This window comes from Lissotriton helveticus, chromosome 3_2 (genome assembly GCF_964261635.1).
Source record: "Lissotriton helveticus chromosome 3_2, aLisHel1.1, whole genome shotgun sequence".
In the NCBI taxonomy this organism is placed as follows: domain Eukaryota; kingdom Metazoa; phylum Chordata; class Amphibia; order Caudata; family Salamandridae; genus Lissotriton; species Lissotriton helveticus.
Genome location: NC_136062.1, coordinates 105,434,689 through 106,588,121, shown reverse-complemented (window position 1 = coordinate 106,588,121; position 1,153,433 = coordinate 105,434,689).

Here is a 1,153,433-nt window from a genome sequence, read left to right as displayed (position 1 = left end):
GTGTCTAGCTGTAGATTTGGAACCCTAGCTCTGCCGGCACCTACGGAAAGCTAGCAAACCTATACATTTTTGAAAACTAGAAACCCAGGGTAATCTAGGATCGGGTTATTTTTCTGGCTCCTGCCAGGTTCTGTTAACCAGAATTCCTTGCAAACCTCAAACTTTGTAAAAAAAAACTAATTTTCCTCACATTTCTGTGATGGAAATTCTGGAATCTGTGTGAATGTAAAAAAGTCCACACTCCCCGCATTCCCCAAAGTCTTCCGAATAAAATGGTACCACTGTTGTGTGGGTAGACCTAGTGCCAGCAACAGGAAATGGCCCAAAACTCAACGTGGACACACCACATTTTCACAGTGAAAACAGACCCTTTTTTTACACAGTGCCCAGCTGTAGATTTTGAACCGTAGATCTTCCGGCACCTATTGAAATCTAGCAAACTTATATATTTCTGAAAACTAGACACCCAAGGTAATCCAGGATGGCGTGACTTGTTTGGCTTTCACCAGGTTCTGTTACCCAGATTCCCTTATAAACCTCAAAATTTGTGAAAAACTACACATTTTCCTCACATTTCTGTAGTGGAAAGTTAATGAATCTGCGAGAATCCACAAAATTCCACCAACCCCGCATTTCCTTAAGTCTTCAGAAAAAAATGGTACCTCACATGTATGGGTAGGCCAAATGCCCGTGACAGGAAACGGCCCAAACGCATCATGCACTCCCCACATTTTCACAGTGAAAACTGACCCGTTTCTTGCAAAGTGCCTAGCAGTAGATTTTGAATCCTAGCTCTGCCAGCACCCATGGAAACCTAGAAAAACCTATACATTTCTAAAAACTAGACACCCATGGTAATCCAGGAAGGGTTGACTTGTTGGGCTGTCACCAGGTTCTGTTACCCAGAATCCCTTGTAAACCTCAAAATTTGTCAAGAAAACTAATTTTCCTCACATATCTGTGATGGAAAGTTCTGGAATCTGCGTGGATCCACAGAATTCCACCCACTGCGCATTCCCCAAAGTCTTCAGAAAAAAATGATACCTCACTTGTGTGGGTAGGCCTAGTGCCTGTGACAGAAAAACATAGGGATTAAGGGTAATGCGCAGAGAATTCTAAGCAATACATTTTAAATGAAATATGTTTTTAACTCAATCTGCATTGGATAGCTGCACAACTGAGGTATCATTGTACTCGGGAGACCAAGGGGAATGCTAGGTGTAGGACATTTGTGCCCGCACGGTGATCCCACGCAAAAATGTATGGAAAAAGTGATTTTTTTCAGCTAAATTTGAGGTTTGCAGGGTATTCTGGGTAGGGAAATGTTGGGGCATCACGCAAGCCATACCTCATTGGACACCCCAGGGTGTCTAGTTTTCAGAAATGTGTGGGTTTCATAGATGTCCCTAGATGGCCGCGAGCCCGGGACCAAAAACTCATGGGACCCCCCTTGCAAAAGTGTATAGTTTAGAGATAGGTAATTTTGAAGTCTCCACAGACTGATTTGGGGCATTTCCTGTTGCAGCCACTATGCCTACCCATACAAGTGAGGCACCATTTTCATCGGGAGGCCTGGGGATATGCTGGGTGGTAGGAAATTTGTGTCAACCCTGCTCACCCTATAACTTTCCCACACAGAAATTTGAGAAAAAATGTATTTATTCAGTGAAAGTTGTGGTTCGCAGGGGATTCTGAGTAGGGAAACATTGAGGGATCCACGCAAGCCATACCTCATTGGACTCCCCAGGGTGTTTAGTGTTCTGAAATGTATGGGTTAAGTAGGTTTACCTAAATGGCTGCGAGCCCAGGACCAAAAACTCATGGGACCTCCCCTTGCAAAAGGGGATAGTTTTGTGGTAGGTAATTTTGAAGTCTCCATCTGATTTGGGCCATTTCCTGTTGCAGCCACTATGCCTACCCATACAAGTGAGGTACCATTTCTATCTGGGGACCAGGTGGGATGCTGGGTGGGAGTAAATTTGTGTTAGCCCGGTGATCCTACAACTTTCCCACACAGAAATTTGAGAAACATTTGTGTTTTCCAGCATAATTTGAGGTTTGCAGGGGTTTTTGGGTAAGTAAATGTTGGGGGATCCAAACAAGCCATACCTCATTGGACTCCCCAGGGTGTCTAATTTTCATAAATGTGTGGGTTTGGTAGGTTTACCATGATGGCCACCGAGCCCAGGGCCAAAAACTCAGGTGACCCCCCTTGCAAAACCAGGTCATTTCAAAATAGGTAATTTTGATGTCTCCACAATACATTTTAGGCACTTCCCTGTCGCAGTTGCTTGGCCCACCCACACAAGTGAGGTACCAATTCTATTGGGATACTTAGGGAAATGCTGGGTGGTAGGAAATTTGCTGTTTCTTTCTGAAGCATGAACATTTTGGCTCAGTAATAGAGGAAAGTGTGACAGTCACCTTTTGAGGTTTGCAGGACATTGTGGGTAAGATAACTTGTTGGGATCCACAAAAGAGACATCACCATGTACTCCCATGGGTGTTTAGTTTACAACAATATCTATAGTTGGTAGGTTTTTCTTAGATGGAATGTACACCTTGGCAGACAGACAAAAAAGACAAATATTACTGAACAACCATCTATTCCTCAAGCACGCACACATACATGTTGGATTTGGCACAATGGTGAGTGATGGTTCAGTATATAAAAGTTTATTAACAAGAGATTTCACAAAATGAAATGCACTGTCAATAATTGAAAGGACAACAAACTGAACCAGTGACTCATAGCTCGTGAGCTGTAAAGCAACCGTCAAGGCCCCAACCGCTTTATTGGCCATTCATATACCTTTCACACGTGATACACACAAGGCCATTCACACCACCAGGCACAGAACCAACACATTACAACATTCACAAAAAGGGACAAGGTACACCCTACTTGAAAAAGACAGAAAAGGAAAATATTACTGCACAACCATCTATTCCTCAAGCACACATACATACCAGTTGGATTTGGCACGAGGGTGAGTGAAGGTTGAGTATATACAATTGTATTAACAAGAGATTTCACAAAAATGAAATGCACTGTTGATAATTGATAGGCGAGAAACTGAACCATTGACTCACAGCTTGTGAGCTGTAAAGCCACGACAAGGCACCAACCTCTTTACAAGCCATTCATACACCTTTTATATGTGTGACACATACAACACCATTCACACCAACAGCCGCTGGCCCATCACATTACAACAATCACACCAGCAGACAGCACCATTCAAGGGCCTATCACTTTCACACGCCCACATGCCTGATGCAGCAACCACAACAGCTGCCGGATTGTGTGGACTGGCGTTTGGCTAGCAGTGTGTGTGGTGACCAGCAGCAAGTCACTACTCACAAACTGCCATCCAAGTGCCAGTCCATGCACACCACCAGCCAAGCGCCAGTCCATGCACACCGCCATCCAAGCGCCAGTCCATGCACACCACCAGCCAAGCCATGTAGGTAGCAAGGATCCCCTGTAAATAATCTAGAGCTCCTAGGACAGGGTATAACAACAGTTGTGAACAAAATTCCTAGGCAGTTTGATCGATAAACATTACGTCAACATTTTTTCATCAGGAAAAAACAACTGATAATAAAGAACTCAGTGTAATGACGAAGGGTTTGTTAAAATGTACAAAGTTTCATTTTATTCATATATTTGTTAAAAAAAAGGAAGAAATGCATATTGATAATAGGTTTGAATATTACATCTGTTACACAGTTAGTATTATACATTCATGATTGATAATGATAGTTTAGAAAACAGTATAATATCAACAATCAAAAATACAAAAATATGATACTGGAGACATTAAAACAAAGACTAGTGTAAAAGTGGCTGTGCGATGTCAATTCTCGACGCGCGCTCAGCACCATGGGTGCCTTTATCAGGAGTACCACAAGAAATGTATCATTGCAGAGGTGGTAGATGTAGTCTATATGTTTGAAGGTACGAGGGAGGTTTAAAAACAGGATACCAGGTACTGCTCAAAAGCAGAAATGTTCGCAGTGTGAAGAGTGGTCAATTGAGAACCACATACAAGGACCAATGGTAGTAGTCAAAAGTGTAGGTCATCTGGTGTTGGGGGCTCCACTGCAAGCAGGAAGGAATCTTCTATGGTCAATGGAGGATGCTGCAATAATAAATGAAGTGGTGTCACATTCTTTACTGGTCGATATCAGGCATGGAGACAAGCAAGGAACTGTATGGAGATCCGAAAGTCGTTCTGTTAGTCTGCGAGCCTAGATCTCTGAATCGGTTGCGTGCACTATTTGTTGCCCAATACTTTGGTTCTTTTTGAGGGAAAATAGAGGTGGACCTATATTTCTTATCGAACCTTCTATTAGGTGGCAATTGCTCTTAATGATCTTTTTAAGGGAATTGGTGTAAGGTCCGAATGTAGTTATGCACACCAAACAGTCCATTGGTGGTTTCTGCTTCTTGACTAATAAATGTTCACAGGGTGTATACCATGCTCGCTTTATCAAATGTTTTAATAGTGTTTTTGGATCGTCTCTCTCTCTCAATTTTTCAACCAGGGCTTCTGCATGGAACTCCTAATCTTCTGTTCATGTGCAATTACGCCTAATGCGTAAAAACTGGCCATAAGGCAAGGTGTCTTTTAGATTTTTTTGAATGATGGCTTGCATAATGTAATGCGTTGTTCTTGTCTGTTGGCTTCATGTGCAGGGTCGTCCTAAGTCCGGTTGGTGATACTTTTACTTCTACATCGAAAAATGTCAAGCTTTTTTTGCTGTGTGTCATACTGAATTGAATATTTGGGTTACGATTATTGAGCAATGTATGGAACTCTGTCAATGACTGCTCGCCTCCCTCCCAAATGCACCACATGTCGTCAATGTACTGGTACCATTTGACGATTTGATCTTTGTAGGGATTGTTATTGTGTATGTAGTGATGTTCATATCTGGCCATGTACAATTATGCCATCTCTGGAGCAAAGGGACAACCCATGGCTGTCCCTCTGATTTGTATGAAAAAATCATCATCAAATTTGAAATAATTTTTTCGTAAACACAGTGAGGCAAGTCAAATGATGAATTCCGTGGGAACTCTGTGAGGTCTCAATCTCTGCTCCAAGTAAAATTCAATTACGTCCAAAGCATCACCCTGAGGGATTTGGGTGTATAAAGACGCCACATAAATTTATAATAGGATGTGGCGTGATGGATCGAACTCAAAGCCTTCGGTCTTCTTGGTAAATTCTCTCAGGTGTGAGGAAACGCTGACTGAAAAGATTTTTAAAAAGTGTCGACATATTTGGCAAGCGGTTCCAAAGCGGACTCACACCCAGACACAATCGGTCTACCAGGAGGTTGTGTGGCATTATTATGTACTTTTGGTAGAAAGTACATTACTGGTATGCAGGGATGTTTATTCACTAATTTTTCTGCTTCCTTAGGGCCCAAGATTTCGAGAGCCACTCCTTCAGTCACAATTGCAAATCTCATCTCCCCGTTTCATATCAGCTCTAAAAACTTCACGCTCATTGGTGATTTTAATCTTCACTTAGAAGACTCATCCAATAATAGTTGCATAAATTTATTGAATGACCATGCTGCTCTCAATATTAAGCTGATTAATTCTGGCCCCACCCATAAAGCAGGACACTTACTTGATCCTATATTTTCTAGCCTTTCCAAGATGGTATGCTGGTCAGATCATTTTTTAGTTAAATTCACCCTTGAGCTCCCCGTCCCTTGCACTACTCCTCCTTCTCTCAAAATGATACCGAGAAGAAACTGGAAAAAACTGGACATCTCTGCTTTAAACAAAGCTCTGGGTGTAAACCCCCCCCCCCAGAAGGTCTCGAAATAAAAACTGCAGCCGATTCCACGCAAACCTGGCTTACCAACGCCATTGATCTGTGTCTGCCTGCATCCAATAAAAAACTCAATAACCACCGACCCCCGGCACCATGGTTTAACGATTCACTAAAAACAGCTAGATCTAAATGTAAAGCGCTAGAGAGGAAATGGCGCAAGCATTACTCACCGGCGCAGAAAGCTATATATACCAAGGCCAGAAATGAATACTATTCCATCTGCTTAAAAGCGAAAGCGGCTTATGTATCAAAAACAATAATGGATGCCACCAACCGTTCTAAAACCTTATTTACTATGGTAAAAGAACTGGCGGGATCCCAAACAGTCGCAACTCCGCGGCCTTTGAACAAACTACAATGTGATAACCTTGCCCAGTTTTTTAATGAGAGAATTGAAAATATCATTTTAGGAATGAATAATTGCAACCCGGACAAAACCACTCTATTTGTTTCAGAGGACAATACCATCGCCACTAAACAAGATAATATAGCCACCACCCATGCCTCCACAGGCATTTTAGATTGTTGGCCCCTCATGAGTATGGAGAATTTTAAAATCATTCTAGGTAACATTAAATCAGGTTCTCCTAATGACCCCATCCCCATCAATATTTTGAAACAACTCGATACCCCTCATCTGAAAGTGATTCTTAACACTCTCAATACCTCACTTTTGCAATCCACAGTACCTGCTCCCTGGAAACAGGCAATGGTCAAATCTATGGCTGACCCTGATATATTATCCAATTACAAACCTATATCCCTATTGCCCGCCTTTTCTAAGATCCTGGAAAGATATGTCCATTCTATACTAACACATTTTATCGAAACCAACAACTCTCTTAATCCCTCCCAATCTGGTTTTCGGACAGGATACTCCACAGAGACCACTTTACTGGGTGTCACAGAAAATCTCAGAAAACTCCTAGATGAAGGTTAAACAGTCGCACTTATCCTATTAGATCTTAGTGCGGCTTTTGACACCATTTCTCACAAAAAGTTAATACATGCACTTAGAAATACAGGAATCTGTGGCGCGGCACTAGAGTGGATTAATTCCTTTTTAGATAATCGAACGTTGCAAATCAGGTCTACCACAGCCTGCTCATAAACGTATACCTCTTCCCATGGAGTTCCCCAAGGCTCAATTTTGAGCCCATTACTGTTTAACATTTACGTCTGACCGTTAGCGGACGTAGCTGAACAAGCTGGACTGACCTTGTTCGCTTACGCAGATGATTCCCAAATCATCTTCTCCCTTTCTGACTCTAATCCGCTTGCTCCATCCCTTCTCAAGCAAGGTCTCACCAATATTTCCAACTGGATGACCAAAAACCAGTTAAAATTAAATGGCGACAAAACCGAGGTTCTCATCCTGGGCAAGCAAAAAGATCTTTGGGGACCTACCCACTGGCCCACCCAAATGGGAAACCTCCCGGATCCTACCAGTCACGTCCGAAATCTGGGCGTTAACGTGGATAACACACTCTCCATGCACCAACAAACGGTTAAAGTAGCTGCACTATGTTTTACAATTCTTAAATGGCTGAGAAAGATTCTATGGATGTTGCCTGATTCCACTCAAAAGACCGTAGTCAATGCTCTTATCACCTCAAGACTTGACTACGGCAACATCCTCTACCTTGGATCTAATAAGGCAGTGGTCCGCAGACTGAAGTTAGTCCAAAACTCTGCTGCCAGATTGCTCTGTAGGGTCCCGAAAACCTCCAGCATCTCTGGATACTTGCGTGACCTTCATTGGCTCTGGGTAGAGAACCGCATCAAGGTCAAAGCCCTGAGCCATATGTTCAAAATAAAAGCAGGTACGGCGCCTAAATACCTCCAAGCATTAGTGCGTCCCTATGTACCTACCCGTCATTTAAGATCTAAAACTGCAGGAAAGTTCTGTATACCCAATGTTAAACTCTCAAGAATGGGAGGGAGATCATTTTCCTACCTTGGCCCGCACATTTGGAACACACTGCCAATTACCATTTGTACAGAAACCAATTACATACGTTTCCAGAAAAACCTTAAAACATGGTTATTTGATCAATAACATTTCATCTAAGGCCAGGTATCACTACTAGTCCTTGTCCGGGCGCCGGGAAACCCTTTTTGGGTAGCTGAGCGCATTACAAATTTAATAATAAATAAATAAATAAATACATTTTGCCATTCTCGTTCTGGATTTTTAGGGCAATTGTGATATGGTCAAAGGAGGCATATCTCCAAGAAGGTTCATAACCCTTTGAGGTATCGTTGCATTCCAATGGACCTAATCTGAGAAATACAGAATGAGATTGGCAAAAATGTGACTGAAGGAGTGGATCTAGGCAGTACGACCATAACTAGGTAAAAGCATGTTTACTATTCCTTAATAGCGATTATTAGGGAATCGCTATTAAAGAATCGCAAAATGCCATGTAGGTAGGAATCGCAATAGTTTTTGGAGATTCCTTAATATTCCTTAATTGTGAATCACAAATTGCAATTCGCAATTAAGGAATACCTTCCCATTCATTCCTATGGACCAAGAGGGCCACAGGAATGAATAGTAATTGCTCCCGCAATTTCTGAGTCACCAAGAGGCACTCGCAAATTGCGGGAGCATTTTCAAGGGTGCCAAGGTTCCAAAAGGACACCCTTTTGCAACCCTGAAATGTGCATGTGTGCACATGTGGCGTTTGGCACTTAAAAAAAAAAGCAAAAAGTGTTTTTTTAAAGAAAATCGCTAATTACCACCAATTAGAAGTTGGTAGTCATTAGCAAATCCTTAAAGCTAAAGTGCACTTTCTTTTGTGCTACTTACCTAGCATTTAGGGAATTGAAATTTGTGAGAGCCTTACCGATTTTGCCGACCCTGAGGGATCCAAGTGCCTTGCCGCCACGCTTGCCGTCCTTGTGGGGAGATTGCTGTCCTTGTGAGGAGATTGTTGGGGAGAGCTGCAACTGGGCATCTGGTCCCCCCCGCCGCCGCCTACAAACCGCGGCCGCCGAGCGGGGGGACTACAGCCCCCACAATCCCTCCAGGCCCCGCCCATTGACGTTGTCAGCCGCGCCCGGAGGCGCACAAAAAGAACCGAGCTCCGCGAAAGGAGTGGGAGAGCCTTACCGATTTTGCCGACCCTGAGGGATCCAAGTGCCTTGCCGCCACGCTTGCCGTCCTTGTGGGGAGATTGCTGTCCTTGTGAGGAGATTGTTGGGGAGAGCTGCAACTGGGCATCTGGTCCCCCCCGCCGCCGCCTACAAACCGTGGCCCGCCGAGCGGGGGGACTACAGCCCCCACAATCCCTCCAGGCCCCGCCCATTGACATTGTCAGCCGCGCCCGGAGGGGCACAAAAAGAACCGAGCTCCGTTAAAGGAGTGGGAGAGCCTTAACGATTTTGCCGACCCTGAGGGATCCAAGTGCCTTGCCGCCACGCTTACCGTCCTTGTGGGGAGATTGCTGTCCTTGTGGGGAGAATGTTGGGGAGAGCTGCAACTGGGCATCTGGTCTGGGCAAAGGGCGGGCCCTCTGTGGCCCTCAGAGGCCTGAGGAGACTGGACTGGGCCAGGGACGCTGGAAGAAGTATGTCAACTTGTGATATAATGCCCGCTTAATTCCCATAAAAATTCATTTATTATTAGTTATTTGTATTTGTGGTACCGTTTAAATCTGCCGTGCATGGTTTACGCGGGGGGCGTACAAGACACTACTCGTTACTGTTATTCTATAGCGCTGCACCAACTATCCATCTTTTGATTTGTAGATATGGGGAAAAGGAAACATTTGAGTCCAAAATGTGTTAAGGGCCAGGAGGGAACTGCTACTTCATCTCAGCAGTCCCTCCTCACATACTTGACAGGGGCAGTTGGGGTGATAGATAAACAAATTCTTTCAGTAGAAGATTCAATAGAAGGCACAACCACCAGACTAAGTCACAATTCATCTTTAATACTAAATGATAAGAACCATGCTAACTTAGTATTACCTCCAGTTTCTTTAGTGAATGGATGTGTCTCTCACGATTCTGACGAAATAATAAGTTTGGAAAATGGTTCCGACTCCCAACCCCCCTCTAAAAGATCAAGAGCCCCACATCAAGCCACTATTATGGCTTCAGACGCCACTCCAGTTTGTGTCCCTTCTCGTAAACAGCGTAAACCACATATAAATTCCTCCTCAAATCTCCAGAAGGAGTTGCAGGTTTTGGTTGCTTGTGTAGAACGTTTGGATCTCTTTGTAAGGGTTAGATTTGATCAACTAACTAGTAGACTAACCCAAATCGAAGCCCTGATAAAAGACAACAATACCAAACACATAAGGGATGGCACAGTTTCAAGTACCAACACTGCTCCAACGACCTCTCCCAATTCCACTGCACCTGTTGCTAACCAATGTATTAGATCAAATCCGTCTAGTAAGGCACCACCCCCTAGTCTACCTGCAACCACCTCTGTTCCCCCACATTCCCTTGAACCAGTTAGGCCTGAACAAACTAAGCGCCCTAAAGTTCCTGTCAGTAACCAATCTATCGTTCATAATTTAGACCCGGTAGCAGGTCCTACTGGAGCGTGTTTTTCCGCTCCCAGCAACGACCACTTACATCTACCCCCAGAAGCTACGCCATTCACGATAGTATTGGCAAATGTTCCTCAATTAGTAAATCCTGAAGAGGAAAAGCAGATCTTGTTAAAAAATAAATCCCTACACTGGTTAGCATCCAGAGTAGGATTATCTAAGTTCCTCTTCCAGGAATTCAAAATGGTCAGGCGCGTAAAACGCCTAGGGTGTAGAGACACCGCACTTGGCGGGGATAATATTATTCTCTCCTTTGCCTCTCCCCTCCTGGTTAGGGAAATACTGAGAGCAGAAGCAAATGATTTCTTAGACCACCGTGGGATCAATATTCTGCCCCTGGGTTTTTTCTACCCTCCACAATGGCATAACCCAAATACTTACAAACGTAGATTCATTCAAAGGCCAACTACTCATCCCCCCTTGATTCCCATTTCGAACAGATATAGTATCCTGTCGGGGTTGGATGATATTGATTGACTAACTGAGTCAAATCCCAGTTCTGATGCTCCAACTCCTAATACGTTAAATAAGATCACATAATTCCCTATAGTCCGTACCAATCAAGTAGGTACACCATACCCAGCTGCCGATTTTCCAACATCAGGTTTGATCCAAGTTATCTCCCCTAATTTGGTTGGCCCTAGCAGAACTGTCCGGAACCTCTTACCATCTGAAATATCTACCCAAACAGACATGTTGTCAACCCGAGATTTACTAAGCTTACCATCTATATGCTTAGGTTTTTCTATTTTATTCTAGAATGTGGCGGGCTTACGCACTAAAACCAATCAGCATTCGTGGTTAGAAACAATTAATGTACACCAGATAGTGTGCTTACAGGGAACCTGGCTGACCTCGCCTATCCATCTTTTGGGTTACAAAACCTTCTTTGTGCCTGCAAGCCCTAGCACGTCTGGTAGATCTAAGGGAGGCTTAGTAGTCTACGTATCAAACATTTTACCAATTATGGATATAGTTGAATCAAAGACCGAGGTGAACTATCAAATTCTAAAAATAACATTGAAAAAATGTATGATGTTTTACCTGGTAAATTCTTATAATAATCTATCCTCATTTGATTGTGTTAAAATTCTAAATGAAATATCTCATTTTTTAACAGAACAGCGGAATCAACACCTTTCCTCCTCCCCCCTGAGGGTGCTATGGGGTGGGGATTTTAATATTACATTGTGTAATAACTATAAAAATGTTAATTGTGGTCTTACTGATGAAAATGGGTTCCCTCTGTCACACTTCTTACACACGAATATTGGTAACTGCATGAATGACTGTCTCTTCTCTCTAGAGTTGGATTTTGTAAACGACCTGACCGACCCTCCTGTCGATTTTGTGCCAACATTCCAAGGTAGGGGCCTGTCTAGCGTTATTGATTTTATTTTGTCTTCTCAGAACATGAAGGGATATTTGGTAGATTTTAAAATAGGTTCTGACCCTAGCAGTGACCACTTTCCTAACAGTGTGACAGTGCAAGTTAAGAATGTTCTGCATAAACCCAACTTGCCATCCCTACTTAAACAACATTCTCTGAGTATGGACAAGCTAAATGGCTTCTCTGCAAAATGGGCTAAAATCGACCCGGTAGTTCTTACCGGTAAAGTGTTAAAGAGAGCACTACCATGGGTAAATAATTGTTTAGCAATAGATAGTCCCCCACAATTGATTTTAGCAAGTTTACCGAAATTACCGCAATTATTAGAGAGGAGCTGTTTTGTAAACAAAAGTGCAAAAACTCCGCTACAAAGGGCTGGTTTAACTCGTATTGTCGCAAAGCCCTTTCTAAATGAAAGGCGGCACTACGAAATCCTGTAAGAGACAAAAATGAGGTTATCAAACTCAGAAAGGAATATAATTTAGCTCAATCTAAATGTAGACAAGAAATAAAGATAAACCGGTGGGCCCAACTGCAGTAGAGCTGCCAATTAAAGGATAGTTCCATGTTTTGAGGCGTGGTAAAATCTCCCTTCCTGGCTGATGCACCATCCACCTGTCACATGGATGTTGCAATAACTGCTGAGGATTGGGTATCTCATTTCTCTAAGATATTTGGTGGCACCCCAACCGAGACCTACAACAAGGGCCAAGTGGCCGGAGGGTGGCCCGGGGATCAGAATTACCCAATCCAGCTTTTCTTTGCCCATGATGATGTCATTAAAGCTCTCACAGTTTCCAAATCTGGCAAGGCCCCTAGCCTGGACGGGGTACCATTGGATATTTTTAAATATAATCAGGAACTATGGTCCCCTCTCATCACCCCAGTCTTAGAAACAGCTACATCTACTGGTCTAATTGACTCATGATCGACCTCTATTCTGCTCCCCATTTTTAAGAAGGGCGACCGAAACAACCCTTCCTGTTACAGGCCCATTTCCCTCCTGGATTCCCTAGGTAAAGTTGCAGGTCGAATGATATTAGAGCGCCTCCAAGACTGGGCGACCAAAAATAACATCTTGACCGACCTGCAATATGGGTTCCAGGAGGGACTGGGAACTGTTGAACAGGCACTAAACCTTGCACTCTTAGTTGGTAAATACACCGAAGCTAAAAATGGACATTTGTACCTAGTATACGTAGATCTTAGTGCAGCTTTTGACTGCGTGTTGCACGCCAGACTGTGGTCAATTCTCACTGACCTAGGGGTTGATCCCCCACTTGTTGTATTCCTTCGTGAACTTTATTCTGGCGCGACAGCACGTGTCAGATACGGGGTGAACGGTGAACTTTCCCCCCCATTTGTCATTAACAAGGGAGTCAGACAGGCTTGTGTCCTGGCTCCCTTCCTATTCAATCTATATACAAATGGCCTGGAAATGGCCATACTGGAAGGGAGCCAGGATCTTCCAACCATTAATCACCGCCCCATTCCCGCATTATTATATGCGGCGATTCGGTAATTTTAGCTAGAACCCCAATACAACTGCAGAAACAAGTCAACAAATTCTGTACATTTATGGCATTGTTAGGTTTGAAAGTGAACATTGGAAAAACCTATGTCATGCGTACAGGTCCTGGGTTAAAGAAACCAAAATCAATTTATATTGATAATATCAAGTTGGATTGTACCAAAGTGTATCCTTACCTGGGCATTCAGGTGGATGATAAACTGTGTTGGAAACAGGCCATGAGCAGTAAGAAATTACTCTTCCAAAGAGCCACTTCGGCGCTAGTCTCCTTTTCGAGGAAACTAGGAAAGCCACCCCCAGCAGAACTATTAAATATCTATTACGCAAAGTGCCATAGTGTAGCAGTCTATGGTGCAGGGGTTTGGGGATATGCCGATATTGACACACTGCAACGGGTTGAGAATGGATTCGTCAGGTACCTATTGGCAGTACCTCAAAGTGCGCCCACGTACGGATGCCAAGTTTGAGTTGGGTATGGACTACTTAATTGACAAAATCAGATCCCAACCCATCCTTCTGTGGCACCAAATTTGGACAAAGACACAGTGTCATCTAACCCGTTCACTTATAATGGACTGTCTGGGCCTAGCGAATTGACCAAAAATCCCCTGGCTTACATATGTGAGAAACTTTTTTAGAGACTTGGATCATATTTCCTATTTTTTAGAGCCCTCTGCTTTGATGGACATTACTAGGAAAGAACTAAAAAAGTTATGTTTAAGCCACCTTAGGGAACTCCGCCTATCCCAAGAACTGCATAAACCCACGATTGTCCAGATTTTAACAGTTCAAAACGCACTTGGTATCCAACCTTACCTAACCTTTCCTCTTAGTTCTTAAGAGAAATATCTCTTGACAAGGTTTCGCTTTAATTCCTTCTATCGTATAGTCTCATTCCCAAAACAGCAAGACTGGTCATCTACCATCATAAAGTGTACCTGTGACGGTACATCCGCCCAGTCGACTATTCACGTAGTGCTGTTTTGCAAATACTACGAGTTCCCTCGCAAGCGTTGGATTATTCCACTGCTGCGCAGAATGGGAGTGCGATCTTGCCGCCCTGCTTACTTGGCGCTGCAATATTTGGAATCTGTACTCATTGCAAAGAGTGTAGCAAGCTTTTTAAAATCATGTATAAAATATTGCAGTAATCTCGACTAATGCAGTTTTTAATTTTTTAATCTTTGTTAGTGCACTAACGAATGTTACCATGTATGATCTACTTATTTAATTTGCTTTTAACCTAAAAATTTACCATGTATTGATGTATTGATTTTTTCCCTCGTCGTTCTTAAACTGTTTTTATTGTATTGCTTATTTGTCATATGTACTTTTTATGGTTTCAAATCTATGTAACCGAATAAAAGATACTTGAAAAAAAAAAAGATTCCTTAAATGCAAGAGCAAAATAAGGAATCTCAATTTTGAGATTCCTTATTTTGCTAGTAGGTTTCATCTTACCTGCATTGCTTGTTGCCAAATAGCGAGCGCTAACGCTGGAATTCTGAGAATTTCAGTGTTAGCACTCGCTATTTGGCCACCTATCAGCAAATTACTTAAACAGTCCCAGAATGCATCACAATGGCCCACAATGGCAGCGCTCGACGTCGTGGCGAGGAGGATGAAACTGAGAGCAGCAGCACAGAGGAGAAGGAAGATCCAGGAGAGAATATTTAGGGTGCGCTTCACATTGCTAGGGCAGAAGGAGGACGAGATTCATGATAAATATTGGCTGAATGCTGCAGCTATCCTAGATCTAATTGCTGAGTTAGACCCTATAGTGCAGCAGCTGACCCATAGAACACATGCCATACCCACCCACGTGCAGGTCCTGTTTTCCCTGCATCTCCTAGCTTCAGGGAACTTCCAGGGAGTAATTGCAGCAGCTGGAGGGGTCTCTTAAAGTGCCATATTGCGCTTTTTTAACAGTTTCCTAAATGCCATGTTGCAGAGGATACACCACCACATCAAGTTCCCACGACACCACAGGAATTAATGCAAACCAAATTAGATTTTTATCAGGTTGCACAGTTCCCACATGTGATTGGTTGTATTGATGGGACACATGTACCCATATGCCCCCTGCAGTGAAGGAGTATATCGAGCGCAAACGGAAATCTTACCATTCACTCAACATACAGGTAACATGCAACTCCAAAACACTAATCACTGAAATAGTAGCAAGTTACCCTGGCAGTGCACATGACGCCTACATCTTCCGGCACAGTGGGATACACAGATGTCTATTTGCGGGGGAGTTTGGAGAAGGATATCTTCTCAGTAAATCTATGTAAAGCTGTATTTCAAAACCGTTTGCCATGGTGACACATAGCAGTGACTAATGTATTTTTATCTCTCACATCCTGTAGGTGATAGAGCATACCCTGTTACATACTCACCCCATACCTGAATTCTGCCACACAAAGGGAGCGACGTTACAATTGTGCGCACATAGCGACACGCAATGTGATAGAGCTGACATTTGGGGTATTAAAATCACGAATCTGCATCCTACACAAGACCGGTGATGCATTACAGTATAGTCCGAAGAAATGCTGTAAGATTGTGGCAACATGTGCTATGTTGCACAACATAGCCACTAATAGAGGCATACCCTTGGTGGACTCTGACAGCGAGTCAGAACAGGACATGCAGCTGACACAACCACCCCATGCAGCAGGCGGCCCAAATGCAGCAGAGGGCAGACAAAGAAGAGCAGAAATCACGCAACAATACTTCTAAGGTGAGTAAGCACATGACAACACAATATTTGCTCGAAGGTTTAATGTGACAGTTGTGTGGTTGTGTTAATGCACGCATATCATGTACAGACAAGTACTTTCCATTACCTTGGGACTGCAAATACAGTGTGAATACCCAACACATATCTGGTTACCTCACCTGATTGTTTAAATGTCCAAATGTTTAACTCCTCCTGTGACGCCCTCCTGTGGCCCTTGTAGTAGGCCCAGCTACATCTGACATGGTGCCCTCATTTGCCTGCCTCACTCCTGCTACTGCGCCTCCTGCTATGTGCCACAGTCTCCAGTAGGCTGCTAAGGCTGTCTCCCCTCCATGCATGGGGTTCCCACTTGCTGTTTCTGTCTGTATCCCTTCCACAGCAGTGGTGACCTGGATTAGGCCCCTGGCCACATCCCCACAGCAGTGGATCATCTCAACCTGCATGCCGACTGCACGCCTTTAAAGCTGAACTGTTGTAGTTCTCAGCCTGTTGATGGCCCTGGTGTATCCGCGCATGCGCCCCATAAAATGGTGGTGCCTCCTGGCATTAAAGACCTGCTCAGCCTGGATGACCCTGCACATCTGTTCATTTGCTGTTGCTACACGGTCAAGTTTCTCACTGTGTGCTCTGAGTCCCTCAACGACTGCAGTTGTCTGCTCCTTCATGCAGTCAAGTATACCACCCATGTGTGTGACCATTGTTCCCAGTTGCTCCTGCATATTACACATGTTCTTTTGTTGCAGGCACTGGACCCTCAGCATCTTGGACTCCAGCACACTGTAGGCAGCTTCACCATCGTCCCCAGCAGACCTCAGAAATGCACTTGGCCTTCGCCTGCGGAACGGACTGTGACATTGCATGGTTGTTCCCTTCCCTCTGGAGGTGGGGGTGGTGGTGTATGGGCAGTGCCCTGTGGTGCGCTCTTGTCTGGGTGTCCTCATCACTATCCAATTCGGGCAGTGGTTGGACTCTTCTCCTGCGATGAGTGGGAACAAGTAGGGGCGAGGATGCTGGCATCTCTTGTTCCTTATCTGGCTGTTCTGTATGTCCCTCAGAATCGTGGACATCTGGCACGTCACTCTCCTGTGATGCATCTGTGAGGGAAACAGTGCAAGATCATTTTTTTTTTTTAAATGAATTTTTTTCTTTTTTGCATGTTTGTGACATTGCGCTTACAGGGATCTAATAAATTGACTTCTGTGATGGAAAAAGCCTACTGTTGTCAATGCCTTGCTATACTCTGATGCAGTTGAGCTGTGCTACTCCCTCCATGCTTTGCCATTACATTTGTATGCATACAACTCCCACAATGCATTAGGGGTTTGCAAGTAAGAGGTGGACTGGACTCATGTTTGCTACACTATGCAGGGTCTGCATTTGTGGCAGTTTGGGTTACATTTCTATGAAAATATGTTTGGTTATGTGTGATGGAGAAAGCCTACTGTTGTCAATGCCTTGCTATACTCTGATGCAGTTGGTGCTACTCCCTTCATGCTTTGCCAATACATTTGTATGCATACAACTCCCACAATGCATTAGGGGTTATGTTATGTTATGTTAAAATAACTTTTACCGCGCACGGACACCAAGTGGTTTCATGGTGCTCATAACAATAACGAGGGGGATGGGCAGCAAAATTACTCAAAAGCTAGTTGAAAGAGATACGTTTTAAGTAATTTACGAAAACAGGAATAGTTGGGGCAAAGTCAGAGTGAGATAGGAAGGGAGTTCCACAGTGCAGGGGCCAGAAACGAAAAGCGCGAGCCACCATGCTTTTTACGTTTGTACCTGGGGACAATCAAAAGATTGTGGGTAGTTTGCAAGAAAGAGGTGGACTGGACTCATGTCTGCTACACTACGCAGGGTCTGCATTTGTGGCAGTTTGGGTTACATTTCTATAAAAATATGTTTGGTTGTGCTCTTCCCTAGGGAGGTCCCTGCATGTCCTGAGGTGTCAATCTGCGTGATCCCGACAACTGCCTCTGGCTGCAGAGTGGATTCCACCAAGTCGTCCAGTGGGGTGTTTGCAGACTGAGTGGACGTTTCCCCTCCTGTTTTTCTTACAGAGGCCAGCCTTTGAGCCACTTTCTCTTTTGCCCGGCTGCGAAGGTCATACCATCTCTTCTGTAGGTTGGTGATGTCACGGTGTGTTACCCCCACAGAATTGACCCTGGCTTGCATCTCAAGCCAGCTCTTCCTCTTCACTGACTCTGCAACATGCAGGAAAAGTTTACCAAACAGCTGGTCATGTTTTTGCACAACTTCCTCAGTGAGTATTTCCAATTCCCTCTCGCTGAATTTAATCTTCCTTTTCTTACATTCTACTTTTTGCTGTTTTTTTGCTGTGTCCATGGTGTTTGTTTGTCTCAACTTCTGCAGGGAAAAGTGTTTTCCAGGCTGAGCACCAACAGACTTCCTCCTCCTCAGTCTCTTCCTGTGCACAGGTGTGTGGAATCTGGGAATCACGTCCTGCTTGTGATGTCATCTCCATGAGGCGATTGTTGCATTTGCACTTACCGATTCTTACGAGTTCACAAATGCAGATTCAGTAAATAAGTAATCGGTAAATATTTTTGCACTTTTTAAGGAATCGTAAATATTTACTGATTTTTTTGATGCATTCGGTTTAATGATTGTTTATTTTGATGCATGTGGGCCATTGTGAGGTCTGAATTTCTCTTAGCTGAGCTACTTTACGCCAACCATTTCTGACGTAGAAGCATTCTTTATTTTATGAACAAACATTAAGCAGCTGCAGCGCGAAAACGAACACCTCGGTGTTCAAACAATATCGCGTCAATGTTAAAACGAAACAGTTTGTTGCAGTTGAAAATAATGTTTAATAAACTGCACACCGGTTTCGAAGGAAACATTTGGAATAAACATCCAGAATGAATAATACCATCATGACAGTGCACAATATGCACATTTAAAAATAAACTGGCAACTTTTGTTTAATTTATTTCGTCAACAGCCGGTTGAGGGCTAACTATGACGTTGCACATTTTTCCACAATAGGCAATCCAATATTCCTCACAGCTTGTGCAGTGACTACATGATCTGACTATTGAAACTGTCATCATCATCTGACTCAAGCAAGTTTTATATCTACCCTTTAGTAGGTAAAAAGTATGCTTCACTTATAAGAAAGTGTTAAACAATCATTACCATCCCTCTTCTCGAACAGGACACAACTGTTACTTTATCAGTAAATTTCTAACAAGTAAGGAAGACTGCAGCCAAAAAAGAAGTACATTTAACGATATGTTAGGTGCAGCATTGGAAAATCCATTTCCACAATTCGATTGTTGGGTGTTAGTAATACACACCTCGTTTCTCTCATTATTTTTTAACAGACATGTTGATGGGGTTGGAAACGCGTTGACTGGGGCTTCTGGGATAAGATATCCTCAAGTGCTCAGGGAGAAAGTTCTTCATTCATTTCCCTCCCTTGTTGCCAACACTCTAATTTAGAGGTCCCAGAGCTGTGCATATAGGCAGGAGATAACACGGTTGTATGCTGTTACTTAGCATGCTTTTACATAGAATGCTTTTTCTACGATGTTTTGACTTCGCAAAAGCATTTACTTAGCATTTTTTAGTTCGCATGCCATTACTTCGCAAAATTATTAATATCATTAGAAGTTGCTTTTCTTAGCAGTACATTACTTTGCATGTTTTTACTATGCGTTCAAAGTCTTTTTAATTATTTTTTTTTTATTTGTGAACTAACCTCTGGGACGGGATGCCAGGGAAATAGGGGATTTTGGTCGGTAAGTAATTTAAAAAATATCAGTTAACTACAGCACTGCCCTAAACCCTTTACACACAACCCCCTACACTACACATAGACTACAACACTACCCTAAACCCTAAAACACTACCCCTACACTACACATACACTACAACACTACCCTTAACCCTAAAACACTACCCTACACTACACATACACTACAACACTACCCTAAACTCTAAAACACTACCCTACGCTACACATACACTACAACACTACCGTAAACCCTAAAACACTACCCCCTACACTACACATACACTACAACACTACCCTAAATCTTAAAACACTACCCTACACTACACTACACGTACACTACAACACTACCCTAAACCCTAAAACACTACCCCCTACACTACACATACACTACAACACTACCCTAAACCCTAATACACTCCCCTACACTACAACACTACCCTAAACCCTAAAACACTTCCCCCTACACTACAGATACACTACAACACTACCCTAAACCCTAAAACACTACCCTACACTACACATACACTACAACACTACCCTAAACACGAATACACTACCCCCTACACTACACATACACTACAACACAACCCTAAACCCTAAAACACTACCCCCTACACTACACATACACTACAACACTACCCTAAACCCAAAAACACTAACCCCAACACTACACATACACTACAACACTACCCTAAACCCTAAAACACTACTCCCTACACTACACATACACTACAACACTACCCAATCCCTAAAACACTACCCTACACTTCACATACACTACAACACTACCCTAAACCCTAAAACACTACACCCTACACTACACATACACTACAACACTACCCCCTACACTACACATACACTACAACACTACCCTAAACCCTAAAACACTACCCTATACTACACATACACTACAACACTACCCTAAACCCTAAAACACCCCACCCTGCACTACACATACACTACAACACTATCCTAACTACCCTGCCCCACTTATCTCTCTCTCCTCATGGTCCCTTTCTTCACCTTCAACCATGGATCCAAAATATATCTTAAAATAATTTTACATCTTTAACTTTATTAAAAAAATATGAAATACGAAGTAAAATAACGTGTAGTAAACAACATTGCCAAGTAAAGGCTTGCTAATTAAAAGCATGCGAAGTAAAAGACAATGCGTACTAAAAGATGCTAAGTAAAAGAATAGCGAAGAAAAAGATGCGAAGTAATGATTGTTTACCGATAACACACAAGTAGTGTTTAGACAGTTTGGTTCTTTTCTTTGCCTAAGTGCCTTTATTATCTTTGAGTCAAGGATTGGTGCCTTATGTTGAGTGACCTATGTTTATCAACTGTTTAGGATTTATGTAATTCACAATAATTGATGATGTTCTATACACACTTGCAAATATATGTTGATGTTCGTTATCCAGTTGCATATTCATGAAATGTTTATGTAACCTACAACTGTTTCATTACTTTGTGTTTTCCTTGATATTGACATAGTTTGAATGAATTTAATTTTTCTGAAAAAAGTTTAAGAAAAGTGGAATAAATCACACAAGCTTGTGGATTCAATACATTGGCTCGTCATTTGAGTAAGTTTGAGACTGGATACTTTTTTCAGACTACACACACTGGCAGCCAAGCGCCAGTCCATTCACACCACCAGCCAAGCGCCAGTTCATTCACACCACCAGCTGAGCGCCAGTCCTAGAACACTGCCAGCCAAGCGCCAGTCCACGCACACTGCCAGCTAAGTGCATGATCACACACACTGCCAGCCAAGCGTCAGCCTAAACAAACCACCATCCCATTTAGAGTTTTATCAATACAAAAAAGAAAACACAAAAAAATTGTAACTAGATACAAATCTACTAACACAAAATGTGAAACTAAATACATTGCACAAATGCCAACCTGAAACTGAACATAAAATATCAAGCAATACAGATCAGGCAGTTCACTTTTCCACTCATGGATGCTCCCAAAAATTCTATTGCGTGTGGTACATTCTAAAACAAGCATGCACACACAGCGCAGGGTTAGAAGGACACTTGGGGCAGCACCAACGAGTCTCCGTCCACGTACCTCTTCGCCAACAGACTCTACATCTCTTACTGGAAAAATCTTTTGAGAGCGTAGGAGGAATGTGATCAGGAAAGTGGCGATCTTTCAATTTAGCCACGTCCTCCACCACTCCAACTATAGGAACACTAGCCTGTTCCACTACAACAAGACTGCCTATTACAGACTCCTGAAACTGAACAAAAGTCATCTTTGACTCAGGACAACAATCCTTGAATATAACAAAAGCATTAAAGTTTGCCAAGTGGAAAAGATGGATAGCCAACGTCTTATACCAAATGTAAGCCTTACGAAGAGCAGTGTAAGGTTCCAACCTTCGATCTACGCTATCAACACCACCCACGTGTCTATTATAGTCTAAAATGCACACAGGTTTGCAGGCATCAGCAACCTGACCCCAAACAGTCACGGATGAATTGCTTTCATCATGGATGGTAGTCAGCATGTAGACATCTCTCCGGTCTGAAAACTTCACAGCTAGAAGCTACTTGCTACGCAACGCACTGTACTGTCCCCGTACAAGTTTTCACAAACAAGTTATTTTGGGAAACCTTTATGGTTAGAGCGGATTGTGCCACAAACAACAGTGTCCACTTCGGCCAATTCCCTGAACACAACTGCACACCAGTGTAGAAGTTATCTAAATATAAATAGTGACCTTTGTTAAAAAGTCCTCTACCAAGTTCCCACACAATTTTCTCAGTAACTCATAAGTGGGCAGACAACCAGAGGGTGTCAATCATGAAATCTTTACCTGTGTACACCCTGAAATTAGAGACATATCCAGTACTACTGTCACACAGCATATTCATCTTAATTCCATAGAGTGCCCTCCAACTAGGAATGTATTGCCTAAAAAACAAGCAGCCCTTGAACAAGAGCAAAGACTCGTCCACTGCTATTTCTTTCCCTGGAGCATAGATCTCAGAAAATCGATCTACAAAGTGATCAATGACAGGCTGAATCTTAAAAAGTCACAATCAGGGTGATCTCATGGCAACGCTAAACCATTATCAACAAAATGCAGCAGCTGAAGCAGAAGCAAATACCTATCACGACTCATGACTGCTGGAAATATAGCTGTTACCATCAAGGGACTAGTAGACCAATATGAAGACATTGATGGCTTCCTTAGCAAGCCCATCAAAGATGTTAACCCCAAGAAATTCTTTAGTATTTACTCTACACACTGGAACACCAGTAAAGTCTGGCAATGCTGGCTGCACCACGCCTGAGGCAACCCAGAGGTTAGCACTTCCAACGTGAATTCTTGCAGCCCTAGGCTGCAGCCAAATGCCTCTTGCTGCATTATCGGTACATCAATGTCCTCTTCTAAAACAGGCACTTCATCCGCACTACGAATAGCTTTATCCGCACTGAGACTAGCTTCATCATCCGATGATTCCTTGTAGACAAAAAACTCACTGCCTGAATCTTCCACTCCCTCCTCTTCCTCAAATTCAGGGTCAGTCTCTCAACCATGGTCAGTAGAAGACTCAAAAAAGCATACCAACAACCTGGTGAGCAGGAATCCTGTGGCTAGCCATAATCCTTACTAAGAAAGGAGACTGCACAACAAGTCAACAACAACCAACACTACGCAAAATAAGTAAGTAAAAAAAATGTGTGCCTTCATCACAAAGATCTATATACTCAAAAACTATATGATTCACTTGTAGGAGAAAGCTACACTCCCCAGCACCTACTGTGCAGAGACACAGCAAAAACTAACGATATCCCAGTAGAAAGAAAAAATAAAACCAATCACTTACAAGACAACAAAATACACATCAAGCACAAAAAAGCTAAACTTTTTCACACTCAATAAACTAGAAGCTAAAAATTCAGCTATTGTTACACTGTTTACAAAAAGACATTCATGCAGGTAAAGGAAACTCATTTTGAGTAAATAGTACAAAAACATTTTCTTATCAAACACATGCAACTATACAAAGTGCAGAACCACCAGTGACGAAATCGCAACCTGGAACATCAGTCAAAAGCCTTGAACTCGAATTAAAAGGAGAAGTAAAACATTACAATCACAATTCACAAGATATGAAACAATTAACAGTATAACATGCTACGTCACTATTCAAATGGCCAATCTACCACCAAGGGGGACAGAAAAACCTCTAAAAGTAAATAATTACTAATTCCCCATCCCATTGGGGCAACTCTTACCCAAGGGGCCACGCTGAAACATAAATATATACACATCCCTGGTGCAAGTGGGTTTTCTACTCCCCCCCAGGTAGATGGGTCTTCAAATAGGGCTGAACTGCTCCCGGTGGGGTTGGGGCGGCAGAAACTGTCAACAAGTATAAAAAAATAATTAGGGGGCAATCCTTCCCTAAGTGATTGCCCCCATGCACTATAAAAACTAATTCCTGGCTTTAGTGGGGTTGGGCAGAAAGGCCAAAAAAACTGGCTGATCTGTCCTGGGAGGGGGAGGGGTAAAAATACATAGACACATTTTACCTCCCTTGGAAGCAACCCTTGCCCAAGGGGTTGTTTCCATTCAAGAAAAAAAAACAATCACTGGATTCAGGGATTGTGGCTGTTTTCTGTCTCCCTGGGGGCAAATAGGACTACAAAACGGGCCAAACTTCCATAAATAAAATCACTTTATTCAGTGATTGTTGATGTTTTCTACCCCCAAAATGGGGCCCACTGCCCCCACGGAAAGCAGAAAACAGCCACTACTGCCCAACAACAATTGGGTGCGATCCTTCCCCAAGGGATCACCCAGAATCCTAATATATATAACCCAGGCTCTAGTGGGTTTTTCGCCCCTCCCCCCACCGGGGGCAGAAAGGCCAAAAACCCGACCGATCTATCCCAGGGGGGCAGAAAAGTCTAAAAAATACTGTCCCACTTTAGGAAGTGACCCTTGCCCAAGGGGTCGCTTTCATTTCTACCAAAATATATCCCTGTGCCTAGTGAGGGCTGCACGATCGCAATGCCATGTGCGAACGTGCAGCAGGAATGCCCTGCAATGACACATCAGGGGAGAGGAAGAACTTTTTCCTCTCCCTGATGCCTCAATGCATCGAGATCTGCCCCTACTCACCCAACCGGAGCAAGGCAAATCACCTGTTTCCTGCTGAACGCCTGAAAGCAAATGGCTTCCAGTGCGTCCAGCTGCTTCTTATGATATTGATGCCCTCTGTGCGCTCTGACGTCATGGGATTGCCCCTGCCATCCCCCTTTGTGGGGGCTAGTTGGGCTGCCCATTGGAGGAGTGCCAGAACTTCCCCCATGGGTGGGTGCCATGACGGAGCGGTTCCGTCATGAGCACACACCCACTGTGGCTCATGATGGAACTGCTCAGTCATAAGCATAGAAGGGGTTAACAGGTTAAAACATACTTTAGAGGGAATTTGTATTTGAACCCCTGCTATATAGTGTTGTCTTATCTTCGTATTTATGTTTCTTGAATAGCATGATCTTCAGATCCCCAATCTTTTGGGTCAGCTTGTTGCTCCTGTTCCTTTGTTTCTGCCGCACTACCTGCTGTTCCTGGTGCTCTCTGTTGCCTGAGTCCAGCCCCTTTTCCCTCCCTTCTGCCCTCCAGGGTCCTTTGTGCATGCCCCTGCCTTAACTCCCTCTTGCCCACCATGGTCCTTTGTGCTGCCAGTGCCCCTCTCAATTGCCCTATATGATCAACGTGCAGCTCCTGCCCTCTCTCCCTTCCCGCCATTTTGTGTGTGAAGGACACTGCCCCTCTCTCTTGCCCTCTATGGGCCATTGTGCTACCAGTGCCTCTCCTTATGTTCTGTGTGGTCAACTTGCTGCCCTTGCCTCCCTCCTTATTGCCCTACATTAGTCATGTACATGCAGCTGCCTCCTCCTCCCCATGGTCCATTGTGCTTCCACTGCCCCTCTCACCTGTCCTGCATGGTCCATTGTGCTGGCATTTCCTCATATGCCTGCCCTCTGTTGTCATCCTGCTACTCCTCTCCTCTCTCCCCTCCCCTGCACTCAGTTGTCTGAGTCCATATGCCAACTCCCTCCAGCCTGCCCTCCATAATCAGGTGCTCTGCTACTGCCCCTCCTCCTGTCCTACCTTGTCCAATGTGCTGCCACTCCCCGGGAGACATCCATTACAATGCTGTTATTACAGCACACTACCTTTACAACGCAACTGTCACAATGCAACTGCCTTTACATCGCATGCCATTACAATGCATGCCATTACAACACATGTCACTACAACAAATGCCATTCTAATGCATCCCATTACAACACATGCCGTTACAACTCATTATAAGGTATGTAATGGAGATTCTTTTGTTTTAGGGTGGATATGGGTTTTGAGGTACATGGGAATAGTACCCCTACGCTACACTATCCAACAACCCCTACTGTGGCACTCACTAGAATGGGAATAGTAATTTTTACCCCTACACAATCCAACGCTTACCCGACTGTTGCACTCACTGGAGTGGGAACAGTAAATCTTACCACTACACCATACAGCACTTACCCTACCGTTGCCCTGAAAGTATTATGCATTGCTATAGTGTGCGTGGTAATGGTATGCGTTGTAATGGTATACATTGTAAAATCATGCAATGTAATGGTAGTTGGGATGTAAAAACTGCATTGTAAAAGCACGTGTTGTAATTATTTTCATTGTAACATCATATATTCCCACTCCCCCTCCCACCTGCTATGCATGGTCAGTTTGCTGCCCCTGCCCACTGACTCTGCTCTCCATTGTTGATGTGAGTGCCTCTGCCCACTCCCTCTCTTCCTCTATGGTCTGTTTAGCTGCTACTGCCCTTCTGCCTGCCCTGTGTGGTCTATGGTACTGCCTCAACCCCTGCTGCCTGACCTATGTGATCATCTGGCCCTTATCATCTAATCCCTGCCCTCCAGTTTCTGTGCCACTACCCTATTCCGCATTCCCTTCACAGTCTGTTGTGCTGCCGCTGTCCCTTCCTTCTTCCCTCCATGGTTTGTTGTGCTCCCACTGCCTCTCTCACCTGTCCTACATGGTTTGCTTGCTGCTCCTGCTTTCCTCTCTACTGCCCTCCAAAGTCTGCTGCTTCTCCACAAGCCCCTCTGTCTGCCCTGTATGATCCGTTGTGCTGCGACTGCCCCTCTTGACTTCCCAGCTTGATCAGCTTGCTGTCTTTTCTCCTGCTCTTTCTGCCCCTCCCTCCATTGTCTGAGTCTGTGCCACTGCCCCATCTCTCCCAACAGTGTTTTAATGAATAACTAGAGCACCAACATTCTGTATTTATGACAACTGTGTTGCATTCCTGATGTAAAACTATAGTTAATGCTCTAGAAATCTTACTTTAGGACACATTTTCTAAGTTGTCAAATAGCAACAATTGCTTTTAAACTAGTTACTATTTGTATGTTTTTTATCCAATGGATCACATGAATATTTGTGAATGAGTTACTTAAGCGTTTAGCTCACTTCTATCACTGGACTGTATTTGGATTACAGTTGGGTGATATTAGGGCTACATTTGGGTTCCTTTTTCTGGAGCAGCCATTTTGGAGACTTTTTTGTTATCAAGCTGCCTCATTTCTTCATTTACTGCAGTATCTTTTTTAGGAAACCGTTCAGTTTTACAGCTTTGATACCATCAAGATTGTATTCAGTAACCCCGGGCGGAATTTGCATAGTCGCACTACGCAAAGTTTAGAGAAACTGCAAAAATCTCCGCAAGCATGCAGCATTCCGCAAGCTCGTGGAATTACTTGTTGCGCCTGTTACACTACAGCTGTAACTTTGCTGATAGTTTGGGTGGGGCAGGGCTTCAATGTGAGTTCACATGCCCCTTGTTTATAAAAGGTCAGATACCGATCAGAGCAGCAGATGAGGAGAGAGAACCTCCTGGTCACAGGAACTACACTGGGATTGCGCTCAAGAAAGTCATGGATGCAAAGACCTCCATCAAACATAATATCACAGCTAATTGTTGACGGTAGATATGGGGAGAAAGCACACCTGCCCAGCCTCGACTGAGCTCATTTTTTTTTGGGCTGATTAATGAGTTAATTTGCGCTTCAACTCGGGCCAGGAGCATCGTACCAGAATGAATCCTGCCCTGCATATTTATCCAAGAAGATGGCACCGTTTTGTGCAATACCTCTACTCAACTCGAGTACTTTCTACTGGCTAATCAGTAAGTGCTACCTCATTAGCTAAATGTATAATGCTTTTCCTACACTACAGCTGTTTAAAAGACCCGAAGAGTTGCCTTCAGTGACCATGTGTGTCTGTAACTTTGCCACCGCTCCGAAAGCCGATGGGATCCCTTGAGTGAGCTGTCCATCATAGTGGGTAAAGGGCGGGAAGACGTTGCATACCGCTAGTGTGTGTGGGGCAGGGCCAAACAGGCTGGGCTTCTATGCAAGTTCACATGCCTCTTGTTTATAAAGGGTCATAGACTGATCAGAGAAGCAGATGGGTAGAAAGAACCTATTGGTCACAGGAACTACACAGGGATTGCACTCGAGAAACTCATGCAAAGACTTCCATCAAGGATCACAGCAAATTTTTGATGGTAGATATGGGGAGAAAGCACACCTGCCCAGCCTCGAGCATGCTGACAAACTTTTTGGGCTGATTGATGCATTATAGAATTTTAGCTTTAACTTAGGCACCTGTTTTATATCTGTAAGTGCTTCCTGTTGAGGTTTAATTTGTGACAGGAGCATCGTCCCAAAATTAATCCTGCCCAGCATTTATCCAAGAAGAGACAGGGGCTCAGATAGGCTGTATCTCTTATTGCGATGGACAACTAGCTCAATTTAGGTTGCCAACTATGAGCTTTTTAACTGCAGCAACTTTAATATATACTGTTGGTGATGGACGACGTTGGTATCATATTTGCTCTTCAATGGATCCTCGGTAAAGGATATTAGGTGCCCTCAATCCAATAACAAGGACTCAAAGGAGTCCTGTATTGTTATTTTACTTCACTGCATACCCTAGTTGGAAATAGATAAGTATCATGCTGCTACCTTCATTGCATGTGGTTGCCATTACTCAGGCTCCCTCCTTAGAATGGAACTCTGATTCACCCTTACACATGGTCACATGTTGAGCATAAAAATACCATAAAAAGCTGATAGGGTAACTATCCGAATGTATTATCGCAGTCACTGGGACATGTGATCAGCTAGGCCAGCACACAGTGGTCTTGGTCTAATCAATGCATGCATCTCAGGAAGACAACACTTATTTATCTCCCTTCATCAGCTCTAGAATAACACAGTTATATAAGAAACAGAAGGAGTGATCAGAGAAACCATAAATGAATTGAGGAGCCATTCACAATTCTAATATATCAATTGTGTGTATTAACACATGCATGGCTTAATATTGAGACAAGACAATAGTTGACTCTATCTGAACTTGCTTCATCATGCATTGTAGTACACTAAGCAGTGACTGCTTCTGTTAAGAACTCCATATATTAAGGGATCCATACCCATCATTACAACAATATCACAAACAGACAAGTAGCCCATCACTTCAACAATGTCACAAACAGCCTAGCAGCATTCTCTAATTTATATTTCCAGTAACCTGACTTTATGAGAGCTACCCTTGTAGACCTCAAGTTGGTGCTTTTGTATAGTGAGCACAGAGTTTCTGAGTTCTTTAAATTGTAAGAATAGAGGAACAACATTTTGAGCTGATAAAACACAGTAGGGGTACAACTGATAAGTATTTACACCGACACCTGTCCAAACTGATCCTCAGCAACTGTCTGCCACCAGCCTCCTAGAATCCACAGATCCTATTCCAGTAGTGGAATCATCAAATTTCCTAGGAACAAATATGCCTCTTCTCTCCGCATGTCATTATTCCGCATGCTGTCACAACGCGGTCGACAATGCATACCATTACTCCTGCAAGTCGTTAGAACGACTTGCGGAGGGGGGGCGCTGGATGTTGGAATAGTAAAATTTACTATTGCAACTCCAGTCTGTGCGGACACTAGAAGAAGGTGTTGGATTTTAAATCCAACACCTTCTCCCCCCGCCGCAAGTCGTTGTAACAACTTGCGGAGTAATGATATGCGTTGTCACAACGCGGTCATTGTAACAAATGTGTTGTGACAGCATGCGGGGTCACGGATGCTGGGTGAAGGTGCTTTACCCCTAGGAACAGCATCTGTAGCAAGGAACATTACATCATGGAACATGACACATCCCCATTCTTTAATTCCATAGCAAAGAAAATGCAAATAGCTGCTACGCACATTAATATATTCATACATTTAAACTGATTAAAAAACTGATAAAATCTTCCTAACTATCATCATGAGTCACAGGACAGTAAGCATTTGTTCTCCATATAGGTGCATGCTATAAGCACATACATAGACTTAGTTTAGGATTGTCACACTCCTCCTCACAGGTCTTTGCCTCACTCTCCACTCAACAGGTTAATCTCTTAACTCCACAACACTCCTCCTCCCAGACAACATGACTTACCCTTTTATCACCCTGTTACCAACTCTCTTGGGTTCAGACAACTTGGTATACCTATTCATCAACCGGTTACTCAGACACACCCTTTTATGCACGCCATCCTCCAATTTCATTCCTTCCCTTTCTTCCATTCCTTCCTTTCTGTCTTCAAACACATAGAACTTGACTCTTCTCCATCTTCTTATTTGACTCCTCAAAATTCCACTCTAGATACCTAGACTTGACCCACCTTGTGGGCTCCTCCATAGCACAAGCCACTCTTCCTTTAAGTAGGTGAAAGGGAGACCCACCCATCATAGTGGGTGAAGTGGTCCTCTATTTCCACTACACATCCTTAACCTGACTCCTCTGACAAATCTCACCGTAGACTCTCTTTCAACCTGCGGTTAATGTTTTCCATTGCACTCTTCCCCCCAATTGGTTCACTGTGGTCATTAAATGCTTAATTTCCCACTTTTTCCGGAAAAACTCAAACTCTTCCAGAATATATCGGGAACCCCAACCAGTTAGTATTGAGGCAGAATACCCTCTTTTTGGAACACTTTCTCGCAAAAAGCAATCACCTTTGACCTCTTTACTTCTCTCATAAATGCCACCTCTGTCCATTGCGAGAAACTATCCATCATAGCCACAGCATACCTTTCAACAATACCCAAACAGTCAAAGGGACCACAAATTTCCTTCTGCAAATTTTCCCATGCACGCTCATACAATGCTATTGGTGATATGGGATTTTCATCCATCATGCCTAATGCTCGTTGTTCCTTTCACCGCAACAAACATCTTCCCTTCTCAACAACATAAATCTTTCCCATCGTCTTTCTATCCAAAAATTACCCTTCCGGTTGGAAATATCCTAAAACTAGCAATTTGTCCCAACAATACCCTTTGGGTTCAACATCCACAGAACACAAATCACACGCATCCAATCCTTTCCACATCAGTTTATCGATGATGGTAAACGGTGAGCATGAATCAGCCCAAACATGTACCTCTTTGCCTTTCACTTTTATTGCACATTCAGCCGGGCAATTCCCCTCACTAGTCTCCCTTGACTGACCTGTAAGTTGTGGCTCATTCTCACTCACCATCATCACTTCAGTCCCTCCCTCAATGCTCGATTACACATCCAGGTCATCTCTCGGTATGTCTCGTCCATTCACCATTTCACTGCACTCCTGGACTTCAAGTTGTCCACCATCTTGCACATTCTGGAGAAATGGCCCCTCTATTTAAATATGAAGCACCTGCTCTCAACCGCAGGAACAATTGATCCCCTCAACCGTGTGTCGCTCACTACCACACCTGTAGCACATTCTTTTTTCTCAACATTCTCGGTTTTCCCTTCTTTCTTCTCTCCTTTGTTACCCCAATGCAAGGATTTCTTTACAGCATTCACATCACAGCCAGGAACATTACCTTACAGAGGGGAACGTCGTTTACGACGCAACTTTTAGCACGCAGTGCTATTACAACGCGGTTTTTAAATCGCATTCTATTACAGCGCATGACTCTGGGGGGCGCTCAAGGATAGGGAATACTTTTAATTTACTATCCAACACCTTCCCCAGTGTCAACGGGGACTGGTGTTGGAATAGTAAATTAAAATATTCACTATCCAACACCCCTTTCTGTTATGGGTTGTAAAAGAATGCGTTATAAAAACCGCGTTGTTACAGCATGCGTGCTAAAAGCATGCGTTGTAACAACGTACATCCCCTTACAGAACATAATATTTAAGACGTATGCTCTATTTTCTGCTCTCTGTCTTTTTATAGGCCTTTTTCTTTAAAGACTGTACCTAACAACTGACTGGGAATGTAGTTGCCTGGTAGATTTACATGTATGTTCCCTCTGCGGCCATGCCCTTGGGACTACTCTTGGGCCTGCTGAGCTTGGCATTTCCTATGAAATAGGAGCGCCTGTTGGTTGGCCTGGCTCTCCAAAATCCATTTCCTCTTCCCTAACCCCTTCTTCATCCTTCTCGAATTGTGGTATATCACTTGAATAATCCAATGATTTAATGTTTTGTTGTATTGCATGCATAAATGTACACAACATGTAGCTAAATCTCAATTTTTAAAAGTTTCATTGAATGTAGATTATTGCAGTATTTTTGAGAATGTTCGTATGACCGAATTTAATATAACATTTGAATGCTTTTGTACTTCTAAAAGTCCCATTTCTGACACAATATTACATGTCATTTGCTTTCCTTTTGTTAGTATTAATATAGCGATGAACTTTACTGAGATAAAACCCCCTGTTAAATTGCAAATGAAACATGTAATGTTATATGAAGCAAAACATTTATATAGAAATAGATAGTTTTAAAAACTGTACACTTGCCCTGGGATGGTGATGGTGGAGCAGTTGTTTCTATCTTAATGATTCCTGTGACTGCCTCTGGTTGAAGTGTGGATTTGACTCCATACGAGTAGATGGTTCTGCCAATGAAGAACACCTGCGGTGCCATTTGCCTCTTTCCTCAGAGTTGCCAGCTTCTCCTTCGTGCGAGAATACACATCAGAATGTCTTTTTTGTGTCTCAATAGGACGCTAAGTTACTTCACCAACATTTGTGTGCTCTTCACTCTTAAACAATAATTTTTTTTGTTTGCTGTCTCATCAGCTAGAAGGATGAAATGTTTGTTCTTACAAGTAGAATAATGTGCAACTAAAATATCCCTTTCTTTCTCACTCAAAATATGTTTCCCTTTCACACTTCATCTGCCCTCGGTGGGCTCTGGTTGGGGATGAATTATGCTTATGCTATGCTCTTCCTATTTGTGATGTCATCAGAGACTGACAGAGCAACATTCACAATTTGCAAATATGTCCAATTTGTGATTTGGTAAATTGTGAATGTTATTTCTACCGATGCATTATATGGTTAAGGTTTACTTTAATGCGTTAGGTTTAGCGAAGCACAATTGTCAATTCAGTAAATTTCGCTAATTAAAGGTTGCTATTTCTAATGTACCAAAAATAAGCTTAGCCTGTATAAGAAAGGTCTGATCCATATGTATTTGCCAACTACAGAAGTATAGTGGCAGAATATACCTACACATTATAAATGGAATCTGCAGAACTGAGTATCCATACATTTTATTTCTAGGCTACATCGTTTTCATTATTCTGTTACGATAAATTCACTCACACACACCCACACACACATGCACACACAAAGACATAGGACATCTGAAGGTGCTGCTCCTCCTCATCACAGGCTGAGTGCTTCGTTTGTGCAAATGGTAGCAGCAGTAGGTACCAGCACCTATTTCTTAGTAAGATGATTTATTCTAGCTGTGACAAAGATAAAGAGGATGCGAGAGGAAAAAGAGAGAAAAAAGAAAGAAAACTTACCTGCTGGTCACTGGTCGCCAGCCGCCCCCTCTCCTCCAAAGCAGGAACCAGGAAACACACAGGTTCCCAGTCTCCTCTACCCAATCACGATTCTACTTTACAGCAGAATTGTGATTGGTCCTAGCACAGTGGTTCGGCGCTCAGAGAGGGACTGGGAGGCTGCGCATTTTCTCCACCCAGGCTGTGCAATACAGCCGTGGGAGAACATGCAAAGTGTGCATGACGGTTTGACCGACACAAGACTTCCAGCCAAACATTCATGAGCAGTTATCGTACAGCAACCACTCCTCCTCCCTCTGGGTCACGGGAGCCCAGCCCCACAACGCCCTAAACTCACCAGGCTACAACTGCAAGCGCAATAGTAAAAATAAAAGGATAATGACATGCTGTTATTTTATCATTTTATTTTCCTCTGCACTGCTTCAAAAGCAGTGAGGTGACGCTCCTCCGCCTTTACGGAGGTGTCACCACTGTCTAGTTATCCAGTCACAAAAGTTGCAACGTTATACTGAAGAAAGTACGTTTCCTCACAATTAAAAATCTATAAATGGATGTTGCTGAAAGAGAACAGGGCCCTGGAATACATGGGACCTTGGTCTTTATGCATCAACCACACCTTCACCACCACAATCCACAAACTAGCCACAGTAATGATGGTGTGCAGCAATATATTTTCAAGTAGAGTTCTGTGATCTAATCCTACATGATTGTACTATTGATTATTGAACATTAAAATATCGTGATAGAAGAATGCCATAGGCAAATCGACATTTCGTAGGCCAAAATTTAGAAAGGTAAGTGCATATAGAGGAAAATTAGATTTGCTTTCCTTACTCTACATCTGCGTACTTTGAATACATATATTTAGATAAGGTACATATATATATAGATTTAAGTATACAAAATCTATACTTACTTAGCTATTGATGTTTCTGTTTTGATATTTTGTCCTCAGTAATTCCACACAATGATATTCTGTCTTTCATATTAAGGGGGAACACTGCGCTACACAGATGCCTTTTGCAATGCACTTTTACCATAAACTCTTCCCAGCAGCACATCATACCAAACATAAACAGACTGCTTATGTTGGGTGAAAAACATTCGACAACCTCTTCTCCTACCTCATGCAAACACAATGTGTTGGCAGGAAGACGGGCTCAATTGAAAAAAAAATGTTTTTTAAATTGACAACTGACAATTGCAGCAATAGACATGCTCAAAGTAATGCCATCTGTGATTGATAAATTTGAGTAATCTTTCAAATATGTCAATAAATGAAGTGCTTCATATCTTTTCTCAGCCGACTTCTAGTAATAAATAGCACTGCAACATTTTCTTTCTTAAAGAATCATTGAATTTTGTCGACCCTAAGACCTTTCATCGTGTGAATAGTACTATTTATCTGATTAATAGGGCTGATGCAATCTTATTTGAAATTAATTACACCTGCTAGTTAAAAGTGATAAATGGTACAGCCAAGTAGTCATTACATTTTCTTTAAGGGTAAAAAATACCCTACCTATAACATTAATGTGTGATTTCAACTTATCCGACATATTGAAGAAGCATCAATTCTGTTGGATAAATAGACTCATTAGTGGATGCACTTACATACTTTGGAATGATCTTTAACCTGATTCAATAAAAGCTGCATTTCAAGAACTCCAAATGTACCTGCTATTTTCTGTTGAAAATGGATAAGAATTTAGAAATATAAATGTATTCACCAGCTGTGCTATCACTAGTGGTAAATGCTCAACTCTTTGAGAGTCATTCTAAAGTGCTCTGCGCTGCTTCAATCAGAATGGAATGCATTGAGAAAACTGTTAGTGACTTGCTGGCACAGCAATCCCTCCCCAGCCCCCCTTTATAGGCCCTCATTGAGTTACATAATAATGCATTGGCAATTGTATACATGGAATTACCAATAAAATGGGATTTGGTCATTCATGGGTGCAGAATTACCATAGTATCATGGCGTGTCCTCTGGAAAGGAGCCTTACCATACCTTTCCTCTGGTAAGTCTTTATGTTCTTGGAAAACCCACAAGGTAGTATTGCATGTGGATGTTCTACATATCTGCATATTACCTATCCATATTAAGGATGGTTGATATAATAGGGTGGTAAGTGGTGATTTTTTTCTTTTTTAGCTTTAGTAGCGGTGAAAAATTGGGTGGTTGGTTGAGAGGGTGTGGATCCTTCTCAAGAAACAGCCACAATCTTTGCTAGGTTGAACCCAAAAAAAGGGTACATAATTAACCTGTGCTTAACCCTGCGGTATATTGGAACAAATGCAGTCAGGCTCAACTTAGAGGGAATGTGTAAAGTATTTAAGCAGCACCACACAGCAATAAAGTGAAAACACAATTCAAGAAAAGTCCCACCGAAATTTAGAAAAATGTAATAGATTATAATTAGGGCTCCCGGTTTTATGGTATTTATTTTTTTAACATTTCCATCTGTATTTATCCATATTTATTTTTTGATCATTTTTTCTGTATTTATCCACTTTTATTTTGCAGCTAGCAAAAACAAAAGATGCAGCTAGTATTTTTTCCACATTTATTTTACTAGGCAATGTGCGCTTGGTTGTTATAGGTTTAGATAGATTTATGTAGATGGTAAATGGGTTACTGCTTTTAACAATTATCCTTTTGTTACTTGCAGTTAGTAAATTGCAGTCCTCCTAATGTAACCCTTACTGTCTTATGCAACACATCATATACATTTTATTTACACAGATTTGATTTATTTTCAAGCGCTCTGAGACCTTGCATTATGATGAGTAGGGCTATAGCGCTGTAAAAGAAATAAATCCAATAGCAGAATTTAAATTGTTATTTGTTTAAATACTGGAATAAGACAACACATCTAACATTCCTACAGTGCGTTTATATCTCTTTGCTCCAGTGACTGAATTAAGTTAAATGCAGGCCTCTCTTAAGTGCCTCTGAAGTGACAAGCTGTGCGCATTTATTTTCCCTCAATTGCTTCAAGGGCTGCATCTTCCTCCTCCCCGGGCCCCACCCCCAACAGCTTCCAGCCAGGATCCTTAAACAAAAGTGGGCTCCATGGCCCCTTAATGTCCACCTTTGTTATGGGCTCAGCTGAAATTTGAGAAGCCCTCTCCCCGTCCTGCACTGGGACAGGCTCGGCTTCTCCTGGCACACAGCAGCAAAGGTTTATTGGCATTTTTCCGTTTCTATTTATAAATACAGACTGAAAAAAAAAAAATCCGTCTGTATTTATATTCAAAAATCCGTTTAAACGGAAAACCGGGAGCTTTAATTATAATAAATTGTTTGACACCGAGCAACAAAAATTGAATCAGCAGAACCGTAGATATGCAATTTCAAAGATGTAAGGTCAGTATAGCGCCTCAGAGCACAAAGCACATCCTGTGGCAATCTGGTCATGTGAGACCGAATGAAAGTCAGAAGTTCAGGTCAATGGAGCACTGCCCGATACAGGGACTAGGTTAGTACTGCTGAAAAAGTTGCCTTCTAAAGTTCAGTGCAGAGTTCCGGTAGCGGTGAAGGAGGCAGAGAGAACGTTGCCAATGGTTTTCACTGTAACCCAAAGAGGAAGCCATGTAGCCTGGATGGTTGCCCTGGTTATCATGAATATCCTGTCCGGCATCACTGATTTATTTATTTTTATTTATTTTATTTATTTATTTTATTAATGGCATTTATAGAGCGCACACAATTACCCTTGGGCGTCTCGGCGCTAAAAGTGCATCAATGTCTCACCATGAACAGAAGTACGGAAAAAAAGAGTCACTGATTAAATAACCATGTCTTCAGGTTTTTTCTAAACTGAAGAAGTGTGGGACTTGTTTTTATATGATTAGGTAGGGTATTCCAGAGTCTAGGGGCCGCGATAGAAAAACAGCGGTCACCCCAGGATACCGTACGACTTCGCTGAACCACTAATTGATTGAGAGATGTGGATCTGAGGGTTCTGGATGGATTATAAGGAATCAATTGGTTTTTGAGGAAACGAGGTCCTTGATTCTGTAGAGACCTATAAACTGTGCATAAAGCTTTAAATTTAACCCTATTTTGAATAGACAGCCAATGATATCTTTTAAGCGTGTCTGAGATAGGTGCAAACTTGGGTTTTTTTGACAGAACGCGAGCGGCCGCATTCTGCACGGTCTGCAATTTCTTGGTAACTCTGCTCTGGGCATTGAGCAGCAGACCGTTACAATAGTCTAACGCTGGGAGCACTAAAGAGGTGACCAAAGTTTTTGCTGCTGAGTCTGGTAGATAAGGTGTAATTTTTCTAACCATTCTCAGTTTAAAATGGGCGTTAGCTGCTACCTTGTTTGCGTGGGCCATAAAATTAAGCTGGTCGTCAAAAGTGACCCCTAAGTTTCTGACTTTGACCGTAGGACTGGGAGGCGTGCCCAAGGCTGTTGGCCACCAGGTTGCCGACCAAGCTGGAGAGAGATTACCAAAGATGACCACCTCCGTTTTATTGGAGTTAAGCTTCAGGCAATTCTTTGCCATCCACTCACCAATAGCCATCATCCCTCTTTGGAATCTCTCTGCCACCTTCTGTCCATCGCCCTTTATAGCCAGCACCAGCTGAGTGTCGTCAGCGTATGAGGTTAGGCCCATCCCATGTGCTTTGATGACACTAGCAAGGTCCGACACATATATATTAAACAGTGTCGGACTAAGGGATGAGCCTTGAGGTACCCCACACGGTAGCGACACGTCAGCCGACTGGAAAGGGCCCACTGTGACCGCCTGAGTTCTGTTAGTCAGAAAGGAGGCGATCAAATCCCTAGCCGTGAGCGTGATGCCCATCTTTTCGACACGGTTGACTAGAATCTTATGGTCAACCGTGTCGAAAGCAGCTGACAAGTCTAGGAGAACCAGTAAAGCAGTTCCTCCCTGATCACGAATGACTCTTATGTCATCGGCTGCTTTGATGAGAGCAGTTTCCGTTCCATGATGTTTACGGAACCCGAACTGCGTGTCATCTAGCAGGTTGTTATTTTCAATGTAGGCTGACAGCTGCTGATTCATAGCCTTTTCTATGACCTTGGCTAAGAAAGGGAGACGTGCTATAGGGCGATAGTTTTTTAGATCCCCTTTATCTAAACCAGGCTTCTTAAGCAGAGGTTTGATCAGAGTGTTTTTTAGTGAATTAGGGTAGGTTCCAGATGCTAGAATTATGTTACATACCATGGTAATAATGGGAATTACTGTATCTGATGCCATGGCAAGTACGGAGGTTGGGCATGGGTCCAGGGCTGATCCAGCTTTAATCGTTGTTATTATGCCCTTAATTTGGTCAGTAGTAAGGGGGCTGAAACAGGTCATTGAAGTTTTAAGAATAGTCATGGGGGTGGAGACACTGCTACCAGCCTGATCTAAATTAAAGACTTGGTAAATGTCGTTGACTTTTGCAAAAAAGAACTCTGAGAGGGCGTCACATAGTTTTTGCGATGGGGGTGGATTAAGATCCGGGACGCTGCCAGCAAGAGTTTTAGCAATATGATATAACTGTTTGCTAGAATTTCTCGCAGTTTCTATATGGCGTGTGAAAAAATCTTTTTTTGCAGCTATTATCATAGTTTTATAAGTAGCCAAGGCTTTCTTATATTTTTCCTTATTTTCACTATTGTAAGTTCTTCGCCAGTGTCTTTCCCTGTTTCTAGTTAATTGTTTTTGAATTTTTAGTTCTGCCGTATACCACTGAGCAGTGGGCATATTTCTATTTTTAGATATTGTTTTGGTAGGAGCCAGCTGATTCGTAGCTTCACCCAACCATTTTTGAAATTGGTTGGTTGCGATGGTAGGATCAGCGGATAGTTCTGGAATTGTGGTGTTGAGAAGCAATGTTAGGTCATTGGGGTTAATGTCCTTCCATGCTTTAAACGTACCCTTTTTCCCAGGGGCCACTCTAGGTCTGTGTGGACTTTTGATGGTTAATCTACTGAAGATTACTGAATGGTCTGTCCATGTCATAGGAAGGACTGAGGTAACACATAGTCCTTCTACATTTGTAAAAATACCATCCAGCGTATGGCCTGCCTGATGGGTGGGTGTTGTTACCAGTTGTTTAAGGCCCTGATCGTTGTTGCTGATGCTTCACATTGCAGTTACCACAGGCTGTAGAGCAAAGTACAGATCTCATGTTGACAGCGTCACTGGCTGTTGTGGAAACAGTCAGGTTCTCCAGAGCTTCGCATTTGCTGTAGACATGGATAGCAAGATCTTGGCACAAATCAGCCCATTTGAAGTTGTGAATAGCCCAAACCTCCAGGAATTCTTCTTTTCCTCAGTGAGAAGCTTAACTAAAGACACACTCAGGGTCCACTTGTAGGTCTAGTGCAGCAGGCCTTGCTGGGAAGTTGCAAAGAGTCTTCTGGAGCGTGTGTTTCCCTGTAGCTCAAATCAGGAAGCCAGCTAATTAGCCCTTGAAGTCACTCAGGTGGCTTGGGATGAATGATGCAGGTCTAGTCTTCCTTCTCAGATGGTAGGGCTGGCCTTAAGCAGCAGGGCAGTCCACTGACAGAAGAACAGTCCTTTTAAGGTAAGTATCCACAGCAGAACAGTCATTTTAAGGTAAGTATCCACAGGTCCAGGAGTGCACTAAAAAGTGGGTTTGAGGGTCACTTTTTAATTCCTGGTGCCTCCCTTTAAGTGGGGAAGACTCTGGAGCGTACTTCTTACAGAAGTGTCTAGAATGTCTTGCCTACCTTTTGTAGCCCTAAAAATGTACTACTAAGCATACTACCATTTGTAGGTTTTGCTTATACCTCTATGTACATAGTTCTCTGCCTAAATGCAGTCTCCGAAAACGTAAGTATTGATTTTAGTAGTGCTCGTGGGTGGAACACAGGGGAGTGGGTGGTAAAAGGAGCAGATTTGCTAGTAAAGAGGTTGGTATTCAGGAGGAATAAGAGCATTTTAGAGAGGGCCAGGAAGGGGTTTAGGGAGGAACATCACCCACCCACACAAGAATAAGCCAATTTGCATTACTCTGGGGATAGAAAAAGGTAGCTTAAACTTTTGTAGTAAGTGTACACTCACAGTTTGTGAATACTAAAAGTAGTACACATACTATAAAATGTAAACTTACTCAAAAGTGTCCTTAATTGTGTGAATGAGTACAGTGCTTAATTTGTATAAGTGGTTGCAGCTGATGGTCACCGGCACCCATTTCTGGAATGCACTTCCATACATTGGAGCAGAACTTCACCTATTATACTAGAAGTTTATTATCTGACTTTGATCCAGAAAAAATAGCGAAAGAGAGAAAAAAGGGAGAAAGAAGGAGCGACGGAGCCAAAATAATGCCAAAGGGAGAAGCAAAGAAAAAATAACCTTCAAAAATGAGCTAATGAGAAAGAAAGGGTAAAGTGGTGGAAGAAAGTGTCATGCGGTGTAACCACAACTAGGCTGCCTTGCCAATTGAAAATCCCAGCATGTGGCAAGCTTGTCGGAAGCTCTGGAGAGGCGGGTGGCCAAAACCAAATTTGGAGCTCTCCTAGGGCCCGATGTAGGTAAAAGGGAATTTCCGATTCCAAAATACCGAGGCGGGCCGAATCGGTATTCTGAAATCGGAAAACGAGATGTAGGAAACAAACAGCGAAATAATAGGGAATCGGTCGGCATCGGTAATGTGAATCGGTACGTACCGAATCTGCATGGACCGAATCGGAAAGTACCGAATCGCCTACCACCGAATCGGAACTAGCCGAATCGGCTACCACCGAATCGGAAATAGCCGAGTCGGAAAAATCAGATTCGGCAATTACCGAATCGGAGGTATGAAAACACACCCATGGCCAAAAAGCCCAGAGGAATGCATTGAAGAAACCGAATCGGCTATCTCCGAATCGGATGATACCGATTCGGATTTCACCGAATCGGTAATATCCGAATCGGAGATAGCCGAATCGGTAAAAGCCGCTTCAGCCAATGAGGTGGCTCCCCCTCCCCCACCCAAACAGGGAGTGGCAACCCTGGCAGGTGCAGCCAATTAAGAACTTTCTGGAGAGCCAGCCTGAGCTGAGCAGTCACAGTTAGCAGCAGTGGGAGTAGGAGGTAGTGAACTGTTCAGAGCAAGATGGCAAACCAGAGTGAGAGCCAGAAGTCCAGCCAGAAGAGGAAGCCTAAGTTCAGCAGCACCGAGCTGCAGGTGTTGGTTGAGGAGGTGGTGAGGGTGCACCGGCAGCTATTCGGAAAGCTGTCCCTCAATGTGCCAGAAAGCACCAAGAGGAGGCTCTGGAGCGAAATCGGCCAGAAGGTCAACGCTGTGGGTGTCACCCCCAGGTCCCTGGATGAGCTGAAGAAGCGCTTCTACGACATCCGCAGCCTGACCAAACGGAAGATGGCAGAGATCCAGAAGCAGGCTGGAGTCACTGGTGGTGGCAGGAACCCCGCGCCACCCCTCACCGAGCTGGAGGAACTGGTCTCCAGCACCATTGAGAGGGAGAGCGTGACCGGAATTGGGACCCAGGACAGCTCAGCCAGAGCTACAGCTACAGGTAAGAGGCATGCGCATCAGGACACACCCTACCAGACACCTCCCCATTAGACACAATGCATAGCCAAACCCCAGCACAGTACTGTAACCAACATACAAGAGACAAGCATCATGGTACATCCAGTCAGCAGTAGGTATCAAAATATGGCAGTGCCGAATCACAAGACATGAAACAGTGGAACACATTCTACGGAGATGCTAGGACATGTGGAATGCTTTAATTGTACTGACTGTAATACATCGGCACTCTATTTACAAATGCTTCTTTGTACCTAGGGGCACCATCAGGCGGACAAACACTGCCAAAGGAGGCAGCAGCACCATCTACCACTGCACTCGCAGGGCCGAGCACGAGTCAGGCTGCCGAGGAGGAGGAGGAAAACACCATAGGGCTGGGTATTGAGGGAGACCTGGAAATTGACTTTGATGCACTTCACTCCCCACAAATGCAAAGCACACCCTCCTTGCAGTTCTCCCCAGAGAACTCCCCGACAAGGGAGCTCTTTCCACCTACACCAGCTCCTGCCACTGTGGCTCCAGTACACCCTGTCCTGGGAGCAGGGGCTCAGGCCCCGGCCAGCACCACACCCCCACCAGTGGCACCCCAGCCCACGCAGCAGGCGGGCAGCAGCAGTACCCGGCGCCGTGCCATTCCCACCACTGCAGACCCAGCACGGGAGGCCAGTGTGTTCCGGGGCCTCGAAGGCAATATGGTGAAGATCCAAAGGCAGCAGGCGAAATCCATCATGGCATGCCAACGCCAGCTCCTGCAGCACAACCTGCAGATGGGGGAAATGGTGAAAGGATTTCAGGCCTTTGTGGATTCCAACAAGGAGGCAGTAGCAGGTTTAGCCAGGCTAACCACTGCCATCACACAGTTATGTGGCAGACTGGAGGAGCAAGAGGAGGTGCGCAGGCGGGATGCCCGGGTGCAGAACCGCTCCTTAAGCCGCCTTGCTGCAGCAACGGCACAACTCTGTCAGCGCGGTGCCAACATGTCTAGTCTAGCACAAAATACCGCAGAGTTGACAAGGGGAATGGCCCGCATCACGACAGCAATGGAGGCCTTGATCATCTCTAACACTGCCGCAAATCCTGCCCTGGACCTGGGGGATGCTGGGGACAGCAGCAGCCGCAGCAGCCCGGCCAGCGCTGCGTCAGAGCCACGCAGGAGCACCAGGCGCTCCGCAGATGCCGCTGGTCATTCTGAAGGGGGTGAGGGACACCACAGTGGGGCTGCAAAGCGCTCAAAGAAATAGCCTAGCAAGGGCGGGTGAGGCAACCTGGACCCTAGACTTTTGTTTTCATTGCTATTACACCTTTTTTTTGTTGCACATCAGTGCAGTAACTGTGTAGCAACAGTATTAAAAATTGCTTATTCAACACAACCATTCACCTGTCTGTGCATTTGTACTCACTCAGAAATAGTTTGCTGTTATCTCCTCACGTCTATATCTGCCATCACTTGGCGTACACACCCCAGCTGGCTGTGTTAGTGGCACAGCTTCGTCGTCATCATGGTCCTCGTAATCACTCAACTCCACCTCAGTGCCCTTCTTCACCGCAAGGTTGTGTAACATTGCACAGACAGCTATGATTTTGCAACAGGTGATGGGGGTATACTGCCTTGCACCTCCACTCTTGTGCAGGCATCTAAACCTGCTTTTCCAGATGCCGAATGTCCTTTCCACAACATTCCTGGTGCTTTTGTGGGCACGGTTATACCTCCTTTGGCTGGGTGTAGAGGGGTTGAGGTAGGGGGTGAGAATGAAAGAGCGGAGGGCATATGCACTGTCGCCTAGAAGGAAAAGGGGTAAAATTACTTACATGCATACATGTATTTCACTTTGCTGTTTTTGGTTATGGGGGGCTGATGATGTGTCTCACCTAGGAGGTATCCTTCTCCAAATTCCCCAGCCATCAGCCGTGCATAGATGCCGCTCTGTTGGAAAATGTAGGAGTCGTGGGTACTACCCGGAAATTTTGCTACCAGGTCTGTGATGGTGCATTTCGCATTGCAGATCACCTGTACGTTGATGGTGTGAGTGGACTTCCGATTGCGGTAGATGTATTCTGTGTCAGATGGTGGGCAAATCGGAATGTGTGTGCCGTCTATGCAGCCAATGATGTGGGGGAATCTTGCCATCTGGTAGAAGTCTGCTTTGGTCTGTACCAGTTCTGCCTGGGTTGCAGGGAAGGAAATGTAGTGGGCCATCCTCTGGATCATGGCATCAAGGAACTTGTGGAAGAACCTTGACAGGCTGCTCTGGGTCACCCCTCCTGCCACAGCGACTACATTTTGATAGCTGCCAGACGCCAGCAGGTGTAGGCAGCATAGCACCTGCACCTGCACAGGGATTGCGTGTGCCCTTGGGGTGGGGTGCTGCAACAGGGGTTGGAGGTCCCTAATGAGGTCTGTGATGGTGTCTGAGTCCAGCCTGTACCGCTGTAGGATCTCTGCATCTGTCAGCATGACCAGGGTGATACGCTGTCTGTATACCTGCTCCTCTCTTTGCCATTCCCTCTCTCCTTGCTGCTGTAGCCGTAGCCGCCTCGCTATGACATAAAAAGCTGCCATCCTGCAAGTTGCAATGCATTTTGGGGCTGTTTTTATGGGTTGGAGTTGGTTACCACCTGATCGTAATCCATGGTAATTGCCGAGTGGATTCTACCGATTTTGAGCCAAAATCGGTGTTTATGTGCCTCCCTACATCTCCCCATCTGTCCGAAGCGGGGATTTTCCCGATCGGTGATTCTACCGAATTGGTAGGTTCTCCGATTTGCCTTCTGTCCGATTCGGTGTCTCTACCGAATCGGTACATGGACCGAATCGGCTTATGTCCGATTCGGTGTCACTACCGATTCGGTACATGCACCGAATCGGCTTATGTCCGATTCGGTGTCACTACCGATTCGGTACATGCACCGAATCGGCTTATGTCCGATTCGGTGTCACTACCGATTCGGTACATGCTCCGATTCGGTGTTTGCATCCGATTCGGTGTGTTACCGAATCGTACTGTATCCGATTTTCGGTATGTACGTATCGGATTCTTTTACATTCGGTAATCATTCCCATTCGGTTTTCGCTCCGATTTGTACTTTTTTTTGAGCCCTACATCTCGATGCCAGTATACCGATCGGTAAGGGCCCTAAATCGGTATTTTCGGCCGTTACCGATCGGTAACGGCCTACCTACATCGGGCCCCTAATGCCTTTAGTTTCTCTAGCAACATATGCTGCCTCTAAATATTGAAGATGGTAAGCCTGATTGCAACTAATTTCTATAAATAAATGTTGCTGAATGAGAGCAATGCTCTGGAAGCTCGAACCCTTCAGCATAAGGCCTCCCACTGTGCCCTGCCCCTTGTGACGGTCAGGGTTTGCGCCAGTGCCATTGAAAGACTGATAGGAAATGTTTGGGGATCCCCGCACGTATTATCTATTTGTTCTTTAAAGACTTGCCACTGACAAGTCACAATCAACCAACCTGCCCCAGAAAGCGTGGTGTGCTGCAATATATTTTCATCAGATTTCTGAGATTTAGACCGACACAGATGGCTCCCACCATGCACTATAAACATATTACCTTCCCAGCAGCATGTTGCACAAAATATTACCAGACTGTTGATGCTGGGCGACAAAAAGAGGGACAGCCTCCTCCCCTCTCCCATGCAAACGCAGTGCGTTGGAAGAGAGACAGATTGAAATTAAAAAATGTGTTGCGAAAGTGACACCGGGGCACTAACAGAAGTGTAGCTGTTCAATGTAATGACATCTGTGTTTGTTAAACATAAGTAACCTTTCAAAGATGCCAATAGTTGAATGTAATTCATCTCTTTCTCGTCCTGCCTCTTATGATAAATTGCAAGCGTGTGTTTTCTTAGTAAGGAATTACAAAAAAATGTTTGGTCCGAGATTTTTCTTCACTTGAGCGCTGCTTATCTATTTCATTGGCCTGCTGCAATCTTAAATTAAATGAATTACACTTGATATTAAAGTCTGATAAAGGTACAGAGGTATACTTATTAAGAGTTCTCGAATGTTAAAATGGGACAATTTTCAATATCTCACTTATCAATGCCCTTGAGGAGCATAATGAAAAAGTACTATTTAATACTACCATGTACACAGGCTTTGAGGTGCACTACACCACCATCTGTGGCAAACGCTCTTCTTCTTGTGAGTAATTAAAAAAACACAATAAACTACATTAACTAAAAAGCAATAGGATGATTGGTGCTAACTAATGGGCAATATGTGGGGATATTCTCAAAAACGTGTGATAACCATCGCAAAAGTAACAACGCAATACTCAACACCGCAGTCTATTGCTGGAAAATTACTCTGTGTTAACTAAGTATTCACACCACTGCGGTACCATGAGATAGTCTCCCGATAACGCGTCAAATTACCGCGTTAAAATCAATGCCGCGCCGCAAAAATGCGATACACAAATGCAAAAAAATCTGTAATGAGGCCAATCGCGATACAAAAAGCAGCAAAAACCAGCGGCAGGCCTGCAAATCCCAAGCGTCTGGCAGGAAAATGCACCATAAAAGCTAAAAAAACAACATACCAGAAACAATCCAAAGTGTGTAGCAACATGGATGCACCCTGACTGAGCCCAGAGGCCAACGTGAACCCCACAAGCCCCACAGACTACCAGCAAGGAACAGCGGGGTCGGGGAAGGGCCAAGGAGAAGAGGGAGAGGAAGACGGGGGGCAGTCTGCAGGAAAACCAGATCAGCGTCACAGAGATGACAGAGCACTACCATCAACTGACCCACAAGTAGACTACCTGAATGCAGTCGGAGTGTCGTGGAGGCCAATGGAGGAGGCCAAGAGGTGCTGGCATGATGTGAAAATCTAAACCAGCCACAAAGCCACTGCCAACAGGAAGGCAGCAATGGTGACAGGAGGTGGGAGTCCTGCACCACAGGAGGAGCTGGAGGAAACGGAGGCCACAGTTATCAGTGTGGAGACGGTGCAAGTAGTCGGGAGTCCGGACACAGCTCGGGAGGACCTGACACAACATTAACCGTGTGAGTAATGACCAGGGACTGTGGGGACAGGGGGAGATGGGCACAATGGCACACATGCACAATGATGTGTAGCACACTGCACACCCACAATGACCCTGGATCATGTCCCTGATCCCCTTGGCACACTGCAGCAGACACACAATAGCAATAACAGCACATCCATATTGACGACAATGTGGTACAATGCTCAAACCTGACACTGCAGAACAGAGAACACGCGCAGAAATAAGCCAACTACATCTGACAGAGCTGGAAGCTGTGAAATGGAAATCTACGCGTACAACCTCACATCCGTCATGTAGTCCAAATGTCCACTGTCCAGCATCTAAATCCAGCACTTCCAAAACAGTCACAATGTACATTGTCATACAGTCTGCAAGTAAACAATAACAATGCGCCAACATACATTTCAACACAATGTCAACATGCATCACCCCTTCACATTGCAGAGGGACACACAACAGCTCCAGCAGAGCAGAGAAGACCACTCATCAGTGATGCCGGAGAGGACCACCACACCTTCGACACCGATGACCTACAACAGCCCATGGACATCCCATGAAACCCACCACCAGGAGCAGGGCAGCCAAGCTACATAGAGGAGAACACAGCCCCTGCAACAGACCACACAGCAGGAAGCACCCGCAAGCACGGCTGGCTCCCAACACTTCACCGACCCACACATGGCATCCCAATGCCAGGTGTCAGAACGCCAAAAGGAGGTGGCCGAACAGGTGCGGGTGGGGTCTGAACCCATGGAAGGTGAACTAGATCACATACGTGGGTGTCTAATACCCTTCAAGGCCCATCTACACCCACAAAGGAGACCCACACTGCTACAGAGACACATGCAGATGCACATTCTCAGTACAAGACCACGCCCAGGGGCACACAAATATCAGTCACACACCCACGTTGACTCTGCATACGACGGCCCAGTTTACTCCTCTTATGTATTAAGTGGGTGACGACAAAGCTATATGTAAAAGCTCTAACCTGCTGCCTGCAGTGACATGTCAGCGTCCGCTGTACACAGCACAATGTAATGTCATAGGGTCCAGGGCCCTCAGGCATACAACAAAACCACAGGGACACACGCAGATAGTATGTGGAAATGGCTACAGGCACGTGCACCTGGCCCCTTTATTGGCTGGGTCACATGTACAGTGACGCCTGTGCTGGATGTGTGTGGGGTGAGTGTAAGCCAGCCAGCACAAAGTGGTTGCTGCTGGCAACAACTTGAACCGTGCACACCATTGAAACAGAAATAGACAACAACAGCAAAACAGTGTCAACTGCTGAGCAACATTGAGGGAGCCAGAGCAAGTATAGTGGTCACCCAATATGTACACAGAAGTGTCAGTGAGTTGCAGTGTAATGAGGTTGGGGCACTAGAGCTGAGCGCGCTCATGTGAAGAAAACGCCTAGGATTGTGTCCCTTCAAGATATTCCTGATGCAGATGCAGTGTGTTAGACCTGCATTATCTTCCTCATCAACATCCCAGGTCCCCCACACTGCTTGAGATGACATTGCTGCCCAACCTCTCCACAGCACAAAACTCAATTAGCAACGATCCATGGGTTGTGGTGCACTGAGTCAGTGGCACCTGGAGTGCTGAGCAGGGTATTAGGCAGATGATGTCATCCACAACAGGTGTGAGCAACTCCGTTAGTCTGCCAGTACGACTGTTTCAACTGTGGCAGATGCCGGTTAGAGGTGGTCCTAGTGATGGTGGTGTGCGCCTCCTGCGGTGATGCGACATCCAGGACGGTCATGTCTCGATTTGATGTGTGAGCCCTGGTGGACCGCAGTTGAGGCCGGAGTCTGCGGGCACCGCAGGGCCAAAGACACATGGCATTGATGACCCCAAGGTCATCATCTCAGAGGCCTTACAATATTCAATCAGACAGGGTCCTTGACTTGAGCTGCACAGAGTTAGTGGCCCAGGATGTACAGCGGCCACCACATGCATACCCCCACGAGACAGTGACTTGTGGTCCACTGAGGTAGGGCTACGCAGACTGAGTGGCTCCTCAAAGATGTCCTCTAGGGCATGATGCAAAGGGCAGTAGCCATCGAGAAGCAGCAAATGGAGGAGTGGAATGCTACAGTCTCGTTGCCACCACCAATTCGGTATCAGCTGCATGAGTATGAAAACTACCCCTTAGTCCATAGACTCAGACGCCACCAAAGTTCGACCAGAGAGTGTCCATGAATGTCAGGGAACAGACTTAGTGTCACGGGGGCTGAGAGGGAATGCAGTCTGCGATGATGCCGGTACACTGATATGAACTCCGCCATTGCTAAATCAAGACTCTGTGACCTGCTGGACTGCAGTGTAGGCAGGAGGCAGTGGTCAGCAGTGGCCCACAGCCAAGTGTCGTAGGCTCGCGATGCACAGAGTTAGTGACACCAGGGTAGTCGTCGGTAGTGTTCGATCACCTCCGTAACGAAGATCCTTTTTTCCTCCCGACTGCAACGCGTCATCCTCTTACGCCTCTCCTTGCATGCAATAAATTGAAAAAACGATGGTCAGGTCCAATTGTGTGACCTACTCGAGCATTGGTAGGCCAAGGGCAGTAATCCGCGTGGGCCCACATGCATGAGTGGTTGTGATGCTATGCACAGACTTGGTGTCACCACATTGAAGGGAGTATAGTGACATAAACCCAGCCATAATTAATGTTCTCTGGCATGGTGTAATCAAGACTCAGTTCCAAATGTGTGACCTACTTGTCCGCTGTGTTTGCCGGTAGAGTACATCAACAAGACAGGAGTTCTGCGGGCCTGTCTTGCAGAGGCAGTGATGGTCTGAGGAGGCTGCCAAGGTTGCGGCCCTCTGGCTTGGAGATTTCACCGGTACGTGGTGGGTCCTCTTCGACATACGCCGGTGTCTGCAGGTGGGAATGGAGGCCGGGGTGCGCAGGGGCGGGCAAGACTGGCTCAGGTCCCAGGGTGCAGCAGGCGCCCAGGATTGCAGGCAACACCACTCATGGCGACTGCGTCGGCATCGTGACCGGGTAAGAGGTGTCGCCCTGGCAGAGACATTGGGCATTCTGGAGGAGGACCACGCCCAGAGTTACGTGCCTTTTATTCACACCGCTACACTTGCCTGGCGTATGCCGGCCCAGCACACTCCGTCCACGCTTACGGGGGGACATAAAAAGCTACATTTCTGTGTTTTCCCCAGTGGCTGGGGCGACATGGTTGCATCCACTGTCCACTACACTCCAAACACCAGCGGTGTGGGTCAACATGGATATGTGTGTGGTCTGCATACTGCAGTATGGCCCTCACATCCACGCCACACTTGGCATTGTGTACATTCTTATTCAACGGTCACTTGTCTCCTTCACACATGCCTGGCTCCCACCTCTTCCCACATTCTGCTATTGTGTGGCTGCGGTGCCATGCCATTGATAGCTGATGTACATGGCTGGCCCAGGTTCCCACAGTAAGTAGTGCTGTTGTGTCTGGTGGGTGTGCATGTTATTCGGCATGTTGTATGTGAGCTTGTGACATGTGCATTTCCAGTGTTGTGAGTTGCATGACTGTGAAGTTCAGGTGTGTGGTGTGTACATTTGGTATTTGCCAACATGCAGTGCATTTCTGTGGGTGCCATCCTGGTAGCGCAGGTTGATGATGGACTGTCGGTAGGTGTAGGGATCATGCACACTGCCTGGGTGGTTGGCGAAGACGTTGGTGGAGATTTCCCTGTGGTCCAATATTGCCTGGACATTGGTGGGATATGTGTGCTTTCTTTTGCACTTATTGTGTGCAGTGTAGCCAGGGGGCACAAGTAGGACATGTGTGCAGTCAATTGCCCCCTGACATGTGCGGGAAGCCAGCTGTGGCATAGACGCCTTGCTTGGTCTCTGGTTGTACCTGCGCAGTGTGGGGGAAGTATAGGTACATCACGACGGGACACTCATGAGTACCTGTGCGCTCTATAAATACAATTAACATAACATAACATATTGGTGTACCAAGCTGATGGTGTCAACCATGACCGTTGTGAGGGACTTGGATTGGGCTGGCTGTGTGACTCCTCCATCTCAGGCGGTTGTAGGTTGGAGGGTATCAGAGGCCGACACATGCAGCACGGCCAGCAGCTTTGTCTGAAGTGGGATGTAGGTTGTTCGCTGTATTGGTACCGTCAGCCTGTGGACAATGTTGGTCAGGATGTGGAGGATGGTTGTCCCTTTGAGCATGTAGTGGGCATTGACATTCACTGGTGTTGGATCCGTGAGGTTGGTGCATTTTCTGAGGTTCGCTGTCTTTGTCTGCGCTGCCTCAGTGTCGGTCTGGGGGGGCCTGGGTGTGGTGGCGGTGGGTGTTGTGGCCCTGTTGGGGCTCCATGCTGCATGATCATTGGCTCCATGGCATCTGTTGCCCTTCAGGTGTGGCTTTGGCCTGGGCTCCCCTCTTTTGTGCTGGCTGTCGTCCGACTTGACACCAGGTCAGAGCAGGTGTTAATTTCCTACTTCTAACACCCCTTATCGCATGTTTTGACATCTTATCACCGATCTGGCTGGTCGTTGAGAATGTTGTGGAGTGGTGTTGTTGTGACTTTTGGCACGGGAACAACTACTCTGCATCTCATTAGCAATAGTTGCGGGGGTCATCTGTGGTGATGTTTTTTACGGCTGCTATGGCAGGTAAACTGGTGATATGGGCTGTGAACACCAGCTTGTGAATGGGGGGATACATTTATCTCCTCTTTGGTTGCGATAAAGTGCAGTTCACTCAGCTATAATTCCTTGGGAATATACTGCATGGTCTCTTCCTTTGAGGCTCCTCCGTAAGTCGTGTTTATTGAGCCAGCCCAGGATGCACCTTCATACTTTCAAGTGGTTGAACCTGATCAACTAGAAGCAGCACTTCAAGCATCCCTATCTACAGAACCTATACTAGTGGCAAACACTTTTCTACTTGTGTTTTATTTAAACAATATGATTCACTGCATCTTCCAGAATACTGTAAAACAAGTGGTACTGATCTTCTGCCAGTGTACTCCCCCCACCCTTTGTGAGGCCCTCATTAAGTAATCACAATTCTAGCAGTGCATTGGTAGTATCTTCCAGAGAACTAGTAAACCCATTGGGGATTGGTAATTCCAGATTTCTGCTCTGGAATGGGACTTTACCATGGAAATCGATATTTCCCCACCAATCTCCACAGGTGATTCTTGAGTTTGCAAATGATTTCTTGCAACATATTCTTCCAAGTTATAGCTTGCAGTACATGTTCTTGGAAATCCTAAATGTTGTTGAAATGCATGCACAGTTTCAACATATCTCTGAATCTCTATTCAGCATTATTACTGGCTTAATCAGGAATTCCCAGAAACTCAGAATGATGGAAATAGTCTGCACATGCACGTCTGGTGTTTACAAACCTGAGATACACACTGTAGAAGAATGTATTTCCCTATACGAACGTATGCCATACATAGACCAGAAAGATAAATATATAGTGATTCCTGCAGTCCACCTGGAAGAATGGCATTTTCACATCAAATTGGAATGAAAGGTTTCTCTACTAACAGAATTGTATAGCTTTGGCAATGTTTCAAAAGCCCGGCTTCGAAATACTAATGAATTATTGAATACCCCTAATTGGGCCTCATTATAAGATCTGAGTTGAATTCTGAGCCCTGGGAAAACAGGAGTTTAAACTTTGATCGGAATTATGAGCTGTGTGATAATGATTCTACCCTCACAAAACTTAGTAAAAATAAATGATATGCCGCATTCTCGTGTTGGAAACTTGGCATATGCTGCATTTACTACACCTAGCAAAGACATAGGCCCTCTGAAAATGGTATTTACTGGTAGTAGTAAATGACCCACCCTACAGGCCTGCCAAACTTCTCAGGTAAAAATGTGGGTGAATAACATCAATATTGTTTCGAAAATAATGAGTTGCAAGAATATGTTTTAAAAAATGACTCAGGCCAAAAATATCAAAGAAGAAAATACAGACGGTAAGAATGTAGTTTCTATATATATATTAATGTTTTATATAATGTAATATATTTAAATATAGGTGTATTAAATACAGTTCTTTTAATTATATATATAATAGTTATTATATGATTGTAATTATATAATATAATAATTGTTCTATATTTCTTAGTAAAGGAATGAGATATTAATGGTAATTACATTTGTTTTACATTTAATTAGTCATTTATAATTGCAGTAGCTGATTAATGCATTAGTAGGGGAATAGAATGAAAAGGTATTTAAATGATACATTATTGTTTTGTATTTTAAATTACTTGTTTGTGTTAACAACATATAACATATTTGTTTGGTAGTAAATTATGTAAATGATTTAATTAATTACAAGTGATTTAATTATTTAAGCATCATTTGTGATTTGTCATATGTAATGTTAATTGTTATCATGCTGTTACTAATTTATAATGTAATACTTCATTGTAGGAGAATAGAGTGGAAAGGTATTTCAATGATAATTTTTTTAAGTTAATTGTTTATGTTTATTAAATATTTAATTGGTAATTATGTCAAATATGTAATCGATTATATTTTAGGTCAATCATTTTTTGTATTTTAAATAAACGTGAATTTGTTGATGCCTATTTAATAATAAATGTTTTAAAATATATTTTATATGTATTATTTGTTTTCTAGGCCAATGAGATTATTGTTTTATTTATATTTGACTTTAAACAGCTGATTTGGTGTTGTGTTTATTGTAAATGTATCCATTGTTTTATATTTTTTTAAATACGTAATTGTTACATTTTATTTCTTCAATGACATGTCATTGTATTTATTTATTTGACATATATTTATGTGAAAAGGGTTTTAATAATTTTATATTGTTAGGCATTTCAATGATTTAGAAAAATATTAGGAACTGGATTGATATATCCATAATTACATATCTAACCATTCCTAAGCCCCACATTTTCCCTGCTTTTGTTTATGTTGGAGTGGGAATAGGAAATCTAACCCCTCCAAATTCCAACACTTTCCCTACTGTTGCTTAGAATTAGGCGGCGATCAGTGCTGCTGGAACAATTTTCAGAGTGGTTATTCTGTCATCAACTTTATACCACTAAATCCTAAAGTTTTTAAGAAGCAGTGAAGTGTAGCAGAAAGCATGAAGTGTCACATCTGTTCACCTGGAGAATGCTGGGGTTGCCGTATGCCAGTCATGCAGTTTGTAGCACATTGTCCCAGATATAGGAGAAAAGCGTGGAATTGTGGGGTACCGCATAGAAAGCACGTTTTCCACTAAAATATCTTGAAATGGGCATTACACTTTCATCAGGCATGAACCTTTTCTGTTAACCTATATGATGCACAAACAATGTGTTCACATTTGCTGTCAGTGCATATTTATCGCTTTTTTTAAAAATTCTATTAAATCCTTTATTCTCAGTGCACTTCCGACTGAGAAAAAATCTGCTTCATTTGCTAGGGTGTAGTTTTCCAATATTTGACTTGCCATAGTGATTTGCCCTTTTCCTGCTGCTGCTGATAACTTTATACATATTTCTAAAGTTTATCTATCTACAAGTATTTCAATGATGTGTGTTAGCTGGGGCAGCTCCTCCATGGGCGGAGGAGTGTCACCCCACTGCTTTCTCACAGTGTGAGAAGCAGAAACCTAAAATGGTATTATAAATACCATTTTATGACTATGCTTCTCGCACTGTGAGAAAGCAGAAGGGTTTGGTTGGGGACGGGCGGGTAGGCAGGCTTGCTTAAAGGCAGGGGAGGAGTGGCTAGCTCAATGTTGTGGGCCCTAACCGTTTGGTCGGCTCTCTGGGGCAGACCAAACCAATCATGCGCCCTCTCAATTTTCTCCATGTAGGCTGTATGCATGCAGCCTATATGGAGAAAATAGCCTCCCCACAGACACCTATGTGGTCAGCATCCCAACCAATCACAACCCTGCCATTGAAGCATTGTGATTGGCTTAGGGGAAGAAGCTGCCAGCTTCCTGTTGCAAAGGACGACGCGGGACCGCAAAGGAAAGTTTTTTATTTTAAATTAAACCTCCCCCCCCACTTAACCCCCTCCCCACGCGACTCTGAGTGTCATGCCGACTGAGACTGTGTGTTAGAAAACATGTTACCTAATGTAGTGTTCTCCTTTCACACTCTCCATTCCCCAGTATAATAACCACTTTGTTGCAAAATACGCTTACTTGATGATACAGTTTTTTATTGACTATTCTCAATTTTAACTCCTGAAAGGTTATTCTGCTGGTGCTGCAGCACCTACCTCACCTCACCTCGACTCCCAGTGCCCCTAGTGGGAATAGTTCAGCATTTTTCCAGCTGTTGCTTTTAAGAGTATTTACAACAAGGGGTGGTGATGGACAGAGTCTCTGAATTAAGCAGAATACTCTCACCCAGTCAAGAGATCAGGGCTAGATCCAACACCGTTTTTCAGCTCATTGCACCATCCCAGTTTCAGAACCTGGCTGTATGCAAATTAGTCTGTCCCTGGCCCAGTGCATCATGGGAACAGGGCAGACCAGACTACAAAAGCCAATTCTTACACTGGGAAGGAAACAAGCTTCCGGGGACCGGTTTCTGGCATTTCAGCCGTCTTCGGCCCGGCTTGCTTGAATCCTGATGGTGCAATGAGCAAGGGACTCACATCTGAGTATACCCTTCCACGCTTAGGGTGGACAAAAATATTTACAACAAGGGGTGGTGATGGACAGAGTCTCTGAATTAAGCAGAATACTCTCACCCAGTCAAGAGATCAGGGCTAGATCCAACACCGTTTTTTAACTCATTGCACCATCCCAGTTTCAGAACCTGGCTGTATGCAAATTAGTCTGTCCCTGGCCCAGTGCATCATGGGAACAGGGCAGACCAGACTACAAAAGCCAATTCTTACACTGGGAAGGAAACAAGCTTCCGGGGACCGGTTTCTGGCATTTCAGCCGTCTTCGGCCCGGCTTGCATGAATCCTGATGGTGCAATGAGCAAGGGACTCACATCTGAGTATACCCTTCCACGCTTAGGGTGGACAAAAATATTTACAACAAGGGGTGGTGATGGACAGAGTCTCTGAATTAAGCAGAATACTCTCACCCAGTCAAGAGATCAGGGCTAGATCCAACACCGTTTTTTAGCTCATTGCACCATCCCAGGTTCAGAACCTGGCTGTATGCAAATTAGTCTGTCCCTGGCCCAGTGCATCATGGGAACAGGGCAGACCAGACTACAAAAGCCAATTCTTACACTGGGAAGGAAACAAGCTTCCGGGGACCGGTTTCTGGCATTTCAGCCGTCTTCGGCCCGGCTTGCTTGAATCCTGATGGTGCAATGAGCAAGGGACTCACATCTGAGTATACCCTTCCACGCTTAGGGTGGACAAAAATATTTACAACAAGGGGTGGTGATGGACAGAGTCTCTGAATTAAGCAGAATACTCTCACCCAGTCAAGAGATCAGGGCTAGATCCAACACCGTTTTTTAGCTCATTGCACCATCCCAGTTTCAGAACCTGGCTGTATGCAAATTAGTCTGTCCCTGTGTGGTATATAAATAAATAATACCGGATCTATTTTTGAATGAATGGATGAATAACAGATAGCTCAATAAAATAAGAGTCAAGATTCGAGGTAGTGGGAGTTTTGCAGGTTTATTACAGCATAAAGGACAGGGACAGGACAACCTGCATAGGAACAGAATGGCAAGGACTAGCATGGCCCGGCAGCTGCCGGGGACCGGATCTGGAATGGCTAGCTCTAACATTTAATAACATTACATGAGCATATATACATAACGCAAACACATAGCATTACATTGCAATGGGCGTAGCAGTGGGTGTGACGTGTAGCAGTCGCGAAAGATAACGGTACAAAGGAGGTGTAACAGGGCGTATACATAGACATGTGATGCAGACGTAACAGAATATGTCATAAAATGGGCGGAAACCACGGAGGGGCTACCTGAGGAGCCGGGACCTCTAACCTGGTGGTGCGCGCAAACTGACAATGACGTGTTACTAGGAGAAGCTGGGGGCTATGAACTCTGTGCTAGGAGCAGAGACTAAAGTCTGGAGGGTCGGAGCGACATGTACCTAAACCCTATCTGGTATCTAATGTTTAGGGAACATGTTGATATAAACTAGAAGTCATGAGGGGAGAAGCTAACAGACTCTAAGGCTAGAGCATGCATTATTCTACATGTAGCGCGTGATGAAGAATATTAAATGACCATTAAATCCAGTATTTCTCTTACATGGAGCCGAATAGGCTAGACAATGACGGAAACTATTGATGCAGTTCAGTAGCTTAGGAATGCAGAGAAGGAGGACTGAACTGATAGCTGGAATCATAACATAGTCTTGGCAGACTCAGAGGCAGAGCCAAGCTGCACCGGGCACTGCGAGGCAGGAAGTAAGTGAAGGGTCGAGGATACAGGTGGGGGCTGTATCGCTCCTCAGCGAGGCTTCAGGAGACAGGGGCTGAATCTGATGTCCGGGCCCTGTTGAGGCCTAGAAACGGGGACTTTATAATGAAATAACGTGCACACTAAGAAACGTGGCAACATAACTTTACATAGGCCTGACACTCATATTACTCATGAGGACTAGGAAATGGCATATCAGAGGTGGACACAACTATAATTGCGTCTTGAATCGGACATGGGGAATAACATATGCATATTGGTCATGCACACATAACATATGATGGATGACACGTAGGGACACAGAACATGACAAAATTTACTTTTCCACATTCCCTCCTTGTCACTACGTTTCCATCAGGAAACATCAATATTCATGATACCATCTATCATTTCATACAGTACCATTTGTTCGTCTCGAATTATCCTGGAACGGGATTTAGAACGGGACTTGGGACTAGGGATACAAGAGGTAGCACACATACCGCAAATCGCAGGGCCACATTGTATACAGAGGCAGCAGCTGAATATGATCGCTACTGCAATACCTAGAAAAGACAGGACTTTCCATCCCCATGCAGAAATTGTATTCCAGAACCAACCGGACCATGTCCAGGTGCCTGGATCTTGGTGTAACAGATGGGCAATTTTATGAAGTCTGGTTATAGCTGAATAAACAGACGGCGCGTTATTTGGAATGAAAATGCAGCAACTGGATCCGAGGACTCTACAGGCCCCGCCCCTATCGGCCAGTATGACGTCAAGGACGAGACGATTCTGGAGCACAACAATTCTCATAAAGGATTGCTCTTCGGTTAAGTTACCTAGAGCGGAGGCAGTCTCATCTACTACAGCTTCAAGGGTTCTTGTTAACCTACGAATTAGCTTACTATTTACAACTGTGCCTAAATAAGGGAAAACACCTTTATCAATATCAATGAATTGCTCTGCAGCAGTTTCAGTATAATCGACAATCGGGAGGTTTCTCTTGTGTCTAGTGTGTACTAGGTAGGAATTCCTATGGTAGTCAGGTGGTGCTAAGAAAACAGGTGGCAGTAGGAAGGCAATGTAACAGGTTCCCTCCCAATCGAGGGGCAGACGGACATATGCAGTATGACCACAAACAAAATAAGAATGACGTGAAGCTTTGAAAATAGATTTCCCACTGTCACTATACTTGATAATAGTAGTACAATCACTATGTCCTACATGTACGGAACCATAACTACGGACACATAATTCACCTTTGACTGGTAATACTGAAATGGCAGGTGAGTCTGGAGTAGTATCAGACTGAACATTCAGGACCATAAAATTCGAAGAATAATTACCTAAATTGTACACTTCATTTTCTAGATCTAAACCTGTTCTGTGGGGAAGACCTTTCTTGTCTGGGAAGCATGTGCTGTTAAGAAAGGACATATCTGTCGAGGATGACGTTAACGTGGACCATGCTCCACACGAACCATTATGGGAAAAAGGATAAGGAAAGAGTGGCAGAACTCCCTTCGGTGTCTGGAAAGGGGGGAGTCGACCACACACCCAACAATTAGTGGCATTGCTGGTCTGGTGTGAATAATGTAACATGCGGATAAATGTATTGTTACGCATAGCGAGGCGGTATGAATATTCGTGAGGAGGCAGATCACTAAACGTGTGCTCTTCTGTAACATTAGAAGGCTTATTTACATGAGGAACTGGAAAACACAGGAAAAATGCGTAACTGGTGCAGGAAATCAAAAGGCTGAGAAATAATATGAAACTTAGAAAAATGATACATCGAATTGAGTTTTGACTAACTCTCTCACTATGGGGGTCTATTTTATACATGTCAGAAACAGTCTAACCGTTTCACCTAGGGGAGGACTTATACAATCAAACTGACTGACTTATTTTACTAGACCGGAGTTTTTGCTTATACTCCTGCTGCGGAGTTTTCTCTACCAAGGGAGGGGTTGTATCAATGTCATTTGCGGGACAGTCCTTAGGAACAATGTTTTGACAATGTTTTAGATCCTGGAAAATGTTCTTGGAGACCGGCTTCAATCCGTAGAATTTCTTGACGTGCGAAAGATGCACCCAGCCGCGGCGTCCTTCCAATTTCACGGCTGTATGGGTGGTGAGGAGGACCTGACGGGGCTCCTTCCAACGTGGCTCCAGCGGACTTGATCTGTCGAAGTTCCGCACGAGTACCATCGAACCTGGAACGATTTCAAGCGGTGCCACCTCGGTATTGTCTGGAAATGCGGCGGCAACCTGTGAACGACATGAGTTGAGGGCAGACATCAAGGAAGCTAGGTAATCTGTCAGCATATTACATGAAACATCAGTAATACTTCGGGGTCTAGGAGTACCCCACATGTTAGGGGGGCGGCCGAATACGACCTCATACGGGGACAGACCTGATCTGGAATGTGCGACCATGCGCATATAAAACAAAGCAACTGGCAGAGCTACTAGCCAGTCCACACCCTTGTCTTTACATATTTTAGCAATTCGGATTTTCAGAGTCTGATTATGTCTCTCAACGAGACCGGCTGCTTCAGGATGGCGTACACAATGAAACTTCCACTGGTACCCTAACAACAGGGAAACGTGCTTCATTAACTCTGAGGAGAATGGTTGGCCATTATCAGAATATACGACTCTAGGGAGTCCATATCGAGGGAAAAACTCACGAACCAACTGCTTGGCAGTGGTCGCGGCTGTGTAATCTGGGACTGGATATGCTTCTGTCCATCTGGACAAAGCGCATACAACTACAAGGACATACTTGAAACCTCGACATCGCTCCATCTGAATATAATCCATCTGGAGGACCTCAAAAGGGTGGTCAGGGGGCTGGAATCCACCTTGTTCCACCGGGACACTTTTACCTGGATTAAACTGACAACATATCATACAGGTACGGACTTTCTGCTTGGCTGCAGCTCGTAAATGCTTGTTGAACCAAATGTTCTGGATACTGTCTAACATTGCTTTTTCTCCTAAGTGTGCTGGACTATGTGCGGTATTAATAATGACTTGAACCATAGAGTCGGGGAGAAACCATGCGGTTCTTCCCTTCGTCACCCATCCTTGATCTGTCTGGACCCCTCCTTGTTCGGACCATTTCTTCATTTCATCGGGAGTAGCATGTAACTGGATATCTATGACATCTTGTGTAGGGTCCTTAACTGTCATACATGTAGTCGGATCTGGAGTATGTGTCTGTGTCGGATTAACTTGAATGTCTAGAGTCTGTGCTGTAAGCTTGGCTGTGCGATCTGCTAGATCATTACCCTGGGAAATAATGTCAGTAACTTTCGTATGTGCTTTGCATTTCATAATAGCAATGGAGGTCGGTAAATGTATGGCATCTAACAGAGCTTGAATAAGGAGACCATGCTGAATCTTGGTTCCATGAGAAGTCATGAAACCTCTCTCCTGCCAGAGCACTCCAAAGTCGTGAACGACTCCAAATGCGTAGCGTGAATCTGTGTAAATATTAACTTTCTTTTCCTTGGCGTGTATGCAGGCTTGTGTCAGAGCAACTAGCTCTGCTGCTTGAGCGGACAGAGTGTCAATACGGTGTGTATTAATAACTTCAGTATCAGTAGTCACTGCATACGCGGCAACTAAATCTCCTGTACTAGTCCTCATACATGAACCATCCACATAAAGTGTCAGGTCGGGATCTGGTAACGGAATGTCTGTCAGGTCTTGTCTTGGTTTTGTCGTAATGTTGACTACTTCCACACAGTCGTGTGTGGCAGAATTTGGATTAACTGATGGTAACAGTGTAGCAGGATTCAGGACGTTGCAGCGTCTGATTTCTATGTGTGGCTGAAACAGTGTCAATTCATAACCTGTTAGACGTGCAATTGTCAAGTGCTGTGTTTGTGTTCTATTTAAAAGAACTTCCACGGAGTGTGGAACTTGTACTGTCAAGGAGTGTCCTAAAACTATGGAATCACTTTGTCTGATAGCTAGTGCTGTGGCTGCAACTGACTTGAGGCACGCAGGCAAAGCCTGGGCGACCGGATCTAATGTGCTAGAAAAGTAAGCACACGGCTTGTATTGTCCTGCTTGATCTTGTGTAAGAACAGATAATGCTGTACCTTCGCGTTCAGTGACGAAAAGTGTAAAAGGCTTACTGTAGTTCGGTGTAGCTAGGACTGGAGCTTGACATAAAGCTTTCTTTAACTCGTTGAAACTAAGTGTATGTTCAGATGTCCAAGGGAGGACAGTCATTGCGGCTGCCTCCTGTGTCGTTAACTGTATCAGTGGCTTGGCTAGAAATGCATACTGTGGAATCCATTGTCTACAATAAGAAGTAAGGCCAATAAAGGCACGTACCTCCTTCTGGGTTCTGGGCTGAGGAAGACTCGCTATCAATTGGATACGGTCTGGTGTCAACTGCCTACCCCTCTTGGACAGTAAGTGTCCTAAGTAGACCACTTGCTGGACACAGAATTGAAGCTTCGAAGGGGACACCTTGTGCCCCATCTCGGCTAGGAAATACAGAACCGTCAGTGACGCTCGCTCGCAGTCACGTTCAGAACGGGCTGTGATCAATAGATCATCGACATACTGGAGCAGGGCAGTGTCAGTTGGCATATGAATATTGTCTAGTTGTCTTTTAAGTGCTTGACTGTAAATACTAGGGCTTTCTGTGAAACCTTGAGGAGCTCGTGTAAACATATAGCTCCTTCCATTTAAACAAAATCCGAAAAGAAACTGGCTGTCTGGATGAATCGGAACACTAAAAAATGCATTCTTAAGATCGATTACAGTAAAGAACATGGCTTCGGAATCAATGGCTGTCAATAGGGAAGAGATATCTGGGACAACTGGGTACTGCGGAATAATACATTTATTAAGCTCTCGTAGGTCGATCACTAATCGATATACTGGGGGTGCATTTGGATCAGTACGTTTCATGACTGGAATGATCGGAGAGTTACATACATTGGAGTCAGTTTCTACAACTACTCCTTGAGCCATGAGCTCGTCTATAATTTTGGATAAGGCTGCTACAGCCTCAGGTGGCAATCTATACTGTCTGATTCGTGGTAACACTACACCTGGTTTGAGAGTCACACGATAGGGTGTGATTTGCATATAACCTACATCAGTTGGACCTTGCGCCCATAAATGCTGCGGAACTTTAGACAGTCTGGGATCAAAATCTCGTAATACATAGTGACCCTTAAAATCACGTAGGAACAATCGTATTCCCTCGGGGGAACAACAAATAACTGCACCTAACTCTTTCAATGTCTTAATGCCTAATAGGTTTTCCGGACATGACTTAGTAAGTAACAGATCAGTAGTGCGGGACAATGGACCTACTTCAAGAGTGACTGGCTTTGAGATCTCATTCACGATAGGCTTTCCTGAAAATCCAAGGGAAACATTTCTAGAGCCTGAGAGCGGAGCCCCTGGAACTTCGGCGTGACTAATTGTGGTCCTACTTGCCCCTGTATCAATCAAAAACTTTCTGTCTTTCCCTAATACTTGACTGTGAACATAGGGACCCTCTTGATCTACAGGTATCTCGATGAGGGGCAAGCCTACCTCCCTCTCTAGGCTGTTTCATGAATACTGTTGATACTCTGGATACTCAGACTGTGCATACTGGTACATCTGCGATGTGACATGTTGTGTTGCAGCAACAGGCTGCGGTGCTGTAACTGTCTGTGGTGCATTCTGTGACTGAGGAATCTGCGTAACTTGTTCTTGTCTGGGCGGACGTGGTCTTTCTTTAGTCTTACCAGTAGCTATGTTGTGTTTCAGAACTGCACACTCGTTTATGAAATGACCTGGCTGTTTACAATAATTGCAGTTCCCTTTAACGGGTGCTGCAGGATGACTGGCTTGATTTGGACCCCTCTTCTGACTGTCCTGAGGAACGGATTGTGCAACTAGTACTTTCATTTTCGTATCTTTCATACGTTTTCTTTCGTGTTCTTGTTCTTCTCTGATTCTATTCTGGTGATACTGGAGCATCTGGAGCATCTGGGACGGAGTATTAGCTTGCCAGGTACTCTCGACCTTCAAAACTCGGTTTTTAACTTGTGGACTTGAATTCTCGACTAATTTAGTAACAAACAGGTGAGGATATGACTCACTACTTGTCTTGAGGCCACTGTTAATACTGAAACATTTTTCAAACCTAGAATAAAAATCACTAATATCTTCATCTTGTTTCTGTTTACAGGCTGAGATTGCATCCCAGTCTTCCTTTTTCGTTGTTAATAATCTGGGTAAAACTTGAATCAATAATTCTGGTAATTCTTTACATTTATCTCCGAGACCAGTACCTGGTACACGTATCTTATCTTCTGCTTCTAGGACTGCCCAATCTATCTTTTTCTCTCCCACCTCCCATTCTTTTTCCTTTAGCTTTTCATACACCCCTGCGGGCAACAGAACCTTTAACATTTTAATTATATCCGGGTACGTGTATTCTCCCATACGGAGCATGTCTTTTAATTCTCTATGGTACCCCGCTGGATCTTTATCATGACAGGGAATTAATTTCTTCATCTCTAGAAGTTCCATCTTTGTGATCGGAGTGTATACAAACACTCGCTGCATTTCGCCACCCGCTCCTCTGACTGGGTGTACTTCTCGTAATGGATTCTGTCTGTCTATGTAAAACGGTTTACTTTCTGGGGGTGAGACATGGACAAAATGCGGGTTCAAAAACGTTCTATATTTGTGGCGCTGTTCTAGAATGACACTAATTAAATCGGTACCTAGACCTCTCCATCTATACTGGAGTAACTCGTTCAGGATATCATGTAGCGGGCCTGGATCAGAATGTTGACCCTCATACAGAATAATGAGGTGCTGGATCATATACATACCCACCAGTCGCTGCTCGGCTGGGGGCATTTTCAGAAACATTTGTGCCACTATTTCGTCTGGAAAAGTGGTAGAATCAGTAATCCATCGGACTGCTGATCGGACTAGTTCTTGTTCATGCATGGTACTTAATTCACTGTAACCGATTCGTGATTTCAGAATGTGATCGGTAGCTTGGAATACTTGTTCTAGGGAACCTTGTTCTGGTGCTGAATGATGGAAAGTTGGCTTGTGTTCTAGACGTAAATGGCGATCTGGAAATCTAGGTTTTCCTACATACGCTATTCTGGCGGTATTCTCATCCTCTTCCTCTTCAGGATCAGAGATACTTTCTTTCTCGCTTACTTGTGCTGCTTTACGCTGTTCGTGTATCTTTATTATCTCTCTACGGATTTTCTTATACATACTTTCCATGGCACTAATGGTATTGTGCTTACCCTCAGCTATATTATCACTCCACTTTGTTAGAGTTTTCATTTCTTCCGGGTCTTTAGACGGGTAATCCTGTTCTCTTATTAGACAGTTAATTAAGAACTTTAATATCATGCGCTGAATCTCGGCTTTCCTTTGAGACATGGCATCACCAATACTTTGTGGGTCATCCCCTGTACGGATGAAACGATATATCCTGTCTAGATCTTCTTTCATATTCGGCAGGGTGACTAGATACTCGGTCACTCTCCTTACGCGTACGGAATATAAAACCATATTGAACTCGCCTGGAACTGGGTCATAAACACATTCACCAAGGGTTTGCCTGATCTCTGCAACAGATTTATTACTCTTAGGAGTACGCTGTGATGCTTGAGCATGTAATTCGAGTGCTGATAAACGCTTGTGTGGCGGCGGGGTTTGAGGAAGACCTCCTCCTGCGGCCACTAAACTAGAATCATCAACTGATGCTTTTCGTCCTGGCAGGGTGGGTAATTGTAACGTGGGCTGGACTTGTATGGCGGGCTGACCCGGGGGGGCTGTTAAGGGCACCCCGGTATCTGGGGGAGCAGGAATTACCTGGTTTACAGGGACGGGCGGAGTGCGGACAGGATTTGCATATTCTGGGACTGTGTCGTCCAGATAGGACGAAATAAAAATATCAGCTGCGGTCGGTTTGTGACGTAGCTTGGTCGGAACTAATGGTGGCGGAAAATTACTGGATGCCTCCAGGGTCGCTTTTGGCAAGCCCTCGGCAAGAAGAGGATACATACCCTTAATGAGGGCATTCCTCTGTCTGTCTGATTGTTCAGCTTTGACTCGTTCACCTATCTCGATTAATTCTCTTTCTTGGGCTCGTTCTTGGGATTCTCTACTTAGTTCTGACTTTCTGATTTCTTTTTCAGTTCTTTTATGAGCTTCTTTGCGCCATAACTCGATGGCATCTTTCTGTGACTGTCTGGCTTTCTTTTTCCATAATGCCTCCTCTACTCTCATGATGCACTCGGCATCCCACGTACCTGATACGGGCCATCTATACTTTTCTTCTAGCTCCTTTGTATACTCTACCCATAAATCTAAATATAATATGGCGCTTATGCCATGTTTCTGATACATGAAGTGACCTGGACTGTCCCTAGGCGGGACGGGAACTGCTGCTTCCAGCAGACCCTTTCTAGTTTTCAACTGACGTAACTTGGAAAATATGGGCATGACTGAACTGTAATCTAGACACAATACAATACACAATAAACACGATACTTATACCCCATTCATACCACGACATTGAAATACATGAAAAACATTTAAAATAACAGTTCGAACAGAATACTACCTGGAATACGGAACACAGAATACATGAATTTTCTCGAGAACAGAACTGACTAGAACAGGAACTAGATGCACTGCTGAAACAGTACGAAACTTACCGGTCTCTTATAGAGACACGTCAGGACCCGTATCCACCGAAGTGGACACTTCGTTTGTAGGACTGTGTACCACCAACCCACAGACCAGAGTCAATTAGATTGACCCTGTCTAGATACCACCCCAGTAACGGTACTCACCGGGCAGCAAGAACGGAAGGCCTCGGACTGGACTGCACTGCTACGACGACGGACGACGAACTTCGGACCTCGGACTTCAGTTACGGGTGGACCTCCGGATACCTCGGACCTTGGACTCTTGGCTTGGGCTCTGGTCGGGACTCGCCGCGTTCCTCCACCGTCTCGTTTGGATGCTGGACCGCCTCCTCCGTCTCCTCCGTGGGCCTGAGGGATACTTGAGCAGAAATATCTGCCACTGCGCAGAAGAGTTCCGTCACGACTGCAGAGGGTCAGGGGGTCGGCGTGGCTTCACCGACGCGTGGGGAAAGGGCAAGTCCCTGTTCGGGCGCCATTATGTGGTATATAAATAAATAATACCGGATCTATTTTTGAATGAATGGATGAATAACAGATAGCTCAATAAAATAAGAGTCAAGATTCGAGGTAGTGGGAGTTTTGCAGGTTTATTACAGCATAAAGGACAGGGACAGGACAACCTGCATAGGAACAGAATGGCAAGGACTAGCATGGCCCGGCAGCTGCCGGGGACCGGATCTGGAATGGCTAGCTCTAACATTTAATAACATTATATGAGCATATATACATAACGCAAACACATAGCATTACATTGCAATGGGCGTAGCAGTGGGTGTGACGTGTAGCAGTCGCGAAAGATAACGGTACAAAGGAGGTGTAACAGGGCGTATACATAGACATGTGATGCAGACGTAACAGAATATGTCATAAAATGGGCGGAAACCACGGAGGGGCTACCTGAGGAGCCGGGACCTCTAACCTGGTGGTGCGCGCAAACTGACAATGACGTGTTACTAGGAGAAGCTGGGGGCTATGAACTCTGTGCTAGGAGCAGAGACTAAAGTCTGGAGGGTCGGAGCGACATGTACCTAAACCCTATCTGGTATCTAATGTTTAGGGAACATGTTGATATAAACTAGAAGTCATGAGGGGAGAAGCTAACAGACTCTAAGGCTAGAGCATGCATTATTCTACATGTAGCGCGTGATGAAGAATATTAAATGACCATTAAATCCAGTATTTCTCTTACATGGAGCCGAATAGGCTAGACAATGACGGAAACTATTGATGCAGTTCAGTAGCTTAGGAATGCAGAGAAGGAGGACTGAACTGATAGCTGGAATCATAACATAGTCTTGGCAGACTCAGAGGCAGAGCCAAGCTGCACCGGGCACTGCGAGGCAGGAAGTAAGTGAAGGGTCGAGGATACAGGTGGGGGCTGTATCGCTCCTCAGCGAGGCTTCAGGAGACAGGGGCTGAATCTGATGTCCGGGCCCTGTTGAGGCCTAGAAACGGGGACTTTATAATGAAATAACGTGCACACTAAGAAACGTGGCAACATAACTTTACATAGGCCTGACACTCATATTACTCATGAGGACTAGGAAATGGCATATCAGAGGTGGACACAACTATAATTGCGTCTTGAATCGGACATGGGGAATAACATATGCATATTGGTCATGCACACATAACATATGATGGATGACACGTAGGGACACAGAACATGACAAAATTTACTTTTCCACACCTGGCCCAGTGCATCATGGGAACAGGGCAGACCAGACTACAAAAGCCAATTCTTACACTGGGAAGGAAACAAGCTTCCGGGGACCGGTTTCTGGCATTTCAGCCGTCTTCGGCCCGGCTTGCTTGAATCCTGATGGTGCAATGAGCAAGGGACTCACATCTGAGTATACCCTTCCACGCTTAGGGTGGACAAAAATATTTACAACATCATTTGACTGGGTGAGAGTATTCTGCTTAATTCAGAGACTCTGTCCCTCACCACCCCTTGTTGTAAATATTTATGTCCACCCTAAGCGTGGAAGGGTATACTCAGACATGATTCCCTTGCTCATTGCACCATCAGGATTCAAGCAAGCCGGGCCGAAGACGGCTGTAATGCCAGAAACCGGTCCCCGGAAGCTTGTTTCCTTACCAGTGTAAGAATTGGTTTTGTAGTTTGGTTTGCCCTGTTCCCATCATGCACTGGGACAGGAACAGACTAATTTGCATACAGCCAGGTTCTGAAACTGGGTTGGTGCAATGAGCTAAAAAACGGTGTTGGATCTAGCCCTGATCTTTTGACTGGGTGAGAGTATTCTGCTTAATTCAGAGACTCTGTCCCTCACCACCCCTTGTTGTAACTATTTTTGTCCACCCTAAGCGTGGAAGGGTATACTCAGACATGAGTCCCTTGCTCATTGCACCATCAGGATTCAAGCAAGCCGGGCCGAAGACGGCTGTAATGCCAGAAACCGGTCCCCGGAAGCTTGTTTCCTTCCCAGTGTAAGAATTGGTTTTGTAGTTTGGTTTGCCCTGTTCCCATCATGCACTGGGACAGGAACAGACTAATTTGCATACAGCCAGGTTCTGAAACTGGGATGGTGCAATGAGCTAAAAAACGGTGTTGGATCTAGCCCTGATCTTTTGACTGGGTGAGAGTATTCTGCTTAATTTCAGAGACTCTGTCCCTCACCACCCCTTGTTGTAAATATTTTTGTCCACCCTAAGCGTGGAAGGGTATGCTCAGACATGAGTCCCTTGCTCATTGCACCATCAGGATTCAAGCAAGCCGGGCCGAAGACGGCTGTAATGCCAGAAACCGGTCCCCGGAAGCTTGTTTCCTTCCCAGTGTAAGAATTGGTTTTGTAGTTTGGTTTGCCCTGTTCCCATCATGCACTGGGACAGGAACAGACTAATTTGCATACAGCCAGGTTCTGAAACTGGGATGGTGCAATGAGCTAAAAAACGGTGTTGGATCTAGCCCTGATCTTTTGACTGGGTGAGAGTATTCTGCTTAATTCAGAGACTCTGTCCCTCACCACCCCTTGTTGTAAATATTTTTGTCCACCCTAAGCGTGGAAGGGTATACTCAGACATGAGTCCCTTGCTCATTGCACCATCAGGATTCAAGCAAGCCGGGCCGAAGACGGCTGTAATGCCAGAAACCGGTCCCCGGAAGCTTGTTTCCTTCCCAGTGTAAGAATTGGTTTTGTAGTTTGGTTTGCCCTGTTCCCATCATGCACTGGGACAGGAACAGACTAATTTGCATACAGCCAGGTTCTGAAACTGGGATGGTGCAATGAGCTAAAAAACGGTGTTGGATCTAGCCCTGATCTTTTGACTGGGTGAGAGTATTCTGCTTAATTCAGAGACTCTGTCCCTCACCACCCCTTGTTGTAAATATTTTTGTCCACCCTAAGCGTGGAAGGGTATACTCAGACATGAGTCCCTTGCTCATTGCACCATCAGGATTCAAGCAAGCCGGGCCGAAGACGGCTGTAATGCCAGAAACCGGTCCCCGGAAGCTTGTTTCCTTCCCAGTGTAAGAATTGGTTTTGTAGTTTGGTTTGCCCTGTTCCCATCATGCACTGGGACAGGAACAGACTAATTTGCATACAGCCAGGTTCTGAAACTGGGATGGTGCAATGAGCTAAAAAACGGTGTTGGATCTAGCCCTGATCTTTTGACTGGGTGAGAGTATTCTGCTTAATTCAGAGACTCTGTCCCTCACCACCCCTTGTTGTAAATATTTTTGTCCACCCTAAGCGTGGAAGGGTATACTCAGACATGAGTCCCTTGCTCATTGCACCATCAGGATTCAAGCAAGCCGGGCCGAAGACGGCTGTAATGCCAGAAACCGGTCCCCGGAAGCTTGTTTCCTTCCCAGTGTAAGAATTGGTTTTGTAGTTTGGTTTGCCCTGTTCCCATCATGCACTGGGACAGGAACAGACTAATTTGCATACAGCCAGGTTCTGAAACTGGGATGGTGCAATGAGCTAAAAAACGGTGTTGGATCTAGCCCTGATCTTTTGACTGGGTGAGAGTATTCTGCTTAATTCAGAGACTCTGTCCCTCACCACCCCTTGTTGTAAATATTTTTGTCCACCCTAAGCGTGGAAGGGTATACTCAGACATGAGTCCCTTGCTCATTGCACCATCAGGATTCAAGCAAGCCGGGCCGAAGACGGCTGTAATGCCAGAAACCGGTCCCCGGAAGCTTGTTTCCTTCCCAGTGTAAGAATTGGTTTTGTAGTTTGGTTTGCCCTGTTCCCATCATGCACTGGGACAGGAACAGACTAATTTGCATACAGCCAGGTTCTGAAACTGGGATGGTGCAATGAGCTAAAAAACGGTGTTGGATCTAGCCCTGATCTTTTGACTGGGTGAGAGTATTCTACTTAATTCAGAGACTCTGTCCCTCACCACCCCTTGTTGTAAATATTTTTGTCCACCCTAAGCGTGGAAGGGTCTACTCAGACATGAGTCCCTTGCTCATTGCACCATCAGGATTCAAGCAAGCCGGGCCGAAGACGGCTGTAATGCCAGAAACCGGTCCCCGGAAGCTTGTTTCCTTCCCAGTGTAAGAATTGGTTTTGTAGTTTGGTTTGCCCTGTTCCCATCATGCACTGGGACAGGAACAGACTAATTTGCATACAGCCAGGTTCTGAAACTGGGATGGTGCAATGAGCTAAAAAACGGTGTTGGATCTAGCCCTGATCTTTTGACTGGGTGAGAGTATTCTGCTTAATTCAGAGACTCTGTCCCTCACCACCCCTTGTTGTAAATATTTTTGTCCACCCTAAGCGTGGAAGGGTATACTCAGACATGAGTCCCTTGCTCATTGCACCATCAGGATTCAAGCAAGCCGGGCCGAAGACGGCTGTAATGCCAGAAACCGGTCCCCGGAAGCTTTTTTCCTTCCCAGTGTAAGAATTGGTTTTGTAGTTTGGTTTGCCCTGTTCCCATCATGCACTGGGACAGGAACAGACTAATTTGCATACAGCCAGGTTCTGAAACTGGGATGGTGCAATGAGCTAAAAAACGGTGTTGGATCTAGCCCTGATCTTTTGACTGGGTGAGAGTATTCTGCTTAATTCAGAGACTCTGTCCCTCACCACCCCTTGTTGTAAATATTTTTGTCCACCCTAAGCGTGGAAGGGTATACTCAGACATGAGTCCCTTGCTCATTGCACCATCAGGATTCAAGCAAGCCGGGCCGAAGACGGCTGTAATGCCAGAAACCGGTCCCCGGAAGCTTGTTTCCTTCCCAGTGTAAGAATTGGTTTTGTAGTTTGGCTTGCCCTGTTCCCATCATGCACTGGGACAGGAACAGACTAATTTGCATACAGCCAGGTTCTGAAACTGGGATGGTGCAATGAGCTAAAAAACGGTGTTGGATCTAGCCCTGATCTTTTGACTGGGTGAGAGTATTCTGCTTAATTCAGAGACTCTGTCCCTCACCACCCCTTGTTGTAAATATTTGTGTCCACCCTAAGCGTGGAAGGGTATACTCAGACATGAGTCCCTTGCTCATTGCACCATCAGGATTCAAGCAAGCCGGGCCGAAGACGGCTGTAATGCCAGAAACCGGTCCCCGGAAGCTTGTTTCCTTCCCAGTGTAAGAATTGGTTTTGTAGTTTGGTTTGCCCTGTTCCCATCATGCACTGGGACAGGAACAGACTAATTTGCATACAGCCAGGTTCTGAAACTGGGATGGTGCAATGAGCTAAAAAACGGTGTTGGATCTAGCCCTGATCTTTTGACTGGGTGAGAGTATTCTGCTTAATTCAGAGACTCTGTCCCTCACCACCCCTTGTTGTAAATATTTTTGTCCACCCTAAGCGTGGAAGGGTATACTCAGACATGAGTCCCTTGCTCATTGCACCATCAGGATTCAAGCAAGCTGGGCCGAAGATGGCTGTAATGCCAGAAACCGGTCCCCGGAAGCTTTTTTCCTACCCAGTGTAAGAATTGGTTTTGTAGTTTGGTTTGCCCTGTTCCCATCATGCACTGGGACAGGAACAGACTAATTTGCATACAGCCAGGTTCTGAAACTGGGATGGTGCAATGAGCTAAAAAACGGTGTTGGATCTAGCCCTGATCTTTTGACTGGGTGAGAGTATTCTGCTTAATTCAGAGACTCTGTCCCTCACCACCCCTTGTTGTAAATATTTTTGTCCACCCTAAGCGTGGAAGGGTATACTCAGACATGAGTCCCTTGCTCATTGCACCATCAGGATTCAAGCAAGCCGGGCCGAAGACGGCTGTAATGCCAGAAACCGGTCCCCGGAAGCTTGTTTCCTTCCCAGTGTAAGAATTGGTTTTTTAGTTTGGTTTGCCCTGTTCCCATCATGCACTGGGACAGGAACAGACTAATTTGCATACAGCCAGGTTCTGAAACTGGGATGGTGCAATGAGCTAAAAAACGGTGTTGGATCTAGCCCTGATCTTTTGACTGGGTGAGAGTATTCTGCTTAATTCAGAGACTCTGTCCCTCACCACCCCTTGTTGTAAATATTGTTGCTTTTAAGAGAACAAGAATAGCTAATCTAACCTCTCCAAAGTCCCTTACCCTTCATTTTCTAATGTTATAGTGGGGAATAAAAAATCAAACCCCCCCCAAGTTCAACACTTTCATTGCCTTTGCTTAAATTGGAATGCGAAACCTTTTCTACTATTTTTTATTTTTGATTGCAGTTATTTTTTCTAATGTGTATATTGTTTAATAAAAGATTTGTAATTTTCTGTTGTTTTATGTTTGCTTTTTATACCAATAGATTCTTAATTAAGTGGTATATGATTTTGGTAATAAATATTTGTTAACTTTCAACTTTTACGTTTTTGTTAGTATTTTAATGTATTTCTTCAAATGTTGTTTAAATATTGCCCCATCCAGCTGCACTTCACAGAGAGGGACTTTGTGTCCCAGGAGACACTTGCCTGCCTCACAGGAGGACGGGTTGTTGCAAGTTAAGTCATTGCCCAAAAGCTAATGTCATCACCTACTGCGCAGGATGCCACATTCAGCCACATCTAGCCACAGCTCACAGTGGGGGACTTTGTGTCCCTGGCAACACTTACCTGCCCCATAGGAGGAGGGACCATTGCAGCTGAGGCTGCGCTCAAAATCTCATGTCATGACCTACAGCCAAGGACGCCGCATCCAGCCGCCTTTAGCCTCAGCTCACAGAGGGGGACTTCATGTCCCAGGAGACACTTGCCTGCCCCATAGGAAGAGGGGCTGTTGCAGCTGAGGCCACAATCAAAAGCCCACCTCATCTTCCGCTGCGCAGGATGTCACATCCAGCTGCATCTAGCCTCAGCTCACAGACGGGGACTTTGTGTCCCAGGAGACACTTGCCTGCCCCATAGGGCGGAGAGGCGTGGCAGCTGAGGCCGCGCTCAAAAGCACACGTCTTCTCGCCCTGAACTGGATGCCGCATGCAGCTGCAACTCACAGAGGGGGACTTCGTGTCCCAAGAGACACTTGCCTGCCCCACAGGAGGAGGGGCCATTGCAGCTGAGGCCGTGCTCATAAGTGTACGTCATCTCCTGCTGTACGGGATGCCACATCCACCCACATACAACCGTAGCTCACAGAGGGGCACTTTGTGTCCCAGGAGACACTTACATGCTTCAGAGGAGGAGGGGCCTTTGCCGCTGAGGGATAGCTAAAAAGTGCATGTCATCTCCCGCTGCATGGGGGGGCCGTCTGCACCCACCAGAGACAGGAAGAGGCAGGGCAGGGCCACCCGCTTTGGTCCTTCTTAATAGTATGGATTGCAGCAACCATGCTCACAAGTAGGTGGTCATTTTACAATTGGGACTTATTTAAGACCACTGGTATCATCCACTATTGACTAATATCAGAGTGAGGGAAGTCGGGACATTGTCTTTAAAATCTCCTTTTGATCTGTGTCTTGGTAATTAAAATTGGCGTCCAAGCGTTTGTCTGAACTGTTGATTTAGTTTTTTACAACAGGCTAGTAGCTCATAATAGTTCATGGGAACCCATTCTTTTAGGCCACATACTACAAGATTAACTTGAGAAAAGCTGATCCAGCCTTCAAGTGTAATAATAATAGAGACAGAGAATATACTATAGCACTCCCTGAAAATGGAAAGAGAAAGGCTACAGAGACTGTAGCGGGTAAGAGTAAAATATCTAAGACAGTAAAATTGAGGAAAACTGCAGCAGGTAATTGCACCTTAGCTGCGATTGATTATTTAATTGAGGAGGTAGAAACGATATTGGAAGAAATTAACTAGTTAAGGTACAAAAAAGATAACCACTTACTATAATGAAAAGTCCAACTGCCCAAAACATCCCGTACGAAATATCATTGTCCATCACAAGTCCGGTCAGATAGGGCAGCAGAGTTTAATTTCGCTAATGCCCTCTGTGAACCATGAGATGGATAACCATCCCCAAGCCGGTGCTCCTAAGTCTGGCATATTAACCCCTACCAAAGATGGGAATACTACTAGTGAGGCAATAACAGTAAATTGCTCAAATAGATATGCACCATTAACCGCACTACAAGAAAAAGGTAGCTTAGGATCAGTCAACTTGGGGCAAAAATGCAAGCCTAAACCAAGTAGAAGCAAAGATAATGCGGTGCAAACCCAGAGGATAGAGAATATTGATCACATCATAGAATTGCATCAAAACTGAATTTCCTGAAGGATGAGGTGTTAGCCCTAAAAATACTAATTGGGGGTCTGATAGTAAACCCCACTAGACACCAGGGACTTTCTTTCATATGTAATGGAAGCAACCCCATTGCCAAGGGTCGCTTCCAAGGGGGTTAAATTATGTTTATGTATTTGTTGTGCCCCCCTAGGGAAAGGTCTGCCCCTTTGTTTAGTCTTTTGGCCCTAGGTGGAAGGCAGAAAATCCTACTAGGCATCGGGGATCTATTTGTTTTTGCAATGGTAAAATGTCTGTATGTTATTTCTGCCCCACCTGGGGAACAGATTGTCCTGGCAGAAAACCCCATCCGATCCCCATTTTTCTCAGCCCTATTTGAAGGATCATCTGGCAGATTGACCATTTGGGTAGTGACATAATGTGTCATGAATGTAATTGTTTTATTTCTTGTGAATTGCAATTGCAATGTTATATTTCTCCATTTTATTCTAGTTCAAGGCTTTCGCTCTTTAGACTGTTCCAGGTTGTGGTTTTTTTTTACTGGTGGTTCTGCAGTTTGTGTAGTTGCATGTGTTTGGTAAGATAATTTTTTTTGTACTAAGTGAGTTTAATTTCCCTCTATGAATGTGTTCTTTGCGAATGCTGTAACAATAGCAGTAGGTTTGGCTTCTGTTTTTTGAGTGTCAAATTGTTTGCATTAGTGTTCAATATGTACTTTGTTGTCTTAAGAGTAATTGGGTTTGTTTTTTCTTTCTAGTGGGATATTGTTACTTTTTGCTGTGTCTCCGCAGAGTAGGTGCTGGTAAGTGTAGCTTTCTTTGGCAAGTGAGTCATATTGTTTTGAGTATATAGATCTTTGTGCTAAAGCCACACTTTGTTTATTACTTATTTTGCACAGTGTTGGTTGTTGTTGACTTGTTTGTGAAGTCTCCTTTCTTAGTGAGGATTATGGCTAGTTGCAGGATTACTGCTCAGCAGGTTGTTGGTATGCTTTTTGAGTCTTCCTCTAACCATGGTTCAGAGACCTACTCTTCATCTGAGGCAGAGGATGGAGTGGGAGATTCAGGCAATGAGTTTTCTATCCACTTGTATTCATTGGATGATGAAGCTACTCTCAGTGTGGATGAAGCTACCCTTAGTGCCGATGAAGTGCCTGTTTTAAAGGAGGACATTGATGTGCCGAACGTGCAGCAAGAGGCATCTGGGCTGCAGCCTGGGGCTGCAAGGCTTTCCGTTGGAAGTGCTGACCTCTGGGTTGCCGCAGGCATGGTGCAGCCGGCATTGCCAGATTTTACTGGTGTTCCAGAATGTAGAGTGGATACTGAAAACTTGTTACTGATACATTTTTTTTCAGCTGTTTGTGGACAATGTATTTTTGAAAGAGATTGTTGAGTAGACTAATGTATATAGTGAACAGTATTTGATAGACAACAATGCCAGCCGTAGGCCCCACTCTAGAGCTACCCGGTGGACTCCCACAAATCTGGATGAGTTGAAGAAGTTCTTGGGGTTAACTTTTTTGATGGGCTTGCTAAGGAAGCAATCAATATCTTCATATTGGTCTACTACTTGAATTGGAATTTAAAAGCATTTATAGAGCGCGCGTATACCTAGCGGTTTCTTGGCGCTGAGGATGCGGATGAACCTGAGGGAAGGGATGTGGGGTATTTAGGACGAGAAAGCTTGCAGGAAGAGATAAGTTTTGAATGCCTTGCGGAACTCAAAATAGGAGGGTATAGACCTAATAGTGGGGGGAAGGGAGTTCCAGAAAGTTGGACCAAGAACAGCGAATTTCATCCCCCCATTCTTTTTTTTCTGAATCGCGGTACAGAAATGAGGGACTGGGTGGAAGAACGGAGTTCTCTGACAGGTATATAGTTTTTGATTTCGGAGTTTATAAAAGCTGGAGCGGTTCCGGCTCGTGCCTGAAACGTGGTGCAGCCAAGCTTGAAGAGGGCCCGCTCTCTGATGGGCAGCCAATGCAGGGTCTTTAAAAGAGGGGTGGCATGGTGCGATTTGGAGAGACCGTGAATGAGGCGGGCAGCTTGGTTCTGGACCAACTGAAGGCGTCGGAGGGCATAGGCGGGAGCGCTGTTATACAAGATGTTACCATAGTCTAGGCGTGATAACACCATTGCCATCAGGATGAGTTTTAGGGCGGAGAAGGAGAAGAATCTGGAGATTTTTCTGATGTGCGAAGGGTAAAGAATCAAGATGATACCACCATACTGATCTGGGAGGGCAGGGTGAGATGTTGATTCAGCGTGATCCCAAGTGTTTTAACTGAGTGGGAAGGTAAAGGGGGGGGGAACCAAGTGAGGGGGGCCAAAACGTGGGGGTCCAGGGACTGGATGTACCACCAGTGAGAACTAACTCGGTTTTATCTGGGTTAAGTTTAAGGTGGTTGAAGTTCATCCAGTCCCTGATGAAAATCATAACTGATTGAAAATTGTGGATGGACTCAGGGGAATGGGAAAGATTGAAGATGAGCTGGAGATTTACAGATTAAATAAAAGGGGAGAAAAGGGAGGAGCCCTGAGGGATGCCACACTGCACCTTACGTGGGGGGGCAGAAAAGTCTGCCAGATGGACGCCTGAGTGCGGTCTCTCAAAAAGGAAGTGAGCCAAGCCAGAGGGGGCCCCCTGATGCCCGCTGCCTCAACACGGGTGAGGAGAATGGAATGGTCAACCGTGTCGAAGGCAGCGGACAAATCAAGGAGGACCAGGGCCTGGGGCCGGTTGACGTCCATCCCCTCCCTGAGTCTGTCCATGACTGAGACCACGACTTTCTCGGTGGAGTGGAGCGGACGAAAGCCAGATTGGCAGGGGGCTAAACAGCCACTGTCCTCAACAAAAGAGCCAAGGACAGTGGTGATGTGGCACTCCAGGATTTTACCCAAGTAAGGGAGAAGGGAAATGGGCGGTAGTTAGGAAGGGAGGAGGGGTCGGCACCAGATTTTTTCAGGATGGGAATTATTATTGCCGCTTTATGATGGTCGGGAACAATGCCTTTACTGAGGGAATCATTAAGGAGAACTAGGGGGGTTAGGGCAAGCTAGAAAGATCTCTCTCAGTACGAAGGCTGGGCAGACATCAGAGGGAGAAGTGGATTTAACCTGGGCCAGCAGGGGAGAAAGGGTTTCCCTGGTCAGAGGAGGTATATGATCTAAATGGAATCTGTTGGGCGGAGGTTCAGAGGCAGTGAGGGAGGAAGAAGGCGGTGGTATGTTAGCCTTGATGACTGCAATTTTCTCAATGAAAAAATTGTTTAGGGAGTCGCAGAGGGATTGAGAAGGGGGAGGTTTGAGGGAAGCTCAGTCTGATGAGGCCAACTCATAGAAGAATAGCCTTTTTGTATGTATTAAGCATGAGGGAATAGTGTGTTTTCAGGGTCGGGCAATAAGCGCGCCTCCAGGCACGCTCGGCCTGACGCACAGCCAGTTTTTTCTCCTTAAGGTCATCAGTGAACAATTTGTTGGCATTATGGGCGCGTTTGACTGTGACGCGTCTCAAGGGGGCCACTTGGTCGCATGCCCTAGAGAGCCAAGCAATGATGGCAACTAGCTGGGATGAGGGAGCAAGCTCCTCTAGGGCAGGATAAGAATCTTGAAGGGAGGAGCAAAGGGAGGGCATATCGACCTTATTCCAATTGCGAGCCCAGGTGTTTTTGGGAAAGGAAGGGCGTTTGGTCAGGTTAAGGTCTAAAAAGAACGAAATCAAGAAATGGTCAGACCAGAGACAGGGCGTGATGATTGGAGATGTAACCGGGACATTGAGTGACCAAATTTGGTCCAGGGTATGCCCCTTGACATGGGTGGGAGTGAGAACATGAGAAAAAAAATTCAAACTATGAAGGAGGTCGGTGAAATCTTTGGATGCCGCGTCTTCCGCGGGGTCGAATGGCCAAAAATTAAAGTCTCCAAGTACTAAGACGGAGGAGGTGTTGACTGCTAGTGTAGCGAGCAATTCCTGAAACTCAGCAATGAAGTGGGGGGTTGATTGGGGGGGCAGTAGGCAAGAACGCAGGTAATAGGGACTTGGAAGGAGGGGGATCGCATCACTAAACAGTCAACTGCCGTGATGGCCGTGGAAGAAAGTACCTGAAAGTGAAGGTCAGAGCAGACAATCTGGGCGACGCCTCCACCTGCCTTGCCTGCCGGTCGATCGGCCCGCAGGACATAATAGGAAGAAGGGAGGGCTGCGAGGACGTTGGGCAGAGAATCTGGTCAGAACCAGGTTTCTGTCAGAAACATAAGATCAGGTTTGTGGGAGTCAAGGAACACAAATAGTTCAAGAGGATGCTTGACTGCCGATCTAGTATTTAAAAGAAAGGCCGAAACAGTAGACGCTGATCTAGATGGCGGGGGGGGGGGTTCTGAGGGAGGAGGGAGGTCGAGTGGTAGAGGAGGCAAGGTAGCTGGGAGAAGGGGGTGAGGTGAGGCCGGACGAGGCCAAGTTTGGCAATTCTGGTGGTAGTTTCAGGGCTAAGGATCCAAGGGCCCTGATGTAGGTAGAGTTCCTCCGGAGAGTAGGTTAAAAATTGGGCATAGTGGGTTGCCCCTTGCCCCGGACGGCCACGGACGGGTGCAGACGGGCTTGCCTTTGGCGCTCCTTTGTTGCACCGCCGGCGCGCCCGCTGCGCGCGTCCGCTGCGCGCGTCCGCTGCGCTTGTGCTTACTCTCCGCCCTAAGTAGTCTGGGGCCGTCGAGAGACTGAAGCGCTACTTGCGGCATCCGCCGGAAGTGAGGGTCTGTCTGCTCCCGGTATAGCCCTCCAGTCAAACGGCACAAGCCGGGATGGAACGGGGCCTCGGGGCACAGCAGGGAACAGAGGAAATTACAGGTGTTACCCTTGATGGCAACGTCTATATTTCCGGCAGTCATGAGTCGTGGTAGGTATTTGCTTCTGCTTCAGATGCTGAATTTTGTTGATAATTGTTTAGCATTGCCACGAGATCACCCTCATTGTGACCGTCTCGTTAAGATTCAGCCTGTCATTGATCACTTTGCAGATCGATTTTCTGAGATCTATGCTTCAGGGAAATAAATAGCAGTGGATGAGTCTTTGGTCTTGTTCAAGGGCCGCTTGGTTTTTATGTGATACATTCCTGGCAAGAGGGCACTCTATGGAATTAAGATGTATATGCTGTGTGACAGTAGGACTGGATATGCCTCTAATTTCAGGGTGTACATCAGTAGGGATTCCAGGATTGACCCCCCTGGTTGTCCGTCCACTTTTGGAGTGACTGAGAAAATTGTGTGGGAACTTGGTCGAGGACTGTTTAACAAAGGTCTCCATTTATATGTAGATAACTTCTACACTGGCGTGCAGTTGTTCAGTGAATAAGCCAAAGTGGACACTGTTGCATGTGGCACCATCCGCTCTAACCATTAAGGTTTCCCAAAAGAGCTTGTTTGTCAAAAGCTTGTGCGGGGACAGTGCAGTGCATTGTGTAGCGAGGAACTTCTAGCTATGAAGTTTGCAGACAGGAGAGATGTCTACATGCTGACTACCATCCATGATAAAAGCACTTCACCTGTGGCTGTTTGGGGTCAGGTTGCTGAAGCACATATACCTGTGTACATTTTAGACTACAATAGGCACATGGGTGGTGTTGATAGAGTAGATCAGAGGTTGGAACCTTACATTGCTCTTCTTAAGGCTTACATTTGGTATAAGAAGTTGGCTATCCATCTTTTCCAGTTGGCAACCTGTAAGGCTTGCGTTGTATTTAAGGATTGTTGTCTGTAATAGGCAGCCTTGGTGTAGTGAAACAGGCACGTGTTCCTAGAGTTGGAGTGGTGGAGGATGTGGCTAGATTAAAAGATCACCACTTTCCTGATCACATTCCTCCCACTCCCTCAAAAAACGTTTCCAATAGGAGATGTGAAGTTATGGTGGCGAAGAGGTACGCAGAAGGAGACTCGTATGCACTGCCCCGAGTGTCCTACTAATCCTGTGCTGTGTGTGCCTGCTTGTTTTAGAATGTACCTGACGCAAAATAATTTTTGGGAGCATCCATGAGTGGTAAAGTGAACTGCCTGGTCTGTATTGTTTTATATATTTTTCTTCAGTTTCAAGGTTGGCATTTGTGCAATGTATTTAGTTTCAGATTTTTTGTTAGTAGATTTGTATCTATTTACTATTTGTTTGTGTTTTCTTTTTTGTATTAAAAAAATCCTAAATGTGCTGGCGGTGTGTGTAGGCTGGTGCTTGGCTGGTGGTGTGTGTGGACTGGCAGTTGCTGGTGGTGTGCGTGGACTGGCGCTTGGCTGGCAGTGTGTGAGTAGTAACTTGCTGCTGGTCACTACACATACTGGTAGCCAAACTCCAGTCCACACAATCCGTCAGCTGGTGTGGTTGCCGTGTCAGGCATGTGGGCTTGTGAAAGTGATAGGCCCGTAAATGGCGCTGTCTGCTGATGTGAGTGTTGTACTGTGATGGGCCCATGGCTGGCGGTGTTAATGGTTTTGTATGTTTCATATGTATGAAAGGTATATGAATGGCCTGTAAAGAGGTTGGTGCCTTGTAGTATTAACAGTGCATTTCATTTTTGTGAAATCTCTTGTTAATACAATTGTATATACTGAACCATCACTCACCCTCGTGCCAAATCCAAACGTTATGTATGTGTGCTTGAGGAATAGATGGTTGTGCAGTAATATTTGTCTTTTCTGTCTTTCTCAAGCAGGGTGTCCCTTGTCCCTTTTTGTGAATGTCGTAATATGTTGGTTCCGTGTCTGATGGTGTGAATGGTCATGTGTGTATTGCGTACGAAAGGTGTGTGAATGGCCTATAAAATGGTTGGGGCCTTATCGCGTCTTTACAGCTAAAAAACTGGGACTCACTGGTTCAGTTTTTTGTCCTTTCAATTATTGACAGTGCATTTCATTTTTGTGAAATCTTTAGTTAATACAATTTTATATACTGAACCATCACTCGCCCTCGTGCCTAATCCAATTTTAGGAATAGATGGTTGTGCAGTAGAATTTGTCTTTTTTGTCTCTCTTCCAAGGTGTACATTCCATCTAAGAAAAACCTACCAACTCTAGATAATCTTGTAAACTAAACACTCAAGGGAGTACATGGTGATGTCTCTCTTGTGGATCCCAAAAAGTGTTCTTACCCACAATGTCCTGCAAACCTCAAAAGGTGACTGTCATATTTTCCCTGCATTATTGTGCCAAAATGTTCACGCTTCAGAAGGAAACAACAAATTTCGTACCACCCAGCATTTCCCTAAGTCTCTCGATAAAAAGTGGTACCTCACTTGTGTGGGTGACCCAAGCACACTTGGCAGAGGAAGGGCCCAAAACATGTTGTGGAGACATCGAAATTACGTATTTTGAAAAGACCTTGTTTTGCAAGTTGGGTCACCTGAGTTTTTGGCCCTAGGCTTGGTGGCCATCTTGGGAAACCTACCAAATCCACACATTTCTGAAAACTAGACACCCGTAGGAGTCCAGTGAGGTTGCCTTGCGTGCAACGTTTTCCTACCCAGAAACCCCTGCAAACCTCATATGTAGCTGAAAAGATCAAATTTTTCTCAAATTTCTGTGTGGGAAAGTTCTGGAATCTGCATGGATCCACAAATTTCATACCACCCAGCATTTCTCCAGGTCTCCCGATAAAAATGGTACCTCACTCGCATGTGTGGTTCAACAATTTTGCTCCTTGGTAGAGGTGTGCCAACTACTGCAGACCGAGGCACAGGAGGTGGCGAGATCAGGAATGGAGAAGAGAGGTCGCAGAGTAGATGGGCACCAGAGGTGGAGGTGGGTCCCTGCTGGATGAGGGTGGTCAGGCCGAACTCTGCGGTCATCATGTCAGAGAGGAAGGCTCTGCTTGAAAAGCTCTCAGAGGACTTTGCAGGAAAGGATACCGCCTGAGGACAAGTAGATTGATTTTTGGGTCTAGTGCGGGGTGTTCAGAGTAGTCGGGGGCAAAGGGGCTGAGTGAAAATTGTATGGGGTAGCCACAGTCCCTTCTTGTGTTTTTTCCGCTGGACTGGGGTTGGATTTTTCTGCCCATTCCTTGTTCCGGGGATAATGATTGTTCACTGTTTTTGTTGTGATTTTTGTTTTCCGGTGCTCATCATAAAGTCACATATTAGGTACTTTTACATGCATGGGTAAGAATGGGCATCACAGTGGTCGGACGGGCGGGGGAGTATCGGAGGAGCTGGGTAGTGGTGGTTTGGTTGAGCTCTGTCTCTTATGGTATTGATAGGGAAAGGTTTGAGGGTTTTGACCCTCAAAGTTAAAGGGCTTAACAATCCGGTTAAGAGGCGGGCAATCCTCCCTTACCTGGAACACTCAGAAGCCGACATTTCCTTATTGCAGTAGACACATCTTCAGATTAGTGGCACAGACTTAAATCTAGAGCTTTCCCCCAGCAGTTCCACTCTTCTTTACCTCGGAAGGAGGCTGGAGAGCACTGCTTTTCTCATGCTCTTTCCGAGTGAGTATGGGGATAAAAAAGAGAGCTGAAATTAAAGGACACCTGTTGGGGTATCGAGTCACTTTGGACCGCACTCCCTGAGGTACAGGTGGTGATTATTTCATCTGACCACTCTGCAGTCCTGTTGGACCTCTCCCTCCCACATAGTGATACTGTTACTCGCAATTGGTGACTGCACGAGACTCTCCTCCGCAAGCCGAAACTTGTTAGCCTGATAGAAACAGTGACAGGGGATTACATGGGGATCAATGATACCCCAGACATGCCAATCTCAATGGTCAGGATCGCTATGAAAGTAGGACTAAGGAGAAAATGTATTGCTATCTCTGCAGTGGATAACAAAGTGAGGAGGGATAAGTAAACAGAAGTATAGCAGCAGGTACGGGAACATGAGCGTATACACAACTGCACAGGGGTGCTTAGAGTATGGAGACAGCTGGAGACCTCTAGAAATCAGCTGGCTGGGCTGAATATGGATGGTGCAGAGTATGCGATCTTACGTCTCAAGCATTCGTTCTATGTAGGGGAATAAATGCTGCATATACCTATAGTTCCTTTCATAGTTTCTTAGTAATCTTTAGCTTGTTAAGGACATTGTTGATTTAAAAATATCTTTGTCTCTTGTTTCTCAGTGGGTTTATAGGTATGAGATAGGTTTTCTATATTTTCTAGAAACACAGAGGGCAGAATGCCTCACCACCTGGCACTAAGGACTTCGTAAATATGCCAACCCAATAAAAAACAGTTGTAGTGTAACCATTATACAACTCACTGAGCAGTATGTGACCAAGATGTCTTCTAGGTACTGAGCAATCACATGAAATGTAACCGGGAACATTTGTGGAATCCTGAACCTTTTTTGATTAAGAACGAGCACACTCAAAACAGACTAGAACACAAAAGATATGTTTTATTTTAGGTCTAAAACCCCATTCAAGTGCACGATATAAGTTGTAACCGCAATGAAGACAAATAGTAAGACAGCAACAAAGGTCAAAGAAGTGTGATAAATAGATCACACTTCAGCATAATTGTTGAAATTAATAAATAGCAATACTACCCTCTTGCTGCTTCTTCTAAGCTCTACTCTGATTTTAGAATTCTAGCAAAGCAGAAAGTAAAACCTACTTTAGCCTCATAACTGGCAGAACAAAACAGTTCTGTCTTCACAGAAACAGCAAGGCCTGCTCTTCTAGTGTCCGGTGGCTGTGTGCACTGATAACTCAGTATGCAAAGACAAATGGCTCCTATTACACATTCCACTACCCTTCAATAGCAACCATAGATATGTTCTGTACAGCAGGTTCCAGAATTTCTTGAGTGAAGAATTCTCTCAGCCCTTTAATCTTTGAGCTTGACCTTTATTGTATTATCTCATTGTTGTTAGGAACTCTTAATAGATATCACTGACAGAAAGTGTCCTGACCTCCTTTCAATTGTTTTCAGTTGACTAAAATGTATAATGTACACAGTGAAGCAATCAACATTGCACATGTATTCACATAGGTTTTTGTATCACTCTGCAGATCATGATAAGAAAAACAAATGTGTGTTATATGAATCATGCGTGTTCAGCATTCTGATTAATTATTTATCTCATATAACTCAAGCAGGTGAAAGCCCAGACTACAAAAGACACAATATATACAACATCTGCACCTGCAGATTTAACTCACATAGGTGTTCTTTAGGCATTTAAGCTCCATTTGCAATGGAATTTTATGAAAAGTCGGTAGGCAACATTGGGAGTTTCAATGTACAACATATGTTTTCGAGAGGAAGCACAGGACCTTTACTGCTGGTTAGCAGTGGTAAAGTGCACTGAGAGACAAAGCTCACAAAAACAGGGTCCAGAAAATGGTGAAAAATATGAGGTACCACTGTAGAAAAGGCAGATATTCTACAGGTATTCAGTTCCAACAGTGGCCCAATCAACTACTTTGCGTCTGTCTAACGGGCACAAGCAGTATGTACGACTGTTTGCCAAGCTCCAACTACTTTGAAAAAGCGAACTTCAGGACGAATAAAGCAAATATGAAAGTTTTTCAAAGGAACCTTTGTTCTTTAGAAACATGGCCATTATTTAGGGGTTACCAGAAGTCGCAGCTGTGACCCCTGGCCTGTCCCTTGGTACCCCTGGCACTGCCTTTGTGACTCCTGGCCTCAGAGTTGGTGAAATAAGTTCCAAGAACACTGTGGTGGCTCCATATTCCTCATATGCTGTCCATTTCTCATTATTCTAATAGCGAATAATATTATATGTTTCACTATTAGCGTTTTAAAACTTTGTGCAAACTTAGCTGGAACTGGACCTTGGTGGCAGTTGTGTTAAGTATAAATTAGTTTCAATGTATGTAGTGTGCCTGCTTGCAGGTGAGAGTGTGTGTATGCGTGAGCATGTATGTTTGTAAGTGTAATCATGTGGATGATTGCATGAGAGTCATTGACGCTTGTGAGTGAGATTGTGTGAGCTTGAGACCAAGATATACTATTCTTTGGCACAAGACGTTGCTGTACCAAATTAGCTGCACTGTCTTGCATAAAAGGGAGCGAGAAAATGCCTTTATTCCCTCCCTGTGTTCTGGCACACTTTTGACAGCCTCACTCCAACGCGCACCCCCGTTAGATGTTGGCACTGATTACTGTATAGCAATGTTTGCAGACAGGGATTTGCCTCTAAATCCACAGGTGTTTGCATGAGAATGCCCATGTACCATTCCTGGACTGCCCCTTGACACAAAGCAGCACAAAGTAGAGCACAACACAACTTTGTTATTCTGATTCACCTCAGGTATAATATCCCACCCTAAAACTTTGCACTAGGCTGACATTACAAAAGAAGCGCCAACCTGACATAAAACGGTAATAAACCTTTGCCTGAGTAACATTTAGTATGAATGAGTGAGATTAAGAGTGAGTGGGAATGAATAAGCATAAAGGCCTTATTATGAGTACGGTGCTCCATAGCACCGCCATACTCGCAGTGGCGGTATGACCACTGCCAGAGTGCTGGCCCGCCCGCAGTATTACGAATATTTCGTTTTGGATGAATACACTTTTATTGATAAATAAAATGTTTAACACACAAACACTATTATCAAACCTTGTTAATGCATAGTACAGTACAGTACACATGTGAATATGTGAATCGTGACAGTAATTTAGAGTAGCATACAAATATTAAACAATAAGCCTGTCTTGACAAGACATTAATTTAGAGTATCAATACACAAAGCATCTTTGAAGAACATAGAGCTTAGCATGACAAGACATGGGTTTTGGTATGTGAACATCCATATACCACCAACGTAACATAACCTAGTTGCTAAGTTAAGTCATATGACATTCAAAATTATTACATGAATCCACATATAACAGTTTAAGGTGGCTTTGCAAAAAATACTTTAACACACACTTGGCCCAAAAAGTTTCATTTTAGCCTTAATACTAGGAGAGATAGCTCCAAAATATTTTCCAGTGCCTAACACATTTTGAAGATTTAATCTAATATATTAACAGCCTTATTTAGAGTGTGGTAGACAGGGTACTCTTTGAAAATTGTTTGTGAATTACAAGAAACAAATACTTTAATGCTCTTTATCTTCAGTATACACAGCACTTGACACATTCTGGTTAAGTATTCCATCCACCACACTCTACATAACTACCAACATGTTTAGATGGATTTTATTACATTGAAATGTGACCACGCTTAAAATGTTACACATAATAATAGAAAAACAACTTTACTTTATGTACTTGTGTTGCTTACCATTTGCCAATATCACATTACACCATTCAAATATTTCAAATGTGGTATTATATGCTAAAAAATCATACTATTCTTTTATTTAGGAGTTTAGTCATTCATAGTTTTGTATAAACCTATGAGCCTGTGGCAAATATGTGTTACTTCAAGAAATGTAAGTAACATAACAGGAATAGTCCATTAAAAAAGTTTTTACACTGACTAAATAGCATCACCAAAGTAAGACCTTCCTCATTACATTTCAGATTGCAGAACTCAGGCCTGTGATTTAGGCCGCATAGCCCCTTCATGGTTAATAGGAACACTCAAAACGCCGTTTACAATAAACTTTTCCCAAAACTGGAAAGATCACTAAAAGGTAGTAATTTGACTAGATTCAAAAGGAAGAGAACCACCTAAATGAAGTATTCATAACATAAATGTCTATCTTTTCATATAATTATTGACATTTTGTGTTAAATTATACATTTGATTTATTAAACATTGTAACTTACCAACTTCACTCAATATTGCCCATTTCCCACTGAACTAAGACTTATTTCAAAGAAAGGTTTTGGACACTAGAAGGGTTACATAAACTATTCCCACTCCAATATATAATAATTGAGGGAAGGTGTTCGACACTAAAGGGGCAATATTTACTATTTCCACTCGAATCTAACTTAACTTAGGCAAGGTGCTAGAAACACAATATTCAAAATTGTCCATTCCCAGTCAACTAAATGTATCTCAGGGAAGGTTTTGGACACTAAAAGGGTTAAATATAATATTTCCACTCCAAAATAAAATAATTCAGAGAAGTTGTTGGACACTAAAGGAGCAACATTTAGTATTCCCGTTCCAATATAACGTAAGTCAGGGAATGTGCTGGAAACTAAAGAAGCAACATTGTCCTTTCCCACTGCCTTTCCTTTCATCTTAAGGAGGTTGTGGACACTAAAACAGCTATAGCACACTATTCTCACTCCAAGATAACATAATTCAGGGAAGATTTGTGACACTAAAGGGGTAATATTTACTTTTCCACCTCAAATATAATTTAACTCAGGGAAGGTGCTGGACACTACATTGCCAACAATGTCCATTTCCCCCTGCATTAAAAGGGCTGAATATACTATTCCCACTCCAAGATAGCATATGTGAGGGAAGGTGTTTGGCACTAATGAGGCAACATCTACTATTCCCACTCCAATCTAGCTTAAATTAGGGAAGGTGCTGGACACTAAGGCGGCAACATTGTCCATTTTCACTGCATTCAAACTTAGCTCAGGGAAGATTTTGAACACTAAAAGGGTTAAATAAACTATTCCCACTCCAAGATAATATAAGTCATAGAAGTTGCTGGACACTAAAGGGGCAACATTTACTATTCTCACTCCAATCTTACTTAACTGAGGGAAGGTGCTCAACACTAAAGAGGCTACATTGTCCATTTACGACTGCATTGAAACTTATCTAAGGGAATCATTTGGGCACTAAAAGGGTTAAATAGACTATTCTTACTCCAAGATAAAATAACTTAGGGATTGTATTGTGCACTAAAGGGACAACATTTTCTATTCCCACTCCAACCCAACCCAATTTAAATCACGGAAGGTACTATACACAAAAGAAGCAATATTGTCCTTCACTATACAATAAAACTACTTATCTCAGGGAAGGTTTTGGACACTAAGGGCCTTATTACAAGCTTGGTGGTCCATGGTACTGCCGAACTAGTGGTGGCGGTACCTGGAACACCAGACTGGTGGTCCACCCGCCGTATTACAACTATGCCTGTGGGAGCGCCACAGGATTGCTGCTCCCGCAGGGGATCCCTGATCCCTCATTGGTGGTGCAGTGGTGTGAGGCTTGATATGTTGGCGGGCCGCTGTAGCATCCCCAAGCATATATTGAGTTTTCTCACTGCAACCCTTTTCATTTTGGTGAGCCCGCCATGAAAAGGTTGGCAATGAGGAAACTAAGAGGGTCTTACAGGGCCCCTTGTTGCTTCTGTGCATGCAGGGGGGCATATGGTGTGCCCCCTGTCTGTATGCACACCTGTGCTTGCACAGAACAAATTGTGCAACATTGTGAAATTCTGTCAATGCAGGAACGGGCTGAATGGTTCCCACAGTGGTGCTTTTCTATAGCTCTCCTATGTGGGACTACAGGCTTGGTGGTGTTTCGCAGCCGGGCGCTGGCGTGGCAGCCCACTCAAACAGTGCCAAACTGGTAATCATGCCTTAAAAAGGGTTAAATATACTATCCCCATTCCAAGAGAAACTAATTTAGGGAAGGTGATGGACACTAAAAGGGCAACATTTAGAACCTTATTACAAGTACAGCGGTCCATAGGACCACCGCACTTGTGGTGCTAGTCTGACCTCTTACACACTGCAGGCCTGCCTGCAGTATATCTGGTGTGGCAGTCGGACTGCCACAGGGCTGCTGCATCAGCCGGTCAGGAGCAACAATATTCTGGTGATGCCACTGCAGCACCATTGAGCATATTATGAGTAGGCTTTCCATCACCCCATTCTTGGTGGTGAGCCTGCCATGAAAAGAGTGGGGGAGAGGGAACTAAGGGACTTCTGGGACTGGGGTTGCATGTAGGGGGCACATATTGTGCCCCCCTAGATTTGCACCCCCAGTTCCTGCACAGTATTGCATGCATGCCAAAACAGCGCAGGAACATACAGAAGGTGCTCTCACTGCGGCGGTCTGCATGTTAAGCTCTCCCATGAGCCTAACCGCTGTCAGACTGCCATTGCACCGCCCACCCGCCATGGATTACAATCATTCATATTCCTTTATTCAGTTTTTAGGAGTACAAAAACCATAAAAGTTCATTTAAAAACAGTTAAGAGCGTATATACAATTACATTTCTCAAAACAATCAATTGATTAAAAAAAATTAAAATAAAAAGCACAGCTAATATCTTATCCACGACAATATTTACAGGCCATATTTACACAGACACCAGAATATTATTTTGCTATATTTACATCATTGGTCCGGAACCAAATTTGACTTGTGCTTTCTGCAGAATTTCAGAAACCTAGCAATATTCCTTGCAAAGCACTCCGCTTCTAAATATTGGATCACGAGGAAAGCAGGGCGACATTGACGCAAACCCAAGATTTTCATAAGCGGTTTTACCCATAGCATCCTCAGTTCATGATAGAATTTGCAGAACAGGACCACATGCATCGTAGATTGGCTAGAGACTTCGTCACAAGGACACCGTGAGAGCAAGTGTGACCAGTCATTAATTTTAGGGAAGGTTAACAGGCGATGGAATATGTTCATTTTTAATCTAATGAGAACAAACCTATCATAGGAGGTCAGTTTAAAGGTCAGGTAGGGCTGTATGGTTAAAGTAGCTTGTACTTGGAGGATATGTTGGACTGAACTTTTAGATGACTCAACGGTCAGCCTCAACTCCTCCAACAACAAACATAGTTTCTTTAAATTTTTCCCTGTAATCTCTTGAATCGATAAGGGCTCATGACAGTACTTTTCCAGCCCCAGGTCGAATAGGAATTATTTAACATATAAAAGCCACCCTATCTTATGTGAGTTTTCAAGGGAGAGACAGTCGTTTAGAAGCTCTCTATCAAAATCCAAATTGGGGGTGGTCCAAATTCGATGCCACAAGAGGATTGGTTGCAATTTCACCAGGTCGGTGACATATGAAAGGCCCAATTCTAGATGACAACTAAAGGTGGAGGTGCTTCTCGGGACCGATAAAAGAAACCTCAGGAAGCTATTCTCCACCTTTTGGATGGAATCTACTTTTCCATAGCCCCACACCCCTGGACCATACATCACTGCGCTTACACATTTTGCTTGGTAGATTTGTAGCATCTCTGCTGGTGACCTCCTACCCAGCCGATGTGAAAAATTAACTAGCGCAGTGGTAGCCCGTATAAACAATAATTTCCTGGCCTCCAAGAACATTTATTATCGATTAAAATTCCAAGGTATAGATACGTAATTGCATTTTCCAACTTGGATTTTTCTACGAAAATGCTCTTCGTTTTTCTGTGAATTGATTCGTAGGACATAACAAAGGTTTTCTTGATATTGATCCTTAAATCTAAGTCGGCCATATAGCGTTGGTACCTACAAAGGGCGCGCTGGAGTTCTAGTGGGGTTCTTGCTATTATCACAGCGTTGTCTGCATATAATGGAGCAGGAATTGGACGATTTTTCACACATGGTAGGTCCTGGCACCCTTCTAGCATCGCTTGTTCCAGACCATTAGTGTACAGTGAGAAGAGGAAGGGTGCCAGGACACAACCCTGTCTTACCCCTCTCCCCACCTTAAAAGAAGACGTAAGTTGCCCATGTATTCCAAAGCGCACCCTTGCCGTGGCATTTGTATATAATTCTCGTAAGAAGTTTAACACAGAGATCCCTATACCCATCTTACTTAATATGGTCCAAAATTTAGAATGGTTTACGCAGATCCACGTAGACCATATATAGGCTTCCCCCCTTCGCACATTTATATATCCCCATCAGTAGTGGCAAGTTTAGTGCTTGTTCCGTGGTGCCCATACCTTCCGTGAAACCGAACTGGAGGTCCAACAGTATATTATTTTCCTCAGACCATTGATGTAGACGGTTGAGAATGATCCGTCCCGCTATCTTCCCTAAAGAATCTAACAAGGAGATAGGTCGATAGCAGGATGGACTTTGTCGATCCCCTTTTTTGAATATCGGGACCAGGATTGATTTGGACCATGAATCAATAAGGTCCAATGCGCATGAGGCTTCCAAAACCCTTGTAAGGATTGGGGTCCAGAGGTCCTTGTTATATTTGAACAAATCTACTGGCACCCCATTGAGGCCAGGGGCCTTACCCCCTTTACTAGCTAATATAGAGTGTTCAACTTCCAGCAGAGAGATGTCAAGGGTAATAGGAAAAACCGAACAATTAGTATGGGGACTTACTCTCTCCCTTGAACTTTGAAAGGTCTTTTTCTTATCGCAGATCTCAAATATCTGAGAAAAATGTTCCACCCATAGGTTTCCATCTATGGCTATTTTGATATTTGGAACTTCACTGGCTTCAGGTAAAAAGGGTGATTTAACACATATCCAAAAAGCCGTACTGTCCTTCTCTTTGCAGCTTTTATGGAACTGTTCCCATATTTCATTCTTTAATTCGGTTTTCCTGATTTTCATAACCTTATTATATTCTTATCTAAGGAGGGTTATTTCTTTTTTATCCCTTGGATCTTTGTGAAGGGAACGTTTTAAATCAGAGTATGCTTTAGTGCACGCTCTGTTAAACCATCCTTTAGGTTTCCCCTTCTTTTTCTGTTGGCAGTTCAAAGCGCTTCCTATTGCTCGTGTTATGGCCTCGAAGTTAGTTAGAATTTCCTGATAAGAGGAAACAGCATCTAAACAAATCTCTATTGATTTACGGGAATTTGTTATCACCTCAGTTGTAATTCATAGGGGTCAACTCTGTCCCACTTAAGTGAGTACCCATTCAGCCTACTTAAAGAGAGGTTGTTCTGTCCTTATATTCTGGCCAATTCCCTCCTACTGATTTTATTAGGATATGATAGTTTAACACTATTAGGGAAATGATCGCTGTAGCATTGTCATGGGTTTTAAATTTAGAATGCGGGACGCAACATTCCTTGATACGAATATAAAAATCAATGATAGTACTAGCTCCTCTGCCATTGAAAGTCCGGGTCAGTGGGACCGATGGTACCACTAATTTGTTTGCCAAACCAAGTTCCAAGATAGAAAGTATGTCATTTAATCTATTTCCACTTTCCGAATGCGGGAAGTATGTTAAATCGTTCCCATCTTCATCTACCACACCACAGGTTAAGTTATTGTTATAGCCACATGGTGTTAAGTTAAAGTCTCCGCCCCAAGTAATGATTGTATTTTTAGAGTTCTTATATTTAAGTTCCATTAAGATATGGCAAATCTCATTTAAAACAACGATTAACTTAGATTTTTGGATGTTGTTATAAAAGTTAACCAGCACGTAGTTATCGTGTTTGTTCATGCCAAGAGTGATTATTTGGAAGTTTGGTTCCAATTTAACTGGAACTATTTCTTTAATAACCACTTGGATGCTAATGACAAGGGTAACTCGTCATGACACTACAAGGTTGGAGATAAAAGTTGTCAATCCCCCTTTAGCTCTTCATGAAACCGAGGGGATAGCGGGGGAAGAGTAGGTCTTATAACCCTCCAGGTGTATAGCACAGGTAGCCCAGGTCTCCTGTAAGCAAAGGACATCGAACTTTCTAGTAAAGTCAGCCATTCATTGTTACCTAATTTCGGAACGCAGCCCTGCTACGTTCCAATAGACAATATCTAGCCCGTACTCACTGGGGGGTCCTTTCTGGTGATTAATTCTGTTAGGGATCCCATTAATGTCCTGATTAATTTATTTGCCCAGGTTTTTTTTGTATGGAGCGGTAGTATTATACAATGGTAGAGGGGTACCCTTCACTGTACTAGGAGTTTGGCAGAGCTGGGGTTCAAGGTCTAAGGGAGTTGTGCCGATGGGTGGTTGTTGATTGGAGTTTAAATGAATTTCCATATACAAGGGACCGGCACCAGTACGTTGATTCTGTGTCATGTGTTGCTTGGCTTTAAATTTAGACAGTCCGTCTATTTCTTCCAAACCCGACAACACATTAAACCTATTGTATGTTTGAAGGTTATTCCATTGACCTTGAGTGGGGCCTGTTCTGTTGATGGTATCAATATTCATGGGTATAGTGCAAGGTGGATAAAAAACGCCCAATGGTAAAAGATTAATCCTACCCTCTAATAACAGGCTATTATCTTCTGCCCAGAGTATGTAATTCACAAGTGCTGGAGTTTTGAATGTTAGAACAATGCAGTCACCTGGGAACATTTTCTCTCAAGGCCCGACCCACTGAACTCTTCTTGCCATTTTGAAATCAGAAAAAAGCTGTTGCAAGAGTCCACTCGTCCTTCCCAACCAATGTAATGACTTGTTTCTCAGCATCTCCGAGGTCTCTTTTTATAATGGTGCCTTTTTAGGCACATTAGCCAGAATCACTACATAGGGGGTTACTGCAGGTGGAAGATCGAGATGTTCATCTATTGGATATTTGTTCAGCGCTTGAGGTGGTGCTGAGGGCAATAAGGAACAGGAGCTCCTTGAAACATGGGGGGAATGTTAGACCTATTTACAGTTCTTAAGTCCATGATATCCCTATGCCCATTCTCTGTCTCTGTAGTGTTCGAAGAAATACCTGCCCCGGTTTGTGAGAGGTGGAGGTTCCCAGTATTAGATTTTCTGTCTGGGACAATAGGCGGCTTTAGGGCATTTGTTGCCTTGGATCTAATATCAACTGCAATAGATTGTCTAATTTGTGTGTTGTTTTCTATATTTGCTGGACTGTTCTCCTTAGCTGACAATTCCCTGTCTTTTTCTTGACTAATTTGCATTTCCTTCAGTTTTTTGATGTGTGTCAATATAACGCCCAATTGGTCTAATGTAATTCTCACATATGAGTCCAATCTCTCTACCAGGGTTGTTAGGGTTTTCAGGTCGGCATTTTGGATATCATTTCTTCTATTAGTATCTTCCTTCCCCTTGTATGAGCCTTTCCTAATTCCCACTTTTTTCTTCCCTTGATGATCTTTCCTTATCGCCATAGGAGGGATGAGCTTAGGTTGTTTTTCTCCTCCTTCACTAATAGACTGTTCACCAGCCTTTTTATCCCCTATCCCTGGATTCCTTTGCTTTTTCTGTGGTGGTTGGAGCAATGAATCAGAATCACTAGAAAGAATCTCCTGCGGGAAAATCTGGTTGCAACCGTTTATAATTTGGTTGGAATCTGAGCTGTGGGTCACAGGGTCCGGTATTTTAGGTTGTTCGGGATCGGGGGCTACAGTTGATGTACCTGCCTCCAGGGTTTCTACCACTGAAGATATCTGCTTATCTAGTGCCCCCATTGCCCCTGTAAAGTAACTTAATAAGGTTTGTTGAGTGTCACTGGCCGTTCTAGTATTTCCTCCATATTTTGGGCTTATTAGTTTCCTTTTACCCATTCCTAATTTATATTTCAACCAGCTAGTCAATAATTCAATGGGATAAAAACAAAAGTCAAGTAGTTCCACAAGGGCTTCTTCTTATTATATCCCCACAACAACCTTAAATTGCAGTTTGCTTAATACATTTCGAAAGATAGCAATATCGCTCGCAAATATGTAAACATAACATGCATATCCAGCCCCAGGATCAGACAAGTGCGATAGGTCCCAATGTTTTTATATGATATTAGAAGTCTTACTGTTACTTTTGCAGGAGTTCCCTTGTACAGCCAAGAGATAGGGCCCTTCCCGGTCTCATTCGGGCACAGACGGGCAAGGACGGGCCCACCTGCGCCCGTCCCGTGCCGCGGGAGGCGCCACGTTGATTTAAGCTCCTTTGGGCGTTTAGCTGTGACGTCCTCAATGTGCGAGACCCCGGGCGCACTGGGAAATGCAGTCCTCAGCCATCTCATGCGACAAAACTGGTGGCGTTTCAGCGGAGCTTGGTCGGTCCTGCGGCGATGCAGCGATGCCCCCAACAAAAGCAGGTAAGGGCAGGCAGGAAAGTGAAGAGAGTCCCAATCAAAATCCAGCAGGCGGGAGCAGCATGGCATTGGTGGTTCTTGGCAGACAGTGCAGTGGTGGCACCACTGCTGGACCGCCATAGTCACCATAAGGCATTTACTATTCCCACTCCAATACAACTTAACTAAGGGAAGGTGCTAGTCACTAAAGATACAAAAAGAACAATTGATGGACAAAATGCTGAACGATGTCATTCATTCACCCCGACAGAGAGATCTGGGCTTAAATCCAGTGTTTTTTTGCTCACCATGCCATTCCAGTGTGGACCCAGCCATGTGCAAATCAGTCTTGACCCGGCGCCCGAAGGGAACAGTCCAGCCCAAACTGTGAAGCCATGTTCTCCGTGGACTGGAAACAAGCATTCTAGGACCGGTTTCGGGGTTGCACCCCTCATCAGCAAAGATAGCTTGACTCCAGTGGGATGGAGAGCACAGGACCTTTGTTTGGGCATACCCGTCCCACTAGGGGTGACAAATGCAAAATGAACAATTGATGGCCAGAATGCAGAACAATGTCATACATTCACGCCAGTACAGACATCTGGGCATAAATCCATTGTTTCTTTGCTTACCATGCCGTTCCAGTTTGACCCAGCCATATACAAATCAGTCTTCACCCTACACCCAATGCAGCACTCACAGTACAATAAAACTGATCTTAGGGAAGGTTTTGAACACAACCAAAGAGTTAGCTTCAAGCTGCTCACACAGGCCTACAAAGCCTCCATAACTCTGGTCCCTAATACCTCAATGAAAGAATCTCCTACTACGCCCCCAAGAGAAACTTCCTCTTCGCTAACCTAGCCTTGGCCGAAATCCACTGCATTTACAGAGCCAGAACAGGAGCAGATCCTTCTCCTACATCGGGGCCAAGACCTGGAACAAACTCCTCCTCAGCATCCGACAAAGCCCAACACTGCAAGCCTTCAGGAAGACCCTCAAGACCTGGATCTTCGGATGACCGGAGCTGCCCCAAACCCCCCAACCCCAGCGCCTTGAGACCCTTACAGGTGAGTGGTGTGCTCTACAAATCCCTGATTCATAGATTGATTGACTGTAATGGTGGTACGAAACAAGGTATGGGAAACCCAATAAACCCTTGGAGACTTGGGTAATATACAAAATCCAGTAAAGATGCCATAGTTATTGGTAGGTTCAAAATTTAATTTTTTTATTCCCTAAATAGTGGCTTAATACACTTGAATGTCGACGTGAATTATTTAACTGTACAGAGAATCAAACGCAAAGCTAGACAAAGCTCAACAAAAATAAGTAATTCTCCATGGGTGTATACTTAATAGAATTTAAATGTATGTCAAAAATTAGTTTACCAAAAAGGGTACAATTAACAAATGACATAAAAGCAAAAGCGTCTAAAGTGAGCAATTCTTCGTAAAGATCTTCTATCATGAAACACTTTTGCCAGAGCCCATTTCCCATATTGATTAGCAGGAGAAATATCATTGACATTACAATGAACGATTCCTGAAAGAATGGTAACAGAGAAAATGGGTCAGATTGTCAACGCTTCGGTCTTTGGTGTGAAAGCATCTATGAGACCATCTTCAGGAGGTACATTCTTGTGTGTACTGATAACTCTGCATCATTAGGAACCTAGTCATATGTTCCAGAACCATATAAAGCAGCAAGAAAAAATAAATGGTGCTCCAAGAGTCAACATTCAAATGGTAGACACCATATTGGGACAAAAACGAATCTCAAAATTCAGTTGAAACAGTGATTGCTGCAAGATTGACAACTCTTGCATTAGTCATGATTTGCTAGAATCTTTCTCTTCATCCTTGTTTATCAGATCTAAACAAAAAGGGTAATGGGAGCATGGCTGCTTCTGTGCCATAGGGTAGGGGCGTATTAATGGTGATTTATGGGGACATGTGGTGACTCATGAGTGACATTCATTGCCTGTTGCACTTTAGGCATATACACAGTGATATGTGGTTTTATAGCCTGAATTTACAGGAAAATGAGTATTGTTGCAAGATTTGCAATTATGCACAGTGATGGTGTTCTGGTGCCATGTGCAAATCTTTGTTTTATTGCACGCATTTGGATGTTTCGACAATTGCCTAGTTGTCAAAGTAATGATAGATTCTTGTTGTTTTGGTTTATGTTATTTGCACAATATATACAGTATTTTTATATAATCCTGTGTAAAGTCTCTTTGATGGTGTATTTATTGTGCCACTTGTGTCAGTGTGTTACTTTATACAATGCCTCTGGGATATGCCTGATTGCTCATGCCAAGCTACCAAGGGGGTGCGCAGGTGTTATTATGGGTGTGTAACTCCCATACCATGACTAGAGTGGTAGGTTCTGCCTGTCTTAGGTGCATACCCTAGCCAAAGAGAAACCCAGTTTCTAACAACTCTCCTAATGCCCTTTGTGTTATTAAGGATGCACCACATGCCTTTGTAAAAGGAGCAAAAGAACCCTTGTACTACAGGTGTACAAAGTGCAGAGATAGCCCATGTAGGTATTTATGGGTATTCAAAAGGTCTGACAATGATAGAGCTACAACTCTTTTCTTTTTTGGAAGGTTCTATTCTTTGACAAAAGGTGATTTAGAACTTCCACAATCCCATGTTATTGGCCCACTTTAGTTTTGGCCAAAGTGACAGGAGAAACAGATCAAATAACACAGAATATTCTAATCTGGATAAGGAAGTAAAGGCGCTTTGACGAGAGCATATGGAGGATTTGAACATTGGAAAGTTGATAGCTCCATTGAAAACAATCGAGTGCTCCGGGCATATAATGGCTGGTATAAGCCTGAAGCTCCAACATTCCAATGTTTCTATGTTCACAGCTCTGGCTGTGAACAAAGGCATTAGGGAGCCTGATGGGACTTCAATCACCTTGCGCTCCCTGAAGGCTTTGTTTTATTTGTTAGAACATTCTAGAACATTCTGCCCTCTAGTGGCAGAATGTTCTAATAGCCTTATAGCCCTTCGTAGCAGGGCTATACCGGCTTTTAAAGTCCAGCTGCTTTGTTAAAGTCCCTTGCCTTTGGCTCGGGCCTTTAACACTACAGCGGGCCTTTAATAGCCAGTATAGCACGCTACGGCGGGCTGTAAGGCTATATTAAGCCTGTCTAAGAGATCAGTATTTTTTTCTATGTGTGCTTATCAATCCCTGCTTTCAGGCTTTCAAAATGTATCCACTGGCATACAAGAATGAGGGGACTATTATTGACTCCTAGCTCATGGGGAGATGCATGCAAACTGTTTGCCAGATATTGCTTTGGACAATCTAGGAGCTTCAGCTGTGGCTGTGTGGTGGTAGCTTTCAAACTTTTAAATGACAGAGGATAGTAGTCTGCTGCCTCTCAAAATAATGTTCTTCTTACGGTTCCTTTTCCTGGCAGCATGCTGTTTTTGAAGGAGTTTATATATGTGGTTCACAAGTGCGTCAAGAACCAGAAACACACAGAGCCGTTCTCCTTCCAGCCCTAGAGCATGCAAGGATTACTTTCCCTATTTTCCTGCTTTTAAAGATGCCAAATGCCTGAGATAGATCTTGCCACCCTACACCCCTAAAGGTGCTGCTGCCGATGGGACTTCCACCTGACTCACATTATTTCCAAACCCTGTCTACAACCAACTGGGCATAGCAGAGGCTCCTCTAAATGTTGGACAAATGGCTCCTGTATTCTCCTGTGATACCACTGGTTGCTAATCCTTGGTTGCCTATAACACAGGCGAAACTAGTTCAACGTACTCTCCTGATGTACTCACTAAGTATTTTTGCGGGTCTTTCACCTTGACGGTCATGTGTTTCCCCGCACTGACGATTTATATTTCCAAGACACTACTTACATTGTGCTGCAGAGACTTCAGGGGGCTCTTGGAGCCCGAGAATCTCCATACCTACTGAACAGGATGACTTTCCACCACTGACATTGGTAATCACAGCTCAAGATGGAGAGCGGTTACTTTCAAAGCTGTACCACAGAATCTTAGATCTCCAACCCACTCATGACTCCAAATTTAGGACTGCCTGGGAGACGGACCTGGGGCCCCCCTATAACTGACAAGGTATGGCATACTTGCTACGTAAGACTTGTAGTTTCCTTCAACCATCGCCAAAAGATGATATACTACAAATTCCCATGGCGAGCCTATGTTACACCGGTTAGCTTATCACACATTGACCTCAACCGGTCATCTAACTGCCCAAAATTCCAGGCACCATTAGCAAACTATGATGTGGACCTGCTGCAAGATTACATCTTATGGGAGAGATAGCTTTGCCAAATTCACTCTCATGACACATATTGCTCTTGAACCCTTCCCATTGAGACCTGGGGCCCCCTATAACTGACATGGTATGGCACACTTTCTACGTAAGACTTGTAGTTTCCTTCACGCACTGCATCAAGATATACTACAAATTCCTGTGGCGAGCCTATGTTACACCGGTTAGATTGTCACGCATAGACCTCAAACAGTCATCTAACTGCTCAAAATGGCAGGTAAACTTGGCAGACTATGACTATACGACATGGACCAGCGGTAAGATTACATCTTACTCGCATGACACATACCACTCTTGAACCCTTCCCATTGTTCGCTCTTATGGGTTACGTGCCTGATATCCCCAAATTGAATTGTTGCTTTGCAGCAATAAGCCTACTCCTAGCTAAACAGAGAATGCTGTACACTGGGGGAACAAAAGTCCACCTACCACGGAGGCTTGTGCTACCAATAGTGAGCTCTATGCGACCTTTCGACCACCCACTTCTAGGCCTAAAGATATTTGTCAACCTTTGAGGGACTATCTCCTCACAGTGTTCCCCGTCTGTAAAACTCAATAGTCATAAATCACTTACCTCATATATTATACTACACTATGGGCCTGATTATGATGTTAGTTTGGAAAGCCGTTAACCAGCGTTTGCAGGCTTTATGCCCAACATGGTAGTTTTAAAGTCCGGAGTTTAAACCGGAGGGGAATCCAATGTGGGTCCAATGGGTTCCTGCAGTTGGGTAGTTCCTTCACCGCAACTGTGTCGTCCACCCAACATCGTAAACAGGGCCTATGTGCCAAACTACAGAATTATCAAGGGAAATACTACCACTCCGAAACACAGTACACTCCTAAGGTGACACATACTATACCAGGGTTTATATCTGCATTGATATACTTACTTGTTATTAGCTGTATATTACATATCATGATGGAATGTGTATTTCTACTTCCTAATTGCAGAAACTGGATGTTGCTATATGGTACTATGAAAAAATTGTATAGTACAATTATTAAAAAATATAATAATAAAGGATGCCAGAAGCCTGGATTCTGAAATGGCTGGGATATGGGTTTCTTTGGATGAAGTTAGCCGCTGTCTCGACCTGTTCCAGGACCAATGGTACAAGATGATATTAAACAAGGGTCCAGCAGATTGTGTCAAAGGGCTACACAACTGTTTATCTCTTCAGGTGTTCATTTCTTCCACACCCAATGGAACAGACTTCCTCTGAGGAAATATGATCTGAAGGAGAATGTTGGTTGTTTGCAGAAAGACTATAAGGGCTGCACTACACTTTATCTCCTCAAGCTTTCATTTCTTCCACACCACATGGACCAGTTATCCAATGAGGGATTATGCTTTGAAGGAGAACACTGATTGGTTGCAGAAAGACTATTCTCCCTGTTTCAGGTTTTGGGGAGGTACTCCATTGTCTTCCTAGTGAGAAAATGTGATAGCATTACATTATGGTGATAAACCTCATGGGAATTACTAAATTAATTGTGACCTCTCATATCAAGATGAATGCCCTGCTGCAAGTAATCCCACTGATTTTAAGAAGGAACTTTTTTTTAATCCAAAACAGATTTGTAGGATGCATATCTATACATACTAATCAGTGACCCACAACAACATGTTTGGCTGTTCAGTTGTTCTTACATTTTGGATCAAGAGCAATCAATCAGCGAATTGTGAAGCTCACTACTCACACATAAGGGTCTCAAGGCGCTGGGGGAGAGCAGCTCCGGTCAGTTGACGAGCCAGGTCTTGAGCGTCTTCCTAAAGATGAACAGAATGGGGGTGCCTCTGATGTTTATCAGGATCTAGTTCCAGGTCTTTGCCACGACGTAGGAGAAGGATCGTCCACCCGTTCTGGCACTGCGAATGTGCAGTGTTTTGGCGAGGTCGGTGGATTGGAGGGTTGTTTTGGGTACATGGAAGGTGATTCTTTTGTTGAGTTATTGGGGTCTGGTGTTGTGGAGGCATTTGTATGCGTGGGTGGGTATCTTGTATGTTCCTTTCTCCTTAACGGGGAGCCAGTGGAGGTCTTGCAGTTGTCGGGTGATGTGTTCGTGAAAAGGGATGCTGAGGATGAGTCTGGGTGCGGTATTCTATATGGTCTAGAGCTTGCGTAGCACTGATTTGTTGACCCCAGCATAGAGGGCTTTTCCGTAGTCCAATCTGCTGGTTATGAGTGCGTGGGTAACAATCTTTCTTGATTCAGGGGGATCCATTTGAAGGTCTTGCGCAGGATGCAGAGGGTGTTGAAGCAGATGGATGTGACGGCGTTGATTTGTCGGGTCATGGCAAGGGATGATTCGAGTATGATGCCGATGTTCCGACTGTGGTCTGTGGGTTGGGGGGCTACCGATGGCGGTGGACCACAAGGTGTTGTCCCATGCAGAGGGGGAGGCTCAGAGGACGAGAACTTCTGTCTTCTCCGAGTTGAGCTTCAGGCAGCTGTTGCTCATCCGGGATGCAACGTCCTTCATTCATTCCTAGAAGCTGAGTCTGGTGGTGAGAGAGTCTTTAGTTAGGGAGAGGATGAGCTGGGTCTCGTTGGCGGTGGATACTATTCTGAGTCCAGGTTGTCTGATGATGGGGGCAAGGGGGCCATGTACATGTTGGAGAGCATGGTGCTGGGCGATGATCCTTTGGGTACTTCGCAACTGATCTCTGTAGGTTCAGAGAGAAAGGGAGGAAGTCTGATTCTTTGGGTCCTGCCTGTGAGGAAGGTATGGAGCCAGTCGTGGGCAGTTCCCTGTATGCCGGCATCGTGGAGTCTGGCAGCTAGAGTGCGGTGGGAGACGGTGTCAAAGGCTGCAGAGAGGTCGAGCAGGATTAGGGCTGGAGTGTGTCCTTGGTTGAGGAGCATGCGAATGTCATCTGTAGCAGCGGATAGGGTGATCTCGGTGCTGTGGTTACTGCAGTTTGGATTGGGATGGGTCGAGGGCTCCGAAAGTTTTCATGAAGATTTTGGCTTTAGGGATGGCATTTCTTCATGACAAGTCAATCAGGATGTATCCATACCTGGACAATGTGTTGATTGACTTATCATCTTCTGACCAGTATTTGAAGGACAAGGTAGGGCTAATCAAGCTCTTCTACACTTGGCCTTCTTGATCAACTTTGCTCATTTGCATCTTCAGCCCACTAATTTGATAGAGTATACAGAAGCCCTGTTCATGTCAGAGGTAGGGAAAGTATTTTTGCCAAGACCGAAAACAATCAAGCTGTTTCTTAACTCAGAATTGCTAGCAAAGTGCAGTGCATCAACCCAAAAGAGTCTTAGGGTTCTGGGAGACAAGATAAGTGATGCAGCAGACAAGGACGCCATCCTCAACCACTACCACCTCATCAGGGCGGCCAAGAAGACCTCCTTTAAAAACCACCTTGACAACAACGCACACAATAGCAAGGAGCTCTTCAACAGCGTGAAGGAACTCTCCAACCCCATTCCTGATTTTGACTTGGCCAGTCTTGAGGTGGGGCCCCCATGCTGCCACCCCACTCCAAGACCCCCAAAGCCATAATAAACCGCCTGCCAGATTACGTTTTGTTTTGTATCTGGCAGGTGGCTCTTTGGCAGTTCCACTGTGGTGTCACGAAACAAGGCACCAAAATGGGAGAGTCAGAGGCAGTTCCTGCAGGGAATGGACTGTCTAGTCCATTATCTGCCGGAACTGGGGGTGCATGCATACAGGGTGGCACAACATGGGCCCCCTGCATTCATCCCCTGGTGCAGAGGATACACCCTTTGCTTCCTCACAACCTCACTTTTCATGGCGGGCTCACCGCTATGAGAACTGTAGACGTGAGGAAACTATTAATATGCCTGGTGGTGCCGCAGTGGCAACACCAGCATATTAGGGGCCTCAGACCACTGCAGTACCACCAGGGATTGGGTGAGCTGAGGAGCTACAAACAGGGCCAGTTAGCCTTTATCACCAAATATAGAATGTATAGTGACAAGATTTATAGAATCCTCAAAAAACACTGGCACTTATTATTGGAAGTCTCTGGAATTAAGGGTGATTTCTCTCTGAATCCTAAAATATGTTTCAGGAAGGGCAGGACTTTAAAAAATTTACTTTGCACTAGCTATGTGTTTTCTTCCCAGATACCGAACACTCAGTTACCTCCTCTGCCGTTGTGCTTCTTTACATGTAATGACTGTAATGTGTACAAACTGGGTAAAAACAAGATAAGGAGTTTTTCATAGGACAGAGAATGGAAATATGAAATAAGACATTGTGTTAATTGAAAAACCCTGTTTATGATATATGTTATTTGTTGTGAATGCAATTTATTATACATGGTCTGTACTGCCCAGACATTAAAATTCCAGATTCAGGAACAGGCAAAAGCACTAAGGAATGGGGACATCAAATACCCTCTGACACACCACTATAGCAGAAAGCATACTGGTGATATTGAAATATGGTTCAATGGATTAAACCACATAACGAATTATGGGCTACATTTCCAAAAGGCCTCCACAGTCATGGTTGCGTAGGTCCTGCTGTGAGTAAGGGACCCTTGCCGTGAACCCTGCCGCAACTGTGCACCCTCCACCATGACTGCGGAGGCCATTAGTTAATTAAGCCCAATTGATGTGGTGGAGACAGGGAATTTCAGTGCTTTGATGGATTATGGATACATTTGTAATAATTTAGAATATTATGGGAAGAGAGTCACAGCACATTCATGTTTATATATATTGTGTTTATTAGGTATCTGTAAGTGGTATACCCAATCCTGACCATGTGGATTATGGTGGGAGGTACTAACCATCCAAACTATTAATTTGATGAGCCACTTCGGGCAAAATGAAGAGGAGACTATGAGACAACCTCACCTGGCATTATATTTTTCCTTAGGTTTACTTATAAATCATTGTCTTACTTGAACTAACCCGGTAAGTGATATCAAATTGTACATGCATATTTCTTTATCCTTGTGTATAATAGTGTTGCTTAAGGTAATAATGTGAATTTCTCTGATATAGTTTCATGCCATTATCATAATGGAATGTTTTGGTCAAACTCCTGTTAAGACAGTACACTATTGAACATGAATTGTTTTTCAATCTTTTTTTAAATGCCAACATTTGTTTCTAAGGGATGGTGTCTGTATGAGGGACTTCGTAGATATGGCACCTTTTTTTGGCGAATGTTTATATATACTGGACAAAAAAGGGAGAGGTAGGGAGAAGAGGACACTCTCTCAGTCCCCAATCAATTGCACATAAACAAGAAAAGAGAGGTCAGATCTATCCCCTGATCAATCTAGGAGAAATCTCTACAGACCACAATTCAAGGAGTCAGAACAAGGTTAACACACCCGATTTGGGTGGTAAAGAAAGCCCTCACACACTGACCTAGTCAGTGTCATGCTTCATCATCGGGCCCCACCAAAGAGGCCGAGTGCCTCTTCGGTGTGCTACGACGCCAGAAAGACTGCGGAGCTGGTTGTGTGTGGAGGGCAGTGCTCTAGTTTACAGTGAAGTATTAAAAGTGCCTAAAAAAAGAGTATCAAAAACAAACTTTAATGACTGATCCCTAAGGCACATAACAAAGAGTATTAAGTGTCTGTATTTAGTTGCCAAGGTTCAGGGTTGGTTAAATACAGGATATACTCAAATTAATCTAGTCAACATGTTTCTGCCATAAGGGTGGTTATTACCAAGGCATTCGTCAGGACTAAACCCCGGCGGTATGGGCTCTCTAATCACCCACCCTAACCTGGGGACGTGAAAGTGAAAATTATAAAGGTGAAAAAAGTGCGTAAAAATGTGGGAAGAGTAAAATACTCATTCCAAATATACTCCGTAAATTTGGAGTGTCACAGCACCTGTAAAGGGGAAAACAGAGACAAACAGAAGACAAACATGAACATTAATGATATAAGCCTTTCTGAATTGCCATAGTGCTCCATGATATGTGGTTCAAATGGTGTTCCCAAAGTAATCATAGATTTTATGCACCATCCAGATAGCCCCTAGAGGATGATAGCAAATAACTCTGGGAAGTGATGTGCTAGAGGTGTGCTATTTACAAGAAAACGATTTAGAATGGGGGGAATTAAAAACACAAATGCGTGTACTCCTTATGAAGGGATCAATGGACCTCGTAGGTCTGTGCCCCTCAAGTTGGTATCAGAAGGTATAGCTCTCACTTTCAAAAGGGGCGCTACTAGCACCATGGGTCTCGGGAGGGGGTCGGAGCGACCTGGCACATCCTAAAAGAAAGAAATGGTACAGTTGCAACAGCCTGTGCACGAGCGGTTACTTAGCTCTCTTAGCAGAAGAAGCAGCGATCTCGTTTTCAGTGGTTACTCACGCCCTCAGCGCTCTCGACCCGCTGAAAACCTGGTTGTGGCCTCAATGCCGGACCCCGTGGATGGAGAGCCGGGGCCGGTAAGCTAGTTCTTAAAGGGATCGGTCGTGTGTGCGACCTGTTTCCGGGTGGGTGTGTCCAGCCGAGAACGAGGCTCGAGACGCACCCCGGAAGGCTCGGTCTAAATTAGAAACGAGGCTTGGATGTCGGCAATGTCTGTCGGGCAAAAGTCCATCGATGTTATGAGGACAAAGCTTTTGGGACTAGTTATGTTGCCGCGCTTGTGCCTGAAGTAATAGATACAAAAGCGCTAGATTAATTGTGGTTATTTCGATTTAAAAAAAAAAATGTTTTAAAACAAACTTTTTTTGTAATACACTCCATTAATCTATGGGCATTAGCCCAAATAAACCTAACAGGAAGGCTGGCACTGGAATGGTATAGGACCAGGCTCTGAATGTCAGAACTACACTAATAAGGTATAGCTAGCTATTAAATGAGAGTCTCAGGAAATGGAATTGCTGGTTCATTACAGGCACACAATTCCCAATACTGTTTAGGGTAATGTATCAGAAGTAGCGATACTGTTCTCAAGGTAGTATTGAGCTCCAAGGGATGTCATCGTTAAGCCCATTCACATTGGTGCCCAAACGATACACCCAACGTTGCTCCTTTTCAAAAAGTTTACTGGTTATGTTGGTTGAGCCATTCACCACTTCAATTACCGTCCACCTCATGTCATTCGGAGTGTGATTACTGTCCAAAAAGTGGCGGCTCAATTTCGTGGTCAGTTTTTTACATCTGACATTGCTCCGATGCTCGCAGATACGTTGTTTTATCTTACGCGTTGTCATGCCAACATAGCGTAGCTGGCAGGGACACGTAATCAGATACACCACGTTCATGGTGTTACAATTTGTATGCTCTCTTTGGGTCCATATTTTGCCAGCTTCAAGCGATAGAGTTTTGGTCGCTTCGGTCAGGTGGCAGACACTACAGTTAGAGCACGGGTAATGCCCTACAACTTTGGGCATACCCCAAGCGCCGGTGACTGTAGGAGTAGATTCAGGGGATTTTTCTTTGGGACGAGTATGCACCAAAGCATCTTTCAGGCTACGACCTTTTTTAAAAGAGAATAGAGGTTTTTCCCAATTCTCTTTATATGAGGTCAGTATGTTCCAATGTTTGTTAATGGATTTTTTCATCATGTTAGACAGGCTGCTGTAAGTGGTAACACAAGTGAGGGGTATTGATTCAGGGTTGGTGACTTTTTCCTCTAGGAGGGCCTCTCTTGGTTGATTCCTCGCTCTTTTGAAACCTTTGTTCAGAATAGGTGCTGGATATCCTCTGTCTTTCAATTTTCCAGTGAGGCTTAGGGACTGTTCTTTGAAGTCCGAAAGGGAGGTGCAATTGCGCCTGAGTCTCAAATATTGCCCATAGGGAAGGTTCTCCTTCAGCGGGCGGGGATGGAAGCTGCTGAACTCCAGGAGGTTGTTTTTAGCAGTGGGCTTATGATGGGTCTTGGTCCTAAGGCCTGCCCCTTGCACCGAAATTACAACATCGAGGAAGACAATCTCAGATCTGCTCTTGGTGTTAGTGAACCGCAAATTGCGGTCTAGAGTGTTAATCCAATTTAGGAAGAGCTCAAGATCGGTGTCATTCCCAGTCCATAGTAGTAGAATGTCATCTATGTAGCGCTTCCACAGGAGCATTGAAGATGAAAAAGATTGGGAGGTCGGCAGGATGTATTTAGCCTCAAAGTCTGCTACATACAACCCCGCCACGCTTGGAGCAAAAATGCTGCCCATGGAGGCACCTGAGCACTGAAGATAAAGCCTGTCTTTAAAAGAAAAGAATTTTTCTTTTAGGGCAATCGTGGCACACTCGATGACGAAGGCTTTTGGTGTTTGATGATCCCATTCGATGGAGTCTAGTGATTCTGCCAGGACTCTAATCATGTCGTCCTGGGGGATACTCGTGTACAGACTTTCTACGTCCAGAGTAACAAGAGTGACTGAGTTTTCAGGGAAGGTTACATCCGATAGTAGGCGTAGGAGACTTTTGGTATCCTTGAGGTAAGTTGGAGTGGACTGCACCAAAGGTTTCAGAAAGTAGTCACAAAATTCGGATAGGGGCTCGAGGAGAGATCCGATCCCTGAGACAATAGGGCGGCCTGGTGGAGGCAGTCTGTTTTTGTGCATTTTCGGTAACGTGTAGAAATATGGTATAACACTTTTAGAGTTCCTCAGAAATGCAGCTTCGTTTTTGGACACATGTCCTTCTTCCTCTACCTGTTGGACAATGGTCGTGATCCTACTGGTGAGGACTGCAGTGGGGTCTACTGTTAGTGGGGTATAGTTACGGGTGTCCCCAAGTAGTTGATAGCATGTTCTCTCATAGTCAACAGTGTCTTGAATGACAATACCCCCGCCTTTGTCGGCCGGCTTGATGGTAATCGTGCTGTCATTCTGCAGTTGTTGCAGTGCTTGATATTCAGCAGTACTGAAGTTACCGAAAACTGTGGGGTTTTCACAGGACTATAGGTCTTTGAATACAGCCTGCTCGAAGGTTGTGATCGCTGCAGGTGTAGTGTGAGGAGGGGGGGTGAAGGTTGAACTTGGTCTCAAACCTGTATCACCCTTTCTTCTGGCCTCGTTAGGGTCATCCTTGCCTTCGAAAAAAGCTTTCAATTTAAGTTTCCGGAAAAAACCGGCAAGTTCACAGTGAAGCTTGAACTTGTCAGGTCTCGCTTTAGGAACAAAACCCAGGCCTTTCTCAAGCACCTGGATTTCAGTAGATGTGAGTACTTTGGTAGAGAGGTTGGTCACTAGGCTCACAACCCGCTCGTTCCTGGTTGTTGGTTGCTGCGGGTGTGATTCGCTACAGAGTCGTCCTCCTCCCAGGTTACTCGGTTGTTGCCTCTCCTCTTTCCTCTGCCTCTCCGGCCGCTCTCTAAAAAAGGCTGCCTGTGTTGGTTTTGGAAATTAGGTGGGGGCATAAAACCTGGATTCCAACCCATGAACGGAAACTGAGGCTGGTGAAAGGCAAAGGGATTGTGGCCCATCATCATTTGAGGTGGTTGCCATTGCTGATGTTGACCTTGATTCCCTTGTCTGCCTCTTGAATTTCTATTTCCACGGTTACCTCTTCCCTTTGCTTGTTTGGATGAGCTATTGCTCGATCCACTGCTGTTAGATGAATCATCATCAGAGTGGTCAGATTTGTTAGTGTTGCGAGTAGGGGGGGTAAAAGTGGGAGCAGAATAGGGATACACCTTTTCAAAATCAAACTTTTTTTGGTCTTTTTGTAGTTTGGTAGCTTTCGACTGCATTAAATTGTCTCTGTACTCGTTCAGTTCTTTGTTGAGTTCATCCAAACGTTTTTTAAAACCAGTGATGGTAGTTCTAAAGTTTGTTTCAGTTTCCCTGATCTCCACCATTAGCGCTTCAGAAAGTCTTAGCGCTGTTTTGATTATCAGGACTAGCCAGTCGCATGTACAATGCCAGGCGATCATGGCCCAGTCTTTACGGAAGGTTGCATCATTAAGGAAGATACGAGGGGCATTTGTAACTAACAGCCCTTTGGGGGCCGAGTTTGACATGAGATATTGTTTCAGAATGGTCCCATGGAGAATGGTGCGGATATGCTCTCTTTTCTTCTCTGTGAGATTTTCCCATTCAGTAGTGTTAGCTATTGCCTGTGATATTTGGGGATCTGCAAATATTGAGGTATCCGACATCAGTTCCTCTATCTCTGATTCGGAATATGTCAGGCCCATGTTCGCCATGGTGGAGTAGTCCAAGTGAGGGGAAAGGAGTATCAATTTAAAACCCGGCAATGAAGGGGATTTTCTTGCCAGTAGTAAAATCAAAAAAAACTCTCACAGCTGTGCGCTGCTATAATACTGGACAACAAAGGGAGAGGTAGGGAGAAGAGGACACTCTCTCAGTCCCCAATCAATTGCACATAAACAAGAAAAGAGAGGTCAGATCTATCCCCTGATCAATCTAGGAGAAATCTCTACAGACCACAATTCAAGGAGTCAGAACAAGGTTAACACACCCGATTTGGGTGGTAAAGAAAGCCCTCACACACTGACCTAGTCAGTGTCATGCTTCATCATCGGGCCCCACCAAAGAGGCCGAGTGCCTCTTCGGTGTGCTACGACGCCAGAAAGACTGCGGAGCTGGTTGTGTGTGGAGGGCAGTGCTCTAGTTTACAGTGAAGTATTAAAAGTGCCTAAAAAAAGGGTATCAAAAACAAACTTTAATGACTGATCCCTAAGGCACATAACAAAGAGTATTAAGTGTCTGTATTTAGTTGCCAAGGTTCAGGGTTGGTTAAATACAGGATATACTCAAATTAATCTAGTCAACATGTTTCTGCCATAAGGGTGGTTATTACCAAGGCATTCGTCAGGACTAAACCCCGGCGGTATGGGCTCTCTAATCACCCACCCTAACCTGGGGACGTGAAAGTGAAAATTATAAAGGTGAAAAAAGTGCGTAAAAATGTGGGAAGAGTAAAATACTCATTCCAAAAATACTCCGTAAATTTGGAGTGTCACAGCACCTGTAAAGGGGAAAACAGAGACAAACAGAAGACAAACATGAACATTAATGATATAAGCCTTTCTGAATTGCCATAGTGCTCCATGATATGTGGTTCAAATGGTGTTCCCAAAGTAATCATAGATTTTATGCACCATCCAGATAGCCCCTAGAGGATGATAGCAAATAACTCTGGGAAGTGATGTGCTATTTACAAGAAAACGATTTAGAATGGGGGGAATTAAAAACACAAATGCGTGTACTCCTTATGAAGGGATCAATGGACCTCATAGGTCTGTGCCCCTCAAGTTGGTATCAGAAGGTATAGCTCTCACTTTCAGTAGGGTGACCTCCAGTGTGGGAGTGAACTCTAATTCCACCATCACACCCACCATCGTAAATACTGCTTCCCAGTAGGTTTGGCCCTTAATGCAATTCCAGGTGAGGTTTGTGAAGTCTGCATGCGGAGCCCCACATTTCAGGCAACAATGAGGTCTGCATGGGTCGATTCTGTGTGATTTCTCAGGAGTGATGTAAACTCTTTGCAGTAACTTAAAGTGAATTAATTTGTGGCGACTATTAAGGGAGACATTTTTCATCTGTGAACAGCACTCAGACCATTGTTCGTCAAGGATGGGATGCCCTAGGTCCGCCTCCCAGTCTTCACGGATCTTGCTATCGTCCACGGGGATTGTAACTGCGCACGCCTTTTATACTTGAGAAATGAGATGCTCCTCCCCCTACGTTTTTTATGATTGTGGAAAGTGGGATGAACGATTCAGGTTCAAGGGGAAATGTGGGCATAATTGCCCTTAGTGTTGAGCGTATCCGCTCAGGACGAACTTATCCATAAATGATGCCATGTTGAACCTCTCCTCCTCCGCCACTGAGAATATATGACCTCCAGGAAATGAGTGCCCCACTGTACTAATGTCATAATGAGGTTAGTGTGTGTTGTATTAATCTCACCCATAATTGGGACCCGGTGATTGTTTATAATTGGGAGCACCAATGAATATAACATGGGGGCGCCGATGATTCTGCATAGTTTGTTCCAGGCCCAACTGGTGATGGATACTGTTTGCATGTCCCTAGAGTCCCCGGGAATGCCTCTAGGCAGGGCAACTTTAGGAGTGCGAGGCATAACTAAATCTGCTTCTGGCCACAGATAGGGAATTTTTGGCGCCCGGATGGTACCAAGGGTGAACATAGTGGCAATGAGCAACCAGATAATAGAGCTGAATATCTGGGACACCAAAGCCTCCTCTGTCATAAGGCAGAGTCAACACCTGCCAGCGAACTCTGGGCCTCTTGCCCCCCAGGTCTATCTGATGAGGTGGGAATGCAATGTTAAAAAGAAACTGTTCGGTAATGAGAGGGGGAGGTTGCTAAAGAGATATAAAAGTTTCGGGAGCTCAATCATTTTTATAAGGGCAACTAGACCAACAAATGAGAGAGGAAGATGTAGCCATTTCTCAATCTGTGACTCAAGCTTGTGAACCGCTTGGCCATAGTTCAGTCTGCAGTCTGATTATCTGGGCCTTGTCTTTGTGGATATGTATGCCTAGGTACTTGGTCGAGTCCTCGTACCATTTGAGTGGAAATTCACAGTCCCATTGATTACAGATTTGGGCCAATTGATTCCCAGACCGGAGAGGCGCCCAATTCTAATGATTTATCTTATCGGGGGGTCTAGATTTACCTGTGGCTGGCCGACATATAGAATGATATCGCCGGCGTATAAGGACACCAAAAGGGGACCGGTGTTAAACTGGAGCTCTCTCTGTAGATGCTTCTCTTGAAAGTGCCTGACCAGCGGGTCCATTGCAAGTATCATTAGGAGCAGCAACAGGGGGCTTCCCTGTCTGGTATCTTGTGAAAGAGAAAATGAGCAGAAGAGCGTGCTGTTGAGTCACAGTCTTGCAGTAGGATCGCTGTAAAGGAGCGCTATGACAGTGATGAATCTCCTGGGCATACCCATCCTGGGCATCACTGATAGAAAGTAGGGACATTCTGGAGAATCAAATGCTTTTTCTGTGTCTAGTAGGACAGCGGCAGCTGGACCGTCCAGGCTTATTCTATGCAAGACTGTGAACAAGTTTCTAAGGTTTAGGAAGGTGGATGGGTGGAGTACAAACCCTGATTGAGCTGGGGAAATAATATCATCCATCAGTAGGGCAAGCCGAAGGGCAATAATTTTAGCAACGATTTTATCATCTAATTTTAGCAGGTATAGCGGCCTGTACGATCCGCACAAATAAAGGCTCTTTACCTGGTTTGGGCAGCAGAATGATGACTGCTCCTCTGAGGGTGGGGGATAATTCTCTCCGCTCGAGCGCTTCATTGTACACCTCAAGTAGCCGTGGAGCTAGTAAATCCTTATAAGATTTATAAAAATCCCCGGTAAAACCACCCAGGCCAGGCGCGGTAGAACCATTCAGTGCCTCGATTGCGCAGGCAATCTCATCACCTGAGAAGGGTTCGGCAGGAAGGTTTGCATATATTTTTCCAAATATACCAATGCAATGTCTGCCCGGTAATCCTTATTAGATGCGGAATCGTCTGTGACTTTGGAGGTGTATAGTGTGCAGTAGTATGCCAGAAACTTGTTGCTGATCTCAGTAATATTGGTTAGGAGACGCCCTGAGGAGGATCTGAGTTCTGTGATACAGGACTTGCTATATGGGGGTCTCAATAGTGCGACAAGGTGCATCCCAGCCGGTCGCCCTCTACATAGTGGCGGGCAGTTACAGATTTGCTTATATAGAGGGCTTCGTGGTCTGCCGCATCTCTAAATTCAGTGAGAAGCATTAATCATTGCCTCAATACTTCTGGACTAGGGTGGAGCAATAGTTCCCTGTCTAATACCTCTAATTGCTGCTCGGTGCGGGACAGTGTCATCCTCAGGTCCTTTAGCACCCCAGCATGTTTAGCAATGCAGACCCCCATATGTAGGCCTTAAAAGCCTCCTAGAGAATGGCGGAGGTATCAACCGAACCAGTATTGAAGTCAAAGTAGTCATCTATTGACTCTCCAATCTCAGAATAAAACAAGTTATCATTGAGGGCCCGTCATGGGAAACGCCACTGTCGCTTATATCCATGTGGCCTAGGGACATGGAACTGGAGCAGCACCGGTGAGTGGTCGGAGTATGTTCGAGGGAGAATTTTAATAGCCTTGTACCACAGGCACAAACTAGGTGAGATCAACCAGTAGTCTATCCTAGTCCACGTGATATATGAAGCTGAGTAATGTGTATAACCAATAGTGGAAGGATTATGGTATCTCCATTTGTCTAATAAGGTCAAGGAATCGCAGAGTTCAAAAAGTGCAGTGCGTGTGCGTGGTTTAGTGTCCGGAGAATGGGAGGAGCAGTCAATGAGCAGGTTGAAATCCCCACCCATAATCGTGTTGGTCGCTCCCAGCTTTAAGAGTTGAGAGTGTAAGTTATGGAAAAATTCAGGACTGTTAATGTTATGAGCGTGAACACATATGAACGCTATGCTATGTCCCATTAATTTACCCTCCACTATTGTGTAGCGGCCATCTTCATCGCAATGGACTTTATGCAAATGAAAAGGGTTCTGTTTGTGTATCAGTATCGCAGTGCCCCTGGCATAAGTACTGACATTAGAGAAATAGCGATGCTGTCCTCACCTCAATGAAAACTGCATGTTGTCTAATTTGTGTAGATGAGTTTCTTGCAGAAAGGCAACATCTCTTTGGATCCATGTAAATAGTTTTAAATGTGTTTTCATTTTCTAGTATTGTATAGACCCCTAACATTCCACAAAATCAGTCACTGATCGGAGGGACCGGGTAGATTGATAATCATTGTCATCTGGGCGTTGAGGCAGATAGAGTAGTGTAGGGGCCATAGAAATAGGTGTATGACTTAACAGTGAGCATAATGGTAAACAAGTAATAGTGGTAGAATCTAAACCCTGTCCCCTACCCTACCCCTAACCAGCCTTGAGCACCCTAATGCAAGGTACAAATCCCTTCCAACAATAAGAAATTGTATCTAGGAAAACACCCCGACTGTAACAGCAAATGTACAAAAAGATACATTAGAATCAGAGGTAACATCCAACTGATATAAACACTGGGGAGGGGCAACACCCCATCAGGTACCCAGCAAATCAATACTGTCACCTGCAGAATAATGTCCATACTATCTCAATGTAAAGAAAAAGCACAGGCCGGTAAACCGTGTCTCAGCAGCATCTAGGAACGTGCTCATTCATTGGAGAATAGTTTGACGCTGGCATTCGATCCACTGAGAGGAGGGGAAGGCCTGGGCCCAGCTGGCAGCTGTTGGCTGCCAGTGTTTTTATAAGTTCTGCAGAATTCCTGTACTGCTGTGGGTGTATCAAACATTCGGGCCCTACCTCCTATGTCTACTAGCAGATGTGCTGGATAGAGCAAGCCGAATTTGAGTCCCAAGTTTCTGATCGCTGCCTTCACTCTATTATATTTTTGTCAGGCCTCCTCCACCATAACTGTGAAATCCGAATACTGTGCAACAGCTGACCCCTGCCATGTGGTTTCGCCCCGTTCTCTGGCGAGTTGTAGAGCAGTGTCTCGGTTCGGGAAATTCTTGATGTGTGCAATAATGGGTCTGGACGGACAGCCTGGGTTTGGACGCGGTCCTAACGAGAGATGGGCTTGTTCGACGATAAAGCGAGGAATGAAGGCCTCCCTACCAAAAAGGTTGGTGAGCAAGGATTCCACGAAAAGGGCTATACAGCCAGTATTTGTTGAATCTGGGACCCTAAGAATGCGCTGGTTATTGTATCTGCTGCACGCTTCTAAATCTTCATTTTTGATTGCGACGTTCTTAAGGATGTGTTCCATACGTTTCAGACATTTGAGGGATTGAGCTGCACCGTCTTCAAGATCAGAGATTCTCCCCTCCCCGTGTCTCTTATTGTGTACTTCAATTTTAGCCCCAGGTTCTAAAGTCTCTTATCAGGAGCATCAAAATGGCCATCTAGTGCTTAAAGCCAGAACTAAGCTCCTGCAGCAAGGATGGTGAAGACGTTGTCAGGTCACCCAACGGGGGGTGTGTCTTGACCACCCTCCCCCATGGCGGGACCTGGGTCTTGGGCTTTCTCCGAGAGCTTTCCAAATGGCAGTACTCTTTCGTTGGGATCTTTGCGTTCATGGGAACTTTCTAGGAGGACGCTGGCTGTAGTGTAGCGGCCCAGTTGGGCAGGAGGCTCGTGTCTCCGGGATCCAGTGGTTAAGCGCCACTGCAGTGCATGTGGACTGCTGAGTAATTGTGGTGCTAGTGAGGGAAAGATTATGGGCCTGTAAACTGTGGGCACCATGTAAGAAATTGCAGGCGGAGGTTGCAGTTCGAAGGGCCAAATTCCAACGCCAAATGTTGGGCTCCCTCAGCAGGCAGCAAAATGGTGGCCGCTCCTTGCTCTCAAGGGGACAAAGCAGTGGAGTGCAGTTCAAGAAATCACCGCTGTGTCTCTTATCCGGTGCCTACGCTGCTGGTGAAAGTTGGCAACTGGGAGCGAGCAGCAAGGCTGTGTGGGAGGCGCCCCCCTGCTCGCTCATAAAGCAGCAGGGTGGCTGCCTCCCAGGTCTGCCTGCGGACCCTGTCTCCGCTGGTCCTCAGGGATAGGCACAAGCCTGTAGCGCAGCCTCCGAGTCAAACGTAGTAGAGGAGTGCGTTGTGGCGGTGGTGACCAGGGGGTCAAAGCGGCTCGCTCCCAGCGCACTCACTGCAAGAATCGTTTCAGCCAGGATTCCTCCTCGCAGACATGGCAATCCGGCAGGCCCCCCTGAGGCACAACCAAGCTGGCTTCCAGGCCGCTTTGCTGGTTATGGCTCCACCCTCTTTAGGGGCAGTGCTGGATTTGAAATTTCAGCTACAAGCAGGGGTGATCTGAACGCAGCCTCTCATTCTCCGCTACATCAGGATTACGCCAACTCGGCTCCGGGTACCCAAGCTGGTCTTATTGTTGAGATAGAGCATCTGTGCTGGGCAGTCTCAGCGTAGCTTCAGTGCCGCACTGCCCTCTTGGTCGGCGGCCTGGCCACGCCCCCTTATTTGAGGATTTTTGAAGAGAAAATTGTGTTCAGATTGGATCCAAGCTTCATTCCAAGGTGAGTTTGTTTCCTGCTCTTTAGTACATCATTTGGATGTGGTAATAGTAGTACAAATCTACTTTCATTGGCCAGTGGACTATATGCACGTGGACAATTTCTTTGTTAACTGTGGTCTGCTAGAAGAGGATGTAATTTCAACCAAGGCATGTTGGTCCATTGGATTAAGACAAAGATATCTTCAGTTGACCTGAAATCAGACGTGGCAATTCAAAATAGTTCAACCAGAGGGATGTCTGCCTCATGGGATGAGTCGGCTAGGGTTTCACTAATTGACATCTGTAGGGCAGCAACAAGGTTTCCCCTTGGAGTTTCATTTCTTACTATACTCTGAATTTGTCTCAAAAGAATGAATGGTCATGTGGTCTAGCTATTCTATCAAAAGCAAGTGTTGCTGATATTACTAATATGGGTTATGTTAAGCAACTGTTAGTTTCTTTGTTGTGTTTTTCTTTGCACAGAAGTTCAATTAGTAAACTTTAGAAGTGTCATGTAGAAGCACTTCTGCCTTATAAGGTGATTTATATGATCAGGTTTGGAGAACATGCTAAAATCTTACTCCTTTTGTATATCATCATAGGGAAGGATGGAACAAGGGAGAAAATGTGAAGGTGAAAGATGGGTTACTTACCAGTAATCTTCATTTCTCAAATTCTTTGTTCATCATCCAATTACTTACGTGCCCCTAATCCCTGACTTTTGGACGTTCATCTTTTGTCTGTTTATGGGCTCCTAAAGAAAAGAGGAACTGAGTAGAGTAAAATTATTGATTATAGTGAGAGGAGGCTTCCTCTGGGGAGGAAGTATTAATATGCTTGGGTAAGGAGTGTAAGGAGCTGAAGATAGTACCTATGGGACGAAGAAGCAATGATTCAAATAATAAAGATTATCAATAAATAATTCCACCATTATTAAAATATTATCAACTGGCTGGCATGACTCCATTAGTTGCCCTTAATGTTCATTATCCACAGTATTTTTATTGGTAACTAGCTTACCCGTCGCACGTTGCTGCGATCTCAGAAGAAAGGAAACTTGTTATGATAACATTCAATTTACATTGTGTCATTTTTATTGAAACTTATTCATTTTAATATGGAAATCATTTTAAAGTGTTGTTTTAATTCTGTTTATTTATTCGAGTGCTTGTGGATACATGGTATTTTTTGTTTTTCCGCCTGGTGCGTGCACGAATAAATCTGAAGGTTTTCCGATGCGTGAGCTGGCCACATACAGTTGTCCATGTGAGAAGCACAGATTCTCCAAATCTAGTCCACACACTTGCAGCGATTGTCCTTGTGCTTTGTTGATGGTCATTGCAAAAGCGAGTTGCACAGGAAACTGTAAACGTTGCGTACACGAATAAATCAGAAGGTTTTCCGACGCGTGAGCTGGCCACATACAGTTGTCCATGTGAGAAGCACGGATTCCCCAAATCTAGTCGACACACTTGCAGCGATTGTCCTTGTGCTATGTTGATGGTCATTGCAAAAGCGAGTCGCACCGTAAACTGGAAACGTTCAGTATTGGAAAGATTATGAGGACCCTGGGTGGCCGGGGGTCAATATTTAATACATTTTTCTTTTTTTTTTGTCAGAAACCTTCGCGGGCGTGAACTCAATAACTTCCCAAAGTTTCATGCCAATCGGATGAATGGTGTAGTAATGCATAAAGGACAAACGGACATACTTTGGTTTTTATATATATAGACTGAATCGTGCAGCAGTTTTACTTTACAAGAGTATCCTGATTGTTTTAAGGATATGGTGTCAAAGTTGAATGTATATCATGATTTTAGAGGGGAAATATTTAGACTCAATCACGAAACCCAACATGGCCTGTCACTGTGCTTATCAAGCAAGTTCAATTTATAACCATCACCCCTAATGAAAACGGTCAAAATGCATGCCCATTGGTTGACTATGATCAACCTTTTTAAGTGCATGAACATTTCCCATGATCTTGAGCTTACACGCAGTGCTACCTGGGGAGAGTTTATTTGACAAATAGAGCAGGAAAGTCAATGACAGATGAAGCATTTATCAGTGATTCCAATAAAGCAATATCTGTTTGGCTGTAATTGTTCAGAACTTAATTAATTGTGCCACAGCAGTAGACGCCCCTATGTGTTCTGTAATCACATTGCTGGCATTTGTTAATCTTCTGGATAACAAGGAGAAACCTTCACCAAATTTTCACGTAAATTTGGGAGATATTTGTACGTGATTTTCAGGTGAGGTCACATGACTTGTTTGATTCCTATTCAGTAAATAACAGACTGTAGGGCTTTGTGAAAATGCCATTATTTGTCTCGTTTCTAAGATATTGCTCTTAAATTATATGACTATTACATTACTGGATTCTCCCCACTAGTGATTACATTATCCACGCATTATATATCTTCAGTCCACTTTTGGGAGTTGGAAATTGAAAGGCTGTCTCTTTGTCATTCATATTTGCTTAAGGGCAAAATTGAGTGCACAATTTTTGTGCCCGCTATTAGTGAATCCAATTTTAGCTTCCTGTGCCTTCATTTAAAACTCAGTAGGACAATTAGCCTAACAAAGTAAGAATTACAGCTCATTATTCAATGCGGATGGATACTGGAATGGATAATACTGGACAGAAATAGAAATTGCATCTTTTTCTCTGAATTGTACCTTTCAAAGCATTATCTTTTAGTAAATAAATTAAGTTTATTAGGTCATAGTCAGTATAAAAGAATACATGAACAATAACATATATTTGTGATAATTTCTATAAAATCTCCCTAATAAAATTGTTGCTGCTTGACGTTTAGGAATGGAGGCATGTGTTGGACATGGGGACAGGAGGAAAATAACATGTGCAAGAGAAAGTTTGTTCTTGAGATTAAAGTTGTATCTGTCGCTTTTCCCATTATTGTTACCCCTACAGTACTTGAAATGTAAGGAAATTAAGGCTTAACCCCAATTTAAGGAGAAGAGATGGGGCACAAAACACTGCAAAAATGTATCATACCAGGGCTCACACCTGGTCGTGACTAGTATTTTTTTTTTTTTTTTAAACCTTTATTGACATCAAAAGGAGAAACAAGTCGAGGCCTACAACCAAACCGGCCGGCCGCCATCTGCAAAACAAGCAGTAGTCCCAATGCAAATAGTACAGAATCAATCAGCACAAAGCAGAGGCAATATAGTCGTAAAGGGGTAAAAAGACATAGGGACCAAAGGGCCAAGACACAGGAGCAAAAAGGGGTTAATTTTATAATATAGGGAAAAGGCGTATGACAGGCTCACTTACAATATATAGACATCCGATAACCCATAACCAACCTCAGCGTCAATAAGGGGGTAAGGGGCCGCATTATAGGGGAGGCAACACCATGCACACAAGAAAGTCAGGATATTTGAGACATAACCGGCCCCTGAGCATTATCATCGTCACATGCCCACCACCCAAAACACAACCAGGCCAGAACGGAGGGATCGGGAAAACAGCACAGCAAAACCAGCCCGTCATAGAAACCTCTAGGAGAAAGGAAGGGAGAGGGGAGGGGACGAGGAAAAGAGGGGGAAGAGGGGGGGAAGGAGGGGGAAGGGAGGACAAGGTGAAACAATGAAAAAGGGAAAGGAAATATAAAAACGAAAGGAAGAAGACACGTCGACACAGGCCTCCCGTGGCGGGAATACAGGAGACAACAGGAGTATCAGCACAAGTGAGGGTACGGCAGTCGAGAAGAAAAGCAGCCTAATCATAGAAGGAGGAGTAACGACGCCACACACCCCACCTCAAACACACCACAGGAGGCCGGGACAGACGCGGCCTCACGAAAAAGAGATACAAAAGGGCCATAGAACCAGAAAACAAACAACAAATAGGACCCAACCCACCCATCCCACCCTGCACCCCTGCAGAAGGCTATGGCCTACCCTTCCAACAGCGTGCCTGTCGCCCTAAACCAGAACCCGAAATATAGCGAGAAGGAAGAAAGAAAAACGAGACAAAAAGGGAACAGAAGCGGAAAAAAGAAAACATGAAAACATGAAAACATGAGGGAGGAACATAATAACAGTAATCAAAATGGTCGGCCGCCGCCCTCCGCTCAACCAAACAAGCACAGCCAAAAGCAGACCAGAACGACACCCCACCCAGCGCCAGAAAACGTACAGAGAAGGGGACCTCCCACCTCTCCACGGGTAGAAACAACTGCGCCACTAAGTCGTATACCAGGAATCGACCAGGAGCCTAGCATATCACCCCCAACCCTTTCGAGCCACAAATTCCACCCACCATATGTCAATGTAACACAAAATACTAAATACAAGACCCGTATATAATCGAGAAAAATGGTGACCAGCATAGCGGCATGGGGGGTAGATAGGTCCGCAAGGGCACAGAAGTCCAAACAAAGAGTTGAGATGTATCAGCAGTCGCAGCACGGATAAAGAAAAACAGGAGTTCAGTGTCGCCGCTGGGGCGGGCGAGGGGGTCTCTGTAATAGACGAAGGCAAAGTCATCGGAGCAGGCACAGGAGGTAGTCCACCAATAGTTCCAGGCAAACAGTACTAGCATACAATTCACAAAGCACGAAGTCGACACATTGCGCAATCAGAGAAATCAGCACGCCGCACAGCTATCTCGGTCAGCAACGAAGAAACCGCCAGTCTGTGATATGAAGCATTCATCCCTGTCCCATTTTATCTTGTCCACCACTGCTTACCAAAGTGACCCAGGAGGGCGTGAACAGCAGTCCAAAAGTGTCAATTCGATCGAACCACTCAACCGTAACATGTACATTCAGATCCAGCGATCCCAGGCTGGGCCAAAAGCACACCATCCTCATGATATAGAGCAGAGCCGATCCAGGGAGGGAAGTCCGAGTGTCCAACCACTTCTGGAGCGGCCCCCGGGTAACGGGGAGCATGGCTTGGGGAGAACACTCCCGTCGCGATTGCAATCCGAGGTTTTCACGTCGTCCCGGGCAAACACCATCTACAGCAAGAGTCATCTCAGGGCTTGGAGTCTCAAAGCCAGCATTGTCGCATAGGGCAGCCATCTTGTCGTAGACAAACGCGGAGCAAGGAATGTCGCTGTGGACCTGCGAATCAGCCAATCTCGAACTTCCCAGTGCACACAGAATATCATCCACCTTGCTGGTCAGGGTTCGAACAGAGTATACCATATTGTGACGAAGGGAGACAACAGCCGCCAGTAGATCGCCATAGCCCTGATCACGTCCACGCTTCCCTCCGAACACGTCCCCCTGTTCCACACGTCCGCGACCACATTGTAGCCCAGACTCCTCAACGCCGCACTCCATTGTCACCCTCTGCGGACTTTGGAAGAGACACTCCGAGTCGGGCCAGGCTTCGCACAGTGGGGCATCAAATCACTGTATATTGAATGAGCGGCAAACAAAACCGATATGGTGCCATAAGTAGTGTCCTGTAGAGAAGCCGCCCTCTGTGACGTGTAAGGAGCGGAAAATTCGGGAACCTCCCGCCGATAGCGGGACAATGCGCAAGCAGTTTCGTGGCAGCCAACAATCAGAGCTCCTGCAATCGTACGATTCCCCCTATAAACCGCCAGGTACGCTTTGCTCCGTATCTGCAGTCCGACAGGGCGCACGTTTCAAAATTCGGCCGTTTCCCTGGTAAAAATGATCCGACCGGCTCCCCACAGTTGCTGGTGCCCGGTGTTGTTCACTTGGCAACCGGCCTCGACATCCACTCGAGGTCCCGGTCACAGGGCCGCTGCGGGCCGCAAACTGCGGTCGGACGTTTCACCCGCTTGCGAGGAAGCGCAAGCCTCAGGATTTCACCGTAGGTCGTCGGAACACATCAGCTTCCGCAACGTGTCGCATTGGTGCAGGATCACCGGCAGGATAATAACAAAGGAGGAGACGGTCCTCGGAGCCGAGGGACTAGGCGTCCGACCCGAGCGCCATCTTGGCTCCTCCCCCGTGACTAGTATTTTTAGTGGCCCAGACCGTCCCAAAAAGTGGTACCTTAAAGCTGAAGTTCTGTGTGGATTGCACGGGAGCTCAATGAAGTCATCAAGACAGATGCACACCCATACAAATAGCTGAGGATCACATTGACCAGTTAGAGGTTGCCAAATTCCTGAGTACCTCTGACATAGCTTTAGAGTGAAGGTAACTAGCTCTAACAGGATGTGCAAATAAGAGGTTAGCATTCTGCTCTACTGAAAGGCACTTTCAATTCAAGGTGATGCCGTTTGGGTAGGAGAGTGTCCTTATTGCCTTTCAAAAGGTTGGTCAATAAGTCCTGTCTGGGCTGCAACATTTCAGTGTTGTTTACATGGATGACATTATTATCTTCAGTTCCTGCTTGGAAAACCACCTGGCTTACCCAAAGTAAGTGCTTTACACCCTGTAACACGTAGGTGTATCAAGATGAGTAATATAAGATAGGACAGGGCTCTGTGGTGCACCTGGACCACCTAGTTGAAGGCATACACACTCACCCTCTTATTTTCTTTCTTGATTGAAGGGTATGAGAGTAATATTACACCATTTATGATGGCAGGTGTTTTTTATTTATTTTGAAACAGGAGCTCCGTGGTCATTTTAGAGTAAGGGAGAGTGAAAGTACTGTAAAAGGAGGTAAGGGGACTAAGAGAAAATTGTCCACTTGGAACGTTCTGTTTTTCCTGGCTTCAGCTGCAACTTGAAAACAACATATCTGACTTCAAGTAAGCCTCACCAGGCATTGCTTTGAACCTTGCCGAGCTGGAGAATTTAGACTTCCATGTAAGAGACTAAGTCAGAAGGCAAATTATTTTACTGGGATGAGCCTTCTGTTGCAGTCAATGTCAGCTCCATCACGGTCTACTTGAAATCACACTGAGGTCTAGTTTAATAATGAACAGTGATTTAAAATTGCAATTTACTTTTGCATGACACTTTTATTTTTATCTTCATTTCCCTTCACCATTTTTTATGATTTTGGTGTCTTTGTGGTCAATAAAATATTCTCAACTTTACTAAATTGGTTTGTGAATTTTATTTTGTGATGTTTTTTTCTTTAGAATTTTTGGTAGTGATAGAGCGCACGTAGCACTCTAACATTTAGGGGTGCATTATATTCATGGTTTAAATGCATTTATCTATATTTTGATTGTGTGCAGTGTATTACGTTTATCAAATGCATATATTCAACATCGTAAACATAGAATTATAATGTATATCGTTAAGTAGGATTTATATGTATTAGAGACACTATCATTTCTGTATTCATAACATGCAGAATGACATATTTATAATAATGTAACTGTGTGTTGTTTAAATTGCCTGCACAGTAGGCCCCAAGCTTCAGGTTGTTGACAGTTTCGCTACTCTTGGTAGCTAAAAGAAATAATTAAATGCATTGTTTATGTGAGCAAGAACAGCATGCTATAGCATGCTCTCATCCAATTGCATGTATAAAGAATTCAACATCATTATTTTTAGTTTAAGGAGATGATTGGACTGTCTTTAAAGAGTCTGAGAAGCTGGAAAGGAGGATCTCTTCTGTGCCTGGTATATCTATACTCCAAGGTCACTAGAAGCAAAGAAGATTTAATGAAAGAAGTTAAGGTAAATCACCGCAAACTCGGAGAGTGAAATAATTCATCACAGGATACATTTGGGAGGGGGCTGAGTTTGTCCTTTTTGTATTATGTGCAGGGAAAGAAAAATCAGACTTCTATATTTTTCGGAGGAGAAGGAGCACCTTAAGAGCGAGCTCTATAGCCTTAAGCTATTTTGACCCATTAAACGTGAGTACTTCTAAGGAAGTCTACACGTGCTGACACCTTTGAGAAATAAGGTAGGGGAACCAATCAGAAACATCATTAATGAGATTAGTGTAGGGAAAGATAATTTATGCTTTCCTTCCTAATGAAAAGAGACTTGGAGTTTATTACTCTGCGTCTTCTATGCTGAATCAATTATATGCGTAGATTTGGCTCTGTAATAATTTTCCTGTACCTATATTCATTGATACTCCATTGTGTGTATATTCAGCTATGTTTGGCCTTAAAATAAAATCCGTAAACTAGAATTCGGAATCTGTGGTCTTTAAAGCATGACTACATTGTAAGTATAATCTTGAGGTGTTTCTTCCCCTCGACAACTTTTAGCAGGCAAATAAAAGACCATCATTGCTAAATTTGGAAGGTAAGGCAAGGTCCAAAATTTGGCACAATCAGTAGTACTTGATCTTGTGCCACAGAACAGCTGTCAGATTTGTGTTTTGACCTAACCAGAGTGGGTTTATTGAGTTAGTGAGTGTTCCTTCCTTCCTTCCCAAAGTAATAACCCTTTTTCTGATAGAAACCCCCAGTGATGGTATTGTTGTGAGTTTGACATGTATTTCTCAGTTTTGTATATGACACATGTTTGACAATCTCTGTATTCCCAAATACCAATGCCCTTGTAAAGATGAATATCTTCAGTATTATATAATTATGTCCTTAAGTTCAATCTACTTTCAAGTTGACAAGTTTAGAAACTGAAATATAAGAAATGCACATTAGTTTTATAGTGTTCCCTTAACAACAAATAGTCACTTCCCCATCAAAGTTTATACTTTAATTGCATATGTGTCTCTTGAGAAGGCACATCAGGTCTATGCTCAGATGAGGCTTTTTTTTCGTCATGTTATGTATATTTGTAAAGAGCGCTATCACCTGTGTAGATATTCTGGCCTGGAGCAGGTTTATGGATGTCGTCTTGAGGGTGGCAGGGTTACTCAAAGTATCAAGTCGTTAGCTTCTTGTGAAACTCAAGTAAGGAGGAGGATGCTCTGTAATGTAGTCGTTGGGTGTTCCATACTTTACGAGTGATCTACAAGAAGGATCAATCTCTAGCTTTGTTTCTGTGTATGCCTGGCACATGTGGAAGTAGGAAACTGTGTATGGGGTGGAGTCTGGCTGATGTATGGCAGGAGATACAATCGTTCAGGGAGACTGAGCCTGTATTGTGTAGTGCTTTGAATGTGTAGGTGAGGATTTTAATGTAAGCAGGCTGTGTATTGGGAGGCAGTGGGGCTCTCTGAGTGATATGGCGCTATGATGCCTCGTCAGGGGTAGTAAGCCCTATATAAGTGCAATTACAATACAATACAATATGAGTCCTGTGTGAAAGGTTAAGGATGGGTCTGGCTGCTGTGTTCCTGATGTTGTCTAATCTTTGGGTGAGGTGCATGGTGAGTCACCGGTGGGACACGCCCACTTGCGTAGGCCACGCCCCCTCCACCAGGCTCTACTTAAGCGCTGACTACAAGCGCCGGCCCCATACCTGATTCCTCCTGAGGCACAGCCGGGAGCAGCGCTTTTTGCGTGATTTTTAACAAAGTGTATCTTGTGTGTTTTTAAAATTGCTGTCACTCACCCCTTGGGCTCTCATCCTGTTCAAAGCTCTGACCCCCCTGCACAGCGGATTTATCGCTGCAGCAGGCGAGGTCTCTGAACCTTGTTGCCGCCATTCCCCGTCACCGGCGGGACACGCCCACTTGCGTAGGCCACGCCCCCTCCACCAGGCTCTAGTTAAGCGCTGACTACAAGCGCCGGCCCCATACCTGATTCCTCCTGAGGCACAGCCGGGAGCAGCGCTTTTTGCGTGATTTTTAACAAAGTGTTTCTTGTGTGTTTTTAAAATTGCTGTCACTCACCCCTTGGGCTCTCATCCTGTTCAAAGCTCTGACCCCCCTGCACAGCGGATTTATCGCTGCAGCAGGCGAGGTCTCTGAACGTTGTTGCCGCCATTCCCCGTCACCGGCGGGACACGCCCACTTGCGTAGGCCATGCCCCCTCCCAACTCCAGGGCCCCGGGTATAAAGTATGTGTCTTTACCGGAAGCGCAGCGGACGGGCGCAGCGGGCACGCCGAATGCGCGCCAAAGGCGCGCCTAAGGCAAGCCCGTCTGCGCCCGTCCGCGACCGACCGGACCAAGGGCCACCCCCCCCTGCCACGTTGAGACACTACTCGTCTGCCCAATTGTTCAGTCTTCAAGGCCCCTGGCCGATTAACGACTCGGAGACCTCTCATATTGACAACCTGTGACTCACAGCCCCCACACACCCCACCTTTCTACCCTCCCCTTCCTCTTCCCCGCTGCCCCCCCGTCTCCCCTCCTCAGCACCCCACTCCACTCACCCCTGCCTCTCTTTCTATATATTATCTAAACACCCGTTCTGCTGTTAAACACTACCATGAGCTCTCTGTTCTTTTAGATCTACACAAACCCGATCTCTTATTTCTTACAGAGACCTGGTTTCGCGATAGCTCACTTCCTTCTCTATTAGCGGCTCTCCCTGCCGCCTATTATGCCCTTCGGGCAGATCGACCCGCCGACAAACTGGGTGGGGGCGTTGCTTTGATCGCTCGAAAAGAACATCTCTTTCAGCCTCTCACTTTTCCTCCCATTGGCACTTCAGATTTTTAAGTTGTCCGCTCTCTCTCTTTAAAAGTTCCCCTTACTTGCTTACTTATGTACCGTCCCCCTCAATCTTCTCAAGCCTTTCTGCCCGGGTTCCAAGAGTTGGTCGCCACCCTAGCGGTGAACAACTCTTCCGTTATGGTGCGAGGCGACTTTAACTTTTGGCCCTCGGATCCCGCAGAATGCTCTCACTCTAAAGAATTTTCTGATACTCTCCGTTCTCTTAATTTTAACTCCTATGTTCACTCTCCCACTCACAATCTGGGTCACACCCTTGACCAGATCTGGTCTCTTAACTGCCCTATAGCGTCTCTCTCTACCTCCCCTTGTTCCTGGTCTGATCACTTTTTGATTTCTTTTTCTTTACCTCTTGACCCAATTTCTAAGCCCCCTCTTCCCAAAAACATCTGAGCACGCTCTTGGGGCCGGATTGATGCATCCTTAGTGGCTTCTACACTCCTCCCTCTTTGCCCAGACCTATCAGGACTATCGCTCTCAACTCAAACCGATGCCATTAATACATGGATTCAGTCAGGCTGTGACTCGATCGCTCCTTTCCGACGAGTCTCCTCCAGACGGCCTAATTACTCCAATCGCTGGTTTAGTGAGGAACTTAAGATGCTGAAACTTTCTGTTCGACACGCCGAACGAGCTTGGAGACACCACTACTGCCCCAACCTAAAAACCCAGTACACCTCTCTCCTGTCGCAGTATAAGAAAACCATTCTATCTACTAAAACAGACTACTTCTCTTCTAAAATCTTAGCAGCTGAGAACCAGTCTAAAGAAATCTTTTCCATTGTTCACAATCTTGCCTATGCTGATAGAACCACCCTTAAACCCCCCCTTCTCAGTCTCTCTGTGACTCTCTGAATTCCTACTTCCTTGAGAAAATTGATAAAATCAAAACCAATATCCCCCCCCTCCTCTTCCTTTTGTTGCCCCCCCAGTCCCCCTGCACAGGCCCGCTTTGACTCATTTCCTCCTTTAACGGAAGAATCTTTTCTTGCTCTACTTCCCTTGGTTAAATCAGGTTCCCCGCTGGACCCGTGCCCCGCTCACATCCTTAGACTTATCTTCACTACCTGTTGGTCACCCCCTCTTTCCTTTCTTAACTGTTCCTTATCCCAGGGCATTGTTCCTCCATTATTGAAAGCAGCTATTATTCTTCCTATATTAAAAAAACCTGGTGCTGATCCATCTGCTCCTATCAACTTTCGTCCCATTTCATTACTCCCCTTCTTAGGGAAGGTTCTTGAACGGCATGTGACCCGAGCTCTCACCATCTTCGTGGAAGATAACCAGGTCTTGGCCCCTCGTCAAGCTGGATTCCGCCCCACTCATTCCACTGAGTCTGAGGCGCTATCCGTTCTTGACAACCTTAGAGAAGGTATGGACACCAATCTTCCCCAGGCCCTGGTCCTCCTCGACCTGTCCGCCGCCTTCGACACGGTGGACCACTCCATCTTACTTTCCTGTGTCGGGGCGGCTGGGGTTGGCGGGTTAGCCCTGGTATGGTTATCCTCCTTCTTAAGGGACCGCACTCAAGCGGTCCGGTTGGGCGATTTCTCGGCTGAGCCCTGCAAAGTGCCTTGCGGAGTCCCCCAGGCTTCTTCTCTTTCCCCATTACTTTTTAATCTTTACATTGCCCCTCTTATCTTTGCCCTCCAACAAATGGAGGTCTCCGTATTTAATTATGCGGATGACCTCCAGCTGATTTTCAACCTCTCTTCATCCCCCGACTCTATTTCCAATTTTCACACTATTATGACATTCACCCGGGACTGGATGAGCCACAACCACCTAAAACTAAACCCGGATAAAACCGAGTTGGTTTTGACAGGTGGCTCTTCCAGTCCCTGGTCCTCTCTCTTCTGACCCCCTTCCTTAGGCCCCTCTCCCTCCCCGTCTACCTCTGTCAAAGCACTTGGTTTTAAGATTAATGATCAACTCACTTTGCACTCCCAGGTGGGTTCCGTGGTGTCCTCTTCTTTCCTCTCCCTCCGTACTATTCGTAAGGTTTCCCGCTTCTTCTCTTTCTCCGCTCTAAAACTTATTGTACTGGCTATGGTTGTCTACAGATTAGATTACGGCAACGCCTTATATTGTGGTATGCCAGCCTATAATGTTCGACAGATGCAGCTGGTGCAGAACCAGGCCGCTCGTCTAGTCTATAAACTGTCCAAGTCACATCACGTCACCCCGCTTCTAAAATCCCTTCACTGGCTCCCTATTCGTGAGCGCTCCCTGTTCAAGATGGGCTGTATTACCTTTCAGGCCCTGGCAGGATCCGCTCCCTCCTTCATATCTTGCGAAATTAAAGCGTACACTCCTACGAGGGAATTGAGATCGTCTTCCCACCATCTGCTGACTGTCCCTCGATTTTGTCGAAAAAAATGGGGAGGCTCCAAATTCTCCACCATTGCCCCTAGCTTTTGGAATTCACTCCCGCTCCACCTTAGGTCTCTCACCGAATATTCTCAGTTTCGAAAAGCGTTAAAAACCTTTCTCTTTTCTCAGGCCTTTTCCCTTTAATCGTCATCTGTCCCCGATCCCCTCCCCCCCCCGCTAATTGAGGCTCAGTGTACCACAGCGCCATGAAACCGCAAGGTGAACGTGCGCTCTATAAGTGATTTAAACTTAAACTTAAACTTAAAGAGTGCTCATAATGTAGACTGCTGGTGAGGATGGCATGGATGAAGATTTTTCTGGTGCTCATTGGGAGCCATTTGAAGATCTTCTGCAGCATCTTCAGGGTGTGGAAGTAGAAAGCTTTGACATCTTTGACTTATGTGGACATGTCTAGCTTGTCCTCAATGATGATCTTGCTGTTCCTGGCATTGGAGGTCAGTTGGTCTTCTTCCTGGTGCGAACTCCGTCATGGAGGCTATGAACTTGGTTCTTGTGTTCAGGGTTTTTTCTGAGAGGGACAGTATGGGTTATTTGTTTTTGTAATATGAGTGGATGTTCATGATTTGAGTGAGGATGACTTTGGTTATTGGAGACACAAATCTATTGAAGAGGGTGGAGGTGAAGGATGAACCCTGAGGCACTCCAAATTTATAGGGGTCAATGGTGGACAGAGTTAAGCTGACCATTTGAGTTCTTTCTGCCAAAATGGAACAGATCCAGCAAAGCGCTTGTCTTTGACTGCCAACGTTATGTAAGCATCTTATGAGGTTGGGGTGTGACACCATGTCGAAGGTGGCCAAGAGGTTCAGAATGATAAATGCTGTGGTCTCTCTTCTTTCCAGGATCATGTACATGTTGTCTGTTGCTGCAATGACTGCTGTTTCTGTGCTGTGGCTGGGCCTAAATCCAGACTGTGTGCCATATAGAATCTGGTGGTTGATGAGGTATTCAGTGAGGTATTTATTTACAAGCTTTTTTAAGACCATGGTTGGATATGGTAGGAGGGAGATCGGTCTGAACTTGGTGAGCTTCCTTGGGTCTGTTGAAGATTTGTTGAACAGAGCGATGACTGCGGTGTGTATCCAAGCTTCCAAGAAGGTGGCTTAGTTAAGGGAGTTATTGAGGATTTGAGTGATGGTTTCACTGATGGGGTGAGTTACTTATTGTAGGAGTGTTGGGGGCAGGGGTCTGACAAGGCTCCGGAGTGGTTGTACTCATGGTAGCATGTGTCATCTATTGTGATGGTGAGCCACGTGGTAAGGGTCTGTTCTTCGTCTGAGATGGGGATAATTGCTCCAAGGTCAAAGGATTCCGACTATGGATCAAAGTTTCCAATTTATTGATGTGATCGTGTTTCAGAAGAAGTCTGATAGGTTGTTGCAGAGGTCTTCAGAAGTGGTGATGTGGTTGAAGGTGGCTGCAGGTGTGGTTAGCTCCAGCCTCGGTCCGTGCAGGTAACAGCGGTGGGCCGCGTTGGGGAGAATTTCGACGATGCAGAGGACAAATTAAATAAATAATTGATTTTTCCTCTGTATCATCCTTCAAAACCTCCCCCCCACCCAACATGGCCCCACCACTGTTACCTGCACAGACCGCGGCTGGTTAGCTCTTCGTTGATGGATTTATTTGCTGTTACTGTTGCCAGTTTTGATGAAGTCCACAATGGCTGTAAGCTTGTGCTTTGGGATTTGCAGGTAGTTTGGGGTAATATGTACATGTCTTTGCTCCCAGAGGTTTGGCTTTTTCTTCACTTATGCTGTGGTTGCTTACAGTGCTGTCTCATTAGTTAGAGTCCTTCTGTGTGCAAGCTGCCTTGTTTACATGTTCTATCTGTTTTGATGTGATTTCGGGGGCCATGTAGTCTGTGCACACAGTGATCTAGTTGTTGAAGCTCTTGGGTGTTTATCCAGCAGTGGTGGGAGAGTGCGGTGGTGATGGGTCTCTTGTCACTTGGGACACAAATGTTGAAGTTGATGATGGAGTGATCTTTCCAGGTGATGGCTGAGCATACATAGACCATGATGTTGTTAAAAGAGGAGAAAATTGAGTCCAGGAGGTGTCAAGCAATGTAGGTGGGTCTAGTGATGTTCTGAGTAAGACTGAATTTCTTGAGATTTTACAAGAGGGTGACTGAGTTGCAGTCAGTGTGGTCTTCTAGGTGGTAGTTTGGGTGTCCTAGGAGGATGAAGGCTCTTGAGTTGATGACAGGGGGCACAATGAATTTCTATGGGAGTGTGTAGTGCCAGTAGTTTGCCACATGTGATACTTGAACCACTCCAAAGCTGAGTTGCAATACATTTACACCTGTTTTGACATCTTTTGGGATGTAGTACCTTTACAAGTGTATTTTGTGGTTATGACTTTCTCAGGAATTACAATTTTATGATATTTAACATATGTTTACATTATTGTTACTGTTATGCTAGTGGTATGTATAGAACTTTAGAATTGGGGGAATGGCTTTGCCTGGATTGGAAATGGCGGTCCAGTAAAGTAAAGAGTTCCACCGACCAAGGCCCCACAAGGCCATTTTCCCCACACAGGTGAAGCAGTCCAATGTGCCAGCATGGGGATGAGGGATCCGTGAAAAGGGGCACTCAACCCAGAAGTATTATGGCCTCCAGTCTACCATGCACTCAGTGTGGCAACACATGTCCTTCCCCTTCTCCCACTGCCAGAGGCACTAAGGCTTGAGCTGCTCTGGATCCTACCTGCCAACCTACTGACCATGGGGCCTTCTCCGATGTGTTGAGCGGGGTAACCGCCTCACTGCAGCCCTTTTTGCTGCTGTTTCCATGAGTGTGACAGGGCTAACTAGGATCTGTTTACTTAGAGGAGAGCCTGTTTGCAGGTATTTTGGTAACCTCACCACCACCCTCTGTTTCCTTGCTTGCTGCTTTAGGTGCCAGCTGCATAATGGGGCAAAGAGCATCCATACTGACATAAGTGCAACCTGGATCCCCACTGAACGAGCCACTGTAGTAGAATGTCTCATTTTCTGACTACAGGCCGCCTTGATACAGATCTCCTGAGTGTGTGGTGTGGGAACCAGGGTAACCTTCTTGGCCTGCTGAGTGGGTGGAGCCCCAAATACAGTTGTGTGGACTCTGATACCTGAACAAGCAAAACTTCTCCCCATCTATTCAGGGATCAGCTGGATACCCACACTCTGCTGGTCTTTGTTCCTCCCGGAGAAAAGTGCACACTCAATTGAGGAGGGGGCCATGTAGGCCCAGTCTCTCTGGCTGAGCACATCTTGGTACACTCTCTCAGTGGCAGTGGCATCTTTATATGAGCACCTTGGTCTCTGTGGAGCCACCAGCATCAAGTGTTCCTCCACTGCTGCATGCCCCAGGGGGCCTGGATCTCTCTCATGCATGGTCTTAATGCTGGGCCACACCAGTGACAGGGAACACCACTACTATCCCTAGGTGCCATAACTACTGCTTAAAGTGACCTACCCCTTTCGTTACTGGTGCGCCAATGCCTACTGGTCCCTGCTGCACATGCCAGGGAGTCTGCCTGCCACAATTCCTGTGTGGCTTCTCCCGCACCTTCCTTAAGGCCCCTACCTTCAGGGGTTTGCAAATATCCTTTGCAAAGGCCTTGTCTGAAGGGCCCCCCCATACGTCTACTAAAGCTGAGCCAAATTGAGCCAAATTGACTGCCTTCAATACCACCATAACTGATATAGTGACCCATATCAATTTTCCGAGCTCTGACCTCTCACACCTGCACTTATGTCTCGATTCCATTGATAAAACAGTGAACAAATTGGACAGACTCTACAGTTTGAAGCCAAACCGGGGCACTGAATTACCGAACCGAGACTACAGTGGAAAGTCTGGGACTTAGAGGACAATATCCGCTTGCATGGTATGCTGGAGGATAAACATCACTTACAACAAAACTTTTACAACGCACCACCATTACAACGCGGTCATTACAACGCAAACTATTACAACGCATTGCACTGGGGGGCGCTCTAGGATAGGGAATAGGTTAATTTACTATCCAATAACCTTCCCTAGTGTCCACGGGGACTGGAGTTGGAATAGTAAATTAAACTATTCACTATCCAAAACCCAAAAGCGCTACGCGTTGCAATGGTATGCGATGTAAAAACCATGTTGTAAAGGCAGGCGTTGTAATAGTCTGCGTTGTAACGTCATACATCCATGCTGGAGGGCTTGGATGATATGATAGCATTTCTCTGCACCCAACTTCGCACTTTGCTCCACTTGAACTTCGCAGAGCCTAAGGAGTTCCAGCGGGTGCATAGCCTGAGGGCACAGTCAGCACATTCGTCCAATGGCCCTATGGCTATGATTGCCTACCTTCTATACCACCAGCACACCAGAGCTATCATATATGCTGCAAAAAGGAAAAGAGGACTTTTTCAACACAAAGTGTTAATGATACACATTATGACAGATTTCTCTCATGAGACAGTGATCAAACAGAAGAAAGTATGAGCTCTCCGACCCCACTTGAGGAAGGAAGGATTCAAATGGAGCCTCTTGGGTCCTGGGGTAATGATTGTGATGCTGCAAGACGCACTTTGGAATTCGATAACCCGGAAATTATCTTGACCTTCTGGGCAACCTGAAAGGATCCACGGATGTGACTACAGTCCCAGACTTCGTTGCGCAACAGGTGTCTGTCAGTCCTGTTAATTGACAGACCCAAAATAAAAAACATGCTACCTACCATGGCCCACAGTTATTGACTCAACACAGATGCTCTGACATGCATTTACAGCATGAATGGGTGGGACAGGGTGTTGGGAGCAGCTGTAGAGCCCCTTGATAAACTGCTGTCCCAGACTTCCCGACCTCTCACTACCCCACAGAAAATGTGGTGTGGCTATCCTGGTAGATACATCACTCTCCCACAGGCTTATAAAATCTAGGGTTGACCCCAGGGTACACATCCCTTTGTAAAGTTGAAACAGGGAGATCAAGTCCTCATCATGGGCTCTGTGTATGTGCCGATAGGGAGCAAACCACCTTCGTTGACTGACTGAGCAAACTTACAGAGTTTGGTGACACCAAATTCATGATAGGGATTGGCTGAAACATATCCCCGATTCAATACTGGACTGAACTGGCTCCCCTGACTGGCAAAATGCTACAGACAGGGCAAAACATTTGGATCTCAGGGGGGATTTAGAACTACTAGATGTTTGGTGTCTAGACCACCCCACAGTCAAAGATCACACCTACATATTATAATCCACAAGCAGTGGCTGTTTCTTCACAAGAGCAGGGGAGCCTAGCCCAGCCTACCACCTGCGAGCCATGCAAAATAAACTTACAATGAAAAGATTTCATTGCCATTTTAATTGTTACCCTAGTGCGCACTGCAGAGCCAGCCTGCCCAGAGACATGCGGCGTCTCCTCGGCTGCCAATTGGCAGTATGGAGCACTAAAGCAGTGGCTGGCCAGACACTTCAAAGTTTGCGTGTCACTTTGGCTGTCTGTCTTGTGCTGGCCAAAGTGACATATGCACTTTAAAGCTCTCCAATCAGCTGTCTCTGACAGCTTAGTGGAAACCAAAAACAGGCCTCCAGGGCCTGAACGAGTGTCTAGCCAGCCAGCTCCATCCAATCCAGGTGCTTCTATCATGCTGGTTAAAAGCATGAGAGCAGCATCTGAATTGGTTAGGGTAGCTAGACTTCTACAGCAGACTACAGATTCAGAAGTGGAACACTGGGGAGGACGTACAGTGATGAGTAAGTACCATTTATTCTATTTATTTTAAATATTTTTGTAGTTGTTTTATTCGGCTTTTGCAGGGAGATGTTGTTCAAATTTGGGCTTTTGGGGGTAGGGAGTACTTTATTTTGGGCCTTTTGAGAAAGGGGGGTTTTACTTTGTGGTTTTGAAAGGAGGGGGGGTTCCTTTAGTTTTTTGGGAAGTGGCCTGGTACTTCCCTCGTTCTACCACTTTCAACAGGTATGAGTCGCCCCGATCCACAACCTTGCATCTAGGGTGGACTTCTTTCTGCTACACCACTCCCTTGGGTCCCTTCCATTACAAATTGACATGCTGCCTAAGAGTCTCTCTGACCATACCCTAAATCTACTTTGTACACTTTGAGAGTTGTACACAGCCCTCCACCTCCGATTGGCCAATGGTGCATGCAAGTGTCTAAGTACCATTTTCGAGACATAAAAAGTACATTGAAAGTGCATGTCTAATAGTACTGTTCGGGGATCAAGCCCTCAATGGTCTACCCACAGATAGTCTGGGCAGTCAGAAAGGTCACGTGGAGAGGTCTCTTGATGCAAGACAGTATTAAGCAACAATCTACTACTATCCGCATGCTTTTGCAGTCATCCATACCCTCACTTACAGCCACCTATATTGCCTCACCCACACTTGACAATAGACGCCGACTGGAGACAGCAAAACTGGAATACAATGTGCTATACAATTCAGTGTTAGGTGATAGAAGGCCCACCTCCTTTGGGACTCCTAAATGCCAATGAGGACCTGGTCGTCTCATGCAGACAAGGCTTTGACTGTGTCTGATGGCCTTATCTCATCTGAGGTATGGAGGCTTCGGACTCAGGTGAAGCTTTACAGACAAGGTGAAGTGGATGTAAGGGGTACCGGCAGCACAGGTCAACTGTGGAAGGTATCTTTCTTGCACGAATCAGATTAAACAAGGTACACATCAGGGATGGCTATTGTCTCTCTTACTTTTCCTTTTTGCACTTGAATCACGGGCAGCAACAAAAAGGATGTTCTTTCATATACAGGAAATCCCTACTTCTGCGGGTGGGGCCCATTACATCTTTTTTCTCTACGCGGTGAACATTCTGAAGACCATTTGCCACCCACAGACATCCATTTCTGCTCTGATGACCTCACTAGATATTTTCACAGAATTCTCTGAATACTGGGTGAGCTGGGGGACGTGCAAAGCAATGCTGAAGTCTATTGGGGCAACTAAGTCTAGAATACAGGGAGTGAGAATGTTGTCGGTCCCGAGAAGCAATAAATGCTTCAGTGCACCGAATAAGGGCCTTCAACACATGGCACTAGATAACTTGCTACCACTGCTTTCCTTTATGCGCCTACACTTTGTGAAGTGGTTGCATCTCCACTCATCCATGTAGGGTTGCATGCAGGCAAGGAAAGTAGTGATGTCCCCACAAATGAATTGCATAAAGGGTATGCTGCCGGTTTCTATTGCACACTCACTACTGTGCATCATTGACTTAAAAATCAAGGGGCAGATTTACAAGCCCCTTGCACTGCCAGTATGTCACTTTTTGTGACATACTGCCCCATTCTCTGCCCCATGTTTAGAAGGACAGGAAAAGCCACCCTGAGTGGCTTTTCATGTCCTTGTAAATATGGCCCCTTTACACGCAGCACTTTGGCTTTCTTTGGGTGTTGCTGTGGGTGTTCCCAAGCAATACCCGTGGAACCTGATGCATTCCCAAATTTACGAGGAATCAGAAACCTGGAAATGGATCAGTATGCGAGGCGTAATGAGGAGAAATGTTTTCATTTCTCCTAGTTTTTTTTTCTCTTTCAATGGTTGCTGTAGTCTACAGCAGAAAATGAAAGAAGGAAATACCTGTAGTGATTGTTTTCGTGCAGGAAGGTTCCCCTTCTTGCACAAAAACAATATTCCCATGACCCCTGAATCATGGTGCAAGAGTGCCTGCACCGGTGCATGGCAGCTGTTTGTACACTAGGGGAGAGCACAGGAATGCGACATATCATTGCAAATATCTTGCATTCCTGTGCTCTGAAAGGGCCGCAGCGTGCTGCAGCCAAAGGGCCTACAGTGCTGCTCTATGGCACTTTTTTGTAGATCTGCCCCAAGGACCCACACACATTGCATGAAAACACAGTGGGTGGGTGGGGACTTCGTCTGCTGCACATGCGCACCTATTATATGGCGAACAACTTATCTCAAATGACAAACTCGGAGGAGACAATACGAGATCCACCTATCTTGTGCGGGGTTGAGGGTACTACAATGCACTGCTGGGCCTCTATCCTTGTCTTACACAGCTGCGATTAATTCCTGCCTTATCAGGGAGGGGGTGAAGGCCGTCTGATAGACCTCATATTTTTTTTCCTGATGTCCATTTACTGTTTACTATTTAAATGGGGATGAAGCTGTTAAACCTTATTGACAAAGGTTGGTGTTATGCAGTATGGGTGGGGGGTTACTTTATTTAACCTGAGGACACGGTTTTGCTTGTGTTCTGTTATCGGGACATTGAAGTCTCATTCTGCTCCAATGCTTTCAATATAATTTTCTTGAAGTGCTGCTTCAGAATGCTCTTCAAATTCCAATAAAAGTTTTTTTGCAAAAAAAAAAAATTATTTGCTTTTATTGAACGGGGGTATCTTTTCGCGTCATTCTTTTCAGAAAATATACACAGTTGTAGCAAACGAAACATGAACAAGAAAAAAAGCTGAAAAGATGTTTATTGTTGTGTTAAGGATTTTTTTTCAGGGAGATGTAGATCCCAATATATTCTTAGATTAAAATGTTCCTCCTGCTCCACAGTTTATGTCCAGCATAGCACTGAAATGAAATGAGCCTTCACACAACATTCAATGTCTGGGAGAGATCCAGGAATGAATGAATACAGAATGGGCACTATATTACTCACAATTACTCTTTTACCTACAGAGGGTGGCCTGCAAGTTATAATTAAAGTGATTCATACAGCAGCGTTGAATATTTTGACCCGCAATTCCCAGCTGAACGTTACTGGCTCATACACAAAACTTCAGTTTCCTTCTAGCACTCCATTTCATTAAGTATAGCTGAAAAAACTGCAAATCTATACTAGACCTTTTGTTTCACTGTTATTTCAAAGGGATGCATATTAAAGTAAGCATTATAATTAGCGCAACAAGTAATGTTTTGAACACATTTTGCCATTCCCCAAATACTCTCAGAGTCTCACTTAAGCTATTTATACAGATTTAAAAATACTATGGACCTTAGAATCATGAAGTTGAATTAAGCAGTGTCAACACTGTTATTTCTCCATTTCATGGACATCAAGTGCAGTAGATGGGATGTAAGTGACCACTGGCCTCCAACCAGACACAGTGTAGGGAACGAAGAAGTAGGAAGAGCTTGGAGGAAAGGACAATTGGAGCCCTGATTACCAAACTGGTATACCATCAAAGATTTCCTACCGCCCTGAATATACTTTAACACATGCTGTAATTCACAAAACGTTCCTAAGGAACAGCTGAAAAACGGTGCCAATTCCAAATTTGACTTTTTACTAAGCGTGGGTCAAACTTTCTTCATGTGGGCATAATCCTGCGCTATTTACTGCATTTCCATTTACGTACCCGACATGCGATGTGCGATATAAAATCATAATGTCACGTCATGTAAACAAGATTTCATTTAGGTAAAAACTCCTATCACAGGGCAACGTGAACGAACTGAACAATAGTGTTTGTTGTGTTAATGCTGGGCGCTGATACATCAACTGTAGGGAATGCACCGACTGTCTGTTAAGCACTCGAATCCAGTAGACGACTGTTGTGTCCGCGACGGTGGACACTCGATACTAGGGCTGCAGTTATGGAGGTAAGGCCTGTAGAATAGGACGCAGAGACACTTGTGGGTTATACACTGCTGGCCACCGCGTACAGGTGACCGTATTTATTAATCTTAAATCACGTGACCGGGTCCATACCACACGGCCCTGTCACCAAGGGGTAGCACCACCAGATATCCCTGTCGGAATAGGCACATCAAAGAGCCCTGACTGTCGCGGCTGTTACGTCACAGCCGTGACATAACATTCCTCCCAAAACAGAAAACTAGAATTTCAGCGATAGTCTACTCAATACGATTCACCCACACCCCACTAGGGGCATACTATGTGTAAATATTCAAACAACAAAAAAACAAAGAACAGTCTTACATAAAGTAGTCTCTCAGCTTCTTGTTAGGTTTGGGGTTGCATCGTAGCTGGTGTAGTGGCGCTTACTAGTTGATGCACGTCACGTAACGACGTGACGTGCGGCGGCCATTTTAGGTGAATGCGCGCGCATCTCATTAGGAGGCGCGGCAGCGGAGATAGAGCAGCGCTGGCTCGGCGCTCTTCAGAGAACAGAGTAATTACAATAAAGAACAGTTGCAACCAGCCCTGAGTCAGCGGTTTCATTTCTAAGGGGTACACTACAGTGGCGACGAGGTCGGGATTCGACCAGCACCCCCAGAGGAAAAAAAAAAAAAACGGAATCCAAGGCACCCACCTCGTGGGCAGAGGAAGATCCAGCAGAGCTCCGACCACGTGGGCAGAGAGTAAACCAACAAGACTACAAGCACCACTGAAGGTACTGCAATCTGAAGAGCGCGGCAGAGCCATAACCACCCACAATACTGAAGGTGGTGTATAGACCCCAGCACAGCCAGAATAGAGCGCCATACCCCCACCACGCTATCCACTGAGGAGATCCGAACTGGCTACCATAAAGGAGGGAGTGGGGGCTGACACGGAGAGTCCCCAAATAAAACCCAGGAAAGAGGAAACGGATAGCACCCCAGGGAGCCCCACAGGGAAAGGGAACAGAGCGACAACAGTCAAGGAAGAAAAAATTAGCGCACCGGCGGGGTACGCTATAGCACCAGTCCAGTTCCTACCTAAGCCAGGAGAACCACTGATGAAGTGGGAGGACTGGCGAGAATATATAAACAATTTCATAGAAGTCCTAGAGGACGAGAATGAAGAGACCTTCAAACCCAATAGAAAAAAACGCATTCTACTGCTCAATCTGGGGCCGGAAGGACTCAGAATCTACAAAAGCCTGGTGCCCAAACAGAGAGGAGACGCAGACGATGATGTGTACGCCCATGCTATCGACGACCTGAACGAACACTACCGACCCACTGTGTGTGTGTCAGTCGACAGATTCAACTTCCAGCAGAGGAAACAACGGGCTGGAGAATCGATAGAGGAATACGTAGCGGCCCTGAAGAAACTGGCGACCACGTGCAGGTATGGACTGTGGGAGGAGGAGTTTATCGAAGACCAGATAGTGATGCACACCTCCAGCACGAACGTTAAGGACAAACTGTGGGCAAGTGGAGACACCACACTCAAAGATGTAATGGTCATTGTCAAGAGGGCAGAACTCGCACGCAGGTGCGCTGACGCAACCAGGAAAGACACGTCAACCGCAACCATGGTCAATAGGATATATGAAGAAGAACCTCGCAAGGACCAGAGGTACAGAGGATCTGCACAAAAGGGATCCAACAAATGGCAGGGCAACACAGGAGTGCAAAGAAAACAAGAGGGCAATGACAACAAGAAACAGTGCTACAGGTGTGGAAGCTTATCCCATGAGGCACATGACAGAAGGTGTCCCGCGTTCCGGGCCAAGTGCCTGCACTGCGGCATCATCGGCCATTACGAGAAAGTGTGCCGGAAGAAAATGTCCAAGAGCGCGGTGAGATACGGTGACCAGGAGGAAGATAACCAGGAAGAGACGGTGGAGGAAGAAGTTATCACCGTCCTATGCATATATGACCAGATACTGTGCATAGACGGGAAAAGGAAAAACAAACCCGTGTTGGAAATGAAGATGGGGGGAATAACCATCAGCGTAGTGGCGGATACAGGCTCCCCCTACACGATAGTTCAAAGAGCGGTATGGGATGAAACATTCAGCCCAAAGATAGGACCAGAGTTGGAGAAATTGGACATCCGACCAGTCACATATAACGGAGACCGCATCCCAATGGTGGGATATCGTCTCTTGAAGTTTGAGTTCAGAGGCAGGTCAGCGTTCTGCAAGCTGTACATCTCAGAGAGAGGACCCTCGGTCTTGGCATGGCTGGACCAGGGTGACCTGGGAATCAAGTTAGACCCCGGAGGTAAAGAACAGATCTTGCTCACGGAACCAGAAACATGGCCCAACCTGACCAAATGGAAGGAAGACTACCCAAAGGTGTTTGGAGGCACAGTGGGAAAACTTGAAAGATTCCAACACAAGATTGTACTCAAGGAAGACGCCATTCCAGTCGCCCACAAAGTAAGAAATATACCCATAGCGGTAAGAGAGGCAGTCCAAACAGAACTTCAAGAATTGGAGAGTAAAGGGATAATAGAACCCATCACCTGTGCAGAGTGGCTCGCACCATTGGTGGTAGTCATGAAACCAAATGGGAAGGTCAGGCTTTGTGTCGACCTGAGAGAACTAAATAAGAACATTGTGGTGGAAAAATTCCCCCTTCCAAGGATTGATGAAATGTTGGCGAAAACCAAGGGGGTCAAATGGTACTCCACCATCGATTTGACCTCCACGTACCACCAAATAGTATTACACCCTGACAGCAGAAAACTCACGTCATTTATCACCCCATTCGGATGCTATCAGTTCTGCCGCATGCCGTTCGGACTGGCCTCGGCAGCCGCAGTGTTCCAAAGACTAATGCACCAACTGTTTAGGGACCTAACCGGTATCCAATATTTCCAGGATGACATTCTGGTAATGGGGCGAGATAAAATGGACCATGATCAGAAGCTGGGAAAAGTGCTGAAAACTTTGGAAAGTAAAGGCCTCACAGCAGAATGGGCGAAATGCCGATTGGGCCGGGAGTCGGTGACCTACCTAGGTCATGAAATTGGAGTGCAGGGCATCACACCAAAAGCAGAAAATGTAAAGGCAATCGCCGAAGCTCCTCCCCCCACCAACAAGGAGGAAGTGAGGTCATTTTTGGGTATGGCGGAGTATTACAGTAAGTTTGTGGTACACTTTGCTTCAAAAACACACCATATGAGGATGCTGACCAGGGAAAGCACCAATTTCGAATGGACACCAGAGTCACAAAGTGAGTTTGAAACAATAAAAAAGGACGTCACGGGAGCAGTGCCACTAAAAGGATATGATCCACAGGGCACCACTGTGCTTACGACCGACGCCAGCGACAAAGGCCTGGGCGCAGTGCTCATGCAGGAGCGAGGACAAGGACAGATGGAGACGATCAGTTTTGCGTCCCGGGCACTGACAGCCACCGAAAGCAAATACAGTGTAATAGAGAAGGAGATGTTGGCCGTGGTGTGTGCCACGGCAAGATTTCGGCAGTTTCTGTGGGGCACCCGGTTCTTGCTCAGGACGGATAATAAGTCATTGGTGAAAGTGCTAACATCAAGTGGACACGCCAACGCCACTCCCAGAATATCCAAAATGACCCTGAAGCTCCTCGAATTCACGTATGATGTGGAGTACATTCCTGGGAACCGGAACCGAGTAGCAGACTACTTGAGCAGGTCAGCAGCAATGGAGCCAGGGGAAGAAGACCCTACAGACCAAAGGGAATTGGTGGCTCTGGTGGAGGATCAGGAGAAATTCATCAGCTATCAGGAGTGGACCGAAGAATATGAGGAAGACAGCGTCATGAAGGAAGTGAAGATGCACATTGTCAAGGGTTGGCCAGACAAAAGACACTTGAGCGACGACATCAAGCCGTACTATGAAGTAAGGGAAGAACTGTCGGTAGGAGACAAAGGAGTATTCACATACAGAGGAGACAAAGTGATTCCTCCAAGAAACCTCACAACCAAGTTACTGTGCATGTTACATGAGGGCCACCTAGGCATCGGTAAGTTGAAGTTAAGGGCCAAACAAAACTACTGGTGGCCAGGCATGGACATAAGAGTGGAGAGGTATGTCAGAGAATGTCCACAGTGCCAGGGTGCGGACAAGACACTTAAGCCCCTGCGTCCTGCGCTAGGACAGTTCGAAACCCCGCAGAACCCATGGGAAGAATTATCAATAGACATATTGGGACCCATCCTCGATGACCAGGGCACTCAGAAGTATGTATGTGTCCTCATGGACCGATATTCCAAATGGCCAGAGTTAAAGGTGGATGTGACCATGGACACTGAGAACATTCTGAAATTTCTGTCGGACACTTTTGTGAGAGAGGGCATCCCCAAGTCCATCTTGAGCGATAATGGCCCCCAATTCACGTCAGAGAAGTGGAACAATTTTATGCACAGAAACGGCATAACCATTAAGCACACAGCGATCTACCATCCCGTTGGTAATGGCTTGGTGGAACGATTTAACCGAGTTGTGATGGGCGCCGTACAAGCCGCGATCTCCTGCAACAAGGATTGGGAGAAAGCCATAGAGAACATGGTCTGGGCCTACAGGATCACCCCAACTGGAACTGGATACAGTCCATTTCAGATCCTGAGAGGGCGTGAGCCTTTCACACACGACAACCGGATTTGGAAGGAGTAGGTCATCACCAGCGAATGGTCCCCTGCGGTGGTGCGGGCCAACCTGGAAAAGGCACAGTCTATATATACCAACCACTACAACAAACGGAAGAATGTGAAGGGCACCAGCTTGGAAAAAGGCGAGTGGGTAAGAGTAAAGCTGGCAACGTTGCAGAAGAAAGGAGACAGTAAATACAGCAGGCCCATGCAAGTCAAGGAAGTGTATGACCGAGCGGCCTTGCTGAGTGATGGCAACGTGTGGTCCCAAGATCGCATGGCCAGGTGTAACAAAGTCCTGCAATGGGAACAAAACGGAACTGAATGGGACGACAGAGAAGAACCGAACGTAGAGCTGGAACCATACACGGGTGAACAGCAAGGAGAAGGAAGTGCTAGAGATGGACTAATAGAGGAGAGGAGAGTGAATGGTCACCAAGAAGCTGATATGGACTTACAAGGGAGAAGTACGGAGGAGGGCGCGGCTGCGCAGAGAGAAGAAAGAGGTAACGAAGGGCAGAGCCAAGGGCCCCCGGAGAACTCGACCAGGATGACCAGGAGTGGAAGGTCTGTGGTGAGGCCATCCAGGTTTCGAGATTACGAAATGAACAGTGAACTGTAAGTGACTCTTTGTTGTTTGGAAAAAGGGAAGATATGTAGTGGCGCTTACTAGTTGATGCACGTCACGTAATGACGTGACGTGCGGCGGCCATTTTAGGTGAATGCGCGCGCATCTCATTAGGAGGCGCGGCAGCGGAGATAGAGCAGCGCTGGCTCGGCGCTCTTCAGAGAACAGAGTAATTACAATAAAGAACCGTTGCAACCAGCCCTGAGTCAGCGGTTTCATTTCTAAGGGGTACACTACAGCTGGTACTGGGAACTTCACCTTCAGCTTTCTCACTCGAAGTGCGGAGTGAGGACTCTCCAGAAATCACCAAAAGGACGTCCAGCTCCGTCATCAATGGGGCCCTGCTTGGTTTATGAGTGGCGTCCTAAAGCAAGGGATAGAGATTCTTGGAGGACATATGTACGGCCGGGGAGATGTACCGCCATTGGAATGTGTAATGGACCGCTGCGAGATACTGGAATCTCAGCATAGTGGAATAACAAGTGTCAGCATCATTTAAAACCGGAACCCTTTTCAAAAACCCACTGGAGGGAAGGAAACGTGCTCAAAAGGATTATTGCCGGCATAACCCATGGAAGGGCACCAACACAGGAGGGAACACTTCAAGTCCCAGCATGCCGTTTGATTGACAGCACCGGAGCCAGCCCACCAGGGGGCAAGAGATGGCGATTCAACATCAGGTGACTTGACGCCCTCGTGAAATCTGCCGAACAATAAAGTGCTAGCCCGTGATCAAGGTGCAGGAGCACTGAAACGCATAGGGCTTTTTGAAAAAGTTTGGGAAGTAAATGCTGGTTCTGCTTTGATATAGGACTCTATTGTCATAGATGGGGCCCTGCTTGGTTATTGAGTGGTGTGTCTAAAGCAAGGGATAAAGATTGTTGGAGGACATATGTATGGCCAGTCCTTGGCCGAAGAGATGCACCGCCATCGGAATGTGTGATGGACCGCTGCGAGATACAGGCATCTCAGCATAGCGGAATACCAAGTGTCAGCGTCATTTAAAACCAGAACCCTTTTCAAATACCCACTGGAGGGAAGGAAAAGTGCACAAAAGGATTATTGGCGGCATAACCCACTGTAGGGCACCAATAGACAAGGGAACACTTCAAGTCCCAGCATGCTGTTTGATTGACAGCCCCGGAGCCAGCCCACCAGGGGTCAAGAGATGGCGATTTAACATCAGGTGACTTGACGCCCTCGTGAAATCTGCCGAAATAAAGTGCTAGCCCGTAATCAAGGTGCAGGAGCACTGAAACGCATAGGGCTTTTTGAAGAAATTTAGGAAGAAAATGCCGGTTTTGCTTTAATAAAGGACTCTGTTGTCATCGATGGGGCCCTGCTTGGTTATTGAGTGGCATCTCTAAAGCAAGGGATAGAGATTGTTGGAGGGTATATATAAATAAATATATATATATATAAAGGAAAAGAAACTAGAGCAGCATGAGGAGGAAATAGAGATAAAAACAATATGCTGTAGGACGAATATATACATTTGCAACCATTAATGCAACTGGCCCAACATCAGTAGCCTCTATTGTTGAAAGCTAGGAAGCTAGTTCAGGGGACGAAGAACCTACAACATCACTCCCCCTGGTTGTATTTTTCAGGTGAAATGAGACTATCAAATAACGACCAGACAAAAGGGATGGGGAAAAATGAACGTCGCTCAAGAAAATCCTTTAAAATAAGAAGATCAAAGAGGCAGACTTTAAGAGTAAGAGGGATGCTAAACAAAAGAAAATATATGACAACAATCTAATTATCAATCTCTCACAGAAAATGATCACTGAAAATCACAGGACTCTTCTAAATGAGGGTCTTAGTTTTTATCCTAATACCAGATTTGACTATGTTGGAACAAGAATAGATTTCTATAAATTCACAAGGAAAGTGAAGTTAAAAAAATATTACACACAAAAGAGAAAGGAAGGGAGCAAAAAAGACAAGTCAAATCAGCCCATATCTATACTAGCAACAGATGATCTGACAAGGTTAAGATCTTTGACGAGTCTTGAAATAGAAGCATCTGGATTAGAAGCCTAACCAACTGAACTCCTAACAGAAAAGGATCTATGTGAATACCTAGAAATTCCAACAGACATGACATCAAATAGTGGATGCAGACCAAAATCAAAATCTTGTCCACAACTACCTGTTGGAAACAAAATCGATCTATTTTATGAAATTGTAACAGATGAGCTATAGAAAATGTTACCTACTGGCAAGCTAGCTAGAACAAATCAAAGCACAAAAACTAATCTAACCAGTAAAGAATGAGAATCTCTTAGAGACCTGTAAAATTACAAGAGTATCATTATCAAACCCAGTGACAAGGGACGGAACATCTTTATTATGAGTATGCAAAAATATTTGGCAGAAGCCAACAGATAGCTAAGCAATGAAAACCACTATGTAAAACTTCAAGAAAATCCAATTAAAGAACATATGGATCAATTAAAAAAAAAAATACAGATTGGCAGCCGAGGGGTCATTTGAAAATGGGGGAATATAGATATCTAAAGGCAACATACCCAGTTGTGCCAACAATTTATTTTCTGCCAAAAGTGCACAAAGATCTGAATACCCCACCGGGCCGAACAATAGTGAGTTCAGTTCCTCCCTTGTTGGAGAACACCTCCAGATTCATTGATATATTTCTCTTTCCATATGTTATGAATCTCCCGTTGTACTTAAGAGACTCACAAGACTTCTTGAATAGAATAACTGAGCTCCTATAGAAATCCAACTACTATATGGCAACTGTAGATGTGGTTTCACTGTACACATCAATACAACATCAAGATGGAATCGAGGCATGCAAATACTATCTGTGAACCTGTTCAACCTCCCTTTAGAACAATCCGATATGCTCATTGAAACGATAGATTTCTGTCTTAACCATAAAGTATTTTTGTTTAGTTACAAATATTATTTGCACGTACAGGGAGGTGCTATGGGAAAATTATTCACACTTAACAGAAGTGGCCTCGAGTGAACAAACAAAGCTAAGATTGAACAAATTATTTTATGGATATGTTATATTGACAACCTTTTTCTAATCTGGGAAGGAGAGAAATCTGACCTAGAGTGATTTTTGAAATCCTTGATCCACAATAATCTGAATTTACAATTTACGTTTGACATCCAGGATAAAGAAATCAATTCCTTGAATATCCTGATTTACATCGAAAGAGAGAGGATGTGCACTTAAATGTACAGAAAACTAACCAGTACTAACAGTATAGTCCATGCCAATGGTGGACATCCCATACCTTTGTAATGGAGTGTCTCATATGGGGAGTTCCTAAGAACAAGATGATGCTGCTCAGAAGAATCTGACTTTAAACAACAGGCAAAATAAATGTACAGAAGATTTTTAAAAAGAGGCTACCCGGAAACAATTCTACAAGATGATTTTAAAAGAGCAAGCATGACAAAACGCAAAATATTGCTAAGGCCAAAATAGTTATTGAATGTAGACGAAGCAACAAAACCCAAGATGTTGTATTCATAACTGAATACAAAACATCAAGCAGGAAGGTGAGAGAGATGCTCAAAGACAATTGGAAGATTCTACTTATGGATGAAGATTTAAAGAAAATACTTCCTATAACATCAAACATTGCTAATAGTCAAGCACCCCCTTTGAGGGATCTCCTACTTATATGACACCAACCAATGCCCAAACTGACGTGAGTACATGGCTCTCAGTTTCAACCAGTGTTTTTTTTTCAAATGTACACAGTGTAAAGCTTACAGATAGGGAACAAACAAAACAGAGTATTAGACTATATATGGAAGAATGAGTAAGATAAAAGAAAAAATGACCTGTGAAACAGAATCAGTAGTCTATGTCCGTGAATGCTAATACAGGATAAAATGGTAGTACTACAACCAAGAAACTCAAGCTCCATATACTACAACACTTGAGAGCCATAACAAACAAGGACTATCAGTATGCCATGTCTAGACATATTTGGGAAACACAAGATGGCAAAGTGGAAAATATGAAGTATAATGGTATCTAAAATGTACAGGGAAAACCACAAGGGGGAAACCTAGAACTGGAGTTACGTCGAGAAGAATCCAAAAAGATCTTACATTTGGGAATGGAAACCCCCAATGGACCGTATATGGGTGCAGAATTATATATTCATATTTTAATCTGAACAATTTAGTTCTAGATAATTTTGTCACTTTGATATTATTCAACCATTTTTTGCAACTTCTCTGACATACCGGTTCCCAAACTTGTTTGGAAAGATAATATGTGAATGATTGGTAAGCTCTGTTGTGATGTCCTTGATATGCAGGGTTTTAAATATTTCATAGTGTACATCATAGGTTATTTACCATTTGTATATATATTTTTGAGTACGTATTTTTGGAATTTCCTTTACCTAACTCCTGTTATAAATTAGAATTTGTGGTTATGGATAAGTAAGGATAAGTATCGAGAACATACGAAATGAAGTAGACATCACTTCTATTCATTTATGATAATTTGGCTACTGTTCCTCATGTTCATAGATTCTTGCATTAACACTTTAAGATCCTATCTATAATGCACTTTAGTGAACCTTTGCACTGAGAGCCTGTTCCGTGGATAATTCCCTCCTCTAGTACATGAAATCATATTTTTACACACTTAGCAGAATGCAATTTAATATATGATCAAGCACCTTAAATCTACGGGAGCTCTTTTCCAAATTCGTTAGCACAAACTCCAAATGACTCATGCTACTATGGTATAAATATGATTGTCACAAACAATACTTATCCGCACTAGGAGTACATGCATGGTTATAGATACGTTTTGAGAATATAAGACATGGAGTAGACACCTTTTTTATGAATCTATGATAATTTGGGTACTGTTCCTCATGTATCTTGACTCTTGCATTAGCACTCTAAGGGCCATATGCATGACACATTTTCCCATAGACACAGAATGGGCAAAACCCTTTGATGCATCTGGCCCTTAGATCCTGTTAATAATGCATGTTTGCAAATATTTGTACTGGCAGTTTGATCCTTGGATAAAATCCACTTCTAGTACTGTTTATGAGCTTTTGCACTGACAGTCTGTTCCTTGGATAAACTCCACTTCCAGGACTGAATATAGAGTTATTTGTTTACACGCATAGCAGAATGCACTTTAACATATGACTAAGCACTAAAAATGTATGGAAACACTTGTTCCAATTTTTTTAGCAACTAACTCCCAATAAGCCTTGCTACTATGATATGAATATGATTATCAAAAGCAAAATCCATCCATACTAGGAACATATGTATGAAGGTATAATGCAAGACCAAATAGAATTGTTTAGTTTTCTTATCTATTTCACTGAGCACCCTCTATATATGAATTGTCTTCTTTATGATTCATAATTTCTGTTTCATTTAGAAGAAATGCTATTGAATGCACTAAGATTCCCACAATGCCTCATTAAGGGCTAAGATGTGTTATGTATATAAAAGGGAATTGTGGAAAAAATCCTCCAACTGTGAGAAAGACCTTTGGCCGAAACGCATCGGTGTGATTTACATAATGAATAAATATTTAATGACCTGCAAACCCTGAGTGCAACATATCTTTGTTTCAAAAATTGACTAAGGCCACGGACTCGGCCTCACGTTTGCACCCGCTGTTGAGCGCTCTGGCTGTGGGTTCAATTGGTGGAAAAAGAATAGATCCGGAGTTCCTGGGTTTCACTCACCGGAAAGCTTGGAAAAAACGGACAAACACACTCCACGGGTCGGGCTGAACGCCAACGGGCAGAGCCGGAGGACGCCACCGGGACAGGAATCGCTTGTCCGGAGATGAGTGGAGTTTTAATAACGAGCACAAGGAGAGCTGTTTCTAAAATGGATGGTGTTGACAGTGTTCGATAGGCGACGAGAGCACAGGCTCTGCCTTGCGAGAACGCTGACAGAAAGCAAGGTTTGGGACAAAAAATTAAAATTTGGCAAATTACTTGAAGGATCTCAGTTGAGCAAAGAAACAATTGACCAAAAATATTGAGGTATACCAAATATACGAAGTAATGGAGGCATGTAAAAATAAACGTGCACACAAAATAGCAGCTACCTTTCAAATGGTTGCCCGAGAAAAAAAGAATATGCAAAGGTTGGAGCACATGGAGAAGGCACAAGAGCAGTCTTAGAAACAATGGTTCATACAACTAGAACACCAGTACAAGAGAAAAATAAACAAAAGTTGGGAAATAATAGCGCTCAAAAAATACCTGGATATTGATAGAGTGCCAAGGGGTCTCAGGATTTTTACGATGCCCAACCATCCGGAAACACCTCCTGAAATGTTGGAGGAGTGGGGGACTAACAACGTGACATGTTCAAAAATTATGATGAAAATCCTCATTAAATACACAAACATGGACATGGATGAGACACACAAAATGATTAAAGAATTGGAGGATAAAATTGTGCAAGAAAATAAAGATGAGGTGGCAAAAAATAGAGAAGACATGGAAACAAGATTTGAAAAATATGAGGATGAAATTCAACAGAGAAAACACAGGAAATATGTAAGGGGCGAAATTGATTATCAGGAAGGAAGACTCCTCACCTTCGCAAAAAGGTTTGACACTCTGAAATTAAACTACAGCAAAAATACAAAACTGACGACAATGGAAACAACTAGTGAATCAGACGTCATCGAGAATGAAGCCGCAAGTGGTTCAAATCCCTCAAAGGAGATTTCTTTTGTAGAAGAGATGCGGCTAATGCATTTAGATCAAACAATAGCCAGAGGACGAGGGCAAGGAAGAGGCAGAGGGCATGGAATGGCCGATTCAAAATCTTTAGGAGCACCAGAAAAACCTGACTCTCCCAGCAAAAGAAAACAATATCCCCTACGCAACCTGAAGTCTCCCGAATAGAAGATAAAAATTTCATCGTCAATTTGTCAAACCATACATTAACTGAGGAGGCGAAAAAACCTCTAAACAAAGGCCTGACTTTTTGTCCAAACACTTTGATTATACCAACACAAAATGTGACCTGTATATGTACGCAATTCTCCTCAATTATTGCAGTCTACAGTAACTGCTCCTTCTGAGGAAGTCATACCAAGTTCATTGACCATCGAGCAAATTCCTGACCTCATAAATTTATTTGATCTCATGTACGATCAAGAGGAGAATACATCAACGGAGAGTCAAATACTTAATGAGCTAGGCATTGATACAGCGAGAAGAACGCCAAGCGGATTCAGAAATAAGTCAAAATATTACCCCCAATTGTCTCCAGGCAATAAAATAGATCTCTTTTTGGATGCTGTCATGCAAGATCAGGAGAGTCTACAGAGAATATGTAATAATGGAAAAAAGAAAAAACATCAGTTAAAGAACGCGAAGCACTAAAAAGGCTAATGGACAATGATGAAATAATTATCGAGCCTGCTGATAAAGGTGGTAATATAGTGATCCAAAATCGACCCTATTATGTAAAGGAAGCTCATAGACAACTTATAGATACTACAAAATATACCAGGTTACAGGAGAACCTGTTAAACAAGATGATATCAGATTTGGATAAGAGTCTTGTTAAATGGAGGGATGGAGGATTGATCAGCGAAACAGAATTCCAATATCTACGGAAGGAGTATCCACAAATACCAACTATATACTTCCTCCCAAAAACACACAAAACATCTGTGGACCCTCCAGGTCCCCCAATCGTGTCTACCTGTGATTCCTTATATAAGAATGTGTCCATATATGTAGAGCATAATCTGGCACCGATGGTTCAAAATCTCAGCTCATACCTGAAGGATACCGGAGATTTTTTGCAAATTCTTGCTAATACTGCTTGGAATGATAACCGCATCATGGCCACAATTGATGTAGTATTGTTATATACATCGATTCAACATCACATTGGCCTGCAGGCATTTGCATATTTTCTCAAACAACAAAATGTCACAGACTTGCAGCATTCTGCGATGCTTCACACTATGATTAAGCTGTGCTTAAACAACAACGTGTTTCTGTTTGATCGTGAGCTATATCTACAGCACTGTGGTACTGCCAATGGGCTTTTCCTTTTCACCTAACTATGCCAATTTAACAATGGGGTGATGGGAGAAGGAAATTGCCTGGGGGCCAAACAATCTAGATGACAAAGTAATATTATGGCCACGCTACATCGACAATTTATTTGTTATTTGGAAAGGGAAAACAGAAGAGTTCATGTCCTATTTCAATAAACTGATTCAAAATGAGATCAGATTGGCCTTCACCTGCACAACTAGCAAGACCACAGTGAACTTCCTGGAAACAACTGTGTATATATATATATATATATATAGATCAAGGGCAAAGTCAAACAACATTGGGGCATATTACCAAGGGTGGCGATATTGAATTATTGCCGCTTTAGCGGCCGTTTTCGGCTGCTAAGCGACGATAATTCCATCGCCCTATTACCAAGCTGTCGCTAACACCAGTTAGCGACAGCTTGTAGGCGATAGCGAGCGGTTTGAGGCCCGCTTTGCATGTCAGCGATATTTATCGCTAATGACATGCAAAGTGAGCGTACCCAACCGGTTAGCGACTGAAAGCAGTCACTAACCTCTCTATCGCCTATTACCAAGAAAGGCGAAGCGATAGAAATATTCACGCTAAGCGCAAATATCGCCAATTGCTAGTGCCTGCAAATACCAGTTCTTAGCCATGTTATCCAATGGGAGGTGGATAACATGGCTAACAGCATTTGCACGCTAATGTGTGAACACCGCTGGTTTTCCAGCGATATTCACGCTAACGCCTGCAATATTATAATAATATTGGGCAAAGCACGGCGTTAAAAAAACTAACGCTAAGCTCAGTTAGCGATAAATATTGCTAACTGTTGGTAATATGCCCCATTGTTCAGGAAAGCCACAGCAACAAACATCATTTTGCACAGCTCATGTTTTCATCCTATACCTCTAAAAAACAGTATTCCATTTGGTGAATTTCTAAGAATTAAAAAAAAAAAAAGAATTAGACGGAACTGTTCAAAAGATGAAGAAGCCAGCAATAAGATCAAGGAAAGTGCACAGAGATTTAAAGCAAGGGGATACAAGTCAAGAGTACTCAACAAGAGTTTATAAAAGATTCAATAAATAACTCGGTTGGATACTCTCATTCCTAAGGTTCCAAAAGACAAGGATATTATCGCACAGAGAGGGAAGGCGCCTAGACTTATACTAACGTATAGCAAGGAGAGTTCCAAAATTGTTCAGATTGTACAGAAATATTGGCATTTACTGATCAGCGATCAGGATATTGGCACAGTAATTGGAGCATGACCTCAAGTAACGTACATGAAGGCACCGTCATTGCAAGACACTCCAAAGCCATTTCCAAACCAAAATGAAAACATGTTCGTTGGATGATAAACAATTTGGATTCAGAAAGTGTAACAAGTGCAAGGCATGCAAAATTGGAACTAATAAGACCGAAATAGTGGACCACGAAGGAAAACCAATTAAAATCAAGCATAAGATCTTGTGCACTACACAGTTCGTGGTTTATGTTATCCAATGTGTGTGTGAGATAAGCTATATAGGGTCAACTGTCCGTATGTTGAAAAAATTGATCCTGGAACACATCTGTGTGATTAAAAACAAAGATTTGAATTATGCTACAGCTAGACATATTGCAACGTGTAAAAAAATGACTGGAGAGCTATGGAATTTTTTGGTTTGGACACTATCCCAGTGAATGAAAGAGCAGGGGTTAGGAAGAACAAACAGTCCCCCCCACTATGCGCACTTGCTATCTTAGACAGAGAGCTGAAAGTAGCAGCCGGTCTATCCGTACAGTCAACTATGCATACCCATCATCTGAGACTGGGGTCTGACAGGAGAGGTCAGTACCGCCCCACACCCTACTATGCATACCTGTAATTTGAGAGCTTTTAAAACGAGGGTTAGATCCTCCTTACTCCCTAGTATGCACAACTATTATACTAGAGAGAGTTTCCAGTGGAGAGGCAAGTCCCATCAATATACTAAGATGGTCCTACAGTTGTGTTGCGATCCCATGAGAGGCTCGCGAGATTAGTGTGCAAGCTTCAGGGATTGAAGCTTGCTGCATGAGGTTCATTCAATCTCACAAGCATCGCATGGGACTCTCATGGAAAATTTCCTGGCCTATTATGAGGTGTTTTACCGTCCCTTGAGAAGCTCGCAAGATCATATGGGAAGAAGTAAATCACAAGGGCCAATGCTCAACAGATAGTTACCATTTTTGTTACCTGGTTATAGAAATGCAGGGATGTAATAGGGTGAGTAGCCAGAGATAGCTCTATTTGTTTCTGGTGCTTTGGAGGAGAAGAAATTCCGTTTGAGCTGTGCTTAGCAGAAGTTCATTTATTTGGAGCTGGAAGTCTTCATCTGCATTTAAGAAAGAACTCAGCATTTTGGTCATTGATAATATATTTTATAAAGTTTATTGTGAATTGTTAGTAAGTGTACTAATGTTGGTAAACTTTAAAATGTGAAAGCATAGTTTCAGAGTAAAAGTCTGTTTGGGGAGGTGCAAAAATCTTAATATAGCTTTTGAGAGGTAGAAATAGAATGTAGAGAGATATCAGCAAGTATTGCAGATAATGTTGAAAAAGTAATTGTTCCAAATGTATATACTTATAAGTAAAGGAAGCGGTGTTTATCAAACTATAAATCAAAGAATGTGGAATGTGTTAATGCACACCCTAGTGTTTTTTTCAAAACTCACTGGACACATACTTTAGTCATATGAGATTTGTGAGTTTTGATATTGCTAAATCTAGGGTGAAACACTGTGCTCAGTGTTAGCAAAGTTTTTCCAGGTTTGATGGCATGTTATTATAATGTCAACAAATACACTGGGTGAGGAATGACATGCTACTGGTACACTAGATATAAATATATGATTGTGGGTGAAAGATGTGGAAAAACTTAACAGAATATAGCGAAGAATTGCTGTTAAGATTTATTGACTAGTATGTAATTTTAAATTTTTTGAATTAATGTGTCTTTTTGTAGGAGGAATGAGAAAATGGAAAGCAGAAGTTGTCAACAAGAAAACTACTGCATTAGAAAATACATGGAGGAGAAAAGAAGTCTTGTTCAGTTTAGAAAAAACAGGAACTAGTGACTGTGGAAAGTCATAAAAATAGTGTAAGTTGGAAAAGATGACAATGTCTGTATTACCTAAGGGGACATTTGTGATCTTGTACAAGCTTGTCCTGTGTAGTTCTACTTCTCTCTGAGGAAATTTGTATCTGCTTACATAAGCAGCATAAACGAGCTTTGTGAACTCAAACAGGATTATTGTTTTGTTGACCAGTAACTACCAGACCAGGCAGAGCGCATTGAAATTCAAATGAGATGAAAGGACCTGAAGAGCTTTCCAGTTTGGCAGCACGAGCTAACACAGCTTAAGCTCCACTTTGTGAGCTATTTATTAAAAAACTGTACTTTCTAGATATGCTGATTTGCTGAGACTATTTTGCCTCCTAGCCTGCTGTGAAGATAAAACCTAAGACTCTTTGGCAGGCTAAGGTGGCTAAAAGGCAGAATGAGAAGATCCATATTTATCAAAATCCAGTTAGCAAATGAAGAAGAAGCATTTGCAATGCAATAGGTCTTGGATTTTTAAGAGTTTGATGGATTGGCGTTGTAAATGACAATGTATCTTACCTATGTGTTTTGGTTTAAAGTGAAGTGTAGTTGATTTATGAACAGAGACTCAGCTTCACCACAGCCTAGATGACTTAGCTTGAGGAATTACCACTGGGACCAGAGAAGCAGCTGCAGCACTGTCTAGAACACTCATAATGAGGAATTACCACTGGAACCAGAGGACCAAACCAATGGCAACCAGCAGGCGGGATAACATTCCTGATTCTGTTTACAAGCGGTATTCCAGACAATGCATGCACGCTGCCTGGGCTCGACCTTAAAATGGGAAGAACTCTTCACTGTGGGTGTACATTGTAGGAATGCCTGCAAGAAGTAAAATGGCATAAACCTGCACTGAAATGAATGTGTACTTGGCCCTCGTCTTAGGAACAGATAGAAGCTTGGATAAAATATTGCATAAGCTCCCCACCACCAATGGACACTGATAGGGCACACAGTGGATCACTGTGTGCCCTATCAGGGCACACAGTGATCCAGAAATGACAGAAATCTCTCTCTTCTCCCCATAATAGATCATTCATACCATATCCTATAATAATCTTCTTCAGTCTCCACTGCCAATGAATACGCCAATGAATACGACAAAGGTCCTACCCTCGATCCCAATTCCAGATAGTTAACAGTAGAGACCACCTCCTCCAATGCCAGAAAGCACAAGAGTGCTCACCATTTTACAGAAAGGGTCACACCGAGACCCAACTAAGGAGCCATCACCCTGCCCCCTCACCATTGGTCATGGTGGATCCCTCCCATGAGTGCCACCCACCAGACTATAGAGCCGGAATACTAGTCCTATCGAGCACCTCTCGGTACCAAAATCTCCCACACTTCTGGGTCCAGGTGGCAAGAGGTGGAGCTACGCAGACAGTCTGCCAAACTTCACGACGTTATCCAGGAATGCAATGCTACCTAATGTCACTAGATTTAGACCAAAGAACAATGCAAGCTCGGATTGAGAGTGAGCTGCTTTCACCTATCGGCAATTGCAAAACAGTATGCTGAAGCTTATGGAGGCACCTCACTAGTTTTCTGATAAAGCCGCAATAAGTTCTGCCATATAAGTGATAAGCCCTGAAAACATAGGGAAACTGTAGTTGGTCGGTGCTGCTCACGCTGGAACGAAACTGACGTAGTGGCTGCAAGAACCAATTAGCAGCCAGGAACTAAGAGCAACAGAGGACCTAACCAATGGCAACCAGCCGGCGAGATTACATTCCCGATTCTGTTTACAAAAGGTCTTCCAGACAGCGCATGCACGCTGCCTAGACTTGACCTTAAAAAAGGGGAGACATTGGATCCTGTTGATGAGAATCAGATTTTTCTAAATGTATTAGCAAAGCTGTCTGTTTTGTTTGATTTATAATTGCTGATATAGTTTGAAATTGCAGCAGTAGTTGTAGTTTTTAAATAGTTTTTTGTGATAAAGAGTTTAAAGGTACTACTGATTTGTTTGCTTAATAATTGTTATAGATTTTAATATTATTACAGTATTGTTAGGTTGACTAAAACTAGCATCTTCAGGGGTTGCAGAAGTGCTACCGAATGTATATATACCTAAACGGCACTAGGCTCCTCTTTTATAGAAAATTGATAATGTGTGTGAGAAAACAGAGATTTTTGAAGTGTCTCCCAAATATGTGCCCCCATTGTGACTGATATTGGTGGTTACTGACTTTGATTGTGCCCTGGCCCTGCTAACCAGGGCAAGGGATGCTGCTCTGTTTATAAGGCACAATGTAATTAGGTGTAATGACAATTGGTACTGACATCCTACATGTAAGCCTCTATCATATGGTAGGGCATGTAGGTTTAGAGGCCCAGTGGTTTTATTGCACTTATGTGTGTACTGCTGTGGTGCCTGCTGTCATTTTGTAGCAAGCCCTGCTTTACAGGTTGTTTTTAAAATAGAACTATGTCCAAATTCAACATTGAAATTAAAAGAAGTGTCAAAGTTTATAACTGTCTTTTCTTAAAAGTCACCCGTAGGGTCTGCCCTATGTGCCGCAAAGATAGGGTGCCATGTTACAATAAACAGTGACATTTGTAAAGTTGTTTTATATGCCCTGGTGAGGGGAAAACTACCAATTTCATATTCCCCATTGTAGTACATCAGCTCCATAGGGCAACATTGGTAGGCTTGCTTTAACATTAATAAAGTCTATCTTTTGACAGGAGAGTGCTAAAAAACAAAATCGAAGTGTTAAATTAATATTTGTAATCACCCCAACGGCTTGCCAAAGTAGCAATTAAATAACTATTGTAGGAAAGAAGATACAGAACTGCTTTCCTAAAGTTACCCAATTCAGCCCTGTAGCAGTCTCTTCCGATTGGCCAGTCTTTAAGAGGCTGAGTCAAACTGCCTGAATAAACCGTGGCTGGGCACGGCTACAGACACCTTAGCCCCAATCAAACAGCCCTCGAGAAATAGAACTACGCCATCGGCCCCGTGGTTCACAGAGGAATTACGCAAACAGAAACAACTATGCAGAAACAGGGAAAGGCATTGGCGCAGATCCTATAGTCCAGAAAGTAAGGCTAGCTACAAGCAAGCACTAGGCCTGTATAAATCTCTTATTGTCGAAACCAAGAAAAAGTTTTTTACTGAACAGATAGACAAAGCTAAAAACTCCAGTAAAAAACTATATGACATTACCAAGATTCTAGCGGGAAACAGTCCGGACCTAGCCCCGCCACTCTCCCAAGGTTTCTGTGATGCATTGGCCAATTTCTTCTTCACCAAGGTAAATGATATTTACCAAGCATTCTCCGTCAACACGGTAACCCACTCATCTACCCCAAATAGCAACACCCAGGACGCCGAACTGCTCCAGTTCACAGACTTAGCAGAGACACAAATTAAGGATCTGATTGTCACCATCAAATCCGGATCAGCATTAGAACCCTGTCCTCTCAAGGTCATTCATCCAGTTATGGACTGTTTAGCCCCTGACATCGCTTCAATCTGTAACACAATGTTCAGAACTGGGACATATCCGGATTCACTAAAGAACACCCTAGTGAAGCCTCTTCTTAAGAAAGCTAACCTGGACAAGGAACAATTAAAAAACTATCGCCCCATAGCTAGCCTACCTTTACTAGCCAAGGTAGTCGAGAAAGCCATTAATATACAACTCTCCGAGTTCGTAGAGAAGCACCAGCTACTAGATAACACCCAATTTGGCTTTCGCAAGTACCACGGTACTGAGACGGCCCTTATTAAAGCGACGGAGGATATACGAGTGATCCGAGACCAGGGTGGAACAGAGATAATGGTTTTGCTCGATTTATCTGCATCCTTCGACACGGTTGACCATAAGATCCTGGTGGACCGTGTCGGAAAGATGGGCATTCGCCATCTGGCACAGAAGCTGCTGTCGTCCTTTCTGGCTGGGAGAACGCAGGTGGTCACACTGGGGCATCTTCAATCAGACAAGCTGTCACTGCCGTGTGGTGTACCTCAAGGCTCATCTCTAAGTCCGACACTTTTCAATATCTATGTGTCGGACCTGGCGTCTGTCATCAAGGCCCATGGGATGAGCCTCACATCTTACGCAGATGACACGCAACTTGTGCTGGCCATTAATGGTGATGGAGAGAAAGTAGCAGAAAAGTTTCGAGGGGGCATGTGGGCAATTGGAGAGTGGATGGCATCCAACTGCCTAAAATTAAACTACGAAAAAACAGAGGTGGTCATTTTCGGACACCTCTCACCCAGTTGGTCAAATACGTGGTGGCCTCCTACGTATGGGACCCCCCCCAAACCGGTATCCACAGTCAGAAATCTTGGAGTGACTTTTGACGGGAACTTGAATTTCATGGCCCATGCAAATAAAACAGCAGCCACCGCCCATCATAAACTCAGACTAATCAAGAAAATGTTACCGTTCCTGCCAGTCGCAGCAGGAAAGACACTGGTAAGCGCCTTAGTGCTGTCTTCCCTAGATTACTGCAATGGCTTATTCATCAATGCCCAGGCTAGAGTGACTAATAAACTGCAGACTATTCAGAACGCTGCAGCCCGTCTCCTGACTGGAACGCCGAAGTTTATGCCAATCACAGAGACTATAAAAAATCTCCATTGGCTCAAGATCCGGAATAGGATTACGTTTAAAACCCTATGCATAGTCTATAAGGCTCTGCACAACCAAGGTCCTCACTTCCTGAAATTCCATCTTAGGTTCCACTTACTCACAAGATCACTCAGATCCAATAATCTCAACCATCTGCTGGTACCACGAACCAAAACAGTCACCTGGGGCGATAGGCGTTTCCTGGTGGCTGCTCCCAGACTATGGAACTCACTGCCAGTAACCATCAGGGAAAGCCCGTCCTTGATGCAATTCCGCAGAAAAACAAAGACCTGGCTGTTTTGTCAAGAATAGCTTCCGACTAAGCCTTAGGGGGAATTCTACATACTGTTCTTAGCGCCGAGACGCCTACGGGCATTTGTTCGAGCTGTATAAATCGTAAAAAATAAATAAATAAATAAATAAATAAACTGTGAAGTGGTCTGGGCTGAGACAAAGTAGACATCTGGTGGGAGTAGATCTGCAGCAGCAGATGCCAGGATAGGAAGGAGCCTGGGTAGGCAAACTATCTTCAAAGGGAGAACGGCAGTAAGGACAGGAACCATGGCCACTTCCTGCACCCCCAGTCAAATGGAAGCCCCGGAATATAGATTAGAAGAGGGGCTGGAAAGGGAGTGTAGCAAAATGTTAGCCATACCTTTGGGCTGGGTTATCCAGACATGATCCTCCAGAAGAGATTTTTTCCATTTAGATTTTTGTTGAGAAGTGTTTTTTGGGACACAAATGTCGCACACTTTTAAGGAAGTCGTTATCACCGAGGGTGGCACTCTGCACCCCATTGGCCATTGGTGTTCCCCGTCTTGCCAGCCCAGAATCTGAAAAAAAATATGGGAGAGCTGCCCAGCAACTTAGATCCCTGCCTGGAAACATCAAGGGAAGAACAACTGTCCTAATTAACCCTTGATCGGCACTAAGAGAGGATTTCACTCTGAAGGACTGCGCCTGCTGCACACTAATTATTCAGAATAGAGACCTTTGCCTTGCTTCCAAGGATTAAGGAGAGGATTCCCTGAAAGCAACATGTAGAAAAGAGATTCAAGAAGTCACCTGCATCAACGGCACAAAGTAGAGCCTAGTTGACCACCTTCCAGTGGATTTTTACAGCTTTGACCATGTTCGATTGGGGAATTGTAGTCCTAAACCTCCAAGAGGTTCTGGACTCTTTGCTGATGTTGTAGACCTGAAAAACCCCAAAGAAACACCTGAAGAAGAAGGATTACCATTCTGGATCCTTTGACTGTACATGTGAGGGCTGTACTCATAAAGTCTGCGTCTGCTGCACTGACAAGGCTTCACAACAAGGCTTCACAACAAAAGGACTTTGTCTGTCTTAAAAGATCAAGAGCAGAATCCCTGATTAGCCACAGGTAGAAAAGTACTGGTAGGGCTACTTGCTAAATGAAAAACAAGGACAACCCCAGCTGCCAAGCTTCACCTGGATTTCACTTGGATTGAACAGGTGCATTGTGGGAGTTGTAGTCCCAGAACCCTAAAGGCAAACAAGTCCTTCTGAACCCTCGGCTGGTGCTGTGGGCCACTTTCTTGCATCAACACTTCTGGAGGCAAGTTTGAAAGTATTTCATCATGGGTGGCCTGAACTCTTGACTTTTTCCTTATCCAGAGCAATCTTTTTTAACCCTTTGAGTTCTATTTGCTTCTAAGCGCTAGTTTGACTTTTAATCTTTAAAAATTCATATTGCCATGTTCCCTATATTGGATTATTGTAACTTTGGTGTCATTTTAATCTTAAAAATATTTCCTGCTTTTATAAATTGGTGTTGTATTTTTTTGTGTATTGTGTCTTACTTTTTTACTGTAATGGTGTGCTTAAATGCTTGACACATCTGCCTCCTAATTTAAGCCTGTCTGCTCACAACCAAGCTACCAAGGGTTGAGGAAAATTCATTTATTGAGACTTGACTGGGCCTTATTTCCAATAATACCCAACTTTGGTGAATTCTCATGCAACAGTGAGGTCTTACTAGAGAGATCATTCCCTGTGCTCACTGTAATATACAGACCTCTCATACAAGATAGAGGTTTTGGCACAGAGCCAGTGCATCCTATTCTGCTACACTCTGCTATCAGCTGGTAGATACGTGGTAGTGTAGAGGGCAGTTCTTTTGCACATGTTACTATATATGCTTGTGACTATGGAGAGAAGTTTCAGTGGCGAAGTCTGTCCTTGTGCACCCCTGCTATTCTGCGTTTATCCCCAAGGGGAAAGGTCTAAGGTAGAGATGATTGTGTCCCCTTATTAAACTATCCACACCAATGAACTAAGACACAGGTTTTAGCAGGGAGGATACTCCAATTCTATACCCTACTACCTACAGGCTTCTTTGCACATATATTACTCAGGGGAAATTTCTCATCTGACACGGCAATGTGTTTACACATCATAGTCTCTATAGTTGTTGTGCAAGACAGATTTCTGAGCATGGATGTAATTTCATCCCCACACCATACTTGTACTTTTGCGAATCTGGGGAGAGCTGTGACCAGAAAGATAAGCTTGTTTTTACAGCCTAATTTCCACACCCATCATCTAAGACACAGGTCATGGGGGAGGGGCCAGTCTCTCCCTGCACTGTATTATGAAGACTTATCTTGCAAGCGAGATGTGTCAGCAAGCAGGACACTTCTTCCCTACAGTCCACTATTCATACCTGTCAGCATGGGAAGAGGTATGAGCAGTGAGATACATTTTTATCAAACCCTACTACAGGCACCTCTCACCCTGGTAGGATATGTTAGTGGACACCTCACTCCATTCCCAGACAACACTGTATATCACAGTTGCTGTAGGTAGAGATGTCAGTACAGAGGCCATTGCCTGCTCACATCGTACTGCACATCCATGTTGTCCTGGACCTAAGTGTTAGTGGAAAAGACAGTGTTCTCCCTGCATACCAATGTCCATGTCTGTCATCCTGTGGAGAGCTGGGACTGGATATCGAAACCCATTTCCACACCTTAATATATATGGTTATTTCCTTTGGGAGGAGTCTCAGTGGATAGGCCAGTACTTGTTATACTTACTATTGAATAGTGATGTCTTCTATGTAAGGTGAGTACCTTCTCGACTCTATTGTGCATACTACTGAGACAGGAGAAATGTGTGAGTGGAGTGGCAGTGTCTCTTTACACCCTACTCTACACGCTAGTTAGCTTCATGCAAGGTCTCACTGAAGAGACCAATCTCTCCCAATAGTCTACTATACCCAGTTTTTATGCTGTGGAGACGTGTCAGTGAGATCATAGTTTCTCCTTACACTCTACTGTGCAGTGTATTGTGATAAGGTCTCACAGAGTCTACTTTCTTCCCAAAACCTACTAATGGGGACTATAAGGCATCAGTACTGTAACAAAGGAAAGTGTCAATTCTTCACCCAGAAAAAGAGTTTATGATCTCAGAAGATTCTCGCGGGATGATAGAAAAAGTAGTTATTGAAATGTTTCTAATAATAATAAATGGGCTTACAGTAAATAAATGAGTGCCAATGTGTGCTATGTACCAATTTTGGTCTCATTCACACAAAACATGTTTTTTTAATAATTCTAAGTGATTTTCCACACAATTATATTATGCATTGTAATTCATTAATTTAAATACACTTACTATTCTGGTATGTATAAATGATACATACTACAATAGGATATCTTCAGTGTAAATGAAAAGTCCATTATAAGTTCTTGCATGAGGTCTGCGAGAGCAAACCAGAAAGCACTGCCCCCTCAAACTGTATGCGATAGATTGCCTCCCTGGCTCTCATGTGAGTCTCTTGTAAGCTTTGTTGAAGGGAAAAAAACGAAAACATAGTACAAACAACAGAGATCATGAAACTATAGCATAGCTCTGAAAAGAGCTGCTGTTGTTAACAGTTTGCAACAACTATAAAGAAAATTAGGTTTTCAAACATTTTAAATATGTATTTGTTAATTTAAAAGGGTCAACAACAAAATACTACTTGAAATTTTAAATAAATGCCAACAGTATCTCCTTAAAAATAAAAATGAGAATAAGTTACAAAACATTATTAAAAAGATAAAACAAACAACTGCCTTGAGGAGCACTTATGCTCTTGGACAAGCTCCTCCTTGGCAAACCTGCTTGACTCTGCTGATTAAATGATCTGCTTACACAGGCAGCAAAATAGCGCTTAATATAAAAAAAGCATGGTTACTGTCCACTTCTGCACTTAGAATCTACCCAATCACAGTATATTTTAGAGCAAATTATGTCGAAGCCTCCGTAGAGTTGTCTAGCTCCATAACACAAGTCAACTCTGCCTATGTAAACCTTTGTTGATGCATAGACCTCAGGTGTCACTACATCCCTGTGGTACTCATGCTATAATGTTTATTTCTTCTCCCCCAGCTGAGCTCTTTGCTGAAAAGTTTACAAGTAACATACTTTGCAGAAACTTTTTTGGCACCTGGCCTCATTTCAAAGAATTGCCACAACAAAGATTATTTGGGTGGCTCACATGGCTGAGCTTGCGCAGAAACCCCTGGCTGTTCATCTGAATCTGATGAAGACATTTTTCTGCTGAAAAGCATACAGGATAAGAACGCAAGCCAAATATGTCTACTCTCACCAAGGTCAATTGTGAAATAAAGTAAAAAGGATGGAATATTCTTCTAACTAAAGACATCCACATGAACCAATCAGAATACTTCTTCAGGGTGTGTTTCCTCTCTCAGACCTCTTGAAAGTGTCTAGTGGGCTTCTTGTGAGAATGTTAAAAAAAGAAATTGCTTTATATCGTCTATAGAAAGTACAATATTCATTTTTATACCTTAAACAACATGTCTAATGTTTTGTTTTGTTCAAAATGACAGTAAAAAACAACAAGTGATGGACTGAATGTGGATCAATGTCACACACTCCCCCAGTCAAAAGATCTGGGCCCAAATCCATCGTTTTTTTGCACTCCACACCACCCTGGGTCAGATAATGGCTTTATGCAAATCAGCTCTGACCCTGTTGCCCCATGGGAACAGTCCAGTCCGAACTACAACAGCCATATCTTTCCCAGACCGGAATCAAGCATCCGAGGACCGGACCGGTTGATTCCGGTCTGGGAAAGATATGCCACATTCAGTCCATCACTTGTTGTTTTTTGCAATTGCCGCCCTAAGTGCGCTGGGGATGCCCAGACGTGGGTCCCAGGCACTCCACACCACTTGGAGTCAAGCTAGCCGGGCTGAAGAGAGGTGTTACCTCGAAACCGGTCCGGTCCCCGGATGCTTGATTCCGGTCTGGGAAAGATATGCCTGCTGTAGTTCGGACTGGACTGTTCCCATGGGGCAACAGGATCAGAGCTGATTTGCATAAAGCCATTATCTGACCCAGGGTGGTGTGGAGTGCAAAAAAACGATGGATTTGGGCCCAGATCTTTTGACTGGGGGAGTGTGTGACATTGATCCACATTCAGTCCATCACTTGTTGTTTTTTGCAAAATGACAGTAAAACAACAATGTAGTTTACTTAATTCTCAAAGTACAATATAGTGAGTGGTTTGTGAAAACCGAACAGGAAGTACAGCCCCCTCAGAGTTCCTGCAGGGGATTGTGTATATGGCTTCTGTGAGCGCCTTGCAAGAGTTGCCACATTGAAACAAAAAAAATACAACCATCTTCCATTACTACTCTATTATAGACTAATATCAAATAATAACTGAAAACATGATGAAGAACCATGTACAAAAGATGACAATGGAATTTAGAACTTTACAATCTCGTGAGTGTCTTATGATCCTATTTCGAGAGAAATGACACGTCAAAAAAAGATAGTGGTTACATGTCTCTATATCAGAGTTACGATAACTAATCTATTAACTTCTATTGAATATTTATCTGTTTAAAACTCATACACATTACAAAGATTTTGCAAACTGTGTACCATATCCTGTTTTATTACAATAAAAAAATCTTAAACTAAAATAATGTCTGAGTACAATTTATATTATATATTCACATACCATGCATACACTCCAAAAAATGATTTACTTACAAAACAAAATAGACATTCACAGAAAAAAAACAAAGATTCAAGTAGCATTATAATTTAAAATACAGAAAACACAGAAATTCATCAATTATAGTTCATAGCGATAAGTATAACTTGCACCTCTGCTATGCACTGCTTGTGACCTCACATATGACATTACTCATGACATGTTCTATGAGCTAATTCAATACATCAATGACGACATCTCAAATGAAGGGCACCCTTGTCAGAATATATGGCCTCACCCCTGAGAAGTAACATTCTAAAAAAATAAGGGACAACCAAGAGTCAGGAAATGGTGGCATGACCAAAATGCCACACTAGTCTAGTTTAAGCCTAGCCAAAAAGTGATGATGATGTAGTCGGTGGAGCCCATGGCCCTGCAAGACCAGTGGCTTGGGCCCCATGAGGTAAAGTACGGAAGATTTAGGTCACATACCTGGTAGACTTCCGGTACACCTTAAGGGTTTTGCACATTATTCACCTCAAACCCCACTTGGAGAGGTCTGAGTTTACCATGCTCCTCATCACAAATAATGGAGTGGACGAGGAGAGTGAACCTCTGACTGACTTCCTGTTAGACCTGTCTGCCCCTGTGAGTTTCCTTACCATTATTATTTATTTTGTCTCCCTTAGCCCCTAGTGTTATCAGTTTTTTTCTGTAATGTCCACCTGGATTTTGCTAGTGTTGTCTGGGGGCTAAGTGTTCCTTGACGCTATTCCTCCATTTTCTCTTTTTGAGGCCTAGCCTACCTCCTGGAAATTGAGGAAACCAAAGGACCTAAAATGGTGGCCAGCAACTGCCATAACGGTTTACTTAGGGAGGCTGACCCATTGGACCAAGTGAGGAAAGTTCTGGAACCCTCTGGCATGTTCTAGTAGTCAGGGGCTAGCCTATAAAAGGCCAAGTCCAAGGCGACTATTTTGTAGTACACACTGACCAGAGGAGAGTGTAGTGGTCAAGGACAGAAGGGAGGCAACTAAATGAGGAGGACAGCGCTTCAATAGGGAAAGATCGTCCTGTGGGCCGGCTATCGCCCTATACTGATGCTGACCCTCTTGGTTTGACTGAACCCTGACCTGAAGGACCCATAACTAACTTTTAAGCAGGTCCAATAACTCTACCTTACCACGGTGCTGGAGCGTGAAACTGCCCTAGAGACTGCCAGAAAGTGAGAGTTACGATTCAAAAGGTGGTTGCCAACTTAAGAGAACTGGAACCTCTCACCGCTTTGCTGTGGGAGTGAGTATCCCCTCTCCAGGAGTGACGTTGTGTGCGAGACATCAGCTGTCAGCCCTGGGTCCGAACCCGACCGCTGTGGTGGAGGCGGGGCTCAGCAGAGGCCGGCTGACAGGAGGAGGAGATCCGCGGTGACGCTGCGAGAGAGGCGGCGTCCGGAACCAGGAAGACCCCTGTGGTGTCGGAGGAGGTGCGCCCGAAGCGAAGGAGGCTGGTTGGAAGAGGTTGAGCCTGTGTCGGAGGGATCGCGGAAGGAGGAACAAGCGCCGCTACGGTCCCGCCGGAGGAGCAACACGAACTGACAGAACCAATCGATGCGAACTCCAGCTGAGTCCTCTCATCGTCGGCGCTTGAACGGGTAACCGGAGCGCGTAGGCAACTCCAACCGAGTTGTCCCTTCAGTTCGAAGTAAGCTGGGAAATCTGTGGGGAAGCAGGAGGCGGCGCAGCGAGTGAACTGTGAACACTGACTCGCCGGACTAAAGAATAACTGCAAATAGACATCCCGGCTTCGGGACATTAACCTTTAGAGTCCTGATTTAACCCACTTGAGAAACCACTGAGGTATTGAGGGTTTGAGAAGGGAAACGGTGCCCCAAGTAAACGAACCCTGGGCACGAGTGCTAAGAACCGGACTACAGGGTGAAAGTAACAGCCAGAGATCATTGTACTATTAACTCCTCAGGGCAGTAAATGACCTTTAAGAGCCAGAACGTCCCCAATAGAAGTAGAGCATAAACGTAGCAATAAGAAAGTGTAATTAATTTGCCTGTCTTCTTTTGGCCGTATAGCTGGCTGTGACCATTGCCAGGAACGCTGCTGGATGTAGAACTCTGTGGAGCCGTGAGCTCGAGCTAATTTAGACCCTGAGTTCGGATGGGTAACGTACATGTCAGGTTATATAATGTGGTGCATTAATCTTGTACAGTGACCTACCCATTCTGCACTATTTAAGTTGACAAGCAATACTGTTGATATTGATGGTGGTTAATCTCAAATGAAATGTAACCAGAATTAATCTTCACTGAATTGAGAAAGTTGATGAATATTGCTAATTGAATGTGGAAACCTCTTTTGAACTAAATGTATACACTAATTTGACTGAAAAGGAACAAAGAGAACTTTTATAAAAGGTACTGGTATTTTTCTAAACTGGTGTGGCGTCCTTTATTTTTAATGGTAAGTCGCTGAGTTATGGTGAGTGGGATTGTAAGCACTACACAAAAGCCTCGGAGTTTAGCTTTGTCCACTGTGCCAGGCTAACCTATGTAGACTAGGTTCCCTAGGTCTAACATAATTGGTGTTCAGCGGCGGGATACCGGTTTGTGCTTACACCCACTTAGTAGTAACGCAGTGCTTACTACGGGCCTACACCTGGAGTTTCCTCCAAGCGGTCTCCCTAATTACATTTTTTTGCTTTTCCAAATTTACTTCTGGCGGTGGGTGGAGGTGATCCTTGTGTACTGTCCTTACCTACCTCGGAGTGGCTATCCACAACCCCACTGTTAAGATGGAGTTCAATTTTGAAGGGTTGGAGACCTATACTGTGGCGCAACTCAAGGACTTCTGTCAGGAAAGGGGGGTGTTCTACAGGCGAGGGGCCAAGAAAGAGGAGCTCCAAACTAGTCTGAGGGCATGGGTGGAAGCGCACCCGGAGGGAATGGTTGAGGAGGACGAGTCAGAGAAGAACACTGTCATTGAGGTAGATGGGGTGTGCCCACTGGGGGTGGGGGATATGTCAATTAGCCCCAAAGTAACCTCCCGGGAGGGTAGCAGTGTTTCTTCACGAGGGTTAACTGAAACTGAACTAGCTGACCGGAGGGAGGAGAGGCAGTTAAAATGGGAGTTAGCTAGGTTGGAGATGGAGAGGGAGGAAAAGAGGTTAGCTCACAAATTAGTACTCAAGGAGCTGGACCTCAAGGCCCTGCAAATAGGGACTCCCACACCCAACAATGGTGGCAGCGAAACTAAAGAAACCAAGGAGATAACCAGGGAACCCAGACCCTATTTACCAAAGGATATTGTCGCTAGCTACAGCGCAGGTGATGATATTGCTAAGTGGCTAGCTGCCTATGAGGTCTCCTTAAGAGCCCATGGGATACTGGAAACTCACTGGGGGGGTGGTTTGTATAAATACATGCCTCCTGCTGGAAGGGATACATTGTTGGCCCTAGAGCAGGAAAAGCAAACCCACTACCCTACCATGAAAGTGACGCTGATAAGAAAGTTTGGACTAACTCCCGAGAAGTATAGGCAGAAATTTAGGAGTAGCCACAAACTAGGCACACAGAATTGGGTGGATTTTCTTGATTACGCAAAAAAGGCCTTGGAGGGTTGGGTGAAAGGCAGTGAGGTAGGGGATTATGAGGGATTATCTTCCATCTGACCTCATCCTCAAGGAACACCTACTTGAGAAATGTTTTCCCGAGCTGCTTCAACACCTGGTGGACAGCAAGCTGACCAGCCCCAGGAAGCTTGCTGAGGAGGCGAACATCTGGGCTAGTACCCGGGTGTCCCCAAGGGGGACTGGAGGGGATTCCCAGAAGTCTGGACAGGGCGCTCCCCAGAAGAAAGAGGGGGGAGATAACAAGAGGGAGTTCTCTAAAGGTCCCCAAAATAACTTTAAGGGAAAAGGATTCACCCCTAGGGCTAACCCACCCCGAAACCCTAATCCTGGCCAAAGCCAGCAGCCAAGGGTTGTCCATTGCTTTGAGTGTGGTGGTGTTGGACACTATAAAGGAGACGTGAGATGCCCAAAAAGACCACCCCCTCCCACTGGAGGAAAGGCCCCGGGAGTAACTAGTGTAGTGCTCGGGGAGGAATTGCCCTTAAATAAGGTAGGGGAGTGGGCGGGTGTCACCTTAGTGTCCCTGGGAGAACGGGAGATGGTTCCCAAGATCCAGTTGCCCGCAAATACTGTGAAGTATGAGCAATGGGTCACCATCAATGGCCAGAGAGGGGTGGCTCTGAGAGACACAGGAGCCAGTATGACTATGGTAAGGAGTCATCTGGTGTTTCCAGAGCAGATACTTCCAAATGTACTCCACCCCGCCGCGATGGCTGACGGCAGAATGGGTCACTATCCAGTGGCCGAGGTTCCATTTGAGTGGGAAGGGGTTGCAGGTTCACTTCGAGTTGCCGTAAGCCCTGCCGTGCCTGTCGATTGTCTGCTGGGGAATGACATGGAGCACAATGCTTGGAGGGAGGTGGAATACCGGACTCATTCAGAGATGCTGGGTACACCTGACTGGGCCTGTGTTAGCACAAGGTCCGCGACTACCCGGATGGGGAGTTCGCTTACGCTGGAGCCTGGAACAATGGCCCAGCCAGCTGCCAGAAAAGAGGAGGACGGTAGGCAGGAGGAGCCTGCCTCAACATCCCCACCTCGTGAGATGGATAGGTCACCTGCGGAGGTGGACCTGGAGTCCACAGAGGAGGATGTTGCCCCCTTGGAGAACCAACCCATCCCTGCTAGTTGGCATGTGGAGGGAGGTCCTACCAGGGAGGAATTCTGCAAGGGTCAGAAGGAGTGTCCTACTCTTGAGGGACTGAGGCGACAGGCCGAAGCCCAGGCAGCAGGAAACGTTACAGGGCACTACCATATTTACTGGGAGGATGGACTCCTCTACAGTGAACCCAAGGCACCCGTGCACGGTTCATCACGGGCCTTGGTGGTCCCTAAACGTTATCGAGCCTTTCTTTTAGAACTAGCTCATGAGATACCCTTGGCAGGACACTTGGGTCAGGACAAGACCTTTGCCCGGCTTGTCCCCCACTTTTATTGGCCTCAGATGAGGGTGGCGTCCGATACTTATTGTCGGACATGTGTGTCTTGCCAAGCCAGTGGGAAAACAGGGGTGAAGCTGAAAGCTCCCCTGGAACCACTTCCTGTCGTTAGCATCCCCTTTGAAAGGGTGGGCATCGACATTGTGGGGCCATTGAATCCACCAACTTCAGCTGGTCACAGGTTTATCCTGGTTCTGGTGGATCATGCTACACGGTACCCAGAGGCAATTCCTCTGAGGACCATTACTGCACCGGTAGTGGCAAGGGCCCTGATGGGGATCTTTACCCGAGTTGTTTCCCCAAGGAGGTTGTGTCCGACAGGGGGACCAACTTCCTGTCAGCTTACATGTGGGCTATGTGGAAGGAGTGTGGAGTGACCTATCGGTTCACCACTCCCTATCACCCACAGGCCAATGGCCTCGTGGAAAGGTTCAACAAGACCTTGAAGGGCATGATAAGGAGTCTGCCTGAGAGCCTGCGGAGGAAATGGGACGTCCTCCTAACCTGCCTATTGTTTTCTTACAGGGAAATGCCACAAAAGGGAGTGGGCTTCAGCCCCTTCGAGCTTTTGTATGGGCACCCTGTACGTGGACCTCTCAGCCTGGTGAAAGACGGATGGGAACAGACTCCCAGGAAGCTTCCCCAGGATGTGGTGAGCTACATGCTGGCCTTCCGGAGCCAAATGGCTAAGTTGTGGAAGCAAGCTTCTGACAACTTGGAAGCCAGCCAAGCAGTAATGAAGGAGTGGTATGACCACAACGCTCACCCGGTGGAGTTGGAGCCTGGCCAGAAAGTGTGGGTGATGGAACCTGGGGAGCTAAGTGCCCTCCAGGATCGCTGGACAGGCCCCTTTGAGGTGATGGAGAGAAAGGGTAAGTCCACTTACTTAGTGGATCTTAAGACCCCCCGACAGCCCCTACGGGTGCTGCATGCCAATCGCCTCAAACCACACCACAAGAGGCCCGAGGTTACCTTAATGATGGTGACTGATGGAGCAGAGGAAGAGGAAAGCGAGCCTCTCCCTGATCTTTTTTCATCTCAGGAAAAGGATGGGTCGGTGGAGGGAGTGATTCTCTCCCCATCCCTAACTCCTGAACAGCAGAGGGATTGCCGCCAGGTCCTGGAGCAATTTGCCTCGCTGTTCTCCCTTGTCCCGGGAAGAACCCATCTGTGTACCCATGATGTGGACACAGGAGACAGCCCACCTGTGAAGTCTAAAATCTACCGGCTGTCAGACAATGTGAAGGCCAGCATCCATAGTGAGGTCGCTAAGATGCTGGAGCTAGGAGTGATTGAACCTTCTAGTAGCCCCTGGTCCAGTCCGGTGGTTCTGGTACCTATAGCTGCCCCGCCGGGCACCACTCCAGAACTGAGGTTCTGTGTGGATTACCGTGGACTAAATTCAGTAACAAAGACTGATGCTCATCCGATCCCGAGGGCGGATGAACTCATTGACCGGCTTGGAGCTGCCCAATACTTGAGTACCTTTGACCTTACTTCGGGGTACTGGCAGATCTCCCTTACAGATGGAGCAAAGGAAAGGTCAGCCTTTTCCACGCCTGAGGGTAACTACCAGTTCTGTGTGATGCCCTTTGGGCTCAAGAACGCTCCTGCCACTTTTCAGAGGCTGGTGAACGAGGTCCTCTCTGGAATGGAGACTTTCGCGGCTGCTTATCTGGATTAAGGGTGGGTGGCCAGCTACGCTCCGTGCACGGAGTGCGCGTAGTGCCGTCTCCTACGCATTTTGCGTAGCGGGCGTAGCCAGGCGGCACTACGCGCGCTCCGCAGACGGTGCGTAGCCGGCCGCCACCCGCCTCCCTCCCGCCCTCCCTAAATATGCAAATAAAAGGATTTAGAGGTTTTAAAAACACTTACCTGTCCGCCGCGTCCCCGGGGCTCCCTCTCCCGTCCCTGGAATCGCGCCGCCGCCATTTCGGATACTAATGCGCATGCGCGGGCGGCCGCGCATGCGCATTTCTCATGAGAAATGCGCATGCGCGGCCGCCCGCGCATGCGCATTAGTATCCGAAATGGCGGCGGCGCGATTCCAGGGACGGGAGAGTGAGCCCCGGGGACGCGGCGGACAGGTAAGTGTTTTTAAAACCTTTAAATCCTTTTATTTGCATATTTAGGGAGGGCGGGAGGGAGGCGGGCGGCGCGTAGTGGGGCTACGCGGAGTGCACGGGTGGGCGTAGTTTTGCGCCCACTTCGCGTAGCTCCGCGGAGCCCCACTACGCACACTACGCCCAGGGTTAATCTGGATGACATTGCTGTCTTCAGCAGCAGTTGGGAGGATCATTTGCAGCATTTGCAAGCTGTTCTCCAGGCCCTGAAACAGGCTGGCTTGACCATCAAGGCCAGCAAATGTCAGATTGGGCAGGGGTCGGTGGTGTACCTAGGCCACTTGGTGGGCAGGGGAACGGTGCAGCCCCTACAGGCGAAGATCGAGGCTATCATGGCCTGGGAGCCCCCCAAGACCCAAACCGAGGTCCGAACCTTCCTGGGCCTCACTGGATACTACCATCGTTTTGTGAAGGGGTATGGCACCATTGTGGCACCCCTCACTGAACTTACATCCAAGAAACAAGGGTAGTTTGGACGGAGGCTTGTCAGCGAGCCTTCGTCAACTTGAAACAAGCAATGTGTACTGCTCCAATCCTCAGAACCCCTGATTTCTCAAGAGAATTCATTGTCCAGACGGACGCATCGGAACATGGCATTGGGGCAGTGTTATCGCAACTCAATGACGAGAGCTTGGATCAACCTGTGGTCTTCCTGTCCAGGAGACTGCTTCCCAGGGAACAGAAGTGGAGTGCAATTGAAAGGGAAGCCTTTGCGGTGGTCTGGGCTCTGAAGAAGCTGCGCCCATACTTGTTTGGTTCACACTTCCTGGTTCAGACCGACCACCGGCCCCTTCGTTGGCTGATGCAAATGAAGGGGGAGAATCCCAAGTTGTTGAGATGGTCCATCTCCCTACAGGGAATGGACTTCCGGGTGGAACATCGGCCTGGAGTGGACCACGCCAATGCAGACGGTCTCTCAAGGTATTTCCGCCTTAGTGATGAGAACTCCCAAGGGGTTGGGTAGCTCTCCCCACTTTCAGCTGGGGGGGACGCGTGTTAGACCTGTCTGCCCCTGTGAGTTCCCTTACCATTATTATTTATTTTGTCTCCCTTAGCCCCTAGTGTTATCAGTTTTTTTTCTGTAATGTCCACCTGGATTTTGCTAGTGTTGTCTGGGGGCTAGGTGTTCCTTGACGCTATTCCTCCATTTTCTCTTTTTGAGGCCTAGCCTACCTCCTGGATATTGAGGGAAACCAAAGGACCTAAAATGGTGGCCAGCAACTGCCATAACGGTTTACTTAGGGAGGCAGACCCATTGGACCAAGTGAGGAAAGTTCTGGAACCCTCTGGCATGTTCTAGTAGTCAGGGGCTAGCCTATAAAAGGCCAAGTCCAGGGCGGCCATTTTGTATTACACACTGACCAGAGGAGAGTGTAGTGGTCAAGGACAGGAGGGAGGCAACTAAATGAGGAGGACAGCGCTTCAATAGGGAAAGATCGTCCTGTGGGCCGGCTATCGCCCTATACTGATGCTGACCCTCTTGGTTTGACTGAACCCTGACCTGAAGGACCCATAACTAACTTTTCAGCAGGTCCAATAACTCTACCTCACCAAGGTGCTGGAGCGTGAAACTGCCCTAGAGACTACCAGAAAGTGAGAGTTACGTTTCAAAAGGTGGTTGCCAACTTAAGAGAACTGGAACCTCTCACCGCTTTGCTGTGGGAGTGAGTATCCCCTCTGCGGGAGTGACGTTGTGTGCGAGACATCAGCTGTCAGCCCTGGGTCCAAACCCGACCGCTGTGGTGGAGGCGGGGCTCAGCAGAGGCCGGCTGACAGGAGGAGGAGATCCGCGGTGACGCTGCGAGAGAGGCGGCGTCCGGAACCAGGAAGACCCCTGCGGTGTCGGAGGAGGCGCGCCCGAAGCGAAGGAGGCTGGTCGGAAGAGGCGGAGCCTGTGTCGGAGGGATCGCAGAAGGAGGAACAAGCGCCGCTACGGTCCCGCCGGAGGAGCAACACAAACTGACAGAACCAATCGATGCGAACTCCAGCTGAGTCCTCTCATCGTCGGCGCTTGAACGGGTAACCGGAGCGCGTAGGCAACTCCAACCGAGTTGTCCCTTCAGTTCGAAGTAAGCTGGGAAATCTGTGGGGAAGCGGGAGGCGGCACAGCGAGTGAACTGTGAACACTGACTCGCCGGACTAAAGAATAACTGCAAATAGACATCCCGGCTTCGGGACATTAACCTTTAGAGTCCTGATTTAACCCACTTGAGAAACCACTGAGGTATTGAGGGTTTGAGAAGGGAAATGGTGCCCCGAGTAAACGAACCCTGGGCACGAGTGCTAAGAACCGGACTACAGGGTGAAAGTAACAGCCAGAGATCATTGTACTATTAACTCCTCAGGGCAGTAAATGACCTTTAAGAGCCAGAACGTCCCCAATAGAAGTAGAGCATAAAAGTAGCAATAAGAAAGTGTAATTAATTTGCCTGTCTTCTTTTGGCCGTATAGCTGGCTGTGACCATTGCCAGGAACGCTGCTGGGGGTAGACCTCTGTGGAGCCGTGAGCTCGAGCTAATTTAGACCCTGAGTTCGGATGGGTAACGTACATGTTAGGTTATATAATGTGGTGCATTAATCTTGTACAGTGACCTACCCATTCTGCACTATTTAAGTTGACAAGCAATACTGTTGATATTGATGGTGGTTAATCTCAAATGAAATGTAACCAGAATTAATCTTCACTGAATTGAGAAAGTTGATGAATATTGCTAATTGAATGTGGAAACCTCTTTTGAACTAAATGTATACACTAATTTGACTGAAAAGGAACAAAGAGAACTTTTATAAAAGGTACTGGCATTTTTCTAAACTGGTGTGGCGTCCTTTATTTTTAATGGTAAGTCGCTGAGTTATGGTGAGTGGGATTGTAAGCACTACACAAAAGCCTCGGAGTTTAGCTTTGTCCACTGTGCCAGGCTACCCTATGTAGACTAGGTTCCCTAGGTCTAACACTTCCTTTCTTCCAAGGAGCAGAATGGGTCAGTTAAGGGTATCAGTCTCTCCACTACACTGACTCTAGCACAACACAGAGACTGCCGCCCTCTCTCTTCTCTCTTCTCCATTGCCCCAGGACTCACTACATGTTGCACCCGTGATATTGATATTGGGGACAGTCTGCCTGTGAAGAGTAAAATCTACAGGCTTTCTGTTAAGGTGAGACCCAGCATAAAATAACAAGTCCCAAAATATAGGAGTTAGGGGTCATTAAGCACTAAAATTGTCATTGGTCCAACCTCAAAACATAGGTTCTGCAAAGATTACTGGGGTCTCATTGCAGTCACCAAGACCGATGCACACCCCATCCTCTGAGCTGATGAGCTCACAGATTGGTTTGAAGAAGCCAAGTTCCTCTGCACGCTTGACTTAATGTCTGGGTTCTGGAAGATTCCCTTGACCGTGGAGGTCAAAGAGAGGTCCACATTCTCTACCCCAGAATGGCGCTTCCAGGTCCGGGTAATGCCCTTTGGGTTGAAGAGTGCCCCTGACACCTTCCAGAGATTAGTCAACCAGGTACTGGCTGGGTTGGAGAACTTCAGTACCACCAATCTAGACATCATTACAGTCTTCAGTTCTAACTGGGAGGACCACCTGTGCCACCTCAGTGACGTGCTTCAGGCTCTGCATATTGAAGACCTGACTAGCAAGGCCAGTAACTGCCAGAAAGGTCAGGGTTCAGTGGTCTGCCTGGGACACCAGGTGGGAGAAGGCAAGGCACAGCTCCTCCAGGCCAAGATTGAGGCCATTCAGGCTTGGGAACCCCCAAGACCCAGACAGAGGTGAGAGTCTTCTTAGGCCTCACTGGGTATTACAGGAGATTCATCTGTACCTTTAACAAGGTTAACTTCTAGGAAGCAGCCCAGACCGGTGATCTGGAAAGAGGCATGCCAGAACACTTTTGATACTCTAATGGAGACCATGTCAACAGCCCCCATGATCAAGGTCTCTGACTTTCGTTAAGAAATTCATTGCTTAGACAGTCATCTCAGAGCATAGCATTGGAGGTGTACTTTCAGAGCTGAACAAAGAGGGTCTGGGTCAACTAGTAGCCTTCATCACTGAAGGTAATTTCCCCAGGAAAAGAGGTGGAGTGCAATAAAAAGGGAAGCCTTTGCTGTGGTCTGGGCACTGAAGAAGCTGAAACCATTCCTGTTTGGTGCTCACTACTAGGTTCCGACAGACCACAGACCCCCCAGATGGCTAATGCAAATGAGGTGTGAGAATCGCAAACTGCTGAGGTGGTTCATCTCCCTATAGGGAATAGACTTTACAGTGGAACACTATACTTGAACAGACCACACCAATACTGATATTCTCTCCAGGTTATTCTGCCTTAGTGAAGTGAACTCCTAAGCGGTTGGGTAGTTCTCCCCACTTTCAGCTGGGGAGACACTTGTTAGACCTGGCAGCCTTGGTGTGGTTTTCCCATAACATTTTTGCTTGTTTATTATTTTTGTTTTTGCTGGCTTTTGGACTCTGCACACTTTATCACTGCTAACCAATGCTAAAGTGCATGTGCTTTGTACTCTAAACAAGGTAACATTGACCACAATTGGCATATGTAATTTACTTATAAATCCCTTTTAAAGTGTCTCTACCTGTTCCCTGAGCCTGTATATCAAATGATACTATATCTAATTGTGCCACTCACTTATGTAGCACTTTAAACATGTCCCAGGTCTGCCATTGCAGCCTGTGTGTGCAATTTAAGCTTCTGTTCCGATTTGACAAAATAAACCTATTGCAAGGCCCAAACCTTCTGTTTTCATAGATATAAGTCACCCCAGTGTAGGCCCTGGACAGTCCCGCCGAGGGCAGGATACAATGTATTGAAAAAGTAAGGTAACTATTTTTAAGAAGGAGTGGGTAGAGCTTTTAGAGTTTCCTAAAAACTCAGCGAGGTCCACAGAGTTCCACGAGCAGCGCAGTCTGATACTTTATGCTGCTCACACTGCAGTTTTGTCATGGCAGCTTGCCCAGCACTATAAAACCAACACAGGGTGCCAGAGGGTTCTTATTAATTCTTGGTTTCTACTCGAGAAGCAGACTTCTCAATATGAGTTGCAGCTTTCTCAATGGGAGTGGTAGAGATTTGCTGGACCGCCTGCGTTGAGACATCTAAACAAGAGGCGGTCCAGCGCTACATTTTCTCCCTCACCAATTTATGTTGGTGAGCCTAATGGGAGAAAAAATTCCACCAGGTGGCGGTTTGTGGAGTTTTCCCAAAACTCCAAGAGAAGCACATAGTTAGGCAAAACTCTATAAACTCCACCAGAGGAGCAGAGTTTACCCTTCCCCAATTTTAGGTTTTACATGTCCTGGTAGTGAAAGACTCTTAAATTTGTTATCCACTACTGCATGGCCTAACTCTTCTACTGGATAACATTGAAGTTACCTTAGTACATTTAGTAAGGTATAATTTCCAAGTGGGATGAGGAAATCAGTTCATATTTGGTATATTTGGAATTGTAATGAAAAAACTATTTTATGATGAGGTTGGATTTTTATTTACAAATCTGAAAATGCCACTTTTAGAAACTTTGACAGAGAAGGGGGGTCTTGTCCTTACGAGGCCAGGTGGGTCATCAGAACTTATTAGAAAAACAAATAACCTGGTCTCGATTTTTGATTGCTGCTCTTTATTTAGGCAGACTGTGCACTTAGATATATTTATTCTTAGGCACAAGCAAATTTTATCGCCAAGGCCTCCACTGGGGTGCACACTGTTGACAGTGTGCACCCCTGTGGAGGCCACTTCCATAAAACCATACCCCTTAGAAACCACCCCTTGTGAGAACAGTCCTAACACAATGAGACATAAATAAGTAGTAGATAGGACTGCCACTACAAAGAATATTGGTGTATTGTCTTTATGTATTGTTTTGATTGTATGAAATTGTTTGTAATTATTTTGCTACACATCTATGGGTATATATTGTGTTTTTGAATATTGTTTACCACATTCAAATGTTCTTTGGTGTGTCATGCTTGGACATTCTGAAAGCTATAAATGTTTAAGAAAATATGATGTAAGCAAATTACGATAAAATTCGCTTGTGACTAAGAATAAATATATCTAGGTGCAGTGTCTGCCTAAATAAAGAGCAGCAATCAAAAATCGAGAACAGGGCATTTGCTTTTCTAATAAACTTTTAAAAACTTGGCATTTTCCTGCCATAGACATTTAGTGCCTGCAGCCTGTCTCTGGGTCACACGACGGAGTGTATTTGACAGTTGTTCTTTGTGTATTCCTCCTTGATAGTCACACACAATAGTTAGCTTAGGTGTACCTGGACATGCCATTAAGGACAGGATGGGTGGGCGGAGATGGGTGCAGCCCTACTTACAATTGAATAGGATGTGTCTTACCCCAGACAAAGGGCTATATGCCACCTGTAGTTAGTGTGGAGCCAGGGAAGGACTTAAAACAGAAATCTCTAGAAGCTTCTCCCCACTCGAAAGGTACAACTGGCTATACATATTGGACCACAGACACCAACTTCTCACTACACTTTTAGACCTGTGGATCCTCTTCCAGAAGAAGGACTGCTGCTTTGCTGAAAGGACTACCACTCTGTTGGACCGCAGCTCTGAAGGACTGCTGCTCTGCTGTACTGACCTGCAGCCTGCTTCTCTCTTGCCTAGGTTAGAAGGATTGGACCTGCATCTGTAGAACCCAGGACCCTAGAGTGACTCCAAGGGCTAGTTCACTGGTCTCCTGAATTTAGCCTTAGGGTCAAAAGGCTCCTACAAACTTGACTTCAGCAACTGGACTCAACCATCTGTAAGTTTACCCTTGGAAGTGGTGCCACCCCAGTCCCGGACCCTTAGAAGTTGGCCTAAGGTGTTCTGCTAACCTAGTAAAACCAGTGAAATCGATGCATCTTCTCTCTTGTGCAGCCCAACCCCAAGCAAAACTGATGCATTGTCACCACAAAGTGGCTAATCCCAGTAGCAAAGACCTACATCATATTGCTGCTTGCCCCCTCATCGGAATGGCTGCTGCTTGATCTGTCCTCGGTGCAGGCCCTCCCATCCCTCATCCAAAGCAGCTTTACATACTAATTCAGCTCCTCTGAACCAATGCATCAACCCAACTGCACGACTATCCTTGACGAACTCGCAATGCAGACTCGCCACGTCTCAGAATCGACCCATTGCTTCGTCTGCAAGACACATCTTCAACATGAACCCTCACAACACTCCACAAACCTGCATTTAATGTACTCTGGGTCACATGTATTAAGGCAATTTGATGCCCGGAGGCATCTTGGCACTAGCTTTTTCTTTAACACTGAAGGGCCATGAATAATTATCCTAAAGCCAAGTTTTTAGGGACTTCCCTAATTTCATAGGAGTCATTTCATTTCTATTTGCCAGCGAAGAGTGTTCCAATGTAGGGTTGAGCCTCTAATAAACCCTGGCCTCTAATGAATCTTCTGCCTCCCAAGAAACAATCTTTTGGGAGGTAACCATCAGATTTCTAGTGGTACTAGAGGGAAGAGCTCCACAAGGGGAGTACCACTTAAAATTGTTTTTTAGGTGGTCAGGACCTGACCCAGTCAAGGATTTGAATGTTGAACATAGTGCTTTGAAAATGGAAGATTCAGCAGCATCTTGGCAGTTGGATTTAGCAGCATTTGTATTTTGTTAAGAAAGCCCTTTTGTAGGTTCAGATACAGGCCATTGCAAAAGTCAATACGGGCGTAGACCAATGCAATGACTTCTGTCTTCAGAAGCTCAAAGGGGAGTAGATGGGACATCTTTTTTATACATTTTAAGGCAAAGTAAGAGGAATAACTGCTCAGACCTAATTCTTATAGGTCGGTCTATTTTCTAAGCTGACTCTCAGATGTTTTACTTTTTTCTTGGGAGCTGGCAAAGTTCCCAGTTCATGAGGCCAACATGATGGAGACCAGAAGGCGGAATCATTACCAATAACATCACCTGTGTTTTAGAGGAATTTTACTGGAGGCAATGTTTGCCCATCCAATTGCTAACTCCCAGCACACAGTCTCAAAAAGTATCACAAATTTTTCAGTTTCAATTAGAAAAATATAGAACTACTAGGGTATCGTCGTCATAAGAGACCAACGCAAATCAAAAGGATTTGATTAAAATGGCCAGCGCGTGTAATATAAACATTGAATAGTGCAGGACTCAAGGATGAGCCTTTGAGGCACACCACAGGACAATGTATATGGCTTAGATGAAAAATTACCAAGAGCTACAGATTGTGATCTATTGGTTAAAAAAGAATGAAACAAGGCCAAAGCTGTATACATAAACCCTTGTTGCCTTAACCCTGCGGTTCCCAAAGTGTGCGCCGCGGCACCCCGGTGCGCCGTGATGAGCAGCCAGGGGCGCCGCGCCGCCACGCAGGATGTGGAGCATGTAATTGCAGCCCAACATGCAGGGGGGGTTTAAAATGCCACCTTCAGAATGGTTTTGCTGAGCACACTGCCACCATACGAATCCGTGCATACGTACGCAGGCACGTGTCGTACTTAAGCTGCATAGTCTCAGCATTACTCTCACAGGTGGTTAGCAGAGCACCCCATCGACATTTCACCTCACCAAAGGTTTGTGTTGGTCATGCATTGTGTGAGTCCGTCCATCTCGAGTCGTTTCTTCCCACTCATATAACTCCTCTGCAGATTTTATGCAATGTATATGCCAGTGCACCACATGCCGGAGAAAAAACAACAGTACTGTAAAGAAACCGGATCAGCATTAAACTCTTTAGTAACTGTATTATGTTTACCTCAACTTGAAATGTGAAGAGGAAGACTTGGCTGAGGTTGCCTACCACTATTAAATCTATGATTACCAAGGTCAGTTACATCTCTAAAGAAAGCATTTGGCAACTATCCATTAGTCTGCTTCTGCCAAGTTTAAGATTTTGAACACATTTTTTAGCAACTTTAGAGACAATACATTGTTGGGGGACAATTACACATAGAGTGTGCGAGAAATCGCACACACAAAATACAACACTAAAAGTCCTGCAAACGTTATTTTTTTTGTGAGAGAATCTCCTGGGAAAGAATGTAATTGGTGGCAGAATCACTTGCACCCGTTTCTCATTTTTATTGAACGTTTTACCCGAAAGAAAAGTTGCACAAAACTGACAGTCTTGGCAACTTTGCAAAGAACTGGAGTTGTCATCTTTGGCTATCTCATCTGCTGTAATGTTAAACATCCCCAATATTAATTTGTCTGAAGCTGTCAGCCTCTCCATTTCTCACTTAAGATGCCTACACTAACTTACTCTCTTGCATGGTAATTGAAACCTTATGTGTTCTGTATTCCATGGCCTCGAGACGGTCTATCTCTTAGTAGGTGTCTTTCTCCAGTACATGATTTTGGGTTTTCTTGTTTTCTGGCACTGGAGGGGTGTCATGTCTCTCTTGTATCCTGCTGTTTGGGCATATTAATCACTTGCTGGTGTTTCATTGTGTGCATGCAGGGAGCAAGTCCTTTGATAGGTCGTAAGATGACATTGATCAGCACCAATCTTTTCACTTAAATTATACCAGATGATTATCAGTGCCATTGTGTATCCTGCCCTTTTCCACTGGTGAGAGTCCCTGCTTTCGAGAATTCTTTGTGGAGCCTCTGATGTTTCTCAATTAATCCTGTTTGTCTTTCACTCTAGAAGCATTTTCCTTTTTTTTTAAATTTAAACTGAGAGCCACTGATTTTTCCTTTGTTGTGGGTCTCCCACAACAGAGAAGCAGAGGTTGGGTTTTGTTTGGTGTTCCATGGCGCCAGTGATTATGCCGTTAATTCACTCTTGAAGCTGGGGGCTGTTGGCACTGTTGCAAGCCGGACACGCCAGGCGGCTAGTGCAATATTTCCTGTCTACAGTAATGACAGGAGTGCAGGTTCAACATTGCGTGTGAAGGCTGTAACCCTGCGGTTCCCAAAGTGTGCGCCGCGGCACCCCGGTAAGCCGTAATGAGCAGCAAGTGACCAAATTACAAAAGCAAACGTTAAGTTACATGAGGCAGTAACGTGAGCAAACAAAATACAAGAGGTAGCAAAAGGTACATTACAGGAGGAAAAAGTGACACGTGTGCAAGTTACAAAAGCGTACAAAGTACAAGTAGAGGTATAATACTGCAATAAATGGTAGGTACTCAAGCACAAGAACAAACGGTACGTAGGCAATGGTGGCACTAGTTATTAAACAACTGTTATCTTCTTATTTTGTTACAAATATGATTATAATACCTTCATTGCGTCCCAATTACATCCCGCCCACCGGTACAAAATATGGTGGGGAGCCACAGCCAACTGCCGATTAGGTCAAGGGAGCCACAGGTCAAAAAAGTTTGGGATCCACTGCCTTAACCGGTTGATCAAACAATTATTTTCAACCATGTCAAAGGCAGAAGATAGATACAATAAGACAAGGCCTGCTCTGCTGCCCTTATCCAGTATGGATATGATTTCTTTGGTGGCCACAATAAGAGCTGTTTCCATACTGTGACCATTTTGAAACCCAAATTGTGTTGTATCTGAGAGATTGTAGGACTCAATAAATATTGTTATTTGACTGCTCATAACTTTTTCTGCCAATTTGGCTGGAAAAGGAAGTCTAGCTATAGGATGATAATTATTGGTATCTTGTGTGTCTGAGCTATGTTTTTTAATGAGTCAAAGGACTTAAGCCTTTTTCCAGAGGGTTGGAATCACCCCTGGTATGGCCATATTATAGATGATTTTAGTGAGCTCTTCAGCGATAATGCCTGGGATTAGCTTAGCTATAGATGGTGGACAAGGATCAGCAGGAGAGCCAGACTTTATGGTACGGACAAGTTGTTCAACCCACTCCACTCTTAATCAATCAATCAAAGCATTTGTATAGCGCGCTACTCACCCGGAGGGTCTCAAGGCGCTTGGGGAGGGGGGTCCTCTATTGTTCGAACAGCCAAGTCTTGAGTTGCTTCCTGAAGGAGAGGTGGTCTTGGGTCAGGAGGAGGTGGATGGGGAGGGAGTTCCACGTCTTGGCGGCCAGGTAGGAGAAGGATCTTCCTCCCGTTGTGGCTCTTCGGAGGCGGGGAACGACGGCGAGGGTGTGGTTGGTCGATCGTAGTTGGCGGGTGGGGGTGTAGAAAGTCAGGCAGTCGCTGAGGTATCTGGGGCCTTGGTTGTGGAGGGTTTTGTGTGCGTGGGTGAGGAGTCGGAACGTGATTCTCTTGCTGACGGGGATCCAGTGATGGTCTCTCAGGTGTTCGGTGATGTGGCTGCATCGGGGGATGTCCATGATGAGTCGTGCTGAGGCGTTCTGGATGTGCTGGAGTCTGTTCTGGAGTTTGGCTGTGGTTCCGGCGTAGAGGGAGTTGCCGTAGTCCAGTCGGCTGGTGACGAGGGCCAGGTGACCGTCTTCCTGGTCTCGGTGGGGATTCACCGGAAGATCTTGCGTAGCATGCGTAGGATGTTGAAGCATGACGAGGAGACGGCTTTGACTTGTCTGGTCATCGAGAGAGAGGAGTCCAGGATGAAGCCCAGGTTGCGTGTGTGGTCCGTTGGTTTGGGTGCGCTGCCCAGGGCGGTGGTCCACCAGGAGTCGTCCCAGGCAGAGGGTGATGGTCCTAGGATGAGGACTTCCGTCTTATCTGAGTTCAGTTTCAGGCTGCTGTTCCTCATCCACTCGGCTACGTCTTTCATCCCTTCGTGTAGGTTGGTTCTGGCGGTTGTGGGGTCGTTGGTGAGGGAGAGGATCAGCTGGGTGTCATCGGCGTAGGCGAGGATGTTAAGGTTGTGTTGGCGTGCGATGGCAGCGAGGGAGCTCATGTAGACGTTGAACAGCGTGGGGCTCAGTGATGAACCTTGCGGTACGCCGCAGATGACTTTGGTGGCCTCGGATCTGAATGGGGGGAGGAGGGGAGGCGGACTCTCTGTGTTCTTCCGGCGAGGAAGAAGATGATCCACTCCAGTGCCTTCTCCTGGATTCCGATGTTGTTCAGGCGCTGCACTAGGGTGCGGTGGCAGACAGTGTCGAACGCTGCGGAGAGGTCCAGGAGGATGAGGGCCGCTGTTTTCCTTTGTCAAGCAGGGCTCGGAGGTCGTCGGTGGCTGTGATGAGGGCGGTCTCGGTGCTGTGGTTGGCCCGGAAGCGGGATTGTGAGTGGTCGAGGGATCCATTCGTCTCGAGGAAGGCGGACAGCTGTCTGTTGACGGTCTTCTCGATGACTTTGGCAGGAAACGGAAGGAGCGAGATGGGGCGGTAGTTTTTGAGGTCGGTGGGGTCCGCCGATGGTTTCTTCAGTAGGGCGCTGAGTTCGGCGTGCTTCCAGCTCTCTGGGAAGGTGGCGGTGTCGAAGGAGGTGTTGATGATGTCCCGGAAATGGGGTGCGATGACGGAGTCGGCCTTGTTGAAGACGTGGTGAGGGCAGGGGTCAGTTGGTGATCCGGAGTGGATGGAGTTCATCGTGCGGATGGTGTCTTCCGTGTTGACCGGGGTCTAGGTGCGGAGGGTAGTGGTGGGTGGTGTTGGTGTGGTCGTAGGGTGCGTTGGCTGTGTGCTGAAACTGTTGTGTATGTCTGCGATCTTGCTGTGGAAGAACGAGGCGAGCGAGTTGCAGAGGTCTTGCAAGGGAGTGACGTCGTTGTTTCCGGCACTGGGGTTCGAGAGCTCTTTGACGATGTTGAAGAGTTCCTTGCTGTTGTGGGCGTTGTTGTCCAGTCGTTCCTTGAATGCGGTTTTCTTGGTGGTGTGGATCAGCTGGTGGTGTTTTCGGGTGGCGTGCTTGAGGGTGGTCATGTTGTCTGTAGTCGGGTCTCTGCTTTCTCGGGGGCCCGGCAGTTCTTCTTGGAGCTCTTGAGTTCGTCGGTGAACTTAGAGTCTGAAATTCCCTAAGCTCTCACTTAAGACCTCAGAAATCGAGATTTGCTGATTATCTGAATTACGAGCTGTAAAACCAATATAAATATCCTGAAGTTTTTCTTGGAAAAAGTAACTAGTGAATTACAAACATCCTGATTATATTGCCTAGATTGTATTGCTGTTGATGAAGTCAGGTTTAAAACTTCTTTGATGATTTAGTTTGTATTGTAAAATAGTCTGATTTGACCTTTGCAATGAGTGTTTTGCATTTTGTTAGAAATTCTTTATATTTTTCTTTTACTACAATACTATATTCTATCCTTCATACCCTGATTGCGATCTCCAGGAATTTGATTATACCAGGGGGCTGAAGGAGTGGATCTCTTGGATTCTTTGGGTCTAATTGTTACTCGGGAGTTACATGCAGTTTGCAACCATTAATCACAATCTATTGATGCCATATTGATGTTGACTGTCACTTTTAAACTTGATTTAGGTAACTGAGCTCTAACATCTGATTCATTTAGTTTATGACAAGGATGTGCGGTTTTAGATTTGATACTGGTGTTAGTTAAAAAACGTTTGGAGTGTATAGAAATCAAAAACTCTACAACTTTATGGGCTGACCAGGTAAGATCGAACAGTTCAATGAGTTTTAAATTAGAAATATTAGTAAAGATACCATTGAGATTGGGGCCTGCTTGGTGGGTTGATCCCACCACAAGCTGCTGTAGGCCAAGACAGGACATAGAATTCTTCTGCAACTTTGTCAGAGATTTTTTCCAAATGATAGTTATAGTCTTCTAAACAAGTAAAATCTTTTCTTTGGCTGCATGTTTCTAATGGGATGTTAATATCATGGAAGAACGTTCATTTTGTACCCGGTGGACGATACACCAGGAACCCATTAAAAGTTTGGTTCTTTGTGAAGTCAATATTAAAGAAGAGGGCTTCACAGCTCTGTGAGGTTGCCTGTGAACATAAGATGATAAATGTATTTTTCAAAATAAGGGCCAGTTCACCTCCCCTTCCACGAAGTCTATTTGATGCATTCACTCACCAATGGTGTGAATTGGTAAAATTGACCATTTGTGAATGCAAAATAGGCTTTCTAGATGAATAAAAGGCGTTTGCAGTTAGGGAATCCTTAAAATTGCAACTCCAAATAGATAATCACAGTTAATTATTCGCAACTAGGTAATCACTAAATCTATGTAAAACGCATTCACAAATTTTGAATACTCATAAAATGGAAATTTTGCCTGTACAGTTTACCACCAACTTAAATCTGATGGTAATCAGGTGCAACCTACATAAGCAGGCCCAGAGTGCATTTCATTTCCCACAATGGCTACTCTCAATGCCATGGCAAGGAGTATGAGGATCCCGGCATGTTTGCAGGAAAGGAGGAGGAGATTAGAGTGCATTTTCACAATGCACATTACCATGTTTGATCAGACAGAGGAGAAAATCTTTTATGAGTACAAATGAAACTCTGTCCTGGTTTTAGATTTAATCTCTGAACTTCACTTACAACTGCAGCAACACACTTGCAGGGCCAATACATTTACCATGCATTTGCAAGTGTTATGTTCCCTGTACCTCTTAGCCTCAGAAAACTACCAGGGTGGGACAGCTGCAGCAGGAGGGGTTTCCCAAAGTGTGCTTTAATGCTTTTTCCATGCATTTCTGGTTGCAATGCTAATACAAATCAATGATTATATCAGATTTCCAAACACAGCACAGGAATTGCAGCTTACTAAATTTTTAACAATTTGTCCAATTCCCACATGTCAGTATCCATTCATTGATCATTCAAGTGGTACGTAATGCCGCAAATATGATGACTGATATATTGGCAAGACTCCCTGGTAGTACACATGATTCCTTCATATTTTGACAAAGTGGAAATTACACACGGCTTCTTAGAGGCGAGTTTCGAGAAGGATATCTACTAGCGAAAAAACCTTTTAACTGTGCAGTATTAGTAGAGTTGTATTCCGATTTGTCAGTACAACATTATTTGATCTTGTCATTGTAGGAGACAATGTGTATGCTCTGCACGTGTTTATTTCAACACCATGTTTGAACCCTACTTCTGCAAGTTAACACTGTTACAATGCTGCACATAAAACAGCAAAATACATGATAGAGGACTGATGGTCACCTGAAGAGTCACTTTAGATGTGTGCACAAGAGCGGTGGAGCACTACAATACAGTTCAGAAAGCTGCTATCAAATAGTGGCAACATGTACCATACTACAAAACATTGCAACATCTAGGTGCATACCCCTGATCCTGACAAATTCCGAATCGTATGATGATGAACAGTCACTTCCACGACGGCAAGCAGCAGATAGATCACAGGCAGCAGAATGTAGAAAAAGACATGCAGAGATCACCGACTGTTAGAAATGGGGGTCTCTAGCTGGCAATGGTTTGCACTTTTGTCCAAATAGGGACCCTTCCTTTTAGTCAGGATAAGGGGGATACACTACTGAATAACCACTGCTCACCCCCTTGGTAGCCTAGCATGAGCAGTCAGGCTTATGTCAGAGGCAGTGTGTAAAGCATTTGCACATACCAGCAGTAATACAGTGAAAACACGACAAAAGGACACCACACAAGTTTTAGAAAAATAACCAATATTTTGTCTAAGTAAACAAGACCAAAATGACACAAATCTACAAAACAGTTCTTGGAAATATCAATAAACAAAAATAGACTTACATTTCAGTTCCTTGAAGTCAATGACTCCATCCAGGGCTATCACGGCATCATGAACAACAAATCCAAACAGTTCTGGAAGACCGGGGTGTCGCCGGCTAGCTGCGGTGTCGTGAAGACCCGCAAAACAGTACCTTTAGAAATGCAAGGCGTCAGCGACCTCTTGTTGAGCTCCAAAGAAATGGAGTCGGCAGGCAACGGTTCTGGAAGTCGGTGCAGGAGTTGTCAGGCCCTTGAAGTCACACATCGGGAGTGCAGGCAGGCATCAGGGCTGTGGTGTGAAGTGCAGCAATGCGGCATGCGGTGCCTTCAGGTCGCGGTGCAGGCAGTGGCTCGGTGATGGTCATCCAAAGGTATCAGTGAGAGCAGGCATGTGGTACAAAGTGATGTGGTGCTAGTCGTGGTGCTGGCAGGTACGGAAGCGATGTTGTCAGCTGATGAACTGGAGTCAATGGTGCCGGCATCTGTGGGCCAAGGTCGCAGTGCGGGATGAGTGCAGTGTGATGTGTAACTTATGGGCAGTGCCCCCGAACCACGGTGCAAGCAATGGTGTTGATATCAGCGTAGAGCGTCGTCGTCAGTGATACCAGGACCCTGTTGCAAAGCGGGATGGTGCTCCATGTTCTCCAGGAGTGGTGTCCACAGGTCACGGTGCAGGCAGCTGCATCAGTCACGGTGTCACGGCATCGTCAGGGATACCAAGGCGGTGGTGTGAAGCAAGGTGGTGCGAAGTTCAGTGCCCACAAGTCATGGTGCAAGTAGCAGCTCAGTAGTGACTTCAGATGGCATCATTGGTGAGACTAGGATTGTGGTGCACAGTGTGCAGGTGCCTTCTGCAGTGCCTTCAGATCACGGAGCCGGCAGCAGCATCATTGATGACGTTGGGTTACCTTTTTCCTGTGTGGCAGTTCCAGTAGCCGGTACCCAGAAGATGTTGAAGTCTTTTATTTCCCTGAGACTTCCAACAGTACAGTCCTTTCCCTACCCAAGACAGGAGCAGCAAGCAGCAGGCCAACACAGCAGAGCACGCAGCAAAGTGTATTTCCTCCTGAACGCTTTCCCAGCCTTTCTTCCTGGCAGGTTCCTTAGTTCAGCAGTAATATGAGGTTCTGGGCCCCAATATTTCTACAACAACAAAAATATCCATGGGTTCATGATCCTAAAAGAAAGGCTCCTAAAGCTACTGGCAAACGAAAAAGACCTGGTGGTGTAATCAGTGAAAGTCCTCTTTAAGAGGACGGAATCCTATCACTCACTGTGGTGACATTCTTCATCATCTGGGATCTCCTCTTAGTTCCCCTCTCTGAGAGGGAGGAGCTGAGGAATGTTTTTTAATGGAAATAACTAGGATTTGCTACAATCCAACATATATGAAGAGTAGAGATTTCTGAGAGTGGTGGGCGCAGTGCAAGGAATGTGAATAGTGATGTTCTTGCTAAAATTGGTTGTCTATAGGGAAAAAAATATTTACTCATTGTCTATTGCTCACCAAATTGAAAACAGTGCAAATGCAGTTTTAAAATAATAACTGCATAAGTCCAACATCAAGGTAAACATGTTTCAGCCATTTTAGATTGAATGTAATCTTGGCCTTCCTCAGGACTTATATAATTATGCTACTGTGTGTATAGAATGTGAATATAGTCGATCATTAAAAATAGGTTGGACCAATGTCAACCTACCGGCCTGACATCTAGGTTCTCAGTATTATAGTCCAATGATGACACCTGGAAAGAAAGGAAGAAAAAACACCAACAGAAAATCAAAATTAGTGCCAAATGCTAAATTACCACAAGGGCCTAGAATGACCCCGCGTTAATGTTACCTAGTGCTGTACTCTTGATGGTATTGATGGGTTCATGCTTACCTATAATGCACGAGAAAACTGCCTCGCCTCCCCTGGCAACGGCTCAGGAAATGAGGCACCGATCTATGGAACAAAGAGAAGAACAAAACTAGGTAATGACCAAGCACAAGCCACAAAGTCTATGTACCCTATGCTGCCTGCTAAAGTTTAACAAGAAACCAAATATTTGTGCAGTGCTGGACATGATAATACCATGATGCGAAAGTTTTAAATATAAAGGGAGTCTTGTTTTTGTTTTGGTCCTGCGTAAGGAAGTAGAGATATTGGCTGATAGTTACTGGCCTCTTTTGCATCTGGTGTTTTTTTTTTTTAGGGTGGGTTTGACCCTAGCTGATTCCCATTTATTTAGAACTGCCTCCTCATTTAAGGACATGTTAAAAAGGTCGGTAAAACCTTTGAGAAGAACAGGAGAGACAACTGACAAAATATGCGTTGGAAGTAGGACAACTGGAGAACCTGATTTGATCCTAAAATGAGAAGCTCTAATTTCTTCCTGAGTGAATTTAGTGAACACTTCTAGGAGTACTGTACTAGGAGTCTGGGTGCCATCAATTTCGATGCTTTGTTCTTTCGTCCTATATTTGGGAAAAGTATTGTAAATACTCTCAATTCTTTTCTCAAAAAAGGTAGGAAGTGCCTGTACACAGTTTTGGGACGATGGACTGTCTATCTGGCTAGACAGCGGATTGGTAAATTCTTTCAGGATTCTGTATAATTCCCTGCGGGAATTTCCCACCTTGTCGATTCTATTTATGATGTAAGTTTTTTGGTTTCCTTGTTGTTGTTTAAATAATGTCTGTGAATGGGCTTAGGCTAGTCAGTCCTGAAAGCTTTTTATTATTCTCCATTTACGTTCCACTTTCCTACAAGCAAGTGTATCAATTTTCAGAGGGTCTGTAAACCAAGAAGAAACTTTAGGCTTGCATTTGACTTTGGACAGGGGTGTAATAGTATATAGGGTCTGTGAGATTGCTTTTATCAAAGACATCGAAACTGAGGTCTATATTCTCTGGACCTGACAGTATGGGAGGTCTAAAATAGGTGGAAACGGATACGAGACTGACTTTTCCACAAGGCCTAGTCAATTTCTGTTCAGAGGTTACATTTTCATGAGTAGTTGCTACTTGTATGTAACATTTTAGTAAGCTATGATCAGACCAAATCAAAGGAAGAAGAGACTTAACCCTAGTATTAGTATACTTTGTAAATAGTAGCTCAAGGGTGTGACCAGCTAAATGTGTGAGTACAATCACCTTCTGTACTATTCCCAGTGTGTTAAGTTTGGCAATCAATTGACTAGTGTCTGTGGCAGTTGAGAGTTATGCATGAAAATTGAAATCTCTTAAATGATATGCTGCAAACACATGAGGAGCAATGATTTCAATCAAACGATTACTAAAACTTGTTTTCGAACGGGGGTCTGTTTACAAGGGCACCTCTCCAGGTCCCTTGTTCAGGTTTCCAAATCTAAAGATATAGAGTTCAATCCAATACAAGGGTGTAGGATTCCATGATACTAGTTTATAATCTTTCCCCAAAGGCTATTGCTAGACCACACCCTCTTTTCCTAATTCTATCTAGACTGTTAAATTTATAGTAAGAGGGAAATGCAGTAGCCACATCAAGAAAGTTTGATGCATGTAGCCAGGTTTCAGTTATAAAACACTGTGTAGGTATCAACCCAGGCGGTCATAAACAACACTTGCCCACATAATAGTGTTAAGACACTACAACCCACTTCCGTAGTAAAGACAGTTTGTTTATTATTAGACAAAAATTCATACAAGGAAGTCAAACACAATAACTTTATAAAAGAGAGCATGTAGAGACATGCAAAACATATAAGCAATTAAATAAAATACAATAACACAAATATTGTACAACAGTCATAATTTCATAAAAACATAATAATAATTGAAATAATTCCTGAGTCGAATATTAATAAAATGTGTTGTCGACGCGCGTGTCGGCGACCAGCGCCTTCTTCAAGACAAACAAACTCTCAGGTTCCTAAATATAAAAACATAATTACTAATCAAGAAATACATTCATTTATCTAATAAAGAAAGAACAACTCATATTTGTCAATAAATTCCACAATCTGTACCAACACCATAATGTAGCATCTTCTATTAACTGTCAAAACAACACAACGGAAGTGGGTTAAAAATGTGTGTGCCCCTAAGTAATAAGCAAGTCACACCTAAAATGGGAGAGAGATAATGAAAGCAGACTTCGGTGCTCATTTGAAAAAGATTTTTTCTTAAAATATAGATACCGAAAAAAACACATAGATGTTAGGATGAAAGCAAGCATCTAACAGTGATCAGATCAAAAGAAAACTAGATAATTATGTTTGAAAATAAAAAGAGTAAAGGGAAAGTGCAGCACACATCATTCACTTATCTCTCAAAGTATTCTAGCTGATTATTTTCGATCAAATGTTTGTGCTAGTATATACCGGGCTCAACTTTGTATTCATAATCAGGATTGTAGATAATTATGTTTGAAAATAAAAAGAGTACAGGGAAAGTGCAGCACACATCATTCACTTATCTCTCAAAGTATTCTAGCTGATTATTTTCGATCAAATGTTTGTGCTAGTATATACCGGGCTCAACTTTGTATTCATAATCAGGATTGAATCGTAACAGAATGTACTGACTACTCCATACACTATATTTATTTGATAGCCTATTTGTGACTTTGATTAATAACAGACAATTACAGATTCACTTACTTGCAATCTGATGCATATGTGCACAGTCTTTTTTTGGTGGCACGACTTCTCACATTGGGTTTAAAAGCTCTAAAAGATGAGAGACCGCTATTAGAGTAAGATGACATAAGATGTTCACATAAAGAGCAACAATCTATTCACCGCGACATTGAGAGAGAATAGAAAAAACCTTCCAGATTAGTCCTCAGGATGATTTGTTTAACACCTTGACTGCGGCGCCGTAGCCGCGCCCTGTGCTGGACATTCCAGAACAGGGCGCGGTCGTGACGGAACCGTTCCGTCATCAGCACAGCTCAGCCGTGACTGATGACGAAACGGTTCCGTCATCAGCATCGAAGGGGTTAAAGAGCGTATTAAATACAACTTGAAAATACCTCAAATTTCCTGCAGTGGCATAAAGGAGCACATAACTAATCAACGGCATTTTAGGTGAAGACAATAGGAAGACTTACACGGCGTAATAAGATGATGTATGTAAATAAATCAATAACGGTGCTTCATAGATGCGGACAGGATATTCCTTATGGATTAAAAGGTCTCTGTGGGTCATAAAGATAAACAATGATAAACTTAGGAGTAACGGGGTTATGAATGAACACTCTAATTGTAGTTTCGATTCTATTAAATCCCCTACCTTAGAGAAGAATGTTCATGTATAGAGCTTCATTAGCGAAAGATATCGGGTAAGCGAAAACAAGCACTCTTGATTCACTTATATACGTTGAAATAGTTACTGTGGGTAGAAAACAAGATAAAGGCACGTCTCAGATATAATCGATACAGAAAAGGGGGTGGTGATGAACAGAGTGTCTGAATTAAGCAGACCACTCTTACCCAGTCCAAAGATCAGGGCTTGATCCATCACCGTTATTTATCTCACTGCCCCATCCCAGCTCAAAACCTGGCTATATGCAAATTAGTCTGTCCCTGGCCCAGTGCATCATGGGAACAGGGCAGACCAAACTACCAAGCCAATTCTTCACCAGAAAGGAGACAAGCTACCGGGGACCGGTTTCTGGCATTTCAGCCTCTTCGGCCCGGCTTGCTTGAATCCTGATGGAGCAGTGAGAAAGGGACTCATGTCTGAGTATACCCTGCCACACCTATAGTGGCCAAAAACGATACAGAAAAGGGGGTGGTGATGAACAGAGTGTCTGAATTAAGCAGACCACTCTTACCCAGTCCAAAGATCAGGGCTTGATCCATCATCGTTATTTATCTCACTGCCCCATCCCAGCTCAGAACCTGGCTATATGCAAATTAGTCTGTCCCTGGCCCAGTGCATCATGGGAACAGGGCAGACCAAACTACCAAGCCAATTCTTCACCAGAAAGGAGACAAGCTACCGGGGACCGGTTTCTGGCATTTCAGCCTCTTCGGCCCGGCTTGCTTGAATCCTGATGGAGCAGTGAGAAAGGGACTCATGTCTGAGTATACCCTGCCACACCTATAGTGGCCAAAAACGATACAGAAAAGGGGGTGGTGATGAACAGAGTGACTGAATTAAGCAGACCACTCTTACCCAGTCCAAAGATCAGGGCTTGATCCATCACCGTTATTTATCTCACTGCCCCATCCCAGCTCAGAACCTGGCTATATGCAAATTAGTCTGTCCCTGGCCCAGTGCATCATGGGAACAGGGCAGACCAAACTACCAAGCCAATTCTTCACCAGAAAGGAGACAAGCTACCGGGGACCGGTTTCTGGCATTTCAGCCTCTTCGGCCCGGCTTGCTTGAATCCTGATGGAGCAGTGAGAAAGGGACTCATGTCTGAGTATACCCTGCCACACCTATAGTGGCCAAAAACGATACAGAAAAGGGGGTGGTCCCTTGCTCATTGCACCATCAGGATTCAAGCAAGCCGGGCCGACGACGCCTGAAATGGCAGAAACCGGTCCCCGGAAGCTTGTTTCCTTCTGAGCTGGGATGGTGCCAAGTTCTGAGCTGGGATGGTGCAGTGAGCTAAAAAACGGTGATGGATCAAGCCCTGATCTTTGGACTGGGTAAGAGTGGTCTGCTTAATTCAGGCACTCTGTTCATCACCACCCCCTTTTCTCAATCATTTTGTCCACCATAAGCGTGGAAGGGTATACTCAGATGTGAGTCCCTTGCTCATTGCACCATCAGGATTCAAGCAAGCCGGGCCGACGACGCCTGAAATGGCAGAAACCGGTCCCCGGAAGCTTGTTTCCTTCCCAGTACAAGAATTGGCTTGGTAGTTTGGTTTGCCCTGTTCCCATCATGCACTGGGACAGGAACAGACTAATTTGCATATAGCCAAGTTCTGAGCTGGGATGGTGCAGTGAGCTAAAAAACGGTGATGGATCAAGCCCTGATCTTTGGACTGGGTAAGAGTGGTCTGCTTAATTCAGGCACTCTGTTCATCACCACCCCCTTTTCTCAATCATTTTGTCCACCATAAGCGTGGAAGGGTATACTCAGATGTGAGTCCCTTGCTCATTGCACCATCAGGATTCAAGCAAGCCGGGCCGACGACGCCTGAAATGGCAGAAACCGGTCTCCGGAAGCTTGTTTCATTCCCAGTACAAGAATTGGCTTGGTAGTTTGGTTTGCCCTGTTCCCATCATGCACTGGGACAGGAACAGACTAATTTGCATATAGCCAAGTTCTGAGCTGGGATGGTGCAGTGAGCTAAAAAACGGTGATGGATCAAGCCCTGATCTTTGGACTGGGTAAGAGTGGTCTGCTTAATTCAGGCACTCTGTTCATCACCACCCCCTTTTCTCAATCATTTTGTCCACCATAAGCGTGGAAGGGTATACTCAGATGTGAGTCCCTTGCTCATTGCACCATCAGGATTCAAGCAAGCCGGGCCGACGACGCCTGAAATGGCAGAAACCGGTCCCCGGAAGCTTGTTTCCTTCCCAGTACAAGAATTGGCTTGGTAGTTTGGTTTGCCCTGTTCCCATCATGCACTGGGACAGGAACAGACTAATTTGCATATAGCCAAGTTCTGAGCTGGGATGGTGCAGTGAGCTAAAAAACGGTGATGGATCAAGCCCTGATCTTTGGACTGGGTAAGAGTGGTCTGCTTAATTCAGGCACTCTGTTCATCACCACCCCCTTTTCTCAATCATTTTGTCCACCATAAGCGTGGAAGGGTATACTCAGATGTGAGTCCCTTGCTCAATGCACCATCAGGATTCAAGCAAGCCGGGCCGACGATGCCTGAAATGGCAGAAACCGGTCCCCGGAAGCTTGTTTCCTTCCCAGTACAAGAATTGGCTTGGTAGTTTGGTTTGCCCTGTTCCCATCATGCACTGGGACAGGAACAGACTAATTTGCATATAGCCAAGTTCTGAGCTGGGATGGTGCAGTGAGCTAAAAAACGGTGATGGATCAAGCCCTGATCTTTGGACTGGGTAAGAGTGGTCTGCTTAATTCAGGCACTCTGTTCATCACCACCCCCTTTTCACAATCATTTTGTCCACCATAAGCGTGGAAGGGTTTACTCAGATGTGAGTCCCTTGCTCATTGCACCATCAGGATTCAAGCAAGCCGGGCCGACGACGCCTGAAATGGCAGAAACCGGTCCCCGGAAGCTTGTTTCCTTCCCAGTACAAGAATTGGCTTGGTAGTTTGGTTTGCCCTGTTCCCATCATGCACTGGGACAGGAACAGACTAATTTGCATATAGCCAAGTTCTGAGCTGGGATGGTGCAGTGAGCTAAAAAACGGTGATGGATCAAGCCCTGATCTTTGGACTGGGTAAGAGTGGTCTGCCTAATTCAGGCACTCTGTTCATCACCACCCCCTTTTCTCAATCATTTTGTCCACCATTAGCGTGGAAGGGTATACTCAGATGTGAGTCCCTTGCTCATTGCACCATCAGGATTCAAGCAAGCCGGGCCGACGACGCCTGAAATGGCAGAAACCGGTCCCCGGAAGCTTGTTTCCTTCCCAGTACAAGAATTGGCTTGGTAGTTTGGTTTGCCCTGTTCCCATCATGCACTGGGACAGGAACAGACTAATTTGCATATAGCCAAGTTCTGAGCTGGGATGGTGCAGTGAGCTACAAAACGGTGATGGATCAAGCCCTGATCTTTGGACTGGGTAAGAGTGGTCTGCTTAATTCAGGCACTCTGTTCATCACCACCCCCTTTTCTCAATCATTTTGTCCACCATAAGCGTGGAAGGGTATACTCAGATGTGAGTCCCTTGCTCATTGCACCATCAGAATTCAAGCAAGCCGGGCCGACGACGCCTGAAATGGCAGAAACCGGTCCCCGGAAGCTTGTTTCCTTCCCAGTACAAGAATTGGCTTGGTAGTTTGGTTTGCCCTGTTCCCATCATGCACTGGGACAGGAACAGACTAATTTGCATATAGCCAAGTTCTGAGCTGGGATGGTGCAGTGAGCTAAAAAACGGTGATGGATCAAGCCCTGATCTTTGGACTGGGTAAGAGTGGTCTGCTTAATTCAGGCACTCTGTTCATCACCACCCCCTTTTCTCAATCATTTTGTCCACCATAAGCGTGGAAGGGTTTACTCAGATGTGAGTCCCTTGCTCATTGCACCATCAGGATTCAAGCAAGCCGGGCCGACGACGCCTGAAATGGCAGAAACCGGTCCCCGGAAGCTTGTTTCCTTCCCAGTACAAGAATTGGCTTGGTAGTTTGGTTTGCCCTGTTCCCATCATGCACTGGGACAGGAACAGACTAATTTGCATATAGCCAAGTTCTGAGCTGGGATGGTGCAGTGAGCTAAAAAACGGTGATGGATCAAGCCCTGATCTTTGGACTGGGTAAGAGTGGTCTGCTTAATTCAGGCACTCTGTTCATCACCACCCCCTTTTATCAATCATTTTGTCCACCATTAGCGTGGAAGGGTATACTCAGATGTGAGTCCCTTGCTCATTGCACCATCCGTATTCAAGCAAGCCGGGCCGACGACGCCTGAAATGGCAGAAACCGGTCCCCGGAAGCTTGTTTCCTTCCCAGTACAAGAATTGGCTTGGTAGTTTGGTTTGCCCTGTTCCCATCATGCACTGGGACAGGAACAGACTAATTTGCATATAGCCAAGTTCTGAGCTGGGATGGTGCAGTGAGCTAAAAAACGGTGATGGATCAAGCCCTGATCTTTGGACTGGGTAAGAGTGGTCTGCTTAATTCAGGCACTCTGTTCATCACCACCCCCTTTTCTCAATAATTTTGTCCACCATATGCGTGGAAGGGTATAATCAGATGTGAGTCCCTTGCTCATTGCACCATCAGGATTCAAGCAAGCCGGGCCGACGACGCCTGAAATGGCAGAAACCGGTCCCCGGAAGCTTGTTTCCTTCCCAGTACAAGAATTGGCTTGGTAGTTTGGTTTGCCCTGTTCCCATCATGCACTGGGACAGGAACAGACTAATTTGCATATAGCCAAGTTCTGAGCTGGGATGGTGCAGTGAGCTAAAAAACGGTGATGGATCAAGCCCTGATCTTTGGACTGGGTAAGAGTGGTCTGCTTAATTCAGGCACTCTGTTCATCACCACCCCCTTTTCTCAATCATTTTGTCCACCATAAGCGTGGAAGGGTATACTCAGATGTGAGTCCCTTGCTCATTGCACCATCAGGATTCAAGCAAGCCGGGCCGACGACGCCTGAAATGGCAGAAACCGGTCCCCGGAAGCTTGTTTCCTTCCCAGTACAAGAATTGGCTTGGTAGTTTGGTTTGCCCTGTTCCCATCATGCACTGGGACAGGAACAGACTAATTTGCATATAGCCAAGTTCTGAGCTGGGATGGTGCAGTGAGCTAAAAAACGGTGATGGATCAAGCCCTGATCTTTGGACTGGGTAAGAGTGGTCTGCTTAATTCAGGCACTCTGTTCATCACCACCCCCTTTTCTCAATCATTTTGTCCACCATAAGCGTGGAAGGGTATACTCAGATGTGAGTCCCTTGCTCATTGCACCATCAGGATTCAAGCAAGCCGGGCCGACGACGCCTGAAATGGCAGAAACCGGTCCCCGGAAGCTTGTTTCCTTCCCAGTACAAGAATTGGCTTGGTAGTTTGGTTTGCCCTGTTCCCATCATGCACTGGGACAGGAACAGACTAATTTGCATATAGCCAAGTTCTGAGCTGGGATGGTGCAGTGAGCTAAAAAACGGTGATGGATCAAGCCCTGATCTTTGGACTGGGTAAGAGTGGTCTGCTTAATTCAGGCACTCTGTTCATCACCACCCCCTTTTCTCAATCACGTCTCAGATATAATGTCCACAATCCAGCTTATTGAAAGAATAAAGACCTGTTTACCAAACCAGAGAGCATACCGTGATAAAAAAACGAACTGCTGCGCCTCCACTGCTATGAACCGATACTGCTACGAACCGATACTGGTTCACGTTGTCCGTTACTGGGAAGTGAAAGGACAAACAATATAGAATAAACAATCTTGATAATGAGGCTAATAACAACCAGAAAAGCCGCACATAGAGGCCAAAATAGGGTTACTTAATTAGTCGCGACATACCTCCAGGTGTATGCGTTTCTTTTTTAGGGATATTTTTTAGTTGATTCCCACGTTCCTGGCGGGCGAAGATAGATGCGCCAGAACTAAAATAATGTGAAACGATAGTATAAGCAATAAGATTAACTTAATGAAAAGCACGTCACGTAGCGCACGAAGGGGCAAATGCACGTACCTGTCAATGGACAGAGGCTCGGCGTGTGGAGGCTTGCTAGTTTGATAAACGTGTCCAGGTCACAATCGACGCCGGAATATGTTGGAAACACCTGCAGAAGCATAGACCCGCCTTTAAGTAGGCGTATTTCGGTCGATCAGTGTCACATGTTTCCGGTTTAGGAGTCATAGAGCGAGAAGTAGGACTAATTCCTCGCTACTGATGTATGCAATGTATATACTCCTTACTTAAGCAGAACGCTAAATAGAATGTTTAATAAATATAATAAGGTATGATAAAGCGTTCGCAATGGAGGAATCTGAGCATTTAACGTTCAAATCACTTAAAACAAGGAATAATATATCACGATGGTATAGAGAAGACGCGATAATAATAGGGGCGAACTCACTCGTGATAAACATCTATAATTCGGCATCATATATAGTGGGAGAGACTGCACGACCCATCCAGGTACGTTTAACCGAGCATCGCTCGGCAATTAGAACTGGTAAAATTTCAGCGCCGATGGTGAAACACTTTTTAGAACTTGGACACGGCCCTGATGATTTCAAGTGGCGTATCCTAGAAAAGATTACTGTACCAGATAACAAAGGTGGAGAAAGGATCCGCAAAAAACGGGATGTATTTTGGATATTTTCCTTGGACACCTTCCGTTCAGGCCTGAACAGTGAAATCCCTTGGGAAAACGCCATTATTTAAATGGGGTCACCATGGGATACCTCCCTGACTATATCGAGACGGCAAACCTCCCCCCCCATTTTCTATGTTTCGGTAGGATTTTAACTTTATGAAACTATATGATCTCGAGCAGTCATCTATGATGTTGCATTTAACTAAATTTTGTTTTTCGAATGGAAAAAATGTCGTATTACATCTAGACGGCCCCCTTATGTATCCGATGACCCGGCAGGAGCCCCATTTTTATGAAATTACACGACACTGAATATTGTCTTTCGAATGGGATACCTACCTTACTACATATAGATGGTCTTCCCCTGTACCCTATGGTCTTGGTAGGATTCCCATTTTATGATATTATACGACCTCGAGAATTCATCTATAATGTTACACTTAATTCAATATTGTTGTTCGATTATTGAATTACAACTATATATGATGCCGGATTATAGATGTTTATCACGAGTGAGTTCGCCCCTATTATTATCGCGTCTTCTCTATACCATCGTGATATATTATTCCTTGTTTTAAGTGATTTGAACATTAAATGCTCAGATTCCTCCATTGCGAACGCTTTATCATACCTTATTATAATTATTAAACATTCTATTTAGCGTTCTGCTTAAGTAAGGAGTATATACATTGCATACATCAGTAGCGAGGAATTAGTCCTACTTCTCGCTCTATGACTCCTAAACCGGAAACATGTGACACTGATCGACCGAAATACGTCTACTTAAAGGCGGGTCTATGCTTCTGCGGGTGTTTCCAACATATTCCGGCGTCGATTGTGACCTGGACACGTTTATCAAACTAGCAAGCCTCCACACGCCGAGCCTCTGTTCATTGACAGGTACGTGCATTTGCCCCTTCGTGCGCTACGTGACGTGCTTTTCATTAAGTTAATCTTATTGCTTATACTATCGTTTCACATTATTTTAGTTCTGGCGCGTCTATCTTCGCCCGCCAGGAACGTGGGAATCAACTAAAAAATATCCCTAAAAAAGAAACGCATACACCTGGAGGTATGTCGCGACTAATTAAGTAACCCTATTTTGGCCTCTATCTGCGGCTTTTCTGGTTGTTATTAGCCTCATTCTCAAGATTGTTTATTCTATCTTGTTTGTCCTTTCACTTCCCAGTAACGGACAACGTGAACCAGAGTTAACTTATCAACAGTATCGGTTCGTAGCAGTGGAGGCGCGGCAGTTCGTTTTTTTATCACAGTATGCTCTCTGGTTTGGTAAACAGGTCTTTATTCTTTCAATAAGCTGGATTGTAGACATTATATCTGAGACGTGCCTTTATCTTGTTTTCTACCCACAGTAACTATTTCAACGTATATAAGTGAATCAAGAGAGCTTGTTTTCGCTTACCCGATATCTTTCGCTAATGAAGCTCTATACATGAACATTCTTCTCTAAGGTAGGGGATTTAATAGAATCGAAACTACAATTAGAGTGTTCATTCATAACCCCGTTACCCCTAAGTTTATCATTGTTTATCTTTATGACCCTCAGAGACCTTTTAATCCATAAGGAATATCCTGTCCGCATCTATGAAGCACCGTTAATAATTTATTTACATACATCATCTTATAACGCTGTGTAAGTCTTCCTATTGTCTTCACCTAAAATGCCGTTGAGTAGTTATGTGCTCCTTTATGCCACTGCATGAAATTAGAGGTATTTTCAAGTTGTATTTAATACGCTCTTTAAACAAATCATCCTGAGGACTAATCTGGAATGTTTTTTCTATTCTCTCTCAATGTCGCGGTGAATGGATTGTTGCTCTTTATGTGAACATCTTATGTCATCTTACTCTAATAGCGGTCTCTCATCTTTTAGAGCTTTTAAACCCAATGTGAGAAGTCGTGCCACCAAAAAAAGACTGTGCATATATGCATCAGATTGCAAGTAAGTGAATCTGTAATTGTCTGTTATTAATCAAAGTCAGAAATAGGCTATCAAATAAATATAGTGTATGGAGTAGTCAGTACATTCTGTTACGATTCAATCCTGATTATGAATACAAAGTTGAGCCCCGTATATACTAGCACAAACATTTGATCGAAAATAATCAGCTAGAATACTTTGAGAGATAAGTGAATGATGTGTGCTGCACTTTCCCTATACTCTTTTTATTTTCAAACATAATTATCTAGTTTTCTTTTGATCTGATCACTGTTAGATGCTTGCTTTCATCCTAACATCTATGTGTTTTTTTCGGTATCTATATTTTAAGAAAAAATCTTTTTCAAATGAGCACCGAAGTCTGCTTTCATTATCTCTCTCCCATTTTAGGTGTTACTTGCTTATTACTTAGGGGCACACAAATTTTTAACCCACTTCCGTTGTGTTGTTTTGACAGTTAATAGAAGATGCTACATTATGGTGTTGGTACAGATTGTGGTATTTATTGACAAATATGAGTTGTTCTTTCTTTATTAGATAAATGAATGTATTTCTTGATTAGTAATTATGTTTTTATATTTAGGAACCTGAGAGTATGTTTGTCTTGAAGAAGGCGCTGGTCGCCGAAACGCGCGTCGACAACACATTTTATTAATATTCGACTCAGGAATTACTATAATTATTATTATGTTTTTATGAAATTATGATTGTTGTACAATATTTGTGTTATTGTATTTTATTTAATTGCTTATATGTTTTGCATGTCTCTACATGCTCTCTTTTATAAAGTTATTGTGTTTGACTTCCTTGTATGAATTTTTGTCTAATAATAAACAAACTGTCTTTACTGCGGAAGTGGGTTGTTGTGTCTTAACACTATTATGTGGGCAAGTGTTGTTTATGACCGCCTGGGTTGATACCTACACAGTGCTTTTTCCCTGACCTAGGGGTTATCATTATCATTATTACAGGGAACCCTTGGTTTTTACAAGTTCAGTTATAAAACAGACATCCGGGTTCTCTGTGTCTGGCAGAACCCATATCTCTAATGTGGGTTTGGGAATAGATTGTGCGTTCAAATAAAGCCCCTTTAATTATTTTTCTTACTCCATAGTGTTCCTACTACTGGTGCTGGTCGACATTAATCTGTGAGGTAAGGTGAACTTTCATTGACTACGTTTGAGGGCAGGTTCATAATTGGATGCTAAAATAAGTGGCACTACAAGACAGTGTAGGAGTTTAGGATTATGTGGATTGATTAATAGTTGAGTTCTGCACTTGTTTAATGATGAAAGAGACATTTTATAAAGAAAACAGGCGAGGTATAGTTTACCAACACAATGAGGAAGAGAACAAATGGACAGGGGTCCTGGCATCTGGGGACGGTCAGGCGCAGACGGGCGCAGACATGCTTGCCTTTGGTATGCCTTTAGTGAGCCACCAGCGTGTCCTCGCCCTTTCCTGCCGTTATTAAGCAGGAACTAATGGAGGTGAGGAGAGAAAAAAGCAGCAGCTGGAGCAGTGACCTTCCCCTCGGGGAGAGGCATACAATGCTCTACTTTCGGTTGTAGGAGCAGAGTCCCTCCGCTCAAACTGCACCAGCCGCGGCAGAACAAGTAGTGTTTCTGTAGAGATACAGAGAGGTAAGCTGCACAGAGATGATACAGCAGTGCTGAGATGCCTTCAGAAAAAAAAAGAAATGCCCCAAAAGAATACCCCCATTTCACATGTGGCTAAGGAATGCCCTTGATTTCAAGTAGGAGCCACAGGGTAATCAGAAAAATTCAAACTGTGTCTGAACTGTGGTGGCATGGTGAGCAAAAGAAGAATGGATTTAACCCAGATCTCTTGACTGGGAGTGAATATTTGATTTTCTCGGCATTCCATCCATATTCTATGTGTTCTTTGCTTTCTCACCCTAAGTGCGCCTGGTATGCCCAGACGTGGTACCAGGCTCTCTGTGTCACTAGATTCAAGCTAGCGTGGCTGATGAGGGGTGATGACCCGAAACCAGTCCCAGGATGCTTGTTTCTGGTGCAGGGAGGACCTGGCATGGCAGGTCAGGCTAGACTGTTCCCTTGAGGTACAGGGTCAAGATTGATTTAATATATGCTGGGTCTAAACTGGTGTGGCATGGTGAGCAAAAGAATGATGGATTTAACCCAGATCGCTAGACTGGTGATGAACGTTAGATTTTCTATTCATTCCATCCATCATCTGTGTGTCTTTTGCTTTCTTGCCCTCAGTACGCTGGGTGTGCCCAGACATGGGCCGCAGGCTCATTGTGTCACTGGATTGAAGCTAGCCTGTCTAATATGGGGTGATGTTCCAAAACCAGTCCCAGGATGCTTGTTTCTGGTCCAGGGAGTACCTGGCTTGGCAGTTCAGGCTGGAATGTTACAGTGAGGAAGGAACAGGTTCAAGGCTAATTTGCATATGGCGGGGTCTGAGCTGTGGTGGCATGTTAAGCAAAAGAATTATGAATTTAACCCAGATCTCTTGACGGGGGGTGAATGCTTGATTTGCTCTGTAATCTGACCATTATCTGTGTGTCTTTTGTAAACTGCACAAAAAACAACTTCACAGAAGCTCATTGTTGCACCATTATGACAGTCTGCCTTCTCCACTGGATCTAAGTTCTGGAAACAGCATGAATGACTCACTTTCTCATTGTGATGTCATCATACTGCTTTTGAAAGCGACATTTGCAACTTTTCGAATACCTAACTGCAATTTACTATTTAGGTAATCGCTATTTGGTGGTCACAAAATTGCAATTGCAAATCCTAAGGAATCGCAAACTCGATGTCGCTTACTATGGTACATTGAAAATTGCGATTTTCAAATAGTAATTTGGTAAGATTGTGGTATTTGAAATTCCCAATTTTGATGCATATGCCCCTTTGTTCTGTGTGCCTCACTGAGTCCCTGTAGTCAGCCCACACTCCATCACGGTTGGTTTGAACTTGTGACTTTGCCCTGGTTTGCCGCAAACAGATATCCACATTTGCAGTTTTGTGCTTTTTGGCACTATATTTACTGAAATCTTTCAAATTGCATATTACAAGTTCCACTGATTGGATTTTTGTCATTTTGGGCTTGTTTTATTTATTGACATTTACTTTGTTTTTCTAATCTGGTAGAGGATTCTTTTTAGATGGTGTTTTCACTTTATTATTGTTTGAAGTATTGCACAAATACTTTACACATTGCGTCTAAATGAAGCCTGACTGCTGTGTGCAAAGTTAACAGAGGGTTACGCACAGATTGATTTAGTGTGGACTTGGGACTCACCCTGACAAGGAATGTGGTTGATGCTTGACCTGGGCTCATGCCTTAGTCAATTAAAAACCCAATTTCCACTAGGGTGATTAGAGCTATTCCTGAAGAGTTAGGGCCAAATTACAAGTCTGGCAGTCCTCAGACTGCCAGAATCATGTTGGCGCGGACGTGGTGGATCCAGCCACTGCTGCACTGGTGGACTGGCCACCCGATTACAACTCAGGCATTTGAACCGCACTAGGACTGCCAGCTCTGCAGTGGTCAGAGGACACAATATGCTGGGTGGGACTGCCACAATCTCGCCAAAAATATTACAAGTTTCCTCTCAGACAGGATTTTCATGGCGGTTCCACTGCCACGAAAAGCCTGGTTTAGAGGGAACAAAGATTGCTCTTCAGGGCCCTCCTTTTCCTTACACATAGGTAGATACACAGGGGGGCATTACATGTGCCCCCCTGTGTGCATGCATTTAGGTACCTGCACGGCATGGACTTATGAGTCCATGCCCTGCAGGAACCTTTTGAGACTTTCCCAATAGAGGTGCCTTTTTAAAAAAAAAATAAAAAAAAAGAAAAAAAAGGCACTGCCACCTTTTAAAGGGGGAAGCGCCACGCCACCCTCGGCTGAGCGGTAGCATGGTGGTTTGCACAGCTGCGCCACCACTCTGCTGTAACATCATAATTAGGCCTTAAGTAAAATACTTGAGATTTGCCCCGGCCTAATTCAAAGACACATGATTAAAGTGCAGACACTCCTTAAAAAACACACCCACATAACCAACAACGACCTATGAGGAATTGTGAAAAGTTATGACATAACACAAAAATCCCTGAACATTTGAATTAAATTCAAAGACTTGCGGAGAGAATAAAAACAAACCAATCTACAAAAGAAATCATTCTACATTCTAGAGTATGGTCTGTGACTAACCCGAGTACATCTCTTTTTGAATATGTCCATGAAAACATTTCCTCATGAAATAACACCCTCCTACTTTTTTACTCACTAAGTATGAATAATCATAGAGAATTTCACATAAATAAAACTTGTATTGGCAGCTAATACCCACAACATTGATCACTTGGGACACTACCACCCCAATCTTTATCAAAGCCTTGCAAATGGCAGTAAAGAAATGCAGACGAAACAATTCCTACCAACCAAATATACTTAATACTTTCTTATTGAAAGAACTATTTAAAAATAGATAATTGGTCAAATAGCTAAAACAATCAAACTTAGACCTCAATCACCTCAATCTATATAGGCCAGTTTCAAATTTTGCATGACGTGCAAAAAATAATTGAACTTTGTATCTCGACTCTGCTACCATTCTTCATCAATGGAAACTACCTGCTACCAGAACACAAATCAGTGTTTAGAAAGAGCTCCTGTATGAAAAACGCAATGGTGAAAGGCGTATTGGCATTTACAGAACTTCAGAGAATGACACTACAGGCCCACCAATCTAACAGTTATTCTAAACAGACTGAAACTATTGTTCTGGAAGACAGAGTGGGCTTGAAGGCCAAGTCCTGAAATTATTCATATTGCTCCTCTAGCAGAGAAATCAACTAGTGAAGATGCGCCCAGACATATCAAGATCTCACCTAAGGGTACGCGGTGTCCTACTAGGTACAATGCTCTCTCTTACACTGATTTTATCTCGAACCATTACCTTCATCCCAAAATACTCAGTTTGCTATTGCTAGAACCCCACAATAAAATGTATCAATTTGCAGAGGACATACAATTATACTTAAATGAATCTTCTGCAAAGAGATCATTAGTCTCCACAACTTCCTCAGGTTGATTATAGATTAGATGGCTGAAGCTTAGTTCCTGCTTATCATTATTTATTTATTTATTTGTTTTATTTCCAAGGTTTTATATAGAGCTACTGGACCCGGGGGTATCAGAGCTCTTTACAAGATAGGTAAACAATTACAATAAAGTAAAACTAGAACAATGTGCATTAAAACATGAGTTACATAAAATAGGGTAATAGAATGTGCTGGGTGTTTAGGGGCGATGGCGATCAATAGGAGGAGGGGGTGTTGAAGTTCAGAGGGAGAAGGGAGTGAAGAAAGGGGGAGAGGCAGAATGAGAGGCGGGGAAGGGGTTGAGGAGGAGGCGAGAATCAGGGAGCAAGGAGTGTAGAGAGTCAGACATCAGTGAGGTTAGGTTCCCCAATATTTGTTGTGAAGGAGTATTTTTTTTGTGCTTGAGTCTGGGAGGGATTAGGACAAGGGAGTTGGTGCTCCTCAGGGACCTGGAGCATTCAGCTTTTTGCAGTTTCTCAGTCAGGTAGGAGGGGGTATTTAGGTGAAGGGCTTTGTGCGTGATACAAGCAATCTTGTAGGTGGATCTACCTTCTATTGGGCGCCAATTGAGGTTTTTTAGGACCGGAGAGATGTGGTCGAATTTTTTACAATCGGAGATAAATCTGGTGGCAAGGTTGAGGACAGATTTGAGTGGTGCTAGGAGGGCTTTAGGGGTGCCAGCAAGTGTGGCGTTACCATAGTCAATACGAGAAAGGACACGCGATTGGACAACGGTTTTAAAGTCGTCTGCTGGTATGAAAGGTTTGAGTTTTTTGAGGTGGTGGAGGGTGAAGAGGGCACTTGATGTGTGGGATGAGATTCATGTTATGGTCAATGCTGATGCCTAGGGATTTGATAGTATTCGAGGGGGAGAGGGGGCAATTGAGAGCTGTAAAATCCTTGATCCAGAGGTGAATGGGGAGGGAGTTGTTTTTAGGAGTGAAAAGGATGATTTCAGTTTTTTGGGGGGTTTAGTTTGAGATGATTAAGATGGAACCAGGCTTGGATTTTAATCAGGGTCTCGTTGAGGTGAAGGATGTCATTGTGAGATTTAATACTGTTGTATAGCTGGGTGTCATCCGCATAGAGGTGGTAGCATATTTTAGCTTGTTTAAGGATTAGGTGTGAGAGTTTCCATGAATAGGTTAAATAAGGAAGGGGAGAGGATGGAGCCTTGCAGAACACCAAGTGAGACAGGTTGGGGCTTGGAGAGGCAGTGGCTGAGCTTGATTTGTTGGGATCTATTTTGAAGGAATGAGGAGAACCATTTGAGTACGGTGCCCTCGAGACCGAAGCGAACTTCGAGGGTGTTGAGAAGGGTGGGATGATGGACAGTATCAAAGGCAGCCGAGAGGTCAAGGAGGATAATTAGAGACGATTCACCTTTGTCTAAGGAGCGATGGATGTCATCTGTAATATTGAGCATGGCCATTTCAGTATTGCATCCTTTTCTGAAACCAGATTGGAATATGTCTAGGAGATTGAATGAGGTGATATGGTTATCAAGTTGGGTCAGGACACATTTTTCCAGGGGTTTTGAGAGGAAAGGTAGGTTAGAGATGGGATGTAGGTTAAGGTCGTTCGGGTCAGCGGAGGTGTTTTTGACGATGGGTGAGATTTGGCCTAGCTGAAGGGAAGCGGGACCACATCTCAAAAACTGTTTCTTAAGTAAATTCTCTGAGCTTTACTCTTGGCAGTACTCTCTCTCTATTCCCCATGTAAAAAACGATCCAGGTTTTGCAATCTGTTGCTTACACTCCTTGAAAAATCTATTAAAACCTTCTCCCTCTTGGTTAGCCACTCCCTTAAAAACTCAACCACCCTTTCTTTCGTTTTGCACAGTGAAGGCTCACCTTTTCTATAAAAATCTTAGCAAATTCAAATCCATTCCGAACTTAATCTCTCCTCTAAATGCAGTCCTCCCAACCCTTTACAAGTGGACTCTTCGTTCTGTGCTAACGTCTGAATATAAGTATTCAGTAATATTCCATTCTAATGCTTCTTTGCTAGTTACTGTCACTGGTTTGGTGTTTGATTTCACATAACCTGATGCAAATGTGCTTTGGAAAAATATGAAATAACACTTTTTTTTAAACAAAATACAGCAGTCATTACTTTGGTGGGGGTTCAATTGTTTAAAAAAATATTTGTCCTGTTTTGCCTTCCATTACTAATCTATTTCCCAGGTTAATTGAATATATATGAGCCTTCAGATTCCCAGATGTTTCCATCTATGCTTTATGCAGCTCAGGTGTTTGTGAACATAAAGAATGACAGTCAAATAATTCTTCTTGCCCTCTATTTTCCGTTCTTTCAGGAAGGCACATGTATCATTTTTGTGTTTTTTCATTCCAGGTATCAAAGTCATATCAGTCAACTATTTTCCAGGTATTCTCAAAGCCATACCTTAAACAGGTTTATATATTTCTAATCAATAAAATATTACAATAGGTTCCCTAAAGGTTAGAAATGGTACATCTGTCCCCTATATGGTTCTTTACCTTAATCATTTTTGTTTCTGCCTTGTTTCACTATATAGTCATTGAGCCACTCCGTACCTTTGAATATCCTTACAATGTTTTGAAGGAAGCCCTTAATTCCAAATATAAAGTTGTTAGTAATATTTTGCTGCTAAATTAAGACAGAAATGACTAGGAAAGGACTGGGAGCAGGAAGGTTATTGGCTTGGCCAGAGGCGTAGATTGTCAAGGCATATTTACTTAGAAAATGTCTGAGCTCCACAATATCCATATATGAAAAACCAAGAACACATTGGGAAAGCACATATTTGACCTAAATACAATGTCTGGCAGACTTAAGCTCAGCCGACACCTAGGTCGCATCCCTATATTTCCCTAAGGGAGCATGCATTTCAGGCACAAACTGACCTCCATAGGGAAATGGGAGGTGCCCGACCATTGGGATTATGACGCGATTCTGACTCCTTCAGAATCCAGCTGGAATGGCCATCCAGTTTCAATTCCGACTGGCTGATACATAATCAGCCGGTCAGAATTAAAACCAATGATGGGGGTCGGAAAGCCTCTGACTGAAGGTCGGAGGCTTTCCAACCTCTATCATAATAGCCCCGTTATCTTTACAGTGTGAGGCACAGAGTAAAATGATTAGTTTAGATTTACATTATTATTTGCAAGTAGTGTAGCAAGGACTGAAAACAAGGGTGCCATATTCCAAGAACAGGAACATAGCCATTGCTTATTTTGAGCTGGTTATTGTCAGTGCTCAGCACCGGTACTTATTTGTCAAGACTGGAACATGGTGGTCCTCTTTGTCTAATTTAAGATGAGTACAACCCCAGCTGTTTATTAATTTATATACATTGAATTGATTGATGATTGATTTTTATAGCTTTGGTGGCCTGGAATAGTCTGCACTGTCCCAGGTGTAAGAGTATGATGGTTAATTGTTGTGTTGGCACAAATTGGGCAATGCCAGTAGGAGCAATTCATGGTACAAGTTGCAGTGGCCTGACGAAGGCCATGGCACAAATTTATTTTTACACTTAAATTAAGCACTAAATGTTGCCACTATGACACATCTCCTTCTAATTGAGAGATGCCTTTCTACCTATCACTGAAAATTCTAATTTGGGGCTGCTTAAAGTAACAAAAAGCTGCAATAAACTCAAATGCCTAGAAAAATAAATGCGTTGAATATGATTATCCCTGCTGAACATTGTTACCAATCATTTATATAGCTGTGTGCAATCGGTTTAACCACATATTTCATGGGTGCAGAATATTCTTCTTGACGTGCGACATGATGTTTCTGTTAGTATTTCACAGCGGATTTCAGCATCTTTTATGCTATCCTTCCCATTATAGATGCTAGCACATCATTTAAAATATCCTTCCATGAGCTATATAGCTACAATTAAATTATCGCTGAGATAACTTTCTTCAAATATATTCATTTTTGATTAAAAGCCTATTTTACAAACATGCAAACAAAAGATATCTTGCTAAGTTAAATTGGATTAAATAGTATCATAAAATATACATTGAATTAATTTTCATCAAAGCTACGATAGTTTTTTCTTGGTGAAGAGTAACTAATTGTTTCCCTCGGGTCCATGAATCCTAATTTCACTCTCAGCTCAAATTGGCTTTATGTGTCAGCATTTATGACTTTTTTTGTAACTGTTCTCTTTTTTGATCTAATTTTTACATAAACTCCTGTACATTTTTATCTGTTGACAGCAAGCGACATTAAACCATGTTACAATACTTTTTTATTCCTCATTAAAACCCATAATTACACATTTTCTCAAAATTTCTAAATATGTTGCATCTTCAGAATATTACCAGCCCTACCTTTCAATGATATAAAAGTGTGAAAGATCTTTCCCACAAGAAGATCATATTAATGAACATAGTTTAATGTCCATACCACTTTTAAAATAAGCAGAAAAGCCTATAGACATAATATAACTTCATGAATGTTCAAGCTAAACCAGTAATTGTTATGTATAGCTCTCATATATAGGCTTTATAGTTTATTTCAGCTTCTGAATCTCATAACCCACTGCTATGATGTAGCAAAAGCTGACAATAAAAGTGAATACCTACTGTTGTGATGTCATAAAGGCTTTCCAGACCAGGCTGCCAGGTCTCCTGGAAAGACTGTCAGCACTGATCTGCTTGTCTCCTTTGACTGAATGCAGAAAGCACTGCTGCTGGAAGGGGAAGGAAGTGAAGGTGGTGCAGGTTGGTCAAGGATGGCAGTTAAGATTTTTACTTTGGGACAGGGATACATAACAGAGGATGTCTTATGTATGGCTTCCCCATCACTCCTCTGCCACTGCATAGTCTCTGACTGCAAGGGCAGATGACATATGGTGTCTATTTGATGTTACTCAGAACCCTTTGGTGAAAAGCATCACTCTGATTCACTGTTACCCATCTATAAATGTGTCTGTTGGCGATGTTGCACAATAAATAATTCACTGCAAAAGAGTAAACGGTTATGTATTTTCTACTTCACTGTTCGTAGTTTAAATATTTAAAATTGTTTGAATACGCAACTAGAAAGCATACAGCTGAGTAGGCAAACCAGAGCCCTTCCGTGTGTAGACTATTTTGTTGAAATTCTGCCCATAACTTGAGAGACCCGCGTAACTTTGCTAAGCAATTGCCTACATGTGCTGTTCACCATCTGCTTCTGTGGTTAGTGAACATCAAAATGAGAATTACACAATTTTAAGACAGTCCTCTTGCAGGTTTCAAATAAACCTGGAGTTCATATATTAGGCTCACTCATATAATGCCCGTGAAAAGTCTAGAGCTTACTGTAAGTTAAAGAGAACAGATCTTTCTTGCACTTGTAGATCATACCGTTTTGTCCTCTCTGGGAGTGACAGATGTAAGCAATTTAAGTACTCCTTTATCAAACTAAAACCATCATTTTCAGTCCCAGTAACAAACATGTTTGACTTTGTTTATTAGTATTCTTCTGGCACCTGTTTACTTATCTCTGATCGCAAATCATGATGTGCGAATAGGACACCAACTGGTTGCGAATAGAGATGCAATTTGTAGTGTGGCCTCAGCACAAAGAGTTTCCATCTCAAATATCTGTTTGCAGAAGGCTAAAAAATGGCCTGGCTATTGAATAAACTAAATAGAGCAGTTCTTCTCCCACATGCGCACTTCTGGAGATGCACAATACAACGCATATTATCTGTGAATTAACCCTGGGTGTAGTTTGCATAGTAGCGCTACGCATAGCTATGCGAAGTGCACTTTGCACTGCGGATCGCGATGCGTAGCTACGCGTACTGCATAGTGCGGTAGGGAAAATGCTGTTCGCATTTATTGCACAGTGCCGAATGCTTGGCGCACTGTGCAATCATTGCAAACAGCATCTTGCACAGTGCAAGCAGTTGTTTCCTGCCACTCAAGTAGATTTGTACTCGAGCAGCAGCTTTCTCAACGAGGCCTGGTAGTTTTTATCGCAAGCAGTCACGAGCATACGCAACCACTCGCAATGTAAATGTAAATGTAAATGTAAATGTCAAGGTATTTGTTGAGCGCACTGCCACCAAGCGGTTTCCTGGTGCTATTACTCATACCGCTGTGGAACCCTTCCTGGCTGTACGTGTGAAGTGTCCACTCCTGGGCACCCCCAGGGGAAGCCAGGCATCCTAAAGCTGTTGGGGTCGGTGTGGAGGTTAAGCAAGCTATTGCCCAGAGTTGCAGCGTGGGGCCCGTGATTAGAATAGGCACCGAGGCGAGAATTGTCAGGTCAAAGGAAATTGAGCCCGAGACCCGCCGAGGCGGGAATTAAACCCTGGTCCCAGGCCAGAACTCTGCATCAGGGTCTGCCGCTCTAACCATTGAGCCACAGTCCTCCACTGCAATGAGAAACCTGACCTCCCCGTGTTGAGAATCTCCCCGGGAGGTTTATTTTCCACGCTCGCGATTGGCAACTTCATGTTTCTGATCGCGAACGAGGAAAAAGTCTCGCCAGGATGTTGGTAGCCAACTAGACATTGAGGACTGTGAGCAAGCAAAAAATGCCTGCTATGCTTTGTACTGTGCTTCATGCAATTTGTGTAGTGCGTAGTAGTGCAAACTACGCATGCTCCGTGAGCGTAGCGCAGTCCTACGCCCAGGGTGACTGTGAATGTCCCTCAATCCAACCTGTTTGGTCGTACATTGGATGAGTCTTGCGCACCTCCATGCCTCTGCAGCTACCACTCACCCCCCCAGCCATTCTACTTCACGATACACGGAACTCACCAGAACTCTCCCTCTAACAGCGCCATCTCTTTCGTATAGCTCTGGCCATGGCCAAGATATGTATCCTCTGCCAACAAAGGTCACCAGGACCCCAATCACAGGAGATCTGGCTCATAGCTCTGATCCAAAAGGCTTCACATGAGCGGGTGATTTATAACTTACAAGACCAGACTGAACTGTTCCTTCAAACATGGGCACCCTTCTTACAGGACAAGAATAACGGAGGGCACTTTGCCACAGGAACCCCAGTCTCCCTACCTCAATGATTAACGCAGGGACACACTGCACCACACAGAAGGCCACCATTATAACAACACAGATTATTTATTTGTCTCAAGACATACCACTTCCCTATCTTCCCTAGTCATATTGCCGCTACCTTAATATCATTCCCAAACCCTACTTCCTTTTCTCCCCCACTACTACCACACCTCGCCTTACCACATCCTGCCCCTCACTGTCCTTTCTTCCCCACCCTCTCCCCTCTCCTCTCATCCCCTCCACTTCCCCTACCTCCCCCCAAAAATCCCTTTTCTGCATATTAGTCTCCCCTATAGTAGGCCCAAGGGCATGGTGCATTATAGGTTAAAGAGGTAGGACATACCCTAATGTGTGTGACATGTCCATATTGCAAAGCTACCTGTTCCCCATAGGCCAGAATGGGCAGTTTGATTATAACACCTTATAATCTTAACTGTCTCAGGGAACTAGGTAGAAATTAGAGTTTAGTATGCCTGAACACAGAATGATAAAATACATCTTTTAGTGAAGTTGGTTTTATCATTCTGTGTTTGAAAATACCACTTTTAGAAAGTGGGTATTTTCTTGCCTAACTATCCAAGCCTGCCTCTGCTAGGTTGTGTATTCCTTGTCTGGTGTTTGAGTGATAGGGGCTGGGGGATTCCAGGAGACAGGGTGAGTCAGCACAGGGATGAATAGAGCTATCTGCATGTAGATGGGTGGGAGGAATTGCACCTGGAACCTGAATAGTACTGTGCCTGCCTACCACAATGCTGGCTCCACCTCCTGTGGTACGTCTGATGTCCCTGGCCCACACGGCCAAAGAAAGGAGGAAGGACTGTGTGCTGCTTTCAAATCAACGTGTAAAGGATCTCCAAGAGCTTTAGATAGAGCTCGCCTCCTGCTGAAGTCTCAGGGGCAAGAGACTTCACCAACCAGCTCCCCTGCCTTCCCTCGCTGGGAATTGAAGTGCCTGCTGTTGAGCTGGGCCTTCTGAGAGACTGTGTGTTGTTGGGTGCTGGAAGCGTGACTCACGACGAAGAAGCGTGTCACCACTGCAGCCGTTTTCATCGCATCACCGGAGAAGCATGTCACCGCTGAAGAATCTTTGAGTCCCCACACGGCCGTTCGCCGTGCACGCATAGTTGTCGCATCAAGAAGAAGGCACCATTTTGTTTCATTGCACCGGACCTTTATCGCAACATGGCGTTGCGGGCCGCATCACCATGGAAGTGCAGTAAGAAACTGACGCATAACCTCCCTATGCAGAGATGAACCATTGCATCACTGTCCTCTATGCAGCAGTAGGGAACCAACGCATCACCGTTCTTGTGTGTAAGGAACTGACGCATCACTTTCCCTGCAACACTTTCGTTGTATAGCATTGCATATCTAAAGGTATATTGAACTTAAAGTGTTGCATTTTGCATCTAAAGAGAACAAAGCTAATTCTAACATTATTAAAGTACAGTATTGTGAATTTTTGTTGTTTGTGGTCTTGTGTTAAGTCTACATAAAAATACCAATTTTTATATGGCAATTTGTGGTGTCCATCTGTAGTGCTGTCACTGGGTTACTGTATGTGTTCACACATCCTTTACACACTGCCTCTGAGATAAGCCTGCCTGCTCATGCCAAGCTACCAAGGGGGTGAGCCGGGGTTATTTTAGGAGTGTACCCCATTACCCTGACGCAAGGGTCTCTATTTGGTCAAAGGTACCTACCTCTGCCAACTAGAGACACCCAAATCTCACATTGGTGGTCAGCAGTGAGGATCCTGGACTTGCATTTGTGACTCACATACAGTGATTGGTGGACACTACTAGTGAGTGCAGACCAAACGCAAACACATACATTTTGGTAGATTGTTTTTCCTTGGATTTCCTATTTTTGCCAAGAACTGCCAAGTTTAACCACCATGGATAAAGCAGCATCCATAGCATCTGTTGATTTTGATTGGAAAGAGGAGAAACTAGAATGCTACAATGTGAAACAGCTGAAGCACTTCTGCAGGAGATTTAAAGTTGCTATGTCCGGTCTCTCCAAGAAGGAGGAGTACCAAAAGGTGCTCAGTGCCGCGGTCGTAGCAAGGACTACCCCTGAGAATGAGGAAGGGGCTGAAAATGCAGAGGAGCAGCTGGAAGGGCCATTGGGTCCATGGGGGGGAGAGTAACCTCTCAGCAGGTAGCAGTGTTTCTGCCAAAGGCCTGTCCCCAGAAGAGCTGGAGGACAGGGAGAAGAGTAGGATGCATGAGATGGAGCTGACCAAGCTCAAGTTGAGTGGGCAGTTAGAATTGGAGTTACAAAGAGGAAAAGAGGATACAACTGGAGCATGAGTTGAGAATGGGGGAGCTTGTTTTAGAGCTCGAGCAGCTTGAGGCCTAGGTGTCTCAGCCCAACAAAAAGAAACGTGTGTAGCTCAGGAAGTGAGCTTTGCTGAGTTGAAGGTGGAATCCAGCTCAGATGGTGGCAGCAATATTGAGTTATCTAGTGATGAGGGAGTAGTACACCCACCCAGAGATGTGGTGCCTGACTTGGAGGGGGTTGACTTATACCAGGAGGTTCAAGGATATGAGGTAGCTCCAGTGGTGCGGAGTGTCCCTGAGGTGAATTGGGAAACTGATGCAAGGGGTTCATTGTCCTAGTGGTGGGAGGGACACTCTACTGACTCTAGGTGAGAGTTGCAGGGAGAGGGGTTCCCCCAAGGTTGAAGTCCTGGTATGTGAGTGTAGAGACCGCCCAGAAGAGTGTGGGTTGAGTGACAGAGCTAGTCAAATACTGTCTTTCCAATCCCAAGAGAGTGGTGTGGAGTATGTGTGCGAGGCACTGATGGAGAAGTGAAGAATAGTTTGGTTAAACTTTGTAGGGGGCTGTGGGAGCCAACGGTGGGAGGGCATATTGTAAGTCCCTGTTTTCCAGAGCTATACCAACAACTGTTAGAGAGTGAGTTCTCTGAGCACAGGGAACCCACATTGTAGGCAGACCCTTTGATGTATTCCACAGGCTCTGGAGAGGCATTAGAGTGTGATCCTAAAAGGAGTGGCTAAGGTATCTTCCGGAACTGTGTGGTGGAAGAGGTTCAGAGTAGCCCAGCTAGGTCCCGAAGTAGTAGGAGGGGTGTAGGGGCTTATTCCTAACACAGTGGAGACAAAGCTGCATGTCCCAAGGTACCTGAAATCCAGTCTCAGGGCCTGGATGGTTCTTTAAAGGAACACTAGGTTGGGAGCCTAGTCTGTCCTGATGGCCCACCCGTTGAGGGGGATCCCCTAGTATCTGGTGAACTGGGAGTGTCTGGTAGCAGGCCTCCATCAATTCTGGTGTCTGGCAGTGCCGCTCTCAAGTGGAGGGTGCAGAAGTCCAGATTGAGGGGTGAAAGGGGGAAAGAGTCCCCAGTGGAAGAACCAGTGGGTCAGGGGCCAGCCAGAAGGGCTGAATGTTATGGTAAAACCTGCATCAGCATTGGTCAAGCCAGTTATGTAAAACAAACAGTACTTGGTATATATTTTGTATGTATTTATTAGTCCCAACTGTATTTAATCACACCATATCTGTGTCACTGGTATTTAAGATTATCATGATAAATGGTTGGTAGACAGGCAGGAAGTTGAAGTTATCAATGCTTATTTATTTTTAAAAGAGTGAACAACCCTCATGTGTTAGTTGTCTAAATGTTAAACATGTGGATCGGTAAAAAGCCGTTGAGCATTCACGTTTTATTTTAATTTAACAAGTTGAGCCTGCACATGTACACGTGGAGCTTCCAACCAAGGTGTGAATGCTTTGCTTAGTTAGTCTCCAGTACTCACCTGATTCCAGACCCGCTCAGCTCTCGTCTTCAGGCTCTCCAGCTGATTCCTCATTTGTGTTGTCAATGCGTCACCGGAGTTCTTCTTCCTTGCCCCTCCTTTCCCTACGGTTCTTCTGGATTCTGGGCAGTCCGACTCAGATATTCTTCCGAGCAACTTTAGCTCTGATTCCTCACAAGACAGAAAACAAAAAGTTACTAGGCAACGCTTTATAAGTACAGGAACCAGTTTATTTCTTTAAAGAAGATATTGCGGTAAGATGCTTGGTTGTTATTTCAATCTCAGATAATTGAATCAGACATTTAAAGACTAGTTTTTCTAGCGAATTCACGGTACTCGAGCCACAAAAGACTTTGAAGACATGTGTTAATCAGAACGAATGTGAAAAAGAAAGTATTCATGTTATTTGGGTGTTATGAACATAATGTACAAGATTAATCACTAGTAAATAATCTGTCAGTTGTTAAACCAGATCACTGAAACAATATCAATGACAAAAATATAGAACTACCATAATATCGAGTAAAAAATATAGAATGCCAAAATATCGACTTCCTATCTCCAAACAGGTAAGTACAAAAATATTTAATCAAAAATATCGATGTAAAGAATTTAGTTAGTCAAAATATCGAATTTTTTTAAATGCTTTAAAGTAATTAAAACTTAATGAAATAATAAATATAATTAACTTAAACATACTTAAAATACTTAAATAACCTTAAAATTAATAAATAATTAATGTATGTTAAAAAACATACACATTGATTTATTAATACATATATATATATATGTATATATATATATATATGAACGTAATATTAATAAAAAAAATAAAATATTTTTACCGTAGGATAGCGGAAAGTAAAAATTATTATTCACACTCCAGTGAGTGCAACAGTAGGGAAAGCGTTGGATAGCGGGAGGGTAAAAATTACTATTCCCACTCCAGTGAGTGCAATGGTAGGGAAAGTGTTGGATAGCGTAGGGGTAAAAATGACTATTCCCACTCCAGAGAGTGCAACAGTAGGAAAAACATTGGATAGCGGGAGGGTAAGAATTACTATTCCCACTCCAGTGAGTGCAACAGTAGGGAAAGCGTTGGATAGCGCAGGGGTACAAATTACTATTCTCATCCAGAGAGTGCAACAGTAGGGAAGGCATTGGATAGTGGGAGGGTAAAAATTACTATTCCCACTCCAGTGAGTGCAACAGTAGGGAAAGCGTTGGATAGCGTAGGGATAAAAATTACTATTCCCACTTCAGAGGGTGCAACAGAAGGGAAAGCGTTGGATAGCGTAGGGGTAAAAATGACTATTCCCACTCCAGTGAGTGCAACAGTAGGGAAAGCTTTGGATAACGTAGGGGTAAAAATTACTATTCCCACTCCAGAGAGCGTAACAGTAGGGAAAGCATTGGATAGCGTAGGGGTAAAAATTACTATTCCCACTCCAGAGAGTGCAACAGTAGGGAAATTGTTGGATAGCGGGAGGGTAAAAATTACTATTCCCACTCCAGAGAGTGCAACAGTAGGGAAAGCGTTGGATAGCGTAGGGCCGGGTTTTTTAAAATGTACCATGAAGTATAGGAAATGCCTGGACATGTAAGAACCATTAAGAGTTAAACTTTTTATACTCTGTTTCTCTTTCAAAGTGCAATAGCAGAACAAACCAGTTTCAAGAATTGTGGGCTCTCCATATGCTGTATTTCGTTTTGTAAGTTTTTTAATGTAGCTTGGGATGCTATTTTTTATTGTAACATGAACTTTTATGGTTTTGTTTATAAAAAAAACCGAATAAAGTACTTTTGAATTTGATTTAACTATTCTCACTCCAGTGAGTGCAACAGTAGGGAAAGTAAATACTTCATATATTAATTAAAAAAATATATATTAATACAAATTACAAATTAATTACAAATAATTAACAATTAAATATAATATATTAATTAATCAATTAAAAATACAAATAAAAAATATTTATTAAAAATCATTACCTATTAATACAAATTAATTACCAATTTACAATTAATTAATTAACAATTGAAAAATAATTAACAATTAATTAAAAATAAATACCAATACATATATTTAAAAATTTAAATAATTACAATTACTTCCCACCCTATTCCCCTATAAACCCACAACCCGCTACACTAAATTAATTAACAAAATTAACATAATTATCAATTAATCAATTAACAAAAATTAATGGCCAATTAAAATTTAAGTAATTACCAATTAAAATGTAATTAACAATTAATTCAAGATGAATACCAATAAATAAATTAAAACATTTAATCAATTATAATTAAATTACTTCCCACCCTATTCCCCTATAAACCCACAACCCACTACAGAAAATAAATTAATAAAATTAACATAATTATCAATTAATCAATTAATAAAAATTAATTAACAATTAATTCAAGATAAATACCAATAAATAAATTAAAACATTTAATCAATTATAATTAAATTACTTCCCACCCTATTCTCCTATAAACCCACAACCCGCTAACGAATTAAACTACACAAAAATTATATACCATAAAATTCATTACTTAAAATAAATTATAAAATAAATATACACTTTTTACACATATACTAACATAAAAAACACTTTACAAAATGTGATATTATAAAAAAATCGATATATTTAACATCTATATTATATACTTCGATATTTTGACTTTCTATATTTATGTAAATCGATATTAACTTACTTACCTCAAAATCGATATTTTTGTAGTCTATATTCTGTCCATTCGATATTTTGTCCATTACATTCAATATTTTTGTTGTCTATATTCTGTCCATTCGATATTCTGTCGATTCTATATTTTTTACTCGATATTAGTGCAATTCTATATTTTTTACTTGAAATTTTGAGTGTATACCGTTAAACCAAGACAAGGGTATTGTATTCAGACGTATCTGTTGTTTTTTTAGTGTCTGACTCCTTTGGGGCTTCTCTCTCTATCTCTAAAGGTACGTGATAGGTTTAAAGTGACTAAATTCTGATCAACATATACTAACAACACTAATGGTGAAACCCATAACTGTTCATACTGTTGTTAATGCTAATTAAACAAGTTATATTGTTGATAACTGTTCTTTTGTATCAATGAAGGTGCACTGCACAGAAAAGAATCAACAGTGACACCCTATTTAAAGAAGTGATTCAGTGGGCATTTTTAACTCAGGTAGGTGATAAAGGTTAAGAGTTGAGTTAAGTTCTGAGAAAACAAAGATCTGGGAAGAGTTTAAACTTACAGATACATTCATCAAGGTAATTGAGAATAATCAGAGGGCCAACTACACCTCATTTTTCAGAGGCAACTACACAGGATCTTCTCCAAGTCCGAAGACAGCGATCCAGTGTGTTTCTTGTTTCTCATTCCCATTCCTCTTTCCCCCAGAGATCATCAGAACAGAAGGTGTAATTATTCCCTCTGGTCTGATTGATCTTAGAGGGAGTTGGGATAAAGCAGCGTCAAAGAAGAAACAACTGGAAATCTGGTGGGTGACTTCGTAACACTGAGTCACGGGTGAATGACCATGGTGACCCCACTTCTGTCAGATGGACTGGGGTCAAGAGATCTGCGCCAGACGGACTGTCACATGACACATGAGTTATGTGTCACCCTCGGGGTGAGGACATATGTGCTCACAAGGAAGTCCCGCTGCACCGGCAAGTGTTCAACCGCAGGGGTTGGTCCCTGGGTTGGGAAGCCAGGTTCGGGTGTTGTCTGACCTGGAGGAAGGGGCAACTGTAATCAATGTCCTAACCAATGTAGTTTGTAGGGGTACCACTCCAGTTGGGAGGGTGCAGTGCTCTGGAAAGGGTTGCAGAAGTACTGAGTCCTCGCCTCTGACCCCAGTGCAGCCTGAGGGTTTAGACCCTAGGTTGGAGGGCCAGGTTCAGGGATTCCCCCCTGACCTGTAAGCCCAGTTGCAGGGTAGAACCCCTGAAACAGTGGGGAAATTGTGCAGGACACGTGCTACAGGCACCCTTACAATTCTGGGAGGGTATGTAGCCCCAAGGAGGAGGACCGGGACTGGGAGAGCACAACCCAGTTGGGGTAGCCCACCCCAGTCCCTTGTCCAGACACTGGGTACAGGCCTGGAGCTGGTGGGTCATTGTCAGAATGTCATACTTGACCTGACAGGAGAGAGAGTGGACAAAGGGTGCCACGTAACTGGGGCTACTGCCCCCCACACTCTGATGCCACAGAGGTTTGATAGCCCTGAGAGGCATTAGGCCTGTGTCTCATCACTGACTACTGTCAGTGGCCACTGTGGCTTCCTGTCTGTCTGTTGGGACACACCTGTGAGCAAGCTATGGTTAGGTGCTGCACAGATGGTGTCCACAGGTAAGAAGAAGGGTTCTCCAGGGGTTAGCATGGTGGGCCCTGAGAGTATTGACAGAGGGATCCAAAAAGGTTCAGATTGGCGTAGAACTGGAATATGCCCAGCTGTTGAGGGCCGTGTTCCATGTTCTATCAACCAAAGCAAAGAAGCCCATCAGGGTAGTGATTGGTCTCCTTTAAGTTTTGGCTGGAAGGGGATTGTGTTGGACTTGGCCCTTTTTGCAGGGTCATCCCTGAACTTTTTGCCCTCCTCCTGTATTTTTTCTGACCTGTTGTTGGCTGTTTTATGACTCTGGGCACTTTACTACTGCTGATCAATGCTTAAGTGCATATGCTCTCCCTATTGTAAATTGATGTATGGATTAGTGACTCCATGATTTGCTGGTTTGGTTTACTTGTCAGACCCTAGTACAGTGCACTGCGTGTGCCCAGGGCTTGTATATCAAATGCTGCTGGTGGGCTTGCAGTACTTGTTGTGCCACCCATAGAAGCAGCCTGTAAAGTGTGTCTCATGTCTGCCATTGCAGAGCCTGTGTGCAGTCTGGTACTGCCATGTTGACTGGACAAGTGCACCCATTTGCGAGTCCCTGAACCTTCCCTTTTCTGAAAATTAGTCATCCCTATGGGAGCCCAAGGACAGGGTGCATTATAGGTAAAAGGTAGGACATGCCCTGATGTGTGTGGCATGTCCTGATAGTGAATTACAGCCATTTTCGTTTTTCACTATTGGAAGGCTAACGGTTCCCCATAGGCCAAAATGGGCAGTTAGATTATAACACCTTATAATCCTAACTGACTCAGGGAACTAGGTAGAAATTCTATATTTGTATGCAGGGAACTAGGTAGAAATTCAATATTAGTATGCCTGAACTCAGAATGATAAGATACATATTTTAGTGAAGTTGGTTTTAACATTCTGTGTTTGAGAATACCACTTTTAGAAAGTGGGTAGTTTCTTGCCTAACTATCCAAGCTTGCCTCTGCTATGTTGTGTATTTCTTGTCTGGAGTTTGAGTGACAGGGGCTGGGGGATTCCAGGAGACAGGGTGAGTCAGCACAGGGCTGAATAGAGCTATCTGTGGTAGATGGGTGGGAGGAGTTGCACCTGGGACCTGAATAGGGCTGTGCCTACCTTCCACAATGCTGTCTCCACCTCCTGTGGTGCATCTGATGTCCCTGGCCCACACTGTCAAAGGAAAGAAGGAGTCTTGTCAACAGAGTGCTCCAGGACTGCACAGAACTGGTTTGGACTAGGCACAGACACTCTCTGCCTCCAGAGTCAAAGGATTTGCTAGTATAAATATGGTGATCCAGACCCCAGAACTTTAGATCACTTTTAGGAAACAAGAAGAACGTTTGCTGAGGAGAGGAACCAGAGAAACCGGGGAGGAGACTATCCCTAAGCTGAGTCCTGTTTGGGGGATTGGCCTGCAGTGGTTGCCTGACTGCCAAAGAAAGGAGAAAGGACTGTGTGCTACTTTCAAATATTTTGTAAAGGATGTCCAAGGGCTTGAGATAGAGCTTGCCTTCTGCTGAAGTCTCAGGGACAACAGACTTCACCAACCAGCTCCACTGCCTTCCCTTGCTGGGAATTGAAGTGCCTGCTGTTGAGCTGGGCCTTCTGAGAGCATGTGTGTCACTGGGAGCTGGAATCGCGACTCAAGATGAAGCATCGCGTCGCCGGAGTAGAGTCTCACCGTAGCAGCAGACGCTGTCACATCAGTGGAAAAGCGTCCCGCCGCTGCTGCTGTTACCATCGTATCATCCGAAGCGCAAACGCATCACCGGAGCAGAGTGTCGCTGTCACAGCCGATGCCGTCGCATTACCGGAGAAGAGTGTTGCAGGGCCTGTCGTGGCTCAGAAGAATCGGTGAGTCGCCGCATGGCTGTCGGGCGTACACACATCATTGTCGTATCAAGAAGAAGAAGCCTTTTTGTTTCATTGCACCGATCTTCACGCAGGCCGCATCGCCACGGAAGTGCAGTAAGAAACCGACGCATCCCCTCCCCATGCAGAGAACAACTGATTCATTACCGTCCTTTACGCAGCAGTAGGGAACCAACGCATCACCGTTCTTGAGTGTAAAGAACCGTTGCATCACCTTCCCTGCAACACTTTCATTGTATAGCGTTACACATCTAAAGGTACAATGAACGTAAAGTGTCGCATTTTACATCTAAAGAGAACTAAGCTAATTCTACCATTTGTAAAGTACAGTATTGTGGATTTTTGTCGTTTGTGGTCTGGTGTTAGGTCTATATAAAAATACTGGGTTTTATACTACAACTTGTGTGGTGTCCATCTATAGTGCTGTCACTGGGTTACTGTATGTGTTCGCAAATGCTTTACACACTGCCCCTCTGAGATAAGCTTGCCTGCTCGTGCCAAGCTACCAAGGGGGTGAGCAGGGGTCACTTTAGGAGTGTACCCGCTTACCCTGACTAGAAGCAAGGGTCCCTATTTGGTCAAATGTACCTACCGCTGCCAACTAGAGACCCCCAAATTTAACAGCTGCCTATCTTACCGGGCGCCAGACACCCTACCTATGTATGGGTCTTGCTCTTCCTTCCCCTGAAGACGTTCCCTACCCAATATCCTTACCTCCCCGTGACTCTACCTGAACACCCAGGAACCAACTCAGCACCGGAGACATGGGCCTTCACGATTTCCCCCCTCACCTGCTATTATCCTTCACCCTGATTTCTGGTACCACGCAGGAGAACTTGTTTGCCCCTCCCAAGCAGCCCTCAACCACTGTCTTTTACCCCACTTTGTACGACTTCTGACATCCCTCCCTTGCCCCTTCCCTTGTTATGTACCAACCCATCCTGGTTTTTTTCAATTAAGCAAATTGTTCATGTTATCACATCTGACTGCTGGATGATGATTATCCATGTTGAAATTTTTTTATTTCTTGTTCAATAAACAGTTGCAACACCAAAAAACCCACTAATGCTCCTAGATTATGATTAATGTGAGCTAGAGGCATTTAGAAAACTGATGCTTAATTTTTAACGAAATATGCGTATATGAAATATGCATTTTTGCCTCATCTGCACATTAAGCAAAGAGAATTGACAGGCAGTGTTATGGGACTTGAACAGTAGCAGGAGTAGAAAAAGCTATGATTCTGGACTGACCACCACTGCACCCACTTCACCTTCTGGAAACCCGTCGCACATCACCGCACCATACAGACCGCCGGTCGCTGCTGGGGCAAAATAACCGAAGCACAACTACAGACAAACCTCGCACTCAACCCACCGACCAACCCCTCCAACCTCGATGATGGTGCGCGCTCCCTCAGGCAGTGGTTGGACGACTGCCCCAAACACTTTAGCCCCACTGAAAAAGCCAAACCTCAAAGACACCAGAAAGAGAGCCAACTGGTTTACCCCGGAATTCCTAGCGTTAAAGCGCACCTGGCGGAAGTTGGAGAACATATGGCACAGCGAGAAGTCGCTTGGCAGGCGGGCAGCCGCGCAGCCCACAAAGACGCCATCCACAACCACCTCCACCTCATCAGGACTGCCAAGATGACCTCCTTCAAACACCGCCTCGACAACAACGCTCACAACAGCAAGGAGCTCTTCAACGTCGGGAAGGAACTCTCCAAGCCCAGCTCAAATGCCAACGACATCCCGCTGTCGCAAGCACTGTGCGACTCCCTTGTCACCTTCTTCCAACTTAAGATCGCTGACATCCACGACAGCTTCAACCCCGGGATGACCCCAACATGCCGGACCCACCACACCCCACCGACTACGACCCCCTGACAACCTGGGCCAACGTGAGCATCGAAGACACAATCAAGACCATGGGCACAATCCACTCCGGCTCGCTGTCTGACCCTCTTCCACACCACATCTTCAACAAAACCGGCAGCTCCATCGCACCCCACCTGCGCAACATCATCAACCTCTCCTTCGAGACCGCGACCTTCCCTGAGAGCTGGAAGCACGCCGAGATCAACGCCCTACCGAAGAAACCCAAGGCGGACCCAAGCAAACTCAAAAACTTCCAGCCCATCTCCCTGCTTCCGTTCCCAGCTAAGGTCACCGAGAAGACAGTCAACACCCAGCTCACCCGCTACCTCAAAGATAACAGCATCCTGGACCCCTCCCAGTCAGGATTCCGCAGCAACTACAGCACCGAGACCGCCCTCATCGCCGCCACAGACGACATCAGGATCCTCCTAGACAACGGCGGGACGGCGGCCCTCATCCTTCTGGACTTCTCCGCCTCCTTCGACACCTTTTGCCACTGCACACTACGCACACGACTCCACGATGCAGGGATCCGAGACAAGGCCCTGGACTGGACCTCCTCCATCCTCTCCAGCAGAACCCATAGAGTCCGCCTCCCCCGTTCTGATCCGTAGCCTCCGAGATCATCTGCGGCGCCCCGCAAGGATCCTCTCTCAGCCCAACGCTGTTCAATGTTTACATGGCGCCTCTCACACGCATCGCCCGACATCATGACCTCAACATAATCTCCTACGCCGACGACACGCAACTGATCCTCTCCCTCACCAAGGACCCCCTGACTGCAAAATCCAACCTCCACCAGGGAATGAAGGCCATCGCCGACTGGATGGAGGATAGCCGCCTTAAGCTAAACACAGACAAGACGGAGATCCTCATCCTCGGGCCCAACCCCTCAGCATGGGACGACTCCTGGTGGCCCGCATTGCTTGGGAAACCCCTGCACCTACCAACCACGCCCGCAACCTGGTCGTCATCCTCGACTCAAAACTCACCATGACCAAATCAACGCTGTCTCCTCCACCTGCATCAACACCCTCAGTATGCTCCGCAAGATCTACAGATGGAGCCAACAGACACAAGAATCCAGAATGCCTCTGCACGCCTGATCCTCGATGTCCCGCGCCACGACCAAATCACCCCCTACCTGAGAAACGGCACTGGCTCCCCTTCGACAAAAGAATCTCCTTCAAGCTCCTGATCCACGCACACAAGACCGGCCCACCCTATCTCAACAGTCGACTCTCCTTCTACGTACCCAACAGGAATCTATACTCTGTAGACCTCTCCCTGGCCACCGTCCCACACATCTGTAGAACCACAGCCAGAGACAGATCCTTCTCCCACTGCACTACCAAGACCTGGAACACCCTCCCCCTCAACCTACGACAAACTGAAGACCTTCTAACCCTCAGGAGATGACTCAAGACCTGGCTGTTCAACCAGTAGCAACAACACCCCCCCACTCCCCACCCTCTGCGCCTTGAAACCCTTGCAGGTAAGTAGTGCGCTTTACAAATTATTTGATTGATTGATTGATTGATTGAAGATTAACACATAGCACACATCAAAAGTGTATAGAAAAAGCCTTTGGGTACCAACTAATTCCCCTCATACTCAGCAAGCCATTGGCACTCTACAGTTTGAACTATCTGCTGCACGTTCTATTACTCCGTATTCACAGGTATTATCTGTGGATTTGCTATCTTACTAAAATTTAAACGTATTCTATATGAAAAAAACAATAAAGAATTAAGAGTGGTATAAGAAGGCCAGATCTACATTTCTCTAGATTAACTGCCTGATTTCTTAAATGGGTGCATCATATAAAGCACCCTTCAGGCAGCACTGTTTTGTCCTCTTTCGGTCTCCATTCTTTCCAAGTGACCGATTTGAACTTTTGATGGGAAAAAACCTGTAGGTTAATGGCAGTTAGAGGCTGACTTAAGCCTCTCCCAGAGCTGTGATTAGTGACCATTTGAATACATTGTTTTGATGAGTCCCAAGATGCTGAGCAGGAGAGATAGGACTGGGTAGAGGGGAGTTATTTTTGTATTGGGCAGAAGTGCCAACATGACCCGACAGATCAATGCCGTCTCCTCATTGTGCTTCAACACCCTCTGCATCCTTCACAGGACCTTCAAGTGGATCCCCCCGAATCCAGAAAGCCCATCACCCATGCACTCATAACTAGCAGACTGGACTACGGAAATGCCCTCTACTCCGGAATCAACAAATCCCTGCTCCAAAAACTCCAGACCATCCAGGACACCACTGCCAGACTCGTCCTTGGCATCCCACGACATGAAAACATCACCCAACACCACCACTGGCTCCCCGTCGAAAAGAGAGTAACATTCAAGCTACTCACACCTGCAAATCCCTCCACAGCACCAGACCCCAATACCTCAACGAAAGAGTCTCCTTCCACTTACCCAAGAGAAACCTCCACTCCACCGAGCTCGCCGAAACCCCACACATCCACAGAGCCAGAGCGAGTGGAGGAGGCTACTCCTACATTGCGGCAAAGACCTAGAGCAAGCTCCTGCTCAACATCAGATGTTCTCCAACTCTGCACACCTTCAGGAAAAGCCTCAAGACTTGGGTCTTTGGCTGAATCAGAGCTGCATGCACCCATCCCCAGCGCCTTTAGACCCTCACGGGTGAGTAGTGCTCTTCACAAATCCCTGATTAATTGATTGATTGATTGATTAAAGTGCATGCTTTCTGGAACTTTCCATCCAAATACAAAACCCTGCAGAAGCGAGAGACTTTGAGAAGCACTGGAATTTGCAGAAAACAAAGATTAATGGATGTTTCATGGATGAATTTCTCTCTGTAGTGGTGGTGATCCAGTGGCTTACCAGCAACAAATACTCCAACACCATATACTCACCTGGACCCATAAACACTCACAATTTGTGTAAACCGCTGGAGTCAAAGTTTATTAATTTTCATACCTCAAGATTGATTATTCTTATTCCTAACCAACCTTTCACTGATCAAAAAGTTATTTCCTCTGGTCGATGGACCATTAGTTGTAGTTGATGGTGAAAAATTCTAACTTAATTCTAACCTTTACACTTTAAGTAAAATAACCACAGACTCAGGAATGTTTTAAAGCTTTATCTAAAATATTTTTGAGTAATTCACTCCAAAGTACAGTACATTCATCATCATTCATAGGAGGGAAAATTCAATTAATAAAATCATTAACACATACTTTAAATTTGCAATGACTTATGCTCCAGAAGGAGAGGACAGAGAGAAAAGAATACCTGCAAACTCACAAAATTGGTAATTACCTAGGTTGGTGTGAAGGCCAACCCCCTGGCCAAAGGCCTGGTAGATGTCCCCTGGGATAGTTCAGGAGACAAAGACTTCAAGACAGGATTCAGGACAGGATAGATGACCTCTCTTGTACCGACGTTCACGTCGCACCCCTCTCTGGCACTCTCTTCCTCCACGAGATTTCTCCGCAATCTTCTTTCTAAGCCTACTAATTTAGGATTCTAAGCTCTCCATTCGTTCTTCATCAGCATCACTTGCTACTCCGACAGCATCCCGAGCTCTGAAGCATTCAGCATTCTCCTTACTTATTAACTAAAGCTATGTCAATTATACCTTTTCTTTCCTCATGTACCCCCCATTCATTTTTCAATTTTGTAAAAATACTAACTCTGATTGGTCATGCAAGGGGGAATATCATCACACCATGCTTACATAGCCCTTTGTTAAAAACCCATCCCCTTAATTTTTATTCAAACTATATTTTCCCACCCGCATTCACATCACATTTGATACAAATGTTTAATTTTAATATGTGGTTTTGTTCATTTAGGTTGTGTACTGCCGGGTTCTCTTGCTTCAGGCAGGCTGTGGCCTTGCAATCTTCTTGAACCACACGTCAAACTTCTGGGCTGACTTCCACTTCCCATGCACTATAGTCACATGACACCGCTCACTAAAGACATACCCAAGAGGCCCAAATGCACACTAATAATAAAGTCAGAAAAATAGATGCTATTTTCAAGAATAAAAGGATTCACTGTATGCCACCCATCTCTACTCTAATTCCCTTTATTCATTAATATTTTCCCCGAATTAGCATTAGTAAATTTATTCCATTTAGTTTCAAGCAAGCAGATGCAAAGCATGTGAGTCTTTGAGAAGCCATTTTAATACCTTCTGCTCATGTGCAAGAATTTCCCTCCAAGCGACAGCTCGTCATACTGCGTAGATGCAGTTGATGCATGCTCAATACAGAGCAGCAGCCATTTTAGAAATTCACTCGAGTTACTCATGTTAATAAACACATACGTAAGCTTCTCTGTCCCTTAATTTGATGTGGTGCGTATCAGTTTCACACAATACGTAATTAACCCCATTCCCTGCGCCGCGAATTCCGCCGCGGCACGGGGCGGTCGAGGGGGTGGCGCTTCGGTGCTCGTGACGGTTCCACACCGTCATGAGTTAAGGGCGGCATGTGCCCATTCAGCGTGGTGCTGTCATGACCCCGCTCGCTTATTAATTCGCCACCAGCACAGGCAGGGAATTAGAGGAGCGTGGGTGGAGCAGCAGCGGCATGACGGCTCCATGCCCTCATGAGCACACGCCTACCGTGACGCATGACGCCGTGGAGCCGTCATGAGCACCCAAGGGGTTAAGAACATGTAAGAAAGTAAAATGAGAGGATTGCTTCTGAGCAAGTCATGTTTTTTAGGAGTCCATGCTCCATCAGGAGGAATCTCTTCAGACAGAAATTTGGACTCCGTGGATCTGTTTCTCCAGAGCCAGCGACAGCGTAATCTGTATTACATGGGTATAACACAGGGCCGCAGGTCCATGGTGTAGAGGGTACCCACTTCTCCTGTTCTGGTGGGGCCCGAAGCAATGATCTTGCAATCTTGTGTTTGTGAGAGAGACTCTTTCAGCCTATGTGTGAGTGAACTGCACTTAAGTCTTATCTCCAAAAACAAAAGCAGAAACTGATTAAAGTTCATGATGCTGTGTTTCTTTCAAAAATGTTTTCTCGCAATGAAGTAGGGCCCACACAAAGTGAACGTCTTTTATTCTCCTAAGTGGGCCTCTGAGCATGGCTCCTAAGTAGGGTTGCCACCTTTTTAAAGGAAAAATACGGGTCACACTACAGCATCCCACATTCTGGCAGAGACAGTGTAAGAGATGTATCTACAGTGCTGCAGTCTTGTCATAAATTGTTAGGCAAATAGTATTATGTACCTCTATGGTGTATCTCTTTTTTTACTTTTACCCAGTAGACTAGTTTGTATCATTTTCTTTCTTTTCTGTCTCCCTTTCGTTTTCTCTTTTTTTCATCATGATTTTTCCCCCTTTTATTTTATCATCCCATATTCCTTCTCTCGCTCCCTCTGCACCTCGCATTTGCAACCTTTCCTTGTAACTGTCTCCCACGTCACTTCTTTCACTTTAGCAGACTTTTCTCCTCCACACATACTTAGGGTTTTGATCTATTCTGCAATCGGTCGTTTCACGCTTCAATTTAAAACAACCTGCCTAATTTATGGCTTGCTGCTGTAAAGTAATCTGGATGCCTCAAAGAGCTGCAATGGCAGTCACACAAGGCAGCGCCTGCCAGGGTGTGCCTCTAAACCTGCTCTCCTTTAGTGACTTTCAAAAAAGCTAGGTCAATCAGAGATAGACTATTGCATAGTCACTTGGAGAACAGAATATACAAATGGGTACCCTCAAAGAAGTGAGGGATTTTTTCCACGTGGAAAGTGCAAGGCCTGAATTAGCAGTAAAAAAACATTAACCTATGAGATACCAGGTTTAAAGCAATACAAGGTAATAAACAAATTACTCATGTGCAACACTGTCTATTCAGTACACTGCCAAATTTGTACATGTGGACTAAGATATAAAAGAAGTACTATTCATCCTATAAAGAGCCACATTTTGGAACATATGAGAGCCATAGCTAAGAAGGATACTACGTGTCCAGTGGCCAGATACTTTGCCAATAAACACCAGAGCAGTAGGGACATGTTGCAATATTTTGGCATAGATCATGTACCAGCTAATATAAGGGGAGGTGATTGGATTACTAAACTTTGTAAGTAAGAGTCAAAATACATCATTGACCTACAAACTAAAACTTGCAAAGGGATGAATAGTTGTGTTGGCAGCCGTCTTGGGACCAATATACATGATAGCACCTCATTAAAAAGTATTTATTTATTTATTTTATTTATTTATAGAGCGCACTGTCACCTTGCAGGCATCCTGGCGCTAACTGACTCATGGGCAAACAAGTATCAGGCAGGGCAAGACCACACAATAGGTCACTTAGGGAACAACCAGGTTTTAATCTTTCTCCTAAATGGGAGAAGTTCCATGGTTTGCCTAATCTCAAGTGGGAGCAGATTCCATAATTTAGCGGCGGCCACCTCGAAGGATCTGCCACCTGCTCTGACCTTCTTAAATCTAGGTACTTTCACCAGCCTGGCCGCTGAAGACCAAAGAGGCCTGGCTGGTTTGTACCAGGTAAATTTCAATTGCAGGGAGGCAGGCCCAATTCCACGAAGAGCCCTGAACACCAGACAAAGGGCTTTGAATTGTATTCTCTGTCGCAGAGGTAGCCAGTGCAGCTTCGCAAGGGCAGGCGGCCCATGTGCTCTTCTAGGAAGCCCCAGAGCCAGCCTAGCAGCTGCTGATTGCAACCTTTGAAGCCTGTCCAACAGAAACTCAGGGGAGCCCAGCAGAAGGGTGTTGCAATAATCCAATCTACTGAGGATTGTGCACCTTGCCACTTGAGCACGTGCCTGGAATGGTAAAAGTGGCAGAACTTTCCTCAGAGATCGAAGGATAGCAAAGCAGCAGGCGGTCGTTTTTTTTACAGGAGTCTCCATACTGAGCTTTTGATCAAGCATAACCCCTAAATTACGGACTGAAGCCACAGGCCGTACTTTAGTCACTGTTTCAGGAGGCCAAACGTTTTCTGGAAACGGGCGGGAGATCTTATTCCCGGCGCTAGAAAGCACCTCCGTCTTACCAGCATTAAACTGAAGAGAGTTATCCTTTAGCCACCGTGACGTATCACGCAGACAGTTGTGGAAAACTTCCACAGATGTTGAGTCCTCTCCCTCAAAGGAGAGGATCATCTGCGTGTCGTCAGCATAATTCACAGTCTTGATGTTAAAAGTTTTAATTAGCGAGATCAAGGGTTTTAGATAAAGATTAAAAAGTATGGGACTTACTGCTGAGCCCTGTGGGACTCCATGAGGCACCTGATTGAACGCCGATTGAAAAGGGGGCAGAGACACCGCCTGCTGCCTATCCTGTAAAAAAGATCGAAACCACGCCAGGGCACTACCTCTCACCCCAGCCTCAAATAGACAGTTCAGCAAAATCTTATGGTTAACCATATCAAAGGCGGCAGACATATCTAACAGGATGAGGAACGCTGTCTGTCCCCTGTCTGCACGCCTCTGAAGCTCATCCACGGCAGTCACCACAGCCGTTTCGGTCCTGTGAGCTGGCCGGCAACCAAATTGATCATTATCTAGTAAATTATGCTGTTCCAGATGTTTAGAGAGGGTTGCACTGACCAGGCGCTCGACCACCTTGGCTGGAAAAGGCAGCAGGGAAATGGGCCTGTAATTTTTGGAACACTCCGGGTCTAAAGAGGGCTTTTTCAGCAGGGGGGAAATCACCGCCTGTTTCCACTGAGCTGGGACAGTACCAGTAGCGAGGGATTGGTTGCAAATTAGGCGGAGTGTGGGAAACAATTCCTCCTCGTACTCCTTCCAGATTTTGCATGGCACAGGGTCCAGAGGAGACCCGGAAGAGATCCCCATAGCTAACCCACGAAATACATCCTCCGTGAGGAGTGGGAATTCAAGTAGTGGTTCCCCCAACACCCAGGCCGAATCATCATCCCTGCCTGCCGTTGCCTCAACTTCGGTGTCATTAGAGTGACAAATGTCGGGGGAGGCCTCCAAATCCTCAATAATGTGCTCAATTTTCTCCTTAAAGAATTTAGCCAGGTTATCACAGAGTCCTTCGGACGGGACAATGGCATTCTTAGAGCATTCAGGGCTGGTCAGAATATTTAATATGTTCAAAATACTCCTAGAGCTATTAGCAGACGTGCAAATCACGGAGGAATAATAGTCCGCCTTGGATTTCTTAATCAAACTTTTGTATTCAAAGACTTTACTTTTCCATAGCATCCTTGATGCTTCCCCATAATCCCGCCTCCATCTTCTTTCTGCCTGTTTACAACCCTGCTTCATATTCTTCAGCGTATCGTTGAACAATGGGGCAGAGACGTTCCCCTTACAACGACGTGTTCTTAAGGGAACATGAGCATCCAACACCGCCATAATCCCCAAGCAAAGTGAGGTATAATTCTCCTCAACTTGCTTATCCAAGCCAAAGGACTTAGTCACATTGAATACTCCGACCGAGGGATTCAAACGAGCAAGCGCCTTCCAGTCTCTGCACCGAAATTCCTTAATATCCGGTGGAGACCCAGTGTAAGCACCCTTAGTGATTATGAAAAATTTGACAAGAAAATGGTCTGACCAGTCCATAGGCAAGACTTACCCCACGGCCAGCAGATCAGGGACCGAAAACACCATATCTAGGAGGTTCCCCGCCTTATGAGTGGCTCCAGTGACTTGCGGAAAAAGGCCAAAGCTTTCGCAAGATTGAAGCAGGTTAAGAAGACCCAAATCAAGGAAGCCATTGCGCCAGAGATTAAAATCCCCTAGAATGATCAGCTTATGGTGGGACGCTGCAATATTAGTCAGGTTGGCTAAAAGCGCTTGTTGTTGCAGAATGCTGAAAGCCCCTGGCGGCCTATAGCATAACACACCCGTGCAAACAAACCCGGAACAAGTCCGGATAGATAAACCCAGCAGCTCCGTTCCCACCGCAGGGTCCAGATCAATAATGTCAATTTTACAAGTTGCTTTGTAAATAACTCCTACCCCCCGCCCCTTCCAATAGACCTGGGAGATGTAAAAATTTAAACCCAGGAGGGCAAGCACAGTATTGCAGTTAATAGAAGGTTTTAAGACTTTAGTTAAATTATAAATCATTTGTTGATTGTACCATACTCAATTTAGGAATTGTGGGGTGTGTACTAAGGTGATTTGACCATGTGAAAAAGCCTTCTGCTGGGATATAATGAATCATGTTTGAGAGAAAACAATTTTCTCATGCTTTTCCCACAGAGGTTTGGAAGGTGATCTATAAGCTAAACTGAGAGCATATTTTCTATAAATTCACATTATTTTTCTCAGTCATGTATAATGAAGTCTGACATTCTCAGTAAAACATGTAGTTCCAACAAGGGCAGAGACTGTCAGTTGATTCTATTTTGTTCTACTGCAGCTTCTCAGAGTGTTCTAAAGAACAACTAGAGCGCTAACAGTCCTACTTATAACAAAAGTACTGCACACCTGAAGCCATCTTGATTGGAATACAGTGGTAACACTTAAAACATTTAATTTTCAAAGGAACAAAATGAGGGGGTTCATTTTGCCATAGAAATTATAATTACTGCTGCAGAAAGAAAAGCTAGTGCAAGGATACTACGTGTCCAGTGGCCAGATACTTTGCCAATAAACACCAGAGCAGTAGGGACATGTTGCAATATTTTGGCATAGATCATGTACCAGCTAATATAAGGGGAGGTGATTGGATTACTAAACTTTGTAAGTAAGAGTCAAAATACATCATTGACCTACAAACTAAAACTTGCAAAGGGATGAATAGTTGTGTTGGCAGCCGTCTTGGGACCAATATACATGATAGCACCTCATTAAAAAGTATTTATTTATTTATTTTATTTATTTATAGAGCGCACTGTCACCTTGCAGGCATCCTGGCGCTAACTGACTCATGGGCAAACAAGTATCAGGCAGGGCAAGACCACACAATAGGTCACTTAGGGAACAACCAGGTTTTAATCTTTCTCCTAAATGGGAGAAGTTCCATGGTTTGCCTAATCTCAAGTGGGAGCAGATTCCATAATTTAGCGGCGGCCACCTCGAAGGATCTGCCACCTGCTCTGACCTTCTTAAATCTAGGTACTTTCACCAGCCTGGCCGCTGAAGACCAAAGAGGCCTGGCTGGTTTGTACCAGGTAAATTTCAATTGCAGGGAGGCAGGCCCAATTCCACGAAGAGCCCTGAACACCAGACAAAGGGCTTTGAATTGTATTCTCTGTCGCAGAGGTAGCCAGTGCAGCTTCGCAAGGGCAGGCGGCCCATGTGCTCTTCTAGGAAGCCCCAGAGCCAGCCTAGCAGCTGCTGATTGCAACCTTTGAAGCCTGTCCAACAGAAACTCAGGGGAGCCCAGCAGAAGGGTGTTGCAATAATCCAATCTACTGAGGATTGTGCACCTTGCCACTTGAGCACGTGCCTGGAATGGTAAAAGTGGCAGAACTTTCCTCAGAGATCGAAGGATAGCAAAGCAGCAGGCGGTCGTTTTTTTTACAGGAGTCTCCATACTGAGCTTTTGATCAAGCATAACCCCTAAATTACGGACTGAAGCCACAGGCCGTACTTTAGTCACTGTTTCAGGAGGCCAAACGTTTTCTGGAAACGGGCGGGAGATCTTATTCCCGGCGCTAGAAAGCACCTCCGTCTTACCAGCATTAAACTGAAGAGAGTTATCCTTTAGCCACCGTGACGTATCACGCAGACAGTTGTGGAAAACTTCCACAGATGTTGAGTCCTCTCCCTCAAAGGAGAGGATCATCTGCGTGTCGTCAGCATAATTCACAGTCTTGATGTTAAAAGTTTTAATTAGCGAGATCAAGGGTTTTAGATAAAGATTAAAAAGTATGGGACTTACTGCTGAGCCCTGTGGGACTCCATGAGGCACCTGATTGAACGCCGATTGAAAAGGGGGCAGAGACACCGCCTGCTGCCTATCCTGTAAAAAAGATCGAAACCACGCCAGGGCACTACCTCTCACCCCAGCCTCAAATAGACGGTTCAGCAAAATCTTATGGTAACCATATCAAAGGCGGCAGACATATCTAACAGGATGAGGAACGCTGTCTGTCCCCTGTCTGCACGCCTCTGAAGCTCATCCACGGCAGTCACCACAGCCGTTTCGGTCCTGTGAGCTGGCCGGCAACCAAATTGATCATTCTCTAGTAAATTATGCTGTTCCAGATGTTTAGAGAGGGTTGCACTGACCAGGCGCTCGACCACCTTGGCTGGAAAAGGCAGCAGGGAAATGGGCCTGTAATTTTTGGAACACTCCGGGTCTAAAGAGGGCTTTTTCAGCAGGGGGGAAATCACCGCCTGTTTCCACTGAGCTGGGACAGTACCAGTAGCGAGGGATTGGTTGCAAATTAGGCGGAGTGTGGGAAACAATTCCTCCTCGTACTCCTTCCAGATTTTGCATGGCACAGGGTCCAGAGGAGACCCGGAAGAGATCCCCATAGCTAACCCACGAAATACATCCTCCGTGAGGAGTGGGAATTCAAGTAGTGGTTCCCCCAACACCCAGGCCGAATCATCATCCCTGCCTGCCGTTGCCTCAACTTCGGTGTCATTAGAGTGACAAATGTCGGGGGAGGCCTCCAAATCCTCAATAATGTGCTCAATTTTCTCCTTAAAGAATTTAGCCAGGTTATCACAGAGTCCTTCGGACGGGACAATGGCATTCTTAGAGCATTCAGGGCTGGTCAGAATATTTAATATGTTCAAAATACTCCTAGAGCTATTAGCAGACGTGCAAATCACGGAGGAATAATAGTCCGCCTTGGATTTCTTAATCAAACTTTTGTATTCAAAGACTTTACTTTTCCATAGCATCCTTGATGCTTCCCCATAATCCCGCCTCCATCTTCTTTCTGCCTGTTTACAACCCTGCTTCATATTCTTCAGCGTATCGTTGAACAATGGGGCAGAGACGTTCCCCTTACAACGACGTGTTCTTAAGGGAACATGAGCATCCAACACCGCCATAATCCCCAAGCAAAGTGAGGTATAATTCTCCTCAACTTGCTTATCCAAGCCAAAGGACTTAGTCACATTGAATACTCCGACCGAGGGATTCAAACGAGCAAGCGCCTTCCAGTCTCTGCACCGAAATTCCTTAATATCCGGTGGAGACCCAGTGTAAGCACCCTTAGTGATTATGAAAAATTTGACAAGAAAATGGTCTGACCAGTCCATAGGCAAGACTTACCCCACGGCCAGCAGATCAGGGACCGAAAACACCATATCTAGGAGGTTCCCCGCCTTATGAGTGGCTCCAGTGACTTGCGGAAAAAGGCCAAAGCTTTCGCAAGATTGAAGCAGGTTAAGAAGACCCAAATCAAGGAAGCCATTGCGCCAGAGATTAAAATCCCCTAGAATGATCAGCTTATGGTGGGACGCTGCAATATTAGTCAGGTTGGCTAAAAGCGCTTGTTGTTGCAGAATGCTGAAAGCCCCTGGCGGCCTATAGCATAACACACCCGTGCAAACAAACCCGGAACAAGTCCGGATAGATAAACCCAGCAGCTCCGTTCCCACCGCAGGGTCCAGATCAATAATGTCAATTTTACAAGTTGCTTTGTAAATAACTCCTACCCCCCGCCCCTTCCAATAGACCTGGGAGATGTAAAAATTTAAACCCAGGAGGGCAAGCACAGTATTGCAGTTAATAGAAGGTTTTAAGACTTTAGTTAAATTATAAATCATTTGTTGATTGTACCATACTCAATTTAGGAATTGTGGGGTGTGTACTAAGGTGATTTGACCATGTGAAAAAGCCTTCTGCTGGGATATAATGAATCATGTTTGAGAGAAAACAATTTTCTCATGCTTTTCCCACAGAGGTTTGGAAGGTGATCTATAAGCTAAACTGAGAGCATATTTTCTATAAATTCACATTATTTTTCTCAGTCATGTATAATGAAGTCTGACATTCTCAGTAAAACATGTAGTTCCAACAAGGGCAGAGACTGTCAGTTGATTCTATTTTGTTCTACTGCAGCTTCTCAGAGTGTTCTAAAGAACAACTAGAGCGCTAACAGTCCTACTTATAACAAAAGTACTGCACACCTGAAGCCATCTTGATTGGAATACAGTGGTAACACTTAAAACATTTAATTTTCAAAGGAACAAAATGAGGGGGTTCATTTTGCCATAGAAATTATAATTACTGCTGCAGAAAGAAAAGCTAGTGCACATTTTGACTTCTCAAATCCTCTTCTATTTCATTGAAAAATTCTGACATGGAGACTGAAACATGCACTTTGAATACCAGCATCAGGCTTCCCTTGTGAGCAGTAGCTTTACTACAGTGATCTAATGAGCAACTAGAGTGCTAACATTCAGAATTGATGGCAAATATGAAAAACATCGGAATGCCTTCTTGATGGAACCAAAGTAAAAAACTGAAAGTATTTCCTACCGAGGAGACTGCAGTAAATGAGGAAATTAGGAAACTTCATAACAAATAAGTCTTCCAAGATGGCCACCAGAGACAAAAGAGCCCAAATGTAGCACAAACATCATCCAGATGTAGCCCAAGTGTAGCCCAATGACAGATGTGTGCAAAACTTTATATAGTGCAGACTTGTCAGGTATTGGAGTGCTTTACATGAGCATTGGTTACATCACACAAAAACAGATTCATTTTGGTTTTAGACTTGAGGAGACTAAGTGATTTGACCAGAATCACAGAATGTCGAGCTGAAGCAAAAACTCCAACCTGGTTCCCCAGTTGCAAAGTATGGAGCTCTGGAAGTAACACCACATCCTCTCCCATAAGTGCAGCATTCAATCAAGTGGTCAACTGGATAAAAAAAACATAAAGATAACAAATAATTTAAAAGTGCTTTGTCACTATTTGAAAACTCAGAAAATATGTCTTCATTTTAGATTTTTAGAGCACTAACCATAATTTTGATGCAAATAAGACCCTGTCATATATGTAATTTCTAAAGTAAATATTCTAGGTATTACAGTTTTGATTACGTCAGGCATTCCACACTTTTGTAATAAATATAGAATGTTAGCAATCTAGTTGTTCATTAGGATACTGTTGAGAGGCAGAGGCCAGGGGCACGGATTCTTAAAATTGAAGGCAAGTAGGAGGGTGCAGAGGCACCAATTTGACCACACTGGGCAGGCAAGAAGGGCGGTGGCAGCACAACAGACTATGGAGGGCAGTGGAAAGGGGGGCAGGAGCAACAAACCAACAATACAGGATTGGCAAGACAGGCTGTGGCAATATATTAGGCCATTGTGGGCAGAAGGAAGAGGCAGTGGTAGTACAATCATACATGCCAACAGACCCGATTCAGCCAGGAAACATCCAATGTTTTCAAGCCCAAATGGGCTTTATTTGATCTGTGTCCTGTCTACAATTTCCTCTTTTTCAATGTAAGTCAAAGGGGAAAATCAGCACCCCGGTAATTTTAAAAATCTCCCTCTTACCAAGTTCAAAATGTTAGCACGTATGGTACATTGGATCATGAAAGGCAGGAGGAATTGGGGTGTGGACATGGACTCAAAAAACAGAGGACAGGAGGGACATGGAGAGGTGCACCAAACTGACCCCACAGGGCCGGCATCAGGGTTTGCAGCAGCACAATACACCACACAGGGCATGTGGGTCGGGAGTGCAGCACAACAATCCATAGAAAGCAATAGGGAGGGGATAGGACCATGCACATGGACAACAGAGAACAGAGGGGAAAGAGGCAATGGTAGCTAGCTGACATAATAGACAGACAGGAGAGAAAGCTGCAGCATAATGGACCATAAAGGTCAGGAGGGACAATCAGGGGCATTACAATGGAACAGACAAGCCAGGAGGGAGGGAATAGGGGTCTGCACATGGAACCAGAGAGCTGGGGGCAAGGGGCAGGGTAGGAGCAGCAAGATGACCATGGAGGTCAGGCAAGATGGGCACTAGAAGCAAGACACACCATGGAGAGCAACAGTGAGACTACAATGGCATAAACATCAACCACTCAGGGAAGGTGGGAGGGACCGTGGCAGCACAGAAGACCATCATGGCAAGCGGGAGGGTTAGTGGTAGCACAATGTTTATGATGGGCAAGAAGGAGGGTGCAGGGGCATGCACAAAGGACCATGGAGGATAGAAGGGAGAGTCAGGACCTGGGCACAGACAAGAGAGTTCAGGGAAAGGGGCCTCACAACAGACCATTCGGGGCGGGCAGGAGGAGCAGTTGCAACACAACAGACCAGAGAAGACAGAAGAGTGTGGTAGTAAAATGGACCATGGGGGACAAGAGGAATGGGATAGGGGCATAGAATGTGGACAGGCAGGGTGGAGGTGGCAGGGACAGGTTACAGTCACTGACAATGCTAGGAAGGTGGGAGGGGAGTGGCAGCTCAACAGAACACTCAGAGTAGATAGGATGGAAGGTCCATGGAACATATTGGGTAAAAAGGATGGAGCACGGGCATGCACACAGACATCCGAGGGCAGCGGGAAGGAGAATAGGGGCAGCAAGCTAAGCACAGAGGCTAAGCAGGAGGTCAATAATGGGGCATAGAGTTGGGCAATGGAGGGCAGGTGGGTGGACTAGTACATCATGCTAAATGGGAGGCAGTGGCAGCACCTGAGACCATGCATGGCAGGAGGAAGGAGGCTAGTCCATGGATTCAGACAACAGAGGATAGGGAGGAGGTGGATGGGGTCGTAAGCTAACTGTTCAGAGAAGGCGGGAAGGCCAGTGGCAGAACAACGGCCACACAGGGCTGTAATAAGGGAGCAGGGACATGGATTTGGACAATTGATGGCTAGGAGGATTGAAGGCATGAGCAGCAAGCTTGGGTGGGGGCAGCACAATGCCAGGCCCTGCTTCCACCCTCCCACTTCCATTGTGATATACGTTAAAAAAAACTAGAAATTTGCCTAAAAAAACAAAGATTACAGGGACGGTATAGTTAGACTCAGATTTCACTCATACACAACCAGTGAAATTCAGCAGTTATAGTTACCTGAGCTAACTATAACTTACACCGCCGCAATGTACTGCTAATGACCTCAAACACTCATGACATCACTCATGACATCTCAAAGGAGCTGTGAATTGAATGGAACTATAATCGCTAGAAATTTATTTAGAGATAGTGTGTGTATATTAACTCCCCTTTTTTTCTTTTCTTTTGTGTCAGAACCATTATAATACGCAACTTGCCCAGATTAATATGGCTGAAAGCCTTTCACTTTAAAGTAATGTGTAGTCCTTTGTTTATGTTGATGTTTGCAATCCTAAGTATGTTTATTATGAATGAGTCACATTGACGAACATACAGGTATGGCGGTCACGGGGCAAGATATGCTGAAATGACATTGTGTGCATATTAACACTTGTTTTTTTTCTTTATTGTATCAATTCCTGAATTTTCACATTGTAACTAGGCCAATATGGCCGCCAGCTTTTTGGATTAATGTAATATGTAGTCCTTTGTTCAGGTTGGCAACGTTAGGCATTTGTACATGTAAATAAGGATGCTACAATGACGTCTTGTATCGTTATCAAGGTTCTTTGCGGGTTAAATACTTCCAAACTACAACCTGAGTGCTGATTCCTTCTTTGTAAGAGTGAGAGGAGATTAAATACATGTATATCAAATTCGCTGAAAAAAACACAAGTTTCAGGGACATTATAGTTAGAAATTAGCATTTTAAAAAACTCAGAAATTCACTAATTAGTTGGACAATTCACTCATACAGAACCATAGAAATTCCTCCGTTATAGTTAGTTCTGCTAACTATAACTCATGTCCCCGCATTGCACTGCTGATGATGTCACATATTACATCACTCATGACAGCGGAAGCATATAGGCCAATGCATTTTGGTGCACTCACGCACCTTGGTCACAATGCTGACCATGCATCATGCAGTAGCTTTTCATAAAATAGAGCGGAATAAACACCTTATATTTGCACCGGAGTGCCGTGGAGTCCTTTAATTTGGAGGAACCATTTAAAAACATTATATATATATATATATATATATATATATATATATATATATATATATATATATATATATATATATATATATATATATATATATATATATTCACTGAAAAAAATATATATATATTCACTGAAAAAACCATAGGTTATAGACCATATATAGTTAGGAATTAGCATTTAAAAAACCTTATTTTACTCACACAAAACCATTGAAATTCCATATATAGTTAGTTGTACTAACTATATATCGCGCACCCGCAATCCACTGCTGATCATGTCACATATTACATCATTCATGACATGGTCAGTGACATCACTGATGACATCACTGATGACATCTCAAATGACATCACTGATGACATCACTGATGACATCTCAAATGACATCACTGATGACATCACTGATGACATCTCAAATGACATCACTGATGACATCACTGATGACATCTCAAATTACATCACTGATGACATCTCAAATGACATCACTGATGACATCACTGATGACATCTCATTTGACATTACTGATCACATCACTGATGACATCATTCATGTGATAATACGATGAACCTCTTCAGACTCTAATATAACCTTAGATACACTCAGTGTAAACAGACACTCATAGACTGTCACTCATCCATGGAGTTACTCAGACACTTAGTCAGTCATGCAAAGAATCAATCACACCTCCATTTCCTCAACTATACAGTTATACACACCTTACTTATTCAAACATATACTAAAACATATTTACTCACTTATACAATCCTGGATACAAGTTCACAATGATCCATATAGCCACTCACACATTCACTGGCTCTTATGCACAGTTATTTATATATATCAACTCTCACATGTACTGTATTTTACATATGTACTTACTTTAACATGTAGCACTGAGATATCCATTCACTCACCAATACACTCATGCACACAGTCAACTGCCCATACAGCTGTTTCCACATGCACTTTTGAACCCATACATCTAGTCAATCAACTGCTCACACATCTATGCAGAGAGTCATACACCTCTCAGCCACCCACACACACACTCAGTCTCCCATACAAATGCTTGGGCAACCAATCAATAACCCATATAGTTAATCATATAGCTACTGATCAACACATGCAGCAGTTTACAGAACAACAGACATAATGATGCACAAATTAAGACAGTTTAGTCACTAACCCATGCACTCAGTGAGACACATTTAATCAGTCACTCATACAGTCAGTCATGCCCCTACTAAATCCTTCATCCAGACACTTATACATCCACTCAAGACATATTTTAACTTTACAGAAAAATACAGTCACTGGATGTTGTCATCAGTGATGTCATCAGTGATGTCATTTGAGATGTCATCAGTGATGTCATCAGTGATGTCATTTGAGATGTCATCAGTGATGTCATCAGTGATGTCATTTGAGATGTCATCAGTGATGTCACTGACCATGTCATGAATGATGTAATATGTGACATGATCAGCAGTGGATTGCGGGTGCGCGATATATAGTTAGTACAACTAACTATATATGGAATTTCAATGGTTTTGTGTGAGTAAAATAAGGTTTTTTAAATGCTAATTCCTAACTATATATGGTCTATAACCTATGGTTTTTTCAGTGAATTTTCAAGGTTTTGTAAATGCTAATTCCTAACTATATATGGTCTATAACCTATGGTTTTTTCAGTGAATTTCATTGGTTTTTTAAAAGCTAATATCTATAGCTGTAAAATGTATTGTTCTTTAAATCCAAAAACATATTTTATATGTTTATTAATAAAAAAAATTTAATTATTTTTTTTGTTTCGCTCCCGGTTCGCGAACCGGGAAGCTTTCCGTTAGCTCAATTTGATGCCGCGACCTGGTCCGCGAACCGGTAAACGTTCCGTTAGCGCAACTGCCGCGTTAGAAATCAACATCGTGACGTGTCGCGGAAGCGCGACGTATCACGTTGTCGCGTAATGCGTCTTATGACGCGCTGCGTTAGCGCACCCGGAAGTGCTCCGGTACGCGAACCGAGGCGCGAAGCGCAGCGACCCGGAAGCGATCCGGGGCGCGTTCCGCAGCACGTAACATAAGCGTGAGAGGTCATGTGACTTGTTAATAAAACTTTTCATTGGTTCATTTAACTTTTGGTTTCATAATCATGTAAGGCTAGGTCAGGTGACCTAAAAATAACACTTTTCATTGGTTTAGAACTATTGTTTTTCCCAAATGATGAAAACCCCTCCTTCTTTCCTCACTCTGACTTTCATCTTTGTGAGAGAAAGACCTTATTTCATACTTGAGCAATGGCTTCAATGGTAGCTTCAGCTGGTGGACCCCCACCACCATCACCACCTCCTCATGGGAAGAGAGGACCACCTCCCCAGGTCATCACCAACACAGAGGAGGAAGAGGAAGAAATAGAGGAAGATGAGAGAGAAGGACCACAGTTCTTGGAAGAGGTGCCCCGGGTTTCCCATAGAAAAGCCAGTTTCATTTGGCAGTTTTTTTCAATCCCTCCAGGCCAGAAGAAAGTGAATGCGAGGTATGTCACCTGCCTCATTTGCAAAGAAAAATTATCAAGAGGGACTGATAAAAAGTATAGCTATGGGAACTATACCATGCATAGGCACATGAGCAGGTGGCATCCACTCAATTACAGCCGGGCGGAAATACGAGACAGGGAACAGAACCCAACAGCAACTCCTGTGGCCAGGTCAACTTCGTTGATTTCTTTGACAGCAGCAGAGGCACGGGAAACCGTGCCAAACATCCAGGATAATTTTTTGGCATATGAAGTTTACTTGTCTGCACTGCGGTGCATTGATATCATGTGGCAACATGAGTATCAATTCAATAAACCTAGCTTACAACAATCATAATTGCCTTGAACCGCCCCACACAGTAATTTTTTTTTTGCTCCTGTTGAGCCCTTTTCAATGCCTGTTTTTTGTTGTTTCCCCCCCCCAAAAAAACAAAAAAAATATAAAATTGTTCAAAAAAAACAAAAAAAACAAAAAATGTTCAACAAAAAAAATATATAAAACAACAAAAACATTTAAAAAAAAGTTCTTTTCAGAACTACCTCCCCTTTCAAAAAAAATTGCTAGAATGTTTAGCACTCTAGCAAGCTCTATTTCTTTTAGTTCGCTCCCAGTTCGCTTCCCGGTTCGCGAACCGGGAGCGAACCAAAAAATGTTTAAAAAAAAAAAAAAGAAGAGTAAGTATAAGGAAAGTAAACAGAGAGTGATGTTAAAAGAAAGACAGCTATAGGGAGTAAACCAGAGATACTGTTTAATAGATATATTTACCGAAGAAAAGACGGAAGAGGGTATAATTGTGGAAAACAAAATACATAAGGAAGTGAAAGAAAAAAAAGAGAGTAGAACAATAACAAAGAAGAGTTTCTTGGAGAATGTGAGTGAATGTTCAAAATAAGATTAAAACATGGGGAATAACAGAGAGAAAAAATAGAAAACAGAAAACAAAAAATAACAGAAAAAGATTAATTGAAACAGCAAAGAAATGTAAATAACATAGAGCCATATCATCAACATAGGCAATAAAAGTTTTGCAGCTTTTATCGGCAGAAATATGTCACCAAAGCCGCTTTTGCGGCAGAAAACTGCAGCTAAAACCACTTTTGCACCAGTTTTCTGCCAATAAAAACAGCAATAATTTTATTGGCTGTGTTCATAATATGCCCCTTAGTGTGCTTCAACTACACAGAGAAAGCATTATGAACAAGTAGTGAAAAAGTGATCAGTCAAAGACACTAAGAGTAATAGAGACGGAGTGAGTGAACAAGAGTGAGGAACTATGAGAAGAGAGGGACTGAGAAAAGGAGTGGAAGGAGTTGAGTAAGTAGGTAAAAGAGAAAGGAATGAGGAAAGTAGCAAAGGCAGGAAACTGAGGGTTAAAGAAATAAAGCTGTGGAACTAATAGTAGGTGAATGTGATAGAAATGTAACGAAAAGAATACAAAACATTTACCTTATAATTGTCGTTAAATTACTCACTTTTTGTTTTTATACTTTCAATCTGTGAAAGAGAGAACAGACATTTGAAAAATATTAAAACATGTATTTAAAAATTACAAAAGACAAGGGGAAAGATTGAAGGACAAACAGTTTTTCAACAACTTTGACACTGACAGAAGCTTCTGCTTCTCCAGGCCCCCTACACAGTCCTAAAGATATACATTTTAAACTAACAGTATCTTGATGCAGATGAAGTGAGGCCTATCTTAAAACATGGTGCATCTTTTGCACTGCTGTTGTCTCAGAAAAGTGTCGCAAGACACTAACATTTTAAATGATTGCTTCAGGATGCCAATAAGATGTGTCCTATCCAGAGGTTTGTTTGAGGTGAGACCTACTCAGGGTTCCAAATGAAATTTCGAGTTGTTTGAAGAGAACAGAGGACATAATACATGTGGAGGCCTACCAATGAAGTGATTAATGTCCACTGCACTCTTGAACAAATGTCAGACCTCATCTGTCTCCAGGAACAGGCCTAAACCTCATCTACACAATGTGGTGTGTAATGTTAGGAAACACAGGTAATATAATTGAAAAACATGCACATTTTTTTGCTCATTCCACAATCATATCACCTGTGTTTCCTTTGCTTAGGTATCTCATTGTGGAAATGTAGTCTATCATATGAAAGACTACGTAAAATATGAGCACTGTATGCAAGAACTTTGACACTTACAGAAGCCTCTCCTTCTCCATGCCTCCTACACAGTTCTAAATGTACATCATAAATGGAAACAGTACAGAATTAATTATACATGTTAAATGGTTTATTTTTGCTGTTCTCAGAATGTATCAAATTTCACTAAAAACAGTGACTTGAAGGTATTCATCATATAACAGCGGGGAAAAAAAAACACAATCAAAATGATTGTGTTTAAAAAACCCATACAACATAACAAATCAGAATTCAGAACTCCTTAAAGTTAACTTACTTTCCATGACGTCAAAGGATGTCCTATGAACAGCTTACACTCTGTTGTGCTGTTACTACTTTCAGCCCGCCACTTTCTGAAAGAAAACCTCCATCGTTTTGAAAAACATGTTACATACAATAAATGACTTCTTGCTCTCTACCACAAGTTTCCACAAGGCCAAATCTTGTCAGAGCCATTTATAACTCTTGGATTTCTTGTAAGCCAATCCCGTCATTTGGCATTTCCGCAACTTTCAGAATTAAAATGTTGAAGATCATTTTCACAATCCTGGACTAGTAATATCTTCCCCTTCTTCCTCAGTCATGTTCTACATTTCCTATGACACTGATACTGCTTACTATGAAGCAGACTTACACTACCTCTATGACTACTACAATTATTTAATTCTCTACATCACTTTTAATCACAAAGCAATGTAAAACAGTAGACAGCATTGCAGACTTACATTCCCTCTACTCTATGTTTTGATTGGCTGCTTCAATTAGCTTATAAAAAGAAATAGTTTTTCTGAACTCATTCAAAGTGCACTTATTTCTCCATGACGTCCAGTCTTATGGTTAGAAGTTATGTCTCTGAACTACACTTATCCTCAAGGCCAAATCGTGTAGGAGCCATTAGAACTTCTTGAAATTCCTCAGAGCACATCCCGAGATTCTTTCCCTTAAAGTTTGGTTTTAAAAACACCAGGTAAGAGTTTTTAAGGTCATACGGCAATTTTTTTTGAAAATTAAAACAGAATCATTGCAGAATGACCAGCCATTTCTAGACTTTAAATAAGCTGTGTAATGTCCTGATGTTATTGAAGGACCGTCATGATATATAATTGCTGCAGTTACAAAAGTCCTTCCTGATATTGACAACTGTGAAGCCACAAAAATTTTTATTAAAGTTGTCAATTTTGTTCCATCAGGCCTACATCGTTGGAACATTAAAATGACATACTGGCCATATGTTCGTATAAATAATGTGGACATCATTTCAGATTTACATTGGCTACACTCAATGTTGTGATCAGCTGCTTTTACTAGCTTATTAAAGGAGACTGATTTACTGTCTGGCAAAGTTAAATATATAAATCTTTCTGAGTCTACACTAGTAGTACTTGATACCCTACAGTTCTCGCAGTCATGCTGCCATTGATAAGAAAGCCCAAACAGCTGATCTACATCTACACCTTCAGCATGCAATACATCAAGTATATACATTTAAAACTCCTGACAATCTTGCTGAATATTTTGAGAGAATTGTGTTTGGCCTGAACATCTGTCTAACAGATTTCGAATTTCAGACACACTTTCTATGTTTGTTCTATCTGTGCTACATTTCTCTAACACAGAATTTAACAAACTGCAAATTCTTTGATCAGAATTGACCACAATCTCTTCTTTTACATTTTATAGAGAAAACAAAACATTAACCACTACATTAGCATAGCAGTTGACACCAGAACTGTTTTCAAATTGAAAACCAACAACATCTTCAACAGAATCCTTTTTGTTTCTGCTTATAATTTCAGGTTCATCGACTTTTCGTCTTTTTGCTACAACCTCCCCAGTATTGGTCACATTTCTTCGTTTCCGGCCTACCACACGTTTCTCAAACAAAGGATATTGAGGCAAATGTGGCGCATACTCTCTTCTTAACCTATTGTATTCCTTAACACAATCTAGATCCGCACAAATGTTTGTGACATCACACTCAATCAAGTACAATCCCGATAAAGTTCTAACTCGTGACAATGCCACATATGCCATACCCTCCTTGAACACAGAACTGCCAATATTCACCAATGCACTGTCTACACTTAAACCTTGCGATTTATGGATTGTCACCGCATATGCCAAGCAAACAGGAAACTGCTTACGGCGAACATATAAGTCTTTTACAAGCAAAAATCTAGCAGAACAACGACCAATTAGCTGTACTTCCTCAATGCCATCAAATTTAATTTTTAAAAATTCAATTCCATCTCTATTTCTGTATTTCACTAAATCAACAACATTACCCATTGATCCATTTACCAGACCTCTTTCAACATGTAAATTCCTTCTTAAAATTATACGGCAGTTCAAGCACACATTCAGAGTCTTTTCAAAACCTGCAGTTTTAGATATACTCTTCTCTAATGAATCCAATTTTGTTTTCAGATTCTCAGACAAAATAATTGTTGATCCCATATGCTCTACTCTGTCAATAGCTTCCAGTTTCACAATCTCTTGCTTTTCTAAATGCAACATTTTGTTGTTGAATTTGGCACATTCTGCAAGAGTTGGCATCAAACATATTCCAGATTTCTTCTCAGTAATTTTCTGAAAAATATTCTCAGGCACAACATCTTGTTCTGGATATAAATTTGACAGTAATCGTGCATGTAAAGCTTCTTTCCCATGCTCGGTCACTTTTCCAATTCTAACATCTTGTAGAATAGTCTTGTAAACTTCATCCTTCGCCTGACGCATATTTTCATGCAGTTCAGCATAATTGAAGTTTAACCATATATTGACCTTGCCAATGCTGCCTAGGCACTTCCTGGTATCTTCATGCGTGAGCATTTTGAACACAGGTTGCCCTTTCACTGGTGTCAGCTGCAGAAGATCTCCGAAAACAATGATGTGTTTGCCACCAAATAACACATCATACTCTGTTTTGAGAACTTCTTGCATTCTCAAATGCACAAAGGCAAGCATGACATTGGAAACCATGCTTACTTTGTCAATGATAAGAAGTTTCATTTTCCTCAAGATTCTTGAAACTTCAAAACAAGCATCTCCAGATAGCTTGTGATATTGTAATTTGTTGTCATGCTCCACTGGCAGCATCAGTAAACGATGTAAAGTAATCCCTTTAATGTTATGTGCTGCCAGTCCAGTTGGAGCGGTGACAACACAAGACAGCGATGACTCTGTCCTTTCCTGCAAATAACATGAATATGCTTTAATAAGGAAACTTTTTCCAGTTCCCGCTTCTCCACTCACGTACAGTCGGACAGGCTTCAACGACGTACATGAGCACTCTTTCTTGTCATGACTTAATCCATGATCAATTTGCATGGTAACTTCGTCATATATTTTCCTCTGCTCAACGTTGAGTTGTCTTTCCAACTCTTCTAAGTTAACCGCATCCTCCTGAGCATGTGCCATGGCTCTTTCCACTTCATTCATAGCAGTGGCAGCTTCATTTTCAATAACAGGTCCTCCTAGTGGATCCTGACTCAATGAAGCAGAACTCTGACTGTCCTGAGAACTGTCTCTGGCAATCTCGGCTGCAATTATTGCTTCCTGCTCAATTTCCGCATTCAACATTTCTACATATTTGGGAAAAGCAGGACATTCTATGGTCTCCTTGGCGGCATTGAAAGAGTCTTCCTAACAGAGAAATTCTCCAAGCAGTTCCTCTTCTGCACGCCAAGGCTTGAAAAGTTGCAAAAGTGCTAAATAGAAAAACTCCTTTTTTTCAGGAGATTCGCCACTCAATTTTCGATGGTTTACCAAGTGGCATTTTCTTTGCTTGACCAGACATCCCTCACTTCCTATTACAGCATACACTCCTTTCTCAGTATCTTCTTTGATGTTCCTCTTGAATATGTAATTTTGAAGAACCTCATATAAACAAACATTCTCGAGGTGAATGCTTCGATTTGGATAATATGTATCCAACATGTTGGTCTTCAAAATGTCGGTACTGTTTGGCTCCTTTTCCGCCAAATACTCAATTTCCCGCACAGGTTTGAGAACTCGATTACGCGTTGCAGCAAGACCAAGACTCGCCCAAATGATACTCCTGGACTTGGCATAGAGACTTGCTGAAGACAACCGGTCAGAACATTCGTACGCTCCAATTTCTCGATGCGACTACATCTTCAGACTGAAACTGTACAACTTCTTGCTGAGGCTCTTTTCATGGGAAATGTCCTCCCACATATCCTTCAATTCTGTCTTCTCTTTTTTGGTGATGTAAGACGTCACATACCGAGCCACAGCCATACAGTTATCAGCCACAAACTGTATATCCATGTTAGCATTCCACATGGACAAAATCACCGGGTTGTAGTCGTTGATGTACTTGGACTCTTCGTTCCTCTTCAAATTGTATGTGTTTTTAGGTGATTTCTTCATCACATTATGTCGCAGCGAAGACATCAAACTGTTTACTCTTCCTTTAGAAATCACCGGTCGTGGAAAGCCGAAACGACATTTGGTGTAGAACTTGTCCTTGTTTCGGAATTTACGACGACAGTACTTTCCACATCGATGGCTTTGGAAACGCAGAACTTTTTCTCTTAGGCTTTTCTTCTCCTTTGCGTTTGGAACAGCACACGTAGAATACTGTTGTATAAAACTCATCACTGAGTCTTCTGGATCCGTTCCAAATTTAGGTGTATCCTTGATCCACAGCAACATATGTATATGAGGAGCACCTCTTGCTTGGTACTCCTTTCTCCAGAAGAAATCCAACACCTCTCCAAGAGGTGGATTCTTCTTATTCATGATGAAAGACATCATAGCTTCAAATCTATGATTGAAGTACCTACATACATTGACTGGATCCAAAGAGCACAGTTCTCTGGGTGTCTTGAATTCGATGTTTTCTACGTTAGCATTTGCCTCTCGTAGAAATTCAAGTAAGTCTTCCCAGCCATACTCGGCACAGCTCAGAGTGAGGAACCATGTGGGAGTTCCTAAGTTCCTCAGCATACATTTTAAATCACCATGACGACGGTACCAGTACTCATTAGTACCACGCTGACACGCCATGAGATTAATCAGGTGAGAATCCAAAATACTGTCTTGGACATTGACTTTATCCATAAAGTCACTTGCCGAGATGTTTTGCATGTGTATACCACTTTTCAAGATGTGGTTCACTGCATATGACAGTCCAGACAGATCGCTTTCAAACAGGAGATGAAACAAATAGGGAATGCATTGTCGAAACCTAGCATCTCCTGCATACAATCGCAAAGTCCGGTATTCAGAAGCAGGAATTTGATGAGGTCGCTCATCATATCTTCCTCCCTGACCTGTTGGAAAAAGCTGTGGGAAACACCGAGCTTCCAAACTTTCCTCCCAAACACTAATGGGACTCCCTTTGGCTTGTTTCATTTGAAACAACTCAATAGCATTCCCCATGACTTCCTTGGAATGCAAAGGATGAACACTATAATGTTCATATATTTCTTCACTAGTAGAGGGTTCTACTTTCTCAATTTGACCAGCACACAAATCGCTATCCTCTTCCTCACTTACTTCCTCTTCTGCAACATATACATTCTTATAGTATTTATTATTTTTTTTCAAATACAATGTTGCCTTTTTAACTTTCCTAACATCCACTAAATCTTGCCATATTTTCTTATTCTTTGTCGGAACCCCATTAACTAAGATAACCAGAGGTTCCTCTTCCACTTTTTCTACTCCAATTGTGTTAATGTTTTTCTTCAAATCTAGAGGCAAATAAACAACTCTTCCCTTTAATCCTCTCTGTAAATCTGATGGAGGCAATTTCCCTGTCTTTGGCTCTATTCTTACAATAGCCTGAAAGGGATGGATACTTTGAATCAAAATAGATTCATAAGTATTTAAATCCTTCAATTCAGAAGGAATCTCAACCAATTCCAGATTATTATGAACTGCTCTAGCAGGCATCTGGTTTTGATTTAATTTGCAACAACAATAAGTACACACACGTTGATCCAATCCCAAATCAAAACAATTTTCTACCATCAAGTATGTTGTGAAATCCTTCCATTCACTATTATTTTCCCTTTCACATTTTGCATATAAATCCACTAACTTAGTCTGATTCTTATAATAAGTGCGTCGACAACACACACAAGTGAAATTTGGCCTCTCACTTGATTTGACCTGAAACGTCGCAATTTCCCTCTGGAAATTATCTGTACTGGAAACCTGTACACTATCTTCCACATTACCCGCTTCTTCTTGGTCAATTTCAACATTCTCCTCTTTACTTCCAAAGAAACAAAACTCAATTTCTTCACATATATTCTTCACATCTATTTCAGAACCATGCAAAAGAGCAGCGCATAATTGTTTAAGCATAATTGCTGGACTCTTAGCATAATACAACATTCTAACTAATTTCCTCACTTTATTATGATGCACTGCTAGCATCCTGAATTGATGAAAAACACTCTGGCATACTCTCCTGGAAAGACAAGCCAGTGAATGACCATGCAAACCTGTCACTTCTCTCACTCTGCAAGGATCTAATTCTTGCAACAACCTCATTTTCTGCTTCAAACTTTTCTTATTAAATGACCGTACAAAATCACAAAGCAAATTGATGGAATCCTGTCGCACACTGCAAATACTACTACACTTCCAGGTGTACACAGGACCCTTAGGACGTCTTCCTAAAACCTCATTACCTAACACCTCTTCTGCCTCTGTTGTCACAAGTTTTTCTTTTTCAACTGGACAACCATCTTTCACTTCATAAGCACGACCACTGGTGTCAACTGCATGCACCAAATCATTATACTGGAAATAACCCTCCTCATTAAAAAATGCCTCACAGCTTGAACTATGCATCCATTCTCCAGAAAAAACTTCACAAAAATTACTACGATTAACTATTCTCTTCCATCTACTATTTCTTTTGAAATCATAAATTGCCTTGTTTAGCTTCCTAATTCTATTGATTATCAAAATAAATAACTTACGTTTAATTTCAAATGCCTGATCAATAACTTTCTCAACTTTTTTTTTCTCTTATAAAAAAGCACTTTCTGTTGACCTTTCTTAATATTTTTTAACAAATTGCCAATTATCCTGTTGCGGAACATTCGTTTACGAATGTCCCTAAACTGTTGTTTCCTTCTACTATCATGCACAGAGTTATCTCTTGCTCTAGCAGTAACATTTTTGATTGGCCTTTCCTTTCCGTTTGAATTGCTTCTCTTTTTCTGGACTGAAACATTTTCTGTAGTAATATTTTTTTTACTACAAATATTTCTTATGAATGTTTTTGTACTCTTACCCGGTGCTTTCTTGGTGACTTGACGATTTTTTTTTGTAGAGGACTGCTGCTGTAAATGATGGATCTGCTGTCTTTGACGTTTTGTAGCCTTTCTCATTGTCTCCTTAGTTGGCATTCTCAAAATTTGAAATTATCTGCAGTTGAATCTGTGGTAAAATATAATAAAAAATGTTATTAACCACTATTACCAAACAGTAAATCAATAACAGTCATCAAAAACTTAACACACTACTTAACATTTTTACATATAATATTTTTTAGTGCTTTGGCAAATTTAGAATACAGAAATAGCAGAAAAGAAATGGAATTCTTCTTCATTTACCTGTCCTGTTTTATATGTGAATCTGATCTAATTTTATGAGCATATTGTAATATTTTATTGAAGACACTACACATAACCTGTTTTTGAAGGTGTGTTTAATTTAAAATTAAACAGTTTACATTTTTACTTTTCATTTATTGTAAATTTTAAAAATAAATGTTTATAGTTCCATAGGCTCAAGCAGGTCAGCTTCCCACCCTATGTCATATAATTCGGACAAATCTGCATCCTCATCACGTTCTTCTTCATCCTCAGGATTTAAATCATCCAAGGGATCAACATCCACTGATGTTTCAATTACGAGTTCAATGATGAGGTCGAAATCAACTGATTGCTGATTGTCGCTCATGTTGATGTTGTCTTTATCTTTAAAGAAAGATAACAACAATGAGATGTTGCAGAGTAAGAGACAAATCTCAGAGATTATAATAGTAAAATTGTTTAACAAGAGTAACATTTTGCAACTATTATTTAGCCATGTCCAGCGATGCTGAGCAGGTGAAGCCTATGTCTAATTTTTCAGTGAACAGGACTCATCTCTTCTTAACCTTGGATAAGCCTCACCGACTCTGTGTCCCCTGCACATACTTAAATGTAAAGGGGCAGATTTATGTTAAATGGCACATCCCCAGGCATGCACCAGTTAACGTGCACCACTGCTCTGCCACCCATGGTGTGCCGCATTTACAATCAGATAGGAAAAAGCTGCGTCAAAACCCTGCGCCTGCTTTAAGCAGGCATAGGTCTTGACGCAACATTGTGGAGATGGGGCACCCCTGAGCCTTGCTGGAGCTGCATCGCACTTGCGATACAACTCCAGCAATGCGCCACCTTTACGGCACAGATGCGTCACGCATCTGTGCCATTTTTGCCCCATGCTACGCCGCATTGTAAATGCAGCACACCATGGGTGGCGGAACAGCGGCGCAGGATGACTGGCACATCCCTGGTGATGCGCCAGTCATCATAAATCTATCCCTAAGCTTCTTATCTTGTTACAGATGAACCGCCATATGTATCATCAAACTATTTTGCATTTCCTAAATAGCGAATTTTAAGGGATAAATAGCGATTCTTTACCATTCCTAATTTGCGATGAGCAAATTGCTAATTGCATTTTACCCATTCATTTCCATGGGCCAGTAGGCCCATAGGAATGAAGGTGCAATTTGCGATTAGCAATTAGCTCATCACAAATTAGGAATTTTTCCAAAGGTGCAGGGGTGTCTCAAGAACACCCTGCTGCACCCCTGAAAAAGAAAATTGGGGGCATATGGCGCACATACATGCCCTAAGGGCATGTATAGCCGTCATATGGCACCTTTTGTTTTTTGGAAAAAAAGCTTTTTGAAAAGAATTCGCAAATTACCACCAACTAGAAGTTGGTGGTAGTTTGCAAATCCTTAATGGCATTTTTTGCATATTTTTTGTTTGATACATTGCATTTAATTAAATTTGCAAATCTTTCAGTGCATTCGCAAAATAAGGAATAGCAAATTTTGCTATTCCTTATTTTGCATCAAACTTGTTTGATACATACCATTTGTCTAATTAGCATTCGCAAAGGCCGAAATTCGCAGAATTTTGACCTTTCCGAATGGTAATTAGCTTGATACATATGGCCCCAAGTGAGGCCTGTCTTGCAACATGGTGCATCTTTTGCATCACTGCTGCATCGGTTTCATGTGGCACGTTTTTTTACACCATGACACATCTGCCTAAATGCATCAATTTGTAATTTTGTCGCCTCATAGCAAATCTTTTGCACCACCGCTGCATCACAAAAGTGACGCACAGTGGCGCAAAAGAGGCATACACCTATCATAAATCTGTCCCTAGCATTTTAAATGATTAATTCAGGATGACGATAAGGTGTGGCCTATCCAGAGGTTTGTTTAAGGTGAGGCCTACTCAGGATTGCAGATTAAAGTTACGCTTGATGAAGAATACAGAGGAGATAATACATGTAAAGGCCTACCAATGAAGTAAGTAATGTCCACTTCATTACGCCAGTCATCATAAATGTATCCCTAAGCTTCTTATCTTGTTACAGATGAACCGCCATATGTATCATCAAACTATTTTGCATTTCCTAAATAGCGAATTTTAAGGAATAAATAGCGATTCTTTACCATTCCTAATTTGCAATGAGCAAATTGCTAATTGCAAATTACCCATTCATTTCCATGGGCCAGGAGGCCCATAGGAATGAAGGTGCAATTTGCGATTAGCAATTAGCTCATCGCAAATTAGGAATTTTTCCAAGGGTGCAGGGGTGTCTCAAGAACACCCTGCTGCACCCCTCAAAAAGAAATTTGGGGGCATATGGCGCACATACATGCCCTAAGGGCATGTATGGGCGTCATATGGCACCTTTTGTTTTTTGGAAAAAAAGCTTTTTGAAAAGAATTCGCAAATTAACACCAACTAGAAGTTGGTGGTAATTTGCAAATCCTTAATGGCATTTTTTGCATATTTTTTGTTTGATACATTGCATTTAAAGAATCGCAAAATTTGCAAATCCTTCAGTGCAATCGCAAAATAAGGAATAGCAAATTTTGCTATTCCTTATTTTGCATCAAACTTGTTTGATACATACCATTTGTCTAATTAGCATTCGCAAAGGCTGAAATTCGCAGAATTTAGGCCTTTGCGAATGCTAATTAGCTTGATACATATAGCCCCAAGTGAGGCCTGTCTTGCAACATGGTGCATCTTTTGCATCACTGCTGCATCGGTTTCATGTGGCACGTTTTTTTTACACCATGACACATCTGCCTAAATGCATCAATTTGTAATTTTGTCGCCTCATAAGAAATCTTTTGCACCGCCGCTGCATCAGAAAAGTGACGCACAGTGTCGCAAAAGAGGCATACACCTATCATAAATCTGTCCCTAGCATTTTAAATGATTAATTCAGGATGACGATAAGGTGTGGCCTATCCAGAGGTTTGTTTAAGGTGAGGCCTACTCAGGATTTCAGATCAAAGTTACACTTGATGAACAATACAGAGGAGATAATACATGTAAAGGCCTACCAATGAAGTAAGTAATGTCCACTTCATTGTGCCAGTCATCATAAATCTATCCCTATGCTTCTTATCTTGTTAGAGATGAACTGCCATATGTATCATCAAACTATTTTGCATTTCCTAAATAGCGAATTTTAAGGAATAAATAGCAATTCTTTACCATTCCTAATTTGCAATGAGCAAATTGCTAATTGCAAATTACTCATTCATTTCCATGGGCCAGGAGGCCCATAGGAATGAAGGTGCAATTTGCGATTAGCAATTAGCTCATCGCAAATTAGGAATTTTTCCAAGGGTGCATGGGTGTCTCAAGAACACCCTGCTGCACCCCCTGAAAAAGAAATTTGGGGGCATATGGCGCACATACATGCCCTAAGGGCATGTATGGGCGTCATATGGCACCTTTTGTTTTTTGGAAAAAAAGCTTTTTGAAAAGAATTCGCAAAATTTCCACCAACTAGAAGTTGGTGGTAATTTGCAAATCCTTAATGGCATTTTTTGCATATTTTTTGTTTGATACATTGCATTTAAGAAATCACAAAAGTTGCAAATCCTTCAGTGCAATCGCAAAATAAAGAATAGCAAATTTTGCTATTCCTTATTTTGCATCAAACTTGTTTGATACATACCATTTGTCTAATTAGCATTCGCAAAGGCCAAAATTCACAGAACTTCGACCTTTGCAAATGCTAATTAGCTTCATACATATGGCCCCAAGTGAGGCCTGTCTTGCAACATGGTGCATCTTTTGCATCACTGCTGCATCAGTTTCATGTGGCACGGTGTTTTTTACACCATGACACATCTGCCTAAATGCATCAATTTGTAATTTTGTCGCCTCATAGCAAATCTTTTGCACCGCCACTGCATCACAAAAGTGACGCACAGTGGCGCAAAAGAGGCATACACCTATCATAAATCTGTCCCTAGCATTTTAAATGATTAATTCAGGATGACGATAAGGTGTGCCCTATCCAGAGATTTGTTTAAGGTGAGGCCTACTCAGGATTGCAGATGAAAGTTACGCTTGACGAAGAATACAGAGGAGATAATACATGTAAAGCTCTACCAATGAAGTAAGTGATGTCCACTTCATTGCGCCAGTCATCATAAATGTATCCCTAAGCTTCTTATCTTGTTAGAGATGAACCGCCATATGTATCATCAAACTATTTTGCATTTCCAAAATAGCGAATTTTAAGGAATAAATAGCGATTCTTTACCATTCCTAATTTGCAATGAGCAAATTGCTCATTGCAAATTACCCATTCATTTCCATGGGCCAGGAGGCCCATAGGAATGAAGGTGCAATTTGCGATTAGCAATTAGCTCATCGCAAATTAGGAATTTTTCCAAAGGTGCAGGGGTGTCTCAAGAACACCCTGCTGCACCCCTGAAAAAGAAATTTGGGGGCATATGGCGCACATAAATTTTAACAACATTCCTTTACGTCAAAAACGATTTTCAAGTCATAATTTGAAAACACTGCACCCGGGGGGAAATGACTTAAAATGTCCTTAAGACACATGAAAGTGTTTTTTTAAAGCCTTTGCAAGTTTTTGGGTCACTTTTAACATGGCTATGTAACTCAAACAGTCAAAATCTAAATTTACCATGCACAGGTGGGACCATATTTACAAGGAATGTGCCCCACGGGGAAAGGTCTTTTAATGTAATATGGGAAAAATGACATCAGAGACACTGAAATGCCTTATAAAGAAGCATACACCATTATGTCCTTGTCATAAATTTACAAACCATTCCTTTTCCCCAAAAACGATTTTCAAATCATAATTTGAAAACACTGCACATGGGGAAATGACTTAAAATGTCCTTAAGACACATGAAAGCGTTTTTTGATTGCCTTTCCAGCATGGTTGGGTCACTTTTAACATAGCTATGTAACACAAACATTAAAAATCTAAATTTGCCATGCACAGGTGGGAGCATATTTACAAGGAATGTGCCCCACGGGGAAAGGTCTTTTAATGTAATATGGGAAAAATGACATCAGAGACACTGAAATGCCTTATAAAGAAGCATACACCATTATATCCTTGTCATAAATTTGCAAACCATTCCTTTTCCCCAAAAACGATTTTCAAATCATAATTTGAAAACACTGCACATAGGGAAATGACTTAAAATGTCCTTAAGACACATAAAAGCGTTTTTTGATTGCCTTTGCAGCATGGTTGGGTCACTTTTAACATAGCTATGTAACACAATCATTCAAAATCTAAATTTGCCATGCACAGGTGGGAGCATATTTACAAGCAATATGCTCCACAGAGAAAGGTCTTACATTAAAATGGGAAAAATAACATCAGAGACACTCAATTGCCTTATAATGAAGTATACACCATTATGTCCTTGTCATAAATATTATAACCATTCATTTTCCTCAAAAACGATTTTCAAATCATAATTTGAAAAGACTCCACAGCTCCTATGCACAATAACACCCTGTCAGTACTAATACTTCACATTTTCTCCAATTACATTTTCTCAAAGAAACAAAATTTATTTGTAAAACACTTGAGACAAAGCAACATTTGAAGAACACAACTTTCTTCATAATTTTCTCCTTAAAGCACACTATTCTCTATCTAAATTAAAGAAATCTTTTCTCACCTTAGCAAATACTTTGAGTTTCAAAACAGTCTCAGAAACACACCAATTTGTCTTCAGCAGTGCAAAAGGTATGCACTCCAGAGTCTGCAGCTATCAAAAGCACAGAAATGCTGTAATTCTTCACAATTTATCTCTCATGTCACCCAATCAAAACTCTTCCCTCACTTTTTTTCAAATGAAAACCCTTCCCCCCTCTGCCATTTCATGCCTTTTCTGCATGGCAACCACCTCTTGGAAGACCTCTGGTGTTTGCAAGTTCACACAACAATGTTGCAATTGAACTCTGAACTCTCAGTGCACCTCATATCCAGTGCATTCTTTCATTTAATGATTTTTTCTTGACCACTCAAAATAACATCTTTCAAACAACTCATCCATGCACCCTAACTTTCTGTTTTCAGCAATCAAAATCCACCAATCACTGTTACTGCTTCATTAACACAGAAACTCCACAGTTTTTTTCATTTTAAACTCTTATTTTTTCAACTGCCATTTCATTGCCACACTTCATCTGACTGCAGGAGAAGCTTCTCTCACCATGTTTTCTGTCTGGATTGTTGGACATAGTTACATCTATTGGGCTCAGAGGTATGCTGAGAACAGGAATTTACCTAACCTCAATCTACAAGATGTGGAAATTAAGTGGTTTGGCCACAGAGGATTAAAATGTCACCAATTGATACCATTGGTGAAAACCTTTATGCATTTGCCAAAACCTGACCTGTTAATTATGCACTGTGGAGGTAATGATTTGGGCACTTTGACTGGGGTAGGTCTGGAAATGCTTTTAAAGGACACCTTTGAGCAATTGATGGCACTTTTTCCTCAGACTGCCTTGGTATATTCAAATATATGCCAAAGACAGAAATGGAGGTGGTCAAACCAATTTTGTCCACAAATTGAGAAGTCGAGGAAGCATGTAAACAAATCTGTTTCAGCTTACATGAGAGACCATGGAATGGGCTCCCTGTACAACAATAACTTGCGTTACTACATGCAAGATATCTACAGAGGAGATGGAGTTCACTTCTCAGATGAGGGCAACAGAATTTTCATTCTGAATTTAAGACTGTGCATTGGTACCTACTTATAAGTACCTAAATGTACCATAAACCCAAAAGCTCTTCTCAGAGCTACCCTACATCTGATCACTCACAATTATTATTTTACTCTAACATTTTTCACTAATTTTCAATAAAGTACGCTCCCTGGGGCGCTACCCGGTACGCGAACCGGAAGCTAACCTCGCGAAATTTTTTTTTCGCACATATGGGCCTCCTCAGCCACCCTCAGAAAACCTAGGGGGTCAAGATAAGTCTACCGTGCCCCCTTCTACCCATTCTGAACATTATTTGCCCTCCATCTTGTATCTTAATTCGACCGAAACACAAAATGGTGGACTCCCGTAACGCTTAAGGTTCGCGAACCGGGGCGCTCATCAGTTCGCATACCGGGTCGCTCCCTGGGAAGCGCACCATCAAAAAAGGTGGGAAAGTAGTTTACAGAAAAGCGACTGGAGACAATTTCACCAAATATAGATTAGCTCATACTACATACCAATGCCTACCATTTTCACAAATTTGATTGAAATTCCATTTAACCATTTAGCCTGTAGACCTCTCTAAATACCCTGAGGTAAATTACTTCACAAAACACATCTGAAGTGTTGGAATTGACAACCAATTAAAATGTTACTTTCATTTTCTACTTTTTTTACCTGACATTTGATTGGCTATGTACCTGAATATATATAAAGGAAGAGAGAGAAACACAGCCATTTTGACTACTACTTCCTGAACTACATTGCAAGATCATTTTCACTCACAACTTAAACTTCTTTTTAGAAGGTGAGATATTATTTTATAAATTTGAAAACATTTTCAGATAGTTATATACTATCCCTCTGTAGGAGTTAGACATTGAGAAAGGCTTCTTTATTATAATTATGGATTGATTTAGGTTTCTGTGGTATAATTATGAATTTACTTAGGCTTCTTCACAGGCACTTTTTAATAGTACTACTTGACGCATGAAACCATACAGTGCCCATAGATTACTTCTCTGTTATAAACTCACAAGTACCTGTCTGAACTTAAACCCAACAGTGCCCTATCTCTACTGATATATTTATTTTTTATGCAAATTACAGCAATAAAATGGAAGGTGAGCAGAATGTTTCCTTCGAAATTGTTCTGGAGAACAACACAGAAAAAGATATTGAGGACAATGATGACTCAGATTTCATGGATGAATCACGGGACCATGAATTAGTTCAATGTGTAGAATTTGTGGATCATTTACTTCATTATGATGACGGTCAAATGTGGGAACTTATGTTCACTCAACAAGAGGACATATCGGACAGTCAAATGCTAGACGTTCTATTAAATTAAACAATCCGAAAAATAAAATTGTATGTAATATTAAAAAATTGTTTGAGTCTTTAATCATTTTTATATGTAATTCATAAACTAGTTAAATGTTAGAAATGTTATTAAATTTTCAAACACAATCACAATAATAAATAATTGCTTAAAAAAAAAAAAAAAAAAGAATCAACAAAACCAACAATCAATTAACATACAGTATTTGAAAAGTCTATCATTCTTTTTTCCTTATAGTACGCTGCCCAGAACGCTTCCCGGTTCGCGAACCGGGCGCTACCCACGCAAAAAAAACAAAAAAAAATTCTTTTAAAGCCTCCACATTAAACCTAGGGGGTCAGGGAGGATCTACTATGCCCCCTTATGGTCATTTCCCCCTTTGTTTTGGCCTCCTCTTGTCTCTCGATCCTACCGAGAGACAAGATGGCGGCCGCTCCGGACTGTTTAGAATGTTGACAGACACCGGAGAGCCAATCAGCTTCGCTTCGCGAAGTTCCGTTACGCGTAAAGTCCGCGAACCGGAGCGCTGCCCAGAGCACGCTTACAGATATATATCTTTTTTTAAACGTTAATTTCTCAAAATCCACTGAAGCACATATATTGAGACCTAGAAAAGGCACATCGGGCTACCAGTCCCTACAATTTTGCCAAGTTTTGTGGAAATCCATTCAGCCGTTCGGGCTAAAAGTGAGGCCAACCGCCCTATGGAAATTAACATTGGAAAAACACATTTTGGGACCCCCCTTTTTTCTCGGCCCCCCCTTGACGAACCCCCCCCAAATTTCCAGGGGCTGCCCAGAAACAAACTGTTCCATTTTCCAGACAATTTCAGCCAATTCTGTCCACAAACGCCAAAGTTATTAGACATAGAATTTTCAAAAATCCCATAGGAAAAAAATCCTAACTATATATACCTACTGGCGACCGCCAGTAGGTAATATATATATATATATATATATATATATTCACTGAAAAAACCATAGGTTATAGACCATATATAGTTAGGAATTAGCATTTACAAAACCTTGAAAATTCACTGAAAAAACCATAGGTTATAGACCATATATAGTTAGGAATTAGCATTTACTAAACCTTATTTTACTCACACAAAACCATTGAAATTCCATATATAGTTAGTTGCACTAACTATATATCGCGCACCCGCAATCCACTGCTGATGATGTCACATATTACATCATTCATGACATGGTCAGTGACATCACTGATGACATCACTGATGACATCTCAAATGACATCACTGATGACATCACTGATGACATCTCAAATGACATCACTGATGACATCATGACACACCAATACCAGTTACTACATACGCACTCACTGATTCCTACGTCTACACACACATTCACTCATTCACCCATACAATAACTCATACATACAGTCACTTATTATTACAACACTATCATATGCACTCATACACCTATGCAGACAGTCACACACTGCCACTCATCCATGGAGTTACTCACACACCAAGTCAGTCCTGTAAAGAATCAATCACACTTCCATTTCTTCATCTATACAGTTAAACACAGAACACCATACTTCAGTGACATCACTGATGACATCACTAATGACATCTGAAATGACATCACTGATGACATCTCAAATGACATCACTGATGACATCATGACACACCAATACAAGTTACTACATACGCACTCACTGATTCGTACGTCTACACACACATTCACTCATTCACCCATACAATTACTCATACATACAGTCAGTTATTATTAGAACACTATCATATGCACTCATACACCTAGTCAGTCCTGTGAAGAATCAATCACACTTCGATTTCCTCATCTATAGTTAAACACAGAACACCATACTTTTCACACATATACTAACACATACTTACTCTCTTATACAATCACTGATACAAGTACACATTGATATGCACAGAGTCACACACCTCCCAGCCAGCCACACACACACTCAGTCTTCCATACATCCAGTCATTCTTCAATATGTAAAACGTATTTAAACTTTACAAAAACACACAGACACTAGATGATGTCATCAGTGATGTCATTTGAGATGTCATCAGTGATGTCATCAGTGATGTCACTGACCATGTCATGAATGATGTAATATGTGACATCATCAGCAGTGGATTGCGGGTGCGCGATATATAGTTAGTGCAACTAACTATATATGGAATTTCAATGGTTTTGTGTGAGTAAAATAAGGTTTAGTAAATGCTAATTCCTAACTATATATGGTCTATAACCTATGGTTTTTTCAGTGAATTTTCAAGGTTTTGTAAATGCTAATTCCTAACTATATATGGTCTATAACCTATGGTTTTTTCAGTGAATTTCATTGGTTTTTTAACAGCTAATATCTGTAGCTGTAAAATTTATTCTTCTTTAAATCCAAAAATATATTTTATATGTTTATGAATAATTATTTTTTAAAATATTTTTTTTTCTTCGTTCCCGCTTCGCGAATCGGGAACCTTACAGTAAAAAAATGTTCAGAAAAATAAAAAAAAAAGTTCTTTTCAGAACTACCTCCCCGTTATTAAAAAATTGGTACAATATTTGGAACTGTGCCAACCTCTATTTCTCTTAGTTCGCTTCCTAGTTCGCTCGCTGGTACGCGAACTGGAAGCGAACCAAAAACAGTAAGTATAAGGGAAGGAAACACACACTTATGTTAAAAGAAAGACAGCTATAGGGGAGTAAACTAGAGATACTATTACCCATAATCCACTACTGATGATGTCACATATTACATCATTCATGACATGCTCAGTGACATCATCAGCAGAGGATTGCGGGTTTTTTGGCAACATGCCTTATCGACGGTTTAATAACGCTGCCTTTTGCTTTATATAAGTTTTCAAATTGTATGAAATATATACCAATAGGTCTTTATGAACCTTTAGGTAGTGCTTTTGTTCATGAGGTCTGGTCGCTTCCATACACATACAGATGTTTCAAAGATGATCAAGAAGTTTATCTGAATGGAGAGGAATGCACTGAGACGCCAGATCATTCACTAATGTGTAGGCACATACAGTTACACGATTCATGCAACAAACAGCGACCAAATATGGCTTGCGTGATGCAAGGCACGCCAGTTCCTGCTATCATCCCCACGTTCAAGTTGTTGGAAAATGGTAGTTATTTGATGCTCAATAATGAAGATTGTTCTGAGTTAATTAAAAGTATTCCTTTTATCGTAACAGTAAGTGAACGGGTTATTTGCTGCAGAAATGTTCTATTTCCTCCCACACATGAACATAGGGAGTTTTCAATCTGGCCACAAATACCAACCTTGGGACACGTTTCAACAGCATGACAAGAATAAGAGCTCTTTTGTCTCAGAGAGAGGTGGCCTTGAGTTCGGCCCGTGAAACTTTCGTACTTCACATAGCGAACACCCGTACACAGGTTTGCCTTTCAATTTCAGCAACATGTTTCCGACTATCTTTAACGCATCCTCCACAAAATCCCTGGCACACTTTTTTAAAGTTGTTACCAGTGGTCTCGTGACTTCATTTGAGAAAATCTTTGGAGTCATCCCTACTCCCTTTCATTCCATTTTCTCCACTCTGGTTCGTGGATTGCATTTTTACTTGCATTACCAGCGGACGCTCTTGTACTTTTTTACATTTTTAAATATGGATGTCCCTCCTATGCAACCTCCGACCCTGCAGCTGCTGACACTGTTCCGCAATCGCATGCTAGAATATTATGGCACAATGCCGTTGGCGATATTAAGCACGGCATATGGATTATCTTTTCGGTTCTCCTACTTCACCTGTGTCCAGCCTGTATTTCACTGCCTGACCTGTGATTTCGATTGGGCCATTGATTTGTGTCTCTGCGGACCGGTTTCTCCTGACGTCGACTTTAATCAGCTGATGACTCCTATCATTACTCACGAGTTGATTTGTCCTGGCGAAAGGATTATGGCTGTGGCATTGATGCATGGACTACTTGGTCCCTGGAATTTACTGGCGGCAGCACAGTCTTTCTTGGAACACAGCTTTCTTGAAAACCCACCGAGCTGTCCTCTGATGGTGATAGAGGATCCGGTGCTGGGAGAGCACGTATGTTCTTTTCCGCTTTTAAATTGGATGGCTGAACTGTTTTCGGATGAAGACGGTGACTTCCTGTTGGAGGCTGTTGCAGCTTATTTTGCATACACAGTTATGTCATAGACCTTTTTCATGTTTCATATGCTGAGTACTAGCATTTCATTGACAATTCATTGACTTAATTGTCAAGTTTTTATTATTTACCTTGCCTATTGGCTTAAGACTCGATAAAGTACTTGGCTGTTTTATTTTTCTTTAGCATTGAATTTTCCTAGTTTTTAATGCTTTACCTTGCGGACCGTCCACATATAAACTTGCAATCTGCTCTCATGAGATGGCACTTCTATTATCTTATTCAGTTCGTTTCCGGATCATGAGGAGGTGTCATCTAGGTCCTGGATATCTTTACACCGTGTTAAGTTAGCATGGGCTCATTACCGGTTTAAACGCCATTTTTCCTTTTTTGCAACTTCTGCACACGACATTTAGTTGTTGCTTTAGCTTTCCACCTAGTAGTTCATCGTGGTTTACATGAGAATAATATGTTATTGCTCTACTATCTGCTTTGCTTGTTAAACTATATCTGTACAGCGAGTGCTAAAGTTTCAAGAACAACACGATACAGAATTGTTATGAGGTCTGATCTCCACGACTTCATACTCATAACATAAGTGCAACTTCTGCCAATTCTGGGCATGAGGCGGGTTTTATATTGCTTTGCCGAACACACATACACAACAGTTGATGCGGTTCACATGAAGAGAGAGCTGGTGTATGCTGATGTGATTCCTTCAAATCTAAGACACTAAAGTATGGGCACGCCCTAAACCAACACAAAGAGACCTTCTTAGCAAATAATATAATATGTGTATTAGGGAGGGTGAGATATAAGCAGCCGCGGGCCGTGGAGGGAGTTACGGTGAGGCAGGGAGGCGGGGAGGGGGAGAAGCAGGGTGGAGCCCTCTCTACCTTGCCCCTCCCCCTCCCCGCCTCCCTGCCCCACCGTAACTCCCTCCACGGCCCGCGGCTGCTTATAAGTGTTGCTAACTCTTATTCATTTACAGCATGTTAACATACTGTCACCATTCGCTTTTTATGTACTAGTAACTATGCTGGTAATTTTGCTACTGATAATATGTGTACTTGTATTCTCCACCCTGCTTCTCCCCCTCCCCGCCTCCATGCCTCACCGTAACTCCCTCCACGGCCCGCGGCTGCTTATAAGTGTTGCTAACTCTTATTCATTTACAGCATGTTAACATACTATCACCATTCACTTTTTATGTACTAGTAACTATGCTGGTAATTTTGCTACTGATAATATGTGTACTTTTATTATCTAAGGTACTACGCCTGAGAAGACGGCATTAGTAAATAAACATTTCAAATACACATGTGTTCTTCTTAACTCCATGTTCTGGTTTCTAAGAAATATATAACGACCGACTGTTCATGAGTTCCACGTATCCTGAGGTACTATTAGTTCATATTCTGGATTGTCTAAACATTGAGAGTTTGTTATATCCAATGTGACACTGTACCTAGCTTGCTAAGGGGTTTTTGATTACTAACGTGAGTTTTGGGACACCCTAATTCGCCGAGGTTCCAATCCTCTGTCCACAGTTCTGTGTGAGAACAGAAACCCTGCGACAGGGGCACCCCTGACCCTTGCTGGAGCTTCATCACACTTGCGATACAACTCCAGCAATGCGCCACCTTTACGGCACAGATACATCACGCATCTGTGCTGTTTTTGCCCCGTGATGCGCCGCATTGTAAATGCAGCACACCATAGGTGACGGAACAGCGGCACAGAATGACTAACACATCCCTGGTGATGCGCCAGTCATCATAAATCTATCCCTATGCTTCTTATCTTGTTAGAGATGAACCGCCATATGTATCATCAAAGTTATTTGCATTTCCTAAATAGCGAACTTTAAGGAATAAATAGCGATTCTTTACCATTCCTAGTTTGCGATGAGCTATTTGCTAATTAGCCGAATGTAGCCCAATGAAGCCCAATGTAGCCCAATGTAGCCCAAAGATGGCCGCCAGACACACAAAAAAACAAATGTAGCCCAAATATCAGCCAGATGTAGCCCAACTATAGCCCAGTGACAGAATGACCAATCAGCTTCGCAAACCTCCGTTACGCGAAGCGGAGCGCTGTTACAGATATATATCTTTTTTTGAACGTTAATTTCTCAAAATCCACTGGAGCACATATATTGAGACCTAGCAAAGGCACATCGGGCTACCAGTCCCTAATATTTTGCCAAGTTTCGTGCAAATCCATTCAGCCGTTCAATTATTATTTTTATTATTTTTTTTTGCCCCGCGGGGCCCTTTTAAAACCTCCACATCAAACCTAGGGGGTCAGCGAGGATCTACTATGCCCCCTTATAGTTATTTCCCCCTTTGTTTTGACCTCCTCTTGTCTCTCGATCCTACCGAGAGACAAGATGGCGGCCGCTACGGACTGTTTGGAATGTTGACAGACGCCGGAGAACCAATCAGCTTCGCTTCACAAAGCTCCGTTGCGCGAAAAGTCCGCGAACCAGAGCGCTAACCGGTCCGCTGTTACAGATATATATCTTTTTTTAAACGTTAATTTCTCAAAATCCACTGGAGCACATATATTGAGACCTACAAAAGGCACATCGGGCTACCAGTCCCTACAATTTTGCCAAGTTTCGTGCAAATCCATTCAGCCGTTCGGGCTAAAAGTGAGGCCAACCGCCCTATGGAAAACTCAATGTTAAAAACACGTTTTGGGACCCCCCTTTTTTCTCGGCCCCCCCTTGACGAACCCCCCCCAAATTTTCAAGGGCTGCTCAGAAACAAAATGTGCCATTTTCCTGAAAATTTCAGCCAATTCCGTCCACAAACGCCAAAGTTATTAGACATAGAATTTTCAAAAAACCCATAGAGAAAAAATCCTAACTATATATACCTACTGGCGACCGCCAGTAGGTAATATATATATATATATATATATATATATATATATATATATATATATATATATTAAAAAAAATGTCATTTGAGATGTCATCAGTGATCACATCAGTGATGTCACTGACAATGTCATGAATGATGTAATATGTGACATGATCAGCAGTGGATTGCGGTGATATTGAGGACAATGATGACTCAGATTTCATGGATGAATCAAGGGACCATGAATTAGTTCAATGTGTAGAATTTGTGGATCATTTACTTCATGATGATGACGGTCAAATGTGGGAACTTATGTTCACTCAACAAGAGGACATATCGGACAGTCAAATGCTAGACGTTCTATTAAATTTTGAAAAACAATCCGAAAAATAAAATTGTATGTAATATTAAAAAATTGTTTGAGTCTTTAATCATTTTTATATGTAATTCATAAACTAGTTAAATGTTAGAAATGTTATTAAATTTTCAAACACAATCACAATAATAAATAATTGCTTAAAAAATAAAAAAAATTAAAAAATAATCAACAAAACCAACAATCAATTAACATACAGTATTTGTAAAGTCTATCATTCTTTTTTCCTTATAGTACGCTGCCCAGAAAGCTTCCCGGTTCGCGAACCGGGCGCTACCCACGCAAAAAAAACAAATTTTTTTTTTTTTTTTTTTTTTGCCCCGCGGGGCCCTTTTACAGCCTCCACATTAAACCTAGGGGGTCAGGGAGGATCTACTATGCCCCCTTATGGTCATTTCCCCCTTTGTTTTGGCCTCCTCTTGTCTCTCGATCCTACCGAGAGACAAGATGGCGGCCGCTCCGGACTGTTTAGAATGTTGACAGACACCGGAGAGCCAATCAGCTTCGCTTCGCGAAGTTCCGTTACGCGTAAAGTCCGCGAACCGGAGCGCTGCCCAGAGCGCGCTTACAGATATATATCTTTTTTTAAACGTTAATTTCTCAAAATCCACTGAAGCACATATATTGAGACCTAGAAAAGGCACATCGGGCTACCAGTCCCTACAATTTTGCCAAGTTTTGTGGAAATCCATTCAGCCGTTCGGGCTAAAAGTGAGGCCAACCGCCCTATGGAAATTAACATTGGAAAAACACGTTTTGGGACCCCCCTTTTTTCTCGGCCCCCCCTTGACGAACCCCCCCCAAATTTCCAGGGGCTGCTCAGAAACAAAAATGTTCCATTTTCCAGAAAATTTCAGCCAATTCCGTCCACAAACGCCAAAGTTATTAGACATAGAATTTTCAAAAATCCCATAGGAAAAAAATCCTAACTATATATACCTACTGGCGACCGCCAGTAGGTAATATATATATATATATATATCGGTGGTGTCCTCCAGCTTTGAGCGTTTGTGGAATATGTTAAGCCGGTTGTGTGCTTCTCCGGCGTAACGAGACCCCTCCTCTAGAAGCGGCAGAACGGCAGGAAGCTGTGACCCCTGGTGACCCGGAGGTCGTTCGGTAACTCCCGTTTGGGAGAGACTGTTCCAGCCCCTGGACCCTTGAAGAAACGCCGTGTACTGAAATCGGGCTGGGCGCGGTGGGACGGGTGTCCTAGACCGAGTCCGCTGCTCGTTGCAGGTTGGCGTGCGAAGGAAAGTCCGGATGAGGAGTGTTGTTCGTGTTGGGCGGTTCGACCATTTGTGTGCACAACCGTCCCACAAGTGAGTACGCGAATATGCGTTTCTATCTATCTAAGGCACCATGTCAACTGGCGCAAGGAGAGGGATGTTTTTGACGATTCCCCGGCCGGGGGATCGACTACAATTGCTTCTTCAGAGCCGACTACAAGCGCTGGTTCGACGATCCGTGACAAGTTTAAATTACTGGAGAAGCTCACCAAACGTGAGCAGTCCAAGTGGTGGGAGCATCGGTCTTTGAGCCGTTACTTAGAAGTTAATCGTATTCCACGAGGGCTCAGGATTATGCTAGCTCCTAGCTATGAACAACCAGACCCAGAAATGTTAAGGGAGTGGGCCGAGTGCAATCTGGACTCATCTCGCAGACTTGTTGAAATCTTGATCCGCTATGCAGACTCAGACCGCAAAAAAATTCAAATATTCGTTGATGAACTCAATGAGGAGATAGACAAGTTAGGAGAGGATTTACTGACTGAGTGCACCAAACTTAGAGATGAAATGTTGGTGCGCGTTCAGAAGGAAGAGGATATTATCATCAAAAGGAAACAATACAAGTTTCAAAGAGACAAAAATGACTATTTACAGGGGCGCATTTTCACGTTTGCGCGAAAGTACGATGCAATTAAAGCTGCTAAACCCAATGTGTCTCAAGCAACCACCAGTAACTTGCTAACCTTTTCCTCTAGACTATCTCAGAGCTCGTCGAATGCTGACCTGAGTTCGAATATGGACAGTGGTTCAGATTCAGAAGTTGGCGCAAATAGATCTCAGTTGGGGTTTACCCGGCTTACCCTGGCACAGGAACTGGACTGTGTTCGACAGGACAGACGCGACACTCTACGTCCCAGGGCCAAGCCTCAGGCAAAAACAAAAACCTCAACCACAAGCGTAGAGAGCGACGGAAAGCCAACGCAAGACGCCAAATCAAAATGGAAACAAGCATTGGAAATGCAATAGGTCTCGCACCATTAGAGTTAGTGCTTTTAGAATTGTTTATGGGTTTTTTTTGTAAATGTTTAGCATTTTTGTTTCCTGTAGCCAATGCTAAAGTATTACAAATAAAAAAAGCCATAAACATTTCTAAAAGCTCTAACTGAAATGGTCTGAGAACTATTGCACTGTGTGAGGGTGAGGGTGAGTGTGAGTGAGGGTGAGTGAGGGTGAGGGTGAGTGTGAGTGAGGGTGAGTGAGGGTGAGGGGGTGAGGGTGAGTGAGGGTGAGTGAGGGTGAGTGAGGGTGAGTGAGGGTGAGTGAGGGTGAGTGAGGGTGAGTGAGGGTGAGGGGTTGAGGGTGAGGTGTTGAGGGTGAGTGAGGGTGAGTGAGGTGTTGAGGGTGAGTGAGGGTGAGGGTGAGTGAGGGGTTTTGGGTGAGTGAGGGTGAGGGGGAGTAGTTGAGGCTGAGTGAGAGTGAGGGTGAGTGAGGGGTTGAGGGTGAGGGGTTGAGGGTGAGTGAGTGAGGGTGAGGGGTTGAGGGTGAGTGAGGGTGAGGGTGAGTGAGGGTGAGGGGTTGAGGGTGAGTGAGGATGAGTGAGAGTGAGGGTGAGTGAGGGGTTGAGGGTGAGGGGTTGAGGGTGAGTGAGGGGTTGAGGGTGAGTGAGGGTGAGTGAGTGAGAGTGAGGGGTTGAGGGTGAGTGAGTGAGGGTGAGGGGTTGAGGGTGGGTGAGGGTTTGAGGGTGAGGGGTTGAGGGTGAGTGAGTGAGGGTGAGGTGTTGAGGGTGAGGGGTTGGCGATTCTAAGGTGGCCCCTTACTGCAAAACTGGTTGCGGAAATCCTGGTGCATGAGCTGGACTGCTGCTGGGGCGCATTGGTGCTGTTACAAGGGTGTAAGTGCAGCAAAATCACCCGATTGAGCGCTGGGCGCTGCGCATCTAAAATGACGGCAGCGCACTGAGGGGGAGACTTCCACCGGCTGCGGCAACGGGAGATGTGCACTCTGTTTGTGAGCGGCTGGGAGGCGATTCGGCGTGCAGACTCACAGCGGAAAACTGCGGAGGCGGCAGTCCTGGGGGAGAAGTCTGGAGGGCGAGATCGCCTTAACCTTCCTGTGGTGCACTACGCTCCCAAGATGGCAGTTATGGGATGCGGGCGGAGGCCTGATGCCGACGAAGGTGAGAGGCAGACCGAGGCGGTGAGGCGAGGAGGTGCTGAATGCTGGAGTTTCTTTGTAGCTCGGGACCTGGTTCAAGCAGCTGTAGGGACCACCAGCAACCAGGTTTGATGTCCTTGCGTGGCAGGCCGCGTTGTTTGGGGGAGCACGTTTGGGTGAGGTGGCGAGCCTGCGAGTATATTGAAGTTACAGTAGGAGAACGGGTGCGTTTGCCTGTGCTGGATTTTATTCATGCAGTCAGGATTAGCACGGTCGGGCAACTCATGTGTGGGATAAGAGAAGGGCGATCCAGCACCGGGCTAAGGGGGAGCGTGGCAATTACAGCACCGGGCTAACGAGGACAGATCCAGCACCGGGCTATGGCAGAGGAGATCCTCCGGACCGGGCGGGGTAAAGAAAAGGGGAGCCAGCAAGAGGATAAATAAACGGAGACCTCGCAAAACCGAGTTAAAAAGGGGAGAACGATATATCAAGCACTGGAGGTAAAAAGGGGGAAACATCGCGAAGGTTAAAAGGGTAAGATTTAGTAAAAGCGGTGCAAGTTTGAGTAAGAATAGATCATCCAGGGCAGCTAAAGGAAACAAGACGGAGGGAAGAGAGGGGAGGGGGGAGGAGAAATGCGTCTCGGCCGGAGCAGGGGGCGGAGCAGGGAGAGCGGGCTTTGGAATGTAATTGACACGGCCGGCCGGTCGTGAAACTGAAAGCATGGCCGGCCGGCCGTGAAAGCCTTTGATGCGGCAGGGGAAATGCGAGACGGCGGGAAGGGGAGGGGGCGGAGCGGGTAAACAAAGACGGACGTGCACGCGCTTTTAAGCTCAATGCGCATGCGCATTGAGCTTAAAAGTCACGGGCACTGCAAGGAATCGCCACGATTCCTTGCAGTGTGGATAAAGAGTGGATAAGTCCCAATACTCTCGCTTGCTCGATGCGCATGCGCATCGACAGGCGAGACCTAAAAACAAAACAACAAGAAACGGAACAACAAGAAGTAATGGGTGTTGTATCAGCTCGTGACTGTGGTCTCTCAGTTTTAAATCTCACCCCTACAAAACTTTCAAGTTCGGATCTGCGCATCTTGTCAATGGGCCTTTCATTTTGCCCACCAAATGATTTCAATTATGCTAAAACACGCATAGATCTGTTCAAATATACACGCAAGTTGAAACTAAGGAAACATTTTTCTGGCAGTAAACTGCGTAAGGGTCAGGAGAGACCAACTCATGTCGCTACAGGAAAAGGTCTTGTAGTCAACGATGCACCCCTTTTGGAAGATTTGGAGGCATTGAGATTTGAACAATCGATCTCACAAAGTACACAAGATTTGCCCATCACTAATTATAAATGTCGATCTAATTTCAAACCACGGTCTACTTTTACACCTTTGATGACCTTTGACAATATCGACATTTTTCACGAAGCCGTCACCCAGGAGATCAAAGATCTCTATGTCAAGACACTTGCAACCAACAAGCATAAGAATAGACAGAATCAAATGTATTCTGACCTTGTGAGGAGAATCCAGAAAGATGGAAATATGATTGTTCGCCAATCTGATAAGGGCGGGAATGTGGTGTTGTGGCCAAGAAGTTTGTATTTGGAGGAAGCCCTCAAGCAACTAAATGACAACAACTGCTACAAACATTGTGACATGGGAGTGGTCAGGAAAGCTCAATCTGAGTTTTATTCTATGCTAATGGGCTGGCGATCATCAGGTCTCATTAGCATGGACGAGTTAAAATTCTTGAAAAATGACCACCCTGTCACCCCAGTCCTTTATCTCATCCCCAAAGTCCACAAAGACATTGTTAAGCCTCCGGGGAGACCCATTATATCAGCATGTGGGGGATTGTTGGAAAAAACTACAATCTATGTGGATTCCTTTCTCCAAGAATACGTCTGTGGGCTACCATCCTATATTCAGGACTCGAGTGACTTCTTAAGAAAAATCAAAGAGGTGGAATGGAGTCCTGAATACTTGTTGGTAACATTAGATGTTACATCTCTATATACCAGCATAGTCCATGTGGATGGGATACGGGCGGTACAATTCTATCTGGGGCAAAGACCATTGGAACTGGTAGAACACAACAAAATGATCATTTCTATGATTAGCTTCTGTCTCCATAATAATTACTTCATGTTCCTCAAACAATATTACCAACAAGTGAGAGGAGTTGCCATGGGGGCCTGTTTTTCTCCCAGCTATGCCTGTTTGCACATGGGCTATTGGGAGAGACAGGTCCTTTTTGGTGAATACCATGACATCTGTATGAAGAACATCATTCGATGGTACAGATACATCGATGATGTTTTCCTAATTTGGCATGGAACAGAGGCAGAAGTCGAGCAGTTCATTGACAAGTTAAACTGCAACAAGTATAATTTGTCTTTTACCTCAGAAGTGAGTCATAGTAAAGCACACTTTCTGGATGTTACTCTAGAAGTGAGTGAGGGTCAGTTAGAAACCACCTTGTACAGAAAACCCACTGCGGGTAATACAGTGTTGCATGCAAAGAGTCATCATCCTCCCCACTTGATAAGGAGCATCCCCTATGGGGAAATGCTCCGAATCAGGCGGGTATGCAGCACCACAAGCCAATGTAAACTGGTCCAAGAGGCCAGTAAGCAGCGGTTCCTTGCAAGGGGCTACAGCGTTAACATCATAGATGCTGCTATTAACAAGGCTAATGCTATGTCTAGAGAAACTGCCCTCATTCACAAGAAAACCCTAATAACCACTACTGATGTCAAGGAACAACCCACTAGATTGATCTGGACCTACAACAGGCAGCATGGGGCTTTGAGAAAGATCATTAATAAACACTGGGATCTTGTAAGATTTGATCCGGTGATTGGAGAACGTATGTCCAGGAAACCGGCTATTACTTATCGGAAGGCATTTTCTCTTCAGGACGCACTAGTAAAATCAAGTCCTGAAGTGGTTCTGCCTGATAATTGGATGTCAGGCAGCAAGGGTTTAAGAAAATGCTCAAACTGCAAAGCCTGTTTACATGGTGTGAGTAAAACTGAATACACCACGCCGTTCTCAGCCACGCCCCGCAAAATCTTGAAGCAACTGACCTGCAAAAGTGAGTACGTGGTATATGTGCTGGAGTGCCCGTGTGGACTGCGTTATGTTGGTAGTACCAAACTGCAGGTCCACAAGAGGGTGCTCCAGCACATTAGGGCGATTAACACAAATGATGCTGCGTACCCAGTTGCTAGGCACTTTAAGGAGTGCCATAATAACAACAGTGCACTCCTTAGGTACTATGCAATTGATGCAGTGGGTCCTCTCAGAAGAGGTGGTAATAGGGAGGGTCTCCTTAGAGCGTTGGAGACTAAGTACATCATTGAGTTGAATAGTAAATCCCCTTGGGGATTAAATTTCACTGCAGATCTTTACACATGTCTTTGAAATATCTTGACATAATCAACCAGTGATGCTGCTATTCCATCTATATAAGTCTTGATTTTGGGCTAGTGCTTTGTTGTGGTAATATCCCCTCTTATGTCTATAATGCACTTGTAGCATATAGGAATCTATGTATGAATAACAGGGGTTTTCACATGACCTATGCTTGTGGCCGGTTCTGGGAGCAAATAAGTGTATCTAATACATTATCATAGGTTGGGATCAGCCTATGTAATTCACTTCAATTGATTTTATGTCCACATATACATAATCACTTATGATGTATATGTTCTCACATTCACTGATTTGTTTGTTTTTTATTCGACACGAATAATTTGGACATTTGGCAAGTGTTTATTTAGGCATGTTTGTTCCGTTTATTTTGTGGAACGGTTGGTGCAAATTTTACATTTGTGTCACTGTATTTATACAGCAAATTTGTTATTGATTGGTTTATTAACAACCGTAATGTATGCATGGTGTCTCTTTTTCTGCTCTTGGTATTGTGTAAAATGAATTAACCGATTATATTGCAGTGCAATTCAGAGCAAATTGTTATGAGATCGCTATTACCATCTATTAAAGCAGCTTCAGTAACATACATTTCTACATGCCGAATTACAATGCACTAACTCACTTTAATGCACAAATGAAATTTATGTTGGATTATCCCGTGATTTAATGTACTAAAAGTCTGTCTTCCATATTATTTGTGAAGACTACATGGTGTCCAATCAAATGTGGTCGAATTTCAGCACTAGCACTTTAAATTTTGATCGAGCTCTCTGTGTGTCATGTGACCAAGGCCTTTCGGAGGCCGAAACGTTATGTTTGACGAAGGTGCCGATTAAAATCTTCTCACCTGAACTTTGGGTCTCGTGTTCCTTGCTGCAGCGGCGCCAGGGAGTTGTCGGTGGTGTCCTCCAGCTTTGAGCGTTTGTGGAATAGTTGCTCGAAACGCGTCGCCTGAGGGGTTGAATAAAATCTCCCTTACTGCAGCCTGGGGTCCGTGTCTTCTTTGTGCAAGGATTGAAGATTTGGTGTTTATATATATATATATATATATATATATATACATCAACGCTCCGTTGTCAGTCCCACTGCCAGTGCACTCTTTCAGGCGGGTGTGGTTACGGTCGTGACTAACCGTTTAAATTGAAGCTCGTTTTTCCTCCGAATTTCAAATAGAGAAAACACCGCACTCAAGGAGTGGGGGCTCACACAAGGCTTTTAATGGCAAACCAAGGAACAAACGTTTCGGCACAAAGCCTTCTTCTGTTGAACACCTGTGTAAAGTAAAAGCTAGATTTTAAATCAATTAGAAACAGACACACTATGCAGATTTGCGAATCTGTTTCACAATTGGCAATATTCCGATATTATATATTACAGTTAACTGGACAATGATTAGATAGATTGAGTTAACCCTAAACACATTCACATATACAAGATGTACCTGTGTCTTTTCTCAACTAAAAGGCACTGCACCAGTTCCCCTATTTGTAGTACACAAGTACTACTGTAGTGTATCTTTTACATTCTACAAAATGCAGTTTGGGAATGGGCTGTCCTTCCTTTCATATCACTGCATATCTGGCTAGATGCATTCTTACTGTGTAACAATATAAGAATAGAAATTGCAACATTTTCACTGCCTCTCTCTTACAAGTCCTTAAAATCCGACATCACTAGAAACCATGTCCTTGCAAATGCATGATTTCCCATGGGTTAGCACGCCTTTCTCGCCATAGTGCCCCGGCAGTGCACAACGTGGGCATACAGTCCCATTGCACTCCCCAAGCACTGTGCGTAAGGCGGGCCCTGGTGTTCTTCTGAGGAGTAGATGCCTCGTGATCGTTCAGGCAATACATGTTCCTGTGGATGGAAAAAGACAGACCTCAAGCACCTGTAATAGAGAGATTCTTTAATTGGTATCGTCAATAAAACGTGTTAAGCTCGCCGGATATGGCTGGGGACCGTTTTCTAATAAATTCGATTTCAGTATAAGAGTTAGATGATGTAATTAGGCTGCCTTTTAACTGCATCCCATCACGTAATTTGTTTATCAGCGACAAGTTGAACTAGGTGTAGGGACTTATTTCCATGTAGGATGAAGTACGCGTGAACTTTCGGCTTACTTGATGATAATATCAAGCCTGTAGACCTCCAAGCAATATAAACACTATTTATTTCGAATGCACTCCTATAACTAGTGCCTGGAGGCCGTTGGTAAATGCTTTCCGAAAAATTCCAAAGTAAACATCTGCAGCCTCGAATGAGATTATTCTGCCCTTAGCTATACAATATAATCTGAGTAAAAGGAAATGAAAGGTTTTCTATTTCTACACTAGGTTCATTTGTGAAAAGTCAAATCTACACTGACCTTTATCCATGTGTGCTTCTGCCTCATTTAATCATCAGCTCATCCACTTTCCTCGAGATGAAAATGTATTACTTTGACCAGGTCTAACCCTGAAATGAAAGACAAAAGCAATCTCTTTTGGCGGAAGGCTTTTGTTTTAATGTACTCGTTGTACTGGGTGCTTTTATTTTTCACTTTAATCTCAAGGCTGTAGTCCTATGAAAAATAGACCTCGGCTATGTCAAGCAAGTAAAAAATGTGAAAGGGCCTGTCCCAAGCCATGAGCTATTATCCTAAATTATTGGTGAGGTTAAACTGGCAACCATGCCCTGAAATATACACGGGTTGGGCAAGGGTTAGCAACACTGTATAACGCACACAATGCAATGGGTGAGGAGGCTTACACTAGTAATGATATCAAAAGGGTCAGCACTGCCGAAAAGTCAGGTGGTAAGAAAAGGCAATTGCCTTCAACTTTCTGAGGATATTCATTAACCATTGGGGACTAGCTTCATCTTGACTAGCACAGAACAGCATTCCAACAGGTTGCAAGGTACTTCCAAGCTGCAATGCTAAAATGGTTTGACTACCAAACATATTTGTGTTGTATAAATCAAGTAAATATACCAATAAACACATGATCTTGGGATTCAGGTAACATGCAAAAAACGTGCCCAATTAACGAGACCACTTGTTATGAGGAAGGCATCGCCCACACCAATGGGCGCTTTACAAGATACCTGTTAACGGGTCTGGCAATTCTGGTCCCTAGGGATACAACAGTCAGGACAGTCTCTTTAGGTCCCATTCTGATTTTGAGCCCCAGGGTCCACTTTGGACTGTGGAATAAATAGGGGCATCAGATCTGACTTATCCAAATCCAAAGGTTTTCTCTATTCCTTGCTGTATTCTAAACCCATGCCACCTTCCAGGAATATTTGCTGCTTTGAGCAGCCAGAACCCATAGGGAAACCTGCATGAGCCTGTTGTTCCTGTATTACTTAGAATCAACAATGGGCTGATAACAACTGTTGCCAATCTTTAGAATTAGGAGTTCTTCTGCATTTGTGCCCCGGGAACCGGCAAACTGCAGGTTAATAACCTGACCCTTGATGAACAGTGCCCGATCTGGGTGCCAGCAGGAGTCAGGATTTCTTAAGCTTTCTTCTTACAGCTGTCAAGCAAAGTCATCTTCTTGAAAGGTGTTTTCTTCAAATGCCCAAGAGTGTTCTGAGTAGGTGATGGTGAGGTGTCAGTCGTATCTTTTTGCACTAGCCATTGATTGCAGACTTTCCACCACACAATTCTATTTTCTTGCAAATTAAACACCTTCCTTTGCACCTCTCTTAAATTACTCCAAAGATTCCCATTAGCCCTAAAATAAGGTGTCCAGGAGCAGGGTCATTAGCAGCCAAACGAGAATGTGTAGTGGGCCTAAGGAGAGGGCAGAAAGACTAACCAGTTCAGAACTGGCTTTCGCCCAGTCAGCTCAAAGTACACTTTTCTAAAGTTACTTTCCCACTAAAGTTGTACGAATGTACTTTCACCATCGAAATAGATTTTTGAAACTATTTCAAAATAACCTTTAAATATAGCTCTAGTATTTTCTCAAGAAGATATATGAAGCAATCCTTTTATTTATAGATAGTTCTGTTGGAATGCAGCTTTATCTACAAGGTGAAAATAGGTTTTGGACAATTATCCACTGTGAGGGCACACTATGCCAATGTTTACTATATATTTATTAAGCGATCAGCCATGTGGACTTACAAGTCAAACATTATGGGCGGCTTAACCTCTATATATAAAATACCTTTCCCTATATAATGAAGACACTTTGCATTGCTGTGAGTCACTAAAGCGCATTTACACAACAGCCAGGTCAGAGCTCTATGGTCCTTCCTAAAGTCACACTTGACCTATTTGTGTGTGCTGTATACACACACACTGCAGTCCACACATGCAATTTAACTTCCACACCATTGATGCATTACTTGCACCTATGTGCAATGACCTTACTGTAAAATTAAATACAGCATTTGGATACAACCAATTTTACAGGAGGGTTTAGGGACAGAACACATACTTGTGTGCACTCCATGAGGAACTACTTTGAAGTTATTCAATGATTTCCAGCCAATTTAGAGTTCTCTCAAGATAGACGTCCAGACTGTGGAGATATCTCTGGTTCAACCATCGAATCCGGAAAAGCTTAATATCAACACCTCTATCAATGTTGGCAGATCAGCTGTCTAATCTAGAGTCACTGATCTACCTCCTGTTTATGCAATTGTTAACTCAGTGAAAGCTCACTACATAATTGGTCAAATACTATTTTATCAGTGATTATGTAAAATGTAATGAACTGCAGTTTCCTGTCTGTGGATGTTTTGATCACTAAAATTAAATTGAAAAATGTTGACTATGACTTTCAGAGAGTATGTTCAAGACAGGAGTATTGATGTTTTCAACAAGCGATCCGACATTAGCCTAAACAATAAGGGGCTGATTTAAAAGCCTGTGCGCCACTGGTGCATCACTTTTTGTGTTGTACCGGTGGCACCTTTTACTGCTCCATATTTACAAGGACTGGAAAAGCCACCCTGCATGACTGTTCTCGCCCTTGTCATTGTGGCTCCTTTGCATGCAACACTTTGCGTGAAAGGGGGGTTCCATGGGTGTTGCTTTGGGTGTTCCCACGCAACACCCATGGACCCAGACACATTTCCAGATTTACGAGGAAACGTAAACCTGGAAATGCATCAAAGTGCTATGCCACATTGGGGGTGCCGTAGCGATGCGCAACGAGGAGAAATGTTTTCATTTCTCCTCGTTCTTTTCCTCTTTCAATGCGTTCTGCATTTTACAGCACGCATTGAAGGAGGAAAATGCCTGTAGTGATTGTTTTTGTGCAGAAAGGTGCCCCTTCCTGCACAAAAACAATCTTTCCATGAAGCAGGCATCCTTGCACCTTGCTCCATGGCATGGTGCAAGGGTGCCTGCTCTGACGCATGGCAACTGTTTGTAGGAATGCAACATATTATTGTAAATATGTTGCCTTCCTGTGCTTTGATAGTGCTGGAGCGTGGCGCAGTGAAAGGTCTTGCGTTGCCATGCTGCAGTACTTTCTTGTAAATCTGCCCCTAAATCCTGTTTCACAACACACACAGTGTGGGTGTGGACAATTCTTTCACATCAATATGCACAATGGCTATTTTTCTAATGTTTACTGGAGTATATGCAACAGCATATGATCACACTTCAGCGAACTAACCTCTTGAGGTCATGTTCTACTACTGCTCAGTGACTACACAGTAATGTAATGGCTTTTCTTATTGCAATTATATTTGTTGTTAAAATACGCACACACTTAAAACTAAAGCATTATCAACTTCAAAATTGAAGTAAAATGTTACAATGTGTATTTATTATTCCAGTCTGTCTCCCCGAAAATTGAAGAGTGATACCATTTCGCTTTCTAAGTGTCACGTAGATTCTGTGCAATTTGTTTTTCAAATGCCTACAAAGCTTTTCTATACACGCAGGCACTGAACTCGATTCGTGCTGGTTGTATTAGTAAAATAGCAAGGCGATAATCAAAAACATTGCTGGAAATATGACAATCAGCGTGCTTTAAATGTACTGGCATATCTCCCTACATATTATCTCACCATAAAATCACAAAATTAACACTATCAAAAACAAATGCACAGGCGCTCAGATGTTGCACGACTTCTAATGGAATGGTAAATTAATACAAACGAAGCCTATTTATTCTGTTTTTAAGCACTCATGCTGAAATAATGTAATTTGCTGATTTTTCCTTAATCCGCTGTGGCGAGTTTGCTTTACTCGATTAATATATTTGTTCAATGCGATGATACTAATTGCATCTTAAACAACAACTGGAGTCAATAATAAAGCAAGCATAACCGTTTTACAGCTGCTGATGGAATAGTGCCACTTGTTGAAGAATATGCTCAGATAGCAATCGGGAATTATATAATTGTCAAAATAAAAACGATGTGGTTGGATTTAAGCTTATAATGTCAAGTTAGTCTTGGTACATTTTGACATTTTTTGAATAATATATCCGCTTGACCAGCCTCCACAGTGAAATACACATTAATGATCCTCAACCTTACAAGTTGACTTATGTAGAATCTCTTCCCCACGTTACTAGTTGACCATGGAAAAGTTATTTTGAGAAACTTTTAGAAACGTCAAAAGTATCATAGATGAAGTTTCGTTTTGGACTTCGTTGGACTTGGCACTTTTTGCAGGGTCAACCCACAACGCTTTGCCTTCCACCTGTATTTTTCCTGACCTGTTGTTGGTGGTTTCATGACTCTGGACACTTTATCACTGCTGATCAGTGCCAAAGGGCATGTGCTTCTATGGTAAGATTGGTCTGCACCTGTTTGGCATATTTAATTTACCTGTCAGTTCCTTGTGCAGTCGTATCCCATATACCCAGGGCCAGTAAATTAAATGTTACTGGTGGGCTTGCAGCGCTGCTTGCGCTTCCCACCATAGTAGCCTTTCAAACCTGTCTCAGGTCCCTGCCACTGCAGAGCCTACTTGCGCATTTTACTGTCGCTGTAAAGTGGCATCTAAAGTAGTTGCCACGTCTGCCCCTTTTACTACATATCAGTCCCCCCTAAGGTAGGCCCCATCTGGCCTTATGGGCAGGGTGCAGTGTAGGTAAAAGGTAACACATGTGCCTTACCTGTGTGGCATGTCGTAGTAATGTGTCTTTGTGCCTGCCTGATGTGTATTGACCGGCTTATTCGGACTCACAGGAGAGAGGGGATGTGTATTCACTCAAATAAGTCCTGGGTGGGTTGAGGTGTGTCCGGCCCTGCAAGTGTGACTCAGCGCTAGGCTGAATAGACCTTCGCTGATTTTAGAGTAGCAGGAGGGGTGTCCCCTGGCACCTGAATAGGCCTCGTCTGCTTTGGAGTGGTGGGAGGAGTAGCACCTGCACCTGAATAGTTCTGTGCCTACCTTCCACAATGATAGCTCTACCCGCTGTGGTGTGTCAGGGGCCAAGGCTTACACTAACAATGAAGGTTGTTGTGTATTTGTAGAGTGCCCCCAGACTGGTTTGGACTGGGCTCAGAGCCCTGAGCCAGAGGAGAACAAAGGCATATTGACTATAAGTACTGGGCGCTGTGACCCCATATCTGCTGAACTGAAACTGCTTGAACTAAGACACTGCATGTTCTGCAGTGTGCTAGGAGGAACCCCACTTGGGACTGACCTGCTGCCTTCTAGGTGGCTGAAAGGACTGCTGAGTGACCCTGTGTGCTGGCTTGTCTGTGCCCCGCTCAGCCCTATGTGACCTTTGGACTTAGAACCGGGCGAGCGTGTTATTTTCACAATGAGTGCATAGTGAGGCTTTACTTCAAGAACCTGGGAGAAGCACCTTTCGGCTCTGCTCCCTAACCAGCACATGTTGAGTGCGCTGTTGTCACTGCTGAAGTAAGTTGTGTTTCTGGTGGCCTGTCCAGCACCGTGTGGGGTGCAACAATTAAAGTTCAGCAGGGGGGCTCTGCTGGAGTGGCCCCATACTGCTAGGACCTGATGGAGACTTTGCTCCGTATCTCGAAGCCGCCGTAAGTCAGGCAGGGGAAGCCTGGTTGTGGGCGGCGCACAATGAGGAGATCAAACTGGAGCCTTGCTGGCTTCCTGTGTAGGGAAGGAGAACCGGAGCCTCGCAGGCTCCATTCCTTACCCGCCCTCCTTCCCCCACGTGGTAGAGGGAGAGGCGGTCACCATTGGCATCATATCTCGGCAAGGAGTCTCCAGGGGTGAGGCAGCTGCAGGCTTGAGGCCTACAATGGAGCTACCCGACGAGACGGCAGTCACTGAGGAGAGATGGGAGCCTCCGAGAGGTAGGAATCCTCGCAGTTCCCGTGTGTCGCTGTCGACGGCGGCCCCCAGAACGTTTTTGTTTGGCTCCTTGGTGAGCGGGAGTCGCTGGTCTTACCTGAGAGAGGTTGTCACATACCTCATTGCCAGGTCTTTCTACCAAAATTCCCAAACCATTGGTTCTGCTCTGCAAACAGTTTTCACACCTCATCATAGTGCAACCACAGATAGGGAGGACAGCTGCAGCCAATCTAATGCTAAATAGCCAACTGTATTTTTAGGGTAGGCAAAGTCTAACTTTTCAAATTATTTTTCTTATATATTTATCGAAATTCATCTTTACCATTGAACTAGATTTGTAATAAATATTAAAAACCCTTTAGTTTTTCACATAGGATCAAGTACAGTAAAAATAGTTTCTGGCGGCTAGTCAATCTAGGAACGTGCCAACATGAATTTTGTACATGTTCTACTTTTAAATACTTGCCACTCAACCTAGAGCTGAGTTATTCAGTATTTAAAAATAGGCTTCCTCCCTGTCAAAAAGGGCTATACTGACAGGTTTGTCTTCAATTTTAAAAGGTGCAGCAGTCAGGCTACACATGTAAGCCTGAAGCCAAGATTTCCTTTTCATTCTAGTGGATGACACAATATGTGCTGCAGTCCACCAGTGACATTTAACTTTCTATGCCATTGGTCTATTGTCCGCACTATATACTATGGCCTTATTGGCCAGCTAGATAGGCCAATTAAGAGTTAGCCATATCTGTAATGTTTTCGGGCTCAGAGCTTTGTGTGTTTTGTTGCGGTAATGGGTAACATTTAAAATGGGCTTTACACAGTAATACGCAGCATTATAAATCAAATCTAAATGCACAGCAGGATGCGAGGAAATTAAAACATGCACATATTTTATAGTATATTAACAATATAGAGTAGGTTTACCAATATATATATATAACATGGACCGTGACCAAGACAGCGGACGCTGTCGAAACGCGTTGGTTGTTTTTTGTTTGACCCCCCAATGGATTTGTGAAATAAACACAGAAATTCAACTGAAACAAGCGATTGATTGCCGTTTTTGTCTGCGACTCCACCCATCCCCGGGACCGGGGAAACCTGTTGTGAATTGTTAGCGGTAGGCTCAACCGCAGGAGTAACGCGACCAAGGGAAAGCAGCGCCTAGCGAAGAGGAAGGGAGCCAAGCGGTGGATATATATATATATATATATTACCTACTGGCGGTCGCCAGTAGGTATATATAGTTAGGATTTTTTCTCTATGGGATTTTTGAAAATTCTATGTCTAATAACTTTGGCGTTTGTGGACGGAATTGGCTGAAATTTTCAGGAAAATGGAACATTTTGTTTCTGAGCAGCCCCCGAAAATTTGGGGGGGGTTCGTCAAGGGGGGCCGAGAAAAAAGGGTGGTCCCAAAACGCGTTTTTCCCATGTTAATTTCCATAGGGCGGTTGGACTCACTTTTAGCTCGAACGGCTGAATGGATTTGCACGAAACTTGGCAAAATTGTAGGGACTGGTAGCCCGATGTGCCTTTGCTAGGTCTCAATATATGTGCTCCAGTGGATTTTGAGAAATAGATAGATATATATCTGTGACAGCGCTCCGGGCAGCGCTCCGCTTCGCGTACTTTTCGCGTTACGGAGCTTTGCGAAGCGAAGCTGATTGGTTCTCCGGCATCTGTAAACATTCCAAACAGTCCGTAGCGGCCGCCATCTTGTCTCTCGGTAGGATCAAGAGACAAGAGGAGGCCAAAGCGAAGGGGTAAATGACCATAAGGGGGCATAGTCGATCCTCCCTGACCCCCTAGGTTTGATGTGGAGGTTTTAAAAGGGCCCCGCGGGGCAAAAAAAAAAAAAAAAATCGAACGGGTGAATGGATTTGCATGAAACTTGGCAAAATTGTAGGGACCGGTAGCCCGATGTGCCTTTGCTGGGTCTCAATATATGTGCTGCAGTGGATTTTGAGAAATTAACGTTCAAAAAAAGATATATATCTGTGACAGCGTCCCGGGTAGCGCTCCGTTTCGCGTACTTTTCGCGTTACGGAGCTTTGCGAAGCGAAGCTGATTGGCTCGCCGGTGTCTGTAAACATTCCAAACAGTACGGAGCGGCAGCCATCTTGTCTCTCGGTAGGATCGAGAGACAAGAGGAGGCCAAAGCGAAGGGGCAAATGACCATAAGGGGGCATAGTAGATCCTCCCTGACCCCATAGGTTTGATGTGGAGGCTTTAAAAGGGCTCCGCGGGGCAAAAAAAACCCAAAAAAATCGTTTTTTGGGTGGGGTGCGCCCGGTTAGCGTAACGGGAAGCGGACTGGGGAGCGTACTACAAGGAAACAAGAATGATTGACTTTTAACTTATTGTATGTTTATAGTCTTTTTTTTACTTTTTTTTCTGCTGAGTGACGTCTCGGCCTATCTCCACGGGATGCAGTCCCTACCATCTCGGCGTTTAAGCCCAGGGGGACCGGTAGTGTGGGAGAGATAACGTCTGTTAACGTTTGATTCGAAGGAAATCAGGAAGTGTTGAAAAACATTGTCTGCGCCATCTTGCCTTTTTTCAAATGTCACACTTTTGTCGTGCACGGCAGCCATTTTAGATGCCTTGACCAGACCCACTCTCTGCACGCTGTCGATCCTTAGCATGGCTCCCCACCCTCGCAAGCATCTCCCCCAGGCACTGGTCACCCCTGCTCTCTGTCTTATGCATGGGCAATAAACCTCCCCCCATCTGCGCTGCTCTTCCCTGAGAATCACACTCTGTGCCCGCCCGACACCTCCCTTTCGCCCTATTCACTACCGCACCCTCTGACACTCCTCTTCCTCTGTGTCCGATTGTCCAGGCCGGTCCCAGGCTATCAGGTAGCCCTGCAGATGTACTTTATGGCCCCAGCTGTAAAGAATCACCCCTCTTCAAAGGAGTTACAGTAGATCAAGGCCCCCACCCGATGAGATCCGTCACACCACACGCGTTCCTACTATCTGAAAACCATCCTGTATTGTGATTGGGGAGGGGACCGAGCCTGAAGCGGAAGATTCCAGGGATGCCTCTTTGTACATCAAAGTTTTTACAATTATGTGTCACATTAAAAATATATAGCACTCCAACAAAGTAGTAGGATTATAAAACTTTAATAACTTATAAATATAAACAACGCAACAAAAACAGTAAAAACATTTAAACATTTTTAGGAAAAAAGAAGGAACAATGGTCAGTAGCGGTCGGTTGTGCGAATAGTCCCAAGGCAGCACAACGTCCTGAGTTCTGGACGGCACCCAGGTGATGTTGCCTGGGTGCCGCACTGGTTTTGGGTATCCTACAATGCTGCTCCGAATAACGGCGTGGGGCGTCCCGGGGGGTGGCTCGTCAGTAGCGGTCTGTTGTGCGAATAGTCCCAGGCAGCAGAACGCGCTGAGATGTGGATGGCACCCAGGTGATGTCAAGTAAGTTGCCGCACTGGTTTTGGTATCCCACAATGCTGCTCCGAATAACGGCGTGGGGCGCCCCGGGGGGGGGGGGGGTGAGGCGGCGTGAACGGGCCTCCCCAGGTGGAGGCTCGTCTGCTGTAGTGGGGCGCCCCTTTACCGTTTCAGTTGCCATTCCGCCCGCTTTTGGTACACTGTGTCAAAATCCGCCATTCAGCTGAGTTGCGCCCACTCTTGCGGTGCAGCGATAGGCGGCTGCCACAGGACTCTCAAAATGGCGGCAGGCTCTTTCCTTTTTGGGCCTGGTCCCCTGAAATGGCCCTGGGACACCTTGGAAATCGGACGCTTGTCTGCTAGGTCTTGGACCCCATTCTCGAAAGCGTCCCCTCAGCCTTGAGGATTCTACAAAAGTCTTGGGGGCCCCCGACTCCTGCAGGCTTCCGGTGGGGAGCGGCTGCCATGATTGCTCGCGGAATGACCACGACGGAGCCACGAGATGGTGGTGCTCTCATGCTGACGCCAGCTTCAGTCTGAAACATCCAGAAACAAGGTGGGGCTTTCATCGTTTGGGAAAAAAAAAGTTTTCATCCAATGAAAAGTGTTATTTTTAGGTCATATGATCAAGCCTTCCATCATTAGGAAACCAAAAGTAAAATGAACCAATGAAAAGTTTTATAAACAAGTCACATGACCTGTTATGCGGCATAGGGTATAAAAAGCGTAGAAAATCCGTTGGCACGTGAGGCGGCGTCAGTAGCGGACCGAAGTGCGAATAGGCCGAAGGCAGCACAACGCGCCAAGATCCGGATGGCACCGAGGTGGTGTCTAGCAAGTTGCCGCACTGGTGTGGCCATCCTACAATGCTGAAAGTCGGCGTGGGGCGCCCCGTTGGCCTGTGAGTTCGCGTCAGTAGCGGACCGATGTGCGAATAGGCCGAAGGCAGCACAACGCGCCAAGATCCGGATGGCACCGAGGTGGTGTCTAGCAAGTTGCCGCACTGGTGTGGCCATCCTACAATGCTGAAAGTCGGCGTGGGGCGCCCCGTTGGCCTGTGAGTTTGCGTCAGTAGCGGACCGATGTGCGAATAGGCCGAAGGCAGCACAACGCGCCAAGATCCGGATGGCACCGAGGTGGTGTCTAGCAAGTTGCCGCACTGGTGTGGCCTTCCTACAATGCAGAAAGTCGGCGTGGGGCGCCCCGTTGGCCTGTGAGATGGCGTCAGTAGCGGACCGATGTGCGAATAGGCCGAAGGCAGCACAACGCGCCAAGATCCGGATTGCACCGAGGTGGTGTCTAGCAAGTTGCCGCACTGGTGTGGCCATCCTACAATGCTGAAAGTCGGCGTGGGGCGCCCCGTTGGCCTGTGAGATGGCGTCAGTAGCGGACCGATGTGCGAATAGGGCTAAAGGCAGCGCAACGCGCCAAGATCCTTATGGCAACGAGGTGGTGTCTAGCAAGTTGCCACACTGGTGTGGCCATCCTACAATGCTGCGCCGAAAGTCGGCGTGGGGCGCTCCGTTGGCCTGTGAGTTCGCGTCAGTCAGTGGGGGTTGTTTGAGGATCTGACTGCATTGGAAAGCAATGTGATGCTGTGCGTCGCCCCCAAGATGAAGGTTCCTCGGCTGCAGTGGGGCGCCACTTGGTGTTTCACTCGCTATGCAGCTGAGTTGCGTGCGCACTTGCGGCGAATAGGCCGAAGGCAGCACAACAATATTTTCTGAATAGAAGACACCACAAGGCGCTGAGATTCGGTTGGCACCGAGGTGGTGTCTAGCAAGTTGCCGCACTGGTGTGGCCATCCTACAATCCTGCTCCGAATAACGGCGTGGGGTGCCCGAAGGGGGGGGGGGGGGGAGGCGGCGTGAACGGGCCTTCCCAGGTGGAGGCTCGTCTGCTGTAGTGGGGCGCCCCTTTACCGTTTCAGTTGCCATTCAGCTGAGTTTCGGCCGCTCTTGATGCTACAGCGACAGGCGGCTGCAACAGGACTCTCAAAATGGCGGCCTGTTCTTTGGATTTGGGCCTGGTCCACTAAAATGGCCCTGGGACACCTTAGAACTCGGACGCTCGAATTTTTTTTCCTTTCCTCTACATGCAAAAAAGGTAAATGCCCGGTACGTTACCTACCTCATCTGCCACGATGTACTCTCCAGAGGAACCGAAAAAAAATATAGTTATGGTAACTATACCATGCATCGTCATATGGAGAGGTGGCACCGATTAATTATAGTGCTGCACAAAAGAGAGATTTGGAGGAGAACCCCCGACCTGCCAGTACATTCACCAAAGAAGTGGCACTGACAGCATCAGAGGCAAGGGAAATGGTCCCAAATATTTAGAAGAACTTTGGAAAGATTAAAATGACATGTTTAGATTGTGGCAAATTAATTTCATGTGGACAGATGAGTGTTACTCTAATAAATACAGCATATGAACATCATCATAGTCGATGGTTGGTAGAGACATTTTGACTATATCCTGGACCTGCCCGTCCTCGCCCAAAATGGCGCCGGAATAAATGGGACTCGTAACTCCTTGTTGTGTACTGGTTGCTGAACCTTGATATTACGAGATACGTATGCAGTTTTGAAGCAAATGGCGGGCGGGGACGAGAATTGATTGAATATTTCGACATCCCTATTGATATTAAGTTCTGATGTGTTATTGATTACTGTACTATTGAAAGTTCGAATTAACGTCACCCAAGGTACTTGCCCGCAAATGTATATCTAGATAATTTTATTGTAACTGGCTCTGTCGTATTTTAATTATAAAATGTACGTCCACCGATTCCGCAACTGTTAGACACCTTAGTTCTTGCAACCTAATGGCCCGCCCGTTACGTTCCTCTACAGTGTAAATGTCTACTCATCATATATGATTACAGTTTGCTCCGTGGCCGGCCCACGTGGTTATAGGCCCGTATTTGTATACTGACATTTTCACAATAAAGGTTTTTAAAAGAAAACATGGTAGTAGTATTTACATTGGTAAAGTTTTTAATAATAGTCACTGTTTTAGAATCAGTAAAAGGCAAGTGAAATAAAGCAGTCCAATTACATGAAGGGTAAAAGGTATAATACGCAGGAACGCAGTAAAGATATATGGTCAAGGGCTGTTGTGTTTCTACTTCTGCAACATAAAGTGATCGATAAGAATCTGATATTCAGGCGTATCGGCGACTAAGACAGCAGGCCGAGCCTCTTTTGCTCAACGGCTCCGTCATGGGACGAACAAACGCCCTTTTTCTCGAAAAAGGAATATATTTTACTTGCAGGACAGTTGTAAATTTTCCGGGAAAGTACATTAGCCTGGAACATTATAACATATGTTTAAGAAAAAATAATGTTCGAAAGTAATAAAAAGCGTAATTTTTAGGTCATATGACCAAGCCTTTCATCATTAGAATAAGAAAAGTAAAATGAACCAATGAAAAGTTTTATTAACAAGTCACATGACCTGTTATGCTTACGTTACGCGCTGCGTGCCGCGCCCCAGATCGCTTCCGGGAAGCTGCGCTTCGCGCATCAGAGCACTTCCGGATGCGCTAACGCGGCGCGTCATATGACGCATTACGCGACAACGCAGGTCCAGAATATAGTCAAAATGTCTCCACCAACCAGCGGTCGGAACACAACCCCTTTCAGCAGGCTAAATAGTTCTGTTAAATGACAACAGAAGGGACGTGCAACAAGAACCATCAGTCAAAGAGGGGAGGGCAAGTTCTTCTCTACCGGGTCACGTTGGGGCGCTACCGGAACTGATCGAATTGGTAGTCTACAGTGTTTCTGGATGTTTCAGACTGAAGCTGGCGTTAGCATGAGAGCACCACCATTTCGTAGCTCCGTCGTGGCCATTCCACGAGCAATCATGCTAGCCGCTCCCCACCAGAAGCCTGCGGGAGTCGGGGGCCCCCAAGACTTTTGTAGAATCTTCAAGGCTGAGGGGACGCTTTCGAGAATGGAGCCCAAGCTCTAGCAGACAAGCGTCCGAGTTCCAAGGTGTTGCAGGCCCATTTTAGTGGATCACGCCCAAATCTGAAGAGCCGGCCGCCATTTTGAGAGTCCTGTGGCAGCCGCCTATCGCTGCACCGCAAGAGCGGGAGCAACTCAAGTACATGGTGAGCGAGACGCTGTAGTCAAAAGAGCAGGCGGTAAACAGCTGAATAGCGGAAGAGGCACAGTGTAGCAAAAGCGGGCGGAATGGCAACTGAAACGGTAAAGGGGCGCCCCACTACAGCGTGTCTTTAGGTGAAACGGATTGTGGGACAAGGTCAAGAATGGAAGAGTCACCAAAAGGCAAAAAGTTCCGCTTGACCCCGGGAGCCGGCCACCTATGTCGGGGGCGATCTCAGGCCACACCAGGGCAACACGACTTGCGGAGGGGGCCGGAGCCAAGCGCCCCCACCGAGTCCGCGCCATGACACCGTCCCTCGGGGGCCTCCGTCAAGCGGTTCAGGGTGGCACCGCATCACATTGTTTTCAAATGCAGTCACGTCCTCAAACAGCCCCCACTTACATTGAGAATAGTGAAGCTGTAGCAAGTGCAAATAGGCTTCAGACAGTGTTACAAGCACTCCTCAAAACTTTGAATTATCAGAGTGCATGAGTTTCATGCTCGATCGATTGAGCTATCCGGATCGGGCAACAAAAAGTATAAAATAGTTATGTAAATAGTTATTTAATAAAATGTTTTACCCTGTTACTTTGCTGGTGTGTTGTATATATTTGTAATATTTGCATAGAGTTTATCGTTATTTTGGGCGGGGTGGGTGGCGGAGCCGAGCTGTCTTGCAGCCATCATGGTGTGGAGCTCAGTTCATCTCACTAGTTTCGTATTTCTCATGAGGGGTTGTTCCTAATGTTTCTATTTTAGCGAGGTCAAAAAGAGATCCCATTAGTGGCCTACTGATTTTGCTCGATTCCTTTTGTTTTTTTACACGATTTTTCACTATCTGCAAAGACTAAACAGAGTATTGCGACTCTGTGCTTGTTTGTAAATAGAGATTGAACCAAAGAGAACCAATTCTAAAACAGTAAATGCTTGGATAACAATCAATCAAATGGAGAGAGAAGCAGGCACGACGGATTACAACGGGGGCAAAGGCCTGCGTTAACTACCCTTCACTATCTGCAAAGAGAGAGTACTCCTAATAGAAATGAGGGGGAGGGGGGGGCAGTATTCAAAGCAGATCAGTGTGCATAAACACGAAAATGTTTTTACTTACCACGTACTTGACATTCGACAGCTTATGATATTTGCTATTAAAAAACCATTGAAATTCACTGAAAAAACCATAGGTTAGAGACCATATATAGTTAGGAATTAGCATTTAAAAAACCTTGAAAATTCACTGAAAAAACCATAGGTTATAGACCATATATAGTTAGGGATTAGCATTTAAAAAACCTTATTTTACTCACACAAAACCATTGAAATTCCATATATAGTTAGTTGCACTAACTATATATCGCGCACCCGCAATCCACTGCTGATGATGTCACATATTACATCATTCATGACATGGTCAGTGACATCACTGATGACATCACTGATGACATCTCAAATGACATCACTGATGACATCACTGATGACATCTCAAATGACATCACTGATAACATCTCAAATGACATCACTGATGACATCTCAAATGACATCACTGATGACATCTCATTTGACATCAATGACCACATCACTGATGATATCATTCATGTGACAATACAATGCATCTCCTCACACTTTAATATAACCTCTGTTACACCCAGTGTTAAATACAGAGTATAATTTTTGAAACCATTGACACACCAATAATAGTTACTACATACGCACTCAGTGATTCCTATGTTTACACACACATTCACTCATTTACCCATACAATCATTCATACATACAATCACTCATCTTTACAACACTATCATATGCACTCATACACCTATACAGACTCTCACACTCTGTCACTCATCCATGGAGTTACTCACACACCTAGTCAGTCCTGTAAAGAATCAATCACACTTCCATTTTCTAATCTATACAGTTAAACATAGAGCACCTTACATTTTGAAACATATACTAACACATACTTACTCTCTTATACAATCATTGATACAAGTACACATTGATCTGCACAGAGTCACACACCTCCCAGCCAGCCACACACACACTCAGTCTCCCATACAAATACTTGGGCAATCAATCAATAACCCATATAGTTACTCATATAGCTACTGATCAACACATGCAGCAGTTTACAGAACAACAGACATAATGATGCACAAATTAAGACAGTTTAGTCACTAACCCATGCACTCAGTGAGACACATTTAATCACTCACTCATACAGTCAGTCACGCACCTACAAAATCCTTCATCCAGACACTTCTACATCTACTCATTCTTCAATATGTAAAACATATTTAAACTTTACAGAAACACACAGTCACTGGATGATGTCATCAGTGATGTCATTTGAGATGTCATCAGTGATGTCATCAGTGATGTCACTGACCATGTCATGAATGATGTAATATGTGACATCATCAGCAGTGGATTGCGGGTGCGCGATATATAGTTAGTGCAACTAACTATATATGGAATTTCAATGGTTTTGTGTGAGTAAAATAAGGTTTTTTAAATGCTAATCCCTAACTATATATGGTCTATAACCTATGGTTTTTTCAGTGAATTTTCAAGGTTTTTTAAATGCTAATTCCTAACTATATATGGTCTCTAACCTATGGTTTTTTCAGTGAATATATATATATATATATATATAAGGGTTTTGGAATCTTAGTTGACCAATAGGCGTTATTGCCCTTTGCTTCCTGAGTCTAATCACTAAGATATGGCCACGCTTGGCCCTTTTTTCTGAACTGATTTACTTCACTTTGAGTAGGACTGTTTCCACCTTATTTGTTCTAAGCATGATGAGTTGGGCCATCAGGGTCGCTAGCGGCCTACACCTGAGACGGGTTGCACTTTATTTGTCTAAGGCTTCAAGGCTCTTTATTTATTGCAGCTAGCTTGTTTTCACCTACTTTATCTTCTTTCTCTCAGGGGTCATGATGGCAATAGCTAGCCCCTTTAGTGCTGATTTAAATGCATTTAGCATATTGATGGTGTGGTGTCTCCAGTATTTTTAAACATTAAATATTCCTCGATCCCTTTTCCCATTTCCACCCTATCTGGCTGGGTTCCAAAGTATCCCATGTCAGTTTGAGCCTTCATGTTTCACTACAGAAGCGGTTACCCTACGCTGATCAATGGAAATTGATATGTACATGATCCGAGTGTGAGATCTCAAATATATTTGGCTCTTCCGAGCTGTGAAGCAAGTTATGGGACATAAAAAGATAGTGTATTCTGGAATATAATGTGAATAAACTAAAAAAATACTTTTATTCAGACTGTAGTGAGTCCTGCATGTCTTCTGGACCCAAATCACTAAATGTAAACATTAACACTTTGGAAATTGCCTTAGTGACCTTGGATCCTTGCCGACTTCTGTCTAGTTCTGACAGTTAAATGTCATTTAAATACCCTCGAAGTATCACTTCCTCATCAATGGGATACACCATTTCGTCGAGACTCCTCTTCAAAATGGGGTCATTGCCGACATTGGAATCATAAATGTTAATCATAGCAAACTGATGTCACCAAACTGCTTGTGTACCATCTAGTGCCTGCCTTCCACGCCCCTATTTGTTTATGCAAAATGGATGCACTTGAGGATTTCAATGATACTGAAGCCTAAAACTTCTTAGGATATGTGTTGTGTCTCATGCATAAATGACTCCATCTTAGCAAATGTTTTCCTGGAGAAATACAATGTCTGGATCGTGTTTCCTGATTTAGGGCCGGTTGTTTTTACAAGTGGCAACAAAATACTGGTTGCAATATGCGACCAGTATTTTGAGGCTAGTGTTGTAATTTGCAGAGTGACTTATGTACTAATAGATCGTCTTGCAAATTACCTATTTTTAGTGGATTGCAATTCGAACTACCTCCTCAATCAATCAATCAATCAATCAAGAATTTGTATAGCGCGCTACTCACCCGGAGGGTCTCAAGGCGCTTGGGCAGGGGGGTCCGCTACTGCTCGAACAGCCAGGTCTTGAGTTGCTTCCTGAAGGCGAGGTGGTCTTGGGTAAGACGGAGGTGGATGGGGAGGGAATTCCAGGTCTTTGCTGCCAGATAGGAGAAGGATCTTCCTCCCATGGTGGCTCTTCGAATGTGTGGAACGGCGGCGAGGGCGTGGCTGGTTGATCGTAGTTGGCGGGTCGGAGTGTAGAAGGTCAGGCGGTTGTTGAGGTACCTTGGGCCTAGGTTGTGGAGGGCTTTGTGTCTCTGGGTGAGGAGGCGGAACGTGATTCTTTTGCTGATGGGGAGCCAGTGCAGGTCTTTCAGGTGTCCGGAGATGCGGCTGTGACAGGGGATGTCCAGGATGAGTCGTGCGGAGGCGTTCTGGATGCGTTGGAGTCTCTTCTGCAGTTTGGCTGTGGTTCTGGTGTAGAGGGTGTTTCCGTAATCCAGTCGGCCGGTGACGAGTGCCTTGGTGACCGTCTATCTGGTTTCGGTGGGGATCCATCGGAAGATCTTACGGAGCATGCGTAGGATGTTGAAACATGACGAGGAGACGGCGTTGACTTGTCTGGTCATCGATAGGGAGGAGTCCAGGATGAAGCCCAGGTTGCGTGCGTGGTCCGTTGGTTTGGGTGCGCTGCCTAGGGCCGGGGGCCACCAGGAGTCGTCCCAGGCAGACGATGATGATCCCAGGATGAGGACTTCTATCTTGTCTGAGTTCAGTTTTCAAGCAGCTGTTCTTCATCTATTTGGCTACTTCTTTCATCTATTCCGCTACTTCTTTCATTCCTTCGTGTAGGTTGGTTCTGGCGGTGGCGGGGTCGTTGGTGAGGGAGAGGTTCAGCTGGGTGTCGTAGGCGTAGGAGATGATGTTGAGGCTGTGTTGGCGTGCGATGGCTGCGAGGTGGCTCAGGTACACGTTGAAGAGGGTGGGGCAGAGAGATGCAGAGAGATGATTCTTGTGGTACGCCGCAGATGACTTTGGTGGCCTCGGATCTGAACGGGGGAGGCGGACTCTCTGGGTTCTTCCGGCGAGGAACGAGATGATCCAATCCAGCGCCTTCTCTTGGATTCCGACGTTATTGAGGCGTTGTACTAGGGTGCGGTGGCAGACAGTATCGAACGCTGCGGAGAGGTCCAAGAGGATGAGGGCCGCTGTTTCCCCGTTGTCGAGCAGGGTTCGGATGTCGTCAGTGGCTGCGATGAGGGCGGTCTCGGTGCTGTGGTTGGCTCGGAAGCCGGACTGTGAGTGGTCGAGGGGTCCGTTCGTCTCGAGGAAGGCAGCAAGCTGTCTGTTGACGGTCTTCTCGATGACTTTGGAAGGAAACGGGAGGAGCGAGAAGGGGCGGTAGTTCTTGAGGTCGGTGGGGTCTGCTGATGGTTTCTTCAGGAGGGCGCTGAGTTCGGCGTGCTTCCAGCTCTCCGGGAAGGTGGCGGTGTTGAAGGAGCAGTTGATGATGTCCCGGAGTTGGGGTGCGATGACTGAGTCGCCCTTGTTGAAGACGTGCTGGGGGCATGGGTCGGTTGGCGATCCGGAGTGGATGGTATTCATCGTGTGGATGGTGTCCTCGGTGTTGACTGGGGTCCAGGCGCGGAGGGTGGTGGTGGGGCGTGTTGGTTCTGTGGTTGGGTGCATGGCTCGTTCGTCGAAGCTGTTGTGTATGGCTGCGATCTTGTTGTGGAAGAACTTTGCGAGTGAGTCACAGAGATCTTGCGAGGGGGTGATGTCATTGTTTCTGGCGCTGGGGTTGAGGGCTGCCTGGTTGGGGTCCGTTGATCCGGCAGGAGGGTTCTGGCTAAGTGATGTGATGAGCTGGTCGGTGGTGATCTTGTTCCAGCTCCTGCGGGGAACTTGTTGCGGGAGGTGGTGGGTCATGGTCTTTCTGAAGCTGAAGTGGACGCAGCTGTGGTCGGTCCAGTGGAGTCCGGTGGAGTGGCTGAAGGAGATGTGCTTGCTGGAGGAAAAGATTGGGTCCAGCGTGTGTCCGGCATAGTGGGTGGGGGTGTTCACCAGTTGCTTGAGTCCGAGGTTGTCCAGCAGGGTAGTGGTTTTGTTGCCGTTATTGTTCTCCAGGTGGAAGTTGAGGTCTCCTAGGAGGATGTAGTCAGGGAGGGGAGTGCGTGTGGGCTGATGAAGTCTGCGATGTCTTCACTGAATTGTGTGCGGGATCCTGGGGGTCTGTAGATGAGGGTGCCTCTGAGAGTGGTCTTGGGGTCGGTGTGTATTTGGAAGTGAAGATGTTCGGCAGCCGTGAGGGTGTCGTCGGAGTTGGTTCTGATGCAGATGGTGTTCTTGTGGGCGATGGCGATGCCTCCTCCAGTCTGGTTGACGCGGTCCCTCCGGGTGATCTTGTATCCGTCCGGGATGGCTATGGCGATGTCGGGTGCTGAGGAGGCGTTCATCCAGGTCTCTGTTAGGAAGGCGACGTCCGGAGAGGTGGTGTCAAGCAGGTTCCATAGTTCCACGGCGTGTCTGTGGACGGATCGGGTGTTGAGCAGGATGCACTTCAGGTGGTTGCTGTTGGTGCTCGGCTTGGCGGGTGCAGGTGAGTTGCAGGTCCGGTTGCAGGAGAATTAGCAGGATTGGCAGGTGAAGGGTCTGTGGGTGCGTCCTGGGGCGGCTTGGTGGCAGCCAGGGGGTCGGCCGGCGTTGAGTGCGCTGAGGGTGGTGGTGTCGCATGTCCGGCGGGTGGAATGGCATCTGCGGGGGCCAGGGGGTATGGCGCTGGGTGCGGTCCAGGCGCGGACGGGCGCAGACGGGCTTGCCTTCGGCGCACCATTGGCGTGCCCGCTGCGCATGCACGCTGTGCGCGGACTCTGCCATATATGGAGAGTGGTGGGGCGGAGCGAGGGAGGAGCAGCTGGGAGGTGGGAGCGGGGTGGCGAGTGGGGAGGGGAGAAGCGGTGATGCAGGAGGGAACGGGGGTGGGGGGAGCAGCGGCAGGGAGCGGGGAGCGGGGTGGAGGGGCACAGGGGTCGAGAACACAACAACCAAGAATACAGTGGCACAACAGGGGCAGAAACAAAGACGGTCAAGAACAAAATAATATGCTCAACAAGAAACGGCAACGAAACGAGATACTGTACGGTCAGGCGAGCTCAGGGGCACAGGAGCTCAGGGGCACAACACAGGCACAGCGGGCAGCGGCGGCGGCAGCAAGCGGAGATCGGGCACACCAGGGATGGGCCACGAGGCGGGTGGAGCGACCGGCTCTGACCAGGTCAGGTCAGGTCACCTCCTGGATATTAATTAGATAGGTCACAAATTGTGATCCACTAGGAATCACAGCCATCACAGGATGGTGGCCTGCTGGGGTCAGCAGACCATAATTACTGTGCTTTAAAAAAAAGCTTTTATAACTTTAAATGCAACCTGGTTTCCTTTCATGTTTGAACATTAAAAAAATATTTTTGCAGTTGCAAGTAGCTTGTTTCTACAAATCAAGACATTTGCAACCTCAAAAATGCTGTGTACATCTGGCCCATAGTGCTATATTTTTGTCACTTGCTGGGAGAATTAAAATTTCTTGCATTAAATAAAAGGAGTTTGAATGTGAGTCCAGAGGCATGATTCCTTTATTGTTGTTCCTCTGAGCAACTAGACTAGAACTGTTGTCTTGTCGCCTCTTGACCAATCTACCCACATCATATTTGCTGACCTAATATGATCCAACCGGCTACAATGATGGCTTCAATTAGTGGTAACAAAGACTCCTTTAGATTGATGAGATTTCATTGAATGTTGAAATATTGAAATATTGTTGCCATCTCCTCTTTATGCAAAACCATCCACCAATCCCTATTCCACTGCCTCCCATCTCATGCCATCCTCTCACTTCTCGCCTCCTGCAGTCCTGACCCAAACCGTCTTTTGAGTGGCCACCCCTCACAAGTTAGGTGCAACTAAAATACCATGATGCATCAGTTCCAAAACTGCACAGCAGTATTCTCAATCTAAATGCTACGCCATATCACAGAGAAGTAGTGAAGTTGTCACTTTTCTTACTTGTCGGTGTTCTCTGTGCACTCCATCCTTCTTTCATGTATCTTGTGGGCACTCGCTGTTATGGAAGCCAAGCCATCTGCAGAGATATGGTTCTCCTCTCCTTGTAACAGTGACTGGCCCTCCTCGGAAGGTAGTTATTACGACAGTGCTGCCCTGCCAGAGCCATTGAAGACCAAACCGCTACAGCCATGTGGTTCAGCCCATCCTGTTTTGTCTATCTTACAGAGCCGCAAGCACTGCTACACAGTTCCAACTGAAATAAACAGGGGTTCTCACACACTAGGCCTGCATTTTCAAAGGATTTCTTCAATGTCATTCTATGGGACCTCATATAGTAACCACATTAGTGGTTGGCAGTTGCAGTGCCCTCAATAGCAGATGCAACTTCCACTATAAAAGTCTGATCTCAGCCCCTTTTTAGCATGTCATAGCTGAGTCCAGCATTTGAAGCTGGCCTGAGGGAAAATCTTTACTGGTGGAGTCTGAAAGGCACATTAAACAACTGATGTACTGCTTAGATTTCCCAGAAGGCCTCCCATAGGGTGGGATTGCCTTCACTTCAGCCCATACTTTAATTTTCCTCAGGTCTTTCCCTAGTGGATGGTGAGGAGCACCACTTGCAGAATCAAGCACTCACACTGTGTGTGGAACAGCATTGTCTATTCTCCCCATAGTGTGCTCTCTCCTTCATCCAGCATGTTAGTGTCCCTCCATCCCCAACATTCGGCCGCATGCTGTTCAAGCCAACTTTGCAGGTTGCATTCAAAACAGAACCACCACCATGATGGCCCCCCCACTGCCCTTGCATCCGCTGCTGCTTGCAGCCTCTTCTGTTGCTCACTCTGATCACGCAACACTCAACAAACATCTAGGGTCAGCAGGAGTGGACTCTTTGTCTTCCTATGGCATGGGCCAACTATCATCGCTCATATTGTATGCCACAATTCTGTCTCCCATGCCTGGACACCAGCCACTGCCCCTACTGCCTTATTCAACTTCACTGGCATCGGTGTGCCCACTGTGTTCCACCCTGGGGACTCGGCATGCTCCAGATATTATTGTGATGCCAGCATCACTCACACTTGGTGCACCTTGATGAGCGATGCAATAGTTTGTCATCTTACCCGAAGGTCTCCCTTTACTAACGTTTGACACCCATGCACAGATTGGGTTGCTACGTGGCTGTTTCTAAGCTCACACTCCATACGTTACTTCATATGGAATTTACCTAGAAGCCAGCATATGCCTAAAAAGCCCGTTAAAGGTAATTTACAAAAAAAGGCTATATATGCCACTTAATGGCAAATACGGTTCCCATGCTTAGGAAAAGTAATATGCATTTAGGAGCTAAAAAGAAGGGCCCGACCGCACAGTTGTCAATGTAATGCAGAATCCAAAAACTCAAAAGAATTCAGGCTAAAGAAAGTGAAGAGGTGTATTTCTTATATATGGAAGTCTATTACATATGGAAGTCTACAAACTTTTAAGTAGATGTTCAATTTGGGTTTTGTGAGAACTAAGGGAGACTCCATCAAGGACTTAAAGCCTTAATTAGAATGGGTAGATGAGCATCCACCAAAAATTGACTGAGTTCTTTCTTTTTCTATTAAGGTGCATAGATGTAAATGGCACTCCTAAGACCTGATTCACAAAAGTAAACTCGTTTGTGTAAGTTTAAATTTTTTGGGTGGAGACTCCATAGTTGGGACGGAGAACTTCACACATAGATTCCTTTCCCCTAAGCTGCAATATTCTATTCAGTGGCATAGCCAGGAGCGGTCGGGCAGGGGTGGTCCCTCCTAGGCATACTCTTTTGTAGGTGGCGGGGAGCCGCAAACACAAGGTAGGCTGCCATGCTCATTGCCATCTGTCGCTCGCTCCCCCGCTCGTCGTCGTCTTTCACCAGCACTCCCAACAGCTCTTACCGGCACAGGGCGGCAAACTAAGGGATCTCCGAGGCTTCAAAAGCTCCAGCTACGCCACTGGTTCTATTGGCACAATAATATGCCTTATAGTATTTAGATGGTGTGTAAGTTCTAAAGGGCATAGTTATCAATATGTGATGCAGCGCAGCAAGCCAACTTTGCTGCGATGTAAAGGGCAGTAATGTGCTGTATTTAACATAATACAGTGCATTCCTACCTTTTCCCAGTGCAGACGCACAATATGATGCCTAGCGCCAATGCAGGTGCTCTTAAATCATGGTGAAAGAATGCCTGCGGTGTAAACAAGATTGTTTTTATGCAGGAAGAGACACATTCCTGCACAAAAACAATAATGGGAGGCACTTTCCTCTTTTTATGTGTTTTGTAGAATGCAGCACAAATAAAAAGAAGAAATAATGAGGAGAAAAAAAATATGTTTCTCCTCTTTGCACCTTCCCTGGGCATACTTAGCTTTTTTGACACATTTCCAGGTCTACCACTCGTGGTAAATCTGAGAATGCACCGAAATCCATGGGTGTTGCATGGGGACACCCACACACCACCAATGGAAAGCCTCTTGGGAAAGAATAATGCAAAGTAGCGATTTGCACTGTTTTGCGTTACTGGAGATTTATCAAGCCACTAAGGGCCACGCAAGGTGTCCTTGTGTGACTTAATAAATCTCACATAGGGATTGCATTGCGCATGCATTCTGTTGCATGGTGCAAAAGTGAAGCAAACCTTTAATAAATATTACCCTAAACTTAAGTAAGAAAAATTTTTGCAGTTTGGATACTCTTAGGTATTCCTAAAATGCAGTCAGCACGCACAGCTTTTAAAACTCTTTAGTGGCTGCCTATTAAATTCACAGAAAAAAGGTTATAGTGACATTATAGTCATGAAATAAGATTTTAAAAAGCGCAGAAATTCACTAAAAAACCTAAAGCTGACAAGGACGTAATGGTTACGATCAGATTTCACACACTCTAACCCATAGACATTCAGCAGGTATAGTTCTCTAAATTAACTGTAACTCATACCCTAAGGTAGCTATTATTCGTGCCCTCATCATGCACTGTTAATTACCCCACATATTTCATGACTCATGACATCTTCTATAACAGAGTTGATAATTTCACTGCAACATTTGCAGTAAAATAGTTGATGTGAAAATTGTACATGGCAGGGGCAATATAGTGTTCTGTTTCCCTGCCTGCATCAGATCACAAGTCTGCATTTTAAAGCTCCCCCAGCTGGGAGCAGACATAAGGCTGATTACGATGTCAGTCAAAAACCACCGACCGACAGTCGGATTCCCCTAGACAGTGTTGGAACGCATCTGTCCCTAGACAGTGTTGGAACGCATCTGCCTGACTCGCCGGAAGCAATTCAGACCGACCAATTACGATGCTCGTGGTCAGAAAGGGGAACCGTTTTGTCATTCGGAATCGGTTCCAACCGGCATTCAGAGACTCCGAGTTGGTCGCAGCTGATTGGTACAGCTCAATGGACAGTGTTTCCGACCGACTGATTGTGATGTTGGATTCCAACATCCTTCTGTGAAGATTCGTCAAACTGTGCAAAGCTATTAGCAACACAAAACACGCATTTCATATAGAAATGCTGACCTTACTATAACTATCCAGTGACAACTGCCATCTAAGGGGAGGGCTCAGGCTGAACAAGGGTCCACAGAGGAAAACGAAGACGAAGTAGAAAAGAACACTGCAAATGAAATGCAAACAAAGTATCAGCTTCATCCCCAGTGGGAAGGAACAAGAGGGGGCAAGTACAAGAACAACAATAGATATGGTAAGGGTAAATAGAACTCTGACACCACATTAGATGGATTTGGTAAGTCATGCCTATCTTTCTATGCCCAATATGATGTTTCACTATGTACAGACACAGGTTGACCTTTCTCACCTAGTCAAAACATTGAAACGTAAGACATTTCTTTCGTTAAAGCATGAAGCCGATACAAAGACTATTGCTATGCCTGATCAGGGAGGGGACATGAAACCTCAGAACTGAAGATGTGTACATGCTTATAACGCCAAAGGATGTATGCTAAATATTTCCCATGTAGAGTCAAATCCAAATCACATTAAATGCCACAAATACCTATAATGCCATTGATATATGTCATGAGAATTCCATCAGGGAGTTAAAAAAACCTACAAGCACAAACTACTAATTTACTTTGTGTAGGAGACGTTTGCCTATTGCTAGGTAATGATTGTTTCTGTCTCATGGTATAGTTGGTGATGGTTTTTGATACTTTTCGTGTTTTTGAAATCTGACACAGCTATACTTGTCATAGTTGCCACGTTATTCGCATTTAGTAACCTCTCTTCTTCAATACTCAGTTTTTGAGAATTTGCTACACATGGGTTTCATGTGTTGTGAGGCAAAGTTTTTACGTAGTGCTGTGGGTGTCGAGTTTTAATGCCAGTTCATTTATTTATTTGTTGCCATCTGAACCAGCTTATGTAAGTTATAGAGAGCAAAGACACTTTTCTCCTCATCTGCCTTTTCTTTCTTTCTGGTACCTTTCAGCTCTATATTTGGATGGTTGCTGCTCCAATCATTTATTATAATTCATCTACCATTAAAATTTAGTTCTAGAGAACATGTTTGGAGACTTTAACTTTAGTGAGTTTTTTAGTAAGGCAATCTGCCATTTTTTATGGATGCTAATTGGTGGTGAATTACTGTGTGATAACCTAAAATAATAATGATGTAAGTTAGGTTGGTTAGAGGCCGTATATTCCCATTTCTGAATCTTGATCAGGTGTCTTCCTTCCTTTACTTCCTCTATCAATTCTTTTATTTGGTTTGTGATTTTACAAATTGTACATTGGCCCATTCTCAATTACTATAGAAATAGATGTCAGGCCATGTATCCAATAACCAAACTTTTTCAATTTTTTTCAGATGTTCTCTACTTTCCATTCCTGAGGAGAATAATGTGAGTGTCCTGACCTGGCACACCTCATTAGGGGCGGTAATGAAATATACTATTGACACTGGAGAGATACATTAACAAATGGTGCCCATACTCTCCATGGACCCTTTGCTGTTTTGTTAAAATATAGGGTATGAATTCTAAAGTAAAACATGACCAATCTTTTAATGTTTTGTGTGGATCATGCTGTTATTTTGTAATATTTGATGATACAAAGGTTTTTTTCCGATTCTGAAATATGCAAAAGTGTAAAAAAAACGTATGGACTGTACATTTACCCTATATGGGTTTCTTAATTGTCAACTCTTCTGTAATTTTTGCCTGTAGTATTTAAATGGACTTGATGACACAGTTTCGTTTAGGTCTCTGCCAGATCATCGTTGTTCGATTTTTACCCATATTAATGTATTGTTATCTTGTTCATTTGTTAAGTTATGTTTTGTCTTGTATGTTGTATATCTTCATGGTTTGTTTAACCTGTCTGTAAGTAATTGTTTTATGTGCTTTTTATCAAATTAATTTTTATATGTTTGCAACTTTGTATGTTGAAACCCTGATGAAGCTCGATTGTCAGCGATAGACATTTGCTCTTTTGACCGTTAATGTATGAAAAATGATGAATTTGTTTAAAGAAATCTGACTGAAACAACTTCTTGAACTTTGTCATATGGCTTAAATTTTTAGATTGCTGCCTTTCTGATATGAAAACAATTGTTCTGATATTTGGTTGTCTAGTAGCCAACCTATAGAGGTGGGCAAGAAGTTTGTTTGGAACTCACTGGTTGTGCGATATAGTGGTCATTCTCTACCTTTATGCTTCCAAACCTGAAAATGTACACCCCGTCTCTATACTGCCTCTACCTGCTGAGCATTAATGTCATCCTAACCAAGTTCCTGGAAGACAAACAGATCCAGGATACCTCTAAAAAGAGTTTGAGGCTGGCAAACAGTATGGAATCTTCATGTGGTTACTGAGCAACTTCATAGCACTCGGGATGAAGGTAGATCCTCTGCTTTGTTCTACTCGACTTAAGCACCACATTTGACACAGTGTCCCATAAAATCCTGCTCCAACACTTACGGAGTATTGGCATAGAGGGTTCCATACTGTCCTGGTTTGCCTTTTTTTTTATCTGAGTGATCCTTTCAGATGATTTCTCCCCCCTATAGTGCCCAACCATATGGTCTATACCACAGAATCCCCCAGGGCACTTCATTGAGCCCTACCCTGTTCAATATTTACGTAATATGATTGCAAGTCAGGAATAAACTCTGAGTAAGTGATTTGGCTCTTTCTCCCTGATTTGTCTAAACAACAATTATTTAAAATGCTGCGCCATTATAAAAACCTTGTCGTATATGAAAATAAATTGTTTATCCAAGCGCGTAATACATGGGTGTTTTCAAACCCCTGAATTAGCGTATACTATTGTGAATGAATTTTGTCCACGCCACTGGGAGCACAAAAAAACACTTAGCCATAATGCGGCATGTAGGGACCTTTTCCTAATATTATTTACCTTGTTACAGTTTCAGGAAGCTCCTTTCTGTCCTGATGATGATCTAGATTCATATAGATCGAAACGTCGTCAACTCATACAAGAAAAATTCCCCTGTTTTATTGTATATATTTATGTGGATCTATCTTGTTGTTATGTGATGTCTTGTTTCACTTTGGTCACTTATGTCACGTCCTGCACACTGTCACTTATGTGAGCACCTGAAACTTTTTCTACGAAAAACAAAATTAACAAATAAATGAATATTGAATAAATTCCCTATGTATTTAGCTCCTTAGCGTGTATTTACTAAATGCTTTCATTTTTCTGATGGGATCCTGTTGGACAGTTGTCAAACCATTGTTTGTTTATATACAACTGACCTTGACTGCTTGGCAGATTTCAAGCCAGTCTTGCTGCTGCCAGCAGCTTCCAAGGTGTTAGAGAAAGTGGTGAACCGGCAACTCACCTCCTTCTTAGCTGAAAACAACCTGCTTTACCCCTCGCTATCAGGGTTTAGAGCCCCCTACAGCACTAACACCATGTTGTATGAGGTCTCTGATTCCATCAAGGTTAACTTGGACGCTGACTGCATTGTGGCCCTAGTGCTAATGGACTTGTCAGCAGCCTTCGATACGATGGACCATCATATTCTACTGCACAGGGTAAGACATCATGTAGTGGTGAGCTTGCTGGGTTCTTTCCTTAATGGTCATGAGCAGGCAGTTTGGATGAAACTATATACATCAGGAGTTAAAGAGTTGAAAAGGGGGGGGTGCCACAAGACTCCTCCCTCAGTTCTACTCTCTTTAATATCTATATGTCACCCTTGGAAAATTTGGTAGAACTGCGGGACTGGTTGATGGCTAATAGATTGTAATGCAACCCGGATAAGATAGAGGTCTTATTATTCAGACAATATCCCCTTCCTGGATTGGTGGGGGCTTGGCCAGAAAGGGTTCCCCCACCTCCCCCACCGACGGATGTGGCAAAAAATTTGGATGTACTCTTTGACACCCAGCTTGCATTTAGTGCTTAGGTGTCATCAGTGGTGAGATCCTTCTTCTGGATCTTTCACTTGCCGAGGAAGGTTCTTATTCTCTTCCCTCATGAGACCCATATCACATTGGTGAGATCACTGATCTTATCCAGGCTGGACTATGCTAATGTCTTGTATCTGGATATGCCATTTTATCTAATCATGCGCCTACAAGTCATGCGGCATATGGCGGTCCGTTTACTATATAAAATTCGAAAGTACTCATCAGTCTCGGCATACTGAACCAAACTGCACTGGTTGCCAGTACGTCAGCAAATTAGGTATAAAGCTCTGTCATTAGCACATCAAGTCCTCCATAACGTAGGTCCTAGATGCTTAATAGTGCCTGGTGAGACTGCTGCGATCAAGTTCAGCTTGTTTTGTTGTCTCACCAAGCGTTCGGAAACTGTGGAGGAGAGGCACTTCCTACACGGTCACTGTGTAATAACTTCCTGATCACCTCAGACGGATCCCAGAAGAAACTAAATTTAGATAAAAGACATTTTTGTTCAGAGATTATCAGGGAATCATGGCTTCCTCCCTGGATACTTACACTTGGGACCTACCTAACAGCACCAGGAGACTCCTTGTGAGTAGCTGTGCGCTTTAGAAATGGACAATTCAATTACATTTTATTCGATTAGGTTTGTAAACTGTGGAATCTACAGGCTTTGCTAGAACTCACTTAAAGCAAGGAGGAGTGCCCCGGTCCTGATTTGGCCTTTCAACCTAGTGTGGACTACCTCAGTAATCCTATTGGTTTGTTTTTAAGACTGCCACTTACTGTGTTCTCACTCCAATGGCATGCATCATCTTTGTTTGTTAATATTGAAAAGTTGATGTTGATATGAAGAAAGTTACATTTCAAAATAAAAAGGATATTGCATCTTTATTAGTAAATTTGCATGTTGCGTACTCCACGTCAACCCCAACCCAGCAAAATGTAGGCAGGCATGCTCTGAGACCAAGGGCTGAGGTCACTGATTGACATGTTACAGGTGATAGAGCACGTAGCTCGCAGATACATGCACAAACAAGAATCCCCAGATCAATCCCACAGATAGGCGCAGCTACACCACAAAGATCCAGGGGGATTGGCCTCAATAAAGCACACATGGCCAGACAGGTATGCACGCTCCCAAAAACACCATAAAGTCTGATACCACATAACTTAGGAACATATAGTCAATCAGGACACATTGCAGACAGTACACATGCTCCCCATGCCGGACATCTGGACATGTCACGCAACGGCCGCTTTGTGTCTATGCAAGGTTGAGGACTACTTGGATTCCTCATCAAATAAGTTATTTTATGGCTCCAAAGGAAACCGTTCACATTCCTTACCATAAAAGGATAACTGGAACTGTGTATGGCATTCAATGAATTGGATATTAACCAATCCCATATCAATTGTAAGTTGAGACAGTCCTGAGACCCTATGCTTGTAACTGTTCTCCTGGCCGCATTGTTTAATTAAACAAACTGTTCCTGTTTAGCCAAACGCCTGTTGTCACTTGAATTTTCAAGATATTTCATGTTCAAACAACAGAGTCTTCACCACAGATATTCAAAGTCATATCTGTGTGGGTTTAACCTTGTAAGTGTAAAGGAGCTGTTTGAGTAACACTTTATTTTTTTAAGGGAAAAAGAGGGATCTAAATGTTAAAATTGTCTCAGGATGCTCTCAACTACTTATAGTATTCCTTTATTTAATAGGGCCGCTAGACAAGGTTAAAAAACAAGATGTTAATGCTTTTAGAGTTTCTATTAAGTACTCCACATAACCCTTTCGGCTGCACGTTTCAGCCCTAGCATACCTTATAGGTCATTTGGCATTTCTCATTTCGCTTTCTTACTTAGACCAGGACCTAAAAATAGAACTGTAATGGCTACTCTCCTTTCCAGGGTTTTATTCCAGGGTTTTATTCTGTTAATGAGGACATGGGATGATTTTAAAAAGCAGGAAGATAAAGATTATTAGCGAAAATACTGAGCCATTAAATTTAACACTACATGTTGCACATTGTTTCCATGGAAACATGCACCGAATTACACCTGCAGTATCCCCCAGCTTCCTCTTGAAGATACAGCTCAGATGTATATAAAAAATTATATACCAGAAACTGACACATTACGGATACAGAAATACGGCTGCACCTTAACAAGGACATACAATTAGGACTGATTCGCATGCTGCAAATAGCTGTGTCCCATGCTTTCGGTTAATAGAGTTAGTCATGTGTAAGATATAATGCCATACTATATGTCTTTTTGAAAAAAAACATTGAATAAGATTTAATCGGAATGTTGCCGATTTACCATTATCTGTCAAAAGGCAATTTGTATTTCTGGTCAACGTAACAGAATTGTTTTTGTCTTTTAAGTAACTATCGGCCATCAGTATGAAGCCGTTTTGAGTTCGCAAACAGCCCGATTTGCAGACACTTTTCCAAATCGCAATTTGGATTTGTGACTTGATACTGAATTGGTATTTGGAAAGGGTGTGTTTAAGGCATGCCTTCAAATTAATGATTTGCAGTATTATGTCTTCATGTTTTGTGACTAAATTATGATCGCAACACCATATTGACTACTGAAAGGCATTAACAAATGGGAGGGGTCTCCAAAGGAGCCCTTTCCCTTTGAGAATGCTGAAAAAATATTTTTAAGAGTAAGCAGTGGCCCTATGGAGCACTACCTACTCCTAAAAAATGCTAGTTATACTTTTTATTTTAATAAAAAAAAAAATCTTGATTGAAAATCACAGAATTGGTGGTCTGCTGACCTCAGCAGTCCACCATCCCTACAATGGTGGTGATTTTCAATTTGCAACATTCTTCAGTAATACACATGAGGTAGTTCAAATTATGAACCACTACAAATCATTTTTGGGGCGAACCAACCTAATAATTCATAGTCAGTTCACAAAATAAAACACGGATATAAAAAATACTTGTCGCAAATTGCGACCAGTATTTTGCGACCAGTAGTTCACTCATCTGGTGCTGTATACCTTACTGAAAAAGAATGATTGCAACTGCTACTTTACTGCATTTTCTTTTTCAGGAATATAATAGGAGTGCAGAATTGCATTACAACACATTTTACATTGTGTACAATGAATGAAGGCAGACAAGATTTTCTGACTAGGAGGATGTTATTATTGGCTAGAATCAGAATATAGTTATATATGTCAGCACTGAACATGAGGTATGTTGACTCTAGAGCCACAAAAACAATATTTTTAAGAAGCCAACACAAATATAGACAGAGACTTCCAAATTATCCTCAATCACAACTAAAAAGTCAGCCATTCCCACTATCAGGTGCAGCAGCATCACCTCAGAGAAAAAAGAGTGCAGCTTCCACCCAGAATCCTGATTCCATAGATGAAAAGGAGTATGATTAAACCACAAGCAGCACAAGAATCGTTACTGATCAGTCAAAAAGGTAGTACCTCCAAAATGTGCTGGTATTAGGCAGCTCAGTCATTGACACCTATCTGCTGATGGGTTTATCTGTACCTAAAGTTATCAATAAAAGGTCAACAAATCCTCACCCACATCATCGACCATGCATTATCCTTGGGCTTGCTTCTGTGTGGTTTGTTCCTCCACTACATTGGAAATGCCTGATCCCTGTGCACAATGTATTTTTGTCTACAAACGAGAGGGATAGATTATCCAGGGGTTGCTCCGCTGCTAAGGAGTAGGAGCGTCGCCCCACTGTCCTTTGACCAGTGAAAATAGGAAAATTAAAATAATAATAATGCAACAGTATTGTCATTTTATTTTTCCTACTGCAGCAACTCAGTTGTTTCCTGCAGGAGGGGCTGTGCTCCGTGATGCCAGACCACTGCAGGGAGAGGAGTAGTGGCACTCTCCAAGTGTACATGACAGTTTGGCTGGCCATCTTGGGCCGGCCAAACACTAATGCACACTTAGCATGTTCTCCACCAAGGCTGCATTACAGCCTGGATGGAGTAAATGCCCAGGCTCCCAGTCCCTGCCTGAGCACCGGACCATGGCGCTCAGACCAAACACAACGCTGCAATGCAGCATTGTGATTGGCTAAGGGGAGCTTGGGAGACTGGGTGCTTCCTGTTGCTGGGACTCTAGACAGGAAGAAGAAAAGAAGATGAAGAGGACATAGGCGAGGTGGCTGCCGGCCATCCGGCCATAGCCAGGTAAGTGTTTTGTTTTAATCCTTTTCATTTCTCCCATCTCCCCGCCCCACCACCTCCATCCGATAGCAGATACTATTGAGATTACCATGTCCTAGTTTCTACTACATCTATCACTGACCCGCTCCCCTCCTCGGTGGTCATCCCTATACTTAAAAAGTGGGACGCTCACTACTGCATTGGGATTGTCATTGTCAGTAAACAGAACATTATTAATATGTAAGGAATGTATGTTGGGCAATATTAGAAATGTTCCCATTACACGATAAAAACAAATAGGGGGATATGTATAAGCTTTCATGTGTCAAGCTACATCTTAAAGATAGCTTTTAAGCCCACAACACCTATTCAAGTATTGACATTTGATGGTCTCGAAATGTTGGAGACTAGTTTTGGAAGTAGAACTTTCATTTTGATTAAGTAGAATCTGAAAGTGCCAGAGAATCAGTCATCCTTTGGGTCCACTAGATTAAATGTTTTGGATAGCTGTAGGGAGATACCATCCAGAATGAAATACTTGCATAGGGTTTTGTACAAATTTTTATTCATTACCGTGAAGATGGACCAAACAGTACATCTTAGGAGCAAATAAAAGAGTTTTCAGATTTTTTTTTTTTAAACCTAGAATTCTCAATATACTTTATTGGCTTTGGTCTGAAAATCTTTATGAATTTTTGAATCTTTTGTTTTTAGCATCAGAGAGACACTGGTTAAGTGTTGCGTAAACTGCAGTGTCATATGAGGCAGACAGGCACTCTAACAAGTAATCAATGAATTTGGTATGGGTCACATTTAGTTAAATAAAATCCAGATCCTCCTTTTCATTTTAAACCATTTATTGTATACAGAATTTTTCATAAAAGAGCAAATGATGCAGAAGTGTGCATAAAGTTATGGCTCACTCTGCATGCAAGTTAATATGATATGCACAAAGCAGATCTTTATAGATCAAGCCCCTCTTCTTTGCAATCCAAGTAACATTGAACCAGCTATTTCTCTGTATCGTTGTTTATGCACCATGCTGTTTTTAGTTTGTCAAATGCTTAGAAAACTGTCTTGTGTGCATTAGAACACTTTTCAAGAGATGTACGGTACCTACAGAAAGAGTGATATGATTAGTTGATACAGCAGTCATTGTAGTGGTGTTTCAGTCATTGTGAAACAGGAAAAAGCAATATTCATTAGATGTTTGCCTGTCAGGTATGGCTAAGAATACACATGGTGAATCAAGGAAAATATATATTGTGACCCTGTTTGAAAGTGTGAGTGCTTAAATAAGATCCTCTTGGTTCCCTAAACATGACGCTTTACATAATGACTGTTCTATTCACGATACTGCCTTGACCAGGTCTTAGTTTGATTCCTCTTAACATCATCATACTCTTCTCCATGTGGGACTACAGTTGTATCCCTATTCACAGTGATCTTCTCTAGCAAAGTCCTCAAGTTCAGGATTCTTTATTGTTTGTTAATCGGCTGTTAGTGATGAATCAATTCGTGGTGGGGTCATTTTATCTTTTTTCTTTGTAAAGTATATAAAAAAAAGGCTTCCGAATTTGTGTTGCCTCATTTTTTACATGTTTGATTCTTGGAAAGTGAACTCGTCAGCATGTTTCCCGAAGGGTTGTTGGTATCTATAAATACACATGATCCTAAGGTACTAGGTAAAGTTAAATTCTGCCTCAGTGCTTTTGGGGGCAGCTGCCAAACCTGAGTAAACAGGTCTTATCTTTGATCTTGATATGAACTTTATTGCTTAAGAACTGCTGGAACTTTTATACTGTAAAGAATCAGAATGTTACATGCAAGTAGTTCATGTTAGCGTGTTCTTACAGTTACTAGCCACTATAAGCTCACTGTACAGGACTGTAGATGATCCTATGAGAAAAAATAAAGCACAAGTTAAATATTATATATAGTTCAGCACTAAATTTGGTATGAAATAAGCTACATAAATGAAGCACAACAGTATTTTAATAATTATTAAAAATACAATTCAATCATGAAGCCCGATTTTTCATAAATGTTCGGGAAATGCATAATAAAAACATTAGCCTTTGTAAAATGTAAATGTAAATGTAGTATACTTGTAAAGCGCACAGCTGCCCCAGCAACGGGGCGTCCCGGCGCTGTATAACTCTGGGGAACCCGTCCTGGCTTTCCCTGTGGGATGGTCCCTTGCTGGGAGTCCCCAAGGTGGAGCCAGGCATCCCTGGAATTGGTAGGGCCGTTGTGGAGATTAGGCAAGCTAATGCCCAGAGTTGCCGAGTGGAACCCCTGATTAGAGTAAGCACCGAAGCGAGAATTATCGAGTCCGCTGACCAAGGTCCACGACCCTGCCGCGTCGGGAATTGAACCCTGGTCCCGGGCTGACTTCTGCTCTCAGGCCTGCTGCCTCTAACCAGTGAGCCACACTACTCCAAAGCACCAGCAGACTGTCAGCAGTTGCTGCTGGCAGTACTTTTCCCTTAATGAGGTGTGAATTCTGCTCCCAGAGAAGAAATGAATGCTTGTCCTATTGGCAGGAAAATCTAGGTGAGAGGAATGTGACTCACCCTCCTTCAGTAAGGACACGAAAAGATTATGGAACTTCATTTGCTTAAAATGGACCAGGTTGAAGCCTTCTCTTTCAAAGATAAGTGTAAAGGGGAACCTGAGGAAAAGAGTAGACCTGGGCAAAAATTAAGTTATGACGTCGTAATTCGCATAATTTCAGGAGTTTTTCAATTTGGTTGTTTGCCAAATTCCCAAAATTATTCCATTACGCCACTGAATGGTACATTTTGACATTTCTAGTCAAAATTTACAGTGAATGGGGCAATTTGTGGACATTCATATAACACATTTAAAGTGAATGCACAAGAACCAAAGAACTTGAGCTGCTGCTGTTCGAGATGCTCTTGTTTAAATGTATCCTCGCACCAAAGATTGACATGAGATTGCATTTTGCACTAAAATATAGAGCAAAATGACAGATTTGTGTTTCACAGAATTATGCTAATTTCTTGTCATTTTTCCATATTTTCACGTAATTATGAGAACGCAAATTACTAAAATTTCATACACTCCTAGAAGAAAAGACTTTTGATCTCAGGGCCAACTACAGCCACCTTGAAAGCATTCAAGTGGGAGGAGCAGCAGGAACCAGAACAGTTATGACATGCTTGAAAAGGATCACACTGCTGATTTTCCTAGACAACCGATTGACATGGCCCCTAGCCTCCTCAATCAGCAGGAGGGTTCTTCCATGTTGGATTTCACTCAGAATAGTCCACTAAAGGATAGTTTGGACTACGGCAAACAGGATGTAATACAAAAGTGGGAAGGCTTGTCTTTGTGAGATTATGTTATTGGTTAGAGAGTGGGTAGAAGTCACCTCCCGCCACTGACTACAAAATTGGCACCTCACCCCCAGCACACATCAGGACCTGTGGATGAGTAGAAGAGGACTTGACCGATTGTCTGCGGAGACTTGAGGAGCTGGTTCTGTTTCCATATGTACCTATGACTAAGAGGTGGACTTTAAGGGTCATTTGGCCACAGCAAGCTACAAAAAAAACTTTTCCTGGAGTGAGGAGCTGACCAGTAGCAACTGGACTTGGACTGGACCTTGCTGGTGTCCTCTGCTGGAGCGAGTCAGGACCCCTAAGTACTACCGCTTAGGAAGCTGCTGCAAAACAGTTTGAAAAGTTGGGAGTTGGAAAAAGGTTTGGGCTTCTAAAACCTCCAGAGCTTCAGCTGGACCTCACTCACAGGTATCCATTTTCAAGAGGGCTTCAGTGGATGCTGCTTCAGGCTTGCCACAACTGAAGTATCTTAATCACCAAAAAAGAATCTAAGTCCAAAGGCAGAAACACCTACGGTAAAAGTATCTGATGAGATGACTTTGGTTGGATGCAAAATTCATCCAAAAGCTAACTAACTTCAAAATGACTTCTCTGGATACAGCCTTCTACGTTGCCCCACTCAAGGAGTTCGACTTTCATAAAAAAAAAGGACTAAGGCCCAGAGATACTAAGCCCTTACATTGCCATTGTGTCACACAAGTCGACTCAAGGCAACACAAGTGCTTAAGTGGTATTTATTACTACCAAAGTCACCTTGCATGGCTTTGTAAATCCAGAGAGATACAAGGCAGCACAAATCACTGCCTTGAATTACTCCGCATTGGGAAGGCGTTCCAGGGGTGGAGTATGGGCATTCCAATGCATTCATCCATGGATGTTGGCACAGGTCAAGATTTATTATGGGTAGTACACCTGGAAATGCATAAAAATGCCATGCCATCCCAACAGAGCAATGACAAGGAGAAATATATTTATCTCTCCCATTATTTCCTCTTTCTATGTGCACTGCATGCTGCAGCACACATGGAAAGAGGAAAATGCCTCTGAGAATTGGTTGTCTGCAGGAAAGTGTTCCATTCTATGCAAAAAGAATCCTACCTATAATGCAGGCACCCTTTGACTGGCACAAGGGTGACCATGTTGGCATGTGGCAGCAGTCAGTGCGCCAGCACAGTGAGAGCAGGAATGCGCCATACCTTAGTATATATGGCACACACCTGCTTTCTCCATGTGACACTGTGCAGCAAGTTGTCTTGCTGCGTTGTGTCAAATGTAAATAAATCAGGTTCAAAGTTGGTAGCTAGAAACTGAGTGGGAGAACGGGATTGGTGTATCCAAACTCTGGTCCACGGTGTTCGTCCTGAAATTGTGCCTTGTTCCCTGTCAACTGCAAATAGTCACTTTTTATTAGCAATATTCAAAATTCATATAATTTCCTTTCGAGTAATTATGCAAGGTTATATGAAATTATAAAAATTTAAAAATGGCCTTTTCAAGCTATCATATAGTGCAAAACATTTCCTCATGTTGATTACTGGTTCGAGGATGGAATTAAATGAAAGCAATGTAACCAACAGCATATATGTTGTTCCTGCACGTTAATGGGAAATGTTTACTGTGATTGGTATGCTTCCAGTACATTCTTAATACAAATGGTGAGCAAATACATGGAGTAATTTTGGGAATATCCTGCAACAAGCATAGTGCGAAATTCCTGAAATAATACAAAGTACTTCAGCATAATTAAAATTTCTTCCAAGCCTACTTCTGACTGGAGCAATACATATTATTAGTGCTATTTTCCCACAAATGTTAAAAACTCAAATCTCCCATTCCATTTAATTGAGTTTTGTTCTTTTAGTATCGTTATTCAATTAATCATTTTTTCTACCATTTTAATTTGGTCGTAGGATTTTTGTTGTGTTTGTTTTGACTTCTTAATTGTTTTGGTATTGCTAAGTCCTTTACACACGTTTTGCTGCAGTTAAGCCCTACTGTTCCATGCCATAGCTGCCATTTTTTGAGCCCAGATTTATTTACTGCACTTTTGTTTTGGACTTCACAAAATTGTGGACGTATTACTTGGGAAGGACTCATATCTCCAAAGCCTCCCAAAATAATGACCCAATTAGACCTCATTATAAAAAAGACGTATGTGTTGTAAAACCTCTCAAAAGCTTTATAGTTAGGTTGGCTTCATGAGCTATAAGGCTTGAACATTGAGGATTATTAGAGTGTGGCTTTCAGGGTCCGACAGTATCGCCTTGAATAGGATGAGGATGTCTTTTGTAGGTCAGAATATTGCTAACTTTCACCTGTGGAAAGATGTCTCAGAATGGTAATAAAGGCCCCAGGAGGGATGCTGGTTCATCACACTGTCAAGGTCTCTGTGGAAGGTTTGGTAGAACAAACCCAGAAAACTAGATGATTTAGTTTGCCAATAACTGCATTGTTGTTAAACAATCAAGAGAGGAAGATGTGTTGTTTTTACGGTTAATGTCACGCGCCAGCACCTGGCGCGTGGCAGCTCGTGTTCCATTCCTCTCCTGCGCGAGAGCCTCTGGTGTCATTCCTGCCCCCTCATTGGTCCCCCAACATTCCACATTCCATTCCCTGTGTCCCCTGTCACCCCCAATGATTCCAACTGTCATAGAGAGGAACCTTGGAGTCGGATCCGCACAGTAGTGTAGGGGCTGTTGCAGAATTAAGCTTTGGAACCCATATATTTGCCTCTGCTTCGTTCCTACAAGTGACGACAAGCGGACTTCGGCAACAGCCCCCACTGCGGTATGCCTGATGTTGCTGCGGGACCCATCGCAAGTCTTGAAGTTTCACTAACCTGCCAAAGTACCGGACGTCCTGATCAACCTTGCGAGGTGCTATCTCCTACTTTCTCTGGAAGTCCTGCTGTACCATTCCTGCCCAGTGGTCTTCCTCCTCGTTGAAGAGGCATTTCTTCTGACACACGGTGAGACCAGCACTGTCTGCGAGCGTGTGAAGGGGTTTTGGCGTACCAGGGGCACCCTCAGCTGCGTTATCTGCCGCACCCCTCACAGCTTCCCTAAGCTCCAATAATCGTGAGCATTCTCCAGCGCTGCTGCTGCTTGCCTCACGCCACAGGCCACTGCCTCATGAAATTCTGATGTTGGCCTCCCTCCAGCTGCGTTGATTTTCCTGTCAGCTGATTCTCGCTTTCCTCAGACCCCGATGTCTCAAGATTGCGGATATGATAATTGAAACGCACAAGTCTGGCGCCATTTTGAGTTGGGCTGCGCATCACACTTAATAGCCATCTTGTTACACCCTTTTAACAGTCTTCAGTGTGCTCAACCCATCTGTGTGTTCCCTGTCTCAGTGATGCGCACACTATAAATACTGGTCAACTCATCTTCTGACATTCGAATCCTCTCACGCATGTTTGCATTTTAAGTAAGAGAAAAATTTTAAATGTGAAAGCGATTACTGCTCACAGTCTAGTCTGACAACTAAGCTTTCACTCCACACTGTGTGCATCCAATTCACCAGAGATACGCATGTTTCAAGTGTCAACAGTGCGTTCCCTCCCACAGTGACACACACACTTTCTAACCACACCTTGCACTCCTTGTACTCAGGGCATTCTAGTGCAATATGTGTGCCCTAAGCTCTTCGAATCTTTCTCAGCCACAACCTTTCCTTCCACTCAAGGGAGAACCATGCATGCCATGGAAGGAGTGGATGGAATATTTCTGCAATTACATTGAAACTGTGGAAGATGAGGTTTCACTTCTGAAAAGAAGAAGAATGTTTTATTGTATTGCCTTGGTCCAGGTGGTCTAAAAACTTACAACCAGTTTCAGTAGAAAGAGCCTTGGATGACTTAGATGCTCATTTTTCAACGAATGTATGCGTTGCAGTTGACCGCTACAAATTTTCATTGAGAAAACAGGGTAAAAATGAGAGCATTGATGAGTTTGTTTCCACTTTAAGTCCTTTAGCCCTAACAAGCAGGTTTGGGCTATTACAATAAGAGTTCATATGTGACCAAATTATAATGCACGCCAGTAATCCTAACATCCAGGACAAGCTATGGGTAAATCGTGAGTCACCATTGAAAGAGGTAGTTGCCTTGGTTAAAAAAGCGGAACTTACAAGCAGGTGTGGCAAACCTGTTCTGGATGAGCCCAATGTTGTTAAAGCAGTCAACACATCCAATTCAAGCAACTTCAAGTCCAAGGAAAGTACTCACCAAAATCAAAGTGAGGGTCACAATAAGAGCGAGTGTAACAAGAAAAAACTCAATGATGAAAAGGTCTACACTAAAAGATATAATGAAGACACTGTACGAAGATGTTATCTCTGTCGGTATTCTTCTCACCTTGCCGACGTCAAAAAGTGCCCGGCCAGGTTTCAAAAGTGCATGACTTATGGTCTGACAGGGCATTTTGCAAAAGCATGCAACAGGAAACTCTTCAGACATAGCAAGCCAGTTAGACACTTCCAGGGCCAGTACGACTCCAGGTCAGAGGAGTCTGATGATTCAGGGTCAGACAACGTTAACTGCGTGTTAACAATTGAATATGGCATTCTGGGGCTTCCTCCCACTAGGGCGAAGAAACCTATCTGTGAAAACCAAATGGATGGGGTACCAATGTACATAGTTGCGGACTCTGGCTCCCCATTCACAATTGTTAATGCAAATTTCTGAAGCAGCATTTTGTAAGTAAAATTGGTACTGCCCTTAAAAAGTCCTACGTAATTGCTAGAAGCTACACAGGGGATAATATAGAATTCATAGGGACTCGCAAACTGGAGTTTGAATTTAAAAACAGGAAGGTGCTCTGGAAACTCATCGTGGCTAAAAAAGGTCCCTCCGTCTTGGGTATGATCAGGCTGACCTAGGGATCATTCTCAATCCCAACAGTGATGACCCTGTTATGTCTATTGAGGATGTCAATACATACAATAGCACCCTAATCAGAGACTATCCCAAAGTGTTTTCAGGAAGAGTGGGCCTACTCAACAGCTTTCAACACAAAAGTGAGTTAAAAGACAATGCCTCCCCTTGCGTACATAAGGTCAGACATCTACCTGTCTCTGTCAGTGATGATGTACAAACAGAACAAAACAGACTGGTCACCAATGGAGTCATTGAAAAGGTTGAATCTGCAGAGTGGGTTTCTCCCTTGGTAGTAGTTAAACGCCCCAATGGAAAAATTAGACTCTGCATAGATCTCAGAAACCTAAATAAAACATTATTGTTGATCAGTACCCCTTGCCGCGCATAACCGAAATAGTCAATGCTACGAAAGATATGAATATATTTTCTATCATAGATTTAAAGTCTGCGTACCATCAGGTAGCCCTGCATGTGGAGAGCAGAAAGTATACAACTTTCATAACACCATTTGGTTGCTATTGTTTCACTCGGGTACCGCTTGGACTAGCCTCCACCGCAACGCTTTTTTAAAGAATAATGACATCTCTCTTTGAGGACACTGTCAGGGTAAGGCTCTTCCAGGAAGATATCCTGATTATGGGCGGCAACCAAATGGAACATGATGCGCGCTTAAAGCAAGTGTTTGAGCTTCTTAAAAGGCATGGTTTGACAGTTGAATTAGATAAATGTAAATATTCGCAGAACAAAATTGTTTATCTAGGTCACACCATCAGTCAGGAGGGCATTAAAACCAAGTATGTATTGGTTGATGCCATTCTGAAAGCTTCCCGCTGTACAACAAGGATGATGTGAGAGATTTTCTCAGCCTGACAGAATTCTACTCAAAATTAATTTGGAACTTTTCAGAAAAAACCTACAACATAAGGCAATTACTCAAAAGCAAAGTCAAATTTGAGTGGTCCCCATTATGTCAAGAGGCCTTCGACCACATCAAGAAGGATATCGGAAACGCGCCTTCTCTGAAAGGCTTTGACCCCAAAGCTCAGACCTATGTCACCACAGATACCAGCACCAAGGGGCTTGGTGCTGTCCTTGCACAGAAAGACTCGAACAACCATGAATGGGTAGTAGTTTTCGCTTCTCGATCACTGACTGCAGCTGAGGAAAGATATTCATTGACTGAGCACGAAATGCTTGCCTGTTCTTGGGCCCTAAACTTTTTCAGAGTTTATATCTGGGGATACAACATTCACTTACGCACAGACCACAAACTGCTAATCAAAATCCTCTTAGCATCTAGAATACAAAATGCCTCCCTCAGACTCAGCAAAATGTCAGTCAAGTTGTTGGACTACATTTACACTGTTGAATACTTGCCTGCGGTTAGGAACAAGGTTGCTGATTTCTTAAGCAGATTTCCTTTACCTAATGAGGAGGTCACAGAGGAGCAAATGGACATTGAGAAAGTGGCATTACTGTTCGACATAGACGGTATCACAGGTGCTGAATGGAAAGAACACATGCTTAAGGACCCCACTTTACACAAGGTGTGGAAATACATCAACGGCTCCTGACCCGAGAATAGACTTCTTGATGAAAGAATCAAAACGTATTGGGAGATAAGGAATGAATAAAGTGTTGAAAACAGTGCTGTACAGAATAGGCAAGACTCTTCCCCCCAACATGCTCAGAGGTAAAATATTAAGACTGTGCCATGTTGGTCATCTTGGTATCTCAAAAACCAAGCAAAGAGGCAGAAACAGTTATTGGTGGCCTGGTATTGATAAACAGATTGAGGTCATGATTAGAGACTGCGTTAGATGCAATGACTCAGACAAGAGCCTCAAAACCTCTAGAGTTCCCCTGTCTCCGCTACCCCCCAAGCATGCCTTGGGAGAGGATAGGTCTGGACATAACTGGTCCTATCAATGGCGACAATGGGGTGATCAATTACATCCTGGTAGTTATCGGTCACTTCTCCAAATGGCATGTAATTGAAATCGTCCACAGTATAAATAGGTCCACAGTCACTTTGTTTCTAGACAGACTCTTCTTGCGTGAAGGGCTACCCAAGCACATACTGACTGATAATGGACCACAATTCACCTCTGATGCCTTTATTTCGTTCCTGGAAAGAAATTGCATCACTCAGCATACCATGTCGCTCTATCACCCTGAGGGCAACGGCCTCATTGAGCGTTTCAACCGAGTTCTAAAAGGAAACATACAGTTATCCAGTCTCAATTCGGAAGAAGAACATTTCAAACTTATTTGGGCCTACAGAATCACCACTTGTGCTAGTACCTCCAAGTCACCATTCGTACTCATGAGAAGTAGACAACCCTTAAGCAGAGACCTAGAATGGATATCCACATCCACACAGGTAGAGTGGTCACCCGAAACCATAAAGAGCAACATCGAGAAAGCACAAATGTTTTACAAAGAATGGTACGACACAAGACATGGTGTCAAAGATCACTCATTCAAGATTGGAGATCTCGTTAAAGTTCTCCTTGAAAGGAAAGTCAGAAAGGGAGAAAGCAGATTAACTCCTCCCCTTTGCATCGGCAAACTTTATAACAATGCTGCCAGACTCAGTGATGGCAAAGTTTGGCATATGAACAGGTTGGCCAAATGCCATTCGGCAGAAAAAGAGTCGAGTCAGCCCAATAGTGCCATAAAAGATTTGTCGTGTAAATGTCAGCCCAACAGTGCCAATAAAGATGTGGGGGTTGATTATGATGAACCTGAAAGGGGACACAGTCCCATGCTTTTTGACAATAGAATGTGTTCAAGAAATGAAAATGTTCTGGAGAGTGATCCTTCAACCACCGCTGAGGTCACTGTTTGCAGCACACCGGACGAGAATAATGAAGTCAGTCCTCACGCTCCCATGCCCCATCAGAGCGATGAAGGAGATTCACATTCTGATACTGAAGTTGTGTCCGACAATCATGGTCTCAGGGGTAGGTTTGGTAGAACCATTAGCGATCAACATTCTGACCCTAAAGTTGCGTCTGACAATTAAGGTCTCAGTGGAAGGTTTGGTAGAACCATCAACAAACCCAGACGACTAGATGATTTAGTTTGTGAATAACTGCATTGTTGTTAAACAATCAAGAGAGGAAGATGTGTTGCAATTATGGTTAATGCCACAAGCCAGCACCGGGTGCGTGGCAGCTAGTGTTCCATTGCTCTCCTGTTGAAGAGCCCCTGTTGTCATTCCTGCCCCCTCATTGGCCCCCCAACATTCCACATTACATTCTCTGTGTCCCCTGTCACCCCTAACGGTTCCAACTGTCATAGAGAGGAACCCTGGGGTTTGAACCGCACAGTAGTGTAGGGGCTGTTACAGAATAAAGCTTTTAAACTCATACGTTTGCTTCCGCTTCGTTTCTACACCTTATCCACCTCCTCCTTCCTGTGAAGTTTCTGGGTGATTCATCAAGTGGGGGGCAAGAAAAACTGGATCCCAAAGAGCTTTCTCCACTTGTAATTTCCTATAGGAAAAATGATAGTGATTCAAAAGAAAAATGGCTGCAAGCAATTGGCCTAGATTTGGCAGAAAGCAAGATCTTTACCCAGAAAGAGTACTTATTTTAATTTGATGTCATTTTGGAAAACTTTGTTTTAAATGTATGTATATTTCATGCAGTAGTACCACCTTGGATCCAGGTTAGAGTGCAATGACTCAGCCCCTATGTCCTAAAAACAAATATAAGGAGCTAAAGTGGACAGGGTAGGGTGTACCCTGAACTCCAAGGTGCAGTGGGGGGTTCTACAGAGACCCCTCCTTAGTTTCATATTAAAAAATAAATGTTTGATTTATAGGATCACAAATATACTGTTCTGCCACAGTTCTCAAATCTGCTCCCATGGGATTTTGTGGCGGAACTACAGATCCAAGGAGCTGTGACGAAAAAAGGGGGGACCATGGGCACCCAAAGGGCGTTGAGCATATGGCCAGTGGCTAAGCCCTACATCCAACACTATACTGTGCACAGCCAAAGGCCGTGCCCAGCATTGGGTTGGTCAGGCCCTGCACCCAACCTCAGCCAGACCTGTTTGTAGGCTGTTCCTAGTGCTTTATTGCCCAACCAAGGGGTGTTGGGCGCCGGGCCTGGCCACATATATATTCACTGAAAAAAACTAAGGTTAAGGTGGTGTGGGTTCTCTCCAGGCACTGCTAGTTACCTCATGTATTACAACACTTATGCCATGTTCTCTGACATCATTGATAACTGAAATGACATAATGAATAACAACACTGCATGGCAAGAGCTGTAGTAACTTTATGGCACAAGTTATTTCTTGAGATTACTATAACAAGTTGCTTTTTTAGTTTACAATTGTATGTTAACTGGTATTTTCACCTAACTATAATGTCACTTTAACCTTCGATTAATTTCTAAGGTTTTTATGAACACCTAACTATAACTCCAACTTTAAAATGTGTTTTTTTTCACTGGCTGGGTCTGGACCCTTACTTCTTCATGGAGTGCATGCTATGTTTACAGATATGTGAAGCAAAAATGAGTCATAACACAGTAGGTATTAAAGCATACAGACTGTTGTTTCATGACCAGTTCCTGAAAAAAAGCAGTTCTGTTCTTTTAGTTTGAAAGTTTATAAAGATGAAATACAATGGTAATCGTCAGGTTTGTTGTATCCCGAACAATAAAGGTCCAAAGTGTTTAGATAAAGTCCAGAATAAATGTGTCCACAAGTGTACGTTTTCTTCTTCTTTTGTTTCTCAAAACAGCATTCAATTGGATCCTAGCCAACACGTGTTTCGTCTATGCCATAGACTTCCTCAGGGCAATGATCTCACAAGGTATTTCAATAGGCCAAAATTCAATAACCGCACTGTATACTATAATGTATCATACAGTGCTTCAAGGAGAAGTCAGTACATTTTTATTGGAAAAGTCCAATACAGATAACATCAAACATCCAATGAACTCCTGTGTAATGAGTATTCACAGAAGATCTCCCCGTGTAAATGGACTGACCTCACAATCATATGATCAGTGTCGAGGTCAAGAGTAATGAGCTCCAAAATGCAGCGTCTGCCTTGCACTCCAGCTGAAGACCATAGAGCTCTAGTTAGGAGTGTTCTTGATTCTCCAGGGGCCCTGGATTTAATGACCCGATAGACTTACTCTTTTTTGTTTTAATGTTGCTGGGGCACTGCTGCATGCCCTGCAGCCCTCCAAAACATTAAAAAAATGTTTAGTGGCGCCTTTGTTTCTTCAAGGGGCACCACAAGCATGAGAAGATCTTTTATCAAAATGACCTATTCATTATGGGGCACTCCTTCTAGGCAGCAGTGAAGACTAAATGAGTAGTTCCTGCAACTAATTTATTATACTTTTTCTTTTAAAATTTAATTAGGGTGTTCTGGTCTCCGCCCCTCCGCCTCCCCTACCTCTATCCATTCTGGGTGCCAGTGGAAGGTAGCAATTCTTTCTTTTTAATTAAAATAATATTGAGAAGGAATCCATCACAAGGCTTTACATGGCCCTGGAATCCCTATCCCCAGAGGCCTTTTTCTTTTATTAAGGGGAAAATGAACACGGCCCCCCTTCCAGAGTCTTTGCAGGTTCCCGGGACTCCATCCCCTGGGCCCTTCTTTATAAGGGGAAGGTGCATGCGGCTGGCGTCTGAGAGCTTTTAGAGCCCCAGGGACCCCATTGCCAAGGGCCTTGAGTGGGTTTACTGGCACCCACTCGGGGCACCCTAGCACCTACCAGGGGCACCCACAAGGCACTCCTTTGGACACCTCAGGGGGAGCTGCTGTCTCCCCTGCCTACATCCATCCTGCGCCAGCATTGGTTTTGCATGCTCCCCCCGAGCAGGAGCAGTCTGAGTTTCTGAGTTTCCTGGCCTTCAAGAGGGAAACAAATGTCTGATCTCATGCGACAGGAGCATTGTTGAAACTATGTCCCAGGAGTTGGCTCACTGGGAAACAAGAGGGGACTGGCCCATAAGGAATGGGGTCTTCAGGGCCTTTCAGGGCTTGAGGACCCTGTAATTAAATAGTGGTCACTGGGGTGGGGTCCCTGGGCCGTAAGAGGCTCATGGAGGTGGGCTAAGCACCCCCTCCTTTTTTAAATGTATATGTCACCCCTGAGATACCATCAGAAAGGGGCCTTGTGCCTTCCTACTCTTATTTAAAGAATATCCCCCAGGGATGGGGCCCCAGAGGCCTATGAGGCTCTGGAGGGGTGCATCATGCCCCCCTTCACTTTGATTTACCTGGCATACTCCGGGAAATGGGGTCATAGTTGGAAAAATTGGCACAGAGAGGGGGATCCCATCCCACAAATAGTCATTTACACTGTAGGATGGCACCAAAGAATCCTTTTTATACATATTGGCCCAAGGAAGGTCAATCACTCTGGGACCCCATCACAATGTCTGGAGGGTCAGGGTATCCTTGCCCTTCCCCCTCATACTTTATATTATTATTTTTTTCATCATTAAAATTGTCAATATTGTTGTTTTTTTTTAATCATTTTCAGGATAGGAGACTAAGGGCCCAATCACGACTTTGGTGGTGTTGCGCCTGCTCTCCATTGGCACAGCACCGCTAAAGCCTTGCAAAGACTGCCTGCCTGATTACCAGTTCAACTCATGTAGGCAAATGGTACTTTTGTCTTTTCCATGAAAAAATGCACCCCAATGAGAACGGAAAAAATGTTACAGCACAGTATGGACTATGAAGTCCATGCCATGCTTGAACTGGGGGTGCAAGTAGACAGGGGGTGCATAATGTGCCCCCAAATACAACCCCATATTTGGGGACAAGAGTGCCCAGTAGGGCCCCCTTGATTCACCCATTGCCAGCCTTTTTGTGGCAGGCCCATTGCCATGAAAAGGATGGCGATGAAGGAACTTATAACATTCTTGGCGGGACTGCACCAGTCCCACTTAGCATATTCCATTTCCCCTCCACCGTGCCAGCGCCAGGGAACAGCGGTTCCCTGGTACAGCCGGCGGTGCACTGCCGGTACGACGGTGAAAGTTGTAATCCAGCAGACGGTGGACCTCCACAGCTGTGCCACCACAAGTTCAGTGGACAGAAGACCGCCGCACTCGTGATCAGACCCTAAGTCTCAAAAAACCTTTGCAATATTTTTCTTCATCTTCAGACAATCAGAGTCAATCGGAGCAAGGTGACACAAGGAAAAAGTTGCCCTCTTGGCCAATCAGAACACATTATTTTGTTTAGGTGAGCTCCCTCGACCTTTGTGCGAATCCCTTGAATTCAGTCGTCCAGATATACAAATATGTTTGCACCTTAATTTCTCTAAGACTGCTGAATGGATTACACCAAATCATAAACAGCACACTTTCTAGATCAAGATCTAGCTTTCTGCAAAATTTGGTGTCATTCGGTTCAACAATTTTTACAGTATCGCATTCCAAAAAAGTCTATGGAAATTGCATGGCGATTTTGCATTTTGGGACCTCACCCTTTGTATCGACCTCACTTGATGGATCACCCTGAAACTTTTCATTAAGAAACAAATAAAAAAGAACACTTTATTGGAAAGTTTTGTGAAAATTCATCTAACTGCGACAAAGTTATTAGGAAACCAAAAAAGGCATTTCCTATAGAAGCAAAGACATACCTCTATCTTCCAAGTGGCCACTAAGGGTCCAATTCACAAATGTAGGCTGAATATAAAGATACTACTCAAAAATGCACTTTGTGAATTCCTAAAGTCATAAACTTAGACGTTTGGTCTAAGTTTAGACCAAACGTCTAAGTTTACCTTTGTGAATCTGGCCCTATATATATTAATTTATGTTCTGCTACCTTCTAAAACCTACAAAATACTTTAATACTTTAATACACCATAATCAATGACCTCGATTTCTACTCCAGAAGAATCCCCGCCTGGCACAATACCTTTAATCTATTCCTTAATGTACGCTTTTCCAGGAACATTACTACGACACTAAGCTCTCAATAGGGCCCTCAGCAACCCTACAAGCTGACCTCACCATCACCCTCTACAAAAGCGGCATTTTACTGATCCAAGCCTCAACATAAAACCTCGACAAATTTTCAGATCTTTATACCACTCTCTGAAACCATGTGCATAACACCGGGACGCCGACCAACATCCGGCCTGACGGTAACCCGTCCCCCCTGCCCAATATAGAACACACTAATCTCCTCACTACTCCTATCAACCTCCCTATCGCCATGGACCAGAGACCCGTGATATCCCCCATCCATGCTCCTCCCTCGGAATCCACTGTTTCCTTCACAGCACACCTCAACCCATCAGTCTTCCTACAACCCCCCGAGCGAAATAAACCCTGGACCCTCGGTCCCCTTCCCCCATGCTCCCCATTCGGACTGTAAGACCACCACGTCCTCAGCGACTTTTGCTGTGACAGTTAAAGCCAACCCTGCTAACACTCAAGCCACCCCTTCTATGACTCCTAACACAGTCCACCCTTGTCCTCCAACCCCCCCTCCTTAGCGAAGTCCTCTGCAGCAGATCAAGCCAGCCCCGCTAACACTCAAACCACCCATTCCATGACTCCTAGCACAATCCACCCTACCAACCAATCCACCATGACTCCTAGTACAATCCACCCTAACCCTCTAACCCTCCTCCACATATATCCACTCTCTGCACTCCAGAGCCTCCAAAATATTTCAGAGCTTCCACGCCTCCATCCTCGACCTAACCAACCTCCTCCATCTCGTCCAACTCTCCTTCGCAAACCTCATGCCTCAGCTGTCTCCCCCTCCTATCCCAGAGCTTCACAAACGCCCGCTACCGACATCCTTAAGGCATCTTTGCCCTCGCAAGCACACTAGCTGTCTATCTGAGGAGGAAATCCTTGACCTCGCCCGCTCCTACAACTTTTGCCTCGTCACAACCAATTCCCTAGACCTCACTGAAAAGGGAATCCAGGATATTCTCAAGGACCTCAGTGCAGCCCCTATCTCTCCCTGTCCACCAGACGCGAGTGCCGCACACCCCATCCACATGGTTGCTATCGACCCACACAGATCGGCCCCCCTCTGTAACAGAAGGGTGGTCAGAAGCAATCTTGCACCCGTACCCCTGTCTGCCCCAACTCCCACTACCACCTCCCTCCCTGGTCTGACGGGTCTCTTAATCAACTGCCGCTCTGCAGTAAAGCATGCCGCCGATGTCGCTGCTCTCATTCTGACCAATAACACCGACATAGCCATCCTAACTGAATCATGGCTTAATGATGCATCATCCCCATGCCTCGACCTCTTAGTCCCCCCCAATTTTAGCATTGCCAGACTAGACTGACCACTTAACAAAAAAGGTGGCGGAATCACCTGCATCTATCGCTCTAAACTCCTTGTCACAGAGCTTCTAACGGATGCCACTGATTCTTGCGAATATCTAGCCCTCTCAGTCCGCAGTAACGCCACACACCTATGCAACCTGCACACTTTTTACCACCCCCCAGGCAATAACGATCTATTCACTGACTACCTCATGGAAATTATCACGGCTAAGAACTCCCCCAATGCCGAAGACATCTTCCTCGGTGACTTCAACCTGCACTGGAACAACCTTACAGAGCCTCATGTCAACGCATTAAAGACCTCATGACCGACCTACACCTGACCCAAGCTTGCCCACTCCCAACCCACTCGAAAGGGGCCACTCTAGACTAGATCATCGCTAAGGAGAAAACCGTCAAGCTCATTTCCACTGACCCCTGCGACTGGTCAGACCACCATGCCATCGCCTTCCTTCTACCTGGCACCCTCAAGACATGGGCTCCACAACCAGTGCTCCCAAAACGCTTGGTCAGAGACACCAAAAACCTAGACCTCAATGAACTCGAGACCCGCTGCAAATCCAGCCTCCCCCCCCTCTCCCCAGATCACCTCGGTCAGTGACCTCAATGATCACTACTCTGTTACGATGTCAAACATTTTGGATGACCTAGCCCCTCTTAAACTAAAAAGAACTCAAGTCAAAGATAGAAACCCATGGTTCACTGGCTCCCTCAACGACGAGAGGAGTTCCCTCCGAAAGAATCTGGAGACAGCACCCATCGGCAGATCACCTAAAACTTCTTCGCCAGGCCAGAAATGCTTACCACAAAAACATCCTCCACTCAAAAAAAGAGTTTTTCAGAGCGGAACTAGGAAATGGCCAGAACAGGCCACGCAAACTCTTTGAGATGATCAAACTCCAATCGAACAAACTGTCCAAAACAGCAAAAGAAAACCCCAAGTCTCTCATCTCCTCCGAGGATTTCTCCTCATTTTTCGCAAACAAAATCAAAACCTTAGGTACCGAACTCAAGGCTGCCTCACTCCCCCCACGAACCTAGACCTTCAGCCTCCTCCATCCCTACCGACACTGACCTCACCCAAGAATCTAGGGCACTGGTCCAAATTCTCACCCTACGATGAAGACTCTGCCGCAAATATCCTTTCCACCTTGAACCGGAACAACCATTTCAACGACCCGCTCCCCTCTAACTGTTTTGCGACCCCTGCCCAATCCAATATTTCTTGCTGGACTGCGAAAATCAACGCCTCTCTCCGGCAGGGATCAATCCCGACCTCGCTGAAAGCAGGCCAAGTCCTCCCCATTCTGAAAAAGCCGTCGCTGGACCCAGCCTCCCCAGATAATTTTAGACCAATTTCCAACATTCCTCTCTTGGCTAAAGTGCTGGAAAAGTGTGTTCAAATACAGCTAAGTCACCACATCAATAACTTCCATCTACTCGATGACTGCCAATCCGGCTTCCGACCGGGGCATAGCACTGAAACCACCATGCTCCACATTGTCGATGATGCTCTTCAAGCCCTTGACCAAGACAAAACCTGTCTCCTAATCCTCCTTGATCTATCCTCGACCTTCGATACTGTCAACCACGAGATGCTACTCGAACGCCTCAAACTTAGGATGGTATTAGATGGCACAATCCTCGATTGGTTTATTTCCTACCTCAGGGATTCCTAATCAATGGCGAAATTTCTGCCCCCTCCGCGGTCACGGTGGGAGTCCCTCAAGGATCAACGTTGTCCCCTACCCTTTCTAATCTCTATTTAGAACCCCTTGCCGAAGTCCTTGGCACTGCAAATATCTCCTTCCAGATGTACACTGATGACGCCCAGATCTACATAAAAATCTCATCTCTTGCGGAGATCCTCACCTTGAATGAGGCCCTGAAGCTGACCGTTCGATGGCTCTCCTCCAACCAACTGAAACTCAATGCTAATAAAACTGAGTTCCTTCTAATCTCCCCGCCCAAGAGCAACTCTGAGATCCAGACATGGATCAAAGCTATCACAGCCTTAAATTGTCACCCGACCATTGTGGACCCGGCCAAATCGCTGGGAATTACCTTGGATTACAACCTAAACATGCGAGACCACATCAACTCAATGGCCAAATCTGCCAGATTCCACCTGAGCTACCTATGGAAACTGACACCCTTTCTAGCTGCTCCCGACCTAAATCTTGCAGTCCAATCATTAGTTATCTCTCGGCTGGAATATGGTTGCTCCACCCTCTCCGGTTTACCCAAGGTCTCTCTGGCACACTTAAAAGCCTGCCTCAACGCAGCCGCCAGATTACTTACAGGCTCTAGACAATTCGATCACATCACTCCTCACCTGAAAGCGCTGAACTGGCTTCCCCTCGATGCTAGGATTCACCTTAAGCTGGCATGCATCACGCACAAGGCCTTACACTCTAACTCCCCGGCGTATCTAGCACAGAAGCTTGTGATATCCGGAGGAAGCAGAAACTCACGATTGGCAAATGCCTTCCTACACCGGCTTGCATGCTTTAAGTAAGTACAATTGGGCTTTCACCGGGACTGCTCCAAGAATATGTAACTCCTTCCCTCCCGACATCAGAAGAATCCCCTCCCTGGCACGCTTCAAAAAAGAGGCTAAATCCTTCCTCATGGGTAAATTCCTTGGCTAAACCTGCTCCACAGCCACCAAGAAACTTAGTACCCGTGTGATGTCCTGCCTATTGTATGATCCTCGACTCTGTAAATTACCCGGTTGTATAGTTTTCTTTTTCCATCTCCTAATGTAAAGCGCCCCTGCGATATCCTGCCTATTGTATGACCGTCTAATCTGTAAAATGATCCAATGTACAGTTTTCACCCTTCCCTCTAGTACCCAGCACCCACTCCCTCCATTGCACAGTACCCTTTTGACACCCTGCCTACCATATGACCCATAGATTCTGTAAAGCTCTCCGATGTACTGGTCTCCTGTGATAACCGTCTTTTCTGTATTACTCTATAAACCTCGCGGGTCAAGTTCACGCTCTATAAAACCTTAAAATAAATAAATACTAGTTAGGATGATCTATGCATTGCTCATGATATCACACTTAAAATCATGATGGTAGCTAAAAATTACATCTTTCATGATGTCAGATGCCTGATTCCTTAATTCTACTTATTGCACTTTATTCTCTCTAATCTGACGATGTTCTGGGTGCATGTGTGACAATAGCTACAAGAGATGGTTAGCTTGTTATCCAGATACACAGTGTTGCTAGCTGTCATTACTGTCCAAGATGGTGAGGGCAGGAAAGGGCATCCAAAGGAGTTCCATTAGTGTGAGGGTGATGTGGTCATAATTCTTCAGGCCTTTGAAAAGGCATGCTGCTGCATGTGGGTTGCCTTTAAGATGGTCCAGTGTGGAACTGGGAGGCCATGAATCAGTAGATTGTTACCATCCAGATGCAGAGAACATGACCACTGGCACTGCAGCTCTGAAAGTGCTTTTTTGAAGGAACAGTCTTAATTTATTTAGTAGAGAGAACTGGTAAAAATGCATCTTTGTTTTCTTGATGATGTACTTCTTGAGGGTGAGATGTGTGTTCAGGTTAAACCTAAGAGACTTTGTAGTGGGTGAATGCTTGCATCTATCCAGGTTCATGTAATTGAACCAGGTGAACTAGTTGTTGATTCTTATTTTAGTTAAAAAGCTTAGATTGGGTGTCATTTTTGTGGGGTTAAGCTTCAGGTGGATGAAGGTCATCCATACCTGATAGAGGTGCATGCATCATTTGAAGTGATGGATGTCTTCAAATACAGTTGTGTGTTGTAGGCATAACAGCAGGAAAATGACAGGCAACAAGACAGAACCATCTGAAATTTTGAAAGAGTTTGGGATCTGCTGGGACATAGGCATGCTCGTGTGAATGAACTGGTGCTGATTGGACATTATGAACGTTCCTTCTAAAACCAATTCAAGATTTCAGGATGTGCATTAGGGTAAGCGTATCCACAGTGTTAAAGGCATCTGAGAAGTCATGTAATGCCAGGAGGTAGGGTAATCTCTATCTGTTATTAAGAGAGGACCCTCTTTTATCTGTAAGATAACTGTGTCCATGCAGCAGCATCAAATTAAGCTGGATTGAAAGTTGTGCTGTAGATGATTTGCGCTGATATATTCTTGCAACTATGCAGAGAATGTTTTATTGATAACTAGCTTACCCATCGCGCGTTGCTGCGATCTCCGTAGAAAGGAAATTCAAGGAAACTCGTAATGATAACATTCAATTTACATTGTGTCATTTTTATTGAAACTTATTCATTTTAATATGGAAAACATTTCAAAGTGTCGTTTTAATTTTATTTATTTATTCGAGTGCTTGTGGATACACGATTTTTTGTTATTCCATCTGGTGCATACATCAGTATTCGAAAGATTATGAGGGCCCTGGGGGGTCGATATTTTAACAAAATGTATGCCAGAAACCTTTGCGGGAGTGTACTCAACAACTTCCCAAAGTTTCCTTGCGATCGGATGAATGCTGTTTTAATTCTATTTATTTATTCGAGTGCTTGTGGATACGCAATTTTTTGTTTTTTCCGTCTTGTGCGTACATCAGTATTCTGAAGATTATGAGGGCCCTGGGGGCCATTATTTTAAAAAGATTTTATACCAGAAAACTTCGCGGGAGTGTACTCAACAATTTCCCAAAGTTTCATTTCGATAGGATGAATGGTGTTTTAATTCTATTTATTTATTCGAGTGCTTGTGGATACAGGATTTGTTGTTTTTCTGTCTGGTGCGTACATCAATATTCGAAAGATTATGAGGGCCCTGGGGGGCCATTATCTAAAAGTATTTTATGCCAGAAAGCTTCGCGGGAGTGTACTCAACAACTTCCCAAAGTTTCATGGCGATCGGATGAATGTAGTAATCCATAAAGGACAAACAGACAGACATACATACATTCGTTTTTATATATATAGATAATACTGACGAAGGGTAGATACATGATAGTCCAGTAGTTGGGCCCGTCTTCATAACCTGGTGTGGATTTCTTCAGGAGTAGCAGCATCTGGCTTTCCTTGAGAGCTTCAGGAAAGATGACTTGACTGTGAGAGACTTTGATGATGCTGAGTGATCTTCCCTGAAGAGAAATTTGATGAAGGTGAGGGTAAGACCTCATGGATTTGAGGGAATTGAGAAAATTGTGAGGTTTTTGGTAGACAGGAGTTTGAAAAAGACCACTGTGAGATGTAGCGAGGACAATTGGGTTTCAAAAGGAAAGCATATTTAGTGTTGTTAATGTAAAGTCAGATCTTCTGTAGTGTTTAATTGAAAAGGTGTTTGATGTCATTGGGCTTGTCTGTGGCGTGTGGGATACGATGGTCAGAGAGGGGGTTGATGCAGTATTTAATTGTTTTGAAGTACTTTCTGCTTCTTTTGGTAGCTTAGTTGATGAAGTACGAATAGTACTTGGCTTTTGCAGGTGTGGTGGTTGTGTGCAATGTAGAGGGATTTCAGTAGCCTATAGACATGAGGTTCTGTTTTACTGTCATTTTCTTTTCTGTATGCAAATGGAGCATTTCTTTTCAGTGAGGTCTCTGGAGTGGTAGGGTGCTGAAATGTTTTGCTTTTATGTTTAGGGTCCCAGAACCTTTGCCTTCCTCCTGTATTGTTTATGATCTGTTTTCGTTGGTTTTATGACTCTGGGCACTTTACCACTGCTGATCAGTGCTAAAGTGCATATGCTGCCTTTGTAAATTACTGTTATGGATTGGTGTTTCCATGATTGGCTATTTGATTTACTAGTCAGTCCCTAGTACAGTGCACTGTGTGTGCCCAGTGCCTGTAAATCAAATGCTGCTAGTGGGCTGCAGCACTGATTGTGTCACTCACAGAAGCAGCCTGTAAAATGTAACTCTGGTGTGCCATTGCAGAGCCTGTGTGCAGTGTGGGACTCTCATGTCGACTTTGCAGGTGCACACACTTGCCAGTCCCTAAACCTTCCTTTTTCTACATATTAGTCACCCCTAAGGTAAGCCCAAGGTACCGCTGTGGGCAGGGTGCATTGTATGCAAATGGTAGGGCATGCCCTGATGTGTGTGACATGTCCTGATAGTGAAATATGGCATTTTCATTTTTTCTCTATTGCAAGGCTATCTTTTCCCATGGGAGAGAATGGGAGTTTGGTTCATAACATCTTATAAACATAACTGACCCAGGGAACAAGGTAGAAAAATAAAGTTTAGTATGCCTGAACTCAGCATGTTAAAGTGCATATTTTAGTGAGGGTGACTGATTTTTACATTTGTGTCTAAAAATACCACTTTTAAAAAAATAGGTTTTTTCTTGCCTAACCATCCAGTCCGCCTCTGCTAGGTTTGTGTTTTGCATGTCTGGCTTTTGGATGACAGAGGCTGGAGAGGGGCAGCGGCTCCAGAAGTCTGATGAGTTAGGGCTGGGCTGAATAGTCGTGGTCTGCATGTGTAGTGTGGGAGGAGTAACACATGCACCTGAATAGGGCTGTGCCTGCATTCCACAATGATGGCTCCACCACCCTGTGGTGTGTCTGGAGCCAGGGCTCACACTCACAATCGTCCCGGATCATCGCATTGCATCAAGGCACCAAGTATGTTGCATCGTTGGGGGATGCAGTAAGAAACAGACGCATCAACACCCCATGCAATAAGAAATCAACGTATCAACTCCTCTCATGTAAGGAACAGACGCTTCAACTCCCCTGCGCTGCAGTAAGTAAGTGGCACATCACCTCCCCCAGAGCAAGAAATCAATGCATCACCTTTCCTGAGTGTTAGGAACCGACGCATCACCTTCCCTGCAGCCCGTTTTGTTTGTTTGCGTGACGCATCCAAGGTGCTTTGTGTGAAAAGTGTTGTATCTTTAATTTGCTTTGAACTGAACTATTTCAACCATTGAGGGCCAGATGTAGGTCGGTCGGTAACGGCCGAAAATCGGTATTTTCGGCCGTTACCGACCGGTATGTAAGAATTGGTATGTAGGGGCATATTTTTACAGAATCGGTAAATTTACCGAATCGGTAAATTTACCGATTCTGTAAAATACCGAATCGGTATTTTTTACCGATTCGGTATATCCAAATGTAGGTGGCACTCCTGAGAGTGCCACAGGCCTTACAGATTCTGTATTTTACCACACAATCCAATTGTGTGGTAAAATACCGAATCCAGGTGTGCATGCACATGTGTGCATGCACACCCTAGCCATGTGACAGACACACATGCCCTTAGGGCATGTTTGTGTGCCACATGGCTCACATGCCCGTCTTTGGGGTGCTAGAGGCTGTCAAAGTGACACCCCCTGCACCCTTGCTAAAATCGGTATTTACCGATTCTGTAATTACAGAATCTGTATTGCCCATTGATTCCTATGGGCTTCAAGGCCCATAGGAATCAATGGGCAATACCGATTCGGTATTTACAGAATCGGTAAATACCGAATCTTAAAGATTCGGTATTTACAGATTCTGTAATACCTACTTCTCCCCTCTTCATATTTACCGACTCTTAAATACTGAATCGGTAAAATTTGGTATTTAAGAGTCGGTAAATATGAATTACCTACATCTGGCCCCAAAAGCCTTATTTGTAATACTCCTTTGTGAATTTTTGTCATTTGGTCTTGTTTTAGTTTATATAACTATTATTTATTTGTCTAAACTGGTGTGGTGTCCATTTGTAGTGTTTTCACTGTATTACTGCATGTGTTCACAAATACTTTATACACTGCCTCTGAGATAAGCCTGTCTGCTCGTGACAAGCTACCAAGGGGGTGAGCAGGGGTTATTTTGGGAGTTTATCCCCTTTACCCTGACTAGAAGCAATGGTCCCTATTTGGACAAAGGTACCTGTGCTAACGAGAGATCCCGATTTCTAACGTTAGTGGTCAGCGGTGAGGACCCTGGACTTGCATTTGTGATTTACATACAGTGATTGGTATACACTACTAGTGAGTGCAGACCATTGCACAACCACATTCTGGTTTTTTTGTGTTTTCCTGCATCCTCCTTGAAGTATTTTTGATACTAGGACTCTGGTTGGTTGTTACAAAATGGAACTTATCTTCTGGCACATGTTCCTCTATGTGTGTTCTGAAAGGAAAAGGGGTTGCCTGTGAAGAGAACATCCAGGCAGGATCTAGAGGCATCCCTATTTTATTATGAGTTACCCCACTGGGGGGCCAACACTACCAGTGGAGTTTGAGGAGGAAGACTTCCTTGAAAGTGAGGGAGAAGCAGAAAAAGATGGCTGGCTTCTGGATTGTGAGCATAGGCTGAGCGTGCTTGATGAGGAGCTGGAGAGAGCTGAGACCAAGAGGGCCTTAACCCAAGAAGAAGAAATGTGTGTAGCTCAGGAAGTGAGCTTGGCTATGTTGGAGGTGGCGTCCAGCTCAGATAGTGGCAGCAAAAATGTGTTATCTAGTGGCGCCTGACTTGAAGGAGTGCCACTGGATTCAAGGTAGACTGGCTGCAGAAGGGTGACATACCCTGAAACCGGTCCCAGGATGCTTGTTTCCTTTCCAGTCCGGGTGTAGTAGCAAGCCCCAGCCAAGCCTACTAGTGTAAGGGATTCGCCCTTCTCTACTCAGAGTCCTTAGACCAATAGTAAGAAGTTGGCACAGAAACTGGAATAGAAAAGACAGAGTTTATTAAACCTCATGAGGTGGAACTACATTCACACAACACCCTTCAGTATAGTACGAGGTAGCACACTGACTAGAAGGAGCTTGGTCCTTTTATACCCACACAGGGGCTGAAATTAATGCGGTACAAGGTATAGAGTATTGGTTTCAGACACATATAAGGTCATACAGAGAGTGTGTTAGCAACAAGTGGGAAGGGCTGACAGTTAGCTAATTTTGGTGGGCACATCTTGACAGTTACAAGTTGGAGACAGCTGTATGCTCTACTGAGCATGTGCAAAGTAGAGGAGATTAAACATCTTGTCTCTAGGCAGATTTCAAGAGCAGTTGAGAGAAAGGTAGGACAGAGCACATGGCATACAAAATGGCCGACAGAAATACAAAATGGATTCCGTAAACCGGCAAGATAGTCTCTGAATACAAGATGTCTTCTGCTAATGCTTAATCCAATCGCTGTTAAATTACCACACAGGGAGGACCTGGCAGTTCGGTCTGGACTGTTCCCATGGGGCACAAGGTCAAGACTGATTTTCATATGGCTGGGTCCAAACAGGGGTGACATAGTGGGCAAAAGAACGATGGATTTAACCCAGCTCTTATGATTGTGGGAGAATGTTTGCATTGTCAGCATTCTGTCCATCATGTGTTTGCTGTAACACTTTTTGCCCTAAGTGGAATGGGTATGCGCAGACGTGAGTCCCTTACTCACTGTGCCACTGGATTTAAGCTAGCCTGCCTGCACAAGGGTGGCATACCCTGAAACCGGTCCCGGGAAGCTTGTTTTCGGTCCGGGAGGACCTGGCCTGGCAGTTCGATCTGGACTGTTCCCATGGGGCACAAGGTCAAGACTGATTTGCATTTGGCTGTGTCCAAACTGGGGTGGTGTAGTGGGCAAAATAATGAGGGATTTAACCCAGATATTTTGACTGGGGGAGAATGTTTTCATTGTCAGCATTCCGTCCATCATTTGTGTGCTGTCACATTTGAAGGAGGGGGTTAGCATACACCAGGGGGTCCAAGGATATGAGATAGCTCCAGTGGTGCTCAGTGTCCCTGAAGTGGATTGGGGAACTCGCACAGGGGTTCATAATCCTAGTGATGGGTGGGATACTCTACTGACTCTAGATGAGAGGTGCAGGGAGAGGGGTTCCTCCATGGCCTCCAGGCCACAGGGATCCTAGACAAGGCTCTGGAATGGACCACCTCCTTCCTCTCCAGCAGAACCCAGAGCGTCCGCCCCCTCCCGTTCAGTTCCACAGCCTCCCAGATCATCTGCAGCGTACCCCAAGGATACTCCCTCAGCCTGACACTGTTCAATATTTACATGGCCCCCGCTCGCACACGTCGCCCTACAGCACGACTTCAACATAATCTCCTACGCCGACGACATTCAACTGATTCTCTCCCTCACCAAGGACCCCACCACCGCCAAATCCAACCTCCATGAAGGAATGAAGGCCGTCGCCGACTGGATGAAGATCAGCCGTCTGAAGCTGAACTCGGACAAGACGAAGGTCCTCATCCTCGGCTCCAACTCGTCAGTCGGGGACGACTCCTGGTGGCCAAGGGCACAGGGGGCAGCCCCAACCCCATCCGACCACGCACGCAACCTGGTAATCATCCTCGACTCAACGCTCTCAATGACCAAGCAAGTCAACGCTGTCTCCTCCTGCTTCAACACCCTCTGCATGTTCCACAAGATCTACAGATGAATCCCGAAAGATACAAGAAAGACAGTCACCCAGGACCTTGTCAGCAGCAGCCTTGACTACGGAAACGCCCTCTACGTGGGATCCCCGATCAAGCTCATCAATCTACTACAACGCATCCAAAACGGATCACTGACATAATATAGAATGACAAAATATAGACTTACCAAAATATAGTCACCAAAATATGGAATGCCAAAATATCGAATTCCTATCTACAAACAGGTAAGTACAAAAATATCGAATCCAAAATATAGTCTGTAAAAAATATAGTCAGTCAAAATATCAATTTTTTTTAAATGTCTTAAAAGTAATTTAAAATTAATGAAATAATAAATATAATTAACTAAAACATACTTAAAAATACTCAAATAACCTTAAAATTAAGATATAATTAATTTAAGTTATTAATAAAAAATGTACAATATTTTACCATAGGATAGCAGGAGGGTAACATTTAATATTACCACTCCAGTGAGTGCAACAGTAGGGAAAGCGTTGGATAGGGTAGGGGTAAAAAATACTATTCCCACTCCAGTGAGTGCAACAGTAGGGAAAGCGTTGGATAGCGTAGGGGTAAAAAATACTATTCCCACTCCAGAGAGTGCAACAGTAGGGAAAGGTTTGGATAGCGTAGGGGTAAAAATTACTATTCCCACTCCAGAGAGTGCAACAGTAGGGAAAGCGTTGGATAGCGTAGGGGTAAAAAATACTATTCCCACTCCAGTGAGTGCAACAGTAGGGAAAGCGTTGGATAGCGTAAGGGTAAAAATTACTATTCCCACTCCAGAGAGTGCAACAGTAGGGAAAGAGTTGGATAGCGGGAGGGTAAAAATACTATTCCCACTCCAGTAAGTGCAACAGTAGGGAAAGCGTTGGATAGCGTAGGGGTAAAAAATACTATTCCCACTCCAGAGAGTGCAACAGTAGGGAAAGCGTTGGATAGCGTAGGGGTAAAAAATACTATTCCCACTCCAGAAAGTGCAACAGTAGGGAAAGTGTTGGGTAGTTTAGGGGTAAAAAATACTATTCCCACTCCAGTGAGTGCAACAGTAGGGAAAGCGTTGGATAGCATAAGGGTAAAAATTACTATTCCCACTCCAGAGAGTGCAACAGTAGGGAAAGCGTTGAATAGCGGGAGGGTAAAAATTACTATTCCAACTCCAGAGCGTGCAACAGTAGGGAAAGCGTTGGATAGCGTAGGGGTAAAAATTACTATTCCCACTCCAGAGAGTGCAACAGTAGGGAAAGCGTTGGATATTGGAAGGGTAAAAATTACTATTTCCACTCCAGAGAGTACAACAGTAGGGAAAGCATTGGATAGCGTAGGGGTAAAAATTACTATTCCCACTCCAGAGAGTGCAACAGTAGGGAAAGCGTTGGATAGCGTAGGGGTAAAAAATACTATTCCCGCTCCAGAGAGTGCAACAGTAGGGAAAGCGTTGGATAGCGGGAGTGTGAAAATTACTATTCCCACTCCAGATAGTGCAACAGTAGGGAAAGCTTTGGATAGCGTAGGGGTAAAAATTACTATTCCCACTCCATAGAGTGCAACAGTAGGGAAAGCGTTGGATAGCGTAGGGGTAAAAAATTCTATTCCCCCTCCAGAGAGTGCAACCGTAGGGAAAGCGTTTGATAGCGGGAGGGTGAAAATTACTATTCCCACTCCAGTGAGTTTAACAGAAGGGAAAGTAATGATTTAATATATTATTAAAAATAAATTAAATATCAATACCAATAACACATTAATTGAAATTAATAACCAATTTAATATTATGTAATAATTAATTAGAAATACAACTACATATTAGTTATTAAAAATTAATAATCTATTCATAATTATTTAACAACTAATTAATTTTCAATAATAAAAACTAATTAATAATAAAAATTAATACCAATTAAAAATTAACAGTAAATTAATTATCAATACACAAAAAGTATTTTTAATATGTAATTAATTACAATTACATTACTTCCCACCCTATTCCCCTATAAACCCACATCCCACTACAGAAAATACATTAATAAAATTATCATAATTATCAAATATTTAATTAATACAAAATAATTACCAATTAATAAAAATGAATTGCCTATTAATAGAAATTAGTTACCAATTAAAAATTAATTAACAATACATTTAAAATCAATACCAATAAATGAAAAAAAATATTTACTTAATTACAATTAAATTACTTCCCGCCCTATTCCCCTATAAACCCACAACCCGCTACAGAAAATAAATTTAGAAAATTAACATAATTAACAATTAATCAATTAATACAAATTAATTGGCAATTAATAAAAATTAATTACCAATTAAAAAATAACAATAAATTCAAAATGAATACCAATAAATAAATAAAAATATTTAATTAATTACAATTAAATTACTTACCACCCTATACCCCTATAAACCCACAACCCGCTACAGAACTAGAAAGCAAAATATTATTAAAAATTATTAATAATTGCTAAAAATTAATATTTAATTTAATATAATTAAATTACTTCCCACCCTATTCCCCTATAAACCCACAACCCGCTACAGAATTAAATTACGCAAAAATTAAATAACATAAAATTCATTACTTAAAATACATTAAACATACATTACAAAAATTAATATACACTTTTCACACATATACTAACATACAAAACACTTTAAAAAAATTGATATTATTAAAAAATCGATATATTTAATACCTATATTGTATACTTCGATATTTTGACTTCTATATTTTGAAAATCGATATTACTTACCTTAAATTCGATATTTTTAACCAATATATTGTGTCCATTTGATATTTTGTCCATTCTATATTTTTACTTCGATATTATGTCCATTCTATATTTTGGAATCGATATTATGACTGTTAACCATCCAAAACGCCTCGGCACGACTGATCCTCGATGTACCACGGCCACATCACCCCCCACCTGCACTGGCTCCCCATCAACAAGAGGATATCCTTCAAGCTCCTCATCCATGCACACAAGGCACTCCACAAGACCGGCCCAGCCTACCTCAACAGGCGGCTCTCCTTCTACACCCCCAAACACCAGCTACTCTCCACGACCTCTCACTTGCAGCCGTCCCGCGCATCCGAAGAACAAACACCGGCGGGAGATCCTTCTCCCCTCCTCGCTGCCAAGACATGGAACGCCCTCCCACTGAGCCTGCGACAGACCCAAGACCTGCTGACAAATGACTGATTGATTGATGGTAGAAGTCCTGGTGTGTGAATGTGGAAACCGCCGAGAAGAGTGTGGGTTGAGTGTCAGAGACAGTCAGACACTGTATTGCCAATCTCAGGAGAGTGGTGTGCGGTACTTGTGCAGGGCACTGGATGGTAAGGCAAATGATAGCTTGGTTAAAACCTTTGTGGGCTTCTGTGATTCAACTTGTGGAAGGCATATTTGAAAAGTCCCTCTTTTCCAGAGCTATGCCAACACCTGGTGGAGTGTCAGTACTCTGCGCCCAGGGAGCTCACACTGGAGGTGGACCTTTTGGTACATTCCAAAGGGTCTGAAGAGGCTTCAGGGATGATCCTAAAAGAGGTGGCTCAGGTTTTCCCCAACCAAGTGAGGTAGGGGAGGGAGGTGGTAGCCCAGATAGGTCCCCAAGTAGTGGGAGGGGTGTAAGGTCCCATGTTCTATCTCGAAGGAGAAGGAGTGGGAGTGGATGGTGTTCGGAGGTACCCGAAACCCAGTCCCAAGGCCTGGTTTGCCATGGGTGAATACCAGGGGGGGCTAGTCTTTACTGGGAGGCCATCCCCTCAGGGGGATCCCAAGGTGTCAGTTGAGCTGGGGGAGACTGCTGTAACCAGCATTCCACCAAGCTCTGGTGCCTGGCCGCACAGCTCCAGTGGGGAGGGTGCATGAGTCCAGAGAGAGGGGTGAGAGGGGAGCGCAGTCCCCAGTAGAATGACCCGTGGGTAAGAGGTTGCCAGCTGGCCCTGGTGAGGCCACTTCTGGCCTTGGAGGTCTTCATGCTCTGTTAGGTAGACAGGAGGCTGTAAACTTGCACCAGGCAAACTCTGACATAACTCCAGAGGAGTGTGTTTCCCGTGGGGGTTGGTGTACTCCCCCAGAGGTCCTGGGTTGCCGGGCACAGGTCCAGCCTAAGGGTACAGACCCTGGGTTGGAGGGCCAGGTTCAGGGTGTCCCCCCTGACCTGGAGGAGGAGACAACTACTAACAGTGCCCCTACTGTTTTTTCTTTTTGGGGCACTGCTCCAGGTGGGAGAGTGCAGAGAGTGCAGGGCCTCAGTAGAGGGGTGGGGAGAGGGTAGCCTCACCTCTGACCCCTGCCCAGTCTAAGGGTACAGACACTAGACCAGGATCCCAATTGCAGGATAGAACCCCTGAACTGGTGGCCGAATTGTGCAGGACACCTGTCACAGGTGCCAGGATAATTCTGGAAGGGGGTACTGCTCCAGGTGGGAGGTTACAGAGCCCTGAGGAGGAGGACCGGGTGTGGGAAACCCCACCCCATTCTACTGTCCAGCCACCGGGTACAGGCCCAAGGCTGGTGGTTCAGTGTCAGGTTGTCATACCTGACCTGACAGGAGGGAACGTGGACCATGGGTACCATTCCCCTGGGGCTACTGCCCTCCACTCTCTGATGCCCCAGAGGTTGGAGAACCATCAAAGGCCTTTGGCCTGGCTCTCATCACTGACAGCGGTCAGTGGCCGTGGTGGCTTGCTGTCCTGGTGGACAGAGTTCACCCTGGCAGGGGAACAATAGTCACACCCCAGGGTTGGACTGGGCCTCACCACTGTGTTGGCCATGTGGGTACTGTCTGTCTGTTGGGACACACCTGTGAGCAAGCTAAGGTTAGGTGCTGTACAGATGGTGTCCACAGGTGAGGAGAAGAGTTCCCCATTGGTTTGGTTAGTGGTCCCTGAGAGTATGGACAGAGGGATCCAAAAGGGGTTAGATGTGCGTAGAACTGGAATATGCCCCCGCAGTTGCAGGCCAGGGTTCATATTCTATGGGAAGCATAGGAAGCTATTGATTAGTCTACCCTGGCTTTAGGCTGGAAGGGGGTCCTGTTGGACTTGGCCCTTTTTTGCAGGGTCATTCCAGAACTTTTTACCTTCCTCCTGTATTGTTTCTGACCTGTTTTGTTGATTTTATGACTCTGGGCACTTTACCACTGCTGATCAGTGCTAAAGTGCTTATGCTCTCTTTGTAGATTACTCTTATTGACTGGTTTTTCCATGATTGGCTATTTGATTTACTAGTCAGTCCCTAGTACAGTGCACCCTGTGTGCCCAGGGCCTCTAAATCAAATGCTGCTAGTGGGCTGCAGCACTGATTGTGCCACCCATTGAAGCATCCTGTAAAATGTAACTATGGCCTGCCATTGCAGAGCCTGTGTGCAGTCTGGGACTGCCATGTCAACTTCGCAAGTGCACACACTTGCCAGTTCATAAACCTTCCCTTTTCTACATATTAGTCACCCCTAAGGTAGGCCCAAGGTACCCCTGTGGGCAGGGTGCATTGTATGTCAAAGGAAGGACATGCCCTGATGTGTGTGGCATGTACTGATAGTGAAATACTGCCAATTTTGTTTTTTCCCTATTGCAAGGCTACCTGTTCCCAGAGGACAGAATGGGGAGTTTGTTTATAACATCTTATAGACATAACTGGCCCTGGGAACGAGGTAGAAAATTAAAGTGTATTATGCCTGATCTCAGAATGTTTAAGTGCATCTTTTAGTTAAGGTGATTTTTACATTCTGTTGTTTGAAAATACCACTTTTAGAAAGTAAGTATTTTCTTGCCTAACCATCCAGTGTGCCTCAGCTAGATTTGTGTCTTGCATGTCTGGCTTTTGGATGACAGGGACTGGAGAGGGGTAGTGGCTACGGAAGTCTAATGATTTGGGGCTGGGAGGAGCAACATTTGCACCTGAATAGGGCTGTGCCTGCCTTCCACAATGATGGCTCTGCTCCCCGGTAGTGTGTCTGGAGCCAGGGCTCACAGTGACAATGGAGTTTGTTGGGCCCCACAGAACTAGTTTTGGCTGGGTGCAGAAAATCTCTGCCTTCAGGGAACAAAAGAGGTTTGGGTATGAAACGAGTGGCCCAGACCCCTCTGACCTTTTAGATCACTTCTGGGAAATCAAGAGGAACCATTACCAAGGAGAAGAGCTGGAGAAGCTGTGGAAGAATACTGCCCCTGTGCTGTTTGCTGTTTGGGGTTGGCCTGCAGTGGCTGCTTGCTGCCAAGGAAAGGAGAAAAAGGACTTTGCTGTTTGCTTTGTCACCTGCTTGAAGAGAAAATCTCCAAGGGCTTGAAACAGAGCTTTCCTCCTGTTCTGAAGTCTCAGGAGCACAAAGACTTCATCCACCAGCTCCCCTGAACTTCCTGAAGGTTCGAACTTCCTTGCAGGGAGTTTGAACCTACTGTTGTTTTGGGCCTCCAGAGAACTGCTTGTCTGCTGGGAGCTGGAAAATCCACGCAACGTCCCAGACCGTTGCATCGCATCGAGGCACCAAGTCTGTCGCATTGTAGCGGGACGCAGTAAGAAACAGGCGCATGAACTCCCCACGCAGTATGAAATCGACGCACAACTCCTCTCCGGTAAGGAACAGACACCTCACCTTTCCTGAGTGCAAGGAACCTACGCATCACCTTCCATGCGGCCTATTTTGTTTGTTTGCGTGACGCATCCAAGGTGCTTTGTGTGAAAAGTGTTGCATCTGCAATTTGCTTTGAACTGAACTATTTCTACCATTTGAAAGTCTCATTTCTAAATCTGTATTGTAGATTTTTGTGGTTTGGTCTTGTTTTGGTTTTGATAAAGATTTCTTATTTTTCTAAACTGGTGTGGTGTCCATTTGTTGTGTTTTCACTATATTACTGTATGTGTTTACAAATGCTTTACACACTGCCTCTGAGATAAGCCTGCCTGCTCGTGACAAGCAACCAAGAGGCTGAGCAGGGGTTATTATAGGAGTGTATCCCCATTACCATGACTAGAAGTAAGGGCCCCTATTTGGACAAAGGTACCTACCTCTACCAACAAGAGACCCCCATTTCTAACATTTAGGTTGCAGTGTATGTGTTTATATGGTTTTTCAGAAATGTGTTAATGTAGTTTGGAAGGATATTGAAGTTAGACATGGAAAAGCCTTTGCCAGAGATGAGTTTGAGCATTAGGTTATCTGTGGGGAAATCTTTGGAGGATCTGAATGGTTGTTTATCTCGTTTAGATTAACCTTGAGTTGTTAGTGGATGCTTTGAAGGTGATGAGGATGCAAGGAGATCAGCCTTGGGTAAGGGCATGTGGGTCTTGAACTATACGGTTGGTGATGTTGAGAAGATGAGGGCCAAGAAGTGGCCCTCAGAGTGTGTTGATTTTGTGACATAATGCACTACATTGAGTATTCTGATAAAATTGTGGAGGGTGTCTATTTATTTTAATGCTTGAGTTGTTTGGGAGGTTCAAGTCACCAAGAATAATATTGTGGGACTGTTGGAAGGATGAAGTGGTGAGTGAGGTCCGGCAATTTGTCTTTGAAGTTCTTAGTCTACACAGAAGGCCTATAGATAATCTGGGAGGTGGCTGACTGCATTGTAGAGAGTGGGAAGTCAATCAATCAATCTGTAGATTTGTAGAGTGCTACTTGTCACCCATGAGGGTATCTAGGTACTGGAAGGGTCCAGTTGATCAGCAGAATAGCCAGTTCTTCAGGGACTTTCGCAACTCTGAAAGAGATGGGGAGGTTTGTGCTTTAAAGTGTAGCGCGTTCCGTGTCTTCGCTGTTAGTCATGTGAAGGAGCGACCTCCAGGTGTGCTATGTCGGATGGGGGGGGCGAGAGTTAGAGAAAGGGACACAGAGAGAAGGTGTCTGGTGGGCTGATGGAAGTTTAGGCAGTGGTCCAAATAGGCGGGTCCACAGATCTTTTCAGAACATGGAGCCAGTGAGTACCCTAAGGTAGGGGATGATGTGGGTTTATGTAAGGACACATCCTTGAAGAGTCTGGCTGTGGCTTTCTGTATGATTTGTAATTAGAGGAGGTGAGCTGTGATCCCAGTGTGGAGAGTGCTGCCATTGCCCAGTTAGCTTGAGATGCAGGCCTCGGGGATGGTGCATCTTGAGCTCTGAAGTAGTCATTTGAATATCTTACAAAGCATATATATCATATAACAAAGACAGCGGGCCACAGAGTGCCACACCTAACCTGTGTTTCAATAATGTAATTAATCAAACATTCAATTTACTATGTTTGTGTACTCACAACATGCTCCTGCTGCCAAGGTGCAGTCCTTGAGAAAAGGTTAGGACAGTGATGCAAAATGTAGCAGTGCACAATTTCAAAATAAACAAAAAACAAGTCTCAATTACATGTGTGAATTGAGTGCAAATCTTTTCCTCATTGTCTGTTTCCTAAAAGCTGCATACGTTTATAACAAAGACAGTCAAAGAGTTTTGTCCATAACAATTAACTTATTCAGGGCTCTAATGCTGCAATACAATGGATACAAACACCATGGATGCCCAAAAAACAATTATACTGCACAGACCACATTGAACAAACATATTAAATAATGAAAAAGATTCACAAATTTATGAAGCATGCAGAGTATTAAGAAGTAGGCGGATGAGATGGGTTGACCTGGGTCATCATGGTTAGCTTGTTGTGCAGAATTATCCCTAGTTTCCTAGCATGGTCACTCAGTGGGATTAGAAGTAGGTCCGAGTTCTGAGGTCCACCAGTATGTGTCCCTGTTAGAACCGGGGTCTCTAGTTGGCAGGGGTATGCACCCTAGTCCAAGTAGGGACCACCGCTTCCGACCTGGTAGCTTGGCGCAGAGCAGCAAAGGCGTAACTTCAGAGGCAATGTGTAAAGTATTTGTGCAACACACAACGGCGATGACACAGTAAAAAGACTCACAAGAGGAACACCACACCAGTTTGGTATAAGAATAAGAATTTCCATATCCAAAAACTATGCGAGAACCAAAAGCAGGTAAATCCAGCTCCAGGCAAGATCAATAATAAAAAGGATTCCAATTTCCAAGCAAGATCAATAATCAATAAAAGTGAATCCAGTTCCCAGGCCTGATCAATAATAAAAAGTATTCCAGTTTCCAAGCAAGATCAATAATCAATAAGAATGTATCCAGTTCCCAGGCCTGATCAAATCACCAAAAGCTCATGTGTCCCAAGGGCTCCTGCTGGTAATGTCTTTCTCACAGTGTCTTTGGATGGCCAAAGTTCCCTTGTAGCGTAATAAGTGTGCCTCTCATAGAAATGATGCTCCCAGCGTAGGAAGTGCGGCTGCCCAGGCCCTGCTGGTAATGCTAAATAATGCCCCAGTGTCAATTACCAAGTAAATATGCCCCGGTAGGCCAGTCAGTGAAGGACGGTTCCCAGCCAAGCACAAAGCTCACACTCCAGGTACCCGGCCAACCCGCACCCCGCCCCTTCGCAGCAGCCTGGTTGCATGGTTGCACTGAGGCGTTACCTGGGGTGGGGGTTGCGGACGCAGGTGCGAGGCTCCTCTCCCCCTGGGGCCTTGGGCTCAGCAGGCGCTGCACGGGTGGGGGTCACAGCCACACAGCGCTCCTTTAGCACAGCGCTTAACAGTGCCTCCAAGTCCTGGGCAACGACGGAGCCTCCTGCCACACAGCGCTTCGCTTCTCAGCGCTACACAGCACGCTCCGGTCCCAGTGGCGGTGACCTCAGGGCCAGTTATAGTGGGCTTGCGCCAGAAGCAGAGGCAATCACTGAGCCCTGGGAGGATCACGGGGCAAGCAGTGCTGAGGGCAGGCACAGCGTTGCAGGGCAAATCTTGAGAGTGTTGTTGCTGTTCCAAAGGGCAGTCTTTAAAACGCTGTGGTCCAAGGACAGGTAGTTTCCTTTAGCTTAAAAAGGGTGCAGTCCCAAAAAGGCAATCTTTAAAAGTTTGAAGACTCTTTAAAATGCTGTTCAAAGAAATGTAGTTCCTTTGGGATGTTGTGGAGACACTCTGGTGGTGGTGTTGCAGTCTCCCATGCAGGGCATGATCAGCAGACAGTAGGGCAGCTCAGCAGGTTGTGGGGCAGCAGTTCCTTGGAGCAGTCAGCCTCCTTCCCAGTGGCAATCCTCTTGTGCAGCAGTCCTCACTCCAGCAGGGATTCTTCCAGGTCCAGCAGTGTAACAAGAAGTGAGGCCAGGACCCTCCCTTATATATTCTACAGTCCAGGGGCTAGAAAGTGGTGGAAGTCTCTGGAAGGGTCTGGGGGCAGGGGCTTCTGGAAGAGTCCAGGGAGTTCTGGTATATTCCCTGCCTTCCCTGACCTAGCTGTCAAAGTGACGAGAGACAGGCCGTTAAGGCTACAGTGGACAGCCCATCACAGCTCATCCCAGGGAAGAAGGTGTGAATCACCACTCCCACCTCCCAACCCAGGCAGGCTATCAGTATGCAGAGAGGAGGGGGGAGTCTGCAGAGCCTAATCTAAGTGTAGGCAGGAAAAGGTCCCCTTTATAAAAGTGGGATCCCTAGCGTAGTAGTGCCCAAACCCTATATATCATTGTAAAGGGTTCCCCGCCCGAGTCCAACAAGACCAAAAATGACAGACTTATTAGGTCCCTGTCAGAAGTTATCCCATAAGGGGAGGTTCCCAATGTTAGCCTATGGAGGATTAAGCCTTACTTGCGTTAGCAGTGGCTTGTGGCAGATATGCCAGCCTCACAAGGTTTTAGGGGAGAGCACCTGCACCGCAGCACTGTTTAGCAGTGGTGAGGCGCCCAGAGTCCTAAGTCCAACAAAATATAGGATAAAAATGGGAGGCAAAAAGGGCAAAAATGTAGGGGAGACCACCCTAAGGCTGACAGGTCTAACACATGTCCCTCCCAGCTGAAAGTGGGGAGAACTACCCAACCTCCAGGGAGTTCTCATCACTAAGGCGGAAAAACCGAGAGAGACCGTCAGCATTGGCGTGGTCTACTCCGGGTCTGTGTTCCACCCTGAAGTCCATCCCCTGTAGGGAAATGGACCACCTCAGCAATTTGGAATTCTCGCCCCTCATTTGCATGAGACCACCGCGAAGGCTTCTCTCTCTATCGCACTCCACCGCTGTTCTCGGGGGATTAGCCTTCTGGAGATCCAGGCTACTGGTTGGTCCCTTCCCTCCTCATTGAGTTGCGAAAGTACTGCCCCTATGCCATGCTCTGAGGCGTCCGTTTGGACAATGAACTCTTTGGAGAAGTCAGGGGCCCTGAGCACAGGAGCGGTGCACATGGCCTGCTTTAGAGAGTCAAAGGCTTTTTGGCAAGCCTCTGTCCAGATCACTTTTCTAGGTTGTTTCTTAGAGGTTAGCTCAGTCAAGGGGGCCACAATAGTGCCATAACCCTTGACAAATCTGCGTTAGTATCCTGTGAGGCCCAGGAGCGCCCTGACCTCAGTCTGTGTTTTGGGAGGCTCCCAAGCCAGGATGGTTTCTATCTTGGCCTGTAGGGGCTGCACCTTGCCCCCTCCTACCAAGTGTCCTAGGTAGACTACCGACCCCTGCCCTATCTGGCATTTGCTAGCTTTGATAGTCAGGCCTGCCTGCTGCAGAGCCTGAAGCACTTCCTGGAGGTGACCCAAATGGTCCTCCCAGCTGCTACTGAAGACAGCTATGTCGTCCAGGTAGGCAGCAGAGAAGGCCTCTAAACCGGAGAGGACCCGGTTCACCAGCCGCTGGAAGGTGGCAGGAGCATTTTTCAGTCCAAAGGGCATCACCCTAAACTGGTAGTGGCCCTCTGGGGTGGAAAAGGCGGACCTCTCTTTAGCTCCATCTGTTAGGGCGATCTGCCAGTACCCTGACGTGAGGTCAAAGGTACTCAGGTATCGGGCAGCCCCCAGCCTGTCAATGAGCTCATCCGCCCTCGGGATAGGATGAGCGTCATTCTTGGTCACAGAGTTCAGTCCCCTGTAATCCACACAGAACCTAAGTTCTGGTGTGGTGCCCGGTGGGGCAGCTTTTGGTACCAGAACCACCGGACTGGACCAAGGGCTGTTGGAGGGCTCTATCACCCCCAACTCCAGCATCTTAGTGACCTCACTCTGGATGCTGGCCTTCACCTTATCTGACAACCTGTAAGACTTGGACTTGACAGGGGGGCTGTCTCCTGTGTCCACATCATGGGTACACAGGTGGGTAATCCCAGGGATAAGGGAGAACACTGAGGAGAACTGCCCCAGGACCTGGCGGCAGTCCCTCTGTTGCTCAGGAGTCAAGGATGGGGAGAGGACCACTCCCTTCACCGATCCATCCTTCTCTTTGGAAGCAAAGAGGTCCGGGAGAGGTTCACTTTCCTCTTCCTCGGCCCCATCAGTTACCATCAGTAAGGTAAGCTCAGACCTCTCATGGTGGGGTTTGAGGCGGTTGGCGTGTAGCACCCTGTGGGGCTGCCTGGGGGTTTTAAGGTCCACCAGGTATGTGGCCTTGTCCTTCTTCTCCTATATCTCATAAGGGCCTGTCCAGTGATCCTGGAGGGCACTAAGCTCTCCAGACTCCATGACCCACACCTTCTGTCCAGGTTTTAGCTCCACAGGGTGAGAATTCTGGTCGTACCATTCCTTCATTACCGCCTGGCTGGCCTCTAAGTTGTCAGAAGCTGGTTTCCACAACTTAGCCATTTGGCTACGGAAGGCCAGCATGTAGCTCACTTCATCCTGGGGAAGCCTCCTTGGAGTCTTCTCCCACCCATCCTTCACTAAACTGAGAGGCCCCCTAACAGGGTGATCGTACAAAAGCTCGAAGGGGCTGAAACCCACCCCCTTCTGCGGTACCTCCCTGTAGGAAAACAGCAAACAGGGCAAGAGGATGTCCCACTTTTTCCTCAGGCAGACTCCTGATCATGCCTTTTAGGGTCTTGTTAAATCTCTCCACGAGACCATTGGTTTGTGGGTGGTAAGGGGTGGAGAACTTATAAGTAACCCCACACTCCTTCCACATGGCTTGCATGTAGGCAGACATAAAGTTGGTACCCCTGTCGGACACCACCTCTTTGGGAAAACCCACTCTGGTAAAAATCCCCATCAGGCCCCGTGCCACTGCAGGTGCAGTGATGGTTCTCAGAGGAATAGCCTCTGGGTACCGGGTGGCGTGGTCCACCAGAACCAGGATAAACCTGTGGCCAGAAGAAGTCGGTGGATCCATAGGCCCAACAATGTCGATGCCCACCCTCTCAAAGGGGGTGCTAACGACAGGTAGTGGTTCCAGGGGAGCCTTCAGCTTAGCCCCTGTTTTCCCACTGGCTTGACAGGTCAGACAAGTCCTGCAGAATGTATCTGAGGAGATCCTCATCTGCGGCCAATAAAAATGTGGGACAAGCCTAGCAAAGGTCTTGTCTTGGCTCAAGTGTCCTGCCAATGGGATCTCATGAGCCAATTCCAAAAGAAAGGCCCTGTAGCACTGGGGGACCACTAAGGCCCTTGATGACCCATGCACAGGAGCCTTGGGCTCACTGTAAAGGAGCCCATCCTCCCAGTAAATATGATACTTTACGGAGGCATTGCCTGCTGCTTGGGCTTCGGCCTGTGGCCTCATGCCCTCAAGGGTGGGGCACTCCTTCTGTGCCCGGGAAAACTCCTCCCTGGTGGGCCCTCCTTCCACCTGCCACCCTGCAGGGGTAGGTAGGTCCCCCAAGGGAACAACGCCCCCTTCCGTGGACTCCGGTGCGACCTCTTCAGGTGCCCCATCCATCTCACGGGGTGACTGCACCGGGGCGGGCTTCCCACGCCCTCGGGCTCCTCCCTTCTTAGCAGCTGGCTGGGCCATTTTTGCAGGCTCCAGCCCTGGCTGACTCCCTTTCCGGGCAGCCATAGACCGTGTGGTAGCACAAATCCACTCCGGTAACCCCAGCATCTCCACATGCGCTTTGAGCTCTACCTCCTTCCAGGCAGTATGCTCTAGGTCATTCCCTAACAGACAGTCCACTGGCATGGCAGGGCTCACAGCAACTCTTAAAAGGCCTGAAACCCCTCCCCACTCAAATGGAACCTGTGCTATGGGATAGTGACCCCCCCTGTTGTCAGCCATCACAACTGGATGGACTGCATCGGGAATTATTTGCTCTGGGGACACCAGCTGACTCCTTACCATAGTCATGCTGGCACCTGTGTCCCTCAGGGCCTCCACCCCCGACCATTGAGGGTGACCCACTGCCTATACTTGGTAGTATTTGTGGGCACATGGACCTTAGGAACCATCTCACTGTCTCCCAGAGACACTAGGACAAGCCCTGCCCCCTCACTCTCATCATCTAGGGACAGCTCCTCCCCAAGCGCTACACTAGCCACCCCAAGGTTTTTATCTCCAGTGGGCTGTGGTGCTCTCTTGCAACACTTGGCATCCCCCTTGTAGTGTCCAAGTTCACCACACTCATAGCACCGGACAATTCTGGGCTGCTGACCTTTATCAGGATAAGTGGGCTTCTGGTGGCCAGATTGGGGCTGGGACCCAGACCCTCTCCCTTGTGAATTATTTTGGGGGCCTTTGGAGAACTCTTTCTTTTTGTCTCCCCCCTCTTTCCTCTGGTGGGAACCCTGACCACCCCTTTGGGAGTCCCCCCCAAAACCCTTGTTGGACACCCTGGTACTGACCCAGGTGTCCGCCTCCTCCGCAAGCTTCCTAGGATTGGTCAACTTGCGGTCAACCAGGTGTTGGCGCAGCTCTGGAAAACATTTCTCTAGAAGGTGCTCTCTTAAAAACAAGTCATACAACCCTTCATAGTCATGCACATTGCTGCCCCGCACCCAACCATCTAAAGCTTTACTAGCGTAGTCCAGGAAGTCTACCCAGTTCTGTGTGGGAAGTTTGTGGCTATTCCTAAACCTCTGCCTATACCTCTCAGGGGTAAGACCGAACCTCTTAAGCAATGCGGCTTTCATGACAGAATAGTTAGTCTGGTCTTCCTTCTCTAGGTAAAGGAGGGTGTCCCTAACATCTGGAGGTAGGTACTTATACAAACCACCCCCCAATAACTCTCTGGGACCCCATGGGCTCTTAAAGACACCTCATAGGCGGCTAACCACTTATCAATATTATCCCCCACCTTAAAACTGGCCATCACATCTTTAGGCATAAAGACCCTGGACTCACGTGAAGCTTCCATAGGTACGCTGCCACCATTCTTGTTGCTGTTGGCCCCTACTTCTAGGGCCCGGATTTCCAGTTCCTTCAGGCTGAGCTCATGGGCAAGTTCTTTTTCCCGCATAGCCAGTCGCTTGTTCTCGCGATCCTGCTCCATGGCCCACCGTTCTCTTTCCCGCTCTCTCCAGCTTGGCAAGCTCCAACTTGAGCTGTCTCTCCTCCCTCCTGTCCTCCAGGTCCTCTGAGGACAGGCTCTTCACTGACACACTACTGCCTGCCCTGGAATGTACCCTTGTACCTGGTAACAAATTACCATTTCCCGCCAAGTGCAGTCGGTCAAGGTTTCCTGTGGCGTCGTGCTCTGGTCCTTGCCCGTCCCCATCTCCTTCTGGGTGGACTGTTACCCATGCTCTCAAGGCTTTCTGAAGCTCTGCCTTCTTGGCGCTTTGCTTGAAGGGCACCCCTTTCTCCTCGCAGAATTCCTTGAGTTGTGCCACTGTGTAAACTTCCAGATTGGCCAGCTCGAATTCCATCTTGCTAGGTAGGGCCTCAGACGTTTGTAGAGAAAACCAAATAGGACTTAGGCAAAAGGACTTTTAAAAAGAGCAGCCAGTCAGGGAGAATTTAAAAAAAAATTCAAAAATGCCAATTGGAGAGGGTAGACAAAAATTCAGTAGAGTCAGGTGTAGGGTTGCGGTGTACACTGCGTCGCTGCGTGGTGTTACACAAACACAAGTCCTATCCCACCGCTCGATCACCAATGTTAGAACCGGGGTCTCTAGTTGGCAGGGGAATGCACCCTAGTCCAAGTAGGGACCACCGCTTCCGACCTGGTAGCTTGGCGCAGAGCAGCAAAGGAGTAACTTCAGAGGCAATGTGTAAAGTATTTGTGCAACACTCAACGGCGATGACACAGTAAAAAGACTCACAAGAGGAACACCACACAAGTTTGGTATACGAATAAGAATTTCTTTATCTAAAAACTATGCGAGAACTAAAAGCAGGTAAATTCAGCTCCAGGCAAGATCAATAATAAAAAGGATTCCAATTTCCAAGCAAGATCAATAATCAATAAAAGTGAATCCAGTTCCCAGGCCTGATCAATAATAAAAAGGATTCCAGTTTCCAGCAAGATCAATAATCAATAAGAATGTATCCAGTTCCCAGGCCTGATCAAATCACCAAAAGCTCATGTGTCCCAAGGGCTCCTGCTGGTAATGTCTTTCTCACAGTATCTTTGGATGGCCAAAGTTCCCTTGTAGCGTAATAAGTGTGCCTCTCATAGAAATGATGCTCCCAGCGTAGGAAGTGCGGCTGCCCAGGCGCTGCTGGTAATGCTAAATAATGCCCCAGTGTCAATTACCAAGTAATTATGCCCCCGTAGGCCAGTCAGTGAAGGACGGTTCCCAGCCAAGCACAAAGCTCATACTCCAGGTACCCGGCCAACCCGCACCCCGCCCCTTCGCAGCAGCCTGGTTGCACTGTGCACTGAGGCGTTACCTGGGGTGGTGGTTGCGGACGCAGGTGCGAGGCTCCTCTCCCCCTGGGGCCTTGGGCTCAGCAGGCGCTGCATGGGTGGGGGTCACAGCCACACAGCGCTCCTTTAGCACAGCGCTTAACAGTGCCTCCAAGTCCTGGGCAACAACGGAGCCTCCTGCCACACAGCGCTTTGCTTCTCAGCGCTACACAGCACGCTCCGGTCCCAGTGGCGGTGACCTCAGGGCCAGTTTCAGTGGGCTTGCGCCAGAAGCAGAGGCAATCACAGAGCCCTGGGAGGATCACGGGGCAAGCAGTGCTGAGGGCAGGCACAGCGTTGCAGGGCAAATCTTGAGAGTGTTGTTGCTGTTCCAAAGGGCAGTCTTTAAAACGCTTTGGTCCAAGGACAGGTAGTTTCCTTTAGCTTAAAAAGGGTGCAGCCCCAAAAAGGCAATCTTTAAAAGGTTGAAGACTCTTTAAAATGCTGTTCAAAGAAAAGTAGTTCCTTTGGGATGTTGTGGAGACACTCTGGTGGTGGTGTTGCAGTCTCCCATGCAGGGCAGGATCAGCAGACAGTAGGGCAGCTCAGCAGGTTGTGGGGCAGCAGTTCCTTGGAGCAGTCAGCCTTCTTCCCAGTGGCAATCCTCTTGTGCAGCAGTCCTCACTCCAGCAGGGATTCTTCCAGGTCCAGCAGTGTAACAAGAAGTGAGGCCAGGACCCTCCCTTATATATTCTACAGTCCAGGGGCTAGAAAGTGGTGGAAGTCTCTGGAAGGGTCTGGGGGCAGGGGCTTCTGGAAGAGTCCAGGGAGTTCTGGTATATTCCCTACCTTCCCTGACCTAGCTGTTAAAGTGACGAGAGACAGGCCGTTAAGGCTACAGTGGACAGCCCATCACAGCTCATCCCAGGGAAGAAGGTGTGAATCACCACTCCCACCTCCCAACCCAGGCAGGCTATCAGTATGCAGAGAGGAGGGGGGAGTCTGCAGAGCCTAATCTAAGTGTAGGCAGGAAAAGGTCCCCTTTATAAAAGTGGGATCCCTAGCGTAGTAGTGCCCAAACCCTATATATCATTGGAAAGGGTTCCCTGCCCCGAGTCCAACAAGACCAAACATGACAGACTTATTAGGTCCCTGTCAGAAGTTATCCCATAAGGGGAGGTTCCCAATGTTAGCCTATGGAGGATTAAGCCTTACTGCGTTAGCAGTGGCTTGTGGCAGATATACCAGCCTCACAAGGTTTTAGGGGAGAGCACCTGCACCGCAGCACTGTTTAGCAGTGGTGAGGCGCCCAGAGTCCTAAGTCCAACAAAATATAGGATAAAAATGGGAGGCAAAAAGGGCAAAAATGTAGGGGAGACCACCCTAAGGCTGACAGGTCTAACAGTCCCATAGGGAGATTTTGTTTCCAAAAATTCAGCAATCCTTTTGTGCAAGGGTAATTCCAACACCTTTTGACTAAATGATTTGCAACAGAAGACTTAGCATTCCTGAGTGACACAGAGATGTGTAGAAGTGTGTGTTGAGTTTTCTTGGGAGAATGTGACAACAAAACATGCAGCCATCCAGGTGGAGTACAGGTGGTGGTTACGGAGATGTCTGCAAACAAGCACTCACCTGGCCAGGATGTATGACATTACAAAGCATGCTTTTACATCGCATGCCTTTACAACACAAGTATTACAACGCAGTCCATTACAACGCATAGTGCTTTGGGGTGCTGGATAGTGAATAGTTTAATTTACTATTCCAACTCCAGTCCCCGTGGACACCAGGGAAGGTTATTGGATAGTAAATTAACCTATTCCCTATCCTATAGCGCCCCCCAGAGCAATGCGTTGTAATAGTTTGCGTTGTAATGGTTGCGTTGTAAAGGCTCTGCGATTTAAAAGTTGCGTTGTAAAGGTTGTTTACCCACCTGGCCATAAACATTATGCAGAATTCATCATCAATGTTATTCTGGGGTGCCTGACAAAGCTAAACTTATGTTGCCTCTATAGTCTGTGTTGGAAGTGCCCCAAGACAGAGCATTCAGATAGAAATGTTTATGTATCTTTCAAGACTTTTGAGGTCATTCAATTTTGTCTCTTCTTGGGGTGGCAGCGAGATGGCATTCCTACTCTTTACTGTAATCTAGATTACTGTTGATTGCTGGACAAACGGGACACAAGAACATGAGGACGGATGTTAGGCTATTAAGACTGGACAACTGATTAGATCATAAAGGATAGGGATAGTGGTAGAATGACAGGACATGCAATAAGGTAGCAGTAGTACAAAAATGAGCGAGGTAGTAACAGAGAAATGCAGAAAGGAGAAAAGGGAGAAGGAAAGGGAGACAGAGCAGGGAGACAGGGACAAAAAGAGACAAGGATTTATAGGAAACAAAAGACTTCGATTCTTGGATGTCATAGTTTTGCAGAATGCAAGCTTCCATTATGTGATCGTGGTATTTTCAACGTTGATGGGGTGAGATGTGTGCCAGGGTTGCCTCGACAATGCAGCTGCCACAGGCATCTTGTCCACCCTCATGTGACATTTTTTCTCATCCTACTAATTTTCAAACCTCCCCAAAAATACAGAGATGTAGTCCCAGTGCATGTCCTATGTCATTGACTTGCTATCAAATTACCTACTTGGCAAGTGTCCTCAGTTTTTGTGGGGGTGCAGTGTAGAGTTTTGCAAGTGTTCAAAGATGCAGGTCATTAAAAAAAGACTCCTTCTCAGTGAAGCTGCTCTTATGGTCCTATTACAATGTGAGTTGGAAGCCTCCTACTACAGGCCGGAGGATTTCCGACTCGCATCATAGGTTTCAAATCTGACAGGCTTATTATGATAAAGGCTGTCAGATTTGAAACCGGCCGGTCGAACTAGCTGCCCTCGATGGGCTCTCGGCCAGTCAGAGGCCACTCATAATCTCATATGTATGGCGTTACGCCGTAGGGATTATGATGTTGGTTTCTGGTAGGCTTTTCATGTCAGACTTTCTGACATGAAAATCCTGTGAAAAAGTGAATTTTGGGGCACCTAGCAAGGCCCCCAATTCTCCAAAGACTCCAGTTGGTGGCCAGGGGGGCTCCTATGGTGCACGAGGGGCAGGGTTTTACACAGGCTCCCATTTCTCCATTGAAGCTTGCGCTTTGGCCGGTTTATGGCTGCAGCACAAGCTCCCATAGGGAAATGGTAGTATGCGACCGCATCATGTGCTGTCACATTGTAATAACGGTGTCAGGACCGGAGGTTGGTCAGTCCTTAGAACGTGACAATGTCCGACATCGTAATCAGGCCCATAATGTTTAGTGCATCAGCAACCAGCCTGTCAGAGTAGCCAGATTCTGAGTATAGCACCAAGCCCTACAGTGAAACAGGACCCAATTCATGGCTATTTGTTTTATTTGTGTTTGTACTGGGGTTTCTGATTGTGAGACTTACACCCTGTACAAGCAGAAACAACCACTCTTGTCAGGGTAACCTAGATACACACTAAAAGATAACCTGTGCTCACCCTCTGGTATCTTGGCACAGAGCAGTGAGATTATCTAAAGAGGCAATGTGTAAAGTATGTGTGCAACACATACACACACACATAGTAACACAATGAAAACACCACAGAAATACTCCACACAGGGTTAGAAAAATAGATTATCTTTTTATGAGAAAACTTTTATGAGTTTTTTTATGATGCCAACTAGTAGGATTTAAATTACAGGTCATGGACCTTTGGCATACCACTTTACAAGGGAATTATAAGTAAACTAAATATGTCAATTGGGTATACACCCATGTCACTATGTTTAAGAGGAGAATCACATGCACTTTTTTCCTGTTGGGCAGTGGTAAAGTGCTCAGAGGCCTAAGGCCAACAAAATCATATAGCAAAAAGAGGAGGTAAGCGGGCAAAATGTTTGTGGGAAGACCACCCTAAGGATGAGAGGTCTAACAATATACTTTAGTTGATTTCAATTGATAATGATATTTTACCCCTCAAGTGCAGAATGGCCACTGTGGATTTCTTTCAAAATATGTAACATCAGAATAGTCTGCATGTGATATTGCAGTCACCCTACAACTTACCAAATCCTTATATGTTGACAACCATAGTCTTTTATAACTGTAGAAATAATGTTTATACGGTGGACATAACGTATTTGCGTATTGTCTGACCAATGTTACATTGGTGAGCATATATCTACAGCAGTGAGCAGTCCCACGTGGAACATTTCGCCGGTACTATTTACATTGTACATCTGATCGATCTCTTTTAGTTTTGCGCACAAGAAATACCTTTCTTTTCATAACTTTCGCTCACTTTCATCTATTCATTGGATTCCTTGGATCCGATCGATACCAGAGGGACGTTTTTCACAAAATAGTTTTTGTTACAAAGTAACTACATCAAAATCATCTAGCAAGCAGTGCAATGAACCATCAAATGCATTTATTTTAACAATGTGTGTGAATGGTTTGAATCCCTGTCTCCATAATGACAAACTCCAGAAGGGAACCAAATCTGTAGGATCCAGGCAAAATGATACGAAAATACGTTCTGACCTAAATCTGCTGAAGTAATTCGTGTCTGAATGAAGACACGATGTCGCCTATTCTCTGTGTTTCAGTGCATTAGTAGTTCTTTCACTCAAACAGCATTACTAAAAAAAAACGTAAACAAAGCACATACTCGCAGCACTGACGTCTAGACATATGTAAGCCAGGAGGGACTCTATGCAAATTTGATTCAGTGCCTAGTAGTGTGAATAAGTAGTCATGCCATGAGGGGGTTATCTGCTCAGATTATTTTTGACACATCAGTGTATGTCAGTACAGCAGCCACTCTGGATCACATTTGCTTCAGTGCTTCAGTGCCTACAACCACATACATCGAATTATATTCAGTGTGTTTTGAACCATAAAGAATATTAGCCTTGGAAAATGGGCGACTAATGTATGTGAATAGGCTCACCTTAAAACAATAAAGTAGATTGGAGGTCCTCTAAACACCACAAAGTTGTTGTAATATAACTCTTTCTCAGGCAAATCTCGAAGGAGTGTAATACATACTATCACCTAATGCAATGTGTCAGCTGCTGAGTGGGCCTACTGAAATGTAAGCCTGTGATATTCTGGTCACACAGAAACCTCTGTTCTTTCTGGCATAATCGTTGCTTTAGGAACGCTTTTATCAGCTTTCCTACAGACCCTCACAGTCACACTCTTGTATAGGGCATAGGACATCAACAAAAAAAGGAGTTACTCAAATGTGGAAAGAAAACATGCTATGTAGCATTGCAGAGGGAAAGACTTACTCAGAGAGAGGGTGGGCTTACATATGAGTAAGGGCACAAAGAGACTCAAAAACTGTGACATTAACACACTAAGTAGGGCATAGAGGCACATTTGAAGAACAAGAGACATGCATTAATTGACAGGTTTGGTGGAAGGAGGGAAGATCTGACAACCGATAGTGAGTTCCTCCTATTGAGAAAATCCACATCCAAAACACTGTGTCATCCTTTAGTGCCAAAAGGCAAAAGATTGATGAATGCCGCCTCAACAAAAAAGAAACATAACAGAAACAGTCCACTTCAGACCGCTTCATCCTGGTCATTCTCAAGTTAAAACCAGTTAATCACTCACTTCTCAAAACTGTGTGACCTCCTTGTCACAGGTTTGAATCCAGTAAGCCTGTCTTGAGCTTTAATCCTTCTGAGTGAATCCAATTCAATTTAACAACACTAGCAGATGTTGTTTTTGCAAAGAAATGGCAAATACTGCAGTATTAAAGGCTACATTCATATGTTATTGTTATTATAATAAGAGAAGCGGACCAATCAATCAATCAATCAATCAATCAATCAATCAATCATTTCATTTGTAAAGCGCGCTACATACCCGTGAGGGTCTCAAGGCGTTGGAAGGGGGGTGGGAGTAGGGGTGCTGCAACTGATCGAAAAGCCAGGTCTTGAGAAGTCTTCTGAAGGCCAGCAGCTCCTGGGTCTGTCGTATGCTGGTAGGTAGAGTGTTCCAGGTCTTGACGGCGAGGTGGGAGAAGGATCTGCCGCCGGCGGTGGTTTTCCGGAAGCTTGGAACTGTGGCGAGGGCGAGGTTGGCAGAGCGGAGGCTACGGCTGGGGCTGTAGAAGCTTAGTCGGTCGTTGAGGTATGCTGGTCCGACGTTGTGTAGGGCTTTGTGTGAGTGGATGAGGAGTTTGAAGGTGATCCTGTTGTTGACGGGGAGCCAATGCACGCCTCTCAGGTGGGGTGTGATGTGGCTGCGTTGGGGGATGCCGAGGATCAGTTGTGCCGAGGCGTTCTTGATGCGTTGCAGTCGTCTCAGGAGCTTGGTTGTTGTTCCTGCGTAAAGGGTTTTCCCGTAGTCCAGTTTGCTGGTGACGAGGGCCTGGGGGACGGTTTTTCTCGTGTCGGAGGGGATCCATTTGAAGATCCTGTGGAGCATTCGGAGGGTGTTGAAGCAGGAAGCGGAGATGGCGTTGACCTGCTTGGTCATGGAGAGTTTTTGTGAAAACTACAGGAGTATAAACCCTTCAACCACGTTGGGATTGGGGTAGGAAATTAGAATAAACAGAGAATATCCCAACAGGTATAATTTCTTAGACAGTTAGATAAGATATGTAAAACATTATCAGCAGAGAGATAAAGAGACCTGATACATCTATTTAAATGTGCCAATGGCATCATATTTATGCAAGTAGAGTAAAAAAAGGGAAAAACAGTAGTTACAACACTGTAGGTAAACAAATAGTACAACCCTAATTGTCTTGTGATGGTGGAATGTAGTTGGTGTTGGAGCTGGGGTTGGAGTGTTCTTTCATAATGTTGAAGAGCTCTTTGCTGTTGTGTGCGTTGCTGTCTAGGTGGTCCTTGAAGGCAGTCCTCATGAGTTGGTGGTGTCTGCGTCTGGCGTTCTTGTGGGCTGTGTAGCTGTCTGGTGTTCGGTCGCGGAGCCAGCTCTTCTCCAGCTTCCGAGAGTTGCACTTGGAGGTCAGGAGGTCTTCGGTAAACCATGCAGCTTTCTTGTTGGTGTGATTGGTGGCGGAGGTCTTGAGTGGGGCGAGGGTGTTGGCAGAGTCATTGATCCACTGTTTGAGGTTGATGGCGGTGGTGTTCGGGTCGGTGGGGTCAGCGGGTGGCCCAGGGTGAGGGTGGTGGTCAGTTGGTCCTCGGTGACCTTGCCCCTGCACCTCTGTTGGGTGAGGTGGTGTGTGGTGGGTTTCCTGAAGGTGAAGTGGACGCATCTGTGGTCTGTCCAGTGGGGTTCGGTGGTGTGGTTGAAGGAGACGTGGGGACTTGCGGAGAAGATGGGGTCCAGTGTGTGTCCAGCGGCGTGGGTGGATGTTGTCACGAGCTGTTTGAGTATGAGGTTGGCGAGATTGTCGATCAGGGCGGTGGAGTTGGCGACGTTGTTGTTCTCGAGGTGGAAGTTCAAGTCCCCGAGGCGGATGTAGTCCGTGGAGGCGAGGGCGTGGGTGCTGATGAGGTCGGTGATGGAGTCGCTGAACTGTGGTTGGGGTCCGGATGGTCTGTAGATGAGTGTTCCTCTGAGGGTGGTGTTGGGGTCAGTGTGGATCTGGAAGTGCATGTGCTCAGCGGTGGTGAGGGTGTCGTCGGTGTTGGTCAAGACTCTGAGGGTGTCCTTGTAGATGATGGCGATTCCCCCTCCCACTCCGTTGGTGCGGTCTCTGCAGGAGATCTTATAGCCTTCTCGGATGGCTATGGCGATGTCTGGTGCCGAGGTGGCGTTCAGCCAGGTCTCCATCAAAAAGGTGACGTCGGGGGTGGTTAAGTCTAGGAGGTCCTAGAGTTCGATGGCGTGCTTGCGAGTGGAGCGGGTGTTGAGGAGGATACATCAGAGGTGGTTGGGTTCTCTGGTTGATGGTTTGGCGAGCCAGATGCTGGTGAAGCTGCAGTTCCGGCAGGTGAAAGGCCCTTGGGTGCGCTTCGGTTTGGCCCGGTAGCAGGGGTGATCTCGTCCGTGATTGAGTGCGTGGAGGGTGCTGGAGTCGTAGTGCAGTCTGGTGTTGTGGCGGCTTTGGGGTCCAGGGGTTCTGGCGTTGGGCGCGGTCCAGGTGCGGTGCAGTACTGAAAATTCTAGACCCGTGTTATAAACATCAACGTACCATGACGATTTTGATATCAGAAGACCGAGAATGGTTAGTACACTATGCACAAGCATTTTCATCACATTCAAGTGACGATTTCACCTTGAAATCGTAGTTTTTGTTCTGAACCCTCGGGTTCCATTTTGTGTACGGCAGCCATTTTGTGAGTTGCCCTCACATAGGTCAATGATAAAGGCCAAACACGGTGTTGAAGGACACGTACACCTTTCCTGACTTCTCTGCGACCTGGGCAAGCTGATGCCACTGCCCAGGGCAGAACCTGTTTGGGCAGTTCCTCTCCCAGTAGCCGGTCGAGATAGCATCAAGGCACAACATGCCATAAACCTTTCATCGCACACAAACCTTTCCTAATCTTACACACACCTGCCTCTGTTTCTTTCTTTATGACTTGCTTTACGAGGAGGAGGTGCCCGTTTTTATTAGGGGTCCGTCGATATCTGATGAAAATACTGGGCCTTGCCGGGTAATTGATTGCGGGCTGAACAAAGTGAAATGTGGAATTGTCATCATGACTCTGCTTTTTCTTTGTAGTGAAAATAGGTGAATGGTCAACTGTAAAAATAGGAATGTTTGCCTAAAGCATAATATTTTGTATAAAAAGAGAAGGCTGGCTTTGTAAGATTGAGCAGTCTCCTGAGAATATACACCGTGTTGTACTTCTAGGATACCTGTTACTTGGTTGCAGCCAATACATTCGATCTTTGACTTCACCTAGAAGACTCTGTGTTTCTGTAGTCTGAAACAGGAAGGACCCGAAGTCATAGGGTGTTGTCCCTGGCACCGCTGGGTTACCGGATCAGTGCCGGTTCTTAAAAAACCCAGTACTTCAGCGGATGGGCGCAGACGGGCTTGCCTTTGGCATGCCTTCGGCATGCCTTCGCCAGCGGCGTGGCCGCACAGCGGCCTCCATAAGAAGGGGAGGAAGGAGTAGCTGGGCGGGGGAGGGAGCCAATGGGGTTCGGGGGTGGGGCCGCAGGGACGCAGCGGCGGGAACGGGCAGGAAGGAATAAACAAGCCTAAGGCAAGGCAACAGGGAAACAGTGGAAAACAGAGGCAAGACGGTCACAAATGCAAGCGGTCACCGTACAACTGGGGCACAGATGCAAGCGGTCACAAGAGGATACTGGGGGCACAAAACTAGTGGCAACAACAAACCTAAGGCCCACTGGCCCCCAGAAATGAGGCGCAGTTAGTATCCTGTGGCTGGAGGCGTGCCTAGAACACCCACAGAATGAGTCAGCAGCGGGAGCGGGCGCACAGGATCATTATAAGCGCAGTCAGGTGGAGGTGCGCGCCGTGGGGAGCGACCTGCCTGAAGACAGGGTCAAGGGTCGCTATCAAACTGTGAATCTATCAAGCGGATAGTGTCACCGCCCCAGAATCCACCACTCACTTAGCTTCACCTACGGAGTCGCTGATGCTAGTTTCACACTGAGGCCCTCCACGACACTATAAATACCCCAGACATGCACAGAGCGGTGGAGGGGTCAATCTCATAGACAAGTACTGACCATCCACTATCTAGCACCCTCATTCTGTGCATGCAGACATAACACTCATTGTTGACACATGCATGACTACGTGCTAACTCATTTGAGGGTCAGATCCCTTAAGTGCAAATATACTATTGTGATTGTGTTGCATAATCTGTAAAACTCCTATAAAATATGCTTTTAAAAAAATGGTAGTAAATACATAAAGAAAACATACAAAATGGCCAGGTACCCTAAGGCGTCTTAATCTGGTCATTTTACATCCTTCCACACAGATTTCCAATATTCAGATATCCTTCTGATTTGCCGATCACTATCTCATGCTGCCTGTGTCCTTCTGTGCTCTGTTCAGCTTGCTTCCTTCACTATCATTTCGTTATGTATTGTTCTGGCATTGCGCACATTTTGCATGTTTCAGTTGACTTGAGAGTTTAGCCCTTGTCTACATCTAGCATTTACAAAAGTAACCCCTGACCCATGTACTTAAGACGTCGAGTGTAGGCCATACCATAGCATGCCTATAAAAGAACACATTTTGACTTGTTGTGTGCAAGATAAATTATGCCAGTACCTAGTGGGCTCTCAGCTGTCTAGTCCTAGGGAACTAACCAGGGCAGCTTATGAGGGGGTGAGTACCCAGATTTCCAATCAGCACCTGTGGGGGTGATCAGAAGAAGGGAGGACAGGTTTCCTCTTAGGGGAAGGCCAGGGGAAAGAAGGTCAAAAACAGATGGAGTCCTCAAAAGACCCACAAACACCTGGATGGGGGGAAGGGGGAGCTAATCCAATTTTAAGGGGAGGGGTGTCAAGGGAAGAATTGTAGGTTATTTGATCCATCAAAGGTGAAAGTGCTTTGACTGTAATCAGTCCGGGCACATGAACTGAGATGTCTGCGCAAAGAAGCCCCTGACGGGTGGGAAATTCCTAGGGATTGCTACTGTACATGTGGGGCTGTAGAGTGCCCCAGAAAAGGGTAGGAAAGTGGCAGAGGTACCCTTAGTGTTCCTGGGTGGGGTGAATATTGCAACAAAGGATGTTTTACCTCCAAGCGCGGATAAGTATAGACAGAGGCCTACCATCAATCGAATGAAGGTTGAGACTCCGAGAGACATAGGCGCCAGTGTGCTTATGGTCACTGACACACTAGTGTCTATAGAGCAGATCTTACCTGGTGAGTTTCACCTGGTGACCTATGCAGACAGCAGGGCCAAACTTCATCCAATCTCTAGGGTGGATTTGTGATGGAGAGGTGTGCCAGGCCCTAGGCAGGTAGTTGTGTCTCCTGCACTCCCAGTACAGTGTTTACTGGGAAATGATATCAAAGCATCTAAATGGTCAAAGGGGAAGAGAATATTGGAGCTCCCTGGGTGGATAGATCACAGACTAGCAGAAGGGAAATGATGGACACTTGAATCCTGGAACCATGGGCCAAGCTTTAATGCATTAGGGCACTGGGTTGGTCAGCCAGAACAGGGAACTCCAAAGGTGCAATAGGAATCTGACCCTGAGGGGTAGTATCTGGCCTCTGAGGAAGGGACTCCATCCCTGCCGGAGCTGTCAGACTTGGCAGAATGGACAGGAGTCTGTGCAACCCCCAGAGCGAACTTGTTTCAGTGGCAGAGAGACTGTCCCACACTTTGATAGGTTGAGCTTGGTGGTGCCCCAGAACTAGAGAAAGTTTATCCTGACTTTGAGTCATGATATCCCTTTGGCAGGGCATTTGGGGAAGAGCAAGTATTGGAACCAGTTGACGAACAATTTCTATTGGCTCCATATGTCTGAGAAGGTAAAAGACTTCTGTAGCTCCTGTGCCACCTGTCAGGCCAGTGCCAAGATTGGGGGAAAGTCAAAGGCTTCCTTGATACCACTTCCAGTGGTTGGGACTCTCTTTGAGATGGTGGGGTGGACATTGTGACATTGTTGGTCCCCTAGAGCCTCTAACTGCATCAGGGAATACGTTTATCATGGTGGTAGTGCATCATGCCACAAGATATCCTGAGGCAATACCCCTCAGAACAGTCACTGTTCCTACAGTCGTTAGGTCCCTACATGGTGTGTTCAAAGAAGGGTGTTTCAGATAGGGGCAAAACCTTCATGTCCCATGATCTTAAAGCGATGTGGGATGAGTGTGGTGTTACCTACAATTTCAACACACCATATCACCCCCAGACTAATATCCTGGTCTCTCTGAAAGTCAATCAGGCAAGCCCTCACCGAATCTGGTCTGCTGTGGAGGGTCGAGCAACATTAGAAGAGAAAGCTCCAAAAAAGTTTCCAAGTGCGTAGGTTACATTTTGATCGAGGTCTCCCGCTTAGAGTATCCGCCAGGGCTCCATTGTGGTTGGCCTGAAAACTTTGACTTTGTCCCAGTCAAGCATGACCAGGTGTCCCAGAGTGACGCTATATATTTTTAAGCAGTATACAGTTGTTAATATTTCTCTGGTTCTGTGCATTTGATTTTTGTTGTTTTGGTGTCTATGTGTTCATAAATATATTTCCTATTGTTATAACTTTGTATGGGATTTTTATTGAGTGTTTGAATTACTTATTTGATGTAAAGGTGTTTGTATATGCTTTATTCTCTTGTCTCCTAAATTAGGGATGACTGCTCGTTTTTAGCTATCAAGGGTTGAGCAAAGGGCTAATTTACTGAGACCTTTCTGGACCCTACCTTTATTGTGTTGTTGGCCTTATTACTAGTGTTAGGTGAATACATACCCCTGCCAAAAATAGAAGTCTGGTATCTCAGAACTCAGAATTTAATAACACATCTTTTAGGAAGGATGTTTTTTAAATCCTGTGTTTGAAAGTGGCACTTTTAGAAAGTGGCTGCTTTCTTGTTTGACCTTTCTGTGTGCCTTTGGCTGTTTGTGAATTGACTGTCTGGTTTGTGAGTGACAGGGCTGGGGGATTCCAGGAGACAGAATGAGTCCGCCCAGTGGTGAATAGAGCAATCTGCATCCAGATGGGAGGAAGGAGCTGCACCTGGGACCTGAATAGGAGTGTGCCTGCCACCCACAGTGCTGGGTCCACCCCTGTGGTGCATCTGATGTCTCTGCCCTGCATTGTTAAAGGAGAGAAGGAATCATGTCAACAAAGTGCTCCAGGGCTGTGCTTTCCCTCCACAATGCTGGCTCCACCTCCTGCTGGGCGGTTGATGACCCTGCCCCTCTCTCTGAAAGGAAAGGAGAAGCCAGGAAACAAAGTGCTCAAGGAACACACAGAACTGGTTCAGTCCGGGCTCAGAGCCCTCCTGCACAAAGGGAACAAATACTTTTAGGGGTATAAGTACAGGACCCCAGACTAGAGAAAATTAGATCATCCTGGAATCAAGAAGGAACCTCTGCCAAGGAGAAAGCTGGAAGACTGAAGAAGGAAGACTGTCCTGCTGTTGATTTGCTGGACTGACCTGCAGTTGCTATGCTGCCAAGGAGAGGGGAAGGACTTTGCTTTGTGCTGTGTCCCCTTGCTTGAAGGAATCTCCAAGGGCCTGAGAAGAGCTGGCTCCCTGTTAAGAAGTCCCAGGAACAAAATGACTTCACCCCAAACTTCCCTGACGGCTACTGAGAGAGTTCTGTCCTTCCTAGAGTGCTTGGGCCGGTTGTGGTGCCTCTGGAAGTTGTACAGGGGTTGTCAAGCTGGAAACTAATATTTGAAAGACTTTCTGCAAGTTTTATCGCAACGCTCGCTTGCGGAGCGCATCCCCGTCAGTGCGAGGAAATTCCCACCGTTACAAAGGCCGAGATCGTCACAGCGCCTGTTGCCACTGCCAGAGTCATCGCATCCTTCATTTGTGGGACGCACCAGTCCGGATTTCTGCGAGTATTGTTGCAGAGCCTGTCGTCACTGGGTGGGATCGTCGCTTGTTTGCGGACCGCATCACGTCACTGCGAGAGTCGTTGCAGAGCCATCGCATCGAGGGGCCGTGAGATTAGAAGATCGACGCTGCGCCGCGCATCGCTGCCGCACCAGAAATCGTCGCATCGTACCTTTTGCCAGCCACTTCCAACGAAACCTGTGCACCGGAATCCACGCAATGTATCGCATCCCTCCCCATACAGACCGGAGTCACTGCAACACGCCCTCTGCGTCCAGCGGGGTTGTCGCATCACCTCCTCAGGATCTCAGGAGTGACGCATTGCTTGCTTTTCAACGCTACAGCTTTCAATTGGAGCTTTTGTCGCATTTAAAGGTACTGTTGGCTAAAACGTGACGCTACTGTGGATTATTGTAAAGCAACCTTAAGAACTTTTTTGCAACCATATTCTTGAACTGTGTATGTTGGATTTTTGTCATTTTGGTCTTGTGTAGTTTAGATTAAATACCTTTATTTTTGTAAAATGTTGTGGAGTCAGTTTGTGTTGTTTTCACTGTGTTACTGTGAGTGTTGGTACAAGTACTTAGCACATTGCCTTTGATAAGCCTGACTGCTCGTGCCAAGCTACCAAGGGGGTGAGCAGGGGTTATCTAAAGAGTGTATCCTCCTTACCCTGACTAGAAGCAAGGGTCCCTCTCTGGACAGTGGTACCTACCTCTGCCAACTAGAGACCCCCAGTTCTAATACCAATCCAAAGCTGTAATACGGTGCCTGGAGTGGAAAAAGGCTTTTGTCCTTTTACAGTTCAGAGTGGATGGCACTTTGCTACTCTATGCTTAAAAGCTTTGCTGTAGAAATGGTAATAGACTTTGCCCCTGATTATGAATTTGTCAGTGTGTGAGAGGGGAGGCATGTCATCACCCTGCTCCCACACTGCCAAACTCCATTGCTGACCACCGTTGCATTACAAGTTGTAATCCTGTTAGGCAGTCCTGAGATGGCTGGCCCACAGCGCTACCTTTCAAAGCCTCATAGGAGAACCTTTCAAAAGCAGCACCATGGGACAGCTGCAGCACGTTCCAGCGTGACATGGACTGTATAGTCCATGCTCTGCTGGAAATGGGAATGCAGAAAGATGCGGGGACACTATGTGCCCCCCTGCATTCACCCCTGTGCACCGAGGCACCAGGGGGCCCTAGAGGGCCCCCTACGTTTCTTCACCACTTCCATTTCATGGCTGGCTCACCGCCATGAAAAGGAAGGCAATGAGGAAACTTATAATATGCTTGAAGGTACCGCAGCAGCACCACCCAGCATATTGAGGTCTCAGACCACCACGCCCATTCCCAGGATCACAGATCCCTGGTGGATGTGACGGTTCTCTCGTAGTCCGAACACCGTACTTGCAATATGGTGGTCGGACCACTGGTGCAGAAGTCCATGACTGTCATTGCACCTCCACGGTGAGTTTGGTAGTCCCATGGACCAAACTCATAATCAGGCCCTTTGACCCTTTCTATTCCGCAGTGGATGGTATAGTACTTAAAAAATTTGATAGGAAAGCAGGCCTTTCTGATGACCAAGTTCAGAGTGTTGCTGCTTTTTTAAGGAAAAGTATTTTTTGACTTGGCCATGACTTTGGGATAGTTTGACCAATCTGCATGGAATTATGCCCAAAAAGTGTCTGGTGGGTATTATTGATTGGGAAAATGTGAGGTTGATGCGTGCAGTGGGGACTGAGAATGTGTGGCATGAAATAAGGTTGCATTTGTAATGTTAATTTCTAAAATAACCTTTAGCCATCACCACAGCCCGAACCACTGAACGAACGTACCCCAAATTTGGCAAGTAGGTAGATGTCGATTAAAAAAAATTTCTTTTGCAAATTTGGTGTTCTTCCGTTCAGTAGTTTTTGAGAAATGTAAGTTGAAAATTATAGTGATATCTCTGGCTTCGGATATTTCGCGAAGGTTTTGTGATAAATCGTGAATGCACCGCCAACGAGAAGGCTCTGATTGGCTTGACACAACCTGAATAGAGAGTTGCAGCTGCCATTATATCTATCAGGAAAGGTGCCCAGGGCTGAAAATCTGTGTGAAACTCCACATAAGGGGTCAGGGTGGAGATACTCTGACCCAATGGTGGAGACATGGAGGTGTTAGTGACAGAAGTTATATGCCCAAAATTTATTTTTTAAATGCATGCGATATTCATGACAACGCCGCGGCCCCCTGTGTACCATCACGGGTGCATCACAACTATCGACGTTTTCACGAACATTAGTGAAAATATTTTTAAAAAATCGATGAATCATTAGTGTGCATTGTTATGGCGATATTGATAAATGTTTTTATGGAGTTATTTATATAGTGAGTTATCTACTGTGGTGATTAGAATTAATTATATAGTTACAGTTCTTTAATGTGGTGGTGGCTATTGAATTCCTGCTATTGCTTTCTGCTTTCGCAACATACCTGTGGGGATCGCGATTATCGACGTCATCGCCATTGCTGGCCTCACTATGAAAACTGAAAATAGGTTTTAGAGATGGTTGTTCTAGAAATACAGTAGAAAAACATGAGTTTGATGTGTACAGAAATAAACCTCTAGTGTGTGGAATACTGTAATGTGTGTATATATGTGTTTTCAATTTATGGGAAAGGCGCGATCGTCGCAGTTCACAATGCCATTGTAACGTCCTGACTAACGAGAAAATGAGAACTAGATCTGAAAGAGGGTTTTTAAAGAAACGTAATATAAAAATATGAATTTGAACATGCTTTGAAAGAAGTATGTATATAGTAATCTGTGTAGGACAATGTTCAGAATGGATTTTTTTTACATATTATTTTTGGATGTGTTGGTGGCCATTGAATATCTGCTTTTCTTTTCCATTCTCACAACGTGACCATGGGGATCTTAAAGTCATCGGAAAGATTCCCAAAAACTAAAGAAAACAAACCCTTTAGAAAAAAACTTCACAATACTTTGGGTACTAGTGTGGTTCTGACCAGAGCTGGTGTATTGGTTCTATGTATATGGCTGCTACTCATACCGGATGCAGAGCTTCAGGTTACTTGGAAACACCCTGTTGCCTTCACCTGTAAAGTGCACTCCATAATTTCTATAAATTCCTTGAATGTCAAAATGCAAATTGTGGTTATAGATACAGCCCATTCGATGGTCTCTGAGGAATGCAGAAAAAAAAATTATTAACATATTTCCTGGCTTTGTCAATCTGTGGACAGAATTGATTTGACCACATCCATTTCTGTCTTTGGCATATATTACAGTACACCAAGAAAGTGTGGGGGAAAAAGCAACATCAGTTCTGCAAAGGTTTCTTTCTTTAGGATTTCCAGCCCTATCCAAGTCAATGTGCCTAGGTCATTGCCACGACAGTGAACAATTATAGGGTGAGGAGCTTCGGAATCCACAAGGGATTTAACCTAAGCCAGTAACTGATGATTTTTTTTTGTAAACTGTTTTTATTGACACAAGAGCAAGTACATTTAATATCAGAAATGCATGGACAGATAAATGACATTGGAATAATTCATATATGGTGAAATTAAGGCCTGTTAAACAAAGGAGGGGTTACAACCAGTTGGGCCTTCTCAGGGCTACCTTTAGTGTAGGCCCTAGTTCTAATCTGATGAGCTGCTGGAAAATAAAGAACAAGAGTAGGGTAATAAGGGTGGGAGGGGGAGGGAAGTTCTTGTCCCTCCTCTCGTTCTCCGGTATCATCTTGTTATGTTGGGCGTACCGTCCTTATCTCCCATCTCTAGTCTGTGATGTTTTATCCAAGGGTCCAAATTTTACTGAACTTTTGGGGGCATCCTCTAACCTGGTACATCACCTTTTCTGCCACCACATAGAGGTCCATGTGAGCCCTCCACTTGGTAAGTGTGGGTAGATCTGGGACTCCCCAGCAATGTGCTATGTCCCTTTTGGCCACTATCAGCCCTAGGTTGCTTAGTAGGAGCTTGGATCATGGTAGGTCTTTCACAGTGGGAATGCCCAGCAGGGCATACTTGGATTCCCGCTCGAGTTGCGCTCCAGTCACTCTGTTTAGTTCCCCAGTGTCTTCTTCCAGTATGTTTGGGATGTGGCTACAGTCCCAAAGCGTATGAATTTATTTACCTTGTTGTGTTTTACAGTGCAGGCAGTGAGGTGTTCCTGCTCTACCCATGGCATGTAGGCGTGCTCTATCAAAGTACCCTCTGTGGAGAATCTTAGATTGGATGAGGCTTAGCCATACTTTAATGGTCACTTTCCTCAGGTGCATTGGGGCCACCTTCCCATCGATGTCCTCCAGTGGCCCGGTGGCATTTTCCCATTTAGCCCTAAGGGGCCCCAGCCTATCAGGAATATTATTCATAAGTGTTTTGTAGGTCCATGAAATGGCTTCATTGGAAAGTTCTACTTGTAATAACCTGCCTTCTAGGGGCGCAAATTCCGGGATGTCTGTGGCACCTATCCCCTCCGCCCTCCACGCAATCTGCAGCCTAAGATATGAATAGTTTTGAGAATCACATAGTTTATATGTGTTGTTTAGCATGTCAAAGGGGGCCAGGGTACCTCCTACCAAGATTTCCCCCAGCTTAGAGGTCCCACTGTCGTACCCCTGGATCTTAATAATTTCAGGCAATCGCGATACCTCTCAGAGAGGGGTCTCTCTCGTGAGTTTGTTATCCCACTTCATTTGTCACACCGCCCCTCTCCAGGCCGCTATTGTTTGTTGAGTGGCCGGTAATAGTCGGCTGTTTCCTTTGCCCTGTACAGATAGTGGAGATGTGCGGTGTCTAAATTGGTTCCCTTCTTGGGCGTATTTGGGGTGATCTCTCTTTGCATGTCCCAAATCATTAACCACCACTAGGTGGGCCACCTTGTAATAGGACCTTATGTCTGATAGTGTGAGTCCCCCGTTGTATTGGTTTCGCTGGTGTGTCTCAATTGCCACTATCGAATAAGCCCCATCCAACAGGTGTGTCCGTAGGTCAGTGGTTATTGTTGTGAACATGACCGCAGGTATCCTACAATATGTATTCTGTGCTATGCAGAATAGTTTCGGGAGCGTAATCATTTTGTATAGGGCATCTCTGCCCATTATCGTTAGTAGGAGTGGCCTCCATCTCTGAACACCCCCATGGAATTCTGTGATGACCCATCTAATGTTTTAATTGAGGTTTACTATATCAATGGTGGTGATATACAGACCCAGATATCGGACTCCATTCGGGGCTACCCTAAGGCACCTTGGGAGTTGCCACGTATCTAGGTGCCCCCCACTGAGAATAGACTCGATTTATCCCAGTTGATGTTAGATCATGCATGTCGGCCGTATTCTTAAAAAATATGTAAAACCCTCAGGAGTGTCTTATATTGGTTGGTGACTTATAGTAGGATGTCATCAGCATAGAGTGATATGCGCTCGTCTCTGAGGGCCTCTCCATCGTCATTAAAGCCAGTTATTCCTGGGTGTGCTTTAATTACGCCGGAAAGTGGTTCCAGTATTAGAGAGAACAGCAGAGGGGACAGGGGGCAGCCCTGCCTAATATCCCTCTGCACCTGGAAAGTCGTTGAGGTTGCCCCATTGATTCGTACCTTGGCCACTGGATCAGTATATAGAAGTTCCACACAGGCTATAAAGACTGGGTAGAATTCACAATTTAACAGGGTTTGTCGCAGGAATGGCCAGTGGACTGCATCAAAGGCCTTTTTAGTATCTAGGGAAAGGAACACGTGCAGAGTGGCTCTGGTCTTCACCGTGTCCAGCAGTTGGAGAGTCAGCGGCGGCTAAGTCGAATGGTGCGTTGTGGCATAAAGCCAAACTGGTCCCAGTGTATGAGGGATGTTGTCACCGATAGGAGTCCTGTCACCAGTATGGTGGCCAGGATTTTGGTTTCTACATTTCGCAATGATATGGGACGATAAGACTCACATTTTGTTGGAGGTTTTCCCAGTTTATGAATGAGCACCACTGTGTCATTTCAGAGATCGGGCGGGAGTGTTCCATCTTGTCTTGAAGACAGAAACATGTTAAGAGGTGTGGGGTCAGTTGGCTGGCATTTTGTTTGAAGAATTCTGCAGGCAGACCATTTGGACCCGGGGTCTTCTCGGATTTTTGCCTTCCAAAGGTGTCCATCACTTCCTCAAGGATGAGTTCCTTCTCTAGAATGTCCCTGTCCTCCTTGGAGAGGGTGGGGAGCTCTATAGTATGCAGATAGGAATCAATTTGCACGCTATCCACCAGTGGCCTGGCCCGGTATAACTCTGTGTAGTAGTGGGCAAAGGTGCCGATATGTGTGGTGAGGTGGTGTGAGTCTCATCTTGTTCATGTATGGAAGCTACCCATCTCGTCTCCCTTACCTTCTTGCTTAGCCAGGCCAACAGTTTTTCCGCCCTATCTGTCACTTCATATAGACGATGTTGAGTGGCCAGAAGTTGCTTTTCACTTATTGGTTGACCAGCGCTATATATTCCACTGTGTTATCTCCTTCTGACGAAGTGTATGTTGGTCAGTGTCGGAGTCTATATGTTTCTCTAGCTTTAATAGCCTACGTTCTAGTGTCTCAATGCCTTGAGTCTTCCCCCTTGTCTTATGGGCTATTGTCTTCGGCGCCCTGTCCCGTAGCACTGCTACCAGAGGGTTACTGTGGATGACACGGAGCCCTCATTTTCTTGGAAGTAGAGTTCCGATTCAATTCGGAGCTCATTAGCAATTTCCTTATCTTGCAGGGCCCAAGCCTGTAAGGTCCACTCCTGTCCATTCCCCGTTGGTTTTCTACCCACTGTTAACCAGAGAGGTGAGTGGTCAGAGATGCCCCTTGACAGATATTCCAACTTTTCTACTGCTTCCACCCCTCCCGCTGGGGCTAAGAGATAGTCTAAACTAGAAAATACCTTATGGGCTCCCGAAAGCTTGAGTAAGTGCGGTCTACTGGATGATGTGGGCGCCAGTGTGTTCTGGAATTACTTAGGAGGGGTGGGGGAACATGTTTGTCAACCTACATGTGTGAGATAGATATGTGGGCCCGTGACATCATTGAAGCCACTGCCTATGATGTCTGTGGAAGGTCCCAATTCTAACAGTATCCCTGTGATTTTATAGTATTTGCTGCTGTAGTCTTGGAAATGCGTAGACACTGATCAGTGTGAGTTCCCTCCGGCCCCATGTCCCCTTCACTGCTATTAGCGTGCTGTTTGGGTCTGCCCATGTTTTGGAAGTGTGAAAGGGTGGTGATTTCCTAATAATGATGGTGGCTCCCCTGGAGCCCGAGGAAAAGCCTGCATGCGTGAGTGTAGTATATGCGCCCCTCCCCGGAAAGGTACAGTGTGTGCCCCTTAGATGCATCTCTTGAAGGAGAATGATGTCTGGTTTGAGTCTTTTGATGTATGTGGTAACAGACCCCTTTTGATTTTGTTGCCTAACCTGTTGACATTCCATGTCATCACTGAGTAGCTTCCCTCACCCATTGTATGTGTTCATATTTTGCACAAATACTTTAATGTGCCCTGATGCGACTCTGATTGCTCTCTTCTTTGTCCCTGCTCTCGGAGATTCTATGAATAGTTATGCATAAAAAATGAACAAACCCCAAGAAAGTTCCTTAGCTTCTCTCTTCTCTCCATATAGCCCCCTCCCCACACTCTCCCTCTACCCACGCCACTCTCCAACTAGTCAACATGACAATGGTAGCACAGGTGGAGCTTGAGAGGTCTGTCACCCTGCCTCCCCGAACTCCCTTTCAATAACTAGATATTATGGTTTCGGTATAAGTCTTATCACCTCATGGGCTTAGTGAGCAGTGTTTATAAACACTGAGTGAATTTCTTACTGTCTCTCAGTGGCTGTCCAGCCCCAACATCTCTATCTTCTTCACCACTTTTGGATAGCTGCTGCCTTGGGATCTCAGTGGCTGCGGAATCAAGGCCCGGACCCTTCAGCTGATGGATATTTTGCAGGAGAGGGTGGTCACTTTCTACGCCCGCCAAGCCTTCTTTATCGGATGGATCGGAAGCGATGTGGTCCCAGGACCCACAGCATTGCTGTTCCTCTTTTCGCGGTGTTGTTTCCTCGTCAGATCTCGAAATCTGCGTCTTCCTGTGTATGTATGGGTCTCTTGGCAAAGAAAGGGGGCCCTGTGTGAACCATGCTTGACTCAGCCGATCTGCACAGTCTTTTCCGCCTTGGTTTCCCGTCCCCGAGTCCCCCCGCAGGCCCACGCGGAAATCCACTGCCAGTTCTTGTCTACGTCTTATGGGAGGATGCTCCTCAAGCCAGGCCCACGCCTCTTCTGGTGGGTTATGTCCTGAAATATGACCTAAAGTTTGTCGGGAACAGAAGCATGTATTGAATTTTAAGACTTCTCAGTTTGCCCTTGACAGAGTTGAAGGTCTGATGTTGTTTTTGTACTTCACTGGAGTAATCTGGAAACACCATTATTCTGGTGTTGGCGTATTTGATTTCACCCTTTTGTCTCCCGAGGAATAAAAAAGAAAGTGGAAAATAAGATAGCGCACAATTAAGGTTCTTGGGGACACCCGGGGGGCAGCTGAAAGCCTGGCATTCTATTAGGCCTTTCAATTATAAAGCAGGCATAGAACTGCACATTCAGGAGGGAGTCCCTGAGCGACCTCGTCAGGAAAAGTTCAGAGTCCTTCCCTTGCAGTCCTTCTGGAAAACCTATAAAGCGTTGGTTGTTCCTGTGGGCCCCATTTTCTACATCATCCACCTTCTAAGCCATGTCCTTCAGTGAGGCGGCCAGTCCTGTGACCTCTTTCCGCATGTTGTGGGATATGTCTTACACTTCAGAAATACGATGTTCGGCCTGGGTCACTCTTTTCAAGACTTTACGCAGGTCCTGACGCAACAGCTTCACCTCCTCACGCACCTCTGCCATCTACCCCTCCAGAATCTCTCTTGAATTGTATGGCAGTGCAATGGCCTCCCCCTGCGCTCCCCAGGGTGGGGGCATCACTCTGGCATATCTGTCCAATTTCACCTGTTTCTTGGGTTGATGTTTCAGTATCTTCTGGGAAAACTCTCCCATCTCGGTCTCCCCCTCCTGGGGACTCAACTCAATGTCTAAGCTATTTCTCCCCACATCATTGGGGTACTCAGCCCTTTCCTTCTCAGCCAGGGAGGGAAGGGTGAGATGGGGGGCTGTCCTGCACAGTGTCCCCCTGCCTCCTTCGCCAGGTAGGCACTTCCTCCCACAAAGGCTCCGATGTGTACTATCGGGCCTGCGCTAGGTTTCCTACTGCCGTTGACAGATGCCCCCTCCTCCTGGGCAGGGGGGCCCCAGTACCACACCTCCAAGGGGTATCAATATGGGGAGACCCTCGCTGCCTCCAGGGGGGTCGCAAAGACCTTATGCCCCAATCAGCAATCGTCCGGTGTCCCTCTCATCGTCACTCATCATTATTTTCCAGAATTACACTCCTCTGGATCCAGAAGTCCACGGTGTCCATAGTGGTCACCCAGGAGCTGGACAGAGTCATCCAGGAATCTGCAGTCGGGGCCTCCGCCTGCTGATTTATTTTCTTCTTGTGTGCAGGCCCCAGGGGGGTAGGGGGTCTGGCCTCTCCATCGAATCGCTGAACTGATGAAAATTTAACCATTCTCTTTCCAAACCAAGTAATCTGCACATTTGTCAAAACCAAGTCCCTGTAAATACCACTCTTTTTTGCAGCCTGTTTATCTCAATAGATATAGCTGTGGCCCACAATCCATACTCTAAGCATTTTGAAGTGAAGAAGCAATAGTAGTCAGTAGAAGGCTGGAACTGAATGAAGTACTTTTCCAAAGGAAAAGCAGTTAAAATGGATGTATTTAAAAAATATATATTGTGAGAAGTTGGCCTGGTATATGATGTCCACTAATGTAAGTGGGAACCTTGCACCAGTCGAGACAACCCTTATGTTGATTTAAGAGGTCTCAGACAACCTTAGAAAGCTATCCAAGTGGTAGCTCTGGAGAGCAGCCTTCAGGCTTAGTCTTGAAGGAGTGTAAAGCAGCTTGTTTTACAAGCTTGCAATCTTATAGTATCGATTATATGAAAAGAGAACCACACAGTAGTTATTAAAATATGTATTTATTATATAACCCTACCTAGTACGTTACAGTATCTCCCACACAGAGATGGACATAAAGCACACAGTACTTTAGCCAAGAAATCACAGCAAATAGCACTAATACACAGTGGGCCCCAGGGGGGAACCAAACCATCGACTAAGGAAATGGTATATGAACCAGGACTTGAGTCAGGACAATGTCAAGAGGATGTAGTATTGCTGGAACCCCAAGGAACCACCCAAGGTGAGTAGACAAGGACCCTTACAGAGTGCGTGTGGAGTGTATGAGCACAAGTCTATGTGCAAATCACAGTTGGAATTTTAAAGATTAAGGACCCGTCCCGGTGGACCATGAACAAATCCAGTGGATACTGTGGTGCCCAGGTTACCTATACAAGGGTGCATAGGTGTGAAGTGGGTCGGAAACCGCAGTTGAACCAAATGGAGAACTTCAGGAAAGTGCCGCTGCTGGAAGAGGAGAAAGTGCCAGGAGGAATATAAATATGGATTTTTAATGGAGAATACCTGAAAGAAGAGTGGAAACAGTCTGGGTCACTGAGGAGTGACCAGGGGCTAGGTAGACAAATGCCCACCAATGTTGGGTGCTTCAGATGGATGTCGATGATCTTGAATCTGCAGCTGTAGGGACCAGGTGATGCTGAGGGCCGGATATGAGCTGTCCCACTAAGAATGTCAAGAGCTGAGAGGTCGGTGTTCGGTGGGAGCACCAACAAGCCTTGGCAAAAGCAACCAATGCAGGAAGTCAAGAAACTGTATGGGTCCGACCAGCAAGGTCCAAGAGACTCACCACAAGCAGGGGAATCAGGGCAGGCCCCGAGCAATCAGGGGAGCCCAAAGAAATCAAAGGTGACCTTCAAATGGACCCATAGGTCAATGGCACAGGAGTCGCAAGAGGACATCAAGCAGCTCACAAAAAGAGGTAGGCCATGATGCACACATTGCGGTGTGACTGAACATTCTGGTCACAGAAGGTGCTTGGGTCAGGGCTACTTGGAGCCTGGAGATCTTCTTGCAAAGATGTCAACAAGCCTTTATAACTACAAAGGTGACGCTGTAACCAGGGGTTAAGGTATTGCAACCCCCACTCAAGCTGCTGGCCTCAAACAAGGTCAGAGGGGAGAGCAGGTTTTGGGGACTGAGGAAAACCACCACCTGAGTTGCAGAGCCCACAGAGTCCAGAGAAGCTCACGATCTGCAGACCGGTAGTCTTTCTTGCAGTGCCTGCGAATGCTGGGGAGTGATTCCTTCACTCCAAGGGAGATTACTTTGGGTTGAACTTAATGTTTCACAGGCCTTGAAGGTCCCTGGAGGATTCACAGGTACAGATGATGCAGCAGAGAAGGGAGACAAAGTCAGGCCCAAATGAAGTTCAGCAAAGTCCAGAGTGCCTAGACAGTCGAAGTGCATTAGTTTCAATTCTGAGTCTTGTCCGTAACAAATCTATGGTCCTACAACCAGGTAAGCCCTTAAGTACCTATGGGAGAGGGTTGGAAAGATTCAAGGGACCCTCCCAGGGGAGGGACTGGACATGGGGGAGGTTTCTCCCATGTCTTTTGTCCAGTTTCACACCAGAGCGGGAGCCAACGGTTCCCAAGACTGGTTTGAACCGGGCTCTGCACAAGGACAACAAATGTTCCCCTCCTTCAGGTTTTCAGGTGCTGGCAAGCACACACACCCAGCTCTAATACACTAGGGGCCAGATGTAGGTGGCCAATTACCGGTTGGTAACGGCCGAATTCGGCCGTTACCGACCGGTAATTGGATTTTGAGATGTAGGGGGAAAAAAACAGGCATTTTCAGTAATTTTACCGAATCGGAAAATAGACCAATCGGTAAAATTACCGAAAATGCATTTTCGGTATGTAGGTGCCAAGTTGCACATTGACACAGGGCTTTGAAAATCGGTATTTTACCATGCAATACAATTGCATGGTAAAATACCGATGCAGGTGTACATGCACATCTGTGCATGTACACCTGTGCCATGTGGCACACATACATGCCCTTAGGGCATGTATGTGTGCCACATGGCACACAAGCCAAAAACAGGGGTGCCAGAGGGTGTCAAAGTGACACCCCCTGCACCCTTGCTAAAATCGGTATTTACCGATTCTGTAATTACAGAATCGGTATTGCCCATTGATTCCTATGGGCTTTACAGCCCATAGGAATCAATAGGAAATACCGATTCGGTATTTCCAGATTCGGTAAATACCGAATCTTAACGATTCGGTATTTCCACATCTGGAAATACCTACATCTCCCCCCTTCATATTTACCACTTCTTAAATACCGAATCGGTAAAATTCGGTATTTAAGAAGTGGTAAATATGAATTACCTACATCTGGCCCTTAATCCTGTCTGGGAGGTGGCCACACCTCTGTGGGACAGGATGCCTATTGTTCTACATTCCCTTACTCAAGCTTGGCTCAGCAGCAGGAGGGCAGAAATGTGTCTCTGGTCAGCAGCAACCCTTTTGTGCTGTCCAGGACTAGAAGGCTGGTACGGGGAAACACAGAGAGCCCCAAGGGGGGTGCTCTTGCTGGGTGGAATCATTCCTCCCACACAAGTTATCGCTGTGGGGGTATGAATTCATCATGTTTGACATCAAACACAATAAGGTGTGTTGCAGCCATTCTCGAGATGGTCATCACGCGGTCGCATAATGCCCCTCTATATTAGTATATGGCTGCTTCACTGACAACCCAGGAGAATGGACTCCGTAGGCTGTAGGGGTGTCCTGATTGTGTAGGGGCACCTTCTCACTTAGAACCAAGCACCCTACCCTCAGGTTAGTAAGTTAGTAAAGTCCTGCTATAGGGGTGACCTATAGGTTTTTGAGTGCAGTGACCCTTAGATACAGTAAATCTATATCTTAAGTAAGTGGTGCATACACCGACTTACAGAAGATTCAATGGTAGGCCTGTAGTTCCATTTTGAATGGTCTCTCATGGGTGGCATAATACATGCTACAGCCCATGGGAGACCTCAGGGATGTACCTAAGTTTATAGCATAACAGTTTAGGGAGAAAGCAGATAGACTGGGGTCCTTATTAGCGGGATCCCATTCAGACTAGTCAAAAAAGTATTACATCCTGCAAAAAGTGGGGGTAACCATAAGAAGCAGATCCTACCTTCCTACAAATATATATTTTATTGGATGTTGTCTGCATTAAAGTAAATAAAGTGAATACAATTAGGTAGTGTGTTGGATGCGTTAGCAAGAAGACTTATTATTTGCTGTTGTTTAAGAAAGTAAATAAAATACAGACATGGATATGTTTTTTAATCTGTGGGGAAAAGCACACTTGCTGTATCTTATTTGGAAACACATGTCCCTTCTAGAATGTGCTGTGAACTTTTGATCTGGTTCCACTGGGTTGTCAGGTACACTGACCTAAGAGTGTATTGGGGGGAAGAGTGTTAAAGAGAAATTTTTTAAAAAGTTGAAGAGTGATGACACAATATAAGTGATGGCAAGTTTTAATTTTCAATTAAGGACTATTTAATAAACTGTTGGGTAGCATTTATATTGCATAAAAATGAAACTAGATATAGGTTTGAACTCCCATTTCTTTTCATGATTTTTTCATGATCATCATGAAAACATTGCAAAAACGCGCTGACAGGTACCTCATTTTCAGAGACCAGACCCAACAACTTATTGATCTCAACAATTGATCTCTACTGAATGCTCTGCTCCCTTGGCAGTGATCGCTATGGGTGCAGCCAGGGTTTTTGATCAAGTGTGTTGGCTGTTTCTCTGAGAGGTCATGAGAGCAATCGGATTGTTTTCTATATGCACATCAATCGATGTATGAGGGTGCCTCAGCTAAGATCCTCTTAAGTGCCACATTTACTTCCAGCTTTAGTATATCAAAATGGACACGGCAGGGCTGTCCCCTATCACCCCTATTGTTTGATCTATATATATATATATATAGAACCTCTGGCCCAACTTCTGAGATCTGATGCCCTGGTTGTCCCTTTTATTCTCCACCTTACAGCAGTAAGGTTGCACTATACGCAGATGCCCTATTGATTTACACGACAGATCCCGCCACAACTATTCAGAGAGTTGAATACTTTTTTAGCGGAATTTGGTACCCTCTCAGAATATTCAGTGAATACCTCTAAAACTGAGGTAATGTGCTGGAACGTCAAAGACTGGGTGGGAGAGTGAGCCCCAACTTTAGATATTTGAGGATCTCAATTGTGGATGAAGTAGATAAAATCCCTCTGCCTAATCTGCAAAGGGTCACCAGAGAAATAGATTGCTTACTCGCTAGGTAGAAAAATCTCCTGTTAATCATGTTTGAGTGTATTAATTTAATAAAAATGGTGATCCTCTCCAAAATGACTTAACTTTTTAATGCTATTACCCTTGTATTCTCAAAAACAGGCACCAACATATTTCAGGGCAAAATCATCCGTTTCATCTGCTGCTATAAAGGCGCTAGACTGGCCTGGAAAACACTCAGACATAGGCTCAATAAGGGAGGGAAGGCATTGCCTGATTTTAATCTATATTATGCAGCGTTCAAGTTTAAAAACGTTCTGATGCTGTTGGGGAAGTAAGATGATTCCACATGGGGTAAGCTCCTAGGTGATATAGTGAGAGAGTTGAGCATGGAGGGATTTCTCTATAAGTTCGGCACCCCCAGATTTTTTAAGAAAGTCTGATTAAAAGTATTGAGATCTGCGCTGAATATATGGTAGAAGATAAGGAAAATGTGGGGCCTAGATTACTAATCAGATCTGGACCCAGTGTGGGACTCCACCCTGATATGCTTGGAAGACAGCTGAAGTCTGCCACTCAGGAGGGCGGGTATGATAACATGGACAGATCTGATGACAGATCTGATGACAACTGATGGGTTGCATTCTTGGGAAGTCTTAAAGGCAAAAACTGGAAATAATCTGTCCAAGTTTAAATTTATCCAAATGTCTACTTGGTTTGCGGCCTCAAAACAGGCTATAGGGGACGACTGGGAGCAAGAGCACAAGACCTAAGAGTAAGAATGTTGCAAGGTGGTATGAGAAACTTTTGGAGGCTGAGGAGAAAAAGCAATCACCCCCCACCTAGTCTGTAGAGGAGCCTTTCAGGAGATGGATCTCAAACCGTTATGGGATAGCTCCCTGAGGCTCCTGTATTCCACAGTTAACCCAGCCAACTTGAAGGGGATCCATTTTTTCACCATTAACCGACTTTACTGGACACCATTCAAAATAGCAAAGTTAGCCCCCCAGCACCCTCACAAGTGTAAAAGATGTGGCTATGAGGAAGCCGAGGATGTTCACACTTTTTTTCAATGTCCTAGGTTAAGTAATTACTGGGGAGGAATGGAACAATCTTTAAAAAGATATTCTAGGCGTGGAGATTAGTTTAAGTGCATTGCTTGTTCTTTTTGGAGTGGATGAGATAACAATCAACCTCCTGAGGCAAACGCAGGGAGGGCTGCTTTTTTACCTGACATTAATTGCTAGAAGAGAATTCTGTATGAAGTGGAGGGACCCCATATCTCTAAAAGGTTGAAGATTGGGTTAAGGCGGCTGTCAAAAACGTACCCCTCACTGGCCATATAGACTGATTTCTACACCTTATGTTGTTCCCTGAGTACCGTTTATACATTTCAATGATAATACCAAGGCACTGACAGAGGTGAAGGTCCTGGATGGTGTCAGGACTGCGGGGCAAATGTAGTGACTGCTGGGTGGACAGATAGATTGAGCGGTCTCCTGAGAGTTGCAGATGCCTTCGGTGGTATGTGGATTAAAAACCTTTTTTTTAAAAAGACATGATTTCATTTGTTGCTTTTCTCGTGATGATACTGTGGAACATTGAAGAACTTGCCGTATTACAGTTGCTTTATATGAATGTGGTGTGCAATTCTTCTGCTTAGTTTCTACAAATTAAATTCAATGGTATGTATATAACTTTGTAAGTATTTTAAAAATTTACATTAGAAATGAAAATATATATATGGGACTTTGATAAAGGAGTATCACAGAGTTGAGAAAAATGATATATCAAAGGAACAGTATGTATTAGAGGGTATGTGTTTTTGAGGTTAGTGGTTAATATTTTGGGAGTAAGAAATAAATGAATTAGTGCCTCTTTATTACATTGTGTATTTTATTGAAAAATAACAGTATAGTCTTGTGGAAAGTTGCAATGAGGAAATAAGATTGTTTTAAATGTCTAAACATTGTGGGGGGGGGTGGACTCACCGGCTTCAAGATGGCCACCCTCTGAGTGGCCCTGCTGGCCGAGTTCATTATCCTCCATAATCCTGATCCTCCATAATCCTGGTGAACGGCAAGTCTAATCTGCAATATCAGAGATGCTTGCTGTGGCCGTTTTGACCTTTCTGTCTGCCATTGAGCCGGTGTTCCCAGCGGTAGTCTGCCTGGGCCAAGGACTGCGGGCACTTACTGCGCCGTGACATGTGGGCCGTGACCAAGGCTGGAAGTGGAGTGGCCTGGAGTGAGGTTGCCTCAGGGGGTGCTGCACGAGAGGACAACTTTGCGCCATCGTGGACCGTGACGCTGCGGTCCTGTTGCTGCCGCCTCCATACTACAGGCGGTGCTGCTTGTGCTCTGATAACATGCTGTCATAGATGGGCCTGGCTGGGGGCCATGCCTCCTTACCTACCGTGCAGTGGGTAGAGCCTGCCTGCGTGGCCCCTAGCATGTGTTGCACTCGCTGTCGACCTGGAAGAATCGGCCTGGGGCATGATCAGAGCCTACTGCATGGGACAATCATCTGGAGCGAAGGGCCTGTGCTGACACCTCAGTGGCCAAACGGTAAAGGGGCCGTGGGACTGTTAGGGAGGAGTACTCCCTGGACTGGGTGAGGCTTGCTACAGTTGCATGAGGGTCCCCCTTTCTATGCCCCGCTTAAGACTGTGCATATGTATCGAGGGTGGCCTCCCTGGGTGTCCCTTTGGGGTGCACACTTGAGGCTACAGTTCCACATTGAACTTTGATGACGTGCTGGGGTGAGTGGCGATTCCCCCTTTGTGCCCTTCCTTTTTGGCCTACTTACCTCGCCCTGTAGAATTGCGGTGGCCGGTCAGACCAGGGCCCATGTGACTGGCAGGAAGCAGATGGTATTTACATGGGGGCCCTTCCCTGATCGCCTCAACCGCTGTGGGTGTGTTGTTCCTGGAAGATCCGTAGGAGTAGTCGCCTTGTTGGCAGACGGCAGGGCCAGGCTGAGGGCTGCCTAACCACAGCACCATCAGCACTGCCCTCAAAATGCAGCTGCTGACCCTATCCCCAGCACCTGGGCGGACGAGGGGCTAACTATCGACATCAGGAAGTCAGACGCCAAGCAGTCAAAATATGCTCTGACACACAGGCCACATTGGTGAGCCATCACAGATAGCAGAAGAGCAGTCAATGCTGACCGTAGATACCAATGGACAAGACAACGATATCAGGTGTATACCCATGGAGAACAAATCCAGCCTAAAGTTTATAGACAAAAAAATTGACCACCTTACTGCTTGGCTAGATCAGGTGATACAGAGGGTAAATTCACATGAAAACAGGATTACGCAGCTGTAGTCTAGAGTATCGGACACGAAGACACACTCAGGGGAAATTTCCAATGTATGCTGCAAATGGATAAAGTGCTGGAACTTGTCCGAGCAAAGAATGAGGATTTAGAATCTAGTTCCGGACAGAACAATCTCTGTATCATTGGCATCCCTGATGCCACAGTGATCTCGAAAATGGAAGGCTACCTAGAATATCTCCTCCTCGAACTCTTTTGGCCAGTACTGTCAGCGGTCTTCATTGTCAAATAGATGCATTGCTCACTTGGCCCTTGGCCCCCAGCCTGGAGCCCCAGCATGCCCAATAATTGCCTGCCTGCTAAACTACCATGACCAGGATATGATCCTCCATAAAGCCAGAGAAATAGGTGAGATCAGACACCAGGGTAATACTCTGTCCTTCTTTCCAGACTTCGCTTTAGCTGTGCAGGTCTCAAGGAGGGAATTCCTATCCTGCTAAGCACATCCTTGAGCATTTGGAGATTTCCTATGCCTTCTTATATCAAGCCTAAGTGTGAGTTGCCCACAACAGCCAACCACAGTTCTTCATGGACCCCTAGACTGCACTGTTGTATGCGAACTGAAAGAGGTCCCGTGCCACGCCTGATCTGATGAAGGAGGGTCAAACCAGCGACAATGACTAATCAATGCTCTGCACCACAAATATTAAGGACTGCAGAGCTGGTGGGCTAGATGAGGGCGATATCCCACAATGCAAATTTAAAAGACTTGTGCTGCTAATCCCCGGGTGAGGTAACGGACCTACACCACAAACTACCACATTTTGTTCACCTCGCGAAAATGTTTCACTCAGCCCTTCTACCTTGTGCCGGGGGTGCCCGCCCGCCTGGTGTGACCATGTCCTCATGGGATAAATCCCTGTATACCTGTTGTGGTTTTATGTTGGGATTTCCCAAGAGATGTGGGGATATTGACTCAACCTGTTTGGAGGGTTGGAGTGGGCAGTGGGGTTATTTTGGGAAACTACAGTTCGGCCTTTTGTGGGCTGCTTGGAATGGCTTTCTTGGGTTTTTGGGGGAGGGATGGGAGAACTGTTGGGGACTCTTCCTTATATGTTTACCATGTTCAGCCATTTCTGTTTCCATGGCTTTGTGCGGACAGGACGTCAGTACTAACACTTGTAGGGAGACACAACAACAGACTCTAAAAAACATGCTATGCAACATGACACAGCTTGTCAGATACAATCCCCACCCGATGTTATGAGGAACATTAAATATTTAACTTGGGGCCTTAACGGTTATCATAAGTCCTGGCTGGTATGCGCACACCTTGTCCGCCACGGGGTGGATGTGTTCTTCCTACAGGAGATGCACCTCGCCAAAAGTGGCCCGGCTCGCATCCGAGCCCACTGTTGTGGCGCACAAAACTCTTCAGTCTACTTTAACTATGCTCATGGCGTAACAATACTACTCAAGAAGGGGCTGCTATGGCCCCCAACACACTCCCTCATTGACAAGGCATGGAGCTATGTAATCTTGGTGGGCATGCTCTACACACAACTAATGATCATGGTCGCCATTTAAGGTCCAAGTATGGATGACCCTGACTTTGTCCTTAACATCTGGAGGCAGGTTCTAGACTATGGCCCAGTCCATTGTTGTGGGGCGGCGACTTCAGGGTTGCACTACAGAGTCCTCTAGACCACTCAAGCACCAGGCCACAACATCGGTGCTTGGCAGAGACCCTCAATATACTCATCACTGACAATGCATTGTTAGACATCTGGCATCACACACATCACACTAAGTGTGACAGCACCTGCTTCTCCTCCACACATGGCTCATGGTCTTGCATCGATTTCTGGCTGATATCCAGGGATGTCCTCACCTGGACCAAGTTAGTAGAATACTTACCACACACACTCTCCGACCACTTGCCAGTGCAGCTTGTTCTCCAGGTTACCAAGACCCTACCCCAGATGGTATTGTGGCAACTCCCCTTTTATGCCCTGTGGGATGCAGCGTTCAGGGAAGAGATTCAACAAGCCACTATTGAATATTTCACCCTAAATGCTGGGTCAGTGCAATCACTAGCTACACTATGGGAGGCGTTCAAGGTTGTAATCCGAGGTACGTGTATAGCCAAACTGATGGGTATGTTGAAGTCAATCGGGTGACCGTAGCAAGACTGCAAACTGGAATTCAGGTGCTGGAGCGGGCACACAACTGCAACCTCAAACTAAGCAAGTTGGCCAACATAAGAGCCAAACTTTCAGAGCACCAGACTGAGGCAGGCAGGGAGGTTCAGCATCTTGCACGAGTGATGCAGGTGTGCTGCTACAATGAGGGCGGCAACCCTGGCAAGACACTGGCTGTCGTGCTGCGTAGGCCACATTCCTCGGACTATGTGTCCATGCTGCTGGATAGTGAGGGCCAACTGGTTACATCCTACAAAAAACTTTCCTCTGTTATGTCCTTCGTCTTTGCCCTCAGCGGAGGAGATGAGTGACCCAGAACCTTTACAACAGTACTTTGATTCCATTGATTTGCTCTTCCTTGATCCTCTACACCGAGAATATATGGATGCTCTGATAACGTCAGAAAAGGTAGTGCAGGTCAATTCCTGCCTCCCTAGTGATAAGGCGCCCGGTTCGGATGGGCTAACTTCTGCCTTCTACAAAGAGTATGCTACCATACTTATTCCCCATTGAGATATATAATGAGTCTTTGTCAGTAGGCTGCCTCCCCCTAACTCTCTGTGAAGCGAACATTATAATTATATTGAAGCCAGACAAGCCACCTGAACTGTGCGATTCCTATCGGCCCCTATGTCTTATAAATGTAGATAATAAAATCTATGTGAAAATCTTATCAAACCGTCTGCTACCTCTCATGCCACTGATAGTGTGGCCTGATCAGTCCGTGTTCATACTGGGGAGGGCCTGTCCCTCAATCTCTGAACCATCATTTGGTAGATGCACCACATTCACACCTCTCTGCCATCAGTATTGGCCCACCTGGATGCCACAATGGTGTTTGACACCCTTGAGTGGTCATTCCTCTTCTCCCTTCTTGGGTGCCTGTACTTTAGCTCCAGTTTTATTCAGAAAAAATGCTTACTGTACCCCCTCCCCTCTGCGTGAGTTAAACTTGATGGCCATATCCTAGACCCTATTACTATAACACATGGCACTAGGCAAGGCTGCTCTCGCTCTCCCCTACATTGTGCCAACACCATGTTGAACTGGGCATCAGCTTCACTTCACGTGGTCTGGGAGTGTTATGTATGTGGACGACATCACCTTCTATATCCAGTAACCACATGAGAATTTTGAGCCTCTCACAAGAGATGTGATTCGCTTTTGCTGCTTCTCAGGTGTCAGGTCACTTGGGGCAAATTGATACTTTTTTGGCTCACATACATGCTGCGGCCATTCCATACTGAATATCCATTCTAATAGGCGTCTGAGCCAACTAGTTACCTGGGCATGTGGCTGAGCAGGGTTACGGAGGAACTGTGGAAAGCAAATTATGGGCAGGTAATGGACTGGCTTGAGGTGCACATTCCAGTGTAGAACAAACTACCACTGGCCTAACGGCTAGGGCGCTCGACCTCAGACCTGGGGATCTGGGTTCGAGTCTCGGTAACGACGCCAAAAAAACCTCCTGTGATTCTGGGCAAATCACTTAATCTCCCCGTGCCTAAAATGAATGCGTGTCCTCATGTAACCTAACTGGTGCTATGTAAAGCGCTCTGATACCCGATTCAGTTTGGGTCTAGTTCGCGCTATATAAAACTCCGTAAAAAAAAAATAATAATAAAAAAAACCTATCCATTGCCAGGTACATTGCTATAGAAAAAATGACTGTCTTACTGTAATTGCTATACCTATTTGTCAATGTCACACTCCCCCTCACGGCACAATTTTTCAAAAGATTGTGCTTTGATATTATTACACTTGTGTTGGCAGGCTGACAGCCTAGAATATATTATGAAATTCTCACATTACCCCAGCCGAGAGGCAGCTTAGGTGCACCCGATCTTAAACTATATGCTCACTGCATCCAGGTGAGCTTTATACTTTTTTGGTTGCACCGTACGCTGTTTCAACCGCATGTGGCGGTGGAATGTGATCGAGCGGCACCATGGCCATTAGAAACCGCATTATTCCAGTCACACAAAACACCCAGAGCCGAAATTAGCAAAATGGAATGTTTGTGATGGGCATTGGACGGTATCCATAGACAAACCAAAACCAAAGAGGATGATGGACGGAGTGTTGAATATTGCAAGCACTCACCCCCAGTCAACTGATCTGGGTTTAATCCATCATCATTCTTTAGCTCATTCCGCCACCCCTGTTCAGACATGCCCATATGCAAATCCGTCTGACCCTGTGCCTCACGGGAACAGTACAGCCCAAACTTACCAACTCATGTCTTCCCTGGACCAGAAACAAGCATCCTGGGACCGGTTTCTGGCTAATCAGCCGTCATCAGCCAGGCTTGCTTGAATCCAGTGGTAAAGTGAGCAAGGGGCCCACGTCTGGGCATACCCTGCGAACAAAGCAATACCAAAGGGGATGATGGACAGAGTGTTGAATATTGCAAGCCCTCACCTACAGTCAACTGATCTGGGTTTAATCCATCATCATTCTTTAGTTCACTCCGCCACCCCAGTTCAGACATGGCCATATGCAAATCAGTCCAAACATGTGCCTCATGGGAACAGTCCAGCCCGAACTGCCAAGCCATGTCTTCACTGGACCGGAAACAAGCATCCTGGGACCGGTTTCTGGCTAATCAGCCGTCAGCAGCCAGGCTAGCTTGAATCCAGTGGCAAAGTGAGCAAGGGACCCACGTCTGGGCATACCCTGCCAACTTAGGGCGAACAAAGCAAAACCAAAGGGGATGATGGACAGAATGTGGAACATTGCAAGCACTCACCCCCAGTCAACTGATCTGGGTTTAATCCATCATCATTCTTTAGCTCACTCTGCCACCCCAGTTCAGACATGGCCATATGCAAATCAGTCTGACCCTGTGCATCATGGGAACAGTTCAGCCCGAACTGCCAAGTCATGTCTTCCCTGGACCGGAAACAAGCATCCTGGGACCGGTTTCTGGCTAATCAGTGCAGACTGGCGCTGTCGTGCTCTATGAGCCATCCGCCACAGTGGCGAAGAACCCCATCTTTCCCCGCTGCAGGACAAAGGGGCAGCACGATGTGTAGGCACACTGGGCATTAGAATATTTGATGAGCTATATCCGGGTGATTACTTTCTCCCCCCATTTCTTAGAACCGCTGAATGACCAATCACACTGTCTGACACATTACCAGGCTACCAAATTAGGGTGACCTGCAAGGACATGCATCGTACCTTCCTGGCTCCCCCCGGTCACTATTGTACTCAAATATGTCCACACAACCACACCACCGGGTAAGCTTATCACACGCCTTTACTCCCTGATAAAAACTACTTCCCCATTGGACACCTCGGGAGCACATAGGGTCTGGGAACTGGATTTAAACTTGGACATGCCTGAAGAGGTATGACTCTACTGTTGTCTGATACACTTTAAATATCTGTACAGAATATAACGCAAAACTGCACACCTCCACAGGATCGGTCTGGCTGGGGATCCGGGGTGTGTGTTGCTCTGTGTGACCTGCCACATTTGCACATTTGGCCTTGGCTTTCCCCTGGGTGGCACACTACTGGCAGAGTGTGTGCACAACAATCACTAACATTACGGATGCCCCCCTTTCACCAGACCCTAGAACATGCTTACTAGGATATGTCAAAGAAACCTCAGATGTGCACTGCTAATTAATTGCAATAATATTCCTACTGGTCAAACTCAGGGTGGATATGCACTGGGGCCGAAGGCCGGTGCCTACAGAGTGGCATGGCTGAGTAATGCTGCGCAGTGTCAAACTCAGCTAACTACCTACTGGGACCTTATGCCCCCGAGATGCAGATTGGTAGACTTTTGGGACCCACTCTTGTCATATCTGCGTCAGCATGATACTCCCAAAGCGACCTCCAGTGCGCTTGCGCAGTCCGGTAGTTAGACTGACCCATTATGCTATGTGCTGTCTGGTATTGACACGTAGTGTGCACCCCTAAGCACACACAACATGTCATAATAAGGTCACCTGGCCTCAAAATATATTTGGCTTGCTGTATGTCACTATGATGGGGAGCAACACTATCTTGCCTACTCTTCTGCATGTGTAAATGTTAGAACATTTTAATATCTTGCCACTGACCTTATTGCATTGGGTTGCCTCCTGTACTGTGCACTTTCTATAGGCATCAATACAATGTATTTTAAAAAAAATGTCTAAACATCATGTGCAGAATAGATACATATGTCATTTGCATTTCGGGAGTTGTAGCTCTTTGAGTAATATTATTAAACAGGAAGAGTGTAGGGATAAATAAAAGATGAAAATATATTGTCCCCCTCTGTTAAAATTAGAAAAAAGTAATACTTATTAGGTATATATTGGGAAGTGTTTGTCAATGTGGTTTTTAACTTATATCACCACTTTGCATATGCTTAGATGATGAGATATGGTTTTGGTGCTTGCACATACTTTTATACAGTGGGACTTTTGAGTTTGCTTAAAGATGCAGAGGTATATATTTTGGTAGAGATGGCTTGAGGTATACATCTATTAGGAAATAGCATATATGGTTACATGGTGATTTATGTTCAGTAAGGCTGAGGAAAATGTCATGTATATGGTGAGGGTGGTGTTTTCCTTTAAATATGCTTTGTTTAGAATTGAAAATGATTAATAGTAGAGAATACCTTGAGAATTCTTCTGCTAGCTTCATTTTGAGTTAAAATTTTGTTTGAGAGATGCTGAATATATGTTTTAGGAGCAGGAGAAGTATTTAAGAAAGGATGTAGTTAAGCCATTCGCAAAAGGTTTTGGGGCATATGTAGGTAATTCTCATTTTGCGAATCTCAAATAGCGATTTTAAAGGAATCGCAATTTTAGAATTGCAAAATGGAATGTAGGTAAAAAAATCACAATTATTTTGCGAATCTCTAAAATTCCTTGATTGCGATTAGCAAATTGCGAATCGCAATTAAGGAATGAGTGTCCCATCAATTCCTATGGGCCAAGAGGCCCATAGGAATGAATGGGATCCAATCTCAAATTGCGATTTTCTATGAGAAAATCGCAATTTTCAGAATCGCAATTCCAAGGGTGCCAGGGTGTCCAAAGGACACCTGTTGCACCCCTGGAATGTGCCTGTAAGTACATGTGGCGTACATACATGCCCTAAGGGCATATCTGTGCACCACATGGCACTTTGAATTTTTTTAAAAAATGCATTGTGACAGGAAATCGTAAAATACCATCTACTTGGAGTAGGTGGTATTTTGCGATTCCTTAGGCCAAAATCGCAATGTCTAACGCACCCCTACATAGCATTTAAGGAATCGTAAAATTGCAATTCCTTAAATGCTTGAGCAAAATAAGGAATCGCAATTTTTGCGATTCCTTATTTTGATATGTGGCACCTACATACTAAAAGGCCGTTTGCAATTCGCAAACGCCGGAATTCTGCGAATTCCGGCATTTGGGAATCTCAAACGCATTTCTACATATGCCCCTTTGTGCTTTAAAAATGTTTTAAATGTTATTTTCCATTTTAGAAACTTACTGATGTATGTGCATGCTCAGTAACAAATCAATGTATGTTTTTAGATGTTCATGTATGCAATTATATATCAAGTGTGATACCTAGATTTTACTCACAAATAGCTCAGAAAAAAAGCATGTATACAGTAAAACAGGTAATTTGATACTGCCAGGAGATATCCAATGCCTCAGAGATATAGGGACAACGTTTATGTATCTAACAGCAATAAAGGTACTTTCTCAGTCAGTCAGGCAGTATTAAGGCACTCATAAATCACCTGGCCTCTACTCAGGCAGTCATCAAATCAGTGATTCACTGTCCATGGAGTTATTCAATTATCCAGAAACTACACATGTACTCTTGCAATCAGGCAGGCAGAAATTATGTATTCATTGATGTATGCAGTTATTAGGCATACATTCATCTAAACACCTAGTTACTAACTATTGATTTATGCCATTAACAAGGCTTTAACTATACAATCATTATAACATTTGCACAGAACCTACCCAATAATCTAAACACCCACTTACAAGCCATGCTGTCATTGAAATACTGAGGCACACGCGTGCACTGATGAAACACTCAGGCTCTACCCATGCACCCATCTTGTTCTCCGGCATTATAGTGGTTGACAGGCACAAGCTATTTAATGTGCCCGCACCGCAGATGGGTGCAGTGAACATACCGTTGGCGTGCTGATGGCACACCAAGGGCACGCCCGTCTGCACTTGTCCGTTTCCAGAATACAGCCAGCACCAGCAATAATGCCCAAAATCCTTCAGGTATGATTTTGCCGCAAGACTTTGAAAATTCTTTTAATATTATGCAACATAGCTGTGACACCTCGCTGAAGCCTGATAAATGTAGAGGTCCTATAACCTGTATTAAATGCAAATTGGAGCGACGCCCACATGCTGAACAACTTGGAGCAAGTTATCCTTCTTTGAACTCGCTATTAGGTGGGCTGATCAATGCCCGTTCATTATGTAAGCACGCCGAAAACATTTATGATGTGGTGTTATGTCCCACATAGACTTTCTTTTTGTCACAGAAACGTGGCTTAAAGATTGGTGCAATACAGACATTGTGCAGACTCCTGCTCCCCGGATATATAATTTATAGACAGGACACAACTGAATCCCAGAGAGGACGACTTGCTATTTTTATCATAATACATTCAAATGTTCCACGTTTGAGCTCCCAAATCTTAAAGGCTTTGTCTTTAAACCCCAACGCTCAGCCTCCTTTGCTGAGGGACTAATTTATCGCCCACCAGGTCCTAATTCGCTTTTTCTAGAAACTTTGGGGGATAACTTAAGCCCCTTAATGCTCAGATAGCTGGTTTCATCTGGATCGTCCACTGATGCTCCCAGAAATGTTCATAAAAACGAAATAAAATGTTAAACAATCTGGACCTAATTAATTATGCTTCTGCTCCCAGACCCTCTTTATCAGGCGATATCACAATAGATACTCGATGTTTCAACTCTTGCTTTTCTAAGCTCAGTAATAAATTAGCTCCCCCAGTTCCTTTGAAAAAGAAACCTGCTAGTAAAGTGTTAGCTCCTTCATATACACAAAAGCTGGCAGATCTACAGATTCAACTGCAGACAATTAGAACAAAGATGGCAAAGAGCATGTAAATCAGAGGAACTAACCCAGTTCAGAATGGCTCTTAAAGCCTATCACCAACATATAAAATTAGAAAAAAACTACTATACCAATCGATCAACGACTGTAGGATCAGACCAAAAAAAATATTTAAAATTGTGAAATCATTCACTCATCCTAATGTATTAGAAAATGAAATCCCTCCCTTGCACAACCTCTGTAACGAAATTGCTAACTTCTTTGAACAAACAATTCAAAACTTACAAACGGAATTCATCATGGTACACGCTCCTTCTAATGACCTAATATCAGATTCCCCTAACACTAGACCTAGCCTCCAGGTATTTCATATTATCAGTTTAGACCAGTCACACCAATCCATTTTTTCATGTAAGTCTGGATCCCAGCCCTCAGAAAGTACTGCATGCCATCATTGATATCATTAACCCAGTTATTATTTATATAATTAACTCCTCACTGCTATCTGCTGAAGTACCTGCTGACTGGAAAATTGCTGCAGTCAAACCCTACCAGAAAAAACATATATCTGATCCCACTACTCTTTCTAACCTTCAGCCTATTTCCTTACTGCCTAGTCCAAGGGAAATAACTGAAAAACTAGTCAATAATCAATTGACCACCTTTTTGGAAGAGGCTAAAATTCTGCAACCGCACCAGTTGAGGTTTTGGCCTAAACAGTCCACAGAATCTGTATTATTAGAAATCATGAAGACCCTTAAATTTGCTTTAGACTCTGGTAAAAATGCAGTGCTAATTCTATTTGATCTATCGGCCGCATTTGACACCATCTCCCATGACATTCTATTGCATCATATGAAATCTTGCAGTATTTTTCATCTTGCCCTTGCCAGGTTGAAATCCTTTCTTTCCGGCTGTAGGCAAGTAGTTACTATTGGACACCACTGGTCAACTGAAAAAGCAATTACTTCAGGTGTCCCACAAGGAACCTACCTCAGCCGGGTGCTGTTTAACATAGATATGCCCTCTCCACATATCACTGATATAAACTTTCAACATTGAAACTACCTCTTATGCTGATGATACTAAGTTGATCTTATACAAAACTCTAACAACTCACAAGATCAGTTTCAGTTATGTCTCACAGAAGTCATCTGATGGATGCAACTCAATCAGCTTAACTGCAACACTCAAAAAACAGTAATGGTAATAGGAAAGTCTAATCCTCTCAATTCCAGTTTATGGCAGCCCAAAGACACTCTGCCCGCACCTAATAATGTAGAATTGGTTAAGAATCTAGGAATAAAATTCAATACTGCTTTATCTTTTCAGCCACACGTATGGCTGGGAAGTGTTTTAAGCTGATAACACCACTGAAAACGTTTTTGGACCTGACCCCGAGCACAGCGAGAAAGATAGTGGCTATAGCCCTTTTCACATCCGAATTGGACTACTGAAACAGTCTGTATTCATATACCAACGAGCCGGTACTGAAGAAATTGCAGACAGTGTAACATGCTGCGGCACGTCTGGTGCTAAAACTCCCTTGCTATTCCTCTGCTTCAGCAGCCCTTAAGTCATTCCACTTGCAACCCATCCACAAAAGAGTGCTACTTAAGATCTTGGTAATCACATTTAGGTCAAGCAGAGCATTAGGGCCTAAATATTGAACAGCCAGGTTCACGCCTTATGTCACTGCCCGCTTGCTTACAATCTTGTCAGTCAATCCACTAAAACCTCCCCTTTTCAGAGTAAGAAAAAAGGCAGGTAAAATTGTGGCTGCCATTGGGGCAAAAGGCTGGAACCTACTCAGTGACCACTGTGCCTTCTACGAGGCTGGGTCACCCCTCCTGCTGCCAAGCGCCTTCCTTCCTGTCTGCCAGCCTACCTACGCGACCCAGCCGCCGCTGAGCCGCACGTCGCCTCCGCCGATTCCCGCCGCTGCCTCCCTGCGGCCCCGCCCACCTCCAGCCCATTGGACAACCCGCTACCCGCCTCCCAGCTGACCCGCCCTCCCGGCTACGGACTTAAGGAGAGCGCTGCTGACATCGCTGGAGTGACCACTGTGCCTTCTACGAGGCCGGGTCACCCCTCCTGCTGCCAAGCGCCTTCCTTCCTGTCTGCCAGCCTACCTACGCGACCCAGCCGCCGCTGAGCCGCACGTCGCCTCCGCCGATTCCCGCCGCTGCCTCCCTGCGGCCCCGCCCACCTCCAGCCCATTGGACAACCCGCTACCCGCCTCCCAGCTGACCCGCCCTCCCGGCTACGGACTTAAGGAGAGCGCTGCTGACATCGCTGGAGTGACCACTGTGCCTTCTACGAGGCCGGGTCACCCCTCCTGCTGCCAAGCGCCTTCCTTCCTGTCTGCCAGCCTACCTACGCGACCCAGCCGCCGCTGAGCCGCACGTCGCCTCCGCCGATTCCCGCCGCTGCCTCCCTGCGGCCCGGCCACCTCCAGCCCATTGGACAACCCGCTACCCGCCTCCCAGCTGACCCGCCCTCCCGGCTACGGACTTAAGGAGAGGGTTGCTGACATGGCTGGAGTGACCACTGTGCCTTCTACGAGGCCGGGTCACCCCTCCTGCTGCCAAGCGCCTTCCTTCCTGTCTGCCAGCCTACCTACACGACCCAGCTGCCGCTGAGCCGCACGTCGCCTCCGCCGATTCCCACCGCTGCCCCCCTGCGGCCCCGCCCACCTCCAGCCCATTGGACAACCCGCTACCCGCCTCCCAGCTGACCCGCCCTCCCGGCTACGGACTTAAGGAGAGCGCTGCTGACATCGCTGGAGCGACCACTGTGCCTTCTACGAGGCCGGGTCACCCCTCCTGCTGCCAAGCACCTTCCTTCCTGTCTGCCAGCCTACCTACGCGACCCAGCCGCCGCTGAGCCGCACGTCGCCTTCGCCGATTCCCGCCGCTGCCTCCCTGCGGCCCCGCCCACCTCCAGCCCATTGGACAACCGACTACCCGCCTCCCAGCTGACCCGCCCTCCCGGCTACGGACTTATGACGCCCCCTCAGCGACCGCGCAGTGGACGCGCGCAGCGGGAGCACCGAATGTGCGCCGAAGGTGCGCCAAAGGTAAGCCCTTCTGCGCCCGTCCGCGCCTGGTCCGCGCCCAGTGCCAGGACCCCTGGCCCCCGCAGACCCCAGCCCACCCGCCGGACGTACGACGCCGCCGCCCTCAACGCACTCAACGCCGGCCGAGCCCCGGGCTGCTACCGAGCCACCCCGAGACGCACCCACGGACCCTTCTGCTGCAACGCCTGCAAGGTCACCTGCACCCCGACCCGCACCACTCCAGCAGTGCCCAAGACCTCGACGAACAACAGCAGCAGCCACCTGAGATGCATCCTGCTCAACACCCGCTCCGTCCACAGGCACGCCGTCGAGCTCTGGAACCTGCTCGACACCACAGCCCCAGACGTCGCCTTCCTCACGGAAACCTGGATGAACGCCTCTTCAGCGCCCGACATCGCCATCGCCATCCCAGACAGCTACAAGATCATCCGAAGGGACCGCATCAACAACACCGGAGGAGGCATCGCCATCGTCCACAGGAACACCATCCGCATCACGACCAACACCGATGACACCCTCGCTACCGCCGAGCACCTGCACTTCCAAGTCCACATCAACCCCAAGACCACCCTCAGAGGCACCCTCATCTACAGACCCCCTGGACTACGCACACAATTCAGCGAAGACATCGCCAACTTCATCAGCCCGCACGCCCTCTGCTCCGCTGACTACATCCTCCTCGGGGACCTCAACTTCCACCTGGAGAACAACAACGACCGCAACACCACCACCCTGCTGGACAACCTCGCCAACCTCGGACTCAAGCAACTGGTGACCACCCCCACCCACTACGCCGGACACACACTCGACCCCGTCTTCTCATCCAGCAAGGACATCGCCTTCAGCCACGCCACCGGACTCCACTGGACGGACCACAGTTGCGTCCACTTCAGCTTCGCAAGGACCACGATCCACCACCACCAGCAACAGGCTGCACGCAGAAGCTGGAACAAGATCACAGCTGACCAGCTCGCGTCCTCCCTGAGCACGAACGTCCCCACCAGCACAACGAACCCTAGCCAGGCGGCCACCAACCTCACGACGTGGATCAGCGACTGCGCAGACGAGCTCGCCCCCCTGAGGACCCAGCCCAGCAGACCCGGCAGCAAGAAAGCCCCATGGTTCACCGACGAACTCAAGAGCTCCAAGAAGAACTGCCGAGCCCTCGAGAGAACCTGGCGCAGAGACCCAACACCGGACAACATGACTGCCCTCAAGCTCGCCACCCGGAAACACCACCAACTCATCCGCGCCACCAAGAAAACTGCTTTCAAGGAACGACTGGACAACAACGCACACAACAGCAAAGAACTCTTCAACATCGTCAAAGAGCTCTCCAACCCCAACGCCGGAAACAACGACATCACCCCTTCGCAAGACCTCTGCAACTCCCTTGCCTCCTACTTCCACAACAAGATCGCGGACATACACAACAGCTTCAGCACTCAACCGACGAGCACCACGACCGAACCACCGCCCCCCACCACCACCCTCCGCGCCTGGACTCCGATCAGCACCGAAGACACCATCCGCACGATGAACTCCATCCACTCCGGATCTCCGACCGACCCCTGCCCTCACCACGTCTTCAACAAGGCCGACACTATCATCACACCCCACCTACGGGACATCATCAACACCTCCTTCGACACCGCCACCTTCCCGGAGAGCTGGAAGCACGCCGAACTCAGCGCTCTACTCAAGAAGCCATCGGCTGACCCCACCGACCTCAAGAACTACCGCCCCATCTCGCTGCTCCCGTTTCCTGCAAAAGTCATCGAGAAGACCGTCAACAAGCAGCTGGCCGCCTTCCTCGAGACGAACGGATCCCTCGACCCCTCGCAGTCCGGCTTCCGGGCCAACCGCAGCACCTAGACCGCCCTGATCGCAGCCACCGATGACATCCGAGCGCTGCTCGACAACGGAGAAACAGCGGCCCTCATCCTCCTCGACCTCTCCGCGGCCTTCGACACTGTCTGCTATCATACCCTAGTACAACGCCTCAGCAACGTCGGAGTCCAGGAGAAGGCACTGGAGTGGATCATCTCCTTCCTCGCTGGAAGAACACAGAGAGTCCGCCTCCCCCCGTTCAGATCTGAAGCCACCGAAGTCATCTGCGGCGTCCCTCAAGGCTCCTCGCTCAGTCCGACCCTCTTCAACATCTACATGAGCCCCCTCGCAGACATCGCACGCCAGCACAACCTCAACATCATCTCCTACGCCGACGACACCCAGCTGATCCTCTCCCTTACCAACGACCCCGCCACCGCCAGAGCCAACCTTCACGAAGGGATGAAAGAGGTAGCCGATTGGATGAGGAACAGCCGCCTGAAACTGAACTCGGACAAGACGGAAGTCCTCATCCTGGGATCCTCACCCTCCGCCTGGGACGACTCCTGGTGGCCCCCCGCCCTAGGCAGCGCACCCAAACCAACAGACCACGTACGCAACCTGGGCTTCATCCTGGACTCCTCCCTCTCCATGACGAGACAAGTCAACGCCGTCTCCTCATCATGCTTCAATATCCTGCGCATGCTACGTAAGATCTTCCGGTGGATCCCCACCGAGACCAGGAAGACGGTCACCCAGGCCCTCGTCACCAGCCGTATGGACTACGACAACACCCTCTACGCTGGAACCACCGCCAAACTCCAGAAGAGACTCCAGCGGATCCAGAATGCCTCAGCACGACTCATCCTGGACATCCCCCGTCGCAGCCACATCTCCGGACACCTGAGAGATCTGCATTGGCTCCCGGTCAACAAGAGAATCACCTTCCGTCTCCTCACCCACGCACACAAAGCCCTACACAGCCAAGGACCAGGATACCTCAACAGCCGCCTCAACTTCTACGCTCCCAAACGCCAGCCACGCCCTCGCCGCTGTCCCCCGCATCCGCAGAGCCACCACAGGGGGACGTTCCTTCTCCTACCTCGCCGCCAAGACTTGGAACTCCCTCCCCACCCACCTCCGCCTGACCCAGGACCACCTCGCCTTCAGGAAGCAACTCAAGACCTGGTTGTTCGAGCAGTAGCAGATTCCCCCCCCCTCCCAGCGCCTTGAGACCCTCTGGGTGTGTAGTGCGCTATATAAATATGATGATTGATTGATTGATTGATTGATTGATTGATTGACCTACCATTTGAGGTCCACTCATGCAGAACGCTTTTTAGGAAATTATTGAAAACTAGGATCTTCGCAGCTCCAGATCCCCTGTGCCTATCACTTATTTGATCCCATCCACATATCCTAGCTTCTTCTAGAATGGCACCTAAATCCCGCTGAGTGCCATGATGCTCCTTTGGAATGATAGTCGCGCTTTGCAAATAATCGATACAATACAATATAATGTATCTTTGTAACAAGGCCGTAGAACCCTAGTCATAATGTGCTTCTGATTTAAAGTCATTGAACGAATTAGGTATTTCTGCCTTTGTAAAGGCTTAGGAGGTGATTATTCATCATTTTTCTTTTCCTTTTTAACAATCTTCATGAAAAGGCATCATTTGTATGTGTTTCATTATTAATGACTTCAGCCGTGAATGTAGAAGTGGTGTGTGTTCCAGAGATCTGTTCACTGCAAACTTCTGATTGAGAGCTCTAAAAAAAGCTTACCATGTGCTTTACCATGCAGCTGGTTATTTCTGATCCATTTCCTGCCAAATCAGGTTTTTAAGCCGGGCTGAGCGGATCGTAACTTTATACAAAAGATGACAAATGAGGCCTCATGTACTCTGGGTCTGTATATGAAGATTACATTCTAGCTGCACCTGTGCCTACCCCATGTAGTCAGAGAACCCAAGCGGATTCTGTAACACGGACGTCAGGCAATGGCAGCCCATTTCGACAATTTATCACAACATGCACCTGCTCTGTGGTTTAGTGTCAGGATTAATTTAGACAACATGAAGCTTAATTTTAGGGATAGAAAGGGCCCGTCCTTTTTCCTGATGTGACCTGGACACCACTAGCAGATTATTGTTCTTTTCTTGCTAAATACCTTTATTGTGTTTTTCATTGGTGGGTTTGAGTGTGTTTGATAAAAGCTACAGTGTCTAAAGTTTTCTTTGCAGGCCTGTTCCTAGTTGATCCAGCATGACAGTGTCAGCGACAAATACTGTAATATAGCTAGTGGGAAATCACCTCATTTCGGGGGAAACTGTGGGGCATATTAGCAAGAACCTCGTTAAAACTATCGCCATATTAGCAGCAGGAAACTGCCGCTAAAACGGCGATAATGGGCTGGCTAATATGTGTTATAGAATTCCAAGAGAAGCCCAGGTTAGATGTCATGCACATCTACCCTTGGCTTCTATTGGAATTTTATAACGCATATTATCAAGCCCATTATTGCCGTTTTAGCGGTAGTTTCCTGCCGCTAAAATAGCGACAATTTTAACGAGGTTCTTGCTAATATGCTCCTGTATTCATCTCAAACAAATCCCTCCCAAGGTCACCTCTATAAATAAATACTAAAACACTTGAAATGTTCTACCTTCCCTTATACTTTTTTTTCCAAACACCTTTTCTGAATGAACTACTGAAGGGTCTTATCCGAGTCTTTTTATTAAAGGTTTATTATCGTCCTCACTAGCAGCGCATTCAGAATTCTCTTTTTTATTTATTAGCGAATTTTGCCTGCCAGATGCGAGATGGCTTTCTCATAAAGGCCCACATGCATCAAGCTAATTTGAAACAAATACAGAACGAGCCAAAAATCTCTTTTTACATTCCTTAAACTAGAAGAAATCATATCTGGTGGTAAAAATTACACATAAGAAAAAACAGGTGGAAATCATCAGCAAACTACTTAAACAGTCCCAGAATTCCTCACAATGACCCACTATGGCAGCCCTCTACGCCGTGGCAAGAAGGATTAGGCTGAGAGCAGCCGCACAGAGGAGAAGGAGGATCCAGGAGAGAATATTCAGAGTGCGCATCACATTGCCAGGGCAGATGGAGGAGGAGATTAATGATAAATATAGGCTGAATGCTGTAGCTATCTTAGAACTAATTGCTGAGTTAGACCCTATACTGCAGCGGCATACCCGCGGGACACATGCCATACCCACCAATGTGCAGGTCCTGTGTTCCCTGCATCTCTAGCTTCAGGGACCTTCGAGGGAGTAATTGCAGCAGCTTTTGGGGTCTCCCAAAGTGACATAGCATGCTTTTTTCAGAGTTTACTAAATGCCATGTTTCAGAGGACACACCACCACATCAAGACCCCATGACACCACAGGAATGGATGCAAACCAAATTAGATTGTTATCAGGTTGCACAGTTCCCACATGTGATTGGTTGTATCGATGGGACGCATGTACTCATATGTCCCCCTGCAGTGAATGAGTTTATCTACCGCAACCGAAAATCTTATCATTCACTCAACATACAGGTAACATGCAACTCCAGAACACTAATCACTGACATAGTGGCAAGTTACCCTGGCAGTGCACATGACGCCTACCTCTTCCGGCACAGTGGTATACACAGACATCTACTTGTGGGGTATTTTGGAGAAGGATATCTTCTAGGAAAATATATGTGATACTGTATTGCAAAACTGTTCGCCATTGTGACACATAGCAGTAACTAATGTACGTTTATCTCTCACATCCTCCAGGTGATAGTACATACTCAGTGAGGTACACAGAATAAACAGGCTGGGCATTTTCAATAAGCATTTATTGAACAGTTATTATTCTGGTGTAGAATGGATGTGCTGCAACAACCGTTAGACAGTATACAATATAAATGATTAACAGTACTATAAAGGTAAGAGAATGGTATAGTTCTACCATCTTGCTATAATCATGAATACATTCAAGTACATAAAATACATGATAAAAGATGCATACTCCTACGATGCCTCCCTAACTAGATGTACCTAAATGTACCTAGCATGGGTGTAGGTGTTAATCTCAGAATTCCTCTAGGATTTAGTCAACCCCATTACCTGAAATGTGAGACTGTGGGACACTGTCCTGGTCTCGCGTTGGACACCCCGCAAGGGATAATAGACCACTGAGAGCTGAAGTGTCTGCATGCAGGGACCTCTGCGTCTCTGGTCAGTGTGTTGGTCGGTAAGTCTCTATCTCCTCTGTCTATCTTAGCAAGACGCGATGTATATACACCCATAGGTCTCCCCAGGGGTCCTACCTTGCTGTATTACTATGTCCGCCTAAGGATGACGTTGGGCATGAACTTTATACATAGATTTTATACAGGAGATGGTAGTCCGGCGTGCTTCTGGGGATCCTCATGCATAATATATGATATTTAATACTAGGGAAATTCTGTGTTCTGCATGCAGTGTAATATCTAGGTAAAAGGAAAATCCATGTAAACCGTGACAAGTGTAATGTAGGGAGAGAATATAGGTAAAGGGCAATGAGTTTACCAAGGCCTATATTATAGTACCTATAACGAATATAACAATGTCATGTCATTAAGTCCTCATTTTTTTCTTCTCAAAGCAAATGAGTGTTACAATTGTGGGTTTAACATCACATGAAGCCCTGAATAGTCATTCTTGATCCAGGTGATCATGGTTATGACAGCCCTCAGTGACTCTTTTTTTCTGACCCTAAAGGAGTTTATACATACATTGCACAAAATATAATGAAAAGTATTCTGCCAAACCAAAGTGGCAATATCTAGCCTGAGCTATAATGGGATTCTAATTTCTAGAGATATGATTATAGTGACTAATTTAAAGATACGTTAAACATAAAAAACAGGCACCCTGAAGTTTCACCATATTTGTTACTTTTTATGTAACAGGGACACAACATTTTCATTAACCATTTATCAAAAAAAGCTATGTGAAAGCCCACGTCACTAGTGATCAAGAACACCAGTGTTTAAAAGTCTTTATCCAACTTCAATATTCCATTACAGTTCCTGGAGCATATTCCATGTGAATGTTTACATTTCTCACCTGACTGCTCCGTGGTTTGAATGGAATGATTACGGTTAGCTTGCTAACATGTAGCCAACCAGCTACAGTCAGTCAGCCTAAGCCAGCAATGATGTTGTTTTCCCTTTATAGTATGATTGGGGAAATTATATGCACAATCTTTATCTCGCTCTATATCAGATCCAAGATTTTCTACTTTTACCCTGGTTGATATTTTCTTAACAAAGTACATAGGGCACACTTTTAGCACTTTTGGTACCCTGATTCCCTGGTCATCAAAGAGCAACCAGAAATCAATTCGAAATTACATTTCTAGTTGAAATTTCACTTGAACAGATAGTTCAAGTATTTTATTTCTTGGATGCAACATGCATTTTGCATAATTAAGCATACTTTTGTGGTAATTTCACACATCTTGATACATAATATTAAAGGTAGCACACACACTCAAATGCCAGATATTACACTCTCATCCATAGAATAGACATCGGAATACATTTTGTATGCCACGGACCATAAAGGGATCCAAAAATATTAAAGGTAATTATAGAGACATGCACTCCCACTCTGAATGCTATACATAGTCCTCAAAATAACACCCAATCATTCTTTAGCACACAATGGAAAGGGAATTAAGTACATCTCCCACAATGCAAAACTTAGTTAATAGTGAACATAGGTAACATTTTGGAATATACAATCAAGTATGACAAGTATTGTCATATTTAACAAAATTAAACAATAGACACAAAAGGTTGAAGTATAACGTTTATAAATAAAAAATAAAAAGAGATGACAAAATATTCTTCACCTAGGTGGTTTACTGTCATAGGTGGTTTTAAATAGAGGGGACCGAAACGAGGGTGCGACTTGTGATCTTAGTGGAGACTGCCACAGGAACACATTTTGTGGCCTACGTTGTTCCTGCCGCCACGATGAGAGGCTGGACTGAGTCACAGTTCTCTGAATCAGATGTGCCAATTGCCAACCCCGTCACCCCGTATTACCACTTGGTGCCCCTGTGGCTCCCTCGCTGTTGGTGGCTTCACCTTCTGCCTCCCTGTGGCAAGACTACTTGTCTCTTGAAGTCTCGACCATGTCTTCCTCGATTGCTTCTCAGGTAGCTGGATGCAGATATTTCCATACAACCATTACATACTACAGATGTCAATAGCATAAGGTACACACGTCAAAGCGGTCAAAACCATTTTAATTTTCAGCATACTAGTCTTGGTAAAGAGCACATTGTAAAGGTCATGATTTTGACTAGCCATCTGCTATCACATTGGCACAACTAAAAGGCCCTGAGATCAAACTACCTCTGTGTGTGTGCATTTGTTTGCGTGTGTGCGTGTGTGCTTGTGAAGGCTTCCACCAATTTTTTTTGTATGATACTGTGTCCATGAACTTGGCTAGCATCTGGAAAATAAAGCCCGAAGTAATGTTCAAGAGATACTATTCATGTCACAGTAGTGGTAACACATCATGTTCTATATATTTACCAGCATGTCCAAAATGTTTTACATGCTAGATATAAGGGTTTGAGTCTCAATAACGACTTAATGAAAGGTCAGGTTGCAACGTTTATTGTGGGCATACTACATCAGTAATGCCACAGATATCCTATCTGCAAAGGTACAGAAACCTTTTTGACAATGGGCCTGCATTAAAATTTGATGGTTACTATACTGCATCATAAATGTGATTAATATCCAGTTCGCTTAATTACAAGTTGATTTTATTCAATGACACTGGTAGAAAAATTGATGGGCTATCCATTACATTTGTTATGCAGTAACTGTTCACCTAACTGTATATAAGGTCCAAACTGTATTATATTATTTTGCACTTTGTTAAAAATTGGATAGTTGGCTGACTAGCGTATGACCCCACTTCAGGCAGCAACCACAATCCTAGTCATGGAGCAACCAGGCAGCAACCACAATCCTAGTCAGGGTAAATGTACGACAATCCTAAATCAACCTTTGCTCCCTCTTCCATAGCTTGCTACCGAACAGTCAGGCTTCACTAAGATGCAACGTGTAAAGTATTAATGCAACACTTCAAACAGTAAAACAGTGATAACACCACACAGAATGATTATAGTAAAATTAGGGTTAGAAAAATAGAACATAATTTAATAAATAAAACAAGACCAACACAACACAATTGTAAAAAGTGTAACTTGAGATATGAACTTTTTAAGGAGAAGCTGTAAAATAGCACTTAGAAGCAATGAATAAGCACCTAAATGGGATTTCTGGTCGCGTAGGACTGGGGAAAAGTCAAAAGTTCAGGCCGACTACAATGGAGCACAGGCCAGATACAACGGCCCACTTAGGCCCGCGGAACAACAGTACCTTGATCCTGGTTGCGTTGACGCCCAGGAAAATGCTGAGTGCAGCAGAGGCTGATTGCCGCATTGTCAGTTCTGATTCCAGAACAGAAGAAGATGCAGCGGTTTTCTCGATGCAAAGTCGACGATGTGTTGCTTCTGAGGGTGGTGATGCGCTGGTCCCAAATGAGATGCTCTGATCTGCTCCGATAGCAGAGGAATGAGAGCGAAGAGCTGGTTCTGAAGGAGAAATGCTGGGTTTGCTCCATGCAATGGCGAGAATGCACTGATTCCAGCCTACGCAAAGGCAAAGATACACTATTTTTGATCCCGGGCAAGATGAAATATGTCCTTGAGACTACAAATCAGAGGGAAAGCCTGCAAGCCCTTGGAGTCACTCTGGGATCAAGTGATGCAGGTTCAGTCCTTCTCACCCAGACAGGGGGAAAGCAGGCAAGAGGACAGCAAGGCAGGAGTCTAGCAAAGCAGCAGTCTAGCAGAACAATTGTCATTCAGCAGCACCAAGGTTCTTCTTACTGGTAGAGCCTTCAAAGGTCGAGAAGTGTACTGAGGTGATGGTGTCAGAGGTCCAGTACGGATACCTAGATGTGCCTTTGAAGTGGCAGAGACTTCAAAGGAAGGTCAATGAAGTGCACAGAGGTCCTCCGTTCCTGTCCCAGCTCCAGACTTACTACAGGTGGGTATGCAGCCCCTTGTGTTTGGACAGGACACATCCTATTCAGTTGTAAGTGTGAGGCTGGCCCTTCTGGATATGGATGACCCATTAAGTCACACCTAAGCTCCCTTTGTATGTGAATGCCTAGAGGGAATGCACAAAGTCCAGCTATCAGCCACCCCACATGTGTATTCAGAGACAGGTAGCAGGAACAAAATGGCTAAATTAAGAAAATTTCAACTTTCTAAAAGTGACATTTTGAGAACTTTATTTAAAATCTGACCGCACCATATTAGTTATGATTTCAAATGCCCAGAGACACACAAACTTGAAAAGTCTATTTCTCCACAATTGGGAATTACACTTATAAGCTGCAATAAGATCATCCCAATGTTATCTTACAGAAGGCATAGGCCTTGCAGTAGTGAAAAATTAATTTGGGCGTTTCACACTTGCAGTGCATATAAAACTTAAAAGTACATGTCATGCTGTTTACATACATTGCTCCGTGCCCTCTGGGTTACCCAGTAAATACCTCAGTGGTGACTTATATGTATCAAAAGAGAAGGTTTAGGCCTGGCACAAGGTGCAGCTTTCCAGTTCAAAATGGCAGTGTAAACTGCACAGACAGGTTCTACAATGAATGTTGCAGGTCCATCAGTAGCATTTAATTTTCAGGCCCAGGCACAAGTAGTGCCCTTTATGAGGGACTTTTAAGTAAATTAAATATGCCAATTGGGGTGAGCCAATGTTAATATGTTCAGGGGAGAGGGCAAAAATCGAGGTCATAAAAATGGAGGAGGTAGGCAAAAAGGTGGGGGAAGACCACCCTAAGACTGTTGTAACAATAATATATATATATATATATATATATATATATATATATATATATATATATATATATATATATATATATTACCTACTGGCGATAGCCAGTAGGTATATATAGTTAGGATAGTTTTCCATAGGGAAATTGCAACATTCTATTGGGAATAACTTTGGCGCCGGTTGAGGAATCTTCCTGAAATGTTCCTTAACTTTGCCTCGCGATGCTCCGCTCCTTCCCTGAAAGTTTCGGGGGGATTCGTCAAGCGGGGGCCTAGATAAAAGGGGGGGTCCCAAAACGTGTTTTCCCCATGTTAATTTCCATAGGGCGGTTGGACTCACTTTTAGCCCGAACGGCTGAATGGTTTTCCACCAAACTTGGCAAAATTGTAGGGACTGGTAGCCCGATGTGCCTTTGCTATGTCTCAAGATATGTGCTCCAGTGGTTTTTACGAAAATTAACTTTGAAAAAATATATATTGGGCTACATTGGGCTATATATATGTTAGAGCCCAAATGTAGCCCAATGTAGCCCAATGTAGCCCAATGTAGCCCAAAGATGGCCACCAGAGACAAAAAAAACAAATGTAGCCCAAATATCAGCCAGATGTAGCCCAACTATAGCCCAATGACAGAATGTCCCAGAGTGTTCTAAAGAACAACTAGAGCGCTGACAGTCTTACTTATGACAAAAGTATGGCACACCTGAAGTCATCTTGATTGGAATAAAGTGTTAACACTTAAAACATTTAATTTGCAAAGGAACAAAATGAGGGGGTTCATTTTGCCATAGAAATTATGATTAGTGCTGAAGAAAGAAAAATTAGGGCACATTTTGAGTGACTTCTCAAATCCTCTTATATTTCATTAAAAAAATTCTGATATGCAGTCTCCCAAGATGGCCACCAGAGACAAAAGAGCCCAAATGTAGCCCAAATACCAGCCAGATGTAGCCCAACTATAGCCCAATGACAGAATGTCCCAGAGTGTTCTAAAGAACAACTAGAACACTAACAGTCTTACTTATGACAAAAGTATGGCACACCTGAAGTCATCTTGATTGGAATAAAGTGGTAACACTTAATACATTTAATTTGAAAAGGAACAAAATGAGGGGTTTCATTTTGCCATAGAAATTTTATATATATATATATTCACTGAAAAAACCATAGGCTACACACCAGTTATAGTTAGGAATTAGCATTTAAAAAACCTTTGAAATTCACTGAAAAAACCTTAGGTTTCAGGCCTTATATAGTTAGGAATCAGCATTTAAAAAACCTTTGAAATTCACTGAAAAAACCATAGGTTTCAGGCCTTATATAGTTATGAATTAGCATTTAAAAAAACCTTTGAAATTCACTGAAAAAACCATAGGTTTCAGGAGTTATATAGTTAGGAATTAGTTTTTAAAAAACCTTTGAAATTCACTCAAAAAACTATAAGTTTTAGTGGTGTTATAGTTAGCTGGACATTTTACTCATACAAAACCAATGAAATTGCTCCTATATAGTTAGTTGTACTAACTATATTTCGCGCACCCGCAATCCACTGCTGATGATGTCACATATTAGATCATTCATGACATGGTCAATGACATCACAGATGACATCTCAAATGACATCACTGATGACATCATCCACGTGACAATCACATACACCTTTTCATACACTATTACAATTTTTCATCACTGTTTGTAAAATACAGAGTATAATATTTAAATCCATTGTCACAGCAATACAAGTATCTAAAAATCCACTCAGTGATTCATAGATGTATACACACATCTAATCACTTACCTATGGATTCACTCATACATGCTGTCAATGAACAATAGAACACTATCAAAAATACTTATACATCTATATCGACATTAAACAACAGCACGCATCCTATTCACACATGAAGTCATCCTACTCACTTATGCAAACAATGGATCATACTTACATATTTACTTAGCAAAACACTTATACAAACACCACTTCTTCTATTCATTTAGATAGTAAGTCATACTTAGTGAATTATAAAATCATTATTACAAGTATACAGTTATCCATACAGTCACTCACACAATCATTGTGTCTTATGTATACTTATTTATATACAACAACTGACACATACACTGCCTTTTATTTTTCTAGTTTGTTGGACCTCTACCTTTGAGAAATATATTTGCTCATCACCACACCCATAAAGATATTCCCTCACCCAAACTGTCAGAACATGTAGTTTTAGCTTCATATATCTACTGAATCAACTATTCACACATCTTTGGACAGTCACACCCCCCCCACCGAACCACACACACTTTCACACTCCCATACAAATACTCAGTTAACTAATCAATAACTAATATAGACTTTCACATAGCTAGTAACCAACTGTAGAATCAGTTTACACAACAACTGACAAAGTGATACAGATATTCACACAGTTTAGTCACTATCCACTATATTTAGTGAGACATTATAAATTGGTCAAGTAAACAGTCAATTACACTGCTACTAAATCCTCCATCCAATATTTATTTATATATATCCACTCATTCTTCAATGTAAATTGCTATATATATATAATGCATATTTAAATAACGAAGCAAACCACATTCACTGGATGATGTCATCAGTGATGTCATTTGAGATGTCATCAGTGATGTCACTGACCATGTCATGAATGATCTAATATGTGACATCATCAGCAGTGGATTGCGGGTGCGCGAAATATAGTTAGTACAACTAACTATATAGGAGCAATTTCATTGGTTTTGTATGAGTAAAATGTCCAGCTAACTATAACACCACTAAAACTTATAGTTTTTTGAGTGAATATATATATATATATATATTACCTACTGGTGGTCGCCAGTAGGTAGTTATAGTTAGGATTGTTTTCCATAGGAAATCCGCAACATTCTATTGGGAATAACTTTGGCGCGGGTGGACGAATCTTCGCGAATTTCTCAAAGAAGATGGCCCGCTCCGCTCCTTCCCTGAAAGTTTGGGGGGGATTTGTCAAGCAGGGGCCGAGATAAAAGGGGGGTCCCAAAACGTGTTTTCCCCATCTTAATTTCCATAGGGCGGTTGGACTCACTTTTAGCCCGAACGGCTGAATGGATTTCCACCAAACTTGGCAAAATTGTAGGGACTGGTAGCCCAATGTGCCTTTGCTATGTCTCAAGATATGTGCGCCAGTGGATTTTGAGTAATTAAGGTTAAAAAAATATATATATCTATAGGCGCGCCCCGGTACGCGCACCGGGGCGCGCACCAGCGCGCTACGCGAGTTCGCGAGCGGAAAGCTGATTGGCTCTCGGGTGTCTGTCAACATTCCAAACAGTCCGGAGCGGCCGCCATCTTGTGTCTCGGTAGGATCGAGACAGAAGAGGTGGCAAAAACAAAGGGGGAAATGACCAAAATGGGGCAGGGTAGACCCCCCTTGAACCCCTAGGTTTGATGTGGGGGCCATAAAAGGGCCCCGCGGGGCAAAAAAAGAATATTTTTTTTTTCGATTTTCGCGGGGGGAGCGCCCGGTACGCGCACCGGAGAAGCGTACCGGGGAGCGTACCATGGGGAAAACCCAGTGAAATAGTAAAATAATAATTTAAAGTGCTTAGAGGTAGGGTAGCTCTGAATAGAGTTGTTGTGTTGTTTGGGTGTTTTAAGTACCAACATGTAGGTACCAATGCAGAGTCTTAAATTTAATGTACACCGTTTCCTCTGTAGATATCTTGCATGTTGTTACAGAAGTTATTGTGGTATATGGAATCCATATCATAGTCTGTCAGGAAAGTAGAAATAGATACTTTAAGCACTCCCTGAGAAGGCCGAGGGGATCATGTGTAGTCTATCCTGCTCCCTTATGATGATGAAAATGAGTAAACTTACTATGTAAGACAAAAAAGTTGCACAGAATACTATAAGTCTCACTTTATATTATAATCATTTTGGTAGTACTTCATGAATTACATATAAAAATGAATAATGTCTCAAACAATTTTTGATTAATAAATATAAATGTATTCTTCTGATTCTTTTTCAAAATTTAATAAAACTTCTAACATTATATTGTCTGGAATTTCCTCATAATTATCATTGCATGATTCAATTTGTTCCAAACAGTCAATTAATTGTTGGTCTATAGAGTCATCCATGAAATTCAAGACATCTTTTTATTCATCTGGATTGTTTTCAATCTTTACTTCGAAAGAAATAACATTGGATTGTTGTTTTTCTTCCATTTTCTTTCTGTAAATTGCATAAAAAATAACTTTATCAGTTGAGTTAGGGTACTTTTGGGTTTAAGTTCAGACAGGTATTTCTGAGTTTTTAACAGTGAAGTAAATTTTCGGCAGTGTATGGTTTCAGGCAGGAAGTAGAACTATTAAAAAGTGCATGTGATGAAGCCTAAGTAAATTCATAATTATACCAGAGAAGCCTAACTCAATCCATAACTATTACAGAGAAGCCTATCTCAATCTATGACTATTACAGAGGGATAGTATATAACTATCAGAAAATGTTTTCCCAAATTAACTTAAAGTGCACAACATACTTCCCTTTCCAAATTAACAACTTACCTTTGTGAAAGCAGTTGAAGTTTTCAGTGAAAATCCTTTTCAAATGTACTTCAGGAAGTACTAGTCAAAATGCCTGTGTTTCCCTCTCTTTTTTTATATATATTCATGTACATAACCAATCAAATGTCAGCACATAAAAGTACAAAATGTAAGTAACATTTTAATTGGTTGTAATTTCTAACACTTTCATATGTGTTTTTGTCATGTAATTTACCTCAGGATATTTAGACAGGGCTATAGCCTAAATGGCTGAATGGAATGTGGAATTTTAGTTTGTGTACTGAACATCATCTACGCCATCTTGCAGACTCACGTATGAGCATACACGACAGCCATTTTAGGTACCATGGTCTCCCTGTTCACGATCGCCCGTCAGCACACTTCCCTGAACCTTGCAATCCTTCCCCGCGCCTCCTGGCTGCCCCCGCGCTCACATGCACAAGCCATGAAACCCCCCCATGACTCTGTCTCAGGGAATCACACCCCGCGCCTGACCAACACCTCCTTTCCGCCCATGAATACCCCTCCTTTGATGACCCCTTCCTCTGAGCCCGACTGCCTGTACGAACCGCTGGTCATCCCTTAGCCCGAGGATACAGTTTATTGCCCACTACTGCATGCACTCGCTTCTCCTGAAAGGGATCACTATTGATCATGACGTCCCCACCCCCTGAGATTCGATCAGGCGCACACATTCCAAAGGAATCGGCAGAACACTCAGCTGCGTGATGGCCCCTCCCAATCATATTAGGGGAAAGGGCCTCTACTGTTGTCATGTGTTGGAATGGGCCGGAACTGGGGGGGGGGGGTTGCCGGTGATGTCGTTCTCATACTTCACAATGTCCCTGTTGTAATAAAGGACGTTCACATGCCTTAAACCAGTGTATAAAAGACCAGGTCTCAAAGAGGTTAGAGAGCACCTCGAGACGATACCTTGTTGTCTGATCTGATGTGTTCTACTCCGACGGAATAAACTTGTTTCCTGTCTTCCTGTCTCCAGCGCCTGCCTCTTTATTGAATAACTTCGTATGGTATTAGAGGCGTTTTACGCCGGGCAAATTTAACTTAGGAAACATCTACTGAAATCGCCTGACCATTTTGAATTGATCTTTAACAATTGGCGCCCAACGTGGGGCCCATCAGCGACACGTGGATCCAGTGGGAGAGGTCCCGATGACAGAGTGAACAACTGCAACGATCGGAAAGAGCTCCTGTCCGATAGACCCTCGTCTGACAGCCGATCATCTGAACTTCACTGATTCCGAGCTGACCTCTCCCGAGTGATCTACGGTCCTGACTGGGAACCACCAGGAGTGCCGCGATAGCAACAGAGAGTAGAGGACGATCGGGCGCTGGAAGCGGAAGACGAGAAACTGTCCATGCGGTCCGGGTAAGGTCGTGATACACGACAAATTGCAAAATTGATTGATTGATTGTTTGAAAATACTAGTATTACTTATTGACTGTTCCTGAGGAATTCTCTATTTGCAAACAAGTACAGAATCGCCATACTCTGTTTAGTCTTTGCAGATAGTGAATGGTAGGCAACGCAAGCCTTTAACACGTCGTGCCTACTTTTTTCTCCTCATTGATTGATTGATTGAATCGAGCATTGAATTGTTCGAAGTTGGTTCTCTTAAGGATCTTCTCTGTCCGCAAACGGGGAAGAATAGGAATATTCTCTCTCCCTTTGCCGATAGTGAAGGGTAGGTAACGCAAACCTTTAACACGTCGTGCCTATTTCGTTCCTCATTGATTGATTGTTTGCCCGAACATTGACTGTTTTGGGAATTGGTTCTTTTCGGAGGTATTCTCTGTTTGCAAGTAGCGTAGAATAGAATATTCTGTCCAGTCTTTGCAAATAGTGAAAAGATAGGTAGTGCAGGCTTTTGCCCCCATTGTAATCCGTCATGCCTATCTTCTCCCCATTGGTTCATAGTTGGGTCAACCCGGACCGCTTATTAGAGATGAACCATCCAGCTCCACTGGAAGGCACCCCTAATAAGGACATGTTTACTAAGCAAGGACTAGTCGCTATAGCTTATAGTAGGTTATGGCATAAATATACAAAAAAGGATCCTAAAAATCAGTGGCCACTGATAGGTTCTTTTGATAAAAATAAAATAAAAACACTAGAAGCAGCTGTAAAAATAAACAAGGCAACGCCCACTATGCTCGATAGTATTGGCATGTGGCGCAAAGAAGCAGAACATCGCAGGAAAAGAGAGGAAGCGAAAATAGTGAAAGAGTTACGAAAAACAGCCCATCTGGCCGCAAAAGAACTAGATGAAGAAATAAGAAGAAGAGAGGAAGTTAAACAAACGCAAGAATCAGGAATGGCAGGCCAATGCCCTGTCAGGACCACCTCTGCGCTCTACCCGGAGATGCCCTCCAAACAGCGGGCAAATGACGAGTTACTACTCGGTCCTCCAATTATCTACATGCCTCCTCCTTATGCTCCCAGCCAGCCTCTAGCACAACACTCACCAGTCCAAAGTGCAGGCGTGGGTGACTCTAGCGCTAGTGCCCCGGCTCTTACGGCCTTCGCACCAGCCGCATTGGTAACAACAGCAGATGAACATGAGACTAGCAGGCACCTAACAGCCAGACCAAATAGGTTGAGCAAAGATGAGCGGGATGGAATCGACAAGATAGCAAAAACATTGGTAGAACGGAAGGAGAGCGAGGAATATACGATGAATATGCATAATTCACATGCTGGTAGTCACAGACGGCATTTCATTTTACGGTTCAGCTACCACACCCTGAACGCGTATGAGGATAGGTACCAGAATAAAGGTCCTGCTAAATTGACGGCTCTATATAGAAGGGTCGATGTTGGAGATGGAACTGAGAGCGATGTGACGGACCTCTTCATGCAAACGCTTGAGGTCTTCCGCCACCTCACGGAACAGAAACCAGAGGTCAAGATCACAGTCCCTGAGATGATTGAGCCCTCAGTAGAAGCAGCCAACACGATGATGCCCATCAGAGAAGCCGCCCCCTATTGGGTTCCCCCAAGAGGTCAGGGAACAAACGATGATATCAACCACGCAGATGCAAAAGGGAGGGTTGTATACAACTGGGTTTACCAACCATGGGATCGGCAAGATATTTTAACCTTTAGGCAAACCCTGCCCGATCTGCGAAAGAACCCTACGGCATTTTATACAGAACTAGGCACAGCCTTGGGCTCAACCATAATGACTCTAGCGGACATTGATTTGTTTTTTGGGTTGTGTCTGCCGGCTGATGAGTGGAAGCAAATCCGGAAAGCCGACCACACAGACCTGTTCGGACACACCTGGAAACAACTCGATGACCTAGATAGGCAACGAGAGCCTGGAAAGAAACCTGTAAAAGACATACTGGAACTCCTCGACAAAATAGTGCAGAAGCTAAAGACGTTGATCCCAGAAAAGAAGGTAGACTGGTCGGTAGTCACGGTTTGTCGCCAGAAGCCTCAGGAAGATGTATCAGAATACTTCTCACGATTTGAAACAGTGTTCTCCGACTACAGTGGCCAAGATATGACCACCGCAACCGGACAACACCTATTCGTGCAAAACTACGTAAAGGGGCTATCGCAAGAGGTCTCCCAAAAGTTACAGACTAGCGAGAGTAGTTGGGGAGCCTCTAAACCTGCAGCTATCCTTCAGATGGCTCAGTATTACGGACACCAAAAGAACGAGAACGAAAGGGCAACTGAGAAAAATAAAAAGGACTTAAAGGAACGAGTAATGATTGCTCAACTGCAGGGAGTGACTACAGGAAGGGAACGGTATAGGGGAAACTACCAGTCGAATGCCCCTAGGAATTCGGCCCCTAGAGACCGCAACCCCACACCTGGCGCTCCACGAACCGACCTCAATGAGAACCAGTGTGCATTTTGCAAAGAATTTGGGCACTGGAAGTCTCAATGCCTGGCCCTTCGGGAAATGATTAGAAATAAAGAAACAAGGGACATGACCAATGGCTCCAAAACTGGAGGGCAAGGACGAGGGCAGACCCGCGACACCACCAATGACCGATCTGACAGACCAAACACATTTGACCGCCCCGACAGAATCAGTGCCAACAGTCCGACTGCAACAATGCTCACGACTCTGCATAGGACTGCCAGGGGCAAGGGAGGGATCCAGTCGAGCTCTGTGTTGACCAGCAAGATCCTTACGTCACTGCTAAGGTCCTGGGTACAAAGTCTCCATTTTTGGTAGACACTGGAGCGACACGTAGTGTATTATCAAAACGACTGATTCCAAGGGCACCCTTGTCTGGCTCACACATTACCTCGATAGGTTTCGATGGAACGCCCTCCACTAATCCCCTGTCTGTACCTATCTCCTTTGACCTAGGAAACAATCCCACTGACACAACATTTCTGCTCTCCTCCAGCTCCCCTGACGCCATTATGGGTATTGATTTACTGAAACATTTCCGAGCTACTATTAGGTGTTCCCCGGATGGAGTCCGAGTCATCCTGTACGACAACCCGAGCATGTCCAGACCCCAACCCGCACGACATATGTACGCCATAACAGATGCTGACCTATCCTTGCTCGATACCCTACCCCTGTACCTCTGGGCCAGAAACGACTCGGATGTAGGACGAATGATGATCGATCCTGTACACATAACTGTTCGACCAGATGCAATACTCCCGAAACTCCCACAGTACCGGATATCGCCCGAAGGCGAGAAGGCATTGGTAGCGATTATTCAGTCCTTGGTAGATGCAGGAGTGGTAGAGAAAGTGGTTAGTAATGTCTGCAATAGCCCTATCCTACCCATTGTTAAGAAGCAAGGTGAGGGAGATGAGAAAGCGTACCGCTTCATCATCGACCTGCGAGAAGTCAACAAAGTGGTGGTACCACAGTACCCCGTAGTCTCAGACATCGCCACCATTCTGACTCTCATCCCGTCCACTGCCACCACCTTCACCGTTATTGATCTTAAAAATGCATTCTTCTCTATCCCCATCCATCCAGACAGCCGTTATCTCTTCGGCTTCACTTTAAAAAAACGTTCGTACCGATTTTGTAGAGCTCCCCAGGGCTACACTGAAAGTCCCAGCATCTACAGCCAGGCCCTCAAAAGACAGCTGGACGCCGTCCAGCTACCAGATGGAGTGGTGTTGATCCAATATGTCGATGATATCCTTCTGGCGGCCGACACCACTCCACTTGCAATCACAGCCACTATCCAACTCTTGCACTTTCTTGCGGAGAATGGCCACAAAGTCTCCAAAAAGAAACTGCAGTTCTGCCAGCCCCAAGTAACATACCTAGGCCATCTCCTGTCCAAAGAAGGGAGGAAACTTACGCCCGACCGAATCCAAACCATCCTAGACACCCCCATTCCAAAAACACAGAAGCAAGTCCGTTCATTAGTGGGCCTTACTTCTTTCTGCCGACAATGGTTACCAAATTTCAGTCTCATTATAAAACCCCTACTCTCCCTGTTGGCCAAAGATGTTCCGTTCCCACTCCCTTGGACTCCCGAATGCCAAGCATCCTTTAAGGAGTTGCGGGATGCCCTTTGCTCGGCACCCGTTCTAGGAACACCAGATTACTCCAAGCCCTTCTCCCTCTTCACTCACGAAAGGGAGGGATGCGCATTGTCTGTTCTAACTCAGCCCATCGGCGCCAAACAACGCCCTTGTGCCTACTTCTCTGCCACTCTTGATCCAGTCGCCAGAGCTCTACCTGCCTGCCTTCGAGCAGTAGCCGCTGCTGCTGTCTCTATCCGCCAGAGTGAGGGAATTGTGCTTTCAAACTCCCTCACGGTATTAGTGCCCCATGCAGTTGACACCCTTTTGAACCAGACTAAGACTCAACATCTGACTAGCGCACGACTAACAGGGTACGAATTGACTCTACTTGCACCCCACATCACCCTGAAGAGATGCACGACATTGAACCCTGCTACACTGTTACCCTTGCCCGAAAATGACCCCAATGTGCCCCCTATACACGACTGTGTGACCCTCACGGACGAACAGACTAGGAGTAGAGTTGACCTCCGAGACATTACTCTTACAGATCCTGATGGAGAACTATGGGTAGATGGCTCTTGTATCAAACTCCCAGACGGCACCACTTCTGCTGCCTATGCGGTGACGACAGCTCGAACAGTAGTTGAAACCGCTCGCATCACACAACGATCCGCACAGGCAGCAGAACTAATTGCCCTCACACGAGCATGTATTATAGCAGCAGGAACCACGGCAAACATTTACACGGACAGCCAGTACGCCTTCGGGGTGGTTCATCATTTTGGGCTCCTGTGGAGGGAAAGGGGATTCCTGACGTCCCACGGTACACCCATCCTTCAAGGAGATTTAGTCTCTGCCCTGATTGAAGCAGTTCTTCTCCCCAGACAATTAGCAGTGATCAAATGCCAGGCACACAAGAAGGTGACAGATTTAGTTGGACAGGGAAACGCACTAGCCGACACCACTGCCCGAACCACAGCTGAGAATAGGACAACGACACGCATGTATGTGACCAGGTCACAAGCAGAAAAATGGACCGACGCTAGGGAAACAATCAGGGACATCCAATCGGCCAGCACACCACACAAATTGACTGAGTGGGCGCGGGTGGGTCTAAGGGACGATGAAGGCTGCTGGCGGACAAAAGACACGAACAAATGGTTGCTGCCTGATGCATATTTGATCCCCATACTGACAATGGCACACTTTCCTTGCACACATAGGCTCTGCCCCCATGATTGAACTCATTTCCAAAGTTTGGCACAAAAACAAGATCCCCGACTCGGCCAAACGCCTAGTCCAGCAGTGCCTCATCTGCTTACAACACAACCCCGGGAAAGGAACTGTGGTACCCCGGGGAGGGTTTGGGATCCCCGACCACCCCTTTGAGGTCCTTCAGATGGATTACATCCAGCTAGAGAGGTGCCAAGGCTTGAAGTACGTATTGGTCATTGTATGTGCCTTCAGCAAATGGGTGGAAGCCTATCCGACCCGTGATAACACTGCCATGACTACTGCCAAAGTACTACTGAAAGAGTTTTTCCCTCGCTACGGCCTTTGTCGAATTTTATGGAGCGACAATGGCCCCCACTTCGTAGCTGAAGTTATCCAACTAATCCTGAAGGGGTTGGGGGTAAAACAAAGATTCCACGCAGTCTTCCACCCCCAATCTGCTGGCCTGGTTGAACGACACAACGCTACACTGAAACTGAAACTGTCAAAAATAGTGGCCACCACAGGACTTAAGTGGCCAGATGCCCTTCCACTGGCATTACTATCGATGCGCTCCACTCCCACTAAGCACCACTTGACCCCCTACGAAGTTGTGTTTGGGCGGCCTATGAACCTCTGGACTGCCCCCAAACCGACCTCCATTCACGACGTCCCCGACGTCCTGCTGTCAGATTATTTGTACAAATTAACTAAAACATTGTCTGTCATTCATCAACAGGTGCAGCAGGCCATCCCCGATGCTTCCAGGGGTCCCGGTCACGATATCCAACCGGGGGACTACATCCTAATCCGGAACTTTCAACGAGCGAAGAGTCTGGAACCCCGGTGGACGGGCCCCTGGCAAGTACTGATCACCACTCGGACGGCTCTTCGAGTGGAGGGGAAAAAGAACTGGCTGCATGCACACCACTGCAAGAAAATTTCCTCGACCCTGGCCACGACAGACAACGTCAGCACCCAAGAAGAGCTCCTGAACAAAGACCGACCATCACTGAACTGCTATCCTGATACCGAGGCACTTGAACTTGCAAAACACTCTGATCCCACTGTGCCATCCCGAGAAGGGTATTTCCTGCGTCGAAAGGAGGGAGCTTCGGCTAAGTAGGCCACTGACTAAGTTAAAAATCTCAGAACGGTGACCCAAAGCAACCAAGGGTTACCCGGAGAGAAGCTAAACGAAGTCTGTGGTTCTGCCCACTACCGAGCACCTTGAAGATGAAGATGATGGAAGCGCCAGATAAGAAGATGATGGAAGCGCCAGATAAGAAGACGTCGGAAGCAACAGGAAATACCCACTACAGGAACCCAAAGACTGACAATTTGCACAAATCAAAGACAATCGCTCTCTTCATTGTCTTCCTCTTTTGCCTCCTCCTCATGACTTCCTTCCGGATCTTGGAGGAAAGCACACCCGCTCACCAGATGTTGCCAACCACTGTCCAGCCAACCACCATGAAAGAGCACCACCTGATCACCCTTTCACCTCAGCTCCGAGAATGGCGTAGGGAGTTCTGGAACAATTCCTTCGTACAACTGTTGCACCAGCACAACCTTGCTGCAAATGCCACGAACTGCTGGATCTGTGGGTTGCTCCCACATGCTACCGGACACTCCATCCCCTTCATCCCTTCTCCTTTCTCAGTTCACGGCTCCTGCCTCGCCTGGTTGATCCTCATGCAGGAAAGCCACAAGGACAACGCCACTTCTGGTCAAACTGTGTCACACTTCTACTATGGGTTCTGGCTGAATAAGACAGGAAAACCCTTTTGTCCTGCAATTTCAGGTTCAACCTTCCTTACGAACATCCCTGCCAAAGAAAGGGTCGAATTGCAAGTGCTCCACAATCCAGCCAGACCCACCTTCTCCCACCTGCGGAAACAAACGGCTGCCACCCTGACCGTGGCCCTGTCTGTCATCAATGTCATAGGACTCGTATGCCTCGAAGGACAAGGAACGCAGATGGTGGGTCACAGTTCTTGTCGCATCACCAAAACATTGGTCTCAGCTGACCCCCCCACCTTTGTTGCTTCCCCGAATATGTACTTTGTTTGGGGCACCAAAGCTTACACTTGGCTCCCAAGAGGCTGGAGGGGTACGTGCTACATCGCCTTCATTCTTCCTCCCACGTATGTGGCTTCAGCCAACCACCACCGGCAAAAGCGTGCCGGAGATGTTGAACAAGCCGACTCCACCGGAGCACAGTTCCTGGATGCAGCAAAGGGACTTGTTCCTCTGTGGGGACCAATGGCAAATAGCCGCGCTATCCGGCACCTGACTCAGGCATTAGAAACAACCATTAACATCACCGCTGGCATCCTTGCTAACAACACGGCTGAGCTTCAGGCCGTCCGCCTGGTGGCTCTTCAAAACCGTCTTGTTCTAGATCTGGTTCTGGCCGACCGCGGAGGTGCATGCCGCATCATCGGCTCCAGCTGTTGCACCTACGTGCCAGATAACTCACCATCAGTCTACAAAGCAATCGAACACCTCCACAGACTGTCCTCGGAGGTTCACCAGGAGCAGGAAGGATGGTCGCTTGGAGGCTGGTTCTGGGACACTTTGAAGACCTGGGGGTGGAGATTGTTCACGTTTTTATTGATACCAATCATGATACTATGTGGGTGTTGCTTAGGTATTCAATGTTTACCACCTTTATGTGCACTCATTTCCAACAGTATGTGCCCAAAGACTTTGAACTTTAAACCTGAGCACATGAGTCCCCTATACGAGATAGAGGTGCGTGGTCTCATGGGGATTGATCTGAACTGACAAGCTGGCGAGACATGTTAAAGGGAGGACTGTGGAATTTTAGTTTGTGTACTGAACATCATCTACGCCATCTTGCAGACTCACGTATGAGCATACACGACAGCCATTTTAGGTACCATGGTCTCCCTGTTCACGATCGCCCGTCAGCACACTTCCCTGAACCTTGCAAGCCTTCCCCGCGCCTCCTGGCTGCCCCCGCGCTCACATGCACAAGCCATGAAACCCCCCCATGACTCTGTCTCAGGGAATCACACCCCGCGCATGACCAACACCTCCTTTCCGCCCATGAATACCCCTCCTTTGATGACCCCTTCCTCTGAGCCCGACTGCCTGTACGAACCGCTGGTCATCCCTTAGCCCGAGGATACAGTTTATTGCCCACTACTGCATGCACTCGCTTCTCCTGAAAGGGATCACTATTGATCATGACGTCCCCACCCCCTGAGATTTGATCAGGCGCACACATTCCAAAGGAATCGGCAGAACACTCAGCTGCGTGATGGCCCCTCCCAATCATATGAGGGGAAAGGGCCTCTACTGTTGTCATGTGTTGGAATGGGCCGGAACTGGGGGGGGGGGTGCCGGTGATGTCGTTCTCTGCTTCACAATGTCCCTGTTGTAATAAAGGACGTTCACATGCCTTAAACCAGTGTATAAAAGACCAGGTCTCAAAGAGGTTAGAGAGCACCTCGAGACGATACCTTGTTGTCTGATCTGATGTGTTCTACTCCGACGGAATAAACTTGTTTCCTGTCTTCCTGTCTCCAGCGCCTGCCTCTTTATTGAATAACTTCGTATGGTATTAGAGGCGTTTTACGCCGGGCAAATTTAACTTAGGAAACATCTACTGAAATCGCCTGACCATTTTGAATTGATCTTTAACAGGAATATCACCAAATTTGGGAAAATGGTAGGGACTGGTATGTAGTATGGGCTATTCTATATATGGTGAACATCTCTACAGAGGTTTTTATGTAATTTACCTTTTAAAAATTTTTGGGAGCGCTTACCGGTGAGCGCCCTGGTACGCGCACCGGCAGCGCTACGGAAGTCCTCCATCTTGTGTTTCGGAAGAATTGAGACACAAGATGGAGGACAAACAACGTTGGGAATGGTTAAAAGGGGGCACGGTAGACACCCCCTGACCCCCTAGGTTTTCTGAGGAGGGCTTAGGAGGCCCATATAGGCCAAAAAATATTTTTTTTTTAACATTTTTTGCGGGGGGAGCGCCCGGTACGCGTACCGGTACGCGTACCGGGGAGCGTACTTTGGTGAAAAACAGTGAAAAAAGTTAGAGTAAAGTAAACATTTTGAGTGATCAGAGGTAGGGTAGCCCTGAAAAGAGCTTTTGGGTTCTGTGAATGATTTAGGTACCTACAAGTAGGTTCCAATGCACAGTCTTAAATTCAGAAGGAATATTCTATTCCCCTCATCTGAGAAGTGCACACCATCTCCTCTGTAGATATCTTGCATGTTGTAACGCAAGTTATTGTTGTATATTGAACCCATTCCATAGTCTCTCATGTTAGCAGAAACAGATTTATTCACATGTTTCCGTGCTTTCTCAAATTGTGGACAAAATTGGTTGGACCACTTCCATTTCTGTCTTTGGCATATATTGGCATATACCAAGACAGTTTGTGGGAAAAGTGTCATCAATTGCCCAAAGGTGTCCTTTAAAACCATTTCCAAACCTACCCCAGTCAAAGTGCCTAGGTCATTTCCACCACAGTGCAAAATTATAAGGTCAGGGTGTGGCAGATGGTGAAAGGTTTTCACCAATGGTATCAATTGATGACATCTCAATCCTCTTTGACCAATCCATTTGATGTGCACATTTGGTAAATCAAGGTTGTGAAAATTTCTGAGAGCTGCATACCTTTGAGCCCAGTGGATGTAGCTATGTCCAATAATCCAGACAGAATACATGGTGAGAGGAGGTTCTGGTGCAGTCAGATGAAGTGTAGGAATAAAATGGCAGTTGGAACAGTAGGAGTTTGCAAAAAAAACTGTGGAGTTTCAGTGCTGTTGAATCACAAGCAATGATTGGTGGATTCAGATAGTTGAAAACTGAAAGTTAGGGTGCATGGTTCTGTTCTGTGAAAGAAGTAATTTGATTGGTTAAGAAAAAGTAATTAAAAGAAAGATTGCACCTGATAAGCTGGTGTATTGAGAGGTCAAATATCCTTGCTGAGTTCATTTGCAACATTGTAGAATAAACTTTTAACCCTGAGAGCTCAGTCAGGAGGGATTTGCTATGGTAACAGGTAGAAAGGGCTGAGGGGGGAAGGGTGTTGGTTTGAAAATAGAGAGGGAAGAGTTTTAATTGGTTAACATGAGGGATATGTGTGTAGAATTAGAGGTTTTCTGTGCCATTCATGGTTGCAGTGCCTGGAGTACATACCTTTTGCTCTGCTAAAGAAATATTGGTGTGTGTATCTGACACTGTTCTCAATCTCCCAAAGCATTTGCAAAGGTGAGTTATGATTCATTCAATATAGATAGAGAGTTCAGATTAGGAAGCTCATTGAGCTTCTTTGCTGTTGGTTTGTGTGATGCTTTTTAAAAATGCATGGTATCAATATTTGCAAGATAGAAGATTTGTATTTTGTGAAATAGTGAGGTTTTAGTAGTGAAATTGAATGCTTGTACATAGGACCTGCGCTCTGTTTCTAAAATGTTATTTAAACAAAGACTTTAGGGCAAATCAATGGGTTTCAGTAGTGAAATTAAATGCTTGTACATAGGACCTGGGCTCTGTTTCTAAAATGTTATTGAAAAAACGCTTTTGGGGCAAATCATTGGCTTTTACATTTTTGAGATGGAATAAATAGTGTGTGCATGATTACATAAAAATATTTGAACCTTTCACAATCATGTCACCTGTGTTACCTCAGATTAGGGAGCAGACTGAGCTTCTTTGCTGTTGGTTTGTGTCATTTTTTTGGTAATGCTTGGTAGGAATGTTTGCAATAGAGAGGAAATGTATTTTGTAAAATAGTGAGGTTTCAGTAGTGAAATTGAATGCTTGTACATAGGACCTGCGCTCTGTTTCTAAAATGTTATTCAAAAAACGATTTTGGGGCAAATCAATGGCTTTTACATTTTTGAGAAGGAATAAATAGTGTGTGCATGATTACATAAAAATATTTGAACCTTTCACAATCATGTCACCTGTGTTACCTCAGATTAGGAAGCAGACTGAGCTTCTTTGCTGTTAGTTTGTGTCATTTTTTTGGTAATGCTTGGTAGGAATGTTTGCAAGAGAGAGGAAATGTATTTTGTAAAATAGTGAGGTTTCAGTAGTGAAATTGAATGTTTGTACATAGGACCTGCGCTCTGTTTCTAAAATGTTATTCAAAAAACAATTTTGGGGCAAATCAATGGCTTTTACATTTTTGAGAAGGAATAAATAGTGTGTGCATGATTACATAAAAATATTTGAACCTTTCACAATCATGTCACCTGTGTTACCTCAGATTAGGAAGCAGACTGAGATTCTTTGCTGTTGGTTTGTGGCATTTTTTTGGTAATGCTTGGTAGGAATGTTTGCAATAGAGAGGAAATGTATTTTGTAAAATAGTGAGGTTTCAGTAGTGAAATTGAATGCTTGTACATAGGACCTGCGCTCTGTTTCTAAAATGTTATTTAAACAAAGACTTTAGGGCAAATCAATGGGTTTCAGTAGTGAAATTAAATGCTTGTACATAGGACCTGGGCTCTGTTTCTAAAATGTTATTGAAAAAACGCTTTTGGGGCAAATCATTGGCTTTTACATTTTTGAGATGGAATAAATAGTGTGTGCATGATTACATAAAAATATTTGAACCTTTCACAATCATGTCACCTGTGTTACCTCAGATTAGGGAGCAGACTGAGCTTCTTTGCTGTTGGTTTGTGTCATTTTTTTGGTAATGCTTGGTAGGAATGTTTGCAATAGAGAGGAAATGTATTTTGTAAAATAGTGAGGTTTCAGTAGTGAAATTGAATGCTTGTACATAGGACCTGCGCTCTGTTTCTAAAATGTTATTCAAAAAACGATTTTGGGGCAAATCAATGGCTTTTACATTTTTGAGAAGGAATAAATAGTGTGTGCATGATTACATAAAAATATTTGAACCTTTCACAATCATGTCACCTGTGTTACCTCAGATTAGGAAGCAGACTGAGCTTCTTTGCTGTTAGTTTGTGTCATTTTTTTGGTAATGCTTGGTAGGAATGTTTGCAAGAGAGAGGAAATGTATTTTGTAAAATAGTGAGGTTTCAGTAGTGAAATTGAATGCTTGTACATAGGACCTGCGCTCTGTTTCTAAAATGTTATTCAAAAAACAATTTTGGGGCAAATCAATGGCTTTTACATTTTTGAGAAGGAATAAATAGTGTGTGCATGATTACATAAAAATATTTGAACCTTTCACAATCATGTCACCTGTGTTACCTCAGATTAGGAAGCAGACTGAGATTCTTTGCTGTTGGTTTGTGTCATTTTTTTGGTAATGCTTGGTAGGAATGTTTGCAATAGAGAGGAAATGTATTTTGTAAAATAGTGAGTTTTCAGTACTGAAATGGAATGCTTGTACATAGGACCTGCGCTCTGTTTCTAAAATGTTATTCAAAAAACGATTTTGGGGCAAATCAATGGCTTTTACATTTTTGTGAAGGAATAAATAGTGTGTGCATGATTACATAAAAATATTTGAACCTTTCACAATCATGTCACCTGTGTTACCTCAGATTAGGAAGCAGACTGAGCTTCTTTGCTGTTGGTTTGTTTCATTTTTTGGGTAATGCTTGGTAGGAATGTTTGCAAGAGAGAGGAAATGTATTTTGTAAAATAGTGAAGTTTCAGTAGTGAAATTGAATGCTTGTACATAGGACCTGCGCTCTGTTTCTAAAATGTTATTAAAAAAAACGATTTTGGGGCAAATCAATGGCATTTACATTTTTGAGAAGGAATAAATAGTGTGTGCATGATTACATAAAAATATTAACATTTTTCACAATCATGTCACCTGTGTTACCTCAGATTAGGAAGCAGACTGAGCTTCTTTGCTGTTAGTTTGTGTCATTTTTTTGGTAATGCTTGGTAGGAATGTTTGCAAGAGAGAGGAAATGTATTTTGTAAAATAGTGAGGTTTCAGTAGTGAAATTGAATGCTTGTACATAGGACCTGCGCTCTGTTTCTAAAATGTTATTCAAAAAACAATTTTGGGGCAAATCAATGGCTTTTACATTTTTGAGAAGGAATAAATAGTGTGTGCATGATTACATAAAAATATTTGAACCTTTCACAATCATGTCACCTGTGTTACCTCAGATTAGGAAGCAGACTGAGATTCTTTGCTGTTGGTTTGTGTCATTTTTTTGGTAATGCTTGGTAGGAATGTTTGCAATAGAGAGGAAATGTATTTTGTAAAATAGTGAGGTTTCAGTAGTGAAATTGAATGCTTGTACATAGGACTTGCGCTCTGTTTCTAAAATGTTATTTAAACAAAGACTTTAGGGCAAATCAATGGGTTTCAGTAGTGAAATTAAATGCTTGTACATAGGACCTGGGCTCTGTTTCTAAAATGTTATTGAAAAAACGCTTTTGGGGCAAATCATTGGCTTTTACATTTTTGAGAAGGAATAAATAGTGTGTGCATGATTACATAAAAATATTTGAACCTTTCACAATCATGTCACCTGTGTTACCTCAGATTAGGGAGCAGACTGAGCTTCTTTGCTGTTGGTTTGTGTCATTTTTTTGGTAATGCTTGGTAGGAATGTTTGCAATAGAGAGGAAATGTATTTTGTAAAATAGTGAGGTTTCAGTAGTGAAATTGAATGCTTGTACATAGGACCTGCGCTCTGTTTCTAAAATGTTATTCAAAAAACGATTTTGGGGCAAATCAATGGCTTTTACATTTTTGAGAAGGAATAAATAGTGTGTGCATGATTACATAAAAATATTTGAACCTTTCACAATCATGTCACCTGTGTTACCTCAGATTAGGACGCAGACTGAGCTTCTTTGCTGTTAGTTTGTGTCATTTATTTGGTAATGCTTGGTAGGAATGTTTGCAAGAGAGAGGAAATGTATTTTGTAAAATAGTGAGGTTTCAGTAGTGAAATTGAATGCTTGTACATAGGACCTGCGCTCTGTTTCTAAAATGTTATTCAAAAAACAATTTTGGGGCAAATCAATGGCTTTTACATTTTTGAGAAGGAATAAATAGTGTGTGCATGATTACATAAAAATATTTGAACCTTTCACAATCATGTCACCTGTGTTACCTCAGATTAGGAAGCAGACTGAGATTCTTTGCTGTTGGTTTGTGTCATTTTTTTGGTAATGCTTGGTAGGAATGTTTGCAATAGAGAGGAAATGTATTTTGTAAAATAGTGAGTTTTCAGTACTGAAATGGAATGCTTGTACATAGGACCTGCGCTCTGTTTCTAAAATGTTATTCAAAAAACGATTTTGGGGCAAATCAATGGCTTTTACATTTTTGTGAAGGAATAAATAGTGTGTGCATGATTACATAAAAATATTTGAACCTTTCACAATCATGTCACCTGTGTTACCTCAGATTAGGAAGCAGACTGAGCTTCTTTGCTGTTGGTTTGTTTCATTTTTTGGGTAATGCTTGGTAGGAATGTTTGCAAGAGAGAGGAAATGTATTTTGTAAAATAGTGAAGTTTCAGTAGTGAAATTGAATGCTTGTACATAGGACCTGCGCTCTGTTTCTAAAATGTTATTAAAAAAAACGATTTTGGGGCAAATCAATGGCATTTACATTTTTGAGAAGGAATAAATAGTGTGTGCATGATTACATAAAAATATTAACATTTTTCACAATCATGTCACCTGTTTTACCTCAGATTAGGAAGCAGACTGAGCTTCTTTGCTGTTGGTTTGTGTCATTTGTTTGGTAATGCTTGGTAGGAATGTTTGCAATAGAGAGGAAATGTATTTTGTAAAATAGTGAGTTTTCAGTACTGAAATGGAATGCTTGTATATAGGACCTGCGCTCTGTTTTTAAAATGTTATTCAAAAAACGATTTTGGGGCAAATCAATGGCTTTTACATTTTTGAGAAGGAATAAATAGTGTGTGCATGATTACATAAAAATATTTGAACCTTTCACAATCATGTCACCTGTGTTACCTCAGATTAGGAAGCAGACTGAGCTTCTTTGCTGTTGGTTTGTGTCATTTTTTTGGTAATGCTTGATAGGAATGTTTGCAATAGAGAGGAAATGTATTTTGTAAAATAGTGAGTTTTCAGTATTGAAATGGAAATCTTGTACATAGGACCTGCGCTCTGATTCTAAAATGTTATTCAAAAAACGATTTTGGGGCAAATCAATGGCTTTTACATTTTTGAGAAGGAATAAATAGTGTGTGCATGATTACATAAAAATATTTGAACCTTTCACAATCATGTCACCTGTGTTACCTCGGATTAGGAAGCAGACTGAGCTTCTTTGCTGTTGGTTTGTGTCATTTTTTTGGTATTGCTTGGTAGGAATGTTTGCAATAGAGAGGAAATGTATTTTGTAAAATAGTGAGTTTTCAGTACTGAAATGGAATGCTTGTACATAGGACCTGCGCTCTGTTTCTAAAATGTTATTCAAAAAACGATTTTGGGGCAAATCAATGGCTTTTACATTTTTGAGAAGGAATAAATAGTGTGTGCATGATTACATAAAAATATTTGAACCTTTCACAATCATGTCACCTGTGTTACCTCAGATTAGGAAGCAGACTGAGCTTCTTTGCTGTTGGTTTGTTTCATTTTTTGGGTAATGCTTGGTAGGAATGTTTGCAAGAGAGAGGAAATGTATTTTGTAAAATAGTGAAGTTTCAGTAGTGAAATTGAATGCTTGTACATAGGACCTGCGCTCTGTTTCTAAAATGTTATTCAAAAAACGATTTTGGGGCAAATCAATGGCTTTTACATTTTTGAGAAGGAATAAATAGTGTGTGCATGATTACATAAAAATATTTGAACCTTTCACAATCATGTCACCTGTGTTACCTCAGATTAGGAAGCAGACTGAGCTTCTTTGCTGGTTTGTGTCATTTTTTTAGTAATGCTTGGTAGGAATGTTTGCAAGAGAGAGGAAAAGTATTTTGTAAAATAGTGAGGTTTCAGTAGTGAAATTGAATGCTTGTACATAGGACCTGCGCTCTGATTCTAAAATGTTATTAAAAAAACGATTTTGGGGCAAATCAATGGCTTTTACATTTTTGAGAAGGAATAAATAGTGTGTGCATGATTACATAAAAATATTTGAACCTTTCACAATCATGTCACCTGTGTTACCTCAGATTAGGAAGCAGACTGAGCTTCTTTGCTGTTGGTTTGTGTCATTTTTTTGGTAATGCTTGGTAGGAATGTTTGCAATAGAGAGGAAATGTATTTTGTAAAATAGTGAGTTTTCAGTACTGAAATGGAATGCTTGTATATAGGACCTGCGCTCTGTTTTTAAAATGTTATTCAAAAAACGATTTTGGGGCAAATCAATGGCTTTTACATTTTTGAGAAGGAATAAATAGTGTGTGCATGATTACATAAAAATATTTGAACCTTTCACAATCATGTCACCTGTGTTTCCTCAAATTAGGAAGTGGATTGTGCAGATGAGATGAGGCATGTCCAGGGGTGCAAAGGAGTTGAGGCCTGTGTCCATGAGTGCAATGGAGAGGACTTACCTCCTCTGACCCTTAGACAAGCATTATCTAATCTGTGCCCCTTGGACAGACCTCAATACATTGAGTATAATTGATGGTAACAGGGTGCAGATGAGAAGAGGCGTGTCCAGGGGTGTAGATTAACTGAGGCCTGTCTAATGGTGCAGATGAGTTGAGGTCTATTCAGGGTTGCAGATGAGGTGAGGATTGTCCAGGGGTGCATAGGAAGTGATGCCTGTGTTGAAGAGTGTAGTGGAAGAGAGGTCTTTGCAACATTGTAGAATAAACTTTTAACCCTGAGAACTCAGTGAGGAGGGAATTGCTATGGTAACAGGTAGAAAGGGCTGAGGGGGGGAAGGGTGTTGGTTTGAAAATAGAGAGGGAAGAGTTTTAATTGGTTAACATGAGGGATATGTGTGTAGAATTAGAGGGTTTCTGTGCCATTCATGGTTGCAGTGCTGTTGACAGAGGTCTGTCCAGGGGTGGAAAGAAGGTGAGGGCTGTGTCTAAGAGTGTAGTGGGGGATAGGCTTCATGAAGTCCAGTCCAGTGCACTCTTAGACACCGGTCTCACCACCTATGCTCCCCAGGACAGGCCTTACCTCATGTGTACAATCTGCTTACTAATCTAAAATTCGTTATAAAAAATATTACTTTTCATACCTATAGAGATTTGCTATTAAAAAACCTTTGAAATTCACTGAAAAAACCATAGGTTTCACACCAGTTATAGTTAGGAATTAGCATTTAAAAAACCTATTAAATTCACTGAAAAAACCATAGGTTTCACACCAGTTATAGTTAACTGGAAATGTTACTGGCATAAAACCATTGAAATTCCCACGTTATAGATAGTTGGACTCACTATAACTTGCGCGTGCAATGCACTGCTGATGACGTCACATATTACATCACTCATGACATGATCAGTGACATCACTCATGACATCACTGATGACACCATCCAGTGAATGTGTGTCTTTACGAAAAAAAATATGTGTTATATATGTATATGTAAAAGTTGATGGAAGAATAAATGTTTAAATAAGTGTTTACATGGATGTTTTTTTAAAATAAATTGATTGGTTAACTGGCTTATTAAGTGTATCTTAGGCAATACATATATTAGTGAGTAATGTTTAAATATTTAAATATAAGGATTAGTGTTTCACTTTGTGTATAAGTGGCTGCATGGGTTGGTGAGTAGCTACATGTGTATGTATATGGGTTATTAGATGTTTTAATATCAGTATGAGTGTCTATATGGTTTGGTGGGGGTATGACTTAGCACATAGATGCATGAATGACTGACTGTTTTGAAGACAGCATATGTGCGGGACTGGAAGGGTGGATGAGTGTGTATATGTGTATGTTAGTGAGTGAATGACTGTCTCACTAGTGTCTTTATCAGTAACTACATATGTTTTAATCTAGTATATGTGAATATTGATGTATATAAGTGAGTATATGTGAGAGTAAGAGATTGTAAGAGTTCCTGTTTAAATTAACCCTGGGCGAAGCACTACGCTACGCTCGCGGAGTTTGCGAAGTTTTCGCAACTTCGCACTACGCGAGCTGCATGTAGCACAGTGCGAACATGCGTAGTGCAGCGTAGCGTAGTGCAGCGGTCATTTTTTGCTTGTTCGCGGTCCTGAACGTCATGTTCGTGACCGCGAGCAAGCAAAATGACATCCCGGTGAGATTCTCAACGCGAGGAGGTCAGGTTTCTCATTGTGAGTGGTTGCGCATGCTCGCGACTGCTCTCAATGAGAAACTACCTGTTCGCGTTGAGAAAGCTGCCACTCGAGTAATAATCTACTCGAGCAGCAGAAAACTACAGCTCGCACTGTGCAAGATGCCGTTTTCAATGCTTGCACAGTGCCGGATGCTTGTCCGCACTGTGTAATCATTGAAAACGCATCTTGCACAGTGCGAACATGCTACTACGCAGCTCGCGTAGTGCTTCGTGAAGTTCACGTAGTGCGAAGTGCACTTCGCGTAGCTTCGCGTAGCGCTACTACGCGAACTACGCCCAGGGTTAGTTTAAATAAGTATGTGTTTCTATAAGTGATTGTTTAAGAGAATAAATATGTGTAAATTTCCTTAGAAGTAAGGTCGTAGTGTGTGTATAGCTCTATATGCAAATAAATGGATGTTCAATAGTTTATTTGCATGTGTGAGTATGTGTGTGAGTAACTTTTGGATGACTGTCGGTGTGTAACAGGATGTATAGGTGTATCACTACATATGATGAGTGAGTATATGTATGAGTGACTATATAGAACTGTTTGTGAATGAGTTGATGTGTATATAGATGGTGGAGTTACTGAATTGGTTGTTGTAACTGATATGGGTATCTCCATTTTTTTTGAAAATTGTAGTTTCTATTTTTGAATATGTGTTTCAAGGGTTACATTACAGCGAAAGGAGGTCTGTCACTCTGTCACAAGGATGGTGTCATCAGTGATGTCATGAGTGATGTCACTGACCATGTCATGAGTGATGTAATATGTGACGTCATCAGCAGTGCATTGCACGCGCAAGTTATAGTGAGTCCAACTAACTATAACGTGGGAATTTCAATGGTTTTATGCCAGTAAAATTTCCAGTTAACTATAACTGGTGTGAAACCTATGGTTTTTTCAGTGAATATATATATATATATATGTATATATATATCCAACACTCCTCGTTCCGCGTTAGTCAAAAGAAACGAAATCTAGGCCACTTTCCTTAATTCAGCGTGCCCCCCAGGGAGGCCAATAGTTTCCTCGAGAGGCAGCTGCCTAGAGAACACATCTAGGTACGTTGACTACTTCCTCCAGCCCCTGTTGCAGGACCTTCCTGCATACCTTAAAGATTCAGGAGACTTTTTACATAAAATCGAAGGAGTGGTATGGAATACAGGCTGTCTGTTGATGACGTTGGACGTCAATAGCCTGTACACTAGTATTCCCCACGAAATGGGGATTAGAGCGTGTAGGCACTTCCTTAGGAATAGGTCTGTATGTCACCTGTTCCATACAGAAATGGTCCTGGATATGGCTTACGCAGAATTTCTTTCTTTTCAATGGCTCCATCTATCATCAAGTCCTTGGAACGGCGATTGGCACCTGCTTTGCCCCCAGCTTTGCCGGGTTGTACCTGGGCTGGTGGGAGGAGCAGGTGGTCAGACCCCTTCCCCAATATCAGTCAGGGGTTAAAACATGGTTTTGTTACATTGATGAAATTTTTATTGTTTGGGAGGGCAAGGAAGAAGATGCTATTGAGTTTGTTGAGATCTTAAACATGAATGATCTTAACCTCTCGTTCACAAGTCATATCGAAAGAGAAACCATTGACTTTTTAGACCTGAGAGTGAAAGTAGAAAACAATAAGTTAATCACGACGTTGTACAGAAAAGTCACGGCTGGAAACAGCCTCGTCCATGCACAGACTTGTCATCCCAGTAGCCTAATTAATTCCATCCCAGTGGCAGAGTTATTGCGTTCTAAGAGAAACTGCACCTAGAATGAGGATTTTGAGTATGAAACAAAGCAAGCAATGTATTGAAGCAGCTTTGGAAATAGTTAGCAAAAGGGAGAGATGTGAGCTGATTATTGAAAGATATGATAAGGATTCAGCCAAAGATGCAGAAACAGCTAGATTTATAACTGATTTTATCCTTCAGTCAAGAGAGGTCAGGGGAGCCATTGATTCATTTTGGGACGTACTGAAAACGGATGAAGACGTGGCCAAAGGCATCCAAGAATATCCCCAGATAACTTATCGTAGACCCAAGTCATTGAAAGACATGATCTGCAGGACACTTATCCCCACAACAAGTAAAGCGAATCCTATTCAAGGATTCTATGTGTGCGGGAGGTGTAAAGCCTGTAAGTATAGCTCAAACACCAAAGAAGTCAAACTGTCCATACACTGCAAACCATTTAGAATCTTGACAATTTTTTCGTGCCTTACGAAGTATGCAGTATATGCATTGAAATGTCCCTGCAATAAATTTTACATAGGGAGTACGATCCACCCTGCTAAAAAGAGAGTGTTAGATCACCTAAGGGCCACTTAGGGGCCATAAAAAATCTGGATAGACTATATCCCATAGTGAGGCACTTTGCTACTCACCACAAAAGCAATAACAGCCTCATTAGTTTCTGTGTCCCAGTAAGGGAAAGGGGAGGAGATAGACTCCAAGAACGGAGGAGACTTGGATCAAGACTCATCATTAAGAATCATACAATGCAACCAAATGGCCATAAATGTGATGATGCTCTAGCCATACATTTAGGATAGCCGGCAAGAGGTGCTTGCCATATGAACCCTGAACAAATGTTGATTTCTGTTTCAATTGGATAATTGAATGAGCTACTACTTTCGAAAGGTTTTTAACTTGTAAGTAGTGTATGGGAGAACTTACGGATGAAAGAAAACATGCACTCACCATATTTTATTCTCACTTTATTACAGGTCCCCGACGAGCCTATGTAGGAGAGTTTGAGGCAGAGCACGGAATAAAACTCACGTGGTGTTGGAAAATTGAATGTGGACTTTTTTGCACCTTAAGCACGAATGATGACTGAGCTGTTGTCTTATAGTCATTGTACACAAATGCATCCTGAATTATTTATTCCTGGATGAGTTTAGCCCACTGGGGCTGTGATAATGGTACACTGGATCCTAGTGATATCATCTTAAGATCCTACACTAAATCAGTGACTATCCATTAGCGGCTGCCTCTTTTTATATTTTATTTTTTTCTGAGGCTCACTTGGGCATTATGAACTGCATAGCAAGTTACATTTATTGAGAGGACTCAAAACGCAAAGACATCATTAAATGAAACTTCATGAATTGGGTATTTTCAATGCTAAATTAGTATTGTTGAGGTATCAACAAATGAAATGCGCAGCGGTAATACCAGAATGTTATATTGTTGCTTTAAAAGTATTTCATTTTCTCCTTCGACTACAGACCGTTATTCTGCCTTCTAGTTCCTGCTTAAAGCACACATTCAGGGAGTCTATTGTTTATCTTTGCACTGTAGTGAAATGTCACGTGATATGTATATATAACTTTATTGAACCCGACACTCGCACTCGTGAACAAGGAGACTAGATCTCCAAAACGCGTCGAGTGAGCTGCTTGGAATAAAAACGTACGATGAATTAAGGAAAGTGGCCTGGATATCGTTTCTTTTGACTAACGCGGAACGAGGATTGTTGGATTGTGTAGGCGTTGTGAACCCGTCCGGGCCCGCCGCTGTCAGTGGCCGAAGGCTTTCACGCAGAAAAATGAGTTGGCATATATATATATATATATATATATATATATATATATATATATATACATATATACATATATATATATATATATATATATATATATATGGGTGTGAGAGAAGGAGTCACGCCATCCAAACCTGCAATAGACATTGGAGCCAGTACCATCAAGGTTTTGCCCCCCTCACCACCGACCCAGATGCATGAACATGTTGCACGCTGGGAGTTGGAGTTCGCTTAATGTTCCACGATCTCCAACAGGTGAGCAGACTTTACTTGGGGAGGAGCTCAGTTTCATCAGCACTACATCAAGCGAAGCAGAGCTGTTGGATTTATTACAGGACTCTTGTTGGTGCAGGGCGCTGCGGTCGCCAGTTGGTAGTTATAGTTAGGACCTTGTTTCCATAGGAACATTGTTTTTTCTTTTGCCATTATCTTTGGCGCTGTTTGATGAATCTTAGCGAAATGTTTAAAACTCGTTTCCATAGGAACATCGTTTTTTCTTTTGCCATTATCTTTGGCGCTGTTTGATGAATCTTAACGAAATGTTTAAAACTAATGGGGCGCTGTGGTCAGCTCCTGTCTTGAATGTTTCGGGGTGATTCATCAAGCGGGGGCCGAGATTAAAGGGGGGTCCCAAAACGCATTTTCTCCATGTTCATTTCCATAGGAAACTTTAGACAAAGCTACAGCCCGGACTGCTGACAGGATTACAACAAATTTGGCAACAAAGTTAGCTCTTTGTTCAGAAAGTGTTCTTATTTTAAAATGGTGTATATCCGTTCAGTAGTTCCTGAAAGCTTGATTCTGATTGGCGCCCAACACTCTAACTCATAAAGTGTTGGCAGCCATCTTATGACTCGGTTGAACCTAGTCACAAGAAAATAGGTCATGAAACAAGAAAAGGGGGCAGGGTAGAAACACCCTGACACCCTAGGTCTGGTCAGGCATCCCATAGGGACACCAGGGCCCAAAAAAGCATTTTATTTAAAAATAAATTGCAGGATTTGCGTAGGGTCCGTGAATCCAGCCAAAAATTTACAAAAAAAACAAAGCACTCGCCACCGGGTGGGCCACATCATGGGAGCAAAGCTTTAATGTGTAGCGAGGGCCCGCGGGGCACGGACCGCCACCTCACAGGGGTTTATACAAAAAAATGTGTGGGGTGCACCTCCCCCCATGCTGCCCCAGGGACTGCCACCTCCCCGCGTCCTTACTTTTTTTAGGGTACAGGGCATCTCGGCCCCCCAGACCCTGGGGACTGCCACCTCCCCAGGGCTACTTGTTATACTAAGTGTGAGGGCAATGCCTCGGGGACTGCCACCTCCACAGGGCAATATTTATTCAAATACGTGGGGTCCTATGCAGACCCCCGGCCCCAGGGACCACCAACTCCTGGTGCTTTAATTCAGTAGAGAGGGGGCGCACGTCCCCCCTCCTGGAGCCCTCTTTCATCCCCTTAGGGTCAGCTCCAGCAATGTCCTGGGGTACCCAACCCAAGAAATTGCAGTTTGCAATGGCAGGATGGGAGCACTGCTACCACCCTGTCATTGCAAACTAAAACTGCTCTCGCTTCAAAGAAGCAAAGCAGAATTGGTTTTGGACAAGGGGAGCTGCATGTTTGCAGCTCCCCTAGTACAAAAGCAATGCCGGCTCCTACAGGAGGCGGGGAGCCGGCAGGGACCGCGGGGCTGGGATTGTGACTGCCCACAAGGTCCCCAACATGAAGCAAGGTCCCAGGGGATGGGGTCCCGGGCCAAATTTTGCCTCAGGAGGAGGGCCACTTGGACCCCTCCAAATAAAAAAAAAATTAAAGCTGGCCAGGCCCCAGGGGATAGGGTCCGCAGAGCCGAGAGGCCCAGGAAATGGGGGCTATGCGGCCCCATTAAAAAAATAATTGTTTGTGGTGCCCCAGGGAATGGGGTCCCCAGGGCCAACATTGGCCTGGAGAGAGGGACCCCACAGCCCCCTCCCCTTTACAAAATGAAAAAACGAAAAGCCTAGCCCCGGGGGATGGGGTCGCCGGGGCTATAATCGGCCTCAGGAGGGGGGCCTCACGCCCCTCCTTTTCATAAAAAAAATGGAGCAGGTCCTGGGGGATTGGGTCCCCGGGCCCAAAAGGCTTAAGAGAAGGGGGGCCTCACAGTCCTCTTTTTAAAAAAAACAAATCAGCAACCAGAGGCCCCACCCCCCTTCCTGCAAGACTCCGCGAAGGCACCTCCTGGCGTGCTCTGCGCTGGTGGATTAAGTCCCCTTCGCTACTTAGGGTCCCTTGGGGCCAACTAAGCCACCAGGTACCTTCAGTAAGCCCCACACATTAGGATTGCTGAGAAGTGGTCTGAGGCATTGCCCCTTTTTACACGAATCTGCAAACACGCCTCTTGGTGCACTGCTGGTGGGGTGATGAGGTCCTCTTGTGTCCTGAGGACCTCAGGACTAAAGTGGACTTCATCCCCAGAGGTGCGTTTGGAGCGTTGTCTAAAAAGGGGGCGTGGCCTCAGATCACTCCCAGTAAACCAGCTGTGTGGCGCTTACTAGAGATAACAGGAGGGCTAGTTGGCCCCCAGGGAACCTCAGGAGGCAAGGGGACTTCATCCCGAACCAAGAGCACACCAGGGGGTGCGTTTGCAGAGTGGTGGAGAAAGGGGGTATGGCCTTTGTCTACCTTTCAGCAATCCCACTGTGTGGGGTTTCCTGGTGGTAACAGGTAGTCTTGTTGGCCCCTAACGACCCCCAGCAGCGAAGGGGACTTTAATCCCCAATAAAAGAAGCACCAGGCAGCGCATTTGCAGAATGGTGGGCGAAGGGGGCAAGGCGGCTATGAGAACTGACTAATGCCGCTGTGTGTGACTTACTAGAGGGATTGGAAGGGGTGGTTGGCCCCCAAGGTTGTCCTTGTGGAACACCTACCCCTCCTGTTACCTCAGTAAGTCCAACACAGTGGGATTGCTCTCAGAGGTCTTCAGAGGTCAAATCCCCTTTTCTCACCACTCTGCAAATGCATTCCCTGGTGCGCTATTAGATGGGGATTGAAGTCCTCTTTACTGCTGATTGACTTTGGTGACCAAGAAGCCCTCCTGGTACCTCCTGTAAGTGCTATGCTGCAGAATTCCTGAGCGCTGGTAAGAGGCCCAGCCCCCTTTCTCCACTACTCTGCAAATGCGATTAATAGTTAAAGAAGAATCTGCAATGTAATGGGTCTTGCATTTGGGAAAGTTATGGCTATTAGCATTGTAAATATAATAGTTTTTTACTAATGTTTTTTGGAGTGGAGTGGATGTACAGTGTGTAGTTGAATTATGCGGTATTTTGTGCTGTGAAATTATGTGGATAGAAAGTATGTGGTATTTAGTGTAGAGGAATTATGTAGAGTGGGATTATGTGTTGTGGAGTGGTAACCTCAAGTTTAGTCTTCCTTGTTTCCATAGAAGCTAAACTATAAACTCAATGAGACAAAAACAGGAAGGAACCACTGAGGAGCACTTCTGGACCTAGTCAGAGGTATGAGCAGGGCCTCTGGAATTATGTGACTGTTTGTCTGCACTGTCTTTCACTCAATTATACATTTTCTGCATTTGCCACATAATCCATCATCTGTTGCATAATCTGCAGATTTGAATGAAAAAAACCTTGTTTCTAGCTGAAGCAGCTTAAAGGTTAACAAAAAATGCAGCGACAAGTGTTTCAGCGTGCTGGAAGGCCCTTTGCAGCCCGAGAACAGTCATCTGTTAGTTATTGCTAAATGTGGGTGTTAAATTGGTACTAATGGTGGTCAAACCGCTCTTGCTTCTTCCTGCACATTTCTTTTTTTCTGCACTTCTTTTGCCTCTTTTTGCTCATCTCTTCCACTTTCTGTACCTCTCTTGCCTCTTTCAGCAACTCTGTTGCCTTTTTCTGCACCTCACATGCTTCTTTCTGCACCCCTCTTACCTCTTTCTGTACCCTTCTTCCCTCTTTCTGCACCTCTCTTGCTACTTTCTGCACCCCTGTACCCTCTTTTTGCACCTCTCTTGCCTCTTCCTGCACCTCTCTTGCCTCTTTCTATACCACCTCTTCCCCCTTTCTGCACATCTGTTGCTTCTTTCTGCACTTCCTTTGCTTCTTTCTGCACCTCTTTTGCTTTTTTCTGCAGCCCTCATGCCTTTTTCTGCACCCGTCTTCCCTCTTTCTGCACCCCTCTTGCTTCTCTCTGCACCTCAGTTCCTTCTTTCTGTACTTCTTTTGTTTCTTTCTGTACCTCTCTTGCTTCTTACTGCTCCCCTCTTGCCTCTCTCTCTACCCCTCTTATACCTTTATGCATCTCTGTTGCTTCTTTCTGCACTTCTCTTGTCTTGTTCTCCACCCCTATTCCCTCTTTCCGTATCTCTGTTGTTTCTTTCTGCAACTCCCTTGTCACTTTTTTTGCCCCTGTTGCTTCTTTCTGCACCCCTTCCCTCTTTCTGCTTCCCTCTTTCTCCAACCCTCGTCCATCTTTCTGTTCCTCTGTTGCTTTTTCTGCTCTTCTCTTGCTTCTTACTGCACCTGTCTTGCTTCTTTCTGCACCCTCATGCCTCTTTCTATACCCCTCTTCCCTATTTGTGCACCCCTGCTTCTTCTGTACCTCTGTTCCTCCTTTCTGCACTTCTTTTGTTTCTTTCTTCACCCCTCTTGCCTCTTTCTCCATCCCTCTATCCCCTTTCTGCATCTATGTTGCTTCTTTATGCACTTCCTGTGGCTCTTTCTCTACCCTTCTTCCCTCTATCTGCACCTTTGTTGCTTCTTTCTGCACTTCCCTTTCTTCTGTCTGCACCCCTCCTTCCTCTTTCTGCATCTCTTTTGCCTGTCTTTGCAACTCTCTTGCTTCTTTCTGCACCTTTGTTGTTTTTTCTGTACTTCTCTTGCCTCTTTCTGCCCCCCTCTTGCCTCTTTCTACACCTCTGTTTCTTGTTTCTGTACTTGTCTTGCTTCTTTCTGCATCTCTCTTGCTTCTTTCTGCACCCCTCTGGCCTCTTTATGCACCCTTCTTCCCTCTTTCTGCACCTCCCTTGCCTCTTTCTGCATCCCTGTTCCCGTTTTATGTACCTCTCTTGCCTGTTTCCGTAACTCTCTTGACTGTTTCTGCAACTTTCTTGCCTCCTTCTGTACCTCTGTTGCTTGTTTCTGAAATTCTCTTGCCTCTGTCTGTACCCATCTTATCTTTCTGTGCACCTCTGATTGTTCTTTCTGCACTGCTCTTGCTTTTTTCTGGACCTCTTTTGCAAATTTCTACACCCCTCTTGCCTCCTTCTGCACCCCACTTGACTCCTCATGCACGTCTGTTGTTTCTTTTTGCACTGTACTTGCCTCTTTCTGTACCTTTCTTGCAAGTTTCCGCACTGCTCTTGCCTCCTTCTGCACCTTTGTTGGTTCTTTCTGCACTGCTCTAGCTTGTTTCTGCACCTCTTTTGCCTGTTTTTGCTCTCTTTCTGCACTATTCTTGACTCCTTCTGCACCTCTATTGCTTCTTTCTGCCATTATCTTGCCTCTTTCCGCACCCCTCTTGCCTCTTTCTGCACCCCTCTTGCCTCTTTCTGGACCTCTGTTGCTTCTTTCTTCCCTTCTCTTGCTTCTTTCTGTAACTCTCTTGCTTCTTTCTGCACCCCTCTTGCCTCTTTTGCACCCTTCTTCCCTCTTTAGGTACATCACTTGCCTCTATCTGCACCCCTGTTCCCTTTTTCTGCACCTCTATTACCTATTTCTGCTACTCTTGCCTCTTTCTGCAGGTCTATTGCCTCCTTCCGCACCTCTGTTGCTTACTTCGGCAATTCTCTTGCCTGTTTCTGCACCCCTCTTGTCTGTCTGTGACCCTCTGGTGGTTCTTTCTGCACTGCTATTGCTTCATTCTGGACCTCTTTGCTAATGTTTGCTCCCTTCTTGCCTCCTTCACTACCCCATATGCCTCCTTCTTCACCTCTGTTTGTTCTTTCTGCAATGCTTTTTCTTCCTTTTATACCTCATTTGCCTGTTTCTGAAACTCTCTTGCCTCTTTCAGCACTTCTCTTGCCTCATTCTGCACCTCTGTTGTTTCTTTCTGCTTTTGTTTCTCTTGCTTGTTTCTGCATCTTTCTTCTTATTTCTGCACTACTATTGCCTTTTCTGTGCTTCTCTTGCTTCTTTTTGCACCTTTCTTCCTTTATCTGCACCTCCCTAGCCTGTTTCTGCGACACTTTCTGCAGTTCTCTCGCCTCCTTCTGTACCTCTGTTGATTATTTCTGCACTTCTCTTGCCTCTTTCTGTACCACTATTGTCTGTCTGTGCATCTCTGTCGGTTCTTTCTGCGCTGCTCTTGCTTCTTTCTGGACCTCTTTTGCAAATGTCTGCACCCCTCTTGAATCCTTCTGTATCCCACTTGCTTCCTTCTGCACCTCTGTTGGTTCTTTCTGCACTGCTCTTGCATCTTTTTGTACCTCATTTACCGGTTTCTGCAAATCTTGTGCCTCTTTCTGCACTTCTCGTGCCTCATTAGGCACCTCTGTTGCTTCTTTCTGCTTTTCTCTTGCTTGTTTCTGCATCTTTCTTCCTCGAAATGCACTACTATTGCCTCTTTCTGTGCTTCTCTTCTTCTTTTTGCACCCTTCTTCCTCTTTATGCACCTCCCTTTCCTCTTTCTACATCTTTCTTCCCATTTCTGTACCTCTCTAGCTTCTTGCTGTACCTCTCTTGGTTCTTCCTGCACTTCTGTTGCCTCTTTGTGCACTTCTCTTGCGACTTTCTGTCAAGTTTAAAGGTCTGCGTGCTCGCAGGACTGAAGTATATGTCCTCTTGTACATGTATTCTTACATGTGTTATGCATCTGAAGATGGTGGCTTAAAAAGCCGGTAATTTCTCATACAGGTGGTCAAATCTTCTCAGTTCTGCTCTGTCATTCAGTTGCACAGGCAGACAAGTCTTATGTATATAGGTGTTATAGAGCCCCTCAAATATACTATTGAATACCCATGTACCTTGTTTTGTGAGCAGAAAGAAATGCATACACCTTTTTGTACACAATGCTGTTTCAAACACAGGTATTCAAGTATTTGTATGTTTATTTTTATGTAACATGTCACTAGGTAAAAGCAGAGATACACGCCTGCAAACCTTCACAAACTTAGTGAGTCTTATAACAGTGATATGTTTAGGATTGCTGTTTTACATTTGGTAGGCCTAACATTCTGAGCAGTTTATGTATAGTGAACCACGAAGAGAAAAGTGAGGTTTAAAAGATCTTGGGAGAAGGATTAGTGATTAGACTACTTTGTATGAGTCCATGGAAAGGTACAACCACAGTAGTCATTTTCTTCACCTCTGTTGCTTCTTTCTGCACGTCTCTTACTTTTTTCTTCACCTTTATTCCCCTTTCAGGACTTCTGTTTCCTCTTTCTGCATTTATCTTACTTCTTTCTGCACCTTTCTTCCTCTTTCTGCACCTCTCTTCCCTCTCTCTGCGCTTCTCTTGCTTTGTCTGTGCCTTTATTCCTTGTTCTGTACATGAATTAGCATTAAAAAAAACTTAGCAATTCACTGAAAAAAACACAGGTGTCAGGGATGGTATAGTTAGGCTGACATATCACTCATAGAAAACCCGAGAAATTCAGCTGTTATAGTTAACTGAACTAACTTTCATTTGTGCCCCGCAATGCACTGTTGATGACATCACATATTACATCACTCATTACATGGTCAGTGACATCACCAATGACATCACTGATGACATATTAAATGACATTACTGATGACATCACTGATTCAATCATCTACTTAATATTCGATGCACCTCTTCTCATCCTAATATAACCCTTCATACACCTACTCTAAAATGCAGACTGTCATACACCAAAACATACACACAAATACCTGTTAGTACATACCCACTCACTGATTCATAGGTCTACACACATCCACTCACTCAACCATATAGTCACTCATACACGCAGTCACTCATCAATACAACGGCTGATATAAGCATTCATACACCCATACAGACACTCACATGCTGCCAATCACTCACAGAGATACTCACACACCTAGTCAGTCACCAAAAGACTGAATCACACTGCCATTTACTCACCTATTCATTTATATGCATACCACCTCACTTATGCATACAGATACTAACACACACTTACTTTCTTATATAATCACTGACACAATCACACACTCATCCATACAGCCTCTCTCACAAACACTCACTCTCATATATAGTCAGTTATATACTCCAACACTCACATATACTGCCTTTCACATATGTAGTTACTCACACATATACCACTGAGACATCCCTTCACTTACCAACATAGCCATACGCACACTCACTCACCCATTCAGCCCCTCGCAGATGCTCTCATGAACCCATACAACCACTGAATCACCCACTCACACATCCGTGCAGGGAGTCACCTGAAACACCCCACCCACCCACACAGACACTCAGGCACCCATACAGGTAATCAGACAACCAATCATTAACCCATATAGACACTCATGTAGCTGCACACCAACCCATGCAGCCACTTACACACCAACTGACAGATTGATACAGACATTCACACAGATTAGTCATTCACCCGTGCATTCACTAAGACATGTTTAATCATTCGCTCATACAGTCAGTCACACACCAACTAAATCATCAGTTCAGACACTCATACACCCACTCATTCTTCAATAAACCTTGGCATGTATGTATTTATATAACATTCTTAAACTTTTTAGAAAGACTCAGCCACTGGATGATGTCATTAGTGATATCATTTGAGATGTCATAAGTGTTGTCACTGACCATGTCATGAGTAGGATAGGATAGTATAGGGAATTAAAAAGCACACTAAAACCCGAGGGTGCCAAGGCGTTGAGCGGACGGGAAGAAGAGGGGAGAAGGAGAGGCTGCTGACTAAACTGAGAAAAGCCAGGTCTTCAGTAGTTTTTTGAACACCAGAAGGGGTTCCTCCTGGGAGATCGATGAGGGTAGAAAATTCCTAAGTTTGGCCACCGCCACCAAGAAGGAGCGGCTGCCCCATCTGGCTTTGCGAACTCTAGGGATGTTCAGCTTTCTCTGGTATGAAGATCTCAAAGTCCTCCCAGGCGTGTACATGGCTTGGCTGCAAGTTATAGTTTTCTTAGGGCACAAGTAATAGTTACTTGAGATAACTATAACTAGTGAATTTCAGCAATTTTGTACGTTTAAAATGGCATGCTTTAGCTGCTATTTTTGACAACCTGTTTCCTCACGTTTACCTTTGTTTTTTTCGGTGATTATAAATATATATTCACTGATAAAACCAAAGGTTACAGGAACGCTATAGTTACGCCCTTCCACAATGTACTGCTTATGAGGTCATATATTACATCACAAAATGACATGGTCATTAACATCACCGATATCATCTCAAATGACATTACTATTGACATCACTGATGACACCATCAAATGAGTGTAAGTGTTTTGTAAATGTTTTTGGGACTTATATAATAAGCTACTGCTTAAGATAAATTACTATTCTTTCTGTTCTACTAATGACTGATACTATTTCTAACATATGCCATCTGAGCTATAATCCCGTTTTTGAAGATGATGTATTATTTATCAGAGAACTAACCTCTACACTGACACTTGTCTCCAGCTTGTCCATGTGTATGGTAGTGCTTTGCGACATACTAAGCTGTTTATTGAGGCTTCACTCCACAGTGGTGGCTGAGTATAGTTACAACATACTGACCAGTATACTTAGACCTCTCTCCTTTGTGATGAATAACTATAGTGGTAGACTGCAATAAATGTCTCTGTTCGCTAAGCCTTTCTCTAGGATGATGGCTCAGAATAGTAGACATTTACAAAAGGTAAACCTCTCTGCTCACACATTTGTCCAGGATGAAGAACAATTTTAATAGTGGTTTGTGACCCAGTGGCCTGTCCGCTAAGATCTCTCTTCTTGTTGTATGTTGCAGTGGTTTGTGCAAATCTGACATTTACACTAAAACATCTTTCCAGGTTCATGAATTGTGGTGTTGTTGTTTGCAAAGGACTAGCCTATGCAGTTATAAATTTTACTTTGCTCATTAGTGTTTATGATAGTGGTTTAGAAGAGACAGGGATGTCCACTGACAACTCTCTCTTAGGTAATAGTGAGTGTAGTAGTTTATAAGGTTACAGTAAGCGCTGTGCTGTATGTCTCTCACCTTTGTCCTCTTGCAATTTTTTTAAATGTTTAATTTTATATTATGAAGTATATTGAAGTTTACTTTGCAAGATGATGTCAAGGGTGATGTCATCAGAGATGTCATTTGGGATGTCATGATTGATGTCACTGACCATGTCATGAGTGATGTAATATGCGAGGCTATAATCAGTGCATTGTAGTTATAGTTAAGTTATAGTCATATCAGGTAACTATAACACAGAATTCCTATGTTTTAGTGTGTGTAAAATCTGAGGCTAACTATAACATCCCTCTAAGATTTGTTTTTTATTTATTTTCTAGGGTTTTTTTAATTCTATTTCCTAACTATAACATTCTTGTAACCTTTGTTATTCTCAGTGATTTTCTCATTTTTAAAATATTTTATTTCCTAACTACAACATCCCTATAACCTTGGGTTTTTCAGTAAACTTCTATGGTTTTAGAAGTGGTGTTTGGAAGTATAACGCCCATGCAACATATGTAATTTTTGTGAATTTGTAAAAAGTTTTAATCACATTTCGAAACTCTATTGTATGTATGTAACATTTGATTTTGACTGAATGCATATGTTTTGTTTCAAAAAGAAAAATATATATTAATAAAACACTCCAAACTATAACATTAGTTTAACCTTAAATGATGTGATGGGTGGATGTATGCATGTCTGTGTGAGTGGCAGTAAGGATGTGTAAGTAGTTTTTTTGGGTTGGTGAGTGGATATATCAGTGACTGTACGGGTGAGTGAGAGGGTGTGTGAGTGACTTTATGGGTGTGTGAGCAGATGTGTGATTGGTCATGTGGTGGTGTGAGTCTGAATGGGTATATGACTAGGTTGCGAGTGGCTGTGTGTGTCTAAGTGGGTGTGTGAGTGCCTGTATGGGTTTGTGAGTGGTTGTATGGGTCTGTAAATAGGTGTATGACTGGTTATATGGTTCTGTGAGTAACTGTGTGGATGTGTGAGTGGGTGTGTGAGTATCTGTATGGTTCTGTGAGAGGTGGTATGGGTGTGTGACTAGGTGTATTACTGTCTATATGAGTCTGTGAGTTGGTGTGTGAGTGGGTCTGTGAGTGGGTGGGTGAGTGGGTGTGTGGGTGGCTGTGTGGGTCCCTGAGTATGTATTTGAGTGTGTGTATGGGGCAAGGTGTTGGCATGTGAGTTGTTATGTGGGTGTGAGTGAGTGTTTGAGTGCCTGTATAGGTCTTTGAGTGGTTGTGTGAGTGACTATGGGATGGTGAGTGGCTGTGTGAGCCAGTATATGGGTCAGGGAGCAGGTGTGTGAGCTACAGTGTGGATCTGGAAATTGGTTTGTGGGTGGGTATGTGTATGTTAGTGATTATTTAGGTATTTGAGAGGCTGTATGGGTCTGTCAATAGATGTGTGTTGTTATGTAGGCCCATGAATAAGTGTGTGAGTGGCTCTATGGGTGTGTGAGTGCCTGTGTGAGTAGCTCTGTGAGTAGCTGTATCAATGTGTGAGTAGGTCTGTGAATGGCTGTGTGGGTTGATACATACATGGGTGTGTCAGTTGCTATATGGTCTGTGAAAGTGAGCAGCCCAATCTACCCTTGAGGGCTTGGGAAAATGAAAATGAAAGGGTAAGAAATGCCTTCAAGGGAATTTGTTTCTGACAATTTTTAAATCAATAAACCAAGTTGGGAGGACAATTCAATGGTCCCTCAATTATGCAATAAGTCATAAAACCAATTTCTTCAAATCATATGACAATATTAAAGTGAGAAAGAGTCATAAAATCAACAAGCAAACAAAAACGGGTGTATTTGAAAATATTGAATTTATCAAACGCAAAAGGCAGAGATACATACAAATATGCAAACAGCCCCACAGGAATATCTGTAAACAATCAATGAACAACAATGTAGGTACTGTTGTCACCTCTCCTTCCTAAAAACATGAAACTTAATTTATCATAGGAGAAGGCGATAGTCGACGTTTCGGTCTCTTATGAATTCATCTGTGAGACCATCTTCAGGACTGTGCAGTTTGTATTTATAGTGCCCTGTGAAGCAACAATGTATCACGGTCTGCAAAATGAATGTCAACTGGGCAATGCGCCGTTATTCATGGCAAATCATGGAGTTTCAGTATGTCATCATCATCTCAACTGTATGGTCGCGAGTACAGTGAGACTGGTAATTGCTGGTAAAGTAGGGCGAAACTCTCTGTCTATGGCAAGTTGTCACAGTTGGTGTAAATAGTTTGTAAGCTCTAAGGTGTTCTGGAGTGCCGCAAATGGTATAACGCCAAGGTGGCTGTCCACAGATGAATAAATCAGGTGGGCCAAACGGTAGTACCGTACCTAATTCGACAACACCAACTGTGACAACTTGCCATAGACAAAGCGTTTGGTCCTACTTTGCAAGCTTTGTTTAATTAAGCCCTCGAGTGGGCCAGATCCCGGGGCCACTGCTAATTAATGAACTGGTTTCAAAGACTGGTTATTATATGCCATGTTATCTGAGCAATGCTTTATATGCAGCAATAAAAGTGCATGTAGCTATCAGATTATCTACGTTTATGTGAGTGTAAATCTAAATGTTGTGTAATATAGTCCCAGGCTTGTGTGGGCAGAACACGCGCTTGCAGGATGATTCCAGGTGTGATTTTAAACGGAGCACCGATTTGAATACACAAGGAGGCAGGAAGGCTGCTGGGCCGAGGGAAATGGGCAGACAGACTCCTACAGTTCCTGATGCAATGTCTGATGCAGATCTTTGTTTACAGAAGAAAGAAGGACAGAAAGGGGGATCGTGGTAATCTCAATTCTAAAGTGAGTGATCGGGGCGTCCGGCCTTTCCACAGTGACGCGCACAGCGCGGGTCAGCACAGGGCTTGCGGTTGTCATCAGAGGTGCTAATTTACATACAGAGCCTTTGCAGGCACGCACCATTGGCTCTGAGATTTATCGGTAAACATGCGGGTCCAAGGCAGAGGTGGTACCGTCTGCACAGTGCAGGGAAGCTTCAATGGAGGCGATTCGCTTTAATGAGCCAATATTGACCGTTTGGTGACCACAGCTCAGAGCTAACCCCCATCCCAAGAGGCCAAGAGGGGGGCACAGGCGAGGATCAACTGTCTATCGCATGCCAGTCGGAACTGGCAAGAGATTCTGCGGTCCACCAGGACAGAGCCAGAGAAACGGTGATGGATTGACGAGTGAATGAGGGTGGGATTTCAGGCCGTGGTTTGCAGTTCCCCTGCCCACTGATGGGATTTCAGGGTTGTAAACGGGCGAGTGCTTTGAGGGATCAGAAGCAGACGGGCGAGGGCAGGCAGCAGCGAGATGAGCATGTGGTGTGCGCTCATGGCGTACAGGAGCATGCACAAGCATGGCGCGTGCCTTTTTTCCCATGAGGCATCTGCATAGTGTGTCAAAGGAGAGGGGGCATCGTTGTAAGGATATGATCCGCAGGATCCAGCTGCCGCAAATAAGTGTCCACCACCTGATGTTACCAACACCCTGATATATTGCACAGAGTATTCGAACCATCAGGCGAGGGAAAGGAAAGGGAAGGGAACAGCACGGATGGAGACCTAAAATAACAAAAGACAATAATTTAACCAGTGCATAAGATATAAGGCTACTCTCATGTGGTCTCACTACAACTCCTGTATACCTGATTAAAACTGAACACAGACATCCATATGGTATACTCCCAAGACCGTTCCCATGTCATATAATTAACCAAGAAAAATAGAGAGAGCATATGAGTATCACAACCACATTGTCATTCTCACGCAACAATGGCTGTTTATAACCACACACATACCATATGGCTCCATACAGGCTTTCAAGTAATTGGGTTTCTATTTTTTCTTTGTCCCCAAAATATAAACCTTTCCATGTATCCGTGAAGAAAAAACTAAAGTAAGGATAAATTGCCCTGTTCTCTTTTTTGGCCAAAAGAAGAATTAGCAGGATTACTGAATCATCCCACAGGACTGCATATGCGTGATTGACACGCCACAATGTTTGTGTACTAAACACGGTGGTTCAACATAACGGAATGCAAAGATAAGAAACTGGCAAACACATGGTTTCTGTCCCCAACACATTATCTCCTTTTCTCTTGATACCCAATATCAAAACAGAAATACGGTAACGTGTGGCAACCACCACCGCGCTCCACTTCTTAGTCGGGTTAGACATCAAAATAAAAAAACGATAACGCATGGCAACCTACCAGCGCGCTCCGCTTCAACCGTCACAAGATTCGTACTCTTAATTGAATACAAAACGGTAACGCGTGGTTGCGACCACCACCGCGCTCCGCGTCACAAGATACATTTATTCCAAAATGCTATAAGTGAAAACGGCAGCGCGTGGTTGCTCACCGCCACGCTCCACTTCTGACCGGGATGTTTCAAAGCAGGAAACACAAAAGAAAACGGCAGCGCGTAGTAACCCTCCACAGCACTCCACTTCTTTGATAGAATCCTACTGTCTGATCACGCCACATACAAGATCCACAAATACAGAATCCTTGAACAGTACTCCACACTTGAGGAATGGCAAGAACTTCTCCTGACTGCAGCTCCTCCGACCCCAGGAAATCAGGAACCAAGAAATAAACAGAATTACATGCATCAGCCCTTGAGCTGCCTTGCCTAAGTACTTCCTCTCCCTTAGGATCATATGAGTTGTAGTTTTCTTACTTGTGAGGCAGGTGATGCTATGTCAACCCTGACAGTAGGTCCCCCCTCCTAGAGACTCCTAGGGCCAGGTTTCGCCAGGAATCTACGATGAAAAGAGCGCACTGTGACAGGGGCATGCACATCACAACACTGCTCCCAAGAGTCATCCTCAGCTGAATACCCCTTTCAGGAGACCAGATACCACAAAACACCTCTCCTTCGCTTGGAATCCTTGATGCTGCTCACCTCGTATTCAAGACCCCCATCACACAACACCGGCAGAGGGGTACGCTGCCTGGCCGACAAGGCAGGTTTCAACAGGTTGCAATGAAACACCGGGTGGATTCAAAGCGTACCAGGCAGCTTTAATTTGTAGGCCACAGGGTTAATATTTTTCTGGATAACGTATGGACCGATGAACCTAGGGTGAAAAACACTCCTGAGTTTAAAACGAATGTTCCTAGTGGAGAGACACACCTTGTCCCCCACCTGGTATTCCCGCCCATCCTGCGTGTGTCGGTCTCCCCACCTCTTGTAGTCCTGCTTGGTCTTGATCAGATGTTCTCTGACCTTCCTATGTACCGAGTGCAGTTGTCTCATCTGACCCATGACAGTCTGCTGGTTTGCCACTTCCTCCAGGATACTGATGGTTAGGATTCTTGCATGAAAGACGCAAGTAGCACAAAAAGGCAACACTCCCAAAGAACTTTGCCAAGCGTTGTTGTACGCTACTTCCGCCATCCATAGCAAGGAGACCCACGACTCCTGGGCCTCCCAGGTGTAGCAACGGAGACATTTTTTCAGGGTTTGGTTAAGTGTTTCCGTCTGTCTGTCGGTGGAAACTAGTGGAAAGCGTGGAAGTAATGTGAAGAGCCTGACACCAGATTTTCCAAAACCTGGCTATGAACTGAGGCCCTCTGTCTGATTCAATTACTTCAAGCATTCCATGTAGGTGAATGACATTACTCAACAACAACTGCGCGGTGTGCCCAGCAGTGGGAAGGTTTGTACAGGGGATAAAGTGTCCCTACTCGGTGAGACTATCTATGACCATCAAGATTGCTGCTTTTCCTTGGTCAAGCGGTAACCCTGTCACGAAGTCCAGGCTGATGATCTGCCAAGGTCTTTTTGGAGTAGACATGGTCATCAGCTTTCCTTTTTTCCTACATGTTATGTTTTTGACTCTGGCACAGACCTCACACTGAGCAACCGTAGAGGAGATGTCAGGTTTCACAGTTTTCCATCAGAAATGTCGCTGTATTATATGGAGGGTTTTATGTATTCCTGGATGACCTGCTACCGGAGAATCATGACACCAAGAAAGTGCTCTCTTCTGCTGACCAGATGTCGGCAAAAACTATTTATTGTTAACAAATGGAAGCCCTTGTTTCACAGTGTGTCCCCATTCCTTTGAGGCCCAGAACATCTATCCTGTCTTGTTTTTTGATTGTCTGACCATGTACAAGAAATTCTCAGAGTCCACCACACAAATCACTTTTGATGGTACCACAATAGCCTCTAGAGCTGGCTTGTTAACGGATTCATACCTGACCATCTGTCTGAAAAGAGATCTGCCTTCCGGTTTTCAGCCCCAGGCCTAAAAGTGATCACAAAATCATATTCGGCAAAAAATAGCATCAACCTCATTTGCCGCTGAGTGAGATGTCGAGCTTTCTTTTTATATTGAAGATTCCGATGGTCTGAATACTATGTAACCGGGAAAACAGCCCCCCACAAGTACTGTCTCCATTCCTGAAAGGCCTTCTTGATCGCTAGTAGCTCCTTTTCAGCAATTGTGTAGTTTCTTTCTGCTACACTCAGTTTCTTTGGCCGATCGGCCACAGGATGGAGTTGACCAGTGGTCTGGTCCCTCTGTGACAGGATAGCTCCAATTGCTTCATCCGAAGGATCAGCCTCAACCACAAAAGGAAACTACAGTTTAGGATGAGCAAGCACTGGAGCAGAAGTGAAGGCTTGCTTGAGATACTCATTGGCTGTCTCAGCTTCACTGGACCATTGGAAAGGTACTCCTTTCCTGAGCAAACGTGACAGAGGAACAGCTACCTGGGAAAAGCGGAGGATGAATCTGCGATAATAATTCGCAAAACCCAGAAAACACTGAACATCTCTCACACTTTTGGGAGTGAGCCATGACTGCACCGCTTGTACCTTTCGCTCAGACATATGTAAACCTTCTGGGCAAAGCATGACTCCCAAAAATTCCACCTCAGTCATTCCAAACTTACATTTGCTCAGTTTACAAAAAAGTCTGTGATCCCGCAGCTTCTTTAACACATCTTTATTGTGTTTTGTATGTACCTCAATTTCCTCAGAATAAATAAGGATGTCATCGATGTACACCACAACACATAGGTCCACATACTCCTTCAAGACATTGTTCAGGAAATACTGAAAAGCCGCTGGGGCGTTACAAAGGCCAAACGGCATCACAGTATATTCGTATAACCCGTAATGTGTCTTGAAAGCTGTCTTCCATTCGACCCCCTCACGAACACGGACCAAATGTTATGTTCCCCTTAGATCTAGTCTAGTGTAAATCTTGGCATTCCTCACCTGATCTAGTAGCACAGATATAAGGGGCAAAGGATATCTGTTGCATACGGTGTGCTTATTTAGCATGCGGTAGTCGACACATGCCCTAAAATCACCGTTCACTTTTGCTATAAAGAACAGAGGAGAAGCTGCAGGTGATCGGGAAGGCCTGATGAAACCTATCTTTAAATAATGCTCCAAATAATCTTTTCGTTGTTTTGTCTGTGGTACTGATAAGGCATACACACGACATGCTGGGATGTTAGTCCCATCTACCAGATCTATCCTGCAGTCATACTCTCTGTGGGGTGGTAACTGCTCTGCCTGGGTTTCACTAAAAACATCTCTGTAAGATTGGTATTCACTGAGTAATATCACCTCTTTTTCAACTGCGGTAGCTACTATGAAAGGAATCATTAAGTTGGCTACCTGTGTGGGTTTGTGTGAGACTAAATTGCTCTGACATTCATTAGATAGGAACTGTACTGTCTTTTTTTCCAGGTAATGGAAGGATTATGATGACTTAGCCACGGCATTCCTAGGATGACTTCATATTGTGGGGCTTCTATTATGTTCAAGGACAGTTTGTCTCTATGTCTACCATTACTAACCGGAACAGTCAACACCACAACATCTGTTTGTTCTGTAATAAGACCAAATTTCAAGGGTTTACCATCAACGGCCACTACTTCCTCAGGTGTTTCTCTAGACACCCTGTTTAAAGCAAGACTCGTCACCAAACCGCTGTCTCTAAAATTACCTGTAGCCCCCGAGTCTATCATAACCAAAACCTGGTTATAATGTTGATTGCTCTCGAGACTGATGGGAAGCACTATGTGTGACTCCGTGTCTTGTAAAGCCATGATTGTTAAAGAAGGGATTGTCCAGTTCTTTCCTTCCACAATCTCCCCTCGTACTTCCTCTGTTATCCTGGCAACTGGAGTAATAGATGACACTGCTACCTTTTTACTCCTGGACCAGCCCCCTTGGTCTTTGGTTTGGTGGGGCATTCCCTTACATAGTGACCTTTTTTCCTGCAGTACATGTAAAGTACTTATACTCTACGACTCTCCCTTTCCCCTTTGGATAAAGGGACTCTGACCAATGTTTCAATGGCTCATTCCCTGTCTCTGACGACACCAGGGGCTTACGAGGTGACGTATCAGACCTATAGTACCCTCTGTCCCACTTTCTTCTCTCTCCTCCTCTTTCAGCTAGTCTACATCCAATCTCAAAGTCAGGTTAATCATATCTGCTCAAGTAGCAGGTTGTGGGTCTATCTGGGCAATGATGTCTTTCAAACCTTCCCTCAAACCCTGGTACAATAACGACATTTGTTTCTCCTCCAGCCAAGCGGTCTCTGCCACTAACCTATTAAAGGTGGTCAAATATGTAACTAAATCACTTTTACCCTGTTTGAGTCCTAGCAACGTCTTATCAGCACTGAATGTAGTCGCCCTTTGGTAAAAAACCCTCTCAAATTCCTTCCTAAAAGCTGACCAGTCAGATAGCACAGCATCGTTGTTTCTCACTAAAGGTACTGCCCAATTGGCAGCAACCCTACCAAATACGATATGGCAAAGGCCACCCTAGAATGATTGTTGGGGAAGGAAGCGGGCTTACATGAGAAATGTAACATGATTTGTGTTAAAAATACCAGTGTTTTGGATGGATCCCTAGAATATCTTTCACAACTAGCCAAAGGGATGGGAGGCGGCACTGTAACCTGTATTTGAGGATTAAGTGGAGAAGCATCAAATATGTTCCTGGCTAATTTGTCAACCTTTTCTCTTAGAGCGGCCATCTCCACTCTAAAGGATGCCAACTCTTGTTGTACCAACACTAACGCCTGAAGGAGGTCCTCCATGGAGGCCATTACCCCAGACAACCGGATCGGGCGGGGCAAAATTAGTGGGCGCATATTTCTGTCAGGATATGCTCTGCAGGATCCAGCTGCCGCAAGTAAGGATCCACCTCCTGATGTTACCAACACCCTGATGTAATGCACAGAATATTCGAATCATCAGGCGAGGGAAAGGAAAGGGAGGGGAACAGCAGGGTAGGAGACCTGAAACAACAAAAGACAATAATTTAACCAGTGCATATGATATAAGGCTACTCTCATGTGGTCTCACAACAACTCCTGTATACCTGATTAAAACTGAACACAGACATCCATATGATATACTCCCAAGACTGTTCCCTGGTCGCATAATTAACCTAGAAAAACAGAGAGAGCATGTGAATATCACAACCACATTATCATTCTCATGCAACAATGGCTGTTTATAGCCACACACATACCATATGGCTCCATACAGGCTTTCAAGTAATTGGGTTTCTATTTTTTCTTTGTTCCCAAAAGATAAACCTTTCCATGTATCCGTGAAGAATAAACTAAAGTAAGGATACATTTCCCTGTTGCCTTTTTTGCCCAAAAGTAGAATTAGCAGGATTACTGAATCATCCCACAGGACTGCATATGCGTGATTGACACGCCACAATGTTCGTGTACTAAACACGGGAGTTTAACATAACGGAATGCCAAGAATAGAAACTGGCAAACACATGGTTTCTGCCCCCAACATGTTATCTCCTTTTCTCTTGATCCTCAATCTCAAAACAGAAATACAGTAACGCGTGGCAACCTACCACCGCGCTCCACTTCAACCATCACAAGATTCGTACTCTTAATTGAATACAAATTTGTAACGCGTGGTTGTGACCACCACCGCGCTCCGCGTCACAACATACATTTATTCCAAAATGCCATAAGCGAAAACGGCAGCGCGTGGTTTCCTCATCACCGTGCTTCGCTTCTGACCGGGATTTTTCAAAGCATGAAACACAAAAGGAAACGGCAGCGCGTGGTAACCCTCCACAGCGCTCCGCTTCTTGGATAGAATCCTACCGTCTGATCACGCCACATACAAGATCCGCCGATACCGAATCCTTCAACAGTAATCCACACATGAGGAAAGGCGAGAACTCCTCCTGATGACAGCTCCTCCGAACCCAGGAAATCAGGAACCAGGAAATGAACAGAATTACGCGCATCAGCCCGTGAGCTGCCTTGCCCAAGTACTTCCTCTCCCTTAGGATCATGGGAGTTGTAGTTTTCTTGCTTGTAAGGCAGGAGCCGCTATGTCACCCCTGACAATCGTGGCTGGCCTGTGTGTGTGGGATGGGGGACTGTACACCTGACACAGGGTGAGAAGGCGCATATGATGAGCGTTCACATCTCACGTGCATCCTCCAGCATGCGTGTTGCCTTCTTCGTGATTAAGTCAAAAAATGTCTGTCTATTTTTGATTAAATGAAGCAAATATGATATCTATTATTCTTTGGGCATTTGAATCATGTCTGTCCTACGAAGAGAAACATGCAGATTTACACTGGCCCCTGGGACATTTGCACATGTGAGAGGAGTGTGTGTGTGCGCGTGTGTGAGAGAGAGAAGTGTGTCTGTGTATCTATCAGTTTAGGGCTGTGTGTTCAGGGATGTAGGTGCACCTATATGTGTTATGTGGCTACTGATGTACATACACGTGTGTGGGTTGGTGTATATAAACCTTTCCACGCGTGTGCACTATGAATACATCTAACCTTACTAGCATTCTTTAATAATTATGTTTCTATAGGTGGGGGGCTGACAGTTGTCTTTAGGTGATTTTCCGATCGGGTCATGTTAGTGAATACTGTCAGCAGAACACGCAGAAAACCCTTTGCATAACCCCTAAAACATGGCATCCCTGTGCATGTCTCTTAGCGTGGCAATGCCGTGCACTACACTCCCATGTGCTGCGGCTACATTCACAGACCTATGTGTTTATGTGGCTACTGATGTACATACATATGTGTGAGTTGGTGTATATAAACCTTTCCACGTGCGTGTACTATGAATACATATAACCTTACTAGCCTTCTATAGGTGGGGGGCTGACAGTTGTCTTTAGGTGATTTTTCGATCGGGTCATGTTAGTGAATACTGTCAGCAGAACATGCAGAAAACCCTCTGCATAACCCCTAAAACATGGCGTCCCTGTGCACACTAAGGTGTGGCAATGTCGTGCAATACACTCCCACGTGCTGCGGCTACATTCACAGACTGAGAGAGCATGCCCCTGCCCTAGAGCCTGTGCCTATGGTGCGTGAGAATTGTGCACTGCACACCGTCATGGTGTGTCTATATTCACGGACTGAGGGAGCACGGCCCATGCCCTCGTGTCTGTGGATGGGGTGTGTGAGTGAAGCGCACTTCACACTCGTGTGCTATGCTCCATCCACGGCCCACTGCCCACATGTTTTTGGTGTGTCGGTGTGGTGCACCACACACCCCAATGCTGTGGCTTAATTCACAGTCTGAGAGAGCACGGCCCTTGACCTCGTGTCTGTGGTTGTGTTGTGTTCCTGAAATGCACTTCACACTCGTGTGTTGTGCTCCATTCACGGACTAAGAGAGCACAGCCCATGCCCTTGTGTCTGTGGTGTGTCAGTGCGGTGCACTGTACACCCCTGTGCTGTGCTCCATTCACAGACTGAGAGAACACATCCCTTGCTTTCCTGTCTGTGGTGTGGCAATGCGTGCCCTTCACACTTGCATGCTGTGCTCTATTCACAGACTGAGAGAGCATGAACCCTGCACTCCTTGTCTGTAGTCGTGGTGCACATGCAGTGCACTTCAGACTTGCGTGTTGTGCTCCATTCACGGACTGAGATATCACGGCCCCTGCCCTCGTGTCTGTGGTGTGTTAGTACATGTACGCCACACTCTCGTGCTGCGCTCCTTTCACAGTCTGAGAGATCACGGCCCCTGCTCTCCTGTCTGTGGTGGGTCAGTGCGTGCACTTCACACTCGTGTGATATGTTCCATCCATAGCCCCATACCTTGTTTTTGTGGTGTGTCAGTGCGGTGGACTGCACACCCCCATGCTGTGGCTCCATTCACGGACTAAGAGAGAACGGGCCCTGCTCTTCTGTCTGTGGTGTGTCAGTGCGGTGCACTGCATGACCCATGCTGTTGCTCCATTCAAGGACTGAGGGAGCAGGGCCCCTGACTTCGTGTCTGTGCTTGTGGCGTGCACTTAACACTCGTGTGCTGTGCTGGATTCTGGACAGCTCCTGCCCTCATGTCTGTGGTCGTGGTGTGTGCCTGCAGTGCACTTCACTCACGCGTGCTGTGCTCCATTCATGCATGCCCCGTGTTGTGCTCCATTAATGGACGAAGAGAGCACGGCACCTGCTCTCCTGTCTGTGGTGTGTCAGTGCAGTGTAGTGCATGCCCCTGTGCTGCGCTCCATTCACGGACTGAGAGAGCGGGGCCCATGCCCTTGTGTCTGTGGTGTGTCAGTGCAGTGCACTGCACACCTGTGTGCTTTGCCACATTCACGACTAAGAAGAGGGCCCCTGCCCACGTGTCTGTGGTGTGCCAGTGCGGTGCACTACACACCCTCCTGCTCTGCTCCATTCAACACGATATGCTTGTGCGGCATGAGTGCCATTTAGGGCCTTAAAGACCACGGCCCTAAGAAAATAGCAATTGGGAATAGGATTGCTGACGTCAGCTCTCTCTTGTGCATGCACTATGAACATTGATCACAGTGAAAGTGTCCGGTGACCGTAAGCAGGATCACCCAGGAAATAAAAAAAGATTAACTTGTTGATCTGACATAACATCACTGAGAAACTACCCACACTGCATCTGTATGATGTTAATGGCAATTGATGGATGGACGGATGGATGTGTGAGGGGTGGAATGATGGATGGACAGATGGACTGGCAGGCAGATGAATGTGTGAGGGGTGGATGGATGGTTGGATGGGCAGTTGAATGTGTGTGGGGTGGGTGGATGGACGGACAGACAGGTAGATGTATGTGTGAGGGGTAGGTGGATGGCTAGATGGATGGACGAGGAGATGGAAGTGTGAGGGGTGGGTGTATGGGTGTATGGACGGAACGGTAGATGGATGTGTGAGGGGTGGGTGGATGGACAGACAGATAGCTAGATGGATATGTCAGGGGTAGGTGGATGGATGAATAGACAGATGGGTAGGTGGATGTGTGAGGTGTGGATAGACAGAAGGACAGACAGGTAGAGGGATGTGTGAGGGGTGGATGCATGGAATGGGGGCTGGACGGGCAGATGGATGTGTGAGGGGCGGATAGATGGATGAATGCACCTATGGATGGTTGACATGGTGATGGTTGGAATCCTGGCGGATGGATGAATCTGTGGGTCTTTATGTTTTGGATTGCTGGACAAGTGTTTAATGAAACAGTGAGGACAGATGCCTAAGGGCCCCAAGGCCTAAAATGCCGCTTCGTCACTATTGGCGCTGGCTTGTGTCGTGTGTGTCTGACGTGATGCACTTTGGGTGTCAAATTTCCTGTATTTGACTTTTCTTCTCAAAATAATTCTGTCCCTAAACTTCTATAATCGGTTTATTGGAGCTAAAACAAAACTGTGGCCCTCAGAATGCATTGCTTGCTCAGACATGGCAAACGTGTGCTCCGTTGGTCTAGGGCTATAAAGCCACCATCATTGAGCACGGTAATCTTGTATTACAAGTGAGATTTGTGAGTGGTAGGGCTACAGGTGAGGGTCAGGGTGACTCCTGGAAGTGCAGTTCACCCCCTCCCTACCGGCCTTGAGCTCACACTATAGGACAGCCATTTCAGTGCTGTTCAAACATACTGAACATCAAACCTCTGCAAGCTGCCCTTTCACCCCCTGCCTCTCCATTTTACCATTCACAGATGACATCCACCCACCACCACTCCACCCATCTCGGCGTCCTTTCATCTGCACAACCATCCATCCAGCCACCCACAAACACATGCAATCACCCACTTCCTCTCCATACGTTTAAAAATATTCTGAAACTTTCATCTTTAGGGCACTCCTCCCATCTACCCATGGAGTTACGCTTGCATACCCCGCCCCCCAGGAACTCACAGGTCTACTCAGGGGTCCGTTAACAGGATCCTCGTTCAAACCATCTCCATACCCTTCCATTCAGACTGTTCACCAACTCACTGACCGCTTTATCTAGGAGAGTATTTATCTATCCATCCATCCATCCATCCATCCATCGAGTTACGCATGCACCCCCAGCCAGTCATGCGTCTTTTTGAGGGTCCTGACAGGATTTTCTTTCAAACCATGTCCATACACTTGCACCCCAACCGTTCAACAACTCAGTAACCGATTTCTACAGAATGGTATCCATCCATCCGCACATCTATCTATTGAGTCACGCATGCATGCCCGCCCCCCTTGCCACCCACAGATCTTCTCAGGGGTCCCTCAACAGGATCCTCTATCAAATCATCTCCATACCCTTCCACTCCACTCGTTCATCAACTCACTGACCGCTTTATCTACAAGGATATCCATCCATCCACCTATCCCTCCATTGACTCATGCATGCACCCCTGCCATCCCAGCCACTCATCTATATCCTTACCCCAGCCACTCACCCTTACGCTCCACCCATTTACCAACACACTAACCACTTTATCTACTAGGGTATCCATCCACTCATCAATCCATCGTGTCACTTATGCACCCCCAGCCACTCACGTGTCTTCTCAGGGATCCCTGACAGGATCTTCTTTCAAACCATCTCCATACACTTCCACTCCACCCGTTTACCAACTCACTGACTGCTTTGTCTACAAGGGGATCTCATCCATTTACCCATCCATCCATCGAGTCATGCATGCACCAACCTCCACCACAGCACCTTCCGCGTGTTCTCAAGGGTTCTGGCAGGATATTCTTTCATACCATCTCAATACCCTTTCACCTCACCTGTTTTCCCAAGGGGGTGGCAAAGAGAACATAGTGCACCTCACCACCATATGCTGGGAGCTAATACAGGAAAGTCGGACCCTCTTGAGACCGCTATTCAACAAGAAACATATAAGGTCCTGCAGGCAAGCGTTGATGGCAAGCTTCCTTGGCAACGACGTCCAACTGAGCCACCGCCTGGTAAAATTTTTAGCAGCCACAGAAACCTACATCAACAAAGAAGTAAAAAGGTCTAGTAGGTAACACCGTTCCGGACGAGTTGCGGAACTTATCATCGTGACCCTCATTGAAAAAGACTACGCCTGTACCCTCACCTTATCTAGAACTCAAGCGCCGACAATCTGCACGCATTTAATACACCTCATCATACACTAGTATAACCTTTCATCACTCACTATAAAATTTAGAGTACCATGTTTAAGTCATTGACAAGTCAATACAAGTTTCGAAAAACCCACTCAGTGATTTGTAGATCTACACACACATCTAAACACTTACCTATAGATTCACTCATACATGCTGACAAAGATCAATAGAACACTATTAGTTATACTTAAACACCCGTATCAACATTATACACCAGCACACATCCTATTCACTTATGCAGTCATCCTACTCACTTAAGCAAATAATTGATCATACTTACATTTACTCAGCTACCCACTTATACAAACACCACTTTATTTATTCATATAGATAGTAATTCATACTTAGTGTGTTATAAAATCACTATTACAAGTATGCAGTTGTCACATACACTGCCTTTTATATTTCTACTTTGTTGGACATGTATCAATGATAAATATATTTACACATCAACACACCCATAAAGAGATACACTCACCGAAACGACTGTTACCACATGCAGTCTTAACCTCATATACCAACTAGATCAACTATTCACACATCTTTGGACCGTCACATACTTCCCACCCAACCACACACACATTCACTCTCACATACAAATACTCACTTAACTAATTAAAAACTAATATAGACTTTTACATAGATAGTAACCAACTTATACAGTAGTTTACACAACAAGAGACAGACTGAAACAGATATTCACACAGTTTAATTACTATTCAATATATTTGCTGAGAGACTTTAAATTAGTCACTTAGACAGTCAATCACAGTGCTAGTAAATTCTTCATCCAGACACTTATACAGCCACTCAATCTTCAATGCAGATTGCTATATATAATACTTATTTAAATATCGAACCAAACCACATTCACTGGATGATGTCATCAGTGATGTCATCAGTGATGTCACTGACCATGTCATGCATGATGTAATATGTGACATCATCTGCAGTGGATTGCGGGCGCGCGAGTTACAGAGGAATTTCAATGGTTTTGTACGAGTGAAATGTCCAGCTAACTATTACACCCCTAAAACCTATGTTTTTGTCAGTGAATATATATATATATCCACTTACGTTTTATGCAACAAATTGGAATTTTCCTGGAATGAACAGTATGAAGGTGAGAAAGGGCGACAGGAGGGGTAGCTTCTCCTCGTGTCATTTCTGTGATACCCAAGCTTTTATTTATAGTTGTTGGCAGCAGACTGAGCAAGATTGCAATTATGATAGGATGCCTCGAGTGCAATACGTGACTGTCTGTGAAAATGAAAACGAGTGCACTTGGATAACATTAAACTGCATTGCAATGACTGTTTAGGCCCTTAAGCTTGATACAACGTATTTACACCACAATTGCATTAATGACTATGTATGCTGTTACCTCAAAGTCACGTAGGCAATTGGATAAAAGGCCTTCAAAATGATGCACTATCATCTGGCTCACCTGTGAACAAGGCTGAATGCAGCCAAAACATGTCAGGGAAAGAGAGAAGGAAATTCTGCCACTTTGAATTTCAATAAAGTTTGTGTTTCACAGATCTGGGATTTGACATTTTCTCTGTTGTTGATTTGAAAGGCGGGAGGCTCCATGCCCGTCTGCAGGGACGGGGGTTCCTAACAAATGTGAGGAATTGTGCTGGAACAAAGCCGCATGTCTGGCGGCTGAAACACGTCATTTGGACATCTGATGTTTGAATAAACCAACACTCTATTTAGAATTTTGCCCACGGAGTCTGTTTCCTGGTTTTGCGCCGTTCCTGCAGATGGTGTTACCTTTGAGATCCTGTTGTCAAAGCAATCGGTGAAGGAATTTCGGAGATTTGCGATTTTGAACAAACGAACATTTACATTTTTAACTTTCGGAGATTTTTAGATTTTGAACAAACAAAAATTTACATTTTTATGTGTCTTTTCGGGCTTTCGATTAAAAACAAGCACGTATTCGACACAAGCATATTGGAATCCAATGTTGAGTATATAAAAACACGCGCCTATTCGAATCCAACGTTGTGCAATGCTTTAAATGGGCCGGTACTCACCGGTACTGAGTACCAGCACTTCTCATTTTTACCGCTCTGAGTACCGGCACTTCTCTGCTGCCAAGGAGAGTACCGGTACTCATCAAATGTAGGCTCATTGTTGCTTTGGCTCATGCGTGCACAAACGAGGCTGTCTGACAGCCAAAGCGCCTCTAGCCCAAGTTGAGCCACCTCCTAACAATTCAGCAAGGCTCATCTGCATAATGTCCGGTGTTCACCGCCACGCTGCGTTTGACAGTGCAGGGTCCATTCAGGCCCTGCGATGTCAATCACATTCACACCATGGTGTGCATTTGTGCACACCCTCGAATCCACGTAATCAACAGGAGAGAAAGGGTCAGTAGGCCATTTTTATACCTCTTTTGAAATACTGAATCCAAATCAACAGAAGAGCGACTAAAAAGACAAAAGCACATAGGAAAGACGGGAGTAAAGAAATTCAACTACTATTACCCAAGTAAAAATACTGCACAGAAAAAAGTAATAAGGTAGGTAATGCATGCACAGTGCAGAAAAAGAACCCTCAGGCACCAACTAAAAGTCGTTTGCCAGTTGTCTTCATTGGGCTCTTATTTGGAATAGATGAAGTGGTATCCAACAGTGATGAAAAGTGAGTTTAAAAAGGAGTGTGGACTACTCCCCAAACTAGAAACATTCTTTTAATAAAGGGGTAGCTCTAACTCCATTAAAAACAGTAGTGAAAAGCAGACGTAAAAATGGTTGTGTTAGTTTGAACCAAGAAGTCCTATACATAAAAATACAAAGGTCGACATGTTTCTGCTATGGGGTGCCACTAGTCAGCTCAGCATTCGTCAGGACCAAACAAAACCTCGCCTCGTGGGTGACGCACGCTAAGGCGCCACTATCACCAGGGACGGGAAAAACAAACAAATTACAAACTTGAATGTAACCGGTGCACAGGTACTTCCTCGTGCATCCCCTCCAATGCATGAGGGATGGTAAATCTGAAATGAATCAATAAACATAGGAAAAAAGGTACACTACTGAGACATTTCCCAAGTTGACCGTCATTGCATAGAATCCCAGTTATTGTTAAAGTGCAAAAAGCAGAAGCCACCAAATAGTCAGTGAATAGTGGTAACATTGTGGCATTCAGTATGTCCCACCAAGTAACGTTAATTTGAAAGTTAAACCCATTCACATTGACACAAATCATGTCAATGTAATCACCACTGCATCAAATTGCAGAGTGTCAGGCGGTATAATCACCTACAGGATTTCTACCTCATCAGGGCAAATACAATCTCTAATGATTTGTAAGCCGTGAGGGATTCCCATAATCGCAGTTGAAAAAGTGCCCGTTATCAAATAAATACATTAAAATACACCTTCAAGACAAGGAAGACTGAAAAAGAAGAGGCCTCAAGGTATTAAACTCACTCGTACGTGTTAGGAGCGGTGCCCCTTAGTCTCATGGCAGGGGGAATTCTTCACACCCGGAATATCTTTGACCCGGGTCAAAATTGCTGTGTGTTCTCTCACCAAAGGCCATCTCAGAGGCGTATGTGCCCGGGTTAAGCAGCGGGCGGCAAAAGTGTAAACAAAAAACACCGCCGTCTTGCTTACTGCTCTCCCGGCGACTGCCCTCCAGGAAACCTAGTGTATTCACATCCACGGCCCGAATACACAGGAGCCGTGGAAGCGATGGTTTTTGTAAATACGTGATCGACGTCGGTCGCGATCACGTGATCGTTACTCAGTGTCCATTTCTTAAAGGGGACAGCCTCTTTAGACTACCATAGCGCGTGTAAGCAGCGCCTGCCTTCTTTGAAACAAAACTTTATTGATTAAACAATATGTAGGAGTGAGGCTACAAAAATAACATGACATTCTTGCCTCTTGCGCTCAGAAAAAGTATCAGAACATTGGACACATTAGAACCTAGTTTGCTCTCGTCTTTTGATTGTGGGCATAGGGTGCTTTGACGGACCAAATCATGCAACATAAAAGGAACCCCTGGCAACCAATGCCAAATGAGGCCGCCAGTGCATGTAATTGGTATTAGATCACATACACAGAGCCCCCAAAATTGTGCAAAGCTAGCAGCTCCCAGATTGCATTTGTGTGGTTTGGAGATGTCTTTATAAATCACATACAAAACGAGCTGCCTCTGGGACAGGGGGACAGAATGTTCAGAAATCCCATCATCATAGGGCCAGCAGATACCTGATATTTACAGCAGTCACTCAACTGGGGTGAAAGTATGGATGATAGACAAACCCACTAAGAGAAAAGGCTAATGGATTTACAACATTTAGAAACCAGATAGTTCTATCAGTAGTAAAGATATAATGGTCCATTCATCGCCGCATTACTGAACCCCAGGGTATTGCATCATTCAATCCCTGTGAATGCGTAGAGAGACGTTAAATCCATCTTTGTTCCTTTTCAAAGATGCTACTTTCACTACCTTTATTCAGTTGCTCTATTACTGTCCATCTGGTGTCGTTCGGGCAGTGGCCACGTTCCAGGAAGTGAGCAGTTAGTTTTGTAGTGCTCTTTCGGCACCTCACATTACTGCGATGTTCGCAGATACGCAATTTTATTTTCCTATTCTATTTCTATTTATGGTATTTATAGAGCGCAAACAATCATCCCCAATGGGATATCATGGCGCTATCCTGACAGTAGTGAATAGTTAACAGATAACAGAGTGGGGATTGTGTTTAGTCAGATTTTGGAAAAAGAAATGTTTTTAGTTGCTTCCTGAAGGACAAATAACAGTCTGTTAGTCTGAGTTCCTGCGGCAGCTTGTTCCAGTTATTTGGCGCCAGGTGGGAGAACACCCGTCCACCCATCCTAGCTGTTTTCACACGAGTGTTGCTTGCTCTAGCAGCCGTACAGGAACGCAGGTTCCTCGTTGGAGCATAGAATCTGATTTTATTTTTTAGGATGCGAGGGCCCGTATTGTGCAATGCTTTATGTGTTATGCACATTAGCTTGAAGATAGCTCTCTGTCTCATTGGTAGCCAGTGAAGCTCACGCAGGCAGCTTTTGGCTGGGTCGTACTTCCTTTTATTGCAAATTGCCTTTGCTGCAGCGTTCTGTACGACTTGTAGTTTCGTGAACAGATAGTCCGCCATTCCCATAAACAGGGAATTTCCGTAATCCAGCCTACTCATTAATAAAGACTGGACAAGTATCTTCCTACATTCAGTGGGGATCCATGGAAAAACTCGCCGGAGCATCTTGAGTATTGCAACGCCTTTGCCACAGATTGTGGATACATGGGTTTTCATACTCAGGGTATTATCTAGAGTCACACCTAAATTTTTGGCCGTTGATGCTGGGATAGGGGCGGTGCCCAGAGTTGTGGGCCACCAGCTGTTATCCCATAGGTGTGTATGTCTACCAAACAGCAGAATCTCAGATTTGTCTGCGTTTAGTTTGAGACAATGGCTATGCATCCAGTTGGCTAGTTCGGTCAGGCAGTTCAGTAGCCTATTCTTAGGGTCGTCTTCTTCATCTAATGAAATCATTAGTTGAGTGTCGTCTGCGTAAGAGCAGATCCCAACACCCCACTTTCTCCCTATATCGGCTAGTGAGGAGACAAACACATTGAATAGGGTTGGGCTCCATGAGGCCCCTTGTGGGACCCCATACTTGATATTCAGGGGAGGGGAAACAAAATCACCCATTCGTACTGACTGTGTTCTGTCTTGCATGAAAGACTGCAACCATCCTAATGCCTTATCCCGGATACCCTTGGCTGCTAGGATTTCCAGGAGTCGGTGGTGTGGGGCGGTGTCAAATGCCGCCGAGAGGTCTAGTAGAATCAAGGCGACTGTCTTTCCCTGATCTACCTTGGTTCTGATATTGTCTGACACTGCCAGGAGTGTTGTCTCAGTGCAATTGTTAGCCCGGAACCCTGTCTGGGAACTATCCAATAGATCATAGGTCTCTAAGAATTTGGAGAGCTGCCTGTTGACCAATTTCTCCAGCACCTTAGACAAATAAGGAAGTTGGGAAATGGGCCGATAGTTTGCCGGGTTATGAATATCAGATCCTGCTTTTTTTAGTAAGGGAGTAACTATGGCGTTTTTCAAATACTTCGGGAATTCAGCAGAGTTCAATGATAGATTGAAGACTTTGGTTACAGCTGGGCAGATTGTTGATGTTAATTGTGAGAAAATATGATGAGGGCATGGGTCCAGTGGGGAGCCTGATTTTACTTCCAACATAGCTTTGCCCACTTCCTCCTCTGAGAAAGGGCCGAATCTAGGACAGCTAGCCAGAACTGGGGATGTTACACAAGGTTGTGGTTGCTTTGATTCGATGTTGGAAAAAGAGGCATAGATCGTATCAATTTTTTCACAGAAATAATCATTAATTTTATTGCAGCCTTCCTGCGAGGGGGTAAGATCCACTGATAAATTAACTGGGCTGCATAACTCTTTGACTATTTTGAATAGTTCTTTTGACGAATTTTTGCTTTCTGTTATCCTCCGTGAGAAATAGTCTTTCTTTGCTTTCCTAATAGCTTTGTTGTAGAGCGCAAGTTCCCTTTTGTATATGGCTCTTGTTTCTAGGGCTTTATTGAGCCTCCAATTGTGTTCGCAAGATGTACATTTCCTTTTTAAAGATTTTAGTTCAGGTCCATACCACTTCTCTGAAACTGCGCCTCTCCGTTTATGTTTAGAGAGCGGAGCTCAGCAGTGTTCCAGCGCACACTTGATATTATTCTGGAGCTCTTCTATTTTATTATTAATATTGGTGTTTCCTATGGATACCTGTGAAAAATGATTCTGGAATTTTTCCACAGAAATTTTTTTCCAGCTCCTAGCTGGTGCTGTTGATGGGGGCATGGATTTAGAGAGTTTGGTAGGTACTTTAATAGTGAACAAAATCATAGAGTGGTCAGTCCATATCAATGGTTTAATTGCATTGATGTCAATGGCTCCTATATTGGAGAAGATGAGATCTAAAATATGTCCAGCCCTATGTGTTGGCTGATTAAATATTTGTGTCAGCTGAAGGATATCCATGTCCTCCACTAACTGTTTGGTTAATGGGTTGCTGCAGCTATCAAAGTGTACGTTAAAATCTCCTATCACAAGGATATTCTTGTTTTTGAGACAAACCGGTAGTATTTGGGTAAAAAGTTGGGCACTAAAATCTAAAGTGCTTGCAGGGGGGTTATAAACTATCACTCCCCCAAATATAATATTAGTGTTTACGGATACTGGAAATGCCATTGCTTCATGGCTGTTGGACTGTGTGATCGGTTCTTGTCTACAGGTAAGGGATTCCCTAAATAGCAGGGCTACCCCTCCGCCTCTTTTCTTCACTCTATTAAGATTGAGTATTTTAAATTCCGCTGGAAGGGCTGTCGCGATGTCTGGGGTGCTGTGGGTATCGAGCCAGGTCTCAGTAATAAAAACTAAGTCTGGTTTGATTTCTGTCAATAAGTCCCATAGCTCTATCGCATGTTTGGGTAGGGATCTTGCATTGAGATAGATGCATTTAAGGGCCAGAGTTGGGGTATTTTTTATACAGACTTCTGTCCCTATATCACTTCCCCATTGACAGTGCCGACAGCAAAAAGGGCCCATAGCATCATATGGTCCCAGTCGAGCACAATGTGTTGTATTTCTTGCCCCTACTTTGTTCAAACTCCTAAGCTCAGCGCTGGAGTACGAGATAGTGCAGTTAATATCTTCTGTGGGTAATTGGGCATGGGGTGTGGTCCCTAGTCCCGGCCTGTCGCGGACGGGTGCAGACGGGCTTGCCTTTGGCACGCCTTTGGCGCCCCGTCGGTGCCCCCGCTGCGCCCGTCCGCTGCGCCTCCTGTATGAGGGTGCCATTTTATCTAGAAAAGGGCGGGAGGGCGGGAGGGGCTTAGCGCTAGTATGCTAGCTCTTCCTCTCTTTCCTCACCCAAAATGGCGGCCCCAACCAGCCTCTACTCGGCTGTAATCAGGTAAAACAGAGTGCAATTTCCTTTTAAAACATAGTAATCAGTTTTAAAATAGCAAGCAATGTTTAAATACAGGTCCCGGCTTTCCGCCTCAGGACACTGTTTAATTATTAAAAACCATTTTCTCAAGTGCAAAAAACAGTTTGTGCAAATAGCAGTTTTTAAAACAAACAACAGCGCTCAGTTTACCATCACATACACTAGCAATCAGTGGGGGAATGGTGATTTCTGAGGTTTTTATCTAGAAAAGGGCGGGAGGGCGGGAGGGGATTAGCGCTAGTATGCTAGCTCTTCCTCCCTTTCCTCACCCAAAATGGCGGCCCCAACCAGCCTCTACTCGGCTGTAATCAGGTAAAACAGAGTGCAATTTCCTTTTAAAACATAGTAATCAGTTTTAAAATAGCAAGCAATGTTTAAATACAGGTCCCGGATTTCCGCCTCAGGACACTGTCTAATTATTAAAAAACATTTTCTCAAGTGCAAAAAACAGTTTGTGCAAATAGCAGTTTTTAAAACAAACAACAGCTCTCAGTTTACCATCACACACACACTAGAAATCAGTGGGGGAATGGTGATTTCTGAAGTTTTTATCTAGAAAAGGGCGGGAGGGCGGGAGGGGCTTAGCGCTAGTATGCTAGCTCTTCCTCCCTTTCCTCACCCAAAATGGCGGCCCCAACCAGCCTCTACTCGGCTGTAATCAGGTAAAACAGAGTGCAATTTCCTTTTAAAACATAGTAATCAGTTTTAAAATAGCAAGCAATGTTTAAATACAGGTCCTAGCTTTCCGCCTCAGGACACTGTCTAATTATTAAAAACCATTTTCTCAAGTGCAAAAAACAGTTTGTGCAAATAGCAGTTTTTAAAACAAACAACAGCACTCAGTTTACCATCACACACACACTAGCAATCCTGTTAGTCATCCCCACGTATTTAAGATTGCAGGGACAAGTAACGAGGTAAATAACGTTACTTGAATTGCAATTTGTATGCCCTTTGAGATGCCAGAGTTTGCCATCCTCTAAGTTGAGTGTCTTCGTTGCTGTGGTAAGGTGGCAAACACTGCACCCTCCGCATGGGAAATGGCCGTTAACAGGGGGCAAGCTCCATGTAGTTAGTACATTATTGTCTCGGGTTGTATCGTTAGTTCTTGGGCGGGTGTGAACACGTGCATCTTGCAGACTCCTTTCGCGTTTATAGGAAAACAGCGTTTTTTGCCATTTACGTCCATTGCTAGTTAGAATTCTCCAATGTTTGCCTATGCAGCGACTCACAGCATTGGAGATATTGCTGTAAGTCGTCACACAGGTCAATGGCGTCTCGGTTTCTCTGTCCTTGCTGTAGTCTTCCAACAGGGCCTCCCTGTTTTGATTCTTAGCCCTGTTACGGCTTTTTTCAGAATTTTTTGGGGGGATAACCTCTTGTAAGTAGCTTGTTATTAAGATCCTCTGCCTGTATGCTGAAATCGGTCAGGTTGCTACAATTTCTACGAATACGTAAGTATTGACCAAAAGGTAAATTCGCCCGCAGTGAACGCGGGTGAAAGCTCGAAAAGTGGAGCAGATTGTTTTTGCTAGTGGGCTTATAGAAGGTTTTGGTGGTTAGGTGGTCGCCTTCCCTGGTTATAGTGACATCCAAAAAGACAATGGAACTGGGGTGGTACTGATGGATGAATTTTAGATGGGGATCGCATGTGTTCACCCAATCAAAAAATGCCAGGAGGCTTTCCTCAGAGCCTTGCCAGATTAAAAGCACATCATCAATGTTCCTCTGCCACAGGATAACATTGAGAGTGTAAGGATTGGTGGTAGCCAAAATGTGTGTCTGTTCAAAATTGTACACATACAATCCCGCAATGCTTGGGGGAAATGTACTGCCAATCGAAGTTCCCATCTTTTGCAAGTAGATGGTGTCCTCATATTGAAAAAAGTTACGCTTGAGGGCTAATGTAGCGCACTCAATGATAAAAGTCCGGGAGGTTGTGTAGTCCCAAGTAGTCTGTTCTAAGACGTCAGCCAGGACTTTTATAGTTGCATCCTGCGGAATGCAGGTATACAAACTTTCTATGTCTAGAGAGACTAGAAAGCACGGCTCTTCCGGCAACTGGACGGTTAGGAGCATGGATAGCAGACTTTTGGTGTCCTTAATATAGGTGCTGGTGGACTGCACCAATGGTTTAAAGAAAAAATCTCAGTACTTAGAGAGTGGTTCCAGTAAGGAGCCAATACCCGAAACTATCTGTCTTTCCGGGGGGGAAGCCGGTTTTTGTGAGTTTTCGGTAAGGTATAAAAGTACAGGATTTAGTCACTCTTCTGTTGATTTGGATTCACCCTCGAATCCAGTCATCCCGCTGACAGTAACAATTAGAAAAGCCACCGGAGATAAGGGGTGTAAAAAGGCCTTTATCCCAACTGAGACTTCTGTGTGAGTGCCTGTCTGGGTGTTTGCCTGCTTGTGTGCCCATGTTTGTGTGTGTGTGTGTGTGAGAGAAAAGCGAGTGAAAGAGGGACAGAATCCAGACACTAGCGGGGGGGTTTAAAGGACATTCTTGGAATGCTTTGCGTGAGCATTGATGCTTGTTTATGTGACTGCGCATTCAAGAATATATAAACATTCGGCCACATACTAGAAGTCTCTTATATGTCTTGTCCTTAGCCCCGCCCCTAGCCCCGCCCACGAGCTATCAATCAATCAATTTAAGAGTACCTGCACTTATTTTTTCCCATTTAAAGCACTGACGTTGTGTGAAAATGTCAAAGCAATCAGTGAAGTACTTTCGGAGATTTGCAATTTTGAACAAACAAACATTTACATTTTTATTTATGTAGATAGATGATGTTAGTCAGAAGTACACTTGCAGTAAGGTAATACCTTATGTTAGCCCAGAAATACACTTGCAGTAAGTTCTTGCATAGATTCTGTTTTGCATAAACTTAGTTATTGTAAATGTTAGGTTTAAGCCTAGAATAGCAATTAGAACTGCTTGCATTTCCATGATAACAGACTGTTTTGATTAAGGCCCGTGTACACGTTTTCACATGCAAACTGTCAACACGTGAAAACGATGCTCTAAAGGTTAACACGAGGGACCGAACCATTTTAAGCCTCCTGCATCAAAGCACACGCGCTTGGCCTCGTCAGCAACAAGAGACAGAGCACTCACCCATATCTCCTCCCTGGATCGAGACAAACTCTTCTTCTTGGCCGCTTTTGAGTTGTGGCTTCCCAGACTCTTCTTGTCTCCCACTGGGGTTCTGTCCGTACTGCGCTCATCCAGGCCTGCCAAGTATTACGCATCAGGAGCTGAATCAACACATTTCAGTATGGTGTTCCGCAACACCGCTCTGAAAAGCATTGTCACACATTTTAATGCCATAGTAGTGACTCTCTGCTGCCTGTACCAGCACAGGGCCGGCTCTAGGCTCACGGAGGCCCTGAGCAGGGAGTGTAGGTAGGGGACCCGGAGCCGCCAAATCCGTGCCAGGGGCTGCCATGCAAATATGTATCTAAGGATATATATTGGCGTGGCGGCCCCTGGGGTTTGGCGCCCCTGTGCAGGTGCACAGCTTGCACATGCCTTAGGCCGGCCCTGACCAGCAGCGCTGAGTACCTGCCCACTCCAGGCTGCTAGCGTGCTCCTGAACACCTGCGCCGGCACTTCTGCTCCTCGCAGAGTTGCCGGTCCGGGCGCTGCCACCAGCATGAGCACAGGCTCAGTAAACAGTTAATCTAGTTGTGCACTGCTGCTACAATGTAATAGCCTGCAGGAAAATTCCCGCCTGCGGCGCCGCTGAGCCACTCACTGAAGACTACAGCCACGCCTTACGTCACCCGGCCGAGGTGCTAGTGCGCAAGACATCACAGCGTACTGCAAATGTGAGGCGTGCGTGTCCTCTTAATAGACCATCGTCTAACACAGAAAACCTCAGATTCTGGTGAGCCTGTGGTCTTTTACCAAACCAATCCCTGTGAGTGTAGCGCGCTCGTATAACTCTGTTGTATAGCTTTAATATCACCTCACTTTCTCCTGCCTGTGGCATCGGCCCCTGCGGCCGTCCCCCGCGGGATCTCCGGTGCGTGCCCCATACCTCTCGGCTGCCTCTCCATCTCTTATCCTGCACTGATACTCTTCCCCAGGGCTCCCGGCTGCAGAGGCAGGCGGCTCTGCTGCCTACTTGCAGGCACTTCAGGATATGCCTCCAAGTTCTCTGCACTGCTCCTGCTGCGGATCGGCCCGCTGGTTAGGCTTGACGTGGCTTCCCTTCCCCTGGCGTTCTGGTTGCCAGGCAGGAGGCTCCTGGCTTGACTCTTGTTGCTCACTAGGCCCCCCTTAATGCCCCTGCTACTCCGACTAAAGCTATTCTACAAATCGATGGGCCCCGAGACTGCCTTTGCTTCCTCTTTATGATAACTCCTGCCAGCATAGGCGGCCGGTACCCGTAAAGATATAAATAATACTTGTTTATTGTCCGAGCAGGCTCCTTTCAATGCACTCATTCCTCCAAAGGCTAGCAGGCTCCCGTCAGTGGATGGCGCGCGGCGTGACTAACTCCAGACAGGATTTTTTTTACAAGTCTTGCCGGGCCCCCAGGAAGACATTCATTGCTGCGGCCCAGGCAGGGCCTACGCAATAGCTGTCAGCAGTGAGTTCGCCAATGCAGCTAATAAACTACAGCCCCAGGCAGGATTTTCCCATTGGTAAGTGGCCTGTTACACTACCGAGCAAGAACTAGAATCAGTGCAGTGATATTTGTGTTTAAGAAAAGAGCACGCGGCAATAAGGTTGAGATTACAATAAGAAATGGAATTGGATTGCTGAACTAAGTGCGACAAAAAGTGCCCCATAGCCAAACATGATCTCCCAATTTTACATTGTCAAATGCAATTTGTTTGTGGCTCTACAAGAAGCAGTAATGATAAGTGTAAAATCATGTAAGATTTAGGTATACAATCGTTTTACAGTAGGATCAGGTGTTTTGCAGAAGTTTCAAGTTCTTTTCATAGCTTGTCCTTGATTAAATGAGTGTAATTTCTTACGTTTTATCTGTCCATGCAATTTATTTGTTGATTTTGCATGCAAAAAAAGTGTCACTATTAGTGTCATACATTTAGTAGTTGAATGTCGTTCATAAATACCCTGAAACCTTGAAAATGCCACACATAAGCACTCTTAAAACGTGGTAGCTATGCAGTCTGTGTTTCATGTCAGATAGTGCCCTTCCATTTCTGGTGCTTTGCAATAGTTTTAAGATCTTCAAAGAGTTTTTCCGTTGCTGAAATGGCTGTATTTTCTGATACATATATGTCTTTCCCTCGTCTTCATTGCTTGATTTTTGTTCGCGAGAAAGTGTCACTCATAATTGTTGAATGTCACTCATAATTACACTGAAATTACGAAAATGTCACACATAAGCAATCTGAAACCTTGGCAGCTATGCTCATCAGACGTTTTCCCCCTCCAGCCATCTCCTTTGCCTCAGCGCTGCAGCAGCAGTTTCCAGGCAGCTCTGGATGAATATCATTTCCCCTTCCGGCCTCTGGCTTTTAAGGTGTCACCTTCACTAAAGACATGAACAAGAAGAAAACAAGCACAGATAAGATCAACAAGAAAAATACCTTATTGCTGATTTCCGGTGAGTTTTCAAAGGACCTTTTTTTTTAAAAGGAGTTAAAGATATCTCTCAAGTATGATTAAAAACACTGTTAAATAGTGCAAGTTGTTTACTCAATTTTGGAGAGACAATCCAAGAGAAAGTAGTGATAACCTGCGCATATGAAAACCCGAATTTTAACTGGTTCAAAGACTTAAAAAATGGCTAAGATCTTTTTAGAGAACAATATTTAACAAGCAAGTGCATATGTTCAGAGGTACTTAATTTAGAAGGGTTTTAACATTCAATAGTGATTCATTGTTTACAGAGAGGTGCTTTTTCAACTTATTGTCTCTTTTCAGAATTTCTAGAAGAACTTAAAAGGCTGCTCAACAGTATGCACTAATAACAAGAGAGTTAAACAGAGTCCTAAAACTAGGTATATGTTCTTCGATGATGCTTGCTAAGCTGTAATAATTGGTTTATACGCTAGTGAATTCAGTACTTACCTGTTACATTTGTGTATTCCTAAACCTAGATCGCAGTATCCCGGTTGTCAGTGATTACCATCCTAAATTTGCAATCACAGAAGAAACCTCCAGATACGTAAGAGGTACCCAGCATTCTAAGAGGACTCTCCCTCTCTTTCTCTCCCATTTCCTCCTTCCCTTCGAGGACTTTCCAGGATACTGACTACAAACAACTTCTGGCTCTTGGGGAGTTTTTCGGTGGATTGGGGTTCGCTCGTCGTCAGCAAGAGCAAGGAGCACAGGTGAGCGTCTTCCTTGACAAATGGAGGTCGCTGTAAACATATTTAAAAAAACAAATACTAACACACCAAGGAGGCAATCCATTCAGCCACTTATTGAAACAATTAGAGAACCATACATGTCACAAAACAAGTGAGTGATTTGGCAACAGACTTATATATACATGCATCAGAGTCCCAAACAAGAACTGACACTTTCAACTCTACTATGCAGAGAAGTAGGCCTTACAATATGTCTAGGGCCTGCTACACTTGAGCATGTACTTGCATTTTTCTTGCTAGGTAAATATTCATATTGAAAAGTCCTATAACAGGTATAAAGTACTCATTTACCAAACAACTCTCCAATGAGATAGGCTGCAGGTAGGCCTTAAGGCAGGTTGGTATGTTCTTACAATGAATGAACTGTACTGCAAAGTTTAAGTGAGCTCTATGCACTCCTAGAGGTCCATGTGCCCATTTATACAGCTACCTTGTGTCCCAGACTTTTTTCTGACATACGTAAGTAGAAAAGCGGACAGACACTAAAACACCCATTGAGATAGTAATAGAGCATTCACTCATAAGGAAAGCCAGAACTGAAATGTGTCTAGTGCTAATAGAGGCAGTTCTATGCACACAGGTAAATAACCCGATAGTCACTAACACACCCAGGAGGCAATTCATACAGACCCTTAGAGACACATTTAGAGAAGCATACTTGTCACAAAGAGAGGCAGTTATTTACTAACACACTTACATAGACATGCAATCACAGTCCCAGATAGGATTTTCTACTGCTAGAGCTGTCTTGTCACTTTGAACTCCTACACAAGGTGTAAACTGGTCTTGGACCACATATAACTGAGCACTAAGATAGGCTGTAGCTAGAGCATAGTGCAGTGAGAAATGTGCTAAAAAAGGAAGACAAGTTCTGTGAAGTTTCTGAGATCCTTGTGCTGCATTATACATCCACATTGACATCCACACTTCAATTTGACATACCAAAGCACCTAAACATTCATCCACAGAGCGCAGCAGAACTCATATGTATTCAGCGCTAATGAAGACAGTTGAACACACAATTAAGTAACCCAATACTCACTAACACATCCAGACGGCAATCCATTTAGCCTTTGAAAGGCACAGTTAGAGAACCATAGATGTCACAAACGGAGGCAACCATAGAGAAACAAACTTAATTATACATGCAATAGCAGCTCCAGATAGGAACTGATATATTAATTCATATATCTTGTAAAGAAGTGACACTTTATAATCCAACATGAGACAATAAACTCTTTAATCATGTCTCAGGCCCGCCTCACATGTGCATTCAGTTTTACTGGTAGGCGTTCACTTTTAAAAACCATAGACAAGACATAAACTGGTATTCTACTAAATATATTAGCACTGAGATACGCTGCAGCTAAGCCATAGGACAGGGTGCTATGTGCCTACAAGTTAATACATGTCCTCTGAAGATTCTGTGAGCTATATGCACTCTCACAGACCCATGTGCCTAATTATTCATTCAGTCTACTTCCAAGGCTTCAATCTAGCACACCTAAGATGAAAAGCTGACAGACACTAAAAGACTCAGTGAGATTGTGATAAAAGCACGTAAACATTAATTTACCAAGGAGGCAATCTATGCATCCTTTTATAGACACATTCAGGGAAACATATATGTTTCAAAGGCAGGTAGCCATTTATGAACAAATGTACCTAGACATGCAATGACAGCCCCAGATAGGGACAGAGACAGATATCTGCCAAATAACTGATACTTTCAAGCCTAACATACAGAGAAGTAGCCCTGGCATCACATGTCTGGCCTGCTACACTTGAGGCTGTGCATGGAGTTCAACCTGCACATTTAGAGCTCTTAGACAAGGCATACACTATTGTTGTACCATATATACCTCACCACTGAGGAAGGCTATAGGTAGGTCAAAGTTCAGGCTGGTAATTGCTTAAAAGGTAACTCAAGTACTCTGAAGATCAGTGAGCTATATGCACTCATAGAAACCCATGTGCTCAACAATATCTCCACTGTGCCACCCAGACTTCAATCTGGTGCACCTTAGTTGAAAAGCAGACCAGCACTAAAACATCTACTAAAATAATGACAAAAGCTCTTACATATTGACTGACATAGAGGCAAAACTAATATGTATCACGTGGGAAAACAGGTAGTTACACAAACATCAATAATTCAATACTCACTAAGACACCAAGGAGGCACTTTATGCAGCCCCAAACTCTTCTCAAGTCTTAATCTACTCTTCTACTTCATATGTTTGTCGCCTGAGGTAGGCTTTAGTTAGGCAATAGGGTAGGCTCCTATGAGTTAATGCCTGTGTAACTAGGTGTATTGGTGAGTGGGAGGGTGTGTGTCAGTAACTCTATTTGGTGATTGTGTGTGCGTGTGTGTGTGTGTGTGTGTATGTGTGAGTAGCTATATGAATGCCCTCTCACTCCCCATACATATAACTGAGACCTAGGGTAGGTAATAGGGAGGGTGCTACATACTTACAATTTGACACATGTAGTCTGATGATTGCCTGAGCTATATATGCCCATGTACAATGAATGTTTAAATAGTTAAAATATGTAATGTGATACTATGAAATTAGATGATGAATGCACATCTATTTTTGTTTTCAGACATCAATATCTAGTTATCTACAGAGCATTACCATGCCAACAAACGTTCAGAGAAGAAAGAAGCAGCAACAAATAGAGCGTCTGCTTAGAACTGAGAAACAATAGAAAGATGTGGTCATACAGAAAAGGGGTGCTGGTAAGAGGAACAAGATTTTTTTTATTATTTGCAAACAACTGGAAAGAGTGCAAAAAGAATTAAAGAAAAACAAAAGTATAACACAGAGTATCAAAGTACAAAATGTCTCTGATGTAAAAAGTAAGAATTTATTGAAAAAAAATACATTTTAAGCAGAAAGCAGAGGCAGTTCAAGGAAATCAGAGGTAGATCCATGTAAAGTAAGAAACTATACTAATTTACAAGGACCCTCTCTAGCTTGTGACAAAGCAGCTTTCATCATTTCAGAATGCTAGGGATTCACCACTCAAAAATTAGAACTTTTGTTAGAAGGCTTTACTATGTAAAAACTCCTGCTGTATGTTTAGGAGAAATGAATAGTGCTCTTTTGCATGGTAGTGAAATATATGTAGAAAAGGTTGTGATGATGTGCAATATTGTTTCTTTGAACTGGAACAGGAGTGTCGGGAAAATGAAGAGTTGGTAACAACAAGAGTTCGGAACAGAACAGAGGTAATAGTGTTGGCAATTTTGTGAAAGAGATAAGAAACCTTAACACCGTTTTTTCAGAGCAACCAACCTCTGTTTGTATATGATGCTGACACACTTACTGCAAAAGTAAAACTCATAATGTTGATTTGTACACTGAAAGTGAAAAAGAGAATAATGATACGCGTTGTGAATTTTCTGATTGCTTATTTGTAGAACGATTTGACTTGTGCACAGACAAGTTATATGTAAGTACTGCCATAATAAGTTAGAGGAAAACAAATACCTGCTAGAGCAGTACACAACAACTCAGAAATAATACCTGTTTCAGAAGTACTTAAAGGTTTGAATGTTTATGAATCCATTTCAATACAGTCTACTCATCCATTTCAAGCTATAGTTCACATGGAGCAAAAGACAGGGAAATTACCTGCAAATGAGCTCCAGAAAGGTCTTAAAGGTAGAGTTGTATACTTGGCATTAGATTTTAAGGAAAATATAGAAACTATAGAAGGACAGACACAATTGGAAGAGGTGTTCCGACAAAGAGTAAAAAGATACAGCAAGAGTTAGTAGATGTTAGTAAAGTTAAAATGGCAACTCATATCTTGTACAAAGTAACATGTATGATAAAAATGCATAATATATTCAAGATATCACACATCTGGAGGACAATACATCATCATTGACAGGTCTGATAGAAACAGTTGTTTAAAAAACTATTTTCCCTTTCTGTGATTACTGTCTTTGCATGTGGTTGTTACAGTTTAAAATTGCAGTTTTGGCCTGCCTGTGATTGCATATTTTATCACCTGTTTTGTGTTTTAAACTTGTGGTTTTCCTTGCCCATGATTGCTTGCATTTTACGTGTTGAATTGTGGGATTTGCAGTCCAACCTCTGTAGTTTGTCCCTCTCATTCTTTGGTGACAAATCTGTTTTCCCTCCAATTTCTCCTTTGCTCTGTGCTAAGACCTGGGTGTTAAAACAGTGCACACCCAGCCACCAATTTGTGTTCACAAGCCAGTGAGGCCAGCCTCCCTGCCTCCCCCCCCCCCCCCCCCAGCAACAGAGATATTCTACATCAGAGGGTGCTTCTGTGAGCTGTTTAAACTATATTTACTGGGGCCTGTGCACATCGTTTTTTGGCCAGCAGGGGTAGTAAAGTTTTATTCAAACAGTATTGCTAGATTTCGAGTTAGTGAAGCCTTTACCTGCAGAAGTCCAAAGTGTGGATTGAGCCTGTCAGTCTCCTAGGAGATTCTGAACAGGCGAAGCAGCTTCCAACTCCCTGGCCAGCAAACCTTATCTGAGGTCGCTGGGACCTTATATGGGCTGCTAGTGGTTGGCACATGTGTACACTGATTGGTGGTTGTATCTGGTGTTTCTATTGGGTTAGGGTAATGTCCTCATTGGTTGGGTATTTGAGGGTTCTGCTTGGTTTCTGGGTCTGTGATTAAATCATTGTAGTGTTGAGACTAGGGCTAGGGGTAGGATTTCTATTGGAAGTAGGGACTAGGGCTTCCTATGTTATTGTTTGTTGGGAGTAGGGTGGGACTAGGGCTAGGGTTATACCTTTAATTGGAAGTAGCTATTTAGGACTTCTGGTGTGATTGGTTGTTGCATTAGTTGTGGGACTAAGAGTAGGGTTAGGCTTTCTATTGGAAGTAGGGACTAGGGCTACCTGTACCATTGGCTGATTGGACTTGGGTTGGGACTACTGGTAGGGCCAAGGCCTTTATTGGACGTAGAGATCAGCATTTTTGAACTGATTGGGTGCTTGGACAAGGGCTAAGATTGGCAGTAAGGTCCTGGTCTCCTATTAGTTTTAGATTTTAGGGCTAGTGTTATGATTGGGTAGTGTTAGGGCTAGGGTTTCCATTGGCTGAAGGGGTCACCTGATTACTAGGGCTATAAAAAATGCCAGGTTAGGTCGTCTCAGCCCGATCGTCGAGGCTAAGGGCGTAGAGGACAAGGGTAGTTGCCTGTTTGAGCCTGTTCGAGACTGGTCGGGACTAGGGCCAGAAATGCTGCCCTGATACACATTTTGCAATTCCCAAAACTCCTTTTTACTCATCCAAAAGCGTCCTCCTATTGCTAAGACCTAAAAAAAAAAAATCTTTCACTCGTTTATCCCGCCACTATCCTTTTATATCGAAATTAACAGACTAACATGTTCACTTCTCAAATTCCATATTAAACTATACTAATATACTACCTAAATAACTGAATAACATATCCACTACTCAAATTACTTCATATTTTTTTACTATACTAATTTTCAACAGTACTCCTTTATGGGTTCCGGAGTGGTGTGCTACTCGCCAGAAAAGCGATTCAACACCCATTACGGCTAACAAGTGCTATATGAATGCAAATCTTTCTTCCCCTTTTATCCCTCCGCTATCCTTCTCACTCCAAGTAACTAACTAATATCCACCACTGAAATTACTTCATATTTCACCATATTAATTCACCACTAATCCTTTGTAGGCTTCCTGAATAGCGTGCGTCAACAAGCGCTACATAAATACAAACCTTTGTCCTCCTCTATCCTTCTGCTAGCATTCCAAATCCAAATAACTGACTAACCTTACCACCATTTAAAATGTACTTGCATGTTTCACTATACTAATTCAACACTAATCCTCTATGCGTCCCGGAGTAGCGTGCTACTCGCGGAAAAAGTGCGTTGACGCCTCGTCAGGGGTAGTAAGCACTATATAAATGCAATTACAATACAATACAATACAATACAATACATCAACTTAAAGAAGCAAAAGGAACTCCCTTAAGTGTATAGGAAAAAAGTTTAGAAACTCGCTGTTTCCCTCATCTCTTTCCTACTGGAGTTGGTGGTAGATTTGACGATCGGTCTGTACAAATACCTGCGGGCGAGTAGAGATATACTAGACTTTATTCAGAGGAGTCTTGATTTCGTCAATGTATCCCTTATATGTTCCATCGATTATTTGAAAGTGATTTGTCTGCATTGTCTTATGCTGTAAATCACATTTTGAAAACAGGAATGAATCTGGAAAATCTATCTGCAAGAGAATTTGTTGAGAACATTTACAGAAAAGAGGAACAGCTAGAGAAACTTAATTAATATTGTGACATGTCAATGTGGGACCACTGAATATTAGTACTGTCATCACTGAGAACTAAAATGCATGTTGAGGAATTTAGGAGCACCTACGTGGTTTCTAACACTCAGTTGTGCTGAGTATGCATGGGTTGACTAATTCTTCCGAGATGCAAAGTAAAATATAAAAGACATCAATCTAAAGGCACTAGGAGAACTCTGCTCAATGGAACCTGCAAACATTTGCAGATATTGTAACCACAGTTTTAAAGCCATGATGTCTTTTATCTGTAAGAAGAGTATTCTACCTCTTAGTGAAGCAACTGATTTCTTTTGGCTCAAAGAATACCAAACCAGAGGTGCTCCACATATTGACAATACCGGGTTGCGAAGGGAAGCAGGCACACGCAACTTACCTTTCCTGCTGCTGGGGCCCTGACGCTGCTCGTTCCCCCCGCCGCCGTTGTTTCCAGCTCTACGGTCGCAGCTGGGGGGAACTACAGGTCCCAGCAAGCCCTGGGGTAAGATCCGGTTCCGCCCACGAGGTCCAGTGCGCCCGGAGGCGCTCAAATTCAGGAAGCTCCCACTGAGGAGCGGGGACGCATATTGACAATACCGGGTTGCGAAGGGAAGCAGGCACACGCAACTTACCTTTCCTGCTGCTGGGGCCCTGACGCTGCTCGTTCCCCCCGCCGCCATTGTTTCCAGCTCCACGGTCGCAGCTGGGGGGAACTACAGCTCCCAGCAAGCCCTGGGGTAAGATCCGGTTCCGCCCACGAGGTCCAGCGCGCCCGGATGCGCTCAAATTCAGGAAACTCCCACTGAGGAGCGGGGACGCATATTGACAATACCGGGTTGCGAAGGGAAGCAGGCACACGCAACTTACCTTTCCTGCTGCTGGGGCCCTGATGCTGCTCGTTCCCCCCGCCGCCGTTGTTTCCAGCTCCACGGTCGCAGCTGGGGGGAACTACAGCTCCCAGCAAGCCCTGGGGTAAGATCCGGTTCCGCCCACGAGGTCCAGCGCGCCCGGAGGCGCTCAAATTCAGGAAGCTCCCACTGAGGAGCGGGGACGCATATTGACAATACCGGGTTGCGAAGGGAAGCAGGCACACGCAACTTACCTTTCCTGCTGCTGGGGCCCTGACGCTGCTCGTTCCCCCCGCCGCCATTGTTTCCAGCTCCACGGTCGCAGCTGGGGGGAACTACAGCTCCCAGCAAGCCCTGGGGTAAGATCCGGTTCCGCCCACGAGGTCCAGCGCGCCCGGAGGCGCTCAAATTCAGGAAGCTCCCACTGAGGAGCGGGGACGCATATTGACAATACCGGGTTGCGAAGGGAAGCAGGCACACGCAACTTACCTTTCCTGCTGCTGGGGCCCTGACGCTGCTCGTTCCCCCCGCCGCCGTTGTTTCCAGCTCCACGGTCGCAGCTGGGGGGAACTACAGCTCCCAGCAAGCCCTGGGGTAAGATCCGGTTCCGCCCACGAGGTCCAGCGCGCCCGGAGGCGCTCAAATTCAGGAAGCTCCCTCCGCGTCGCGGACGCCGGGCAAAGCCCGGGCAAAGGGCGGGCCCTCTGTGGCCCTCAGAGGCACGAGGAGGATGGGACGGGCTCCTCACATTCGATTTTTGCCCCCTGCACATTTTGAGGTAACAGTGTTCTAATTAATCCATTATTGTGACTGCCATCAAACTTTCATCGGCACTTTCTACCAGTCTACCCCTTTTTTTTTTTTTCTCTGTCGTCAGAACATTGGTGTACACGCGCTCTTTGCTTACCCCTCTGTCATATCCATATATCTCCATATAGTAATCCACACTATGACTATGACAGATAACGGGCCCCAAACGAATAACATCTATCAGGGGGGGCAACGAAAAGGGACCTTGGACAATTATTTAATTAGGACCACATCGTCCATCGAGTCTGCTATTGAAAGAGCAGAAAAGTGTGTCAATATAGAACCTACAACTAGCAACCACTCAGCTATGGAGCCACCAAACCAAACAGGAAATTCTTCATTACTGGATGAATTAAATCTGCTCTGTAAGACTGGGTATATCAACGTCGACAATGGGAATAACTTAACAAACACTCCTGTAGGTGCATTGCGAAACACCAGCCCCCTTTCTGCTACCACAGTACAACCACACTTAAGTCATCCTGATACTCCTCTGTCACCTAAACCACAGACTCCATACAACAACCAGCCAATGTTCAGGCACCCCGTCTAAATAGAAAGCGCAAAGGGCCTAAACAGAGGGTAAGATCAGCTAAAATGCAAAGACTGCACCAAAGCCCCCTTTTAGGCACTAACAATACTCATATAACATCCGAGGTACGCCCAAATCCGAAGCTGACCACTCCATTTGAACTATTGGCCCAGAGTGAGTTCCTGGTCAGGTCTTTAATTTCCCCACTGCTAAAAAGAATTGAGGTTATAGGGGAAAAGCTCTGCTCCATAGAGGAAAACACTAGGGCTAACCTAACAATTATAAAAAATATTGAAAATAAGAATCGAGTTGAGACCCTGGCGACTACTGATATTCCTTTTTTCCCTGAGAAAAGAATTATCACACGGACTCAAGCACTTGCCCCCAATACACCTAAAACAGCAGTCATATCAAACCTCCCAATACCCCTGAATCCTATACCTAGAGATAGGCAGATTAAACTAACCACGCCGAAAAATGGGAAGTTCAAACACGACAGGAAGATGAAAAGAAGGGCTGAACACATAGACCTACCAGCAGAGGCAGCACCCTTTGTATCCATCCTCTCGGGCGTCCCGGAGCTCAGTAACAATAAAACTGAAAGATCAGTAGACCTGGTAAATAAGGTGTCTTTCTGGTTAACAAAGAATAGACCTCTACCACCCAATATCGATGGGACAATCCTAAATGTTAGAAGGGCAGGGTGGTTGGGACCTATCCCCAAGAACATACCGGGAGACCTGGTTTTGGTTAACTTTAGAGATCCTCGAGTCATCCAACACCTCCGAAGTTGGCACCCACAGATGGGTGATGGCTCAATCGGAACATGGGAACTGCAGGACTTTTACCCAAGGACTACTCACATGCCTCATGCAAGATCACACAAACATAATAACCTTGGGATTGGCAGTAGTGGTCATGGAGCGAGCAAGCATATACCCACCCACATTAGATTTCCCTTATTTTAAGGCATAGATCTGGTTCCCTGACTAATTAATTTATTTAACTAACTGAAATTGTTATGATTACGCTATGTATCAAAGCCGCTAGGGGTAGTATACGATGAATTGTAAAAAATGCTTTTATTGGTTTTATGGTCTGTTGTTAACTCCGTACAGATAGTAACTTTGTAATGATTATTAATGTTGTCTGTTTTTTGTATTTTTATTCTGTATGCTTTTATGAATTTTGACTGAATTCAAATAAAGCTTGTTGAATTTGAATTTGACATGCTACTATGGGTAAAAGATGCCCCAAAGTTTGGAACATACACTAAGGAGTCTGTTTTGTCTTTATTTGACTTGCATCATCCCAAATGAGAGTGTTGACAAAATGTTAAGACAACAAGTACTATGATTCCAAAATCATAGGTGTGGAAAATACTGTCACAGAAAGTATAGATAGAAAGAATTTTTTTTTACCATATGTCGTTTTAGATTTCCATGACCTGTGATCTCAGAAGGAAGAGTTAACAGCTTTTTGTATGCAGCCAGACACACTTTCACACGGATATCACCAAAGAACACATATAACCTCAGTAGCTTCAAAATATATCAATGTCCACAATCCTATCATTTTAAAAATGTGGAATACGAACATGTATCTACTGTTTGTTGCAGATAATTCAATTGCATTTGCTCAGTGCATCATTTCTTGTTTAATAAAGTTAAAAAAAACAAGATGAACGAGTTGTGTGAGGAGATTTCAGCGGAAAAGACTCTTACAATAAAATACTATTGTTTTAGTTTGAAAATTCTTTCCAACAGAGATGGAATGTGCAGAGCAGTTAAGCTCAGATAGTTTGCGTTCTAAATCTAGAGGAGTTCTATGGGTGAGTTTACAGCTTGCTAAATTTGCGGAATTTGAGCCGCACAGTGCAGATATTCTGAAGACTAACATGCTGGATATGTACTATCTAAGGAGTCATCATCTAGAGAGGATGTGTTTGTATGAAATACTTCAACAATATATATACAGAAATAATGCCAGTAACAACATAGAAGAAGGAAAATTTGCTGTTGATGGATGTGAAGGATCTTTGGTCAGACATAACAAAAGAAATTTAATCAATGACTGAAAGCTAAGTTGCCAAACTCCAGACAAAAGAGATTTTTTCTATTTAGCCCTGTTGCAGTTGTTCAAGCCATGGCAAACTGAAAGTGAGCTATTTGGAAAATGTGAATGTTATGGATCCTCCTTGAATGCTGTGAAAGATACCATTGAGTGCTCTGAGTTTCCAGTGTATCTTCAAATGTTGAGAGATGAGATTGAACAAGAAGAAACAATTGCTGCTGAGATTGCAAAAGAGAATTCTCAGATCAGTCAAAGTTCAGTATCTAGAAGTAAAGATCCTCTTGGACAACCAATCATTAAAAATGAAGCTGCAATAGCCATGAACGAGGTGGAGAATACAATGCAGCAAGCAAGACAGGAGACTGTGGATCTAGATCCACTAATACAGCAATTGAATAGAGATCAGAAATAATGTGTTGATGATTTAAAAGGTCAAATAGAACATGGATTTCTGCATTATAAAAAGGAGTGTACATGTTCTACATATAAACCAGTTATATTGTACATAAGTGGTCATGCTGGATCTGCGTGAAAACGTCTTCATTAAAGTACTGACAAGTTGTCTAAAGAAGACAACATATTCTAATGTGTTGTGTGTTGTTACTGCACCAACAGGCTTAGCTGCACATAATTTTAAAGGATTTACCCTTCATCAATTATTAATGCTGCCTTTTGAACACAACAACAGATTAGAATACAAAAAATGATCTGGTGATGCCTGTCATGAAGTGGCTAGAGTATTAAAGAAATTAAAGCTATTAATTGTTGATAAAGTCAGCATGGTGTCTAACCTAATGCTAGTTGTTCTACATTTAAGAATGCAGCCAATATTGAAACCTGACTGAGATGTGCTTTTTGGATGAAAATACTTAATAATCTTTGGAGAGCTGCTACAAACAACTCCAGTCAAAGGACAACCTGTATTCAAGACCCTTCCACCTAATGAAACAAGGAATTCACTAGGAAGTATTGGAAATGTTAACATTTGGGATACCTTTGACTCTTAAGAGTTAATCAGAACTATGCGCCAAGCATCAGATATGCAATAAGGAGATATACTAAAGAACATAAGAAGGGCTAAGGAATGGTGAAATGAGCAAAGTTATGACATTTAATATTTACTCAAACATAAATGACGTGGAATACTTAGCCATAAAATTGAATGATGTTGGTGAAGTGAAGCATATTTTTAGATGCGTTGTTTGCTTCCTACTCGTGAAAGACTTGTAGGTTCAGCGAAAGCAGTTCCCAGTGTCTTTAGCGTATGCAGTAACTATCCACAAATTGCAAACTTTAAGTGTAGATACAGCTCTTAATATTGGTAGTAGTGTATTCAAAGAATGAATGTCATATGTAGCTTAGTGGTGAATTAGATCATTGTCTGGTTTACTTCTGGTTGATTTTTAAGAGAAGAGAGTAAGTGCTGATGTGAGGTTTGTAAGGGAGTATAATCGGTAAGAGGTCAATATGCTACTTATTTAGGCCAGTGTCCTCTGTTTGAAAAACTGATAATGTGTCCAAACCATAAAATATCAAAGCAGTCTAGCAGAGCTGAACAGAAAGATGTAGAAAAAGAAAAACAATAATGTTCGAAGAAAAGAAAACTACAGCACAATGAGGAAATGGAAGGCTATCAGTTTGATAATAAATCTGAAGTGAACTATTATGCAACTCTAGTGTTAAATGGACGGTACAATTTGCCTCATTTTATAAATGTGATTAAAGAATAAGTAGATAAAAGAATTTCTTCACAATTATGTAGTTCACTTGAAGAATTAAGAAACAACAGAACTAGTATACATTCTGGTCCTGGAATAAGATGAGTGTATTGTATCAGTAGTGTTTTCTCAAAATCTTCAGCAGGATGCTCAAGAATTTTTTATGGTAATCCTGGGACTATTAGAGGAAGAAGATGTGAATATCAACAAATCTTGTGTTTTAACTTATATTGAACTATAACTGTGAAGATTGTGAATTCATGTCTAGCACCAAAATCAATTTGGAACGATTCCTAGCACCAAAATCAATTTGGAACGATTCCTCTACTTGACATTGGCAGATTGTAAAGCTGTGCCCTTTGAAAATTTAACTAAAAACTCCAATCAAGATATGAGCTGTCAAAACTGCAGGCCAGAACTACGGTCTATGTTGTTACTACAAAATATGACATAGTCCTGCTACAATGATCCAGAGTGGATGGTAATAAATTAGAAACTGAAATTAAAAACTTTGTAGCCGGACAAATTTTGATTTAAAAAAGAAATGTCACAACTACAGCAATCATATTTCATGAAGCGGTTAACATGACCTCTGGACAATACACAATACGTTTAAGTTGTCAAACAGGATGGATAAAGTGCAATGACATACAAATGACATTCAAATCAAGGCTACCAAAAATAGTCACCATACTCATATCTGCTATTTGAAAATTTAGGATAACAAAATGTGGTATTATGTTGACATGTATGTGGATTATATGTTTCTGAGAAATTATTTGGGGTTGTGTCTACAGAAAACTGTTGGAAATGAAGGACTCTTTTCAACTGCAGGAAAGGAATTTATAAAAGATTATAGAACTACAATCTGTTACTATAGATAAAAAGTAAATGGTGTACAATAAAACCAGCAGCCTCAAGTTGCATCTAAGAAGTCTCTTCACCACTAAACAAGCATTTTCAATGCAATTGGTCTCGCCTTTGGGATCTTATAAGTATTTACCGACGCAGCACGTTATCGCACATTATTGCATTGTTAACACTCGCCACTACCATCATTCCAGGCTAACACAATTACAGACGGATTGTTCTCATCACTTGTAAGAAAGTTTTTCCCTCTCTTTAAATTAAACCCATGCCAGAATCACTAAGAACAGTCCAGCCCAAACTGACACACAAAGATCTCCCTGAATTCAAGCATACCATCCAACAGCAGCAAGGGTGCCAAATTTCATTCCACACAGGGCGCTATCTAGGCAAGCGTAGAATATGCACATGCAGGTGCTGAGACATGTTCTGGAGTAGCGGGCGCCTCACAATGAAGTGCTATATAAATACAATTACAATTACGTAAAACACACACACAGAGTGGTTGGTGGCAGGGGCTGGAACAAATGTGCAAAAGCTGTAACCACATGCAAAAACTGTGACTGAAACACAGGCAGGCACTCTTAGAAGCAAAAGTTCTGACAGAACATACAGGAAGTCCAAGAGAAACTGCACAGGCAGGAGATGTGAAAGAAAAACAAACTATTAAGATGCAATTCGGCACCAGTACCATATTCTTCCAATGTATTTTGCCCCTTCCTTTGCTTTTTGGTTAACCATGCCCTTTGATCCATCATACTTTTCAATTAAAAATATAAGTCCCATCTCTTTGCTTCAATTCACTTTACCAACACTACATATCAAACAAGTGTGTTTTCAAATTTCCTTTCCACAGGCTTTTTTCTTCTGGTCCCAAGTTTTGTAGGAAGTTCTGAATAGCACCAGGGGGGGAATTACCTGCTCCTGTTAGGCCAAGAAGACTGAGTGGTGTGCCTGCTTTTCAACACAGTTTTGCAGTTGCAAACCCTGTTGTTTGCAAAAACACAGATTGTACAAAACCACTATTGCAAGTCAGTGAAAAGGGTTCAGCTAAGCTCTCCGAATCACAAGTAGGTTAGTGTGTGAAAAGGACTTCCACTACCTAATTGCGCACCCTAATGAGATGTATTAATGGCTTGTGACGCCAACTGCACATATAAACCTCATATGAGATACAGATAGGTATATCATTTCCAAAACAACGGATTCTCCTTTTAAAATTGTTTCAGGAGGGCCTCAAGGGGGCAGGGTTAAAGACAGATGTCTAGGGATGAATATATGATATTACTCCGCATTAAATCGTTCCGCATACCATCACAATGCAATTAAATGTCCGCAGATACCATGACTCCGCAAGTTTTTATAACAATGTAAGCATAACGAAAAAATACATGTAAACATGAAGAAAAGTACATTTAAAACGCATTATTTAAGAACGTTTGCTTCATCAACGAAAATGAAAGTCAAATAAATGCTTTCATTATAATTTATTCACTTACCTTCTGGCACGGGATGAAATACTCGCGATGGGAAATACGGGTCTTTTGGGTGGGTAAGTAATATTCTGCAGCCTCTCTCCCTCCTTTTAGCTTCGCTCCGTCCATTTTTCTGAACTTTATTATTAATTTTAACAATAATCTTAACTGTACTATTTTTCACCTATTTCAACTGTACTATTTTTCACCTAAGCCTAAAAGGAGTGCACTCTGCCGGCGTGGAATGGGTAGTGAAAAGTAAGGACCCAGAGACCTGGGTCCAATCACCAGCCCACTCAGTCACAAAGTTACTCTTTTAACCTCTTCTATGTTATAGTCACCTTTACCGTCATGCGGACCTGCTGGTAACTATCCTCGAGGAGAAGACTAGAGACAGGCCAAATAAGGTATCTATCATGTTTGTTACTATGATAGCAGGAAATAGTGAATGCAATAATTCCATTTTCAGGTGGGGTAGTTCCTGAATAACCAAAACCCTGTCAAACTGGCGAAAGGAAGTGCCGTTCTTTCCACAATTCTTACCCTCCTTACACATTTTGTGAACTTTTCACATAGCTCCAATAACACAATGAGTAACAGCACACTGAATCACACTTTGTGGAATAGTTTGCCCTCCCTTGTCAGTGATAATGAGGACATTATTAACATTAGTGAAACCATTGAATTTGTACTTTCATCAATGAAAAGCATAGAGGTTTCAACACGATTTTAAAACACGTGAGTCGTTATTTCACAGACAAACCCAATTACAAGAAATGCATACAGCAAAAAAAGCAATTTGTCTCCAAAAAGCACCAAAGCTTCAACCTATGGCATTGCTCAAAGTATGGCAAAGAAGCCATGGCACTATGCCCAATGCAAAAGCAGAAAAATGAAAGGAGAGCTACAGTTCCGATATACCGTTTGTGATTTGAAATTTGCAACAAACATTGATGTGTTACAGTATGCAAGACATGTACACCCAAAAGCACAAATGAATGCTAGACTCTTGCTCGCATGCAACAAACCTTCAAAACTGTGATCAAAAGATGAAATATTGCTGCTAACTAAATTGGAAAAAGAATATAAAAACAAAAACAAAGAAATAGAATTATGGTTCCACACATCAATAATAAACACAGCAGGCAGATTGCAGCAGAAAGACAGGATATAAGAGCCAAAAAAGTGATATGCATCAAGCACCCACTCACATACAATTGTGATTTATATTTTAGAATATCAGTGCAAAAATATCCCAACAATTTGCAGCATTACAAACCTGGTATGGAATTGATGATCTCAGAAATTTCCAGTAACTTCCATACAAAATCAACCACCGAAGTGAAACATCTAATGAAAAATGGGCTGAGCCTATAAACAGTGTTCATGATGAGAACCAAAAGGTTTCAGTCCCAAGTAAGATAACCAAGTAGGATAAGAAGAATTGAAAGTGCAATACAAATCATAAGAAAAGATGTGCAAAACAATGAGTAACTTTAGAATAGCAGGCAATGTTCAAGGAAGATACAAAGAAAATTGCCAGAATAATCACTGGCAGGCCAGAAGATGTCACTTACCAGATTGGTGCTGATGATATTTCTCAATATTATAAAGACATTATGGAAAAATAAAACAAGAAAAAGAGTTCAGTCAATTTAATTCAATTTAATCAAGTGTTCGGTCTTTTGAAAAACCATTACATCAAAGCAACATGTTTTACTGCATAGAAACATCCTAATGAAAATAATTTAAAACAATTAATCATTGTTCTACATTCGAGGGACATTAAATTAAATGTCAGTTAAAAAAGAAAAAAATCTCATAATAAAAGCAGTGTGTAAGACTGTGATTCTATAACAGCTCATTATCTTTACAAGTTTTTGTTTTTTTCCGGGCATTTTTAAAATCTATTTGAAATTCCACAGGATTTCGACCTAGTTCCTTTAAATATATAATAAAATGTTTTACCCCCTGCAAACTAGAGGGATTGAGGTTCCACCTAGCAAGGTAATTACTGCTTTTCAGCTTGTTCGAATGTTCATGTTGTTAAATATGTCTTTTAATAATAACTTTCTTTCTTTTAATTACTTTGGGCATGCGCAGACAATTTATTGGAGATATATTCATATTTATAATCACACAGTCTGAAGTCTCGGTTATTGTTTGATCTATCCAGGAAAGGCTGAACAATAAGCTAATAAATATTCCCGAGGCTTCTTTGTATCCTAATTCTAGACCTTGCACTTCCATGTACTTGACTAGTGTGCTCATTCCACATTGTAAACCGATTGGAGTTTGGCTTAATAGCACATTTTCATCAGCATACTGGAGGCATCCAATTTCCTCATTGGCTAACAATGGTGGATGGCTGTTATCTTCCGGGAGAGCATCTTCGAGGTCAGATAAATCAAAGTTGAAAAGACTGAGGGCTGGAACACACCCCTGCTTTAATCCATTACGGGTATCTATCTTCTTTGTTACACCTGTGCCGTCCCTTATTTTTACCAGCGTACAGGTACCTGTGTATAGTTCTTTCATGGCATTCAATACCTTTATTGGGACACCCCAATTGGCCAGTTTTTCCCATAGGTCTCTACAGGGCACACTGTTGAAAGCGGACTTGAGGTCCAGCTGTTATACTTGGCTTTTTCGGCGAATAGAGTTAGTGCAATTAGATTTGTTAGGGTGCCTGCACTGACCCTGAAACCTGTTTGTGTCCTGGGAATGCGATTGTTGTCGTCTGACCATTTTTTCAGAAGGGCTAGCTGGCATGCTGCTTATAGCTTGGCTTCACCATCTATTAGTGCAATGAGTCTGTAATTGGTCTGCTTTGTTGGATTTCTGTCTTTAAAGATTGGATGGAAAATACTACCCCACCATGATTTGAGAATTCTATTTGTTGTAAACAGCTTGTTAAACAATGGTGCGAATTAGTGTACCCATTCTTTGTTTCTCCCTTAAAGAGTGCATTTGGAAATCTGTTTGGGCCTGCTGCACCCTCTGTTTTTTATTTCTTTAGGATTTTTGTTAGGTGATTTGTTTCAGTTACCTCAGAGATGTTTTTACTCTGGAGGGCAATGTGCGTGTTGTTCATGTTGACAACCCCAAGGGATGTCTGTATTACTGGTAAAGTACTCCACCTACTGTCGGTTATTGCATCTTGACTAGCAGGTTTTGATTTGAGCTCTGGTTCTTTATATATTGCTCATATATGGGCCTCCCATGTACCTTCATTGATCCCTGCATTTTACTGTCTGGTTTTCCCAAATGTCAGGGAGTTTATCTGATGGCAGAATTTATTTCTCTTCCAATGTTTGCTTGCCAGAAGAAGTTTATTCTACATAGTGATACAGTGACTCATTTTAGCTTCACAAGAAGCTTTTCTTATATTGAGTTTTTAATTTTTTAAGTGTGCTTCTGTCTGGTCTTCCTCCTCGTCTTAACTGATTTGAGACTGTACTAATTTTTTGCAATATTAAATATTTTTGCTTGCATAATTCAGTGCTGTACCATGCATGACGACCGTTTGTCAGGTGGGCGTGGCTTGGCGCTGATGTAATCAGCAGCGGACCTCGGAGCTCCTCCGTGGCCGCCCTTCACCACAAGCCATCCTGACACAATTAAGAGGCCCCCAGTACCACAAACTAACGCGGTTTAACCAAGTGCCCATCTGGGAGAAATTGCAGGGCATAGAAACACTGCGGCAGGGAGAAAACAGCTATTTTCCTGCCTGAGTCTGCCCGCCACGACAAGGGACAAAATGGCGGCGGGGACCAGAGATAGAGACACCAGCCGTTAAGGTATGCGAGTATCCCTGGAACGCCCCCTGGACAACTAATCGAGAGAGGACGTGTGCCTTCCTGTCGATCGGATGCTGTTGCTGGAGCGGGTGGCCCTGGCCGAGCTGTGGTGAGGCTGTTTACTCTCGGACTGCCTCCACAACAAAGGACACATTCCGGTTGGGGCTGGCGCGCTCATCTTATCAGCCTGTGTACCGGGAGACCAAGCTGCCACCCAGGATTTGAAATGAGCGAGGGACCTAATAGCTGGAGGTGCCGGAGGACGGGCGCATAGAGGACCTGCGGCCTGACGGGGAGCGGAACCCGCATGGGGCTGGGAGCTTGACCAGGCTCTGCGGGACCTCCAAAGAAATCGCGGTGAGGCCTGGTGAAGGGGACGACAGAATGCAGCGCTGGTAACCAACACCCAGAGACGCCCTACGCGGTCCCGCTGTGCAGTGCTCGGCGGCCCGCTAATACAGATCTGCGGCCAAGGAGCGCATGCGGGCGTTTGGCAGGAGGTAACTGGTCTGCATCCCGTGGCAAAGACAGCCCTGATGATTGGAGCTGATGGGAAAAGTACTGCCCCGGCTGAGATGAAGAGCTGCTGATGGCACCGAGGTATTGAACTTGGGAGTGCTGGAGAGTGGACAGGTATAGTGAGGAATATGTATAATCCCCCAGGAGCATGTGCACATCGCACTAACTGAACTGGGCATAGCAAGCAACTGCTTGGACCTGGACCCTGTTGGCAAGGGGATCCACAGGAATAGTGCTACGTCCCTGCTTCTTTACTGAAACTCTGCTAGGGGCTGCACCTACAATCCTGCCTGGCCCACCCCTATGCTCCTGTGACCTGGGGGACACCTGCCCAGAGCTCCTACAGTTCGGAATTGATTGGCCCACATACCACCGGCGGAGTCACACGAGAGCCAGGGAACTAACGACATTGCACCCACTGCCGTGAGTCCACACTCTATTTGAACTGAGAGGTTGGGACACAAGTAAATTACTTAAGCAACCCATTACTTCTGGCAATGGATCACATGATGGGAAGGGTGTCCAGGAAAAAGGGGTATGAGGTGCTCAGGGTGGACGAACCGGAGCAGCACACGGATGACGACGAGGGTACAGCTGGGGGACAATGGACAAGATCACCCGGAAACCCCACCCTGGTCGACATTATGCAGGCCAATACCTCTTCACGAGAAGCACTGGAGGTGGAGATGGACGCCATTAGAACGGATCTCACTTTTTTGAAAGAGGAACACCGCAAACTTAAACAGAGAGTGGTGACTAATGAAACTGCCATGAAAGACATACCGGACATGGTCGCCACCCTCCAGGATACTCTAAAAGAGGTGGTCAAAAGAGTCAGAGTACTTGAAATATGAGCGGAGGACAGCGAGGGGCGTTCTAGAAGGAAAAACCTCCGCATTGTAGGCGTACCGGAACGAGAAGAGGTGGCTGATGCGGTCCAGTACCTGGAAACTTGGCTGAAAACTGAGGTGGCCCTGGAGGGTGTCTCCCCCTTCTACGCACTGGAACGTGCCCACAGAGTCCCAACTAGACCACCTAAACCTGGAGCCCCACCCCGCCCAATGGTGGCGAGACTACTACATTATCGGGATTGAGACTTCATGTTACAAATGGCCCGTGAGAAACAGAACCTATAGATCCGGAACAGCAGGGTGATGAAATTCCCGGATTACACTAGGGAAGTCCAGCGACAGAGAGCTTCCTTTCTGGCTGTTAAGCGGAAGTTGCGCCAGCTCCATCTCCCCTACGCCATGCTGTTCCTGGCCCGTCTTAGGGTAACTGCTGCAGCCAAAACACACTTCTTTCTCACCCCGCAGGATGCTTGGGACTGGCTGGACACTCGAAGCAGTGACGAGGCGCGCTCTCCACATTCGAGCACGCCCCGTAGGCGGTTGGCCCCCACCCCGCCGCCACAGAGGGTCCTATCTCCGGCTGGTCGGCAACAGGAATGAGGCAGAGCAGTCCAAGCAGTAGCAGCAATTAGTTATGGAGAAGTCAGCCCAGCTACCTATGACACAGACTGATAGTTCAAGATCGAGCAGCGCCCGTGGGCTCTCAGATACTGAACTTCCGGACGTTGCTACACAGACTGTGGATGGCGTGTTTGGGTGACCGCAGGTTGTATGGGAGAGAAGATGGTAGGATGAACAATTTTGACCCTTGGCCATAGAGACCCTATTGGTGCCCTGCAAGAGGGCATGTATATCAGGGAGGCCTACTGAGAGTACTAGATACAGGGGGAGGGGAGTGGGGGGGGTTCTGAGGCCAACAGCACCACCACCTTTTATGATTTCTTGTTTGAAAGACTTTGGATGGGGACCTGTTCTTGTGTGCCTGTTCTGGGGAGTGGGAGTTGGGTAGAGCTTACAGTTGGGGGTAAATGGTTTGGGGTCAGACATGTTGCTATGGGAGAATGTTAGGGGGATGCACACTATGAGCTGACGTCACAAAATACATGCTTATCTGACAAGAAGAGGGGTGCAAATTGCATTACTACAAGAAACCCACCTCACAAAGACAGAAGGGGCAGCGCTACAGTGCAGTTGGAGGGGGCAGGTATTCCATACTACGTATCCAGCGTTTGCAAGAGGGACCCTAATATGGGTTCCTGCGGGGTCCCCTTTCAGTATGTCGGGCAGAAAATAGACTCTGAGGTCAGATTCATGGTGGTATCAGGACGCCTTGATGGGCGAGATATTACTATAGGAAGTATATATGCTCCTAATGTCGATCATCCTACCTTCTTTACATAGCTCTCAGACAATGGCGCCGGTACTGCCCGGATCGGTGCTTTTGGGGGAAGATTTCAATTGCATTACTGAGGTTGTGCTTGACCGATCCCATCCACCACTCCCTGACGCTCCCACACATAGAATAGCAGAAGCATGACGAGACTGGCAGCGACACTGGGGGCTGACAGACACCTGGAGGGCCCATCATCCAGGGGAACAGGACTACTCTTATTTCTCAGCTCTACATGAGCTGCATGTTAGATTGGACTCTTTCCTTTGTTCCTCAGACGTGCATGTAGGGATTACACTGAGGGAATACTTAGCCAGGACGATATCTGATCATAATCCCCTTTTGGTGCTCCTGAACTGGGTGCGAGTTAGGCCCATGTTTCCTATTTGGTGCCTCCGACCAGAAACATTGGACGACCAGGTCTTTAGAACCACAATATGCACTGCTATAGAGGAGTACTTCCAGAATAACACTAACACGACCGACAGTCTAAACACTGAATGGGATGTCTTCAAAGTACTGATAAGGGGGCGCTGTATTGGGGAAGCGGTCGGGGTACGTAGGACCCTGCTAACCGATATACAGAGAGCGGAACAACGGCTCAGAGATGCGGAAAAATATAGGCCAGAAAGAAAGGCCAGACAGGTGGATCTAATGACAGCCAGAGAAGAACTGGCGACCCAGGTACAACACTTGAGATGTTTCGACTACAGTGGAGACAAATCATCTGGCCCTTTACGCAGCTGTAGTGTAGGAAAAGTACTATACATTTACCCAATGAGGTAGCACTTACTGGATTAGCCAGTAGAAAGTACTCCAGTGAAAATCGCAAAAAAATCCGCGAGTTCGGGGGAAAATCTGCGAATTCGCTGATTTTTTGCGATTTCGCATGAATTTGTGGACCGCAGATCCGCAAAATTCGCCCATACTTAGTACAAACTCCCCCGGCAGGACTTCCTATTGCATGCTGCATTGACGGCACCCATCCATAAACACTGAAAGAGGGGACTGGCAGAACCACCAATCTCTCTCCCATGTCAGTATGTGGTATCAGCGGCTGGAACGATCAAAACGGTTACGTGCCTGTATAGGCAAATTACCCAGGAGCTCAGGGGCCCCTTAGAGAGCCTGCGTGTTAAATGGGAAACGGATCTCGGGGACCCCATAGAGAAGATGGCTTGGGAAGCGCTGATGGAACAGGCGTGGGAATGCTCTAAAATGCGAGATTTCAGCGACTTCATTTTTACGTCTTTCATAGAGCATATCTCACACAACACAAAATGAACAAATTCGTTGGGTCCCGAACAGCCTGCCCACGTAGTAAGCTAGAAAACGCTACATTTTTACACATGCTCTGGGAGTGTCCGTTGTTGGAAGAGTTCTGGAGGGAGGTAACAGCTAAACTGGGTGAAGTAACGGATAGGGATAGCAACCTGACTCCGGGGTTTTGCCTACTACACTGGTTCCCTCATACTTCCCATAATAAAGTTACCATCAAATTCATAGATTTAGGGCTAGTCCTAGCGAAAAGAGAAATTATCGGCCATTGGAAGGCGACCACTGCACCTAGCACTTCACGGTGGTTGCGAGAATTCATAAAATGGGCTGACTGTGAGGGGATTTTTAGATTGCAATTAGCCCAGAAAACCAATAATGAAAAAATGTTGGACACAGCTAGAGCATGGGTGGCACTGGTGGACTTACTCAAGAACCTGACTGATGATACTGAACAACCCCCTGAGCGAGGGGACTGGTACATACGGGTTGAAGCATTGCCCTTCCAGAACAGGTGACTTAGGTGATGGTAGGCGCGCACTACGCGCTGGCTCCCCCCAATGCAAATGGCTTCTTTATTGCATCACGATGCCAGATGCCTTCCAAGGTTAAACACTACTCAGAACTGAGATCTAGTTGATAGAGCGACATGTTTGACGGTGGGAGGGGAGTGGGTAGAGTTGGAGGGGGAGGGAAGAATGGGCATATTGTTAATTCATTGACTGTTGGGGTAAATAAGAGAGAGGGCTAGCACAGGTGCTTATGTAATTGATACCCAAGATAGAGATTTCAATCACTTTTATCATGAGGCTTACAAAGATGTATGTACGCAGGAGAACTTTCAGAAGCGGAGACGCACGACAAGATAATGTTTATGAGAATGTATATGCATTGGCGTCAGTGTCGCTAATTACTTTAACAACATGTGAGCACTATTGCAACCTTGCTATGGTACCTATGTCATGAGCTGTGCCTGAATAAAATTTGTTTACAAAAAAAAAATGACAACTGTTTGTCCGGTTATACTTCATGTGGTGATTTTGGGGCGGATGCTTCTTTTTATGAGGGTATTTTTCCAATAAGGCTCCTGTTAAAATGTCCTAGGTCTTTAGTCTCTCACCCTTCGCTGACTGTAAAGCCGCTTGGCTTCCTGTTTCCTTTATTGTTTCTTCTTTCATTTCTGCTTGGCCCTCACCTTCTCTATCCCTGTTCCTCTCCATTTCAGGCTCTTTAAATTGCATGCGAGGGGCGCAGAGATTAGTTCTTAAGTCACTGTCAACCGTGAAATCCTTTGTTCCAATTGCATTGTTTGTGGAAAATGGTCGCTCTCGGTGCATTGAATAATTTGGAACTGGTGCATCTGGCGAGTTAAGTTTTCACTCACTAGTGTGTGATCGATAGTTGAGCTCTTTTTCCCACTTAAAAAGGTGATTGATGTTGGTGAATCTTCTTCTGTGTTTTCATTTAGATATTTTAGCTTCGTGTTTCAAACTGACTTCTGAATCTGTTGCCTTTTCTATGCTGGTTCCTGGGGTTTTTACATAATTTATATTGAAAGAGTTCAATCATACACTTAGGATTTAGTAAGAGACATATATACTGATTGGTTTATGTACTTTAAATGAAAAAGCAATGGATCTACACCAGAAGTAATAAGGACTAGAAACAATAATGGGGCCACACAAGGTGATCACAATCCACCCTATTGCAATGGATCTGTCCATAAGTGCTATTTGGGGCTTTACATTTATTTCTAATGGACTTGTTGAACAAATGACCACTTTAGCCTTTGTGAATGACATGAAAGTACTTATCGACACATGGGAAGGCATGAGTACTAACTTGATGATCATTGAAAAATTCAGTACAACAACAGGCCAATAACTAAATGTCAAAAAGACACATGGGTTTTCATACGTCATCATAAAGACAACACTCTAAGGAATACTCACTCACAATGGCAATGTGAAAAACAAAACATTAATATCATACGTACAAGTGACAGTGATAAGTACCTTGGATTGAACTTTGATCCTCACCCAGGTCATCCTAAAAGCAGCAAAATTAATGAACTACTAATAGAATGGACAAAAACTTGATAGTCTACAATTCCAGGCATTAAAGTGTCAACCCCTGATACCCTCTTCAGTATACTACTGGACCTGTGGACATCCTCTGACTTGCACCATGGACAAAGAATTGGACTCCAAGGGTTAGTTGACTGACCTCTTGTTACAGGTACACAACGGCTGCAAGTAGAACACTTTTCTGCAAGAACACAGCTGACCAGATATCTCTAGTCCGGTCCTGTACTTTGTTAGTGGCATCCGTTGGAGTGATCCCTGACCCTGAGACCCTGGAACGCTTGTCTGGTGTCAGAGTTTATTCATCCTGCTTACACTGCCGAAGGAGCAGGACCAAAGAACTAGTCGATATGTCAAGGGTGCATTGTTTGTGGGCCTGACTTCATTGAAGATCAAGCTATGTTCTGAGGTCCACATCTGTAACCATAGATGCCAGGGCAAATACAACTCCATCACACAACTTCCTTGATGCTGCCATCGACAAGGACCCGATTGATGCTGAAGAAAACCAAATGTTTCCTGACTTTATTGACAAACACTGGAGGACCCACTCTCCCGCAATCCATTGGCATCAAGCCGAGCCTATGCTTCCACCTGTAGAGTTTAATGCCTACAGAGGAGGAAGAGGGGATTATGTAATATACACCTGGTGGTACCCAACTTTACAGATCAATCATGTAAAACTGTGGCAACAAGCTCAATTTCTTGTATTTCAGCCCCCTCCACAATTACTGTTCCCCTGGGATCCTCTCTGGTAGGAAGCTCGGGGAGCATGGAGGAGGTGGATTTAAGCCAGTCCTGAGAAGAGCGCCTGTAGGAGGAATGTTGGTCTAAATTTAAGGAGATGCTGCAGGCAGAGTTCTCTGCCCCTTTGGACAGAATTAAGCAAATTGAGGCGCAAATGGCTATTTTTGCACAGATGCCACCCAAGCCAGACATCTCAGTTAAAGTCACCAATGCAGAATCCAATTCTACATCCAATTTTCACCACCACTCTCGGAGCTCTCCTGCACTTGGTCGATCTTTAATGACTCTCTATGGTCTGAATCATGCCTGCTTCCACCTCCCAGCATTGGGGTTTGCTCAAGCTACCAGGCCACACATGAATTTTAGATCAAGCTTTTTTGGCATAGAACTTACTCTTTGGTAAGTATGGGCTGAAAATCCGTTACGCTCGCGGAATTTGCGATTTTTGGGCAATTTCGTGGTCCGCGAATCGCGCAAAATTGTCAAAGAATTCGCAATTCGCGGTTTTTGCTTGGTCGCGCTTCAAAAATAAAATCTTGCACGCGCTGTGTTGACTTACCGCGATTCTGAGTTCGCCGAGTTGTTTTTCTCCCGGTTTGCGTGCGCTGCGCCATTTTCGATCTTGCTGCGTAATCGCGCGAGACTTTTCGACCGCGAGTACGTCATGGTGTGATCGCGTGAGACTTTTCGACTGCAAGTACTTCATAGCATCCCACCATCTTGTACTGCGAGACTTTCAGAACGCGAATACGTCATAAGGGCCCACGATCACGCATCGCAAGAGTAAACAATTGCGAACACGTTGATGAGCCGCGCAGCTGACATCCGGTGGAAGATTTGAACATCTTGCTTTCCCGAAATAGCAAAAATTGCAATTCTGCACAAGAAATCTATCGCTGGCAGCATAAACCTTCTGAAATTGATGATTTGCATCAGAATAACTCCTCAGATCGACATTTGGCTGCACTTTTTTGTGCAAGGAGTTCATTTTTGGAGGGTTGGGAGGAAAGAAGTCCCCCAGAGTCTCCAACTTCCTGTTCCTGTCCAGCAGGCTCCTCCCACTGATTTGTCCATGTCCTGGTCACTTTTCATTTGGATCTGGAGCTGGAAGAATTACTCTTTGTGGCTGCTGCTGGATTGTATTTGAGGACTTTTAGTTTGGATCACTTTTGGCGTTGAGATGTTACAAGTGAGTTGGTGTTGTTTGTTAGGGGCATTGCAGTTGCTGCAACTACAATTTATAAACTTTTTCACAACTTTTAAAAAAAAATATTAAAATATATTGTGGGTAGCAACAGTATGAAGTAGGCCCAGGGTTAGTCATGGGTGCATGATACAACTGTTTCTGTGAGTTTTGTTGAACTTAAATATCAATTACGGCATGATGGCATGGAATTGAATAGCTCACTGTTATTATATCTACATGGATTTGTTTTGTAATTTTGGGGTGCATGTTAAAGCCACACTAGCAAGTAGGCCAAGGGGTAGTCAGTGGTGCATGGGCCAAGTCTTTCTGTGTGTTCTCTTGATTTTAAACATCATTTAGGGCATAGATGCCATTGGATTGGGGTGATTTTTGTGTGTATTTCGATTTTTGGGTGTTGTTGGGGCCTGGTCCAGAGCCTGGCCATGTGGGTCGGGGGCATTTTGTGGCCTGGTCCAGGGCCTGGCCATATGGGTGGGGGTCTAGGGGCCATTTTGAAGCCAGCCAGTGTTGTTTGTGCCATATGCCTGCACCCAGTCTGCCTTGCTTACATCCATTATGCCCAGGGGTAGTCAGTGGTGCATGGGCCAAGTCTTTCTGTGTGTTCTCTTGATTTTAAACATCATTTAGGGCATAGATGCCATTGGATTGGGGTGATTTTTGTGTGTATTTCGATTTTTGGGTGTTGTTGGGGCCTGGTCCAGAGCCTGGCCATGTGGGTCGGGGGCATTTTGTGGCCTGGTCCAGGGCCTGGCCATATGGGTGGGGGTCTAGGGGCCATTTTGAAGCCAGCCAGTGTGGTTTGTGCCATAGGCCTGCACCCAGTCTGCCTTGCTGACATCCATTATGCCCAGGGGTAGTCAGTGGTGCATGGGCCAAGTCTTTCTGTGGGTTCTCATGATTTTAAACATAATTTAGGGCATAGATGCCATTGGATTGGGGTGATGTTTGTGTGTATTTCGATTTTTGGGTGTTGTTGGGGCCTGGTCCAGGGCGTGGTCATGTGGGTGGGGGTCATTATGAGGCCTGGTCCAGGGCCTGGCCATGTGAGTGGGGGTATAGGGCCATTTTGAAGCCAGGCAGTGTGCTTTGTGCCATAGGCCTGCACCCAGTCTGCCTTGCTTTTATCCATTATGCCCAGGGGTAGTCAGTGGTGCATGGGCCAAGTCTTTCTGTGTGTTCTCTTGATTTTAAACATCGTTTAGGGCATAGATGCCATTGGATTGGGGTAATTTTTGTGTGTATTTCTATTTTTGGGTGTTGTTGAGGCCTGGTCCAGGGCCTGTCCATGTGGGTGGGTGCCATTCTGAGGCCTGGTCCAGGGCCTGGCCATGTGGGTGGGGGTCTAGGGGCCATTGTGAAGCCAGGCAGTGTGCTTTGTGCCATAGGCCTGCACCCAGTCTGCCTTGCTTTCATCCATTATGCTTTCATTGATTATGCCCAGGGGTAGTCACTGGTGCATGGGCCAAGTCTTTATGTGTGTTCTCTTGATATTAAACATCATTTAGGGCATGGATGCTATTGGATTGGGGTGATTAATGTGTGTATTTTGATTTTGTGGGTGCTGTTGGGGCCTGGTCTAGGGCCTGGTAATATGGGTGGGAGCCATTTTGAGGCCTGGTCCAGGGCCTGGCCATGTGGGTGGGGGGTCTAGGGGGCATTTTGAAGCCAGGCAGTGTGCTTTGTGCCATAGACCTGCACCCAGTCTGCCTTGCTTTCATTGATTATGCCCAGGGGTAGTTAGTGGTGCATGGGCCAAGTTTTTCTGTGTGTTCCCTTGATTTTAAACATCATTTAGGGCATGGATGCCATTGAATTGGAGTGATTTTTGTGTGTATTTCAATTTTGTGGGTGTTGTTGGGGCCTGGTCCTGGGCCTGGCCATGTGGGTGGGAGCCATTTTGAGGCCTGGTCCACGGCCTGGCCATCTGGGTGGGGGGTCTAGGGACCATTTCGAAGCCAGGCAGTGTGCTTTGTGTCATAGGCCTGCACCCAGTCTGCCTTGCTTTCATCCATTATGCCCAGGGGTACTCAGTGGTGCATGAAACAACTCTCTCTGTGTGGTCTCTCTTCTAATTTAAACATCCATTTTGGATTAGAATTGCAATTTTTATTTTGGGTCTTTCTGTTTTTGGGTGTGTTCTGTTAATAATAATAAATGCCTAGTTGCAAATATTAATTGAACCACGACATATGCAACATTTATTTAACTGATGTTCCTCTGGCTTCCTTTGCTTTAGGTGCACAAAGACTGACAACCAGGAATCATCCTCATCATCATCACTTGTTGTAGTGACAGGAAGAAGTCCTGCTGCGTTGTGTGCACAACGTCACATGGCGTCACATGTGGTGGCCACAGACAACTCCGCAACTCGTGCAACTGCGTCCTGCTGTTCTGACATCTGAAGAAGATGGGCCCAAAGAAAGGTGGCCGTAGTTCCTCTACCAAGAAAGTTGCCAGTGCCAATGCCAGTAAGAAGGAGCAGAAGAAGCAAGTGGCGCCACTTACCAAGGAGACTGGTGTGCCGACAGACACTTTTTTGGGGGAAAGAAAACTACGCCTGCAGCAGCGGTGTCCACCGGGGTCCAAGCGGGGAGCAGCACCTCCGCTTCATTGGTCTCAGTGCCACCACGCCAAGTTAGGCCCAAGTCCATCAGTGCCACAGAGGCAGCCTCTTTAATTGCTCTTTCACCATCGACCAGTGATGTTGGCGTTGACTCATCGCAAAGTAGCATCCAATCAACGCAGGGTGTAACTCATCTGACAAGTGTTCAACCACAGCCGCAATGACAACCACAGGTGCAACAAGGAGAGGCGCAAGGAGAGGCGCTGAGCAAGCTACTCCTCCTGAGGATCCATTGTCTTCCAGATCCCCAGCAAGGAAAAGGTCAAGGAGGGCTAGTACAAGTTCTTCTTTAAGCCCACTTCCTTCTTATGATCTAGATCTTGATTGGCAGCTACCAATGCAGTCTGAGAGTGAGGCACACCATGAGCCGACAAAGCTAGGTAAAATGAAGGTTCCCGCAAGGCTTTCGCTTAAGGGTGATGATGATGACGAAGAAGAAGTAGAAGTAGTGTATTCTGCTGCTGATGAACAGTTTGACGATGACCACCCAGTCATCACAGTCGTCACTCCAGCCCCAGCGGCCATGCAGCAGACAGACATTTTTACCCTATCCAAAAATGCTGCTTTGCAGGCGCGGCACCACGGGTACCACCACCAACACAGGTAACACTAACTACTACACCAACACGACCTACAGCTTCCATATTTTGTCGCAGAAGGGCCGGCAGCGACCTCCATCCAGCTCGACCTCCATTTCCTCAAGTAGTGGTGCTATAAGTGCACAACAGAGTCAAATTCAGCCACGCCCATCCTCCACTTCATCTGGCATTGAAATTGAAAGTAGCACCTCCACGACCACCAGAAATCTCCAGTCCCCAGTTTGGGATGTCTTTAGTATTAGCAAAAAGGCGGAAAACCTAGTTATTTGTTCAATTTGTAAACAAGTAGTTAGTCGGGGTAAGCTTGGTACCACCTATGGTACCGGAGGCCAGAGAGGTCATCTAAAAAAACACCACATTATCCAGTGGGAGGCGCACCTAAGTAACGTCCGGAAAGGCAAAAGTACAAATCCAAATGTATTCATTGATATTGCATCTGATGACGAGGAGCTGATTGTGCAGGGGGGAGGTGAAGAACCAAGAGACATTTTTTCTGTTACACACAGTGACCCTGGCAGCAGCACTGCAGTGGTAGCGCCCACACTATCCTCTACCCCAGCAACATCTAGGAGGCACAGTAGTCTGGTAGAGACACCAACGCGAAAAAGTACATCAATGAGCCTAACTGGGTTGAAGAAGTCTGGATCGTCATCACATATGAAAATGGTCCAGACCACCATTAAAAGCTTGTTTTGGTCAGAGGTGCCATTTGAACGCAACCATCCATCTGTATAATGCAATGCTGGCTAAAATATTAGCGCTGAACCTTCTCCCTTTTTCTTTGTTGGAAAGGGTGGGTTTTCTAGAATTTGTGGCAACAGTCTGCCCTAAATGGAAGGTTCCTAGCCGGTCCTATTTTGCCAGAGTTGCGGTTCCAGCACTACATCACGATGTGCTGGAGGTGATTGGGGCAGCTTTGCAGAAGAATGCTGTTCACACTATCCACTTGACAACAGACATGTGGACCAGTTGCCAAGCCTTGATTACATGTGCATCACTGTACACTGTGTTTCTATTCGGGGGGTTAAAGAGAAGATAGCTGCAGGTGTTGACAGTGTCACAATTTGTCAAACTACTCGGAAACAAGCAACAGTAGCCATGTTTGCCATGGAGAAATCTCATACTGCAGTAAACATTTTGGAGGAATTTAACTGTAAGGTCTTTGAATGGCTGCAGCCAAGAAAGCGCATGATTGGTTATGTTTCCACGGATAATGGCACTAATATAGTTAAGGCCATTTCTGATGGTGGCTATTTCAGAGTGCCGTGTTTGGCGCACAGTATTAACATTGTTGTTCAAGATTTCTTGAAAAAAGAAAACACAGTCAGCAAGTTACTGACCACCTGCCGAAGAATCTGCACATATTTCAGCCATTCTTTTAAGGCCCGGAAGCAGCTGAGGATCATTCAACGTAACCGTAGAGTGCCAGTCAGAGGACTCATCCAGGAGGTGGCAACATGTTGAAACTCAACCTTCTACATGCTTGAGCGTCTGTTTGAGCATAACTTGGTAATCAATGTTTATGTCTTTAATGCACAGGGTGCTTCTATGAAAGACATGAGACTAGAGGTGGATGAATGGGACCTAGTTAAAAGCCTGACAGACATGCTTCGTCCTTTTGAGGTGTTCACGTGTGAAATCAGCAGGGATGACTGTACTTAGGGCAAAGCTATCCCATTGTTGCGCATGCTAGAGCACCAACTGAAGGTGGTGTCTTCAACGTTCCGAGTTGATGCTGAAAAACAAGATGCATATCAGTTGGCGGAGAGATTATTAACCCTGGGCGTAGTGGGCGTAGTGGGGCTTCACGAAGCTACGCGAAGTGGGCAAAAAACTACGCCCACCCGCGCACTTCGCGTAGCCCCACTACGCTCCACCCGCCTCCCTCCCGCCCTCCCTAAATGCTTACATTAATATATAAAAGAATTATAAAACCACTTACCTTGTCCTGCCGCGTCCCCGGGGCTCCCGCTCGTCCTTGCGCCGCCGGCGCGCCGTCTTGGAGGCGGGTGGCGGGCAACTTCGCTACGCCCACGAAGTGGGCGTAGTGTTGCCTGCTTCGCCTACTTTGCAAAGGGCGAAGTAGGCAACACTACGCCCACTTCGTGGGCGTAGCGAAGTTGCCCGCCCAGGGTTAGAGATTATTAAGCCGCCTAGTTGACAATGAAAGGCTTAAAGCAATACATTCAGAACAACATTAATTTGTGCCACTATTCTGGATCCACTGTATAAAAAGGCACTGGCCAGCAATACATTCATTCCTTTTTATGAAGCAGATGTTTCCTGTACAAACATAGGCTAGCTCTGTCAGCCACTAGGTTAGAAGAAGAGCGGCAGGAAATTGAAGGAACCACCACAAGTACTACTGAAGCAGTAGGCCATCCGGCGTCAAGGTCCACTTCTGTGGCCGAAGGCAGTCACTTTCCCTCACAGCTGTTACCGACAGCAGCAACCATATCATCATCATCACCTGCTCCATGCCCAGCCATAATATTGTCGGAAGCGGATTGGATAACTCATCATGGGTTTGCTCATTCCAGTGTTGATGCAAAGGCAACAGATGGTACACAAAGTGGAGCACCCATGCAGGACCTTGAGTAGATGGTGCAGGCCTATCTGGATGACCCAACAGAGGTCTTCTTTGCTCAGAACCCATTGGTGTATTGGTATGGGAAAAGGCCTCAATGGCCACTGATCACCAAGCTGGCTCTAAATTATTTGGGTTGCCCACTCGCATGCGTGTCTTCTGAATGTGTTGTCAGTGCTGCTGGTGCCATTGTAACTTCAAAAAGGACCCGCCTCTCGCCCAAAAATGTGGAGAGGTTAACACTGATCAAGATGAATCAGCACTTCATACCACCAGATTACAAAATACGTGAATCCAGGCGGAAGAAGAGGACACCGACTTAGGTGTCGGAAGTTCTTCTCTGTTAAATGACCTACTCCAGGTTCTATTCACAGAGTCTGAGGACGAGCTCTACTCCCCTGACACCTAGGCCTGAAATACTGACTTTCTTTTTTTTCGTCCTTATTCACTTTTATTCCTGTGTGTCTTTCTTTGTTTTGCAACTTTTGCCACAAAACTCTAATCACAACAAATCCATCAGCAGCACTGTCTTCGTCTTATTTCTTTATTGAAGATGCCACTGTCTGCATTCCTGAAGTTCACAAGTTCACAACTCAGTCATGCTCCTCTATCCTCCTCCTCCAGACTCCCCCTATCCATTTCCCTCAAGGCAGATGGCTGGATTACGCAGAATCAAGAAACTGTCGCTTCGTAGACGAGTCTTCTCAAAAGAAGTGGGACTGGAATTACTGACTATATGCTGACTGTTACTTCTGAAATTGACATGAGAGGCAGCCCTGCGGGCCTTCACTTTAAGAATAAGATGCGGTCAAAAAGTGGAACAGGTAATGAATGATGAGATGGCATGCAGTGGACAACACTGGCTGTCTGGCTCTGATAAAATCAATTGCTGTTTGTTGTGCGTGAAATGATTCATATGTGTTCTGTTATTATTTAATCTTTTACACACTAAATATAACTCAAGTCTACACTGTTTTTACCTTGTTTAATGCAAATTGTACTTCTACTGCAGGGGCCACTACGTTGCATTTTCTTAATATGGAAAATGTCCCTGGACTCACTGTGTGTAGACTGTGACTGCATGAACAACATTGAGTTTGCCAATACCATGATGATGATGAGCCTTGATGATCAAAGTTATATAATCTCTTTACAGTCACTCACTAGGATGGATGGATCATCATTGTTGGTTTACGGAAGAACTAGGGCCATTTCGTGAGTGGTAAACAAGTCAACAACAACCACAGCAAAACTACAGGTCTGTCTAGTCATCGTATGGAGTGGTCGAGCCAGTGTAGTGTCGTTATGCCAGAGTCCAGACAGCAGTTCATGTAAAATTGCCGCTATGTGGCTTGCTGCATAAAATTAGATCTGCTTTGTCTGTCTGTGTCAAAGAGGTATGCTACATGGAGTTTAGTTCACTCAGTGGTGCCTGCCTTGACCGTCTGCATGGCCCTGGCCTGCTGTGTGCTAATTACTATCCTTGAAAAGGAGACTCAGAGTACGCACTTTTGAAATGATGCTTGTATGTAATACTGTCGCCTCTGAAAGTGAAAGTGTTATTTTGGCACTACACACTGTACCTGATATTTTTTCACCGTGGTGTTTTAATATCCCTTCCTGTTTTTCCATCGACAATTACAGGCCGACTTTTACCCTGTGTGATGGGAAAAACATTAACTCAGGCTTGCCATAGCAATCCGCAATTCCGCATCCGCCAGGCAGGCAGTGGACAGTGTGTCTGGTCACCAAGATTGATCGACGGAGCGTCAGATGGAATGGAGGAGTACCGCAAATAAGAGGAATGGCTGGATGCATTCAACTTCCCAAATTGAACAGGACAACTACAACATACAGTTACAGTGTCCTCTGCACTTCTTCTTTTCTTTTAAATATTGTTATTGTTGTGAACTTGTATGAGTGCGACTCTGTGCGTTTGCTCTCTGCTTCAAATTCATCCCTACAGCTATTTGATAAATTCTTTGCTATTTTTAAAACTAATTTAATGTACTAATAAGTGTTTATTCTCTCTGAGGGCAGATAGGCAAGTGAAATTGCGTAATTACTGCATCCCTGTGCTGTCAAATTGTTTATTCATAGTTAGTAAGTTGTAGTAAGTACTACTTTTCAGTAACCTAACCATCCATTTAGCAAACAACTTCATGCATGCAGTGCACTTCCTTTATGTCACTTAAAAGATGTATGGATATCTTCGTATCCAAAGATTTGTTTTTCTTCTTTTGTTGTTTGTCCACTCTGTGTTTTTTTTCCTCTCTCCACAAAACTTTCCCAAAAACCCCCATTCCCATCCAATTTTCAAACCATAACCCTCTTCCCCCTGGCTGTGTGGTTTTTATTGAGGTGGGACTAAATGACAAAAATAATTCCACTCAAAGCAACAAAAAATCAATTTCAAGGCTGGTGAAGGAATCCGAGGATATATTCTTATTCTGATTCTGCTTGACACACACCCATGAGTATTTGCAAATCGAATCAGAATTTCATGTGCGCCATCGAGTGGATTCATCATCAACAACATCCTCGTCCTACACGTGACGAATGCTTACGCTGCTGTGTCCTTCACCTTCAGTACTATTTCTTGTAGTAGCCATACTCCACGCAACTAGTAGTTATATTTTGAATACTTTAGCATTGCTTAGGCTACTATTTATGGCACTGTTCTTGTAAACTGTACTATCTATTGTACTGTTCTAATGCTCCGCTCAGGCAACTCGATGTTTCATTTCCTTTTTTTTCATATACTGCTACTGCCAGTGTGTACCACTACTACTACCACCACAACAATGACATTTCATCCGTCCAGGATTCCATAGTCAACCTTAATCACCATGTGCCATGCAGCCAGCCCTGTGCCTAGCCCTATTCTCAAACACGAATCACAGGTAAGATAAGCATTTTGGGGGAGGAAGAATAATGGAGTAGGAGAAGAGGAGAGACTGACGGTAGTACTAGTAAAGTAGTAGGACAATTGAATTCACTAACTCTGTCAGTGGCTCTTTTCTACAGATTTGGGCGATTAGACAATTTGAATCAACCAGCCAGTTAAGTTTCAGGAAAACAAACATACAGTAAAGTTAACCACCCCTGCCTCCCCCACAAAACAGTAAAAAAATGCGTATGCTATGTTTAAGTTGAAATAAATAATTATTTGACCCTAACAAAAATAAACTATCCCACAAGAAGACCCTCCCTAACCCCACGCCCTAACCCCAACCAATGTCCATGAAATCAAATGTCCGCAAAAGTCCAAAAACGCCAACGTCCAATTCCCACCCCCCAAAAGTCTTTAAAAAAGAGGCAAGGGACAGTCTCTCTACTTTCGCTGGCGGTGTCCTCCTGTGGCCAGGTGGTCACGCAGCTCTCTCCAGAGGTCCTTGAGCAGGGCTTTCTGCCTCGCCACCTACTGCTCAAGGTAGCGCACTCGCAGGGTCAATCGGTGCACACAAGCCTTGCACTTGCAGGTACTGTGGAGGGCAGCTGTTGTTTTTGCTGCTCGGAGGTGGCGGGTGGCTGCCGGACCACGGCTCCGTACCGCTGGAGTTTTGCGCTGACTGTATGATCCAGGGGCAGCGGAAGAGGATGCAGCTTTCGTGGATGATGTTGACTGCGAATGCGAGTCATCCTCCTCCTCCTGGGCCACCAGCCGCTGATATTCGGCGACAATTGACTCCAGCTTCCGTTGCCGGGCCCGTATAGCCAACTCCTTCCGTGTTAGTTTAGAAGGAGTATCTATATGAAGAAAGAAAAACATACTGTAACCAATGCTCTTTAAGATTAACACAAAATAATTCAGCAGAAAGTTGTATCACAGTAGCACTAGCAACTTGCAAGCCCAGTACATAACATTTGTGGCATGTATCTATCTAACCTCCCACTTCATCGGCCTCTGCTCTAACATTAGTGGGAGTTTCAGGAATTCTATTAGCACTATATGGACTCACTACATTGGACTCAGACAGTACACCAGTCTTCTTCTTTTCTCTTGTTTTATGAAATTGGGTCTGTAAACTTGTGGAAGCCGGCATAATGCCAGCGCGACGTCAACTTGCACCCTAGAAAAACAGATGCAAGCCATGATGACACAGACTTGCGTTACTGTTACCAGTCCAGTACATGCAGGTGGTGAAGCTCTTACTTTTCTATTACGGGTGGCACTGGCCATACTCTGCTACAAGGGCTACTGCTTAATTAATTTAACTTTCACCCTGCCCTGCCCCTCACTACTACAAAAGGAAAATGAAGAAGATAAATAATATGATCATCTATCCCTTCACAGGATATTTGCTTACATATGGGATGACTTTAGGTGCTTTGTTTTTGATGAGTGAAGACCGATAGGCCACACATGAATGACAGAGTTTAAAAAAAATTATTAACAGAGGTAATGAGTGGTCCCCGTAATCGCCGGAAGAAAGGCACTTGTGAGTTGTGACGTACTTGACTTGATAATGTGAACTATACAATATAGATACACACTATATGCTGTGCTTGCAAACTACTGTTAGTCATGTCAGTAGTCTGAAAAATTAAATTACAACTTCTACTTTCCTCGGCTTTGCTACTCTGGCACGGACGTGCAGTTTTACATGATCTTCAAAGTAACACTCTTCATCCAGTGACCGTCTACTCTGTCTACATACACCTATGCTATCTATGAGGGAGATACCATCCAGGCATCCATCCTTTCAAAGTAAATGTCAATCATTCTTCTTAATGTCTCAACTAGATAAACCTTACTTTTTCTCACCAAAAAACAACCTTTTTATTTTATTTTGTAAACCGCCAGCCATGCATCTGTGCTTGACTTGCATTTGAATTTGAACCAAAGGATATATTGCGCACACATACTGTTTCTGTTTCACCCACCCAGGCAGTCCTCTTTGCTTTCTCCTTCCACCCATCCTTGCTTCAGCCTTCAACCGGCCATGTATCAGATTCCCAGCCACCTTGGGCAGCATTCAAAAACACGTATCATTCTTTGCCAGTTATTAATTTTAACTCGCTCGTCCTTCCTTACACCCTTCTTTCCCTTTTCGTTCATCCCATCCATCAAGTTCATCTCTGATCTGACTTGGCTTCTCGATAAAACTTTCACAGCTGAGTTGAAGTCAAATTTAGAGGAGGCCATTGGTTACTCGTCAACTCCCGCCGCTAATGCTATTGCTAATGCGAAGTCAAGGGTGACTGTGTTCTACCTGGTTGACAAAAACTTAGTTCTAAATTTGTAAGTCTTCTTAACAGTAAAGTGTACTTGTGCTGTACAACATATACACCCCTGCAGCCAGCCTACTCTGCAATCTCAATAAGTAAGGAATATGATAGCTTACCACTGCCTGCCATTACCGAGGCAACCCCCACAGCAGTTCCTGCTGGCTGTGGCACCGCATCTGCCCCGGAGTGACCACCTCCGCGCTGGCCCCGGCACTGGTGGTGTGCTGTGCCGATGGTGTTACGCCTAGAAAATACATTTAATATTTTTAGATGCCATATACACCACTCCCTATTTTGTCTAGGAATGAAAAAACATGTTACTAAATAAACAAATTTAATTATTTGTGATTCTCTAGTCTAAACTGAAAATTCCCCTTTTGTAAGGGGAGGGTGTTTTTTATTTATGCGACAAGCTACACTTTTTGGCACAAATGATGAATGCTTGCTTTTTAAAATGCACCATTTTTCTCATAACAGACAGAAGCTTCCCTTCTACGAACAAGAGCAACATGTTACTCGGAGTCGTCATCATCACCACCAAGACTTTAAGTTCCAACCAGGTGAGGGCTCTCCCACAATTAATGTGTAAAATCAGCCACTGTTGAGCTTTCAACAGTTCACCGTTTATCTTATATGAAGTTGATTTTAATAAATGTTTTTATATAATGCACAATTGAAATTTAATATAGTACACACAGGGCTAGTTGTTTTACTTTTAATAAAGCTTTAAAACTTACATAGACTGTGGTTTTTGGTCATGAGTAAGTGAGCGAAAGGGTTTGAAATTTGCAAGCATGAGTCCGTGACTCTGAGAGGTCGGGACTCTGACTCCGTAGTCTTATGTTCTGGCTTGTATAATCATTGGGGATCATTCATCGCTGCATTCGGGAGCTAAATAATGACTCTGATACACTAGCTAGTCAGTAAGGAGATTGGGGGTTCAACTTCTGTTATGACTGAGGTATGTGGAAAGTCTAACTGCGCCTATTATCACCAATGCTCTATTTGTTGTCCATAGTTCTGTTTGTGCAGAATAGTCCCTGCAACAGTAGTAGTATGTCCTCCTATCCAATCAAAAAGTACACTACTATCTTATTCTTGGTGGCCATTGACATTTTATTGTTGGGAATTGTCAAAGCATTAACATTAAGAAGACTTCAATAGACATTATGAACAACCCAGAGGACTGCACTCAGTGCCTAGAGCTATTGCTGAATAGGAGTTTTGTTTTAACACCTTTTGCCAACTGTGCAAGCTTAGCTAGCACACAGACAGACTAATAAAAGAGTCATAGTAGAGGCAGGATAAAAATGTAGAAACAGTCTACAAGAAGGACAAAGACGATTTAGGAAAAAAATGAATTATGATGAACGTTTGGGATAAATAGGTGCTGTAAAAGTTAGGGAAGTATAATTATTAATATTACCAGGAAAACTTACTGGGGCCAGCAGAGGAGCCCTCAGCAGACCGATCCGGGACTTCCTGCTCAGCTGGCGCCGCTTCCTCCTCTGTCCTCTTGCCCCTGGGGGGAGCTGACGTACATGAAAGAAAGACACAAACATGTTTGATTGTTGTCAACCAAATCAAAGATTTCAAAAAAACAATAACAAATTATTTGGGGAAATAGACAACAATTGCACTAAATGTATTGACCTATCTGATGTGGTCTACTAGGATATTAGTATTGCTGGCTTCGCGGACCATCTACTTGGAAAGTTATGTAACTCACTAAACCAACTACAAAAAGGTTCTACTAGGACTGGCAGGCTGCACTCCGCAGTACGCGAAGTGACAGACACAGTCCGTCATGATTTCAGAACACTAAAAAGTTTCCTACTAAATAACCAGTCATAATATACTGAAACTATCAATCCACCACCACTATCTCTTCTTAGTGGCAGGAGTTCAAAGGAAGGACTGGACTTGAGTCTCCAGTGTCTATCATCACGCAGTTCTTTAAAGTAAACTCATACATAATCACTCAGGCCAAATGAGCACAAAATTGAAAACAAGTAAGCATAGTACCACCGCCAGTGAGCAGGCAAGCACCTGCAATCACAGAAGCTTTCAAAACATAACTTACCTGCAATGTTATCTCTAGTGTGTAACATTACGCAGTTCTGTAAAGTACACTCATACATAATCACTCAGGCCAAATGAGCACAAAATTGAAAACAAGTAAGCATAGTAGCACCGCCAGTGAGCCGGCGAGCACCTGCAATCACAGAAGCTTTTGAAACATAATTTACCTGCAATGTAATCTGCAGCATTCTTGCTCTTCGAAAAAAATATATATTTGCAATATCATAACACAGAGCAGAAGACAACAAAGTAGTGATTAAATAGCTACTAGTACTCACCAAGCCCAGGGATCTCCACACCAAGCAGGTCGAGCAGGTTGTGTTGCCGGTCCAGTATGTCCGACCACTGGTGCGTCACCTGGTTGTAAGTGCGCCGGACCCCAGACTCTCGATACATGGCCCGGCACACCTTCCCCCATAGCTGGCGACGCTCCCGGATGCCGTACCCGGTACCGGGCCTGCCGCCTGCCGCGACGGTCTTGGGGAGGTGGCGCTGCACGAAGAAGACCAGTGCGGCCACCTCCACCCTGCTGAAGATCTCCCGGGCATGTACTGCCTCCTCCCTTAAGCGCCCCAAAGGGAGCCGGCTATGGGGTGCTGGACCCTTCCCCTTCATGTTTTTGCCGGCTCCCTTTGCCATGGTCCTGGACAGTTAAAGGAAAATAAAATAGGGAAAAAGTAAATAAAAGAAAAGAGAGTTAAAAAAAGTAGTTTTAAAGTAACGAAAAGTAGAAAAAAACTAAATATAGATGTACAAAAATAGAGTGATAGATAATGAGTAAAATAGATTTTAAAAAGTTCAAAGAAACAAAGGATTACAAAAATTGAAGGAGGATTGAAAAAGCATGCCCAGAACCATAGCAATGAATGAAAAACTAGATGGCCGCGCCCATTGCGACCACATGGGTAAGTTTGCGATATTTCCCCCGCGAGCACGCAAAAACGGACGCGAACACGCAATTGCGCCCCGCATGTAGGAAATGCACAACGTGAGCATGCAACTAGCACCCGGAAACGGAAATACGCAACGCGATCACTGAAAACAAGATGGCCGCGCCCATGTACGACCGCATGGGTAAGTTTGCGGTAGTCGTGCTGAAAAAAATCCTGCGAACACGCAAAAATAAAAAAATCCACAAGTTCGCAAAAGTTCGCGGTTTTTGCGGACCGCGAGTGCGCTTTTGCACGAACTCGCATACCGCGAATTCGCAAAATTCGCCCATACTTACTCTTCGGGCACCGAGTAGAAGTGGCAATGAGGGGAACATTATCCATGTGCCTTTAGGGCATTTCTTAAAACCTGGCTCCTGTTACAGGGATTCTGCTTAGAAATAGAATTATGCCTGGGATCACAAAACATCAGTGTGTGGGGACTGAGTCACCATACCACATCACTACCTATGGGCCCAAATCCAGACTAGCTCATAGTGTCTTCCTTGCTCTCCTAACCTACCCAGAGAAACAAGTAAGTTTGCACCCTAGAATACAACACTCTAAATCGTCTCAGGGTCGTGGTAGTGGATCATTATCTTTTGTTCTTTCACTCATATAAGTCAACAATAAACAAAAAAGAGACACGAAGAAAGCTTATAATATTTATTGAACTATTGTGCTCTACTCCATGCAACAACTGTGCTGAAATTATAAAATATTCCAATTGAATCGCACCAGAAGAGCTGAATAACAAAACATGTGCAGTAAAATAACAGTGAGGCACAAAGACAAGCGCCATCATTTGTAACATGTGCAAAGCAAAAATGGCCAACAATGTGCAGTTAGGCTAACATAGGGGAGAAAATACTTTGGACCCTATAGGAAACTCACAACACTCTCTTCATCTACAAACAGTCATACACAGTAAGCCCAGACCTGCTGATTGTGGCAGGAGCTCTCAGGAGCTTACTTCATCAATGCCCCAGGTTTTCATTTGGCTAAGATCCCCACTGATGCCACTCCTTGGAGGAAGGTCAATTGTTTTTTACCTATTGCAAACCACGTCAAAGCTTTCTCTAGTGTGGATTGACCTGTAGGTGATGCCAGGATGCTTCCGCAAAAGAAACATTCTCAGAAGGAAGCAGTTTTGAAGAAGGGTTTCAAGCACAACATTGTTAGTTATCCTTATTCCTTTAAAGCTGAAATATTGCTGGTCTTGAGAATATGCTTACCAGTCCAGACTAGCTTACATTTGTCACAAGATATGATTTTATTGCTTTATAAGAAACCTGGGTCACTGCTTCCCCCACTTGTGAATGTTTTGCCTGCTACTCTTTTCCTGCTACTCCATCTCAGTAATCGATTCAGAGAGCTTGCCCTTTATGATCCTACTTATTACTTTTTTTGCACTGTTGTCTGATGTAAGGGGTGGGCTGGCAATGCTGTGAGCGGCGAGCAGTCCTGAGCTCCCGATAACTTTTCAACTTTTCAATTTCCTGATGTCCGATTTACCAGGCCCCAGTGCCTGACTTCCTCGCGGTTTGGGTCGCGGGTGGCTGTGGCTCTCCCCACAGGTGCTTGTGGCTCCCCTGCCAACCCCTCTGCCTTCACTCCTGCAGTTCCCGCTCAGTGGTGGCACATTAGCAGTGAGTAGGGGTGAACTTCATACAGTGGGTGTCCAGTGCTGCGGTCCGGAAGCCCTGAAGAATGAATTGGAGGGCGGTAAGTGGGGAATGGCGTACAGTGAGTAACCCTGGGACTGAACCAAGGACTCAATTTAAGGAGAGAACTCAGCAGGAGACCTCAGCCTGCACCCCCTCCTTTTCACAGCTGCAGGAGCATGGGTTTTGCTACTCTGTTATCACACCTTGCCTGAAACCAGGGAATCTTTGGGGCGTGTGGACATTAAAAGCACCAGCACCAGTAGCAGCGTTGGAGGCTGGTGCTGCAGTACCGCCCATCTTCACGGAGGTAGCTGGCATCAGGCTGGTGTGGCATGCGAGCAGGGGCGACTACCCAGTGCCCACCTGCCTGCCCGCCCATACCCACCTCGAATCTTTCTGTTCTTCCTTTTCTTCCTCTGGCGGTAGGGGCTTGCCCAAAACCTGCATTGAGCTTTGAACTTCCTACTCCATCGACTAGGCTGAGGTCGGGAGAGGTGGAAGCTGAGCTCACGCCCAGAGTCAGAGCCTAGATCCACCAAGCCTTCTCGCTCTGGTAGGCACCTGGAGTGGGTGTTCAGGCCTGCTCGCCTTTGTTGTGAGTGTACCAGCTGCAGTGGCCATAGTTGGCTAAAACGGAGAGACTCCCCGATAAGGTCTATTGATGCTGCCCGGCCCGGTCTGGGCTAGGTCCAGAGTGCGGGTGTGGAAGCCTACATCAACATGAGGCATTGGAAGGCAGAGGTGGGACATAGGATCGCCTCGGAGAGGCTCAGCAGTTTACCACGGCACAGCAGCATCCTGTGGAACACGGACAGCCAAATCTGAAGTTTGTCGAGGCCCTCACCCTCTAGCTAGAATTAATCTGAGTCTTATTCAGTCATGACTGCAAAATAATTGCGTTCAGGAAAATTGGTGTTTACAAGAGTGTGTAAAAAAATCAAAGCCAATCCTTTGAGGAATAAGTCAGTACAGGTAAATACTTTACAAGGATTCAATGCCATTTCCACCGTTTTCTCAAAAAAAGAGATAAGTCAAAATATGGAGGCCAATATGGAGCCAAAGACCCAAACTCTATTCCAAAAGGTAAAAGGAAAAGTGGAAAATATACCTCTGCCTACTATACCCTCACCTGGAATTAGAGTGACTCGGGCAGGAGATGCAGTAAGTCCTGAAATCAGAGTGGAAGGTTCTCCACACAAAATTCATGCTATTCATTGTACTGTGTCTCAGTCCATTATTGATTTATGTTCTGAGTCTAGAGTGGAAGGCCTTTTTTTGGAGGATTTTACACTCCCTGATATAAATATTAATTTAAATCTCTCCTCAAGGGTTCTACAATTGCCTAAGCCTCACATTTCCAATATTTCACATCTTTCAAACTCTCAAGATCATCGTCCGGGTACTTCTATTAAAATGTAACTCTTTAGTAGTATGCCCAGTGGAGCGGACACAATGAACTCAAGAGCATATATTACTCCTGATTTGTCCCTGGGTTCGACCCGTCAAATAAGGATCCTGATGATAAAATATTGATGTCTAAATCCTTGTTCTTCCTGGAAAGAGTCTTATTGTTCATTTTAGCTCTTATGTAAAGATCAGTAAAGTTTCCCTCCCTCTTTCCCATAGACCTAACTCTTGTTTAGGGATCCCTCCTCTACACCTCCAGGCACCTAATGTGAACCAAATGAAATCTACTCCAACGTACTCTGTTTTCTATCCGAACTACCGTGATTTTGGCACTAAGGTGGGCACGCCCCTTGTTTCCCTAAAACATAAGGATGAAGAAACTGTTGACTTCTTTGATGAATCTTAGCCTTTTTAATAGAAAAAGAGCAACACTATGGGCTACATATCTTAACCCTTTGTTCGAATATTGTTATTTGCATGGGCTGACCCCCTCATCATAGTCCGTAATATCCTAATCCCTCTGTATAAAAAGGGCCAAAGACATTTTCCGAGTAACTACCGGAAACAAGCCTTATTAGACACAGCGGGGAACATTTTTGTTTGTAGTATTCTTTACAATCTTACTGATTGGGTTGTAGAGAAGAAAATTCTCCCCATAGAGCAAGTTGGGTTCAGGAAAAAACATTCCATCCTAGACAACATCAGTATGTTGAAACTAATAGTGGAAAAATATACTGTATTTCGCAGGACAAACGTCTATGTGGCATTTACAGATTTTTCTACTCCCTTTGATAAGGTAGACCTGCCACTTCTTTGGAAAAAGCTACATAAAATGGGGCTGCCGAAAAATCTGTTATCTTTTGTTATAGCTCTACACTCACAAACATGGTGTCAGGTACTAATGGGGGAACTCAGGGCCTATCATCAGTAATTTCTACAGAAAATGGCTTGAAGCAAGGTTGCCTATTAACACCTATCCAGTTCTATTTATTTGTGAGAGATTTACCGGATTGTTTTTCTTCAATGGAAGGAGATGCTCCAAAGATAGGTGGCTGTTGATTCCCCTGCCTTATGTACGCAGATGATATTGTAATTATGGACCTGACCCCTATTGGTTTGAATAAAAATGTGTCACTACTGCAGAATTATACAATTGCACAATTTCTGAAGATTAATGTTTAAAAAAACAGGGTTTTGACTATGAAGCGAGGCAAAAATAGAAACGTCTGTAATTTTAATTGGGGAATTAGTTCCGAAAAACTTATGATTGTAGATTCCTACCTCTATTTGCGGAAAGCTTTTTCAAGTAGTACAAGGAATACACTCCATACTGAACATAGCTCTTGCAAAGTAAAGAACACACAATGATGGACGGAATGTTGCACAATGGCAAAACATTCACCCCCAGTCATAGATCTGGGTTTAATCCATCATTATTTTGCTCACCAAGCCACCCCAGTTCAGACATGGCCATATGCAAATCAGTCTTGACCCTGTGCCTCATGGGAATAGTCCAGACCGAACTGCCAACCCATGTCTTGCCTGGACCGTAATCAAGCATCCTAGGACCGGTTTGTGGTTATCAGCCGTCTTCAGCCAGGATAGCTTGACTCCAGTGGCGTAGTGAGCACGGGACCCACGTCTGGGCATACCCTTTCCACATAGGGTGAACAGCAAAACATACAAGATGATGGACGGAATGTTACACAATGGCAAAACATTCACCCCCAGTCACAGATCTGGGTTTAATCCATAGTTATTTTGCTCACCAAGCCACCCCAGTTCAGACATGGCCATATGCAAATCAGTCTTGACCCTGTGTCTCATGGGAACAGTCCAGACCGAACTGCCAAGCCATATCTTCCCTGGACCGGAATCAAGCATCCTAGAACCGGTTTTTGGCAATCAGCCATCTTCAGCTAGGATAGCTTGACTCCAGTGGCGTAGTGAGCACGGGACCCATGTCTGGGCATACCCTTCCCACATAGGTTGAACAGCAAAACACACAAGATGATGGACGGAATGTTGCACAATGGCAAAACATTCACCCCCAGTCACAGATCTGGGTTTAATCCATCGTTATTTTGCTCACCACGCCTCCCCAGTTCAGACATGGCCATATGCAAATCAGTCTTCACCCTGTGCCTAATGGGAAATGTCCAGACCGAAGTGCCAAGCCATGTCTTCCCTAGACTGGAATCAAGCATCCTAGGACCGGTTTCTGGCTATCAGCCGTCTTTAGCCAGGATAGCTTGACTCCAGTGGCGTAGTGAGCGCGGGACCCACGTCTGGGCATACCCTTCCCACATAGGTTGAACAGCAAAACATACAAGATGATGGACGGAATGTTGCACAATGGCAAAACATTCACCCCCAGTCACAGATTTGGGTTTAATCCATCGTTATTTTGCTCACCAAGCCACCCCAGTTCAGACATGGCCATATGCAAATCAGTCTTGACCCTGTGCCTCATGGGAACAGTCCAGACCGAACTGCCAAGCCATTTCTTCCCTAGACCGGAATCAAGCATCCTAGGACCGGTTTATGGCTATCAGCCGTCTTCAGCCAGGATAGCTTGACTCCAGTGGCGTAGTGAGCACGGGACCTACGTCTGGGCATACCCTTCCCACATAGGGTGAACAGCAAAACACACAAGATGATGGACGGAATGTTGCACAATGGCAAAACATTCACCCACAGTCACAGATCTGGGTTTAAACCATCGTTATTTTGCTCACCAAGCCACCCCAGTTCAGACATGGCCATATGCAAATCAGTCTTGACCCTGTGTCTCATGGGACTGGTACAGACCGAACTGCCAAGCCATATCTTCCCTGGACCGGAATCAAACATCCTAGGACCGGTTTCTGGCTATGAGACATCTTCAGCCAGGATAGCTTGACTCCAGTGGCGTAGTGAGCATGGGACCCACGTCTGGGCATACCCTTCCCACATAGGGTGAACAGCAAAACACACAAGATGATGGCGGAATGTTGCACAATGGCAAAACATTCACCCCAGTCACAGATCTGGGTTTAATCCATCGTTATTTTGCTCACCAAGCCACCCCAGTTCAGACATGGCCATATGCAAATCAGTCTTGACCCTGTGCCACATGGCAACAGTCCAGACCGAACTGCCAAGCCATGTCTTTCCTGGACAGGAATCAAGCATCCTAGTACCGGTTTCTGGCTATCAGCCGTCTTCAGCCAGGATAGCTTGACTCCAGTGGCGTAGTGAGCACGGGACCCACATCTGGGCATACCCTTCCCACATAGGGTGAACAGCAAAACACACAAAATGATTGACGGAATGTTGCACAATGGCAAAACGTTCCCCCCAGTCACAGATCTGGGTTTAATCCAGCGTTATTTTGCTCACCAAGCCACCCCTGTTCAGACATGGCCATATGCTAATCAGTCTTGACCCTGTGCCTTATGGGAACAGTCCAGACCGAACTGCCAAGCCATGTCTCCCATGGACCGGAATCAAGCATCCTAGGACCGGTTTCTGGCCATGAGCCGCCTTCAGCCAGGATAGCTTCACTCCAGTGGCGTAGTGAGCACGGGACCCAGGTCTGGGCATACCCTTCCCACAAAGGGTGAGCAGCAAAACACACAAGATGATCGACGGAATGTTGCACAATGGCAAAACTTTCCCCCAGTCACAGATCTGGGTTTAATCCAGCGTTATTTTGCTCTCCAAGCCACCCGTCTTCAGACATAGCCATATGCAAATCAGTCTTGACTCTGTGCCTCATGGGAACAGTCCAGACCGAACTGCCAAGCCATGTCTTCCCTGTACCGGAATCAAGCATCCTAGGACCGGTTTCTGGATATCAGCCGTTTGGAGCCAGGATAGCTTGACTCCAGTGGCGTAGTGAGCACGGGACCCACGTCTGGGCATACCCTTCCCACATAGGGTGAACAGCAAAACAGACAAGATGATGTACGGAATGTTGCACAATGGCAAAACATTCACCCCCAGTCACTGATCTGGGTTTAATCCATCGTTATTTTGCTCACCAAGCCACCCCAGTTCAGACATGGCCATATGCAAATCAGTCTTGACCCTGTGCCACATGGGAACAGTCCAGACTGAACTGCTAAGCCTTGTCTCCCCTGGACCAGAATCAAGCATCCTAGGACCGGTTTCTGAGCATGAGCCGTCTTCAGCCAGGATAGCTTGATTCCAGTGGCGTAGTGAGCACGGGACCCACGTCTGGGCATACCCTTCCCACATAGGGTGAACAGCAAAACAGACAAGATGATGTACGGAATGTTGCACAATGGCAAAACATTCACCCCCAGTCACTGATCTGGGTTTAATCCATCGTTATTTTGCTCACCAAGCCACCCCAGTTCAGACATGGCCATATGCAAATCAGTCTTGACCATGTGCCTCATGGGAACCAACCAGACTGAACTGCCAAGCCATGTCTTCCCTGGACCCGAATCAAGCATCCTAGCTCTTGAAAAGTGGCCTTGCATGCAAATGGCCTATGCATATTCTATAGCGCTATTGGTCGAAGACATTTTTTACATTTGCTTTTAGTTTTGAAAGCTAAAATCCCTACCACCTAGTTATACGCTACAGAATGTATTCCAGTAAGAGAATGGAGTTAATGGATAAAATTGAAGGCCAGATTTTGCGCAAACTATGCATTTTTAATACTCTTGTTCCAATAGCCGCAATTAGGCTTGATAAGTTCATTTTTACAAGGTTTAGCTAGGGTAATACATTGGGGATACAAGCTAAAGAACAGCAAACCTTTTACATTAAGGAGTTTTGGTTGCCAGGAAATTTCTGAAGGACAAATGTATAAATATTCTTTTCTAGTGATTTTTTCTTGGCATTGAATCATTTCAGTGTGCAAGAGGATTTAGTGCTGTCTTTCTCTCTCTCAGAATTGAAATCTTTCTTAAAAATGTCAAGTGGCATAGGTAGTCACCAAAGAGATGTTAAAATCTGTGGAACAAGGGTCAAACTGGAAACAATAGCTAAGGCTTCTTCCCCGAGAGTTCCTCAGAAGTACCTTTCCTGGAATCTAAGCCACAGTATTCATTATTGGCTTACCCTCTGTCGTATGAACCTTTTACCATTAAATGATTTAACCACAAATTGGCCACTTAACAGGAAAGGTGGAAAAAACTGTAACTTCTGTAATCAGGGCACCCACAATCTTGATCATATCTTGTTTGTATGCCCAGCTCAGTCTTCACTTCGATTCCAGTGGCTTCGACCAATGTTCATACAGAATGGTATTAAAAATGTATTATCTGCTTGAGAATTCTTGCTTTTTCCAAAAAAAGAAACTGTGTGTACAAAACATTTTAATTCTTTTAGGGCGTTTATGAACAAATGTTAAACTCTTCATAATTTTTCTTAGGGCATGGTTGGCTGTCCATTTAATTTGCTTTTTTATAATATGGCCCCTAAAGTCTTGAGCTTTTATATTCCCCCATTTGAGTCTATTTCTCACCTGCAGAAAATGTGCACTTGTGACTGCTGTTATCTCATTGCTGTTTGCAAATAACTGTGTTTTTTATCTGTATTTAAATTCGTTGTTAAGGGAAAAGACTTTGCTGCTTCATGATGCACTTCATGTAAATCACGTTCTTACATGATGCTTCTATGGTATGATACTTTTCTAAATTGCACTTATATTTAACATGATTTTTTTTCTGCCATAGTATAGGTTTTAACTATACAATTGCTGTTAATTTGTTGCTACTATATGATGCACTTTATTTGAAAATATATATGAATATATGAAGCTGCTACTTTATGCTATTCTCTCAAATTGCACGTTTTTACTTTGACTGATATGTTAAGGTAACAGGCATATTTATTTGCTGACTGTTATTAATTGCCCTCGTTAAAAGCATATTTAAAAAAATGTCGGGAACATTTATTTTGCTTTAAATTTTCGTAACTAAGGAAAATGAACAGTTGGTTCAGTATGTGATTAGTTTTTCAGAATTTCACCTGGCTCATACCTTCAGTGCTGCCACTTAACTGTCCATATTACATTTAGGATTTAATGTGAGGGTGTTATAGTGGGGTAACTATTAGATTTTAATAGTTTTGATTTGTGTCAACTGCTTGGGTAAAAAAACGAATCAAATTATCATAACTTTGCCCTCTGTCACACAATATATATATTTTTATTTTGTATTCCATTCCTACCGTGCCACCATTTGTATTTCCTTACTGGGGGACTCCTTTTGCTGTCTAAAGCTCTCTAGAGCAGATTTAAAAAAAAATGATATCTTTAAGATGAACTAATCTGAAAAAACTGTGTAGTGACGTAGATATAATGGCTTTTAATGTAGTGTTTTATTGTAATTATTGTTGGTATTTTTAATATGTCTATCTATGCATGCCTTAAGTGGACCTCATTAGAGATACTAATTCTTAATAAACATATTGAATTGAATTAAGGGCATTTTAAGTCCCTTTTATTTTTATCAGATTGTTATACCAATTACTTTTTAAATTTTGCAGGTGCCACTTTTCTTATTTCAATAGGATCTTAAGCCGCTAAAGGACTTGTTTGCCTCCCAGCCCTATTTTATGTTCTGTGGGGATTAATACTGAACTGGTAAACACCCCTAAGGGGTTTGAAGTGATTTAAGTCCCCTTGTGTCCAAGCAGTTAGTGGAGGGAAGGAGCAAATGCAGGTCCTGGACGCACATTACATGTTTGATAGTATCTATATATTTAAGGGTTATGGATCTTGTCTGGCAACATATAGAGTATATGGGAGGGCGTTGGTTATTGATTACATGTGTGTTACTTAAAATGTTTCTTCAAGGTTGTCACAGGGTGCTATTACTGAAACAGAGTGGGTGGGATATAATGGCCTAACTGCAGTAGGACTTTTCCCGGTTTAAGAATAGATAAAACAAATTCCTGGTCAATAAAACCATTCCTTATCCCCAGCACACTAGTCATGGTCTTAAGATAGCACGGCATCTAAAAGAACCGGGGCAACTCTCAGTACACTGCTGAAGGACCATCCTAAGGTTGTTCTGAACTGCCTATCAGAAGTGAGTAAGGAGACACTGATAAAACAACGTAAGGAGTTAAGTGCACTCACTAAGAACCTGTTATTGAAACCAAATTTGCACACTTCAGAGGGCCCACTGTGGTTCGGCATTTCTCCGCGGCGACCCATAGGTGGAGAATTGCACTTAAATCTAAAACAAGAGACTAGGTAGAGGTAATGCAGCCAGGATATCTTTTAGGTGCCCTTGAGGGAGAGCAGTGAGGATCTGAATAAAAATGATTGGGAGACCTTAGAAAGCGCTTCACAATTGAAGAATAGTAAACTGTTTTGGGACGTGGCCAATCATTTCAGACAAAGAGACACTTCAACTACTTCCCTATTACTGTGCAGCATTTTGGGCCTCAAATGGGTCTTAAACTTCAGTGTGATTTCTCATTTAGAATTTGAGGTTAGTTTGTTGGATGCAGTGCGAGTAAGTTGGTTAACACGCCATACTTATATATTACTCTGCCCGAGGTAGAGGTACCCATCAGGCAAAGCCCAGTTGGCAAGCCTGGGACCGGATGGACTGCCTATGGATCTAATGAAAAGCAATGTGAATTTATGGACCCCATTAATTACAATGTATTTAACAGCCTGACAGGTAACAAGATCCCTCGTTTAGGGGCCTTCTTCACCAAAATGTTACTGACCTATGTTAAAATTATCGAGAGGGTGATTTTTAATCAATTGAGATCTTGGGCTTATTCATACAACATCCTGTATCCCCACCAATTTGGTTTCTGCCAAGGTCTATGTACAGTGGAACAGTGTTTAAATCTGCACTTGATAATTGGAAAGTACACTACTGCAAAACGCAGTCCACCATCCCTGGCATTTCACGATGTATCATCTGCATTCAATTGTTGGAACATAGCTAAACTATGGCTGTTGCTCCTAGATCTGGGAGTTGATGTGGATCTGGTATGATTTTCTATTTTATCTCCATGAGAACAATGTTGCAGGGTACCTTTTGACCCAGTAGGGGAAATGCTGGACATTAAGAGAGGGGTGCGCCATGCCTAGATTCTGCCTCCACTATTATTAATTTCTTATATCAATAACTTGAGTTCATTTTTAACAGATGCTGTCATAGACACACCCAGGCTAGCCAGCCAATCTGTGCTTATGGGACCCCCACTTCCCCACCAAGGCTTTCCATTTATTAGTGGGGTCTTTTTTGACTTACATGAGTAAATTAGATCTTCTCACAAACTTTGGAAAGTCACTTTTCATGATGTGTGGCCTTGGCAGGAAAATGGCCATCCGGGACCAATCACTGAGAAGTGTGCCTGATTATGTTTTCAATTTGATGGGCTCTTGGCAGCCTCAATTCAGCAGTTTTTGAGAAAAGCCAATTAGGGCTGCTGGATTACTATTCCATATACTGCAGTCTGTGGGTAGGGGGACCATTGATCCCCACTTTTACAAGTCATAGATTATCCCTGCTACTCTATATGGTGCTGGGGCGTGGGACTATTGTAACACTGCCGACCCGACCCATAAGTAGATGAAAACTGTATTTGGGGAGCTCCTCCAACTCCCTGTCACTAGTTTTCATTATATCATGCACTCTGAATTACACCTCAAGTATATTTCAGATTTTTCCAGGTCAGGTCCACTTATGATCTGGGTTAGTATTTGGACAAACCCAGATGCGAGCTTGAAAAGGGATATCATCTCAGATTTTCTTAAACCAGAAAGGGGTTAATCCAGCCCTTGGTTGGGTTATGTCTTTAAAATCCTAAATAAATTGAGCTTGCCTGATATTTTTAACTGAAAGTTAACACCAGTTTCCATGGGTACTGTCAATTTCTTGAACCCACTAAAAGCTCTGTGAATAACTATTACACTCATTTGGCCCCTGATAGCTTGCCATATATTTAACAATAGCTAGTACTTGCTGGGAAAGATCTCTTTTTGTTTCATTTCAGGGCAGATATGGTGTCGGATCTTTTTTGCTTTACGAAGTAATATGATACTCTACGCAGTTCAGCAGAGGCTTGTGCCTGCGATGGGTCATCGCAGCAAACGTTACTGCACTTTGTGTTTTTTGTCAATTTTATAGATTTTATTTAATCTTCTTGCTTAAGCCAATGTTGAAGTCTTTTTTGTTTCATAAGTGTAGGGTAGCCAGGGACATCTTAAGGAATTTGGACCAATGTCATTTTGGGGGCACCTATTTTGAACAGCTTTGAATTTATGATCCAATTTCAGCTCTTTCGTGTCGTCTTTGGCCGGCTCACTGTTGTGCACATGCACACTTGCCTAAATTTCAAGGGATAGATTTACAAGCCCCTTGCGACATATCTGTTCCACCGTTACATTACTTTTGTGATGCAGCGGTGGCGTAAACAAAGTGGCCAATTTACAACGTGAATCTAGAGAGATGCATCACATTGTAAAGCCCTGTGTCACGTTATACCTGCTTCATGTATAATGTATACAGGGTGGGCATTCCCACGCAAAAAGCCATGTAGAACTGACTCAGTGAAATTCACAACATTTCTCTGCGTCACTCTACACCTTCACCCCGTCAAAATCCCTACGACTGCTATGTTGTGGCACATTGCTGGAGTTGCGTCACTTTCATGAGCAACTCCAGCAATGCTTCACTTTTGGGCCACCAGATGCATCAGAATATTTGACTCATCTTTAAATTCTTGCGCCATGGAGCACTGTATTGTAAATACATTGCTTCCATGTTGGCGCAAGGACGTTTGGCGCTTGCGCAAAGAAACTGACGCATCTATGCAGATGTGTATATTCCTTTGTAAATATACCCCTAAATGTGTTTACATCTAAGATTCAAAAATAGTGAAAGTGTTTTCAATTTTGTAACACAGCAGCAGCTCACTTACATTACGGCAAATACTCTCTGTGAAACCCTCCCATTTCTCACATGTCAGGTCCTGTTTGGATCGAAAAGAAACTTTTTTTTATGCATGTTCCATGAAACAGAAACACAGCATTTCTCTGCAAAATGTCTATAATTGACTCTCACACATCACCTACATTAAAGATAAATTAAAGGAAAACAGGATTTGAAACAATCTGTTTAAGAATTATTCAAGGTCAGCAGGGCAAGACTCTGCTGTACAGAGCAGACTCTATCAGGGGCCCCCTGAAAGACTGGGGCCCCTGATAGAGTTTAAGGCACTTTGCCCATGCCTTAAAAAATCTCTGGGGGTATCCTTACTCTAACTTCAGGTGTTAGGTAGCATTGAAGTTTGTCATTGTGTTTGCTCATTCCTTAAAACGATTCAGAAAAGGGGGTGGTGATGAACAGAGTGCCTGAATTAAGCAGACCACTCTTACCAAGTCCAAAGATCAGGGCTTGATCCATCACCGTTTTTTTAGCTCACTGCACCATCCCAGCTCAGAACTTGGCTATATGCAAACCCCCTTTTTGTAATCATTCCTTAAAACAGCAGAGAGGAGAAGGCAATCCATGGAGGGTTCTGTTTCCGAAAGCAATATTGCAATTCTTCCTTATCTTGATATATATTGGTAATCACCTGGGGTCCCTTCGAATCGTAATGTCTACAGTGCTTTCAGGATTGTAAAGTGATTGATATATGTATGCTTACTGCTTTATTAATAGCACTTTATTTCTCACCACACTTTACATTGTTTATGCTGCTATTCTGCATGCGATCTTTTATTATGTGATGCATTTGTGATTCTTTTATGGCCTTCTTGTCCTGCATGAAATATATTGACATGACTTGGCTTGAACTTTCTGGAGGGGCACGTTTCATTGATGCCAATCAGCATTCCCTTTGATGTTATTTTATTTATTGGCTTTATCTGCAACTTAGCACAAGCGCATGCGGCATACAATGGCATTCCATGATTTGCAAATCAGCTTAAGGTAATGAAAATGTATGGGTGCTACTTTGTAACTCATACAATGGGCATTACAGAAAGGGCAACTCAAATATATTTGACACATTCTCTAAGTGCAATTTGCACACGAGAGAAAAAAGTGTGTAAATTACTATTCTAGTCCCGGGATATTTTCTAAAATCCATCACATGCCATTTTATAGGCACATTTAATAACTTCCCTTCAATAAATCAGTTGTCCAATGGAGGGAACAGAAAAGTACGCATCAGGAAAGGCAAACTGCACATTGCAATTTAGGATCACTTTAGGACTGAGTCACTTTGTATGCAAACGGTATTAACTGTCCCTGTGGACAGAATTGAACGTGGAAAATTAAATTATTTTACGAGCAAGAATTGTTAAACAATTATGAAGGCATATGAACGATTAAAAACAGCCTTGAAAGGAAATTGAAACATTGATAGTTTAGATGATCAACATAAACATGATATAATCCTGTGCAGTTAATAGGAACTCTACTATGTCTATGCACACAATTGGGGAATGCTATCTATTTCTATGTTTCCAATCACACTGTTCCTGGTTGGACAAAGATTGAGCAGACCAAAATGCAGGAGCCAATCTGTACTTTCAGGAAATAATAAGCATTTGATTGTATTGCTGTTTACAATGTACTGACTAAATGCAGCAGTATCCAAACCCTCGATTGTAGAAATATTAATTTTAGAAATATTAAACCCTCTGTGCCCTGTGGGAAACCTGCAGTTTGTAGAAGAGGACAACCCAAAATTTATTATGTTTGTATATTTTTAAATCAAAGTGACATAATTATTGGGGTGTTAAATTAAGTCCCTGCCACCATTATTTTTTATGGGAGTGTGTTCCAGTACCCTTCAAGAGTGCACGGCTGAGCTTGCACTCTTGAAGGGTACTGGAACACACTTGAGTACATGTACTTCAGTTTGGTCACCTTTAGAGCAGTATTCACTTTGGAAGTGTAGTTTGTGAGTAACAATGGTCTTACTCTTTTGGGTGTTTGTATTAACATGTCCCCTCCTTAAACTGCTCCTTACCTCTCCCTAAACCCTCCTTATTTCTGTGTAAATCCCATCCATTTAGTAGTAAATTAGAAATGGGGTTGGCTATGGTATGCACCTAAGCCAGGCTGAACCCACCACTCTAGTCGGGGCAAGTAAGTTACACACCAAAGATTACCTGTGCTCACCCTCGAATAGCTTGGTGCAGAGCAGGAAGGCTTATCATCACAAGCAATTTGTAATGTTTTTGTGCAACACACTCACACAGAAACACAATGAATACACCACCAAAGAGACTCCACTTTGGATTATATAGGACTATCTAGATTATATTGTACATAAAACATAGATCAAAATTACCTAAACCATAAATACTGTGCATACTATGGCAATACTGAAAAAGTACTCGTTTTCCTGGCAATGCAAGAATGCATTACAACATACATTATGGCATCAGGGCATAAAAATGCAGCAGTTTGGTTAGAAGAGAAAGAATACATTTATTTATTTTATTTATTTATTTTTGTGTTTTATAGAGCGCGAACTTGACCCGTTAGGGTATCAGAGCGCTTTACAGAGTCATATAGTTGTACAAGAGGCATGGAATCACGAGAGTATACCATAAATTGGGAGGGTGGAGGGTGCTGAGTACAAGAGGGATGAAAGGATACAAAGTACAGTTAACATTACAGCTACTGAAGACAGGCCCCAGGTTTCTTGCTGGGGCGAAAGGTCGACGGAGGGAGGCAATAGTCTCTGTGGTGGTTGAAGGACAGGGTTTAGACGAGGAATTTACCCATAAGGAAGGATTTGGCCTCCTTTTTGAAATGTGCAAAAGAGGGGATTCTTCTGATGGCGGGTGGGAGGGAGTTCCATATTCTTGGTGCAGCCCCTGTGAACGCCCGATTATATGTTTTTTTTTCTGAAAGCATACAGGCTGGAGTAGGAGGTCTCTTGCGGACCGTGAGTTTCTGATTCCTCCAGATACCGCAAGTTTCTGTGCAAGATATGCAGGGGAGTTTGAGTATAAGGCTTTGTGTGGGATGCATGCCAGCTTAAGCTGTATTCTGGCCTCAAGAGGAAGCCAGTTCAGCGCTTTCATGTGTGGAGAAATGTGATCAAATTTCCTTGTGCCGGTAAGTAGTCTGGCGGCTCATTGAGGCAGGCTTTTAAGGGTGCTAGGGAGATCTTGGGTAAAAGAGAGAGGGTGGAACAGCCATATTCCAGTCTAGAAATGACTAATGCTTGGACTGCCATTTTTGTTCGAGAGCGTCAATAAAGTGTTTCAGTTTACATAGGTATCTCAGTTGTAATCTGGCAGATTTGGCCATCGAGCTGATGTGGTCTTGCAAGTTCAAGTTGCAATCCAGGGTTATTCCCAGTGATTTGGCCGAGTTCACAACGGTCGGTGGACAATTTAAGGCTGTGATGGCCTTAATCCATATCTGAATCTCAAGGTCGGTTTTTGGAGGGGAAATTAGAAGAAATTCTGTTTTCTTTGTGTTGAGTTTGAGTTGATTGGAGGAGAGCCATTGGACGGTCAGCTTCAGGGCCTCATTCAGGGAGAGAATCTCCTTGAGAGATGAGATTTTGATGTAGATCTGAGTGTCGTCAGTGTACATATGGTAGGAGATATTTGCGGTGTGAAGGACTTCGGCAAGTGGTGCTAAATAAAGGTTGAAGAGGGTGGGGGACAGCATTGAACCTTGAGGGACTCCAACCATGACCGAAGAGTGAGCTGACAGGTTGTCGTTGATTAGGAATCTCTGAGATCAGTTTTGGAGGAAGGATCCAAACCATTCAAGGACGGGGCCATCTAGTCCCATCCTGAGTTTGAGACGTTCAAGTAGATTCCCATGGTTGACCGTGTCGAAGGCCGAAGATAGATCTAGGAGGATTAGGAGACAGGTTTTGCCTTGGTCTAGGGCTTAAAGGGCATATCGACGATGTGGAGCATGGTGGTTTTCAGTGCTGTGTCCTAGTCTGAATCCAGATTGGAAGTCATTGAGTAGGTGGAAGTTGTTGATGTGATGACTTAGCTGCAGTTGCACACACCTCTACAGCACTTTAGCTAAGAAAGGGATGTTGGAAATAGGTCTGAAAATGGGTCCAGAGACGGCTTTTTCAGAATGGGGAGGACTTGGCCCATTTTCAGAGAGTCAGGAATTGATCCCTGCCTGGAGGGAGGCATTAATTATCGCAGTCCAAATAGTAATAATGGATTGGGTGACGGTAGCTAGGCAGTTAGAGGGGAGTGGGCCGTTTAAATTAGGCCTGGGCGGTAAATTCCGTGCAGTTTGCGGAATTTGGGTAATTTTGCGTTAAGCGGAGAATGCAAAATTACCCAAAATTGTGCGTTCCGCGACTTTGCGAAGTTTTTTGCTTGTTTGCGTTCTCAAATGCGTGTTCGCGATATATTTCTCCCCGAGCACGCAAACAGTGATTGCGAACAGTAAAAAAGCACCGCGAACAAGCAATTCCGCATGTTCGCGGAATTTCTGCGTGTTCGCATAGATTTTTTACAGTTTCGCGGTTACGCAAATTCCGCCCACCCCTAGTTTAAATGATTGTTTGGGTTTAAAGATAGGATTTTGGAGACAGAGTCTCTGTCGTAGAGTGTGAAGTCGGTCCAGTGTGCTTGATTCTTAGAGGAAGCCTGTTGGAGCGGCGTGGGCGGAGGAGGCAGGTCAGGGGCAGGTAGAGAGTATGAGGCGGAACTAAGTTCATTACCTAAGGTTTTCCTTTTGTCTGCAAAAAACGAGGAGAATTCCTTGGATGAAATTAGAGACTTGGGGTTTTCTTTCAATGTTTTGGTCAGTTTGTTGGATTGGTGTTTGACTAATTCGAAGAGTTTGCGGGGTCTGTTCTGGGTGTTCTCCATTTCGGATCTAAAGAATTCTTTTTTTGAGTTGAGGATTTTCCTGTTGTATGTATTTCTGGCCTGGCGGAGAAGTTTTAGGAGAGGGGCAGAGGGGTGCTGTCTCCAGATTCTTTCGGATTGTCAGAGGGATCTCCTCTCATTATTGAGGGATCCAGTGAACCAGGGGTTTCTATCTCTGATTTGAGTTCTTTTTAGTTTTAGTGGGGCTAGGTTATCCAGAATGTTTGAGATAGTTGCAGAATAGTGATTGTTGAGTTCACTGACTGTTGTGATATGCGGGGGGGAGGTCAGATTTGCACCGAGCCTCGAGTTCCTTGTGGTCTAGATTCTTGGTGTCTCTGACCCAGCATTTAGAAAGCACCGGCTGTGGTGCCTTTGTCTTGTGGGTGCCAGGTAGTAGGAAGGCAATGGCGTGGTGGTCAGACCAGTCACAGGGGTCTATAGAGATAAGCTTGACGGTTGCTTCCTTAGAGATGATCCAGTCAAGAGTGGCCTCTTTCGAGTGAGTTTGGAGTGAACATGATTGGGTCAGGGCTTGATCGTCCAGGAGGTCTTTGATGGCGTTGACATGAGGATCCTTGGGATCATTCCAGTGTAAGTTGAAATTGCTGAGGAAAATGTCTTTAGTGTTGGAGGAACTCTTTGCTGTGAGAATTTCCATGAGGTGGTCAGTGAAGGAGTTGTTCATGCCTGGGGGGTGGTAAAAGATGTGCAGGTTGCACAGTTGGGTGGAGTTACTGCGAATTGAGAGGGCGAGATATTCGCAGGAGTCAGTGGTTTCTGTCAGAAGTTCCTTGACAAGAAGGTTAGAGCAATAGATGCAGGCTATGCCCCCTCCTTTCTTGCTATGTTGTCTGTCCAGCCTAGGAATGTTATAGTTGGGAGGGACTAAGAGGCCCAGGCATGGGGATGAGGAATTGTTTAGCCATGATTCTGTTAGAATTGCTACATCGAACTTATTGTTCAGGAAGAGAGAAGCAACATCAGCGGCATGCTTTACTGCCGATCCGCAGTTGATTAAGAGACCAGTTAGGGAGTGGTCAGAGGGGGTGTCAGGGAAGAAAGGTGTACAGGTGCTAGATTGCTTCTGATCACATTTCTGTTACAGAGGGTAGCTGATCTGCAGGGTTTGATAGCGACCGTGCAGATGGGATGTTCTGCACTCACGTATTATAGACAAGGGGTAACTGGGGCTGCATTGTGGTCCTGTAGAATAGCAAGGATTTCTTTTGAGGTCCAGCGATTTGGTGAGGTGAGGGAAGGGTTGTAGGACAGGGCGAGAGCTAGGGTTTCTTCCTCCGATAGGTGGCAAGGGTGCTTACGAGGGCAAAGGTGCCGCAAGGATGAAGGTTGAGGGTGTTTGGGGACCTCTGTGATAGGAGGGGTAGTGGAGTTCAGCAAGGGCTTGAGGCTGGCGAAGGAGAGTTCAGCGAGGTGAAGGAGGTTCGTTAGATCCAGGACGGAGAAATGGATGCTCTGATTTATTTTGGTGGCTCTGGAGTGCAGAGTATCGATATCTATATTAGGGGGGGCGCGGTAGAGGTGCTAGGAGGGTTAGGATAGGCTGTGTTGGGAGAAATGGGGGTGGTTTGTGGGCTAGCAGGGCTAGCTTGACCTGCATCATAGGTCATTGGAGGCTTACCAGTCTCAAGTCCGAGTGAGGAGCTAGATGGGAGGAGACCAGGGGTTTCGGATCGATTGTGTTAGCAAGGCCAGTAGATGATCTGAGGGGGTTAGGGTGAGCTGTGTTAGAGATCTCCGAGACCGTATGGGGAAAAAGTGGGGAGGAGACTAAGGGTCTCTGGCGGTAGTATTAACAGGGCCGGTAAATGAACTGGAAGGGTTAGGAGGAATTGTGTTGCAGACCCTTGGAGAGGTGGTTTGTGGGAGGTTAGTCATACTAGGCAGGCAGGTAAGAAGATCGTCGAGGTGGGTGTTGATCGCCCTGCTAGTGTCACGCACATGGTTTCTGAGGGGGTTAAAAAGGTCTGAAAATGTATTAAGGTTTTTGGTTGAGGCTTGGATCAATACAATGCCGCTTTTGTAGAGGGTGATGGTAAGGAGTCAATTCCCGGCGCGGTATAAGTTTGCAAATAAAATAAAATAAGGTCAGCTCGCAGGGTTGCGGAGAGCGCTATTGTGAGCTTAGTGGCGTAAGGAATGTTCCTGGTTGTGAGTACATTAAGGAGGTGCGCAAAGGTGTTGCGCCAAGAGGGGGTTCTTCAGGAGTAGAAAATGAGGTCGTTGATGACTGTGCCATTGCCCGCACTGAAATGCAGATCAGAGATCAGTGTCTCAGGGTGATTTTTCAGGGTGAGGTGCTTGAAATTTTTTATAGCGGTTTTGGAGAGGTTAGGGGGTAAACCAGGGTGTATGAGTTTACCCCAGTAGCGGTCAGGCCAGGACCAACCATGTTGAGAAGGGTTGGGCACTCTGGGAGGGCCTTGGGTCAATAATCAGCAGAATTCCTTATGTCCGTAGTCTTTGGAATAGTAACTTTTTAGATGATAAGAATTTGACCGGGTCGTAAGTGAGACAAAAATCCTAGAACTTTTCCAAGGACCAACAGGCTTTTTATTGATTGCTATAACAGGTCTGTGCCACTTCAAAATGGCCACCACCTGAGCGAGAATGGTTCAGGGTGCAGTTGTCGGCCCTTGTTTGTTGTGATGGTGCAGTCCTCTTTCTATTGCCATTGTCTGATCAAGCCTGGCTGGGGTACAGCTGTAGACCCTTGTTTGTTTTTATTGTTCATTCCTCTTTCTATAGCCATTACCAGGTGCTGACATTTTCGTGGGTAAAAATGTCTGAGGCAGTGTAAAGGGGCAGTTTTGTGTATAAAATGGCTGGGGCAATAAAGCTGTTGTACCATAGACCGGCAACTGCAAGGTAACGCTAAATTTTCTGATACCTGACCCACCCCTGTCTCTAGATATCGCTATGTCCCTGCTAATGCACACTGCTTACTCGGTGCATGCCAAATTGTGGGGGGCTTCTCATCTGTTGTCAGAGTCAGCAGTCTGTTGGTGCTCTCCAGAAATAAATCCTCAGGGCAGGCACACCGCTTCACAGTCTTTTGACCTCACTGCTGCTTTGAGTGCAATCACTATGTCGGGGCGGGGCGGGGCTTCGGCTCATGCTGTGTGCCCGTCTAACATCACCTCGCAGCTCCTTGGTGTGCCTGTCACTCTGAGCGCCATCAGTATGGCAGCGCTGCATCGGGGGGTGGCGCGGCAAAAACAGCTCCCCAGTACCTCAGCTCCCCAGGGCTTCGGCTCGTGCTGTGTGCCCGTTAAGCACCACCTCGCAGCTCCTTGGTGCCACTGTAGCCCCAAGCGCGATCGGTGTGGTAGCGCTGCATCAGGGGGGAGGGGGTAATGCGTTAAAAACAGCTTCCCAGTGCCTTGGTAAATACCAGGAGTGTCCATTGCCAGAGAGAAGAAACTCGCCTGAGGGCCAGCGCAGCTTCAAATGTTCCCGGCCAGTCCCAGGTTCAGGGGCCCAAAACTAAGAGTGGCCTGCAGCAGGGTAGAGGGGGAGGGTGGGTTCGGACTCAACAAAGTTGCCATATCCGGACAGACATCCTTGGTCGGTCCCCCAGCAGTCCAGCCTTCAGTCTCTGCCCACAGAATTAGCGGAGCAACACTCAGCTGGGGCTCTGTTCATCAGCCGTAGCGACTCGCCGAGGTATCCGACGGACTCGACCAGCAGACAGTTCTTCAGGGTAGTGACCGATGACCTAGTTGAGGTAAGAGGGGTCCATGCTGGTCAGTGCGGTGCTGCGGGAGCCAAGCTTGCACTATATTGCTGTCTAATGGCGTAGGAGGGCAGCAGGGCGAAGAGCGATGGAGAGCGATGGATTGCCGGGTTGTACAGGGATATTAACAGATAGGTGATCTCTAACCCAGGAGCTCAGTGGAGGAGCTCCCATCCGGTGGCCATCCTAGTAATACTAATAGACATAAGTCATATTTGCCTAGTACATTCTGTATGAGTCACAAATATGTGGTACGCTAGGCAAGTATCATAAATAATCTACATGTAGTGCCTTTAGAAACAAATGGGTCACACAATACCATCGTACAAACCTGGGGCACATCATACATACATGCATGCCTGATATGGTAATTCATGAACTTCCAACTATTTCTCTAGCTATGGCACTAGGTCATGCCTTGGGGGCCTACGTTGAGGTTTTACCCAGTAATACCAAAAACAACCAAGAACCAATGCCCCAGGTATGGCCTGAAAGGGGGTACACACACTGCTGATGCCAGCAGAGAGACCTCAATGGGTCTCCAGTGTGCAGGACTGTAAAGGCAGCTGCCTGTGACCACACAGTTTAGCTGCAAGAGGCAGACAGTACCTCCATCGAGTAAAGCATTGTATAGTGGAGTGGCGTACACTGGAGTTGTACAGAGTGAAATGGCAGAAAGCTGAGTAGGGTAGAATATAATGACAGAGTGGAGTGGCATAGAGTGCAGTGGCATAGAGTGAAGTAGCATAAAATGGAGTACCGTGCACTGGACTGGTGCATAGGAGTGGCATAGAGGAAAGTTGGTGGTCTGCTTCACCACCTATGGAAACCTATCTTCCTTCCAAACCTGATATGTTGGCTTATCAAACATATCAAATTATATTTTCTTTAAAAAAAACAAAGGCTCTTGTAAGAGCCACGCTATATTTAGGCCTGGGTGGTACTCTCTGGGTTTCGCTCTGTAGAATTCCATGTAGTTACAAAAAAAACTGCGATTCCGTGGAATTCCGAGAATGGGTGGAAATAGACATGTTGTGCTGCTCGCTCTGTGATTTAGCACACTGAAAAATCATTGTGAACTGAACCACAGAGTGTGCCTAAGGGCGCAAGTTCTCAAGCTGATTTTGCTGCTGCTCAAGTAGATTTTCTATGAGAATGGCATCTTTCTGTTGCGGTTGTGACTGCCCGTGTTGGGGAAATCTCATAGGGTGCCTTCCTAGCAACCGAAGCTGGGGGTGCCAAATCTCGTTCACCAACTTGCAGTTTTTTAACTGCATACAAAAAAACTTCCATCACACGGGGAGTTGGCGTAATTTGGCCAGAACTCGCAAACTAGCTAGAATTACGCCAATTCTGCAGGCAGAGCAGAATATATTGTCCTCCTTTTTACTGGTACTGCTGTACTTCCTAAGAACTACTGCAGGACTACTGTGACAGTCTATAAATCTTTATTTAATAAACTACACTTATACAATGGCATATCCTTACCACTAGTACCTTATGTAGACTTTCTGAAGCCCACTTAGACTGCACTTCTAAACTCTTCATCGCTATCTTTCATAATACTATACAGCACACAGCCAAGCCTGTGTTACAAATACAATATAGCTGCCTTTCCACTATGGACAATCTTCCAGTCAATTAATCAATCAATCAGTGTTTGTTAAGTATTTGTCAGTATTTGTTAAGGCTGACTACTCACTGAATAGGGTCTCAAGGCACTGTGGCCAACATATTTTGTGATGTCATTGATATGTACCTCTGTACACCTGTGGTCCTATTGTGACAACATATATCACCTAGTTTTTTGTATCCTATTACTTAACAACTGCTAAACAACTTTAGTTGCAAAATTGAAAAGAATCACCTATATAGGAAACTATGTATGGATTTGGATTTTCGTTGTAATCCATGCTGTTATCTTAGCGCTACATTCAATATAAAAAGTCTTTGTTGTTAGGTTTGAAAATCCCATTCCTGCAATGCACTTGTTTCATGCTATATTAGGTTAGCAGTGTGTGGCTAAATAGACAGCATTTGTCTTTGCGTTATGCAATCCACTGAGCTATGCCTGTAATGGGTAAGCTTTAGTTAGCGAGTGTGACTCTATTTTCTATTTCGTAATCCCTATTAGGCTGCTAAGGCTGTGGCTGCACTGGGTTTCCTCATCCGTATTGCTTGGCTCAGCAGAACATTGTATTTTGTTATTATTTTCTCTTCTGTTCAAGGCTGCTCCTCCACTTATTAATGAATAGGCCATTTTGTCCTTGCATATCTATCCGAGTGTGTAGTTCTGCTCCCACGTTAGGAGACGCTGAGACTCAGCGCGGTACCATTGAGTTACAGATACCATGTACCCATCTGGCAGGTGGTAGCTCATCCTCCTGTGCCTTCTTGTTCGTGTTCGGCCCAAGCCACTAACTTTCCACTGAGGGTGTGTTTGGAGGCTCTTGGGAAGAATCATATTGTGTTATAGACTGTTGGGGGGTCAGTCCCTCGGCAGACATCTTAGGGTGCAGGTCAAATTGGACTCCTCTGCAGGGTATTTCTAATAAAAGCTGGTATGTATTCTTTACTGTCTGGCCGACTCTTCATTCTTGGGAAGGCATAGCAGGTGGCTGTGAGATTCCCAAGTGGCCCCTAAGGGCCACTACCTTCAATTTAAAATGCATTGAGGTCAAAAGCTAATTTGGGACCTCCCATTTGTCTTTGCAATGCATTGAGCAAACACCACTAAACTTTTCATCATCCTTCTATGTACAACGAGAAATAGTTTTGGAAAGTTTTGTGGAAATTCGTTAAAAAAGTAGTGGAGTACGGAGGATGTGTTCATTGTCGACATTGCTAAGTTAGCATGAGCTTTGCTGCCATTATGCTGCTTTTGTGCACAACACTCCATACGTTTATTTTTCACGACTTTTTTGTGTGCCCTTTTCACATGAGGACTGTCTGCTTTTCGTGTTCTCCGGTGTGCTCTGAGGTTTAGGCTGCACACGAAGTACAAGGTAGATCAACAATGCCCTTTGTTATTCTGTTCTGGTCAGGCCCTCACGCCTAGAAAAAGCTTGCCACACAGCTGCATTACTGAAAATCGTATGCTTTAAAATTGCAAGCTAAGCATGTAGTTCAGGCACTTGGAGTGAGTCCTTTCCAGAGAGAAGAGCTGTGCTTGTCCTGAGATGTAAACCTTTCATCTAGGCCTTGAGGTGGTAACTATGGGGCCTGCTGACAAAGCCCAGAGGTCTTCTTTTTTATAATAAAATATATCTTAGCATGGGGAGGGTGGTTAGGCACTTTCGCCCTTTTCCACTGTCTTTATAACATGATATCCCCATTTGTATTCTATGGAATTGTGGCAATGCTGACAATATTGTTTCTAAGTATTTTGCTGCTAGTACCAGCACGTGTACTGTACCATAGAGCGCACTAGTTAAAATAAACATTTTAAAGTATATTGTGACTCTGAATACTCTTATTGTGGACAAGTATGACTGAGTGAGCAAAAGTGTTATCTTATTCCTGTGATTCCTGAGTGTTGTGTTCTGGGTTGTCTAATCATTGGTAGCTTCGCTGTTAGTCGGAGAACAAATGAGACACTATTGCTAGTTGGTTTTTGGGATTTTGGGTACTGAGGGGATAGGTTGGTAGACCACTATCTACAGAGGTCCTGGTTTTCTGCGCATAGTTCTGTATATGTTCAGAATCTCTGCAACATCGTGCCGCCAACGTTTGGTCTTGTTCTTATCTGCGAGACACTTGAGTAGTGCTGGTGCTTGTCCACAATGCTCTCACTTTTGTATCCGGAGACAGCTGTGGCGGCGTAACCTCCTATATTGATGTTTTTATAGGTTCTTTCAAACTTGAAGTTTTATAGAAAAAGGGTTTTCTATTTATTCTAACCCGATATTGCGCTGCGCTCTCTAAGTTGTTGTTCTTTCTTACTCATGATGGCAGTTGATATTCTGCCTCACAGTGAAGCTGCTCTCACAGCTTATTTGACTCAGAATGGAGTCCCTAATGCGGTGTTGCAGTGATTTTTGTAGTCGAAGCGGATGCAGCTTACCACTTCCAGGTGTTTTATTCTTGGGTCACTTTTCCCGCGGTGAACAGAAGCAGCTATTATGTTTCATACATACACTGCCATGGCCCTTCTTAATGCTTATTAGCCCTATCGGGTGCTGGAAATTCCGCTTAAAGCTTGGCAACACCTACTTTGGTTTAATGGCGCCCTTCCTCACCCAATAATGCTGACCCGTTTGGGCTCTTTATCGATAGATTGAGCCACATGGCCCGTTTTGGCTGGGTACACGCCTCACCCGCGTCGGCTGACAACAGCGACGCTGGCAGAACTTTGCGTGTTACATACTTCTTCAATACGCGTACATAGAGCTGTTATACAGTTCAAGGCGTGCCACTTACCAAGTGGGACCATTTAGCATTGCTGCGCAACATACTGGGCCTGGTGGTGTAATCATCAGTCCTGTTATGGGTAATTCGGTAATGGGCAAGCGACCCACGAATAATGATGATTTACCTTATTGGCTTGCTGAAAAATTTGGACAGCTAGTAGCTATCTTTCCTAATGCCTCTCCTGTGAAAAAACACAGGATATTGACTATAAGTTTGCCTAATTACTTACTTCCTGAGGTAGCTGATTGCAACACTTGGGGGTAGGGTGTTTGCCATAGTGTATTCAAAGTGTTTTGGCATTCCCTCAATGAATGTCCTCGCCTCCATGATAAAATGTGTTCAAGATGAACATGGAGCCGAAGGGGCTGTGGAGCTGGGGATGAGACTGGTGGGGGTCATCGACATGGTTGGTGATATGATCCTTGCCAATGTCAAGGGCGATGCAGTAAGCTTTCAAGTGGCAAATCGTTTGGTGGGTGTCCCTGAGGCAGACAAACCACACGAATTAACAAAGATTCTTGCAAAAGATTATAAAACCATACACCACAATAGTTTGGGAGTTAAGCCTTTTTCTCAAACACAAACTAAATCTTAAACACAGAAAAAAGCTCAGTCTGATAGGGACGGGCATCCAGCCTTTCCTAAAAAGAACTGAAAAAATAGATAACCGGGGCAGCAACAACAGAAGCAGGGTTCGCGTGCTTGTTCACCAACACCTGAAACTTCTGAGCGTACTTATGACTTGCGCGACCATGCCAAAATTAAGACTCCTGATTGATTTCAAGTCCTAGATCAGCGTTCTCCTTTGTTCTTCACAGGACACATCTGGCTCTCAAGTCAGTGGTGGGGATCGCCAGGATTGTAGCAAGAGTCATCCTGCACCACAGGGACGTGGTCAGTTTGACGTTAAAGAAAAACAAGACGATCAACCTCTTTTCTGACCTCCTTTTCAAAAGAAAAAGTTGCAGCATTAACAGCAAGATATGCCTCAGACGGTTAGAACACAACTACTGGATTGGATTTGGGCGGTGACTCTGCTCGACAGCCCAGCGGAAGTTACCATAGTGAGGGAGGCCCTGCGTCCTTGTCTGGAGGCGACAGCAACTGAAACTTTCATTACAGTAGAGACAGCTGACACCCAAGTTGCCCCTCTGATAGACTGTATAATATAGTTTTTCAAATTGAGGGTGATATTGAGCGTATAATCACATGGATTTTTTGGGAAAATCTGACCTCTTATTCCGACATTTTGTTGGTGGAGTCCAATTGGCCCCCACCATTTGTTCTGACCGCATCAAGGGGGGAGGACATGATACTTCTGAGTTTTTTACGTTATGTCCCCAAGAAGCATGCAGAGGCCTTTGCAGCTGAGTGGGCTTTGGCCCTTGCACCAGCAGTGTACCGTAATCAAGTAGGCTGGGATAAAGATTCTCTGCCACACAAGATTCCATTGCAGTCTATGCCACAAGCTCAACCCCAATATCCCTTCTGGCGGGAAGCTAAAAGTCCTGTTTCTAATGTTCTAACTGAGTTGGAATATAAAGGTGTGATTGAACGTGCGTTGCACCAATGAATAGTCCTCTTTTTACTGTATATAAACCTAATGGGTCTTATCGCATAGTGTTAGATTACCTGCATTTGAACTCTCATTGTCGTACTTTTGTGGTGCAGCATACCCATAGCTCTGCTCTTGTAGACTGTTTTGTTCGTAAAAAATATAAAACAACACTTGACATTTCCAACGGCTTCAATAGCCATAACCTGTCCCCTGAATACATTTAATGGACCGCATTCACGGCCGGTGGAAAACAAAAAAATATTTGATGTTTACCTATGGGGTATAAGAATGACCTCGGGGTTTTCGCTGCCCATGTTGTCTCTTTGTTAGTCAGCATTGACCCTGATGCATACTCGTACATTGACGATATTTATCTGACGGACAACTTTATTTAATTTTTCTAAATCTCACATCGCGTGGTATGCGGTGCTCTTTTTGGGCTATGAGCTCAATAATGAAGGTAGGGTCTTAGCACCCCATCTTTCTGGAGAAGTGTGCAAGTCTGCGCTCTCCAACCACCCTGAAAAAACGTCAGTCTTTGCTGGGGTTTTTGAATTTTGGGCGGACTTACATTCCTGACTATGCCCTTCATATCAAGCCTCTTTATGCTTTGATGCAATCTACATTTTCAAAATCCATCTGGCTTGCGGAACATTCCGCTATTCCGCAATCTTTGTTAACACTTGACAACCACACAAACCTGGTGATACGAATTGTACCAGGTGCAGTGGGTTTTACTTACTTGACATACAATGAAGGTGACACAGTTCTTATTGCATACAAATATCATCTGTACACTTCAGCCGAAATGCGATTTTCCACTGTGGAAAAAGTTTGAACAGCTGTGCAAATGGCAGTCTTGAAGGAATGCGCACTGGCGCAGGGGAAACACATTTTAGTGGTTACACCTTACCCTGCCTTAGAAGCAGTGACAAATGCGAGTGTACCAAACTCTAAAGCATTACATCCCAGTTGGATACAATGGGCTACTTCTTTGATGTCTCCTGATGTCACGTTTATCTTTGACCCTTCTCTTCAGACACAGGAGTTCTTACAGTATGAACACGTTCATCCACCTCCTCTGTCTTTGCTCCCTTTGGAGAAGTACACATGTATTATCTACAGCGATGGCCCTGCGCAACCAGCCACTGGCTCTAAACATGCTTATTCAGCAGTTTGTGCTATTGAGGCAGGTACAATGGTGAACAGAGAGTTCAAGTCTAATGTAGTGCATACACAGGTGCTCGGAGACTGTACCGCCCAATTGGCTGAGCAGCGCACTCTTGTACTTGCTTTTGAGTTTGCTGACCCTGAAGTATCCACACTCACTGTGTGTGATTCTTATTTCTGTGCTCAATCTTTCAATGACAACTTATTCTTTTGGTCTCAAAACGATTATCGAGATTCTAAAGGCATTAGGCATAAAATGCTTTGGGTTCAAGTGTCTACCCCTCACACATGTTATACATACTCTTGGCCATCAGCGTGTGGGAGCACATGCTCTCTGAAATTCTTTGGCTGATGAAGCAGCCAAATCTACAGTAGCCACTTGTGCCGTAGCAACCGATACAAGGTCCATGACTAAGATTGATAATGAGATTTTGGCAGCTATTGCTGCTGCAACAAAGGGCACTAATTACCCTCAGGGTTTCCCTTCAAAGTATTCCTATCAGTTAACTCCCAAACAAATTCCCTTTGCAAGAATACCGGATGTTGGCGATCGGCTGATTCCCAACACGAACCATAAATACTTTTTGATCACAGCTGCACACGAAGGTATGGCTTCGGCCCATGCCGGCGTTTCTGCAACAGTTTCTATCTTGCAGCAACGTTATTGGTGCCGAGGTTTATATAAACAGGCCAATAATTATGTACTTTCTTGTGACATCTGTCAATAAATTAAGGCTTCTACTGTGACACGCCCACCACAAACACAGCTATGCATTTCTCTTAGGCCTTGATCACTGCTGTTCATTCTCTTCAGATACTGCATATAAATACATTTTAGTTGCGGTTGATTCGTGCACTAGATTTCTTTGGGAACGGCCATAACGCAGTGCTGATGCTCGAAATGTCAGCAAAGATTTGTGTGTCTTTATAGGTATTTTTACCTGTGGCCCCTTTCATTCAGACCAAGGTCCAGCGTTTGTCTTTAAGGCATGCAAGGGTGTGATGAAGTCTTTGGGGGTGCTGGTGCAGTTTTCGTCTCCATACAGGCCTAAGGGCAATTTGGTTGTTGAGCGAATGAACCATGACTTAAAGCAATCTTTGACAGCTAGAGTCTTAGGTACTGGCAGGAACTGGCAAGCCCATTTGTATGGGGTTCAACGTGCAGTAAATAATCTCCCTAGAAGACCTCTGGGTGGGGGACCCCTTACGAGATGCTCTTTGGCATTAAGATGTTTATGCCAGACCTTGATGGTCTGGACGTTGTGGCAGCCGCAGCTTTGACGTAGATAATCATTCTACTATATTACAGGACCTACAAGAGACCTCTGAAAGTCTTGCAACCGAACATTTGCCCACTGCCACTGATGCTGCACTGCTGATTCTGGTGGCCGGCTGGCTTCCAAAAGTTGGTGATTTGGTCCTAGAAAAATTGGAGAACACAAAATGATTTGGTCCCTCTTATCGTGCACCGGTTCCAGTGCTTGGCTTGAAGAGTACTCGTACAGTCATTTTACCACCGCTTTCTGGTCGCAAAGACAACAGATACATTTCAATTGACAATGTGAAGCTACAACATCTGGCCGATTCTGAATATTTTTATGCCTGCTGTTTCGTGCCCTACAATTCAAGGAATCCTGGGTTGTCACATCATTCAACTCACCTACTGACACTGTCATTGAGTCGGACCCTATTGTTGACCATTTGCCTGTCCTACTTTCTTCCTCTTGCAACAAGTTCATGGAATACGCTTATCCCACGAGTGAGTCTTTGCACAGATTTCCCAAAAGTCCTTTACACCATGGTTGATTTTCTTATGACTCGTCTTCCACCACCTCAATTGGCCCTACCAAATTGACTATGTTTGTCTCCTGGTTTAAACAGACTTACTTGGTCCCTCCTTGGACATACATCTGGTTGGTCCTCATCCTGCTTTTTCTCTTTATGTCAATTGGATTTTTTTCCTGCTCATCAATGGTCACTACTTACCAAAACGCTCTGCTGTGAACTTGGTTGATGGTATTATGGCCACCCACTCATCTGCCCACATCATTAAGCGTCACCAGACTCTTGTTAACATTTCAGCTTTCCCAGTTTCAGATGGCATCATTTGGGATAAAGTAGATTTTTAGGTCCATGGCCCTGAAATTAATAACGTATGGTACGTCTTTCGTGTCTCCATGGGTGATGTGGTGACACAGGACATACGTTTAGATGACTGGGAAGTGCATGCAATGCAATCATTGTTTTCAGATTTAAAGTATCATGCTGCTTTTAATGCTGAAGATTTGTATTTAAATTCTGCCAATTATGCTGATTTATTCTGTTATCAACATTATGGGTATAATTTCCGATATAGGACTAATACATTACGTCCTGCTCTTAATTATACACAGTGGGAGCATTGGCCTACACCGTTAAAAGGAAGTTCTACAACTCTTAGGAATACATTTACCTACTTTACTGATTTTGATAGGTCATCACCTGAGTCCTAATATTTTAAATTAAATGTTCCTTCATCTTCCAAAGTAATGTTGACCCATACGAAATAAATATATTCAATCAGGGGTTATGATCCCTGGTAGGCCACCATTGATTTGAAATCGATCTGGGGTTCTAACAACTGACAGGTGCGAGGCACTGAAGCCTTACATCATGCCTGTCTCATCCCAGCACAAATTTTGTTTTGAAATGAAACAGTGTATCAGACGACTTGTTTTCGTTTGGCAACTGCAAAAAAGTTAAACCTCCCGGCCATTCCCTCTTTAGCTGAGAATAATATTTGCCACATATGCACGAATTATACCATTAAAGCCTTACAATCTTTTTTTCAAAATAACATGTTTAATGTATCTGAATTGGATCCTTTAGTTTGGCTAGTCTGGCGGATGACTTCGAATGCCTGCCAACTCCATTTTCATAACACAAGTTCATGTTACACACAAGATAGATCCGAGCCTAGATTTTCAGATACACATTCGGTAACAACCTATTCAGTTGGCAAATTATGTCAACAGTGGTTGCAGCACTCTACACTATCGTCCGTTAAACAACACTTTTCTTATCGTTGTTGTCCAATAACATTAATTTGGCCTAGGTCCCTCCCCCTTGCGCCCGCAAGGGAGCCATAGCCGGCTCCTTTGCGGGCGCGTAAGGGGGGAGGCAGTACATGCCCGGGAACTTTTTCAGCGCGGTGGAGGTGGCCGCACTGGTCTTCTTCGTGCACCACCACCTCCCCAACATCGTCACGGCAGGCGGCAGGCCCGGTACCGGGTACGGCCTCCGGGAGCGTCGCCAGCTATGGGGGAATGTGTACCGGGCCATGTATCGGACGTCTGGGGTCCGGCGCACCTACAACCAGGTGGTTGGACATACTGGACCGGGAACACTGCTTGGCGTGGATATCCCTGGGCTTGGTGAGTACTAGTAGCTATTTAATCACTACTTTGTTGTCTTCTGCTCTGTGTTATGATATTGCAAATATATTTTTTTTCCGAAGAGCAAGAATGCTGCTATTACATTGCAGGTAAATTATGTTTCAAAAGCTTCTGTGATTGCAGGTGCTCGCCTGCTCACTGGCGGTGCTACTATGCTTACTTGTTTTCAATTTTGTGCTCATTTGGCCTGAGTGATTATGTATGAGTGTACTTTACAGAACTGCGTAAAGCTAGACACTAGAGATTACATTGCAGGTAAATTATGTTTTAAAAGCTTCAGTGATTGCAGGTGCTCGCCTGCTCACTGGCGGTGCTACTATGCTTACTTGTTTTCAATTTGGTGCTCATTTGGCCTGAGTGATTTATGTATGAATGTACTTTACAGAACTGCGTAATGCTAGACACTAGAGACTCAAGTCCAGTCCTTCCTTTGTACTCCTGCCACTAAGAACAGATAGTGGTGGTGGATTGATAGTTTGAGTATATTATGATGGGTTATTTATTAGGAAACTTTTTAGTGGTCTGCAATCATGATGGACTGTGTCTGTCACTTTGCGTGCTGCGGAGTGCTGCCTGCCAGTCCTAGTAGAACCTTTTTGTAGTTGGTTTAGTGAGTTACATAACTTTCCAAGTAGACGGTCCGCGAATCCAGCAATACTAATATCCTAGTAGACCACATCAGGTAGGTCAATAAATTTAGTGCAATTGTTGTCTATTTCCCCGAAATAATTGTTTATTGTTTTTTTTAAATGTTTGATTTGTTTGACAACAATCAAACATGTTTGTGTCTTTCTTTCATGTACATCAGCTCCCCCCAGGGGCAAGAGGACAGAGGAGGTAGCAGTGCCGGCGGAGCAGGAAGGCCAGGATCGATCCACCGAGGGCTCCTCTGCTGGCCCCAGGAAGTTTTCCTGTTAATATTATTAATTCTACTTCCCTAACCTTTACAGCATCTATTTATTCCAAACGTTCATCATAATTCTATTTTTCCTAAATCGTCTTTGATCTTCTTGTATGACTGTTTCTAAATTCTTATCCTGCCTCTACTATGACTCTTTTATTAGTCTGTCTATGTAGCTAGCTAAGCTTGCACAGTTGACAAAAGGTGTTAAAACAAAACTCCTATTCAGCAATAGCTCTAGGCATTGAGTGCAGTCCTCTGGGTTGTCCATAATGTCTTTTGAAGTCTTCTTAATGTTTATGCTTTGACAATTCCCAACAATAAAATGTGAATGGCCACCAAGAATAAGACACTAGTCCACTTTTTGATTGGATAGGAGGACATACTACTACTGTTGCAGGGACTATTCTGCACAAACAGAACTATGGACAAGAAGTAGGGCATTGGTGATAATAGGTTCAGTTAGACTTTCCACATTCCTCAGTCATAACAGAAGTTGAACCCCCAATCTCCTTACTGACTAGCTAGTGTGTCAGAGTCATTATTTAGCTCCCGAATGCAGCGATGAATGATCCCCAGTGATTATACAACCCAGAACATAAGACTTCGGAGTCAGAGTCCCGACCTCTCAGAGTCACGGACTCATGCTTGCAAATTGCAAAACCTTTCGCTCACTCAATCATGACCAAAAACCGGAGTCTATGTACGTTTTAAAGCTTTATTAAAAGTAAAACAACTAGCTCTGTTTGTACTATATTAAATTTCAATTGTGAATTATATAAAAACATTTATTAAAATCAACTTTAGATAAGATAAACGGTGAACTGTTGAAAACTCAACAGTGGCTTATTTTACACATTAATTGTGGGAGAGCCCTCACCTGGTTGGAACTTAAAGTCTTGGTTGTGATGATGACGACTCCGAGTAACATGTTGCTCTTGTTCGTAGAAGGGAAGCATCTGTCTGTTATGAGAAAAATGGTGCATGTTAAAAAGCAAGCATTCATCAGTTGTGCCAAAAAGTGTAGCATGTCGCATAAATGAAAAAACACCCTCAACCTACGAAAGGGGAATTTTCAGTTTAGACTAGAGAGTCACAAATAATTAAATTTGTTTATTTAGTAACATATTTTTTCATTCCTAGACAAAATAGGGAGTGGTGTATATGGCATCTAAAAATATTAAATGTATTTTCTAGGCGTATCACCATTGGCACAGCCCACCAACAGTGCCGGGGCCAGCGCGGAGGTGGTCACTCCAGGGGCGGATGCGGTGCCACAGCCAGCAGGAACTGCTGTGGGGGATGCCACGGTAGTGGCAGGCAGTGGTAAGCTCTTATATTCCTTACTTATTGACATTGTAGAGTAGGCTGTCTGCAGGGGTACATATGTTGTACAGTACAAGTACACTTTACTGTTAAGAAGACTTTCAAATTTAGAACTAAGTTTTTGTCAACCAGGTAGTGGACAGTCACCCTTGACTTCGCATTAGCAATAGCATTAGCGGCGGGAGTTGACGAGTAACAGATGGCCTCCTCTAAATTTGACTTCAACTCAGCTGTGAAAGTTTTATCGAGAAGCCAAGTCAGATCAGAGATGAACTTGATGGATGGGATGAAAGAAAAGGTAAAGAAGGGTGTAGGAAGGACGAGCGAGTTAAATTTTATGACTGGCAAAGAATGATACGTGTTTTTGAATGCTGCCCGAGGTGGCTGGGAATCTGACGCATGGCGGGATGAAGACTGAAGCAAGGATGGGTGGAAGGAGAAAGAAAAGAGGACTGCCTAGGTGGGTGAAACAGAAACTGTATGTGTGCGCAATATATCCTTTGGTTCAAATTCAAATGCAAGTCAAGCGCGGATGCATGGCTGGCGGTTTACAAAATAAAATAAAAAGGTTGTTTTTCGGTGAGAAAAAGTAAGGTTTGTCCAGTTGAGACATTACGAAGAATGATTGACATTTACTTTGAATGGATGGATGCCTGGATGGTATCTTCCTCATAGATAGCTTAGGTATATGTAGACAGAGTAGACGGTCACTGGATGAAGAGTGTTACTATGAAGAGCATGTAACACTGCCTTGCATTGGCTCCCGGTCAGACAGCGAATCATGTTCAAGGCGCTGTGTCTGGCCTTCAAAATTTTGAAAACTTCTTCGCCACCGGCACTTGCCACTCTACTTACGCCCTATGTCCCGTCGAGATCTTTAAGATCGGAGGGGCTTCATCTGACTGTCTGTCCACGCTTCAGGTTGAGCAGGATGGGTGGCCGTTCTTTCAGGGTTCTAGCGGCTGGCCTATGGAACTCGCTACCAGTTCACATTCGAGCTCTTGAGGATATGTTCGCCTTCAGGCAGGCTATTAAAACTTTCCTCTTTCCAGTTCCTGGCTAATTTCTTTTGTGTGTTATGTTACAGCATCTGTCAAAGCGCCAGGACGCCCCTTTGCTGGGGCAGCTGTGCGCTCTAGAAATTTTAATAACATAACATAACATAACATAACGTCTGTGCCAGAGTAGCAAAGCCAAGGAAAGTAGAAGTTGTAATTTAATTTTTCAGAACATTACCATGGCTAATAGTAGTTTGCACGGAACAGCATATATTGTGTATCTATATTGTATAGTTCACATTATCAAGTCAAGTAAGTCACAACTAACAAGTGCCTTCCTCCGGCGATTACGGGGACCACTCACTACCTCTGTTAATCATTTTTTTACAACTCTGTCATTTATGTGTGGCCTATTGGTGTTCACTCAATCAAAAACAAAGCACCTAAATTCATCCCATATGTAAGCAAATATCCTGTGAAGGGATAGATGATCATAATATTTATCTTCTTAATTTTCCTTTTGTAGTAGTGAGGGGCAGGGCACGGTGAAAGTTAAAATAATTAAGCAATAGCCCTTGTAACAGAGTATGGCCAGTGCCACCCGTAATAGAAAAGTAAGAGCTTCACCACCTGCATGTACTGGACTGGTAACAGTAACGCAAGTCTGTGTCATCATGGCTTACGTCTGTTTTTCTCGGGTGCAAGTTGACTGCACTGGCATTATGCCAGCTTCCACAAGTTTACGTACCAATTTCGCTAAACAAGAGAGAAGAAGACCGGTGTATTGTCTGAGTCCATATAGTGCTAGTAGAATTCCTGAAACTCTCACTAATGTTAGAGCATAGGCCGACGAAGTGAGAGGTTAGATAGATAAATGCCACAAATGTTATGTACTATGCTTGCAAGTTTCTAGTGCTACTGTGACACAACTTTCTGCTGAATTATTTTGGGTTAATCTTAAAGAGCATTGGTTACAGTATGTTTTTCTTTCTTCATATAGATACTCCTTCTAAACTAACAAGGAAGGAGTTGGCTATATGGGCCCGGCAACGGAAGCTGGAGGCAATTGTCACCGAATATCGGCGGCTGGTAGCCCAGGAGGAGGAGGATGACTCGCAGTCGCAGTCAACAACATCCACGACAGCTGCATCCTCCTCCGCTGCCCCTGGGTCCTACAGTCAGCGCAAAACTCAAGCGGTACGGATCCGTGGTCCAGCAGCCCCCCGTCACCGCCGAGCAGTAAAAACAACAGCTGCCCCCCACAGTACCTGCAAGTGCAAGGCTCATGTGCACCGATTGACCCTGCGAGTGGGCTACCTTGAGCAGGAGGTGGAGAGGCAGAAATCCCTGCTCAAGGACCTCCGGAGAGAGCTGTGTGACCACCTGGCCACAGGAGGACACCGCCGGCCAAAGTAGAGAGACTGTCCCTTGGCCCTTTTTTAAAGACTTTTTGGGGGGGGGGGAATTGGGTGTTGGGGTTTTTGGACTTTTGGGGACATTAGATTTCATGGACATTGGTTGGGGTTAGGGAGGGGGTTGGGTCGGGTCTTCTTGTGGGATAGATTATTTTTGTTAGGGTCAAATAACTATTTATTTCAACTTAAACATAGTATACACGTTTTTTTCTGTTTTGTGGGAGAGGCCGGGAGGGTTAACTTAACTGTACTTTTGTTTTCCTGAAACTTAACTGGCTGGTTGATTCAAATTGTCTAATCGCCCACATCTGTAGGAAAGAGCCACTGACAGAGTTAGTGAATTGAATTGTCCTACTACTTTACTAGTACGACCGTCAGTCTCTCCTCTTCTCCTACTCCATTATTCTTACTCCACCAAAATGCTTATCTTACCTGTGATTCGTGTTTGAGAATAGGGCTAGGCACATGGCTGGCTGCATGACATATGGCGATTAAGGTTGGCTATGAAATCCTGGACGGATGAAATGTCATTGTTGTGGTGGTAGTAGTAGTGGTACACACTGGCAGTAGCAGCATATGAAAAAAAAGGAAATGAAACATTGAGTCGCCTGAGCAGAGCTTTAGAACAGTACGATAGATAGTACAGCACACAAGAACAGTGCCATAAATTGTAGCCCAAGCAATGCTAAACTATTCCAAATATAACTACTAGTTGCGTGGAGTATGGCTACTACAAGAAATAGTACTGATGGTGAAGGACACAGCAGCGTAAGCATTCGTCACATATAAGGGGAGGATGTTGTTGATGATGAATCCACTCGATGGTGCACATGAAATTCTGATTTGATTTGCAAATATTCATGGTTTTTCTGTCAAGCAGAATAAGAATAAGAATATATCCTCGGATACCTTTACCAGCCTTGAATTTGATTTTCTGTTGCTTTGACCTTATCCTCCCCAGCAAGTGTGTGGAATTATTGTTGGCATTTAGTCCCACCTCAATAAAAACCACACAGCCAGGGGGAAGAGGGTTAGGGTTAGAAAATTGGATGGGAATGGGGGTTTTTGGGAAAGTTTTGTGGAGAGAGGGAAAACAACACAGCATGGACAAACAACAAAAGAAGAAAAACACATCTTTGGATACGAAGATATCCATAAATCTTTTAAGGCACATAAAGGAAGTGCACTGCGTGCATGAAGTTGTTAGCTAAATGAATGGTTAGGTTACTGAAAAGTAGTTCTTACTACAACTTACGTACTATGAATAAACAATTTGACAGTACAGGGCTGCAGTAATTACGCAATTTCACTTGCCTATCTGCCCTCAGAGAGAATAAACACTGATTAGTACATTAAATTAGTTTTAAAAATAGCAAAGAAACTTATCAAATAGCTGTAGGGATGAATTTAAAGCAGAGAGCAAACGCACAGAGTCGCACTCATAGAAGTTCACAACAATAACATTATTTAAAAGACAAGGAGAAGTGAAGAAGATACTGTAACTGTATGTTGTAGTTGTCCTGTTCAATTTGGGAAGTTGCTTGCATCCAGCCATTCCTCTTATTCGCGGTACTCCTCCATTCCATCTGACGCTCCGTCGATCAATCTTGGTGACCAGACATACTGTCCACTGCCTGCCTGGCGGATGCGGAATTGCGGATTGCTATGGTAAGCCTGAGTTACTGTTTTTCCCATCGCACAGGGTAAAAGTCGGCCTGTAATTGTCAATGGAAAAACAGGATGGGATATTAAAACACCACGGAGAAAAAATATAAGGTACGGTGTGTAGTGCCAAAATAACACTTTCACTTTCAGAGGCGACAGTATTACATACAAGCATAATTTCTAAAGTGCGTAATCTGAGTTTTCAAGGATAGTAATTAGCACACAGCAGGACAAGGCCATGCAGACGGTCAAGGCAGGCACCACTGAGTGAACCAACCTTCATGTGGCATACCTCTTTGACACAGACAAAGCAGATCCAATTTTATGCAGCAAGCCACATGGCCGCAATTTTACATGAACTGCTGTCTGGACTCTGGCATAACAACACTACACTGGCTCGACCACTCAGTACCACGACTAGACAGACATGTAGTTCTGCTATGGTTGTTGTTGACTTGTTCACCTGTTTGCCACTCACGAAATGGCCATAGTTCTTCCGTAAACCAACGATGAAGATCCATCCATCCCAGTGAGTGACTGTAAATATATTATGTAACTTTGATCATCAAGACTCCTCATCATCATGGTATTGGCAAACTCGATGTTGTTCATGCAGTCACAGTCTACACACAGTGAGTCCAAGGACATTTTCCATATTAAAAAATAGAACGTTGTGGCCCCTGCAGTAGAAGTACAATTTGCATTAAACAAGATAAAAACAGAGTAGGCTTGAGTTACATTTAGTGTGTAAAAGATTAAATAATAACAGAACACATATGATTCATTTATTACACAACAAACACACAGCAATTGCTTTCAGCAGAGCCAGATAGCCAGTGTTGTCCTTTGCATGCCATCTCATCATTCATAATCTGTTCCACTTTTTGTCCACATCTTATTCTTAAAGTGAAGGCCCACAGGGCAGCCTCTGATGTCAATTTCAGAAGTAACAGTCAGCATATAGTCAGTAATTCCAGTCCCACTTCTTTTGAGGGGACTCGTCTACGAAGCAACAGTTTCTTGATTCTGCGTAATCCAGCCATCTGCCTTGAGGGAAATGGATAGGGGGAGTCTGGAGGAGGAGGATAGAGGAGCATGACTGAGTTGTGAACTTGTGAACTTCAGGAATGCAGACAGCGGCACCTTCAATAAGGAAATAAGATGAAGACAGTGCCTGCTGATGGATTCGTTGTGATTAGAGTTTTGTTGTGGTAAAAAATGCAAAACAAAGAAAGACACGCATGAATAAAAGTGCATAAGGAGGGAAAAAAGAAAGTCAGTATTTCAGGCCTAGGTGTCAGGGAAGTAGAGCTCGTCCTCAAACTCTGTGAATTGAACCTGGAGTAAGTCAGCTAACAGAGAAGAACTTCCGTCACCTAAGTCGGTATCCTCTTCTTCCTGCGTGGATTCACGTATTTTGTAATCTGGTGGTATGAAGTGTTGATTCATCTTGATCAGTGTTAACCTCTCCACATTTTTGGGCGAGAGGCGGGTCCTTTTTGAAGTTACAATGGTACTAGCAGCACTGAAAACATGTTCAGAAGACGCACTTGTGAGTGGGCAACAAAATAATTTAGAGCCAGCTTGGTGATCAGTGGCCATTGAGGCCTTTTCCCATACCAATACACCAATGGGTTCTGATCAAAGAAGACCTCTGTTGGGTCATCCATATAGGCATGCACCATCCAATCAAGGTCCTGCATGGGTGCTCCACTTTGCGTACCATCTGTTGCCTTTGCATCAACACTGGAACGAGCAACTCCATGATGAGTTATCCAATCCGCTTCCGACAATATTATGGCTGTGCCTGGTGCAGGTGATGATGATGATACGGTTGCTGCTGTCGGTAACGGCTGTGAGGGAAAGTGACTGCCTTCAGCCACAGAAGTGGACCTAAACGCCGGCTGGCCTGCTACTTCAGTAGTACTTGTGGTGGTTCCTACAATTTCCTGCCGCTCTTTTTCGAACCGAGTGGCTGACCGAGCAAGCCAGTGTTTGTACTTGGAAACATCTGCTTCATAAAGAGGAATGAATGTATTGCTGGCCAGTGCCTTTTTGTACCGTGGATCCAGAATAGTGGCACAAATGTAATGTTTTTCTGAATGTATTGCTTTAAGCCTTTCATTGTCAACTAGGCGGCTTAATAACCTCTCCGCCAAATGATATGCGTCTTGTTTTTCAGCATCAACTCGGAACGTTGAAGACACCGCCTTCAGTTGGTGCTCTAGCATGCACAACAATGGGATAGTTTTGCCCAAAGTACAGTCCTCCCTGCTGACTTCACGCATGAACACCTCAAAAGGACGAAGCATGTCTGTCAGGCTTTCAACGAGGTCCCATTCATCCACCTCTATCCTCATGTCTTTCATAGAAGCACCCTGTGCATTAAAGACATACACATTGATTACCAAGTACTGCTCAAACAGACGCTCAAGCATGTACAAGTTTGAGTTCCAACATGTTGCCACCTCCTGGATGAGTTCTCTGACTGGCACTCTACGGTTACGTTGAATGATCCTCAGCTGCTTCCGTGCCTTAAAAGAATGGCTGAAATATGTGCAGATTCTTCGGCAGGTGGTCAGTAACTTGCTGACTGTGTTTTCTTTTTTCAAGAAATCTTGAACAACAATGTTAATACTGTGCGCCACACACGGCACTCTGAAATAGCCACCATCAGACATGGTCCTAACTATATTACTGCCATTATCTGTGTATACATAACCAATCATGCGCTTTCTTGGCTTCAGCCATTCAAAGACCTTACTGTTAAACTCCTCCAAAATGTTTACTGCAGTATGAGATTTCTCCATGGCAAACATGGCTACTATTGCTTGTTTCCGAGTAGCTTGAAAAATTGTGACACTGTCAACACCTGCAGCTATCTTCTCTCTAACCCCGCAAAAGAGACCCAGTGTACAGCGATGCACATGTAATCAACTGCTTAGCAACTGGTCCACATGTCTGTTGTCAGGTGGATAGTGTGAACAGCACTCTTCTGCAAAGCTGCCCCAATCACCTTCAGCACATTGTGATGTAGTGCTGGAACCGCAACTCTGTCAAAATAGGACCGGCTAGGAACCTTCCATTAGGGCAGACTGTTGCCATAAATTCTAGAAAACCCACCCCTTCCATGAAAGAAAAAGGGAGAAGGTCCAGCGCTAACATTCTAGCCAGCATTACATAAAACAGACGTGCCGTTGGATGGTTGCGTTCAAATGGCGCATCCGACCAAAACATGCTTTTAATGGTTGTCTAGACCGTTTTCATATGTGATGACGATCCAGACTTCGTCCACCCAGTTAGGCTCATTGATGTACTTTTTCGCATTAGTGTCTCTACCAGACTACTGTGCCTCCTAGATGTTGCTGGGGTGGAGGAGAGTGTGGGCGCTACCACTGCAGTGCTGCTGCCAGGGGCACTGTATGTACCAGAAAAAAATTATTTTGGTTCTTCACCTCCCCCCTGCACGATCAGCTCCTCGTCATCAGATGCAATATCAATGGATACATTTGGATTTATACTTTTGGCTTTCCGGATGTTACTTAGGTGCGCTTCCCACTGGATAATGTGGTGTTTTTTTAGAGGACCTCTCTGGCCTCCGGTACCATAGTTGGTACCAAGCTTACTCCGACTAACTACTTGTTTACAAATGACTAGGTTTTCCGCCTTTTTGTTAAGACTAAAGAAGTCCCAAACTGGGGACTGGAGATTTATGGTGGTGATGGAGGTGCTACTTTCAGTTTCCATGCCAGATGAAGTGGAGGATGGGCATGGTGGAATTTGACTCTGTTGTGTACTTACAGCACAACTACTTGAGGTAATGGAGGTCGACCTAGATGGAGGGCCCTGCCGGCCCTTCTGATGAGAAAATATGGAATCTGTAGGTCGTGTTGGTGTAGTAGTTAGTGTTACCTGTGTTGGTGGTGGTACCAGTGGTGCTGCGCCGCACACATCCTGCCCAGCAGCATTTTTGGATAGGGTAAAAACGTCTGTCTGCTGCATGCCCGCTGGGGCTGGAGTGACGACTGTGATGATTGGGTCGTCATCGTCAGACTGTTCATCAGCAGCAGAATACACCACTTCTACTTCTTCTTCGTCATCATCATCACCCATAACTGAAAGCCTAGCGGGAACCTTCCTTTTACCCAGCTTTGTCGGCTCATGGCGTGCCTCCCTCTCAGCCTACATTGGTGGCTGCCAATTAAGATCCAGATCATCAGAAGGAAGGGGGCTTGAAGAAGAACTTGTACTAGCCCTCCTCGACCTTTTCCTTGTTGGGGATCTGGAAGACAAGGGATCATCAGGAGGAGTGGCTTGCTCGGCTGATACCGCCGCATGAATCTCGATTTCCTGATGTGCCCCTACTTCTAGAGGAACAAGCATTGTGGGCAGTTGTGCCTCTCCATGCGCCTCTCCATGCCCCTCTCCCTGCGCCTCTCCTTGTGCCTCTCCTTGCGCCTCTACTTGTGCCTCTACTTGCGCCTCTACTTGCGCCTCTCCTTGTTGCACCTGTGGTTGTCGTTGCGGCTGTGGTTGAACACTCGTCAGATGAGTTACACCCTGCGTTGATTGAATGCTACTTTGCGATGAATCTGGTTGATGGTGAAAGAGCAATCAAAGAGGCTGCCTCTGCGGCACTCATGGACTTGGGCCTTACTTGGCGTGGTGGCACTGAGACCAATGAAGCGGAGGTGCTGCTCCCTGCTTGGTCCTCGGCGGACACCGCTGCTGCAGGCGTAGTTTTTTTTTCCCAAAAAAGGGTCTGTCGGCACACCAGTCTCCTTGGTAAGTGGCACCACTTGCTTCTTCTGCTCCTCTCACTGGCACGAGTTGCAGAGTTGTCTGTGGCCACCACACGTGATGTCACGTGACGTTGTGCACACACAACAGCAGGACTTCTTCCTGGCACTACAACAAGTGATGATGATGAGGATGATTCCTGGTTGTCAGTCTTTGTGCACCTAAAGCAAAGGAAGCCAGAGGAACATCAGTTAAATAAATGTTGCATATGTCGTGGTTCAATTAATATTTGCAACTAGGCATTTATTATTATTAACACAACACACCCAAAAACGGAAAGACCCAAAAGAAAAATCTAATCCAAAATGAATGTTTAAATTAATAGAAGATAGACCACACAGAGATAATTGTTTCATGCACCACTGAGTACCCTGGGCATTATGGATGAAAGCAAGGCTGACTGGGTGCAGGCCTATGGCACAAAGCACACTGCCTGGCTTCAAAATGGCCCCTAGACCCCCCACCCACGTGGCCAGTCCCTGGACCAGGCCTCAAAATGCCCCCCACCCACATGACCAGGCCCTGGACCAGGCCCCAACAACACCCAAAAAATCAAAATACACATAAAAATCACCCCAATCCAATGGCATCGATGCCCTAAATGATGTTTAAAATCAAGAGAACACACAGAAAGACTTGGTCCATGCACCACTGACTACCTCTGGGCATATTGGATGAAAGCAAGGCAGACTGGGTGCAGGCCTATGGAACAAGGCTCACTGCCTGGCTTCAAAATGGCCCCTAGACCCCCCACCCACATGGCCAGGCCCTGGACCGCGCCTCAAAATGGCCCCACCCACATGGCCAGGCCCTGGACCAGGCCCCAACAACACCCAAAAAATCGAAATACACACAAAAATCACCCCAATCCAATGGCATCCATGCCCTAAATGATGTTTAAAATCAAGAGAACACACAGAAAGACTTGGGCTATGCACCACTGACTACACCTGGGCATAATGGATGAAAGCAAGGCCGACTGGGTGCAGGCCTATGGCACAAAGCACACTGCCTGGCTTCAAAATGGCCCCTAGACCCCCCACCCACATGGCCAGGCCCTGGGCCAGGCCTCATATTGGCCCCACCCACATGGCCAGGCCCTGGACCAGGCCCCAACAACACCCATAAAATCGAAATACACACAAAAATCACCCCAATCCAATGGCATCCATGCCCTAAATGATTTTTAAAATCAAGAGAACACACAAAAAGACTTGGTCCATGCACCACTGACTACCCCTGGGCCTACTGGCTAGTGTGGCTTTAACATGCACCCCAAAATTACAAAAAACATCCACATAGATATAATAACAGTGAGCTATTCAATTCCATGCCATCCATGCCGTAAATGATATTTAAGTTCAACAATCCTCACAGAAACAGTTGTATCATGCACCCATGACTAACCCTGGGCCTACTACATACTGTTGCTACCCACAATATATTGTGAAAAGTTTATAAATTTTAGTTGCAGCAACTGCAATGCCCCAAACAAACAACACCAACTTACTTGTAAAATCACAACTCCAAAAGTGATCCAAAAGTCATCAAATATAAATATCAAGCAGCAGCCACAAAGAGTAATCGTTCCAGCTCCAGATCCAAATAAAAAGTGACCAGAACATGGACAAAGCTGCTGGACAGGAACAGGAAGTTGGAGTCTCTGGGGCACTTCTTTCTTCCCAACCCCCCAAAAATGCACTCCTTGCACAAAAAAGTGCAGCCAAATGTCAATCTGAAGAGTTATTCTGATCCAAATCATCAATTTCAGAAGGTTTATGCTGCCAGCAATAGATTTCTTGTGCAGAATTGCAATTTTTGCTATTTCGGGAAAGCGAGATGTTCAAATCTCCCGCCGGATGTCAGCTGCGCGGCGCATCTACGTGTTCGCAATTGTTTACTCTCGCGATGCGTGACCGCGGGCCCTTATGACGTATTAGCGTTCTGAAAGTCTCGCAGTACAAGATGGCGGGGCCCTATGACGTACTCACGGTCCAAAAGTCTTGCGCTATCACGCAGCAAGATCAAAAATGGCGCTGCGCACGCATATCGGGAGGAAAACAACTCGGCGAACTCAGAATCACGGTAAATCAACGCCGCACGAGCGAGATTGTATTTTTGAAGCGCGACCAAGCAAAAAAAATCCGCCAACTCGTGAATTGTGAATTCTTTGACAATTTCTCGCGATTCACGGACCACGAAATTGTCAAAAATTCGCAAATTCCACGAGCAGAACGGATTTTCAGCCCATGCTTATTTAAAAGGTATTCCAGTTCCCACAATAACTCCCACATTCACTCTGCTTAACAACGATGGTTATCTTATTTTAAATAATCAAGAAGGCTGCGGTTTGCTAGGGGGGCGTGGCTTGCTAGCCAAGCGCATGGACGTCTGCCGCTAGAGCTCCGGCGCCGATCGGGGCACAATCCTGCCGAATTTGCCTTGGGGACCCCCGGGGAGACCACCTGGAGGATCGGAGGCGAGCTTCCTTCCCCTGCCTCCCTTACAGTCGCCGAGAGAGCGGAGACATAGCCTGTAAGGCCGAGCTCGAAGTGGTGCGGCCCTAGGCGAAAGTGGGACGTGGGAAGCCGGGACCCACAGTGCGAAGGGCAGCCACCCGGGCTGCGACTGACATCACCGGAAGTGCCGAGGGGCTCCTGGCCGAGACCACACAAAGGACAGTGGAGGGCCCGGGGCGCAACCGAGGATCATCAGAGGACCCCCCAGAGGTGACCGAGTGTAGAGGGGAGGCGCGGAACAGCCGGACTGCGAGGACCCGGTTCACCCCCTGGAGAGGGCCAAGCATGAGAGGAGATCGGACATTGCCGGACATGGGTGGGGGAGCCGCTGGAAGGTGGTCTCACCCTCATCCCTCCCCTTTTTATATCTCCATAGGCGGCGTGCAGGAAGTGGTACGCTGCGGCCGCGTACTCCTGAGTTGGACTGCGAGGGTGGCTGTGCTCAAGGCCGCCATATTAGCTGAGACGCCCCTCTGCCCTGCGGGCGACTGGACTAGGGGCCCCCATCCAAACTCTCTCCTGTGAGGTACCACTGAGGTGGAACTTACCCGGGGGGCTGGACATAGCAAGCTGTACGGGCCCACCACTGTAGACTACACATAGCGCTACGCATTGGAGACCCAGCGTACCGCGCCAATGGTCCTTAAGGGGGTGAAGCAGTCAGAGAACCCCGGAGGACCGCCGACGGCCACCACAATGCCACCGGCTGCCGAAGAAGGGGCGCCGCAACAGCCTGGGACGGAGCGTCAAGCGGATGGACCTCACATGGATAAGTTGGACATTATCCTGAAAGAAATCAGGGACGGACTCCAGAGCGCTGTTGGAACAACAGATGGGCACCCTGACGACGAACCTGTCCCTCCTAAGGGCGGACCATGGCAAACTGGCGGACAGAGTCAAGGAACAGGGCATATCCATCGGCGAGATCACGCCAACGGTGGCAGAACATACGACCTCCATACGACAACTCCAGACTCAGATGGCCACTCTTTTGGACAGGGTGGAGGATGCGGAAGGACGTAACCACCGAAACAACATCCATGTTATAGGCCTTCCAGAAAGATGTGAGGGCCTCAGGCGGCGGATTTCATGGAGCAGTGGTTCCGAGATCACATAGCGGAGGATGGCCTCTCACCACACTTCTGCGTGGAAAGGGCGCACAGGATCCCGACTGGCAGACCAGATCCCGGACGACCCCCACGCCCGTTGATAGTGCGGATTTTGAACTACCGAGATAGGGATGTTCTGCTGCAAAAGGCCCGTGAAAAGTCCCTTATCCAGTATGAGAATCACAAAATCTCCATATATCCGGACTACACCAACATGGTACAAAAACGTCGTTCTTCCTTCCTGGATGTGAAGAAGAAACTACAAACCGCTAATCTCAAGTACGCATTGCTTTTCCCGGCCCGCTTGAAAATCATACACAACAGGAAAACCCCCTTTTTTGAGAGTCCTGCAGATGCTGAAGAATGGTTGGAGGTGATGGGTATAGACGGAAGCCGGGGACCCTCGCAGGTATCGGATGTCAGGCAACCGAGAAGGCCTCGATACGGGAGCGGAACAGAGGCCCCCAAGCCACGACGGAATGGAAGGAGCCGAGGCCCGTCGAAGACACAAAAAAAGGAGAAACAACGGGACGCTTTGGAGGTGGAAGGGTCGTTTCGGGAAGAATCCCAGAAGATACTGACAGACTCAGAGGACAGCACCGTCCACTCGGACTCGGACCACAGTGTATTGCTGTTCCCGAAAGTCACGCCCGGCACTGCGGATGACGTGATGGACAATTGTGGAGGGGACGACCAGACTGGCGGCAGCTGAATGGCCTGAGAACCGTGTCATATTCCCTGCTAATCTTGATTGACTGTTGTAATATTGTTGCAGATGGCTTTGAGGAGGAAGGCAGGGGTAGCAATTGTGGGGACCAATGTTAATTGTAGACTTTATCCTGTTGTTTTACTGGTATGGTCGAACCACATGTAGGGTGTAGCTGACACACGGGCGACTTGAGCTTTCGATTCCCCTTTGATTATTGGTAACATGGCCCCATGACGGCAGCCGTAGAGCCGGCGGTGCTCGCTGGGCAGCAGGTGCAGATAACAATGGCGCTCGACCACCCCCCCGATGGCGAAAGCACAGGATTCTTAATCCTATTACACTTTGTTACATTGTTGGGCTCAGCTTGGTTTTTAGGCTGCGCCGTTAGAGTTCATTTTTGTTTTTTGGGGTGGGGGAGGGTAGTTTCCTGGTGGCGAACATGTGGGGTTCGAACCGGTAGGCGGGTGCAGGTACATGTCAGGGACACATATGTACATGGCTGATGCGGTGGGGAAATATAACATCATGACCTGGAAAGTGAGAGGGCTGGGGGCGATCCAGAAGCGACACAGAATACATGCATTCCTACTGCGTCACCACACGCAGATCGCATTTATACAAGAATCCCACCTCACGGCCTCCAAAGCTACCAAAATGCGGAAGAAATGGAGGGGTACAATTCTGACCACACCGTATTCCACCTTCTCTAGGGGGCGACAATTTGGATCAGACACGGCACACCCTTTCTTGAAGCAGACAGGAGAGTAGATAATCAGGGACGCTATGTCTTAGTGAAGGGTACACTAGATAATACACCTGTGGTACTTGGATGTATGTATGCTCCGAATTATGATCAAGACAAATTCTTACAGAAAGTAGGTCTGGCGCTGGCGGACTGGACGGACACTCCCTGGATATTAGGCGGGGACTGGAATGTGATCATGGATATCGACAGGGATAGGTCACACCCTCCCCGGCAAATGGCAGGGGTCTCTAAATTGACGGACTTGTTTTGCACTTGGGCGACTGGCTGGGGCCTGAGGGACGCCTGGAGGGCCTCTCATCCAGAGAGAATACTCCCACTACTCATACACACATGCTCTTCACACTAGGATTGACAGGTTTATATGCTCTGAGGGCCTGATAGCTAAGATTGATAGTCCTGAATACCTAGCAAAAACCTTCTCTGACCATAGACCCCTGACGCTCACCCTTCTTTGGGACAGAGTCCCGACCCCGGTTCCCACCTGGCGACTAGATCCACTCCTTTTGGAGGACGGGCCTTTCCGAACGTCCCTATCTGAGACGTTGGATAAATACTTTTTAGAGAATTGGGATACCGCCTCCTCGAATCTGGTGGTCTGGGACGCCATGAAGGCGGTAGTTCAGGGGGCATCGATCGGACAGTTAGTGGGAGCCCGACAAGAAACCCTTAGGAAGCTGCAGGATATAGAAGATAGATTGAAGGCCTTGGAAAGTGAGGTGGGTCTAGACCCTAATAAACGTGCTGATCTACGGCTGGTGAACATAGAACATGCTGACACGCTTGAGACACTGCGAGTCATAGATCATAGGGAGTATCTACGCCGACAGCACGCCGAGGCAGATAGATCAGGAGCATTGCTGGCTCATTTGGTACGGGAGCACCCAGACATCCCGGTGATAACGAGGATACGTACGCGAGATGGGCATATAGTGGGTACGCAAACGGACATTAACCGTGCATTTTATGACCACTTGACTGCTTTATACACTCAACCGGAAGTAGTTGACACAGACCAGATCGCAGCCTTCTTGACTGACCTCCCTTTCCCTGTCCTGACTGCAGATGCCCAAAAAAATCTCGAAGGTCCCATAACGCAACAGGAAATCCGGACGACTAAGTCGTTGAACCGCAAAAAGACGTCGGGCATGGATGGACTCCCAGTGGAGTTCTACGCGACGTACTGGGACATACTGGTGCCGATATTGGAGAGAGAAAAAAAAAAAGGCTGCGGTTTGCTTGCTGGCATACCGTACATTGTAATTGTTTCTCACCGCGTTATTTGCTGTAAAAATTTGCTTTTTCCTCCCCCACGTGGGAAGCTCGATAGCTCAATTTGCCCTTCCATACCAACAGATTTCAACAAGTTGAGCATATTAAAAGCGCTTTTATTCCAGCAAGAGGTCCCCCTTACTTCCGCGCACCAGACCTTTTTTCTGCAGTTGGCGAGCTTTGCTAGCAAAATTCAAACGCTTTTGAACACTAACCTCCCACTACATTTTGGGGAGCTAATTCATCGCGTTTGTTATTCGTCTTCTACTCAAGGTCTTGTATATTTTTTTAAAGCTGTCGGCTCTGGCCTTGTGACTTCTTTTCAGACAATATTTGGTGTAATACCTGCATTCATTAATTCTATCGTTTCCAGCTTCTTTGGTGGATTCCCTTTAATACTGGCATTAGCTGCTGGAATCCTGCTTCTCCTGTGCAATGACTGCTCCTCTTGTAACGGGCCGGCTGCAATTGCTCCATGACCGTATGAATGGATGCTTGAGTACATTACCACTGGCTACTCTTAGAGTGTCTTATCGGTTGTCCTTCCGTTTTGAGACTTCACTTGTATTCAACCAGTATTTTCTTGCTTACGATGTCTGTTCACATGGGCGTTGGATTTCTGCCTCTCCAATACATCATGTTCAGACACAGATTTCGATCAGTTGACCCTTGAGCAGGACTGTTCTGGGATTGGCCTTATGGTACGTGCGGCTACACTTGAAGTCTTGGCTCAATGGGATATCTCTGAGGCTACTCAGAATCTTCTTCTTCAAAGCTACATCGAATATCACGCAAGTTATCCGGCAATGCTTATGGAGGCACCCGACTATAAGGAACACACTTGTTCATTCAGCTTGCTGAATCGGATGTAGTCTCTATTTTCTTCTAACGATAATGATGTCCTTTTGGAGGGTGTTGCATTATTTTGCTCATATACTCTGATGGATTACCCTCGCTAGTGCACCACTGGCATCTCACAGGTTCTTGCATTCCAAATATTACCCTTCAAGAGATTTTCATAAATGGTTTTATTCAACCTTTTCTTTGCCCTCCTCTTTGTCTTTCTTACAAAATGAAGGTGCTTTTAAACTCTGCTCGTACTGATTTGAACACTGTTTTCATCCTAATGTCTACAGACCTTGGACTTGGCAGTTCGGGCTGGACTGTTCCCATGAGGCACAGGGTCAAGACTGATTTGTATATAGCTGGGTCTGAACTGAGGTGGCGAAGTGAGGTAAAGAATGATGATGGATTCAACCCAGATCTGTGACTGGGGGGTGAGTGCCTGAAAAGTTTCAACACTCCGTCCATCATCTCCTTGTGCTAGCTTTGTTTGCCCTAAATTCGCAGGGTTTGCCCAGATGTGGGTCCCTTTTTCCCTTTGCCACTGGATTCAAGCTAGCCTGGCTAATGAAGGGTGTTATCTAGAAACCGGTCCTAGGATGCTTGTTTCCAGTTCAGGGAAAACCTAGCTTGGCAGTTCGGGCTGGACTTGAGGTACATAGCCAAGACTGGTTTGCATATAGCTGGGTCTGAACTGAAGTGGTGTAGTGAGCTAAAGAATGATGATGGATTCAACCCAGATCAGAGACTGGGGGTGAGTGTCTGAAAAGTTTCAGCGCTCCATCCATCATCACTTTGTGTTTGCTTTCTTTGCCCTAAGTTGGTAGGGTATGCCCAGATGTCGGTTCCTTGCTCCCTTTGTCACTGGATTCAAGCTAGCCTGGCTGATGAAGGGTGTTACCCAGAAACCGGTCCCAGGATGCCTGTTTCCGGTTCAGGGAAGACCTGGCTTGGCAGTTCGACAGGACTTTTCCCATGAGGCACAGGGTCAAGACTAATTTGCATATAGCTGGGTCTGAACTGAAGTGGTGAAGTGAGCTAAAGAATGATGATCGATTCAACCCAGATCTGTGGCTGGGGTGACTGTCTGAAAAGTTTCAGCGCTCCGTCCATCATCTCCTTGTGTTTGCTTTGTTTGCCTTAAGTTGGCAGTGTATGCCCAGATGTGGGTTCCTTGCTCACTTTGCCACTGGATTAAAGCTAGCCTGGCTGATGAAGGGTGTTACACAGAAACTGGTCCCAGAATGCTAGTTTCCGGTTCAGGGAAGACCTGGCTTGGCAGTTCAGGCTGAACTGTTCCCATGAGGCACAGGGTCAAGACTGATTTGCATATAGCTGGGTCTGAACTGAGGTGGCGTAGTGAGCTAAAGAATGATGATGGATTCAACCCAGATCTGTGATCGGAGGTGAGTGTCTGAAAAGTTTCAGGGCTTTGTCCAACATCTCCTTGTGTTTGCTTTGTGTGCCCTAAGTTGGCAGGGTATGTCCAGACGTGGGCCCCTTGCACACTTTGCCACTGGACTTATCTGTGTGTCCTTAGGAGCATAAAACATCTGGGTGTCCCTAGCGGCACAAAATATCATAATGCTCTTTACAATATGGGAGATAACAAATCTAATGATATAGAATCCTCAGACACACCTGATGAGTATGTCCTTGATCTTGATCAAGAATTTTACAATCCAGAAGAGGAACTCCCATCATCCTCTAAGGACATTATCCTTGACCCCTATGGGGAAGAAATGTTTCCCCATTAAATCTGAAACACCCAAGAAGTTCTGAGTGGTTCCCTCAGGACCACATCGCAAAAGTAATTAAAACATGGATAAGAAACCTCTTAGAAAGGGACACTCATAACATCCTTAGAGCTGAATGCTCTTGACCTTCTATTGAGGATAAAAGGTGCTATACCCCCAATTTGGACCCTGAACTGATTAAATTCCTATTCAAACTTGGACGTGATCCAAGAAAAGGGAAGGAAAAATCCATGAAAGGGTGCCAAGACTGTCTTCTCAACGTACTGGGACCATTAGCCAGAATCCTAGATTCCGCAGAAGACAGCCACATCAATGGCACCCCTCTCAACACCAATCTCATCAAGGGATGGAGCCAGAGAGCATTAATGTTACTGAGTAATGCCAATGCTAGCATTAATGCAGAAAGACGAAGAGTCGTTTTGACTCAAATAAATCCAAAACTAACTGACATTGTGGATAAAGAACCCTTGCAAAACCCAAAAGGTTTACTCTTTGGAGAAGACCTCATTAAATCCTTGGGGAAATATGTCTCCACTTACACCACCTTGGACAAGGCACAGCAAAATATGCACAGAGGTTTCAATCTTTTTTTTTTTTTTTTTTTTATAATAAAAACTTTTATTGAGCAATAAAATAAGAGTTACAGAGATGGGCCTACAACCACACGGGCTGGCCGCTAGTAGCAACGCACAACATAAGTAGCGAACGATCATTCCCGTGGCCGGGCACAAGGAAGGTACCAATTATTGCTCGAAGCATAGGACAGGACATGACAATTTTTATAATAATCATGAAAACAACAAACTCTAAAACAAGGCGAATGCACAGTAATCAAGTCAGCCCAGGAGGCGGAGGGGAAAGCAACTAATCAGGAAGACAAAAGCAAAGCAATGAAACTCGGCATGGCCGGGGGGGGGGCAGCGGGGAGGGCAGGAAAATCCTAAAACCATATGAAAAATTTTCGGGAATGTCAGCCTAGGGAGATAGGGTCATATCTGGAGCGTCAACCAGGGGAGGGGCACAAATATCTCCACGATATGCATTCCACTGACCCCAATTCTTCGTCCACGCCCTGGGTCTGCCCCTAGCCACATAGACGGTCTTCTCTCGGAACATGGACCAGTCCATGTTATCGTCCCACACCGAAACTTCGGGAGGTCTGGATGCGCCCCAAAGTTGCGCAATGTCCCGCTTCGCGACCATGTATCCCAAGGTCGACCATCTGGTCTGGGCCACAGAATAGTCGGTGGGTTCCCACACGTTCAACAGGCATCGTCGGGCCTCAGGCCGCAGGGTAATACCAGTCACAACAGTCATCACCGCAAGCACATCAATCCAGTAGGCTGCTACCACCGGGCATTCCCAAAGAATATGCAGAAATGTGGCACTCATCCCACAACCACGCTTACATAGACCATCCGGGGAAAAACCCATCACAACCAGACGCGGACCAGTTACATACACCCGGTGGAGGATCTTAAGTTGAACCAAACGGAGACGGGCGGGGATGGCGACCTCTTTCGGAGAAGAGAGTGCCGACTGCCAATCCTCGTCATCCAAGTCCAATCCGTCATGGACCCAAACCTCCCGAAGTCGGACCAATAAGTCAGCGCGATTATTAATAAGTTTCTTGTAAATAAGGGAGATAGTGCTATCGGGCAGGTGTCCATCCAGTATACGATCCTCAAGGGGAGAGGACTCGGGCAGGGTCACATCAGGAGTCAGAACTGAGGCCAGGGCATGCCGGACCTGCAAATACCGAAAAAACTCTCTATCACTCAAGTCATATTCTGCCTTAAGGGCCTGGAAAGACTTCACTCTACCCTGCACACAAACGTCACCCACTTTACATATCCCAATCATATCCCAGCGGTCAAAGCCCTTAGTAGACCAGAGACCCCCCAAACGTTCAGAAGCATAAAGCGGGGTCGCCATTGTCAGTCGGTTCTCCCATCCCAAACTCACATTCGCGGCGCGCCACACATTGACTGCGATCCTGGACGGGCCCACAAGATGGCGCCCGGCCGATCTGGAATAAAGCGCTCTATTAAAATCCCCTCCCGGCAGCTGGAGTCTATCCATCTCAAAGGCCGGATCTCGACCCGGGGAATACATTACGTGATTAATGGCAGACAGCTGGGCAGCCCAATAATATCTCTTGATATCGGGGAGCGCCATGCCCCCGTCATACCAAGGGATAGTAAGTTTCGCAAGGGCAATACGTGGACGCCCGTCCCAGATCAGTTGCCTTTGAAGACTCTCGATCTCCCGGAAATAGGTAGCGGGAATGTCGTCATAAGAATTTTGAAGCGCGTATAGGAATCGCGGCAAAGACATCATTTTAAAAAGGGCAGCCCTGCCTAGAGGAGACAGGGGTAGCTTACGCCAACGGGCCACATCCAGTCGCAGTCTAAGAAGCGGGGGAAGGAGGTTACGCTCGAACCGGAGTGAGGAGTCCAGCGTGATAAAAATCCCCAAATATTTGAAGCCAGAGTGGACAACCTGGATAGGAAACCTGTCCGGTAATGGGGGCAAAACACCCGAGAGAACATATACACAGGACTTAGCCCAATTAATAACCAGACCCGAGTTAGCACCAAACGAAGTAAGAACGTCGAATAAGACATTTAAAGATTTACGCGGGGAAGTAAGATACAGAAGAATGTCATCCGCGTAAAGCGAGACGCGGTCTTCAAAATCCGGTGACCAACGGATCCCTTTGAGTGAAGGTTCCCATCGAAGCCACGCAGCCAACGGTTCCAGAGCAAGCGCGAAAAGCAACGGAGACAGGGGGCACCCCTGACGGGTCCCCCTACCAAGACAGAAGGGGACAGAAACTCGACCGTTTACTACTACCTGTGCCAAGGGTTCGGCGTATAACAACTTCACCCAACCAATAAACTCAGGCCCAAAACCGAATTTCTCAAGAGCCGCCCAAAGATAGGGCCACTCTACCGTGTCAAAGGCCATCGAGGCGTCCAGCGAAGCCAAAATGGCCGGCTCCGTCAGTAGCCCCGCCCTCGCAACAGCTCCGTGGAGACGGCGTAGATTGAGAGCCGTGTTGCGATGCGGGATAAATCCGGACTGATCCGGATGAACCAAGCCATTAATGACCGTCAAGAGGCGGGTTGCCAGGAGCTTAGCCAGGACCTTGGGTTCAACATTCAAAAGGGAAATGGGCCTGTAAGACGAACAAAGGTCCCGATGTTTACCTTCTTTGGGAATAACAACTATCGTAGCCAAACGCTGATCATATGGGAGAATACCCCGTTCGCGGGATTCCAAAAACATGGCACGAAGATAGGGCGCCACCTTGTCAGGACGTAGCTTGTACAATTCAATTGGCAATCCATTCGGGCCCAAAGCCTTGCCCGAACGGAGTGAGCGAATGGCCGTCGCTATCTCGTCCGTAGTAATAGGGGACTCTAAAGAGACTCGGTCTAAATCGGAAACACTGGGCAGAGCTATATCACGCAACAAAAGGCGAGAGTCATCAACATCCCGTTCAGACACAGGGGTATAAACCGCACGAAAATAATCCGCAAAACATTCAACTATTTCAACCGGGTCTGTCACTCCCAAGCCACTCGAAGTCTGAATCACAGGCACCACACGATTCGCCCTCTCCGTCTTATCCAACCATGCCAGTAATTTACCCGCTTTATCCCCCACATCATACAAACGACCCTGTTGCTCCCGAAACATCAGTTTAGCCGCATCTGTGACCAAAGACTTATAAGCAAATTGCTTCAGACCCAGGGCGTGGAGTTTATCAGATGTAACGTTCGATTCTAGGTCAGCCTCTATCTCAGCAATCTCCCTCTCAAGGTCTACCACCTCCCGATTCCTCGCCTTCTTGGATTCGGCAATAAGGGCGAGGGCCTGCCCGCGAATCACTGTCTTAAAGGCCTCCCACAGGGATACAGCAGAGGAGACGGAACCCTCGTTGTCCAAAAAATAATTGTCCAAAGACTTAATCAAGAGATTGCGGGTCTCGGGGGTGGTGAGGTACCATGGGTTGATAGGAGCCACCCGGCCCGCCGCCTCCACCCCCACCTCAAAACAAAGCCAGAGCGGGGAATGATCAGAGATGCCCCGGGGAAGGTGCCTAATCTCACGAACCGCTGGCGACTGCGCCGCAGGCATCAGGAAATAATCCAGTCTAGACAGACTCCCATGGGCCCCAGAGTGGAAAGTGTATTGAAGCTGAGTAGGATGCATAAGTCTCCAGCAATCCACCAAGCCGAACGTATCCAGAAACCCACCCAGCCACTGTTGGGATAAAGGGGTGTCCCTAGGGGGGTGACGATCATGTAGACCGGAGAGCACAGAATTAAAGTCACCTGCTATGAGGAGAGTACTATCAGGGAGGTTCAACAACACACGGCCCAAATCGGAAAAGGTAGAGGTCTGTAGACCAGGGGGCACATAAACGGCAAACAAGGAAAGGGTTCGACCCTCATAGCGACCCACGAGGATGGCGTATCGCCCCCGATCATCAAGGATCACATCATCAATAGCTAGGGGGAGGGAAGCCCGAACAAGGATACCCACCCCCCTGGAACCCGTGGTAAACCCCGAATGTGCGGCGAGGCGATAGCCCCACCTATTCATTGCACGACATGTATTGCCTACCAAGTGAGTCTCCTGCAGAAAAACAATATCTGGAGACAAACGTCGTATACATCGCAACACCACACCCCGCTTAATACGATCCCCCAGACCATTAACATTCCACGAAATAAACCTCAACCCGCTACCCCCATCCCAAAAAGCAACGCCGCAACCCCCCTCCAATGAGCATGACATCAAAAACATCATTAGCAAGATAGAATCGCCTTGAGAACACAACACACAAACATCAAACTTCCCATCCACCCACCCCCCAACAATCAAGAAAACACCCCCCACCCTGCACCCCTGCAAGAAGCTAAAAAGCCACCCCAACATGCAGTGTGCCTGTCGCCCAAGAACCCCCATTCTACAAAAAGACCCCGGAGGAGGAAAGGCTCTGACCCACCCGCCACCCCAACAAGAAAAATAACAAAGAGATCACTCAGACAGCAGAGGCACTTGGGCATAGAATCCCAGAAGAAGTTACTTGACACGAGGACCCGGGCATAAACAAACAGTTCAGCTCTCTACACCACCCTCAGCACCACCCGGGTGGGCGGCGGACTCAGCCGCAGGGGGTCGGTCCGGCAGGGAGTCCAGCCAGTCATTCACAGAGTCAGGCTGATCAAAGAAAAAGGTTCGTTCATTGTACTCAACTCGCAGCCTGGTCGGAAAAAGCATAGCGTAGCGCAGTCCCATGTCCCGGAGACGCTTCTTGACTCCACGGAATCCCATACGCTGTTTCTGCACCAGTTGAGAAAAGTCCGGATAAAAGTTCACCGTGGCGTTCTCAAAGGCCACCGGGCCCTTCACACGTGATGCCTGCAGGATAGCGTCCCGATCCCTATAGTGGAAGAGTTTCGCAACAATAGGCCTCGGCGGGGCGCCGGGCTTACCTTGGCCTCCCGGAACACGATGGGCACGCTCCACTGCGAAGAACTTACTCAGCCCAGACGGAGAGAGGTAGTTCTGGATCAGGTCCTCAACCAGGAGATCAACAGAGTGCGGTTCTGGATTCTCCGGAACGCCGACCACACGCACATTACAGCGACGTGCCCTGTTCTCAAAGTCCTCCAGGCGCCGGGTCATGAAATCGTTCAACCTACGGAGATTGCCAATCTCTGTCTGTATCTCCGAGACGTCTGCCGTAAGGCTGGATGACTTGAGATCCAATGACTTCACCTTCTCATTGGTTTTAGATAGGTCGGCCCGAATCAAGTTCACATCAATGGCCACGGTGTCGATTTTGTGGGCCAAAGCTTCATATTGTTGACCTATCGTTTCCTTTATGCCAGAAATGGCGCCCATGATGTCCTGCAAGGACGGTTCCGTTGATGCGTCTACGATGTGATCAACCGCACTTGGGCCAGGCAGGGCGGCTTCGGGGGACCCCTTCGCATGGGTGTAACGGTCCATAACGTTAGACTGGACCGGGCCCCCACACAGGGGCGTCTTGGTCTTTCGTGTCTCTCGGTCCCCTCTGCCCGCCATGTCGGAGACCGCGCCACTAGGAGACTCACTCGGCCCGATGGAAATGGCCACAGGAAAGTAGGGCGTCGGGACCAGAAGGCCGCTGCAAGGGTACCACTAGGAGAGGACCAGCTTGAAAGGAGAATAAGCCAGCCAAAGGCCCGACAGCCGTACCGTGTGCCGGCCCCAACCCAGGCCAGACTCCCCTGCCAGATGTCACAGTCTGAGGCAGAATCGAAACCAAAACTTAAGAGGGGGACCCACAAGTCCAATCCCCCTGCCGTTGTTGTTCAACTCCGAGTCGGCCAGAGAACCTCACCAAGTCCCGGGCATACCCCGAGGGCGGACCCCGAAAGTTCAAATTGCCATATCTTCGGCGCCCCGGGTCCAAATCAAATTCCAAAAAGCACAGGAAGATCAGCCCAGCGTCCTCTACATAAATCCTCGTGAAGAATCAGGATATGTTCAGGATATCATGCCGGGAGTGGCGGGGGTCCGGGGAGCGCTGTGCTCACGCGGCCATCACGGATGCCCGCCAAGCTCCTCCCCCAGAGGTTTCAATCTTAACCTTTTAGGGCAGGCCAGAAAACTGGATCTCTCTTCCGGACGCTTTTTCAATCAAAGGCCATTTCCAAGAACCTGTGGTTTCCAAAGAGGGTTTTAGCAGTACAAAGTGCCTCATTTCTACCCCCAGAGAATTAGAAGCATCAAAGGATTTAGATCCTGTGGAACCTTCATCTCAAACAACTCTGCAAGTGAGTACTCTCTCCTTTCTCCTTCTTTCCCCCAAAAAGTGGGTGGCAGACTCAAATACTTCCTTCACAATTGGAGATTGATCACTCAAGATCCTTGGGTCTTAAACACTGTAAATGGGTTTATGATAGATTTTACTCCCACACCTTTACAAACTTCTTTCCCGAGAGACATACCTAGACAAATTAGTCTGTCCCTGGTTTGCCCTGTTCCCATCATGCACTGGGACAGGAACAGACTAATTTGCATTTAGCCAGGTTCTGAGCTGGGATGGTGCAGTGAGCTAAAAAACGGTGATGGATCAAGCCCTGATCTTTGGACTGGGTAAGAGTGGTCTGCTTAATTCAGACACTCTGTTCATCACCACCCCCTTTTCTGAATCATTTTGTCCACCATAAGCGTGGAAGGGTATACTCAGATGTGAGTCCCTTGCTCATTGCACCATCAGGATTCAAGCAAGCCGGGCCGACGAGGCTGAAATGCCAGAAACCGGTCCCCGGTAGCTTGTTTCCTTCCCAGTATAAGAATTGGCTTGGTAGTTTGGTTTGCCCTGTTCCCATCATGCACTGGGACAGGAACAGACTAATTTGCATTTAGCCAGGTTCTGAGCTGGGATGGTGCAGTGAGCTAAAAAACGGTGATGGATCAAGCCCTGATCTTTGGACTGGATAAGAGAGGTCTGCTTAATTCAGACACTCTGTTCATCACCACCCCCTTTTCTGAATCATTTTGTCCACCATAAGCGTGGAAGGGTATACTCAGATGTGAGTCCCTTGCTCATTGCACCATCAGGATTCAAGCAAGCCGGGCCGACGAGGCTGAAATGCCAGAAACCGGTCCCCGGTAGCTTGTTTCCTTCCCAGTATAAGAATTGGCTTGGTAGTTTGGTTTGCCCTGTTCCCATCATGCACTGGGACAGGAACAGACTAATTTGCATTTAGCCAGGTTCTGAGCTGGGATGGTGCAGTGAGCTAAAAAACGGTGATGGATCAAGCCCTGATCTTTGGACTGGGTAAGAGTGGTCTGCTTAATTCAGACACTCTGTTCATCACCACCCCCTTTTCTGAATCATTTTGTCCACCATAAGCGTGGAAGGGTATACTCAGATGTGAGTCCCTTGCTCATTGCACCATCAGGATTCAAGCAAGCCGGGCCGACGAGGCTGAAATGCCAGAAACCGGTCCCCGGTAGCTTGTTTCCTTCCCAGTATAAGAATTGGCTTGGTAGTTCGGTTTGCCCTGTTCCCATCATGCACTGGGACAGGAACAGACTAATTTGCATTTAGCCAGGTTCTGAGCTGGGATGGTGCAGTGAGCTAAAAAACGGTGATGGACCAAGCCCTGATCTTTGGACTGGGTAAGAGTGGTCTGCTTAATTCAGACACTCTGTTCATCACCACCCCCTTTTCTGAATCATTTTGTCCACCATAAGCGTGGAAGGGTATACTCAGATGTGAGTCCCTTGCTCATTGCACCATCAGGATTCAAGCAAGCCGGGCCGACGAGGCTGAAATGCCAGAAACCGGTCCCCGGTAGCTTGTTTCCTTCCCAGTATAAGAATTGGCTTGGTAGTTTGGTTTGCCCTGTTCCCATCATGCACTGGGACAGGAACAGACTAATTTGCATTTAGCCAGGTTCTGAGCTGGGATGGTGCAGTGAGCTAAAAAACGGTGATGGATCAAGCCCTGATCTTTGGACTGGGTAAGAGTGGTCTGCTTAATTCAGACACTCTGTTCATCACCACCCCCTTTTCTGAATCATTTTGTCCACCATAAGCGTGGAAGGGTATACTCAGATGTGAGTCCCTTGCTCATTGCACCATCAGGATTCAAGCAAGCCGGGCCGACGAGGCTGAAATGCCAGAAACCGGTCCCCGGTAGCTTGTTTCCTTCCCAGTATAAGAATTGGCTTGGTAGTTTGGTTTGCCCTGTTCCCATCATGCACTGGGACAGGAACAGACTAATTTGCATTTAGCCAGGTTCTGAGCTGGGATGGTGCAGTGAGCTAAAAAACGGTGATGGATCAAGCCCTGATCTTTGGACTGGGTAAGAGTGGTCTGCTTAATTCAGACACTCTGTTCATCACCACCCCCTTTTCTGAATCATTTTGTCCACCATAAGCGTGGAAGGGTATACTCAGATGTGAGTCCCTTGCTCATTGCACCATCAGGATTCTAGCAAGCCGGGCCGACGAGGCTGAAATGCCAGAAACCGGTCCCCGGTAGCTTGTTTCCTTCCCAGTATAAGAATTGGCTTGGTAGTTTGGTTTGCCCTGTTCCCATCATGCACTGGGACAGGAACAGACTAATTTGCATTTAGCCAGGTTCTGAGCTGGGATGGTGCAGTGAGCTAAAAAACGGTGATGGATCAAGCCCTGATCTTTGGACTGGGTAAGAGTGGTCTGCTTAATTCAGACACTCTGTTCATCACCACCCCCTTTTCTGAATCATTTTGTCCACCATAAGCGTGGAAGGGTATACTCAGATGTGAGTCCCTTGCTCATTGCACCATCAGGATTCAAGCAAGCCGGGCCGACGAGGCTGAAATGCCAGAAACCGGTCCCCGGTAGCTTGTTTCCTTCCCAGTATAAGAATTGGCTTGGTAGTTTGGTTTGCCCTGTTCCCATCATGCACTGGGACAGGAACAGACTAATTTGCATTTAGCCAGGTTCTGAGCTGGGATGGTGCAGTGAGCTAAAAAACGGTGATGGATCAAGCCCTGATCTTTGGACTGGGTAAGAGTGGTCTGCTTAATTCAGACACTCTGTTCATCACCACCCCCTTTTCTGAATCATTTTGTCCACCATAAGCGTGGAAGGGTATACTCAGATGTGAGTCCCTTGCTCATTGCACCATCAGGATTCAAGCAAGCCGGGCCGACGAGGCTGAAATGCCAGAAACCGGTCCCCGGTAGCTTGTTTCCTTCCCAGTATAAGAATTGGCTTGGTAGTTTGGTTTGCCCTGTTCCCATCATGCACTGGGACAGGAACAGACTAATTTGCATTTAGCCAGGTTCTGAGCTGGGATGGTGCAGTGAGCTAAAAAACGGTGATGGATCAAGCCCTGATCTTTGGACTGGGTAAGAGTGGTCTGCTTAATTCAGACACTCTGTTCATCACCACCCCCTTTTCTGAATCATTTTGTCCACCATAAGCGTGGAAGGGTATACTCAGATGTGAGTCCCTTGCTCATTGCACCATCAGGATTCAAGCAAGCCGGGCCGACGAGGCTGAAATGCCAGAAACCGGTCCCCGTTAGCTTGTTTCCTTCCCAGTATAAGAATTGGCTTGGTAGTTTGGTTTGCCCTGTTCCCATCATGCACTGGGACAGGAACAGACTAATTTGCATTTAGCCAGGTTCTGAGCTGGGATGGTGCAGTGAGCTAAAAAACGGTGATGGATCAAGCCCTGATCTTTGGACTGGGTAAGAGTGGTCTGCTTAATTCAGACACTCTGTTCATCACCACCCCCTTTTCTGAATCATTTTGTCCACCATAAGCGTGGAAGGGTATACTCAGATGTGAGTCCCTTGCTCATTGCACCATCATGATTCAAGCAAGCTGGGCCGACGAGGCTGAAATGCCAGAAACCGGTCCCCGGTAGCTTGTTTCCTTCCCAGTATAAGAATTGGCTTGGTAGTTTGGTTTGCCCTGTTCCCATCATGCACTGGGACAGGAACAGACTAATTTGCATTTAGCCAGGTTCTGAGCTGGGATGGTGCAGTGAGCTAAAAACAGTGATGGATCAAACCCTGATCTTTGGACTGGGTAAGAGTGGTCTGCTTAATTCAGACACTCTGTTCATCACCACCCCCTTTTCTGAATCATTTTGTCCACCATAAGCGTGGAAGGGTATACTCAGATGTGAGTCCCTTGCTCATTGCACCATCAGGATTCAAGCAAGCCGGGCCGACGAGGCTGAAATGCCAGAAACCGGTCCCCGGTAGCTTGTTTCCTTCCAAGTATAAGAATTGGCTTGGTAGTTTGGTTTGCCCTGTTCCCATCATGCACTGGGACAGGAACAGACTAATTTGCATTTAGCCAGGTTCTGAGCTGGGATGGTGCAGTGAGCTAAAAAACGGTGATGGATCAAGCCCTGATCTTTGGACTGGGTAAGAGTGGTCTGCTTAATTCAGACACTCTGTTCATCACCACCCCCTTTTCTGAATCATTTTGTCCACCATAAGCGTGGAAGGGTATACTCAGATGTGAGTCCCTTGCTCATTGCACCATCAGGATTCAAGCAAGCCGGGCCGACGAGGCTGAAATGCCAGAAACCGGTCCCCGGTAGCTTGTTTCCTTCCCAGTATAAGAATTGGCTTGGTAGTTTGGTTTGCCCTGTTCCCATCATGCACTGGGACAGGAACAGACTAATTTGCATTTAGCCAGGTTCTGAGCTGGGATGGTGCAGTGAGCTAAAAAACGGTGATGGATCAAGCCCTGATCTTTGGACTGGGTAAGAGTGGTCTGCTTAATTCAGACACTCTGTTCATCACCACCCCCTTTTCTGAATCTTCGCTCTAATCTTCCAGCAGCACCTTTGGATAATGCGGTGCATCAGATGACAGGTTTCTGGAGACCCTCCTGTCTTTCTCCCGCTACTTTGGACTGCCGACAATTTATTCCGATTTGCGACGTGGGTGGCCGCCATTTTATTGTCGCTGAGCCAGCATTTCTCTTCAACTGCAATAATTGTTGTCGGAATGCCTTCCTGAGGTTCAATTGCTACGCTGCATTTTCTATTCTTCTGTTTTCATGAAGGAATTTTTGATTCTCGATTTATTTATGGCCAAAGTTGGATTACTGCTATCCTCTTGATATGTGTGGCCGCCATCTTAGGTGCTCTGTGCAAATTACCTCAATGAGTATTTATCAGCCTTACTTTGAATACTGAAACGGCAGCAATTTCTTTCGTGACTTTGCCTCTTCCTGCAACAGTTGGCATGTTATTTTTGCTATAGAAAGCTCTGCCGATTTTTTTGATTTTTTTTGGTCACTTTGAATTCTCAACATGTTCTAACCTTTGTGGTGATTGATTTTGTACTTGAATGCAGGCTTTTGGAAGCACTTTTTTTTCAAGCTCATTTGGACTGCTGGTGATTTTGTCTGATTTGCGAAGTGGGAGGCCACCATTTCTGGTCGCTGAGCTCATGTCTTCTTCTGATGTTGCTTCCTTAACACCAGTATGCTCCCTTACTATCCAATTACTGTGCTACTTCAGTGTACCCAACTTTTTTTTTTTCTCATTATGCGATTTCAATCTCCATTTAATTATGGACAGACTGAGGTAAATGCATTCTTTCTAGATGTCCGTGGCCATATTTTAAACCTCATTTTTTCAAGAAACTTTGATAAACTCGCTTAATTTCATATTAACAGCAAATTCCTTCGTGTCTTTTCCTATTGATGTGGTTTCTACTACATGTTTTTGGAGATGAAGTTCTTCAAACACATTGTTACACTCTGCTATGTTAGTTAAGTTACATTTTTTTAGAATTTTGAAGTGTACCATATCGTCACTACTGTCTCTCCTGCTTGGATTGGAAGCTCGTATCGCATCTGACTTTCATCCTTATTACATTATATTGGGATTTTTATACTACAATTCTTGTACACTTCATTATTTGTCTCTCACTGCTTGGTGCTTTCCTTTGTTCGCCAACATGGCTTCTGATCTTCATTCTGCTAGATCATCGGTTACCGGTACAAAACCAAAGAGGCACAAGAATGACTCACCTTCTCCTATACACTCTTCTCAAAATCCAGTTTTGGACTCTATCTTGGATAAAGCTTGTGGCCTTCAACCTTTTATGTCTGCGACCAATGAAAAGTTGAAGCAAATTGAAGAAAGATGGAATGTTATGGAGGGTAAAGTTTTGGATTTGTAACAGCGTGTCAGTGATCTTCAGGATATCTCTATTAGGATACCATTGTTAGAACAGGAAGATCACAAATTAAAAATTAATGCTGAGGACCTTGAAAATCGTAATCGAAGAAATAATCTACGCTTGTATGGTTTTACCATAAAATATTGAAGGCCCTGATATGGTATCTTTTCTGTAAAAACTCCTCCCAGAAATCCTTGATATCCAGGTTTCCACTAATCCTCTCAATATATAAAGAGCACACCGGTTGGGTCGGCTAATTCTTAATGCTTCTAAGCCATGTTGTATCATCATGTTGTTCCTGGAATTCACTGAGCTGATGCGGGTTTTGAAAGCTGTCAAACTCAAATGTCCCCTTGTTTGGTCTGGTCAAAACCTCTTCATTTCTCAAGATCTTTCTAATGCAACAAATGCACGCCGTAAAAAATTTCTTGCACTACGTCCTCAGATGAGACAACTCAATATCCAATAAGGAATCCTTCATCCATGTCTTTGCAAGATTACTCATAATGGTCGATCCCGTTCTTTTGATGATCCAGGAAAACTTAAACTCTATCTTCAGGATTTGTCACCTCATGAAATGGACACTAATATCTGATTTCTTTTCTGGACTTGTACTATCTTTCCAATTGCCTTCCCTGTTCTTCCGTATTGTGTACTGTCTTCCTTATTCTTTATTTAATATTTTGAGGCTCTTCTTTTTCTATTCTACATCTTCTTCTTTCCGAGGTCCGTGCCCTTTGGCGTCACCATGTTTCCCATCTTTTGTTTTTTTACTTTTTTTGCAGATCTGGATGTTTCTCCTTCATTTGTTTGCTTGTTCTTCTCTCCTGTCTCATTTCTTCCATTTCTTTCTTCTACCTCTTTCTCTTTCTCTATTTTTTTTACTGCATCTTGCTTGTTGCTTTTATGATGGCTATTCATTACCTTCCTTGTATTCCTTTTGTTTGTTTCATAAGTAATTTTCTATTGTGGTGTGTTTTCCCTTACAGTTGTACCCTTGAGATGTGTCACCTCCAACTGTGTTCCACCCTCCCTTACCTCCATTATGTGTAATTTTGTTACGTGGAACGTACGTGGTCTTGGGACTCCAATCAAGAAACAAAAGGTACTGTCTCATTTATCAAAACTTAATTCACAAATTTCTTTTCTTCAGAAAACTCATTGTAATGATGTTGAATCTCTTAAACTAAAAAGGCAATAGGTGGGCCAAGTTGTTTTTTCTCCTGCTCTCCATAAAAAAGGGGGTGTTGCTATATTGTTCCATAAAGCTTTACCAGTACAAATGTTATCCTCACAATGTGATACTGATGGATGTTGGTTAATGGCCAAGATTGTGATACAGAATAAAACGTTGGTCCTATTGAAAATTTATGTCCTGTTAAACCTGATCCCAAATTTTGGAATGATATTAAAGTCCTCCTTTCTTCAATTGATTGCCCCAATATAATTGTTGCCGGTGACTTTAACCAATGGTTAGAACCTTTTTCCGATAGATTATCCAAGTGTAACTTTCAACCTGATAAATCTCACAAAGCTTTTCAGTCGGCCATTGCCTCTCGTCCATTATATGATGTTTGGAAAACTTGTAACCCTGACTTAACTGAATTTTCCTTTTTTTCTAATGTACATCACACTCGTTCCAGAACTGACTATATTTTGACCAGCAAATCTTAGCTCCTCTCTATTCAGAATTCTGAAATTGGTTCCATTTCATATCAGATCATGCCCCTGTTTTTGCTACTTTGGACTTTACACATATCTCCCCTCATTTTAACCGTTGGAAACGTAATACTTTTTTGTTGAATGACCCTGTTTTTCTTAAAGAGGCTTCCTCTTTCATTAATGACATGTTTAGTCTTAATGACCCATCAGATACCTCTGTTCCTAATAATTGGGATGCTTTTAAGGCTGCTTTTCGTGCCTTTACCATCTCCTTTGTGTCGAAGAAGAAGAAATCCACCAGAAAGAAATATGAAGATCAACTGCGACACCTCAAAAGTCTAGAACATACATTTTTTACCTCTCGTTCCTCTAATGCCTTTCATGTTTTAATTATGGCTAAATCTGAACTTAACAAATTAGCAACTACTGATGCATGTCATATTTTGCTTAAGATTACATCTAAATACTATGGTGGGCAAAACAAAGCGGGGAAAATGTTAGCTAATTATTTAAAGATTAAATCTGAACGTAAGAATATTGGCCCTATTCTTAATGAATCTACTCTTAAGTTTGTGGTATCGGATAAAGACATAGCTGAGGTCTTCCATGATTACTATAAATCTCTTTATTCCGATCACACATCTCCCACTGATTTGAACATAAACCCTTTTTTTTCTACCCGCACCTACATCTTTACCTGATGAATTAAATGCGTTAGAAAAAGACATTACTTCTCAAGAGATTACTAATGCCATTAAAGCCCATAAGAAATCAAAAACTCCAGGACCCAATGTCTTATCTGTTGAATTCTACAGTGTTTTGCATTCAATTTTTGTCCCTAAACTTCTCCTACTTTTTAACTCCTTTATTGCTGATGCAAACGCTTCTGGCTCCTTCATGGATGCTTTAATTGTTATTATACCCAAACCTGACTACTGTAAAAATGTTCGTCCTATATCATTAATTATGACTGTAAAATCTTTGCCAAAATTCTTGCATCCAGACTTGACGCCATTATACCTCTTTTGATTAAGACTGATCAAGTTGGATTTGTGAAAGGTAGATTAGCATCTGATAATGCTTGGATGTTTGCTAATATCATTTCCTATGGCAAAAAATATAAATCTCCCCTTGCAGCTATGTCCTTGGATGCTGAAAAGGCATTTGATTGTATTAATTGGCAATTTATGTTCCACACTCTTAAATGGTTTGGTTTTGGACCCTCCTTCATCTCCTATATTAAACTTCTGTACTCTTCTCCCCGAGCCAGCATTTTTGTTAACAATCACTTCTCTAGTTAATTTTCTTTATCCAGAGGAATGAGGCAGGGTTGCCCCTTTCCAATCTACTTTTTATCCTATGCCTTTAACCATTCCTAGAACGCATTCGTGTTAATTCTCAAATTACCGGCTTCAAACATAAGTCTGTAGAAACTAAATTATCTTCCAATGCAGATGACATACTCATCTATATGTCTAATCCCACTGACTCCTTACCTCATTTTTTAAGTGAAGTTCGATTGTATTCCAGTATCTCCAGATATAAACTTAACTTCTCCAAAACTGAGGTGTTACCCCTAAATTCTTCATGCTATCAATATATGTTCAGCGATACAAATTTTGCTTGGTGCCCTTCTAAAATTAAATACCTTGGCATTTGATTTTCGACTTCCCTACACGATACACTTAAATTTACTCTTGATGCATTATTAAATAAAATCCAATCACTCCTCCTCATTTGGTCACCCCTATGTCTCTCCTGGTGGGGTAGGTTAGATACTATTAAAATGATGATTGTGCCTCATGTTTTATATACATTGTCTATGCTTCCTGTTAAAATTCCTAATACATATTTTTCTAAAATAAACTCTATATGCATAAGTTTTTTGTGGAATAATAAACACTCAAAAATTGCTCTTCACAAACTTATACGTCCTAAGGATGAGGGTGGTGTTGATTTTCCCAATTTTACTGCTTATCATTCAGCTTTTTTGATTAAACAATCTTTTTTATTATCGTATGATTTTGTGGATAGTCCTGTTCCCAAATGGGTGCATATTGAGCGCTCCCTCTTGAAACATTTTTTTTTTTAACAGACAATTTTTATGTCAAATTGTACCTTTGTGTCTACAAATCTCATTTTAAAATGCTCCCGAGTTCTACTTTATAATATTTTTTCTAAGGACTTTACTCCTCTTCAATGCTTTCTGTCTTCTAGTGTATGGTATAATACATTTCTGAAATATAAGGGTAAATCATTTTACTACAAATATTGGAAAGAAAAGGGTATTATTTTTGTTTATCAATTATTGCACGACTTCTCTATTATTCCTTTCTCTACCTTATAGGTACACTACCAATTACCTTATACCATTCTTACTGAATATGATATTATTGTCAATGCCATACAATCTCATCTACTTACTTTTTCCCTCCCACCTCATGTACCGTCTACATCCCCTTCCACACCCTTATATCCTTTATTATCAACTCACAGACCTAAAGCCGCTATCGTATATAGGTTCAAATTGTCAAATGCTGTTGAACGCCCTAAGTCTCCAATTGAAAATGCATGGGAAACAGATTTATCCATTTCTTTAACTGTTAATACCTGGGACAAACTATTGTCTAAATTATTTAAAGTTTCTCCTGCTGCTCGTATAACTCAATATTTGTATTTTATTTATCAAAGAGCACTTATTACTCCTATTACCATATGTAAACTATCACCTACATCATCTTCATTGTGTTGGTCATGCTCCACTGAAACGGGCATGTTAACTCATTTACTTTATGAATGTTCTAATGTTTTATCCTTCTGGAATTCTGTTTGGAATGTTTGCATGTTAGTGTTTAACTTTAATACTACTTTAACTTTACAGAATGTTTTCCTTGGATCCTTATCTCCTGATATAGATGTTGTACTTTCTTCTCCTAGATTATTTGATATTTTTATTTCATCAGCTTTTAAAGTTATTTTATCATCCTGGAAGGACAATTTAAAGATTTCTTTATTCACTTGGTGGAATTTTATTTGTGATGTACATCGAATTGCTTCTGTCTCCTCTTCTGTTACCCAAAAAATCAACTCTGATCTTCTTTGGCTTCCTTTCGCTACCTATCTTTCTACACATCCTCCCGTTCGTTAATTCGCTTTCTCTTCTTCTTTTTAATATCATATCACTCGATTTCTAGCTTTCTTCTTCCTGACTTTTTGCTATCTCTCTTTTCTTTCTTTCTCCTTTCTCTTTTCTGCTCTTTCTTTCTCCCCCCTTCTTTTGAATTATTTTGCTTATTTGCTATTTACCTGCTTGTTTATTTTACCTACGTTAAATATGATATTTTATGACTTTTATATGTATTTGCAAAACTTAATAAAAACTTCTTGAACAAAAAAAATAAAATTATATCCCTGTTTCTATTCTATTTAATTGTGACAATGCTGACGATATTGTTGCTATGCTTTTTGCTGCAAGTAATGACACATGTACTGTAGAGCTCGTTAGTTAAAATAAACATTTTAAACAATATTGTGACTCTGATTACTTCTATTATGGACAAGTATGAGCGAGTGAGCGAAGGAGTTGTCTTGTTCCTGCAATTCCTGAGAGAGTCGGGAGTGCCGTGTTCGTGGTTGTCTAATCATTGGTAGCTTTGCTTTTAGTTGGAGAATGAACGAGACACTATTGCTTGCTGGTTTTGGGGATTTTGGGTACTGAGGGGATAGTTTACTACACCACTATCTAAAGAGGTCCTGTTTTCCTGTGCATAGTTCTGTATAAGTACAGAATAATTATTGAGGCGCACAAATCTGAGGAAATCCTATCTCTGGTAACCATAACTATAACTACAGAGTTGCCATCATCACTCTGTAATCTATATGTATATATTACAGACATATAATACACAGTGGTAGAATTTGCACTACAATGTGAATAAAGTAACTTGGTTGTCACGTGCATCAGAGGTATCACTCGCTGATCGTGGAGTGTGAGGAATAATCATACAAAGAAGCATTGCCCGTAGTTAGGCACCGTCCCCCTGAGCACAGTGGGAAATCGCAGGAGGTGATAAAATAAGGTTGTTGGTGCAACTATAAACTAGAAAGAGTGACTTCAATATTCCAGTAAATAGGTGAGCTTTTATTCACCAGGACGATATTGTATTAGTCATATCATAGATTCAATCATGATAACTTCACAACGTTTAGTTAATCAACATCTCCCAATTCAATGCCCTTAATCAGGGGAACATTTCTAAAAGATAATAATACAAAAATCCAATGAGAAACCAGTCCAAAAGAGGTAGACCGCCACCTTCACCCAGTGAAATTAGGGTGAGCTTGAGTTAGGACACCAAATTGTATTCACGCTTGTTAGGCAACAAGAAATTAAATGAAAAAGAAAATGTTAATCAGCGTGCCAACAGGTAATTTCAAGGAATTCTCATAATTATAGTGACTAGAAGGATAAGGTTTACATGTGAGCAAAACTGTATTCAAGTGAAGGAATAAATAATAGGATGTGAGATTCTCTGATGTTGTGAGAAGTTAGCCTGGCATAGGATTTCCACTATTCTAGTGGGCACCTTGCACCAGTCTAAATGACCCTTATTGATGGTGGTTGTAAAGTCAACCTTATAGACAATCTATCCTAGTGGTAGCATGGACCAGCAGTCTTAGGCTAAAACTTTAAAGAACATGTGAAGACCCACGGGATACGCGTGCAGTGCCTAAACACAGTTACCATTGACTTATAATGGAGAACGTAGAAGTTGCAAAGTTACTGTTTAAGGGCACTTCCGGATGGACTACGACAAACCCCTTTAGACTAGGACACTTGGAGAGTCAATACCCATGGGAGCACCGGAGTACTCGAGTTACCTCACCCAGGGAAGCCGGGTGCATAGGTGTCTTTTGTGTCGGGTTTCGTCGATGCTTTCAATAGAGATCAGCAAAAGAAGTGCTGCAGGCGGCCAGTGGAAGAGTGTCCGGGTGGATCCAAGTGTGGATCAAAGATGTGAAGAACCTGAAAGCAGAGGGGACAGAGTCTGGGTCACTAGCCAATGACCAGGATGGAACCAGGCAATGTCGCGATGATATCAGGTGAAGAGGTGAAGCTTGTCTCTGCAGCCACGAGGACCAGGAGGTGTCGACGATGACCAGGAGCTGGATTCAAGCTGTCCCACAAAGGATCTAGTTGACTGCGGTGTCGGTATCCGGACTGGACCCAACAAGCCTTGGAAAATGCAATCCACACAGGAAATGAGGATTGGCTTTGGAGCAGACCAACAAGGTCTGAAGAACTTCAGCTTTGCAGGGAAGCTGGAGCAAGCCTGGAGCAACCAGGAAAATAGTTTGGTTTTAAAGGTTTGTCTTCAGGGGGCTCACTAGCCAGCGGGCTAGCAACCGGGAAGATGCATTGAGCTGAAATGCAAGAGCGGGTCCCACATGGCACTCGTGGAGTGTGGAGGGCACTTGGGTCTGGGGCTTCTCGTACCCCAATGCACAACTGTGAGTTACCTCAGGAGTCGATGCAGTTAGCAAAATACAGGATGTCCAGGGTGTCCAGTCCCATGTCTCTCGTGTCCGCCATGGGTCTCAGCTTTGCTGTGGATGTGGGTCGGAGTCAGAGAAGTCTGAGAGTTCAGTTTCTGTGTCGCTGAGTCTTCGGGTTCCGGCGGGAGGGTCGACAAAGCAGACTGGCAAGTTACTGGTGGTGCCTGTTTGCACAGGATGGTCACTCCTTGACCACAAGGGAGATGTCTTCAGTCTTCTAGTCATAATAGAACGTCGAAGGTCCAAGAGTTTCGTATCAGAGTTTCGTTCCAGGATAATCTAAAGTCCTGGGGACACAGCACCTATCTTTATACCAAGAAAATGGGCTGGATTACCTGCTAGGTCCCTCCTAAGGGTGGACCTGGGAAGGGGGTGGTTACACCCCTTTCCCTTTGTCCAGTTTCAAGCCAGAGCTGGGCTGGAGTGCCCCAGCAACTGGTTTGAACCAGGCTATGCATGGAGCACCTTGTGTGCCCCAGGCAGTGTCTGGAAAAGCATCTTTCCATTCAACCCACCCTGCCCCAATACACTCCAGGCTGTCTGGCGAGGTGCTAGCACTTCTCTTGACAGGAAACCTATTGTCCATGCCTCTCTTGCTGGAGTTTCCCCTAGCAGCAAGAGGTTAGACTCGTGTCTGTGGCAGCAGCATCCATTTTGTGATGCTGAGGCTCTATTTAACTTTAACCGGGTAAAGCAGTAACATACATGTCTTTTCCCTCTCGAAGGGTGGAATGCTACCCCCGCCACCAGAATTGGCGGAGGGGTTAGTATTCCAAAGTGTTTGGCACCTTACACAACATGTTTTGATAAAGCCAAACCAAAGTTAGCATTAACCGTGAGGATTATAATGCACTTAAGAGTATATGGTATGGCTGTATCATAGAACAGCTATAAGGAGATGGTTCCAAAAGCTGTAGAGGGGCTCAGCTCATGCGATGACACCCTCTCACATAAAACCAAGCACTCTCCCTCCAGGATTGTTAAGGCCTGCCATAGGAGTGACTTATAGGTGCATATGTGTCTATATATAAGGTAGATATAGGTATACTATATCTAAGTAAGGGGTTATTACACCACCTTACCCAAGCTGAGTGATCAGCCTGTGGTGTCAGTTTGGATGGTCAGCCAGGGGTGGCATAAAACATTCTGCAGCTCCTGGTAGGCCTTGGATGCACCTATGCCCTGGGTACCTATGGTACACTATACAGGGGCTCACAAAGGTGACCCAATACCCAATCAGGTATGTATCTAAAGTACATGGTATCAATTTAGAGAGAGTCGAGCTGGGCTTTGGGTCTGATTAGCAGGCTCACAGCCACACTAAAGTCGAAAAACCAGAAAATCACAGCAAAAAGTGGAGGTGACCATAGGAAGCAGACCCGACTCTCCTACAATGGTGATGCTATGAAACGTCTCTGTGTGAGGTGTGACAAACATCAACATAACATACAGCAGGTGTCTGTTGCAAGTGAGTGAATAATACAGTGTTTAGTTAAAGATATCCGGTATATTGTAAAAAATGGCTATACGTACAGAAGTCCCAAGCGAGGCAACGGATACGTGAAATACTTACAAAAACGTGGTGTTGAAAACTCTCGACAAACGCCGACAGTGAGAACACATTGGTTGTGGTCAGAACCCTGTAATTAGGTCTCGTCATAGACAACGGACTTATTCATCCGAGTGTGAGGTAAAGGCGAAAATGGACGCCATATTGGAAGGGTATATTCCATTAAATAAAAGTGAAAAAAATATGTGTGGAGTGCGCGAGCGGAAAGCTGATTGGCTGTCGGGTGTCTGTCAACATTCTAAACAGTCCGGAGAGTCCGCCATCTTGTGTCTCGGTAGAATCGAGACACAAGAGGTGAAAAAAAAGTGGGAAATATAATAAAAGGGGGCAGGGAAGTCACCCCTTGACACCCTAAGTTTTTTGAGGGGGACCTAGAAAGACCCTGAAGGGCAAAAAACCTTTTTTTTTTTTTTTTGTTCGCGGGGTAAGCGCTGGGTGCGTTCTCAGGTGCGCTCTCCGGTACGCGCACCCTGAGCGCACCACGGGGAAAAATAGTGCAAGAAAATAGAGTAAAAAAATAATTTAGAGTGCTCACAAGTAGGGTAGCTCTGAAAAGAGCTGTTGTGTTATGTGGGTGTTTTTTGTACCTACAAGTAGGCACCAATGCAGAGTCTCATATTCAAGAGGAAAACTCTATTCCCATCATCTGTAAAATGAACACCTTCTCTCCTATAGATGCCTTGCATGTTTAAACGCAAGTTGTTGTGGTAAATGGAACCCATAACATAGTCTCTGAGGAAAGCAGAAACAGATTTATTTACATGTTTCCTTGCTTTCTCAATCTGTGGACAAAATTGGTTGGACCAGTTCAATTTTTGTCTTTGGCATATATTAGAAAAAACCAAGGCAGTTTTTGGAAAAAGTGACATCAATTGCCCAAAGATGTCCTTTAAAAGCATTTCCAGACCTACCCCACTCAAAGTGCCTAGGTCATTTCCACCACAGTGCACAATTATAAGGTCAGGGTGTGGAAGATGCATAAAGGATTTTACCAATGGTATCAATTGGTGACATCTCAATCCTCTCTGTCCAATCCACACAATGTCCACATTTGGTAAATCAAGGTTGTAAATACCTCTGTTGCTTGCAATTTTTTTACTCCAGAAGACATAGCTATGACCCACAAACCAGACTTTTGGCATCTTGAAGGTAGATGTGCTTCTAGTCAGATGAGTTGTGGAAATGAAATGGCAGTTTGATTATGAAAAAAAGTGGTTGAGATTCAGTGCACTTGAAAAACCAGAAATGATTGGTGCTTTCTTAAAAATCTCCACTGAAAATTAGGGTGCTTTTTTTTGTAAGAAGTCATTTCAATGGTTAAGGAAAAAGTCATTTAAAGAAACATTGCACTTGATTAGCTAGTACATTGAGAGGTCAAACACCCTTGATGGATTCTTTTGCAACATAGTATGATGACCTTGTGAACTGTGTGCTGGGTTAGGAGGGAGTTACCATGATTACAGGGTGAATGAGCACTGGGGGGATGGGTGAATGTTATGTGAGTTTCAAAGTGTTCAAATGTACAACCAATTAAACAGTGCTCTTTTGCATGGAACTCCTTCTCTTTCTCCCTCTGTCCTCTTAGTTGTACACTCCCCTTCCTTCATTCACTCTCTGTTAGCCTCATTGTCTCTGTCCTCTTAGTCTCTCACTCCTCTTCTATCACGCTCACTGCCTATAACTCAGCCATACTCCCACACTCACCTTCTTTCAGACTTTGTCTTTTTTTTTCTTCCTCTCTCTTCCCTTCTTTCACTCCTTCACTCTTTTCCCTTCCCTTACTCTTCTTACTCCACTTTACTAACTCCTTGTTTTACTACCTCTGTCCTCTTAGTTATACACTCCCCTTCCCTCATTCTCTCTCTGTTAGCCTCATTCTCTCCATCCCATTAGTCTCTCACTCCTCTTCTGTCACGCTCACACCCTATACTTCAGCCATACTCCCACACTCACCTTCTTTCAAACCTTTACTTTCCATCCTGTCTCTTCCCTTCTTTTGCTCCTTCACTCTTTTCCCTTTCCTTACTCTCCTAACTCCATTTCACTAACTCCTTCTCTTTCTCCCTCTGTCCTCTTAGTTCTACACTCCCCTTCGGTCATTCTCTTTCTGTTAGCCTCATTCTCTCCGTCCCCTTAGTCTTGCACTCCTCTTCTGTCACACTCACTCCCTATAACTCAGCTACACTCCCACACTCACCTTCTTTCAAACCTTCTCCTTTACTTTCCATCCTGTCTCTTCCCTTCTTTCGCTCCTTCACACTTTTCCCTTCCCTTACTCTCTTTACTCCACTTCACTAACTCCTTCTCTTTCTTCCTCTGTCCTCCTAGTTCTACACTCCCCTTCCCTCATTCTCTCTCTGTTAGTCTCATTCGCTCCGTCCCGTTAGTCTCTCACTTCCCTTCTGTCACGCTCACACCCTATAACTCAGCCATACTCCCACACTCACCTTCTTTCAATCCCCCTACTTCACTTCCCTTCCCTACTCGTCCCTTTTTTTGCTCCCTCACTCATTTTCCTTTCCTTTCTCACTGCACTCCACTTCACTCACTCCTTTTGTATTTGTTTAGAATACAGCTCTTTTTGGAGAATTGGAGGTAGTTCTAAAAAGAACTGTTTTTTTTCTTCTTTTTAGGTTTTCTTAGTGAACAAAAACAAAAAAAGGGAATGTCAAACTGCTCAACAGGAGCAAAAAAAAAGAGTCAAAATTAGGGCTGGGGACGGCAGCGGTGGTTTTCCCTTGTTCGAACAATGTTCATAATACTTTGTTCACCGTAACAAAGTAGTTCATCACAGTCTTTACATTTTATAGTGATGCCATCAAAAACAGGCTGAATATTTGGAATCAGCTATTCAGGTCTCCCCCTCGCCGATGATGCAGTTGGTCCTCCAGTCGAAGTTGAAGCACCATCCCTTGGGGCATTTCGTGCCAGAGCCCTGACATTCTCCCGTTCATAGTTCTGGGGGTGCCTCCTCTGAACGTGGCGAATCATGGTCGAATTAACAAAACTGTATTTCCTTGTAGGGTCACCCCGTGAAAGGACAGTTTGGCAAATTCTGCACTCCACCTTTGGAGCATTCACCTTTTTTTTACCTGCTGGTATTGTAAAAACCTTCCAAATGAAGTGCTCCTTTACCCTGGGCTGAGGAGCCTCTTCCTGTATGAACTCATCCGAGTCCTCACTGCTACTGGTGGGTCTAGCAGCCATTATAATCCCAAAAAGGTTGAGCAGAAAAAAACAGGTCTTGCAGTCACAAAAGTGAAAGAAGAAGTGAAGGAAATGGGTGGGGTTTTCATTCTTTGTAAAAAAAACTGTTAGCAACCAATGAAAAGTGTTATTTTAAGGTCACATGACTTGACGCGCTTACGCTGCGTGCACCGGAGCGCTTCCGGGTGCGCTTACACAGCACGAACGGTGGGCGCTTCCGTGGGCGCTTACGCGGCGCGCCTAAATGACGTTTTGCTAGCTTTACAGAAAAGCAAAATCATTTCCATTCTGAAAATCAAAAATACTACTTTTATAAGTATGGTACTGAATGTCTTGCATTATTATTTAGTTTTCATACATATTTTTTTTTTACAAATGCAGAAATGGCGCTCTCGCTGCGCTCTCGGGTGAGCTTACCGGTGTGCGCACCCTGAGCGCTCCAGGAAAAAATGATACGTGTAAGCTTACCGGTGCGCGCACCCTGAGCGCCCCAGGAAGAAATAATTTTAAAAAAAGAGAAATACATTGAAAAAACATTTTTTTTAAAAAAAATTAATAATAATTAGTTATACAAAACAGCCAATAAAAAAACCACTAAAAATGGTAGGTTACAAACTCGATATACAAAGGAATTAGCTTTTAAAAAACCTTTGAAATTCACTGAAACAAACAGAGGTTTCACAATCGTTATAGTTAGGAATTAGCATTTTAAAAAACCTTTGAAATTCAATGAAAAAACCATAGGTTTCACATTTGTTATAGTTAGGAATTAGCATTTAAAAAACCTTTGAAATTCACTGAAAAAACCATAGGTTTCACACCAGTTATAGTTAGCTGAACATTTTACTCATACAAAACCATTGAAATTCCCACGTTATAGTTAGTTGGAATCACTATAACTCGCGCGCCCGCAAACCACTGCTGATGATGTCACATATTACATCATTCATGACATGGTCAGTGACATCACTGATGACATCACTGATGACATCTCAAATGACATCACTGATGACATCTCAAATGACATCACTGATGACATCATCCATGTGATAATACACTCTAATCTAACCTTTGATACACCCAGTGTTAAATACAAACTACCATTCTTGAAACCATTGACACACCAATACCAGTTACCACATACGCACTCACTGATTCCTAGATCTACACACACATCCACTCATTCACCCATAGATTCGCTCATACATACAGTCACTCATCAATACAACACTATCATATGCACTCATACACCTGTACAGACACTCACACACTGCCACTCATCCATGGAGTTACTCACACACCTAGTCAGTCATGCAAAGAATCAATCACACTCCCATTTCCTCATCTATACACTTATACAGATAACACCTCAATTATACAAACATATACTAACACATACTTACTCTCTTATACAATCACTGATACAAGTACACATTGATCCGTACAGCCACTCACACAATCACTGGCTCTCATGTATAGTCATTTATATATGCCAACTCTCACATTCACTGTGTTTTACATATGTACTTACTTGGACATGTAGCACTGAGATATCCATTCACTCACCAACACAGCCATGCACACAGTCAACCACCCATACAGCTGTTTCCTCATGCACTCTTGAACCTATACACCTATTGAATCAACTGCTCACACATCTATGCACAGAGTCACACACCTCCCAGCCACCCCCACACACACTCAGCCTCACATACATATACTTGGGCAACCAATCAATAACCCATATAGCCACTCATATAGCTATTGATCAACACATGCAGCAGCTTACACAACAACAGACATACTGATGCACACATTCAAACAGTTTAGTCACTGACCCATGCATTCAGTAAGACACATTTAATCACTCACTCATACAGTCAGTCACGCACCTACTAAATCCTTCATCCAGACACTTATACATCCACTCATTCTTCAATATGTAAAACATATTTAAACTTTACAGAAACACACAGACACTGGATGATGTCATCAGTGATGTAATTTGAGATGTCATCAGTGATGTCACTGACCATGTCATGAATGATGTAATATGTGACATCATCAGCAGTGGATTGCGGGCACGCGAGTTATAGTGAGTCCAACTAACTATAACGTGGGAATTTCAATGGTTTTGTATGAGTAAAATGTTCAGCTAACTATAACTGGTGTGAAACCTATGGTTTTTTCCAGTGAAAATATATATATATATATATATATATATATATATATATATATATATATATATATATATATACATATATGTTTTCACTGAAAAAAACAAAGGTTTGAGACATGTTATAGACAGTTAGGAATAAGCATTACAAAAACCTTAGAAATTCACTGAAAAAACCATAGGTTTCAGGGCTGTTATAGTTAGCTGGACATTTCACTCATACAAAACCATTGAAATTCCTCTGCTATAGTTAGTTCTACTAACTATAACTCATGTGCCTGTAATCCACTGCTGATGATGTCATGGTCAGTGATATCACTGATGCCATCACTGATGACATCACTGATGACATCACTGATGACTTCATCAAGTGAATGTGGTTTGGTTTGATATTTAAATATATATTATTATATAAATAGCAATCTGTATCAAAGAATGAGTGGATGTATTAGTGTCTGGATAAATGATTTACTAGCTGTGTTAATGACTGTTTAAGTGACTAACTTAAAGTGTCTCACTAAATACATGAGTTAGTGACTAAACTGTGTGAATGTCTATATCACTCTGTCTGTTGTTGTGTAAAGTGCTGCATCAGTTGGTTACTAGCTACATGAAAGTGTATATTAGATATTGATTAGTTAGGTAAGTATTTGTATAGGACAGTGAATGTGTGTGTGATTGGGTGGGGGTGTGTGACTGTGGAAAGATGTGTGAATAGTTTATTCACTAGGCATATGAGGTTAAGAGTACATGTGGAAACAGTTGTTTGTGTGAGTGAGCATGTTTATGGCTGTGTTGATGAGCAAATATATCTCTTATTGATACATGTGCAACGAAGTAGAAAAAATAAAAGGAAAGGTATGTGGCAGTTCTTGTATATAAAAAAACTTTACATAAGAGTCAGTGATTGTGTAAATGACTTAATGGATGACTGTATACTTGCAATGGTGATTTTATAAGACACTTAGTATGAGTTACTATCTGTATAAATAAATGAAGTAGTGTTTGTATAAGTGTGTAGCTGAGTAAATGTAAGTGTGATCAATAGTTTACATAAGTGAGTAGGATGATTGTATAAGTGTGTAGGATGCGTGATGGTGTGTCAATGTTGATATAGGTGTATAAGTGCATTTGATAGTGTTCCATTGATTTGTAACATCGTGTATGAGTCAATTTATAGGTGAATGTTTAGATGTGTGTGTAGACCTAGGAATCACTGAGAGAGTTTTTAGAAACTTCTATTGATGTGTCAATGGTTTCACAAATGGTACTTTGTATTTTATATTGAGTGATTAAAGGTTATACTACTGTATGAGGTGTATCAGATTGTCACGTGGATGATGTCATCAGTGATGTCATCAGTGATGTCATTTGAGATATCATCAGTGATGTCACTGACTATGTCATGAATGATGTAATATGTGACGTAAAGCAAACCACAATATCTCAACTGGTATAGTTAAGTAGGACGGTTAGGCATGCAAGTCAAAGTCTTTACACAAGAGGACAAACCAGGAGAATACAGCATCATATATTTGAGGGCAAAAAATCAACATAAATAAACATACAGTTATGACAGCACTGTAAGCTAAAATGCGTGAAGAACCCAAATTGAACTTGGTGCTTGAGTGTGAAAGCGACACAAAAAGTGGCGACGCAAGTGACAATTGGTGGTCAGTTTGAGAGGACGGCGCAAAATGTGAGCAGTTATATACAGTGAATGGGGTGGTTCCAGAAATAAATGAACGATTGGGAAAAGAGTTGGTAATGATTTTGTGGAACCACAGAGGCTGCGCCTTTAGTTGTGCTGAAGGGTCGATGGCGTTTCGATCCAGTGAATGCGGATGATCATCAGAACAGGGTTGTCTAATTATAGCAGTGCTATGAGGGGCGCCGGGGCCTGCTTCAAGGAGGGCATCGAGGGACGCAGTGCCGCGGCTTCAGGGAGGTCGGCGGTGTCCTTGGGTAGTTCGGTGATGGATCAGGCCGTGTCCGGGCGGAGCATCGGCAGCGGGGGGAATTCTTACTAGGCAGAAGAAATCAGAAGTAATCAATGGGGCACCGCCACGGTCGTGTGCGGTGTGCCAGAGCTAGAATTACAGAGTGACCGCCACGTTCGTGTGCAGATCGTCAGCCAAATATGTGACATCATCAGCAGTGGATTGCGGGCGCGTGAGTTATAGTGAATTTCAATGGTTTTGTATGAGTGAAATGTCCAGCTAACTATAACAGCACTGTTAGATTTGGGGGTCTCTAGTTGGCATAGGTAGGTACTTGTGACAAATAGGGACCCTTCCCTCTGGTCAGAGTAAGGGGGGTACACTCCTAAAATTACCCCTGCTCACTCCCTTGGTAGCTTGGCACGAGCAGACATGCTATCTCAGAGGCAGTGTGTAAAGCATTTGTGACCACATACAGAAATCAAGGGACAACACTACAGATGGACACCAAACAGGTTTTATATAAAAAATAAGTATTCTTTATATAGACCTAACACAAGACCACAAACAACAAAAATCCACAATACTATACTTAGGATGGTAGTTTTAGCTTAGTTCAGTACAGTTCTTAAGATGTTACACTTTAAGTCAATGTACCTTACGATGCGTGGTGCTTCCACAACAAAACTGTTGCAACGATGGAAATGCGGCAAAGTTCCAGTGCAAAGAAATAAAGACGTGAAGATCTTCCAGATGTGGCACGATTCTCCGATCATGTGAGAAGTCTTTAATCGATGCGTCAGCTGCAGTAGCGACACCCTTGTTCAGCGATGCGACGGCAACAGCCGAGACATCCAAAATTCGACGGCTGCAGCTATGACGGCGGCACGCATCTCGGTGAATGTGAGGTGCTTTTCTTGATGCGGTGCAATACGACAGCTACAGCTGCGTCATCCACGATGCGAAGGCAGCAGTAGCGACAGCGACACGTTTCTTACTCATTGCGAGGCGCTTCTCTCGATGCGGTGCATTACGACAGCTACAGCAGCGACATTCCAGATGCGATGGCAGTAGCAGCGGCAACGCGCTTCCTCTTCGTTGCGAGACGCTTCTCTTGATGCGGTGCAATGCTACAGCGGCAACATCCAAGATGCGACGGCAGCAGCAGCGACGGAGTCGTGCTTCCAGCTCCATGCGACACGAAGTCCCTCAGAAGTCCCAAAACAGCAGCAGGCACTTCTAATTAACTCTGGGGAGCTAGGGGGGGTTGAAGTCTGTTGTCCCTGAGACTTCAGCAGGAGGAAAGCTCCGTTCCAAGCCCTTGGAGATCCTTACAAGTTGATGAAAGTACCTGTCTCCTGTCTTTGGTAATCAGGCAATCAATGCAGGCTATTCACCCAAGCAGAACTACAGCTTAGGGATAGTCTCCCCTCATTTTATTTTGGTTCCACTCCTCAACAAAGGTTTCTTCTTGTTGTCCAAAAGTCAGGGATCAGGGTCCCAATACTTATACCACAAAAACCTTTGTCCTCTGAGGGCAGAGGGGACTTTGCCTAGTCCAAACCAGCCCTGGAGCACTCTGTTGACATGATTCCTTCTCTCCTTTCACAGTGCAGGGCAGACACATCAGACACACCACAGGGGTGGAGCCAGCATGGTGGGGGGGCAGGCACAGTCCTATTCAGGTCCCAGGTGCAACTCCTCCCTCCCATCTAGATGCAGATCTCTCTATTGACCATTGGGCAGACTCACCCTGTCTCCTAGAATCCCCCAGCACTGTCACTCAAACTCCAGACAGGGAATACACAACTTGGCAGAGGCAAGCTTGGATAGTTAAACAAGAAAATACCTACTTTCTAAAAGTGGTATTTTCAAACACAGAATGTTAAAACCAACTTCACTAAAATATGTATTTTATCATTCTGAGTTCAGGCATACTAAACTCAAACTTCTACCATGTTCTCTCAGTCAGTTAGGATTTCAAGATGTAATAATCTAACTGCCCATTCTGGCCTATGGAGAACAGATAGCCTTGCAATAGTGAAAAACGAAAATGGCTGTAATTCACTATTAGGACATGCCACACACACCAGGGCATGCCCTACCTTATACTTACAATGCACCCTGCCCTTGGGTCTACCATAGGGGTGTCTGATATGAAGAAAAGGGAGGGTTTAGGGACTGGCAAGTGGGTTGACTTGCCCAGTCAACATGACAGAACCAGACTGCACACAGGTTCTGCAATGGCAGATCTGAGACACACTTTTACAGGCTGTTTCTGTGGGTGGCACAACCAGTGCTGCAAGCCGACTAGCAGCATTTTGTTTACAAACCCTGGGCACACTTAGTGAACTGTACTAGGGTCTGTCAAAAGTAAACCAAATCAGCCAATCATGGAGTCACTAATCTATACATTAATTTACAATAGGGAGAGCATATGCACTTTAGCACTGATCAGCAGTGGTAAAGTGCCCAGAGTCATAAAACCAACAAAAACAGGTCAGACAAAGTACAGGAGGAAAGCAAAAAGTTCAAGGGATGACCCTGCAAAAAGGGCCAAGTCCAACAAGCCCTGAAACCTATGGTTTTTTCAGTGAATTTCTAAGGTTTTTTAAACGCTAATTCCATACTATAACATGGTTTTTCAAATGACAATTTTTAAATGTAATAGTAGTTATAATTATTTTTTTGATACTGATTTTCTAAATGTTTTTACTATTTATTTTGACGTTTTTTATTTTTAAATGATATTATATATTTTTAATATAAGTGGATTTTTTTTTTTTAAATATCGAAACTCAAATATATATATTTTTTGTTTTATATTTTTATTTTAATCTATTTATATTATTTTTTAATGGTTTTAAAAAAAAAAATGTTGGGAGTCGCGCACCAAAAGCGTACCATTCTTGATCACTGCGCGGAACTTAGCCGCCATTTTAGGAATGTTGTGAGGGATACGTGTAGGGTGTGTGACAAATGGGTATTTTCGTGCGCGATTACTAAGCGACCAGTACCCGACTCCTGCTCCCGTGCATTCGCGAAACATGCACATTACTGTAAGCCATGCTTACGCGCCTCTGCGTGACGTCATATACGTGTTGGACGCGTGGGTGCGTGACTCCCTCAAAATTTTGTATTGTCTAAAATGATATATATATATGTCTTTAATATACGCTGTTTTCATTCTGGGAGGGAGGAAGGAGCCACGGACTGACGGAGCTGCCCTGCCTGCTCTCTATCCCTCGGGATACCGGGTGCCGCTTCGCGGTTTGCAGCGAGGGGCCAAGGCAGGAAGGCTGCTGGGCAGCTTAAACACCAGCAGGGAGGATTGGACCATCTGCAGTGGGCGTGTGCAGCAGGGACTCGGAAGACCAAGAGTCCCTGCGCCGCTCAGGTGTGCTCAGCCGCGCCCCCAGCGAGACACGCCCCCCGCCTGTCCAATAACTAAGGCGTGTGCTTCCACTTGCCGGCGGGACAACCAAAACGCTGTTTTCATTCTGGGAGGGAGGAAGGAGCCACGGACTGACGGAGCTGCCCTGCCTGCTCTCTATCCCTCGGGATACCGGGTGCCGCTTCGCGGTTTGCAGCGAGGGGCCAAGGCAGGAAGGCTGCTGGGCAGCTTAAACAACAGCAGGGAGGATTGGACCATCTGCAGTGGGCGTGTGCAGCAGGGACTCGGAAGACCAAGAGTCCCTGCGCCGCTCAGGTGTGCTCGGCCGCGCCCCCAGCGAGACACGCCCCCCGTCTGCAACGGCCACTACTTAACAGGATTGATTGGCGCTCAGCGGGACGCGAGCGGGACGCCGAGCAAAGCCCGGGCAAAGGGCGGGCCCTCTGTGGCCCTCAGAGGCCAGAGGAGACCGGACCGGGTCTGTCCTCTTGGTTTTGTTTGCTTGTAAGGTAAATGCTGACATTGGTTTTATGCGTATTAACATTTGCTCACTCTAAAAACCCTCGCTACGGACCCTACTTCGAGACTTTACCTTCATGTCATGTAAGATGGCTTCTAAGAGCTGTGGCGCACAGAGGAGGGAGGTCACGGGGCCCATGGATTGCTATCTAGAAAGGGTAATTTTACCTATCACTCATGAACTAGATAGCTTAGAACAACGCTTGCCCAGAGATAGCGTGCTCTGTAACCACCCCGTCACACAGACAGCCGAGGTAGCATATGGATCAGCCTTGCTGAAAGAACTAAATGATCTCTGTAAGACCCAGTATGTAGCAGCAGATTATGTAACTGAGCAACTCCATGTTTTAGTCAGTCCCTTAGTAACTCCTAATGCCCCGCCCACTACGCCCTTACTGATAGATGTTAACACACCTGATGCCCTTTCTCCATCTCCACTTGTAAAACTTAACACCAACCATATAGGGCCCCTTAACATCCCACCCGCCAAAAGGAAGCGTCACGGAACAACATGCATGGGGAGTGAAACCAAACAAGGAAAATTTTCTCCAAATTCCCTAGCAACTACTATACTTACCCCGATACCAGCTAAGATACACAAAACTCTGGAATCTTATGCTCCTACCTCCCAGGCCAATTTACTGGACGTCATAGAACGGTTGGTTACTTCTATCATATCCCCACTGATAGTAAGAATAAACAGTTTAGGAGATAAGCTCTGTGAAATTGAGACGTCAATTAATGCCAGCACGTCACTAATAAAGAACATGGCAGAACTCAGCCAGCAACCTGTTCGAGCTGCCACTGTGGTGCACGAATCACCTACTCAAAGCAATAACTGTGAGAATAAATGAATAGTTGCACACAGGACAGAACGAAAAAATTTAAACGTAGTTAGCCACTCCACTACACCCCAGAGGTTCAACCCCAAAGTAAGGTCGACCCTAGGCCCAACACCTCATAATGGGATAGCTGATAACCAAGGCATCACCCCTGGCAGAAGCGACCACATAAATCTACCCCCAATAGCCGCCCCTTTTGTATGTGTCCTCTCGGGTGTTCCACCACTTAAGAAAGGAATATCGGAAACACAGCACGACTTAAGAAATAAAGTCGTTTTTTGGCTAACGAAAAACAGACCCCTGCCACCTCATATTGACGGCTCGATAGTAAGTGTCAGAAGGGTGGGTTGGTTGGGATCACTCCCTAAGGATACCAAAGGGGATCTTGTCTTGGTAAGATTTAGAAATGAACGTGTCGTCCCTTATTTACAATCCTGGCAGCCCCAATTGGGAGATGGGCCAATATCTACATGGCAATTACATGACTTTTATCCCAGGGCGTTTTTCCTCACCCCGTCAAGATCAATAGCAGAGAGCAACCATCACTTGGTCAGAAATGTATATGTATAAAATGGTTATAAAATTCTGACTTCAAAGCAATTCTAGATTTTGCCCCGAATCTGGCGTGGATTGGCTTATATTGATTCACATAGGGGAAGCCCTTAGCTGACTCTTGTGAACTTAACACGCTCTAAATATTAAGCTCTGTAAAATGTTGATTTCTTTTAATCGTGTAAATAACTATTTTAGTGAAATGTAATTATTATGACTGTTCTGAATAATTTGTATGCTTTTATGATTTATATTTTCTAAATCGAATAAAGCTTAATTGATTTGATTTGATTTATATTAGGGCAAGACATTATCTAAAGTATTCATAAAAATAATATATTTCTACTTGTAATAAACGTATATTATTTTGAAATGCAATTTCGCGAAGTTGCGTGTGTGCACAGTGCGCGGACCCCATGTGACTTGAAAAAAAAAGATTTGATTGGTTCATAACATTTTCCATTGTAGCTATTGAAGGACCCCACCCATTTCAATCATTCTTCTTTGAGCTTCTTTGGAGACACATCTCTCAGCTGAGAAGAACTTTATTGGATCATTTCATTTGTAGTACTTTGGAAATTGCAATGGCTTCAGGACAGCAGCCACCACTAGATTCTGACCATTCTTCAGAGGAAGAATTAGTTCCAGAACCTCCATGTCCTGAAAGTTTTTTACATTCTATAAGGCCATAAGAAAGTCACCGGTAAAATAGTCCTATCAAGAGGCAGTGCTGAAAAGAAATATTCATGCGGTACTGCCCCTATGCACAAACATTTGAAGACTCTTCACCAAATGAATCTGGCTCAGGAGGAGCGAAGGAGATTACAAGACAACCCTCCACCTGCAGTACCTAGTACATCTAGCACCTCCACATCACCTGCACAACCGGACATACGTCCAGAATCTGCTCAACTGAAGATGCACTGCTTAAAGTGAAACCAGCATCTGTGCTATGGAGAGCAGTCTGCGGACCTAGTGTGTACAGCGCAACAAAATCATCGTTGTTAGATTTTTGTTTTCTTTTTTTGTTGGGAATGGCTGTTAATTCTTGTAATTCCCTTTTTTTTTTTCTTTTTTTTTTAAAAAGACAAAAAAAAAAGAATTGTTAAGAAAACTACAAAAAAAACAATTAAAACAGTTCTTTTCAGAACTAACTTCTCTGGTGAAAGAAAGACCTATATTTATTTGATAGTGTGTGAAACTTTGGTTGAATGTATGCTTAGTGCATAATTGACTGAAAGAATGCATTAGTAGTGTATGGTGAATGTATAAGTGCAGAACTATAAGGAAGTGCTGCAACATGACACTATAAGCTCTTTAGCTACAGTGTGCTGTGGTACTTCCGAAGCACAGGGATGCAACATATGTACATAAATATGTTGCAAGTCTATGTTACCCTCTGCACTGCTGCTTAAACTACAGCCATGCGGTGACACAGGCACCCTTGCACCGTGGTGCAAGGATATCTGTGTCATGCGGAGTTTGTTTTTGTGCAGGAAGACACACCTTCCTGCACAAAAACAATCAATGAAGGCATTTTTCTCCTTCAATGTATGCTGTGCAATGCAGCATATATTGAAAGATACAAAATGAGGAGAAATGAAAACAAATCTCCTTGTTGTGCCTTGCTACACCAACTGGAGGATGGTGCAGCATTCACACACATCTCCAGATTTATGATTCCTGATAAATCTGGAGATGTGTCTTGTTCTATGAGTGTACTTCATTTGTTACAATGGGAAATGTTAGGAACCAATCAAATCTTTTTTTTCAGGTCACAATGGATCCTATGACTAGGAATTCCAACACTACATAGGAATTAACTGGGTATTTTGAAGAGTGTATTAATACTTTGTAGCTTCTTGCAAGTTTGCATGCATAGTATATAAAGAAATTGACTTGTACTAGGATTAGTGGCTAGGCCAATCCTTAAGTATATGTCTTTTAACTAGAGTAATTTCAGTACTGCAAAGAGAGTCCAACATAAATTAATAAGCGTTTGGGTTTTGGCACAGTGAATGGATTAGTACATGGTGCTGAATGGGTCACTAGAGGAGTGCAAGGAGAGTGACAAATTGTTTGCTGGGGTGTATGGATACTACCTGGGGAAACAAAGGTGTGTAAGATAAGAGTATAGATGATTAAAGGACTGCATGCTCATTGGACAGAGGTTTGTAGCACTCCATATTGTAAGGCCTGTATTCCTGCATGAATACTTGGGTACTGACTGAATGATTAGAGTACTGCAAGGAGAATGCCTGGGTGAATTTATAAGTGGTTGGGATTTGGCACAGTGAATGGCTTAGTACATGGTGCTAAATGGGTCACTAGAGAAATGCAAGGGGAGTGATAGGTTTTTAAGTAGTTATGTGTCAGCAAAGACATGAAGTAATCAAATGTTTCCGCCACAATGGTTGCCCAAATGCACACATACTCACAGTGTGATTCTAGACAAGCAACACTATTCCTTGGACTTTAGCAAAACGGACTCACTAGTCTCGAACGGGTAACGTTACTGCACACATTCTACATATTTCACTACTGCACTCTAGTATGAATGTCTGACTCATTCTGCGAATGCATAGGCAATGACTGGCTTCTAATACTGCTAAAACTTGACAACAGGATAGGTTAGACTTTCATTTCAACCTTTTCCAATTGACATAACTTTCAAACCTACCCCCATTCTTCTCAATGCCTGTTACCATAGTAACAGTTCATGGAACACTCAACTGAACACACAGGTCACAAGTTCAGCACACAATGTTGCAAATGCAAACAGCAAGTGTGCTTGACTTTTCAAAATATCAGCTTTTCCTATGTAATGTTCCTTTCAAACAGTTTTCATTAACCAATACGAAACATGCTTTTAAAACACAGATAAATGCACCCTATCTTTCAGTCTATAATGTTCTCAAACAGCCATTCATTTCTCTTTTTTTTTAAACTGCATCTTATCCACCATTTTAGAAAAATCTTAGTTTTCAAACTGCCCATTTCACATACCTTCTGAGTGCATCCAGACCTCCATTCAAGATGCTTAGAGTGTGGATTGTGGGACACAGCTATATTTTCTGGAGCCAAAGGTATGCAGAAAACAGAGGTATTGAGAAAGACTTAGCTTTGCCAAATGTAGATATTAAATGGATTGGACAGAGAGGATTAAAGTGGCGCCAATTGATGCCATTGGTTAAATCCATTTTACATCTCTACACCCTGACCTCCTAATTGTGCACTGTGGTGGCAATGACCTAGGCACTTTGACTGGGGTTGGTCTGGAAATGCTTATGAAGGACACCTTTGGAGAATTGATGTCACTTTTCCCCCAAACTGCCTTTGTCTATTCTAACATATGCCAAAGACAGAAATGGAACTGGTCCAATCAATTTTGTCCACAGATTGAGAAATCTAGGAAACATGTCAATAAAGCTGTTTCTGCTTAACTCCGATATTATAGGATGGGGTCCATTTTCCCCAACAATCTGCGTTTTAATATGGACGGCACTATAGGAGAGATGGTGTATATTTTACAGATGAGGGTAACAGAGTCTTCCTCATCAACTTTAGACTCTACATAGGTACTTACTTATAGGTAGCAACATCTCTCAATAAACACAAGAGCTCTTTTTAGAGCCACCTAAGATCTAAACACATAAGTTTGATGTATATTTGAAAAATATTACTTTTTTTTTTGCTTGGAGTCACGCTCCCTGCGTGTTTTGGAGTTGGGCACCCAACGCATTCACACCAGGGGTCCGTGCTGGGAGTCGCAAACCCAACGCCTTCACACCAGGGGGGCGCGCTGAGTGCTGCGCTGGGTGCGCGACTCCTAATTTTACCGAAATGTTTTTTTTAGCTTCTATCACTAATTTATATTCTCCATGGGGAACCCATCCCCCAGGGCCTATACACAATGTTGGGGACCGTAGGGGGAGACCCAATGCCCCCACAGTCCCACCGGCTCCGCGCATCCTTCGGGAGCCGGCATTGCTTTTCCACATGGGGAGCTGCTAACATGCAGCTCCCAATGTGGAAAAACAATTGGGTTAGCATTTTGAAAGAGAGAGCAGGTTTCCCTGCTCTCTCTTTCAAAATCCAAACCAAGTTTGCTATGGCAGGGCAGGAGCCACAAGACTCCCGCCCTGCTGTAGCAAACTGCAGTGTCCCTGGGGTAGGCACCCTGGGAGACTGCAGGAGCCGGCCCTGGGGGGTGGCGGTCTCCAGGGCCACGACAAGACTCCAGGAGGGGGTCGGCAGGCCCCCTCCCACAATTTACAAATCCCCGGGGGGTGGCGGTCCCCAGGGTATGTGGGGGGCTAGAGCCCCCGCACAAATTTAAAAAAAAATAAAACATATGCAAAATGAAGCCCTGCATATATTGTTATAAGGCCCCGGGGTGGCGGTCCTCAGGGATTTGGGTGGCCTTTGAGCCCCCCACCCATTTTGTAGCCCTGGGGGGTGGCGGTCCTCTGTGCTGGGGGGACCCTCTGGGCCCCATTATATTCAATATTTTTTTCCCCCAGGATTTGGCCCCCTCTTACAGCAGGATCCGCGAAGCCTGCATGGATTTTGCCACTTTTAAAACAAATTAAAAAAAAAGTCTGCCCCTGAGGAACCTTGTTGGACTCGCTAAGCAGGCCTAGGGGGTCAGGGTGTTTCTACCCTGCCCCTTTTCATGTTTTGCACAGCACTGATTTCTTCTGCCTCGGTTCTAACGAGGCACAAAATGGCTGCCAACACCTCCTGGTTTGGAGTGTTCACAGCCAATTAGCATTATTTGGAAAGAGATTTTGCACAGGGCACAGTGCACAATAATAAACTGTGAAGCAATTAAACCTTAGACCAAAAATCAAATTATACAGACAGTACTCCTGTTAAAAATATATTTGTCCTTTTTATTTCACTACTATTTTTCTTTCTTTTGAACTATTTTGGATTTTAGACAAACATACATAGATACATAAATACATTCATGATACATAATTATTTTTATTATTGTACATTATAGATCCTCTTATACATATTTAAACCACAGAATATTACAATGTATGATATAACCTGAAAGGTATGAAAGTCTTCAGCTGGTATAAACAGAACAGTCAAGGTCGATCTAACACGATTTGTCTGAATTCTGTTAAACTAGACACAACATTTCACAAACACTGGTTACAGCTGTTAACTAGGAAAAAGGTGCGGTATATATGATTCGTCCGCCCCGCAATAGAGTTGTGGCAGTTATCATTGGTTACTCCGAAGTAGTGATTTTGCCAGCCTCAACCCGAGGCGCCTCTTGGCTAGGGTGCAGCGTCCAGAGAAAATGAGTGAAAAAGTGTGAAAATAAATTGTACAAAAAAAGGAAAAAATAGTTAAAAATGGTAAACAACCCGATGGATTTTTAATATAGGTTGCTTAACCACAGATTATTAAAAGTGGATAATACTCCTTTTTTGGCCAAGTAACTGGATCTAGCAGTATAATTAAGGCAAATACGTCGACATGTTTCAGCTCCTTGGGCCTGGATGGGTCTATGGAGCTTTCGTCAGGACTAACAAACAAACTTAAAGGTTCATACTCACACAATTTGTGCAGTATTTGTTTCTGGTATGGACACTTTTTTGATTATATAGTAGAGAACTACTCCTTCACAATCTGTAATGAGATGGAATGATATACACAACAATCGCACACTTTTTTCAATGCATTGCAATACTTATGAAGATTGGTATAGTAACATTTTTACCGCCAAAACAAACGACGTTACCAAGGGAGGCAGTAACTGGGGGGGATTAAAAAGATGCCATTCTAGCTACTTTGCCATACTCGTTTGAATGCTCGGTGAGAAAAGCAGTAGAGTTAGACACTACGCTGTTCAAATTATTTGCTGATGAAAATACAATTAGGAAAAGTCAAAGGTAGAAATGACTTTTCCTAATTGTATTTTCATCAGCAAATAATTTGAACAGCGTAGTGTCTAACTCTACTGCTTTTCTCACCGAGCGTTCAAACGAGTATGGCAAAGTAGCTAGAATGGCGTAGTTATGTATTGCGCATTTTCGTGCTCTTTTCCTTAAGCTTATCTTACAGCGCTTAAGCGATTAAACTCAGGCTACAACCAGCGGGCTATTAAAAACATATAAACGCCCACCCCTGTCTGGCATTACTCAGCGGCAGCCTTAAGTAACACTATACATTAGCATCTTTCCTGACGAAAGCTCCATAGACCCATCCAGGCCCAAGGAGCTGAAACATGTCGACGTATTTGCCTTAATTATACTGCTAGATCCAGTTACTTGGTCTAAAAAGGAGTATTATCCACTTTTAATAATCTGTGGTTAAGCAACCTATATTAAAAATCCATCGGGTTGTTTACCATTTTTAACTATTTTTTCCTTTTTTTGTACAATTTATTTTCACACTTTTTCACTCATTTTCTCTGGACGCTGCACCCTAGACCAGAGGCGCCTCGGGTTGAGGCTGGCAAAATCACTACTTCGGAGTAACCAATGATAACTGACACAACTCTATTGCGGGGCGGACGAATCAGATATACCGCACCTTTTTCCTACCAAGACATAGAGTTTATTGAGGTTACTCTGATTCATTCCTTGTACCAATGGTCATAAGGTGTAACTAGTGTCCGTTTCTCTATTGATTAACTTACTACTTCCTGTGGGGAATGAAACGGAGATTCAGATCCCTTATCCCTCCTTTTGATTAACTACTACAGCTGTTAACTATCAGATACCATATATGCATTGATTTTCAGAAAACACGGGTTACAGTTCTTAACTACCAATGCGTTTTGGCAAAGCCTTCCTCAGGGTTTTCATACCAGTGGTTCACTAGAATAAGAAAAGATTTCATTTAGATTTTATATAAAATACTTTAGTGGTCTAAAGCTTAGGTGCAAACTACAACAATACCATCAACGTGTCTATGTACAGACTATCTCCCTCCCCTATATACATGGTCAAAAAGCTCAAAAGTTTGAATCCTGCTGTGAACTACAACCATGCTTACTAAAACAACACTTGTGAACACATGACACACGCTCTCTCATTGCACCCCTAATGTGATATTATCTATATAAAAAAATTCCTATACAGATTACATTCTCCTTTCTTTTTTACTATTAGGGTGTATATCTTTAACCCAAGGCTTAGCTGTCACGTAGACCTGGATACTGATTTTGTTGACTTGATTTATTTCTTACTTTGACTTTCAGAGATCTTATATAATTCATATCAATTTCATTATGTCTATTATATATTATATGATCTTAGGATTATTACTTTGCCACTACGCGGATAGATTCATATATACTAAATAAAGGGATGTATTTCGAGATATGAGAATTTCCCATTCTTTTTCTTAATACGGTCATGCATGTCTGTTATATGTTTTACATACATATGACCACACCTAGTGACTACTTACCAGATCAATTACAATCACTTCCTTCATTTATTTATATTCGAATACTGGATCAGAAAGTCGAAATATTATAGATGAAATAATAAATTAAACTATATTAAATTACATGTAGCTCCTTGCTTGTCCTCCTACACCTCCTAAGTATCTAACTCTACATAAAGAAGGACATACTAACCTCGACATTTCAAGTAGATTAGCGTTGCGCAGTGATATCCTGAAGTTCACTGTCTTTGGGCATTTGATTTAAGTGGAGGTATAGCCTGGTAAAAGAAAAGAGAAATAGGACTTTACGATATATCTGTATCAGGCAATTCATCTCTCTCTGATCTAACCTAGTAAAAAAAAAATATATAGGACTATTTGGTACATCTATATATCAATCCTATTCTTTGCCTCCATGCTATCCTTTAAAGTCTCAAGTGGCCTAATGTCTGCAAACCGATCTGTCAGTAAAGATTAAAGCACTTGTGTATATTCATGCTGTTGTTTCCCCCCACTCTTCACTATATTTCTAGAGGGGCACGCATGTAATTGCACGATATCTTAATGATGCTTTGGTGGGGCTACCTATCTAGACGATTAAAGCCTTGACTAGCTTCATAACATGCTAAACCGAAGCTCCTACCAACCAGATGTCAACCTCAAAGGACATTAACTTAGACCGCCAACTGCAAGCACTATGAAACTATAGGCTCTCTTACCTTCTCAGCTTAGTATGAGCTCCCGTTCAGCTTGATAGTATTCTAGCATGCAAAATGGGTCAGACAAATTACTTGCTTTAAATACCGCGACGTGGCGTGTATACACTAACGACATGACGTCACAAATATGAGTCCTGCTAAAGTGTGTAACGTCAATATAGTCACCATGTTGTGTGTATTTGTTATTTTTAAGTTACTTAACTTCAGTGGCTATATGTTTAAAATTCCAGACTGCTAAGCGATCTTCCACTAAAACTTAAAGTGCTCATGCACATTCATGCTGGACTTATCCCCCACGTTGCCCTATATTCGTGGAGAAGCCTGTATATAATTACATGATATTCTAGTGACGCTTAAGTGGGGCTGTTTACTAAAAATATCTCAGTCTTCACTAGCTTCATACATGACTAAACTGTAGCTGTTGCCTGCCAGATAGCAACTTCAAAGGGCATTAACTTAAATAGTCAATTAAAAGCACTGTAACAAGCTGAGCTCTCTCACCTTCCCAGCTTAGTATAAGCTCCCGATCCGCACAATAGTGTTCTGACATGCAAACCGGGGCAGGCGAGCTTCTCTCTTTAAATGGCGTAACGTAGCGTGTACACGCTGCGGCATGACGACATGAGTATGTGTCTTGTTAAAGTGAAATATCCCAATATGGCCGCCATGTTATGAGTACTTGCTATCTATGGAGTACTTAATTTCAGCTGTTATATGTATAATATTGAATCATACTACTTTATTGGTAGCCTCATCCAAACTCTCAGGGTAACTTTATTGGTAACCTAATCCAAGCTATCAGGGTGATGTTACATAACCCATAAATAAGCAGGAGTAGATTAAATGCCTTGCGTTTTTGTCTACACTAGTTGGCTCACAGACATTCATTGCTTCATTATGTCTATACGGTATAGAGAACTTATTTCCGGTAGATTATCATCAGCACCTTTTTTAGTGCACTGCCAGACAAAATATTAATGCTAAATACACTTTTAGATGTTATATTATAGCGTTATGTTTACCTTCTAATCTAAAGTAGAGCAATAGTTTAATGTTACTAGTTCTACAAGGCAAATATTTGCCTGCTAATACAAAGCAGAGTTTGTACGTATAGCCGTGATGATGTGTTAGCTGACTGTACTGAAACACCCCGCACTGCCCAGCACAGACAAAGAGTCAAATTACAACCTCCTAATAGAAACTGCTATAACAATAGTTTGAAGTGTCTTATTCTAAAAGACAAAGGGGAATGTATCGAATATCATGCATATATGGCTGCCTTTCTTGGGCCAGAGTGCATACTATGACCATCTCATAATGGCATTGGATATGACACTGAGTGATAGTGGTTATAACGAGTACATGTTTTAATACTCCCTTGATTTAGACGATCACCCCATTTTTAGCCTTATTTCTCCCCCTTATATTTCGAAGATGTATGTTTGGTAGACTATTTAGACCCTCATCCTATTTGTGCAAGATAACATGATTTGTGCCTCCTAGTGCTAATATCTATTGATTATGTACCAACTCATTAGAGAGTAGCTAGCTTACATATTACTATATATTTTCATTTCTCCCATGTTATCCAACGATATGAATCGTTAAACTTGTACCTTCTTGAGCTATAATGTATATTATCAACCTCATCTTGCCAACATTATTTGCCGCGAAAAAACCTTCATATTTTATATTATTCTCTTTTGATGTTTTCTCCCTTGACTAGATGGTTAAACAGAACTAATTCTACTTGATAGCCTGATCCCAGGGTATTTCAAGATTCAAACCTGTAACATAGGTCCCTAAAATGAAAATCCAATACACTTCTCTCAGTTTTCCAGTAGATTCTGAGGATTTTCCTTCTTTTGGACAATTTGTTTCTACTATGTACCAATGCATATCTTAAGGTGCATGATTTTTCTCCATGTAGTGACTAACCATAGGGGTTGATTTTTTTTGTCCTAATGGCAGACCTATGCTCTGTGAGCCTCACATTTAACGTTCTGCCAGTCTGGCCCACACATCCCAATTTGCACGGGAAATTATCAAATAAATAACATTTGATGTCTTACAATTATTCAGACTAGTGGATGTTATCACTTGCCCATTAAAATATAGTGTGGGGGTCTCTATAGCTGTGTCGCATGATTTACAGTTTGTACATTTAAAAGTACCTACCACTGGTTGCGATCCAGTGATACTCATTTGTCTTGGGGTGCTTATTGTAGTCATGCGAGAATGCACCACAAGGTCTTTTAAGTTTTTGTTACGCTTGTATGCGAACATAGGTTTAGGAATCTTCTCCTTGTTAGATGTATCCGCATTCAAAATCTGCCAACTTGAATATACTGCCTGTCTTATCCTCTCATTTAGCACAGAATGTCGAGTGAGGAAAATAAGGGAAGGCTCTTGCTCTGTTTTGACACTCCTAAGTAAATGCTGTTGGTCATAAAACCGAGCCCTTTACTGGGAGTCTCTGACAATTTTTCTAGAAATTTTTACAAGTAGGTTTTAGCCATTTGTTCCGGGGAGCTGAATAGGCTGGGCAAACAAAAAAGAAATGACTAGTGACTCTTTTTGGTCCTCACAACAAGGACAAAACACATTTGTCTGACCTTGCCATTTACTGGTGAATGATCTCAACGGAAGCGACCGGACCCTAAACTGGTGAAAAAGCTTCCTATCACCACTCTCGGTGATAATATCCCAGTATGCCTCTAGAGAAGGGTCAAGTTTATGCTCTAAAAACCTACCAGACAGGGAGGTGTTGTCGGTCTGTGCTAAGAGTTGTTGTCTTACTATGGCCCAATATAGAGCTTTGAATTCCTTTTTCGAGGGGAAGACATTATTATTCGGAGCAATCCAGAGATTGCTTAGGCCCATATTTTCCAGGAGCATTCTCACATTTTTGAACCAGAGAATATTGCCCAAGCCCACCACAGATCTGACATCCAGGATTTCATTAGCAAAAAGTGCCAGTTCCGGTGTTGTCCACACTCTCCTTCACAAGGCAACTGCTCGAAAACGTGCAACATCATCAGTAGGATGGCAGCCCAGGTCAAGTAACGAGGGCTTCAAGGGACTAGACTGGAGAAGGCCTACAAGATTACGAAGGAATTTATTTTGAACTCTGACTAGTGTTGACAAGTCCGAAAAAGCCCATAAGTCTGCGCCGTACAAGATCGCTGAACTTATTGTAGCATTATACATTTTTAAAGCAGGACCTATCCTTTTAGACAGTGAAGTTCTCTGTTCCTTAATTAAGCACCCTGTTAGCTGAGCAAACTTCAGAGAGAGTATGTCAAACTGGAGTTTCCAGCTACGCCTGTTTTCCAATACAACCCCAAGGTATGTCATGACTTTAACCTGCTCTAACACGCTGCCATTCAAACTAACATGGCCCGACTGCAATCTATTTTTGGATAAGACCATAAATTTAGTCTTTGTACCATTGACCTGTAGATCGTTATCTTGGCAGAATACCTCAAACCTGTTTAGGGCGGACTGGAGACCCTTCTGCGTTTTAGATAAAATATAAGGGTGTCATCCGCGAAGATGAGTAGCGGGAACTTATTACCACCTAAGCTAGGGGCATCTGTAGGCAATGCTTCGAAGTACTGCACTACCCTGTTGATGAACAACAGAAACAGGGTTGGTGCAAGTACGCACCCTTGACGTACTCCCCGAGAGACCGGGAATCTCTCTGTAACCTGCCCCTGTTTGCTCCATCTAACCTGCGCGAAATTTGCTTCATGTAGTCTGATTAATATTTGAAGGAGTTCTTGAGGCATCCCCATCATTCCCAGGGCATCCCATAGCTTAGCTCTTGGAACTAAGTCAAAGGCAGACTTTAAGTCTACAAACGCTGCATAAATAGTTCCCCCACCCAGAATGACAACCTTCCAATAAATTAAAATAAATCTAAACACCTGATCAATCTTGCTTACACAGGATCTAAAACCAGCTTGTAAAGGGGACAAGACATTCTCTAGGTCCATCCAAATCTGAATCTTAGCAAGCACCATCCTAGCTATTACTTTCTGAATGGCATCTATTAAACTGATGGGGCGATAATTCCCCGGAGCAGAACGATCCCCCTTTTTAAATATAGGCAGGATCTCAGCTCCTATCCAAGAGTCCGGGATTTGTGCACCCTTCGCAATAGCATTGGCAAGAAAGGTGATGTAAGGCACCCAATTAATTAAGTCAAATTTAAATAGATCCGTCGGGATGCAGTCCATACCTGGTGCTTTTCCGCCTTGTACCATCCTCAGTGAGTTCTCTACATCTTTCCCAACAAACACTAGGGAGTGGCTCAGGGTCAGGACTTGTGGGGAAAGAGCAGGAGGGGCAGGGACTGTCACATATTCTGGACCCCTAAACTGAGACTCAAATTATTCGACCCAAACTGCGGCACACACATGGTTGTCTGGGACTTGGGATTCCACTGCGCTTCCCCATTTAACTATCTGCCAGAACTTTGTCTGGTCTCTAGACCTAGTAGCTACTAGTAGATCCTGCCAGTGCTGATCATCCCAATACAGTTTGGCCTGTTTTTGGATTTTCCTGTATGCAATCCTTGCTGCCCTAATGTCCTTGGTATTCCGTGATTTAATGGCTTTCACCAGAGAGCCATAAGCAGAGCGGCATGATTTATTGTACCATTGATTACCTGATTTGTGAGGTGGTAATTTACTGGGTTTGACACTTTTGGAGAAATGGGATTTCAATACCCCAAAAAGCTGCTCATGGAGAGCACTAGTTTTAGCAATCTGGTCTTCTTGTTCAGCCAGACCCTGTAAGGCACACAAAGTGGTCGAAACCTCATGGGAGATCTTCTCTAAAATTAGGGGATCATCGACTACCCTATCCCACCGGACCATACGCCTATCGTTTGTAAGAAAGGCTTCTGCTGTTACTATCTCGGTGGCTCTGACAATCTCCAGACCACCCGCTGTTTTTAAGCTAAGTAAGAGTGGGTTATGATCGCTCTCAGGGCGGGCAGATATGATCATTTCCTCGAGAAGGGACAAATAATCAACCTTGATTAGTATATAGTCAATTCGGCTTGAGTTGATACCATTATCAAAGGTTACCTGACCGGTTTTGTCAGACCTGGATCGACCATTAACAGCTCTCAAACCCCACTCGAGGCAGAAGCCCAGCCACTGTATGGCTGCTTCTGTCCACTTCTTTATCGGGTTTAGGTCGAGGCACGGGATATTCCACTGTGCATCTTCCTCTGCTAAAATATCTTCACCCACAAGATGTATGGGTTCAAATGCACAGTTGAAGTCCCCTGTCACAATCACAAGGCCATCCATCCCGACAGAGTTGAGAATGAGCACCAGCTCTTTAGTAATTCCCGAGCTCCGCCCCCCAGGCTGGCCTCTAGCACATATATTGATAATGATGATCTCCATATCATTCGGCCGCCACAGCCTTATAACAAGAATGTCAGGGTTAAGCACCATTACTTCAGTAGGCCTGTAGCTAAGCGACTGCTTCACCCAAATAGTCAGGCCACCTGACGATCTACCTCTTTTGCCTCTAATAGCAGGTTTAAAAAAGTTTAAGTACCCCATACGATGGATAGGATCAAGGGCCCAACTTTCTTGAAAAATCCGAATATCATGGTCCTCCACAAAATCTATCCACTCTTCTATTGAAGTTTTGCTTCTCAGGCCTGCAATATTCCATGAGACAATTTTTAACAAGTTGTCCCGAGTGGCGTACAGGTTCTGACCAGATTCCGGCGGATTTAACCCAATTAATCTCCTTCCAGCAGCAGGGGCCCCTCTTGCTGAGAAGCCTGGGCACGACCTCACCAAACCTTGTTCAACCACCTCACCCCCCCCTAATCTTCCTCGCTACTATCCCACCGTGAAGTACTGGAGGCATCCTAGGTGAAGGGCTGAGACCTAAACCACTACCAGCACTATCACCATCCACCATTGGATGACCCACAAGGCGATCCACATCCCTACTCAGTTGGCGTGCTGAGTCTTCCCTTCCCAATGTCTCGATCACCATAAGAACTCTGTAGTTGTTCTCAAGTCAATCCACCCCCTCTAGGCCAATAAGTGGGTCCAATCGATTTGTCAGGGGCACATGGTACTCAACCCTGTCAAACGGTTTTACACCAAAAGGTCTAATATTGCGAATAAAGGAGGTGGGGTTGGTTGGCCCATGGTAAGCATAAGCATAAAAGTAATTTAGGCCCAGGGTTTGAACATCTCCCACTCTGCCAAGCCTAGAATCATAACAAATGTACTCTACCACCCTTGGGTCTCTAAAGTTGACAATTACGCAGTCACCCTCTATATCCTTCTCTCTACGACCCAACCAACTCACCCTTCTAACATTTAATATCTCTGAGTTTGAAGAAGGTGGAAGTGGTTTATTCTGGTTGAGCCAGTGGGTGACTTTGTTTTTCAACTCCCTATATGATTCAATTTTATCAGCACTAATCCCTGGAACACCCGCCAGAATAACTGTGTACGGTACTGACTCTGGGGGGAGATTGATACAAGGCAGCCGCTGTATAATACCCTCGCTTCCCTGTGAAGTTGTCCCACTAGACAGTCTCTCCGCTACCCGCACAGAGTGTGCAGGCTGGCTACATGCCACCTTGCCATCTCCCTTACCCTTTTCCCCAGTAGGACCCGATAAGTAAATCTCTACGGGGCGCGTCTCAGCACGAGGTTGGAGGTCTTGGATATTGGCCCTCTCTTTGTGGACTTGTTGGGCAGCCTCACAACTACTTCTAAGCCAGGGGAGACGCATTGATGGGGCTTTGGCGCCAGGGCCCTCAATGCCTTTCTCTATCTTTTGCAACGCGCTAGAGTTCGCTAGTACTCATTTTTCGAGTTGCTCGAGTTTTTAGTTAATCAATTTAATTCTCTCCAAAAGAGGTAGTGTCAGTGATCTAAATAATTTTTCCACTTTATCAAATAGCCCATCAATTCCACTACTTAAGGTAGGCAGTTGATTTGGATGGGGACAAGGGGACTGGGCAATATGTTGTGGTGCTGAGTTTAACATAGATGTTTTTAATATTTTTGCCACGCCACCCTTTTGAGGACCACCCCCTCTTTTTCGTTTGCCTACTGAGTGAATTGCTTTTGGTTGTTTGCCGGCTGGTGTTGCCTGAGTTTGAATTTTAGTTAAGGCACTATTGGTCACAGGGGAATTTGAGTCCCTACTTCGCGCCCCACTAGCGACAGAGCAACCTATGGATATATTTGTTGAGGTGTCAGCCACAAAAGTGTCAAGCCCAACCAGAGATAGGCTGGATCTCGGACTCGGGTGACTAGAGGGTCAGTTATTCCTGGTTGTTCTGGGGTGGTAGCAGACCCAATGGTGCCTAGAGATGAACACTTCCCCGTTAAGAGATCCAAGGACAAGCGTTTCTCCGTTAGGGCTATTTCTTTTTCCAGCACCACTGCAACCCTTGTAATGAATTGATCTATGGTACCGGTGACCGGCCTCCCAGGGATGGAAAGTGTAACCTTTCGACCCCTCGCAGTGCGAGATGCCCTTAGAAATGATGGGTGGGGACTCAGGCACTGGAAATAAGAATCAATATAGACAAAATGTTTGGGTAGGTTTGAGCTGGGATGGTCTGCAGCGCAGCAACAATAGGTATTAAAAAATATAAGAGAGTATTCTTCACAAAACCGGACTTAGGGAGGTGGCCCAGCCCGGCCTCGATCGTCCTCAGACGGGCTCAGACAGGCCCGCCCTTGGCCGGGCTTCGCCCGGCTCGTCCCGCTTTGCGTGGGAAGAGACTGTTTATGTAGAGCAGGTAGGCGGGCTGAATTACGGGAAGAGGCACCAGCTGGAAGAAAACTGGGAATGCTGGCCCTCGCAGTCCTGTAATCCCGCGTTAGTCCGGTGATTTCACGGCACTGTCCCAATAAAACACCAAACAGCAGCATGGTCCCACAAAAATTCAAGCACCAACAGGATTGATCCTCCGTAGTCCAGGGAGTGTTCTGTGGCCAGCAACGAGCTGGTTAGTCAGTACATGGAGAAAAATCTTTTACCTGAAGATATACATTGGTACATAGTAGAAAAATGTGTCCAAAAGAAGGAAAATCCGCAGAATCTACTAGAAAACTGTGAGAAGTGTATTGGATTTTCATTTTGGGGACCTCTGTTAAAGGTTTAAATCTTGAAATACCCTGGGATCAGGCTATCACGTAGAATTAGTTCTGTTTAACCATCTAGTCAAGTGAGAAAACATCAAAAGTGAATAATATACAATGGGAAGTTTTTTTAGCAGCAGATAAGGTTGGCAAGATGAGGTTGATAAGATACATTATAGATCAAGAAGGTACAAGTTTAACGATTCATATAGTAGGATAACATGGGAGAAATGAAAATTTATAGTAATACGTATGCTAGTTACTCTCTAATGAGTTGGTACATAATCAATACATATTAGCACTAAGAGGCACAAATCATGTTACCTTGCACAAATTCGATGAGGGTCTAAATAGTCTACCAAACATACACCTTTGAATTATAAGGGGGAAAATAAGGCTAAAAATGGGGTGATCGTCTAAATCAAGGGAGTATTAAAACATGTACTCGTTATAACCACTACCACTCAGTGTCATATCCAATGCTATTATAAGAAGGTCATAGTATGCACTCTGGCCCAAGAAAGGCAGCCATATACGCATGATATTCGATACATTCCTCTTTGCCTTTTAGAGTAAGTTACATCAAACTATTGTTATAGCAGTTTCTATTAGGGGGTTGTAGTTTGACCCTTTGTCCCGTGCTGGGGAGTGCTTCAGTACAGTCAGCTAATACATCATCACGGCTACACGTACAAACTCTGCTATGTATTAGCAGGCAAATATTTGCCGTTTAGAACTAGTAACATTAAACTGTTGCTCTACTTTAGAAGGTAAACATAACGCTACATTATAACATCTAAAAGTGTATATAGCATTAATATTTTATCTGGCAGTACACTAAAAAAGGTGCCGATCATAATCTACCGGAAATAGGCTCTCTATAGCGTACAGACATAATGAAGCAATGAATGTCTGAGAGCCAATTACTGTAGATATAAGCACAAGGCATTAAATCTACTCCTGCTTATTTATGGGTTAAGTAACATCACCCTGATAGCTTGGATTAGGATACCAATAAAGTTACACTGAGAGTTTGAATTAGGTTACCAAAAAAGTAGTATGATTCAATATTATACATATAATAGCTGAAATTAAGTACTCCATAGATAGCAAGTACACAGAACATAATGTCCAGATTGGCATATTTCACTTTAACAAGACACATACTCAAGTCGTCATGCCGCAGCGTGTACACGCTACGTTACACCATTTAAAGCGAGAAGCTTGCCTGCCCCGGTGTGCATGTCAGAACACTATCGTGCGGATCAGGGACTTATACTAAGATGGGAAGGTGAGAGAGCTCAGCGTGTTATGGCGCTTTTATTTGACTATTTAAGTTAATGCCCTTTGAAGCCGCTATCTGGCAGGCAACAGCTACGGTTTAGTAGTTTATGAAGCTAGTGAAGACTGAGATATTTTTGGTAAACAGCCCCGCTTAAGCGTCACTAGAATATCATGTAATTATATACAGGCTTCTCCAGGAATATAGGGCAACATGGGGGATAAGTCCAGCATGAATGTGCATGAGCACTTAATGTTTTAGTGGAAGATCGGTTAGCAGTCTGGAATTTTAAACCTATAGCTACTGAAGTTAAGTATCTTAAAAATAACAAGTACACATAACATGACGGCTATATTGGCGTTTCACACTTTGGCAGGACGCATATTTGTGATGTCATGTCGTTAGTGTATTATTATTTCAGCCATATTAAATATTGACCAAGTATCTGGATCTAATCGTCTGATTCAGCAACTTGAATTTATGTTAATCCTTAAGGTTAGTATACTTTCTACCCTTCCCCTGTTTTTTTCAGTATAGTTAGACACTCAAGAGTTTTAGTATTATATAAAAGCAGTTAGATGTTGGCTAATATGGATAATTTATCATTCCAGCATTATTATACAATCATCGAGTCTTCGATTCAAACCTCTTGATTCAGTGATTGAATATATAATAATCAAAGGAAGTGACTACAATAGATTGTGTAAGTAACCATTAGGTGTGACCATTATTACCACATATAAAGAAAAATTAGCTCATTTCAGCTATAACTATATATTTATCGAGTCACAGTATTTTTGACCTCCTGATCCAGTATTCAAATATAAATAAATGGAAAAAGTGATTGTAATAGATCTGGTAAGTAGTCACTAGGTGTGGTCATATGTATGTAAAACCTATAACAGACATGCGTGACCGTATTAAGAAAAAGAATGGGAAATGCTCATATCTTGTAATACATCCCTTTATTTAGAATATCTGAATCTATCCGCGTAGTGGCAAGGTAATACATCTAAGAATATATAATACCTTGACATAATGAAATTGATATGATTTATAAAAGATCTCTGAAAGTCATAGTAAGAAATAAATCAAGTCAACAAAATCAGTATGCCCAAAGACAGTGAACATCAGGATATCACTGTGCAACGCTAATCTACTTAAAATGTCGAGATTAGTTTGTCCTTCTTTAAGTAGAGTTAGATGCTTAGTAGGTGTAGGAGGACAAGGAAGGAGCTACATGTAATTTAATATAGTTTAATTTATTATTTCAGCTATATTTAATATTGACCAAGTATCTGGATCTAATTGTCTGATTCAGCAACTTGAACTTATGTTAATCCTTAAGGTTAGTATACTTTCTACCCTCCCCCGTTTTTTTCTGTATAGTTAGACACTCAACAGTTGTAGTGTTATATAAAAGCAGTTAGATGTTGGCTAATATGGATAAATTATCATTCCAGCATTATTATACAATCATCGAGTCTTCGATTCAAACCTCCTGATTCAGTGTTGGAATATATAATATTCAAAGGAAGTGACTACACTAGATTGTGTAAGTAACCATTAGGTGTGACCATTAGTACCACATATATAGAAAAATTAGCTAATGCCGATTAATTTATCATTTCAGCTATAACTATATATTTATCGAGTCCCCATATTTTTGACCTCCTGATCCAATATTCGAATAAAAATAAATGAAGGAAGTGATTGTAATAAATCTGGTAAGTAGTCACTAGGTGTTGTCATATGTGTGTAAAACCTATAACAGACATGCATGACCATATTAAGAAAAAGAATGGGCAATGCTCATATCTCGAAATACATCCCTTATTTAGTATATCTGAATCTATCCGCGTAGTGGCAAAGTAATAATCCTAAGAATATATAATACCTTGACATAATGAAATTAATATGAATTATAAAAGATATCTGAAAGTCAAAGTAAGAAATAAATCAAGTCAACAAAATCAGTATCCAGGTCTACGTGACAGCCAAGCCTTGGGTTAAAGATATAAACCATAATAGTATAAAAGAAAGGAGAATGTAAGCTGTACAGGAGTATTTTTGTATAGATAACATCACATTAGGGGAGCAATGAGAGAGTGTGTGTCATGTGTTCACAAGTGTTGTATTAATAAGCATTGTTGTAGTTCACAGGAGGATTCAAACTGTTGAGCTTTTTGACCACGTATATAGTGGAAGGTGATAGTCTGTACATGGACACATTGATGGTATTGTTGTAGTTTGCACCTAAGCTTTAGGCCACTAAAGTATTTTATATAAAATCTAAATAAAATCTTTTCTCATTACAGTAAACCACTGGTATGAAAACCCTGAAGAAGGCTTTGCCGAAACGCGTTGGTAGTTAAGAACTGTAACCAGTGTTTTCTGAAAATCAGTGCATATATGGTATCTGGTAGTTAACAGCTGTAACCAGTGTTTGTGAAATTGACATATATGTTGTGTCTAGTTTAACAGAATTCAGACAAATCTTGTTAGATCGATCGTGACCAGCCGAAGACATTTATACTTTTCAGGTTATATCATACATTGTAATATTCTGTGGTTTAAATATGTATAAGAGGATCTAGAATGTGTATTTTATAAAATAATTATTTATCATGAATGTATTTATGTATGTATGTATGATTGTCTACAATCCAAAATAGTTCAAAAGAAAGAAAAAAAATAGTGAAATAAAAAGGAAAAATTATCGAATATATTATAGCTTTTAACAGGAGTATTGTCTGTATAATTAAATTTTTGGTCTAAGGTTTAATTACTTCACAGTTTATTATTGTACACTGTGCCCGGTGCAAAATCTCTTTCCAAATAAGTTGTTTCCCCCCGTGTGTTTTCAAAGTAAACACAGCCAATTAGCATGCAGCTTGTGATCAGGAGGGTGCGCGTAAGGTGTACGCGGGGTGCGCGGATCCACCGCGACCATAGATATATTTGTGTTTTTAGTTTTGATTTTCTCAGCAACTACTGAACAGATTTACACCATTTAGCAAAAAGGTACCTTTCTGAACAAGGGGCTACCTCTTTGCCAAATTTGGAGTAATTCCATTCAGCAGTTGGGGCTGAAGCCGCGGCTAAAATCTCCTATGTAAATTTGCATGGGGAAAACACCTTTTGTGACCCCTCTTTTTTCTCGGCCCCGCTTACTCATCACCCCAAAACTTTCAAGATAGGAGCGGACCAGCGTGGGCCATATGTTTTGAAAAGTTCGCGAAGATTCGTCAATCGGCGCCAAAGTTATTGGGAATAGAATGGTACGTATTTCCTACGGAAAATAGGTCCTAACTCTAACTACCTACTTCCACCGTGTACTCAGCTTTCGCCAGGGGTTCACTTATATTGATTAGGCCCGGTCTCCCCTTTAAGGAGCAGGCACGAGTCATAGATAAAGAAGGTCGGTACGCCCTGATGGAGGGATTACTGGAGGGCCAGTACATCCTGTTAGGTAGCATATATGCTCCCAACATAGACTGGGACCAATACTGCAAGCGCTTCACAAGGGTGCTCACTCACCACACCTCAGTCCCCTGGCTCCTAGGGGGAGACTATAATTATGTTCTAGATATCCACCTCGATAGGTCCCACCCCGCTCCACCGACCTCACCGGCAAACAAACAAACAACCCAATATCAAACCTGGACGCAACACTGGCACCTCGTAGATCCGTGGCGAGAACGAAATCCAGACATTAGACTATACTCCTTCCTTTCTGCCCCGCACAACCTGCATGTACGCCTAGAAATATTCCTCTGCTCCACGCCCATACTGCCGAGGGTACAACAGTCCGACTACCTGGGTAGAGAACTCTATCAACTGTGTTTTTTGCAATTTTCACCCCGAGTGGGCTGGGTATGCTCAGACGTGAGTCCCAGGCTCTACACACCACTGGAGCCAGGCTGAATGAAGGCTGATAGCCAGAAACCGGTCCTTGGATGCTTGATTCCGGTCTGGGAAAGACATGGCTTGGTAGTTCGGACTGGACTGTTCCCATGAGGCACAGGGTCAGAGCTGATTTGCATATAGCCAGTTTCTAACCCAGGGTGGTGTGGAGTGCAAAAAAACGATGGATTTAGGCCCAGATCCTTGTACTGGGGTGAATGTATGACATTGTTCTACATTCTGTCCATCAACTGTGCTTTTTGCAATTTTCACCCCGAGTGGGCTGGGTATGCTCAGACGTGAGTCCCAGGCTCTCCACACCACTGGAGTCAAGCTATCCAGGCTGAATGAAGGCTGATAGCCAGAAACCGGTCCTTGGATGCTTGATTCCGGTCTGGGAAAGACATGGCTTGGTAGTTCGGACTGGACTGTTCCCATGAGGCACAGGGTCAGAACTGATTTGCATATAGCCAGTGTCTAACCCAGGGTGGTGTGGAGTGCAAAAAAACGATGGATTTAGGCCCAGATCCTTGTACTGGGGTGAATGTATGACATTGTTTTACATCTCTGTCCATCAACTGTGTTTTTTGCAATAGAGAAATCTCGGACCAAGAGGCCCACATGCTGATCCTTAGGTGGAGGCCCCCATGCCCCCCCATACCTACCTGGAGACTCCCACATGACTGTCTTACAGACCAAGTGTTTCACCAGGAACACGGATACTATATCCAGGAACACTTTGCCCTCAATTCAGGCCCAGCAGAATCTCGACTAGTGGAATGGGTCACATTCAAGGTCACGGCAGGGGGCACAGTATATAACACATAGTAGGAGTCCGTAAAACACTTTAAAGAACATTAAAAGATGCAGAAGAAGTGCAAGCAACACTGACGAGACAAGGGGATGCAATGGGAGCCCCCCCTGACCGACTGGCAGCAGCCAAAACTGCATACGCAGAAGCACTAAAAGATTTACGTAAAAACTATTTCTGTGCTCACACCATCAGAACACACAAAGAGGGCAACAGAGCAGGTGCGCTCTTGGCGTGGCTAGCCAGACAGGACGTAACCACTACACCAGTCACAGAGCTGCTAGACAATACAGGTACCCCCAGACACTCCCAAATAGAGATCCTACAAATCTTCCAGGGGTACTACTCCAGCATTTACAGGGCCCCAACACAAACAAATCAGTGGGAAATTTCCCGGTTCCTCAGACCATTACAGATTCCACACATATCATGAGTCGGCAGAAAAGAGCTCGAGACCAAGATTAAAGCCCCAGAAATCACACGCGCCATTAGAGAATATAACAGTACATTCTCCGCTCACCTCATCCCCAGAGCAGTCGCTATGTATGAAGACGCACTACGCAGGAAGGAGCTCCCAAGTTCACTTCTGGATTCCATTATAGTGACATTCCCCCAAACCCATAGGGACCCCACCCTCCCAGCCTCACACAGGCCCATAACGCTACTAAATGTGGACTGTAAACTAAAGGGGAAACTCCTAGCAGACAGATACACCTAGATTCTGGTGCCACTAGTTCACCCAGATTAAAACAGATTCATACCAAAGCGCAACACCTCACTAAACATACCCAGGTTATTTCACGTCCAAGACAGGGCACATGTGCATTTCCTGAGTGCAGCATGGCCGATTTTAGACCTCGAAAAAGCCTTCGATACATTATTATGGCCGTACCTGTTTGCTGTACTTCGTGGGATCAAGGTGGGCCCCATACTGACGGAGTATACGAGGCTCCTCTACAAGGGTCTTACGTCCCGAGAATAGGTAAATACATCTCCACCCCATTCTCAGTAGAAAGGGGAACCAGACAGGGGAGTCCCCTATCCCCCCTCCTCTTCGCCTTAGCGGTAGAACCCTTGGCTACAGCAGGACGGTGGAGCATGGGGTATACCGATGGCGGACACAATGCATTGTGTGTCCCTGTATGCCGATGACCTCCTGATCTATGTTAGAGATATCAATAGTGACCTCACCCCCATTTGGTCAGCATTGGAGGATTTCGAGATGGCTTTGGGTCTTAGGGTTAACTGGGCCAAGTCCATGATATACCCATTGAGTCTGCATCTGCCCCCGCGAGATATAACGATAGGAGCCCACATCCTCGCCTGGAGCACCGCGGTGCCACGATACCTCAGGGTACAATTGTTTCACTCACCTACAGATCTATACGAATGGAATCACCGCAAGGTAGTGGCCGGGCTTCGCGCATCAGTAAACTTCTGGAAGATACTATCTCTAGCCCCCATCGGTCGAGTGGCTTAGCAAAGATGTTCATGGTCCCGATGCTCCTTTACCACATCACCAACCTCCCAGTGATACCACCATGCTCCTTCTTCACAGAGATGAACATGATTCTGACCACTCTGATCTGGGGTGGGGGAAGACACTGGGTAGCATTAACCACGCTTTACCTGCCCACCACACAAGGAGGACGGGGAGCCCCATCCTTTGAGTCATACTTCCTAGCAGCGCAGCTCTAATTGGCTGTCGTACTGGATGGCAGAACGGTACATGGGAGAGATGATCACAGACCAGGGACGGATCCCCCTCCCAGCCACACGTAGAATGCTTCTCCCGGGCACCAAACTCCTCCACACATACCCCTTACAGGTGACGATAGCACGCATGTCCAAAGGGAAACCCCCATACTCTCCCTTACTCCCGCTGGTAGGATTTCCCCATGCTGATAGATATTATACTTCCCGTGCCCTACAAGTATGGACCGATTCCTCCATTACGGAAATGGAATCCCTGTATGAAGATAGACAGTTAATGACACATGCTCGCTTAACAGAACTGTACGACCTTCCTCCAGGGCAGTTCCTCCTACATCGACAGCTGATAAACGATAGCGGCCCCATTTGGGATCCACATGCGGGAGAGCCCCCTACGCACCCTGTAATACATACTATACTTCATATGGGGGTGGGAAGACACTTAGTTACCTGGTTGTACAAAGCCGTTAGGGAGCTGACCCTCTGCCCCCTAGACACACTCCGACATACGTGGGAGGATGAAATAGGTTGTGAATTCAATGATAAAGAATGGGAAAAGGGCCTAGAGTATCCCAAGAAAGTCTCCAGAAATGCGTGCATTAGGAACATCCAATTCAACATTCTACATAGAGCATACCCCACACCAAAATGCTTCCAACGCTTTTACCCGGACACACACTTCGCCTGCCTCCAATGCCAGCACCCCGCAGCAGATTTTAAACACATGTTCTGGGATTGCCCATTTCTGCACCAGTACTGGGACCGGGTACACCATATCCTTTGGGAGACAACAAACAATTTAACCCTCTCCTCATGGGAAGCTAGCGCCCATGGTATGTTCCACAGGCGGAAAACCGAGAAGGTGCAATATCGCTTCGTTTCCTTAGCCATTCTCTTAGCAAAAAGAGGAATAGCCATGCACTGGCAGGCCCCAGCAGGGCCCCCAGAGGCAGCTTGGATAGGGGCCATGAAGAAATGGGGCGTGGCGGAGGAGTCGCCGCTACGGGAAGAAGAAGTACGAGGAACATGAAAACACCCCATTTCCCTAAGAGTGGGCGCAACTGATGCCCCAATTTACTCACGAAACAGCACAACCACCCTCAATGACACCCTCCCCCTCTCAATCCACATGGGTATCCCCCCAGAGGCGGTAGACGAGAACACAGGCCCATACAGGGCCACATAAGACAAACAACACGGCAAATTGGGCATGGATCCCAATAGAGTACGTACAGTATGGTATCCACAGTCCCCGGGGGACCGATATAGCACCACGGTCAATGATCTCAGCCAATTGTCTTCCACCAGTAACTCTGCACCAGATACCCCCAGTTCACCCCCAGTTCGCCCCCACGGTTCATGGTTTCTTCCCCACACCGAAGATCTAAAATCCGATGACATCTAGTTGGAAACATGAATACTCAACACCCAGCGAGAACACAGCATAAGGGAACACAGTAAGGGCATAGGCAGGCCTCTAACTCAGACACTGTTGTATCCAGTCATGGACTCATGTATGCCCTTTCACCTTACCAGGGGTCAATGATAAATTAACCTCAAGCTGATTGTTATGTTATATTCAAAATGTGAAAACATTTACCAGAGCTTTTCCTTCTATTTTTGTTGTGAATTCTTGCCGACTACTAGGCGAAAATCAATGTACTTGTGAGATGCAGTCTTCCTTTGTCGATTTACTAAATGTGAGGATATACGAAAACCAAATAAAGAAATTTGAAATAAAAAAACTATAACTGGCGACTGGCAGTAGGTAATATATATATATATATATATATATATATATATATATATATATATATATATATATATATATATATATATATATATATATATATATATTGCAGTACTCCATCCACCAATAATCCAATAGCACACACGGATTGGGATAGACACGCGGACCCAAAGTTTTGTTCGTGCTTATTTATTTAGTGTTTCTGCCCTGCATCCCATGCCGCCATGACGCGTTTCGGTCCGACCTGGACCTTGATCACATGACGCGTTACTCATGGACAGGTGCCAAATTTAAAGTGCACAGTACAAGTATTCAATCACAAACAGCTGTCCCTTCGTGGGTATAAAGCTGGAAGACAGACTATCAGAGTGCATTTACAGCTTAAAATGCTCCATTTGCATGGTGTGGCAACTGAAGTGTACAATTTTAAAACGTAGATGTTAAAATCTCATAGGTGTACAAAATCACAATGCATAATGATTTACAAATGCACTATTAATAAATAAAAGTGTAAATACCTCTTATTTTAAAAAACCCCGACTTATAAATAACAAATATCACGTAAAGTGAACAAACGTTAAATTTATAATTGCCACACAAGATGAGTACTCTGGTATAGTCTGTACAATTATGCTGAATAATCAAGCCCAAGTGGGCGAGCACTTAAATTGGGCAACCTGAACCCAAAAACCGTGGTCGATTATATCACCTACCTAAGTGCCTATGGCACAAAAGGCGTGATAATCGAATAAACATAATGTGTGAACCCAATTCAAATCGGTAAAGAACCAAAAATTAATCAAAACCGATATGTGAAAAACAAAAAATGAAAAGTTGTGTTGTTAAAAACAAATGCATAATGCTGGTATGATAGATGCATATTCATAGTTCATTTCATAATTAGACGTATAGGTAATATTTTACTGATGAGTCAGGTCAAATAGGTTACTGTACATCATTAGGGACTCTACAAGTCAATTCCTACATCCAATGTGGCATAATTATGTGCAGAATAAAATACCAAAGGTTTCCTCAAATAACAGTCATGACCTGATCCTAAAGGGACATTGATTTATATGCAAGTGTATAAATCCTCCGTGGTATTTAAACCTGTTGGGGACTTGGTATTGAGTTCCAAAATATATTTGGTCTCTAACAAACGTAAGGCACTATCTCTATCTCCCCTTTGGCGCGTAGGGGGTATACAATCAACGGCATAGTAACAAAGATGGGTGTTGTCACTGCCATGCTTCGCCTCAAAATGCCGGGCAACTGGGTACGATTGGTCTTTATTTGTAATCGCCCGGAGGTGTTGTAAAATCCTCATATGCACGGGTAATTTGGTACTGCCAATGTAGCGGAGTGCACAGGGGCACTCAAGAACATAAACCACGTATTCCGTTTTACATGTTATACGTCGTTTAATTTTGGCAGGTTGGGGCAAGAATGGGGTGCTATAGTCCTTAACGTTTTTTGCATGTTTACACGCTTTGCAAACAAAGCACTTAAAGAAACCTTTTTGTTTTGACAACCAATTGTAAGGTGACCTGATTTCTAGATTGCTTTTAACCAAACAATTGCCCATGGATCTTGCCTTTCGAAAGGTCAATTGTGGAGTGTGATTGTTCTTGATTAGATCCCCACCAATGATCGGGTCTTTCAACAGCAGATGCCAATGTCTCTTCAAAATGTTCCTAATGGCTACATGTTGTTTTCTATAGGTGAGGATAACCCTCACTTTGTTGGATACGCCATTAGATACAACAGGGATTCTAGGGGCCAATGCAGTGTCACGAGTCAAAGACTCAGTTTTGCGAATGGCCTTCTCTATGATGGACGTATTGTAACCCCTCAAGAGAAACCTTTCCTTGCAACTGTTTTGAGCCATTTTGCATTCCTCCACACTGCTACAGATGCATTTGATCCTCAGCATCTCTCCATAGGGGATGCTGTTGATCAAGTGCTGGGGATGGTGACTGGATGCATGTAGTAGTGAGTTCCCCGCTGTCGGTTTGCGATAAAGTCTGGTTCAGATCGTATTGTCGCAAATATAGACCTCCACATCAAGGAAGACCACCGACACCTTACTCATATGGGCTGTGAACTCCAAATTGAGTTGGTTGATATTTAGTCTTTTGACAAATTCCATGGCCAGATCCTCTGACCCCCTCCACAAAAGGAAGAGGTTGTCTATGTATCTGAGCCATAGGGGAACATGTGTCTTAAGGGTCTCCTCATGTTGTTGATTCAGGACCTGCTCCTCCCACAAGCCCATATGCAGGCAAGCATAACTGGGGGAGAAGCAGGCCCCCATAGCAACCCCCCTTATTTGATGGAAAACAGTGTTGTCAAAGGTGAAATAGTTGTGTTCCAGACACATTTTAATCATGTCAACCAACATCTTATTGTGTAATGTGAAGAATGCAGGTCTGCGATTTAGGTAATGCTCAACCGCTTTAACCCCATCCCGATGACCAATAGAGGTATAGAGGGACGTGACATCCATAGTAATTAAAATCAAGTCATTAGACCAAGTGCTGTTTTGAATTTTTCTTAAAAAATCCGAGGTATCCCTAATGTAGGATGGCAATGTAACAACCCATTCTTGTAGAAAATAATCTACATATTTTGATGTATTTTCAGTTATGCTGCCAATTGCTGAGATTATGGGGCGACCTGTTTTTTTTTTATATTCTTATGTACCTTGGGAAGAAAATACATGGAAGGTACGGCAGGATAATCATTACGCAGAAATCGATATTCATCATTGCTAATGAGCCCACTGCTTTTCCATACCACCAATTTCCCATAATAATCCAACCAAGAAGATTTCACAATTTGCAAATTACTGCGTTTATAGCAAGATACGTCATTCAATTGAACATATGCCTCTTCCATATACATGAGTCGCGGCCACAGGACAATGTTGCCCCCCTTGTCCGATTGCTTAATCATAAGTTCTTCATTGGCCTGTAATTTTTTCATTAAATCAATGTAGCACCGTTGGTTACAATTCATTTTGGCGCCAGCATGATTAGTCACTCTGTATAGGTCTTTTAAATCGGAGGTACCCAATTCTTGAAATCGATCCAGGTTGTCATGCATCATCAGTGGCTGAAAAAACAATTTTGGTTTAAATGGCGTTCTGATGGTACCGCCAAAGTCCATTCCTTCCAGTCCCAGGACACCAGTAGCCTCATTTTGTTCGTCCTGGAGTTGGCGAAGATAAAAAAAAAGGCCAACATCCCCTGCAGAAAGTAAAGGTGGGCTGTTTGCATATTGAGGAGTGTTTGTTACTTCATTTTTAGACTTTATTTTATGATGTTTCTGCAATTTCAATTTTCGTATAAACCGAAAGACGTCCATGCGTGTTTCAGAGTAATTGAAACTGCTCTCCGGGCTAAAGGAGAGTCCAAGAGACAGTATTTGACATTCGGCCTTATTGAGGATGACATCAGAGAGATTGATTACAGTGTTGGCGGCGTTCTCTTAGTTTACTTACGATTCCACCTGCCTTTCGTGGCTTTCCTGGGCGGTTTGATCACGTTTTTGCCTCCTGTTGCACCTCCTCCTTGCCCCACGCTTAGCGTTGGCACGCCTATTTGATGCGGCTGCTTCTTCCGGGGTCTTAAATATATATATATATATATGCATATATATATATATATATATATATATATATATATATATATATATATATATATATATATATATATATATATATATATATATATATATATATATACATACACACATACATACATATATATATATATATATATATATATATATATATATATATATATTACCTACTGGCGGTCGCCAGTAGGTATATATAGTTAGGATTTTTTCTCTATGGGTTTTTTGAAAATTCTATGTCTAATAACTTTGGCGTTTGTGGACGGAATTGGCTGAAATTTTCAGGAAAATGGCACATTTCGTTTCTGAGCATCCCTTGAAAATTTGGGGGGGGTTCGTCAAGGGGGGGCCGAGAAAAAAGGGGGGTCCCAAAACGTGTTTTTAACATTGAGTTTTCCATAGGGCGGTTGGCCTCACTTTTAGCCAGAACGGCTGAATGGATTTGCACGAAACTTGGCAAAATTGTAGGGACTGGTAGCCGGATGTGCCTTTTGTAGGTCTCAATATATGTGCTCCAGTGGATTTTGAGAAATTAACGTTTAAAAAAAGATATATATCTGTAACAGCGGACCGGGCAGCGCTCCAGGACGCGTACTTTTCGCGCAACGGAGCTTTGTGAAGCGAAGCTGATTGGTTCTCCGGCGTCTGTCAACATTCCAAACAGTCCGTAGCGGCCGCCATCTTGTCTCTCGGTAGGATCGAGAGACAAGAGGAGGCCAAAGCGAAGGGGCAAATGACCATAAGGGGGCATAGTACATTGTCGCTCACCCCCTAGGTTTGATGTGGAGGTTTTAAAAGGGCCCGCGGGGCAAAAAAAAATAAAAATAATAATAATCGAACAGCTGAATGGATTTGCACGAAACTTGGCAAAATTGTAGGGACTGGTAGCCCGATGTGCCTTTGCTAGATCTCAATATATGTGCTCCAGTGGATTTTGAGAAATTAACGTTCAAAAAAAGATATATATCTGTAACAGCGCACCGCTTCGCGTACTTTTCGCGTTACGGAGCTTTGCGAAGCGAAGCTGATTGGCTCTCCGGTGTCTGTAAACATTCCAAACAGTCCGTAGCGGCCGCCATCTTGTCTCTCGGTAGGATCGAACAGCTGAATGGATTTGCACGAAACTTGGCAAAATTGTAGGGACTGGTAGCCCGATGTGCCTTTGCTAGGTCTCAATATATGTGCTTCAGTGCATTTTGAGAAATTAACGTTCAGAAACAAGATATATATCTGTAACAGCGCTCCGCTTCGCGGAGATAAAATTATATGTGTATTACCTAGCTGTTGCTAACACCAGTTAGCGACGGCTAGTAGAAGATAGCGACCATCTTGGGCCCCACTTTGCATGTGAGTGATATTTATCACTAATGACATGCAAAGTGGGCATGCCAAGATGTTAGCGACTGGAAACAGTCGCTAACATCGCTATCTCCTATTATCAACTTTTGGAAATATTCGAGATAAGCGCGAATATCTCCAAAAGCTACCACCTGCCCTGAGCAGTTCTTAGCCATGTTATCCAATGGGAGGTGGATAACATGGCTAAGAGCATTAGCTCGGTAATGCATGAATATCGCTGAGTTTTCAGCGATATTAATGCATTGCGGTCGTTTTTTATCGTATTTCCGATAAACCTTGATAATAGCAAGGTTTATCTGCGATAATTTCTGACGGTAAAAAAATCGTTGCTAAGCATCGTTAGGGATAAATATCGCTTAACTTTGGTAATATGCCCCAACGTCTGTTAACGTTCGATTCGAAGGAAATCAGGAAGTGTTGAAAAACATTGTCTGCGCCATCTTGTCTTTTTTCAAATGCCACACTTTTGTCGTGCACGGCAGCCATTTTAGATGCCTTGACCAGACCCACTCTGTGCACGCTGTCGATCCTTAGCATGGCTCCCCACCCTCGCAAGCATCTCCCCCAGGCAGTGGTCACCCCCGCTCTCTGTCTTATGCATGGGTAATAAACCTCCCCCCATCTGCGCTGCTCTTCCCTGAGAATCACACCCTGTGCCCGCCCGACACCTCCCTTTCGCCCTATTCACTACCGCACCCTCTGATACTCCTTTTCCTCTGTGTCCGATTGTCCAGGCTGGTCCTAGGGTATCAGCTAGCCCTGCAGATGTAGTTTATGGCCACAGCTGTAAAGAATCACCCCTCTTCAAAGGAGTTATAGTAGATCAAGGCCCACACTCGATGAGATCCGTCACAGCAGAAGCGTTGCTATTATCTGAAAACCATCCTGTATTGTGATTGGGGAGGGGACCGAGCCTGAAGCGGAAGATTCCAGGGATGACTCTTTGTACATCAAAGTTTTTACAATTATGTGTCACATTAAAAATATATAGCACTCCGACAAAGTAGTAAGATTATAAAACTTTAATAATTTATAAATATATACAAGAAAACAAAAATAGTAATAACATATAAACATTTTTAGGGAAAAACAACGAAGTAGCGGTCGGCTGTGCGAATAGTCCCAACGCAGCACAACGTCCAGATTTCCGGCGTGGGGCGTCGCTGGGGTGGGTCATCAGTAGCAAACTGTTGTGCGAATAGTTCCAAGGCAGCAGAACGCGCTGAAATCTAGATGACACTAAAGTGATGTCTAGTAAGTTGCCACCCAGCAAATAACGGCATGGGGCGTCGCGGGGGGTGGGTCATCAGTAGCAAACTGTTGCGCGAATAGTTCCAAGGCAGCAGAACGATGGCACCAAGGTGATGTCCAGTAAGTTGCCGCACTGGTTTTGGTATCCTACAATGCTGCTCCGAATAACGGCGCGGGGCGCCCCGGGGGAGGCGGTGAACGGGCCTGTCCAGGTGGAGTGTCATCTGTTGTAGTGGGGCGCCCCTTTACCGTTTCAGTTGCCATTCCGTCCGTTTTTGGTCCACTGTGTCAAAAGCCGCAATTCAGCTGAGTTGCGCCCACTCTTGCGGTGCAGCGATAGGCGGCTGTCACAGGACTCTCAAAATGGCGGCAGGCTGTTTCCTTTTTGGGCCTGGTCCACTGAAATGGCCCTGGGACACCTTGGAAATCGGACGCTTGTCTGCTAGGTCTTGGACCCCATTCTCGAAAGCGTCCCCTCCGCCTTGAGAATTCATCAAAAGTTTTGGGGGCTCCGACTCCTGCAGGCTTCTGGTGGGGAGCGGCTGCCATGATTGCTCGCGGAATGACCACGACTGAGCTACGAGATGGTGGTGCTCTCATGCTGACGCCAGCTTCAGTCTGAAACATCCAGAAACAAGGTGGGGCTTTCATCGTTTGGGAAAAAAAAAAAGTTTTCATCCAATGAAAAGTGTTGTTTTTAGGTCACATGATCAAGCCTTCCATCATTAGGAAACCAAAAGTAAAATGAACCAATGAAAAGTTTTATAAACAAGTCACATGACCTGTTATGCGGCATAGGGTGTAAAATGCGGAGAAAATACGTTGGCACGTGAGGCGGCGTCAGTAGCGGACCGATGTGCGAATAGGCCGAAGGCAACACAACGCGCCAAGATCCGGATGGCACCGAGGTGGTGTCCAGCAAGTTGCAGCACTGGTGTGGCCATCCTACAATGCTGAAAGTCGGCGTGGGGCGCCCCGTTGGCACGTGAGGCGGCGTCAGTAGCGGACCGATGTGCGAATAGGCCGAAGGCAACACAACGCGCCAAGATCCGGATGGCACCGAGGTGGTGTCCAGCAAGTTGCAGCACTGGTGTGGCCATCCTACAATGCTGAAAGTCGGCGTGGGGCGCCCCGTTGGCACGTGAGGCGGCGTCAGTAGCGGACCGATGTGCGAATAGGCCGAAGGCAACACAATGCGCCAAGATCCGGATGGCACCGAGGTGGTGTCATAGTTGAGAGTTCTGAGCAGCGGTTGTAACACTGTCTGAAGCTTATTTGCAGCTGCTGCAGCTTCACTACGCGTCAAGATCCGGAAGGCACCGAGGTGGTGTCTAGTAAGGTGCACTGGTGTGACCATCCTACAATGCTGAAAGTCGGCGTGGGGCGCCCCGTTGGCCTGTGAGTTTGCGTCAGTAGCGGACCGATGTGCGAATAGGCCGAAAGCAGCACAACGCGCCAAGATCCGGATGGCACCGAGGTGGTGTCTCGTAAGTTGCCGCACTGGTGTGGCCATCCAACAATGCTGAAAGTCGGCGTGGGGCGCCCCGTTGGCCTGTGAGTTTGCGTCAGTAGCGGACCGATGTGCGAATAGGCCGAAGGCAGCACAACGCGCCAAGATCCGGATGGCACCGAGGTGGTGTCTAGTAAGTTGCCGCACTGGTGTGGCCATCCAACAATGCTGAAAGTCGGCGTGGGGCGCCCCGTTGGCCTGTGAGTTTGCGTCAGTAGCGGACCGATGTGCGAATAGGCCGAAGGCAGCACAACGCGCCAAGATCCGGATGGCACCGAGGTGGTGTCTAGTAAGTTGTCGCACTGGTGTGGCCATCCTACAATGTTGAAAGTCGGCGTGGGGCGCCCCGTTGGCCTGTGAGATGGCGTCAATAGCGGACCGATGTGCGAATGGGGCCAAAGGCAGCGCAACAATATTTTCTGAATAGAAGACACCACAAGGCGCTGAGATGCCAAGATCCGGATGGCACCGAGGTGGTGTCTAGTAAGTTGTCGCACTTCTGTGGCCATCCTACAATGTTGAAAGTCGGCGTGGGGCGCCCCGTTGGCCTGTGAGATGGCGTCAGTAGCGGACCGATGTGCGAATGGGGCCAAAGGCAGCGCAACAATATTTTCTGATTTGAAGACACTACAAGGCGCTGAGATGCCAAGATCCGGATGGCACCGAGGTGGTGTCTAGCAAGTTGTGGCACTGGTGTGGCCATCGTACAATGGTAAAAGTCGGCGTGGGGCGCCCTGTTGGCCTGTGAGATGGTGTCAGTAGCGGACTGATGTGTGAATGGGGCCAAAGGCAGCGCAACAATATTTTCTACAATATTTTCGGAGTAGAAGACACCACAAGGCGCTGAGATGCCAAGATCCGGATGGCACCGAGGTGATGTCTAAGTTGTGGACCGATGTGCGAATGGGGCCAAAGGCAGCGCAACAATATTTTCTGAATAGAAGACACCACAAGGCGCTGAGATGCCAAGATCCGGATGGCACCGAGGTGGTGTCTAGTAAGTTGTCGCACTTCTGTGGCCATCCTACAATGTTGAAAGTCGGCGTGGGGCGCCCCGTTGGCCTGTGAGATGGCGTCAGTAGCGGACCGATGTGCGAATGGGGCCAAAGGCAGCGCAACAATATTTTCTGATTTGAAGACACCACAAGGCGCTGAGATGCCAAGATCCGGATGGCACCGAGGTGGTGTCTAGCAAGTTGTGGCACTGGTGTGGCCATCGTACAATGGTAAAAGTCGGCGTGGGGCGCCCTATTGGCCTGTGAGATGGTGTCAGTAGCGGACTGATGTGCGAATGGGGCCAAAGGCAGCGCAACAATATTTTCTGACTGACACCACAAGGCGCTGAGATGCCAAGATCCGGATGGCACCGAGGTGATGTCTAAGTTGCGGACTGATGTGCGAATGGGGCCAAAGGCAGCGTAACAATATTTTCTGTATGGAAGATACCACTAGGCGTTGAGATGCCAAGATTCGGATGGCACCGAGGTGATGTCTAGCAAGTTGGTGTGGTCATCCTACAATGGTGAAACTCGGCGTGGGTCACCCCATTAGCCTGTGAGATGGCGTCAGTAGCGGACCGATGTGCGAATAGGCCGAAGGCAGCACAACGCGCCAAGATCCGGATGTCACCGTGGTGGTTTCATAGTTGAGAGGCTCTTCATCTGCAGTGGGGCGCCGAGATCCGGATGGCACCGAGGTGATGTCTAGCAAGTTGCTGTACTGGTGTGGTCATCCTACAATGCTGAAATGTAGTGGGGCGCCCATTTACCGTTTCAGTTGCCATTCAGCTGAGTTTCGGCTGCTCTTGATGCTACAGCGACAGGCGGCTGCAAGAGGACTCTCAAAATGGCGGCCTGTTCTTTGGATTTGGGCCTGGTCCACTAAAATGGCCCTGGGACACCTTAGAACTTGGACGCTCGATTTTTTTTTCCTTTCCTGTACATGCAAAAAAAGGTAAATGCCCGGTACGTTACACGCTTCATCTGCCACGATGAACTCTCCAGAGGAACCGAAAAAAAATATAGTTGTGGTAACTATACCATGCATCGTCATATGGAGAGGTGGCACCAATTAATTATAGTGCTGCATAAAAGAGAGCTTTGGAGGAGAACCCCTGACCTGCTAGTACATTCATCAAAGAAGTGGCACTGAGAGCTTCAGAGGCAAGGGAAACGGTCCCAAATATTTAGAAGAACTTTGGAAAGATTAAAATGACATGTTTAGATTGTGGTAAATTAATTTCATGTGGACAGATGAGTGTTACTCTAATAAATACAGCATATGAACATCATCATAGTCGATGGTTGGTAGAGACATTTTGACTATATCCTGGACCTGCCCGTCCTCGCCCAAAATGGCGCCAGAATAAATGGGACTCGTAACTCCTTGTTGTGTACTGGTTGCAGAACCTTGAAATCACGAGATACGTATGCAGTTTTGAAGCACATGGCGGGCGGGGACGAGAATTGATTGAATATTTCGACATCCCTATTGATATTAAGTTCTGATGTGTTATTGATTACTGTACTGTTGAAAGTTCGAATTAACGTCACCCATGGTACTTGCCCGCAAATGTATATCTAGATAATTTTATTGTAACTGGCCCTGTCGTATTTTAATTATAAAATGTACGTCCACCGATTCCGTAACTGTTAGACACCTTAGTTCTTGCAACCTAATGGCCCGCCCGTTACGTTCCTCTACAGTGTAAATGTCTATTCATCATATACGATTACAGTTTGCTCCGTGGCAGGCCCACGTGGTTATAGGCTCGTATTTGTATAATGAAATTTTCACAATAAAGGTTTTTAAAAGAAAACATGGTAGTAGTATATACATTGGTAAAGTTTTTAATAATAGTCACTGTTTTAGAATCATTAAAAGGCAAGTGAAATAAAGCAGACCAATTTCATGAAGGGTAAAATGTATAATACGAAGGAACGCAGTAAAGATAAATGGTCAAGGGCTGTTGTGTTTTCTATTCCTGCAACATAAAGTGATCGATAAGAATCTCATATTCAGGCGTATCGGCGACTAAGACAGCAGGTCGACCCTCTTTTGCTCAACGGCTCCGTCATGGGACGAAGAAACGCTCTTTTTCTCGAAAAAAGAATATATTTTACTTGCAGGACAGTTGTAAAATTTCCGGGAAAGTACATTAGCCTGGAACATTATAACATATATTTAAGAAAAAATAATGTTCGGAAGTAATTAAAAGCGTAATTTTTAGGTGATATGACCAAGGCTTTCATCATTAGAATAAGAAAAGTAAAATGAACCAATGAAAAGTTTTATTAACAAGTCACATGACTTGTTATGCTTACGTTACGCGCTGCGCGCCCCGGATGACTTCCGGATGCGCTAACGCGGCGCGTCATATGACGCATTACGCGACAACGCAGGTCCAGAATATAGTCAAAATGTCTCCACCAACCAGCGGTCGAAACACAACCCCTTTCAGCAGGCTAAATAGTTCTGTTAAATGACAACAGAAGGGACAGGCAACAAGAACCATCAGTCAAAGAGGGGAGGGCTAGTTCTTCTCTACCGGGTTACATTGGGGCGCTACCGGAACTGATCGAATTGGTAGTCTACAGTGTTTCTGGATGTTTCAGACTGAAGCTGGGGTTAGCATGAGAGCAGCACCATTTCGTAGCTCCGTCGTGGCCATTCCGCAACCAATCATGGCAGCCGCGCTTTATCGTTATTTTGGGCGGGTGGGTGGCGGAGCCGAGCTGTTTTGCAGCCATCATTGTGTGGAGTTCAGTTCATCTCACTAGTTTTGTATTTGTCATGAGGGGTTGTTCCTAATGTTTCTATTTTAGCGAGGTCAAAAAGAGATCCCATTAGTGGCCTACTGATTTTGCTCGATTCCTTTTCTTTTTTTTTACACGATTTTTCGTTATCTGCAAAGACTAAACAGAGTATTGCGACTCTGTGTTTGTTTGTAAATAGAGAATGAACCAAAGAGAACTAATTCTAAAATAGTAAATACTTGGATAACAATCAATCAAATGGAGAGAGAAGCAGGCACGACGGATTACAACGGGGGCAAAGGCCTGCGTTAACTACCTTTCACTATCTGCAAAGAGAGAGTACTCCTAATAGAAATGAGGGGGGGGGGCACCATTCAAAGCAGATCAGTGTGCATAAACACGAAAATGTTTTCACTTACCACGTACTTGACATTCGACAGCTTATGATATTTGCTATTAAAAAACCATTGAAATTCACTGAAAAAACCATAGGTTATAGACCATATATAGTTAGGAATTAGCATTTACAAAACCTTGAAAATTCACTGAAAAAACCATAGGTTATAGACCATATATAGTTAGGAATTAGCATTTAAAAAACCTTATTTTACTCACACAAAACCATTGAAATTCCATATATAGTTAGTTGCACTAACTATATATCGCGCACCCGCAATCCACTGCTGATCATGTCACATATTACATCATTCATGACATGGTCAGTGACATCACTGATGACATCACTGATGACATCTCAAATGACATCACTGATGACATCACTGATGACATCTCATTTGACATCATTCTTGTGCTAATACGATAAACCTCTTCAGACTCTAATATAACCTTAGATACACTCAGTGTATACAGACACTCACACACTGCCACTCATCCATGGAGTTACTCACACACCCAGTCAGTCATGCAAAGAAACAATCTCACCTCCATTTCTTCAACTATACAGTTAAACACACCTTACTTATTGAAACATATACTAACACATATTTACTCTCTTATACAATCCCTGATACAAGTTCACAATGATCGATACAACCACTCACTCATTCAGTGGCTCTCATGCACAGTTATTTATATATGCCAACTCTCACATGTACTGTGTTTTACATATGTACTTACTATGACATGTAGCATTGAGATATCCATTCACTCATCAATACACTCATGCACACAGTCAACTGCCCATGTAGCTGTTTCCACATGCACTCTTGAACTCATACACCTAGTGAATAAACTGCTCACACATCTATGCATAGAGTCACACACCTTCCAGCCACCCCCACACAAACTCAATCTCCCATAGAAATACTTGGGCAACCAATTAATAACACATATAGCCTCTCGTATAGCTAATGATCAACACATGCAGCAGTTTACAGAACAACAGACATAATGATGCACAAATTAAGACAGTTTAGTCACTAACCCATGCATTCAGTGAGACACATTTAATCACTCACTCATACAGTCAGTCACGCACCTACTAAATCCTTCATCCAGACACTTATACATCCACTCATTCTTCAATATGTAAGACATATTTTAACTTTACAGAAACATACAGTCACTGGATGTTGTCATCAGTGATGTCATCAGTGATGTCATTTGAGATGTCATCAGTGATGTCATCAGTGATGTCACTGACCATGTCATGAATGATGTAATATGTGACATGATCAGCAGTGGATTGCGGGTGCGCGATATATAGTTAGTGCAACTAACTATATATGGAATTTCAATGGTTTTGTATGAGTAAAATAAGGTTTTTTAAATGCTAATTCCTAACTATATATGGTCTATAACCTATGGTTTTTTCAGTGAATTTTCAAGGTTTTGTAAATGCTAATTCCTAACTATATATGGTCTATAACCTATGGTTTTTTCAGTGAATATATATATTCACTGAAAAAACCATACGTTTTAGGGGTGTTATAGTTAGCTGGACTTTTCATTCGTACAAAACCATTGAAATTCCTGTTTTACTTAGTTGTACTAAGTACAACTAACGCGCCCGCAATCCACTGCTGATGATGTCACATATTACATCATTCATGATATGGTCAGTGACACCACTGATGACATCATCCGCAGTGGATTGCGGGCGCACGTGTTATACTTAGTCCAACTAGCTATAACGGGGGAATTTCAATAGTTTTGCACGAGAGAAATGTCCAGCTAACTATAACACCCCTAAAACCTATGGTTTTTTCAGTTAATTTGTAATGTTTTTTATATGCTCATTCCTAACTATAACATGTCAGAAACCTATGGTTTTTTTCATTGAATTTCAAAGGTTTTGTAAATGACCATGTTTAAATGTATTAATTGTTTTATATATATATAAATATATATATATATATATATATTTTTTTTTAACATTTTATTAATTGTATATTGCAAACAAAAGAAAAACATTCTGGAGCACTTACAGTTCTCACATTGCAATAGCCCGCAGTTAAAACCGTCAGCTAATATTATACATTCACAAATACACACCAGTGGCACAGTTGTCTAATCGGCTAAGTCCCAATGCTTGTGTCGTCTTCTGGAGTTCTCAATCTCTTTCTGAGTTTGATCCACTGTCGTTCGAATCCGATGGGGGATCACAAATTTCTCCTCTGTACTTATTCCACGCCCCCGCACTTTTTCCCACCGTTTGGGGCACCTTCTGTTAAGGTAAACTGCCCTCTCCGCTACCATTGCTGCGTCCATATCTTTACTCCACTGCGCTAGACTCGGTACCCCTGCGGCACCCCAGTTCTGCGCTATATTTCTCTTTGCCACCATCATACCCAATGTAGCCCAGCTTTGTCTCAAAAGTGTCAGATCATTAGGTTCCCAGATATTGAGGATGCATCTTTTGAGCTCCGGCAGCAGCGACATCCCCTCCACCTGTGAAATCGTTCTTAACATCTGTGTCCAGTATTCCATAATTACGGGACATTCCCATATAGTATGGAAAAAAGTGCCTTCTTCCCTACAGCCTCTCAGGCAATAGGGATGGGTAATTTTCCCTATCTTATGTAGTGTTAGCCTGGTATAGTAGGAGCGATGCAAAATACGCAATTGTACCAGCCTGAGTCGTGAAGGGATACCCACCTCCCTCGGTGATGCCAGTGCCTCCTGCCATTCAGAGTCATCGATATCTGTAAGGTCATGCACCCATTTTTCCCTGAGTGTTCCCGTTTGATCAGGGAGGTTATTTACAAGCTTACGATAGGTTAGTGAGGTAGCCTTCTTTGGCATATATTCTGTAAGCAACCTATCTTCAATGGGGGAAGCCTCCGGGATCTCAGAGCCAGCTGTCAATGCCCTCCCAAGAGCGTGTCGTATCTGTGTTTATTTAAACAGTTCCGAGGGGGCCAGTTCATACTGCCTTTGTAAGCTGTCAAAGGACACCACCTCTCCCTTCTGCCACATGTCTCCAACCGTTGATATCCCAATGTCGTCGAGTCGGTCAAAACCTTTACTGTGTCGGAGGTTCCCTAACTGTTTCACGTCCCGCAACTAAGTAAGTCGGGTCATCACTCCCTGCCATCCTAATCTCGCCTGAGCCGCATGCCACAATTCCAGGGTATGTCGCATTGGGCCGAATTTAGTATTTGCAAATTGTTTATCATATAGGGGGGCCAACATGTCTCTCACACCCAATTGTGCCCTATCGGCCCGTAGCGCCGGTTCTGATTGTGGGAGGTGCACCCATTGATTAACCACCTTCAATTGTGCGGCCCAGTGTTAAAGGTGAACGTCTGGAAGTGCTATTCCACCGTCATACCAACTGCGCACCAGCTTGGCCTGTGCAACACACGCCGGCTTATTGCCCCATAATAAATTGGAAACCTGGGTAGCAATGGCTTCAAAATAGGAGGGTGTCACAAAATAAGGCGTATTTTCCAAAATGTATAGGAAGCGCGGGAGGGTCATCATTTTAAAAAGAGCTGCCCTTCCTAACAGGAAAACACACAAGATGATGGACGGAATGTTGAACAATGACAAAACATTCACCCCCAGTCACAGATCTGGGTTTAATCCATCGTTATTTTGCTCACCAAGCCCGCCCAGTTCAGACATGGCCATATGCAAATCAGTCTTGACCCTGTGCCTCATGGGGACAGTCCAGTCCGAACTGCCAAGCCATGTCTTTCCTGGCCCGGAATCAAGTATCCTAGGACCGGTTTCTGGCTATCAGCCGTCTTCAGCCAGGATAGCTTGACTCCAGTGTCTTAGTGAGGGGTCAGCGACAATGTTCCCCAGTGCTGTATGTCCCTTTTGAGACGGTCCAGTGGCGGCTGTAAATTGTTATTGTAAAATTCTCCTGGGTCTGCCGTAATGTGGACCCCTAAAAATTTGAACATGCTGTCTAACACTTTAAGTGGGCAGTTATCAGGGAGCCCTGGTGGTGGGCCATGTAGCACATAAAGAAGAGACTTGGGCTAATTTAGGGTATATCTAGACGCACCGCCCATAAGCTATGCATATGTCCAATAGGCTAGGTATAGAACGTCTCGGTTGAGACAAATATAACAAGATATCGTCGACATAGAGGGAAAAACGGTCCGCCCAGGTACCGGTCCATCTAAGTCCTCTTATCATTGGGTCCCACCTTATCCATACTGCCAAGGGTTCCAGCACCAGCGCGAACAGCAGTGGCTACAGAGGACAACCTTGACGAGTACCTCTTGCCAGGGGGAAGTCCTCAGAGATGTGGCCATTCGCTGTGACATGCGCAAGTGGTTTGGTATAGAGTAACTGAACCCAGGAGCAAAACTTTGGGCCAAAACCTAAATAACGGAGCACAGCCAAGAGAAACGGCCAATGTATCATGTCGAATGCCATATGTGCATCCAATGACAATACCACTGCTGGCTCCTGTAAATATGCAGAGCACGCGAGTGCCCCGTGTAACCGTCGTAGGTTGAGCGCTGTATTTCTGCCAGGCATAAAGCCAGATTGGTCCGGGTGCACGAGCTTTGTGAGGTGTGGTGTAAGTCTGATCGCTAATATCTTCGCCAATATTTTGGCCTCCGCATTTATGAGAGAAATCGGCCTATAGGAGGCGCAGTCCTCCCCGGGCTTCCCCGGCTTTAGGATTGCCACTATGGTGGCTGCGCGTTGATCTGGTGGGAGTTCTCCCACCTGCAGACTCTCAGTGTACATCTGTAGCAGATGTGGCGTTATGAAGTCCGACACATTTTTATAAAGTTCAACAGGGATGCCATTGGGGCCCATCGCTTTGACTGATTGGAGTGCCCCAACGGCCAGTTTCACTTCCTCCACTGTAAGATCATTCTCTAATCCCTGTGCCTCTTCGGGTGTCAGCGTGGACATAGTCAGGTCTTTAATATAGGTCAGGGCCTCCTCAACATCCATTGTGGAGTTGGACGTGTATACCGTCTGAAAGTGGTTTGCCAGTTCTCTCACTATATCTTGCGGGTCAGTCAGGGACTGTCCCCCCCCTCATGGTAAACTGCGCTATCCATCTGTCATTTCTTTCCTTCTTGTCTAACCATGCCAATAATTTCCCTGCTTTGTCGCCGACATCATATATTTTATGGCGCGTGTGGGACAATTGCTGTCTAATGAGTTCTGTCAGGTGTGCCTTATGTCGTTGTTGTGCGATGTGCAATTGGTGCGAGGTTGCAGGGGTTGGGTGTATAGTATGTGTTGAATCCGCAGCTGCTAGCTCCGTCTCCAATGTCTGCAATTCCAGCAGCCTGTCACGTTTTTGAGCAGTAATGGAAGCTGTGGCCTGCCCCCTAAGAACCGTTTTAAACACCTCCCAGAGAGTGACGGCGAAGCAACTGAGCCTACATTGTCCTGAAAGTATTGTTTTGTAGCCCTGCAAAGTAGTCGCCCGATCTTCCGGACTTGAAAAAATACGGGGGCGTATCGGGTAGATTCTACGCCGCTTCTGTCGATGACAGGCATATCTGAGCAATATAGGAGAGTGGTCGGAAACACCTCTCGGCCTAATGTCTATTGTGTCAATCTGTTGGAGGCTGTCCACCGAACCTATGAAATAATCTATCCTCGTGAGTGTGTTATGTACATTAGACTGATACGTGTATTGACGGTCTACAGGGTGTCGCCTCCTCCAGATGTCGACCAATCCCATTGCCTCCAAAAAATGGCAAGGCGAGATGGGCCAGAAGCACCCGCCTTGTGAGGGAACCTGTCTAGTGAATCATGGACAATAGTATTGAAGTCCCCACCCAGGAGTAATTCCCCCTCTGGGAGTTTAAGCAAAAACGCGTTCAGGTCTGGAAAGGCCAATGCATGTAGAGCAGGCGGGATATAAACTGAAACTATATTAAGGGGCCTCCCCTCCCATTACACATGTATGGCAGCAAATCGCCCTGAGCCGTCAGTCCTAACCCCCTTTATTATCAGCGGGAATAGTTTCTTCACTAATATACCTACTCCCTTCGAGTTTGATGTAAATTCGGAATGCACTACCATCTTGTAACCCCCTCTGTCCAGTGCTTTTGTGGATGTGCCTGTAAGATGTGTTTCCTGCAATAGCACCACTGCCGGGCCCATCCTCCGTATACTCTGCAAGACTAGGCCACGTTTGATTTTATCACCCAGTCCATGCACATTCCAGGTTAGTAGTGAGAGGAATGGCAGTGCAACGTTTGAGCCCCCCACAGAGTCAGCCGTGAGTCAGTCCGCCATTGTCATCATCTATCAAATTAGTGGTACATGCGATGTGCTGTGAAATGATATGGTAATGTGTCTGTGAGCCTGTGAGTGTTACGGAAACAGCCCCTAGTCGAACCATGAAACAACTGTAATACCAAAACCATACATAACAAAAGATCCCATGCCCCTCATCCCCCCTCCATGACTCCCTGCCTAGCAGACCCCCAACTGCCCGCCTCCCCAACTTAGCAGAGTGCTTAGGACCCCAAAACTGTAACAGTACTTGCATGCACCGGGGGTGGAAAGTCCGAGGAAGATCTGCCAATCCCCACGTCCCAGAGTCCTGAATTTTCAATAAGCCTCTTTTAATTAGACAGTCCAGGTAGTTTTGGTGCTAGTATCATGTAGCGTGACCTTGGTCCGTGTTTGCAGTGGTCCCCCTTTCAGCGCAGCTTTAGATCTCACTCTCCAGCTTCATTCTGTTGCTGCTCGCCTTCCATCTCCTCCTGTACAGTAACCTCTGGTTCTTCAGTTCGCCTCTGACGTCGTCTTTCCTTTGGCACTCTTCCCGGTTTCCCCGTCGTTCGCCATCCCTCCAGCCAGTCCGTAGCCTCCACAGGCGTGTCGAAAAACCATGTTTTCCCTTCCGCAACGACCCAAAGGCGTGCCGGGAAGAGCATGGAGTATGGCAACTCTTGGGCTCTCAATGCCTTCTTGACCTCTAGGAAAGTTCTGCGGTGTGCAGACACCGCTGCCGTGTAGTCAGGGAAGAAGGAGATAGTAGAGTTTTGTATGCGGACAGGAGGCGGCACTCTGGCCATTTGTAGGATGTCCGCTATAGCGCCGGGAAACCATTTTTGAGTAGCTGATCGCCTAACAAATTCAAATAATAATAATAAAAATAATATTAGGATGGTGTCCATATCGCGAAAATTAAAAATTCGGGCCAGCACCGGTCGTGGTGGGGCCCCAGGTTTCGGTCTACCTCCCAGGACTCTGTGCGCCCGCTCTACTGAAAAGAATGTTGAAAGTTCCTTTGGCTGCAGGCGTGTTTTTATGAGCTCTTCAATATATAGGTCCATGGGGAGGCCACCTTCTGATTCCGGAATTCCCGTGATCGGAACAATGTTCCGTCGGGAGCGTCCTTCCTGATCGTCCAGCTTCTCTGAGATGCGCTTGTTTTCCGCCTCCAGACGCGCCACCTTCTTAATCAGGAGTGCGGAGTCTTTGGATAGGCTGGTCGTCACATGTTCCACCTCAGTCACTCTAGCCGACATTTTTTGAAAGTCTGTTTTGAGGAATGTTACATCCGTTGAGATGGAACCCACCGTTGTCTGAACGTTATGAAGAGCCTCCATGATATCTTCAAGCGTTACTTTGAGACCACCCTCATCTTCTTTGGATCTAGTCGCTTGGTCTTTGCGTTCTGGCAGTGGAGGGAAGACTTTGGTGTACGCAAATTTGTCCAGCTTACCTTGCTGTGTCGCCCGGGTACCTCTGCCACTCACAGTGTGCGCTCCTGGGTTCTCCAACCTTGTGGCGAGGAAATTTCGGAAGTGACCCCGGGTCCACCAACCCACCGCACTGAGGAGAATCCTCACGCTGTCCTGCGCGTAGCTGCAGACCAATGCACTGATTTTCCGTAGCGTTGCACCGTCGCCGGGGCCCCAGCTGTGCGCCGCCCCCCACCGGCGCCAATGCACCAACAACTGTCCAGTCAAGCTGGTGCCGAATTTTACCCCCAAGACCACAACTATCCGGCAGCGGGGTCACAGTGGAGGCGCTATTCTGTTGATCTTCAGGCTGCAGCGCCAATGTCCATAGTATGCCACTCCTGTTAGATTTTGGCCTGTGCGTTGACCAGTAGGTTCCACCCACAGGGTGAATCAGCGGTGTCAAGAATCCCGCCCTAGCCCAGGCCTTAGCAATGGAATGTCCAGCATGTCAGGCTTCTGAAAGGGTCCTTCAGGACCACCACACAATCTGTGCCCCAATTTTAGCCGTGAGTATTGAATCAGGGGGACCGCCTCCTTTACTGCCAATCACTCAATCTCCTCTACTACTGGGTACTGTGTCCCGTCAGTGGGCCTCCAGACTTGGTCAGCCGTCAGTGAGCCCTCGATGTGCCCTTCTTTTTTTCCTTTTCTTTTTCTTTGTTTATTTTTTTTCCCTCCCTTTATTCCGGCCCCTCTGCTGCTACACGATCGTCGTCACTCAACTGCCTCCCTCCGAGCAAGTCGGCGCACACTTCCCACAGTCACCACCACCTGCGAGGTCGCCACAGTGCCGGCTTCCCACTCCCGAGGGCCCGGTATCACTGCCCCCTGCTCCTCTGCTGCCGATTTATGTCAGAGCCCGCAGCCGCGGGTTAGGGGGGGAAGAGCCGCATGGAGCACACTGTCCCAGTGCGTCAATCGCCACTCCCTTACTGCCTCACTGCCGCTATGGTCAAGGTCTCCGGCATCCAAGGACGTATTGCGGTACCGACACCCGCGGGGGCGAACCCGCAGCCGGGCTCTCAGTTACCGCTCAGGGGGCTGGTCTGGATCTTCTGTGCTGCGTCACCACTCCCTGCTGTTCCGAGTAGATAGCGGCGACAGGTAGGGATATAGCGGCGTAGGTGTCCCACCTTCAGCTGGTCTCTGACGGCCGACTCCTCCACCAGCCTTCACTGTGCTCGAGATCATCAGGGGCGGGGGTGCCAACATGTAGTCCCCGGCGTCCTTCTGTCATGTAGGCCACAATCTTTGGGACGGCACAATACGGCCCGGGGCACACCGATTGCTATGAGCGTTGGATTAACGTGCACCGCTTCTGCTCCTTCATCAAAGCATCGGCTCTGGGCATAATCAGTTTACGGATTAATGCAAGGATTGCTGGGGAGACCTTCCTAGCCTCGGAGCTCTGTCAGGCTGCGGCCATCTTCGTTGGCTGCTCGCCATGCCCCCCCCTTATATTTAATTTTTTGATACTGATTTACAACATTTTTTTAAACTATTTATTTTTAGATATTTTATTTTTTAAATTACATTTTACATTACATTACAAAATATACTTTCTCAGAATGATTTACTTTATTTTAAATACTTTGCAAATAGGCAATAGACTTTTAAGTACAGTAGTTACAGTTGTTGCAATGGGCAACACAATTTCAAACACAATGCAACTTGAGCTCAATGGGGATTTCTACTTAAATGCAATTAGGTACTTTATAGATTACTTTTCTAACCACAGGACTGGATCCTAGATTCAGTCCTGTGACATCTCCTGTAAACAGTTTAGTAAAATCATTTTGGTTACTGTAGTGATTTTTAAGGAATATTATTGTCTTTTAAAAGTTGACACATTTTCACATAGAATCACCAATGTTATCCTATGGAAGGAAATTCACTTAGCAGGTAAGTAGTGTTATTGTTACTTTTTCTTGCTCAGTGGTGGATCCTGGATCTGGCACTGGTGCATCTCCTGTAAACAGTTAAAGAATGCATTCCAGTTATACAGTTGATTTTTAAGGAATGTTTGTAGTTTGTGAAAATCGACACTTAGAAACTTTTCTTGTGAAAATCAGACAATGGATTCCTATGGAAAGAAATACAAGTTACTGGTAAGTACACTTAGAATTACTTTTCAGGGTCAGTGCTGCTCTAAAAGATACAGCACTGGCTTCTATCCTGATAACAGGTGAATAAATCGGAATTCGTTTTTGGAATGATTTTAAGTGAATATTTTAAAGTTTGAAAACTCCACACTTAGAAGAATTTCCAAGTGAAACCAGTCAATGTTAGCCTATGGAAGGAAATTCAAGTTAATGGTAAGTATGGTTAAAATTACTTTTCAGCATCAGTACTGCGCTCAAAGATGCAGCACTGAGGTATCTCCTGATAACAGGTGAGTAAATCGGAATTCGTAGTTCGACTGATTTTAGAGGGTTCCTAGGGTCAAACTAGCCCACTAGGTACCTCCAATAAGTGTCACAGAGCTGTGTTGCAGAGAGGTGTAACAAGGGGCGTGGCTTCTGAGCACCTGTCTGCAACGCAGCTACCTGGCGCATACTGGAGATACCTGTTGGACTATTTGGCCCTCAGGGACCCTCAGTATTGAAAGAAATATTAATTCCCCAACTTAAAACCCGCAACAGGGCACAGTGGTGAAGGAAGGGGACGTGGCCTGAGGGACATGTCTGCAAACACTCCCTGTGGCGTGTTTTAAGTTAGAGAATTAATTCCCCCTCAATCCTGTGGGTCCCTGGGGGCCAACTAGCCCACCAGGTACCTCCAGATGTTCAGAGATGTGGCAATCAACTTGGTATAAGGGAAGGAACTCGCACATCAACATAATGTATTTATTTTAATACTCGAATAAATAAAAAAAATGAATAGCACCTTTTTAAAAAAAATAAGGATAATAGGGGTTTTGGATGGGGAAGTGTATTAAAATTGTGGACATAAACTGTACACAGTAACCAATAAACATACTTGTTTTAAAAAATAAATACAAAGGTATTTATTTTAATACTCGTATAATAAAAGAGAGAAAGAATTAAAAGAAAAAGTGAGCGAATATGTATGAGGACATAAAACGAAACAAACTGTTTAACAAGTTTCATGTTTACAAAAACACGTGCGCAAGTTAAACAGTGGAAATGTGAGCACGTGTCAACTGAAAAACGTGACAACAAAATGGGAGGAGCACCAAATGGTTCCATAGTGACTTCAATAACCAAAACATATATAAACCACACCCGTAGGATGATTACTTTTGTTTCTGTGATTTAACTACGGGTGACCAAACTACGAGCAAGATAAAGTTTACGATCATCGGATTCATCTTCAGTTTATCGTCCATTTACTCAGAGGGAACATAAAGTTAATGTATATATTGTAATATATAAAACATTATGTCCCCTCCAGAGGAGTTGGATGTTAGTTGACGGAAGGAGGAAAGAATTTTAAAGAGAGGTAAATTAATGATATAAGTTTATGCTTTATATATTTTTCTAATGCAAGTATATTATTATGATTTCTAAATGTAGTTTGTAAAAGTATAATTGTTATTTAAAAACGAAATGACGTAAAAACAGTTAATGTATTATCGTCGCAATTTGAAAATACTACGAAGACGCAGAAAAAAAAAGGTTTGAAATATGCACAATTAAAAAAAATGATCAAGTAATTTTCTTTTTCTTCTAGAGTGAAAATGGGTTTATCAAAATATATATTGTGTAGTACTGTGACGTATTTTCACTCATGAAGAACTGGAGGTTTATCGTTGCAAGCAGTAAACATGAAAAAAAATATTAATGTCAATTAACAAATATTAAACTAATCCTTTTTAACAGTCACAATGTTTACATAAAGAGTAATTGAAAAGAAATATACAAAAAACAAAAAAGAAAGATGAAGTAGTGAGGGAGTGTTCGTAGTAGCACTTCTATTCTACTTTATCTGAAAGTAAATCATGCCCTCTTATATTAATAAGAATTTGGGGCAACACTTTAAAAAAGATTTGAATAGAAAATAGTGTTTGCGGTGAAAAAAGGGAGTGTGTGCATATTTAAATAGCGCGTAGTCGAACCAAAACTATATCAGCAATTTACATGAGCACTGTATTTACAGTACATTTTCAGGCAGGCGTAGATTACGTCATTTCTCTTCAATAACAAGATGTGGATGCGACTCAGAGGCTTGAACACTGATTTCCAGCACCAAGTTCGACAGTGTACCTGAATGACCACATACGTATTTATATTAGCTGCCCTTCATGTGCCAAAAACTGCATCCTAAAGCTTTCATAGCCCTGTATTACTACAGCTAAAACACTCCACTGAATGTACAACAAACATTCATATTCGCAGAAATACGTCATGTCCACCATCTTTTATGTGTGCAACTATGGATGAATATAGGGTCAGTGATACCCCGTACCTGTCATGTTTCCATGTTGTGGGACGCCTTGTGAATAACTTTGGGGACTTGCTGCCATTGAACTTACCTCCTCTCTTGCATGGGTGATCGACGCTGTGTTACCTGGTCCACCCTCCCGCCGCCGTAGTGCCATCCTTCACGGCCGCCAAGTGGAGGTGGGGGACTACAAATCCCAGACTCCTCAACCCCGGAAGCCGCAAACACCATTTCCGCGCCCGGAGAAGCATTTAAGTGGAGGGCAGCCCCGGTAGAGCGGGCGCCTTGTGATTAACTTTGGGGACCTGCTGCCATTGAACTTACCTCCTCTCTTGCTTGGGCGATCGGACGCTGTGTTACCTGGTCCCCCCTCCCGCCACCGTAGTTCCATCCTTCACGGCCGCCGAGTGGCAGTGGGGGACTACAAATCCTAGACTCCTCAGCCCTGGAAGCCGCAAACGCCATTTCCGCGCTCAGAGGCGCATTGAAGCGGAGGGCAGCCCCTGGACGCAGGTTCGCACGCGGGTTGCACCGGGCTAAGCCCAGGCAAAGGGCGGGCCGCCTGTGGCCGTCCGGGGCCAGCCGAGGGCCTGGCTGGGCCACCCCCCCATCGTGCTCCCTAAGCTGGTAAGACAACACTAGGGGGTTCGGGACGGACATCATTGCATGATAGACTTTATCAGTGTGTACGGGGGAGTATTCTGACCTGACCCAGACGAGTAAGCCCTTCCCTTTGACAATTTGGTCAAAATGGTCAATCAACCAGGGAAGGGGAGAAAGACGGCAACTAACATAACGGGGGTAGTATCACAGGGACTCTAGATAACTTCATCACTAGAGCAGCTGTCGTGTTAGAGCGCGAAATAGCCCTTACAGAGAAGCGGCTATCTTTGGAACTTCTGGGATCCAAACGGTCCGCTTTGGGTGATATCAGGAATGCCGTAACACCAGAACAATCAGACACCCGGAGAATCAGTGCGACTAGTTCAAGAACTTCAAGTAAAGGTCCAGATGGGTGTATTCCCATTACTTCCATGAACATTTCATCATGCAGTAGCTTATCTCCTGAGTATTTCCACCCCATTGTTTTAACCACCAAGAATGTACAGGCTATTGATACCCCAAAAAACACAGCTGTATGCCCCAAATAAATGGGTAAAAGAAAGAGGGGAGGGGGCCGACAACTCGGAAGAAAAACAAAAGTACCCAAAATAACAAACAAAATGGTAAAGCCCTTTCCCTCCAAAGTAATTATAACATCAAACATACCCGCTACGCGAATGACTGTACCACCAAAACCCATACCCACCGTTATCTCTCAGCCTCTCACACACGCTACATCTGTACTTAGCGACGCTGTATGTACCATATCTCAAGTGGAACAGTTGTTTAAATCATTTATGCTCCCACTTATTGAGAGACTGAAGATAATCAACGAGAAAATGGGAAACCTATATAAGGCCACTGCAGAAAATACCCATATGTTGGCGAGTTTAACTTCCAGCCTGCATACCGGGGGTTCTTCTATAGACTCAAGCAAACAGGCCACAATTTCTCCACCTATTTTTTGTCTGATTCCAATTAGCGTAGTTAACGAACAGAGGAATACAACAAATAAGGAGTACGTGATGGAGGGAGGTACTCTTAACACACCGGGGGGCTTATGCAAAAAAACTGTCATTGGGGAAAATAGCAATTGTTGCAAACAGAACACCTCTTTATCCACTCTTTTACCCACACAGGTTGAGGGGACAAGAAATCTGGTTAAACTTACCAAAAATGCGGCTACTCTTCCCGTTATTGACCTACCCCCCAATCTACCCCGCTGGTGCTAGTGCTAGGTAATGTACCACCCCTTGCTGAGGGAGTCAAAGAGGAATACAGCCAATTAAAAAATAAGGTTGCCTATTGGCTGTCCTGTAACACCTCAGAAGGAATCATGGCAGGGCACAATGTTATTATGGTCCGACGGGTGTCATGGCTGGGCAGGTCGAGAAAATCTAGAAATGGAGATTACATTGTGATTAATTTCAATAGCCCAGCACCCGTAGATAGGATACTGAGGGAAGTAGTGCATGTTGGTGAGTCCAGGGGCACGGGCTTAGAGATATTACCCTTAGGTTTTTTCTATGTGACACCGACCCGAGTTCGATTTGACACACGGAATGGGGGCACCATGTTAGGACACCCTACCACAGAGTACACCAGGGAATGGGCCCAGTATGGGTGAGGCTACCGAGTGAACCCTATTGGGGTGGGCACGGGTTTCCCCCGCTTCTTGAGGGATAAAATAGATATGCAGCACTCTCTGGTCTTAATGACTGTGATTGACTGTGCGGTAACAACGTAACCCCCATCCTCCCCAACAGAAATATTATACCCAAAATTAGTTCTCCCTTGGCTAACAGATTAGAGCCTGAGCCCGTACCTGTGGGAGACAATATAGACAATCATGCCTCCCTCACAGCTGATGGGCATCAAGAAAATAATCCCCCTGATATAGTACTGTCTGCTCCTCCTTGGGTGGTTACCTTGGGTACCAAGGGGAACGACCAAGTTAACAATGTACTTTCATGGAACATTGTGGGGTTGGCAGGAAAGAATACTGACCCCTTATGGGTGCAGTTCGTTAGTAATTTCTCACTAATATGTCTCCAAGAGACATGGCTCGTTAATAGCAATTTTGCACTGGAGGGGTATAGAGCCTTTTTTGTTCCAGCAATCAATACAACCAGTGGTAGGGCCAGGGGTGGTCTGGCAATTTTTGCATCGCTGGCACTTAGATGTAGTATTAGGGCCATCCCCTTTGATAACAGAAACATGCATGTCATTTCTTTAGGCCATAAAGATAGTACCCTTCATGTGATACATTTCTATAACGCTAGTCATAAAGATGAGAGTTGCGGGATTACCAAGCTGAATAATTTTGTCAAACAGGGCTGCGGCTCTCAAATAAAGAATCTGCTTATTGCAGGAGATTTTAATGTTCATCCTTGTGGTGACCCCAAGTTCAACACCATGGGGTCATTGGGTTGCCCCATTCATTTTGAGCATACTAGACAAGGTAATGCCCTTAATGACATGCTTAATGAGCTAGATCTGTCATCTGCGCTGAGTTTTGCCCCACCACTCTGTAAACAAATGCTTCCCACGTTCAAAGGTAGAGGCTGTGGTTCGTTTATAGACCATATCCTTTTGTCTAGGTCCATCGTACCTCTTCTCCAGTGTTTTCCTATAACCCCATCCGCACACAGCGATCACAATCCCGTCTGTGTGACATTAGGAGGGAGTATACTGAAAAAAAAGGGACAAGCACAAGGAGGTAATACCCTACTACCAACTGATGGAGGGCGGCGGATTAAATGGAGCCAAGTAATCCCGTCCCTCTTTCATGATACACTTAAGGCTATCTGTGCGGCAGAATTTTCCTGCTGCCTCAATGACGATTCCATGGCTTCAGGAATACTGAAATCCTTTGAAGATATTGCATCCAAAGTGGGAGGCATGTTATCAGCTCAAGGAAGATCTAGCTTCTCTAATGACCCGAGATAGTTTTGCCACTTATGCTCAAAAGCTGCAAGAGATCTTAAGGCAGGTTTAAAAACTATGCCTAGGGATAGCTCCTTGATTAGAATATTGCGGAAAAATTATAAAAATGTCCTGGCCAAACGTAAGGTGGAAATAAAGGAAGCACTATGGCGGGAGCTTCTAGACCCCGTGACCCTATCTAGTAGCTCAAGATTTTGGTCCACCATTAACCGATCACCTTTTTATGCGGAAGGGGTCAAAGTAGTGGGCTCCAACATTACAGAGGAAGAATGGGTGTCCCATTTTGCTTCTATATTTAAAAATACGTCCACATTGCCAGTCATACCCGATAAGATCTCAGGGAACGAAGTAGTGGTGTTTTCTCTGAATGAAATTGAGGAGGGCATTAACAACCTTACAAACAAAAAGGCTCCAGGTCCGGATGGCATCCCTCCAGATCTTTTTAAATCTAATCCCTCCTTTTGGGCCCTATCTTGACCGCAGTGGGTAACGCAGCGGCCAAGGAAGGATGCCCAATATCCTGGGGAGTCTCAACAATTGTACCAGTCCACAAGAAAGGGTATCGCAATTGTGTGATGAATTATAGGCCTATTTCCCTGATTGACCCTGTTGTAAAGGTCATAGGGGGGGTCATCTTAAAGAGATTGAGAACCTGGGCGGAGGAGAATACGATTATCTCGGACATTCAGTACGGGTTCGGTCCAGGTCACTCGACAATGGCTCAGTGCCTTAACCTCTATCTGATCCTAGGTAAGTACACCATCGCTCACCCTGGGACCATCTACATGGCCTTCATGGATCTTTCCTCAGCTTTTGACTGTGTCAACCGAGGAAAGTTGTGGCAGTCCATGGAGGCCATGGGGGTGGAGCATTCTCTAGTGGATTTCCTGAGGGATCTACATAGAGATACCAAAGCCAACATCAGATACACAGTAGACCTGAAGGTATCCAGGAATTTTAATACTGAAAGGGGGGTTCGGGAAGGGTGCATATTAGCACCCTTCCTTTTTAACTTATATATCAATAACCTAGAAGGAGTTCTGTTAGACACAAGGGCTGATTACCCCTACGTGGGACGCAAGGACTGCCCGTCATGCTTTACGCGGACGACGCAGTCCTTCTGGCCCGCACCCCTAAGGGACTATAAACCCTACTTGATGCCTTCCATGGATTTATGACCAAACGAGATCTGGCCATAAATAACACCAAATCCTATGTGATGCAGGTGGGGTCTAGTTCCAAAAGAAAGCACACTTTTGTGGTGAACGGAACCAGAGTGCCGAAATGCTTAACTTTCTCCTATCTGGGTGTTCTTTTAGATTACCGGCTCAATTGGGTAGCACTTTTAAATAAAGAAAGGGATGAATTCACCAGGTCAAACGTCGCACTATTTGGATTTGCCACCAAAATGGACAACCGACCTGTGGCAGCCTTGTTAATAATATACCGAGCCAAATGCTTATCTATAGCCAGTTATGGGAGTGATATGTGGGGATTATCTGGCCTTGAAGGCCTCCAGGTGACTGAAAATATTTTTATAAAACAACTACTGAGCTTCCCGAAGGGGACAGCGAATCTGTCAGTCCACGAAGAAACCGGTTTGCCTTATATAAGTGACACCTTGGCCTTACGTCCCCATACCTTCTGGCTTCAATGTTGGCTTAACAAGCACCTTGGCCTTACACATAACCTTATGGGGGATATTCTAAACTTAGATCACAAGATTAAAATCCCTTGGATTAATTATTTAAAAACCTGTTTTAGTGAGCTGGGACTTCTGGACTTATTCATAAAACCTGAAGGTATATCTAGAAAGGATATGACTCTCGTAAAACTTTCCTTGATACTTAATAAAACAATGAAAAGGGAGGAGAAAGAATTGTTAAAGCCCAGTGTCCGGTCACACTTGATGCTTAAAAGCTCCCTAGATATGGAACCATATTTATCTTTACCAATTTCTGCATATGAGCGTTTTTTACTTTTTTCAGAATGAATCTCTTTCATTTTTTACTAGCAGTACCAAGGGGAAGCCATAAAGAGAAAGAGTTAGCATCCTGTGGCTGCGACAACAAGTCTCCTCAGAATCTGCTTCACTTCATATTCCTCTGTAAATATTATGAAATGCCTAGAATCCTTTTCTTAAAACCTATTTTAAAAAAGTTAAACTTTTTGCAAGCACGTCCAGCTCTTTTTTATTTACAATTGTTGAAACCTAACTGTATCCCCTTTGTGGCCGGTTTTCTAAAATGTGCAATGAAATATAGAAAATGTTTAGATTGTTAACTGGATATTGTGTTTTTATGTTTTTTTAAATTATTTAATCTTAAAATTATTTTTAATGATGCCCTCCATATCACTACTCCGTTGAAATTAATTTACTATTAACGTCTCGTCGCAGGGCAACGTATATCTCTGTGTTTATCTTATGCGTTTGTAATGTATTCTGGAATGTTCAACTTTTATGGTTTTTCTAAAAATGTAAACCGAATAAAGTACTTTTGAAATTGAAATTGAAAATGTTGTGGGACTTTACAGACATAATGACACATTTGCGTTTAAGACCCGGGTGATGTCAGCACTACAACACGGACACTCGAATCAGTTGATTTCTCATATAGCTCACAACGGAATCATGGTTCACAGCCTCACGCAGCACTGGCATATGTCAGTCCAGCCCACTCTGCTTACACTTCCAGGAAACCACACCAAATTCAACGATACTTTCCTAAGGATAAAGCGACGATAATTTTAATGCTGTCCTTGTAAATATGCCCCCAATATCGTGAGAAATACAGTGAAAATTCATGTTTGCAAGTGAAAACCTTGTTAATATAAGACTGTGCACTTAACATATCAATCCACCTCGCATATTAAACATGTTTAAGTCTACTTCAGACCAGATGTTAGAATCTGACATAAACCGCAATTAGCGAGAGTTTTGCTATCGGTCCTCAAATCCAGGGCCGCCTTGTAAATACAACGCTATTGTCATACCTCCCTCTTCCTTTTTATATTCTCATTGAAACACCTACCTTCTCACTGAGAACAACTACATTGCAACTCATTGGAGATACGAGGCGACCCCTTAGCAAACCAGCTGCTAACCTGCATTAATGCATCTTAGGGTCACCTAGTAAATAGGGCAATATAATTTTCACCGCACTTTTGCCTTTTTTAAAAAAAATTGCGGCAAAATGGCACTTGTTAATATGGCTTCAAGTTTGCTATGACACAGCAGGAACCTCGACTACCGCCCTGCCATAGCAAACAGCAGTGTTCCGGGGTAGACACCCCGAGATACAGCAGGAGCTGCTCCTGGGGGTGGTGTTTCCCAAGGCTTTCCATGTCTACAGAATGGAGACTACGCGCCCCCCCCCAAAAATATATAAAGCCCCGGAGGGTGGGAATCCCCAGGGCTTAGACAGACCTTTGAGCTCCCTCACCCAGTTATTTTGTAGCACCGAGGAATGCTACAGGGCCCCTCTGGACCACCATAAAATATAATATTTTAGACCCCGAGATTTGCCCATCCTAGGTAGCTAATTTTTAAACAAGCACAGGAGCCCGCGCTTCGTTTTTATTTTTTTTACGGCGGATCCATGCACCCAGCACACATTTCTCCGTTTTAAAGAAAAAACAAAACATTTTTTGGGGGGCCCTAGTGATCCCTGTGGGACCCCCTGAGCAGGTCTAGAGGGTCAAAATATTTCTTACTTGCCCCCTTTATACATTTTGAACACTAATTTCTAGACCCTCGCTTCTACTGAGGCACAAAATGGCTGTCAACACTTCTTGGTTTTGAATGTTGACAACGACTTGACAGCCAATTAGCATTCAGCATATATATATATATATAAATTTGCAAACGCCTTTTGTGTATAATCTGCCTCCTCCTGACGAGAGTTGCGTCATTGCTGAGGGACCCCACGAAAGTGGGTCCGGTTAAATTCGTACAACAACTTCTCGGAAATCGCGAAGGAAAACAAAGCCTTGTTCAGTTTTTTAAATCTTTATTCAGCCACTTGTCAAACGCGTTTCGAGTGCATAGCACTCTTGTTCACTGACATTGAGATCCAAACTTAGCGGCCATTTTACGGTGTATCACACGTGATTGCTAAGTGTATGTGCCTCAATAGCATTTGTGTGTGAGACCATAATGCAATTGGCCCAAGAAATACTCAATCGCTCTTAGGCCATCTCTATGGCGGATGCGTGCATAAAGTCTTGACACATCAGTGGTTACCAATAAATAGTCCTCTTCCCAAGGTAGATCATAAATACCCGTTATATATACGTACATACATATATATATATATACATATATATATCCATACTAATATTATAAAGAGAGAGCCCAAACCTTTGAGGCGGGTAATCTCAGTAACCACAGCACCAATCACAACACCCAATACAGCGTTGGAAAGGGCAGTTGCAGCAGAAGGACATAGGCTATGCAGACGGCCATCATATTTTTATATAGCGCAAACTTGACCCGAACTGAATCAGGTATCAGAGCGCTTTACATAGCACCAGTTATGTTACATGAGGACACACATTCATTTTTGTTGGGCACGGGGAGATTAACAGCCAGATTCATCAACACAAATTGCGATCGCAATAGCTGCGAAATAGCTATTGCGATCGCAATTCCATGAATCGCAATTCATGAAATAAAACCTGACCAAATTGTGAATTCGCAAAACATATTTTGCGACTTCGCAAAGAAAATCGCAGAATCAAGGTGGAACCCCCTTTGCGATTCGGAAATTGCAAATTCCCAATGATGCTGCGATTTCATTTGCGAATTCGCAAAATAATCGCAAACCCAATGCATGAAATATCGCAATTAGCGAAAAACCTCAAATTCGCAATTTGCGAAGCGCAATTTAAGGAGAACCCAAACAAGGTGGTAACCATGAAGTTAGAAAAAAACATAATAATGTTTAAATTCCTAACTAGCCAAAGGTGCAGGGCTGACCAAACACACTTGTAGAGACACAGTAGGAGCATGAGGACATTCACAATGCCATGGCTCTACATGCTTGTTAGGCGGCGAAGGTTCCAGGCTGCAGCAAGGAACAGGAGCAGGATCCAGGAGCAAATTTTCTGCCAGCGGATCACACTACTGGGCCAAACTGAGGAGGAAATCTACTCAAAGTACCAGCTGAATGGGGCAATGGTTACCAAGCTCATCCGGGACCTTGACCCCTTGATGCAGCACCCAACGAGGAGGACCAATGCCGTGCCCACCCATGTCCAGGTCTTGTGCAGCCTGCACCTCCTGGCCTCCGGAAGCTTCAAGGGGATAGTTGCTGTTGCAGGGGGGATCTCCCAGAGCACCATGTCCCGCTGTCTAAGGAGTTTCCTGGAGGCCATGCTGACCCGGCTACACCATTACATCAAAATCCCAACCACCCAACAGGACTTGAATCAAACCAAGCTACAATTTTACAACATTGTGCAATTCCCCCATGTAATTGGATGCATTGACTGTATCCACATCCACATCTGCCCACCCGCAGAGACTGAATACATCTACCGGAACCGCAAGTCCTACCACTCACTGAACATCCAGATGGTGTGCGATGCTAAGATAATCATCACCGACATAGTGGCACAATACCCAGGGAGCACGCATGACTCCTTCATATTCCGGCTCAACGGCATGCACACACGACTGGCATGGGGAGACTATGGCGAAGGACACCTTCTAGCTAAGTACACATGCCAACAAACAGTGCATCGAGACCATGTAGGTGCGCATGACAGGCACTCACCCTCTGCTCCTTTCATTCAGGTGACAGTGTATACGGCCTCCGTGAGTACCTCCTCACCCCATACCTCAACCCTGCCACACCACAGCAACGGCGTTACAATGCTGCACACATTCGCACTAGAAATTGCATTGAGCGGTCATTTGGGCTTTTAAAGAGCCGTTTCTGCATTCTACACAAGACTGGTGGGGCCATCAAATACCAGCCTGAGGTCTGCTGCCACATCGTGCCCGTGTGTGCAATGCTCCACAACATTGCTACCAAGCGGAGGATACCTGTGGATATCTCTGGCAGTGAGTCGGAAGGGGACAACCGCCCACCTGCAAATGTGCATCATGCACGCGGGGAGAATCCTGCTGAAGGACACAGGCGCCGCAACCAAATCACAATGAACTGTTTCTAGTGCACACATTCCCCTCACACAATACTGCACTCATGCATGACAAATGTAATAATGACATGAGTCGGATTTACTTGTGACCATAAATTCTTATTGTTTTTTCACAATAATGGGTACTACAATTATTTTAAATATTACATGCAAACTGTATTCCCTCATACAGCCCCATGATGGGTTAGAGGACGTGCTTGTGTAATCAGCATGGCCCTGCTGGTAGAGTACAAAGTGTCACTGGCGCCTCCGGCCGGACGCACCCAGTCACCTCTCCACGTCCTCCACGACACTATTGGCCCGTGATGCAGCAGTGCTGCGGCGGCGTTCTGTTACCAGCGGCAAGGACAGGCTGCTGTGACTGGAAGTGCCCTCGCTGGCATCATCCCCCCCACCTTCTTGGCCATAGCCAGATGCCTGCAGACTCTGCACAGCTGTTGTCACCTGTTCAAGGGCCCTGGCGACGTCCTGGCATCATTGGACCATCTGCATCGCTAGGGAGGGGCGCAAAAGTTGGGAGGTGGCATTTCCTATAATGTGGTTAGATCTGGTGTAGGCTGACAGGTGGGTCAGGAGCTGGTGGTGGTGGGTGATATCCTGCTGGGACACCAGGATCTGGCTGTTCTCACGGACAGCTGCGGTCATGACCTGCATGCTTTCTGTGATCTGGCCCACATTTCGCGCGGGTGGATGGCTGCCATGTGCCGTGCCTGCTTCTGGTGTACTGCAAGCATCCGGCGTTCTATGGCCAGCCCAGGATCCCGGACAGGTACCCCCCTGCCAGCGTGTGTTGAGACGTCGCGCTGCTGCCTCAGTCCGCTGGACTGGGATCGCACAGTGGCTGTGCGCCGCGTCTGCCTCCTGGGTGCTGGTGGTGTGGCCTGTCCCACAGCCATGGGTGTCACTTGGGGTGGTTGCTGGGCACCTGTGGCTGCGGTTGAGGCCCTGTCCACATGGGGAGGTGGTGGTACTGCTGCTGCTGGCTGAGATGGTCCGGGTCGTGGGGCAGGATGGCCCTCACCCTCGGTGTCCTCAGGGTTCTCCTCTATGTGTAGGGCCTCACTGTCGGTGCTGGGTTGTTCAGACGCACCTGTGATGTAAATGGGTGCATGATTAATGATATGTATCTTGCATATGGGATGTTGCTACATGCATGCAGGCTTGCATTCCCTGACTGGCTTTAGGAATAACTTTCACTTGACAGGTCTGGCTGTGTGGGGGTACCCAGGAATTGTGGTGACACTACAAGTACCACAATGCAATAGGGCATTTCAGGTGTGCATGGCCTGCATTACTGGGGTTATCAAATAGCTAGCTCTGGAGTCATGGGCATTGTTAGGGGACGGGGTTGCAGTCGCATGGCACTTACCTTGGGATTGTTGGGTGAGTCGGGAGGAGTCCAGCCGGGTGACCCCCACGCAGGCTGCAGGATTTAGGGTGTCCTCCACAAGGTCTTCCAGTGGAGTGTTGGGTAAAAAAGTGGGGTCTCCTCCTCTGGTGGAAAGTCGCTCTCCCAGCCTCTCAGCGATGCGTTCTTTGGCACGCCCTCTGAGGTCGTACCACCTCTTTTCTTAGTTCATCGATGGAGCGCTGGGTCACTCCGACTGAGTTCACCTTTGCGCGGATGCGCAGCCAGATGCGCCTCTTGTCCGCCTCAGGCACCCTCCGGGACTCCTTTCCAAAAAGGCGATCATGGTCCTTAGTGACTCCCTCAATGAGGTACTCCAGTTCCTGCTCTGAAAATTTAATTTTCCTCTTTCTTCCTGGTGCACTGCTCCCTGCTGCTTCCTGGGACATTTTCAGTTGGTCTTTGTGTCCTGGTGTGGTGCTGCAGGTAGTCTGTTGTAGAGCTCTGGCCAGTGCTGCTTCCACTTTCAGGCTCAGTGATCTGAATGAGGGAGGGAACTGCCTACTTCCTGGTTGTGATGTCATCAATGTGCTTGAAATGCAACTTCCCGTTTTTGCGATCTCGCAATTAGCGAGATCGCAATTTGCGATTTCGATAATTGCGAGTTCGCAATTTATACATGGAAAATGGACGATTCTGCGATTTTAATGCAATTTTGCGAAAATCGCAATCGGCAATTGCGGCCGATTGCGATTCGCTTTTTTTCATCGCTTTTCTTGATGCATCCCATTCTGTGAATTCTAAATTGCGATTCGGTATTTTTCGCAATTTAGAATTCGCAGAATATGGGCTTGATGCATCTGGGGGTTAGTAATTTGCCCAGAGTCACAGGATGTTTGGCGTCGTTACCAAGACTCGAACCCAGATCCCCAGGTCCGAGGTCGAGCGCCTTAGCCGTTAGGCCAACTCCTCTATACATTTAAAAGGTAAAAGAACCGTGCCAGCAAAGTAGTCCCTTGTGGGCGTGTATCTGCGTTGTGCTGTGGACGTGGGCATGACTAACGCTGGGGGTGTGTGGTACGGCCATCACATCGTGGGCTGTGGGTGTGTGCTGGGGGCGTGACAAACGCTGGCTGCGTGACAAATGCTGGGGGCGTGTGTCTGCCCTTCATGCCATGTGAGTCCTACATACAAGCGCCAATTACGTTGCTGCGCTGCATCAACGGGCATGCTGGGGGCGTGACACGCTGGGGGCGTGATACGCTGGGAGCGTGAGAAACGCTGGGGACGCGTGTCCGGCCTTTATGCCATGTGAACGCAATTGAGCCGCATCAAGGGGCACGGTGGGGGCGTGAGCAACGCTGGGGGCGTGTGCTACATTCCGCCCTTCAGGCCATGTGGGTCGTACATTAATCAGAAGATCGTCTGCTGTGGCCGTGTGCTGGGGGCGTGACAAACGTGTTCACCTGGAGGCCTGGTAAGTAACGTTACTGCAGCCTCTCCTGCGCGCTGTTACTGAACTCTATCATTCGATGAAATTACACGCGCCTGCTACCATCAACCAGGGCTCTAGCCGGGCTCAGGCGGCGGATCAGTACACTAATTACACACGCCTGATAACATCAACCAGGGCTGCAGCTGGGCCTCAAGCGGGGGAACACGCGCCCGCTAGCATCAAACAGGCCTGCATCTGGGCCTCAAGCGTGGGAACACGCAAGTGAGCGTGTCTGCGGGGACAATTACTGCAGCCTCTCCTACTCACTGTCACTCAACTTTCTCATTAAACGGATTTACCCGCGGCTGATAACTTTCTCATTCAACGACATTACACGCGCCTGCTAACATCAACCCGGGCTGTAGCCGGGCTCAGGCGGCGGATCACTACACCAATTACACGCACCTGCTAACATCAACCAGGGCCTTCTCCATCCCTATTCTAATGAAACAAAAAATGTTGTCTACCGCAAGATTTCAAAATAAATTGCCCTTGCCAAATACACACATTACACACATTCTTTTTTATACCCATACCCGGACAACGTCGGGACGGGCTGCTTGTATATATATATATACATATCACATCACATCACATCACGTCACATATATATATATATATATATATATATATATATATATATATATATATATATATATATATATATATATATATATATATTCACTGAAAAAACCATAGGTTATAGACCATATATAGTTAGGAATTTGCATTTACAAAACCTTGAAAATTCACTGAAAAAACCATAGGTTAGAGACCATATATAGTTAGCTGGACATTTTATTGACATAAAACCAATGAAATTCCATATATAGTTAGTTGCACTAACTATATATCGCGCACCCGCAATCCACTGCTGATGATGTCACATATTACATCATTCATGACATGGTCAGTGACATCACTGATGACATCTCAAATGACATCACTGATGACATCATCTAGTGTCTGTGTGTTTTTGTAAAGTTTAAATATGTTTTACATATTGAAGAATGAGTGGATGTATGGAAGACTGAGTGTGTGTGTGGCTGGCTGGGAGGTGTGTGACTGTGCATATCAATGTGTACTTGTATCAGTGATTGTATAAGAGAGTAAGTATGTGTTAGTATATGTGTGAAAAGTATGGTGTTCTGTGTTTAACTGTATAGATGAGGAAATCGAAGTGTGATTGATTCTTCACAGGACTGACTAGGTGTATGAGTGCATATGATAGTGTTGTAATAATGAGTGACTGTATGTATGAGTGATTGTATGGGTGAATGAGTGAATGTGTGTGTAGACGTAGGAATCAGTGAGTGCGTATGTAGTAACTGGTATTGGTGTGTCATGATGTCATCAGTGATGTCATTTGAGATGTCATCAGTGATGTCATTTGAGATGTCATCAGTGATGTCATCAGTGATGTCACTGAAGTATGGTGTTCTGTGTTTAACTGTATAGATGAGGAAATGGAAGTGTGATTGATTCTTTACAGGACTGACTAGGTGTGTGAGTAACTCCATGGATGAGTGGCAGTGTGTGAGTGTCTGCATAGGTGTATGAGTGCATATGATAGTGTTGTAATAATGAGTGACTGTATGTATGAGTGATTGTATGGGTGAATGAGTGAATGTGTGTGTAGACGTAGGAATCAGTGAGTGCGTATGTAGTAACTGGTATTGGTGTGTCATGATGTCATCAGTGATGTCATTTGAGATGTCATCAGTGATGTCATCAGTGATGTCATTTGAGATGTCATCAGTGATGTCATCAGTGATGTCACTGACCATGTCATGAATGATGTAATATGTGACATCATCAGCAGTGGATTGCGGGTGCGCGATATATAGTTAGTGCAACTAACTATATATGGAATTTCATTGGTTTTATGTCAATAAAATGTCCAGCTAACTATATATGGTCTCTAACCTATGGTTTTTTCAGGGAATTTTCAAGGTTTTGTAAATGCAAATTCCTAACTATATATGGTCTATAACCTATGGTTTTTTCAGTGAATTTCATTGGTTTTTTAAAAGCTAATATCTATAGCTGTAAAATATATTCTTTATTACGTGACGTATCACGTAGCCACGTGAGACGCCTCATGACGCGTCGCATAACCGTGACGTATCGGCTCTGCAGCGCAAACAAAACCCGTAACGTAAGCGTGCCGGAGCACGCTTACAGATATATATATATTTTTTTAACCTTAATTAGACAAAATCCACACGTGCACATATCTTGAGGCCTTGCAAAGGCACATCAAACAAACAGTCCCTACAATTTTGCCAAGTTTGCTGGAAATCTATTCCCTTAATTTTTTTTTTACTGTTTCTCTTGGTTTTCCCCTTGTTACGCTTACCGCGAACCGGACGCTCCAAAAACACAAGATGGCGGACTCCCGTTACGCTGCCGGTTAGCTGCCCGGTTCGCGTACCGGGAAGCGCCTCTACCGCGAAAAATCGCGGGGGACTTTAATATCCCCCTCATCAATCCTAGGGGGTCAGGAGGGGTTTACCTTGCCCCCTTTCCTTCATTTCCCCCTTCTTTTTTCACCACATCTTGTCTCTCGAACCTACCGAGAGACAAGATGGCGGCCGCTCCGGACTGTTTACAATGTTGACAGCTACGCTGCCGGTTAGCTGCCCGGTTAGCTGCCCGGTGAGCTGCCCGGTGAGCTGCCCGGTGAGCTGCCCGGTTCGCGTACCGGGACGCGCCTCTACGGCATAAAATCGCAAAAAAATTTTTTTTTTAATTTTTTGCCCCGCGGGGCACTTTAATATCCCCCTCATCAATCCTAGGGGGTCAGGAGTGGTCTACCTTGCCCCCTTTCCTTCATTTCCCCCTTCGTTTTTCACCACATCTTGTCTCTCGATCGTACTGAGAGACAAGATGGCGGCCGCTCCGGACTGTTTAGAATGTTGACAGACACCGGAGAGCCAATCAGCTTCGCTTCGCGAAGTTCCGTTACGCGTCAGGTACGCGAACCGGGGCGCTAACCGGAGCGCTGTCACAGATATATATATTTTTTTAAACGTTAATTTCTCAAAATCCAATGGAGCACATATATTGAGACATAGCAAAGGCACGTCGGGCAAACCATATCTACAATTTTGCCAAGTTTCATGTAAATCTATTCAGCCGTTCGAGCTAAAAGTGAGTCCAACCGCCCTATGGAAAAATGAATGGGAAAAACGCGTTTTGGGACCCCCCTTTTATCTCAGCCCCCCCTCGACAAAACCCCCCCAAATTTTCAGGGGCTGCTCAGAAACAAAATGTGCAATTTTCCTGAATATTTCAGCCAATTCCGTCCACAAACGCCAAAGTTATTAGACATAGAATTTTCAGAAATCCCATAGAGAAAAAATCCTAACTATATATACCCACTGGCTATCGCCAGTAGGTAATATACATATATAAACATATATAATCTGCATATCTATATAAATATAAATGCATGCATACATATACATATATGCATACATATGCATGTTATTTACATGAAAGTTTTAAAAACACTAATAAAAGCAAAGCTAAAAAGCCACCTCATTACAAACAGAATGGCTTTAACTTAAACGAGGGCGAGATCTATTGCATTTTCAATGCTTGTTTACTTTGGTTCTATCAAGAAGGCATTCAGATGTGTCACACATTTGCCATAAATTCTGAATGTTAGCACTCTAGTTGCTCATTAGATCACTGTAGTAAAGCTAGTGCTCACCAGGGAAGTCTGCTGCTAATCATGGTTTGCAGCCATTGTCCCGCATTTTTTATCCCGCAGACTTTCAGTCCGCATACCATTATCCCGCAAGGTCATTGACCTCGCATACCATTATCCCGCATTTTTTCAAAACGCATGTGCATTTATCGCGCATGCCTTTACAAAGAATTACGTTTTAAAGGCATGTATGGTAAATGCTTTTGCGTTGTGAAAACCACGATGACGAGAGAGGTAAGTGGGTTTGTGTTAATTTTTTCGTGGGTTAGTGATTGTGTAGTGTAGTGTAGTGTTGTGTAGTGTAGTGTTGTGTTAGTGTAGTGTAGAGTTGTGGTGGTTGTTTAGTGTAGGGTCATGCTGGGGGTAGTGTTTTAGGGTTTAGGGTTGTGTTGTAGTGTTTGCGTAGTGTAGGGTCATGCTGGGGGTAGTGTTTTAGGGTTTAGGGTAGTGTTGTAGTGTTTGCGTAGTGTAGGGTCATGCTGGGGGTAGTGTTTTAGGGTTTAGGGTTGTGTTGTAGTGTTTGCGTAGTGTAGGGTCATGCTGGGGCTAGTGTTTTAGGGTTTAGGGTAGTGTTGTAGTGTTTGCGTAGTGTAGGGTCATGCTGGGCGTAGTGTTTTAGGGTTTAGGATAGTGTTGTAGTGTTTGCGTAGTGTAGGGTCATGCTGGGGGTAGTGTTTTAGGGTTTTGGGTAGTCTTGTAGTGTTTGCGTAGTGTATGGTCATGCTGGGGTGTAGTATTTTAGGGTTTAGGGTAGTGTTGTAGTGTTTGCGTAGTGTAGGGTCATGCTGGGGGTAGTGTTTTGGGGTTGTGGGTAGTGTTGTAGTGTTTGCGTAGTGTAGGGTCATGCTGGGGGTAGTGTTTTAGGGTTTTGGGTAGTGTTGTAGTGTTTGCGTAGTGTAGGGTCATGCTGGGGTGTAGTGTTTTAGGGTTTTGGGTAGTGTTGTAGTGTTTGCGTAGTGTAGGGTCATGCTGGGGTGTAGTGTTTTAGGGTTTTGTGTAGTGTTGTAGTGTTTGCGTAGTGTAGGGTCATGCTGGGGGTAGTGTTTTAGGGTTTTGGGTAGTGTTGTAGTGTTTGCGTAGTGTAGGGTCATGCTGGGGGGTAGTGTTTTAGGGTTTTGGGTAGTGTTGTAGTGTTTGCGTAGTGTAGGGTCATGCTGGGGGTAGTGTTTTAGGGTTTAGGGTAGTGTTGTAGTGTTTGCGTAGTGTAGGGTCATGCTGGGGGTAGTGTTTTAGGGTTTAGGGTAGTGTTGTAGTGTTTGCGTAGTGTAGGGTCATGCTGGGGGTAGTGTTTTAGGGTTTAGGGTAGTGTTGTAGTGTTTGCGTAGTGTAGGGTCATGCTGGGGGTAGTGTTTTAGGGTTTAGGGTAGTGTTGTAGTGTTTGCGTAGTGTAGGGTCATGCTGGGGGTAGTGTTTTAGGGTTTAGGGTAGTGTTGTAGTGTTTGCGTAGTGTAGGGTCATGCTGGGGGTAGTGTTTTAGGGTTTAGGGTAGTGTTGTAGTGTTTGCGTAGTGTAGGGTCATGCTGGGGGTAGTGTTTTAGGGTTTAGGGTAGTGTTGTAGTGTTTGCGTAGTGTAGGGTCATGCTGGGGTGTAGTGTTTTAGGGTTTTGGGTAGTGTTGTAGTGTTTGCGTAGTGTAGGGTCATGCTGGGGGTAGTGTTTTAGGGTTTAGGGTAGTGTTGTAGTGTTTGCGTAGTGTAGGGTCATGCTGGGGTGTAGTGTTTTAGGGTTTTGGGTAGTGTTGTAGTGTTTGCGTAGTGTAGGGTCATGCTGGGTGTAGTGTTTTAGGGTTTAGGGTAGTGTTGTAGTGTTTGCGTAGTGTAGGGTCATGCTGGGGGTAGTGTTTTAGGGTTTAGGGTTGTGTTATAGTGTTTGCGTAGAGTAGGGTCATGCTGGGGGTAGTGTTTTAGGGTTTAGGGTTGTGTTGTAGTGTTTGCGTAGTGTAGGGTCATGCTGGGGGTAGTGTTTTAGGGTTTAGGGTAGTGTTGTAGTGTTTGCGTAGTGTAGGGTCATGCTGGGGTGTAGTGTTTTAGGGTTTTGGGTAGTGTTGTAGTGTTTGCGTAGTGTAGAGTCATGCTGGGGGTAGTGTTTTAGGGTTTAGGGTAGTGTTGTAGTGTTTGTGTAGTGTAGGGTCATGCTGGGGGTAGTGTTTTAGGGTTTAGGGTAGTGTTGTACTGTTTGTGTAGTGTAGGGTCATGCTGGGGGTAGTGTTTTAGGGTTTAGGGTAGTTTAGTTGTTTAGTGTATGCTAAAGGCATATTCGTTCTAAAAGTTTTCGTTATTTTAATTTGCGGCCTAATAGTACATGCGGGATTTTTTTTGCGGACTGATGGTATGCGGGATTTCGTCATATATTCGCTAATCATACTTTCTATGGCAAAATGAACCCCCTCATTTTGTTCCTTTTTAAATTAAATGTTTTAAGAGTTACCACTTTATTCCAATCAAGATGGCTTCAGGTGTGCCATACCTTTGTAATAAGTAGGACTGTTAGCACTCTAGTTGTTCTTTAGAACACTCTGGGACATTCTGTCATTGGGCTATAGTTGGGCTACATCTGGCTGATATTTGGGCTACATTTGTTTTTTTTTGTCTCTGGTGGCCATCTTTGGGCTACATTGGGCTACATCGGGCTACATTGGGCTACATTTGGGCTCCAACATATATATAGCCCAATGTAGCCCAATATATATTTTTCAAAGTTAATTTTCGTAAAAACCACTGGAGCCTATATCTTGAGACATAGCAAAGGCACATCGGGCTACCAGTCCCTACAATTTTGCCAAGTTTGGTGTAAATCCATTCAGCCGTTAAGGCTAAAAGTGAGGCCAACCGCCCTATGGAAAATTGCATGGGAAAAACACGTTTTGGGACCCCCCTTTTTTCTTGGCCCCCCCTTGACGAAACCCCCCCAAATTTTCAGGGGCTGCTCAGAAACAAAATGTTCAATTTTCCTGAAAATTTCAGCCAATTCTGTCCTCAAACGCCAAAGTTATTCGACATAGAATTTTCAAAAATCCCATAGGAAAAAAATCCTAACTATATATACCTACTGGCTATCGCCAGTAGGTAATATATATATATATATATATATATATATATATATATATATATATATATATATATATATATATATATATATATATATATATATTACCTACTGGCGGTCGCCAGTAGGTATATATAGTTAGGATTTTTTCCCTATGGGATTTTTGAAAATTCTATGTCTAATAACTTTGGCGTTTGTGGACGGAATTGGCTGAAATTTTCAGCAAAATGGAACATTTTGTTTCTGAGCAGCCACTGGAAATTTGGGGGGAGTTGGTCCAGGGGGGGCCGAGAAAAAAGGGGGGTCCCAAAACGTGTTTTTAACATTGAGTTTTCCATAGGGCGGTTAGCCTCATTTTTAGCCCGAACGGCTGAATGGATTTGCACGAAACTTGGCAAATTTGTAGGGACTGGTAGCCCGATGTGCCTTTTGTAGGTCTCAATGTATGTGCTCCAGTGGATTTTGAGAAATTAACGTTCAAAAAAAGATATATATCTAGAGCCGCGCCTGGAGCGCTCCCGGATACGCGTACGGGAGAGCGCTCCAGGCGCGCCACGCGACTTGCGCACGGCAAGCTGATTGGTTCTCGGGTGTCTATAAACATTCGAAACAGTCCGCAGCGGCCGCCATCTTGTGTCTCGGTAGGATTGAGACACAAGAGGTGGCAAAAATCAAAGGGGGAAATGAGCAAGAGGGAGCAGGGTACACACCCCCTGACCCCCTAGGTTTCATGTGGGGGCCATAAAAGGCTCCCGCGGGTGAAAAAAATAAATAAAAAAAAAATCGATTTTCGCGGGGGTGAGCGCCCGGTACGCGCACCGGGGAGCGTACGGGGGAGCGTACCATGGAGATTAAAAATGACAGACTTTAAAAAAAATAAAGCTTCTTTTTAAAAATTGGAGGTAGTTCTGAAAAGAACTTTTTTTTTCATTTTGTTGTTTTATATATATTTTTTTTTTGTTTTTTTTGTTTTATATTTTTTTAGACTTTTTAAAACAATTTTATATTTTTTTTGTATTTTTTTCAAGGGAAAAACAAAAACAAGGATTCCAAAACTGCTCAACAGGAGCAAAAAAAATTGAAAATTTAGGGACTGGAAGAGCAGCGGTGTTGCTGTTTCTTTAGAGCAATCAGTTCAACACTCTGCTCCCCATAGCAGAGCAGTTCGTCACACTCTGCGCACAAAAATTTGATGCCCGCAAACACCGGCTGAATGTTAGGGATCATTCTTCCACGGGGTGGTCCCGAAGGTGTTGCTCCACCAGTGGAGGTGCTGCCGCCATCTGTTGGTACATTCCGTGCCAGCTCTCTGACACTCTCCCTGGCAAAGTTGTTAGGGTGTCTTCTTTTGACATGCCGGATCAAATTGGCATTGCCAAAACTATATTTTTTCAGAGGATTGCCTCTGGATAAACTACTCCCACATATTTTGCATGTTACTTTGGGAGCGTTCACTTTTTTCTGTCCTTCTGGGATGTCGTAAAATTTCCAAATGAAATGGGTTTTTTTCTTTTGCTGAGGAGGGTCCTCATCCAAAAATCCCTCTGAATCACTGCTGGATGACTCTCTTGCAGCCATTGCTGGAGATCAGAAAAGTAGGAGATAGAGTAGACACAACAGCTCTTGCTCTCTCCAAGTACAAAGCAATAGTGAGAGAAATGGGTGGGTTTCACACAATTTGGAAAAAAAAAAGTTCTGAACCAATGAAAAGTGTTATTTTAAAGTCACATGGTTTGACGCGCTTACGCTACGCGCCCGGGGCGCGTCCCGGGCGTGTATCGTAAGCGCATCGGGGCGCTTACGTTGCGCGATCGTATGCGCTTCCGGGTGCGCTTACGCGGTGCGTCATAAGACGCATCTCGCGGCTACGCGATACGTGTCTTATGACGCAAGGCGTGGCGGCTACGCGATACGTCACGATGTTGTTTTCGTTCTCGACAATAGCGCTTCCGGGACGCGCATTAGTACGCGCCTCGGGGCGCGCCGCCAGATTGCGCTTACCCGTGCGTTCACCTGTCCGCGCCCCGGGAGCGCACTAAAAATAATATTAAAAAAAAATAAAAAAATTATAAAATATAAAATTAGATTTAAAATGTATTATTTTTATAAAGATTTACTATTAAAAAACCTATGAAATTCACTGAAAAAACCATAGGTTATAGACCATATATAGTTAGGAATTAGCATTTACAAAACCTTGAAAATTCACTGAAAAAACCATAGGTTATAGACCATATATAGTTAGGAATTAGCATTTAAAAAACCTTATTTTACTCACACAAAACCATTGAAATTCCATATATAGTTAGTTGCACTAACTATATATCGCGCACCCGCAATCCACTGCTGATGATGTCACATATTACATCATTCATGACATGGTCAGTGACATCACTGATGACATCACTGATGACATCTCAAATGACATCACTGATGACATCACTGATGACATCATCCAGTGACTGTGTGTTTCTGTAAAGTTTAAATATGTTTTACATATTGAAGAATGAGTAGATGTATAAGTGTCTGGACGAAGGATTTAGTAGGTGCGTGACTGAATGTATGAGTGAGTGATTAAATGTGTCTCACTGAGTGCATGGGTTAGTGACTAAACTGTCCTAATTTGTGCATCATTATGTCTGTTGTTCTGTAAACTGCTGCATGTGTTGATCAGTAGCTATATGATTAACTATATGGGTTATTGATTGATTGTCCAAGTATTTGTATGGGAGACTGAGTGTGTGTGTGGCTGGCTGGGAGGTGTGTGACTCTGTGCAGATCAATGTGTACTTGTATCAATGATTGTATAAGAAAGTAAGTATGTGTTAGTATATGTTTGAAAATGTAAGGTGCTCTATGTTTAACTGTATAGACAAGAAAATGGAAGTGTGATTGATTCTTTACAGGACTGACTAGGTGTGTGAGTAACTCCATGGATGAGTGGCAGAGTGTGAGTGTCTGTATAGGTGTATGAGTGCATATGATAGTGTTGTAAAGATGAGTGATTGTATGTATGAATGATTGTATGGGTGAATGAGTGAATGTGTGTGTAGACGTAGGAATCAGTGAGTGCGTATGTAGTAACTAGTATTGGTGTGTCAATGGTTTCAAAAATTATACTCTGTATTTAACACTGGGTGAAACAGAGGTTATATTAAAATGTGAGGAGATGCATTGTATTGTCACATGAATGATATCATCAGTGATGTGGTCATTGATGTCAAATGAGATGTCATCAGTGATGTCATCAGTGATGTCATTTGAGATGTCATCAGTGATGTCATCAGTGATGTCACTGACCATGTCATGAATGATGTAATATGTGACATCATCAGCAGTGGATTGCGGGTGCGCGATATATAGTTAGTGCAACTAACTATATATGGAATTTCAATGGTTTTGTGTGAGTAAAATAAGGTTTTTTAAATGCTAATTCCTAACTATATATGGTCTATAACCTATGGTTTTTTCAGTGAATATATATATATATATATATATATATATATATATATATATATATATATATATATATATATATATATGTATATATATATGTATAAGTAAACAAGCAGCATCTCCTTTGCAAGAAACCAAAAGGACACAGCAGGGATTAAAGGAAGATCGATTTAATGCTGGTAATTGCGGAATAATGCATTTAGACTTTTACGTCTTCTTCAGATGCCATATGTAAATCGGAATTGGGTTCTGCTCTCTTTTACCTCCATAGCTCCTCCCATTTGATGGAGCACAGCTGGCCCCAGTTTGTAAACACATAGTCTGTTTGTTTGTAGGCCGATGTAAAAGACTACCATTCCCAGAAGTCCACAGGTTGGCAATTGGCTTCAGTGGGGCCCTTACTCATATCAGTGCTGTCATTGCCTTTTCGGGGTTGATGTTGATTCCCAACTCAGTCCGATAGACTGTTTTACCAGTCTCCCTTGTGTCCCCAAACATTCTACCTCCATTTCTTCTCCCATAGATATATATTACCTACTGGCGGTCGCCAGTAGGTATATATAGTTAGGATTTTTTCCCAATGGGATTTTTGAAAATTCTATGTCTAATAACTTTGGCGTTTGTGGACGGAATTGGCTGAAATTTTCTGGAAAATGGAACATTTTGTTTCTGAGCAGCCCTTGGAAATTTGGGGGGGTTTCGTCAAGGGGGGGCCGAGAAAAAAGGGGGGTCCCAAAACGTGTTTTTAACATTGAGTTTTCCATAGGGCGGTTGGCCTCACTTTTAGCCCGAACGGCTGAATGGATTTGCATGAAACTTGGCAAAATTGTAGGGACTGGTAGCCCGATGTGCCTTTTCTAGGTCTCAATATATGTGCTCCAGTGGATTTTGAGAAATTAACGTTTAAAAAAAGATATATATCTGTAAGCGCGCTCCGGGCAGCGCTCCGGTCCGCGGACCTTAAGCGTACCGGAACTTCGCGTAGCTAAGCTGATTGGCTCTCCGGTGTCTGTCAACATTCTAAACAGTCCGGAGCGGCCGCCATCTTGTCTCTCGGTAGGATTGAGAGACAAGAGGAGGCCAAAACAAAGGCGAAAATGACCATAAGGGGGCATACTAGATCCTCCCTGACCCCCTAGGTTTAATGTGGAGGTTTTAAAAGGGCCCCGCGGGGCAAAAAAAACAAAAACATTTTTTTGTTTTTTTTGCGTGGGGAGCGCCCGGTCCGCGAACCGGGAAGCGTTCTGGGCAGCGTACTGCAATGAAAAATGAATGATAGACTTTTCAAATGCAGTATGTTAATTGATTGTTGTTTTTGTTGATTATTTTTTATTTTCTTTATTTTTTAAGCACTTTTTTTTATTGTGATTGTGTTTCATAATTTATTAAACTTTCTAACATTTCATTGTCAGAAATTTCATAATTATCATGGAATATACATTGTAGTCTCTGAGGGTGTAAAATGTCCTCATTTGCAAGGAGGTTATCTACTGCTTGTACACATTGCAGTAGTTCATTGTCCCAAGTTTCATCGAAAAATTCAATGTCAATTTGATCAATTGTATCAATCAATTCTTGGCTGCTCTCTTGCAGGTCCATTTCAAAAGAAACTTGGTTTTCGCCTTCCATTTTGCCTGAAATTTGGATTAAAAAAATATATATTAGTAGAGATAGGGCAATGTTGGGAATAATTTTAGATAGGCATTTTTTATCAGTGAATTTATCTTTGGGCAGTGTATAGTATCAGAGTGGAAGTAGGAATATAAAAAAGTGTATGTGATTTAACGTAAGTAAATTCATAATTATACAAGAGAAGCCTAACTCCATCCATAACTATAACAGAGAAGTCTCTCTAAATCTATAACTACTACAGAGGGATAGTATATATCTATCAGAAAAAGTTTACCATATTAACTTATAGTGCACAATATACTTCAGTTTTAAAAATAAAAACTTACCTTTAGAAAGAAGTTGAAGGAATTAGTGAAAATACTATTGAAATGTACAGCAAGAAGTAGTAGTCAAAATGGCGGTGTTTTCTTCTCTTCCTTTATATATATTCAGGTATATAACCAATGAAATGTCAAGTAAAAAAAGTAGAAAATGAAAGTAACATTTTCATTGGTTGTCAATTCCAACACTTCAGATGTGTTTTGTGAAGTAATTTACCTCACGGTATTTAGAGAGGTCTACAGGCTAAATGACTAAATGGAATTCCAATCAAATTTGTGAAAATGGTAGGGATTGGTATGTAGTATGAGCTAATCTATATTTGGTGAAATTGTCTCCAGTGGCTTTTCTGTGAACTACTTTCCCACCTTTTTTGATGGTGCGCTTCCCAGAGAGCGACCCGGTACGCGAACCGTTGAGCGCCCCGGTTCGCGAACCTTAAGCGTTCCGGGAGTCCACCATTTTGTGTTTCGGTCGAATTAAGATACAAGATGGAGGGCAAATAATGTTCAGAATGGGTAGAAGGGGGCACGGTAGAGTTATCTTGACCCCCTAGGTTTTCTGAGGGTGGCTGAGGAGGCTTATATGTGCGAAAAAAAAACATTTTTAAAAAAAATTTCGCGAGGTTAGCTCCCGGTTCGCGTACCGGGTAGCGCCCCAGGGAGCGTACTTTGTTGGAAATTAGTGAAAATGTTAGAGTAAAATAATAATTGTGAGTGATCAGATGTAGGGTAGCTCTGAGAAGAGCTTTTGGGTTTATGGTACATTTAGGTACTTATAAGTAGGTACCAATGCACATTCTTAAATTCAGAGTGAAAACTCTGTTGCCCTCATCTGAGAAGTGAACTCCATCTCCTCTGTAGATATCTTGCATGTAGTAACGCAAGTTATTGTTGTACAGGGAGCCCATTCCATGGTCTCTCATGTAAGCTGAAACAGATTTGTTTACATGCTTCCTCGACTTCTCAATTTGTGGACAAAATTGGTTTGACCACCTCCATTTCTGTCTTTGGCATATATTTGAATATACCAAGGCAGTCTGAGGAAAAAGTGCCATTAATTGCTCAAAGGTGTCCTTTAAAAGCATTTCCAGACCTACACCAGTCAAAGTGCCCAAGTCATTACCTCCACAGTGCACAATTAACAGGTCAGGTTTGGGCAAATGCATAAAGGTTTTCACCAATGGTATCAATTGGTGACATTTTAATCCTCTGTGGCCAAACCACTTAATTTCCACATCTTGTAAATTGAGGTTAGGTAATTTCCTGTTTTCAACGTACCTTTGAGCCCAGTGAATATAACTATGTCCAACAATCCAGACAGAAAACATGGTGAGAGAAGGTTCTCCTGCAGTCAGATGAAGTGTGGCAATGAAATGGCAGTTGAAAAAATGAGAGTTTAAAATGAAAAAAACTGTGGAGTTTCTGTGTTCATGAAGCAGTAACAGTGATTGGTGGATTTTGATTGCTGAAAACAGAAAGTTAGGGTGCACGGATGTGTTCTTTGAAAGATGTATTTTGAATGGTCAATAAAAAATCATTAAATGAAAGAAATGCACTGGATATGCAGGTGCACTGAGAGTTCAGAGTTCAATTGCAACAAAGTTGTGTGAACTTGCAAACACCAGAAGTCTTCCAAGAGGTGGTTGCCATGCAGAAAAGGCAGAAAGGGCAGAGGGGGGAAGGGTTTTCATTTGAAAAAAAGTGAGGGAAGAGTTTTGATTGGGTGACATGAGAGATATGTGTGAAGAATTACAGCATTTCTGTGCTTTTGATAGCTGCAGACTCTGGAGTGCATACCTTTTGCTCTGCTGAAGACAAATTGGTGTGTTTCTGAGACTGTTTTCAAACTCAAAGTATTTGCTAAGGTGAGAAAATATTTCTTTAATTTAGATAGAGAATAGTGTGCTTTTAGGAGAAAATTATGAATTATGTGGGGCAAATTGCTTGTAAATATGCTCCCACATGTGCATGGAAAATTTAGATTTTGAATGTTTGTGTTACATAGCCATGTTAAAAGTGATAAAAACATGCTGCAAAGGCAATCAAAAAATGCTTTTATGTGTCTTAAGGACATTTTAAGTAATTTTCCCATGTGCAGTGTTTTGAAATTATGATTTGAAAATCGTTTTTGGGGAAAAGGAATTGTTTTTAAATTTATGACAAGGACATAATGGTGTATGCTTCTTTATACGGCAATTGACTGTCCCTGATGTTATTTTTCCCATTTTAATGTAAGACCTTTCTCTGTGGCGCAAGTTGCTTGTAAATATGCTCCGACCTGTGCATGGGAAATTTAGATTTTAAATGTTTGTGTTACATAGCCATGTTAAAAGTGACCCAACCATGCTGGAAAGGCAATAAAAAAACACTTTCATGTGTCTTAAGGACATTTTAAGTAATTTCCCTGTGGGCAGTGTTTTCAAATTATGAATTGAAAATCGTTTTTGAGGTAAAGGAATGTTGTTAAAATTTATGTGCGCCATATGTCCACAAATTTCGTTTTCAGGGGTGCAGCAGGGTGTTCTTGAGACACCCCTGCACCTTTGGAAAAATTCCTAATTTGCGATGAGCTAATTGCTAATCGCAAATTGCACCTTCATTCCTATGGGCCTCCTGCTCCATGGAAATGAATGGGTAATTTGCAATTAGCAATTTGCTCATCGCAAATTAGGAATGGTAAAGAATCGCTATTTATTCCTTAAAATTCGCTATTTTGGAAATGCAAAATAGTTATATGATACATATGGCGGTTGATGTCTAACAAGATAAGAAGCTTAGGGATACATTTATGATGACTGGCGCAATGAAGTGGACATCACTTACTTCATTGGTAGAGCTTTACATGTATTATGTCCTCTGTATTCTTCATCAAGCGTAACTTTAATCTGCAATCCTGAGTAGGCCTCACCTTAAACAAACGTCTGGATAGGCCACACCTTATCGTCATCCTGAATTAATCATTTAAAATGCTAGGGACAGATTTATGATAGGTGTATGCCTCTTTTGCGCCACTTACAAAACACTGTCCACGGGGAAATGACTTAAAATGTCCTTAAGACACATGAATGTGTTTTTTTAAAGCGTTTGCAATTTTTTGGGGTGACTTTTAACATGGGTATGTGACTCAAACAGTCAAAATCTAAATTCACCATGCACAGGTGGGAGCATATTTACAAGGAATGTGCTCCATGGGGAAAGGTCTTATAATGTAATATGGGAAAAATGACATCAGAGACACTGAAATGCCTTATAGAGAAGCATACACCATTATGTCCTTGTCATAAATTTGCAAACCATTACTTTTCCCCAAAAACGATTTTCAAATCATAATTTGAAAACACTGCACATGTGGAAATTACTTAAAATGTCCTTAATTCAAAATTTGCTATTCCTTATTTTGCGATTGCACTGAAGGATGTGCAAATTTTGCGATTCCTTAAATGCAATGTATCAAACAAAAAATATGTAAAAAATGATATTAAGGATTTGGAAACTACCACCAACTTCTAGTTTGTGGTAATTTGCGAATTCTTTTCAAAAAGCATTTTTTTCCAAAAAACAAAAGGTGCCATATGACGCCTATACATGTCCTTAGGGCATGTATGTGTGCCATATGCCCCCAAATTTCTTTTTCAGGGGTGTAGCAGGGTGTTCTTGAGATACCCCTGCACGCTTGAAAAAATTCCTATTTTGTGATGAGCTAATTGCTAATCGCAAATTGCAACCTTCATTCCTATGAGCCTCCTAGCCCATGGAAGTGAATGGGTAACTTGCAATTAGCAATTTGCTCATTGCAAATTAGGAATGGTAAAGAATTGCTATTTATTCCTTAAAATTTGCTATTTAGGAAATGCAAAATAGTTTGATGGTACATATGGTGGTTCATCTGTAACAAGATAAGAAGCTTAGGGATACATTTATGATGACTGGCGCAATAAAGTGGACATTACTTACTTCATTGGTAGGCCTTTACATGTATTATCTCCTCTGTATTCTTCATCAAGCGTAACTTTAATCTGCAATCCTGAGTAGGCCTCACCTTAAACAAACCTTTGGATAGGCCACACCTTATTGTCATCCTGGATTAATCATTTAAAATGCTAGGGACAGATTTATGATAGGTGTATGCCTCTTTTGTGCCACTGTGCGTCACTTTTATGATGCAGCGGCGGTGCTCATTTGCAATTAGCAATTTGCTCATTGCAAATTAGGAATGGTAAAGAATTGCTATTTATTCCTTAAAATTTGCTATTTAGGAAATGCAAAATAGTTTGATGGTACATATGGTGGTTCATCTGTAACAAGATAAGAAGCTTAGGGATACATTTATGATGACTGGCGCAATAAAGTGCACATTACTTACTTCATTGGTAGGCCTTTACATGTATTATCTCCTCTGTATTCTTCATCAAGCGTAACTTTAATCTGCAATCCTGAGTAGGCCTCACCTTAAACAAACCTCTGGATAGGCCACACCTTATCGTCATCCTGGATTAATCTTTTAAAATGCTAGGGACAGATTTATGATAGGTGTATGCCTCTTTTGTGCCACTGTGCGTCACTTTTATGATGCAGCGGCGGTGCAAAAGATTTGCTATGAGGCGACAACATTACAAATTGATGCATTTAGGCAGATATGTCATGGTGTAAAAAAAACGTACCACATGAAACCGATGCAGCAGTGATGCAAAAGATGCACCATGTCGCAAGACAGGCCTCACTTGGGGCCATATGTATCAAGCTAATTAGCATTCGCAAAGATCAAAATTCTACGAATTTCGGCCTTTGCGAATGTTAATTAGACAAATGGTATGTATCAAACAAGTTTGATGCAAAATAAGGAGTAGCAAAATTTGCTATTCCTTATTTTGCAATTGCACTGAAGGATTTGCAAATTTTGTGACTACTTAAATGCAATGTATCAAACAAAAAATATGTAAAAAATGACATTAAGGATTTGGAAACTATTGTGGTAAATTGGTGGTAATTTGTGAATTCTTTTCAAAAAGCTTTTTTTCAAAAAAACAAAAGGTGCCATATGACGCCAACACATGCCCTTAGGGCATGTATGTGTGCCATATGCCCCCAAATTTCTTTTTCAGGGGTGCAGCAGGGTGTTCTTGAGACACCCCTGCACCCTTGGAAAAATTCCTAATTTGTGATGATCAAATTGCTAATCGCAAATTAAACCTTCATTCCTATGAGCCTCCTAGCCCATGGAAATGAATGGGTAACTTGCAATTAGCAATTTGCTCATTGCAAATTAGGAATGGTAAAGAATTGCTATTTATTCCTTAAAATTCGCTATTTAGGAAATGCAAAATAGTTTCATGCTACATATGGCGGTTCATCTGTAACAAGATAAGAAGCTTAGGGATAGATTTATGATGACTGGTGCATCACCAGGGATGTGTCAGTCATCCTGCGCCGCTGTTCCGCCACCCATGGGGTGCTGCATTTAGAATACGGGGCATCATGGGGCAAAAATGGCACAGATGCGTGACGTATCTGTGCTGTAAAGGTAGTGATTGCTGGAGTTGTATCGCAAGTGCGATGCAGCTCAAGCAAGGCTCAGGGGTGCCCCATCTCCACAATGTTGCGTCAAGACCTATGCCTGCTTAAAGCAGGCGCAGGGTTTTGACGAAGCTTTCTCCTATCTGATTGTAAATACGGCACACCATGGGTGGCAGAGTAGTGGTGCACGTTAACTGGTGCATGCCTGGGGATGTGCCATTTAACATAAATCTGCCCCTTTACATTTAAGTATGTGCAGGACACACAGAGTCGGTGAGGCTTATCCAAGGTTAAGAAGAGATGAGTCCTGTTCACTGAAAATTTAGAAATAGTCTTCACCTGCTCAGCATTGCTGGACATGGCTAAATAATAGCTGCAAAATATTACTCTTGTTAAACAATTTTACTATTATAATCTCTGAGATTTGTCTCTTACTCTGCAACATCTCATTGTTGTTATCTTTCTTTAAAGATAAAGACAACCTCAACATGAGCGACAATCTGCAATCAGTTGATTTTGACCTCATCATTGAACTTGTAATTGAAACATCAGTGGATGTTGATCCCTTGGATGATTTAAATCCTGAGGATGAAGAAGAGCGTGATGAGGATGCAGATTTGTCCGAATTATATGACATAGGATGGGAAGCTGACCTGCTTGAGCCTATGGAAATATAAACATTTATTTTTAAAATTTATAATTAATAAAAAGTAAAAAGGTAAACCGTTTAATTTAAAAATAAAGACACCTTCAAAAGCAGGTTATGTGTAGTGTCTTCAATAAAATATTAAAATATGCTCATAAAATTAGATCAGATTCACATATAAAATAGCACAGGTAACATAAATATAAATGTCATTTCTTTTCTGCTATTTCTGTATTGTAAATTTGCAAGGACTAAAAAATCTTCTATTTAAAATGTCAAGTAGTGTGTTAAGTTTTTGATCACTGTTATTGTTTTACTGTTTGGTAATAATGGTTAATAACATTTTTTATTATATTTTACCACAGATTCAACTGCAGATCATTTCAAGATTTCACCATGCCAACAATAGAAAGACAGAGAAAGGCTGCAAAACGTCAAAGACAGCAGGTGAAAGAAAATAAGCAGCAGTCCTCTAACAAAAAGATTTGTCAAGTCACGAAGAAAGCACCGGGTAAGAGCACAAAATATTTCATAAGAAATATGTGTAGTAAAAAAAATATTACTACAGAAAATGTTTCAGTCCATAAAACGAGAAGGAATTCAAATGGAAAGGAAAGGCCAATCAAAAATGTTACTGCTAGAGCAAGAGATAACTCTGTGCATGATAGTAGAAGGAAACAACAGTTTAGGGAGATTCGTAAACGAATGTTCCGCAACAGGATAATTGGCAATTTGTTAAAAAATATTAAGAAAGGTCAACAGAAACTGGTTTTTTATAAGAGAAAAAAAAAAGTTGAGAAAGTTATTGATCAGGCATTTGAAATTAAACGTAAGTTATTTATTTTGATAATCAATAGAATTAGGAAGCTAAACAAGGCAATTTATGATTTCAAAAGAAATAGTAGATGGAAGAGAATAGTTAATCGTAGTAATTTTTGTGAAGTTTTTTCTGGAGAATGGATGCATAGTTCAAGCTGTGAGGCATTTTTTAATGAGGAGAGTTATTTCCAGGATAATGATTTGGTGCATGCAGTTGACACCAGTGGTCGTGCTTATGAAGTGAAAGATGGTTGTCCAGTTGAAAAAGAAAAACTTGTGACAACAGAGGCAGAAGAGGTGTTAGGTAATGAGGTTTTAGGAAGACGTGCTAAGGGTCCTGTGTACACCTGGAAGTGTAGTAGTATTTGCAGTGTGCGACAGGATTCCATCAATTTGCTTTGTGATTTTGTACGGTCATTTAATAAGAAAAGTTTGAAGCAGAAAATAAGGTTGTTGCAAGAATTAGATCCTTGCAGAGTAAGAGGAGTGACAGGTTTGCATGGTCATTCACTGGCTTGTCTTTCCAGGAGAGTATGCCAGAGTGTTTTTCATCATTTCAGGATGCTAGCAGTGCATCATAATAAAGTGAGGAAATTAGTTAGAATGTTGTATTATGCTAAGAGTCCAGCAATTATGCTTAAACAATTATGCGCTGCTCTTTTGCATGGTTCTGAAATAGATGTGAAGAATATATGTGAAGAAATTGAGTTTTGTTACTTTGGAAGTAAAGAGGAGAATGTTGAAATTGAGCAAGAAGAAGAGGGTCATGTGGAAGATAGTGTACAGGTTTCCAGTACAGATAATTTCCAGAGGGAAATTGCGACGTTTGAGGTGAAATCAAGTGAGAGGCCTAATTTCACTTGTGTGTGTTGTCGACGCACTTATTATAAGAATCAGACTAAGTTAGTGGATTTATATGCAAAAAGTGAAAGGGAAGATAATAGTGAATGGAAGGATTTCGCAACATACTTGATGGTAGAAAATTGTTTTGATTTGGGATTGGATCAACGTGTGTGTAGTTATTGTTGTTGCAAATTAAATCAAAACCAGATGCCTGCTAGAGCAGTTCATAATAATCTGGAATTGGTTGAGATTCCTTCTGAATTGAAGGATTTAAATACTTATGAATCTATTTTGATTCAAAGTATCCATCCCTTTCAGGCTATTGTAAGAATGGAGCCAAAGACAGGGAAATTGCCTCCATCAGATTTACAGAGAGGATTAAAGGGAAGAGTTGTTTATTTGCCTCTAGATTTGAAGAAAAACATTAACACAATTGGAGTAGAAAAAGTGGAAGAGGAACCTCTGGTTATCTTAGTTAATGGGGTTCCGACAAAGAATAAGAAAATATGGCAAGATTTAGTAGATGTTAGGAAAGTTAAAAAGGCAACATTGTATTTGAAAAAAAATAATAAATACTATAAGAATGTATATGTTGCAGAAGAGGAAGTAAGTGAGGAAGAGGATAGCGATTTGTGTACTGGTCAAATTGAGAAAGTAGAACCCTCTACTAGTGAAGAAATATATGAACATTATAGTGTTCATCCTTTGCATTCCAAGGAAGTCATGGGGAATGCTATTGAGTTGTTTCAAATGAAACAAGCCAAAGGGAGTCCCATTAGTGTTTGGGAGGAAAGTTTGGAAGCTCGGTGTTTCCCACAGCTTTTTCCAACAGGTCAGGGAGGAAGATATGATGAGCGACCTCATCAAATTCCTGCTTCTGAATACCGGACTTTGCGATTGTATGCAGGAGATGCTAGGTTTCGACAATGCATTCCCTATTTGTTTCATCTCCTGTTTGAAAGCGATCTATCTGGACTGTCATATGCAGTGAACCACATCTTGAAAAGTGGTATACACATGCAAAACATCTCGGCAAGTGACTTTATGGATAAAGTCAATGTCCAAGACAGTATTTTGGATTCTCACCTGATTAATCTCATGGCGTGTCAGCGTGGTACTAATGAGTACTGGTACCATCGTCATGGTGATTTAAAATGTATGCTGAGGAACTTAGGTACTCCCACATGGTTCCTCACTCTGAGCTGTGCCGAGTATGGCTGGGAAGACTTACTTGAATTTCTACGAGAGGCAAATGCTAACGTAGATAACATCGAATTCAAGACACCCGGAGAACTGTGCTCTTTGGATCCAGTCAATGTATGTAGGTACTTCAATCATAGATTTGAAGCTATGATGTCTTTCATCATGAATAAGAAGAATCCACCTCTTGGAGAGGTGTTGGATTTCTTCTGGAGAAAGGAGTACCAAGCAAGAGGTGCTCCTCATATACATATGTTGCTGTGGATCAAGGATGCACCTAAATTTGGAACGGATCCAGAAGACTCAGTGATGAGTTTCATCCAACAGTATTCTACGTGTGCTGTTCCAAACGCAAAGGAGAAGAAAAGCCTAAGAGAAAAAGTTCTGCGTTTCCAAAGCCATCGATGTGGAAAGTACTGCCGTCGTAAATTCCGAAACAAGGACAAGTTCTACACCAAATGTCGTTTCGGTTTTCCACGACCGGTGATTTCTAAAGGAAGAGTAAACAGTTTGATGTCTTCGCTGCGACATAATGTGATGAAGAAATCACCTAAAAACACATACAATTTGAAGAGGAACGAAGAGTCCAAGTACATCAACGACTACAACCCGGTGATTTTGTCCATGTGGAATGCTAACATGGATATACAGTTTGTGGCTGATAACTGTATGGCTGTGGCTCGGTATGTGACGTCTTACATCACCAAAAAAGAGAAGACAGAATTGAAGGATATGTGGGAGGACATTTCCCATGAAAAGAGCCTCAGCAAGAAGTTGTACAGTTTCAGTCTGAAGATGTTGTCGCATCGAGAAATTGGAGCTTACGAATGCTCTGACCGGTTGTCTTCAGCAAGTCTCTATGCCAAGTCCAGGAGTATCGTTTGGGCGAGTCTTGGTCTTGCTGCAACGCGTAATCGAGTTCTGAAACCTGTGCGGGAAATTGAGTATTTGGCGGAAAAGGAGCCAAACAGTACCGACATTTTGAAGACCAACATGTTGGATACATATTATCCAAATAGAAGCAGTCACCTCGACAATGTTTGTCTGTATGAGGTTCTTCAAAATTACATATTCAAGAGGAACATCAAAGAAGATACTGAGAAAGGAGTGTATGCTGTAATAGGAAGTGAGGGATGTCTGGTCAAGCAAAGAAAATGCCACTTGGTAAACCATCGAAAATTGAGTGGCGAATCTCCTGAAAAAAAGGAGTTTTTCTATTTAGCACTTTTGCAACTTTTCAAGCCTTGGCGTGCAGAAGAGGAACTGCTTGGAGATTTCCTCTGTTACGAAGACTCTTTCAATGCCGCCAAGGAGACCATAGAATGTCCTGCTTTTCCCAAATATGTAGAAATGTTGAATGCGGAAATTGAGCAGGAAGCAACTATTGCAGCCGAGATTGCCAGAAACAGTTCTCAGGACAGTCAGAGTTCTGCTTCATTGAGTCAGGATCCACTAGGAGGACCTGTTATCGAAAATGAAGCTGCCACTGCCATGAATGAAGTGGAAAGAGCCATGGCACATGCTCAGGAGGATGCGGTTAACTTAGAAGAGTTGGAAAGACAACTCAACATTGAGCAGAGGAAAATATATGACGAAGTTACCATGCAAATTGATCATGGATTAAGTCATGACAAGAAAGAGTGCTCATGTACGTCGTTGAAGCCTGTCCGACTGTACGTGAGTGGAGAAGCGGGAACTGGAAAAAGTTTCCTCATTAAAGCAATTTCATGCTATTTGCAGGAAAGGACAGAGTCATCGCTGTCTTGTGTTGTCACCGCTCCAACTGGACTGGCAGCACATAACATTAAAGGGATTACTTTACATCGTTTACTGATGCTGCCAGTGGAGCATGACAACAAATTACAATATCACAAGCTATCTGGAGATGCTTGTTTTGAAGTTTCAAGAATCTTGAGGAAAATGAAACTTCTTATCATTGACGAAGTAAGCATGGTTTCCAATGTCATGCTTGCCTTTGTGCATTTGAGAATGCAAGAAGTTCTCAAAACAGAGTATGATGTGTTATTTGGTGGCAAACACATCATTGTTTTCGGAGATCTTCTGCAGCTGACACCAGTGAAAGGGCAACCTGTGTTCAAAATGCTCACGCATGAAGATACCAGGAAGTGCCTAGGCAGCATTGGCAACGTCAATATATGGTTAAACTTCAATTATGCTGAACTGCATGAAAATATGCGTCAGGCGAAGGATGAAGTTTACAAGACTATTCTACAAGATGTTAGAATTGGAAAAGTGCCCGAGCATGGGAAAGAAGCTTTACATGCACGATTACTGTCAAATTTATATCCAGAACAAGATGTTGTGCCTGAGAATATTTTTCAGAAAATTACTGATAAGAAATCTGGAATATGTTTGATGCCAACTCTTGCAGAATGTGCCAAATTCAACATCAAAATGTTGCATTTAGAAAAGCAAGAGATTGTGAAACTGGAAGCTATTGACAGAGTAGAGCATATGGGATCAACAATTATTTTGTCTGAGAATCTGAAAACAAAATTGGATTCATTAGAGAAGAGTATATCTAAAACTGCAGGTTTTGAAAAGACTCTGAATGTGTGCTTGAACTGCCGTATAATTTTAAGAAGGAATTTACATGTTGAAAGAGGTCTGGTAAATGGATCAATGGGTAATGTTGTTGATTTTGTAAAATACAGAAATAGAGATGGAATTGAATTTTTAAAAATTAAATTTGATGGCATTGAGGAAGTACAGCTAATTGGTCGTTGCTCTGCTAGATTTTTGCTTGTAAAAGACTTATATGTTCGCCGTAAGCAGTTTCCTGTTTGCTTGGCATATGCGGTGACAATCCATAAATCGCAAGGTTTAAGTGTAGACAGTGCATTGGTGAATATTGGCAGTTCTGTGTTCAAGGAGGGTATGGCATATGTGGCATTGTCACGAGTTAGAACTTTATCGGGATTGTACTTGATTGAGTGTGATGTCACAAACATTTGTGCTGATCTAGATTGTGTTAAGGAATACAATAGGTTAAGAAGAGAGTATGCGCCACATTTGCCTCAGTATCCTTTGTTTGAGAAACGTGTGGTAGGCCGGAAACGAAGAAATGTGACCAATACTGGGGAGGTTGTAGCAAAAAGACGAAAAGTCGATGAACCTAAAATTACAAGCAGAAACAAAAAGGATTCTGTTGAAGATGTTGTTGGTTTTCAATTTGAAAACAGTTCTGGTGTCAACTGCTATGCTAATGTAGTGGTTAATGTTTTGTTTTCTCTAGAAAATGTAAAAGAAGAGATTGTGGTCAATTCTGATCAAAGATTTTGCAGTTTGTTAAATTCTGTGTTAGAGAAATGTAGCACTGATAGAAGAAACATAGAAAGTGTGTCTGAAATTCGAAATCTGTTAGACAGATGTTCAGGCCAAACACAATTCTCTCAAAATATTCAGCAAGATTGTCAGGAGTTTTTAATGTATATGCGTGATGTATTACATGCTGAAGGTGTAGATGTAGATCAGCTGTTTGGGCTTTCTTATCAATGGCAGCATGACTGCGAGAACTGTATGGTATCAAGTACTACTAGTGTAGACTCAGAAAGATTTATATATTTAACTTTGCCAGACAGTAAATCAGTCTCCTTTAATAAGCTAGTAAAAGCAGCTGATCACAACATGGAGTGTAGCCAATGTAAATCTGAAATGATGTCCACATTATTTATACGAACATATGGCCAGTATGTCATTTTAATGTTCCAACGATGTAGGCCTGATGGAACAAAATTGACAACTTTAATTAAAAATTTTGTAGCTTCGCAGTTGTCAATATCAGGAAGGACTTTTGTAACTGCAGCAATTATATATCATGACGGCCCTTCAATAACATCAGGACATTACACAGCTTATTTAAAGTCTAGAAATGGCTGGTCATTCTGCAATGATTCTGTTTTAATTTAAAAAAAAAAATTGCCGTATGACCTTAAAAACTCTTACCTGGTGTTTTTAAAACCAAAATTTTAGGGAAATAATCTCGGGATGTGCTCTGTGGAATTTCAAGAAGTTCTAATGGCTCCTACACAATTTGGCCTTGAGGATAAGTGTAGTTCAGAGACATAACTTCTAACCATAGGACTGGACGTCATGGAGAAATACGTGCACTTTGAATGAGTTCAGAAAAACTGTTTCTTTTTATAAGCTAATTGAAGCAGCCAATCAAAACATGGAGTAGAGGGAATGTAAGTCTGCAATGCTGTCTACTGTTTTACATTGCTTTGTGATTAAAAGTGATGTAGAGAATTAAATAATTGTAGTAGTCATAGAGGTAGTGTAAGTCTGCTTCATAGTAAGCAGTATCAGTGTCATAGGAAATGTAGAACATGACTGAGCAAGAAGGGGAAGATATTACTATTCCAGGATTGTGAAAATGATCTTCAACATTTTAATTCTGAAAGTTGCGGAAATGCCAAATGACGGGATTGGCTTACAAGAAATCCAAGAGTTATAAATGGCTCTGACCAGATTTGGCCTTGTGGAAACTTGTGGTAGAGAGCAAGAAGTCATTTATTGCATGTAACGTGTTTTTAAAAACGATGGAGATTTTCTTTCAGAAAGTGGCGGGCTGAAAGTAATAACAGCACAAAAGAGTGTAAGCTGTTCATAGGACATCCTTGGACGTCATGGAAAGTAAGTTAACTTTAAGGAGTTCTGAATTTTGATTTCTTATGTTGTATGGGTTTTTTAAACACAATCATTTTGATTGTGTTTTTTTTTCCCCGCTGTTCTATGATGAATACCTTCAAGTCACTGTTTTTAGTGAATTTTGATACATTCTGAGAACAGCAAAAATAAACCATTTAACATGTATAATTAATTCTGTACTGTTTGCATTTATGATGTATATGTAGAACTGTGTAGGAGGCATGGAGAAGGTGAGGCTTCTGTAAGTGTCAAAGTTGTTGGCTGCAGTGCTGCACTTCTGCGTATTCTTTCATATGCTAGACTACATCTGCACAATGAGATACCTAAGCAAAGGAAACACAAGTGATGTGATTGTGAAATGAGCAAAATAAATTGCACGTATTTCAATTACATCACCTGTGTTTCCTATCATTACGAATCACATTGTGCAGATCAAGTTTAGGTCTGTCCAGGGAAACATAGGAGGTTTGGACTTTGTTGAAGAGTGCAGTGGACATGACTCACTTCATTGGTAGACCTTCACATGTATTATCTCCTCTGTACTCTTCAACAAGTGTAAATCTCATCTGCAACCCTGAGTAGGCCTCACCTCAAACAAACCTCTGGATAGTAGACATCTTATTGGCATGCTGAAGCAATTATTTAAAATTTTAGTGTCTTGCGACACTTTTCTGAAACAACAGCAATGCAAAAGATGCACCATGTTTTAAGATAGGCCTCACTTCATCTGCATCAAGATACTGTTAGTTTAAAATGTATATCTTTAGGACTGTGTAGGGGGCCTGGAGAAGCAGAAGCTTCTGTAAGTGTCAAAGTTGTTGAAAAACTGTTTGTCCTTCAATCTTTTCCCTTGTCTTTTCTAATTTTTAAATACATGTTTTAATATTTTTCAAATGTTTGTTCTCTCTTTCACAGATTGAAAGTATAAAAACAAAAAGTGAGTAACTTAACGACAATTATAAGGTAAATATTTTGTACTCTTTTCGTTACATTTCTATCACATTTAACTACTATTAGTTCCACTGCTTCATTTCTTTAACCCTCAGTTTCCTGCCTTTGCTACTTCCCTCATTCCTTTCTCTATTACCTACTTACTCAACTCCTTCCACTCTTTTTCTCAGTCCCTCTCTTCTCATAGTTCCTCACTCTTGTTCACTCACTCCGTCTCTATTACTCTTAGTGTCTTTGACTGATCACTCTATCACTACTTGTTCATAATGCTTTCTCTGTGTAGTTGAAGCACACTAAGGGGAATATTATGAACACAGCCAATAAAATTATTGCTCTTTTTATTGGCAGAAAACTGGTGCAAAAGTGGTTTTAGCGGCAGTTTTCTGCCACAAAAGCAGCTTTAGCGACACATTTATGCCAATAAAAGCTGCAAAACTTTTATTGCCTATGTTGATGATATGGCTCTATGTTACTTACATTTCTTTGCTGTTTCAATTAATCTTTTTCTGTTATTTTTTGTTTTCTGTTTTCTATTTTTTCTCTCTGTTATTCCTCATGTTTTAATCTTATTTAAAAATTCACTCACATTCTCCAAGAAACTCTTCTTTGTTAATGTTATACTCTCTTTTTTTTTCTTTCACTTCGTTATCTATTTTGTTTTTCACAATTATACCCTCTTCTGTCTTTTCTTCGGTAAATAGATCTATTAAACAGTATCTCTTCTTTACTCCCTATAGCTGTCTTTCTTTTAACATCACTCTCTGTTTACTTTCCTTATACTTACACTTTTTTTTTTTTTAAATTTTTTGGGTTAGCTCCCGGTCCGCGTACCGGGAAGCTAACCCGGGAGCGAACCAAAAGAAATAGAGCTTGCCAGAGTGCTAAACATTCTAGCAATTTTTTTTTAAAGGGAAGGTAGTTCAGAAAAGAACTTTTTTTTTTATATTTTTGTTGTTTTATATTTTTTTTTTATTTTTTTTTATTTTTTGTTTTTTTTGTATTTTTTTAACGATTTTATATTTTTTTTGGTTTTTTTTTTGGGGGGGGTAAACAACAAAAAACAGGCCTTGAAAAGGGCTCAACAGGAGCAAAAAAAAATTACTGGGGGCGGTTAGGGCAATCATGGTGTTCATACGCCAGGTTGAGTGCATTGATGCTCATGTTGCCACAAGCTAATAATGCACGACAGTGCATACATAAGTGAATCATGTGCCCAAAATTTTCTTGAATATTTGGCACAGTTTCCCGTGCCTCTTCTGGTGTTAGAGAAATCGGTATTGTTGGTCTGGCCACAGGAGTTGGTCTTGGATTGTCCTGCATATCCCTTATTTCCGCCCGGCTGTAATTTAGTGGATGCTTCCTTGTCATGTGCCTGTGCATTGTGTGATTTCCATAGCTATATTTTTTGTCCGTCCCTCTGGACAATTGTTCTTTGCATATGCGGCAGGTGACATACCTCGCATTGACTTTTTTTTGGCCAGGAGGGATCGAATAAAACTGCCAGATGAAACTGGCTTTCTTTCTGGAAACCCGGGGCAACTCTTCTAAGAACTGTGGTTCTTCTCCCTCCTCATCCATTTCTTCATCTTCCTCCTCAGTGTTGGTAATGACCTGGGGAGGTGGTCCTCTCTTCCCATGAGGAGGTGGAGGTGGTGGTGGGGGTCCACCAGCTGAAGCTACCAATGAAGCCATTTTCCAACAAGCAAAATAGGTCTTCCTCTCACAATGATGAAAGTCAGAGTGAGGAAAGAAGGAGGGGTTTTCATCATTTGGGAAAAACAATACTTCTCAACCAATGAAAAGTGTTATTTTTAGGTCACCTGACCTAGCCTTACATCATTATGAAACCAAAAGTGAAATGAACCAATGAAAAGTTTTATTAACAAGTCACATGACCTCTCACGCTCATGTTACGCGCTGCGGAACGCGCCCCGGTTAGCTTCCGGGTCGCTGAGCTTCGCGCCTCGGTCCGCGCCCCGGGACACTTCCGGGTGCGCTAACGCGGTACGTCACAAGACGCATTACGCGGCAACGCGATACGTCGCGCTTTCGCGACGCGCCCCGGTTAGCTTCCGGGTCGCTGAGCTTCGCGCCTCGGTCCGCGCCCCGGGGCACTTCCGGGTGCGCTAACGCAGTACGTCATAAGACGCATTACGCGGCAACGCGATACCGTCACTAAGTTGATTTTTTACCAGTTCGCGGACCGGGTCGCGGCATCAAATTGAGCTAACGGGAAGCTTCCCGGTTCGCGGACCGGGAGCGAAACAAAAAAAATATTTAAAAAAAATTATTAATAAACATATAAAATATATTTTTGGATTTAAATAAGAATACATTTTACAGCTATAGATATTTGCTATTAAAAAACCATTGAAATTCACTGAAAAAACCATAGGTTATAAACCATATATAGTTAGGAATTAGCATTTACAAAACCTTGAAAATTCACTGAAAAAACCATAGGTTATAGACCATATATAGTTAGGAATTAGCATTTAAAAAACCTTATTTTACTCACACAAAACCAATGAAATTCCATATATAGTTAGTTGTACTAACTATATATCACGCACCCGCAATCCACTGCTGATCATGTCACATATTACATCATTCATGACATGGTCAGTGACATCACTGATGACATCTCAAATGACATCACTGATGACATCACTGATGACATCTCAAATGACATCACTGATGACATCACTGATGACATCTCAAATGACATCACTGATGACATCACTGATGACATCTCAAATGACATCACTGATGACATCACTGATGACATCTCATTTGACATTACTGATCACATCACTGATGACATCATTCATGTGATAATACGATGAACCTCTTCAGACTCTAATATAACCTTAGATACACTCAGTGTAAACAGACACTCACAGACTGTCACTCATCCATGGAGTTACTTACACACCTAGTCAGTCATGCAAAGAATCAATCACACCTCCATTTTCACAACTATACAGTTATACACATCTTACTTATTCAAACATATACTAAAACATATTTACTCACTTATACAATCCTGGATACAAGAGCACGATGATCCATACAGCCACTCACACATTCACTGGCTCTTATGCACAGTTATTTATATATGTCAACTCTCACATGTACTGTATTTTACATATGTACTTACTTTGACATGTAGCACTGAGATATCCATTCACTCACCAATACAGTCATGCACACAGTCAACCGCCCATACAGCTGTTTCCACATGCACTTTTGAACCCATACATCTATGCACAGAGTCATACACCTCCCAGCCACCCACACACACACTCAGTCTCCCATACAAATGCTTGGGCAACCAATCAATAACCCATATAGTTACTCATATAGCTACTGATCAACACATGCAGCAGTTTACAGAACAACAGACATAATGATGTACAAATTAAGACAGTTTAGTCACTAACCCATGCACTCAGTGAGACACATTTAACCACTCACTCATACAGTCAGTCATGCACCTACTAAATCCTTCATCCAGATACTTATACATCCACTCATTCTTAAATATGTAAGACATATTTTAACTTTACAGAAAAATACAGTCACTGTATGATGTCATCAGTGATGTCATCAGTGATGTCATTTGAGATGTCATCAGTGATGTCATCAGTGATGTCATTTGAGATGTCATCAGTGATGTCATCAGTGATGTCACTGACCATGTCATGAATGATGTAATATGTGACATGATCAGCAGTGGATTGCGGGTGCGTGATATATAGTTAGTACAACTAACTATAGATGGAATTTCATTGGTTTTGTGTGAGTAAAATAAGGTTTTTTAAATGCTAATTCCTAACTATATATGGTCTATAACCTATGGTTTTTTCAGTGAATATATATATATATAAATATATATCCAACAGTGAAAAAAGGGTTTAAAGCGCACACCCAGAACTCGATCAAGCTTGCAACAGTGAGATTTATCAACAGTTCTCATACCGCATTTCGACTGCAGAGCAGTCTTGATCACATGAGACGGCTGCTGGAAGAAGTGCCATCACATAGCTGCATATATAGACAACAGAATCGTGCAAGTCAGCTGAAAAGTAACAGATATAGTACTGTTATTGGAATATGCTAACTTTTAGTTCAAGGTACTGTTCAGGTGGTTATAGGGCAAGGTTTGGTATACTATCATAATATAAACATAATGACCATTGACAATAGGCTGCCAAGATAAAAGCACACTTGCATTCAAGTCTCATGTACTTACTAGTGCAATTCAATGTCTTGTCCACAGAGGTCCCGTTGTATGACTGCTGAACATGAACTACAATGGGTGTGAAGGAAACATGTCCTGTCAAATATATAAGTGTGTGGTACAATAATGCCCCAGACATCAAGACAAAGCATCAATATTTAATGTATATGAATAAGTCACAGTCCTGCCCATGTAGGCGAATCATTGGTCGGTAGACAAATGATGGCCTAGTTCCCACCTGTGTGGAGAGAGAAAGCATAGGACAACACATAAATGATGGTATGTCTGGAAAAAATGTAAAATCATTTGTGGATAAAAAGAATGCTTTCCATGCACATGCTGATATGAAAACAGAAAAAGCAAAAAAGGCAGAATAAAATAAAGGAATTACTATGGAATATTAGGAACTGAATATAGAAAACAAGAGTGTTGTATATTAATGAAGCAAAAAGGCAATTGAATGACACCACATTTTACATCAGTATAAACCGAGGAACATATAACAAATGTGTCACTAAAATCTGAGGTAACCTGACAGACTGGAGGGTCAAGGGAATGCTTGAATGGGAAGAGTACTGTTTCCTGAAATGGGATTTTCCAAAACTTCCTGTACTATATCTCCTCCCCAAGGTACACAAAAATAGCACCAATCCACCTGGTACACCTATTGTGTTGTCAGGTGGGAGTGCCCTTGAACATATTTCCAACTACATTGACCATTTCTTAAGGGAACCAGTCATGAACCTTCCGTCCCACATTAGAGGCACCAAGGATTGCTGGTGGGAGGCTTTCTGACCAAGGTTGTTGGTTTAAAGTCTGACTGCCGTAATATAATGACAGCAGTCAGAGTTTAAACCGGACGGGGAATCAACTTTGGCAGTCGGAAAGTCTTCATAATCCCTTGAGGATGGCCTGTCAGCAGTCGGGATTATGATGGCACTTTCCAACAGCAGTTCTATGCTAATGGAAACTATCTTTGGGGCCCCTAGCAGGGCCCCCTTGTCCGCTGTCTGTGGCCCTGAACACAAGCCCGCAATTGGAGCTTGTGTTGCGGGCTGTTTTGGTTCAACACACAAGATCCCGTTGAAAAATTTAAATTTGCGACCGCTCCATGTGCTGTAGCATCCTAATTGCAGTGTCAAAACAGTGGACCTGAGGTCAGCTGGTTCCCAATCTGCAGCGATGGCAACTCCGAACAACATCATAATCAGGGCCTAAGTGTCATCCAACCACTTACAAATCAGCCACAATGGATGGTTGGCACGGATTAAATGAAAAACACTGAAATATCTCTGTCTTTTTTGCATTACCACATACATTGAACAAGATTTCAATGCTTAGCTTTAGGGCTGTTTTTTCCCTTCTTAATATTTGATTACTTTAACTGATTTTTTTTCATTTTGTGACATTGCATATTACATTTTTATATCTTAAGTAGACAGTTTAAACATGGTCATTTATTTTCTAATCAACTTGTTCTTTTGGCAAGTTGTTGTGCATGATGTACCACATGGATATTTACTGCAGAAAGCCTTGATGCTTGAGAGTGAGCTAATGGCTCTTTCTCAGAAACCAATTTACCTATTTAGGTCTCATTATTTGTGTCCTGTAAGAGTTCAATCACGGGTACATCGAGAGGGAAGCCTCTCTCTATTCAAGCCTAACAGTCAATTCATAAGACAGTTGATTCAATTATTTGCTTGTCCTCCAGCTCATGTCCTGCTTCCCTTTTTCCATGAGTTGTGTCACTTTCATATTTGGATTCATTCTATTGTTTTTAGTTGTTGATAAACAGGAAGTTTTGAACAGCATTTTGATCAAATAAACCTTACAAATATTATGTTTCTTCACTTACTTGGGCTTGAATTTCCACCAGGCTCCATTGCAATGCTCTGCCCAAGGAACCCATTCTCCTCCTCATTGTTGTTATAGGCATCATGAAGAGTTTGGCGCATTAACAGTGCGTTCACATCAATGCACCCTTCATGTGGCAGAAGGGACATTTGCTACTTTTTTCCAAGCCTCCTCATCCTCAAAACTCTATACAAAAGTCCAACGTTTTCTCAGTCAGTGGTCGTTAGGTTATTCTTTCAAACTGGGATTAAGACGTTCCAGAGTCAGTGTTTTGGGCCTTCAAGGTTAACATCATTTATGCCACAGTCAATACCACGACTGTGACGTTACCACACGTTCCTTTACCGCACAAGTCACTACAACGACTTGCTTTAGGGAACGCATTGTTGGACTGGTGTTGGATTTTAAGTCCAACACCTTCCCTACTGACTGAAGTTGGAATAGTAATTTATAATTTTCCAAAGTCCAGCGCCCTCCTAAAGCAAGTCGTTGTAATGACTTGCGTGGTAAAGGAACACAATCTGACTGCGACGGAATTAGTGGTAAATACATACGGGTTTCTAGGCCCTCGGTGAACAGAGATCCTCCTTCATGTTTCTCTCATTATATGTTCTGCTGATAATCAGGAGGAAACTGGCTGATAATGGGTCACTGGCTGGAAAGAACCGGGGAAGTGTGATATTATTTATTATATTATATTATTTCATTGTCGTCGTCCTTTGTTGCAGGTTAATCAGTTTACTCTGCTGCTGGATCCAGGTGAACTCTCCTGATCTCCATGGTCCCAAGCATGCATCGCCACGTTTCTGGGGCTGACTCCTTAACACACTAGCAATGTGATAAAAACCACCAATTGTCATATATGCAGAACATACAGAGATACCCCACATGATCACGGAATGGCCAAAGCGGTGTGGACTGATTATTCATATGTACATGTGTGTAGTATTATTTATGCAGAATATTTCATGTTCTATTCATGTGTCTCTTGCAATTTATGTCGGTGCTATTTACATTAATGTGACTCTAGGCACCTTAAATGAAGAGGCGCTTTGACAACCTACATGTGCATGCCTTGCAATGACTTCCCGTAAGGAATGTGCTTATGCCACATTTACATTTTTATCTCTTGTACTTTCGTTCCTTATTGTTCCTGTTCATTGACGTAGAGTGATCAATGCTTTTCTAACACCTGTACGCCAGTCAGTGATAGTTCCTACATTTCTACAACTTTAAATGAGTTATGGGACCTACACTATTAATTATTCTGCGTTGATTTATGCTTCAAGTAACGTCTTCCCGGCACTGCTATCAAAGGGTGCATATTTATGGCGAGTCTTTCTGAATGTGGAGGTTGCCCATCTTACTTTCTGCCATGATAAAACAGAGGTAATAGCATGTATTATTCACCCTCCATTGTCCTGATTTGCTTTTAAAGTCATTTCATTTGTATGCATGAATAAAATATTTACCTTTTCAAGTTATTTTTCTGCATTTAAAATATGGTAAACCAGACTGAAATAATGCAGTTTACTAAAAGTAATTAGAGTAGTTATAAGCGACTAGGCAGAAAAAATATTAGCATTTGGAATAGATGGAAGGCATGTTAAATGAAGGCACATTAAGATAAATCGGTATTCCAAGAGCAAACAGATGGCTTGCTTCATATCGCATAGGCGAGGCACATTATTTATGGTCTGACAGTTTTATCTTTACCTATTTAGAGTAATATACTGCTATCAATGACCAAGATTTCCCTATTTTGTTTATTTGTACAGGAGAGAAAAAAGAACGGTAGACAATGAAAGCATATTAGGATAAATGGTGCTTCCTGCTGACTGTGATTTAACACGTTTATGGCTGCATTTGTTTTGTCGTCCACGGAAATCAAAACGCATGGCAGTGTATCATGAATGTATACAATGGAAAGCAGACATTTGGAAAGCCAAAGTTTTATAACGTGGTGTATTGTGCTGTGTGTTCTATTGGATCCGCAGTTCGTGTAAGGAGTATTTGCCCATGCATAATTCTATTCATGGATTTATGGTTGGAATGTTGTATAAAATGGTGTGAGTGTATAGCATCCAGTGGATTAGTGTAGAGTGGCGTTGCGTCCAGGGGAATAGCTTAGAGTGGATTAGCGTAGAGTGGAGTAGCATAGAGTGGAGTGGCATAGAGTGAAATGGTGTACTGTGGAGCTGTATACAGTGGATAGCATAGAGTGGACTGCTGCAGCATAGAGTGGTGTACAGTGGAGTTCCACAGAGTGGGGTAGAGTACAGTGGAGTGGCATATAGTGGAACAGCATAGACCAGAGTGACGCAGGAAGGAGCGGCATACAGTGCAATAGCTTAGAGTGGAATTGTGTAAAATGGAGTGGCATAGAGTGTGAATGCATAGAATGGAGTAATGTACAGTGGAGTGGTGGACAGTGGAGAGGTGTAGACTAGAGAGGTGTGCAGTGGAGTGGAGTGGCATAAAGTGGAACTGGGTAGAGTGTTGTAGTGTAGAGTGGAGTGGGGTACATTGGAGTGCCAGACAGTAGAGTAGTATAGAGTGGAGTGGTGTTCAGTGTAATAGCATGCAGTGGAGTGTCATAGTGTCACAGAGCAGCTGGCATCATTATACTCCAAATGAGAAAGCAAAATGAGCCAATGGACTTGTTTTCCTTTAACTGAATCAGTGCTAGGGGCATATCTTAGCCTTCTGAGATGTTGTTGGAAAGGAGAGAATATCCACTTTCCAATTGTATCCCTGCCCACATCTCTGCTTGGGGAGCGCCATAGGAGACACCAGGGACAGTGGGAGCAGTTCCTTGGGCAAGGGCTTCTGCTCCCCCAAACCCCATAAGAATTTTCAGTCTTTCGACCACCCCCGCACGGCGGATGGGGGCAATAACTCCTTTTCTCTCTCCCGGGAGGGCAGAAAGCCCACTAGACACCAGGAGTTTCTTAAAAAAAATACAGGGGTGGGGCCTGCCCACCAGAGTATGATCATGCCCCAACCCCCAATATACATTCGAACAGTATTTCTGCCCCTCCTCCAGGGGGCAGATTGGGTGATTACGTTCAATCTACCATTCAGGTGGCAGAAACACCAGGGATTGATTTTTTTTAAACTTAGTAGTGGGGGCTGCCCACCAGGCAAACATTAGTTCCCGCATTTAGGCAGTGAGTTGAAAGTCTCCAATCATTTAAAGTTCCTTACTTTTCCTTTTCTTTCCAATGAGACAGTGCTGGACCTAGTTAAACAGACCAAATCAGGTGCGCCATTAGATCCCTGCCACTAAAATTATTTCACCAGACGGCTAGTAGTGTGTCTTCTCCAATTACCAAATTATTGAATCTTATCATTGGCATTGGCTTCTTTCCACTGCACTGGGAAAAAGCCTCTATTTTACCACTGCTTAAAAAGCCTACTTTGGATTGCAATGAGGAGGAGAACTATCATCCCATATCTTGTCTTCCCCTTTCCTGATTAGAATTAGTTTCTGGATGGAGCCCAATTTGGCTTCAGAAAGGCTCATAGTACCGAATCGGCACTGATGGTGGCCACATAGGAAACAGGGATATTTTTGGTAATGAAGGCAAGGCTGTGGTGATCTTATTACACTTATCCACAGCCTTTGCTACTGTGAGCCACCGGATTCTGTTACAAAGATTAAAGGAAATTGAAATTGGTGGACTATCCCACAATCTCATGCACTCGTTTCTCTTGCAAAAGGAGGAAACTGTAAGGTTAGCTTAATATGCGGCATCCAAGAAGGATCATTGCTTAGTCCCCCCCTATTTACCAATTATGTAGCACCTCTTGCAAGATTCATAAGATCCTGTGCCTTCTTAACCATCTCCTACGCCGATGATATGCAGATTGACGTGTCTGTTAAGAGTAACATCGAGGAGGTGGTGCAAAAGTTTAATAACTGCATGCAAGCCAAGGTCAGCTGGATGAGCAAACATGTCTTAGGTTGAATTCGGTTAAAACAGAAGTACTTCTTTTTGGGAGTGAAATGTCTTTCTAGAGCGACACAAGGTGGCCACAGAACTTAGGATCTATTCCTACTCCAGTCTCCCAGGTGAGAAATCTGGGCATACTTTTGAACTCTAAAGTTACTTTCTCTGAATAAAGTAACCTAACAGTAAGGCAGATTAAAATGGCACAAGAAGATGCAAAATATACAATGATGCACGTTGAAAACTTGGACCAATAGCTTTTTGCTGTGGCAGTATCACCGTCCACAGAATGGTTAATTCATGGCCATATAACATTGCTGGTTACAACAGTATAATTCCGAAATTGCCTAGAATACCACCAGGTAGGCAGGTATGAAGCCGTGGGAAAGGACAACATCCATGAATCTTGGGAATTACCGTATAGATTTAGATGCAGGAATGGGGACACTGAAGTATTTCTCAGTGGTACAGGCTGCGAGACTTTGTTAAGTGGGTCTCTAATTAGCCAGGATATTTAGCTTCACAGGGCCTGTAATGGTTCAGTTGCAAACTTATACTATCATTTGAAAGGATCAACAGCTGCCGAGGTTAATCCAGTGTTTAGACTGCTTTCAAATGGGAGTTACTTAATGTTGAATGATCAAGGTTGTTGTGGGATGTTTCCAGGCATCGCATGTCTTGTCACAGTGAGTTCCAGGGTTTCTTGTTGTAAGCAAGTTTTGTTTCCACTGACCCACATTGTCAGGGAGGCGCCGTTATGGCCTTCGTTGATTATTTCCATTATACAGTTTGATTCTCTGAGCCAACTGAAAGTCATGCTTTTACAGAAGGATGTACCCTTAACCTCAGCTACAGAGTCTTTTGATCTTCAGGTTGCATGGTCATAATCTAAGGTAGAGGCAGTAGTATGAACTAATTGTCCTTTCCATTTTTGGGGGAAATTGGACAGCTTATCTTTAACATGTCTGACACGAGGGGAATTGTACACCTATTTCAGACCATAGGTTCTGGACTGTTAAGCACCTTTTAGACAATCTTTGGAGTAATTCCAGCTTTTATACACTTCGCATTAGGAAGCGTTTTTGGAGGGCTTCCACTAATCTTGCTATTTGTAGTGGGTATCCTGATTTAAAAACTTTTGCTATGCAATGGACGTCCCAATCACAAAAGAGATGGAAAAAGTGCTCTTGAAGCGACATTGCCGTAAGCGCATGGTACTCCTTCTGGGAACACCTTGACTTCGGGAGGTAAGTAGAGGTGGGTGGAATTAGCGTAATCGTGTTACGCAAATCTCCGCAAAACGGTAAAAAAGCTCCACAAACACGGAATTGCTTGTTCGGGATGCTTTTTTACTATTCGCAATCACTGTTTGCATGCTCGGGTGAATAGCTTGCGAACACGCATTTGAGAACGCGAACAAACGAAAAATTTCGGGAAATCGCGAAACGCAGGATTTTGGGCAATTTCGCCTTCTCCGCGGAATGCAAAATTACCCAAATTCCGCAAATTCCACGAGCGGACGGAATTTACCACCCAGGCCTAGAGGTAAGTGAGTTTTGGTTCCTATCCTTCCGACCAGTGTGGCTTGACTATGTTTTCACAGTTATTCGCTGCTTATCCTGTGGACAAGAATGTGTGTAGGACCTCTGTCTAACACTTCCATTGGTTGTGCCTCCGGACATGGATGTTCTGCTCGATCCGTTAAAGGCCCACATAGTGCAGTGTGCTCAGCGTATTCCCATGTTGATGTTGGCATTCTTAGAGCGAGCATGGGATGCTTCAGCTAGGCCTGGGTGGAAAATTCTGTTCCGCTCGCGGAATTTGCGGAATATGGGTAATTTCGCGTTCCATGGAGAACGCAAAATTGCCCAAAATTCTACATTCAGCAGCTTCACGGAATTTTTTGCTTGTTCGCGTTCTCAAAATGCGTGTTCATGAGATAGTTCCCAACGAGCACGCAAAACAGCGATCGCGAACAGGAAAAAAGCATTGCGAACAAGCAATTCCGTATGTTCGCGGAATTTCTGCGTGTTCGCGGAGAATTCTTACAGTTTCGCGGAATTTAGCGTAACGCAATTACGCAAATTCAGCCCACCACTAGCTTCAGCTTCTTTTGGATTGTACACTGGCTCTACTGCAGGGACACAGGCTTTGGACATTTCGAATACAGCATCAGCTGTGGGAACTGAAGAAGATCACCTTTGCTAGATTGACCTGATATGTGAGGTGTTACAGGAACTGTTGTCTGCAAAGACAAGCAGCATTTGGCTCTCTGTGTGCTGGAAACAATTCACCCTCTTTTCCACAACAACCGAAATTGGAATTTTAAAATAATTATTTCTTTTTTCTCTTTTGCTCTTACTGAGCACCATGGCTTTCATGCGTACTCAGTTACTCAAACATGATATCTATTTTTAAGGACTAAGAGTGCTTTTTTACATATTTTAAGGAATTAGAAAGTTTTTATTAGCTAGTTGTATGACATTTTTTACATTTTCCGTGCTTTTAGATATGTTTACACTGCAATGTTTTTATATAGGGATATCATTTTTTTATATATATCGGGATATATCATCCAGTTGGATGAGGAGTGGTTGTTATGATTCCCAATGTACCCCAATATAGGCGTGGGTAGTCTCCTAACTTTTCATCTACATTTACCCTGCTATTGTACTATATAACAGTTTTTGGTGCTGACCTTTTACCTAGTTAGGTGCTGCATAAATGTCTGTTTTTCTCCCCAAACTAGCCTTATTCGTTTTGCGTGGGGATTTTCAGAATCACAGCAGGATTACCATCTTCTGCATATTAACTGTGTATAAGGTTCATCACTATCGTCATTCTCAGCCGACATGACATAGCAAGTTAGAACCCTGAGGGTACCTTTTGGGTAAATAAGCACCTCATCTTTGGTCAGGAAGAGGAAAAAGACTTCCATGTTGACTCCAGATGCTGAGGTTCCTGCACGCAGATGCTCCAGCACTCAGTGGTTTAACATTCCTCCTGGGGTGTCCATCTCGAGACCAAGATGGGGTCCTTTGTTTTCTCACATCAGGTAATGGGGTTGGCTCCATCCTAGGGGAAATCTTGGCTATACACCTACATACATGCTAGGTACAGTAGGTACATCTAGTTAGGGATGTCATCATAGGAGTTCACATAATTACTGTCATGTATTTATATGCCTGCATATATTTATTGTTTCAGCACTATTGTTTCTGTCGCATGGCTATTGCAGAACACATATTTTACACTAGAATGATGCTGGTTTAATAAATGCTAATTGAAAACTTCCCCATCGTTCATTCTGTGTATCCATCTGAGACAAAAGTGAGGATAAGTGATAGAGCGAAAAGTACTGTACTGTTTCCACAATCCCTAAGGGGTCAGTGTTGTCATTTTGGACAGTTCCCAGAAACTATTTGTTCCTTGGTAAGAGGGGTTCATAGTGGCACTGTGAGCTAGCTGGTATACACGCAAAAATATCCGGTGAGGTGTCTGGAATCAGTCTGGACACCAATTCCATGGTTTATGTTGTCTAAACGTGCAGATCCTATATAGATTGATAGGAACTACATGACTGGTGTCATGCCCTAGTACTTACCAGTAACCTTCATTACTCCTCGTCCCATTGTCCTGGTCCCATTCATTATGCCCCTTCCTCCCAGTAATATGGCATCATCATGCAAAAAGGCATCCACCATAAACACAGTGCCTGCCCGTAAAGATGACTCAGAGTTCTGATTGTGTATGGAAAACAGGTGAGCAAAGTATTTTGCCTATAAATATGGTTTAATTAAGTACTCAAGGGGAATGTGGTTGGTTAAACTATCACAAGCTACAATTTGCCAGAATACAGTTGTATCTCCACATTATAATGCTTCCACAAGATTGTGCAAGTTTGCATTGAGGTAATTCTTCTTGGAGATAGACAACTTTTTCTTATATCTGGATCCTGCCACTCTGATCCCTTTTGAATCGTGCAGTTTGATACAGTTTCGTAGCTGAGGTGGTGGGAGGGCGGTCCGCCCCTAGGCGGCACTAGTTTTGGGACGGCGCCCCCACAGCCCCCACCCCCTAAGCTCTTATTTGCAGCTGTCATGGGGAAATCGACACACCAGCACCCCTGCTCCTAAATTCGCCACTCTCGCTCTTAAATTCGCCTGCCGCATGCAGCAAACGCAGGGGCCAACACGGGCAGCAAAAGCTATTCCATGGTGTGGTCATTAGTGTAAAAAATGTAGAGGATGTGCTGTTCTTAGGCAAATATGTTTCAGGGTATCAAGCAGGGTGGAATATTGTCTGATGACAAAGCATTTCAGAGTTGGCTTGACCTCTCACACCCTTTCATCTTTCTAGAAACATGAGCTCTGGCAGAGACTGCTCAAGCTTACTCTATTACAAAACTATACATATTTTTTATGTCTCATTCTGATTACAGAAGGGATAAGCACATTCCCCTCTTGAATTTTAATGACTCCAAGATCACTTTGAAGGGGACAGCTATGGTCCATGTGTTGTGCAGCTCCTAAAATTAGAGAGGATCTCTGCCTTTTTGGGACAACCTAAACTGAGGGATTGGTGTCTAGACTAATCCTAGACACCCACACAGGATATGTCAGCCTATAGACCAGCTAGATCACAGTGCCAACATAAGCCCCCTAACCTTAACAATGAGCGAATAGTTTCTGGCAACCATTGAACATGACAACCCTCCACCCTTCAGGTACAGTGGGAACCATACAGTACTTCAATCGTGCTCACTTAGTCTCAAAGAGATACACAGACGTTTACAATAAGCTTTTATTAAACCAGTGTCAATCCAGAGTAGAACATATTTTCTGTGACAATCAATAGACGGAAGATAACGTAAGAGATTACATGCACCAACGGAGTACAGAGAAGGGAGAATTCTACCATGGTGCTAAAACACTGAATATATGCAGGTATAGAAACATGACAGCTATCAAGCGTACTCCTACAATGCGGACCCTACCTAAGTGTACCTAGCATGCATGTCGGTGCAAAGCCAAGAATCCCCCAGGAAAGAGTCAGCCCCATAACCTGATTGGAGAGAATGAAGGACCCCGTCTTGGTCACAAGTTGGATACCGCACAAGGGATGTGAGACCACTGCGTGTTGAGCTTCAGTGTACAGGGACCTACCTGTTTTATGTCAGCTTGGAAGTGTCTCCTCTGGTTACCTAGTGAAGGTCCAGTTCTTTTATACCAAAAAGGTAGCTGCAGGGTTCTACCACAATCAATATGTTGTTACTTCGATTATGTAAATGAGCCTAAATCAATCATTGTAATCATGCAAAGTAGCCCAGTCGCCCTAGGATGAAGATAGCAATGACTTTTATACAGAATATGTTACTCTTGTTTGTACCTCATGTGCAGGGGATTTTACTAATAATCCTCATGCATAATAAATGAGGCTAGTTTCAAGGAAACCAATCGAAAAATATTCAGCACATAACTGGGTAAAAAGAGCGCTATAACCATTATGCAGAGCAAGGTATGACAAATGTAGGTAAAAGTTGTCTTTGCTACTTAGGCCGAGGTTAGGAAACATAACACATGGATACGATTCTGATAGAAAGATGCTTGTGTTCTTCTTGCTGATAGGTTTTTGAGTCTAAATATATTATTGATTTAATAGCACAGATAATATGATCTGTCACAGGGGCACACAATACAGAGGGACATGAAGGCATTGCCTCAAGATTCCTTGTGAGTGATAAAGTTGAATGGTTGTGTACAATGGGGCAATGTATTGCAATGTGGGTGGGTAACACAATACATCAATAGATGGTGGAAGAGGCTATATTGATGCAGCTCAGGGAATTGCAGCAATGTACTAAACAAGGCAAGTGGTACTATTCCATAGCCTCGCAGTGGAGGAGATATAGCAGGATTTTGAGAACTATGGTAAGAAATACTTTGATTATACTTTCAAAATCACCAATTGTTTCTTAATTTTGTCGAGACATGCCTTTTTTTAATACAGGTTTGTTTGTTAGTTAATCTGCAATGGTGCAACGATAAATGTATACAGGAAAAATAGCACTCTTAAAGGAATCAGGTAATTGTTTTTATTAGATTGCAAGAGAAATAGTTGTTAAGTTTACTGAGATTAGAATTAATCACTTCTTCCAATCGCATCAGAGACAATTGTGGGAAATGTACATCTTCTTGGACAAAAGCTGGTAATTGGATGGCAGAGTACGTTTTTTAAATTTATTTTACAAATCAATAAGTCATCTATAAAGCATTATATCACTGTAAGTTAGGGGGTTTACCCAGCATATTGTTCTATTAGATCGTTTTTTTCCCACTTTGAAACGTGGTTTCACATCAGGTCATTTCCATTCAGCATGCATTGCAGTTATATGACCTTTTATCTCCCAACGTTTGCTGACAGTAGGTAGTGCAAGTTTTTACTTTAATTTGTATTCAGTTTATTCATAATAAAGAGTGCTGGTTTACTACAGTAAGATAACTGTGTGTTTATGATGTGCATATTTTCTTGGTAAAGCCCTTGAAAATATTGTAGTATAGGGCCTCTACAAGAAGCCTTCACTGTGACCAAATTGATAGAAAACCGGTTATTCACTGCAGTGACATCACAACATTGGTTAAATCAGTGTTGTGACATCATGCTGGGTAAGAGCTTACTTCCCCTATGTTCTGTCACCTCACCCAGGGTTCCATAGATCTGAGAGAGATAAGAGAATGTGGTCAGGTGCTATGTCTGCACCTACAACTTCTCCCATGTCAGTTTGGTCTCTGCAAACACGTGCTGAGATCATTTGCATTCTCGCAACCCGTCATTCTTAGGCAGGTTAAGTGTTCGTAAGCACAAATATATTACCTATTCATTCACAGACATCAGGCAGTGTAATAAACAAGCTGTTATATTTAGTAGATTCAGAGTGGCGGGCTACGATGAACATACTCCGAAGTTGTAATAAGACTATACAAGCACACTCTAGGCTGATAGTTATCCTAGGATATGGGATTAGAGCAAAAGAACATAAATCAAAGCAAACAAGCTCAACTCGTAATCCAGAGTCACGTCAAAATTCAGGTAGGTTACCGGGGGAACCGAAAAAAGAATAAAATACCAAAGATGAGAGATGGAACAATAGTGATCGAATTACTTGGAACTTGGAGATAGGAGGAATGAAATGTAAAAAAGAGATGAGATACTTAGGAACTAGGATTACTCAGAACATTGCAGATCTTACCAAGGCGAATTTTGATGTGGTTAAGAAGGAGATTAGTGCGAGCCTGCAAGGATGGATGCATCTCCCACTCACGTTATATGGTCGAGTGAACATAGTGAAGATGATTGTTTTACCGAAATTAACTTTTTTGTTTACAACAATCCCTTTAACTTTTAGGAAATAGTGGTTCATAAACCTCCAGAGGGAAATCAGCTCATTTATCTGGGCTTCCAAAGGACCTCGGCTCTCCTGGAAAAAACATAGAAGAAGGCTGATAAAGGTGGATTTGGCCCTTCCGGATTTGTTATTTTTTTTGCTTGGGCTTTTCTATTAAAAAATGGAAGAATGCTATTAGACTCCCCCACAAATACAGAGATAGGTAGGATGTTTAAAGAGATGCTGAGAAAAGAAAAGGGAGCAGGAAGGAATAGGGTTTATGTTTAAATTTGCTGATCCGATGTACTACAAGAAAGTTAGATTAAAGATTTTAAAGGCTATGGCGCAAACATGGTACAGAATTAGAAAAGTTTTCAAAATTCCGTATTTAAGCTGGTCAGCTCCGATTTGGGATGCGCCAGGGTCTCCAATGTGGACTAAGGATATCTTAGCCGACCACTGAAAGAGGCTGGCATCTTTAAATGGAAGCAGTTATTTCCAGATGGCCATTTAGTGACTTGGGGTTGGTGTGAGCAGGAGTTGGGTCCAAGGTTCTCAAGATTTAAATTCCTTCAGATTCAGAGATGGTTTCTGGTGCCTGGTGAAGAAATAGGTGGTCTAAATGAACTCGAGGAGAAGCTTCTATCTTGTGCCGTGTTTAAAAATTAAATTGCACTGTGGTATTGGCTACTGCTCTAGTCAGAGGATGGAGGTTTTATTTTACCTGAGGATCTGTGGGGGAGAAGCTTGCTAGAGACTGCACTGGAAGACCAATGGCAAGTGTCATAATAGGGCCCTCCTCAAACCTGCAAGCTGACCTCACCATCACCCTCTATAAAAACAGCATAGTTCTGATCCAAGCCTCAACCAATAAATACATTTGCAGACCTTTTCACCCTCCTCAGAAAACATGTGCACGACACCGACAGGGTAACTAATACCCGCACCAATGACCTGCTGACCAGCCAGCCTAACGTGCCTAGCCACCCACATACCCCCCACTAAGGGCTTCCAACACAGTACATCCTATCCTTCCCAGCATGTCTCCTGACCCTGATTACAGAATCACCCCAACACCTTTGATCACCTCCGCCCTAGTGCCTCCCACTGACTGGGAGACTGGTACGTTCCCAAATACCTCTGATTCAGATCGAGCTATCCCTCTAAGGGTTTTCAACATTGATCACCCTAACCTTTACAGCACGTCCCCCGGCACCTCCAATAGAGTCGCCGCTAGACCTCTGACCACTTCCCCACCAGCCATCCACTCGCACCGCGAGTTTGGTACGCCTCCAAAGGCCTTTGATTCTGCTCGAGCCAACCCCTCCCCTACCACCTATGCATGGCGCTTGTACTGCCACTGAACCACTCCCCCCTGCCCTCTAGCACCTGCCGCTTATACTGATTTTGAAACTCTGCACTCCAGAGCGGCCAAACTAACTCAGAGCATCCATATATCCATTCTGGACCTAATGAACCTCCTTTACCTTGCCGAATTCTCCCTTGCTAACCTCAAGCCCCACTGATATCCACCCCCATGTCACAGAGCTTCCCAAGCACTCACTACTGCTACCCTTGAGACACCTTCGCCCGTGCAAGCAACCATGCTACCTTTCAGAGGAGGAAACCAGAGCACTTGCCCTCTCTTACAACTCGATCACTGCCACCTTAATTCCTCTAGACCTCACAGAAAACAATATCCTAGCCATCCTCCAAGACCACAACTCTGTCCAAGTCATCCCTTGTCCACTAGATGCAAGTTCTGAACATGCCATCAGCACGGTAACCATCAACCCCAACAGGTAAGCTACCCACCGTAAAAGAAGTGTGGTTAAAAGCAACCTTGTGCCTGTACACCTGTCCACTTGGAAGTGTCTCCTCTGGTACAGCTGTCTGCCCAGACTCCTGACACTCCCCCAACCCTCCCCTATCTGGTCTCTTAATCAACTGCTGATCAGCAGCTAAGCACGCTGCCGATCTCGCTGATATCATCCTGAACAAAAATTTCGATCTAGCAATACTAACTGAATAATGGCTCAACGAATACTCATCTCCTTGCCTGGACCTATTAGTACCTCCCAACTACAACATTGCTAGACTGGACAGACAATCCAGCAGGAAAGGAGGAGGCATCACCTGCAACTACCGATCTAACCTCCTTGCCACGGAACTCACGGCGTACACCACGGACACCTGCGAATACCTCGCCCTTTCCGTTTGCAGCAATGCAATACAACTGTGCAACCTGCACTTCTTTAACCACCCTCCAGGCATGAACAACTCTTTCACCGATCACCTCTTGGAAATCATCACAACCAAGATTTCCTCCTACCCTAAAGAGATTTTCCTTGGTGATTTCAACCTACACTGGAATGATCCCAGGGATCCTCACGACAACGCCATCAAAGACCTCCTAACCGATGAAGCCCTGAGTCAAGCCTGCTCACTGCCAACCCACCCTGGACTGGATCATCTCTAAGGACTCAGTAACTGTATTTTAAACTTATTGTGTTGTGTTTGCCTTTTAAAATTGCCGTACTTACAGCCTATCCCCACCTGACCCCGGTCCGTCACGGCTTGTGCCGCTTGAACGGAGGGTCGATTTCAGGCACTTCAGTCCACTTCCGGTGGGATCACCGGAAGTGTAGTTTAGCGCACTAGCCTCCCACTGCTCAGACTCCATTTAGAGCGGAGCAGGGAGCGGACGCGCGCAGCGGCGCGCCGAAGGCAAGCCTGTCTGTGCCCGTCCGCGCCTGACCATCACCAGGTGCCCTAAACTCTGATCCTTTTTAATCAGGTATTACTTTTACTATTTCTGATACTGACTATGGTCACTATGTCTCTATTCAGGTATTCAAGTAGTCAACTAAGGGATCTGAATAACAAACAACTTAAACCTACTGATACCATATTAGCCAACCTAGCTAGCTGTCCACAAATTGCCGGGGGCAGATATTCCATAGACCAGACAGAGACTCCTTCTTTTTTCGATTCCTGTCGCCGTGGCACAGATAAATCTGCTAATATACTTAAGGCCATATATTTCAATGCCCGTTCAATCCCTAAACATGTTGTAGAAATCTGGGCCTCACTTGACTCAGAAGCCCCAGATATATGTTTTATCACTGAGACCTGGCTACACGAACATACTACCCCTGACCTACATATTGCCTTTCCCTCGGAATATAAATTAATTCAACTTGACAGGAAAGAAACAAAAGGAGGGGGATTATTGATCGCCGCTAAAAATAACCTGAACATGCTCTATTTGGAAGGCTTTATAACTAGCCATTTAGAAGTAATTATATTCCAGATCGAAGAGAAGTTAAACAATATCTTGAAAGGAGCCTTAATATATCGCCCTCCTGGCACGAAAGGAGATTTTTCAAATATTTTGCTTGAAACTATTGCGCCTCACGTCCTTGCATCAGATACATTTTTTGTAGTAGGGGACTTCAATCACCACGCTGGCATACTAACTGACTTGGACACAGGAAAACTGATGTCTAGCATGAGCACTATATGACTCGATCAGAAAATTACTGGCCCTACACACGAAGCTGGCCACACACTCTTCTGATCTGAAAGTAGCCCCTCCTATTCCATTGCTTTGGACCGACCATTATCTGGTGCATTTTTCCTTTCCAATGGGTAAAACAAAAATAGCACTAGTAGATGGTTTAAGGCTGCAGAGATCAATGAAAAAGATCACTCCACCCCTTTTTCATAAAACTTTTCATTTCCCGCCACATATTTCTTCCTCAAGTGCTAGTACTATGGCAATGCAATTTGATCTAGCACTAGAAACAGCACTGAATAAAATCGCTCCTATGAGTAGAATTAAATATAAAATCAGAACAGCGCCTTGGTTCACAGTGGAACAAAGAACTGCAAAATCAGACTGCAGAACCGCAGAAAAGAAATGGCGGAGGAGTAAAGACCAGAAAGATAGAAAAACATTTAAACTTCTGCACTCTGGCTATGGCTATATGCTGAAAATAAAACTGAGGAAAAGAGCGTTTCTCACGGAGCGAATAGATAGAGCCCAAAACTCCTCCAAGGAACTCTTCCAAATAGTAAAGGAATTTACCGCCTCCAGTGCTGCGTTAGAAATCCCTAATACTCTGGAACGGACAAATGCAGTGTCCCAGTTCTTTGAAGATAAAATTACCACCATTCATCTCTCCTTTCCTGATCATCATGACCAACTGCAGCTGATTGCTCCGGTCACACCTTATCTAGATTCCCCTCACATCCTGGAGGAGTTCATTAAATGCGACCATGAGATGGTGATGTCAGCCGGTCAAAAAATTAAGTCAGGGACCCCTACAGATCCCATCCCCCCTAAACTTTTCTCTACACTGGCACCTTACTGACCTTTTTAATAAGTCTTTTACAGACGCTGATTTTCCGACAATATGGAAAGCCCCTAAAGGTAGGCCCATTTTGAAAAAACCCACGGCTGACCCTAATATCCTGATAAATTATAGGCCTATATCCCTGCTCCCATACTTTGGGAAAATGCTTGAATCACTCGTGAACAAGCAGCTTGTGAACCACCTCGAAAGCCATGGACTTCTGGATCCTTCACAATCCGGTTTTAGGGCTCAGCATAGTACTGAAACCGCATTGGTTGAAGTGGTTGATAACATCAGACTGGCGCTGGATAAGCGCCGATCAGCCAACCTCGTGCTACTGGATTTATCGGCAGCATTTGACACCATCTCCCACCGTATTCTAATTCATCGGCTGTGGGAGATTGGTGTCAGAGGAAATGCCCTGAACTGGTTTGTTAGTTATCTGTCCAACCGCACTACGACGGTACAAATCGGAGAATATAATGCACATGAAAGACCTGTCAAAATCATCTATATGACCCCTTTGGCTAATATTATCAGAGACCATGGTTTTGATGTCCTGTCGTATGTCGATGATACGCAGATTCTTGTCACGCTAGATTCTGACTATAATGAAACCAAACAGCGTTTCAAAAACTGCCTGGTACAAGTTGAAGAGTGGATGACCATCAATCACCTTCAACTAAATGGCAGTAAGTCAGAGATTATGCTCTTCGGCAAAGCGGCGGAACACTGGACAGATGATTGGTGGCCAACTAACTTGGGCATATGCCCAGTGCCAAAGGATCACACCCGCAACCTGGGCTTCTTGTTAGATAACAAACTGTCCATGAATAGCCAAATAAACAGCATAGTCGGCACCTGTTTTGGGCTAATGTGGAGCCTAAGAAAAATCTTTAAGTGGATCCCCATTCAGGCCCGCAAACCCATGATCCAAGGCCTTATAATAAGCAGAATGGATTACGGGAATGCTCTTCTGCTCTCTATAAATGAACACCATCTGAAGAGGCTCCAGGTTCTCCAGAACACAGCAGCCCGGCTGGTTGTTAACCTCCTGAGAAAAACGTCCTCCGCTGCTTGTTTAAAGAGCCTACATTAGTTGCCAGTAAAAAAGCGTATCCTTTTCAAAACACTATGTCTGGTGCATAGACAATTGTATGGAAGAGATCCTAAATACTGGTCCAAAAAACTCAGATGGTACCAGCCATCAAGAAATCTCAGGTCCAAGAATGAATTCCTATTAATACCTCTGAGAATATGTACCTCCAGAAATGGTGGCCGAGCGTTCTCGTGTTTGGCCCCAGCCGCATGGAACAAAATTCCTTACCTTCTCCGTAACTCCCCTGAACATGGCCGTTACCGCAAAGAACTAAAAACCTGGTTATTTGCAAATTAATACCGTTTTCTGATGTCAGAGTCTGCTGCAGGCACCATGAGACTTCCTGGAAGTGATTTGTGCGCCATACAAATATCCATGACTTGACTTGACTCTCCACCAGGCGAGAAACGCCTACAACAAGTACATCCTGATTTCAAAAAAAGAATTCTTCAGAACGAAACTGGGGAATGGCAAGAATAGACCCCGCAAGCTCTTTGAACTGCTCAAACACCAATCCGATAAACTGGCTAAAACACTGAAAGAAACTCCTAAGTCTCAAATATCATCTGAGGAATTCTCCTCTTTCTTCGCTGATAAAATCACAGCCTTAGGATATGAACTCAGTGCAGCTACATATTCTCAACCCATTCCTTACTTGCCCCTCTTTCCACGCTGCCCCCACTGGCCTCACCTAAAAATCAAGCACGCTGGACCAACTTCAAGTACTATGATGAAGACTCCGTCTCTAAAATCCTCTCTACCTTAAACCTGAATAATCACTTTAATGAACCGCTACCATCCAACTGCCTCGCTTCTGCCACCCAATCCATTGTTCCTAGCGGGACTGCAAAAATCAACGCCTCTCTCCTGCAGGGATCGATTTCGGACTCTCTAAAAGCCGGCCAAGTCCTCCCCAATTTAATTTTTGCTTCGCTGGATCCAGCCTCCCCTGACAACTTTAGACCTATCTCCAATATCCCTCTGTTAGCCAAAGTGTTAGAGAAGTGTGTATAACAGCAACTAAGTCAACACATCAACAACTTCCACCTACTCGATGACTTCCAATCTGGATTTAGACCTGCGCACAGCACTGAAACTACCATGCTTCACATTGTAGATGATACCCTCCAAGCCCTAGACCAAGACAAAACCTGCCTTCTAATCCTCCTAGATCTATCCTCGGCCTTCGACATGGTCAAACATGAAAAACTACTTGAACGGCTCAAACTCAGGATGGGTTTGGATGACTCTGTTTTAGAATAGTTTAGGTCCTTCCTCCACAACCGATCACAGAGATTCCTAATTAACGGCAACCTATCAGCTCTCTCCCCGGTCACGGTTGGAGTCCCTCAACTATCAACCCTGTCCCCCACCCTCTTTAATCTTTACTTAGAGGCGCTTACCGGAGTACTTCACACCGCTAACATCTCCTACCATATGTACGTGGACGACACCCAAATATATATAAAAATGTTATCGCTCGAGGAGATCCTCTCCCTGAATGAGGCCCCAAAACTGAACATCCAATGTCTCACCTCTAACCAACTCAAACTCAGCGCAAAGAAAACCGAATTTCTCCTAATCTCCCCAACCAAAGCCAACCCGGAGATTCAGATGTGGATCAAGGCCATCACAGCCTTAAACTGCCCACCGACTATCGTGGACTTGGCCAAATCTCTGGAAATAATCCTCAACTGCAACCTGAACATGCAGGACCACATCAACTCGATGGCTAAATCAGCCATGTTCCAACTGAGCTACCTAAGGAAGCTGGAACCCTTCATCGATGCTCCCGACCTAAAAATGGCAGTCCAAGCACTCCTCATCTCTAGGCTGGAATATGGCTATTCCACCCTCTCGGGTTTACCCAAGATCTCTCTGGCATCTTTAAAAGCCTGCCTCAACGCAGCCGCCAGACTACTTACTGGCACAAGGAAATTCGACCACATCTCTCAACATCTGAAAGCTTTGAACTGGCTTCCCCTCGAAGCCTGAATACAGCTGAAACTGGCATGCATTACACACAAATCTCTATACACAAACTCCCCTGCTTATCTTGCACAGAAAATAGTGGTATCTGGAGGAAGAAGGAACTCCTGGTCCGCCAGAGATCTTTTGCTCCAACCAGCCCGTTTTCAGGGGAAAAAAACCTACAATCGGTCTTTCTCATGGGCCGCACCAAGAATTTGGAATTCTCTCCCACCCATCATCAGAAGAATCCCTTCTTTGCCACGCTTCAAAAAGGAGGCCAAAACTTTCCTCATGGGTAAATTCCTCGCCTAATCTCTGCCTTCAACCACCACAGAGAGCCTGGCTAATTTACGACTATCGCCTTTTCCTCAGATCACCTACTCACTCCACCAAGAAACTGTGGGGTCTTAACTGTAATTGCAGCCATGCACAGGTGTCCCTCTATCCCCTATATGTCCAGCACCCCTGCCCCTCTCCAATCATTTGTATACTTCTGTATTTTCAAACCTTTTTTTTCACTTCTGTAAACCTTGTAAAGCGCTCTGATACCCTCACGGGTCAAGTTTGCGCTCTATAAAACACTAAAATAAATAAATTAAATAAATAAATCTATGTTGTATCTTTACAGTTAAGCCCGCGTATCTGAGGAGGAACCATTTCGACACCAAACACAGGCCCTACTGGATTCCACGAAGGCTGTCGAAATTTGGGTCAGGAGGAGTGGTGGTAAGTCCTAAGTGTGGCACTCCAAATTAGGATGATCTTCATATGTTTGTACGCTTTCCATAGATCCAGTCCTTTTGGGATGCAGTGAGTAGTTTCCTGACTAATTTGCTAAAAACGCAGATCAAGGTAAGCGCTCAGCTGATAATATTTTGGAGATTAGATCTGCAATGTTTTGCCTCCAAGGACAGTGCAAAACTGGTATTTTATGCTATACTTTTGGCTCTCAGAGAGTTATGCAAGTTAAGGGTATCCTTTGAAGCACCAATGGAGTGTGACTAGCTGCAATCAATGAGATTTATTGCTAAGTTGGATACTTTGGATACTTTGGATCAAATGAGAAAGAAATATGATTTCTGGACTCCCTTTCTATCTTGGTGTGGTTGATGGGTGGGGTATTTAAAAAAATGCTCCGATGATTAAGCCTTTTCATCTGCTTCGGCTGGCTATAGTCGTCCCTTTGTAAGCAGGAGTATATGGGTAATCGATCAGTAAATGAGGCATGATAACCCGGGGTCATTATGTTACGTTAGAAGAAGGGTGGAAATAAGGCAAATGAGGACAAAAAAAGCAAATAGTGATCTAATTACTATGCAAAGCAAAGCCGTAAAAACAATTTAGAAAGTTGGCAAGCATTTCCCAAAGTGTAGCAAACTCCTTAAATAGCACCTCTGCTTACCATGCCCTAGAGTTTCACATCTTGACCGTCCAAGGCTAGTAGTTGCTGCACCCCAGCCGTCATAGCTGTCCGTCATAGTCGGACGCCAGGATGCATGCAATTGCTTTCTTTTGTCTTTCCTATAATGCATCCCAAATTTCCACACACCAAGCGTATTTCTGAGATTAGGAGGTGAGGTATTTTTTTATATTTAGATTTGGGAGGGGGGAAGTATTTCAGAAGGTGGTGAGGGTGGGTAGAAGGAGGCCACATAAGGTCATGTTTTATTACCTTATTTTTTTCATGTTGCTTCTGCTCCCCATCACACTTCTGCCCCTGTGTGGGTGTTAAAACATGAACATACAATTACAGCTAGGTAAACTGTAAATAAAAGAGCTGCTTGCTTTCTGAGGAATACTAGAGCTTTGTTCTCATTGTATATGTGATGTCACTCAGAATCCTTCAGTGAAAAATATCCCTGTTGTTTATAGTTACCCATCTGTGTTTCTGCATGCTATGAACCCCTCAGTGAAAAACATTCAGTTATTCACTGTTACCCATCTATAATTTGTTGCAGAGTGTGCTAGCTGGATTGCTAGTTGGTATTATTAAGTGAGCTCTTGACATCATTCTTTTATTTGTTTTGTTATTAAGGGACTCTGGATACAACTGAAAATAGGTTAGTGTAGTGGCCTAGCGACTGTATCAAATGAAGTTTGACAGATAACTTCAACTATTCTGTCACAAGTTTGGCTTAGTAGCATATCATGCTGGTAATAACATATATAGTTTAAAAATTGTAAAAATGAATGTCATTTTTGTGGCGGTGCGTGCTCTGAGGCCAGCCCCAATCACCACAGGTATGCTACTCCCAGTGCCTGGTAGGACCCTAAACAACATGTTCTTGCCTACTTTTTGTGGGGTGCATAATATTGGGGGCCTGCCTCGCGTTCAGGCTCAAAGCTTTGCAGGGTTAGCGTGCTGGTGGCTGCCCTGTAGCTGCCACCTGTGATGGTATTTTTATTTTTACTCTGCACTGTTTTATTTCAGCCCGGTTTAGCCATCCGAACTTCATTTCCTAAATACCCCGGGTGATGGCCATCTTGGGTGTGGCTGGCCACAAAGAGTAGCCACGCCCTGGTGGACACGCTCACTATTCTCCCTATGCCTGAAGACCGGATCCTCCCACTTCCTGACTTCCGGCCTGGACATGCAGCAGCTCTTGCAGGAGCTTCACAAGAGATTGAGAGATCCAAGTAGGGCAGGTCAGGTCCTCTCAGTAAGCCTCGTTTATTCTAAGCCTGTCATCTGAAGACTTTGGAAGTGAACTATAAGTCCTGGAGACACTTCTGATTCTGAGAGTGAACCACGTTACCTGAGGCTATGTCCTCTATGAGTGTTTGATTAGCACTCAATTTTCGATCCTTCTATTGTTAGACCAAACTTGTGATAATCCTTGGAAGCAGCGCATCCGCAAGGATCATTGAACGGGCACAGCCGTGAACAGAACTCTTATTGTGTCATTATGTCCTTTGAATGAGTAGTATGATAGTTGTGAGTGCGAGCTGGAGTGTGAGGTGAGCTTATTCATCATTACCATATGTATGCCTGATTCCTCCTATGGAATTACCCTTGGCGTGTGTGTTCGCATTTTATAAACAAGATTTCAACTCACGCTAATCAGAGTATATTAATGGATCGTGGTGTTTGCAAACTCTTGGTCTTTCAGTCTTCCTGTTCAAAAGACTTTATTGAATTTAGTATATACTACATATCAACCACACAAGAACAATAGTGATAAACCAGTATTAAATATCAATAAGAAGAACCATAAAAGTGTTTATAATTTTATTACATAGTGAGAGGAAAAGGAATGAAGGGAAAAGGGAAGGAAGGGAGGATAAAGAAGAGATAATATTGTGAGTCGTAAGTATTTAACAACAATGCGATGCGAATAGCAATTTTCGGCCGTTTGCGAATGCAATTGACAAAATTGGGATGCATCATGTTTTTCGCAAATTTAGAAATCGCAATCGTGTTGCGATTTCTAAAATTGCGATTGCATTTAAAAAAACGCATTTTGCGATTTCTTAAATGCAATGGATGAATATTTTAAATTTGCGAATTCGCAAATAGGGAGAGGTAAATTACCATGAAGTCGACCTTCATGGTAATTTACGAAAACTTTCAAAATTGCACAAAAGTGCATTTTTGAAAATTTCATTTTACAAACACACGTGCCCTCTGGGCATGTGTGTCTGAAAAATGCACTTAAAGTTATATTTCAGGGGTGCGGGGGGGTCCTTTGGGCCCCCCTGCATCCTTGAAATTGCATTCTCAATTTGCGATTCGCAAATTGCGAATCACAAATTGAGAATGACTTTCCATTCATTCCTATGGACCTATAGGCCCATATGAATCAATGGGAAGGGATTCCTTAATTGCGATTCACAAATTGTGAATCGCAATTAAGGAATTTTAAGAAATCGCAAAAAAAATTCAATTTCTTGATGCATAGCCTTTTGCGATTTCTTAATTGCAATTCCTTAATTTTCGCAATTAAGAAATCGCAAACGGCAAAAATGATGCATGTGGCCGATAGTATCGAACTTATGATGAGAAATCACAGAATCCCACCACATTTTGTATAATAACGTATCTGATGTTTTCCAATGCAAACTAATCAGGTTAAAGGCAAGCGCTAATAGAATGTATAATAATTTATTTTTAAGGCAGGACGGAGTAATTAAATTGGACAGGGAACCCAAAAAGAGATCAACAATATTAAAAGGACGATCACAATTAAAAATAGTCTTAATCTGACCTCTTAAATTTTGTACCAAAAACTACAGGTGTTGGGACAAAATAAATAAGATGTGCACTAAATCTTCATCAGGAAAGTCACAGGACCAGCACTCAGCAGAACTATCTGATTAGAATTTAGAACATTGCAAAGGAGTAAAATATAGGCGATGATAAACAAAAAACAGGGATTGTGTAATACCAGCAAATAGCGAGATGTTATATATGTATACCCCTATCATATCCCAGAAAGAGGTAGTCTAAGAAACTCCCAAATCTCTCTCCCATAAAAGTTCAAATTTCGATTTGGTTCTAGAGGGGTCCGGAAGGGAGAAATATTTATATATAGCCTAGAGCCAATTTAAAAAAATTCCACATTATGAGAAGAGACAAGAATCTTCTTTGAGGAGTTCTTTAAAGAAGCATATACATCAAGAATGACATTCATTAGTAATAGAAACCGGGTATAAAAGGATTTGCGGCAATGATAAATAAATCAAATTGGGGAAAAGAGATGGGGGAGTCGTTATAAAAAAGTTGAGACACTCACATTAATCCTTTATCCTTCCAGGTGCGCCAAAAAAGGGGTTTCATATTTATCCTAAGTAAGGAATTATACCAAATCAGCATTTCTAAAAAATAGGCCCATATCCAGAGTGAGTGGAAGAAAAGTTGATTTGAGCAGATATTGTGTTCCGTAAGATAGGCGGATAAAATGACAACGTTTTAGCAGAAAGAGATATAACTTCATCGAAGCTAAATGGGAAAAGAGAAGCACGCTCAATATCAAGCCATAGTGGAGAGAAGAGCGACGATGAATCCTGAGTCCAAAGAGCTGCTTGGTGTAAAGAAAAATCTCTTTGATAACCATAAAAATGAGTAAATTGACCCCTCCCACCAGTTTCGGTCTTTATAAGGTAAGTAATGGTACCCTCGGTTTTTTATTTCTCAAAAGAAATTTAACGAGAATTTCTTTTTTTCATTTTTAAATATTTAAGAATGTATACTGTCAGCATAGAAAGAAGATATAACAATAGGGGGAAATCATAATGTCTAAACTACCCCATCAAGATAGAAATAAAGGGTTCCAAGAGGAGAAAATCTTATCAATTTTAGTAGTAAGTCACGTAAAATTGATCCTAACCGTATCTGGAATAGAATTTGTGAACCATATCCCAAAATATTTGATTTATGCAGAAGTGGACCATTGATAACCAGTTAGGGAATAAGAGCGACTAAAAGTATATTTAGTTAGTGGAAGCATTTCTGTTCTATCATTATAGATCTTATTTCCCTAGGCAATAATAGTAAAAGCCAGATTTGGTGTAACAGATGAGGTAGTGAGTCATCAGGAGAAGAGAGAAATAGGAGAATATCATCTGCACAAGCAGACAGTTTTCAATGTTGATCCCCATAAGGAAAGCCAGAAATGGAAGGATTAAGAAGGATTGGAGAAAGGAAGGGCTCAAGAGCTAAAACAAATAACAGAGGGGAGAGAGGGCAGCTTTGTCTAACCCCCTATTGAGAGAAAAATATGAGGAAGTTATGCCATTAACCATTCCGAATGCACGGGGAGAAGAATATAATAGGGGGCTAAGAGCTAGAATCTTAGGCCCTCATCTATGCCATTTTAAAGAGTGAAATAAAAAATCCCAATTTAATCTATCAATGCCTTTACCGCATCAATTGTTACAGCTCCAAGAGAAGACTCAAAAGGAGAAGCTTTACTGAGGACATTTAGGTGCAGTCTTGCGTTATCCGAAATAAACCTTCCCTTAATAAACCCTGATTGTTCTTTTCCTATAAGGTAGCTGGTAAGGGACTCTAAACGAAGGGTTAACAGCATAGCAACATTTTTATAATCCACGTTTAATAAAGAGATAGGTCTGTCATTTTCACATTAGCTAGGGTCTTTAACATCATTATGAATAAGACAAATTGTTGCTTCCTGAAAAGTACCAGAAGTAGGGGAGGATACAATAAAATAACTGAATAAACAATACAAATAAGGAAGAAGTACATTAGAATAATGGAGATAAAACTCAACTGTAAAGCCATCTAGACCAGGTGTTTTCCTTAACTTAAGCACTTTTAAGGGTGCTGCAATTTCTTCAGAAGAGGGTACAATCTCTTAAAATTCAAAGTCTAAATTAGACTGAACAGGAAGAGGGGTGTGGTGTAGATAGTCTGCGATAGTGGAGAAAGAGGGAACTGATTCAGGGGCATAGAGAGATTTATAAAACGTAACATATTATTCTAAATATCCAGATGTTTATTAGTGGACTTAACTGTTGAATCGAAGATATAATCGATAATGTGTCATTCTTTATTTCCCTTAAGATAGTTTGCTAATAACTTACCAGCTTTATTTCTCCCTCCATTATAATGCACACTTTTCCAGAGAAGTACAGAGGAGGCTTCATTAGTAGAGATAGAGTTAAACTGCATGTTGGATTTAAGCAGAGCTGTAGGACGAGTGGACAGCTTAGAAGAGAAATATATATTTTCTAAGGATTTAATCAATATAAGATGTCTAGTGTGTTCTTTTAAGCACGTCTTTTTTGTTTAGAAACATAATTTAAAATAAAATCCTGTGCCGGGCATTGAATTAATCCCAGAGTAAGGAAGGGGAGATGATTTCTGTATTATCATTAAAGGAAAAGAAGTCAGAAACAAAGGTAATAAACAGACTCTAAAACTGGGCATCCGGCAATAAAGAATTGTTACATTCCCAGCGATGTAAAGAAGGACAAGGGGGAACCAAATCCATATCTGTGATAACGATGGCGTGATCAGAGAGTACAATTTGAGTAATATGGGATTGTATGATAAGCTGGGCAAGGGTCTTAGAGAGAAATATATGGTCCAATCAAGAAAGTGAACCATGAGACGCAGAATATTAAGTATATTCCTGGGTAGTTGGATTAGACAATCTCCAAGAGTCCACCAAAGCTCCTTTGTGAATAGTAGAGTGAAATTTCTTATGCATTTTATGGCCTGAAAAAAGAACAGAGGATTACCTATCTAAAACCGGGTCTATTATTTGATTACAGTCCCCTCCTAAGATAAAGTAAAAGTGATGAAATTATGTACTTTTTTGTGCAATGATAGGTCGAAAAGTAATATCAGGTTGTGTTGGGGCATAAACATTCCTGATAGTGAGGGGACATTTCTATGATAACATTTACAATAATCCACGTACCTATGTCATCTGCTTGTTGAGAAAACAACATTAAGAGATCTTTTAGGCGCTATCATAATCCCATTTTTCCTATTTATTGACGGGGAAACACATACATTGCCCACCCAATCTTTCTTACATTTCAAGCTTCACTTTGTGTAAGATGAGTTTCCTGAAGAAGCACCAAATCAGGACTAGATTTACCTAGCTGGGCAGCACTCTCTGTCGCTTAATAAGATTAAGAGATCCTATATTATTCCATGTAATTACTCTGAATTATACACAATCAAGAAAATAATATTAGAGAGTAATGAGGAATATATAAAGAGTTCAGCAAATAATATGAAAAAGAGAAAATGCAGTTTCGGAATACAATCAGAGGTAAAGATGAGGAAAAAGGAAAGGGAGGACGGAGGAGAAGAGGGAGAAGAAAGAGCAAGAAGAGAGGACAGTACAAGTCCAGACAGGATGACTGAAAAAGAAAAAAACATGCCTGTGGTGGAACAGAAAAGGAATTGTGGTGGTGACAACACAAAAAATCAGATGACACACCCAAAAGGGGGGAGTCTACGCCGCATCCGCAAACACACACAGATGAAGACTGATACACTGTGCAGACAAATGAAATGGATCTGTGAGAAGGGGGGAAGCAGATAAAAAAATCCAACACATTATATTTCAAAATCCGATAGTATGGCAACAAAAACAAAGAAGACATACATCATGATAAAGGTAACTATAACATCAAATAACTACCAAGACAGAGAACAGGCAGTTGTTTTTTGGGCACAAATACGAATTGTGGCTGTTTTAACCTGCCCATGGAAGAGAGGATTAATATTTAAAATGAGATATAGGGTCTGTGAATATCATACAAAATACCAACCAAAAAATAAAAAGATCTTCATTGATTATTAACACATTCAGATTCTAAAGGTAGGTAGGGGTAAAAAGCTAGTTCCAAAAAATGGTGGTCGCATCAGGTTAATGAGTATAACAGTAAAACCAAGCAAAGAATATTTGTATTCCACAGAAAACATATTGTATCATAGGGGCATCACAACAGTTCCTGACATCCTTCCCTGACCAGTGTTGCCGTCTACTCCTCCTCAATACGTTTTAAGAGGACCGTATAATTCTGAGAGAAACAGGCAGAGTACTAGGTTCTCAAAACGGCAGCTGCTTCATCAAGGAAAATTATCGCGGTGGCAAAACTGAGCCAAGAGTGCTTGCAGAATTTAGGGGCGTATATATCAACAAATGCATTTACAATTCTCAAATAGCGATTTTTAGAGAATCGCTATTTGAGAATCGCAAAACCATATGTAAATAAAAATTAGCAATTTTTTTGCGATTCCCTCGTATTCTTTAATTGCGACTCGCAAATTGCGAGTCACAATTAAGGAATGGCTTCCCATTCATTCCTATGAGCCAATAGGCCCATAGGAATGAATGGGAATTGCGCAAGTAATTTGCGAGTACCCAATAGGTACTCGTAAATTACGCATGCAATTTCAAGGGTGTAAGGGTTCCAAAAGGACACTCTGTTGCACCCCTGAAATGTGCATGTGTGTACATGTGGAACACATACATGCCCTAAGGGTATGAATGTGCGCCACATGGCACTTTGTAAAAAGCAAAAAATAGCTTTTTTAAAGGAAATCGCAAATTACTACAAAATTGAAGTTGGTGGTAATTTCCTTAAGGTAGATTCCTTAAGGCAATATCGCAATTTGTGATGCCTACTAGCATAGCATATATGGATTCACAAATTGCAATTCTCTAGATGCTTGCGCAAAATAAGGAACGGCAATTTTGGTGATTCCTTATTTTGCGAGTAGGTATTTGCCTACCTACATAGCACACAGCTAAATTGCAATCCATTTCAACGTTTGCGAACACAATTTAGCTTGATACATATGGCCCAAAGACAGTTACCAGCAAGGTATCACAGCAACTTCCGCCATCTTTTCCCACTCAGGACTGCCGTCTGCACCTCCCACAGATGCCGTAAATGATCCGTGAATGCTCCAGTGCAGCAGAGCTCCGAGATCAGGGTGCCATCTTCCTTGCCGGCCAAGCCACCCCCCCTTGTACTTTCAGTCTTATTTAACCTTTTTCGTTTTCAGGTCTCCGTCCCTGCTGTTCCTACCCCAACCCCCTTTCCCTCACCTGGCCACTGTAACCGTCAGTGCTATCACAGCATTCTGAGTTGGCGGTGCGTGGACGTGGACCTAATGATCATAGTGCAGATCCCAAGGAAGGAGTCCATCGTTGACATGAATGAAGAGGAGCTTTACAGTGAAAAATGTACACGCCTAAAAAGATATGAAGAAGTAATCTCAAAAAGAAATCAGAAAATGCATAAGCATGGACATCATTTAGGGGTCACCAGAGTTTGCAGTTGTGACAACTGGCTTCTCCTCTGTGGACCTTAGTGCTGTCCCTGCGACCCCTGTCTTCGAGAACTGAACCCTGATAATTTGCTTCATCTGTCACAGCACAAGCATTTGGCAGATGTAGCAAAACTGAAAAGAAAGACCCACCTCTACCTGCCTCAAGATATTCATACTGCTTGTTATTGGCTTGTGTTAACTTGGAGGCAGATGTACTGTTTGCCGGGGATAAGCGTCCAGCACATAAAGGCAGGATGTGCAGCCTGAGACTGCTAGTTCAGGAGCTCTCTCTCCTGAAATTGTAACCATGTAGAGGAAGAAATATGTCCTCCCTCTTTCAGCCCTCCGATATGGAATCTCCTCAAACAAGCCCCACAGCAAGATAAGGACATTATTTACTGCTAAAACTCAAAAGTCAACTACGACTGCAAATTAAGAAAGCAATGTCAAAATATGGGCCTGTTGTTGGGTCTCATTTTTATTTAGCAGATTAGCAGAAGGTTTCCATGTGTAAATTAGTTTCAAAATTTTAAAGTAAACCACCTGTGAAATAAATGTGAACACTCTCTGAGGTGGTTTCACCTTATTTCAGCAGATGGTGTAAGGAACACTCTTACAAATGTGGCAAAACAGGCTTATTTGCGAGTGTGTAATATTTGAAGGCAACCCAAAATCCACTTCGAATCCACATATAAGTCACAAAAAGAATGTGATTTTGGACTAATATACTTAAAGCATTATACCAAGAAAGAGGGGCCTCATTCACAGCTCACTGATGTTCTCAAAAATGTCATAAATAATCTGCGGATAGCGGGATTGACATTTTGCCATGTACAATAATTAAGGCACGGTGTAGACTCATAGCTACACACGGAGGCACTGGGATTACTCCAGAGCAACAAAAAAGCACTCTTTGAATCTCAATACATTTTAGAATTGTCTACTACCTGTTTGGAGCCCCCGTAGAACAAAGTGACATGCTCTGCCTTCCTCCTACGCCAATTCCTTTTATCACGGTGGCTTAGAAGCACTTTCTTGTTATTTCAGGGTTTAAAATATATCACCATCTTCATGGTAGCAGTACTATTTTTAAGGCAAAATGGAATAGAGCAACGTAACATAGAACTGAAAATGGAACGGTAAAGCTTGAGACTATGAACAGAATATGTGCTGAGATCAGACAGCATAGCCAGAGGCAATGACCATGACATTTCTTACCGGCTAAATGTTATGGGGCAAATTCAAGTGAATTATGCTCATGCCAATGTATATTTTTGAAATTATAAGCTATACCACAAAGTGTATTAGCGTTTGTATATTGCCACCAAGTTTTCTATCATCTTCTAAGGTTCAAACTTCTGTTGTATCTCTGTAAGATTTAATCAGGATTGCATACAGGCACCAAGAGGTCCTGACATGTATGTACTGGATGCCCACTTGCCAGTGGTCACTGATCTGCCACCCCCTGTGTTTCTGGGCTCTCCATTGTCCTCCCTAGAGGAAGAACCTCAGTATGCATGCACTAGTAAGTAACTCTTAGAAGTAAAGAACAACATCTCAAGAGTTGGCATGCTGTGATAACGGGAAGCCTCCTTAAACCAAAACTTCTTTAAAATGTACTGCATAGATGTTCCTGCCAAAGAATTCTATTGAAAAAGCTAGGACTCTAGTATTGATGAGGATCCCAAAGCTAAATTCATGGTGTTTGAAGGAGGTTCTGACTGAGCATCTGAGCCGCCCGGATTTTTCGCTTATTGAACACCTAATTGTTGAGCTTTTACTATGGGAGAGCCTCATAGGCTAGGAATCACACACAGTGAACTCATGATATATTCGACTGCAGCCAGGGTATGGGGCACTGGACTGGTTACATGTAGACACATGTGCACATGCATGTGCAACAGTGTAAGGGCTGCTCGGGGGAGATTCCTGATGTGCGCAGCCCAGGAGCAAGTACAGATAGAATGATGTGCCATGAGGGTTTGGACCTATGCTCCTCCTGACGTAATAGAAGATTTCAATCATGCAGTTGGTTTCCCTTTTTTGTTCTGGTGTTTTTAGAAAAAGGCACTTGTCTTGTCTTTAAAGAATTGTTTATTAGTTACATCCTTATTGTTCCAGAAGTAATGTTTGTTTCTACTCTGGAGGTGCAACAGTCGACACATGTTTCGCCGTAGGTGGTCAATAAGACCAGGGCTTTCTCAAGGTTGCAAAAGATGTAATGTAGCAGGATGAGAAAAAGGAGATTACAGGCCCCATCCATGAGACACCGACGGGTGCACAGTGTGTGATATTCGATAAGTGCCTTCATTTGAAGGAATTAAAAAAGTACACAGATTAGGAAGTTCAGGGATCATGGTATATTGGTGAAGTGATAATGTGGACTCAAACCTTGTGACTGATACAACAGTACAGATGGGGCAGACCGGGCATAGTCAGGTTTTAAATAACATGGTGAGGTGCTGGTGACAGGGGATCAGAAGTAATAGTAGTTATTGCAAATAGAACATGTTTGTACCCTATGCATGCTTGTACTAGTAGTCATGCAGGGTCATAGATAGTTTGTGTTTCTATTATATAGGCAGAATGTTGACAATCGTTATTGTGCTTAGTGTGGTGAAACAAAGGTCAATGTATTATTGCACATTGCAAATATACCTTATTAATTATTCAGAAGATCAGAGAACAGTTTCCCTGTGATACAATACAGTGGTCCTCAATCAGAATACAATAAACGCTAAAATCGATGAAAAGGTGAAACAAGGTCAGGGGACTGTGGACAAGAGAATGGAGACATTCTGCTCCTAATATAACATCATCTTCAAGAACAGGAAGGTAAAAGCCATAAAAACATTTTCATTCAAATTATAGAATATGTTTATATACAATCAGGCTAGGTCAACTGATATGCAGAAACTCCTAAGTGAAAGTCCTATTTTAATTCAAAGACTGGTGTGGTAGGAGCCTGGCACCAAGGGCAGTTGGAAGGAGAAACTCCCTGACTGTCCCAGGACTCTAGACTGCACCTTTGAGAGATTCCAGGGCCATTGAGTAGAAGCCTGGGCATCTGTGCAAGGAGAAGAGAGGCCCAGAAATGAGGGCCAGGTGAAAGGCTTGTGCAAGGAGCAAGTGAAGACAGCTCCTTGCAGAGTCACCCTCTTGGGGCAAGGATGGTGGTGAAAAGTGCTCCAGGAGGCTAGGGCTCTCCCCAAGGAGCGAGAAGAGGCCATGTTGGTGAAAATCGGTCATATGGGGGCTGAGATATTCCCCCCAGAATGTAGGCGACCTTTCACCATTGAGCAGACCGATGACGAAGCACGTGGAGCTCCTCTACCGGCCTTAGATGTGCCCCCGGATGGGTCAGCTCCTGGGGGCTGCCCCCAGAAGTAGGAGATGCTGGGTAGTGCCATCACGCCCCCGTAAATGTGCCTCTCCAGCCTGGGCCCTCGAGAAGTAAAGTGTGGGAGCCCCCAGCGGGTGCCAGGTGCCTACCCTGGCCCCCAACGAGAACTGAATTCAGGGGGCGCCATTGAGCCCCGAGTAAAGTGGTGCCTGGGGACCCAAACTCTGGGCCCGCAGAAGTCGGGGAGCACCATTGTGCCCAACCTTGTAGGTAGAAGCCGGGAAGTGCTGCTGCGCTCAACGCCAAGCTATCCCTAGGGCTCGGGACTCCCAACTCCGGGCCCTTCAGAAGTCACGGAGCACCGTTGTGCTCTCTGTGATGGTGTGGGGGGCCTTTCCTGGGCCCTTTCCTGGACCCTTTCCTGGGTCCTGTTGAATAGAGGAGGGGGAGTGCCGTTACACTCCCCCGTGGTGAGAGAAAGGTGGGGGGAGTGGCGCCACACTCTCCTGAGGCTCCGCCCAACTGACTGAAGCCTCCGTATCTGGCCGCAGGAGCATGCAGACCAGAATGGAAGGCCGGTTCCCGTGACAGCCCACGAGGGTGCGGGCTAGTTGGGGAGCTGGTGAGAGCAGCTAGGTGTGGGCTCCCCAAGCTGCTCTCCACACTCACCTGAATGCCCGAATGAGACCTGGCCCCCCTGGGAAGTGCTGATGCAGTGTGAGGCCACTCACAAAGGCAGCACAGCTCTCCCCAGAGCAGCTGGCGAGCCGCTGGTCAGTTATTCATCACCTGCTGAGTGCCAAGCGCCCCATATTGCCTTGCAGGGCATGAGGAGCCTTCAAGAAAACTGATTGTTTTTGCATGTGTGTTGCAGGGAGAGCGTCAGGAGTAACGCAGACTCCCACAGCACAGAAGTGAAATGTCCCCACCCTCAGTCTCTGTAGAACTGAAAGGAAAGAATCCTCTAAGGGCTATTCATGTAAATTCAAGGTTCCCTAATGCTGGAACTTTTTTTCCGCAGCTGATGATGAGGACTGCACTGAAGTGTTTGAGGGTAAATATGATTGTCATTGAAGTGACGCCCAATATGGGTGAAAAGGTGTAATTGCAGAGTGGTGCATTTACATAATGTTGTTTTTTGGGGAAATTGGAAGTCACATGTGATATGTGAAATGTTAAGTGAATTGGGATTATGTTGCTAGGCATTCCTCCTGGGGTGCCTAGTTGTAACTGCTGAATCCTGTGATTATAACTGTGATGCCTATTAGGGGATTTAATTGCATTACATTATAACTGTTTTCAGATATGATAACTACCTGCCATTCTAATGGATGTTTAGACATGTATTCTTTCTACTGCGTTAGTTGAAAAACAGTCACTGTGATTCAAGGGTGTATACTGTATGGTCAGTATGAGATGCTCAGTCAGGGTTATGTGTCACTATAGCAGGTGCTCCCATTATAAGTGCTTGGTGAGATAATGGGGTGGGCCGCCACTGGAATGGTGCCAATGGAAAGGGCCCTCACTCCAGGTTATGGTAAACCCACTGCATTTGGGGGCACGATGATGTGCATACATGGGAGTTTTGGTACTAGACTCCCCCTGTGAGAGGAGTGTGAATGTTATGCAATGTCACAAAGTATGTCCAACCACTTATGTATCTTTATAAATTGATGCATAGTATTGAGTAGGGAAGAAACCAATTGTTGAAAGTTTATCAAGCTAAAAGCATGGCCATAGCTAATTATGGTAGTTAAATTTGGGGTCATAATGCTGCGGATTTCCTCCAGGTGGCTGAGAACGATTTTTTGAAGCACCTGCTGTGTATTCCGTGAGGAATATCTAACCTAGCGACCCATGAGTAACTGGGGGTTGCCTACCTAAGTGATGTCCTGGCCAAGCAACCTCTTGTGTTTTGGTTGAAGTGCTGGCTGAATAAGGACTTAAATCTTAAGAGAGTGTACGTCCCTTGATAATGCATCCCGAATTCCTTGGCTTACTTATATTAAAAATAGCCTTAAAGGGGTATGGCGCGCTGATTTATTCTGTAAGCCCTCATCCATTGTTAAGAAAGATGGGGAACTAATCTGGGTGGCCGTCTTAACCTCAAGGAAAATGGCCATGGAGGAGCAGGAGATGTCGAAACCATGTGTAAGTATGTTTTTAATGCTCAAAACAACTCTGACAATGGAACCTTATCTTATGGGGCCGTTATCAACACATGAGAGGTTCTTATTAACTAGGTTTCGGTTGAACATTTTTCACCTCCTGTTAGCTAGGCCTATCGGATGCAGTAGAGGTCAAACGCTAGCTCCCTGTGGTTGCGACGGACAGTCTCCACAGGATCTGCTGCATTTTATGGGTTCTTTTAGGTTTTATGAAGCCGCTCAAAGGCATTTCCTGGTTCCCATTTTAAAAAGTATGAATTCTATTCAGTGTCATGTTGCCTATCACTACTGCCACCCCCACCCATCTGTGTCATGTTGCCTATCACTACTGCCCCCCAACCTTAGGGGCATGTTGCCTAACACTACTGCCCCCCACCCATAGGAGTATGTTGCCTAATACTACAGCCCCCCCATTCATAGGAACATGTTGCCCACCACTACTGCCACCCCCACCAATATGTGTCATGTTGCCTATCACTACTGCCACCCCACTCATATGCCACCCCCATGACATATGTGTCACGTTGCCTATCCCTACTGCCACCCCCACCCATATGTGTCATGTTGCCTATCACTACTGCCACCCCCACACATCTGTGTCATGTTGCCTATCACTACTGCCACCCCCACCCATATGTGTCATGTTGCCTATCACTACTACCCCCCACCCTTAGGGGCATGTTGCCTAACGCTACTGCCCCCCACCCATAGGAGCATGTTGCCTAATACTACAGCCCCCCCACTCATAGGGACATGTTGTCCACCACTACTGCCGCCCCCACCCATATGTGTTGTGTTGCCTATCACTACTGCCCCCCCACTCATAGGAGCGTGTTGCCCAACACTACTGTGCCCCCACTCATAGGGGACTGTGAGACTATCAACATCGCGCCAGAACACAATACACTGTTACAAGACGGACCAGCTAGCAACGGATACGACACAAACCCGTCATGAATCCCATCACGTAGGTCATACCAGTCCTGTACATTACTATGTCTATGACCAGATCAGGAACAGACGCGGACGGCGCAGATGTTAAGTCGGACACCCACCATACAAACAGACAACACGTACATGCCAAATGTCACACACACCCAGGGTTCCAGACCCTAGCAACAGGCCTCCATAGGGGTCACATGGCCATTACCACTGCCACCCCCATTCATAGGGGCATGTTGCCCACCACTATTGCCACCCCCACCCATATGTGTCATGTTGCCCACCACTACTGCCACCCCCACCCATAGGAGCGTGTTGCCCACCACTACTGCCACCCCCACCCATATGTGAAAAGAAATAAACAGGACAAATGCCAATACTGTATTTTACTCTCTACAGTCTGTTAGAACCCATATGAACAAAACATACCGGTCTGTTTAGTATAACGTCACTAGTTATTGGTTTATTTGTTCCACTAGTCCGTAATTTTTTTAAAAACTTTTTTTCAAGAAAAACTTTTTATGCATATACAAAAATTTACAATTAAATACAATCTATAATAATGTACATATTTACAACTCATCCACCCCAGACTTTCAGTCCAATACATTCATTCTGCATCATACCAACCCTTACAAACAAAATGGATCAATAAAGTGTGTCCCTGTGTCAAAACAAACGTTTTGCTAATACACTTAATGTGCCCTAAATGCCTTTTCAATGCAACAGTGTTATATACAAATGTTCAATTGGAACCATATCCTATATTTTTATCTAACATCGTCCTTCTAATCCTTAATATTGACACTAGGCCAACTACAGTCGACGCATGTCGAACTCCCTGATTGCGGGGTTCTCCTCAGGACCATACAGTTCTTAATCCGAGCCGGATGCAAATCCCAATGGGGGGGTCGTGTGGTGAGGTCACTATATTCTTATTCGCGCAGTGTAGTCACAATAATCTTATTCCAAGTGGCGGGGCCGGGGTGCCCAGTGTCATTCGCGGAAAAATTGCTGCCGACGGTCGCTTTTTTTACTCGGTCATTATGCCACGATTTCTGTATCATATGTGTCATGTTGCCTTTGACTACTGCCACCCCCACCCATATGTGTCATGTTGCCCACCACTACTGCTACCCCCACCCATATGTGTCATGATGCCCACCACTACTGCCACCCCACCTATATATGTCATGTTCCCCACCACTACTGCCACCCACACCCATATGTGTCATGTTGCCCACCACTACTGCCACCCCCACCCATATGTGTCATGTTGCATATCACTACTGCCACCCCACTCATAGGGGCATGTTGCCCATCACTACTGCCACCCCCACCCATCTGTGTCATGTTGCCTATCACTACTGCCACCCCACCCATATGTGTCATGTTGCCTATCACTACTGCCCCTCCACCCATGGTGCCCACCACTACTCCCACCCCCACCCATATGTGTCATGTTGCCTATCACTACTGCCACCCCACCCATATGTGTCATGTTGCCCACCACTACTGCTACCCCCACCCATATGTGTTGTGTTGCATTTCACTACTGCCCCCCCACTCATAGGGGCATGTTTCCCAACACTACTGTCCTCCCACTCATAGGGGACTGTGTGACTATCAACATCAACACCCCCACCCATAGGATGGGTAATGCGCCACACATCCATCATACATCAACCTCAGGTATGCCAGCAAAATACATCCCCCTAACATCATGACAACAGTGTGTACAATGTAACTACCATCACATGTGTGACCAAAAACAGAGTCAAGCAATCCAATAGCACTGTGTCAATGTGCTCTAACCCCCCATCACTGTGTAGATCTAATGTAAATTGTGTGGTTACAAACTGCAGCAAAACATGAGCATTGTGGTAATGGGGGGAAATCCCCCATCATCACAGTGACTGTAAAGGTAAGTGTCATCATGGAAAAAGAGCAACTGCCAAACAGCATGTATGATTCCTGGGCTCAACTCATGAAACACTGTTGTGGCAAGCAACTCCCGTGGTGGCTAACATTGCATACAGTGTGCAATGACACAAAAATAGAACTGACCATCATAATGCATACACACATTTCGAAAATAGACACACAAAGCAATTCATCCTGTGTAGACTGTAGGTGTCAGGTCACAAAATCCCATTCCATGGCAGCAATGGGACACAACAACCAGGATCAATGTTGGTCTAACGGCTCGGGCGCTCGACCTCGGACCTGGGGATCTGGGTTCGAGTCTCGGGAACGACGCCAAAAACCTCCTGTTATTCTGGGCAAATCACTTAATCTCCCCGTGCCTAAAATGAATGCGTGTCCTCATGTAACGTAACTGGTGCTATGTAAAGCGCTCTGATACCTGATTCAGTTCGGGTCTAGTTTGCGCTATATAAAACTCTGCAAAAAAATAATAAATTTGCACAATGATGAGATATGACTCACAGGGACTACAGGGAAAATCACCAAAACAACATCCACACAATTGCCCACAACAGCAATACCAATGCACTGGTGCACATGCACAAACACAAACAGGCAACCTCACACTGCACATCTCACACAACATGTGTTGTGTGTGTCTCAGTATCGCCAGGTAACTACACAACACTTGAGGGGGTCTGAACCACAATGACACAGATGTGGACACAGTGCCATACAAAAGTAAGCCAGCAATTGTGCACCCCTCATTGGGAAATCAGGCATTGCAAGATGAGAGGGATCCCAACAGACACATGGGACACAAGCTGGAATGAAAAGTAACTAAAACAGCATGAGGCAGACCAACAACAGCACTACCCCCAGGGACCATAAATTGGAGTGACACAAGCCTGCATGAAATGTCCACTGTGATGCCAAAGGGAGATGTTAAACTGGGTAACTCAGACATGTGTCATGTGCCACAAACGTACCTCACTTCTACCCAAACACAAATCACTCAGCATGGCCCGTCAACCAGGGACAAAAGGGAGGTAGGGGCCCAGCCATGAAACATTCATATTTGTCCACCCTCAACACCACACACCCTCAACTGCACTAATGTGCATTAGTGAAGCCCACGTTGACTGGTAACATTGCACAGGCCCCCATGATAAACACAGTAATGTTGGGAGGATCTAAGGTGCACAGACTCATTAAACAAGGACAGTCTACAACCACGGTGAATGACAGACATACTGCACAGTATGCGGTACATGGCCATGACGTCAAATCTCAAGTAACCTTTGGAATACCTGACACAGTCCCAGGACAATGAAGAAGCCAAGGAGAACCACCAGGCACACATGCTGAAACCTGCCAACATTGCACATCTGAATCTGACGAGTGAGAGCAGTCACACACACATACACATGTCCCAATCACTTAAAGATACCACCTAGGGACATCTACATGATATTGCGAACAAACAAGTGCCCTGGGGAGCCCGGACTGTGTACCATCTGCGTCTAACTACATCATCACCACTCAGCCATATTATAATGATGACACACAAATGAACAGTAGTGTCTCATGCACCCACATATCTGGAAGGAACGGACAAAGATGTGTGATGAACACAGGACAACTCAGCAAGCATCACCAACACAAACATTAAGGGAACACAGTCTGTGAAGAAAAAGGGATGGGAACACACACAGGCATGCCCACACAACACACACCATGGGCCCAGGCAATATCACAGAACAACACCCTAACCTGAGGGGACTCAACTCCTGTGGAAGCACAACTGTGCAAGACACAGTTCAATCAGGTCACAGTCATGTCAGCACAACACTTGTTCAGTCAACCATCATATACCACCCAATGTAGGCACTAGTCACATCACCCTGGGTACGGTAGTGTCCTTTAAGTCATCTGCACATACTCAATACATATGTCTAGCTAGTTGCACAGAGGACACAGTTGACTCCTACACCAATGATGCCCACACCTGCATGTCTAGTGGAAATGGGCGCACAGTCAGGGAAATAGACAAATTGGACAATGGGAAGCACATCATATGTGGATGGGGGCAAGCCACAGATGTGACCATGCAAATAAAATGTTGACATCACTGTGCAAAATTACTTAATCATGACACACCCAGTTAGCTGCAAAGGATGACATGGATACCAAACAGAACAGGATGCATATCTCATGGACCACATGTAGTACATCACATCAACACCTCAGTATTAAACATTGGAAAAACAGCATCATAACACCAAGGTCAGGTCAAACATCATATACATAATGTACAGCAAAATCAAATTCACAAGGATAACAAAAAGGCTATATTCAGCAAATTGAAAACTGAAACAGAAAGTCCAAAATGAAATAAAGGCCCATGTCCAGTCCATATAGAAAGTCCAAATTGGGTGTGAGTGACACCTGTCACCCGCTGCTTGCCTGCAATGTGACCGACAGGGGACATCCACACTAAGGGGCATACATGGGGGTATGACAGGCACCGCAGGGATAGGATCAGGGCTCAGCAGAAGGAGGCAGTGAAGGGGTGGTGGGTGCTGGGCAATCACTGGCAACTGCAGTGGAGGGGTTAGTCATGGTGTGTTCCGTCACAACTGTGGGGCACAAGTCTGATGGGGTGGGTGCCGGAACAACTGCAATGGGCAGGTCAGATGTAGTGGACTGGGTCCCCACTGCAGCTCCCAAGTCAGACTGGGTGGACGTGGACTCCACTGCAGTGCCTAACTCCATGGGAGCGAAATGGTGTTCAGGTGAGGTTGGCAGGACAGAGGGGGGTGCACGGTCCCCACACCAGTTGCGCAAACAGGCTGACCAGGGGTGGTGGTGGAAGAGCATGTGGTGGGGGGCCTGAGCATTTTAGGGATGATGTATCTGTGGGTGGGGGATCCTGGGGCAGGGTGTGGCGGGGAACCTGTGGAGTGCTAACCTGGGGGATGGAGGAAGGATGCTGTGCAGTGGAGCTGTGGGATGGCGGTGGGGCCTTGCTCTTCCGGGTACAGGGTATCTTGTGGGTGGGGGCTTCAGTCTGCCTGCACCTGTGGGAGGGTGTTCGGGTATGAAGGGCACTCCCCTCTGTATGTGGGTACTTCCTCTTTCCCCTGTAACCTGGATCTACTGGATCGGTGGGGAAGAGGCCAAGATCACACAGGAAGAGCTTCTTTGGAGATGGGGTTGCAGGTGAGGCAAGGGAAGGGCTCTTGGAGAGAGAGGGATCGGAGGACTGCAGAGTGGTTGTGGATGCCTGTGTGTGTGTTTGTAAACCATCCCCTGTGAGTGTGGTATCAGTCCCCTGACTTTGCTTGTGTGCACGTTTGGACTTTGGCGTGGGTGTTTGTGTGCTGCCCGTGTTTGTGTGTTTGGGTGACTGTGCTGGAGTGTGTGCTTGGGACAGGTAGGGTGCTAGGAAATGTGGATGGGGCAGAGGCAGGAGGGGTGAGGGACTGTTGGAGGAGGGACATTGCTGAAGTCAGGGAGGAGGCCATGGACTGATTGTTCCTCCGTAGGGCAGACAGGCACGATGAGATGCCCTCCATGAACGACACAAGTTGTGTCAACAGACTCGTGTGTGCATGGAGGACACTCAGCATTGATGTCTGCCCTATAAGGATCTGTTTACGCAGATCCACAGACTCCACACTCAGGGCAGCCGGGGACACAGGGGCAGGGGGTGCGGTGCATAGCATGAAAGAGACATGCTCCCGAACATGGGAGCCGCCACGGACCTCTGGGATGTGAGCCGATGGGAGGGTGGGGGTGGCGGGAACAGTCCCACTAGCTCGGGTTTGCTGGCTGCTGACACCCTCCCCACAAGGGAGTCATCCTCTGAGCTGCTGTAGTCTTCATCTGAGGTGGATGGTGCTGAGTACTCCTCAGTGTGGCTCCCCTCACACTCCTCAGTTGCTGGCCCAGTGTGGCTCTGTGGCTCAACCTGTTCCGTGGAGCTGTGCCCTCCTGTGCCCGTGGATGTATCTGGATGGAATTAGGAAAACAAGACCCACATTAGTCGCCAGCACTGACTGCACACAACACAGTGATTACAGCACATCACAGGGCAAGCCCTGGCAAAGCCTGGCATCGTCAGCTGAGCATTGCTCAAACAACCCACACTGGTTTACATAGGGCAATTGCCAGTCTGACCATCAACCATGGCACCCATATCCCTCCAGGACTTGCACCCACATGTCTGTTGCATGTTGGCTGCTAATACCCCAATGTGCACACATGCACCACCTACACAGTTGTTGGACATGCAGGTGAACATGTAGAAGTTTGTTACTATACACACACATCACATCTCATGCCACTTACTCAGTACAGGTATTAGGATGAAGGGATGCACATAGTCTCAGTTCACATGCTTGTGGTGCACTGTAGCACCACACACAATGATGCCCTCACGTCCTGATAGTCAATGGCACAATGGGGTGCATGGAGTACCTTTGACTCCAGTGCAGGATCCCTCTTAGCAAGTTCAATGCCCTGGCACAGGCATGCATGGTAAGTCAGTCATCACTGCCACATGTCACAGGGGAAGGGCATCTGGATAACAGCAGTCTGCACTGTGTCACAATCATAGATCATGGCCAAAGCAAAGTCTGCAGCTGACAAGTGTGTCCGTCCCCTGCCAAAAACATATTATGGACTATGATGACCCCACATTACAAAAAACAGACATATGAGTGACAGCAAACACAACTCCCTGAACATGAGCTCCTCACAGTCTGCTGCAAATGAAACACAGCTGCCTGAAATTCACTGTTGCATACAGCATTGTGCACAGTCAAGTGATCATACACCTGTATGGTGCACAGGTACGTCTCCTACAGTCACATCTCAGATGTCCTGCTAACCCTAAAAATTATGGACACACCAGTTGTCCCAAAAAGGAAGCCACACCAGAGTGACATAGAGTCAGACACCTGATGGCACATGTTACTAAGCACAATCAGTAGGTTGATACACGGGAGTGTAAGTACAGAGTGTCCCAATGCCCTGGAGTGGGCATGACTGCCCAGGTAAACCTGAAACAGTGTATAGGCCTGGACAGTAGGCAGGTGTCTGGGCAAGTGTGACACACTTGATATACATACTCCTGAATCCCCTAAATGGACTCACCGGCTGCATGGGTGTGTTTTAAATACCCCAGACACATGTGGCGAGTCAGAACAGCAATTGGAACACATATCAAAGATACACACAGAACACATGTCAGAGATCAGGCATTGTGCAAACAATTGACCCACCCATGAAGCACACATCAGAGTCCCAGTAACAGATGCTGTCCAGAACCTTAAACATAGCTGACTGCAGGGACACAGTGCCCAAGTGAAAAAAAGTCACAGACTGTAGGGGCCACAAATGTTGATCCGATGAGGAGTGTGCATTACACAATTGAGGGACATGAGTCCAGGACTACAAGAACAACGTAATGTGGAAGTATGACCAGGCCAAAAGACTTCAAATAGCATGTCAGAGATAGTTCACAAATTGGGCATGGGCGTACCCCCTCCTTGCTGCTGTCTGACCTTAAGTTGCCCATCCAGATCCGGGAAGACCATGTTCGTCGCAGATCCGGGAACGCCATGTTCGGCGCAGAATCCGGAGCATATTGGGGGGTCAGGGTCTGGTGTCCGCCCCTACGGCGAGGAGGCGACATCTTCAGCTGGACCCTTGCAATCCTCCGGGTCCAGCCCTGAAGGTCCTGCCACCTCTTCTGGTAGTTGCGGATCCGGCGCTTGTAGACCCCCACTGATCCTACTGCCCAGGCGATGGTCAGCCAGATCTCCTGCTTCTGGTGGGCATCAACCTGTGAGGATGACAAAGCAAATAGGACATTACCACACATGCCACATAATTGTGCTGCACACAGTTGAAAATACATGTAGTCATCAGAAAGCTAAAAGAGCTACACAGGTAGTGCACGCGTGGAAATGGACATTTGTGCTGCAGGTCTGACATGGTAACATTGCCTGGGAATTGAAAGCTAGCACTACTGCAATTTTGCAGCAGGACACCTGGTCATCACATACCTACACACTTTGGGTGCTAAAAGTACACAGTGCATATTCTTCCCACAGCTGTTCACACTTCCATTACTGCAAGTCAGACAACTTGCACAATTATGTAGGCAGTGGACTACAGACTCACCTGCTCCCCTGGTTTCCCATAAAGCTTGCAGTACTGTGGGAGGACCCCGTCCAGCAGTGCCTGGTTCTCCTCTGTGAATGCTGGGGCCCTCTCCAGAGTTCGTGCCATTGCTGTAGCCAGAAACACCAGCAGTGGTAGTAGAGATGTGTTCCTGTAGCATGGAGTGCAGGCAAGTGAGCTCTCTGGGGGCCTGTCAGCCTTACATCAGTGCTGCAGAGGCAGATTCTGTGACATATCTCCTTACTGATATGTCCAACATGTTTGCATTCTATGAATCTGTCCAATCCATGGAATTGTAAGACTTGTACACATCTGTTGCATCATTCAAAATTTCACCCTTATGATACCCTAGGATTGCAACATTGTTGTAGGCATCCAACTGAATTTCTAGCGCACGACTCGTACAAGTTTTGAATTCGCGTCCATCGGCTTGTCAGTCCATAGACAAGGAGTGCGCACGGCTCGGTAAACTGACTCTACGACACGTCTCCATAAAAGTCACCCGAGACTGTTCACATTGCAGTCAATGGCCAAGGCGTGCACACGGCTTGGTCCAGAACTGCACGACGCGTCTCTGCTGAAGTCACCCATGTCGGTTCACATTGCATATGCGTTGTGCAGTTCTATACCGAGCCGTGCGCAGGGCTTGGCCATTGACTGCAATGTGAACTGACGTGGGTGACTTCAATGCATACGCGTCGTGCAGTCAATGGCCAAGGCATGTGCGCGACTAGGTCCATGCATGTACGACGCCTATGCATTTGAGTCAACCGCATGAGTTCACATTGCAGTCAATGGCCAAGCCGTGCTCACGGCTCGGTCCACAACTGCACGACGCGTCTCTGTTGAAGTCACCCGTGTCGGTTCATATTGGTGTGACTTGCTGATGGATTCCACACAGAATTAATTGACAGGGAGTCAGGGGCACATCTACAACGCCATAGCATGTGCCACACTTCATCCCATGGCATGTAAGGTTGCATTACCTGTGTGTGTATGGGGGGGCAACATTTGTTTTCTTGTGTGGCACTTTGGTGCAGCCACTCCGAGGCTGGGCACGGGTTCATGGGGACAGAATCCTTTTTGTGTTGTGCACCTCACCAATGTAATGTGCAACTGTTCAGTTATGGGCATGAGTCATGGACACAGAAGCAGTTTGGATATGTGTATGACCTGTCACATACACCCTGAGTCCAGGGTGGGATGGTATGTACGTCACAGCAAGACCCATAGTCACAATTCTGATGTACACCCAAAGTCTGTGTGCTTGTTGTGTCTCAGTTTGTGGTAAATAAATAAATAATACCTCTCTTTTTGACTAGACATATATTATAACAGATAGCTCAATAAATAAGAGTCAAGATTCGAGGTAGTAGGAGTTTTGCAGGTTTAATACAGCATAAGGACAGGAACAGGACAACCTGCATAGGAATAGGATGGCAGGGCCCAGCAGCTGCTGGGGCTGGATCTGGGATGAGCGCGCTAACTTTTAATAACAATACATGAGCATATATACATAACGCAAACACATAGCATTACATTGCAGTAGGCGTAGCAGTGGGTGGAGCAGAAGGCGTGACGCGTAGCAGTCGCGAAAGATAAGGGGGAAAAAGAGGTGTAACGGGGCGTATACATAGACATGTGATGCAAACGTAACAGAATATGTCATGAATGGGGCGGAAACCATGGAGGGGGCTACCTAAGGAGCCGGGACCTCTAACCTGATGGTGCGCGCAAACTAGCAATGACGTATCACTAGGAGAAGCTGGGGGCTATGAACTCTGTGCTAGGAGCAGAGACTGAAGTCTGGAGAGTCAGGGCGACATGTACCTAAACAGTATCTAGTATCTGATGTTTAGAGAACATATTGATATAAACTAGAAGTCAGGAGAGGAAAGGCTAACTTGATTCTAAGACTGGACCATGCATTATTCTACATGTAGTGCGTGATGAAGAATATTAAATGACCATTAAATGCAGTATTTCTCTAACGTGGAGACGTGAAGGCTAGACAATGACGGAAACTATTGATGCAGTTCAGTAGCTTAGGAATGCAGAGAAGGAGGACTGAACTGATAACTGGAACTATAACATATTCTTTGGCAGACTCAGAGACTGAGCCAGGCTGGGCCGGGCACTGCAAGGCAGGAAGTAAGTGAAGGGTCGAGGATACAGGTGGGGGCTGTATCGCTCCTCAGCGAGGCTTCGGGAGACAGGAGCTGAATCTGGTGTCCAGGCCCTTTTGCGGCCTAGAAACGGGGACTTTATAATAGAATAACGTGCACACTGAGAAACGTGGCAACGTAGCTTTACATAGGCCTGATATTCGTAGTATTCACGAGGACTGGAAACTGGCATCCTAGAGGTGGACACAACTGTAATTGCGTCATTAATCGAACATGGGGAATGCATATGCATATTTAATCATGCATACATAACATATGATGGATGACACGTAGGGACACAGAACATGGCAAAATTTACTTTTCCACATTCCCTCCTTGTCACTACGTTTCCATCAGGAAACATCAATATTCATGATACCATCTATCATTTCATACAGTATCATTTGCTCATCTCGAATTCTCTTAGAACGGGATTTGGGACTAGGAGTTATACTAGGAATACAGGATGTAGCACACATGCCGCAAATCGCAGGGCCACATTGTATACAGAGGCAGCAGCTGAATATGATCGCTACTGCAATACCTAGGAAGGACAATATTTTCCATCCCCATGCGGAAATTATACCCCAAAGCCAACCGGACCATGTCCAGGTGCCTGGATTTTGGTGGATCAGATGGGCAATTTTATGGAGTCTGGTTATAGCGGAATAGACAGACGGCGCGTTATTTGGAATGAAAATGCAGCAACTAGATCCGATGACTCTACAAGCCCCGCCCCTATCGGCCAGTATGACGTCAAGGACGAGACGATTCTGTAAAACGACAAATCTCATAGCAGATTGCTCTTCGGTTAAGTTACCTAGAGCAGAGGCAGTCTCATTTACTACAGCTTCAAGGGTTCTGGTTAATCTACGGATTAACTTACTATTCTGGACAGGGCCTATAAAGAAGAAGAAACCTCTATTGAAATCTGTATACTGTTCTAGAGCAGTTTCAGTATAATCGACAATTGGGGACTCGATCTCCCTTCTATGTGTACTAGATGTGTGTTTCTATGATAATCAGATGGGGCTAGAAAAACTGGTGGCAGTAGGAAGGCAATGTAACAGGTTCCCTCCCAATCGAGGGGCAGACGAACATATGCGGTTTGACCACAAATAAAATATGAATGACGTGAAGCTTTGAAAATAGATTTCCCACTGTCACTATACTTGACAATAGTAGTACAATCACTATGTCCTACATGTACGGAACCATTATTTCGGACACATAATTCGCCTTTGACTGGTAGTACTGAAATAGCAGGTAAGTCTGGAGTAGTATCAGACTGAACATTCAGGACCATGAAATTCGACGAATAATTACCTAAATTATACACTTCATTTTCTAGATCTAAACCTGTTCTGTGGGGAAGACCTTGCTTGTCTGGAAAACATGTACTGTTAAGAAAAGACATATCTGTTGAGGATGACGTTAACGTGGACCATGCTCCACACGAACCATTATGTGAGAATGGATAAGGAAAAAGTGGCAGGACTCCCTTCGGTGTCTGGAAAGGGGGGAGTCGACCACACACCCAACAATTAGTGGCATTGCTGGTCTGGTGTGAGTAATGTAACATGCGGATAAATGAGTTATTTCGCATGGCGAGGCGGTAAGAGAGTTCATGAGGAGGCAGGTCACTAAACGTGTGCTCTACTGTAGCATTAGCAGACTTATTTACATGAAAAACTGGGAAACATAGGAAAAATGCATAACTGGTGCAGGAAATCATAAGGCTGAAAAACAATATGAAACATAGAAAAACGATACATCGGATTGAGTTTTGACTAACTCTCTCACTATGGGGGTCTATTTTATACATGTCAGAAACAGTCTAACCGTTTCACCTAGGGGAGGACTTAGACAATCAAACTGACTGACTTATTTTACTAGACCGTAGTTTCTGTTTATACTCCTGCTGCGGAGTTTTCTCTAACAGGGGGGGTTTTGAATCAATGTCATTTGCGGGACAGTCCTTGAGAACAATGCTTTGGCAATCCTTCAAATCCTGGGAAATGTTCTTTAAGACGGGTTTCAGTCCATTAAAAAGTTTAATATGAGAAAGGTGCACCCAGCCTTTGCGTCCTTCCAACTTCACGGCTGTACGGGTGGTGAGGAGGACCTGTCGGGGCTCTTTCCAACGAGGCTCCAGCGGACTTGATCTGTCAAAGTTGCGGACCATCACCATGGATCCTGGAACGATTTCATGCGGTGCCACCTCGGTATTGTCTGGAAATGCGGCAGCAACCTGTGAACGACATGAGTTGAGGGCAGACATCAAGGAAGCTAGGTAATCTGTCAGCATATTACTTGAAACATCGGTAATACTTCGGGGTCTAGGAGTACCCCACATATTTGGGGGGCGGCCGAAAACGACCTCATACGGGGACAGACCTGATCTGGAATGTGCGACCATGCGCATATAAAATAAAGCGACTGGCAGAGCTACTAGCCAGTCCACACCTTTTTCTTTACACACTTTTGCAATACGGATTTTCAGGGTCTGGTTATGTCTCTCTACGAGACCGGCTGCTTCAGGATGGCGTACACAATGGAACTTCCACTGGTACCCTAATAACAGGGAAACATGCTTCATGAGTTCAGATGAAAATGGCTGGCCGTTATCAGAATATACGACTCTAGGGAGTCCATAACGAGGGAAGAACTCACGAACCAACTGCTTGGCAGTGGTCGCGGCTGTGTAATCTGGGACTGGATATGCTTCTGTCCACCTGGACAAAGCGCATACAACTACAAGGACATACTTGAAACCTCGACATCGCTCCATCTGAATATAATCCATCTGGAGGACTTCAAAAGGGTGGTCAGGGGGCTGGAAACCACCTTGTTCCACCGGGACACTTTTACCTGTATTAAACTGACAACATATCATACATGTACGGACTTTCTGCTTGGCTGCAGCTCGTAAATGCTTGTTGAACCAAATGTTCTGGATACTGTCTAACATAGCTTTTTCTCCTAAATGTGCTGGACTATGTGCGGTATTGATAATGACTTGAACCATAGAGTCGGGGAGAAACCATGTGGCTCTACCCTTCGTTAACCATCCTTGATCTGTCTGGACCCCTCCTTGTTCAGACCATTTCTTGATTTCTTCGGGAGTAGCATGTAACTGGATATCTATGACATCTTGTGTAGGGTCCTTAACTGTCATACATGTAATCGGATCTTGAGTGTGTGTCATGTTAACTGGAATGTCTAGAGTCTGTGCTGTAAGCTTGGCTGTGCGATCTGCTAGATCATTACCTTGGGAAATAATGTCAGTAACTTTCGTATGTGCTTTGCACTTCATGATAGCAATAGATGTCGGCAAGTGTATGGCATCTAACAGAGCTTGAATAAGGAGACCATGCTGAATCTTGGTTCCATGAGAAGTCATGAAACCTCTCTCCTGCCAGAGCACTCCGAAGTCGTGTACGACTCCAAATGCGTAGCGTGAATCTGTGTAAACATTAACTTTCTGGTTCTTGGCATGTATACAGGCTTGTGTCAGAGCAACTAGCTCTGCTGCTTGAGCGGACAGGGTATCAATACGGTGTGTTTCAATAACTTCGGTGTCAGTAGTCACTGCATACGCGGCGACTAGTTCTCCTGTACTTGTTCTCATACATGAACCATCCACATAAAGTGTCAGGTCGGGATCTGGTAACGGAGTATCTGTCAGATCTTGTCTTGGCTTTGTCGTAATGTTAACTACTTCCACACAGTCATGTGTGGCAGAATTCGAAGTAACTGATGGCAACAGTGTAGCAGGATTTAAAATGTTGCAGCGTCTGATTTCTATGTGTGGCTGGAACAGTGTCAATTCATAACCTGTTAAACGTGCAATTGTCAAGTGTTGAGTTTGTGTTCGGTTTAAAAGAACTTCCACAGAATGTGGAACTTGTACTGTCAAGGTATGTCCTAAGACTATGGAATCACTTTGTCTGATAGCTAGGGCTGTGGCTGCAACTGACTTGAGGCACGCAGGCAGAGCCTGGGCTACAGGATCTAATGTGCTCGAAAAATAAGCACAGGGCTTGTATTGTCCTGCTTGATCTTGTGTGAGAACAGATAATGCTGTACCTTCACGTTCAGTAACGAAAAGTGTAAAAGGCTTACTGTAGTTCGGTGTCGCTAGAACTGGAGCTTGACATAGGGCTTTCTTTAACTCATTGAAACTAAGTGTATGTTCAGATGTCCAAGGGAGGACAGTCGATACGGCTGCCTCCTGTGTCGTTAACTGTATCAGTGGCTTAGCTAGAAATGCATACTGGGGAATCCATTGTCTACAGTAAGAAGTAAGGCCGATAAAAGCACGTACCTCCTTCTGGGTCTTGGGCTGAGGAAGACTCGCTATTAACTGAATACGGTCTGGTGTCAACTGCCTACCCCTCTTGGACAGTAAGTGTCCTAAGTAGACCACTTGCTGGACACAGAATTGAAGCTTAGAAGGGGACACCTTGTGCCCCATCTCGGCCAGAAAATACAAGACTGTAAGGGATGCTTGCTCGCAAGCACGTTCAGAACGGGCTGTGATCAGTAGATCATCGACATACTGGAGCAGGGCAGTGTCAGTTGGCATGTGAATGTTGTCTAGTTGTCTCTTAAGTGCTTGACTGTAAATACTAGGACTTTCTGTGAAACCTTGAGGAGCTCGTGTAAACATATAGCTCCTTCCATTTAAACAAAATCCGAAAAGGAACTGGCTGTCTGGATGAATAGGAACACTGAAAAATGCGTTCTTGAGGTCTATGACAGTGAAGAACGTGGCTTCGGAATCAATGGCTGTCAATAGGGAAGAGATGTCTGGGACAACTGGGTACTGCGGAATAATACATTTATTAAGCTCTCGTAGGTCAATCACTAATCGATATACTGGGGGTGCATTTGGATCAGTACGTTTCATGACTGGAATGATCGGAGAATTACATACATTGGAGTCAGTTTCTACAACCACTCCTTGAGCCATGAGCTCGTCAATAATTTTGGATAAGGCTGCTACAGCCTCAGGTGGCAATCTGTACTGTCTGATTCGTGGTAACACTACACCTGGCTTAAGAGTCACACGATAGGGTGTGATTTGCATGTAACCTACATCAGTTGGACCTTGCGCCCATAAGTGCTGCGGGACATTAGACAGTCTTGAATCAAAATCTCGTAATACATAGTGACCCTTAAAGTCACGTAGGAACAATCGTATTCCCTCTGGGGAACAGCATATAACTGCACCCAACTCTTTCAGTGTCTTAATGCCTAATAGGTTTTCTGGACATGACTTAGTAAGTAACAGATCAGTAGTGCGGGACAATGGACCTACTTCTAGAGTAACTGGCTTTGAAATCTCATTTATGATAGGTTTTCCTGAAAATCCAAGGGAAACATTTCTTGAGCCTGAGAGCGGAGCCCCTGGAACTTCGGCGTGACTAATTGTGGTCCTACTTGCCCCTGTATCAATCAAAAACTTTCTGTCTTTCCCTAATACTTGACTGTGAACATAGGGACCTTCTTGATCTACAGGTATCTCGATGAGAGGCAAGCCTACCTCCCTCTCTAGGCTGTTTCATGAATACTGCTGGTACTCTGGATACTCAGACTGTGCATACTGGTACATCTGCGATGTAACATGCTGTGTTGCAGCAATAGGCTGCGGTGCGGTAACTGTCTGTGGTGCATTCTGTGGCTGAGGAATCTGTGAAACTTGTTCTTGTCTAGGCGGACGTGGTCTTTCTTTAGTCTTACCAGTAGCTATGTTGTGTTTCAGAACTGCACACTCATTTATAAAATGACCTGGCTGTTTACAATAATTGCAATTCCCTTTAACGGGAGCTGCAGGATGACTGGCTTGATTCGGACCCCTCTTCTGACTGTCTTGAGGAACAGATTGTGCAACTAGTACTTTCATCTTCGTGTCTTTCATACGTTTTCTCTCGTGTTCTTGCTCTTCTCTGATTCTATTCTGGTGGTATTGAAGCATTTGCAACATCTGGGACGGGGTATTAGCTTGCCAGGTACTTTCGACTTTTAAAACTCAATTTTTAATTTGTGGGCTTGAATTCTCGACTAATTTAGTAACAAAAAGATGAGGGTATGACTCACTACTTGTCTTGAGGCCACTGTTGATGCTAAAGCATTTTTCAAACCTAGAATAAAAATCACTAATATCCTCATCTTGCTTCTGTTTACAGGCTGAGATTGCATCCCAGTCTTCTTTTCTAGTTGTCAATAATCTGGGTAGAACTTGTATTAATAATTCTGGTAATTCTTTACATTTATCTCCAAGACCGGTACCTGGTACTCGTGCCTTGTCTTCAGCTTCTAGAACTGCCCAATCGATCTTTTTCTCTCCCTCCTCCCATTCTTTTTCCTTGAGCTTTTCATATACCCCTGCGGGCAGCAGAACCTTTAACATTTTAATTATATCTGGGTATGTGTATTCTCCCATACGGAGCATGTCTTTTAATTCTCTATGGAACCCTGCTGGATCTTTGTCATGACAGGGAATTAATTTCTTCATCTCGAGGAGTTCCATCTTTGTAATTGGAGTGTAAACAAACACTCGCTGCATTTCGCCACCCGTTCCTTTAACTGGGTGGACTTCTCGTAACGGATTCTGTCTCTCCATGTAAAATGGTTTACTTTCTGGGGGTGAGGCATGAACAAAATGCGGGTTCAGAAACGTTCTATATTTGTGACGCTGTTCTAGAATGACACTAATTAAATCGGTACCTAGACCTTTCCATCTATACTGGAGTAACTCGTTCAGGATATCATGTAACGGACCTGGATCAGAGTGCTGACCCTCATACAAAGTAATGAGGTGCTGGATCATATACATACCCACCAGTCGTTGCTCGGCTGGGGGCATTTTCAGAAACATTTGTGCCACTATTTCGTCTGGAAAAGTGGTAGAATCAGTAATCCATCGGACTGCTGATCGGGCTAGTTCTTGTTCATGCATGGTACTTAACTCACTGTAACCGATTCGTGATTTCAGAATATGATCGGTAGCTTGAAACACTTGTTCTAGAGAACCTTGTTCTGGTGCTGAATGATGGAAAGTAGACTTGTGTTCTAGGCGTAAATGGCGATCTGGAAATTTAGATTTTCCTACATACGCTATTCTGGCGGGATTCTCGTCCTCTACCTCTTCAGTATCAGAGTTACTTTCTTTCTCGCTTACTTGTGTTGCTTTACGCTGTTCGTGTATCTTTATTATTTCTCTACGGATTTTCTTGTACATACTCTCCATAGCACCGACGGTCTTGTGCTTACCCTCGGCTATATTATCACTCCACCTTGTCAGGATTTTCATTTCGGCTTGATCTTTAGACGGATAATCTTGTTCTCTTATTAGACAATTGATCAGAAACTTTAATATCATGAGCTGGATCTCGGCTTTCCTTTGAGACATGGCCTCGCTAATGCTTTCTGGATCATCCCCTGTACGGATGAAACGATATATTCTGTCTAGATCTTCTTTCATATCCGGTAAGGTGACTAGATACTCGGCCACCTTTCTTACGCGGAATGAATATAAAACCATATTATCCTCGCCTGGGACTGGATCATAGCCGCATTCGGCAAGGGATTTTCTTATTTCTGCTACAGTCTGATGTCTGGGCGTACGCTGTGACGCTTGTGCATGTAATTCGGATAACGTTAAACGCTTGTGTGGCGGCGGGGTTTGAGGAGGACCTCCCCCTGCGGCCCCTAAACTAGAGTCGTCTACTGAGGCTCTTCGTCCTGGCAGAGTGGAAAATGGAAATGTAGGCTGGACTTGTATGGCGGGCTGGACCGGGGGTACCGTGACAGGTACTCCGGTGTCTGGAGGAGCGGAAAGTGCCTGATTTACAGGGACTGGTGGAGCGCGAACAGGATTTGCATATTCTGGGACTGTGTCGTCCAAATAGGACGAAATAAAAATATCAGCTGGGGTCTGTTTGTGACGTAGCTTGGTCGGAACTAATGGTGGCGGGAAATTACTGGATGCCTCTGGGGTCGCTTTTGGCAAGCCCTCGGCAAGGAGAGGATACATACCCCTAATAAGGGCATGCCTCTGTCTGTCTGACTGTTCGACTTTGACTTGTTCACCTATCTCGATTAGTTCTTTTTCTTGTGCTCGTTCTAAGGATTCTCTACTTAATTCTGACTTTCTGATTTCCTTTTCAGTTCTTTTATGAGCTTCTTTACGCCATAACTCGATGGCATCTTTCTGTGACTGTCTGGCTTTCTTTTTCCATAATGCTTCTTCTACTCGCATGATGCACTCGGCATCCCATGTACCCGATACGGGCCATCTATACTTCTCTTCTAACTGTTTGGTATACTCTACCCATAAATCTAGATACAATATGGCGCTTATGCCATGCTTCTGATACATAAAATGACCTGGACTGTCCCTCGGCGGAACAGGAACTGCTTCTTCTAACAAACCCTTTCTAGTTTTTAACTGACGTAATCTCGAAAAGAGAGACATTGTAAACTTGAATCGGAACACAATACAATACACGAGAAACAATAACAATTTGGAGAACAATTCAGGCATACCACGACATTGGAAATACATTGAACAACATCATAACATAACAGTTCGGACAGAATATTACCTGGAATACTGAGAACAGAAACACAAGAATTTCTCGAGAACGGAACAGACTAGAGTTACTGGATGCACTGCTGAAACAGTACGGAACATACCGGTCCCATAAAGGGACGCATCAAGACCCGTATCCACCTAGGTGAACACTTCGTTTGTGAGTCTGTGTACCACCAACCCACGGACCAGAGTCAATTTAGATTGACCCTGTCTAGATACTACCCCAGTAATGGTACTCACCGGGCAGCAAGAATGGAAAACCTCGGACTGGACTGGACTGCTACGACGACGGACGACGAACTTCGGACTTCAGTTACGGGTGGGCCTCCGGATACCTCGGACCTTGGACTCTTGGCTTGGGCTCTGGTCGGGACTCGCCGCGTTCCTCCACCGTCTCGTTTGGATGCTGGACCGCCTCCTCCGTCTCCTCCGTGGGCCTGAGGGATACTTGAAGCAGAAATATCTGCCGGTGCACAGAAGAGTTCCGTCACGACTGCAGAGGGTCAGGGGGTCGGCGTGGCTTCACCGACGCGTGGGGAAAGGGCAAGGCCTCTTCGGGCGCCATTATGTGGTAAATAAATAAATAATACCTCTCTTTTTGACTAGACATATATTATAACAGATAGCTCAATAAATAAGAGTCAAGATTCGAGGTAGTAGGAGTTTTGCAGGTTTAATACAGCATAAGGACAGGAACAGGACAACCTGCATAGGAATAGGATGGCAGGGCCCAGCAGCTGCTGGGGCTGGATCTGGGATGAGCGCGCTAACTTTTAATAACAATACATGAGCATATATACATAACGCAAACACATAGCATTACATTGCAGTAGGCGTAGCAGTGGGTGGAGCAGAAGGCGTGACGCGTAGCAGTCGCGAAAGATAAGGGGGAAAAAGAGGTGTAACGGGGCGTATACATAGACATGTGATGCAAACGTAACAGAATATGTCATGAATGGGGCGGAAACCATGGAGGGGGCTACCTAAGGAGCCGGGACCTCTAACCTGATGGTGCGCGCAAACTAGCAATGACGTATCACTAGGAGAAGCTGGGGGCTATGAACTCTGTGCTAGGAGCAGAGACTGAAGTCTGGAGAGTCAGGGCGACATGTACCTAAACAGTATCTAGTATCTGATGTTTAGAGAACATATTGATATAAACTAGAAGTCAGGAGAGGAAAGGCTAACTTGATTCTAAGACTGGACCATGCATTATTCTACATGTAGTGCGTGATGAAGAATATTAAATGACCATTAAATGCAGTATTTCTCTAACGTGGAGACGTGAAGGCTAGACAATGACGGAAACTATTGATGCAGTTCAGTAGCTTAGGAATGCAGAGAAGGAGGACTGAACTGATAACTGGAACTATAACATATTCTTTGGCAGACTCAGAGACTGAGCCAGGCTGGGCCGGGCACTGCAAGGCAGGAAGTAAGTGAAGGGTCGAGGATACAGGTGGGGGCTGTATCGCTCCTCAGCGAGGCTTCAGGAGACAGGAGCTGAATCTGGTGTCCAGGCCCTTTTGCGGCCTAGAAACGGGGACTTTATAATAGAATAACGTGCACACTGAGAAACGTGGCAACGTAGCTTTACATAGGCCTGATATTCGTAGTATTCACGAGGACTGGAAACTGGCATACTAGAGGTGGACACAACTGTAATTGCGTCATTAATCGAACATGGGGAATGCATATGCATATTTAATCATGCATACATAACATATGATGGATGACACGTAGGGACACAGAACATGGCAAAATTTACTTCTCCACAAGTTGACTCTGGTTCCATGTGCCCAATGAGAGTCAGTCTCCACCATGTGCTTTGTGCATCAACATTGATGGTGTGTGTGTCTCAGAGACATCCATGTATGGCCTGCAGAGACCACAGGGGCCACTACCTGTGGGACTCATGCTTTGTTGTGGGGTGTACATGATACGCCATGTCATGCCAGTGTCCATGTGGCAATACAGGGACAATGGCTATTTTCCTGTCATGGAGCTGTAGTGCCTGTGAAACATCAGTCCTCACTTGTCACTGTGTTGTGTGTTTTGTACGTGACAGCAGTACATAGGTACTGTGCCACAGCACAATGATTTGCCATTGCACTCCATGAAACTTATGTACACATGTCTAATTGATATGTGCGATGATGGACATGAAGGTGACATATGTGTCTATACAAAACAGCACACATCTCAGTTCATTGTGTATTGCTATGATGTATCATGTGCTATTTTGCAAGACCACTGCGTCATGGGTGGAGGAATGTAAAATCCTACTTTGCCCATCTCTGTACTGCAGGGCACCAGCAGTCCATAGACCATTCCATGATCTTGAAACCATGGTGGAACGTGAAAGCATCCAACGGTACCACTTCACCAGGACACTGTTTGAGGAGTTGGCGGAGCAGTTGGCGCCATATCTGCTACCTGGCCGGACATACCCTACAGCACTGACCCTAAAGGTGAAGGTGATGGTAGCCCTGCACTTCATTGCTACCAGTACCTTCCAGTACAATGTGGCTACTGCTGGTGGGATGTCACAAACTATATTCAGCCGTGTGCTTCATGATGTCTTGGAGGGGATGTTGCATTTCCTTGACTTGTATATCAGGTTTCCTGGTGAACTCACTTACATAAAGGATGCTTTTTATAGACTGGGGAGGTTGCTGAACGTCAGTAGATCAATTGATGGTACACATGTGACCCTGATACCACCACTGGCACATGAGCAGAAATACCGGAACAGGAAACATTTCCACTCCATCAATGCTCTGGTGGTGCGTCTAGTGGACATGTGTATCACACATGTGTGTATATGTTTCCCCGGTTCTGCGCACGATGCGTACGTCATGAGGAGTAGTTGCATCCCGAGGCTGAAGGCACAGATGCCAAATCAGCGTGCCTGGCTTGTTGGTGTGTATTGTTTACCATTGTGTGTGTTTGGCAATGTTGTATCCCACCCTCTTACAATACTCAACTAATGTTCTATTCTTTGTATGCAGGTGACTCTGGATACATGCCGTGGTTGCTGACACCCCTCAGGAACCCTGTGACTGCAGCCGAGATGCGCTACATTGAGGCACATGGTGGAACCAGGAGAGTGATTGAGTGGACATTTGGTAATAGTGAGTTTATTTACATACATGTGTGGAGATAGTGCACAGGATTGTGGGTGATGTACATAAGGTTTTTTTTCCTTGCAATGATTTATACAATAGGTACATCCTCCTTTACAAATTCCAATTCTTAATCAAACAGTATTGCATATCTACAGAAAAAAAAATAAGAAAGGAGAAAAAATACATAAAGAGAAAAATGGCAAAGAACATTACATGACATTAGTATCTGCCATAACAAAAGAACATATAAAAAAAAAATTGTGGTCTAAGTCTAAGCAATGCTTTCTAACCAGTTAGTAATCGGGGCCCAGGTTTGTAGCCCCAAATACGTTTCTTAAAGCCACGTTTTTTATAAACAGATATCTATAAATTGTAAAAATCAAGCAGTCTAGATCTCCAGTTGATTAATGTAGTAGCATAAGTGCTAATCCACAGGGAGGTGATACAAAGTCTCAATGTTGATATAGCAATAAAAAGAAAATTTACTTCTGCATTCACATGGGCCGTCCCTGTTGTAGGACTCTCTACCCCAAAAATTACTAGCTCAGGAGTAAGAATAACAGGAATTGCTAATATTAGATTTAAAAAGTGATTTACATCCTGAAAAAAGCTTCCCAATCCTGGGCAGGTCAAAAACATATGTAAGGAATCGGCCCCAAATAATCCACATCTATTACATGAGCTGCCCATAGAATGTGCCCATTTTGAAATTTTAGTGGGGTAATAATATAAACCAAAAACAGATAGAAAGTGCTGCGATTTCAAACTGCTGGACATGATACCAGAGCTAGCCAGTTCAAGGGACTTAGGAAGATTGATATTTACCCCCCTAGTTTCCTTTCCCAACGATCACTCTGAGATATAAGGTCATCGGGTAGCTGAGCTATTAAAGACTGATATGTTGCCCCGATGCGTGATTGTCTTTGCAATAATTCAATTATACCAATTGGCGCTAAGTTACCCTGATTTTTTTGTAGTCTTGAACCAAGGAAGCTACGATTTTGTAGGAATTTTAAAAAATCACCTCTGGGTAAATCAAATATCTCCTGTAAGGTGGTGAATGACATCAAACTATCCCCTTGCCTTAAATCCCCAAGGAGTGTAATCAATGAATCGGGCCACCTAAATGTGGTCCTGTCCTGATATATTGAGGGTAAAAGGCCGTAAGCTGTGAAAGGAGTGTATGCATTATTTTTTTGAGATGGTAAATCTTTGCCAAACTTTCTTCCAAACGTGAAAAGCGGACTGTATGGTTTTAAATCTTGTTTTCTTAAAATAGCTTGGTTCTAACATTTTAAGTAATCTTTGTCGTGAATTCTACCCTAGAAGCATCTTATAGATAGAGTGGTTGTTGGATGCTGAGCCAGGTTTTTTTAGGTGTTATAATAATTTCCATGTGTTGTAACAGGGCAGCCCAATGATATAATAAAAAAATTGGTATGCCCCACCCACCCCCCCTTGATCTTGGAAGAGTCATGCACTTTATGGCACTTCTTGGCCTGTGATAACCCCATAAAAATCTAGAGCAGATCTGTTCAATTTTGGAGTAGAATGTCACAGGAAAAATAAATGGTATAGGGCCAGATGTAGGAAGGCCTTTATCGGTCGGTAACGGCCAAAAATCGGTATTTTCGTCCGTTACCGACCGGTATTTAGCTTTTGGCATGTAGGAGATCGAAAATCATCCGAATCGGTAAATCTACCAAATCGGTAAAGTTACCGAATCGGTAAAATACCGAATCGGAAATATTACCGAATCGGTAAATTTACCGAATCGCAAAGGTTTGCGAATCGGTAAATTTACCGATTCGGTAATATTTACCGATTCGGTAAAGTTACCGAATCGGTAAATTACCGATTCGGTAAATAAGAAGTGGTGAAAATGGATATTGAGATGTAGGGAAGCTCTGAAATACCGAATTTGCTTGAAATTCGGTATTTAAGAGTCGGTATTTACCATGAATTGGAATCAGGTGGTAAACAGGTGCAACCTATAAAAATGGACCCAAAATGCAATTCTTCTTGCACAATGGCGGCATTTTATGTGATTGCAAGACGGCTAAGGCTACAGGAGGAAGTGTGGCTCACTGGTTAGAGGCGGCAGGCCTGAGAGCAGAAGTCAGCCTGGGACCAGGGTTCAATTCCCGACGCGGCAGGGTCGTGGACCTTGGTCAGCGGACTTGATAATTCTCGCCTCGGTGCCTACTCTAATCAGGGGTTCCACTCGGCAACTCTTGGCATTAGCTTGCCTAATCTCCACAACGGCCCCATCAATTCCGGGGATGCCTGGCTCCACCTTGGGGACTCCCAGCAAGGGACCATCCCACAGGGAAAGCCAGGACGGGTTCCCCAGAGTTATACAGCGCCGGGACGCCCCGTTGCTGGGGCAGCTGTGCACTTTCCAAGTATACTACATTTACATTTACATTTACAAGGGGAGAGGGAATGGCAGAGAGAGGAGCAGGTCTACAGACAGAGGATAACCCTGTTCATGCTCACATAGGCAGAGATACTCCAGAGGTACAGGTTGGCCCCAGACACCATCACTGACCTCATCAGGGACCTCCACCCACTGTTGGATCACACTACCCCAAGGGCACACGCTATTCCTCCCCATGTGCAGGTGCTGTGCAGCCTACACCTGCTTGTCTCTGGGAGCTATCAGAGTGTGGTTGTTGCGGTAGGTGGGGTGACCCAGAGCAGCCTGTCAAGGTTTTTCCACAAATTCCTTGATGTAATGTTACAGAGGATGGAGCATTACATATCATTTCCTGCAACCCATGCTGAACTGGTCCAAACAAAATCAGACTTCTACCAGATGGCACGTTTCCCCAATATCATTGGCTGCATTGATGGCACGCACATTCCTATTTGTCCCCCAGCTGCCACAGAATACATCTACAGGAATAGGAAGTCCACCCACACCATCAAATTTCAGGTATCTGCAATGCAAAGTTCACCATTACTGACCTTGTGGAAAAATTCCCTGGGAGTACCCATGACTCCTATATATTTCAGAACAGTGGCATCTATGCACGGCTGACTGCAGGTGAATTTGGTGAAGGATACCTCCTTGGTAAGACACAGTTGTGCGACCCCTATAAGACCTATTGCAGTAAGCAGTACAAGTATGCATGTGAATAAATCATACCCATTTTCTTTTAGGAGACAGTGCATATGCCCTCCGCTCCTTCATACTCACCCCCTACTTCAACCCCTCAACACCCAGCCAAAGGAGATATAACCGGGCACACAAGAGCACACGCAATGTTGTTGAGAGAACATTTGGCATCTGGAAAAGCAGGTTCAGATGCTTGCACAAGAGTGGAGGTGCAAGGCAGTATACCCCCATCACCTGCTGTAAGATCATTGCTGCCTGTGCTATGTTGCACAATCTCACTGTAAAGAGCGGTACTGAGGTGGAGTTGTCAGACTATGAGGATCATGACGACGACAGTGCTGTGCCTGAAACACAACCTGCTGGAGTGTCAACACCAAGTGATGGCAGATACAGACGTGAGGAAATAACGCGCAACTATTTTGAGTGAGTGATGACACTGAAACCTATATTGAAAGCACAAGCTATTGTTTAATTTTGTATATTTCCAGGTATGTCAAAGAACAAAAGTGCAACAGTAAGCATTTCACAGCAATGCTCACAGTGAGCAAACACACACACACAGGTGTTGAATCCACCCACCATAGTTGTATATTGTCACTAGGCAGGTTTAAATGGCACAAATGTGAAACTTTAACTTTTTGAACCATGATTAGAATGTCCAATTGTGGTATCGGGTTCTATCAGGCCTACATACTTGCAGAAACACTCGGACACCATAAAACAGAAGTTGGCACGGAAACTGAAAATGCAAAGAGACAAGTTTATTAGGACCCCATGGGGTGGTGGTACATTCCTACAGCACCCTTCGGCAATGCAAGAAGTATCACCCCGAACATCGGTGCGCGACCTCTTTTATACAGTTTAACAGCAATAAAAAGGTAGGTGGTGTACATTAGAACAGTTTTAGGTACATATAAGGGCATTTTTGGAACACAGCCAACATGTGGGAGGGGTTTAATACCACTGGTCAGTTGGGAGGAACATTCCTAAGGAGTAACCACTCTCTAGTCCAAGGATCAGATGTACGCATGCCCGAGACTGACCATTACTAAAAATAGCCTGTTGCTGGGCAGGGTAAAGGTTCATTGGCATGAAGGAAGGACGAAAGGGCACGCTGACCACGAGGCCGCATGTTCATACAAAATGGAAGCCACCGAATACAAAATGGCCCCCGCACGTTTAGTCAAGTTAACAAAAATTTTTGTGTAGCTGAGCTTAACGCTAACTCAGGTACTGCCAAATTACGACAGACGACCCTTTTAGCGTTTAGCTGAAGCTACCTCATAATGGAAGTAATCCGAATGTTCATCATTAATATCGATCAGCATAATTTGCTTAACTTCAGCATTACTCATCTGTACATTTTTAGCAATAGCTCGTTTGGATGGGATACAGGCTGTAGTACATACAGTACATAAAGTAGGACCACATTGAATACATAGGCAACAAAAGAAAAATATCCCAATAATCACAAATAGAACAGTTAGCAGTTTCCAACCCCAGGTACTAAGCAGAGCCCAAAACCAGCTAGAAAAAGTCCAAGTACCATTGTCAGTGTGAATTTCAGAGGCAATTTTGTGCAACCTAGAGATAGCATCATACACAGATGGTGAATTATCTGGCACATAAACACAACAACTACTTCCGATGATGCGGCATGCACCCCCACGATCAGCTAACACTACGTCCAGAACCATCCGGTTCTGAAGCGTAACGATTCTTGTAATCTGAAGCTCTTCAGTTATATTCCCTAAAGCGGAAGCAGTTTCATTAGCAACTGCCTCCACAACACGTGTTAACCGTCTAATTTTCCTGCTGTTTAGGGCAGCACCTACAAAAGAGAACAACCCTAAATTAAAATCCACATATTGTTGTAATGAGGTGTCGGTTTGGTCGATATCATCAATATCCAATGTTCTCTTAACTCTATTCAATATAAAATCGTGATACAATACAAAATCATTATGGTACATAGGTGGGGCAATAAACACAGGGGGTAATACAAAAGATATATAACATGTACCTAACCATCCAAGAGGAAGACGATGATAACCTTTATTACCGCAAATAAAGTAAGTTGTTCGTGAGGCCACAAATGAAACACCATTGGGTGTATCAAAGGCAAGAGTAACATTGCATTCACTTCTCCCCACCGGAATTGTTCCCTTATTCCTAATACAAAGGTCTGCTTTTGTATCAATAACTTTAATTACATGTAAACTGGTCATATTTGTAAGTCTCTGATTGGTGAAGATACGAGGCGTAAATACACCCGGATCATGACATGGTCGCCAGGACGAAGATTGTGAGACTCTCCAATAGAATTGTCGGGGAGCGCTTCTCGAACCTGTTGATGAATAGAAAGTAAATCATTTGTTAATCGTGCCAAATAATCGTTCATCATTATACAAGGCACATCATGTATCAAGCGAGGCTTTGGAGCTCCCCAGATATTCATGGGCCTTCCAAACACCACCTCATAGGGTGTGAGGTCAGTTCGAGAGTGTGGCACTGATCTAATAGACAATAATGCCAATGGCAAAGCATCCGGCCATTTCAAAGACGTGGATGCCACAATCTTTGTTCATTCAAAATGACCCGCACCCCTTCAGGGGCACTGCGTATTGTTGCACGAAAATGCTTTAGTATATCAAGTCCCATAATATTATCTGGTGTATTTGGAGATAATAAAAACGGACATGGGGCAGTGAATTTATCAACATGAAATGTAAGGGGTTGAGACAATGGGCTTAGTGAAGGTGTTCCATCGAACCCTATTGCTGTAATCTTTTCGCCAGACAGGGGAGCCCTTGGAACCAAGTGGTTAGACAGAGCATTTCGAGTAGCTACTGTGTCGACCAGAAACTGATCAGTAGAACCCAAAACATGTGCTGATATATATGGACCCCTTTGATCGACTGGTACTTCAACCGATTCCACACCCCATCCTACGCAATCCTATGCATAATTATTATCCTGAGACTCAGTATACTGTCCTTCAGCTATCTGATACTGATTCCGTCGATCAAAAGTATTATGTTCAACCTGACCATGACCCCTCTCTTCAAACCTACCACGATCATTCGCTCCACCTCTTGGTCCTGAATAACTATTCCGTGACCTTCCACTTCCTCAACCCCTCTGACTACGCTGTTCACGAAGTACCGGACAATCTGCGAGCCAATGTCCAAACTGCTTACAGTATGCACACTGATCCTCAGAGATGTCGGAACGAGGGGGAGACGTAAGGTACGATCCTCGTCTAACCCTATCGTTCCCTCTCGATTGCGTAGCACAAACCTGTGCCAACATCACTTTCGTCTTTAAGTTCTTCGCTTTCTTATCACTACTTTCTTTAGCCTCTAGTTCCTGACGTTCATAATACTGAGCCATAGTTAATAAGGAGGCAGGCGTTGCCGTGGTCCATGAACTTTCACTAGCCTTTAATCGTTTTGCAATCTCCGGTAGGAGATTAGCCACATACTTATCTACGAATAAGTGACTGCCCGTGTCCTCTGTTAATGATTGACCACTATAATCATGGAATGCTTCCTCAAAACGTGAAAAGAAATCAGAAACCGATTCGTCTGGCTTCTGCTTACACGACGCTAACACTGTCCAATCTATTTTCTTAGGAGGGACAAGCGTTTTTAATTTATTCAAGATAGCTGTTGGCAAATCTAAAATCAACTGACACGGTTTACATGCAGGTTCCCTATCTGAATCAGCTCTCACTATGTCCTTCCAATCTGCACCTAATATCGTTCGATCGTCAAACTTACGAATCATCCTCCACATATCAGGAGGCAATATCAGCCCAAAGAAAAGATCGATATCAACTAACGTCATGATACACAAAGAAATAGCACCCTCCACACCTTCATAGAAAGCTGCTGGATTTTTACGGGGGTCAGGCAAAGCATTCTTAAGTGCCATAACATCTGCTCTATTCCATGGCGTATAAACCTAATTATATATAAAATAGCCCTTTGAATCCTTAGACGTCTTATCCTCATCCGTACCATCCCCTTTAGGAGGGACATACAAAGGCGCAGCTTCCCACATAGGCAAAACATTAATCGCAACACTCTTATCTAATCCATAGATAGGGCAGACTCGGGTATTTTCCGTCGATCCAGACGCTGATTGCTCTGATGCCTTGTTCGTCGCTCACAATCGTGTCGCCTCATCTCGCAACTGAACCAACCGCCGGAAGAATTTGTCCGCATCTGAAAGAGCAAAAATACCTTTACGAAAATTCTCACGACCAACTGATATATCTTTAGGTTCCAACTCAGGAGAGTGTTTTCTAACTCAACAACTTCATCTGTAAAATGATTTAAAAAATACAACCGTTCCTTGTCAGACCACTGACTCATAAGATCATTAACCCCTGAAACAGTTATAGTATCACTGTTAAGTTTACGAGCAATCGAACGTAATTCCGTCATGCGTTCGGTATGTAACCTGGTACGCTGTTTATCCTGGCTATCCTCGTCCAAGTCCTCATCCGGAGCCGTAGGCTAAACATACGGAGGCGGGCAACGATCTAACAATGAAAAATCATCTAATTCATTAGTAAAGATAGGATAAAGAGGACGTCTAATAGGAAACTGACCATTAACCTGCAAGTTACGTTCTCGACTCTTTCTCTTTCTGTTCCTGCAATTCCTTCTCCTGTAGCTGTAAAGCTTTATCCCGAGCAGCCTTTCGCTGCTCTTTGTCCGCCAAGGCTTCTGCACGCTTCATTCATTCACGCACCGCTTTCTCCCACATACGCACACAATCAAACATATCCTGTCTAGACCTGCGCTGAAACAAACACTGTTCTACATACTGAACTTTTCGCAAGTCGAATGACCCATGTAGTGGCCATTGCAACTCACAATCAGGTTTAGTGTATTTGTGCCATAACGTGCTATACATTATGGGAGGAAGGCCAAATTTAATGTACATTTCGCGATTAGGAGTCCCCTCTGGGGGAGCCGGCTGAGATTCATTTAATCGATAAGTGGTACCGTTTCCAAAGCAGCACATTCCTCGGAGTGTGCTGAGGACAGGCATGTTCAAAATATCACGGAAAAAACGCGATATTACATAAAATGGCACTTAAGGGTACTTATGCACAATGTGCCGTTCAAACAAATTCAAAACAGAGAAATATCCCTACATGCCTGCCTATGTGAGGTGCACTCCACATATAATTCAAATCATAGGTCCAAACATTAGCTAACTCATACAAATTCAAATTCAAATTCAAAAAGCCACAGTAAGTGTCAATAGACTTCCTTACCAAACATAAGCTTACCAAATATCTTCAAAAATTTCCAGATTCCAACTGCCAAGTTCCGTAGCCGAATCAGCCAAAACAGGCACTACACGACAAGCCAAACGATCAGAATCTCAGTCGGGGACCGGCGCCACCTGGAAGGTCAGATCAGAAGGAAAGGAAAAACACCGTGGGTACCAAGACTCGGGTCACTCAGTGGCAGCGTACGCGTCCATAGCGAGTTTCCAATCCTTCGTCGTGACCTCTCCTTCGGGCATCCGAGTCGCCGATGAGTCCCTTCGTGGTCGCCAATTTGTGGTATCGGGTCAATAACTGTAATTACATGTAAACTGGTCATATTTGTAAGTCTCTGATTGGTGAAGATACGAGGCGTAGATACATTGTTCGGTCGATATTCTTCCCACTCGAATTTAGTTCCTTCTGCTTGTGGATAGCCATCTCGATCGTTATAGCAAACCTTGTTCAATCGAAAAAGTAGTCCACCTTTTGTTGGCCATCTCAATGTAGAAAGAAGTGTGTACCAAGCATTACATGAACCATTGTGGGAAAATGGAAGAGGAATAAGAGGTGTTCCTCCTTTCTTTTGATGTCCCGGTAACATCCCACAAACCCAACAGCTGGATGTATTTGTCATATTGTGTGTGTGATGTAGAATTTGAATGAAACTGTTATTCAAGTAAGTCTGTCTATGTCTCTCCTCATGATAGGGCAAAGTAAAATGGAAATGTTCAGATGGAATTGGAGTGGTAGGCAGTAAATAGTCCCGTGCAGGAAACAGTCTTTCTATAGTCCAAGCTATTACTGCTATTACCACCATAATCGTAGCAAGAAGAACTGCACCCAAAATGTTTCTATTTCTCAATGTCATAGGTGCCATGGTACAAAGAACGAAAGTTTCAAAAACCAAACTAAAAATAAGAATGTGGTGCTGAGAACCGAGGCTGCCGCTGGTGTCTTCTCCGAGATTCAAGACGGGTGTCGCTACACTGGACAGAACTGATCCCCCCCCTTGATATTCCCGGCTTCCGTTTTCACAAACCTCGGAACGGTTACCAACCAGTCACAAAAATACAAAAATTTATTATTTCCTTGGCCGTAGTTTTTGTACTTCACTCCGCCAGAAATAGCGTGGTCCGGGAAGGCTCCCTCCGACTCGTTGGGCATAACAGCTGGGCTTTTCTCCGCATTCAAGATGTCGCTGTAATCGGACAGCACTTCAGGGTTCACCAGATCCGGAGAGACACGTCGGCAGTGCGTTGAATGTATCCACCGCTTCTTATTCGTGACTCGCACAGCCGTTCGCGTTGCCAGCAGCACTTGTTCAGGGCCACGCCATCTCGGCTCCAAACTGCTGGATCTCTCAAACACCCGGATCATGACATGGTCGCCAGGACGAAGATTGTGAGACTCTCCAATAGAATTGTCGGGGAGCGCTTCTCGAACCTGTTGATGAATAGAAAGTAAATCATTTGTTAATCGTGCCAAATAATCGTTCATCATTATACAAGGCACATCATGTATCAAGCGAGGCTTTGGAGCTCCCCAGATATTCATGGGCCTTCCAAACACCACCTCATAGGGTGTGAGGCCAGTTCGAGAGTGTGGCACTGATCTAATAGACAATAATGCCAATGGCAAAGCATCCGGCCATTTCAAAGACGTGGATGCCACAATCTTTGCTAGCTTCAGCTTCAGAGTCGCATTATACCTTTCTACTAGACCTGCTGACTGCGGGTGGAATACAGCGTGGAATGTTTGTCTGATTCCCAATCCTTTCAGGACATGCTCCACTATCTTCCCAACAAAATGAGGACCATTATCATTCCACAAGAATTTACAAACACCATAACGTGGGAAGTACTCTTTTAGTAATACCTTAGCTGTTGTTAATGCTGTATTGTCCTTTGTGGGGTAGGCTTCAGGGAGAGGTGTGGCGCCGCGGCCAGGGCGACTGACGCTGGAATCTGGGGATCAGGGTTCGATCCCCGGCTCCGGCGGCAGGTTAGCCCAGCACCATGTGACTCTGGGCAATAGCTTGCTTAATCTTCCCGACGGCCCCCAGCGCCTAGAGACCCTTACGGGTGATTATGCGCTTTACAAATGTGGATTATTATTATTATTATTATTATTATTCAACCCATTTACTAAAAGCACACACCACCACTAGGACATACTTGAGGTTATTACAGCGCTCCAGTTGGATGTAGTCCATTTGCAGTACTTCGAATGGTGCAGTAGGTGGAACAAACCCTCCTTTAGGAGTAGAGGTCCCGTTAGCAGGATTGTACTGTAGGCATATCAGACAGGTCTGCACTACTCTCCTAGCCGTGCTGGCAATCTCAGGATGCTCCCAAACTCGTGTAAGCAATTTTGTAATTGCAAGAGCTCCAATATGTGCCAGTCCATGCGTCATTTGAACCATTGCTTGCAAGTAAGCAGCAGGCAATTTCCATTTCTCCATGTCTTTGCTTCTCCAACAACCCTCATCATCCAATACTCCCTCTGTTGCCCATGTTGCAAGTTCTACTTTAGATGCTGATTTTTGTATGTCTAGAATTTCTTCTCTAGCATCATGCCATCGCTCGGCTTGCGATCTCACCACATACATAGGGGAGTCATTTTGCAACATAGCAGTCTCTCTCGCTATGCGGTCTGCAAAAGCATTTCCTTGCCCTATTTTGTCTGTCACTTTCTTATGTGCACTACATTTTATTATCGCCACCTTCTTTGGACATAATAGTGCATTCAGGAGGTCGCATACCAACTCTCCGTACATGATGTGTGTTCCGTGTGAGCTCATAAACCCTCGCTCCCTCCAGCGTAGGCCAAAATCGTGCGCTACTCCAAAGGCGTAACGGCTATCAGTATAGATATTCACACATAGACCAGCACTTAACTCACATGCTTTCGTTAAGTCTATCAATTCAGCCGCTTGAGCAGATTTTTGAGGTATTCGTGCTGTTTCTACCACTGTCTTAAGTGTCGTGATCGCATAGGCTGCGGAAGCCGTACCATCTGGCAATCTCACACACGATCCATCAACCCACAGTTCCCCATCTACATCAGGAAGTGGCGTGTCCTGTAAATCGACACGACCCTTTGTTTGTTCGTCAGTCAGAAAAACACAATCATGTTGTTCTTCCTCCTGGGTCTCAGTAACCAGATATGGCAATAAAGTAGCGGGATTCAAAGTGGCGCACCTCTTCAATGTAATGTGTGGCGCCAACAGTGTTAATTCGTATCCTGTTAAACGGGCACTGGTCAGATGTTGCGTTTTCGTTTGGTTCAGCAAAGCATCTACTGCATGGGGAACTAACACCAACAATTTGTGTGACAAAACTATTCCCTCACTCTGCCGTATAGCTACTGTTGTTGCTGCAACTGCTCGAAGGCATCCCGGCAGTCCTCGAGCCACAGGATCGAGTACCGCTGAAAAGTATGCGCAAGGCCTCTGTTTATCTCTGTGTAACTGTACCAAGACTGACAATGCGCACCCATACTTCTCATGTACATACAGTGTAAAGAGCTTTGTATAATCTGGTGTACCTAACACTGGCGCAGAAGAAAGAGCTTGTCTCAATTGTTCAAAAGCATTTTGACATTCGTCCGTCCATTCAAGGGGGAGTGGTGCAGTTTTGGACAGCAATGCTAACAAAGGTTCTACAATGTACGAAAATCCTAGTATCCATTGCCTACAGAAGGACGTCAAACCTATGAAAGCACGAACATCCTTCTGCGTGCAAGGGACTGGTGTATCTAAGATTGCTTGAATTCGGTCTGATGTTAATGCACGTCCCTCCTTAGACAAAAGATGACCAATATATGTCACCTTTGGTCTACAATATTGTAGCTTCTTCCGCGAAACCTTGTGATTGTGTTCCGCAAGGAAAGAAAGCATGGAGAGTGTACTCTCCTCACATTGTTCCTGTGTGTCTGCTGCAAGCAGAATGTCATCAACATATTGTATTAGTGCCACCCCAGACTGCAGATCAAATGAATCAAGTTGTCTTTTCAAAGCCTGACTGTAAATGCTAGGACTTTCTGTGTAACCTTGAGGAACTCGACAAAATCTATAAGATTTATTATTTAATGTAAAGCCGAACAAATATCGGCTATCAGGATGAATAGGGATTGAAAAGAAAGCGTTTTTCAAATCAATCACTGTAAATGTAGTAGCCGTGGGTGGAACCAAAGTAAGTAAAGTGGTAATGTCAGATACTACTGGATACTGCGGTACAACTATCTTATTAATTTCCCTCAAATCAATAATAAAACGATAGATCTTAGTATCTGTGTCTTTCTTTAGTATCGGAAGAATTGGACTGTTGCAAACATTATAGGGAACTTCCTCCACCACCCCTGCCGTTATCAAGTCATTCACAATATGTATCAAGACTATTTCGCCTTCTCTAGAGATCTTATTCTGAGGAACACGAGGTAAAACCGCTCCCTCCTTCACAGTAATGCGCACAGGAGGAATAATCATTTGACCCACATCAGTATCGGAAGTAGCCCATAACGTACTTGGAAGGGAAGCTAATGCCTCGGCCTCTTGCATGAGGCACGATCTCTCAATTTCTGGGTAGTTTTCATTCAAAATGACCCGCACCCCTTCAGGGGCACAGCGTATTGTTGCACGAAAATGCTTTAGTATATCAAGTCCCATAATATTATCTGGTGTATTTGGAGATAATAAAAACGGACATGGGGCAGTGAATTTATCAACATGAAATGTAAGGGGTTGAGACAATGGGCTTAGTGAAGGTGTTCCATCGAACCCTATTGCTGTAATCTTTTCACCAGACAGGGGAGCCCTTGGAACCAAGTGGTTAGACAGAGCATTTCGAGTAGCTACTGTGTCGACCAGAAACTGATCAGTAGAACCCAAAACATGTGCTTATATATATGGACCCCTTTGATCGACTGGTACTTCAACCGATTCCACACCCCATCCTACGAAATCCTATGCATAATTATTATCCTGAGACTCAGTATACTGTCCTTCAGCTATCTGATACTGATTCCGTCGATCAAAAGTATTATGTTCAACCTGACCAAGACCCCTCTCTTCAAACCTACCACGATCATTCGCTCCACCTCTTGGTCCTGAATAACTATTCCGTGACCTTCCACTTCCTCGACCCCTCTGACTACGCTGTTCACGAAGTACCGGACAATCTGCGAGCCAATGTCCAAACTGCTTACAGTATGCACACTGATCCTCAGAGATGTCGGAACGAGGGGGAGACGTAAGGTACGATCCTCGTCTAACCCTATTGTTCCCTCTCGATTGCGTAGCACAAACCTGTGCCAACATCACTTTCGTCTTTAAGTCCTTCGCTTTCTTATCACTACTTTCTTTAGCCTCTAGTTCCTGACGTTCATAATACTGAGCCATAGTTAATAAGGAGGCAGGCGTTGCCGTGGTCCATGAACTTTCACTAGCCTTTAATCGTTTTGCAATCTCCGGTAGGAGATTAGCCACATACTTATCTACGAATAAGTGCCTGCCCGTGTCCTCTGTTAATGATTGACCACTATAATCATGGAATGCTTCCTCAAAACGTGAAAAGAAATCAGAAACCGATTCGTCTGGCTTCTGCTTACACAACGCTAACACTGTCCAATCTATTTTCTTAGGAGGGACAAGCGTTTTTAATTTATTCAAGATAGCTGTTGGCAAATCTAAAATCAACTGACACGGTTTACATGCAGGTTCCCTATCTGAATCAGCTCTCACTATGTCCTTCCAATCTGCACCTAATATCGTTCGATCGTCAAACTTACGAATCATCCTCCACATATCAGGAGGCAATATCAGCCCAAAGAAAAGATCGATATCAACTAACGTCATGATACACGAAGAAATAGCACCCTCCACACCTTCATAGAAAGCTGCTGGATTTTTACGGGGGTCAGGCAAAGCATTCTTAAGTGCCATAACATCTGCTCTATTCCATGGCGTATAAACCCAATTATATATAAAATAGCCCTTTGAATCCTTAGACGTCTTATCCTCATCCGTACCATCCCCTTTAGGAGGGACATACAAAGGCGCAGCTTCCCACATAGGCAAAACATTAATCGCAACACTCTTATCTGATCCATAGATAGGGCACACTCGGGTATTTTCCGTCGATCCAGACGCTGATTGCTCTGATGCCTTGTTCGCCGCTCGCAATCGTGTCGCCTCATCTCGCAACTGAACCAACCGCCGGAAGAATTCGTCCGCATCTGAAAGAGCAAAAATACCTTTACGAAAATTCTCACGACCAACTGATATATCTTTAGGTTCCAACTCAGGAGAGTGTTTTCTAAACCGCTCAACAACTTCATCTGTAAAATGATTTAAAAAACTACAACCGTTCCTTGTCAGACCACTGACTCATAAGATCATTAACCCCTGAAACAGTTATAGTATCACTGTTAAGTTTACGAGCAATCAAACGTAATTCCGTCATGCGTTCGGTATGTAACCTGGTACGCTGTTTATCCTGGCTATCCTCGTCCAAGTCCTCATCCGGAGCCGTAGGCTAAACATACGGAGGCGGGCAACGATCTAACAATGAAAAATCATCTAATTCATTAGTAAAGATAGGATAAAGAGGACGTCTAATAGGAAACTGACCATTAACCTGCAAGTTACGTTCTCGACTCTTTCTCTTTCTGTTCCTGCAATTCCTTCTCCTGTAGCTGTAAAGCTTTATCCCGAGCAGCCTTTCGCTGCTCTTTGTCCGCCAAGGCTTCTGCACGCTTCATTCGTTCACGCACCGCTTTCTCCCACATACGCACACAATCAAACATATCCTGTCTAGACCTGCGCTGAAACAAACACTGTTCTACATACTGAACTTTTCGCAAGTCGAATGACCCATGTAGTGGCCATTGCAACTCACGATCAGGTTTAGTGTATTTGTGCCATAACGTGCTATACATTATGGGAGGAAGGCCAAATTTAATGTACATTTCGCGATTAGGAGTCCCCTCTGGGTGAGCCGGCTGAGATTCATTTAATCGATAAGTGGTACCGTTTCCAAAGCAGCACATTCCTCGGAGTGTGCTGAGGACAGGCATGTTCAAAATATCACGGAAAAAACGCGATATTACATAAAATGGCACTTAAGGGTACTTATGGACAATGTGCCGTTCAAACAAATTCAAAACAGAGAAATATCCCTACATGCCTGCCTATGTGAGGTGCACTCCACATATAATTCAAATCATAGGTCCAAACGTTAGCTAACTCATACAAATTCAAATTCAAATTCAAAAAGCCACAGTAAGTGTCAATAGACTTCCTTACCAAACATAAGCTTACCAAATATCTTCAAAAATGTCCAGATTCCAACTGCCAAGTTCCGTAGCCGAATCACCCAAAACAGGCACTACACGACAAGTCAAATGATCAGAATCTCAGTCGGGGACCGGCGCCACCTGGAAGGTCAGATCAGAAGGAAAGGAAAAACACCGTGGGTACCAAGACTCGGGTCACTCAGTGGCAGCGTACGCGTCCATAGCGAGTTTCCAATCCTTCGTCGTGACCTCTCCTTCGGGCATCCGAGTCGCCGATGAGTCCCTTCGTGGTCGCCAATTTGTGGTATCGGGTTCTATCAGGCCTACATACTTGCAGAAACACTCGGACACCATAAAACAGAAGTTGGCACGGAAACTGAAAATGCAAAGAGACAAGTTTATTAGGACCCCATGGGGTGGTGGTACATTCCTACAGCACCCTTCGGCAATGCAAGAAGTATCACCCCGAACATCGGTGCGCGACCTCTTTTATACAGTTTAACAGCAATAAAAAGGTAGGTGGTATACATTAGAACAGTTTTAGGTACATATAAGGGCATTTTTGGAACACAGCCAACATGTGGGAGGGGTTTAATACCACTGGTCAGTTGGGAGGAACATTCCTAAGGAGTGACCACTCTCTAGTCCAAGGATCAGATGTACGCATGCGCGAGACTGACCATTACTAAAAATACACAGTTAATCAACAGGGAGGGATGAGGATTTAAAGTGTCCGTTTCTTTCCCCAAAGTAATCAATTTATAATCAACAAAATTGGACACTTGTTACACTGCTCGACTTTTGGTTCAGTGCAAATAAGGAAACCCTCAGAGAAGTCAATGTATGATTGGAAATTGCGGTATATTGTTTCATCCGCCCCACATTGACATTCACGCAGTTATCATAGGGTTATTCCTATTAGTGTGTACTGCTAGCCTCATCCAGAGGCACCCCCAGTCTCGAGTGCAGTGTCCAGAGACAAAAGGACTTTCCCCCAAAAAAGTGTGGTTAAAAAATGAAAATGAGCGCCAGAATTTTTTTTATTATAGGGCAGACTTTCATTGGTTAAAAAAATTATGAATACTCAGTTATTGGCCGAGTTACTAGGCCATGTAGTATTACTGGGTTAGGGTTGTCGACATGTTTCAGCTCTATTGGGCCAGGCGGTCTGTAGAGCTTTCGTCAGGACTTACATAAAAATAGGACAAACAATATTTACATACACATATAATGCTACTCACACGATTTGTGCGGTAATCCCAAACTCTTTGCAATTATAAGAGTGTTGTGTTCTTCACGATCTATGGGAGAATGTACATGTAAAGCTTTTTTTGCTCATAACAGTGATTCCAGGAAGTGGGTAAGTGCAGTATTTTGGCTAGTAATCTCATTTAACACTAGTATTGCTCATGAGGAATTTTTCAAGAGGACGAGCGCAGAAGTTCAGGTAATAATTTTGTTAACACTGGGATTGCTCGTGAGGGGAGGGAATAGTGGGGGGCTATGAATACATATTCTTTATAGAGTGCAGGCGCTTGGTAATCTCATCATCTCTTATTACAAAGTTATTTTGCTGCTGGCTAAGGGGTCTCTCTCAACCTCGATTCGGGTGCCACGTTATATAATGTTCATTAAACCCAAGGAAATAAGCCCTTAGGTTCTATATCCTTAGTTACCCACAATTAGTAAGCTGTAAACTGTATGGCCGTGAGATCTTATTGCTTTTACAAAGCCTCTCATCACCGAGTTGGTGCTAGCGAGTTATTATCGAGGGCTGTTACACGCCCGTTCATATTAGACGGCAGGAAGGTAAAACCCACTATTGCGACGCAGTAATATTCTTACCTGTCGTGATTGAGAACTCTGCTTCCTGCGGGGGACGCCTTCAAGTGCTGCAGAGCTAAAGCAGAGCAAGGACCTCGGTCAGGGAGAGAGAAAATATACGGCTTACCCAAGAAGAAGAGTCGGGGAAATCTTTCCGCCATTACCCGCATGGAGACTGCACTCCAGCCTTGTGCTGACTCTGCCCCCGGAGTGTGGAAGTCGGGTTGTAGTCTCTTATTTAAAGGCGGTAGGGCGCCTCGAGTTTAAAGGCACAGTGGCAGCGTCAGTTATGCTCATGGCGTGATGCAAACCTCAACATTCGTAGGCAGTCACTGATTATAATTACACCATTGTGATGATTAGAGCACTGATACAGATGAAAGATAGTTAGTTGCATCAATTGATTAGTGCCAGTTGTGGGTGTACTCGAGAAATACAGGGGGTCAATAAATCATATCTTGTCGAGTGAGAGTGTTGGTAAATTACTTGGCAAAGTGGTGCCAAGCTATATTGTCATTTAAACCAAATTCAAAAGTTCGCAAACGGTCCACCCATCTTTGCTCCTTTTCATACAGTACCTTTTCGGCATTGCCAGATTTGTTGGTCAGCATTTCAATGACTGTCCATTGCATTTCCTCATGTGTATGGTTCTTTTCCAGATAGTGGGAGCACAACTTGGTGGTATTCTTTTTCAACCTGATATTACTCTTGTGCTCTCCTATCCTGAGCTTGACTTTGCGGCAGGTCATCCCGATGTATTTTTTCTGACACGGGCACTGAATCATGTAAATAACATGAGATGAGTTGCAGTTAGTGAACTGCTTCTGAGTCCATACAAAATCATTCTTCAGTTGTAGAGTTTTTGTGGCTGTTGTCGTTTTGCAAGCAACACAAGTTCCGCACGGGAAGTGTCCTGACAGGGGAGTCATATTGACACTGTTGGTTACACTATCTGGAAAAGAACCACACACATGAGGAAATGCAATGGACAGTCATTGAAATGCTGACCAACAAATCTGGCAATGCCGAAAAGGTACTGTATGAAAAGGAGCAAAGATGGGTGGACCGTTTGCGAACTTTTGAAATTGGTTTAAATGACAATATAGCTTGGCATCACTTTGCCAAGTAATTTACCAACACTCTCACTCGACGAGATATGATTTATTGACCCCCTGTATTTCTCGAGTACACCCACAACTGGCACTAATCAATTGATGCAACTAACTATCTTTCATCTGTATCAGTGCTCTAATCATCACAATGGTGTAATTATAATCAGTGACTGCCTACGAATGTTGAGGTTTGCATCACGCCATGAGCATAACTGACGCTGCCACTGTGCCTTTAAACTCGAGGCGCCCTACCACCTTTAAATAAGAGACTACAACCCGACTTCCGCACTCCGGGGGCAGAGTCAGCACAAGGCTGGAGTGCAGTCTCCATGCGGGTAATGACGGAAAGATTTCCCCGACTGTTCTTCTTGGGTAAGCCGTATATTTTCTCTCTCCCTGACCGAGGTCCTTGCTCTGCTTTAGCTCTGCAGCACTTGAAGGCGTCCCCCGCAGGAAGCAGAGTTCTCAATCACGACAGGTAAGAATATTACTGCGTCGCAATAGTGGGTTTTACCTTCTTGCCGTCTAATATGAACGGGCGTGTAACAGCCCTCGATAATAACTCACTAGCACCAACTCGGTGATGAGAGGCTTTGTAAAAGCAATAAGATCTCACGGCCATACAGTTTACAGCTTACTAATTGTGGGTAACTAAGGATATAGAACCTAAGGGCTTATTTCCTTGGGTTTAATGAACATTATATAACGTGGCACCCGAATCGAGGTTGAGAGAGACCCCTTAGCCAGCAGCAAAATAACTTTGTAATAAGAGATGATGAGATTACCAAGCGCCTGCACTCTATAAAGAATATGTATTCATAGCCCCCCACTATTGCCTCCCCTCACGAGCAATCCCAGTGTTAACAAAATTATTACCTGAACTTCTGCGCTCGTCCTCTTGAAAAATTCCTAATGAGCAATACTAGTGTTAAATGAGATTACTAGCCAAATTACTGCACTTACCCACTTCCTGGAATCACTGTTATGAGCAAAAAAAGCTTTACATGTACATTCTCCCATAGATCGTGAAGAACACAACACTCTTATAATTGCAAAGAGTTTGGGATTACCGCACAAATCGTGTGAGTAGCATTATATGTGTATGTTAATATTGTTTGTCCTATTTTTATGTAAGTCCTGACGAAAGCTCTACAGACCACCTGGCCCAATAGAGCTGAAACATGTCGACAACCCTAACCCAGTAATACTACATGGCCTAGTAACTCGGCCAATAACTGAGTATTCATAATTTTTTTAACCAATGAAAGTCTGCCCTATAATAAAAAAAATTCTGGCGCTCATTTTCATTTTTTAACCACACTTTTTTTTGGGAAAGTCCTTTTGTCTCTGGACACTGCACTCGAGACTGGAGGTGCCTCTGGATGAGGCTAGCAGTACACACTAATAGGAATAACCCTATGATAACTGCGTGAATGTCAATGTGGGGCGGATGAAACAATATACCGCAATTTCCAATCATACATTGACTTCTCTGAGGGTTTCCTTATTTGCACTGAACCAAAAGTCGAGCAGTGTAACAAGTGTCCAATTTTGTTGATTATAAATTCATTACTAAAAATAGCCTGTTGCTGGGCAGGGTAAAGGTTCATTGGCATGAAGGAAGGACGAAAGGGCACGCTGACCACGAGGCCGCATGTTCATACAAAATGGAAGCCACCGAATACAAAATGGCCCGCACATTTAGTCAAGTTAACAAAAATGTTCGTGTAGCTGAGCTTAACGCTAACTCAGGTACTGCCAAATTACGACACAATGGCAGTAGGCCATATTATCAACTGTTCATTTACGGCCACGAGTTGCACTAGCAGGTGTTTGTGGCTCAACCTGTTCACTGGACGTTTGGCCTGTAGCCTCACCCTGTCGCCTGCTGCTCCTCCTTGTCTCTACGACATGGGCGCTTGCCGTACTGCTCCTACTGGTGCTACCTTCAGTGTCCGGCACATCAATGGCAGCAGTTTGTGCACTCTGGGCATTGAGTAGAGCCTCCAGCGCACCGGTCATTCCGGCTATGCCCCTAGTAAGCTGATTGCTGTTATTAGTCAGGACTTTCTGACTATTCATGCTACGTCTGCATAGCAGGGATGTGGCTGTTGCCAGGCGGTGTATGGATTTCTCAGTTCTCTCTGCACGCTGCTTGTCCCTGCACCTTGAAGTAATTTCAGAGTCCAGTTTTGTGCACAGTTGCTGTATGCCTGTTGCCATGCTCCTGTTCACTTCCACCAGCTCTTTTATGCCCTTGCCGATTTCCTGCATGTTGATGTTGAGGTTTCTCATTTGTCTTTGACAGGCCATGATGCCCTTGCCCTGCATCCTCTGAATCCTGACCATGGATCCCTCCAGCCCTTGGAAGACACTGGACCCCTCTCCATGTGCACCTACACTCCTTCCTTGTACTGTGCGCCTTCTAGTGGTACTTGGTACAGGCTCTGTGCTGGGCTGCAGTGTGACAGAGATGGCAGCTCCAGCCAAGTTGTGTGAGTCTTCACCCACCATTTCACCAGCAGCTGTCTCCATTTCCAGCAGTGGGGAAACAACATGCCTCCTGCTAGGGTATGCAGCAGGTGTTTCTACCTCCAGGGATGCTGGCATTTCAGGTGATGAAAGCAATAGTGGGGACTGTGTTGGTATTGGGGAGGCCGGCATTTCCTCACTGACGTCAGGTTCTTGGGAAGGTGCCTGCCCACTCGGAACACCTGTGTCCTGTGAAGCACTGGGACCTGGCTCATGACTGTCATCCCTCTCGGGTGCCGTGCCTTCTGCCTCCTCAGACTGCCTTCTGGATGTGTGACCTGTGGACATATGAGCACATATCAGCTGGGTGCAAATGTCTCACTGCCACTACAATTAAACATATGTAATTGCACTTAGTACATGCTGCCTGCCCTTCATTATGTATGCATTCAGTTGAATAACTTGGTGGTTACACTGCTGTGTGACATGCTCTTTCATTAACTGACTACGTGTACCATGATGCATTGCTACAGTTTGGCACAGACACCCTGGGACTGGGGTAACTTAGCTGCAAGGGGTGAGGGATGTATGAGGGTGTGAGGGGGGATTGCTGTGCATGCATCTTACCTTTTTTTGCTGCTGCTTTCGCCGAACTGTCCACTTCTCCCAGTCCATGGACACTTTCATGCTCCAGGGTTGTGGCTACCATCTCCTCCAGGTCGGTGAGGGGGGGTGCAGTGTTCTTTCCACCACCTTTTTGGGAGGACTGTTTGTGGTGGTCAGCCAATTTCTTTTTTGTGAGGCTCCTAAGGTCATAGAACCTCTTTTTTAAATCTTCAGTGACTCTGGTGGTCACTCCCACTGCATTTACTTTCTCCAGGATTTCCAGCCAAATCTTCCTTTTTGCTGATTCTGGAACTGTTAAGGACTGCTTCCCAAAAAGTCTGTGGTGAAACTTAACCACCTCCTCCACAAGGACCTGGAGCTCCATGCTGCTGAATTTCAGCCTGCTCTGTGTCCTTGCTGCTTGCCATGTTTTAATTTGAAAGTGCACAAACTATGTCTGCTGCTGCTCCCAGTCTCTCTGCTCCAACTGCCTCTCCAGAACCTTCTAATTGCTTGCAGCTGCCTGTGTAGCCACTTCCTGCTAGGAAGGGGGAGGGTGGTTGCACCTGATTGGCTGTTGTGTTAAGTTTCACTTTTGCTTGCTGTCCGAATCGGTATTTACCGATTCGGTATTTACCGAATCGGTATTTCCTATGCATTCCTATGGGCCAAAAGGCCCATAGGAATGCATTGGGAATACCGATTCGGTAAATACCGATTCGGTAAATACCGATTCGGTAATTTCCGATTTTCCGATACCGATTTTTACCGATTCGGTAATAAATACCGATTTTTCCCCTACATCTCATTTTCCGATTTTTGAATACCGAATCGGTAAAATTCGGTATTTAAGAATCGGTAAAATCAGATTACCTACATCTAGCCCTAAGTTCGAAAAAAGTATAAAAATGTCAGTAAAACTGTCATTTTGATGACATTGCAACGGCCGTGGAGCAATAGATGTAAACGATCTAACCTCTCCAAAAGGTTACTAACCATTTGGGTAGTTGGTTGTATATTAAGTACCGGGATGCGTTCGACATCTGCTGTTATTCTAACCCCCAAATAGGGAGCTTCCAGATGGATCATGATTTCAGAAGTGGTACAAAAGGGGGTGGTGATGGACGGAGCATCTGAACCAATCAAACAGTCACACCCAGTCAACAGATCTGGGTTTAATCCATCACCATCCCCTTTTGTACCACTTTGTTCGCCATAAGTGGGAAGGGTATGCTCAGACGTGAGTCCCTTGCTCACTTTGCCACTGGATTCAAGCAAGCCGGGCTGAAGACGGCTGAAATGCCAGAAACCGGTCCTCGGAAGCTTGTTTCCGGTCCAGGGAAGGCATGGCTTGGCAGTTCGGGCTGGACTGTTCCATGAGGCACAGGGTCAGACTGCTTTGCATATGGCCATGTCTGAACTTGGGTGGCAGAGTGGGCTAAAGAACGGTGATGGATTAAACCCAGATCTGTTGACATTGGTGTGAGTGTTTGATTTGTTCAGATGCTCCGTCCATAACCATCCCCTTTTGTACCAGTTTGTTCGCCATGAGTTGGCAGGGTAAGCTAAGACGTGAGTCCCTTGCTCACTTTGCCACTGGATTCAAGCAAGCCGGGCTAAAGACGGCTGAAATGCCAGAAACCGGTCCTCGGAAGCTTGTTTCCGGTCCAGGGAAGGCATGGCTTGGCAGTTCGGGCTGGACTGTTCCCATGAGGCACAGGGTCAGACTGATTTGCATATGGCCATGTCTGCACTGGGGTGGTAGAGTGGGCTAAAGAACAGTGATGGATTAAACCCATATCTGTTGACTGGGTGTGAGTGTTTGATTGGTTCAGATGCTCCGTCCATCACCGCTCCCTTTTGTACCACTTTGTTCGCCATGAGTTGGCAGGGTATGCTCAGACGTGAGTCCCTTGCTCACTTTGCCACTGGATTCAAGCAAGCCGGGCTGAAGACGGCTGAAATGCCAGAAACCGGTCCTCGGAAGCTTGTTTCCGGTCCAGGGAAGGCATGGCTGGGCAGTTCGGGCTGGACTGTTTCCATGAGGCACATGGTCAGACTGATTTGCATATAGCCATGTCTGAACTGGGGTGGCAGAGTGGGGTAAAGAACGGTGATGGATTAAACCCAGATCTGTAGACTGGGTGTGAGTGTTTGATTGGTTCAGATGCTCCATCCATCACCACCCCCTTTTGTACCACTTTGTTCGCCATAAGTTGGCAGGGTATGCTCAGACGTGAGTCCCTTGCTCACTTTGCCACTGGATTCAAGCAAGCCGGGCTGAAGACTGCTGACATGCCAGAAACTGGTCCTCGGAACCTTGTTTCCGGTCCAGGGAAGGCATGGCTTGGCAGTTCGGGCTGGGCTGTTCCCATGAGGCACAGGGTCAGACTGATTTGCATATGGCCATGTCTGAACTGGGGTGGCAGAGTGGGCTAAAGAACGGTGATGGATTAAACCCAGATCTGTTGACTGGGTGTGAGTGTTTGATTGGTTCAGATGCTCCGTCCATCTCCACCCCCTTTGACATTCCATCATGCATAGCTCAGCGCATTGTTACTTTTGTGAGCTCCTGTTGCATCAATAAATTGTTGAATTCTGCCATTCTGGATTTCCTTATCCCAATATAACCATCTGGAGTGTGTCCAATTTCAGTTTTTCATAGGACCAATTTTATTTGCAGCTTCATATTTTATACGACACTGGTGTCTTTTAAGAAGGGTAACTACCACCTTCAGCTGTATACTGGTAGTTGAGATACTAAACTGTTATAATGCTTATTTGTAGGTAATGTACAAAAATGCTGCTTTAATACCAATGTTTGGATGAAGGCTGGTAGTTTTTCAGAATTTTTGAAATAGTCTATTTCAAAATACAATATTGCATTTGGTCTACAAGATAGACCCGTGCTGCAGAAACTTGAGCAAGCTGTCTTCTGGCCATCTGAAACGTGTATCCAGACTGTCAGTTAAATCGCGGTACTAACCTTGCCCATTTAAAAATTAAAGAATTCTATACAAAAGAACAAATGGGAGATGGTATTGCTTGGAATAACTGACTTGGCTGTCTTGTGATAATTCAAATGTGTTCTGTGCCATAGTAATAAAAATGAACTTGAACTGTTACGTTACTGTTCTAAGATGGATTTTAACTGATCGGTAAGGATTGTCTTTTTCCATTGGCACTCATTTAGGGACATTCTAGTATTTGCTTTATTGTTTGGGCCTTGTGGATTATGTACAGATTTAAGCAAATTCTTGATGTTAATTTGTCTTTCCCTGCACTTTTTGTTACATCTGGGATACAGTCTGACTCATCTGATTTAATATGCATTTCAAAAAATGCAATAAACTATTAAAACACCTTGTTTACAGACATATGAAATAAATGTATTCCAACCAAATATAAAAAAAAAAAAAACACAGATCTGTTGACTGGGTGTGAGTATTTGATTGGTTCAGATGCTCCGTACATCCCCACGCCCTTTTCTACCACTATGATTTCAGATGGGCGAAAATTGTCCGAGTGTAAGCACTGTGTTTTTTCAATATTCAATGTATAGCCGGACAATACACCAAACTGTTTAGCACAGATACTCATTGTGGGAAAGGCTAGGCTTAAATTGCTGGTGAAAATGGCTATGTCATCGGCGTAAGCCAATGTTTTATAGGTGGTTTTATTCAGACTTAAAGGCTCAATATGAATTTCGTTTTCCAATTTTAATAAGAAGGAATCGATATAAAGTGAGAATAATAATGGAGAACAGGGACACCCTTGTCTTGTAACCCTGGTAACACTAAATGGTTGTGAATATTGTCCAGCTATACGAATAGTTGTTTCGGGAGATATGTATAACGCTTGAATAGCTTAGATAAACTCAGATGTGAAACCTTTCCAATATAAAACAGACCAGATAAATCGCCAGGAGACCCTGTCGAACGCCTTTTTCGCGTCCAGCAGGATCATCCCGAGCGGAGATCCCGTGGTCTGTGCCCAATCAAAGAGAGCAATTGCTCTCTTGACATGATCTTTTGTGTCCCTTCCCAGGATAAACCCGTGCTGTCTAAGAGATACCAATGGAGTTATTACTGAACCCAACCTTGATGCAAATATTTTTGAATAAACCTTGCTGTCAGAAGTGATAAGTGTTATTGTTCTATAAGATCCTGGATTTAGTTCAGGTTTATCCTTTTTCTTAAACACAATTATTGTAGTCTGATGCCTAGATTTAGGGGTCTGTCCCTATTGGACATGCTGAAATAAAGATATTAGAGTGGGTTTAAACACTTGCCGAAAGGTACTGAAGAACTTCAAAGAAATTCCATCGGACCCAACCGATTTACCAGAGGCAAGAGACACAATTGCTGACTCAATTTCCTCCCAGCTTATAGGGGTGTTAAGGGTCTCCTTCTGCTCAGGGGAGATTTTTGCAGTCTCAATTCCACTTAGATACTACCAATAGTGGCGTCAGCTTCTGCCGTGTATAATTGAGTGTAAAAGTTGCGAAAGACATTCAATATATCTTGGGATGTGTCCAATATTTGACCCTGTGGATCTTTGATACGACTAATTGTATTTGTCACAGCTCTTTGTTTTATGCGTTTAGCCAATAATTTCCTGGTATCTCCCCAAGTTCGTAAATATCAGACTGATGCTGGATATATTTAGCGGCAATATCTTCAGCATAAAATGAGTGTATTTTTAGTTTAATAACAGATATTTTTTTTTGGCATGCAACCGTGCTTTGACCAAGACCGATTTGTTTAAGTAGTTCAACCTCCGCAGAAGCTAAATCGCTCGCCCACAGTTTTAGCATATCCTTAATCTCCTTCTGCCGATGTAAAGAGAAACTGAGCGTCTCACCGCATAAAGCGGCTTCAAATGCATCCCATACTATTGTCCCAGGTGCAGTGCCCTGATTCATGTGGAAAAATTCCAGAATCCATTTGGCCATGTGTAGACAATAAGATGTATCAAGTAATAATTTCTTGTCATACGTCCAAGGGTTTACCGTCCTAGCAAGCCCAGATTTTGGAATCACTATGATTAAAGGACTATGGTCTGAAATGACTCCCTGAAATAGATTAATATCTACTGTTTCTGCCAATTGTTGCAAGCAGAAAAAGTAATCTAACTGCACCAATTTATTATGTGGTGAAGAGAAAAAAGTGTACCCTCGTTCTCTAGATCTGTGTCTATGCCATACGTCTAATAAATCATGCTCCATGATCATGCCCTGTAGTTCTTTAAACACCTTATTCTTATGACCAGAGAATAGTATAGAACCAGATAACTTAAAATCATGATCTATATTAATATTAAATTCACCACATATTACCAATGGGGATGGCCACGTTGCTGATTCAATATTGATGAAGTTCAGAATAGCAGGGTCATCCAGATTAGAACCATATATAGAGCAGATAGTAAAAACAAAGCCTTTAATGTCTGCTTCTAGGTTCACCCATCATCCCAGTTGATCCTCTTTCTTACGTTTATAAATAATTACCCCATGTTTAGCTAAAATGGCTACACCCCGTGTGTTAGTCCCTTGATGAGTACATGCTAGTAAGTCAAGACCAGTATCTCGGAGCCAGTTACGATTACACCAAGAGATGTGTGTTTCTTGCACACACAGGACCTCTATTTGCATATGCTTAATGACTTCAGCAAATATCCCCCTTTTTTTTACAATCATTAAGGCCACAAATATTAATAGAACAGATCGATAATTTGTCCCTAGCCATATTGCCAATTACATTGAAGACTGACGATTTGACTTACAGTATAATTCCTGAAACCAGTTTTTGGCATTTCTGAGTCAGACATTATGGATATTTCTTCCGAAAAAGGATGTACATACTGAACAGATAGACTAAACGTATCATGTGCTCCCCTCCTCTCTTCCCCCCTAGGCCCCCAGTGTCCCTCTCCCCCCACAAACGCCCTCCCATTGCCCCCCCTTTCAAAAGGCAAAGGGAACTAATTCCCTGGTGACGTAGAGCTAAAGACCCCCGCCCCCTCCCACCATGCCACACCTTCACCCCCTTCCCAAACTAAATTGATGCGGGGTGGGTAACCACACATCTTATCAGTGTTACCAACTCACAGGAGCAAGACAAAAGAGTTACTAATGAGCATCAGAAGGTATCGTACTATTTTAAATGCTCCGGAATAAACCTAATAGGGTACCCACCCCCATAAATATTGAAAACCACAGATTAATGAACCCCCAAAAAAGACCTAAATAGAGGACAAGAATTCCTGAGCCTGAATCTCAGACAAAGAAAAGTGTGCCTGCCCTTTGAAAATGACTTTCAGTTTTGCAGGATTCAGAAGAAAGACCTGCGCCCCCTTGGTTTGAAATGCAGGAATGAGCTGCCGTAAAAGCCATTTTTTCTCTACAGTAGCCTGGAAAAAGTCAGGACGCACAAAAAAATCACATTCTTTGCCCTTACGCTTTCTATCTGGCCTGGCTAAATCGTAAAGAGCTTCCCTAGCTAGGAAAATATTAAGTGATATAAGAATGGCCCTAGGCCGCAAATCAGTCTGTCCACCATTTTTTTTGCGGACATTGAAGGGTAAACGGTGTGCTCTACAGATTTGAGTTTTCCAATCCCAATGTTTTAATTCGGGGAATGCTTCATCAAAAAGCTCAACCACAAATTGAAGAGCGTCCCCCTCTTTTTTCCCCTCTGGAACACCTAAGATGCGAAGATTGTTCCTCAATATCTGTAGGCTTCCAAACCGTGTAATCTCTAATGGATTTTATGGATTCCGTAAGATTTTTTTGGGTAGTTAGCTCGTCTTCCAGCTGAGAGATTCTTGTTTATGTGTCTCCCATTCTTGATGAAAAGTCAGCACATGATTTAGCAACTCTTCTGATTGAGTTTTGGAGTTTCTGATAGGCTCCTTGTGTCCTTGAACTCTCAGTTCTTGTTTCTTCCCTTAAGGCCATAATGGTTTGGTATATTATGGGGAGTGTGATTTTTTCTGGATTTGTCTCAATATGCTGAGTGTCATCACCTGATTGGATCAAGGTTGGAGTGTCTTTATCATGCAAACCGGTTGAAAAGGAATAATCTCAGGTCAGTGAGCCAGTCATACCCTTAGACTGTCCTGTTAGGGTGGTATTTTTATACAGACTGGCCGTCGCACCTTGCCCCAGTCACGTTTTATCATTCTCATTCACCCCCTCCCAATGCAGACTGCTTCCATCACTTCCATCACTTCTGCTGCCCAATCATTAACTGAGTGCTCCTCCTCCGAGAAATTTGAGTAATCCGATAATGAATAGAATTTGACACCAACCTCCTCATCTTTAGAGATTATAACAGTATCCCGTCCGGGGCATCCTGAGAGCGAGGGTTCAGTTGGGTCAGTTGGATCAGTTGTTACATTAATCTGGGAGCACTCTAATGGGACAGCAAGTCCCATAATGCAACTGTTCTATTTGGTAGCCAGGTCTATTCCATGGTTGCTCTCAGTGGAGAGCGGCAGAAAGGGGGCTAATTGTAGGCTCTCCTGTGCCCCGTACATTAATCAGGTCCTGCTCAGCACATAAAGCGGTGCTCGCTGTCACATCAATGACATATCGCTCCTCCCGCGACTTCACCACGTCTTGAGCGGCTGACCCAGGAGCGGGGGGGGTGGTAACAGCAATGACGGGGGCAGACACAGAGGCAGGCACTGGAGTATCATATTTTACCTTCACAATGCTCTTAGAACTGACCGGAGGTTCCCGTAATGTTTTGCTCTTCGCGCCGGATAGCTTGAAGAGAGCAGGCACTGTTTTGTTAGCGGAATTCTTTTTCTGTTCTCCATGATTAATCAAGCCATCTAGTGAAGCGCTGATGGAGCTGCGTTGTTTCCCGTCCGTGCATACCATCACCACAGTATCAGATGTTAGTTGCTGCTGCTGGCCGGTAGAGCTCCCAGAGGGGATGCGGTTCTTGGCGCTTCATGCCCCAGATTTCACCGGCATTTTCTCTGCAAAATATGCACAGCGTAGCGATGGAGAGATGACACCGGGCGTTTTCCAAGCTGCCAACAAACACGGCAGCGGCACTCCCCAGAGCCAGGGACGGAACCGCCAAAGCATACAGTGAGACGGCTGGGATCAGCAAATATGGTAGGGCCGGCTATATAATCCCAAGAATTTTTCTTTTTCCTTTAGGTTTCCAAATTGGAGGGGGAAGCTTTATGGCAGGAGAGGACGCTAGAGTCTGCTCACACAGCCACAGTCGTGGCCGCCATCTTGCCTTGACTCAGCAGACTCCTGTGCATAAGGTTTGGAGTCCAAAGTTCACAGATGAGTTTGAAGTCTTGGTAGATGAAATATCCAGAGTAAAGTCCACATTCATCTGTTACATTGGAACAACATGAACCCTCCATGTCATGTTGGGGAGTTGTGTCATGTGCAACAAGGTGAACGCGCTGCTCACAAAGGCCAATATCCAAAACAGGTTCTGGGTTCGTGGGGCATGTGCATGGACATCTGTGGCTCACTTGTCCCTCTTCGGAGGACCCCTCTTTTTCTGTGGGTGATCCTCAAGTGCAGGCATATGCGGTGCATCGGACTCTCCACCAGATTCATCCTTCCTCCCTGTGGCATTTGCAAATCTTGCAGCAACAGATGTTGTGGGCACACAGGGAGGTGTGGAAATATTTGTGCTGATCTGGCGGAGACAAGTCAATATGTCACTATGAACCACCGTAAGTTTGTCCTACTTGGCCTCCATGCATGCATGATGGCTAGCCTGCATTTGAAAGGCAACAACCTAGGCAACTAATTTCTAAAATACATTAATGGTAAATTAAATAGACAATTGGCTGAGGCTGACTGTAAGACTTGAGTGTTTTTATTTAACAGTTACACAGTTAATAAATCATTACTATAACACAATCATACAAGTTAAAATTTCATACAAGATTATAAAACAAGAACAAATGAAGACATAAGTTAAAAATATATTCTTCAGTGGTAAATCAGTGGCGAAAAAATGAGTCTCTACGCGCGTTTCGGCGGCCAGCGCCTTCTTCATGGAGTAGCCACACAATTTCTAGAGAGTGAAAATATACATAGATTATATATACATAATGACACATTTTATGCAGTTAAACAAGTTTTTAATATCTTCAATTTTAATCTATACAGCCATTTAGTCCAATTTCTGTTTTACAGATTTATGAAACAACAGTAATTTCCATTGTTCATTTTTATTTTTGTCATTTCTTTACATGTTCTTTCTGAGTCCAAAAAGACACCTGACTTAACTTGGAAATTAAAAGGAGGATACGGGATTACATGATAGAGAATGTAGGACAGATCAAGCTATTTTTATAAAAAATATCCTACTTCAGCAGTTTGAAGAGCATTTGATATGTTTCAGACAATGTATAGCCGTTCAATTAGTGTAGGAGGAGATAAGCAAATGGTATTTTGAAAGCCTATTTATATTGCTGAATTGATAAGAAAACGAGCATATGACATGGAAAATATTTTGACTTACTTTTATACAGGGCAAGAAGATAAAATTAGTTGTTTCTCTTGCTCTATGGGTGTTTTTCTTATATAATAGTATTTACGTCTGTAATACTTACTATAAAGATCACTTATTTGACACTGGTCAAGATGGTTTTCTACTTCTTATGTAGCTCTTTTTGGATCCAGTGTTACAGGAGCTTGGATATAAAATTATCCCTGTTATTAATTTTTATTTATTTATTTATTTATTCTTTTTTTTTTTTGTTCCAGATGAGAAAGTCAATTACAAGTATTGTTTAGTAATTTTTACCTGAATGCCCAGGACACCAGTAGTTTATTCCCGCTGGCCGGAGCCCTTTAAGTGAAGAAATGCTGGATAAGATTCACTAGGTCGGAATCCACCTCAGGTGACTTCTAGACATCTGTTATTAAAGATGGTATAAAGCCAGAATTGTATCTGTTGGTATTGATCTTAGTAATGAATCAGTGAGATTCAGTTTCTTATAAAGCGGTGGACTTAGTTTTTAATGAGTTAGTTATTTAGACTTTTTCTGATCTTACCTATAATGTCTGTAACTGTTGATTTCTTTTTCGTGGGCCCACTTGGTGATCTATGATGTGATCATGGGCCACATATAAGTTAAGGAGTGGTATTCTGAAGGTCCAAAAATAGAGAAAAGGAGAAAATGCAAAAATTATATCTATATCTTTGTACAGGTCAGCCTAAAAAATTCCTATGACTCTTCTAATCTTACCGATGATTGCAAGGTCTTCTATTTAAAAGAACGTGGATTGTGCTAACAGGATGTTCCAAAATTCTGGCTGGGTGGGGAGGTGATGTTAAAAGATCTCCCTGCCTGGGGACATAAAGAGAGGAGCATATTAAGTTCTATTTTAATAGATGGAGGAAAACGAGGGTTCTGCTATTTACTCATAGCAGTTTGTTTTTAAGTAGCGTCTTACCTCACGATGATCGGCAGGGCTCACTATGTCCGGCGGCAGCGGGATGGTCCGTCTAACGATGTGGTGGTTTCGGAAAGGCTGATAAAATACCCGTCGGTGGGAGGTGTTTATATATCTTTGGTAATTGATGTTAATTGCCTGCACCTTTGTTGCTTCTGCGTGAAATTTTCCTGACGTGGTAGTTTTTGGAGGAGTATCTCATGTAAACACCTGATGACGGTTTGGCTCAGCACACTTCAGTGATTGGGGGTGAGGCGCTTGCCTGTTTGGGTGTGCTGACAGCGAAAACGGACTTAGTTCTGTAGTTTTAGTATAGTGGTATTCACGCGCTTATGTTTTTTGAGCATGCGTGAAACTACAGACTTTGATGTTGTAATTGACGGTAAATGTTTTAATATAGCGATTTAAGCGCTTACAATATACATGATTCTAGGGGAAAATAAATTCTAGGGGAAAACAAATTCACGAGGGGAATGTATATAAATGATTATACTTGCGCGCTGGTATTATTAGCGCTTACGACTGAAGACAGACTTCGATTTCTGTAGTTTAGAGGTAGTTTGGGAGGAGTTTCCCATGTAACATCTGATGACGGTTTGGCTCCGCACGCTTCAGTGATTGGGGGTGAGGCGCTTGCCTGTTTAGGTGTGCTAAAAGCGAAAACGGACTTAGTTCTGTAGTTTTTAGTATAGTTGGATTCACACGCTTATGTTGTTTAAGCTTGCGTGAAACGACAGACTTTGATATTATAATTGACGGTAAATGTTTTGATATAGCGATTACGCACTTACAATACCCATGATTCTAGGGGAAAATAAATTCACGAGGGGGATGCATATAAATGATTATACTTGCGCGCTGGTATTATTTGCGCTTACGACTGAAGACAGACTTCGATTTCTGTAGTTTAGAGGTAAGTACCTCATTAAGGCGATTAGGTACCTACAAAGTACTTGGTTGTGGGGGAAGCACTTACCCTGTACCTAATTCTAAGGCAAAATAAACCCATGAGGGGGAAGCATTTGAATGATTCTACTTAAGTGCTTGTATTATTTGCACTTATAAGAGAAGACAGACTTCGATTTCTATGGTTTGCAGATAATTTCTTCATTATGGCAATTAAGCACTAATAGTGTATTTAGTTATTGGGGAAGGGGACCTTACGGAATGAGGGTATTTTATTGAATTTGAGTGAATTGGATGATTATGAAAATGACGAATTTTACCCAAGGCGACCTATTTTCTGATGTAGAGAAAATATGTATCTATTCTCTAAATGTTATTTGTAGATCACAGGGTGTGCATTGTGTATTCTTTTTTGGAATAGTGCTATGCTACAGGGATTGCTTCCTTCGATTTTAAGTCTATTACTTATGTTATTATCCTGTTTTAATAGTAGCATCATCAATTCGTTATTAATTATCCATTCTGATTGGTGACAGCCTTATTTATATTCACTGTTTTTTTTTTTTATTGCAGGCATCTAGTTAATTTACAGGACATGAATTTTCAGGAGATGGCGTGTTCCCACGGAATTTCATTATTCATTCCCTGGCGGAAAGTATTAAAAATAAAAATCCAAAACACTTCCCTTTTCTTTCGGATGGCTGTACCGCCTTTGGAGTCTGGGGTGTGGATTTTTTCGAGGATCCTCCATTTAAAATCATCTGCACAGTGACCCTTCTCTATGAAGTGCTTTACCATTGGGCATGCAATTTTTTTGGTTCTTATCGCTGAGCGATGTTCGTTCAAGCGTGTCTGGATCGTACGTGAGGTTTCTCCCACGTATCCTAGGAGACAGGGACATTGTATGAAGTATACTACGTTGGTTGATTTACAGTTCCACATTTCCTTTGCCTTCGTTTTGTGGTCATTGTGTTCGAATTCTTCACCTCGCAGAATATTACCGCATGAGTTACATGAGGAACAGGGGAAAGTCCCTTTTATTGGATTGTTTGTTAAAATTGATCTTTGACTAAAATTATCTTTCTGTGTACTATTTTGAAAACGGGAGTGGACAATGAACTCTTTTATATTTTTATTTCTCTTATGAGCAAAGAGAGGCTTCGCCAATTTTTGTTCACTGGTGCAATTGCTGTTTAATATATGCCAATTCGAGTTTATGACTTGTCTAACCTTTTCATTTACAGTGGAATGTTTTGTTATGCACACTATTTGGTCAGTAGATTTGGAGGATTTGGTTCGCAGGAGACAGTCTCGGTCGTAGTACCTTGCTCGCTTGTACGAATCTCTCACTAAACGGTGAGGATAGCCTCTATCAATAAATTTGGTTCTCATTGCTGTAGCTTGCTTATCAAAGTCATTCAGGTTCGTACAATTACGTCTGACACGTAAAAATTGGGAGAAGGGGATGCTGTTTTTTTGCGATCTTGGGTGGAAACTACGATAGTGTAGTAGTGTGTTCCTAGCTGTAGGTTTTGTGTGGAGATCTACTTTTAGGGTACCTTCCTCATTCGTGATTTCAATATCTAAAAATTCTACTTTCTTGTTGCTGATATTGGAGGTAAAATGGAGGTTAGGGTTTGCCGCATTTATCCATAGGAGGAATTCTTCTAGAGTTTCTCTCCCATCGGTCCAGATAAAAAAGATGTCATCAATATATCTGGACCAATGGGAGATAGACTCGTAAAAGGGGGCAATCTCGTTTTGAATGAATTCCTTCTCGAAGGCTGCCATGAAGATATTGGCTATCGATGGTGCTACTGAGGCAACCATGCTTACACCTTTAATTTGGCGATAGATATGGGATCCGAATTCAAATATATTCTCTGTTAATACAATTTCTAGGCAAGCGAGCAAAAATTCTTTTGGACAGGGAATTTTCTGTAAATCAATGAACCAACTCGTGGTTTTCATAGCATCAATTAGGGGAATATTACTATATAAGGACTCTACGTCCATGGTGACTAATAGTTCATTGTTGCAGTTAAAAGAAATTCCTTCAATTTTCTGTATCATGTGGCCTGTATCACGTATGTATGAGTCAATTTTGGGGATGAACGGACGCAGATAATTGTCCACATATTTGGACAGTGGTTCAGTTGCAGTACCTATGGTGGAAACAATAGGACGGTACGGAGGGTTGCTGGCGTGCTTGTGTATTTTGGGGAGACCATAAATACACACAATTTTTCCTTGATTGTGATTCAGGAAGTCGAATTCTTTGGCATTAATGAATCCGTCTTCAAGGGCAGCTGTAGTTAGGGACATGATTTTCCTCGATAGGTTTATTAGAGAATGAGATTTCAAAGGGACATAAAATGTCGGGTCATCCAGCATTTTAAGCATATTGCTTTCATATTCGGATGTGTCAATGATTACTATGACGCCTCCTTTGTCACATCCCTTAAATGTTAGGTTTTTGTTATTGGAGAGGGAGGTTAGGGCTTGGTGTTCTTCTTTTTCCAAGTTGTAAATTGGTTTCGGGATGTACCTTAAGGCTTGATCTAATTTTTTCAAAACTACTAGCTCGAAAGTAGCTACTTCTGGCCCCACTTGTTCTAGACCAGGGCTGAATGTGGATGGAAGACAGAGGGGTTTTATGAGGGGATGTTCTTCATCTGATGTGTTGTTTAGAGAAAAAAACTTTTTCAACCGGATTTTCCGGAAGAAGGAGATTATATCGCAGTACAGCTCAAATAAATTGAGTGTGGAGTGTGGAACGTAGGATAGACCTTTAGATAATAAGTTGGTACTATGGCTATCTAACTCTGATTTTGTTAGATTGAAGATTGGAATCACATGCCTTGTTTCCAATATTGTCTGCTTCGTGTCTCGCGGACAAATTGTGGCTCTTCCTGTTGGTGATGGTGTTGGGGCTGGTAATTCCCTCTCGACTGACCTTGGAAGTGGACTCTGGGGCGTCCCCGAGCGCCCCCTCGGTTCCCTAAAAAAGGTTGTCTGCGGTTTCCTCTATTCGGAGCTTGGCTAGCCTGCTCCTGTTGCATGTCCTTAAGGATTCCCAGTACCTGGCCGAATCCTCCGGTGCTATCCTCGTATGCATCTATGATGCGTAGCAGTTGGGGGTCATCATGCAGTCCAGGCCCATCTGCAGACCGTGACCTCTGCCTACCACCCCTCCCACCACCCCTAGCCACATGGGCAGGACCTGTGGTGGCAAGCTCAGGTGACCCTGGGCCCCCTTGGGGGTTGCTACTGGTGGGGCTGTCCGTAGCTTCCTGGTTGGTGCTGTTTGAATTCTCTGTCCTAGGTCTGTCCATGTTGGCGGGGGTGTTTGGTTTGTTGCCAGACGTTGTAGGCGTGGGTGCAGGGGGTGGAGAAGTTTGTGCTGCTGGGGCAGCAGGTGTTTGTGCTGCTGGGGCTGCATGATGACTGACACGGAGGTGCCAGGTTGTTCTTCGTCATCCAAAGAGGACAGAGCCAAATCCACACCAGAGAGCTTATCCTCCAACAGAGTCTATGACAGGGACTCCTCTTCACTTGCTGCTGTGTCCCCAGCAGCACCTGTGTTTGGAAGAGACACACATTGTCAGTTATATTACTACAGGCATCAAGGGTTCACATATGGATTTAGCAATGGGGAGGAAGAAAGAGGTACTGATCCATTCAGTTTACAATGGTTAGTACTAAAAATCAAGGAGGGGGGAATGGATCACCCATCCTGTGCAATCAGGGAATTTACGTATTTTCATTCCTTACTAAATACCCTCATATACGTACATAGGCATGGGGTGGTATATCTAGGTTCTCCATCTCAGTGTACTGTAGCAGCATTATCATTGTGCCTCCATTGTTGCAAATATGCTGTGCCTACACCTGGAGGTAGACTGGCTGCTTTCCCAGTAGTGTCCAGAGTAGAAAAAGCCTCTAGGATCACATGGTGCTGAAACATGTTGACCAACAGTGAACAACCCTAGTGCCTTGGATCAGTAGCTGGATCCACACACGCAACACCTTTGTTTTTAATACTAGCTTTTGAGTGATGTAAGGGATTTTGACTCACAGCACTTGAGCACAGAAACGCACTAGGCCATGGACGCTCTCTGGTGGTAGCATGTTCCGCACCTTCTCCTCCCAGGACCTGAAGTATACTGGTTTGGCAGGAGGGCCACTGCAGGTGCAATTAGTCAACTTGTGGTCCTTACGGATGTGATTCTTGACCCTCCTGCGCACATCATACCACCTGTTCTGGATGTCAGTCTTTGTGCGAAACATTGGTGCTTGTGCATTCACCTTGTCCACAATCCTCGCCCACATCTTTGTTTTTTGTGATATGGGGGTCCTTTGTACCAATATACAAAACAAATGTGACTCCACTCTGATGGTTTCATCTACCAATTCTTCTAACTTAATATCTGTGAACTGTGGATTCTTCTTAGGGGGCATGGTGATGGGTGGTGGTGGGGAGTGATGTGTGTGTGTGTGTGTGTGAGTGCAAGTGAGGGTTGGTGGGTGTCAGTTTTGCTAGGTGTATGTGGGGGTGCTTTTGGAGGGGTGCTGATGATGTGGAGGTAGTGTGATGGTTGAGTTGTGAGTGTGTCTGTGGTTGCTGTCTGAAGTTGTTCTGTGCTGGCTGTCTGTTGTATTTGCAAAGGATCATGGTAGTGAATTTTGGCCTTTATATAGGTGGAGTTGTGGGTGTCTTTGTTACACTTTTTTTGGTGGGGTATTTATTGACTTTGTTGCTTAGGCCTTTTTTGATCTTTTTCCTTTGTGTTTTGTGAGCATGTAGGAGACGTTCTTCGGACCAAGTCGGACGCTCATGTAGGCTTGTGCGGGCTTCTCCGAGTCTTTCATGCTGACTTTGTTCTGTGTTGCATACGAGTCGGTCGCGGGCGTCTCTCTCGCTTCAGGTACCTGTTTTCTGTGTGTGTCGGTAATGCGGCTTGGGCTCCGTGTGAGTCGGTCTGGTTTCATACGCATTGCATCGTACTGTGCGTGTCAGACGTCGCGGGTACGTGTGGTTCGGGTTCGTTCCTGGTTTGTGTCGGTTGGTGCGGCCCGTTTCCAATCAAATTACTCATTTCAGTACGGCTCGGTCGTTCGGCTTGTATTCTGTACGGGCCTTGCATCGTATTGCACGGGTTGTACGGTGCCTGTACGTGTCGGTTGGATTCCGTTCCCGGTCTGAGTCAGTCGGTCCAATTTCCAACCGGAATCAGCGTCCATATTGTGGACATCCCAGTTTTAAAAAATGCACAACTCAACAAGCAAAGCATGGAATACATTGTAAAGCTTGTGTCTGTATTATAGCACAGGGCTTTTTCAGCTCGGCAGTATGCTCTCTGAATGATGCGGTTTGGTTCCCCAAGCATCTGGAGGCAGCTATTTTCAGGTTGTGCAGCATAAATGTGTACTGTTACTTATTCAGTACTTCTTTGACGACTTACATAAGTATTTTGTGGTGTTTGCTTTTATGCGCTTGTCACTGGATTTTGTGTGTTGTGATCACTTTAATGTCCGCACTTGTGCTAGTCCTGAAATTGTTTTTAATTGAACTGTGTGTTTGTGAGGGCTGCATAATTAGCAATGCCACCACAGAGTCAAAAAACATGTGGAATCACCTTTTGGAACGGTATGTCATCAAGGTAAAAATTTGGAGGATATCAATCACTGTGATGTCACTGAGGAAGAATGTTGTGTGAAGTCAATTCCTGTGATGACCTGGGATGTCCCTTCTGCTACCCCAGGCATTTTAGTGAATTACCATTCATATGTATAATCTTTTTTAAATACATTAACTCTTTTCATGGGTTACCAAAAGTATATATATAGGTTTAAAGGGGTGGAGCATTAGTTTTGAAATGCCTCTTACAAATGTTTTGCCATTGCTATTAAAGGATGGCATTTCAGATTGTGGAATCAATTTGGATTTCCCATCCTGAAGAATTGGTTCCAAAGCCAATGCTTTGCATAATCAACCTGATTGACAATCTAGATATCGACATGCTAAAATATGCAGCACTAGATGCTAAAACTCGAGCTGCATAGAAAATATTCAATTTCTTCTCTTCCAACAATTCAAACCTCCATCCTCCCCCTCCTCTAATAAAACTGTGTCTACCTAGCACAACAGAAAATCACTGTTTAATTGATGGCCAATCCAGTTGATTGCCAAGTAACTTCACTAGCTCGTGTGCATAGCAATCACTGTCAAAGATGTTTTCAATACACCTTTGTTTTTAAAACCAAGGTCCTGCCACTCATGAGCTAGACTCATGAAAGTGTTCAAGTGTGTGTAGTGCTTATGGCTCAGTGCACCAGGAGGAAGTGGATACTCAAAAACATGCATAAATGTAAAGTGTTTTCAGGCTCCACCTGAACAGAAGTATAGCAAGGTCAATCTCCATGGCTCCTTGTATTTGTTGGGTACTCAACCCAGTCAAACATAGTCTAAGTTTGGACCACAATGCACACGAGTTGCATATGCACTTACATTGTATTTTTTTTTTGCACTGCCACTTTATGGATTCATTCATTTGTTCTTCTTTGGGAATGATTTCGAGTTGAGGTGTTATCCCCTGATGAGTAACGATACCACGTGGTATGTTATTTATCGAGTTCTATAAAACACATCTATTACCAGTTTATGGGAAATAACACGCAGATTTGGTTCTCACCTACCAAAATCTGCATGATAACGTAACTATTGTGGGGCATATGTACAAGGAGTTAACGCCGCCATAGCGTCAATTTTTTTATGTTACTGCTGCTTTTTTTTCACCTTACTTACAAGTTGTTGCGAACCTCAGCCAAGATAAAAAATAAAGAAAAAGGTAGGAAAGCAACGGAGAAGAGCAGAAAGGTGAACAGAAACAGCAGACGAGATGTACAGAAGGGCAGTCAAGCTGCAGAGCAGTAATTCTCTACCACTGGACAACCAGGGATGAGGCTCAGGCAGGAACTTCTGGTGGAGGAGGGACTCGAAGATCTGACCTCTGTGTCAGAGAAACCTGGAGCAGCAGATGGAGACAGCAGCAGCAGCATCCAGACGGTGCAGCGTTGTGGAAAGAGGAAGTACACCAAGGGTTAGTCCCCCATACACCCAAAAGCTAACTAACACGGGGCAAGTAAAGACATCACCAGCCAGGTGCCTCTTCCGATCTGACAGTGGCAATCAGATTCCATGTTCCCCAGTTCCCCAGTGAGTAATAGTGGATCAAGACCAAGGGCCTGGGCAAGAACTGGCCCCGTGCCCCTGGCATCCACTGCCACAAATGGCCATTCTCAGCAAATTGAGCGAGTTAGTGCAGTCCTTCACCAGTCTTGTGCAGTGCCCTCAGTGATTTAGGTCAGCTGCAGCACAGGGATTGCTCAGGGTATGGTGTGCATCACACAGTGGAGCTAGGCCTGGGCCCTACTCGCACCCGAGCCACCTCAGCTACTTGTCCCACCGACTCCTCACCTGGACATTGACACCTGGGCTCAATGCACTGCACCAAATGTGTGACTACGCTAGCAGGAGCTTCAGCCAGGTTGATTTTCACAACCCTGGGTAGAGCAGGCTCCGCTAAGTCCACTGCAGAACCTTCTGATACAGGTGTGGCAACAACGCCCCTTAGGTGCAAATTAGCAGCGCTCTCACCACACAAGTTTGGTACAGCTCAGGGGCCTCACCATCCACAGCGTCTGGCCAGAACAACATCCTATGGCCTGTGATGCAGAGAGGTGCAGCACACCATTGATAATCTCCTCCATGCACCCCTTGGTAGTGGGGAATCATAGTATGCGAGGCACACCTCCCTACGTTGGTGCGCAGGAGAGCCTCTGCCATCCACAGCTCCAAGGGGTGCAAGGCGGTCTTCTCACACAGGTCGGCAACGTGTCTCCATGCGACCTGCCAGATGTCACAACCAGGTAAGGGTGATTGCTGCGCCTCAATGTCTACTGCCACACCTCTGCCACTCCATAGCACTTCCGCATCCCACTCCAGGACCCAGAATCAGGCTCAGCGAGGTCGCCGGGCATCGGGGACTGTCTGTGCTTTCAAGGTTTTAATTGTCATGGTGTTGCAAGGAGTGCACGATGAAAAGTAATGCATCACTGGTTTGGCACAGCGATGCACCTATTTTCATAGACGTAGCCCTAAATTTTCTCTTCCAATGGGACTGTGGCTGGTCATCCTGGCTGTTGGGGGTTTGAGGGGGTGTTGATATGTGCTGCACTTTGCCCTGGCTGGTCCATTTTGCATTCCATTGGCTTTATTTCCTATTTTTCATTGGAGGTGGACTTAGAGGCTAGTTTTGCCTCTAGAGTCACGTTGTGCTGCCAAATGAGTTTTGTCAGTTTTTGCCCGCTTACGTCAGAATTTGTATCGATTTCATGCTAGTGTTACCGGCAGTTTTCGCCACAACTACCTGAAACTATCGCCATTTAGCGACACATTGTAAATACATTGCTAACAGGGCGATATTTTTTTGTGATAGACTGTGTTAAGAAAACTGCCATTAGCGTTAGTTAGTGGCAGTTCTTGTACATATGCCCCTGTGTGTTTTCCCCAGTCAAACTTCGTCAGGTCAAACCTGATGAAATAAAAACAAATTCATAATTTCGGCCTGCATGTAAACTGGGGTTTACTCAAGCAAAGTAATTTAAGGAACAACTCATAATCAGGCCCTTTGTATTTTGGTTGCCATATCTAAGTAGCAATCACATCTCTGTGAATACTGATTTCTCTCTTTCCAGAGCCCAGATTGTGGATGGCAGCATGTTCGTTTTACAAATTGTATAATATAATTGAATCATTGGAAACTATTGTTTAGTATTTGCTCTAGAAGCACAGCTCATCTAAACAATATTAGTTGGGTTCAATTTGATTTTTACTTAAATTCTATTCAAAACAATGAATCTGAAAAAATCTGCCTATGGTGCCTGCTGCCGCCCACAGCCCCCCAAACCATCGCATATTTGAATTGATTGTAACAGAGAACCAAATTCCAGCCCGGGCCGGCAACATCAAACTTAGGGCCCAGCCGCCACCGCCAAGCCATCAACATAATAGTCGAATGTGACTTTGAGAGATATTGAGATTAATTCATTCATCAACGAATCATGACTGGCCATTTACCTCTTGGCAAAAGCCTGGCTCACACAGCAGGCGCGCCTGCAACAAACACTTCGCTGGGACTGGGAGTGTTGGACCTGCCTTATCTGGTGCTGTTGCCAGTACTGGCTACTGCCAACTCTTTAAGGGCAAGGTCCAGCTCGCGCTCACTGACCTTAATGGAACGGCCGTGAACCACGATGACTCAAGGTGTGGCAATGCAGCGAATGTGCGCGCAATGAACCTGTGCACGCTACCTGCTGTCGGGCTCAGCCCCAACCCCCGTAGAAGACCAAAATCCAGCCAAGCTCACAGTGTCATGTGCACTGGGCTGGCAACACTTAACTAAGGCCTGTGCCGTGGCCGCTGGGCCGCCAGTGCCAATGCATGATCAACAGCATTTCAGAATGGAAAGGATTGAGAAGAATTAACTTGAAGAGTCAAACACTTGGTTCAACACATAACTGTAACACTCTGCGCCAAGCCCAGTCCACTGGCCGCGTAGTGAGGTAAATTACTATTAAATCAATTGTCATGCAGCAATGCATGTAGTAGACCCGGCCCTGATAATTAAGTGTTGTTGCTAAGCACCGGGAAGCACTGGCACAAATTAAGCAGTGCCCTGACTGCCAAATAGCACGCCATCTGTAATGACTTTAACCAGCACATATTGTGAGCCCCTACATAGGGAGATACAACTGAAACTAACAGTCCCAGGATGCATCTGTTGTTGAATGAAAAGGCAGGTCTGGCTGAACTTGTCACACATGACATAGGACAAAAGGCAGCCACTCGACGCCAATACATTCATGAATGGGTACAAGTATGCTCTCATTGCTTTGCAAACACCATCTCGATAATCTTTTAATCAAATGTCTGTTGAGAGAAACTCTTCATATTTTGTGAGAATTGGTTACAATCAACTAATGGCTGGTGAATGTCGGCTAAGGAATATGTGACTAACACTTGACAGAAACAATGGCTAAGCTGGACTGCCCTTTCCCTCACTCCTATTGTAGACTAGCAGCCCGTCCCGACGTTGTCCGGGTATGAAATAGAATGCGTGCAATGTGTGTATTTGGTAGGGCAATTTATTTTAAAATCTCGCGTTAGACAACATTTTTTGTTCTTTTGAATCTGGACGGAGAATAAATTGGTTTTGACCATTGCCGGACCTAGAGAGTGCGACATATAACTGTCCATGAGTGAAGCAGTCTTCTCATAAGTCAATGCCTATGATTTTGTACGTTTGACATTGAGATTTGTTAATGGTGTGTGAAAGTGCAGTCCTTTGTAAATGTAGTGTCCCCGTGTGGACTTCCGGCTCCAGTTTCCTTTGATGTTGTACTTGCGATGTCAAATCGTTGATTTACACAGTTCAGTGATTTACAGAGTCGAGTGTGTGACAGTGCGCAGTATAGAGTCAGCGTGTGTGTGAAAGTGCAGTCCGTGTTAAGTTTAGTGTGTCAGCAGTGCCACAAAGTGGAGTGAGCCACCGCCTGAGTCCGGTTGATGTTAGCAGCCACGGGTAAATCTGTTTAATGAGCGAGTTGAGTGACAGCGAGTATGAGAGGTGGCAGTAATTGTCCCCGCAGACACGCTCATTCGCGTGTTCCCCCGCTTGAGGTCCAGCTGCAGCCCTGGTTGATGTTAGCAGCCGCGTGTAATTTCATTTAATGAGAGAGTTGAGTGACAGCGCTTAGGAGAGGCTGCAGTAATTGTCCCGCAGACACGCTCAGTCGCGTGTGCCCCCGCTTGAGGCCCAGCGGTGAACATATAACAATTTGAATTATGTGAGCCTTGAAAGTTTTTCCCTGCTCTTATTTTTTGTTTAGGACCCACACCGACGGTCTTCGGCCCGAGTGTTTTTGATACGCACCCAGGGCACGGCCCACACTGCATTCGGCCCTTTCAGACGCACCCAGTCCAAGGCACACACTACATTCGGCCCTTTGAGATGCACCCAGGCCAAGGCACACACTGCATTTGTCCCAAGTATGTGTGAGACAACGGGCAGTCCCCCAAGGGAGTTGAGCGAATGGTTACTTACCACGCCTCCAGGTGAATGCAGACGCCCATTGAAGGTATATGCCCAGGTGCGCGATTGGTTTCCTATTTTTAGAATGTGTGGCGATCGGTGGCTGTCGATTGCCGCGCACATTGTGTACGCCCCTTGCTCCCGTGCAATCCGCAATTGCCTTGCCCACTGTCGTTTGTGACGCCCATTGATGCGGCGCAATTGCGTAATTGGCGCGCCTCCAGCTGAACGCAGACACCCATTGAACGCTCTTGCTCCCATGCATTTTTTGGTCGCTGTGTGTAAATTAATTTATGCACACAGTTGAGTGACAGCGCGCTGGAGACGCTGCAGTAATTTTGCCCCAGACACGCTCATTCGTGTGTGGTCTCGCTTGAGGCCCAGCGCAAGCTGCAAATGTGAGCCTTGAATTATTTTTCCAATATGAATATTTTGTATGTACGACCCACTTGGCATGAAGGGCAGAACGTAGCACTGCCCCCAGCATTTGTCACGCCCCTAGCAGACCCCCACAGCACACGATATGATTATTTTGTATGTACGACCCACATGGCATGAAGGGCAGGACGTAGCACACGCCCCCAGCGTTTGTCACGCCCCCAGTGTTTGTCACGCCCCCAGCACACGCCCACAGCACACAATATGATTATTTTGTATGTACAACCCACATGGCATGAAGGGCGGAACGTAGCACATGCCCCCAGCGTTTGTCAAGGCCCCAGGTACACACCCAGAGCACAACGCAGACACGCCCACAAGGGACTACTTTGCTGGCACGTTTTTTTACCTTTTAAATGTATATGGTGGGCGTCTGCATAGCATATGTCCTTCTGATGCGATTGCCCTTTCCAATGCTGTATTGGGTGTTGTGATTGGTGCTGTGTTTACTGAGATTACCCGCCTCAAAGGTTTGGGCTGTCTCTTTATAATATTAGTATGGATAGTCATAAATGAATCGTTTAGGTGCCATTATGCCGAATATAAATACACATATTTGTGTTTTTGCTTTTGAACTTGTCTTGTTCCCTTTATCTAAAGAAACATTCGCAAACTTGTGGGGGAAAAAAAGTAGAGAAACGTAGAATAATGTTAATTTGCTTAAACTATGACAAACGAAGCACAACCTTGCTTTCATTTTAAATTACCACATTACTATGAAAAATGAGAGATGCAACATTGTTCTGATCAGCAATTATCCTTGCCAGTTCTTTGATACTAATATAAAACGGAGCAGACTGTACTGTGCACCTTAGTACAGGTTGATTAATGCTATTGAATCCCCTAGGAATGCAGTACATTTATTTTTAATTTACAGGGATCATTGTTATCAAGCATTAGACATGATTCTTAATTAAATGCTACCAGTAGGCATGCAACACCTACTGTGCCACACACCTAAGTAGCACCTTAAACATGCCTCAGGTTACTGCATTCTGAATGCCATATTAAACTGCTGTTGTTGACTTGGTACTAAAGCCCTTTTGCCAATCTCGAAACTCGCCTTTTATAACATATAAGTCACCTCATAGGTGTGCCCTAGTTAACGCATATGGCAGGGTTATAACATATAAGTCACCCCATAGGTGTGCCCTAGTTAACGCATATGGCAGGGTGCTGTGTAAGTAAAAAGGTTGGACATCTACTTTTAAGTTTTACATGTCTTGGTAGTTATAAATTATTAAAACATTTTTCACTACTGTGAGGCTCACCCTTCCCATAGGATGACATTGGGAATTCCTTATTGCATATAATGAACTCTAATTTTCATTTGGGAGCAGGTTGCTATATTATGTTGGGTGTCTTTGAAATTGCAATGAAAAAATGTCTTGAATGGTAAAGTTGAGCTTGTAATTACAATTTTGAAAATGCAATTTTTAGAAAGTTGGCATTTTTCTCTCCATAGCCCTTTTGTGACTGTAGCCTGCTTTGGGTCACATGACTGGGAATAATGGATAGTTTAGACTTTGTGAATTCCTCCTTGACATCTACACAATAGAGGGATTTGGTGTGCCTTAATTGCCCATCTGCTGGCAGGAGGAGGGAGCAAAGCTGAGCACAGCCCACTTGCAACTGGATAGGGAGTGTTCTGCCCTCACGCAAAGGGACTCTCACCTCCACATTGTTACTGCAGACAGCTTGGAGCAAGGGCAGGTGAGTCAGAAGATTCCATGCACTTCAAAGTCACTGTCTAGAAGCATCTCCCACCCTCCAGAAGGAGGGCACCAGGGTATAAAAAGAGGACCTCAGAACCAAACTCTTCAGCACATTTCTGGACCTGTGGATACTCTGCCAGAAAGAAGGACTGCTGTGCTTCTGAAAGGACTGCCACTCTGCTGGACTGCTGACCTGCTGCTGCCCTCTTGCCTGGAAAAGAAGGACTGGGCTTGCAAATTGAACAGAGGACCACCAGAGTGACTCTTAACCGCTACTTTGCTGTCCTCCTGATCTAAGCCTTAGGGGCATAATAGGCTCCCTTTAACTTGGACCTACACCTGAACCCAGCCTGACTAAGTCATGGCCCTTCAGGTGGTACCCAATTGTTAGACTTGGCATCTTTGATGTGGTTTCCCCTGACTTTTTGCCTCTGCCTCCTGTATTTTTGATGCTTTGCTGGATTTAGTTTTTGCTGGCCTAGATGCTTTCTGCACATTGCCACTGCTGATCAGTATCAACGTGCAGGTGCACTCTCTTGAGTAGCCCTGAAAAGATGTCTAGAGCCTGCCACCGCAGTGCCTGTGTGCAGTTTGTTGACTGCCATGTTGACATGGCAAGTGCACCCACTTGCCAGGCCCTAACCTTCCCTTTTCTTACATGTCAGTCACTCCTAAGGTAGGCCCATGGTACCTCTGTGGGCAGGGTGCGGTGTTTGTGAAAGGTGGGACATTCTCTGGTGTGTGTGGCATGTCCTGATAGTGAAATAATAATGCCAAATTAGTTTTTCACTACTGCAGGCTATCTTTTCCGATAGGATAGAGTAGGAAGTTTGCTTATAACACTTTATAAACATAACTACCCCTGGGAACAAAATAGGAAAATAAAGTTTAGTATGCCTGAACTCAGAATGTTAAAATGCATGTTTTAGTGAGGGTGATTTTTACATTCTGGTTTTGAGCATAGCACTTTTAGAAAGTATGTATTTTTTCATGCTTAACCATCCAGTGTGCCACTGCTACGATGTTTATTGACTGTCTGGCTGTGGTGTGATAGGGGCTGGGGAAGTGCAGCGGCTCCAGAGAGTCTGGATGAGTCAGGGCTGGGCTGAATAGACCCTCTCGGCCTTCAGATAACAAAGACATTTACTGTATAAAAAGAGGGGCTCGAAACCCAGAACTTTAGAGTTCTTCTGGAATCAAGAGGAACCTTTGCAAAGGAGAAGAGCTGGTTAAACTGAGGAGAAGTACTACCCTTGTTGTGCATCTGGGGTTGGCCTGCAGTTGCTGTTTCTGCCAAGAAAAGGAGAAGGACTTTGCTGTGTGCTGTGTCCCCTGCTTTTGGAAAGTCTTCAAGGGCATGCCTCCTGTTTTGAAGTCTCAGGAACAGAAAGTCTTCACCCAAAGCTCCCCTGAACTTCCTTGCTGGGAGTTCTGACCTGTCAAGAAGTGCCTGTGACTGTGTGGGAGCTCTGGAGGTTGTTTCCGCTGCTGGGAGCTGGAAAAGCAACACAACAAAAAGAAAATCGACGCATCGCTCTTTTTGCGACAGTTTTCCAACACAACGCCGAGGTGCGAGTAGAATCTTTACGCATCACAGCACCGCTGTTGAAACTGACGCAGTGTCTGTCACCGATGAAAGACTCAATGGCTCGAAGTATCGCGGCTGAAGAAATCGACTCAGCCGATCGACGATGCAGCATCGTTCACCGACACATCCCGGATTTCCACACATGGTCCCTGAGTAGCAAGTTTTCTCCGACACATCACCCACGGATCGGAGTCATCTCAAAATCGACGCATTGATTCCCCCTATAGACTGGACCCGATGCACCGCTCCCCTGTTCCCAGTGGAACTGTCGCATCACATCCACAAAGGGCTCAAGATTGGCATATCTTTTTGTTTTTTGACACTTCCCATCGCTGCGGTTGTTTGGCTTGGTAGATTTTGTTGCAACAACAGGTACTTTGCAAGAAATCACGCATCCTTAGTTTTCTATTGACTCAGTTGCTAAAACCTTTTGAAAGTCATGTTTCTCTATACTGGTAGGTATGAGTTTGTTGTCATTTTTGTCTTGTTAAGTTTAGATAAAGATACCTTATTTTTCTAATTTGATGTGGTGTCCATTTGTGGTGCTATCATTGTGTTACTGTGAGTTTTGGTACAAATACTTTACACATTGCCTTTGGGATAATCCTGTCTGCTGTTGCCAAGCTACCAAGGGGGTGAGCAGTGGTTATCTAGATTGTGAACAAAGGTAACTACCTCTGCCAACTAGAGATCCCCCATTTCTAGCACCAATCAGCCTAAATCCTTGGAAATAGGGCTGAAGATGACCAGATAATCAAAACTCAAAAGTGGGGACATTAAAATGTCTTAGCTAAAACTGTTCTGAGAATCAGGAAGAAGCTAGGTCTGGGCAGAACTCATGGAGTTTTACTCCTTGGAATTCCATAGAGTTACACAAAAACTCTGCAAGGTGATGTGGAACTCTGCAAACGGTCAGCTCAGACATCTCAAATGACATCACTGATGACATCGATGACATCATCAATTGAGTGTAAGTATTTTTAAGAGTTTATGGCTGTTAAATATATATAGTAACCTACAACAAAACTTAAATTAGTATACTATTGCACTACTACTGAGTGATACTCCGTCCAACATAGGCCTGTGGATGATATCGTAGAGTTAAGGAGAAGGACAGAAGCTTGGTGGAACAAGAGACAGTGTAAGAGCTTAGGCTGCTGCAATCATGATAATTCATGTGCAATTAACTGAAAAGTGAGAACCATTTTACAGCCAAACCAGACAAGTAGTTTCATGTACCTGGCTAAACAATCTCACAACTCTTGTAATATTTTGCTGAGTCCATCTAACATTTGACATGACAAGTCTGTTTCCAGTCACAGCCCCCCCAAACTATAACCACTTCATTAGAGGAGTTTGACAATTGAGCCAGCACACTACTCGGCATTTCCCAAATCAACACACCTCTCTCCATGTTAGTTTCCCTTTGAACTTGAAGTGGATAACTTCCTTCATTTGGATGTTGAGATAGTCCTGCCCTGGTTTTTGTATGACTCAAAGTCATGCTTCTGTCTGACACCCAGGTCCTAGTTCTTCTCACCCATATTAGATCGGGAGAGATAGACCTGTAGTGCATTGCTGTTGATGAACAAGAAGAGCAAAATATTTTGAGCATTTTTTGTCTTGGTTGCATTTGTTAACTAAACTGACTGGTCACTGAACATCCTGAAAAAAAGTACAGGAAAGATTGGCCCATGCAAGCAGATCTAGCTAAGTTTGACAGAAATGGCCAGAAATCACTTTCAGGCAGAACCTTCGCCCCCAAACATTGCAAATTGGCAAAATCAAGTTTACAAATATTAGGTAAAAAAACACCCTCTTAGTCTGCCACCACAATCAATCATAACGACTCACACTCACTCAATAATATCCCTCAATACTATCACTCATTGGTGCAATAGCTACAAGTTCCAATCCAAGCACAGCAGTACACACTTGTCTATTGTTGTAACTCCTCTTTTTCCAATGGAAGCAACACAATGTCAGTCTTATAAATTAATGTTCTTTAGCGGGGCAGCACAGCTAGGGAATGAAAAAAAGGATAGGCATGTGGTGGAGCAAGGCATTGTCTTCATGTTCATTAGGTGCACACTGGTCCAGCAGCAAACCGGCTATGCATGACAATAAATGGTGGGGTCTCCATAATTCAGACACAATATATTTAATGTTCCTATAGCTATATTCACTTTTTTATTTGGGCAAAGCACTTTGACGATAACGTGGAAGCTCTTTGTGGCCTACACTGTCACGGAAGAAGAGTTTGTCTGCAAACTCAAGGGTTTTGCTTAGAAGTTGGTCAGCTAATGCACTTTAGTCTGACCAATTGCCCTCATTCTTCCCCTGTTCTGTTTTAGGAACAGTGTAATCTTCTGGTATGAAGTGTTGGTCCATTTTAATCATGGTCAGTCTCCCCATATTTTGAGGTGAAAGACTGTTCATTCTAACTGTGACAACTGCACCAGCGGCACTAAACACATGCTCAGCAGACACACTGGCAACTGGACAAGTCATATACTTTACTGGCAGCCTGCTGTGCTCTGTCCTTGAGCACATCTTCCTATACCTATAGACCAATGGATTTTTATCCACGTAGACCTCTTTTTGGTCATCCATATCTTGAACCACATTCTTAAAGGTCATTGGTGCTGCCACTTGCTTTAACTCCCTTGCCTTTGCCTCTGTACTTAACTTAAGTAATTGCAGATGTAAGATCAGATTCTTCTGTTACTGGTGTTGTTGTTGCTCGATTTGCTGGTGTTGACAGATGTGTGAGAACAGCACAGCCTTCACTGGAGGTTGAAGACTGCACACCAGTACATCTGCCTGGGACTCTAACGTCTAGCAGGTCTCTTCTTTTCTGAATAATCCATGTCGGATACAGTGAAACTTCTCCTTCTAAAAATCAATGCAAATGGGAAATAGTTTTTTGAACTGTAGACTAAGTATTGGGGTATAGATGTAATATTTAGATGACACAATGTCACTTTGCAGTCTTGGATTAACAGCCATGCACAGGATTAAGCTCTGAACTAACTCATACACTCCTTCGTTCACACCAGCGAACCATTGCAACACCTCTTTTAACTGGTCCTGTAGAAGATGAAATAATGGGATAGCTTAGCTATTCATACTGTCCTCCTATATGAAAACCTCAGAAAGAAGTAGCATTTGTGTCAAGCATTTGACTAACCACCAATTGTCAATCGTCATGGTCATGCTTTTCTCAGTTAGCATCCCCTCCTCTTTGAAGGACAGAATCAGTGAGCAGTCTGTATTTCTCAAAAAGACATTGCAACATGTGGTAGGTCTACATCTAATGTGTTGTCACCTCCTATATGAGGGCTTTAACTGGTACCCTATTAGCATGGTGAATGATCCTCAACTGCTTCTGGGCTTTAGGAGAATGACTGAAATGAGTTCAGAATCTTCTGCAGAGACCAGTATGTTGCTGACTAAGTCTTCTTTTTTGAGAAAGTCCTACACAATCAAGTTGATGCAATGCACCAAACACTGGATCCTGAAATATCCACCCTCTGCCATGGTCTTGATTATAATAATGCCATTGACCGTGGCGACAAATCCAATTCTGAAACCTCTGGGTCGCAGCCATTCAAACACCTTCTAGTTCAAGTGTTCCAAGAAATTTGCAGCTGTACATGATTTCTCCATGGCAAACATAGATACTATTGCATGCTGCCGAACAACCTTAGAAGTTTTTTCATCACAAAGACCTGCAGAGAGCTGTTGCCTAACCCCTAAAAAAGAGATCTAGTATCAAGTTTTACACTAGTAATCAATTGCTTGGCACCTCGTTCACATGACTGTTGTCAGGAGGATAGTGTGAACAGAACTCTAGCTGGAAACCTTCCATTTCGGGCAGATGTCTGCTACAATTTTTTTTTAATCCCACTCCTTCCACAAAAAAATGAAAGGCGGTCCAGTGCTAACATTTTAGCATCCTTGCCATTATACAAATGTGTCAATGGGTTGTTGTATTCATAGGGCCCCTCCTGCCTAAACATGCCTATAAAACTAGCTTGGATTGTTTTCATTGTTGGTGCCACTGACACAGGTAACTTCCAGAGGGAACCAAGAGGTGGTAGACTCAATGTGCATCTTGGGGGAATCACCACAGTTTGTGGTGGTGTCTCTATCTGAGTCTTGTGCTATTCAGAGGATGCTGATGCGGTTGATGCTGGGCCACTGCTCTGGATAGGGTTACTTGGTGTCCTCCACTTCTTCCTCATCATCTCCTATTACCATGATCAGAGCTCCTCTCTCTCCACCAGCAGCAAATGTTTTAAGGTGCTCTTCCTACTGGATTGCGTGATCTTTTTTCATATTGGTTGTTTGCCCTCCAGTACCATAGTGCGAGCCAGGCTTACATCGATGAGCACTAGAATGGCAACTGGAGTGTATTGTAATGTATTCACCTGCTTACTAATCATACAAAAGTCAAAAACTGAGGAGGAGAACTTTTTTAGTGTGCCACTGACAATGCCTGAAGAAGGACTGGAGGTAGGTGAGTGTGTTGATTGTCTATCTGCAGTGCATACTTTGACTGAGGCAGTGGTGGATACAAGCCTCACCAGGGGCCTTACAAATGTGGAAGCTGGTGGGGTAGTACTGGAACCAATGCCACATTCCATGGAGCAGGTTGTATAAGGGATGTAATATCGGTGTCCAAGGCTTTCAGGAACTTTCATTTTCCCTTGTCTCTCATGGTGGGTCCTGGACTCAGCCGTGGTCTATATGCAGATCATCAGAAGGGGGGCTTGGAAAAGATTGTGGAGTGCCCTTTCTTTTTCTTGCTGGAGATTGGAAAGCCAATGGTTCAGCTACATCTTGCTAAGCAGAAAGCTCAACCTCCTTTTCTGTTCCTACTTCAGGAAGAACTGTTGCTGGCTATGGTTCCGGTTATCAATTTTGCTCAGTTTCCTGCAACAATTGGGTACTTTGTGGCTGAGACAAATCAAATTCATACTTACTTCTCATGGCCATGATTGCAGTGGCTGCCTCACCGAAAGACATGACTTTGGACTTAGGTTGGGGTGTTACCGTTGATGGGGGAGTGCTGTTCCCAGCTTTCTCCCAAGAAGACGGTGCAGAAGGCACACCAAGTTTCCTAAAAAAGGTAGAGGGCAGCACAGAAGGGAAGTGGTGGCAATCTTGTTTTTCTACTCCTCCTCACTGGCCACTTTCTTGGTAAAAAAAACCTTCTTTGGGGCCGTCTTCAAGCCCTGTCAGTTGACACTAAGCTGCACAAGTGGAAGTAACCAGAAAATGACTGAGGAGGTGCGGTGCCGCTTTGTGTCGGCCTCCTGTCTGTCGTTGATGTCTCTTGTGCTACTTATAGCAAGCAAACAAAAAAACTTTCAGTGAATTATGGCATTTTTGCAGTTTCAATTATTCATACAGACAATGTAATTTAGTGAGGTTATCCCATTCCTGAATAATTGACAGCAGTTAGTGTATTCATTGACTATTCAAATCCAAACCATAACATAATATTTCAATCAGGCTAACAACTACATACAGATTTAAAAGTTATTTTATGTGCCTCTAAGGTGTGATAAATGTGGCAGACAGGATGATAGAGGGAAAAATATAATAATACTTAAAAAGGTGAATGCTGGTGTGCACCTATGGCCTAAGAGCCAGATGGCAGGTAGGGAGTACAGGCAGTCAGGGAAAAGATGGAATAATACTTAAGAAGGTAAATGCTGGTGTGTGCCTATGGCCTAAAAGACATATTGCAGACGGGGTGTAGACCAAGGAAAAACGTAATATTTTTAAAGAAAGTAAGCACAGGTGTTTCACTAGGGACTATGAAAAATCTTGTCTAAGGGAAGTAGGTGCACGGGAAAATGGAAAAAATGCATCTAATATTGTATTCACACTGTACATCATACTGCAATGGTCCTCAAGCACATTAAACCGATATCAGGAACAAAAATAAAAGAATGAACAAAAAAACAAAAGGCATAGCCCCCTCCAATGTTCCTAAACATTTTTTTCATAACTGGAAAGAATTATTTATTCAACAACTGACCATATGTTTGCCAACAAGCAAGGAGGCATGGACAACAAATAAGACATGCCAGCCTAAGGCAAAAGCACACTGGCTGACTACATAAAATGGCCACTGGTCACATGGTCAAACAACAAGCATGGAGGCATGGACAACAAAGAACACATGCAGACCTATAGAACAAGCACACTGGTGGAAAGGCATGGACAACAGAGAACACATGCAGGCCTATGTTAAAGGCACACTGACTGGCTACACATAATGGCCACCAGCCACATGGTCAAATAACAACAACAAGCAAGGAAGCATGAACAACAAAATACACATGCAGTCCTATGGCAAAAGCACATTGACTAGCTACACAAAATGGCTATTAGCCACATTTTCATACAAAAAACAAGTAAGGGGGCATGGACACAGTCTCTCAATGCACCCTAATACGCAGACTCCATGACGCAGGGATCCAAGACAAGGCCCTTGACTGGATCTGCTCCTTCCTCTCAGGCAGAACGCAGCAGATCAGACTCCACCCTTTCCTCTCAGACCATACTCATACCATGTGCCGAGCTTTTGAGGGGTTCCCCCTCAGTACTCTCTTCAAAGTCTACATGGCTCTGCCTGCCCCCATCATCAGAACCTACGGACTCAACATTGTGTCATATGCAGACGACACCCAACACATCGTCTCCCTACCCAACGAACCCAAAACCGCCAGACACAACTTTCGAGAAGGCATGGAAGCTGTCGCCAAATGGGCGAAAAACAGCTGCCTAGAACTAAACATCAACAAAATGGAAGTACTGATCATGGGCCCAAACCCCGATGCCTGGAACGACACCTGGTGGCCCCCCGCCCTCGGAAGCCTGCCCACCCCCACGGACCACACACCCAACCTTCAAATGGATCCCCCTCGAACACAGAAAGACCATCACTCATACCCTGGTCACGAGCAGGCTCGACTATGGCAATGCACTCTATGCCGGAATAAACAAAAACCTCACCCGCAAGCTACAGAACATCAAAAATCGAAGCTAGAGTCACCTTCAAGATGCTAACCCACGCTCACAAGGCCCTCCACGACACCGGACCAGTGTACCTGAACAGCCAACTCAAATTCCATGCACCCCAAAGGACCCTACGATCAGCCCAGCTCTCCTACACTGTGGTCCCCACACCAGAAAGACCAGATAGGGAGGCCGCTCCTTCTCCTTCCACGCGTCCAGAGCCTGGAACGACCTGCCGCTCCAGGTAACATCACTCCCCATCCTCAACCTCAAAACCAGGCTCTTTGACAGACCCCCTCCTTGATGGACTGGAACCAGTGACCCCCCCCCAAAGCGCCTTTAGACCCTTACAGGTGAGTAGTTGCGCTTAACAAACACCTGATTGATTGATTGACAACATAGAAGACATTCAGCCCTATGGTAAAACACACAGTCTGGCTACACAAAAGGGCTACCAGCCACATGGTCAACTAACGATAACAAGACAGGAGGCATGGACACAGGAAATAAAACAGGCATTCCTATGGGAACACCATACTGACTGGCTATACAATATGGCCACATGGTCAAACATCAACAACCAAGGTGTCATCTTCTCCCTCACCAAGGACCCGCACACTGCCAAAACCAACCTCCACGAGGGAATGAAGGCCGTCGCCGACTGGATGTAGGACAGCCGTCTGAAGCTAAACTCCGACAAGACGGAGGTACTCATCCTCGGACCCACCCCCTCAGCCTGGGGCGACTCCTGGTGGCCGACCACACTGGGAGCAGCACCGACACCCACCGACAATGCACGCAACCTAGGATTCATCCTCAACTCCTCCCTCTCCATGTCTAAACAGGTCAACGCCGTCTCCACCTCCTGCTACAATACCCTCTGCATGCTCCGCAGGATCTCCAAGTGGATCCCGACCAAAACAAGAAGAACGGTGACACAGGCCCTTGTCAGCAGCAGACTGGACTACGGCAACGTACTCTATGCAGGAAAATGAGCCAACCACCTACGACGACTACAACGCATCCATAATGCCTCCGCCCGACTGATCGTCAAAGTCCCCTGCCGCAGCCACATCACCCCCCACCTGCGAGACTTACACTGGCTCCCCGTCGACAAGAGGATCACCTTCAAGCTCCTCACCCACGCACACAAAGCACTCCACAACGCCGGACCAGCCTACCTGAACAGCAGACTCAGCTTCTACACCACCACCCGCCAGCTCCGCTCCGCCAGCCTCACCCTCGCCGATGTCCCCGCATCCAACGAACAAACTCCGGCGGCAGATCCTTCTCCTACCTCACCATCAAGACCTGGAACACCCTCCCTACCCACCTACGGCAGACCCAAGACCTACTCGCCTTCAGAAGACTCTTCAAGACCTGGCTCTTCGAGCAGTAGCGGCACCCCCTCCCCTCAGCGCCTTGAGACCCTCACGGGTAAGCAGCGAGCTTTACAAGTACTCTGATTGATTGATTGATTCTGTTACTGGTGTTGTTGTTGCTGGCTTTGCTGGTATTGACAGATGTATGAGAACAGCACTGCCCTCACTAGAGGTTGAAGACTACACACCAGAACATCTGCCCGGGACTCTAACGTCTAGCAGGTCTTCTTCTAGGTCTCTTCTTTGCTGAATAATCCATGTCCTATACGGTGAAACTTCTCCTTATAAAAAGCAATGCAACCACTACCATTATTAGCCATATCAACCTGCCCGGTGGGGACACAGTATGCATGCAATATGACATAAATTATGCCTTTTGTGAGTATTATGAAGCGTTATATGGGGCACCGTTACCACTTGATGAAACATATATTGATGACTTTCTCACGAGCTTACCATACCCACAGGTCCCGGAGAACATGAAGGACAACTAGCAGGATCCATCACTAGGGTGGTAATTAAGGCAGCTGTTAGAGGGCTTTCACGCAATAAGGCACTGGGCTTGGATGGCCTACTGGTGGAATTTTTTTAGGCTTATTTGGAGCTATAAGTGCCTCAGCTAGATGAAGTATATAATAAGTCTCTTGAATTAAGATGCCTGCCCCTTACCACGGTTCAGGAGCTAGTGCTGTCCCTACCAAAACCAGGAAGGGACCTGGCTGACATGGCAAACTACCGACCCCTGTCTTTGCCATCCACAGAATACAAAATCTTAAGTAAAAGTCTAGCAAACCGGATCTAACCATATTTAAACAGACGAATCCACATTGATCAATGTGGATTCATACCGGCACAAAGCACATCACTAAACATACGGAGATTACATTGTCAACGGACTTACATCCCTACCATCAGGCTGGATGTAGTGCATTGGACATGAGGCAGGCATTTGATAGGCTGTCCTGGGAATATATGTTTAGGGCCATAGCACGCTTTGGCTTACCCCCTGAATATATACAATGGGTTTGTTTATTATATCAAGCCCCGATGGCCACGGGTCCGGTCCGGAAAACCTATGTCGCGAGAATATCGTGTCCATAGAGGCACACGTCAGGGTTGCCCCCTGTCCTCAATACTATTTGATTTAGCAGTGGAGCAATTGGCACTCAGATTGCAAATGAAGGCTAACCAGCATGGTATCCTGATCGCTACTTCCACACATCTGGTATCGGCGTACGCGGACGACTTAGCTATATATGTGTCGGACCTCCTGCGAGGATTAGATCCACTTCCTAGAATTTTTGCTGACTTTGAAAGGGTCTCTTGTTTAGCAATTAATGAATCTAAATCAAATGCTTTTGTTTTCATGAGCAGCCACTCACGGCCACTGTTCACTTTGGAAGGTTAACATTACCGACGTCCGCGCACACCTTCAAATACCTGGGCAATAATAAATATCACTACCATGTAAACATGCTGGAGGGTAATCTAAGTAAAGCTATCAGAGGGATACGATCTCAGATGGCATTCTGGACTACACTGCCTCTCTCGACTATGGGCCGAGTAGCAACATCTAAGATGATAGTGCTTTGAAATCTTTTGTATTATTTCACAAACCTACTGCTGACGGTACCTCTGTCTATCTTTAGCACTTTGGATACTATTCTACTGGATCTTATATGGGGAACAGGACGCCGCAGGATACGCCTTAAGGAACTACAAATAGACATGCAAGCGGGTGGCCCAAGCTTATTTTTATTCTTGCCAGTTGCAATGGCTATCCTATTGGACGGCAGAATGGCAGGACGTAACGTGCAGGAGATCGGTTATGCTATCAAAGATGCAAGTTATTAGAAGCTGACCTACTCCACATCCTATGGGCATGCCCGGGGCTTGGAGAGTTCTGGGGAGTGGTAACACAAACGCTTGAGGCAGTTACTCAACTTAACATAGGAGGTGCGGTATTTGGAGTGCTTGTCGGGCCTTCGTAAGCGCAGAACAGCGCAAAGTTCAGTTGTGCTTCCTAGAGTTGGCACTCTTAGTAGCAAAAATATCCATCACCATGCGCTGGAAATCAGCCAAAGCTCCTTCATTACATACAGTGAAATGATCAGGTGGGCCAGAGCAGAAAGCGAAGCCTTGCATAAGGAGGAGGCCAGGGGACTCTGGAAAAACCCAATGTCCTTAGAGTGGGACACAACACTGAAGGCCCTTAAAGGAAGAAATCCAGACGACTTACTGTATGCTCCATCTTCATAGTGAGTGGAAACAAGTTGTAGGCAAGCGGGAACATAGTATGATAATAGGGGAGGACCCTTTTCACGGACCGAGGCTCTGCCGTAATCAGGAGGTTGGAAAGGAACGTAAATGTGACTTATGAACTTATGTCATCGGAGGCCGGGGGAGGTTGGAATAGGGAGTGGGGGGGATTTGATGGGTCGAAGTTTAAATTACTATCATATATATTGTTGAGGTATTTTCGCGCAATGATGTGTACCATATTTGGGGTCCCGAATTAGATTGACCAAAATGTGTGATATTGGTATCTGTCTGCGGACTCCACATAACTGATACATAATACTCAACAGAGGAATAATGTTGGAGAGTATTAAAAAGTGGAAAACCCAATAAAGTTTGTTTTAAAAAAAATAAAAAGCAATGCAGGTGGGCAAAAGTTTTTGGAACTGTACACTAAGTATTGGGGTACTGATGTACTCTTTAGAGGACAACAAAGAACACATGCAGACCTATGGACACAGACTACATAAAATGAATGCCGGCCAGGTGGCATGGAGTACAAAGACAAAATGGTGGCCTATGGCAAACATCCCCCCCACCCCCACCCCACACACACACACACACTGGACAGACAAAAGAGGCATGGTAAATAATAAAGACAACTCTTCCATTAATTCAGCAATGCCAAAAACGAAATTTAAGTGAGCTCTAATATTTTTAAAACAACACACATCCTCCAAAGGCATTAAATATTAACCTACCAAAATACATTTTTTGCAGCAAAAATGAAATACAAAAACACATTTTTAATTTAACCAAATGCCAGCCATTGATTAAATGACGTTTAAAACAACATAGACAACAGAACCAGTTGTCTCATGTACCCAGTGTCTAGTACTGGCTGGATAGCCCATGGACAGACTAGGCCACATGGTAAAATAAATGAATGAAGAAAATGTATTTAAGTTTGCAACCATTTTCCAGTACAGATAGAAAATGTAATGCAAAAACTATTCTGTGCCCCTACTACAAATCCCAAGCCACCCACCTCAACCACAATCAAATTTAAAGTTTAAATAAAAGTACAAATAAATACTTGTGCATGCCCTCCATCAAACAACACCTTATACAAACAGTTTTGAACTTACTTGTAATACAAAGTCCTTGAAATCTAATAGAATATAACTGCAGCCGGAATTGCAGATGAAAAGAGTGATCCTTTAACATTAAAATCCAAGTGAAAAATTGCCAGGAGATGGGCAAAGCACTGGGAGGAGCCTTCTGGGCAGTAAGAGGAAGTTTGAGTCTCTGTTGTAGCTCCTTCCTGTTGAAAAAAAGAGTAATATAAAAAAATGCTTTCACACTAAAAGAAAACCTGAAAGGTACATTTACGTAGAATATTCACTTGAAAAGTTATTTTTGGTTGATTTAGCTGCTTCTCGGGTATAAAACCTGCTCAAGAAGCTGCTGCCTCTGCTCATGATCGCTGGCATTACAAAAATGACATTGATAGGCTCTGTGGCACCAGCGGATGAAATCTTACTAGCACTTGCTAGCAGCCGGCAAATCCCACTCACACGCTCATGTTTACTGAGACTCAAGTGCGTTAATGGGATTATAATTCTGCCATGCGCTGGTAGATTCAATTTAGCGGGAACTCTGTGCTTCATGTGTACTGTAGAGTTACCCGATTTCTGCCAACTCTGCGAACAGAATAATATTTCCGCCAGGGTCTAGAGGAGACTTGGACCAACCTGCTTGCCTATCCACACGTTTTTCACTATTGAAAGGCTATCTGTCCCATAGGATAGAATGGGAGTTATAACATCTTATAAATATGACTTCGCATTGAGACAAGATAGGAAGATGGAGTTTAGTATTGCTGGCCTCAGAATAAAAAAATTCATCTTTTAGTAAAGATGCTTTTTATATTGTGTGTTTGAAAATAACACATTTAGAAAGTGGATATTGTTTTGCTTAGCCATCCTGTGTGCTTCTGCTGGTTTGTGTATTGACTGTCTGGCTGTGGAGTGACAGGGCCTGGGGATGTGCATTCTTTAAGAAAGCCACCCGGGGGTAGATGTGTGTCCTGCCTTTTCTGAATGAGTCAGGGCTGGGCTGAATAGACCTGAGCTGCATTCAGAGTAGGGGAGGAGTTCTCACTAGCACCTGAATGGGCCCGGTCTGCTTTTGAGTGGTGAGAGGAGATTTCCCTTGCACTTGAATAGGCCCTGTCTGCCTTACACAATGCTGTCTCCACCTCCTGCCGGGCAGCTGCACCAGAGAGGACAGAAATGGTTTTGGCTGGGCAAAGAGTTTCTCTGCCAGTAGAGAACAATGGAATTTGTGCTATAAAAAGTGTGGTCCCGACCCTGAATGTTAGATTACTGCTGAACTAAGGAACCTGCCAGGAAGAAGAACCGGGAAAGGTGGAGGAGGAGTACTGCCCCTGTGCTTTGTGCTGTTGGGGTTGGCCTGCAGTGGTTGCTTCTGTCTTGGGCAGGGAAAAGACTGGACTGTGCTCTCATTAGCCTACTGTTAGCGGTTTCTCCAAGGGCTTGAAGTAGAGCTTGCCTCCTGTTGGAAGTCTCAGGGATAGAAAAGACTTCAAAGCTTACTTCTGGGAAATCAAGAGGAACCTTTGTCATGGAGAAGAGCTGGAGAAACTGAGGAGGAATACTGCCCCTGTGCTGTTTGCTGTCTGGGGTTGGCCTGCAGTGGCTACTTTCTGCCAAGGAAAGGGAAATGGACTTTGCTGTTTGCTGTGTCCCCTGCTTGAGTAAGATCTCCAAGGGCTTGAAACTGAGCTTGCCACCTCTTCTCAAGTCTCAGGAGCACAAAGACTTCACCAATAGCTCCCCTGAACTTCCTTGCTGGGAGTTATGAGCGGCTAAGAGGTGCCTGCTGTTGTTTTGGACCTCTGGAGGCAGTTTTGCCACTGGGAGCTGGAAAAGTAATGCAACTTCGAGAAGAGTGATGCATCCGCACCTGTTTCTGACGCTTCGCTGAAAAACTAGTTGCAGCGCCTGCCTGCGGCTCGAGAAATCACCACAGGCTGCATTGAGTGCACTGATCTCCGAAGTCCAGTCACCGCACAAATTCCAACGGAAGCCCTGCTGTGCGGCTGCAAGAACCCAGGCATCATCCTGGATTGTTGCATCGCATTGTGGCACCTAGTCTTGTCGCATCATTGGGAGATTCAGTTAGAAACCGACGCATCACCTCACCATGCAGTAAGAAACCGACGCATCACCTCATCTCCGGTTAGGAACCAACTCATCACCTCCCCTGCACAGCAGTAAAGAACCGACCCATCACCTCCCCCGAAGCAAGGAACCAATTCATCGCCTTCTCTGAGTGTAAGGAACCAAGGCATCACCTTCCCTGCGACCTTTTTATTAGCGTGCGCGACGCATCCAGGGTACCTTGTGTGAAAAGTGTTGCATCCAATTTATATTGCTGTATTGTGGATTTTTGTCGCTTTGGTCTTGTTTGGTTTAGATAAAGATTACTTATTTTACTAAACTGTTGTGGTGTTCATTTGTAGTGTTTTCACTGTATTACTGTATGTGTTAACAAATGCTTTACACACTGCCTCTGAGATAAGGCTGTCTGCTCGTGCCAAGCTACCAAGGGTTCATTTTAGAAGTTTATCTCCCTTTCCCTGATTAGAAGCAAGGGACCCTATTTGGACAAAGGTACCTACCTCCGGCAACTAGAGACCCCCATTTCTAATACTGGTGGTTAGCGGTGAGGATCTGGACTATTTGTAGCCTACCTACAGTGATTGGCGTACACTACTAGTATAGTGCAGATCATTACACAAGTACATACTGTTTTTTCTGTTTTCTGGTATGCTCTTGAAAGAATTTTTGATACTGAGGGAGCTGCGTGTGTTCTGCAGGTGAAGAGGGGTGCCTGTGAAGAGAAGATCCAGGGAGGATCTAGAGGCAACCCTATTTCAGTTGGAGCTACCCAGCTGGGGCCAACACTACCTGTGGAATCTGAGGAGGAAGAGTTCACTGAAAGTGAGGGAGAAACTGAAAAAGAAGGATGGCTTCTAGCTTTTGAGCAGAGGCTGAGAGAGCTTGTTGAGGAGCTCGAGAGGGCTGTGGCCAAGAGGGCCTTAACCCAAGAAGAAAAAATGTGAATAGGTCAGAAAGTGAGCTTGACTGGGCTGAAGTTGGAATTATGCTCAGATGGTGGCAGCAAGAAGGTGTTATCTAGTGCTGAGGAAGAAGTATATACACCAAGAGAAGTGGCATCTGACTTGAAGGAGGGTGTCGACAAACACCAGGGGGTTCAGGTTTATGAGGTAGCTTCAGTGGTTCTCAGTGTACCTGCAGTGGATTGGGGAACTGGCACAGGGGATCATATTCCTAGCGGTGGGAGGGACACTCTACTAACTCTAGAGGAGAGGTGCAGGGAGAGGGGTTCCCCCATGGCAGAAGTCCTTGAATGTTAGTGTGGAGACCGTCCAGAAGAGTGTGGGTTGAGTGACAGACAGACACTGCCTTGCCAGTCTCTGGAGAGTGATATGGGGTACTTGTGTGAGGCACTGGATGGTGAGGCAAAGGGTGGTATGGTTAACACCTGTGTGGGGCTGTGTGATTCAATTGGTGACCATATTTTAAGTCCCTGTTTTCCAGAGCTATGCCAATACCTGGCGCCATGTGTGTTCTCGGACCCCAGGGAGCTCACACTGGAGGCAGACCTATTGGTGGATTCCAGAGGGTCTGAAGAAGCATCTGGTGGTGATCCTGAAGGAGGCTCTTCAGGTTTTCCCCAACCAAGTGAGGTAGGGGAAGATTGTGGTAGCCCGATAGGTCCCAGAGTAATGGCCACATGTCCTGTCTCAGAGGAGAAGGAGTGGGAGTGGTCTGTGTCCCCAAGTGCCTGAAACCCAGTTTCAAGGACTGGTTGGTTCCATAAGGGAACACCAGGAGGGGGGCCTGCTCTCTTCCGAGAGGCCATCCCCTGAGGGGGATCCTAAGGTGCCAGTTGAGCTGGGGGAGACTGCTGTAACCAGTGTTTGGCAGCACCTCTCTTCTTGGGAGAGGGCATGAGTCCAGACAGAGGGGTGAGGTGGGAGGCAGTCCCCAGTGGAAGGACCTGTGGGTCAGGGGTTGCCAGCTCTGAGGTCAGAGAACCCCAGCACTGACCATGGTGAGGTTACTTCAGGCCTGGGGAGGTATTCATGCTCTGTCAGGTGGACAGGGATCTGGAGGCCTGTGCCAGGCAGACTCTTTTACAACTTCAGAGGAGTGTGTTTCCCTTGGAGGAGTGGGTGAACTCCCCCAGAAGTCCTGGGCTGCCAAGCACAGGTCCAGCTTATTGAAATGGATTGGCATATTTCTTGGGTAGACCCGTTAACTTTAGGGTTGGCTCTAGGACTCTGCATACTTTACCACTGATAATTAGTGCTAAAGTTCTTGTGCTCTCCTCCTTAAACATGGTAAAATTGGCTTGCACTTGATTGGCATATTTATTTTATATATATGCCCCTTGTAGACTGGCATACCATATAGCCGGGGCCTGGAAATTAAATGCAACCAGTGGGCCCGCAACACCTATTTTGCCACCCACTTAAGTATCCCCTTAAAACATGTTGCATGTCTGCTTTTGCAGCCTGAATACAGTTTCAAACTGCCAGTACAACTTGACAACATAACCCCTTTGAAGCCTTAAACTCCCCTTTTATTACATGTAAGTCATGCCTAAGGTAAGCCCTAAGTAGCCCTTATGTCAGGGTGCATTGTACTTAAAAGTTTGAACATGTAGTTTTAGGTTTTACATGTCCTGGCAGTGAAAATCCCATACATTATTTATTTTCACTATTGTGCGACCTACCTCTCCCATAGGATTGCCTTATAACATTTAGTAAGTGCTAGTTTTTGATTGGGAACAGGTGAACATTTCATGTTTGGTATCTTAGACATTGTAACTAAAAATCCTCTTTAATGGTAAAGTAATTTTTTAAGTTACAAGTTCAAATATGCTCTTTAAGAAGTTGGCATTTTCCTTCTCGATCTCTCTGGTGTCTGCACCCTGTTTCTGGGTCACATGACTTGATGTCGTTATCAGTTAGACTTTGTTTATCTTGTCCAGACAGCTACACAATAGAGGAATTTTGTGTGCCTGGATGGACCATCAACTGGCAGGATCAGGGGACGGAGCTGAGCACAGCCCCATTCACAACTGAATAGGCTTTTCTCTGTCATCACACAAATGATTTCCCACTACTGTATTGTTCATGTATATAGCTCGGAGCCAGGGCAGAGGAAGCATGAGACCTCAAGCACTTTCAAGGGAATCCTCTAGAAACTTTGCATCAGGTATGAGACATGGAGCCTAAGACCCACTTTTCTGAAAAACTCAGAATCTGTGGAAGACTATGGAGGACTGATATGCTGCTTTGCAAGAAGGACTGCAACTCTGTTGCCCTTCTGCCCTGGTACCTGAGTAAAAGGACGTGATACCAGTAGAGTGACTCTAAGGCTATTTGTCTGACCTCCTGATAAGAGCCTGAGGGACAGAAAAGCCTCTAACCATCTTGAACCCAGCACCTGGACTCTTCTTACTGTTAGTCTTGTTCCCCAAGTGGTGCAACCCCAGTCCTGGATCCTTGGAAATGGGCCTGAACATGCCCTGCCAGCCAAGCTACGGTCCTATAAGCAAAACCAATACATTGCAATGCATTTCCTCGCAGCTGCTTCGAAACCGATGTAGCGCAATGCATCCCTGACACCCGACTGCGCATCGTGGACCACAGTTTCCTCAGACCTGCCACTGCGCAAGCTGCATCCTCAATACCTGCCTTTGCATCGCAAGCCGCTCATCAACGTCATCCTTGATGACAACACATGACTCTACATCACAGCGTCACAGTTACTCAGAACCACCTCTGCAGGATGCATCCTTGACGAGGAGCCTGCAATGTTCCTCATCCAGGATTCAAAGTTCTTTGTTTAGAGGGCCTAGCTTGGCCCCTGCAGCCTGCCTGTGATCCATTGAGGTTAGCTTGAACTTTTGACTTTGTCCCAGCCTGGCACAACCAAATGACATTAGTTGGTGCTGTGTGATGCTAGGCACTATATTCATGTAATTATTTAAAATTATATATCTCAAGTGGTATTGATTGGACTTTTGTCACTTTAATGTCAAATTATTTATTATAATTTACAGTTTTTTTCTAAATTGGAGTGAGCTTTTTCTGTTTTTGGGTTTTCATTTTATTAAAGTTTGTGGGCTGTATAAATACTATACATATTGCCTCTAATGTAAGACTGCCAGCTTTTGTGAGAAGCTACCAGCCCGTTAAGCACAGGTAAAGTTTGTGATTTATAAAAGTTCACCCTGACAGGGATTGTGGCTTTTGCTTGAGCAGAGTTAACATTGAACTAAGCAAACAAATCAATGTCTCGCAGTAAGGGAAAATGATTAATTTAAAATGTGTATGCCATAAACAAATGATGTGGCCTTCCTGGTACTAGAGAGCTAGAATTGCAATATCTGCATTCATGAAAACTCTGTAGTTTTTCTTTATTTTCCACAAAGAGAACAATGATAGTTGTCACATGGTTCAAAAGGGAAAGGTTTCAAAAAGTGCCTCTGCTTGTCTCCACCCTTTGGCAAGGAAAAAAATTCTGTTCAAGTGCACTCACAAGGTCCACTGAAATATACCTCAGTGAACATGAAGACAGATTGCCCCAGTTAGTTAATTAATAGAATTAATTAGCACCCATACACAGTAATACACAAACTCATATTAGGTTAGCAAAATATATGTTTTTATATAACATAACATTTCTGTTTTAGAATATTCACCTGTAAAGCTACATTTATAACTAAATGGCAGTTAAAATTGAGAATGTGGTCAAGGAATGATACTTTTCACTTGCTTCCCTTAGAACATACACTAATAAAGACAAAATGGGATATGGGATGTCATTTCAGAGTTTCTATATTGTTCGGTGTCCTACACTATTGGGGTGCGGTTTTGCACCCACAAAAGTAGTAGCATAGGATGGTTGTGTAATAATAGTACTTACTCTTTGCAAGTTCCCTCAAAACTTTTTCCTGGTCCTTAATGCCTATTCTGAGAGAATGGTGGATTTTTTTCCATAACTCCATTGGTGGTTCCTGAGGCTGGAGTTTCCTGAGATATCAGACTTTCAGTGCATTCCTGAATGATTTGAAATGTAAGTATGAATAGGGTGAACTGTTTGATGTACAGTGTGTACTTGTGAAGCATGTTGAATTATGAGTTTTTAAAATGGATTGTTGTGTGGTTTATGAGATGTTTGGATTTGTAATGCTGATTATTGGTTCAATTGATCGGTTAACTACTGTATTGTTGATGTTTTATTCATATTTGTACATTTATTTGTTCGATATTGGTTGGTTAGGTTATCAAATTCATAGAAATCCAAGATCCAAAGATATTGTGATTTTACTTTTCTGCATAGGGTAGTGTGTAGTGTGATGTGCAGCAGGTAGTATGCACATTGGGGTTTCTGAAATAAATGAGACATCTTTATTTTTCTAATATGGATTGATGTATCTTTGCTCCTAGGAACACAGGAATGAAAGCATTGACCAGGGTGTATTGCCTCTGTAAGGGGGTCTACCTGTGAATTAAGGTTTTAGAATGATACTATGGAGTGTGTTGTTTCTGTTGTTAAGTTTAAAGTTGATTTAGAAAGGTTCAGCAATTGTTTCCCACATTCACAGAGAAGTTGTGCTGTGATTGTTTAGCCAGCCTAGGAATCGCACTGGCATTGGCGAAACATCACCACAAAGCTGATATGTCATAAGTTGGTTGCTGACCGAGCCGAGCTGTGATTGGTTGTCCTTTGACAGAGCCGCATTGGTATTGGTTGGTGTATGCTAGTTTGTTCATTGTGATTTTGAGATTGTTTTAAGTATAAACAATAGGAAAGATTTGAACAAGCCTAAGATTTCTGTTCTACCTGTTACTGAGTGTTAGACAATACCAGCTGAAGGGACACCTGCAAACAAAATGACGAGGGATTTTGGGTTTTATACATGGACCTGGATTTATGAATGGCATAAATACACTGCTTCTGATAAAGCCTTACTATTCTTTTAGTGTGTACATTTAACGTTAGAAAGCTGGATTTTCTTAGATAAACCACAAATAATATGAATCCTATGCCCAGATCTACAGAGTGGAGGGATTAAGTAAATTGGATTGATTGGCACCAGAGTAGGGGAGAAAGAGAATGTCAAAGTAGGTGAAGGGTTCATTCAGACAATAGTTTCCCCCGCCCGACCCCATGACATCCTCCCACCTAGAACCCTTTATGGTGTCCAACAACAGTACCGTCTACCTAGATTCCTGGCCCCTTCTTCACATTGGACTCCTTCAAAATCATTCTAGACAAAGTCAAGTATGGTTCTCCCAAAGACCCTCTCCCAATCTCAGTATTAAAACAGCTCAACACCCCTTATTTGCCTGTCATCTTAAAAGCTCTTAATTCCTCTTAGCTCGAATCAACAGTCTCTTCACTGTGGAAACACGCAATTGTGACCCCTCTTCTAAAAAAGCCCACTGCTGACCCTGGCACTTCCTCTAACTACCAACCTATCTCCCTTCTGCCAGTCTTCTCTAAAATTCTTGAGAGACATATTCACTCTCACCTCTCTCAGTTCATTGAAACTAATAGCATCCTTCACCCCTCTCAATCCGGTTTTCGAACCAGGTTCTCCACTGAGACCACATTGCTGGGAGTCACTGAGAGGCTGGCACAAAATCTTGATGCTGGAGAGACAGTGGCACTTATATTGTTGGACCTCAGTGCAGCGTTCGACACGATATCACATACCATACTTATTAACGAACTGAAGTCCCTTGGCATCCATGGATCTGCTCTAAATTGGACCATTTCATTTCTGGACAGCCCCACCCTGCAAATTATTTCTGCCACAAGCAGCTCTGACACTCACTCATCACCCTACGGGGTACCCCAGGGCTCTATCTTGAGTCCACTACTTTTTAACTTATATGTCAGACCTTTGGCTGATGTAGCAGAACAAACCGGTCTGACGCTTTTTTCCTGTCAACTCACAGATCATTTTCTCTCTTTCTAACTCGAAAACCCGGTACTCAATCTCTCCTTCAGCAGGGTCTTGGGGAAATCGCTAAATGGATGAATAACAACTACCTCAAGTTGAATGGTGAGAAAACTGAGGTCTTGATCTTGGGAAAGAAGAAAGATCTCTGGGGCCCACTTCATTGGCCAGCCGAGATGGGTGCTCTCCCAAAACCCTCTATCCTTGTCCGCAACTTGGGCGTAACCATTGATGACTCCCTGACCATGCACCATCAAGCAGTCAAAGTCACCGCAGTCTGCTTTACCATCCTAAAATGGCTCAGGAAGATCATCTGGATGCTGCCGATCTCTACCCAAAAATCAGTGGTTCATGCCCTTATCACCTCGCGGCTTGACTACGGAAACATCCTGTATCTTGGCTCCAACAAGGCAGCAATTCGTAGTTTGCAGCTGGTACAGAACTCCGCAGCTAGACTCCTGTCTAGAGTTCCCAGAGCAACTCCATTTCTGGGTACCTTCGCGAATTACACTGGCTCAGGGTGGAGAACCGTATCAAGTTCAAGGCCCTGAGCTACATGTTCAAGATAAAAACCGGCATAGCACCTCTTTATTTGCAATCCCTTGTACGCCCCTACTTGCCCACGTGTAGTTTGCGGTGTGCAACACTCGGTAAATTCACTGTACCCAGTTTTAAACTCGCCAGGATGGGCGGTAGATCCTTTTCCTACCTGGGCCATCCCTCTGGAATCCTCTTCCCCTTGCTATCCGTAATGAAACTATTTACATCCGCTTCCGCAGAGCTGTTAAGACCTGGCTCTTTAACCAATAATTCCTCTGCTGCTCTATCTCTGCACCTTGTCTGGCATGGCTCCGGGAAACACTTTTTCGGTAGCTGCTGCGCCCTACAAATGCAAATAATAAATAAAATAAATAAATAAAGTTGAAGAGCAAGTGGGGGTGACAAGAAAAATGTTCAAGGAAACAAATGATCAAAACGAGTCAAAACATGGAGTGAAGCCGAACAACGATTCTGATGAGACGGATAATTCCGTTAATAATCTCCTGAATTTTAGACCTTATCCATATGCAGCTTGAGCAGTGGGATCATGTGGTTCTAGCTCTGATTCAGGGCCTGATGTGGGAGCAGGAGGAGATGGCGTTAAAGTACAATGGTTTATGGCTGTGATACAGAATGCAAAGACAGATACTTCAATGACAGTGATGCCTAGTACAAGTAGGGATGCCCAAACTGTTGCCCCAGCTCAAGTTGATTCACTTGATAGAACATTAGTGGTTGAAGAGCCTCCTGTAGCTATTAATGTTGGCATTTTAAAAATTGAATTTGGTGAAATGTTACAGGGAATTATTGTTTTGAACAGGCTGTTGAAATTTTATTTATTTATTTATTTATTTAACGATTTGTAGAGCGCCTGGTGACCCGGAGGCATCCCCGCGCTATAAGAACTTGCGTTGGCCAAAAGTGGAAAGATGGTCCTATTTGGGGAAGAGAAGGGTTTTTAGCTGTTTGCGGAAGCGTAAGTAGCAGGGTTCCAGCCGCAGACAGCGTGGGAGCGAGTTCCAGCCTGAGGATGCTTTTACTGAAAAGCGTCGACCTCCAGTGCGAACCCTCCTGAATTTGGGGACATTAGCCAGACGCTCATTGTCCGAGCGTAGGGATCTCGATGCTTTATACGGGGCGACCATGTCTCACAGGATGGAAGGGCCTTGGCCGTTGAGGAGTTTGTGGGCAATGCACATTGCCTTAAACTTTATCCTCTCCCGCACTGGAAGCCAGTGGTGGGCCTTGAGCGCTGGTCTGGCAGAGGCCCTAGAGGGAAGACCCATCAGCATCCGGGCAGCAGCATTTTGGGTACGTTGTAGCTTGGCCAGGGTAGTTTCAGGGGCTCCTAAATAGACGGCGTTACTGTAGTCCAATCGTGCAAGGATCAGACCTTGAACCAGGAGGTTCCTAGATGGAGGAGGGAGCAGCGGAAGGATCTTGCGGACTGAACGCATGAGTCCGAAGCAAGTTCCCGCTGTTTTGGTTGCCTGGGTTTTCATGGACAGATCTGGTTCGAGCCAGACCCCCAGACTCTTTATTTCCTTCTTCGGGGCGGGCACCTCACCCAAAGCATTGGGCCAGACAGATGGTGGAATTGCTGACCATTTCTTGCCCATCAGCATAACTTCGGTTTTAGACCCGTTGAGTTTGAGTGAGGACTCGCACATCCAGAGGTGGATTTCCTGGAGGCAGTTCAACAGATTGTCCGGGCAGTGGTCGAGATGTGAGAGCGAGACGACCAGTTGCGTGTCGTCCGCATAGCTCACAATCTTGATGCCGAAGGGGGCAACTATGTCCTCTAAAGGGGCCATATAGGCGTTAAACAAGGTGGGGCTTAGTGAGGACCCCTGGGGCACCCCGCTAGTCAAAGGCAGGGAATCAGAGCGGAAGTTGCCATCCCAGACCTGGAACGAACGGCCCGACAGAAATGACTCTATCCAGGCCAACGCGGTGCCCCCGAGTCCCGCCCTGGCGAGCCGGTGGAGCAAGACACGGTGGTTCACCGTGTCAAAGGCTGCACTAAGGTCCAGGAGGATCACTGCCACTGACCCCCCTGAGTCTATAATGCACCTTGCCTCCTCGATGACTGCGAGGAGGGCAGTGTCCGTGCCGTGGCCAGGACGGAACCCCGTTTGGGACCGACGCAGTAGGTTGTTGGATTCCAGGAACTGGGACAGCTGGACATTGACCAGTTTTTCGGCCATTTTGCTGATGCCCGGGAGGAGCGAGATCGGCCTGTAGTTTGCCAGATCGGTGGGGTCCAGTTGGGGTTTTTTAAGAAGGGCTTTAACTACCGCCCCCTTCCAGCTAGGAGGGACGGAGCCTTGGGACAGCGAGGTGTTTATCAGATCCATGATAGGGGACACGATCGCAGGGGCAACTGCTTTCAGGAATCTCATGGGAGCAGGGTCACAAGGGGAGCCGCTTTCATCTTGGCCAGAGTCTTTCCCACCTCGTCCAGAGAAACCGCCCTAAAAGCGGACAGATGTGGGTGAGAGGTGTCTCCTGGGCGGGTGTCAGGCGAATCGTTGTCCCTGGAGTTTAGCTGGCTGGGCTGCGGGAGTGAGGCTAGGATGTGGGAGATTTTGGAGTCGAAGTAGTTAGCAAGTTCATTGCTCCTGCCCGGAAGGGACCTGTTGGGTGAGGGGGGTTGTGGAATTTTCAGGAGCTCTTTGGCAATGAGATAGGACTCTCTCGCCGAGTTGGTGGCATTTTTTATCCTCTCATCGTAGTAAGAGGCTTTAGTAAGTTTCAGGGCAGATTTATAAGCTCTCACCGACCTTCGGTAGGCGTCCTTACTAGAATGGAGCCAGTCCTTTCTCCACAGTCGCTCCGCTTTTTTACATTCCTTGCGGAGGGTTCTGAGTTCTGGGCTGAACCATGGGGCTGACCCTGTCTTTCCGTTTTTATCTTCGCGGGTTTTTATAGGGAGGATGGAGTCGAGAGAGTTGGAAATCCACTTCCTGAAATTGCTGTCCGCTATGACAGGATCCTCTGAGGGAGCAGGGGTAGTAGAGTCCAGGGCTCTGGCCCAGTCCTCTGTAGAGAGTCTGGACCATGCCCTGTCCCGGGTATAGGTGACAGGCTTATGGGGCTTCCTGAATTCTCCTGGCCAGAAGAGAGGGACCAAAAAGTGGTCCGTCCAGGGGAGGGGGTAAGATGCTTTGGCCTGGAGGGTGTGAACATTAGTAAAAACTGGGTCTAGCAGGTGGCCCTTGATATGGGTGGCTCCGGAGTTGGCTAGTTGGAGACCATAGGCAGCCAGGTCTAGGATCAGTTCGGCAGCCCCTGTGTCTAGGGGGTCATCAAAATGGATATTAAGGTCCCCTAGCACAGTGAAGTTAGATGTTGAATGGGCCAGTACTGATATCGATTCTAGTAGGGCGCTAGTGAAGGGGCCAAAATGGCCGGGGGGGCGATACACTAGGAGGCCTGCCAGAGAGGTTGTCGGGGCCAGCTGGATGGTAAAATGGCAGCTTTCTGAATCCATGATGTGGGCATCGCTAATTCTGCAAGAGAAGTGATCCCTATGCAGGATGGCTAGTCCGCCTCCTCTGCCAGAGGGACGTAATTGGGACTGGATGAGGAAACCCGGGGGCAGGGCTAAGACCACATCCAAATCCGAGTGTGTAGTGAGCCATGTTTCCGTAAGGAACAGGATGTCTAGGTCATGGTCCACAAGCAGGTGATTGATAAGCAGGGCGTGCATGGGGAGCGACCTGCAATTCAGTTCTGCTAGTTTAAGGCCAGAGTGTAAGGTAGGTGCATGGGTAAGTAGTAAATGGACTGGATGACAAAGTGCACAATTAGTAAAGAGTCCATCTAAGTCATGAACATAATTACACATTGTGTTGTTAGTGGGTCTAAGACTTAGGAGGGCCCGGCGCGAGTAACTTACCCTCTTGGAAGCTGGACCCGGCATAGGGTCTGGCCCTGAGCCCGTTCGAGCGCGGACGGGCGCAGACGGGCGCAGACGGGCTTGCCTTAGGCGCGCCTTGGGCGCGCAAACGGCGCTCCCGCTGCGCTCGTCCGCTGCGCTTCCTGGCCAGGCACATTTTATGACTGGTTGCTGGGGGGAACGACCAGGAGGCGTGGCCTAAAGGGGGCGTGGCCACCGTCCTCGCGGTGCCGAGTTTGTTGGGGGCCTGGGAGAGGGTCAAGGCAGCGTGGTCGCACTAGGGTCTGCCGCCCGTGCCGAGTCCGCTCTGCAGTGCCCAGGTAAGAGTGCTGTTTTTTAAAAACACAATATTCTGCACACAGTAAAAGCTTTTTTAAAAAGAGGTTCTTTACACAGATACAATTTTAAAAAAAAGGCGAACAACAGTCCCGGCTTTCCGCCTCAGGACAAGCAAGATCTGAGCGCCAGACGCTAGCAGTCAGCGTTTTATACTGGTCGCTGGGAGGGGGCGTGGTCTAAAGGGGGCGTGGCCACCGTCCTCGCGGTGCCGAGTATGTTGGGGGCGTGGGAGAGGGTCAAGGCAGCGTGGTCGCGCTAGGGTCTGCCGCCCGTGGCGAGTCCGCTCTGCAGTGCCCAGGTAAGAGTATATAATGCAAAGACATATGTGCAAATGAAGCACCTGATAAACTAGTGAAGTTAGTTGATGAATGTGAAGTGGACATCAGTAAATATCATTACATTGGCAGTGCCTGAAGGGGAAGGAGGACTCGGGATTGCTTACTTGGAGCAGTCCTAGAGATAGACCAAAGTGGCCCATGTGTTGGCTAAGAAGTCAATGGCCACCCGGTTTCATTCTTAATTGATATGGGGCTACCCATTTTACAGCTTGTTCTATGAAAGCCCAAAGCTACCCACCTCAGGAAGAGAAGTCTATATTGTAGTAATTATTAGTAAACACATTGTTAATCAGATAGCAGCAGACAAACCAATTACAATTGGAATAATTGAGAATGAATAACAATTTGTTTTGTGTTTTTCAAGTCCTGTGAATCTTTTGAGCAGAGTCTTGTTGTGCAAAATGAATTGTATGATTTATTACACACCAGAAGGTGTTGCGGTTAAATAAAGGCACTAGAGACAAGAGTTCAGTTATTCCCTGCTTTGAGAAATAAGACCTGCTTCTGGATTTAAGCCAATTCGATCAGGGATGACGTATGGTATTTCTCTGGAAAAGACATTGGATTGATAAAGAAAATGCTGAGCCAGTTCAAATAAAAGGGAGACCAGATGCATTTTTCAATAGAATTAAAAAGTATTGTCTTTCAAAAGAAGCAGAGGTTAAGGAAGTCGGCGATTTAAAAAAATGGTTGAGCAGCAAATCCTTTGTTTGTTACTTGATATCCCTACAACTCTCCTGAGATGCGGATAAAGAAACTTAGTGGTAAATGGAGTATTGTTCAAGATTTGCCCAAAATAAACTAAAGTCTCATCCCATGTTGTTCTGTGGTACGGAACCCAGCAATGATTTTGTTGCAAATTACGTCAGATGCAGAATGGTTTACAGTCATCAAACTATGGCAAGCACTCTTTCAATACCTTTGTATGTAAAGAGCTAATTTCTCCTTGTGTTTCAATTCCAGAATCATTTTCTCATTTTGGTGTAGGATTTCAGGAGGAAGAAGAAAGTTCTAAAAATATAGAGGTTGCCTTGTACTCAGTCTTAGTTCAATATATAGGTGATTTGCTAGTGGCATCCAAAATAAAAGAGGACTGTAACCGTCATACAATTGCCCAATTAAATTGTATAGCTGAATGTGGGCATAAGTCCTGCAAACAAAAACGCAGCGCTATAAAACAGAAAAAAGCTATCTTGGAAACCATATTGAAAACCGTGTGAGGACGTTCTCAATGGAACATGTTCCTGCAGGTCTGAAAATGAGCCCACCAACCACTCAGGGAGTGATTTGGATGTTTTTTGAAATTGTTTCCTGCTGGTGTCAGGGCATTCCAAACGTTTCTTTGATCACAAAGTCTTTGGTAAGGCTGACTCACAGTGAAATACAAGAACCAGTTCCATTTAACAAAGAATGCTCATAAGCATTTAAATAATTACGGGAGAGTCTGTACCATGCACCAGCACTGGGAATGCCAGAGTATAATTAACTTTCTTTCTGTTTTGTCATGAGAGGGGTGAATGTGCATTGTAAATCCTGGCACAGAAGCATGGTGGATTAACGTGTTGAGCTGCATTTCTACCAGCCATATTGGATCCAGTGCCTGTAAGTCTTCCAGGATGTTAGAGAATTGGTTGTAGCTGTTGTGTTGCCATTTAACAAACGGAAGGATGGCCTATACTTTAATTGTATATGTCCCTCACTCAGTTGTAATTATTTGACACAAACAATAACACAGCTCATGATAAATAGTAGGCTGGCTCGTTATGAGAAAAAGTTATCCTTACCACAGAGAACATTTCCACTAATAGGTGCCCCTTACTGAATCCAGAAACACTTCTTCCTGCTTCAGTCAGAATTTGTGAAGACAAGGAAGGTAAAGAAATTGATGGGTCTGATGATCAACCGGAGCATGCTTGTATTGCAGCTACTGAGTTATGTACCAAACCAAGACCAGTTATCAAAGAAACGTATTTGTTTATGATTCCTGTTTGGGAGATCAGTTTGAGCATTGAGAGTTCCCTATGCATTATGTTCTATTTCTGAGACGATGGAAGTCTTGTTCTTGCCAAATGTGACATTAGGACAGGTGGTAGCATTAACAAGAGCTTGCTGCTTATCAGAAGATTTGAATGTGTCAATCTTTATAGACAGTGAAAAGGAAAGAATCCCTTTGAGTGGGTTTCTATATAGATCACGAATATCACACACCTCTTTGCACATACAAAAGTTACACTCCTTCAACTTTCTCTCATTCCACACCTAAAGATTGAACCATATATAACGGGAAAACCACTATAAAAATTAAAATATACACATAATTTTATTGGTTACATAAACACAAATTCATTAAATCAGGTAACCTAACAATGAGCTAGATATCTCAAGCTTTAAGAACACAATACATGACAGTTTCAACCTAACAGAGTTAAAAAACGTACTGGAGAGTAAAAAAGCCAACCAGATATATAATGTCTTGACAGGCTACACATCCATCACTACACAATATCCATAGCATGGAGAAATACAGTTCACAATTCACTTTTTTCAAGCAATGCTAGATCAGTGGATTGTGTAGTAATTTGGCGCCAACGCTTTTCGATGGCTCAATGAATCATTCCATCTTTCTCAGGACCAATTTATAGACTCTTTGTGCTTGAAAATTATTTCATGCATTCAGCTACATAAAAATATATAATCATTATTAAAACTACATTACAGAGGTATTTAACAACATTTACACAATCCGAATGTAGAAGTATGTAAACAAGTGCATTAGAAAAAACATATTAGCATCTTTAAAAACCCAGTTGGGATCCAGATTTTCTTTTACCATTTATAGACCCTAATGTCTGATCCCCACATTTGTATTTGTTGCAACCCCTATTTGGATTTTGTTCTAATAAAAAACAACCCTTTTATATATGGCCCAATCTTCAAATTACCAAGTAGCATCATTCAAGTCTAAATTGAACTCCAGATACTTCCTTATACTCCACACTCTTACCCATCATCCTTTTACATTATCTCCTATTGTTAGAAAAGAACCCTTACAGGTTCACTATCATGGTGGTTGCCTATCACACCTCACCTTAAGTAAATGGTAGACTGCCTTGTCCTTCTTGTACTCGTATATCCCTTGGGAGTACAGACAATGGCCCACGATCAATAAAAACATCTCAGCGTTAAAACTGCGGGCAAAAACAACCGAAATCGGGAAGGAATAATGAATCACTGATAGATAATCATAAGGGTCTGCCTGCAGATAAATTGACCTCTGGATGAATGATATCTCACCTCAGAGCAGACTATGTCAGGTATCTTGATTTGGACACTCTGCATATGGTTCCAAGTTGGAGGATATTTAGATTGGCTTAACATAAGTCCATCCCTGCATCAACATAAATTAAAAAAGTGTTGTAGACATAACATCCATTTTTATGATCAAGTTTAAACCTACCAAGTCAAACATGATTGTTACCTTAAAAAGAGGAGGGGATAATTTAGCCGCTGTGCAACAAGTTGTCTTATTATTCCCGAATCCTTTCAAATTGTTAGGTTTCCTTGGGCAGAAATCTTACTCAGCGTTCCTTTTGTAATTAGGATCGATTATTCCTATTTAGGAAAGAATTTGGACACTGTAAGTGTACTCGCCCCATATTGTATAAACCTCTATTAATAATAAAATATCCCGGCATATTAGCTTTGTTACCATTAGCGTGGTACCCGGGAGCTCAAAGGATGTGCTAATAGACTAGAGAAGCTAATCCTTGCAACCCTTCTTATCCATAGGCATATGCTCCAAAACGCGTCGACAAAAGGACCTAATTTTTATTGTATTTTTAATTTTATCAATTTATTATGTGAATATTGTTTGTTATTGTATGTAAAAGAAGGTACTTACAGTACTCTATTCGAATGACATGTTGGACATGATACTTTTTTTGTACTGTAAGGAATACTGCAAATTGAAATGATTTTAATGCAATTGAATGCATAAAGCCTTTCCAGAGCTTGAAAAATAAGTTTTTTTTAAATAAAATTTAGAAATGAATATGAACCTACGTGTGTTGAAATAATATGTGATCGGGTTACTAAAATCTTAGATGGTCATTTTTGGTGGGATTGATTACAATTCAATTGAGTAACACAGAAAGGAATCTTTGTTTATTACTTGTATTACCCAGTCCTTTCTGGTTTATCTGGGGAACTCTCTCTTTGTTGAATGTGTAGCCTGTCAAGATATATTACATCGGTCTGGCTTTTTTACTCTCCGGTACGTTTTTTAACTATGTTAGGTTGAACCTGTCATGTGTTGTGTTTTTAAAGCTTGAGATATCTTGCTCAGGTTACCTGATTTACTGAATTTGTGTTTATGTAAACAATAAAATGATGTGTATATTTTAATTTTTATAGCGGTTTTCCCGTTATATATGGTTCAATCTTTAGGTGTGGAATGAGAGAAAGTTGAAGGAGTGTAACTTTTGGATGTGCAAAGAGGTGTGTGATATTCATGATCTGTATAGAAACCCACCCAAAGGGATTTTTTCCATTTCACTGTGTGAATGCCCTTTGTCCCGTTGAGTTTATAAGGGGCCCCTCTTATACTAAGCAATCTATATAGACAGCCAGTGAGGTTTTTGAGCAGTTAATGACTTTGATCTACTATGGTCATTTAGGAGTATTATGAAATCTTCAGGATCTCGTATAAAACCAGTTGTTCCATACTGAGTTTATTGAAAGCAATACAACAGCCAAAGTAAATTGCTATGGTCATGTTTATTGCCCATACGGCTGGAAAAGACATAAGCCCACATGCATCAAAGCAAAAACCGGTCGCAAACGGGCAGATTCTCAGAATCTGCCCCTTTGCGACTGGTATTTTTGCATTTGGGATGCATCATCCCAAATGCAAAAATCGCAATTTAAGTAATCTCTAAATTGCAATTACTTAAATTGCGATTGCATTTAAGGAATCTCAAATTGAGATTCCTTAAATGCAATGCATTAAAGTAAAAAACAATTAGCGATTTTGCTAATAAGGGGAGCACATTACCATGAAGTTGAACTTCATGGTAATTTGCGAAAACTTTGAAAAATGCACTAAATTGCATTTTTCAAAGTTCCATTTTACACACACACATGCCCTTGGGGCATGTGTGTGTGTGCAAGATGTACTCATATGCAGATTTATGGGGTGCAACAGGGTGTCCTTTTGACATCCTGGCACCCTTGAAATTGCATTCTCAATTTGCAATTCTCTAATTGAGAATCGCAAATTGAGAATGTGTTTCTATTCATTCCTATAGGCCTCTAGGCCCTTAGGAATGAATGGGGAGGTATTCCATAATTGCGACTCGCAATTTGCGAGTCGCAATTAAGGAATGTTTAGAAATCGCTATTTTTTTTAAGCGATTTCTACATGCATAGCCTTTTGCTATACCTTATTAGCTAATCCTTATTTTTCGCTAATAATGAATCGCAAAAGGCATTGTTGATGCATGTGCCAGATAGTTACACCTGGCAACAAATATGCAGATCATATGGCAAAGTACTGTGGATTAAAAGTTGGGACAGTGGTGCATGAAAATGGAGATAGTGAATCAAGATTAAGAACCAGACAAAATGCAGAGAATGTAAATTGCTTTATTATGAATCCAATTCAGACTTTTTTGAATGAGTTGGGGGACTCAGAAGATGAGAAAAATAAATGAGCAAGATTGGGTTACAAGAAAATCCCTGAATGTTAATTATGGGAGTAAATATATAGTTCTAAGCATAATGCTTTATACACTGGATAAATAACTGTATAATCGAATGTGTGCAGGCAGGGACAGCATGAAGTGTACATTTGGAAAGCACTGGTAAATTCAGGATTCAGAAATGTAGCTGAGGATTTATGTTTGAGGTGTTTGTTGTGTCGGGAAATAATCAAGGAAAGAGGTCTCTGACATTGATTTATCATATTGGTAAATTAGAAGACCCATTTATAAGACTTCAAGGAGACTTTGTAGTGGTGGCACCATGCAATGGTTTAAGTACATCTTACTCATTGTGTCCTTATTCTCGAAATGGTGGAGCCCTACTTCACCCGAAGATCAGATATCTTTATTGATGCTAAAACTTTGTTGAGTAAATTATTGCCCAGGTTTGGCCCCCTAACTTCTGTTGAAAAAGATTGTGCTTGTCATTTTAAGAAAATTATTTTGGAAATCACCTTTACAGCATTACAGATAAACCAGAAATCCCACAGGAGGTATTGACCATCAATTCTTAGGTATGGTAGAAAGAGGTAATGGAATTCTCCAGAACAACTTAGCTAAAGCATATGCTTCAACCAGTTTAAAGTGGTCCAACACAATTTCTTTTGTCCTGAATAGCATGGGAAGCACTCCTGGCTGAAAGACTGTCGTATCACCACATGAGGTGATCATGGGAAGGGCAATCAGACGTGCATACATTACTTCAGTGGCATTATTTTCACCAACTGAAAACATTGTACTAGATAACTATAAAGGTCTGGCTGTTATGCAGAAATCTGTCTCTCACCACGTGAATGTGGCAAAAGAATCAAGAAAGGGCATTACCTGTCATAAGCTCAATCCAGGAGATGGAATAGAACTCCAGAATCAGGACAGGAAGAACTGCCTAGAAGAGCAGTGATGTGGACTCTACCTTTTGATATTAACAGCTAACACTGCTGTAAAGTGTGCTGGAGTGCTGCAGTAGATCCATGTTGCTCATATGAAAAGAATGCAGTTTAAGAAAACATTGAATCAGCTGCAAATCCACAGAGACAAGCACAAGGTGAAGCCCAAAACCAAGCTCAGGTTCAGAGTATGGATTGAGAGGGGGCTGAGACTTTCGAAACTACTGTAGAAAGTATTGGAGTCATAATGTTTCAGGTCAGTAAAACCTCCTATAAAGAACATGAAAAGCCAAAAGTCCAGTATCATAGAGGGGATCAGAGTGTGTTGTATGGCCTATACTTTCTCAGTAAAACTGTGCATTTGTTGGGCAACATAAACGTAAAAACTGTGCTAGACTGATTCTATGCCCAGCATCAAGATACCTTGAGCTGAGCCCTGCTAGTTCCCAGTGCACCATTTGTGGCAGGTGGGATGTGCAACCTTTGAAAATGACAATCCTGACTCCTCAAGAAAATCTTGGTAACAGATATAGAACCTTTTTATTTGGTAACTCATGCATACACAAAGAGATTCATAAGGAATACACAACCTTGTGGTTTAATATTTATTAAAGTATTATGACTCTTGTGTAAAATACGTGTGCTGCACTAATCTATAGAAAGAAAAAGAACCGTGTGAACAGCATTGCAAACATGGTGAAGAAGATAAACAAATCAACCATTGTGATGTTACAGAGAATATATGCTTGCATTTATGTACTGCTATATGTTGTACTCCTACCTAGCGCTACCTATTATTGGGCCCGATTCACAAAAGTAATCTGAGACAAAATCCTAACTTAACGACTTTTGGTATTCACAAACGGCATTTAGAAGTAGTAAAGGTAGGATACTGTCTCACTTAAACTTAAATTTTACTTTAGTTAAACCTAAGACCAAAACTTAAGTCTCAGATTACTTTTTTGGATCGGGCCCCTAGTATGCATAGGGTGCGTTAATGTGTCAGAATCCCCGTAGGGTGATCTAACTTCCATGATGCCTTTGGGTAACTGTCATCAGGGGAACATCTTGGTGGAGAGCTAAGCTTCACCCTCGCAGGAGGGAAACAGGAATCAGTTGGGCTGGAATTCTGTCATGGGATGACCTCACAGTGTCAGCGAAATACTACTCTAACTAAACAAAGGAGTGATATTGTTTATATAATAAGCATCACCCAGCTTGCCATGCCAAAGTCCCAGTCAGACTGCCATTATTGATTTTATCCTAACAAAGCTGTCACAGAGAGAGCAATATTAAACAACATAATTTTGCGCAGTGAACTTTAGCTTTCGAACTGACTGTTCATGGCTCTGATAATGTACCTCGGAAGATGTTTAGATGTAAGCAATGCTATCTCATGGAACATTACCTGCACAAGCACACAAGCAAAAAAGTATGTCAAGTGTCAACATTCAAGGAAAGATGTCAAGTTTAAACATGAGCACGTAAAATGGAGGTGTTCCTGCCCCCACCTAAATGTGACCACATTACACCCACTCCCTGTTTATGAGGCGACTAAAAAGCTTCCTAAAATGTATGCTAAAAATATGGAATTAATATAAAACCTAAGACCATAAAGGATTGTGCTACTTTAATAATAAAAGCATATAGAAAAATGCACAGCTGACAGCGGAATACGGGCTGCATGCAGTGTAGCCAGGCAGGCCGAAGGAACACAAAGCAAGTGCCATTAAATTCTTGAAGCAGGGGTGCGCCAAATGACTGTATCATTTCTGTTGAACAATGTGCAACACAAACTAAAACAGTGTTTGAATAACCCCACTACATGTATCTGGAGCTGCGTCAGAGCCAGCAGTTGGAGGCCTAATTGAATGAAGGGCACCTAAGGAACATTGTTTAACAGAATTTGTGCAATAGTGATTTATTATTCATATGTAGCCCTATCACACCCGGAAGGAGTATTCGTTGTACCTATAATACATCGGATACTATTGAGTCCACGATTGTAAAGTACTAGGGCTGAAGCCAGTGAGACATTTGTATATATTCATGTGGCATAGTACATCAGATTTTACCTCATTTACCACTTTTTGCTAAGGGGTATTTCTTTGTTCCTGGAGAAGGGACTAGACGCACTCTAGCATATTCTTCGGAGTGTTGACCTATGTTTATAACATAAGATATTCTACAATTATATGGTGAGAGAGTGATATCGCATGTCTTGATAACAATGTTCTAATAAGAAAACACCATCCAAACGCGTCGACGCACTAGCTACAAAATCTATGTAGTGGGCTGTGACAGATATTGATTGGCTTCTGCCTAAACGCTACCTGAACACAGCTAAGTCTTTGTAATGACAAAGTGTATTGTCTCTTTATACTCTCTTTTCTTCCGTTCCTTTTTTCTTCTCTTTTTATGTTTTAATCTATTGTGTAATTATTTGTTTTATGGATAGATGAAATGTATATAACTAAATGTTGTGGTATTTTTTAATTGGTCATAGTTTTGAATGATTTTAGTAAATTGATATATAATAATTTCACTATCATTTGTGTGTGGGCATACTGCTTTTTCAATGAGAACTGGGTTAGAATGACAAATGTGTTATCTGAGTGAAGAAAAGTTCTCTGATTGGAATGCCAAAGGTCGCATTGTTTTTCTGTATTGATTGTATCCTAGTCCTTTGACAATAAAGGGTCCCTCTCGATTTGTGTACATCATTATTTGTATTGACATCAACTTTTTCCATCTTACCAAAATTGTGTGGAAAAAATAAGCTACTAACATTTAGGTGTTTCCTTGTGATGCGACCAGTACGTAGTGTTTATAGAGTCCTACCTAGTAGCATAAATTGTCATATTCTATGTTGCAAAGAGGATGTCACTCTATATGATGGCAATGGCAGATGATATAATGTTACCCAGAAAATAAATCCTAGTGGATACATTGTTTACACCAGTGTCTTCTACTGTTTGAGCCCGTTCCAAATTTGCTCTGTCCTTTTCACACAGTCTCCCTGCTATGAAACCTTCCACAGTTCTTAGTATAGTGCATACAGAATGCGCATTTTGATGTTTCTTTCAAGGATCTAACAAAAAATCCTGCAAGGCCTTGCATTCAGAAAGAAGAGACATGTGCTGTTTCACCTTTGACAATGTTGGGGGTTCTCATTTATGAGGGCCTACCGGCACTTCTGTACCGCCAGAACATCACTTTGTTTACGTTCTGGTGGTACAATATGCTACAGCATACTTATAAGGCCACTTACAGCCAATTTTCATGACTTTTCATGGTTTTATAAATATGTGCCCCTTTCATGCAGAAATCTGTGTGAAAGTGGCGTTTTATGGGTGTTGCTGTGGGTGTTCCCTTGCAACACCCATGGAACCGGACTCATTCCCAGATTTTGAGAAATTGTAAACCTGGGAATGCATCAAAACCTAATGCCACCCCAGGGGTGGTTTTAGGGAGGCACAATGAGGGGAAATGTTTTAATTTCTCCTTATGCTTTCCTTTTTCTAGTGCATTTTGCAGTACACATAGAAAAACGAAATCGGCTGAAATTATTGATTTTGTGCAGAAAAATCAATTGGCCACACAATGCAGGCACCCTTGTACAAGGACGCCTGTGTTGGTGCACGGCAACCCATTGTGCACCGGCACTGGGGAAAAGGACAGGAATGCACTGTATCATATAGATACTGCTCATTCCTGCCCTTTTGTTTTTACGTTGGGTAGCGCAGTAAGATCCCTTGCCGTTCTGCCCTAATTAAAAACCTCATAAATAAGGCCCTGAATGTTTTAGACAGTCGAGGCACAACTTTCCAAAGCTGTATGTCATGACTACTCATTTGTATGCTGTCTGCACGTAACAATGTTCAGGCCTATTTATCCTAAACCTTTGGTGTTATCTTGAAAACATTCCTGACATCCGTTAGTATCTAACTGCCACACTAACCATCCCTCTTGATTGTAACATGAACAATTGTATGTCCCATTTCTAAGCATGTTGTTAAAGGTGAATTGCTGCCAATTTGCAAATCATACTAATGTGGGAATGTTTAGTTCACTAAGATCCTTTATCTTCGACAAGCAAAGACAGGACATCTGCTGTACATTTGTATTCAGGAAAATCATTTGGTGTGCTATACGGCATGCTCAAATAAAGTCTTGTTCCCTTGGATCTGCCAATGTCTAATTCCACCTATAGAATTTGAAGCTGAACCCTTGTATGAACAACTGGGAAACAAAAGATGCAGAATAAATCAATTTGTTTTCAGTGAGCATAGATTTCTGCCTGGGAAGGTTAATAATAGAACTCAGTCTGCTGCTTTGTGACCTGATATACAAATATACAAATACACAAAATTCTGTGCAAATGTTTTTGAGCTACCTGTGGTGGTGTATGGCAGTGTTCCCATTGTGTGTTATTAAATACTGCACATGGAGTACTTTATCTATGTAAATAATGGTGAACATAATGGTGAAAACAGAACATTTTATCAAAATTAAACGTACCATCATACAGTTCTTCACTTTTAAATACCAGGACTGACAATATTGGTCATGGAATATGAAATACATAAGGTATTTGTAAAGTTTCAGTAAGACCAAATATATCATAGGATACTTTATCCCAAACTATTCCAACAGGAACCAGAACAGAGAAAATGTTCACCAGGGAAGGAAAGCGGTTTCAAATCCCTGTTCACCAGTTCGACAGCAGAGCGTTCTGGAAGATAGTGTCCATACGGAAGCAGAAAAAAAGTCATAACATAAATCCAGATGAAAAGGAAAAGTAATGCAATTGTAATTCAAATGTACAACCATGGTGGGATAAGGTACGTCTTTTTGTTTGCACAAGATTGTGAGGCTTGTGGAGCTTTATAGCACTAGAAGTTTACTCTTATGGAGTTATTTTCCTTACTAGATGCTTAGACCAACATCTAGCAGAAATGCTTCAGAAATTTGAGATGGATAGAATCAAGGATTGTGTCCACAATTCACTGAAGATGATGGATGAAATTCCAGAAAGAAGCAGTAAGTGGGGCGGACTGAATGATTTCCTGATTAAGAAATGTATGAATGGGTTTTTAGTAATTATAGAATGTTCAGCGAGAAAAACTGTAAAACCATTTTTAAAGTATACATTTTTGTGAAACAAATAGTAATGAGTATTAATATTTTTTGTGTGTCCTATCCAATACACAAATGATAGAGAATATTATTAGATTTGAAACAAGTTTCATATTGGGTTAGCTGTGCTGTTATTAACATGAATGAGTTATCTCACACTTAGGTGAACACCTAATTTTGAGTAAAATATATGCTGCTACATTCATTCACTTATATTTTCAACTGTTTACGGGCCCTACACCCCCATCAGGTTCCTCTGCGCTTCTTTTCTCCCCACAGCCCCACAGGCCCTGCACGAGCAAAGACTCCTGAAGATTTTCTCACTGTTATGATTACAAGCTATAATAATGAAACCTCTAGTGTTCCAGATATGTTGACACACTCAAGATCTTTCCACAGCTGTTCCACTGGAAAAGCAATCCATATTTAGTGTGCGAACTGAAAATAATAAATATTTCCTATTTTGTTAGAGCTAGAGTGACAGTGATAAGGAAAAAAACAGGATGCTTTCTTAGAATTGGGATAGTGTTAACATATAATGTTGTTGACATGATTTCTTTTGATTTGCTAGAGAGTTAATACATGCAATCATGCAATGAGGACTCTGATGTTATAGATAATTTACCATGCAAAAACTGCATAAAACAACCCTTCAATTTGGGGGTGAGCCAGAAGAATTTTGAGCTTTCTTATATGCAATTGTGGATACCTACAGAGTCCTTCCTGATTGTGTTTCTCATTAGGGACTTGGAATGATTTCTGATTTTTGATTACTATTTAACAATTCTGAATTTAAGCCTTCATTACATTTATTCTGTACCACTTAGTTTTGAGATTTTTGTAATAAAACCCTTTACCTGTTCCATCTGTTCTAGAACGTAGTTATTGAGTGGTCCAAGTTACTTATTTTAATACTCTGGTAAACTGATGGAAAGGAGTCTGCCTTTTTACACAAATATTTTCCATGTGAGAATTAAATGAGATAAAGTTTTAGGGTTTCTAAATTGATCCTACAACATAACATTTCTAAATTCACCATGCCACAAATGCATTAAGTGTAAACTATTTTCTCTCTGGTCAACTGGACTTCACAGTCAGGTTAATATTGAATAACGTATACTTCTCATAGTACTCAAAACCATTTGTAAATTTTGGATACAAAACACTGCATCTTAATAGAGAGGGAAGAGTTTTAATCATTTAATTGTGCGGTTTAAAAGTAAGCCTAAAAAGAAAATAGGATAGTAGAAGGGAACTTTATTTACTGAACACGTGTTACTTTTAACTTTAGTCAAGAACAGTCTGGATGCTGGCTGGAATTGTGAGTTTTAATATATCAGTGTGACTTCATTACCAGATATTGTGATATATAAAATACAGTACATTTCTCTTTGAGTTTTTTATCACAAATTGGATAAAGCTTGATACAAATTGGATAACAGCTAATACACCATACAGAAAGTGGAACCAAGACAGGTTTGAGCTATCAACATAAAACAAAAGTCTTCATTCTTTGGTGTTATGTTTACATGGACTTATTGAAAATCTGTTGGCATTAAATTACTTAATTGCTTGAAAGTCAGTAGAGCAATTGGAAGTGTGATTTTGTTATTCAAAATGGATAGAGGCAACAACAATGTTGGAAAAACGTAATGATTGTGAGGAGTAAGGAGACATGTGCTTGGAGTTTGATGGAGCGACTATTGAATTGTTGTTATGTTCAGTACAAGCATAGGGTAGAGTGTGCAGGAGAACTGTTCCTATAGGTCTGTGGAGAAATGTGGTTGTCCAGACATATTGGAAAGTTTTATCATGTATTACAAAACTGAATGACTTAATATATATATCCATTGGATGACAGTTGTTATAAAGCACCTGCATTTAATCTTGGTCATCCTTGTGTATGCAGAGTGTATCCTTGTGGCACAAAATTGGGAGCTTCTGATGGAAGGTCATACCCTTGCCAATAAGAGGTTATGTAACAACATTCTGCTTTAGTAAATTGTTAGCTGCACAACCTTGCATCACAGTCTCATACCCCTTGGATCCAGCCCTGCATCTCCAACCTAGACCTTGCAATATATCAGCTGCGCATCGAATCTTCAGCGTGGAACTTCACAGCTCTTCACAACCAGGAATTATGATACTATTGTGCAGTAGGACTAACCAGGTCCCTGTAATCAGCTCACGCTCCATCGCAGTCAGCCTGAACTTGTGACTTTGTCCAGGTCTAGCACAGCTAGACACAGCGGAAGCTTTGTGCTTTCTGAAGCTATGTTTATTGGGATCACTGAAATAATATCGAGGGACAGAATATCGACCAACAAAAATATCGTTGACAAAATATCGAGAGACAAAATATCGAGTTTCTATCTACAAACAGGTAAGTACAAAAATATCGAGTTAAAAATATCGTTTACAAAAATATAGTTGTAAAAAATATCGACTTTAATAAAAACAATGTTTAATTACATTAATATAAAAAATTAATGACTAAAATATACTTAACAATACTTAAAATAACTTTTAATAATTAAATAATTAATGAAAGTAAAAAAATAATATTTTTTTAATCATATTTCTTAAAACATGTATATATATATAGTAACAAAATTTAATTAAATAATAGCCAATATTATTAACGTACAAATACAAAAGAGTAAAAATTACTATTCCCACTCCAGTGGGTGCAACAGTAGGGAAAGCGTTGGATAGCGTAGGGGTTAAAATTACTATTCCCACTCCAAGGAGTGCAACAGTGGATATATGACGTTACAACGCAACTTTTACAACGCACTACCATTACAACGTAAGTATTGGTAAGTATATAATAATTTTTATAATTTAAATTATTTAAAATTAATTTAATATATTTTAATTTAATTTAATTTCATTAAATTAAATTAATGTCAATTTAATTTTACTTTATTTTTACACTGTACCCCTGTACCCCAAAAACCCAAAACTGACCCTGAACCCTAAAAAAAAACCTTTACCCAAAACCCCAAAACTGACCCTGAACCCTAAAACTACCCATTTACCCAAAAACTAAAAACTGACCCTGAACCCTAAAAATACCCCTTTACCCAAAAACCCAAAACTGACCCTGAACCCTAAAAATACCCCTTAACCCAAAAACTAAAAACTGACCCTGAACCCTAAGAATACCCCTTTACCCAAAAACTAAAAACTGGCCCTGAACCCTAAAAATACCCCTTTACCCAAAAACTAAAAACTGACCCTGAACCCTAAAAATACCCCTTTACCCAAAAACTAAAAACTGACCCTGAACCCTAAAAATACCCCTTTAATTTAACATAATTAGCAATTAATCAATTAAATTAAATTAATTACCAATTACATTTTAAATAATTAACAAATATTATTTAATTACCAATTAATTAAATATTACTACCAATTAATAAATTTATATATTTAATTAATTATAATTAAATTACTTCCCACCCTATTCCCCTATAAACCCACAACCCGCTACAGGAAATAAATTATTTTAATTCACATAATTAGCAATTAATCAATTAAATTAAATTAATTACCAATTAAATTTTAAATAATTAACAAATATTATTTAATTACCAATTAATTAATTATTACTACCAATTAATAAATTTATATATTTAATTAATTATAATTAAATTACTTCCCACCCTATTCCCCTATAAACCCACAACCCGCTACAGAATAAAATTACACAATAATTAAAAAAAAATCATTAATTAAAAATAATTATAACATAAAATGACACTTTTCACACATATTATAACATAAAAACACTATAAATAATTAAATATTATTTAAAAAACGATATTTTTTACTATCTAGATTATATACTTGGATATTTTCACTTTCTATATTATTTACAGTCGATATTACTTCACTTACCTTAAAAATGATATTTTGACTGTCGATATTCTGTCCTGTCGATATTTTCTCCAAACGATATTTAAAACTCGATATTCTGTCCAAACGATATTTTGGAGTCGATATTATGTCTGTGCACTGTTTATTGAAATCTTTAAAAACACATATCTCCCAGTTTAGCGACTGGATGTTTGTTGCATTGGTTTTGTTTTATTTATTGGAATTTGCTCCACTTTTCTAAATTGGCGTAGGAGTTTTCTTGTATTATGCTGTTTGAAGTCCTGCATACATTCTTTACACATTACCTCTAAGGGCCCGATTACGATGCAGGAAGAAATGGCCATTCTTACTGCATCATTCATAATCTCCTGTATGGAATAATTTGCCACTGAGCCATTTTGATGGAGTCAGTTGGAAATTATTCCAAACAGGTGTTCCGAATGGCTTGCAACGGGCTAGGAGAGCCTTTCCGCCATTCGGAAGGCCTTCAGCAATCCCTCGGCCGCCTCTTGCCGGAGTTTATGACACAGAAAGGCATTGGGAAACTGTATTTGTGGGCCCCGAGCAGGGCCCCCATGGGCCCCCATTGGTGCAAGACTACAGAATGGCAGCCTAGGTGGCACCTATGGCGCCCCTCTCTCAATCCCTGTACCCGGTGGCAGTACCTTGAGGTATCTGCCACAGGGTGAGAGGATGAACTCCACCTCCGCTCTTTGCTATGAGAGCATGTATTCTGTTCAGCATGAATGCTCCCATAACAAAGTATTGGATTGTGACAGAACAGCGTTTGGTCCCATCCTGATAGCTGGGCTGGAACCGATGACAGGAAGTCGTTCTGTTCCATTTCTAGGGTGATGTCGGACGGACTCTGGTCCGTCCGACATTGCAATCGGGCCCTCAGTTAAGACTGACTGCTCTACCAGAGGTTAGAGCACAGGTTAATTTGGAGTTTAATTGTGCCTCAACTTGACAAGGATTGTGGTTCCTGCTTGAGAAGAGTTACACCCGCCCACCAGTAACCCAATTTCTTACATTGGTGATCAGCAACGAGGATTTAGACATGTGATTGTGCAGTGTCATTCAGTGAATTTGTGTTACACTGGCAATCACCGATAAATAGTCTGAAAGCAACCCAAATGTTAAATTTCTCTATGATGGGCCTAATTTTTGCTTTTGCTAAACTCCCTCTCATTTTACTTGAGTTTGGTGCCTGAAACCACACCTTCAAGAATGGACATTGAGCTGTCCAATACAGAGGCCTACATTGTGATCCAGCTCCAGGAGTTCTGCAGAGAGGGGACTTTCAGCCATGATCATCACCAAAACAGTGGATCTCCAGAAGTTGTTGAGGGCCTGGTCGGAAGACCAGCAGTCATTGGTTACTGCCACAGAAGGATATGATGAGGTGGAAAGGCAAGGAGAGGACAATCATGAGATGCATCTCCAGTGAGTTAGAACTCCCTGCCAGAGTGAAGAGCAGTGTGTCTTTTCATGGCCTGTCCTCAGAGGTGCTGACTGACAGGAAGGCTGAAAAGGAGTTTAGGCTGCTGATGACTCAGTTAAAAATAGAGAAAATGAAACTGGCAATAGAAATAAAAGATACTGGCCATGGAGGAGAGCATTACTTTGGAGAGGTTGGCCTATGAGAAGTGCTTGATAGAGCTGGACTTGAAGGTCAAAGAGTCAGGGTCCAATAGTGATGGTGGCAGCATATCTACAGTGCCCTCTAGAGACATAAGAGTCCATATTCCTAAAGGTCTGTTGCTTAACTTTGTTGTGGAGGATACTGTTGACAAATGGTTTTAAGCTTATGAAGTAGCTTTAAAGATGCACAGGATCCTGGAAGGGGATTGGGGAACTAGCCTCTGGAAGCATATCCCTAGCATGGAGAGGGATGTCTTACTGGCCCTAGAGAATGGGGACAGGATGAGGTATCACCGATAAAGGAAACCCTTTTTAGGAAATATGGTCTCACCCCCGAGAAGGATAGGCAAAGGTTTAGGGACACCCAGAAGCTGACCCATCAGTCCTGAGTGGATTGTGTGGATTGATTTTGCAAGGCACTGGATGGTTGGGTAAACGATTACTAGGGGCTGTATAACTTGATTAAAGAAAGAACATGCTAAGTCTTTGTTCTACAGATCTTCTCCAACCCCTGATTGATAGTACGTGTACTGACCCTGAGAGCTTTCTAAGGAGGAGGACCAATGGCTCAGCACTGTGGGCCATAGGACGGTATCTGAGGGGGTCACCACAAAGGTGGGCAGGGTCCCCACCAGAAGAAGGAAGGGGGAGACAAACATGAAAGCAAGGAGTTCTCTAAAGGTCCACAAAATAGTTCAGTGGGACAGGACTCCAATCCCTTTCTGAGCAGAAAAAGAAATGGTTCTTTGATAACTAGTCCTCAGGAAAGGTAGCCCAAACTGCTTTGAGTGCCAACACTTTGGGCATTTCAAGGCTGATGCCAAGTGTCCCAAGCGGGCAGACACCAGGGTATGTGGAAGAGATTGCCCTAGATAGTGTGGGGGTAGTGGAAAAGTTGCCCTAGTGTCCCTGGGTGATGGAGAGTTGGTACCAAGGGCTGATATGCCTAGTAAGCAGTATATGCGATTGATTATCATCAATGGACAGACATCTGAAGCTCTGAGCGACACTGGAGCCAGAATGATAACTGTCAAATGTCATCGGGTGACCTCAAAGCAAGTAGTCGCTAATGTATTCTACCAGGTTATTGGCTGACTACCATGAGTGTCATTATCCAGTGGCTGTGGTACCATTTGAGAGGGGGGGTCAGAGGTTCCTGAAGGATAGCTGTGAGTCCATCCATACCTGTGGATTGTTTGTTTGGCAGTGACATAGAACACACCATCTACAAAGAGGTGGAACCCGGGTCCCACCTAGAGCTGTTAGTGTTGCCGAAGTGGGTGTGCCTGACCAAACAGTTCATGGTCGCCCATGATGGTAGTTAAGGAGGACCTTGATAAATAGCCCAGATTCCTGCCAAAAAGAGGAATGGCAGGAGGCATAGGAAACCCACTTCTGAAAATCTGAAGGTTTGGGAAGAGAATGAGCCTGATGGCGACTCCCTGGAACCTACATGGTATGACATTGTCACCCTGGGGAATGCATCTGAACTGACCAATTGGCAAAAGGAGGGGGATCCCACTTTCAGAGTGCAGAAGGAGTGCCCTACTCTGGAGGGCCTATGCCTACAGGTCAAGGCCCAGGCAGCTGGCAACACCTCTGGTGATTACCTGATATATTGGGAAAAAAGTCTCTTGTATACTGAGCCCATGCAACCCATGTGTTGGTGGTCCTCCAGTGCTACTGGGCCTTTTCACTGGAGCTGGCTCATGATCTTCCCCTGGCTGGTCATCTTGGGCAAGACAAGACCTTTGAAAGGCTTGTCACTCCTTTCTATTGGCCTCGGATGAAAATGGCATCAGACGCGTTGTGTAGGTCATGCCCTACCTGCCAGGCCAGTGAGAAGTGCAAGACTCCCTTGCAGCCATTTCCTGTTTTTTTAAACTCCCTTTGAAAGGGTCTGGACCCTAACCACAGCTCTAGGCAAAACGTTCATCCTAGTCTTGGTGGAACATGCCACTTGGTACTCGGAGGCTATTCCTCTGAGGACAGTGACTGCACCCATAGTGACCAGTTCCCTTAACGGATACTTACTCATGTGGGATTCCATGCAGAAGAAGTGTGGGGTAACCTATACATTCTTCACACCCTACCATTCCCAAACTAAGGGGCTTGTTTAGAGGTTCAGTAAGACCTTAAAAGGTAGGATCATGGACCTTTCAGAGTCCATGAGGTGAAAATAGGTTGTCCTCTTTCCATGCCTGTTGTTTTGGTACACGGAGGTATAACAGGAGGGGGATTGGATTTAGCCCTTTTCAGCTTCTGTATGGGTACCCTGAGTGAGGGCCTCTCAGTCTGGTAAAGGTGGGCTGGGAGCAAGCTACAAGCAAAGCCCTAGGATGTGGTAAGCTACATGCTGGCCCCACACCTAAATGAAGCACTTCTGGAAGAAGACTTAGGAGAATCTAGGAGTCAGCCAGGGGGTCATGAAACAGCGGTATAACCAGAAGGCCACTCTGGTTGAGTTTCCTTCTGGCTAAAAGGTATGAGTGATGGACCTGGTGGATCCCAGGGCCTTACAAGTCTGATGATACGGCCCTACGAGGTGAAAGAACGGTAGAGTGAGGTCACCTACCTATTGGATTTCAGGACTTCCAAAAACCCTTTCATGAATATGCACATCATCCTCCTCAAGCCCCATTTTGGGAGGATCATGGTATACATGATCCTGGTCACAGATAAAGGGGTGAAGGCGGAAAGATAACCTCTCCCGACCTCCTTTCTACCAGGGAACAGCAAGGGTCAGTGAGGGTGTCAGTCTCTCCCTACCATGACCCAAGAGTAACGGAGGGACTGCCACAAATAAATTGTTTCTTCCTTGCCCCAGAACTTACTACATGGTGTACTCACGATAAGGTAAGAGATGTCATAAAGCTGGAAGTCTACGAAATGCTGGTACTAGGGGTCATTGAGCCCTAAAACAGCCTCTGGTCAAGCCCAGCGGCATTGTTCTTCAATACTTCTCCTCAGATTGCCTTGACTGACGTGTACAAAGAGAGGTCTGTGTCTTTCTAACCCAGAAGGCCACTTCCAGTTCTGTTTCGGGTTGAAGAAGGGCCCTGCCACTTTACAGACATTGGTCAACCAGGTCCTGCTTGGATTGGAGAACTTCAGTGCTGCTCACCTAGACAACAATGTGGTCTTCAGTTCTAGTTGGGAGGATAACCAGTGCTACCTCATGGAAGTGCGTCCAGCTCTGCAGAGAGCAGGCCTGATAGGGCAGGTTTCAGTGGTCTACTTGGGACACCAAGTGAGAAAAGGCAAGATGCCGCCCCCTTTGGGCCAAAATCCAAACAATCTGGCTTAAGAACACCCCAAGACAAAGACAGCAGAGGGGGCATTCCTGGGCCTCACTGGCCTACAGGATATTTGTGAAAGGAGATGACACCATTATTGCCCCTTTGATAGAACTGACCTCAAAGAAATAGCCCAAACAGGTGATCTGGAAGGAGGCATGCCAGGGTGTTTTTGACACCCTGAAGTAGGCCATGCGCACAGCACCCGTGCTCAAGGCTTATGACTTCTCTAGGGAATATGTTTTGCAAACAGATCCCTCCTAGGTTGTAGGCTTTCACAACTAAATGAAGAAGGTGTGGATCAACCTGTAGCCTTCATCAGCTGGAGGTTATGACCCAGGGAACAGAGGTGCAGTAACATCAAAATGAAAGCCTTTACAATGGTCTGGGCACAGAAGAAGTTGAGACCATACCTGTTTGGTGCTCACTTCCAGGTTCAGAGAGACCACTCAGCTGACTAATGCAGATGATTGAGAATTCATACTGTTGAGGTGATCCATCTGCCTACAGGGAATGGACTTTACAGTGGAACACCGCACTGGAACAGCCTATGCTAATGGTCTCTCCAGTTTTTTCCACCTTAGTGATGAGAACTTTCAGGAGTTTCAGCTTTCAGCTGGGGGATACCAGTTTGAACTGGCATCCTTGGTGTGTATTAAAAATTGGCTTTCTGGTTGGCAAGCTATGAACCCTGTCCAAGCGGGAACCACAACCCTCGTCAGGGTAAGTTACAAACAGACCCTAAATTAACCTGTGCTCACTCTCTCGTAGCTTGGCACAGAGCAGTCAGGCTTAACTTAAGGGGCAATGTGTAAAGTATTTGTGCAGCACTTCAAACATTAAAACAGTGAAAATCCCAAACACAAAGATTTCACACCAGATTAGAAAATTAGAGCTTAATGTAATAAATAAAATAAGACAAAAATGATAAAAGTCCAATAAGTAGTACTTGAGAAATTAATGTTAAAGAAAAACTGTAAAATAGCGCTTAGAAGCAATAACTGCTTACTTGGGATATCTGGCCCGGCTGGATCAGGGCAAAGTCAAAAGTTCAGGCTGACTGTCATGGAGGGCGAGCCAGATACAGGGACCAACTTAGTCCTACTGAGCAATAGGACATAGATCCTGGTTGCATTAACAAAGAAGTGAGGTGCAGCCGAGTGATGCGTAGGTGTTCCCTCTACAGTAGAGGTGATGCGTCCATCTATTCAACACTGTGGCGGCAATGCAGTGGCTCCACAGTGGCAGTTCTGAAGTTGATTTGCTGTTCCTAAGGTGGTGCACTGGTTCTTTTCCTGTAACATCAGTGATGCATTGATTCTGCTCATGCAGCAGAGGGTGCATTGGTTTCACTGAAGTAAACACTTTAGGCCGGCCCACATCCAAGGATCCAGGACTGAGGTGGCACCACATGGTAGGACAGGCTCATAGATTGCAGAGGCCAGATCTAAGAGCAGGATGGATGGAAGTATTTTATGATCCTGAGACTTCAAATCAGGAGGCAAGCCCTTGGTGTCACTCTGCATTGAAGTGATGCAGGTCCAGCTCTTCTCACCCAGGTAGGGGAACAACAGGCAGCAGGGCAGCACAGGATTGCACAAGTCCATCAATGCAGCAGTCCAACAGAGTGCCAGTCCATTGGAATCACAGCAGGCCTTCTTCCTGGCAGTGTCTTCACAGGTCCAGTAGTATGCTGAGATCATGGTATCAGAGGAAGACTGTAAAGAAGGGTCTTTGAAGTGCACAGAGGTCCTTCCTTCCTGCCCTGGCTCCAGACTCAATATAGGAGGGGTATGCAGCCCTTTGTGTGTGGACAGGACACAGTCTATTCAGGTGTAAGTGGTAGACAATGCTATTCTCCTCCCTTCCATCTACCAAGATGGCTCATCAGGTCACACCTAAGCTCCCTTTTTGTGTGGCTGTCTACAGGGAAATACAAAAAGACCAGCTATCACCGAACCCAGACTGAACAGAGACAGGCATAACTCAACTCGACAAGGCAAGGTTTAGATTAGATGGCCCATACCATCCTTTGCACCAACAGAAACAATGATCTGAGTGTCATCAGATTGTGAGAAGACCAAAATTAAACTGTGTGCCTCTACAATGCCAGCCAGAGTTCAGACATAGATGTTGAACAGTATAGGGGTTAGGGACAAACCCTGCGGCATCCCATGAGGCAACTGAAAAGTGGAGGACTGGTGAGGCTTCAGTATCACCTGGAAGGACATTTCTTGCAGGAAGGAGCCACACCATTATAATGACGTACTCTGGATACAAATATCGAGATGAGCGCAGCAGTTCCATCCTGTCCAGCATCCGCCTGAGATGCTCAGTAACACCTAACAGTGTGGTATCAGTACTGAAACCCAGACAGAAGCCCGAGTGGGAGACATGCTGAAGGTAATGGTTCTCCACAAATGTTTGTTTCTAGAATCTTTTTATAGATGGGCCAGAGAGACAAAGGCAGTGCTTAATTTGTAAAATAATAAGTACCAGGGCCCTGACCAGGAAGCCACTGCAGCTTGCACCACCCACCACCCCTGTCATCACTGCCAAAACAACTACTAACCATCTCTCATACCTGCAAGTGCAAAAGTTCAGGTTATTCCAGGTCCCCAACGCTAAAGGAATGGCTGGGACGGCAGGTACTTTTAATTTGTTTATGTGTATTGTATTCATAAACAACAGTTGTTCTGTTCATCTCTAAATTAGGTGAGCAGCACCACCATGTGGCAGACTGTCCTGAATGTGATGTTCAATCAATCAATCAATCAATCAATCAATCAATCAATCAATCATTTGTAGAGCGCACTATATATCCGCGAGGGTCTCAAGGCGCTGGGAGGGGGGGGGAGTTGACAATTAAGTGCTGGTTCTGAGCACCGGAAACAAATTAAATGTCAGTGCTGGGCAACGGAAACCACTGGCTCAAATTAAGCATTGGATAATGGGCAATTTGCCCAATTTTTAGCATGCGGATTCACTTTTCTTGGTAGGGGTATGACCATAGCATGTTTCCAGGCTTAAGGAACCATACCCTCCGATATCGAAGAATTGAGTAGGTGAATCAAATGAGAGGCCAGCACATCATTCTAATGATACATGGAGGTTAAGAGTAAGTGGGAGTACCTGATTTACTGGCATTCAAGAATGCCATAAAGGCAGATTTATCGATATGATGAAAGGTGGCTAAGGTTGAATTAAAGTAAACAATGAGATATTGATTACATGCTGAGAGTACTGGAACATTGAAGAAGGTATGGATGTCCAAAACATTAAAGAACATAATTGGCTAGTTTATTGCAATTTAGTTGCGAGAGGGAGGCAGTGCCACCTTGGCAGGTTCTAGAAGAGTCGAGAGGATGGGAAAGCTCTTCTGGAAGAACTTTGAGCACTACCAATCTTGTTGGCAACATGTCACATAAGCAGTCCGACAAGCCCTATGGTAGTCTTTAGTAGCAGCTTTGTACTTAATTCTTATCCTCCTGAAAATAATGCTTTCACTGTTTTTCTTCAAATCATTCAAGTTACTCAACCAGGGGGCTGGGTTCCAAGTAAAATGTCTAGCCCAGGATATAAGTGGTAATACAGCATCCAGAGAGTGACAAATCTACCTATCCACACCTCAGTGGCATCGTCCAATGTACCAACTATCTCATGGCCATTCTCCTGCAGGTGAGAGCAGAAACAATGAGTATTGAATTTAGACTACTGTCTAAAGAAAATTATAGGGACCGGAGTAGGCGCATCATACACTCTAGTTTGGACCTTCACAGGAATTGCAAAGTGATCAGACCAAATAAGTGGTATAGAAGTATCAACAATCAAGGAAGGCAAATTAGAGAAAATGGAGTCCAAAATATGCTCAGTACTGTAAGTCGAAATTTTAATAATTGTAGGAGGCTCAAGTCCAAAAGGTCTTCAGTAACATAGAAGGCCAAACTAAAATTTAGTTCATCAAAGTAAATAATAAAGTCTCCCAGAATGGTAAAATGGGCTTATTTAAGGATTAAAGAAGAAATGGCAAATGTCAAGCTCCATCTACCATTGGGGCCAGTAGATTAAGGGGCCTGACAGAGTTAAATTATAGGGAAGTCTGGGTGAGAAGATCATGCCTCCCAATTTAGGGGTGGGTGGAATCTTTCATTCCACATGGGAAATTGGCGGAATTTGTTGACTCCATATTATTCTTGTAATGCAGACTTCTGGCAAAACTCCATCAATCTCCAAATGGTAGAATGTTTTCCCATGAGGTTCAAGCAAGATTTTGCATCCCCTAGCACCATTTTTGAATGCAGACGGTTTTGGGAACTCGCATGCAATCATGGTCAGAGGGCTGATTCTCAAGCAGATTTGCTGCTGCTCGAGTAGATTTTCTACTCGAGCAGCAGGAAAATCAACTTGAATGCCGCATGCCCTTGGACAACCGCATTGTGCCTGGTACGCTGAATTTGTAATGTTGCTCATGCGACTCCACAGACGTCTGCGGAGTGAAACTCTGTAAGTTCCACTCACCGCTGCTCACAATCTCGAAATGGCAGCTGTTCCATTTCACAGAAAATCTCAAAATTGAAAAAAATTGAAAAAAATAATTGTGATTCCTCCTACTCGACTCACTGAGAGGTCATGCCTAATAGTATGATAATTTTCAGGCAGGGCCTGAGTGATAGCGATGTTGGAACATTCTTTCAACCATGTTTTAGTCAAAAACAGACATTAATTATGAAGTTAAGACTTCTAAGTGATGTTTTACCAAAGAATGGCAGTTCAGACTGAACATACAGTAAGCAAGCTGTAGAAATATCAATGGTGGAGAAGACTGGAGATAAAGAGCAAATTCCAGTCTGCAATGGTAGCATCCCCCCACATTTAAAGAAAAATACAGAATATGCTGGCAGACAGAGTATATCCCTGGGCATAAGGATCGTAGCTGAGCTGCTGAATAAGTGGACTTATTCGGACACATGATAGGTGCAGATATCCGTGCACTGTCAATTCTTAACTATTCACTGGGCAGTTTGAAGTTTAACATGATGCTTGGTAGAGCTTTTAGAATGGCTCTTAAAAGTGGCATATTAAAAATGTTTGCCTTGTCATCACACCTCTCCAACACAGCGTGGTGATTTCAAAATCACAAAAGTGCCCACATAAAAATCCAAATAACAGAAAATCCTCCATACCTCTAAACGTTACCATAAATCTATAAAATGTATTAAAAATACGCTAGCCTCAAGAAATGTTAAAATATATCAGTATATATTATGAGCAGGTCCATGCAACGCGCTTCCTTAAATAATGACTAGGATGCAGGGGCGGATACTCCGTTATGGCAGAGGAGCATCGCTCCACTTGGTGGCAGCAGAGGTAAACACTTGAAAAATAAAATATTAAACCTATTTCATGATCATTCTATTTTTCTTCTTACCTCCGGCTGCCAGCAGAACGTCATAGGGTGGGGCCATGCATCCTACAACACCATTGGGGAGGCAGGGTGATGGGCACTACTAAGGGCCTCATTACGATGTTGTTCAGAAAGAATTAAGATTTTCTTAACCTGAGTCGGAAACCATGTTTCCGACCGACTCTGAAACATTTCTGACTGACCGATTATGATGGAAGGTAACAGTTCTGTCTGTCCGACTCAGTTTCAACTGCGATTCAGAGTCTCTGAGTCGGTCGGAGCCGAATCATACAGGTCTATGGACCGTGTTTTCGACTGACGTATTACAATGTCAGATGTCGATCAGCCTTTCCAACTCAGTTTGTCCAACACAGAGCGGCTATCAGAAACTGATTTTGAGGGCCCATAGCAGGCCCTCCCTTCACCCAGAGGCCTCTAGTCGGTGCCCATGGAGGTACCCATGGGACCCCTCTGCAACCATGCACAGTGTGGCAGGCACCATGGTGTGCCCATCACAGGGTGCAAGTTTCCCACAACCACCCATTTCTTCAATTGGAGCCTGTGTTGTCGGTCAGAACTGCGCATGCGCCCGTGCTCATGGCCGGAATGCACATCGTTTTACGTGGTGTACGCGGTGCCTGTAAATCAGGCATCCCAATGGGAAAAAAGTTCCAGCAAAGGGACGTGCATGCCGTGCTGGAATTGCGAGGGAATACATGTGCCCCCGTGGATGTATCCCCACGGCGGGGGGCAACAGAGACCTGTAGGGGCTCCACCACCAGCATTTTCATAGGGGGGCTCCCGCCATGAAATGGCTGGCAGTTGTGGAACTTGTAATATGTTCAGCGGGACAGCGCCAGTCCCGCTGGTCATCTTACATTGTGGAGCAGTTGCGCCACCCTGGCACAGCCAGTGGTCCTCCGCCGCAATGACTTTCAAAGTCATAATGCGGCAGATGGTGGACCACCACTGCAAGTCTGGCGGTCAGAAGACATAGGACCTGATTTGAGTGCGGCAGACGGAAGACAGCCAGACTCAAAATCGGGCCCTATGTATTTGTGGCATCCCGTTTGTAGAATGATGTTGTTTGTTAGATAGAGGGGATGCACCAGTATTCATTTGTACTTTTATTCAGTTTTAAATTTGATTGTGGTTGTGGTGGTTGGCCTGGAGTTGCAGTAGGGGTCTAGTATTATTTTCTGCATTTCATTTTTAAAGGAAAAGAGTTATAGTATTTGACAGTTTTAAAGGGCACCTTTTTGTCAATAAAAAAAACAGGCTGCACTGAAAGCAGTGCAAAGACAAAAGACAGATTTCCGTCATCAGAAGATACAGACTACCAAACAGCAGGCCCATCCCCTGCCCAAACAAAAATAATAAATTCCCTCAATCTCCAAAGTAATTCGTCCAAAATCCATGCACCAACTGCCCTTCCCAATTCCCTCCCTATCCACCCACCACAACAGTTGAGGGCATGTAGCCTGGTGTGAAGGCATGCCACCTCTTGGAGAAGCAGCACCAGCTTCCAAAGGATGCGGCAGAGGAAGTGGTCTGGAGGGCGGGCAGCAGGTGTGGATCCCAGCTGGCGGCGGCACTGGCTATAGTGTGGTCGGGATGGAGGTACTGGCGACTGGCTTGAGGGACTCGATAGTGCACGTGTCTCGATCCAGCCAACGATATTCAGCCTACATAGCTTCCATCCAGCGTCCCCACAGCTGGGCTACTATCTCTGGGCTATCTCCTGCTGTGATGGTGAACCAGCAGAAGTAGTATGTCAAGAAAGCAAAAAAAAGGAAAAACACAAATTGTAATGCTCAGTCTAAAAGCATATTTATATAGTGACACAGTAGGGGAACATTGTCAGTCCCCTAGCGCCATTGGAATTTTTTTGTGCCATTTGTCACAGGGTCAAGTTTTCCACACACATGCATGACATAATAAATAGCTCTGGCTGCAATGAAGTAAACCAGAATACCCCATAATAAAAGTGATTTTCTTTAATTTCATAGTAAAAATTAAAAAGACACTTCAGGCCAGATATACGGAGCTCTTTAGTCTTTCCTAACAGGCTGAATTGCTATTTTGGCCCATTAAGAAATGCTAAACAGCCCTTTGGCACATACAAAGGCTATAGAATACGTATTTTGCCACACACAAATATGAAATCGCAAATAATTTCCTATTTGTGATTTCTTATGCGTATGTGCAAAGCATTTCTAAATGTGAATTAGGCGTTTAGGAAACACTATTACCATAATCTCAAAGTTGATGATAACTATGTGCAATTTAAAAAAAAAAAACACTCCAAAATGCTTTTTTTAAAGCGCAATAAGACACAAATATGCCATGAGGGCATCTGTGCGCGTTACATGTGCACCACTGTTTTTGGAGTGTCGCAAGTGGGGATCTTAGGCTGAAGGTCACCCTTGCTTTACCATCTTCGAATTTGCAATTTCATGTTAGGAAATTGCAAATTAGAAAATGTAAAAAACATTCATAAGAATAAATGGTTTGGTATTATCTAAATAGCGATTTTCTAATAGCGATTGCTACTCTATAGAAATCACTGTTTGGGAATCTCTATTTTTGTACATACCATTTTGCATTTCCTAAATAGTGATTTTTAAAGTAAAGAGTTCTAATTCAGGAAATGAAAAATAAGTATTTCGTACATCTGGCCCTTTATGTGTAAAAAGAAAAATGTCCTCTCATTAATGAGTAAGGCATGTATGTAGCACAATTAATAGTATTTTTGTTGTGTAACATTAATTGAGTCATGCTAGCATTGGGTTTGCTTTGCTACTCTCTGTAGTCTGCAGCATGTTTTGGGGCTGTTGCAATGAACTATTTATTAACTTACTTTATTTGCAATGGCCCTGCTGTTCTCCTCTTGTGTTTCAATTCTACCCTGACTCCAAAGAGGCAGATAAATAATAACAATACTACGTATCACACATCATGCATAATGCAGATATCTTGTCTGCCGTAAGTAGACAATGGAAAACAATATACTACAGTAAAGAGAAGGAAACAGGATATTTATATTTTATCTGGAATTTTAGTCACATATTATCCCATCAGTCCAACTCTAAATCAGGAACTTAGTCCCCCTTTACTTACTGGTCTCGCCCTCCACCACCAATTATTTGTAACAAATTTCTTCCCTTTGCAGAAGGTAAGCTAGGGGAATTAAGCTGGGTAGATGTATTGCTATAGAATAGTGAGGTCACACTGATCAAGTACTAAGATTTTGCTTAGTCAGTCACAGTAGTTGACGAAAGTGAAACGGAATTATTTGAACATACGTAGATCCATAATTGTAGCCATGAACCGTCTAATGCAGATGATTGAGAATTCATACTGTTGAGGTGATCCATCTGCCTACAGGGAATGGACTTTACAGTGGAACACCGCACTGGAACAGCCTATGCTAATGGTCTCTCCAGTTTTTTCCACCTTAGTGATGAGAACTTTCAGGAGTTTCAGCTTTCAGCTGGGGGATACCAGTTTGAACTGGCATCCTTGGTGTGTATTAAAAATTGGCTTTCTGGTTGGCAAGCTATGAACCCTGTCCAAGCAGGAACCACAACCCTCGTCAGGGTAAGTTACAAACAGACCCTAAATTAACCTATGCTCACTCTCTCGTAGCTTGGCACAGAGCAGTCAGGCTTAACTTAAGGGGCAATGTGTAAAGTATTTGTGCAGCACTTCAAACATTAAAACAGTGAAAATCCCAAACACAAAGATTCCACACCAGATTAGAAAATTAGAGCTTAATGTAATGAATAAAATAAGACAAAAATGATAAAAGTCCAATAAGTAGTACTTGAGAAATGAATGTTAAAGAAAAACTGTAAAATAGCACTTAGAAGCAATAACTGCTTACTTGGGATATCTGGCCCGGCTGGATCAGGGCAAAGTCAAAAGTTCAGGGTGACTGTCATGGAGGGCGGGCCAGATACAGGGACCAACTTAGTACTACTGAGCAATAGGACATAGATCCTGGTTGCATTAACAAAGAAGTGAGGTGCAGCCGAGTGATGCGTAGGTGTTCCCTCTACAGTAGAGGTGATGCGTCCATCTATTCAACACTGTGGCGGCAATGCGGTGGCTCCACAGTGGCAGTTCTGAAGTTGATTTGCTGTTCCTAAGGTGGTGCACTGCTTCTTTTCCTGTAACATCAGTGATGCATTGATTCTGCTCATGCAGCAGAGGGTGCATTGGTTTCACTGAAGTAAACACTTTAGGCCGGCCCACATCCAAGGATCCAGGACTGAGGTGGCACCACATGGTAGGACAGGCTCATAGATTGCAGAGGCCAGATCTAAGAGCAGGATGGATGGAAGTATTTTATGTTCCTGAGACTTCAAATCAGAAGGCAAGCACTTGGAGTCACTCTGCATTGAAGTGATGCAGGTCCAGCTCTTCTCACCCAGGTAGGGGAACAACAGGCAGCAGGGCAGCACAGGATTGCACAAGTCCATCAGTGCAGCAGTCCAACAGAGTGCCAGTCCCTTGGAATCATAGCAGGCCTTCTTCCTGGCAGTGTCTTCACAGGTCCAGTAGTATGCTGAGATCATAGTATCAGAGGAAGACTGTAAAGAAGGGTCTTTGAAGTGCACAGAGGTCCTTCCTTCCTGCCCTGGCTCCAGACTCAATATTGGAGGGGTATGCAGCCCTTTGTGTGTGGACAGGACACAGTCTATTCCGATGTAAGTGTGAGACAATGCTATTCTCCTCCCTTCCATCTACCAAGATGGCTCATCAGGTCACACCTAAGCTCCCTTTTTGTGTGGCTGTCTACAGGGAAATACAAAAAGACCAGCTATCACCGAACCCAGACTGAACAGAGACAGGCATAACTCAACTTGACAAGGCAAGGTTTAGATTAGATGGCCCATACCATCCTTTGCACCAACAGAAACAATGATCTGAGTGTCATCAGATTGTGAGAAGACCAAAATTAAACTGTGTGCCTCTACAATGCCAGCCAGAGTTCAGACATAGATGTTGAACAGTATAGGGGTCAGGGACAAACCCTGCGGCATCCCATGAGGCAACTGAAAAGTGGAGGACTGGTGAGGCTTCAGTATCACCTGGAAGGACATTTCTTGCAGGAAGGAGCCACACCATTATAATGACGTACTCTGGATACAAATATCGAGATGAGCGCAGCAGTTCCATCCTGTCCAGCATCCGCCTGAGATGCTCAGTAACACCTAACAGTGTGGTATCAGTACTGAAACCCAGACAGAAGCCCGAGTGGGAGACATGCTGAAGGTAATGGTTCTCCACAAATGTTTGTTTCTAGAATCTTTTTATAGATGGGCCAGAGAGACAAAGGCAGTGCTTAATTTGTAAAATAATAAGTACCAGGGCCCTGACCAGGAAGCCACTGCAGCTTGCACCACCCACCACCCCTGTCATCACTGCCAAAACAACTAATAACCATCTCTCATACCTGCAAGTGCAAAGGTTTAGGTTATTCCAGGTCCCCAACGCTAAAGGAATGGCTGGGACGGCAGGTATTTTTAATTTGTTTATGTGTATTGTATTCATAAACAACAGTTGTTCTGTTCATCTCTAAATTAGGTGAGCAGCACCACCATGTGGCAGACTGTCCTAAGTGTGATGTTCAATCAATCAATCAATCAATCAATCATTTGTAGAGCGCACTATATATCCGCGAGGGTCTCAAGGCGCTGGGAGGGGGGGGAGTTGACAATTAAGTGCTGGTTCTGAGCACCGGAAACAAATTAAATGTCAGTGCTGGGCAACGGAAACCACTGGCTCAAATTAAGCATTGGATAATGGGCAATTTGCCCAATTTTTAGCATGCGGATTCACTTTTCTTGGTAGGGGTATGACCATAGCATGTTTCCAGGCTTAAGGAACCATACCCTCCGATATCGAAGAATTGAGTAGGTGAAACAAATGAGAGGCCAGCACATCATTCTAATGATGCATGGAGGTTAAGAGTAAGTGGGAGTACCTGATTTACTGGCATTCAAGAATGCCATAAAGGCAGATTTATCGATATGATGAAAGGTGGCTAAGGTTGAATTAAAGTAAACAATGGGATATTGATTACATGCTGAGAGTGCTGGAACATTGAAGAAGGTATGGATGTCCAAAACATTAAAGAACATAATTGGCTAGTTTATTGCAATTTAGTTGCGAGAGGGAGGCAGTGCCACCTTGGCAGGTTCTAGAAGAGTCGAGAGGATGGGAAAGCTCTTTTGGAAGAACTTTGAGCACTACCAATCTTGTTGGCAACATGTCACATAAGCAGTCACATAAGCAGTCCGACAAGCCCTATGGTAGTCTTTAGTAGCAGCTTTGTACTTAATTCTTATCCTCCTGAAAATAATGCTTTCACTGTTTTTCTTCAAATCATTCAAGTTACTCAACCAGGGGGCTGGGTTCCAAGTAAAATGTCTAGCCCAGGATATAAGTGGTAATACAGCATCCAGAGAGTGACAAATCTACCTATCCACACCTCAGTGGCATCGTCCAATGTACCAACTATCTCATGGCCATTCTCCTGCAGGTGAGAGCAGAAACAATGAGTATTGAATTTAGACTACTGTCTAAAGAAAATTATAGGGACCAGAGTAGGCCAGAGTTGTGCTACATACATGCCTTACTCATACACTCTAGTTTGGACCTTCACAGGAATGGCAAAGTGATCAGACCAAATAAGTGGTATAGAAGTATCAACAATCAAGGAAGGCAAATTAGAGAAAATGGAGTCCAAAATATGCTCAGTACTGTAAGTCGAAATTTTAATATTTGTAGGAGGCTCAAGTCCAAAAGGTCTTCAGTAACATAGAAGGCCAAACAAAAATTGAGCTCATCAAAGTAAATATTAAAGTCTCCCGGGATGGTAAAATGGGCTTATTTAAGTATTAAAGAAGAAAAGGCAAATGTCAAGCTCCATCTACCATTGGGGCCAGTAGATTAAGGGGCCTGACAGAGTTAAATTATAGGGAAGTCTGGGTGAGAAGATCATGCCTCCCAATTTAGGGGTGGGTGGAATCTTTCATTCCACATGGGAAATTGGCGGAATTTGTTGACTCCATATTATTCTTGTAATGCAGACTTCTGGCAAAACTCCATCAATCACCAAATGGTAGAATGTTTTCCCATGAGGCTCAAGAAGTACAAGCAAGATTTTGCATCCCCTAGCACCATTTTTGAATGCAGACGGTTGTGGGAACTCGCATGCAATCATGGTCAGAGGGCTGATTCTCAAGCAGATTTGCTGCTGCTCGAGTAGATTTTCTACTCGAGCAGCAGGAAAATCAACTTGAATGCCGCATGCCCTTGGACAACCGCATTTTGCCTGGTACGCTGATTTTGTAATGTTGCTCATGCGACTCCACAGAAGTCTGCAGAGTGAAACTCTGTAAGTTCCACTCACCGCTGCTCACAATCTCGAAATGGCAGCTGTTCCATTTCACAGAAAATCTCAAAATTGAAAAAAATTGTAAAAAATAATTGTGATTCCTCCTACTCGACTCACTGAGAGGTCATGCCTAATAGTATGATAATTTTCAGGCAGGGCCTGAGTGATAGCGATGTTGGAACATTCTTTCAACCATGTTTTAGTCAAAAACAGACATTAATTATGAAGTTAAGACTTCTAAGTGATGTTTTACCAAAGAATGGCAGTTCAGACTGAACATACAGTAAGCAAGCTGTAGAAATATCAATGGTGGAGAAGACTGGAGATAAAGAGCAAGTTCCAGTCTGCAATGGTAGCATCCCCCCACATTTAAAGAAATATACAGAATATGCTGGCAGACAGAGAATATCCCTGGGCATAAGGATCATAGCTGAGCTGCTGAATAAGTGGACTTATTCGGACACATGATAGGTGCAGATATCCGTGCACTGTCAATTCTTAACTATTCACTGGGCAGTTTGAAGTTTAACATGATGCTTGGTAGAGCTTTTAGAATGGCTCTTAAAAGTGGCATATTAAAAATGTTTGCCTTGTCATCACACCTCTCCAACACAGTGTGGTGATTTCAAAATCACAAAAGTGCCCACATAAAAATCCAAATAACAGAAAATCCTCCATACCTCTAAACGTTACCATAAATCTATAAAATGTATTAAAAATACGCTAGCCTCAAGAAATGTTAATATATATCAGTATATATTATGAGCAGGTCCATGCAACGCCCTTCCTTAAATAATGACTAGGATGCAGGGGCGGATACTCCGTTATGGCAGAGGAGCATCGCTCCACTTGGTGGCAGCAGAGGTAAACACTTGAAAAATAAAATATTAAACCTATTTCATGACCATTCTATTTTTCTTCTTACCTCCGGCTGCCAGCAGAACGTCATAGGGGGGGGCCATGCATCCTACAACACCATTGGGGAGGCAGGGTGATGGGCACTACTAAGGGCCTCAGTACGATGTTGTTCAGAAAGAATTAAGATTTTCTTAACCTGAGTCGGAAACCATGTTTCCGACCGACTCTGAAACATTTCTGACTGACCGATTATGATGGAAGGTAACAGTTCTGTCTGTCCGACTCAGTTTCAACTGCGATTCAGAGTCTCTGAGTCGGTCGGAGCCGAATCATACAGGTCTATGGACCGTGTTTTCGACTGACGTATTACAATGTCAGATGTCGATCAGCCTTTCCAACTCAGTTTGTCCAACACAGAGCGGCTATCAGAAACTGATTTTGAGGGCCCATAGCAGGCCCTCCCTTCACCCAGAGGCCTCTAGTCGGTGCCCATGGAGGTACCCATGGGACCCCTCTGCAACCATGCACAGTGTGGCAGGCACCATGGGGTGCCCATCACAGGGTGCAAGTTTCCCACAACCACCAATTTCTTCAATTGGAGCCTGTGTTGTCGGTCAGAACTGCGCATGCGCCCGTGCTCACGGCCGGAAAGCACATCGTTTTACGTGGTGTACGCGGTGCCTGTAAATCAGGCATCCCAATGGGAACTACAAAAAAGTTCCAGCAAAGTGACGTCCATGCCGTGCTGGAATTTCAAGAGAATACATGTGCCCCCGTGGATGTATCCCCATGGAGAGGGGGCAACAGAGACCCGTAGGGGCTCCACCACCAGCTTTTTCTTAGGGGGGCTCCCGCCATGAAATGGCTGGCAGTTGTGGAACTTGTAATATGCTCAGCGGGACTGTGCCAGTCCCGCTGGTCATCTTACATTGTGGCGCAGTTGCACCACCCTGGCACAGCCAGTGGTCCTCCGCCGCAATGACTTTCAAAGTCATAATGCGGCAGATGGTGGACCACCACTGCAAGTCTGGCGGTCAGAAGACATAGGACCTGATTTGAGTGCGGCAGACGGAAGACAGCCAGACTCAAAATCGGGCTCTATGTATTTGTGGCATCCCGTTTGTAGAATGATGTTGTTTGTTAGATAGAGGGGATGCACCAGTATTCATTTGTACTTTTATTCAGTTTTAAATTTGATTGTGTTTGTGGTGGTTGGCCTGGAGTTGCAGTAGGGGTCTAGTATTATTTTCTGCATTTCATTTTTAAAGGAAAAGAGTTATAGTATTTGACAGTTTTAAAGGGCACCTTTTTGTCAATAAAAAAACAGGCTGCATTGAAAGCGGTGCAAAGACAAAAGACAGATTTCCGTCATCAGAAGATACAGACTACCAAACAGCAGGCCCATCCCCTGCCCAAACAAAAATAATAAATTCCCTCAATCTCCAAAGTAATTAGTCCAAAATCCATGCACCAACTGCCCTTCCCAATTCCCTCCCTATCCACCCACCACAACAGTAGAGGGCATGTAGCCTGGTGTGAAGGCGTGCCACCTCTTGGAGAAGCAGCACCAGCTTCCAAAGGATGGGGCAGAGGAAGAGGTCTGGGAGGCGGGCAGCAGGTGTGGATCCCAGCTGGCGGCGGCACTGGCTATAGTGTGGTCGGGATGGAGGTACTGGCGACTGGCTTGAGGGACTCGATAGTGCACGTGTCTCGATCCAGCCAACGATATTCAGCCTACATAGCTTCCATCCAGCGTCCCCACAGCTGGGCTACTATCTCTGGGCTATCTCCTGCTGTGATGGTGAACCAGCAGAAGTAGTATGTCAAGAAAGCACAAAAAAGGAAAAACACAAATTGTAATGCTCAGTCTAAAAACATATTTATATAGTGACACAGTAGGGGAACATTGTCAGTCCCCTAGCGCCATTGGAATTTTTTTGTGCCATTTGTCACAGGGCCAAGTTTTCCACACACATGCATGACATAATAAATAGCTCTGGCTGCAATGAAGTAAACCAGAATACCCCATAATAAAAGTGATTTTCTTTAATTTCATAGTAAAAATTAAAAAGACACTTCAGGCCAGATATACGGAGCTCTTTATTTATTTATTTATTTTATATTCTTATAAAGCGCCAGACTAGACTCCCGAAGGGGTATCTCTTTAGTCTTTCCTAACAGGCTGAATTGCTATTTTGGCCCATTAAGAAATGCTAAACAGCCCTTTGGCACATACAAAGGCTATAGAATACGTGTTTTGCCACACACAAATAGGAAATCGCAAATAATTTCCTATTTGTGATTTCTTATGCGTATGTACAAAGCATTTTCTAAATGTGAATTAGGCGTTTAGGAAACACTATTACCTTAATCTCAAAGTTGATGATAACTATGTGCAATTTAAAAAAAAGAAACACTCCAAAAAGCTTTTTTTAAAGCGCAATAAGACACAAATATGCCATGAGGGCATCTGTGCGCGTTCCATGTGCACCACTGTTTTTGGAGTGTCGCAAATGGGGATCTTAGGCTGAAGGTCACCCTTGCTTTACCATCTTCGAATTTGCAATTTCATGTTAGGAAATTGCAAATTAGAAAATGTAAAAAACATTCATAAGAATAAATGGTTTGGTATTATCTAAATAGCAATTTTCTAATAGCGATTGCTACTCTATAGAAATCACTGTTTGGGAATCTCTATTTTTGTACATACCATTTTGCATTTCCTAAATAGTGATTTTTAAAGTAAAGAGTTCCAATTCAGGAAATGAAAAATAAGTATTTCGTACATCTGGCCCTTTATGTGTAAAAAGAAAAATGTCCTCTCATTAATGAGTAAGGCATGTATGTAGCACAATTAATAGTATTTTTGTTGTGTAACATTAATTGAGTCATGCTAGCATTGGGTTTGCTTTGCTACTCTCGGTAGTCTGCAGCATGTTTTGGGGCTGTTGCAATGAACTATTTATTAACTTACTTTATTTGCAATGGCCCTGCTGTTCTCTTCTTGTGTTTCAAGTCTACCCTGACTCCAAAGAGGCAGATAAATAATAACAATACTACGTATCACACATCATGCATAATGCAGATATCTTGTCTGCTGTAAGTAGACAATGGAAAACAATATACTACAGTAAAGAGAAGGAAACAGGATATTTATATTTTATCTGGTATGTTAGTCACATATTATCCCATCAGTCCAACTCTAAATCAGGAACTTAGTCCCCCTTTACTTACTGGTCTCGCCCTCCACCACCAATTATTTGTAACAAATGTCTTCCCTTTGCAGAAGGTAAGCTAGAGGAATTAAACTGGGTAGAAGTATTGCTATAGAATAGTGAGGTCACACTGATCAAGTACTAAGATTTTCCTTAGTCAGTCACAGTAGTTGACGAAAGTGAAACGGAATTATTTGAACATACGTAGATCCATCATTGTAGCCATGAAATATATATATATCTATTACTTGGCCAGAAAAATGTGGTACATGCCAAGAATGGATTTTTCTATTTTTCGGTAGGCTGGAACAGAATTTAGGAAAGAATAATGGAGTGAAGTACTAGTAGGAAATGACTGGGTGAGGACTGGGAAACACACCTTGTTTTTAGATTGTAATGCATTGAAAACCTTGTAATGCCAAATTAACTGAAGCAGACGCTCATTGAACTGCCAACACTAGACTGCCAAATTGAAACATGCTTCAGTTTGGTCACGGATGCTGAAATACTATGGGCCTCCTAAGTAATTTATTTTTAATAAGTTGAGCAAAGTGTAGTGTAGTTCATATATTCCCAATAGGTTCTGCGCATTGGAATTTATTTATTTATTTGAATTTATAATGTGCACAGCTACCCGCAGTGGGTTTCCCGGCGCAAGGGATAGACTGAAGAAGAGAAAAAACATAACTCTCAACAACACTCAAGTCAGCAAAAGCGGCATAAAGATCAGTGGAAAAGTATACTTTTCAATTTTTTCCTGAAGCAGTACAGGTTAGTTTCAGATTTCACAGAAGTGGGAAGCGCATTCCAGTATTTGGGGCCTAAATGGGAAAAGGCCCGGCCCCCCATTCTTACAAGCTTGAATCGTGGGACAACAAAGTCACAATTCGCCGAAGATCTTAATGTACGGCTAGGCTTATAGGGTTGAACCAGATTCTGCAAGTATTTTGGGGCTGAGCCCTGCTTGATTTTAAAAAGATAGCATAGAGCTTTGAATTTACTGCGGTCGGGAATCCTAAGCCAATGTAGGTCGCACAGGGCCTGGGAGGCCGATGCTCTCCTCGGGATATTACAAAGAAGTCGGGCCGACGAATTTTGGACAACCTGAAGTTTGTTAATGGTAGCCACGTCGGCCCCGAGATAGAGGACATTTCCATAGTGCAGGCGAGATGTTACTAACGCCTGGACGACGGTTCTCCTGGTGGCATGAGGCAGCATCCACAAAATCTTCTGGAGCCATCGCAAGATGGTAAAGCAGGTGGCAGCCACCCTTGTGGCCTGCTGTCTCATGGAGAGTTTGTCATCTATGAGAAATCCGAGGTTGCGAACTTCTGAAGTTGGCTGAGGGAGAGGTCCCATGTCACTGGGCCAATGTTGGGGGCCCCATAGATCTTTATGCTTCCCTAAAATAAGAATCTCGGTTTTGTCACCGTTTAGTTTGAGGAGATGGCTCTGCATCCACTCCGCTATACGTGACAATCCGGTTTTCAGAACCGATACACCGTTGTGCTCGCTGCTGGAAAGGGAGAAAACAATCTGGGTGTCATCGGCGTATGAAAAAATGGTCAGCCCAGCGTCCTCCGTGATGGTGGCTAGGGGTCTCACATAGATGTTAAACAATAGAGGGCTGAGTATGGACCCCTGCGGGACGCCATGCGCCGATGGACGTGGCGGAAGTGGCTTTCGTGGAAAAGACCTGGAACGTGCGCTCACTTAAAAAGGAGGCAATCCAGGCCTGAGCAGGACCGTCCACTCCCAGGGATCGGAGAGAGTTTAAGAGGATGGAATGGGACACGGTATCGAACGCCGCACTCAAATCTAAAGGGATGAGTGCAGATGTTTCCCCGCGGTCGATACCGTGACGTAAACTCTCCGTCACCCCGAGTAGTGCGGTCTCTGTAGAGTAGTGCGCTCGAAAGCCAGATTGGGAAGAATGTAGAAATCCTGAACTTTCCACCAGATGGTTTAATTGAGAGTTAACATGCCTTTCCAGCACTTTAGAGAGAACAGGCAACAGAGATATTGGTCTGAAATTGGCGAGATTAGATACATCGGCTCCTGCTTTTTTTAGGAGAGGAACAACCATTGCGTGTTTCCAATCCTGTAGCACATGAGATTCTCTTAGTGAAGCGTTTAAAAGTCTCATGAGGACCCGCCGAGGTTCAAGATCCAAACGTTTAAGAAATTTCACAGGTATAGGGTCGCGTGGTGAACCAGATCTAACACTGCTTAGGCAGGAGAGAAAAGATGTATCATCGAACAATTGCCAGTGAGTTACCTTCGTCATTGGAAGTGGCAATTCGGTCCTTGCATCCAGTCTCGATTGAGGTTCCTTTCCAGTCTGGGGAGCGCTCATAGAATCGTATATGCGCTCCACCTTGGCAATAAAGAATCTTGCAATAGAGTTGCACTGGGCTTCTTCTAAAGCTGGAGGTGTCAGGATAGTGTCTGCTCCTGTCAATTTTTTGACAACGGAAAAAAGACTACGTGGGCAGTTCTGAGCATGCGTCACAGTACTCACAGTGTAGGCAGCTCTCGCGAATTTACATTGCAGGTGATAATCCTTTAAAGCCTCTTTATAAACGGTCTTCTGTGAGACCGAATAAGAGTGTCTCCATTTCCTTTCGAAGGCCTTACATTTAGTTCGTAGGGCCTTCAAGTCAGCCGAGAACCATGGTGCTGGAAGACGGTGTGACCTAAAGTGTTTCGGAATGGGCAGAAGGACCGCAGTTACGGCATTGGTCAGCCAGTGTGAAACAGCGGTGTTCAGTTCCACGACCGAAGCCTCATAGTCCTCAAAGCGGGTGTTCAAAAGGTGCAGGTTCAACTTCGCAATGTCAAGTCTACCCCACCGGTGTATTAGTTCACCCTTATTGCAGCCACTATTTGCCTGACTCTTAATGTAAGGTAAGGAAAAGTGAACTGCGAAATGATCGGACCACTCCAAGGGACGGGCACTCTGAGAACAATCAAAAGGAAGATTGGAAAGAATAGGGTCAAGTAAATGACCGGCAGAGTGAGTAGGTCCAGAATTAGGCAGCCGAAGGTTGACAGCCTCAAGATCAGATAAAAAACGCTTGCTGGGGGTACATAGTGGATCTTCTAAATGCAAGTTAAGATCCCCGAGGATGGTAAAATTTGCTGCCCTAAGTAGAAGAGGGGCTATGGTGTCAGCAAGTGATGCTATCCAAGTGAGGGCAGCGCTAGGAGGGCGATAGACTAAGAGGCCCGATAAAGTACATTGGGGGCTAATTACTAATGTAAAAAGAGCAGTTTCGCTTCTGGGCAGGGGGAAAGCTTCGAGCCTACAAGAATAGATAGACTTGAAGATTATTGCAATCCCCCCTCCTATTCCAGAGTCTCTGTCCAATCGCACCATTACAAAGTTGTTAGGAACAGCAATGGCGATATCAGGACCGGAACTATCCTGAAGCCAGGTTTCAGTGAGAAACAACGCGTCAGGCTGCTCTTCAACGAGAAAGTCATGGATATGATGTTTATGTTTCGGGAGGGATCTGCAATTAATACTCCAGAACTGAAGAGTGGAGCAGTTAGGATGAATGTTAGATCTCCTTCGTCTACCACGAGGACGGACCCGGCGCATTGCCTTACAGTTCGACATTGTGCCAGTACGAAAACAGCAACCGGCACATTCAAAATTATGAGTCGGAAGAGAACAAACAGTGCAGGTGGTAAGTGGGGTGGGGCGTAAAGATTCTAAGATCTCACCAGTGTAAGAATAGCTACCACAGAGGTTCGTAGTAAGTGGCATCGCCCCTGGCACGTTCTGGCGCGGACGGGCGCAGACGGGCTGAACTCTGGCGCAACTCCGGCGCAAATACAGCGATCCCGCTGCGCAAGACCGCTGCGCGTAGCGTGACCCCCTTTATGTAGAGGTCTAGCGTCCTTGTGACGTCTAAACCGTGAAGCAAAGTGGCGCCGTCAGGCGTCCTACTCCCCCAAGATGGCCGCCAATATTAGCTACCAGGACAAGGGCCTGCAAAACGCAGTGCTCTACAATTATAGTGCGAGTAAGTGGGCGTCAATTAAAAACAAGGGAAAAGAACACAATATAAATTAAATAATGAACAGGTATTTTAAAAACGCAATTAACCGTGAAAATGGCGTTTGAGCAGCAATTATAGCGCAGCGCGCTCTGAGTGATCTTCCGTGGTGGTAATCAGTTGAGTGGTCAGTTAGATGGCCGAGCGCCTAGTTTATCCTCCTTATGAAGAGGTCTAGCGTCCTTGTGACGTCTAGACCGTGAAGCAAAGTGGCGCCGTCAGGCGTCCAACTCCCCCAAGATGGCCGCCGATATTAGCTACCAGGACAAGGGCCTGCAAAACGCAGTGCTCTACAATTATAGTGCGAGTAAGTGGGCGTCAATTAAAAACAAGGGAAAAGAACACAATATAAATTAAATAATGAACAGGTATTTTAAAAACGCAATTAACCGTGAAAACGGCGTTTGAGCAGCAATTATAGTGCAGCGCGCTCTGAGTGATCTTCCGTGGTGGTAATCAGTTGAGTGGTCAGTTAGATGGCCGAGCGCCTAGTTCATCCCCCTTATGTAGAGGTCTAGCGTCCTTGTGACGTCTAGACCGTGAAGCAAAGTGGCGCCGTCAGGCGTCCTACTCCCCCAAGATGGCCGCCGATATTAGCTACCAGGACAAGGGCCTGCAAAACGCAGTGCTCTACAATTATAGTGCGAGTAAGTGGGCGTCAATTAAAAACAAGGGAAAAGAACACAATATAAATTAAATAATGAACAGGTATTTTAAAAACGCAATTAACCGTGAAAACGGCGTTCGAGCAGCAATTATAGCGCAGCGCGCTCTGAGTGATCTTTCGTGGTGGTAATCAGTTGAGTGGTCAGTTAGATGGCCGAGCGCCTAGTTTACCCCCCTTATGTAGAGGTCCAGCGTCCTTGTGACGTCTAGACCGTGAAGCAAAGTGGCGCCATCAGGCGTCCTACTCCCCCAAGATGGCCGCCGATATTAGCTACCAGGACAAGGGTCTGCAAAACGCAGTGCTCTACAATTATAGTGCGAGTAAGTGGGCGTCAATTAAAAAAAGGGAAAAGAACACAATATAAATTAAATAATGAACAGGTATTTTAAAAACGCAATTAACCGTGAAAACGGCGTTCAAGCAGCAATTATAGCGCAGCGCGCTCTGAGTGATCTTCCGTGGTGGTAATCAGTTGAGTGGTCAGTTAGAATAATACACACTATAGTTTTGACATAGGACTGAGGTCAGTATGTCTCTATCGAGTATATTAAACTTAATAGTGTGTGTGCCAGCTAACTCAGAGGTCACTAGAAACTTTCTCAAATAAACAAGAAGGGATTAGTTCCTGACTACCGCATAAACATGACAATTTTGTTTCCCCTAGAACCAGAACCGTATCTTCAGAGTTGTGGAAACAATAAATAACTATTTCACTCAATCAATCGTGCATGCTTCGTTTGTACAGAGTTGCACAGAAATAGAAAGAAGGGGTTTCAATAAAAGGATTTATTGAACAGTCTTCTTTCTCATGCAAGAGGGGTGAACTGCTACAATCGTTAGACAGAATGCGAAGTATAATGAGTACAGCATAAACTGTAATATAAAATATTACTGTAATAGTATTGTCTGTTGCTATTACATAAATAAAAATATATACATAAATAACACAGACTAAAATACTCAACTGGTGCTTCTAAAATACACCTACCCCAGTGTACTTAACCTAGGTCCAGTACGAGGGAAAAACTAGGTGCTGTCTTTAGTTATAGTTTAGTTCTGCCAAGAATTGCCAGAGGTTCCTCTAGGTTCTAAACAGCTCCATACCTTAGAATGAGAGAGGTTGGTATCTCTTTACTAAGCATGGGCGTAAAATCCGTTCCGCTCGCGGATTTTGCGGATTTTCGGCAAATTGGCGAAAATCCGTGAATTCGCTCGCGGCTAATTTTTTGCTTGGTGATACAATAGTGCGGCGCGCGGCGTGGTGCACGGCGTTCACTTTCCGTCATTAAGCGTTTGCCGAGTTGTTTATCTCGATCATATTTTGTGAGTGCTGCGCCATTTTGGAACTTGCTGCGGGATCCCGCGGGAGTTTGGCGCCCGCGAATACGTAATCGCAGCTTGCCACCTTGCAGAGCACGCCTCGCGAGAGTTCGCAATTGCGAACACGTAGTTGCGGCGGACAGGAACAATCTCGCACTCGCGAAATAGAGATTTTGCAATTCTGCACAAGAAATCCACCAGCAAACAGCATAAACCTTCAGAAAATGATGATTTGTATCAGAATCACTCCTCAGGTTGACATTTGCATGCACTTTGTTTTTTGCAAAGAGTCCATTTTTTTGGGGGGGGAGGAAGGAAGTGCCCCACAGTCTCCAACTTCCTGTTCCTGTCCAGCAGGCTCCTCCCAGTGCTTTCTTCATGTGCTGGTCACTTTCATTTGGACCTTGACCTGGAAGGATTACTTTTTGTGGGTGCTGCTGGATATTTGGATTTGAGGCCTTTTTGACTTTCTTTGGATCACTTTTGGATTAGAAATCAACTTTCACAAGTAAGTTTGTTTGGGGCATTACAGTTGCTGCAACTTCAATTTTGGAACTTTTTCAGAACATTAAATAAAATATATTGTGGGCAGCCACAGTATCCAGTAGGACCAGGGTTGGTTATGGGTGCATGATGCAACTGTTTTGTTGAATTTAAACACCATTGAGGCCATGGATGGGCTGGGATTGTGCTGATTTTTGTGTTTTTTGTCATTTTTTTGGGGCTGCTGTTGGGGCCCTTTGCCCAGGGGTGGTGAGTGTTGCATGGGCCTAGTCTTTCTGTGGGGTGTCTTCTTGAATTTAAACATCATTGAGGCCATGGATGGGCTGGGATTGTGCTGATTTTTGTGGTTTTTGTCGTTTTTTGGGGCTGCTGGTGTGGCCTTTTGCCCAAGGGTAGTGGTGCATGGACTAGGTGTGCCTGTGGGGTCTCACTCTCTTTAATGTAAACATCCTGGATGGCATTGGATTGTGGTGATTTTTGGGTGTTGTTGGGTTTTTTGGGGTGTACTGTTGATGTGGACTGGCCATGTGGGTTGTGGTGGTGGCCATCTTGAGTGCTGGTACAGGCAACATGTGCTTGGGGTGCAAGGGGCCATTTTGAAGAGAGGCAGTGTCTGAGGCCTGCACTTATTTTGCCTACTTTTCATCCATTATGCCCAGGGGTAGTGAGTGGTGCATGGGCCTAGTCTTTCGGTGGGGTGTCTTCTTGAATTTAAACACCATTGAGGCCATGGATGGGCTGGGATTGTGCTGAATTTTGTGATTTTTTGTCGTTTTTTGGGGCTGCTGGTGGGGCCCTTTGCTCAGGGGTGGTGAGTGTTGCATGGGCCTAGTCTTTCTGTGGGGTATCTTCTTGAATTTAAACATCATTGAGGCCATGGATGGGCTGGGATTGTGCTGAATTTTGTGTTTTTTGTCTTTTTTTTGGGGCTGCTGGTGTGGCCTTTTGCCCAGGGGTAGTGGTGCATGGACTGAGTGTGCCTGTGGGGTCTCACTCTCTTTAATGTAAACATCCTGGATGGCATTGGATTGTGGTGATTTTTGGGTGTTTTTCGTTTTTTTTGGGGTGTACTGTTGATGTGGACTGGCCATGTGGGTGGTGGTGGTGGCCATCTTGAGTACTGGTACATGCAACATGTGCTTGGGGTGCAAGGGGCCATTTTGAAGAGAGGCAGTGTCTGAGGCCTGCACTTATTTTGCCTACTTTTCATCCATTATGCCCAGGGGTAGTGAGTGGTGCATGGGCCTAGTCTTTCGGTGGGGTGTCTTCTTGAATTTAAACACCATTGAGGCCATGGATGGGCTGGGATTGTGCTGAATTTTGTGTTTTTTGTCTTTTTTTTGGGGCTGCTGGTGTGGCCTTTTGCCCAGGGGTAGTGGTGCATGGACTGAGTGTGCCTGTGGGGTCTCACTCTCTTTAACGTAAACATCCTGGATGGCATTGGATTGTGGTGATTTTTGGGTGTTTTTCGGTTTTTTTGGGGTGTACTGTTGATGTGGACTGGCCATGTGGGTGGTGGTGGTGGCCATCTTGAGTACTGGTACAGGCAACATGTGCTTGGGGTGCAAGGGGACATTTTGAAGAGAGGCAGTGTCTGAGGCCTGCACTTATTTTGCCTACTTTTCATCCATTATGCCCAGGGGTAGTGAGTGGTGCATGGGCCTAGTCTTTCGGTGGGGTGTCTTCTTGAATTTAAACACCATTGAGGCCATGGATGGGCTGGGATTGTGCTGAATTTTGTGTTTTTTTGTCATTTTTTGGGGCTGCTGGTGGGGCCCTTTGCCCAGGGGTGGTGAGTGTTGCATGGGCCTAGTCTTTCTGTGGGGTATCTTCTTGAATTTAAACATCATTGAGGCCATGGATGGGCTGGGATTGTGCTGATTTTTGTGTTTTTTGTCGTTTCTTTGGGGCTGCTGGTGTGGCCTTTTGCCCAGGTGTAGTGGTGCATGGACTGAGTGTGCCTGTGGGGTCTCACTCTCTTTAATGTAAACATTCTGGATGGCAATGCATTGTGGTGATTTTTGGGTGTTTTTCGGTTTTTGGGGGGTGTACTGTTGATGTGGACTGGCCATGTGGGTGGTGGTGGTGGCCATCTTGAGTGCTGGTACAGCAGGCAACATGTGCTTGGGGTGTAAGGGGCCATTTTGAAGAGAGGCAGTGTCTGAAGCCTGCACTTATTTTGCCTACTTTTCATCCATTATGCCCAGGGGTAGTGAGTGGTGCATGGGCCTAGTCTTTCGGTGGGGTGTCTTCTTGAATTTAAACACCATTGAGGCCATGAATGGGCTGGGATTGTGCTGAATGTTGTGGTTTTTGTCGTTTTTTGGGGCTGCTGGTGGGGCCCTTTGCCCAGGGGTGGTGAGTGTTGCATGGGCCTAGTCTTTCTGTGGGGTGTCTTCTTGAATTTAAACACCGTTGAGGCCATGGATGGGCTGTGATTGTGCAGATGTTTGTGGTTTTTGTCATTTTTTTGGGGCTGCTGGTGGGGCCCTTTGCCCAGGGGTGGTGAGTGTTGCATGGGCCTAGTCTTTCTGTGGGGTGTCTTCTTGAATTTAAACATCATTGAGGCCATGGATGGCTTGGGATTGTGCTGATTTTTGTGTGGTTTTCGATTTTTTGGGGTGTTCATGGGGACTGGCCATGTGGGTGGGGGCCATTTTGAGTGCTGCAACAGGCAGGCCCTGGCCATGTGCTGGGAGGCAGGCGGACATTTTGAATGCAGGCAGTGTTCTTAGGTCTGCAACCATTTTGCTTAGCTTTCAACCTTTATGCCCAGGGGTAGTGAGTGTTTCATGGGCCTAGTCTTTCTGTGGGGTGTCTTGAATGTAAACATCATGGATGGCATGGGATTGTGCTGATTTTTCTGTGTTTTTCGATTTTTGGGGGTGTATAACTGAACTGATGTTCCTCTGTCTTCCATTGCTTTTAGGTGCACAAGACTCAAGAGAACCACCAGTGCCAGGAAGAAGTCCGGCAGCGGTGTGTGTGTGCAGCATAACGTCACGCGATGTCACGTCTGGACACAGACTACTCTGCAACTCGTGCAACTGCTGCCTGCTGTTCTGACCTGCTGTGAAGAAGATGGCCCCAAAAAAAGTTACCCATAGCTCCTCTAGCAAGAAAGTTGCCAGTAAGGAGCAGAAGAAGCAAGTTACCAAGGAGACTGGTGTGCCGGCCGCCCCAAAAAAAATATGCCTGCAGTAGCAGCGGGATCTGCTGGGGACCAAGCTGGGAGCAGCACCCCCGCTCCATTGGGCTCAGTGCCACCACCACCACCACGCCAACTTAAGTCCAAGCCCTTCACTGCTGCAGAGGCACTTAGTCTAGTTGTTCAATCACCATCGACCAGTGATGTTGGCTCATCGCAAGAAAGTAGCAGCAATGTCCCTCAATCAACACAGGTTGTTGTAACTCATCTGACGAGTGTTGAACAACCACAGCCGCAACAAAAACCACATGTGCAAGTACAAGCCCAAGTACATGTGGAAGGAGAGGCAGCGCAAGGAGATGCGCAAGCAGAGGTGCATGGAGGGTCACAAGTGCCCACAATAGTTGTTCCTCCCGAAGTAGGGGCACATCAGGAAATCGACAATCAAGGCGAGGTATCATTTGAGGAAGCCACTCCTCCTGATGATCATTCATTGTCTTCCACACCCCTAGCAAGGAAGAGATCAAGGGTGGTGTCTACATCTTCTTCAAGCACACCTCCTTCTGATGATACGGATCAAAATTGGGAACCAGCACCACTGCCGTCTGAGAGTGAGGCACACCATGATCTGACAAAGGTAGTTAAGCGTAAAAGGAAGCTCGTCCAAAGTCTCAGAGTTATGGAGTGTGATGAGGCTCAACAAGAAGTGGCGGATACTGCTGCTGATGAAGACTCTGACAACGACGACCCAGTCATCATAAAGGTCACTGCAGCCCCAGCGGGCATGCAGCAAACAGACATTTTGACCCTAGCCCGAACAGCTGCTGAGCGTGATGATGATGATGTTGTCGACGAGGAGGCAGTGGAAACACCACAATCATTTGAGTTTAGTAGTACACCAACTCGTACCGCTTCCATATTTCTTTCTCGCAAGAAGGGACCTCCATCCACCTCGACCTTAATTAGTGGTGGTGAAAGTGCACAACATACTAAAGTTCGGCAATCCACATCCTCCACTTCATCTGGCATTAGCAGCATGACCACCACCACCAGTATCGCCGCCTCCTCCGGCCCCCACAGACAATTCAAGTCCCCAGTTTGGGACTTCTTTACTGTTTGCCCAAAAAGGGAAACGTTCGCCATTTGTAGCATTTGTAAGATTGCAGTTAGTCGTGGTAAGTTTGGTACCAACTATGGTACCGGAGGCCAGAGAGGTCATCTTAGGAGACAACACGCTGTCCAATGGTTTGCGCACCTGAAGGATATCAAGGAAGCCCGAATTGGAAGTCAAGAAAACGTTGATGTTTCATCTGATGATGACGAGGAGGAAGAAGACATGTCAAACACTTCACTTACACCCAGTACCCCTGTCAGCAGCACACCCCATGTGAGGCACACTAAGAGTGTTGGAGCGAGTGAGACACCAATGCGAAAAAGTTCACCAGCGAGCCAAATTGGGTCAACGAAGTCATTATCATCCCGTAAATGCTTGGTCCAGGGCAACATTAGAACCATGTTTTGTTCAGACGCGCCATATGAACGCAACCACCCACTGACGCGTCTGTATAACACTAAGCTGGCTAAAATGCTAGCTCTGGACCTTCTCCCTTTTTCTTTTGTAGAAGCGGTAGGTTTTCTAGAATTAGTGGCAGCGCTCTGCCCTAAATGGAAGGTTCCTAGCCGGTTCTATTTTGCCCGAGTTGCGGTTTCAGCACTACATGAACATGTGCTGGAGGTGATTGGGGCAGCTTTGCAGAAGAGTGCTGTTCACACTATACATCTGACAACAGACATGTGGACCAGTGGCGCAGGCGCTGATTACATGTGCATCACTGCACACTGGGTCTCTTTTTCAGGGGTTAAAGCAAAGCTAAACACAGGTGTTGACCCGGACCAAGTTTTTAAAGCTGCTCGGAAACATGCAACACTAGCCATGTTTGGCTTGGAGAAACGTCACACAGCACGAAACATTTTGGACGAGTTTAACAAAAAGGTCTTTCACTGGCTGTCCCCCAAAAAACGCCAGATTGGTTATGTTTCCACGGATAATGGCGCCAATGTAGTTAAGGCCATGGCGCTGGGTGACTATTTCAGAGTGCCGTGTTTGGCGCACTGTATCAACCTGGTAGTTCAAAAATTCTTGAGTGATAAAGACAGTCCAGCGTGCAAGGTAATGGCCACCTGCCGAAAGATGTGCAACCATTTCAGCCATTCTTTTAAGGCCCGGAAGCATCTGAGGAGCCTGCTACATCAACGTCGAATGCCAGTGAAAGCACTCATCCAGGAGGTGTCAACACATTGGAACTCAACCTTCTACATGCTGAGCGTCTGTATGAGCAGTATACGGTACTCGATCACTATTTCTTAAAACAGGGTACAGCTCAGAAGGACCTGAGGATGGATGCGGCGCAATGGGACATAGTTAAAAGCATGACAGAAATGCTTCGTCCTTTTGAGGTCTTCACGCGTGCAGTCAGCAAGGAGGACTGAAATTTGGGAAAAGCTATCCCATTGTTGTGCATGCTGGAGCACCAACTGAAGGCGGTGTCTTCTGAGTTAGAAAAAGATGAAAAAAACAAAGACCCTTTTGTTTTCTCTGAGAAATTATTAGAGCGCCTACGTGGTGATGAACGTCTTAAAATGATCCACTCAGAACAGCATTACATTTGTGCTACTATTCTGGATCCACGCTACAAAAGGGCGCTGGCAGGCCAAGCATTCTTTCCTTTTGCTGATGAAGATGTTAAAAAGTACAAACTTTGGCTAGCCAGGTCAGCCAAGAGGTTTGAAAAAGAACGGCAGGATATTGAAGGAGAAGGCAGTACATCAGCATCAGCATCAGCAGGCCATCCCCAGTCAAAAGAATCCACTTCTGCACCTGTGGCTGTGGCACAAGTGACCTCTCAGCCGTTAAAGACACCGGCAACCGGATCATCTGCACCACACACAAGAGTAACATTGGCTGCTGAAGAGGATTGGCTATCTTGGCTTGGGTATGGTTCTCGAAAAAAGGTCACAGGCACAGCAAAAAGTAAGCAAAGTGGAGGAACCGTTGAGGACCTTGAGTCGATGGTGCAGGACTATCTGAATGACTCAACAGAGGTCTTTCTTAATGATGAGCCATTGGAGTATTGGAATGGGAAAAAACAATTGTGGCCACAGCTCTCCAACCTGGCTATAAACTACTTGTCTTGCCCACTCGCAAGTGTGTCTTCTGAACGTGTTTTCAGTGCTGCTGGTGGCATTGTAACTCCCAAACGGAGCCGCCTCTCGCCCAAAAATGTGGAGAGGTTAACAATGATAAAGATGAATCAGCACCTCATACCACCAGATTACAAAGTACGAGAAACCACGCCGCATGAAGACGAGGAGGACAGCAACATAGATGAGGGAATTTGTTCTCTGTTCGGTGACACTGACCGCATCCTGCCTGAATTCGCAGAGTATGATGACGAACTCTTATTCTTATTCCCTGACACCGAGCCCTGAAAATGAGACAATGAATCAATAACTTTCTTTTTCGTCCTTATTCACTTTTATTCCTGTGTGTCTGTCTTTCTTTGTTTTGCACAGTTAATTTAATTCAAACTTTAATCACCTAATGACAAAAACAAGCCCATCAGCAGAACTGTCTTCACTTGTTTGCTTATTGATTTGAAGGTGCCGCAGTGTACATTCCTCAGGTTCACAAGTTCAGAAGAACATGCTCCTCTATCCTCCTCCTCTAGACTCCTATTTTCCTCAAAGCAGAGGGCTGGATTACGCCCAATGAAGAAAGACTCAGCACTTGTGGGGGTGTTCTACTTCTTTGCGGGTGAGTTGAGGGCTCTGGGGCCATTGCTGTGAAGCTCTAATAACGGATAAAAGTGGTTTGGACCAAATATGAGGCGGAAATTTCTTGCAGTTTTTGCTGACTTGCCTGCCTTTGAGGTGCTCTTTGGTGGGGTTCCGGGTGTTTGTGGGTGAGTTTTGGGGTCTGGGAGCATTCCTTCCCAGCCACCTCTGGGACCAAGCAAACACATATCATTCTTCTTTGCCAGCCATCATAAAATTTCTCGTCCTTCCACACTTACATACACCCTTCTTTCGCTTTTCGTTCATCCCATCCATCAAGTTCATCTAAGATCTTATTGGGATTCTTCTCACCAAAAACTTCACAGCTAAGTCGAAGTACATTTAGAGGAGGCTACTACCTGGTTGATTTATAATACACCCGTGCAGAAAGCACACTATGCAGTCTTCAATCTCAATAAGTAAGGAATATATAGCTTACCTCTTCCCGCCACCACCATGTGAACCCTAACAGGAACGTCCGGCACTTGCACCGCCTCCTCCCCAGAGTCCTCCTCCAACACCACCACCTCCGCGCTGGCCCCGCCACCAGATGTTCCACCTACAAAGTACATTTAAGAATGTTAGAATACACCACTCACTACTATATAATATTTGGTCTAGGAGGAATAAAGAAATGTTAAAAAAACGAAATACAATGTAATAATTTGTAACTGTCTACTCTAAATTAAAAATGTCCCTTTTTCCAGGGAAGGCTGTTGTTGCACTTTTTGGCACAATTGATGAATGCTTGCTTTTTATTTTTAACACACACCACTTTTTCACCTAACAGAAGCTTGACTTCTAAGAACACGATCAGGGTCAAGCTCAAGTTCAAACCAGGTGAGAGCTCAGCTCGACCACAAGAAATGTGTCCAATTAATCGTTAGCACTAAGCACTTTTCCATTTTCAGTTAAACGTTTACTTTTATGACAAAGTTGATTTTAATAAATGTGTTTACTTTTAATAAAGCTTTTAAACTTAAATAGACTCTGTGGTTTTTGGTCCTTCAGACTGGAGTGGATGAGCTAAAGGTTTTGGAATTTTTGCAAGCATGAGTGCCTCTGACACTTCTTGACTCTGACTCCGTACTCTTGTCCTGCGTTGGATAATCTAATCATCATTGGGGATCAATCATCGGTGACTTTGGGAGCTAAATGACTCTGCCACACTATCTAGTCAGTAAGGAGATTGGGGGTTCTTCAAAGTCTGATATCACTGAGGTATGTGGAAAGAAAGTCTACCTGCGCCTATTATAATTGATAAACAATGCACTATTTAGTGTTCATAATTCGGTTTGTGCAGATTTGTCCCTGCAACAGTAGTAGAATGGATTGTCCTCCTATCCAAACCAAAAGTAAAGTAGTATCTTATTCTTTCTTGGTGGTCATTCACCTTTTTATTGTTGGCAATTGTCAACGCATAAACATTTAGAAGACTTGAAAAGACATTATGGACAATCCCAGAGGACTGCACTCAGTGCATAGAGCTATTGCTGACTAGAATGGGAGTTCAACGGAATTGCCAAATGTGCAATCTTAGTTAGCTACACAGACAGACTAATAAGAATAATCTAGTAATACCACAGGGAGTCATAGTCGAGGCAGGATAAGAATTTAGATCCAGTCTACAAGAAGATCAAAGACGATTTAGAAAAAATCGAATGAGGAACGCTAGGAAAAAATAGGTACTCTATATTGAAATTAAAACTTACTGGGGCCAGCAAAGGAGCCCTCGCCTGCCCGATCCTGGCCTGCATCCTCCTGAACAGCACCCTCCTCCTCCTGTGTCCTCTTGCCCTTGGGGGGAGCTGATGTACAACATGAAAGAAAGAAAGACCAGAAAACATGGATGATATTTGTCAACCAAATAAAAAATTTCAAAAGAACAATAACAAAATATTTTGGCGAAATAGCAAATAGATAGACAACTATTCCACGGGATATATTGACCAATCTCATGTGGTATACTACGTTATTCGTATTGCCTGATTTGCGGACCGTTGACTTTGAAAGTTCCTATGTAACTCACTAAACAGACTACTAAAAAGGTTTGCCTAGGCCTGGCAGACAGCAGTCCGCAGCACGCGAAGTGACAGACAAAGTCCATCGTGCTTGCAGATCAGTGAATACTCAAACTATCAATCCACTGACCACCACCACTATTTCTTCTTATAGCCATGTGTCTACAGGAAGTACTGGACTTCAGTCTGTTGGGGCTGATTTAGAAGTCCCTTGCAGCTCATTTTCCTCCATTGTTGCGTAACTTTTGTGACGCAGCGGCAGAACAAAAGAGGCGCCATGGTGCGGCGTATATCAAAAGAAAAAATGATAATGGGAGATGCATCACGTTGTAAAGCCCTGCGCCATCAGGGGGCGTTCCGGTGCAAGGGAGGGCGTTCCTGCACAGGAACGAATCCTAAAAGTGGCTGAGGGAAATCTACAAGATGTCAATCAGTCACTTTTAGGACAAAGATGCGTGACTCAAACCCTGCGCCTGCTTGAAGCCGACATACGGCTTGATGCAGCATTGGGGAGATAGGGCACCCCAGAGCATTGCTGGAGCTGCGCCATCGTTGGCACGCAACTCCAGCAATGCGCCGCCTTTACGGCACAGATGCGTAAGGCTTCTGTGACGTTTTGGGCCCATGGGTGGTGGTGGTGGCATGGCGCACAATTACTGCTGCATCCCTGCTACTTTGCAGGGATGCGCCGGTAATTGAAAATATGACCCTTAGTGTCTAGCATTACGCAGTTCTTTACACTACACTCATACATAATTTCTCAGGCCAATGAAATGAACACAAAATACAAAACAAATAAGCATAGTAGCAAGGCTACTAAGAAGGAGAGCAGTGCACCTGAAATGCATAGAAGATTTTGAAATATAATTTACCTACAATGTAATCAGCAGCATTATTGCTCTTGGTAAAGAACACACATTTGCAAATAACAGAGCCGGATAAAACAGAGTAGTGATGAAATAGCTAGAAATAGCTACTACTACTCACCAAGCCCGGGGACCTCTACGCCGAGCACGTCCAGCAAGTCGAGTTCCCAGTCCATGACATCCGTCCAGCGGTGGGTGGCCTGGTTATAGGTGCGCCGGACCCCAGAGAGTTTAAACATGGCCCGGCACACCTTCTCCCGCCGCTTCCGGCGCTCCCGGATGCCGTAGCCGGTTGCGATCTTGCCGCCTCCCAGGATGGTCTTGGGGAGGCGGCGCTGGACGTGGAATATTAGTGCGGCCACCTACTCCGCACTAAAAATCTCCCGGGCTGTCACTGTCTCCCCCCTCAAACGCCCGCACGGGAGCCGGGCACGGGGTGCGGGACCCTTCCCCTTCTCAGGGTGCTTCCCGGCTCCCTTTACCATGGTCTAGGCAGAAATGAAGTTAAATAATAAAGAAGAAATAGAATAGGGAAGAAGAAAAGAAAAGAGTTTAAAAAAGTAGTTTAAAATTAACAAAAAGTAGCAGAAAACACAAAAATATAGAGCTAGAAAAATAGAGGGATAGATAATAAGTAAAATAGATCAAAAAAACTTCAAACAAGCAAAGGATGGCAGAGATTCAGAGAGGATACAGAAAGCATGCCCAGAACCATAGCAATGAATGAGAAACAAGATGGCCGCGCCCGTTCACGACCGCGTGGGTAAGTTCGCGTGAGATTTTCCTCGCGATCACGCGCGAAATTGTACTAGCGAGCCGCCCACTTTGCGAGATTACACATAGCGGCCGGAAGCGGAATTCCGTCACGCAAACAAGATGGCCGCACCCGTGTACAACCGCTAGGCTAACTTGGCAAACGTATCGCTACAAGCGCCTTGCGAACACGGAAAAAAACACGCGAACATACACGCCGCAAAAAAAAAGTGTATTCGCACGAATTCGCGGCTTCCGAAATCGATCTCGCACGGATTTGCGCCCCGCAAATCGCGCGAAATTGCAGAAAAACAATTTTAGCAAAAATGAAAGCAATCAACAGGTGCAAAAGTTCAAATATAACATTAGTAACCATTCACTCTAGTGCTTCCTGAGGGGCCCCTCCAGAGTTCAGTTGCCTATTTGCAACTATTCTATGACCCTGCTATGACCCAAACAGCAGGCTCATAGAATAGCTACAAGTAGACCATAAAGGTCCTGTGAAAAAAAATTGCACTGCAACAGAAAGCAAATTACAGATAAGGAAGGAAGCAGGTGCCAGCCAGACTGGAAGTTTCAAAATTACTGACACATTAATCAACCCCAAATTAATTCATGGCAGTTGAAGAAGGGCAGGTGTGCTTGCTTTCACTGCAACAGAAAGCAAATTACAGATAAGGAAGGAAGCAGGTGCCAGCCAGACTGGAAGTTTCAAAATCACTGACACATTAATCAACCCCAAATTAATTCATGGCAGTTGAAGCAGGGCAGGTGTGCTTGCTTTTTTTCACCCCCATAATCTACAGTGATAAACAAACCTAATGGGTGGCAGTGAGGATGTGGTGAAACAGAGGGTGCTGTGAACCTGTGATGATAAACCAGACGTAGAAACAACATAGTCGCGGCTGTTTTGAGCCGAAAAGTAAGTTTGCAATTGCGAAATGGTCCACAAATCCTCGCGAACGCTCGCCAACACAAAAAACATAAAAATCCGCTAATCCGCGAGAGTTCGCGGATTGCGAATCCGTAAATTCCAGTACCCCAGATCCGCTTGATCCGCCCATGCTTACTCTTTACCTGGACTCAATCTCCCAACACCCGCAGGGGGAGTCAGAAACACTGGAGCTGGATTCTTGGCAGAAGGATGACAGTTTCTAGTCAGTGCGTCAGCTGAGGAGTTGGCTTCCTTCGGCACTTGCGGTAGTGAGCTACGTCGTGCAAGTAGGTAGTCGAACTGCAACAAATCACACCGTGCTTTGCCATAGCAAGTGAAGGTATATTTATACCTTGAGGTGTTTAGGAATGCCAGTATTGACGTGAAGTCGGGCATATGGACATCATGAATGAACCCCTAAGGAATAGATGTTCATGCATAATAACTGAGTTCTTGGATAAATCAATATCCAAGCAAGGGGAAGTCCCTAACGGCTTAAGAGTCTGATTTTCGTAGAAATCGTTGTGATGTAGATGAACGGATGGAAGTAGCCATGCCTGTAATTGGGTTGCATAGGCTATACCTAAATAAGGACTGAATTTATTTGCCTATATAAGGGCAATGTGAATTGTATCTATTTTAAGGGCATGAATTGGGAAATGCATACGGAATCTAAATCGATACACAACAAAAGTACAATAGCATTATCATTTTGGGAGATTTACTAGCTGACATGTTAGAAAAGCAAGGTAGTCAAGCCAAACAAAAATGTTTTCTCGTAATGGAAGGATAGAGCTATCATGAGTCTATGAAGCACAATGAAGGGGTGGAATAGGCAATGAAGGACATATGGTCTTGGTTGGAAAATGCAATGGGAGCTCATTACTTTCTTATCATGCTGTCATGGAAACTGCTGGTATACTGTACAAATGAATGATAATGCAATAATTGGAGCGAGTTGGTCCATGACCATGGCCACTCTCTTGTTTTGACTGTTTGAGCATGAGCAAGAAAGCCTTCTCAACGAACATGGGTGGTGAATAATAGCTTACTTGGGCCAGCAATCTCTATAGTACCAAAACTCTGTTCCCTTAGTCTTACAGTATCACCAGACATGTAAGGGGAGAGGAAACGCTTTGTTGAAGAGCAGAAGAAAGCTACAGACATGAGGAAGTCAGCTACAGAAACAGAAAATATAGAACAAAAATGATAATGCTGGGATTAGAAGAATTTTACAAACATTAGACAGAGACATTGAAAAAAGAAGACAGTATAAAAAAATCACAAGGCAAAACTATTTTATTAGTGGGGAGAAGTAAAAGTTAGGAAAAATTACTAATAACATAACTTACTTGGGACAGAAGAACCATCTGCCACAGAGCTGGTGGTGGTCGCGGCCCCTTTTCCCTGCCCCTCTGATGCCCTATTGCCCTCTGGTGCTGATGTAAGAAATAAAGAAGATAAAAAAAATATTTGTGGTGTCAATTAATGTCCCCCCATATATTTTGCCAAGCGGACCCAGTGGCATTGTTCTTTCTTAAATAAGATAGCCTATTGCCTATGCTAATTTGCTAAGCTACATTTTGAACTACTAATACATCTAACAAATGATCTTTATTTCTCCACCTCCTTTGATGGGCCAACTAAGTTTCCTTTTTCAATGCATACTACACATCACTGAGAGACTGGTACTGTATGAGCAACATAAAGAAAAGCACAGGGAATGCTTACTCTCTGATATACTACTGTCTTAGTGACAGGATAGAGGAGTCTGCATCACTTCTTAAATAACCCCAGCACCAAGTAGGTAGTGCCGAGCACCTGGCTAGCTGAGGCTGGATCAAATATTATGCGTAACGTAAATTTAACTGAGTGTGAGCAGCATGGTCTTTCAAATAAAATTTGCATTTATAGAAAAAAAATATAATTGTTATTTTCTACTGAGACCCACAACTTCAACACACTGCAGGTCGAGCAGGTCGAGCAGGTCAAGCTCCCCATCGATAATATCTGCCCAGCTGTGCTTCAGCTGCTGTATGGTGCTTTGCATTTCTGTGCTGTGGCATATGCACTGCTGCACTCTCCCCCACCTTAATTTTAGATAGACTTAAACAAACCTACAATCATGAGTTCCTTCTGTGGAGCTTTAACATTAACTGCTCACAGTATTTAATAGAATCATTATGTTAGTAGTGCAACAACCAAGACCAATATATTTGGAAACAAAAGAGTTTTTAATTTCCACCAAATTTCAACAGTAAATTATAAATTCATTTACTTATTGACACTTATGGTACACAAGGAGGAACATGCAAGAAAGAAGTGCTCAAGTGATGAAGGGGTGAGTAGAAGAAGCAAAGGTTGGTGTTTTAAAATAGACTGGTTATCTGATCTTAGTCACTTTTTATCTTGGCCACATTTAGTATTCAAACATTGTTTTTTCTCATACGTAACACAATACAATTCTCGTGTGGCACGTTTTCACAATGGGGAAGTTTGTGGTCCAAGTAGGGTTAAGAGGGACGTCGATGTTTCAACCAAACTTTATGCTCTTGGGTAATTGGGGGCCTCAGCCTGCGGGTCTTCTTCAGGACGGGAGGGCAACCTTAGTACCGGGGTCGTGTCAAACTCATATGCCCGGGTGTAAATCAGGGTAGTGGGTGTAGTCAATACGCAATAGAAGTCTTCAGTCCGCGCTTCGATGCTGGAATTGAAGCGCAGACTGAAGACGCCTTTTTTCCGAGCATTGGCAGTGACAGCACTTCGAAGTAGAGGACACTAACCTTCTAACTGGGATAAGGACGCCACCATCCCTGATTACCAACTGATGTGAGGTCATTTATGATTCTTTGAAACCTCTGGAGTAATTAAACAATGCCTTGCATTGCGTATTGACTACACCCACTACCCTGATTCACACACAGACATATGATACCCTAATTCCACTAGTGATCGGACTAGATGTCCAAAATGCGATTTATTCGCAGCTGACTTGCAACATATGTTCTTTCAATGCCCGTCATTAACAGAGTTCTGGCGAGGAGTTACAAAAACTATGTCTCATAAACTTGGAAGACCTATATTACTTACAGTATCAGATGTGCTGCTGGGTGGACAGATCGTAGACTCTAGCCAGAGAGATCTCATAACTATTTTACTGTCATGTGCTAGGTTAGCTATAGCCCGGGTTTGGATCGCACGGAGCCCACCGACAATGTTGAAATGGTGGGGTATTGTTAAAGAAATATATAATATGGCGCTAGCACTTGCTAAAACCAGGGGGACCCGATCACTGTATAAAATGGGAAAAATCTGGGGAGCATTTATGTAAAGATAAATCTTATTCCTCCATTCTTTTCATCCTTCTCATTCTTTAAATTGTTTATCTTTATGCTAAATTGTATTTATACTCCTTTTTTATTCTAGATATGATATGTATTCGTCCTATTTCTCTGATTGCGGCCCGTGTTTTGTGCATCCTCTTCAATGCCCCCGTCTGGTAGTATCAATATCATAATTCATAATACAATTAAAATCACCCATTACCAACCGCTCACCTTCCCAGCCCAGCAATTCCATATTGACCTTATCGACAACAGTAGGATCATCTATATTTGGTCCATACAGAGCACAGAACGTGTATTTACTACCCTGAGCTGTGATATGAGCTATAGCCCATCTACCATCTTTACCTGAAGATGTTTTACTAATCTCAGCTTTAAATTGTTTATGCTTCAAAATTGCGACCCCTCAAATTGAAGCGTTTAGCTCTGAATTAACAGCTACTTCATAGCCTAGCTGTTTTTGTGGGTTCCGGTCTTTATAAGAAACTAGCAGCCCATCCCGACGTTTTCCTGGTATGAAATAGAATGTATGTAATGTGTGTATTTGGCAAGGGCAATTTATTTTAAAATCTTGTGGTAGACAACATTTTTTGTTTCATTAGAATAGGGACGGAGAAGGCCCAGCTGCAGCCCTGGTTGATGTTAGCAGGCGCGTGTAATTGGTGTAGTGATCCGCCGCCTGAGCCCGGCTACAGCCCTAGTTGATGTTAGCAGGCGCGTGTAATGTCGTTGAATGAGAGAGTTATCAGCCGCGGGTAAATCCGTTTAATGAGAGAGTTCAGTGACAGCGAGTAGGAGAGGCTGAAGTAATTGTCTTGTCCCTGCAGACATGCTCATTTGCGTGTTCCCCCCCTTGAGGCCCAGATGCTGGCCTGTTTGGTGTTAGCAGGCGCGTGTTCCTCCGCTTGAGGCCCAGCTGCAGCCCTGGTTGATGTTATCAGGTGCGGGTAATTAGTGTACTGATCCGCCGCCTGATCCCGGCTAGAGCCCTGGTTGATGGTAGCAGGCGTGTCTAATTTAGTTGAATGAGAGCTCAGTAACAGCGCGCAGGAGAGGCTGCAGTAATGTTACATACCAGGCCTCCAGCTGAACATGTTTGTCATGCCCCCAGCGCACGGCCACAGCAGACTATCTTCTGATTAATGTACGACCCACATGGCATGAAGGGCGGAACGTAGCACATGCCCCCAGCGTTTCTCATGCACCCAGCGTGCCCCTAGATGCGGCGCAATTGCGTTCACATGGCATGAATGCCGGACACATGCCCCCAGTGTTTCTCACCCCCCAGCGTGTCACGCCCCCAGCGTGCCCCTTGATGCTGCGCAGCAATGTAATTGGCGCTTGTATGTACGACTCACATGGCATGAAGGGTGGACACACGCCCCCAGCATTTGTCACGCCCCCAGCATTTGTCACGCCCCCAGTCCACGCCCACAGCCCACGATGTGATGGCCGTACCACACGCCCCCAGCGTTAGTCACACCCCCAGCCAACGCCCAAGCACAATGCAGACACACCCACAAGGGACAACTTAGCTGGCATGGTTCTTTTACCTTTTAAATGTATATGGTGTCCTACGGTACAATTGTATGTCTTGCACTGTATGATTGTGATGAACACCACTGTTTCTTGAAAAGTTAATAAAAACAATAAAAAAAAGAAAAATGTATATGGTGGCCGTCTGCATAGCCTATGTCCCTCTGCTGCAACTGCCCTTTCCAACGCTGTATTGGGTGTTGTGATTGGTGCTGTGGTGACTGAGATTACCTGCCTCAAAGGTTTGGGCTCTCTCTTTATAATATTAGTATGGATATGTGTTTCCGAAAGTAAAGCTATGTGGGGATTATACATCCTTAAATCTTTGAAGACCAATCTTTGTTTATTCCTACTATTCAATCCTGGCACATTCCAAGCTAAACACCTCCTTTTCTTTTCCTACCAGACCTTTCTTCTTCCTTATTCATTGAAAAAAAATTGAAAAAAAGTCCTGTCACTTATTTTCTCAATATGCATTTCCCTCATGTTATTTTTACTAAATTTTACCTCCCCGGTAAACCCCTCCAGCACATCTATCACCCCCACCCCCTCCCCACCCTGCTCCCCCTTCTCCAAAGAGGAGGATTCCTCTGTCTAACCAGCTGCCGTTGGTCTAGGCAGCCAAAGAGAGACATAACCGTGGTGATTCCCCTATCCCTGAACTCTAATGCCTTGGATAACGCTACATAATAATAATCCTTGGTCATATTCTTCATAGAGAGAGTAAGACACAGCCCCCTCAACAATCTTGAATTACTAAACATTCTGATACTATTTGACCATTAACAAGTTATTAGTGACAGACACCTATACTATTATTCTGCCATTTCTCTGTAGCTTCTCCTCGCCAATTGACCAGCATCTTCTCAGCTTCCTGATCATCTGTGAAAAAAATATGTGTGGCCGCTCTTGAATACTTTTAGCCGCGCTGGTTCTTGAAGAAAAGCTTGTCCCCCAAGAGCCTTATTAGGGTCAATATATTGCCGCAGTTTCCAGCGTTTCTCCATAGTGATTTTACTTAGATCTGACCTGACAAAAAAAGGTACAGATTCCGTTGCAACTGGAGCATTAGGGGAGCCTTCAGTGATACCGCCTGTCTCAGCAAGAAATTTCCCACATCAGAAAAGGCCGGGGGGTATTGACTTCCCTTGTTCTTCTGTACTAACGGTAATCTGTGAAACCTTTGCAGTTGCGAGTCCCAGTCCCAGTCAGAGAAATCAGGGAATTATTTTTGAAAAAGTTGAACCATATATGCTCTTGGATCTCCCTCCTCAGCCCCTTCGGGGATGCCAAAAAGTGGGAGGTTTTGTCGCCGTTGTAGATTTTCCATGTCTTCTACCTTGGCCTGTAGACTTTTCAATCTGAGCCTCATGTTTATTTACATAGTCTTCTGTGTGAGAATACAGTTCTTCAGTATCCACCACCCTTTGTTGTAATTCTGACATCTCCTGCGTCAGGCCCCCTAATTTGCCATCTCAAATAGAGAGCATTGCATTTTGTCATTGTCTTCTCGCACCTGTACATAATGTTGCTGTGCTTCATGTCTCTGCTCACTAAGCAGCTAGAGTATCAGGCCAAGTGATGCATCCTCTTGCCATCGTCTTAATGTCTCCCTTTCCTTGCACCCATTTCCGTAGGGGGCTGTTATCAGCGATAGCTTTAGCTCTTGTGGCAGATTGCCCACAAACCGTCTTTTTATTTTTGTTCTTGAACTTCCCTCTGCATTTCTCCTCCAACTCTTCAAGCTCTTCATTAGTGCCTGAGTCCACACACGCATCTGCATCTTCAGTAATGTTATCTATGCATGCACACATCTTTGCCCCCAGCTCTGCCACCGAGTCCGCGCTGATGTTAGGGGAGTGCATCCCAGGGTCTAATGTACCCAACATGTCTGGCAGTGTGTCTGGCAGACCCGGGTAGTTCAGTGCTTCAGCCACCCAAGCCACCCCAGAGGAACCAGAGGGGGGAGGAGGAGGAGGGAGGAGTATCCATTACTCCTGGTGCGAGCACTGCTGCCAGTGCTGATATTTCTTTATTATTTTCTGCCCCAGACCCCGGACCTACATCTCACTTGTCTCTTTTGTTTCCATAACCAGAGCCCCGTTTTGGTAGGGATTGCTGAGAGCCTCATTGCCTTGTACTGCAACTATATTGCCCAACTTGCTGCAGTTGAGTTCGCAATAACAGTGTTGCCATTAGTCTCCCTCTGCGCTTTCTCCCTTACCAAGTTTACTGCCAATATTCTCAGCCACCTTTTAGAGCTGTGGCATACGAATAAGCGACTTGTTCAGAGTCTGACCTGCTTTCTCCAGTGTAGCCCCATCAGCTCCAGCATTATTTGTTTCCCCGGCCGCAGCACTCTTGCTGGTACGCGTGCATCTGGCTGGGTTCTTAGGTGCCATCACTCATTGCAGCAAAGTCTGGGCTCCGACCTGAGCTCCAACCTGAGCTTCAGCCTCCGGCAGAATCCGAAGCGTGGCAGGGAAAACTGCAAACAGCAGCCGCAGTCAGTCGAGCGCCAATCGGCCCGAGGCTCTCACTACAGGCAGCCATGCAGCCTGCAGCAACCACCAGATGCGGACCCCACTTTGACGCCACATCCACCTCTTCGCCCGTGTTCACTGGGCTGAGCCGAGACCTGCTCCTCGTTGTTTTTCCCCCTTTAGGCACAGCAGCAGTCCTCGCTCTTACTGACACTTTGGGCTCACAGGTAAGAGAGCATTATTTGGCAAGTAGTAAGTCGTGGCGCTATCTTTCAGCAGCTTATCATGCCAGCGGGAGGAGAACTCCACTTGCTGCACTTCGTGGTGGCTTCGGCCCACCATCTTGCTCCTCCCCCTCATCCGGACATAGCAGTCTCTACAACTTAAAAAAAACCTGATTTCTCAGCAACAAATTTGACACAGGAACATACAGATACAGTATGTTCTTTTCAAGCTGACATGATAGCTTCCAAACACTTACAGACATGGGTAAACGTATGCAACCTGGTAATCTGTATAATTGTGGGTCAATCTGGGTACACCTATCTCACATACAATGAAGGTGAAAAGGTACAAGTGTGCATGCAAATCACACTTCTATACAAATGCTGAGATGCGCTTTGCATCCACAGAAAAGAATCTGACAGCGGTACAGATGGGTGAAGTGCGAGAAAGAGCACTGGATCAGGGGAAATGTATAATGGTCATGACCCCAATTCCAGCTTTAGTGGCTGCAACAAAGGCAAGCGTTCCTAGCACTAAAGCCTTGCATCCAAGATGGATACAATAGGCTAATTCTCTCACTGAAACAGATGTAGAATACAGGTACAACCCTAAGACACAAGCATTACAGCAATATGAACAAGAATATCCTCTACCTAATGAAATAATGCCTCTGGATCATTATGAATATATAATTTACATTCACGGCTCAACTGGCCATAGGAAGTAAGCAACAATATAACGCGGCATGTTCAATCGTTAAAGGCCGCATGCGGCCTGGAAAGTTCCATCCAAGTTGCACTAAAACGCAATCTCTAGGAGACTGCACAGCACGGTTGGCAGAATTAAAAGCACTTATACAGGCAATTGTGAATTCGGATCGAGAATTCTCCACACTAATTGTGCGCGAATCCTTTTACTGTGTGCAGTTATATAATGAATACTTGCAATATTGTGTTCAAAATGGGTTAAAAGATGCCAACGGTAGCACAATGAAGCATAAAATGCTATAGGAACACGTAGTGGATTTGAAATCCGAACTACCAAGGGCTCACGTGATACATACACTTAGTCATCAGCGTGATGGCGTTCACGTTGAAGGAAATTCATTGGCTGATGAAGCTGCAAAGGGGCGGCACGTACGCATGGTTTTTGTAGCTGCAATAAATTATTCTAAAACAAAAATAGACGGTGAGATTATGGTGGCTGTTATTGCTTACCGCAAAAACATAAACAGCGGTGCAGTACCAAAAAGATTTCCCCTCAAGTACTCCTACAAGTTAGATGACAATAATATTCCATTTGCTCAGATTCCTGGAGTGGGGGATAGAGTAATTCCAAACATGGATTGTAGGTTAGGTTTAATTCTGGCAACACACAAAGAAATAGGTTCTCCACATGATAGTGTTACAGTGACAGTTTTTATATTGAAACAATGCTATTGGTGGCCGAGGTTAACAAAGCACACCAAAGACTTTGTCTTAAAGTGCAATATTTGTCAACAGAAAAGAGAGTCCACCGTAGCACGTTCATCACAGATGCCACTGTTAGACAGCATTAGACTGTCCATTTGCATGTGTCTATTTAAACCAGGGCGGCCATTAACAAACTCATGGTAGCAGTGGACTCCTGCTCGAGACTCCTATGGTTGTGGCACCAGCGCTCGGCTGGCGCTCGAACTGTTATAAAAGATTTGTGAGTCTTCATAGGGATATACGCATTTGGCACATTGCATTCTGACCAGGGCCCTGTGTTTAGCTCAAGGGCTTACAAGGAGGCCATGGTAAGTTTGGTCGCGGTACTCATACCCATACCATTCCGAGGGAAATTTTGACGTGGAGAGAAAAAAACGAGACCTAAAGCAGTTTTTAATAGCTAAAGTATTAGGCATGGGTGAAAGCTGGGTAAAACATCTTTATGGAGTCCAGCGGGCTCTTAATATCATGCCAAGAAGTTCTCTAGGGAGGTCCCTCCATATGAGGTCCTATTTGGAAGAAGTATGTGGAAACCTGATCTTGATTGTGAAGGCGCAGTGGCGCATGAAAAGCCTTTTGACATCCATGATCGTTTAGCTGTTTTACAGGATCTAAATGAATCCAAGACACAACTAAGCAACATCCACATGAAGCAGACCGCCACTGGGGAAGACAAATCAGTCACAGCAAGACATGTCTGGATCCCAAAAGTGGGGGATCTGGTCAGAGAGAAAATAACGGACAAAAAAGAATTTGGGCCATCCTACAGAAAACTTGTACCGGTCCTAGCAATTGAAGGAACAAGAACTGTACTTCAACTGCCTCTTGCCGGAATAAAGGAAAAAAGATTTGTCTCAATTGACCTAATCAAACGACACTATGTGGCCGATACTAAGCAGTAGGCCACGTGGACTCCACAGTAGAAGACACCCTCCTCTCCCTGCTATTCAAGAAGTTCAAACTGAAAGACTCATCACTTTCAAAGAGTCACCTATACGGAATGAAGGACCATGCAATAATGCAATGGAACTCGTTCCTCTTGAATCTGAAGTTCAAATTCAAAATGGAACTCAAAATAACACACATGTTGCTATTCGACAATACAGACATCTACGTCAACATGCCTTGACCAGAACAAAGTACGATTTCAACAAATCCTGATGCAATTCCAATAATTGATTGAACTGCTTCTGGCTACTTCATAAACTTTGGTATATTTTATTTGGATCCAAGTGAACCTGAAACGAAGCCAGCCCAGAAAACATGCAAGCAGCAAGTTAAAGAATTTCTGAACTTTCTTAGAAGAATTTACCTAGTATCACCATGGGTAGAACTATGGGTAACTTCCGGGATACTTTTCTTTCTTTTCTGGTTAAGCTTAGTTTTCAACATGCTTATTAGTGGCAACACATTTGGCAAAGCTCTTCTGCCCAAGAAGTGTACTTAATTTTAAAACCAAATCAATAGTCTCTTTGACAACAAAGAGACTTGTCGTCAAAGAACATTACAGCAATTCCTGTACCGGATGGTATCGTTTGGGACAAGGTTGATTTAGATATATTTGGCCCGACACAACTTTTCAAAATCTCACATTTATTTAAAATATTGTTAAGTGATATCCATACCTCAAGTGCATTTTCCGATGATTGGGATTTTGAAAACTGTTAATAACATGTTGTCTAAGTTAGAAAAAATATGCTGCATTTTCTAGTAGTGAAACATTTAAGAGCTCAGCAGATTGCGAATCAATATATTGTTATCACCATTATAGTCATAATTTTTTACATAAATCTGCTAATCCTAGAAATGTGTTCACATGCCATCAGTGGGAACATTGTCCAACACTGCCAAAGGGCAGTTCAAAAACGTTTGCACAAAAGTTTACAAATGTTCAGGGTTCTATATGTCTGACCCAGCCTCATAATATTATAAGGTTGCACAGATAAATATGCTAACAAACACCAAACAGATTTACTCTGCATCCTTTATTGCCCAGTTGTCTGAACAAGGTTACAACTTATGGAAAGACATCATAGACTTAAAATCGGTCTGGGGTACGAGTGAATGACAAGTGGTGGAAACTGTAGCATTATTTAGAGCGTGCCTTGTCCCTCATTTCATGTTTTGAACGAGACAGTGCAACAAACATCTTACCCTGGACTACCCAAGAACAAAGACTTGAACACACCTCGGCTGCCAACACCATCTCTGACCGAGGTTAATGTGTAGTGTAGTTCCTATCATCCCAATAGGCTCTGCGCATTGGAATAATACCTACAGCAGTAAAGGCCTAGACCAGACGTTAACTAGGTCTACTACTGTCGATACTAGACTTAAAGTTTTGGGTTTGCCAGCGTAGCTCAGAGTTCACTAGAAACTTTCTCGAATGTTCAAGGAGGACTTAACTTCCCTGATTAGACAAGAAGGGATTTAGTTTCTGACAACCATAGAACATGACAACTTTGCTCTCCCCTAATCAAGAGTATATCTCGAGAGTCGTGTGAACAAAAGGCAATTTATTTTACTCAGTCAGTACGTGCATTCTTAGTCTCATCAGATTGTAGAGAAAAGGAAGAGACGGGCGTGTTCAATAAAAGGTGTTATTTATTGATCAGTCTCTTTTCTCATACAAGAGAAATGGATCGATATTATTGCAATACTTATAGTTAAGTAAAGTGCATACATTAAAAGCAATAGTATAAAATAATACTGTAAAAACATTGATATGGTTTCTAAGCCATAAGATGTTTTAAAATGAATAAAATATATTACATACACATATACATTTGACTAAACGTACTCAACTGGTGTTTCTAAATACGCCTACCCCGTGTACCTGACCTAAGCCTAATACGTGGGCGGGAATAGAAAGTTACAGTTTAAGTTAAGTTTGTTTTTGCCAAGTGAATAACTAAAGAATTCTCTGTGAGGGGTTATTCAGTTCTGTACCTGGAATCTAGGTTGAATGAGGGATGGTATCTCTCGTCTCTGGTCTCGATATTCCAGGCTGCCTGCGAGGGCTACCCAGAAACGCCGGTGCTGGATTTCTTGGCAGGAGAAAGCAGCTTCTCTCAGCGCGTCAGAAAGGCGGGGCTGCGCCAGCGGGGTCTGCTCTGCTCTTCGCTTCGGCAAGTATGGCTGCTCCGTCTCGTCACCACGCGTGTGTTTGCATAGGGCAATATCGGTAATATTTATACCTTTAAGGTGCCGAGATTGACGTAAGGATGGACATAGATACGTCAATAAGGATGTCATACGACTTGCTCGTTAGCACATTCTTTTACTGAAGTTCTCGGTGAAATCAAAACAATGGCCGCAGGGTTTTGCCCAGGTTGTCATAGGTTTGATTTGTTATGAGAACTCCGTATGCCTTATCAGGGGCTGGAGGAATATCGCTTGTCTAATTAGATCGCAAGCGTTATGACCTAATCAGATAACACGTTCCTGTGCCGTAGTGTGACTGCGTCAGATAACGGTATCTGCATCATGGGGGTTTTCTGCCTCATGGGCTGACTGCTAGTTAACTTGTTGGTTTGTTTAACCAGAATAGGGTCAGGAATAGGGGGATCGATTCAGAACCTATAGGAATACATCACACCCACTCCACGCTAACTATGGTCATATTTACTAATCTATGCATAGTATAACATAGTACAACATACTATAGAGTATAGTGTATACCTTACCACCCCAAAATACATAAATGCATTTTGAAATTTTCAAATATACGGAAAAATATTGCAGTCATATGTATTGTATGCACTCAAGCTGTAGAATAATGCCAAAGTAATCGCATTTGTATACATTATTGCTATTCGGTATATGAGAATTTACACATGAAATGGCTCTTAATACAGAAAAAAAGTTCGAGACCATTCCATCACAGAATAAAATATATATATGTGAACATACCAGCGGGCAGCTAATGTCTATAAGTTATCTAAAATTTAGAAACCTTAGTTCTTTAAGAATAGTTCTTACTTTAAGCAGAAGATAGTGTCCCGGAAAATATGCAAAAATATTTTGGGGCTGCTGAAAAACTTGCTGTCCGTGAACTGGAGGGAAAATTGTTCATGTGACTTTATTTTTAAAGTTGAAGGCCGAATTCAGGGAACGCCGTGTGCGAGCTTGCTCAAAAGTCTCTATTTCTGCTCTGGTGAGAACATCATATCATTTAGGCTTTCGAAAAAGCTGTCAACAGCTTCCTGGGAAAGTTCCACTAACTCGGAAATAGGTGTAATCATGCATTCGTGCGCATGATTTTCTCCATTGACATTCTGATTTGCATTGCTGACAGAAGGTCGTACCTGATCGATGCTGCTTTCATCTTGAACTTCACTACCCATCAATCGTAGTGGTGAAGCTTCCACGAATGCCGTCATCAGGATTGGTAGCCTTTGAGGGCAGCACAAAGCATGAACCTTGATCGGGCTCACCAATGTTTCTGCATCCATTGGCGCATCCGATTGTAGCGTCAGACAGGTGTCTAACACGCATTCTTCTCCGCATAGCAGACACCTTAATACAGGTAAAACACATCTTTGCCACATTGGTCGAAATGATAGAAACCAAGTCATGTTCAGGTCTCTAAGCCGGGAGAGTCCCAGGATTTTTGATATCCGGTCCCGGTATCCAATGGCTAGGATTGTTTCTTCCCTTGTCGCAAGAGTTTTGTCTGTGACATGGGTTGCCATACCGAAAAATAAGGACCAAGAATAGGATTCCTGCAATTAGTCCCAAGATCAGTGGAAGTCCGCCAAAAATCGAATGGACGAAATCTGGAAAAATACCCAGTATGGCTTTGAATGGTGTTAATGCCATCGAAAATACTGTCTTAAATACCTTTGAGACCCCATTGGTATCAGAAATATTTAAGATTTCGTTTAGTATTTCCGCGAAATGTATGGGGGAATTAGTTGATAACAATGAATGTATCTCTGCAGTCGTCCTTGCGACTTGTAGATCATACGTTTCTTTCGATGACGTGAGCCTTGTAGGCGTCTGAAGAAGCACTGTTTTCATTCTGCTTAAAGTATCTATTCGAATAGAAGTAATTTTCAAATTGGGCCATGCCCTTGCCTCCCTGTCTGGAAAGGAGCTGGGGAACAACGAGCGTCCACAGCACTTGACCTTCGCAGTCGTAGTTACTAGATAAGGAGTCCCGGGCATAAGACTACAACATCTGCGGTCTACAATTAGAATGTAACTCCCATTATAGAGTCTTTGAAAGAATGGTTCTATTTCTGTTGCAGGTGCGCCTTGCTGGTGACATGAAAGGTTGTATGAATTCCCTTCACAGGCTCCATGCAAACTAATTCCGTTACACAGAAGTGTGCCACTTAGTGACATCGCACAATTGTTGCCACTAAGAAACACTTTCTGTCCTTTATTACTGACACATGCATGTGAATAGGGCAGGTTCCATGTTGTTTTAAGGTACCCCTTTCCCAATTTCTCGTACATGCCAGCCTGTATATATTTTTGGCCGTATTGAAACCTGAAGGTTGAGATTGGAATATTTATTATCCCATGTATTATCCATTCACTGACAGGTCGTTCTGACATTGTCACTGGTAATCTTTCGAGTTTTTCAATGCTCAAGATTGTATAATCAGCACCCTTTTGTGCCATACTGATTTGTCTATCAGTAAGGTTAAAGATTTGGAATAGTGACGTTGTGTTGATTAAACGCCAAGGCACATAGCCTGAACGCAGGTTTTGTAACGTCCAGCCAAGCTGTACAATAGAGCGCAATTGTGACTGACCGTGTTGTAATAACAGTAAGTCTTGCGACAATATGTCGATTGCTGAAGACACAATGCTGTCCAAAGAAAAAATTCTGGAGGACAGAGTCATTAACCCATTGTCCACTACAGAAAGTGATTTTTCCAAATTAATACGGTCAATTTCCCGTATTCTCTCTGCTGTTTCAATTTGAGTAACCTTCCAGGCCTCATTGTATGCTGCATATACAGAGGCTGCAATGAAACGTTTTTGACGCTGTTTGCGTGGTCCCATTATGAAATCACGCAAGTCAGCACCATCAGTAAGTAAAGTTAGGTGTTGCTTAATTTCTGCCAGTGTGGAAGTTTGTAGCCATTGAAGGCATAATTTGCCCACACTGTAGGAGGTTATTATCCCTGGGTGATGTCTTTGGGGATATCTAGGGTCTGGCCTGGTCATTTTGAACCCCTGTGTTTTGTTCAGGAATCTGTCTTGACAGTTATTAGTATCTGTGGGCCAGATCAACCACTGTTTCCAATCAGGATGTGTTCTGTTTTGGTTTAATATATTGTTTACGTCTATCTCTTCATCTGTAGAAGTGTTGCTAAACATTGTTGGCTTTGGAATAGACGGTTTATTTAAATCTTTGATTTTGGCTAGGCCAAGACAGGTAGTTTGTTGAACAGTGTCATTTAAAAATATCATTTGTTCTGGGATCATGCAGGCTCTAAACATAGATTCTATGCCCTGCACTTGCCATTCTTTTGTACCCCAAACACTTTTCAATTCAACATTTTTGTCCCAATAATCGAAACCAAAAGTATTCATTTGTTAAAAAAATGAGTCTGAATATATCAATTTTGTGTTAGTTATCATGGTCTTTGTCCCTGTCTTGTTTGACAATTTAAAATAGAATGCTTCAGCATTACTTGTGTTAAAACCTGAAAAGTATGAATATTTGTCATAGAAGGTCCTTGAGCTTCCTTTTGGAGGGGTTGCACAATGTTCCCATTGATTATAATTTAAAACATTTCTAGGTTGTTCAGATCTATGTAAAAAATGGTTACCATAGTGGTTATAACAGTACATACTATCATAATTTGTAGAACCCTGCAAATAATCATGTTTGGTAAATTTAGCAGACATTACTAAGTCAGACATCATATTATTAATGTTTTCGAAGTCCCAATCATCAGCAAATGAGCTTGGTTTTGCAAAGTCACTCAAGGAGATCTTAATTTGGTGTGGATATTTCAGGATTTCGACCGGACCATAAATTTCATAGTCAGTGTTGTCCCAGGCTACCCCACCCGGTATCGGATTTGCTGTGAAGTTGACTGAAGAAAGTTCTCTTTTCTCGATGTGTGAAGATGTGTGTGGTTTGAGGATCAAGTTGATTTTCTGACTTGCTGTGTCCATTTTTGCATATTTTCCCTCAATGAAGCGTCCCAAAGTTAGTGTCATGATGAGCCAAAGTATGAGGATAAATGCACCAAAACTCACCCAAATTCAATCCATGGGGAAATCAGATATGTTTCTTTCAGTTGTTTCAAAAGTTCTTTAGCTTTATCTTTAAAGGTTTTTGATGATGGCTGTGTCTTTGATTCACTAAAGCCTTCAGAGGAATCATCGAAGTTTATGAAGTAGCCGGATGCAGTTCTGTCAATTGTTCAAATTGGTTCAGGATTTCTGTTTCTTGCATTTTCACTTGGTACTTCATTATAGATTGGTGTGTCTCTGCTAAATGTTTTTATTTGGGTTTTCAGAGGTCTGAGTTCTATTGCATTGTTGCATAGTCCTTGTTGTTCTTCTGTAGGCGTTTCGAATGTGATGAGCCTCTTTGTTAGGACCTCTGTACTGGTAGCAAACCTTGGTGTTCTGCTACTTATTGGGAGTCCACTTGGCCTAATGTTTGTTATCGGCCACATGTTGTGGTTTTACCAGGTCGATGGATACAACTCGGTTCTCCTTTTTTCCAGCAAGTGGCGGTAGCACAACTGATCTTGTCCCGTTGACAGACAAGACAGGAACTGCTTTTCTGTAAGAAGGCCCAAATTCCTTCTTTACCGCGATCTTTTCCCTGACTAGATCCCCGACTTTTGGAATCCAGACAGGTCTTGCTGGGACAGGTGGTGGTTCTTCAGTGGTTGTTGGCTGTTGTTTCAACTTTATGTTGCTCAGGTCTTTTCTTGTTTTGTTTAAGTCCTGCAAAATAGCCAAACGGTCTTTGATATCAAAGCTTTTTTCTTCTACCACTGAAGTCTGACTATCTATGTCAGAGATCAACATCCTAGTTCCAAATAATAATTCGTACGCACTGAATCCCTTCAGAGAATTTCTTGGCAAGTTATTTAGACTACGTTGGACACTTATTAGATGTTTGACCCACCCAGCTCCCGAACCTAATATCCTTTCCGCTATAGATTGCTTTATGCCTTGGTTTTTTCTTTACACCATCCCGTACCCTCAGGAAGGAAGTGAGAAGATTCCCGCTGGGCTATGCTCATTTGGTCATGTTTCCCCTCAGGCTGTTGGGCTAGAGTGGAGACAATGGTCAAACGTAGCATGCTCTTAGCGTATATGCCATTTAGACTCGCAAATCTTTGTATAACAGTCCAGACGTCAGCCGAGTGCTGGTGATCTACATTATAAGTGGAACTAGCCTGTATATGTTAATCGCAACCCATCCTTTTTACTCCTGATTTTTCCTGGAGTAAACCGACGAGGTATTAAACTGTTTCTCTCCCCACTGCGATCTCTGTTGCAGTTTGGGCAGTTTTTTACAAACATGGTGTGACGCAGGCTCATGCCTGGCCACCAGTACCGTGATTGTAATTCTTCCAGAGAATCTTTTAGTTTGAGGTGTCTGAGACCCTCGCCCATATGTGCGTCTGCGATTAACAAGTTTCTCCTGTCCATGTTTGGAATCACTCTATCCCCCACTCCAGGGATTCGAGCAAAAGGGACGGAGTTTGCATCGATTATGTATGTATAATTGAGTGGATAATTGATCGGTAACGCTGAGCAGTCGCCTTTTGATGACGTTTTCACTGCCAGCACTGTTTCACCGTCAATGTATTTTAATGTACGCTTTTTTCGAACTACGGGAGCCGACTTAGTGGCTGCCGCTGTGGCTGTCTCAGCCAATGAATTCCCTGCAACGTGAACGCCATCACGCTGATGACTCAGTGAGTGTGTCACGTGAGTCTTTGGTAGTTCTTTTTGTAAAAGAGCTATTTGTTCCCAGAGCAGTTTCTGCTTTATTGGTGCATCTGTGTCATCTTTGTAACCGTTTCGAATCCATGTCTGCAAATCCTTGTTATATGATTTGACGCAGTAATATGAATCTGACACTATAAGTGTCGGGAATTCGCGATCCGCATTATCTAGCGCCATTTTCAAAGCTAATATTTCAGTTTTTTGTTCTGAATTAGTTTCTACTGAGTGTGTTTTTGTTAATAGAGGTTTTAGTTTACCTCCGCGCCACACTTCTTTTGTAATCCCACATGTGGGGTTGTATGCCTGTTCGCCCCAAACGGGGGGTTGATCATGTCCGTCTGTATAAATTACACAGGCGTAATGTCGTAAAGGCAGAATATCGATTGGCAGAGGATATGTCTTTTCATATTCTAGATTTTTTAATTCTTCTAGTTCTGGATCAAAGTAGTAGTACACTTTGTCCGTTGTGATTGAATTCACCCATTGTATCCATTCCGGATGCAATGTTGTTGTTGGTAAATTACACGGTGTTGTTAGTGCCTCAAAGGCAGATTCTGCTGTTCTGACTGTGATATGTCTACCGTCCGCTTGATCTTTTTCTCTAGCTATTGCGGTTTAAACTGCATGAACAATTTTTTCTTTGTTGCTGAATTTCTGTTCAGCTTCTGTGTACAAGTGTGATTTGAATGCAATTGGTACCTTTTCTCCCTCATTAGAGGTTAGGTATGTGAATCCGCATCTCCCTGGGATGACTCGAATCACAAGATTGCGTGTGTTATCACGTGTTTCTAATTTTGTTTTAATTAGCATGTCTGTTTGTAGGGATCTCAAAATTTCTGTGTGTATTTGAGTCCAATTGGATCTTTTAAAATCTGGTTTTATCAGATCATAAAGGGGGTTGACCCTTTCTGCGTAATTTGCAATGTATGTTCTTCCAAAGTTTAGGAAGCCTAGAATCGACTGTAGGTTTTTTAGTGTTCTAGGTGCTTGGATTACGGCACATTTCTCTAGGAAATTGTCAGCCAGGCTTTTGCCTTCACTTGATAATTCATATCCTAAGAACAGGACTGTCAGATGGGCAATTCTGGATTTTTTAAAGTTGAATTTGTAACCCTCTGCAGCGAACCCAAGTATTATGGTGTTCACTCTTTTCAAGTGAGTCTCCAAGTCATCATCTGTTAAGTAAATGACATCGACATAAGATAATGCTTCATCATCATATAGTTGTAGTAATTCTGTTACTCTCGCTGAGAATACTCCCGGGCTGTTCTTGTACCCCTGGGCTAACCGACAGAATTGTTTTTGAGTGCCATTTATTGAGAATGCAGTTAAATATCTGCTCTCTGGTGCTATGTTTTGACAAAAGAATCCATTAGAGATGTCTAATGTTGTTTTGTATTTTTTGCGCACTATGTTATTCATTAGTGCAGCACTATGTGAGTTTTGTACTGCAAAAGTTTTGCAACATGTGTTAAGGTGTCGGTAATCCAAAACTAGACGATATGAATTGTCTGGTTTGGGGACCGGAAACAAAGGGTTGTTCATTTGTGAGGTGCAAGTTTCAATCACCCCCTGGTATTCTAGCTGATCTAGTATTTCATTTACCTGTTTTTTAGCTTCTTGCTTAATTGGGTACTGCCTTTGTGCAGTAGGTTGTGATTTTAACTGGATTTTGTGAGGAGGAGAGTCCTCATCCCATCCCACGTGATTTTTATATAAAGCAGGAGCTAGAGCTACTGCCCACTTTCTGGCAAGTGTGTATTTTTTATGAATTGGGATATGATTTGAGAAGGCAGGCATAATTACTTCTTCGCCATGAGGGCACTCCCTGACAAACTCTGGTGGCCAGTCTTTTTCAGCTAGAAGGATATCATAGCCCTTGGAGAGATTATCCCAAAATAGTCCCCTTATTTTCCTAGTCTTATCTCCCTCTATACGCAATGTTATTTCGTATATTTTGTGAGGTTTGCTAACTCTAGTGTCCGCAGTTTCCACTTAAAGATATTCATTCGTGTCCACTGTCTCCAGATGATTCATAAGGACTTTGCGAGCTATGCTCACTTCTGCTGCGCTGTCTAGCATTGTCTGAGCCCATTCTCCGTTTTTCAGTTGTGTCCTCAGTATTCTCAGCATTGTTAACTACCTTGATACTGGCTACCTTCTTTTTTGGAAATTGTAATTTCTCTTTTAGCTGAGCAGGTTCCTTGTCTTTGGACTTGGTGTGCTCTTCTCTTTGTTCTGATCGTCCTCTTCTTTCCGATTTCTGCGAGGAAGTCTGAAAAGATTGAGAGGGACGTGTATCAATGTCTTGATATCTATCAGGCTTTTTAATATTATCCCTATTTCTAAGGTTATATCTTTTCCCAGAGGGGTCACTCTGAGGTGACCTGTGTCTTTGGTTCGGAGATTTTTCTCTTCGCCTAGGAGACCTTCCTCGGGACTGGAATTTCTTTTCTTTGGGATTGGATTGTTTGTTTCCATCCCAGTTCTTTTTTGGTGATGTAGAATTATTATTAAAAAATATTTTTTCAGGACTTTCAATTAGTTGCGGTTTTATTGGTATTCCACCTAAACTATCTCTACCTAGTTCCTCATAGGATTTTTCTATGATTCTGGCAATTTCAGCTGGTTGGTCTGCTATATCTGTCTCTTTTAACCTCTGGCGGATCGCCACGTTTGCTGCTTCTCCCTTTATGTTGGCTAATAATATAGCCGAGACCTGCTTGAAGTCTTTTAGTAATTTCATACCAAGAGTTAAAGCGGGTTCAGGACCATATTCATCTTGAATTTGTTTTAGCACATCTGGTATTACCGAAATGGATGGAACACCGTGCGTTTTTGTGTAGATGGAAGCAAAGACTGCACCCCAAGTGTCACAGTCCTCAATGTGTGGTGCGATTCCCATTAGAAGACAGATAGTCAGAATCCTGTGCTTTTCTAGCGGGGTGGTGTCTGGAAACACCGCCTCTATTTGGGTGATTTTCTGCGCTAGCCAGAATGGTATTTGTTCCCGTTTAGCCGGTACTTTACCTAGGCAGGACTGGATGTTCTGTGGTGTAATTTTATTTGTGTTCCCCTGGTGAGGGGTCAGCTGTGGGAGTTTAATCGCTGGCTGAATTGTTGAAGTCCGCATCACATATTGGACTAATTGTCTGTGTATTTTTATTAGTTGTTTTAGCTGTGTTAAAAGGTTTGGTGCAGACATCCCATCGATGTCTGGATGTGGTGTGTATCCGGCTAGGACCGGCCACGTTGCTCCTGGTCTTCCTAAAGGACCGAGCCTGGTGATGTGATTATTGTGTTTTAGGGCGCCATCAAATAAGAGCAAATGCTCTTGAAATTTGAGTGGTACTTCCACCTCCTCGAAAGGAGTGTACGTTTCAGGAGGTTCCTCTATTTTGTAATAGTGGAAGTACTTTGTTACAGGATTTGCTGCTGGAAAATTTATCCATGAATAGTATACCTCTGTCTGCCGATATTCGTGTGCCTCAATTACGAATATGACTGTACCACCTCTAGGTGTCAGTCCATTTTCTATAAGTTTTAAAGTTATAGATTTCCTTTTGATGACCGGGATGAGTATTATATCCGGGTCTGCGTCTTGCATGGTAGCATCAGCTGCTGCGAGCTCAGTTGCTAATCTAACTGCCTCTCTTTCATCCTCATTGTCTGACATTTTACTGACAGGATGGTTATATTTTTTTTTGTTTGCAGATCAGGTTTCTTGTGGAAACAAAGATTAGATGCACAATATTTTGGAACAGTGTATCCTTCAATGTTGACTTATACCAAGAACCATACATAGGAGTTCCCTCCTGCGAGGTCTGGCGGATATAACCTTTCACCCACTCCAGACGTCTTTGGAGTATTTGGGAAAAGGGGTCTGAATGAGAAAGCACGACTGAGTTACTCTAAATGTCTTACGTTAGTTTTATCGCCCTTTCCAAACGCGTTGGGCGCCATGTAGTGTAGTTCCTATCATCCCAATAGGCTCTGCGCATTGGAATAATACCTACAGCAGTAAAGGCCTAGACCAGACGTTAACTAGGTCTACTACTGTCGATACTAGACTTAAAGTTTTGGGTTTGCCAGCGTAGCTCAGAGTTCACTAGAAACTTTCTCGAATGTTCAAGGAGGACTTAACTTCCCTGATTAGACAAGAAGGGATTTAGTTTCTGACAACCATAGAACATGACAACTTTGCTCTCCCCTAATCAAGAGTATATCTCGAGAGTCGTGTGAACAAAAGGCAATTTATTTTACTCAGTCAGTACGTGCATTCTTAGTCTCATCAGATTGTAGAGAAAAGGAAGAGACGGGCGTGTTCAATAAAAGGTGTTATTTATTGATCAGTCTCTTTTCTCATACAAGAGAAATGGATCGATATTATTGCAATACTTATAGTTAAGTAAAGTGCATACATTAAAAGCAATAGTATAAAATAATACTGTAAAAACATTGATATGGTTTCTAAGCCATAAGATGTTTTAAAATGAATAAAATATATTACATACACATATACATTTGACTAAACGTACTCAACTGGTGTTTCTAAATACGCCTACCCCGTGTACCAGACCTAAGCCTAATACGTGGGCGGGAATAGAAAGTTACAGTTTAAGTTAAGTTTGTTTTTGCCAAGTGAATAACTAAAGAATTCTCTGTGAGGGGTTATTCAGTTCTGTACCTGGAATCTAGGTTGAATGAGGGATGGTATCTCTCGTCTCTATATTCCAGGCTGCCTGCGAGGGCTACCCAGAAACGCCGGTGCTGGATTTCTCGGCAGGAGAAAGCAGCTTCTCTCAGCGCGTCAGAAAGGCGGGGCTGCGCCAGCGGGGTCTGCTCTGCTCTTCGCTTCGGCAAGTATGGCTGCTCCGTCTCGTCACCACGCGTGTGTTTGCATAGGGCAATATCGGTAATATTTATACCTTTAAGGTGCCGAGATTGACGTAAGGATGGACATAGATACGTCAATAAGGATGTCATACGACTTGCTCGTTAGCACATTCTTTTACTGAAGTTCTCGGTGAAATCAAAACAATGGCCGCAGGGTTTTGCCCAGGTTGTCATAGGTTTGATTTGTTATGAGAACTCCGTATGCCTTATCAGGGGCTGGAGGAATATCGCTTGTCTAATTAGATCGCAAGCATTATGACCTAATCAGATAACACGTTCCTGTGCCGTGGTGTGACTGCGTCAGATAACGGTATCTGCATCATGGGGGTTTTCTGCCTCATGGGCTGACTGCTAGTTAACTTGTTGGTTTGTTTAACCAGAATAGGGTCAGGAATAGGGGGATCGATTCAGAACCTATAGGAATACATCACAAATGAAACATCACAAGAAAAGGTTACATTAGATGACATCATACAATACAATAGATCAGACGCTGATTGGAAGAAAATGTTGATTTGGCACACAGACACCAATTTCTGTCAATCTATATTCTTAAGTAGGACCGAAGGGTTCAGAATCCATAGGCCCGATCCACGCTATGTACAGAAAGAATATCCAGGGGTAGTTACATCCTACAGTGTTGGGAAGTTGTACCTTTATTTACTAGAAACCTCAACACTCACAGAGGTGAAACAGCACTTAGCCTTACTCACACGAGACATGGATCTTACTAGTTCCCAGGAAGCCGCGACAGAAACGATACATATGTGCTGGCATTTATGAAATTTGGAAAATATCCCAATAAGTGGCCGCAGAGAGAATAAGGGAAATAGACCGTATTAACTTAGAGAAATCTCTAGCAGTGGTAGACAATGGGCTAACAACATTGACCTCCAGGATATATTTCTTAGGCAGCATTGTATCTTCTGCGATCAACATACTGGAAAAAGATTTGGCCATGTTACAACACGGGGCAAATCTCAGTTACGTTATATAATGTTGTTGAGCTGGAAATGGCAATCTTTGCGTGCAGGCTATGTGCCTTGGCGTTTTATCAACAGTACGTTTCTGTATTCTAAATACAATTAAACAGATAACAGATAGAAATGGCACAAAGGGGAGCAAAATATACAATGCTGTGTATTGAAAAACTGGATAGATTACCATTTACAGTGGCAGAGTCACCGTCCACAGAATGGCCAATTCATGGCCACATACAATTCCAATCAAAAGTAGAATTGTACAACCAGCAATAAAACGGTCCAGTCAATAGGACGGTTCGGCCAACACATGTTTCATCGATAAGCATGTGATACCTCGACCTCCACCCTGTGCGTACATGAGGAGCACTCTCCTTGATGTGTCACTTTACCAAAACACGGATACATTGATACAATGGCTTATGATCCCGGCACCACTGAGCCAGTAACCCGAAAAATACTTTTTGATTGTGCGGATTTCTATCAACACATCAGCCCTGAGGAAGTCGAGGTATCACATGACTATCAACGAAACATGTGTTGGCTGAACCATGCTATTGGCTGAACCATTGCATTGCTGATTGTACAATTCTACTATTGATTGGAATTTTCATTTGCTGTGTGATACTCAGCTAGCCTTTTTGTGAATATTTATGGACTACACCTCCTTTGGCTGGAACAGATAAATTGGATTAAAGTGGACTTTCCATCACTTATTGTTGGACTTAACATTGACTCTTTCTTACCACTTGAGTGCTCGGATTAGTTTGTTGATACAGTTTGTACCACTCCTCTGAGGGACAAATTAGGGTTGTTCTGGTAACTTACCCTTTTTTCCTTTGAGCACCATTTAAGATATTTGTGTTTTTCTACTTTCCCCAAATGTAGTCCAGAGCACCTAAAGTTCCTTTTCTAACTTGGTTACCAAAGTGTATGCAAGCATATTATGAGTTGGGGTCTCTAGAGAGTGACCTTGGTCCTACACAGGGCCAGACTTCCAGTCTGGGTTAATAGATAAAAGGGTGACCTGCGAGGTTTGTTGTGCTCTATTTTTCACATATGGTGTACTCGTGGGTCCTACAAAGTGTGTTAAGCATCTCAATATAATACTGTGTACTATTGACAACTATATCTTGACAATGATATATGAAGTGTGCAATTGTAATCCTCTGTTGATTTGTGCAGCTATCTAAAAACTGAAAACAAAAGCACATTGAAAAACACATAATGAAAAAAGAATACTCATGACAGATTTCCCTGTGTAGACTAAGAGGCATAGATATCAAAATGTCACACAATACAACGCAGAAAGACAAGTTGCTGTGCTGCATGAGAGGGAGAGAGCAGGAATGTGCCATATCCACTAAAGTATGACACATTCCTGCTCTATCCATGTGCTGGCACACTGAGTGCTGCCTACCAGTGCAGATATCCTTGTGCCATGGTGCAAGGGTGCCTGTTTTATAGGCAGGATTGTTTTTGTGAGTGAAGGTATACCTTCCTGCACTAAAACAATGCTTGGAGGTATTTTACTCCTCCAATGTTGTTATTGTTATTGTTAACTTCGGTTTATATAGCGCCAACTCACCGGCAGGTCTCAAGGCGCTCTAGACCGAAGAAACAGCAACGACTCCATAAATGAAAGGAGGCCAATATCATATTATTAAATTTAGATGGAGCCTAGGCCTTCCCTAAACAAGAGTGTTTTAAGCGACTTCCTGAAACGTAAAAGGTTTACCTCTTTGCGGAGGGGGTCAGGCAACTTGTTCCACAGCTGTGGAACCTGTACCGAAAAAGATCTTCCTCCCTTGGTTGCTCGCTTAAAACGGGGGCAGGCCAACAGCTGGGCATCAAAGGACCTAAGCGATCGCTTGGGGTTGTAAACCTTCAAGCGTTCCTTTATATAGGCTGGAGCCCGCCCATATATTGCCTTATGCGCTATACATAAGCTTTTAAACTTCATCCTCTGTTCTATAGGAAGCCAGTGGAGCTTAAGTAGCAGAGGAGAGGCATGGGTTCTTCTGGGGAGCCTGAAAATTAATCTCGCCGCATCATTCAAGACCACCTGTAATCTATTAGTCAGAATTTTAGGAAGGCCTAAATAGAGGGCGTTCCCATAGTCCAGTCTCGAAATAATTGTAGCCGAGACAACAGTACGAAGCATGGACTGTGAGAGGAGGGGAGCAAGCTTGCGCAGCTGCCTGATTAAACCAACACAGGTTCCTACAACGGAGGAAATCTGAGCGGCCATTGATAGTTCAAGGTAAATCTTAATGCCAAGACTTTTTACTTTATCAACTGGTATCGGAGTGGGGCCTAATTCCTGGGGCCAGTACAAATCACCCCAGGGTGAGGCACCAGTTGACACCACCAGAACCTCTGTTTTCTCTGGGTTTATTTTCAACAGATTGGCGGTCATCCAACCAACCGTGAATCTACGGATGTTCTGAGCCTGAGTCTGCGCCGAGACTGAGTTGTCAATACTAAATAACAACTGGGTGTCATCTGCGTAGTTAAACACTCGGCAACCCATGTTTACTAGAGAGACAATCAGCGGTTGTAGGTACAGATTAAACAATAATGGGGATAACGCAGGGCCCTGCGGGACTCCACACTCCAAAATACCCACATCAGAAATATCGTCTCCCTGCTGAATCCTCTCCGTCCTTCCTGTCAGAAAGTATTTAAGCCATTTATGGGCCACCTCCCTTATCCCAAAATTAGCCAGTCTGTCCAAGAGCAGGTCATGGCTGACAGTATCAAATGCCGCTGATAGGTCTAAAAGTATCAGGGCGCTCGTTTTTTTTACTGTCAGCCATGCCTCTAAGTTCATCCAGCACCGAGAGCATCACCAACTCGGTGCTGTGGTGTGCCTGCAACCCTGCCAGCCGCTCCTGGAGAAGATTGTGTAACTCCAGGAAAGAGGAAAGGGCCTTCAGCACATGCTGTTCCAAAATTTTGGACAAAAAAGGCAATTGGGATATCGGCCGATAGTTCTTTAAAGTAGCCGGATCGGCTCCAGGTTTTTTTATCAGGGGCTTTACACGTGCCTCCTTGAGACTAGAAGGGAGGTGACCAGTCCCCATTGAACTATTAAGAAGAGAGATAATGTGGTCTTATAAGATAGGGCGCGCCAATCGAAAGACACTAGGGGGACAAGGGTCCGCCGGAGAACCTGACTTAGTTGTACTCATAAGTTGCTCAAGACTTATAGAGTCTATCTCTGGGAACCTTAAGATGAAACAATCCGGGGAGATTTGGGCATCCTGTAACGGAACAAATCCCTTTACGGTGTTTTCCTTGATCTCAGAAAGAATGATTTCCACCTTCTCAAAGAAATAATGTTGGAAGGTATTACAATCAATCATAGTATCAGTATTTTCTGTTTTTTTACTCAACTCAGTTAAGATTTTAAACGTTTCTTTCTGAACGTTCTCCGCCTGATTTATACGGGTTTCATAGTATTCTGCTTTTACTACCAGAATAAACTTCTTATATGAGTTTAATGAGATTTTATACTGTTCTCGATCTATTCCATCTTTAGTTTTCCTCCAATTCCTTTCGAGTCGGAGTAACTCCTTTTTATGTTCCCTCAAAGGCGGAGTAAACCATGGTGCTCCTTTTCCCAGCCCCTTTGCTTTTTGTAACCTCTCAGGCGCTATCTGATCAATCGCCTGGCTCAAATTTCGGGTTAAATTCCTATAGTCCTGGTCAAGGTCTCCACTGAGCACCAGAGGTTGGATGTATTGTGGGAGGGTATCAGTCAGAGTTTGTAAATCAACTCTCCTCCATTGACGAATTTTCTTCATTTTGGGAGGTTGTTTGACCAAGATACCGCGAATAGGAATATCGCAGTTAATCAAATAATGGTCCGACCAGATACAGGGTAGCATATCCATAAGGGTCACCTTTGGATCCGAGGTCCAAGTAAGATCGAGAGTGTGCCCCTTATTATGTGTAGGAGCTTCTACAAGCTGTTTCATGCCAATTGAGGACATAAGAGTTTCCAAAAGTCGAGATGCCGGGTCTGTATGGGCCTTATCCCAGTGCATATTAAAATCCCCGGTTACCACCACTTTTTGGTATCTTGTACAAATGTCAGAAATAATGGGGGCAAATAGATCGTTAAATACTGGAGTGGAATTAGGAGGACGGTAGACTGTAAGGATCGCAAAACATGAGTTATTCACAGTGATTTTTATCCCAAGTAGATCTGCTAGGTCCACTGTTTCTGCTGCTATTTTAGCTACTGTAAGATACTTTTTAAACAGGATTGCAACCCCCCCACCTCGAGAGTTATTAGCACGATTGTGCCAAACCGCATCATAATCAGAGGGGAGGGCCGCTATAATATCCGGCAGCGAATTTTCATCCAGCCATGTCTCAGTCAGAGTTAAAATATCAATATCCTCCTCCTGGAGAAGAGTGAAAATTTCTAGGTAATGCTTATGAAGCGACCTCGTATTCAAGCTGGCTAGCTTCAGAATGGACTGGTGAGACCTAGTCTTCTCATTAAGAGATCGTAGGATATTCATGTCCTTTAGCTTAGCCATGATGGTGGTATCTAGCGTCTGCTTAATAGTTGTCTAAAAGATATAAGTCTTTAAAAGAATATACGCGCCGCCGACCAAGAGTCTGGGCTCCTAGGCCCGTCCGTGCGCGGACGGGCGCAGACGGGCTGGACTCTGGCGTGACTCCGGCGTGCTCACGGTGCGCGCGAACGCTGCGTGTTAGCATGGCCGCCTTAAGTAGATCTCTATGATCTCTATGTTGTCCACTAGCACGCTAACCAAAATGGCGCCGCCGTGCGTGCTGAGTTACCCCCAAGATGGCCGCTGACAAAGGTAAACGCGAGGGGAAAGGACCCGCAAAAAGGCGGTGAGCAACCTATTATTGTGCAAGTAAGCGGAATTAAAACCAGGGGAAAAATGCAAATTAATTTAAATGAAATAGTGTGAAATGTGTGCTACAGAATGCCGCTCATTTAGTAAGAGGAAATAGCTGGGATAAATAAAGTTATTTCTCCTTGGTATACCTCTGTTGGGAAGGTATACCATTTTGCTGCACTCCCAGGTTCACTGCCCATAGTAAATCTGGTATTGTATCAAAGTCCATGAGTAGAGCATGGGAACGCATCCTTAACTCATGGAATACCTGCCTAACTGCAACACAAGGCAGCAATTTGCACCACCTTGAGTTACTCTGGCTTTATTAAGCCACTCAGAACCTTGTAAGGTGTTTTTGCGTTGCTTGGTAAATCTCACTTATACCCTTGTGTTGCCTTACATATCCCTGCGTGACACGAGGGCAACGCAATGGCTTAGTAAATCTGGCACAAATTGCACAATTTATTTTAATGTACTAGGAGTAACACACTAAGAATAATGTCAAATGAGCACATAATGGGATGCAGCATTGATTTATTCACAAATTCTATGGAATTTGGTTGAGAACACTTATAAAAGCAATACCACCCCCCTCAAACAGTAAATGTTTACTTTTTTAGTCCAGAAAATGTCAGTATCCTGAAAAGTACTTCAGCGGTCGCAAGTATATCTACATCTCCGGACACCTGAGAGACCTGCACTGGCTCCCGGTCAACAAGAGAATCACCTTCCGGCTCCTCACCCACGCACACAAAGCCCTACACAACCGAGGACCAGGATACCTCAACAGCCGCCTCAACTTCTACGCTCCCAAACGCCAGCTTCGATCGACCAGCCACGCCCTCGCCGCCGTCCCCCGCATCCGAAGAGCCACCACAGGAGGAAGATCCTTCTCCTACCTGGCCGCCAAGACTTGGAACTCCCTTCCGACCCACCTCCGCCTGACCCAGGACCACCTCGCCTTCAGGAAGCAGCTCAAGACCTGGCTGTTCGAGCAGTAGCGGACCCCCTCCCCCCAGCGCCTTGAGACCCTCCGGGTGAGTAGTGCGCTATATAAATGCTCTGATTGATTGACAGTGCACTAGAGGAGAACGTGCATGTTGACTGAACGATGAATAAATATGGGTTTAGGATGGTCCTGATGAACTTGTTATGTCTGAACCATGCATACTGGCCTGAAGGCACTGAAAAGGGTCTGCGTGAATATAGCTTGTAATAGTCACTAACAAGGTTGCACTACAACAGAAAATAGGCCAGATACCAAAATAAAAACAATGCCTAACGTTGTAAGGACATGTTTACACGTGTTTTACAAATTATGGAAGACTGCTTGGATTTCAGTTTGCTACTGGCACTGTTTTAAAAAAAAATCTTTTTATTAAGACTTCAACAATAAATGGACATCAGGTGCCAATTTAAACTGTTGAAGGTTTCATCATCTCTTTCCATACATCAGAAGATACAATACAGAATAGTGAAAGTGGATCAAGGGAACTTGTGCACCTCTACGTCATCTTGGCGTATCGGGGGCTCACAGATATCTCCACAGTAGTGGTTCCAAGCCTCCCAAACTTTCCCTCACTTTGCAGGACACCCCCTAGCTGCATACACTGCACGTTCTCTAAACATGCACCAATCCAAATCCTCCACCCATTTCTCTACTCGGGCCGACTGGCTTGCTTCCCACAGCAAAGCAATATTACCCTTCGCTATCATGCATGCTAATGTCGCCCACTGCTTTCTGTGCGTACTCAGATCTGTGGGCTCCCAGACATTTAGGATACACCTGCGGGCCTCCTGGCACTGTTTTTGTAATATCAGGGAATGCAACAATTAATCCGGCCCACTAGACCATAAAACAAGCCCACAAACAGCTACAATAAAAACACAACCACACACCGACCTGTCAGACCAGTCCTTGGGAACTGCCTGATTGCCCTACAGGCCAGTCCAATCTGGTGACTTATACACCTGGAAAAAATTACTGAATACCCCACCCTGGGCAAGAACAAAAGACTTTCTGGAGCCAGGAAATAAATCTGTCCTGTGTAACTAAAGGAATCAATCGAGGAATAATATCCGAGAAGGCAGCAGGCTCGAACATGAGCTATTTATTAATATTCAGATATGTCTCCTTGAAGGACGTTCATTTAATGGTAATAGGCTTTTCATTTTCTTGTTGGGCTGAAATGCAGTGAAATGATCTAGCATGCTCAAGTGTGCATGATCTAAACTTTGTTCATAACAGATGCCTGGAAAATTGTAAAGAAACGTTTTTAAGCACGATTTGCAATTATTGTAGAAGTAGTAATCAACTAAACGACTGCTTGCATGGGGTAAAGTTGTAATGACAGTAAGTACACAGTGACAGGCTCATTAGCGCAAATCGCGTGGGGTGCTAAAGTGAGACAAATGTTTTCAAGCTCATTCGTCACTGTGATGGTGACATATGGTGTGGGAATAGAGATGGGAGGTGGTGTTTCACTGACTTCCAAGTATAGTGCAGCAGTAGGTAAGAAAGGCTATTTATGTCTCAGTGGTTGCTCAAACAATTTGCTAATGACTTGTAACAAAATATGCTGTGTAGTTGTAATAGCAAGAGAAAGCAGAATTTGTGCCAGCAGGTGATTCGTGTTTTGAAACTATCCCCGCGTTTTGTATATTCCAGTCCCTGTAGAACATGTGAATTTGGGAACAATGACACATTAACGAATGAGTTTTTTACTAGAGCAATCGTATAAGGGATTTAGGGAAATTTCACGAGCAAATGTCCCTGCCCTTTGGCAGTGTCAGCTAAAACGTCACAGGAGGATTCGTAGTCCAATTATAAACTGCAATGATTTTTTACGAAATTGCATTTGCCACAATGTAGATCAAATATGATAAATGTGAGCATTCGGCAGTTAGAGACAAGGTTCAACAGAATTCTGTAACCTGTCTGTTTGGCGACACATTTGTAGTTTGTTTGCCACTTATTATAATTATTAAAACGATGGCTGGAAAGTGGGTTACTGGTTGAGGGAAGTGAAACCCTACAGTGCCCTTACATGTCAATGCAAGGGCACCAGGGGGAGCAGTGCACTGCAGTGCAGTGCATACAGCACAGTGCCCTACATTCTTATGAAAGGGTGACGAGGAGTGTTAACTGCATTACAGAGTACTGCATACCCCGCGGTGCCCTCATACTTATGTAAGGGCACTGAGGGGTATGTGCTGCAATACAGTGTACGGTATACCCCTCGGTGCCCTTACATAAGTATGTAAGGGCACCAATGGGTTTGGACTGCACATACTTATGTAAGGGCATGTAAGTGCACCGAGGGGCCTCTGCAGTGGTTTTTAAAAAATATATCAACTGCTCTCTCTCAGTCCTAATTAAGTGTCATTGCAGTGCTAAGTTAATTTCGCTGGTGGAACAGCAGAATTAATTAGTGCCCCTCATCAGTCAAAGATGGTACATCCTGCCAACATCTTTGCTCCTTTGTCTCACTGTCTGGGAGCACTATACAAAGACCAACTGTCAGTTATACCTTGTTACCCAGGAAACAGGCTGCATGCGCCAAGAAAATGTCAACTTTCTAAAAGTATCTATCAGGGCAGGGCAACCTAGTATATCCCCAAGGAACTGGGTACTGTAATCTACAAAGTAAATCAATCAATCAATCAGAGTACTTGTAAAGCGCGCTACTTACCCGTGAGGGTCTCAAGGCGCTGAGGGGAGGGGGTGCCGCTACTGCTCGAGTAGCCAGGTCTAGAGGAGTCTTCGGAAGGTGAGTAGGTCTTGGGTCTGCCGTAGGTGGGTAGGGAGGGTGTTCCAGGTCTTGGTGGCGAGGTAGGAGAAGGATCTGCCACCGGAGGTTGTTCGTTGGATGCGAGGGACAGCGGCGAGGGCGAGGCTGGCGGAGCAGAGCTGGCGGGTGGGGGTGTAGAAGCTGAGTCTGCTGTTTAGGTAGGCTGGTCCGGAGTTGTGGAGTGCTTTGTGTGCGTGGGTGAGGAGCTTGAAGGTGATCCTCTTGTCGACGGGGAGTCAGTGTAGGTCTCTCAGGTGGGGGGTGATGTGGCTGCGGCGGTGGACATTGACGATCAGCCGGGCGGAGGCGTTTTGGATGCATTTTAGTCATCGCAGGTGTTTGGCTGGGAAACCTGCGTAAAGTGCAGTGCCGTAGTCTAGTCTGCTGCTGACGAGGGTCTGTGTCACCGTTCTTTTTGTTCAGGTCGCTCCTTTGTCTCACTGTCTGGGAGAAATATACAAAGAGCAACTGTCAGTTATACCTAGTCTTGTTACCCAAGAAACAGGCTGCATGCACCAAGAAAATGTCAACTTTCTAAAAGTATCTATCAGGGCAGGGCAACCTCAGGTCCGCAAGACCTTCCTCAGGACACATTGTTGTGAGGGATTGAAGCCTATTGGTACTTGCTGACAAGTATGGTCTGCATATGAATGAAGGGCTCCACAGGCGCTCTATTCATCACAGTGTTAAAGCAATACATGGTTCAGGAACTCTAATTAGCATCACCGGCTATGCTGGTCAAACACAGCTGGTCCCATAATGCCTTAGCAAGTAACAATAATGTTACTTATGTCTGGAAAAAACATTAAAAAAAAGCAAAAGTGGATTAACTTACACTTGTGTTTATCTTAAACATTCAGATATCCCTATAGTACTATGTTCTAAACTTACCATTTTCTAAGATTACATGTGTCCATTTCTTGTAAAGCAAAAAATGTTTTATGTGCAAGTTACCCTCTCTTATTCTTGTAGAATGTAGATTATTTCTCTATAATGTCCTTTCATTGAATTGAGTTATTTCTAAACTAAAAAAGTATATATATTTACTTATTTATAGAACAAACAAAATGCGTTCTACTGTAGTTTCTCACACTGTACGACCCGCAAATATAGTCCAGTATACAACATGACACTCAAATGTGTAACACAGTAGTGAACTTCACCACATCACACTCCACTCTGCACCATTGCACTCTAAGTCCCTCCACTAGATAACACTATGACACAGTACTGTAGTACACACTTGCGTAAACAACACTGCACCCTCAAACACAGTGCATGTTGTATTATACTTCTTAACAGTATATTCAAACATACTGAACTGAAAAAGACTCAATATCCCACAATTGAACATCACCGAACTGAACAACAGTCTACAGTATGAGACTCTACTTCACTGTACTGCCAACCAATCAACTCACCCCTCTAGTCTTACTTACCTTTCATTTATCTTTCATTTCTATATAATGTGCAATCATATTTTGATTGTACCTGATAAAATTAAGTTAAATATTTACAAATGTTTTTATGGATTGAAATATTTGAGTAGTTCTGAAAAGTTTTTTATATTTTCAAATTTTTATTGTATTTTTTTTACAACAGGACTTTTAAAACTAAAAGAAGGTGGAGAGAATACAGGAGGGAAATTAAGAGAGAGGAAAAATACTTAAGCATGTTGAGGAGAACATTGGTGAGCAATGAATAGCTGCAGGTGAATATGTAAGTCCTTCTCTCTAGCAACTACTATTGTGTGGCACAGCAGGCAGTAGGTGGATGTACTGCCCTAATGGTCAACAAAGTTCTGATCCTGCCTCAGAATTTGGACAGGCACTGCGCTACCAGGAGCAGGTAGAGAGCAGAGGACTGATGTAGGGGGAGCTGGTGGAGGTGAACGTGGATGCTCCAAAGGTAGACGGTTTTGTAGAGTCTGAAGATGTAACTGCTGATAATGTGGCTAAGGCGGCCTCATCCAACTCCTGCTCCTGCCTCCTTTCTGCCGAAACCAATTTACAGGAGTGGATGGCGGCCAGGTGGTAACGCACCCCAGAGGTCCTGAACAAATCTTGCTGGCATGTGCCACTTTTTTGGCTCTTTTATCCTCGACGTCGAGTGATCAGCTTTGTCAATCTTGATTTCGTTCAACAATGGTGAGCTTCTGCAGTTCAATGCCTAGATGAATTACTTGAGGTATTTGTCTCCATCGTCCATGTCGAGAGCTCCGGAGCTTTCATCGGCGCGAACCAGCATGGTCAGGCCAAGTCGCATTACAACATCACCGGCTTGACCCTTGTCATCGAGGTCGGTCTTCCAAAAAGTTGTCAAAAAGTTCCTAAACTTTCAGAACATCTTTTGAGAGGTCCTTTGAAGTACCGAAAGGGTCCACAACACCAGCCAAGGTTCCAGAATCTCTGATTTTCCAATTGGTGTTTGGGACTCTAACTCCCACAATGCATCATGTTAATCCAAGTAAAGTCCAGGTGAAGGTGGTCAGCTGGGCTTGTCCTTGTAAATGATGCAGGTGACTTCTTCCAGCACCGTTCTTCCTGTTGCTGATCAGGGATTCCACTCCTTGATCTTTTAAGGTAGATAAAGTTCTCTTTTGTGATGTGTTGATAGTGCAGCAGGTGCAGTCTTTATGAGTGCAGTCCTCCCATTGTGCAGTCCAGGGCTCCAGCATGGCAGTATTTTTTCTCTAGATGTTTCCAAGCAGGGATCTGAGGTACAGTCCTGTTCTCCCATAATTATTCCTTATTCTGGGCTGGCAAGAGGTGGGGCTCCCCCAACCAGTGGTATTCGGGTCACAATCCTCTGTTATGACTGCTTCCTGGGAAGAGCTGCATATTTCTGTCACAGAATATACTTCTCCACAAATATCAAAATTGAGAAGATCTCTCCTTGGAGTTCAGGTCTGGCTAACCCAACACACAGATGTAGCTAACTTTTCCCTAAATTCCCCTCCAACCTCTCTCCTAATTGAATGGAGGGGCTCCCATCTGGCTGGGGGTGCAGGAAGTGAGGGTGAGCCTGGTCCATGTCGTATCTGTGCTTTTGGCTTGGAAGACCAGTTTGGCCACCTAGCCCCCTTCCTGTCCTGGCATCTGCTGGTAGCAGAGCTCCTACCACCAGATAGTTGCATTGTTTCAGCCCAGGCCACTTCGCACATAATTAGGAACCACTTAGCTTTATGTGTGGCGTATATGTAATAAAAAGGTAGTTTTATACTTTGGAAGTACTTTTAATTTCAAAGTCGTATATTTAGAAACAGCTTGTTTTTTAAATTCAGCCTGCTGGCTTTACAATGACAACAGACATCAGTGCATATGTAAGTGCATTAAATCCACTGGTGTCTCTAAACCTACATACCCTACCATATACTTGGGAATTACAGGTAGGTTATCTGAACCAAATGTAGATACACCTAATTACCATATACCTTTTAAACAGAGCACTAGTCGCGGACCTGGTTAGCAGAGCCCAGGGCACAATTAGAGTCTGTAAACACCAGTATAAGTAAAAGAAAATGGGGTGATCATGGCAAAAAGGATGACTTTCTCACATTTACGTTCTGGCTTAGTCTCTTTTTTGGAAGTTGAAAATCTCAAGTGGTAGATGGCTGTAGCGCCAAAGACAGATCCCCGAGGCTGTATGCTCCAATTGGTGAAGAACCGCTCAATATAGCTGGAGAAGCAGCAAAGTCAACCTGCCCAGCAATGCACCATGGGTGGATAGCAGAGCAGGCTGGTCCCAGTCACCTTCTTGTTCTCAGAGCGGTTTTTGGCCTCAGGTTTAGGTTTGGTCATTTAGGCACCTTTAGCACCACAACAAAGGGTCTATGACAGGTGGGACACCACTTGGGGATTCAGGGCTCTCTCAACTGGGTCCAGGTGCGGGGTCAAATGTAATGTGTTCCTGTGGCTCTGAACAAGATGCTAGCAAACTAGCCCTTGTAGTCACTCTGTCCTAAAGTTAAAAAAAAACATAAGATGGCAGGATAGGGATACCCTACCCCCAAAATAAAAGACATAAATGGCCATTTTTGCTATGATCCCCCTTAATGTTTAACTGAGGGGAGGGGGCACCCTCGGGCCGCATTCCATAAGGGGAAGGAAGGGGAGACACAATCATCCATTCCTCATTTCACCTACTCATCCTCTCAAACACTCCTCCACCCTTTCACCCACACATTCATACTTACAGACACCCATCCATCTGTAATTGTATCTAACCTTCATTTCACCCACTTATTCAGCCATTGTTTCTCCCAACCATACTGCACCCACCCCTATAGGCATCCTTTGTCAACCCATTGATTCCCCTACCCATCCATCCTTTCACTAATCTAATCTTTAACCCACTCATCCATCCTTTCACTCACCCATCCATGCATCCTTTCTATCACGTATCCATTCTTTCACCCATCATCCTTTCTGCTACTCATCCATTCATCCTTATACATAACCATCCTTTCACCCACTCATTATCCAACCTTTCACCCAGCATTCTTTTCAGAAACTCATCGATCTATCCTCCCCCACCCATTCTTTTTCCCACTCATCCATTAAACTTATTTTCCTTTTCTATCAATCCATTCTTTTTCCTCTTTATAAAGTTAATGTTTATCTGCCATGTTGCAAACAAAAGAGGCCCATAAAGAGCCTTTGCTCCCTATACCTGCTGAAGCTTGGGGATACTGATGCTCCTGGATGCATGCATAGATGGTGGATGTTCAAACAGATGGATAGTTGGATGGATGGATTGGCCAGTGGATGGATGACATTATGGAAGATTGAATGATGGATAAATGAATGACTTGATGACAGAATGCAAAGGTAAAACGATGTATATCAGGGGTGGATGGAATGACAAAAGTATCAATGGATAGATGGTTGGATGGAAGAAACAAGGGAGCTCTTTTAGAGAGGGTTTGTTCACTTGCTTGGTGTAATGCGCTGTAATACAAAGCTCCATATTAGACATTCAGTAAGCAGTAAATTTTCTGCCATTTACATCATGCAACTATTCATGCTTACTCAAAAAGAAAATCTGAAAGTAAAATCAATTCACCCCGAATCACCTCTGGATGCACCATCTCCGTACATGCAGAAGTAGACCAACGTTCCACGATCAAGGCATCTGGGTAAGAAGACTATTCTCTAAGGGCATAATGTTAGCTAAGAGGTAGTCGAGAGGGATGGAAAGCAGCAGTCAGCCGATACTATTTTCTATTCATAACGGGCTGTGGTCATCAGCAGGCAGTCTCTATCCAGAGTGGACTTCTTTATCAAAAGCAAAAGGGCCAGAATCAAATCATGATGTTGTGGCTTTGGGGTCAGTAGCTGAATAAATGGGCCCACATCTTTTTAAAATGGTAAGATGATCTTGAAACTTCTAAATACGCCTTTCATATGTGGCTAACCTAAGGCGTTCATTGATTTATTTCGTGAACATGACCCTATTGGGTGTCAGAGCCCTTCACATGAAGGGAAGGTAGGGTATACTTGAGCCAACTAAAATAATCACATATAAGAATGAAGGACAGAGCATTGAGAATGCACAAAGTACTAAGCTTGTTCTCATAGGTAGTCAGCAATGAAAAGGTCAGGCATCCATAAAGAGTCACAGGTATGGTTACATCAATAAACATGGAGGTGACAGCCTAGGGTAAAAACTTGTTCATCAGAATTAATTTCGCTTCTTTTTTGGAGGGCAAACTTGTATCTAGGTAGGCCGCATTGTGTGGCTCTACAATAGTCCAGTCTGGGCAACACAAGAGCTTGAACCACATGTTTGAGGTCCTTCTGTGGGAGGTAAGGTTTAAGTTTATGTTGAATGCTCCTGTGATAATTCATTCCTTTGGTGACCGTACTGATGTGATCCTGCATATTCAGGTGTTTGTCTAATGTATTTCCCGAGGACCGAGCAAAATCTATGATGAGGAGAACAGTCGAGTGCTGTAAGATGTTTCATCCAAAGATCGATTTAGGAAATGGTGTTCGGAGGTAAGATGATTAGGAATTCCAGTTTGGTGGCATTGAGCTTGAGATGAAGGTCAGTGAGCCAGAGATGAGTATGATAGTGAATGTTAGCGGATTTTAAGGAGTCTGCTAGTGGTTCCAAGAATAGATTGAAGAGAATGGGTGAGAGTGTAGATCCCCGTTGAACACCAAGAGCGACCAGGGAAGACTTAGAAAGAGATTGATTCATCTTGACTCTTTGGGATCTGTTGTGGAGTAATAAAGTGAACCTTTGCAATACGAGCCCTGATAAGCCTATCCTTCATTCAAGTAGGGTCAGTAGACTGTTGTGTATAACAGTGTCAAAGGCAGGAGATGAGTCAAGTAGTATCAGAATGAATGATTAATTTAAATCCGGCATTTTTAATATGTAATTCAAGACGTGAGTGAGTGCTGGTTCAGTGTTGTGACCATGATGGAAGCTGGATTGGTGTTGGTCAAGGAGTTGAAAATTGACTATGTGGTTGAAGAGTTAAATCTGGACACATTTTTCCAGGAGCTTCTTATGAATGGGTATGTTGGAGATAGGTCGGAGTTGTTAGGATCTGAGCAATCTGCATTAGGTTTTTTTTTTAAGTGGGGGTTACCTGTCCTACTGTTAGACAGTCAGGGATGGTGCTTTGACGTAGCGAGGCTTTTGCAATCTTAGACCACAACTGGAGAATAATGGCTTTGATCTCTTTGAAGAAATTCATAGGTAGAGGGTCATTGAAGTGATTAGCTGGGCTTAAGAATGACAGGATGTTGTAGATATCTCTATCATTGATTGATATGAAAGTGTGGCAGGAGGCATTGGTTTTAGGGACCTGTCTGGGTGGATCACTTCATTCACTGGGCTGGGCGGAGTGTGGAAAGATGAATGAGGCAGCCAGGAGAAGTTTCATCGCTGATTGAAGTTTGTTCTTTTTATTTGTAGTTTTTCCAGGAAGAAGCAAGCCAACTCTTCATAGTTTGGGAGAATGATGTGTCCAATGTCAAGTGGGTTGATACGATATGTTTGTGTGATTATTGCTTCATGATTTCGAATCGTTTTTTGGGTTGATTTCAGGCTTGGTGAAGCTGAGATCTAAAACAGGTGGCTTTTGCATTTCTTATCTTTCTGTTGTATGTGCTCATCACTGATCTTATGCATTGTTGGAGTTCCAAGGAGGGAGAAGATCTCCAAGCTCTTTCTGCTGAGGTTAAAGCCTCCGAGGAAAATTTGGGATACCTAAAAGTTATCGTTGGCAGTGATGACCTCCATGAGTTGTTTGATGAATTGCAAATAATCACCAGGAGGCTGGTAGAAGGCATGCAGTTTGCAACTGAGTTTATTTTTGCTAGTGATGTTGATGCACAGATATTCACATGCAGGCAGGGTGATTATTTCTGACTGAAACACAGAGAGGGTATTGCAGTAGATATGGGCTATTTCCCCACCAGATGTCTTGGGTCTATTTAGTCGAATAATCCTGTGACTAGGGGGGACTGTATATTAGGGTGAGATGAACTGTTTAACCAAGTTTCCATGAGATTAGCAATAGCTTCCTTGGGATGGAGCAAGCTATGAGAGATCTCATTGAAGTGTGTCTCTCAATGGGCATGTTTACAGGTAGTTATAGGTTTAAAGGAGTGATCCAGGTAAGGGTGGAGGCCACATGAGGGATCCAGGTGAGGAAAGAGGCCATATAAGAGGCCCAGGTGAGAGGATAGGCTACTTATGGGAGCCTGGGGTACTTGTGATCCAGAGCAGTTTTGTTGCAAGCCTGACTATTATTAATGGGTGCTGGGGGTGGGGGCATAGTAGGGCTGATTAACGAGTGGTCGGGGGACTTTGGGGACCTAAGGTTAGATAGATGAGGGGATGTAGGTTTGGATAAATAGGGCTTCCAGGCATAGGGGCACTGTGGGAGTACCTGGGGGTGTCTCTCTGGTGAGGGCAGGGGAAGAAAGAGAGAGCTCTGGTGAGGGAAAGGAACTGAGACGTCCGAATCTATGCTTGCCCTAGTAGGGGTGGTGGAGCCGATTTAATGGTTTGGCCAGTCATGGATTTATTCTCAGACCCTTTCGGAGATGAGGGCTCTAGAATTGGTATGATAGCAGAGGAGGTGGGGTAGTAATCATTGGCAACTGAGAATGGGCTGCATGAGGTTGTGAGCAGATATGAGCATTGAAGAGAGAGAGAGTGCTTCGTCAGGGTCAATAGGGTGATTTTGGGAGGGAAGATGGATCTTATTGTTCACCATCTTCTTGAGGATACGTAAGGTCTTGTCCAACAATGTCAGTTTTTTGTTCAAGGATTATATTTAAATATTCCCTTTGTTGTACATGGACATGGTAACATCCACCCCGCAGAAGGGTGAAGGAGAGACAGACCGTCTAAGACTATTGGATGTTTTCCTCGTGTAAGTAATTCATAGCATGGAGCTCACCTTTATGTGTAAAAGATTAGGTCATTAGTTAGTGTTCCCTTGCTAGAGCAGAAGTATGTGTCTGAGATAAGTGTTTCAGGTTTTAGAAATCGGTATTTAAGTCTTTTTGCTGTATCTTTTGGAGAGATCAGGGGATAATTTATAGCGAAGGCATTGAGCCCCGTAGGTTCCAATTTTGTGTCCATTGTTTAATGAAAGAGGGTTCCTCCAAGGGGTTGTTGGACCGAGAAAGGGGCTATTGACAGATCTCTAAAACCATAGAATGGAGAAAGGTAAGACAGTTGTAGTAGCTAAGTACTTATGATTATCAGTTGTCAATGATGAGGTTTTTGGAGAGTAAGGCACCCTTCTCATTGGAAGCCCCAAAAAGGTGACAGGTTTAGCCCTGAAAGGATTCTAGCGATAAATGATAGCGAATATCAAACAGGCATTTACATTAGTAGATTGGCTTTGTTGGTGCTATGGGGTCAGGAGAGTGTCTATCCAACCTGTTCTGTTGTAAGACAGGGGGCTCCTCAAGGTAGAGAGGAGCAGAGGAGGTTGGTTTTGAAGAATGTTTGGACCAATGCACAATGGCTGCTCTAATTCGATTTTTGGGGGATCTGGCTTTGTATTGAGTTGAAGTCTTTCTTTTCTTTTTAGTGAGGCTCAGATTTCAATCCTTTGTTTGTTTCCCTGACCAGTGTAAGATGGCTGCATATATCTATTGAATTGAAGTCCCCTTTTCTTTTCTTTTAATGAGGCTGAGATTTAAGTCCTCTGATTCTTTGCAGGATCCATTTTGTGTAGGGAGCACCTTAAGTAAGGGAAGGGAGAAGTGTTCCAAAATGGAGGTTAAGCCCATGTCGTGAATCCTCCTGAAGGCCGAGAGTTCTAGCTATAGAGGAGTGGCATCAGCCTGTACTGCGCCCGATAATGGCAACGTTGCTGCACCGCTGTGGGCGGGGCTGAAATCGCAGTGATGTGGGGTTTGCCATAGAAAGCTCTGCTCCACTATTGGGCATATGGGCTGACCAACCTATACCCCGCATGTCCAGCACCACGTTGAGGGTTGGTGGCATTGTTGCAGGGGCATGCCAGCGGAGGAGCAACTCTAGAATAGAGCCTGAGGTGAGCAGGGCGCCCACGCTTGAGCCTGGGGGTGTCCACCGGTGAGCAGCCAACGCAGGCCCCAGACAAGGCACACTCACCCGCTGTCTTGTCTCCCCAATCTCCACGATCATTCAGCCCGCTGTCCGGTCATGGGCAGGGGCATCGGGCTGGGCCGGTTGCTCCCTATGCTGTTCACTGGGAGTGAGCACTGCTCCGAAGACCCCTCTAGTGCAGGACCTCCAGCTGGGCATGCCTCTGGGGAGTCCCTGTGCAGTCGCAGGCAATGGTCAGGACAAACACGGCTCCTGGGCACCACACCTTGGCTGCGGAGTACCCACTATTTCTGTCCGTCCATCTAGGGTTATGGACGAAGCTGCTCAGTCGAGTATGAGCTGGTCCGCAATCATGAACCTGCCTCATCTGGAGGTTCATTCCTGGTCTGAGGGTTCAATGGGCATGCACCAGTGTTTAAGGATACATATTTTGGCCACCAATCAGGGACGGGATCTCTACTATGTTTGACATATTGTGTAATATTGCCAATTGATAAGTTGTAGAAGCGAGTGTCAAGTAGAGTATGTCAGTTGTCTCTACAATGTGCATGTGGGTGGGAACAGGACCCTAGAATGTGTTTGAAGTTACATTCTGGGCTTGTGCAAAGCTGACAAAGTCTGTCCAATGTCAATCTACCTCTTTCTGGTTTGAATGGGGCCAAATACCAGTTATAAAGGACCTTTAAGTACATAAATTTCAATCTGGCTTCTCTGAGGGTATGGTCATGGTAGTCTATGACGTCAGACCAGTCTTCATCTGCATATTGTATTACAAATGCCGTCTGCTAGAATATTTTAATCTGCCGTCACACAGTGGAAGAGTACAGCGCATCAATGAGGAGCTGGTACATGCTTGAGACCGTACCTGGATAGTTCCCTCATGTCAGTAAGTTCTTTGGGAAAGTCATAGAGTAATATAGGGGCTGTTTCTAGAACATTTTGTAGGCAGTGTCTAATTGATTGTATTGCCATCATTCAGAGTGTGGAAGGTCATGATCCGTGCATTGTAATTCAAAAGGTACGAGGGATCCATCATCACTATTAGGGTCTCCTATTATCAGAAGTCCTGCCCTGTCAGATGTCAGCCAGAAGACCATCCGACACCTACTCTGAATACTATAGCTAGACCTCTGCGATGAATCCCGATGCATTTGGACATTCAGCCCCAATATTTATGTGCCTCTCACGAGGTCTGCCACATCGCCACCACTGTAGGGGGAGAGGTATCAGTCCAACAGGATTTGCCAATATATATCATAACAAACTAGGATGTAGCTTTGAACATGGCCTTCTCTATGGAGACCCAGGATGGGCAATCAATGTACTCCTTCAAAACGAAATTAACTAATTGCAAAAGATGATGTGCCAGATTGTATATATATGTATCTGGAAGATACATGGTGGGAAGAGGATGTATAAATAATCAAAAAGGTCCACCTTTAAGAGGTTGACTGTGAGCCAAGATGTGACTGGCATACACAGTATTTGTTAAAATACCCCTCACACACCAAAAGGGCTCTTGGTGTCATGCTTCATCATCGGGGTCTTCCCGTCCCACTGCGGGACGGGGCATGCTACGACTAGCGACTACGCTGGATCACCTTAGTATTGTAAGTGCTATGTGAGTGTTTTGAGTGAGTGTAAGCAGGGTCAGGGGTGATTGGAAAAAGTGAGTGTTTTAAAATGATACCTGGCCTTGTGAAGGCAAAAAATTATTTATTAGTCACAGGCTGGTATTGTTAAAATTTGTGTAGCGGAGAAAAATGAGCTTAACAATGAGCTTATTCTCCTAACCGTGTCAACATGTTTCGAGGCTAAAGCCTCTTCGTCAGGGCGGGGTCTGATCCCTCAATCACTCACTAATGTTGCCTACAGAATGTGCTATGTGTATATACAAGTGAAAATATGTAGTACCTATGTGGTATTGGATTATCAATAAAGTTTACAGTCCTATCAGTATTTCTGAAACATGGGCCTGCAATGATAAAATAAGAGCACGTAAATATTTCTTGCGCGTTTAAATATGTCACCTGTGAAGGGAAAAACATAGTGACATAAATGGTGACTTCGATATTGTAGCGAGTCCCTAATATTAGGAAACTGAATGGTACTGTGACCTGTTGTAGGAAGGAGAGACACAGACAAGTCAAAACGCACATATAACATAAAAGACACACTTTCTAAGTCGTGAAGATCTGTGCACTAAGTGGTGAGCTGTAAACAAAGAAAAAGTGCAAGATAAAAACAATTTGTCCCAATACATACTGCAACAAGTAGGGGTTAATGCCCCATGAGCCAGTCAGGATGAGGGGCAAATGGAACTTCCATCTGTTATGACATGGGAAGGAAAGAGTTGTATAATGGTACTTGTAGGCAAGGTCTCACGCTCCCTATCGCGGCTATGCCGTACTCACTAAACCTCGAGCAGTCCTCGCATCCTCCCTCGTCCGCGGCTTCCGTGGTGTGAGCGGTACGAGCGGAGGGTGTTGGTTTTATACTTTGCTTCTTCCCTCAACAAAATGCGCTACATATAGTTTGTTAACAGGGCTCTGTTAACTAGCTACGTAAATGTGTCACATTGTTTTGTCCCCTACTGTTTGTCACATAGTTATGATCTATGTGTTCTTCCCCATGAAAAAAGTCCTCTCGTGCCCACAACATTTTTCTCTTTGGCACGCTAGTACCATAACCAGGGAACATTAAGATGGACCCACGCTGAGATAAGAAACATAGCCCGGCATGGCATGAATATATGGCATAATTTCTAAAAACCTCGAGAATATGTGCCACCTTTGATGACATTTCCACTTTAATAATAATGTGCAGAAGTATTGGTAACGGGATCTATCGCCTCCAAGAAACGTTACAATCCACAGTAGCTATTGGCAGAAACTAACCGCACTGCGCATGCGCACCGCTCAGAGTAAGGCACACGACTCTCCCAGGGCGCACACTCACACCGTCCACATCTATATATTAAGATCGGCAACAGGGTGGACAACATAAGACCCGGGATATCACCGTTAACTTTATTAGGTAACCCCTTCCTTGAAAAACCGCGACTTTAAAGTATACATTACTAGTCCAAGATAGCCCCCAGAAGCCGATTTCGCTTAAGGTATCGCACTAGACGGTAACACCCAGCACCGGCACAGGTGCAGACAATTAATCAATTCAAACAAGTATAAAACCAACACCCTCCGCTCGTATCGCTCACACCACGGAAGCCGCGGACGAGGGAGGAAGCGAGGACTGCTCGAGGTTTGGTGAGTATGGCATAGCCGCGATAGGGAGCGTGAGATCTTGCCTACCAGTACCATTATACAACTCTTTCCTTCCCATGTCATAACAGATGGAAGTTCCATTTATCCCTCATCCTGACCGGCTCATGGGGCATTAACCCCTACTTGTTGCAGTATGTATTGGGACAAATTGTTTTTATCTTGCACTTTTTCTTTGTTTACAGCTCACCACTTAGGGCACAGATCTTCACGACTTAGAAAGTGTGTGTTTTATGTTATATGTGCGTTTTGACTTGTCTGTGTCTCTCCTTCCTACAACAGGTCACAGTACCTTGCAGTGTCCTAATATTAGGGACTCGCTACAATATCGAAGTCACCATTTATGTCACTATGTTTTTCCCTTCGCAGGTGACATAACACACATTGGGATACGCACAAGAAATATTTACGTGCTCTCATTTTATCATTGCAGGCCCATGTTTCAGAAATACTGATAGGACTGTAAACTTTATTGATAATCCCATACGACATAGGTACTACATATTTTCACTTGTATATACACATAGCACATTCTGTTGGCAACATTAGTGAGTGATTGATGGATCAGATTTCAACATTCTTTTCAGTTCCTGCTCTTAAACTCATCATGATGGCTATGGTTCTGTCCCGGCTGGACTACAGTAACATCCTCTACAATGGCGTCCCAGCCTATGCTCTTCGACGCCTACAGCTGGTACAAAACCAAGCGCCATGCCTTATCTTTGGTCTCCCTAAATTCCATCATGCCACTGCCTTACTTAAGAACTTGCACTGGCTACCCATTAGGGAGAGGGCTTTTTTTAAATTGGGTTGCACTGTGTTTCAGGCTCAAGCAGGAACCGCCCCAGCCTTTATAAACTCGGCAATTTCCAGGTATATACCCGCCAGAGAGCTTCGCTCCTCTTCCCAATCCCTCCTCTCTGTCCCACGCTTCAGGAAAATGAGGATGGGGGGGGGGGGGCGAAGTTCGCGGTGCTCGGCCCTACTTTCTGGAACTCTCTTCCCCCCAATGTTTGTTCCATCTCACTCTATCTAGACTTCCGTAAATCACTAAAAACTCATCTTTTTCTGAAAGCCTTTTCTGTCTAGTCCTTTCCCAGTTGCCGTTCGAGGTTTTCAGCAGTCCTAGCGCCATGAAACCGTTAGGTAAAAGTGCGCTTTATAAGTGTTTTTAAATTCAAATTAAATTCAAATCAGACCCCGTACTGACGAAGAGGCTTTTAGCCTCGAAACATGTTGACACGGTTAGGAGAATAAGCTCATTGTTAAGCTCATTTTTCTCCGCTACACACATTTTAACAATACCAGCCTGCGACTAATAAATCATTTTTTGCCTTCACAAGGCCAGGTATCATTTTAAAAAACCCACTTTTTCCAATCACCCCTGACCCTACTTACACTCACTCAAAACACTCACATAGCACTTCCAATACTAAGGTGCTCCAGCGTAGTCGCTAGTCGTAGCACGCCCCGACCCGCAGCGGGGTGGGAAGACCCCGATGATGAAGCATGACACCAAGGGCCCTTTTGGTGTGTGAAGGGTATTTTAACAAATACAGTGTATGCCAGTCACATCTTGGCTCACAGTCGACCTTTCAAAGGTGGACCTTTTTGATTATTTATACCATTTACAGGAGGAGAGTGCGCCCACATTGGTGCTGTTTAGCACTACCTCTTCACTCTCCAATTCTGATTTTTGTTGGGAAGAGGATGTAGCCTTATGGCTTGAGCGGTCAGCCTCGAAGCTGGGGAACTGGGTTTAAGTCTTGGCAATGACTTTCAATATCCTGTGATTCTAGAAAAATCAATTAATCTCCCCATGCCAAACCAAAATTAATGTGTTAATCTGTAATGAAACTGGTGCTCATGTAAAGTGCTCTGATAATTGATGTCTTCTAGTCTAGTTTGCACTATATAAAACTCTAATGTAGGCATCCTACATTCCCAAATAAATATCTCAATTTATTGAGCGTGCAAAGCAATGCTCTTGGTACAAGAAGCAGGGGCAAGCCACAGGCATAGTCCAATCTTGAGTCGTCCCCATCTTAATCATTTGCACACTGCCCCATAATGAAATTAGAGGCAGTCTTGTTAAGTGGGGCTTGCAATCTGTCCATCACCATGTTCATCAACCTCTTGTTCACCAGGAAGACTTCCAAGTGAAGCCATAATCATCCAGGGTCTGCAGCTAAGAACACTAATTTGCATAGCTTCCCTCTTTCTCTAGTTATACAAAACCCATAGAATGCCAAAAAGAAATCAATAATTGGAAATCGGAGGCAGGATCGATGCATCTGGTTTGTTAAGGGTCCACAATATGTTGTCAGCACATAGCAAGGTTTTAACTCTCTTTACCTTGGTAGTAACACCCGTAATAAAAACATTTGGGGCCAGATGTAGGTAGCCAAATACCGGTCGGTAACGGCCGAAAATCGGTAATTTCGGCCGTTACCGACCGGTATTTGGACATTGAGATGTAGCTTGCCCAAATTTTACAGAATCGGAAAAATTTCCGAATCGGTAGATTACCGGCTCGGTAAATAATCCGAATCGGTAATATTACCGAATCGGTAAAATTACCGAATCGGAAAATATACCGAGTCGGGTAAATGTTCCGAATCGGTAAAATTAACGATTCGGAAAATATACCGAGTCGATAAATGTTCCGAATCGGTAAAATTAACGATTCGGAAATTAAGAAATGGAAAAAACAACACCATCGAGATGTAGGTGAGCCATAATTTACCGAATTTCACCAAAAATCGGTATTTATGAATCGGTATTTAACATGGATTGTAAGCAGGTGGTAATCAGGTGCAGCCTATAAAAAAGGGCCCCAAAATGCAACACTGGAACCAGAATGGCGGCTTTCTACGTCATAGCAAGACGGCTAAGGCTACAGGCAGCAGGTGAGAGGGAATGGAGAAGGGAGGAGCAGGTCTACAGGCAGAGGATTACACTCTTCCAATTGACAGAGCCAGAGATACTGCAAAGATACAGACTGCACCCCCAAACCATCATGGACCTGATCAGGGACCTGCATCCACTCCTGGACCACCCAAGACGAAGGGCCCACGCCATCCCACCCAATGTGCAGGTGCTCTGTAGCATACACCTCCTTGCATCTGGGAGCTACCAGAGTGTAGTTGCTGCGGTAGGTGGGGTGTCCCAGAGCTGCCTGTCGCGTTTATTCAGAAAGTTCCTGGATGCCATGATGCAAAGAATGGAGCATTACACCCACTTCCCAGACACTGATGCGGACTTGCTCAGGACCAAGACTGACTTTTACCTCATGGCAAATTTCCCACACGTGATTGGCTGCATTGATGGGACCCACATCCCCATTTGCCCCCCAGTACCACTGAGCACATATACAGGAACAGGAAGTCCTCACACACAATCAATGTACAAGCAATCTGTGATGCCAAGTACATTATCACCGATATAGTGGCCAGATACCCAGGAAGCACCCACGATTCATACATATTCCAAAATAGTGGGATCTATACCCGCCTGACAGCGGGTGAATTCGGGGAAGGATACCTGCTAGGTAAATAAATGGGTGACAATCCCTTGATAGATGAAGCAGACGTATGTCAATGTGTGCCTCTGAGTAATGTATCTTTTTTCTTTCACATTAGGGGATAGTGCATATGCACTCCGTTCCTTCGTCCTGACACCCTACCTCAACCCTACAACCCCCAGCCAGAGACGTTGCAATGTGGCACATAAATCCACCCGGAACATCATTGAGCGCACCTTTGGGCTCCTGCAGAGCCAGTTCCGCTGCCTCCACAAAAGTGGGGGGGCACGGCAGTACTCACCTGTAACATGCTGTAAGATAATTGCTACCTGTGCAATGTTGCACAACCTCGCAACTAAGAGGGGCACAGAGGTGGAATTGGAGGACTATGAAGACCATGACGATGAGCAGGCACTACCAGCAGCCAACACAGTAGGAGTACCAACACCCACAGACGGGAGACAGAGACGGGCAGAAATCACACACAACTACTTCTGAGTAAGTATAGAGACAAAGCACGTTTTGTACTTTAATGCACGTAGTTTATTTTGCACTACGTTGAAATGACATAAGCCACAAAACACACATACTAGTGTGCCTAGCACTACTGTGTGGACGGGGGTTACCTCACCCTCACATGTCCATCTGCATATGGCAGAGTCACTGCTTGCGCCCATGAACAGCCACGCGTGATGCCTGAGGTTGGATAAGTTCCGAGTCTGATGTGCCAGTGCCGGCACTCTGGCGTCTGCTGCTTCTCCTTTCTTCAGGGACAGGGGTGCTGCTCCTGCTACTAGGGGTATCTGTGTCCCCGACAACTTCTGCTCCTGTGGTGGCTGACTGGTTTGTCAGCAGCACTTCAAGTGCTGTAGTGACTCTCCCCATCCCCCGGGAGAGATCAGTACAGCAGTGCACCAGCCCCTCCTGCATCGCAACTGAACGGCGACACATCAGTGAAGTCGCAGTTGCAAGTTGGCGCATTCCCCTTGTCTGCTGGTGCGTACGATGGCTCTCCCTGCGCCTTTGTGCACGGTCCTCCCGTAGTTCCTCACAGAGTGTCATCACACACTGAGACATGTCCCTGACTCCATCTGCCATGTCCCTCATGCTGTCTACCATTGATGTTATTTCCTTGTTCATGTCAGTGAAATTTGTGTTCAAAAGGCGCATTTGTCTGTGAAATGCACTTATTCCTTTTGCCTGCAGGCGCTGCACCTTGACCATTGTGGTCTCAAGGCCGCATCACGGCCACTGACGTTTGACTCCCGGGCCCTACGACGTCTTGTTCCACCGGATCGCCTGAGAGGAGTGGATGTATGACATGGTGCACTTCCTGCCATTGGCTGTATTGACTCCTCACACTCCCTTTCCTCATCGGAGGATGTTTGTAGGATCCTTTGCGGGGGACCCTCATGCCTCACGGGCCTGCAGATGTCTGACACCTCTGTGTCTGCTGGTGTGTGTGGTAGTTGTGACTCATCTTGTGGTGAGTCAAGGAGCACTGGAGATGCTTCAAGGTGCATGGTGTTGTCTGCCTCTGGTGTGTCAGCTGCTTGTGTGCAGGGTTCTGTAGGTCTTGCAGTGCCGGGCCCTGCAATCCTGCCTTCTTGCTCACTCCTATCCCTTTGGGGATGTGTCTACTCCCTCACCTGCAGTGACTTGCGTGATGTCTCCCCTGTGGACAGATATGGACAGTGTCTTAGTGGTGCTTTCACCGTGTAAATCACTATTAAATCACATTATTATTTCACTATTTCCTGCTCCTCCCATGTCTCTGATTGTATTGTGTGGTATGCCTGACAACATTTTATGTAGACTGCTCATATGGCTATTCTCATGACTACCACTCCCATAATGCATTGCAGGTGAATACTGAAGTCAGTACTGGATTTCCTCAACTCATAGCCACATTGGGGGAGGGACACAGGCAGGGGGTGTGGGATGATGGACATGTCCCTTACCTTTCTTAGCTGCAGCTCGGGCTGAGCTGTCTGCATCACCAATCCCCACAACGCACTCTGGCTCCAGTGTGGACTCCACAAGCTCTTCCAGGTCCGTGAGAGCAGGTGCCCTGTTCTTCCCTCCTCCTGTGGAATTGGCCTCCTTACTTCTTGCAGCCAATTTATTCTTGGTAACGATCCTTAGATCGTACCGTCGCTTCTTGAGATCGTCCACTTCCCTGGTGGTCACTCCTATAGCGTGTACTTTGGTCTGGATCCCCAGCCAGGTGTTCCTCTTGACAGCCTCTGGTACCTGCAGGGACTGCTTCCCAAAGATTTTGGGGTAGTGCTTGACGACCTCCTCCACCAGCACCTGAAGTTCACCAGTGCTGAACTTCATCTTCCTCTACCTCTCTGCACCTTCCCTCTGAGAGTCTTGGGGATCCATTTCTATGTCCTGCAGGGCTCTGCTTCACACCAGCCTGTCTCTGTGTAACTGCTCTCCTGTGTGATCAGGTACACTGCACCTGCATGGGTGTGGCCACTTCCTGGTTGTGGGGTGGGGTGGATGCACACGATTGGTCTATTGCTCTGTTGGTTGACTGAGGGGCGGGGTGGAGGCACGTGATTGGTTGTAACATCAACTGCCTGATATTTTGTATCCCCGACTATTTACCGAATCGGTATTTACCGATTCGGTAAATACCGATTCAGTAGATTCAATGCATTCCTATGGGCCTCCGGGCCCATAGGATTGCATGTGAATTACCGATTCGGTATTTGCCGTATCGGTAAATACCGATTCGGTAAATACCGAGTTGGGGTTTCCGAATTTTACTGAATCGGTATTTTTTACCGATTTTTGACCTACATCTCATTTCCGTTTTCTAAAATACCGATTCGGTAAAAATCGGTATTTTAGAGTCGGTAAAAATGAGTTACCTACATCTGGCCCTTGGTCTTATGGCCACAGATTACTGCTTCAGAGCGAAGAGATATAGAAGAGGGGAAAATGGCATGCATGTTATATTCCTTGACAGATATTAAAGCCCTGCAACATGTATCCCCCGCAATCTATCTGAGCCGTGAGGTTTAAAGACAGCCACCTTACTTTATCCATAAAGTTTTGTTCCATAGTATGGAATTGAAAGTCCCATTCCACATGGTCAGATGCCTTTTCTGATTCTAAAGAAAGCAGGACCTTATCGTCCATGTCTGTTTTCACCTGCCATTGTTAGCGTTTGCAGATGATTCATTGATGAGTGGTCCGGGATGAAACCCATTTGAGAATCATGTATGAGGCTCTGTATAACTCCCTTGAGCCTTTGTGCCAGCATTTTAGCCAGTGTTTTTATGTCTGTATTAAGCAAAGTGTTTGGGTGATAACTAGAACACAGAGATCTGGTTTAAGGATTAGGCTGTATTGTATTCCAGCCTAAACTCACTGCCTACCTCAGATTCTTGAAATTTCCTACAGAGTAGTGGTGTCAAGATCTGTTTGATAATCTTATAGAACTCAGAAGTCATTATCTCTCGAAGCTTTATTATTATTGCCTCCTCTTCTTTAGTGGAACTTGGTGGGTCATGCATCGCAGGGGGTCCTTCTGGCCACGAAGCAGAGCTAGTACTGATGACACTGCTCACAGTCTCTCTTCAATTTATTGGATTCATAGGGCCATATGTATCATACAAATTTGCATTCGCAAAGGCCGGAATTCGCAGAATTTCGGCCTTTGCGAATGAGAATTTGCTAAATGGGATGTATGAATGAAAATCCGGTGCAAAATAAGGAATTGCAAAATTTGCGATTCCTTATTTTGCAATTGCATTTAAGGAGTCGCAAATTTTGCGATTCCTTAAATGCAATGTATGAAGCAAAAAATAATTGCAAATTGTCCCTAAGGAATCACAAATTACCACCAACTTCAAGTTGGTGGTAATTTGCAAATTTCTTTAAAAATGCCCATTTTTGCATTTTTCAAAGTGCCATGTGATGCACATACATGCCCTTAGGGCATGTATGTGCACCACATGTGCACCCATGCTTATTTCAGGGATGCAACAGGGTGTCCTTTGGACACCCCTGCACCCTTGAAATTATTCTCAATTTGCGATTAGCAATTTGCAAATCGCAAATTGAGAATAAATTCCCATTCCTTCCAATGGGCCTCCTGGCCCATAGAAATGAATGAGAAAGTATTCCTTAATTGCGAATTCGCAATTAAGGAATATCCAAAAATCGCTAAAAAATTGCGATTTTCTTGATACATACCAATTTGCGATTCTAAAACAGCGATTTCTTAAAAATCGCTATTACAGAATCGCAAATTGGTACCTTGATACATGTGTCTCCAGAAGGAGATCAGTGGTTGGCATTTTTGTGGCGAAATAACACAAGACTTTATTCCATTTTGATTAGCAACCAAGGCCATTTACATTTAGGGAACATATGTGGAGATGTTTAGTGTTATGAGGTGTAGTTGCCGTCAAAATAAATCTCACCACATTTAAGGTTTCCAAATGACTCCAATGAACTGAAAAAACACTTTCCTAGTCCTAAATCGGTTAAACCATTGGCCTTTCGATAATTCAACTGACTAATGGCGCCTAACTAAGACTACAAATCAACTAATTTTGTGACTTGATAAATTGAAGTTCAGTACTGACATGTAAGTCCCTTGGTAGACCTACTCCTTGTGATAATCATCCAGGTAAAAATGAGGAGCATTATATTTTAATAGGATCTATTCTAAGCATGGTCTTGTGAGAAATTGGGTTATTGGTTGATGGGTTGAAAGCCCTACTCAAACAACCACAATACTTGTGAGGGTGAACCACAAACATCACTAAATTAACCTGTGCTTAACACTTTGGTAGCTTGGCACAAAGCAGACAGGCTTAAATTAAAGGCAAAGTGTAAATTATTTAGGCAGCACATAAAGGGTAATGAAGTGAAAACACAGCACAAGAAAAATACAAACATATTTAGACCAATAGAGTTAATTTTAATAAATAAAATGATACCCAAATGACAAAAATTCAATGAATTGAACCAGATGTATTACACTTTTAAGTTGTAAGTAGATAAAGCCCCTAAAAGCACTAAAGCTCCAATCGTGAGAAACTGGTCGTGCTCGACCCGGGGGATGTCAGAAGTTCAGGTTGACTGCAAAGGACCATGGGCCGGATACAGCGACAATGTTAATCCCATTGAAAATTTTAACTTCTCATGGTTCTGCATTAGAAGTTCTGTTCATGACTGAGGCGGGATCGAAACTCGGGTCGTGTCGAGGATGGCTGTCGCTGTAGCATGAAGTGCAAGCAGGACGCACGGTCTCATCCGTGGTCACTGCGGGCTGTTGTTATTGTTGCACGTAGTGAAGATCTTGCATTGATGGTCATCGCAGGGAGCCACTGTAGTGTGACGAGTCAGTTGTCTGGAGCTTCACAGTCTAGGTGCGAATGGACATGTTAGCTGTTCTAAAGAGCCAATACCTACAGGATTTTACCTTCTACACAGGAGGAGCTCAACTGATGCCAGCCAAAGGGTCCAGGACAGGGTGTGGCACCTCTTTGGGATTAGGAACTAACTTCAATAAATGACAGCAGGGCTCAGGCAGGTCAATCAATAAATCAATTTTGATTGCTTTATCAACAATCCAAAAAGTGCACAAAATCAGTGTAATAATTGGAAGATATAACAATTCATACACTTTACTTCTTCAAAAAAATGATATAAAAGTTGTAAACAAATTATAAAGTTTATAACATACAAATTCATTTAAAGTTGATCTAATTAGATAAATAAGATCATCAACTCTAACTAGATTATAGGTAAAACATACAGGTTTTATAAAACAACACAGAGCTTCAACCAAGACTCTGTTGTGGCAGACATATATATTGCATATTGTCTTGAACGCCTCCTGCATAGATCCTAACATCACGTGTGTCACCCAAATGTTTGGTGTAGATTTTTAATGATAGGACCCCTAAGCAAAGCATGAATATGCATCGTCTAATGCTGTGGTCTAGTGTGACTCTCAAATATTTTTGATTTTTTTTATACACTACGTTAACTGTTAAGGGCCTATAATGTCATCAGTGAGAACAGTGTGCGATGTTGAGGTCAAAACTAAGTCTCAATGTCATTTATTTTCAGAAACAAAATCAACAGTACAGGTTACCAGGACTGTGATAGATTATTGGATCATTGAAAGTGCTGTAGAGCTATCTAAAGATTTTTGTTAAAAATGTATTGTCTTGGTCCAACCTTAAACGTTCCATGCTTTAAGAGAGCTCTCAGGGAGCCATCTGTTTCATGAAGTAAGTTGTTGGCCCATCTGATTATATTTGCCAAAGTTCTTGTACCTTAAGCTCTAGACGTAATCCTTGAAATAGTGTAGCTTGGCTCATTGTGGTTATCATGCGTAAAAGATTCCCTTCATTCAGATTTAAGATAGACCACTTTTTTACAGAACTATACTCTAGTACATAAGATAAAATAGGGGGCATCTTAACGCGATAAACTTCTAGAAGTGAACGAAGATGTCTCTTTCCCAAAGACGGATAAAATCTCTTCTGAGCACTAATATCAGCTGCAGCCTTATGTTCCATATGCTGGAAAGGAGGGGTGGTTTCTAATAATTGTGAAAAGACTCTCCCCCGGTAGGTATGTATCCTCACTACCTCGACTGGTCTCCCACCTAGCTTCCAGTCAAGGTGACTGTATTGTTTCTTCCTCAGGCAGGACCAGTTGCAGGTGTAGTGCAGCAGGTCAGCTGGGATAGTTCTGGAGGTTGTTGTTTTCCTCTAGCTCAGACAGAAGGTAAGCCAGCTGGCCTTTATATTCACTCAGGTTAGCCTAGGATAAAGAGTGCAGGTTGAGTCTTCCTTCTCAGAGAGTAAGGCAGTCCTCAAGCAACAAGGCAGTCTTCTTGTGGGGTCAGGCATTTCTCACGCAGCAGGGCAGTTGTCTGGCAGTAGCAGGGCAGTCCTCGTCAGAGCAAAACAGTCCTTCTTCTGTAATGTCCATAGGTCCAGGAGTGTACTGTAGAGTGGCGCTGGAGGTCCAATATTTATAAATTTCATTTAAATCTAAACAGCATATCTATTTGCTCCCAATCCAAAGTTATTCTTATTAAATGTAGCAAAGTAACCCAATATTAGGCAATAGGAAAGAGATAACTTGCATTAGTGAAAAGTGACTTTAGGAGTTTCTCTCTTCCAGAACATGTAAAAAGTAAACCCATATGCCCACCTTTTTAAATACAATTCACCCTGCCCTATGAGCCTTTAGGACATACTTTATGGGTGACTTATATATATTAAAAAGGACGTTTAGGCCTGGCAAAAGGTTTATTTTGCCTGGTTGTAATGGTAGGTTAACACTGCACCACAGGCTACAGTGACTGGCGTAAACATGTTTAAAAGGTTTCTTTAGTATATGGCACAATGAGTGCTGCACTTCCACTAGTAGCATTTAACTTACAGACCCTGGGTACACATAGTACTATTTACTAGAGACTTACAAGAAAATGAAATGTGCTAATACAATAGATGCCAACAGTACCACTTTTTAGGAAGAGGCAAAAAGGACTGGTTAGTAGGAAACAAGTGCACTACTAATTCCAACAAAAAAGGGGCTGAGCAATAGAAGGCAAAAATATGGGGGAGACTCAGGAAAAATTACCAGGTCTAACATGACCCCCTTTCAGCCAAAATGTAGGGTAGACTTATTAAGACCTTGATGGACTTCCCTGCTTTGATGATAAAGCATGGTAAAAGGCCCTCTTTTCCAGAGTCATCTGTCAGTTGTATTCCCATCCAACCCTAAATGTATCACCCTCATATTATCCTCTGAGGTCACTACACTAGCCCATGGGGAACCTTTCCCCTTATATGTGGACCCCATCTGGGAAACACCTGGCCTTAATGTGCTCACGGACGCATCCCAAGAGGCAGCCAGTACCATCATGGCCAACAAGGTGATATGACACATCCAACCAATTGAGTCAGACTTCTGTCCTCAACCCAGGGGAAAATCTAACCATAAAGATAGCAACCAGCTGAGGTCACAGGCAGCTGTTAGTTTAGAGAGCCAGGTCCTGCGCCATCCACTGCCAGGTGGCGGATTCAAATGGGGTACGTAGGCAGGCCTCACTTTCAACCTATGGGCTGGCAAGGAGTTCCCTACTTACTCCTCAATGCTCTCTGACTTTAGTGGCTACTTACAGTGGGGAACAATAGCCAGGAGTGTTAGGCATCTACTTTCTCTCTCATCCCACCAGTTCTGAGTGTTATCCTGAGACTAGTCCCTCAATATAGGCTGAACAGGTACCTGGCACACCAGAACTTCCAGCTAAGAACCACCACCCACTCAAGAGTGACACACTCTGTCTGTGTTATGCAGGGATCTGCTTGGTGCAGGTATCTGGCCCTTGTTTGTGACAGTGCAAGAAGCACCTCCAGGTCAATAGTGACCTTACCATGGTTAAACCTGGCCATGAGCCACTGGTACTCCCACTGTGGACTGTCTCCACATCTTGCCCATCCATCTGGACCTCTGCATTCTCCTTATGGGAGTAGTACTCTCAGAAACCTGAGCTTTCAGGATGCCCTGAGTGGTCATCCCTCCTTGCTCTTCTAACATCTGTGGTTACTGATTTCCCAGGATGAAATCAATTTGCATCTGGGGACTAACTGCGACCTTCCTCAGGGCCACTTCCTCAACCCATTCCAGGGGTACTAGATCCACAGGGCAGAAAAGTCTGGGACAAGTGCTCTCTCACACTGCATAACTGCCCTGGCAGGTACTGACCTAGAACAACATACTTTTCCACTACCATGGTCTGGTGGCAACTGGAATCTCTCAAAACAGTGACAGGGATCACATTCAATATGATCGGATGGAAGTTGCAACTCCCACCCTTAGGTATCACAAGCCAAACATTTGAGTCTGTCTCCCAACTCAAGGAAACTGGGGCATGATATTTCCTCTTGTCTGCTGGACTAATTCCCTCAAGGTCACAGTAACCAACCCTGTGTCGTTCCCACCAGTGGGTAGTTTCTTGGGGCATACAGAGTACCCCTGCATTTGTCCTAAATGGGAATACTCAAAGCAATGGGGTTGGAAATGGAGCATCCCGGGCCCCCACCCACCAGGACCTCCCCTCCAATTTTCAGACGGGGCATGGGAACCCTTTCCTCCCACCTTACTCTGGGACTTGTCTGTGTCATCCTGGACTCCCCCTCACTCTGCTAGGGGGAATAGAAACACCCTTCTTGGGATCACTCCCAGGCACCTTCTTATGGACCCTGGTGCTGAGCAATAGGCCCATTTCCTTAGCAAGCTCACTGTAGACAGTGAGGTTAGAATCAGAAAGGTGGTGGCGCAGCTCTGCAAAACAATGACTGAACATGTCCTCACTGAGAATAAGATTGAGGAGCTCTTCATATTACCCAACTGTCCACTGCCTTCTTGAAGTAATCCATGAAATCCATGCAGGACTGACCTGAGTGCATCTGGCTGTCCCTAATTTTCAATCTATACTTTTCTGGGTTAAGACCATAATTTTTGACAAGTCTTGCCTTTATGAAGGGATACTCCATCCAGGCCCTCTTCCCTAGGGCTAATAGTGAAGCTCTCCTTTCATTGGAAATATGCCTCCAGAGACAGGCTCCCCAATGCTCCTCATGAACCTAATGCGTCTTTAGGGCAACCTAATAGGACTTGAACGATTTGTCCACGTCATCAACACCAACAAAGGTAGACACATGATCCTTGAGGATGTGGAGATTTGAATCTCAACTGGACACCAGATTATCACTACTACCATTACTGCTGGACCCTGAGTGATTCCTTGCTTGCAGATCTAGCTACTTAAGACTCACTTCATGAGCCGTCAGAAATGTCTTTATCTCCAGTGCCCCCTGGACAGTTGCCTACTGCACCTGAGTTTGGCCAGCTGTAGCAGGAGCTCCCTCTCATCTCTCCTGCCCTGCAAAGACAGGAGGGAGGGCATACTGCTTTTGGCAGTGGACCGTACTCCTGTAGGTATGCTTTCCTCCTCCTGCTGCAGCTCTCTAACATGGCCATGCCATAACCTTCTTCATCTTCATCCTCTTCTTGCACATCTACTTTTGCCTCCTCATGGCCATTGCCGTCCAGCTTTCTGGTGGCAGCTTGCATCCTGTGGACCTCCTCATCAGCTCTGAGGGTGTTAGACCTGTTGCCCTTAGGGTGGTCGTCCCCCAAATATTTTGCCTGCTTGCCTCTAATTCTGCTGGCCTTAGGAGCCTGCAGCACTGATTGTGCCACTCTCTTAAGTAGCTCCTTTAAACCTGTCTGAGGCCTGCCACTGCAGAGCCTGTATGCGCAGGTTACACTGCCATGTCCACTTGGCATTTAAAACCCCTTGTCAAGCCTTAAATTCCCCTTTTATTACATATAAGTCACCCCTAAGCTAGTCCCTATGTAACCCATAGAGCAGGGTGTTGTGTAATTAAAAGGTAGGACATATACATCTACATTTGTCATGTCTTGGTAGTGAAAAATAATTGTTTTTCACTGCTGTGAGGCCAACCCCTCTCATAGGTTAAACATTCCAGATTCCTTGTTACTAATAAGTTGTAATTCCCAATTGGAAGGAAGTAAATATGGCATGGTTAGTACCTTTGGATGTGTACTGATAAATCCTCTTTAATGGTAAAGTCAAATGTATCATTATTAAAGTGCCACTTTCATAAAGTTGTCTAGCAAAACAGCGTCTGGCTCTAAACAGCAAGGCTGACAACAAAAAACCTTGCCTGTACTGATTCTTACTTCAAGATGCAAATCATCAAGGTAACAACAACCAAATTATTGTCAGCCTCTGCTGGTATTACACAAAAATATATTTTATTTTAAAAAAACATTTTTGTATTTTGCCTAATAGCATGAATCAAAAGCTTCTTAACATTATACCACAAGACCAACAACACAATTTTCAATTCGAAATGAATATATAAAAAATGGACAACATTCAAAGACGCATTACTCACAGACATAACATATAACACAGAACATATACCCTGGGTGATCTTTTTCAAAGGATTTTAAATTGGTTAATCACACTAGAGGAACCAAGGAAAAACAGCGTGAATGCTTCCAGTAGAACAATTTCTGCACTGTGCCAATTAATAGACCTTTATTACATAATTCTCTTAACCAGGCAGAAAAGACGTCTTAGCAATAATCACACTTGTTTAAAATCACAAAAACAGGGAAAGAAATTGTTTAAAAAATCACAACAAAATATGGTCACCGCGCTTTGAACCCCGTCAATTGTAAGCTGGGGGGTTCTCTTCAGGACCAAACACTAGAAGACAATAAATGGTAAAGATTAAGGATCAAATCCTTCTGTTTGTAAGCTATCAAAAGCAAAACACTTTCAATAACCTTATGCAACCGGAGTCAGGGCGACTTGCTTACCTGTTTCACAAGATCAGCCGATTTTGCACCTAGACCGAATCAATTGGCTGACTAACAAAAAAATCTGAAAAGACATAAAGAAGGGGAAAGAACGTCTCAGACAACGGTTTCACAGTCAAGTCCAAAAAAGCGGCAGGTGCAGATAAATCAATGGGTACACTACTTACTTAGTGTCAATAGAGCCTTATGGGGCTTCTTGTTAGCTTGAATTGGAAAGGAGATTCCCTAGAATGCAACGTAAAGCAGAGCAACAATCAATGGCAAATATAAATAAAATTGTGTATAGTTCAATTGCAGCGTCATGCAAATTCACATACCAACCACTGTTTCCTTGTGAGTTTGGGCGTCTGATGGGCCTTGTGGCAGCAACAGTTTACTGGAAAAGAACAATGCATGCGTTAAATTCCTGCCTACCTCTTTCAATAGGGTCTTCCAAGTTTGAAGAGAGGAAAAAACTTATGAATTGGATGCCTTGCTCGAGGAGCAAAGGGAGCAAATAATATAGCGTGCAAAAAACGTTTAAATACTTAAAATGATTTACCTTTATTGGGATGAGCATCTCTAGATAACTGTATTGAGTCCGGTTTGAGTCGCGGAACTGAGTTTGTCACGTTCTGTTTGGCTTTTCTTTTCCGGATTACGCGTTTGGGTACATCACGTGACACTTCCGTATTGAATAATAGTTACCGGATCGCCGTTGTTGATTTTAATTTTATAGTTTTTCGCGCTGCCAATGTGCCTCAATAATGATATAATTTAAGTCAATATCTTAACTTCATTTAAGGGGCACCCTAACTCTGATTTCAAAGTGGTAGTCTATAACACATGGCACTAGAGCACAGTGGTTGATTGGAACGTGAAACTGGACCGCGGAATATGTACTTCATATCCATTTAGTGGAACAAAGCTTTATTGAGCGCCAACGGGGTACCGCTTAATTGTATGGTTGGAGAATATGTCTTAGTTCGAAACAAGATCGGATTGGATTAAGGGTGTACATTTCAACAAGGTTCTGCCTGTTCCATGTATCTATTGATATTGCATCTGATGATGATGAGGGGCTGATCGTAACCTGAAGAAGCGACAGACATTTTTTCTGGTACACACAGTATCCCTGGCAGCAGCACTGCAGTGGTAGCACCCACACCCTGTACCCCAGCAACATCTATGAGGCACACTAAGAGTCTGGGAGAGACACCAATGCGAGAAAGGATGTACGACATTACAACGCGTACTTTTACAACGCGTGCCGTTACTACGCAACTTTTACAACGCAAGTCGTTACAACGACTTGCGTTGGGAGGCGCTGGATAGTAAATATTTTAATTTACTATTCCAACTCCAGTCCCCGTGGTTAGTAGGGAAGGAGTTGGATAGTAAATTAAACTATTTACTATCCTGGAGCGCCCCCCAGCGCAAGTCGTTGTAACGACTTGCGTTGTAAAAGTTGCGTGGTAACAGTACCGCGTTGTAAAACCTTCGTTGTAAAGGTTGTTCCCCTGCGAAAAAGTACATCAATGAGCCTAACTGGGTTGAAGAGGTCTGGATCCTCCTCATCACATATGACAATGGTCCAGACCACCATTAAAAGCATGTTTTGGACAGAGGCGCCATTTGAACGCAACCACCAAAAGGCGCGTCTTTATAATGCAATGCTGGCTAAAATGTTAGCACTGGACCTTCTCCTTTTTTCTTTCGTGGAAGGGGTGCGTTTTCAAGAATTTGTGGCAACAGTCTGCCCTAAATGGAAGGTTCCTAGCCGGTCCTATTTTGCCAGAGTTGTGGTTCCAGCACTAGAGGTTATTGGGGCAGCTTTGCAGAAGAGTGCTATTCATACTATCCACCTGACAACAGACATGTGGACCAGTTGCCAAGCCCTTGATTACATGTGCAGCACTGCACACTGGGGCTCTTTTGCCGGGGTTAGAGACAAGATATCTGCAGGTATTGACACTGCCACAATTTTTCAAGCTAGTCGGAAACATGCAACAGTAGCCATGATTGCCATGGAAAAATCTCATACAGCAGTAAACATTTTGGAGGAGTTTAACAGTAAGGTCTTTAAATGGCTGCATCCAAGAAAGTGCATGATTGGTTATGTTTCCACGGATAACGGCAGTAATATAGTTAGGGAATGATGGTGGCTATTTCAGAGTGCCGTGTTTGGCGCACAGTATTAACATTGTTGTTCAAGATTTCTTGAAAAATGAAAACAAAGTCAGCAAGTTACTGACCACCTCCCGAAGAATCTGCACACATTTCAACCATTCTTTTAAGGCCTTGAAGCAGCTGAGAATTATTCAACGTGACCGAAGAGTGCCAGTCAGAGGACTCATCCAGAAGGTGGCAATACATTGGAACTCAACCTTCTACATGCTTGAGCGTCTGTTTGAGCAGTGCTTGGTAATCAATGAGTATGTCTTTGCACTGGGTTCTGCTATGAAAGACATGAGGCTAGAGGTTTAGGAATGGGACCTAGTTAAAAGCCTGACAGACATGCTTCATCCTTTTGAGGTCTTCACGCGTGAAGTAAGCAGGGAGGACTGTACTTTGGGCAAAGCTATCCCATTGTTGCGCATGCTAGAGCACCAACTGAAGGCGGTGTCTTCAACGTTCAAAGATGATACTGACAAGCAAGATGCATATCAGTTGGCGGAGAGCTTATTAACCCACCTACTTGACAATGCAAGGCTTAATGGAATACATTGTGATCAACATTACATTTGTGCCACTATTCTGGATCCATGGTACAAAAAGGCACTGGCCAGCAATACATTCATTCCTTTTAAAGAAGCAGATGTTTCAAAGTACAAACATTGGCTAGCTCTGTCAGCCACTCGGTTCAAAAATGAGCGGCAGGAAATTGAAGGAACCAGCAGAAGTGCTATTGAGTAAGTAAGTAAAAAATGTTATTGCACAATTATTTAAAATCATTGTAATATACACATACAAAAATGACTGTTTAAGTAAAAAGGATGTATTCAAGTCTGTTAAAAGAAAAAAGAAAAAGACAATAAAATTGATGGGTAGGGTGAAGGGGAGGGGAAAGCAGAAAAGCCAAGTGAATGTCACTTAGGGGGGTAAAGTTCAAACTTGCTCAAATGGTAGAGTCAAGGAGTTAATTTCTGCGATGAATTTTACAAAGCGAGTCGCCAACTGTGGCGAATGCCCCCTCATACATGCCTCGAGCGCTTCTTGACATGTCCTGATGCCTAGAAGAAGCCAATTTGGTCTCAGCCAGAATATTCTTTGCGTCCGAAGGTGATGGCAGATGCATAGAGTGTGGATTAGGCTTTCATCTTCCTGTTTGCAGAAACGGCACTGAGAGGAGGCTTCTTTCCTATATCCTTGGCCAAACTTGTATGCCTTCAACGGAATTAAGCCGAAACGAAATCTCATTAATTGATGTTTGATATGCGGCTTCATTGCAGATGCGAGATAAGATGGTGGTGTTTTCGGGGCATATAGTTTGGCAGCCCAAGTGCCATGAAAAACCTGGAGAACCTGTTGCATGTCCGATTGATTTGATAAGATTTTAGCTTGCTTGGTTAAAAGCTTCGATTTCGTTTCATTAGACAAGGAAGAGGACCATATGTCCCCCGCTTCGAGGGATTTGAGGCAGAATGTCAAATATTTATTCCATGTTGTAGTTGGGTTGCTAAGCAGGAGCCAAATGCAGTTCTTCAGCGTATGGGGGTTAGCATATTTCGCTTTCAGACAGTATGAGACGTATCTTGCACCCATAATCCAGTGCATAGAGGATAAGGAAAATTCTTTCCGGATTTGGGCATGGGAAGTCGAGTTTGGCAATCGAAAGACCCGGCGATAGCATGATGATTGCGCTCTATCTAGCCAGTTGTTCATTTTGTCTTTGAAGTACTACTGAATCAGCAGGCCATCCAGCGTCAAGGTCCACTTCTGTGGCCGAAGGAAGTCACTTTCCCTCAGAGTCGTTATCAACACCAGCAACCGTATCATCATCATCCTCACCTGCACCAGGCCCAGCCATAATATTGTCGGAAGCGGATTGGATAACTCATCAAGGGTTTGCTTGTTCCAGTGCTGATGCAAAGGCCACAGATGGTACGCAAAGTGGAGCAGCCCTGGATGACCTTGAGTGAATGGTACAGGCCTTTCTGGATGACCCAACAGAGGTCTACTTGATCACAACCCATTGATGTATTGGTATTGGAAAAGGGGTCAATGGCCACTGATCACCAAGCTGGCTCTAAATTATTTTTCTTGACCACTCGGAAGCGTGTCTTCTGAACGTGCTTTCAGTGCTGCTGGTGCCATTGTAACTTCAAAAAGGACCCGCCTCTCACCCAAAAATGTGGAGAGGTTAACAATGATCAAGATGAATCAGCACTTCAAACCACCAGATTACAAAAAACGTGAATACACGCAGGAGGAAGAGGTAGACACCCACTTAGGTGACGGAAGTTCTTCTCTGTTAGCTGACCTACTCCTGTTGCAAGTCACAGAGTTTGAGGACAAGCTCTATTTCCCTGACACCTAGCTCTGAAATACTGACTTCCTTTTTTTCGTCCTTATTCACTTTTATTCCTGTGTGTCTTTCTTTGTTTTGCAACTTTTACCACAAGAAGACTCTAATCACAACAAATCTATCACCAGCACTGTCTTCGTCTTGTTTCCTTATTGAAGGTGCCTCTGTCTGCATTCCTAAAGTTCAAAATTTCACAACTCAGTCCTGCTCCTCTATCATCCTCCTCCAGACTCCCCCTATCCAGTTCCCTCAAGGCCGATGGCTGGATTACGCAGAATCAAGAAACTATCGCTTCGTAGACGAGTCCCCTCAAAAGAAGTGGGACTGGAATTACTGATTATATGCTGATTGCTGATGCTGACTGGTACTTCGGAAATTGACACGAGAGGCTGCCCTGTGGGCCTTAACTTTAAGAACAAGATGCGGACAAAAAGTGGAACAGGTAATGAATAATGAGATGGCATGCAGTGGACAACACTGGCTGTCTAGCTCTGTTTGTTTGTTGTGCATCAATCAATCAATCAATCAATCAGGAGTTTGTTAAAGCGCGACTACTCACCGTAAGGGTCTCAAGGCGCTAGGGGTGGGGGGGTGCAGGTTCCATTCCATCAAGGAGGGGGTCTGTCGAAGAGCCAGGTTTTGATGTTTCTTGCGAAGATGGGGAGCTATGTTGTCTGTCTGAGGTGGAGCGGAAGGGTGTTCCATGCTTTGGCCGCGAGGAAGGAGAAGGAGTGGCCTCCCGTTCTGGTCTTTCTGGTGTAGGAGAGCTGGGCTGATCGTAGGGTCCTTTGGGGTGCGTGGAATTTGAGCCGGCTGTTCAGGTATGCTGGTCCGGTGCCGTGGAGGGCCTTGTGTGCGTGGGTGAGCATCTTAAAGGTCATTCTCGCCTCGACGGGGAGCCAGTGGAGTGTGCACAGGTGCTGGGAGATGTGGCAGTGTTTTGGCAGGTTGAGGAGCAGTCTTGCGGCGGCGTTCTGGATGTTCTGTAGCTTGCGGATGAGGTTTTTGTTTATTCCGGCGTAGAGTACGTTGCCGTAGTCGAGTCTGCTGGTGACCAGGGCGTGAGTGACTCTCTTTCGGTGTTCGAGGGGGATCCATTTGAAGGTCTTACGAAGGAGGCGGAGGGTGTGGAAGAAGGTAGATGAGACAGAGTTGATCTGGCGGTCCATTTTGAGCTCGGAGTCCAGGATGATTCCCAGGTTGCGTGCGTGGTCTGTGGGGGTTGGCGGGTTTCCGAGGGCGGTGGGCCACCAGGTGTCGCTCCAGGCATCGGGGTTTGGGCCCATGATGAGTACTTCTGTTTTGTTGGTGTTTAGTTGTAGGCAGCTGTTTTTCATCCATTTGGCGACGGCTTCCATGCCTTCTTGAAAGTTGCGTCTGGTGGTGTTGGGCTCGTTGGATAGGGAGAGGATGAGCTGGGTGTCGTCTGCCTATGACACAATATTGAGTCCGTAGGTTCTGACGATGGGGGCAAGTGGAGCCATGTAGACGTTGAAAAGTGTCGGGCTGAGGGAGGAGCCCTGGGGGTACTCCGCAGGTGGTAGGTGTGGGGTCTGAGAGGAAAGGGGGGAGTCTGACCCGTTGCGTCCTGCCGGAGAGGAAGGAGCAGATCCAGTCGAGGGCCTTGTCCTGGATTCCTGCGTCGTAGAGTCTGCATATTAGGGTGCGGTGGGAGACTGTGTCTAATGCTGCTGATAGGTCTAGGAGGATGAGGGCTACTGTTTCTCCTTTGTCCAGTAGGGTGCGGATGTCGTCTGTTGCGGCGAGGAGGGCGGTTTCTGTACTGTGGTTTTTTCTGAAGCCGGATCGGGAGGAGTCGAGGATGTTGTGTTGTTCAATGAATGTGGCGAGTTGGCTGTTGATGGATTTCTCGATGACTTTTGCTGGGAAAGGGAGCAGGGAGATGGGTCTGTAGTTTTTGAGGTCGGTGGGGCCCGCTGAGGGTTTCTTTAGGAGGGGGTTTGACCTCGCCCTGTTTCCAGTCGTCGGGGAACGAGGCGGTCGCCAGGGAGCGGTTGATGGTGTGGCGGAGCATGGTTGCGATGGTGTCGGCGGCTCTGTTGAAGATGTGGTGGGGGCAGGGGTCCGTGGGGGCCCCTGAGTGGATTGACTTCATTGTCTTCAGTGTGTCTTCGGTGGTGAGGGCTGTCCAGTCATCAATCGCTGGTTTCGGGGTGTCGGGGGTGGTTGGTGAGGGTTCAGTGTGTTGGTTGTCTTCGTCGAAGTTGTCGTAGATGCTCTTGATTTTGTGGTGGAAAAAGGTGCTGAGTTTGTCGCAGAGGTCTTGTGAGGGAGGGATGTCGGTAGACTCGCTGGTGGGTTGGGCGAACTCCTTGATGATGCTGAAGAGTTCCTTGCTGTTGTGTGCGTGGGTGGAGATTCTGTCTTCAATCGCTTTTTTCCTCGTTTCTCTGATGAGTTGATGGTGGGCGTTGGTGGCGGCTCTGAAATTGTTGTGGGCTTCTGTGTATTTGGTGTTTCTCCAAGCCTTTTCGAGGCGGCGGCATGTGCGCCTGGACACTCGAAGTTCGGTGGTAAACCATCTGGCTTTCTTGGCACGGGTATTGTTGTTTTTCTTGAGGGGGGCTATGGTGTTGGTGCTGTCTGAGATCCATCTAGGCAGGGTTCGGGCTGCGGTGTTGGGGTCGTCGTTTTCCGCGATGGTTGGGGTGGAGTTGTTGAGTGAGGAGGTGAGCTGGTCGTCAGTGATTTTTTGTCCAGTTTCTTTGTGGAAGCAGGTGCTGGTGTCTGTGGATGGTGGGTATTCTGAAGCTGAAGTGGACGCAACAATGGTCGGTCCATGGGAGTTCGGTGGTTTGGCTGAAGGTGATGGAGTTTCCTGTAGTGAAGAGGGGGTCGAGGGTGTGTCCTGCTGAGTGCGTGGGCTCGGTCACGATCTGGCAGAGTCCAATGTTGTGGAGGTTGTCCAGGAGGTGTTGGGGTCCAGTTGATTGTCGAGGTGGAAGTTGAGGTCTCCCAGCAGGGTGTAGTTGGTGGATGCAATTGCCTGTAGGGAGATAATGTCCGTGATGGAGTTGGCGAAGGGTCCGCGGGGTCCAGGGGGTCGGTAGATGAGGGTTCCTCGGAGGGCGGTGGTGGGGCTGGCCAGTATCTTGAAGTGAAGGTGTTCCATCAGTCCTGTGGACTTGTCAGGGAGTGTGCTCAGGCGGAGGCTGGATTTGTGGACGATGGTGATTTCTCCTCCTGGGTGGATGGGGCCGTCCTTCCTGGAGATCTTGTATCCTTGGGGGATGGCGATGGCGATGTCCGGTCCCGAGGTGGTGTTGGTCCAGGTTTCGGTGAAGAATGCTACGTCCGGGGTGGTGCTGTCGAGGAGGTCCCAGATTTATGTGGCGTGTTTGTGAAGGGATCGGACGTTGAGGAGGATGCATTGCAGGGTCTTCGGTTCGGTTGTGTTCTTGTGGGCGGGTTGTGCTGGATTCGTGTTCTTGGCGGTGCTGCAGGTGTGCCGGCAGCGGTGACAGCTGAAGGATCCAAGGGTTTTCGCTGGTGATGCTAGCTTGCAGTTCTTGTTGCAGCCTGGGCTGAGTGCGTGGAGTGCTGCTGGGTCATAGCGTTGGCGGGCAGAGGTCCAGGGTTCCTGGTGCTGGTCGCGGACGGGTCGCGGATGGGCGCAGACGTGCTTGCCTTTGACGCGCCTTCCGTGCACCAGCGGCGCGCCCGCAGTGGCCGTCATTAAGTAGGGGTTGGGGAGGGCTGGACAGCTGGGAGGCAGGAGCGGGGAGGGGAGCTGGATTGGGCCAGTCGCGTTGGGGGGGTAGGGGCCGCAGGGGCAGCAGCGGCGGGGAAAGGTAAAGGGAGGAAAGAAGGGATAATGAAAAAAGGGGAAATAAGCAGAAATAAGGCACAAAAGAGCAGAGATGCAGAAAAGAGCAGAAAGGTGAAAGATAGAAAGGGTAGAAAAAGGAGTGAAAACAAGTGAAGGAGCAGAGGGAGAGAAAGGGAAAATGGGCAGAAATAAGGCACAAAAGAGCAGAGATGCAGAAAGGTGCAGAAAGGTGAAAGATAGAAAGGGTAGAAAAACGAGTGAAGGAGCAGAGTGAGAGAAAGGAGACAGAGGTCCACTAGACCACCAGGGATGAGGCGCAGGGAAACCTGCGGGTGGAGGAGGGCCTCGATCACCAACACTCAAGAGTGCAGGGGCAGGGGCACCTCACTTAATGGTGGAGCTGCGAGGGTGGGAGAGCAATTTCACTGACAATGAGTCAGTGTTCTTGCTCCCAATCATATGTGTTCTGTTATTATTTAATCTTTTACACACTAAATCTAACTCAAGACTACTCTGTTTTTACCTTCTTTAATTCAAATTGTACTTCTACTGCAGGGGCCACTACGTTGTATTCTTTAATATGGAAAATGTCCTTGGACTCACTGTGTGTAGACTGTAACTGCATGAACAACATTGAGTTTGCCAATACCATGATGATAATGAGTCTTGATGATCAAAGTTACATAATATCTTTATTCTTTACAGTCACTCAATGGGATGGATGCTGGATCATCATCGTCGGTTTACCGAAGAACTATGACCATTTCGTGAGTGGCAAACAGGTAAACAAGTCAACAACAACCACAGCAGAACTACATGTCTGTCTAGTCGTGGTACGGAGTGGTTGAGCCAGTGTAGTCTTGTTATGCCAGAGTCCAGACATCAGTTCATGTAAAATTGAGGCTATGTGGGTTGCTGCATACAATTAGATATGCTTTGTCTGTCAGTGTCAAAGAGGTATGCTACATTAGGTCGGTTCACTCAGTGGTGCCTGCCTTGACCGTCTGCATGGCCCTGGCCTGCTGTGTGCTAATTACTATCTTTGAAAAGGAGACTCAGAGTACACACTTTAGAAATGATGCTTTTTAATGCTATTTAATAACTGTGTAGTGTTGTTTATTAATTGTATGGTTTCAAAATAACCTGGTTGCTGCTTCCCGGTCCCCCTGTACCCCGGTCCACCGCGGCTTGCCTGTGCCGATTGTGTGGAGGGACAGGTCGGGCGCCATCTTTGGAGTCCCGGACCCCTACTGGACTTGAGTTAGCGGTCCAGCTCGGGGAGGGGCTTGGGCGTCAAATAGTGATGTCTCCTAGAACGCGCAGCGGTCTCGCGCAGCGGGCGCGCCGCCATCGCGCCGAAGGAGCACCAAAGGAGGGCCCGTCTGTGCCCGTCCGTGCCACGGACGGGCCCAGGGCCAGTTATTCTGCCCTTCCTTTTCATGGTCGATCCGGGCCCCACAGGATTACTTACTCTCGAGGGGAGCTATTGGAGCTGTGTCCCCTCGCTGAAAACGGTGGCTGTCTGTGGTCGGGACAGGAGTGTGCTATGGCGGAGTGTCCTAGCTGTGGTTTTTTCCTCCAGCCCTCCCTACCCCCGCGCTCAGTTGCTGACAGAGGCCATACAACAATTAGGGCCGGTCTAATCAATGCCAGATCCGTGGTGAAACACGCAGCCGCAATCTTTGATGACCTGGTGGATGGCCAGTTTGAGCTCCTTTTCATCACTGAGACGTGGCTCACTGATTCGTGTGCCCCGACTATAGAACTTGCTGTCCCCAGAGGGTTTAAGATTGTTAGAGCTGACAGACCTTTAGGGAGAGGGGGAGGCCTAGCGGTGATCTTTAAGGAAGAATGGCGTTTTGCCACTGAGCAATTAACGGTAGGGGTGGATGGTGAAGTTCTCAATTTTTCCCTCATTATTAGTCCCCACTTTACTTTAGGAGGGTCCCTGATCTATAGACCTCCAGGCTATGCTAGTCACTTTATAGAAACTTTGGAGGAATGTATAGTGCCACGGGCCCTGAGTTTTCCAAAATGTCTTCTGGTTGGTGATTTCAACATTCACGTAGATGACACTGATTCTTTGGAAACGCGCCGACTGGGGGAAGTTTTTGATTTGGCACAGCTTAAACAATGGGTGACTTCTCCGACTCATGCCGGAGGCCATCTCTTAGACTTAGTGTGCTCTAATTTTCCCATCAAGGTGTTAGGCGTAGAAAAGGTCACCTGGTCGGATCATGATCTCGTTAGATTCTCATGGGAGGTGGATAATGTAGGCAGATCTGCCCTGGCACTGCCCGCTGGCCACTCCCAGAGGATCAACCTGGATATGTTCGGCCAGGAGCTATTAAAAACTTGTATGAAGCCTACCTCTGAGTTGGAAAAGGCGGTCGATGTCTTTAATGGGAGGGTGCTGCAGGCGGCGAATGCGTCCACTAAACACGCTACTGTATCCAGGGTGCGGCACAGGCCCTCTCAACCTTGGTTCTCGCCTGAGCTGAGGGAGTTAAAATTGGGTTGTAAAAAGTTAGAGCGAGTTTGGAGGCGGGGATATAGTTTTGACGCAAAGGACGCCCGGCGCGTAGCGCAAAAAAACTACTATGCCGCTATCAAAACTGCTAAAGGGACTTATTATGCAGGGAGAATCGCCAAAGTGGAAAATAACAGTAGAGAAATTTTCTCAATTGTTAAAAGTTTTGTATCCCCAGTGGCTGAAACCACCATACTTCCGTCCTCGGCGGAATGGTGCGAAGATCTGTCTAACTTTTTTATAGACAAAATAGCAAAGATTCAGCAGGACTTGCTCTCTGCGTTACCGGCTGAAAGTTCAGGGGATGGCCCCTCTATCGGGCCATGCCATGGTGAAACTCAGCAGCTCACCAACTTCTCGCCGGCCGCAGAGTGTGATGTTTTGCTTCTTCTTCAGTCCCTTAAATCGGGCTCTCCCTCAGACCCCTGCCCGTGTACTTGCGGATGTGGCCAGCATTGTCTGTAGGGATGTTACCCAGATAGTGAACCTTTCTCTTTCTTTGGCAGAGGTCCCTGGTAAATGGAAGCAGGCAAAGCTCCTGCCGCTTCTGAAAAAACCAGGCCTCGATGCTACTGCCCCAGGCAACTATCGTCCCATTTCCCTTTTGCCGGCACTGGCGAAAATATGCGAGAAAGTAGTCTTTCGCCAATTGGAAAGGTTTGTAGAGACTTCGAATGCTCTGCACCCAGCCCAGTCAGGCTTTAGGGCGGCCTATAGCACGGAGACGGCGCTGGTAGAGATGACGGAGTCGATCCGGGAGTGTCTGGACGGGGGCGGCAGAACGGTCCTGATTTTATTGGATCTCTCTGCCGCCTTCGACACTGTCCCTCACGCGCTCCTCACTGCCAGGTTATCCACAATTGGCATTGGCGGCAATGTCCTGGCCTGGTTGTCCTCATTTCTTTCTGGCAGGACACAACAGGTCTGGATGCCACCTTTCTCCTCTGAGCCTAAACCACTTCTTACTGGGGTACCACAGGGATCTACCCTTAGCCCCCTACTGTTCAATATATACATCACCCCCCTGGTTTATCTAGCAGAACAGTACGGGGCTAAGATTATAAGGTATGCTGATGATACGCAGCTACTCTTCACTTGGCCAGACGATCATCTAGACACTGCAACGGTTCAGCTCTGCCTGTCTTCAGTTTTTCGCTGGTTAACCTTGGCCCAGCTAAAATGTAACGAGGATAAATCGGAGGTCCTCTTCTATGGCTCCTTCCCTCTCAGTTTCAAGAACTCACTGTGGCCCCCGAATATTCCCTGCCCCAAGGCGATTGGTGGCCCTGCGAAAAATCTTGGGATCTGGTTCGGGGAGGATCTAAGATTTGAGGACCATATAAAGAAAGTATCTGGGACATGCTTCGCTACTTTAAGAATGCTCAGAAAAAAAATTCCACTGCTTTCTAGAGAGGCTAGGGAGACTGTCGCCCGAGCACTTATTTTAGCAAGGCTGGATTATGCGAACGCCCTGTTTAGCGGCATTCCTGCTTACTTGGTCAAGCGGTTGTTAGTCATTCAGAATGCCGCTGTCCGTCTCCTTTTTAATGTCCCGAGATGGAAGAGCGTTCGGTCTCATATGTCTAGTCTTCACTGGCTCCCAGTACCGCAACGCATTCTTTTCAAATCTCTAGTGCTCGCATTTAGAGCCACTCATGACCAAGGTCCGGCCTATCTGAAGAAGAGATTTACTCTATATGCCCCTACAAGAGTCCTTAGGTAATCCTCATTGTTTAAAATGACCCTCCCTCGATTTAGGCGAGCCAGGCTGGGTGGCCAGTCCATTGCTGTAGTAGTGGCCCGAGCATGGAACGCTCTTCCCTTGCATCTGCGCTCCAGCCAATGCGTAGCCTAGTTTAAGAAAAATCTTAAAACCCATCTGTTCAGAAGTGTGACATAAGTCGATCCTTGTTTGTTCTCCTCTGCTCTTTCCCATCGCGCCAGGATACTCCCAAGTAACAGAGCGTGTTACAAAACGATTTATACATACATATACATACATGCTTGTTGTATATAATACTATTGCCTCTGAAACTGAAAGTGTTATTTTTGCACTACACACCGTACCTTATATTTTTTCTCCGTGGTGTTTTAATATCACTTCCTGTTTTTCCCTTAACAATTACAGGCCGGCTTTTACCCTGTTGCGATGGAAAAAACATTAACTCAGGCTTACCATTAGCAATCCGCAATTCCGCATACGCCAGGCAGGCAGTGGACAGTGTGTCTGGTCACCAAGATTGATCAACGGAGCGTCAGATGGAATAGAGGAGTAACGCGAATAAGAGGAATGGCTGGATGCATGCAACTTCCCAAATTGAACAGGACAACTACAACATGGTGCACAGTCAAAATATCGACTCCAAAATATCGACTGGACATAATATCTAGTTTTAAATATCGACTGGACAGAATATAGACAGCAAAAATATCGTTTTTAAGGTAAGTAAAGTAATATCGACTGTTAAAAATATAGACAGATAAAATATTAAAGTATATAATATAGGTTATTAAAATGATCTCATTTTAATAATATTGAATTTTTCATAGTGTGTTTTATGTTATTATATGTGTGAAAAGTGTGTATTTATGTTATAAATAAAAATAATTGATGAAATTTGTATTTTTAAATTTTTGAGTTATTTAATTCTGTAGCGGGTTGTGGGTTTATAGGGGAATAGGGTGGGAAGTAATTTAATAATAATTCATTAAATATGTAAAATAATTTATTGTTATACATTTTTAATTATTTGTTAATTAATTTTTATTTGGTAATTAATTAAAATGTAATTGGCAATTAATTTAAATTAATTGATTAATTGTTAATTATGTTAATTTTTCTAATTTATTTTCTGTAGCGGGTTGTGGGTTTATAGGGGAATTGGGTGGGAAGTAATTTAATAATAATTAATTAAATATGTAAATGTATTTATTGTTATAAATTGTTAATTAATTTTTATTTGGTAATTAATTAAAATGTAATTGGCAATTAATTTAAATTAATTGATTAATTGTTAATTATGTTAATTTTTCTAATTTATTTTCTGTAGTGGGTTGTGGGTTTATAGGGGAATTGGGTGGGATGTAATGTCTTTATAATTAATTAAATATGTCAACATATTTATTGGTATTGTTGTAGAATTAATTGATAAATATTTATTTTATGGGTAATTAATTAAATTAGAATAGCTAATTAAATTTAATTTGTAATTTTAATTGAATAATTATTATATTATATTAAATTCGTAATTACTTTAAATTAATTTTTTACCCTATGCTATCCAACGCTTTCCCTACTGTTGCACCCACTGGAGTGGGAATAGTGATTTTTACCCCTACGCTATCCAACGCTTTCCCTACTGTTGCACCCACTGGAGTGGGAATAGTAATTTTTACCTCTACGCTATCCAATGCTTTCCCTACTGCTGCACTCTTTGGAGTGGGAATAGTAATTTAAACCCGTACGCTATCCAACGCTGTCCCTACTGTTGCACTCTTTGGAGTGGGAATAGTAATTTTTACCCCTACGCTATCCAACACTTTCCCTACTGTTGCACTCACTGGAGTGGGAATAGTAATTTTAACCCCTACACTATCCAACGCTTTCCCTACTGTTGCACCCAATGGAGTGGGAATAGTAATTTTTACCCCTACGCTATGCAACACTTTTCCTACTGTTGCACCCACTGGAGTGGGAATAGTAATTTTTACCCCTACGCTATCCAACGCTTTCCCTACTGTTGCACCCACTGGAGTGGGAATAGTAATTTTTACCTCTACGCTATCCAATGCTTTCCCTACTGCTGCACTCTTTGGAGTGGGAATAGTAATTTAAACCCCTACGCTATCCAACGCTTTCCCTACTGTTGCACTCTTTAGAGTGGGAATAGTAATTTTTACCCCTACGCTATCCAACACTTTCCCTACTCTTGCACTCACTGGAGTGGGAATAGTAATATTTACCCCTACGCTATCCAACGCTTTCCCTACTGTTGCACCCACTGGAGTGGGAATAGTAATTTTTACCCCCACGCTATCCAACACTTTCCCTACTGTTGCACCCACTGGAGTGGGAATAGTAATTTTTACCCCTTTGCTATCCAATGCTTTCCCTTCTGTTGCACCCACTGGAGTGGGAATAGTAATTTTTACCTCTACGCTATCCAATGCTTTCCCTACTGTTGCACTCTTTGGAGTGGGAATAGTAATTTAAACCCCTACTCTATCCAACGCTTTCCCTACTGTTGCACTCTTTGGAGTGGGAATAGTAATTTAAACCCCTACGCTATCCAACGCTTTCCCTACTGTTGCACCCACTGGAGTGGGAATAGTAATTTTTACCCCTACGCTATCCAACGCTTTCCCTACTGTTGCACCCACTGGAGTGGGAATAGTAATTTTTACCTCTACGCTATCCAATGCTTTCCCTACTGTTGCACTCTTTGGAGTGGGAATAGTAATTTAAACCCCTACGCTATCCAACGCTTCCCTACTGTTGCACTCTTTGGAGTGGGAATAGTAATTTAAACCCCTACGCTATCCAATGCTTTCCCTACTGTTGCACCCTCTGGAGTGGGAATAGTATTTTTTACCCCTACGCTATCCAACGCTTTCCCTACTGTTCCACTCTTTGGAGTGGGAATAGTCATTTTAACCCCTACACTATCCAACGCTTTCCCTACTGTTGCACCCACTGAAGTGGGAATAGTAATTTTTACCCCTACGCTATCCAACGCTTTCCCTACTGTTGCACCCACTGGAGTGGGAATAGTAATTTTTACCTCTACGCTATCCAATGCTTTCCCTACTGCTGCACTCTTTGGAGTGGGAATAGTAATTTAAACCCCTACGCTATCCAACGCTTTCCCTACTGTTGCACTCTTTAGAGTGGGAATAGTAATTTTTACCCCTACGCTATCCAACACTTTCCCTACTCTTGCACTCACTGGAGTGGGAATAGTAATTTTTACCCCTACGCTATCCAACACTTTCCCTACTGTTGTACTCACTGGAGTGGGAATAGTAATTTTAACCCCTACACTATCCAACGCTTTCCCTACTGTTGCACCCAATGGAGTGGGAATAGTAATTTTTACCCCTACGCTATGCAACACTTTTCCTACTGTTGCACCCACTGGAGTGGGAATAGTAATTTTTACCCCTACGCTATCCAACGCTTTCCCTACTGTTGCACCCACTGGAGTGGGAATAGTAATTTTTACCTCTACGCTATCCAATGCTTTCCCTACTGCTGCACTCTTTGGAGTGGGAATAGTAATTTAAACCCCTACGCTATCCAACGCTTTCCCTACTGTTGCACTCTTTAGAGTGGGAATAGTAATTTTTACCCCTACGCTATCCAACACTTTCCCTACTCTTGCACTCACTGGAGTGGGAATAGTAATATTTACCCCTACGCTATCCAACGCTTTCCCTACTGTTGCACCCACTGGAGTGGGAATAGTAATTTTTACCCCCACGCTATCCAACACTTTCCCTACTGTTGCACCCACTGGAGTGGGAATAGTAATTTTTACCCCTTTGCTATCCAATGCTTTCCCTTCTGTTGCACCCACTGGAGTGGGAATAGTAATTTTTACCTCTACGCTATCCAATGCTTTCCCTACTGTTGCACTCTTTGGAGTGGGAATAGTAATTTAAACCCCTACTCTATCCAACGCTTTCCCTACTGTTGCACTCTTTGGAGTGGGAATAGTAATTTAAACCCCTACGCTATCCAACGCTTTCCCTACTGTTGCACCCACTGGAGTGGGAATAGTAATTTTTACCCCTACGCTATCCAACGCTTTCCCTACTGTTGCACCCACTGGAGTGGGAATAGTAATTTTTACCTCTACGCTATCCAATGCTTTCCCTACTGTTGCACTCTTTGGAGTGGGAATAGTAATTTAAACCCCTACGCTATCCAACGCTTCCCTACTGTTGCACTCTTTGGAGTGGGAATAGTAATTTAAACCCCTATGCTATCCAATGCTTTCCCTACTGTTGCACCCTCTGGAGTGGGAATAGTATTTTTTACCCCTACGCTATCCAACGCTTTCCCTACTGTTCCACTCTTTGGAGTGGGAATAGTCATTTTAACCCCTACACTATCCAACGCTTTCCCTACTGTTGCACCCACTGAAGTGGGAATAGTAATTTTTACCCCTACGCTATCCAACGCTTTCCCTACTGTTGCACCCACTGGAGTGGGAATAGTAATTTTTACCTCTATGCTATCCAATGCTTTCCCTACTGCTGCACTCTTTGGAGTGGGAATAGTAATTTAAACCCCTACGCTATCCAACGCTTTCCCTACTGTTGCACTCTTTAGAGTGGGAATAGTAATTTTTACCCCTACGCTATCCAACACTTTCCCTACTCTTGCACTCACTGGAGTGGGAATAGTAATTTTTACCCCTACGCTATCCAACGCTTTCCCTACTGTTGCACCCACTGGAGTGGGAATAGTAATTTTTACCCCCACGCTATCCAACACTTTCCCTACTGTTGCACCCACTGGAGTGGGAATAGTAATTTTTACCCCTACGCTATCCAATGCTTTCCCTTCTGTTGCACCCACTGGAGTGGGAATAGTAATTTTTACCTCTACGCTATCCAATGCTTTCCCTACTGTTGCACTCTTTGGAGTGGGAATAGTAATTTAAACCCCTACTCTATCCAACGCTTTCCCTACTGTTGCACTCTTTGGAGTGGGAATAGTAATTTAAACCCCTACGCTATCCAACGCTTTCCCTACTGTTGCACCCACTGGAGTGGGAATAGTAATTTTTACCCCGACGCTATCCAACGCTTTCCCTACTGTTGCACCCACTGGAGTGGGAATAGTAATTTTTACCTCTACGCTATCCAATGCTTTCCCTACTGTTGCACTCTTTGGAGTGGGAATAGTAATTTAAACCCCTACGCTATCCAACGCTTCCCTACTGTTGCACTCTTTGGAGTGGGAATAGTAATTTAAACCCCTACGCTATCCAATGCTTTCCCTACTGTTGCACCCACTGGAGTGGGAATAGTAATTTTTACCCCTACGCTATCCAACGCTTTCCCTACTGTTGCACCCACTGGAGTAGGAATAGTATTTTTTACCCCTACGCTATCCAACGCTTTCCCTACTGTTGCACCCACTGGCGTGGGAATAGTATTTTTTACATTTTGCTATTGTACATAAATAAAATTGGATATTATTTAATTATATTATGTTAATATATATATATATATGTTTTAATAAATATGATTGTTAATTTTTTTATAACTTTAATTAAATATTTAATTATTATATTTTAATTTAAGTCTTTGTAAGTATATTTTAGTAATTAATTTTAAATTTTAATTTAATTTAACACTGTTTTTAATGAACTCGATATTTTTTACATCTATATTTTTGTAAACGATATTTTGTACTCGATATTTTTGTACTTACCTGTTTGTACATACAAACTCGATATTTTGGCTGTAGATATTTTTTCCTCGATATTTTGGGTAGTCGATATTTTGGCAGTCGATTTTATTTCAGTGATCCCTACAACATACAGTTACAGTATCGTCTTCACTTCTCCCTATTTTTTAAATAATGTTATTGTTGTGAACTTCTATGAGTGTGACTCTGTGCGTTTGCTCTCTGCTTCAAATTCATTCCTACAGCTATTTGATAAGTTTCTTTGCTATTTTTAAAACTAATTTAATGTACTGATAAGTGTTTTTTCTCTCTGAGGGCAGATAGTCAAGTGAAATTGCGTAATTACAGCAGCCCTGTACTGTCAAATTGTTTATTCATAGTTAGTAAGTTTAGTAAGATATACTTTTCAGTAACCTAACCATCCATTTAGCAAACAACTTCATGCATGCAGTGCACTTCCTTTATGTCCCTTAAAAGATTTATGGATATCTTAGTATCCAAACATTTGTTTTTCTTCACTGTGGTTTTTTTTTCTCGCCACAAAACTTTCCCAAAACCCCCCATCCCCATCCAATTTTCAAACCCTAACCCTCTTTCCCCAGGCTGTGTGGTTTTCATTGACATGTGACTAAATGACAACAATAATTCCACATACTTGCTGGGGAGGATAAGGTCAAAGCAACAGAAAATCAATTTCAAGGCTGGTGAAGGAATCCGAGGCTATATTCTTATTCTGCTTGACACACAGCCATGAGTATTTGCAAATCAAATCAGAATTTCATGTGCGCCATCAAGTGGATTGATCATCAACAACATCCTCCTCCTATGCGTCACGAATGCTTACGCTGCTGTGTCCTTCACCTTCAGTACTAACTCTTGTAGTACCCATACTCCACGCAACTAGTAGTTATATTTTGAATACTTTAGCATTGCTTAGGCTACATTTTTTGGCGCTGTTCTTGTGTACTGTGCTATCTATCGTACTGTTCTAATGCTCCGCTCAGGCCACTCAATGTTTCATTTACTTTTTTTTCATATGCTGCTACTGCCAGTGTGAACCACTACTACTACCACCACAACAATGATATTTCATCCGTCCAGGATTCCATAGCCAACCTTAATCGCCATTTGCCATGCAGCCAGCCCTGTGCCTAGCCCTATTCTCAAACACGAATCACAGGTCAGATAAGCATTGTGGGGGAGGAAAAATAATGGAGTAGGAGGAGGGGAGAGACTGACGGTAGTACTAGTAAAGTAGTAGGCCAAGTGAATTCACTAACTCTGTCAGTGGCACTTTTGTACAAATGTGGGAGATTAGACAATTTGAATCAACCAGCCAGTTACGTTTGAGGAAAACAAACGAACAGTTAACCCCGCCTGCCTCCCCCACAAAACAGTAAAAAAACGCATATGCTATATTTAAGTTGAAATAAATAATTATTTGAGCCCTAACAAAAATAAACTATCCCACAAGAAGACCCGACTCACCCCCCTCCCTAACCCCAACAAATGTCCATGAAATCAAAGTCCCCAAAGTCCAAAAACCTCAACGCCCAATTCCCACCCCCCAAAAGTCTTTAAAAAAGGGGCAAGGGACAGTCTCTTCTATAATTCTGCCGGCGGTGTCCTGTGGCCAGGTGGTCACGCAGCTCTCTCCGGAGGTCCTTGAGCAGGGCTTTCTGCCTCACCACCTCCTGCTCAAGGTTCTGCTCTGAGGGTCAAGCGGTGCACACGAGCCTTGCACCGGCAGGTACTGTCGGAGGCAGCTGACCCAGGGGCAGCGAAGGAGGATGCAGCTGTCGTGGATGTTGTCAGCTATGACTGCATGTCCTCTTCCTGGGCCACCAGCCACCGATGTTCGGCGACAATTGCCTCGAGCTACCGTTGCCGGGCCCGTCTAGCCAACTCCATCCTTGTTAGTTTGGAAGGAGCATCCATATGAAGAAAGAAAAACATACTGTAACCAATGCTCTTTAAGATTAACACAAAATAATTCAGCAGAAAGTTGTGTCACAGTAGCACTAGCAACTTGCAAGTACAGTACATAACATTTGTGGCATGCATCTATCTAACCTCCCACTTCGTCGGCCTCTGCTCTAACATTAGTGGGAGTTTCAGGAATTCTACTAGCACTATATGGACTCACTACATTAGACTCAGACAGTACACCAGTCTTCTTCTTCTCTCTTGTTTAGCAAAATGGGTACGTAAACTTGTGGAAGCCGGCATAATGCCAGCGCAGTCAGCTTACACCCGAGAAAAACAGACGCAAGCCATGATGACACAGACTTGCGTTACTGTTACCAGTCCAGTACATGCAGGTGGTGAAGCTCTTACTTTTCTATTACGGGTGGCACTGGCCACACTCTGTTAGAAGGGCTACTGCTCAATTAATTTAACTTTCACCCTGGCCTGCCCCTGACTACTACAAAAGGAAAATGAAGAAGATAATATTATCATCTGTCCCTTCACAGGATATTTGCTTACATATGGGATGACTTTAGGTGCTTTGGGGATGACGTTAGGTGCTTTGTTTATGATTGACTGAACTCCGATAGGCCACACATCAATGTCAATGACAGAGTTGTAAAAAAATTATTAAGAGAGGTTGTGAGTGGTCCCCGACTCCCCGTAATAGCTGGATATATGCTGTGCTTGCAAAATACCGTTACTAGTCACGGTAGTATTCTGAAAAATTACAACTTCTTTCCTCGGCCTTGCTACTCTGGCACGGAGGTGCGGTGTTACATGCTCTTCAAAGTAACACTATTCATCCAGTCACCGTCTACTCTGTCTACATACACCTATGCTATCTATGAGGAAGATACCATCCCGGCATCCATCCATTCAAAGTAAATGTCAATCACTCTTCATAATGTCTCAACTGGACAAACCTTACTTTTTCTCACTGAAAAACAACCTTTTTATTTTATTTTGTAAAGCGCCAGCCATGCATCCATGCTTGGCTTGCAGTCCTCTTTTCTTTCTCCTTCCGCCCATCCTTGCTTCAGCCTTCAACCGGCCATGCATCAGACTCCCAGCCACCTCGGGCAGCATTCAAAAACACTTATCATTTTTTGCCAGTCATTAATTTTAACTCGCTCGTCCTTCCTTACACCCTTATTTCCCTTTTCGTTCATCCCATCCATCAAGTTCATCTCTGATCTGACTTGGCTTCTCAATAAAACTTTCACAGCTGAGTTGAAGTCAAATTTAGAGGAGGCCATTGGTTACTGGTCAACTCCCGCTGCTAATGCTATTGCTAATAAGAAGTCAAGGGTGACTGTCTTCTACCTGGTTGACAAAAACTTAGTTCTAAATTTGTACGTCTTCTTAACAGTAAAGTGTACTTGTACTGTACAACATATACACCCCTGCAGAGAGCCCACTCTACAATCTCAATAAGTAAGGAATATAATAGCTTACCACTGCCCGCCACTACCGTGGCATCCCCCACAGCAGTTCCTGCTGGCTGTGGCACCGCATCAGCCCCTGGAGTGCCCACCTGCGCTGGCCCCGGCACTGGTGGATGGCTGTGCCGATGGTGTTATGCCTACAAAATACATTTAATATTTTTAGAAGCCATATACACCTTTCCCTATTTTGTCTAGGAATAAAAATTTTTTACTAGTACTACATAAACAAATGTAATAACTCTCTAGTCTGAACTAAAAATCTCCCTTTCTTCAGGGAAGGGTGTTTTAATTTATGCACAGCCATAACATGTGATGCTACACTTTTTGACACAACTGATGAATGCTTGCTTTTTAACACGCACCATTTTTCTCATACCAGACAGAAGCTTCCCTTCTAGGAACAAGAGCAAGATCACCATCATATGTTAGGCGGAGTCGTTAATGATTCATCCCCACCAAGACTTTAAGTTCCAACCAGGTGAGGGCTCTCCCACAATTAATGTGTGAAATCAACCACTTTTCAGTCGTTCACCGTTTGTTATATGACATTGATTTTAATAAATGTTTTTATATAATGCACACTTTTAATTTTTACAGAGTACACACAGAGCTAGTTGGTTTACTTTTAATAAAGCTTTAAAACTTACATAGACTCTGTGGTTTGTGGTCATCAGTGAGTGAGCGAAAGGGTTTGCAATTTGCAAGCATGAATCCGTGACTCTGAGAGGTTGGGACTCTGACTCCATAGTCTTATGTTCTGGGTTGTATAATCATTGGGAATCATCGCTGTATTCAGGAGCTAAACAATGACTCTCTGACACACTAGCTAGTCAATAAGGAGATTGGAGGTTCAACTTTTGTTATGACTGAGGTATGTGGAAAGTCTAACTGCGCCTATTATAATTTATAACCAATGCCCTAATTCTTGTCCTTAGTTCTGTATGTGCAGAATAGTCCCTGTAACAGTAGTAGTATGTTCTCCTATCCAATCAAAAAGTAAACTAGTATCTTATTCTTGGCTGCCATTGGCATTTTATTGTTGGGAATTGTCAAAGCATAAAAATTTAGAAGACTTGAATAGACATTATGGACAACCCTGAGGACTGCACTTAGTGCCTAGAGCTATTTCTGAATAGGAGTTTTGTTTAACACCTTTTTCCAACTGTGCAAGCTTAGCTAGCTACACAGACAGACTAATAATAATCTAGCACAGAGAGTCATAGCAGAGGCAGGATAAGAATTTAGAAACAGTCTACAAGAAGATCAAAGACGATTTAGGAAATAATAGAATTATGAGGAACGCTTGAAATAAATAGGTGCTGTAAAAGATAGGGAAGTATAATTAATAATATTAACAGGATAACTTACTGGGGCCAGCAGAGAAGCCCTCGGTGGACCCATCCTGGCCTTCCTGTTGTTCCTGCTCCTCCGGCACCGCTACCTCCTCCTATGTCCTCTTGCCCCTGGGGAAAGCTGATGTATAACATGAAAGAAAGACACAAACGTGGATGATTGTTGTCAACCAAATCAAACATTTCAAAAAAACAATAACAAATTATTTCGGGAAAATAGACAACAATTGCACTAAATTTATTGACCTATCTGATGTGGTCTACTAGGATATTAGTATTGCTGAATTCGGGGACCGTCTACTTGGAAAGTTATGTAACTCACTAAACCAACTACAAAAAGGTTCTACTAGGACTGGCAGGCAGCACTCTGCAGCACGCAAAGTGACAGACACAGTCCGTCATGATTGCAGACCACTAAAAAGTTTCCTACTAAATAACCAGTCATAATATACTCCTACTATCAATCCACAACCACTATCTCTTCTTAGTGGCTGGAGTCCAAAGGAAGGACTGGACTTGAGTCTCTAGTGTCTAGCTTTACGCACTTCTGTAGAGTACACTCATACATAATCACCCAGCCAAAATGAGCACAAAACTGAAAACAAGTAAGCATAGTAGCACCGCCAGTGAGCAGGCGAGCACCTGCAATCACAGAAGCTTTTGAAACATAATTTACCCGCAATGTAATCTCTAGTGTCTAGCATTACGCACTTCTGTAAAGTACACTCATACATAATCACCCAGGCAAATGAGCACAAAATTGAAAACAAGTAAGCATAGTAGCATCGCCTGGGAGCAGGCGAGCACCTGCAATCACAGAAGCTTTTGAAACATAATTTACCTGCAATGTAATCGGCAGCATTCTTGCTCTTCGGAAAAAACAAATATTTGCAATATCATAATAACACAGAGCAGGAGAAAACAAAGTATTGATTAAATATCTACTACTACTCACCAAGCCCAGGGATCTCCACGCCAAGCAGGTCGAGCAGGTTGTGTTCCCGGTCCAGGATGTCGAACCACCGGTGTGTCGCCTGGTTGTAGGTGGGCCGGATCCCAGACTCCCAAAACATGCCTGCCGATTGCCGTGACGGTCTTGGGGAGGTGGCGCTGGATGAAGAAAACCAGTGCGGCCACCTCCTCCGCGCTAAATATCTCCCGGGCAGTTACTTCCTCTCCCATTAAGCGCCCTCAAGGGAGCCGGCTACGAGGTGCGGGACCCTTCCCCTTAGACTTGCCGGCTCCCTTTGTCATGGTCCTGGGTGAAAGAAGAAAAGAATAGGGGAAAAAAAGTAAAGAAAAGAAAAGAGAGAGCTAAACAAAAAAAGTAGTTATTAAAGTAACAAAAAGTTGAAAAAGACACAAAATATAGATGTAGAAAAATAGAGGGATAGATAATAAGTAAAAAAGATCCAAAAAAAGTTCAAACAAACAAAGGATTGCAAAGATTAAAGCAGGATAGAAAAAGCATGCCCAGAACCATAGCAATGAATGAAAAACAAGATGGCCGCGCCCTTTGCGCACACGTGGGTAAGTTTGCATGATATTTTCCCTGGGAGCATGCAAAAACGGATGCGATCACGTAATTGCACCCCTCACGTAGAAAATGCCCAACGCGAGCATGCAACTAGCGCCCGGAAATGGATATACGCAACGCGAACACTGAAAACAAGATGGCCACACCCATGTACGACCGCATGGGTAACTTTGCGGTATCTGCGCTGAAAAAAAACCCACAAACACACAAAAATAAGAAATACGTAAATTCGCACAGATTCGCGAATTTTGCAGACTGCGAGTATGTATTCACACAAATTTGCGTGTCACGAATTCGCAAATTTCGTCCATACTTAGTGATTAACCAATTTAAAATCCTTTCAAAAGGAACACCCAGGATATTTGTTTTGTGTTATCAGTTATGTCTGTGAGTAATACGTCTTTGAGAGTTGTCCATTTTTGATGTATTCACTTAGAATTGCAAATTGTGTTGTTGGTCTTTTTGTATAGTGTTAAGAATCTGTGGATTCATGCTATTATGCAAAATACAAAAAGATTTTTTGAAAATTGAAAATAAAATATATTTTTGAATAATACCAGCGGAGGTTGACAATAATTTGGTTGTGGTTACCTTGAATATGTGCATTTTGAAGTAAGAATCAGTACAGGCATGGTTTTTTGTTGTTCTTTCATAAAGTTGGCATTTTCTTGCTCTTAGCCCTGTGTGCTGGCAGCCTGTCTCTCCATGTCTGGGTTGGATGACAGCTGGGCTTGTGTATTCCGTCTAGACAACCACTTGCTTAGGTGTGACTTGATGGATAATCCTGGGAGGATGTGAAGGAGGTGTGACTGATACTGACAGCCGAATAGGCTATGTCCAGTCCCCACACAATGGTTTGCATACCCCCCTGTAGTGAGTCTGAAGCCAGAGCAGGAAGGGAGGACCTTTGTGCACTTCAAAGCCTTTCATTGAAGTATCCCCCACTACAAGGGCACCACTGGGTATAAGAACTGGACTTCAGAACCTACCACTTTAGTACACTACTTGTCCTGTGGACACTCTGCCAGGAAAAAGGACTGCTGTGCTGCTGAAGGACTACCACTCTGCTGGTCTGCTGCTCTGGAAGAACTGTTTATTGCTGTTCTGACCTGTTGCCTGCTGCACTTGTGGTCTTGGTGAGAAGGACTAGACATGCATCATTTGACCCCCGGAATCTAGAATGACCCCAAGGGTTAGTTGTCTAGCTTCCTGATCTGCAGTCTGAGGGCCATAAAAGATTTCCACCTATCCTGCTTCTGCAACTGGACTCAGCCCTCTGTGAGTCTACTCTGCTAAGTGGTGCCATTCCAGTCCTGGACCTTTGGAAGTAGACCTTAGGTGCTTGCTCAACACTTCCTCAACACTGCGGAACCGAAACTGTTGCATCACCACTACTAAATGGTCAGCACCAGCACGTCTTCTCCACTGCATTAATTGGAACTGACGCATCACTGCATCTGCATCGATCGGCGTGGCTAGGAGCCATCCTCTCTGACTTTGGATCCACCACTGCAGGACACTCTTCAAGTAAAGTCTTTAGATCTCCCTCAACAACAGGATTGAATTGAAGCTGAAATTCTGTATTGCATCTAAGCTGATGCAACACTGCTGTTGCGTTTATTTCTATCTGCTTCCAATCCAAAGTTGTCATTTACTAAATGTGATAAGGTAACCGCATGTTAGTCAATAAGAGAGACAGGCTTTACACTAGTGAAAAACATGTCCTGTTAGTGAAAAAGAGGTATTTCACTTCCAGCACATGTAAAACTTTAATCCCACATGTCCTACTTTTTAAATACATGGCCGGCCCCGTGAGCCCTTTGAGCCTACTTTAACTCAGAGTTTTATGCTTCAAAAGAGAAGTTTAGTCCTGGCAAAGGTGAAGAGAGCGTGGTGGACACCACGGGTGAGTTTACTACAGAAAAAAGAGAGGTCACAAACTAAACAAATTGTGTGTATAACAACCTTCTGCCCAAACTTGAACCAGCTAAAAAAAGTTATAAAACAAAATTGGCACCTAATTGAAAATCTTGAACCATCCTTTATAAATCACCCGTTGTTCGCAATGAAAAAGGAGAGAAGTATCTCTAATCAAATTGTACGTGCCGCACTACCAAGGATTTCACCAAAGACCACTGTGAGAGACCAACTGGGATTACCTCCAATTTTAGGCCACCTAAATGCGGGACTTGCATTTATTGTGACAAAACCATCGAGGGTTTGCTGTTTTCCCATTAAAGTGTAAATTGGAAATATGAGGCATACACAAATTGCAAGACGAAAAATGTAGTGTATGCATTCTATGCCCTTGCTCCAATCTTTATATTCGAAAGACCAACCAGGAGGTACGCCATAGAATCACACAACATAAATCACGGATCAGAAAAAATGCACCCATAACCATCTAGAAAAAGATCTCACTTGGACTATAATATCAAAGGTGAACAATGACCCACGTGGAGGAGAGCTAGATCAAAAACTAATCCGTCGAGAAGCGATGCTCATAGTCAAATTTAACACAGTTGCAGGCTGCCTCAATGAACTTTCCGAAATATACAACTTATAAATCATGACTATAAACAATATACAGCGTTCTCCTGTTATAATTAGGTGAATGGATTACTTGTAAATACCTTGTAGAGTACCATCCCCTGATTGTAAAATACATCCACTGGTGTTTTTTCCGGTTGAAAGAGTGTCAAAATTTTGTGAATATGGCATTCTGATATTGCCCCCTGTTTTTCTTAAAAAAACAACCCTATGCAATTATTAACACTCTCTATACATTCCAACGAACTAACTGTCACAGACGCTGGCAAAACCTTGTTGAAATCTACGGCCTTAATCCAATCCGATCTTGTATCGAACTAAGACATATTCTCCAACCATACAATTAAGCGGTACCCTGTTGGCGCTCAATAAAGCTCTGTTCCACTAAATGGGATATGAAGTACATATTCCGCGGTCCAGTTTCACCTTCCAGTCAACCGATGTGCGCTAGTGCCATGTGTTATAGACTACCACTTTGAAATCAGAGTTAGGGTGCACCTTGAATGAAGTCAAGATATAGTCTTAAATTATATCATTATCGAGGCACATTGGCCGCGCAAAAAACTATAAAATTAAAATCAACAATGGTGATCCGGTAACTATTATTCAATGAAGTTTTGTTTGACTTCAGAAATGTGCAAAGAACCACATTTCCCGATGTCACAGTGCGCAAGTGTCACGTGATGTACCCGACCGCATAAGACGGAAATGAAAAGCCAAACTGAACGCGACAAACTCAGTTCAGCGACTCAAACGGCACTCGGTACACATATCTAGAGATGCTCATCCCTATCAAGGTAAAACATTTTAAGTATGTGAACGGTTTTTACACGCCATGTTATGTGCTCCCTTTGCTCCTCGAGCAAGGCATCCAATTCATCATTTTTTTCCTCTCATCAAACTTGAGAGACTCTATTCAAAGAGGCAGGCGGGAATCTGATGCATGCATTGTTCTTTTCCAGTAAACTGTTGCTGCCACGAGGCCCATCAGACGCCCAAACTCACAAGGAATCAGTGGATGGTATGTGAATTTGCATGAAGCTGCAATTGAACTATACACAAGTTTATTTATATTTGCCATTTTCTTTTTTTTTCCACTTTACGTTGCATTCTGGAGAATCTCCCTTCCAATTCACGCTAACAAGAAGCCCCATGTTGCTCTATTGACAATAAGTAAGTAGTGTACCCATTGATTTATCTGCACCGGCCATTTTTTTGGACTTGACTGTGAAACCGTTGTCTGAGACGTTCTTTCCCCTTCTTTATGTCTTTTCTGATTTTTTGGTTAGTCAGCCCAATTGATTAAGTCTAGGCGCAAAATCGGCAGATTTCATGAAATAAGTAGGAAAGTTGCCCTGACTCTGGATGCATAACGTTATTGAAAGCGTTTTGCTTTTGATAGCTTACACACAGAAGGATTTGATCCTTAATCTTTACCATTTATTGTCTTCTAGTGTTTGGTCCTGAAGAGGACCCCCAGCTAACAATTCACAGGGTTCGAAACGCATCGACCATCTTTTGTTGTGATTTTTGAAAAAAAATCTTTCCCTGTTTTTGTGATTTTAAACAAGTGTGATTATTGCTAACACGTCTTTTGTGCCTGGTTAAGAGAATTATGTAATAAATGTCCATTAAATGGCACAGCGCAATAATTGTTTTGCTGGAAACATTCACACTGTTTTTCCTTTGTTCCTCTAGTGCGATTAACCAATTTAAAATCCTTTCAAAAAGATCACCCAGGATATTTGTTTTGTGTTATCAGTTATGTCTGTGAGTAATACGTCTTTGAGAGTTGTCCATTTTTGATGTATTCACTTAGAATTGCAAATTGTGTTGTTGGTCTTTTTGTATAGTGTTAAGAATCTGTGGATTCATGCTATTATGCAAAATACAAAAAGATTTTTTGAAAATTGAAAATAAAATATATTTTTGAATAATACCAGCGGAGGTTGACAATAATTTGGTTGTGGTTACCTTGAATATGTGCATCTTGAAGTAAGAATCAGTACAGGCATGGTTTTTTGTTGTTCTTTCATAAAGTTGGCATTTTCTTGCTCTTAGCCCTGTGTGCTGGCAGCCTGTCTCTCCATGTCTGGGTTGGATGACAGCTGGGCTTGTGTATTCCGTCTAGACAACCACTTGCTTAGGTGTGACTTGATGGATAATCCTGGGAGGATGTGAAGGAGGTGTGACTGATACTGACAGCCGAATAGGCTATGTCCAGTCCCCACACAAAGGTTTGCATACCCCCCTGTAGTGAGTCTGAAGCCAGAGCAGGAAGGGAGGACCTTTGTGCACTTCAAAGCCTTTCATTGAAGTATCCCCCACTACAAGGGCACCACTGGGTATAAGAACTGGACTTCAGGACCTACCACTTTAGTACACTACTTGTCCTGTGGACACTCTGCCAGGAAAAAGGACTGCTGTGCTGCTGAAGGACTACCACTCTGTTGGTCTGCTGCTCTGGAAGAACTGTTTATTGCTGTTCTGACCTGTTGCTTGCTGCACTTGTGGTCTTGGTGAGAAGGACTAGACCTGCATCATTTGACCCCCGGAATCTAGAATGACCCCAAGGGTTAGTTGTCTAGCTTCCTGATCTGCAGTCTGAGGGCCATAAAAGATTTCCCCCTATCCTGCTTCTGCAACTGGACTCAGCCCTCTGTGAGTCTACTCTGCTAAGTGGTGCCATTCCAGTCCTGGACCTTTGGAAGTAGACCTTAGGTGCTTGCTCAACACTTCCTCACCACTGCGGAACCGAAACTGTTGCATCACCACTACTAAATGGTCAGCATCAGCACGTTTTCTCCGCTGCATTAATTGGAACTGACGCATCACTGCATCTGCGTCGATCGGCGTGGCTAGGAGCCACCCTCTCTGACTTTGGATCCCCACTGCGGGACACCCTTCAAGTAAAGTCTTTGCATCTCCCTCAACAACAGGATTGAATTGTAGCTGAAATTCTGTACTGCATCTAAGACGATGCAACACTGCTGTTGTGTTTATTTCTATCTGCTTCCAATCCAAAGTTGTCATTTACTAAATGTGATAAGGTAACCGCATTTTAGTCAATAAGAGAGATAGGATTTACACTAGTTAAAAAGATGTCCTGTTAGTGAAAAAGAGGTATTTCTATTCCAGCACATGTAAAACTTTAATCCCACATGTCCTACTTTTTAAATACATGGCTGGCCCTGTGAGCCCTTTGGGCCTACTTTAACTCAGAGTGTTATGCTTCAAAAGAGAAGTTTAGTCCAGGCAAAGGTGAAGAGAGCGTGGTGGACACCACGGGTGAGTTTCCTACAGAAAAAAAAGAGGTCACAAACTAAAAAAAATTTGTGTATAACAACCTTCTGCCCAAACTCGAACCAGCTAAAAAAAGTTATAAAACAAAATTGGCACCTAATTGAAAATCTTGAACCATCCTTTATAAATCACCCATTGCTCGCAATGAAAAAGGAGAGAAGTATCTCTACTCAAATTGTACGTGCCGCACTACCAAGGATTTCACCAAAGACCACTGTAAGAGAACAACTGGGATTACCTCCAATTTTAGGCCACCTAAATGCGGGACTTGCATTTGTTGTGACAAAACAATCGAGGGTTTGCTGTTTTCCCATTAAAGTGTAAATTGGAAATATGAGGCATACACAAATTGCAAGACGAAAAATGTAGTGTATGCATTCTATGCCCTTGCCCCAAACTTTATATTCGAAAGACCAACCAGGAGGTACACCATAGAATCACACAACATAAATCACGGATCAGAAAAAAATGCACCCATAACCATCTAGAAAAAGATCTCACTTGGACTATAATATCAAAGGTGAACAATGACCCACGTGGAGGAGACCTAGAACAAAAACTAATCCATCGAGAAGCGTTGCTCACAGTCAAATTTAACACAGTTGCAGGTGGCCTCAATGAACTTTCCGAAATATACAACTTATAAATCATGACTATAAATAATATACAGCGTTCTCCTGTTATAATTTGGTGAATGGATTACTTGTAAATACCTTGTAGAGTACAATCCCCTGATTGTAAAATACATCCACTGATGTTTTTTCCGGTCAAAAGAGTGTCAACATTTTGTGAATATGGCATTCTGATATTGCCCCCTGTTTTTCTTAAAAAAACAACCCTATGCAATTATTAACACTCTCTATACATTCCAACAAACTAACTGTCACAGACGCTGGCAAAACCTTGTTGAAATCTACAACCTTAATCCAATCCGATCTTGTATCAAACTAAGACATATTCTCCAACCATACAATTAAGCGGTACCCCGTTGGCGCTCAATAAAGCTCTGTTCCACTAAATGGGATATGAAGTACATATTCCGCGGTCCAGTTTCACCTTCCAGTCAACCGATGTGCGCTAGTGCCATGTGTTATAGACTACCACTTTGAAATCAGAGTTAGGGTGCACCTTGAATGAAGTCAAGATATAGACTTAAATTATATCATTATCGAGGCACATTGGCCGCGCAAAAAACTATCAAATTAAAATCAACAATGGTGATCCGGTAACTATTATTCAATGAAGTTTTGTTTGACTTCAGAAATGTGCAAAGAACCACATTTCCCGATGTCACAGTGCGCAAGTGTCACGTGATGTACCCGACCGCATAAGGCGGAAATGAAAAGCCAAACTGAACGCGACAAACTCAGTTCAGCGACTCAAACGGCACTCGGTACACATATCTAGAGATGCTCATCCCTATCAAGGTAAAACATTTTAAGTATATAAACGTTTTTTGCACGCCATGTTATGTGCTCCCTTTGCTCCTCGAGCAAGGCATCCAATTCATCATTTTTTTCCTCTCATCAAACTTGAGAGACTCTATTCAAAGAGGCAGGCGGGAATCTGATGAATGCCTTGTTCTTTTCGAGTAAACTGTTGCTGCCACGAGGCCCATCAGATGCCCAAACTCACAAGGAATCAGTGGATGGTATGTGAATTTGCATGAAGCTGCAATTGAACTATACATAAGTTTATTTATATTTGCAATTTTTCTTTTTCCACTTTACGTTGCATTCTGGAGATTCTCCCTTCCAATTCAAGCTAACAAGAATCCCCATGTTGCTCTATTGACAATAAGTAAGAAGTGTACCCATTGATTTATCTGCACCTGCCGCTTTTTTGGACTTGACTGTGAAACCGTTGTCTGAGACGTTCTTTCCCCTTCTTTATGTCTTTTCTGATTTTTTTGGTTAGTCAGCCAATTGATTAAGTCTAGGCGCAAAATCGGGAGATTTCATGAAATAATTAGGAAAGTTGCCCTGACTCTGGTTGCATAAAGTTATTGAAAGCGTATTGCTTTTGATAGCTTACACACAGAAGGATTTGATCCTTAATCTTTACCATTTATTGTCTTCTAGTGTTTGGTCCTGAAGAGGACCCCCAGCTAACAATTCACAGGGTTCAAAACGCATCGACCATCTTTTGTTGTGATTTTTGAAAAAAAATCTTTCCCTGTTTTTGTGATTTTAAACAAGTGTGATTATTGCTAACACGTCTTTTGTGCCTGGTTAAGAGATTTATGTAATAAATGTCCATTAATTGGCACAGCGCAATAATTGTTTTACTGGAAACATTCACACTGTTTTTCCTTTGTTCCTCTAGTGCAATTAACCAATTTAAAAGTCTTTCAAAAAGATCACCCAGGATATTTGTTTTGTGTTATCAGTTATGTATGTGAGTATTACGTCTTTGAGTGTTGTCCATTTTTGATGTATTCACTTAGAATTGCAAATTGTGTTGTTGGTCTTTTTGTATAGTGCTAAGAAGCTGTGGATTCATGCTATTATGCAAAATACAAAAAGATGTTTTGAAAATTGAAAATAAAATATGTTTTTGAATAATACCAGCGGAGGTTGACAATAATTTGGTTGTTTTTACCTTGATTATTTGCCTCGTGAAGTAAGAATCAGTACAGGCATGGTTTTTTTGTTGTTCTTTCATGAAGTTGGCATTTTCTTGCTCTTAGCCCTGTGTGCTGGCAGCCTGTCTCTCCATGTCTGGGTTGGGTGACAGTTGGGCTTGTGTATTCCATCTAGACAACCACTTGCTTAGTTGTGACTTGATGGCCCATCCTGGGAGGATGGGAGGGAGGTGCGACTTATACTAACACCCGAATAGGCTGTGTCCTGTCCCCACACAAAGGTTTGCATACCCCCCTGTAGTGAGTCTGAAGCCAGAGCAGGAATGGAGGACCTCTGTGCACTTCAAAGCCTTTCATTGAAGTATCCCCCACTTCAAGGGCACCACTGGGTATACGAACTGGACTTCAGACCCTACCACTTTAGTACACTACTGGACCTGTGGACACTCTGCAAGGAAAAAGGACTGCTGTGCTGCTAAAGGACTGCCACTCTGCTGAAATGCTGCTCTGGAAGAACTGTTTATTGCTGTTCTGACCTGTTGCCTGCTGCACTTCCGGTCTTGGTGAGATGGACTAGACCTGCATCATTTGACCCCCGGTATCTAGAATAACCCCAAGGGTTAGTTGTCTAGCTTCCTGATCTGCAGTCTGAGGGCCATAAAAGATTTCCCCCTATCCTGCTTCTGCACCTGGACTCAGCCCTCTGTGAGTCAACTCTGCTAAGTGGTGCCATTCCAGTCCTGGACCTTTGGAAGTAGACCTTAGGTGCTTGCTCAACACTTCCTCACCACTGCGGAACGGAAACTGTTGCATCACCACTACTAAATGGTCAGCACCAACACATATTCTCCACTGCATTAATTGGAGCTGACGCATCACTGCATCTACGTCGATCAGCGTGGCTAGGAGCCATCCTCTCCGACTTTGGATCCACTACTGCGGGACACTCTTCAAGTAAAGTTTTTGCATTTACCTCAACTACAGGATTGACGTTGCAGCTGAAATTCTGTATTGCATCTAAGCCGATGCAACACTGCTGTTGCGTTTATTTCTATCTGCTTCCAATCCAAAGTTATCATTTACTAAATGTGAAAAGGTAACCACATGCTAGTCAATAAGAGAGATACGCTTTACACTAGTGAAAAACATGTCCTGTTAGTGAAAAAGAGGTATTTCTTCAAGTTTCCTTCTGAGTGCGAGTTTAATATTAATTGCACCTTCCTTCCTAGTGCGACACCACGATCGGTGATTCGCACATCTCGCTAAATTTAAAGGCCATTTTAAGATTGGAGTTTATACATGGGCCTATTACAGTGTGACACACAGTGATTCACACACCTGCTTGTTCCTGCTTTTAGGTGACAGTGAGTTTGATTTACATATTATTCTCGGGTGAATCAAACATTATTTTGTGCCCAGTACTACAGATCAGGCATCCATTATTTTGTGTGCAGTGCTACAGTACCTTTTTTCATTCTTTTGACTCATTGTTCACTCTTCATGGCTTCCAGTCAGGGTATTATTCAGCCTGCGCCTTTCTTGTTGAAACCAGGCATGCCTGTCTTAAAGTGGTCAGAATGGCCTAGAGGTTTCAAAAATTACCTCAATACCATTGATGCTGATGGTTAATCATATACTAACAACAAAGGAGTGACTGGAATTAAAATTGTATCAAAAATAAGTGTGACGTTTATCCGCTTGGTGTCGCAGATGTGATCAATGCTCACACATACATGCTAGCACCCAGGAGGAGAAAAAATGGGCTGTCTCCCTGTGTACGCCCGATAGCTCCCACTGTAAGGCAGGAACCAAAGGGCCCACACGTCACCCTGTGCTCAAAAAGAGGGAGAAACCTTTATTAATAGAAGGACCCTCACTCACCACTAGTTGGTGACATGCTTCATCATTGGGTCCCCGCTGGGGTGACCGAATGTCGCCCCAGCGTGCTACAACGCCTAGTTACAGTGGAGCAGGATGTGGTGAGTGCAACAGTGCCGAAATTAGGAGGTGGCTAATAGTGAAGGTGTGAGTGTATTAAAAAATGCACGGTTGTGCCATTACAAAAGTCTTTAATATTGGCCAGCCTGCATTGGATAAAAACAAAGTGGGCGGACTCCTCAGGTTCTGGATTAAGGAACCGGGATCCTAGTCAATATCAAACAGCTGATGGTTAATCCCCTTCAAGGAAATTAGTTTTGTTAGTAAATCACTTAGGCACAGCTGGCCGCAGGGTTTTTGTTAATCTACCACACCATCCTGCGCCTACATCCAAAGATGCTGTATGGAACGTTTTCATCGAAGCTAATTTACGCATGGCTAAGCAATATTCTGATTCCACAAGTGTTATGTTGGAAAGGTTTAATTTCACCATGTGCAAGCAATCCTGTGAAGAGTCAGTTGAGGATTACATAGCGACTTTACGAGTATTGGGTGAGAAATGTGAGTTTGGCCCTGATATTGAGCATATAGTATATAAGGGACTAATTTGTCTTCTATTGCTTTTCCAAGAAGATCCAAGAACGCCTCCTCACCTCATGTAATCCCACCTTGGCTGGAACGATCAATATTGCTAAAAGCATTGAAAGGTCAATCGTTACATCTAAGGTTTTGTCTGGTCACACTAACCAAACCAAGACTTCTCCTACCTGGTTCACTGCACATTCTACAGTTTATTTTATTGTAAGCCTATATTTCTGATGACAATGTTGGGTGCTGTCAATGCTAAGCAAACTTTTAACAAGGATAAACCTTTTAAGAATCAACCTTTCAGAGGTCAGCTGGTTTGTTTTCGATGCGGTTCCAGAAACCACATAGGAAAAAATCCTAATTGTCGTGCTTTAGGGAGAAAATGTACTAAATGTCAGAAATGTTGACATTTTCAAAGTAGTGTGTGGAAGTGGTATAAACACAGCTTCAAGTCAGGTTAGGGTTTCTAACATTTCTTTGGAGACTCCTGACATCCAAGATTGCACTTCACAATTCGCTAAAATTTAGGTCACTGTCGAAGTCCCTGAATCTTCTGACAAATCTATTAAAGGGCCGATGGTTGTCATTTCTATTGATGGGAACGTTATTTTAGTAATGGCTGATTCCGGTGCCCCTGTTAATATTCTAGCAGATTACACGTTTTATAAATTCTGGCCTAATGATATGTCACTTCATACTTCTGATATCAATCCCAAAGCCTTTGGAGAACAAGATATAGATCTCCTGGGTTATTTTTGGGACAGAGTGGAGTGTCTTGGCAGATCTGTTAGGACAAAAATGTATGTGGTCATTACAGGAAGAGACATCATAGGCTGGAAGGACCTTGCTCTCCTGGGTATCATATTGCGTCCTGGACAAGTTCCTCCCATTGTACTGGGTGGGATTCCTTCTAATATTTTATCTGTCAACCAACCGAATTCAGTTGTTGAAAACCTTTTAAAATCTTTTCCTAGTGTGTTCAAAAATTTTGTTGGTACTGTTAGAAGCTACGAGCACACTATTATGTTAAAGAAAACTGCTGTTCCCATAATTCATAAAGTTTGACCTGTACCCCTTAGTGTCAGAGAGGATTTAAAATTACTACTCAATAACCTACAAACTGAAGGTATTATTTCCCCTATTGTTTCCTCAGAATTGATTTCTCCAGTTGTTTTACGAAAAAAAAAGACCGGAGACCTGAGGCTATGTGTTGACTTAAAATCCCTCAATCAAAACATCCTTGTAGACTGCCATCTTCTACCTCTAATACATGAAATGTTAGCTAATGTCGGAAAGTCAAAGTTTTTTTCCACCATTGATTTACACTCCGCCAATCATCAGATTAAACTCTCTCCTGATTGTCAAGTACTCACTTTTGGGTCGTTTAAATACTTAAGGTTACCTTTTGGCCTTGCTTCAGCCGCAAGTGTTTTTCAAAAACTCATGGACAGTCTGTTTGCTGGCCTTTCCCAAGTACAAGCATATCAAGATGATGTCTTAATGCACACAGAAACCAAAGAAGAACATGTACAAATTCTACAGAAAGTATTAACCATCTTACAAGATAGAGGCATGACTTTAAAAGCCAGTAAATGTAACATCTCAAGAGAAGGCATCATAGCAAAGTTTTGTATGTGGAAGCAATACGTAATGCCCCTCCTCCTACTGACAAAGATGTCTTACGCGCGTTCCTTGGCCTCTGTGAATACTATGCCAGGTTTGTGCCTGGTTATGCACAATTGATTCAACGGCTGAGGTGTCTCCTCAAGAACGGTATTACATTTCAATGGAATGACACTCTATGTGATACTTTTAAAAAGGTAAAAACCTTAGTCAGTAATGCCCCTGCCTTGCATCCGTTTGTCTCCAATGCTAGTTCTTTTGTGTCCGTGGATGCTAGTCAGAAAGGCCTTAGAGCAGTTTTTGGGCAATGGGTCGATGGTAAAGAAAACACCAGTGCCTTTGCCTCTCGTGCTCTGACGCCTACTGAATGCAACTACAGCACAATTGAACGGGAAGCTCTAGCCATTGTAATGTCAGTTCAGAAATGTAAGACATACATTTGGGGGACTCGGTGTGAGGTTTTCACTGATCATAAGCCTCTCGTTTCTTTGTTGTGTGGCAATGGTTTGTGGAAGTCTTCTGCAAGGCTGGTCGAACTACTTTCAAAATTACAAGAATACGATCTCAAGATCAAATATATCCAAGGTGGAAAAAACGTCCGTGCTAACTGTCTCTCTCATATTCCTCTCCCTGATTGTAGTGAGTGTGAAGACGATTTCCACAACGATTGTGTGGTTGGTATTGTAGATTCTTTTTCCATGTGCAATGGGAGCCTCTCACAAGATAAATGGGCTTCTGCCATGACACTTGATGAGACTCTTAAGAAAGTGGAACTTTTCATCAACGGCACATGGCCTGTTAATAAGAATTTGAGCAATGACGTTAAATGTTTTGCACAAATTGGTGAGTAACTATCCTTTGAAAATGGAGTTTGCGTGAGGAATAGATTGTTTATCCCTCCTTCTTCCCTTAGAGAGAAGATCATAAATATTGCCCACGAAGGTCATTTGGGTATTTCTGCCACCTGCAAGAAATTAAAAGATATGTATTGGTGGCCAGGTATAGACAGAAAGTGGCCCTTTTCATAGACAACTGCCCTAGTTGCATTGTTTCAGGCAAACATTGGAAGACCAACAAGAAACCTTTTTTTCCTGTTCCAGTCCCTAATTTCTCCTGGGATAAGATTGCTTTAGACTTTTCGGGACCTTTCACTTCATTGCACATGGACAAAATATACTGCCTAGTTGCTATAGATTACCATTCAAAGTGGGTGTATTATTCATTTGTATAGGCAGTTAAATCCTCTACTGGTGTTTCTTTTCTCAAAAGCATTTTCAGAAATGAGGTTACTCCTAGTTGTGTTGTCACTGATAACCTTTCCTTTGCCATCAATCCACTAGTTCTTGCATTGTATCTTCCTTCTTCCAATGGACTCGTGCAGAGGGCCAATCGCTTTCTTACGGAAGGAGTTCAAACTGCTATTGTGGCTAATGTTGATGTAGGTGAATTACTGCAAAAGAAAGTTTGGGCCTACTTAACAACACCTCATTCAACTACTGGAATTACACCTTTCAAGGCTCTCAGGGGTAGAGAAGCTCGATCCAAACTCATGCCACAGTGGTACAATGACTTAGCTGTAGGTTCTGCAGAACATGATAAGAGAAACACTTCGACAGATTACCAAGTTATTAAAACTAGAGTTGCTGCAAAGCAGTCATTACAGAAAAGCTCTTACGATGGTTGTTCTGCATCCCACGGCCCTCTTCTCAAAGTAAATGATTGGGTTCTTACTAAAAAACCTTACAAAGTCAGCAAGGGGCAGTCTAAGTTCACACTACCTGTTCAGGTTATTCAGTGTCACCAAACCTGCTGTTCTTTTAGAAAACAGAGGTTTGTGGAAGAAGAACAATGTTATAAAACTTACTGACAACCAAGTTGATATCTTTAACAAGGTCTATGCCAACAGGTCTGATGAAGATGATGCTTATTTCACTTTTGGGCCTGGTTTTGACATTGTAAACTTTTCTAATGCATCTAATGTCATCTCCAATCCTACTAAAATTGGTCACCAACATGCTCTAATGTTATCTCACCTTCTCAATCTTGTATTTCTTTTGATGCTGTGCCTACACATGATTAACGAATTTGTAGGATGCCGGTCAAATTTCATGACTATGTATTGTCTTGATTTGTTTTTGTTTTGCATTATATGGGGGAGGGTATGTGGTATTTACATGTTGTTTCTTTCATGGGGTTTCACTGTTTCTTTAACTTATTGGAATACTATCTTCAGAACCTTGTTATGTCATATATGATTCCATGCTGCCCACGGCAGTTGCTGCTGTTTTCTGGCTTCTACAGCTGCTTCTGCAGTGGGCTCCTTCTACAGTATTAACTTTCTTGATTTCTGCCAATAAAGCAAGTTTGAACATTTCATCAGCGTCTTTCGGAGTTTCTGGAATTCGTATATTCTACAGTAGGGGAGAAGAGCAGGCGTGACAGCATTTAGGAGACAGGCTTTTTTGTCAATCCCCAGGAACAATTCCTAAGATGTATTAAGATTTCAGTCTCACAAAATACCAGGTGATGAGATCTACATCTACACACTGCCAGGTAAAGAATGAGAACTCTACCTTTCCCAATCTGAAAGGAAAAATGAAAGGGTGAAGGAGAGCTATTTACTCCAATGTCATATGTGTCCAAAGTAACTTTCATTGGAAAGATTTTGAATTATAATGATTCACACATAGTAAAAGAAACAACGAGGAGAAATAAAGATATTTCTTATTGTTGTGCCTCCCTTACGCCTCCCCGGGAGGTGTAGGTTTTTGGCGCTGCCTCGAATTTATGATTTCTCATAAATCTGGGGTAGTGTCAAAAAGCCATAGATGTTCCTGGTAATACCCCGAGAAACATCCATTGTACGCCCCTTTAATGCCGAAAACTGAGGTAAAGGGAATAATATTAACCAGGCCAAAAAAAGTGGCTTAGTGCTGCCTCCTTAATATGGAGCAGGTTCCTGCACCACAGAACGTCACAAAAAGTGATGTTCCAGCGGCGCACAAAGGCCTCATAAATGAGGACCATAGTATTTCACATTCATTTGGAGTGGATATTTTACGTTTCAGGCTTCCTGTGAACAGTCAAGGATCTCCACAGCACATGTAAATGGAACATAAATATTTCATTTATTTTGGGTGGCTTTCCACGAGAAAGTATGTTTATTCCTATAGAAACTGCTTTTACTACATGCCCAGAAATTTTAAAGTTGTTCCTTCCATACTCGACTGGAAACTACATTTATTTTCTTTCACCTTTGACACCAGTGGATTTGCAGTTGTTTACAAGGTGAAAATTCATCTGAAAAATCGTTTATCAATAATCAATCCATTGATGTTTGTGAGTGTTATCTAACTTTCACAGATGCACTACCTCGTAACCAGATTTGAGAGTACAGAAAAGGTACCATATTATTACAATTTATGGCTTCTTAAATTCCCTTTGTGCATGACAATCCAATTTATCCTGACTCCTTTAATCAGAACTGTTGGAATTTTGATGCATAACGTAAGAGTTTCTCACTTATTCGATCCTAGATGTGCAATGTGCTCTATTACTCAAGCTCCTTGTGAAGACTGTGTGGGGGAAGAGGGACTCTTGGTAGTCATTCTGGCACTGGACTAGAAGGCTTACTCCAACTTGAATACATGAATGTTTAGACTTTATAACGTATCCTTACTAATATTGGTCTCATGGATGGATACCTAGGATTACACTTAAAGAATGTGCAAAAAATGTGTCTCAGATTATTTTGATAATAAATAGCTGAAGAAACCTAGGCAGTAAGCAAGTGAAACATTCCTTCCTCTTTTGTAATTAGTCAAACGAGCACTACTTCCTGACTTGAAAATTCAAACAGGCATCATACCTCAGGTAAGCAAATTTAGCTTTACAAAATAGGACTTCCATTAGCAAAGGAACTGGAAGATAAGCCTCCATTCTTCAATGTTCCAAGCTGGTACAATACAAGAACTATTAAAAAAACATTCAGAACGCATCTGAACTTTAGTCTCCAAAGCCAAGCTCGCGAAGAAATATACCTATGTTTTTAAATTGTCTGGCTTTGATTAGAAAGAAAATGTTCTTGATGAATGAAAAAAACAAAACTTTTATGTGGGCAAAGGTAAATGAGGGCACATTGCAAAATTAGTGAAAGGAAAAACATCACAAATATCACAACCGTTTACTACAGTGTCAGCCTAATGTTTTGCAGGGGTTCAGGCAAGACGTATTTTAGAGCAGCTGTTTATAAAAACCTTGAATATTATTACCAATTTAGTGCTAATTCAAGCCCGCATGATGCCATCAATACTAAATTATATGTCAAACCTAGTTGAAATATGTCTTGCCTTGGACCCCAAAAATCCTTAACATGATACTGGGCAGAGTAAGAGTCAGAAGTAAAGATAGGTAGACAAGCTTAGCTGATGAAATAGAATAAACAAAAGTCAAATGAGAAAGTTAACTTTTCCAGGGATCCCGCTGTAAGGTGAGCACCCTAGGCAATTTCCTACTTTGCCCATGCCTTAAAATGTTTCTTCTTTCTCAGTAAAATACACATCTTCACATGCCCTGTATGTGAATACTATGGCCCTGATTCACAAACTGCACTTTATAGTATGTTCTGTAGTACTACAGTTGTACTACATGACTTACTACGAAGTGCTATTCACAAACTGCACTTTTGCAGTATCTTAAATTTTTGTTATAACTCATACCTTTGTAGCAATTCCCTACTTACATTATTTTCAATGGGATGGTGTTGCAGTACCACTGGTTGTCCCTGTATAGGGATGGACTTACCATAAAAATGTAAGTTACTAAAAGCCTGCAATTTGTGACTACCGGAAAATTTCAAACATACATTTCGGTGTATGTTTCTTCTTTTGTGTAACTTACCTTTGTGAATCAGGCCATTGATTCAAAGTTCAAAGTGGCAAATTTACAAGCCACTTGCGCCACTTTTGCGTCACTTTTACTATAGGAAAAGTGACGCAAAAGTGGCACAAGCGGCTTGTAAATCTGCCCCAAATTATTCCAAGGTAGAAGTGCACATACGTAGTATTATGCACGGGGCTGGAGGAGGGAAACAAAACAGCCCTGGAAATAAATGCACTGTACACAAACTTTTTCTTTCCATCCATCTGTTCTTTCTTACTCCATCTCCCTCTCTCTTTGCCCTCTCTTCCTTCCCACTAGCTCTTTTTATCTCTCTCCAGAAGACTTTCCTGTGCCTGCTCCAATTGCACTCAGGGAGCTGGAGAAATGAACAGAGGCACCAGCAGCGGCCACCTCTTACATAACCAGCCTCCAGGAGTTCCAGCCCACTGGGGAAAAGCCTGGTGTAGTAAAAGGCCTGTTCCACCCTAATTATGCATATGACTGCATAGTTCTACACTCCCACTCAATTCACACATACGCTGTGAATAAAGAAGCATTAGAATGTTGGAGCTCCGGGCTTATACCAGCCATTATAAGCGCGGATCTACTGCATTGTTTTCAATGGAGCTTCCAACATTCCAATGTTCTAATATAAGGTAATATTTAGAATAGAGTATATTATTAGTTGTCCATAGTTTAACGTGTGCCTCCTATAGAGAGGATCCAGTGTTCCCTGTTGAAAAGTATTAAACGTCTGCATTTACAACAGTGTCTAGGGTAATTTTTGCTATTGACTCGGTAGGTTTGCCATTATTGCTGTTGTGAATTGTTTAATTAACAGTGGATGTGAGGCTAAAAAAGTAGATGTTGCACTTTTCTTTTAAAGTTTTTGTGCGATGGTATAATTCTGATTTCAGTTGTACCATATCCATATTCCTGGACTCTTTCCAAAGAGTATTTTTTCAATGTTTTCATTTTCTTCATGATCTGGTTTTCAGGAAGGATAGAACCATTGACCTCACAAGAAATTGAGTTTTCAAGATAGATATTTCAGATTGCATTGGTCATAATACATGCACATTTGAAAATTGTGAGAGGTGATTCTGACTATCTAATCTGCCTGAGTTTTTCACTTTTGATCACCTAGTTATTGACCTTTACCATTAGAGAGCCTCATAACCTGTGACTCGCCGACAGTAGACTCATGGTAAAATGGAATGTGCGTGTTTACCACAGCTGTCTGCCTTTTAAGATAAGGTGGCTGTGACGCAGCAAGGGTAAGAGGAAGATGATGCTGGATCATGTGAACATGTGTGCTAACATGTGTGCACATGTGTGAAGGCTCCTGCGTGTGCAGCTCAGGAACTGTGCACAGACAGGTAGCCTGTCACAGAAGGAACTCTGTAGGGTTAGGTATAGACCTAGGATAGGCCTTATAATGTTTGTGTATACAGATAGGAAAAGTCAGTGCGCTTTATCCCCTGGTCTGCAATGGCACTCCACTATACACAATTGGGAAGGCTGACTTAGAGTGCAACTTAAGTTCTCCATGGCCTAAAGACACTAGGGTCATACCAATGTACAGTGTAACATTTCTGAAAAGAACAATGCTGTAAAGTCCAAAGTCATAATTGCATAGCTTATGGGTCACCCAGTAATGTCATGTTTATCTGGCTCAGCTTGGGATCAGAGCCCAGGCCTTTTGTCACACTGCTGGACTGGGTTAATTACTTTTCTCTGCAGCAAGAGAAACAAAGGCCTCCCCCACAAAGGGAGCAAGGAACATTGATTGGGTCAGCTCCTCAGAAGAAATGGGTGGGGTGGATTGTTCTTCAGCAATCAGCCAGCTTTCATCCTGTGCCAAGCAGAGGTCAGGTCAAAGCCCACTAAAGAAATGGATCCCCTCAATCCAAACCAGGAGGGGGGCTTTTTTGTAGTTTTTCTAGGGCAGGTCTTGGCAGTGATGTCAGCGAAGGGTGGAGCTGAGATCCCCCAGAGCATATGTGGTAGTCACTAATGGGTGACACCATGTTGAAGTATCCCAGAAGGCTGGGCAGGAAGGTTGAAACATGGGTATTGAGGTCATGTGGTACTTCAGGATAGGGAAGAGGTGCATATATGTGCACTGAAAAATTCTTGCACAGGGGGGTAGCTCTCTCTTGGATATGCTTTTCCGCTTAATCAATCAATCATATCATTTGTAAAGCACACTACTCAACCGTGAGGGTCTCAAGGCGCTGGGGTGGGGAATGCTGCTACTGCTCGAAAAGCCAGGTCTTGAAGAGTTTTCTGAAGATCAGCAGGTCTTGGGTCTGCAGTAGGTGGATGGGGAGGGTGTTCCAGGTCTTGGCGGCGAGGTGGGAGAATAATCTGCTGCCTGAGGTCGCTCTTCAGAAGCGGGGGACTGTAGCGAGGGCGAGGTCGGCGGAGCGGAGCTGGCGGGTGGGGGTGTAGAAGCTGAGTCATCTGTTGAGGTACGTTGGTCCGGTGTTGTGGAGTGCCTTGTGTGCGTGGGTGAGGAGATTGAAGGTTATCCTCTTGTTGACCGGGAGCCAGTTCAAGTCTCTCAGGTGGGGTGTGATGTGGCTGCGGCGAGGGATGTTGAGGATCAGGCATGCAGAGGCGTTCAGGATGCGTTGGAGCCGTCTCAGGAGTTTGGCCAAGGCTCCTGGGTAGAGGGCATTTTCATAGTCTAACCTGCTCCTGCTGCTGACAAGGGCCTGGGTGACTGTTCTTCTCGTTTCAGTGGGGATCCACTTGTAGATCCTGAGGAGCATGCGGAGGGTTTTGAAACAGGAGGAAGACACGGCGTTGACCTGTTTAGTCATGGAGAGGGTGGAGTCAAGGATGACCCCTAAGTTGCGTGAGTGGTCGGTGGGTGTTTGAACGGTTCCCAATGCGGTCGGCCACCAGGAGTCGTCCCAGGTCGAAGGGTTAGATCCGAGGATGAGGACCTCCGTCTTGTCCGAGTTCAGCTTCAGTCGGCTGTTCCCCATCCATTCAGCAACGGCCTTCATTCCTTCATGAAGGTTGGTTTTGGCGGTGTGGGGGTCCTTGGAGAGTATCAGCTGAGTGTCATCGACATAGAAGAGGATGTTGAGGTTGTGCCGAAGGGCAACGTGGGCGAGCAGTGCCATGTAGATGTTAAACAGGGTTGGGCTGAGGGATGAGCCCTGGGGTACGCCGCAGATCTCGGTGGCTTCGGAGCGGAAGGGGGGAAGGTGGACGCTCTGTGTTCTGCTGGAGAGGAGGGAGGCGGTCCAGTCCAGGGCCTTCTCTTGGATCCCAGCATTGTGGAGGCGTGTTCGTAGTGTGTGGTGACAGACCGCGTCGAAGGCAGCTGACAGGTCCAGGAGGGTGAGGGCTGCCGTTTCTCCGTTGTCCAGCAGGGACCTGATGTCATTGGTGGCTGCGATGAGGGCAGTCTCGATGCTGTGGTTGCTGCGGAACCCGGACTGGGAAGGGTCCAGTATGTTGTTCTCTTTGAGGTGGCGGGTCAGTTGTTCGTTGACCGTCTTCTCAATGACCTTTGCCGGGAACGGGAGCAAGGAGATGGGCCGGAAGTTCTTGAGGTCCTTGGGGTCCGCCTTGGGTTTCTTGAGTAAGGAATTGATCTCGGCGTGCTTCCAGCTCTCCAGGAAGGTTGCTGTCTCGAAGGAGGTGTTGATGACTTACCAGAGATGGGACTGGACGCTTACGCCATGGACAAATGGAAGAAAAACCCTCCGACTGTCATTTAGACTAAGTATTCTGTCTTTGATTCAGCCAAGGACTAATGCTGATCCCCTTACCCCCATCTCTCCCCAGGACCAGTCGCAGGAATGACTGGGCATTTAAGCAAGGAAGGAGAGAAGCCCAGAGGTAAAGAAAAGTGAAAGGCTGGGGCAAGGAGCCAGGGAAACCAGCTCCCTGCAAAGTTTATTGTCTTTGGGGTTAGGAGATCTGAAGAAAGTCCTCCAGGTGGCTAGGGCTCACTGCCAGGGGCAAAATGTAGCAACGATTTTTAAAATCAGCCCATCGAGCACCAGGAACATGGTGCGCTGGCCCTAACAAAGTACAAAAAAACTAAAACAAAGGAATAGAAAGACACAGCTCTTGCCGGCACATTGGGAGAGTCGCTGCTCAAACATTCATAAGAAAGCCTAAGGATCACCTGTAATGCCCTGAGGTGGCCTGGCCACATTTTGTCATAAAAAATCCTTGTTTTTTGGCATATGCTGGCTCTACGCGAATTGGAAACCACCAAAATAATCTACATGTGCGGGGGTAGCTATAAAAGCAGCACAGCCTACCCCAATAATAATGCAGAAGTCCCCTCCCACAGTTTGGTGGGACTTAAAACAGATAACTCCTCTGGGGTTTTGATGATTTTTCAAGCATCCCCCAGGCAGAATCTTTTGCTCTACAGCTGGAAGTGCTATGTTTTCTAGGGCCAAAGACTGTGGCTGTAGTTGTTGTGCCTGCAGTAGTTCAATGTGAGTTTTCATGTTGGCCAACACCCTTGGGGTGTAAAAGGTGATAACCGCACATAGGGACTATGTTTAAAGTGCAGTGTTTCGTACTAAAGTTTATTAAAAACATATGCAGCAAACACTCACTGGGTGAAAATATATAATTGCATAGTGATGTAATTATAAAGGTTATTCCCTTTGGGGGCAGCCGTTAAAATTGCCTTATTTAGAAAGTTATGATGAGTACACCTACCAGTCATGCATAGACATTTCCTCTTGCAAATGCTTTATTTAAACAATGGTACTGACAGACACTCATGAGCAAAGCTTGCATGCTTCATTGCCAATATTAATGGCTCTCAATCATGGTTATATGAAATGATTGTATTTATTCCTATAATGAAATGCTTGTTGAAATAATGAGGTTGACAGCCACTCGCTTTATTGTCAGTATTAAGTACTCTTAATATTAATATAGGCACAACAGTGGCAATACCAATGAATGCAATTTTTATGCACGCCATAAACTATGCATGCATAACAATGGTAATTCCAGTAAAAGCAATGTCAATTTATGCTATGGCAACTGTACGCCTAATAATGAGAATGTCGGTATATATGAGATCCGTGACTGCCATGTTGTATGTGCACACCATAACAAACTCATATCGTTGCTGTTGACTTTGTCCAAGATTACCTCCCCATCAACCCTAAATCAGAGATATGTGGTTAGACAGGCCCTGAAACCCAAAACTCAGGCTTACATTTTCCATTGTCACAGTGCGCAAGTGTCACGTGATGTACCCGACCGCATAAGCCGGAAATGAAAAGCCAAACTGAACGCGACAAACTCAGTTCAGCGACTCAAACGGCACTCGGTACACATATCTAGAGATGCTCATCCCTATCAAGGTAAAACATTTTAAGTATGTAAACGGTTTTTGCACGCCATGTTATGTGCTCTCTTTGCTCCTCGAGCAAGGCATTCAATTCATCAGTTTTTTCCTCTCATCAAACTTGAGAGACCCTATTGAAAGAGGTAGGCGGGAATCTGACGCATGCGTTGTTCTTTTCCAGTAAACTGTTGCTGCCACGAGGCCCATCAGACGCCCAAACTCACAAGGAATCAGTGGATGGTATGTGAATTTGCATGAAGCTGCAATTGAACTATACACAAGTTTATTTATATTTGCCATTTATTGTTGCTCCGCTTTACGTTGCATTCTGTAGAATCTCCCTTCCAATTCAAGCTAACAAGAAGCCCAATAAGGATCTATTGACACTAAGTAAGTAGTGTACCCATTGATTTATCTGCACCTGCCGCTTTTTTGGACTGGACTGTGAAACCATTGTCTGAGACGTTCTTTCCCCTTCTTTCTGTCTTTTCTGATTTTCTTGTTAGTAAGCCAATTGATTAAGTCTAGGAGCAAAATCGGCTGATTTCATGAAATAGGTAAGAAATTCACCCTGACTCTGGTTGCATAAAGTTATTGAAAGCGTTTTGCTTTTGATAGCTTACACACAGAAGGATTTGATCCTTAATCTTTACCATTTATTGTCTTCTAGTGTTTGGTCCTGAAGAGAACCCCCAGCTTACAATTCACAGGGTTCGAAACGCATCGACCATCTTTTGTTGTGATTTTTTAAAACAAATCTTTCCCTGTTTTTGTGATTTTAAACAAGTGTGATTAATGCTAAGAAGTCTTTTGTGCCTGGTTAAGAGAATTATGTAATAAATGTCTATTAATTGGCACCGCGCAATAATTGTTTTACTGGAAGCATTCACACTGTTTTTCCTTGGTTCCTCTAGTGTGATTAACCAATTTAAAATCCTTTCAAAAAGAACACCCAGGATATTTGTTCTGTATTATCAGTTATGTCTGTGAGTAATGCGTCTTTGAGTGTTGTCCATTTTTTATGTATTCACTTAGAATTGCAAATTGTGTTGTTGGTCTTTTTGTATAATGTTAAGAAGCTGTGGATTCATGCTATTATGCAGAATACAAAAAGGTTTTTTGAAAATTGAAAATGAAATATATTTTTGAATAATACCAGCGGAGGTTGACAATATTTTGGTTGTTTTTACCTTGATTATTTGCCTCGTGAAGTAAGAATCAGTACAGGCATGTTTTTTTGTTGTTCTTTCATTAAGTTGGCATTTTCTTGCTCTTAGCCCTGTGTGCTGGCAGCCTGTCTCTCCATGCCTGGGTTGGGTGACAGCTGTGCTTGTGTATTCCATCTAGACAACCACTTGCTTAGGTGTGACTTGATGGCCCATCCTGCGAGGATGGGAGGGAGGTGCGACTCATACTAACACCCGAATAGGCTGTGTCCTGTCCCCACACAAAGGTTTACATACCCCGCTGTAGTGAGTCTGAAGCCAGAGCAGGAAGGGAGGACCTCTGTGCACTTCGAAGCCTTTCATTGAAGTATCCCCCACTTCAAGGGCACCACTGGGTATAAGAACTGGACTTCAGACCCTACCACTTTAGTACACTACTGGACCTGTTGACACTCTGCAAGGAAAAAGGACTGATGTGCTGCTGAAGGACTGCCACTCTGCTGGACTGCTGCTCTGGAAGAACTGTTTATTGCTGTTCTGACCTGTTGCCTGCTGCACTTCTGGTCTTGGTGAGAAGGACTAGACCTACATCATTTGACCCCCAGAAACTAGAATGACTCCAAGGGTTAGTTGGCTAGCTTCCTGGTCTGCAGGCTCAGTTCCATAACAGATTTCCACCTATCATGCTTCTGCACCTGGACTCAGCCCACTGTGAGTCTACTCTGCTAAGTGGTGCTATTCCAGTCCTGGACATTTGGAAGTAGACCTTAGGTGTTTGCTCAACACTTCCTCACCACTGCGGAACCGAAACTGTTGCATCACCACTACTAAATGGTCAGCACCAACACTTCTTCTCCACTACATTAATTGGAACTGAAGCATCACTGCATCTGCGTCGATCAGCGTGGCTAGGAGCCATCGTCTCCGACTTTGGATCCACTACTGTGGGACACTCCTAATGTAAAGTCTTTGCATCTCCCTCAACTACAGGATTGACGTTGAAGCTGAAATTCAGCATTGCATCTAAGCCGATGCATCAGTGCTGTTGCATTTATTTCTATCTGCTTCCAATCCAAAGTTATCATTTACTAAATGTGATAAGGTAACCGCATGTTAGTCAATAAGAGAGATAGGCTTTACACTAGTGAAAAACATGTCCCGTTAGTGAAAAAGAAGTATTTCACTTCCAGCACGTGTAAAACTTTAACCCCACATGTCCTACTTTTTAAATACGTGACCGGCCCTGTGAGCCCTTTGGGCCTACTTTAACTCTGACTTTTATGCTTCAAAAGAGAAGTTTAGTCCTGGCAAAGGTTTATTTTGTCAGCTCCCTGGGTTTTGCCTATGCACAGGACTTGTTCCGTTAGACCTTGAGCAACTATTTTAAAAGATTCATATTGTTGCCTGGCTCGCTCTTACCTTGGCGTTCCAGACCTTTGCAGCTCCGGAATTCCATCTTCTCTCCCTCTTCCCTGACAACACTGATCTGCATCCTGCGAGGCACGTTGACATCATGCGCATGGCGCCGGCCATATTGGATAAGTCAGGAAGTGGATTTCTTCAAGTTTCCTTCCGAATATTAATTGCACCTTCCTGCCTAGTGCGACACCACGATCGGTGATTCGCACATCTCGCTAAATTTAAAGGCCATTTTTAAGATTGGAGTTTATACATGGGCCTATTACAGTGTGACACACACCTGCTTGTTCTTGCTTTTAGGTGACAGTGAGTTTGATTTTACATATTATTCTCGGGTGAATCAAACATTCATTATTTTGTGCCCAGTACTACAGATCAGGCATCCATTATTTTGTTCGTAGTGCTACAGTACTTTTTTTCATTCTTTTGACTCATTGTTCACTCTTCATGGCTTCCAGTCAGGGTATTATTCAGCCGGCGCCTTTCTTGTTGAAACCAGGCAAGCCTGTCTTAAAGTGGTCAGAATGGCCTAGAGGTTTCAAAAATTACCTCAATACCATTGATGCAGATGGTTAATCCCCTTCAAAGAAATAGTTTTGTTAGTAAATCACTTAGGCACAGCTGGCCGCAGGGTTTTTGATAATCTACCACACCATCCTGCTCCTATATCCAAAGATGCTGTATGGAACGTTTTCATCGTAGCTAATTTACGCATGACTAAGCAATATTCTGATTCCACAAGTGTTATGTTGGAAAGGTTTAATTTTGCCATGTGCAAACAATCCTGTGAAGAGTCAGTTGAGGAATATATAGCGACTTTACGAATATTGGGTGAGAAATGTGAGTTTGGCCCTGATATTGAGCATAACGTATATAAGGGACCAATGTGTCTTCTATTGCTTTTCCAAGAAGATCCAAGAACGCCTCCTCACCTCACGTAATCCCACCTTGGCTGGAACGATCTATATTGCTAAAAGCATTGAAAGGTCAATCGTTACATCTAAGGTTTTGTCTGGTCACACTAACCAAACCAAGACTTCTCCTACCTGGTCCACTGCACATTCTACAGTTTATTCTAATGTAAGTCTAATTTCTGATGACAATGTTGTGTGCTGTCAATGCTAAGCAAACTTTTAACAAGAATAAACCTTTTAAGAATCAACCTTTCAGAGGTCAGCTGGTTTGTTTTCGGTGCGGTTCCAGAAACCACATAGGAAAAAATCCTAATTGTCCTGCTTTAGGGAGAAAATGTACTAAATGTCAGAAATTTTGACATTTTCAAAGTAGTGTGTGGAAGTGGTATAAACACAGCTTCAAGTCAGGTTAGGGTTTCTAACATTTCTTTGGAGACTCCTGACGTTCAAGATTGCCCTTCACAATTCACTAAAATTTAGGTCACTGTCGAACTCCCTGAATCTTCTGACAAATCTTTTAAAGGGCCGATGGTTGACATTTCTATTGATGGGAAATTCATTCTAGTAATGGCTGATTCAGGTGCCCCTGTTAATATTCTAGCAGATTGCACGTTTTATAAATTCTGGCCTAATGATATGTCACTTCATACTCCTGATATCAATCCCAATGCCTTTGGAGAACAAGATATGGATCACCTGGGTTATTTTTGGGACAGAGTGGAACGTCTTGGCAGATCTGTTAGGACAAAAATGTATGTGGTCCTTACAGGAAGAGACATCATAGGCTCTCCTGGGTATCATATTGCGTCATGGATAAGATCCTCCCATTGTACTGGGTGATCTTCCTTCTAATATTTTATCTGTCAACCAGCCAGATTCAGTTGTTGAAAACCTTTTACAATATTTTCCTAGTGTGTTTAAACATTCTGTTGGTACTGTTAGAAGCTACAAGCACACTATTATGTTAAAGAAAACTGCTGTTCCCATAATACATAAAGTTAGACCTGTACCCCTTAGTGTCAGAGAGGATTTAAAATTACTACTCAATAACCTACAAACTGAAGGTATTATTTCCCCTATTGATTCCTCAGAATTGATTTCTCCAGTCGTTTTACCGAAAAAAAAGACCGGAGACCTGAGGCTATGTGTTGGCTTAAAATCCCTCAATCAAAACATCCTTGTAGACTGCCATCTTCTACCTCTTATACATGAAATGTTAGCTAATGTTGGAAATTCAAAGTTTTTTTCCACCATTGATTTACACTCCGCCAATCATCAGCTTCAACTCTCTCCTGATTGTCAAGTACTCACTTTTGGGTTCTTTAAATACTTAAGGTTACCTTTTGGCCTTGCTTCAGCCGCAAGTGTTTTTCAAAAACTCATGGACAGTCTGTCTGGTGGCCTTTCCCAAGTACAAGCATATCAAGATGATGTCTTAATCCATACAAAAAACAAGGAAGAACATGTACAAATTCTACAGAAAGTATTAACCATCTTACAAGATAGAGGCATGACTTTAAAAGCCAGTAAATGTAAATTACTCGTCAATGAAGTTGAATATCTTGGTCACAACATCTCAAGCGAAGGCATCATAGCAAAGTTTTGTATGTGGAAGCAATACGTAATGCCCCTCCTCCTTCTGACAAAGATTCCTTACGCTCGTTCCTTGGCCTCTGTGAATACTATGCCAGGTTTGTTCCTGGTTATGCACAATTGATTCAACGTCTGAGGTGTCTCCTCAAGAACGGTATTAAATTTCAATGGAATGACACTCTATGTGATACTTTTGAAAAGGTAAAAACCTTAGTCAGCAATGCCCCTGCCTTGCATCCGTTTGTCTCCAACGCTAGTTCTTTTGTGTCCGTGGATGCTAGTCAGAAAGGCTTTGGAGCAGTTTTTGGGCAATGGGTCGATGGTAAAGAAAGTGCCTTTGCCTCTCGTGCTCTGACGCCTACTGAATGCAACTACAGAACAATTGAACGGGCAGCTCTAGCCATTGTAATGTCAGTTCAGAAATGTAAGACATACATTTGGGGGACTCGGTGTGAGGTTTTCACTGATCATAAGCCTCTCGTTTCTTTGTTGTGTATCAATGGTTTGGGGAAGTCTTCTGCAAGGCTGGTCGAACTACTTTCAAAATTACAAGAGTACGATCTCAGGATCAAATATATCCAAGGTGGAAAAAACGTCTGTGCTAACTGTCTCTCTCATATTCCTCTCCCTGATTGTAGTGAGTGTGAAGACAATGATTGTGTGGTTGGTCTTGTAGATGCTGTTTCCATGTGCAATGGGAGCCTCTCACAAGATGAGTGGGCGTCTGCCATGACACTTGATGAGACTCTTAAGAAAGTGGAACTTTTCATCCACGGCAAATGGCCTGCTAATAGGAATTTGAGCACTGACGTTAAATGTTTTGCACAAATTAGTGAGCAACTATCCTTTGAAAATGGAGTTTGCATGAGGAATTGATTGTTTATCCCTCCTTCATCCCTTAGAGAGAAGATCATAAATATTGCCCACGAAGGTCATTTGGGTATTTCTGCCACCTGCAAGAAATTAAAAGATATGTATTGGTGGCCAAGTATAGACAGATAAGTGGCCCTTTTCATAGACAACTGCCCTAGTTGCATTGTTTCAGGCAAACATTGGAAGACCAACAAAAAACCTTTAATTCCTGTTCCATTCCCTGATTTCCCCTGGGATAAGATTGCTTTAGACTTTTCGGGACCTTTCACTTTATTGCACATGGACAAAATATGCTGCCTAGTTGCTATAAATTACCATTCAAAGTGGGTATATTATTAATTTGTACAGGCAGCTAAATATTCTTCTGGTGTTTCTTTTCTCAAAAGCATTTTTAGGAATGAGGTTACTCCTAGTTGTGTTGTCACTGATAATCTTTCCTTTGCCATCAATTCACTAGTTCTTGCATTGAATAGTCCTTCTTCCAATGGACTCGTGGAGAGGGCCAATCGCTTTCTTAAGGAAGGAGTTCAAACTGCTATTGTGGCTAATGTTGATGTAGGTGAATTCCTGCAAAAGAAAGTTTGGGCCTACTTAACAACACCTCATTCCACTACTGGAATTACACCTTTCAAGGCTCTCAGGGGTAGAGAAGCTCGATCCAAACTCATGCCACAGTGGTTCAATGTCTTAGCTGTCGTTTCTGCGGAACATGATAAGAGAAACACTTTGACAGATTACCAAGTGATTAAAACTAGAGTTGCTGCAAAGCAGTCATTACAGAAAAGCTCTTATGATGGTTGTTCTGCATCCCACGACCCTCTTCTCAAAGTAAATGATTGGGTGCTTACTAAAAAACCTTATAAAGTCTGCTAGGGGCAGTCTAAGTTCACACTACCTGTTCAGGTTTCTCAGTGTCACCAAACCTTCTGTTCTTTTAGAAAACAGAGGTTGGTGGAACAAGAAAAATGTTATAAAACTTACTGACAACCAAGTTGATATCTTTAACAAGGTCTATGCCAACAGGTCTGATGAAGATGATGCTTATTTCACTTTTGGGCCTGGTTTTGACATTGTAAACTTTTCTAATGCATCTAATGTCATCTCCAATCCTACTAAAATTGGTCACCAACATGCTCTAATGTTATCTCACCTTCTCACCTTCTCAATCCAGTATTTCTTTTGATGCTGTGCCTACACATGAATAACGAATTTGTAGGATGCCGGTCAAATTTCATGACCATGTATTGTATTGATTTGTTTTAGTTTTGCATTATATGGGGGGGGGGGTATGTGGTATTTACATTTTGTTTCTTTCATGGGGTTTCACTGTTTCTTTAACTTATTGGAATGCTATCTTCAGAACCTTGTTATGTCCTATATGATTCCATACTGCCCACAACAGTTGCTGCTGTTTTCTGGCTTCTACAGCTGCTTCTGCAGTGGGCTCCTTCTACAGTATTAACTTTCTTGATTTCTACCAATAAAGCAAGTGTGGACATTTCATCAGCGTCTTTCGGAGTTTCTGGAATTCGTATATTCTACAGTAGGGGAGAAGAGCAGGTGTAACAGCATTTAGGAGACAGGCTTTTTGTCAATTCCCAGGAACAATTCCTAAGATGTATTAACATTTCAGTCTCACAAAATCCCAGGTGATGAGATCTACATCTACACAATGTTCAAGAGAAAGGCCTTTAGCATCCCAAGCAATCAGCCAGGTAAAGAATGAGAACTCTACCTTTCCCAATCTGAAAGGAAAAATGAAAGGGTGAAGGAGAGCTATTTACTCCAATGTCATATGTGTCCAAAGTAACTTTCATTGGAAAGATTTTGAATCATAATGAATCACACATAGTAAAAGAAAAAACGAGGAGAAATACAGATATTTCTTATTGTTGTTCCTCCCTTACGCCTCCCAGGGAGGTGTAGGTTTTTGGTGCTGCCTCGGATTTATGATTTCTCATAAATCTGGGGTAGGGTCAAAAAGCCATAGATGTTCCTGGTAACACCCTGAGAAACATCCATTGCACACCCCTTTAATGCCTAAAACTGAGTTAAAGGGAACAATATTAACCATGCCAAAAAAAGTGGCTTAGTGCTGCCTCCTTACTATGGAGCAGGTTCGTGCACCACAGAACGTCACAAAAAGTGATGTTCCAGCGGCGGGCGCACAGGGCCTCATAAATGAGGCCCATAGTATTTTACATTCATTTGGAGTGGATATTTTACGTTTCAGGTTTCCTGTGAGCAGTCAAGGATCTCCACAGCACATGTAAATGGAACATAAATATTTCATTTATTTTGGGGGGGGGGTTCCACGAGAAAGTATGTTTATTCTTATAGAAACTGCTTTTACTACATGCCCAGAAATATTAAAGTTGTTCCTTCCATACTCGACTGGAAACTACATTTATTTTTTTTCACCTTTGACACCAGTGGATTTGCAATTGTTTACAAGGTGAACATTCATCTGCAAAATCGTTTAGCAATAATCAATACATTGATGTTTGTGAGTGTTATCTAACTTTCACAGATGCACTACCTCGTAACGAGATTTGAGAGTACAGAAAAGGTGCCATATTATTCGAATTTATGGCTTCTTAAATTCCCTTAGTGCATGACAATCCAATTTATCCTGACTCCTTTAATCAGAACTGTTGGAATTTTGATGCATAACGTAAGAGTTTCTCACTTATTCGATCCTAGATGTGCAATGTGCTCTATTACTCAAGCTCCTTGTGAAGACTGTGTGGGGGAAGAGGGACTCTTGGTAGTCATTCTGGCACTGGACTAGAAGGCTTACTCCAACTTGAATACATGAATGTTTAGACTTTATAACGTATCCTTACTAATATTGGTCTCATGGATGGATACCTAGGATTACACTTAAAGAATGTGCAAAAAATGTGTCTCAGATTATTTTGATAATAAATAGCTGAAGAAACCTAGGCAGTAAGCAAGTGAAACATTCCTTCCTCTGGAAAATGGAGGATTTTGAAAACCGCCAAAGGCGGAACAATGTACGCATTTTGGGAGTGGCAGAAGGGCTGGAAGGGCAAGATCCAAGGGGTTTTGTGATTAAGCTATTAAGGGGGGCATTCCCGGAGTCCCAGTGGCAGTGGGAGGCAGAAGTACAAAGGGCTCACAGATTCCCCTTTTTCCAGAGGAAGGCATACGGAGCCGAGGGAGGGTCAAAACCCCCACTTCCCCGGGCAATCTTGGTCTATGTTGGGAACTTCTTACTCCGCGAGGAACTCATCCAGAAAGCTAGACCAGATAGCAAAAGGTCGGTGGAGGGTGTTACATTCTTCACGAGACCAGATTTCTGTCATGTGACAGTAGAAAGGAGGTGGAGACTCAGAAAATTGATCTCGGAGTTTCAGGCTCTAGGTTCAGAAGCATATCTGCTATTCCCTGCCAGGTTGAAAGTAGTTACGAAAGGCAAGGTCAGGATGTTCATGTCAGAGGTGAAAGCACAGGAGTTTATTCAGGACTTGGATAGGGCGAAGAAAGAGGGGCACTGAGGGACAAATATTTCATTTTTTTTGTGAAAGGGGGAAACACACTATAGGAGACGGGAGAGGGGTGCGACTAACTCAATCAGGAAGCGACCACACATAGGTCATGAGTGACCTATTTGTCTGTAGGGGGGGGGGAGGGGGGGCTAGGCGGGGGAGGAGGGGGGGAAGGGAAAGCAAAAAACAGTTGAAGCGTAAGATCTTGATAAGACAATTAGCACACACTGATTATGCATTTTGTTTATTGTTTAAATTATTGTTTAGATTTTTTGGTAAAGCAGGAGGGGGCGGCGTGAAGTTGGCAATGTCAGTTGGGTTAGGAATCGTTCCAGTACTAAATGGCATGTAAGATAGTTTCATTAAATATATGCGGCTTGAATGAACCAAGGAAGAGGACAAATGTAGCAGCGTACCTAAGAAATCTGCAAGCAGATCTAGTATGTTTACAAGAAACACATATAGAGGACAAGCAGATCTACTTAATGAATCAACTGGGCTTTGATGTACTTGCTGCTAGTAGGCAGGGATCCAGGACAAGGGGAGTTGTTATACTGGGGAGAAGGAGAGAAGTGACTGTTATAAGAAAGAAAGAGGATCGCTGGGGCAGATGGGTTATCACGGAACTAAAAGTTAAAGGGCTCAATGTCACATTAATAAATATTTATGGCTCTACCGAGGATGACTCAGAGATCTGGGAGTTTTTAGATTTAGAAATGGCACAGTGGCCTGAACCTATAATTTGCTGTGGCGACTTTAACATGCATGATCCTTCCAGCTCATTTATGGACACAGGGGCAGTATATAATGGCAGGAAATAAAAAGTACACAGGGCCATTACTAATATGGTCAAAAATAATCTACTGGTAGATCCCTGGATAATGCAACACCCATTCTTAGATGGCAGTACCTTTTTTTCGGCACCTCATCAGGTGCTGGTAAGACTAGATTACTTTTTAGTTTCTAGGTCCTTGGTTCATGCGACCCAGGTTGAGAAATACCCAAGAATTTTATCTGACCATAGCCCATTATCACTATCAATTAAGGTTGCGCAAGCACGGAGAACGAGGTCCACATGGACGTTTGAGAGGAGCCTGCTCCAAGATCTTGAATATAGGAAGCATATGGTAGAGTGGATCAGGATATTTTGGGAGATTAATCATGGGACAGCTTCTGTAGGGCAGACATGGGACTGTTTTAAAGCAGGCATTAGAGGAGAAACCCTAAGCTATGTGTTGAACAGACGTAAGAAAGAGAGGTTGAGGTACGAAACCTTCCACCAAAAATTGACCATAGAGGAAGGTAAATTAGTTTCAGCAGTAAGCTCTAAGTCCAGCCTGGAAGGCATAATACTAACAATAGTAGCACTTAAGGCGGACGCCGTTGAAAGCCTCTCGAAAAAGTCTGCTGAAAAATATTTGGCTAAGAAAGAAGAACTATATGAATGTAGCGAGAAGGTGGGTCATATACTTGCGGTCAAAACTAGGCAGCAAAGGGCGGATGCTGAAATAAAAGAGATATTAGATCCGACGGGCGCCATTGTTACAGGCTTAGATCAGATAAGAGAGGTTTTTAGAGGATTTTATGAAAAACTGTATACACAGGGCAATACCGGGGATGTGGAGGAAGTTAGGAACTATCTTGGAGGTGTGCGTGCGTCAAGAGTTACAAAAGAAGAAGGTGAAATGTTAGATTCTACCCTATGTATGGAGGAATTTATAGATGCATTAAACAACTTACCAGCAGGAAAGGCATCAGGACCCGATCAAATCCCGGTCGAATTTTATAAAGTATTTCGCGACTGTTTGTTGGTTTATATGTTTGAAGTAATGGTACATGTGCAACAAGGAGGGCTTTCACCGGATTCCTGGCGCAGCGCAGATTTAATTGTTATTGCCAAAAAGGGGAAGCCCGTAACCCTTCCAGGATCCTACAGACCCATCACATTGATGAACTCAGATAGTAAGGTCTACTCTAAAATGTTGGCAAAGAGACTAGCAGGCTGTATTGAACATTTGGTGAGCCCGTCACAGCATGGTTTCATACCCGGGAAGGGCACCACTCAGCACATTAGGACGCTAATCACTACGATCGATGTGGCAGATGTTGCAGGCGACCCTTTCTCAGCATTGTTTCTAGACGCCGAGAAGGCTTTTGATAGGGTCGCCTGGGACTATCTATGGGAAACTATGAGGTGGTGTGGTATTGGGCCAGGCTATATATCCGCTATACAAGCTTTATATAGGGAGCCAGTGGTCAAAATCAGAGTAAACGGAGGGCACTCGGATTCAATTCATGTACAACGGGGGACTCGTCAGGGCTGCCCATCTTCACCATTACTGTTTGCTCTGTACATTGAGCCACTACTACATAAATTAGAGGAAAACCAGGCAATCCAACCCGTCTCAATCAATGGATGCACTGTGAAAATTTTGGCCTACGCTGACGACGTGGCTATTCTGACTCCGAATCCGGATATAGCTATGGTTGGAGTAGAGGCAGAAGCGCATGAGTTTGGGTTGATCTCAGGTTATAACCTAAATAAAACTAAAACACAGATCATTCTGAATAGATTTGCATCAAGTTTAGATAGCAGGGTGGTCAGCAGTGCAACCTATCTAGGCATTGATGTTACTGTAAAACTAGAGGATTTAGTAGAACGAAACATTGAGCCATTGCTTACTAAGGTAAAAAAAGATTTGGAAAGAATAAGCAATTTACATCTTTCATTGGTTGGAACTACAAACGTGCTGAAAATGATGGTCCTGCCTAAATTTTTGTATCTATTTAGGTCAATACCTCTGATTTTTGACAACAAGTGGTTTAATAGGTTGGAAAGCTTGGCCAATAGATTTATATGGGCAAGAGGGAAAACTCGCAGGGCATATAAATTCATTTCCCTGCCAAGGGATAGAGGGGGGTGGGGCGCACCAGATTTTAGATTATACTTTCTGGCGGCTGCACTCCAGTATATGCAGGGATTAATTGGAGGAGGTGGCGGGGCATCAAAGACCATGAATATGTCAATTGAATCTTACACAATGATATTAGGCCAAAACGCTGACAACGCATTCCTGTACTATACGGATTTGGGGTACCTTAGAAGGCAGCCGTACAAAACCCTAAGGGCAGCACTTAAAGTCTGGGGTATTTTTTTAAAGAAATTGGGCTTGGGTAGATTTAACAGGTACACCAGAGTTTATAAGAACAAATCATTCCCTGAAGAAATCTTTTCTGATGCATTAATGGCAGAATGGGAGGGTAAAGGGATACAGCAAGTTGGGGACTTAGTTAAACCAGAGGGCATAATACAATTCGAGGAATTGATTAGAATATATAAAGTAAACAGAAGGGACTTCTTTAAGTATCTCCAGATCAGGAGTTTCCTTAGGAATAAACAAGGAGGTCCGCTGGGCTTTCAGCCAACTGAGCTGATGGAAGGGCTAATTACAGGGGAGGAATACTCCATTAGGTTAATATATGCGGTGCTGGCAAAAATTAGACCTGACGATCTAGACAAACATAGGGCCAAATGGGGGGAAAGGATAGAGGCCACACCCGAATCTTTTAACATTTCACTGGAGCTAGGTCGGTCTATCCTATGCTCCGCCCCCTTGCAATCCCAACATTACAAAACGCTATTCTCGCTATATTATACCCCAGCCAGGATTGCAAAGTGGGGGGGTACGGAAGGCACTACGTGCCCCAGGTGCAACTCTTCTGAGGCAGATATCGTCCACATGTTTGCCACCTGTCCTCAATTATATACACTAATCAAGGACGTAGAAAATTTTTTAACCAATTCATTAAAGATCAGGTTAACCTTTTCGATCGGTTTAATTATGCTGGGTGTGGATATTGGAAATGAGTATGCGGATTCAGGTGATGAAATGTTTATGTTTATGGCAGCGGCTGTCTTTAGATTAATGTTAGCCAGGGTATGGCTAGATAAGAATCCCCCGACTTTGCAAACATGGTTATCAATTCTCATTGCCATTCATAACTTAGAAAAATATATATATGCAAGAAAGGGTAGGAGTGGGAGAGCACGAGGTATTAAGATATGGGGACCTTTGGAGAAATGGAGAACAGGAATAGGTTGATTTATTTTTTTTTACTGATGTAATATGATGGTGTATATTATACTATAGAATGTAATATAGGATATGTTTTTCCCCTTTGGCGGCTAAATAACTTTAACATGAAATTTATTTTGATTGTACTGTAAGAAGAACAAATGTAAATGTATGAACAAAATGCTGCACTTTCTATTTTTCTATTTTTTCTGTAATGTGTGCTTTTTTCTTTTTTTGAAAGGGAAAATAAAAGATATTTAAAAAAAAAAAAAATAAAATAAAGAATGTGCAAAAAATGTGTCTCAGATCATTTTGATAATAAATAGCTGAAGAAACCTAGGCAGTAAGCAAGTGAAACATTCCTTCCTCTTTTGTAATTAGTCAAACGAGCACTACTTCCTGACTTGAAAATTCAAACAGGCATCATACCTCAGGTAGGCAAATTTAGCTTTACAACATAGGACTTCCATTAGCAAAGGAACTAGAAGATAAGCCTCCATTCTTCAATGTTCCAAGCTGGTACAATACAAGAACTATTAAAAAAACATTCAGAACGCATCTAACCTTTAGTCTCCAAAGCCAAGCTCGCGAAAAAATATACCTGTGTTTTTAAGTTGTCTGGCTTTGATTAGAAAGAAAATGTTCTTGATGGTTGAAAAAAACAAAACTTTTATGTGGGCAAAGGTAAATGAGGGCACATTGCAAAATTAGTGAAAGGAAAAACATCACAAATATCACAACCGTTTACTACAGTGTCCGCCTAAGGTTTTTCAGGGGTTCAGGCAAGACGTATTTTAGAGCAGCTGTTTACAAAAACCTTGAATATTATTACCAATTCAGTGCTAATTCAAGCCCGCATGATGCCATCAATACTAAATTATATGTCAAACCTAGTTGAAATATGTCTTGCCTTGGACCTCAAAAATCCTTAACATGATACTGGGCAGAGTAAGAGTCAGAAGTAAAGATAGGTAGACAAGCTTAGCTGATGAAATAGAATAAACAAAAGTCAAATGAGAAAGTTCACTTTTCCAGGGATCCCGCTGTAAGGTGAGCACTCTAGGCAATTTCCTACTTTGCCCATGCCTTAAAATGTTTCTTCTTTCTCAGTAAAATACAAATCTTCACATGCCATGTATGTGAATACTATGGCCCTAATTCACAAACTGCACTTTATAGTATGTTCTGTAGTACTACAGTTGTACTACATGACTTACTACGAAGTGCTATTCACAAACTGCACTTTTGCAGTATCTTAAATTGTTGTTATAACTCATACCTTTGTAGCAATTCCCTACTTACATTATTTTCAATGGGATGGTGTTGCAGTACCACTGGTTGTCCCTGTGTAGGGATGGACTTAACATAAAAATGTAAGTTACTTAAAGCCTACAATTTGTGACTACCGGAAAATTTCAAACATACATTTCGGTGTATGTTTCTTCTTTTGTGTAACTTACCTTTGTGAATCAGGTCATTGATTCAAAGTTCAAAGTGGCAAATTTACAAGCCCCATGCGCCACTTTTGCGTCACTTTTACTATGGGAAAAGTGACGCAAAAGTGGCACAAGCGGCTTGTAAATCTGCCCCAAATTATTCCAAGGTAGAAGTGCACATACGTAGTATTATGCACGAGGCTGGAGGGGGGAAACAAAACAGCCCTGGAAATAAATGCACTGTACACAAACTTTTTCTTTCCATCCATCTGTTCTTTCTTACTCCATCTCCCTCTCTCTTTGCCCTCTCTTCCTTCCCACTAGCTCTTTTTATCTCTCTCCAGAAGACTTTCCTGTGCCTGCTCCAATTGCACTCAGGGAGCTGGAGAAATGAACAGAGGCACCAGCAGCGGCCACCTCTTACATAACCAGCCTCCAGGAGCTCCAGCCCACTGGGGAAAAGCCTGGTGTAGTAAAAGGCCTGTTCCACCCTAATTATGCATATGACTGCATAGTTCTACACTCCCACACAATTCACACATACGCTGTGAACAAAGAAGCATTAGAATGTTGGAGCTCCGGGCTTATACCAGCCATTATAAGCGCGGAGCTACTCCATTGTTTTCAATTGAGCTTCCAACATTCCAATGTTCTAATATAAGGTAATATTTAGAATAGAGTATATTATTAGTTGTCCATAGTTTAACGTGTGCCTCCAATAGAGAGGATCCAGTGTTCCCTGTTGAAAAGTATTAAAGGTCTGCATTTACAACAGTGTCTAGGGTAATTTTTGCTATTGGCTCGGTAGGTTTGCCATTATTGCTGTTGTGAATTGTTTAATTGACAGTGGATGTGGGGCTAAAAAAGTATATTTTGCACTTTTCTTTTAAAGTTTTTGTGCGATGGTATAATTCTGATTTCAGTTGTACCATATCCATATTCCTGGACTCTTTCCAAAGAGTATTTTTTCAATGTTTTCATTTTCTTCATGATCTGGTTTTCAGGAAGGATAGAACCATTGACCTCACAAGAAATTGAGTTTTCAAGATAGATATTTCAGATTGCATTGGTCATAATACATGCACATTTGAAAATTGTGAGAGGTGATTCTGACTTTCTAATCTGCCTGAGTTTTTCACTTTTGATCACCTAGTTATTGACCTTTACCATTAGAGAGCCTCATAACCTGTGACTCGCCGACAGTAGACTCATGGTAAAATGGAATGTGCATGTTTACCACAACTGTCTGCCTTTTAAGATAAGGTGGCTGTGACGCAGCAAGGGTAAGAGGAAGATGATGCTGGATCATGTGAACATGTGTGCTAACATGTGTGCACATGTGTGAAGGCTCCTGCGTGTGCAGCTCAGGAACTGTGCACAGACAGGTAGCCTGTCACAGAAAGAACTCTGTAGGGTTAGGTATAGACCTAGGATAGGCCTTATAATGTTTGTGTATACAGATAGGAAAAGTCAGTGTGCTTTATCCCCTGGTCTGCAACGGCACTCCACTATACACAATTGGGAAGGCTGACTTAGAGTGCAACTTAAGTTCTCCATGGCCTAAAGACACCAGGGTCATACCAATGTACAGTGTAACATTTCTGAAAAGAACAATGCTGTAAAGTCCAAAGTCATAATTGCATAGCTTATGGGTCACCCAGTAATGTCATGTTTATCTGGCTCAGCTTGGGATCAGAGCCCAGGCCTTTTGTCACACTGCTGGACTGGGTTAATTACTTTTCTCTGCAGCAAGAGAAACAAAGGCCTCCCCCACAAAGGGAGCAAGGAACATTGATTGGGTCAGCTCCTCAGAAGAAAGGGGTGGGGTGGATTGTTCTTCATCAATCAGCCAGCTTTCATCCTGTGCCAAGCAGAGGTCAGGTCAAAGCCCACTAAAGAAATGGATCCCCTCAATCCAAACCAGGAGGGGGGCTCTTTTGTAGTTTTTCTAGGGCAGGTCTTGGCAGTGATGTCAGCGAAGGGTGGAGCTGAGATCCCCCAGAGCATATGTGGTAGTCACTAATGGGTGACACCATGTTGAAGTATCCCAGAAGGCTGGGCAGGAAGGTTGAAACATGGGTGTTGAGGTCATGTGGTACTTAAGGATAGGGAAGAGGTGCATATATGTGCACTGAAAAATTCTTGCACAGGGGGGTAGCTCTCTCTTGGATATGCTTTACTGCTTAATCAATCAATCAATCATATCATTTGTAAAGCGCACTACTCACCCGTGAGGGTCTCAAGGCGCTGGGGTGGGGAATGCTGCTACTGCTCGAAAAGCCAGGTCTTGAAGAGTTTTCTGAAGATCAGCAGGTCTTGGGTCTGCAGTAGGTGGATGGGGAGGGTGTTCCAGGTCTTGGCGGCGAGGTGGGAGAATGATCTGCCGCCTGAGGTCGCTCTTCAGAAGCGGGGGACTGTAGCGAGGGCGAGGTCGGCGGAGCGGAGCTGGCGGGTGGGGGTGTAGAAGCTGAGTCGTCTGTTGAGGTACGTTGGTCCGGTGTTGTGGAGTGCCTTGTGTGCGTGGGTGAGGAGCTTGAAGGTTATCCTCTTGTTGACCGGGAGCCAGTTCAAGTCTCTCAGGTGGGGTGTGATGTGGCTGCGGCGAGGGATGTTGAGGATCAGGCATGCAGAGGCGTTCTGGATGCGTTGGAGCCGTCTCAGGAGTTTGGCTGAGGCTCCTGCGTAGAGGGCTTTTCCATAGTCCAACCTGCTGCTGACAAGGGCCTGGGTGACTGTTCTTCTCATTTCAGTGGGGATCCACTTGTAGATCCTACGGAGCATGTGGAGAGTGTTGAAACAGGAGGAGGAGACGGCGTTGACCTGTTTAGTCATGGAGAGGGTGGAGTCGAGGATGACCCCTAAGTTCCGTGCGTGGTCGGTGGGTGTTGGAGCGGTTCCCAGTGCGGTTGGCCACCAGGAGTCGTCCCAGGCCGAAGGGTTAGATCCGAGGATGAGGACCTCCGTCTTGTCCGAGTTCAGCTTCAGTCGGCTGTTCCCCATCCATTCAGCAACGGCCTTCATTCCTTTGTGAAGGTTGGTTTTGGCGGTGTGGGGGTCCTTGGTGAGGGAGAGTATCAGCTGGGTGTCATCGACATAGGAGAGGATGTTGAGGTCATGCCAACGGGCAACGTGGGCGAGCGGTGCCATGTAGATGTTAAACAGGGTTGGGCTGAGGGATGAGCCCTGGGGTACGCCGCAGATCTCGGTGGCTTCGGAGCGGAAGGGGGGAAGGTGGACGCTCTGTGTTCTGCCGGAGAGGAAGGAGGTGGTCCATTCCAGGGCCTTCTCTTGGATCCCAGCGTTGTGGAGGCGTGTTCGTAGTGTGTGGTGACAGACCGCGTCGAAGGCGGCTGACAGGTCCAGGAGGATGAGGGCTGCCGTTTCTCCGTTGTCAAGCAGGGACCTGATGTCATTGGTGGCTGCAATGAGGGCAGTCTCGATGCTGTGGTTGCTGCGGAACCCGGACTGGGAAGGGTCCAGTATGTTGTTCTCTTTGAGGTGGCGGGTCAGTTGTTCGTTGACTGTCTTCTCAATGACCTTTGCCGGGAACGGGAGCAAGGAGATGGGCCGGAAGATCTTGAGGTCCGCCTTGGGTTTCTTGAGTAAGGCATTGATCTCGGCGTGCTTCCAGCTCTCCAGGAAGGTTGCTGTCTCGAAGGAGGTGTTGATGACTTACCGGAGATGGGACTGGACGCTTACGCCATGGACAAATGGAAGAAAAACCCTCCGACTGTCATCTAGACTAAGTATTCTGTCTTTGATTCAGCCAAGGACTAATGCTGTTCCCCTTACCGCCATCTCTCCCCAGGACCAGTTACAGGAATGACTGGGCATTTGCGCAAGGAAGGAGAGAAGCCCAGAGGTAAAGAAAAGTGAAAGGCTGCGGCAAGTAGCCAGGGAAACCAGCTCCCTGCAAAGTTTATTGTCTTTGGGGTTAGGAGATCTAAAGAAAGTCCTCCAGGTGGCTAGGGCTCACTGCCAGGGGCAAAATGTAGCAACGATTTTTAAAATCAGCCCATCGAGCACCAGGAACATGGTGCGCTGGCCCTAACAAAGTACAAAAAAACTAAAACAAAGGAATAGAAAGACACAGCTCTTGCCGGCACATTGGGAGAGTCGCTGCTCAAACATTTATAAGAAAGCTTAAGGATCAACTGTAATGCCCTGAGGTGGCCTGGCCACATTTTTTCATAAAAAATCCTTGTTTTTTGGCATATGCTGGCCCTACGCGAATTGGAAACCACCAAAATAATCTACATGTGCGGGGGTAGCTATAAAAGCAGCACAGCCTACCCCAATAATAATGCAGAAGTCCCCTCCCACAGTTTGGTGGGACCTAAAACAGATAACTCCTCTGGGGTTTTGATGATTTTTCAAGCATCCCCCAGGCAGAATCTTTTACTCTACAGCTGGAAGTGCTATGTTTTCTAGGGCCAAAGACTGTGGCTGTAGTTGTTGTGCCTGCAGTAGTTCAATGTGAGTTTTCATGTTGGCCAACACCCTTGGGGTGTAAAAGGTGATAACCGCACATAGAGACTATGTTTAAATTGCAGTGTTTTGTACTAAAGTTTATTAAAAACATATGCAGCAAAGACTCACTGGGTGAAAATATATAATTGCATAGTGATGTAATTATAAAGGTGATTCCCTTTGGGGGCTGCCGTTAAAATTGCCTTATTTAGAAAGTTATGATGAGTACACCTACCAGTCATGCATAGACATTTCCTCTTGCAAATGCTTTATTTAAACAATGGGACTGACAGACACTCATGAGCAAAGCTTGCATGCTTCATTGCCAATATTAATGGCTCTCAATCATGGTTATATGAAATGATTGTATTTATTCCTATAATGAAATGCTTGTTGAAATAATGAGGTTGACAGCCACTCGCTTTATTGTCAGTATTAAGTGCTCTTAATATTAATATCGTGAATCAATGTACACCATGATATATGCAGGCACAACAGAGGCAATACCAAAGAATGCAATTTTGATGTACGCCATAAACTATGCATGCATAACAATGATAATTCCAGTAAAAGCAATGTCAATTTATGCTATGGCAACTGTACGCCTAATAATGAGAATGTCGGTATATATGAGATCCGTGACTGCCATGTTGTATGTGCACACCATAACAAACTCATATCGTTGCTGTTGACTTTCTCCAAGATTACCTCCCCATCAACCCTAAATCAGAGCTATGTGGTTAGACAGGCCCTGAAACCCAAAACTCAGGCTTACCGATTTATAGGTTACAGGTGGACAAGCACGCAACCAGAGAAACCCTGATCGATCCCACAGATAGGCAGTGACACCACAAACAGGTCCGAGGAAATTGGCCACAATAAAACACATTTGGCCAAAGGCACACATTCTCAAAATACCACAAAGTTAGATAACACATGTAGTTAGGAAAATCCAACCAATCAGGGCACAGCAAACACACCTCATGTAGTAATTACAAGTTCCCCATGGCAGACATCTGGACACATATACACTGGCACACACTAGCTCTCACCAAGGTTGAGTGCCACCTGTGTCCCTTTTCTCAAATGTTTGTATTCATGATTTATGACTAGGCCTGCACCCATATGCTCTACAAGAATGTGAAATCATTGTACCTCATAAACTATATATATTGGATTAGCCAAAACTTCTCTACATTGAGACTTTCTTCAGACGTGACTCCGTTCATGTTCTCCAAACTGCTGCATTTAAATAAAACAACTTGTACCTGTTTTGCCAAATGCCTCTGTCTTTTCATTTTTTCAAGGTAAATTCATATCCGAGCAACATTTTGGCAAGCCAACCAGGAGAGATTGGCTTATCGAGCCCGACTGCTTCCCATGGACAAGGGCCCCTGCCTGAAAGGATTCCCATCTGTGCAACGAGGCCGGTGTGCAGACAAAATAATGGATCAAAAGTTGTGCTCAATCCACAGGGCAGAGGTCCCTCTGAGGGCCACTGCCAGAAGGGTGAGGGACTACATCTGATCCTCAGTCCGAGCATGCGACGTGTTAGAAACTAGGACAAGCATATAGATCTCTTTTTCCATAGTCAGCACGCCAGTGAAGGTGAAGGTAGTCTGTAAATTTTTCGCTGGAACGCTAAGCGTTACACAGCTGATACACCCAACCCTTGGTGTGTTATATAGGGCCACTTATTTATTTTGCTTGAACGGTTGAGCGTTACACAACTGGTAGACCTAGGCCCTTGGTGTGTTATATAGGGACATCACCTTGATTTTATTTTTAGTTAAAGGTTTTTTTTAGGATTTGTTAGTATCATAATGCTGACAGTGTCGGAAAGAAGTGAAGCAAAAGATTTTTTCACTTGGCCCTCTGGGCGTTAAAACAGAAGGTATGCACAGCCCCTGGGTGTGATAAAGGGTGTAATTCAGATGTTAGGGAAAAATTTGGACCTCGTTGCATAAGGTGTTGCATGTGTCTGGCCACAGAAGGCCAATTGTTTCCGATTGTTCCTTTTTATCCGCACAAATCATTGCTATTTTGTCACTGTGCCAATACTGACAGACTATTGGGCTCACTTAGCTCTGTGTACCACAGAGAGGATCCCCTCTCCTTGCCCTGTAGGCGCTAGTAGGGGGGCTAAGATTGTTTGGACAAAATATTAATTAGATCTTGTTTCTAATAGTTTTCCATTTATGCATTGTTGATATTGTGGTGCTGTTAAAAGGTTCCAATTGTGCTACATGTTTAAATGTTAAGTCATGCTAGTAAGTTTGTGCGTTTATGAAATAATAACTATTTGTTCCCACAAATCAGAATTTCACATTTGCTATTTCGCTGCAAAAAATAAACTTGTACTATTCTGAACTAATCATTGCACTTTTTTACAGGTTGTTACCATTTCAGTGCATTTGGCTTGGTCAATTATCAAGCGTTTTTTGTGTTACATCGCCTTTATATTGCTTGTAACCAGTAGATAGTTGCCAGTACAGCCCCATGTACACAGGTTTCCCACAATCAAAGTAAAATTTGTAATTATTTATACCCTGGAAACAGTCAAAAGTTTAACGATTCCCTAACAATTTTCCTAATCCATCATGGAGACACTACAAGAGGACATGCAGGCTATCTTCACCACACATGCTCAGAAACTAGAGAAACTCTGTCATTAGTGGCATGCCCATACCAACACACAAGTATTTCCTTGCCTGAAGGGGGTCTGTTCGATACCAACATAAAAAAAACACACAAGGATACACCTATAGGACAGGTATGCAGTTCAGAAGCAGGCTAAATGAGAGGCACTACTAGCACTCTGGGCTGTCTTCGAATTGTCCCCATCCTACAAGGCTAACCTTTAGCACGCACAAGAGGTATCTGCAGCTCCCCTACCATACACCGGCAGCTAAGTGCTTCCTTTGAAATCTGCCATCCCAGCCACCCCAGCGCTGGATCACACAAATCCACCAGTCGAGGGGGACGGTGGGGCCCCCACCGGACAGCAAGCCACCAGAACCTGGGTAGGGAGTCCACCAGACCAACCCGCCCAGGCGAAGTCAGCCCACTCCCAGTCCGGTGGCAGGTTCCCTCGAAGTTCAACCCCCACTCATCGGTTGCGGCCCATCATACCCCAATGGGAAGAAGAGCGCATTCTCTTAATCTCCCCTCCAAAAGCCCTAGAGTCAGAGGGAGGTTCATAGTAGTTCTGGAGGAAAATTCCACCAGTGAAGTGGAAAATAGGGGTGCCAGCCTCCAATGTCTGAGGCTGAGGGAAGAGCCTTAGGAAATGTCCCAAGGGAATGCTCAGACTGTGGAGAAAGCATCAGGGATTGAGCTTGAAGTCAAAATGCTACCCAGAAGAACAGCATCCAGCACTGAGCGAAGAAGGCAGTCCAGATGGGGGTTAGAAGAAAGGCGCATGCAGAGGTTGGAAGGAGAAAGAACTCTTGTCTTGCCTGGGAAGCCCAACAGGAAAGGAAAACAACACCCCCCCCCCCCGGAGGAAGCCAGGGCTAGGTCATGGGCTCTCCTTGAGGATGTGCCGGGGGAAGAGTCAGAAGAGAGGCCCCTAGCAGAAACCCACACCACACCCAGGCATCACCATAGGAGAGGGGCTAACCAAGAGATAAGAAATCAGGAGAGCCTAACTAAAACACATCGGAGAGGCAAAATGGCATCCTCACACATTCATTAAGAGAGCAACAATGAGGACATCTACTGCTCAACCGAATTCATCGATCAGGCAAACTAACCCCTAGAGAGATGGTGTCTAGAAAAGAAGCCGAAGCCTTCACATGACCTGGCCTACTGGACCAAAAGGAAGGGCAGGTATGACAGACCTTGGCTGTAGGAAGGATCCTTTGAAACTGAAGACACATTTGTAGTGGAAGACTGCATCCGGCACAGAGTGGGAGATGCAGGAATGCCTGAGAAGATGGGAGCGCTACGTTGAGGAGAATGAAGCCGCTCCATGCTAAAATATGTCCGCTGCTACAGAAGGGTGTGTCAGGGACCATCTATGTGCCATGGGCACAGATTGACAAAGAACGGCTTAGGAACAAACTGCCTCCATTGATGGACGGGGTAGGAAAGTGAATCTCATGTTTTGAGAAAAACCCAGCAGGAATAAACTACTATAGGTGACACCAAAACTCCTCTCAGCAGCTACATCGGGGAGGAGACTGTCACAGTATTTTCCCGAGCCCGCATCCCTGCAGTCCTGCTGATCAACAACGAGTATGACGGGCCGCATTCAACTCATTTAGATACCAGATATGGGTGGCCCTGGGGGAGATAGTCCCCAATTGCCCAGATATTAGAGGATTAATGGCAGAACGCATGAAGCCTGAGTAGATCGTGACTGACTTCCTAGTTAGAATAAGGGAACAATGGGAACAAGAGATAGAACAGCCCTGGAGTGACACGGGTCCCCAGGTTGCATCCTCAAAAAGAGATTGTCCACTGAGCTACAGACTGGAGTAGATGGTGTAGTAGGGTTAGACCCTAAACCATGCAGGGAAGTAGAGGCGCACATATTAAATCGCTACTGGAAAAGACAGGAGAAGGGCAGAGAAAAGTAGGAGCAGACCCAGAGAAACACTGCCAAATTGGTCCAACAGAAGTTGAAAAGTCCGCCCTCACGGGGCAGCCTAGACTGCAAACGTACAAAAGGCATCAGTCTTTAAGGGATCTCCACCTCAGGATCCCAGCTGAGGTCAGGGTAGCTGGCTACAGCCGAGCCACATAGATTGCCACTCAATGTTCCCTCTAATTTCTTTCCTCTGTGTGCATCAGTGTACGGTCTCTGTGCTCTGCAGTCAAGGCTATGTGCGCCGGGAACCTAATCACTTGTGGGGGTGCAGCACCAAATATCACACCAAACTTTTAAATTAAAAAAGTGAAAAGATGGTGCTTTTCCACACATGCAGCGCCACATGAAAGTTCTTAAGGCAGGTTTTCAATTTAGATACACATGACATGAATTTGTTACACAGGCAAGTACACTTCGGGTTTAGAAAAGTACAAGACTTCAACGGTGGTACCATCATTTGCTGCAGAACCATTACTTTATTCCTCATTCTTTATTCTTTGTAGTTATAAGAGTATGCAAGTGTTACAGATTTACCCACTGTAAGCCTCAAATCTTGTTTTCACTTAAAACCCGTTATCTCTCCATATCGCTCTGAATACGGCCAGCCATCATCATTGTGCACACTCATTTTATCAATTATTTTTAAATGTTTCCAACACCTGCCACAATTGTCTCATTATTTTTTAACCGGTTTTCATTGTTTTTCCTTTTTGAAAGGTTTTGTTCTTGTTAATTGCCTCTCAATTTATCAATTCCATTGAACGCTACCATACATTAGTTTAGGGGTGTGCAATGATTACCAACCTCTTAGAAAAAATGAATTGTGTGAACATTTTTTTTATGTATTTGCTTTTTTTTGTTGTTGGTTTTTTTTTTTTCCTCATTAGCCGCTTTATCGTTCCAAGAAATAACCAATCACCAACAAAGTCCTTGAAAGGCAGGTATCTAGAAACTAGTTCCATTCTTCCCAGGAACAAACCAATTATCTTGGCGGGAGGTACCTTCTGGACGATCTTACTCCATCAAAGCCTAAAACAGGCTGTCGGCCCACTTTCGTCTTGGCATGGGGGAGCCTCCCGTTGGACCTGGAGTACTAGGCCTAATCATTGGACCCGGGAAAAAAAAAAAAACGGGGTCTCTGATAGTTTTTATCTCCATTTAAGTAGCAAATTCCAAAAGGCCAAACTACGGGGACTACAAGACCTTGCCATGTCTACTTTAGATATTTCATAAAGTGATGTCAACCACTCTGCATGAGTCGGGGGGTTGGCATTGACCCAGTTTTCACAGATTTGTATTCTTGCTACCAAAATAGCATAAAACAGAAATGACCTCTCCAACCCCCCAATGTTATCACTTAGTCCAAAAATAACTAAGGACCAAGAAAAAGAAATCGAGATTTTTAGGATTGATTCTAGAGAAGTCTTAACTTCCTGCCAGAAGCTACTAATGTTGGGACATTCCCAAAACATGTGGACATCTGAGGCTGCTAGGAGGAGACATTTATTACAGCACTTCCCTGGTTGGAACTTAGAAAGTCTTTGGGGAGAGAAGTATGCGCGATGCAAAGTAAATAAATGGTTGCGCCTCAGCCAGGCAGGTTTGATGACTTTATATAAGAGACTGAAAGATCTCGTCCATAACTCCTCCGCCTTGACTTCTCCATTCCATCCCCACAGTTTAGCCGGGAGGCTGATGTCTCCATCCGCTTCCTCCATAATGTTCCAATACAAAAAAGCAACTTCCTTGCCACCCATTACTTTCTCTACCAAATTTTTCTCTAAAGAACTATATCCCCCAAGTTTAACCTTTTTCTTTATCTGCTCTCGAAACCAGCTTGACAATTGTATGTATATAAACCAGGATAAAGGTGAGCCGACCCTCTCAGCAAAAGCATCCCATTCTACTAAAATTTCTCCTGCCACCAGCTCTCCCCATCTTGATACCCCTACCACCAGTAGCACAGATGTAAAGCTATCGACAAGGTGCGGAGAGAGCCCCGGGAGATCCCAAATAGGGGCGAAATTAGAAAAGTATGCCAGTCCAACCCTAGCTTTAATTTGAGTCCATTCTTTTACAAGCAGATATAGGATCTTTAACCTCACTCTCTTGAAATATCTCTGGTGTCCGAATTTAAACAAGAAACCGTCAAGCGGAAGATTAGAGCCAGATAACATTGCCTTAAACATACAGCCATTTGAGTTATCTTCGGGGGTCTTTAATAACATCCTAGAGTGGGACAGGTGAAAAGCCCAAGCATAATATTCCAGATCTGGCAGTGCAAGGCCCCCCTTCTCCATCCTTCTTCTTAACTTTTTCCATGCCAACCTGGTAGATCTGAAACCTCAGATGAAAGAGTTAATGTTGGCATTTAAACAGTTGCTTAGAATCAAATGCCAACGGAATGGCGTTAAAGATAAATGTATATTTAGGAAGGATAGTCATTTTCACTAAACTCGTTCTTCCATAAATAGTAAGAGGGAGAAAGGACCATGCTTTCATCAGTGCCTTAGATTCGCGGGAAATCCGATCTAAATTAATCTGGGCCAAAATACTAATGTCGTTTGTAATTTTGACTCCCAGATATCAGATTGAGGGTGTTACCGGGTGATGAAGGTTTGCAATATTCCAAGCCATGAGTTCGGTTTTCCCGGCATTGACTTCATAACCCGAGAACTTCCCGAACTCCTTGGCCCTCTTTATAACCCTGGGAAAAGCCTGGTCAGGATCGGTTGTATATATGAGAATATCAGCCGCATACAACCCGACCTTTTTCTCCCAGCCATATAAGGAGAAAGGCAGAATGTTACGATCATCCCTAAGGGTCTGAACAAAGGGTTCAACATAAAGATTGAACAGGAGGGGGGAAAGCGGACATCCCTGTCTTGTCCCCCTACGAATTTAAAAAGGTTCTGTACGGGTTCCATTAATCAAGAGGCTAGCCCTCGGATCACTGTATAACAAGCTGATTGCTCGACAAAATTTGGGACCAAATTGGAATTTCTTCATTACTGCATCTAGATAGGGCCAATCGACCCTATCGAATGCCTTCGTAGCGTCAAGTGTCATGATCGCAAGAGGCAGGGCAAAAGTTGAAGCAATATCTATTGCCCCAACCAAGTCATAGGTCAAATCGGCCCCGAATGAAGCCCTTTTGGTCCTGGTGGATGATCGTACTGATCTTGCTCCCCAAACGTGCCGCCAAAATTGCTGCAAAGATCTTATAATCATTGTTTAGGAGCGAGATCGGATGATAAGATCCACACTCAGCTGCATCCTTTCCTGATTTTGGAACTAGAGCAATATTTGCCTCACCCCATGACCTAGGCGGTGCCTCGCTGCTGATTAATATGTTGTTAAACAGGTCCGTCAAGACTGAGATGATAGTCAAGTCTAGCACCAGATACAGTTTGCCGGGTATGCCGTCAGGCCCTGCGGCCTTCCCCTGCTTCAGCTGTTTGATGGCTCTTGTGACTTCTGCCTCTGTTATTTCTTTGTCTAGATGCTCGCTCTGTTGCTTAGTTAATTTTGGAAGGCTCACCCTCTCCAACCACGTATCTCTCTCCTCAGCATTGACTCTAGTTCCCTCCGTATATATATTCTGAAAGAAGGCCCGAAAGGCGTCCCCAATTTCCAAGTTTGAGTTCCTATTGTTGACTTCGCCCTCTACCCTCACTTCTTTAATATAGTTTCTGGCTTGGTCTGCTTTGATTTTCCAGGCAAGCAATTTGCCCGCAGCCTCACCATATTCGAAGTGGGAAAGCTTGCTAGCCTGCCACCTTTTATTCACTCTCTCCTGCAATATAGCATCTAATTTATTTTTTAGTGCGGACCTTCTTTCCGAATTCGCAGGAGATATGGGGTCGTCCGAATCTATGAGCGCCAGGTCTCTCTCTATATTTGATAACTCCTCTCTATATTTCCTCTTTCTATAGGAGGCGCGATTAGTGATGCACCCCCTTAGATAGGCCTTCCAAGTCTCTCAAACAGACACCAGGGGGGCAGAATTTAAATTGCGCTCCAGAAAAGCAGCGGACTCAAATATAAGAAATTCCCTCTCCTCTTCTTCCAGTAGAATGGTACGATCGAAGGACCACGAGGTGTGAGTGACATTCTGGCCTAGGATTAATGAAAAGAGAATAGCCGAGTGATCAGATAAGTGAGGGGGAAGGTAAACCAAGCTTTTTATGGAATCTTTAAGGTTGAAGCTGAATAGGGCATAGTCAATGCGAGATTTGTGCTTGTATTTGTAGTTATGAAACGAAACCCCCAAGGTATTGCCTGCTCTCTCCCGCCAAAAATCCACCAGCCCCAAGTTCAACATGCAAGTCAAAAGTGTGGCTCTCGCTTTGCTGTGTGGTACTGCTCTAGAGCTGGGGGATTTGTCTAATTTTGGGTCTAAGACCAGGTCCCATCCATATCACGGGATTCTGAATCAGATGGTTCTGTATTGTATCAAGGTGGGAAGGGTCATCTTGGTTGGGGCCATAGTACCCAACCAGAGTGAACCCCCTCCCATCAAGCTGGACGTTGCCTATTAACCATCTACCGCTCGGTTCCACCCTGTAATCCGCGATCTGAGCTTTGGCTTCTTTTTTAAAAATAATGGCTATCCAGCGAATGTTAGCATTATGGTCCGTACTGAGAAATGTATCAACCCATTTCAATTTCTTCATTATATCAATGACCTCCTGCCTTAGCAAGTGTGTCTCCTGGATTATTATGACCTGCGCGGGGGAGTCCCTAATATATTGCATAATTTTATGTCTCCTTCCCTTCACACGCAGGCCATTAACATTCCAGGATAAAAACATAATCTCTCTCATTTATCTTTACCCGCCATCCTCCTATCTCCCAGCCTGTCTACCCCTGGGAACCCTGTATTTCTCCCAATAGTCTCCTGCCTAACCTGGGTTATATTGTCAAACTGGAGATTAGAATGGTGCTTGGAAACTGCGTAATTCAAAAAAAACAAAAGCTGCTTGTAAGGACTTTTTAATGCTTTCTCCCACCCCCTCTCCCCCCCCTGGACACCCCCCCAACTTACTCTGGCTAGATGTTCTGCCAGTTTGCCATCCCCGACATACCCCTAACCCTGCCCCTATCCATCTTAGATGATCGATAATGGCCAGCTAGTGAATAGGGATCAGATGTATGTAGGTGGTGCACAGAAGGAAACAAGATAAAAAAGTGGAAAGGAGGAAAAGAGTGGAAAAGACCATTGATCTAGTTATGCAAAAAGTTTGTCCTATAACCAAATTTTGCTGTTTTATCCCCTCTTTAGTTACATAGTAGATATATCCTATTCCTTTACTTTATATTATATGCTCTACTCTTTCTTACTCCTATTATTCCACATTTTACCCTTTGATTCCTCTCCTTCCCCCCATTTCTTTTTTTCCCCTTAAATTTCCTTTTCTTTTCTTTTTTTTTGTGTCCCTTATTTTTTTATATAGTGATAACCCCTTTCCCTTCTTTCTTCTCTTTTTTTTGGGTACTCCTTACTGTGCTCCTCTGAGCTCCTTTGAGCACCTTACTCCTTATGCTCCAGTACAATCCTGTACTCCTACCCCTTAGACCTGCTATCTGTTGCATAGGCTGTTATATAAACTAGTATAAAAGCCTAAGGAGACGGCCAATGGGGAGGTGAAAAAGTGTTTGAGTCGGTGTAAAAGTAAAGCTCACCCCATAGAAAAAGAGAAACGCTAGGGACCCCTTTGTGCAAACTCGCTGATAGAAGCTAGCAGTTCATCTGCTTCTAGAGGTGTCTTGATGTTATGCATTTTATTGTTGAACATTATTTTCAGAAATGCCAGGAACCTCATCTGCACTGTGGCCCCCAAGGCCCTGAACTTCTCCATTCTCTGCCCGAGTTCCCACTGCCTTTCTAATGTGGTTTTTGACAGATCTGATCTAACCTCGAAGGTAAAGTCTGGGGCCTTCAGTGTCTTAGCTTTGAGTGCAAGATTCAGAATCTTCTCCTTTGTTGCTTAGGTTAGAAAGTTCACAAGGATTTTCCTGGGCTTTGTCCTCCCTGGATTCAGACGAAAAGGGTCCCGGTGTATCCTTTGTATGTCCAGTTCTAACTCTACTGCTGACTCGCCTAAATTAAGGGCATCTCTAAGAAGGGAAACAACATATTGTTTGATTTCACTTCCCTCCTTCCCTTCTGGGATCTTTAAAAGCCTAAGGTTGTTCCTCCTGGAATAATTTTCCAGGGACTCAACCCTGTCTTTTACCGCTTCCCCTTCTCTCCGTAATGTCTGGATTTTAACTCCTGCGTGCTCTAGCTTAGCCTTGAGCTCTCCTACTGTGCCTTCCAGGCTCCCCGTACTCTCAAAGAGGCCATCCACTTTCGTCTCTAGAGTTTCACACATTGCCCGGATCCCAGATTGGTTTTGTCTCGATTCCGCAAAGCCACTTTTAATTTCACTCCTCATAGCTATTATCATTTCATGCAGGGAACCCTCACTGCTGCCCCCTGGAAAAAACTCTGGCACGCTGGTGTCGCTTGCCTCTCCTCTGGGATCAGACCCCACCAGAACAACCGAAGCAGAGTCCATTAGCGCCGCTGTGATTGTTGTTTGTCCAAGTACTCCTGCAGCCGTCATATCTGACTTCTCTGATAATTCTCCTGTTGCCCGGATATCACTGCTGCAAGAGGCGTTGGGGGCGGCAATAGGGGCGCTTACCCTCTTACTATGTACAGTTTGTCCGACCACTGGACCCTGTAATTCTTGGGCTATATTCAGGACTTGAGGAAAGACCTTAAAATAAGACCTTAGAGAGGGGGTTATTTGGGCAGCCTTTTTAATTGTGTTTCTGGATTTTGCTTTCTTTAATGACTGCTTTTGCAGCTGCTCATTTGGGGTGATGTTATGCCCGGACTCCTCAGCTCTTGGGTTTACAACCGGACATACAGATTTTACTGCTCCCCCTGCCTCACCCAAGATATCATCCCCTGATGCCAATATTGAAACAAGCCCAGGCTCAGGTCCAGGTCCAGGCACCGGCTCAGTCTCGGGCTCTCCCCTCGGCTCGCGTTCAGTTTCACTGACAGAGTCCCTAATAGAGTCTTTGTCGGTCAACAGGCTTTTCCCCTGCTTCCTGCTCTTGCCCCTTCGCTCCCTCAGAGTTCCGCTAGAGACCGCTCTTTTCCGTTGGGTTTTCCCCCCTTCTCTGGAACCTTCCCACTCCTCTGAGACAGCACAGTAGTATTAATTAAATGTATCTTGCTCCTAATTTCCCTCAGCTTTTGGGCAAAATCAGGACAAGAACTAGAGCTGGGTTTAGGTGGTGCGTCCTGGGCCGAGCTTGCGGCAGAATCAGGCTCTGTATCGTTATTGTTGTCGTTATTGATATCCAGCCCAGCCCCATGAGACCTTGGTACTACCGACCCCCGCGCTGCCCCCTTACCGCACCCCTTGAACGCTCCTCCGCTTCTGAGATGGCCATGGACCGCCGCCCTACGGCTCCTCCGCAGCTCCACGGCTGCCTCCAGCCAACGGAACGGCAAAGGGGCCGGAACAAGTGCCAAACACATGGGCTGCTCCGGCTGTGATGTGCCGCGGTCCGGGTACCAAGGAACGCCGACTCGGCAAACTTAGAAGTTTGCCGAGTCTTCTCATATGTATTTCTATACCGCTACATTATCCTTTATTGGAGATTTCTTTTTATTTAAAGGAAGCAGAGAGCCACTAGTCTATAGAAGTTTATAGGGACTACTCTTAGATTACATGCCTGTCATTGCAACCTGGGATTCCTTAAATGAGGGCATCCCAGTCTTACCTCGTGTTCAGCCCATTTTTGATTGTATTAAATAAAAAAAAACAGAATCTCAAAGATGGCATGTGGCAAAGCACACGTATTGTTTGAGACTGCTTTTCTTTTCTTAATAGTGCACAGCTACGGGACTCATTGTGACCCTTTGAGTTAGTATTCATGTTAATTGTAGTGCACAGGGGTGCTGCAATTAACATGAATACTAGTTCAATGGGTCACAATCAGCCCCGCACCTGTGCACTATTAAGAAAAGGAAAAGCGGAGTCTCAAAGAGGGCAAGTGCGTTAAGAGGCTTCTTAAAGCACACATTTTGTTTGAAACTCCTCTCTACGTTTCTTAATAGAGCGCAACTACGGGGCTTATTGTGACCCTTTGAGTGAGTATTCATGTTAATTGCAGCAGCCCTGTGCGCTGCAATTAACATGAATACTACTTCAAAGCCTCACAATCAGCTCCGTAGCCTCGCACTATTAAGAAAAGAAAAGCAGATTCTCAAACACTACGTTTGCTTGAAGAATCCTCTGAAAGCAAACTGTCATGGTTACGGGCTGCGGCTCTATGGGCACCATCCCTTCCTGCTGCGTAACCTCTATCACTCCATCCTACAGTAGATATGTATGTTCACGCAGACTCTCAGGCAGATTTCATCCTCCTTTGTTTGGTTGCAACTCTGTCTCCTTCAAATAAACATTAGAATACCTTACCACAGCTTATTGGTACTGACTAAGGTAACTACTGTGTAAAAACTGTGTATTGATAAGGAACAGAAAAGATGTATTACACAGTAACATTATATTGCACCTTTGTTCGCCCTGGAATATGTTTTCACCATTGTAGACCCTTTTGTATATGAGTTACTTAGTTTCTATTGCCTAAATGCCCATTCCTCCCTAAATCACGAAGGTAAGCCACTTCGCACTGAACCACGCCCCTCACGTGGTTTTACGGACTCTGCTTAGCATCGCACACGTCTGGCCGGGTCTCTCCTATAAAAAGGAACCACGCCCAGCAGTGCGCGCTCGTTATTCAGGAACATCTTGCTGGAGTCGGAAGATTTCAGCGCGAGTCATTTTTCTCGGCAGAAATCTTGAGCGGCTGCTGAAAGAGGCGTGACTTGACGAAAAGCAGACAGAAGGGAAGACGAAGCCGTTCTTCTGAAGCAAGGTAAGGGCTCTTCATTGTTTAACAAAAGCATTCTTGATTCAGCAAGGTTTTTCAAACTGTCTGAATCTGAATAAGGTGGTGATTTGAGTACAAGAAACGCGTTATTTAAAGAACTCCTGTACTGTGTAAAGTGTTTAAGAAAGGTTTTGTCTGTGAAGAAGGCGCAATACAAGACCCAAATCAAGATCATTCAGAAAACCAAGAGTGCTAATTCTCTGAACTATTTTGAAGTTACGAACTTTTGAATAAAACTAAAGAAGTCAAGACTTGAGGAAATTACTAAAGACTTTGAAATAAAAAGAAATCCACGTATAAAGTTGCAAGGCAGGACCTGCATTATTTGAATAACTCAGAAGCTGAAAGAATATTTAAAAGGCAACGTTAAGAAGGAACTTGGTGGGTATATTTTGTGCTTGTGCTAAAATTAAACAAGAAACCCAGTTGCAGTTCTAGATGAACATTAAGAATAATACTAAAAGTCTCTCTATATTTTTTTATATAGCTATATTAAACCGCCCCAGGAAGAACTTAGGGGAGAACAGGTGATTATAAAGATTCTTGAGTATGAGACTTTTGGATGTATAAAGAATCAGGAGTAAAGGACTGTTATTTATGTCTATTCAGATCTCCTTCCCCGCAGTTCCCTTTCTCCCTTCCTTTTCCCTCACCTGGCCACTCTTAAACTCTGTGTGATAATCACAATTCAGAGATTTGAGGTGCCTGGAGGTAGAACCCTTCTAACATCGAGCAATTCCTGAGGAGCATTGTTCTGACAGAATAACGAGCCCACGGATTTAACTCCTCCTGGCTTGTCCGATAGTAGAATGGCCACCTTGGACAATATTCTTAAGGCTTTAAGCCAGGTTCAACAAGAACTGTTAGATTCTAAGGTTAGAACAACGGCTTTAGCAAATAATGTCGCACATCTCCAACAAAAAATTGAGAGTAGGGAAAAAGCCGAACGAAACCCATTTGATATTCCCCCAGGGAAATTCCCTAGCATGGTTCAGTATGTAGGGAAATGGAGCTATGGGAGGTACTGCGCAACCAACTTCGACTTCTGTAACAGTACCACCCCAGATACCGTTAGCGGCTCCAGAACGTTTTTCTGGGGATCCAAGTAAAATCCAGATTTTCTCAGTCAAATTGAGTTACACTTCACCTGTAAGCCTACCTCTTTTCCTGACGCCCAATCGAAGATAGCTTTCCTAATCTCCTATTTGATAGGAGATGCAGCTTCCTGGGCAGTCCCGTTGGTCAGAGAGGATGACCCCATTTTACATAACTGGAGAGATTTTGTTACCGAATTTGAAAAGGTTTTCGATTGTAGGGCTGTTACTTTATCCGCAGATAAAGATTTATTAGAACTACGACAGGGAAATCGAGATCTGATTTCATATTTGACCCAATTCAACCGTCTGGTAGCTGAAACTAAAAAGCCTGAAGAGAAAAGGGCAGCAATCTATTACCATGGATTGCTTGATGACCTAAAAGACGTTTTGGCCCAGATAGATCCCCAACCTAAAGGATGTACGGAATTAATAAACCTAACTCTACATCTAGACCATAGGCTGACAGAGCAAAAAGGACAATGAACTGAGAAAAGTGGACCTCGCTTCGAGCGAAGTAGGTCTATCCTCAGTTCGTCAGCTCAAGATAATTTAGGCGAACCAATGGAAATAGGATCTGTCCGACCAGCTCTTACCAAAGAAGAAAAAGAGGCACGAAGATAAAATGGTTTGTGTCTCTATTGTGGCAAAAAGGGCCACTTCGTAAAAGAATGCCCAACTAAACCAATGAATAAACCGTATCAACCTACAATCAAAACAATAGATACAATTCCAAAAACAACACAAAACTAGATAGCTCAAAAGATGAAAAGGGGGATCTTTTGGGCGATGGTCAAATCCCCTCAGTGCACTTGTCAAACAACTATCTAGTTACGTATTTGACTTTGGACATGATTATTGAAATATCTCCTGAAATCAGGCATGAAGTAACAGTACTACTCGATTCTGGGGCCACTGGTAACTTCGTAGATGCAACTTTGGCCCAAAATCTGTCCTTGCCTTGTGAATCAAAGGATAAACAAGAAATTGTGCAAACAGTGGATGGGCGAGTCCTAACCTCAGGACCAATTACCAAACAAACCAAGATAATGCACTTAGAATTTGTTGTAGTCACTCAAAAAACATGTTGAACAAATTCTTTTCAATCTTATTGGTGCCCCTCAATATGGATTCATTCTGGGAATGCCCTGGCTTAAAACAAACGCAATCCCCAGATTGGGTCCAAAAGAAAATCATCGGACTATCTGAGTTCTGTAGAAAGCATTGTATTGTAGGAGAAAAAGAACAAAATAAAAGGATTCAAAGTTATACTCTCGCCACGGCTGGGGAAAAGGACACTATTTTACCCCCACAATAACTAAGATTTTTTGATCTTTTTAGCAATAAGGAAGCCGATTCTTTACACCTCATTGGGCATATAAATGCCAGATTCATTTAACTCCTGGATCTGTGGTTCCGAACTGTCGTATTTATGCCCTGACCGAAAAAGAGAACGAACATCTCAGAAAATATTTATACAAATACCTTGCCAATGGTTTTATCAGACCCTCAAAATCCCCTGCAGCTTCTCCACTTTTTTTTGTTCCTAAGGCTAATGGCGAGCTTCGCACGTGCATAGACTTTAGAGCCTTAAACAAAATAACAATTAAGAACAAATATCCACTTCCTCTCATTCCAGTCCTATTGGATCAGGTGATGTCAGCAGTTGTTTACACTAAACTGGACTTAAAGGGGGCATACAACCTGGTACTTATGAGAGCTGGGGATGATTGGAAAACGGCTTTCAAAATCAGATACGGTCTTTTTGAGTATACCGTTATGCCGTTTGGACTTTGCAATGCCCCAGCCGCGTTCCAATTTTTTCTTAATGACATTTTGCAAGAGTTCCTTGATAAATTTGTCATTGTCTACATCGACGATATTTTGATTTATTCTACATCCCATCAAAAACACGAACAGCATGTGTCAACAATCCTGAGTCAGCTGCAAACACATGGCCTTTACTGTAAACTATTAAAATGCGACTTCCATATGACCGAGGTCGAATTTCTGGGAGTAATATTAACCCCAGGAGGGTTTTTGATGGCACAAAGAAAAATTCAAGCAGTGTTAAACTGGCCTATTCCCAAAAATGTCCGAGATGTGGAAAGTTTTTTAGGCTTTACAAATTTTTATCGAGGGTTTATTGATCACTTCTCTCAGACAATTGCCCCAATTACTCATCTGTTACGAAAAAACATCCCTTTCCAGTGGAATTCCGAAGCTCAATAAGCTTTCAAGCAGTTAAAAAGAGCTTTTACTTCTGCTCCCATTTTGGTTCACGCAAATCCTGAACAACCATACATTGTAGAAGCTGACGCTTCAGATATTGCAATTGGAGCAATCCTTTCACAAAGAAATGTAAACACTGGTCAGCTCCATCCTATCTCCTTTATGTCCAAAAAATTATCCTTGGCTGAATCACATTACACAATTGCAAAAACATAATTATTGGCAATTAAAGAAGCGTTTAGAGAATGGAAGCATCATTTGTTTGGTGCACGACATACTATCACGGTGTTCACTGACCACCACAACTTACAGTTCATGAAAACCACACGTGTTCTGACACCTCGTCAGTTAAGATGGATGCTTTTTTTTTCTAAGTATGATTTTGTAGTCACATTTCGTCCAGGTGTAGACAACATGAAAGGCAGATGCTTTAACTCGTCAGGATTCGACTCTAATGCCCCTGGTTGATAGACCTCAAGCTATTATTGATCCAGAAAAAGTGATCTGTGTAATAACTACAGAGCGATTCTTGGATGAAGTTCGAGAAAACTTTCCAATCCTCTCCTGGAAAACCTGGTTAACTCAGGAAGCCAACAGACAAATAATCCAGGACTTACCTTTTCATGAAAACACTTTGTTTCTCCCTACAGAACAGTTACGCAAAACAGTATTTGAGTGGCATCACAATCATCCTTCTTCAGGTCATCCTGGTAGATCTAAGACTATAGATGCAATTCAACAAACTTTTTGGTGGCCTAAACTACTTCAGGATGTATCAGAATGGGAAGCCGATTGTGAGGTATGTGCCCGCAACAAAAGTGAACGTGGAACAACCAAAGGGCTGTTACTTCCTTTGGAAACACCTCAACGACCTTGGGAACATTGCTCTTTTGATTTTATTACTGATTTGCTGATAGATGAAGGTTACACATGCATCCTAGTAATCATAGACAGTTTCACCAAGTTGGGGCATTTTGTGGCATGTAAAAAAATACCTACCTCTTCTGAGTTGGCCAATCTGTTACTCATTCATGTTGTTCGTTTACATGGTATTCCAAGGAAAATTGTCTCAGACCGTGGTTCTCAATTTACAGCTACATTTTGGTCCCCATGGTGTCGAGCCTTACAAATCTCACCAGCCCTTTCTACGAGTTACCATCCGCAAACCGATGGTCAGACCGAGAGACTAAATCAAACATTAAAACAATACCTTTGTTGTTATATTACATCCACTAAGGAGTTCTGGGTGAATTTGCTCTGGTTAGCTGAGATAGCCTACAATACAGCCCAACATTCTTCTCTCCAAGTCTCTGCTTTCTATTCAACGTATGGTTTTCACCCCAACTATCTACTAATTGTACTTCCTAAAGATGAAAGCCTAGTTCCATCCATATCTGCTGGGGTAAAACACATCCAAAAAGTGCATTCTTCCATCATGTCACAATTACAAAGAGCTAAGCAAGCATACAAACCTTTTGCAGATAAACGTCGTGTTGCAGGCCCTCAGTATGTCAAAGGCGTTAAAGTATGGCTTTCTACCAAGAATATCACGTTCAAGGATAGGAAAGCCTTTCACCCTAAATTTATTGGTCCATATGAAGTAATCAGGAAGATTAACCCAGTCACTTACAGACTAAGTTTGCCTTCACATATGAGAATTTACCCAGTATTTCACACTTCATTGTTGAAACCGGCACAACAAACTTGCTCTCCCCCCAGTTCCTTTCTCCGTCAAGGAACACGATGAATTCGAGGTTCATCGAATTTTGGATTCCAGGTGGCGAGGTTCTGATTTCTTGGAAGGGATACGGTCCTGAACATGACTCTTGGGAACCTGCCGTGCACGTCCATGCACCACGTTTGGTGCGGAACTTCCATGACTCCTTCCCTTAGAAACCAGCCCCTAGAGTCCGCTTGGGAGGGGGGAGTATTGTCATGGGTACGGGCTGCGGCTCTAGGGGCACCATCCCTTCCTGCTGCGTAACCTCTATCACTCCATCCTATAGTAGATATGTATGTTCACGCAGACTCTGTGGCAGATTTCATCCTCCTTTGTTTGGTCGTAACTCTGTCTCCTTCAAATAAACATTAGAATACCTTACCACAGCTTATTGGTCCAGACTATGGTAACTACCGTGTATAAACTGTGTATTAATAAGGAACAGGAAAGATGTTTTACACCGTAATATTATATTGCACCTTTGTTCGCCCTGGAATATGTTTTCACCATTGTAGACCCTTTTGTATATGAGTCACCTAGTTTCTATTGCCTAAATGCCTCTTCCTCCCTAAATCACGAAGGTAAGCCACTTCGCACTGAGCCACGCCCCTCACGTGGTTTAACAGACTCTGCTTAGCGATGCACACGTCTGAGCGGGTCTCTCCTATAAAAGGGAACCACACCCAGCAGTGCGCGCTCGTTATTCAGGAACATCTTGCTGGAGTCGGAGGATTTCAGCACGGGTCATTTTTCTCAGCGGAAATCTTGAGCGGCTGCTGAAAGAGGCGTGACTCGACGAAGAGCAGACAGAAGGGAAGACGAAGCCGTTCTTCTGAAGCAAGGTAAGGGCTCTTCCTTGTTTAACAAAAGCATTCTTGATTCAGAAAGCTTTCTCAAACTGTGTGAACGTGAATAAGGTGGCGATTTGAGTAAAAGAAACGCTTTATTTAAAGAACTCCTGAACTATGTAAAATGTTTAAGAAAGGTTTTGTCTGTGAACAAGGCGCAATACAAGACCCAAATCAAGCTCATTGAGAAAATGTAGGGCCAGATGTAGGTGGCCCAATACCGGTCGGTAACGGCAGAAAATCTGTAATTTCGGCCATTACCGACCGGTATTGGGCATTCGGGATGTAGGGGACCAAAAAGTAGCTGAATCGGTAAATATACCGAATGGGTAAAGTTACCGAATCTGTAACGTTACCGAATCGGTAAATATACCGAATCGGTAAATTTACAGAATCGGTAAAGTTACCGAATCGGAAACTTTACCGATTCGGTATATTTACCGAATCTGTAAAGATACCGAATCGGTAAAGTTACCGAATCGGTAAATTTACCGATTTGGTAAATAAGAAATGGTAAAAATGATTTTCGAGATGTAGGTCCCCATTTAAAATACCGAATTTGCATGAAATTCGGTATTTAAGAGTCGGTATTTACCATGGATTGGAATCAGGTGGTAACCTGGTGCAGGCTATAAAAAAGGCCCCAAAATGCACCCCTTATACCAGAATGGCGGCATTCTATGTCATTGCGAGGTGGCTATGGCTCCAGGCAGAAGGAGAGAGGATCTGGAGGAGGGAGGAACAGGTGTATACGCAGAGGATCACACTTTTCCAGCTAACTGAGCCTGAGATCCTACAGAGGTACAGGCTGACCCCACAAACAATCCTGGACCTCATCAGGGACCTACACCCACTTTTGGACCATCCTACCCCAAGGGCGCACGCCATCCCACCCCATGTGCAGGTGCTGTGCAGCCTACACCTGCTTATATCTGGAAGCTACCAGAGTGTGGTTGCTGCGGTAGGAGGGGTGTCCCAGAGCTGTCTGTCTCGTTTCTTTCAAAAATTCCTTGATTCCATGTTGCAGAGAATGCAGCACTACATTAACTTCCCTGCAACGCATTCAGAACTGTTAAGGACAAAGGCAGACTTCTATCAGATGGCGCAGTTCCCTAACATCATTGGCTGCATTGATGGTACCCACATACCAATATGCCCACCTGCTGCCACAGAGTACATTTATCGGAACCGTAAATCCACCCACACCATAAATGTACAGGTGATCTGTGATGCAAAATACATGATCACTGACATAGTAGCCAAATTCCCAGGGAGTACCCACGACTCCTACATCTTCCAAAACAGTGGGATCTACGCACGCCTGACTGCGGGGGAATTCGGCGAAGGATACTTGCTAGGTGAGGCACTGTGTGAAAATCACTTGAATCGTATCACAGGCGGATGTGTGTGAGCATGTGATTGATGTTAATTATATTTTACTAATAGGGGACAGTGCATATGCCCTCCGGTACTTCATCCTCACACCCTACCTCAACCCAACAACACCAAGTCAGAGGAGATACAACAGGGCACACAAAACAACTAGAAACATTGTGGAGCGCACCTTTGGCATGTGGAAGAGCAGGTTTCGCTGCCTCCATAAAAGTGGAGGGGCCCGCCAGTACACACCAATCACCTGCTGCAAAATGATTGTAGCCTGTGCAATGCTGCACAACCTGGCGGTCAAGAAGGGCACAGAAGTTGAAATCTCAAATTATGAGGACCATGACGACGAGGAAGCAGTGCCTGAACCACACACATCTGGAGGAGCAACATCAACTGATGGCAGACACAGACGTGAAGAGGTCACACGCAACTATTTTTAAGTAAGTAAGGAGACAAAGACAGGCGTAGTATCCTACAAAACTAGTTTAATTTTGTAATGACGTTGGTTTTTCAAAGCACTAAAGTGCAACGAAATGCATTTAACTGCAATGTTCTCAGTTCTGGTTAACTTCACCATGAACTGTGAAAGTTATTTCCTTGCTCGCTTCCCAGTAACACTAGTAGGTTGTTCAACCTGCTCACTGTCTTGCTGGCCCGTGGCCTCAGCGGTACAAAAGGGGGTGGTGATGGACATCTGAACCAATCAAACACTCACACCCAGTCAAAAGATCTGGGTTTGATCCATCACCGTTCTTTAGCCCACTCTGCCACCCCAGTTCAGACATGGCTATATGCAAATCAGTCTGACCCTGTGCCTCATGGGAACAGTCCAGCCCGAACTGCCAAGCCATGCCTTCCCTGGACCGGAAACAAGCTTCCGAGGACCGGTTTCTGGCATTACAGCCGTCTTCAGCCCGGCTTGCTTGAATCCAGTGGCAAAGTGAGCAAGGGACTCACGTCTGAGCATACCCTGCCACACTTATGGCAGCCAAAGCGGTACAAAAGGGGGTGGTGATGGACGGAGCATCTGAACCAATCAAACACTCACACCCAGTCAAAAGATCTGGGTTTGATCCATCATCGTTCTTTAGCCCACTCTGCCACCCCAGTTCAGACATGGCTATATGCAAATCAGTCTGACCCTGTGCCTCATGGGAACAGTCCAGCCCAAACTGCTAAGCCATGCCTTCCCTGGACCGGAAACAAGCTTCCGAGGATCGGTTTCTGGCATTACAGCCGTCTTCAGCACGGCTTGCTTGAATCCAGTGGCAAAGTGAGCAAGGGACTCACATCTGAGCATACCCTGCCACACTTATGGCGGCCAAAGCGGTACAAAAGGGGGTGGTGATGGACGGGGCATCGGAACCAATCAAACACTCACACCCAGTCAAAAGATCTTGGTTTGATCCATCACCGTTCTTTAGCCCACTCTGCCACCCCCAGACATGGCTATATGCAAATCAGTCTGACCCTGTGCCTCATGGGAACAGTCCAGCCCGAACTGCCAAGCCATGCCTTCCCTGGACCGAAAACAAGCTTCTCAGGGCCGGTTTCTGGCATTACAGCCGTCTTCAGCCCGGCTTGCTTGAATCCAGTGGCAAAGTGAGCAAGGGACTCACGTCTGAGCATACCCTGCCACACTTATGGCAGCCAAAGCGGTACAAAAGGGGGTGGTGATGGACGGAGCATCTGAACCAATCAAACACTCACACCCAGTCAAAAGATCTGGGTTTGATCCATCATCGTTCTTTAGCCCACTCTGCCACCCCAGTTCAGACATGGCTATATGCAAATCAGTCTGACCCTGTGCCTCATGGGAACAGTCCAGCCCAAACTGCTAAGCCATGCCTTCCCTGGACCGGAAACAAGCTTCCGAGGATCGGTTTCTGGCATTACAGCCGTCTTCAGCACGGCTTGCTTGAATCCAGTGGCAAAGTGAGCAAGGGACTCACATCTGAGCATACCCTGCCACACTTATGGCGGCCAAAGCGGTACAAAAGGGGGTGGTGATGGACGGGGCATCGGAACCAATCAAACACTCACACCCAGTCAAAAGATCTTGGTTTGATCCATCACCGTTCTTTAGCCCACTCTGCCACCCCCGTTCAGACATGGCTATATGCAAATCAGTCTGACCCTGTGCCTCATGGGAACAGTCCAGCCCGAACTGCCAAGCCATGCCTTCCCTGGACCGAAAACAAGCTTCTGAGGGCCGGTTTCTGGCATTACAGCCGTCTTCAGCCCGGCTTGCTTGAATCCAGTGGCAAAGTGAGCAAGGGACTCACGTCTGAGCATACCCTGCCACACTTATGGCGGCCAAAGCGGTACAAAAGGGGATGGTGATGGACGGAGCATCTGAACCAATCAAACACTCACACCCAGTCAAAAGATCTGTGTTTGATCCATCACCGTTCTTTAGCCCACTCTGCCACCCCAGTTCAGACATGGCTATATGCAAATCAGTCTGACCCTGTGCCTCATGGGAACAGTCCAGCCCGAACTGCCAAGCCATGCCTTCCCTGGACCGGAAACAAGCTTCCGAGGACCGGTTTCTGGCATTTCAGCCGTCTTCAGCCCGGCTTGCTTGAATCCAGTGGCAAAGTGAGCAAGGGACTCACGTCTGAGCATACCCTGCCACACTTATGGCGGACAAAGCGGTACAAAAGGGGGTGGTGATGGACGGAGCATCTGAACCAATCAAACACTCACACCCAGTTAAAAGATCTGGGTTTGATCCATCACCGTTCTTTAGCCCAATCTGCCACCCCAGTTCAGACATGGCTATATGCAAATCAGTCTGACCCTGTGCCTCATGGGAACAGTCCAGCCCGAACTGCCAAGCTATGCCTTCCTGGACCGGAAACAAGCTTCCGAGGACCGGTTTCTGGCATTACAGCCGTCTTCAGCCCGGCTTGCTTGAATCCAGTGGCAAAGTGAGCAAGGGACTCACGTCTGAGCATACCCTGCCACACTTATGGCGGCCAAAGCGGTACAAAAGGGGGTGGTGATGGACGGAGCATCTGAACCAATCAAACACTCACACCCAGTCAAAAGATCTGGGTTTGATCCATCACCGTTCTTTAGCCCACTCTGCCACCCCAGTTCAGACATGGGTATATGCAAATCAGTCTGACCCTGTGCCTGATGGGAACAGTCCAGCCCGAACTGCCAAGTTATGCCTTCCCTGGACCGGAAACAATCTTCCGAGGTTTCTGGCATTACAGCCGTCTTCAGCCCGGCTTGCTTGAATCCAGCGGCAAAGTGAGCAAGGGACTCACGTCTGAGCATACCCTGCCACACTTATGGCGGCCAAAGCGGTACAAAAGGGGGTGGTGATGGACGGAGCATCTGAACCAATCAAACACTCACACCCAGTCAAAAGATCTGGGTTTGATCCATCACCGTTCTTTAGGCCACTCTGCCACCCCAGTTCAGACATGGCTATATGCAAATCAGTCTGACCCTGTGCCTCATGGGAACAGTCCAGCCCGAACTGCCAAGCCATGCCTTCCCTGGACCGGAAACAAGCTTCCGAGGACCGGTTTCTGGCATTACAGCCGTCTTCAGCCCGGCTTGCTTGAATCCAGTGGCAAAGTGAGCAAGGGAGTCACATCTGAGCATACCCTGCCACACTTATGGCAGCCAAAGCGGTACAAAAGGGGGTGGTGATGGACGGAGCATCTAAACCAATCAAACACTCACACCCAGTCAAAAGATCTGAGTTTGATCCATCACCGTTCTTTAGCACACTCTGCCACCCCAGTGCAGACATGGCTATATGCAAATCAGTCTGACCCTGTGCCTCATGGGAACAGTCCAGCCCGAACTGCCAAGCCATGCCTTCCCTGGACCGAAAACAAGCTTCTGAGGACCGGTTTCTGGCATTACAGCCGTCTTCAGCCCGGCTTGCTTGAATCCAGTGGCAAAGTGAGCAAGGGACTCACGTCTGAGCATACCCTGCCACACTTATGGCGGCCAAAGCGGTACAAAAGGCCTCAGCATGGCGCCTGCTCCTCCTAGTTTCAGGTGCAAGGGTGCTTCCAATGCTGCTCCTGCTCGTGCTCTTCTCACTTACAGGCACATCCAGAGCAGCTGTGTGTGCAGTCTGTGCATTCAACAGCGCCTCAAGAGCACTGGTCATCCTGCCCATGCCCCTAGTGACCTCATTTGTGTTTTGTGTCATGGCCTCCTGCATGTTGGTCCTTCTCCTGCATAACAGGGATGTGGCAGTGGCCAGGCGGTTGATGGCTTTACTTTGGACATGTGCACGATGCCTATCCTTGTGCCTTGCAGCAAAATCATTGTCTAGTTTGGTGCATAGTAGCTGCACCGAGTTGTTGATTCCCCGCATCCCTGCTGCCATCTACTTGTTGACCTGTACCAGCTCACTGATGCCCTTTCCTATCTCTCCAATGTTACAATTCAGGGACCTCAGCTGTCGTTGGCATGCCTGGATGGCTCTTCCCTGCATCCTTTGTATCCGCACCATGCTCCCCTCCAGACCAAGGAACACACTCGGACCCTCAACTGGTGCATCTGCTGGCCTTTCTTGCACTCTGCGGCGTCTTGCGGTACTATGGCTCATCCCTGCACTGGAGTGTGTTGTGTCAGAGCTCACTGCTACAGGCAAGTTCTGTGGTCCGTCACCCTCCATGTCAGCTGCTACGGACTCCAAATCGGGTAGTGGAGCCACGACATGCCTCCTGCCTGGTTGTGATGGGGGTATCACATCATGCTGTGATGGTGGCATTTCTGGTGATGACAGCAGGAGATGGGACTAAATATGCTAGGGGACACCAGCAACTCTTGGGCCACTTCTGTGTCTTGGGCAGGTGGATGGCTACTTGATGCAGCTTTGTCCTGTGGTACGTTGGGGGTATTTTGTCCTGCATCCTGACTCTCCTCCCTCTCAGGTGGTGTCCCTTCAGCCTCCTGCGAACGCCTGCGAGACGTTTCACCTGTGGACATATGAGCGTACATTAGCTAAGCGCTACTGTTTCACAGTCACTACAATTAAATAATTATCACATTGGCCATGTTCTATATGCAGTCATTACATGAACTAGTTGGTTGGTGTGCTGTATGACATGTCCTTACATTTCCTGTCTACATATCGCATCATGCATTGGCCCTGTATATTGCTAGCAGTACTGGACTTGGGTTCACTTGCCCACTAAGGGTACAGGGAAGGGTGTTGGTATTGGGGGGAATGCAGTGCATTTGTCTTACCTTTTTTTCTTTTAGCTCTAGCCGAGCTGTCTACTTCTCCCAGTCCGCTGACGCTGTCTGGTTCTATGGTTGAGGCCACCATCTCCTCCAGGTCAGTCAGGGGGGGTGCTGGGTTCTTGCCTCTGCCTGTTTTTGATGCCTGCTTGTGTTGTTCTGCCATTTTCTTTTTGGTGTGGCTCCTCAGGTCATAGAAACATTTTTTAAGGTCCTGAGTGTCCCTGGTGGTCACCCCGACGGCATTAACTTTCTCCATGATGTCCAGCCAGATTTTTCTTTTGGCTGATTCAGCCACAGTGAGGGACTGCCTGCCAAACAATTTGTGGTGCACCTTTACCACCTCCTCCACAAGGACCTGCAGCTCCATGCTGCTGAATTTCAGTTTCCTCCTCCTCTCAGGCTGCTCTTTTTCTTGGCTGCTTGTCATTTTTCACTTTTAAAACTGCTCAAAAGCCTTTCTGCTGCTCCTGCACTCTGCTCAGCTCCAACTGCCTTTCCAGAAGCTTCTAATTAGTTGCAGCTGCCTGTGTACCCACTTCCTGGTAGGGAGGGTGGTAGCATCTGATTTGCTGCCTACTTGAGTATTTACCGAATCGGTATTTACAGATTCTGTATTTACCGATTCGGTATTCCCTATTCATTCCTATGGGCCTTTTGGCCCATAGGAATGTATAGGGAATACCGATTCGTAAAATAGCGATTCTGTAAATACCGATTCGGTAAGTTCCAATTGTCCGATACCGAATTTTACAGAATCTGTATTTTTTACCGATTTTTTTCCTACATACCATTTTCCGATTCTAAAATACCGGTTCGGTAATTTAGAATCGGTAAAATCGATTTACCTACATCTGGCCCCAAGAGTGCTAATTCTCTGAACTATTTTGAACTTACGAACTTTTGAATAAAGCTAAAGAAGTCAAGACTTGAGGAAATTACTAAAGACTTTGATCTAAAAAGAAATCCATGTATAAAGTTGCAAGGCAAGACCTGCATTATTTGAATAACTCAGAAGCTGTAAAGAATATTTAAAAGGCAACGTTAAGAAGGAACTTGGTGGGTATATTTTGTGCTTGTGATAAAATTGAACAAGAAACCTAGTTGCAGTTCTAGATGAACATTAAGAATAACACTAAAATGCTCTCTATGTTTTTTTATATAGTTATATTAAACCACTCCAGGAAGAACTTAGGGGAGAACAGGTGATTATAAAGATTCTTGAGTATGAGACTTTTGGATGTATAAAGAATCAGGAGTAAAGGAGTGTTATTTATGTCTTTTCAGATCTCCTTCCCCCGCAGTTCCCTTCCTCCCTTCCTTTTCCCTCACCTGGCCACTCTTAAACTCTGTGTGATAATCACTATTCAGAGATTGGAGGTGCCTGGAGGTGGAACCCTTCTAACATCGAGCAAGTCCTGAGGAACATCCTTCTGACACAAACGTAGTGCGATTTGCTGCATTTCTTTTCTTAAAAGTGTGAGGATGCAGGGCTGGTTATGACTCTTTGAATGAGTATTCATGTTAATCGCAGCACCCCTGTGCACTGCAATTAACATGAATACTAGCTCAAATACCCACAATCAGTCCCGCAGCCTCGTACTATTAAGAAAAAGAATGGAGCACCTACCTCCTCCCGCAAACAGGAAATTACCGATTTTCACGATGTTCACGTTTAAAAAGCGGAGGCGTGAACGGTCTTGAGGGATGTGTATGTGTATGCGCTAAATACCACACACTGCGAGCTCGGGTTGACTTTGGTGTGCGCGCGCGCCTACGCGCGCACATTATGGGGAACAGTGGTGCCACTCTTGTCACAGAATGGGCCATATGGCTAATCGATGCTGCCTAAAAGCAGATCACAAGCAGAAAAAAATAGTACCAAGACAGTCTCCACAGAATATCCATCCCTAAAGCCAAATTCAGAACAATGCAAATGCTTTATACAATCAGCCTCAAGGAAATCAGGCTACAGCCACCCCACTGCAACCGGGGCTGTGTGGTTGTCCGAGCATGTGGCAATGGCCGCAGCTGACAGGGAGCCCAGCCCAACAGGGGAGGGTTTGACTGTCTGGGGTGACAGTGCCCTATCACAAATGCAGAATACAAACAAGTAGTAAGCCCAAAACCACCTGCCCGGCATGACCTAGTGCCTTTACACCACTTCCAGATATATTTCCTTACCTGCATTCATAATAGATTTTAGGACCACTGTACTATATTGATCGGGAATTCACGCTAGAGTTCGCCATTCAGGTGTCTGCAGGGGCCTGGGCCTCCCTCTGCTGTTGATCCCCCGGGGCAGGGTTGGTGACCATGCGCCTGGGTAAAGACAGTCTGAGAAGGGAGCGGGGTGACCCCCAGCTGATGCAAACCCAGGCCCGCAGTCCGAGTCCAGCCTTGGGCGAGCTATGTAATTCTCACCAACCCCAGGGTTTCCACCAAACTGAGGCCCTCCTTTTTTAGTTCCAGAACGAAGCAATGCTTCAGTGCTGGATGTCAAGTTTTTCATGCACTTGGGGTCAAGATGACTCAGGGAACTCCAAAGTCGATGCACAAATTTGGCACCAAGTCTATAGGGAAATTTACCCAGGCAATCAACCGTTTCATCAACTGACCATCCTAGCCTGCTTAGTTCGCTCCATTGCGATATTGTAAGAATACCCACCCCCAAGCTTGGCTTTCTCCAAATTAGGTGCTAATAAGACTCTATACCTGTTGAGCCCCTGGTAGATATACTCTTCTGCGTCCTGTTGCCATCCTCATATCTAACCTACGATTTAGAATCCTACGGATGTGTCAACGCCACTGGTTCATATGCTCAGCTTACCTGACCTTAGAGTCCTTCCCTTGCCTGCCGGAAACCTAGCTGCCGACCCAGTTGGGCCTGTGAGTTGTGAGAAGGGTGCTGGAATGCGGAATACTGAATACTTATCGAGCGACCTCGCACTCAGGTCTGGAATCCCATGAAAAACAGAGTCAATTGCTCCCCCATATGTCCCTAGTGATTCACACTCCGGGCCTAACTATGACCTATGAGGGGTAGAGGTGTGGCGTCACGGCCAGGGCGACTGACACCGGAATCTGGGGATCACAGTTCGATCCCCAGCTCCGGCGGCAGGTTAGCCCAGCACCATGTGACTCTGGGCAATAGCTTGCTTAATCTTCCCGATGGCCCCCAGTGCCTAGAGACCCTTACGGGTGAGTGTCGCGCTTTACAAATGTGGATTACTTACTTACCTTGGACCCCAGCGGAACTCTGCAGGAAGGAAGCCGGAGTCTACTGCAACCCTAGTGCCACTCAGCGAGTACAGACTTTCCCTTTTAGGAGGATTGTGGGCCCGCCTACTTAGTGCTCAGTGAGGAACCCTCCTCCTCCCTATTCCAACTCAAGGCGCCTCTGACTTTGTACCTAGATGTCCTCAAGCTGCAGACTGTAAGACCAGCAAGGGGTCCTTATGATGAGACATACCAATCCCTTACTGTAACCGAGCTCCCGCACTTCCTAAAGTGAATTGCACGCCAGTGCCAGGTGAGTAAAATAAAACCGGAGCCTGGACACCCTATGCTGTCCTCTGTTTTTGGCACCCGATTGCCACGGCAGCTGCCCTGCCGTGACCTCTCTCTGGGTGGGGGGGAGGCACCTTGGGCAGAACCTACTACATCATTGCACCTAATTCGTGAATCTTGGGGGCCCCAGCCACGGCCCAACCCAGCGTGCTGCAGAGAGCCGCCGTGCTGTTCCCCATGCCATTATGCGTTTCGAGGGGATATAATTCCTATTCCACCTACCTGGACTAAACGCCCTTGAGAAATACTGGTTTTCCTATATAGAAGGTTAACACCGCAGTCCCCACGACGGGGCTTTGGGCCTACCCTTGTGCTAAATGGAGGGACCCACTCTTTTCCCTGAAGTGATTGCCTGCATCCCAGTGCTGTAGTGCGCAGAACTATACATTCATCATACTACTACGAGGCTCCAAATGCCCCTGATTAATATAGAAAGAGGAGGGGGCGTACAATACCCGCCAATACTGCAGCCATCTGAACAAGGATGCTACCCTGTCTCTGCATCTTTAAAATGTCCCTTGCCTATCGATGCTTACCCATCTTACTATGCGGGCCTCTGCCAGGCTTGCCAACCATACTGCGATGCTGTATCCCTCTTTAAGCCTATTGAAATCTCCTGAGCTGATTATACTTGTGTCTTTGTCTTGCACTGGCCCTGCTTATGGCCTTGTATATTAGCAGCTGCCCTGGCGCATCAAGCGACAACCGTCTGCATTAGCACCAACTCTGACGGCTATAAGATTTACTGGGTCGACCTTAGTGATGCTGTAGCCCTGTCCACGTACCTTGCTCCCCCGCGGTGGCAATACGTGTATCCCCTAACGCAGGGTGTACACCTGATAATTGGTTAGGGCCCGAACCGCCAAGTTATGAGCAGACTCTGAACCAACCCTATTGAATGGCTCATATCCCATTCCACACAGTGCTAACGACTGCATCCTGTAAAGCGAAAACATGGATGTTGTCTAGTGTAGCCCTTGAGCGGTGTTGCCGTAGCACTACATCACCTCACTCCTCATTCTTTAGGCACAGTGGCCAACCTGCCACACCCTTACTTTACCCCATGTCCCTTAATGTTCAGGGGGTTACCATCTCGCTCCTAATGACAACTTGCTTTGGGCCCGATTATACCTTTCACCCTTAAGGCTCTCTGGTTTACTTGCAGCAACGTACATACCTGCGTGCCCCAATTCTTGAACAAACCTGGTAGCAGCGACCCATGACCGCTGTACCGGCGACATCTTAGATACCCACGGCATCTCTGTGCCTGGCCTCGGCATAGTTGATGGCAGTCTTAATCCCCATATTCTGGGCCGCCGCAAGTGTAGCTGATGGTGCATAGCTGGAACCCGGCCTTCATGCCTAGCCTACCCATCACTCGATGCAACTCCGAGACACATGTGGAAACAACGAGAAAACAACTGGTTAGAGTTTAACAGAGCCCGACCAGCTTTAATACATCTTCCTTTTTGCCAATTGGTTCATACTCTGAATTCGTAGGCTTCAAACTATAAATCCTCTTGTCTTTCCGAGTTAACCTCCTTGATTGCATAAACAGGCCTCTGATATCACAGGGCCGCGGGATATATACCGTCCATCAATATACAAGCCATGCCATAAATAAGAAATGCCCCCCGTTATGTTTACTTTACACAGAGTTCCCAGCCCCTTGGCAGCCCATTCTCACAGCCCGTCGCCCATACCCTCTCAAAATGGCCTCCTCATGGAGGTCAGCAGGTAGGGCTGCCAATATCGCCTATGACGGACCTGCTTTCCTAAAAGGATGTTGAAGGCATTGACAAGGCTCAACCCAGGCTGTGACTAACATAAAAGAGACCTGCAAAACCCCACAATTGCAGATACCACCTGTACCAATAGGACATCACTTAGAAACAGCATCTTAAATGAAGGAGAGTTTTGTGCCTATGGCCAGGTCAACCAAATTATCCCTATTTATTGCGTCAGACGAGCTCCCTCATCACTGAGTATGCCTGCGTTCGGGTAAATTGTCTTATGCGGCCCGCTATATCACGCCGCCAACGACTATAAGGTCCATGGCGTTGCATTTCCAGATTTCATTTATTGTTTCAAACCCTAAGGCGGCCATGCAGGAGAGCTTTGAGCAAGGGCTCTACAGGGAGAAATAAACCTGAGAATAGCGCAATTCTCCCTCCTGCTAATCACAGGTCAAAATTCATCCGCTGCTGTGTCAAACGGAAAGAACACCGTGGCAACTCCTCCAGTTTACATTATAGCACCTAAGCACCCCATGAAAAGCGTTGCAATGTACCTGATTGGTTTAACATTTTAACCTGCGAGTGCACCAGTGGCGTGCTCTCATACTGTGATCCATAGAAACATGACTAAAAAGGCTCCTGGCCGAGCTGCATGTGGACGCAACGGAAAACGAATCGTAGATTGCACGATTTTTTGGGAGATAGGTGCCAGGAAACATTGTAACATTCAGTCATGGAGAACGACTTATATATGCCTTAAATCAACGACTCTTCAAGAGCAGTGGCAAATAATTTTTAAAAACCCACAAGCTATTTCTATAGTAAATTTACCTTTAGTAAATCTCCATGTGCAGCTTGTGAATAGCTTGCCAGTGATTTGCCCGGTATCTCAAGCTGTCGTGCAAATTCTGGTACTTGAACTTAAGGCCGGTCCACTGGGGCAGCTCTTCATGACTGCACTGGCCGATGTTCGTGACTCAAGTGGCCAAAACCTCGTATTTCGATGGCGCAACCTCAAAGGTCTTTGAACGCTTTACCTGCACACCTGTTGCCAGAAACTATCCATTTCCCGGCAGGCGTCAAGAGATTGAGTGGTTTGCCCCTAATTAACTCAAGCTGAGCATGCGCCGATGCTCCAACCCGGTTTCCTGGTTCCAGTTCCAAAGGTGGCAGCTGAAAGGCCGCAACTCTCCCCTCTCCAGTCAGCAAAGTTAAAGATGTTTTGATGCTCCATACACATCTCCCCAGAGGGCATGTGCTCAAACCAACTTTTAGTCTCACTGCTCCCTCTACTGGTCGGAAGCACTCCTACTTAACTCGGCCCTGCCCGAAACAATTACATATCTTTTCCTAAGACCTTTCCCTCTTCTGCTAGTCCGTTGGTGTACTTGTGCATACAGCGGAAGTTACACCAAAGTGGTTAATCAATCACTATTAGTATACAGAAAGGCCTGTGGATTTCTCAGCTATTGCCTGGGTTTATTCAGCTCTTACTTCCTATATAAAGGAGCATGAAATCTCAATTTTATATAGGCAAGCCGTCGACCAAACAGTGCTATTTTGGAGACTATGTTCCATTAATTTTCGGAAATATATACAATATTCGTAAAAATGAATTACGTTGATGTGATTACCATTTATCAGAACAATGGGAAGCAATTAAGATCGCGCAATGTATAATTCGTCTAAGACATAGAAAGAAATTAGACACTTGCATCTTGCGCTATCACGTCATTGTGCTTGCCGCTTCAATTGGTAATTTTAACAGTATATTCAAGAACATTTCTGTGGGCCCTCTTACCCCAATTCTGTGACGCGAACCAGTTTATTATCCTGCATCCTTGCTGATACCCCTCGCGCCCTGCCGCTTCCCGGGAAGACACAATGGTATCCTACATGAGGACAATACCTGGCTGCTGGTCCGGCATCCGAAGGAGAGGACAACGAGGGATCCGGCCACCATGACGCTCTTCAGCTTGCTTGCCTCGCGCTACTTACTGGCCAACATCCTCCAGACACGTCGGTCGACTTCTTGGACTTGTGCTATCGCCATCTCCCGAGGTGTCCCGACATGCAACAAAATAAAGTAGGAATTATCCTCAGCAGCCTGCTTTTTTACCGAAACAACACAATTGTAATATTAGAGCTATAATAAAAAATTTTGCCGTGGCTACGCTATTGGTCCCCCCCCCCCACTGTGCCCCACCATCTACCGGGCTCACCTTTTGTGCCCCATGCGCACAACTTGGAACCTTGTGAGAATCCGGTGTGATGGATCCCGGAGCTCGGTGGAGGGAAAAAGAGGCCGATCCCTCGCTAGCTGGGCCTTATAAGCTGCTGCCCCCCTTTGGCGCACTCCGATGATGTCATGGGTGCGACCCCTCCATTGTGGCGACACCGAGGAAGGACGACTCTCCACCCTTGGCTGCTCCTGCCCGTATCGCGACTAAGGGCACCCCTCCATTACTCACAGTACAGCAAGTCCCAGCCGCGCACCTGACTCCTATCTTAAGCAGGACATTTTGCCTCCTCCTCACCCCTAACCTCCAAACACATCCAGAGTCTGCTAATCCGATCATGCCCCTCCAAAGCAGCAGAAGTAGCATGTTGAAGGGTAGGAAGTCCCTGATTCCTGCCAAGGGTGGCAAATCGAAAGCATCCTGGATCCGAGGGAGAGAGGGGCGACGGGAGGGAAAAGGATTCCATTAATTACCACCGCAGCCCTTGCATAAGGTGCATGGATATGCTCACCACCACACTAGACTTGTCGAATAAGCTATGCAGAGCTTCAGAAACATCATCCAATAAAGCAATAGGCCAGATCGCAGCCATTGCCACATCCAAGTCACGGAGGCCACAGAGAAGATTCTTATCCCCCATCGGTATGCTGCATTACAACGTACCCAACATGTGTTTTATTCAAGCAAACCTACTATGCACAGCTCTTTTTCCACAGGTCTGTAGTAGAGTCAAAAGTGCTCCTTCAATCAAAACTCTTAAAAGGACGTCAACAAGGCCAACTGTTCAATAACACAGACAGCAAATTAACTTTAAGAACAATTTTTTGGAAAATAAATTAGACTTTTTTTTTGCACTACACCAAGACAAGACACCCCTGGGTGTCCAGATGACAGAAAACACCTGTGAAGAACATCCCAAAACCTATGAATATTTTCCAAGTTATGTATTTTTGTATTCTTGTACACTCTCTGTTTAGTATGGGTGCTTATGTTCCTCTCCAGAGCCAGAAATATGCCTGTTTTCATGAAACCTACTTTGTCATTCTTGCAACGAATGCACAAAGACATATCTCACCTCACTTACACCTCTGCTGAACCAAACACTAGCATTCCTCATGCACTACACATCACACTCCTACACAACGCGTGGCATCAGCACATGACCACCATGAACAGGTTGTGCTACATATGTTCACTCATACCCTAGTAAGCTTTACTTATCCCAAGAGCTGGCCTCCGAGAAAGACAAATGTCTCATCCACCTCTGCCTATGTGGGATTAGGGCTAAGGTGCAACCCAATAGAGTAGAACCCCATAGAGCGGTAGTAAACATTACCCGGTATGAGACCAATCCCATGGCACTGTAGCTTTTTACCAAACCTAGCAACTTTTAAATGGATACGCTTGAGGTGCACTATAGGGGAGGACACTCTTTGGCCCCTGGACTTCATACAAAAGAGGTACTTAGAGGTAGGAAGTCTGCCAAACCAGTGAACAAATGCATGTGCTCCTTCCTCCATCTACAGTCCCAGAGTGTCCCTTTACATAGTTTGGCCAGACTATTTTTAATTACACGTGGACCCGGACATGAAATTTCAGTGTAGGGCCACTCATCTTGACCATGCTAAGTGAAATGCATCCCACGGCAGGGGTCAAATGCCAGCATAGACATTCCATGCCAGGAAATCTGGTATACCAAGATTAATAGGCACAAATGTTTGGAGGGAAATGGGCAACTCCTAATTGTATGGAAGCTTACATTGTATTCTTTGTGTTTCAGAGGCAACAGAACCATACTGCTTGGGCCCAATGAGAACTGTGAACTAATACTGAATATATTGAACCTGCAATGGGGCACCTCCATGTTGATGACTATGTATTGGCAGTGCGGCGAGCTTTAGGCCTTGGCGGAGTTTGCGGAGTTCCACAGGAGGAGGAATGAGGTAAGTCACACTGATTTTTAGCTCCAGGTGTTTGTACCACACTGTGAAATCAGTTTGATTGGCACCATGTGCAGCTCAAGAGGGTACAGCTTTTTTCTAATTGAGCAGCAGCCTTCTTCGAGAGCAGCAGGTTTTTCAACGTGAGCAATCATGACCTGCTGCGACTGCCCGCATTGAGAAATCTTGCAGAGAGGTGATTTATTGTTGGATTTTTCTCACTTGCCAACTTAACGTTGGTGAGCCATGAGAGTGGAGAAACTCCACTATGCTGAGTTTTTATTTTTAATTCTGCACTCTACACAGAGCACAGAGTGGGAAAAACTCTGCAGACTCTGCTAGCGGAGCGGAGTTTGCCACCCAGGCCCAGCAAGCTTGTCTACACCCAGCTTGTTCCCTGGTGAAGATCTGTCTGAGTTGTCTCAACATCTGCTACAGAAGAAAACAACCCTATTGCATCAGACTCAATGAAGAACTGCTGACTATTTTGGCTGCGATCAATACCAGGATATTCCGAAAGAAGACACTCAACTAAAAGCAGGAGGGTCGATACTCTTCTTCATATTGAAAACAAAGGCGAACCCCAGCTGGCTACAAATAACCAGATTGGAAATGTTGAAGATGTTCAATGACACTGAGCTCAGTCTAAACTCTATCAAGGAAGAACTGGGAACCATCCGAGTTATGGTGATGGGACATCCATACGTGGTGGACCTGATGACCATAATTGTGGGTGGGGTGTGTGCCAAAATTGGTGCTTCCTGTGTACTTTTGTTCCTGGAAATGATTTTAAAAACTGAACTCTCGCTCTTACCATCCAAGTACTGCATCATCTGCAAGCTGATATGAAGAAGGAGGGAGGTGTCCCTGAGCAGGACAGGTTTCATAGTATTTATTCTTGGATCCCCCTTTGTATGTCCAAACTATTCACATCGTTACTTCCAGTTTTCATTTTTGCACTATTGTTGTGTGGTTGCCTACAAATGGAGGTTTCCCGCTGTAAAAACACAGTCCAGCAACAGATACCGTTTAGAATAATGTGACTGTCATGACATACAAGAAAAATGATGTAGTTTAAAATTTAACTAGAGCAGGAATGTGAAAATTGGTGAAAACAATGTGAATGTACAACATGATATACACATGCACAACAGCGGCAATACCAATAAATGCAATGTTGTTATATGCCATAAACTGTGCACGCATAACAATGTCAATACTTGTGAAAACAATGTTGATATACGCAATGCAATATGGGCATAATAATGAATATGTCGGTAAACATAATATCAATGACCACCATTTTCTATGTACACCCAATAACAAACTCTTATAGTTGCTGATGAATTCACCCAAGATGATCAACCCCAATTCAGAGATCTGTGGTCAGATATGCACTACGACCCAAGCCCAGGCCTCCCAATTGATAGGTCACAGGTGTGGTTACACTCAGCCCAAACACAAATACACAACCAGGCAAAACCCTGGCTGATCTCACAGCTAGGCAGTTACACCACAAAAGGTCTGAGGAAATTGGCCCCAATAAAACATGTTTGGCCGAAGGCACAAGTTCCCAAAATAAACACAAGGAGATGATGAACGAAGCGCTGAAACTTTTCAGACACTCACCCCCAGTCACAGATCTGGGTTGAATCCATCATTGTTCTTTAGCTCACTTCGCCACCCCAGTTTAGACACAGCTATATGCAAATCAGTCTTGACCCTGTGCCTCATGGGAGGCAGCATTGTTTTTATGCAGGAAGGTTACCCATCCTGCACAAACAATCCAGAGAGGCATATTACTAATTCTATGTGTTCTACAGAATGCAGCATACATGAAAAGAGGAAAACATGAGGAGAAATTACATAAATTCTTCCCCTTGCGCCTGCTCTGGGAGGCCTAAGGTTCTGGTGCTGCCCCAAGTTTACATGGTTTTAAAAATCTGGGGCAGCATCAAAATTTATGGGTGTAGTTTGAACACTCACACAGCCCCATGGATTACCTTCTTGATGCAGAGTAAGGCAACAGAGCACTTTGTGCTGCCTTGCCTTGCTCCATATCTATGAGGCCTTGCAAAGCCATGCAGGGGAGCTTTGCATAGCCTCATAGATATGTTTGAGAGGCTTGCTCCATCAGAGTGTCACAACAAGTGATGCCCAGGTGGGTAGACCTCTTATAAATAAGTCACTGTCTTTATTGAAGAGCCCCAACACAAAAGGCATTATCTCAAAGTCTTAGTTGCACAAAGGGTTCGGTTTCCCACAAATCAATGTGTCAACATAGTATCAAAAAATACAAACGCAAATAAGGTTTCACCTTATGTATTATGTGACTGTTTTATATGTATCAAGAAGGGACCTTGCATACCAGTCAAGGGAGTAGCCAGAAAAATAAAATGCACACTACTTTGACCCATGTATAGCAATAAATGCATGAGTAAAGTGAGCAATCTCAATCTTTCCTATGAGGTTTCATGTGAATTTTTACCCTTGGGAAAAATTGCAGAAAATGATGAATATTATAGAATGATTTTAAAGGAATTTGGCCAAAAATTACATATTCACCCATATTGACCTATTTTTCTGACTAATCATTTCCTTCTTCTTTTGTCAGGATCCCAGATTCTCAGTTAGCTGTAATAGCCCACCAGAGGAACCAGAATCCAACTCAGCAGCAAACTGGAAGTTCATGGACCGAAAGAGTGAGAACGCGGAACTCCAAGATGGCCGCCAGGCTGGCCGCCAGATTGGAGTCCACGTTTGCGGTCTAGTGTTTTTGAGCTCATCACCAGCCGAGCCTGTTTGGAGCGCGCGCTGACCAAGATCTGCGCACTTCACCAGAGAACGTGCCCGGTTAGGAGGTATTACGTCACAGTCCGTAAAACGAAGATAAGGCCATAGTTTAAAAAACACAACTTCCCTTCGTTTAGTAGTCCCGACATGAGGAAGTTGCCCTTCGTAGCATAATTTAGAAACGACCGCGTATAAATCCAGTGGAGCGTTTTCATAGCTAAGAAATGACTCTGGAGCGTTTTCTGTAGGAAACGCTTGACTGAAGAGACTCCGTGTCCAAGAGAGTTAAGCCTTGATTTCGTAGAACTCACCTCGACGAATATGAAGCAGCTGCATCTCGTCAGGAGAGGAAGAGCGGCGAGCGTGTCAACAGAAACAAACACATACCGAAATTCCTGAGGAAGAAAAGAAAAAGTAACGATAAGTCAAAAAGCAATTGAAAGCCCTTGATATTGTTAAAGGAAAGTTGAACAGACTTAATCATACAGTTGTACTTACCGTGTAAATAGTTAAGACTAGAAATAATGCCTCATTGCATTAAGAAGTAGGAATTCAGCCACCTCATAATCTGAAAGAGAAGAAAAGATAAACAAAGAGTAAAAGAAAACCTCAATATTTACAAGAGAACAGGTTAGAGGAAAACGTAAGTTAGAGATAATTGAATATAATAACTAAGAGCTAGAGAGGATAAATTACTATAGTAATCCCCCTGGTGTAATTACAATCCTTACAGGAAATAGAAGACAGAAAAAACTAGAAAGGCATCTAGGAGAAGGAAACTAATGGACAGATTAAACAGTGAGTAACAGAGGGAATCAGAATTAAGGATAGAATTGTATAATAGAAACGCATTAATAAGGAGAGGATATTTTCTGTATTACAGGAGAAGTCATAAAAGTAAACTCTGTCACTACATGCCAGAAAAGAGCACAGAAGAGAGGGTTAAACTCTTGGAAGTAAATGGTAGGTGTAAGTCAGGAGGAGTGGGTAGAATAGGAAGTGAAGGGTTTTAGAGTTGAGAGTAATGGTTTATTTTTTCCTTCAAGGTTCAAGGCAAGTAGCAGTCTGCAGGTCGGACTGACGATAGGAACCAGCCAAGAAAGTATCTTCTCTTGTTGTTTATTATTTTATCCAATTTCCCCCTTCCCCCTGAGGTATTTATTCAGAGACTTGTGTACTAAGCTCTGGGTAATTGCCCTGGGTGGATTCGGGAGCTAGCATCTCTGTTGCTGTGCAGCTATGCAAGAAGTATCCTTTTGATAGTCTGACAGAGTGAAGTGCCCAAGTCGCAACTTGCACCCGAACAGAGATGGCTGAAGGAATAGACCTGCAAGGGTTAGGAGTAATTTTAGATACAATCCAGAAGGAGTTAAGTGCAGTCAGGGAGGAAAATCAAACCTTAAAAATGCAGATAGTGAATTCCAGAAAAGAAACAGCAGATTTAGTACAGAGATTTAGACAACCCTTTGGTTCAGGACAGGATGCTCAAAATCCTTTAACTGAGAGTGCAAATAGAATGACCACCCAAGTGATCCATTCCTTGTCCCCGGTTATTCCCTTAGCGGCCCCAGAGCGATTTAGTGGGGATCCCCAGAAGGCTCAAATATTCATCACCCAATGTTCTTTACATTACATGTGCCGCCCTTCAATTTTTCCTGATGCGCAATCCAAGGTTGCTTTTGCCTTATCCTATTTGAGCGGTGACGCAGCGGCTTGGTCCTTGCCGCTCATAACCAGGAACGACCCGATTCTGAGAAATTACGAGAATTTTAAACAAGAATTTCTACGGATTTTTGATAGGAGGAGAATATCTCAAGTGGTCGACAATGAATTGCTGGATTTGAAACAAGGGAATCGAGACCTGGTCTCGTACTTGGCACAATTTAATAAGCTAGTCGTGGAAACTGATTGGCCAGAGAGTAAGCGGGCACCAGTCTTCTACAGAGGATTGAAGGACGAGCTAAAAGATGCCTTGGCTGGAATTCCTAACCGACCCACCGAAATTTCGTCATTGGTGGATCTTGTGTTAGAAATAGACTTTCGGCAGGGAGAAAGGAAAGGAGAAAAAAGAAAAGATTTCAGACCATCAGTTCCAAGATTTGATTGCGTCAAATCAGAAAATAGTCAAGGTAATGAAGGATCCTTGGGAATAGAACCCATGCAAATCGGAACAATACGTGCACCGCTGTGAAAAGAAGAGAAGGAGAAGAGGCGGAGTGGTAACTTTTGCATGTATTGTGGAGCTGGGGGTCATTTTGTCAGAAATTGTCCCAAGAAACCAAAAACCAGTTACAAGCCGAAGGAAAACTAATGGCACCACCTGTTGGAGGAGTTGAACAGGTGGGTGCGATCTTAGAAAAGACTCCCGATGAACATAGACTGGCCAACACTCTACAGTCTGCGGCTCCTCACTTAAGTTTATTAATGGAAATTAGGTTCAGACACTCAACCTTGACTGGAGTTTCGGTAATGATAGACTCTGGAGCCACGGGAAACTTTTGTGATTTAAAATTTGCACGAAAAGTGGGAATACAAGCTATAATGAAGAACAAGAGTGAACCAGTGAGAGCAGTGGATGGGACCAATTTATCTTCAGGTCCAATCGTGAGCCATACTGAAGTTATCCATCTTATCTCAAACAATGGTCATGAAGAAAGAATCCAGTTTAACCTAATTGACGCCCCGCAGTTCGAGTTAATCCTTGGTCTGCCCTGGCTCACCGAGCATAATCCGACAATCAATTAGAGTAACAGAACTATAAAAATGGATTCCAAGTATTGTATGGAAAACTGTTTTGGAAACAAAGAAAAGATGCAAGAAGTCAACCAAGCTCATTTGTTGTGCCACAACGGAGGATCAATTTATGTGATAAATGCACCAGAAATCCCAGCCGAATATGCTGAATTCCAGGACGTGTTCAATGAGGTGGAAGCGGAACGGGTACCCCCACACAGGGCATATGACTGTAAAATCGAGATAGAGCCTGGCTCCAATCTGCCCTGAAGTCGGGTGTATGCACTAACTGAAAAGGAACATCGCCACTTAAAAGAATATCTGGACAATTACCTTGCAAATGGATTCATCCGGCCCTGCTATCTCCGGTTTCGTCACCTTTATTTTTTGTGCCAAAGAAGGAGGGAGATTTGCGGAACTGTATAGACTATAGAGCAATCAATTGAATTACCAAGAAGAACAGGTACCTGTTGCCTCTTATATCTGTGTTATTAGACCAAGTAAAAGGGGCTCAGATCTATACCAAACTTGACCTGAGGGGAGCGTACCATCTGGTCAGAATGCGAGAAGGCGACGAATGGAAGACGGCCTTCAGAACGCGATTTGGATTGTTCGAATACCAGGTTATGCCTTACGGCCTCTGCAACGCCCCTGCAGCCTTTCAACATTTCATCAACGATTTACTAAAGGAATATATTGATCAGTGTGCTATCGTCTACATTGATGATATTCTTATTTATTCGGCAGACAAGGAGAGACATCAGGATAAAGTCCGTGGAGTCCTACAGAAATTGCGAGATAACATGTTGTTTGTTAAGTTGGAAAAGTGTGCATTTAATGTTACCCAAGTGGAATTTTTGGGTTTCGTCATCTCTCCAACTGGCATACTGATGGATCAACGAAAGATTGAAGCAGTGGTTAATTGGAAATATCCATTGAGTGTCAAGGAAGTTCAGAGTTTCATAGGCTTCGCAAACTTTTACCGAAGATTTATCAATGAGTTCTCTCACAAGATTATGCCCCTCACGAAACTGCTTAAGAAGGGAATTCAGTTCGAATGGACCGAAGAAGCTGAGAAGGCGTTCAATTTGTTGAAGCAAGATTTTACGTCGGCTCCAATACTTCAACATGCTGACCCAACCGAGCCCTTTTATGTTGAAACTGATGCTTCTGACCAAGCAGTTGGTGGAGTCTTGTCCTAACGAAATAAGATCACTGGGCAATTGCATCCAGTAGCTTACCGATCTAGAAAACTGTCTCTGGCGGAATGTAACTATACCATCACAGAGAAGGAGCTGTTGGCGATAAAGGACGCCTTTTAAGGAATGGAGGCATCATCTCATAGGAGCCCAGCATCTGGTGACAGTATTTACGGACCATCGAAACCTAAAATTTCTAAAAACAGGCAGAACATTGACCCCAAGACAGCTGCGATGGTCACTGTATTTCGCTGATTATGATTTTGTAATTACCTATCGACCGGGAACACAGAATGGAAAAGCAGACGCCTTGTCTAGAATTGACACAGAGAATCAAAAGATGCCTTTAGAAAATCAATCTATCATTCCAGAGGAGAAGATAATAGGTGTCACAACTTCGGTCTGTTTGGAAAAGGGCATTTCTGAATTGATGAGTCCTGAGGCCATGCAAGAGTGGATCGTGGAGAAGGAAGGTAGAGAAATTGTTCATCAACTGCCTTACTATCAAGATCACCTGTACATCCCTACTACGGAGTTGCAGCAACAAGTTATCCAAGAATGTCACGATACAAAATTGGCGGGGCATAAAGGAGAAGCCAAGACCAAGGAGCTGATTAAGCGTCACTACTGGTGGCCAGGGATGGTTAAAGACATTGAGGAATACGTTAAGACTTGTGAGATTTGCGCTCAGGGAAAATCTGAACGGCAGGCCCCAAGGGATTGTTACAGCCTTTGCCCACACCACCCTATCCTTGGCACACAATTACCTTAGACCTCATTGCAGATTTGCCACTCAGTCAGGGCTATGATACAATATTAGTGGTAGTGGATTCTTTCTCAAAAATGGCACATTTCACAGCATTACGAGGGCTTCCTACAGCTAAACAGTTAGCCACACACTTTAGTACAGAAATAGTCAAGATTCATGGAATTCCTAAAGTCGTGATTTCTGACAGAGGTCCAAAGTACATTTCTCATTTTTGGAAATCTTTTATGGAAAGTTTAGGAACCGAAGTGAGATTTTCTACCAGTTGCCATCCAGAGACTGATGGTCAAACCGACAGAGTTAACAAAGAGTTGGAACAATATTTAAGGTTGTTCCTTTTGAAGCAGGATGGAAACTGGTCAGAATATTTATGGGCAGCAGAGTTTGCTTACAATAATGCCATGAATGTGTCCACGGGTTTCTCTCCCTTCTACATGAATTATGGGAGACATCCAAATTCCACCCCCAGACAAACTGACATCACAGTCCCAGCAGTTAGAGATGTAGTGTCTCACCTAGAGCAGGTACACCAACAGGCAACTGAAAGTTTGAAGGTAGCAAAGGAAAGGTACAAGGCTTATGCAGACAAAAAGAGGCGAGAAGGTCCTATCTTGGTAGAAGGGGACGAGGTCTGGTTCCAACCGCGGTTCATAGGTCCTTATCCAGTAGAGAAAAAGATTAACCAGGTGACTTATCGACTCGTCTTACCATCAAGACTTAAGATTCATCCAGTTTTTAATATTTCATTGTTGAAGAAGGCTCCAAAAAACCTGCAAAAAACACTACCTCCGAAACCTCTGAACCTAGAAACGGGAACAGAGTATGAAGTTAACGAAATATTGGACTCGAAATGCTTAAGGGGGGGCAACTGTTCTATTTAGTGGACTGGAAGGGTTATGGTCCGGAAGAACGGTCTTGGGAGCGAGAGGAGGATGTCCATGCTCCGAGATTGATCAAATCCTTTCATCAACGGCATCCTTCAAAACCAAGACGGAGAGGATCTACATTGTTGGGGGGTACTGTCAGGACCCCAGATTCTCAATTAGCTGTAATAGCCCACCAGAAGAACCAGAATCCAACTCGGCTGCAAACTGGAAGTTCATGGACCAAAAGAGTGAGAACGCGGAACTCCAAGATGGCTGCCAGGCTGGCCGCCAGACTGGAGTCCACGTTTGCGATCTAGTGTTTTTGGGCTCATCACCAGCCGAGCCTGTTTGGAGCACGCGCTGACCAAGATCTGCGCACTTCACCAGATAACTTGCCGGTTAGGAGGTATCACGTCACAGTCCGTAAAACAAAGATAAGGCCATAGTTTAAAAAACACAACTTCCCTTCGTTTAGTAGTCCCGAAATGAGGAAGTTGCCCTTCGTAGCTTAATTTAGAAACGACTGCGTATAAATCCAGCGGAGCGTTTTCATAGCTAAGAAATGACTCTGGAGCGTTTTCTGTAGGAAACGCTTGACTGAAGAGACTCGGTGTCCAAGAGAGTTAAGCCTTGATTCCGTAGAACTCACCTCGACGAATACGAAGCAGCTGCATCTCGTCAGGAGAGGAAGAGCGGCGAGCATGTCAACAGAAACGAACACATACCGAAATTCCTGAGGAAGAAATGAAAAAGAAACGATAAGTGAAAAAGCAATTGAAAGCCCTTGATATTGTTAAATGAAAGTTGAACAGACTTAATCATACTGTTGTACTTACCGTGTAAATAGTTAAGACTAGAAATAATGCCTCATAGCATTAAGAAGTAGGAATTCAGCCGCCTCATAATCTGAAAGAGAAGAAAAGATAAACAAAGAGTAAAAGAAGACCTCGATATTTACAAGAGAACAGGTTAGAGGAAAACGTAAGTTAGAGTTAATTGAATATAATAACTAAGAGCTAGAGAGGATAAATTACAATAGTAATCCCCTGGTGTAATTACAATCCTTACAGGAAATAGAAGACAGAAAAAACTAGAAAGGCATATAGGAGAAGGAAACTAATGGACAGATTAAACAGTGAGTAACAAAGGGAATCAGAATTAAGGATAGAATTGTAGAATAGAAACGCATTAATAAGGAGAGGATATTTTCTGTATTAAAGGAGAAGTCATAAAATAAAACTCTGTCACTACATGCCAGAAAAGAGCACATAACAGAGGGTTAAACTCTTGGAAGTAAATGGTAGGTGTAAGTCAGGAGGAGTGGGTAGAATAGGAAGTGAAGGGTTTTAGAGTTGAGAGTAATGGTTTATTTTTTCCTTCAAGGTTCAAGGCAAGTAGCGGTCTGCAGGTCGGACTAACGATAGGAACCAGCCAAGAAAGTCTCTTCTCTTGTTGTTTATTATTTTATCCAATTTCCCCCTTTCCCCAGAGGTATTTATTCAGAGACTTGTGTACTAAGCTCTGGGTAATTGCCCTGGGTGGATTCAGGAGCTAGCATCTCTGTTCCTGTGCAGCTACCAAGAAGTATCCTTTTGATAGTCTGACATCTTTCTTTTAATTTATGCATCTTTCGTTCTTTCCATCATCTTCTTTCGCTTTATGTGTATTTCAATCTTTCTTTTAATCTTTCTTTCCCTCCTGTCTATTCTTCTTACATTCCATCAGTCTTTTTTTCCCAGCTTTCTATCCTGCTTCCAATTGGGCCTAGGTTATCTTCTTTCAAAAAAATTTTTTACAATTCAAAGTTCAATTTGCTTCCCTTATGAGATCAGAGTCTCATCTCATTATTGACTCACTGTAACAGTTCAGCTCAGAATGCAGCAATCTCCTGAGGAGGTGGTTGATTTCAAAAGCTCAGGAATTTGATGTCTTCCAAGATCATAGTCCACAAACCACTCAACCTTGGTGGATAAGGCACAGTACCTGGCAAGATTGCATTATCCTCTATTCGAGGAACTCTCAGCAGGATCTCAACTATCATCATCGACATCTTGGACCACGCTCTCCCCGGCTGGATAAGTCCAATTGGGAGAGGAGTATCTCTGACACAGGCACTCTTGCTCTCCTTAATCTCCTCACACTCCATTTAGCTTGTTCAGACTTAGATGATTTACTTATTGGTGCAAGTTCTTTATCAGATGCAAGTCTCAAGTATTGTCTCAAGTATTGTCTCTCTATCTCACAGGCCACAATTCCTTTGTGACCTCTTTCCTCCTTAACTGTACACAACCAATTTTCACACCAGTTTCTTCGGCTGAGTCAGACTCTATAACACTTTCAAAGTTATTTTCTCCCTCCAAGTCTATACATGGGACTTGTGAAGCGTGCCCTCCTCAGCCTGACCTGATGGGAATCCAGCCTCTCCAGAAACCCCCACAGCTTGGCTTGCCCTTTCCGGTGATCTTGAGATCACAGCTGGAAATACTTCTGGGAGAGGAGCTGTTTCTTCAGAGGGCCCTGAGACTTGTGGGGTGTTTGAGGCATGTCCCCAGTTTGGCAGGCCTCCACACTACAGTATTCATCACCAATATCACCTCATATGGTCTGTGCCACCATGAGTCAAGACAGTTCTTTCTTATCTGCTTTTAAACAGTAGTTCAAATGTTGCTGGATCATGAGGCTACTCTCCGGTCTAAATCCTGTTACAAATTTTGAGACGAATTGTCCCATGTCCTTGGGGTTGAGTGTATCCTACCTACTGTATTGCTTGAAGGCTTGCAAAAGCCTCTCGTAATAAGCATGTATTGATTCTTTAGGCCCATGTGTCGTTTGATCCATCTTAACCCAATCAATGTCTTAGAGGGCTATTTATGTCTGCAACCATGTGATCACCTGACCGTACTTTTTCGTGACCGAGGGCGAAGGACCATGAGTTACAGGATCCCTCTCTGACTCAGCAGCTGGACACTCAATAGCGATGCAGACCATAGGTCACTAGGGACCACAACTACAAACAGTGTATTCAGGTCAATCCACAGCACTTTCGAGAATTTAACAAAGTGATCGACTTGCTTGTCCCATTCCGCACATACCCTCCACCAGGCACCTTTCGAAGTGGATATGCCTCAATTGCTAGAGTTATACCTTCTGGAAGTAGCATTTTCCCTGTCACCTTCCTAACATTTTTCGTCTTGGACCACCTTTCCTCCCACTTATCAAGAATACTCCAAGCTCGTATACCTATAACTAGCTCTTGGATGTGTGTTTTTAATCCTGTCATTCTCCTTTCCTCTAGCTCCCGGTCACAGTAGTTAAGCCTGTGATTTCCCTGTAGCATTTTTGTTCGAGACAGGTCTACATCAAATCTCTGAGCCAATTCTGACAACTTCTCATGTGCTTGTCTCACTTTGCAGGTGACATCCTTTTGCTATAAATAAAAGGTCATCTGGCTCCATAGGTCTCTATTCTTCACAAAGGTAAATTCCCACTGATAATTTCATCAACCTCAGCCTTCAACCTCACAACATCCAATATTTTTGCCTTTACCGCAGCCCTTATAATTCCCTGACTTGATGTACTGTTCTGACCTTCCTTACTGTTATTATGATCTCTCGGCCAAGTATCTACATCTGTGGCATCTAAAACATGCTGATTTATGGTAACACCCACTGGTCCCCTCATTGAAGTTTGCCACAACCTCAAGTCTGAGCTTCTGCTCACCATGAGTATAGATCTTTTAGTACTGGAACCAATGCCTATTCTTGAAGGATCAGCAGTAGCTGGTAAAGGGGTACTAGATTCCACAGGCACTAGAAATGGACCATTTCCATTCATACTCCTTGATCCTCCAACCCAGTTGCCTCTGCTGATACAGGCTGTCACTGATAAATGTTTCCCCCTGAGCCCGGTCATACACGGAGACAACAGGACCAATGGTGACCAATACTATAAGAGCATCCTGTAACTATGAAGCAGAGTTGACTCCACTCTCAGGTGGATACTCCTGTCCCCCTGCTCCTGTGCATATCCTTTCCACAAATCCCATACTAGGACATGTCTCAGATATTGACACACGGTCTGCATTCCCTGTATTCAGCAACCCTCCTCTGAGTGTGGATAGTAGGGTGGGGGACGCTCGGATTACAACCTATCCAACAAGCTGTTGTTCGTATCACTCTTATTGTTTCCATTTTCTCTTCTGTTGCTATTCTGAGAATCTCCCTCTCTTACCAGCATTGGGCACAAGTTTTTTTCCGTCAATGGTATCCACTCCCCATCTCTTAAGCTGTGCATTGTATCGTGCTTCCTGACAGGCCCTCAAATCTTTTCTCATCTTTCCTTGGTATCTTTCTGTATTCTTTGCATGTATTGCCCATATCCATACGTCTAGTGCCTCACACTGTGCTGGTCTAGGCAAGGGTCGCAATGCAAACATCACTCCTCTCAACTGGTGCGACAAATCCAATCGAATTTAACCAAAGCATGAAAATGCCAATTTCACCTCTTTCTTAATGATTTTGTGCCAATTTTGAAGCCAGATTATAGATTCCTACTTTTGTTGCCATTTAATGTGCTGGAGTGCACTCGGTGGTGCTTCTTTGCCCACTCGAGTAACAAACAACTCCCTCATTACCCCTAAACAGAACCTGCAATACCTTAAAACATTGCAAGATTCAATTACAGTTTATTCAAATTCTACGATGAGCAAGATTTTCCTAACCACAACTTCCTGATGTCTACTAGCCAATCCCAGTTTGGTGCTACACCAACCAACCTATCGCAGTGAGGCACACTGTGATGTCACGTTCACTCCTTCCAGCAGCTCACCCTCCTTCACAAGATCTGTGCACACATTCACTCACACAATCATCTTACACTCCGCAATTGTCTGCCACCTAAAAGATCGATAACATTCAGGCATCAAGAACATTCCAACTCGGCAACCCTTGACCTGCACTGGTCACCCGAATCAGTATAGTTCACATCTGTACACAAGGTTTCCCAAAAGATTTTCATACGCCCCACTCACACAAAGTTCCCTGACTTAGGTGGAACTGTCGATGATATCTTACGACAACTCCTCAATTCTTCAGTCAGAAATACTCGGCGCCTTCTACACCATTTAATATATCCCGGGAACTTAGGCCACTTTGGGACCTGAAACTCAAATGTTAATCCTTGGGCCACTTACGGCCCAAAACCACCTTCATTTGACTCTCACACCTACTCCACCAGATATCACACAATCACTTCATAACTGCAATCTATCACCCAACACATCCCCATTGACACTTACTCATCCGTTTGCCGCTGTTCTCGCCACACCATCACGGTCCATCAGCCAATTTTCGCTGCTCACCGTTCTTGGTCATTGGGCTATATTTTGGGGCTCTGGAGTTCTAGGTCTCCTTTTATAGAATAATTCTGGATTCTCACCCCAATCACATGAGAACCATCCTACACTGCTACAAACTGCAAGGGCAGGGCCCATCGTTTTTAGATCTGTTCTAGAGTCACAGATCGATTTGTCTTTCCTCAGCATGAAAGCGTGAAAAGGAGAAAAATAGTTAACAATGTCAAATGATTCAAACTCAATATCTCTAGACACATAGTGACCACAGACCACTAAGTATAAGGTTCATTCATTTATTGCACAGCCAAAAATATCTAGTCATGAATACACCTCAAAAGAGAGTGTAGAAATACATTGGAATCGACAGAAAGCCAATTCTGTAGATAAAGTTGAGTCGGTGCAACATGCACAAGACAACTCAGGAAATAGAATGCAGAGGATCAAAAAAGCATGAGTCAAAATTCCCCTGTATTAAGGGTTGATGAAAATAAAGCATTAATCTATCCCTAAACTAACACTAACGTCACATTCTTACTTAAGTATTCTTTGGGCCATTATAGAGTAAGGGGTCAGCATTTGGAATCTTCCTTAGAAGTCTCTCCACACCAATGGGTCATCAGACAGAGAAGAAGTGGGGCTCTTCTCTACTTGCAACGTCCCAATATCACAGATATCTTCCAAGGATTCCTTTTGGGTCATTCCATCCACTCGGTCCATGTTCTCATAGGTACTTTTCCAAAGGACAGCGATGTTGCTGAACAGCAACATAATGATCGCGATTCCAAGGCCTTCTCCGGTGTGAAAATACAACAGTTCTCTTTTTCGACCTTAACTCTCAATGTATCCTCTACTGTCCTTGCCTAACTCCTAAAACACAGACATTACCACCTGCAACACAAATGTGAGAAAGCAAAAAAATCCACGCCACACATAAAATTTAAACTGTGAATTCTAAAGTGAGAGCTTCCAGGGAAATGCATTTCAGTCCTTCATGATTCAGCAACCATAAGAGAAATGGAACATGAGCTTTAAAAATTGCATAGAAAATAAGGCACATTTGGTTAATATTCCTACCTACATATAAAATGACACAATTAATAAACACATTCAATAATAAATTGTTGTAAGTTACACAGCACTAATTCTTCACATTAGTATTTTCTGCTAGTTACATTTGGTTTCCACATTAATTCTTCACATTTTCTATGTAACAACCTAAATACATCACATTTATGTTATTACAATTCAGTGACATCACACCTCATATTAACCCCGGGCAAGGATTATATGTGGATGCACTCTACATGAGGGATTATAATGCACCCCTATAGATGAAAATAAATATTGTGTTACATCACCATGCAAGAATCAGAATAGCAGCATATCAATACAGCCCACTCACTCCTAGAGCTCTTTCCCATGTGATGCATGCTGCAGTGACACCAAGGACCTCCAACAACCTCAAGAACGCACCCCAATCCACTTGAGAAGGAGACCTCCACTGAGGAGAAGAGAGGCATTACAGTAAAGTTTGTACCTGACCACTATAGACATCTCAGCAGTCAGCAAACTTACCTTGTGCTCGCCACGTCGCCAACTCTGTGATGCAGAGAGCGCAAGGCAAATGATTTTATTTATTTTACATTCCCTATCCTGTTGTTTGTCATATTCACCAATCCCCCCACTGCACCCCACCTAGCTTACCTGCACGGGCCACCAATGACCCTCAGTAGAACACATTGCAGGAGGCAATAGACAGTGTGAATGCTTTGGTTGGAACTACATCCCCACCCCACCAGGATATCAAGAAAAATAGAGGGATGAGAGGAGTTGGGTGAAGGGCATGGTTGCCAAGATAGAATTTGAAAAGTCTGTAACTGGCAACAACCCCACATCTTGCTTCTGGTGCTCCACACTCACATATATCCTATCCAACATGTACTCTGATCTTTGTATGAACTGTATGCTCTGAAACCCTATTGTCAGGCCAGGTAAGATCAACATATCTGTACAGTTTCCTAATCCCCTAACTCCCAATATATGTCATCCTGGCCATAAACAGTAGACATCTACACCTTGGACATGGAATACATCCAAGAAGTGTAATTTCACGCAGATTGCCCACATAACATATGGACAGATTGGGCCAGAAATGTGTTTTTCCGTCCTTCGTTACCTTCAATCAATCAATCAATTAATCAATCATTTGAAGAGTGCGCTAATCACCTGTGCGGGTCTCAAGGCGCTGTGGGGGTAGGTGAGTGCAGCTACTGCTTGAACAGCCAGGTTTTGAGGAGTCTCCTGAAGGTCAGAAGGTCCTGGGTCTGACCCAGCTGTGTGGGTAGGGAGTGCCATGTCTTGGCAGCGAGGTAGAAGGATCTGCCGCCTGTGGACGTCCTGTGGATGTGTGGGACAGTGGCGAGGGCGCGGTCGGCAGAGTGAAGCTGGGGATTTGGGGTGTAGAAGGTGAGACGCTTATTGAGGTATGCTGGTCTGGCGTGGTGGAAAGCTTTGTGAGCATGGGTGAGGAGTTTGTAGGTGATCCTTTGTTGACTGGGAGCCAGTGCAGGTCCTTCAGGTGGGCGGTGATGTAGGTGTGGTAGGGGATGTCGAAGATGAGGCCAGCGGAGGAGTTCTGTATGTGCTGGAGCCTTTTCTGGAGTTTGGCTGGGGGTCCTGTGTACAGGGCGTTGCCGTAGTCAATCTGCTGATGACGAGGGCCTGGGTGACCGTCCTTCTGGTTCCGGTAGGGATCCACCTGTAGATCTTGCGGAGCATTCGTAGGGTGTTGAAGCAGAAGGAGGCGACACCGTTGACTTGCTGGGTCATTGAGAGCAATGAGTCCAGGATGAACCCCAGGTTGCACGTGTGATTGGTGGGTGTGGGAGCAGCTCACAGGGTGGTGGAGCCCAGGATGAGGACCTCTGTGTTGTCTGAGTTGAGTTTTAGTTGGTTGTTCTGCATCCAGTGGGTGACGGCCTTCGTTCCTTCGTGGAGGTTGGTTTTGGTGGTGGCGGGGTTCTTGGTGAAAGAGAGGATCAGCTGAGTGTCCTCGGCATAGGAGACGATGTTGAGCTTGTGCGAGCGTACAATGTTGGCGAGCGGTGCCATGTAGACGTTGAAGAGGGTCGGGCTGAGGGATGATCCTTGGGGTACGCCACAGATGATCTTGGTGGCTTTGGAAAGGAATGGGGAGGCAAACCCTCTGGATTCTGTCAGTGAGGAAGGAGGTGGTCCAGTCCAGAGCTTTGTCGCGTATTCCTGTGTAGTGTAGGCGTGTGCGTAGCAAGTGGTGGCAGACGGTGTCAAAGGCTGCCGAGATGTCCAGGAGGATGAGGGCCGCAGTTTTGCTGTTGTCCAGTGCGGTCCTGATGTCGTCTGTGGCAGCGATGAGGGTGGTTTCAATGCTGAGATTGTAGCGGAATCCAGATTGGAATGGGTTGAGGATGTTGTTTTCCTCGAGGAAGTGAGTCAGTTGCTTGTTGACAATTTTTTTGAAGACTTTTGCCGGGAACGGAAGCAGGGAGATGGGCCGGAAATTTTTGAGGTCCTTTGGGTCCGCTGAGTGTTTTTTGAGTAGGGCGTTGATCTTTGTGAGTTTCCAGCTTTCTGGGAAGGTCTTACAGGAGCTGTTGATGATCTTCCGGAATTAGGGTACGATGATGCGGTTCGCTTTGTTGAAGATGTGGTGAGGGCAGGGGTTGGATGGTGAGCTGGAGTGGATGGTGTTCATGGTCTTGATAGTGTCGTTGTCGTTGACCTGGGTACAGGACAGCAGGTGGGTGATGAGGCTGGGGGGAAGGTGAGTCTGCAATATCGGTGGCTGTAGGAAGGGGCTGGGCGTTGAAGCTGTTGTGGATGTCAGCCATCTTGCGGTGAAAGAAGGAGGCTGGGGAGTCGCATAGGTCTTGCAACGGCGGGATGTCTTTGGAGCTGGAGCTGGGGTTGTCACAATATTGAAGAGCTCTTTAATGTTGTGAGCGTTATTGTCGATACCTTCCTTGAAGGAGGTCCTTTTGGTAACTTGAATGCGTTGGTGGTGCTTGCGGTTGGCGTTCTTTAGGGCAGCATGGTTGTCCGGGGTTCGTTCATGGCGCCACTTCTTCTCGAGTCTTCGTCAGAGATGGGTGGATTGACCAAACATTCTTACAGTTCTGTGTGTGCCCCTTTGAATGTAACAACAGTGCAGGATCACAACCAGGACTCGCACCACCTGAGGATCTGGACTGGCCAGGTGAGATGAGAGGGCAGTAATGGTAGATTAGCTGAGACTTATAAACAGAATGAGTTAGAAGAGTGGGATGAATGTGGGAGTGCAGGCATCAGTTAAGGAAAGCAGTAAGCAGGGGAGCTTCCTGTTCCGAGAATCCTGTGCATACTATACTTACTTGAGTATGTCTGCAATATGTTTGCCTACATGGTCAAAGCCTTTCAAGGTTGCCTACTCTCAAGCATCCTACCACGTCATGAACTCTACCATCCCAACTGGCTTTGTGAATTCTAGGTACCTTCAGGAATCGACTCATCTTTTGATGAATTATTTGGGGGAGCCTATGTACAAAGAGTTCCCATAGACCAACACGGGGAAAACAAGGGATTGGAACGCAATTCTTGTACACACTTGAGTTAATGTCTAGGATTATGTGTTATGAGGGTGCCAAAACAAAGCAGACAAAAGTTTGTAGGGCTGTGTATTCATGGCAACTGACTTGTCCAGCCATATCCCAAGATTTCTAATAGGGAGGTGGGGATGGGTGGATTGCCAAGACATTCTGGCCAGTCTATAGTTGGTTGGGGGTCAGGTCTGTTCCACAGAATCATCAGCTTAGTTTTTCCCCATTCAGTTTTACGCAGAAGTTCGCCATACAATTGGAAACTTTTTCCAAGCAGGGAGACAGCTGATGGGACTGTGAGCCTTTTCAAGGGTCAAGGGAGCAGACCGATTGTGTGTTGTTACATATGATACTATTTGCCTTAGATTGTTGTCATTATATTTAAACATCGAATGTAAGCCTTTCAAGTAAAACAACATTTCACCAATATGGAGCATTTTCGAGTGTTATCTGAAATATGAACTTATTTAGCTTTTTACCATAATTCAACTTCTGTGACTTCTCTGAGTTTGAAAGCAGCTTTTAAGCGTACTTGTGTGGCACCCCAAACAAGAAAAAGTGTGCACTGATATTGGGATTCTATATAAATACTCTTAGGGAACAGTGGAAAAACAGGGCAGCACTTAAATACAATCATTTGGATATGAAGAATAATCTAACATTTGTAAGCTGATTCATTTTTCACTCATTGAATACAGCGTGGGTGCAGCACAATTAGGGAGTCTCAGAATTCACTCCTTAGCTCGGATTTGGATTCTAAAAGATCATTTAACAAGGTGCAATAGAATGGTTCATGGAAAATGCTGCTAGTATGTGGAGTTACATGTTTACAAAATGTAATGCCACTCAATAAAACAAGGGATCAATTTGAAAGATTTAAGGGTCTCTTATGGTATCACACCACTGCAGCTATTATTACAAAAAGTAAGATAAATACTGTGGGCTAATTCCCACAGAGGCTAAACAGCCCATGGAATAAATACCAAGTGGGATACTAACTTCAGTCCTACAATTTATTTGACAAAATACTTTGGGGGTGGGGATTAAGATTCTGAAATGGGAAAATGTTTTGCAATAGGTGATGTAAATACCTGAAAGAAATGATTGCATATTTAAAAATCAACATATTTTAGCACATTAGAAATGCAATTAGGCACATATTTTAATTTAAGTAAAACATATATTTAAAAATGCCCTACACAATGTGTGAATATATTTTAGTAGAATAGTAAATACAACCAAAATATATGATAGAGTAACAGACCTAGGTGTGGAAAAAGCTATTGGAAATGCTTCACTGAAATTTCATTTAGTCCCTCTCAACACCTGCTGATGGGGATGTAGACTTATTATGTTACTTAAATAATAACTCAATATATGTTTTTACATTTTGCTGACTAGCTTTTGTTTCCGTGCTGAAACTCACAATACGTCTTTAGCTTAGATAGGAAGGTTCACATGGGACCTATTGTACTAAAGGACTGTATCATTTCGGATGATGAGAGTGCAGACTGTGAGAATCAGAAATAAATGCATTGTGTAACTGACCATACTACCTTGCAAACTGTTCTGACTGGACACCGAGGGAAAGCATCATTACAAACTAATGCACATGTTGATTATAATAATAATAATGAGTAAAGAACATTTAATTACCCTCTCCACAATTATTGTTATTCCTAATGAATATATCACAGTGTGTTTACCACACACATAAACAATGGCGCCTAATCAATGAAGAAGACAGAAAATGACATATACCACAACATTATATACACCCACAAAAAACAAAATAATATATTACACAGTAACCCTAGAATATGATTCTCACTAGTGTCCACCCAAGAATTCTGGGCGAACCACTCAGAGGTAGTCAAGGTAAAACACCTAAGGCTTGTAAACAAATGTTCCTAGTTCTGGTGTGACACCACACAATTCTAACGATCACTATAATTCCAATGACTCCTCCTTAGAATTGTAGTGATCGATGGAATTGTGATGCACAGCAGGCATGTAAACAAAGCGTTGCACACTGTCATGTTCTGGAGGTTTCGTCCTGCTGAAAGCTCCTGCCTTCTCTGAATGGGTACTTAGTTGGGCAAGATGTATTTGCTAACTACATTAGGAATAAGGGGCAAGCAGGAAAGGTGAATGAGAGAACGACAGAGAGAGACAAAGAGCAAGAGAAGTAGTGGCACAACACTCAGCAATGGAGGGGCAGGAGCTCTCTAAACTGGCTGTAAGTGTGACAGAGGACAGTAGGTAAGTCGAGAATACAATACAGACCGGATGAGCTCATACCATTTATTAGTGTTCCGAGAGGTCTACCGATTTTTACATTGGCTACATTGGCTAGGTGGCGTTGTTGAGCAGAGCAGCACCGAGCAGTGCCAGACTGAGATTGAAACTCCGAGAGAGCAGCGCCGCAGAGGAGCCACGCACGCAGCGCTCTCCACTCTACCAACTATGAGCAACTCTGGCCTCCCCCCACCCCCCTCCGCCATGAGGGTGGTAGCGGCCGAGGCGGTGACTGAGTCGGTGACAGGAGCAAGGGAGCATCACGGGGGGAGAGCCGCGAGCCGCCTCCGGCAACTTCCAGAAATCTTGAACTCCTCACGCCGAATCGCCGCATCGTGCTGCTCCGGAGGTGAGGTGCGGCGAGGGGGAGCTGTGGAAAAAGACCCACCTGGGTTGAAACACCTGGGCTGAAAAAAAGGGTAAAAGAGGTGAGACTTGGCGGTGGGGAGGCGGGGGGCACCTGCCTGTCTCACTCTGCTTCCTGCTCCTTGCTCCTAGCACCCCCCTCCCCCACCCACCGCCCACCTGTAAGGCGTTAGGAGTGCGGCCCAAGAGACCTGGCAACTAAAACTCAGAGAGGTAGGCAGGCACCCAGACCTCAACCATCTTCAACCGTCAACCGACATTAGCGATCCACCCGCGATCCACCCGCCAAATAAAAGACCTCTCAAACCCCAAAGACACAGAAAGACAAAAGTAGTACACGTAAGGCAACACAAAGGCGACACAAAGAACCCAAAGCTGCCCCAAACATTGTGCCTAACTGCTTAAAATTCTGTCAGCAGCCTCCAACAGTCACCAACAACCAATCCAAAACTGACGGTATCAGCCACAGGATTAGCATCAGCCGCCAAAAACTGCCAATCCATCGCCAAACCGGGAGAAGGCAACGTTGAAAACTCATCCCAACACCCAGGAAAACTATTAGGGAAAAGAAGACAGCAAAGGACACAAAAGGACGAATCACCTGAAACCCGCCAAGTACCCCAACCTAACCCATCGCACAAGGAGCCGAGCCGACAATGAGGTCCGGCAGGGTGAGGCGAGTCACAACTTCCACTACCAACACCAGGAAAAAGAAAATAAAGAACTCTAAGGTTCTAAACGAGCCATTTGAGACCAATATCCAAACCCTGATCACTCCGACCACCCTGACCGGACGGGAGAACGCCTCTCACACGGCCACCGCCGCCAACCCAGGAACACCAGACATTCTGCTAGTAGACCTAGCTCAAGACTCAAGAGAGGAAGGAAAAGGGTCTACTTGGAAGCAACCTGCGCCCCAGGGGAAAAAAACATCAAAGACGCAGGTGCGTTACTCCACCTTAACCCCAGGAACCAACTGAATCTCCCCTCCCTGTTACACCCCCAGCTATCAGAAGGCGCATCCGGATACCTCTCAGCCTCACCGGCCCTATCCGACATTCACACCGGCCTGTCTATCCCATCAACTGAACCAGGGGAGAGAAAACACAGCCCCTCAAACACGCCGATTAACTCAACACAGAGTCCCTAAAAGATGTAACGGGACCATTGACATTTACTGCACCCCCATAATCAGCTTTAAAATAGCTACAGGGGCACCCCAGAAGAGGCCACGCAAAGCGACGAAATCAAACGTTCATCGGCTCTACCAGCCTTGCCAGCTTTACCAGCTTACCAGTCTCCCCAAGTAAATGAAATGGAACTACCAGCAGATCCAGCAGATCCATTCGGGATCCCCTTAGAGCCTAAAATCACAGTACTTCATCGCCAGCATACAAGCCTCCCTCTAGTGGTAGGACCCCCAGCTTTTTCTCCCACAGTGTTAGACGTATTCCATTTCACAGGCCTCACGACTTTCCCATCTGAAGACAAAACTGATACAAAGGCACCCAGAGAGCTACTTCCCCCACAACCTTTGAAACCCCATTGATTTCAACCACAAATCCAATAAGTACAATCACAATCAGGAACGTAAAGACAACAAGAAAGATATTGCCTTCACACAGTCGACAGTGAACCATTTACCCATTCGAAAAGAGCTCAGATTACAAGCCCTCAAAGTCCACTCCGGAGGACCCCTACCCTGAAGCACCCTCACCCAAGCATTTCCCTACAACGACTACCACAGAGGGCGATCCAGATGACACAACTTTAGGAGGTACCAATCTCGCTTCCCTCACAAAGGAAGAATGGGAAAATCTTGTCACCACCTACACATCTGAGGAAAAGAAGGCAGCGGTTCCACAAGGATCGGGAATTACTTCCAAAAAGGCGGACACAAACACTCAGCCAAGCGAATCAGGAATATGGGCCTCCCTTTTAAACACCATGCAACTCTCCACCAAAGCTCTGGAATACCACTCTGACAAAATGGATATCCAGCTTACCCTTCTCAATTGTCTTGCATTACACGTTACCAGCATTGACAGCAAGCTCTCAGATATGAACAACTTTATCGAAAGGGCCCAACGGGATGCAACCATACTTCCACCAAGCTGTACATGCCACCTAATCGTGGAAACAATCGCCACGCTACCCACAGTGATGAGTGACCTCCTCACCGACCTGAAAACCATGGGCTCCAGTTTGAAGCCCGAGACTGACAGCGTGAGTATCTGCATCAGAGGACCAGCAGCCAACATCCAAATCTGCCCCAAGACGAGGACACACAAAGGGGCGGATGAATCTGCCACCCAAGACCTCAAACCACCCATCACCTGCAAGTCTCTTGGCCTCAGCAAAGGCCAAGAGAAAAGAACAAAGGAAGAAGCAACACACCCGACGGTCCACACCTCCCAAGAGGCCGGCCAAGACCTAGAAACCGCAATGAAAAGTTCCTACAAAGTATCCAAATTGTCTCCTCCAAATCCCCCAAGGAGTGCTGAGGTTAAGCACCTGGAATCAACGGCAGTAACCACGCAGGAAGTAACAACTTTAAAAGGCAAAGCTGAGCAGAACAAAGGACAATCCTCCAAGCAGTGAAGGATACAGAGGAGGAAAAGGGAGGTACAAGAATTCATCTATAAAAACATACTTCCAAATCATACCAAACCCCCAGAATGGCCTTCTGCAGGATCCTAAAGAAATCAGCAAGCCAAAAAGTCAACAGCTGAACCAAGGTTTAACCAGTATCCAGACATCAAGAGGCCCAGCACGAGTAGTAGAGGACTCCCCCAAGGATCACAATCAAAACCTAAAAAATCTTCAGGAAAAAGCGACTTGCAGGCGAAAGCCTAGTACATACGGAAGCGATGACCCAAAAACAGGCAGACCCCCTCCAGTATGTGACACTAACCACCATCAACCCTCAGCCGTACAACCAAATTTAGTAGCAATAACTGAAACAATCCCGACTTCCTTATCCAACATTGCAGATCAACTCTACCACAGGGAGCCAACCCACAGAAACGAAAACAAAACAGGAAATACCCAAACGAAACTCCAGACCGAAGAGCAAGACCGCAAGGACTTAGGCAGAAGCAATCCAGCAAACCAATGTCAACAAGCAACCTCACAAACAATTCTGTTCATCCCAGAATACAAGTCCAAAGACAGAAGGGACATCCTAAATCGTGGCAATATTCTCCAAATTCTAAAAGAAACCAGGAGCCTGGCTGGGATCAAAACCCAAGACCTGCTGTCAGTAGAATTTTAAACCTTCAATCATCTCGCGGACCAAGAGGCTACCAAGACAGAATGGGCAATGCCCGAGCTAGCAGAAAGAATCCTCAGTGAAGCTTTACAACTAGAAGCCTGGGGGATCCGAGTGTACCAGCACCGACCAGTAGGGTACCCGACCCCGCTGCTTTAATTTCAACTTAACTCCAACAAGAGGCCACTAAGCAGCCGGACCGAATGCAATCAAACCAGCACAATCCTCAAGGGAGCGCGCAGCACCTCGGTCATAGTCTCTGACGGACCTAGCCCCACAACTAGGAGGGGATCGCGGCCAGAAGAAATCCAACCCCCAACTGACTGGTCTTGGATATCCAAAACTGTAAATTTAAGACCTGACAATCCATGACCTAACCATGAACAGGGAAACAAGGAAAGGAACTTAAAACTCTGCTCATGGAACATCAACGGCCTCTGGACCAAAATCAACGATTGTTATACTTTCAAAAGTTTGACCTAGTCTGCCTGCAGGAAACCTGGCTGGAGGACCCCTCACATCTCCAAGGTTATAAGACCTACCACCTCCCTGCAACCCGACAATCGAATTACGGTCACCGCAAAGGAGGACTAACTGTCTATGCCTCGATCGAAGCAATAACTGCAGGGAAAGAATGCATGAGCAAAAACACTACATCCCTTGAAATAATGGCAATCCAATTTGAAACGCGGGGCCAAAGCAACCAACAACACATAACTCTGGAAAACGTCTATATTCACCCCCAGAGCAAGAGGACCGGTGCAAGGCAGCTTCTACTCGAAATTACCCAGCTAATAACGGAGGACAAAAGTACGAGCTACATCCTAACAGGAGATTTCAACATGTTCCTAGGGGCGGTAACGGACAACTGCAACCCAGAAGACGATAAACATCGAGCATGGGGGATCACAACTATAAGTGGGGCAAACCAACAAAATCTCGAAGGATTTGCATAGAGAACTGGAAAGTCTCTCAATAGTAGCACTAAATGGTCGCATGCGAGGGGACAGACCTCAAGCCCCAACTTTCTACAGGAACTCAATCAACACCGCAATTGACTATACCTTCCTCGCCCTCCCACTTCTTGGCTTAGTAAAAGACTTCAGGATCGGGGTGTCCGATCACAGCGACCATCATCCCCAAGAGCTCACTCTTGGCATCCAGGGCACCGCCATAACACACGCGAACCCAGAACCCCACCAAACCTCGAGATACCAACACAAGAGAATTCAATGCAAAATACGCAACCCAGAAAAGCTATCAGTCGCTGCAAAAACACTGGGGGAAGATATCAAACTCATCGAAGGAAGCACCGTCCACGCATGGGAAATCTTCTCCAGAGCTCTGGGCCAACCAGCCCCACCGGCCGCTACCCAACCAGCACAAAAGGAGCCCCCACTAAAACAAAACATCTGGGTGGGAACAAACCAGTCCACCCACTTGTCATCAAGCCAGCATGCCGAACTAAGACAACTTAGGGGCGATATAAACAGAGCAATCCGCTCTATCTGTCAAAACAGCGCAATTGCCGCCACTGTAGATGTACTAAGAAAACTCCGAACAAGTTAAAAAAAATCATTAGGCGTGCAAAAAAGGACCACGCGGAATCACTCTGGGCCAAACTACTTCACGACGCCAAAACGAACAATAGCGCAAGATTCTGGCAAACGGTCAAGAGCATTGAAAACCCATCAGCTCCCAAGATTAACTCACATACAACGGTGGACGTTTGGACAACCCACCTGCAAACCTATTTCAACGCAGACCCCCAAAGCAATTTGTAAAAACCATCTGAGATTCATGTTGCACTACCTCTGCCCCCCCTTTACAGGAATAACCAACCACCTAGTTTCTCTCTAGAAACGATTGAGGGCAGAATCCAGCAGAGTCATCAAGAGGGCGCCCCTGGGCCAAACGGCCTGCCACCAACGTTATACAAACAGGACCGAAAGTACTGGTCTGGCGCATTATTATCGCTCCTTGACAATATCACCATGACAGGAACAATCTCAGAATCCTGGAAAGGCTCCATCATCTCGCCTATTTACAAAAAAGGCTGTAAGAGCGACCCAAAAAACTACAGGCTCATCGCTCTTATTGACATTGAGGCCAAGTACTACGCAGGCCTTGTCCTAGCCGACCTCCGGGAATGGGCAAGGGAAAAGTCCCTAATCCCAATCAACCAAACAGGGTTCCAGGAAAACCAGGGAACCACCACAAACATCCTAGCTCTTTCCCTTTTAGCCGACTCCACAAAAGCAGCAAGAAAACCATTATTTGTCTGCTTCATCAACTACAAAGCCGCCTAGCACGATGGGAAATACCTCCCGCCCTCCTGAAGCAACTCATCCTACTACACTCCAAGGCATGGGTCCAAATTAAACTGGGGAGTGGCACAATCATATCCAGGCGGATCCCAACCTCTAGAGGTTTAAAACAGGGCTGTGTTTTTGCTCCCACCCTATTTAACCTCGGTTATGGTCTTCAGGCTATCAGATCTCCTCCCCCTTCCTGCCCGAAGGCGTGTGCTGTGGTTCCTGCGGCTCATTTCTCCTGGATTCCTGCAGCACAAGAAGTTTGTTCCTGGACTTTGGCTCTTTCCATTGTTTAAGCGAACATTCCAATGTTCTCTGAGTTTATCTGACTTGCTCATCAGCGAAAAGAGGAAGCTACGCAGTCAGATGTGACATTATATACATTGCTAGATCATGATTGGTTAACATACATCTATTTTTCTTTGATCCCATTGGCCAGTCTGTTTACCTGGGTACCCTGGGAACTGCAGTTTTCATTTATCTTGGCTGCTATTGAACAAAAGCAAGCTAAGAAAAGCATAATACTCGCCTCTGTGTCTTTTTTTTTTCTTTTTTTTTTTGGGTCGTAAGAGTTTTATTGACATTCAACTTCATTACATTCAAGTCGCCTACATCCCTCAGGCCGGCTACATTCCTCAACCATATGTGAAGGGTATAATTTACACAGCTGTTCAGCCGACAACCAGCGGTCCGGCAGCGATTGTATCGGATTCACGTGTACATCAAATCGCATGGCATTGCATATTTTAGGTATCTCTTACTTTTGTGTTTCATAAACATAACTGTAACTGTGATCAAGAATTTCGAAGAACATCTACCAAGTCTGCACTTTGTATGTGGCCGTTCCATCCTGCGATTAGTCATGCCCCCACCTTATACGACTATGTACAGTGACCCCCCCTCCCACAACCCATCTAATGTGGTAATCTGTTCACTAGCCCCCTAGGTCTGCATTCAGTACCGTCATTAATCCGAATCTTCCCCCTCTGAACTGTCATTCTCGTCTTCCTCCAGCGTTTCACAAATGTCTCCCCGGTATTTATTCCAGGGTGACCATACCGCATTCCATTTGCGCGGGTTGGCCCTCTTCTTGTATACCGCTCTTTCCGTCACCATAATCAGACCCTCCAGGATATCGCGATTTCGCGATATCGGCACTTTTTAAAAAAAGCCGCGATTTTTACAAAAATGCCCGCGAAATCGGCATTTTTGTAGAAATTGGGGGCTTTTTCGCTATATCCTGGGGGGTCTGCTTTATCCAAAGACATGCACCGGTTGCCCCACACCTGTAGATGATCTACAGACACTGGGGTCAGAGGGTTAAAGCAGCTCGGCTGCAGCTGGCAGTGTGAAGGTCTAGGCTCTTTGTCATTCAGAGCTGCCCGGGACTGCGCTCGTTCGCACCTCTTCCTGGCCCACAAGAATGACAATGGGAGCCCTCACCTTGCACATCAACAGGAGGGGAGGGGGGGATGGGTTGTTGTCACAGAGGATGGAGCAGGAATCGGACAGAGCAGTTCTCCTTCGAGTGTAATGTGAAAGGGTTTGCAGTGACAGGAATAGGAACTTCGAGTCTTAGGCCTGTGAGAAGGCTCATTTACTGACCTGGAAAATTGTTTTTAAACACAGTCAGCAAGTCAATTTGGGAAAGAAACGGAGAACAATTTAAATTGAAAACAAAAGACACGCTACCTTAAATCTGTTAATATATTTTTTTTTAACTCGAATCTTGCATTGCTGAGAGATTATCTGCAGCATGCACACCCGGAACTGTCTATGTGCTTGCACTTCTACTGTAATGTGAATTGTATTAGCAAAATGTCTGACCTTGCTTTAAAGATGTTGCACTAAGTGCTCCATCCATGTACGATTTTTAGCATTGGATCGTAGCAAGCTTCTCCTTAAAGCTGAAGTTTAGTACAAAAACGCTGGGCTCTCTATGAGCATACTATGAAATCATGGTTTTATTCTATAGATTAAAGAATTAGCAGAGTATCAATTTTCCGATTTAAAAAAAGGACTACAGGCCATAGAAGGCAAACAAGCAATGGCACCTTTCAGTACTCCAGGATATGGGGTGAATGGATGAATGAAAGATTGAATAAATGGATAATGAGAGAGGATGGATGGATTGATGAGAGGGGAAGGATGGAGAGAAAATTTAAATAGCTGGCTGTATGGGTGGAAGGGTAGCTGGATGATGGATGAGGGGAAAGATGGATGAGGGGAAGGATGGATGATGGATGAAAGGAAGGATGGATGAGGGGAAGGATGGATGGATGAAGGGAAGGATGGATGAGAGGAAGGATGGATGGATGAGGGGATGGATAGAGGGGAAGGATGGATGGATGGATGGATGGATGGGTGGGTGAAAGGATGGATGGATGATGAGGGGAAGGATGGATGATGAGGGGAAGGATGGATGGATGGATGATGAGGGGATGGATGGATGGATGTTTGATGAGGGGGTGGGTGAAAGGATGGATGATGAGGGGAAGGGTGGATGGATGGATGATGAGGGAATGGATGGATGATGAGGGGGTGGGTGAAAGGATGGATGGATGATGAGGGGGAAGGATGGATGGATGATGAGGGGAAGGATGGATGGATGAAGAGTGGGTGGGTAGATGGATGGATGGATGATGAGGGCAAAGGATGGATGGATGATGAGGGCAAAGGATGGATGGATGATGAGGGAAAAGGATGGATGGATGATGAGGGAAAAGGATGGATGGGTGATGAGGGGAAGGATGGATGATGAGGGGAAGGACATATGGATGGATGGATGGATGGATGATGGGTGGGTGAAAGGATGGATGGAAGGAAGGATGGCTAAGTGAAAGGGTCGATGGAGAGAGAAAGGGAGGATGGATGGATGACTAAAATAGTGGATGGGTGGAAGGATTAGTAAGTGAAAGGATGGCTGGATTGGTGAAAGGGTAAATGGCTGAATGGATGAGTGAATGTATGGATGGGATGAAGAGTGGATGGATAAGTGTACAGATGGATAGGGTGAAAGGGTGGATGGATAATGGAGACGAGTGAAAGGATGGATGAGGGGATGGATGAAGGGATGGATGAGTGAAATGATAGATGGAAGTATACATGATGGATAGGTTTGCAAACGGTTGAATATGTTTGGAAATGGCTGGGCTTACTTATATACTATTGCGCGACCTCTGATGTGTCTGTAAAACGTACCTATTGTCCTGAAGTTTTGTCCTGAATTTTGAGCTCCTGTCCTGAATTTGTGTCCTGAATTTTGACCCTTTGTCCTGAATTTTTACACTCACCGTCCTGAATTTGCACCAATGCCAGTTGGTCACCCTATTCGCTGGCTTGGAGACGGAGCGCCGTGCAGAGATGTTTGTCCCTCAAGATAAACAGACAGAACCACTCAGCCGAGAGAGCTGAGGCGCACACGGGACGGGGTATCTGCAGAGGCGCGCTGAACAAGGGATGAAGTCTGAGGGTTGAGCTCACCTATTGCAGACCATTTCCCCCTGGGAGTGAGCCATGGGAAAAATCCTAGAGGCGAGAAATTTAACACGGGCGTCAAGTGGCCCCATGTCATGGGTGTCAACTTCAACCAGTCCCCGCTTTTAAAGCGGAGACGATTTGCAGGCTGACATTTTGCAACAAAACTACAAGTACCAACATGCAGTTCGCTACTGTGTAGCAAGTGACCACTTGGCGGTTTTGACTGCTCTTTCTCTAGTGGTTAGGTCTGTCGAACGGGCATCCGGTGGGATATTAGGTTGTGTTCAAAATACACTGTACTATTTAACGTGCTTACTAATAAAAGGGGCGATAGGTATAGCCATCATTAGTGCAGCAGGTACAGTGGCACCAAGCTCAAAAAACAAGCGCAAGGGGCTTGTAAATCTGCCCCAAAGTGTCTACATTGTAAAGAAACCAAATATACATAGCTTCATGTTGTTAAATAACTAAAAAAACTAAGATATCTGTGTTTGTTGTAGGAAAAATGGCCACATAAAATGCCACAAAATTGCCGCTAAATTTCCATATTTGTGCCGCTAAATTTCCATTTTTGTGCCGCTAAATTTGCTATTCCATGCCGCTATATCCTGGGGGGTCTGCATAATCAAATCCATATTTTTGCACCACTGGCCTAAAGTGGGCGTCTCAACCGCACCCCACTTTTGTGCTATATCCCGTTTGGCCACCATGCATCCCACAGTCGTCCATGTCTGGCCCTGGCGCGTCAAGTCCGTCGGTCCCCACACATGAAGTAAGGCCACACGGGGGTCTGGCACCAGTGTCGTGTCTAATGTCTGTGAAATGGTGCGGGTTACGCGTCTCCAATATTCCAGAATCTTAGGGCACTCCCAAAGTGTATGCAGGAACGTACCCTCCCCACCACATCCCCTCAGGCAGCGCGGGTTATCTGTTCTGTGTAGTTTGAATAGGGTCGTCCTTGTGAAGTATATGCGGTGAAGGACCTTCAGTTGGACCAGACGGAACCGTGCCGAAATACCCGCCTCCCTGGGGGAAGCTAGCGCCGCATTCCAGTCTGTTTCATCCATGCCACCCAGTTCCTCCGCCCACTTCTCCCGCAACTTAAGTAAGGGGTTGGGCATGTTATGTAACAACTTACGGTAGGTGAGGGAAGTGGCGCCAGTTTGCATATACTCTGTCAACAATCTGTCCTCCAGCGGAGAGGACTCCGGGACTGTTGTCCCCGCTGGTATTGCAGTCATCAGTGCGTGCCTGATTTGGATATAGCGATACGTTTCATTTGGGCCTAAGTGGTAAGTCTGTTGGAGTTGGGAGAATGGGACTACACCATCATTCGCCCACAAGTCTCCTACGGTAGATATACCTATGGTGTCCCATGCAGTGAAGCCCTTAGTATGTCGCAGGCTCCCAAGTGTCCTAGTGTCCCACAAAGGCGTCAATTTCGTTATAATTCCCCTCCATTTAAGCTTAGTCTGTGCGCTGTGCCAGAGTGACACTGTATGTTTGGTCGGTCCTAGGAGCTTGCTCGCTTACCCTTATGATACAGCGGTGCCAGCAAGCTCTCCAGGCCCAGTTGACATCTATCTGCCAAGTAGGCTGGATCATCCTGCGGGACGTGAAGCCAGTGATTGATGACTTTAAGCTGCGCCGCCCAGTAGTACAGTTGTATATTAGTCAGGGCTATCCCGCCGTCATACCAACTTCTAGTAAGTTTCATGTGCGCTATTCGTGGTGGGCGTTCGTTCCACAATAAGTTATTCACCACCGCAGTCACTGCCCGGAGATAGCTCGCGGGCACTACGCTTGGGGCGTTTTCTAGTACATATAAGAATCGTGGCAGCGCCAGCATTTTAAATAACGCTGCCCTCCCCAGCAATGTTAATGGAAGAGTCTTCCAGTGCCTGACGTCCCCCTTTAATTCATTCAACGGTGGCAGTAAGTTCTTCTCATAAAAGGCCGTAGCGTCTCTTGTGACGTGTATGCCTAGATATTTAAACGACGTGCCCGCCGTGTCCAGTGGGCAGTCAGGTGGTAGGGCGGGGGGGGTCCCCTCAGTTCGAATATGACAGATTTGGTCCAGTTTATCTTATAGCCAGACGCCCTTCCATGCACCTCACACAGTGCCAAGAGTACTGGGACCCCTTCTTCTGGGTTTGTGAGGTAGATCAGCATATCGTCAGCGTACAGAGAGACCCTGTCTTCCCAGTCGCGACTCCATGCGATCCCCCTGAGCAGTGGAGTGGTTCTAAGTATCACCGCCAGTGGTTCCAGGACTAGTGCGAAGAGTAATGGCGAGAGCGGGCATCCCTGCCTCGTTCCTCTGTTCAGTGGTATCTCACGGGAGACATGCCCATTGGCCGTCACTCGTGCCACTGGATCAGTATATAAAAGCCGCACCCAGGCTATGTATTTAGGGCCAAAGCCCATATGAGCCAGTACCGCAAAGAGGTAGCTCCACTCCACCAGATCGAACGCCATCCTGGCATCTAATGACAGAATGGCCGTCGGTTTAGTCAACAGCGACGCCCGTGCTATTGCACCATGGACTCTCCGAAGGTTTAGTGCCGTACTTCTGTGAGGCATAAAGCCCGACTGATCCGTGAATCAGCTGGACGAGATGTGGCATCAATCTGGTGGCCAGTAGCTTAGCCAATATCTTAGCCTCCACATTGAGGAGTGATATCGGGCGGTAAGACCCGCATTCCTCAGGGGGCTTACCTGGCTTCGGGATTGCCACAATGATGGCCTGTCTCTGATCGTGGGGCAACTTCCCCCTAGCCAGGCTGTCTTTGTACATGGCTAACAGGTGCGGGCTCAGCGTGACCGACATCACCTTGCACCATTCGATCGGGACGCCGCTGGGGCCCATGGCCTTCCCAGAGTGTATCTTGGTAATGGCTTCTTGCACTTCGTCTACCGTAAAATCAGAGTCAAGTTCTTCCACCGCGTCCTGTGATAATGTCGGCGTCGGCACATCAGTCAGCGCTGCCACTTCCATCTCTTCCGTGACACAAGTGTCCGGGGTATAGACCTCCTGGAAGTGGTCCGCAAGCAGACCTACAATTGCCGCCGGACGCGTATGCCTGTCCCCTCCCCCGTCTTTCAGGTGCAGTATACTTCTGGCTCCTCCCCCCTTTCTTTCCAACCAGGCCAAGAGCTTGCCGGCCTTGTCCCCCACCTCATAGACTGTTTGCGCCGTTGCTGCTATGTGTTCCACCGCCCTCTGCTTGAGGTGGTCTGTGTGGAGTCGCTGACTTAGTTGTAGGGAGTGCAGGGTGGCCGCCGATGGGTCCGTCATGTGTGCGGTGTGCGCCTCTGCAAGGTTTAGCTCCAATTGTGTGGCTTCACTCTCTTGTGTGCGTTTGTACCCTTGTATAGCCGAGATGGCCTGCCCTCTCAGAACCGTTTTATACGCTTCCCATAAGGTCGTGGGGGAGTCAACTGAGGTTATATTTTCTTTGAAGTAATTCCGGGTCACTTTTTTCAGTTCCCTTTTTATCGCCGGTATCGCTAGATAACCCGGGCGTAGCTGGTACATTCTTTTATACACTCTTTCCGGACACGACAGTGTAAGGGTCAAGGGTGAATGGTCAGAAATACCCCGCGGTCTAATTTGAATATCATCTATGCTAAGGCGACCCTCCCATAGTGTGAAGAAGAAATCAATGCGTGATAGACTGTTGTGCGTTGCTGAGTAATATGTATATTGTCGCTCGCTAGGGTGCATGCTTCACCACACATCCACCAGTCCCTGGGACTCCACAAACTCACTGAATCGGGAGGGTGCAGGAGTATGTACTCGTACAGGGAACCTGTCCTCTGTGTTATGGATGACAGCATTGAAGTCACCCCCTACTACCACATCACCTTCCGGAAGCTCCAGTAGGAACCTCCCCAGTTCAGGGAGAACTATGTTGTGTAGCGCTGGGGGGATGTAGACCGATACTATCGTCAGTGGTTTACCCTCCCATTGGCCGCATGCCGCCGCAAATCGGCCCTGGTCGTCTGTTTTTGTGGAGAGAAGCAGGAACGGGGATGATTTCCGCAGAAGGATTCCCGTCCCCCTCGACCCTGAGGTAAAGTCAGAATGCACTATCATGTGGTAGCCCTTCCTATTTAACGCCTAGCTTGCAGTACCCACCAGGTGAGTCTCTTGGAGGAGGACCAAAGCCGGATTCACTCTCCTAATGCCCTGTACCACTAGGCCCCGTTTGATTTTATCTCCCAGTCCCCGTACATTCCAGGACATGAGCCGCAGCGTCACCACTGGTACCAAGTGGGGGCCTACCCTTGGGGCGTCAGCCTGTACATCGTGGGCCATGTTGCGATTTGGGGTGGAGCAATTTCGATCGTCACTAGGGAATCCCCATATGGGCAATGGAATGGTACAGTGTTTATGCGCATTACTACCTTACAACGTGTTCTTCCAGTCTGAAATAACTTGACAACAAACAACACCACCTGCAGTGAGGTGTAAACTTTTAAACTCGCCCCCTCTTGAACACCCCCCCTCCCTGCCCTCATGCCATACGGACCCATATCTGCCTGCCTCCCCAACCTAGCAGAGTGCTTATCCCCTAAATTGAACTTGATACTTGCTCGTTGAGGGGAGGAATGCCCCATGATCGGCGGCCCCTCATACTCTCCTCGGGGGCCCTGCACCCGATATCCAATGGCAGTCTCTCAGGCAGCAGTCTCTCGTGTCCATTGACTTGTATTCACCGGGTGATCATTGCAGGGACGTCTTCCACTCTGCCCAACTCTTCTGGATGTTCTCCTTCTGCGCGGTCTGGGGTCAGCGAGCTCGCGCGGCCCCTCGCGGGTTGGTCCCCTTTTTTCCTGCCCCCTCTACGGTGTTGGGTGGCCGGCCTCCACCCATCAAGCCACTCTCGCGCCACCTCAGGGTTGTCAAAGAACCAAGTCTTGTTTTCCGCTACTATTCGCAGTCTGGCTGGGAAAATCATAGAATAGGGAATTTCTCGAGACCTCAGTTCCCTTTTAACGTCCAGGAACGTCTTCCGACGACGTGCGACCTCCGTAGTGTAATCCGGAAAGAAGGCAATTGTCGCATTCTGTATCTTGATCGGAGGAGATCTCCGGGCTGCCTGTAAGATGGCGTCTCTATCACGGAAGTTAAACATGCGAGCCAGAATGGGTCTCGGAGGCGCTCCCTGTTGTGGTCTGCCCCCTGGTACTCTGTGTGCTCTTTCCACCGAAAAGAACGTCGATAGACCCTTGGGCTTCAGTTCGGTTTTGATCAGTTCTTCAACAAATAAGTCCGTCGCTTCCGTGCCTTCTGATTCCGGAACTCCCAAAATCCTTATATTGTTGCGCCTTGACCGCCCATCCTGGTCGTCCAGCTTGTCTTTTAGAGCTCTGTTCTCCGCCGTGACACGTTCCATCGCCGTCTGCAGCTCAGACACATCCTCCACCAGCGATTTAGTGACTACCTCCAAACTAGCCCACCTTTTCCGATATTTTATGAAGGTCTGCTCTTAGCAATGTAATCTCCGTGGAGATGGAGCCTACCGTGGTTTGCACCTGTGTCAAAGTGCGCATAACATCATCCAGCGTCGCCTTCGGACCCTCGCCATTTCCTTCCACTAATTTCCTGCCGGGTTGCCGGCTCTCTGTTGGCGAGGACGCTCCCTTGTTGTACGCATATTTCTGGAGGCGGGTCTGCGTCGCACTCCCTCTGGAACCCTTTCCGGCCATTACACTGGTGTTTGCTGTGTGTGACCGCTGTGGCCGTCTCCGCTGGCGCAGTCGCGTTGAGCTTGCAGTCCTTCGCCACCCAACGTAGCCTTGCGATCTATGGTCCACCCTGGCTCCGTCGCACTAAGGGGGAGCAGCGTAGATTGTAGTCTAATAGGAGCCGGCCTGCCGTGCACAGTCGTGGCCACGTGGATGTGCACTATCCAGAGGACTCTTGCTAATGCGCTTCCCCGCACAGGCAGTGCCCGATGTCGTGTGCCTACTCAGTCAGGGGTGTGTGCCTTCCGGTGCGCCGCGCGAGCAGCCAGAGTCACTGGATGTCGCTTGATGGGGACTCACTGTGCCTGATTCTCCAGCATCCACGCCGCCACTCTGGTGGCACTCCCTCGCACTGTACCTCGGTGCGGGTGTGCTGCTCCACCATGTGTGTCTCGCGGTCCGCGGGAGCCCAGCCGCCACCTCTGCTCCCCTCGATGGATGTGCCGGGGAAATCCGCTGAGTTTTCCAACGGGGCTCGCCTGCATGCAAGGAGCCCTCGCACCCCCTGCCGGGGACGCCCAGCGCGGGAAGGCTCGCCCTCTCCGTGAGCGCCGGTCCCCAGGCGCGGAGCCGACGTCGGTCCGGCGGCGCCACTCACGGTGCCTCGCGTCTCTCGTCAGCCTACCGCGCAGGACTCCCCCGCCCACGGATTCAGGCGCGCCAGGCGTCGGGGTCTCGGCGGTGGTCCGGCCGCCACTTTTGGCTTGCTCTTGTCCGGCTGTGCTTCGCTGCTCGCCGACCGGGTGCTTCCGGTCCGGCCAGTCCCTGCTCCTCGCACTTCCGGTCGGGTGGCTCGTTACTCACGCCCCCGGCTCCAGATCGCCGCTCAGGCCGCGCTGGCCTTCAATGCTTAGTCGGTCTCCCGGTGTCGGATCGTCACCGGAGCTACCGCCTTTGATTCCGCCCGGTCTCGGGCTTCAGGCACTCCCCAAAAGAGGCAAATGGTGAGTCGGATTTAAGGTCGGATGTAAGGAGAGGCCGCTCTAGTCACGGAGCTCGTCCTCTAAGCTGCCGCCATGCTTGGCTGCAAGCCACGCCCCTCCGCCTCTGTGTCTTTAATAAAATTAAGACTTTCCGTCATCACAACTAGGAAAATCTACATTGCCCTGCACACTGAGAAGACTGTCTTTGCAGAAAGATGTCAGATAAAAAAATTATGACAGTCACTTACTCCGAGATAGTTGGCTGTACTATCACAATGGCGCTAGGATATAGAAAAGGAAATACAAAGTACAATTTGTGTTCATGTATTTTCTATGGCTTTGGCTAAGAGGTAGGAAACGTTCTAAAAGTCACACCTTGTGCATTTGACTTTGGTCACCATGATCCATGCAGGTTACTGTACTTTCCTCCCCACCTACTACATGCGCCTCCAATTGTATTATCCAATCTAACTAGAATGAATCGGGCAATAGAAATATGAGCACATCCTCAAGTCACACAGCGACAGCCTCTGACAAAAGCTGATGAAAGCAGTTACGGGAGGAGAGACCGTGTGCTTTAAAGCAATCCACCGGTCTAAGCTTTTGAGCGGAAGACTTTAGAAACGTACTAGACAGTGACAAAGTACACTGCCTTACAGGATTATCTTTCTTGTAACAGGATGTTTTGCCGAAACTCAAGCTGTCAATTTGAAAAATGCCAGCATGAAAGATATTTCACGACAGATAAACAGAGATAGCATGTTGAAGATGATACCGATTTTCTTCTTCAATTGACGTAAATTAACGCAATACAATTAAAGAAAACTACACGGCCATTGACATATTGTTAAATGTGTATATACACAAAAGTGTAAAATTGTGTGTTGTGGTTACATTACAAAATGACAACACAATCAATCAATGAATACCTTTTCACTGCACTGGTAGGCAGCTCAGTAACAAAATGTAAGACAAAGTGAGACGAATTATTACTTTAGAAAAGGGATTCATCATATATTAAGTATATAAATCTTTTTAGTGCTTTACTGCTGAACAAGCTCGTGGTCAGTAACTTATGTTCACCCAATTGCAATTAGCCTCCATTAGCGTGTGAAGGAAGGCATTCAATTAGCGTGGTGAAACAATAACAACCGAAACCAAAATATCGAAATAAAACAGCTTTTTAATTGCTTGGCAGGTCATATCTGTAAATGCGGCAAAAGTGTGGAGATAATTGGGCCAAAAAACGTGGAACATAAATAATAAAAAAGTCTTCTCAAAGCAGGAAAAAACCCCATTAACATACAAGGCAACAGTGAGTAATTCATTTCAAAAGGAGATCTGGCGGAGAACCTAAGTAAAAACATACGAATCAGCAAAACACAGTTAAACCATGCAAAGAATAAACTTTCATGTTTCAATAACACGTCAAAAATGCTGAGTTTCATAAGGTGAGAGACCCACCAAAGATAAATGGAAAAGCCTCCCGGCAAGACCTAAACCAAGTCCCGCTTATGAAAACAGCCGAAATCAGTATGGAGAAATGAAAATTCTCAAAAAATGTTGTTTTAAAAATACATAAAAGCTACTTATTTGACATTAAAAGGATTTTATTAATTTCTTCATGTACTTTAAGCATCAATAAAACTAAAAAAAGAATCATCTAGCTGAAACTAAGCCAACAGTCATGGTTAAGCACTAAACTGTCCATTTAGTTCCATGAAATCGACCAGTGCCCGCAATTAACACTCGGGGACCTTACCTATGGCTTGACAAGGTTAGGTTATAACAAAGTAAAGTAAAAAAATTCGCCTAACCATTTAATGGTCTGATAACAAGGTGCTTACCTGCCTTCTGACCAATCAGGAATTTACTCTGCCGCAGGCAACGATGGTTAACCAACCATCCGAGCTCCATCAGCCCACTTCCTTTGATTGGGTTAGGTGGAAATGCAGCACAGCAAAGGCTAGTATTGATAAGCAACAAATTCCCCTCTGGAGACAGGTGAACCTCCTCCCCTCATACACTAGTAGGGAAGGGTCCAGTGAGTTGCTCTAATTAAGTTTCTCAGTTGGCTATTGTGGCCCCTAACAGCTCATTAAGACCTCTTGTAGCAGATAACGTCCCCCAAACCCGGCAAGATATAAATTAGCAGCATGCAATCACCACATGGTACTTACTCCATAATTTTGGCAAATCATTACCATCGACATGCAGAGTAGTGTTCATAGGTGGCTTCAGCTCCCAGCCTCTTTTGTGTTTTTGGAAGTTTATATAGTAGGAACCTGACCCGAAGGTACTGGAATGCTTTACATAAGCAGAGGTTACATCACACAAGGACACATTCATTTTAAGATGGCACAGGGAGATTAAGGGGTATATTAGTAAAGAACCCTGCATAAAATTATCGCAGTTTTATCGGCAGGAAACTGCCGCTAAAACGGCGATAATGGGCTTGCTAATATGCGTTATAGAATTCCAATAGAAGCCCAGGTTAAATGTCCTGCATATCACAGAATGTTGAGCCAATGCAGAGACTTAAACCTGGTTCCTCAGTTCCAAGGTCGGCCACTCTGGCTGTTACTGTATGTCCTCTACCCGATCTTGCTCTCTTTTATGCCAGATCGTGAATATCATCCGGGGGAAAGGCCTCTAACACCAGCAGAGAGCAGTCGCCACCACCCTTTGTCACAATTTTACCAGATTGAATACTGCTCCTGCTCTCCTCACAAATAAATGACCAGTAATCCAAACACTGTTTGCAATCATATGCACTATAGCACAAAATTCGAGAAGTAAAATAAAAGTGTTAGTAGTTAAGCTTCCCCCTAAAGTTGGGGTAGTAGCACATAGTGCTTATGACTATCAATATCCCCATTCTATGAACCATGCTATCGTCCAGACCAGCCTCCACTGCAGACATGGCTGCTCTCATGCTTATCAAGTGGCTGCCAAATTTAGAATTATTAATGACTGGTGCTCTCATCTAAAAGGAAAGTACCCTACTGAACTGGTACCAAGTCGGAAGGACTTCATCAGCATTGAAGAAGATGGCCGTTGCCAGGCCACTAGGCCACGTGCTCCGATAACTCATCAAGATGGATACTGAGCAGCTCAAAAGGATCCTAATTAGTTTTGAATTGTCTGATCTACCATCCTCCTGTTGATCAGCCTTGGAACAGGCGAACATGATGGCCAAGTCTACTCCCAACCAGGATAAATGTTGAAACCTCAGACCCCGTTGCATGTCAGACTTAAATTTCACTATAAGCGCCAAGCCTCTAAAGGCATCATAAAACGCTAGGGAAAAGGCCATCATCAATAACTCTGTCTTATATTCAGAGCTGTGACTAATGTTAGACCATTAATAATTGTTTTGAGCTTGTCAAGATCAATGTCTCATTTATTATCATGCTTAACTGCCTTAAGAATGCCTCCCAGTACTTCAATGCTTTTTTAATAAGAAAGAACTGAATGTTCCAGTAGCAGCACTGTCTTGCAGAAAATGGGAACGCAAAATTGTGACACTTTACGAACGAAGCCGAAATACTCTCATAATGAAAGTGTCCTAGGAATGTCACCCAGACTCCCAAGGAAAAACTAGCCGCCTTTTCCGGGGCTTCTACAAAAGGCAACTAATACTGAATGACCCCTTCACAGATCTTTCATGTTCTGGCTGGTTGATACAGGGTTCGGTAGTGTGGAGCATGTAGGGGTATATTTATGAGTCCCTTACACTGCTGTAGAATAATGTTTTGTGCCACTCTGGGGATGCAAATTACCAAATCATATGTATGAGGTCACACACAGCTAATTTGCCTGGCTTTAATTGTCCTACGCTGCATTGCCTTACTCTGCGTTAGGGAGGCATTCAATGGGTGTTGCGGTTGGTGTTCCCAGGTGTTGGAAAGTGGGTTATTATTAGAGGTAAATATGCATCTACCACAGGCAATAAGGCCACTTACATAGTCTAGGGCTTTGAATAGGTCTAAGGAAATTATTTCTATGCTTAACCCTATTTAGCTTGGCTGTGAGCAGGCAGGCTTAATTCAGGAGACAGGAAAGTAAAGCATTTCAAAACACCAAATCATTAAATAATTAAGACACAACACACAATAGAAATCCAACACTATTTTATAAAAAATAGGAAATATTATTATCTTCACAATGACACCAAAATGACAAAAAACCAATGTACGGAGATATGATCATTTCTTTGTGTGTGTTGGAATGGTTTTAGAAGATGGAGGTCTTGGGGTGGGTAGCCCATTAGAAGCCTCATCCATGTGGAAAGGAGTCCACGTCTGCATGAATAACGCAGCCTGGTCCTGTAAGTTATCAATGACACATTTGTGCAAAGCAATTTGGATCATTGCCACGGTCCAGACTTAATGGAATGGGGGTGTGGGGGATTTACACTGGTGGAAGATACATACCGTAGCTATAGCTAGGGTCATGTGGTGGAGGCGGCGCTGTGGTCGAGGGAGGTCCAGAGAGTCCCCTGAGTCGTGGAGGTGAATGATGGAGGGGATGAGAGGGAGATGCAATGGTATGGAAGCATTCAAGACTGTTTCATTATGCGAAAGATTGGATCGAAGAGCACTCGCATAGGATATGAGTGAGCTATGTCGCAGTGGGTATTTGCACATTGCCAGCAGTTTGTGTGGGGGAAGGAGTCCTGCCCTGTTTAGTTTTGTTGGTGTCCAATGCCAATCGTGGAGAATTTCAAAAAGACAGAACTTTAAGCCTCTTGTGTCGCCTTGTTCAGAGCTTCCAAGATGTCTGGCAAATATTCGTCCTCATATGAGATCTGTAAGTGAATTTGCCATTTAGTAAGAATAGTGCGTGAAAGAGGTTGCAATAAAGGGGGCTTGAGAATGTGCTGTACAGTCCCGACATCACTCCCCTATGGCAACTCCACACATTTAGATAGTTCACCAGAGGTGAGGATTGTAAGGACCAAGGGTGATGGCCCAAGCAGCTCCTCAGGCAGTGCTGCAGTTGCATGTAGTGCCTGGTTTGACGTGGGTGGAGGCCAAATTCCTCTCTCCAGTGGATCCAGCAGAGGGTCCGACCGCCAATGGGTAGACCATCATTGCCTCACATAGGTGCCTTGTCATGTAGTTGTGGGCCTTGTGAAACGTATGTAGCACAGGATGCGGGAGGCGCGACGGGAGGGCACGGTCTTAATACAGAACTCCCCCTCTCGCCAAGTGTATGACATGATTGGCTATGGCGTTGCAGCGATTACTCTGCCTTGAATGTGAAAGAGCTGTTACGGGCCATGCAAGCCTGTTCCAGGCATATGCAATGGGGCAAGGTGGGGTGGGTGGAGTATAGCCGGGTAAAGGAAGCTATTTCCATCTGCTTATTGGCCACAGCACCATATCTCATAAATTAACCCCTGATAGACACCTTTAAGGTGACTCAGAGTGCTCTGCGGGTGTCCACTTAGTATCTGTAGTCTAATAGATATGTGGAGACATGAGCTTTCAGTTGGGATTTGCCCTGAGGGGTACGGTATCGCTCTATATTCATAGGCCATGGTTTGCGCCCCAGGGAGGCCAAGCCCACATCAAGGGACAGGCGAACCAGAAAGTGATCGGAAAATGCCACATGCAGGATCCAAGACTCTCTGAGGAGTGGTACAGTTCTCTGGGAATTGAGGAAGTAATCCGATCTGGAGAGCTTGCCATGGATCAAGGAAACTAAAGTATATTCCATATCCGTTGGGTGACAGAGGAGCCAATAATCTACTAATCTATGGTCCGAGGCCATGTCACTCAGCAGGGCTCTGTCCATGTCATTGCCTTCAACGACTGGGCCTGCCCTGTCCAGGACTGCATCCCGGGCGAGATTCCAGTCTCCATCGAAAACTTACTGTGAAGCCCCGATCTCTATGAGCAGACGGTTCAAATAAAGTTTCACCCCTGTAGGTGCGTATATGGATTCCATACAAAGAGAACTGTCCCCTTGATGCAGTTTGGCAAATGTGTACCTGCCATTAGGCTCAGACTAGTGAGGGGCAATGATTTTCTGATAAAGATTGTGACTAGGCATTTATAGGGTGACCCTCCATCAGTGGACTGCATTACCACTATGCTACTGTGTATCGCCCTGTCCACCCAGTCTTGGCACAGCTTGTTTGATTTCATGGCATCCATCTGGGTCTCATATCTGCCCATTTTGAAGATATGAGAGTACTTTTTTCCTTTCTACATAGTGCGTGAGGCCATTGACATTCCAAGAAAGAATTCAAAGTGGATGGGAAGTGCACATAGCAGGGGAAGGCGTGGACAGTCTGGAGTCCTGTAGCTGTGGAGGGCTGCAGAGAGGCTAGGGTGCATTTCTTGGTGCGGAGAGTAAGGTACACAGTGAGGCGGCACTACCAGCAACAGGGCTAAGGTAGTGCGGCAAGAACTGGGAGGGGGCCATAGCTGGATAAGAGGATGGGGAAGGACTAAGGCGAGTGGGAGCCACAGGTTGCAGAGCAGGGAGTGGTGGGGGCAGAGAGGGTGGGGCAGTCTGCAGGTAATTCAGGGTGAGTGGAATTTGAGTAGTCACGCTAGGCAAAGCTCTGCGAAACGATAAAAAATCTCGGCGAGCACGCAGAGTTCAGCGAACACACGGAATTGCTTGTTCTGCCCGTTCACAAAGCTTTTTTCCTGTATGCGAATGCTGTTTGCGTGCTTGGGGCGAAATATCTTGTGAACACGTATTTTTAAAGTGCAAACAAGCGAAAAATTCAGCGAAGCGTGGAATTTTAGGCAATTCCCCGTTCTCCGCCGAATGCGAATTTATCCACATTCCGTAAGCGGAACGGAAGTTACCGCCCAGGCCTATAATTAGTGGGGGAAGAAAGGAGTGAGGAGGGCAAAGAAGGGGAAATGGTGTGAATTCCACCAGGCACACAGGGGAGTATACTCTGGTACCCCAGCCGGTGTGGGAGAGAGGATGCCTAATACGTTGGTAGTAGGAGGGTGAAAAGGGGAAGGAAGGGAGGGAGAGATCTGGTGGTAACTGCTGCTGGAAAGCACAGCACAGGAACTCTGATCTATATACTGCGGGTCTAAGCTTATGAAGACAGCGCATGGAGAGGGCCCCATCGGGAAGGAAGGGCAGTGTAGATGATGGACAAACAGGGGTATGTATAGATGGGTGATAGGGTGTCCACGGAGGTCGTGGGGGAAAGTGGAGGGAGATGGGTTCTGGTATCATCCAAGGAAGAAGGACAACATTCAAGGGTCTAGGGGGTGAACAGGTGGTTTCTCAGCGCCCTGTGGACTCGGGAACCCAGAAACAGAAACAGAGAGCCAAATGTAGTGGTCCAGCCCACCATAGTCATCCGGGGGGCAGGTGACAAAGGGTGACATCAAGGCACTCCTACCCCACCCCCCTGTCCCTCTGATGGCCCGGCAGATTGAGACAACCTCTAACCAACAGCACTCTGGGTCACCTTGAATCTCTGCTGATGACTATGGTGGGCTGGACCACTACATTTGGCTCTCTGTTTTTGTTTCTGGGCTCCCGAGTCCAAACAACTGATTGATTGAACAAAACAATCAAATATGCAAACGTTCAAAACAGGCATAGTGATACTCAGTCATCTGGCTGTCATCGATCCCAACAGTCCAGCTGCCCTGGTGTAAGGCAGCGTCACATTCCTCATGGCAGTCACTCCATGGTGGGAGCTGGTTTCAGGGGTGATTGTGATTTGTCTCTGTCCTGTTCTTGCCTGAGGACTGCCACTGCTTGGAGAGCCTGTACTGCGTTGCCATGGTATTGGGGTCTATTCCCCGATGGCAGGATCCACTGTCATTTCACCAGCGTCCACCAGAAGTGGTGAGTAAGGAGCATGGGTTTGGCCATCTCAGCTGGGGAAGAGGAAGTATCCATATCCTGTGTGGAAAGTCTATCCAGGAAAAGGCGCAGGTCCTCTGGGTCGAAGAATTCCTTCGAGTAGCCATCCTTGGTTATCCATAATCTTGCGGGTTTAAAGAAACCATACTTTATGTCCACTTGCCAAACTCGGGCCGGAGGGTGAGAAAAACCTTACGGCGGTTATTGGTTTACCTGGAGAAGTCCGCTGCTATGCGTATTTCATGACCCCTGTGTGTGAACGGACCATGCGAGCGGGCCTCAGAGAGTAGAAGTCGGCTTGCTCATGTCACAAGTAGCAAGCGATGAGAGGCCGAGGACGTGCCCAGGGTCTTGCCGTGGAGTGACAATATGATGGGCACATTGCACCTCTCGCGGAGGATCAAAAATGAGGACAGCGAGCTAGGGTAGGATGTCCCCAAGAAAGGATTTGGTGTCAGGGCCCTCCACTAATTCTGGAAAGCAGAAAACAACAACATTGCCCTGCCTGCTGCAATCCTACCGGTTAATAGGCTTGCTGTGGAGAAATAGGAGCTCCTGGTCCCTTTCCGGCAGGGCATTTAAACGGTCCTCGATTACAGTCACCAAAATTCAATATGTCATTCAGTAAAGCAGAGAAGCAAGAACTAACTAAACCAACCTCCAATATGGCTTATTTCCATGGCCCTCCTTCCCCTAACATCTGTACATTTCTGCCTTAAGCCTTCTATCTGATTGAGTCATAGGGGATGGGAGTAGATAGGCCTGTAATATCCCTCGTTTGAAGCTTCATGCTTTACAAGCCCTGCTCCCTGCTCTGGCATTTCTTTATAGCAGAGCTCTCTCTAACAGTTAGCCTCTCACTGGGTGAGCCACTTATCACTTCATCAAAGCAGCCTTGCTAATACTGTTAACTCTGACCAACCAGGGAAGACCACAGGAAGGCTGAATGTTGGCTTACAGACAAGGATGTCCTATGACTTATTTTCTGCATACTTTAGGGTAAATTCAACAATGACATATTTATCAATCCATCTGGTCAGGGGTCTATGAAGGACCAAACCCCCGGGATCTGCCAGAGAGCGATACGGAGTGGCAGAGCTCCGAGATTCCGCTCCAACACAGGCACCATCTTGGAAGTGTAGGTGGAGTGCGCATAGCATCACATCTGAGGATTAAAATATTTTTATGTCCATCTGCAAAATATCCTTGGGCTATTCCCTGAGGTGAGTTTTATGTCAGTTATGCCCAAGCCTGAGAAATATCACTGTCTATCCTTCTAATTATGTAGGCTCTAACCCTCGTGAGCAGCGGCCATCTTAGGGTCAGGCAGAGTGAGATTGAGGTGGTTTAGGGATGTTTCCCAGGATACAAAATAATGATTCCTGGTGAGCGGCCCACATCCAATAAGGATAGCTGCATGCAGGAATGTATCAGAGGGCGGGTGGTCTTACTGGTCAGCCGCATGCAATGCGGGTTTCCTGGATCATTGCTGAGACGTCAGCCACTTTGTGGAGCCAGGCACAGTGTGATCTGATGATCGCACTGAACACTTTTAGACAAGGTTAGACAGAGCCCAGGGAAAGTCAGAGTCAGTTACCATCAGTACCAGTCAGCAAAAAATGGGGGTGGACAGGGCACACAGGATGACTTTGCAACACCACGCAACACTCATGAGTTTTGACGGTTCCCCAGATTTACGAAACCATGAAAACATGGGGATGCGTCAAAACCTTATGCCACTCCATGGAGGAGCAACGAGGAAAAATAACTTTATTTCTATTAGTGTTTTCCTCTTTCTATAGGCGCTGCATTCTTAAAATACGACACTGACTGTTGAAAGACATTGGGTTGAGGGTTGACTGGGGTGTGAGCCCTGGTCAAGTAGAACCTACAATTCTTGCAAGGGTGAGGCACAAGCCAACCCTAAATAAACATGAGCTTAAACCCCTGGTATCGTGCCACAGAGCAGGCTAAACGCAGAGGCAGAGAGTAAAGTATTTGTGCATCAATTCAAACAGTATTCAAGTGAAAAACACCAACACGAAAAGATTTTAGTGAATATAGCACCAAAAACGCAAAGCGTCAACTGTGGATATATGGTAGTGCCAGACCGGGGCAAAATCACAAATTCAGGCTGACTACAATGGAGCAGGGGACAGCTTCAAGAACCCAGTTAGGCGTGATGAATATAGTACCTTAAATCCTGGTTTGCAAAGTGTTGCAAGTGCTAGACCTTAAAGCCTTAGGTTGGTCTACCCCCAAACTTTTTTCCATCCTCCCACTTTTATGACTTCATTTTTGCTGCTAATCAGTGCTAATGTGCTTGTGCTCTTGCCCCTAAACATGGTCAAAATGATTCATCCCCAATTGGCATATTTAATTCACGTAAAAGTCCCTTGTAAAGTGGTAATACATGTATCCTGTACAGGGCCTGTATATTAAATGCCACTAGGTCAACTCCATCTCCTCCTCCTGCTCCTTCATCAGCCGCGGTCAGTAGTGGCAGTACCTGCCAGGTGGTGACGTTGGCAAGGGCTTACACCTTTGTCCAAGTAGGGACCCTTCTTCCTTGTCAGGATTAGGGAGTTACACTCCTAAAATAACCCCTGCTCACCGCATTGGAAGCTTAGCAAGAGCAGTCAGGCTTATCTTAGAGGCAGTGTTTAAATCATTTGCACATAACCAACAGAAATACAGTGTAAGCACTACAAAGGGACAAGAGCAAAAACGATAAGAATCCACAATACAGAACTTAAAAATCTACAGTTATCAAAATACGCTTCATGAGCAAACAAATAAAAACAGTTCAGGCTGGTCTTGGCGTCGTAGACCAGCTACAGTGTCGGGAAGACCCGCAAACAGTACCTGTTAGAGATGCAGAGCGCATAGGTCCTTGAAGTCACTCGCATTGCAGATCGAGCTCCTTTCTGTTGGGATCAGTAGCGCTCGCATCGGCAGGTGTCGGGAGCTACGGTGCGAAGAGCAGCGGTGCGGCGTACAGTGTCCTCAGGTTGCCGTGCGAGCAGCGGCTCAGTGGCGGCATCAGATGGCGTTGTCTGTGTTGACCAAGGTCGCGGTGCGAGGTAAAGGCAGTACTCGTCACAGTGCTGGAAGGTCACGGTGCAAGCGGTGGCGTCATCGTTGCTGAAGCATTGTCGTCGGCTGACAAATGGGAGTCAATGGTGCCAGCGTTAATAGGCCAAGGCTACGGTGCGGGATGAGGGCGGTGCATTGTGTAACTTTATGAGCGGTGCCCTTGAACCACGGTGCAAGCAGTGGCATCGATTTTGGCCAGTTGCAATGGCGTCAGGGAGGCCAAGGCGTCATCGTGATGCGAGGCAGTGTGGAGTGTGGTGCCAACAGGTCGCGGTGCGAGCAACGGCTCGGTGGCGGTGTCAGAAGATCTCGTCGGTGAGACCAGGTTCGCGGTGCTGCATTGCGGCGGTGCTCTCTGCGGAGCCCATGCTTTGGCGTGAAGCGAGGCGGTGCGGAGTGCAGTGCCCACAGGTCGCGGTGCGAGCAGTAGCTCGGTGGCAGCATCATCAGGCATTGTCAGTGAGACCAGGGTCATGGTGCGGCGTTCCGGCGGTGCCCTCTGCGATGCCTTCAGGAAATTGTGTCGGCAGCTGCATCGTAGAGGCCATCAAGTTGCTTTTCTTCTGTTGCAGCACAAACAACACAGTCCCTAGTGCTGAGAGCAGAAGAGCTTGACGTCTTTGCTGTTCCTGAGACTACTTGAACAGGGGGCAAGCTCTACCTCAAGCCCTTGGAGAATCTCACAAAAGTAGATTGCAGAAAGTTCGGTCCAGTCCTATCACTGCCCAAGACTGAAGCAGCCACTGTATGCCAAAACAGGAAAGCACACAGCAAAGTGGTAGTCCTTCCTCACAGCTTCTCCAAAAGAGTTCTAAAGTTCAAGGGTCTGGGCCCCAGTAATTCTATCCAAAAATCCTTTGATCCTCTGGGCACTGGGTGTCTGTGCCCAGCCAGAACAAGTTCTGCCTTCCCTGGTGTGATTTCCCGGCAGGCAGACCAGGACCTTTGAGGTGTAAGGAAATCTCCTCCCTCTTCCCCACCGCAGCCCAGGTCTATTCAGCCCTTTCCTGACCTACCTAGACAATTGGGAGCCCCCTTGCTTTTTAGCCATCTGTCGTCCAAAACCCAGGCAGGCAATCCACATACCAGCAGAGGCACACGGGATGACTGAGCAAGAAAATACCAACTTCCCAAAAGTGATATTTTTAAACACAGAATGTAAAAATCACCTTTACTAAAAATTGCATCGTTAGATTTTGAGTTCAGGCATACTAAACTTTATTTTCCTACCTAGTTCCCAGGGCCCATTATGTTTATAAGATGTTATAAACAAACTTCCCGTTCTGTCCTCTTGGGGACAGGACTTCCCATTCTGTCCTCTTGGGGAACAGGTAGCCTTGCAATAGTGAAAAACAAAATGGGCTGTAATTCACTATCAGGACATACCATACACACCAGGGCATGTCCTACCTTTCACATACACTGCACCCAGACCACAGGGGTACCTTGAGACTTCCTTAGGGGTGCCTGACATGTAAGAAAAGGGAAGGTTAGGGACTGGCCAAGTTGACATGGCAGTTACAAACTGCGCGCAGACTCTGCAATGGCAGATCTGAGTTACCTTTTTATGGCTACTCACGTGGGTGGCACAATCAGTGCTGCAGGCCCACTAGTAGCATTTGATTTACAGGCCCTGGCACACTCAGTGCACTTTAATAGGGACTAACAAGTAAATCAAATACCCAATCATGGAAATACCAAGCCATAACACAATTTGCTAGGAGAGCATATGCGCTTTAGCACTGATTAGCGGTGGTAAAGTGCCCAGAGTCCTAAAAACAACACAAACAAGTCAGGAAAAAAGAGGAAGAATAGGTAAAACGTTTGGGGATAACCCTACAAAAAGGGCCATTTCAAACACCCTGTTTTCTAAAATTGGCTGCCACCCATTTGATTTGATATACACTGCCATTCCATACTTAAGACCAATTAGAATTTTAAATTGTCCCTCATTGGCATTTTTTGACTTTCTAAAATCAATTCTCTGTCCATTGGATTTGAAACTACACCTGTAAGCGTGGAATTTGATCTGGCTAACATGGATTTGTACATTTTAGCCAGCTCAAAGACTTCACAAGGAGTTTGGACTTCCTGCCAAGTGTAGCCGATAGTACTGAGTGGCTGGACAGAAGCTCATTCCATACCTGCTGAGACCGTAGGAGAAGATAAGGAGATGGAAGAGCCACCTGCAGGAGAAGGGGAGGGTTTGACACCTAGAATGGAACTTACTGCCAGAGCAGGGAGCAGACTCTCTTCCCACAGACTATCCCCTGAGGAACTTGTGAAAAGGAAGGAGGAGAAAGAATTCAAACTGCAAATGGGCAAATTAAAGATGGAGGCAGAGAAGAAAAAGGCTGAAAGTACCCCAGAGAAAAAGAAAATCTTGCTGGCTCAGAAACGGAGTCTAAATGAGCTGGACATCAAAGCCAGAGAGGCAGATTCGAGAAGTGATCGTGGCAGCACACTCGGAGTGTCTGAGGGAGACAAAAGATTTTCGCATTCCCAAGGATCTGGTGCCTAGGTATGTGATGGTAGATGATGTAGGCACATGGGATTCTGCCTGAGGGTCCACAAGGTCCCAGAAGAGATTGGGGAGGGGGGTCTGTTCAAACACATACCTTCTGAGGGGCGGAACACATTTCTAACTATAGTCTTAGGGACCAAAACAGGTACACGTCAATGAAAGCCTTTTTAATTGCCAAGTTTGGGCTGACCCCTGAAAAGTACTGCCAAACATTTAGGGACTGCCAGAAGCTCCCCAACCAGTCTTGGGTAGATTGTATGGATTATTCCAGCAAGGCACTGAATGGTTGGGTGCGGGGCAGCAAAGTGAATGAATACAATGGGTTGTACAATATGATTATGAGAGACTCTATGCTCAGTATTTGTTTCACAGAATTGCACCAGCACCTAGTTGGCAGTAAGCTGACTGACCCCAGGAAGATTGCTTGGGGCTAGCCTCAGAGTGTACAAGAAAGAAACTGGGGAACCTCCCAAAAAATGAAAGTCAAGAAATTGTAGAATTATTTTTTGGGGAAAAGCAAATATAGTTTGTGGAAGATAGACATTCTTCAGCAGGATACAGGGTACAACTGAAAAAGTCACCAGCTACATTCCTACTCTATGTGGGTAATCTTGTATTTGTGATTTTGGTGTGACATGTGACTATTTCATTTAAGATCGTGCAGTGCACCAAAACATTTGTAGACAAGAGAGGTTACTAGTACACAACCCTGTTTTAAATCAAGCAAGTTTAACTATGCAGGCATGGTAAAAATCTCCTTGTCGTAACATATAGAGGCAAAATAAAAAAGTTTATTTTAGGCAAAAATCAATACAATTTTTTTTTTTAAATAATAGTGTAAATTCATTAAGAAATAAAAATGCTACAGTACTAAATGTAATTTTGAACAGAAACTGCCATTAATTGAAATATATGGAATTAAATTAAAATGATTTTTCTGAGGTTTAAATTTAAAAATAAATTCTTATCTAAAGAAAAAACTTTTAACGTGCATTAATAGTACGTATACACTTACAATCAATGTAACTATTTTTACTTAAATATATTGTTACATTATTTTAAAATTCCAAATAGGTTATTAAAATTATTTACCATTAAATAATAAATATGAATTATTTTTATATACTTTTGTGAACATTAATGTATATTTGTTTATATTTTAACTATTTAACAAATAATTAGACTAAACATGATGTCTTATACGGTTTTATTCTAGGTCCCAACCTCCATTACTTTCTTTGGGAGGTTGTTGCAGCACCAGGGGTTGGTCATACATAGTGGTGGAATTACAACTATTTATTTTTTTATTAGTTACTTCCGCTCAGTTTCTAAATATCAAAAATTAATACATTTACTCAAAAGTGTAAATGTACTCAAAGTTGTAGGAATGTAGTTGTTCTGGAAGATGGTCACCCATGGAGTATGTACAGATTATCTAAAAGTGACTAGGTCCCTTTGAACAAAGATTTTCTGACCAAACATGCAGTATTCATGAAAGCATGAAAGTGACATGTCATCACTCTGTAAGGAAATCCAGGATTCCCATGACAGGAGGAGTGATTATCTTTCATTCCTATGAGAAAGAAGATATGTTCAATCAAACTCTCTTTCCCCCCAATATATAAAATTTCTGGTCTCCTGCCGACTGCTCCACCAACCAGTGTACTTTCATTACTTCATGTTGTACAAACATATTGCCAAAAAAAAGCCAACATTCTTCTGTTATATCAAACAAGGAGGGACAGAGAGACGGGTAAGGAGGTCCTGCACACAGGCTCCCGGGGAAGGCTGAGATCTAGAGGGGGTTTACAGTTCCCATAAGGACGTGTGGGAAAGATAAGTCTTTCTTTGTGATGCCCTCACACAACCCAAAAGTGGTTCATCATCGGGTGGTTGCCCCTCGTCAGGCCGGCGCTGCAATGCCTGAAGGGCTCCTGAAACCGGGGCTCTTTGCCGGGGATCTTTTGAAGAAGAACCCGTAAGGTGCGTGCGGGTGTGGGGGCTGGGTAGTGCACAAGGTGGTTTAAATAGTTCAAATAGGTATGGAGCAGTCCAAATGAATCCAATTTTAACAAACTAGGTAGCTCTTGCCTAATTAAAAACTGAGTGTGTGCCCCCGTGTGAAAAATAATGTTCCTAAAGGGTCAATCTATGTGTGAAGGGTCAACATGTTTGCACCTAATGGGTCAGTTGGCACTTCATCAGGACTGGTATAAAGAAATTTGATTAAGTGCATTACCGCTTGGTATTCAGTACAGTGACATAAATTACTAGGGATGATAGGAATGCCCTAGTAGACGTGCACCAGGGATTTCTGTAGACCCCTAGTTACATTTCATGGGCTGATAGGGATGGCCAGAGCACCTCGTTGCTCCGGTGATAGGCTCTGATGGGCAACTTGCCTTCGTCCTACCCTTGCTCCGGGGACGCAGTGCGTGTAACAAAATTTGTTTTATTTATTTATATGTTTGCCGTAATCCATAGTTTACTACCCCCCAACCTGCCCCTCCTCCTCCCCATGTCACCACCCCACAGCTACTCCTACCACAGACTGATACTGCCTCCTGCTGCAGCTATCACCCCCTGGTAGCTCCCTGATACTATTAGGAGCAGTGAATATAGGACCTGCATATGTGTGGGATTGGCTTGGGTCCTGAGGGTCTGAGGCTCCAGTATTGGATACAGGTCTGCTGCCAGGTCTAGTAGTGTTGCTGGGTCTGGTCTATATTTGTCATGGATTTGTTCCTCTGTCTGCTGAAACAGGGTTATGCGCACGCTGTAAATGCGTTCCTGACTGCTCCTCCTTCTCTGTGCTAGTGCTTGAATCCGCATTGTTCTCGCTATGACATACAGCGTTGCCCTTGTGAACGAATCTGAGGCCCTCTGGGCCTGTTTAAATAGTTTGCACCTGGTTACCACCTGCCTTAAGTTAGTGGTAAATTGAAAGTGCAAAATTGTTATTTTTGCCTCATTAGCATTTTGTGAATGTTTTCTAGATTGGTTTGCCAATTCCAAATTGCGAAATTGCAATTTGAAGATACCCAAAATTGCAAATTCGTAAATTGCGAGCCCCACATTTGCGAATTCGCATTTTGAGACTCCCAAATTGTGAATTCGCAACAATCTTGTTTTGTAAAACTCATTCGCATTTTTTGCAATTACCAATTTTGCAACATCAAAGAAGGCTTTTACGCCGAAAAGCGTCTGTTGGTGCCGGGGTCTGCACATTCAAAATTTACTGGAAACATCCACTAGAGAGTGCGTCTGTAGTAATGAAATCCAGACAGATTGATGAAGTTCAGGATTTATTGTAGATATGTAGATGAGCCGCACCAGGAGCAGCCAGCATTTTGCTCCGCCCCATCACAACTGTGCCTTTTGTTGACAGACCCCCAACATTTCATAATACATCCTCATACTGTATAACATTCCACTGGCAATGCACGTGGTGGAAAATAGCATACACAAGCATGGACAGTAAACTAGGATTCTACATATCTCCTTTTTATCTATAACACAACAAATAAGATTAAACCAAAGGGAGAACATGAAAGCACTGATCCTTACCTCCAGACACACCCACTGGCCAGACAGGTATGACAAGAGGCAAAGCACCGCATGAGAAATAAAAAAAAACAGAATAGAATGAATGAATACAATAACATCACTCCTACTTCCCTGTAAATAACATAGTAAATGGAAAATCGACAATGTAAAGCAATAAGGCTTAATGTAAACAGGGTGAAGAACAATTGAGAGACGGACTAAACCTGTATAGAGACAACCTCGTAAAGAGGTCACAAGTTGTGCAATGTATTAATGGGACTAAGACCCATACAGCACAAACTGTGAGTTAAAAAGGACAACCTGTTCAACCTTGTGTAGAGGCCACTTGACATGCACTGTAATGGAACTAAATCCCATACCACAACACTGTGTGGAGTAATGGTATAAAGGAAAATTGAACATGAACCTAAGACTTACCCCAAAATTGAGGAAGGGATAGCCATGGTCAGGTAACATATAAGAGTAAGAACCCATGACATATACGTGGAAATATATTTAAAACCGTGAGTAGTACAAATAGGAAAATGTACATAGAGCAAATGGGACTAAGACCCATTGCTATCCCTGTGTAGGGAAGACTGCAGGCATGCATGTCAATCGAGATAATAAAATAATCAAACTCTTGAGAGAGTTTACCAAGGGTCCATACATGTACCCCGTTGAGCTAAATTGAAATAAAACAACATACAATCATGTGAAGGAGGAACCAGTAACATCATAAAATGTGCAAACAGCCTAAACATAGATGCAAATAGTGAAAACAGGCTTAAATTACCATAATCATTAACATTTCATTTGAAAAGAGTTACAACGATGTGTATATGTCACCATACTCATGTAACACAAACCAGAGTTACAACGATGTGTATATGTCACCATACTCATGTAACACACACCAGTATTTGAACCAACAGACTTAGAAGAGAGTTTCTTGTGCACAGTCCATTAAACTAATCACCTAACAAAAATGAGTTATTTTCAATTAGTCCTTCTCCGATCTGTACAAATTGAAGAACACAGTCACTGTCTTGAAAAAAGAAGTCAGAATGGCAAAAATGTGACTTTTTCAACTAGAGAACTTCTCCAAAGAGTAAACTTCCTTAACAAAAACGAGCTGTCAACCCACTTTAAACAAATCAAAGACGAATTGAAGAGAACAGGCATTGTAAAAAAAAATGCACAATGGCACACAGTGGTATTTGTGTACCTTTCAGTGTAGACGCATTTTAGAACAACGAAAAACCAAAGGTGGTGATGGATAGAGCATTGACAATACAAACACTCACCCCCAGTCAACTGATCTGGGTTTAATCCATCACCGTTCTTTAGCTCACTCCGCCACCCCAGTTCAGATATGGCCATATGCAAATCAGTCTGACCCAGTGCCTCATGGGAACAGCCCAGCCCGAACTGCCAAGCCATGTCTTCCCTGGACCGGAATCAAGCTTCCCAGGACCGGTTTCTGGCATTACAGCCGTCTTCAGCCGGGCTTGCTTGACTACAGTGGCAAAGTGAGCAAGGGACTCACGTCTGAGCATACCCTACCAACTTAGGGCGAACAAAGAAAAAACAAAGGTGGTGATGGACGAAGCGTTGACAATACAAACTCTCACCCCCGGTCAACTGATTTGGGTTTAATCCATCACCGTTCTTTAGCTCACTCCGCCACCCCAGTTCAGACATGGCCATATGCAAATCAGTCTGACCCTGTGCCTCATGGGAACAGTCCAGCCCGAACTGCCAAGCCATGTCTTCCCTGGACCGGAATCAAGCTTCCCAGGACCGGTTTCTGGCGTTACAGCCGTCTTCAGCCGGGCTTGCTTGACTCCAGTGGCAAAGTGAGCAAGGGACTCACGTCTGAGCATACCCTGCCAACTTAGGGCGGACAAAGAAAAAACAAAGGTGATGATGGACGGAGCGTTGACATTACAAACACTCACCCCCGGTCAACTGATCTGGGTTTAATCCATCACCGATTTTTAGCTCACTCCGCCACCCCAGTTCGGACATGGCCATATGCAAATCAGTCTGACCCTGTGCCTCATGGGAACAGTGCAGCCCGAACTGCCAAGCCATGTCTTCCCTGGACCAGAATCAAGCTTCCCAGGACCGGTTTCTGGCATTACAGCCGTCTTCAGCCGGGCTTGCTTGACTCCAGTGGCAAAGTGAGCAAGGGACTCACGTCTGAGCATACCCTGCCAACTTAGGGCGAACAAAGAAAAACCAAAGGTGGTGATGGACGGAGTGTTGACAATAGAAACACTCACCCCCAGTCAACTGATCTGGGTTTAATCCATCACCGTTCTTTAGCTCACTCCGCCACCCCAGTTCAGACATGGCCATATGCAAGTAAGTCTGACCCTGTGCCTCATGGGAACAGTCCAGCCCGAACTGCCAAGCCATGTCTTCCCTGGACCCGAATCAAGCTTCCCAGGACCAGTTTCTGGCAGTACAGCCCTCTTCAGCTGGGCTTGCTTGACTCTAGTGGCAAAGTGAGCAAGGGACTCACGTTGGAGCATACCCTGCTAACTTAGGGCGAACAAAGAAAAACCAAAGGTGGTGATGGACAGAGCGTTGACAATACAAACACTCACCCCCAGTCAACTGATCTTGGTTTAATCCATTACCGTTCTTTAGCTCACTCCGCCACCCCAGTTCAGACATGGCCCGTGCTCTCCATGCCATTGGAATCAAGCTATGTAGGCTGAAGAAGGCTGAAAGCCCGAAACCAGTCCTTGGGTGCTTGTTTCCAGTCCAGGTAGGACCTGGCTTAGCAGTTCAGGCTGGACTGTTCCCATGGGGCACAGGGTCAAGACTGATTTGCATATGGCTCGGTTCAAACTGGAAAGGCATGGTGAGCACAAAAGCGATGGATTTAGGCCCAGATCTCTGTACTTGGGTGAATGTATGACATTGTACTGCATTCTGTTAATCACCTGTTGTTTTGCATTTGTCACCCCGAGTGGGACGGGTATGCTCAGACGTGAGTCCCGTGCTCTCCATGCCACTGGAATCAAGCTATCCTGGCTGAAGAGGGCTGAATGCCCGAAACCGGTCCTTGGATGCTTGTTTCCAGTCCAGGGAGGACCTGGCTTAGCAGTTCGGGCTGGACTGTTCCCTTGGGGCACAGGGTCAAGAGTGATTTGCATATGGCTGGGTTCAAACTGGAAAGGCATGGTGAGCCAAAAAACGATGGATTTAGGCCCATATCTCTGTACTGGGGTGAATGTATGACATTGTTCTGCATTCTGTCCATCCCTGTTGTTTTGCATTTTAGAACAACAGCAGACAACATGGACTTCAAGCTTTGAAAAAGCAGTACATAGAGTGAAACAAGGGAATTCACGTTGACTGCCAAACACTGTCCAATGCCACACGCTGACCGCCAAATGGTGTCCAATGCCAGGATGTTAAAACACAGAAATATGCATGCCAAGCAGAAAACATTGCAGAACTTGCCAATAGGAAAATGAGAAAAGCACCTGATTCCTACCTGCTGCTTGACGACGACGTTGCAAATAACTTTATATTACAGAAGGAAAAAAAACGTGGTTGGCAGAGCGTATATTATGCTGGCAACTGCACAAAAGCTTATGGAACACGCCAAACACATGATGGCGGCACGCACTAGTGACGCTGTGCCGGATAGTTCCCAGCATCAGCGTGCACCAAACATCCCAAATAGCATGAATAAAGTCGTAGACATCACAGTGGAGCAAAAGGAGGAATTGCAGGGCAGGAAGAGAAAGGTAGGGGTGCGCGAGCTCTGTGTGTGCCCGAGGTGTCTTTTAAATATGTGGCAGCGGTTAAACTGCTACAAAGGACACACACACAAAGACACTGCGTAGAAGAGAAAAAAATTAGAAAGTACTCACTGCAGGCAGCTAGAACACCGGCATCAGTCCTGCCAAAATAAATAAAAGTTCTTAGATCAACAAATGTGTTGAACTTTGATGGTGTCATAGAGTCGGTAGGGCTAATACGATGTTGCAAAATAGAAGCACCTCAGGCTGGCAAGAAAGCTAAGTGCAGGTACAACTGGATGGAGCCAGAAACAGCAACACGTCTTCTCCGTTATGGCTGCAGCAAGGCAAATCAGGTCCCTGGAACACTTGAGTGCGGGAAAACACAAGGAGACTAGGATTAGTAACTCCTCGGTGAAACTCCACCCACTGGGTCAGGAACTGGCATACTTGAGTTGTAGTCATACCAGGTAGACTCCATAGAACTCAACTCCTCTTGAGGGAAACTTCTTCTTGGGTCACTGCAATGAGGATGTAAAGCAGTTCCAAGACAGGAAGGTGGCGTCCAACATGAACCGGCTCTCACAGGTAGGGCGACCAATTGAGTGGTCACTGGTGGGGCTCGTAGTGCCAGATTCTTCAAGTTCCACTTTGTAGTTTGTAATTACTTCTCCACATATTGACTTCTTTGAGTTTAACTTCTTTTGTTGAGCACGTAGAAACGGGGGTAAGTTTCCAGATTGTTGCCAACAAATGTAGTAATGAAATCCGGACAGATTTATAAAGTTCAAGAAGATTTATTGTAGATATGTAGATCAGCCCCACCAGGAGCATACAGAGCAACAGGAGAGTGCAAGGGATTTCCAATGTGTGGAGGGGAGTACTCCTGGTCCACTTTTCAATCAAGTAAACAAACAATAGGAGAAGTATCACCAAGAAACCACTCAAAGTCTCAAAGTTATTGGGAGAAGTTGCACAAGAAGGGAAACTATCCTTTCTTAAGAAGACTCCTCACTCACCAACCTAGTTGGTGACATGCTTCATCATCGGGTCCCATCCGAATATCCGAGTGCCATCCGGGTGTGCTGCAACACTTGATTACAGTGGAGCGGGTTGTTTTTGTGTATGTGAGTGACAACTTGGTTTAAAAATTGGTCAGATATAACCCACTGAGAAAACTTTATTCTGGAGCAACTGGTCAATGTTAAAATTTGATTGGATACCTGTTTAGGTTAGATTGACCTCTGGTATCTAAAGTCAAATGAAAGTGCCAAAAAGGTGCATTAAAAGGTCTAAAGGTCTACATGTTTCAACCTGTAGTTGGTATTACCAGGTTTTCGTCAGGACCAAACGCGCTAAGGTCTATCCTACCCTTGATCACTCATACCTAACCGTTTACTTACAGTTGCGTGTCCTTTCGTCCAATAATTCGAAAGGAAAAACTGAAAATCACAGCGTTGTGTGCCTCATGGGAGTCGGGGTCATGGTGCTGACTCCATTACAGCATTGTGTATAGTCAGTCAATGGCTATTAAGCCTAAGGTTTGCCGCTGCTCCCCGTGGTAACCACATTGGAGCTGCTCTGCTGCTACAATGAGCATGCTGCTCAGCCCCATTACAACTTTAGCTTTTCTTGACACATACCCAGCATTCCATAATACATCATCATACTGTAACATTCCACTGGCAGAGCATATGGTGAAAAATGACAAACACAAGCATGGACAGTAATCTAGGATACAAAAGCGTCCAAAGTGGAAGAATATATCGAGCCTCACCACTGCATGGGCGGCACACAGGACGAGTGATGCGGTGGCAGTGACTGAAGTTGTTATATATATATATATATATATTCACTGAAAAAACCATAGGTTATAGACCATATATAGTTAGGAATTAGCATTTAAAAAACCTTATTTTACTCACACAAAACCATTGAAATTCCATATATAGTTAGTTGCACTAACTATATATCGCGCACCCGCAATCCACTGCTGATCATGTCACATATTACATCATTCATGACATGGTCAGTGACATCACTGATGACATCACTGATGACATCTCAAATGACATCACTGATGACATCACTGATGACTACATCCAGTGACTGTATAATTCTGTAAAGTTAAAATATGTCTTACATATTGAAGAATGAGTGGATGTATAAGTGTCTTGATGAAGGATTTAGTAGGGGCATGGCTGACTGTATGAGTGACTGATTAAATGTGTCTCACTGAGTGCATGGGTTAGTGACTAAACTGTCTTAATTTGTGCATCATTATGTCTGTTGTTCTGTAAACTGCTGCATGTGTTGATCATTAGCTATATGATTAACTGTATGGGTTATTGATTGGTTGCCCAAGCATTTGTATGGGAGACTGAGTGTGTGTCTGGGTGGCTGGGAGGTGTATGACTCTCTGCATAGATGTGTGAGCAGTTGATTGACTAGATGTATGGGTTCAAAAGTGCATGTGGAAACAGCTGTATGGGCGGTTGACTGTGTGCATGAGTGTATTGGTGAGTGAATGGATATCTCAGTGCTACATGTCAAAGTAAGTACATATGTAAAACACAGTACATGTGAGAGTTGACATATATAAATAACTGTGCATAAGAGCCAGTGAATGTGTGAGTGGCTGTATGGATCATTGTGAACTTGTATCCAGGATTGTATAAGTGAGTAAATATGTTTTAGTATATGTTTGAATAAGTAAGGTGTGTATAACTGTATAGTTGAGGAAATGGAGGTGTGATTGATTCTTTGCATGACTGACTAAGTGTCTGAGTAACTCCATGGATGAGTGACAGTCTATGAGTGTCTGTTTACACTGAGTGTATCTAAGGTTATATTAGAGTCTGAAGAGGTTCATCGTATTATCACATGAATGATGTCATCAGTGATGTGATCAGTAATGTCAAATGAGATGTCATCAGTGATGTCATTTGAGATGTCATCAGTGATGTCATCAGTGATGTCATTTGAGATGTCATCAGTGATGTCATCAGTGATGTCATTTGAGATGTCATCAGTGATGTCATCAGTGATGTCACTGACCATGTCATGAATGATGTAATATGTGACATGATCAGCAGTGGATTGCGGGTGCACGATATATAGTTAGTGCAACTAACTATATATGGAATTTCAATGGTTTTGTGTGAGTAAAATAAGGTTTTTTAAATGCTAATTCCTAACTATATATGGTCTATAACCTATGGTTTTTTCAGTGAATTTTCAAGGTTTTGTAAATGCTAATTCCTAACTATATATGGTCTATAACCTATGGTTTTTTCAGTGAATTTCAATGGTTTTTTAATAGCAAATATCATAAGCTGTCGAATGTCAAGTACGTGGTAAGTGAAAACATTTTCGTGTTTATGCACACTGATCTGCTTTGAATGGTGCCCCCCCCCCTCATTTCTATTAGGAGTACTCTCTCTTTGCAGATAGTGAAAGGTAGTTAACGCAGGCCTTTGCCCCCGTTGTAATCCGTCGTGCCTGCTTCTCTCTCCATTTGATTGATTGTTATCCAAGTATTTACTGTTTTAGAATTAGTTCTCTTTGGTTCATTCTCTATTTACAAACAAACACAGAGTCGCAATACTCTGTTTAGTCTTTGCAGATAACGAAAAATCGTGTAAAAAAAAAAGAAAAGGAATCGAGCAAAATCAGTAGGCCACTAATGGGATCTCTTTTTGACCTCGCTAAAATAGACACATTAGGAACAACCCCTCATGACAAATACAAAACTAGTGAGATGAACTGAACTCCACACAATGATGGCTGCAAAACAGCTCGGCTCCGCCACCCACCCCGCCCAAAATAACGATAAAGAGCGGCTGCCATGATTGGTTGCGGAATGGCCACGACGGAGCTACGAAATGGTGCTGCTCTCATGCTAACCCCAGCTTCAGTCTGAAACATCCAGAAACACTGTAGACTACCAATTCGATCAGTTCCGGTAGCGCCCCAATGTAACCCGGTAGAGAAGAACTAGCCCTCCCCTCTTTGACTGATGGTTCTTGTTGCCTGTCCCTTCTGTTGTCATTTAACAGAACTATTTAGCCTGCTGAAAGGGGTTGTGTTCCGACCGCTGGTTGGTGGAGACATTTTGACTATATTCTGTACCTGCGTTGTCGCGTAATGCGTCATATGACGCGCCGCGTTAGCGCATCCGGAAGTCATCCGGGGCGCGCAGCGCGTAACGTAAGCATAACAAGTCATGTGACTTGTTAATAAAACTTTTCATTGGTTCATTTTACTTTTCTTATTGTAATGATGAAAGGCTTGGTCATATGACCTAAAAATTACGCTTTTCATTACTTCCGAACATTATTTTTTCTTAAATATATGTTATAATGTTCCAGGCTAATGTACTTTCCCGGAAATTTTACAACTGTCCTGCAAGTAAAATATATTCTTTTTTCGAGAAAAAGAGCGTTTCTTCGTCCCATGACGGAGCCGTTGAGCAAAAGAGGGTCGACCTGCTGTCTTAGTCGCCGATACGCCTGAATATGAGATTCTTATCGATCACTTTATGTTGCAGGAATAGAAAACACAACAGCCCTTGACCATTTATCTTTACTGCGTTCCTTCGTATTATACCTTTTACCCTTCATGTAATTGGTCTGCTTTATTTCACTTGCCTTTTAATGATTCTAAAACAGTCACTATTATTAAAAACTTTACCAATGTATATACTACTACCATGTTTTCTTTTAAAAACCTTTATTGTGAAAATTTCATTATACAAATACGAGCCTATAACCACGTGGGCCTGCCACGGAGCAAACTGTAATCGTATATGATGAATAGACATTTACACTGTAGAGGAACGTAACGGGCGGGCCATTAGGTTGCAAGAACTAAGGTGTCTAACAGTTACGGAATCGGTGGACGTACATTTTATAATTAAAATACGACAGGGCCAGTTACAATAAAATTATCTAGATATACATTTGCGGGCAAGTACCATGGGTGACGTTAATTCGAACTTTCAACAGTACAGTAATCAATAACACATCAGAACTTAATATCAATAGGGATGTCGAAATATTCAATCAATTCTCGTCCCCGCCGGCCATGTGCTTCAAAACTGCATACGTATCTCGTGATTTCAAGGTTCTGCAACCAGTACACAACAAGGAGTTACGAGTCCCATTTATTCCGGCGCCATTTTGGGCGAGGACGGGCAGGTCCAGGATATAGTCAAAATGTCTCTACCAACCATCGACTATGATGATGTTCATATGCTGTATTTATTAGCGTAACACTCATCTGTCCACATGAAATTAATTTGCCACAATCTAAACATGTCATTTTAATCTTTCCAAAGTTCTTCTAAATATTTGGGACCGTTTCCCTTGCCTCTGAAGCTCTCAGTGCCACTTCTTTGATGAATGTACTAGCAGGTCAGGGGTTCTCCTCCAAATCTCTCTTTTATGCAGCACTATAATTAATTGGTGCCACCTCTCCATATGACGATGCATGGTATAGTTACCACAACTATATTTTTTTTTCGGTTCCTCTGGAGAGTTCATCGTGGCAGATGAAGCATGTAACGTACCGGGCATTTACCTTTTTTTGCATGTACAGGAAAGGAAAAAAAAATCGAGCGTCCGAGTTCTAAGGTGTCCCAGGGCCATTTTAGTGGACCAGGCCCAAATCCAAAGAACAGGCCGCCATTTTGAGAGTCCTCTTGCAGCCGCCTGTCGCTGTAGCATCAAGAGCAGCCGAAACTCAGCTGAATGGCAACTGAAACGGTAAAGGGGCGCCCCACTACAGCAGACGAGCCTCCACCTAGGAAGGCCCATTCACGCCGGCTCCCCCCCCCTTCGGGCACCCCACGCCGTTATTCGGAGCAGTATTGTAGGATGGCCACACCAGTGCGGCAACTTGCTAGACATCACCTCGGTGGTAACCGAATCTCAACGCCTTGTGGTGTCTTCTATTCAGAAAACATTGTTATGCTGCCTTCGACCTATTCGCCGCAAGTGCGCACACAACTCAACTGCATAGCTTGCTAGACACCACCTCGGTGCCCTCCGGATCTTGGAATGTCAGCACCTTTTGGTGTCTTCTCTTCAGAAAATATTGTTGCGCTGCCTTTGGCCCCATTCGCACATCAGTCCGCTACTGACGCCATCTCACAGGCTAATGGGGCGCCCCACGCCGACTTTCAGCATTGTAGAATGACCACACCAGTACAGCAACTTGCTAGACATCACCTCGGTGCCATCCGGATCTCGGCGCCCCACTGCAGATGAAGTGCCTCTCAACTATGAAACCACCACGGTGACATCCGGATCTTGGCGCGTTGTGCTGCCTTCGGCCTATTCGCACATTGGTCCGCTACTGACGCCATCTCACAGGCTAATGGGGCGACCCACGCCGAGTTTCAGCATTGTAGGATGACCACACCAGTACAGCAACTTGCTAGACATCACCTCGGTGCCATCCGAATCTTGGCATCTCAACGCCTAGTGGTATCTTCCATACAAAAAATATTGTTATGCTGCCTTTGGCCCCATTCGCACATCAGTCCGCAACTTAGACATCACCTCGGTGCCATCCGGATCTTGGCATCTCAGCGCCTTGTGGTGTCAGTCAGAAAATATTGTTGCGCTGCCTTTGGCCCCATTCGCACATCAGTCCGCTACTGACACCATCTCACAGGCCAACAGGGCGCCCCACGCCGACTTTTACCATTGTACGATGGCCACACCAGTGCCACAACTTGCTAGACACCACCTCGGTGCCATCCGGATCTTGGCATCTCAGCGCCTTGTGGTGTCTTCAAATCAGAAAATATTGTTGCGCTGCCTTTGGCCCCATTCGCACATCGGTCCGCTACTGACCCCATCTCACAGGCCAACGGGGCGCCCCACGCCGACTTTCAACATTGTAGGATGGCCATAGAAGTGCGACAACTTACTAGACACCACCTCGGTGCCATCCGGATCTTGGCGCCTTGTGCTGCCTTCGGCCTATTCGCACATCGGTCCGCTACTGTCGCAAACTCACAGGCCAACGGGGCGCCCCACGCCGACTTTCAGCATTGTAGGATGGCCACACCAGTGCACCTTACTAGACACCACCTCGGTGCCATCCGGATCTTGACGCGTAGTGAAGCTGCAGCAGCTGCAAATAAGCTTCAGACAGTGTTACAACCGCTGCTCAGAACTCTCAACTATGACACCACCTCGGTGCCATCCGGATCTTGGCGCGTTGTGCTGCCTTCGGCCTATTCGCACATCGGTCCGCTACTGACGCAAACTCACAGGCCAACGGGGCGCCCCACGCCGACTTTCAGCATTGTTGGATGGCCACACCAGTGCGGCAACTTACTAGACACCACCTCGGTGCCATCCGGATCTTGGCGCGTTGTGCTGCCTTCGGCCTATTCGCACATCGGTCCGCTACTGACGCAAACTCACAGGCCAACGGGGCGCCCCACGCCGACTTTCAGCATTGTAGGATGGCCACACCAGTGCTGCAACTTGCTGGACACCACCTCGGTGCCATCCGGATCTTGGCGCGTTGTATTGCCTTCGGCCTCTTCGCACATCGGTCCGCTACTGACGCCGCCTCACGTGCCAACATATTTTCTCCGCATTTTATACCCTATGCCGCATAACAGGTCATGTGACTTGTTTATAAAACTTTTCATTGGTTCATTTTACTTTTGGTTTCCTAATGATGGAAGGCTTGATCATATGACCTAAAAACAACACTTTTCATTGGATGAAAACTTTTTTTTTTCCCAAACGATGAAAGCCCCACCTTGTTTCTGGATGTTTCAGACTAAACTGGCGTCAGCATGAGAGCACCACCATCTCGTAGCTCCGTCGTGGTCATTCCGCGAGCAATCATGGCAGCCGCTCCCCACCAGAAGCCTGCAGGAGTCGGGGCCCCCAAAACTTTTGATGAATTCTCAAGGCGGAGGGGACGCTTTCGAGAATGGGGTCCAAGACCTAGCAGACAAGCGTCCGATTTCCAAGGTGTCCCAGGGCCATTTCAGTGGACCAGGCCCAAAAAGGAAAGAGCCTGCCGCCATTTTGAGAGTCCTGTGACAGCCGCCTATCGCTGCACCGCAAGAGTGGGCGCAACTCAGCTGAATTGCGGCTTTTGACACAGTGGACCAAAAACGGACGGAATGGCAACTGAAACGGTAAAGGGGCGCCCCACTACAACAGATGACACTCCACCTGGAGAGGCCCGTTCACGCCGCCTCCCCCGGGGCGCCCCACGCCGTTATTCGGAGCAGCATTGTAGGATACCAAAACCAGTGCGGCAACTTACTGGACATCACCTTGGTGCCATCGTTCTGCTGCCTTGGAACTATTCGCACAACAGTTTGCTACTGATGACCCACCCCCGCGACGCCCCACGCCGTTATTTGCTGGGTGGCAACTTACTAGACATCACTTTCGTGTCATCTAGATTTCGGCGCGTTCTGCTGCCTTGGAACTATTCGCACAACAGTTTGCTACTGATGACCCACCCCCCGCGACGCCCCACGCCGGAAATCTGGACGTTGTGCTGCGTTGGGACTATTCGCACAGCCGACCGCTACTTCGTTGTTTTTCCCTAAAAATGTTTATATGTTATTACTATTTTTGTTTTCTTGTATATATTTATAAATTATTAAAGTTTTATAATCTTACTACTTTGTCGGAGTGCTATATATTTTTAATGTGACACATAATTGTAAAAACTTTGATGTACAAAGAGTCATCCCTGGAATCTTCCGCTTCACGCTCGGTCCCCTCCCCAATCACAATACAGGATGGTTTTCAGATAATAGCAACGCTTCTGCTGTGACGGATCTCATCGAGTGTGGGCCTTGATCTACTATAACTCCTTTGAAGAGGGGTGATTCTTTACAGCTGTGGCCATAAACTACATCTGCAGGGCTAGCTGATAGCCTAGGACCGGCCTGGACAATCGGACACAGAGGAAAAGGAGTGTCAGAGGGTGCGGTAGTGAATAGGGCGAAAGGGAGGTGTCGGGCGGGCACAGGGTGTGATTCTCAGGGAAGAGCAGCGCAGATGGGGGGAGGTTTATTACCCATGCATAAGACAGAGAGCGGGGGTGACCACTGCCTGGGTGAGATGCTTGCGAGGGTGGGGAGCCATGCTAAGGATCGACAGCGTGCACAGAGTGGGTCTGGTCAAGGCATCTAAAATGGCTGCCGTGCACGACAAAAGTGTGGCATTTGAAAAAAGACAAGATGGCGCAGACAATGTTTTTCAACACTTCCTGATTTCCTTCGAATCGAACGTTAACAGACGTTGGGGCATATTACCAAAGTTAAGCGATATTTATCCCTAACGATGCATTGCAAAGATTTTTTTACCGTCAGAAATTATCGCAGATAAACCTTGCTATTATCAAGGTTTATCGCAAATACGATAAAAAACGACCGCAATGCATTAATATCGCTGAAAACTCAGCGATATTCATGCATTACCGAGCTAATGCTCTTAGCCATGTTATCCACCTCCCATTGGATAACATGGCTAAGAACTGCTCAGGGCAGCTGTTACTTTTTGGAGATATTCGCGCTTATCTCGAATATTTCCAAAAGTTGATAATAGGAGATAGCGATGTTAGCGACTGTTTCCAGTCGCTAACATCTTGGCATGCCCACTTTGCATGTCATTAGTGATAAATATCACTCACATGCAAAGTGGGGCCCAAGATGGTCGCTATCTCCTACTAGCCGTCGCTAACTGGTGTTAGCAACAGCTAGGTAATACAGATATAATTTTATCTCCGCGAAGCGGAGCGCTGTTACAGATATATATCTTGTTTTTGAACGTTAATTTCTCAAAATGCACTGAAGCACATATATTGAGACCTAGCAAAGGCACATCGGGCTACCAGTCCCTAATATTTTACCAAGTTTCGTGCAAATCCATTCAGCCGTTCGATTATTATTATTATTTATTTTTTTTGCCCCGTGGGGCCCTTTTAAAACCTCCACATCAAACCTAGGGGGTCAGCGAGGATCTACTATGCCCCCTTATGGTCATTTGCCCCTTCGCTTTGGCCTCCTCTTGTCTCTCGATCCTACCGAGAGACAAGATGGCGGCCGCTACGGACTGTTTGGAATGTTTACAGACACCGGAGAGCCAATCAGCTTCGCTTCGCAAAGCTCCGTAACGCGAAAAGTACGCGAAGCGGTGCGCTGTTACAGATATATATCTTTTTTTGAACGTTAATTTCTCAAAATCCACTGAAGCACATATATTGAGACCTAGCAAAGGCACATCGGGCTACCAGTCCCTACAATTTTGCCAAGTTTCGTGCAAATCCATTCAGCCGTTCGATTATTATTATTATTATTTTTTTTTGCCCCGCGGGGCCCTTTTAAAACCTCCACATCAAACCTAGGGGGTCAGCGAGGATCTACTATTCCCCCTTATGGTCATTTGCCCCTTCGCTTTGGCCTCCTCTTGTCTCTCGATCCTACCGAGAGACAAGATGGCGGCCGCTACAGACTGTTTGGAATGTTGACAGACGCCGGAGAACCAATCAGCTTCGCTTCACAAAGCTCCGTTGCGCGAAAAGTACGCGTCCTGGAGCGCTGCCCGGTCCGCTGTTACAGATATATATCTTTTTTTAAACGTTAATTTCTCAAAATCCACTGTAGCACATATATTGAGACCTACAAAAGGCACATCGGGCTACCAGTCCCTACAATTTTGCCAAGTTTCGTGCAAATCCATTCAGCCGTTCGGGCTAAAAGTGAGGCCAACCGCACTATGGAAAACTCAATGTTAAAAACACGTTTTGGGACCCCCCTTTTTTCTCGACCCCCCCTGGACGAACCCCCCCCAATTTTCAGGGGCTGCTCAGAAACAAAATGTGCCATTTTCCTGAAAATTTCAGCCAATTCCGTCCACAAACGCCAAAGTTATTAGACATAGAATTTTCAAAAAACCCATAGAGAAAAAATCCTAACTATATATACCTACTGGCGACCGCCAGTAGGTAATATATATATATATATATATATATATATATATATATATATATTTTAACCAATACACCCTCGATTCGAAGGCTCACTCCAACCAGTTCTTTTAAAGCAATGGGGCACTTGATCACACTTGGTAGGCTCTGATCGCTGCATGAAAGTAATTCAATTGTAAACCCTTCAGTGGGCATACAAAGTGAGAAGTGTCACCTTGAATTCGACCTGGATTCCCACATGGAGACTTAGGGGTGGTGCATCTTCGTAGCTGGACTGCCACCACAACATTTTAACCAATACACCCTTGATTCAAAAGTTCACTCCAACCAGTTCTTTTAAAGCAATGTAGCACTTGATCACACAGAGTTTTCCTCTGTCTTACAAGTTTTGGGACATTGCATCCCTTGATCACAGGCATTGACATGCAACGATACAGATTAGTTTGAAAAGGCACACTTCTCAGCACATGACTTTTATAGCCCTCCAATGGGCAACAGGTAAGTTCATGATGTATTCTATGCTGGGATATGAAGTTTGATATTATTGTCCTTTAAGTAAAATTACTCAGCGCCTTTGCAACATTATTTTTTGACTTAGTAGTCTCCGAGCGCTGCATGAAAAATAATTCAATTGTAAACCCTTCAGTGGGCCTCCTAAGCGAGAAATGTCACCTCGAATGGTGACGTGTGGCTAAGAAGAAAGAGCACACACTGGCAGGCATGTTTATCAGGGATGCCATCCCATAACGTCTGCTCAATTTAATAGAGCTAAGCTTACATTGAGATTGAATGCATGCATTTACAGATAAGTGGGCATTCCTGAAGGTAACCTAAACATGGCATTTCTTTTCCAAAGGTGATGCCAGGTATGATCACTCTCCCATTTCCCCACAACTTTTTGAAATATAGATACATAGAACAGAAGTCAAAAGCTGCAGTCGATGGACAGTCGAATAGCTTTATACTTTAAATAGGCTGCTAGCACAGTTGCGGAAGCACTGTGGTTGGAAACGGTCAAGTCAGTGATGAAGGGTGAACTTTCACACCATCCACCTATACCATTCTAAGCAAACTCTGTGCCACTTCATGATGTTTCAACTAAATAAGCAAATTGGTTAAAATGAGCTCCAGATAAATGCTCTCCTCTTCCGCCATATCTCTGTAGCCCCATACTTGGTGTGGAGATCTATCTGCACAGGGGAGAAATTGTGATCCACTGCTACACACAGGAAGCTCTGGGCACCATTTGCAAGTGGTCCTCCAACAGGAAACTCAGCTACATAGAGGGCCTGACAACCAGTTTAGTAATGCCTCACCAGCCTAGATTTAGAAAGGCATCTCCATGTGCTGCAGTGGGTCGCCTCACCCGCAAAAGCAAGGAGTCCAGGTAACACTGGGTGACCTCTGGTGCTGTGACAAACTGAAGGAATTGGATCAACTGAAAAGAATTTTGCTTCACCCTGACTGACACCAGTGCACAGCAGGGTCTTAAGAACTAATCACAACACCCTTCATGCTCAGCTTGAGACTTCGAGGAGCCAAAAGTAAATAATTCTGATATGTAACTGAAAAAATAGTTGTTGATAAATATTTTTAAATAATTCTCCAGTCATGTCTTCTGTTCACTGAGTTTTGTTACTTTCCATTTTGGCCGTACTACGGGGCATATTCTCAAGGAGTTATCGCCAAGTTATCGGCACTTCATCGCAGCCAAAGTTGTGATACAATTATCACCTCATTCACAAGCTGAATACCTGTGATAGCAGCCGCAAAAACATTGCCACAGATGACCCCCGCAACTATCGCTAATGAGATGCAGAGTAGGAGTTTCCCGTGCAAAAGCCACAACAACACCACTCTGCAACATTCACAACGACCAGCCAGATCGGCGATATCACTACAGAACATGCAATATGGTGTGTTAGAAGCAGGAAATTAACACCTGCTTTGAAGTGGTGTAAAGTCGTACCACAGCCTGCACTACAAAAGGGAGCCCAGGCCAGAGCCCCACCTGAAGGGCAACAGATGCCATGGAACTACTGATCATGCAGATGGGAGCCCCAACTGGACGTCAAAACCCACCGCCACCACCCCTAGGACCCTGCCTCCCCGGGCACCTCTCGCGGCCAAAGAGATGCCACATCAACTACACTAGATCATGTACCAAATATTCTGCCTGATGTCATGCAATCACATTTGATGACATGCATGTGTCGTCACAAAAATGAGAATCACACATTTACCTTCGAATTACCAAATGAAAATGTATTCAAATAAACACAGAGCAGAAAAGAAGACACATGGCGGCTCCCCACGGGATAATCCGTAGGTCACAGCCTGCAAGACAAAAACAAGCATTTGCAATTCAATAGGCCTCGCATTTGTAAGACTTTGAGCTATTGGCATTGTAAACGACAATGCCTTTTATTTATCTGTTTTGATAATTAACACATAAATAAAAGGCATTGTCACTTACTATGCCAATAGCTCAAACTCTTGTAAATGCGTTACTGCAAATCCTCACAAAACAAGTGTTGCTGTACTTTAAATAAATGTATTATTTTTATTGTTTTGTAATTCAATAGTGAAGCACTTGTTAGCTTTGCTCAGGTTGAACTCTCTCTTAAAGCCACTGATACTCGCTGTAAGTACAGACATTTAAAATTGCAGGAGCGCAGTTTGTCAAGGTTCTTATTATGCTGCACGTTGGTCTGCACTAGGGCTTGCAAACCTTGCACTCAGTAATCTAGGCGTGTGATTGCAAACTGAGCAAGATTTACAACACACATAAACAAATATGATGTCATCAACACCTACATTACTGATGCAACTACGGTGCAAACAAACACAAAGCAGGCTGCGGTCTGTGATGGGATCTTCGAGACAGGGTGTAATGGTACCCGACCCACACAGCGCTGCGAGGCCACATTCAGCTCTATACAAATCTGTTACCATAGACTGTAATTTTAGCAGGAGCTACTACATGCCGCCCGTGTAAGTTTGTCATCCCCATTATAGGAATAGAGAGAATCAAGGAAACACAAAACGAGGAAACTGAGCAACAGAAAGACAGTGCCTTTGAGCATAATTTTGGGTCCGTAGCTCAAATGAACAATAACAAAAAGTAAACTGTTAACACGAACTTACATAATTTGAACTTGTGATAATTAACTTCTATCTTTGACATATATCTCTTTTAAAGATGTGTATTTTAAATTGTGAGTTTTAATTAACTGTGCAATAAAATTTACCTTACCTTACCATTATAGGAATAAATAACAGGAAAAATAAGCTGATCAGTTATGATGTCAAGTAAATTTAGATTTAAATGAAGTCCTGTGCATAATATATTGTAACAGGGCAAGGCTGAGCGACAACGTGGGGTGGTGGACTCCCGGCAATGACCCCGTACTACCTCCTTCATTACAGACAGACACCTGGTATACAGAACAGGACGGACTCGAAGAGGAAGGACATGGCGCCTTTAACTGGGAATACAAGGAGGAGGAAGACACGCCTTCGATGTACGTCAGGGACGCCGGATTGGATAAACACCAGGAAGTGATGTATGTGGCGTGTGACAACACCCCGGAGGAGAAGGAGAAGGCGAGGAGCGTTGTCGGAGAGCGGAGGAGAGAAGAACCGAGCCACGAAGAAGTGCACCGAGAAGGAGGAGAAGCGACACACGGAGAGCCAGGAGGCCAACGACCCCGTGAGCCGCCGTGCCACTCTCCCGGGGGAGGAGCGTGGCTATCCCAGGTACGGGAGCGGATGGCAGCTTGGGTGGGCAAGCGTGTGTGAATATTGTACAAAACCCCGTGTTTGATCATCCTCGTCTCCCCATCCTCTCGTTTCCTTATCCCCGCGTGTAATCCTCACTCTCTGTATAGACCCGTCACACTTCACCCTGCATAGCTGTACATATTCACCGGTGACCCCCTCCAGCCACTACACATGGTCCCAAGGGCATACCCCAGTAGACTGTAACACTAACGGCTCCCTCTCTGTTGGTTTTCTTTGCATGGGTCCCCGGAGCCAAGAGAGTCGTCAACCCGACCAGATCAGAGCGTGCAGTCACCAGATACGTCATACCTGACCCGTCCAACACCCGAACGCCAAAACGGATCCCAGCCGGTTTGCAAAGGAGAGACTCACCTTCAGAACCAGGAGGACATTGATGTTACCACAGAGACGTCTGATTCCAATAAAGCCTTCTTTACCCTCTCGACCCTGTATTCCTCTCGTTCCTGACCCGCAGCCTGGTATAGTAGACACCCCAGAACCCCAAGCCCAGGTTACATATATATAACATTCTCAATAATATCATTTACACCATACAATGCGCAGGTGCTCGAATAATCTGGATTACCAAACTCAACTATAAGCATTTTATCAACCTCAAAGGGATGAAAGGTTAAGCCAGCTCTGCAGTGGTCCAACCGTTTCATGCGGATTTTTAGAGCATGAATTGCAGCCCACAGAACCATCGACTTTCGGGTGATATCAATGGCAGGGCACAATACAGTATGTAAATGAGCATTGGCAAAGCCAATAGATCGCGCTCTATTTTTCTATTAGATTTGTCAATCAATGTGTTTGCCGATGCTCTGCAGCATTGGTAAAAAACAAAACGCTTGCTGATGTTGTATAGCAAGGAGAAAAGTGAAATAGAATATACATAGATTTCTTCCTGGATAACCGAACTACAGCCCCTTCCACGTCTTATCTAGTGGAATGCCTCATTTTTTAATGAGTCCACCCCTTTTTATCTTATGTGAGGATAACGTTTGGGTGCATTAACCATATACATCTGAGAAGCAAGTGGGGTGCCCCTGGGATTAACATATTGTTTAGCCTCCTGACTATTGTTGTACTGTTGCCGTTTGTTGTGACCTAGCAGCCCATCCCTTTTGCGATCGTGACCAAGATTGAGTTGATGGATAGAACCTGGGTTCCTTAGAGGTCTAAATTTGCTAGGGGACTCCAGGGCAATCACTCTGACTTGTCCTAAAGGTGTCTTATTATGTCCTTCAAAGTGTTATTTACGATTGGTGGTTTTAATCGAAGTTCTAATGCCCCTTTCTTGTGCTTTCTTCTAATTTTCTAACGCTGGTGCTACCCTTCGAAATTTAGCAGTTGCTTTACCATGCTCATTAAACGATTTATCAAAGACTTAAGCGCCCCCACCTCTAGCCCTCAACTCCCTAATTTGTGACATATAGTTGCCATTGCCTTGAATGATGAACAACCTGCATCTCTGATTCATTGATAAATCGTGATACACAAGATAGCCATCATAAATTGATGAACATACAATGACCACTTACAGTCATCAAACATCAAATATCCTCAGACTAGTAATGGTTGTTCTAAGCATCAGTCAACACAGATTTACTATTCACTCGTATCCAAGATCCAGATGTACAAAGCTTACAGTTTGCATTTTTTAAGTAGTGACTCCGTAGAAATCGCTATTTAAGAAATGCAAAAGGATATGTACTAAATTTGTGATGGTAGGAATCACTATTAAGGAATTGCAAATAGGAAATGCCATTGCATTACGGACTATGGACAAAATAGGAAATTATTTGTATTTCTTAAATTGCGATTTCCTAATAGGAAACCGAATTTAAGAAATGAAAAGCCAGGGGTGCCTATGGTATTAAGGCCTCCCTGCAGGTACCCCGAATTTCTTAATGCACATGTAAGTTCACATATGCAGTAGGGGCACTTATGCGCTAAATGTCACATTAAGAAATGCCTTTTTTAATGCATTTTTAAATTTTGCACATGGTTATCACTGACTTCAAGTCAATGGTAATTGCGTTGCCTAAATGCCTGATTTACATTTAGTTAATGCTACGTACATGTGCTTTAGGAAGAGCATATGGGTTTTGCCTATTTGTGATTCCTAAATCGCTGTCTTCATTTGCGATTTGTACTGAGTAGAAATCGCAAATTGCGACTGCTTTTTTTCCTTTATACATCTGAAATGGCCATTTACTATTTCTTAATGGGCCAAAATAGCAATTCGGCCAGTTAAAAAATGCTAAATGGCTTCATATATCTAGGCCTAAGTTACTTAGTCATAAACAAACAAGGATAAAGAGGCTATTCTGCCACACCAGCATCTTCATGTTAGTCAGTGTCCTAGGGAGATGGAATCTGAGTTGAAAGCTGTAGAATAATCCAGTCATAAATCTCCCATAACAAGTGATTAACCAGCAGACCCACAAGGGTTGGTATGAATGCTTATTAAACAAACATCTACTACTCCAGAGGGGTTCTATTGTTCAACACAATACCTCATTGTAGGATAATGGGTTATTTGTTGGGAAGCATCTGAGTCCTACTCCAGTAATAATTCCCAGAATCCTGTCATTGTAAGCACAAAATTTCAATAATTTAAATCTGGGTTAAATCTCTGTTACCTATGACAGAGAGCAAACAGGCTCAACTAAAGAGCATTTGAAACCCTAAAACAGCAAAAAAGCTAAAATATAACTCAATAAAAATCCCAGGATCATTTTCTCTAAATTAAGAAAAATGAAAAAAGAAAAATACACCAAAATGGCAAAAATTCAATGAGAGGAATCAAACATATGAATTTCCATTTGTTAGAAAAAACTTCCATTTATTAGAAAAAAAGAGCTAAAAAAAAGTTAAGCACCAAGCAGGAATATGTTTTGCGGTTGACAAGGACCATTTTCAGGCCAATTGCAGTGGAGTGCAGGCCAGATACACTAAGGGCTGAATTACGAATCTGGCGGTCCACGGACTGCCAGACTCGTGGGGGTACGGTGGTGGTGGTCTCCTGATCGCCCTATTACAATTACGGAGGTCGGACCGCCATTGACCCGCCACAGCTGCGAGGGAACGACCAATCCCTGGCGGTGTTATGGCAGTAAGGAGGTATCAATATGATTGGCGGGACCGCCGCGATCCCATCAAGCATATTAGGAGTTTCTTCTCCACAATGGTTTTCTTACTAGTTCCTCCTCCATGAAACCCCTGGCTTATAGTAAACAAAGGTGGCCCTACAGGTCACCCTTGTGCCTCCGTGCCCTTGGGCGCATGCAGGGGGACACAACATGTGCCCCCCTGTTTTCATACACCCAAGTACTTGCATGGCATGTACTTTTCAGTACTGATCTGGCAGGCGGCCTGACCACGTGTTTGGCAGGCTGGCCAGTGCGGCAGAACCGGCACCGCACCTGCAAACTTGTAATCACGCCCTAAGTGTGTCATCCAGGTAAATGTTTTGACCTTAGGACATCGTTTTTTTTATATTGAAATCCTTCAGTGGGTCAAAGTTGAAGGCTGAATCTGCAGACGTCCTCCCAAACCTGGATCTCCATAAGCAATAGGTTTTAGCCTGAAAAGCTCAAAGCATTAGCTATTACGAAGACCTCACATTAGAAGGATACTTTTTGAACCTTCGTACTGTCAAGAATTCTACTATCAGCCTTCATCTTTTTAATGCTTCTCAAAATCCTCCAGGAGGGAAAACATGAAGCTTAATTGAAATCAATGTTTTTGTTACCCCGAAGGACTTGGAAGTCCAACATGTTGCTCCATCCCAACTTTTCCAATTTTCTTGGGCAATTTCTCGTAAGCACTTCTAATGGTTGCAGTATCTATGACACAACATATAGGGGCCAGGAAACATTTCAGCAGAGGCCAATGCAAGGTCCATTTTAGTTTCAATCGTAACTTCTCCTCTGGTCACTCCAGGAAAAAGGCATCTTTCAGCTTATGTGCCTGTAGCATACAGGATGTGAGCCTACTGACCCCTGGAGTGAACTTCTTAGTCCTAGGAGCAAGTGGGAGTGGGACCTCCTTTCAGGTCTCTTCACAAACAGCAGTGTCCCGGGGTGGGCACCCGGGACACTGCTGGAGCCGGTCCTGGGGTGGCGGTCCCCAGCGCCATCAAGGGCTCCAGGAGGGGGGCCGTGAGGCCTCCCTCCCACATTTTTGAGAAGCCCCGGGGGGTGGCGGTCCCTGGGGCTGGGGGGCCTCAGAGCCCCCCACCAAATTTTCCTGAGCCCCCGGTGGGGTGGCGGTCCCCGGGGCTGTGGGGCCCTGAGAGCCCCCATCCATTTGTTTGAAGCGCCTTCGGGTGGCGGTCCACGGGGCTGTGGGGGGGCCTGTGAGCCCCCCGCGTATATTAAATTAAAGCCCCCGGGATGGTGATCCCCGGGACTGGGGTTGCCTGAGAGCCCCCCACCAATTTGTTACAAGCCCCAGGGGCTGGCGGTCCCTGCATCTGGGGGCCCTCAGAGCCCCCTACCCATTTCTTAGAAGCCCCGGGGCTGGGGGGCCTGAGAGCCCCCCCAACCCATTTGTTACAAGCCCTGGGGGTGGTGGTCCCCGGGGCTGCTGGGGGGCCCGTGAGCCCCCGCATATATTAAATTGGAGCCCTGGGAGGGTGGCAGTTCCTGGGGCAGTGTGGGGGGGATTGGGACCCCCCCACACTATTTTTTCAATAATGCTCCCGGGATTTGGCCCCCCGGGGCCAAATTAACATATTTACCGTGGGAGACCGCTTTTCTTTTTTTTATTTCGCTAGGATGCGCGGATCCTACGCGCATCCCTCGATTTAAAAAATATGTATATTTTTTTTTAGCTCTAGGGGTCCTTGTTGGACCCCCTGAGCAGGCAGAGATGGTCAAGGTGTGTCTACCCTGCCCCCTTTTTGTGTTTTCCGGTGTTTGATTTGGGTTTCTTGATTTTCACTGTTGACAGCCAATTAGCATACAGCTCGTGCACGGCAGGGTGCGTTCAGGCTGCGCTTAGGGTACGCGGATAGATACGTGGGTCCACTGTGCCCATAGATATATAAATGATTTTAACTGCCATTTTCTCAGGAACTACTGAACAGATTTACACCAAATAAGCAAAAGGCATGAGTCTGAACCAAGGACTACCTCTTTGCCAAATTGTGTGTAATTCCGTTCAGCAGTTCGGGCTGTAGCTGCGTCTAAAGGTCCTGAGGGAAATTGCATGGGGAAAACGAGTTTTGGGACCCCCCTTTTTTCTCTGCCCCCGCTTGATGAATCATCGTGAAACTTTCGGAACAGGAGTGGACCAGAGCTGGCCAAACGTTTAAAAATGTTGCACAGATTCATCAATCGGCGCCAAAGTTATTCCAAATAGAATGTTGCGGATTTCCTATGGGCAATAGTTCCTAACTATAACTACCTACTGGCGACCGCCAGTAAGTAATATACCTAAATATATATCCATTTTTTATATGGTTATATTTAAAACATTCATTATAATATAAGCTACAATTATAACTTTAATAATATTCTTTAATTCTTTATATGTAGAAAAAAAGAATTTATATATATATATATTCACTGAAAAAAACATAGGTTATACACCATATATAGTTAGGAATTAGCATTTAAAAAACCTTATTTTACTCACACAAAACCATTGAAATTCCATATATAGTTAGTTGTACTAACTATATATCGCGCACCCGCAATCCACTGCTGATCATGTCACATATTACATCATTCATGACATGGTCAGTGACATCACTGATGACATCACTGATGACATCTCAAATGACATCACTGATGACATCACTGATGACAACATCCAGTGACTGTATGTTTCTGTAAAGTTAAAATATGTCTTACATATTGAAGAATGAGTGGATGTAGAAGTGTCTGAACAAAGGATTTAGTAGGTGCATGACTGACTGTATGAGTGAGTGATTAAATGTGTCTCACTGAGTGCATGGGTTAGTGACTAAACTGTCTTAATTTGTGCATCATTATGTCTGTTGTTCTGTAAACTGCTGCATGTGTTGATCAGTAGCTATATGATTAACTATATGGGTTATTGATTGGTTGCCCAAGTATTTGTATGGGAGACTGAGAGTGTGTATGGGTGGCTGGGAGGTGTATGACTCTCTGCATAGATGTATGGGTTCAAAAGTGCATGTGGAAACAGCTGTATGGGTGGTTGACTGTGTGCATGACTGTATTGGTGAGTGAATAGATATCTCAGTGCTACATGTCAAAGTAAGTACATATGTAAAATACAGTACATGTGAGAGTTGACATATATAAATAACTGTGCATAAGAGCCAGTGAATGTGTGAGTGGCTGTATGGATCATTGTGAACTTGTATCCAGGATTGTATAAGTGAGTAAATATGTTTTAGTATATGTTTGAATAAGTAAGGTGTGTTTAACTGTATAGTTAAGGAAATGGAGGTGTGATTGATTGTTTGCATGACTGACTAGGTGTGTGTGTAACTTCATGGATGAGTGACAATCTGCGAGTCTGTGTTTACACTGAGTGTATCTAAGGTTATATTAGAGTCTGAAGAGGTTCATCGTATTATCACATGAATGATGTCATCAGTGATGTGATCAGTAATGTCAAATGAGATGTCATCAGTGATGTCATTTGAGATGTCATTTGAGATGTTATCAGTGATGTCATTAGTGATGTCATCAATGATGTCATTTGAGATGTCATCAGTGATGTCATCAGTGATGTCATTTGAGATGTCATCAGTGATGTTATTTGAGATGTCATCAGTGATGTCATCAGTGATGTCATTTGAGATGTCATCAGTGATGTCATCAGTGATGTCATTTGAGATGTCATCAGTGATGTCATCAGTGATGTCACTGACCATGTCATGAATGATGTAATATGTGACATGATCAGCAGTGGATTGCGGGTGCGCGATATATAGTTAGTACAACTAACTATATATGGAATTTCAATGGTTTTGTGTGAGTAAAATAAGGTTTTTTAAATGCTAATTCCTAACTATATATGGTGTATAACCTATGGTTTTTTCAGTGAATTTTCAAGGTTTTGTAAATGCTAATTCCTAACTATATATGGTCTATAACCTATGGTTTTTTCAGTGAATTTCATTGGTTTTTTAAAAGATAATATCTATAGCTGTAAAATGTATTCTTCTTTAAATCCAAAAATATATTTTATATGTTTATTAATAATTTTTTTTAAATATTTTTTTTGTTTCGCTCCCGGTCCGCGAACCGGGAAGCTTCCCGTTAGCTCAATTTAATGCCGCGACCCGGTCCGCGAACCGGTAAGAAATCAACATAGTGACGGTATCGCGTTGCCGCGTAATGCGTCTTATGACGTACTGCGTTAGCGCACCCGGAAGTGCCCCGGGGCGCGGACCGAGGCGCGAAACGCAGCTCCCCGGAAGCGATCCGCGGCGCGTCGCGAAAACGCGACGTATCGCGTTGCCGCGTAATGCGTCTTGTGACGTACCGCGTTAGCGCACCCGGAAGTGCCCCGGGGCGCGGACCGAGGCGCGAAGCGCAGCGACCCGGAAGCTATCCGGGGCGCGGACCGGAGCGCGTAACGTAAGCATAACAGGTCATGTGACTTGTTAATAACACTTTTCATTGGTTCATTTCACTTTTGGTTTCATAATGATGTAAGGCTAGGTCAGGTGACCTAAAAATAACACTTTTCATTGGTTGAGAAGTATTGTTTTTCCCAAATGATGAAAACCCCTCCTTCTTTCCTCACTCTGACTTTCATCATTGTGAGAGGAAGACCTTTACTACTATATGAGAAATGGCTTCATTGGTAGCTTCAGGTGGTGGACCCCCACCACCACCTCCACCTCCTCATGGGAAGAGAGGACCACCTCCCCAGGTCATTACCAACACTGAGGAGGAAGATGAAGAAATGGATGAGGAGGGAGAAGAACCACAGTTCTTAGAAGAGGTGCCCCGGGTTTCCAGAAAGAAAGCCAGTTTCATCTGGCAGTTTTATTCGATCCCTCGTGGCCAAAAAAAAGTCAATGCGAGGTATGTCACCTGCCGCATATGCAAAGAACAATTATCAAGAGGGACGGACAAGAAATATAGTTACGGAAATCACACAATGCACAGGCACATGACAAGGAAGCCCAGATCTTTTGACTGGGGGAGTGTGTGACATTGATCCACATTCAGTCCATCACTTGTTGTTTTTTGCAATTGCCGCCCTAAGTGCGCTGGGGATGCCCAGACGTGGGTCCCAGGCACTCCACACCACTTGGAGTCAAGCTAGCCGGGCTGAAGAGAGGTGTTACCTCGAAACCGGTCCGGTCCTCGGATGCTTGATTCCGGTCTGGGAAAGATATGGCTGTTGTAGTTCGGACTGGACTGTTCCCATGGGGCAACAGGGTCAGAGCTGATTTGCATAAAGCCATTATCTGACCCAGGGTGGTGTGGAGTGCAAAAAAACGATGGATTTGGGCCCAGATCTTTTGACTGGGGGAGTGTGTGACATTGATCCACATTCAGTCCATCACTTGTTGTTTTTTGCAAGCATCCACTAAATTACAGCCGGGCGGAAATAAGGGATATGCAGGACAATCCAAGACCAACTCCTGTGGCCAGACCAAGATTACCAATTTCATTAACACCAGAAGAGGCACGGGAAACTGTGCCAAATATACAAGAAAATTTTGGCCACATGATACACTCTTGTATGCACTGTCGTGCGTTGTTAGCGTGTGGCAACATGAGCATCAATGCTATAAACCTGGCGTATGAACACCATGATTGCCCTAACCGCCCCCAGTAATTTTTTTTTTGCTCCTGTTGAGCCCTTTTCAACGCCTGTTTTTTGTTGTTTCCCCCCCCCAAAAAAAACCAAAAAAAATATAAAATCGTTCAAAAAATACAAAAAAAACAAAAAATGTTCAAAAAATAAAAAAAATATAAAACAACAAAAATATTTTAAAAAAAGTTATTTTCAGAACTACCTCCCCTTTCAAAAAAAATTGCTAGAATGTTTAGCACTCTGGCAAGCTCTATTTCTTTTGGTTCGCTCCCGGGTTAGCTTCCCGGTACGCGGACCGGGAGCTAACCCAAAAAAATTTTTACAAAAAAAAGAGTAAGTATAAGGAAAGTAAACAGAGAGTGATGTTAAAAGAAAGACAGCTATAGGGAGTAAAGAAGAGATACTGTTTAATAGATCTATTTACCGAAGAAAAGACGGAAGAGGGTATAATTGTGAAAAACAAAATAGATAACGAAGTGAAAGAAAAAAAAGAGAGTATAACATTAACAAAGAAGAGTTTCTTGGAGAATGTGAGTGAATGTTCAAAATAAGATTAAAACATGAGGAATAACAGAGAGAAAAAATAGAAAACAGAAAACAAAAAATAACAGAAAAAGATTAATTGAAACAGCAAAGAAATGTAAGTAACATAGAGCCATATCATCAACATAGGCAATAAAAGTTTTGCAGCTTTTATTGGCAGAAATGTGTCGCTAAAGCTGCTTTTGCGGCAGAAAACTGCCGCTAAAACCACTTTTGCACCAGTTTTCTGCCAATAAAAAGAGCAATAATTTTATTGGCTGTATTCATAATATGCCCCTTAGTGTGCTTCAACTACACAGAGAAAGCATTATGAACAAGTAGTGATAGAGTGATCAGTCAAAGACACTAAGAGTAATAGAGACGGAGTGAGTGAACAAGAGTGAGGAACTATGAGAAGAGAGGGACTGAGAAAAAGAGTGGAAGGAGTTGAGTAAGTAGGTAATAGAGAAAGGAATGAGGGAAGTAGCAATGGCAGGAAACTGAGGGTTAAAGAAATGAAGCAGTGGAACTAATAGTAGGTGAATGTGATAGAAATGTAACGAAAAGAGTACAAAGCATTTACCTTATAATTGTCGTTAAATTACTCACTTTTTGTTTTTATACTTTCAATCTGTGAAAGAGAGAACAAACATTTCAAAAATATTAAAACATGTATTTAAAAATTACAAAAGACAAGGGAAAAGATTGAAGGACAAACAGTTTTTCAACAACTTTGACACTTACAGAAGCTTCTGCTTCTCCAGGCCCCCTACCCAGTCCTAAAGATATACATTTTAAACTAACAGTATCTTGATGCAGATGAAGTGAGGCCTATCTTAAAACATGGTGCATCTTTTGCATTGCTGTTGTCTCAGAAAAGTGTCGCAAGACACTAAAATTTTAAATAATTGCTTCAGGATGCCAATAAGATGTGTCCTATCCAGAGGTTTGTTTGAGGTGAGGCCTACTCAGGGTTGCAGATGAAATTTCGAGTTGTTGAAGAGAATAGAGGACATAATACATGTGAAGGTCTACCAATGAAGTGAGTCATGTCCACTGCACTCTTGAACAAAGTCCAAACCTCCTATGTTTCCCTGGACAGACCTAAACTTGATCTGCACAATGTGATTCGTAATGATAGGAAACACAGGTGATGTAATTGAAATACGTGCACTTTATTTTGCTCATTTCACAATCACATCACTTGTGTTTCCTTTGCTTAGGTATCTCATTGTGCAGATGTAGTCTAGCATATGAAAGAATACGCAGAAGTGCAGCACTGCATGCAACAACTTTGACACTTACAGAAGCCTCACCTTCTCCATGCCTCCTACACAGTTCTACATATACATCATAAATGCAAACAGTACAGAATTAATTATACATGTTAAATGGTTTATTTTTGCTGTTCTCAGAATGTATCAAAATTCACTAAAAACAGTGACTTGAAGGTATTCATCATATAACAGCGGGGAAAAAAAAACACAATCAAAATGATTGTGTTTAAAAAACCCATACAACATAAGAAATCAGAATTCAGAACTCCTTAAAGTTAACTTACTTTCCATGACGTCAAAGGATGTCCTATGAACAGCTTACACTCTTTTGTGCTGTTATTACTTTCAGCCCGCCACTTTCTGAAAGAAAATCTCCATCGTTTTTAAAAACATGTTACATGCAATAAATGACTTCTTGCTCTCTACCACAAGTTTCCACAAGGCCAAATCTTGTCAGACCCATTTATAACTCTTAGATTTCTTGTAAGCCAATCCCGTCATTTGGCATTTCCGCAACTTTCCGAATTAAAATGTTGAAGATCATTTTCACAATCCTGGAATAGTAATATCTTCCCCTTCTTGCTCAGTCATGTTCTACATTTCCTATGACACTGATACTGCTTACTATGAAGCAGACTTACACTAACTCTATGACTACTACAATTATTTAATTCTCTACATCACTTTCATCACAAAGCAATGTAAAACAGTAGACAGCGTTGCAGACTTACATTCCCTCTACTCTATGTTTTGATTGGCTGCTTCAATTAGCTTATAAAAAGAAATAGTTTTTCTGAACTCATTCAAAGTGCATGTATTTCTCCATGACGTCCAGTGTTATGGTAAAAAGTTATGTCTCTGTACTACACTTATCCTCAAGGCCAAATAGTGTAGGAGCCATGAGAACTTCTTGAAATTCCTCAGAGCACATCCCGAGATTCTTTCCCTAAAATTTTGGTTTTAAAAACACCAGGTAAGAGTTTTTAAGGTCATATGGCAATTTTTTTTTGAAAATTTAAACAGAATCATTGCAGAATGACCAGCCATTTCTACACTTTAAATAAGCTGTATAATGTCCTGATGTTATTGAAGGGCCGTCATGATATATAATTGCTGCAGTTACAAAAGTCCTTCCTGATATTGACAACTGCGAAGCTACAACATTTTTAATTAAAGTTGTCAATTTTGTTCCATCAGGCCTACATCGTTGGAACATTAAAATGACATACTGGCCATATGTTTGTATAAATAATGTGGACATCATTTCAGATTTACATTGGCTACACTCCATGTTGTGATCAGCTGCTTTTACTAGCTTATTAAAGGAGACTGATTTACTGTCTGGCAAAGTTAAATATATAAATCTTTCTGAGTCTACACTAGTAGTACTTGATACCATACAGTTCTCGCAGTCATGCTGCCATTGATAAGAAAGCCCAAACAGCTGATCTACATCTACACCTTCAGCATGCAATACATCAAGCATATACATTAAAAACTCCTGACAATCTTGCTGAATATTTTGAGAGAATTGTGTTTGGCCTGAACACCTGTCTAACAGATTTCGAATTTCAGACACACTTTCTATGTTTCTTCTATCAGTGCTACATTTCTCTAACACAGAATTTAACAAACTGCAAAATCTTTGATCAGAATTGACCACAATCTCTTCTTTTACATTTTCTAGAGAAAACAAAACATTAACCACTACATTAGCATAGCAGTTGACACCAGAACTGTTTTCAAATTGAAAACCAACAACATCTTCAACAGAATCCTTTTTGTTTCTGCTTGTAATTTTAGGTTCATCGACTTTTCGTCTTTTTGCTACAACCTCCCCAGTATTGGTCACATTTCTTCGTTTCCGGCCTACCACACGTTTCTCAAACAAAGGATACTGAGGCAAATGTGACGCATACTCTCTTCTTAACCTATTGTATTCCTTAACACAATCTAGATCCGCACAAATGTTTGTGACATCACACTCAATCAAGTACAATCCCGATAAAGTTCTAACTCGTGACAATGCCACGTATGCCATACCCTCCTTGAACACAGAACTGCCAATATTCACCAATGCACAGTCTACACTTAAACCTTGCGATTTATGGATTGTCACCGCATATGCCAAGCAAACAGGAAACTGCTTACGGCGAACATATAAGTCTTTTACAAGCAAAAATCTAGCAGAGCAATGACCAATTAGCTGTACTTCCTCAATGCCATCAAATTTAATTTTTAAAAATTCAATTCCATCTCTATTTCTGTATTTTACAAAATCAACAACATTACCCATTGATCCATTTATCAGACCTCTTTCAACATGTAAATTCCTTCTTAAAATTATACGGCAGTTCAAGCACACATTCAGAGTCTTTTCAAAACCTGCAGTTTTAGATATACTCTTCTCTAATGAATCCAATTTTGTTTTCAGATTCTCAGACAAAATAATTGTTGATCCCATATGCTCTACTCTGTCAATAGCTTCCAGTTTCACAATCTCTTGCTTTTCTAAATGCAACATTTTGTTGTTGAATTTGGCACATTCTGCAAGAGTTGGCATCAAACATATTCCAGATTTCTTATCAGTAATTTTCTCAAAAATATTCTCAGGCACAACATCTTGTTCTGGATATAAATTTGACAGTAATCGTGCATGTAAAGCTTCTTTCCCATGCTCGGTCACTTTTCCAATTCTAACATCTTGTAGAATAGTCTTGTAAACTTCATCCTTCGCCTGACGCATATTTTCATGCAGTTCAGCATAATTGAAGTTTAACCATATATTGACGTTGCCAATGCTGCCTAGGCACTTCCTGGTATCTTCATGCGTGAGCATTTTGAACACAGGTTGCCCTTTCACTGGTGTCAGCTGCAGAAGATCTCCGAAAACAATGATGTGTTTGCCACCAAATAACACATCATACTCTGTTTTGAGAACTTCTTGCATTCTCAAATGCACAAAGGCAAGCATGACATTGGAAACCATGCTTACTTCGTCAATGATAAGAAGTTTCATTTTCCTCAAGATTCTTGAAACTTCAAAACAAGCATCTCCAGATAGCTTGTGATATTGTAATTTGTTGTCATGCTCCACTGGCAGCATCAGTAAACGATGTAAAGTAATCCCTTTAATGGTATGTGCTGCCAGTCCAGTTGGAGCGGTGACAACACAAGACAGCGATGACTCTGTCCTTTCCTGCAAATAGCATGAAATTGCTTTAATGAGGAAACTTTTTCCAGTTCCCGCTTCTCCACTCACGTACAGTCGGACAGGCTTCAACGACGTACATGAGCACTCTTTCTTGTCATGACTTAATCCATGATCAATTTGCATGGTAACTTCGTCATATATTTTCCTCTGCTCAACGTTGAGTTGTCTTTCCAACTCTTCTAAGTTAACCGCATCCTCCTGAGCATGTGCCATGGCTCTTTCCACTTCATTCATGGCAGTGGCAGCTTCATTTTCGATAACAGGTCCTCCTAGTGGATCCTGACTCAATGAAGCAGAACTCTGACTGTCCTGAGAACTGTCTCTGGCAATCTCGGCTGCAATCGTTGCTTCCTGCTCAATTTCCGCATTCAACATTTCTACATATTTGGGAAAAGCAGGACATTCTATGGTCTCCTTGGCGGCATTGAAAGAGTCTTCGTAACAGAGGAAATCTCCAAGCAGTTCCTCTTCTGCACGCCAAGGCTTGAAAAGTTGCAAAAGTGCTAAATAGAAAAACTCCTTTTTTTCAGGAGATTCGCCACTCAATTTTCGATGGTTTACCAAGTGGCATTTTCTTTGCTTGACCAGACATCCCTCACTTCCTATTACAGCATACACTCCTTTCTCAGTATCTTCTTTGATGTTCCTCTTGAATATGTAATTTTGAAGAACCTCATACAGACATACATTGTCGAGGTGACTGCCTCTATTTGGATAATATGTATCCAACATGTTGGTCTTCAAAATGTCGGTACTGTTTGGCTCCTTTTCCGCCAAATACTCAATTTCCCGCACAGGTTTCAGAACTCGATTACGCGTTGCAGCAAGACCAAGACTCGCCCAAACGATACTCCTGGACTTGGCATAGAGACTTGCTGAAGACAACCGGTCAGAGCATTCGTAAGCTCCAATTTCTCGATGCGACAACATCTTCAGACTGAAACTGTACAACTTCTTGCTGAGGCTCTTTTCATGGGAAATGTCCTCCCACATATCCTTCAATTCTGTCTTCTCTTTTTTGGTGATGTAAGACGTCACATACCGAGCCACAGCCATACAGTTATCAGCCACAAACTGTATATCCATGTTAGCATTCCACATGGACAAAATCACCGGGTTGTAGTCGTTGATGTACTTAGACTCTTCGTTCCTCTTCAAATTGTATGTGTTTTTAGGTGATTTCTTCATGACATTATGTCGCAGCGAAGACATCAAACTGTTTACTCTTCCTTTAGAAATCACCGGTCGTGGAAAGCCGAAACGACATTTGGTGTAGAACTTGTCCTAGTTTCAGAATTTACGACGGCAGTACTTTCCACATCGATGGCTTTGGAAACGCAGAACTTTTTCTCTTAGGCTTTTCTTCTCCTTTGCGTTTGGAACAGCACACGTAGAATACTGTTGGATGAAACTCATCACTGAGTCTTCTGGATCCGTTCCAAATTTAGGTGCATCCTTGATCCACAGCAACATATGTATATGAGGAGCACCTCTTGCTTGGTACTCCTTTCTCCAGAAGAAATCCAACACCTCTCCAAGAGGTGGATTCTTCTTATTCATGATGAAAGACATCATAGCTTCAAATCTATGATTGAAGTACCTACATACATTGACTGGATCCAAAGAGCACAGTTCTCCGGGTGTCTTGAATTCGATGTTATCTACGTTAGCATTTGCCTCTCGTAGAAATTCAAGTAAGTCTTCCCAGCCATACTCGGCACAGCTCAGAGTGAGGAACCATGTGGGAGTACCTAAGTTCCTCAGCATACATTTTAAATCACCATGACGACGGTACCAGTACTCATTAGTACCACGCTGACACGCCATGAGATTAATCAGGTGAGAATCCAAAATACTGTCTTGGACATTGACTTTATCCATAAAGTCACTTGCCGAGATGTTTTGCATGTGTATACCACTTTTCAAGATGTGGTTCACTGCATATGACAGTCCAGACAGATCGCTTTCAAACAGGAGATGAAACAAATAGGGAATGCATTGTCGAAACCTAGCATCTCCTGCATACAATCGCAAAGTCCGGTATTCAGAAGCAGGAATTTGATGAGGTCGCTCATCATATCTTCCTCCCTGACCTGCTGGAAAAAGCTGTGGGAAACACCGAGCTTCCAAACTTTCCTCCCAAACACTAATGGGGCTCCCTTTGGCTTGTTTCATTTGAAACAACTCAATAGCATTCCCCATGACTTCCTAGGAATGCAAAGGATGAACACTATAATGTTCATATATTTCTTCACTAGTAGAGGGTTCTACTTTCTCAATTTGACCAGCACACAAATCGCTATCCTCTTCCTCACTTACTTCCTCTTCTGCAACATATACATTCTTATAGTATTTATTATTTTTTTTCAAATACAATGTTGCCTTTTTAACTTTCCTAACATCTACTAAATCTTGCCATATTTTCTTATTCTTTGTCGGAACCCCATTAACTAAGATAACCAGAGGTTCCTCTTCCACTTTTTCTACTCCAATTGTGTTAATGTTTTTCTTCAAATCTAGAGGCAAATAAACAACTCTTCCCTTTAATCCTCTCTGTAAATCTGATGGAGGCAATTTCCCTGTCTTTGGCTCCATTCTTACAATAGCCTGAAAGGGATGGATACTTTGAATCAAAATAGATTCATAAGTATTTAAATCCTTCAATTCAGAAGGAATCTCAACCAATTCCAGATTATTATGAACTGCTCTAGCAGGCATCTGGTTTTGATTTAATTTGCAACAACAATAAGTACACACACGTTGATCAAATCCCAAATCAAAACAATTTTCTACCATCAAGTATGTTGCAAAATCCTTCCATTCACTATTATTTTCCCTTTCACTTTTTGCATATAAATCCACTAACTTAGTCTGATTCTTATAATAAGTGCGTCGACAACACACACAAGTGAAATTAGGCCTCTCACTTGATTTCACCTGAAACGTCGCAATTTCCCTCTGGAAATTATCTGTACTGGAAACCTGTACACTATCTTCCACATTACCCTCTTCTTCTGGGTCAATTTCAACATTCTCCTCTTTACTTCCAAAGTAACAAAACTCAATTTCTTCACATATGTTCTTCACATCTATTTCAGAACCATGCAAAAGAGCAGCGCATAATTGTTTAAGCATAATTGCTGGACTCTTAGCATAATACAACATTCTAACTAATTTCCTCACTTTATTATGATGCACTGCTAGCATCCTGAAATGATGAAAAACACTCTGGCATACTCTCCTGGAAAGACAAGCCAGTGAATGACCATGCAAACCTGTCACTTCTCTCACTCTGCAAGGATCTAATTCTTGCAACAACCTTATTTTCTGCTTCAAACTTTTCTTATTAAATGACCGTACAAAATCACAAAGCAAATTGATGGAATCCTGTCGCACACTGCAAATACTACTACACTTCCAGGTGTACACAGGACCCTTAGCACGTCTTCCTAAAACCTCATTACCTAACACCTCTTCTGTCTCTATTGTCACAAGTTTTTCTTTTTCAACTGGACAACCATCTTTCACTTCATAAGCACGACCACTGGTGTCAACTGCATGCACCAAATCATTATCCTGGAAATAACTCTCCTCATTAAAAAATGCCTCACAGCTTGAACTATGCATCCATTCTCCAGAAAAAACTTCACAAAAATTACTACGATTAACTATTCTCTTCCATCTACTATTTCTTTTGAAATCATAAATTGCCTTGTTTAGCTTCCTAATTCTATTGATTATCAAAATAAATAACTTACGTTTAATTTCAAATGCCTGATCAATAACTTTCTCAACTTTTTTTTTTCTCTTATAAAAAACCAGTTTCTGTTGACCTTTCTTAATATTTTTTAACAAATTGCCAATTATCCTGTTGCGGAACATTCGTTTACGAATGTCCCTAAACTGTTGTTTCCTTCTACTATCATGCACAGAGTTATCTCTTGCTCTAGCAGTAACATTTTTGATTGGCCTTTCCTTTCCATTTGATTTGCTTCTCTTTTTATGGACTGAAACATTTTCTGTAGTAATATTTTTTTTACTACACATATTTCTTATGAAATATTTTGTGCTCTTACCCGGTGCTTTCTTCGTGACTTGACAAATATTTTTGTTAGAGGACTGCTGCTTATTTTGTTTCACCTGCTGTCTTTGACGTTTTGCAGCCTTTCTATGTCTTTCTATTGTTGGCATGGTGAAATCTTGAAATGATCTGCAGTTGAATCTGTGGTAAAATATAATAAAAAATGTTATTAACCATTATTACCAAACAGTAAATCAATAACAATGATCAAAAACTTAACACACTACTTGACATTTTAAATAGAAGATTTTTTAGTCCTTGGCAAATTTACAATACAGAAATAGCAGAAAAGAAATGACATTTATATTCATGTTACCTGTGCTATTTTATATGGGAATCTGATCTAATTTTATGAGCATATTTTAATATTTTATTGAAAACACTACACATAACCTGTTTTTGAAGGTGTCTTTATTTTTAAATTAAACGGTTTACATTTTTACTTTTCATTAATTATACATTTTAAAAATAAATGTTTATATTTCCATAGGCTCAAGCAGGTCAGCTTCCCACCCTATGTCATATAATTCGGACAAATCTGCATCCTCATCACGCTCTTCTTCATCCTCAGGATTTAAATCATCCAATGGATCAACATCCACTGATGTTTCAATTACAAGTTCAATGATGAGGTCAAAATCAACTGATTGCAGATTGTCACTCATGTTGATGTTGTCTTTATCTTTAAAGAAAGATAACAACAATGAGATGTTGCAGAGTAAGAGACAAATCTCAGAGATTATAATAGTAAAATTGTTTAACAAGAGTAATATTTTGCAGCTATTATTTAGCCATGTCCAGCAATGCTGATCAGGTGAAGACTATGTCTAATTTTTCAGTGAACAGGACTCATCTCTTCTTAACCTTGGATAAGCCTCACCGACTCTGTGTGTCCTGCACATACTTAAATGTAAAGGGGCAGATTTATGTTAAATGGCACATCCCCAGGCATGCACCAGTTAACGTGCACCGCTGCTCTGCCACCCATGGTGTGCCGTATTTACAATCAGATAGGAGAAAGCTGAGTTAAAACCCTGCGCCTGCTTTAAGCAGGCATAGGTCTTGACGCAACATTGTGGAGATGGGGCACCCCTGAGCCTTGCTTGAGCTGCATCGCACTTGCGATACAACTCCAGCAATCACTACCTTTACAGCACAGATACATCACGCATCTGTGCCATTTTTGCCCCATGATGCCCCGCATTGTAAATGCAGCACACCATGGGTGACGGAACAGCGGCGCAGGATGACTGACACATCCCTGGTGATGCACCAGTCATCATAAATCTATCCCTAATCTTCTTATCTTGTTACAGATGAACCGCCATATGTACCATCAAACTATTTTGCATTTCCTAAATAGCGAATTTTAAGGAATAAATAGCAATTCTTTACCATTCCTAATTTGCAATGAGCAAATTGCTAATTGCAAGTTACCCATTCATTTCCATGGGCTAGGAGCCTCATAGGAATGAAGGTTTAATTTGCCATTAGCAATTTGCTCATCACAAATTAGGAATTTTTCCAAGGGTGCAGGGGTGTCTCAAGAACACCCTGCTGCACCCCTGAAAAAGAAATTTGGGGGCATATGGCACACATACATGCCCTAAGGGCATGTGTTGGCGTCATATGGGACCTTTTGTTTTTTGAAAAAAAGCTTTTTGAAAAGAATTCACAAATTACCACCAATTTACCACAATAGTTTCCAAATCCTTAATGTCATTTTTTACATATTTTTTGTTTGATACATTGCATTTAAGTAATCGCAAAATTTGCAAATGCTTCAGTGCAATCGCAAAATAAGGAATAGCAAATTTTGCTACTCCTTATTTTGCATCAAACTTGTTTGATACATACCATTTGTCTAATTAACATTCGCAAAGGCCGAAATTCGCAGAATTTTGATCTTTGCGAATGCTAATTAGCTTGATACATATGGCCCCAAGTGAGGCCTGTCTTGCAACATGGTGCATGTTTTGCATCACTGCTGCATCGGTTTCATGTGGTACGTTTTTTTTACACCATGACATATCTGCCTAAATGCATCAATTTGTAATTTTGTCGCCTCATAGCAAATCTTTTGCACCGCCGCTGCATCATAAAAGTGACGCACAGTGGCGCAAAAGAGGCATACACCTATCATAAATCTGTCCCTAGCATTTTAAATGATTAATCCAGGATGACGATAAGGTGTGGCCTACCCAAAGGTTTGTTTAAGGTGAGGCCTACTCAGGATTGCAGATTAAAGTTACGCTTGATGAAGAATACAGAGGAGATAATACATGTAAAGGCCTACCAATGAAGTAAGTGATTTGCACTTTATTTCGCCAGTCATCATAAATGTATCCCTAAGCTTCTTATCTTGTTACAGATGAACCACCATATGTACCATCAAACTATTTTGCATTTCCTAAATAGCGAATTTTAAGGAATAAATAGCAATTCTTTACCATTCCTAATTTGCAATGAGCAATTTGCTAATTGCAAATTACCCATTCATTTCCATGGGCTAGGAGGCTCATAGGAATGAAGGTGCAATTTGCGATTAGCAATTAGCTCATCACAAAATAGGAATTTTTCCAAGGGTGCAGGGGTGTCTCAAGAACACCCTGCTGCACCCCCTGAAAAAGACATTTGGGGGCATATGGCACACATACATGCCCTAAGGGCATGTATGGGCGTCATATGGCACCTTTTGTTTTTTGGAAAAAAAGCTTTTTGAAAAGAATTCACAAATTACCACCAACTAGAAGTTGGTGGTAGTTTCCAAATCCTTAATGTCATTTTTTTACATATTTTTTGTTTGATACATTGCATTTAAGTAATCGCAAAATTTGCAAATCCTTCAGTGCAATCGCAAAATAAGGAATAGCAAATTTTGCTATTCCTTATTTTGCATCAAACTTGTTTGATACATACCATTTGTCTAATTAGCATTCGCAAAGGCCGAAATTCGCAGAATTTTGATCTTTGCGAATGCTAATTAGCTTGATACATATGGCCCCAAGTGAGGCCTGTCTTGCAACATGGTGCATCTTTTGCATCACTGCTGCATCGGTTTCATGTGGTACGTTTTTTTTACACCATGACATATCTGCCTAAAAGCATCAATTTGTAATTTTGTCGCCTCATAGCAAATCTTTTGCACCGCCGCTGCATCATAAAAGTGACGCACAGTGGCGCAAAAGAGGCATACACCTATCATAAATCTGTCCCTAGCATTTTAAATGATTAATCCAGGATGACGATAAGGTGTGGCCTATCCAGAGGTTTGTTTAAGGTGAGGCCTACTCAGGATTGCAGATTAAAGTTACGCTTGATGAAGAATACAGAAGAGATAATACATGTAAAGGCCTACCAATGAAGTAAGTGATTTGCACTTTATTTTGCCAGTCATCATAAATGTATCCCTAAGCTTCTTATCTTGTTACAGATGAACCACCATATGTACCATCAAAATATTTTGCATTTCCTAAATAGCGAATTTTAAGGAATAAATAGCAATTCTTTACCATTCCTAATTTGCAATGAGCAATTTGCTAATTGCAAATCACCCCTTCATTTCCATGGGCTAGGAGGCTCATAGGAATGAAGGTGCAATTTGCGATTAGCAATTAGCTCATCACAAAATAGGAATTTTTCCAAGGGTGCAGGGGTGTCTCAAGAACACCCTGCTGCACCCCCTGAAAAAGAAATTTGGGGGCATATGGCGCACATACATGCCCTAAGGGCATGTATGGGCGTCATATGGCACCTTTTGTTTTTTGGAAAAAAAGCTTTTTGAAAAGAATTCACAAATTACCACCAACTAGAAGTTGGTGGTAGTTTCCAAATCCTTAATGTCATTTTTTTACATATTTTTTGTTTGATACATTGCATTTAAGTAATCGCAAAATTTGCAAATCCTTCAGTGCAATCGCAAAATAAGGAATAGCAAATTTTGCTATTCCTTATTTTGCATCAAACTTGTTTGATACATACCATTTGTCTAATTAGCATTCGCAAAGGCCGAAATTCGCTGAATTTTGATCTTTGCGAATGCCAAATAGCTTGATACATATGGCCCCAAGTGAGGCCTGTCTTGCAACATGGTGCATCTTTTGCATCACTGCTGCATCGGTTTCATGTGGTACTTTTTTTTTACACCATGACATATCTGCCTAAAAGCATCAATTTGTAATTTTGTCGCCTCATAGCAAATCTTTTGCACCGCCGCTGCATCATAAAAGTGACGCACAGTGGCGCAAAAGAGGCATACACCTATCATAAATCTGTCCCTAGCATTTTAAATGATTAATCCAGGATGACGATAAGGTGTGGCCTATCCAGAGGTTTGTTTAAGGTGAGGCCTACTCAGGATTGCAGATTAAAGTTACGCTTGATGAAGAATACAGAAGAGATAATACATGTAAAGGCCTACCAATGAAGTAAGTGATTTGCACTTTATTTTGCCAGTCATCATAAATGTATCCCTAAGCTTCTTATCTTGTTACAGATGAACCACCATATGTACCATCAAACTATTTTGCATTTCCTAAATAGCGAATTTTAAGGAATAAATAGCAATTCTTTACCATTCCTAATTTGCAATGAGCAAATTGCTAATTGCAAATTACCCATTCATTTCCATGGGCTAGGAGGCTCATAGGAATGAAGGTTGCAATTTGCGATTAGCAATTACCTCATCACAAAATAGGAATTTTTTCAAGGGTGCAGGGGTATCTCAAGAACACCCTGCTGCACCCCTGAAAAAGAAATTTGGGGGCATATGGCGCACATACATGCCCTAAGGGCATGTATGGGCGTCATATGGCACCTTTTGTTTTTTGGAAAAAAATGCTTTTTGAAAAGAATTCGCAAATTACCACAAACTAGAAGTTGGTGGTAGTTTCCAAATCCTTAATGTCATTTTTTACATATTTTTTGTTTGGTACATTGCATTTAAGGAATCGCAAAATTTGCAAATCCTTCAGTGCAATCGCAAAATAAGGAATAGCAAATTTTGAATTAAGGACATTTTAAGTCATTTCCACATGTGCAGTGTTTTCAAATTATGATTTGAAAATCGTTTTTGGGGAAAAGTAATGGTTTGCAAATTTATGACAAGGACATAATGGTGTATGCTTCTCTATAAGGCATTTCAGTGTCTCTGATGTCATTTTTCCCATATTACATTATAAGACCTTTCCGCATGGAGCACATTCCTTGTAAATATGCTCCCACCTGTGCATGGTGAATTTAGATTTTGACTGTTTGAGTCACATAGCCATGTTAAAAGTGACCCAAAAAAATTGCAAACGCTTTAAAAAAACACATTCATGTGTCTTAAGGACATTTTAAGTCATTTCCCCATGGACAGTGTTTTGTAAGTGGCGCAAAAGAGGCATACACCTATCATAAATCTGTCCCTAGCATTTTAAATGATTAATTCAGGATGACGATAAGATGTGGCCTATCCAGAGGTTTGTTTAAGGTGAGGCCTACTCAGGATTGCAGATTAAAGTTACGCTTGATGAAGAATACAGAGGACATAATACATGTAAAGCTCTACCAATGAAGTAAGTGATGTCCACTTCATTGCGCCAGTCATCATAAATGTATCCCTAAGCTTCTTATCTTGTTAGACATCAACCGCCATATGTATCATATAACTATTTTGCATTTCCAAAATAGCGAATTTTAAGGAATAAATAGCGATTCTTTACCATTCCAAATTTGCGATGAGCAAATTGCTAATTGCAAATTACCCATTCATTTCCATGCGCCAGGATGCCCATATGAAAGAAGGTGCAATTTGCAATTAGCAATTAGCTCATCGCAAATTAGGAATTTTTCCAAAGGTGTAGGGGTGTCTCAATAACACCCTGCTGCACCCCTGAAAAAGAAATTTGGGGGCATATGGCGCACATAAATTTTAACAACATTCCTTTACCTCAAAAACGATTTTCAATTCATAATTTGAAAACACTGCCCATAGGGAAATTACTTAAAATGTCCTTAAGACACATGAAAGTGTTTTTTTATTGCCTTTCCAGCATGGTTGGGTCACTTTTAACATGGCTATGTAACACAAACATTTAAAATCTAAATTTGCCATGCACAGGTGGGAGCATATTTACAAGCAATTTGCGCCACAGAGAAAGGTCTTACATTAAAATGGGAAAAATAACATCAGGGACAGTCAATTGCCTTATAAAGAAGCATACACCATTATGTCCTTGTCATAAATTTAAAAACAATTCCTTTTCCCCAAAAACGATTTTCAAATCATAATTTCAAAACACTGCACATGGGAAAATTACTTAAAATGTCCTTAAGACACATAAAAGCGTTTTTTAATTGCCTTTGCAGCATGTTTGTATCACTTTTAACATGGCTATGTAACACAAACATTAAAAATCTAAATTTTCCTTGCACAGGTGGGAGCATATTTACAAGCAATTTGCGCCACATAATTCATAATTTTCTCCTTAAAGCACACTATTCTCTATCTAAATTAAAGAAATATTTTCTCACCTTAGCAAATACGTTGAGTTTGAAAACAGTCTCACAAACACACCATTTTGTCTTCAGCAGAGCAAAAGGTATGCACTCCAGAGTCTGCAGCTATCAAAAGCACAGAAATGCTGTAATTCTTCACACATATCTCTCATGTCACCCAATCAAAACTCTTCCCTCACTTTTTTTCAAATGAAAACCCTTCCCCCCTCTGGCCTTTCTGCCTTTTCTGCATGGCAACCACCTCTTGGAAGACTACTGGTGTTTGCAAGTTCACACAACAATGTTGCAATTGAACTCTGAACTCTCAGTGCACCTGCATATCCAGTGCATTCTTTCATTTAATGATTTTTTATTGACCATTCAAAATACATCTTTCAAATAACTCATCCGTGCACCCTAACTTTCTGTTTTCAGCAATCAAAATCCACCATCACTGTTACTGCTTCATGAACACAGAAACTCCACAGTTTTTTTCATTTTAAACTCTCATTTTTTCAACTGCCATTTCATTGCCACACTTCATCTGACTGCAGGAGAACCTTCTCTCACCATGTTTTCTGTCTGGATTGTTGGACATAGTTATATTCACTGGGCTCAAAGGTACACTGAAAACAGGAATTTACCTAACCTCAATTTACAAGATGTGGAAATTAAGTGGTTTGGCCACAGAGGATTAAAATGTCACCAATTGATACCATTGGTGAAAACCTTTATGCATTTGCCCAAACCTGACCTGTTAATTGTGCACTGTGGAGGTAATGACTTGGGCACTGTGACTGGTGTAGGTCTGGAAATGCTTTTAAAGGACACCTTTGAGCAATTAATGGCACTTTTTCCTCAGACTGCCTTGGTATATTCAAATATATGCCAAAGACAGAAATGGAGGTGGTCAAACCAATTTTGTCCACAAATTGAGAAGTCGAGGAAGCATGTAAACAAATCTGTTTCAGCTTACATGAGAGACCATGGAATGGGCTCCCTGTACAACAATAACTTGCGTTACTACATGCAAGATATCTACAGAGGAGATGGAGTTCACTTCTCAGATGAGGGCAACAGAATTTTCACTCTGAATTTAAGAATGTGCATTGGTACCTACTTATAAGTACCTAAATGTACCATAAACCCAAAAGCTCTTCTCAGAGCTACCCTACATCTGATCACTCACAATTATTATTTTACTCTAACATTTTTCACTAATTTTCAACAAAGTACGCTCCCTGGGGCGCTACCCGGTACGCGAACCGGGAGCTAACCTCGCGAAATTTTTAAAAAAAATGTTTTTTTTTCGCACATATGGGCCTCCTCAGCCACCCTCACAAAACCTAGGGGGTCAAGATAAGTATACCGTGCCCCCTTCTACCCATTCTGAACATTATTTGCCCTCCATCTTGTATCTTAATTCGACCGAAACACAAAATGGTGGACTCCCGTTACGCTTAAGGTTCGCGAACCGGGGCGCTCAACGGTTCGCGTACCGGGTCGCTCCCTGGGAAGCGCACCATCAAAAAAGGTGGGAAAGTAGTTCACAGAAAAGCCACTGGAGACAATTTCACCAAATATAGACTAGCTCATACTACATACCAATCCCTACCATTTTCACAAATTTGATTGGAATTCCATTTAGCCATTTAGCCTGTAGACCTCTCTAAATACCGTGAGGTAAATTACTTCACAAAACACATCTGAAGTGTTGGAATTGACAACCGATTAAAATGTTACTTTCATTTTCTACTTTTTTTACCTGACATTTGATTGGTTATATACCTGAATATATATAAAGGAAGAGAAGAAAACACAGCCATTTTGACTACTACTTCTTGGTGTACATTTCAATAGGATTTTCACTAATTCCTTCAACTTCTTTCTAAAGGTAAGTTTTTATTTTTAAAACTGAAGTATATTGTGCACTATAAGTTAATATGGTAAACTTTTTCTGGAGTTAGGCTTCTCTTGTATAATTATGAATTTACTTACGTTAAATCACATACACCTTTTTATATTCCTACTTCCACTCTGATACTATACACTGCCCAAAATTAATCCCAACAGTGCCCTATCTCTACTAATATATATTTTTTTAATCTAAATTTCAGGCAAAATGGAAGGCGAACAGAAAGTTGAATTTCAAATTGTCCTGCAAGAGAGCAGCCAAGAAATCAATGATGAAAATGATATTGAATTTTTCGATGAAACTTTAGACAAAGAACTACTGCAATGTGTACAAGCAGTAGATAACCTCCTTGAAAATTAGGACATTTTACACCCTCAGAGACTACAATGTATATTCAATGATAATTATGAAATTTCTGACAATGAAATGTTAGAAAGTTTAATAAATTATGAAACACAATCACAATAAAAAAAAATGCTTAAAAAATAAAGAAAATAAAAAATAATCAACAAAACCAACAATCAATTAACATACAGCATTTGAAAAGTCTATCATTCATTTTTCATTGCAGTACGCTGCCCAGAACGCTTCCCGGTTCGCGGACCGGGCGCTCCCCACGCAAAAAAAAACAAAAACATTTTTTTGTTTTTTTTGCCCCGCGGGGCCCTTTTAAAACCTCCACATTAAACCTAGGGGGTCAGGGAGGATCTAGTATGCCCCCTTATGGTTATTTCCCCCTTTGTTTTGGCCTCCTCTTGTCTCTCAATCCTACCGAGAGACAAGATGGCGGCCGCTCCGGACTGTTTAGAATGTTGACAGACACCGGAGAGCCAATCAGCTTAGCTACGCGAAGTTCCGGTACGCTTAAGGTCCGCGGACCGGAGCGCTGCCCAGAGCGCGCTTACAGATATATATCTTTTTTTAAACGTTAATTTCTCAAAATCCACTGGAGCACATATATTGAGACCTACAAAAGGCACATCGGGCTACCAGTCCCTACAATTTTGCCAAGTTTCATGCAAATCCATTCAGCCGTTCGGGCTAAAAGTGAGGCCAACCGCCCTATGGAAAACTCAATGTTAGAAACACGTTTTGGGACCCCCCTTTTTTCTCGGCCCCCCCTGGACGAACCCCCCCCAAATTTCCAGGGGCTGCTCAGAAACAACATGTTCCATTTTCCAGAAAATTTCAGCCAATTCCGTCCACAAACGCCAAAGTTATTAGACATAGAATTTTCAAAAATCCCATAGGGAAAAAATCCTAACTATATATACCTACTGGCGACCGCCAGTAGGTAATAGATACATATAATTTTTTTTAAGAAACCATTCTAATTACAAATAAAAAATTCAACCTAATAAAAATTACAGTTTACTAAAAATATATTACATATTAAAAACATTAACATTAATAATTTATATAATTTTAAATTAACAAAAACATAATAATATAAATATAAACAATACAAAGTGAACTATTAGATTTTACAGTAAATACATATACTATTTCTACTAAAATGTACACATGAGCTGGCACAGTGTTGGACTCAGGAGGGGTAAAATGTACTGGTAAAATCCACGCAGTGCCACAGTAGGGGAACTGTCGGATTACACAGAACTAAAATGTACTATTCCCACTACAGTACAATAGTATGGAAAGTGCTGGATTATAGAAGGGTAACATTTACTATTAAGAGCACAATACTACCTCAGGTCTACATATTAGCACATGAATTATGTGAGATGAATGTATAGGTTCTCTCAGAAAATTCGTGAATAAATACATCCAAAAAGGGGGAAATTATCCCTTAAGGACTAGAACCCTCACTCACCCAAAGGTAACATGCTTCATCATATGGGTTCCTCCTCCCAGCAGGAAATCCTAGTCCTACTGGGGGCTACAACTCTCTCACTGTGAGAAAGGAGCTCAGGGATGTTTTCAAAAGATGTTCACTAGTGTAACTAGGATGCTAAAATCCCATATGTGAAGATTGTGATGTAGTGAGGGTGCAGCGCCAAAATAATAATAAGACTAATGGTGATTTAAAACTGCGTAGGAAGAAGCGTAGGATTGCTCTCACTGGCAGAGTTGAAAAGCAGTGCAGAGAGCAGTATGGATTTAAAACTACTCAAAGAATCGGGTCGACATGTTTCAGCCTAGTAATCAGTACTTTGTATCAGTGGCTTTCTTCAGGACCAAAGAAACGTTGTTAAATGCTGCTGCTGTTACTTATACTTGTGATGATGAAAGAAATAGAACAAAAAAGATACAACACCAATAATCCTGCGTAGTGATGTCAGGTATTACTGGGAATATCTGTGAACAATGAGAGAGAACAACAAACAAGACACAGTACATTTAAGTGCTATGCTAATGACATATTTAAGTGCATCATATTGTTAATAGCCATACATGTTATATTCTATGTTGTCCAACATACCCTCAAAGGTATGATAAAACACCTCACCTCTACCTGGGAACAGCTATGGGAAGGAGGCCCCGATCTGGAGGGGAACAAAATTCAAAGTCACACCTGACCACATTCTCAAGGTGATACATGTAAATAGGGGGTCCCCGCAGGAAGGGTGTATTGTACTCGCTACACACACTAACAATGCTTCAATGGCTAGCAAAAACCAAGTCAAAACAGAAAATCAACAATTTCAAAGATTTCAAAGGTATTGCAATTTATTTACAACACCCGACAACTACAATAATAGAAATACTTT